Raw genomic sequence first — 1103115 nt, forward strand, 5'->3', positions numbered from 1 at the left:
CTTTAAAACTCAAATGTTTTATTTGGACACTTACATATCCCTGGGTCAGAAGTATGTTTTCATTGGAGATTATTTACGCAGTTATATATGGTTCCAGATCAGCTTTGTCTTGAGTGTTCTGTACTGGAGTTCCCTCATCTTGGTTTCCTATCTTTGAAGGTCAGACTCCTGGAGACGAGTTGACCCAGGGAAGCAGCAAAATGCGCACTGGCTATTTCTGGGCAGAGTGTCTGCTCCGAGCTGGTCTGCTGTCCAAGATGAGCAGGAGTGTGAACAGTGCTTCGCATCCTAGCGGGTAAGCATTGAGTTTCTCATGGCAGTGTCTGTATTAGGAGACACCTCTGTCCGCTCAGGTGTTTTTGAGAGGACGTGTGTTCTCAGCCTCTCATCAGAGTAGGAGCCCTGGTGGGCCTGGCCCCACTTAGACCGTGGCTCTTGGAGGGGAACACGGTACTCCCAAGTCTAATTGGATAAGCACGGAATGGAGGACTGTCGTCACCTCCTTTGTTCTAGTCACTGTATGTTTCTTCATATAACTTTCAGCTTTTATGAAAGCCACTAGTAATTCTGCTTATTTCTCATTTAAAACTTAAACTTAATCTTCTCATTTCCCTGTTGAAACTCCTGTGTCAGTCCACTGTTCTTAGGAATAAAATAAAAAATTCTTCATGTAGTCTTCAGGGAAAGAGTTTGGGGTAACAGAAAAGACCGTCCATGCATTTATTTTTAACCATCCTCTTTACTCTTCCTACACAATTTTATGTGCTTGGCTCCTTCGGCCTTCATGACTCTTCCTGAAACCACTAACACATTAAAATGGGCACTTTGAATCATAATAAAAATACCCCTAATAAAGCACTTTGAGAGTCTCAATTTTCCCTTTGGGGGGCATTCCACTTCTGTAACTGAATTCTCTGTCTCCAGATTGTGACACCTGGGAGAAAATAGAGTGTTTTAAGCAAGTGCATTACGTCCTTTCCCTCCTCCCCTCCTTCCCTTAATAATGCTTAAACCCATTACTGTCTCTGGGGAAACCATCTGGTAATAAGCATCTCTGGCAATGAAAAGACTGTGTAACCTCCCGGTGGAAACTGTATCATTTAAAAGTTTTGAATTCAAGTACTCATTTGTTTTTAGGAAGCCTCTTGCTCAGCCCTCTGCTAGATTCAGCTGTGAGGTGGGGCTTCCAAAGCTATGCTTGCTCCCAAGTAATAGCCTTCAGTGTTACGTAACAACAGTGATGTCACAGGTTTGTGTACAGTTTAAGAAGGACTTTGATGTATATTATCCCTCTAATCCTTTGAACAGTTCTTTCAAGACTGTTCAGGAATCAACACGCCTATTTTACAGTAACTTGAGTCTTAAGTAAGTGGTTTGCTCCAGAATTCACTACTGGTAGAAATAAGGGTGATCATAGATGGAGTCCTTCTGACTCCTAGGCTTTTGTGACTTTTGGATGTAGTATTTAATGCTTTGTTTTGACTGATTATAAAAGTAATATATTCATTGCAGAAAATAAAGAGAAAATAGGAAAGGATCGAGGTGAAAATTAGAAATGCTTTCATTCCCACCATCTAGTGAGCTGCTCTGAACCTTTTAGTGTAATTCCTTCCAAGTTGTCCTGTATGGGGGTGTGTGTGTGTGTGTGTAGTTCTGTGTATGTGAATGCTCACAAAATTGGGATCCTGTTTCATTGCAACTGAATGAGAGCAGGTGTGCGCCCATGGTAATGGAGCTCTCTCAGTGTGTGATGTAAATTGCGTCTCGTTTTCGCGTCTGTGAAGAAGGAAGGAACTGATTAGGGCTGGCGAAATTCAACCTGTTTTTATTATCTTGCAATTTCAGAGAAAATCTACCTGGGAACCTGAAACCAGAGGGAGAGAAATACCTGATCTATCAGGGCCAAGGAGAGAGAACAAAAATCAGCCAAGTAGACTTGATTGAGGACGATGAAATGTCACGGCAGGTGGTTTCACTAGCGTTCCAGACACGGAGGGGTCTCCTGGCGGGCTGCAGAGTAGACCGTGCAGTTTGGCATTGAGCATTGGCGGGGAGAGGCAAGGAAGGGGTGTTATGTAGATTGACGCCTCAGGCTTTGAAGCTCAACACACTAGGGTCTGCAGTTCTCTCCACCCTAATAACAGTACAGGAGTCTCTGAGCCCTCGTTGTCTCCTCTGTCAAATGGGGATCAGTATGCCACTGATGTAAACCCGCTGATGGTGCATGACGTATAGACTGCAATTAGAACATGGAAACGTTAAACACGTCAGGTCATCACACCCTTGGTAGGGTGACATGTCTGGCTGCTTTTGTTGGACTTTGAGGAAGACCTCCTGCTGCCTTGGTTTGTTGAAGTTCCTGGATTCTCCGGTACCTGTTTGTCCTTACTGTGCAGATGCTGCCTTGGAGGCAGTCTCTGCCCGCACGCCTCCCACATCTACCCAGCCAGGTCTGCTGAGTCAACCCAGAGCGCCTTTATGAAGGACCTGCAGTGTGGTGTCTGCTGGGGCAGGCCCTCTGGGTTTAAAAGGAGAAATAAGACTATGTCTCTTCTCCCCAGGAGTGCAGGCACAAATAAACAAAACCCACGTGGAAGATGGAAAGCGTTGTGCACGTGTCTGTTGTAGGCTCACCAGGTCCTATGGGACTCACACCTTGCTTTGGAAGGTGGGGGAGGGGGCAAGAGCATCTCTTCTGGCACGCAGTACACCAGAAGCTGATTTAAAAGCCTAAGCACATCATTTTTCTCTATACACGTACACACACACACACACACACACACACACACACACACACACACACACACACACACACTTCCCTGCAGGTTCAGACGATTGTTGCTTGCTGCCCCTGTGGGGAGGTGAGGGTAGAGGGTCTTTGGGGAACTGGAGCATGTATGGTTCTGATGCAGGAAAAATGGTTGTGGGGTGTGAGGAAGGCCATGTCCCAGGTCTCGGCTGAGCCCCTGGGACCTGCCCCGCCAAGTGTGGGTCCTTGGCTTCACGCAGGAAAGAATCCAAGAGTGAGCCACAGTTGAGTAAAGGTAGATTTATTTAGAGAGATACATACTACATAGAGTGCAGGCTGTTTCAGAAGGTGAGAGAAAGGCCACAAGGTGTGAGAGTTGGGTGATCAGGTTAAATTAAAAGTAGGTACACACTCCACAGACAGACTACGGGCCATCTCCAGAAAGGAGGAGAGGCGACAGTAGAGGGCAGTGTTGCCAATTTTTATGGGCTTCGTAGTTTCATATGCTAATAAGTGGAAGGACCAGTCTAACTACTCCGGGGTAGGGGGCGGGATTCCCGGAAGTTGGCCATTTCCCACTCTTTGACCTTTTGTGGCTAGGCTTAGGACTGTCACGGCGCCTGTGGGCATGTTATTCACCATGCTAATATGTTACAGTAAGCATATAATGAAGCTCAAGGTCTACTAGAAGTCAAGTCTCCTATCTTGAGCCTCAGGGCCTACTGGGGGTTGAATCTTTCGCCATCCTGGTGTTAATTGCTGTGTTGTTCCTTGAATGGCTGTGCCCTGCCCCCTTCCTGTCTCAGTTGGGCCACTCAGGGTGGCTGTTCTCTTGCTCTGCTCCCCCAGTGCCTGCTTCACCCACATCTACTGGCATGACTGACCTTCCTAACCATAGGCCCCAGGCCCCAGCTAGTGATTGTTCTTACCAAAGAGACGGTGAGGGGCGTGCGTCTCTGCCAGTTTACCCGGTAAACGATGAGCCGGCCTGACCTCAATTCCTCCTATAACTGCTAACCTTCCCTGCCCCGGGAGCAAAGATTGCCACCAAGTCCTGCCTGCCATTTGCTACACATGGTCGAGAGTCACGCCAGGACCTTGCTTCAGACATGTAAGCTCCATTGATGTCTCTGTTGCTGACTCTGGGCTCTTTCCTCTGTCTTGAAGCTGGGTGAGGACAGGTCATACAGGGTTGCAGGGTACCGCCCAACAGGCACGTTCTGCAGAGCAGCAGAACAGGACCACCAACCCTCTCCCACCCTGCCCGCTGGTCTGCCCACCTTGCTTTGTTCTTTCCTTCCTCTTCCCACTGAAGAACAGATCTTGGTGCTGCGCAATGAGCTTAGGACAGATTTTGTCCTCGAGGAGCTTCCAGTCTATGATTAGATATAAAGAAAGTACAACCTTGCCTTGATGGCAGTAGGTACGTAGTCTCATACAGAATGCAGAAGGGTCACCTCACTGCAACCTGGTGAGAGAGTGAAGGTTTCCCAGAGGACTGAACGTCTGAGCTGAGGGCTAAGCAGTGGGTAGGGCTCAACCAGTGAGCGCACTGGAAGGACACTTCTCCAGCCTACAGGTCCACAGGGCTGGAACAGAGGGAGAATGACAAGCCATCAGTATGGTTAGACAGTGAGCTGCTTTCCAGATGGTGGGCTTTGAGTGCACACTGTAGACAGAGTGCGCTGTGTTGTTAAGATGCTATGATTTGGGTGAGATGTACATCTGCTCTGGCTATACCTTGCATCAGGAGAATGCCTGAGTCCTCTGGTCGCCTTCCTTTTCTAATAGAAAATGAGCAACCTCAATAACAGAATGAGAAGGAACCCATAGGAAGGCTTGGGCATAAAATCATTCCGTATGTAATTACCAAGGATTTCATTCTTAGGCTAACACAGGCACTTCCCTTTCTCCAAAGCTATTAAAAACAAACATGTAAATCAACTATACCATAATAAATTGAAAAAAATAAATCATAGAGTATATTCTACCCCCCAAATAAACAGACAAAAACCAGGTCATATCATTGTTTCTCTGTGATGGTCCAGAGGAGGTTGATTTCTCCCATTGGGTAGGGTTAACTGCAGATTCCAGTGGCAAACTAGCCAGAGAATTATGTCTGGAAGGATGGCTCCAACTTTGGGTAAAGTAGACCGTGGAGTCAGAGTGCCTGGGAAGGGAGCCGGTTCTGTAGTCCATGAGCGTGGCTTTAGGTAAGTTACTGAACCTTTCTTGGCCGTCTTATAAATCATGGATAAGTTACTCCATACAGTGTAGGTTTATTGTGAGCTTGAAGGAAGGTGATGTGCCTGGGTGCCTAGAACTGTGCCTGATGTATACGGAGCCCCACGGAAAAGGTGGTTTTAGTGCAGGTGATTATTCAGCTCCACTGGCCGAGAAACTGTCTCTTGAGGGAGAAGCAGCTGGCACTAGCTTGTAGGCCCTTGAGCAGTGGGGTATGGAAGTGTCCCAGCTCCACAAGTAGGAGAGCTGAAGGAGGGTGTCTCCTTTTGTGTCTGTTTGTCCTTCATGACGCCAGAATGAAAAGTGCCTCTCTGAATGGTCACACTGAAGAGTGTGCGTCTCGGTCCTTGAAAAGCTCTGTCCAAATCCCCTCCTCCGTAATTCTTACGGGGAGCATTTTTGCATCTGCACTGCTAGTTAACCCAGCACTTCTGCTGGAAGAGTCATTCGCAGTAACGCCAGGACACGGTTTACCTTTTCAACTGTGTTGATGTTTGATAGCTGGTGCAAAAGCAATGGCAGAAACATCACAAAGGGGCCTCAGTGCTCTAGTCAAGGCACTGATGTCACACCACACAAGAAGCCATGGTCTTCCTCACCAGTGCACGTCTGCAGTGTGTTTCCTTTCAAACACCAGTTTCACCTTCGTAGAGCAGTAAAAATTGTTAACATTATTAAATCTAGACCTTTTTAATATTTTATATGATGGAATGGCAAGTATATGTTAAGCACTGTAATGGCTGATGAGGGGAAAATTACTCAGACTGTTGTTTGAACTATAAGCCAGACCAGTAGCTTTCTCATGGAACTCCAGTTAAGCTAAAAAAAAAACCTGACAAACTATGGTCAGGCAAACTTGGGTATTTGGTGGACATTTTCCCCAAAATGATCAAAGTGAGCTTGTCACTTCAAGGAAAACAACTCGATAGTGTTTGTCGCTAGTGAGAAAATTTTGATCTTGAAGCAACATTTAGAATTTTAGGAAACTCGTGTCTAATTCTGCAGTGAGCCTTTTTTCTGTAATTAGATTGTTCTGATGAGATTAGAGGTGATATCAACAAAGGTGGATTTTTGATATTTTATAGTAAAATATGTCAACATTCAGAAGATTTGTATTAGTCAGATAAACAATATTTTCCAAAAACATGTTACAGAATCATGAGTGGGTAAAAAAAAATCCATTCATAGTACAAGATGGCCAATGGATTTGAAGGAAATAAAGTATCAAATTTCATTAATGGGATTTAGTATTTCATCTTGAAATAAGCCTTAAGAATATACCACTTGTTAAGTCTTAGTATAGTACCAAAGAATAGCCATAATTACTTTGAAAAGGCTACCAAAGTACCTCCTCCCTTTTACAACTGCACACTATTTGTGAGACGAGATTTTATCCATGTATTTCAATCAAAAGAGCATATCAAAAGAAATATAAGAATACAGCTGTTTTTATTACACCAAACATTAAAGAGATTTGCAAAAATGTAAAATAGCACAATTACAGTAATGTTTTATTTTGGAAATTATGTTTTTTTAAAAAATTATATTAACATATAATAGATTGAGTATAATTTTAAATATATTAATGTATAACTATGTATCTGTTTCAATTCCTAATAAGGATATATTGGTAGATAACACCCCACATAAACAAAAGCTAGTTGGAGCCCCCAATAATTTTTTTAAGAGTATAAAGTGGTTCTGAATCTAAACATTAAAGAAAACAAATTTTTAACTGTTGAATATTCTTCCAAATACATCATCATAGAATTCTCAGGAATGTCATTTTTATGCATGGTTCTATGGGAAAAACCAAGAGACTGACAAACTGCAGAGTAAGAAAGAGAATGAGAGAGAGAGAGAGAGAGAGAGTGTGTGTGTGTGTGTGTGTGTGTGTGTGTTTTGGGGTGTGTGTAGGTTGGAGGGTTATGGGGGAAATCACATCACTTCTCTGCAAAAATTTTCATTTTTTAGAGAGATTTAGTGTGAATGGCTTAAAATTGTCTTCCCCAGCTTCAGAATATTCCTTAGATCAATAAGACTATTAGTGTAAAAAGGAACCCCCAAGCAGGATGGTCCTCTAAATACCTTTGTGCAGATTGGAAAAGAAGAATTTAACATCTGGACTAGAGCGTTAGACAATCTGGTAAATGTTCATGAGCTTGGACTTAATGAAGCTGTTAGTTCACCAAATAATTTAACAACTTGCTGAGTTTTCCCCTGGAAAAAAAGATGCTTCTGAATATAATCCTTTCTGGTTGAACTGATTGCTACTCTAGATCCTGTAAGGACCCTAAACTTGAATGATGACTTTCTGTGCACCCATTCTTATACACGTCTTGTGTTCTGAACACTTTTTCACACTCAACGTCGATTCTTAAGTCCTTACAATCCTGGGCCAGGGCTAGAAAGAGCGTTACGCTTCTCAGATTACTCTTGAGAAGACTGAGGTGTAGACAGGTTAATGACTTGCTCAGGGTCTCAATATGGCCTAACGGCCTGCTGGTTTCTTTGGTCCTTGACTTTGCAGAGCCCATGTTTTCACAGTGGAACTAAACATTGCACACGTGGGCCCACTTGACAGTATGGTGGGGAAAATGGAACATAGAGGACAAATTGCTCTCTATTTTCAAAGCTGTCGCTCAGCTGGTCTACGTCACTGAACTTCATTGGAAGTATGTTTGTTTTTTCCTTCATCATATGATGATAATACCTCTCAGATTGAAATGTGAAAATTAAAGGAAAGATAGAAGAGGTGAGCACAGTGCTTGCACGGCACCTAAATAGCTGGTCAGTCAGTGTGCCCTTCTGTCATCATTGGTAAGGGGATCAGAGGTGGGAAAGGGCATCGTGTATTGGGGTCTTCCAGTTCCGTGCCTGTCCCTAAAGTGTGCGTGAATCTTTAGTCTGTAAAGGCCAGAAGCAACGTTCTGGGGGAGGGAGTTGTTTTAGAAAGCAGATCTAGGATGAGCAAAGACAAAGTAAGAAGTGTGCCTGGCACGTGGGGGAAGGGCAGCGAAGGCTCTTGCTCCAGGCTCTAGCAGTTGCACTGGTGTTTGACAGGTGACCTTCCGCACCTTCTAGGCTCGCTCCACTTTCGTCCACACTGTTTACATCACCTCACGTCAACTCATGGCTTGAACCACCTGTGTACTGGCTCCCAACTTTGTATCCCTAAGCATACCCTCTTCCTGGACCTCAACACCGGATTTTTTTCAATTGCCTTTTGTTGTTGAAGTGTATTTGATTTACAATGTTGTAATAGTTTCTGGGGTTCAGCATAGTGATTCAGTTATACATGTATGTATATTCTTCATGTTCTTTCTTCAATAGAAGTCATTACAAGATGTTGACTACAGTCCCCTGTGACCTTGCTGTTTATCTGTTTTATATACAGCCGTTTGTATCTGCTGGTCCCAAATTCCTAATCTGTCCCTCACCTCCCTTTCCCCTTTGGTAATCACATGTTTGTTTTCTATATCTGTAGGTTTATTTCTGTTTTGTAAATAAGTTCACTTATATCATTTTTGAGATTCCACATATAAATGCTACCATACGATATGTGTGTTGGTCTGACTTCACTTAGTATGGTAATCTCTAGGTCCATCCATGTTGCTGCAAATGGCATTATTTCATTCTTTTTTGTAGCTAAATAATATTGTGTTATGTGTGTATATGTGTATATATAAACCACATTGTCTTTATCCAGTCACCTGTCGATGGATATTTAGGTTGCTTGCAAGTCTTGGCTGTTGTGAACTGTGGGTTTGACCTCTATTGCCACTTGGAATCCTGGTGGCAATCTTGAAATCAACATATGAGAAGGAGGACTTTGGATTTCCTGTTGCAAGTGTGCTTCTCTCTATTTCAGTAAAGGGCACCATACTCACCCAATGGCTTAATTCAAATGCCATCTTGACTCTTCTTCTTCCATCTTGCATACAGTCAGTCATCAGATGCTTTCAGTGTAAAGTGCAAAGTATACCTAGGATCTGTTCACATCTCTTCTTCCCGGTGGCTGTTACCTGACTCAGGCTTCTGTGACCTTTCACAGGAGTATGGTGATAGTCCTCTAAACCACCCTCTCTCATTGCGCTCTTGCAACACCCCCCATGCCCCAGGCTACTCTCTGCTATGCAGTCAGAGCAGGCATTTGAAACAGATTCATTTCATTCCCATACTTAAAATTCCAATGGATTTCCAATGAATTTGTATTTTAAACTCAAGTTATGTGTTGTTTCCTTCCCTGCCTCTCCCTTAGACCTCATTTAATTAAGGAACACCAGCACCCACCCTTATTGTCATCTTTTGGTTCTTGGAAAATGACCACATTTAATCCTGTCTCAGGACCTTTGCACTTGCTGTCCCTTTTGTCTCAAATGCTGTTCTCACCAACCTTTCCATAGATGGCTTCTAATCAGTGAAGTCACACCTTAACTGTCATTCTTCAGAGAGGGCTTTCCTTATCTCACATTCTAAAGTACCCCATTCCTTCTTCTGATCATTTTCTAGGCTCTTAGTCTACTGTGTTTTTCTTCTGGTACAGTAGATATTCACTTCTTTCACTGGGTGTCACAGTGTAAAATGTTTGGGAAGCTCTGTTTGACTTGCCCTGGTGGCCCCCCTCTTTCTTTCTTACCTGTGTTGCCCTCATTGTTGGCCCTCCTCCACGTCCATCATTTTGTTCACAGAATATCCTAGTCCTGGATCAGTGCTTCTGTCTACGTCCCTTTGTGCATTTCCAGGAGGACAGGATTTGCAGTGTATGGATCGCACAGTTGCGGGTATGAGCACTCTAGATGGTAGGACTCCTGCGGTACTTTGCCTCTTTATTCTGAACCTGTATTTTTTTTTTTTTAAGGAACTTTGATCCACTCATCTGCCCTTTCTAACAGGTAATACTTACTAAATCCTTACTATCTAGCTGACACGACCTGTGTTACCGCATTTAATCCCCACACCCACCCTGAGACCTGGGGACGGGGACTCCCCTCGTTTTACAGTTGTGTGCAAAGGCATGCTTTGAGTTGAGTAGCAGAGTTAGGATTCAAACCTACATCTGTCTTATTTGTAAGCCTATTTTATTATCAGACTTAATATACTTATGGAGCAAAAGAATTCTCCAGTAAGCCCCCAAATCCATTACTTCTGTTAATGAACGTCTCTATCTGTACTACTAAATAAATAATCATTTAGTAGGTGCAGCACAAAGGATTGTTTTCATAGGGAGGGGAAGAGGACCTGCCTATTCTATATCCTCCTATTTCTTTTCCCTTGGGCTGCCTGGTGCTAAATGGTTTTTAAATAGCAATCTAACCACCCACAGAGAGACCTCAATTTACAAATTTTCTTCCTGTACATCAGTGCTGTTACTCGTCCCCTGGTTTTGGAGGTCTGCTTGAGTTTGTGCTTAAAATAATGGATGGCTACAGTTTGTGAGCACAACGCAAGTGACTATATTTGGGAAGGAAAATGTGTTTATATACATACTTTCCTTTCAGTCTGTTTCTTTGGAGATTAAAAAATATCTGGCACCTGAAGCTGCAGTTGGAGCAGAGAGAATCAGAACGCACAGAGCCACAGAATGCCATCGCTGGAAGGGACCGTGTCTGGGGGTTGGTGACACAGAACACAGGTCCCTTTCTGTGTGGGATCACGTAGCAGGGGAGCGGCTGTGCGGTGGGTTGTCAGTCAGAGTTTATTCAGCACAGGGGGAGGGCTTACTTTCTCAGCCTGATTTTTCTTCGTTTGTAAAATGTGGTCAGTAAGAGCTCTTCCCCCAGAGGGCAGCTGTTACACGTGTTACCCACGTACTGTACATCCTCGTGGCCAACCCACGTGTGCTCAAGGAATGCCGGCTGCCCCCTCCTCTTTTTCTCCTTCCCTTCTTTCTTCTGCATTATCGTTAAATCTTCAAAGACAGTGTTTTTTAAGCCTTCTTCAAGGGCTTAAATGCGAACGGCTTTGACATACTCCTTCCTTTGATGCTAGAGATGTGTAATTTGTATTGGGGAGATAAATGATAATTTTTTTGTGTTCTAGTTTTCAATAGATACCATTTCCCCCCTTCATTTTCAAACAAAACCTAGTCTTGGTGTCTTCACGATCTAGACCATTCTTTGCTCCCATCGTTCCCACAGAATCTCTGGAGTATTCATGAATGGTCAGTCACTGGACTGGTTGTTCATGTGCACATAATGACTGACTTCATGCAGAACAGCTAAGGTTAGCATTACCTCCACTCTTGAGTAAGTTAACAGAATTGGTTAAGAAGCTTATCCCAAGGTACATGGCTTGTAAGAGGCACAGAACTGAGCGGACTTGCAGTCTGGGCTATTCTATCTCTAAGCACAATGTCTTACCCACTGTACCATGATATCAGTAGGGACGAGTAATACTTAACCTTCTGTCATATAAAACTGTCATGGAATTAGTTACTTTTTTATGACGTAGATTCTAACCCTTCCACGATTAAGGGATAAGCACCAGAGTCAGTGGAGAAGTGGATAAGTGAATAAGAAGTGGAGAAGCCAAACCCACCATGGCTACTGTGCCAGCACTTTGACCTGAAGTCGTCCATTGGAGCTCTAGAAAAGCCTATGATCACCTGTGTTTTAATTCTTAATTGGATTTGTAGACCATTTGTCCTTATGTTCTGCCTCTTCTGTGTAGATACTGTTGGCCTGCAGCTGCCCCCTTGATGGCAACCTCACATGTGAGGTACCCCTTCTGAGTTGTGCAAGTGTCACATTCCTAATTAATTCCAATGAACAGGACTTCTCTTATCTATGAAGGAGGGTTGTGCTTTTTCAGTGTAAATATCTCTTGTGCCCCCTATTCCATGAGGTGGGTCATACCTTTGAGAAGCTCTTGTTACTGCTCACTTTTTAAACAAGTATTATTGTATTCCTGAGTAATCCATCACATCTGTAACACCCATGAATTTATGTTCCAAAACTAATATTTTATTATCTTTGCTTCTTGCTCTGTGTTACTTAACCTACAACAGGGGCATCAGCTTTGCTTGATGAAATTTCACCCATCATTCAGGCTTCACTTCATAATCCCTCTCAGGCACAAAGTCTTTCCTAATCCCTTCATCTGACCCTGTCCTTCCAACACTTCTCTGCCAAAGACACGCAGAATTACTGGAAAAGACTGCACCTGCCTCTGAACTTCATATCCTGTTGGCTTTCCCCCTCCTGTGACAATTAACACTCTATTCCTTGTACAGTTACTTCCTCTTGTCCGGTCCTTCCCTTTCATCTGTGCTTTAGCAGTGAAGAGATGATTGTATAATTAGGATGCTTTGAGTTTATAAGAAATAGAATATCCAACTAAAATTGAATTACCCAGTGAAATATTCGCTATCTCATTTAACAGAAGTTCTGAGTTAACACAGATTTCCAAAATTGCTTAATTCAACTGCTCAGCAATTCTGGGCCTGGCGGTTTTGTCCTGTGAGTCTCTTGATTTTCCCTCTTAGACTCAAGATGGCTTGCACAGCTGTGAACAACACCTCCCCAGAGGTCAGCATTTAAGGAGGGAAGGAAGGAAGTTCCGTCTGTTGCCTCTGTAAACCTGTTATTCATCTGGAAGGAAACTGTTTCCCAAAAGTTCTCCATTAGAATTTCTCTGTCTCATTAGTCAGGACTGATTGACAAGCCTGCCCCCAAACCACTGACTGGCAAAGGGAAATGAATGGATTATCACCATTGGTTAAGCTCAATCCAAGTTTAGATCAGTCAAAATGTGTCCTCTGGGGCTGAGGGAGGGGCCCATCTTCGCTGAGCACATTGCCATCTGTCTGACTGCTGAATAAAATTGGAGTTCTATTAGCAATCAAGGAGGAAATGGCTCTATTAAATTGCATCAAGAGTATTTGACTGTATTGAATCTGAGTTCTCTGGATGAAATAGCATTTGCCACAGGTCTGACTTAGTGCTCTCTGCGTTTCTCTCAGTGACTGGTAAGACCTCAGTGAACGCTACTGGACATAGTCCATTCATTTTCTTCAACAAATACTTATTTATAAATCTATATGATACGACTGTTCTAGCAGTTAGATATACAATGGTGTGTGAAATCTGTTGGGATCACTGCCATTAATATAAAAGTAATAGTTAAGCTTACTATGTAGTAGGTACAATGCTAAACACTCGGCATTCATTTTAAAAAATTAATCCTCAAACAACCTATAGGATAAGTTCTATTAAAATCATTTTTCTGATTAGAAAATTGACTTCACATAGTTAAGAGTCTTGGCAAAGGTGACAAAGGTAAGCTTTAAGCCAAGTCTTGCATGAATCCTTTTTAATTGTGTGTGTGTGTGTGTGTGTGTGTGTGTGTGTTTGTACGTACATGTGTTCATGTGTGTGATAGGTAGACCTGGTTGGAGTAGTGAGGTCTTTGATTTTATTTTGATTTAAAGGATATTTTTATTATGTTCTCTTGGCCATTCTTAAACTCTATAAAAGTCTCTTTTATGTTCAGGATTTGGAGGGTAAGTCAGTGTACTTACATGGTGTTTTAGAAGATCCTCTCCTGATTTTGTGGCGTGACTATCTGAGGAGTAAGCTCCTGCTTTTGGGGATTCCGCTTGGAGACTGGGAAAGCAGATTGAGTCACCATTTTATCTCCTCTTAGTTTGAACCACCTTATGTTGCCATCAGTAACAGGAAAGAAACCTCATGGTTCAGGGATAAAAGCAAGGTCTAGACAACCGACATCCTTTGTTTTCCCCGTACAGCATCTTTAGAAATTGAGCTCTCCATGCCAAAAAGGGGAGCGATAGCTCCTGCAGTGTGGATTTCCACCCAGTGCTGGAAAACAGGTTGACGAGCCAGCACCGGGTGTGCGAGCCAGCAAGGGCTGACTGCTCACAGGGCAGCAGTCGGCAGGAAGCGAAGAGCTGCTGCCTGTCTCGGATGCGGCCAGGATACTCAGTTGGCCTCGATGACACACGCTTTTTACAGCTGATCGCTTTACTTACTTGAGGCGTCTGCTATATTAGTCAGCATCTGCCCCAGCCAGCGACTCCAGAATTTTAGTGGCAACATCAAAAATTTAGTTCAACAACAAACATTTCTTGTTCACGTCGTATGAGACCTGGGGTTCAGCCAGAGCTCTGCGAAGCAGGGCTGGCTTCACAGATGTGCATCCTGTATGATCACAAAGGGTCTCGTGCTCTGAGGGGTCCTGCACTCGACTTAGTGTTCTGTTGCCGTAGTCTTGAAATTCTTAATTTTGGAACAAGGGGCTGTAAATGGTCAGATCTCACCAGGTCTATAAACTGTAGTCAGTTCTGCTGTCAGGTCGGCTGTGCCTTCTCTTTTAGGGCTCAGGCTGAAGAAGCAGCCACTTGCAGGGCGTGCTGTCTTCATGGCAGGGGGCTGAGGTCATGGGGGCTGGGCTCACACCACAGGAGGCCTCTCAAAGTCTCCACCAGGAACTAGTATGTGGCCACTTCCCATGAGTCAGGCAAATGACGTGGCCAGGCCCAAAGTCCCAGTTGTGGCGAAGGGTGCCTTACCCTGACCAGAGCGTCCACCATGCCAGTCTGATCTTGCGCTGGAGTTTGTCACTGGAGGCAGTGGCAGATTCCATTCCCGCGTTCCTGATATCCTGTCTAGAGCCAGTGATCCAGGCTTAGTTGGACAGACTGGCTAGTTGGTGATGTCATGGGATCTGTGAGGTCATATCAAATGGCAGGTCATCAGTTTACATAAAATTAATAGTTGAATCTTTAAAAAGTATAAAAACCAAACATGCTGGCTATAGTTTTTCTCACAAAATATCCCTTGTTCCAGTTAAAGACCAATTTGAGTCTTACTCAAAATGTGCCGTGAGTCATTTTACTGTGTTTAAGTACTAATTTGTCTTCATCATGGGTGTAGTTTTGTTCCACTTGGTTTTTCAAGCAAAGATGATAAAATTAAATAAATCAATAGCGTAGTTAGCTTTAATAATATCAAAAAATTCTGGTGGGATGTTATTACTCCCTAATTAATGGAGTATTCAGTTCTCCGGGGACCTAGTGAAGCTGTGGTCGTAACACATAACCCGTCTGCGGTGTCAGAACCTAATTTCAGGCTTCATTATTATGATTGAGATGAGGATTGTAGCTCTATGAATCTTTGTAAAAAGAATGGAGAGCGACTTGTAAAACTCTGTGCCTGTGACATAGAAATTCTTTCTGAAAACCCAGAAGCTCCTTTGTTACGGAGGAGCCTGTGGTTCACACATGAGACACGTTTCTGCGTCTGAACTCAGGTTGCCGCATTGTCCGTCACTAAGCTCCTGCTTGGGGACTGTGGCCCGGGCCCTGCACCTGCAGAGTGACTCCTGATCACAGGAAGAAGAGGCGCCGACCGAGCCGGGGCCTGTGAGGAAGACAGGACAACAGTGGTAGGACTGTTGGGGCAAAAGGCCAGTCAGGAATCTGTATTGAACCATAAGGACAATTTCAATAATCAGTGCCTGAAACCTGGCCAGCAGTCAGTCTTCATCACAAAATCTTAGGGAAGTAATTAGGAAAACCCTGACCACCTTTGTCGGTATAACCATAGAGTTTTCAGAGGATCCAGGCATTCATCCTCTTACGTGCTCATTACAACAGCTAGATGCCTGAGGCTGTTCCAGTGTTACTAGTATTTATATGTTATATCCAAGGAAATGGTAATCCGGAGTCAGCCAGCCAGCCCATCAGGGGAAAAAAAGGAGAGATTTCCTGAGTTCTGGCCATTGTTGTGGCTCTATGGGGATCTAAGTTATCTCTGGTGGAAACAAGTGAATTTCCTCTGTGGCTGATCTGTGCACCGCCAGCTCAGCTAGAGTGGTCAGGTTTCACATTTGGAGAGAACTGAATTTGGCTCTTAACCACTTATTAGCTGGGAGATCTTGGGTAAGTCACACAAACTACTTCAATTTCCTCAATAACAAGAGATAATAATATATACTTTGGGGTGTTATTACCAGGATTACATGAAGTGCAGCATGAAATGTATTTAGCATGGCCCCTAGGACGTACCGCTCATAGAGATCCTGGAATAACTTTCCTATGTAATTTGGAACATAGTATGAAGTAAAAGAAAAACTAGAGACCAAAATGCCACCTTGCTCACTGATAGAGGGCAGGTTGGAGAGCATGGCTGTAATTCTGATCACCCACTGGATTTGCTGATAAGCAAGTTCAGAATTGGTCTGCAGTCATGGCAGCGTGTATCCAAGGCAGGCCCCCTTCTCAGGAGAGCCTCCGGTACCACGGACGGCCCAAGAAGGGAAGGAAGAGTTGGGTGGAATGCTTAGTTACCCTAGCCAAATTTGTCAGTCAGAAAAATCTCCCCGCCACCCCAGGGACAAGGTGAATAGAAGAGTAGAGACAAACCAATTAAGCTCCCATCATAAGAAATAAATATTAGAAGTGGAGAAATATTCCCACTAACATAATTTCTCAGTGAATCTTAGCTATTATTGTTATTGGAGTTCAAGTGGGAGCTTTAAAAATATACTGAAATGTCCATGACTGAAATGTCTCCAACATTACACACAGCCTCCAGTTCTCCCTTGGGTTAGCAGTATTCCATAAGGCTGTGGTTAAAAATAACCAGGAAGGGGTTACGTGATCAAGCTAATCTGTGCCCATGACTTACCTATCAAATTGTAGATTCCTTGAGAAGCAAAAGCTATGCTCATGTATCTTTCTACTTCCCACAGTACCTGTAGAGTCTGCACTGGTAATAATTACACTGATTGCTCATCTAGCTATGAATTTTACAGCTTACTAAGCACTTTGGGGTTGATCATCTCATTTGGTCTCTTCACCAATCCTGAGAGGGAGGGAGGGAGGAAAGGAAGAGGTTACTCATCTCATTTCACATCTGAGGATGTCGAGGCCCAGAGCAGCTGTGTGACTTGTCCAGCAAATGAAGCAGCGTGCCAACACTTGATTCTGGAACTGGAATGTAGGTCATTGACTCTTAATGCAGTGTGCCTTCCCTTAATGCTTACTTTGTTTTATCTGAATGGAACTGATTTCCCTGAAACTAGCTGATCTCTCATGTACCATCCTAGGAGTTTCAGCAGTGTTCATAAGACAAGGTAAACTTCTCAGACCTGGAGGGTTGGAGCCTTGGTGTTCTTGGGGTTTCTGCTGATGGCTGTGCCATTCATCATGAAGCATGGGTTGTCACGGTGATGGGAGGAAGGGGGCTGAGCTGGAAGAGAATTACCAAAATGTCTGATGAGATAGTACCAAATGGGGAGGTGAATATGATGGTCAGAAAGGGAGAACGCATTATAGAGTCAGAAACATCTCTTATGGGTCTGCATACCTGAGTTACTATCTGCCAGAGATCCAGAAGCCATTGAGAGTAGTGACTTTAGCAGTAAGAATAAATTACGTTTTGTCATGGGCATCATTAATCATTATTCTATTATTGTGTCACTAACCCCAACCATACCCCATAGTGCAATGGAAATAGACAACATGGTAGACAGAGTAATGTCCCCCCATTATGTTCCCATTCCAGTCCTTGGAGCTTATGACTATATTAGCTCCATGGCAAAAGGGACTTTGAAAATGTGATTAAGTTAAGACTCTTGAAACAGGGAGATTATCTGAAGTTACCTACGTGAGCCCAGTGTAATAACAATTGTGTAAGTGAAAGAAGGCAGGAGAGTCAGAGAAGACTATGTTACAATAAACATAGAGGTTGGAGAGATACAGTTGCTGGCTTGGGGGCTATGAGCCAAGGAACGTAGGCTACCTCTAGAAGGTGGAAAAAGCAAGAAACAGTTGCTTCCCTAAAGTCAACAGAAGGAAACAGAATAAATACAGCACTGCCATCACCTTGATTTTGGCCACATTTTGAACTTCTGCCCTCCAGAAATGTAAGATAATGAGTTTGTTTTATGCCACTAAATATTGAGTGATGCTTTTGACAGCAGCACGCGGAAACGGTAACGGCTGAGTGAGGCTTACATTTCGGTTCCTACATTTAGTTGCCGCGTACTCAAGTCAAGTAGTATCTAAGTAGCAATTAACTAATGTTTATAACGAGGTGAAAATACTACTTTCTTCACTGGATTGTCGTGAGGATTAGATGGGCTGATACATGGAAGAAGCACCCTGTGGATCCCATACTAGGAGCCAGATTAATGATTACTTAATGCCAGTAAATACTGTCTTTTGTATTTTGTTAGAATATTTCATCACCTTCAAAATTAAAGAAATTGCCTTCTAAATCTAAGAACTGCAGCAGATCTATGTGCACCACAGTCCGCCTCAGGAACAAAACAGTTGTTCAAGAAACAGTTGTTTTTTGTTCAAACTGCACAATAAGACATGCAGATGGGTCTGATTTTCCTTGGGAATGGGAGGTGCGTTTTGGATAACATTACAGCTTCCTTAAGAGAGTGCAGAGAGAGGCTTGGTCAGAACCAACCATAGGCTTTTGTAGCAAGATGGTTACATTTTTCCAACAGAGACTACATTTTGAGGAAACCTCCAAACTAATTTATATGAAGAGGGTATTTAAAAAATGTCAGAAGACCTCTGCTTCACCCTTTCAATTCCCACCCATCCATCAGGTCAGGTCTTGGCTTATTACCTTCCTTTCTGGGCAGTGTTACCTTTCCCCTACCCTCCTGCCCCTATCTGGGCTATAGGACCTGCACGCCTTTTCTCAAGACACCCTGGACGGTGACACAATACTGCTTTGTGACCGCCCATTCTGCTTTTCTGTCCTTCTCTGTCTTTTTTTTTTTTTTAAGATTTGTATATATATATTTTATTGAAATCTAAGTTGATTTACAGTGTATCAATTTCTGGTGCACAGCACAATGCTTCAGTCATACATGAACATACATATATTCGTTTTCATATTCCTTTTCACCATAAGTTACTACAAGATATTGAATGTAGTTCCCTGCACTATACAGTATGAACTTGTTGTGTATCTATTTTATATATAGTAGTTGGTATCTGCTTTGTCTTTAAATTCCATAGCAGAAGGGACATGCCCTTACTGCTCACTGTTGTCCCCACCTGATGGCAGAGGCCTCACTGAAGACATCTTTGAGGAAAGGAAGGGTGGTGGACCCCGGTTTGAGTCCTATCCTGGATATTATGAGCCTCATGAAGTTGTCAATCTTCTAAGCCTCTGTTTCCTAATCCGTAAACTATAATACTTTTTCTACCCATCTCCCAAGAGTGTTGTGGGGTTCAGGGAAGGTAACGCGGATCCAAGCCTGCATAGTGGGATGTGGAAGCAACACACCTTTGCTTCAGATCCACACAACGTCCACGTTCCGTCCCGTGGACACTGATGGGCGCCTCCCACCTGGAGCACCGCGTTAGGCCCCGAGTGTAGTGTGAACAGGACAGACAGTCTTTGTTCTCATGAAGTGTCAAGGTCTGGTGGCAAGTTCAACAATAGCACAGCAAAAATTGTTTCCTTTATCTGGGTGAAAGGATCTTCTTTTCACTTTCCAAGAAGAAAACATCTCCAGAGAACACGTGCTCGCCTGGGTGAGGGGTAAGGAAGTGAAAGAACCTTTTTACCCCACAGAAGTCCACATCTAACAGGGAGTACATACGTATGCAGGTAGCTCAGAGCTAAGGCAGCCTGTAACCCCAGGTCTAACTCAATCCCCACGAGGGGTGCGCGGGGATGGGAAGACGGTGATACATCACTTTCTGGAAGGAGGTGGAACCTGAGTTGAGTGGCCTAAGTCATGTAATTATCTCTCTAAATAGGGTGTATCAGTTTATGCAAAGTGGATAATAATCCATATAGCTGTTTGTATGGAAGCTGAAAAGGAGGGATTCATTGCTAAGAAAACAGAAAGCCAGTTGTAACATGATGTCAAAGTGTTTCAGTTAGACTGGAGGGGAAGGACACTGGGAAATACAACTGTACAGTATGTTGGGCCCATGTTTTAGAGCTTCTCCAAAAACCTGCTGAGATACGGCTTGATTCAGATGACAGAGAATTATCACAAGTTTGTAAATGGGTATTACCAGGGCGCGCGTGTGTGCACGTGCGCACACGCGCGCACACACACACACACACAGGGGAGTAGAGAGAAGGATTTGTTTTTTGCTGTTAGTACCTTAAATTACGGTCCTATCAGCATCTTCCTATGTGATTAGAGTGTGGAAAAATCTTACTGGACTCCCATTTTTATCCCCACATTGACATTTATATCCCTGGGTGAGCCTTTTTATTTCCCCCTAGTGGAATGTTATTTTTACTGTAGATAATACCATAGTTGAAATATTTCAACTAATTTCCTTCTCCTTCCCTCCCTTCTTTCTCTCTTTATTTCCTTCCTTCCTTCCTTTAGGTAAGACTGACATACAGCAAACACATTTAAAGTGTACAGTTGAGCTGTGATATGTGTATATACCTGCAAACACTTCATCACATTGAGCTCGTTAGCACATCCGTCATCTCAGCGTTTCCTCCTGGCCCTTTATAATCTCTCCCTCCCTTCCCCCCTCATTCCCTGACACCAGACAGCTGCCTTCTGTCACTGTCGATGCATTGGCTTCTCCTGGACTCTTATGTGAATGGAATAATGCAACGTGTATGTCTCTCGCCTGGTTTCTTTCACTCAACGTTATCTTGAGGACACTCATTTTGTTGCATGTGTCAGTCTCCCTTCTTACTGCTCAGTGGTATTCTGTGGTGCAAACAGACTACAGTTGGTTTATGCATTCAGCTTTTGATATGGGTAACTGGGCTGCTTCCAGGTTTTGACTGTTACAAGATGAGCTGCTGTGAACATGTGTGTATAAGTCCTTGTGGGGTCATAGGCTTTATTTTCTCTTGATCTCTTCATTTCTCTGCCTTCCCTCATTTTCCGTGTAGATTTAGAGTACTCTAAGGAGTGGCCCCGGGTGGTGGATAAATTCCAAAAGGACTCACGGAGTATTGGATTCTATGTTTCTATGCATTTTCTTTCATGAGCTATTGAGTAGTAGGAAGAGGCCATCAGGAGCTTGCTTGGAGGTGGTGGAAATACTAAACAATGAAACAGAATGCAAGGATTCCTCCGGGTTGAAGTACACGAATCTGAGAAATGAAAATGAGGAAGAACGTCCTATGTATCTGAACAATTTAAGAGTGGACTGGGATTATATTAGAGCAAATGAGCTTCAAGGTGGGAATGGCATGTAGCAGGAACCGGGGCCAACACTCAGTGTGGGGGGATATTTGTCTTCAGTTCATTTCAGTCCATAAGTATGTATCCAGTGTGCACTCTGTGCCAGACACCAGGGCTACAGTGACAGGTTCATCAGAACAAGCGTACAGCCTAGCGGGGAGACGGGCAAGAGAGCCGGCGGCTGCCATGGAGTGGAATTTAAGCATTTGTCATCAGTGCCAGGGGAGCACATAATCAGAAACATCTGGGCCATTGAGGGGCAGAGAGCAGTCAGTGGAGGATTCCAGGAAGAGGCACTGCCACTCTGCATTAGGGGAAGCGAGGCCAGAGAGGGGTGGAGGACCACAGAGAGAAGGATGGCGCTGACAATGGGGGCAGCAGGTGCAAAGCTCTGAGTCCCAAGAAGAATGACATGGTGGGGAAAAGCAGGTTCTGAGTGCTGGGAACATGATGGGAGGTGGGGAGTGTGCCTGGGGTTAAAATACGAAGAGCCGGTGTGTCATGCTGTGGAGTTTGGCAGCCGGGATCCATAGAGAGGGCTTTAGATGGATCCAGACTCAGGTTGGTTTTAGAAAAGTAAAGCTAGCAGAACGGCGAACATAGGAGAGTCGGGAAAGACCCTGCCCAGGAAGACAATGTGGGAGACTGAGCTAGAGCAAGGCTGGTAGGATAGAGAAAAGTGATGGTTTTGAGATGGTTTCTAACATTATTAAGGTGTCCCATAACCTCGTCCCAAATCGTTCACCTAACAAGTGAATAAAAATTTGCCGCAGAAAGTGCCCAGATGACAAACGAGTCCACCCCACACTGGTCTAGAGGGCACGTGACCACCCAGACGCTCGTGGATTGCCGTGGCCAGACTTGGGATTCCCGGTTGACAGTGCTTCCCCCCCGACTCCTGGAGCCAGGGGCTGTTGGTGGTAGTCTCCTCTCACAGGGAATTTTTCATGAATGCCAATCCCCTGTTGTTTACTTTCCATTTTTCTCCCTTTAATGTATCATACATAGATTTTTATGTGCCCCTATTTCATCTGCGTAACTCTTTTGTTGCCATGGCAATCAGCTTCAATTTTCTACCATTCTGGCAATTGGGTTTTTATAGTCTCCTGCTTTCAAAAAGATAAGCTGCCTTATATTTATTTCTTGTGGATGCCAAACGTTGACCTCGTTTGAGACACAGCCAACCTCTACTTCAAGACTACACTGCGATTATTTATTGTCGCTGATGTCATTTTGATTTCTGCCTGTGAGACTGGTTTCCAATAAAATTTCTTTTGGCTTTTACATACCTCTGCTATCCGGGGACTAGAGCTCAGCAAGCCTGCAAGACTGAATTCTAGGTGGGCTCCAGGGCAGAGGGCACTGAGGTAGAGCTGCAAACTCTCTCTTAAAGATGACGGAAACCAGTTTGGATCAAAGGTGGAGGCTGCAAGCAGTGAGTTCCAGTCCCTGCTCAGCAACTAACTGGTTTTCTCACCTTGCTCATAAAACTGCTCTCTTTATCTGCACATCCTCATCTCTAAAGCCAAAAAGATGGGAGTAGATTAGAAATTATCCTTAAGTGAGACAATATAGGAAAAAGATAAAAGTACAGCAACTTACTTAAAGGTGAGAGGAAATCATTATCTTGACTTGAGAAATTTCTTATCTTTTTTTTGTTCTCTTACATGCTTCATTTGCCTTTTTTTGTGTATACGTATTTTTATTGAGGTATAGTCAGTTTATTGTGTTGCATCAATTTCTGGTGGACAGCATGATTCTTCAGTCATACATGAACACACATATATTCGTTTTCATATTCTTCACTGTAAGTTACTACAAGATATGGAACAACTCCCTGTGCTATACAGTATAAACTTGTTGTGTATTTTATATATATTATTATCTGCAAATCTCGAACTCTCAATTTATCCCTTCCCTCCCTGGTTACTGTAAGTTTGTTTTCTATGTCTGTGAGTCTTTTTCTGTTTTGTAAATAAGTTCATTCATCTTTTTTTTTATGATTCCACATATAAGTGATATCATACAGTATATTTCTTTTTCTTTCTGGCTTACTTCACTTAGAATGACAATCTCCAGGTCCATCCATGTAGTAGCAAATGGCATTATTATTTTTATGGCTGAGTAGTATTCCAGTGTATACATAGACCACAACTACTTTATCCAGTCATCTGTCGATGATCATTTGGGCTGTTTCCATGTCTTGGCTATTGTAAATAGTGCTGCTGTGAACATTGGGGTGCAGATGTCTTTTTGAATTATGGTTTCCTCTATATATGCCCAGGAGTGGGATTGCTGGATCATATGGTGAATCTATTTTTATTCTTTTGAGAAATCTCCACACTGTTATCCATAATGGCTGCACCAAACTACCTTCCCACCAACAGTGTAGGAGGGTTCCCTTTTCTCCTCTTATCATTTTATCTTTTATGTTACAGAGGGTTTCCTCTATGACAAGCCTTCAATTATGAGAGGTTTTTTTTCTGATGTGTAGTTGTCATACTTAGAGTTTCAAGTTAATTGCAATTAGCTCACTTCTGCCGATGTTCCCCAGTGTGGTGTATCTTGAGTTGTCGAAGTCTGTGTGTGGTCACAGCTTCCACGAACTCTACCTTCAGTTTGAACTATAGTGCCCATAAAAGTATTAGGTTGGCCAATCATTCATTGTTCAGGCATTTCTTTAGGTTTTTTAATCAATAAAATATGGGGCTTTAAGAATATGGAAATCTGTAGGGCCTGGGTACAAAAAGAGTAATTCATTCAGTAAATAAGGAATGAATGTGTACAGGCACTAACCATGTTAAACCCTGATGATAAAGCTGCCAATGGGAACGGACTCCAGAGGAAGCTGCAGGTTAGTAGGGATGTCATGCAGTGGAAGACGGATGGGTCACAGTGTGATTGGTGCCCCTCTTGTAGAGGGAAGCACACCAGGGTCGTGACCCAGACATGGTGCTGGTGGTGGTAATGGGGGCTGCAGTGGCCGCACAAAGCTTCTCCATCGCAATGAATACTGAGCTGAGTCAGTGTGAGCCCGGGGAAAAGGGTGGGGTGGTATCCCAGGGCAGTGGAGGAAGGGAGTCTGTAAGGGAATAGGGGGAGAAGAGGATGCAGAAGTAGGTGGGGGCCAAATATTGAAAGGTCTCCTGCATGGCTTTGTATATGGGCTGTGATGTGGGTCCTTACTGTCGAGGGAGATGCATTGGTCAGAATTCTGAAGTGGCTAACAGAAACCAGCTTGAGGTGTGTATGCTAAATAATTGATAATTTTGTTGTAAATATAAAAGAGTATCTCACAGGAGATCAGAGGGGAGACAACTGGCCATTGAAAAGAGAATGGAAATATGAAGCTGTCAGGAGCCTTAATACCCCCTCTCTTTGCCTCTCGTTGCTTTTAGGCTTCTCTCTGCCTGTCTTCCTCAACCTTCTTTCCCAAATGATTGGCTCGCTTTGCTATTCAAGGCCAGCGTGGATATCCACAACCCCCACATACACCATTTATGATTCCAGCCATGCCGAGACGCTAATGTGTAATGACTCAGGCGCATACAGGCTCACATTTACAAGGGAGAGATCAGATAAGCTTAGATGGTGTCAAATATCTACCTCTGGTCAGATAAGCTAATCTCAACATAGAAGCATGATTGTTAGAGAAATCACTCTGTGCCTCTTTAGGGATTAGAGACAGGGGTGTGAGGAAACAGAATAGTTACCAAAGAATGCAAAGTACCGTGGTGATGTTGAAAGGGGCAGAGCATCCTTTGAAGGATAAACAAGGGTGCAATCATTTCCAATTGTTTTTTATTCTGAATGTAGTCTGTGCTCATGTTAACAAGGCAAACAATAGAGAATGTAAAAATAGGAAGAAGAGCCTTCTGGCAGCCCCCACTTCTCATTTTCATTCAGCGACCCATTCATTCAACAAATATGTAAATAATATATGATGCGAGCAAGGCAGTGGTCTGGGCACAGAACACAACTGGGATAAGACGGATGCAGGCCCTGCTTTGACAAAGCTTATGGTCTAAAGGATCTTTTCAAATAGTTTTCCATGCATCCTTTCAGAGATACTGTATGGATTTATAGGAAATGTGTATAGGTAGACTTTTTAATCTACAGATCATTTCATGTGCATTACATGCAATATATATCGTATATTTATTCTATATAAAATTGCTGGCTTATTTAAATTTAAAGTATATACATTTGGGGCATATTTTCATGTTAGCATGTGCAGAGTTTCTTCCCCTCTCTCAGTACAGGACCCAGACACTCTTGCTGCTTGGACCATCTCCCCTCTAGGGCGTGCCATAGATCTGAAATGTGGCCGTGTTCCCCATGGAGCCCCTGAACTGGGTTGCCTGTTCACCCCTCATCTACCAAGCATCTGTGATGGGGTTTGTTCAGCTCTTCACAGACTCCACAGAAAGGACAGACTGGTCTCAGCTCAGTGATGCTCTGTATTCCCACGGGTTCCGTGGGGACTCGCTGCTCTTTTCTGTGCTGCAGTAGGAACGTTCTGCAAAGCTGTCCTCAGCACTGGCTTAATGACGGAACCATTACTCCTAAGGGAAATACAGACTTAAGTTCCTAGGGGCCTCCAGTCACAACATTTTCATCAAGTGATCGATACGTAACCTTGTCTGATGTGTGTTTCTGTTCAAAGACATTGTGTTTAATATATGTTGTTAATTGATTAAGACTGAAATTCACGGCCGACAGCACTGTAACTCATACCTGAACAAAGCGCATCTCCTGCGCTGCTTTCTTTCATAAGGCACATCACAGTCCTCTTGTGCTTGGGAGCCCTCGACAGCACTCCAGCCCTGTGCTTCGGGGGCCCTCTTAAACAGTGATGTCGGCACCCAAAAGCACAAAAACGTGGAAAACACAGTGCTCAACAGTCTGCGAAAGGGATGCTTGTTCACAGCATAAGAACTGACACAAGCAGGCAGAGTGTCCTTTTGCTTGACTGTAGTTGGGAACATGCACGTTGTATGGTTCAGATTTTCACTGCTCTGTGCGGATCTGCAAATGCCTGCAAAAGCACCGTGAGTGTTGAGGGGAGCGCTTGGGAGCTGAGGTGGTCACGGAGGGAGACCCTCTGTCCTACACCTTCAGAATCAGTCTTTCCATTTTCACTCTCTCAGGTTCCACCCAACTTGGAAGTCTCCTGGAATTCCAGCTAGAAAGCTGATCGCAAGCCATCTGTGCTTTCAAGTTTTCCCACAACTTTCCTAACACCATTTTCTTTGAAATTTCTGCCCAAACAAGGGATTTAGTTAGGTGTTTAGTATTTAATAGTTAGTTATATATGAATGAAGTTATAGACTATGTTCAGATTTAATCTGTTGAAAGCAATTTTTCATTAGATTTTCCTTTTTATATTTAACATCTTTGTGAGCTTTGGAAAATCACCAGCACTGTAGCCACTGGACAGAAGAATATGCGCCTTTAAATTTTTGATAAATACTGCATAATTGTCCTCTGAAGTGTTGTGCCAATTTATTTTATATTGAGATAAAAATACAAGTGGTAAAATGCAAAAGATGTACTAATATTACCTATGGGTAGTGTGTGTACGCACACACACACACACACGCACACACTCAGCAGTGGAGTATACCGGGTATCTCATCATTTTGCCAGTAGTGAGTCTTACAAAATTTTAAGTCGTTTTATCAATTAGAGAGATGGAAAATGATAAACCGTCTTTCAAATTTGCTTTTCTTTAGCTACATCCGAAGCTGAGCATCTTTTCATGTTATCTGACATTCTTTGAATTGCCTTGGCCCGTTTTCCGATTTGCCCAGTTTTTCCACTGATTTTTAAGACCCCTTTTTCTTAATATTTTAGATTAAACAGATTATTCCTTGGTGTCCTCAGGTTTAATTTAAAAAATGAGGTATGATATGAATACATGCGGAAAATCCCAACAGCACAAGACAATGAATATAGGTATCAATTGAGCGGTAGGGGCAAGAGGAGCCATGGCATCCCAGAGACGTCACAGCACAGGGCTGATCTGAACATATCATCAGTGCCGTTCTCTGTGGCCTGAATTTGCATAGCCTTCCCCCTCCCTGGGTTGGCAGCCTTATTGTCACGCTGTTCCAACACTGTTTCACCGTCTCAGTCCTGTGCACCCCGAGAAGGGCCTGCCACCTGGTGCACGTGGGAGCAGTACAGAGGTCAGGAGCCAGAGCACCGCCAGTCAGGTGCCGCACCACCACCGCTGGCTGCCACGGAGATGGTTCAGACCATCTGGAGTGTGTGGACATCCTCACCACAGTTTCACAGATCAGGGTGATTGTTTTTATTGTTGCTGCAGTTTAAAACTCTCAGTGAACTGAGGAGAACTGGTTTGTGTTGGGTCAGGCTGAGGTGGGAGAGGAGAGGCTATGCCAGAGGCGGACGAGGGGCAGGGTCGCCTAGGCTCGGGAAATGGCTACGATACACAAGAACGGAAGTCGAATTGAACAACAGCAGTGTGAAAGGGACAAGCGTGAGATAAATCTGGAAGGTGGTAGGCTGGCGTCAGATTGTGGGGCCTTTAATTTTCAGCCTATATATTTGGGATTCCAAAGAGGAGCTGTCAAGGCTTGGGCAGGGCTGTTGAAATCACTGCTTTGGGGAAGCAGCCTAACATGGTGGTTTAGGTCTAGCCACTGGAGCACGGGTCCTGGAGATGCCTTTTATAGACTCTGTCACTTTGGCAATTTATTTAATCCCTGAAAGTTAATTTCCTCATCTTGAAAATGGGGACAGTAACAATACAAACATCGTAAGATTATTGTCAAATTACAGGAGCTACTACATAAAAAGTACCTGGTCTAGTTCTTAGAAAATGGTAAGCCCTCTGTAAGTATCAGTGGTTATTGATGGCTACTGAAAAGGATTATCACTGTTTTTAGAAGGAAAACAGTACTTCTGTATTGAGAATCTGTATTTTAACATATTATTCTTTTACCACATGGCATTTAATTTTTTTCAGATTTCTAAAATTGTACCACTTGCTAACATAGCCTGAAGCCTCAAATATAATAAACAAACAGCACTTAAAATATTTAAAAATCCAAACAACAGCCCCCACATGTACAACAACAAGAAGCATCTTATACCTAACAACGAAGAATAAAAATAGTCTTTCTGGCCAATCTAATGTAGGTAGGTTGATTTTTGCATTTGTTGCTGAAGTTTAGAAAAGTAGCGGATATGATCAACTGTGGTCACAGGACACAGAGACAGAAATAGCCTTTCTCTGAAATACTGTGCTGCTTCCTCCACCAAGGGGTGATGCAAGTGTTGTGACAATAAAAAATATATATAAGTAAGGTTAGCTCTGCTTTTATGAATTTATAGGGTGGTTAGGTATATCAGGTGCTGTCGTTTGGTTAAAAGAACACAGAATTTGAAGTTTGAAGAAAAATTAAGTTGAATCCAGAGTCAACCTGTTATTAAATGAGACCTTGTACACCCTGCCTGCTCGGAGCGTTTTCTCACTTATCAAATGGAGATAAAGAACTATTCATAGAATAGTGGTGATAATTAAATAAGTACACAGCATACTTTATGTGCCCCATATAACTGTAACATTGTAGAGTGTTGTATAAAGGGCAGAGGAAATGCTGCGTGAAGTGAGAACTTGATTTTTGCCTGTTCTTGCAACTTCATAGTAGCATCACGTTTTCTCTCCTGGTCTTAGTTTCTTCAGTAAGACAAGGCTGGATGGAATCACTGGTTATTACACTTTAGCAGGCATCAGAATCGCTTGGCCAGTTAGTTAAAACACAGATTTCTGGGCTCTACCCAAAGAGTTTCTGACTCAGTAACCCAAGAATTGCCGTTTCTAACAAGTTTGCAGGGGATGCTAATGCTGTTGGTCTAGGGACCTCTCTGAAAACCACTGGACTCCATTTTTCACTCCCAATTTTTTTCCAGTAATAAGATACGCTTTTTTTTTATATTGAGACATTCAAGGCTCTAATCTTGTCTTTATTGTCACAATTATTGTACTTTTAGTATCCTTTAGCTGAATAGCCCGATAATGGGTTTTAAAAGTCATTATGAATTTAGTAAATTTTTATTGATTTTAATGCAGTCCACATGCTTGTTGAAAGTTGCCAGGTCTCTGCATTGGTACTGCTCAGCCTCTTGTTGCTTGTTGCATGTTCTAAATGTCAGACAGTACGTGGAAATGCACTAACAGTGACGCAAAGTAAATTTTCAAATCTTGCAAGAGACGCAGGATTTTGGAAAGCTGATGAAGGTGGCTCTGGGTCACCTTGCAAATTCACTGACGTACAAGGTTCTGAAAGAGTGAGATCAGTCAACTGAGGAAGGGCAAATCACCAAGGATGTGAGGACTAGAAAAAGGATGATTTGAGTATTGAAGGTTAAGACAGAGGCCCTGGGATAAATTGATCAGGCTCACAGATATAATTGCAAAAAAAACCCCTGCTTAACTATAACATTGCAAGCGTAAAATAAAAGATGTTGTTTTCATGCTATCATATGCTTTTTCCAGAAAAAACACAGCATTCTCATCCCCCAACTTGTGGTTCATGACTTTGTCATTCTAAACATTAGTGCATAGCTATAAAAATCTAAGCCTTATTAATTACGTACGCTGGTAATTTTCAAGAGAACAGTCCCAACTAAATGTCTTTTTGTTTGTAGTTTACTGTGAAACTTTAGTCTTCTTTTTAAATGAAGCCATTTTAAGTGTCTTTTACTCTGATAGTAATTTTTTATAGATTGAAAAAGTTACTCAAAGCATGAATGATTGATAAGCCCTAAAACAATTCAGAAGGGTGAGGAGAGAATTCACCAGCAAGTTAGGTAGTCAGGGAGAAATGCCCGTGAGTAGAGTGTTAACTAGGCCGTAAAGAATTAAGTTTCAGGGGAAGATAAGGCGTGTTATGGGTGCTTCATAAAGAATGTTGACCTTGGGCAGTGTCCTGCTACAAAATTTGCATGCAGTGGCCACCTCGCTGGCTCTAGTGTGAATGCAGTTCACACAACTGAAAAAGTTCTCAGCAGACTGAATTATAAGTTTAAGTGACTGTGTCCCCCCAAATGATGGACCTCTGGAGAATAATCCAACTGACTGAATTGTCCAGTCCACTTAGACAAGCAGGTGACTCAGTCGAAACTCATTTGTTCTTAGCAGTGCGAGTCTCCATGACTTAGAATCCAATGCCTCAGTCAGTGGCTTTATTATTTGATTGTTGGTATCGCGATATCACGTACACGTACACACCGTATGCGGAGAGAGCTGATGGCTACTCTAAAGCTTTATTAAGTTACATAGTCTTATATAGCAAAGAAGAATGATAAGGGAGATGGTTAACAGGCAGTGTCTGGCTCAAGGTCAGAAGACTTTTTATGTTTTGGTAAATCATGTTCATGTTGGCACCAGCGAGCCTTACAGCTTATCAAGGCAGAATGTATGAGAAACGGCTGCTTCACAACATTCTTCTTGGACTCAGGCGGCTGTGCCTGCCTCAGGTTGCCCCCCTCTGGGGATCTTACCCGTCCTTGGCTAACCAGCCTTCTCACCGCTGAGTCTGTAGCTTTTTATAACTTGTTTACCCTTCCGGCCCAAGGCTCGTTCCTTTGTTCCCACAGTCGGAGGGCTACATTTGATGAGAAAATCGAGAGAACAGACCCCTGGGAACTTCCTTGGAAACACCCTCGGTACCCTTTCCTATAACCTTGCTCACAACAAATCTGGCGCTGACTGACTTGATGGTGAAGTGACTCTTCAGCAGGGCATCTCTTAGAGAGCGTGAGCCTACAATGGAAGCAGGATGAGTACCATCTGCCCAGATCCTCGTAACGCTTCTGTAGGTATCCCCAAAGTCTGGTTGGGGCGGTTTTCATAGTGGTGCTGATAGGCAGGCTTTCAGTGACTAGACAAAATGATATCTCCTGTTTTATCCCTTAGCATGACAGGTATCATGAAGAAAATGACTGCTCATAAGACTCAAATGCATTTCTACACATCTAATCAAACAATTCTATGCATTTTGAGTACTGATTTCTATAAGAGCTGGAAGTTTCAAAGGATGCAGATTTAACTTAATGCACGTTAAATCTGCTAGGAAAAATACTAAAGGAATGTTAGATAAGGATCACATAGACTGAGATCAGAATGATGATTATGAACAGAAGGCTTTGAGTGGTCAGAGGCAAATAAAACATCCTACGACTAACAGAACAAAAACTAGGTGCAAATAGTCCAGCAGCCGTAGTCAAAATGTAAAAGCATGGTATAGAAAGTTGTGAGTTACCATGAGAGTGCTGTAATCCAAGATGCTAGGGAAAGAGCCACACATCTGATACGTTCCATAATATTTTATGAATACACGCACTCTACCAGTTTAGGGGATGTGTGTGTGGTGCAGCTACTTACTCCTCAGTCCAGGGTCATGCCCCCCAAAGACTTCCTGGGACCAGACAGTTAGCTGAGGCATATAGACCTGGGGGAGACTGGAATGAACTGGAGTACACACAACCCTTTTTACAATCAGCAGCTACTGTAGAGCTCCACAGAGTATTATTAAATCCACTTAGTGAGGTCTTCCAGTTTTTAGGGGGAGGTCAGGATGGTTATGCGAAAATTATTTTAAAATTTTGATACTTCTTTAAAAAAAAAAGCAAAAAATCAACCCTGTGTAAGTCAAACAAAGTATTTTTGTGAACAGTACTACTGAGGGCCAGAGAGGAGAAGGGGCTTGCCCAAGATGATCAGGTCCGCCAGGGTTGGCAGAGTGAGGATTAGAACGTGGTGACATAAAGCTCACTGTTGCTTCTCATGAAATAGACAGTCTGTATTTGGTTCTCTTCCCTGTGGAAAAGGTGGAGAGAAGTTTAGGAACCAGATGGGGCCATTTAAAAAGTCGACAGGTTCAAGAGTAGTTGGTAGCAAGCTGGTAGCTACCATTATATACACACAACTTTAAGCCCAAGAAAAAGTTGACTCGGTCTCTTTGTATAAACGTCTTTAAAGAACGGGTGCTACTATTATTGCATGAACTTTTAAGAAGCAGAATGTCCTAGAGGTTGCTTGTCAAAGCACAGAGCCTCATTTTCTAGACTGTTAAGGGCACAGAAAGGTTCAGGGGAAAATGCTTGATAACTCACATAAAAGGGAGAAAGCAGAACTGTCTTCTGAGGCACTGGCTGAGTTCTGAAGGGCATTTCAGTGGAAGAAACCGGCAGCCAGCAAGACAGACTTAAAGCCTTGATTATCCTGAGCCCCAGGCTCTGTCCTGGAGGTGAAACTGCTCTCACTACTTTTTATCAGCAGGGTTATTTTTTTTTTTTCAAATTGAAGTGTAGTCAGTTACAATGTGTCAATTTCTGGTGTACAGCACAATGTCCCAGTCATGCATATATATACATATATTTGTTTTCATATTCTTTTTCATTAAAGGTTATTATAAGATATTGAATATAGTTCCCTGTGCTATACAGAAGAAATTTATTTTTTAATCTATTTTTATACATAGGGGCTAACATTTGCAAATCTCAAACTCCCAGATTTATCCCTTCCTACCCCCTTTCCCCTGGTAACCATAAGATTGTTTACTATGTCTGCGAGTCTGTTTCTGTTTTGTAGATGAGTTCGTTAGTGTCCCCTTCTCCATTTTTTTTAGATTCCACATATGAGTGATATCATATGGTATTTTTCTTTCTCTTTCTGGCTTACTTTACTTAGAATGATGATCAGTGGGTTCTTGATGTCAGAGAAGAGATTTCCGGAGGCTTGGTAGAACCTGTTGGGAAGGGGCCAACTCCAGGGAGAGTGGCTTGTAATTTGAGGGCTTTATCCCTTCTTACTCCTTAATTCTATTTCAACTACAGCTCCTGAACTAACACTGTTGATGTTCCCTATTGTCCAATGGTGGAGAAATAACTTGGGGAAATAAAATAATTGGCAGAAAGTGAATTCAGAGATAGAAAGTCCAGGAGAAGGAAATCATAGAAAATCTGAGTTCTGGTTTTGGATCTGTCACTGCTGTGATGTGTGACCTTGGACACGTCACTTCATCTGTGAGTCTGACTGGCTTCATAGAGAATGGGGAGGTTGAAATGGGTTGTTCAAATTTATGTCTGGTTTTAATAAATAAATTAAAACAATGGAATGGTTCTTTGCCTGTATGATCATAGAGGGCTTACTGTCAGTTGCCAGATGTTTACAAGACAGCTCTCCTTGAACCAAAGAACAAGTCATCTGTGGTGGCATTGTGAGCATCAGTAGGGAAGGTGGACTTGGCCGGAGAAGACTTTTCCACTTGTCACCCACATCTCTGGGAAAGGGCAGCTCTTTGCTTATTTCTGGGTTTTATCTGTCTTCTCCCTACCACCGGCCCCAACACTCAAAATCACTGATATTCTGGGACTCTCAGAGACCATGTTAGCTGTTGTCAAATGGAAGACTGAACAAATTTTCAGTTGTAACCGTGCCAAGTGGTTGTTGTACCTACCTTCCTGTAAATGGGATGCTCAGGACCTTTTGGAGGTTGGCCCCTCTGCCACTGTTCCACTTGGGGAGGGGAAGAGAGACCATGATTGCCGCTTCACAGACCTGATGCCAAATCCCTCCTGTGCTAGGTGGGCACGCCTAAGGGAAGACTGAATGGCAGCCAGGTTCTTCAAATGCCAATATGAATCCCAAACATGTTCTTTTTCTAAATCAGAAAGTCATGGGATTTTTTTTTCTTCTTCTTCGAAGTAAGCTTCCAAAATGGTTCTGATGCTTTGCCTTGAATGGGCAGAGCTGACTTTTCCCTGAGGACATATATTGCTACTTCTGTAACTGTTGTCACTGCTGCAGTGATCTTAATCACCATTTTCAACATACAGAACGTTGCCTTGGTGCCATGCCCTGTGCTCAGGGATTTAAATGCATTTTCTTCCTCTCTCTCTCCCTGATAAAAGCGACACCCCATCCGAGATGATCTCTCTTGTCGCTATATCCTCAGGGCCTAGAGGATGGGGTGTCCTCACTGACAATTCAGCAAGGCCCTTGTACGTGTTGTTTTCTCTTTCTGACAGTCTTCATGCTGTTCCTTGTTTTGTTATTCCTGTTCATCATTAATATCTAAACTTAAATGTCACTCCTCTGGAAAGTCATTCCCTGACTTTCCAATCCAGAGTAGGCTCTCTCTTTATAGTCTCTAGACCATCTTTTATTGCTTCCACTCTTGAGTAGTTGCCCTATATTGACACATTAAATGCTTGTGATTCCTTGGACTTCAGCTCCATTAGGCAAGGGGCAAGGCTTTTATTTGTCATTGTGTTCCCTGTAGTTACCACTGTACCTCCTACAGAGAAGGGGTTCCATAAATATTGGTTAAAATTGGTTGGAAAAAATCCACGGGGCAGGTCATATTAGCCCCATTTTCTTAATGATGAATTTGGGACTCAACTAAATGACTTAGGGTTACATAAAAAATTACAGGGCTCATGTAAAAACTCACAGTATTGACCTAGCTCTAACGGTGTATTGACCGTCAGTTACGGCTACCTACGTAAACATTTCATCTGTTAGCCTTGGCACAGCCCTACCAGAAAGGTAGATTTTATTATTCCTCCTTAAGTGAAAAATTTGAGGCACATGAGGGTCCAGTGACTTACCTGAATTCATGAAGCTACTGAATGGTGGAATCTGGAGTGATGTTTGACCTCAGAACCCACATTCTCTCTGGCATTCGTGCCACCTAGCACGTTGCCCTGGTGGGGGCTTGGGCACACGTAGGTATCGTATACACACGTGTGCTGTATTTAAACTCAAGAATTTAAATTTCCAGTCTGTAAGCTTGCCATCAGATGAGCAGCAAGTGTCTCCTCTCTCATCAGCCTAATCTGGGGAGTGGAGTAACGCAGGAGAGTCTGCTGATATGTTTTGGTCCCAAATGCTTTTGCTCAGCCATATGGCTTCTTAAGAGTCACTTGCAAATAGAAGGTGAGACTTGAGAACAATAATGAAAAGTCATAGATCATAGGTTAATTAATCCCTCGCTTCGCATAGCACCTGGCCACCGACGCCTTCAGCTCCCATGAATGACCTGCAAATCACAGGCCAAGTAAACAGGAGTTAGACTGGCTTCCTAGGCCAGGTAGCACTCCTGACAACCTGCAATATATGCGGAGCAGCTGAGTGCATCAAAGTCACTTTAATAGTCATAATCTCTTTTTTTTTTAAATTCAGAAAGATGTGTGAGCTTGGCCAGACATTAACATCTTTTGTTTGATTTGTTTTCATCTGGTGACATTTAATAACCCATGAATGGATGCCAGGGTCTTGGCTAAGTACTTTGTCTTTTCTTAGGTGATTTAGTCCTCATAGAAGTTCTGTAAGCCAGGGAATGGTGTTGTTCTCATTTTATGGATGAGTGAGCTGACATTTGGAGAGTGTCAGTGCCTTCTGCAGAGTCATCTGGTTGACAGTGGTCTGAGCCAGAACCACGGCCACTACACTTGCATCAGCAGCATCATTTTCTTCTTTTATCAGCAAGTCCTCTCTGTTAACTAGGACTCTTATGAATGCTTCGTACAAGTTGCTTAGTTCCCTATGAACCACATGATTTTGATGAAATGTGTAATAGCATTGTTCCAATGTCGCCCAGTTAACAGTGCTGTAGCTCAGAAAGATCTAGTGAGTTGTTCAAGGCCATAAGGCTGGTGACCCGCAGAGGCAGGACTTGAACTCAGAAAGTGTTGTCCTCAGAGTCCAAACTCTGAACTTGTTATTCCACGGCATCCCTGGGCTGTCTCAGACTTCTGCCCCATAGTCTGCTGTCTCTGGTGATAGTTCATCATTTTGTCTTCAATATGTGCAATATGTGAGAATACTTTCTCCTTGCTAAAGTTTCCTAGTATGTACAAAGGAGCAATTGACCCCTGGATGGTAGGGCTTTTCCCTTCCTCCTGTGATAGAGTAAGTGGAAGAGAGATACACGAAGGAAGTTTCCAGAGGTTGTAGCGTTGTGTCTGACCATGGCGCTTCCACTGGGTGCTGGCCAGGAATGATCATTAACAAATACCCTTCCCCTGTATCCTCCCAGGATGGAACTGAATTGTGGATGAACAAGAGCAGGTGGTCCAGCAGAAGCAGTACCATATGGTAATTAATTAGGCCCACGTGTCAGAATGGCTAGAGACCTGAGGTTTGGCTGACACTTTGATAATGGCAAGGAAAGAAGTCACCCTTCATACTTAGGTTTGCTAGGGGTGGCAGGTGGGGACTTCAGATACCAGTATGCCTGTGGCATCTTGGTAAGAAAGAGCATTGAACTGGGAGTAAGGAGACACCTCATGTTAGCTTTTACTTTACCTAGTTTAGGCCTTGAATTTTCTTTTTGTAAAGTGAGAAAGGAAGACTTCTTAACTATCTTATGAGAAAACCCTTCTGTGATATCAGATTCATTCATCCATTTTGAGCGAAGGCCAACCAGGTGCCTTCAACTACACTCTAAGTTTTGGAGAAAGACCAAGGTGGATGTCACTGGACTTCTGTGCCATTGGTAGACTTAACAGTAGAGCCCTCCTCCCCAAATCTGCTGAGTGCCCCAACAGTATTACTTATTTGAATGAGCTTTGTAACCTCTCACTCAGTGTTTGGGAAGCTTTTTCTGCAAAGGGCCACATGGTTCGTATTTGACATGTCATGGACTAGATCTTGGATCTCTGTCTCCATCGTTCAGCTCTGCCACGGTAAGTCAAAAGCAATCATAGACTCATGTAAAGGAATGTGAGTTTAAATTCCCTCCTTTAAAGAGCCGTATAAAGGTGCCAGTGTTTCTCTTTGGTCTTTGCTTAATACCACCTACTCTCAACATCCAGCTGCAACCCTCCTCTCCCCGGAACTTCCTGTTAATCTCCATCCTACTCTGGCCTCTCATTTTGCTGAACTCTTCCTAGTCAAATAGCCTGGACCATCAAACTGGGGACCGGGTTCTGATATTAATAGTGATGTCAGCATGGATGGACTTCACTCTATTTGGAATGTTCTTCTTCAGATCTTTGCATGGAGGTCTTCTGCAGGCTATTCAGGCCTCAGCGTGAAAACTACCTTCCCCCAAATATCAAGTCCTTAACAGGGCAGCTCTTTGAATTTTCTTCATAAATCTTATTGATGGGAAAAGACTAAGCTTGCCTGCTTACATGCTTTATTGCTGTACCTGGCACCTGGGGAGACCTCACGTGATGTTAGCTGTTATCATCTTCCTCCAAGTCATTTGCTCCTTGTAGAATGTAAATGGCTTGGAAGCTGGAACTGTGTCTTGTCGCCAGCACCTAATAGTTCCTTGGGCCACATGCACACTAAATATTGGCTGAGAGAAGGGACACACTGAGTGCCTTCTCTGTGCCAGCCATTACCCTAGAGGATTTTACGTGGATTTTCTTACAGAGCCCTCCTAGCACCTCTCTGGGGTAAGTCCTGCCATTAGCAGCTGGGGAAGCTGAAGATTATTTAGGGGAGGGACTGCCCGCAGTCACACTGGTGAGCCAGTCAAATCCTGTCCTAGCTGGACCCCAAGCCTAGACTCTTCTCTCTTTTATTATCTTGGCGGACGTTTGTATGATCGCTTCTTGGTCAAAAACACCTGCTTTCTCATTGGCTTCTGGATGTTTTGTTTACCCCAATGGTAGAGAAGATTCCTGAAGAGGGGGGCGGGGAGGCTATGTTTCATTTCTTTTTATTGCTCACATGTTGTCTAGCGTTATGCTTGGCCCAGAGTGGAAGATTACGAGCATTATTTTGCACATGACTTGACTGGCATCGAAGGAAATCTTTCCTGTGTGTTTTAGTGCCACGAGGGATTCCTGTCTTTCTCCAGATGGAGTTGCTTCTAGTTCTCTCGTAACACCATTTTCCCCATCCTCGGGGACTGAATGCACTTTGTGCAGCCTAAGTACAAAGACTTGGCATCTCTAAATAGCAGGGCAATTACGGGTGGTGCTTCGAGGGCTTAAAGGGAGAGAGGCCTCCCATTTAATTAACCTGGAGTTATAACCACCTGGGGACAGGCTGGTAGGAGAGGTGAAATGGATGTTACCCTGCATTACTGGGGTGAAGACAGGTGCATTTTTCTGCCTACTGTGCTCCTGACAGAGGAAATGGACATTTTGGTGCTTCTCCGTGAAGGTCACTGGATCTGCTCCCGCAGTCCAAGGACCTCCCAGCATGAAGGCTCTCAGGCAGCAGGGGCCCCTTGGCACAGTGCTCTGTTGAATTCACGGTGAGGATGAGGACAGTGCTAACCGAGGTGCCAGGTGCTGAAGGTTTTCCCAGCATCTGTCGTCCAGCATCCAGCCCAGACTTCTGAGGCGATAAGGCACCCTTTTGTTACACACTTTCTTGGCCTGGGATAAGGCTAGGTTCCTTCCACAGACCTCTCACAGTGCTGCTCCAGCTTTTGCTAAGACCCCATTCAACTGGGAGGAAGTTGGCTTATGTTTTCTAAGTGTGTCATTACAAACAACACATGGTTATATATCATAGTAACTCTCTCACAGCCTTATCCTCAGGAACAACTTTTAGCTGCTTTTTTTTTGGAGTAGCTGATTTTGTCACCTGCTGTGGGTAAGCCTTAGTATTTAGTAGTCCTAGACATTTAAAAAATTTTCCTCTTCCTCTTATCATCATCATTACTGCTATTACTGTAACAAAAGCAACTAACATGTTTTAAACCAGGTGCTGTGGACCAGGTCCTATTCTGAGTGAAGAGAATGTATCATTTCTTATAATTCTCACATAACAATGCACAGATTCCATCATTAATCCTATTTTGCAGATTGGGAAGCCAAAGCACGACAGTATAATTCCTGACCTTAAATAGCTGCCGGTCAAATAGGGCAGAGAAGGCCTGAGCGCACGTGATCAAGAGCAGAGCAGAGGGCGATGAGTCACGTTCAAGGTGAAACTAAATACCTGTGTGTGGATGGGAGGTTCACAGCAGGTAGTTCACCTGCTCTCCTCCCACACACGCGATAGACACTGCTAATTAATCATGGCGCTCTTTCCTACTGGTCCCAAATATGCGCAAGAATTCCTCTCAACAGTGGTTTTCGGATAGCCATGCCAATGGTTCAGTTTTCATCCAGTGTGACTGCTTGTCCTCTGTGACCAATGAACTTAAGGAGTCAGGGAGCCTTTAATGGGGGGCATGAAAAACAATCGCAGTGGTCATTTGAAACTCATTCATTCATTCAGCAGATTGCTAACAGAGAAACTATTCCAGGCTGCATTAGGGTTGTGGCAAGGCCTAAAACAAGAGCCTGCTCATGAGAAGGCGGGGTGAGTAGGTAATACTGTTAAAACACAGATGAATATATTGTTACATCTGATAGTATGTCCCACTAAGAAAGACAGTGCAGCGTCAGGAAGCTGAGAGTGAGAAGGTGTTGAAACCACTATTTTAGATTGGGTGGCTGGAGAGTCCTATTTGATGAGGTGACATTGGAGACCCAGTTGAAGTGGCAAGGGGAATGTGAACACCTAAGATGGTGTTTCAGACAGGGAACCCTGAATGATGATAGAGGAGCAAGAGCAGACAGAGTGATGCTTTTAGAAGAAGTTGTATTGTGTTTCTCCCATGCTTGAACTCTCCAGCATCTTCTGTTAAACCAGAAAACATCAGCGTCCTAACCTCTGCTACAGGCCAGGCAGTTCTGGCCCCTGGCTACCTCTTTGAACTCCTCCACCACCCTCCCCCCTTCACTCCACCGCAGCTATCCTGCCCTCCTGCTTTTTCAACCACTCATGGGCTTTCTACTTTTTGGATGCTGTTAGGTGTCTCTTATGTTTGAGTTATGTCAGGGAGAGGCAGCACTGTAACTCATCTTCTGACCCCACACCTTCCATGAGCCTTTTGTAAAGAGATACACATTCAGAGTTCTCTACCGGGTGTTCTGAGCTAGGAAACATCCAAGTCTTGGTAAGTGTGACTCTTTCTTCTTGGCTCTGTGTGCCGTAGAGATAGTGGCCAGTTAGAATCAGTAGAATGAGTGAGTGGGTTAGCATCATACAGTAGGCTAATGCCATGCATGGAGGTCTGGGGACTCTTAAAGGCAATAATAGTTGAGGAGCATAACTTGAACATCATGACAACCTTAAGTACCTGTGAAAAGATAGACTCATTAGCTCACAATTGACAGATGTCATCTAAAGTTGTAGGTCCATCTGTAGAAGTTGACTTGTACAAAAATATGATATTGACTATTTAGCTCTATGACCAAGAGCATTCTTCAGTGAAGTAGTAAACCAGGATCTGGAGGGACATCTGTGGTAGCCACTTTCCAAGATGGTCCCCAGTGATTATCACTTCCTGGGATTTGTGCCCTAGCAAAGTCTTACCACACACTGAATCAAAACTGTGATCCAAAGAATACCATGGACAGTGTGGGACAGTGTGTGAGATCTGAGTCCTTTGACAAAGAGGCATGGGAACTTCTACTTTGACCTCTTGGAGCACTCAGTGTGCAGGAACCTGGCTGCCATGGTGTGAAGACATTCAGGTAGTCCTGTGGAGAGGTCCACATGAGAAGAACTGAGGTTTTCCAAACAGCCAGCACTAGCCGGTTAGCCAGATGAGTGAGCCACTTTGGAAGCAGATCCTCCAGCCCAGTGACTCCTTCAGATGATTGCAGTCTTGGCTGACACCTGACTGTGGCCCATGAGACACCAAAGCCAGAATTGTCCAACCAAATCACTCCTGAATTCTTAACTCAAACACTGGAAGTGCAATGAGAGACTCTTATTTTATAAGGACTACATTTTGGGGGGATTTGTCACCTATAGCAGCATGTAACTAATAATCCATTGCTGATGCTTTAGGACTAAACTCCTCTAGGACTCCATGAATTCCTCATTAGTAGATCCCTTTATCTGTAATCCTCCTTGCAGAAATTCACCAGCACAGCGTGTTTTGATCAGAAGGAAGCTATGGTACAGAGCTAGAGTTTAGCAGGAAGTCCTTGATGATTTAAATTGTCGATCCTGTGATAACACACTTGTGACCCTGCGTGATTCTGAGTGGTTCTACTTTCCTAAGTTCTAAAGTCCAAACTCTTGGCCATGATTCACAAGGCCCTGGTGGTCTGGTTCCTGTCTGTCATTGCAAATCCACCTCCTGAAAAACATTGGTAAGAGAAGTAGATACTGAGTGTCTGTGATAGCCTAGACTTCAGAGTGATCCCAATAGGTTTCCTCAACAGGCTGACTAACTGTCCTTGATTATCTGGGTCTGAGAGGCTGCCTACAGTGTAAGACTGTATGTTAAAAGTGAGCAATTCCTAGAAAATCCAGAATAAGTTGGACATGCTGATCCTGGAGGATATCTGAAAGGGTCAGGATCCTAAAGGATGGACAAGGAAATAAAGCAAGATCTCGTATGTTAGGAAAAGTCTAGCATCTGTATAAAAGGGAGAGTAGGACGGAATTTGTGAGGGGAGAAGATTCTCGTACATTCAGTACTGAATTTTTAGCAGTTACAAGGAGTAAGAGCTCACTGCTCCTTCTCCAGCCCAACCCCGTGTTCTTATCCTCAGTCCATTACATTGACTCTGCTCCAGTGTTCTTCCTTCCTCCCTTTAATATCTCAGGTTCCTTTTAAATTCATGGCTTTTGCCCTTGCCGTTCCATTTGCCTGGAACATTCTTTACCCAGATTTTCATGTGGCTGCCTTATCTCACCTATCCCTTCCTCAGAGAGTTTTCCTGACTCTGTTGTCAAAAACAGCCCTGCGTGCTCTGCCTCAGTCAGTCTCCATTGGTTGTTCTATTTTATCCTCACAGTGCTTGTTACCGTCAGAAACCATGTAAGTGGTGTGTTTGTGCGTGTTGTTTTTCCTGCTTTGTGAGAACATAGGCCTTTTCTCCACTCTATCTCTTGGCTAATAGCAGTGCTATCAAATAAAATCAACTATACTTAAATTTAAAAATGCACTATTAATCTTTGCTGAATGAATGATAATAATGAATGGATACGTTTAGGTGGCAAACTATGGCCAAATAATGAGGATCGTCTTATAATTTACAGTTAAGATCCTTCCAGGTCTTTCTGTTGCCATAAGGAGGAAAGGGCAGCTCCCTAGCCTAGTCTGAGACATGCATTAGCCAGATTCTGAGTTCCTTTTTTTATCTTCAACTCCTGCCACTGTCCACCTTTGCATCTATGCTTCAGGCATATTGACACTGTTGAGTGTATTTGAACTTTCTTAGACAACGTTTCTACTTTGTACCAGCTAACTCACACTCATCCTTTGGGTCTTTAAAAAAAAAAAAAAAAACTTCCTAGGGAGATTTTTACGGACATCACCCATCCCAGGCCCAATAAGTTGTACTTCCTAGGTGCCTACAGAGCACCTGTTAGCTCCGGTGTAATACTTAGAACACTGTCAGTTAACCTGTTGTATTGTTTTCCATGCTAGGCTAGACTTCATTAGGTCTTAGTCACCACTATAGAAAGCTTGACAAAATGTGAACTCTCAGTAAACCTTAGGCTTAAAGTGCAAAAGATTAAAGGAAATGGGAAGGATGAGAAATTATGTAAGAAATATTTCTGAATTTCCACCATCTCAAGAGTTCTCCAATTGCATGGGTATAGCACCTAGGACTCAGGCCCTTGTCCCCAGCCAGCTAAGTAAGCCCTCTCTAGCCTCAGAAATCCTTTCCAGTGGAATCACATAGCCAGAACTTGGGAGCCCCACCCGCATCTCTTCTGTGATTTGTTACCTCTTTCTGCTCATTGCCTTGGGGAAATAGACAGTGTTTACCTATTGCCAATGCAAAGCTCAGCAGATGGTAAATGTCCTGTGCTCTGCCAACAGGAGTTAGGAGAAATAACTAGAATTCATTTACTTGAGACAAACTCTAGCCAGGGATTTCACTGAGAGTTGGCAAAGAAAAGCTGTTAGCTTATGATTGATTTCTCAGTTCCAAGGAAAGAATGGTGTCTGTTTAGTGGCTCTGGCAATTATCACGGATAATAAGGTGATCCTTAATTAGAATTCTTGCAGCATTTCTCCATCCCCTAGTACCAACTATCTGTCTCCCTGATCCATCATTTGATTCTCTTCCCTGTCTCTTTACCTTGCCTCCTCTACTATGGTTATTTCAAATGATCTTGCAAAGCCTTCTTTAACCAGGAATCATAGATGTAGAATCACAGAATAAACTGTAAGAGTCATTTCACTCTGTGCTTTCCCAAGGCTAGCTGATTCATGACTTAGTGTCAGGCTGGCTTTTTGAGAACCACCCAGGGAACTATGAAAAATCTAGATACCCAGGGCTCATCCTTGGAAATTCTTTTTCAGTTGTTCTGGAGCTGGACTGTCATCTGTGTTCTTAAAAATTCTTCAGGTGACTCCAGCCCATCTGGACTCAGATACCATTGGATTAGAGTCTATTCTGTAATTTGATTTTATATCTAGCTCCAGACTTTCCTGGCAGTGCTCAGATGGCCCCTGTTCAAAATCCAAAATATTTCAGAGAACGCTTTTGCAAGCTGAAGAGAGCTAATTGGTCATTTATGATTATCAGGTGCTTTTAATATCCATGGCCCCCATGACTTAGAAGTAGGTATGTGCTTATAAGGGTATTCCTTCATGACATTGCAACTAAATTTTATGCTAGAAAACTGTAATTCACAGACTGATACCTGCCACAGAGACAAACAAGTTGTCAGACAAGGCCTGACCATATGAGAAGTTCATTAAGGGCAGACAAGGGTACTTGAGTTGTGGAAACTTCTGATTGGAGTTCAGTGACACAAATCTTCCACATTAATAACTCAGCTAACACAATTGTGAATCTTAATCTTAGGCACCAATTCTGAAGGGTGTCTCTATGCTTGCTGGATTCTTATATTTTACCATACAGGGGTGTTGCTAATATGTCTTATGCTAATTAACCAAAGCTTTTATTTTGATTAAAGGTAGCTAAGTGCTGTGTGAGCCTCTGTCCCTACAGCGAGCGTTTTCTAGTGAGATAAGGGAAGTATTAACTAGCTATTCTCAGGTAATGTTCTAAAATTAATTCACCCATGCATATATAAATCTGTGGTCTATACCAAAATATTATAAAGTAAATTATGGACGCAGTATGGAATGGAGACTATGGGGAGATAATATTTTAAGTCTTTCGTGATGAAAATGTTGGAGAACATAGTAATAAGAACATGCCAAACATTTATACTTAAAACACCAAAAGTGAGAAAAATCAGAGCAATTGCTTCTACATAACATTGCCAAAATTTGCTATTCTCCTACAGTTAGATGAATCTCTCCATTTAGTACATTCTTTTTAAGTAGTAGGTTCAAGAATATCTTTGCCTTTTTTGCCCTAACTTTTCTCACCTGGAAATTAAAGAGAGCGGACATTTAAAGTTGTTCATTTAGGTTTAATATTTTATAAATCATGGGTATTTCCTGATCCTTTTTTTGTTTGTTTTTCATTTTCTCATTCTTTATAAGCAATGTGCATACACACATACGAATCAGTTCATTAGCATAATGGATGAATTTCCAAGTCAGTTGCTAGAATTTGCCTCTAGTGACAGAGCAGCTAAATTGGATATATGAAATACAATCCATCGAATAAGATGAGGTTGATTAAATTTAGAATAATTGTGGTACTTTTAAGTTATCTTCATTTAGTTAAGATAATCAAAACCCAGTAAGTTAAATAAAACATTATTTTTGTTATTTGTAAGTATTAAAAACTGTTTCCTAAGTCAAAAGATTAGCTATATGTATGTATTTGTGTTTGTTGTACTTTCACTAGTGGAACCCAGTGGTTTCTAGTCTCAATTAAGTTGTTGCCCATCCGGGGATTCTGGCCGACACTAACTGTAAATGGCTTAGTTACACATGTAAGCTGACAGGAGGGTGGGTCCCACATGGGGATCGTCATTTTGGTGGTAGAGAATATGGGTTTGAGGTTGTGTCAAAGCCTTACTCTCCTTTGCTCTCACTACCAGATTCAAATTTCTGACACCAGATGAATGGGTTTTTTCTCTCACAAGGTGTTCTGTGTGACACCAGCTGTGTGACCTCCAGTTCAATTCAGTTCTGCCGCTAACTGAAGTCAGCACACACAGACCGCACAGGTTAAGGGCTCAGTCGCCTGAGACCGCCTCTGCTCCTCACTTCAAATGCCGGTCGCAAGCAGTAGGTCCCGGGTTACTTACAGTTTCTGTCCAACTTGGCAACACATTGGACGTTCTCATGACCCCCCCTCCCACTACAGTTGTCTTTCCTCTGTGACCTCACATGTCAGAAGGACAAGGCAGCTCTCTGGGGGCACTTCTCCCATCTGCTGGGCACTAATCTCATTCGTGAGAGCTCTAGTCCTAGGATGTAATCACCTCCCAAAGGGTCCCACCTCAGATACCATCATATTTGGGAAGAGGTTACAACGTATGTATTGGGAAACACAAACATTCAGTATATAGCATTTTGCCTCTAGCCCTCCGCCCCCCAATTCATGTCCTTGTCTTATGAGAAATACATTTGTTTCATCCCAGCAGTTCCAAAAGTCTTGACTCCTTCCAGTATCAGCTTCAAAGTGCAAGTCCAAAGTCTTATGGAAATGTCATCTAAATCAGAGAGGAGTGAGACTCCGAGGTATGATTCATTGAGGCAAATTTCTTCTCCACCCGTGAACTTGTGAAACCAAACAAGTTACATGCTTCCAAAATAAAATGACGGGGCTAGCATAGGATAGACATTGCCTTTCCCGAAGGGAAATAGAGCAAAGATGAAAGGAGTTACAGGTCCCAAGTAAGTTGAAAACCTAGTAGTGCAAATTCCATGAGACCTTAAGGCTCAAGAATAATCTTTGGCTTGATGGTCTGGGTGGAAACACTACCCCTTTCATTTGGTGGGACTGCCCCGCAGCTGTGACTCTCTTCCTAGGCCCTGTCTCCATCATGGTTCTTTGCTAGGGGCCTGCACCTGCAGCTCTTCTAGGCTGGGATCCCTGGCCCATGGCTCTTTTGAGTGGCCTCACCCCCATGGCTCCAGTCAGGGCCCCACCCCTGAGACACTGGGTAGGTACATCCTGAAACCTCTCTGTTCCTAGTCCTTGCACTCTGGTCCTGTGGTGAGCATGTGGGGTTCTCTGAATCACCTTCAACGTCTTTCTTCCATTGTCTTGAAGAACAGTATCTGAATTCTGTTGAGATGACTGATACACATCAAACTTGCCAAATGATTTTCTCGGCCACACCATTAATGTTCTTATTTTTTGCAGTATGGATAGGCTGAGAACTTGCCAAATCTCCAAATACTGCTTCCTCTTTGAATAGCGAGTCCATCTTTAAGTTATTTCTCTTTTTTCATTTTGCTATAAATAGTCAGTAGGAATTAAGCCATACCTTCAACACATTGCTTAGAAATTCCCTCAGCTAAATACCCAGCTTCATCACTTGGAAGTTCCTCCTTCCACAAAGCTCTGGAACACAAACACAATGTAATCAATTTATTTGCCACTTTCTAACAAGGATTGCCTGTCTTTCAGTTTCCAGTAACATGTTCATTATTTCCTCATTTCATTCTGAGATCTGGCTGGAATGGCCTTTACTGTCCAAATTTCTGCAAATATTCTGTCCAGGGTTACTTAGGTGTTCTCTCAGAAGGCTGGGGCTTTCTCTGCAGCTCTTCTCTTTTCCTTCTGAGCTCTTCCCAGAATCACCTTTAAGGCTTCATCCAAGGGGGAAAGTGTAGCTCAAGTGGTAGACCACATGCTTAGCATGCTTGAGGTCCTGGGTTCAATCCCCGGTACCTCCTCTAAAAAAAAATAAATAAATAAACCTAATTACCTACATCCCTCCTCCCTCCACAAAAAAACCCCTAAAGCTTCATTCGTAGCAGTGTAGGCTTTTTGTAGCACGCACCCCAAAACTTCTCCAGCCTCTGTTTCCTACCCAGTCCCAGAGCCCCTTCCCCTTTTCCAGTATTTGTTGCAGCGTCACCCAGCTCTTGGTATCAGTTTATGTCTCAGGGTTCTCTGGAGACAGAACCACTAGGATATAGAGAGAAAGAGATTTATTGTACGAAGTTGACGCACACAATTATGGAAGCTGAAAAGTCCCGTGAACTGTCATCTGTGAGCTAGAGACCCAGGGAGGCTGGTGCTATAATTCAGTCCAAGACGTAAGGCCTGAGAACCAGGGGTGCTGATGGTGAGACTCCAGTCTAGACTTGAAGGTCTGCAGCCCAGGACTGTGCTGGGTGAAAGAAGATACAGCAGACACCTAGATCAAGCATGCAGGCAGGAGCGGCAGAATCCTTCCTTCCTCTTTATGCCTTTGTGCTCTGTCCTGGGTTGGATGATGACCACCGCTTTGGGGAGGCAAACCACTTTACAGGAGTCCCCTGATTCAAATGCTCAGGTCCAGAGACACTCTCAGACACAGAAGTAATGTGTAACCAGATATCTGAGCACCTGTAAACCAGCCAAAGTGATACATAAAATTAACCATCACATGGACCAGTTTCTCTCCTATCAAGGCATTGACATTCATTGATATTTTGACATGAAGTCCTCCAGATTACAAAGGTTGTTGGCTAAAGCTAAATCACATATGAGAGTAGGCAGATCTTTGTTAAGGACTTCAGAGAAAAGAAACAAAATTTAAGGTAGAACATGATAGATAAAGCAATCGTATCAAGCATAGCATTTTGTTGGAATGGGCAGACATACTTAGATTTAAACCCAGTTTATTGGTGATGATATGAGCAATGTCTATGCCAGCAAACAGGGGAGGTTTTGTATATATGGAATCTCATTTAAACCTCACAAGGATCTGCGAGATGTGACGACTGTTGGTAATTTACCACTGAGAAAACTGAAACATAAAATAATTATTTAAAAGTGTACAGCTAATCAGTGGCAGAACCAGGATTTAAAAGCTTATCAGCCTGAATTCAGGAATTCTGTCCTTACAATATCTTGTCTCTTTTCCCATTTCCTGTACTCTGGAGTCTTTTGGGCAAGTCCTGTTTCCTTTTCTAAACCACTTTTACTTAATCTAGCATGAGGATATAGACTTTTTACAGCATTTAAGCATTTACCTCACCAGGAAAATAAAAAATGGTTGACTGTAAATATTTATATGAGTAGAAGAGATTATCCTTGCCTTAATCCTATCCCCTTAAAGGACATCCTTTCAAGTATTGGTCTTAATAAAATGTTACTTTATTATGTAGGCCGAGGTCAATTTTTGAATTAGTTGTCATAACCAGAAGTTTTTCGGAAATCCTTAAGACTGCAGCTCAGCATGAGTATGAGATAAATATTTTCCCAGTGAATGAACTCAGCTTGGTCATGCTATTGTTTCATGTCCATAAAGGTAGCTTTCATGTCCACTGAGGTAGTCAGGACTCTCTTGCCTAAAACTGTCAGACTCCCAACTTAAACTGGCTTACACAAAAAGTAGAACTTTATGGGCTCATATCATTGAAAATCCCCTCGTGAATTACAGGTGGATTTAGGGTGGCTGTTGCTGGTGATCAGTTTCTGTCCTTCTCTCTGCTTGTCTTTCCTCTGCCTTAGCTTCATAGTTACACAAGGTCTCTCAGCATGACTTTCTCGATCAATCCAGAAGACTCCCCAAATTAATTTTAGTTTTGCTGAGTGTTGGTCCACTCCTGAGCCAGTCAATGAGGCCAGGGAATTCAATGCCCTATTTGGACAGGATGTAAGACCCTCCACTCCTGGAGCTAAAGGGTGGGGTCAGTCCTGCTTAAAAGCTTAGACTGACAGTGAGGGAAGAATGGTTTCCCCAAAGAGAATTAGAAAGTTATTGCCAACTCAAGGGAATGGGATTCTGCACAGGCAAGGGAAAAACATTTACTTGCTTGACTTTGAGTCACCTTTGGGATAAAGAGCTCTGGTTTTTCAAGTGTTCTTCAAATGGCAAGATTCAGGGTCCTCCATTAACAGGGTTGTTCTCCTCTAAGTAACTTCTAAATGATTGGTGTTTCCTCTAGAAGGTCGTAGCCAAGAAACTGAGTGATGTGTAGACCAAGTAAGAAATGGCTAAAGGGAATTCTCTCAGGGTGTGTATATGTGTATCGGGGTGATGGGGTTAATTGTTCTGGAGACAAATTGGAGAGGCGATTGTTCCTTTCTGACTTTAAAAGGAATGATTGGGTATGAGAAGGTAGGGAGACAAAGCTAGGGTTAATATAAGGTACAGATTGTTGTTAATTCATGTTGCTCACCAGTGCTTTAGACAGCTGGGATTAGAGACGCCCATAATTACTTAAATTAGCTATATATCATTTACCATGTGTCCAGCAGTGTTTTCAAATTTATATCTTAACTCATTTAATCTTGAGAGTCGTATAGTATTATTACCCCTACTTTCCTTGAGAGGAAACTGAGGCTAGACAAGGTAAATAACTTGTTGAAAGTCACTCAAGTACTAAATGGTAGAATTGGAAATAGAACCCAAGCAGTCTGTGTTTTTAATCATTACAGTATGTTTTGGGGGAAAATGAGTCAGTAGACAATTGGAAGATAAAGTCAAGGAAAACTATCAAGTAGAAAAAAAAAAGACAGAGTTGGAAAATTAAAGAACAGATAAAAGAATCACTCCCAGATGGCCACCGTCCCACAAATGAACGGGGAGAAATGTCAGAGTTAATACTGAACAAAAGTCGCCTACACCTGAAGATGTTTCTAGATTGAATGGTCTGACCAAACTGTCACATGGTTTTAGGGAGTTTGAAAACACTGAGGTAAAAAGCAGTGAAAGGAATAAGGAAATCGGGAACACAAATCAGACTAACACTGGACATTAGATAAAATTAGAACAGAATTTAAACATATTTTAGGACAGATTAATTTCAAACTAGATTTCTGTACCAAGCTAAATTACCAATCAAATGTGAAGGTACATATGCAAAACTTCACCAAGAGTTTGCCTATAAGATCCTTTCTCAGGACCTATGGAGGGTGTAATCTACAAAATGTGGGAGCAATCCCACAGGAAGACATGGGATCCAGGGAATAGCACAACCAACACAGAATAGAGATGCAGAATCTCCCTGAAAAACAGCAAAGGAAATGCCCTAGAAAAAAACTGTTCAGAATTCCTAAAATGCACCAGTTTATATAGAAACAGAGACAAGGTTTGCTCCAGATGGCAGGTCTTCCAGAAAATAATGAAATGGCTAATTACCCAATGCAGTCAACTACACTGAAAATGTACTATACAAAGTCAGAGGATTTGAAAGAGTTAATAAGGAAAGGTACACAAAGAGTTTGCAAAAGGAAAAAGGGCATTTTTAACTGTACAAGATACACACAAGCAAATAAAAGAAAATGTAATCATAGTTCATAATTTCTCAGGAAGAAACAATATACTGTTGACCCTAGAACGATGCAGGAGTTAGGAGTGCTGAACCTCCAAGCCGTGAAAAATCCCCATGTAACTTCACAGTGGGCCCTCTGTGTCCGTGGTTCTGCATCCATGCATCGGCTGGTACTGTAGCATGTATGCAGTGAAAACGTTCCTCCTGTGACTGGACCTGTGCAGTTCAAGCCCATGCTGCTTAAGGGTCAACTGCACACTTACTCACATCAGTCCCTGTGGAGGTCTCTTGTAGGTGTGGTTAGCATTATCCTCAGGAAGATGATCCTTGATAACCTAGTGAGCCTCATCCTATCAGCTGAAAGGTTTTAAGGGCAAAACTGAGGTTTATCTGAGGAAGGAAAAATCCTGATGATGGACTGCAGATTCCACTCCTGCCCTGGGGTTTACAGGCAGCTAGCCTGTCCTACAGATGGTGGACTTGCCAGGTCCCACAATTGTGTAAACCAGTTTCTTGCAATAAATCTCCAAATAAAGAAGTGTGGGTGTGGGTGTGTGTGTGTGGGTGTGTACACCCACACGCTATGTGTATTGAAGATGCTGTGCTACTGGCTTGGAAGTTGGAGGAGGGGGCCAGGAGCCAAGGAATGCATACAGCCTCTTAAAGCTAGAAAACTCCAGGAAATGGTTCTCCTCTTAAGCCTCCAGAAGAAGTGCATCTCTTGATTTGGGCTCAGGGAGACTCATTTGGGACTTCTGACTTACAGATCTGTAAGATAATAAATGTGTGTTGTAAGACACTAAGTTTGTGGCAGTCCATTACAGCTGCAACATATATCTAATCCACTGTGCATAATATCCTGTGAGTCTTACCATCCAAGCGATTATCTGTGCTTTGTGGGAGAGACATGAAACTTGGGGGCATGATGCAATGGCACAGACCAGAGTAACTGTCCTAGTCAGGACTCGGACTTAGTTCTCAAAACTTACGAGTTCAGGGTTCACTTTTTCTCTAGCATACATCCTCTAGTTGAAAGCTTGACTCTGTATCTCCTCAGGGACTTTTCTGTTTTTATAAGTTAAAAACAAAAACAAAAGAGAGAGAGAGAGAGAAGGAATTAAGGAAGACAGAACTCCTTGTTTTCTAGTTGACGTTTGCTTTGTCGGTGCATAAACAGCCTGTCTGAATGCCCCGTTAGGTGGCGCGGAGCGATTAATTGTATCGCTCATCACAGAGAAGCAGCATGGAGGTCCCTCCAAGATGCGCCAGCTGTAAACTCCAGCAACTGATCAATGCTGCTTTGATGAAGTACCGAGACCCGTTTTTATACAAAGGCTTTTTATGGTCCTTTCTAACACTTAATAGACCGCTGATGATGGAAAAGCCGTTTCAATTTCCTAAGCCAGGGAGGATTCTCTTTGCCCTTCTCCTGTTCTACCCCCTGCAGAGTTTCTTGTAAAGGCTGTAGTTGTTTTTATTTTTGAAAGAGCAATGTGTTTCACATTTTTCCATGAAAATTACCAAAATTATAATATATTCTTTTTACAGTTTGTATAATTATGATTAACAATGAATATCGCAATTTCAGGAATTATAATTAGTGAGGCAAAGCATGACATGTAATTTTAAATTGTTGTTTTGAGTTGTAAGCCTTTAGTTGATCCTACGTTTGAATTGCTATGGGCTTGAAGTCCAGAGTAATTCTTGTTAATAAAACACTGTTTTAAATGGGCTGTATACAAATATGGCAGGAGGGATAAAACTGTTACAGGTCTTCACTTCGATTTTCCTGTTACAAATTCTTGCTTTTTGCCAAACTTATTTCGGAAAAATTCAAATATACAGAGAAGTATCCTACATAATATTAAACTAAATGCCCATGTACCCATCCACCCAGCTTCGTCAGTTATTAACTTAGAACCAGTCTTGTTTCATTTATTTCCGTTCATTCATGCACCCCGCTGCTTTGTGAGTGAGGGATAAAAATATCTTCTATTCATCAAAGGGGAACCATTTATATCATAGCAACATTTTGATGAATTTTTTTCACAGTTGGATTTCTGAGAATTAAATGCTTCTATAGTTCTTCAAAACATCTGAAAATCTACTATCATATTAGTTTAGCAGTTTGAGTTCTTGCTGTATGTCAGAAAGAGTACTAGACTTTGGTGATACAACAGTGACAAAGAAAAAAAATTGGTGCTCAAATAAGTAGCTAGTAGAATCAATAAGTAAGTATAGTAATGTGTGATGAAAATAATAATGAAGTTACATGGGATTATAAAATAGGAACATCTAAGTGTGTTTTAGAGGATCCAGAAAGGTGTTAGGACAGATGTCTGAACAGGGACGAGAAGGAAACAAGACTGACAGGCGCGGAGGTAGGGGTGGAGCAGAGTTAATGAGCCCCTGGGAGGGAGAAGCTATGTGGGCATCTGTGGGTAGGGAGATGTGTCTTGCTCCCAGGAGTGCAGGGTTGAATATTAGAGGGAAAGTTACAAGAGCTAAGACCAGAAAAGTGAGCAGGGACTTTGGATTGTATCTGAAGCTTACGGGGGAGTCTTTAGAGAGTTTTATTCAGGGAGCTGACAATATGCATCAGAAAATGTGTGATTCTAGCCTAATAGTGAGGGAGGCTGCTATGAGAGATTAATCACTAAAGACATCAGACAATTAGTCATACCCATGCCTGGGCCTCTAGCCTTCTGACTTGTGATCCAAGGCATTGTGTATTCGTCTGTTTTTATTGTTTTATTTTTTTCATTTAAATTTTTAATCAGAGAAAGCTACCCGCAATTCCCTCAGTTGCAATCATCTTGCCTGGGTTATTAACCTCTGGTTTAATAGGACAGAAAGCTGAGGAGTAAGACTCCTGAGTCTCGTTTCCTCAGCAGTGATCACTGGAGAACTGTTCAAACCATGGATAATCTCCTGGTTGGTCTGCACTGCTCTTTTCCACGTGCCTTTATGCCTACTGTCTACACCCTGAAATTAAAACGCTATAGGACTACACTCACAGATTGGGGTCCAGTGAAGTTGTACTGGGTGGAGAAGGTTGGATGTGACCTGGGGGAACGAAGAGGACTTACAGGCGTAGGATAGGCAATCGGACTCCATGGGTTTGGGGAATTCAGAGATCTTTCCTGCTAGAGTTCTAGGTTGGAGCAAATGAGAAGGGGGGGTATGGGCTGTTTTTCTTGGTGCTGCTGTAGAGCAGGGGTTAGGAAACTGCAGTCCATGGATCCAGTTTAGCTTGCTGCCTGCCTTTGTAAATAAAGTTTTATTGAAACACAGCCCTTCTCATTTATTTACACATTGCCTGTGGCGGCTTTTATACCACAGAAGCAGAGTTGAGTAGGTGCAGCAGAGAGAATATGGCCTGCAAAGCTTTAATTACTTACTCTCCGGTCTTTTACAGGAAGAGTTGGCCATCCTGTGCTCCGGAGGGGAGAGCAGGGAAGGCGGGTCTTGGACTCGATTGTGCTCTGAAATCTGTGGAAAGGCTTCATATAGTTAGATCGGGAACTTTCCTTTCTGTGGGGCTGAGAGGTCCCTGGGGTCCAAGAAAGCTTTGCTTCACATGAGATGCTGCCCTTCAATTCACTGAACCCCAGAGGGGCTTTGACTTGAAACTTCCTAATATAAGCTCCTTGGTGGTGGAAGGGCACTTCTTACCATCTGGGGACTGGTGAATTTCCACTCCTTTGTGGCCTTTGCTTTATGGCATTAGAGCGTTGAACAGAGCGTTCACTTCCAGCTGCGAGGCATCTGGCTCGGATCCCTCCTCTCCTCTTAGCTACAGTGTTCTTGATGTTCCTGCTGTGTGTTCTGAACCGAACTGGCATCTGTCTCCCCTCTGCAGTGCCCTTGCAGGCTTTGCCAGACCCGCCCTGGCCCACTCTGTCTTCCTGCTGACTCAGCAGGGTGGCCCGCTGGGTGCCTTCCTACCCCTGGGGAAGCAGCAGAGCTTGAGGTTCGACTACAAAGACTGAGAGCTGTACACTGACTGGGTTTTGTGGATTCCCTTTTTGTAGTACCTCTTTTCAGCATCAATGTTACGCGTAGATGGAGGCCTGCCTGAAATGCTGCTTGAATCACTGAAAGATCTTCCCTGATCCAAAATATTTTATCTACTGGCCCTGCAGTGGTGCTTGAACTATTCCAATTTGGATATAGAAACCTGAGCCCTTATGAAAATGGTAATGTTTCCCTCTGCAGGGTAACTCACCAGCCACTAGCTAAACAGGAATGCAGTGAATAGAGTAACTAAAGGAGAAATCTGTGTCTCCAGGTGAATAGGATTTGAAAGTCTGATTTGAGAAGGAGAGGGTAGAGGTGATGCTGTGGGCAGACAGGCCTAACTGGCACATTCAGGAGGAACTGTACAGATACTGGATACCAGGGAAGGAAGTGATGGAGGAAAGGGTGTGAAGGGTATTACAACATAGTGGTGATGGAATAGAGTCGGAAGAGGCCAACTTGTTGACCCAGTGAGATCTCTGAGGGACAGAGAGGGCCTGAGACTTCCCTGAGCTCCTGCAGGAAGTAATTAACAGGGTCTGTACCAGAATCTATGTCTGCTGATGCCTAGATCTGTCCTCTTTCCCAAAGTGTGCTCTGGGAAGTACTGCATCTACAAATATTAATAGAATTTTACATAGAGAAAAAGGCATAGTGGTTAAATAAATTCAACAAACATGGTTGGGAAAGGCCTGTCAGGGCAAAGTACTTCTCTAAAGTCTTGGGACGTGGGTTCCAGCCATTCAGTCAATAGATAATTTTTGAGAACCTGTCTTGAAAGGATGTACCTATGGTAAATATTGTGCTAATGGCTGGTGGTGCAATCTTAACAAGAGAGAGATGGTCCTTATTCTCCTGATTTGCCATCCTGCTCCCCCACTAGAAGGTAGATACTGATCAAATAATCATACTGGTGCATGGTGCTGTACTTACAAGCTGAGTGCTTGATGGGGAGGCTCTTCAGTTCTCTGGGAGCGTACGTCAGAGGGTCCTGTTGGGGCAGTGGTTCAGAGATGACGTCTGGGTTGAAAGATGTCTCCAGCTGGTGAATGAAGGGTAAGTGTAAGCTAACCAGGCAAAGTGCAGGACACACACACGGGCGGCATATGCATGTAGCAGAGAAAGCATAGTGCATTAGAGGGAAATGTTCTGGTTAGATGTTCTGGTTTGGTCTGTCAGCAGGCAGAGGCCGGGGCAGAGGGACTCATCCTCTACACACAGGAGGTGCTGTGTATTTCTCCCACTGCGTCTTAAAACTATTATCCTCTAATAAAAATCGGGAAGTGCACATCAGGGGAACTAAAGGTGGAATTTAGTGAGTTAGCGCAGTTGTGAAAGATGAGCCTGAAAGATCGTGGGGGAGCCTTAAATGTGAATCTTAATCCTTAAAGCAGTTGTTCTGCCCCTAACTCTCTGTGTGGCCTTGCCTGAGTCCCGTGTATCTTTTGGACCTCAGAATATTCTACCAAACTTGGACCAGATAATCTTGTTTGCTTTTTGTAATTTTTTAAAACTCAAACAAGGGTGTTTGGCTGTGAAGAAGGCTATACCAGGCTGGTCCTGAAGGGCCGCTGAGTTACTTACTGTGTTAACCCGAGATGATGAGTGTGTCAACATGGGGGCTGAGCGGTCCTGCCGGCCGGTAATGAGTTGTGACTTCACATAACGTGTTATTGCTGGTCCCCCCGCCCCCTGCCATGGACTCAAGAGCCTGAGGTCCTGGTGCTTCTCCATTCTAAATACAGCAACGCCCCTCCTGGCAGAGTTCCTTTTGCTGTGGGAGGAGGGGAAGTGGCAAACCCAGGCCCGTCTGGTGTGTGGGGAGCCGGAGCTCTGTTTCCCACCACTGCTTACCTCCCTTTGTTTTAAACCACCATTGACAAACACACACTCTCACAAGGGGTGGGGGGGCAACTTCCTGGGGCTGGCATTTTGCCTCAGACTTCCAGGAACGTGTGATGGCTATTTGACTACCTCCCGCCAGCTATCTCTGACTGTGTGGTGAGCGTATTTCACACATCAGACACAGGTAACTGAGGTGGTGGTACTTAGAGATGTGATGCTGGAGTTCTTAGCACAACGTGTGGCATAACCAGGGAATTTCTGGGCAGCAGAATTGAATGTAAATGGACTGAAATAATCTACCTGCGAGGAACTCCTTGAGAACTGAGAGATACCTGCTTAATGAACAAAGAGAGAGTTTACGCCTGGACTGCCCTGGACAAAGACCCCAAATGAAGACAGAGTGGGACCCAGGAGAGGGAAGAGGGCATTAGCGCCATGGTAGAGAGAAGGCTTCAAGCCCCAACTTGTGATTTACAGGTTTTGCCTGGAGTGAGTTACTTAAATTCTCTGGGTCTTGATTTTCTCATTCTTTAAATGCAGGTTTTAAGAAAGTTGTAATATGAATTAAATGGGGAGATACATGTATGTACTTAGCGTAGTGTCAGGCATATAGTAAACATTTTAGTAATACTGATAATAAAAGTAAACAGTGACTGTCCTGTGGTCTTGAGTGCCTATTTCTGTTACTTTTTAAAAATATTTTGCATTTTTATACAACTTTCAAAAGTTACGCTCCATTTACAATTACTGCAAAATATTTGCTGTATCCCCCTGCTGTACAGTGCATCCTTGTAGTCTGTCTTACACCCAGCAGGTTGAGCCTCTGACTCCCCCACCCCTAAATTGTCCCTCACCCCTCCCCAGTTGGAATGACTAGTTTGTCCTTGGTATCTGAGCCTGCTTCTTTTTTGTTATATTCACTAGTTTGTTACATGTTTTAGATTCCACATATAAGTGGTAACATAGAGTATTTGTCTTTATCTGGCTCATTTTACTAAGCATAATGCTGTCTTAAGTCCATCCATGTTGGGCATATGGCAAAATTTCATTCTATTTTATGGCTGAGTAGTAGTCTGTTGTATATAATAAATATACCACATCTTCTCTATCCATTCATCTATTTATGGACAGTTAGGTTGTTTCCATGTCTTGGCAATTGTAAATAATGCTGCTGTGAACATTGGGGTGCATGTATCTTTCCAAATTAGTGTTTTATTTTTTAAATGAATACTTGAGTGGAATTGCTGGGTCCTGTGGTAGTTCTGCTTTTATTTTTTTTGAGAAACCTTTGTACTGTTTTCCACAGCGGCTGCTATTTATTCCTTTTTTTTTTTTAACAGTTATTTTTGGAGAAATAGATTGTTTTTCCAGAAAGTTCTTCTGTACAAGTTCCAACTGTGTCTCCTTTTTAAGCATGACTGACATCAGGGTCTCTCTTGCCAAGATACCGGTTCACTTTCAGAGGAAACCATTAACATTAAGACGCCGTCCAGGGCCGAGGCAGCCCACATGTTTATTATGAATTTCCTCATCTGTGCGGAACATGAACTTACATCAGATGCCAGTGGTTCGTGAAACGATCTTTACAGAGAGCAGAAAAAGTGGATGAGCAGCAGTTGGAACCAGGTGGAGAGGCCTGAGCCGATCTCTCTTAAAGGGCATTGGAAGCCCTCTGGCAGCAGCTGCTTTCACAGACTTCCTGGGGCCGTTCTGGCAACAGTTTCAGTGGGTTTTGAACTAATTACTCTTTAGCTCCAGAGGCCCATCATTCCTGCCCCTGGGTTGTGTGACCATTGGCCCAGCCAGACTGCGGGTCTGTGTGCCTGTCTTGTCATCACTGCTTTAAACCCTGGGACCCCATAGGCAGCCTTGACCCTGAATCCTTCTCAGGGACAGTACTCCTGGTTGCTGTGGGTCCAGAGGCACCCAGTGTTCCCTGATGGGCACATGTTACATATGCTGATTCCCCAGCGTTGATTCTTGATTCTGTCTCTTCAGGTTGTCTTCATGACCCAGCAGTAGAGAGAGGACCTGCTGAAGGGGATCAGTGTCTCCTCTGGTGTTTGTATAAAATGCAAAGCAGAGAAGTTATTCCAACTCAGTTAAGGTGGCCTCTGAGAGAAGGTGCTACTTGTTACTAAAGGGGCTTTAGAAAGAACTTTTCATGGCAGGCTCTTCCCCGTTATTTAATCTTCCTGCATGATTTTCATTAATTCCCCTCGCCACCCCACCCTCTCGTTCATCCCACGATCCTTTGATGTTTACTTACCCTCGAGGCACCCTGTCTCTGTGCTGGGAATACAGTGACGCAGGTGGCGCTGCCTTGATGGCATTTACTACCTAGGAAGGGGGCCAAACCAAATCATAAGAGTTTATAAAACTACATGTCCGATGGAGGAAACTGAAGGTGTTAGGAGAGTACCCAATACAGCGGAGGGTGATAGCTGCCCCGAGGAATGAAAGATGAGTAAACGTTACCTAGACGAGGAGGCGTTAGTGGGGTTTTTTTTGTTTTTTTTTGTTTTTTTTTGGTGAGAAAAGATGCAAGTGGATACTGAATCATGTTTGCAAGTTTGGTCTTTATTGTGAGAGCAACAGGGATCCATTGAAGGTTATTAAGCAGGAGGATGATATGATCAGAGACATTTTAGGATTATCAGTCTGGGTACAGTGAATAAGAGGGCACAAACCTGGAGAAAGGAATGCCGTTGTGGAAGCTCCTGCCGTAAACTAGAGAGCTGGGAGGATCTGAAGTGGAAGCCACGGGGAGTAGTGGTCGCTTGGGTGTAGGGGCCGGCCGGGTCGCACAGGGGAGGGCGGAGCATCACAGTTGACAGCCATGATTCTGGGCTGATCACCTGGGTGAGTGAGAGTGCTTTTTGAATAAAACGGGATCCTGGAGAAGAAGCAAGGTTTGAGAGGGAAAAGAAAGACTGAAGCCTTAGATGTGTTGAACTTGAAGTGCCTGCAAGACTTCCTGGTGCAGAGTCATCTTAGGCTACAAAAAAAGAGGGTATTTCCTAAGTAAAAGGAAGTGATGAATCCCTGTCACTTTATGCTGACCCGGACATACACTAAACATGTCTCCCCCACTTTGTTTTCTTCAGGAAAACAAACATAGTATCTAATACTCGCCAAGTACTTTTTTAGGCATAAGGACATTATTATGATTAAGACATGGCTCTTCCCTTGAGAAGAATGCAGTTTGGTGATGGGAAAAAGAGGCCAGTATTTATAATACATCGTAAGTATTCTGGCAGATGTATAAATTACAGTGTTAGAGAAAACACGGGCTATTCATCCATCCATCCATCCATCCATCCAACAGATATTTGAGTGCCTACTAGACCTTGCTCTAGGATACAGTAGCTATCAAAGAAGATAGGATTTCTACATTAAGGGAACCTAAAGTCTAGTAGAAGAAGAGAAAAAAAGAATCAGTAACAAATATTAAGACTTTCAGGCAGTTGTATGTTCCGGATGGAGAAATAACCAAAGAAGGAATAGTGAAGTGTCCTAAGGATTGTTTTCTGTAGGGTGATCAGAAAAGGTTTTATTGATAAGAGAACGTTTGAGCGGTGAGCTAAGGTAAGTGAGGAAAGGATGCAAGGTCTAGGGGAACAGTTGTGCAGGTAGAAGGAAGGGCAAGCACACAGGCCCTGTGGCAGGAGTATGCTTGAGGAATAGGAGGGAGGCCTCTCTGGGTAGATCAGTGAGTGTGAACAAGAGTGACTTGTCCATGCTCTGAGCAGGGGTGGGGGGCAGCGGGAAGAGCAGCAGTGTCCAGGAGGGGAAGTCCGGAGTTTGAGTTTGGACATGTGAAATTGGAGCTCTCTCTTAAACATCTAAGAAAAATGAAATGGGGGCAGACAGATATGACTCTGGAGTTCATGTGATAGGTCCAGGCTGGAGATATACATGTGGGTGTTTGCAGCATATAAATGCACGTAACATTTAAATGTTTAATATGACTGGAAGAGATCTCCCCCAGGCAGTGACCGTCAGTAGACGTCGAGGAGATGCAAAGTAACCAGCAAAGGAAAACTGAGACAGTTTGGTCAGAAATACCAGAGGAAAATCAAGAATGGTGACCTAAAAGTCCAGTGAAGGAAGAGAAAGGGCTTCAATGAGGCAGAAATAATCAGCAGAGCCAGTGCTTCTGCTACTTCAAAAACTGACACACAGAGAAGGGAATTGCTAAAGAGTAGTGGAGGGTGGACTGGGTTGGTTCAAGGCTAAAGACTGGAAGAGGGAGAGAAAGGGCGTGTGATGGAGCGAAGGGGTTGAACAGGCAGCCGTTGAGACAGGGTCGGCGGGACTGCACATGGCAGGAGTGGTTAAGGCATGCGGAGGAAGTGTGGAATGATGTCACAGATTCAGATCTGAATCACTCAAAGAATCAAATTGTGAGGCTGCTCACTAACACGAGGAACCCTGGAGGAGGAGCAGGTTTAGGGAGAGGAAGAAGGCACGTTTTTAGGACAAACTGACCTTGAAATTCATGGGATGCCCAAGTGGATGTGGGGAAGTGGCTTATGAAGTTGAAGCACAGGAAACAGCCATAAGGTGTTTCACCTGCAGCTTGTGTTTTCACGTTTGTCCTGGTGTGCAGGCAAATGAGCACATGTTTAGAGGAAGGTGGCAGAAGAAGGCAGGATCTGGAAACCTTGTTATAAAAGGAAAATGTGGAGAACCTGGGTGTGAGCCACCTTGGGGTCGAAATGGGGTACATTAAAGGCCATTTGTGTGAGTTTGGGCGACAGTCTGGTCGGTGAGCTCTCTCTTGTGTAAAATATGTAGAGCAGCAGCTACGAGGTCACGTGACAACCCAGGCGACTAGTAGATGGAGAAGGCATTCAAATGTATTTTACATGTTATATCGTCTCAGCAGCTTCTGCCATTACTGGTGCCACCACCACTACTACCATTACTGCACCTACAAGGATGAAGTTTATTACCAATGAAAGCTCCTAGCCTGTGCCATAAATGAGGGAAAAATCAGCTTTTTAAGATTAGGTTTCTGAAAGGAACCCCTTCCTCTTCCTGCCATTAGAATCTATCCCTTCCTTCCCTGTCACTCTTACTAGTCTCTCATTTAAGCTCGAGGGAGACCGTTAATTCAGTGTATCCAACAAACTGTGTGCCTGTTTATTTAACTCAATCATTTGGGGAGGAAACAAGGCACTTTATAAGATTGCTTTAATAAGAACCCAGGGCTGAACTTCCAATTGCTTGTATCATTCCTTGTCATAGATGGCACCTTTTAAGCCTCTGCTTTTGACAGACACCTGATTTTAGTTTGCTTAACTTTGCTAACAACTTTGCCTCCCTGATGGGTGCTGTCCTGCTGTGGCTGGAGGAGAAGACGCAGGTGATTTTTCAGCACTTAGTGGCCTGGCCTCCATCAGTGTCACTTGTCACCTGACCATAACCAGCCGGACCTGAACACCCTTAGCAGCTGCTCCGAGGACTGAGCATGAATGTCCTGCAGGGGAAAGCTGGAGGCTGGGCCAGTTCCTGTAGTAGTGATGGTGTGGCTCTCTTGCTCCTGTTCGTTAATTGATTCATTCGTTTGTTCAATGAACAAAGGTAACCAGCTAGCAACAGTGGGGATGAAACTGATGATCGCTAGCATTTAGCACCCATGCCAGGCACTGTGCTAGAAGGTTTAAATATATCTTGTCACCTAAACTTCATAAGAATAATAGGGGTTGGAGTCATGCCTATTTTTGTCAGCTGAGAAAAATAAGGAGAAAATCAAGCCGTTTTCTCAGGTTACCCTAAAGGCTGGTGGATGTGAATTATAAACTAAGGTCTTTAAATATTTTTCTTCTTTTAAAATTTTTGTTTTTACAAAAACAGTAAAAGTGAACAATAGAGAATACAGAACTAAAATACGAGAATAAAATACCATAACCCTACCGTGCAGAGATCATCATTTTCTTAGGCGCTGTATCCTTCTGCATCACTCCATCTTAGACAAGCACATAAGGAGATTTCCAACTGCTTCTAAATAACTGACCTCCGTGCTTTGACACCTCAATGTAAAAACCTTCAGCTTAGTCATTGAATTCTATCCACTTACTACTTTACAGACAAGAGAGTGCTCGTGGGGGCAAAATCCTATAAATGTAGATCTTACCAAGGGAACTTGCCTTCCTTCAGAGTTGAATCCCCTTCTGCTCTGCCTCCTCGTGTGTGTGCTCTGGTGCTTTTAGTCACTCTCCGTGTGTTGTCCGGTGTTGGAAAATTGTTTGTAGATGTGCTAACACAGCACACCCTGCTCTGCCCTTCCTGGCGCCCCAACTACCTCATATTGTTTTAATTTGTGTTTCTCGTAGGACTGAGTTTGAATATCTATTTCACGTAAAGTCATTGTCTTTATTTTATGTGGACTCTTTGTTCATGTGATTTGTCTTTTTTTTTCTTATGTGTTCTTTGTCTTTTTCTCTTGTTTTCTGATTTTTCTTTGTATTTTACAGAGATTAACTTCGTGTCTGTGACATGAGTTAGAAGTATTTTCTCTCTTACTTTTTAATTTTTATTTTATATCTTGGAAAAGCTTTGTTGTGATAGTTATTTGTAGTTATTTAATACCTTACAAGACCTATAATGAAAAATAATATAAAAAGGAATATATATATATGTATATATAAATGAATCACTATTGCTGTGTACCAGAAATTAACACAACACTATACATTGGCTATCCTTCAATAAAATATGAGATAAAATAAATTATAAAAAATCTAACATAAAAAAAGAAATTATACGTTTTTTATACATGGATTCTATACTTTGCATCTCTGTTACAAAGGCTTTATCCACTCTGATCTTAAAGAAGTTTGCTCCATGTTTTCTTCACACAGATTCCTTTAGTCCCTTTACATTGTTGTCTTTAATCCACTGAAGATGTCCTTGGTGTGTTATGTGAAGTAAGGATCCAACTTTGTCTTTCCTTCTAGAAGGCAGCCGTCTTTCTTAGCCTCATTTAAGTGTACATCTTGAGCCCACTCATTAAAAATGCCTCCTTTAGCATGTACTAAACTTCCATATGTTTGAGGGATATTTCTGGGTTTTTACACTCCATTCTATGGATAGTTCCATCTATTGATGTGTTAATATAGTTGGAACTAAAGAGTGTTTACCGTGGGTTTTAATATCTTGTCAGACTCTTCCCCCTTATGGCTCTTCTTTCCCAGAGCTTTTCCCGACAATTCTTGATGGTCAGACTGCCTTTCTGCCACCAAATTCCACCCTCTCATCTACGGTTTTTTAATGGCAGGTACTCTGTCCATTCACGTGTTACCTTATTACAGAAGATCGTAGGCTTCTCTATGCTGGTCCCTGTGTTAAGTACAAGAAAAGAAGGCAAAGAGTCCTCACTTGACTGAGCTTAGAGTAGAGCCTGGCAGCTTTAAAACTGTGGCGTATACATGGAAGGCAGTACTGTGAGTGCTGACCTGTCTGTTTTTGGAAGAGCCATCAGATTTGAGAACCAGTGGGCTCTGAGGAAGACCGATAAACTGGAGCTTCCTGTCTGGTCATTCCCTTACTTCCTCTCAAATAGTGTCAAACTGGGAGGGGGCCTCAGAGATACCAACTCAATCTGCTTATTTAACTTATGGGGAAACAGACCACAATATGATGTAATCTACTTAAAATTGAGTCACTGTTTTGTTGGGTCAGGATCTAAACATTTATTTTCAGTATTTTTTCTTCTCCATTAGACCAGGCTGAGACCTCATTGAAGACACCAGTATCTCATGACTGGAAGGCGTGAAATTAATTTAATTCATATGTAAACTTTGTTAAAGCATTCATTAGGCCAGGGTTGCTTTCACTCAATATTTTGAACGCTGCTCCTGAGTTTATTCATGAGCTCTTTGTTCATACATTTATTCATTTATTGATCAAACACATTTACTGAGCATTACACACTCTGGTTGACATAGTGAAATAACAAATATCGAGTATGTATTCAAATGTTTTTTAATTAACTGTATGTGGAAGATCCATGCACATGAGATACTAATAAATAATCTGTAATTTGGATAGAGGACAAGAGAAGTAATTCAAGGAAGGTTACAAGGCACTTAGATGCCACTTGAGTAGAAAAGGTTAGCTATCTTGATTGTGGTGGTGGTTTCATGGGTGTACAAACATCTATCGAAATTCATCAAATTGTACATTTGAAATATGTGTACTTTACTGTACTGGAAGCATACCACAATAAAGGTGTTAAAACAAGGATAAACAGAGGTCCGTGTGGGCAGGGAGTAGTTAGAGAATGTGCTGTAGAGGAGGTGATTGATTTGTTTGGCTGCATAGGGAGGGGGAAGGGCATTTGATAGCAGCAAATATTACACGTACATATGAACCTCGCAATTATGAGAAGGAGTGAGAAACTTTCTCGCTTCATCTGCCCTTTAGCAGGCCTTTCCTTTCTCCTGTGTTCGTCCGCTTTACAACAACAGTTGTCTTTTCACACAGTGGGAATTCCTGGGTGGACAGCAGTCAGTGCGTACGCACTGCACAAACAGAAGAACCTCCCTAGAGAACGAGCATCGTTGAGGCATGTAGTGTTTGATGAAAAGTGAATTTTCCAGGTTACTGAAGCTTACTCTCTAACAGTCAAAACTGCCTTTTTAATTTTTTTTACCCATTTAGTATATAAACTGTACAATAAATTTGGGATTCATCTAAATTTTTATAAAATCTTTCTCACACAACTTTTCTGCTCCTCAAGACGAGAGTTAGGAGAAATGCATGTTATACTCTGTACAACAGACCAGCTCTGTTGGTACTTAAACTGAATTCTCAGTGGCAATCCAGATAAAGTTCTTTGGTCTTTTTAGTTTCCCTGCCTCCTCTCTCACTGTGTCTGGTTACATGTTCCAATGTTTCGGATATCTCTTTCCAACACTCTGCTTTCTCTTATAAATGTAACTGCCATGACCATTGCCTAGAGAAATGGGAAGTGGATTGGGGAAGGTTTGCAGTGCAGGGGAAAGGAGCTGGACTGGGAGTCATGAGACCTGGGTTTCATGAACAGCGTGGCCAGCATATAGACTACAGAAACTTGGGAAACTTGCTTTCTTTCTCTCATTCCTGGGTTTGTCAGTTGAAAAAGGAGCCTGAAAGTGACAATGCATGGTTTTCAAACTCCTCAGGGGCCACGCGGAATAGGAACCTGCGGGCTCAATGAAGGCTCTTGGCCTTTCTGTTCTCCCCCACCTTATGTTAACCAGCCCATCTTAGGTTATCTTTCGTTTCTTAGATACTTTCATGCAAAGTGTTCCATAATGTTTTTTAGGATGAATGTCACTGCGTTGCAGTGGTAATGGCTGTGGGTCATTCATGGGTTGAGAACCTCTGTGTTCCCTAGCCTGTCCCAGGCTTTTGTATGTGTCACCTCTAATTTTTACAAATTCTTAAAAGATGGTAAAGTACTTCCATCCTCACTTTACATTTGAGAAAACTGAGCCTCAGGGTATTTAAGAAACTTTTCTAATACCAGACAGCCAATAAATGATAGGAATATAATTTTAGCTCCATCCTACAAGACTCAAGAGCCAGAGAAAGTTCCACTTTGCCTCCAAATATGACCCTTTTCATTTCCACGTGACTACTATAGCCAAACATGGTATAATTGTAACTAAACTCAATATAAGGAAAACCTCTGGTGAAGTGTTTTTCTAGAAGGAAGTTGCATTAACATTAGTGACATTTCTCCATGCTTGTCTGACCTTTTCTCTTTTCCTCTGGCTCATGACCATGCTCAGAATATAGCTTCAGCCATATAACATTTAAAATGGCATTGCATTTACCGTGTGAAACATCTATAGATGCATCAGTTGACTTTGGAGAAATGTGGACAAAAGAATACAGGTTTATAAAAGGAAAAATCCAAATTATTTACCCAAAACAGCATGAATATTACATTTGGAGAAAAGAAGACATGTTTTACTTTGGGAAATAGGTCCTCTATGCATTTGGTATATTTCCACCCCACAGTGAACTTTGATGTCTTTTGTGTTTTGTAACTTCCCTCTTCCAGCGTCACAGGAGAAAGCTGTCTCTGTTGGCAGGAAGAAAGAAATTTAGTAATGAGCTGGAACCAGAGAATGGCGAACACACAAATGCATGTGCGCGCGCACCCCCCCCCCCCCCGCCATGCATGCTTTTGTCTCCGAATAGCAGTAATTACTAGTTCTCGGCACCTCTTATTCTTTCTACCCTGGGCTGTCAAACTTCTCACCTACCTTTAAAAAAAAATCAACAAAGCCTAATGTTCTTGCTTTTTCAATAAAAAGGCTCCAATTTAAAAGAGCAACCAAGGAACGTCCAAATACTTTGTCCCGAGTCACCTGGCTTTCAGCCTAAAGCTACATTTTTTTCCTCCTTGTCAGGAGAAAGTGTGAGGGCATGGCTTGACTTTCACTACTTTATTAAAACTACTTACTGCTCTTTCCTGATTTTCTGAAGTCTGATTTCCACAGCCAAGCCCTGGCTGTGGTCTCCTTTCCGTGGTTTCTTGACTCCTCAGAGGGGAAAGTATACCCTGAGGTGAGCCGTGTCTTCTCTCTTCTGCTTCCTGTCTCAGGGAGGCACGACCTGGGATTTCTGAGCATCTTTTACAATTCTCTGAGCCTCCCCTTCTCTATAAAGCACTGTTTTCTTTAGAAGTGCATGAAGGCAGAAAGCAGACTAGAGTATGACCAAACACTGAACATTTCATCCCACTCAAGCAGGCAGAGTTAACCCTAGGCAGTGTAGTGATTACCCTGTTACTGCAGTGTAATCATCAAAGGCTTTAGAGGCATATAAGCTGATTTCAAATCCAGGGTTAATTTTACTACTAGTTGCGTGTTCTTAAGAAAGTCTTCTTATTTTTTCTTACATAACATCTTAATTTAAATACAATTCATATGCCATAAATTTACCTTTTAGAAGGGTAGTATGTGTTGGTCTGTAAAACACTGAGAGTTGTGTACCCATCACCACCACCCATTTCAAGACTATCTTCATCACCTTCAGAAAGCAAGCCCTGCTCATCAGTGGCCACATCTCATTCTGTCTCTTTTATCCCCACCCCTGATAACCACTAATCTATGATTTGTCTGTTCTGGACTTTTCATATAAATGGAATCATGAAATATATGGCCTTTTGTGTCTATGTTCTTTCACTTGGCGTAATATTTGCAAGGTTCCTGTCTCTGGGAGACTATATTAGTGCTTCACTTCTTCATACCACAGAACAATATTTGATTGTCTGAACACCGTATTTTATCTGTTTATCAGCTGATGGACATTTGGGTTGTTTACGTATATAGCATTATGTATAATACTAGTGTGAATGTACATGTACAAGTTTCTGTGGATATATTTTTAGTCCTTTATGTACCTAGAAATGGAATTGCTGGATCATATGATAACTCTCCGTTTAATGTTTTGAGGCCTGCAAAACTGTTTTACAAAGTGGCTGCATTCCAGTTTCCCCAAGTTCTCACTGATACTTCTTAATTTCCAGTTGTCTTATTATTACAGTCTTCCTAGTGGGTATGAATTGGTATTTCATTTTGATTTTGATTTGTGTTTCTCTACTGACTATAGCATTGAGCATCTTTTGTGTGCTTTCTGGACGTGGCATATCTTCCTTGGAGAAAAGTCAGTTGAAATCCTTTGTCCATTTTTAAATTGGGTTGTTTGTCTTGTTATTAAGTTGCAAGAGCTCTTTATATATTCTAGATAAAAGTACCTCATCAGATAAATGATTTGCATATATATTTTCTCTGATTCTGTGTGCTTATTCTATTGATATCCTTTCAAGCAAAATTTTTAAAATTTTGGCAAAGCTCAATTGAATTTGTTTTTGTTACTTGTGTTGCCAGTGTTGAATCTAAGAACCTGTTGCCTAATCCAGTGCCATGAATATTTACCCTGTATTTTTTTCTAATACTTTTTGTAGTTTCAGCACTTATGCCTAGATCTATGGTGTATTTTAATTTTTGTGTATGGAATGAAAAAGGAGACTAACTTCATTTTTTTTATGCATGTGGCTATCCAGTTCTGCTGACACTGTTGGCTGAAAAGATTATTCTGTCATTGAATTGTCTTGTCAAAAATTAGTTGACCATCATGTAATGTTTTATTTCTGAACCCTCAATTCTGTTCACTGATCTCTATGTCAATTCTATGCCAGTACCACACTGTCTTGATTACTGGTTTTTTTTGTAGTAAATTTGGACAGATGGTTTTGACTATTCAGGGTCCCTTGCGTTTTCACACGCATTTTAGAATCAGCTTGTCAGTCCCCCCCCCCCCCAGAGTCTTCAGATCCATGAACATGAGATGTCTTTCCATTTATTAAGGTCTTCTGAAATTTTATTTAATGGCGTTTCATAGTTTTGGTATAAAAGTCTTATACTTTGTCAAGTTTATTGTTGTATAGTGTATTTTTTGGACGCCTTTGTAAACTGATTTCTCAGTTTCATTTTGAGATTATTCATTGTTATTTTATAAAGAGATCATTGACTTTTGTGTAGCCCTGTTGTATCCTGAAGCCTTCCTAAAACATGTATATTAACATTAATACTTTTTTCTTGTTTCCTTAGAATTTTCTTTATATAAAATAATGTCAACTTCAAATAGAGATACATTTTTACTTCTTTTTTCTAATCTAGATGCTATTTTTCCTTTTTCTTGCCCAAATTCCTCATCTGAAACCTCCACTACAACGTGAATAGAAGTGGCAAGAGCAGGCACTCTTGTCTTGTTCCTGATCTTAGAGGCAGAGTTTTTAATCTCTCACCACTAAATATGATTTCAGTCCTGGGACCTTTGTAGATGCCTGTGTTTCTTGAAGCTACTATTACCACAAACCTGGTGACTTAAGACAACACAAATACATTCTCTCACAGACTTAAAGCTCAAAATCTGGTAGGGATGCACTCCTTCAGGGGGCGCTAATGGAAAAATCTATTCCTTTTTCAGCTTCTGGTGATTTCCTGTGTACCTAGGCTCGTGGCTACGTTGCTCTCATCTCTGCCTCCATCTTCATGTCCTCTTCTCTGCTGTGTGTGTATCTTACAGGAATACGTGTGACTGCATTAGGACCTACCTGAATAATCCACAAGATCCTCCTCCCAAGATCCTTAACTCAGTTACACATATTGCCATATACGATAATACTCTTTTCCATATAAGGTACAATGTACAGGTTCAAGTGATTAGGGTGCAGACATGTCTCTCTGGGTGTCACCATTCAGCCTATTACATTGCCCTGTATCAGGCTGGGGAAGTTCCCTTCTGTTCTTGGGTTGTTGAGATTTATGTTGTATTTTCTTATGGAAGGAAGTTGAATTTTGCAACACTATGTCTCGACATCAATTGAAATGAGCATGTGATTTTATTGGCTCTTTCCAGTTTAATGTGTTGTATTACATCCATTATCTTTGGTATGTTAAAACAACCTTGCGTTCCTAAGACAAATCCCTTTTGGTTGTACTATATCATCTTTTCTGTGTCACTGGATTCATTTTGATGATACTATGTTGAGGATTTGTGTATCTATATTCATGAAGGATAAGGCCTCTGGTTCTTTTTTGTTGTGTCTTTTCCTGGTTTTTGTATTGGAGAGATACTGTCTCAAGATGTGAATTGGAGAGTGTTCAGCTCTCTCCTAAGTTTTGGAAGAGTTCGTTTGAGATTTATATTAATTCTTCTTTAAACACTTGGTAGAATTCAGCCATGAAACCATCTGTCCCTGGACTTTTCCTCGTGGACAGGTGTTTGTTTACTAATTGAATGTCTTGTTACTGATCTAGTCATACTTATTTCTTGATTAAGTTTCATTTGTTTGTATCTCTCTAGGAAATTGTCCTTTTCATTTAAGTGAGTTAATTTGCTGGCTTATAATACTATAGTATTCCATTATAATCTTTTAAAAAAATTCTGATAAGGTGGTAATGATATCTCCTATTTAATTCCTGATTTTAGTAAATAGATTCTTCTTTCCCTCTCCTTCCCCCACCCCACTTTAGTCATTCTAGCTAAAGGTTAGTCAGTGTTGTTGATATTTTCAAAGAAACAACTTCTAGTTTTATTATGTTCTTATTTTCTGTATTTCATTTCTACTTAAAAATTTTTTTTATTCCTCAGTTTTTTATTATTTTCCTTTATTTCACTCGCTTTGAGTTTAGTTTCCTTTTTTTTTAACTTAAAGTCATCTTAAGGTGAAGGGTTAGGTTATTAATTTGAGATCTTTTATCTTTTTAATATAAATATGGACAGCTGTAAATTTCCCTCTAACTACTGCTTTAGCTAAATTGTGTAAGCCTTGGTTATGTTTTCATCTTCAAAGTGTTTTCTAATTTCCTTTGTGATTTTGTCTTGGACACATTGTTTATTTAGAAGTTTGTTGTTTTAATTCTCATGAGTTTTTGAAGTTAACAGATATTCTTCTGTTATTTGTAATTTCAATTCATTGCAATTAAAGAACAAATGTATACTTTTATTATTTTGATATTTACTGAGATTTGCTTAATGGCCTCACACATGCTTAGCCTGGAGACTATTCTGTGTGTTCCTGAGAAGAATATATATTTTGCTATTGTTACATGGCCTGTTGTATAGATGGCTGTCAGATACAGCTGGCTTATGGGGTTATTTATAATTGTTATGAATTCTACTAGGTTGACATTTTATTACTGTATAATGTCTTTTGACTCTAAAAACAATTTTTGTTTTAAAGTCTGTCTGACATCAGTGTAGCCACTCCAGCTCTTTTTTCTTTGCCTTTTTTAATTTTTACAACTTGTTTTATGCCTGCTTTTTGAATTTCTACTTGCATGTTATATTTTTTCAAATCTTCTTGCTTTCAGTATATTTGTGTTTTTGAATTTAAGGTGTCTCTTGGAGACAGCATAGAGTTGGATACTGTTTTATAATCTGCTTTGCTAATCTCTGTATTTTAATTGGAGTGTTCAGCCCATTTAACTTTAATGTTATTGCAATTATGTCTGCCATTTTATTGTTTTCTATATGTCTTATGTCTTGTCCCTCCACTGTTCCTCTGTTGCTGCTTTCTATTGTAGTACACAGGTATTTTATAGTATACTATTTTAATTTCCTTATTGTTTGTTTTACTCTATATATTTTGGTTATTTTCTGAGTGGCTTCTCTGGAGCAGTTAACATCTTAACTTCAACCTAATTTAAATTAATAGCAAATTAATTTCAGTTTGTACTCAAAACCTTTGCTCCATTTCCTATTCCATCTTTTGTACTCTTATCATACAAATAACTTACTTATATATTATAAATCCCAAAACACAGTTTTATAATTATTGCTTTGTACAGTGATCTTATAAATCAAATAGAGAAAGAAAAGAGTTAAAAACAAAAAATATATTTGTACTGTCTTTTATATTTTTATATGCATTTACCTTTACCAGTGCTTGCTACTTTATCATGGGGATTCAAGTTACTGTCTAGTGTCTTTAAACTTCAGCCTAAAGGACTTTTTTTAGTGTGTGTTGTAGAGCAAGCAGGTCTACTAGTAATAAATTACCTCAGATTTTGTCTTTCTTGGCAATGTCACAATTTTTCCTTAATCTTAAAAGGATAGTTTGGCATATATAGAATTCTTGGTTGGTGGTATTTTAATTTAAGCACTTGGGAAATGTCGTCTTACTGTCTTCTGGTTTTGATGAGCAGTCAGCTGTTAATCTTACTGATGATCCTGTGAAGGTGGTGAATCCTGTTTCCCTTGCTGATGTCAATATTCTCTGTTTTGTACTTTGAAAAGTTTGACTATAATGTCTCTAGATGTGAATCTCTTTGAATTTATCCTTCTTGGACTTCATTAAGCTTCTTAAACATGCACTTGAATATTTTAAAATAAATTTTGGGAAATAATTGAAATAATCTTCAATTATTCTTTCTGTCTCTTTCTCTTCTCTCTCCTTCCCTTCTAGTTCTCCCATTTTGCCAGGTTTTGTTTGTTTCTCTTCATTCTTTTTTCTTTCTTTTCCTCAGACTGGATAATCTCAGGTAACCTGTCTTCTAGTTCGTCTGCCTTCTCTCACTTTCAGATAGGCTGTTGGGCACTTTCACTAAATTTTTTCAGTTATTTTTTTCTATTTAGCTCCAGAATGTTTTTGTGCCCACTTATCTCTTTATTGATATGGTCACTTGGTGAGACATTAATTGATTTTAATTATTTTTCTTTAGCTCTTTGAGCACATCTGAAATAAGTGATTTAAAGTCTTTGTCTAGTAAGGCCAACATCTGGGCTCCCTTAGGAACTACTGACTGCTTTTTACATTCTCTGTGTATGAGTTATACTTTCCTGTTTTTTTGTTTGTCTCTTAATTTTGTGCTGGAAACTAGACATTTTAAATAATATGATGTAGTAACTCTAGAAATTAAATTCTCTCCCTTCCCAGGATTTATTACCATTGCTGCTTGTTTGTTTAGTGACTCCTAGACTAACTTAATGTCTGCTCTCTTTGTCATGTGTGGTCACTGAAGTGTCTCTGCTCAGCTTAGTAGACAGATACTTCCTTCAGTGCCTCAAACCAATGAATTAATTAATCCGTCTTTGCCGAGGGGGGTCTGTCTGTTGGTTAGAGGCTACGTTCAGCACTGCAGCAGCAGTTGGCAACTCTGCCTTAACGTTTACATTCTGCTGGTGAAGTGCCTCCAAGTCAGCCAGATACCTTCAGTCTTTCCTTGGCTTGCCCACAGCCCTGTGCTTGCAGTGGTATTGTAGGTTCCCAGGAGTATGTGAGGGCTTTACCACGTCTCCTGTGAACATTTATTTTTGCTCCAGTTCCCTCTTAGGCTTTTTAGGTACTCTTATTACTCACACTGGTAAGGCCACCCCAGGCAGTAGCAATATCAGACCATTGCAGCTGACTGTTTTTTCACAAATGCCCTGTGGGCAGGGCTCTTAACACCAAGTGAGCCCTGAGTGAGGTCAAATAAAGATAAGCCTTGAGAATAGGACTTTTCATTATAGTAGCTACCAGACAGGTCAAATAAAGTGACAGTTGTTTGGAGATGAGCTTTTTAGGGCTCTCCAAGTCCATTCTGGCCCCTTCAGTGGCTTCTATGCTGCTGGTGTTCATAACTACTATACTTGTAAGTTGGTTTTCCAGGCTGCCATGTTTCTGGGAAGATGGGGATAGGAAGAGGGCAAGTTAAAATGCCACAAGCTTGTTATTGTTACAAAGATTCTTAAATAAACCCTCCTCAGATTGTTGCAAGTCTTTAGTTAATTTCCAGAGTTCTGAGAATGCTGATTTGTGGTAGTGTTTGCCAGATCCTCCCTCCTTTTATTGGGGAGCTGATTTTTCAGAGGTCCTTTTCCTGCCATTCTAGAAGTAATTTCTGAATTTACTGAGTATTAGTTTGTTCTTCTGTAAAATGGAAATAGTAACAAGTATGTCATAAAAATCATTGAAGTATTTAATGAGGTAATGTGGGTAAGGGACTCACATAAACCCTGAGACATCATAGGCGTGTTACCAAAGTTGTTGCTTTTCTTCTTTCCTCAGCTGAAAGATTGATGTGGTGATGACACAGTTGGATTTTGATGACCTAACATTGTACTTTTTTTCTAGAAACTTGTCTCCACTTATATTAGTCAGAAACTTGTCCACTAGTGGCAAATGATAGAAACTTGATTTAATTGGTTAAAATCAAAGCAAAGGATTTATTACCTCACATATCTGAAAAATTCATTTGTCTAGTGACCTCAGGTACTGTTGGATCCAGGTGTTCCATGTTGTCAGACATTAACTCTAAGCAACTTCACTTCATTTTTGACTTTATTGTTAGGTAGACGCTTGTCTTATGATAACAATACGTTAACCGGCAACAACAGTCCAACATTCCAGCTGATCTGGATCTCCAGTGGAAAGGAATCACCTCTTTCTCATTATTTATAGCATAAGTTTTGAGATTAATCTGTTTGGGTCTATTTAGTGCATATGTTTATTCCTACACACATCACTGTTTCAGGGAAATTACATGTGCCAGTTGGGCCAGTAGAGGTTGTATCTCATCAGAGCTAGGAATGAAGTCGGTCAAACTCATCTGTGTGGTCTGAGGGAGGAGGAGGAGTACTTTTTCAAAGGGTAATTTGATGCTGGGAAGGAAGATACAATAGCTCCTCCTAAGCAAAACAGTTCATCTTGTCCATTTCCATTTCCTCCTCTCCAGTTTAAGGAGTTGTTAGAAGTATGTATTTCCACTGGAGAGAGAGGTGCACTGTGTATCCATGGAACAGGGATCATGCATGACGCAGGACATAAAGGAAGCCAAGAGCACAGTACTGCTGTTGAGTCTGTTGTAGGTAGAGAGGAAAAGAGATGAATGAATACTGGAGCCATCATGAATGTTTGTTCATGAAGGAAGTGAGACTTGACCCAGTCTCTGAAGGATCGCCATTTATAAGTGCGCAGAGGAAGAGAAAACCTGGCCTCTGTAGGGCTGTGAGTGATAATGGTAATGATGAGATTCATTTACTGTGTGTTCTGAGCCAGGCCCTGCCAATGTGTTAAATGGTTTACCTGCTTTCTCTCATATTTTGACAGTGTGTCCACTATTATTATCCCTGCTTAATAGATAACAAAAATAAGGCTTGGATACTTTTTTTTTTGTTTTTTAATTATGCGAGTTTGCTGAGCTACTAAATGGGAAGCCCATTTTAAACCATGCACTGTGAATCCAGCCTTTCCACCCTCTACTCTGGCCCTCAGAACACACATTTACGCATTCACTTGAATACATACCTCACATTGGTCCTCAAGCCCACCTTGGTCCAAATACTGCTGCTTTGAAATTGAATGGAATCTTATCCCCTAACATTTCAGTTTCTCAGCCTTCACTGAGCTCTTGCCCCACACTTAAGGGGCCCACAAAATGATACCTTGTAAAAGCTGAAAGCATCTTCAAAGATCATCTAGCCCAGATATTTTCCAATGTTATTGTCCATAAAAATCCTGCAGATAGTATATAAAAATGTAAATTGTTCATTCTAGTTAGAATTCTTGAGTTGGTGTGGCATCCTGGAACATTCAGCTTTTGTCAAGCTCAGCAGTTAACTCTGGTACATTATAGCATTTGAGGATTTATGACCTACTCCACCTGGTTCTCAAGCCTGCTTGCACCTGGGAAGAATTTTTTAAATTATGACACTTCAGTCGTATTTCTAGAATTGAAATTTAATTTATCTGGTGTAGGGCTGATCAGCCTTTTCTTTTTAAGCTACCTTGGTTGTTTTAATGTACATCTAGGATTGAGAAAATTAATCCATTCCTTTTACAGATATAAAAACTGAGAAGAAGCAAGAGGAAGAAAAGTGCCCTAAGTCATATGGCCCATTGGTGGCAGAGCCAGAACACGAACCTTAGTTTGCCTGTCTCCTTGCTGAGGATTCTTCCTTAAAACTGTCTCAGATCATGTCATTTCCCTGAAATGACCTTTCTCTCTGCCTTGACCACACATTCATGCAGACATGTGTCACATGATTGGTGCCCTCAGGCCTCAGGGGAGCTCAGTTCTAGAAGAGGGACAAGAAAGGGGAGTGAGAAGCCCCTTAAAACTATTCCAGGTCAGCTGAGGCTGTCAAGGTAGAGACTTCTCATGACTGGATGTCAACACTCAGCTTTAACCTCATCCACTGAAGTCTTTGACAAGTTCTTCTATCCTCCCTAGGAAGTAGTTTGAAATATACAGTCCCTTTAGATCATTCTTTGTCCTAGCCACTGTGCTAACTTAGCAGATTATCTCTGGGTATCTAAGAAATGGATAGTTAAAATCTTCGTGCGATTTCATTGTGTTTTCTATATGTATTTTACTTTCATGGATCTAGGCTCTGCTGACCCATTCTGTGGCTCTGTCCAACTGCTGAAGGCGGCTTGCATTCTGAACCCTAGTGTAGCACATGCTGCGTGCTTCTGAGTTACGGAAGGAAGGAAGGGAGCTTCCTTTACTGGCATTTAAAGTACTTCTTTCTCCTAAGGGAAAAACTAATGGAGGTCTTAGATAAGAGGAGAGCCCTATGCTGTTTATTGGGTAGTCAATAGATTTATTTTTGCTTGCTTGAGGAGTGGGAAAGGGAGCAGACTCAAGAAAGACCTTATTATCTCCTTTCAGCTCCTAGACTTGGTATGAATATTTCCTTCTAAAACAACTTGTCTCTGCCTTGAGAAGTGAGTTGCCATGAAGCAACATGGGAATGGCAAGTTGGCAGTGAATGACACAGGAAGAAATTCATAGTGTCATAGTCATGTCAAACATTTAATTATTCATTTTTTCAAGCAAAATAATTCCAAAGGACTGTCATGGTTATGGATCACAGAGACACACAAATTAAGAGGCAGTGTGACATGAAAAGAAGAGTATAAAGCTAACCCAGTGGGGTAAAATTACAGCAGACAACTCTTAGTTGGGAGATAGAAATCTGTTGACTATGTCAACTTTCAGGCCCGCTCCACCTTTTATATAGTGCAGTGGCAAAGTATACCGGAGAGGTCAATGAATTCACCAGTTTTTCGGTCTTTAAAGTGAGGAACGACTTTAGACTAACTCTAAAGTTCCTCCTAGCTTTGGTAACCAGTGATTTGTGGCATGATGCAAACTCTCAAAACTGCTTCTCAGGGATCTCATGTCCTCAGTGACATCCAGTGAGTGACTGAGGACCACGTTGGGTGGGTTATGCTGGGACGGTGACTGAACTTTGACACTCTGTATACATTTTCTCATGAAGTACTCAGATCCTTCGAACATAGTGGTATCATCTCATTTCCTAGGTGAAAAATAAACAAAGGCTCAGAAGGATTTACCCAGCTGCCAATAACCCTGAGCATACCAAAAGTGAGTCTAGTCCAATGGAACAGAATTAAGTAGTGAAAGTTTCTTACAGAAGGTATCACAATGAAACACAATGAACTGAAAAATCATTCTGGACATATCAGCAATACTTAATGATGTTTTCAGCGAAAATGGTGTATAGACTCCAAGCACATGTTGACAAGAAATAGTGGAACACAATAATGGGGAGAAGAAGGAAGAAATGGAACGGCCAAGTTCCTGAATATCTCCTTCTCACCAGACACTGTATATAATTCCTCCAATGGACCAACTTTTTTACTCTCTACATTAACATAAATCATATGAGGTTGGTTCTATGGACCACATTTTCAGGTGGGAAAGAAAAATAGGTTTAAAGTGGCAGGAAGCCAGTTGTCCAGCTTACACAACAGACTGATGGCGAAGCTGAGTCAGCCCCAAGGAGTCTAGCACTGACATGTGTATACTTTGCCACTGCACTGTATAAAAGAAAGAATGCTTATATTAACAGGAAGAAGGCTTCATGAAGAAGGTGGCATTTGAGATGTTGCTGAAGATGAATAGGCTTTTATTGGGAGACAATGGCCAGGACTGTCCACCCAAGGAGAGGCATGAGCTAAAATACAGGAAGGCAGTAGTTCCAGGAGAAGATGCAGTGGTGTTCGTAGGAGGAACAGGTGTGTGAGGAAAGACTAGGGATCAAAGGCTAAAAGCTAGTTTGGACCTTGATACTAAGCGGTCTTGAATCACAGGTTAAAGCATTTGAACATTTTCCTATAGGCATTGGGAAATGATGGAAAGTCTATGATAAAAGCCATGGTGTGTTCATATCTCTGTTTCGAGAAGAGTGAGACTGCAAGATAATACATTCTGACCATCCTCGAGCTGTGTTCGCAGCCCCAGTGGAGCTTCGGGATAGTGTCAGTGACCTGTCTGTGAGAAACCCCAACACTGGCCATGCTCTCCAGTTTGACTGTGGTTTTGTCCTCCAAGGGCTGTCAGGAGAGTTTCCATAAAAGTCTGCTGCTCCAGCCTATGATCACTAATTCATTCGTAGGTTCGTTCATGTACTAATTCCCTAGCTTGTTCATTGCTGTGATTATTCATTCACTGACATTTATCAGGCAACGATTCGACGTCAGATGCTGTGCTATGTATTATAATTCAAAATTGAACGACATACAGCCCCTGCTCTCTGATGTCTCACTGTGCCATAGCAGAGCTAGACAGACGTTCCAGCTGATAGTGGCAATAAAATGTGGTAAGTGTAATTAGAGAAGTGTGCCAAGAGCATGGGACCAGTCAACTTTGAGGAGTATCAGAGGGTATGTCATGACTGAGAAGTTTCTTTGAAAGTGGAAAGTAAACATATCAGTTAGATGTGGCTCTACCCTCATGAGGCTTAAAGTGTAGTGTGGAGACTGGCCTTCATTAAGTCATCACCTGCAGGGTAGTTGCACATTGTATGTAATGAGAGGACAGGACCACAGAGCTATGAGTGAGATTCCCCGAGACTGTAGTTGTGTGGGGAGCAGAGAAGGGAAGGAGGGAGGGCAATTACTGAATAGGGTAGAATGAGAAGGGAAAGCAGTGGCCAGAGTGGAGGGTAGTTTCCCCCCAGGAATAGAAAAATGGACTTTATCCTAAAGGCATGGGAAATCACAGATGAAATTTAAGCAGGGAAGAGGCATGCTTAGTTGTGAATATTTGAGATACTTCATTTGCATGACAATTTATAGAACTGGTTTGAGGCAGGTGAGACTGGAGACAGACTAACTAGCAGGCTCTTCCCAGATCCCTCGTGAGAGATAAGAGTAGCCTAACACCAGGACCGTGGGAAGGGAGAGAAGGTTAAAGGAGAATTCGATGTCAAAGGAGGAGAAACAGCAGGACTTGTTGGCCAGCTGGCTTTACCGCAGAATTCCTCGAGGCGTGACTGAGAATCCAATTGCATTAGAAGCCCCACCCTAGAGAGACAGAATCAGATTCCCAGTGCATTTTAGCCACTTCCTCCCGCCTCCAACCAGCTGACTGGGAAATAGAAAACATTTGACATCCACTGCTGTCAGGGACATGGAGCTTCCCTGGAGGATGATCCGGACTTAGGATCTGGAAGATGGGAGTGTGATTGGTTTCCAAACTTGAACGTGCTCACGGATCCCCTGGGGCATTTGTTATAATGCAGACACCCACGCTGTGCTCCCAGAGATTGTGTTTTCCTCTGGGCTGGATGTGGGTCTGGGAAATCCCATTCACAAGTGGTTACCACAGGTAATTCCAAGCAAGAAGTGTCATTTGAAGAGAATTCAGGGCTAGACCACTGACCTAGCTCAGCTCACCATTTTGCCCCTTCTCCCTGCTTCCAGCCATTTCACACTCTTTGCTGATGCAAATACTAAGAAAGGAAACCACAGTGGAAGCGTTTTCCCTCTGAGTTCTTTTTTGTTGTTGTTTTCATCTCTCTCACACACTGTACTCTGAGCCCTTTGAGTGCAGGGACTAGGTCTTTCTCACTCCCAGCTTAAATACCACACAGTGATGTGCACATAATGGGCAAATTTGTTATACAAAATTCCCACATGGAAAAATTCCACCAGGGAAAGCAAAGTGCCATAAGAGAGAAATTATTTAAACAGTCCACACTGATGAGCAGCATTAGAGTTTTAGAGAAGGTCACTAATGAATGTAATATTTGCTCTGTAAACAGCTGTGTTCAGATTCATCGCTACCCCATGTGACATTTAATGAATGCTGGCTAAAACCGACATCAAGTAGTACTGTGGTAGGAACTTAGACTGAAGGTATCTTTCTAGACTCTGCAAAATTTTCATTGTAATCGTTCATATAACATACTGCTTGGCATGAGGCACTACACTAATTTAAATTTACGCAACAGTATGGCCAGAATTCCAAAGTCAATGTCATGGCTGCCTGTCAGTTATAAAAGCCCTGACTTAGTGTTGTACCTCACTGGGATAAATGGATTTTTTTTTTCAAACAGCTTGCATTGGAGGTCACATCTACCTTTCCGTTTTATCTCCCTTCCCCTCGAGAAAATATGACATAATCACACACAAAACCTACTTGATGGTTAGATCAGAAAATACTTACTAGTGTGATCCGTAGCTTCCATTTCCTTTTTGTGATGCTTCTGGAAGCTGCAGAATCTGTTGTTCAATTAACTAAAGGTCAGACAGCTGTCAGCCCTTTCTCACTGTTCCCTCACTGTCAGTTCAGTGAGAGTGAGAAGAGCAGAAGCCCCCGGGAGGGGTGAGGACCACTGGAAATAGTCTCGAACGGGCAATGCGTGGCCACGTATCTGCACCGGCACAGAATCCCTGTGACTCACCACGCCCCGCCGGGCATGTAGGAATTGCACTTCCCATTAAGGTTTGGAGAGAACCAAAGATGAGTAGATAAAATAGTCAGGATGTCAGAGCCTTCACATTTAATCACAAAAGCAGCAACGAAGATTAGCCTGGAGACTAGGAACACCCACCAAGAAAATCCAAGTTTCTGGGTTCAGTTTCCATCTCTGTGACCTTGGTGAGACCAGTCTCAGCTGCTCCAGATCTGAGTATTGCAGGTTAATTTAGTCATTCAAAAAAAGTTCATTTATTCACTCATTCACTTATTCATTCATTCATCTCTTTGTTTATCTATCAATCGGGGGGGCTTAATATTCTGTAAGGGGAGGCTATCTGCCTTTGGTAATATTTGCAATCCACTCAGTTAACCCAGAAGGCAGGCACCTACACATTTGTTTTGTAAAGAGTGCTATAGTAAATATTTTAGGCTAGCAGTCGTATGCTCTCTGCTGCAGCTGTTTAAATACTTTACTATGTAAAGCAGCTATAGACAATGTGTCAACAAATGGATGTGGATTTTGCTTGTGAAACTTTAGTTACACAAGCAGGTGGCAGGCCATACTTGACCTTGGTGCGGTAGCTGGCTGATTCCTGAACTACAGCTATCCTGGACTTGATGCAAATATTCAGTATTTCAGAAAATTCCTGATTAAAGCTGCTATGAGTGGCTTCATAACCTGCAGTAGAAACACTACTACATCAGGGTAGCCCCAGAGGGGCCTTTTGCTAACTGTGTCTGAGGATAGTCACTCAACCTCTCAGTGCTCTTGAATCTCAACCTAGATTTCTTTTCTTGGAGTCAGAGGCCAAGGAGGACCTCGGCAGTGAATGGCCAAGAGGAGAGAGACTTAAACGCTCGTTACGGGGTGAGCAAGCACAGTCACAGTTGAGTGAAAGCCAAGGAATAATGTGTGATCACTAAGATACGGATCAGTGCTACTCAAGACTTTACTCACAGCCAGGGTGCACAGGATGAACCTGATGTGCCTGCTCCTCAGCAAAAGAGCCAGTTTCTGTTGAAAGCACAAATCATGAGCAGTGCTCTTCAGCAAGCAAGGGAGCTGGAGAAGATGTAAGGTTACAGACTGGCTCTGGAACTTAGCTCTGTTTTGTAGGTTCAGTGGAAGAGTGTAATAAGCAAAAGCTCTTTCATAATCATAGCACTCATTCACTTGAACAGGGCCCTGGCAATTATCAAAGCAACCCTTCCTGCGTTACCAAGAAGCTGTTCCCTGCGTGTCACTTGAGTGACTTCCTGGTGACTGTCCAATTAATCTATCTGTCACCACGATCCTGCTTTTGAGATCTGACCACTCTCTGCTTCCTAGATGACAAGTGGCTGAACCTAGTCCAGATGTCAGAAGCAGACATAGATTGCCCAATTTGTGTATGGATCAGTCAACACAGATTCGTCGTGCATTATACTCTGTTCTCTGGGGAACGCAGCATTACCGCATGTCAGAACTCACTCAGTACTTTTCATCGTTTTGTATCTTAGGGAACAAAGCACTCACTGAGTGTCGGAATGCACGCAGAAGGAGATCTCCGGTTGTCCAAGGAGAGATCTGCATGCTAATTTCTGACCCAATCTAGAGGAGGAAAAGAGTTGACTTTTGCAGGTGGTTGGGAAAACTCAGAGGACAAAGTGAAAACTTTATACATAAAACTGAAGGGTTCCTCATCAAGTTATGAGGGCAGAATACAGGGGCATGGAAAAGAGAAAAGCGTATTAAGGGGGCATGGAGCATAGACCATAAATGAAGGAGTCGAATGGGAAATGATTCTGGGAAAGTAGGTTAGGTTACATTGGGAGGGGCCCCAGTTTATACCATGAAAGGCTTGTAGATTCTGTCCCTGCAGTGACAAAATTAGGTGATACAGAGAAGTGAAGCAAACTGAGGACGGGAGAGCCAGGGGAAGCAGGCAAGAAAGAAAGCGAGTGGCCGAGGATACTGCTGCTGCTGCTGGTAAGCATCATCTGGCTTCGGTTCAGGGACATGTTGTGCCCCGTAGATGTGCGCTCAGTGTTGCTCATCATTTAGGTTTTCAGGATGAGCAGAAGATCTGAGATTTCATGTGAAATAAGCTACATGTTAAGGCTGGCCCAACTAAACATTTTTTAACCACTGTGTGAAGAAAATAACAGTAATGACAAAACCCCAAGGGTGTAAGTGCGTCATCAACTGAGGGCATGCTTGTAGCCAGGTTCCCAGGGAGCGCTGGGGAGCCCTTGACTGTTAGGAGTCTGGAAGGGACAGCACTTGGTGGGGACTGGGAGGGAGAGGCTTGAGAGCTGGTGTGAGGCTCTCAGGACAGTTCAGGTGGGGACAGAAGGAACTTGACCGTGGCTCCTGGAGGTGACAGGGGAAGGAGCGGGTAGAGGCAGTGCCATGCACGCTGCAGAGGAAGGTGCAGTAGGATGCTATCCCTCTCAGGGAGCCGAGAGATACCCTGTGTTCTGTTTTTCCCCATCGAACAGCCCTGCCTGTGTTTTGCCCTGTGTATGGCACATCCTCAGTTGACCTTTCTCTGGGCTGCTAGTGTATTTTGATTGCTTTGCTATTATTTCTTTCCCAGTTTAACACTTCCTTTCTCCCTCCAGGTATACTTGAATGCATGTCCAAGTAAAGGTTGTTAATCTTTAAATTTGCCAAATAGGAACTCATCTCGAGTCCTATTTTGGCATGTTTTTTTTTTTCTCCTACATTTTTAATTAAGATCAAGGGCTTGCGACTAAATTAATTGGGAGATAAGTTAATCACAGGAAAATGCAATACTTTGGAAGAAGAATCGTCTCCTTACTTCCTCTCCATGTGCTGGCGCTCTTCTCTTGGAAGAAAACTTTCCAAACCACTACAGCACATAATAATCCTTTATTCATTCATTCTCATTATTCTGAAAGTTTCCATGGTATAGTTCATTGTCAGAATGTAGAGATGCACTGTGTGTTCTGATTAAGATTCTGTGCTGATTAAAATAATGTTATTTCCGAAAAAATACAAAACAAATTTAATATCCCGACTGCTCTGGATGTGTTTTAAGTGGCGTCTTCTATATATTGTTCCAAAATCTGAATTTTCTCATTTAATAATTAATATGTGTGTGTGTGTGTACACACACCTGTATATATAGATGCATATAAAATTGCACTGGCACTTTTATTGGCTGCATAATATTCTACTGGACGAATCTATGTGTTTATATCTACATAAATATAACTACAGTACCTTACTGCCTTCTTAGTGGCCATTTAGGTTGTTTCCAAATTTTCAAAAGTCTCATGTCAGTGAAGCAGACATCGTTTATCCTCATTTGTATGTCCTTATCCAGTAGTTTCCTCAAGATACAGAATTAAAATGGTTGTCTCAAAAGATTCTGTTTTTAAAGATAACTGATAGACTTTCCATATCCATGTTGTCACATTTATGTCCGGCAGCAAATGGAAGGAAGTGTGGCTCCTTTCCTCTTCCCTCTAACCTTGGACGTTAGCAAACTTTGCAAGATTTAACTATCTGAGAGGTAGAATTTTGTCCCTTCAGTGTCTATAAAACTTACTAGTCATTTCTCTTATTTTGGGATTTAGATATTGACTGATTTGTACTGACATTTAGAGATCTTGAAATCATTTGTCTTCTCTGCCCTGTTAGAATGTGAAGGCTTAGGTTGTCATTTCCACTGATAATAGTCATCTCTGTTGTGGACACTCCTCTTTGTTTCTTTGTAGGACAATGCCCTTCCAGTCTTATTTCACCTGTCACCACCCTCCGCCCCCCAAACATTTAAGGAATTATGATATCTTTTTAGAATAGGTTATTAACATTTTTTTAAATCTCCAGAGCAGCAAACATTTATTAATAGCCTACTCTTAATTTTACATTCCTGCTGGAAAAAGCCTCTGTCAGCCCTACTAATGAAATACATGATAAACACGCAAAGGTAGCCAAGGTCTCGGGTACACTGACCAGCATGGCAGCCAGCAGTCACATGCATCTGCTGAGCGTTTCAGTGATGGCTAAGTCTGCATGGAAATACACTGTAAATGTGAAATGCACATTGACTTTGTAGACTCAGAAATAAATAGCCCACATGTACTTTTATATTGATTGCATTTTGAAGTGATAATATTGTAGATATACTGGATTAAGTATAATATGCTAATTCATTCCTCCAGCCTCTAACCTTTTTAATGTGGCTACTAGAAAATTGTAAATAACATGGGGGCTCGCACGTGTTGATTCCCATTCTATTTCTGTTGAATGGTGCTGCTCTAGAGATTTTTACAATATAAATATTAGGACCATAAGAGGCCAGCCCAGAGTGTCCTATCAGATGGCCTTCCGGTCAGAATTTTTTTATTCTTTTTCAACAAGAAAGAGCAAAGCCTCCAGATACCGTTGTCATAGTGGCTGGTGTCTGTCTTGTCTTTCATCCAGGGGAGCCTTGATGAAGGGAAACCGCTTCAACCAGAATAGCCGATAGTCCCTTTGGAATGAAGCTTCTATCGAAAGGGAAAGATAAATTGAGATAGTTTTGACTTTGAACAACTGCTCATGTCACCAGAAAGCCACAGTCACTGTGAAAGCTGTCAGCTGGCTACAGAAAGACGGTGAATCACTTGTCTCCTCAAAACTTTGGGTCTTGCAGCATCCTAAATGCAACAGAGAACTGATGGAAGAAAACCTGGGCTGAGCTATGAGGAGGGAGCTTCATCTGGCCCCCTGGTTCTTCACTCTGTGGGAGCAAAGGAAAGAGAATGCCTGTTCACATGGGGTTCTGATGATCTTCTCTGGTAATGACATTTCTACAGTGGAAAGTGGCCCCTCTCCCATTAAAATGTACAATGCCAGCACTCTGCAGTTGGCTTTGTCATTTTGCACATGAGATAAATGGTTTAGAGTAACGAAATAAGTGGCCCCGGGCCTTAGAATGAAAGTATGTGTTAAACCAAATTCGGGTCTTCACATTTACGGTGCAAAGCTCCTTTATATCAATTTCAGCCGCCCATCACCGTCCTTTTAAGACTTGTATGTCTTAGCTTTCCCCCCAACAGAGTTAATTCTAATTTCTCCTAGAATGAGCTTAATCAGTTGGCTCTAGCCAAAGCCTGTTCTGTACTAAATATTTTAAACTCAGTTCTCTTTCCTGTCTAACTAAGCTGCTTTCCTCTCTCCCTAATAATTTGAATTTATATTCTTATTTTTATTGTTTTCGTTTTTCTGTTGTTGTGTATCCATTGGGAGTGGCAAGGATATAGCTGGAGCTCATCAAAATCAGAGTGGGTCTGAAACCCACCCCCCCCTTTACATACTGGAAGGTGACAGGTACTTATGTACCACACATCCAGATCTCCCTGAATGTATGGAGTATGTGGCTGTCTACAAGTATCATTGGAGGATATGGAGAAGGTCATTTGTCGCATGGATCTTCTATAGAAATGCTGCATTTGGGGAAAAAAAATCCCACTAAAACAGAAGTGCCAATGAAATTACTGTATTGGCCATAAGTTATTTTATGTAGTCTTCCTTTGTCACAGTCAGTGAATTTTTTCTTTTTTTTCTACCATCTCCACACCTACCAAGTATGGATTGACTTTGTACCATGCGTATTATTTTGCTGTTCTAAGAGAGGTATATATACATGACAAGCCCCTCCAGTCCAGGGTCTTAGAGTAGAGTTCCGATTCTCATGTGAAGAGAGTCAGAATTTTGAGAGAAGGTAGTGGATTTCGGGCTCTGGGAAACTGAGCTGGGTGGGATACCGCCATCAACGAAAACCTTGGCCATCCGTGGGGTGGCATGTGGCCTGAGAGCCCTGGTCGAAATGATGAGTAAGTGCTGGAGACGGGGGAAGGCAGAAAGGATGCAGGATGATCAGCATCCCTTCCTTCCTGCCCTGGGAAACAGTAGTCCGTAAAAGAAGAGACAGGTGTCCAAGCTGCACAATCTGAGGGATCCGCCAGACCCTGTGTCTTTGGATTTTGCAGAGGAAACTGTTCACCATGTTCTAGTAATCTGGGAGAAGTTTGTCTCGGTTAGATAAGAGAAACTTTGACGCAGAGAAATGATTTTGTCCTCTCCTCAATTTGCATATTCTTTGAAACGTAGAAACATAAGGCTTAGCAAGCCCTGGATTAGGAAAACAAAGTCCCTTCATCTCTCAGTAAACAGCCATTTCCTGTAACCAGTCTGATTCCTTCCCCAGATGCTTGGAATTTGCAAGCCTGGTGAGTCTATTTCTAGAATTGTTCATAATAGGCCTCTCTTTCCTCATTTCCTCCTCCTTTCTTTCTTCTCCCTTTTGAGTATACAGTTGCTACTTTCTAGCTCGATTCTCCATCTCAGAGGAAGCCAATGCCATGACAGAAAAATACTAAAATACTGCTGAATGTTAAGACTCAGCTAAATAGTGCTCTTTGGAAAGTCTGCGATCCATTATTTGGAAAACAGTGTGTAACGTGCACTTGTTTACGAGTCATGGAAGCTGTGAAAGAAGATTGAGTGTTCATACCTTGCAGTTTTGCCTACTTGTCAGATAGAAGCAGCCACTTAAACAATTGCTTGAGGTCAGAAGTCATAGAAAGATGTGGTTCTTAGCTGAGTGGTGTGGTCTGAACCGGCAGCTTTCCGTTCCTTAGCCTGTTTCTCCATTTGTGGCCTCAAAGACTTATTCTGCTTTAGTATTGATGATCTCTTATCTATTGAGATAATAAAATGATGTAATATACATATTGAGCCCTTAGGCTCAATTTATTTTATTTTTTTATTGAAATATGGTCAGTTTACGGTGTGTCAATTTCTGGTGTACAGCATAGTGAGTCATTTGTACATAAATACTCGTTTTCATATTCTTTTCCATTATAAGCTGTTACAAGGTGGTGAATATCGTTCCCTGTGCTGTACTGTTTATCTGCTTTTTATATATAGCTGTTAGTACCTGCAAATCCCGAACTCCCAATTTATCCCTCCACCTCCTCCCCGCCCGGTAACCACAAGTTTGTTTTCTATGTCTGTGAGTCTGTTTCTGTTTTGTAAATAAGCTCATTTGTCTCAGTTCTTAGATTCCACATGTAAGTGAGATCATACGGTATTTTTCTTTCTCTTTCTGGCTCACTTCACTCTGGTTTAATTCTTACAAGCTCCTCTACGAAGTTAGGTGATACTTCTCTCCTCAGAAATACTGCTGTCCTTTTACAGAAAAGGAAACTGTGGCCCAAAGACATGGGGGCTGGTACTTGAACTCAGGCAGTTGGACTCTGGAGCTGAATTCTAGGCAACCATTTTTTTCCCTGTACAATCTGTTGCTTGATTGTATGCTAAAGATGTAACAACATTCACCATGCAGAAAGTGAGAATGAAGGTAGAAAAAGTTTGCTGTAGTTTTCCAACTTGAGGTTCTAAAATACAGACTTGAGACTGTGGGGGCTGTTTGTGCAGACAAAGAGGAAGAGCGCCAGGCTTTCAGGGCAGGCGAGCCAAGGGAGGTGTGTGTCAGGAGTGAGCGGAATGAGGCCGGGCGGTGTACAGTGGCTAGTTTGGCCTGCTTAGGGAGTCTGTGGATAGATGGGATTGAAAGGTGATCTCACTGGCTCACGGATGGCATCCAGTATTGTGCTCAGTGAACAGAAAGAAATGTACTTGTTCAACAGACATTCATAGAATGAAACACACGTATTTCCACAAGTACATAACCTAATGCAGAATGAGTGTTCCCTTTGGGTTTGAATTGTGGCTCTCCTAATTGCCAGTTCTTTGCCTTGAGTGGATGATTTAACATCTCTGGACTTTAGTTTTTCACCTATGAAATGGGAATAATGATACATACTATATATGTATCATCATTATCTTGTGAGAATTCAAAGTCGTGTCTCAGTGGTACTTCCAAATGGAGCAGATGATACTCTCCAGCTGCACCAATGATATTATTGCTTGAATTTAAAGACGATACGTATAAAACCTCTGGTACAAGGCGTAGCGCTTTGTTAACATTGCATAAATGTCAACGCTTTTTGCTACTACTTCTTTCATAAGACAGCCACTGGGCCTCCAAGTGCTGGTAATCTAGTACAAAGAAAAACCAGACACAGTTCACGAAAAGGCAGTGTAATTATCATAGAGATAGGATCCAGTACACTGTCATCATCAATAAAAAAGATACCGTAGTTGGCCAAGAGAATGTGGATGATCAGGGAAAGCTTTATAGAGACAGCCACATTTAGGAAAAACGTCTTAAAAATACAGAAGAATTAGACCAGATGATGGGTTTTGACAGTCGGGGAGCCCGAGCAGGAAGATCCTGGAGATCGTGGAGCAGTACCTGGAGACAAACTAGAAGTGATTGTCTGAGATGGGACATGAGAAGGGGGAGTGGCCAGAGACGAGGATGGGGAAGCAGGCAGCCACCGGGTCAGGCTGGGCCTTGTAGGTCATGTGAAGCCATTTAAAGTTCCATCCAGAACATAACAGGGCAACAGCATCTGACTGACAGGATCATGAAAAGAAGACTTTGGAAATGTCAGGTAGTCGTAAGGGAGGGAGCTGCTTTGGGCCTTTTTGAAAATGCTAACTGAAGGCATAAGTCCTCTCCAAAGGTAGGTGGTGGGCTCCCACCCGCAGCAGGGCATTAACGGTAACAGTCTTCACTCGGAATTCTGTTCTCTCCCAGATGAGAGACGACAGGCTCGGGCTCGGATCAGAGGAGGCAGAGAGGTACATGGTGGTAGTGTGTCAGGGCAGTGGTGAAGATTACAGCTTGACACAAAAGGTATTGAATCCAGCTGTCAGCAGGATACTTCCAAAAGGTCAGCCTTGGGAGTCACAGCATACACTGCTCACCTTGTCAAAAAAGAAGCTGATGTACGTGAAGACCCTATGATGAAATGAAACAAACGTGGACTTCGGAGCTATACCCACTGGGGGGATCTGCCACTCTCTCGCTGCCTGCCTGCCCGCCCGCCCGCCCGCCCTCCTTCCCTCCTTCCCTCCATACATATTTACTGAGCCCTTGCTGTGTAACCTTAGGTAGGTTACTCTGAGGCTTTTTCCTCACTTGCAAGTTGAGGATTCCGAATGCCTCCTTCAAAACGGAGAGTCAGATGACAGTATATTTGAAAGCACTCAGTATGGTGCTAGTCACATGGTAGTTGCCGCATAAACATCTTTCCCCTTTGGGCTCATTGTTACATAGACATGCACTGAGTACCTCATGTGTTGCTGGCACTGGTGTGCACACTGGCCAGTAACAGAACAGGCAGGCTCCCCTGAAACTTTCAGTGAGGAAACAGAAAATAAATGAGTGAAAAACCGAAGTAATTCCTGGCAGTGACAAATGCAATAAAGATAAAAACAGTGATGCAAAGAGCAGGGTACTTTGCAGGGAGTGCTCATTTTGTGGGAAGGTAAGATGTATCCTCTTGGAGAAAGTAACATTTTGAAGCTGAGACATGAGTAACAATTGGAGCCGGATGTGCCAAGATCTGGTAACGTGCTTTCCAGGCAAAGGGAACTCCAACTTGAGATGTGCTGAGGGAGAAACAGCCTCGTAGTATTAGCAAAACGAAGCTCAGGTTCTTGGAGTCTGATACAGGAGAGCAGAAGTAACATGTGCAGGGTTGGGAAGGTAGTCAGCAGCCCACAGCAAGCAAGCATCCTGCTAGCAGAGCAAGATGCCGCTGGCAGAGAGACGGGTGCAGTTAGACCAGCATCCTCCAAAGCAGCCCTCTTTCTGCACGTGGCTCCCCTCCTCCGTGACTGCCAAGTGAACACTTTAGAGCGGCTTGGACATCTGGACTAGACAGATAATTTTGCTGTTTCTTTCAACCCAGCAGTTGTCAAAAGCACAAGCTGCAATCCTCACTCTTTAATCTCTGTTTGTAGCATGTGTCAGGTTTGAAGATAGACAATTGTGCAATAGAATCAGAGCTTACAAGCTTATGGTAGAGATAGATAAGGACACATAGTAGAGGTATTACAGCGGAGCTGCAGAAGCTGTGTGAGCCTGAGGGCAGCAGACAGAATTCTACATGTGTGGTCTGGGAAGGCTTCTGGGAACAAGTTTGAAGTCAAACGTTGCTGGTCTCCAAAGGTGGGAGGTGAGGTCTTCTTCCCACTGTTTTGTTGGGTTTTTTCTTTCCTATACACTTGTTTCTTTTGCTTTACTTATTTTTTCATTGAAGTACAGTTGTTTTACAATATTACATTCGTTTCAGGTTTATAGCAAAGTCATTCTGTTATATGTATAGATTTTTTTCAGAATATTTTCCTATACTGTTTTTTAACCAGTCCAAATATATCCAGGTTTCTCCTAACTCACTTCTTTCTCTTTTTCTTTAGAATTGTCTTTAGCATTAAAGAGATGATATTTTTTAATTTGCCCCAATTCTGGGTCAGGGATGCCCATGTCTTACATATGACCTTTTGGTTTAATTTTGTTTCATAAACTCCCATCAGGTGACATGATTTCATTGGGAGTAGAAAATGTCAATTCCAATGCATTTTATTTTGAGTTATAGTCAGTTTACAATGCTGTGTCAGTTTCTGGCTTACAGCACAATTTTTCAGACATGAATATACATATATTCATTTTCATATTCTTATTCACCATTAGCTACCACAAGATCTTGTATATATTTCCCTGTGCTATGCAGTATGAACTTGTTTATGTATTCTATATATACCTGTCAGTATCTACCTATCTCGAACTCCCAGTCTGTCCCTTCCCACCCACCTCCCCTCTGGCAACCACAAGTTTGTATTCTGTGTCTGTGAGTCTATTTTTGTTTTATATTTAAGTTCATTTTCTTCTTCTTCTTCTCCTTCTCCTTCTCCTTCTCCTTCTCCTTCTTCTTCTTCTCCTTCTTCTCCTTCTTCTCCTTCTTCTCCTTCTTCTCCTTCTTCCTTCTTTCTTCTCCTCCTCCTCCCCCCTCCCCCTCCCCCTCCTCCCTCTTCCTCCTCCTCCTCCCTCCTCCTTCCTCCTCCTCTCTTCTTCTTTCCACATATGAGCGATCTCATATGGTATTTTTCCTTCTCTTTCTGGCTCACTTCACTTAGAATGACATTCTCCAGGGACATCCATGTTGCTGCAAATGGCATTATGTTGTCATTTTTATGGCTGATTAGTATTCCATTGTATAAATATCTAACAGCACTTTCATTAATTAAACATTGTCTAAGATTTGCAGGTTTATTAGAACCCAGGAACTTCTAGCCTCTTTTCTAGTTGCCGCCCCCCAAATTACATGTTCTCCATCATTAAAGGCAAAGATATGTAGGGAAGATGTTTTCTCACCTTGCAAAACACGAACAACATTTTCCTCTTTTTGTCCTTCACATGTGCATATTTATTATATACTAAACAGGTGTCAGGCTTGGCACTGAGGGATCAGGCTTGGTATGTATAGTATATTATCAGGGGGCCAAGTTGGGTGTAGAAGGAATGGAGCAAAGGCTACAGGATTGGGAAGAATAGCATTGCCAACTCTAGGTTGCTTGAGAAACTTCTGAGAGTGGGACATAGCAGGCTGTTTTCCAGTCTGAGAGGCCATTTCTCAGGAAGGAGATCTGGAAATAGGTCCTCGGCCCCAAATACCCAAAGAAAGGTCTTTTCTTTCTTTAGTTGTAGGCTGAGTGGTCACAATTATTTGTGCTGGAGAAAAAGGTAGTTCCACATCCAGAGGAAGATGGACTTTTTCAGACAGTCATTACCGTAATTCCAGGTCTTAGCCCTCTACATTACCGATACAGGTCCCACCTAAAATGTGTGCTCCTCCAAACCATTTGCTACTAAAAGGGAAAAAAAACAGAATCCTGGAATCTGACCAACCTTTGCAGAGGTCTCTGGGTAGGTACTTTCATCCCATTTGCTACTCAGTGTCCAGCACACTTAGGATGGAGAGGCATGGAGGAATTAATCTTCCAAGCTACAGCAGCAACAGTGTTTTGTTGAATGTAGCTTCTTATTTTGTCTGATGATAACAATAAAAGTTCATTAGACAAAATTTGGGAAATTGAGCATAAATAATGGATACAAATGAGCTGTAAATTTAGAACTGAAGAAAAATGTGCTTTATGATTTGTACCCTTCGGATGCATGCCTGTGCTAAAGACACCTTGCTTCCCATTTACTTTTTAATGTGACATCACTAAATGTCCTCCTAGGAGAATGTATCGTACTTCTTTTTTTTAAGGTGCTCTTAACTTTTTAAAAAAAAATATTTATTTATTTATTTATTTATTTATTTATTTATTTATTTATTTTTTAGACTACAGTCAGTTACATTGTGTCAGTTTTTGGTGTATAGCATAATGTTTCAGTCATACATACATATACTCATTTTCATATTCTTTTTCATTATAGGTTGCTACAAGGTATTGAATATAGTTCCCTGTGCCATACAGAAGAAATTTGTTTTTTTAAAATCTGTTTTATATATAGTAGTTAGTATCTGCAATTCTGAAACTCCCATTTATCCCTTCCCACCTCCTTTACCCCCAGTAACCGTAAGATTGTTTACTATGTCTGTGAGTCTGTTTCTGTTTTGTAGATGAGTTCATTAGTGTCTTTTTTTTTTTTTTTAAGATTCCACATATGAGTAATACGATCTGGTATTTTTCTTTCTCTTTCTGGCTTACTTCACTTAGAATGATGATCTTCAGGTGCAGCCATGTTGCTGCAAATGGCATTATTTTATTCATTTTTATGACTGAGTAGTGTTTCATTGTATAATTATACCATAACTTCTTTTTTTAAACATTTTTACTGAGTTATAGTCATTTTACAATGTTGTGTCAAATTCCAGTGTAGAGCAAGATTTTTCAGTTGTACATGAACATACATATTATATTCATATATTCATTGTCACATTTTTTTTCACTGTGAGCCACATGATCTTGTGTATATTTCCCTGTGCTACACAGTATAATCTTGTTTATCTATTCTACATATGCCTGTCAGTATCTACAAATTTTGAACTCCCAGTCTATCCCTTCCCACCCTCCTCTCCCTTGGCAACCACAAGTCTGTATTCTATGTCTATGAGTCTTGTTTCTGTTTTGTATTTATGTTTTTTTTTCTTTTTAGATTCCACATATGAGCGATCTCATATGGTAATTATACCATAACTTCTTTATCCACTCTTCTGTCAGTGGACATTTAGGCCGTTTCCATGTCTTGGATATTGTAAATAGTGCTGCTGTGAACATTGGGGTGCGTGTAACTTTTTGAATTTGAGTTCCATCCAAATATATGCTTAGAAGTGGGATAGCTGGATCATATAGTAAATCTGTTTTTGGTTTTTTGGGGAATCTCCATACTGTTTTCCATAATGCCTGCACCAGACTGCATTCCCACCAGCAGTGTAGAAGGGTGCCCTATACTGATTTTTTTGTAATTGAAGTATAGTTGATTTACAATGTTGTGTTAATGTCTGGTGTACAGAATAGTTACTCAGTTACTCAGGTGTACAATGTATCTATACACACAGTCTTTTTCATATTCTTTTTTCATTATAGGTTATTACAAGCTATTGAATATAGTTCTCTGTGCTATACAGTAGGACCTTGTTGTTAATCTGTTTTGTATATAGTGGTTCATATCCTATGCTGCTTTTTAATGTCGTGGATGCATGCAGTGGTCATTGTAGTTGCTACCCTTTCTGTTCCCACTGGGTTGCTATGATAGAAGCAGTATATCGGAGAGGCTCTAACTAGATTCTAGAGCTAGGATATCTTGGTTTGAGCCCAGTCTCACAATAGCTGTGTGACCTTTGTCAAGTGACCTAATGTCTTAGTACCTTGGTTTCTTCATTGATCTAGTGGAGATTATCGTAGCACTGTATAGTAGCTAGGTACTTTGTTGAGTGAGTTAATATTCAGAGACTAGAAGAACCCCTGGAACATACAGAGTGTTCAGTAATGTGTGCTATTCCCATAGAGGGACAAGCTCTCAAGCCTGTAGGGGTAGATCCTGTAAATGAGTCAGTTATTTAAAAATGCAGCTCTTTTGGTCTTTCAGTTTCCTACATGGTATTAAAAATAAGAGAATAGAGAACATTTCTCAACTATGAAGGGGAAAAAAGGCCCCTTACAAGTATGATAAATGCAGATAACCTTGACTTAATGTTGGAAAACAGTAGGGAGTGATCAGGGCCATGGAAAGAGGACTTGGAAGACTGTAGTAAGATCCAGGCAGCTGCTGCCAAGAGAGCCTGGAAAACTAGGTTAGTACATGCAGTTTCCCAGCACCTAACGCAAACTGTTTAAAAATTCGGTGTGATTTAGACAACATATGCCTTCAGCTTGCAGTTGGCCCAAAAGTTGCCAGTTTGAGAACCTGAACTTCCGCTAAATAGTGTGTTCTGAATTCTAGCTCAAGACACCTGCCTCTAGTTTCCGGGTTCCTTCTGTGACACCTGGTTGTAACGTCATACATTTGTTTTATTTTATTGCCTGTTCTTTTTATTAAATTGATGTGTAGTTGATTTACACTGTTGTGTTAGTTTCTGGTGTCCAGCAAAGTGATTCAGTTTTTATATTCTTTTGCAGATTCTTTACCTTTATAGTTTATTACAAGATATTGAGTGTGGTTCTTTGTGCTATACCATAGTACCTTGTTGTTTATCTGTTTTGTATATTGTAATTTATATCTGCTAATCCCAAACTCCCCATTTATCCCTCCCCCGCCCTTTCCTCTCTGGTAACCATAAGCTTGTTTTCTGTGTCTGTGAGTCTGTTTGTTTTGTAAGTTCATTCGTGTCTTTTTTTTTTTTTTTTTTTTTTTTTAGATTTCACATTTATCAACCACTTTAACTCTCAGGCTGAAAGGACCAAAAGCTGTAACTCTCCCTGGTCCTCTGCCCATTGCAAAGACTGATATGTATATAGATTTTCTGGGGCTGCAGTAAAGAATGATCAGTCAGAGAAGTAGCGCCACCCGTGGTTCCAGTCCCTGCCCTTCGCCCCCACACTAATTGTTTTGTCTCCCTAAATCGCTGCCTGCTCACTGATTGATAATGGAGGCTCTCCAAGTCTTCCGTCTGACTTTCGAAATGTCATCTTGCCACTCATTCTGTTTAATTGCTCCCTCCTGTGGAAACACTGGGCTGTCCCTGCTGCTTGCTAGAGAATAGCAAGTCTTTGGGGTTTTCCTGGCTCTTATTTACTGAGAAAGGTGTTGATAAATGCTTGGTGCTTTGGGGGCTGCTTTCTGAACCACCCTGAGGCAACCACTGCTTATTCAGGCCTGAGGAGAGGAGGCAAGCACTCAGGGAATAGCTTTTTAATAAAGTAGTTTGTGATCAGGGAAGGCAAAGGAGGAAGGCAGATCCGACTTGACCTCTTGGGGATGTCCTCTCACCATGACAGAGAGCAGAGTGGAAGGGGGGGTACCTCAAGGGACCAGAGCGCAGCGCTGCCTGGCAGCAGTCGGGCTGATTCTGTGATAGCTGTCTTCAATAGCTAGTCAGAGAGAATGAAATAGGGAAATTTTGACAACGCTCTTTCTCTCCACGTCTCTCCTTTTTTCCCACAAGCTTCCAATTGGATTCGTAGACAGAAATCTTAGGTAGTCATTTCTTTATCCAGTCTTCTGTAAGGAGCCTCCATGCTTTTTTTCTTCCTGTCTTACCTTGTTCTGCCACCCTGTAAGGACTCTGTTCTTCTCGCTTGCCACACAGTTTGTCTTTGCACATTGCCTTTTCTGTCTGGAATACCCATCACCTACACAGATCCTGGGCTCACTTCAGATTTTGTCTCTACCAGTATGTCTTTCTGGATTTTCCCACTGCACTGGGATTTGCAAGCCTCTGGGAAGAAAAGGAAATTCTTTGCTTCTCTGCCCACCCATTCTTCCATCCTGCGCCCCTGCCCCCAGGGAAACAAATCTGATTGGCCAAATTCTAGGATATTTATTGGGATAATTTTGCTGAGAGTGGAATCATTTTACTTCCAAAAGGATGTGTCGAGATGTGGCTCTCTCTTTATACTGTGATGTATTCTTCCCAGAAGAGGAGTGACTGGGATTGGGGTCTGCCTTCCTGGGAGTGACCTGACCAGCTTTCTAGGATACCCTTCTTTTTCATGCTTTGAGACTGTGGATCTGAGGTCTTAAGGAACGCAGGGTACAGTTTGGCAGTTGTCGGGGGTCCTTAAACCTTTTTCTCAGTGCGTATGTGCCAGCTCCATTCATCAGAGCTTCCTTGCCTTGTGGTTGTGTTTTCAAGTTCACTAAACAGAAGAGGAGTATTTGCTTTATGTTTACTGATGTCCCTGTGTGTCTCTCTGTCTCCGGGACTCTGTCAGGGTGATAGGTGGGTGCTATAATATCCTCACAGCACCATCACAATTCTCACATTGTTTCAAACACCACTCACCTTTGAAGAGGCAAAAATTTGGCCTGGTGAAGAGAGCAGTGTTTGCAGCTAGACTCCCTGGATTCAAATCCAGGCTCTGCCACTGTACAGTTTTGTGGTTTTTAAGACAATTATCTGATTTCTCTGTGCTTCGGGTCCCTCATCCGTTTTATGAGGGTGGTTATAGTGCTAGCCTTGTAGGATTGTCTGGAGAATCAATTAAAATACTATCTCCAGACTGCTAAGAGCAGTGCCCAAAACACAGTAAACCTTCAGCAAATGTTAGTCATCTCCATCCTCATCATCATTGGTACCCCTGAGTGTACTCTCAGTTCCATCACAGCCCTCAGCAGTTTGCCTGGTTGTATTACAATCTGCACACATACATTATTCTCCCCACGCTTTTGACTCTGCCTGAAGCCCGTTTACTTAGTCACAAAAGGGTCTGAAGTTTATTACGACAAGAGTTTATTATAAGAAGAGCAACAAAAGAACCACCTGTTGATGAAAATATGCCACGTGCAACGTTGCCAAAAATTTTAGAGCTGGAATAAACCTTAGAGATTACTGGGTCCAAATTCTTTCTTAAAGATGAGGAACCCAAGGCCCAGAATGGAGAAGCAGCCCACAAGCCTCGCAATATGCAGAAGGATTGGCAGTCCCTCCTCGTTGTTGGGGGCACGTCGCTGGGGACCTTTTTTCACTCTGTAGTGTGACCTTGGGGAGCTTACACACCCTTTAATCCTCCAGAGCCTCACTAGAGGCTGGAAAAAATTAAAGGTGGTGTTATCTTTGCATCCAACATGAGAAGTAGTGTGTTAAACTAAATGTCTCTCCAAATGGCTGTATTTCCAATTTAATAGGCACATTGTTCTCATGTGTTAATTAGAGACCAAGTTCCTGTTTCAGAGGATACCTCATAAGGTTTTATAAATAAGTTTAGAGTCCAGTGCTCTGTGGCTCCCTGCTGAGTAATTAGTTTCACGTGTTTATGGTGAGCCCTACCGGCAGGATTAACATAATGATGTACACAATATAACCAGAGTAGCAACAGATCATCAAGATTTTCTTTGTAGTGGTTCTGCCGGTCTGTGATCCCCTTGCCTGCCTTCTTTTCCAGTTTGATTGTTAGGTATGTGACTTCTTGCAGTGTTTGGCCAGTTACCGAACATACTTTAAAGACTTTAAATTTATAACTGATTAATATCAGAAAGGATGACCGAAAATTATTCTTCCATTATTCATTAAACACCAGCAGTTCTCTTTGAAGTTCCATGGGCTCTTTCCGAGTGCCCAGTAACCAACGACAGTGTCTCTGTAATTTTCAGATCATTATTTGCTAATCAGGGCTTATCTCACAATCAGTAATTACAATACCGCAGAAGGTCCTTTCATAAATCCATTGACATCAAGCTAATATGGAGCATCTCACCAAGAGTGATAAAGTAATAGGTAGTTAAACACAGGAGATATTAAACATTGATAAAAACTCTTTAAAAAAAAAAGCCAAATGTAAGTCATCGGGGGAAATAATCCTCCTTGTATTCGACAGTCTGTCCAGCCATCAAGAGGCAGATTGTGCACTTACCATCCATGAACATCCTGCCAGTCTGTTGTAGGAGACATAATGCTGTGTCCCAGGGTGTTTATTGTACAGTGGGAGAGGTCAGACATGTCCTAAAAGAATGCTTCTCCAAGGTGTAAAGTGGAAAGAGCTGCAGGAAGTTCATAAAAGTGCATTTATATTCAAAGACAGGAGATGAATGTAAGACAGTGGTTAGGAACACAGGCTTTGGAGGCAAAGAGATGAGGAACCACATCCTGCCTGACTCTGTACCAGTTTGGGGTAACCACGTCAGAGCCTCACTCTCTTCACTGTAACACTGATGTGATGGATAGCATTAGCCAAGTGCCTCGTGCTTTACACCCTGGGAGGCTTAGGGAGGTGGTATTCACACTGGTACTAGAGGAATGAGAAAATTTGGGTAGGTAGAAGGAACTAAAGCAGACACCAGTTCAGGCAACCATGGCATTGAAAGGAGAAGAATGTAAAAGTACAAAGTTGTCAAGGGAACATTTCAAGATAAGACTGAAAAATAATGTAGGGCCAGATAATGGGGTGAGATATCAAGACATTCTGAGGAATAAAGCAATTCCCATATCTGTGCCTGGACAGAGCTGGAAGATAACATGGCTTTGTCATGGTTAAGAATGTGGGCGCAGTAGATAGTCTGCCTGGGTTTTTATCCTGGCTCTGCTGTTCACCAGCTGAGTAATCCTGGGAAGTTAGCTTAACTTCTGTGCCTGAAGGGGCCTCATTCATAAAATAGAGCTAAAACTAGTCCACACGCTTCCTGTGGTCACTCTTCTTACTGCCTTTATGTCAAATAATGAAGTCTTCTGAGTAGGATGAAAAAAATCTTCTCTGAACCATCACTGAATTATTTGTAGCTCCACTGTCCTTCCATCATCTGCTTCTAGGAATAATGGGCTAGATTTTCCAGACCACGTCTCCCACTGAGGACAACTAAAAAGACACAATATGTTTTAAAATTTTTCTTAAAACACCTGTGAAATTGAAAGATGGTGAGGAAATTACCAGACCAAGATCCAGGAAATGACGGGGTCTCAGAGTAGTAAGAAAAGCGTGTAAGTTCATTTTACACCAATGGCACTTGCCCATCCAGAAGAAATAACGCAGCTGAAGAAAAAGAGCTTGTGTTTGATAACTTTGGGAGCAAGAAAATGAAAAGTCAAGACCATCCTTAGATGTACAATCTAATAAACACTATTTGTACGTGAGTCTAGCTGAGGCAACCAGAGTAAACCATTGTCTTCCACCTACCCTCATGGGGCTGGGTGATCACTGCCTTAGGTGAGTGATTCAGGATGGATGTGAGCAGGAACGCAGCCCATCCCTGACAGGTAGGACATTCTATTCTGGTCCTTCAGTGAAATTCCAGTCCAACCTTATACTGTAAACAGGGCTCCCAAACTCTTCAAACCATGTATTTAGTTTAAAATACTTTCATGTTATCCGTCTCTGGGTTCCAGACTAAAGGAAGTGAAAATTCTCTTCGAAGGAATGTTTATTCATTCTGGGTCCTAAGAAATCCCTGAAAATAACTTTTCAAAGCCAGTAACCAAGCCTCAGTCCCAGATAAGCAACCACCCCGATCAGTAACCCCCCGGAGAGTAGAAATCAGCAGAAACAATTGCTGTAGAGACCGAGTGCCCACGACTTCAAGTAGTAAAATCATCATGCAGATTCTAAAACAACTAGGCTGTATGTTTATTTTTAAAAAGATAAGCTTGAAAGTATCTGAAAAGAAGAAGAATCTGTAATCATACTGTGCTGATTTTATTTAAATAAATAAAAGCTAAAAATAGAACCTACGCTTGAAATTTAAAATCCAGTGGATAAGATTAACAAAAGATTAGATGTAGCTGAAGAGAGAATCAGTAGATGAGTTCATATTCCTGATCTGCCACCCGCTAGTTGGGCAAATGTGAGCCAGATCTATAACTTCTCCACATCCTAGTTTCTGCATCTATGAAGTAGAGATGACAGTAGTACCTACAAAATCGAGTGCTTAAGGAATATTAAACAAGTGAATGGCTGTAAAAGTGTTGGGCTCCGTCAGCATTCATTATGTGTTTTTTGAGTAAGCGAAACAGATTCTGGCTGTAACCATTAATTCTAAGGCTGTTTAGGAAGTGTGCAGGGTTAGTAAACAAACAAAAAGCGATTCAGATAATCAAATGCTTTGAAAAGTGTAGCACTTCTCACTTATTTTAGATACTTTTAATATTTAAGAACAGTTCCCAAGTAATATGATTGGTCAGGACTTACACGCACTGCGGAGAGTCAGGTCGGCCATCTAAGGAGAGTCACCCGCACCTGTGTTTCTAATACTCTTTGACAGGTCTTGGCATATCATGTGCAGGTTATTACAGCCCATATACAGGAGGTGGTGGGGTTGGGGCTCAGCTTCAACCACATGCTCCAGGAAGGGGCATGTTTCCCTATCATGTGCCCACAGACATCTTAATCTGCAGCCCTGTCCTTGAATTCACTTACCTGGAAGTGCTCAAGCCAATTTGGAATTGAAGAAAAAAATAAGAGACGAATTTAGAGACTTACTGATTTATAAGGCTTAATTAAGTGGGAGAAAGGGTGATGAGATGGTAACAAATAGGATGATAGTCCAAGTTCTTCAAAAACATTAAAAAATAGAAAACTGAAGCAAATGGAATCATTGGCCCATGCAAGTCAGGTCTGAAAGGGCCCCAAGAAACATGGGATTCAGCCCCCTTGATGTAAAATCCTGGGGAGACAAAGTGCCATTTTCTGAGCTGATGGAGCAAACCAGGCTAGCTGAAGGCTGAATTCTCCCCCGGTGTGCAGGGCTGGGCGCGCACTGGGGAGTGTGGGCCAAAGGCTGCTAGGGGGCAGACACTGTTTGATACTTAGGCTTTTGTTCACAGAGTCACCTAGATTTGCTTTGGTGATATTTCAGGTGGGTCAGAGACATATTTTGTAGTTCCAAATTTGAAACTAAAAATAACTTTCTTCTTATAAATGAATGGGCCCTTCACATTGGAATACAAGACCCTCTAGATTAAAGAATTAAAAAACAGTAAATCTTAATGATACTTCCCACCAATTCCAGACTCAGTGGAAAGGAAAGGAGGGCCTTGAGCTCAGGGAAGAATAAGGGTTTTGTTCTTACCCCTCCGGGCAGAGTGGTGTGTACAGTGAGCACGTGATGGGGAGAAGTAGGCATCATTCCACAAAACCTGGGTGCCCTAGGATGCTGGGCTACTCCGTCCACTCGTGGCAAAGATGCCAGTTCTGTCCACAATTCTATGTGGCACTCTAGTCCAGACTAAAGTATGTATCTTCCTCTGCTGGTATGTTGGAGGGCTAAAAAGCTTGCCTTTTTGAGGCTGAAGGGTATATCCATGACTGTTTGTCAAGGAAAGCCAGGTACAGTAGACCTCACATGTGCAGTTCTCAAGCCCACCCTTTTATCCCGACGACATTTGTACCTAAATTTGAACTGTCCTTTGTCACATCTTGCCTGTAATTCAAGGACTAGAGGACTATTCTGCTAGCCCAAGACAGGAAGCTTCTTTACAAAGCAGCATTTATTTGAAGGGTCTGGATCCCATACGTGACAGACAGCCTCCCATTTTCCCACCAGTGTAGCCAGAAGGGGGAATTTGAAAAACGACACTTGCTGAATGGTCACAGTATGCCAAGTGATAACGCCAAATATTTTACATAAATTGCCTGTGAAGCTCAAAATATTTATCTGAGGAAAATTATCCTAACCTTCCAAGGAAGTTAAGGGGTTTTTCCAAGTTTACATAGTTAACAGGTGATGGAAATGAGATTTGATAGAGATCTGTCTTGTTCAGATGTTCCTATTTTTCCCTACTGTACCTATTTTCAATAAGAAGTTATTCAGGGTAGTGATGCTGATCCTGAACCATTAAGACAAGAAAAGATAACATTTATCTAGAGAGATACAATATTGCTTGGAGAAGGAAATGAAACTAGCTGTAGGTGATGATTATTTAGAATGGTAAATCATTGCTCCTTTCTCAAATGTATCAGGTGCTAACATGTTCTTCCTCCATTCTGGAAGTATTTCATCACAGTACACTGAACTGGTTTGTGCACTTATGGCTTCAAACTGACTATATGGTTTTTCATATGAGTTTTCATTTTTTTCTTCATTTGTGTATTGAGACACCGCAGCAGCCAGGCAGAACTCAAGGGCTGTAGCTACGTTCTCATGTATATTTGTTGCATAATTGCTGGCTAATGAGCTTTATGAGAGTAAAGAAAACTAGAAAAATGAAAGCAATTCTATTTTTTTTTTGGACAGTTAATGCAGTTAAGAATGTGTTTTTTTTTTTTTTTGGAGAAAATGTTTAGCTCTGTGCATTTATTTTTATTTTTATTTTTCTTGCCATTATTGTTTAAAGCACCTTCTGCTTCTCTGCAAGAAGATAGAAGTATTTCATGTTCTTAAAGTGCCTCATGATACCCTCAGGGAATAGCAAGGTATAATGACTCCCATTTTTCAGATAAAAAGGCATAGAGCGATTGACTGGGGTTTTCCCAGGTCAAATGGTCAATTTCACAGACAATCTTGAATCTGGGGGCCCTTCTCTATTCCACTTCTGGTTTGGGATTGAGGGAAGTCCACAGCTCATCATTCTTGGACCTGCCTTGCTCCCCTTAGTGACTTACAGACTATCGCAGATATCAGGGAACTTTTCAGAGTGTGCAGGTTTTCAAATCTCCTCCCACCCCACAACCCAATTGTTACAGACTCTTGAGGGTTGAGGCTCTGAAATCTACCTGTTTATAGATCACTTAGCATGGCTCTGATGCTCAGCCAGAAAGGTCTGGGAATTAGTTGTCCCTGGTTTATCTGATGCATGAAGACTCTGTTCAGTATCTCTGGTTTCAGCGATCACTGTGGGAGTAAATAGGGCCTGGATTTGAATGCTCATTCTGCCACTCGACAGCTGGGTGGCCTTAGATAAATTTCCTGACGTCTCTGAATTTCGTACGAGTTGCCAGTAAGTTAAAAAGATTAGTTATATAAAGGTAGAATACCTAAGGGAAAAAAATGAACAGAATAAGGATGCACTTAATAGTTTCTGCTGGTAGAGATACTGGTGGTAGTGGCAGCAGTAATATTAGCCCTCTGACAGCCTGTTCCACTTGTACCTGTTTGTTAGAAAATGTTGCCTTATGTTCAGGAAACATTTTATCTTACTTTGGTTTCCAAGGATCAGAGTGCTAGGTGTGTCCTTTTAAATAACAAACGACTTGTATTATTCCACGGGAGAGACTTGTTCATGTATTTGCTGAAGTCTCTTCTGCCCCCACCCAGTTCTTCTTTCCTCTAGATCTGTTCCTTCAACAGCTGCCCATAAGACATGACCCTGGGCCTGGGTAGGTGGCATCAGAACCATAGGCCATCCCTTACTGACATTCTTCTTCATTAAGGAATCCTCCTGACTCCTAGCTAACCAGTGTTTCCATCCCTACTGTTGTAAAGCCGGAGCTGAAGACATTACGTCCAGGGCATCAGCGCTTCCCGTATTTCAGTATGTGTGTGAGTCATCTGAGGATCTGCTCAGAATGCAGATTCTGATCCAGGAGGTCTGGGACGAGGCCCTGTAGTCTGCATTTCTAACCACTTCGCAGGCAGTGCCGACGCTGCTGGTCCCCGGGCTACTCTTCGAGGAGCGAGGCACTGGATGTCCTTTATACCTAGATTTATGTGGTCACATCTTGCTTTAGTTCAGTCATACAAAAAATAAAATGGTCCCTGCACGTGGATTTATATAATTTCTTTACAGTCAGGAAATGGCAGTTCTGCAACTCTGCTTTCTTTTTGGCCTTAGCTAACCAAAAATTACTGCCCAAGTGTTAGGTCCTCAGTGCTTGTTCCTGTGAACGGATGTCTATCTTGCCAGACTCTCTTAAATAGACATTCTCTCTGTTAATGTCCTCTCCTGAAAGTTTTTGTATTAGGCCTTATTTAAATCTCTTTAGCAATAAGAATTCAAGTCATTCAGGATTCCCAGTGGCAACCTCTGTGCGTGTGCGTGTGCGTGTGTGTGTGTGTGTGATGAGGGACGTGGGTGGGAACTAATTTTGGCACCCACGATTTGCTGCTCCCCTGGCCCTTTGTGTTCTATTACTGAGCAAAGATGAGCTAGACAGATTGGAGCCAGTGTCTCAGTTGGAAAAACAAAAACAAAACAGAACAGAAAACAATCCTCTGACTTCTTGTGACATTTGTTGGAGGTGGAATCACTCTAAGAAAAGGACAGCGTGGAGGAGTTTCATTTCCGTCTGGTTTGGGTAGGGAAGGTAGTTGGAGCTATTTTTATATTACCTGTCTTTCCTTGTTTATTTAAAAATAGTTTAAGATGAGATTAAAACTTATAGAAAATTTTAAGCTACAAGGGAAAAAACCTTAAAGGGGGAAACGTTCCAAATGTCAACCAGTCAGCCATATACTGTTGATTTTTTTTCTTCTAGAACTTTATTTTCAGTGTATGTATATGTAGTTTACAAAAAACAAGCAGAAAACAAAAGAATTTATTATTAGGCTAAAGCTTATAAAATTGACATTGACATTTTTGTGCAGACAGTTGAATGTTACCAGTGCCAGATGATTCAAACTGGATATATTTTGACTTGTGACATGGTTTTAAAGCTTAAAAGTCAACAGTAAACATTACCCTGTTCTACTCAACAGCATCGTTAAAAAATGGTAATATTAATGCATCAGTGCATACTTCACCAATCCTCTGTTGTTTGGCACTTTGTTTCCAATTTTTTTCATTATTCTAAGCATTACTGGGTAAATGCCCTTAAGAAAAACTCCGTGTGTATACCCACATAATTTCCTTAGGAGAGTTCCCCACAGTTGGATTACTGGGTTAAAGATTTATGCCTATTTTATATGCTTTTGATGCAATTTAAAATGCCAGCATCTGTATACAAGCCTGTATCTTTCACTGTGTCTCTGCCAGCTCCGAGTTGATGTGTTTTTAATTGCTTCTAGTTTGATAGATGAAAATGGTATTTCATTATTTGCTTTACATTATTAAGGTGAATGATTTTTGTACTGCAACCATTTTTATTTTATCTTCTGCAAATTGCCTACAATGTAATTTTCTTTTGTGTATTTTACTGGTTTGGCTATCTTTTATTTCCAAGTTAAAAGAGTTCTTAATTTATGATGTTGGCATTTTCCTGTCACTGATTCTGCAAACATCCCAGAAGGTAATTTTCAGTTACCTTTTAGCATTTTTCAAGATACGTTTCTTTTAATTATTCTGTGATTTCAAATTCCTTTGTAGCCTATTTTTTTGTTCTTTTTACTTATTGTTTCTGCTTTTGGTGTTTAGAAATGTCTCATATTCTCAAATTATTAGAAAAAAATTTCCTAGTGTCTTTTCTAGTTCCTGTCAGCAATTAGCTACTCAATTAGTCCAAGATTATTTATCCTATAGGGTATTACTTGAGACAAAGGGCTAGCTTCCCTTTCCTCTGAGCATAGTTTATCAAAGAGTCGATAAATGTTGATTTTAAAATGTCACATTTATCTTAAACTAAGTTCTGTTACACATGTTTCTGTTTCTGGGTTTTGAGTTCTGTTTTATTCATCTGTCTGTCTATTCTGTAGCCATTACCAGAGCTCTAATAACTAAGTTGTTACAGAAATTTTGAATGGAAATGTAGGCCACTCACTATCATTTGTCTTTGAAGGTTTTCTTTGCTCCTTTTTTCTCATTTATTCCTTTTATAACCATTTTGTTCAGTTATGAATAAAAATAATTTTCATCAAGATTCAATGTACATAGTACATAATTTTAAAGTAAACTTGGGGTAAATTAAAATATTGGAAATTTTGAACTTTTCTACTCAAAAACAGATGGTCATTATGTTCACTTCTGCAAATCATTTATGTCTCTAATTAAAGGTTTATTTCAAATGAATCCTACATATTTTTAGTTAAATTTAGTGCAGTGAATATTCTATTTTTGATTGCTATATGAATAATTTTTAAAAATCACATTTCTGAGTGGTTTTTGCCAGATTCCAGGCAGTTTTGGTTTTTTTTTTTTTTTTTTTTTTTTTGGTAACAAGTCATCTTACCAAACAATAGTCAGGTTTAATAAGGGTTCCATTTTCCCTTAGGCTCATTATACAAATCATCTTATTCCTAGTACTTCAGTAGTTGCTGAAATTTTGATCTTGACTTTTCTGATCATTTTCTTATTTTTATTCCATTTATCTTACACGACTTTACCCTGTCTTAATGTCTAGAACTTCCAGAGCGTTGTGGTGATGGCATTATTTTCTTTCTTCAGATTTGATTTGGAAAGCCATCATGGTTTTCCCCTTGGGTACAGTGTTGGCAGTTGATCTGAGATACATTTTTTTCTGTGTTAAGATAGGGGCATTCTTTTTATAAATTACAAGAATTTTTAGTTATATGATGTCTGTTGAATTTGGCCTCATCTGAGATAACGCTATTTCTCCTTTGCTCTGTTTGACCAATTACACTAATAGATTTCCTAATGCTGTATCATTACTGCGTGCCTGAATAGTCCCTGTTTGCTCATGCTATGTTATTACTTTTAAAAGGCTTTAAATTAGATTTGTTTTCAATGAGTATTTCTACACTTTATTGACAGGTGGGATTGATACTTAGAATTTTTAACATATATATCTCTTTATTAGGTTTTATTATCAGTTATGTTAGCTTGGTGAGAATAACTGGGAAGGTGTCTCAGTTGTCATAGACTTTGAGCAGGTGTGGGAGATGACACAGCTTGTGTCCACAGTTCCATCCCCTCCCCGCTTACCGTGTGTTATTAACTGTCTGTCTGCCTTCCTTTTAGAGGCATTCCTTTTGAGGCTGTACCTCTGAAACAACACTTAGGGGACAGTCCTAGAGGTTCTTCACATGAACCATGGTGCGCTCCTGTTGTCAAGACATTGTTCTCTCTTCTCTCATCTTTCCCAAGTGAGCCTTAGGCTTAGCTGCTTGATATTAGCTCCCTTAGACTCTGTATGGTTCTGCACTTGAATCTTCTAAATTCAGATTTAAAAAATTAAACACATCAGCAGACACTAAATTATAGTTTTACTTGACAGTTGGGAGGTCCACGTACCTGCGCAGAAGAGGCTGGTGTGTGGTGGCTGAACCAGAGAGCTTCAGCATGGTCAGGAATTTCCTGCTGGGTGTTTGCTGCAGGAGCCGCGGATTACCTGGGCAGCATGTCTCTAACCGAGCAGTGGTCTTTTGGTGGGAGATTGTATTACTGGGCCCTGCTCTTTGGGTAGAACGTGGAATGAGCACCAGTATGCTGTGGGTGCTTCTCACATACATTCCTAGAATGAGAGTGTGTCATTTGTTAATCATTCTTTTCCTTTAGTCCCTTTATAAATTAGAGCACACAGATAGATGGGTGTCCATGGAGATTCACTTATTTATTTCCTCAGCCAACACATCCTTTCCACGTGATAAATAATGGGCCGTTTGCCCATGACTCACTTTGGTGTTCTCTTTCAAGATACTTCACATCTTTTGTAGCGTGTGCAAGCCTTTCCTCATTCCCATTACTAGTATGGGTTTCTCCTGTTGTGTGTTCTTTTGATGGTGTGAGTGGGAAGGAAGTGTGTGAAGTGGAAAGCATGTCCCTACTTCCTGACCTGTACTCACAGGTACCCCTTGTCCTTTGACCTCAACCTGAGGAAACTTGTCCGAGGGAATTGAAAGGGAAAGTTTTCCCACATAGATTTCATGTGAGTCTAAAGGCAGGCATTTCATGTTGTAGAGACTTGAGGCTAGGTTGGTCGCAGGAGTGTAGAGGAACAAAGAGCAAAGAAAGACCTTTGTGGGAGGGACGTGTAAGCATTACTGTCCCCCTAGCATGTGAAGATGAGGGGGTGACTGTCAACGAGGTCACGTGGGCCCCAAACTTAAGTATGTGAGAGTCAGACTTTCTTCTCAGGGGCAGCCGGAGCAAAAAGTATTTTACTGCTTCTGTGTACTTCATACACACACCCCTTGATTCTACATGAATTTTAAAATAAATGTGTTCTCGATGCTGCCCACCCAGACTGTGAGGCCCGAGAAACTAGGGTTATATTTTACCTCGATGGGTCTAGGATAATGCCCGTCATTTTATGGAAGAGGAAAGAAGTTCACAAAGGTAGGGGATCGTGCCAAGCCAGGCAGCTGATGTGAAACAGGACCACAAACCCAGGTCCTTAGATTGCTAGTGTGCTGGCCTTCCCAATCTGCCATTTTGAAAACGTTAATTCAGGATTTTGGTGTCACATCTTTATAGGGGGTTTGTCCAAGGCCATTTCTACGTCTGACCCGGATGCAAAAGCCAAACCTGAAGCAATTCACACTTCACCAACTGAAGTGTTTTCCCGTGGATTCTTCGGAGGAATTAGTCAAACGAAAACCCAGTAATGCACCTAGAAAACTGGATACTGTTGTGCTGTTCTGTAGGCAGCCCATCCTCTGACCCCAGCCTGGGCTCCCTGCACAGCCTGGCACCGGGGGGCTACCTGGCCGCGTAATTGTTATTCCCGCAGTAACTGCACAGGCTGTTCTTATTCATATAAGCACCTAATCCTTTTCCAAATTCTTCTTGCTTCGGTTTGCCTCAGTAATACCCTGCAGTAGTGGCTAATTGCACATTGTGGAGAGAAGGATTTCCTGTGATCTTCTCTAAATTTAGGCCATGCTAATTTCATTGACTGTCCCCTTCCGGGCAGGCAGTGGGACCAGGTAGCAGGGAACACCCAGTTGGATGTCCTGTGGCATTTCATGTAGATGCCTCAGTCATATCCAGTAACACTTGGCTCCCTCCATTTCCCCTGCTGAAGAGACTGGCTTTTTGTCCTTGCCTGGAGTATTTCGCTGTTACACTTCCCCAGCCACTCTAATTATTTCTGCTGCAATCTGATAGACCTGGCGGCACTGCTCAGGTTCAAAGGAAGAATAAACGGGGATAAGATCATTGACTTCAAGTGCCTGGAGGAGTATCAGAAGGTTAGAGAATGTGACCTACCCTGAATGGTTTAAGAATTTGAACCAGCAATTATATAAGTTGTGAAAAGTTGCACTTTAACTCGATAAAAACAATAAGGGTGATATATTAAATAGAGTTAGCCGTCTAGGAAATGGTTATCTCAGAACAGAACAAGCTTTCCTTTGGGAGGCTGTGAAGCTGGTAAACCACTCGCTAAGGGTCCCTTAATTCTGGGCCACTGTACTTCTTTTAATCCTCCTGACTTCTTTAGTATAAATGGATGTGATCACCTTTTTGGGAGACCTTGTATAACATTAATTAATGTCATAATTATTCATCTCAGTGGCAGTCAAGAGCTAAGAGAGCAGGGTTTGAGATACAGTTAGGTGCTAAAATCAAGAGTACTTTGATGACTTGTTTTGGCGACAAGAAAGAGGTGCTGACAGGCACAGCAACTTTCTTGCTCTTAAAGATCTCACGTTGGTAGGAAAAAATATTTTATATGTATGTTTTCTTCCTCACAAATATTTTTGTGGGAAGAAAAATATGGAAGAAGCATGCATAGAAAGTATCACGTTGCAGTGTGCTAAATGTCAGGACCACTTTAATAAATGAGGAACCAAGAAAGGTCAAGGGCGGCTCCCTAGAGGAAGCGTTGTAACCTGTGAGGAGGCATTAGAAGCAGGGCAAGGGTCCTCTGAGCTAAGGATGATGATGGTACTGATGACAGCATTTTCTGAGTGGCTGCTATATCCAAGGAACTGTGTTAAGTGAGTTTATGCATGATCTGATAGAGCTTTATTTTAATATGAAGGAACTAATGTCCAGAAAGATCAAGTGATTTTTCCATTGCTGCTTATCCAGTAATTGATGAAGGTGGGGTTCCAACCCAGAGCCAGTGTCCTTAATCATTTTGGAAAACTAGGTGAGTTAGATACATTTGAAGGGATTCTTACAAATGTGTCCGTCTTCAGGGGTTGTCTTGAGTACATGGAGGGCTAAGTTTGCACTGATAAATTTGCCGGGGAAAGGATTCTAGGATAGGGTAATGGAGATAGAAAAGAGGAAGGCACAGAGGAAGTTGATGATGCTGGGAGAACTGGGACCAAAGGGAACCTCAAAGTGGACAGTGAGGTGAGGGTTCATACAGCACTCAATTATATGCTCTCAGAAATGGAATGGCCAAGAAGGGTGAGGCTGTGAGCAGAGACAGTTCCCACAGGAAACTTGTTGGTTGACATTAAGTTAGCCTCGGGGCGGGTGGTAAGGTGTCTCATCGTGGAAACAAACTTAAGTATAGATTTATGAACATGAATTCACAGATCTGGTGGTCCAAGCCATGCCATTGTTCTTGCCTCAGGAAACAGAACATGCTTCTGCTTCAAGGAGCAGGCTAAAACAAAGAATCATGTGTCCTAAAGTCACTGGAGGACTCAGCAAAGCCAGTGACAGGTGATGACGCACCACCCCCTACCCCCCGAGCTTCAGTTGAACTAGAAATAAAAATTATACATTTAGAACTTGGGAAAATAGCTGAGCCTCTTACGTGGTCTCTGCTTTGTACTCTCTTGAACGTTGATCTCTGCCCGCTCACCTGAAACATGCAGCAGCCTTGCTTCCCAAATCCTGTCTCTAAGTAACCTAACCTTCCACCCAAAAGCCCTCCATGAATTGGCTTCCAGTATCCATGAATTGGCCTTTCATTTCACAAGAGAGAAACAATCTGGTTGCTCATTGGCTCTATTGTACACTTGAATCTCCCTTTTAGGAGCAGGGAGTAGATATGTTCAGAACAGGTAACATCCTAGAGGAGAAATTATTTTAACAAAGTTCCACAGCTAATGAGGAGCAATGCCCAGGCTTCCAGGTTTTCTCAGAATCCGCTGCAACCTTCTGAGATGCCCCCAGGGAATTCTCTCTAATGATGCTGGGATAGCTGGAGTTAAAGGAGCTACCGTAGGAAAAAAAAAAATAGGAAAAAAAAAAAAAGCAAGTGGTAATAAGCTGAAATGACACTAGTCCACTTTTATTTGACTATGTGAATTTAAAATAACTTTACAAAAGTAGCAGAGAAACACTCCTTGCTGCCCACACCCTTTTTTCTTGGGTGGCTTGGCGAGAGTAGCTAATCTGTAAAATCCGTCCCAGTAAAAAAAAGTCCGTGATTCTAACACAGGCAATGTTAAAAGTTGCTTCCTCAATTTATTAATGGGGAAGCTGGTACCTAGAGAGGGGAAGACATTTGTTCACAGTACAGAGTAGGTCCCTGGCAGGCTAGGGCTAGGGCACAGATTTCTTAATCGCCTGTCCCAGCACCCAGCTTTCTGCAAATAGGTCTCATCTCGTATGTCAAGTCCAGTTGGCCGTTGTAGCAGTCTGGATTATACTTGAAGAAGGATTCTGATCTCATCATTTTGTAACAGAAGAGAGCCCTGTGATTAAGTTGTGAAGTCTATGTTGTGTATGGGAGATGGGGAAGCTGGGCTGTGCGCTTGCCATCATAGGTTTGCCTCCTCCTCTGGTCCTCCCGGCCTCATTATGGCTGGGGCACTCCTCACATAAACATTTCACATACAGAAGAAGACTGATTAGAGTTAAGTTTATTTTAGCTCAATTGATAATGTGGAGTACTTTACTCAATTGGCCAGTAAACATCCATCTTCTCCTAGTTTACTTCCCTTGAAAGTGAATCAGAATTTTAAAGGCACCCTGAGACTACTAATGGTAATAATCACTTATGTTTATAGCACTTTAATGTATAAATCACTGTCTTTCTTTCATTTTTATGCTTAAAGGAATGATCTAGATCAGCTAGCCAATGAGAAAAAATATTTTTGTGTGTTCTTCACTAAGTCCCTCTATAAAGTTCAATTAAATTCAAACAGAAATGAAATAGAATCATATTATAAAAAATTATTACCATTTGCTTCTTACAGCCCTTCTGCTAACTATACGCTGTTGGCTCTTTTTCCGATAGACTCTTAAGGGCACTGTGCTGTGGTGCAAGGGCATCACACCGCAGATCTTGTAGCCTGGGTTTTGTGTCTCACTGTGTGACTTTGTTCAGACATCCCCACCGTGGACACCTCTTGTGCTGACACATCTGTCCTCGTGTCCTTTACAGGGGACTGCACTTGGAAAATACTTGATTCCTGAATACCAGGCCATATTCAAAATCACTTCTTCCCTTTGATGCGGAAGTCTGAGTGCACAGAGAGAAAATATTTTTGGTGTCATGAAATAGCTCTAGTCTTTTGACTGTGATTAGTCTCTGGCTCTGATTATCATACTGCTGTGATTAGAAAGATTCTGAGGCTGTGTGTGAACTCAGCAGAAAGAAGGTCAGGGAGCTCTGCAGCAAAACCCGACATGGATGTAAGCTGAGCTGTTTTCTTAAATTTTTTTTAAATGATATCCAACCCCTTCCCCAAATATTTTTCACTCTTCTTCCCAGAATGTGCATCTGCCGCGTTCAGGTGGGTCTGGACCACAGCCACTAACGAGCCTGTGAGCTAAGACCACCGCCCTGCCCACTCCTGCCCACTGCGGGCAGGACCTTTCCCAGGAAGTCCTTTTGGCATTCTGTGCGTCCTCAGCCAGTCACACTCCAAGATCTGTCCTCAGTGAGTAATCTCACAGAAATTCTAAAAGTGACAAAATGTGTGCTCACATCACTCATACCTGGCTGCCTGTGCTTCCCCTGATTTAGGACCCGATACCTGTGCTGAGTGATATATGGGGGGTGGGGTTGGGGGCCTGGTGCAATGAAATGGCACAGGATTATGAATCATGAGACCCATGTTCTTGTCTTACTTCCGCTTGATACTCTGTGTGCCCTGGGGAGAGGCATCTCCATTTACTAATGAAGAAGAGCAGAGAAGGGGTCATCATCTCCATCTTACAGCAGAGGGTCAGAGTGGTGACTGGCACAAGGCTTCCAGCTTTCAAGGGTAGCCCACAGACCCAACAGTTTTTCTGCTGTGTTTTTGCTACAGTCATACTTCCATTCTCTAAGTTCTGGAGTCAATACTGTAGAGAGAGACATTGCAGGATCTTGGAAATAAACAAGGAAAATGGTTTAGTTAGCAAATGGAAGCCTTTAGAAGCCATTTATCTGCAGCTTCTCCCGCCCTCTCCCCTAGTTAACCCATCTGTCTGCTGAGTTCTTCCGCCCTATGTGATCTGGCTTTAAGGACAAGGCAAATTGTTTCCTTAGGAATACTGAGATTTAGGAAAATGTGTGCCTTGTCAAATCCCTTCCTCTTCCCGAGCCTGCTGAGAACTCTAAGGATCACATTCTTTAAGCTCATTTTAATGCTCAGGGGAGAGGGAGCCTCTATTCCTGGCTATTCACCTTTCTCATTATTGCTGGAACCCTTCATTCTCATGTATAGGCTAAGAATTAGGTGGAAAGGGCCTAAGAGTTTAGCTAGTCATATCACCTCAGTGTACAAGGGGGGAACTTGAGACCTGTAGATGGGAAGGACTGTTCTAAGGTCAGATCATATATTAGTGACGCAGCTTGGGGTAGACCCTATGTCTCTGGATGTGTGTGCCTACAAGGTGGGTCGTCAGTCTCATTCAACAAGTATTTTTCAACATTTGGTAGATCTTTGTTCCAGATACTTCTTGTTATGTTAGAATGCTTTCTTACATTAGAAGACATCCTAAAATATTAGGGGCATAAAACAATCACTTCATTATGCTTGTTGATTGCCCACATCAGGAATCAGAACAGGCACCACCAGGACTACTCTGCTCTGGGCCACCGTTTTGTAATTTCCAGGGCTTCACCTGGGATCGCTTGACTGAGGACTGGATCACTTGAGGCTGGAGTGTCTACCTGCAAGGACTCACATATGTGGATCCACATATCCACTCACATATGTGGATCCCGGATTGAGATGGCTAAAGAAGGGTATCAGCTTGGAAGATTTATCCCAGTATCTATGTGTGGCCAGTCCAGGAGTAATGGGCTTCTTCCATAGTAGCTGAGGGCTCCACGTGTGGGCATTCCCAGCGAACAAGGCAGAAGCTGCAAGGGCTTTCAGGACCTACTCGCAAAAGTCACAAAGCATCCTTTCTACCATATGATGTTCATTAAGGCTTTGGCAGATTTAAGAGCAGGGAACACAGTTTCCACCTCTCAGTGGAATTGACAGCCAGGTTCTAAACCTGCAACAGTCAGTTACTTTCTAAGTCAGTGTCTTAAGTAAGCATAACCACTACGATTCCTCTCTTAATGGAGCTGATCTTCTTGAGAAACAGACAGACCTACACAAGCAAACAAAAGCACATAAAGAAAAAACAATATAATTGGATTTTGACAAGCGTAATAAAGGAAATACATGGGTTGATGTGAACAGTGTTTCATAGGGCAGGGTAGACTCATGGGATGAAACATGAAGGGGTCAAGAAATACTTCTTGAAGGAGGTAATATTTAAGCTGAAACTTGAAGGTTGAGAAGGAGTTAGCCATGCAAAGTCATGGAAAAAGCGTTCTAGGTAGAGAAGAAAGGGTAAAGATCCTAGGGCTGGAAAAAACTTAAGCAAACCAGTGAAAAGAGACAGATGCCTGAGATTGGAACTTGTGCTGGGCAAAGAGAGGAGGTTGCAGAGGTGGGTGGCAGGTCATGCAGGAATCTGTGTGTCTTGGGTAGAGGAAGTACAGCCTTTATCCCAAGTGTTACGGGAAGCTGTGGAACTATCTCAGTGCCATGGGTGAGAGCAGTTGGAATGGGTTAGTAGTGGTAATGGGAGACCATTTCCATGCAGGTGGTAATGTCCCAGGAACAAAATACGGGATGCTTGTGTTGGGTTGGAGTTCAAGGAAAGTAGATAGAATGCCGAATATGTTGAAGACAAATTTCTAACAAATTTGAAGTGAGAAATAATTTTTAAAAAGTCAAAGATAACTTCTAGATTTTTGGCTTGACCAGTTGGGTCGATATTGTTGCCATTTACTAAGACAGCTTCATTTTCCATGTTAGCTCTGATCAGTCATCTGTGCCTCCCAGGCACTGGATTCGTGTGCATGCTTTTGGATGCAGGTAACAAAATCTTTGATTCAAACCTGCTTAAATAACATTATGTTTATTATGTCTATAACCGAAAGTTCAGAGATGGGTAAAAACCCACTTTTTTTCCGTGTCTCCATCCTGCCATCCTCAGTATTCATTTTATTGTACTGCTGATGACCTTGTGGTGACAATGTGGCTTCTACTGATACTTGTGACTATGTAGTTTGTTGATTATTTCCTGTAGAAAACGGACAGACACACACATGCATGCACACAGACTGAGAGTGAAGCCAGTCAACCAAGCACAGACCCAGACCTTCCACAATAGACTAAGTGAAGTCACCTCTGAACCCTGTTAGTCCCCCAGAAAAGACCATGGACGGCTCGCTTGGACCAGTCAAAATCTGTACCTGGATTAGATGATAGTCATCTTTCCTTGAATCATATTTGAAAAAAGTATAGCAACCTGAACAAATGCATAGTTCTATAAAGAACAAATAAAGGAGAAAGGGATGTTGAGTGCCTAATAAAAACTGTTGAGAACTCTGACCATGCCACACCTGGACCTAGAGGGAAAAAATTGTCTTTGTCCAAAAAACCTTTGCCCAAGGGAATTAGTTATAGAAATTTCAGATACGTGGCTGGCCAGGCATGCTTCTGCTGAGAGACATTTTGCAGACAGCTCAACAATCTATAGGCGTGATCTCTCCTTAGCAGTGATAGCCCCCCTCATTCTCCTGTGCAGAAGCCTGGTGCAGTGGAAAGTGCTGTACCAACACTGTATGTAATGTATTTGTGTGAGTCAAACAAGCAAGTGCTCTCAGGAAGAGAAAGTCTGGTGGAAGGAGGTAGCCATCAAATTACACTTGCTTTCCAAACTCCTTCAACTCTGTGGTGCTTCTTGGTACTTTTTTTTTCTTTTGAGTGAACTATAATATTTCTACTATTACACATGAGGAAATTGCCTTATAGAAGAATCTGATGAATAAATGAAATTATAGTTTGTAATTGACAGGGCTAAAATAAAAAGTCAAGACTCACGAGTATTATTAGGGTGACCATGTAACTTGTCCAAATTGGGGCAATTTTGAGAATGTTGACCATTTTGGGGGGACATCGGCACAAGCCAGGGGCTGACTGGGGCAGATGGAGACTCAGGCTTGCTCTGGGCAGTATCAGAATAAAGTATGTGTTCTTGAGGATATTTTATGGCTACAACAAGTAAGTGACAAACTTAGTCAATATAACATAGGACCACTAGTCAATTATTGCTTCTTTAGTCCACATTTGTAGGTTTTTTTTTGTTTTTTGTTTTGCTGGATCCTAAACCTTTATCATTTACTATTTTTATCCCAGCACTTTTTCACATCCAAATTATTTAAAAGATGACACTATCACATTTTGAATTGTGGTCCCACTAAAATATTTTCCATTAGGGATTTTATTGAATCATTGGTTTTTAAAATGCAAAATATAGGGAATAAACATATAAGTTTTTTTTTACAATATCAGTCTTGTTTTCCATTGCATATTACTTTGCATAGTGCTTAAAGTATATCTTCAAACTATATCTTGTGAGCTGATGTGAAAATACATGTTAAGGCATGCGGTGTGTAGTTTGATTTTGACAATTTTATCTCCTTAGTGCTACTTTGATAGCCCCCGCCTCTGCTTTCCCCTAAGCCCTAACTCTGAGGTTATCCCAGTGGGAAATTGATTGTTGCACTGCATGGTGAAGTCATCTGCTTAGAATCAAGGAACTCTGACTATGGTTAAGAATCACTGTATTGGAGTCATACGTGAACTGGACCTGTATCTCAGCCACTGTGAATTAGCACAATGTTACGTTACTTGTCTGCACCTCATCAGAGCCTCAGTGTCATCATCTTCAACTTCATCCACCATAGGGCCGTACGCAGTAAAATAAAATATTTATAAGGCATTTTGCAGTGTGCTGGGAGCACAGCAAGTAATTAGAAAATAATAGTTGGAAGATACGGGTGGCAGTAAAGACAGAGACTCAAGGATACTGTAAAAATTCAAAGGGAACCTTTGGTGGCACTTTGGACAGTCATCTAGGTCTTTCAGAGTCCTGAGAAATTAGCTCTGCTCATTTCTTAAAGGAGATGACGCATTTTTAATAATGTTATTTTACTTAATTATGTAATTAAAATGCTGCTGATGATAAGACACCCTATGGATTTCAGTACAAATTTCAAGAGAAAATCATTGCAACAACATGCTGAATGCATGCTTCAGTTTTAAGACTCATCCTAATTTCAGAAGTAGTAAAATTTTACTAAAACTCTTAGAATTGGGAAAATAGGTGATTCATTGAGAATGAGGTATGTGTGAAGCATTTACCTTTATTCTGTCTCGTGAGAATATTTGAGAACCACTATGATTCTGCTAGTGTGTCTAGGTAGTACTTTCCTTTTGACACTCTTGGTTCCCAAGAGAAACTTGTCCTCTTTTTATTTGGAGTTGCATGTTGATAGAATTTGATTTGAATGATTATATTATTGTTTTGTGCCAACCAGTGTTCTGATAACCTACATTCATGATCTCATTTGATTTGGTACCAGCACTGTGAAAAATAATTACTAATTCCATTATGTAGAAGAAGAACCAGAATTGGCCAGTGTCCTTGGACTAGTGCGGGACAGAGGTCGGATTAGAACCCAGGTTTATATGACTGAGCAGACTCTTCCCCTGACAGTTGTGCTAAATCACCTCCCTGTATGGTGTGCCTTGCCTTAGAATCAGTCAGATTCATCACCTCTTTCAGCACAGGTGCTAGGAGGCACTGGCAGAGCTCAAATAAGCCAGTCACCCAGTCCCAGGGCCCCCACCCCAATTCTTTCACTAGTTGCCATCAGCTATAATTGACATCCACCCTGAGGAGAGGGGGGAAATAGCAGAGGTGATCTCTGCACTATTGGATTGCTCTGGTTAAAATAATTGCCCGCGTCTAAGCTTTCAGAAGAGCGTCCCTAGAGAAAGAGTTAGAGGGAAGGACAGCAAGGGACTGTGGTAGGAGGGGGTGTGGTAGGGAAACGGAAAGAGTTTGATTATAGGGCCTACTGCTAATGTGGAGCTCTGACGATATGCTGATTTTATTTATTCTTCTAACTAGGTTTGCGAAGGTTGTGTTAAGCATCAACAAAAAGTTCATGATTTCTAGGTTTAGTTGAGAGTGAAAAAGAGGAGTAGGAGAGTCCAGACATGGTATCCACAGAGGGATTTGATATTATTTGTTAAAAGTGGTCAGTCCTGGGATTTCAGTGAGACTAGAAAAGAAAGAGAAGAATGAACTCATGTGCTAAATGTATTGTGGAGCTACGCTGGGGGAAGGTGCAGTAATTGACTAGTCATGTCTGCTGTTGGCAAGAGTGGACCTGTTTTCTTTCTTTCTTTCTTTCTTTCTTTCTTTCTTTCTTTCTTTCTTTCTTTCTTTCTTTCTTTTCTTTCTTTCTTTTCTTTCTTCCTTCCTTCCTTCCTTCCTTCCTTTCTTCCTTCCTTCCTTCCTTCCTTCCTTCCTTCCTTCCTTCCTTCCTTCCTTTCTTCCTTCCTTCCTTCCTTCCTTTCTTTCTTTCTTTCTTTCTTTCTTTCTTTCTTTCTTTCTTTCTTTCTTTCTTTCTTTCTTTCTTTCTTTCTTTCCTTCCTTCCTTCCTTCCTTCCTTCCTTCCTTCCTTCCTTCCTTCCTTCCTTCTTTCCTTTCATCAGTTATTTGCCAAATTGAACCTTTAAATAACTAATGTTGTTTCCTTACCTAATCTGGTCTAACAAAGCATAACATAACCAAGACTTGTTTATTAAGACAAGAGCTCATGATTAGTGGATCCTCCACTGAACTAAGGGTATAGTGGTCTCTAGAGAAATAGGAAATATATGTATGAAAATGGAAAGGGTTGTTGTGGCCACTGGAAAAGTCAGTTAGTGGTCCAGATTTCTTAGGAGGGGGTCAACTTTTCCAAATTGCTTGCGGGTGAAAAGGATGAAAGAAACTGTTTTAATTTTAGATCCCTAAAGATACAAAACATGTGTATGTTGCAATTATGACTTCCCCAAAGTAGCCAAGGCACTCAGCCAGTTTGGGGTACATTGATAGCAATTCGCTGAATGTTCTAATAAAATTAGTAGTTGATAAATGCATTAAGTATGTTAATTGGATTCTGCCTGCATAAAATCCTGACTGTTAATTGGTTAGAACTTTGGAAAAGAGCAGTAGAGATTTTTTCATCCTAACAGAGAAGAAAAGTAATTTTGACCAATCAGGGAAAGAAACACATATTATACATAGCACAGCACATACGTCAACCTAAAAGGATTTCCTTGAAAGTTTATACAATTATTATCTTAAAGATGAAGTGGATCTTCCATGGACACATTCACTGGGTTCCACCTCTGACTCCTTTCCCCTCAGAAATGGCTGGGTCTGTTCTGTGCTAGAACACGGTTACAGGAAATCTAGTTCTATTCTGAGTGGTGGAACCTTTCAAACAAAACAGAAACAAAATTCACATATATACAGTATAGAAAAGTGGGGTTGCTTTGGTTGGCAGGGTGAGTGGAGGACACAGCATCCAGCCCACCAGGCACTCTTCGCCCCATGGGCCCTTTTTGCAGAGTATCTGAACACCTGATCTTATCCAGTCCTGCCTTATGTGAGAGGAACTGGTTTCCAGGTGGGCTTAGTGGCTTACTCGTTAGCTAAATGTGTGGTCTTGAGAAGTCAAAGCTTCTGCCTGGGCTTCTGACCCCCCAAATCAGTGCTCTCAGGTAGAACTCTTGGCCAGGTAGCTGTATTTTAGTGCTGTTGTAATAGATCAACAATAGTAGATCAACAAGGTTTCTCTTGTCTCTTTATATTTTCTTCTGTGACGTTGTTTATGTAATGTAATGTTTCAATAATGTAAGGCTCAAAAGCATTTGCACTTGTAAATTCTAACACTATTTTTTTTAAATTACTTGTTTATATATTTGTTTTTCTGGATTAGAGGTTCCTTGAGGGTAAAGCCTCAGGGTCCAGCATATCTTTTTAATGAGCACGTATAAACATAACTCGGTTTGTGATAATGACATAAAATGTACATTTATAGAAACTTTTTGTAAAACAAACAAGCCAACAAACAAAACAACAGACTTATACAGTGGTTCCACGTCAGCATCTCAACATCATTGGTCCCAACAGTTCATGGCATTTGAACACCAGTAGCACTTACCGGCTGAAGCCCTAGTTTGAATCATCTTATATGAGTGTTCTTCCCAGGTCCCTTTTTCTATTAATACATCTTGTATTCCAAATTAGCTTGTACACATTTTTTCCTGTATTACCATATTGTGCTGGCATATATATTCTATCATATTATGATCAGAGACACTAAAAATACTTCACAACTGGTATACAACACAAGCCCTGACCAGTCACAAGGGACACTAGCTGTTAACAGAAGAATCACCACAGCGCTCTTTGTGCTGTTGGCTAAGTGTCCGTGTCATGCACCCCAAATGGAGCCGGGAGCAGGCTCCCTCATGAAGCCTCCTTTCTCCCCTGCCAGCCTCCCCCTTGCTCAACAAGTCTGTCCATCTTCCTACCCTCAATCTGCTCTGCTAGACAGTAATGAAACTAGTTATCTTACTGAAGGTTTTGTGCAAAATTGGAAGGATTTTATAGTACACGGAAGTTCACTTTCCAAATACACATCACACTTTCATGAATTTATTCAGCAAATGTTTAGTAAACGCCTACCACATACCAGAATGTCTCTTCCCCATTTTTCTCTTTTCAGCTTCTCTGTCCCTGGGCTCTCAGTTTCCCTCCCCTACCTCCCCGTGGGCAGCCATCAGCCCTGAACTCCTCCCAGATCCTCCTCCCAAGCTCTGCGTATCCCTCTTTTCTTACACAGAGTAATTCAAGTCTGCCACAGCCCAGCCACACCCATCATTAATACATGCTTCAGTATAGGATGTTTGCAGAAAGATGGTGTGTGCTCCCTGACCAAATGCTGCTCAGTTCTTAGTCCTTAATCTCCTTAGAAATGGGATGAGGGAAAATCACTAGTTTTGTCAGAAGATGACAATTTTTACGGGTTCTATTTTCATCTTTTTCATCTATACAGTGAAGTGCATATAATATATCCTCTGACAATATATACTGAAAGAAAAAGCAGGAAAATAAGTTAATTGAGCAATCCTCTTTTCCTATTCTTTTAAGATCTACTAAAAATTATAGTGTTTGACGCTGAGACTTTGCTTAATAGAAGGCATTTATTCAGCCATCAGTTCATCAATTTTGGACAGCATGCCTTTTTTGTGTGTAATCGGGGATCTGAAGGACAATAATGTGGAGCCCTCGCTGTCCAGTGGAGGAGACGGACAGTGGAATAGTGTCGCCAGAGCTGTGACAGAGGAATGCACAGTGTGTGCTGTGGGAGGGGCACTCAAGGCAAGGGAGGTGGGCCGGGGACCGCCAGAGAAAGTTCCACTGAGGACAGAATGCCTGCGGTGAGTTTGAAAGGAGTAGGAATTACCCGAGTGAAATGGGGGGGGGGTGTCACGTGTTCCAGGTAGTTGAAGCAGGTTGTGTATACACAACAAAGAGTGTGGTGACCCCAGGGCACAGCAGGGCCCCATTGGGCCCTGAATGGAGGTGTGAATCAGCGAAGGCAGAGGGTGCAGACGTGCCCCCCGACCCTGTTCTCCTTTGTTTGATTGTTGTCACTTTCATTTTGATAAAATTTCAGATGTACAGATGGGTTGTCGGAATTGCACAAAGTAGTAGTATGACCATTTTGCCTTGTTATCCTTCCACCTCTGCCCCCTCTCCCTCGCCCCTCCCTCTCTCCCTGTGATTTTGTTTTTGGACCATTTGAAACGATGTCAGTGATACGTTGCCCTTTTAACCCTTCACACACTTCAGTGTGTGTTCCTAAGAACAAGAATATTCTCTTACATATAGCCACAGTAGCATTCTTAAAATTAGGAAAGTTAACATAGATGTAATGCTTATATTTAATCCACACTTAATACTCATATTTTACCATTGACTCAGTCATGTTCTTCATAGGTGTTGAGTTCCCACCCTACCCTCAATGCAGTATCCAAGCCAGGAACACCCACTGCATCTGTTGTCAGGTACCTTTAGTCTCTTTTAATTTGGAACAGCTCCTCTGCTTTCCTTGGCATTTTTGGAGAGCACATACTAGTTATTTTGTAGATCGTCTCGCACTTTGGGTTCGTCTGACATTTTCTTAGGTTTAGATTAAAGTTTTGCACTTTTGTCGCAGGAACACCACATAAGGGATACTGTATCCTTCTCAGAAGGCACAAGATGTCCTTTTATTGGTGACCTTAACTGCGATCACTTTGTCGAGGTGGTGTCGGCTGGGTCTGTCCATTGTCAAGTTACTGTTTTTACCTATTGTAAAAAATACAATTAGGTAAAAATTGCAGTAAGTACTTGGTGAGGAGATACTTTGAGACTGTCAAAATCCAGTTCTCATAAAAATTTCACCCACTGATTTTAGCATCTCTTGATGATTTTGTGTGTGTGTGTGAATCAGTTATTAGTGTGTTGGCTGAAAATGCTGATCTGTCCTAACTTCATCTTCTACACTTACTCATTGGCACTCTGTCACTGAGAGCTTTCCCTCCTCTACCTTTATTTGTTTGTTTATTATCAGTGTGTAATCCTGAATTCTTTTTACTCAGTGGGTTATGATCTAGTACTCTTATTTATTTTGAGGTTCACATTAGCCAGTGGAGGTACTTCGAGTTGTCTCCTGTGATTTTTCTGCCTGGCTTCATCACTTTCTTTTAGTACTTTCTTACTTTTTGGCACTAGATCTTCTGGGCTCAGCTTATCTTTTCGCTGCCTCATTCATTGAATCAGTTACTTGTGAGTTATTTTGATTCTTCTAGTTGGGCAGGTCTTTTTTCAGATCTGAAATTTGGACAGTGGGACTTCCTGTAGGTTGTTTGGCAACAGAGAAGGCTTTCAGGTAAGCAAGTGACATTTTCATGTTTGTTTTTGACATCAGTGATGTTAGCTCCGGAGTGAGAATGAATTAGAGACAGTGCATCTCTCCAGACTAAGACCGGATAAACCAGTGGCTCTTAACTTTGCTCCCAGTTAGGATCACCTGGCGAGCCTTGACACCTCCTCATGATCAGCAGGAATCTGAATCTCAGAATCTCTGAGAATGGGAAAGAGGTATAGGTGTTTAAAAAAACCTTTTTTTGGATAATTCTAGTATGCATTCAAGGTTGGGTGGTTGTTCTGTGACCTCTTTGAGTTCCAGGTTCTTTCCCAAAAGGAGATACTTTTATTTGTTTTGCATTTTTTTACAGACTTCTTACAGAGATGAAATAAATTAGTATATAGGGCGAGTGTTTTTTCACATGCAATTGCTTTAACTGTAAAGTAGTGGTATTATAATTATTACACTGATTGCACAAGTTAATTAGAGGAGTAGAATGCCTTTCTCTTTTCCAGATTTTTCATTTTGCTGCCAGATTCACTTATTCTTTCAACCAGTGATAATAAGGCATAGATACCAGACACTGAGGATACAATAATGAAGGGAGAAAAAAAGATTCCAAGACTCATGTTTCTTGCAGTCTGATGGAGTGAGACACACATTAATTCAGTGGAAATAAATGCAAATGTACAACGTGCTAAGTCTTAAAAAAAAAAAAGAGGTATATGGTGCTAAAAGCAAATGTAGATAAAAGAAATTTAATTGGGAATGATTAAGAATGGATCGTTTGAAGGAATAAGAGGAGCAGATGAACCTAAATGCTAAAAGAATATTAAAAATGAACAATGTAGGCAGGTGTGTATGTCCGTAAAGTAGGGCTAGCCATAGTTGTTGGTGTGCTTGGGGTGGTCCTGGTTTATACAATCTAGTATAGCATTTAACTGGATTTTTCTCTTTTTTCCCCTACCTTTAGAAGGATACAATCAAAGTGCAATAAACTGTACATATTTAAAGTGTTTATTAGGATGAGTTTTGATACATGTGCACACATGTGAAGCTATCACCACAAGCAAGATAATGAAAATATTCATTTTCCCAGAAGTTTTCTCCGGCACTTGTGCACCGAGGCCCTTCCTCACCCACCAAGTCCTACCTTGTCCCAGGGGAACCATTGTACTTTGTGTCGCTATAGGTCTGTTTTCATTTTCAAGAAACGTTATGTAGTAGAATCATCAAGTATATACTCACGTTGGCATGTAGAGGGAGCTGGCTTCTTTCACTAAGTGTAATTATCTGAGATTCATTACGTTGTTGTGTGTATCAGTCTGTGTTCCTTTTTATTGCCAGGTAGAATTTTATTGAATGGATACACTACAGTGTTTTTATCCATTCTTTAAAAATGAATATGTGACTTGTTTTCAGCTTTTGGCTATAACAACACACAAAAAAAAGCTGTTATGAACCTTTGTGTACAAGTCTTTGCGTAAATACATGTTTTTGTTTCTCTTGGGTGAATACTTAGGAGTGAAGTGATTGTGTTGCATGGTAGTGTATGTTTAAGGAAATGCCAAAGTTTTCCAAAGTGATTGTACCATTTTACAATCTAATCTGTAGTGTATGAGACTTCCCGTTCTTCCTTATCTTTGCCAACACTTGACACGATCAGTTTTTAAATTGTAGCCATTTTCATGGGTAGTGGGTGTGTAGTGCTGTCTGGCATTTTTAATTTGCATTTCCCTAATGACAAATGAGAGCAAGTATCTCTTCATACGGTTATTTGCCATCTCTGTGTCATCTTTGGCGAAGGTTGTGTTTAAATTTTGACCAGTATTTTTATTTCTGAGTGGAGATGTTTATATATCTCCCAGATACAAGGTTTTGTTGTTTGTTGTTGTTGTTTAGAGATCTGTCTTGCAAAATATTTTCTCCCAGGCTTTGGATTGCCTTTTCTGTTCTTTAACAGTATTATGAAGAGCAAAGGTTTAAATTTTGATGAAATTTACTTTGTGTTATAGTTTGTTCTATTTTTGTCTGGTTTAAGTCTTTTCTACACCCTGTGTCACAAAGATTTTCTCTCTTTTCTTTTTTTCTAGAAGGTTTGTGGTATTAGAATATACTTTCAGGTCTGTGGTCAATTTTGAGTTAGTTTTTGTATGTGGTATGAGATATGGATTGAGGTTTCTTGGTTTTGGATCCGTTTTGTATGTGGCCATCCAGATGTTCTGACACCATTTATTGACAGTGTTATCCTCTCTCTGTTTAGTTGCTTTAGCACTTTTGTTGAAAAATCAATTAAAAGTCTATATCTGTATCTATTTTTGGACTTAACAGTCAGTAGTAGTTTTATTAAGACTTTCTCCAAGAAAAGGACTTAACACTTCTAACGGCCGAAGGTACATTTGACTTCTCAGAAATCAAGATGACGTTCTTAAGCTTGCATGTGCATCTGAATATCCTGGAGGGCTTGTTAAAACCTGCACAGCTGAGGTCCAATTCCAAAGTGTATGCTTCAAGTAGGTCTGGGTTGGGGTCAAAGAATTTGCTTTTATAACAAATGACTAATCAAAAATAATTAATTTTTTTCTACATTTAATTTTTTTCATTCTTATTTCTAAGTTTTCTGTGAATACACAGCGAATGAAACAATTACTGGTAATATATGGCCACCGTTTAGCAGAAAAGGAACTTTGCAAGTTGCTGATGATGCTTTTTTAACATTGTTATCAAATGCTGCTGATGTAAAATCAATTCATTCTGACTATTATTCAATGTTAACCAATCCAGGGAAAAAACATAAAGCTTTTTAAACTTGTCAGTGGTGAAATACGACTTTATTTTGATTATTAATATAAATTCAGTTTAAAAATTCATCATTGAAAGTAATTTTTGTGGTGGTAAAAAGAGGTGTACATTTTACTGGGATATAATATTATATTCTTGCTAAATTAAGTGTTCTAACTAGATTATATCTGTGGAGCTGAAATGTACTTGGCACTTTTGTGAGACATCCACATTTATAATTGCCTGTAAGCAACATACATTTTTTTTACCAATCGAAATAGACACATCAGTTGTCAAAATTTACAAGCATCTTTATGCAGAGTTAGAGTAATTAAACCAGAACATTTGTTTAACAAAGGTGATGTTGAATATATTTTTTTAAAAAATCTTCAGTGTGACAATACTTACATTTTGTCTTTGCTGCCCAAGTTTATGTGGGTTTCAGAAATACCTGAGTTTTCATTAAAGTCAGTTTACAGGTCTTAAAGTATCTTTCTTTGTAAATGAATTCTCTACATGTTCATTGTTTTCTTCAAAATCTGTAGAAAATCTTTATTCAGATGTTCCTATAGTGGAGCATGGTGGACATCAGCATTTTTTTTCCAACCCCATAGGTTGATTTGTTTGTTTTCCAGTCATACTTTATATTAATGAGTTTTATATTAATTTTATATTAATTACCTGAGTTTTCTATTAATTACCTGAGTATTATATTAATTACTTTGAGGAAATATTACTAATTTTGGCAGGATTATCCAACACTAATATTAACTCCTACGACTAAAAATTTTTTTTGTTTTTTGTTTTTAAGAGCTTCTTTGGAAGTAATTTTATTGTGATATGATTTACTTGTGTTAAGATTCATTCTTGTTGGTGTTCATTTCTATTTATTTTGATAACTTCATATAATCATGTAACTACCACCACAGTCAAGGTATGTAATGGTTTTATCACAATGCCCTTACGCCCTTCAGAGTCAATCGCTGTCTTTCTCCCACTCCCTGTCCCTGTATTTTTGGTTTTTCCAGAATAGAATGTCAGTTGGATCATACAGTAGTAATCTTATGAGTTGGAATTCTTTCACTTAGGTAATGCATTTGCGATGCATCCATGTTACTGCAGGTATCCATGGTTCACTTATCCCTCTGTGTTGTGGTACTTCATGGCATGGATGTATCACAGGTGTATTATCCATCATCAGTTTGGAGGATGCGTGGGTTGTGTTAAGCTTTTGGCAGTTATGAATAGAGTTGCTATAAACATTCATGTACAGGTTTTTTTTTGTAAACATAATTGTTTATTTCTCTTGGGGTAGATACCTAGGAGTGGAAATACTGGGTTATTGATGAAGCATTTATTTGTTTAACCATATAAGAAACTACCATACAGTTTTGTGAAATGGCTTCATGAACACATCAGCTTTTATAAAGTTCTTGGTGAATTGCAATTACTGTAACAAAGCTTGCAAATTGAATGATTGTAAAAACTTTCCCTGTGGAACAAAAAGTATCCAGACAAATTAAATCATGAGAGCTCAAATGTTACGGCAAATTTAAACTTGAAATTCTACAATCATGATTTGTAATGAAAATCTATTGTTGGAGTGCCTATTCTGAATTCAGTGGACTTCTAGTCTCTACTGAAATGAAATTGACATGATAGATCATTCTGCTTTATCACCTTAACAGAGTATCAATTCAGTCATAGAAATAAGTTGCTTGAAAGATTTTTTCCCCATAAAAACAACTGAGGAAGAAATAAACTCTAAATTGAAGCTTAAAAAATATACAAAAATATTTGGGCACAAAAGATCATTTACCACTTGCAGACTGGACCACTAACAAGCTCATGCCACATCTAGAAAGAGAGTTTCCGTAATTAAAAAAAAATAATTTACAGAGAAGAGTTACTGGAAGTTATCACATTTTTCAAATTTATTAAACACAAAATGCTTTTTGAAGCATTGAAAATAGAAGATGCTTACAGGTAGCTTTATGAAAAAAAATAACAAAGCCATAATATTGGGGAAAAATACATTCCTCAGAAAAAAAAAATACCAGTGACACATTTTTAAAGACAGATATGGCCAGGAAACTGACTGAAGTACCTTATTAAAGCTTATTCTGGTCATTTTAATTTTAATATTTAAGTAATCAATATAAAGTTTTAAAATTATCTATTTGTGTACAAAGATATATTGCTTTTATATTTTAAGAAAAACTTTTATTTTTTAAAATAAGTCAGGAATAGGACCATAAATATTATAAGACCAATTTAAGGGTCAATAATCATTTCAATATTATATGAATTATCATCTTTAGCATCACCTTTCACTATCAAAATGTTCTGGTTTGACTCATAATCTCTAGTCATCCAACTTGAAGGGAAGATAGTTTTGACTTTGATGATCGGTATGTACCAAGGCTAAGAGGCTGAAAGGAACATGGAACATATGTGAACTGAAAAGCATCTGGTGAGAGTTTTGCTTGCTACAGGGTTTCAGAAAAACCACATTGTCTTGGCTCTTTTTTTCCTGATAGATTGAAATGTGCACTGCTTTGTAGGCCAAGGATGTTCTTTCTAGCAGGTGAAAGTCTGTGAAGATTTGCCACTTATGTATAAGATCCAGCCACTCATTTAGAACAAATAGATGTTGCCATTTGATAGTTGGATTTGGATTCCTCTGGACATGCTTCAGCGCTGAGCTGGGTTTAAGTGGACCTTGTTGTACTGTTCTCTCTCCTACTCTATTTCAGTTAACATATGTTAATTCTGTCAGAGACTAAGGAGAACAAAAACAAGATAAAAATTCTACCTTAAGGTGGTTCCCCTGAGGGCAGTTCATGAGCATTGATCTTGGCCCTTGTCTTCCTTAAAAATTGCCTCTGCCTAAGGGGAGATTCTCAAGGTCATTCCTCACCTGCTAAGAGGGTATTCTAAGGGACCTAAGTGATCAAACATGTAAGCTCTTTCTTTTATTTTTATGATTGAAAGTCATGCAGTATCATGAAAAAAATTATATATATAGACACACAAATCAATCTGACATATCTATATGTCTAAATCATACTAGTAGCCTACCAGTGTTCTGTTAAGGGGCATTAAAGTTGAGTCCCCTTCTTCCTTCTCAGCTACTTAGACGATGACCCTCATAGTTGACGGTGCTCTCTACATTTGTATTCAAGGCATGGACTCCACACATTCACTGACAACACTGAAGATCTCTCACCTTCCCTCCACACACCAGATTTTTGCAGTTTCTTGCATTTTCAAGGTCGATAATTGATGAGCTGGCTGTGGTTTTCAATGGCTGCACTTGTATTAGTTAAGACTTCTCTGGATTATTTTGTGCTTCAGTGAAAAGTAATCTCATGCCATTCTGGCTAATTTGATTCTCTTGAATTATTTCTGGTCACCAAATTCCATCCCTCGACACACATCCTACAAGCTAGTAGTGGACGAATAGGTGGGATTGTCCTCATTTTGGGGAAAGTGTGTTACAATTAAAATAAAAATCAGTGCTGGCCCTGAAGATACATTTTCTAGTACCTCTGTTAAGACTGGGCTTAGATGGCTAGCTGGAAAAGGTTTCTGGAATAGTCTTGGTTGGCTGTGGAGAAGCAGAAGGAGGTGGCATTAGCTAATTCATGCCTTTGAAATACACGGAACACTTTATTGTACTGTTCTGGGAACTCAGGAAAACATAAAGCATTTATTGCCCAGGTGCTCACCCCAGCTGGGGAAATAAGCGCTAACATGGAAGGCGGCTAAGTAGCTATGTTAGGCAGCCTGTGCTTAAGCATTCAAAAAATATGACAGCAGTGTATGTTACAAGGGCTCACAGGAAGAACATTAGTGCAGGAGACTTCAAAGAAAGCTTTGTAGATGAGCACAGACTCAGGATAGATTTTGAAGATGGGTAGTCTTTGAAAAAAATAAAGGGAGAAAGAGACATGGCATTTAAGGTCATTAACTTAAGATTGTCAACTTTTCATCCAAACATACATTTACCACTTGGGCCAGCATGGTCCACTTTGTTCTAGGGACAAAGAGTTCCCCATGACTGTAGTAGAGAGGATGAGGTAAACATAACACCACATTTATTGTTAGTTAGCACAGAAAAATGCATATTGTGGGAACTTGCTCAGAGTTTGTAAACATCTTGAGAGCAGGCACCATGTCTTTCCCATCCACCTCCACACCTTCTGTCTTCACAGCGTATATTCAACATTCAACACAGTGCCTTGTCTATGGTACCGAAAATGTTTGGTAAATATATATCTGCATGAATAGTGGAGCAACTTGACTCTGATAGAATTTTCCTTGGTTCATAGAATTTCATCTTAATTAGGTTACTGTGTAGATTAGGAATTTAGACAGAATGGAGATGAAATTCCTGCCTGATTCTCAACCATTGGCCAAACCCATAAGTTGCCTATCAAGTCCCCCTCTTACTTTTTTTGGAACACATGGTTATGGTTATCTCTTTCTTCCAAATCTGATACACCTGCTATCTGACCAATTTATTTGATAACTGATCATGTACTTTTGTATGGAATTGGCATGAAAACAAAGAATGCAAAGATCTGAAGACCTGAGGTCTATTGCCATCTCTTTGCGACTTTGGCAAAGCCTCTTGTCTTCCCTGGAACCCATATGTAAATTTTAACGTCTTGCCAGCTTTACCACTCTTAAGATTGTTTTTCAAGGATTTGGGAACACATACTTCCTGCTTTGAAAGGGTTTCCCTTGCAGTTTCTTTATGTCTTGCCCTAGATGTTTATGAGACACACAGCAGCTGCTCCCATTCCATGAAAAACGAAGTGAGTGGGCTTGGCAGCTGTTGCCGTGTTGCTTTGGGATATGTAGGCTTGCGCTGTTCTGTGTCAGCGGGCTGTATTCATCATTCCCCATTCAAGTGTTTACATTTTATAAGCAGCTTCGGAAGCTTAAGGAAAAAAGAAGAAAAAAATTCAACTTGTGCTCAGACACCTAAAGATAACTGAATCTTAATTCCAACAGTGATTGGAGGAACAAATACAGTGATTTGGAGATACCCTTATTAAAATGCTTTATGGATAAGGCAAGTTTAAAGTTTAGATATGAAGTCTCATTGTGTCAGAAACTCTGGGCAGGGCGTGGGCAGAGAATGGGTAAAGAAGTGTGGGTGGGCGAGGAAGAAGGAATGTATTGTCTCTAAATATCCACATACCTATATGAAGAACTGGACATATTTCTTCTGACTCCAAATGAAAGAAGAGAAGAAATGGGTGTAAAGTGGGAGACACATTTTAGCTAGGCGTAAGAACGTTTTAAAATCAACCAAGGATGGAACTCACATATCAGAAGTAAGTTCCCCATCACTTGGGGTAACTGGGGGTATGGCAGCATTGAGAGCCACTTGATATGGACATCTTTACGTTTCAAGGGAAAAAACAACAAGATCAAATTAAAACTCTTCAGTCTGTTTAAAGGAAAGAGAGAACTCACCGTTTCAGGTGGCTGGACAGTCCAATCCACTGAGTCCAGGGGCTTGAGCAGTAGCAGCAGGACCCAGCGTCTGTCCATGTCTTGACTCTGCTGTCTTCTGTGATAGACCCACTTGTCTTCATTTGTCAACTCAGTTGTCCCAGGTGAGTCCTGGCCCTTCTCAGTGGCAAGGTGGCTTCTGGAAGAGTCAGATACGTGCACTATGTGATGAGTTCTGAGTTTAATGTAAAGAACCCATCTCTGTTACGTGCACATGTTGACGTCCCAGCACTGGCTCAGAGCTGAAGAAGTTTGCATCCCGTGACCTTTTACCTGGCTTGATTCCCAGGGCTGGGTGAGATTTCCTCCCCTTGACCAGAAGTGTCTTGACTGTTGTGTCAGCAGACAGTATTCAGTACTTGAAGGGTATTACACAAAACCTCTATGAAAGGTTGGCAGCAAAAGCAGCAAGTTTCCATTTGTAATACTTGAGTCCTCGAGAAGTGATAAGATCAGATAGATCAACTGTTTTCAGCAGATTTTTAGCAGTGGGTCAATATTGCCAATGAGTTGTTTCACAAACTATATATAAAGGATGCTCTTCTCATTGAAGCATGGTGAATGCCACAGTAAACATTGCCTTCACCTTTCCTTGCACCCTTCTTTGAAATCTAGTGAGCAAGATCAACAGTAAGACCCCACAGAATCTCTGGTGTCTGTGACTATTATATTAATTTGGTCCTTGAGTCCAGTGGAATCTTAGGCCTGTTTAATCAGTATTTGTCAGGGTGAATTTAAATGAGATGAATTAAATTCGGGTGGGGGACATACCTGTGTGACCTTTGCATGGTATTTGCATTTTCCAAAGCACTTGACTTACGTGTCCATTTCTATTTAATGGCATCCCTGTGGGCTAGGCAGTGCGTTATTTTTCAGTTTTATTTTGATCTGCTTATGTGGACAATGAGGAAGAATAACATAACTTTGTACTCATCAGCTCATAGTTTTCAAGTTTTAATATTGTATCTGCTTCAGTTCTTTCCTTTTCTATGAAGAAAACATTACAGTTAAAATCCCCTCTATTCTACCGTATTCATTTCCCTCCCTTTCTGCCCGGAAATGGACATTATTATGAATTTGAGTGTTTACAGTTTCTGTGAATGTTTTATTTTCTGCTACCTGTTTATATATCCACAAAATGCATAATTTTTATTTAGTATTTAAAATAGATAACATTAAACCATATGTATGAATAAATCATACCCTTTTTTTTGTCTGAACCATTTTGAAAAATCTGTTGACACATATAGATAGCGTCTTTTTGTTTTGTTTCTTTCCACTCTTGTAAGAAATTGAAATGATTAGTTTAATCCAAATGGCATAGTCATTAACTCAGCAGTGTGTTTCAGTGCTTTTTTTTTTCTGTGTTGTTTTGTTTTCAATGAACATTGAGCATTAATCAGTAGATTTAACAAATATAAAAAGCCATCACATTGTGAAAAGCTAGATTTAACCTCCAGAACACACACACACACACACAGACGCAGGGCTACCACGCTTATCCCTGCCCTAAGATCTCTGTTTAAGCTCCAAGAACTCCATGAACATCCTGGAGCAGATTGTAGAAGCTTGGTGTTTCTATTAGAATTTTTCTGAGAAGGATCTGCATTTATCTTTGGAATCTCAGAGAGAACTGTAACCTGCAAAATTTAAGAACACTGCCTTCCGTGTTTTAGAAAACATGTACAAATGCCTTCCAACTTGCAGAATTAAAGCAAACTTTCAGCAGATGGGATATAGATACTTTTTTGTCCCTTTCTCAGCAGCCTGTAAAATGCCATCCTTTATTTTTTGTTCCCTCTGTGTCTCAAAAGCAAGGGTGAAGTTTAGCAAACTAATAATCATGACAAAACTGGATCAGTGTATTTATTTCACATGCTTTCATATCACAAGACTTTTGAAAACAAAAGCCTAAACTTTTGTTCTTTTGTGAGCTGCATTTTCTGGTGAAATCTCATTGCTTCTGTATCAGCTGAGCTCAGCACATTTAGAATCAGCTCAACTCGCTCGTTGAGAACTTAGAGGAGACCTTGTTTCCCAGTACAGGGAGTCTGAGGTGAAGAATAAACCCGCTACCCTTTCCAACCCCGTCTGCCTAAACTGGCTGACCAGGGAAGGCTGGATTTTGTGGAAGTCATAGACCAGAGGCCCGGTATCCGTGCCTCAAGCTAGAGATGCTTGGAGCCACAGCTCCGTGATGAACAGGCTGAAAGGAAGGGTTTCTTTTCAGCCACCGTATAAACCTAGTTTTCTCTTCTAAGCTTGGAGAACCACTCTGAGTCTTTTCACCCTGTATTTGACACCCTGTATTTTTCTTAACAGCCCTATCCCTTTCTTCTCAGCTACCGCAGGAGTCTGACACCAGAAAAACAATAGCAGTGGAGATAACAGTAACAACCAGTATTTACTGAGTGCTGGCTCTGAGTCAGGTGCTGTGCTAAGGGCTTGATTCATCTGCCCATTCATTCATTCACTGACAGAGTCAGGTAATACTTGCTGTACATACCATGTTAGCTGGCAGGGAGAATCAATGCTGAACACACGGACTTTTCCTTGATGTCATGGAACTTAGAGTTTTAAAAGGGAGATAGCTATGAATCAACTATCAATTAATGAATGTGAACTTGCAGTTGTGATCAGAGCTACAAAGGAGAGGGCTATAATGCTGCAAGAACATGTAATAAAGGAATTTGACCCAGCTAGGAAGGAAAGGGTGGATTTCCTCAAGAAATGAGAATGGCACTGACATAAGAGGGATCCGTAGGAGTTAACTGGGCACCGGGGACATGAAACAGAAACCTAGACAGAAGAAACGTGAGGATGTCCTAGGTGATGGGAAGGAACATCCTGGGTTCTTGGCCTTGTGATCTTCATGTTACTGTTGAACTGAGACTTGGTGAGTTTCAGTTGGAAAGTAGCAGGACTAAATCAGATTCACGTCTAGCCTTAAAATGTGTACGCTTACAACCACGTGACTACTTGTCCTCACAAAGAAAACGTCAGACCTGGAAGATTCACAGGGAAATTCTACCACAGATATAAAGATCTTTGTGTTTATTTTAGATAATGAAAAAAAGAACAATTCTCAAACTGTTTCTTATAAGACATCTCATAGCCAGTCTTCCTTCATATGTATACCCCATATTGAGTGATTTTTAATCAAACCCCATCTTGCCATTTCATTCATAAATAAACCAGCATGTACTTCTAAAAAACTCTTTAAAAATACGTAACTATCACAATATTATCACATCTAAATAGATACGAACAATAATTATTAAAGTTGTTCTACTTTTCTTGGTTGTCTCAGATTATCTGTCCCTGTCTCTCTCTTCTCTGTTTTCCACAAATGGTTCCAAAAATAAAACTAAAGTCCATACGTTTTAATTGCTTTGTCTCCTTAGATTCTTAATCTCTAGGTTCTTCTTCCATCTCTCACTTTTTTCCTTCTAACTTATTTGTTGAGGAAGCATTTTTTTGTTGTTTTTTTTATAGGGTCACCTATTCTGCTGATTGCGTATTTTTCTCTCACCAACTTTTCTATAATTCGGGAATTTTATCAGTGTTTTTTTGGCGAGAATCTTCAGAGGTGGAATGTATAGATCCATCAGACGGTACATAATGGCTATTTTATTTGTTTGTTGATTGTCTCCATCGACGGTTGAACTGAAAATGGTTGGTTGGAGACTTGCACTCGTGGACTATCTCAGGTGGGACTGTTACTGTCACTGTGCATGTCAGGAAGGCAGGATCGTACTTGATTGATTTCCTTTATTTGCCAGGTTTTAAACTCTGTTCTCTATCATATGCTGAAGCTGAGCAGTACATTTTTCTCACATGCAGTTGTTCGGTTTTGTTTGGAGTGTATACATTTATTGGATACGTTTATAAATTGATTATAATGTTTTAAGCTATTGCAGTTATTATTCCTGCTGAATGAAGCCCCATAATACTCCTTGTTGAGCCTATTCAGACTGGCTCCTGTGTCTTTTTGACATGACACTAGTAGTAATTGGTAACTTCTTTGATGCCTGATGTGACAAGAAATTCTAGGGTCTTGCACATTTTTAAAATGTCAAACCTAAGATCAACCATTCTCAGTAATCCCTGGTTCCTTCAAATGAAGCAATTGTATTTGGAGCCGAAATGTGGACACTCAGAGCTCTGAGTGCTACGAGGTTAATGTATCATTTATAGTCCTTTTCAATGGACAGAGCTAGGAAATAAGCAGTGGGGGAAAAAAGTAAAGAAGAAAGAAAACATTTTTCTTGAATATAAATGATTATTTCCAACTGAAATTTATGATTCTTTGATTTTACATTTATATCTCATTTCTCTTATGTTGAAATTCTTTTCTAATGACGATTCTAGAGCCCTTGCTTCATCCTGTGACTTATTTATAATTATATCCAAACTACATTGTGAGTAGTACTTTCACTAATAATACGATAACTGAAAGGAAGTTTTAGCCGCTTTCAGTTATCTCTGTCTTTAGGATATATTGCAGAAAAGGATGTACTTGTAAATTACTGTGCTGTAAAACCACTTGAAACAATTCTCTGTGTGGCTACACACCTTTGATGTGTGCTTGAATTCATCTCCTTTTTGCCCTTCAGTTTGGAAATTAAAAAAAAATCTTGTTTTCTAATTATGTAAAATACGCACTTGGCACATAAATAAGTGGGACACAAATAAGGAAGAAACAGCGTTCTTTCTTGTGATTAAAGTGTGACCAAGAGGAATGAATGCAGGGGGGCAGTGGATATGTAGGGTGGGAGTTATCTGGATCCAGAGCAACCTTTGTGCTCCCAGAGCAGCAGTCTTGCTGATCTGGATTTATGACTTGGGGTTTCTGACCAAAGGACAAGGTGCTCCTTGTGTTGGTCAGGATTCTTTTGATTACTGGAAGCAGAAACTTAAGTTTCCACGTTACGAAAAAACAAGCATCCTTTTATGGTTTCTTAGGAATTATCTTCCTTTTACTCTCTTCCTGCCAGTCTCCACCGCACCCAGGCTCATCCCCACACACATATCACTCCGTCTTTCCCTTTAGTTCACTTCTCAGGCCATAGCAAAGTGAGAAAGGTGCAAATTCTGACTCTCACAGACCTTTGTTCAAATTCTGGCTTTATCCCTTAAGAGTTGTTTATCTCTAGAAAATGTAGATAATGTATTAGCCTCAGTTTTCTTATCCAAAAAATGGATTGCTACTTTACAGGAATTTCGTGAAGATTAAATGAGAGAATGCAAGTGAAGGAGCTGGTGCCGGGTTTGGCGCACCCCCAGCTTCCAGTTGCCGTTGGGGTTTGCTGTGGATACTGTTGTTTCTAGTTCTGTGATGAAAATTGGTGCAAACCATTTTTTTGTTGTTGTTCTGATGCCTTTGTCATATTCTTCCTTGAGAACTGCAGACACTTTGTGCCCTGTAATTTTTCGTTCAGTTCTTCTCGTCAACCAAGACTTAGCTAAAGATAGCTCTCTAAACTTAGACTTCTTAAAAAAGGGGGAAAGATGTTTGAGCCTTTCTTTAATCTGAGCTAGCTTGGTTCTGTATTTTAAGTTCTCAGCACAGGCCCGGGGATCAGGACCCATGTGGTTCCTTTTTCCTCCCCCAGGAAGAAGTTAATGTGAATTTCAAGGTAGGCAACCTGAGAGTATGTGACACAGGGTGGACTCTGAGCGCCTGATCCCAGCACTATGCACTTCATGACCTGGGTGATCTTAGGAAATGTACTTCCCTTCTCTGTGCCCAAGTCTATCTGTAAAATTAGGTCACTCAGAGAGATCTGCATTTGCTTGCAGTTTTTGAAATGTATGGTTTTACATTTATTTAAACTGTCTCCTTGATACATTTCATGTGAGCAAGTTCTGTGACTTCTGCGATGCACGTTTCTCCTGTCCAGTGTACTGGTATCCCTCCTTTTCTAAATGACGTGCTCTACGGAATCTGTAGGGTTTCCCTTATTATTCTTGGCTGCCAAGAAGCCTGCAGTTAATTTTCATAGAAAACAGTAGTCGCTCTTGTTAATCTGAGTTTCCTCATACAATAATACCCTTCTCTATATCCTAATTATATAGATTTTATTATTTTGACATTGCTTCCACTTCAAGTAATATCTGTCTTTAAGCCACCCTGATCTTCTTGCTACTATAAGGAGACTCTTTGTAAGTGTTATTTCTGTGTGTCAGTTGCTTCACAGCCATTTGAGGGGAAATGATCCCTCTCCTACCTATTATGAGAAAAAAACAAGGGAGTGATAGATGCAGAAACTAAGAGGGTAATGCAGTTTTTAGATACAGCTTCCAGTTTTAGTATTAAAGGAGTTAAACATAACTTCAAGGGGATAATAATTAATTGCTAAATAAGTATCTGGCTCCGAGATAAAAGCATCATCTGAAGTCCAGTGTTTCAGTCCTGTGTGAAGTCTGTGGTCTCAGTGCTGCCGTCACCTGATCGGGGATCCCCGTGCTCTGCTCCTCAGAGTAGTAAGTTGTTTCACTGCATCAAACAGATTACAGGACCCTGTTTTTATAGCTTTCCTGGCAACAGGGATAAGTAATTGGCCATGTGGTATGGCGAGGTTCTAACTGACTTTTCAGATGTCCTCATGAGTTCTGGGATGGAGAAAAATCTTGTCCCTTGGTAAAAGAAAAAAGTACGTGAAGATTATCTAGTAGTGTTATTTGCTCGGCCTAAATCTATTGATCAGTTTCTGTTAAGTAATTTGGAGGAATGAATAGATGGAGCACAAGGGATTTTAGGGCAATGAAATTACTCTGTGTGGAACTATAGTGGTGGCTACATGTCATTATATTTTTGTCAAAACTCACAGAATGTACAACATCAAGACTGAACCCTAATGTAAACTATGGACTTTGGTTGATAATAATGTGTCCATGTTGGTTCATCAGTTGTACCAAATATGCCCCACTGATGAGGGATGTTGAGGGTAGAGGCGTATATATGTGTGGGTGGGGAGGGCTATGTGCCAACTCTGTGTTTTCTGCTCAGTTCTGCTGTGAACCTGAAACTGCTCTAAGAAATAAAGTATTGATTTTTAAAAAAGTAATTTGGGCAGCACATGCTGCCTACATTTGCACATGGCACTAAACAAGTTGATGAGAAGTGGCTAAGAGTATGGGCTTGGAGTACTAGAAACCTGGGTTGGAACCCCAGGCCCTCCGCTCACTGCTGATGTCACCTTCTACTGGCAGCACTGAGAACGAAGCCTAAAAGCTACAGAAAGACAGGCTGAGTTGAACATGACATGGAGGAATTTTCTAGAAAACAAGCTTAAATGTTCTTTAGCTGTATTAATGGTGTCTGGAACCAAGTAGGAAATTGTACAGACCAAGAGCTCCTGTGTATTTGAATCCTGAACTTGTAGACTCTGAATTTGGATTGGAATATTAATTGCTATGGTGGTAATGGCAGTAGATGACGATTGATGCGTGGTCCTGATGACATTGTTGGCCCTGCCCCACTCAGTGCTCGTTAGAACACCTCTGTGTCCCACTTCCAGAAAGTTTGAGAAGAATGTTGCTGAACACTATGCATAGGGAGATGTGAGACCAAACAGAGGAGGATTGTGGAAGCCATGTCCTGTGAAGCCAGAATGAGAGAAACAGGGATATTTAATCAGATACTTAGCTTGAGAACCATCTTCAGTGTCATGAGCAGCGTACCTTTTATGAAGGGCTAGACAGAATCAAAACAACGGTTTGAAGCTCCAGAGAAACTGACTCCAGCGCAGTACAGAGTATCACAGAGAAGGAATTTTGATGTTAGACTAGCCTGGGTTTGCGTTCCAGCTCAGCTCCTCACTGTGTTACCGTGTTCATGTTACTTCCCGGCCCTGGGCCGCAAGCGTCTTGTCTGTGAAGGGGGGATGATACTAGACTTTACCTTACAGGACATCTGCACAGGTTAAAATGAGATGACCCATGGAGATAAGTCCCACAACGTCTGACAGAGTACGTGCTCAGTAACTGCTTGCTGTGGTTGTTCTTGCTAATATTATGAGTAGGTAGATCTGGAATATAATGAAGGTTTGCCTGCTTCAAGGGGAGATAACAAGGTAGTTGTCACTGGGTATTGTTTAAAAAGGGGGGCAGGGAAGCAAAGTGTTTGGAGGGGATTTGCGATGGGATCGGGGTGTTCATGACCCTTTGATCCTAGAAGTGCCTTTCTGGCGCCATCTCTAGGTGTCCTCGGAATATCACTTCTGATGCCCAGTTCTTCCCTGGCCTCTTCTGTCCTGGGCCTCATATCCCTGTGATCCACTCAGGCACCTGCTGGACTAGATTTAGCAGTCTCCCCACCATGTAATTATCTGCAACCTGCTTGAGCAGTTGCATGACTAAATTTTTCATAAGCCGCTTCGTGCTGTAATACCAATGGCTAATCATAGAGCCTTTGATTATAATCTCTTCAGCACCATGTCTCTGTTTCTTGTTTACAACTGATTGGCCAGAGCTTATAATAGCAGCAGACATTGATGAATGGATGAATGGACAGATGCATGAATAAACGGAGAAGGATGCAAACAAAAGGATAGCATTTCATATGTGGAATATATGTGTATATGAGCAATCATTATATTTAATATTCCATTCAGTGCCTAAATAATTATATTTAATGCTTCTTCCAGGTGGCTGTTTAGCATCTGCTTGAGAACCTTGTATAATAGGGAATTCATCACCTCTTCAGGCATCCCATTTTTCTTTGGACAAGTCTGTTAGCATCGACTTGCAAAGTTTCACCATATGTTGAACTAAACTGCATCACTCAGATAATAAATGAATGTACTGCCCCTTCTAGTAGTATTTGAGCTTTAATGGGAGACTCCTGGAAGCACATTCTTTAAATAAAATAATTTATATTTGGAGGGCAGAATTTCAAGCACGAGGGCTGGCAGAAAGGAAACAGGCCAGTCTCCTTCACAAATACAAGATCGTATTGTTCTATAGTTGTGGGGGATACAGGATGACAGATACTTGCAGGATTTTTATGTTACAGTAAGAAATAGATTTTGCACATCAGTAAGTATGTGGGAGATGAGATATAAACTATGATAGAACTAAATGCATAGTAGTCATGCTTCATGAATATAAAAATGGTTATACAGAATTACATTTATTTTAGTTTTAAGAAATGATACAGAAGTGAATTGTATTTTTTTTTAACTCAGCAGCTCTTTTAAGTTAAACTTAAGAACCATGAGTCAGTTTATTTGAATCAAACATTAAAAAGAATTTTATTCTAAGTAGCAATTAAGACTTAAATGTCATTATTGGATTTCTCCTTAGAAAGCATTTGTTTTCCATCTTACAACTGAGCCGTTAAATTGGCCACATCTGGAGACAAACCAAAGACAATGCTATATGAAATCTAATTTTCAGAGGACACATCTGCTTCTTGAGGGAAAAAAATAAGACAACCGAAGAGAAACCAAAGAATCATAATAAATACGTGGGGCCGGGTGATAAACAGGTTACCATGGAGAGCTGTTGGATTAATTTACATCCCACGTACCAGTGTGACTCTGTAGTAATATGATGCCTCTTGACAGACGTAGAAACTTCTAGAAAGAGAACTGCCATCTCAGAGCAAAGCTGTAGGGAGGCTCGTGGACACGCGGTCAGACTGTCGCGGCCGTGTGCCTCTGACGGCCGCCACTGCCACGCGGAGGGGTGAGCGCTAGGAGCCGTGCTGAGGGGATGCGATCCTGCCCCCCGCTCGTGGCCGTAACGGAGGGGCCGGGGTAGACACCGGACTTGCAGTGGATCAGTTGGATTCTCCTTCTCAGGGCTTTCATATTTGGATTGAGCTGTATCTCAGTCTGGCCTGTCTGCTTGAATAGAGGAAATGTGAACCTTGGAGCTTCAGGGAAGCTATGTTTGTGCACGTGCAGGGGAGAGGACAGGTGAAAGGCGGAAGTGAATTCCTGCCAGAGTCCTGGAGGAACTTCCAGTCTCTGGTTCTAGACCTTTGGCTATCCCTGGCTTCTCAGAAATCAGCCAGTATCTCTTCGGTAGATTTCCCTTAATTGTTTGAAATGTTTGAAGTCAGGTTTTACAAATTGCAAGCGCAAGAATACCAACCGGAAAGGTGTAAACCTGAGGCCATTATCTCGGTTTCCCAGTTGTCGGTGTTAAAGTTTTTCAAAAAATCCGTATCAGGGAGCCCTTCTTCAGTGTTTCCTCTGTCCTAGATGATGATAACATAGAGAAAATGTTATGACATTATTCTCTCCTTGGTGTCTTACCGCTGTTCGCTACCTCAGCATCACATCCGCAGTCGCCTTTCTACGGAAAGTGAAACCAGTGGAAGCAGGTGTTTGTGTCCCTTTAAGATAAGACAATTCTGAAGGGGCGCTGTGCTTCCACTGAGCTCATTTCCCCCTTGACTAAAACGCTGATGTTCCTCTTAATAAATGACCACCTCCGTCTCTTAAGATGGAGCAGCAATTCCTCTTTTAATTAGACAGCGGCTTCTCCTTAGCCTAGGAAAGGTGAGTTGTATTAATTTATGTTATTAGTAAAATTAATAATTCATTGATTAATTTTCCATTTCTCGCTGGAATGAGAGGAAGCAAGTATGAGCGTGAGATTGCCTGAGTTGGGAAAACCTGAGAGGGTTGAATTTTTCATTAAGTTTCCTGGCAGGGCCAGAAGGTTACAGAAACAAATGAATCAGTGGGTTAGGCTGAAAGTGAATATTTCATGGAGGCTACTCACCATTACTTCACATAGTGGGCTGTTCTTTTATTTGCCACATCCTCCACTTTGCTGGCTTTCCATGAGCTAAGGTCATATTCCTGTTACTGCAGTTTTGTGTAGATGGTACTCATGGAAATGTCCCTGCACTCTTTCTCTCCCCCACCCCACCACACACACTCTTGCACACATGTGTGTGGTTATTCATCTCCATTACTTTCAGATTAAAATTCTATACATTATTTAAATATTAAATGAATGAATAAGAACTTTGAAGTGTCTCTTAGTTTTGGAAATTAAGATCCAGGCCATGATGTTTAATTTTCACTGCAGTTACAGAGTTAGTATCTGAAGATGCCTTGAAATTAGAAAATGTCCTTATCTTTCAGCAGGCAGTAGAGGACAGTGTCATTAAGCTGGAACTCAGAATTTTAGTTTCCAGTCTGACATATAAGGAATTTAGAAGTTTCCACTACTTTTTTTTTAAATGAAATATAGTCAGTTTACAATGTTATGTCAATTTCTAGTGTACAGCATAATAGTTCAGTCATATATATGCATAAATATATTTGTTTTCATATTCTTTTTCACCATAAGTTGCTACAAGATATTGAATAGAGTTCCCTGTGCTATATACAGTATAAACTTATTGTTTGTCTATTTTATATACAGTAGTTAGTATCTGCAAATTTCCACTCCCAGTTTATTCCTTCCCACTCCCTTGCCCCCTGGTAACCATAAGTTTATTTTCTGTGTCTGTGAGTCTTTTTCTGTTTTGTAGATAAGTTTGTATGTCTTTGTTTTAGATTTCACATATAAGTGATATCATATGGTGTTTTTCTTTCTCTTTCTGGATTATTTCACTTAGAATGATAATCTCCAGGTCCATCCATGTTGCTGCCAATGGCATTATTTTATTCTTTTTTATGGCTGATTAGCATTCCATTGTGTGTGTGTGTGTGTACGTGTACGTGTGTACCACAAATTCTTTATCCAGTCATCTGTCAGTGGACATTTAGATTGCTTTCATGTCTTGGCTATTGTAAATAGTGCTGTGAACATTGGGGTGCTTGTGTCTTTTTGCATTAGAGTTTCCTCTGCATATTACACTCGTTAACATATATGCACCCAATATCAAGCACCTAAATATGTAAAACAAATACTAACAGACATAAAAGGAGAAATTGATGGGAATACAATAACAGTAGGAGACTTTAAAATCCCATTAACATCATTGGACAACTGTTCCAGACAGAAAATCAGTAAGACAATGAAGATACTAAATGACACAATAGAACAGTTGGACTTGATTGATATTTTTAGGACATTACATCCCTCAAAAACAGAATGTGCATTCTTTTCAAGTGCTCATGGAACATTCTCTAGGATAGACCACATACTCAAGCGCAAAAGAAGCCTCAACAAATTTAAGAGGATAGAAATGACTTCAAGCATCTTTTCTGACATCAATGGCAGGAAACTAGAAATCAACCATAGAAAAACCAATGAGAAAAAAAATGACTACATGGAGACGAAAGAACATGCTACTAAAAAACCAATGGGTGAATGATGAAATCAAAGAAGAAATTAAAAAAGACTTTGAGACAAATGACAATGAAAACAACCACACAAAATCTGTGGGATGCAGCAAAACTAGTCCTAAGAGGGAAGTTCATTTTGATGCAGGCCCTCTTCAAAAAATAAGAACAATCTCAAGTAAACAACCTAACCTACCACCTAAAAGGAGTAGAAAAAGAAGAATTAAACCATATGATTTAATAACACATACATGAAAGGAGAAATCTCAAGAGAAATTACATAGTACCTTGAATTGAATGGAAATGAAAATACAAATTACAAATTTATGGGTAACTGTGAAAGTAGTGTTGAGAAGGAAATTTATAGCATTGAATACATATATTTAAAAAGGTTAAAGATCTAAAAATAAATCATTAGGTTTTCACCTTCGGAAAATAGAAAAAGAAAAAAAGAAATCCAAAATAATCAGGGGAAAAGAAATAATAAAAAAAAAGCAAAAACTAATGCAATTTAAATCAATAGAGAAAAATCAACAAAACCAAAAGCTGTTTCTGAAAAGATAAATAAAATGCATTGATCATTAGGCAGGCAAATTAGGAAAAAAAGACATAATTACTAATATCAGAAATGAAAGAGTAGACACTATTACAGATCGCACAGGTAGTAAAAGGATATAAAAGGAGTATTATTAACAACTTTGTACTCACACATGTGATAACCTAGACTGAATGGACCAATTCCTTGAAAGACAATCTGCCAAAACTCACAGAAGAATAAATATACAACCTGAATAGCTCTGTATCTGTTAAAGAGATTGAGTCAATAAATGATAATCACCTTTCCAAACAGAAGGCATCAGGCCCAGGTGGATACACTGATGAATTCTACCAAGCATTTAAGGGAGAAATTATACCAGTTCTGTACAGTCTTTTCCAAAAGATAGAAGCAGAGGGAGTATTTCCTAATTCATCTTATAAAGCTAGAATTACTCTAATAACAGACTAGGCAAAGATATTTCCAAGAAAACTATAGATTAATATCTCTCATAAACATAGATGCAAAAATCCTCAGCAAAATATTACCAAATTAAATCCAACAATGTATAAAAGTAATTATGTACCATGACCAAGTCGGAGCTATCCCAGGTATATAAGGCTGGTTTTATGTTTGAAAATCAATTAATCCAGTTTATGTTAATATTAATAGGTTAAAGAAGAAAAATCACATGATCATATCAATAGATGTGTAAAACTCATTTGATAAAATCTAACAGCCATTTATGATTAAAAAAAAATCTTGATGAACTAGAACTTACCTCAGATTTCCCTCAACTTGATTAAAAAAAAAATCTACCAAAATGTACAGCTAACATCATACTTTATGGTGAGAGACTTAATGATGAGAAACCTCTCTGCATTTCCCAAACCCTGCTGTGCTTCCACAGCTTTCTGAATTTTGGAATGTAAAGACCAAGTCTCCAGGCAGTTGGTACACTCCTGACATCGTGGCTTTCTTTTTTGGATTTTCACAGGCGTTGTCAGAGAAAATGTAGGCTTCCCTGGTTACTTCAAGGCTAGGGATCTTTGTTTCTTCTGCACTTTCCTGACTACGTATCATTATTTCTTCTCACTTGACTCTGGTGGCTCACTGCTTTGAATTCGCCTGACTGTCCCCCACCCCCACCAGTTTTGTTGAGCTATAACTAATGTACAGCACTGTTTAAGTCTAAAGTATATGGAGTAATGATTTGCCTTACATGTATTGTGAAATGATGGCTACAGTAAATTTAGTTAACATTGATCATCTCACGTGGATCCAAAAATAAAAGTTTTTTTTCCTTGTGATGAGAACTCTTAGAATTTATTCTAACAACTTTTAAATATACCATATAGCAGTGTTAACTATAGTCATCATCTTGTATATTGTATCCCCAGTACTTATGCATCTTACAGCTGGAAGTTTGTATCTTCCTCTAATTTCCCCTACTCCCACCCTCCACCTCTGGTAACAGGAGATATGATCTTTTTCTTTGGGGTTTTGAATTTTAAAATTTTTATTTATTTTTGAAGATTCCACACATAAGTGATACCACATAGTATTTGTCTTTCTCTAATTTGTTTCTCTTAGCATCATACCCTCAAGATCCATCCATGTTGTCACAAATAGTCCTCTGATGTTGACTTTGACAACCCTCCGAACGTGTTCACACCTTATAGACCAACACAGTAAAGTATAAAGAGCAGTGATCTAAGAATCAGAAGACCCAGGTTCCTGGCCCACGTGCCACTTGGTAGCTGTGTTCACCTTGAGCAAGTCATGTTACTTTTCTAAAACACAGTTTCTTCAGCTGTAGCGTCATGATGGTGATACCTGCCCAGTGTGTCTCATGGGGCAAATAAGAAATCTGGTGAACAAATATTCAGTTATTACCAAACGACTTCTTAGTCCCCTTCCTACTGTGAAGTACTTTGTTCCTATAGTTTTAGGAAAATTGCTGGTAATTACAACTTCATTTCCTAACAGAGCCATCAGCCCTGTAGCTATGAATCTAAGTGGATATGCTACACAGAGTAATGAGGATAAAAATGTTAGTAATCCTTGACTGGTTTTCTGATAGAATTATAATTACAGTACATAAAAGAAATGCATTGTGTGTTGTATGTTGGCATCTCAGGAAATTGTGTGATAGAGTTGGATGAGAATCTGCCTGTAAGATTAATTGTAAATTGTTTTGGATGTGAGCACTGTCATCAGGATTGAAAATTGCTAGAGAATGTAATGACAGACCTGACAAAGAGTGGCAAGGAGGGGCACCACAGGCTTCAAGGAGGCCACGGTGTCTACGTGGGGGTTTTCTAGGATCAGAGTTCAGCCAGATCTCATTGCTGTCTTCATTAACTACCCCAGAAAGGGGCTGCATGTCTGCGAAGAGTGCTTAGTTGGCAGGTGCTGAAACAGAGATGCAAAATCATACAGGAAGAAATCAGACATGTTACAATGGAATTTTAGGCAAACATCAAAATCAGATTCTTCTGGGGACATGGTGTTTGAGATCGTGACCGCTGGAAATGCTTTCCCCCACTTCTGTCTACTGAAATAAAACTGTATTCTGAAATCTTTCAGTCTCTCTCTCAGGTGTTCCTTCATCCCTTCAAAGAGAACTACCCCTCTTCTGAAATTCTTTTCCTATCTTTTGTTACTTATTTGGGGTTATAGACATGAAACCGAATCTTAATGCCACCTAAGTCTTAAACTCCCTGAGGCAGAGGATCACTGTTAACTCTTCGTGAACCTCATAGAATCCAGCACGATGGCATCACTTTTAGAATCTGAATCTGCTTTTCTGTCCTCTCTCTACTTCCTGTTTCCAACCCTTTCTGTCTTTCCCAGAATATATGGCATTGGCGTCCTTTGCTCCCCTTCCTTCAGTCTCCTCTGCTCCCCTCAGTGCACCCTTCCATTCTCCTTTTGTAAGTGGTCACAAGACTCTTCCTAACATGCTTGCCTGGTCATGCTGTTTCTCTGCTCTGACACTTGCTGTGCTGTGGTTCTCCCTTGCTACTGGATTATGTATAAACACCTTAGCCTGGTTCCTGAGACTCTCCTTGATCTGTTCCCACTCTGATTTCCTACTATTTATCCTTAACAAGTGGCTCCTGCAATTTCCTGCTCACCAAAACCACCACCCACTGGCTTACTTCTTTTCCTTTGATTACACACTTGCCTCTCCTCCAATCCTATTTGCATTCCCCAATTCTCCTATGACGTATTTACCCTAATTTCCTATTTTCCTATTACCTATGGTTTGTCTTGAGATAATGGCATAAACTTGGGCTGTATCCTAACGCTTCCCTCTCTCATCCCGCCCTCCCACAACACTCCAAAACCTAGTGTCATGACCAAGTACCTCTGATTTTCCCCCCTGATAATCACTTGAATCAGTATTTCTCTCCGTCTATTGCTGACACCACAGCAAACTGTCTCCTGGACTATATGGTATATTCCTAGTTGGTCCCACTCCTAGCTTCTTTCTTGCTTACAATACAGTCTAATCAGGTCACTTGTATGCTCAAAATCCTGCAGCTGTTTTGGTTACTCTAAAATCTAAATACATGCCATAGCCTACCAAAGTCCCATAAGGGGGGACACCATCTCCCCAAGTCTGATTTCACACTGGCCTGTCCACAGTCCAGGCTGTGTCTCAGTAGCCCAGCAGCTCTGGCCTTCTTTCAGATCCTCAAACATACCATATTCCCTTGCACCTCGGAACATCTGACCACACTGTGTCCTCTATATGGAATATTTCTCCTTTCTCCTTCTTCTTAACCTGAGATCCATCCCCAGAGTCTTTATTCAAACATAACTCCCCTAGAAGAACCTTTCCTGATGGCCCAGATACGCCCTACTATATATTCTCATAACATCCTGTGCTGCTCCACTGTGAACCCTTCACTATGTAATGTGATGTTTATATGCGTGATTATTTAAATAAGGTCTTTCTCTTTCCGAGGCTGTATTACTCCGTAAGGGCAGCACCTTTCTGGATTTTGTACATAGTTGTAGTCTTATCTCTTGGCACAGTGGATTCATATTTTAACATAGTCATATACTTACTGAAAGACTGAGAAATCTATTTGCTTCAGATTTCTCTGTTCCCATCTATACATTACTGTATTGTGTGGTTTAAATACAAAATGTTAGTCAAGTCCCCAGCAAAATATCTGCTACATTATAAATGTGCTTTAATTGCAGTCACGTTTGACAACACGACTCTTGGGAGTTGGCCATATCTCCTCTTTTAGACTACAGTTCTGTGTTGCTTGTGATACTTTGGGCAGAGAAACTCAGCGACAAAAAATATTTATTAATATCTTTACAAGTAAGTCTCGTACAGATAGTCTTTCGTATCACCATGCCTCGTTGCTTTTCTACATCTCTCCTGCCACAGTACATTTCCAAGCATATACAGTTTTCTAAGTACAAATGGAGCAAAAAAAAAGCAGTACCAGAGGGTAGGAATGAAGAGATGCTCAAATACCCACAGGTCAACAGGACTGTCATGTGATTAGGCATGACCCATCAGAGTCCTGCATTCTCCTGAAAACAGTCACGGGTTCAAGGATGGTCATGAGACGCAATCCAGGCCAATGAGAAACAATAAAACCTTTCCCTGAGATTTATGGAAAGGCACTCTTGTCTTCTCCTAAGTTGTGAAACCAACAGTTTATGGAGTCTGTTTGTAAGTGTCTGGAGTCTGTGTAGAAGGACAAAAATACAAGAAATAAAAACCTGTTTCTTGGTGATACTGTCTAGAAACAAGCCATTCTTGAACCCAGATTTCCCTCAGGACTGTTCACCTACACAAGACAATAAATGCCCTTTTAAAATATAAGCCAGTTTGAATTGGGTTTTCTGTCAGTTGCAATCAAAATAATCTTGAGAGATTCATGGCTTCAAATAAGAGATGAAATTTAAGCCAAATCTTAAAGATTGTCAGGTCTATTAAAAAAAAAGAAAGAGAGAGAGAGAAAATCCAGGCAAAAGGAGCACCACGTCCAGCACATGAAGATCTAGAATGACATCGTGCTTGGACAGCTGCAGACAGAGGTTGATTCTCGTCTTCAGTGTGAAAGAAAAGGGAGTGTTCAGTTTAGTCTGTGGGCACGCCTGATTCCTGAGGGCTAGTTCCCCCAGAGTTTCTGCCATGGACTTTGCCCAGAGTCAGCTAAACAAATGTTAAATTAATAAGCAAGTGGATTATAGAAATGTGAAAAAATATATAACAATCCCCAGAGGGAAAAGAAATTTTAGGGGGAAGGAGAGGAATAAAAACCTAATTTATTCTCATACTGCATTGAAAGATTGGAGAGAAAGACTGACTTTAAAAGCTATCTACTGGGTACTCTACAAATATTAGTGTCATAAAGTATGCAAATTAAAATTCTGCTGAAGACAGATAAAACTGAATTAGCCATTCAGTGTTTATTCTCAGACTAATAATCATTCTAGCTCAAAGAATGGTAATTAACTGGTACCACCTATGCTGTCAGACCACCTTTTCCTCGTATGTCCAGGAGCTCTGCTTGAATGACAGCGTCCCTGAAAGGCAGGGGCACTTAGGCTGCCTGGAGACCACCATCACAACTTCCATTATTTCATTTATTCTTAGAACCATGCTTAAAAGGTAGAAAAGAGAGGAAGTCTAATCATGTCACAGCAACTGAGACGTACTGCTATCAAATTATTCACCCTGGATCACTCCCCAGGGAAACAGCAAACTGAAGTAAGACCCCAGATCTTCTCTTTCTTGGTGACTTTTCCTTCTACATAAAATCATGTAAACATTTACTTTTTATGTTCTCTTTCTGGAGTTAATAAATTTGATCAAAGCTTTGAAGTATCTTTTGATAAATGAGGAAAGGAATAATAGGGTCTAGGAGATAAAGGGAAAATAGGTGATGATAAAGAGAGAGGAGCAACAAAGAGGATCAGAGGGATACAGAAAAACAGTCAAACGGTATGACATGATGCTAGTCTGAGGTGCCAGGTAACATGCTAGCGTCTGGTAACTCGTAGGGCAGGAGCTGTTTTGTACATCCCTTCAAATATACCAACAGTCTAGTGTTGTAGAAGTCATTTACTTCTCTAGAAACATATGCCTCTATCTCCTACACTAAGTTTTTAGTTAAACTTTTTATTTTGAGATAATCATAGATTCATAAGCAGTTGAATCCTTTGAATTATCTAATAGTTCTATTCTTAATTTTCTGAGGAATTTCCATACTGTTTTCCATTGTGGCTGCAACAGTTTGCAGCCTTATCAAGAGTGTACGGAAGTTCCCTTTTCTCCACATCCCCTCCAACACTGGTTATTCATGATCTTTTGGATAAAAGCCATTCTAACAGGTATGAGGTGATAACTCATTGTAATTTTGGTTTTCTTTTCCCTAAAACTTAGTGATGTTGGATATTCACATGTCTGTTGACCGTCTGTTTATCTTCTTTGGAAAAATAAATATTCAGCTCATCTGCCCATTCTTTAATTGTTGTTGTTCTCCAGATTTTTTTTAACATGTCTAGGATATTAACTCCTTTTTGGATATATGATTTGAAAATATCTTCTGCCATTCAGCAGGTTATCTTTCATTTTGGTGATGGTTCCTTTACTGTGCTGAAGCTTTTTAGTGACATAGTTCCATTTGTTCATTTTTGCTTTTGCTTTTTCTTCCCTTAACTTTCGAGTCAGATCCACAAAAAACTCCTTGTTTCCCTGGAATATATCCTGCTTGATCAAGGTGTATAATCATTGTGGGATTCAATTTGCTAATATGATGTTGAAGATTTTTGCATCTATGTTCATGAAAGAGACTTGCCTGTAATTGTGTGTGTGTGTGTGGTGTCCTTGTCTCGTTTTTGTGATCAGGGATGTTGGTTTTGTAAAATGTGTTTGGAAGTTTTCTCTCTTCTGTTTTTTGGAAGAGTTTGAGAAGGATGGGTATTAAGTCTTCCTTGAATGTTCTGTCAAAATCGCCAGTGAAGCCATCTGGTGCTGAGCTTTTGTTTGTTGGGAGATTTTTGTTAACATCTCTGTGTCCTTAATAGTAATCAGTCTATTCAGATTTTCATTTGTTCATGATTTAGTCTTTGAATATTTCGTGTTTCTAGGAACATACTCATCTCTCCTGGGTAGCCCACGTGCGCTGGTGTACAGTTGCTCATGGTAGTCTCGTATGCTCTGTTGTGTTTCTGTGGTGTCCATCATGGCTGCTCCTCTTTTATTTCTGATATTATTTATTTGGATCCTCTCTCTTTTATTCTTGCTTAGTCTATCTAAAATTTTGTTTATCTTTTCAAAAAACCGGCTGTTTGTTTCACTGATTCTTTCTATTGTCTTTTTAGCCTGTGTTGTCCTGAACTTCTTTCTTGAAATACATGGGATACAGCAAAACGGGTTTTGGTGTGTTATGTTTCTGTTTTCATTTGTTTCTAGATATTTTTTAATTTCTACTTTGATTTCCTCAGTGAACTGTTGGTTGTTCTGAAATATGTTGTTTAATCTCTAAGTTTTTGTGGGTTTTTTTCTTTTCTTTTTTTTTTTTCTTGTGATTGATTTCTAGTTTTATACCATTGTGGTTAGAAAAGATGCCTGATGTGATTTCATTCTTCTTGAATTTATTGAGAATTGTTTTGTGGCCTAACATGTGATCTCTCCTGCAGAATGTCCCACATCACTTCAGAAGATTGTGTGTTTTGCTTCTTTAGAATGGAATGTTTTTATATATCTTTTAATTTCATCTGATATAATATATCATTTAAATCCAGTGTTTCCTAATTGTCCACCTGGATGAGCTATCTATTAACATAAGTAAGATGTTAAAGTCCTCTGCTATTACTTTTCACTGTCAGTATCTTCCTTTGAGTCTGTTAGTATTTGCTTTATATATTTTGGCAATCCTCTGGGTGCATATGCATTTATAAATGTAACTTTTGCAGGATTACCCCCTGTATCATCATGTAATTCCATACTTTGTCTTTTAGTAGAGTCTTTGTTTTAAAGTCTTTTTTGTCTAATCTGAGCACAGTTACTCCACTTTTCTCTTCATTGCCATTTGCATGGAATATCTTTTTGTATCTTTTCACTTTCAATCTATGTGTTCTTGAAGTTTCTTCTGAAGTGGGTCTCTTACAGGCAAAGCCTGTTTTCAGTTGGTAGCAACTTAAATGTAAAGCTTTGGAATGTGATGAAATTTTACTCCCCCCACCCCGCAACATTTTATACTTTTCATGACACATTTTACATCTTTTTTTATGCATCCCTTGACTATTTAATGTTAGTTATTTTTACTACTTTTGTCTTTTAGTCTTCATGCTTGTTGTATAAGTGATTGATTCACTACCTTTATTATATATTTACCTTTTACGTGCCGTTTTTACTTTTGTATATTCTCTTGTTGTTAGTTAGTGCCATTTTTTTTTTCAGCTTAAAGAAGTCTCTGTAACATATCTCATAGGGCCAGCTGAGTGGTGATGAATTCCTTTCTTTAGCTTTTGCTTATCTAAGAAACTCTTGAATTCTGAATGATAACCTTGCTGGGTAGACAATTATTTTTTAGAATTTTTTTTTCCCTTTCAGCACTTTGAATGTGTCATGCCAGTATGCCACTCACTTCCTTCTGGCCTGTAAAGTTTCTGGGGGAAGTCTGCTCATTGGCTTATAAGGTTTCCCTTGTATGTAAACAATTATTTTTCTCTGTCAGTTTTTAGGATTCTTTCTTTATCCTTAAATTTAATCATTTTACTTATAATGTGTCTTATTGTGTATCTCTTTGAATTCATCTTATTTGGAATTCTCTGGACTTCTTAGACCTCAATTTCTAGTTCCTTCCCCATATTAGGGACTTCTCATATTAGGCACTGTTTTTTCGAAGAACTTTTGTAGCCCTTTCACTGTCACGTCTCCTTTTGGGATTGCTATAATGTGAATGTTAGTATGTTCAGTGTTTCCCCAGTGGTCCTTTAAGGTATCTTCCCATTCGATTTTATTTCTCATTGTGCTGTTCTGTTTGGATGAGTTCCATTGTTTGGTCTTCCAGCTCATTGTTTCATTATTCTATCTCATTTAGTGTTCTGTTGAACCCATCTTACATTTTTCCAAGTTCTTATAACGTCTCCTTGGTACTTTCTAATATTTTCCATTTCTTTGTTCAAGTTCTCACTGTGTTCACCCATTCTTTTTCCAATTTTAGTGAGCATTATTATAATCATTATTTTTAGCTGTTTATCAGGTGGAGTGCTTATTTCCATTTTGTTTAGTTATTTTTCTGAGGTTTTTTCTTGTCCTTTCAGTTGGAACATATTCCCCTATCTCCTCATTTTGTCTCATTTTATGTGTTTATTTCTATGTGTTAGATATATAAGATATCTATATTATAAGATACCTCTCCTAGTCTTGAAGGAGTGACCTTATGTACGAGGTGTCCTTTGGGGCTCAGAAGTGCACTCCCACCTGGCCACCAGACTTCGGCCCTCAGTAATTGTTCCCTGCATGGACTGAGTCTGGCCTCCTGTTTTGGCGGGGCCGCAGCTGTCACAGCGTGCTGGTGGGTGGTGGCAATGCTCAGCCAGCTGTAAGGCTGGGCAGAGGTGCAGCAGTAAGTAGGGCTTTCAGTGGCTGTGCCGATTGGCACTAACAGGTAGATGGGGAATTCTTAAATGGCACCCCCAGCGTTGGTATTAACAAGGTAAACTGAGATCACATAAATGGCTGTTTCAAGTAACTCCATCCCCAGGGAGTGTCCCAACTGATTCCTGCCTATTGAATCGATGCTTCAAGATTAGTAAGTGAATTCTCTTCATCTCTGGTCTATGCACTTTTTAGTTTTTGCACTGTTTTACAGGTCAAGTGACTCTGCACACAAGCCTATCAGTGTGAATTTTCCATTCACTGCAGCTTTATAGCTTCTGGGCAGCACATTCCCCACTGATACTCAGGACTGAGTGCTTTTGGCAGTGGTTGGGGGAACTTGTCTCTCCTGTGCAGGATCTAGGGGTTGGGGTGCTTGATGTGGAACTTGAATCACTCATTTCTCAGAGAAAATACTTGTGCCTTTGTGATCTCTGTCACTTGTGAATTGCCGCAGTTACGGTGTGGGTTTTCCTTGGCGAGGTCGTGTCTCTGCCTCTCCTACCTGTTTGATGCTGACCTTTTACCCTTTGTTGTGGAGGCTCTGTTCATCCAGGTTTCAGGTCCTGTTCCAAGGAAGTTGTTCCATGTTTAGATTTGTTATGTTTATGGGGGGAAGTGAGTTCAGGATTTCCTACACTGTCATCAAGAGATTTTTGAACATTGAACCAGCCTTTCATCTCTGGAATAAATGGTGCTTGATCATGGTGTATAACTATTTTTATATATTGTTGAATTATTTTGCTAATATTTTGTTAAGGATTTTTTTGACAATATTCATAGAAGACAGTGGTCTGTAGTTTTCTTTGTACTGACTTTGGTTTGGCATCAGGGTGATACCAGCCTCATAAAGAGTTTAGAAAGTGTTTGCTCCTCCTCTGTCTTCTAGAAGAGGTGGTGTAGAATTGGTGTTACTTCTTTTTAATAATTTGGTAAAATTTTTCAGGGAAAAATATTCTGGGCATGGAGGTTACTTCATTGGGAGTTCTCAAATTATGAATTTCATTTTCTTAACAGTTGTTAGGCTGTTCATACTGTTTCATACTGAGTTTATTATGGTAGCTTCCGGGAATTGGTCCATTTCATTTGTCTTCAAATTTGTGTGTGTAGGGTTGTTCATAATATTCCTTTATTATTTTATGTGTGCAGGGTCTACAATAATAGCCCATGTCGTTACTGATAATAATAATTTATATCTTCTGCTTTTTTGTGCTTGTCAGTCTTGCTAAAGGCTTGTCAATTTTGACCTTTTCAAAGAACCAGCTGTTTATTTCACTAATTTTTCTCCATTTTTCTGTTTCCGTTTTCATTCTTCTGCTTGATTTCACCTGATTTTGCTCTACACTTTCTAGGTTCTTGAGTTTCAACTATTGATGTGAGAGGTTTTTTTTTTTCTCTTTTCTAGTGTATGCGTTTAGTGATATGAGTTTTCCTCACAGCAGTGTTTTTAGCTGTGCCACACAAATTTTGATAAGTTGTGTTCATTTGTTTATGGCTTTTATGAGTAGTTTCCAGTTCACAGCATAGTTAAAAAGAAGGTAGAGATTTCCCTCATGTCCCCTGCCCCCATACCTGCACAGTGTCCATAATTAACAACATGCCCACCAGAGTGGCACATTTATTAAAACTGATGCCCCTCCATTGACACATCGGGATCACCCAAAGCCCATGGTTTGCATTACAGTTCACTCTAGGTATTGTACATTCGATAGATTTTGACAAACATATAATAACAGGTAAACACCATTGCTGTATCATATGTAATAGTTTAGCTGCCCTAAAAACCCTCTGTGCTCTGCCTCTGCCTGTCTCCCTCTCCTTAACCCCTGGCAACTGCTTATCTTTTTGCTATCTCCATGGTTTACCCTTTCCAGTATGTTATATAGTTGAAATTATTATATAGTATGTAGCCTTTTCACATTGGTTTCCTTTATTTATTAATATGCACTTCGAGATTCCTCCATGTCTTTTCAGGTCTAAATAGTTCATTTCTTTTCGGTGCTGAATAATATTTCAATGTTTGCATGTACCACAGTTTATTTATTCATTCACCTACTGAAGGATATCTTGTTTGCTTTCAGGTTCTGGCAGTTATGAATAGAAAGCTATTATAAACATCTGTGTACAGATTTTTGTGTGGACAGAAACTTTCAACACCTTTGAGTAAAGACCAAGGAATGTGATTACTGGATCATAAGGTAAGACTATGCTTAGTTGTTTAAGAAACCACAAAACTGTCTTCCAGAGTGGCTGTACCGTTTTGCATCCTCACAAGCAGTGAATGAGGGTACCTGTGTTCTATATTCTCACCAGCACTGGGTGTATTCAGTGTTTTGGACGTTAACCATTCTGATAGTTGTTGCTTTAATTTGCATCTTCTTGATGATGTATGGTATGGCGCGTCTCCTCATATGCTTACTTGTCATGTGCGTGTCTCCTTTCATGAGTTATGTCATATTTTTATTTTCACTCAGTTCAGTTCATTTTTTTTAAATTTCTCTTGTGACTCCCTCTTTGACCCTGGATTATTTGGAGGTATGCTGTTCAGTTTTCACATGTTTGGACATGTCTGTTATCTTTTTGTTACTGATTTATAGTTTGATTCCATTGTAGTCAGAAAAAATCCTGTAATTTGAGTTACTCCTGAGACTCTGATGACATAAATGTTAAATCTTTTTTTTTTACAGGCGTGTAAGTCCCTGAGCCTCTTTTTATTTTTTGTCTATTTTCTCTGTTCATATTGGGTAATTTGTATTCTTTGTTCCGACTCACTGTTTCTTCCTTCTTTCTCCCACATTTTTTTCAAGTCCACTCATTGACTTTTCTTTCAGTTACTATAGTTGATGTTATATAGCTTGCATTTGGTTCTTTCTATCTGTTTCTTTGTTGAGACTTTATTTTTTTTCATTCGTTTCAAATATGCCCAATTACTTGATGCCTTTTTATGATGGTTGCTGTGAAACCTTTGCCAGGTAAGCTTAGCCTCTCGTTCATCTCAGTGTTGCGATCTGTTCATTGTTTTTTCATTTAGTTTGAGGGCTTCCTGTTTCTTGGTATGTTGAGTGGTGTTTAATTGAAAACTGAATATTTGGGATATAATGTTTCTTTCTAGATCTTGTTTATACCTAGTGTTTTAAGCGGCATTTCTGACATTAGTCGGGCAGTAGATGAGTGAGAGGGTTTTGCCTCGTTGCTGCCAGTTCAGAGTAGAAGCCCAGGTTTCTCACTTGGCCTCCGTTTGCACCTGAGGGTGAGGGGGTCCTCATTACCGGGCCTTGCTGGGACTTGTCCTGCGCCACTAGGCTTCCACTAAGACCTCCCTGGCTGGAAGAGGTAAGAACCTTCCTTACTTCTCCTCTGTGCGCCCACTGACACTAGGGCAGAGGAGTGGCCTTGTCACCGCTGGTGAGCCTGCTGGGCCTCCTGTTGTACCGCACAGAGGGGAAGGGAAGTGGGCCCCTTTCCTTTTCCTTTGGCAGGCTTCTGTTGTGTCTTTTGTTTTTGTTGTTGTGCCCTTTGGCACTTCCCAGTTACTGGCTTCTCCAGCACCCAGCCTGGGATGTATGAGGCAAAAATGATAAAAAAAAAAAAAAAAAGGGAACTCATCGTTCAGGGCACAGTACCATATCTAGTCTCCCACGTCCCCCTCACGCTTCAGAGTCTTCTTATGTTTGCTTTATAAACAATATCCAGGGTTTTCATTCGAAGTTAGCAGGAGAAATAGGGAAAAGTTTATCTATTTTGTTCTACTAGAAGGAGAAGTGAGCTACCCTTCTAATGACAGGTGTGTTTAGGAGGATCGCCTGAAGTGAAAATGGTTTACATATATAGACATTTAAATGTGCATGTAAAAACCGAGGACTCAGAAAAATAAAGGATCAGAAAAGAAAAGGGTGATCAAGTTTTCAGCAACTGGCAAGTAATCAAATGTAGCTGTGATGTAATGGGTGCACGGTAAGGCCAAAGGAGATGGATGTAGTTAAGGACCTCAAAGAATTTGGGTTTCTTCTGTGCTCCTGGGAAGCCATGGAGGCCTATTTCTCAGACCAGAGCATGGCTCAGGGGCACCCTGACAGTACCCTCACCCCCCCAGTAACATCGTCATCTGCGCTGATGAGCTAGAGACAGGTAGAGATCTCCTGGCAGTCTAGGTGGGGACAGAAATACCACGCTTAATGGATTACATAGGTCACTGAAACACTTAGCATCGTAATTGGAATACAGTTGTACATGGTCAGAATGGAGATTTCCCCAGCCTGGCTTGTGTATTGAATAAAAAAATGCCAAATGTGACTTACACAGAAGCTAGTAACACTGCCATGCTGATTACCATGTATATTTGTAATCGCTACACTTCACCTCGTAATGATAAATAACACAATTAGACCTAAGTCAGTATAGATATAAACAGCACAGAAAAACTGATTACGGTTTTGTATTCCCTGGGTGCATTTGCCGAATCAATTATGCCGTATTTTCAGTATGACAAACTGCTGGAGAGACTGCACATGATTTTTTTTCTTCCTCATTTCTGTATTGTAATTCAACAATAATTATCACTCCAGGCAAGACTTACTGTTACTGAGAGTAAGTAACTTGTTTTGTTTTTTTTCCCCCCACATTTACTTTTATTCTCCTGTCCTTTAGACTGTGAGTGCTCAGTCACCTCTTGCTGGTTTGGGGCAGATGTGTGGCTCGTTTTTGTTCTGGAGACTAGGCTGTGGGTGGAGTCAAAGACCTTAGAACCGAGCTATTTCTTCTAAGTGTTAAATGTATCTTTATAGCTATTTAATTTTTCCAGCGAACCATTTTTAAATGAAATCCCATTTGAACTTCAGTGCAGAAGAGAAGCGGGCAAGGAAGTGCTCTGGCTGAAGGAGAGGGGGTGCCTGGATCTCTCTATTTCTGCCACCTTCTCCATCTATTAAGCCCAGAGATACGTCTTCCGAAATTTAGACATGGTTGGATGCATTAGAATTCTACATGACTTGTCTTCATTCTTTGATTTTACCCATGGGAAAGTTCATGCATTTATTTATTCTAGAAATATTGAGTACCCAGTGTCGGGCACAGTGCTAAGAACTGCGAATGTAACAGCACACAGGACGGAGGAGAAGGGCCTCACGGAGACCGCTGCCGCCCCGCTCCGTCTGCAGCCCTCTCTCCAGGACCCCGCGCTCCCGTTAGTGCCACACGTCGTGAGCTGCCGTTGCTCCTTACGGCGGGCCCTCTTCTTCTGCCATTCAGATGGGCAGGGACCTCGTGTTCTACCTTCTTATTAAGTCGCCCAAATAAAATACATGCACCATTTTCCCTCTAGGCATACTTAATTGTCCCATAATAGTTTTTAAGAGCAGGAAGGGGCTTTCAGGAGAGCGCAGGTAGGGTCATGTCTGTAGAAGACACGGTCGTGCTCCTTACACAGCTGCAGTGGTGCGGGAGGAGTTTCTGCTCTCTCTAGCCTGGTTTTCCTCCTTTGAAGAAAGGCCAACTTTTCTAACCTACAAACTCTATTTTTTGTCTTATTTATCTAGTTTGGGGAAGCAGTAGAACTGGGGTTGCCCGATTTAGCAAAAAATACAGACTATCCAATTACACTTTTTTTAATTGATGTAAAATTGACATATATCATCCTATTAAAGTCTACAAAATAATAATTCAATGTTTGTATACATTGCAAAATGACCACAATAAGTCTAGTTAATATTTGTCACCATACATGGTTATACATTTTTTTTCTTGTGTGTGACAAGAAATTTTAAGATCTCTGCTAGCAGCTTTCAAATATGCAATACAGTGTTATGATAGTCACCATGCTGTACATGACATCCCATGACACTTTTTTTATGACTGGTTAAAATTTGATTTCATTACAGATAAACAACACTTCTTTTAACATAAGTATATCCCAAATATTGCATGGCACTAACTTATACTAAAAAAAATTTTAAATACTATTTTTAGTATAAATGTGACTCCAGATGTTGGCTGGGTTATACTTACGCTAAAATGTTATTTGTTGTTAATCTGAAATTTAAACCTCAATGAATGTCATATATGTGTTCTCTGTCTTTCTCTCTCTCCATGTATATATATGGAGAAGCATCCTGCTGTAAGCATAGAGGGGAGAAATGGATGCACAGCTCACAGCATTTCAGGATTGTTGAGGGGGGAAAACTGTGGAAATGCAAGTTGTTATGCAGTTAGGTTTCCTGTCCCATTGGGGAAAAATTGTGCTTCAGAGTTATTTGCATTGCTTATAGGACAGCACAGATAGATTTTCAGTCTGTCAAACTCCTTTTCAAGTGCTATGGGTTCTGAACAGCTTAAATGCACTTTGCCAGCCATGTTCCCATGTTGAGAAAGGCAAGACACATGTTTCTGATTCATTTCCACTGAACCAATCAGATTAACCCTTTCTATTTTTCTTCCTCAACTCATAGATGCTTGCAGGGTTTTCAGTAAATACTTTAGAGTTAGCTGTCAATAACTAAGATACTGGTGATAATTCCTCTTATAGTTTAATTATTGATCAAGCAGGAGGTAGAAATACAAAGCAGCAGTCTTCTGTGCTGGATTGTTTCCATCTAGAAAATTGAGTGGACGTGAACAGCATCCGTCTTTTAGAAAATCAAGATTTCAAAGAATGGTAGTAATCAAGTTCATATCTGAAATTGCTAGGAGTAAGATATCCAACAAGTTCAGCCCCTTAATAACTACCCTGATTTATAGCAAAGGTAGCTGAAGCATTTACTAGTTGGTTTTGTCCCCACAGAAAGAACCTTCTGTTCATTCTAGGTAGAAGTGTGCCAAGGACAACTCCATCCGTCCATTTCCCTGATTATCAATTTTAAATAATCACAAACACCAGGAGGAAATAAAATTTCATCTGTACTACTGTGGTAGATTCAAACCATGGTGTAAAAGTCCCAGAAAAATAACTAGTAAATGCTGTGAAAAGATTTTGTTACAGCTTGACAATGACCTGCAAGACAGGCATCAGAATTACTTTTCTTTTTTTGAAAATACGTAACAGCAACAATGACTACACAGAAAATGTTCATGCAATTCACATGGATGAATATTCCCAGAATATGATACAAAGTTGACAAAACAATTTCCAGCCTTAGAGAGAGACCATCTCATTTACCCACTTAATCTCAACATTTTAAAAATCTTATAACCTGTATTCACAAATGGCTGACAGAGGCTAAGAATCTGTGGCTGAGTTTAAGATTGCTGTCCATTCATGAGTAAATGATAATTCTCTGGTTGGATTTAGGGTCTCAAAGGATACCTGTGGCTATCGGATTAGCATCATACCTAATTACTTTAGTGACTTGGTATTGGGAGTCTTAAGGAGGTGGAGGCAAAAGTGGGTACACTGTGCTTTTTAATAGCAAATCTTTCCTTCACTCAGCCCTCAAAGGCTGTTACTTGTCAACTTCCCTGAATAATTAGTCTGTCTTGTATTTTAACTACTTATGCACATTGCTTTTACCTGCTAGACCGTGAGAAGAATCAGGGCAAGATTCACAGTGTCTGATTCAACTTTGTTTCCTTTTAATCCTCTGTGCAGTGCCTTTATTAAGTGCTCATAACATCCTTAATCCTTGTTTAAGGATTGGGGATCTTTCCATGGCCGTGGATAAAAAGCAGGGTTGACTGGCTTCGTGTGGTCAGTTGATAGTCAGGCCCACTTGCAACTGGAGTTAGTAAATCCAAGAGTCTTAATATGAAAGACTCTGCAAGGTACAGAGACTATCAGACACACTTCACCAGGCTCTACCCAACTGTATGTCATCCAGTGGACAAAGCACTGGGTTTGCAGTTAGAAGACCTGAGTACGTGTCGCATTTCCACTGTGTGCTACAGGTACTGTCTGTGAGGAGTGAGGGCAGTTCCTCAACTTGTGCAGTTTACCTCCTTTGTGGACAATAGCTCTCAGCCTGTTACCCCTTAGAGCTTTTGCAAAGATACAACTGAGAGAATCTCAGAGTTCTCAGAATCTGTCTGTAGAGAAACTCTTAGGAACGTGCAAAGATAAGTTGACTGCAACACCGTTTGTAACAGCAAAGAGGCAACCCAGATAGCCATTGACGGAAGAATGGCTAAATAAGTGCGAGCCCATTCATGGTAATACTGTGCAGTTATTAATGATGGAGATCTGTAGGGTGATGAGAAGAATCTCCATGATGCATTTTTTTCCATGGTGCATTTTTAATTAACCAGAGAAATTTTAAAAACTGGTTCAGCTTATGGTCTTATTTTTAATAAAAGAAAACAGAGATAAAAATGTTCATGAGTAGATGAACATTTAGCTGGAGCGCTGTAGGACACCCCTGTGGTGTGGGTGGCTTTGGAGAGGAGGAGGAATGAAATAAATAAGAAGAATAGCTAACACTAATGGAGCTGTTGATACGTGCCAGGCACTATTCTAAATTGTACCTTCATAATGTAGCCTCTATCACAACTCTTTCACAAAGGTACTACTATTATTTCCATTTTACAGATGAGAAAACCGAGGTACAGAGAATTGAAGTAACATGTCTGAAGTTACAACAGAAAATTATCTAAGAGATAGACAGAGGATCTGAATTCAAGCAGTCGGGCTATACAGAGTCTGACCTCAGGCACTGCAGCCTAAGGGGTGAGCTGGGCATGTTCTTCAGAAATATTTTCTTTCAATTTGACATGCTTCAGAATGATTTGAATATCTTTATCAAACACGTATTACATTATAACTAATACAATGCATTTGCAGAATGAGATCATATACCTGAAAGCATTTTGCTTTATAGCCTGTCACTTGCTGTACTTATATAAGCTTCAAGCACCAAGAGATGCTCATTATATTAAAAAAAAATACAAAGTTGGTTCACACATCAGTATCTCTTTACAGAGTCTTTGCTAGGGTAAGGGAAGTAGAAAATAAGACAGTTACATCTCTTACTTGCATCTTCTTCACAATGTGACTCGTGATTGCGTTGCAGATGAAGTCTGATTATCAGATTGTGCCTCCTTCTAAACCCACTTGTGTCAATTGCACATCAGACAATAACTAGCAAGTGGTGTCAGCGCCCCATCGTCAGAGCTGCTGTCGGCACAAAGCATCTGGGCCAAGAATAAGAATGACAAGTGTATACATTTCCAGCTTTGCAATCAACATGGAAATTAGTCAGCTCATAGATGCTGAGTGGTCTTATAGAGAGGGCCCCAGCTGCAGACAAAATGCCAAACTGAAGCTGATAAACAGAGCAGAGGCATTCAGCAGCTTTTCTTTCCAGCTGCGTGAAGCCTGAAAGCCTCGGCAGAAGGGCAGGGCTGGCAGGAGTTACTGAATTATTTCAGAACTGGAGGGGATCTTCGAGGTGTACTGTTCTCCTGTGAGGAACCTGAGGCTCAGGAAGGGACTAATGGGAGGTCACAGAAAAACAGAAGAGGGAGGGGGTGAAGTGTGAGCCCTTGGCTTTTTTTTTTTTTGCATCATTGAATTCATAGATTTATTCATTCATGCATGTATTAGGGCACTTATTTATTAAACAAATATCTACTGAATGCAAGTGGCCCATTCTCACTGCGGGTAGAGTCGTCCTTTAAAATCTTATTTCTTCTTCTCCCTGAAACACTCTGGTAGCCTCACATTGCTCTTGAAATAAAACCCCAATGCTTTACCAAGACCTATGAGGCCAAAGAGAACTTGGCCCTTGCCTGCCTCTGTCAACTCATCGTGGACCACTCTCACCCCACATCATCTCCATCACCCCCATGGGGGAGGAAAAATAATTTCCCCTCTCCCCTTCTCGGCTGAGATCCCACCTGTAATAAGAGCCATTAACAAGAGAAAGGTAAACAACTTTTATAACCTGTATACCTCTTGTGTACATGGGAGATGCCTGGAAAAACACAGTAACTCCTCGAAATGCCCCAAGCCTTATTTCAACCTTAATAGACCCAAAGCCCCATTTTTTATAACAAGTATCTGTAATGTTCTCCTTGCATATCCTCATATGAAGTTTACAGATAATTTAACCAACTAGGATGCACACTTCTTTAAAATCAAAATGATGCTCTAAATAAAATATAAAAGGAAAATAAGAGAAAACCAATTTATATAACAAACTGCTATTACTCAGTGCCTGGATACAGCTATGCTAGAACACACATCTACATGTGAATATTTTTGGATTGGAGTGAAGCAAGACAATGTCTAACTGAAGATAATCAACGCTTTTCTTACAGCTGCTGGTTTGAAATTGGGGCTTCCACACACACACACACATACACACATCTAGAATCACAATGACCACCACAGCTACAAATGCAAACTGCTACAATTGTGTCCTAGTGACAAGCCAAACACTCAGGACAGCAGTGTTGTTGATCACATGGTTTACCAAGGTGGTGAGTAAATTTTGGTAAAGTTCCAATAAAATAAAATCTCCCCTTGGCTTACCTTGCAGTTACATTCCTAGGAAGTTCATGGATATATATAAAACCATGCAAAAACACAATTTTTTCATATGTAGAATGGAGCTGAATTCTAGGCTCAAGTGAATTATAAACCAGTTTCTCACTTCCTAAGAATCTGTCAGGAAATCCAAGAGTTTTGGGGGGGAAAGGACAATTACTCTTAGTGTGGATCTGATGCGTTACAGGATTTCTAATATTTCTGATGTAGGAGTGGAAAATTTTTTTCCTGTACCCTTTGAGGTTCCTTTGGTTGGTCTGTTAATTACGGTGATGTAAGACATTAACAGGAGAAGAACCAGTTTAATTATGCGTGTACGGAATCCCCGGAGAATATGAGACCCAAGCTGGGCAGCTGAGGCTCATACGCCATCCTGAGCTAAGAAATGGGGTAAGAACCCGGGGCTTCAAAGGGTAGGAGTGTAATTTAGAGGGCAGTAAGTGGGGGAGATGTTTGATAATTAGGCATTCGCCCTGCCATACAGATAGGCCGCTCAGATAGAAGTGATCTCGGGGAACAGCTTTCCCTCTGAGCCAGCACGCCGACCCCGCCCCGTCTGAACTCATTCAGGTAGTTAAAGGAGAGGGAGAGGTTTTCCTTGCGATAGCTGTGTTTTGATTGCCTTCAGCTCAAAATAAACTGCGTGCCGAAGTGGCGTATTTTGGGGGCACGTATTCTGCTCCCTTTCAGTGACCTCACCAGTCAGCTGACGTGACAACAAAAAGTGCTACCATGAAGGGTAGTGTTGCCCTTGTTGAGAACTGATGATTAAATTGAGCAGATTTATGTATCACTGGTAGTCTGCAAGGTGTGAACCATGTTTTTTAAAAAGATGGTATTTCTAAGAGGATGAGCTAACAATGTTGATAATGATGCCAGGGCATGTGGGGAATACGGCCAAAATCACACTCCAGCCTTGAGATGGGTCACAGGATGTGACCTGTGGACTCTCTCTTTGCCATCTTGGCCTCCACTGCCGTGCACCATTGGGAAACAGAGCTTGGCTTCTTGAGATCAGCAGATTTGAGGAGGTGTCCTCCTCTACTGGAAAATCTGCTGAAAATCAAAATAAAGGGCAAGGAACTTAAAACATGCTTATGCCACCCAAACATTAGAAATACACAGGAGACTAGAAATACAGATGTAAGGTTGCCTGAAGGTGATACTTTTGTCAAACGTAAAATATTACCCAAAATTGAAAAAAAAAAAACTAAGAGAGAACAAAAAACTGGAAAATCCAAACCCACACCATCAGCCTATAATTTGAGTCTATTTGAATTAATGAACAAATATCTAGTAAATACTTAGTAGGTACATTTCTGCATATTACTCATTCTTACAGTTTTAATCTTTTTTTTTCTTTTTATATCAAACTCTTCCAGGCAGAAACCAAGCTTTCCCGCTCTTTTGGATTCATACTGTGCTCAGCACATACTTGGTGCAGAGTAAATATTTATTATTTCCTTAGTAGAGGGGTTTTCAAAGTGCAGCAGGGTCACAGGGAAGGCGGAGCTTCGGAATCAGCCTGTCTGGTGTCGGGGCTGAGAGTCGGTGTTGCTAACAGGTCCCCAGGTGATGCTGGTGAGGATGATTTGGGAAACACATTTTGAGGATCTTTGGCTTAAAGCATCATTGTTTTGAAGAGTTCAGGCTCTAGAATCAGGTGGCCATAGGTTTGACTCCCAGCTACGCTACCTATACGCTACATCGTCTTGGGCCGTCACTTGACATTTCAGAGCCTCCGTCTCTTCTCATTTAATTAATGAAGATAGTAATGCCTTTTCATCAGTTGCAAGGATAACATTAAATAATTCATAGAAAGTGTTCTGTCATTAGCACCTAGCAGGTATTACTTACTTTTTATGAAACTTTCTCCACTGAGAAAAGGCACGAGGCTACTTGCAGAAGATGTTCATGTGAAACGTATATGATCGTAAGTATTGTAATAGAGGGATTTGGGGAAATACTTCACTTGGGTTCAGTGATCTTCCTCTGGGTCCATCTGAAGTAGGGAGGTCATTCAGAGGATTTTGATGTGGGGGGAAAAAGAACAGTCAAGTACCCGTTAGAGTTAGTAATTAAAACATTGCCGAAGCAACGGCTGTATTTATATGAAAACAGCTCAATTTGCCTACAGCAGAAAGTAGCTGTCTGGGAGGAAATGTAATATTCAAACAGCTTGTAATCAAAACAGCTACCCCACACCTGGGAAAAACATCTTAGTAATGTTTTTGAGCAGGACAGGGGTGGAAATGAACAATCGCTTTTCTTTGCAGCGGCAATAATAGCAGTAATTTCAAAAGGCTGTCTTTTTCTATTTTTCTCCAGTGTAACGATCGCTTTCTTTGATTGTCACTGAGCACAGGAAGTGGCAAGGTTTGAGGGTACAGCTTGTGTCCTCATGAAGGGAAAGGAACCGGACACTTCAGAGAATAGCCTGGACTGGTTGCACATCACACTCTCAGTGCATCCTCCAGGCGGCCCCGGAATGAACCGTCTGAATTGCAGTCTCATGGGGCTGGAGGAGAACTTAGTGGTGACTCAGTCTCCCCCTGCCTTCTTTTGAAGTTTGAATGCCTTCTAATGATTCCTTTCTGTGCTGTCAAGTATATTCTTCAACACCTCTAGTGACAGAGGAAGCGTCTCCAAAGGAAGTGTGCTCTGACCTTGATCAGCATTTACTGTAGGAAATGTCTTCTTTACCCTGAGCTGAAAACTCAGCATTTTTCACACACATCAAAGCAGCTACTGGGGTCCACATGAGTCTTCTTTTCTCTTGGCAAATATTTCCATGCCCAAGGGACCTATAAGAAATAATTATTCCAAGATTTCAAATGTAGGAAAACTTAAGGCTTTAGTCCTAGAATAAATTATTCACCACTTTAAAAAAAAATTGAAATCCACAGATGTTCAGAGCTCAAATGTGAGCCAGACGTGACAGATTTATCTCCCACCTCTGTCTTGATTTTTCTCTGGCCTTTCCTATTTAGGCTTCCTCTGGGCTCCAAGATGTGGGCTGCAGTGTTCATGGAACCATCCATATTAGGCAGATGCATTCATCTATTCGTTTACCAAAGAAACAGTCACTCCAGAGTGCAGTCTGTCTCTTGAGCTTGTTTATTGTTCAGTAGGATTGGATGACTGACTACTGATGTCTCTCATAGGTACCTGAGTGGAAGGGATCTCCAGCCTCACTTATGTGCAGTGTGTTTGTGGGTCCTATTCTAGGCTGATCAGGAATGCATGAATACTTAGCAAATGAGTACCAGAGACAGGACATGCTGCTGGAGGAGGGAAGGTTACTGTGGGCTGGAAACACTTTATGAAAGAAATGTGTCTTGTATTTGGATGGATAGAAAGGGGGATAACATCCCAGGCAAGAAGAGGAACAGATACAAAAATGCAGAGAAAGGAGCCAGCCATATTGCATTTGGTGACAAAGATGAAGTCAGTAGACCCTTGTCCCAGGGGGAAAAAAAATGGATACGGAGAGTTTTAATAAATATGAGTGATGTCAAAGTGAAGTCAGGAAATCCAGGAAGACTTCCGTGCAGTTCTCAGTAAGCGAGAGCACCAGCGACAGGACATAACTGGTGCTTCTCGTTTTGTCAGTGACTTTCAGCAGGAGACTGCAGCCAAGCTTAGATCAGATCAGTTGATTAGGCTCAAAAGCAAGTCAGTATGTTCAAGTTCACATTTGTAAGTATAGGAAACAGTTTATTCTGAGCAAAGAAAATGAATATCATTTCCTAATTGTTTTTACAGCATCATTCTAAAAATACCCCTTAAAATAATTGTGCATATAAATGAAAACATGCTGGAAAGTTTGAAAAATCTGTTGGATAACACTGAAGTTTAACTGCAAGCTAGAGAGCAGGTTTGGAATATCTCAACTGAGGCAACATTGACATCTTGGACGGAGGAGCAAAGTATTTTACTCTGTATGGTTAACACGCAGAGATATATAGTATATAAATAGATGCACAATATTTCTGTGATATTAAAATTTCACTGGGCAGCAATTTGGTTAAAAAAAAGAAAAAAATTCCCAAATTAGTGTAAAAGACTCCTTAAAGGAGTGATACTGAAGAAAATGTTGACAAATAGTGCTTTAAAGGAAGGCCAGTCCATCAGTCCAAAGAAGATGCAGGTCTGCAAGTTTAGAAACCTTATTTTTGTTGTTAAACAAAGTGTAGACCCAGCTTGCAGGAGTATCATCATTAATCAAGATCATAGAAACAGATAAAGACTCCAGAATGCCTCATCGTAAATGGATAAAATGACGCATGATCTAGAAAATCTATACAGCTTTTCTAGCATCACCTTCTTTCTATATCGAAAGCTACATAAGAAACCAAAAAAGCCAAAATTTCTCTTGGATAGCGCATCCCAGAGAAAGGCATCCGCTTACTTGGTTTCATCTGCGTGATGGCCTAGTTTGGCAGAGCCCTTCACAGCCGGCTTCCTCATTACGAACAAGCCTGCCGTGGGAACTGGCAGCTCCCATCCTTTCCCGGGCGGGTGCTGCTTACTCTTGGCTGCTGGGGCACCATCTTCCTTCGCTTTTGTAGCTGACTTCTTCCGGGTAACGCGTCCCTTCTTTAAATTGATTAATGATGGTATTACATCCGGTTGTCAGTAAAGGCTCCTGAGAGCGATGGTACACACCTCTAACCTAATCAGTTTCTCACTGCTGACTTATATTTGGGTCGAAACAGCTCTTCCTAGACAATCCTCACTACAGTGACCTAACTTCAGAACCGGCCTGAAGAATGTGGTCAGGGGGCCTTCGTGTCCTCAAGGTGTGCTTTACTCACCACGTACAGATTATAGGGCTCCACCCACACCCACTGAGTCAGAATTTCTAAAGGTGGACTTGAGGGACCTGCATTTTCAGCAAGCGCCCTGTGGAATTCCGATGTCGGTTGAAGTTTGAGCAACACAGCTGTAGATTCTCTGAGGCAAGATTTTCCTGCTGCAGGAGGGGTGATCTGACCTTTCCTAGGTCATTGTCAAACTAGTGACCCAGCACAAGATGACTTTCTATATTTCATATAAACACTGATTACGTCAATCTTAACCCACAAGAATCACTGGTGAAGCTGTAGCACAAAAGATTTGCTGTCACAAAATTCATCTCCACATTTTATCCCAAAGCGTATGTGTCCCTAAGTGAATTTATTCTTTAGCTAGATGAAGCAATCCTTTTTTAACTCCAGAGTTTCTTAGGAAAATTATGTTGGAATCATGGAAAGAATTTTGGGGTTAGGTCTGAAATTTGGAGTTAAAAGCCTGGACCTGTAATTAGCCTGTCTTCTTTTTGTAAGCAACCAGCTTAGTATCTTTAGGCTGTAGTTACCTAATTGGTTAAATCAGGATGAAAGATGTTCTAGTTATTTGACAGGATATTTGGATGATCAAAGGAGGGAATGGTTGTTCAGTCACCAAGAAAAATTAAAAAGAATTCATAAGAATGTAAGGTATTATTATTAAACACTTATTCCCAAATGTAGCCATGCTTGTGATGGGTAAAATGATTTTTACTCATGTTATGCTAAACTAATGATGATGAGCTTGAGGAAGTTTGAGTTGAAGACAGTTTCAAGGAAGAGAGATTAGATGTTATAAATAATCACTGGAAGTGAATGTATGTGCCTGAATGTGAAATGACACCCCCAGAATTTCCCAGGAATCAAGAGTGACATTTAAGAAATTGAAAACATCAGCGGAACAAATCGACTCACAGAACACAAATTTATGTCAAGAAGGAAATAGAAGTATGTTGCTGCTTCTGAAAAAGGAGAGAGACTGTACAAGAATGTTAATAACATGTCTGTCGTGTAGCCTTCTCTATTAATCCACCCTGGATACAGCGTCCTGCTTACTCTTTCTAAAGTGGGGCTCTGCTTGTGCCAGACACTTCTTTAACGTCTTTGGTGTCTCCTATTTCCTCTCCAAGCTCAGACCCTTCAGTGTAGGATTGAAGACTTTATAGAATCTAATTCTATCCCACATCTCCAAACTCGTTCTCTCACCGAGTCGCTCCACGCATTCTAATTGTAACCAGTAACATGCACTGCGTTTTCACATTAATCTGGCTTTTGCTTAGCTCTGTGCTCTATCTATAGCTCCATCTTCTAACTCTTTCTCATGCACACACATCTAATATTTGCCAACCCATCAAGGCTGAGTTTAAAATATCACTGCTCTCAGTTGCAAATTAAAATCTCACCTTAAACTGAGTTAAGGGGATTGTTGGCCCAGAGAGAACAGGGTGTATTACTGTTGGCTCTCGGTGCTGCAGAGAGAGGAGGACCCGGTTCGTTACAGAACTGAAAAGACTAGATACTGCATTCACTTAAGATGTACATGGACCTAGCTGCTAAAACAACGTCATCAGGAAACCTGTATGTTTCTGTCTCTTGGCTCTGATTTCTTTTGTGCTGAATAGGTTTTTAATCAGTATCTCTTTTTGAGGTGGAAAAAATGGCTTCAAACAGCTCCAAGAATATGTTGTACGACCTTACCAACTCTACTAAAGTGAGAAAATCTGTTACTATGTCCAACAAAAGCTCGAGGGAGGGCTCTCATGGCTGCCACTGGCTCACGTGCTCATCTCTGAGGTGACCGCCGTGGCTGGGGACTGTGGTCCTCGCACTGGACAGGGTCATGTGCTGACCACGGCCTTGGGGGTGGGGTTAGTTCCACCTGTACTGTAAGGACTGAGAGTAATGGAAGATGACTTCTGAAAGGAGAATAAGAATTCTAACAGAAGAAAGGGAAGTGGATGCTGGGATGGCACAGACATGAGGTTCTACTTCAACCATTTCTTCTAGCTGGAAGTAACATCTTACCCTATTAAAATTTCTATAGCACTTGGTAACTTTCCATCTTGCATTACAGTTGTCTGTGCACATTTCCCCACTAACCTTTAAGATCCTGGAGACTAAGTGGAAGCTTTCCGGCACTGCCTTGCAGGGCGCTTTGTTCTGCCTTGTTTACTTTCTACTCACTGTGGAATTACAAACAGGGCACTTAACCTCCTTGGGCGTGTTTCTTGAAGAAGAGGCATTGTAATAGAACATTTCTAAGCTCCTTCCTAGTGTCAAAATTCCTTCATTCTACTATATAATCAAATTGTTGAGTGAATGACTGAATGTCACAGAGGAAATGCAAAAAGGGTTATACCTTGGATTTGCTTGAATGTACTTTAGGGATGCCAGTGACCGACGGAATTTAACACTCAAATCCAGGAACCCAGAATGTTCAACATAAAGATGATCTGAGAGAATGTGTTTTCCTCTCTCTGGTTTTCTACACATGTGATGCATAGAATTAGGGGTTGTACTAGTTTGCTGTGTTCCGTAGGAGGAGGTGAAGGCACGGCGTTCCATGGAAGGGAAGGGAGTCAGAGCTTCTTTGGTTAGTGCACGTGAGATGAGGAGCCTCAACAAAATCGGGTTACTACAGCCAGAGAATCCAAATAAAAATAAAGACAAGGGAGGTGAGTAATTGGAAATGTATAGATTATATAATAATAAATGCTAATCTTAAGTGAGAACTTACTAAGTGTGAGGCACTATACTAAGTGATTATATGTTTTATCTGTGTTTACAGTGATCCTATGAACTAGGTCTGTTCTCATTTTACAAAAGAGAAAACAAGAGTTATAACTCAGATGAAATGACCTGCAGGAGCTGATTCAGCAGCAAAGATCTTAATCCCAAGTGGTTCTGTTCTGAATCCAGAACTCAAATGCGCAAATCACCATATTCTGTTGTGTTCAGGGTCATCGTGCATCAGTGTGTCTTATGTCTTCCAACAGGTTCTCAAACTTAATGCCCCTTTTTTTTGCCCCTTTTTGCTCAGTTCCGAAAAAGATCACCTTTTCTCACTTAAGGGATTTATGAAGATGAAGGCACAGATGGATCCTGATCATTCACCTGATTTGTTGGGGGATACTCAGTAACCAGACTGGCCAGGGAGCTTGTCTCCACATGACACCAGGGGATTTTACAAAATCCTAGAGTCTCATGGTTGTGAGAAATTCTATCACCCATGTAGTACTAACCCCCACCCCTTTGCAACGTGATACTTTGTCTGCTCTGATTGTGAACACCAAGTTACGGAAGTTAAAAGCAGTATAAGGCACAACCTGACGCAGACATCCCAAAGGTAAGGGGGTCGTCGGCCCAGAGAGAACAGGACATGTTACTCTTGGATCTCCGCGCTGCAGAGAGAATAGGATTCAGTTTGGAAGGCAGGCGTGTGTGGATTTATGATGGCGTTTCTCGGAGTAGAGGGCTGGGGCATGGCCCTATCCTAGTACCTGCTAACACCCATCTGTGTGCTCAGGTCACTCCACCGAGGGGGGCTGGGTACGTGTGCGACATGCACGTTGAAATAAGATTATCAGTCAGGCCACAGTAGCCAAAACACGGGGGAAACTCAAATTGCACGTAGGAATGAAGCAACATGCAAGACCAGATATTCAGTGTAACTTTGCTGAACAATGAACTAACTACAGCAGGTAATTTTAAATGGTTTTTCCATCAATCTTGCTATGATTTTCTTAAAGCAAATCTGTAGGTTTCTCTGTGATAACAGCAAAATGTATGGGACGTGACATGAATAATTAGGGTCTGGCTTGAAACCAGAGCTCACCTCTGTTCCCTGTTCTTATCTTTGTCTCTCTGTCAAGATTTCTTAAACCGATAGTAATCTCCGAACATTTCCCACGTCGGCTAAGTGTGTGTGAGATGGAGAGAAATGTCACTGATAACCACCTTTTCTTACGGCCCTGGGAGCCACACGTGCAGCCAAGTTGCCTCTGCACGTCTGGACACATCACACGCTGTATCTGACCTCCTGGCTTCCCGATGGGCGAACCCCTGTGGCCCTGAGAGCTGTGTTTCTTCTAACCAGAGAACACAGCAGGAAGCCCTTGACCTTTTTCTGATTATAATTCCAGAGTGTTAGAAAAAATAAACATAGTGGAACAAAGCATGGCATCCTATAGATTCCCCTGTTTTGCCCCAAATTCATGGCTGCTGGGTCTCATTAAAGATGACAGGAGAAAAATCTGCAGAGTCAGTTGCTGTTTGGAGATGCCATCCCCCTCAGCAGGCCCGGTCGAGTCAGCTGTCATTTCATCAGCCAGGAACTGGACAGTCTTTTTGAAGTGGTTCTTAACTCATTAGTGCTAAGTGGCATGCTTGATTTACAAGTAGGAGTGATTTGACACTTTTATCACAGGGTCGCTGGAGAGGGGCGTCGTACTGAGGCTGTCTAAGATCTGCAGCTCCTAGTGGCCCATTTATTTAATGAGCATCCAACTCTAGCTTGGTTACCTCATTTTCTTGATTCTAGGGCACCATTGTATTACTAATAGTTCAAGGAGAACTAATTTCTTGAAAAGGGGTTGATATATTCAATATATACATAATGTAGGTAATACACATATTAATTACTTATTTTACGTATTTTGTGTTATCACATTATTTTTCTAGGTACTGTACTGTATTATCTAGAGATACACAGATTAGTGGAAAGACATGTATATCCTAGTTTAATAAAACGATATAGTATTCAGGCAGTAGGTTTAGGTTATTTTGTGTGTGTGTGTGCGTGTACATACATATCCATGTATCGGGTACTTATGTTAGTGGATAGAGAGACCCTTAAATTAGGAGGCCCACCAAAGTGTGGGTCCTTGTCACTGGCTGTGAAAGAGTTTGCAGCAGAGGCAGAGGGACAGAGTGCAAAAGCTGCTTTATTTCTCAAAAGAGGAACAGGAAGAAAAGCATTCAAGCAGTGAACCGAAATGCTTGAGCAGGAAGCTATCAGCCCAGATGGCCAGTAGAGACAGATCCAGCTGTGACTCGGGCCGCGTCGAATTTTATGGGAGGCTTCTGCCATCAGGTCCTCATTCCCAGTGTGCTGGAGCTAATGGCTTTTCTTTTTGGTCCCTGTATGGGCTTTTCCAGCTGTTGTCATGGCAACTGTCAACAGTCGTAGTGCTGGTGGGTGTGTCACTTAGCAGCTGATACATCATGGTGAGTGTATAAGGAGACTCAAGGTCCACTGCAAGGCAAATTCTCTCCCACCTTGGGCTCAGCTGGTTCTAACCAGTTCCTGTTTATTCTCTGCAGCTGAGTCCTGAGACTTAGATAAGGTAATTGTTTTCTCTTGGAGGGGCAGGGATATGGTCCTGGGGGCAACTGGCTTAGTCACAAAAAGAAAAATTGCTTTTAATCAGTGTGCCCATAACCCAGTGAACCCAGTGTCCTCCAGGAAAAAACACCCAAGGCCTAGGGGACTTCAGCTTTCCTATAAACAAGAGGCAGGGACTGGGGGGATCCTTAGTTCCCGGAGAAGAACTTGAAGGAATTGTTAGGTATATACCTCAAGGAGGAACCAGGACCCTGCCCCAAGGCTGGACTATTGGTTCTTAACTATTTCTCCCTTGTCTCTGCATTCCCTCCCTTCCCTGATTAGCTCCGGCTTGAGTCTGCACTGTGGAACTCAGGGAAGGTCAAGGGGGCGGAATGAAGCCTATTTCCTTCAAATAAGATACAGGGAGAGGAAAAGGATTCGTACCAGGGAGGACCCCACTGGGTCCTACTTGGCGTCACTTATGTTTCCTTTGTCTTCTCACTAGGATGTTGTCAGTAGATGGAGCTAACAGAAAGCCATCCACTAAAGATACTTCTGAGCTGACAGGAAATTTTCTCTTGAGTACCCCAGATCCAGCCCAGGTGACCTAGGTTTAACTTCAGCCTTTCCATGAGATGTAATAGTATTTATGATTGTAATAAAGAGAAATTATACCAAACTCAGTCTGAAAAACACACGAGCTATCCCAAGCAAGGTTAAATCTGCATTTCTATGGAAGTGGGGAGCAGAGAAGTAAAGTTTGATAATATCTCTCAAAAACATCCACAAGGGAAGATGCTGTACCCCATGAGGAATTTCTGGTATGTTCATCAAGATGTTTGTAGCTTTGCTCATCATTTCTTTGGCAGATGCAGACAGAGCAGTACATGTGTGCCATGTACTGTGCTGAGCTCTCAAGAAGTAACAGTCACACAGCGGGGCTTTTATACCTTTACCAAGTAATAGCGTCGCGGGGAGGCAATCAGTCATGAACGTACAGCGAAGTCATGGATTGTAAACGGTGACAAGTGCAAAGAAAGACATAAGCAGGAATGTAGGAGGAACATAAACACTGGGACTGAATCCTAGGGGGCCAGTCATGAATAGAGCTTGGGGGAAAGCTGAAAGATTCTAAATAAAAATTTAATAATATGCAGATGGAGCCAGAGGTCCGAGCAGTAGGCAGAGTGTAATGAAAGGGAGCTGAAGAGGTGGGTAGGTAGGTCAGGATACACAGCGCCTTGCAGACTGCTGCTGGAAGTGTGTTTATTAATCTAACGCAGAGATCTCTTCCTGTGCGACGCCTGCACCACTTCTATTTGTCTTGTTCCGTTTGGCTGGATCCTCTGGTACCTGTTAAGAAGTAGGGATAGAAACTACCCTCTATTTTTTATTCAGGAATTGCTTCTAAAATGTAGTCACTAAATACCTTTGCTGTAGTTTTCTGATGGATATCCCTTGTCAGGTTAAGAGCATTACCTTCTATTTTAAAATAATTTTCTTCATAAAAAATTGTTGGACTCCGTTGAATGCTTATTCTGCCTCTTTTGAAATGGTCACAATTTGCTCTCTTTATCTGTTCAAGTGGTGTATTTTGTAGACTTTCTGATTTTAAACAATCTTACAGTCTTGATAGATCCTTTTCATTCTGTATAACTATATGTATATATTTATACATGTATTTAGTTTAATATGCTGCTAAATTCAATCTGATTTTATTTTCCTTAGTTTTTTTTTTTTTTCGACCTGTGTCCTTAAGAGATATTGGTCTGATTTTTTTCCACACTGTCCTTTTTTTAGTTTGGAATTAAGATTGTGTGAGCCTCATATAATGAGTTGGGTAGCTCACTTACTTTTTCTGTTTTCTGAAATGTTTTTAAAATTTGACAGAATAACTATGAACTATGGATCTGCAATGAAGGACAACTTTTATGTGTATTCATTTTTTTAATGCATGTCTGTTCAATATAGGTTTTGTTTATTCATAGTTTTCTAGACAATAATCCAATTTTTCTCAAAATTGTTGACAAAGTTATTCATTAATAATATTTAAAGATTCTACTCTACTCTAGCTAGTGGTATGCTGGTAAATCTCTAAACATAATACTGCTTTGTAGTATTGGTCAATTTCCATGGTGTAAATACTCTTCCATGGTGGATTTCAAGCTATCAACATGGCGTCAGTGAATATGGAATTGGCCCATGATCAGCTCTCTAGTATCTGCTAGCTCCAGCTTGCCAGTTGAGTTATACTTTTTCTTTTTTCCTTTCTGATTTTATTCATTTGTGCCTTTTCTACCTCTTCCTCCCCCATCCAGTTTGTAAATCAGTCTTGTTAGAGGTTTTTATACTTTCTTAGACTATTTTAAAAGAATCAATTTATGGTTTCATTGATTCCCTTTTATTGTTTTCTTTCATGTAAATTTCAGCTATCTTTAATATAACTTTTATTCTGTGTTCTTCAGTTTGTTGTTAATTTTTTTAAAGCTTCTAGAGACTTAAAAGCATTTATTTTCCATTTGTTTAGTAATGAATTTAAAGGTATACATTTTAAAGTACTTTTTAGCTGCATGACACATATTTTCAGTATTATTTCTCATTATTTCAATCCTACAAACTTGTGGTTTATGTTTCACTTCAGTTGTCTAAAAAGCGTTCACTTGCTTTTTGAGAGGAAGGACTTCCTATTCATGAATGATTATTAACTAGTACATGTAGATCTAAGATTACACGTCACTTCTTAGAAATCTGAAACTAACTTTGTCTCTTCGTTCAACACTTTATGCATGCCTAAATGAATATATCGTCTTTAAAATAATTTCTGCCTTGTTAAATATTTAATTCCAGTCTTTGCAATACAGATATATAATTTCTATTTACTTGGATGGAAAGCATTTTAAAACATCTCTGAGGTACTCCTCCCCAAAACAACCACCACCACCATTGACACATATCTCAACAAACACAACTCCTAGGAGAGTTAAATGTAATTATCAAAAGGCAAAGAATACTGTCTTCAGATAGATTACTCCATATTGTTTGTCTTCCGTAGTACTCCATTTAGCATCCTTTTAACTTTTAAACACTGTTCACTTAGAACCCTGCTAGCAAAGCATATATATGCTACTCATTGTTTATATAATTGAATTTTAATTTAAAAAAAAATCTAAGGACAATGAAAGCAATGCAAATGATACATTACATTAGCACTGCCACCAACTTAAAAAACAGGAATGCCAATGCCATTTGGATTGGTAGCTCCTGTTTCTTGCTGCTCAAAGGAAACTCAAATTTGAAATTCATCTCAGTAAAAAGAAATACGGCTTTAATGGAATTTCTTTTAAAAGCGGAATTCCTGTAACCTTAAGAGAATATCTTAGAGTATTACTTCATCAGATGTAGAGATAAATTCGTAGATTCACGTATATATGCCTAATTCTTGTTGGTCTGTTTAAGAGTCTTATAGTCTTGCTAAATTTTTCTTGTCTGCTTCATCTGTCTCTCATAGCAGTGTTTTAAAATATCCCAATGTGATTGTGGGTTTGTCGATTTCTTCTTATGCTTGTCGTTTTTATTTCACATGCTTTTATGCCAGGATGATGTGAAAATACAAAGTTCATGGGTTTTATGTCTTGTCGGTAAAGTATATTTTTTATTACCACATAATGTTGTTCCTCTTTAGTCCTGTTAATGAGATTTTCCTTGTAATATAAGTTATTTCCATTTTTAATATTGTTATGCTATCTGGCTCATTTTTGTTTCAAATTCATTTCAGGAGTGTTTTAACAGTTTCTTACATATAGATTATCATTATTTATTGCTGTTTTTAATGTAACCTAATAATATTTGTCTTCTAATCAGTGAGTTCAATTTCAGTATATTCATTACAGTTATTGATACATTTGGACTTATTTCTTTACCATCTTTTTTCTGTGTATCTTTTCCTCTCCTATAACTTGTGTTGCATCAGTAGAAAATGTAATGGTTAATTGTATAAAAATTCTATAATGATTCAGGATTTCTGTGCTTTTCCAGACCCCCCCTCAAAAAAAACACCTTTAGTGTATTTTAACTGTTTCACCTTGTTATTTTTATCTTGCTAAACAAATCTAAAAATAGTTAAATTAATTAGATTATTAACACAACCTGACAAAAAATAAATAAATCCTAAAATCTCAGTGGCATAACAAAACAAACATGTTTAAAAAATTTCTTCCCATGCAAACTCCACGTCTGGCAGCTCCCTTCCTAGCAGCGACTTGGAGACCCTCTTAGGTTCCATCCTGCAGGAGGTCCCCAGTGACCTAGTAGGCTTACAGTTGTAGTTTAGAATTAGTGCCTCTTCCATGATGCCAGGGCCATGTCAGAGCCAAGCAAGGCTAGTGCACAGCTTGGCCCAGCTCCTGGGAGTGACCCTACATCTTTATTCCTTGACTCCCTGGTCTTATAGCTCTGACAGAGCATTCCCACTTAAAGAGCCAACGACCTTTATTGGGATAGGGAGGGACTCTTCCTTCTCGGATTAGAGGTGACTTATTCCAGGCTCTGGCTAGAAGCTGTGAACCATCCTCTAGGCCACTAACACCAAGGACTTAAGCATCCAGTTCCCCCTGCCTGCTTTACTCCCCGACCCGGAGAACTTTTGCCATCAGCCTTGGTCACATGTATTCTGAATCTGGTCCACAGAGTAAAAAAAAGTATTGTAACCATAAACCCACCATTGCATGGATTTCTAATTGCTTCTCTTTTATACATACCTCTTCTTGTTTAATTTCTTCCATTTTAAGGTTTGTGATTCCTTTTAATATATTAATAAAAGTGACTTATTTACATACATTTTAAGCATCATAAATATGCAGCAATATACTTTAAAGTCTACTGAAGATCATTCCATAAGATTAAATTTCATGTGGTCCTTGTTGCATGGATACATTTTGGCCCCTGTTACTTTGACTCAGGAGTTGAACTCCAGCCCCCGCTGTCTGGTGGGCCCAGAGCAGCCTATGCTTTGATTCTATTCTTGCTTTGTTTCTAACACAGATTTCTCTATCTTATTTTGAAACCCTGCTATACATTTGCTCATTTATATTTCACGTATCATTGCCACATATTTGGAGTGGAGTGAGCAAATCAAACCATGAAATCATTGCATTACCTAGACCAGAAATGTCAGTCCAATATATTTCTATTATTCTAAGCAAATGGGAGATTTAGTTAAAGTTTTTCCCAATCTGCTTGATTTACTTTTAATCATAATATTTTTCAAATAGCATTAGATTTTTTTAAAATGTTCAACATATGGCCACATGGATTAAAATAAATTGTTGTGATGTATTTCTCTCAACCTTGTTACTCTTTTGTGCTCTGTCATAGATCCACAAATGCACACTACAGTGTGTGCTACAAAATGGTCTTAAACCCTCTTAATCCCTCTGGACAACACATACTAAAGTAGTCAGCTCCGGCTCAGGTGGGAGGACTGTTAGGAAAGCCTTTGGCTTCAGCAGAGAATAGAGAGCGCTCTTACAGACCATGCCCATGACTTGAAGAGCTTTTCCTGGATGGTAGCTGTGTGCCCCGCTCTCAGATATATTTGCTTCCTCCTCACTCAGTGCAGAGGAGTTAAAAACCGTCTACACTTTGCTCACCAGGGGACTAAGCAATCAAGAAGCGTTACTAGAAACGACAGAGGCTTAAGTTGTCTGTCAATCATTTGTCACCAAACCTCTGTTGAATCACCATTATGTCCCAAGTGTTGTTCTAGGAACTGGCAATATGGAAGTAAGCAACACACACACACACACACACACACACACACACACACACAATCACTGTCTATATAGAGATAGAAACAAATAAATAATATATGTAATGTGTTGGACAAATCATAAACACTGTATTATCAGACAAAGCAGAGAAGAAATGTGTAAACCAGCCGTCTTAAACGGAGTGGTATCTGAGAAGATGACACCTCTACCCAACATGAAGAGGTGTGTGAACAAGTCACATGGACAACGTGGGGACAGCACTGGGGCAGGGGTGAGAGTCCTCAGCGAAGGGATCAGTCACCACTTAGAAGTAGGATTCCTGGATCCTAGGGGAGTTCTGTTTTAAGTTTTTTGAGGAACTTCTGTACTGTTTTTGGGAGTGGCTATACCCATTGACAGTCTTACCAACAGTGCACCAGAGCTCCCTTTTTTCCACATCCTCACCAACACTTGTTACCTCTTGTTTTTTTTGATAATAGCCATAGTCTAGCAGGTACATGGTGGTATCTCATTGTGGTTTTGATTTGCATTTCCCTGATGATTAGTGATGTTGAGCATCTTTTCAGGTACCTATTGGCCATTGTATGTTTTCTTTGGAAAAATGTCTGTTCAGATCCTCTGCTCATGTTTTAATCACATTGTTTGGATTTTTAAAATCCTTTAGAGTTTTATGAGTTCCTTATCTATTTTGGATATGGATCCCTTATCAGTATATGACTTGCAAATATTTTCTCCTATTCTGTAGGTTGCCTTTTCATACTATTGATGGTTTCTTTTGCTGTGCAGGAAGAAGCTTTTTAGTTTGATGTAAGTCCACGTGTTTATTTTTAATGCTTTTGGTGTCATATTCAAAAAAATTGTTGCCAACACTCATGTCAGGAAGATTTAAGTTAATTTTTGTGACTGTGTAAGAGAGGGATCCAATTTCATTTTTCTGCATGTGGTTATCCGGTTTTCCCAGCACCATTTATTAAAGAGACTGTGCTTTCCTCATTGAGTATTCTTTGCTCCATTGTCAGATGTTAGTCAGTTGTATATGTGGGAGTTTATTTCTGGGCTCTTGATTCCATTCTGTTGGTATATATGTCTGTTTTTATGCTAGGACCACACTGTTTTGATTACTGTAGCTTCGTGGTATAGTTTGAAATCCAGAAGTGTGATGCCTCCAGCATTATTGTGCCTCCTCAGAACTTCTTTGGCTATTTAGGGTCTTTTGTGGTTCCATATCCAGTTGGTATTTCTTTTTTCTGTTTCTGTGAAAAATACCATTGGAATTATGATACAGATTGTATTAAATCTTTAAGTGGCTTTGGGTAATATGGACACTTAAACAATGCTGACTCTGATCCCTGAACATGGGATAGCTTTCCATTTATTTGTGTGTTCTTCAGTTTCATTCATCAGTGTATACATCTTTCACTTCCTTGGCTAAATTTATTCTTGTGCATTTTATTCTTTTTTATGCTATTATAAATAAGATTGCTTTCTTTATTTTTTTAGATATTGTATTGTTAGTATATACAAATACAACTGACTTTTGTATGTTGATTTCATATCCTGCAACTTTAGTGAGTTTATTAGTTCATATATATATGTGTGTGTGTGTGTGTGTGTGTGTGTGTGTGTATATTTACTTTTTTTGTGAGAGTCTTTAGGATTTTCTGTATAAAAGATCATATTATCAGCATTCAGAGACAATTTTACTTTTGCCTTTCCAATTTGGATACCTTTTATTTCTTTTTCTTCCCTATTTACTCTGGTTATGGCTTCCAGAACTAAGCCGAACAGAAGTGGTGAGAGTTGGCACCCTTGTTTTGTCCCTGATCTTAAAGGAAAAGCTTTTAAACTTTCATTCTTGAGTATATTCACTGTAGGTTTGCCATATGTGACCTTGATTATATTGAGGTATGTTACTTCTATATCCAGTTTGTGCCATTTTAATCATGAAAGGTTCTTGAATTTTGCCAGATGCTTTTCCTTCAACTATTGAGATAATGATAAGGTTTTTGTTTTTAATTTTGTTATTGTCCTGTATCACACTGATTGACTTGCATACATTGAACCATCTTTGTATCCTAAGGGATAAATCCCTCTTGATCTTGGTGTTGTATGGTCCTTTAATGTGCTATTGATTTCAGTTTGTTAGTATTTCCTTAAGAATTTTTGTGTCTTGTGAATTTGTTATATTTTCTTACAGTATTGTAATACTGGCATCAAAAAATGAGTTTAAGTGCATTACTTCCTCTTCAGTTTTTAGAGCTGTTCCGAAGAATTGGCATTAAATGTTTGGTAGAATCCACCTGTGAAATCACCTGGTCCTGGGCTTTTCTTTGTTGGGAAGTTTTTGATTATGATTTTAATCTATTTACTAGGTATTGGTCTGTTCAGATTATCTATTTTTTATGATTCAAACATCTTAGATTATATAGTTCTAGGAACTTACCCATCTCTTTTAGGTTGTCTGATATGTTGGTGTATAATTGTTCATAGGACAGTCCTTTGCATTTGTATATTGTCAAGTGTAATGTCTTTTTTTTTTCATTGACACTTGTATGTATTTAAGTTTTCTCTGACATGTCAAAGTTCCATTGATCTGTTCTATTGTTTTCCTACTCTGTCATGTATTTCTGCTCTGCTTTTTATTATCTCCTTTCTTCTGCTAATGTTGGACTCAGTTTGTTCTTAGAGTTTTTACAGGTGTAAAGTTAGGTTGTTTGACATTTTGTTTTTTTAACATATGCATTTATTAGTAGAAATTTCCTTCTTAGCACTAATTTTGCTATATTCCATATGTTTAGGTATGGTGTATTTCCATTTTTGTTTGTTTCAGAATATTTTTATTTCCCTTTTGGTCTTATCATTGACCCATAGGATGTTTAGAAGTGTATAGTTCAATTTCTACATATTTGTTAATTTTCCATTTTTCCTCCTGTTACTGATTTCTACTTTCATACTGTTGTGGTCAAAAAAATATTTGGTATGATTTCAGTGTTTTAAAATTAGTTTAGAATGTTTTATGACCTAATATATGATCCATCCTGAAGAATATTTCATGTGTGCTTGAGAAGAGTGCATAACACTGCTGTTGGATGGAAATTTCTGTATATTCTGTTAGGCCCATTGAATCTAAAGTGTAATTCAAGACCAGTGTTTTCTTCTTCATTTTCTTTCTGGATGATCTTTCCATTGTTGAAAATGAGATACTGAAGTCTTCTCTTACTGTTGTCTTACCACTCCCTTCAGATCTTTTAGTATTTGCTTAATATATTTAGATGCTCCAATGTTGGGAATATATATATTTAAAATTGTTATATCCCCATGATGAGTTTTCTCTTATACTGTTTTTTGAGTTAAAATTTATTTTGTCTAACTATAGCTCCTTGCTTTCTTTCAGTCTCCATTTGTGTGGAGTATCTTTTTCTCTCCTTTCATTTTGAGCCTATGTGTGTTCTTGAATCTGAAGTGAGTTTCTTACAGGCAGCATATAATTGGGTCTTGTCTCTCTTTTTAAAATTCAGTCATCCACGCTGTGCCTTTCAACTAGAGAATTTGATTAATTTATATTTAAAGTAATTATTGATTGATAAGGACTTACTGTTGACATCATGGTTATCGTTTTTTGGCTGTTGTGTAGTTCCTTTTCTGCTTTCATCCTCTCCTCATGCCTGCCTTTGTGAATAGATGATTTTCTTTAATCGTATATTTTCTGTTCTCTTTATTTTGCATATATCAACTATTGGTTTTTGTTTTGTGGTTACTTTGAGGCTTACCTGAAACATCAGTATAATAGTCTAATTTATGCTCATAACAACTTTAATTGCATACAAAAACTGTTGCCTTTTATTACCACCCACCCATTTTGTTGTTTTTATTTTCAGTTTACATCTTTGTGTGTGTGTGTGTGTGTGTGTGTATTTGGTAACAGGTTATCATAGCTATTTTGAATACTTTTGTCCTTTAACTTCCGTACCAGAGTTAAGTTGTAGAAACACCACCATATCACAGTTATTAGGGTATTCTGAATCTGACTGTTTATATTTACCAGTATGTTGTATTTTTCATGTTTTCATGTCACTAATCTGTATCTTTTGTTTCAACTTGAAGAACTCCTTTCAGCATTTCTTGTAAAACAGGTCTAGTGGTGATAAATTTCCTCAGCTTTTTTTGTTTGTTTCTTTGGGAAAGTCTTTATCTCACCTCCGTTTCTGAAATTCAGCTTTGCTGGATAAAATATTCTTGGTTGGCAGGGTTTTTTTTTTTTCTTGAATGCTTTGAATATATCACCCGACTCTTCCCTGACCTATAAAGTTTCTGCTGGAAAATCCACTTACAACAATGGACATTTATTTGTATGAGATTTTTTTTTTCCTCTTGCTGCTTTTAAAATGATCTTTGTCTTTGGTTTTAGACAGTTTTATTATAATAAATCTTAGGGAAGGTAACTTTACATTGAAATTATGGGGTGACATATTAGCTTCATGACTTTGAGTATCCAAATCTCTTCTGAGGTTTAGGAAGTTCTCAGCCATTATTTCTTTAAATAAGCTTTTCCCCTCTTTTCTCCTTCTGGCACTTCAGTGACACATGTTATTTTTATTAAAATAGTAATGCCTTTTTATATTCCCACTATCAAGGTATGGCTGTATATATGTTTTCCCAGAATCTTGCCAGGACATATGTTCAAACTGTTGGAATTTTACTAATCAAGTAATGGTTGGAACTGGTAACTTGGTATAATTTTCATTTGGATTGTTCTCATTGTTATTAAAGTTGAGAATTTTTCCATATGCTTAGGGGCCATTTGTATTTCTTAACCTGTGACTAGGCTGATCATGTGCATTTTCCCACTGGATTGTTGCTCTTTTAATTCTCAACATATAAGAGCTCTTTATACAGTACGCAGATGAGAAGCCCCTTGTCTAATTGAGAATTTGTGAATATTGCTTCCTTGACTGTGCTTTGTCTTTTCTATTTATAGACCTTTCATTGTAAAGTGAGACCATCAAAACCACCAAAAACAAATATACAGCTTAGCAAACTTCAGCTACCCTCTAGGTCATGAAATAGACATTTCTAGGCATCTCAGAAGGCTTATCCATGTGCTTTGTCCTAAATACTCCTCCTTTCTTCTCCCCAAAATACCCAGTATCCTGCATTTTATAGTAATCACTCTCTTGTATGTCTTCATAATGGCATCACCTAATTGTACATCTCTGGACACTCTCACTTAGTCTGGCCTATTTTTTAAAATCCAATATATATGTTAAGATTCTTCAGATCTACGGGTTTCCTAGCTTTTTTTTTTTTTCCTGTCTTTTTTCTTCTCTTTTCCATACAATTTATCTCCCAAAGAGCTTAGAGCATTTGATCTGTAGGGCTTCCTATCGTCTCATTGTTAATGACTGTACACTCTTAGTGAAGCCGACACTCTGCATTGTCCTTTGTGTATGCTGGAAACTGAGAGGTAGATCTAGAGACTTGATGAGATGCAGGTTTGACCCCTTGTGAATGACTGTGTGTGATGTTAAGTCCTCAGGAGATAAATAATATCTAGTTTTTGTTCTTTTTGATGTTAGCATCTACTGCTGCTTAAAATCAGCATACATTAATTCACTGGAGATTTTAAAATATAATACCTTAATTATATTATGTTTGTGATCTACTTGCAGAATAATTTTATAACAAGATGTTTCATTCACTGTTAGATTACTAATAACAGAATTCATATAACAAAATAAATACCTGTGTCTTTTCTATTACATATCTAGTTTTTAAAATAAAAATTTACCTGTCACTCTTACAGAGTGAACGCTACCATTAAAGACAGTTTCTGACTTTGGATGGTTTGACTTAGGATTTTTCAAATTTATGATGCTGTGAAAGTGATAGACTTTCATAAGAAACTGTATTTTGAATTTTGAATTTTGATTTCTTCCTGGGCTAGCAGTATGAGGTACTGTCCTCTCTCGTGGTGCTGGGCGGTGGCAGTAAGCCCCAGCTCCTAGCCAACCATGCGGTCACAACTGAGCCACTTACAACTGACCTGTGCTCCGATGACCATTCTGGTTTTCACTTCCAGTACAGTATTCAAAACTTACATGAGCTATTCAATACTTTATTATAAAATAGGCTTCTTGCCAGATGTTTTTACCCAACGGGAGGCTAATGAAAGTGTTCTGAGTATGTTTAAGGTAGGCAAGGCTAAGCTATGGTATTTCATGGTGTATTAAGTGCACTTTCAATATTTTCAACTTGTGATAGGTTTATGGGAAAGTAACCCCATCATAAGTTAAGGAAGATCTATATAAAATTGTGAATGCAGCATATTTTAAAGCCTACAAAAAATGTCTAATTTCCTAGGAAGCATAATTTTCCCAAACCATTCCTTGTGAAGGTAGAAGGATTAAGCAGATATATTTCCATAGGAGAAAAAAAAAATACGAGGGAGGTCCTTATGGGAAACAAAGCAAAACAAATCATTGCGCACAAATTATTTCATAGAATTTAAATAACCATTTATTTTTTAATTTTATTTTTAACATTTTTTAGTGAGTTATAGTCATTTTACAATATTGTGTCAAATTCCAGTGTAGAGCACAATTTTTCAGTTATACAGGAACATACATATATTCATTGTCACATTTTTTTCTCTCTGTGAGCCACCACAAGATCTTGTATATATTGCCTTGTGCTGTACAGTATAATCTTGTTTATCTGTTCTACATCTACATTGCTGAGATTTATGTAAGATAGTGTTTTGCCTATGTTTTCTTCTATGAGGTTTATAGTGTCTTGTCTTATGTTTAAGTCTTTAAGCCATTTTGAGTTTATTTTTGTGTATGGTGTGAGGGAGTGTTCTAACTTCATTAATTTACATGCAGCTGTCCAGTTCCCAACACCATTTGCTGAAGAGACTGTCTTTACTCCATTGTATGTTCTTGCCTCCTTTGTCAAAGATGAATTGACCAAATGTTTATGTATTTATTTCTGGCCTCTCTATTCTGCTCCATTGATCCATAAATCTGTTTTTTATCAATACCATGCTGTTTTGATTACTGTGGTATTGTCTGAAGTCTGGGAGGGTTATTCCTCCAGCTTTGTTCTTTTTCTTCCGTATTGTTTGGCAATTCTGGGTCTTTTGTGTTTTCATATAAATTTTAAGATATTTATTCTACTTCTGTGAAAAATGTCTCAGGTAATTTGATAGGGATGGCATTAAATCTGTAGATTGCTTTGGATAATATGGCCATTTTATCAATATTAATTCTTCCAATCCAAGAATATGAGATATCTTTCCATTTCTTTAAGGCATGTTTAATTTCCTTAGTCAGTGTTTTGTAGTTCTCTACGTACAAGTCTTTCACTTCCTTGGTCAGATTTATTCCTAAGTATTCAATTTTTTTTGGATGCAATCTATCTCTAAGAATCTGTCCTCAAGTTATTCAAGCCAAAAATATGAAAAGACATATGCATCAGGATATGAATTGTAGTGCTCTGCAACTGGAAGACTGGAAATTGGACCTATATGTCCATCACTAGGGGACTGGTTGAATAAACTGTGATGCGTTTACCCTTTGGAAAACTGAGAAGGATGAGACATATCTCTTGATACTGTCATAGCATGATCTTTACCACTTATCTAAGGGAAGAGGGAGATACAAATATAAATGTGTATTTGCTGGTAACTTTTCCAGTTTTAAAAATATCAAATAAATAGAAATCATTAACTATAGGGAAAGTAAGGGAATACAGTGGAGGAAGTTGTTTGTAGATTTGACTTAGAATACACAATTACATAATAAGTAAGTAAAAAGCAATGTGGAAAATCTAAAGCAAGACGAAACAAGTGAACCTGTGTATCACAGTGGAGGCATAAGTAGTGGAGAGGAACTATTCCAAGTGGCATAAAAAACAAAGTGACTTGACTTATTTCACTTAGTATGATAATCTCCAGGTCCATCCATGTTGCTATAAATGGTATTATTTCATTTTTATGGCTGAGTAGTACTCCACTATGTATGTATGTATGTATGTGTATATATATATATATATATATATATATATATATATATATATATATATGCAGTGGAATGTATGTGTGTGTACACACACACATACACACAACCTGGAATACTACTCAGCCATAATATACATATACATACATATATATACATATATATATGAAAATATCTATATAGCCATTATATATATACACATTACACACACACACACACATCTTCTGTATCCAGTCATCTGTCAATTGACATTTAGGCTGCTTCAGTGTCTTGGCTATTATAAATAGTACTGCTGTGAACATTGGGGTGCATGTGTCTATTCAAATTAGAGTTTGTTTTCTGCAGATATATACTTTAATAAGAAAAACAATAAAAGTGATTTGACCACATATTCCTAGTGGGATATACCCTATGGACAGGATGAGTTGCAGAAAGACTTAAATAGTTCTAAAGCAATTATCTTTTTGGTGATCAGGATGGTATTTTTATTTGGAGACTTAGTGTGTTTTGTCTAATAAAACAAAGAGTAAGTATGTTAGTGCCTTGAAAATCAGGATTGTCATTGCTTAAGTAAAAATCCTGTGATCTTAATTTTTGATTTAAAGTATGAGCTCAAGATATATTACATCTTTAAAGCAAAGCTCTGTCTATGAGAAGTTCTAAAAACTGTGACAAACCCTGGGGCATTGAGTACCATTATTAACTATACTTTGGTCTCTAAATATTACTTCCTATAAAGGAGCTGGGATATCTTGGAGCAAAGGTCAACTCCAGGTCTAGTACAGTAAACTGAACCTGGACTGTCTTCTCATACCTGAAAGCAAGAAAATTATCGCAGACTATTACTTGGGAGTAATACCCTCCCACTGGTCAAAAAAATGAAAAATTTTGAGTATTAATCAGTTGATAATGTCTATAGGTTGAAATACAAATATATTTGTGAGTTTTCAGTTATACTCTAAAAGCACTCATTTATCATTATTTTCACAAATTATAAATCAAAGGGAAATATCAGTCATGTGTCCTCTCTCCTTTCACAAGCTGTACCCCAGGGACCAAATGCTTAATGGAGGAACGTTTTTATTCATAGAAGTATGTTAGCTAATAAGAGAAGATAGAATGATTGGATTTGGCCATTATTTTGTAACTCCTGGTGAATTCTTGGAAAGATATCTCATATTCTTGGATTGGAAGAATTAATTCACCTGAATGTAGGCCATGATCATCAATGGCTCCTAACGCATAAACATAGAGACAGTCTCCCAAAGTACATGATGCCACCCATGAGGAATTCTTCAGTCAGTCCACCAGCAAACCTATAATCTGTCTACTAATTTGTAGGAAATACAGGAGACAAGGGAACATAGTAAACAATGCCATGGGTATTCAGTCAGCAAAGTTCAGGTCATAAGAAACTCTACAGGACAACATACCTAGTTTCCCCAACAAATCAACTTAAGGAATATAAAGAGAGCTGGCAACCATAGAGATTAAACAGATTTAAGATACCTGTTAGCCAATTATAATGCATGGGCCTTATTTAGTTTCTAATACAAATTTTATCCACACACTGGCATATGCATATATACACATAGTACATATTTAATATATATATACTTGGAGAGCGATATATATATATATTTGACATATATATATATTTTGGAGGAATTTAAAAACTGACTAGATTTGATGATATTAAGATACTGTTTATGTTTAAAGTGTGAAAACTGTTTTGTGGTTAAGTATGTTAAAGGAGTCTTTATATTTGAGAAATAAAAACTGAAATATTTTGAAGAAAGAGTATGATATCTTAGATGTGTTTAAAAATTAGATGGATGGGAAGCAGGTGTAGGTGAGGACTAGATAAAACAAGAAAGATTGGGTTTAAGTTGATCATTGTTGAAGCTAGGTGATAGACACATCAAAGTTCACTGTAAAAGGAAGACGTGAGTAGACTGGCTTTACCATCTTCCACCCCACCTCTCACTGGGTCCTTGTACTCATGCTTGAGCCACCCTATCCATGTTTATCTTCTGCATCCTTTTTAAGTACCTCACCTACCCAAGATTCCTGTGCACGGAGCATTCTTCTTTACTTGTAGGCCCTTATCCCTTCCAAACTCCTACTCCATCCTTCAGACTTCAGCAGTTTTTCACTTCCTCAGGAATACCTCTGACTTCTCTGATTTGGTCAGATCTCCCTCCTGTAGGCTGTTGTGGTGCCAGCTACTTCTCCTTTCTAGCAATCATCACATTTGGAATTTTATGCTCATTTACATGACAGTTTGTGTGTGTGTGTGTGCGTGTGCGTGCTCCAAAAGAGTCTCAGGCCCCTAAGTACAGAAGCCACATAGATTTTAGTTAACGTAGTGCCCCAGTACTCGTCTCAGTATCCTTGTTGAAGAAAAAATTTGCATCTGACACTTTTTAAAAATGTCACGACAGATTTTATCAGTACTACTGCAGTAGAAGAGAGAGCCCTCAGGTAAACTGAGCTCAACTCCAATCTTTGCAGAGGTGATTGGGCATTTTAAAAGGAAAAAGTGAAGTCATATGGAGGGGGAATGACCAAGGCTGAAGCAGAGAAAGGAACTTAGAAAAGTGCAGAAAAGCAGATGTGAGGCTGTTTAATTTGATATGGGCCTCTTTGTCTGCTAACCAGTGTGATCGAAGTCGGGCTCCTACCCTCCTACAGAGGCTGGGAGACAGGAGTCCTCCATGTACTGATGATTACATTTCAAGGGGATGGCTCTCAGATTCTCGAGAAAGGCAATCCTGGGTTAAAGAGCATCCCACACATCTCAAATAGAGAAAGGATTTACAATGGTTAGTTTTCTGAAGTAGATGCTCCAAAGAAAGGAGTCTATAGTCAGGGTTTGCCTGGAACAAACAGTAAATTCTTTTAGAACTTTGTCAGGCAGGCATTGAAAGAGGCTGCGCCAGTCATCTTAGGAACGTAGCCTTGAGCTGCAAGGAAGTTACTGTGATGTTGGTTGACTCTCAGGGGGGAGGGTGGGCGAGATCTTTTGTGCTGAGAGCTGTACTGTTGTAGACATGGGCTGGAGCCTCGTTGGGAAGGGGGCTCAGAGGAGCCCGTCGAGACTGTGGTCAGAGAGAGCGCGTCTGCCACTCTGTAAATACTGGCTGAATGTTTTACCATATCCATGAGAAAAAATGTCCAGGAAATAAGAATCAGAAGTTGTTCACATTGGGGATAAAAGGAGCTCAAGTTTCAATAAGTGTAGAAGAGAAAAAGTGCTTGTTCCAGGTGGAAAAAGCTGGAGGAAGGTTTTCTGATTTTACCCATTGATATAAAAAGAAAAAATAATTGATAAAAAGCTTCCTAATGTTATGACATATGTCTATTTCCAGCCCCAAGGACAGACATGATTCTAAGTAGAGAAGATAAAGTGAGACATTGTTATCTATGTCAGTCTTGCTTTAGGCTTTAAAACAGAGAACATTTTTATTGTAACATGACTAGATTTCTACAGAGTTACCAATAACTGAATCCACAACAGATGGCTATAATTTGCTGTAGGGTGAAGTGACCTCTAAACATAAAGTGCTGGGTGGATTCTGAGGTGCTTTATGATTCTGACAGGTAAAAGAAACTGATAGGTCAGCAAGTTCTGAATCATCTACCTCAGTGGTTATTTGTCTCTCTTTTCTGGAAGGCTCTGCAATGTGCCTTCATTAACGGGAGCAGATCAAAAATTTAAAATTCAGAGCACGGGACGTTGCTAATTAGAGAAATAATGAACACATAGAGCTTCGCATCCCCTTAATGATTTCATGTTTTCTTCTTTTGCAAAATACAAGCCGGTTGCCTGCTGAGATGCAATTCTTCATTCACAGAGGAAACCAAATTGTCAGCTATAGCGAGTTGAATTGAGTAAATTTTTCTAGGTTAACACTTGGAAAGGGAAACATGCCACAAAAACTAGGGGAGATGTGTTTGATTTGGAGGAGGGGCACATTGTTATTCTTTTGCTTTAAGTGGAACCATGTAGACCTGAAAGATCAACTTCACTGTGAGATGGTCCTGTGGAGCAAGCTGTGGAAAATTGGGAATTCTTAAAGAAATCTATTTACAAAAAAAAAAAGACTTCTCTAATTTCTTTCTAGAATATGTCACAAGTCTACCAGAGACAAGAGGTGGAATTGATAGTATTCAATAGGGAAAAAAAAGTTACCTAATAATATTAAGTGGAAGAAAACCTTAATAGTTTAGAAGAAAGATATCCTGAGAAGCTTTTGATGGGTGATGAAACTAAGATTTTATGCATGACTTCCAGATCACTTCTCCGCCCATGCTTTCTTTTTAAATAGCTCAAAAGTTTTCGCCAAATGGCTTATCATCTTATGATTATAGTTTATTAAAGTGGTTCTCAAGCTTTAGTGCAAGCAAAGTTTACTCCCAAGGAATTTCTTTAAAGTACAGATTGCTGGGCCTCTTTGCTAATGAATTTGTCTGATTCAGGAGGTCTGAATTAGGTTGCAGAGTCCATAATTTTAACTGAGCACGCGAGTAGTTATGACATGCATGTTCCATGGGCCACAATGTGGAAAACACTGAGGAAATAAAACCTGCCAGGGTATGTGGCTAGAAACTCTTGAGCTGTGTTTATAAGTATTATGACAATAAAACTAAGTAATATGAAGCACAAAGTTGATAACATATACTTTTGAACGATTAATGGCCTCAATGTGAGTTTTAATGCAAGTATAAAGTGTTGTTTTAATTGGATTACAGTCCTGTGAGCACATTGTGCTCCTGGCCTTCTAGTTCAAGAAAACAGGATTGGTACTGCTGTCCCACACACTGCTGTAGGGTTCAGCACTGGGCGGCTCGGTGTGGGATAGGACCATAAAATGTTGCACGTGAGAGCACAGCCTTCAGCCTTCACAGTCTCCATCCTAGGGACTGTCTGTGTACCTTTGAGAAGTCCATTTAACTTACTAGGCTCAATTTACTAGTCCTTGAAATAAGAATGATGTCAGTACCTACTTCTAGGATTATGTGATGGTTAGACGAGAAAATATTTATAAGGAGGTTAGTGCAGTTCCTAGAATATTGTAATCATCTGAATGAAGGATGAAAAAAATAATTTTTGGTCCATGTAATAGTTTGATTTTATTGTCAAGGAGAAGGTAAGGACACCCTTAGGAATAAGATATTTCTAGAAGCCTAGACGCTGGAACTTGAAGGTCTCAAGCACATTAAGGCATATTGCCTTGAATTTTGTGGGACTATAGTGATTGTCTCACCATATGGCTTTGGCTAAAAATCCGTATGTAAAGAGATCTGAAGCATAATCATTTTTAAAATTTTTATTTTTATTGCAATACAGTTGAGTTACAATGTTGTGTTAGTTTCAGGTATACAGCAAGATGATTTAGTTATATGTATACACATATTCTTTTTCACATTACTTTCCATTATAGATTATTACAAGATATTGAATATAGTTCCCTGTGCTATACAGTAGGTCCTTGTTATTTGCCTATCTTATGTATATTAGGGTGTATATGTTAATATCAAACTCCTAATTTATCACCCCCTTTCCCCTTTGGTAACTGTAGTTTATTTTCTATGTCTGTGAATCTATTTCTGGTTGGTAAATAAGTTCATTTATGTAACTTTTTTTTAATTTCACATGTAAGTAATATACGATATTTCTTTTTGTCTGGCTTACTTCACGTAATACAATAATCTCTAGGTCCATCCGTGTTGCTGCAAATGACATTATTTCATTCTTTTTATGGCTGAGTAATATTCCATCACCCCCCACACACACACACATCTTCCTTATCCATTCATCTATTGAGGGACATTTAGGTTGCTTCCATGTTTCTGTGTCTTGGCTATTGTAAATAGTGCTACCGTTAACATTGGGGTGCATTTATCTTCTCGAGTTAGAGTTCTGTACAGGAGTGGGATTGCTGGATCATATGGTAGCTCTGTGTTTAGTTTTTTAAGGTACTTTCATATTGTTCTCCATAGTGGCTGCACCAATTTACATTCCCAGCAACAGTGTCGGAGAGTTCCTGAAGCATTATTTTTAACAGTTTGGACAGGGCTAGGAAATAGCAAAGGCTAGTACAAATTGCTGGGCCTAGATACGGCACATTTCAGTAAAATTTACCACTGCAGGGGTGAGGCGGGTTATTTTTTCCCTGGCTGTTTATCTGCTCTCTACTTTCTTGTGAAGAGCCCCAACCAAAAGCCAGATTCGGTACTCATAATCTCCAGGGAACTTTATTAAATTCTTTCTTCACCAGTGAAAAACTACTCTTCTAAGTTACGACAGCCATATTGCCATTAGCATTTAATTATATAAGATAATCCATGTATAAACATTATCCCAGTGCCTAGTACATAAGTGCTTAGAAAAAGTTGGGCAATATCACTACTTTGTAGTTGCACTTTCTAGATATCTCCCTAAAAACACTGAAAACTAGAGAATAACACTAGAACTAACAAGGATCAGTCTCCCACTCATTGGTGAGTGAATACTGCTTATCTAAATGGTGCTCCATTCCACTCTACCTTAAGGCAGCACTCCCTTGTCCGAGCGTACATGGTTTCTCATGAGGAGTTCTAATTTCAAGTTTCATTTTATAGAGTGTCTTTTTTTTTCCTGTCTGCCTTTAAGATTTTCTCCTTATATTTGATTATAGCAGCTTGAATATGGTATGTCCAGGTTGATGTGTCTGCTTTTGTTGCTTTTTATTCTGTTTAGGATTCTCTGAAATCTTCAGTCTGTGGTTTGATGTCTTATCGTTGCTTCTGAAAATTCTTGGCCATTAAATTTATACGTATTTGTTCTATCCCATTCTCACTCTCTTCTTCTAGAATTTCAGTTACTTGTATGTTAGACAGTTTCCTACTGTTCTACTGCTATTGAATGCTCTATACTACTCCCCCCACCATACACACACTTACTTATTTTTGTGTTTTAGTTCAATTGATTTATCTTCAAGGGCACTGATTCTTTTCTTAACCAAGTTAATTGATGAGCATGGAGGCATTATTTGTCTTTGCTACCATGTTGATCATTCCTGGCATTTCCATTTATTATCTTTTTTTTTAACTGAGATAATTGACATATAATGCTATATTAAGGTCATATGTACAACATGATGCTGTATTTGTATATATTCTCTAATTATCACCAAAATATGTGTAATTATCAATCATCATTACAAATCCATCACAGCTAATTTTTTGTGTGTGTGCCTGTGATGACAACTTTTAAGATCTACTCTCTTAGGAACTTTCTGTAATACTGTATGCAGTAGTATAGTATTAACTATAGTCACCATGCTGTACATTATATTCCTATGTCTTAGTTATTTTATATCTGGAGGTTTGTAATATTTGACCACCTTCACCCATTTTACATATCCCCTGTGGCAGCCACCAGTCTGTTCTCTGTATCTATGAGCTTTTTCTCTTTGTTTTTTGCATATAAGATCATGTAGGATTTGTCTTTATCTGCCTTACTCAGAATAATGCCCTCAAGATCCATCCATATTGCAAATGACAAGATTTCCTTCATTTTTATGGCTGAATAATATTGCATTGTATAGAGAGAGCACATTTTATTAATCCTTTTATCCATCAGTGGACACCTAGATTGTTTCCGTATCATATCTATTGTAATTAATGCTGCCAGGGACATAGGTGTGCATACATAATTTTGAGGTAGTGTTTTTGTTTTCTTCAGATAAATACCTAGAAGTGAAATTGCTGGATCATATGGTAGTTCTTACTTAATTTACTGTAAACCTTCATATCTGTTTTCCATGGTGCTGAAACAATTTATATTCCTACCAACCATGCACAAGGGCTTTTTATCTACATCCTCACCAATACTTGTTATCACTTGTCTTTTTCATAATAGCCGTTCTAACAGGTGTGAGGTGATATCTCATTGTGTTTTGATTTACATTTACCTGTTTATTAGTGATGTTGAGCATCTATCCAGATGTCTGTGTGCCATCTCTGTACCTTCCTTGGAAAAAATGTTCAGATCTTCCCATTGTTCTGTTTCATAAACCTGTGTGTCTGGCTTATGACAATACCATACTGTTTTCATGACTGTAGCTGTGTAGTATAGTTAGAAGTCAGGGTGCATGATGCCTTCAGCTTTGTTTTTCTTTTACAAGATTGCTTCAACTATTCAGGATCTTTTGTTGTTCTACACAAATTTTAGGATTGTCTTGCTCTTTAAAAAAAAAAGCCATTGGAATTTTGATAGGGATTGCACTGACTCTGTAGATTGCTGTTTGTATAATGGATATTTTAACAATATTAACTTTTCTAATCCACGTTCAGTATCTTAGAGTTTCTAGTGTACAGTTCTTTCACCTCCTTGGTTAAATTTATTTCCAGGTATTTTATTCTTTTGGATGCAGCTGTGAATGAAACTATTCTCTTAATTTCTCTTTCTGATATTTTGTTGTCAGTGCACAAAAATGCAACAGATTTTAGTTTATTGATTTTGTAGCCTGCAACTTTACTGAATTCATTTATTAGTTCTAACAGTTTTTTGGTGTAGTCATTAAGGTTTTCTATATATAAAATTATGTCATCCACAGATACTGATAGTTTAACTACTTATTTTCCAACTTGGATGCTTTTTATTTTTATTTTTTTCTTGCCTAATTGTTGTGGCTAGGACCTTCAATACTATGTTGTATAAAGGTGACAAGAATGGGCATCCTTGTCTTCTTCCCAATTTTAAAAGAAAAGCTTTCAGATTTTCATCATTGAGATTGATGTTACCTCTGGGTTTGTCATATATGACCTTTATTATGTTGAGGTGCTTTCCCTCTATATCCACTTTATTGACAATTTTTGTCATAGATAAATGTTGAATTTGGTTAAATGCCTTTTCTGTATTTATTGAGATGATAATATTTTTATCAAGATTAATTATCACACTGACTTGCAAATGTTGACCCACCTTTCATCCTGGAATGATCCCACTTGGTCATGGTATATGCTCCTTTTCATGTACTGTTTAACTCAGTTTGCTGATGTTTGCTGATGTTTGTGTCTATGTTCATCAGGAATATTTTCCTGTAATTTTAATTTCTTGTGGCATCTTTGTCCGGTTTTGTGATCAGGGTAATTCTGGCCTCATGAAATGAATTGGAAAATGTATTTTTTTGAAGATTTTGAAAATGATTGATAGTAATTAGTTTTTAATATTGGTTGTAATTGAGCAGTGAAGTTGTTTGGTCCTGGATTTTTTTCTTCTGGGAGGGTGGTGATTGCTGATTCACTGTCCTTATTAGTAATCAGTCTTCACAGATTTTCTGTTTCTTCATGATGCAGTCTTGCTAGGTTGTATGTTTCTAGAAATTGATCCATTTCTGCTAGATTGTCCAGTTTGTTGGTGTTTACTTGTTCATGGTGGTCTCTTATCCTTTGTTTTTCTGTGGTACTAGTTGTGGTGTGTCATCTTTCATTTCTGATTTTATTTGAGTTCTCTTTTTTTCTTGGTGAAACTAGCTAAAGATTTGTCAATTTTGTTCATCTCTTTAAAGATCCAGCTCTTAGTTTCATCGATCTTTTCAATTGTCTTTTTATTCTCTATTTCATTTATTTCTACTTGGATTTGTGTAGTCTCCTTTCTTTTACTAACTTTGGGCTTCATTTATTCTTATTTTTCTAGTCATTGAGGTATAAAGTTAGATAGTTTAACTAAGATTTTTCTTCTTTAGGAAGTTACACCCTTAGATATGGTGGCCTTTAAATATAGAAATATAAGTAGTCCTGTGTGACCATAAACATGAACCCTGCAGGCCATCAGAGCCCGACAGTCTAGAAGTGCCCTGTGGGCATCAGTTGCAAAAATCAGGGTGCCAGATGAGTCTACAAGCTTCTTCCCAGGAATACTGGTGACCTGGAGTGAGGTAGTGAGGGTGACCCCAGGGAAAGTGAAAATACGGAAACCACCATTCTCCAACCCTGGGGTGTATTTCAGTAGCCCCCAAATGTGTGCCAGACCAGAGGCCTGCCCCTCAGGCTAAAGCTCCTGCACAGTCAAACAGGCCTGTTCCACACAATGGAGGTGTGCTTGAGTCTGCTCTCTGTGCAGGGCCCTGGGGATGGTAACTGCTGAAGAACTGTCTTTCCAATTGTTACAGTCCCCTGAGACCCAGGAATGTAAGCCCTCTGGCCACCAGAACCAGCCAACTGTGGGGTGCAACCACAAAAACTGGAACTCCACAGGTGTAAAAGCTCCCCTCTGGGAGATACTGGCTCTTGGGAACACAGCAGAGGGAAAGTGCAAAGAGCATCCATCCACACTTGAGTTTTCTGGAATGGATTATAGTGGGCCCTCAGATGTGCGTTTAATAGTCTGCCCCTCAGTGCTCAGCTATGAAGGTTAAGTTAATAGGTCTCTTTTGCAGAAAGACTGTACTGGAACTGTTGCCTCTTGCTTTGTGCTGGGGTTGGTAGCTGTTTAAGAACTCTTTCTCCATCAGTTATAGTCTTGTGGGACTGGCAAACTTAAACCCCGCTGGCCACTGGAGCATAGCAATGTAGAGGTGTCCTCTGGGTGGCAGGCAGTTACAAAAATCAGGGTGATAGAGGAGGGTGTAAGCTGCTTTCTAGGAGACACTGGCGAGCTGGAGTGAAGTAGAGAGACAGCAGAAAGATGGCACCCACTGGCCTTCATCCCCAGAGGAACCCAGCCAGTCCCCAGATGTGTGTTAAATTAGATGCCTGCCTCTTAGGCCAACACTTGAACATAAGCAAATAAGCCTCTTTCACGTGAAGTCTGGACACATCTTAATTGGCTGCCTCTGCTCTGGTCCTTGATGCAACTGAGTCGGCATACGGTCCCATTGAGAGCCATTTTGCAGTTTGCTATAGCCCTTTAGGTCTTATAGACACAAGCCCCATTAGCTTTCAAAACTAGGTGTTTGGGGGGGGGGGCGGGGCTCGGCTCTTAAGTAAAAAGGTGCTAAAAGTTAGGGAGCCCAACGTGTGGTTCAAACTCTTCGTTCCTCAGGGAGAAGCTCCAGGTTTTGAGTTCCTTCCCATTTATGGTTTATGCTACTGGGGGCAGTTTTTATGTCAAGAAAAAACTCTCACTGAAGTAGGGTGGGAGAGGCTGAGATACAATCTTATTTATCCAACATGTCGGAATCCCCAGCTAGTTTTCGGGGGTTTTTCTCAAAGGAAATTTTTTCCACACGTAGCTCTGCTGTGTCTGTAGGAAGAGGGGAGTTCAGGGTCTTCCTGCATTGTCATCTTGAACCAGAACCCCCGACGTTTTCTTTCTCATGGTTTTCATCTGTGCTGAAGTTCTTAATGTGTTCATATTTGTTGTCCAGCTTTTCCACTAGAGCCTTTAACCTATTAATCATAGTGATATTTCCTGATAGTTCAAATATTTGGTTCTTATTTCAACCTGGTTTTATTGTGTATTTTGTCTCTTGATGGGGGACTCTTTCTTCCTCCTTTTTCCCATGTCTTAGAAATGACTTGCAGACCCACATAAACAGAAGCAATAGTGTTTATGCTGCCCTCAAATATGTGTCTTTTTTTGGCTAGACTTTTCATGTTCAGTCACTCTTGTTAGGAGCTGAACGGGGTTTGGGTTTTGTTGTTCTGTGGTTACTCTCAATACATCTACTTCATATTCTTCTAGCTGTGTCCTTTAGCTTTGTCCCATATTTCAGGTGGGGTTGGGCTGTCATAATTTTTGGTTCTCCCTGTGAATTTACACCTCAAAGATGAAAAAGCTCTCGAGGTTCTTTTCCCTCTTCCCAAACTACACTGGCCATGACTTGTTGGTTGGCTATTTTGTGGCCTGGTGGCAGGATCAGAGGTAGGACTCTGTTCTCAGCCATGAACTCAGCCCCTGGCTGTTGAGGGTGTGATTTCTCATTGAACTTGCCCCTAAACCTGCAGGAGCCTGGACTATGGTTAATACTTCTGCCCTGGCTTATGCAGAAAATTTTTATTCTCTTCCTTCAGTCACAATGGGTCTTTGGGTATTTTGCCATCATTCTCCCAGTGGTGTGAGGCTTTTTTTCCCCCAGGGATGAGAGAGTCCAGTCAGGGTTTTCTCGGAGAAGAGATGGCCTTGCCCTCCTTGAGGTCTGCAGCCCACGGGAGGCTTTCCTCATCCCCATCCCCACTCCCAGCCTCCGATCTTTCTCTGAGCAGCCTGTGGAAAGCCATGAAGAGCACCATGTGAGTGTCTGCATGCTAGGGACTTCTGAATTCTAGTGACAGTCCCCTTAGCCTTAGCAATTAGCTAGAACTGTTGGCCAGAATATTCTCACCCAGTTGTCTGGCGGCTCAGACTTCTTCCCGTGCTCTGCCCTGGAAAGCGGGTGCCGACATTTCAAGCAGGTGCCTGTCTTTCCTTATATTTCAGATTAGCTGGTTGCCCTGCGACCTCAGTTCTCTGATGGGTTCATGAAAATGTATGCTTTCAGAAATGATGTCACTTTTTCTTAGTGTTCAGATGAAAACAACACTTTCTAGCTTTTGACATCTTGAGTGGAAGCCAGAAATCCACTTCACCTTCTCCAGCATCATCAGTTCAGCGGTTTTCTTCAGTAACATGATCTGAAACATTATCAACCCATTAATTACAATTAATCATATCTGATTAAATTTCTCTGTAGCAACTGGATTCTGTTTTCACAGATAAAACTACTAGAAGCATTATTTATTTTGCGTGTGTCTGATTTTGAGGCCTCTAAAAACAGTTGATCTCATTTTCATCTTCACTGAATGCTGGATTTTAAAAAAACTCACTAAAATGATGTGTGTTGCATAGTGTCCAGGATTGTGACAAATAACAGAGTTCTACATCTCCTCCAGATCTCCTTTCCTCTGGTCATAATGTCCCGCCAACATTTTAAGACATTCTAGCTTAACTCTCATTTCAAAAATTCTCACTGATCTCTACTTTCTTCAAGACCTTAAAAACCTGAGGACTCTGAGATTTAATTAGTGGGACCAAAGCTGCTTCATGTGAACTAGACAGTCATAGGGAGCAGTTAAATCAGTCGGCCCTTCCGTGATAAACAGCTATCTCAAGAAATACCAATTGTACAAGATATTTTCTGCCTGGCACACTTGGGAAGATACTGGGAAGGGAAACTTCTAAAGGTGTGTATTGCTCACTGTATATACATCCTTGGCATTCTATAGTAGTAACTGCCAACTACCCCAAACATAAAATTTATTTAGACCCAGGGGAAAAACATTTTGACCAAAGTCCTTAAGCTCTTAATCCACCTGTGTTGTAAGAAACCATTTCCAAGTTTTCAACAATTGTAAAGTAGTAATTTTTTAAGAATTAGTATGTATTGATTAGTTATTGGGCACCAGGCATTCTGCTAAGAACATTGATTCTGTTTAAAATTTCATATCATCACATTAAGACAGATAATGTTTTGTTATAGTCATGTAATATTACATGTAATATGTAATGTAACATTCCATTTTACAGATGAACAAATTAACTGAGGCTCAGAGAAGATAAAAAACATCCCTAGCTTCCCAAGCCAAGTCTATCCATTTCCACTTGCCGCTCTTACTATACATCATGCTGTGCCTAGAGCAGCAGTTCTGTATGTTAATGCCTGGAACAGCATGGTATTAAAAGGAAAAGCACTGTACTAAGAGTCCTCCTACTTGAGCTCCGAAGATGATTATGAAACTAGACCTGGATTCCTGATCAAACCTCTCTTAGCCTCAGTGACTTAGTTCTGTTGTGGGAGTTTGGATTAGGTGATCTTTTAGACTCCTCTAATTCAGGAACTGGCCTAGAATTCAGGGAGCAAACTGCATAAACTAATTCATACTAAGCTATGAGTGACTATTTCTTGATCCTTCAGGGGCATCTGCATTTTCAAAAAGGAAATGGGGCAACCAGAATTTTTGCCATCACTCATTTACTAGTGCCTGCCCTGTGTCACTTAATCTTTACCAGCCTTTTCTTTGCATTTGTTCATTTCTGTTTAACTGCTACCATTCTCAGGTTCAGGTGCTCATCGCTCAGAAATCAACACTCGAGAGAGGCAATGTTGCTAGAAAGGAAAGTTGCTTTTAACCAGAATGCCAGCACTCTGGGGAGATGGTGGACGCAGTGTCCCCAAAACACCATCTCTGAGGATTCTGCTCAGCTATGAAAGTTTTAAGGGGGAAAGGGGAAGTAATCTCAGCTAATCATTGAGACGGGGGGTCAGAGTCATCGCCACCCCCACCGCGTGCAGGCTTGTCAGCGTCTCATGACCTTTCCTTCAGATGCTGTCCTGCTCAGTTTGTTCATGAGATGACTGAAGGGGAAGCTAGGGGGAAGGAGCTGGTCGTCTGTTACTCACTTAGTCTGCATTTCTACTTCTTTGATCTATGGAAAAGAAACAGGGTAGGCAAGGTACTGTGCGATCAAAAGATGTGAAAGGTGTGCTAGGATCAGAGGTGAGTAGAGCACAGGGGTAGCTGGTTTAGGTTTAGTGACAAGACAAAAGGGGTTTCCTGCACAGAGCTGCTTCCATAGTGTTTAACTTAATATTCTTCCAGGAATAGGCTAAAATCCAGGAGAGACGTAACATCATTTCACCAAAGTTAAAAACAAACCTAGTTGAAGGAGTAGGGAAGAAGATCTTACTCTGAATCCATAGTAAGAGGTAAATTTGAGTAAACTTATTTATCACCACCACTCAGGGTTACCCATTTCCTAGTACCCGTTTTCGTCCCAATGTCAAGATGACACTAAAAATGGTCCATTTTGTTCTTCCCCCCAGTATACCATCAGTATAATAGAACTTACTGCAGTGTTTTCAGCATCACCATGAGCGGATTGGAAACCTTTGATGGGGCGGTTGATGGGTCGTGAATACCTCTGTTCTAAGACGAAACGGTGCTTTCATGCTGGTGCGTGCCTAATTCACTGAACTTCCACAAACAGTTTTCTAGGATAAATTACCCACTCCAATTGCCTGTGGACCAAGTCTCAGTTTTAGCAGAATCATGTCAAAAATAAGTCAACGAGAAATAACATAGAATGTTTACACTCGCAAGCTTGAGCGTGCGACATCCCTGGATTTGAAACTGCACTGTCCTTTACTAGTTGTGCGTCCTTTAGATGTTTGTTTAATGCACTTAAGGTTCATTTCCCTCTTTTGTGTTTAAAAAACCCCAAAACTCAATAAATTTAAAAGGTCACATTGGCTTTATTCAACAATTCATGAATTGGGCAGCCCTAAGCTAGCAGATAATAGAGAGGAGCTGCACAAAATGGAAGACTTTTATAGGCAGAAGGGAGCAGGAGCAAGCTACTACTCCAGTTCTACTAAGCAAGAAAGCAGACTGGATGTCCTGAGGCCACTTCCCCTTAGGTGTTGGCAGGGGTCTGTCGGGCAGATTCTCACTAATGCTGATCAGATGATTCCTCACCGACTGGTTTAAGAGTCTGTTATTTCTGAAGGAATCAAAACTGTAATTAAGTCCCAGTTTGGTGATGTGGGGCTTGGCAGAAATGACTCCATTTTGGGTTTGGGGCCTGTTGTCTTGCTCTTACCAACAGATAATAAATGACAATGCCATCTCATAGACTGAGTGTGAGGGTCAAGTGCGATGCTGCATTTAAGGCAGTCTCTGTTGAACGACAATCATTATTGGGTATTCTAAAGTTGCTTTTGATGCCTTCAAGAGATGTTCAAACTTTTATCCTCCCTCTACAATAATGTAAAACTTATGTCTCAGAGCTTGCTGGGCCAACTCATATATGTGCTTCCACTTAAGGAACAAGTGATGTTTCTTTGATGTCACAAATTTCATGGTGATTCCTAGACTAGATTTTACTTCATCTCTTCCCAGATCATTGCTCACCCATTCTTTGTCTCCCTCTAGTTATGGAAAAGTTTGTCTCCAAAAATACGATTTTTTATGGTCATGTAGCAGTTAAAATTTATGGGTCCCAGAAACAGAGTGAGGTTCAAACACCCCACCCACTCTCCTGACCATATGACCACCTGGAAGTTAGTTACTGTACCTTTCCCTGCCTCAATGTCCTCATCTTTGCTAGGCAAGACCTCTAGCCAAGATACTCACAATATCTGAAGCGAGACGGACAGTGAACTTATTTTAATATAAGATCTGATGGAGGGTGGCCTGGCTGCTTTGAGAGCTAGGGTGTGGCAAGTGGAAGAACGTCCATCATTCTGAGAGCAAAGGCGGTAGGTCCCGGCTGTGGAGGGTGTTAGAAGGCTGTCTCCACCACTCAGTGCCTGTGTAACTTTGGACAGGTGCTCAAACTTTGTTCAGTCTCATATGGGACTCGTAAGACTAAGTCAAAGCAAATATAGCAGAGCCTGCCACTTAGCTGTAAACAACAGCTGCTTATTAATTCCACTATATTAAATCCTAAGACATTTTATTTAAAAAGTTAACATTATTTTTCCAAAGTACATGCAAAACCTCTGCTGTAGACCTCTTATCAAAGCCTAAACATTCTATAGCCTGCTGCCTGCCAGACACTGCCATTTGTACGTCCTGCATTATATAGTTTAGGTACTCCCGGTTAACCTCATCTTACATTTAGGACCTGTGTTCCTCAGTCACTGGTCACTCCATCCCTCCAGCTACCCAAGCCAGAAACATGGGAACCTTCCTCATTCTCCACATCTAAACAGTCACTGGCTCGGCCACTTTTTACCTTCTGATTATCGCACTCACCTTTCTGCATCTGAAAGAGGGAGTCCTGTGGGCACAGGAGTCACAGCTGTTTTTTGGATACGCAGCAGCTGTTCCCCTTGGAGCTGGAGGTAACACTGGACCAGCCATTAGAACTTGCAGTGTAATGGATGAGACAGATACTCCACAAACGGTCGGAGGCATTTCTCATCTGTAAGTGTTACGGAGCAAATGTACCGACTGCAGTGAGAGAATGTAGAAGGGGCATGACTTAAACGCGGGCCACCTGAGGCCCCGACAGGGCCCACGGGATTTAGTGGCAGAGTCTGAAACAAGCTGAGTGTCTTCTGAGCTCTCGTGTTGGAGACCTTTACCTCAGACAACTTTGTCTTCTCCAAAACAGAGCACACTCTTGGCCACAGAGGAGCCTGGGGGCAGGGGGTCTTCTGAAAGCCCGCACTCCCACCGTCACAGCACCACCTCTACCCAGTTGCTACCCTCACTTGGAGAAGGACTTAATAGATGTCACGGCAGCATTTTAGTGTCTGTGGGATCATTAAACCCTTGCTTTGACCTCTTAAATACCTCCGGGATCCATCTGTCTCTCTCTATTCTCTTTACCACTGATCTAATCCTGGGTAGCATCGTTTCTCACCTAATCATTGCCATGGTTGCCTCCTCATCGCCCATCATCTTCTCTACAGACCCCAATCCCTTCATGCTGTGTTTTTAATCTTTAGATAAATATTTGACTATGCTCCAAAAGTCTAAAATCCTTAACAACACTGACATGCCTCTGCATCTGAAGTCCTGACTTTATATTTCTTTCTCTCCCCTTATTCTCCAGCCATAGAGGATCATTTGTCCTCTTCCAGGTACTTCAGTCCTTTACATGTGCTCTTACTTCTACCTGGGAAGCAACCTCCTCAGCCCCCTATGTTAAGCCTCGTCTTGCACATGCAGCATTTCTTCACCGACTTTCTTTGACATCCTCCCACCATCACCACACACACCCCTGTGATTCTCCAGTTCGATGTGCAAAAGAATTACCGAAGGAGTTTGTTATTAAAAATGCAAAATACTGAGATCAGCCCCCAGATACTCTGGACATGGGCCCTGGGAAGCTACATTTTCTAACAAATATCTCCAGAGGGGTTTCTGACCACGTGGCCCCCAGTGGTGTTAGTTTCTCTTCCTAAATGATGCTCTCGTATCTCTGTTACCTTCTCCATAAAATCCCTGCACTGCTTGCTTGAAGGCTGTCGTCCCTGCTAATATGTGTGCTGTGTTGCTAGGGCAGGGACCTCGTCTGTGCTGTTCAGCCAATAACCCATAGGAGAGTGGATGCTTAGTAACTGTTTGTTAAACTGACAATTCATTACTTTTGTAGAGTACAGTCATTTATGAAAAACATCACATGGGAGAGTAGACAGCGTATCCCACTGCATAAGGCACCAAGCTTGAAATCCCCCCAAATTACATTTGCAACATACAGTTCTCCTTACAGTTCTAATGCAGGTGGTCCCCAGACCACCTCTTGAAAACGTATTTTGACTTGGATGAGTTAGGTATCCTTTCAGAGCCTCAGATTTCTCAACTGCAAAATGGAGCTGAAAACCCCAGCCTGACCTATTCATAGGGTTGTTTTAGGGGATTGTGAATTTTGTGAAAGCTATAAAGTGCTGTAAACATACTAAGATTTTGTTGATAATTATTTCTAGGAAATAGATGAAATGTAATAGTGCTTTCTAAATATAATCACGTAACCCAAAAGAAAAACTAGCAAGTGGAATTTAAAGATTTACTGAATTAATGAAGGACTGGACATATCTGTCTTGATTTATGTTCTGTCCCCAGGGCCTGACATGGAATAATAAATACTCAAAAGAGCACTGGCTTTTTGATCGCTAGGCGATGACTTACTAAACCCCCAGCTCCTCCTGAAGCTTGCTCACTTTGACTCCCTTCGCCGGCTCTGGGTGTGCAAAGCGTCAGGGCCCTCCGTCCTGAGCACCAGCCTTCTGCTTAGCGCTGTCCCAGGCCTGTGGGTCCCTTGTGTTCTGGATTTGTCTTCTGGGTAGGTATCAGAGGTAGGACCCCATTTTGGGGACAGAAAGGAATTTTTGTTGAAAAGTGTCACCTTGCAAGTGCTTTGCCCCTTCAAAGAAAGGGGCAGTGGGACCCCTAGCCGTGTGGCAGAGGGGAGCTCCTGGAGCCTCTGAGTTCATCAGTCTCCCTCCCCCGACGCCATCCTTTTACGAGTACCTGTTTTCTGGCAAGCACTTAGTCCACAGCATAGACAGAATTTCCCAGCCCTCACTTGTGTTCAGTAAAAGGCAGCACGCCAGGTAGAAAACACAGAGAAAGGGCAGGTGGGCGGCTCCAGGCTGCCAGGGCAGTGCTGGGGGACCTGCGGACTGCAGCAAGGGCGGCTGAATCGCCATGGCAACAGGCAAGCTGGTCACTTAGGCAGCATCGCCCACTCCACAGCCACAGCCCTTCGGGGACAAAGGGAAACACATGTCCCTCCTATGTGAGGGCTGCCTTCTCTACAACGTGTCTAAATTTCTGGTCTGTTTTAGACTTTTGTTACTCTCTTTCAAGTTTCCTTGAAACCTCAAGGAATCAATTAAGCTATGCATTAAGCTCCTCCTTTTAAAATGCTATAGAAATTGTATATTCAGTACATAGTTGTCAAGTAAATAAATAGAGAGATACATTCTGTCCTCAAGTCCTTGCTCTGTAGAAGGAAAACCAAGACATGAGCAGAAATTACTCTTGAGTCAAAAAGAGAGTATGCCCTGGAAAATGTTCTGTGGCTGCTTTGCATTCACAGATTTAATATTCATGATTTTGACTATTCAAAAGTTATTGCTAAAGGAATATATACATATATAAATATATATATACACACATATATATATGAATCACTATGCTGTACACCAGAAATGAACCCAACAGTGTAAACTGACTAAAGTTACCAGAAAAAAGAAGTACGGGAGAAAATGTACATCGTCTGCATTACTAACAAACAGTGTGTTGTAGCTAGTACTGAAGACAAAAGAGGTTTCAATTTAATGACTATAACTTTTGTACATGGGTTACAACTAGTTCAGCAACAAATCATGTATCAGATTTAATAAAAAAAAAAAAAAAGTTACTGCAGTGGCCCATGCATGACAGAACTTGAAATGACCGAGTTCCCTGTGGGGTGGGGTGTGTGGGAATACATCACGTCAGTGATAAGTGAAGCGAGCTCCGCGGCCAACGGCTCCACCTCAGCGTGGCTTTGGTGCTTTTTCTTCACTCGCATCTACATAGCACCCGTTAGAAAGCATCTGAAGTGCTGAAGAAACATTTCTCTCCTAGATTTCTGACTTTCATGTGGGAAGTGAAATGGTGGCTTTCTTGGAGGTTTTATGGTCTCTGTCAAATTGCAAGGATTTAATGATAAATGATGCTAGAGATTTAATTAAGGGAGAAGTGCATCCGGTAGAGAAGATGGCTGTTTTAAGGAATAAGTGGCACTGAAAAGGGCTTTGAATGGGAAGAGTTTTCCTATTGTGAGGAAGGTTACAAAAGTGGGCGTAGATTAAATCAGCAATGAAATACCACTAATATATCTATCAGAATGGCTTTAAAAAATGGCAGTACCTAAATGCTGTCCAAAATATGGAACCATAGTTTGTCAGTGTCTTCCAAAGCTAACTGTAGTCAAAATCCTAAGTATTAGATGTTTAAAGCAGCTTTATTAATAATCAGCAATAAATGGAAATAACCAAGATGGTGTTCAATAGGTGAATGGATAAGAAAAACTATGGTGCATTCTTATTTAGCGATAAAAAGAGATGAGCTATTAAGCCACAAAAAGATAAGAACAAACTTTAAATGCATATGGCTGAGTACAGAAACCATATGAAAAGGCTACATACTATATGATTCAAATTATGACTTTCTGGAAAAGGCAAAACTATAAAGATAGTGAAAGATCAGTGGTGGCCAGGATTTCAGAGAGGAACAGAGCTGAATAGATGAAATACAGGGTTTGTTTTTTTTTTTTAGCATTGTGGAAATACTCCGCATGATACTATAATTGGAGACACATGACATTATGCATTTGTCAGAAGGCATAGAGCTTTACAGCATAAAAGATAGTGCATTGTAACGTATATAAATTTTAAAAAAATCATTTCAGAGAAGGCGAGATCCCAGGAAGGTGTAGATCTTAACAAGAGACTCTGACTGTATTGCAGATACATGGAACAACCTTACTGAAAAGTGTGGTGCAAAAAGACAGACAAGTAACTTAAGGAAATGAATAGAGGTGGTAAGCCTAAAGACAAAAGGGACCACACATAATGACTGTACTCTAGTTGATAAAGTTGTATCTCATGGGGATAGAGGTTAACAATTCTGATACTGTCATACATGTAATCTGAAAACAAATGATTAAGTAAATGGATGGCAGATGGTGGGAACCAGGTGTTTCCTGTAGGCATGGGAGTTTATAGACAAGAAGAGAAGAAAGCTAGAATGATCCATCTGGTGATGGATTAGAGTTGGAGACATCAGTTTGAACTAATATTAAACTTCATAAAAATACACACGGTTACATATAGAAATAGTATAGATGTGTATTCACAGATTAATGTACACACATATATTTCCTTGCTCTGTCACCTGAGAAGATCTAGCAGCAATGACAACCCAGTGATAGCACATCTAGCACCCAGATCTCAGTTTCAAATAGTGCATTCCAATGAAATGAACCAGGATTCACTGGAGAAATCTTTGATTCTAGAACCAGGGCAGAAAACACACAAGATGATTTGGGAGCACTCTGCAGTGCCAAAAAGTAAAGTTCTCAAAGACCGAAAGATGACATCGATGGGGATGGGTGGGATGGATATGTCAAAGGGACACACAAGCCAACTGAAAGAGTTTCCAATGGATAAGGCAGAATTAATTTGCCCAAAAACAAAGTATTACATTCTAACCCAAAGTATAAAGTAAATATCAATGTACATATACTGATATACATAAATAAAGGAATAAGCTGGGGAGAAGGGACAGATGCCCTGTGCAGAAGAATTCCAAATAATTGATGCAGATACTCATCTTTAAGGAGGGGAAGCACAACTCCTCACTTCTCAAGTGTAGGCTGTGCTTAGTAACTTCCTTCTAAAGACCACTATGTAAAGAGTGAAAGGTAGAACTTTACAAGAGGGAAACAAGACAAACACCTCATGTTGATAGGATGTCTCTGATATTATGTGATGCAAGTGACACTTTATCCCTGGTCATCCTAACACGCACAGAAAATCTTAACTCCAGTCTAACTAAGAGAAAAATACAAGATGAATTACATTAGACGGACATTCTGTAAAACCTGACCAATACTTCTCAGAATGGTCAAGGACATCACAAGTAAGAAACGTATGAGAAACTGTCACAGCCAAGAGGAGTCTAAGGAAATATGATGCCTAAATGTATATCCTGGATGAGTTCCTCAAAAGGAAACGGACATTATTCAGATTTCTGTAGTTTTTACCTAAAGTATGGACTTAAATAATGTGTCGATATTGGTTTATTAGTTGAAACAAATGTACCAACTAATGTAAAATGTTAATGATAGGGAAATTGTGAGTGCTAAGTTTTATGGATTTACTACGGAACTAAGCAAATTGCCTATTCTCATCAAGCTTGCATAGTTTGGGGAGACAGACAAATCAACCAGTTGAGTGGTTTTAAATACTAAGAAGGGAAATAAAGCAGGGGGAGAAGACACAGAAGAGCATGTTTTACACAGGTCAGTCAGGGATGTCCTCACCGGTAAGTTCGCATTTAACGAGAAACCTAAATAAAATGAAGATCACCTTGTGCATGTGTAGGGAAAAAATATTCCACACAAAGGGAAGGCAGGGGCAAACGTCTTAAAGGGATGGAATCATTACTGTGTTTGAGGAGCAGCGACGGGGCAGGGGAGTCAGATCAGAGTGAAGTGAGAAGACCAGAGGCAGGATATGATGTCAGACGAAAAATGGGGCCAAGTGGTAGAGGACTTACAGGCCACGGTGGACTCTGGCTTACCGTGAGGTAAGGATGAAGCCATCGGGGAATTCTGAGGAAAGAACTGATAGGATGTAAATGATGTTTTAACAAAAAGAGACAAAGTGATGTCAGCTAGGACTAATGACATTGCAATAACCCAGGCAAAAGGTAATGGTAATTTCAGCAAGAGTGCTAAGGCGGAGGTAATAAAACAGATTCTAGAAAAATGGCTTCTGTGTCTATTTCATCTTGCAAACCAAATTGCAAGATGAGAGTGAACAGGGAACATATTTTAAACTTCTTTCCTATCTTCCCTAGTCCTGCCAGAATACATATGGTCATTAAATATAGGTTGAATAAAGGAATAAAGTCTTGGCAAGAACACAGTCTCTTGAGGGGTGAAAATAGGGGGGGAGGAGGAGGTGGAGGCTGGCTTGAAGACCGGGCAGGATACCAGGTGCAGGGATTTCTTTCTTGGAGCCCATCTGGTCAACCACTGAGAAGCAGCCCTTGCACTCTGAGCCCAGCTCAGCCACAACAGACTCTGCAGTTCCTACAAGAGCTGGATGCCGTCTCTAAGGCTGCATGGAAGCAGCTTGGAAAAGTTTTGTTTGAGAAGTGTCAGCCGATATAATCCCCCAGCACTTAGTGACACACAATTGCTTGAAAATGCAGCCCAGAAAAGCTATGATCAATTTCCTGTAAGTGTGATTTGTGAGGGTTATTTGGGGCAATCAACCTGTTATTTCTGCAAGGCTATCTTCACAGGCACAACTCCAATTTTGTTAGATGAGTTTTTCTGAAGGCCCTTGGACCGTGATCTCTTATTATGTAGATAATCAGCAGAACCTGCTCCTCCCTTAATGCAAGTGACTGAGACCAAGAGCCAGCCCGACGGAGATAAAATCATAGCTTTACTACGTAGCCCATTAACTGGGTAGAAACTGCATCCTGAGGCCATAAACAGTTATTAGCCAGTTAATGATAACTATAGTCAAATCATGATATTTACATCTGTTGAATAGGGATGAAGCCTCTCTTGGCCTTTCAGCACTCAAATGATTTGCTGTCAACTGAAAAAGAAAATGCACAACCTAAAAGCTGAAAATTATGGTTTTTTTGGCCAACTTCCTGAGGACATCCAGCCCGGGTGACAGCCTCTCAGCTTGCTCTAAGGGGCTGCTCCAAAGAGGTAAGGCAGGAGCCAGGATACACAGGAGTTTTTGCAGTAAGGACCAGGTACTCTCAACATCAAAAGACTGTTAAATGAAGAAAACCAGGTATCTCAAGGTAAAGAACTTAGTGCTTTTCTACAGATGGGAAGAGGCAAACGTATGGGCTCACTGAAACTGTTCCTTTGATACGTACCTCAGCTAACCAGGGCCAGTGTCCTGGGCTTTCCCATCCTGAGTCTCCTCAGGGGGCACCACTGGGGCTGGCTGAGACGGTTATCCTGTTTCCATCCTGAGTTCCCTAAGGGCTTAGCATCCATCGGTCGTGACGTGATGGCTAGATGACTGCAACATCCTTTGTTTACTGATAAAGCAGGCACTATTTTTCATTCACAGTGTTTTAATATTCTGGGCAGTAGAATTTCAAAACTTAAAAAGACAAGTCCTTCTGTTTATCTTGAAGACACACACAGTCAGTGACTGTAACTAAAGAATGAGGTGAGTTTTCCTAGGCTGTTCCTCAATATTATTATCTGTCTATCACCTTTATCTTCATAAAGTGCTTATGTCTCATTGAAGGTGGAACTGAGTTTCATTTTAAGTAGACTTGAGACTAGAACCAAGTCTCCTGATCATGCAGCTGTGCGATTCTGAGTGGGTCGGTTTTCCCACCTGCTGCATGAGGAGACTGGACTAGCTCACCTCCAAGCCCTTTCTTACACAGAATCCACACTGTGGTACCAAGAATTTATTCAGAATGACAGTAACAAAATAAGATTTAGTCTTTGTATATCCCCTCTTTTGCTATTTTTTTAAACAACAGTATTTTATGCATTGTCCTATTTCCCTACGTAGTCCCTGAAATTGAGAAATCGGTTAAATCTAGCAATAACCCTTCTCCAGCTGTAGATGCAAATTAATGCAAAACATATTGTTTGGGGTTGACTTAACACCCAGGGATGTGTACTTTGAGCTTGTTTTCCAGTTTGTTGCACTAAGGGCGTCTGCCTTAATTGGAGCTATTTGGACCAGGACACAGTATTTGCTCAGGCAGGCTCCCTGATAAGTACAGAAAACAAAATGTGATCCACAAATAGCACTGAAAGTTACGTGGATTCAGAGGTCTTCAGTTTAGAAAGAAATTATTTCTGAAAACATGAGCTTTAGAAATTGCAGGTTAACCATTAATTTTCTTTCCTCATTGATAGTTACTAGTCCCAACTTGAACGTACGTGCATAGGCTGAGTGTCTGGGGATATAGGACCTGTGTGCTTGTGGGGGGAAGTCTTACGCGTACATTACAGCTAAGGGGCACTTACTAAGGTTCATGTATCACTTGCTGTGTGTCCAGGCCCTGGTAAGTTACAGATGGCATAAGACACAATGGGACGAGGATGGCAATGTGACCACCACCCGCAAGGAGGCTCAGGTTGAGCTGAGACTACAAGTTTGAATAGAGAAGAACGGAGGTGCGTATAATCAATGCGTGTTTGTTGAGTTCTGACACTAAATGCTAGTGGTGTTTTCTGAACAGGTAGAAGAATCAGGGCAGGCTTCCTGGGCAGTAGGGGACCTTGGAGGAGGCATGAGACTTGGAATGGTGATGAGGAAGGGAAAGGAAGGATGTCCGAATGCAGGGAAGCCTCATCTTCAAATGTATATTTGAACCTCTTTAAAGAAACGTCCCATTAAAAAAGTTATAAATAATGACAAGCCTTTCCCCAGTTTACTTCCTGCACTACTTTCCAGAGTGGGAAGAAACAGAATTAGACTGATGGGGTCAGTTCATATGGTAATTGTAAGGTGTTGCACCTTCCAGCATCCCACCCGCCCCACTAGAAATGCCAACAGAGACAACTCCGGGAGCCCTGGATCTTTGCCTCTGCCTTTATCTTCCCAAATTGCTTCTCATTCTCTTCCTACTTAGCCTTCTCCCACTTCCCACTCCAGCATGCTAGAACAAAAGGACTTCTCAAGCAGTACACACGATAGGATTCAATCGTGCATCACCTGAGTCAAAGAGACACACAAACACAATAAACCTTGTGCTCTTTCTTCCTAAGATTATAAGTGCCCTTCAAAGTTGGTGACGTTACCACCTAGGTGACCTGTGGGGCCAGGTGGGGAGAAAAGGATAAGTTGATAAGAACAGTATTCTTCTTTAATATACAAAGGTTCCTGATTCTTACTCACACGTGTTGACTGGCTAACAGAAGTGGAAGTAGAAGCACAGTTCCACGGTCCCCCCCGACCATCTCTCCAGCCTTCGAAGGAGCTACCCCTTCAGGTTCACACAGGTATGTAATATTTAGGGGTAGAAACAAAAAGCCACATGTGTGAATCAACCTAATTTTCCTGAGAGAAAGGTATTTTTAGCTGCATAGGTAGGGATAGGTTGGCTTCACAGTTTAGAATGACAATAACCTGAAGACAGGGAAACAGACAAGTTACAATCTCGAAGCCTCACTGTGCTAAACAGGGACAGGTCAGGACTGACCTCACAGGGTGTCTGTCAGGATAAGGTAGCAAAAGCTTTTTGCAGAGCCACTGACACACAGGATTCAGGAGGGAGGGTACAGCTCAGTGGTAGAGCGCATGCTTAGCACGTGCAGGGTCCTGGGTTCAATCCCCAGTGCCTCCACTGAAAAACAAACACAGGGTTCAGAGTCCCTACTCAAAAGTCCCAGCCTTGTCAATTACTGCCTAGAGCTGGCTTAGTGACTATCTATGTGGACGATCTGCAAAACTAGAAAATGAGTATTAGATGAATATCTCCTTTTAGTCTCCCCTCATAGATTTGTTTGGAACCTCAAATGAAATAATGAGCATGAACGTGCTTTGTAAACTGTGAAGTACTTTAAAATTGGACTTTGTTCCCAGCCACACATCCGACTAAGCTGGGGCCCACACAGCCTTGGCTGCTTCTCTGTGAACATTTCCTGTGCCTCCTTCCTGGAAGGCTGCCACCGCCCAGGGCACCAGGAACTTCTCCGTGAAATGACTGATTAAAAGTGCGCAGTGATTTGCTTGGCAGAGTGCATGCAGGATTGTATTTGGAAGGCATGGAAATCAAATCAGATTTTTGGACTCGCGAGACTGAGCAGCTCCAAATACAATTTTTTAGAGCATCTCTCTGGAGCAGCTGATGGGTCAGTGGTCAGATGGTATCAGCCTGGTGTCAGGAGCAGGAAGAGGAGAGAGAATCAATGTAAAACTCAGGGAGCGAAGACCTCCTTGTGACCTGCTGACTGCGTTTATGATTTCTTGGACTCTGGAGCTCAAATGACTCATTTTGGAGGAATGGCCAGCAGCCCACCCTATTTATTAGTAAGATACAGAGAATGGAAGTTAAATCCCTTCTACACAGTAAGGGTGAGGGTTCAAGATGTAACATACATGCCAGCAGGTGACCTAGTTCACTCTAAAACCTGGCGCGTCTTGTCACCCGAGTGAGTGGCAAGCCCATTATCTGCTCCAAGAAGGAAGGGGGTCAACAGACAACTGCTTTGGCAGTTGACTGATTTGCGGCATCAACTGCTCCAGAGTGATAGTTTCCCTCCCATGTTAGTTTATGTGTAGAAACAAATTTCCTAAGCTTCCTGAGCCCCTTGAATATTTTCAAGTCAGTGGCTGCTGTCAGATTTATAGCACGAGAGAGACTACCTTCTAAGTCTAAGTCTAAAGTTTGTGGTTTCTAAACTTTCTGGTTTTTAAGAATAAAAATCCCCTGAAAGGCAGGGTTGTACTGTGGGCTGGGAAGATGAGACCACTCATCTTACAACTAACGCGTTTACAACACTGAAAGTGGCCGTATCACTCTGAGTTTTGGTACGTTCCTCTCTATCCTGTCTTGTCACTTAGACGGTGAGAGTTCTGAGGTATTGAGGCCCACTGCAGACTGGTCAGAGAAGAAAGAGAAGGGGCAGTGTGGAGGAGCAGGTGTAGGCAATGGCATAGAAACATTCCTAGCACCTTCTGTACAATTACTCATCTCTGAAAAGTTGTAAATCCCTAGTGTTCTTTCACATCGCTAAGATGTGAGCTGCTGGACAGTATCAATTTTTTAACGGAACAGCACATGAAAGCCTTTATCTCTTGCACAAGCATGCAAAGCCACCGTGTTTGGCAGCAGGGCTGGAAGGCCCGGAGCTGCTGCCCCTTCCTTTCTGACTCCCACAGTGATCACAAGACACCCTCATGAAGGACCCAGGGTAACCAGGGACGTATCTTGGAAACGGCTGGCAGGTGGTGCCAGGGTCACTTCCGGTTATGACACTCTCTACATCTATGAGGCAGGACACTGACATCAGCCAAGCACAATGCCATGAGGATGTGTAGATGAATTAAGGTCTGTGGAAGGTATGACAGCCATGGAGGTATGTCACTTGGATCAGTCTGAAAGAAAGAACTTGCTGTTCAGCTACAAACGTGCAGAGAGCTGCTAATGTCCAGTCATTAGTTCCACGTAGGACCTGCTTCATTTTTTCAGCTAAGGGCACATTCCTCCCAGGCAACGCCAGCCAGTTACTGAAAGCTCCATCAAACATAAGGAGTATATTGTGTATGCATGTTTATATGCAGTAAATAGTAAGAATCATACATGGAACTAGGGCTGGGGTGGGTGCAGGCTTCTCAGTACAAAATCATGCCATGTCCCAGATGTGGAAAACAGAGTATCTCTGTTCTGGGCGTAAGCAAGCATCCTCCTCCCACCCCCACCAAAATGAAATAAGAGCCACCTCAGGTCAATAGAAAGGGTGAGGAAAATCATACAGATGTGCAATCTTGAGGACTCTCCTTCAGGTATTCCTCCTGTTACTAGACTGGGGTTCAGTCATGGGCTTCATTGAGGGGAAATAATACAACTGTCTAAAGTTTAGAATATGGAGTCCTAGGACTGAAATGAACTTTTTGTCAGGTCTGCTGTCTATCCCCAGCAGTCAGGAAAGTGAACATCTGCTCATTCTGGAAATGAGGAATGCATAGTGTCTTAACAGAAATCTCGGGGACAGACTTTAGACCTTTTGTGACTGACTTAATTACATCCATTTTTTTTTCTCCTTTCTAACTGCAGTATCTCTTTTCACTTAAGTCAGTTTTCTCCTGTTTTCTCTGACAGTCAGGCAATCTGATCCGTATGCTGCTCCCAAGATGATCTTTCCCATTTCTATCACAGAACCTGCCTGGACTAGTGTAGAGGCAGCAACATTACCTGCGTGCAGCCGGGCTAGAGAGGGCATCTCAGTGGGAAACGGGTCTACCTAGCTCACTAAGCTACTTGGCTCTCTTAGTAACAAGGGTCCAAAAAGATTCCCTGAAACAGATTGAGATTCCCTCTTTACCCACAATAAAGAGACAGATTCTACCACCAGAGAAAAGATGATGATGGAAAAGCTCAAAGCAGTTGACGTCCCAGAGAGATTTATGAAATAGGCAACAAGCAGAACGAGAATGTTTGTGCCATCGGGTTATATAAAATATGCAAGTCTAATCCACTAAGCAGTTTATCTTTTCACACAGCTTACTCTGCTGGGATAATTACCTTCCTGAGCAGTCCATGTCATGTACGAGGCAAAGTGTGTGCAAAATACAGAAATCTGCGTGTGCCACTGGAAAATATGGAGAGGGAGGAGTATCAACACCAGTGTTAGAAAAACATCCTGTAGTCCATTAATCCAGGAAATGTGCTCAAAGTCTTGCTTTTGTTGTTAGCAAATTTGTGAAGCTTGAATTTGTCTTATAACAGCAGCAGCTAATTGACTCCTGTGCTGAATATTTTCCAAGCCCCTGGAAGTTCAGAGATGTTAGGTACCTTACTCAAAGGTATTCAGTGAGGGCAGGTAGAGGCTGACTTTTGACCCAGGGCCTGGATCTCCTTCCCTGAAATAAGACCTCTGGACTTCCATCAAAGACCAGCACCTTCACCAGTGCACTAGACCCCATCCTCCTGGCCTCACATGAACACAGCTCCAACAGTTCTCCCCTACTCCCTCTTGTGACAGTGCTTACCCTCTCTGTTGGATCTCTCCATCAGCATAGACGACCGTTGCAGTTTCTTTCATCTTAAGGAACCTCTGTTAACCTCATTTTTCCTTTCAGATATCACCCCATACCTCTGCTTTCCTTTATAATGCAAATACTTACAAGAATTATTGATACTTGATGTTGTCTCCAATTCTTCTAATTTTCTCCTGAATCCATTCGTGCTAGTCTTTTCTCCTACTACTATGGACACTGTTGCTCTAATGGTCACCTGTCCACTATGGCATGTGAAATTCACTTCTCCCTCTTTCATGAAACATTTTAGCAAATGTTTGACTTCCAAACGTACACTCTCCTAGCTTCCTTCCAACTGTGCTATCCATTCCAGCATGAATCCCTTGCTGGTCTTATTCCTAACACTTCTCTTTTCTGTCTACACTCACTCCCTTATCCCGATGACTACAGAATTTTATCTCTGTCATAAAACCCTCCCAGTACCCATCTTCTTATTCAACATCTTCACTTGATTACCTGATAGCCATCTGAAACTCAGCATATCTTAAACTTGCCTCATGCATTCCCCACCACACACGGTTCCTGGCTAAATCCGATCCATCTGCAATCATCCACATCTCAGTCGATGGAAACTCCATCCTCCCACTTGCTCAAGTCAGAACCATGTAGTCGTCTTTGACCCCTCTACTTCTCTCCCACTCTACATCTAATCTTTTAAGAAATCCCATTGACTCCATCTTCACTATATATCCACATTCATTATTACTCACCACTTCCACTGATACTACCCTAACCCATGTCAACTTCACATTTTCCTTGAAATAGCACAGGTACCTCCCAGCTTCCACCCTTTGCCCCCTGCATCCTAGTCTCAGTATATCACCCATGTGATAATTTAAATGTGCCAGTCACATCTTGTCACTTCTCTGCTTAAAACACCTCGATGGATCCACATCTAACTCAGAAAACACAAAAAGTCCTTACAAAGGTCTGTAAGGCCCTACATGACATACCCTATCCCCCTTCAAAGTTCTGGTATTAGCTCTGAATTACTCTGACTTAGACAGAATGCTGTCTTTGCTGGGCCTCCAGGCTGTTCTCTCTGTTTGGAGCACTCTCTCCTGATACCCATACCGCTTCTCCTATTCTTTCCTTTAGCTCAAATGGCTCCTTCTCAGTAACACCCTCTCCAATGACTCTAAGTTTCTCTAGCTCTTACCCCCTACCCTCAGCCACATACACAGTTGGTTCCTCTTCCCTGCATTATTTCCTACAAACTGTTTATTGTCCTTTAACACACTGCATACTTTACTGTCTGCTCCCCTCAACTTGATACAGGTTCCTTCCTTGAAAGCTGTGGTTCTGGGTGTTTTCTTCACTGCTACATCCAAGATCGTAGAGTAATGCTGGAAACATTGTTAAGTGGCTGTTGAATGAATGAGTCCTAGTACTCCTTACCCAGAGAGTGGTGGAAATGACATCCCAGCCACAGCTCCGTCTTCCAAGTGGGTTGCTGTGTGCACTGGATCAGCATTAGGAACTACAGTTGTAACTGCATCACTTACGTGTGAGAGGCAGTGGACTGTAGGCCTGAAGCCAGAAGACTTGGGTATAGATTCTACCTGTGGAATTTACTAGAATTTTGATTAACTTCCTAAAATTTCTTGTGCCTCTTTTTTTTTTCTTCTGCAAAATGAAGGTAATAATCACTTAACCGAGAGGGTCATTGTAAGGATTCAGTAAGTTACTATGCACAACGTGCTTAGACCAGCACCATGTAAGTGATATTAATGATGATGATAATCAGGATGAAGACAACAGTCACATTTCTGTTTCTCAAGAGAGCTCAAGGATGTTGATCATGTTGATCAGAGGGTACCAACTTCCAGTTATAAGGTGAATAGGTTCTGGGATCCAGTGTACAGCATGGTGCCTACAGTCAACAATACTGTATTGTACACTCAACAGTTGCTGTGAAGAGTAGAGCTTTAATATTCTCACTACAACAACAACAAAAAGGTAATTATTTGAGGTAAAGGGTTAGTTAACCTTTTTCAATATGTATGTGTATCAAATCATTGCATTATAAACCTTAAACTTACATGATGTGTGTCAATTATAGCTCAACACAGCTGACGGGGAGAGGTCAAAGACACACTACGGAAGACTGAAAACCCTTCCAAGTAAGTAACTTACAGTGTACACTGCAGCCCGTGAAATGTGTCTTACCAGCTAACATTTAGCAAGCACTTACCCAGTATTACGTGCTGTTCTGAGCACTTTACATATTTTAACTCACTTAATCCTCACAATAAACATACAGTGTAGGTACTCACTTCAATTATTTTGCTCATTTTAAAGATGTGGAAACTGAGGGAAAGAAATTAATTAACCTGCTGTTGTATCATAAAGCCCAAGGGGTGAAGCAGAGTACAGAGCCGCTGCACGTGCACAGCAGCTGCGATGGGAGGAGAACTTTCCACTGAGCGCTCCTGAGGTAGGGGGCACGGCATTCACATCACCGGCTGCAGCCAGAGGCAGACCTACCTCCCAGACTTTCCCAGGACGCTAGTTCTTATCGCATGGTCCTAACAGCGATGGTCTCAAGTAACTATGCGGTGTAATCTTCCCTCATGGCAAAGTACTGAAATTGGAAAATGAGTTCAACATTAGAGTGGACATAACATTATCACTGCAATCACGCCACTCTTAGCATGATGTGCTTTCTAAACAGGAAGGGGCAGGGATGGAGTTACAGCTAGGGGCAGAGTCACTCTCACTGGACGGAATGTGCGCCACAGCAGCCTGTAGTGGGGGTGAAACTAACAGTTGTGCCGACCGACCCCACAGTCACATGGAGGCCTTCGCAGGAGCTGAGTGTGCCCACGGGAATCCGGCACTCAGTGGAACAGCGTGTGTTCTGTGTGTTACAGCTAAAGATGGGGTCCAGACCTACAGGCCAGGGGGTGAGGCATAAAGATAAGTGTAAGAAGTTGCTTAGTGATGGCTGCCCTCTGCACTTCAGAAGCTTGATAATCAGTTAAAGAGATAGGGTCTTACATGCACAGAATACACAGAAAGGAGTACTGACTATAAGGCCAGTTCAGAGAAAGGACGAGTCATAAATGGGGGGTGGTCAGTAAAGATTTTCTCCTCAGGCCTTATGATGAATCCACACATAAGAATGGGAATTTATGGCCAAAGGGAGGCTATGCCTCCATCAGCACAGGGCAAACGAGTTATTTGCTCCTTAAAAGGTACTTCAGCTAGCCCCCGCCTTCAGCACGAGTAAAATGTGAACCTTAGATTTCTTTATGTTCCTAGAAAATCCCATCACCCAGAAGTCCTTGGGAACCCAGTTTCCCCCAGACCCTAAAACCTGTTTATCACTGTTGCCGACCCCCGTTCTAGCCTCCCCTGTGTCCTGCGGGCTCCTCTCACAAACTCCCCTTACCTTCGATGTCTTCAGGAAATGTGCGTCCCCCTTCTTACTCTCACAGAAACCTGGACCTCCTGCGAGCACACTGCTGCCTTCTCACGGCAGGTCTCCCCTCCCTGCGTCTGGCCTATGAGAGGCCGGAGGTGCATCCTCCTTGCTTTGCTTTGCTACCTACAGACTCTTCTTCAGTTTTTCCCCTGAAACTCCCACTTGAATCTCATATTATTGGGCTCAAATACACATTGCCTCTTCCTTAATGCAGCTGTCAAATGAATCTGTGTCCCTAATCCTTATTGCTCACAAGTTTTCATTCAGTGTGTTTCCCTAGTTGATCTTCTCCTTAGTGAATTAAAAAAGTCACCATGGGGGTTTTTTAAACTCCCTGAACTTTTAATTCCCAAACTTCTCTTTTTTCTATCCTGCCCATTCTCCAGACCTTTTGAGTATTAGTAACCGCAACCCCTCTGTAGTCTCCTTTTCAGTTAATTTGAAAACTACCGTCTCCAGTCTCTGGTTTATTCTGTTTTGTAACCTGACTTCATCATCCTATTGAGCATACAGTGATCTAAAGTCTCTGCTCTTAGAAAAAGAGATGCTATTCTTTAATTGTCATCATGTGCACACCCAGCTTCACTGGTGCCATCGAAGAGGCACATTAAAAGTGAAAGGCCAAAGGCATCAGCAAAAATGGCCGAGTAAGGCGTTTGAAAACCTTCTCTTCTATAAAAGCAGTAAGAACAACTGTATAAACTGTCAGAATCAACGTTCTCAGAATTTGGCAAATTAACTAAAAGCTTACAGAAACCTTAAATAAAACATTCCTAAGACCAACAGCTGAATCTCGGTAATTGACCATCGTGGCATTTTAACTCGCTCCATCTCCATGACCTCCACAGCGCGACAGCAGCCTTGAAACCAGTAGCCTGGCAACTGCCAGAGGGAGCAGCCTGGGACCGGAGCACTTTAAAACCCCAGTACCAGAGAATCTGTCATGATTTAATCTGTTTGGTGATCTTCTGGAACACCCTGCTAACAAGGCCATCTTTATTTCACCTACGTCTGAGGCAGTAGATAGGAGATGGGCTAAAAAACAGACTAACCAGGGAGCTTCAAAGAAAATCTGAGGAAAGAGATGTCCAAAAGGGGCTTTGAAAAATGCTGATGTCTCCCACAGAATCTAGAAGGCCATGCACGTGCTCATAGGGCTGTCCTCATGCTCAGGATACACTTGAGAAGACCCTAAAATCTTACTGCTGTCTCACTTGGAGTCTTCGCAGAAGCAGGAGAAGCAGCAGGCTACGTAGGGATTGGTAACTGCCTGGCAGACTGTTAAAGGTACGTCCCAAAGTGAACACACGGCTCCTCAGTCACAACTGGGAGTATCTAAGAATTTAAGGAAATCTCTACTGGGTGACAACTAATGTAACTGAGCAGAGACTTCACTGAACTCAAAAAATTAAACAAATAGCAACAAACCCTGAGTGGGAGGGAAAATCTGATTTCCAGAATTGCCACGTTCTTTAAATAAAACAACAAAAAAAGTATGACATATAGAGATGCAAGAAACTATGGCCCACATGCAGAACACAGAGTATGCAACAAAGACTGCCCTTCAAAAGCACAGACACTGGAGTTATTTAAAGATATAATAGCTAAAATATGTATCTAAGAAGTTTAATGAACTCTAAGAAGGATAAATTCAAAGACATACAAAGTCAGACACATAATAATTGAAGTGTAAAAAGTCAAAGAATCTTAAAATCAGAAAAAGAGAACAAACTGATGATGTACAAAGGATCTTTAACAAGAATTACAGCCAATTTATCATTAGAAACCATGGAGACTAGAAAGCAGTATGTTGATACAATCAGAGTAGTAAAAGAAAAAAAAAACCTGTCAACCAAGAGTTCTATATCCAACCAAACCATTCTTCAAAAATAAGGAGAAATTTAGATATTCCCAGATGAACCAAAACTGAGAGAATTTATCACCAACTTTCTCTGTCCTATGAGAAACACTACCGAGGGCCTTCAGGATGAAGTGAAGGTATCCTAGAAAATAACTCTAATTCACATAAAGAAAGAAAGAACACTGGTAAAGGCACCTGCACAAAGAAAGAAATATACAGGAGAGTATACAGCTGACCCTTGAGCAACACAGCTTTGAACTGCATGGGTCCACTTATGTGTGGATTTTTTCCCAAAAAGTACAGACTACAGTATTACCCAAACTCAGTTGGCTGAATGTGTGCGTGCCGGACCACAGTCTGTAAAGTTATTTATATGATTTTCAACTGCACAGGAGTCAGCACCCCTAATCCCCGCATTTCTCAAGGTTCAACTGTACATACATTTCTGTTCACAACTCTTTTTTCTCCTATCTGGCTTAAAAGAAAACTGGATATAGCAATGATTATTAATCCACATTGATGTTCCTACAATGTATAAAGAAGTAATTATATGAAAACAGAAGCACAAAGGAGGGAGGTGAAGCTATACAGGAGAAAATTTTTGTGTACTATTCAAGTATGATAATGGTATTTCACCAGGACAACACTAAGAAAATAACTTGGTAAGACAGTAAATGAAACTCTAAGGGGATGAAAGTGGGATACTAGACATACCTATTTAACCCTAATGGAGCATTAAAGACACAATAGGAAAATGGCAGATATAAATCCTTCCTTATCTGTAATCCTGTTAAATTTAAATTTATTAAATTCTCAAGATGGCCAAGTTTAGCAAAATGATTTAAAGGAACTATGATCCAATGAAATGCTGTCTAACCAAATATTTTAAATTCAAACACATAAATAGGTTAAAAGTAAAAGGATGTAAAAAACACCACACAAATAGTTACTAAAGAGAGCTGGAAGGGCCATATTAATCTCAGGTAAAATCAACTTTAAGACAAAATAGTGCTACTGGAGATAAAGAATCTTTATAGTGGTAAGAGTCAATTTATCAAGAATATACAACAACTATAAATATAAAAAAGTACCTAATAACAAGGCCCCAAAATATAAGAAGTAAAATATATGGAACTGAAGAGAGTAATAGAAACTTCAACAATAATAGTTGGTAACTTAAATATCCCAATGCAAGTAATGGATCAAACTATACAGAATATCAACAAGGAAACAGGAATTTTGAAAACAATATAAACCAACTAACCATGAACCCAGCAACAGTTAAGAGTGTATTCTTCTCAGGTGTTCACCTGCCACAGTCTAAGGAACAGATCCTACGTTAGACCACCAAACAACTTCCAGTAACTTTGAGATGACTGAAATCAAAGACTGTTTTCCAAGCACAGTGGAATTAAATTCGGAGTCAATAATAAAGAAATTTGGTACATTTATAAATATGTATAAAATAACATACTCCTAAATAACCAATGCACCAAGGAAGAAATCACAAGGGAAAGTAAAAATACTTCAAGATGAAAGTAAACTAATAACCAAGACAATTTACAGATGCAACTAAAGCAATACTCACAGGGAAATGTATAGCTGTAAATGACTTGATTAAAAAAAACATTTCTCTAAATAAGATATACAAATGGCCAATAAGCCATGAAAAAATGCTGATAAGCATCAGTTATTAGGGAAACACAAATCAAAATCACAATGGGATGAAAGTACACAACCACTAGGATGGATAAAATCTTTGAAAAAAGACAGTAACAAGTATGGGAAGAATACGAATGAACTGAAATATTCATACATTGTTGGTGAGAATGTAAAATGGTACAGCCACTTTGTAGAACATTTTGAAGGTTCCTCAGTAACAAATGAAAACAAATGCCCACACAGAATCTAGTACCGGTATGCTCATAGCAACATTATTCCTAATGGTCAAAAAGTGGAACCAACGCAAATGCCCACCTCTGATTTATTATCAACTAATCTAATAAATGGTAAACAGAATACGGTATGGTGACACAATGGAATATTATTCCACTATATAAAACAATGAAGTATTAATTCATACCACAATGCAGATAAAGCATGACAACATTGTGCTAAATAAATGAAGCCAGATACAAAAGGCCATTCATTTTATGATTTAATTTTTGTCAAATCTGTCAAATAAGCAAATTCATAGGGACAGAAAGTAGATTTCGTGGCTTCCAGGGGCTGGGAATTAGATGGAATGGGGACTCACTGCTAATGAATATGAAGTTTCTTTTGGGGTGATGAAAACATTCTGGAATTTGATAATGGTGTCAGATACACAACTTTGTGAGTATTATAAAAGCCACTCAGTTGTGTATTTAAAGGGGTAAATTTTATCTCAACAGAGTAAAAGATTAGGTCAGAAATATAACTATTAATCCTGACTGGGAAAATGATAAAAGACTTCAGGACTAGAGTGCAGCACTCACACTGGAGCTAGATCATGAGTGCTCTGCAAATATGGAAACACTGCTATGAGAACAGAGGCAGGAAAGCATGAATGAGAAATGAATGCTCTTAGACTGCAAGATAATGTGAAATGAGATTAGAGTATTTATATGTGGCAAGGTTGGAGAGAAGCAACACTGGACATCCATGTATATGGCAAGTCAACCGTCTATGATCCTGGCTAAAATCAAATTATGGAGTACATAAAGTGTACTCCTTAACGACCTCTAATTCTGCTTTCATTACCCTTGACTCTGTATATCTAAGACTGTCCCATTGTGAGTTTTCCAGGCTAGAGAGTAAAGGAATAAAAATCCAGATTTATCTCAAAACCATAGAATGTAAGCAGTCTCCTGTTCTACGTATTTATGAGGGTAAGTCTGTACTTCACATTTCAAAATATCTTTCCAGGGCTAAATGGAGGCAGCGCTAATGATAAGTCCCAACCACATTCCCCAGCACTAGGGGGAAAAAGAAAGAGTTGACAGAAGAGCACATGTCCCCAGCAGACTCAAGTTAAGGACGATGCTTGGTTTATAGTTCAGAGAACCAAAATATTTTCCCACTTGTAAACAGTTTGTAGCTCCATTGGCTGCCTAGAAGCATAGGGTTTGTCTATTCCCATGGAAGGAGAGAGATTAGGCTGTCTTTACTCCATTGTATGTTCTTGCCTCCTTTGAAAAAGATTAACTGACCAAAAGTTTATGGGTTTATTTCTGGGCTCTCTATTCTGTTCAATTGATCCATGTGTCTGTTTTGGTACCAATACCATGCTGTTTTGATTACTGTAGCTCTGTAGTATTGTCTGAAGTCTGGGAGGGTTATTCCTCCAGCTTCATTCTTTTCCCTCAGCATTGCTTTGGCAATTCTGGGTCTTTTGTGATTCCATATAAATTTTAGGATTATTTGTACTAGTTCTGTGAAAAATGTCCTGGGTAATTTGATAGGAATCACATTAAATCTGTAGGTTGTTTTGGGGGTAGTGTGGCCATTTTAAGAACATGAACCACACAGTGGAGTAAAGACAGTCTCTTCAGCAAATGGTGTTGGGATAACTGGACAGGTGCGTGTAAATCAATGAAGTTACAGTACTCCCTCAAACCATCCACAAAAATAAACTCAAAACAGCTTACAGACTTAAGACACTGTAGCCCCTTAGAAGAAAACATAATGTTTTGCCTATCTGACATAAATCTCTGCAATTTTCTCCTAGGGCAGTCTACCCAGGCAATAGAAATAAAAGCAAAAACAAACAAATGGGACCTAATTAGACTTACAAGTTTTTGCACAGCAAAGGAAACCACAAGCAAAACAAAACAACAACCTATGGAATGGGAGAAAATATTTGCAAAGCATGAGAATGACAAGGGCTTAATCTCCAGAATATATAAATGGCTCATACAACTTACAAAAAAAAAAAAAAAAACAAGCAACCCAATCCAAAAATGGACAGAAGACCTAAACAAGCAATTCTCCAATGAACACATACAAATAGGCACATGAAAAATGCTCAATATCACTAATTATCAAAGAAATGCAAATCAAAACTACAATGAGGTATCACCTCACACCATTCAGAATGGCCATCATTCAAAAGTCTACAAACAATAAATGCTGGAGAAGGTGTGGAGTAAAGGGAGCCCTCCTACGCTGTTGGTGGGAATGCAATTTGGTGCAGCCATTATGGAAAACAGTATCGAGATTCCTCAAAAGACTAAATAATAGACTTACCATATGATCCAGCAATCCCACTCCTGGGCATATATCCAGAGGGAACCTTACTTCAAGAAGATACTAACATACACATATATATATAAAGTTACATATATATAAGTGTTATATATATAAAAGATAACAAGTTCATACTGTATATAGCACAGGGGAATTATTTTCAATATGTTGTAGTAACCTATGGTGAAAAAGAAAATGAAACTGTAACAGAAAAGAACAAATCTGACTCCATATTAGATCTGTTCCTTTCCTGTGCCCTGTTCTCTAGGCTTAGTCTTGCCAGCTCTGCACCTTTTGTAAAAGAATGTTGCCTTTAGCCTGATATACAGAAGGCCTATTCTCAAGGCTCTGACCTTAAAGGATATTAACACTTTTGTACTTATATAAAGATAACAAGTTGCAAAATAGAAAATAACATTTGTTTTGTTAGAGGTGTTAGAGGTTTTACATGACCTGACCCACATGGACAGATGCCAGAACAAAGAATTCCTACACCAAGAAGTTTGCCACCACCAACCACATTCCCTCCCCTTTTAGTATAAAAGGAGCCTGAATTCTGACTTGAGTAAGATGGTTCTCCAAGACATTAGTCTGCCATTGTCTCGCTCTGCCGGCTTCCCAAATAAAGTTGCTATTCCTTGCCCCAACACCTCGTCTCCCGATTTATTGGCCTGTCGTGCGACAAGCAGAACAAGTTTGGAGTAGGTAAGAAAAACAAATATATGTATGTTAATATATTGACTGAAGCATTCTGCTGCACACCAGAAATTGATACAATTTTGTAAACTGACTACACATCAATCAATACACACACACATACACACATACATGTAAACACACGCACAGAGATGAGGGTACCTGGGAAATGAGAAACCCAGGGTACATTGGGGCTTTGTTTTTATCTTTTACATATAAAGTTACAGTCATCAAGACAGCATAGTATCAACATAAGGATGAACATACAAATCAAAGGAACAGAAACAAGTCAAGAAATAAGGTCACGCCAAAGCAACTTGAAGTGGAAAGGACAGTCTCTTCAACAAGTAGTGCTGGGAAACCGGACGTCCATGCACAGGTAACTTACATTATGCATGAAACTTAAGATGTATCGTATGTCTGAATATGAGAGCTATAGATACAAAACTTCTAAAATAAAGCACAGGAGACATCCTTTGCTAGTTTGGATGAGGCAAAGATTTCTTAGATTTGACACCAAAAGCATAGCCATAAAGGAAAATAAAAAGATGAACTTTATCAAAATTAAAATCTTTGGCACTTTAAAATAGACTATTAAGTAAATAAAAATAGAAACCACAGAGTAGGCAAATAACCAGAGACTATCTGCCAATTACACATATAATAAATGACTACTATCCAGAATATATAAAGAGTTCCTACAACTGAATAAGGAGATACGCATTTTAAATTGAGAAATATTTAGAGGAGAAATTATATTTAAAAAGTATACAAATAGCTAATAAGCACAAAAATATGTTCATTACTGTCGATCTTGGTGGATGGGTATACTCACTTGGTAAAAAAAAATTCAGATGGTTGACTTAAAATGTGTGAGCTGCCCTCTATGTATAATTTAATAAATACTTAACAAAAAAAAAAAAGTAAACAACAAGGAAATTGTGACCCACTTTAGAAATGGGAATCCTCTTGCGGTCTATTCCAGAATTTCCTCAAACATTTGGGAATGTTTCTTAAAAAGATTGATGACAATCATAGGAAACAAACAAGGCAAAACAAATCTGGCCAGCTCATTCTCCAATCCATAGTGGACTTTTTCATGTGCCAGAGAGATACAATCAATTTCAAACAGATTTGGTTTCTAAATAAAACGTAGGCTTTTCCTACATTACTAAGACATATATTTTGTGCTTATCAAGGGTACCCATTCAGAATTTTCCCCCTCTTGGAATACTACTAAATTAATACTGGTATGTTTTTCCACCATAACACTTTAGAAATCCCAGTTCTGTACAGCACTTTAAAATGCTCTCATCCTCCCAGCCACGTATAAATCAACGAAATTAGAACACTCCCTCACATCATACACAAATATAACCTCAAAGTGGCTTAAAGATTTCAACCTACGACAAGACACCATAAACCTAAAAGAGAAGAGAAGCAAATCAGTCTCTAATATAAATCACAGGAATGCTCTCCGAGGGCAGTCGACTCAGGCAACAGAAACAAAAGCAAAGAGAAACAAATGGGACCTAATTGCTTTTATACAAAGGAAACCATAAATAAAACAAAAAGACAATCTACAGAATGAGAGACAATATTTGCAAATGATACACCTGACAAGCACCTAATTTCCAGAATATATAAACAGCTCATATAACTCAGTAACAGAAAAAGCAAACCACCAGATCAAAAAAGTGGACCGAAGACCTAACATTTCTCCAAAGACGACATACAAATGGCCAAGAGGCACATGAACAAATGCTCATATATATAGTAGAATACTACTCGGCTATGAAAAGAACAAAATAATGCCATTTGCAGCAACATGGATGAACCTGGAGATTGTCTTCCAAGTGAGGTATGCCAGAAAGAGAATGAAAAATACCATATGATATCACTTACATGTAGAATCTTAACAAAGGACACAAATGAACTTATTACAAAACAGAGATAGAGAGTCAAAGACATAGAAAACAAACTTATGGTTACTGAGGGGTAGAGGGAAGAGTGGAGGGATAAGTTGGGAATTCAGGGTTTGCAGATAATACTATATATAAAATAGATAAACAGCAAGGTCCTACTGTATAGCACAGGGAACTATATTCAATACCTTGTCATAGCCTATAATGAAAAAGAATATGAAAAGAATATATATATTATTAAATATATATGTATGTTTGTTTGTTTATTTATTTAAATAAAAATGCTCTTGTCCTCCATAACAAGAAGCAGTGAACACAGGACCAGTGGTAGCAGCAGCCACTGGGGATCATAAAGAGAACTCCAGACTATGATTTGCAATGATGAGTCCCAGTTAGGAGCTGTCTGTGGGCCTGGACATGTCACACGATCCGCATGCTGCTACATTTTCCCCTGAACTGGAAATCGTCCGTCTGACTTTCCCTAAGTCATCAGAGTATTGTGAAGGTCAAATGAGATAAAAGTTTTTCAAGGTGCTTCCCCATGCACTCAGTGTCATCCGAGGCTATGTCTTGGTATTATTAACAGCAGCAAGTATACAAGTTAGAAAATTTAATTTGCTTTCTGTTGTGCAGCATTTAAAATTGAGGTTACAATGAGTTCCTTGAAAAGTGCCTTATCTGCAAATATTATGTTTCTCCATTTGGTCTAGAAATGGGTTCGCTAATGATCTGCATAACAAGCTTGAATTCGACATGATCCCTGTGGCAGTATAATTCTGCAGAAGGAGATGAGATATAAACGTGGAAGGTCTCAACACCATTTCCACCCCCACCACACCTAAGATGGACAGCACACATCATGGCCACTGATGATACTCCTCCAGCTAAGAGAGCAGGGGATGGTAAAAGCACATCTTCCTACAGCAGGTGACTAGATGGGGGTGGAGGAGTTAGTGGTTCGAGGGCCAGGCCCCTCCCATGGAAGACTCCAACGTGCCCTCCTGGGGAGGATAAGGACAGTAAGGACCATGATGATAGGAGCTAACATTTCTCACCTACTACAAGCCAGACCTGGTGCTAAGCACTCGACTTGCATTTACTCCTAACTAGTCTTCTGCGTGGCAACTAAAGGGATTTTTTTTTTGTAACGTAGATTCTATTATGTCACTTTGGTGCTTAAAACCTTCTTGGGGATTGCCCTTCCTTATAAAGCAAAATCTTCCTGTACCCTGTTCTACCTTTAAGACCCTTGTGTGGCCGGTCCCTGCCTGTCTCTCTGACCTAGCAGGTGCCACTCTTCCTGGGGCTCATTCACTCCAGCCACACTGGCTCACGGCTTTGGCCTTTGTTGTTTCTTTTCCCAGGAACATCCTCACTCTTAATGATCATGGAATAGGTTCCTTTTGCTCGGCGCTCAATGGCATCTCTACCAAAAGGCCTTTCCTGACCATGCCCCCTGAAATAGACTCAGAAGGATTAATTCACTTGCCCTGGACACACAGGGGCAAGGCAACAATTTGAATCTAAGACCTTCAAAAGCTGGGGTCAAAAGAAGTTATCATGGAAATTATCAGAGTGTAGGGGTTTATCTTAATCCTAAGAAAACAACTGAGGTTGAAAACTCAGATTCCAGTTGAAACAAAAATTCTTCCTGACTCTCAGTTGGGCTCCTTTTTCTATTTAGTCCAGAAAGAACTAAAATTAACATAATAAGGCCACATTTCAGAGTGACAGAAAGGGAGAATGTTATTAAGGAGATGAAAATGAAGGAAATTTCAGACCTCCTATCTCCCTTTAGGAAAGCTCCATTATTTCTCCTCATTAAAGTAACTGTTGGTCTAATGCCAGGTATTCCCATCAAATGGACCTAATAAGACACTGGAAACTGAATAAACACTTTGCGTGGTAATAACAAGTGATGGAGGCAAAAGGTGAAATCTCCACGTAAAAATAACCTATTCCTCATTGAAATTTCCAAGAGGCCAAGGGTCACCCAGCTGAGATAATTGCTAAGTAAGACTGGACAGTCTAGGCGAGAAGCCAGACCAGTACTGCAGTGTTACAATGGGTCAGCCATCAATTAGATTTCTGGCTTTTGATTAAATGTCACTGAATGATTAACTGATTAATCCTCAGGTCTTTCTAGAAGAAACCCTAGTGCAGCATACTAAGCTATAGCCCAGTAGTTTTTAGACAAATTCTTCTCTTTGGCACAGAAGTCTTTTGAAAAATTTCATGACACACAGTATTTTACTTTCTTCCTAGCAGCCGTGTTCAGCTTCTGTTTCACTTGGTAATTACTAAGAAGTGCACTCCCTTCACTGAAGGCATGGCTTGGTGAATTTAACATTTCCCTCTATGCTTATCTATAGGAACATTCAGGTAAGAATGCCTTGGACCAAGAAAGCTTAATGCAAATTCAAAGTAGTTTTCTATAGACTGATTTGGGAGGCAGTAAAGTCGAACCGCCTGGGTTCACACCCAGCTCCTATGTCACCTTGAGAGCGTGTTTGGAGGTTCTGGCAGGGGAGCGCAGCTACTCATAAACCCTTGACCAAGAAGAACGGTCCTCCTCTATCAGGGATGGTTGTCCTCTTCGACAGAGCGCGCAGCCTCAGGAGGGACACATACGGAGCAGTGAAGGAGGAAGGGGACACCCACATAGCCAGCCAATCAGCCGAATCAACCCTGGCGATCAGTGCAGTGACATATGTCGCAGCCAGATCGCCCTCACACCCAGCTCCTATGTCATCCTTGGTTCTCTTTTCTTCTCCATTTGTGCTCATTCTCCTGCTGATCTCATTTCTTATTAGTATGTAAATACTACCTATATGCTATGACTACCAAATGTGTCTCCCTGGTCCAGAACCCTCTCTGAAATGTAGCCTTGTTTAAATTATTGTAGATCTTAAAAGGCTGGCACATCACCTGATATTCTTTCTTTCTGCTCTTTCAGAATGCTTGCAATCTTCTCTTGTGCACCGCACATCGATGGCATCTAGCACAAGACAGGTGTCTGATGCAATCATCATGGTATGCTATGAATATATATATATGGTAGTTCTCTAGAGTTTTCAAGCTTGTGTAAAGATCCATCAGGAAGCAAGAGGTTAAAGAAATCCCACTTTAGTGACACAGAGGACAGTGTCTTTGATTTCATCTAGGACAAAGGGGTTTGATCACAGTACTATACAAATTCAAATATCTGTTATAAATGACTTTTTAACCCCTTTTTTATTAATAGATCCTTTTCATCTATTGTGGATGTTGGAAGATTAAAAGAGTCACAGACACCAATCCTTACTATCCACAGGAAATGTCCTATTACCACTAGAACATTTCTGTCATCCTTGCATTACAATTATGTCATACTGTTTTAATGATTTTTCATGCATTTAATAGTCATTACTGCTTCTCTGCTTTAGAAGAGTGTGATAACCTCCATCTAAAAACTCCGGTTTATGAAATTAGCCTCAGTTTACTCAGATGTAAAATGGGAAAATAAATCCCCACTTTCAAAGGACAAGGCATTATTAAACACTGTATTAAAAATATGGTATTTGTTACTAAAGTGTTGCAAACACATAAAACATAATTTGTATTATTATATACATAAAATCCCACTTATCACAGGGAAGCAAATCCAGCATGTAGTCTACAGCAGAGCAGTATTTGTAGCATTCTGACTGCAAGTAGACAACTGGGCTGCCTAATTTCATAGCACAGCTAAAACGCAGCCTCTTAAATCTCAATTTACATCAAGAGTTTTTTACTGTCAGAAGGGAATCTCTTTCCTCAACACAGTGTAAATGTAGACGAACAAGAGTCTTCCACAATTAGAGATGCTTCCGTTTCCTTCCGACAGCTTCTTTAAATCTCCCCCTAAAGTTTTAAGAAACAAAGTGGGAAGAATTATGTTGCCTAAAAGCCTTCAATAAATTTCTCATGGTTCCTATAATATATTCCCTCTATCTTTCTCCTGGAGTTTCCTGTGCCTTGAAAACTGAGGCTGAAGAATGAACATCAAGACAACTGCTATAGTTATTTTAACCTCAAGATGGTGAAGGCCTGACGTATTAGACGACAGGTATTTTGCAGAGGTTGCTAACCAATTTCCTGTCAGGCATGAAAGCAGAGGAAATAAAGACAAATGTCCAGACAAAGCACTTCTGGGGTGTGCAGATGATGAGAAAATACAAATGACTTACTTGAGGAGTTACGGATTTGGCCTCCCTGAGAATTATCACCTACCCGTATTAGTGTCTAATTTAAACAGTTTCTTCAGTACTTGCCATTGGCCTGACATTTTACTAGGAACTTACATAACACTTACAATCTTCTCAGCAGTCATTTTTCGTAGTGTGGTATGTCTCAGCTTTATGCCTTTTTTATATAATGGCCAAGGGAGTTTCAAAGTCCCTTGCCCAAAATTTTAAAAATGCAACCTCTTTTCACAGTGCAAAAATATTCTCCATTGAGATGAGCAAGTATTTTCCTGGCTGAGGAGAACAAACAATAGATGAAAATTATCTCCAGACAAGCTAACAAAAAGAAACTGTAATCTTAAATATGTAAGATTTCAACAAGTGTACACCTAGAAAACGGGACGATGTGACCCGGCAGGAGCTATGTTCAATGAAGTCTGAGATAATCTGACATACGGTTGAGACTGTGAGAGCTATGAGATGTAGAATTCAGGTTGGAAAAGTGCGCAATTTTTCTGCGTGTGGTCCTTTAAGGAGTATACTACTGCCAGGTCTAGGTTTTCAGAGGAAACTTGCCAAGAGGAAAAAAGATCTTAAAACTAGGTCCCGTGGAGAAGAGTTCAACAACCTCAGGTTACTTAATTGGGATGTAAAGATTCTAAGGTTTACGATGCCTTCTTTGAATCAAATGAGCGACCACTTCACTTGTTAAGGAAAGATGCCTCACGGACCTTGTGACAGGGAGAACTGAATTTCTGGAAGTTGCAAGCAGTCAGAAATGCCCTTCTTATGTTGAATTTAAGTACACGAGTTCAAGCTGTCCACGTCCAGATGAGAATGAACAGCCTTGGGGGGTCACACGTCTCCTTTTGTCTGAGGTAAGGCAGCAGAACCAGGAGGGTTACTATATGGAAAATTCTAGCACTGGGTTTAGACTCGACTTGACAGACAACTCTTAAAGCTCTCCTAACAGAGTCTTCAAAATTTTTGATCTAGTTTCTTCTGATTCTGGGATTGTGAGGAAAATCTGTGATGACAGAGCCTTTAAGAATTGTCTAGCCTTCCAGTATTCTAATTGCAAAAGTAGAAAATTAGTCATTAGTTAAATAGCTCCTGGTGTATCTATGAGGCTCTCATTTTAACGTTAACAACTTCGTTGTTTTTCTTGTTCACTGTTTCTCTCAGAATACCAAGGACACTGCATCAGGGTCAAGGTCATTTCTTAAAATAAGTTTAATAAACTTCTTCTCAAATAAAATTCTATTTTATTAGCTATAGACAGACATTATAAGAAGGGTAATAACCAACTTCGACAAGACTTTTCATGGCTAGGTTTGAAGTATGGCGACCACACTTTCAGCACTCAGGGTGAGCTAACCAATGAAACCATTTCTTTCACAAACGAAAACTCTTGCAGCTTGTGAGACTTAAAACTGTTGTGTTTCTCACTATATAGGTCATGAAACTGAGGCTTAGAGAAGTTAAGCATCTTGTCAAATGTTCCACAGCCAGTCAAGTGATACAGTTGTGTCCTCATCTCAGAGGTGAGTAACTCGGACTTTCCACTTAGAGGTAGGAGTAACGGGTCAACCAAATGGGGAACGCACCTGCCTGCCGGGTGCCAAGCACCCCACCACAGCAGGAGGCATGTAACTCCATCTGAGTTAACTGGGCAAAAACTCAGGACCCAGAAACATTATACTGCTTGATATCTTGAAGAATAACTGTCTCAAAAGGAATGTCCAAACGGTCTCACTGCCTTAGCGTTTAGCTTGAAGGAAAGCGGTGATGTGACGGCAGTTCCCTTTGGGAAGCATTTTGAAGCACACGTCTCCCCATACATGTAATCTCAGAGGGGTTTTCAGGATGGAGGCTGCGGGTTAGGAGGCGGCACTGTGAAACATAACCATCCTCTGCCAGCTCTTCCCTGACTGGGTCAGCCTCCTCCGTTTCAGCAATGATGACACTGACCTCATTCACAGTGGGAACGACCACCTTGTCCACAGCAGTCCAGGAAAGCTTCATCTACTCTTGGGTCACAGCCTTGTACTTATTCATGTGTTAACTTGCTGATTTAATATATTCCTTTACTACCAGAGTAGGTCACATACCAACAAACCATCATCGGGGTGACTTCTTACTCTCACTACACTATTCTTTCCTTATTATTACTCTGTTGAAAAATTACCTCTGCTTTGATCAGTACTCCTCCCACACCTTCCCTTCTTAGCAGTTCCCCTCATAACACTGGATTCCATTCTCTTTAACTTTCCTTACAACTTCACAGTTTAGTCACACTCATTCTTTCCTTTGGAATTTTGGAAGATCTGTATTTACAGAGTGCTTCCTCACCCAAACCAGTGGAAACATTTTGCTTTACAGAACAAGTCTGAACAAGCTAAAGAGTTAAAAAAGAAACTATGATTTAAGTTAAAAAAAAAAAAAAGAATACACCAGTGAGAAAATTAAGCGTATATTTTTTGTGATGTAGGCTTTGGAATCCCAGGGTTCAACTGGAAGTATCACACCACTGTAACCTGTCTCTCTTGTATAAACAGTATATTCTTACCACCTGAGGCCATGTTCATATTACGGGGTCAAAGAGCAAACATTGAGTCATGAGCAGTAGGTGTGAACTGTAGTGGACAGGCAAGTGTTTCTGTCCCTAAGTGCCTCAGAGCTTGGCTTGAGAGAAAGCAACAGAAGGAAAGAAAGATGGCAGCTTCTGCAGTCTGATGGACCTGGGTTTATATTATTAATAACCACTCAAGCAATATGGATGGACCTGGAGATCATCATTCTAAGTGAAGTAAACAAGAAAGAGAAAGAAAGATACCATATGATGTCACTTATATTTGGAATCTAAAAAAAAAAGACAAACGAACTTATAAAACAGACACAGACTCATAGACATAGAAAACAAACTTATGGTTACCAGGGGGGAAAGGGAGGGGAAAGGGATAAATTGGGAGTTTGATATTTGCAAATATTAAATAATATATATAAAATAGGTAAGCAGCAAGTTCATACTGTATGATATAGCACAGGGAATCATATTCACCATCTTGTAGTAACTTATAATGAAAAAGAGTATGAAAAGGAATATATGTATGTTCATGTATGCCTGAAGCATTGTGCTGTACACCAGAAATTGATACAGCATTGTAAACTGACTATACTTCAATAAAATTTTTTTAAAAGAATGAGAATAATCTTAGGCAGGGAATACACTCCTCTGCTTACCACTGATGGCACCAGTGCTGGACTCTGTTTTTGCTACCTGTCTCTCCTTTGCTCTCTACTAATCTTCCTTTAGAATCAAGATGGTATGCAGTGAACTTTACTTGTACCACTAGTCAACTCAATCTTCTGTAAGATGTTATGGAACAGAAGGCCTGCACCATGGGGTGGGGAGGTGGAGACTGGGTAGGAGCATCTCCCAGCCGCACGTTCATCCCAGAGGACAAAGAGCAGCCGGGCAAAGAGCGTGACTTTATGGGACCTTGCCTGGTATTCCAGAGCACCTGCCACTGTCCTAGCTCTTCAATGGGTGCTACTGAGGTTAGGAAGGAAAGTGAGGACAGGATCATACTACTGACAAATCCTTTCTTTTTTTCCTTTAAACAGGGAGTCTCAGCACCTAGGAATTTATCAAGTAAGTTAGGCTATAGAGGAAAACCAAATGTACAGTGGACAAAACCAATGAGAGGAAAATGCATTTCAGCATCCAAAAGGACTGATCGTCAAGAAGCAGTAAGAATTTAAAAGCCAATCTCTGAAAGACCTCAAACAAGTGCCTCTGGAGAGTTATGGCAGGCTGGTGAAGAGGACAAATTCAGGAACTGCAACTCACATAGCAACTGGCCACTCATCCTGAAAATAAATCCACTCTGGTCCGTATTTATCCAGCAGTTACCTTTGATTGCTAAATGATTCTATTCTGCAGCACCTAATGTTTGTTCTCCAATTCTTTGATGTCTAGTGTCAACCAGGCATTTAATAACTGTCAACCAAGATACTATATTTGAGAGAATATAGTCAGTGAAAGATTAAATAAGGCACCGCAGCCAGACCACCTACTGTGCAGGAACGTATTCTGCGCTAGAAAATAACATTACCAGCCTAAGGATAAAAAGAATTTCAAATGAGAGACTTCGGATTTCCCACCCCGCAATGCAAGGTGTGAGTTTTTACCCTCAGTTAGGATGTGTGTGGCTTGGCCTAGTTTAAAACGCCCTCCCGGCCCATCCCCTGTCTATCATGGCCTTTGAGACTCACTTCTGCCCAGAAGGTCCCCCGATCAGCCCTGTCACACTCAGCATTCTTTGTATCCCAGCTCCTCAAGTCAAAACATTCCAGCCAACAGGAACAGAAGTTAACACTGAACTTCCAATCAGAACACTGCAGCGTGAATAATAATTTCCTTCCTCTCTGCCATGTGGCCAGGTGCTTACTGGACCTCAGACCTCGCCATCAGTAAAATGGGGTGTTATGTCAGCGTCTGTGCTCTTACAGCTGTAACATGTTCAACATGGCCTCTTAACAGCTGTCACATTGGTTTCAATATTTGTGGTTTGTTAAAATGTGACCGGCCCATTAGAGGACTATTACAAGTAGACTTATGATAAAGAAATACTATAGCAAAAAAGGTTGTATGTGTTCAAGTCCATGCAAGAAGACACATGCCAGTCATGCAGAGAAAAACTGCAAACTGGAGCATGGTGGCAGTTATGGATAAATAAGAGCAGCTCCAGTGGACAGGTCTGAGCTCTGCCCCATGCACATGCTGTTTACAGTTGTGCCCTCTTGGCACTCCTGGCCTGAGGTCAGTGGTCATCAACCACAAAGTCGGTACAGGAAGTCAGGGAGCGAAGGGGAATCCACGGTGGGATAATCTCTGTAGGTCCCATGACACTTTTAAGACAACTGCCTGTCGTCACATTTGGCCTAGTGAAACCCTGAATATCAAGAGCTACTCAAAAAAACCTGCAGGCTACACACACGCAGAGAGCCACACCTCTGCTAGCAGGAAGTGGCTTTCATTGCTGATGGATTCTCTACTTCATGTGAAGGAAACAGCATTCTCAGAAACACTGCTGTTACACAGTTGACAAAGCAGTAATATTTGTTTTCTTTGATTTTTTCCCCCTTTATTTCTGGTTCACTCTTTTTGTTGATTATATTAAAATAGCAATTGCGATTTCTTAGCTATCAATGCCATGTAAGTATTTTGTATAGCAGTATCTTATTTAATCCTCCCAACCAACCCTTTTCCAGACGAGAAAATGGAAACTTAAGAGAATGAAGTACCAGGTTCTTTCAAGTATTAATGATTGATAAAGTCAGAATGTGAACCCAGTTTTGTGTGATTCCATCAGGAGAGTTTCTGTGCTGCCCTGCGTTATTCTGTCTCTGACATTGCCCTTCCCTCTTAGGAACAGATCTACCAACACGGAGAGATCAAGCTGAGTGTCTGCGGCCTCTATCTGGGCTTTTTCACTCGGCATCTGAAGGCACCTCTGGATTATTTACAATCTCTAATTCATTCTGTTGTATTTCCTGGTCCTCCTCTCACCATAGAAACCAGATAGAAACATACTGAGCCCCAGTGATTAATCTGATTTGTGCTCACTTTCTCAGCCTGAGGTCCATCTATTTTCTTTGGCCTATTTCTTAGTGAGTTTAAACTCACTTACTGGGAAATTTCTCAAAGCCGCTAAGATCTTATTATCAATAGGCCCCATGAGCTGATCTGAAAGACAAAGAGGACATGCAGTGTCATGAATACAGAGCTGTCTCCATGGCCGCGTCTCATAACTATGGAGAGAGATGTGGTCTGTCTGACTGGGTAGGGTATTTTCTAAGTGAGATACTCAGGAAAATTATTTTTTATGTGGGTACTTTTTTGAAAGGTAATGTTTAGAACATTATAATTTAGTTTTAATAGTCTAGTTCTGCTAAAGAAAGCAAATCTTTTGATTATACACCCAACTGTTTTTTTTTTCACAGACTATTAAGAAAACCCAAGCACTTTATACATTCCCTTCTTTCCATTGGAAAAAATTACTTCTTAAATAAGAACACTGAAAGCATGTATTCTGCCAGATTTTTTTCTTCAGGCAGTATAAAATTGAAAACATAGTTTTAATAAAAATTGAATAAACATTAATGAAGGACCTATGTTAAATACCTGAACTCAACTGAAGGCTGGGGAATTTTTCCCCAATAAAATCCACACCTGCTCACTGCTTGATATTTCACCTGTCCCCTTTTAGTTCTTGTGGTCTCTAAGCCTCTGTAATTGGCGTCTTGGATTTACTATTTAGTGAAAGGTCTGAGATCTCCAGTATCCAAATCTGTGGCATATCTGAAATGCTCGCTTTGGCTGCTTCAGAGAACCACCTGGACTGACTCAGCTGTGACGCATCTGGATGCACTGGGTATGGGCCAAGTTAAAAAAAAAAAACACACTGGATGGAGTTGCATTTCCAGACTCTGGTTATTTTTGCTTTTTAAATAGTTGGCCATAAAATCATGCATTAGGAAATAGGTTCGATGAGTGGAAACCCTTTCAAAGAATCACCTGTTCTAGTCTTGATTTCCTGTTTTGGAAACTCTTCCTCACATCTAGACAAATTTTTTCTTGCTACAATTAGCCAAGAGGCCCCACTGCTTTGTTTAACTTCAGCCTTGACAGGGAAGTCTTCTAGGCAATCCTACAAAGTTATAAAACTATTACAATAAAACCATGATCACACAGATAAGATGAGTTTGGGCTAACTGGAGATTTCCAGTAACTGACTGCTGGCTCAAAAAACATTCTGATCACTGATTATTTACACTGATAATCTGTCTCCAGTATGTCTGATTTCACTATCTAGACACAGCAACTTTTACTCCTGTTTCTGTTCTTTATTAGTCTCATTTTTATCTGTGGTAAGTGGTTGGGGTTCATTTCTCTGGACCACCTCCAGTGTTGGCATTGACCTTCTAAAATGGAGAGGCTTAAGAAGGCAACCATTATTTCACACATCATCCCGTGCTGTATTACTTATATTCCAACTAACATCCCAGGTGACTTTTTAAGCCATGTCCTCATTCATTCATTCTCTGCTTAACAAGGTTTGCTCTAAACAGAACACTGGGGAATGAAGGTAACTCATCCAAGAAGATTAGGAACTTACAATGGCACATCTCTTAATTGATGACCCATCACAAGATATCTAGTTACCTCCTAACCCCCTTCTGAGAAAGGTACCCAAACTGAACTTGCTTGGCTCTTCCTCATCTCAGAAAATGTCACCACTTCCATCCATTTTTCAAGCCAAAAACCTAGGAGTCATTCTTGATTACCCTTTTACTCTGCTACAACTGCCAACTCATCAGTAACTCCTAACCTCTCCACCCCCAAATTATCTCTCTGACATATCAACTTCTCACAACTCCACTGTGATCAGCCTTTAAAAGTGGATGATTTCTCTCCTGGGTAACAGCTTTCTATCTGCACTCCTGATTTTCACTCTTGTCTCATTGCCATCTCTTATTTTTATGCAAATGAAAACACCATAATCTTACACTCAGGGATCACCACCAAGGTTAACACCTTAGTAGGTGTCTTTGTAGATCTTTTTCTACACATATGTGTATACCTGTCTGTGTTGTTTTTTAACCAAAGTGAGAACATAGTATCTCTACTGCTTTGTAACTTGTATCCTGGTTGATAATATTGCCTCTGCATTTCAGTAATTTTTAAAATTTCTCCAGTGATCTTGAAACGTCGTTACTCCTATTTCCCCCCTATTCCAGGATCATTCTTTAATCATACTCTTAATCCAGCACCATCCCTTTCTTTTGACTGTGACTTGTTGAAATGATAGGGATAATATTCTTATAATTTCCTCACAAAGAAGTCTGACTTTTACTTCTACAAATGTAAATCAGATCAGTTGACTCTCTTTCTTAAACATATTAATGGCTTCTCACTGCATGTGGTCTAAAATCCAAACCCCTACTATGGTCCTTGAGGCCTGATTGTCTGCCTTCTGCCCAGCCTCACTGACGTGGTCTTCTAACCACTACTTCCTCCTGCTCACAAAGTACAGATTATAGAGGCCTCATCTCAGAGCCTCAAGGACCCGAAGCCTGTCTTACCTCAACACCTTTGTACTTATCCTCTTCTCGCTGATCTTTTTATAGCCCTCTGGTCTCAGTTCAAATAGCGCTACTGCTCAGAGTTGTCACTCGTTTTCCAATGTAAAGTCATCATCTTCCTTCATCTCAGTGACCCCTAATGAACCAGGCCCTGTTTTCATGCACTTGGGTGGCCCCCGGCACCCTGAGTCTGGGCTTGCACATGTGACTTGATATGGCCAGTGGGACATCAAAAAGTATGACAGCCACATATGCTTAAGAAACACCTGCACCGAGGGTCTTGTGTGTTTAACATCCTGCTGCCTCTCTATAGAGAAGCTTGTGAAGGCATACAGAACGATGACAAGGTAAAGACCTTCTGGAGGATGACAGTGACCTTGGATGAATGCAGTTGCGTAAGTAACTTTGGGATTTCACCTAGAGGAGGAGAACCACTCAGGTGAGTCCAGTCAACTCACAGATTCATGGGAATTGATAAATTATTGTTTTTAGGCAGCACATGTTGGGTGGTTTTCCCACAACAACTGGTAACTGAAACAGTTCCTCTTCCTTTTAATGCACCTCACAGCATTTACTGCCATCTGAAATAATCAGACATTTTGTCCACCTGATATAGTCCCTCTCCGGCCACTGTAAATGCCATGAGGACAGAAATTTTGCGAGACTGTTACCATTGTATGTTATCTTGAGTGCCTGTGACAGTGCTTGGCACCTAGTAGACACACTCAATAAAATTTTTTTGCTGGATGGATAAAAAGCTCCAAGACTCTTAAGAAAAATAATTAGGAAAAATGTGTAAAAGATGAAGTGGAGACGAGTCAAAGATCACTTATGGCGACCTTGTTGTTGTCAACAAAGTGGTAGCCCAGGGAGGAAAAGACACATGCTGTTTAAAGTCGGCCGGTACAGTAGGAAAGAGTTTGCGAAGTACACCGTTCACAGAGTAAAAGCCCCAAATCCAAAAACGCCAAAGTCCCAGAAAGGACTCAAAGCCCAGTGTTCCCTGCAAATAAAAGACGCCGGACCGTAAGCATCTGGGTTTGGAGGCGCTCTCCGGAACCCTGCTGGGGCACTGCTCTCCGTGGTGTTTGGGAAGGCGGCCTGGGGGACAGGTCTGCTCGTCCTGTATAAGCTCTGAGTCGTCACCTGTGCATCTGGACTCCAGTCGCCTGGTGGTGACCTAGGCCCCCAGACGCCTGGTCTTCACCTTCTATTTTCACTTTTCCATGGCAACATCCTGCCCCTGAGCTGTGAGGTTTTTGTTTTTTGTTTGTTTGTTTGTTTCCAAACAATACCACCACCCCGTTTTACTCTGTGACACTGACCCATGTACCTACATGGACAAGCTTACCAGCCTGTATTCGTTGTTGACAACATGTCAGGCCCTCTGTTAAGTGATTTCCATGCATTATTTCATTTTAAGCTCATAGCATCACTTAGAGGTAAATACTCTTCTTGTTTCCATTGTACTGGTGAAGAAACTGTGCATCAAATAATTTAGGTAACATGTCTAAGGTTAACAGCTGAAATAAGTGCAGAAGTCCTGCTTCAAATCTCTATCTGCGTATCTGCAAATCTTAGGATCTAATGCCTTCTCTGTATACTCACTCAACCGCCGTGGGCCTGCACGTGCCAACCTCAGCCTAGTTCTCAACCTGGATACCTCTCCTAGCAAATCTCACCGGGAGGCGCCCCATGCCTTTGCAGTCAAATAAACTGTCAGGCTTAAGCTGAGAACTAGTGAATGTTTACCTGGTTATGTTAGACTTCCCAAGTGGCTCAGTACTTTACGCCTTGACTCCCCGAAGAGTACCTACTTTTGCATCTTTCAAATCTGCTGGCAGCTTAGCAGGAATATTATTCGGGACAGAGGAACTGTAAGAGCTTGGCTATATGAAAAATAATTTCCCCCGTATATGCATTTTGGCATGTTCTGCCCTATGTAAATATTTAGTTATGTTTAGGAGTGGACAGAGTTGTTTGATTTAGAACCTTAAGCTTAACAAACTCCAAAGAGCATCTACTCCAGGGTTTTTAGTAATATAGCCTTTTCTTTCCATCCTTTCGTGCAAATAAAAGGTCAGTATCACATTTCTGTGATTTAAGAAGATTTACGTACATGTGGTGGTTGCAGGGGTAGGAATGAGGAGGAGTTAGTGTTACGCGGTTCCTTGGCTTTCTCCTTTGGCCAGACCATTGAAAGCCACCTGCTCAGAGTCACAGTTTTCCAGATAATGGTATAGTTACCTGTGAGTTTTGGCACCTAGCACTGTGACACCAAAATGCACAACTTAATTTGATGTGTGCACCTCCTCTTCACCTGGGCAGTAGGCAGTGCTTTTTCTTTTCCTGCCTCGGCTGACTCTGAGAAAAGAATTGCTTCTCCCTGTTTTCCAGGCCCACCTCCCTGGATTCCCTCGTGGTGCACACTGTTTGCTGCCTCCAGACTGGGTTGCCTAGCAACCAAGCTCTGCAGGCTTCGTAATAGACAAAGCCTTTCCCTTCCAGTCCAACTGCTGCACTAATGCTCACTGTTGACAAGGGAACAACTCCCTGCTGAGCATACTCTGTAATCTGGAGGCAGACTTGGGGACTTGGTGCCAGGAGATATGAACATCTCTCCTAAATAGGGAGGAGAAATAGAAGTTGGGGAACCAACTCATTTTTGAGCATGGACTATTTCCTGCACTGCGAGATGACGATGCATGCATTTCCACTTGGTCACGCACCAGAAATTATATTACAGAAGGCATTTTGTTAACAGTGGAACCTGAATTCAGAGAATAATTCACATCATCATCTTCTTGCCCTGTATGACCCACAAAGAAACCATCTAATATTTCAAGGTATACAGTGACACCATCTGAAATTATTTCATGCCTGTCAGCCGAGTGGCTCAGACTGAAGCTCCACTGAACTAGAAAGCCTTGAATCCATACAGCATTTTCAAATCCATCTTACTGGAACTGAATATTGGGCCATCATCAAGGTAGGCAGAACACGGAATGGCATTCCCACTTAATAGAAGATGAGGTGACTCACCCAGAAGTAGACAGGGAAAAGTAGACAAATCATCTTCAAAGCTGACAAATCAGAGTCCTCTGGCTCCAGGTGCTTGTTCAACTCTGGGACAGATGCATCTTCATGTGGAGAATGAACTGATATTTATGGCTTGCCTGCAGAGAAAGGAGAGCAGAGGGTCATTTTATAAATTAGTAAATAAGCTAGGAGAAGTGTAACAACTTATTCTGGGTTACTCAGCAAAGTGATGACCCTCTTACCTTTCTGAATCAAGGCTATCAGCCATTAAACACTACATTACTGAGGTCTCTGTGGCTTTATTATGAGACAGCTTGTGGATGCATTCAGAAACTTATGCAAGCAATTAAAATTTTAAATACAGAGGAATGATAAAATGCAATTAATACACTCTACTACTGAACATGGCAGGATTTCATAATCTGTTTTGTTTTCCCAGGACAAAGCAAGATAATAAACTTAATGACGATAGACGTGGCCATTTTCCTCCTTTTTGTGTCTCGTATATATCTGCACAGAGCCTGGCATAGAGAATTCCTACCATAAATATTTCTACAAATAAACAATAAAAAAATTTTTAAATGAGAAATCACTGTGTTACTCAATATAGCAAAAAGAGCTTATATTCCAATACCCAGCTCATATCATCCCATGAGATTAAATAACACCATCTTAAATTCAAAATCAGGAGGAACTTTCTGGCATTTTAGTATTGCTAAACTCTTGGAATGTTTTCCAGAAAAAAAATAAAAGATCTTCCCTATAAAACAAGACTAGCCAAACAACTGTAAGCCCAGAACCCATGTAATTTAGTTATAGAACTGGAGGAAAATCCAGTTAAACCAGAAATGCTCTTCTAGCCTTCCGTATTTATTTTGTGTGTGTGTGTGTGTGTGTGTATTTTTTTTTATTGAAGTATAGTGAGTTTACAATGTTGTGTCAATTTCTGGTGTACAGCACAATGCTTCAGTCATACCTGAACATAACATATATTTATTTTCACCATAACTTACTATAAGATATTGAATATAGTTCCCTGTGCTATATATACAGTATTAACTTGTTGTTTATCTATTTTACATATATTAGTTAGTATCTGCAAATCTCGAACTCCCAATTTATCCCTTCCCTCCCTGGTAACCATAAATTTGTTTTCTATGTCTGTGAATCTCTTTCTGTTTTGTAAATAAGTTTGTCTTTTTTTTTCTTTAGATTCCACATGTAAGTGATATATGGTATTTTTCTTTCTCTTTCTGGTTTACTTCACTTAGAATGACAATCTCCAGGTCCATCCATGTTGCTGCAAATTAAACCTCAGTATTTCATTCTTCTTCCATTCATTATTATTTCATCCTTGAACATAATGATCATCTATGATCTTTGGCGTACCTAGTTCTATAATCTATTATATTTAGGGCAAGTTTATCATAGCATATAGCATAGTAATCAGGAGTAGAACATTTGGATTCAGACTGGCCTAGGTAAAAGGCCTCTCCCCCTAGTGGCTGTTTGACCCTTAGGCCTCTTTGAACCAGTTTTCTTATAAGCATAATGGGAATTAGCAAAGCACCTACGTCAATGTGGTCAGAGACATTTAATGAGACAATGCTTAGTAAAACTTTGAGCTCAGATCTAACGTACAGAGCTAAGTTAGCCATTAATTTAAATGACCATAGTAAATAATAATAGTTCCAGTAGCTTTAGCTTTATAACTAGTTATTTTTGGGGGGGAGGACCATATTCTTTGGACAAGATGTCAAGATATCCCAAACTTTTCAGTCAACTCATGGAAATAATTCCTACTGCATTTCCAAGAAACAAGTATTCAAACAGCATTTTAAAAACTTTAATACCTTCTAGGCCCAGGGAGGAAATTCTAGAGAAGCATCATTCTAGACTTTTTCAATGAAGGGCTGTGCTGTTGGTATCCCACTGTCTCCTTTTACCTCCCACCTTCACCACCTGGAAGGAGGAATTACTCAGTACACACTGTTCCTGCCCCTCCCTGTGCTGGACGGGAATGTACCATGTGTTTCCATCACATACTAGATTCTTCTGACACCATCTGTTCTAAGCCCACAGCACACAGTTTGCCTTGCTGTCACAACTCTATTTGAAAATGTCGAGAAGAAATGTGATGAATGATTCTGAGGAATGTTGTTTACCTACCAACCATCCACCGCTGAGTGACAGAGACGCGGCTGGCTAACAGTACAGGGCCTCACCGTCCTGGGATTCTGCGATTAGCCCTGCCTAACATAGCACAAAGTTTGAATGACAGAGGCAAGGGCTGATTCTAAAGATTTTTAACTCAGCAAGGACATGCTGGTACAGATCCTGTCTCACCTCTCTTTACTGAGTTCTTAGTTTCCACTAGGCACTGTTTTAATCACCTTCCACACGTAACACAATCCTCACAACACCCCAACAAGAAGGAAGACACTGTTATCACCTACATGTGTCACTGAGAAACTAGAGGCTTGGGTAGATAAGTTGCTCTTCTCATAGTCACACAGCTAGCAAATGGTGGAGTTGGGATGTCAACCCAAGCTGTCTGTCTCCAGACTCTCTGTGTCCATGCCTCCAACAGGAACAGTAAACCAAGAATCAACTGGCTTGTACTACGCAGTCCCACTTTTTTGCTCCCTAGAGTTACCATTCTATTTTGCTGTATTACTTCCTTCCAGTTTAGGGAAGGAAGATTATGGGCAGAGACCGTGAACTACTTCCATTTACACTTACAAACCCACCCGCCTCATACCACCTTTGATCATGCATAGTGGGTGCTTCGTAAATATCACTGATGGACGGTTCTCCAAATGTGGACCATTACTAGGGTGGCCACATAATTTATCATTCAAATCAGAGCATGTTTGAAAGGGAAGGGGGTCCTACTGAAAATTATGCTAGGATAATAACTCTAAACTGAGGCCATCTTGGACAAACTGGACCACATGGTTATCCTTGTTAAAACCTTTGTTCTTACTATGTCTATTCTATGTTATGAGTTTCCTCTGAGAAAAAAAGAGTTTCCTCTGAGGGACAGACTTTGAAACAGTTAAACTGGAACACCAAAAAATGGAGCCATCTATCCTAAACGCAAACCCAGAAACAGAGACTATCAAAAAGACAACCTGGATGTCACCCTGATTTTGTTTTCCCTTTTATAAATGTGTTTGTGATTTTTTTTTCCCACTCCTCAGCAGATGCTACCTGACTTGTGCTCTGGCTAATGTCACTCACGTCAGGAGCATTGCCAAATGCAATGAGGTGCGACTGACACCAAGAAAGATGATGAGCAAGGAGAATGGCAGCTGGCTGCATTTCCTTCCTGTAGAATTTTAATGAATCAAGGAGCATCCTGATAGAGTGGATTTGTACATGCTAGAAGCAAAGCCGAAAGCCCTCATTCTAAACTCTGAGATCTGAGAACCCCAAAGTGGGCTCCACACTCATGACAGGGCTGGATGGGTCCTGAATAGAGGCTGAGGACTGGGGAATACCAGAAGTAGCTACAGAGCTATGGGGAAGACTGCAGAGAAGGGGTAAAGAAACCTGAGCTCTCCCTCACTCTGCAATACTCACTAGCTCTGTGACTTAGACAAAGTATTTGTCATAATCGAGACTCTATTAGTAACAAACAAACGCTAATGCCACCTTAAGCAAAAACAATAAAACAAGTAGTTTATTTCAAGGATCCACAGGCATTTCATGGCAGCCAAGGGTAGGAACGTAGCACAGGGCCTCAGAAGTACTGGATAAGGAAGCTACAAAGGCACTACATGCCTACCAAAGGAGCTTATTTCTTCTTTCATTATTGCTTCATTCTGTGAATCTGCTTCTTTCTCACCTTTGTCATTTTTTTGCCACCCATTCTGCCCAGTAGAAGACAAGATAACCCAAGTTTTTATGGTGTTGGTCCAACTACAAGGAAAGACTGATTCTCAATTCTTGTTTCTATGTTTAATTCCCAGCCAAAGACCTGATAGGCCTAGCTAGTGTGAGGTGTCCTCCCCAGGCCCAAAAAGTGTGAACAGAGTGTACGTCAATCTTGGACATCATGCCTGAGGCCCGCTTCTATAACCCAGCAGAAGGTGCAGTCATTCCTGTTGCAGGGGGCGCTGTGTGTGAGCCGAGACATTTTCAGAGGTATCCCATTAGCTTGTATAATGTTATTCTCTTAACAGCAAAATCTGACTTTTCTTTCTTCATGTGGTTATAAGCCCTAAATGATACCACTGATAGGAGGGGAAATGTGGAATGCAAATAGCTTTACATCTGTTAGGTACTCGCTTTATCCTTAAGTCACCCCGTGAGTCAGATGTAAAGCAGTCATATTTAAGCCTATATCCTCTAGATTCCCAAGCTGTAGTCCCCCGTCCATGGATAGCTGGTAGGTTAATGTCACTGCCAGAAAAAAAGAAAAAAATTCTCCTAATGAGAACGTTGTGGGCTTCGAGTTCACTGACAAGTCAGAACCCTCTACCTTCTCTAGATTTGTAATTGATTCCTTTATTTGCATTATGTAAATGGAACCTTGTGTAATTTCATATCCATAATTGTTATCATTAATAAACTCAGTTGTTATTTCTCTGAGCTCTGAGATGCTCAATTATTAGAACTGTAAACAGAATATAAGGGGTGCAGAAAGCATGAATATCTAGTGATACTGACAGATTTTATTCATAACCTGCCACGATTATTAATATTACTATTAATTTTGGCACGGCAGGTTGTCAACATGAGTACTAAGTATGAAGCAAGGAAAATTCCTTTACCAGAACTTAATTCTTCAAGGAATGCCACTGAAAAATTAAAAGATACACATCTCACTCAAGCCCTGAGAAAATAACTCATCAATCAATAGGTCTCTACTAAGGCCTGTGATGGGTAAAGACTCAAGAACACTAGAGATTAGGAAAGGGCCAGAATGTAAACTACTACTCTGCAAGTATTCTACTGATAGACCCCTCTGGATGTTGGATCCGAATGCTCCCTCCTTCTCAACCCTCCGTGGAAATCACTTTTTGAAAAGAGCACAAGGTTCTAATTTTGACTATTATTTACATGCCTCAAATTCCTCACCATTTTCAAATAACTGATCTGCCTAGCTGGAACTGACAGAAGAAATACTTCGGTAAGGAGCAACAGAGAGGAACTAAAATCCAAGGGTCTGGTCACGTTTTACCCAGGAAAGCCTGACATGATAGATGCCCTGGGAAAACAGGAGCTGTCTTGCATAGAAACCATTGAGAAACTAGGTAGACTCATCATGTGAAGCCCACCCTGGGTAAACACGAGGAGGCTCTCAGCTCTGAGAGAACAGGGCATGGGGCAGACTGCTGAGCGGTGGTACTCTCCGAGAGGGTAAGATGTGTGGAGATGAGGGAGAGTGAGAGAGAGGGGCTAGAAAAAGGGCAGGACAAATGGAAAAAACATGGGCCAACACTGAATAGGCTGATTACAGACAACACCAACTTGAGGGATGGCTGTGCTTTATATTCTCAGGGTGCGCACACAGCGACACGGAAACACACAGTTATGTATGTCCTCCACCCACACACACCACCTATGTACACAGCCTCCTCTTATTCTTCGATACGTACGACTCAAATGTCCCTGCACACACACAGACGCACTCCCACAAATCACGCGTGCGCACACACACACGCACTGCCCACCTTGCATGTATGCACAAGAGCAGCAGCAGCACCTCAGCAAAGCTACCGGAAACAAGTGCAAACAGGGAACACACAGGTACTTTAGAGACAGCCATCGGGACAGAGGCTGCCTGACCAAGAGTCTGTCGGAGTAACAGACCTAGAGAGGTCAGCAAGACTGACTCCTGCTTCCGCCAGCAACTAGTACATTTTTCTGTACTTCTGTAAATAGAATTGAAGATGGAAGAAATTCAGGTTAATGGCTGAGTACGGTCATTAGCCAGGTCAGCACCCATTTTGGAAAGGATATTTCAGTGACATGTTTACCAAATGGTCTACTTCAAATGCTAACCAAAATAGAAAATTAGAAAAATGTAAATCACTATCCTTCTTGATCCACCTCCACAAATGCACAGAGGAATCAACCATAACACATACAAACACACACTTGAACATCCGTAATTATCGAATATATCACTCCTAATGCCCAGATCGAGGTTTGAGCTATTCAATAAATTTCAATTGTACATCTGTGATACTGCACAAAAGAAAAGGCAGTTGAGTTCACTTGAGGGCTACCATTTATTAAGAGCTAACTATGTGTGGACACTGTTCCAACATCTTCACATTGCTTCATTTCATACTGACAACAACTATATGGAGTAGAAACTATTACTATTTTCATGTTGTGGATGAGGAAATTGAGACGCAGAGAAATTATGCTGAGCAAATATACATAAGACATAAATACTATGCCAAGGAAGAGACAGAGTTTGAACTTGAACTCAGGTTGTCTAACTCTACATGATCATGCTAACATGAAGGTATTTCATTCCCATGCCAACTACCAGCTAGCAGTAATGGTAATGCTACATGGAGAAGCGCTTTTGGCTGTGTCTGGGCTGGCCAAAAAGGAGTGCTACAGTCAACGCATGAAGTGTGCCACTGGTAGGAAGGTAGGTGGAGACACGTAAGTGAATATTTGTGACACTGACCTGGGGTCCAGAGGCTGAGCAACCACCAACCACACGTCCAACCTTACCCAAACATGACAGGTGAAAAGGGAAAGAATCAAAGGCAAGGGCACAGATTTAACAGCACTGTTATGGGTTCCAACCCACGTGAAGACCTCTTAGCACAATGCTGGACAGCAGGCGCAGCTTAAGAGCCTGTGATCTTAGATCATTATTCTATAGTTTAGAACACGATTTCACAACTGCAATCTTTGGTTTTTAAACTCCACCCATCCTCGTGTCGATTACTAAAAATAACAGAATTCAATCAGTAATAAAACTTCTATATATACTTATAATACAATGTGGATCGAAATGCATGTCTAAAAGTCTTAGGACAATTAAAGAAAGACTAAGCGGAAAGAGGTGGGAAAGGATAAATTTGGGAGTTTCAAATTTGCAAACGTTAGCCACTAAATATAAAAATAGATTTGAAAAAACAAATTTCTTCTGTATAGCACAGAGAACTATATCCAATATCTTCTAATAACCTTTAATAAAAAAGAATACAAAAATGAAAAAAGAAGGGTTCTGGCAGTTCTACCAATCCCAAAATGTAACAATGTGCTCACCTTCCTAAAAGCATGTGATGCTCACTACTGAACATCCATATGGGTAAGGACTGTACTCTATGTCAATGTAATCTTTAGAAGAACCTCCCAAAAGCTCCATTAGAACACTTATCCAAGGTGATTGAGCCATTCTGAGCAGATCCAGAACTATTACTCCAAAAACTAAAACCAGCTTGTTTTTTCTGTGGCCTCAAGATTGTCATTTGAAAGATAGGATGAACAAAGCACACCTCAATTTCTCTTACAACCAAGGGTCTACAGGCTGGTGATTGGCAGGGAAGAGGGCTGTGGACTGTGACCATGGGATGGCTTGGCACTCAGCCTGGCTTCATCTGAATCACACTCTCAAGTGACAGAATTAACCAGCCATGGAGATTGAGTTCACTGAACAGGAAAAATGAGGCTGCCAGGAAAAAAAGTTAATGCAACGTAAGGCAGTGTTAAATGGAACAACAGCCATTTATTCATTGCCTGCCCTTCTTCAAGAAAGATTTATGGGGACAATAAATAGTAGTGTCCAAAAACAAGTAGATGAAAATCTCATTCCACTTTTGGTTTTCAGGCAACATATTGAATAGAGTTCTAAATTCCACAAAAACATTTTCAGGGATCTTTGGAGAAACTAGAGCTCTTCTATTTAGAGTGACCAGGATTGGTGATGAGCACAGAATCATGGCGTGTGGTCAATGGCTGAACGTTGAAGAACATGAGGGTATTTATTCTAACAAAAAAAAAAAAAACTCAAAAAAGTTATCTTTTACCTGACACTTAAAAAGTCTGTCATACTGAAGAGTGCTTAGGCATTTTTATATGGTTTTAGAGAACAGAATACAACTGAGAAGGGGAAATTCCAATACTTGTCCAAAAATGAAAAATGATGCCTATGAAGTAGTGAGGGTTACTGTTATTCAAGGTATTAAAGAAGATGCATGTATATAAATCTCTTGACAAATACTCATGTCAGGTGGCAAGAAGGGACTTTTTTAAAGTCATGCATTTAACCAATTCAGAATCAAATACATGCTAAGATATCTTTTCATCTTTTCACTAGGCACTGTTGTGAAAGATTTGGTTATGATGTATTTGCCAGGCACAAGAAATAACTTTGGCTAGGAAGAAGAATGAGGGGTTTTCTATAATGAGCTACAGATTTTTTAAAAATCAACATTAAGTAGAAAGGAAGCATGTGACGTTACTGCATGGACCAAGACGGCTGAGGTGACATATCACACTTCAATCACCACAGGATTTTACTCTTTTATTTTTCCCCATATAAGAGCAAAAAAATGTCCCATCCAAGACATCTGAGCTTCTGAGCTATAGATTATACTGTCAGCTATTCAGGATGGTTGGACAACAGCAAATCCTTTATCATTGGTGGGGAGCGTTAGCCCAGGGTCTCTGAACTCAAAGGAGATTCAGGAGCAATCCCAGGATCCCATTCTTTTCTCCCTTTATGAATTCTACTAAGTCATTATCCTTCCATCAATCAGCCCACCTGATCAAGCTATTTGTAATGCAGTTAGTGACCGCATCACCTCCAACCCAGCTGAATAGCTTATTACACATGCAAAGGAAAGAATGAAGCTATTTTTTGATCTGTCTGCAATTTCCAGATTAAAAAAATAATAAATCTCTCTGCATTTTCAGAAGGTTTTATATCAGATTTCCTTTTCTACTTTGCTGATACAGCAGTAGACACAATAGCTGTGTGGGGGAATTTTCTAGCCAAAGTACTACAACTGAGCAAAGCAGGATGAGACTATTCAAAATTCAGTATTGCAATTCTGTCTTTCCAAGTGAGGAAGATTATGGCTTCCATTCATAGAAGAGGACAATAAAAATAACAGTAACTAAAAAAATTTTTAAACTTCCCTTATGGTAAGTGAATATATTTAGAACCTAAGACCATAAATTAAGAAGTCTAGTATTATAAAGGCCCAGGAAGATAAGGCAAATAAGGGAAAAAGATGAACATGAGGAAACAGAAAGCATAGTGTTGGTATCCAGCTGGAAATTCTGTGCCCTGTCTAAGCATATGGTAATTCAGTAACACCACCACCAATAGCAACATTTAAAAATGTAGCTTAACCAAGTAATTGAATGTTTACAACTGATAGATTCCCATTTTAACTGCAAAGGTCTTTAACGATCACCAGGTCCAAGGGTTTTCAACTCTGACACCATACTCAAAAAGCCCTGGACAGCATCTAAAAATTACTAATGCCGGGACCCCATACCAGACCATTGGATGACAAGCATTATTGTGATTTAAAAATTTCACCAGGTGTGATTCTAATGGACAGCAAGGCATAAGAAACAAGATGAGAAAACTAAAGCTGAAAGAAACAGATTTGTTCAAGATGACGTTAGCACTTGGTAGGCAGCAAGTGCTGCCTTAATTATCAATGAGTATGTTTCAATCTAGAAGATACACAGAAGCAAATGCATAGACAAAAGAATAAAAGGGTAATGTACAAAAGTAATCAAGACTCTTACTTGACTATAGCACATATTTGGCTAGTTAGCAATGTAGTTGCACTAATGATACAATATACTTTCATAGTGCCTACAATGTGTCAAAAAAAATCACTAAACATTTAACATGCATTTCTCTACCTTTGTAAAAATTAAAGAGATAAAGACACTGATGCACTGTGAGATAAATTATATTGCCAAGTACACAGAGCTAATACATTTCCAAGGATGCATTTAAATCTGTCTCTTTGAGAGAACATTTACATGAAACAAAATGTACAGATTTCAGTATACCATTAGATGAGTCTGGCAAATGTACACATACATCCACGTAACCAACTCTACAATCAAGCTATTAAGCACTCCCATTACCCCCAAAACTCCCCCATGTCCTCTTCCAGTCATTCCACCCCCGACAGGAAACTGTGATTCTGGTTTCTACCACTGTGGACTGGAACTTTCATAAATGAAATTATATAGTGTGTTCTCATTTGTTTCTTACTGGTTTGTTCAACATTCTTTTTCTTGAGATTCATCCACATTGTTCCATGTATCAGTAGCTTGTTGCCTTTATGTTGCTGAGCAGGTATTCTATTACATGAATATACCACAACTTGTTCACCAACTGCCCTCTTGATGGTCGTTTGGCTATTATTAAGCACAGCTTTTGCTTTTTATTAGTAAAGCTGCTATTAAACTTTATTTAACTTTAGGAGAAACTACCAAACTGTTTTCTAAAGCAGATGTTTCATAAATTCCCTGAGCAATATACAAGTTCTAGTTACTTCACATCCTCACTAGCGTTTGTTGTTGCCACAAGGAAATGGCATCACATTGTGCTTTTAATTTGTGTGTCTCTGGTAACTAACAACGTCAAGTACTTTTTCATGTTCATATTCATCACTCATACATCCTTTCTTGTGTAGTGTCCAAATCTTTGGCCTCATTGTAAAAAAAATTGCTTTTTTTTTATTATTGGCTTGTTCTTTATTTATTCTGGATCAAGTTTATTGTCAAACATATACTGCAAATATTTTCTCCCAGACTGTAGCTAAACTTTTAATTTTCTTTTGATGTGCAGAGGTTTGGTGGTGGTGTTATTTTGGGTGAAATTCAATTTATCCTCTTTTGTGATTTTTTAATTTCACCTCTAGGAAATCTTTGTCAACCCCAAGATCATAAATATATTTTTCCATGTTTACTTCAAAAAGCTTTAATGTTTTAGTTTTTACAATCAAGTCTATAATTTATCTAAATAAATTAATCCTGTGCATGATGTGAAGTTGAGATTTCCTGTTTTCCTTACGTATATCCAGTTATTCCAGCACCATCTGTTAAAAAGATTTTTATTTTCTCATTGAATTGCTTTTGAGCTTTTATTGACATTTACTAGATATGTATTGATCTATTTCTCAACTAATTTGTCCCACTGATCAGCTTGCATATCCTCATGTTAAATACAATTCTGTCTTGATTTTGGTGGCTTATGTCAAGTCATAAAATTCATCTGATTTGGTTATTGTTCAAGATGGCTTTCAATGTTGTATTTTCTTCACATTTTCATACAAATTTCAGAGTAAGATTTTCTGTGTCCACAAAAAAAAGGTGAAATTTTGCTTGAGATTATATTTAATCAAAAGAATATTGAATCTTCCAGTTCATTAACATGTTACCTCCACTGAAATCTTATAGGAACATTTTAGAGTTTTTAGTGGAGAAATCTCATATATCATTTTGTTAAATTTACCGCCTTGCTTTTATGGATATCTTCATGCTATCGTACATGGTTTAAAGTTCATTTTCCAGATGTTTGCAGCTAGTACATAGATACACAAACTGATTTTATCTTCATATTGTATCAGTCACTACACACTGAGTACCTCCAATGTGCCAAAAACTATACTAAACATTCTCTACTAAAAATTTTTACAGAAATCTATTTAAATGACAAGGAAACTGAGGCAGAGATAAATTAGTTTTATAGCCAAGGACTTAAGGCTAATTTTACAACCAAGAACTTAAGGCTAACAAACTTTCAAAGTTGAATTAAAACTTAATTCTCTTTAATGTTAAATTGTATTCTAACCACTGTGCTTTGCTTACGTCATAATATGGGAGGCCCTGAGTACCAGATCCATGAGGTTTAATCCTACCAGTCAGTGGGTTCCCCTGCCTGGTAGATTCTTGAGCAGGGAAATAACATTTTGAAAGAGCAGTTCTTGAGAGCCTTATACAGATGGAAGTGGGAAGAATAAAATAGATGGGGTGATAAGAGACAGACTACATATTGTCAAACATCCCACACTCTGCCACCTCCAATTTGACTCCATTTCTTTCAGCTCACAAAGAGTAACGTTTCATGCTGCCACTTTGGAAAAGTCTGATAGTTCTTCAAATGATTAAATGTAGAGTTACCATATGACCTAGCAATTCTACTAGTATTTATATCCCCAAGAGAAATGAAAACATGCCCACACAAAAACATGTATGCGACTGTTTACCACAGTATTATTCACAGGAGCCAAAAAGGCAGAAAGAACACAAACATCCATTACCTGATGAATAGATAAGCAAAATGTGATACATCCAAAATATGGAGTATTTTTGACCATAAAAAGGAATGAAGTACTGATACATGCTATATAACATGGGTGGACACTGAAAACACTATAAGTAAAAGTGGTCATTCACAAAAGGCCATATATTTAATGACTCCATTTTATATGAAATGTCCAGAATAGATAAATCTATGTAGATAGACAGTTGATTAGTGATTGCTTAGGGCCAGGAAGTGACGAATACTGAGAAGGGAGGACATCTAAATGGTAGTGGAATTTCATCTTGAGGTGCTAACAGTGTTTCAAAGTTGAACATCTAAAATATATTGCATATCTTGTGGTATATTTATACAATGGAATACTATTCTGCCATAAAAACCAACAACATAACACCATTTGCAGCAACATGGATAGTACTGGAGAATGTCATTCTAAATGAAGTAAGCCAGAAAGAGGAAGAAAAATACCATATGAGAGCGCTCATATGCGGAATCTAAAAACAAAAAACATAAATACAAAAAACAGAAACAGACTCATAGACATGGAATACAAACTTGTGGTTGCCAGGGGGATGGGGGGTGGGAAGGGACAGACTGGGACTTCAAAATATAGAACAGATAAACAAGATTGTATTGTGTAGCACAGGGCAATATATACAGGATCTTGTGGTGGCTCACAGCAAAAGGGAATGTGACAGTGAATGTATGTATGTTCATGCATAACTGAAAAACTGTGCTCTACACTGGAATTTGACACAACATTGTAAAATGACTATAACTCAATAAAAAAATGTTAAAAAAATATATTGCATATCTTTGTAAATACAATAAAACCCAATGAACTGTATACTTTAAATGTGTGAACTGTACAGTATGTGAATTATATATCAATAAAGCTATTAAAAATAAAAGAACAAAGTTCCTATTCTTTTTTACAGCTCAATGACTGACAATAAGTACCTAATAAATATTTGTTGGACAGATCAAAGAAAAAACAAGTTCACTAGTTACAGGCTCCTATTGTGTTCAGGTACTGGGCTACCTTGAAGGATGTTTTAAAAATATGAATAAAGTAACTTCCTTTTCCCTTATTTACCTGATCACGTAATAAATCACCTGCAACACCACTTACTATTCTAGGTTTTAGTTAACTAACTCCTTTACATATGTAGGGGACCTTGCTGGCATACTGCCGTCACCCACTATCACTGGCATTTTCAGCACTGCCTTGCAATGTGACCTTTGGTGGGTCACTTTACTCTTCCCAGCTTGCTTCTAATAGAACTCTTGAAAGCAACCTTGAGGAGCTGACCGAACACAAGAGTCAGGGAGAAAACAACAGAGCTGTAAGATCTCTAAACACAGTAAGAGCTCCTGTATCCCCTGGCACTTCTGTCTGCACAATTTTCAACTAACAACAACAACAACAAAAGTCTTTTGACTCTATCAGTAGGGAGTGTTGCAATCTATGTCACAAATACAGGTCATACTTTTTTCTTCTCAGAAAGAATAAAATAGCATTATCACTGCAGCTGCTTTGTTTGTTTCTTACTTTTTTAAGTCTCGTTGACCCTTAAAAGTCTGAATAGAAAGGAACCTTAGAGAGTCTTCAGTCCAATGCTCTCCTAACTTTAATGTGAGCCACCAGGGGATTTTGTTAAAATGCAGAATCGGATGCAGTAGGTCTGGAGAGCCATCCCAGGAAATGTGAGTGCTGCTGTTTCATGGCCACACTTTGAGCAGCAAAGTTCAATTTCAACCAATTCATGTTCAAAAAAATTTTTTTTCTTACATCAAGAGGTAGAGAAAAAAAGGAGTCTTACTCAAGGGCACAAAGTTTAGCAGTAGGAATATCAAGACCAGACACCAAGCCTCTATAACAAACAAACCTGTCCACTAAGTTTGTTCTATGTCCTACCAAACGCTCAAGAACATGAAACATGAACGAACACAACCAAACCCATTTTTGGCCATCGAGGACCGCTGGCTTCGCCCCTGAACAGCCACTCTACTATCCTAGCATGTGGCGAGCCCCTCACACCCTCCTGTCATCGTCAATGGGGTGGGAAACACAGGCACCGTTCAGCAAACTGCAACTGGAGCAGATGCTTTGAGAAAAGAGATTCATGAAATCTTTTGAGAGAAGCTCCCTGAAGTCTGACTATCCTGTGACCGCTAAGCCTACTAGTATAGACTGATGGCAAAAGATTTTGTGACTTAAATATAAACAGACTCAACAGAATGGTATTGATGTGCCTATGTTGGTATACGTACCGAGTACTCCTTAACGATGACAAAGCTAGTAAGATTAAGTTTAGTCACTACTTAATATTTAAACAGGAGTGCAGACATAGAAAAAAAGCAGAGGGGCCTTTTAATTTTCTCACTACCTTTTTGTCTTACTTCTATCTTTGCCATATGTATGTGTTAGTTTAATTTTTTTTAAACCAGGAATGTTTAAATAATGTAAATAAAAGATAGCATGGAAGATTGTAGTCTCTAAAAATGGCCACAATAATATTTTTAGTGCCACATGTCCCTCCAGAACCTTGCAACTCCCCATCAAAAGCTGTAGTCTCTTTTCATTCCCCTCAAAACTGAGAAAGCTTGACTTTTCCAACCCAGACGGTGAAGTGATACTTCATGTTTCTGGGGCTGTATTTGTATTTTCTCAAAAAAAAAAAAAAAAACAGCTCCCACTTGAACCCCTCTCTTTTGGGGATGTTTTCTCTGGGAAACCAACCACCATGCTGTGAAGAGGACCACACTCACCCACACAAAGAGACCACGTAGAAAGAAGCTGAGACCCCAGCCAAGAGCCTGGATGAACCACCGTATCTGTGAGTCAACAAGGCTTCAGAAGATTCCATTCCTCAGAATGAACCTTCTGGGTGAGACTCAGATATCATGGAGGGGAGACAAGGCATCCTCTTTACACCCTGTCCGAAGTTCTAACTCAGAGAATCCACAAACATAATAAGGGGTTATTTTATATGCTAGATTTCACAGTAATTTGTTACACAGCACACAGTAACTAAAACAGATTTTCATACCTGGAAGTAGGACATTGCGATCACAAAAATACCTAAAACCAGGGGGGTGACTTTGAGACTTGTAGGTGGACAGAGACTGCAAAACATGGAGAAGAGTATTTATGAAAACTTAAAAGAGCCTTAAAAAGTTAATCAGTGACTCCTGATGGCCCTCCAGGAGACTGAAAGTGAGGGACTCACGGAGCAGGAGGAAAGCATTACTGGAAGCTGAAAGAAAGAAGGCACTTTTTATGTAGTGGTGCAAAGCTCAGGAGCATGGTGCCCTGTGATAACATGGAAACCAGAAAAATGTACTGAGTGAACTTGATGACTGAGCCACGGGGATTTCCAGGCAGACTGCTGAAGGTGCAGCCTGGCACTGCAGACTGCCACAGCAACCTACAGCAAATGTAAGAAGACAGAGGAATGCGAAGCACAGGACTTGAGAATACCAAGGAGCCAGGACTTCCTGGATTTGGAAATAATGGAACTTCTCATTTCCACCCTCTCCAGATGGTCAGGGACGTTCAATTAATAAATGGCTTTGGTGTAGAGATCATATCCAGGACACAGGAAAACAGGATCTGAAGATAAATCCAAAAGTGTGACTTTGGAACCCTTTGCTAAGATCTCAAAAAAAAAAAAAAAAAGTAGTATCTCCAAGAGATAAAAGTCTATTTGAGGATCTTAAGGGTATACCTTACAGATTCTCTCTGTTTAAGTGCAGGATTTCTACAAATCTTAAGGGCATTTTCCTTTTGCAACTTAACAAGAAGTCTAAGATAGATAAGGGCTTATCTCAATGATATTTATGGTTGTGACTTTGGTCAGATGGAGTTAATCCCCATAAGATAGATAGGAAATTTCTAACATTTATGAGGTAACTGTTTTGAAGGAAACATTCAGGAAAGGATGACACAGAGGTCAGATCCAAGAGTCACAGAGAATCATTCTCAGAAAGTAACCCTGAGGCCCAAAGGACTGGCGACACACACCTGACTGATTCTCAGAATCCCTGTGAACAGTAAGTGACGTGCGCCCCCGTCCTCGCACTGTTAAATGAGAGGATCCTTAGTACTTATCCTCCGCCAGTTCTCCCATGCTGTGTTGGGTGTATGATGGGAAAGACAACCGTCTGTACAGATCACAGCTACTTGTATCAAGAGAAACTGTACCTAAGAAACTGTACTGAGAGGCTGCACTCAAAGAACCTCATTCTCTCCTACAGTTGTTTCAGAGGATGAGATCCTCGACCTCCAACCTGAACCTGATAATGGTAACAGAAGAGAACCAACGTACTCCACCTTGGACCTTTTCCTTTAGCTCTAACCTTAGTGACCTGTTGCCTGTGCTTTGTCGTGTTGGCTCTGCACCTTTGTGTAAGAATGCTGCCTATAACCTGGAACATCTCAAGGTTCTGTCTCCCTTTAAAGAAAGGTGTAACACTTTCCCATAGAGACAAAATTGCAAAACAACTGTCTTGGAGATTTACAGAAACATTATGACCAGCCTACATGGACAGTTTCAAGAACAAAGGATTCTGGAACCAAGAAGTTTGCAAAAACCAGCCACACTTCTTGCTCTTTTGGTATAAAAGCCTGAATTGTAACTCAGATAAAATAGTTCTTTGGGGCACCAATTCACCATGTTCTCGGTCTGCTGGCTTTCTGAATAAAGTTGCTACTCCTTACCCCACTCTGTCTCTCAATTTATTGGCCTGTCGTGCGGCAAACAGTATGAGCCTGGACTACATAGCAATCCTACAATGGGATGAGGCTTTGGTGGGAGGGTGAGGATGGAAAGGTTAGTGTATTTTGCAAATATATGGGAAGGATGTGAATCACTGTAGCCAGAGGGTTGACTGTGGCAGAATATATTTTTCAAAAATACTCACAGTATTTCAGACCCCATATGCTCTTCAAACTTGCTTATCTCTATCAAAATATAGATGGAATTTTTCTCCTTGGACCTTGACTCTCTTGTGACTGCTACAACCAGGAAAGTATGCTGACAACAATGCCATGTGACTTCTGAAAAGGATTGGTTTCCACACGGTCTCTTTACTTGGAATGTTTGTTCTGGAGGAGCCAGCCAGCATCCCACGAAGAAGCCAAACCAGTCCATGCAAAGAAGCCTACATGGAGAGTAACTGCGACCCCCAGCCAACAGCTAGCATCAACCACCAGGACATATGAGCAAACACATCTACAAATGATTCTAGCTCCTAACTTTTAAGTCTTCCATCCAAGGCCTCAGACATCAAGAAAGCAGAGACAAGCCATCTCTGATGTACCATGTCTGAATTTCTGACCCACAGAATTTATGAGTGCAACATGATTGTTTTACATCATGAATTTTGAGGGTAATTTTTTTATGTAGCATTAGATAACCAGAACAGGAAAGGGAATGGTCATATGTAAAAGTTTCACTTTGCTTAGTAATCAGACAAAATTATTTTACAAATGTTTTCCACTAATGTATTTCATCTTTACAAAAAGTCATGGCTAACATTTTCATTTCTCAATTTACTGTAGCACAATCTTATGGTAAATTTTAGTGATCTAAACCCATAGCTTTTAAATTTAAATTGAACCATGGAAAATGCAAATCACAGAAATTAAAGTGACTTGACTAAGATCATACACAAATAAACAAGAAAGCCAAGTTTTTGGACTAAAAATGTTTTCAGACTCAAATTTTCTGACTACAAATCTAATGCTTACATTAACTATTAATATCATCTTCATGAATGTCCATGAAACTCAGGTGTAAATTAGGGAGATTGGCCACTTCAAAAGAAGAATCATCAAGCATAACTACGAATTAAGATTCTCTAAGTTAATAAAATAGAAAGAAATGCTTGGTTTACTACCATGCCTCCTGGGAAATCAACATTTAACTCCCTATGAATGATACCAGAAGTATTATATGAAAGATGAACATATAGCTTATATGTCACACAAACTAGAATGTCAGCTCCACAAGGGTTTGAAGTTTTGCTTGTCTTACTTTCATTTTTTAAGTGCTCGGTAGCTTTGGGTTACATGAATAAACCCAAGAATACTTCAAAGATATTCTTTCCCACATTCACCGTAGTATGGACTGAATTAAGTCACTCCCCACCACTAATTCCCAGTGTGATGTCATTTGGAGATGGGGTCGTTGGGCAGGTGGTTGGGTGAAATCACGAAGGTGGGGCTTCATGGTGGAATTGGTGGCTTTTATAAGAAGAGACACCAGAGAGCTTACTCTTCACCACATGAAGACACAGCAAGAAGGCAGCCACCTGCAAGCCAGGAAGAAGGTTCTCACCAGAAACTGAATCAGTGAGCACCTTGACCTCAAGAACAGCAAGACATAAATGTGTACTGTGTAAGCCGCACTGTATACTTTATTATGGCACTCCTGAACTGACTAATGCAACTCAAAGGCTGCGGTCAGGAAAATTCAGAATAAATTGCAGGGAATAGTTTAGAATCATACACACAAAGCTTCAAACCTCACAGGGACCTTACCATTCATCTAGTCAAGGTCCCCTGCTTGACCAGTGTGGAAAATGAACCTCTGCCTCAGGTCACATAGCTGTCTGGTATCGCAGGACCACAGAGGCATCTCCTATTTCAGTGTTCTTTTTCTAAGTCTGGTAAACTCACTACTCCCAAGGAGATAAACAGAACTAAAAGACAGACTTAGAAAAATAAATCATCAAAGGAAAACAGGATGTTTTCATAGTCTCCCAAACTTTTGAAACTATGAGCTCTGAGAACAGTCAGGTTCCATCATCTCTGTCTCCTGGGTTATTGCTTGAAACAGACTCCTTATGTGGGGTCTTTGGGGGATACTGCTGATTGGTGTCTGGTTTCTTGTTGTACAGAAGTGGAAACAGATTCAGAAAAGATAAAGGGACTTTCTTAGTTTGCAGTTACACAGACAGGATTATCTGATAATTTTATCTTCACTTAGTTAAAATTTATTGAGCTATTACCAAATGCCATACACTGGGCTAAGTGTTTGATTATCATCTTTTTTTACATCACTCACCAAGGATAAGGCAGAAACTATCAAAAACATCAAAAATCATCTACAGGTGAGAAAAACAGAGAGTGTGAATCATTTGCCCCAAATCAGACAGCTCATTAGTTGGAGGGCTGGGATTTGAACCCTGGTACACCTGACTCTAACAACCACAACATAGCTTATTAAAAGAGTGGCTTCTGGTTCAGCACTACAGTATAAGTCCTTTAACAAAATGGGGTTGCTCTAATCAGAGGCCCCTTTTAATGACAAGGAAGTACTTTTACAAAGAACACTCATTCCTACAGGTCGTTACTTTCCTGCATCCCTTACTTCCTCCAGGACATCTTCATTTCATTACTGCATTTCTTTATTGTCTACAGGGTCTCAGGTTTCATCACACCTCGTCCAGAACACCCTCCTGAGTGTTCTCCTCCATTCGCAATGTGAGGAGTGGGATGAGAGAAAGTCAGCTGGTCTCCACTTGACCAGCCGGTCTGCGGAAGTGGCACATCAGTGCCAAGATGCAGGTCCTAGGGAAGGAGGCCAAAAGCCTGCCACAGCCCATTTGTTTTCTTTCAAAGGCCACTGCACTGGCTGTAGACACATGTCTGGCAGCCTGCATCTGAAGACATTAATTCCACACCTACTCACAGATGGCTTTACCACGTTCCACAGCATAAGTTCGATTTCTTTCCAAAGCCTCAACTTGTAACTAGGGGCTCACAGAAGTGATAGATGAGTAGATATTATCATGACTTATATCAGCTGATATTTGAATACTTACATGCTTGGCAATTTACAAAACACTTAATACCTCATCTAATCCTCCTATCAACGCTGTAAAGTAGCCGTTATCACTACCCCCAGTCTACCAATGAGTAAGCGAAGGATAAGAGGTCACTTGCCCAAGATCATACAGCTATTAAGAAATGGGATTTTTAAAACCGAGTCTGACTTCATAGTCTATGTTCTCTCCTGCTGTGCTAGAAAAGCTAATAGAGACGACGACGATGATGACGATGACGATGACGATGCTGCTAAGGATGACAACGTCAGCAACAACAAAGCACAGCCAGGGGCCCCGCATTGTGCCAAGTGCTTTACACTCACTGTTTCACTCAATGGCCACAATTCTTCCTGGAACGTGGTACCAATGCCTTCACCTTCCCTGGAGAAACCGAGCTAATTTAGAGGGGGTCAGGGCTACACGACCGGTGGCAGCACCAGGATGAAGCCCCTTTGGTCTAGCCCCAGCGCCCACGCTCCAGGCAGTTCTGACCACGGCCGGCTTACTTTGAAGTTGGGGAAGCTGAGGCTCAGACACGGCAAGCTCCAGGCCCTGTGCCCAGGTCAGGCGAGTCCAGCAGTCCCGCTGCGACACTCCTCGAGCCTGGATTTCCTTCTCCCGGGAAAGCACTCTCAGCACCGCCTATGAGAGGACTCAGCCAGTCTTCATTTCAGGGAGTAAGGAGCACTGTGAGAAACAGTGAGCGACGGAGTGGTCTTGGAGCCAGGACATAAGAACTGAGCCAAGTACTAGCTACTTCACTCTGACCAAGACACTCAACTTGCCTCTGGCTCCTCCTCTTTCACTGGGGAGCTTACTATGTGATTGGGAAGCTTTGCCGTTGGGGACTATTTCAAGACAGCGTGTAGGCAAGAGCTAAATGAGGCTATAAAAATATGAAGTGCTATCACTTGAGACCGAATAGATCTCTGTGGGTCAAAGTAATAAAAAGTGAATAATTAAGAAGGTGGCACCTAAGGCTGGCTCTGAAACATCTGAGAATAACGACTGTGGTTTTTACTATGATCTTACTACACATCAGATACCGAGACAGGTAATTTAGATGTATGATTTCAGTCTACCTTTCTGAAACTCTATCATTTACTTTTATTGTGGCTCCTGTTCTAGAAGGGTGGAAACTGAGGCCCAGAGAGGTGCAAGATTAAAGAGCTGACTGGTGACATAGTTGGGATTTGAACTAGGGACTCAGCCTCAATCACTACATCATGCTGCCTCTCTGGGTAGGCTGAAGAGACAATTGTGGGGCTGGCCTCAGTGAAAGCTAGAGGCATCCAGGGAGTTAGATTCTATCCAGCGACTAGCAATCCATGAATTCCTCAATATGGAATTTGGTATTTCAGACCCTAAAATGATTAACCTGGTTATGCCCTGTGCTTTCAGGCAAGGCAGCCGTCACCACCACTGTGCCTTTCAGAAGTCGAAGGATACTCCCAAGGTCAGACATGCAGGTAATCACCTCCTCCCACAGCACTGCCTCTTCCTTAACTCCCTGCCTTGAAGCACTGTTTAAATTCATGGACATCAGTTTTCAGGTAGTAACTGCTCTGTCTATCTTATATAGATATTGCTTTTATAGAGACCACAGATTACAAATAAGGGTGCTGAGATGTATTAAAGTTCTTCCACAGACAGAAACCTTTATGTAAACACAAGAGACGTGGAAACCTAGAATAAGAGGCCTTGGACAGTATCACAGACATATAAAAGGGACACTGAAAGGCAAAGGCTTTCCTGCTGTTGACTAAAAAATACATAACCGAGGAGTTGAAAGTTATGTTTTATTCAGCAGACATTTCTGAGGAATTGAGCCCAGGAGGCAGCCTGTAAGACTGCTCTAAGAGATCGCTCCAAAGAGGCAGGGGAGGAGCCAGGATATATAGGAGTTTTGCCACAAAGACCAGGTGGTCAGAGCATCGAAAGGTTGCTGTTAATTAAAGAAAACCAGATATCTCAAGCTAAGGAATTGAGCACTTTTCTACGTATGAGAAGCTGCAAACGCCTGGGCTCACTGAAATCATTCCTTCGATATGCACCTGGCTATCTAGGGCCAGCATCCTGCTCTTTCACACCCTGAGTTTCCTCTGCTCACTGTCAGGGGCAGCGGGAGTGACTGATGACTTGATGGCTGCAGCATCCTTTGTTTACTGATAAGGCAGGTAGTATTTTTCATTCACACTGCTCAGCAAACTATTAAAGCTGGAAGAAACCTTGGAAGGTAGCTCATCCAAAACCCCCATGTCACAGACAGGGAACCTGAAGGGCGAAGTGTAAAATGATGCGCACAAGGTTCCACAGATGGCTCATGCTCAGCCTAGGCCAGCACTCAGTTTCCAGACTTGCACTTTGCTGCTCTTTCTCCTCTGCTCTGCTGTCCTCTCCTTCCTATGTCCATCACTGCTAGGTCTAACCCATGGCTGCTCATTTCAATCACTTGCCAGTTTCTCTGAAGACGACCCAGAATCCATCGCTTTTTAACCACCTGTTCCTTACTGAAGCACTCTCTTTGCTGACCTCTCCACCCTCTGCATGCTTGGTTCCCTCAGAGGAAGGCCCTGGAAGGTCTTCATTAACTGACAGGAGGCTGATCTGACCCCTTTGCAGGTACAAGCGTGCCCATCCCACTGAGCTGGTTACACCACGCAGATTGGGCCGCCTCCAACGGGGAGCCCAGGACACTTCTCAAGCAGGACAACTCTGTGTGGAGAGGGACTAGCTCACTGCGAGCAGAACAGCTCCTCAGTACAAAGCCCATTTGATTTCACATAATGGAGGCTGAGAGGGCTCAGAGTGAAGGATGGTGGAGATTCATTTACATTTTAAATGAGCACAACGTTTGCCTGGGGGCAACACATCCTCCTAATAATCTAATCTGTACAACACACCATTCTTTTTTCTCTTAAAAAAATCATTTTCCTTACAGTCAATAAACAAGTGTTTCTCTGCTGCCCAAAGCTGTTACTATCTGCGTATCTTTTAAGCATAAGATCAAGACTGTGCCTTCAATGTACGGCTAGTCGAATGCACAGAAGCATTTTCACAGGAGTTCATAGACTGAGTGACTCCTGAGATTCTCTTTAGTTAAAATGCAAAGAATTCTCAATGGGGACAGATTCCCCAGCCAGACATCCAGCCTCCCCTTCCCTTGCAGGGGAAGAAAAAGAAAGAAACACTGCTTGGCAAGAACGGCTTCACAGATGCTTCAGTGATTCCCAAGCTAATTCCACAGAGAAAAATCCCTTCCCCTCAGGCATCCAGGGTCACAGGAACTGAGTGTGCTCCACCACAAAGAGTGTTTGTCATTCAGTGAAATTACAGTTTTGAAACAAAATCAACTGAGGACACCAAGAGTCATGGGACAGAACTCTGGAAGGCGCAGAGGTGATGCCTTTTCTCAGCTCTAGCTTCTCTAATAGGTGTGTAGAGGGCCTTGGTGTAACTAAGGTTTGCCAGGGCTATTTAGTAGAAAAAGACAAAAACAAAAACTGATTACGACCCCTCCAACTCCCGTAACCACACCAAGGCACACACATTTACCCCCATCACCCCAAGATAAACAGTTCTTCCACGGGAGGCTCTGGCTCCTAGCTACACTCCTGTCTTTACTTGAGCAGGTGACTCTGCTTTTCAGAATCTTGGTTTTGTTGGCTGCCCTCAAAACATATGCCTAAATGGCACATTGATTATTTTGAATTAAACTTACTCAAGAAATGGCTGATGCAAGAGGGACACTCTGACCCTCCTCTCTGCCTCCCTGAAAGCAGGAAATAACCCTCCCATGTGAACGGTGCCCTGCCTGCATCTGGAGGTGGAAGGACACTCATTTCCAGAGACAGGGACTTCAGGCCAAGAAGCCTGAATCAACCAACCCTGTTACTTCTCTAATGTACTACCCCCAAGCCCCAAATCTGTTTAGATTCTTCATTTTCGAGCTCCCAAAACCTAAATAACTTTCTCCTGTCAATTAAGGAATTGACCAATTTATTGTTTCTTTGTCTAGTAAGTATAAAAGCTGCCTGCTTTAGCTACTTCTTAGGCCCTATTTCTATGAGATCTCTACGCACATGAATTTGAATGTTTTATTTTCTCCTGTTAATCTGTCTTGTGTCAATTTTATTATGAGTCCAGTCTCAAGAACACAAGCCCATCACTGGGCTGGGAGCAGAAATATAAATTACCAGGAGAGTTTCTAGGCTAGACTACTGGTCCCAAGCTTTGATTGTGCACACTCTTTAATAAGATACTTTTGACTGTGCACCATAAAGTATATTTATGAATTCACACAGACATTTTGTGAATACTTTAAATATACACAAAATGTTTTAAAAATTCAAATTGATTTATTAAAGTACATATAAATTTAAATTCTATTTCCCCCACATACCACTCTGTTGCCTCTTGGCATGCAGGCATTCCACTTTGAAAAATTCTGACCTAAAGCATCAGAGTGATCCCTGCCTGCACACTTCGTCTCACTCTTTCTCCACCTGCAATCAACCTGGAACCAGACAATGACCACAGATAGAGCAAGTGTCGTGCTCAGGTGGGGAGCAGCCAACATCAGAGCTAGAACAAGCCGTCAGACCTTGAGTGCCCTGAGCTTACGAAAACCCAACTGCTCGGCTGCTGTGAGAGGGTAACACAGGTTCTACCACCTCTGTAACCCTTTTCTGGTGATTTGGAACTGAAATATCCCTTCCCTTCAACAAATCTCTACGATGCATTTGTGAGGGACCAGGCATTTTGCTAGATGCTTTTCATCTATTTACATGAAGTCCAACAACTCAGAGAGAAGACGCTTAATTCTCTTTTACCCAGACTAGGAAAAAAAAAAAGACAAATTAGTTGAAATCTAATCTAGTTATCTGGCGGTAGACCTGAAGCATTGACACACTGGTCTCATACTAAACTATGTTCACTACACTGCATTTACAGTAATACGCTATCACCTGTGCCATTCATTTGACATTTACTATGCACTGCCTTTTACAGCAATAATAATTAGCTGGACTTTGGGCTCCTTCAGTAAGCCGCTTGTGAGAGTACCTACTCTGAAGGTGTCTCCCCCAGACTGACATTCCTCCATGAACTTGCAATGAGAACGTGCTAGGTGTTAGGAGCAGTACATGACTTATCTCGCTCAACTGTCCTTGTCATTTTTCAGCACTGTGTAATTAGACCCATCTTAAAAATGAAAAAAAAAAAAGGTCAGATTGGTTTAAAATCTCCTAAAATTGGTTAAAAATCAGTAATTTTATAAGGGAAGGAGTCAGGATTTGAACTGTACCCACTTCCCAAGGCCTGACACCACTGGATCTTTTCATATGCCACTTACTATGGGTAGGTCCCTCACTGTACGCTTCACTGATGGGCTGGCTGGCAGTTCATTTCTCATGTTCCCAACACATGTGACTGACACCTCAGCACATGAGAGGTTCTTTTTTTTTTTTAATTCTTCCGTGATGAACTACTTTAGAACAGGAATACTTGCTATTGGATGCTAAACGATATTCTGGAATTCATTTCATATGAAAGGAATCTGATAACACATGGGCCATTGTGTGTGGCCTATTTCACTTAGAATGTTTTCAAGGTTCATCTGTTATAGCATATACCAATATTTCATTTCTTATTAAAGCAGAGTAATATCTGACACTGCACTTCATGGATATACCACATTCTATTTATCCATTCATTAGTTGACAGACACTTGCGTTGCTTCACTTTTTGCCTATTATGAATAATACTGCTGTGAACATTTTTGTAAAACGTTTTTGTGTAGACAAATATTTTCATTTCCCTTTGGTATACACCTAGGAAGAAAGGGAAAGAAACAATATTTTATGAAATTATCGCCAAAAGCCCCGCAGCTTTGAGGATGCAAACAAAAAAAGTGCAAAGAGCATTTCACTCACCATCCAAGTCTACAAAGTTTAAGCCACAGCTACAAAGTTTAAGCCCCTGCAGTCAGGGAGCAATAGTGCACTCTGCTTCAGACACAGGAAATTGAAGCCAATAGAATGCTCTGTCCTCTGAACAAACAGGCCCCTTAGATAGTCAGGCATATCTCACAAAGAATTTTAACGAACCCAGCATCTTGCATCTTCCCATACATAGAAAAGCACTGTAATCATTAACTTGTGATATCTGTTTTTTTGTGACTAGCAGTAATTTTTTTCCCAAGATGGATGCTTGACTTCATGTATTCCCTGGACAAAAAAAAAATAATAATAATGTATAAACTAGCCTCTCCCTCTACCTCTTTGGAGGAGAGCTATCTGAGAGGCTTTCGGGCTACAGTTTCCAGTAAGACCCTGAATGAAACTTAACTCACAAATCTCACATTGTACATTTTCTTTCACTTGATAATGAAAAGTAGTAATTTACACATCCAAGAATATGAATGAACCCAAGTAAGGCACCTCAGAGTTCTACATCTAGACACATCATATACATCCTATTGAAAGCCAAAGACAAGGAGAAAACCTTGAAAGTGTCAAGAGAAAATGTATTCTTCACATACAAATGGTCCTCAAATAAATTAAGAGCATACTTCATATCAGAAAAGATGAAGGCCAGAATGTAGCAGAATGCAGTACATATTCAAAACGCTGAAACAAAAAACATACCAATCAAGAATTCTATATCCTGCAAAATTTAGGCAAATTTGCAAAGACAAAAAGAAGATTAGTGATTTCCAGGGACTGAGGGGTGAGGAGGGAACTGCTAATGAGTATAAGGTTTTCTTTATGGGGTGATGAACACATTCTAAAGTTAGATAATGGTAATGGCTGTACAATTCTGTGGATATACTAAAATCCAATCACTTGTGCACTTTAAAAGAGTGACTACTATGATATATGAATTATGTATCGCTAAAGTTGTTTAAAAACAAAAACAGGATCCAGTGCATGACAAATGCACTGGATCAGGGATAGCCATCACTATCACTATTTTTAATTATTTTCATTATTTCTGTTTTTAATCATTCTGGCTACTTTGTGAAGAATGGGTTGTTTGGGGGCAACTGGGTAAAAGACAGCTGTGGTATATTTGTACAAGAGAAAACGGTTGCCTGGATGAGGTGCCTATGATGATGGAGGGAAGCAGCAGGAGTCGGTATATTTTGAGCTGGAGCACAAATGGAGTGAAGGAAAGCATTAGTCTTGGGTAGGATGTCTGAGTGACTGGATGCCTGTGATACTCCTTGCTGAACAAATAACCATCAACTCCCCTGCTAAATAGAGCTGCTACCAAAGTGACCTCTGGAGTACAGAAGCTGTTTTCTTTTCCAGTCCAGGTGCTGACCCTAAAGCTAATCCAGTCAGATATCTCTGGTTCCTGAGATAAAAATTTTAAAAAACATTTCTTCAAGCAGATAGGCCTGAGGATTTTCATGTGGCAAGTCTTGAGGACGTCCACAGTGATGAAACACAACCTGAAAGAGAGGACCCCATTCAGGTTCATGATCCCAAGAATGGGTAGTTGGCTTCCTGGATCAACAAATATTGACTGACTATTCCTTGGAATTCAGATGAAGGATCAAACTGAGTCAGCTTGTGATTCACTGTGCAATAAGCAAGGAAACATTAAGCACTCAATTGGTAAGGAGGAGACAGATGCCCAAAGGCATGAAATTCCAGTTCATTTCCCATCAGCTCTTAATGTCAGGCATGGTATTGAGAGCCTTCAGTGATTTCCACACAACACTCTAATTTAGCTGAAGTGGGCTGGTTAGGTACCAATTAAGACTACAGAGGTCTTGTCCTCTGCTGTAATAATCCTCAGAAGAAAATGCCTGAATTGAACCATTAAGGATTGATGCTTACTTCTGAAAGTAATGGATTGAAAAAGCTCCCCACCAAATTAGGCATTAAAAATAAAGTCATTCCATATATGAAAATCTTGAAGACAAAGTGAATTAACAATTAATGAGTGCTAATAATATTCTAAAGCTGTGCAAATTACTTTATATGCATTATTTCATTTAATCTTTACAACTCCATGAGGTAGGTACAATTACTGCCCATATTTTGAGAGACCCAACATCATAGCTATTAAGTGCTGCTGGAGCTGGGATTCAAATCCAGACTGCTGCATACCAGACTAGGCAGAAGGTTCACTGTCAAAGACTATCACTGCTTTCCTTTAACCTAATGTAAAGATATAAAAGATCACGACATGCTGAGCATTGAGCCTTTCTATAGTTTTTGACCAACCTCAGTCATTCCTTTAGCTTCAATTAACTTATAGCTTAATATGTATCAGGTATCTTATTAAGAAACATGGACACAGTGTCCATCAAAATGTTAAACAATGAAAAAATTTTAAAAATATATGCCTAGCCCTGTCTTAGCCATTTTATGCAGGAAATGCAAAGGTCATAAAGGATTTAGCACTTAAATATTTTTTGAGCCTAGAGAAATAACCAACCACTCTTACAGAATACAATCCATATAGCATATAATTATACACTCTACTGTGTGGTCTAGAAAATGTATACTGTGAGCATTAAGAAAATAAAAATAGTTATGAATTAATTTCACATACCTTAAAGATGGGTATGATTATAAATATCTCCATGTTAGTAACCTCCAAAAGTTAGGAGTCCTTCACTGACTGGCAGTGAAGAAATTTGGTGGTCAAAAAGGAGGACTCTTTCTACATTAAGAACAATTATATGGTCTATAGAACTCACAAAAGAATCTCAAAAAATTGTCTGCTTTTGGGTTGTAGAATTGGTGAATTGTAAGGTAATTCATAAGAGAGCAAACAACCTTGAGATATGAGAAAAGAAGGATATATAAACCTATCTTCAAAGGCGTGCATGGCTATTCCAAAAAGTAGCAGCAGTAGAGAAAACATTTTCATATACATTTACTAATAGGGATATTACAGTAATGCAGCATTTTTTAATGCTCTGTAATTGGAAGAAGCTAGACGTTTTGTTGTTTTAAAGTTGTGGAAAGAAGTATCAGTGAAGTACAAACCTAGCCACTCTGGACCCCCAGTGGCTTGCCCAGCTAACTTTGAGATCATCCCTGCCATACCTATGTCAGCCCAATGTGATAGCATTCTTATACCTGCATCCATTACATTCTATGTCCCCTCCCATAATACCCCAAATTGCTCACTGTCCCCCTAGGTGAACTCACAAAACCCAGTCAACTATTTGAAGACTGCTCTGCATTCCCACCCACTTGGATGGATTCTTCCCTTCTTTGAACTCATGTAACATATTTTGCTTGAGTTTCACAATATAATCTATTTATTGTTCTCCTGAACTAGTCTGATTTTCCAAGCAGAGGAAGGCACATCTCTAACTTCAGCCCCTCAGGTACTTTCTGATACAACACAGTACAAATGTGGATATGAGACAGATGGTCAACAACAGGAGGAATAATTAATGTTCCACTTAATAGGTTATCCTATTCAGTTGAATTCTGGCAACCACTAATGCAATTTCTGAGAAAATTAAAATTGAGACATTTAAGTGATGTGCTTAAGGTCTCACAGGTATCAAGTAGCATGAGTTCCTCTCCCCAAAACCCAACATGATGTGATCACGTTGTCCAGTTATACGATCCCCTAGCACACTGAACTTCTATGTCCCTCAATGGAATAAATCTACCAGCAATTATTTTTAATTTCTTTCTTCCCAAGTCTATAGACTCTATTAGGGTAGAATTTTGATTCACATGTGTGCTTTCTATAGTCCTTGGTACATACAGGCACAAACTAAGTATGTGTGGAAGAGAGGGAAGAGGGAAGAGGGAAGAGGAGGAGTGGGGTTGTTGAGAAATGTCAGACTAGAACCAGAGTCAAAAATCTGGGTTTTAAGTTCTGCCATATCTTACATGCAGTTAGTCTTATTCAGTTAGATTCATTCCAGAGGGTGGGGAAGAGCATCAAGTGAGAAGGTGAGAGAAAGTGAGAGAGAGGAGAGTGAGGTTCCATACACAACTCCTCTCAAGGGGGACTTACAGGGACTTGTTCCCTCAGCAGGTCTCCTCACGTGCGCTCCACCTTCACCAAGTAAGCATCTTACAAGGCTGTATGTGACTGGTGTTTAAAGACACACGGTACTTTTTTGTCTGTAACAATCCTGAGAATAATTTGTACTCATGCAAAAAAAGAGGTGTCTGTTCTGTCACTGGAGGTGAAACTGGCAAATATCTGATCTGTCTGGAGGAAAAACTGGCAGAAGTCCTGGTTGGACTTCTCAGGTATTAAGCCACCTGCACAGGTATTTTCAAGGGTAGTTTTAATTAAACTCTGTTTTTGCCTCACATGCTGACTGGAGAGCCTAACTCTTCTCTGAGATAAGGCTTGACTGCCTTGTTAGTCTTCACTGATCCACTAATTCTACTAAACTTTTCTTTTACATAACACCTTGAAATTACATAATTTTAGAATAAAGTTTCTTCTACTGCCTTTTCTTCTCTCTGACTCAGAAAATATTTATGAGTCCAAATAGAATCATTCTTTCCTTTAGAATACCTGTAAAATACTGTTGGCTAAAAACTTCAAAACAAATCAATCAACAAACAAAAACCTTTCATACACCTTGGAGAATTGCATAAGGTGCTCTGTAAAATCAATACAACTGCAGTGCACTCAGTATTTAGCTGGCCTTGGGAAAAGAAAAGAAAGCAGAGATTCTCTCCTATTGAAGCTATAAAGTTAATTAATTGCTTCTAGGAAAGGATTTGCTTTCCTCAGAAATGGTCACTTAGTTTTCAAGCCCAACCCTTCTACTGACGTCTGTTGCAACCTTGGGCAATTTATCCAATCCTCATCCTTGAACTTGATGACCTTAACAAATTAGAGAAAGGTCTAAACAAGTATATATATATATATAGTTGTCTCCATCCTTGGCAAGGTGACTCTCTACTGTAGTTACCCTAAATAAGTATGTAAGTCAAGCAATGTGTCAATAGCAAGACAAGCTTCACAGGCCATCTAAAACTCTCCAACAGAGAAATTCTGGTGCTACCACTCTCTGTAACTATGGTCCTGGTTTGAAAAGATAGAAGGTAATACAGGAGAGCAATGGCCAATATTCTGTTTGTCATGTATTTCAAATGTAAGTAAAATTACCAAGATAACTCCTGGGGCTACCTTAACTAGAGAGTGAAAAACAAATCCTCATATTATTAGATGTGGGGTATGTCCAAGTCAACTAACAATGTCTTTCACAACCCAGATACCCAAGTTTCCCTTCAAAGACGCATTCTTCTGAGCTTACGGGTCTGCTAAATTCCCCTGGTAGAAGGCAGATCCTACTGGCAGGCAACCCCTTAAGCCTATGATTCTTATTTAGAGGCTGGACGTGAAAGCCACACTTCACTTACATCACGAAGACCAAGGCTGCCTCCCACACTGAGGCCTCTAGTTCTGACAGATGGATATTTTATGTGACTCCGCCAAAAAGACTACGCACTCTGCCAAATTTTTGTCACCTAAAGCCTCACAAAAGACAAAGCCTCTTCATTCTACTTACTAAGCGACACTTCAGCCCTGGAAGCAAGAGGCATAAGATTTCAGGACAGGGCCCTAGAGCAGAGGCACAACTGGATGGGGAGCAGGGGAGATGTTCTACCCAGTTATACCTTTAAAGGAATAAATAAAAATAAAGACATGCATGGGAACGGCTTTTGTTAGGGAAAAAAGTCACAGGAAACAGAGTTACAGCAAGATTTTGAGAATCACAGACAATACATAGAAAAGGGGGTATCATTTCATGTGAACACATCTCCGTCAACCCACACAAGTGGCACTTAACCTACCAGTGCCTTCCCAAAGCCATCCCACATGAACAATCCTAGTCATGGCTTTGCCCAAGAAACCACCAGTTCTCACTCTCTGATTTACATCTGGGGTGACTGTGGCACAGCATCAAGGAAAACTATTGTCTAAGGGCACAAAACTAGTTTCAGTGGTTAAAAAAAAAGGAATAGAACACTGTCTTTCCTGCATACAATTTCTGCTGGTAGCTATGTGTGTGACAGGGCCTTAAATTGTATTTATTCTCCTATGAACAATTTTTTTTTTGAAACGTATCAAACTGTGAGCAGTGACAAAACCCACAGGAGTCACTCATTTCATTCTCAGGACAGGTAAGAAATGAGGTGCATAAATTAAAAAACACAAAACTTAGAATTATCTAGTCTTCCCCACCAAGAGCAGATATTCACACTAATTTATGTCAGTTGCCTTCCCACAGTCGCATCTCCCATTTATAATTGCTAAATATGCCAGGTTCACAATGTTTCCCCATTTGGGTGCTCTATTTGAATTTGTGTATAAATACTCATTCCTCCAAATGTTCTATCTGAATACACAGAATATCCATTTCAGCGCAGAGTGCATAAATTCGGGGCCAGAGGCATGTGGTGCACTGCAGAACAGCACTAACTCAGGAGTCAGCTTGAAAAGGCGTGAATATGGCTCAGGCGTATATTTGCCATGAAATCTTGGGGACCTGTTTTTCCTCTCTGGTGTTTCCTCACTACCAAACTGGGGAAAATGAGACTTTTCACATTGTTCTCATGGATAACTGGGAGAACCATATGCAATTATGGAGAAATGTTTTAAAGAACTGTTCATGATCCTCACTTTAAGAATAAAGGAAAGAAATATAATCAAAGGCAGATGCTTTAAGAAATTACAAGGAAACTTGAAGCCAAGTGTCATGGACTCCAGTTCCAATACTACCATCAACGTGCTCACACTTCTTCTCTGGGATGGTAAGAACTCTATCAGTAATGTGAGAGACCACGTGGTCTTTTATGTCTCCTCTAATTCTGTTTCTGGGTGATTGAATCTTTTCAGCATGATCAAGCAGTACTGTCACTGTGGCTTGAATTTAAGTATGGTCCCACCAGTACTTGAATTAAGCCTTCAGAGCCAGGATTCAGCCACCACAGTGCAGAACATGGGATTATTGTCTACAGCAGTAAAACCTGGTATTCATAACTAAAAGCAACGTGAGATCCTAAACTGGGTTCCAGAACAACAAAGAGATAATTAGTGGGCAAAAAAAGGTAAAAATCTGAATAAAACCCACAGCTGGTCATTGGTATGGTTCCAATAGTAATTGATAGGTGTACTGTATTATTGGGTAAAATATTAACACTGTAAAAAGCTGGATGAAGTGATCATCAGAACTTTCTGTACTATCTTTGCAACTTTTCTATAAGCCTAAAATTACTTTAAAAGAAGAAAAAACCCACTGTAGGAATCACCTCAAGCCCATGTGGAAAATGCAAATTTCTCCAACTCCAGAGACATGGAAATAATAATCCTGGAGCAGAGCCCAGTAATCTGCATCCCAACAGACATACAAGGAGATTCAGATGTGGATTTCTCAGGGATCATAGTCGGAGAAACTGATCTGAAAGGAACACTGATTCTTGGTAAAATAAGTGATAATGAGAGATGAGTAAATGGAAAATAAAACCCGTAGCTGTAAAAAGGCTATTGGGTAAGATTTAGATTTTTTCCCCCTTTTGAAAGATTTTGCTAAAGGACTTCATACGGCAACATGGAGACTCCAGATCCAACCGCCAAGGAGCCCCTGTTACTGTGCGTACTATTTGGGGCATGGCACGTGGGCCTGGCTTCGTACCCTTCCGTTCTGAGACAGAGGCAGTGGGCAGTATCTAATTCTGGGTTCCTCAATGGTCACATGGTCAGGCAGGGGCTCCTTAAGGCCAGTCGTACAACTTGGATCCCAAGACAGCATGACCTTCACCTTGATGCCCAGTATAACCTGTCTGAACATCATATGGTACACGGCAGTATCAACATCATAGTTAAAAGGGCCCCCACTGTGGATCCTCAGGCCATCCACAACCTTCACAGATTTAGTCCTCTGTCTGCAGAATTGCCCAGACACCATGACCTCACAGGCTTTGGCCCCACTCTCCACGATGACCTGAGCACACCATAGCAGGTCTTCCATATGGCAAATTGTCCTAGGAGTTCGTAACACAGAGAATTTTCCTGGGCAATGGGACACAGACTTCCTGTGCCCACCTTTTTAGGATACCTCCACCAGCTGATGCATAAATGCAGGCAAGGTATTAATCTGCTGGGCCTCAGATTCCTCACTGATAAAGGAAGAAGTTCTATCTATGGAATTCTGATGGCCATTCCTGTATAGTACATTAAGGAATGTCCACAGTGGTAAATAGGTGTTTCTAAAACCTTAGATTGGCAGCCACAGGTCTCTCCTGGCACCTCTGAAGAATCCTCCTTCCTCTCTTACAGCCTTGAACAGGACAAGGCTCTGTACAGCACTGTTCCCATGCATGCAAGTATCTGGCACTGCAGTGACTTAAACGCAGTCACAAAGGAGACACAACCATGCTGAAAGAACACAGTCACTGTGCCAAGGTCAGCAGTCGGGGACGTTAGATTTTGATTGTTTCCTTGAGTGGAGAAGCAGACACTGTAGTTCCGATAGTATGTCCTTTTACTTTGTGAAACAGGAATCCTAACTTCCATCTGTGAAGACTCTGGGGAAAGGAAATGAGGTCTCTGGTTCCAGGCGTTTCATTAGAGAGCAGTTTTGTACCAGATGAGGCCACAGACTCCGAGCTACCATGTCTCTACAGAGACCCTGCCCAGAGGAAGAGAGAGATTTAAGTCAGCTCAGAGCAACTGAATTTAAAAGGGGCACTGACTAGAGTTGCCCTAGCTTCTTGCTGGACTGGCCACCTCTGCTGAGTATGTGTACCCAAGCACACTAGCATGAGTGTAAACTTCCCAATTCACAGGATAATAAGGGATATATCCAAATAAAAATTCCTCTAGGGCAGGTAAGATGCCAACCTCACCTCTTCCAAATATGTTGACCTGATTCAAGAGTTTAGGTAGATGAAATGTTTCTAATGGTATCTATGAATCAACTCTTAAGTTTTGTTTTCCCATACGTACAGAAAGGACATCAGAAGAAAATATGACACCAACATTTTCTGAGTGCAAAAATGTTGTTATTATAAAACATAAAATAGCATATTTAACTTCATTAAACCTTGGTTTTCTCATTTCTGAAAAGGGCTAATAAAACCTACGAAATTTAATTTGAACCTTGACAATAATTACATGAGTTTTAATTTATGTTAAATTATTCACATATATATGAAAAAGGAAAGTGAGCTTAAACGTCTAGATTTCCTAGTTAGTTGTTAAGTGCAGTTAAATACAAGAGCTGAGGAGGGTGTAGCTCAGTGGTAGAGCACAAGCTTAGCATGCATGAGGTCCTGGGTTCAATCCCCAGTACCTCCTCTAAAAAATAAATAAATAAATTACCTCTCCCTCAAAGAGCACGTGTGTGCACATGCACGCACACACACAAAATAAATGTAGGAAGCGCTGGCGCTTGAACCCAGATCCAACAATTCAAAAACCCACACATCTATTAGGATGACTCCAGGCAAACAACCGTTAACTCTGGTCTTTTCACGAAAGCCACAATGAACTTCTCACTCTAAAGCATAAAAAGAAGACAAATTGGGTGGGGTCGGGTGGGATCTCTTTCAAATCTGGTTTGTCAGTGTGATAGTTTGTGATTAAGTATAGTTTCCTAAGAATAAAATGTATTTGCTAAGTAGAAACAGTTTCCATGACATCTGGAAACCAAGATGCTACCTCAGTATAATGAACAGAAAGGATTTCTATTTATTCCAGATAGGCTGGTCTTCTGGATTTAAAATGAGAGATGATGGGAAGAATTAACCAGAGTGGGTAAACTACAAGACGGCAGTTTAACTGAATTAGGAGTTTGGTTTTCCTGTAGGTTTGTTCTGTTTTATGTCAGGGAAAGAGCCTGTTATGTTTTGCCAGGACACTGCTTATCGCAGTGCAGCTTTTCTGCCTCCTGACTCTAGAGGGCACATTCCTGATCATTACATATTTGTTGAAGTATTACAGTCATTTTCAGGCAGATAACAAACAATAAAGGGATTTGAGGAAGTCTACATTGAAAGTACCTCCTCAAGTTACTTTATTGTCATCTGCCTTCAAATTAGTACATTATCATACTGTCATTCATGATGATGCATTTTTTTAACGTAGACACTTCCTGATTTCAAGCTGTATTAGAAAGACAATCAAAACAGTATGGTGCAAGAAAACAGACACACAGACCAGTGGATCAGAACAGAGATCAGACATAAAGCCAGGCATATTCGGTCAACTACTTTTTGACAATGGAGCGAAGAATACATATGGCTAAAGGATAGTTCCTTTAATTAATGCTATTGAGAAAACTGGATAGTGGCATGCAAAAGAATGAAGATGGAAACTTCACACCGCTCACAAACCATAACTCAAAACGGATCAAAGACTTAAATGTAAGACCTGAAACCACAAAATTTCTAGACGAAAACAGCAAACAAGTTTCTCTGGCAATGATTGTTTGGATAAGACACCAAAAGCAGAGGCAATAAAAGTTAAAATAAACAAATGAGTCTATATCAAACTAAAAAGCTTCTGTACAGCGAAGTAAAAAATAATTCAGAAAGGCAATCTACAGAATGGGAGAAGAAACTTAAAAACCATATATCTAATAAGCACTTAATATCCATACAACTCAGTGGCAAAAATAAACAACTAAAAATGGGCAAAGGACTTCAAGAGACATTTTTCCAAAGACATGCAAATGGCTGACAGGTATATGAAAAGGTGCTCTACATCGCTAATCATCGGGGAAATGCAACTCAGAAGCATAGTAAGATATCACTTCACACCTGTCAAGATGGCTATTTATAAAGTAGAAAAGAGACAACAAATATTGGTGAGGATGTGGAGAAAAGGGGACCCTTCTGCACTGTTGGTGAGAATATAAATTGGTACAGCCATATGGAAAACAGTACGGCTGTTCCCCCCCAAATTAAACATACAACAATCATATGAGCCATCAATCTTGCTCCTGGGTATATATCTAAAGGAAGTGAATTCAGTATCTTGAAGCACACTCACATTCAATGCAGCATTATTCACAATAGCTAAGATATGAAAACAACCCAAATATCCTCCAAAAGATGAACAAATAAAGATGCGAGATGTATATATACAGACAGTCCCAGCTTATGATGATTCAATGTAATGATTTTCCAACTTTACAATGATGTGAAGGTGACATGAATTCAGTGGAAACAGTCCTTCAAACCTTGGATTTTGACCTTTTCCTGAGCTAACAATGTGCTGTTAGATACCCTCTTGCGATGCTGGGCAGTGGCACCCACTGCAGCCCCCAGGCAGTCACACGATCACCATCACAAGGGTAAACAACCAACACCTACCACCATTCTGTTAATCACTTTCAGTACAGTATCCAATAAACTATATGAGATATTCAACATTGTATTATAGAACAGGCTTTGTATTAGGTGATTTTTGCCCAACTATGGGCAAATGTAAGTCTGCTGAGAATGTTTAAGGTAGGCGAGGCTAACCTGTGAGGTTTGGTAGGTTAGTTGTATCAAACACATTTCAACTTACGATATTTTCAACTGATGATGGGCTTATTGGAATGTAAATCCGTCATACGTGAAGGAAGAGCTGTATACACGCATTTAAAATATATAATATTTTATGTATGTGTATATATATCTTATATTTTATCATATATTTTATATATAATGGGATATTATTCAGCTACAAAAAAGGAAATTCAGTCATTTCCAACAACATAGATAGAATTGGCAGACAATATGTTAAGTGAAATAACCCAAAAAGAGAAAGACAAATATTTTATGATATTATTTACATGTGGAATCAAAAAGGTATCACTTACAGGTGGCCTCTTAAAAAAAGAAGAAAAAGCCTGTTTCATAGAAACAGAACAGAATGGTGGTTGCCAGGGACTGTGGGAGAAGAACTATGGTGATCTAGGTCAAAGGATACAAACTTTCAGATGTAATAGTAAGTTCTGAGGATCTAATGTACAGGATAGTGAGTATAGTTAATACTGCAGTATTTTATGGTTGAAAGTTGCTGAGAGCAAGTTTTATGCTTTCTTAACACACACACAAACACACAAACAAAGAGGTAACTACATGAGGTGATAGATGTATTAATTATTTAGATCTTGGTAAGCATTCTACAAAGTATATGTATATCAAATTATCACATTGTATACTCTAAATACATACAATTATATTTGTCAATTATTCCTCACTAAAGCTGGAAAAAAATATTTACCATTAGATGATACTGATGTTGTGCTTTGCCTTAGAATCACAAAGGAAGGAAAAGGAAAGAATCATCTGAAGCTTGTCTTAAGTCACAGTATAAAACCCAGCGCCTTTGTAGGCAAGATACTAAACCAAGAAAAAACGCAGTAATCAACAGGAAATGGTAACAGGCTCAGCAACGGTGGCCGCTCCTTTGTTGCTGGGTCCTCTCGTCCATCTCACTGGAGTTCCACACGTGCTTAGGTAGCCCATGATCGTGGATCAATGCTACAATCTTCTCTCTCTCTGTTTCTGATCAAATGCCCCAGTATCACTGGAGAAATTCATTTCACTGTGTAAACTGGTGTATCTACAATTTCATGAGCTGGAGCTACTCACCAGTTTTATGCTTTTCTTGGTCAGTTCACTTTCCCATCCTTCCTGGGAATTTTGTAAGCTTTTACCACTCTTTTTAACCCCGTACTCACTGTGTCTCTCTCTCTTAGCAGATGGCTTTGTCTCTCTTTCAGAAAGCAACTGACACCATCAAGTGTTATTTGTATCAACTTCCTACTAAGCTCCCAACCATCAACTTATCTGCATTTATACCAATCATCACCTTTACTCCCCCAGTCTTTGAAAATAATGTACTATGGTATTCCCTCCGGAAGCCGTTCTCTTTGTATATGCTTGCTTCTTTTTTAACCCTTTGTTTATATATATATATTCAACTGTAGCCTGAACAACTTCACCTGGATCTTCCATAGCTTCCTGAAATACAGCTTGTCTAAACTCACATTCCCCCCTGTAAACTGTTTTTCCCTACCAGTATTCTAGATGTCACATAGTACCATGAACTTGTAAATCCAAGGTTTATCCCTGACTTTAGTTTTTCTTTTAATCTACACATAAAATATGATTATCCTTCTAATCAATCATTAGAAATCTCACTGATTTTGTCTTTTAAATGCTTCTTGAATCTGATCTCTGTACCCTTAACGTCTTCCACACTTCCCCTGTTTCTGGATATTACTCCTCTTGTGGACAACATCCTAAGGATGTCATTTCCTCGTGTGTGTGTTTCTTTTCTAATCCTTCTTCTACATGGTCCCAGGGGTATTTATATAAAATGAAAACCTGAACACATTATGCTTTGCCTAAGACCCTTCACTGGATACCTACTGACCAACATTTCCAACCTCATCTCACACTTGACCACCACGCCTGCTTAGAAAGTCACTGCTGGCCTTTTAAGCTTCAGAAAATCCAAATCTATGGGTAATTCTTTACACATATCTCCGTATCGCTGCTTGTGTTATCTCCTCTTAAGGAAATGTCCTTCAACTCTGCCCTTTTCTCTCTGATAATTCTTTACCCACCTCTAATTTTACTTCACAAATTCTCTCAGACATCACCTTTTCCAGGAAGGCTTCTGTAAACACCATGTTGCCTCACTAGGTTAGACGACTCATATTCCATGCTCGCATAATACCTACGATATGATTTCATCACTGTTCTGAAACATTGTATTATGATTTGTCATTCTGTGTCTTTTCTCCTCCACTACAATTCAATTTTTAGAGAAAGAATAGGCAAAAGGGGAAGTCTACAGCAATACAGGCTTTCCTCAAAAAACAAGAAAGATGTTAAACAACTAACCTAACCTACCACCTGAAAGAATTAGAAAAAGAACAAACAAAACATAAGTCAGCAGAAGGAAAGAATGGAGAGGAGGGAAGAAATACATAAAATAGAGATTTAAAAACAATAGAAAAATCATTCAAACCAAGAGCTGGTTTTTTTTGAAAGAGTAAAGAAAATTGACAAACCTCTGGCCAGGATCACCAAGAAGAAAAGAGAGAGAACACAAATAAATAAGAAAGCAAAATGGAGAAATTACAACACCACAGAAATACAAAAACCCATAAGCGAATACTCTGAACTATATGGCAACAAACTGGACAATCTAAAAGAAATGGACAAGTTTCTAGAAACATACAGTCCACCAAAACTGAATCAAGAAGAAATAGATCGTTTGAACAGACCAATCACTAGAAGTGAAATAGTCAGCAATAAAAAACAAACAAACAAACACCTCCCTGCAAACAAGTCAAGGACCAGATGGCTGGGGAACTCTACCAAACATACAAAGAAGAACTCATACCAGTCCTTCTCAAGCTCTTCCAAAAGACTGAAGAGGAGGGAATACTTCCAAACACATTCTATTAAGCCACCAACACCCTCATATCAAAACGAAAGACACTACCCAAAAAGAAAATTACAGGCTGATATCACTAATGAACATAGATGCAAAAATCATCAACAAAATATTAGCAAACAGACTCCAACAGCACATAAAAAAGATCATATACCATGATCAAGTTGGATTCATCCCAGGGACACAAGAATGGTTCAACATATGCAAATCAATGTGATATATCACATCACTAAAAAAAAGGACAGAAGATGGCGGAGTGGTAGGATCACAAGCTCACCTCTCCTTGCAACTACAATGAAACCACAACTGAATGCTAAACAACTATCAAAAAAAAATGAATAAAAAGACCAGAACCTAGCAAAAAACATCTTCTGCAACTGGAAATATAAAGAGGGAACCACAGCAGGACGGTAGGAGGGACACGCTTGCTATATAATTGGGCCCTATACCCCCCGGGGTGGGTGACCCACAAGCTGCAGAATAACTAAGTCGCAGAGGCCCTCCCACAGGCGTGGGAGTTCTGGGCCCCATGTCAGGCTCCCCAGCGGGGGTTTCCAGCATTGGGAGGAAGAAGAGACCCCAGGGTATCTGGTTTTGAAGGCCAGCAGGGCTTGGCTCCAGGAGACCCATGGAACTGGTGGAAGCAGAGACTTCATTCTCTTGGGAAGCATGCACAGAATCTCACATGCACTAGGTCCAAGGGCAGAGGCAATAATTTCATAAGAATCTGGCCAGACATGCCTGCTTGTTTTGGAAGGTCTTGTGGGGACCTAGGTGATGGCTGCAGCTCACCCAGGGGACATGAAAACTGGTGGCAGCCATTCTGGGAGTGTTCATCTACATGAGCTTTCCTGAAGGCTGACATGCTGATTGGATCATTAGCACCAAGACCAAGCCCAAGCCCAACCCAACAACCTATAGGGAAGCCTCAGGCCAAACAACATACTGGGTGGGACACAGTCCCACCCACCAGCAGATTTCCTAAGCCACAAAGCCTCTAGACACAGCCTTACCCACCAGAGGTCCAGGACCAAACTTCACCCAGCAATGGGTAGGGCCCGGCTCCTCCTGCCAGGAACTCTGCATAAGCCTCTAGTTCAGCCTTATCCATCAGGGGCAGATACCAGAAATAAGCAAACAACAATCCCAAAGCCTGTGGAAGGAATCCACAAACACAGGCCAGATTTTACACTGGGACTGGCTGGACCCCGGCCCTTGGGTGACAAATGAGGAGTGTACTACTAGGACGCATAGAATGTCTCCCACAGAGGGTCACCTCTCTAAGGTTGAGAAACGTAACTAACCTACCTAAAAATACAAATAGGAAGATAAACAATATGAGGTGGCAGAGGAGTATCTCCCAGGCCAAGGCACAAGACAGAATTCCATAAGAAATCAGTGATAAGGAGATGGGCAATTTATCTGAAAGTTTAAAGTAATGATGGCAAAGATGTTCAGAGAACTCAAGAGGAGTATAGATGCACAGAGTGAAGTTTTTAGCGAAGAGTTGGAAAATATAAAGAATACACAAACAAGAGATGAAGAACAGAATCAATGAAATGAGTAACACACTAGAAGGAAACAAGAATAGACTACATGTGGCAGAAGAACAGATCAGTGAGCTAGAAGACAGATTAGTGGAAATTTCTACTCCAGGACAGAAAAAAGAAAAAAGAATAAAAAGAAACGAGGATAGTTTAAGAGAACTCTGGGATAACATGAAGTGTACTAACATTTGCACCATAGAGGTCGCAGAAAGAGAAGAGAGAGAGGAAGGACCTGGAACATTTTTGGAGAGATAATAACCAAAAACTTCCCCAACCTGGGGAAAGGAAACAGTCACCCAAGTCCAGAAATAGACTTATCTTATGATCCAGCAATCCCATTCCTGGGCATATATCTAGAGGGAACTCTAGTTCGAAAAGATATATGCACTCCAATATTCAGAGCAACACTATTTACAACAACCAACACAGGAAAACACCCTAAATGTCCATTGACAGATGACTGGACAAAGTAGTGGTATATTTATACAATGGAATAGTATTCAGCCATAAAAAAGAATAAAATACTGCCATTTGCAGCAATATGGATGGACTTGGAGATGGTCATTCTAAGTGAATGAAGTAAGCCAAAAAAAGAAAAAAAAAGAAAAATACCTTATGATATTACCTATGTGAGAAATCCAGAAAAAAAGTGACACAAATGAACTGATTTACAAAATAGACTCATAGAAATAGAAAACAAACTTATGGTTACCAGGGGGGAATGTGGGTGGGAAGGGATAAACTGCAAGTTCAAGATTTGCAGATACAAGCTACTAATGTAAAATAAACAAATTTCTTCTGTATAGCACAGGGAACTATATTCAATATCTTGTAGCAACCTATAATGAAAGAGTATGAAAACGAATATATGTATGTATATATATGCCTGAAACATTATGCTGTACACCAGAAATGGACATGCCATTGTAAACTGACTATACTTCAACTATATATATATATATATATATATATATATATATATATATATATATGTATACACACACACACACACACACACATATATAATTAAAATAAACAATAGGACAAATTAAAGAAAAGAAAAGAAAAATACTGACACCACCAAGTACTGGTAGGGATACATAACAGCTAGAATCCTCAGATATGACTAGTGGCATGCAAAATGATATACCTACTCTGGAAATCCATTTTGCAGTTCCTGATTAAGGTAAGCACACACTTACCATATGCCTCAGAAACCCCAGTTCTGAGCATTTACCTGTGACATATGAAAACTGACATTCACACAAAAACCTGTGCACAAATGTTTACAGCCGTTCTGTTTATAATCACGTAAGAATAGAAACAACCTCAGTGTCTTTCAATAACTGGATAAATTGTAGTTTATCCATACAAAGGACAACTAACTCAACTAAACCCAAGACAAAACACCAGTGTAACACAAATAACAAAACTCTTGATATACTTAACAAATTGGATAAATCTCCAAAGGCTTTATGCTGAGTAAAAGAGGCCGGTCTCGAAAATGTACACTGTGTATCCTTCCGTTTGTACTACAGCAGTCCCCTAAAGACAAACTGTAGCGACACAGAACAGATCAATGGTTGCCAGGGGTTAGGGGTGAGGAAGGGAATGAATACAAAAGGATACTATGTCGGAGTTTCATGGGGTAATAGAACTGCTCTATATCCTGACTCTGTCAGTAATTACATGAATATATATATATATATACACACACATATATATACATATATATATAGATTCACAGAACTATACACATATAAAAAGTCATTTTTAAGGTAAGTAAAAAATTAAACTAAAACATAAAAAATAGAACATACTGATAAGCTAAGAAATATCAAATATAGAAACCTAACACTAGCTTCTCCCACTTACCTGTGTACCTCTCTCCCTCGCAAAAAACAAAAACTTTAACGTATTATTCCCGCTGCAACGCTAGACTTTTATTTGCTTATTTAATGAATCCCTAAGTAGCACTGAGTACGTGAAGAGGAAGGAGCTGGAGGAACGTTTAGAAAGAAAAAGTTCTATGGAAAAAGTGAATATTAACTGAATACTGAGAAACATAATTTTAGTGAGAAGAGATGGAGGGAAAAACTTAGATATCTCACCGTTTGAAGATAGAAAATAACCTGCCTCATTTGAGGAAGGTCCAGTTTGTTTCGAACCTGGAATAGAGATGATTTGGAGAAATGAGCAAAATCTTAGACTGGGGACTGGTCATGCAAAACTTGAGTGCCAGGTAAAGGAGTTTGTGCTTTATTTATATCCTACCTACCTGTCAATGAAGATGCTCTCATTTCCAATCCCTTGCCTTTACAATGTGGATCTTATTTAAAGGAGATTTTGTATCATTAAAGCCATTACAAGATGGATTATCACTGATTTACCATAAGAACTTTGGCAAATTAACTTTAGCATCTGCTTTTTCCATGTACAACATACAAGAAATTATGCCAGCCTTTCCTATTTTGTGAAGCTTAATGAACCTGAATAATGTGAAAGGAATTTTTAAAGAGTAATGTATGTAAAGCATTTTATATAATTGTGTCCTTAGGGTTAGCAACATTAGGGCAACCAGAAAAATTTATTTAAAATGCCAATTCTTACATCCCACCCTAGACTTACTGAAACAGAAACACTGTGGATGACAGGCAGCATTATGCATTTAACAAGCCCTCTTGGTTATTCTGAGGCATGCTAAAGCTTGAGAACAACTGACATGAAACTTTATACAGTGTAGGAGGGTTCCCTTTACTCCACACCCTCTCCAGCATTTATCATTTGTGGACTTTTTAATGATGGCCATTCTGACTGGTGTAAGGTAATACTTCATTATAGTTTTGATTTACATTTCTCTAAAAATAAATGATGTTGAGCATCTTTTCATGTGCATGTTGGCCATCTGTTTGTATTATTTGGAGAAATATCTATTTAGATAGTCTCCTCATTTTTTGATTGGGCTTTTTTTATATTGATCTGTATAAGCTGTTTGTATATTTTGGAAATTAAGCCCTTGATCGCATTGTTTGTAAATGGTTTCTCCCAGCTCATAGGTTGTCTTTTCATTTTGTTTATGGTTTCCTTTGCTGTGTAAAAACTTTAACGTTTAGTTAGGTCCAATTTGTTTAATTTTGCTTTTGTTTCCATTACTCTAGGAGACATATACAAAAAAAATACTGTTGCAATTTCTGTCACAGAGTGTCTGTCTACATTTTCCTCTAGGAGTTGTAAAATCTGATCTTACATTTATACATTGGTGCAGCCACTATGGAAAAGAGTATGGAGGTTCCTTAAAAAACTAAAAATAGAGTTATCAGCAATCCCTCTTCTGAGCATGTTATCTGGAAAAGATGAAAACTAGTTTGAAAAGATACATGCACCTCAATGTTCATAGCAGCACTATTTAAACTAGCTGAGATATGGAAGCAACCTAAATGTCTATCAACAGATGAACAGATAAAGAAGATGTGGTGTTTATATACAATGGAGTATCACTCAGCCAAGAAAAAACGAAATAATGTCATTTGCAGCAACACAGTATGATAATCTCTAGGTCCATCTAAGTGAAGTAAATCAGACAGAGAAAGAGAAATATCATATGACACACTTATACACATAATCTAAAAAATGACACAAATGAACTTATTTACGAAACAGAAATAGACCCATAAACATAGAAAATAAATCTATGGTCAATAAAGGGGAAGAGGGGGAAGGATAAATTGGGAATTTGGGATGAACAGATATACACTATTACATATAAAATAAACAAAGACCTACTGTAGAGCACAGAAAACTATATTCAACATCTTGTAATAACTTATAATAAAAAAGAATCTGAAAAAGAAACTATGTGTGTGTATATATATATATAAGCATAACTGAATCACTTTGTTCTACACCTGAAACACTGTAAATCAACTATACATCAATAAAAAAAGTTTTTAATAAAAAATAAAAGGCAAAATTCACCATCTTTAAATTTTCAAAAAATATACATACTCAAGTGCTATGAAACTCAAAATATGCATGCCTCAATCCACTCTGAACATAACAATTTGATGAAGGGACAATATCTTATATGAAGTCAGAAAATGAGGTATGTTTCATTGGCATTTTGCTTTTCACAACTTAAGAAGCTATCAACGGCTGACTTTCCTAGAGGAATAATTACTTTCAGAAATATTCATCACTCTATATCAGAAAGTCCAGGAAAGATTTCTTCGAGGGAAAGCAAATAGGTAGGAATTTTTCTTCACTGATTTGTATTTTGATAAAGCAATTTTGCTTGAGAGAATTGATGTCAGCACACTGACCTGCAGTCACAATAAATTTGTGTCAATTTACTCAATGAATCATCTCTCTAATGTCAACAGTTTCCCCTATATCCAAGTGCTCTTATGCATTATAAATCCCTGCTGTAAAAAAGATAAACAATAAAGACATTACAGTAGGAGGACAGAGCATAAATGACAAGAAGATAGTGAGGATGCTCTTCTGTCAGTACAAAAAAAAACAAACCCAAAATACATTTCTGTGTAACATATTTCACCATGAGATATCATCAGAATAAATAATTGAAATAAATTGTATAGCGCTTCACTCAACAATTAGAAAACAGTGAATTATTAATGTCTTTTAATCTGTATCATCTTTCACTGACTCAGATCTTATTTTTCTATGGTTTGCTTGGTTCACATTATCACCATTATCATCACCATGAGTATCAGTTCTGTCCCTGAATCTGAGATGTCCCTGTAGGCCAATCCTATCAGGATCAGCTCTGGGAAACATTTAAAATTAGAAAGCACTGGTCTTTGAACTCAGCTTCCATCGGGTATAAGAAAAACAACAGGTGGAGTGTCTACTGACCAAGATCCAAGTTTATCCATGGGCTGGCTATGTGCCTTTAACTACATCCCTGAGCTTCAGTTTTCTATCTATGTAATAGTAGAGCAGCTAATAACTTCTGTAGAAAGAGATCTCATGATATCCTTTCTATAACCCTTTGTTTCCCTTTAATGCTCCCCTCACTGTTTTCCACAAAGCATTCAATTCCCCATTCTGCCCACATTAATCCTGTTTCCAGAAGAAATAAACCTGATAAACTCTTACTGTTTAATCCAAGGGTCACAAATTCAAATGCATGCAGGTTAATATACCTATCATAATTCTTGCTAGTTATGCAAAAATGTCTGCTAAGCAGCTTGTCCTGCAACCAAAGCAAAACACTATCTAGGTATGTTGCCTATGAAAACCTATAAAAGAATATATGTAACAAAATGCTCAGACAAAACACCTGTACTTGTTGTGAAACTCTGAAGACACCAGTTTTCATTCTTTGGTTTAATCCTTGAGTACTTCATACCCTAGCGCCTGACAAACTAAGCCCCTTTCTTCTCTTTTACAATCGAAATATAAGATTACCAGACAGGTAAAGTGATGTTTGGCCATGACTGATTACTAATTATTTAAACATGATCTACTTATCAAAGACCTTCTCAAATTCCATCTTCTGTATCTAAAAACGTTTTCCTACCATAATATATGACCTATTTCTTTGGTTTACATTACTATAATACTTTCTGTACCTCTGGGTAAAGGGATCAGCTTAGTCCACCTTGTAGCGCAAGTGTAATAGGTAATAACGCATTTGTTACACCTTACGTCATTTTATATTTTGATGCCAGAGAGCGTATTTTTTGTTCCTTAGCTCCAACATAATTCAGAATTGCCTGGGATATTTCTAAATCGGCCCCAAAAAAGAGAGGTCTAAAGTTGGACTTTTATCCACTGAATTAAAATACCCATACATACGTGACTATTTTTGCCAAACATAAGCACTGACCACAGTCACCCCCACTGTAACAGACTCCCACTCACACATATCCATGAAGTAAACATCCTTGTGCCCTACAGATTTAGTATTCTTTACCATTTAGATTTTACTATAAAAAAAAAAGGCAGACATGAGATAGAAAAAAGGCTGCCTGGGTGGAGAGACTAAGGAGAAAGCAAAACAGAAAACTTTTCAAACACTCTAGAACACTGAGTCAATTCTAAAATGTTTTTCCTTTCTTAAAACCTTATTTACTACAAGTTGTTGTCAGGCTGTGATTCAACACATTGATCGCTAACTCCTCCCTGGTAACAAGACTAGCAATCAGTCCTCTTAGAGGAAGTCTGATTGCCCCCATTGTGAAGGCCTAAACATTCCAGATGGCTTTGCACAAATCCTTGGTACTTGTCCAGTTCCCTGGACAGCTCCACTTATTCATCCATAATAGCCTGTGTACAAGTCCTCCCCAGAAGTATTATTATGCATTCTTTGTCTAGCAGTTGTCACAATCCTAAGTATATATTTTTCTCTTCCACTGAGAGATACAGTGGAATTTTCAGACGCAGCATCCAACAATTCATGTGCATTAGACTTCTCTCTGAGCCGTCACAAAGCTTTACAGCAAGTTGTTTGATGGAGCACATAAGTCAACGACAAAAAAAAAAAATTTCATCCAAATCTCAAGAAAACCTTAAACCTGGCATCTTTTCTGCCTAGTGACTGAGAATTTTTATGAGTCATTATTACTGGGTTTTTTTCTTTAAGTATCATCACCATTATAAGGTGTCATCACAGAAGAGAAAAAACAGAAAGAAAAACATCTCAAAACTATCATTGGCAAGGCTTAAGATTTTAGATTAGGAAAGAACTGTTAGAGTTTTAATGAAAATAAGTGTTCTGCTGATGACTGATTTGTTTTAATAGGGGAAAAATAGTTCCAGAAACCATAGTTACAGATAGAATGTCAGCATCTCATTGTCAGATCACAAAGGCTTAGCCCTCCAGTCACTCCCAAGAAAGTCAGGCCCAGTAAGGTCAATGAGACTCTATCCCCCTCTAGTGTCTCTAGTATTAGAAGGGAATCTGTTTCCCTGCTGGCCTCTACAAATCAATTTTTTCAAGGATCCTTAGAAAAGAATCCATTTGCATTGTACTTCACATTCAAAGTGTTAATAAAGAATCTTGATAAGTCCTCAAATATTTTCCTAAATCCAATCTAAAGTTGCTCACAGCAAAAATAATAGCAAGGATTTCCTCCCATAACCAACCATCATATTTGCATATAGTCAAGGAGTTCAGATGGAACAGAAGATCTGTTAGTCATTCTAAAATTGTGTCCATCGGTTAATAACACATGATGTGTAATTATAAATAATGCCTCTCACCTAGTCACTTTGTTCATAAATGTGATTAAAAGATAGTATGTTTTAGCCCTGATGCTATTACTAGTATGATATATAACACTAAATAAATGATGCCTTCTCCCTGCAAAAATCTACTCTTTACAGTGACAGGTCTAAACAAGTCGATCCCAAGAATTCTAGAATTCTGTGAAATAGCACAGTTCCTCGTCAATTCATTTTAGGACTCTAATCCTCAGTTTCTTCACTTAGGCAGATAACAAAATTTATCTTCTCTATCGCACAGATCAAAGGCAGATTATCAACATAAAATTCTGAATTATTTCATCTAGACAACTCCATCATATTTTCCTTTGGCAAAGGTACGTGTCATCAAGAGCCAAGAAGTGCAGGTACTCTGGAATTAGACTGGATTCAAAACTCACCATCATTACTTATAAGCTATGCTAGTTCAAGGAAGTTACTTACAATCTCTTGTATTATAAATTTCCTCAGTTGCAAAATAAAAAGGAAAAGAAAAAGAGGAGGAGGAGGAGGAAAAAAGTGGTGTTCAAAGCATTAAATGAGAAATCTCTCCAAAGCACTCAAACATGATAATAATTATTAACTCTATAAATGATATCATCGCACGGTAGAAGTCAAGTCAAGAAACTAGGCTACAACAATCAAAACTGTAACAGCAGCAACTACTTCTGCTGCACTGAGCTTCTGCCACGAACTGTGCTAAGTGCTTTACACACGTTGCGTCCTCCGTGTCCCACTTCACTTTATGATTAGAGAATACTCTCACATGCCTTCTCTCATTTGATTCTAGAAACAACCCAGCAATTATTTACTGAAGTTATTGTCATTCCTACTTTGCAGAGGCAGAAATATTCAGGCAGACTGCAGAGTAAGTTAGTAAAGATTAGACACAACCCCCGATTTTAAGTCTGGTATTCCCACCATCCGACCTCACTGCCTCCCGCTGCGAAGACTCGCCAGGGGAGCCAGTGGCACAGACCTAATTACTGATGGGCACTGAAATGGAATGGTGCCCCATGGAGGAGGAAATCAGACAGCTGAATGTCTTCTGAGTTCTCCTCCTGCCAAAAGTATATTCTGGCCAAGTAGTTATTTTATTCATCAAATGCCAGAGGGTTGAATTTTTATGTAATCTCAGGACTGGGATAGCTGGCCAGAAGAAGGCAAATAAAAATTGCATGAAGTTTGGAGTCAGCTGGGGGTGGGTGGCAGGAGAGTCCCTGCTGACTTGGCCTTTGCTGCATGAAAGAGAAAGCTGAACCTCAGCAAGCCTTATGTGCATCCTAGAGAAATTCATTTGACAAAAATGTAAACTTTCCATATGAAGGGAAATCCATGAGGCTGCAAAGGCCAGGGAAATTGACCACCCTTTTTTTTTTTTAAAAGAAAGAAATAGTAACCCTCTTTTTCCCTTTGTTCATTTAAGATATATTTAATGCCCACTTCATATCCAGACTTATGCCAGGCACTGGAAAGCTCATATAAAACACATCGTATCAAAGAATTCAATACATTAAGAACAAATACTGGGCTATGAAGAACAGAAGGAGATGGATCCACCTTCAAGGCACTCACACCTAAAAAGAAAGCAGACACGAATAACAAACTACAATACTACCAACACTGTAGTGCTAGGACTGTCAAAGGCAGACTCTGATTAGTACTATCACAGAACTTGTTACATATCATGAGAGGAAAAGGGTAGGAGAGAGAAATTCTGATGGGATAATCATGGAAGGCTTTACAAAGGAGATGATATTTTAGGTAGATCAGTGTTAACATTTGAATATCAGCATTTCAGGGATAAAAATAAGACTCAGAAATGTGGAGGCATTCAAGGAAGGCTCAATAGTGGAGGCACTACTTCCACTCTAGAAATGGCACTTTTTCTTTAAGATAACATTTTATTGGAAGCTGGTGGAAGCAGTAGAGTGGGAAGAAAGTGATTACTGCTAATGTGATTCAGCTAAAGTGGAACAGCAAAGCATTTAAGAGCTGGCACTGGCAGTCAAGCACTCCCAACTTCAAATATCAGCATCACCATTTTTGAGATTTGGGACCCTGATTAATTCAGTTAAAGTCTCTGAACCTCCATTCCCTTGACTGTAAGAGGGGATAATTCAACTAACTTAGGGTTGATGAGAACATATTAGTAAGCTTGTTAATAGCATGTAAAGTATGAAAGCACATAGTGTTTAGAGGAAGAGAAAGAAGATAGAGTCCTGAGTGATGTCCAGGAATTGTGCCCGGAAATAGTGGATGATTAGGTTTATGGGAATTAAAAAATGGATAAGAAAAAGAGAAATAACTCAATTGGAGTTGTTATTATTTTACTTGATATTCAACCTTTTTGGGGAATGTTCCTTCCTTGCAGGCATAGGTTGTACATCATTACAGCTTTTAAAGACCAGGTGGAGAAGAACAATGGTTAAAAGCAAGCATTATCCCCTGCTTATTTTGAGCTCTTTGACTGATAAGTTTGCCATTAGAACAAAAGCATACGGTCACTGTCCAAAAGCATGTGCATTTTCCTAAGGAGGCATGAATTTTAACTGGCCTTTGCCATCTGGAGAAGTAAGTTCTATCAGGGTGCCCTACAGAAGAAGCTCTGCATATAAAAAAAGTATGAAAGACTTAAAGGTGAAAATTTCAGTAAAGTGAAACTTTATTGTTTCTCATGCTCTTCCCATTCCTGAAAAGCTTGGAATTATCCCTGACCCTTTACTTTCTCTCTTACCCATTTTACCAGAAAATGCCATCTGCTGTACTTATAAAATGTGTCCAAAATCTGACCCCTAATGCTATCACTTTAGGCCAAGCCACCATCCATCTCTCACTGGACCCATGGCAGTGGTCTCTGAACTGGTCTCTCTTTTCCACTCTCATCTCCCTGGCAGTCTCTTTCCCATATAATAGCTAGACGGGTGTTTCAAAATCATATCAGATCGTGTCACTCCTTTGCTCAAATTCCCCCAAAGTCTTCTCACTCACTCAGTTAAAAGAAAAAAAGAAAAAGAAAAAAAGCCTGTATGATCTAACCTCATTACCTCGTAAGTTCTCTCCTTCTTGCTTAGCCTTCTTTAGTTAATCTGGCTTCCTTGCTCTTACACAAACACACCAAGCACCCACCTCAAGACTTTTATACCTCTCTCCTTTGCTGGACCACCCTTCTCTTAAGTCACATCATGGCTTACTAGCGCACCTTATTCAGGTTCCAATAAAATAGCCATGTACTAAGATTCACTCTGAAAGAATAGCCAATTCCAACTATCACCCTCCTCCCATCTTGCTTTTTATTTCATAGCATTTATCACCATTTGATAAAGTAGATAAATTCTTCTCCATTACCTGTTGCCCCCTTCTCCCTTTCATAAGGACTAACACTGTGCTTTGTTCTCTGCCATATCTTCAATGCCCATTGTTACACTCAGTACACAGTTTGGTTGAATAAATACCACCAGAGTCAGCTTTAGGAAATGAGATGTAGTAGACCCATCAATCATGTAATACAAAAATCCATTTTAAGACGTTGGTGTTCATTGACAACACTAAAATGAGATGCTAAAACACTGAAATGTTTATTAATGCACAAACATCAATACTGAATGAAAGCCACAATATTAAATATATCCTAAGTTACTAGATTGTACAGACTCTTGCTGCTTTTTATTAAATGTAGAAGAGGAATTCAAACCCCAAGCTGAAATCAAAAAAGTGAAACCAAGAGCTCCTAGTTTAAATAGCTATTTCATAAAAGATTTATTTTTCCTCATTAAAAGTAATGGTCAAAATTTACTGTCGAGTCATGTTGGAGCTATTATACCCACTCATCTATTTTATTTTGTTGAACAAATATATTAATCTTATGAGAGTCCTGCAAAGTGTGGACATGTAAAGCGGCAGACAGCCATACTCCTTTAAAATAGTTTCATATTTATCAAATGATTAGAAGGGAAAATGTGCAACTTGAACTCATGTTTCTACAGATAATATTGCTTTGACTAAAAGCAATGTAGATATTTGAGATTTTTAAAAGTGAGCCAAAAGAAAAATTATGAAGTAAATAATAGTAGAGGTGTTCCTTGAATGTGGCAAAAATGGTGAAAGTTGTTTATGAATTACTCAAGTTTGGAAAATGCTGACACACTGTATCTGACTTTAGCCTTGCAGAAACGCTTTGAAGAAGCTACCATTAATCCCATCTCTCCTTTCAGATAAAATACTGATACTCAGAGAGATGAGGCAAACGACTCAAGGTCTCATAGCTAATGAATTACAGAACTGAGACTAAAATCGTGTTTCCCTGACCACGTGGTTGGTATCCTTTCCACTCACCTAGCAGAATCCAAGGCCCCTTCCTTCTCAAAACCAACAAGGTATTACACCAGGATTGCAGACTGGCAACCCATGACCTGGATCTGGCCCATGGAGGAGTTCTGTCTATCCCACATTCTATTTTTCATAAATTTGAACTTAAGAGCAACATTTTTTTTTTTACAAACCAAGAAATTCCACATTTAGAAATGTATCTTTCTGAAAGATATATTTTTCAACTGAAAACTCCAGACAGTCAGACAACAAATGGTTGCACAAGCCATAGGTCAGCTGGATTTGAGTCCCATGGATGTGTACGTATTCTCTAGAGAGAGGTAGCGCCCCCAGATGGCCGGCTACAGTTTTAGTAACAGAATGGCTGTGAATACAGGCATTTTGAGCTTTGATACCATTGGATTACAGAAGAGCTACTCTGTAATTAATGGGGTTCTGGTTCTTCTCCTCAAAGTTGAACAGAGGAACACTAGATACAATTCAATCAACTTAAATAACAGGACCACATGCCTAGCTCAGTACCTGAGGCAGAATCGGAACTAAATAATTACTGGTATACTTATCTCCAGTCTACTATGTTAGTCCCCTGCCTTATTGAAAGGGATGCTCTAGGAAAGACAGTATTTCCCAAACAGTGGTCCATTGATCACTTACTTCAAAATGACCTGGAAAGCTTACTAAAATAAGCATTTTCTTGGCCTCAGTTTGAGATGCATTTGGCTAAACCTTGCAAGATAGCTGGGCTTCATCCTTGGACCATCACTGGAGTCTGATTACTTCCAGCTGGAGCTGCACTTCAAGGGATGATATTTACATAGGAGGCAATACGAATGGTGCCCCTGGAATTGCACAACATGGCAGCCCTAATTCCTGAATGACTGAGTTTCCGGGATGCCAGAGAAAGACTGGAACAAAAATAAAAATATCTTCAGGAAAATAAGAAAAACTCAGAAATAGAGATTTCTATGGAGATAGGGCAGACAAGTCAAACCAGGCTCCAGCAGGCACAGAGAGCAATGTATCATTTACACTAGCAACTGTAAGCAAAGTCTTGGGCCATCAGGTCTAATGATCTCATCCCAAGATTAATACTTAGCATCACTTCAAAATCCTATCTATGGAAATAAATTCCCCAAACCTCTTGGCCACCTAAGTGAAAGTATGCTCTTTTTGGAAAGAATAGAAATAATTCCAAAGTGACTAAATGCAAATTCCAAAATGAACAGCCAACCCTTCCTCAGCAAGAGAGGAGGCTGTTCTGTCACCATACCTGAAAAGCCCACGAAATGGGAACATGGCAGAGCCCAGGAGCCACAGCTGTGCATTTTGAGATCTGTTGCTAGAAGAGTGGCCCCAGGACTGCAAAGTTACAGATACACTAAGATTCCTTCACATCCCCGACATTTTTGGTTTCCTAGAAAAACAGAAATACTAACTCCTAGAACTGGGTGCTGCTTTACGTGCTAGCCATGGAATAAAGTCTGAGCCAGCCTTTCACATGCAGATGGAATTAATCCCAGCAAGATTAAAGTTGTAAAAGGGGGGAAGTCAGTCACTTACTGCCTTTCTACCACATGGTGTCATGTCAGCCCAACAAAGGCACTGAACCTACTTTTTACCCCCACTATTTAAATATTAAACAATTACAACCACACAACTTGTTTGCATTGCAGGGAGTCAGAACGCAATCTTGTTCCACACCTGTAAGCACCATGCAGACATCTCCCAGGAATAAGACCACACAAAGACTGTCAGCTGGCATTATTCAGAACAATTTCAGCTCCTGGCTTGAGTGAACATGCACTGCCCCCTCGCGGGTACAGGAGGCCACAAGAGAGTGTCCAGAACAGAAGCAACACCCAGGGAGCCTTGGAAATAGGATCCAATACAGCACATTTGGCATGATTGATGGTGCTGACTCATGAAGCTGTGTTTTCCCTGCTCACATGGCAACTGCAGGAACTTGCAGTAGTAAGTTTGATCAAGTAAAATTCTCAAGAACATACACTGCTCCATTTAGACAGGCATAATCCTTCACATTATTAAATCTTTCATTGGTTCATCACAGATGCATACATGTGTTCAACTAATATTTATTGTCAACTAAGAATAAAGATTTTTTGGGATATTGGGTTTATCTATGGGGGAAAATAGTCGCTGCTATCCCTGTGCACTGTTTTATGAGTTCTGTGAATATGTACATTAATAATAATCATGACCTGGGTTTACTGACTACAAAGAAGAGTGTCGGGTTCATACTGAATCTGCCTCCCCAACATATGGAAAAGAAGGCAAGACATGGTCTTGCTCGTATGCCATTCTGCTCTTGTAAATCACAGACCATCTATGTTAGAGGGCTCCCAAAGACCATTCAGTAAAACCTTTTATTTGCAGTGGCAGCAAAACAGGGTTGTGATCGAGAGTTTGGACTTTCAGTTTCAATGTCAAGGATCCACATTCTGGATCTACAGCCTGTGCAAGTCACAGGAAACCTTTGTGAATCTCCATACCTTCCTCTGCTAATGGAGATTATACAATTAATTGGTAGGTTTGCAGTGAAATTAAAAGGATCAAGAAGTAAAACGCCCAGCCACATCACTGGCCTGGGTAGCTCAGGGAGGCAGAGGGGATAACAATTCAGAGGTGGTGGCAAAGAGTTGTTTCATAAACTACTGCTCCTTGTTCCTCTGCTTTTCGTTTTTATCTAGAGAAAAACTGTGATTTTCACACGTGGCAGAACAAATAGAACTGGGACTTTTGTTTCATATTGTGCATTTGTGTTCTTTTGAAAGGTTCGGCACATTCCAAATGATCACATTTTCCCCTCCTTTCACACATCATGAGAGTATGTGCACATGTCATGCCAGGTCATTAGGGGAGAGAACATGAGGATGGCAGCCAGGCTGATATTGATGTAGTACTCAGGGTGACTGGCTCACAGCTGGGTTCAGTAAGTAGTAAAAAAAAAAAAAAAAAAAAAAAAAAAAAAAATTCATGCTTCAATAATATCGTAGACAATAATTACTGTAATAATTATAGTTTCAATGATTTAATAATTTTTAATAATGATTATTACTACTACTATGACAATAATTTAATAATTATTTTTACTACTACTATGACTACTAATACTTTGAGTAGATCTGCCTAAAAAGGCCCTCAGGCAACCAATGGCAGCCCAAGGCCTACGAGCTTACTTCAAAGCACGTTATGCTCATATCATTTTGGACACTGTCCCTGAGAAATGGATGGCCAATGGAGTCAGGACACAAAAGAGAAGCAAAACTCCCAGGTCACTGGAATACCAGAATGAGGGCCACTACGGATGTGCAGCATGTCTCATATTCTTTCTTGGCCTTTAGGGTGGTCGCTTTCATGGTGATGGAGAGATGAGCCACTAAAACATGAAATTAGAACTGAAAGGACCCTGAGGACCACCTGTCCCAGGGGTCCCTCAGTCACAGGCCAGGCAGACAGCACACAAGAGCGAACTGGCAAGGGGAAGCAGGGAACTTGATCAACCAGGGAGCAATGAATGGCCTGTCTTGAGGTAACAGCCACAGCTGAGAACTAGCTAACTTTTTTTTATGCAAGAATGTGGATCCATTTTTGCCAGATCTGCAGATATTCCAAGAGAAGTCAGGACTCTACATTTTATGTAATATGTCCCATTTTTTTTCAAAGCACTGTGCAGGCCAAACAAAGCAGTTTAAAAGCCGGATTCAGCCTGAAGACTTCCCATCTGCCACTCTGACACAGTTGGGTCCCTGTATTTTAAACAGAGTGGCCTGAAGACCAGAATGGAGAAGAGACTCTTCAAAGGCCACATGGTTAGTCAACAGTGAAGACAGGAGCAGTGAACAGTGTAATCTGTACCTCAAACTACAAGGGTACTGGTGAGGTATTCCTCATGTGCTATCTTTTCTCTCTCACACATCTTGCTACATCTGGCATTTGGGAAAAGTCTCAACTACAATGACACAAACATAGAACTTCGCATATATGGTTGGCTCCTACGGTTTTCTGGAAATCAAGTGGTAAGTTCAAGGGGAAAAAGAAACTAATAAAAAAAAAAACCCAGCATGATGGTTTGGGTAAGAAATGCAGCCCAGATGGACAGAAAGCACTTGGAGGAAAGAAGGATGTATTTAAGCTGAAGTATTCTTATTTTTTGTGTTTCTACAAGTAGTTTACATCTGGAAAGAGTTATCCAGTTAATGTAATGAGATTTGGGGCCATAATCATCTTTAACTAGGAGAAAGGAATTATGGAGGAGCTTAATTACAAACCTAAAATTCCTACTGGGATTCAGTTAAGTTTTTGCTATAGCCCCATTTTGAGATCTAACTAGCCAGTGACCTGGAAAAGTCACTTTACCTCTACAGCTCCCCTGGGGTAATTAATCTTCCTCACCCTCAATCCTAAAGTTGATTTATTTTCCTTCTTTTTTTTTTTAATGATTAAAACAAATAGGTAGCAGTCTGGCACCTACGACAGACCAGAAAAGCTCAATTCCACATTGGAGGGGTCTATGAAGGAGGTTACATTGGGTCTCTGGCCTTGATCTCGGGTACTGGAATCTCTCCTCACTGGCTCCAGGGCTGAAGTGGAGCCTGCAGTTACCGCTAGAGGGATGTTGTGAAGTGAAGGGGACAGGGTGACAAGGGAGGACAATGTCTAAAAACTTACCCCAAATTTAAATACATTACTTAAAAAGTGGGCATCCTCTACATTTCCGGGTCCTAGGTCTCTGAATCTAGTTGATGGCTTCATTTACAAAAAGCCATTTCTCAGGAGCTACAAAGTGAAGTATGTTCCTCCAAAATTCATATACTGAAGCCCCAATGTGACTGTACTTGGAGACAGGGCTTCTAGAAGGTAAAGAAAGTTAAATTAGGTCCGGAGGATGGGGCTCTAATCCAATTAAAAAATGTGTAGCTTTCCAAGAAGAGAAAGAAAGAAATCTCTCTATATATCAACATGCATCCAAAGAAAAAAGGCCAAGTAAGGACATAGGGAGACAGCAGCCAGCTCCTTGATCTTGGACTTACTGACCTTCCAGAGGTGTGAAAAATAAATGTCTATTGCTTAAGCCATCCAGCCAGTGCTATTTTGTTATGGCAGCTGAGCTGACAAAGACATCAGGTCTCCATCTCATACACTGGGATGGTCCTTTTACTATTCTAAACCTGTTCACGTTTATTTTATGCTCTGATACAGAGTGAGTGGGCAATAGAAAAGCTGAGAGTCCTTGACTCCCAGCTATGGAGACATACACAGAGATACCAAGAGACTTGCTCAAGCTGTTGGAGCTGGCAGGCAGCAGAGACAGTGTAGGACCTTGGGGCCAGATCCACACCCAGCTCTTCTTCCCAGAAGCAGATGCTCCTGTGCTAGGGATCAGTCTCCTTTACTTGAGAGCATTCCCTCCTAACAAAGGGGCTTTGGTCACACTGTGCTAGCTTCACACTGGTCACCTTTCACCCTACAGCATGTTTCTAATTAGTACAAGGGGGAGGCGGGAGAAATGACACTTGGAAGCTGGGCAGAGGAAGGAGGAGTAAGAGGAGGATTAATCGCCTCCCAGCTGTCAAGACGGTAATTAAATTCAGGTTGTTGACTCCAGCCTTACTTTGATTATGTGAAATGAATCTCCAAATGCATTCATGTTTCCATTGCGTTTTGCTTCTGTGCAGAAGGCAGGGTGGCTAAACAACGTGCAAACAGAGAGAGCGGCTCATCCTCAGCCTACATCCAGCCAAAGCAACTTCCTGGCGCTGAGCAAGGTTATGGATCTCTCACTTTCAGGGCTGTTTATGAAACAAAACCACTCAACCTGGGTGTGCACACAGCCATCTTTGGAGGGAATGGCACTGAAGCATTAGGAAGTAGTTTTAGGAAAAGAGACCAGCATGCTATTCACAGGTTCAAGGAGTTTAAACCATTCCAAAGAGAAGCTAGAGTGTTTGATTACTGGTGTGGAACTGCAGGTCTGGAACCTCAGGTTCCTGGATCCTAGCTGAGGTTCTGACATTCAGTCTCTCTGACTTTGAGCACACTGTAGTTTACCTCTGGACCTCAGGTTAAATCCCTACCCTACCCTATTTCTTTCTGGAAGGATGAGAAGATTAGAAGAGAATGATTACCTGCCAGTGTTAACAGTCCTTGACTCTTGACTGTCCCACATTCCATGAAAACCTGTTCATGTCTAAATAGTCTAGGCTCTTTCTCTAATAAGGTGGTAGCAACTGAGGAGCCAGAATTCCCCCTTGACCTCCAGGCACTTAAGAAAAAATGATACCAGTCAATGTAGGTAGAACATATTAGCTGCCCACATATTGCGAACTTTAACAATCTTAGACTCTACCTGTACCTGCTGCCTGATGCCTGGAATTCATTTTTGTGAGAAAAGTCCCAATGTCCTCAGAGTCAAACTAACTATTCAAACTCCCAGGAGAGGAGACTCAAAGCCCACCTTCCCAAGATGCAGACAACTGACGGCAGAGTCCTCAGAACTACCTCGTTAATTATCTGACATCTAGGGATGAAGGGGCCATAAACAGGAGCAAGGGGACAAGAAATGGGTGAAGGATACACTATTTTGCCCAAGACCAGCTTTGTCTAACAAACCTTGATACCAAGATAAAATTTCATTTCTTATCTGCAAGAGAAAGAGAACTAGCTTCTCTTTGGAAGACTCACAACAGTGATGATTCCTACGCAGAATTACAAAAACATCTAAGGAGATAAGGATGCAAAATACTTTCAACTGTGTTGTTTCAATGGAAAGATAACGGTGGGCATTTGTGGACTGAATTGAAAAATGAATAACAACCTTTATAGAGAACTGAATATGGGCCAAGGACTCTGGTAAGTGCTTTCGGTCCATCAGCTCACTTAGCCCCTCATCAGCACTGTGATGTAAATACCACCCCTCCTCCCCGCCCTCAGCATTTTTCAGACTGAGGTTTAGACACATTAAGCCACTTTGTCAGGCAAAGCACTACTGATAAGCTATGAATCCAGAATTCAAGTAAGCTTTTCTGATTTCAGAAACGTCATTCTTAATTAACTGAACCCTGTAATGTGAGAGTGTTCTCTGTCACTGGACAAGTCCAAGAGGCTGGAGAATCAGGCACCATGAACACTGAGTATGACTGAGTATGTTTCTTTAATTGGAGCCAACCTATGTAGACTTCTCAGATCATTCTTAGAAAAGGCAGATTCTACAGACATAGCCATGCTGAACTTTACTTCCAGGGCATTTGTTAATACCTGAGGAGAAGAGCAATCAAAGGCGAGCTGAATTCAACAAGAAGACTGTCTTTCTCTTTATTATTATTATTATTTACTGTTTTTAACTGAAGTATAATTGGTTTACAATGTTGTGTTAATTCCTGGTATATAGCATGGTGATTCAATTATACACACACACACATATAATTCCTATAACAAAAAGGAATATATATGTTATGTATATATGTGTGTGTATGTGTGTGTGTGTGTATAGGCTATTACAAGGTACTGAATAGAATTCCCTGTGCTGTATTATATACAGTAGGACTTTGTTGTTTACTGATTTTGTATATAGTAGTTAATATCTGCAAATCCCCAACTCCTAATTTATCTCTCTGCTTCCCCACCTCCCCTTACCCTCCCTGGTAGCCATAATGTTGCTTTCTATGCCTGTGAGTCTGTTTTGTAAAGAGGTTCATTGGTCTCATTTTTTTAAGATTCCCCAGATAAGTGATATAGGGTATTTTTCCTTCTCTTTCTGGCTTACTTCACTTGGTATGACAATCTCCAGGTCCATCTATGTTGCTGCAAATGGCATTATTTTATTCTTTTTTATGTCTAAATACTGCCTTTCTTCCGGCAAGAACTTATCTTCTATCTCCTTTGTTGGAATTGCTTACACCCCTTGGGTTTTCAGAATAGGCGTTTGCTCGTCCTCATCCTATTGCTCATTGTCTAATCCTCTTTATTTGCCGTGCTTCACCAGGGCCTATGGAGCTCAATCCCCATGCCCTCTCATTAACCCAATTTTCTCTCTCAAGATCTGCAACTAAACCATGACTAATATCACTTCCTTGGCTCTGTGTTATGGGCCCTGCATCCCTGCCACTGGTTAATGGGAACAAAAAGGTAATTAATCCACCCAGGTACCATTAGTTCTGTGAAAAAGGCTTTTGTTCATATTTTTAGAAGCTGTAAGATTAACCTGCATGGAATAGGAAACTTGTCTTTGAATAGAATGGTAACAGCCCCATCCCTCAGCTTCTGCTCATGGCCTGATTTTAATAAGTAGTCATTTACCCAATACCTACTACATGTGCAGGCCTGTGCTTAAAACAATAAACTTTAAAAATTACACAGAAGACTCATTTTTTCCTGATGTAGATGGGACATAAACTATTATTCATAAGCAAATTTCACATAATTAAAATTTATCCCTTTGAGTCCCAAAATTAAAAAAAAAATACACCTTTCTTGCCTATAAAATTTCTATGATGAACTAAACATTTATTTATCTACTGGAACAGAGTATACATGTAATTAAATAACCCCGCCCTCTTGATAACTTAGCATCAGGCACATCAATTACTATGCAATCCCATGACACATGAATGTTCTGGGGGATCCAACAGACTTTTTGCCTTCATATTAAATGTCTCACAAAGTGCTGTGCTTTTAGAAATCTTAAGTCTTGTTTCTGTTTACATGTCCTCTCCACTATCACCACCTACTTACTCATACACACTCACACCAACACACATTAATTGGCCAAAATTTCTGCAACTGTTTGAGTCTCTACCTCTAGCCACACATTCTCAATTGCACTCCTTATCTTTTAAGTTCTGAGAAAAAAGTATGGATGTTGATCTGCAACTGTGGTTGCCTACAATTCCTCCCATCAATAGGCAGATCTATCTGAATCTGGGTCAGCCCTATGACTTGCTTTGATGAACAGAATTCTCCCATGATTTACCAGTTTGGACCCCAGGCTTGACAGTGTTACTTTCACTCTCAGAAGCCAGCCTCCAGGCTGTAAAAAGACTCAGAAGGAATGAGAGGCCAAGAGGAGAGAGAGACCCTGGAAGATGGGAGGTCCTCCTGGGCACAGCCACATTCTAGATCCCAGTTGAATGTGCCCACTTATGTGACCTCTGTGGATAAGAAGCTGAGCCCAGTAAATCTGATTCATGAAAAATAATTATTGTTGAGTTAAGCTAAGTTTCGGGCAATAAAAAAATATTTTGAAATCATATATGAGAATGAAAAAGCTTTGAGTACATATTTGGGTCTCCTATAAATGTATCGTGTTTAGTAATAGACTCAGATATCCATTTAGAATGGTAGAAAACTAATTTCTCATCTTTCTAGTTATGACTATACTCTATCAAGGTGATGTGAGATGAATGAGAAGCTATCAAGACGTAAAAGCAAGTATTTTCTTAAAAGGTGTCTAAGGAAAAGATGCAAAAGTGTGGCCAAACATGGTATGAGGCAAGATGGGAAGATAAGAATGGTTAATGAAATGCTAAAGTTCATGTTACAAACCAATAAAAAGGGTTAGAAGGGATGGGTAGGAAGATGGTGAGTAACAAAGGAGCTGAGGAGGATTTACACAGTAGCTGAAAATGTTCTCTGTGACATGAATTTTTGAAACAATAGAATGTCAATTCTAACCATGAAGTAAATAACACAAGAATAGCCATTACACCCTCAGCTGGGACTAACTGGAAGTTTACAATTTGACCTAAAGTGTTTTATAAACTCTCAAAAAGCTGCTAAGTAAGTTGGTGAAACTATGAAGTAGGCAATTTTCCATTAACATATTCAACCAACATTTATTGAGCACCTGTTCTAGATGACAGAGATATATCAGTGAAAGACACAACCACATCACCTCGTGTTCTTGAAAAGTGCATTCCATCTGGGGAAGAGAGATAATAAGCCTAGTAAGTAGGTGAATTATAGATAAGAGCTATGGAATAAAACAAACAGAACAGTGATAGATCAGAAGAGCTGTGGGGAGGTGCTCATTTTTAATAGGGTGATCAAGGCAGGCCTCCTTGAGAAAGGGGCATGTGAGCACAGACTTGAAGGAGAGGAAGGGGTGAACCATGTGGAAACTGGGCAGGAGAGTGCAGTGTGTCTAGCCAAGAAAACAGCCCTTGGAAAAAATCATGAAGTGGAAGCAGGTATGGCATGTGTGAGGAACAGAAGAGGACAGTGTGGCCTGAGTGAGATGGAGAGGAGGGCAACAGCAGGAAAAGAAAACCAGCACGGGAACAGAGGATAGATCCTGGAGGCCTCGAGACCATGTTAAGCACTTTGGTTTTTACTCAGTGAGGCAAGCAGCCTTTGGAGGCTTAAACAGAGGAGTGATATGACTACCTTTTTAAAACATCATTTCAGCTACTATTGTGAGAAACAACCATAGGAGGACAAGGATTAAAGTAGTGCACTTGTTTAAGAGGTTATTTATTTGATCTAGTAGAGAATTAGTAGTGACTTTGGTTAGGGTGTGTATACACACACACATGACTGGAGTTTAAAAAGACTTTGGGGGAAGAACTGGTCATGGGATCATAAACATGAAGTTTCTAACCCTGAGGCTCCAGAACCTTGGACAGATACCTGCAAGGTAAGATTCAAGGGGACTTAATAATCACGTTCACCCAACAGCCTAGTCGTTCTTAGGATGCTTCCTAAAACTTTACCACCAGACATAATTTTTTTAAGAATTCCAACTTAGATGTGAATTATCCCAAGAACCTGAACTCTACAAATGATTGTCACTTACTTATATCTTGAATGAAGAAGCTGAGAAAACAAAGGGTTGTGGATAAAGGAAACTGGACTTGTGCTCTACAATGTCCTAAGAGAAACACTTCCTTTTATGTGGAAATTAAAGAAAAATGGGTTACAAGAAAAAAATGTGACTGATAGTTACAACTGCCTTTGGTAGATGTTGGGTTTGTTATGGAGACGACTCTCCATTTTGGTCAACAATGATGCAAACGGGAGATGAAAGGCAGGACCTGTGAGAGGCAGCACACCCCGTTCTGCAGTGTGTTCCTTCCCCGTGGCTTCCCAGCCATCAGTAAAGGCACTAACATCACAAAACTCTTACAGGGAAGGATGAGTGTTTGTGTGGTATGTGCCTGTGTGTACATAAAGGGACTGAGGTCTGTGTGCCGAGTCTGATGTGACCGAAAGCAGATGAGTAGGAATTAAATAGTGTAGGGTGCTATGGAGGCAAACAGCAGAGGCAGCTCAGCCAGACAGAGATGAGGAAGAGACTGCTAGAATGAGAGGCCTCTCACCTGAGGCCCAAGAACGCGCAGACGTCTAACAGGAGGGAGTGGTGGTGGGAAGGAGGGGAACACTCCAAGTGCGGGGGATGCCATATGCTGAGGCCTTGAGGTGAGAAAGTGGAAAGCTGGCTATTTCAAAGAAATAAAAAAGATCACTATATCATGATAGGAAATGGGTCTCAGGATTGAGCAAGAAGAGTTGTGGAGGGAACCTTGCCCAAGAGTTAAAACTGAGGCAGAGGCAACAGGAGCCACTGAAAAGTGTTCTGTAGGGGACTGCCAAAACTAGACTTATATTTGACATGACTTTCTCTGTTGCTGTGAGCAGAGAACCCACTTTACACAGTGGCCATTGGCACAAGAGAGAGATGACGGTGGCCTAGAAAGTGAAGATCCAAAAAAGTAAAGATATTTAGAAGTACTTAAGAAATGTAGTAAGTAGAAAGCATTCACTGACTACATATGGCAGAGAAGTGGGAGAGGGAAGTAGAGATGATGGCCAAGTTTTTCTGTAATACATGCACACCCTTTATCAAATTCTACTCGATTCATATTTTAAAAATGACATTTCAGATTTTAAACATTAAGAAGTATCCAGTGCGAAGAGCACAACACAGTCCGTCAGGACACCTGGATTCTACTCTAATTTCTGCCTTGGCCATGTAACCTTTTCCTGCTAAAGCAGTCAAGAGACCTTGTTCCCCATGAGGTAGGAAATACACTGGTCTCTGAAAAAAGGAGGCTTCCACTTGGTGATGGGAGCCAGGCTGGTGCTGCAGACAGAGGAGCTATCTCTCCCCCTGACGTTCTGGCAGGAGGCCACGTAATACACTGATTCCATTTGGCAGCAGCAAAGTAGTTAATGAAAACTCCTCTTTCAAGATGTGACATGTTCCGCGTGAGCTGTCAGAGGGAAAGTTTACATAATGAAGAGTACTGGCATGGATCAAAGCCATCTGGACTAGCCCAGTACCCCTTGGGGCATCTTGTGACTGGGGAGTCCTTCTGAGAGGGAAGCAGACATGAATTCTGGTTCTGTTAACAGCTAGCCAAGGGGATGAGCTCATGGTACTAAAAAGCTTGAGATCAGGGGTTTGATTTTCAGGGGATCAGGAAATGTAATGTTGCATACTGTGTGTATTTTCTGGGTACAGGACCACCCAGAATGCATTATTTCAATGAACAGTCCCTTATTTCAAGTTGTCCTCTCCTCCCCTCATTCCACAGTTCAGGTGACACAGGCACATGGGTGGTACTCTGTTGCTCAAGCCCCCATAAGCGGGGTGGGGGGAGGCATGTGAAACGCGTAAGTCCAAACAGAGAAAATCTCTTTTCTGGAAATTCTGTGGCCAAGGTACTCTCCCCGCCAAGCACCTTCCCTACCTACCCCCCCACACACTTCACTCCAGATTTCCATCTGGAAAGATGTAATTTTAGGAGCCTACTTGCACTCCTTTGACTATTCCGACAGGCAACCTTAATGTAGCCAGTGGCAGGATTGAGACTAGAATCCAGATTACCTGACTGCCGCTCTTGTGCCCTTTCCACTGCATGCCACCTGATCTTTAAAATCCAAAATGCTCTTTTTAAATTATGAATTGAGTAAGTGAGGAGAGGGCTTATCCAACGGTGGAACCAATCCAGAGGACAAGGAGAGGAGTGACAGATCACCACTTCATTATCTGAGCCCTGAAGCCACCCTTGTCTCTGAACTTCTTGGATATAGAAGCCAGTAAACTCCACTGATATTCAGACCATGATGAGGTAGTTTGCTTGCTCATAATACAGAGTCCTAACTGATACACAGACTCTTCTTTCTCTAAATCCAAAGGCTTTTCTCAAATCTAGGGCATGATTTTACTAGCACAGGACACTGAGTGTTAAAGCAGAAGTAGAGAAGAATCTGTACTCTTCCTCTCCATCAACAAGAGGGACCGATGGAACAACGCACTGGATCCTGACTTAAGTACCACCCGCCTTCGTTCAAGCTCCCAGGGCACAACAGCAGGGACCTCAGGGTTCCTGTAAGTAAGGGACAGATAATGTCCCATGTCATACCTTCTCATGAGGCTACTGAGAGTATGAAATGACACCATGCTTGTGAAAGAATTCTGGCAAGCCTAAAGCCTGAGAGAACTATCTGGTATGATGATTAGCTCAAAAGATGTGCTCTTACTTATATGTTTTATTTAGTATCACAGTAAGTTATGAAAGACAACTTGCCCATATACAGTACCTATATATGTTCGGTTCTGGACTACGCAAGTTGAAAAGGTTACATGGTCATTCAAGTCAGTGTTGGGCATGACATTAATAATTAGCACATCTGTAAGGCATATTGCTATTCTAATAGTTCTATTTTTATGAAATAAAAAGTATAATGACATTTTACATTTTTTATTTATCAGTGAAAGGTGATTTCCTGTGCTCTAGAAACTGAACTAATGTACCATGATTCTACAGAGAAAAAATATGTATATAAACATTGTCCCCAGAGGAATTTCCATTCTAAAATGCAAATTCTTGACAATTTTTAAAATTAATGAAGCTGACAAAAGTGACAGCTGAAAAACACAGCTATTTTCCAGCACCTCCTACCGTGGGCACTTCATCTGCATAATGACTGCATCTTCCTGCATAAACCACTGATCTCTACAGTCTATCTATACATTCAGAGAAGAAAATCCAAGCCAAAGACTGACAGCTTTGAAAATACTCAAGTTATTTTAAGTCGGTTTCCTATGCTCTTTCTTTACCTCCTGTATGCCTCCTCTCAAAACTTTTCAGGAAGTAAGTGTCCCCAGACTTCATAAGGTGAGCTTCCTTCTAGCAATATTTGGGGGAAAAAAAGGAACAGTTTTCATCCTATTACTCATTCAGACTGATTACTTTTATTAAGCATTTCTTAACTAGTATGTAGTTTATTAAATGTCTTCCAAGTATGAGCCTTGTCTAACTTAATTTTTTATTTCATGGGAGGCAATGGTATTTTCCTAGTCAGTCACACGTTAGAGTAGACAGATGCTCAAATGTGATGAGCGGATACTGTGAGGTGCTCCAGCAATTTGGTTCTATCAAAAACAATTCATTAGAAAGTGACCATTGGGCTGGAAAATAAGGACGCAGACAAACCTCAGGAGAGAGTATGGTCCTCTTTATGGAAGAGACATACACACTGCCTGACTTCTACATGACATGGCTCTGGCCTCCCCTCCGGCTTCTCCTGAGCACACTACTTCTCACTCAGCAAGCTCCAGCCACTCTTCTTCAGTCCTTCCAACGTGCCAAACAACTCCTCTCTCTGTGGACTTTTTCTCCCCTCCGTTCCCCAAGAATCTTTCTATAACTGGCTCTTTCCCATCTTTCAGGTCACAACTCAATAGGTGGTGACAAGATTTACGAGACCCCCTTTTAAACACATCCTCTCCCATGTTTTTCTTTAACCTCCGATCTCATGTATTTCTTTCAGAACACCTAAAATACTACGTAACTATTGATTTAAAATTTTCAGTGGTTTATTGTTTATCACTCCTCCTAGAATGATGCTGTGCAATTCAGTAGCCACATTTGTTCAAATGAATGAAAACCACCTAAAATTAAAAAGTCAGTTTCTTGGTCATGTTAGTCATGCTCCAATGCTCAGCAGCCAGAAGTAGCTGGTGGGTACCATGCTGAGCAGCAGATATAGGACAATGAAAAATCCTATTACATGACACTGTTCCAGAATATAAGCTCTTTCAGGGCAGGTTCACCACCTGTGTTGTTTGCTGTTGTAGTCTTGTGTCTACTGCAATGCCTGGAACATAGTAGGCGCTCAAATATGCGTTGAATCAATGTATAAATGAGTGAATTAAAAAATAAAAGGATCACTCACTGACTACTAGTAAGGGAAATCTTTAAAACTAAGAACTAGAAGAGAGAGTTGGGTAGATTATTTGGAAAGAATTAAAGCCCAGCCTGAGACAGAGGTTGCCACGAAACACGTGTCGTATGTAACCGCTGGTTGCCGGCTCACCCCCTCCCCTTGCTAGAATACAAGCTCCCTCAGGGCTGGGGCTAGCTCCTGATCACTGCTGTATTCTCAGCACCCAGAGCAGAGCCCATCTACAGTGAGAAAATCCAGACCAGCTTGTCCTTTTCCATGTACTCTTTTTCACCTAGGGAAATGAAACGACGAGTTTTTAGAGAAGATTACATCTATTCATGAACTACCCCACTGTTCCTCACAGTGCTTGCCCGATTTTGTCATTTCTCTTTTTTTTAATCCATAGGTCTCTCCATGCTCTGGGTAGCTATCTGACACCTCCCTGGAAGCAGGTGCAGGATTCCCTTCCCACCCCCCGCTGTCTTCCTCCACTCCTCAGTGTGACCTGCGTCTTCAGGCAGTGACTTGGGCTCAGCATCTCGTTTTTCCATCTGCATCCCTATTGAAGTGTCTACTTTTAATTCTGAAAAACAGCTGTCACCCTCCAGCTAAGTATCTAATGGCTGCAAAGAGGTCCAAGGGTTCCTTCTCCAAGGTGATGAGTCCTGAGAGGGATTTCCTGGAGCTGAATTAATTCTGAATCTTATCTCTCAAGGACTCAGCTTAAAATTCTTCTCCTTCATGAAAATTAAATGTGAACATGCTTTTGACTTTAGCCTAAGCACATCTGAAGTAAGTCATTTACTTGTAGCCAAAAACTGCCCAAGCACAGCACTCCTCAGCCGCTCTACAACAAAGTCGTTTCTTAATCTTCTCACCTCTTGTAGCAATTTATCCATTCCTCACCAATGACACATGTTACTATCTATCCTGTATTGTAATGATTTATGTCCAGGTCTTATCGCTGTGAGACAGAAATTCATCTCTATCAATCATCCCGTCTTACACACAATAGGTATTCAGTAAGTGGTTTTCACATGAATGAGATGGAGTGTTGTGCTGGGCCCATGGTTTGGATTTCAAATTCTTACCTAATAATTTTTGTATGAAACTTTTGCAAGATACAGAGAAGAGAAAAACTCTTTCAGCCCTATGAATAGATAATAACAAGAAATGAACTTTATATGGAATACACAAGTCTTAATATAGGATGATATCAAAATGATCAAAAACTGCACTCTAGTCTAACTTTTCACTCATACTGACTCATTTCATTCATTGTAAAGACCATAGCGAGGTAGGTAAGAGAGGCCATGTTCTAGAAAGTAGCACATTTTTTATGTTTTGATTAGATAATAGGTTAGAACGAAGATATTGTTAAGAATGTGACGAAGAGGCCATTCACAAAAACAAGCATGATACTCAAGAAAACAAGAGCACGGCGAGGCAGTCAGAAAAGCCAAAGGCAGACAGATGTTTTTAAACTAATGACTCCCTCCCCAAATGATGGCACAGACTTCGTCCTTGTCCCAGTGTTCCTTCTCCTCAGCGTTACGACCCACCTGTCTAACTCTGGTAACAGTACCTAAAATTCCAGCATGTGAGACACATACCTTTGAGTTAGAATTTATTTCTAAGAGACTCTCATAAGCTGTAAAAAGGGTTTACACAGCAAGGTTAGGACATGAACATAATCTCGTTTAAAAAAAGAAGCTGCTCACTAAGAAGCATCGTTACAGACCTAGCTCTGTCACATTTGTTAGGGCTAGGTCCTCAGTTGCCTTGTATGCAAACTGACCAATACATGCACACACAGGCACAAAGACGTGTGGACAGGCACACACATATTTTGTACAGAAGCATTTAATATAAAATGTGTGACAGGTACTGGAAAAGGCTCCAAAAGACTGTCCTTCTCATAGAAAATTAAAATGATCAGGCAAAACATAAGACCAACTGATTTATATTTTCTATTTTACATATGGGGAAATTATGACCCAAAATACTGATGTCATTTCCTAGAAAATGGTCGTTCTTTCCCTTTTTTTACGTAATTTTCTTAGGAGGAACACATCACTTTCACAATTCTAGATTTCGAGGTTTAAGAGAAATCACACCTGTCACAACTCTAAGAATGAGCCTGTAATTCAAGAACAAGGGGAATATGCACAGTATTTAACACCCGGAACAGCACAGAATAGCTGTCAGCCACAGACAACGGGAACAACTACCCAGGCAAGTCCTGGTCGGTATCTTCACTGCCCAGAAGTAAGCAAATGAGCCTGTTCCAGTCCCACTGGCTATAGTGACTGGTGCCTGGTTCAGGATCGATCACAAGAGACAAGTCAAGCCAAAGACTGGAGCTAAGGCCTTGCGTGACTTACTGTGGAATGAAATTTTCTCCATCTTTGGAGGTTTGTTGAATGATCAGAGTGAACTAATTACAAAGTGACTGAGGGTCACCACACAGACTGAGAAGAGCACCAATACAGGGGAAGGAAGAGCTAAAGAGATGGAGAAATACAGGTGCTTATGATATTGAATCCCTGATCGAGTCATACTTGAAGCCAGTAAGAATCATCCTTGCACATTTTAAGCATGTAAGCCACAAACTACGCCACGCTTCCTCCCCCCCCCCTTTTTTTTTTTTTTGCTAAGACCAGTTTCACTTGGCCTTTTACCACTTGCAACCAAGACCTGAGTAATAACCAAGATTACCTAGGAAAAGCAGCAGGACCAAGATTCAAACCTAACACTGTCCTTTAACTTAAAATTTAATTTGTCTTTCCATTACATCAAAGGTTCCCATTTTGGGGGGGAAAGAATTTTAGGTATCACTTGGAGGAACTTTTCAAAAATATACATTTGCCCTCAACACTTCCCTGTCCCCAAGGAAACCAGAAGAAAGACAGACTGGGGGTGGGAGGTACGAAGGGAAATGGAGGTGAAAATAAAAGCAAATATATTTTGAGAAAGGTCCTCCAGTGACTGACACATGCTTAGTTCTAAAACAACTCAGCAGTCTTACGTTGCTTTGTTACACCGAGTGCCAAGGGCTCAATTATGGTGCAGAAGTGAAACTCTGATTTAAAGCATTGCCTTAAGCCTTGTGCATCAAATAAGTGGTTTCTGAGCTAGAAACAATGAAAAACGTACTGGAAAACTTTCTTTCCTAAAGAAAATGATTGACTTCTCTGGGTCCCTGAAATAAAATGAGTTTTCAGAATTGCAGGAAAAAAAGTGCATAACAATCATGCTTTGGAAGAGGGAAATTCACCAATGACTACTGGAGGCCACTGTGTCTTCTCACAAGCAGAAATGACAATATCCTCAAAGATGCAGAACCAAGTACCAGGTCTGTCAGCTCCTGTACAAATGTCACGTTGTTTGGAATATTTACATAAGTTTGCATGAATTGTAATAATGCAGACTATCTTTTTAATAGCTTTCAGGCATAATAGAGGAAATGATGAATCTTTCTGCTTATTACCTAGAAAATAAAATGGGGTTTCAAATAAGTCCTTGGACTGAAAGGCTACAGAAGACCGTTAGGCACCCTTATGCCTAAAGCAGGAATAACAAATAAGCCAATTCTGAATAATTAGCAGTGCCCACTGGGGACCCCAAATTGAGAAGAACTGTGAAGCCCCATCTGGATCCACTGGGAAAGGATGTCATGATTGATGACTGATGTCCACCATGGTCATAGAAAGGAAAAATGGTAGCTTGAGTACAATTTACTGATCTTCTCTGACTTAAACCATCCACATTTTTCAACTTGTACCTCCTCTCTTAAGTACCCTCTAATCAATAATCATACTGGCACTTGGCCATTATTTTTGAGCTAAATAACAACTAATTGGCTTATTTTGAGAAATAACCCTTAAGCTGAGTTGGCTGTGTCTGTCAGCTACACCTCTACTGTCCTTTCCAGGCAAACTTCTTTGACTATTTCCTTCCATTTAGTACAAGTGACCAGGATGGATGTTAAGTGGTACCTTTCACTCTTAGGGAGAGACACTTTCATGCTGGGACAAGCTAAGTTACATCAGTTAAAAGTTTTGGTACCCATTCTGCTTCTTCCAAGTATCAGTTGTGCAGTCCTGTGTCGATCAGTTGACCTTTCTGAGCTTCAGGTTCTTTATCTACACCATGGAGGGACCTGTTAGCGGTGCAGAAGCCCCCCTGGAGTAATGTATGTGGAAGTGTCAAGAAATTGAAAAAGGGTATATAATGTATATATGAGGGCTATGAATAGGAGCTATTACTAAGTGAAAAAGTTCTGCAGAGTTCACTATGTAACATCGAGAGATCACTTGCAATTACAGGTCTCTAACATCAACTTCAGTTATGGTTAAATGAACTCAATGCTACCACACAGGGTGGTAACTCCAGTGAGTAATGTTATACTGACTCTCCTGATGCCTTCAGCCTTGTCACTTATTGAACATTATTCCAACCTCCCTCCAGGCCAGTTGGAGATCTCTTTGTGAACTCCCGTTCAGTTTGTCTTGATTCTCTGCTAGGTTAGAACCTATTCATGCGATCACTTCCAATCCCAATAGGCTGTATTCTCCTCACTCCTGTCTAGGTTTCCACTGTTGCCTCTATCCTTGGCATATAAACAGCACAGGCTTCAAACTTCTCAAACTCTAGCTATTCCCGTCCTCCACTGAACCATCTGAGCAATTTCAGTGGGCTCTATCTTTGCATTTAAACAAATATTTTTATGGCCCTTATTTTATGATGTTCACATTGCTATTCCTGAACATTCACTCTCTAACTTTGTATTCTGCTTTTTTCTCACTCATATCTTTTTCTCAGTTCTCAAAAACTACAATCACAATAGGTACTTCAGAAGCATTATCTCATTTAATCCTCTTAACAAATCTATGAGGTACAGGTACTCATTTTCTCATTGTAGATGCTACTAAAATGGTCCAAGATCAAAGAGCTAGTATGCATAATGGAGACAGAATTTAAATCCAGGCCTACCTGACTCAAAAGCCCATACTACTTTCAGAGTGCCATGTGGCTTTTCAAATCCTCATCCATCTTGCAATTATCTTCATTCTGTACTTTAAAAGATGACTGTGCCAGAAAGGGCTATCTGTTCCTCATCCGAGAAAGACACCACCGTTGCAAGCACAGCTCAATACTAGTCAACGCTGTTCAAGTTGACGATCAGCCTCTATATCTATCCATAGTATCTATAGACTTTGAACAATAAGGAAGAAACTATGGGGTCAGTAACACTGGTCATAAAATTAGGACAGAGTAAGAGAATATATTAAATGTCTCTGCTTTAGAAGCTGGACCTGAAGATGCAGGGCAAATCCTTACGTTTCTCTTGAGTTATGTCTGGGGTTTAGAACAGACACTCAATTTTGTTCCAAAAGCCTGTGCTCCTGGAAGGCTACCAGGTTTTAAATGATAGAACTCAGTGTATTTTCCAACCCCATCATTGGAGAGAAAGTGAAATTGAGATGATGAAGGTCAAGTGGTTTACTTATAATTCCTGCAGCTAATGCTACTCAAAGTGTCAGGCTTGTAATAGGATATAAATTAGCATACATGGCTTCCTTCATTAAGAAAGTTTTGCTACCAAAAAAACCCAAAATCAGCTGAATCCAACAGTGATGTAACTGACTGTCATTCTCCGTGTGCTCCTTACGTGGGGCAGTCTAGCCGCGAGGAGTCTGTGAACTCGCCATCCCCGGCTCGTATTCTGAGTAGCACTGACTGCCGCTGAGTGGTTTACAAAGTCAGGACTGGCAGTTCGTTTCCAGAGACCAATCCTGTGGTCTTTCAGTTCACTAGCATTTCTTCCGCAGCACTCCACGAAGCAGTATTCCTATAAGATGTTATCTAACAAGTGTCCCACACTTTAAGTTTGGAAAACATCCTCTAAACATTTTTTTTCATAGTACTGAATCTGGGTGGTTTTACTATCTTCAATGTGTTTCATGACACCACGAATGGAAGAGACTATATATTACTCCCCCCATTTCATTGCCCAAACACTCATTAGAATAACTGATACAAGTGACCCAAGGCGTAGAGTTTGGGAGAACCGTATCCACTACCTAACTCACATTTTAGATTAAATGCTACCCTCCCCAGGCAGGTTTCCACTCTACCTTTGCTCCTGTTTGTGAATAAATGCCTGGACAGCAAACACTTCTCTAACACAACCAGAATTCACACAGTCCCAGGGTCAAGATAAAATCGCCAGCAATAAACAAAACAAGCACCGGCAGCCCTAGGGAGCTCTTCTCTCCTTCGTGTAGGCAAGGAGTGCTTCTTGTTGAGTGAATTCACCATCTACTCTAAGACAAGTACTTTGGCAGAGGACAAAAAACCAAAACACCTTGTCACACGCCTTGAAAGGTTGTCAATGGCGGCTACAGAATTTCTATACCCAGGGCAACAAGAGTGACAGTGGGGATGAATGTGGACTTGGGGGAAGTTAAGTGACTTACCCTGAATTTGAGTTTGCATAGCAAAATCACTGTTAGATTGTTTAATCTGTTGAAGGATAAATTTGGTGGGGTTGAGATAAACTGTGGGAAGATGATGTCTGAGCATGCCCTCAGTTCTGCCATTAGAAATAGGCTTTCCGACTGGGCAGACAGATGGCAAAACAACTTATAATACAAAGAGGAGCTCTCTACACAGGGTACAGCATGTGGTGCTCAGGGAGACCTGAAAAGGGGGTAAATCTAGGGACATTTTTATCTACATCCGTAATAGAAAAAATACTTTAAGTTGCTGTTAGACTGCCATATTGAAAAAAAGCAAAGATGGAATTCTCATGTGTTGCCCAAGTGAAGGAGACACTGTATAACAGTCTTTTTAAATAATAATAAAAATAATAATGTTCTAGATTGATGCTTCCTCTGCTTACTTTTAAAGCCTCTTATTATCAATACTGTCCTGGGAAAATTAAACCTAGGGTCTTATACTGTCACCCCTGAACCCAATGACCTTGGCCAAATCCCTTAATACCCATGTGACTCAGCTGATTCACCCATAAATAGAGTTAAACTGAAGTATTGCTGAAGTCCCACTAGGCTCAAAAATGAGATGATTTCATAACATTCCTCAGTGCCTCTTAGGTATTCAGAGCAGTGATTAGATGATCAGACTCTGGGTTTAGATCCCAGCTTTGCCATTTAGTGTTTGGTGACTTTGAACAAATTAATGACTCTCTCTAGGTCTCATTTCCCTAAATTATAAAATAGAGATAATAATATCCACTCCGTATGTTTTGGAGAAGAGTAATTGAAGTAATGCATTTAAACTACTTAGCTTATTTGCTAGAACCTAGTTATAGCTCAATACATAGTAGACATTATTAGCGACACCTTTATAGTTATACGTTTTTTCAGAGCACATCATAATGTCTGGCATATACTGCCCAGTGAATAGCTGCTGAGTAGGGCACATCCCAGGCTTTTGTTCAATCATTAACGTTACTGTGACTTCTTAAGCCTAACACAGAAACTTTTTTTCAAGAAATATTTAACATAGTACTTACTACGTGTTGGATACTCTTATAAGCACTTGAAAAATATTAACTAATTTAATCTTTCCACAATCCTATGAATTAGGTATGGTGTCATCTACCCACTTTACAGCTGAGGAAACTGAGGGGCAGCAAGGGTAAGCAGCATGCCCTAAAGCTCGTGCCAACAGCCAGCACGCAGCAGAGCCAGGCTTTGGACCCAGGCAGCCTGGCTCTAGAATCCATGCTACACTGTGAGTTTTGTATCTTACCTTCTTCTGACTTATCCCTTCTAGGTGGTTCCTTGCTCTTCTCACAGTTCCCCAAGAGCCCAAGCTGATTCGCTCACTCACACTATGATGATTTCAACCCCACCCCTCTTCCCATCTCTTCCTACCCCATCAAGTGGCATCTCCCAGGTTCTACACTCTATTTACCTGAATCTAGGATGCCCTTCAACACTTGTAATTTTCCCTCCTAAAGTTGTCAGTTTTCTTTCCGCTCACTGATTTTTCCTGTCTCAGTCTATTTTATTTGCAAGCCAAGGGGACGGGGTAACATGTCCTAATTTCTTGCAGGTCTGACTCCTTTTACCCCACTAAACTGTAGTTGTCAGGAGAGCAGGACCCACAAGCACTCCTTTGCATCTGTTTCTCAAGCATGGCTGTCTTACAACAGCCACAGAAGATGCCTTATGACATGAAACATTAGGATGCTCGCTCAATCTCATTTTCCCCCTAGGCACATTTGGGAACAACGGATACAGTAGTCTCATTTGACAATAGCTAGTCTAGAGTGACATCTGGTGGTTATTTCTCCAAAGGTTACAAATATTCACCGCTCCTTATAGGAAAGGGTTGCTCCTTTAAGGGAAAAGTGCAGTATCTAACATAGTCTATGTCACAGCTGGGCTACCCGCCCAGAGAGCAGGAAGACTCAAGTGAGACGAGGTGAACAGAAGTCAGTACGGGGCACCTCCCCTCAAGAGGAGAGAGCTTGGGTCCTGAGGCCCAAGTATAGAGACAGAACTTCAAGCCCCATATTGCAGTCCTAGCTGTTCACCCTAGAGAACAGGCAAGACTCTGTCCACTTCTGGGCCTCAGCTGTCTACAACACTGGAATTAAATTCTAAGTACGTTTCTCTTTACAAAATAGAATATCATCTGCAAATAAATACACAAAAGACTCCTAAGTTCCCAAGACCAAGTAAAGTTCATAGTTATGATCTCCCATTTAAACACCATTTCTCTTAACACTAGGTCTTAAAATGAACCCAAATGAAGGAGCTAAAAGTACTCTCATAAAGGCAGTAAGAACAGCACCACTCCCACTCAGATGAGCAGTGAGGGCTACCACACGCCGTGCTAAGCCTTTTCTCTGTGTTACCTCACACTGTTGGATGCCAAAGCTCAGAAGGCACCACCCACACACAGACACAAACTGCCTATCCTGGCACAGGAGCCACTGGAAAAGAGTAGGAGACCAGCCAGCAGCTCCCCCTTAGGACACACCCCACAGCCCAGGGCAGCACCACTGGGCTACACACCGCGCCTGCCCTCACGTGACTGTGCGTCCCCTTCTCCACAGCCCTTCTGTGGTTGTATAGGAGCCAGAAGCAAGCTTGTAGGTGGAAGATCAGGAGAAGGACAGATAAGTAGGTGGCAAAGCTGGCCCACCGCTTCCCAACTTGTCCACTGGAGGCATCCAACACCCACTCAGGCTCAACCTGGAGGAGGGGCAAAGCCTAAAACCAGAAGAAATATTGATGCTCCGATATTAGATTGAATGGCTTGGCGGGGGCAGGGGAGGGGCTGGAGAATGAGACTATTTATTATTACCGAAAGTGACAGCAAAACCTATAAAACACGCGCAAGGTACTGTCAGGGGCATCGAACAGGTGTGACATGATACTGAGGGAGGGATGGTGACGGTGCAAAGTAAAGCTGTTTTCTGTTTGAGGCTTACCTAATCCAGTCCATTCAATAAACCATACTTACTCTTTTGGACTCAAGAGAACTGTGCATTTTGAAAGACAGCTAGGCAAAAGAAATGACCCGGCACACAACCTCTGAAAGAAAGGAAGAGACATGAAATACAAGAGACAGAGACGAAACAGTACACTCCAACTGCTGGTCTCTGTCAAGGAAACTAAACAAAACACACATGCTCTGAAACAGGAAATAAATCTCTTAAGGCACAGTGAAAACTAGCAGAGCAAAGGAATACGGGCATTACACGAACTCCGAAAAAGGACGAGGAGTTACCCAATGCAGAATTGGGCATTCACGGAAACCCAGTCTTTGCTCAAATGTCACCATCTCAGCAGAACTTCCCTGACAATCATATTTAAAATTGCCACCTCTTATTCCAGCTCTCTCGTGTCCGTTCCCTTGCTCGTTTTTATAGCACTTGTAACTTTCACATATTCCACATACTTTATTTCCCGTGCTTTTCTCTCTGCCTCCTCCCATCACTGCCCCATTAGAACGTAAGTTCCATGAGGGCAGCATTTTCGTTTGCTCCCTCTCTGATCCAGCACTCATAATACAGTAGCAGATGGAAATGAAGACCAACCAAAGGAGAAGATGCAAAAGGTATTTATTCAGAGCTTCCTGGAACAAGTGTCTTAGCCACCATCACCGCATATTCATGGAGACTTACAAGCAGGCAGAGCAGTGGGAAAGCTCTATAGTGGAAAAGAGAGAAGACATCCTGAGTGCCCTGACTGAGGGCTGTCTGGTGTGGGAAACTGCTTATGTCATAAAACTGACATTTTGATTGAGTAAAATAAATTATTATTAAGCAGACTTTAATACAGTAAATAAGACGGAATGTACTCTTTGAAGCACCAATACGGCACAAAGAAAAACTTAAAAAATAAGCCGTAAAGCAAGACAAGTACTAACTTTATTTTCTCATCTCTGCAATAAACCAGAAGTAAATAATCAAAAGCAAAAGCCAAAGAGGAAAACCGGCGGCAGCAGTAGCAGTGGCAGCTGACAAAATGTTAAGTGAGCAACACAGAGATGCACATCTCTCTCGTAGCAGCTCTTCTATCACAAAGGAAATAAAACTTCAAGTACAGACTTTGCATCTAGCAATATGCTGCACTGGATTCTTTACAAGACTTGTATAAATTACCAACATATTTTCTTGAATGCTTGTCAACAAACTAAAAAATAAGGGCACGTAAACAGCAACAGTGAGCGGAAATCAGGGCTCTGAGAAAACGTTTAAGATCCAGGGCTGCGCTCCAGGCAAGGCTGACCAAGGGCACTGGGAAACTCTAGACCCTCGTGAAGTTCTGGAGCTGAACTTGGCCTCCCACATGAAGCCAGGAGCCTCAGAGCTAGACTACACACTGCAAGTGTCTGTCTCGGAAAGGGAACTTTCTAGGAATCCTGGATGCAAGTATCTCCACACCCAGCATCCTTCGAGAACTGTCACTCTTAGCCTGCTCTCACCTGGCTCTAGAGTCAAAATGGTTAACATCTGTCTGGTCAGTGAAAGCTCAACACGAGAAAATAAAGGAATCCCTGCTTGTCAGCACATCCTGGGGTCCAGCAAAAGCAAACACCCATAGAGCACGAAGCAAAACCTCCTGAGCTTGGTCCTGTGGTGTTCCATGATCAAGTTCAACCCTACATGTGCTCATTGAAAAGCAAAATGAAACAACAGAAAAATAAAGAAACTACGGATGAGAATCAGCATATTTGGATCCAGAGTACTTCAAATACTGGAATCACCGACAGAGAGAAAAGATAAATCTTAATATATGATTTTTTTCAAAGTTAGGAGATGAAATAAAATGAACAGGAAAATGCAAATTTAAGAGACAGTTTCTCCGAATAGAGCGAGAAGGAGATGCCATGGGAGCCCACACGGGCATCACGACACGGTGGATTTCGTTCCCTTTCATAGGCTGTGAGGTATGGTCACAGGTGTTTGGTTGTTACTAGGATTAAGTAACCTTTGTTTCAAATATTGCATGAAATACAACTTCAGTACTTTAAACAACATGTAAGTCCCTTTGTGCACACAGATATTTCATTCTATTTCCTCCTAAAGCCTCACTAAAATACTTGAAATATTTCTCGAGGTGTGAATCAAGCCACAAGAACAAAGCGGACAGGAGGAGAGATAATGAATACACAACGGAGGGCTCGGGAGGGTGCTTCCTGGAGTCCTCCGGGCTCCCCCGCGGGCCCCTCCATCACAGCTCCTCTTCTGTCACAGCAATGCTTCTCCACCTGGCTGCTCCCAGCCCTACTTTCATCCTCTACTTCCAGAAATACACCCCACAGCCTCTCAATGCTGGGCTTCCTTGTCCTGCCAGGCTATCTTCTTGTCAGCATCTTAAAAAAAAATCACTCTGTGCCTCCACATGTATTTAGACCCAAGGATTTGTGCCTCTGTGACCTTCCTCAGAGGGGACTTCAATTGGACCTAGACCACCTTCTCTTTCTCAGGCACCACTCAAGCCCCAGTGTCTGTTTCCTATAGCAATTAACCAATCTCCTGTCTTATTCCACAAATTCTGGCGAGGGCTTGTTCCCTTCTCCCATGTTGGCAGAGCATTAGAGGTTTATCCTCTGGAAGGGTTAACAGAAGTTTCCTAAATGCGAAGCACAGTTAAAAGCCGTGCTACCACAATGCCAACAGGAGGATTAAGTATCACACACATCAAAGTAGGAAACACCACAAGAAATGGCACACCTAGACACACTGTAGAGTACCTGCAAAATATTTAAGCAAAGAGAGGATTTAAAATCGCTCAGAGAGAAAATGCCGATTTCCTGCAAAGAACAATTTGACCGACGGTAGGCTTCTTAACAGCAAAAAATGGAAACTGAAGAGTAAATATCTAGAAACACGCACCCAATAAACGTAAGAGTAACGTTTTCAGCAAGTAATTCTGAGAGCTTGCCACCCACAGAACCTTAAGAAATTTCCAAAGAATGAATCTCACGATTGTGAAAAACTGAAAGATGACCTAAATGGAAGCTCTAAAATTTCTGAAAAGAGAGCAAAGTTGATAAGTGTGAAAAGATAAATAAATGTATGAAAGTAATACCAAGTATGGGCTTTAAAAAGTGATAATCACTATAGAAAAATTACATGTCAGTAGGGAGTGGTCAGAGATGAAACAGTCTAATAAGTTCCTTGTAACTTTAGTACAGAAGGTTAATATGCTGGTTAACCTTAGGTTTTTAATTATGTATTACTGATACATAATTATAAGTAGAAACCACAAGGACTTATCATAAAATTTGTAATTTCCTCTTTTACCCAGCTTCATGGGTGACCTTTGTGGACCCCTGAATGAATATTCTTGTAGTTGCCACGACTTTTCTTGTCAATTTTAGGTAACAAAAAGTAAGGCAATCTTTAAGATATAAAAGTTAGTCTCAATTCTCTAACAAGCAGTTTCCAGTCAAACGTGTTGTTTACTACTTTAGTCTTTATTTACTAAAAGGGAGCTTTTTTTCCCCTTCCTCAAGCTCGATGTAAATGTAGGCAGACTCCTTCTGGATGTGAATAAGAAGGTACTAAATTCTTTTCTGTTTCTTTTTGGATGTTGTTTCTTTTCCAGATGACCAATATTACTACTGGAAGTTAAGTTCTGGTGTCTTCTGACACTTCTTGGCTCTTAGAAGACTAGCAGTCTGGCCTGTCCCTTCAGGTAGGGCATGAGGACAATCTTTCCTAAGAATCTGGAGGGGGTAGAAGATATTCACATCTGGGGGACACACCCCTAAGAAAATGGTCCCTCCAGATTACCCTCAGTACAACCTGCTGGTGACAAGCACCAATCTCACACCCAACACTATGGCTAGATTTTGAGTGCCTGCTCTTAAATAAGGAAAAACACCAAGGATCACAAACATCTTAGAAAATCCTATTTAGGAAAGATCAAGCCCCAAATATAACACGCAATTGACAGAAAGTCAAGAAGCAAGGAGAAGCTTAAATAAAATCAAAATGATATCCCCAAAAACTTACAGAGCAATAACATATTTTTCATCAACAAACCATGTGTAGGATGCAAAAAGAGGCATGTTTCTGAAAGCCAAGAGAGTTCTTGCACACTAGAAAGATTATCAAAAATTTCAGTCTCACATGAGGATTGGAAAATAAAGTTTAGGGAAACTAGAAAGTAGAGCAAAGAGACAGGGAGAGAATATGAAAGAGGTATTTTAAAGAATAAAGAACCAGTCCAGGCACTCCAACATTCAAATATTAGGAAATCTAGGAAGAAAAAACAAATTGAATTTAGAGAAGTACACCAATAAAATTATTCAGAAAAGTGTTAGACTTAAAGGGCATGTAGTGACAAGTCAAAACTACCCACCAAATTCCCAGAACAACAGATGAAACGGACTGATGCTAAGGCACCCTCACACAGTGACACTGTAGGACCACTGCTGACACAGAGTAGATCCTATAGGCTTCCACAGATGGACAGGGTGGGTGACAGTAGTTCAATATTATGTTTTTAACCTTAGTACATCAAAGAGTGACTTTTTAATTCATTCCCTCTTTGATCCACAGTTCTGTTCCTCCCCATCTAGTGCACCTTTTCAATAGCCATGACATCCATCTAGTTGCTCAGATATTTATGATTCTCTATTTTCCCACTTCTAATCCATCAGGAAGTCTTACTGACTCCATCTCCGAAATTTATCTTGCCTTCATCCCCTTCTCTCCATCTCCATGACTGCTGTCCTCATCCTAGCCCTATCTGCCTTCACCCTGATTACAAGTCTTGTTCCCTTCTTGGTCCTCTCCAACTGAGAGATCTTGTAGAATGTAAGATCATGTCACTCCTCTGAATACAACCGTTCAATTACTTTCTGATACTCTTAAGATAAAACTCAACCTCATTGTAATGACTGTAACGAGTTCAAGGGATTTTGCTGCTGATGAAGTGGTGACCACAAGGTGACAGCAGCACAACAGACAGGGAGTGGTATAGTTTGGGCTGGAAGGCAAACAATGGTCCAAACAGGAAATGCCTCTTAAAGCACATGAAAGAAATGAGAATTCTAGGCGCCCTCCCCAAGCACACTGAGAAGCCAGTGGAGGGGTGTCAGCAGGAGAATTATATGGGATGGATTACTCCTCCCACAGTGTGAAAAACAGCCTGAGAGGAGGCCATACTGGAGGCTGGAAGAACTGTTAGGAAGCTACCGTAGTCATTCTCAAGAGCAAGAATGAGGTCCCAAGTGAGGATGAAGATGGTGAGAAGGAGCGATCTGAACAGACTCAAGAGAAGCTTGTACAGATTCAGCAGAGCTTCAGATGGATTCAGAGAGCTTTGTGAGTTGTCGGTAGGACTCCACAGATTCCAGGGGTGAAGGAGAAATGGGTGAAGGACTGGTGACCTTTTCACTGAGCTGACTCTCCAATCCACAGCAGGTTTTCACCATCCTCACGCCAACAAAGCAACAGTCCTCCAGAGGGCAGTCCTAATACCTACCTCATGTGTCAATCAGCAGAGAGCTGGGATCGGGCAGGAGTAAAATACATTTTCCTTAAACTTCACCATAAATTCTAAAGTATCGGGATTCTGTAACTTAGATGCTTTGGAATTATTCAATCATCAGAACGAAACACCGAACATCCTGGTTTAATATAATCAGCACATTGTAGAACTCAGCCATACCTCAGAGGCAACAAGGTTTGATATTCTCACTAAGTAGATGAGGAAACTGATGCCCAGGAAGAGGATGATATTTTCCCAAGGGATGTGAAAGACAGAACAAGGTCCACAATTCAGGTTCCTCAATCTGTTCATCCCCATGGTTTCATGGTTTCACTCTATCTAGCAGAAGTCAGCTCATCATCAGACTCTGAAGGCCGACTTTTGGGTTTGAATACAGGCCCCCATACTCACTAGCTTTGTGATCTGCTGAAAGTTGTTTAAAAAAAAAAAAAACAACCCAGATGTCTCAGTTTCCTTAAATTGAGAAATATATACTTCATAGGATTGTTATGAAGTTTAAATGAGACAATACATATAAAAGTAACCAGAACAGTGACTACATATATGTGTAACTACATCAGCGTTAGCTCTTATCACCACTGTTGTAAGTTAATACCTGCATTATCTTTAATTACTATTTCCACTGCTCTTCTTTACAGTCTCCTACAGAGATAGTTCAATTAATTCACATAACACTTTCCACCTCCTCTTTAAGTCCAAATGAGTTTTTAAAAAATAGATTTTTGTATTCCAGATGGAGCTCTATAACTTGAGATTTTCTTTCTATGGCTCTGAATTTATTCTCATCATGCCTTTTCCATTACCTATTCATATCTTCACATTTCAAGATTCATGTCAGTTCCTGGTGTTTAAGTGATACCTTCCCTGAGCTCTCTGCCCTCTTGGTTTCCCTTTCCTTCCATCTATAATTTAAAATTAAAATTAAATCATTGTATCATGTATTTTTTTTTTCATGGAGACGATGGCCATGTTTAAATCTCTCATTCACATTCTCTCCTTCCCTCCTTCTCTCTCTCTCTGCCCCCCTCCTCACACACACACACACACACACACACACACATTAGAAAAATTCTGTATATGTGTGAAGGTCCCAAATCATTTGGTGAATAAATTCAGATATTCAGGATATTAACTTGCTGGCTCATCTTTGCTAATTTCTTTTCTCTACCATGCCTCTCCTAGTTTTGGACCACACTGTAGTCCAAACATGAGCTCAATGTCCAAAACACTGAAATATTTTTCTTATTTAGCACAACTGAATAATTTTTCTTTATTTTTAACCAATCTTTTTATGGCGGTTGTTGTTCAATCCAAGCACATTTTCTTTTTGTCCACTAGATGGCACCCAGATCACTACACTGATCTTGGGAGAACCAAAAACATGTGTAAGGCAATGAAAAGATGGATTAATATAGAAGTGGTAGCAGCTCTCAGCCAATGAACTGTGGTGGTATGTATATGCCACAGACGAGGTAATCACAAGGACATGTGTATGGAACTGAATACAATAAAAAATGCTCCAAGTTTTACACTTTTAGCATACGATCCAGCAACCACACTCCTTGGTTTTTATCCAAATGAGCTGGAAATTTTTGTCTACACAAAAACCAGCACATGGATGTTTATAGCAGCCTTATTCACAATTGCCAAAATTGGAAGTCACCAAGATGTCTTTCAGTAGGTGATGGATACACAAACTATGGAACATTTTGACAACGGCATACAATTCAGCATTAAAAAGAAATAAGCTATCAGCCCATGAAAAGATATGGAGGAAACTTAAACACACAATAACAGAAAAAAAAAGTCTTAAGGAGCTACACATTGTATATTCCAAATTTATGATGTTCTGGAAAAGACAAAACTATGGAGACAGTAAAAAAGATCAGTGGTTGCCAAGGGTTAGGGGAGAGGGAAGGGAGGGCAGAACACAGAGGATTTCAGGGCATTTTAGTGAGGCTATTTTGTATGAAACTGTAATGCATGTCATTTCTGTTTGTCAAAACTCTCAGAAAATATAACACTATGAGTGAACTTTAATGTAATCTATGGACTCTAGGTGACAGTACTGTGTCACAGATTGTAACCAACTTACCACCACAGTGAGATGTTGGTAGTAAGGGAGGCTGTGCACATGTGTTTAGAGAGGTATATATAGGCATTCTCTGTACTTTCTGCTCAATTTTGCTCTGAACATAAAATTTCCTCTAAAAAAAATTAAGTCCCTTAGAAAGAAAATGCTCCAGTGCATTGAGTGTTTGCATCCAACCTCCCTCCAGGACTGTCCACCCAAATGCTCAGGCCCAATAGATGGATCACATCGTGACTTCTCTCAGTCACTTATTTATCCATTGGGAAATCCCAGAGCGCCTGCCTTCAACATATACTCTGAATCTGATCACTTAAGATTAAATCCACTGCCCTCATCCTAGTTTAAATCATCATCATCGCTCAACTGGACTGTTTCAACAGCCTCCAGACTGGTCCCTTGCTTCCACTCTCCCCCTTTAGATCATTCACAAAACAGGAGTCAGGATGAATCCTATACAAGCAGAAAATAGATCGTATCACTCTCCATGTGAACCCTGCTCCACTGGCTTCAAATTGTAATTAAGTAAAACCCGAACTCTTTACTGTGTGCCTACAAGTCCCAAATGGTCTGGTAACTGCCCACCTCTTTAAACCCTCTCTTGTGGTTCCTCTAGGCTTACTGGCCTCCTTCCAGGACCAATTTATTTCTACTACAGGGTCTTTGCACTTACTCACTCTTCTTCCCGTTGCACATGCTCACACGACTAATCCTTTCTCATGATTTGGGTCTCAGTCAGTCTCACCTCCTCAGAGAGGTCTCATCTTTACACTCTAGGTAAGGCACCCCATCCAACAATTCTCCATCGTGTCTCTCTGCTCACTTTCTTTATAGATGTATAGCCATCTGATTCTGTACTTCCTATGTGTATCATCTGATTCCCCTCAGTAAAAGGTCAAGTCCATCAGTGTGGTGGACAGACCCTAAGGGGGCTGCCATAATCCCTACTTTCAGGTACTCATACCCTTGTGTAATGCCCTCCCCCCAAATGTGAGTTGCACCTATCCCTATTAGAATACAACGAAGATGGTAAGATGTCAATTTCTTGATAACATAACACTATAATGCATCGCTTGCTAGAACTCTCTCTTTCCAGCAGGTTTTAAAGAAACAAGTTGACATGTTTTAAGATGCCCTTTGGAGAGTGCCACATGGCAAGGAACTGAGGGTGGACTCTGGCCAACAGCCAGCAAGAAACTGAGGCCCTCAGTTCGGCAGCCTGTGAGGAGCTGAATGTAGCCAACAACCACGGAAGCTTAGAAGTGGATTCTTCCCTAGCTGACTTTTCAGACGAGACAGACCTTGAATATTTAGAGGTGTGATGACTATTGAGAAGTTTAGGGCTTGTACGTCACAGAGGAATGGTCCTAATCCTGAAGGACTTCAGACTTTTCCGGTATAGTCTGAGGAAACAATAATTAAGGCAAGTTGAGAGCGAGTAGGGTGTAGCTCAGAGGTAGAGTGCATGTCTAGCATGCATGAGGTCCTGAGTTCAATCCCCAGTACCTCCATTTAAGTAAGCAAACAAACAAACAAACCTGATTACCTCCAAAAAATAATTAGTTGAGGGGTGATTTAACCAAGCAGAGGAGTCATTTGACAAAGTACACAAAGTTGGCTACATTTTCCTCCACATCTTAATACCACAGTTTTAAAAATAATTGCATAGTGTTTCATCTGGCATTCAGATCTCATTTTCTAAATATCATTCTCAGTTCTTTGTAGTGCTACAACCAGGTTGGGGTAGGGAAAGTACAAGGTGAGCCTGGAACAGTCTGTGCCAGGAAGTAAGGAGGTGACCAAGTACATGAGAGAACAGAGGAGCCAGCTTCAAGGAGCGCTCATTGGCCACATTTGCAACATCCTGAGTTTTAATACAAAGGAAGTGGTGGCAATGGATTAAAACACTTCACAGTTAAAAAAAAACAAAAACAACAACAACAAAAACCACTCAAGTCCACAGTACTACCTGAGAGAGAGAAGAGGGAGGGAAAAAAAGACAAATTCTTCTTTTTAAAGGACTGCCAGATAATCCATGTAGAAAAAGAAGAAGAAAACTGCCATTATGCAACCTTCATTGTAATAATGACTCAGCTACAGTTCATCAACAGGTGCACAAAACTTTGATGTCAGAATATATATGAAAGCAGAATGTTCACACAGGCTCAAAGTATCACGCCAGAAATACTTAATATAACCAGAAAAACCTACCAGTTACCAACTTGATCAAGTGATCAAACTTAGTATCACTGACAGTTATAACCTACCTCTTGAAATCTTCAAAAATTCAACATAAAAAAACAAAACACTTAATTTTAGGGGTACCACACTAGATTCTAAGAAATCAAAGAGACATAACAATGAAATGTAATACACTAACCTTGGATGGATCCTGGATTAAAAAATGATGATGTAAAAATACTCATGGAACAATTAAAGGCATTTGAATCTAAATAATATTAGTATTACAGAATCATTAGCAACTTTCTTATGTTAATGGTATTATGGTTATATTGGAAAATGTCTTCATTTTTAGGTGATGCACACAGAAGAACTTCTGAGTAGAGGTATAATGCATACAACTTTCAAATATTAACAACTGGTAGACCTAGGAGAAGGGTATTTGGGAATAAACTATTCTTTCAACTGCTCTACAAGCTTGGAATTTCAGAAAACACCAGGAAAATAATTTAAAAAATGAAAACCTTCCTTCTACAGGGATGGGAGAAGGGGGACAGAGAGACAAAGAGAAAGACAGACAGGAACAGAGAGAAATAAACTGATTGGGAATTACCACAGAGTACTGTATTATGTTTCATCTCTTAAAACTCAAAGAGCACCCTGAGCTGAAGTAAACATTATCACCATATCTATTCTAGAGATGGAGAAACAAAGAAACCAATTCCATACAGTACAGCTTGGAAGGAACACAGCCATGATTCAAAATCGGGGTTACACTACTCCTCTGTATCTTAAATATCCAAACTGACATTTATATGTGGTAAAACTGTTTGGGTTATTCCTCTCCCCTCCAGCTTTTCTATATTAAAAACATAGGTACAAGAGTCAAAAGTTAATAGCTGAATGGAAATGGAATGAAAGTCAATGATATGAGAACACAGTTCCATCATACACTCTTTAGAGGTGTGTACTTAGCAAATCCCTAAGTGGCAGATGCAGAGAGATACTTCTGACCCCTCAGTGAAATACTGGTATGTTTCAATACCATGGTGGGTTGCACAGAGATGTTTCTCAAACAGTTGGGAAAGTTTATCACTTCCCACATCTGTCTCCTTTTGTGACTATGAGTCTAAGGTGGCTAACTGGGAGAACTTGCACAATTCTGGATGAATATGAAATGAGCGCTGAATGTGCAATGAGGAAGCCTGGTGACAAGTCATTGCATCCACATGACCCTAAACGAGTTGCTGTCCTTCCCTGGGCTGCGAAGGAGGAGGCTGAAGATGTTAATCTCAGATTCTCTTTTGTGCTAACGTCCTACACACCTGAACCGCTAAAATGCCCCTAAGTCTTCTGATTTTGCCAACTCAGAATTCAGCCTGAGTACCGGTCTGACCCAGCTGACAGTTCTCCGATGTACATCTACATAAATTACCCATTAGTATTACTTATCACTTTAGATAGGTTTCACTAAAACACTGTATTTTTTTTTTAGCTGTAACTGACTCCGAGTCCACTAGATGGCAGTCTTGCCCATTTCTCTTCTAAGCTCTATAACGCTTCAAACTGTCTTTCCAGTATTTCCAGAACAGTTACCATTTGTCAAAACACAGGGGGTTCAGCTCCAGCCCTCATGGACTTCACGAAACAGTAACCTCTATGAGAATTCTGAGCCTTCCACTTTATTCTTCAAAAAATCAATAATCAGTAGTTACACAAATTCTGTCTTTATATTCAAGATGCAGTACTACCCTTTCAATTACAATTAAACATTTAAATAAAAGATTACCATTGAGAAAGAAAAAAAAATCAGTAGGGCAATCTAAGTACTTTAGTGCTTCTTATCCTGTCCACACTTCTTTAATTTCCATGTGTAATGATTTGCTGGTGAACTCTGAAGAGAACTCCAAGTCTGCTCTCTTCAGAGTCCTTATCCAGCTGGAGGGCACAGAGGCTAACAGCACTAAGGGCAGGTTAAAAAGACATTTAACATGGGGATAGGTTAGGTCAAAAGCCTCTGGCACTGGACAAAGCACATCTCAGTCCACCACTTACTGACTGTGAGACCTTGAGCATCTTTAACCTGTATCTATGACAGCATCCTTCTCTGTAAAATGGGGATAATTAGATACCTAACTTACAGGGTTTTTATGAGAAATAAGATAATGAAAGCATAGCTTTTAGAATACAGTCTGGAAAAAAAGTGTTCAATAACTATAGCCTGTTGCTACTGCTACTAGTACCAGTGGTTTTTTAAATTAATGTTTAATAACTAAAATCATTTTTGCTGCTAATTATAATATTGCTATTAATTATGATTGACCTAATAACTATTTAAGTAGTACTATGGTGATAATTACTTCTTTTACATCAGCGATCACCTAGAAGCCCAACAACTCTATGAGAAATTTATTATTCACACCTAAGGATACATTAAAGCTCAGGTAAGTTTAATAACTTAGTGATACAGCTTTAGAAGGTAGAGCTGGAATTCCAATAAAGGCTCTCTGACAATATAGCCACAACTTTAACCTACAGACTGTAACCAAATGAGAGGCTACAACCCTCTCATGCAGGGAGATGAACAGCGCAACCACCACTTTACAGTCCTTCAGGGTATCAGTGGCTTGCCAAGGACACACAGAGGGTCAAGTGCATGCTTAGGACTGGAAATCAAGTCCTTCATGCTTAACCCAATGTCTTTTATCTTAAACTAGCATCACTTCAAGTATGCATCCAACACATTTGACTATGGGAATGTTTTGCCAAACAGTATCATGCATGCTCAGTGTCCTATGGAACACATGGGCCCTGTGAAAGAAGAAACAATTGCCTACGCTGATACTTTTCTTCAAACAATACTGAACTTTCACCAGTGTAACTAGTACATTGGCCACCAGAGTTTTGTTGTTGTTTTTAATTGAAGTATAGTCAATTTACAATGTTGTGTCAATTTCTGGTGTACAGCATGCTTCAGTCATACATACACACACATAGATTCCTTTTCACTTTAGGTTACTACAAGATATTGAATGCAGTTCCCTGTGCTATACAGTATAAACTTGTTTATCCATTCTATATATAGTAGTTAGTATCTGCAAATCTCGAACTCCCAATTCATCCCTTCCCACTCCCCTTTACCTACCAGTAACTGTAGGTTTGTTTTCTACATCTGTAAGTCTGTTTCTGTTTTGTAAATAAGTTCACTTGTGTCAGGGTTTTTTTTGTTTTTTTTTTTTTAGATTCCACATAAAAGTGATACCATATGGTATTTTTCTTTCTCTTTCTGGCTTCACTTAGAATGACAATCTCCAGGTCCATGTTGCTGCAAATGCTGTTATGGTTGAGTAGTATCCCATTGTATAAATGTACCACAACTTCTTTATCCAGTCATCTGTCAATGCATTTAGGTTGTTTCCATGTCTTGGCTATTGTATATAGTGCTGCTATGAACATTGGGGTGCATGTATCTTTTTGAATTAGAATCCCTTCTGGATATATGACCAGGAGTGGGATTGCTGGATTATAGGGTAAATCTATTTTTAGTTTTTTAAGGAATCTCTATACTGTTTTCCATAATGGCTGCACCAAACTACCTTCCCACCAACAGTGTAGGAGGGTTCCCTTTTCTCCACACCCTCTCCAGCATTCATCATTTGTGGACTTTTTAATGATACCACCAGAGTTCTGGGGTGATTATTGCTGGCACCGCAAAGCCCTGGTGGACACTGACATAAACAGAAATAGGAAAATGATTTCATTATGTCCAGCCTCTTTGAATGCAACCCAGCAAGCAATGTGAAGAACACTGATGGAAAGTAAACCTCAAGAAGGTAAAGCTAGTGACAAAAGTTGTGTCAGGATAAGGATGGAGAATTGGTATTGACTATTTTCACATTTGTTTCAAAGGTACTGAATTATTACATCACAAATGCTAAGACCAGGAAATCTGCTCAATTTATTCTTCTCCCTCAGAATAGGTATTCTCATGGTAAGCCAGAAAGGTGCCACAGTCAACATTTTCTTAAAAATGCCAGGAACCGGAATTGTCAAGTTGTGTGAATATCAAAAGAATTTCATAGTACACTTCTACAACCAAGAAGTACATATAGATCTAAATTTTCTTGCTTAGAATTCTCAGTCTTTGGTGGTGAAAACAGTCAACATTCCATAGCTCGTTTACTGTGCACTTACTTCTGTCTATGTACTCTTCCCCATTTTCCCATTTCAAACTTTCCAGTCCTTTCCTTCCTTTGTGTAATCTTCGTCTGAACTGTGACTTTGCTCTATCCAGTAGACAGTGATCAGAAGCTATCACAAGTGATCACAGTCTTTACTGATGGTCCTCAATGACATACAAGGAGCTCCATTCACAGTCCACAGAACTAGTCTTTAAAATCATCTTTTCCCTGTTGTCACCCCACACCTGCTCCAAAGCCTCCTTTCTGCCCCAAATCACTCTCAATCTCATTCAAATTATTGCCATCATTAAGCCCCCTCCCTCATAACTATTATTTTGCGCCCTCATCCTTGCATCCGGCAACCTATTAGTATCTATCCCTGAGAGGTTCTCCCTCTCCTATTCACTCCTTTTCTTTTTTTAATTGAAGGATAGTCAGTTCACAATGTTGCATCTATTTCCAGTGTATAGCATAATGTTTCAGACATGCATACACACACAAATATTCTTTTCCATATTCTTTTTCATTATAGTTTGCTACAAGATACTGAATATAGGTCCGTGTGCTATGCAGTATAAAGTTATTTATGTTATATATAGGAGTTAGTCCAATTCACTCTTCATTCTCTCCTGCTTCTTTTGCCTCATCCACCTCCCTTCCCAAAACGGATTACTGGGATCTGAGGAAAAGCTCACACACTGAGCTTCTAAAGACAAAATTCTCTCATAGGGTGATAGATTTTTTTTTTAATATTTTCTTCTAATACTACCTTATGGGTGACAAGGAAAGGAATAGAGACCCTAATGGACTTGGCTTAGCAACTCTTACATCTCTTCAAACCAAAAGAGTTAACATCAGTTTGAAAATGCTTCTTCTTTCCAACCTTCCTTCTCCAAGTTGAGGACTTCCCCATCAACCTTTCTCTTAACTTTCTCGCTCATATCCGTGTTTTCATGGCTTTTTAACCCCATTCCCTCTAGCAGCCTCCTGATAGTCTTCTTTGTTCTGCCTATTTCTCAAGCTTCCTGGTAGTCCCCAAAAGACACTGCTAAAAAATGTTCAAGGCCCTGAAAAACCGAGACTGATGACCCATTTCTCAAAATGAGAAAGGAAAAAGGAAAGGAAGGAACAAATAAGTCAGGGAAGGATGGGAGGGAGGAAGGAAGGGAGGAAGGAAGTATGGATATTTTGGTAGAAATAAAATGGCTTGCATTTTCACTGTTTCCAGAAAATTTACTGAACAACAAGAAAATGTTTTCTAGACACTCAACGGTTTTTTGTAAGAAATGTATTTCATGGCACAGCCTGGTCCATCCCACCCTGTGCGGTTGCCTAGGAACCGCTAATGAGCGTATCAGCTGTTCTGTAAGACCAATTGGTCTCTGACCCACCTTCTCAGTATTATAACTCTTCTAAGAGATTCAGATCTTGGCACAGCAGCAATTCTGATTCAGCTACTAACTGCCTTCTTTCCAAGTGAAGATGGCAGAAATTCTCAGACAGTATAAAGATGGCAAGTCATGGTCAGCTGAGGGTGGGCTGAAGCAGTACAACCAAACTATCATTTAAACTGAGTTGGCAGCTTCACCTAAAGCAGCTGCTCCTTTAGTATTTATGCAAAAACAGCTTTACACAAATTAACCTGATAAAGAGGAGTTAGTGACCCGCCATTCTGACCTTTTATTTTCCTGATGAGGAAACTGAGGTTCCAACAGGAAAGCTGATGTGTTCAACAGCACACAAAACAAAGGCAGTGATGGCAGTAGGGCTTAATGGTCTCTCATTCTGGTTCTCTTTCCACTGCATCAGTTTGCTCAAAAATCATGTCCCTCAGCTTACAAGTGTTCTTTGAAGAACAAGGGAAACAGAGTTTCTTAGTCAAAGGATCTTAGGAAGTGTGGGAAGGACAAAGTTAAATGTTTTTCTTAACTGCTAGACTTCTCTGAATTTTCCACATGCTACTGTGCATTGTGAATCTCTAAAGGGAAATATATTGGGGCTGTTCCCTATACTTCTTTGGCCACAGGACAATCCCCCCCGCATCTTTTATTTTAAGTAACATCTTCTTAAACCAGTAATCCATAAAGTGAACTAGATATGCAACACATGAACACTCTTTTGATGGACTCGACACTATCTACCAGCCATTCTGACCACATCATACCAGGAAGAGTCCGCATGTATCCAAACAGATGTATGACCTGGTCTCTCCATCTCCACTGCAACCTCCTTTCTCTAAGCTATCATCTTCTCTTGGCTGATTTTTTTCCCCTATACTCTTACTGGTTTCCCTGCTTCTACTTTGTTTCTGAGACATGTTCCCTACTCATCAACCATCATGGGATATAAAAAATCTAAACCTGAGAATGTTACTCCCCTATAAAACCACTTCCCACTACGGCTTCCCAAGATCTTCCCTGGGACTATGAGGTTCGACGATCAGACACCTTCTTCTTTTCTGACCTCATCTTCTACCACGCTTCCTTTTGACTCCAATGCTATAATCACCTCGTCCTTTCCTCTCTTCCCTGAACATGAGAAGCCTATTCTAGCATAAGGATCTCCGCCCTTGCTGGTGTCTGCCTACCTCCCTGTGATCCTACATCATCAAGTGGCTGATTAGTCCTCAGCTTCTTAGAAAATTTTTCCAATCCAATCTCTACCGCATGCCCCTGGTTTTATTTTCTTCAAAGTGTGGGATATTATCTGAAATTATTTGTTAGTTGTTTCTCATCTGCCTCCTCTACAAGGGCCTCAATTCTGTTATTTATCACTGAAACCTCAAACTAGGATAATTCCTGGCACACGGTATGTATTCAAAAAATACTTGTTAAATAAATGAGTGAATACAGTAACAACTCTTTGCCTTTCAGGGTTCTCGGAACATTGGCACCCTGCCAAAACTGAACCTAGCTTATTATGTTTATGTGTAGTAAAAATGCGTATATTAACATATATGAATATTTTAATAATCATTTGTTAGGTGTGAAACTATGTATGAAAAGCTAAGCAAGGTTTTGCTAAGATCCAAAAGATTTTTCTTCAAGAATAACAGTTGTTATTTTAAGAATTTAAAAGTTATCAGAATACAGTAATTTGTAAACAAAAGACCAAGAAAGGCATAACTGACAGGCAGTGCACTACAGCTGAGGAGACAGAATTCTACATCAACATACGCTGCTCGCTTTGCCTGATCCGAGGCAAGTCACTCCTTTGCTCTGAGGCTCAGTTTCCTCATATGTAAAATACAAGAGTGGACTAAATGATATTCAAGACCCTTTGCAGCCTTTGCATCCTGATTGCTGAAGTCATAGTTTTGATTATGATATTCAATCTTCTTTAAGTCTCAGTGATCCACCCTATTTTTCTGTGCTTTTAGGAAGTAAATTCCAATTTCATTACATCCACAAGAGAAACTAAGACATGCCTAGGTAAAAATGAAGGAACCAACAATGATACAATTAATCTTTTGCATTAATTCTCATCATTACTGAGCACCTACAACCAGGCACTGTTCTGTCCTAATAGTTTTCATTAATCTAGTTGATGAGACATGCACTAAAAAGACACCGAAGTAAAATACGTAGTAAATAGATGATGCTAGGACCTAAAGATATAAAATACAACATGCAGAGCAAATTAGAAGTGTTCTGAATGGGGTTAAAATTTTAAATAGAGTGGCCAAGGAAGACTTCATTGAGATGGCAATGGCAGAGGAAAGATCTCCAAGTACAGAGAGTGAGCCATGCAGATGTCTGGGGGATGAACATTCTAGACACAAGGAGACAAGGATCAATGCATCAGGACAGGAACTTGCCTGGTACGTTCAGTGAACAGAGAGCTCACCACTGTGGCTAAAGCAGAATGAACAAAGGAGAGAGGAGATGAGCTAAGTGAGGCAATGGGGGGCCTGTTCACTATGTTAAGGAAAGAGCCCCACATTTTATGGCTGGAGAGCAGACAGAGTTCAAGATCAGGCTCAGGGATTAACTGTGAGAGTGGTGGACCATCAGAGAAGACTGTTCTTATCTTAGGTCACTTACGCCGAAGTTAGGTTCCTAATAAGGAAGGATACTCCCATTGAGATGGGGATATCTGCATAGATTTTCTTGACTACCATGAACCCCTACATAACCCTGAACTCTCTGGGCTTGCAGAAGTGGTCAGTGTCCCCTTGCTGGATGATTCTAAAGGAAACCTAAAGGAGGAAGGTAACTTGTAAGATGATGCTGGCCTTTCTTAGAATCTATTCTCACCCTCTTTCTGGGCACCACACCAGTAACTAATGTCACATCTTATTGTGACCCACCTGGTAAAGTTACACATCTACTAAAAGAGAAGGGGAACTCCAAGCCAGTGGAGCTGCAAGCCTGGCCCACATACCCCGCAGGCATCTGGAGACTATGCTCGGGAGTGAGCCTAGTGCTGAAGCAAGGTAGGAAGGGGTAGAACGTACAGTCAGGTCAGCAGGGATTGTTGGTATGGAACAGTGTTCTCTAACAAGATTTAACACCTGGAGCAGTACCCTGGGAGAAGGTTCCAATATTTGCTAAGGTGACCTATAGAAGATTACAAAAAGAAATGGCCAGCATTAAATGAAACAGATACCAGAATTGTCTTGGAAAACTGTGGAGAATGGAATTAAAAAGCTAGGGGAAGCAGGGAAGCTAGAATGTTTCTGCTGTGTATCAGAGAACCTACTAGCTGATTATGTCCCACGGAAGGACTCAGAGGACTTTCTGTTCACGAAGGAAGTAAGAAATGCATTGGTGAGGCAGGAATCAGCATTGCTCATTGTTCATCAGTGACTGGCTTCTGCAAGCTGACAGTGACAGAAGGAAACACTGTTGCAGAAATGGGTTTTCTAGCAGTAATGGGAGATGACAGAGTAGGAGGGTGTCAAGGCCAGGTGGCAGCACTTCACACATCAAAAGCAGCATGGACGTCATTATAGGAATCAGCAGCAAGGACAGATTAGCAGTCACAGGGTGGGGCATAGTGTGACCTGCAGGGTTCTACATCTGAAAAGTGTGTAGTTTACTATACAGGAACCATACCACAATAAAGGTGTTTTAAAAAAATTTAAAAGATACAGTTAATGTGCCACATAGGAATGTCACCCTGCAGGGATGGGGTGCCTTCCTTCAGGAAGCCCTCTGCTCTTAAACCAACAGGCATTTAATGTAGGCTCATTCTAAACAGATCACTTGACTACATTAACATTAAAACACCATTCTGTTCAACAGGTGAAAAAGCACCTTTATGGCTATATCTAAATCATAGTCTTTCTGTAAAATAGAAAAAAAAAATACAGTAAATATTCCAGTAACCAAGGAATGAAATTAGGAGTGAGCTTTCTCACCATCATTCTCAGGGACCAGCAGAAGAATATGTGCTTCTTCTATATCCACAACTTTAGACTCTGTGGTTCGAGAGGTGCTGACTCCCAGAGGGAGACACTTCCAGCAGTAGACACAGTAAGCGAGCCACTATATTTATAGCTAAGGCGCTATGTGGTTACTTCAGGATTCTGTGTCAATTGACCAACAGTAACAGAAACAAAGTTTTCATATTGTCAGGAAGGATTAATCCTGATGGTCGTGAGGGGATAGGATCACTGTTACTTAAGGGAGGCAAGAAGGAATGTATCTGACATCTCTTGGCTGTCTCATGTTCCATTCTAACTTTAAATGGGAAAGGAGAGCAATCACAGCTGGATAAGGGCCTAATAACCACGGGGCACACACCTTTTAGGGATGAGGTTCTGAACGTCCTCTACCTGAGAAGTACTGGCTGAGAGAGAATTGTCTAGAATGGGTGGTAGAAAATGGAGATAATGAGTATCAGTCACAACCTCAGGACCAAATGCAGCATCTCTTGAAATAACCCTCGTCTTGAAAATTTTCTCAGGAAACTTGAACTTGAGGAAACTGTTTCCTGGGAAACAGAATCCTGGAGAAGATGTGGCTGCATGGAATGAACATGTGAGAAGCAGAATGCAAGAAGTGGACTGGAAAAGACACTGCAATGCCCGACCTGGACCACTTTCATGGCCGGGCACACCCAGACCAGAGACTCTCCGAGGCACTGGCTGATGGTTCACTCTGTCCCTCTTCCTTGGAGAACTACCCTCAGCTGATAAGAGTGACCTTATCCAGGAAATTATACACACCCTTTTCTAGGGGTGGCCCACAGCCACTGGCTGGCTCACATGTGGCACAGAAGTCTGTCCTCTTTGCCCCCAAAGGGGACAACTCTACAGGGCAGTATATGTTCCAGAGATTCCCTGCATCTCCATAGAGCAGATTAAGATGACTCCGACTATCCAATGACTTTTGTTCACAGCTAGTAGCCCCACCCTGTCTGCACGGCACACTGGGAAATGCAGACTTTTGGCTGGGGACGTTGGCACTCCTAGTAACTAACTGTCTGTTAGAAAGGAAGAAGTGCAGAGATTCTAGCAGTCTCTGCAATAGGCCCTCACCGTGACCATGGGGCTTGAAACGGGGACCCAAACCTTCTAAAATAGGAATCTCTTACAGATCACCTCTTAGAGGCCACCAGTCAAATCTGACCAAGAAGTTTGTGAAGAAGAGTAGAACTCCCCGGGAGAAGTAAAGGAGTAGCAGCACAAGTATTATTCAGGGGCAGGCAGGGGCCTATTCACGTGCTCACAGATCTAAATCTCTACAGAACGCTGGGGGATGGAGAGTCAGCGGACATTTTTCGATCCTGAGTCCTTCCTTTAGAAGACACAATTTCTACCTCTCTAGTCACAATCTGTGAATAGAAGTTGCAATATGAAGGCTTAATAAAATTTCCCGGGGCTCCACCAAGCTTATACCTCATTTATTGTGCAACTTCTAAATGCTCAGAACCATCCACGGTACAACCAATTATCTTATCAGTGAAATCTCTATGGACGAATTCACAAAACCAGTTTGCATCTCCCAAAAATCCTCAATGAGGGGAATAATCACATCAAATTCCTGCTGAACAACACAAAACGAGAATGTAAACTCTAAACTGTTTTTGCCCCAAAGGTACATTAAGCCTTGAGGAAAATAATTGCTGAAGAGCCTTAAAATTTAAAAGCATTTTTCTAAGTAACTTCGTCGCCAATTCTGGAATTTGAGAATATTCTGTCTCCTATAATTCCACCTTGCTGGGGTCTAATAATGTGTTCATTCCAAAGAGATCACTTAAAGAGTAATCACATTGGCTATAATTCCATTATAAAGTCATTTAATTTAACAAGTAAAATCGCTTTTGTAACTAAATCACGGTATATTTGTGAGATACAAAAAAATTGGAATGCGATTAGTATTCTTTTTAGAACTAAAGGCAAAATTCACAATTGAGTGATTTGGTAGGGATCAGATAATCAAAGAACTCAAATTTCCTGGTTCCTTCTTTCATGCTCTGGTCAAAAAGAGACATTTTCTTTTCCTCTCCTTTTTTGTCTTTACCTTACTCTAGGTGGTAGAATCTGCAAACTGTCCTCCAGTGTTCATTTTTACCTTCTTCCTTTCAGTAACAGAACCTCCCGAATTTTCACTGGCAATATGTCTGTCCAGATTGAGGTGGTATTTCCTGTCTCCCTTACAGCTAGGTGTAGCCACCTAAATGATTTTGGAAGTGGTATGCAAAACCTGCAATCATGTTTTTAAAGACGGAGCTGCTTTCCCTGCATACTCCTCATCCCCCAGACTGCTGGCTGGGAATTGAGGATTCTGGAAGCCTGTGTGAAGGATCACAAAGCAGTGCTACTAGGCTCAGACCACTCACCTCTGAACTGTGATGTGCAACAGAAGAAAACTTCAATATTATCTAAGCCACTATATTGGGCCTAATCAGGAGCCTCGATTTAAGGAAATGAAATGAGTTCAGAGGAGAGGAACGAATGGGACAGCAAGTTAACTAGCAATCATGTCCCAGGAGGGACCATTTGAAAGACATGGGACTACACAACTTGAAGAAGAAAAAAAGTACCAGAGGGATTTCTTTTTATATCCTTTAAGGATCATCATGTGAAAAATCATCACATTTGTACCAACATCTATCAAGGACATAAAATAAGGCTGATTTTCAGAAGCCCAATACAAATACATTTCAGCCTCATGAAAGGATGAGCTTTCTCATAACCGCAACAACCCAAAGACAGGCAGAAATACCCTGGATACTAATTAGTCCCCCGTCCCCGGAAGAACGCAAACAAAATTTGGTGGGAGAATACAGAATACAAGTCCAGGATTCTGACTGAACTAAGTCCTATTTCTTGCTCAGAGAATTACCAATTGTTGATGCTTAATATTTCGGAGCCAAGTCTTCATTTGTAAAATGGGGCTAATATTGATATTTACCTAATAGAGGTAGAGATAACAAAAGAGAAAAATGCATGTGACTGTCCAGTGGAGCTGCCAGATGACCGTGTTCAGTGGGTCAATTAAAGTTTGGTTTAATCATTGGAGAGTGACAAACAATCATGATAAACATTCCTGCAATTCTGTGACTCTGAAATATTTATTTCCCTTTCAGCAATGGACAAGCATGTTGCTTAATGAAAAAGCTTGGCTAACAAAGTAAGCAAATCATTTCTCCCTCTGTGAGCACCAGATGTTTCATGGATAATTAAATTGACTGGCCCTCATTCACTGTTCCACACACATAGAAAACCTTAGAACACTGCATGCAGCATCTTAGTTGGACGGGAGCATTAAAACTCCTGCACAACCATGAAGTTGTGCCAGCAAAGTTTTCCTGTTTAGATTCCTATTTGGTCCAAAACTTCAGAAGAGTAAGGGGTATCTGTGAGGCAAGAGGTATTTGTGACACAGAGGAAGTAACTAATACTTGGGAGTCAAGATAAGTGAGTTCTGGTCAAATGACTGACACTTACTGACTTCCAGGTCTTGAACACATTTTCACTTCTTTAGAATTGGTACCCACGTCCAAAAGACAAGGGGGTTAGACAAGATAATCTAAGGGTCATCCGGGTTCAGAATTCTATTATTTCAATTCAGAGAAGTAAAACAATCCCCTTTTTAGAAGCCTGGATCACTCCTACAAGTTCAAAAACTACTGAAGCCCAGGGTATAGGATCTAGAACAACATCCTGAGGAACCCCGAATAGATAACACTGTCATTTGACATATGTAACGATGTTTTGTGAGCCGATAGAAATAACCCCTTTACACCAGAGTGATACAACTATGTGTAAAGGTATTAGGGCTTTCTAATTTCAGAAGACTTAGACACTAGGGTGAAGACAAGGCTGTGTTTACAGAGCATCAAGATGCCAGTGCAGAGATGACCTCTGCTGGGCACTGTGGATAGCGGGTAAGGCTACGGCATCTAGATGAACTCAAACCTGACTTTAAATCCAAGCCACGCTGCACACATTTTTGGTAACCTTGAAGAAGTTACTTTCCAGGCTTCATTTTCTTTCCCTAAAAAAAGCCACCCCACTGTTTCCATTTTTCTTTCAGTTTTTTTCAAGTGACAATTAAATGAGTAATAATCAGAAAATTCTTAGCACGTGGCCTGGTAACTTTCCCACTGGATTCATATCTATTTGAGAGCAGGGACTGTGGTTACCTTATGCAACAGTATACCCAGAAGACAGTTCTGGTACGGCACGTAGTAAGTGCTCAAGAAACTCTCCAGTAAATGACGGCACATGCTCGAAGTTCTGCTGAGCTGTACACCACGACGAAAACCTCCCGACCCTCTTCTCTAATTACCAATCCCTCCTTTGACCAGTCGAGCAAGAAGAGAGACAGTAGCACCATTCTTACCGTGCGTCTTTTCTTCTACATCCACTTTTATGTAGTTTAACCATATTTACTGCACGTACGTGGCCACTGGGCCCCAATCTAGAACGCTGCACACTGACATCACTGTTCTTAGCTATAGTCAAAATTTCCTGTCTTATGATTCTGAAAGTTTAGGATTTTGACTTTTTAGCAGGGAGGGGATTAAGTATTTTTTTTATTTTACTTGGATACTATGGAATCCAGCACAGGTCATATCAACCAGATATGCTATAAAAACCTATAAGCAAGGTGACAAATCATTGGAACATAGGCTCTCAAGACACTGCCACCCCCAAATAGGGTACTAAGAACACATATTTACATATTTTCTACCAAGTGAAACACCATTTATGAGATTTCTGCTAGTTTACAGAGCTGGAGTTTTATAGAGGCCAATTTAGATACACTTCTGCCTTGGGAATCAAGTCAATTATAACCATAATACCAAAAGACTTCTTTTTAAATAATCAGTATCATCATTATAATTATTTAGCCAACAAAATGGGACACTTTTCAAAGTAGCAGATTTTTATAGCCAGGGTATTATTAAATATGAATCCCAAAAGGATAAATTCTTAGAAGAACGAACAATGTGTTTCATTAAAAGTAATTTGTTGACAAATTCTGCACTAATTTGGCTTTGCTGTTACCAAAATCAAACTTTAGAATTTTTTTATATCACTGTAAATTTTGAAAGACAAAGTTTATTTTATTTTTCCAAAATAGAGGTAATTTTATGTAAGTTACCTTCAGTTTCTATAAAATTGCACTTGTACTGATAGCTTACATTAAGGCCAAATCCTGTAGTGAAAATAAGGAAATAGTTTCTTACTATCTAGCTCGATACATGCTGCTCAGCGTAACAGTCATTAGCCACTTGTAACCACCGGGCACTTGACATGTGACTAGTAAAACCAAGGAACTGAATTTTTAGTTTTATTTCATTTTATTGATTTAAACTTATAAACTAAAGCACTGTAAAATACTTTTCCACTCAACATAATTTTATGGTTTCGGTAATGCTATTTTCCTCTTTAATGTTTACAAATTTAGCATCATATGGAGTTGTACTGAAAATACAATACGCACATTAGATCGCAAAGACTGAGTCAGCAAAAATAGAAGTGTCTTATTAATTTTATGTCGATTACTTGTTGCAACAGTCATGTTTGGATATGCTGAAATTATAATGTTTTAATAAGAAAATATATTTAAATTGTTTTTCCTTATTTCCTTTTGCATGTGGGTACTGAAAATTTTTTATAATTATGTATGTGGTTCATATTACATATCTGTTGAACAGTACTGATCTTACAAGCTTAGAAATATCTATTTTCTCAAGCACTGCTTCCTGTAATAGCAGTGAAGCTTAGATTTTACTCAGCCTGCCACAGATAACATTTTCAACACTAGACAAAACATTGCTTTGTTTTGTTTTGCTTTGTTTTTTGAAAACCTGGTGAACAACGAAAAGCAAAAAAAAAAAGGAAGCTAGCCCTTGAAAGAAGGGAACTGCACCCCTGGATAAGATACACATTAAGCATTTTCTCATCTACAGGGAATTATGTGGGGAAAACAGAAGCAGAAATATTACAGTCACAATGAACTAAGAAGTCAGAGGATGCAGTTGAGGGCTGCCAGAGCAGCTAGAAAGTGGGGGGGGGGCCTAGGAAAGAAGGAAATCCCTAAAACTACCTGTGAATACCATCCAAATCCTTGCTTACCTGGGAGCAGGTACCTAGAAAGTACCAAATTCACAGTGTACAATAGCTGTAAGATGGAACAGAGCAGAGATCTCCACCGCGAGGAAAACAGTGTGTGTGGCGCTTAAGTGGACTGCGTACTAGAACAAAAACACTCTAAAAGAAAACAAAATCAGAGTCTTTACAATGTTTCACTCAGAATATCCAGTATAAAATAGTAAATTAGTAGACTCACAAAGAAGCAGGAAAATGTGATCCACAGTCAGGAGAGAAAGCAGTCAGTAGTTACTGAGCCCAGAATGCTCAAGGTGTTGAAATTAGCCAACCAGGACTTGAGAGGACCTGTTAAATCTATGTCTCAAACAGTAAAGGATAATATATCATAATGAATCGAGAGACCAGAAAACTAGGCAGAAAATGTAAATTAATTGAAAGGATAAAATAAAAACTTTACAACTGAAAAGTAAAATATGTAAAATGAAAATTTCCTTTAGAAGTCTTTAAAACCAGATTGGAGAAAGGATGGAGCCATGAAAGTGAACATAGATTATCTTTTACACATTATTTTCTAAAGACAGAGTGTCAATATTAAGTTATTCAATGTGAAAAAATGGAGTAAGTAAAGACTGAAAATAAATGACTAGAATTATGTTGACAGTATCAGTGATATAAAATATATGTAATGGCATCCCACACTGATAATACACCTACTAACATTTGTGAACATTCCTAAAACTCATAAAGCAAACACCAGTCCTACAAAATGACACAGTACAGGAAGGGCAAGGAATCTCCACAAGTCCAGGGAAAGTGACATTTTGACAAGAGGAGAGTGGCTATGGTGGGCTGACTAAAGAGATTTTCTGAAGTCCACAAATGACAAATGCTGGAGAGGCTGTGGAGAAAAGGGGACCCTCCTACACTACTAGTGGGAATGCAGTTTGGTGCAGCCACGATGGAAAACAGTATGGAGATTCCTCAAAAGACTAAGAATAGACTTACCATAGGACCCAGGAATCCCACTCCTGGTCATATATTCAGAAGGAACCCTACTTCAAAAAGACACCTGCACTCCAATGTACATAGCAGCAGTATTTACAATAGCCAAGACATGGAAACAGCCTAAATGTCCATCATAAGATGACTGGATAAAGAAGAGGTGGTATATTTATACAATGGAATACCATTCAGCCATAAAAAATGACAACATAACACCATTTGTAGCAACATGGATGTTCCTGGAGAATGTCATTCTAAGTGAAGTAAGCCAGAAAGAAAAATACCATATGAGATCGCTCATATGTGGAATCTAAGAAAAAAAAAGAACAGAAATACAAAACAGAAACAGATTCATAGACATAGAATACAAACTTGTGGTTGCCAAGGGGGAGGGGAGGTGGGAAGGGACAGACTGGGAGTTCGAAATTTGTAGATACTGACAGGCATATGTAGAATAGATAAACAAGATTACACTGTATATAGCACAGGGAAATATATACAAGATTTTGTGGTAGCTCACAGTGAAAAAGAACGTGACAAGGAATATATGTATGTTCATGTATAACTGAAAAATTGTGCTCCATACTGGAAATTGACACATTTTAAGCTGACTAAAAACGCAATAAGAAATGTTAAAAAAAAAAAAAGATTTTCTGGAAAAACTTGAGAACTCCAAAGAAGATGGTGCTGAGGCCTGAATGTATTGAGACCGCAGACTCCAGATAATGCTTGCTAGTAAGAGGAGCAAGTACTCTGATCTGGGAGAAGATAAGAGAAAGAACAAAGTGATCCACTTCTAGTTTCATCTTTTGTCTTATTATGAAGATAATATATATATATATATATGAGAGAGAATCCCAGAGTAGAGAAGAGATAAGATGGAAAAATAAAGAAAAAGAAAGAAGGGAAGAGGAAGTAGTAAAATAGTCCTCAAACTTGGAGGGAAAAAACAAACTGGCAGATCCAAGAAGCTCATCAAATACCAATTATGATAATTATAAAGAAAAACACACCTAGGCATATTGGAGTCCAACTTCTGAAAATCAGAGATAAGCAGAACATCCTGAAAGGAGCCAGAGAAAAAATAAAACAAAGTATAAAAAGCTAAAAAGCCTATAAAATGGACTATTAAAACTATTAGATTAACCTAAAATATAACAGGAAAGAAGATACAGGGAAATCATAAATAAATAAACAAGCCAGCCAGTTGAATGAAAACAAACAAAAAAATAATAAGCTTAAACTCTACCTTATCAATAACTACATTAAACAAAAATGGATTGAATACGCCAAATAAAGCTGAAAGATGATTGGACTGGATATATAAAGCAAGAACTATATGCTGGCTATAAGTGATGCCATTTAAATTAAACATAATCTAAAAGGGTGAAAGATGATTTACCATGCATACAATAAACAAAAACTGGAGTGACATAGCAAATAGTTAATAGCAAAGTAGAATTTAAGACAAAGAGTGCTGTAAGAAATAATGAAGACTATTTTATAATGATAAAACCGTTAGTTTTTCAGGAAGACAACAATTTTAAATTTATGTGCCTATTAAGAGATCTCTGACAAATACAAAGCAAAACTGAAAGACCTAAAGGGAGAAACAGACAAATCCACAATGCTCATTAGTATCTTTAACATTCCTCTCTGAGTAACTTACACAGCAACCAGAAAAAAAAAAAAAAGAGTGAATCAGTAACAGCAGAGAAAATCAGAGAATTATTAATCACCTTGACCTGAAAACATTTACAGAACACCAAAATCAGCAATTACAAGAATATACCTTCTTTTCAAGTGTACAGAGAATGTTCAAAAACGACAGACTATATGCTGAGCTATTAAAAAAATTCTCTAAAAGTTTGCTACATTGGAGTCTGTATTCTTTTACCACAATGGAATTATATCAGAAATCAACAAAAAGATTATATTCACACACACACACATATATATATATATCCTAAATACCTGGAAAGTAAATAGTATACATAGAAATATCTGAAATGTTAAGAAGTATTTCAAACTGAGTGATAGTGCAAACACAACACATAGAAATGTGTTGAATGTAGCTGAAACAGTTAGTGAGAAATGTATAGCCTTAAGTACTTATTTTAGAAAGGGAGATATATTTTTTTTAATTGAAGTATAGTCAGTTTCTAATGTTGTATTAAGTTCTGGCATACAGCACAGTAATTCAGTTATATGTATGTGTGTACATATATATTCCTTTTCATATTCTTTTTCATTGGACTATTACAAGGTATTAAATATAGTTCCCTGTGCTATACAGCAGTACCTTGCTGTTTATCTGTTTCATATATATAGTAATATTTTGTACCTGCAAATCCCAAACTCCTAATTTGTCCCCCCACTCTTCCCTTTTCCCTCGGTGACCATGAGTTTGTATTCTGTGTCTATGAGTCTGTTTCCGTTTTGTAAACAAGTTCATTTGTCCTTTTTTTTAAGACTCCACATAAGTGTTATCATATGGTATTCTGTCTCTTTCTGGCTTACTTCCCTTAGTATGATAATCTCTAGGTCCATCCATGTTGTTGCAAATGGCTTTATTTTATTCTTTTTTATGGCTGAGTAGTCTTCCATTGTATAAATATACCACAACTTCTTTATCCAGTCATCTGTTAATGGACATTTAGGTTGCTTCTCTGTTTTGGCTGTTGTAAATAGTGCTACTATGAACACTGGGGTGCGTGCATCTTTTTGAATTAGAGTTCCTTCCAGATATATGGCCAGGAGTGGGACTGATGCATCATAGGGTAAGTCTATTTTCATTTTTTTTAAGGAACCTCCATACTGTTTTCCATGATGACTGCACCAAAATACATTCCCATCAACTATGGAGGAGCATTCCCTTTTTTCCACACCCTCTCCAGCATTTATTGTTGGCGGACTTTTTAATGATGACCATTCTGACCTGTGTGAGGTGATTTGCATTTCTCTAACAGTTAGAGATACTGAGCTTGTTTTTCAAATGCCGATTGGCTATTTGTATGTCTTCACTGGAGAGACGTTTGTTTAGGTCTTTTGCCCATTTTTGGATTGGGTTGTTTGTCTTGTTTTGTTGTTGTTGTTACTGAGTTGTATCAGCTGTTTGTATATTCTGGAAATCAAATCCTTGTCAGTAACGTAGTTTACAAATGTTTTCTCCCATTCCATAGGTTGTCTTTTCATTTTGTTTACAGTCTCCTTTGCTGTGCAACTTTAAGTTTAATTAGGTCCTATTCGTTTATTTTTGCTTTTATTTATTTTGCCTTGGTACATTGACCTAGGAGAATATTTCTAACATTTATGTCAGATAATGTTTTTCCTATGTTCTCTTCTAGGAGGTTTATGGTGTCTTGTCTAATGTTTAAGTCTTTAAGCCACTCTGAGTTTATTTTTGTGTATGGTACGAGAGAGTGTTCTAACTTCACTGATTCACACGCGGCTGTCCAACTTTCCCAACACCACCTGCTGAAGAGGATGTCTTTTCTCAATTGTATCTGTTTGCCGCCTTTGTTGTTGAAGATTAATGAACTGTAGGTATGTGAGTGTTTTATTGGGCTCTCTATTCTGTTCCTCCCAGACTTCAGACAATACATCAGAGCTACTGTAATCAAAACAGTATGGTACTGGCATTTTAAAAAGATACACAGATCAATGGGAGATTAATTTTTCACCAATCTGTTTCCATCCTAAGAAGATAAACAAATTAAGTCCACTGTAAGTAGAAAGGAAATTCAACAGGTAAGAGCTGAAATAAGAAATAAGTAATAGATAAAATTAAAGTGCAAAACAGTTTCTTTGAAAAGACTAATAAAAATGATTAACCCCTTACAAGAATGATATGGGGGAAAAAGAGAGAGAGAAAGCACAACTACCAACACCAGGAATGAAGGAGGCAACAAAACTACAAACCCTATAGCTATCAGAAAGGATGATAAGAATACAGTGCTACATGGGGGAAAAATCAAAGTTACCTTTGCATAAGAAAGAAAGGAAAAGGAAACTTGTAGAAATCTCCTCATTTGCACAAGAAGCAGCACAGAAAGGATAACTAGAAATGCAAGAGAGCAGTTACCTGTGGTCTAAGCATAGGGTGAAAGGGATACAGGCATGGGAACCGAATAGGAGGAATGGCAGTTGCTGGAGGAGTGATACTTCTCAGTGTAATTTTTGTATAGTCCTGACTTCTAAAATAGAATTCTAATGTACTTCAAAATATAAATAAAAATCATCACAGATGGGAGGAGAATAAAATAAAACAGAAACAAAAATAAAAGAACATAATTAATTCAGGTGAATAACATAATCACATTGGAGAAGAAAAGTGAACTCTTGAACATCTGTTTGCTCTACACCCTCAAGCTAAAAAAAAAAAAAACAGTAAACAAAGTTTCATCTAGGTGATAGATGTGTTTTTCAGTTTAGTTAATACTAAATTTACCAAATTTACTATTATAAAATACTAACACTAATTAGCAATACTCAAATTACTTCATATATATTCTAGGATTGAGGAAATGAGTAAACATATTTTTGTTAGTAAGAGTCATGTTTCTCAAATGTCAGAGAAGAGAATTACAGACGTGGAAACGGGGAAGGCTAGAGTGAATCCTATGGTATTGGAAGTATCAGTGTGAACCATGGTTCTAGGTATAGATGTGTATCTGTTTATGTACGTACATACATATATATATATATGTGTATATATATATATATATATATATCTCCTTATAGTTCTTATCTCAGTCTACTTAGGGGGTTTACAAGCAATGACACCCAGTAACATGTCATGCCCAGATCATGTTTTCTAAATACGATTCTCATCTAAAGGATCCAGAGTTCCTTGGAGAAAGGCTGATTCCAGGGCTGGGGCAGGGCAAGTAAAATATGGACCTAGAACCTACCAGAAGTACGCAAGTGCTTCAAGAATAGTTAGTATATTATACTGTATAGCACAGGGAAATATACACAAGATCTTATGGTAGTTCACTGAGAAAAAAATGTGACAATGAATATATATATGTTCACATATAACTGAAAAATTGTGCTCTACACTGGAATTTGACACAACATTGTAAAATGATTATAAATCAATAAAAATGTTTAAAAAATTTTTAGAAAAAGAATGGTAGTATACATCAAAAGGATATAAAAATTCATTAAAAGGGAGTCCCCCTGGCCAACTCTAAGAAAATCTGAGCAAAAATATTAATTATATTAATAGATTTCATTCAATAAACAACCCAAGAGACCATTACATAAGTAAGAAAATTAAGTGAGAGGATGAGAGACATGTAAAAATCCTTCCTGCAGTACCATGCCAACTGAAACACAGAAGGGAATAATGAGATTTAAAAGTCACCATTTGTTAATCACCAAAGTAATAATTATTTCAGGCTAAAATCAATGATGCTAAAACTAAAAGGTGAATGTTTAATGCGAAATAGGTTATTTTCCTACACTCAAAGTATTAGCATTTTTTAATTACAAATGGAAAAGTAGTAACTTAATGGCGGAGAAAACCTGTAGACACCAACAAACCCTAGCGATCACAGTTGACAGCATCATGAATGATTCCAGTAGATATCATGAGCCTACTGGCCTGATTTACTGAAAAGGACAGGATATCATTTCTGAGATATTCTTGGCAAAAACTTGTAACTCAAATCTAGTAACTAGAAAATTATTTTTTTTAAAACACAGACATTGAAGGACACTGCAAAAACATCAAGGTTATGAAAGATAAAGCCTAAGCAACTATTCCAGATTAAAGACTAAAAAGACTTGACAATTAAATAAAATGTGTGGATTGTAACTTGGAACAGAGAGCCCTTTTTTTGTCGATGTTTTCCTTTTGTTATAAATAATATTTAGTGAAACAATTGGTAAAATTTGAATAAGGTCTGTATATTGGCTAATGCTATTGTACCAATGTTAATTTCCCGATTTTGAAAATCATATTGTAGTTATGAAAGAGAATATCCTTGTTTTTAGGAAATATACACTGATGTGTTTAGGGATAAAGGGTGATTATATCTGTAATTAAATCAGTACTAAATTCAGAAATTTTATTATATAGTATTTAGATTTATCTTATAAATAGGTTATATTTATAAATATACATGAGTAAAAGGGGACAAAATAGTATTAAAATGCTAACATTTGGGGAGTATGATTATAGGGTATGCAGATATTATTTGTATCATTTTGTGACTGTCACTTAAGTCTGAAATACCTCTTATAAGAAAACATAGGCAAAACATCCTCGGACATAAATCTTAGCAATTTTCTCCTAGGGCAGTCTACCAGGCAATAGAAGTAAGAGCAAAAATAAACAAATGGAACCTAATTAAATTTATAAGCTTTTGCACAGCAAAGGAAACCACAAGTAAAACAAAACAACAACCTATGGAATGGGAGAAACTATCTGTAAATGATGTTACTGACAAAGGTTTAATTTCCAGAATATATAAACAGCTTATACAACTTACTAACAATAACAACAAAAAAACCCAATCGAAAAATTGGCAGAAGACCTAAAGAAGCAATTCTCCAATGAAGGCATACAAATGGCCAATAGGCACATGAAAAATACTCAGTATCACTAATTATCAGAGAAATGCAAATCAAAACTACAAAGAGGTATCATCTCAAACCAGTCAGAATGGCCATCACTCAAAGTCCATGAATAATAAATGCTGGAGAGGGTGTGGAGAAAAGGGAACCCTCCTACACAACTGGTGGGAATGTAGTTTGGTGCAGCCATTATGTAAAACAGTATGGAGGATTCCTCAAAAAACTAAACACAGACTTACCCTATGATCCAGCAATCCCATTCCTGGGCATGTATCTGGAGGGAACTCTAATTTGAAAAGATTCATGCACCCCAATGTTCACAGCAGCACTATATACAATAGCCAAGACATGGAAGCAACCTAAATGTCCACTGACTGATGACAAGATAAAGAAGTTGTGGTATATTTATACAATGGAATAGTACTCAGCCATAAAAAAGGATAAAATAATGCCATTTGCAGCAACGTGGATGGACCTAGAGATCGTCATTCTAAGTGAAGTAAGCCAGAAAGAGAAAGAAAAATACCATATGATATCACTCATATGTGGAATATCAAAAAAAAAAAAGAAAGGAAAAGAAACAAAGAGGACACTAATGAACTCATGGACAAAACAGAAACAGACTTGTAGACATAGTAAACTTATGTTTTCTAGGGAACGGGGATGGGAAGGGATAAATTTGGGAGTTTGAGATTTGGAAATGTTGGCCACTATACATAAAAATAGATTAAAAAACAAGTTTCTTCTGTATAGCACAGGGAACTATTCAGTATCTTATAATAACCTTTAATAAAAAAGAATATGAAAATGAGTAAATGTATGTATATGCATACTGGGACATTGTGCTGTATGCCAGAAATTGACCCACTGTAAATGACTAACTTCAATAAGGAAAAAAAAAAGAACTCTTGTATGCTTTGAGCACTAACATTAAAAAAAAGAAAGAAAGAAAAGAGAAGAAAAAGAAAAATCTTCTAGAACAGGGTGGGAAACTTTCACCTCCCAGTCTCAGGCCAAAACCATCTTCCACTAAGGTAAGACCAGGAAACTCAACTCTAAAATCTTAAACCATCACCATTTAAGGAGTGGCAGGAAACTTACTCTCAAGCAAGACTCTGTGATACCAGGCAGAATTTGGCAGCCCAGGGGGAGGAACAGGAACACTGAAAAAGCCCCACACCTGAGATTCAAGTACACAGGACAGAAGACAGAGGCTTGGGGAGAATAAGAACACCTCTTGCCCATCATAAGGCTCTCATCAAGTAACAAGCAACATCAGTCCACCCTAGTCAGTAGGTGAGGCTTTCCTGAGATTGGGTCAGCTTTCCTGGAATCTCAAAGTAAGAATCAGCTTATGGCAATGGTTTACATAGTTATTAGGGAGAAAACCACACATGTCCGATGTAGGCTGAATTCTTAAGTGAGCTTCTTCCAATGGAAGAAGAAAATGGGTTTGGCATATCCCTTTGAGGGGTGGAATTCTCTAAGAGTTCTCTACCTACACAGTAACCTGTATTCTCTGAGATGATAGGGCATCTTTCACTAGATGCCCAGGGAAGGGTAATGATGGAGAGGATACGTGAAGGTAGCTAGATTCTAACTTGGCAGGTGAAACCTAACCTGTTGAATCAGTGGAAGAGCAAAGACTTAAGAAGTGGCAATCTTTGACTACTTTCTCACTATCTTGCTCTTCTAGTGATTTAACTGTGTTCTAACATCTGGTTATCACTGCATACCCAAGTTATGTGAGAACAATTACGTGTCTTAAAAGTTGAGAAGCAACAACATCAGATGTATTTGAGGGAAGAATCTATTCTTTTGTTACCGTTTTAGTGACTCTTTCATCATTACCTAGGAGCTGTCATCAGTGGTCAGCAGGTCCACAGTCAGTACACAGTAAGAGTCACCCTTCTCCAATGGGTCAAGTTTGACAGTGAGCTCCCTATATGACCATAGTGAGCTGAACTTGATGGATGCTCTTTGGTCATGTCCCATAGACCCACAGGATACACTGATGCTTGAGTAAAATTAGGGAGAGGGAAGGTGCTCCAAAACTTAGTTAGAAAGTTGGGTCTCAGAGTTAAATTCAACTGGAGACAAAAATGAACTGATGTAGTATTTCTTACACTTAGATACATGGATCAAAATTCATACTCATCACATATAAATGAGTTTTAACTATACATTATGGAATAATTCATCTAATAACAAAACTGTAAGTTCCCCATTTTCTCCAAACTTCATTTTTAAAAGAATTTTATTTGACCGATTAAACATGTTTGATTTTAGCAGAAAGGTTTTAAGCAGAAATGAGGACAATGTGTCTTATACATGGCATGACAATTATATTTCTGACCTGGCCAAGCAATTGTTCTACAGAAAGATGTGGAAAGACTAAAGGATCTTTCAGAGGACCCTAGAATCCAAATACTGACACCTTTGCAAATACGTTTCAGTGCAAGGCTTTGTAAGGAATGCTGCGGGTAGACTGAATTGATAAAATCCTTTTCAGCAGGCATTACTCCACCAATGCTATCTACTTAAGAGGTCCAGTGGAGACCATGACAGTTACACCAGTTTAAAGTGGGTTGGTGAGAAAGAGAAATCCAATAACCCAACTGCCATGAGAAATTAATCTAAATGTTAATGCTTCCACATCCCAGACTCCTCTGGGCCTGGGTTTGAAAGACTCGTAGCGAGGCAGAATGTTACCGGGGGAATTGCTAGACCAACAGCAACTGAAGAAACACCGTACAGTCTCTTTCATGACAGGATGGAATTCAATTAGAACCTGGCCACACAGGTAATGCCTTCAAAGTAAACCAACACATGGCCGCTCCTGAAGTCTATACCCAGACGGTACAGACGGGAAGGAGGGTTTGAGCATACTTGCTGCTAGAAATGGAGCATTCCTCAGTTGTGTGTCTCTTATGAGTCTGTCCATCCAGGGGCACTGATTAGGAACCAATGAGTACTTAACCCTGTAACAGTCACTAGGTTATAACTAACCACACATGGAATTTTTTAGGACACTTTACAAGCCAGTTTCTCTCTCTCCTTCTCTCTTTCTCTCCCCGCTTCCCCTCCCTTTCTCTCTCTCTCTGTCTTCAACACAATGCAAAGCCTCTTTTCTCATCTACTGACTTTCTTCCCATCTTTTCACCGTTGTGGGCAGCATCCTGTTCTGATTCTCTTTGCAGTTTTGTTTACCTTGGGCATTGTGGTTATCTTCTCAAGGTGCACTCTCCCTTCTCCTGCTCACCCTGTCTTTGAGATATCCAAACCTCAGTCCCACAACCCAGGAGCTCTGGAAGAAACCTACCCCACCCCTTCTTTATGCCTGAGCCCCGTGCCCTACCCATAAACTTTTCAGGATAGTCTCATCTCTGAATAGCCAAAATGAGACCAGTAAGAGGTGAGGCATGGTTTGCTGGAATTTTAAGAAAGGCAGCTTCTTTTTCGAGATCAAGTGTCTTTAAGAGACCCTTTCTCACACTGTATCTGGATGATGAAGCTTGCTGCCCCAAGAACTGGTGGCAGCCTTATTTTGACCACAGAAAAAGCTGGTATGGAATCGAGCTAAGGGGAGAGATGAAGTGATGTAGACAGATCCCTGATAGTATCATTGAAATTCTGAATCCAACTAGCCCTGAAATTCACTTAATCTCTAGATTTGCCAGTTATTTGAGCCAATAAATCTCCTTTATTGTTTAAGTCAATTGGAACTGAGTTTTTTCTTATTTGTAGCCCTAATGCATCCTAAATGATATTGATCATTCCATTAAGTAGGGCAATTTGGCAGTGTTCAAACGCCTTAAAAATGGATGCACCCTCTGAGCCAGCAGTTCCTCGTCTAGGAATTTATCCTAAGGAAATAGTTGAACAGCTACAGATTTTTAAGCATCAGCCTTTTGCAATATTCTCTAGAATAGTCAAATACTTAAAATGACTTAAATGTCTAAGGCACAGCTCATCAAGTAGATGGACTGTAATGGTACTACTGAATACCACACAACCATGGAAAGTGATAAATCTGGCAGCTACACGTACTTGGCAATGAAAGCTGTACCTCATATAGAAAGAAAAAAAGGTGAGAGCGTGTTTTATTAATCCGTCTTTTTAAAAAACGCAGTATAATAATGATGCTAATGCCTTTTTGAGTTCAAAGTATCCAGAGCTTTGCACACATTACTGCAGAGCTTTTCAGTCCTGACTGCAACACAATCGCCTAGAGAACACCTTAGAAAAAACAAGACTAGCCAGGGCAGCACAATCAAGCCCACTTCTCTGGGGAAGCAGGGCGCATGCATCAGAACTCTTCCAAGATCTTGGGTGACTGTAATGTGCGACAAAGACTGAAGATCACAGTATTATCTCTTATCTTTGGGCCAACACTGTCAGTATTATTCGTATAGTGTTTGTATTCCTTGTATAGTTGAGGATATCTCAGAAAGGTTTAGCAACTTGGCTCCTGTAACACAGAAGAACCCAGACTCTACCCAGGGCTGTCTAACTTGGAAAACCATGATCTTGACGATGATATCAAAATGTTTTTTAGTGAATGAGGAAGATTATGTGAAGAATTTGTGCTCAAAGAAAAAAGACCAGAAGACACACAGAAGTATTGTTATCTCTGGGTAGTGAGATCACAAATAATTTAGCTTTTCTTTCCTGCAGATTTAAATATATTATTTCGATACTCAGTATGCCTTTGTATTATAAATATAGGTACAGGTATATGTGTGTACACATGTTTACACATACAGTACATCTGTGTATATAGACACATACATGATTATTGCTCTGTCATCATTTCACACCTCTGCCAATCGGTTACTAGCACATCTTTTGTACTGCTGTCTATAATATCACCTCACCTTCTCCTGAGAGAATCACGTTGCTTCTCAATACCAAATTGCCCCCTGTCCCCAGTTTCTCAAAACTCTAGCTTTGAGCTCTAAGGTAACATTTCCATTGGTACTGAAAATAACCCTCAAAAAACAAGCAGCACATGAATCAGGCTTATCAAAGAACTGAGGTTGCTCACAACAACAACAAAATCCTATACATCAGAGGCTAGCCCTTAAATCCAAAACGCACCCATTTGAAAGTCAACAATATAGTCAAATTATTTTTGCATCATTTAAAACTGAACTTTAACAAACTTGATTCAGCAAAATTATGTTCTATATTAATATAGCTTCAAATAAGTTTTCACATTTGATTTCATCCTAGTTTGCTAAGGAAACACAGAATGCACTTTCTCAAGAAGATGAGAACCTGATCAGAAACAGGGATGCACTATTTTCATTTTTCTGACAATAGTTTTCAGAAGGCTTGCTCTGATCATCAATATCAGACATATTTTCCCTAAAAATTCTCCCGTGGGGGATTAAGAAGGACAAACTAATGTATAAAATAAGTTACAAGGATGTATTGTACAACACCACAGGGAATGGAGCCAGTATTTTTTAATAACTATAAATGGAGTATAACCTTTAAAATTTGTGAATCACTATATTGTACACCTGTAACTTGTATGTTATTACACATCAACTGTACTTCAATAAAATTTTTTCCCATGTATGTTATTCAAGAAGTCCATTGCTTGTAAATACAGACGCGTGGATCTTTAATGGCCAGTGCCTTCCCTCTACAGGAGCTGCTGCCCAGAATGAACCTCCTAAAGCCTACCCTGCTCCCTCCCCCCAGGCTCCAGACCTCCTCCTCCCTGCCTCAACAGAGCAGCTCCACCAGCTGTGTAACATTTCTTTTGAAGAAAAGTTCTGTGGGTACAAATACTTGAAAACCACTCATCTGAACCAACCCTTTTATTTATCACATGAGGAAACAGTAGCTCACAGAGTGCTAAAGCTCATGGAGCACAGCTTCCTGTCTGATGCAGAACACCAGGGCCCAGGCCCCCTGACCCACAGTCCAGGACAGTGAGGGTGTTCATTTGCAATGCTGCTATTACAAATCACCACAAACTTAGTGGCTTAAAAACAACACAAGTGTTACCTCACAGTTCTGGAAATCGGAAGTTTGGCATGGGTTTCACAAAGCTGTGGACCTTCCTGAAGGCTTTAGGGGAGAATGTCTTCTTGCTTTTATAGTTTCTAGAGGCTGCCTGCATTCTTTGGCTTGTGGCCCCTTCCTCCATCTTCATTCAAATCCAGTGATATTGGGTTGAATCCTTTCCATGCTGCTGTCTCTCTGGTTCTCTCTTCAATAGTCTTACCTTCTTCTGACCACAGCAGGAAAGGTTTTCCACCTTTAAAGACTCATGTGATTAGATTCGGCTCACCTAGATAATCCAGAATAATCTTCCCATCTCAAGGTCCTTAATTTAATCCCAGCTGCACAATCCTTTCTTCCATTTAACATTCACAGGTTCTAGGAATTAAGATGCTGACATCTTTGGGGAGCCATTATTTTGCCTACAACAGTGAGTCTCAATCCTTTTTTCTGTCTGAGCAGGACTGACAGGCACAGCATTCTCATTAATGCCAACTTCCTAAGGCAGTGATTCCCAAACACAGAAATGCACACCCCTAAAGAAGTCCCTAAGGATGGTGGTAGACATGAGAGAGGGAAACCATTTTTCAAAGGTTTTTTGGTTTTTATTTTGTTTTGTTTTTCCAATAGGCATGGTATAAACTCTTACCGCAGTGATTATACCAACATTATTTTTTGCATATTCTCATAGAGCTTAAATCACTTGCAATGAATGGACACACTGTACTGGTATGAGGTATGTAACTAAAGCAAGAAAGAGAGGTTAGGAGTATTTCTCTAGGAAAAAAATACCGTGTAAATTTTGATTTAAGAGCTAAGATAGAATTTTCGATTGCATGCTATCACATATAATTTATTTCAGATCAATCTCGTGCAAAATGTGAATGCTATTGCCAAGAAAACACATTGCCCTTAAATGGCTGAGTAACATAACTTTTTTGAAAACAAACTGGCAACTCAAGTTCCTGAGGGCAAAAATGTCAAGCCTCTGAGTCAGATAGTCCTTTTGCATTAGCAAGTTGCCCCAGGCAATGTCAGAGCCCTGAATCAAGGGATCTGGTAACCCCTAACAGGAGGTGGAAATCCTCCAGGAGCTCTGATAATCTTTGCTCTCCACATGCCCGCCACACAGAACCTGGCTGTGCTGATCACACTGACAGAGATGTGATTTTTCCCCTTAAAACTACTCTTCTTTTTCCTTCCTTCAAATTCCTAGTTATTTTGCTTTCTCTCCATTCACCGTTCAGAGTTTATACAATATCCCTCAATCACAGAAAATGATGTCCTGTCATCCCCACTCTTAAGTTAAACACAAGGAGGTTTAGAGAATGTGAGATTGTGCTTCGAATTGTACCATCCTACATTCATGATATTTTTGGAGAACATTCATTTAACACACATACATTGAGAACCTACTATTTATCTAACTTCTAAGGGCAACAGGTCTTAATCTGGGTTATGTCTTGGAATCAGTAGGGACTTTTTTTTTTTTAATATATTGATGCTTGTGGTACTACCTCTAAGATTCTGATCTAATTATCTAGGACAGGGCCTGGGTGGCTCATTAAGAATGCAAATCTGATAGCTCCTACACCCACCCTTTCCATGCTCATGAAATTGTTTTCTTCAGGAGGGAGGTGGGCCCCAGAAATAAGAACGTTAACAGACACTTTAGGTCAGTGGTAGTGGTTCTCAGAACACACTTTGAGTATCAAAGTGATGAGTGACAAAGAATTCCAGGGCAGCAGAGATGGGACGCATAAAAGGCTATGGGGATTTGAGACATGGACTATTTGAGTGACTGTTACAGGGTGAAAACAAAGGCAGAAGCATGAAGTCTAGACTCTATAGAATCAACTAAAACTGAACTGTTTTCCCATGGACAGAAGTAAGAGACCCAGAGAGTCTAACTTCTATGCTATTTCTCTCCATTCTGTCTTCAGCACTTATTTATAAATGTCATGAAATCTTCAGAATGGAGTTTCACCCAACTGAAAGACTTAAATGTTGATGGTAAGCCCTGCACCCTGCTTAGTAGACTCTAATTTCAAACTGAGATCAGTAACTTCTCGTTTGCCGACAATAAAGATTGTCTCATGAGCTATGCCCTTTCTGGGCTGGTCTGTTCCTTACAGACCCTGTAGATGAAATTCGGACCTGCTCTCATTAGAAGTCCCTGATGCACACAGCCTCCGCATGCGGCACTTCTTCATGCACACATACAGGAAAAACAGCTAACAAGTTACCTAGTTGGGGCTTTCTGTAAGAGTTTTGCTTAAAGACTGTTATTTTAAGGCATTTTAACCAATTTCCCATGTGGGTATTTTAAGCCTGACAGAAATTGCTATCTGAAGCCAACTTTAAAGAACAAAGACATCAAAGAGGAGTTGACACCAGCCTTTCAACTCCATTCAGTCTCTGCTTAACCCTTAAAATGTATTCCCAAAGCTAAACAGACCCATGCTAATTTTAACTTCAGAGTCTGAAGGCTTTCATACAGTGTAGTATCTCTAGCTTTCATTTTATTCCTGGGCACAATTTCTGAGAGGCAGACTGCTTGTTCCTGGCACATCGTAAGGATAGAAAAGATCATGACCTTTGCTGTCATCTTTATTTGTGCAGCACTAAACTAAACTATTCATTTGTTCTATCCAGCACACTTGTAAAAGGAGTTTAATTGCAAAGAAAGCTTCTCTTATTTTGCACCTGATCTTTGTAAATGACCTTTCAGTCTTATTATGTTATTTCCTCTTTTCCTGAAGAAAAGAAAAAAAAAAAAAAAGGAACCCACTTGACTAAGGGGTGACCTATCAGTTCTATGTTCCCTGGCTTAACTGAGTAGTTATTAATGAAATAGCTCTTCACATGTCTTTGACTTTGTCACTTAAGGAGAGTTCAGTTCAATAAATCTTCCCAGGAGTCAGGGACCATTCCATCGTTATCTTCCTCAAACCTGCATTTGGATTCTTAAGGGGCTTTTAGCTTTTTGCTCTCATTAGCACAGCGCACACACACAAGAGCACTTTTATCTAAAGACACAGGTACATAGCCTAAATGTCAAACAGCACTGTAAACAGGAGTAAGCCGCTCACTGCTAGACTCCGCCACATTACAGATCCCCACTCCCCAGAGGCAGTGACTGCTTCAGTGACTTAATTCCTAAGAGAAACAGCTGTTGACCACTCATCACAAGCTAGAGAGAAAAGGTATTTTAAACCGCTTTATCAAGCCAGGGTGAAAGGACTCTGGGAAAGTTTTCTCAGAGGCCTATTTGCTAATAAAGATGTAATTCCCAAGGGGGAAAAAAACCTGTTTGGAAACAGTCTGGACAATATCTGGTAACCCTGCTTCTAAAACTCCCCCCACAGCGTTGCCACCGCAGGCCTCTCCTCTTAAGTCCATTTCTGCAAACAGCTTCTGCTGAACAAACCCCCCTCCCAGCACACACCTCTGGCGGGGGGGGGGGGTTGACTGAAGATAGTATAGTTTACAGCAGCAAATTCACCTTTTTATTTATTCGCTAACTTCACTCTCTCTCCAAAACAGATGCAAAAGACCTAGACCCCTGCTCCTCTCTCCTATAACCAGAGAGTAAGGAAAAGTACCTTCTTTTTTCCCTTTCCCTCCCAACAATGCAGACAGGAGCGTGAACACAAATAACTGATTTCCATCAGTCACTTGCGCCCATTTGCTGGCCATAGCATGGTCCTTCTCAGAATACAGACAGAATGGTATTGTCTCTCCAACTTTCATATATTCATAGGACCATACCGATTAGTGAGAATATTTTTAATTCATTTCATCATGCATTCAGGTCAGTCTCTCCACCTTTACCAGCTCACTAGAGTTTTCTGAATCATCTTCCCTGTGAGTGTACAAATTATATTCCCAGCTCCTCTGTCCTTCCATCTCAGACACTGTTTAACTCTTCCTTGCCTATTTCATTTTCCGCCACTTTAGCCTCTGTCCTTTGGAAACTGCTGGCTCCGGTGCTAGGTCCCTCTCTCTGTTCCTCTCACCCCAGGTCTCCCTTAAACATTCGCTGAAGCTTTGGTCCCCAACCCCCTCAGGCTATGCCACACAGATGTCCGAGCCTCTGCCAACGTGAAAGAGAAGGCCATTGGCTTCAACTATTTATTGGTTCAAAAATGGAAATAATTTCCCATGGAGACTGTGAGAACCTGATTTCCTTCACATCATTAATTTGGAGGAGTCCCTCTCCTCTGAACCCCAACAGAAGGTACCCTTTGACTCAGAAATCCCAGACCAAGCTCCTTGCCAATTCTTTCCCTTTATCACAGTCAAAATAAAAGGGCGTCTTATAAATTCAAGTGTTCGCAATATATAAGCAAATTAAGTAAGAATCAGCTCCATTAGGGAGAAATGAGAACAGTCAGAGTTGGATACCACTGAAGTTGTGTTTTTTCATCAGTTTCTACTCATTGAAAGGCAGCCATCTGAACTTACTGCATCTGTGAGGCCCCCAGTTAATCCCTCCCTCCCCTGCAGTTCTCTGGGGACTAAAAGCCTTCACCTGAGTCCAAGCTTCAGTGCAATGCAAAATCCTCTTGCCAGTGGGACCTGGGGGCTATGTACCAGGTTCTGCCTGAATGGCCCAGAAATACAGCTGGTTTTCATTACTCACCTAACAAGCTTTCAGGCATCCACCTCAAGGGAAGGAGGGCACCACCAAACACACAAAATAAAGCCCCTGGATCATCCACACTTGTCTCTGTCTTCCCAATCTCCTCAAACTCACACCAGAGGCCCCTAATCAAAACTCCATCAAGTGCCAGCACAAGGCAAGACCATTCCAACTCCCCTAACACTCCTGACTATGCAAACAGGAATGAAAGACTCAAACAGCCCAGGTAAAAACCCTCCAGTGCCAGAAACCAATAGAAATAGGCCCAAGCAAATGAATGCTAGTCTCTAGATACCTGCTTCCTTGGGTTCAAGTTCACCTAGGCTGCCTGGGACCCTGGAGCAAAGTGACATGAGTCCAGGGAAGTCAGACTTAGACACACCCCGAGGACCTCACTCTCTCAGTGAAGTCCAAGGCCAGGAATGGCTGCTGTTAACTTTGTCCTCATTGGTAGCACAAGGCCTTCTACTCTAGACCTGACTAGGCCTCCAAGTCTGAAGGACACAGAGATATAAGCATTTCTGAAATTCCGTTCAGCAACCAAGACTTCTCATTAAAGATTCATTCTGCTCCCGGAGACCTTCAGTCTTTCCTTCACCTGCCTGCCCAAAAGTGGGTGGGCTGTCATTGCAAGGCCACTGTGTCAGCAAGCTCAGAACAGGATGAACCAGCACTTACCCACAAAGCGAGAGAGGAGACGCCAATCCCTACGTCAGAAGTTCTTGGTTGGGATCCTCCAGCCACCTCAGCCTGACTGTAAGAGGAGGAAGGGCGCTGTGAGTTTCCTGGCAACTTATAGCAGGTGTGAGGAGGCGGAGACTAGAGTCAGAAAAACAACGTGCGCACAGCTGGGAGCAACAGAAGACCCTAGGGATGGTTTCAGAATCCTAGGACATAAGAATGACCTGGAGGCAGTTAAAATGCATGTTTCGAGGTTTCTGTTACAAAGACTCTGTTTAATGATCAACACCCTGGGTATGCCTAGTGCATGTAAATTGCCAACACCAAAGAGGCAGGTCTAGAATGACAATTAACCCAAGAGAACAGACCTTTCTACTTCACAGGAGGTTTCTGCTCCCAGGGAAAGAGCGGCTTTGGCTCCTGGCAAGTCAATGATCATAACAATAATAAAGTTCCCCTTTACAACATGCTTGTTCTCTGCCAGGTACTGTGTGGGGTGTTGGATGTGCATTATTTAGTTAATCTTCACCAAAAGTTGCTAATGTCATGCCCATTTTATAAAAGAGGCCTACATTGGCTGTTACGTGCCTGAGGTTACACAGCTGTAAGTAATTAAAACTAAGAGGGACCCTTACTGGCCTGACTCAAGTCCTGATCTCTGTTGACAGTAACTATCAAATTCTGGTAATGTCCTGCCTTGTCACTGAAAATACCGAGACATGTCATGACCAGCCCCCTGCTGGCAGCCACGTCCCATAAACTATGTGCTCATCTGTGCCTTTGGCAATGTCCTGATCCTTCAGTGTGGCCCCTGGAGACAGCCATGGAGGGTGATGGTAGGAAATTCTTACTCAGCTCTCCTCTTGAGCTTCTAAGAGCCCTACCTGAGTAACTCATTATATCTTGACTACAACCCTAGTATTATCATTATGTAGATTAGGAAACAGGTCCAAAGAAATTCAAAAGTTCTGAGAGACTGATTACACAGCTGGACAAGGCAGGACCCTATAAAAACAAGTCTGACCCACAACCTGGAGCAACGCACTCAGGAAACGAAGCCCCTGATCTAGAACGAACAGCCCAGGAAGCCAGCCTGCGATGGGTCAGACTCGTCAGAAGTCTGATTGCTAGCTTTAGTAACAACCCAAGATGCTAAACAGAAACTTGTATAACAATCAGCCCCAAATGGCCAGGACTTGACTAATAACTGACAGCTTCCCTAAATTTTGTCCCTGCTTCCACCTTAGGACCGAACACAGAAAGCCAAATATTCCCCCCTAACTAATCACGCAGATGCCCCACTTCTCATTACCCACAGCCTCCAATCAAGGAACACCTGAAGCCTTCCTGTTTTTTCCCTACCCCGAAGTTCTCCCACTCCTCTGCCTGACTCTAGGTCTCTGTAAAAACACGAGTGACGGCTGACTCCCTTGCTATAGCGAGTTCAGAATAAATAGCCTTTGCTTGTTCTCATTGGGTTGATACGCGTTTATTTCCAGAGTTGCTTAAGATTACACAGCATCTGAGTAGCAGAGCTTGTACTCAAACCTAGGCACTTGGACACCAGACCTCACCCTCTTAACTAGTTTGAGAATGCAGAGCCTGCTCAGAGCTTCACATTCACTTCCATACCATAGCTGCTGCCTCTAAGCCTTTGAAGGTGGAGGCTCCTCAGACCAGCCTACCACCTTCATTTCTGTCATCTTGATGCAGGAAAACGGATGTGCGGCATGAGGGCCGAGTCCTAGGACTCGGTGGAGCCCCTGGGACATGCCCCGCCAAGTGTTGGTCCTTGGCTTCGCGCAGAAAAAAACTGAAGTGCGAGCCACCGCTGAGTTAAGGTAGATTTATTTAGAGAAATACGTACTGCAGTGTAAGGCAAGAGAAAGGCAAGGAAAGAGGTGTGGGAACTGGGTGTTCAAGTTAAAGTAAAAGTAGGTACACACTCCATAGACAGACTGCGGGCCATCTCCAAAGGAGAGAGAGCGCAAAGGGCCACTAGGCGCGGTGTTGTCACTTTTTATGGTCTCAGTAGCTTCACATGCCTACAGGTGGGATCAATCCAACTGCCCCGGGGAAGGGGCTGGGATTCCCAGGAATTGGGCCACCGCCCATTCTTTGGCCTTTTGTGGTTAGCCTTGGGGCTGTCATAGCGCCTGCGGACATGTTATTCGATCACACTGTTACAATGCTCATATAATGAAGCTCAAGGTCTGCTAGAAGTCAAACCTCTTAATCCTCAAGGCCAACTAGGAGGTGCATCTTCCACCATTTTGGTTGCTGTCATTCCCTGAGTGGCTGTGGCCTGCCCCCTTCCCTCCTGTCTCATTCTGACTCAAAGTTCCTCAATATGGGTACTACTAACATTTTGGATCTGATAGTCCTTGGTTGTTAAGGTCTGTCCTATGCATAGTAGGATGTTTGGCAGCATCACTGACCTCTACCTATGAGGTGCCAATAGTACCTTCTCAGTTATGACAGCCAAAAATATCTCTAGATATTGCCCTGGGTATGTGGGCAAGGGCGTGGGGAGGAAAATCTCCCCAAAATGGGAATCACTGATCTAGAATAGTGCTTCTAAAACCTTTAATGTGTTACAAGTTACTTGGGGATATTGTTAAAATTAAGATTGATTCAGGAAGTCCAGGGTGGTGCCTGAAATTCTGCATTTTTAACAGTTTCTTGGTGACGCCAGTGTTGCAGGTCTGAGATCTACACTTTAGAAACAAAAATCTTGACTGGAGTGTTTTCTTTAAAATGTAGATTGTGTAGACCCAACCCAACCCAGGAGGCGCTGATTCAGAATACCTGGGTTGGGGCTCAGGCATGTCTCTTCTAACAAGCTTCTAAGGTGTTTCTTATGCACAATAAAATGTGACATAATCTTGGTTTTATTTTAGTAATCTCAGCTCCGGGACTCAGGGTTTCAGACATTTTGAGACCAGCTTGGAATTCTCTGGAAATATCATCTTAAACAGGGTGTTGAAAGACACTGTAATACAAGACAGCTGTGATAAAAGACAGAGGACTAGCAGTAATGTGTCCTGCCCCAGGGAAAGGCTCCTTATCTTGCGATAACTAGAGAGAAAGCCCAAGGGGGCGGGCACCTCGGAGTTCTCTGGGTGCAGACAAGAGAGACTGCCCTGGCTACCTGAAGCGGATATGGGATATCCTCAGGGGAACAGGGGCTTCACAGAGGCTGCCGAACCAGGCTCAAGAAAGGGATGGCAAGGAGATCCACGTAGCAAGGGCCAGTAAGGGTCTCCTAGAATGAATAAACTCCCAGCCTTTCTCCTCTCCTTAAATCACTTAGCTTAAGACTCGAGAGAGGGACACACACACACACACACACATACACTCACACCAGAGAAAACAATTTGCCTAGCGTGGCAATATCGATAACGCATCTACAACGTATTGGTTATAGATTGGTCATAACTAATTTGGAATCCCTCTTTCTATGGGCCTGGAGATTCCCTATCAGAAGGACTACTGCAATGATTCACTGCATTAACATCCTTGAGTTGAGGATGTGTTTCTTCACGTGCAATGCAATAATCTAAGAGAGAGAAGTGTGGACAAAAGGAAAAGATGAGTCATGGAAAGACAGAGAAAACCTAACTTTTTCTACAGTTAACTTGATTCTCCAATAGGAATGCACTTTAAATCCTGTTGCACACAGGGGAAGTCAGGAGGGAATTACCATTTATAAACTGACCCCTGTGTTAGAACTTCATTTAACTTATCTAATTTAACCTCAAAACACCCTAGGAAGTAGTTGTTACTGCCTTCATTTTTCAGACCAGGAAACCAAAGTCCAAAGAGTGAAAGTCCTCCTCGTTTTTCTCTCCTTCCTCTACCACATGCATTAAATTAGTCATCTGCCATATATCCCTAATTATGACTCAAATGATCATAAATTATTATATTCTTCCTTCATCAAGATAATTTTAGATATGGCTTAAAACCCTCACTTGCCAGGGTGGTTGAACCTAATCAGTCACATTTTGGAGTCCTTCCCTAGAGTCATATATTTGTTGAAGTGTTGGGCAGGGATAAGGGTAGACATACACGGTAGCAGAAAAAGAGAGAAAAGATCTCAAGTGTTCCATTCATTATAGCTTCCGTTAAATTGTTCACTGATCTATTCAACAGCACAGATAAATATTAAAGGCATTTTGTTAAGCGAAAAAAAAAACCAGATCCCAAAAGCTACATATTGCATAATTCCAATTCATATGACATTTTAGAAAAGGCAGGACTATAGGAATGGAAAATACATCCGTGGCTGTCAGGGAGTGGTGGGGTACAGAGGGGAATTGGGATAGCGAGAGACTGGACAGGAATAGAGTGAGACAACATAGCGTATCTGTCTCAGGAAGACCTGATAAATTCTTTTTACATTGATTTACATAAGATATTAAATTACTGTATTCTTCAGAGGAAATTTTAGGGAATCGTTCTATGTTACTGCAGTGGTAGACATGTGATTCCATGCACTTGTCAAAATTCATAGAAATTTGCATCACAAAGAGTAAACACTGATGTAGTAGGCAAGCTATAAAATAAAAAAATAATCAACTAGAATGTCAGAGGAATCCCAAGATAAAATGTGAGCTGTGAAAATATTAAGCTAACTAAATTACAAATAAACGACATAACTGTACTCTAGGGGGTAGGGAGAAATAGAGATGACCTAAATAACCTTGGAAAATTGTGCTTAGACTGGAAAATGTAAGGGCAAAGAAAAAAGGAATTGTACATAACCAGTATATTCTAAGTTGTTAAAGCTGTTTATCATGGAGATACATGAAACTGCTTTATATGTTTACTGAGGTTGAATACATAAGTAAATGGATGATGGATGGCAGGTACCAGAACTCTCATTGCGGGAGAGAAAAGTTAATGATGGACAAGAACTGAAGACTAGAATGACTTGTGATACATCAGTATGGATTTGTGTTTAGTGTAATGTACATATACGGGTAGACAGACACAGAAACAACTGTAGATCAGTGTGAATGGTGGGTTAGTATATGTGCATATTCTACCAAGCTACCAAGCAACGTCACCCCAGCAGCAACCATCATTGGTTTCTACTAGGGCCCAGACCTTGGTTCCAAATACCATCCTCCAATAAAATAAACCATGCCTACTTGGAGAAATGGCTGATTCCATGGCCGTGGTAGGGAAATTCAAAGTTAAACCTGGCACATTCGGTAGTATCAGGAAGTTATGAAGTGCTCAAAAGATAAAACAACGGTAATATCTCAAAGGGACACAAGAACTAAACTAATAGAACATTCAGTGACCAAAGCTGGAACAACTTATGCAACTAAATCAATAACAGTATTAGATCATAATATAAAATATAAATTAAACATACATGATGTCTTAGCCATTAGGGCTGCTACAACAAAAGACCACAGACTGGGTCTCTTATAAACAACAGTAACTTATTTCTCACATTCATGGAGGCTGGAGGTCTAAGATCAAGTTGCCAGCATGGTCACATTCTTATGAGGGCCCTCTTTCTGATTCATAGCTAGCAGCTTCTTAATGTGTCCTCACATGATCAAAGGGGCTAAGAATCTCTCTAAGTCTTCTTTATAAGGCACTAATCTCATTCATGAGGGCTCTGCCCTCACGACCTAAGTACCTCATAAATACCCCACTTCCTAATACCATCATCTTTGGGTGTTAGGATTCCAACATACAGATCTGGGGGGACATAAACATTTAGACCATAGCACATGAATTCATACTGATACAATTAATAAATGACCAATTAAATAAATGCATGGGAGAGAAGATGCAAATCTTTACAGAAGAATCCCCAAAACATGTAGAAACACTTCCTCCAGAAGGAAAAGCTCCAACTATACCACCTTTTGAGTATGGGCTGAACTTAATGAATACAGGTGAAAAGGGAAAAATAGTCACTTTACAGTGGAGAAACCTGCCAGACACTTCTCAACCAAGTGGTCAAGGTGAGTGTCACTGATATCATGAACATCTGATATGATGTAGTAAGAAGTGAACTTCACCCCTGTGGTGTTCTTTCCAAAAACCTGGAACTCCAGTCTAATCATGAGAGAGAGAGCATATCAACCCAATTTGAGGAATATTCTACTAAATACTTGACCAGTACTCCTCAAAACTGTCAAGGTCATGAAAAATGAAGATCTAGAGACTATCCAGACCAGAGAAAACAAAGGACAACTAAATGCAGTATCCTGGACTGGTTCCTGGAACAGGAAAAGGATATTAACAGAAAAACTGGTGAAATCTAAATACATTTTAGAGTTGAGTTAATAGTAATATGCCACGGTTTGTTTCTTACGTTGGATAAGTACACCAAGATAATATAAAGTGATAACATTAGGGGAAATTTACTGGGTCATACAAACTCAAGTGAGGGATTATGGGAACTCTCTGTACCATCTTTGCAACTTTTCAGTGAATCTAAAATCATTCCCAAATGAAGAGTTCATTTTTTTAATGTTATAATCTTACTTTCTCAACTTAATATTTACATTTACATTAAATTAGATTTAACTTGAATCTTTTTTAAATTTTTTTATTGAGTTGTAGTCATTTTACAGAGTTGTGTCAAATTCCAGTGTAGAGCACAATTTTTCAGTTATACATGAACATACATATATTCATTGTCACCTTTTTTTTTTGCTGTGAGCTACCACAAGATCTTGTATATATTTCCCTGAGCTATACAGTACAATCTTGTTTATCTATTCTGCATATGCCTGTCAGTATCTACAGATTTTGAAATCCCAGTCTGCCCCTTCCCACCCCCTGCCTCCTTGGCAACAATCTTTAAAATAAATAATTTAACTTCAAACCCTCAAATGCCAGGGTGGAAACAAAGAAAAAACGGTCAGATCTGGAGTACCTCCTTGGCATCATGTATTTATTGAGGTGATGGGAGGGGACACACAAGTTGTCAGTAAAACACAGAAGAGAGATCTCACATCTTCAGTCCATTAGTCCATTTTTTTTTTAAAAAATTGTGATACTGGCTTTATTGCAATGTCTGAACCCCAACTCACCATATCTCTGAGGTGTGCCTATAAACAAGTGAAAAAATGCTCAAAATCATGAAACATTAGGGAAAGGCAACTAAAACCATAGTATGGCAGTTACACATTTATTGCAAGGGTCAAAATTTTAAAAGACTAACCATACCCACTATAGGCAAGAACAGACCATTAGTCTTCAGTCCATTGCCCACTGTCTCTGACCATCTGACCTATTTGAACATGATTCAGTGCTCAATGGAGGTGCATCTGGTAATGTTCATGAGACACCTCCCATCTCCACTCACTTTACACCCTCAACTGAGATCTCATCACCTCTCTAGGTGCTATGAGGAAAGAAACAGGGGGACAGTTTAGACACACACAGTTTCATAGCTCTATTGATTCATTCTAGGAAAAGCTAAACCTCTTTTCTTTGGGACAGGCCAGTTCCACTCTGTGTCTGGCAACGTTCATTTGTAGTTCTGAAATAAAAAAGTTTTTTATCAAATCCTTGACAAGAAGGCAGGCTCAAAGTCTTCTGTGCATGCGGGAAGAGGATGCCGCCACCCCGTCTTTCTCTCATATGCACACCCACATACACACACCTCTCATTTTTAGTCTCCTGTAGCTGGAAGACCATAATAAAATGAGGTTTCAATAACATTGAGTTGGCCCTCCTTTTTTCAACTCAATATACTGCTTCACATCATTTTATCTGTCTCAATCCCATACTGTGATTTCCTTGAGATTGAGAATTATTTGTTATTTTTCCTCATGAATTCAGAACCTAGTACCTGACACATAATATAAGTCATTACTTTAAAAACAACAACAACAACAACAAACCGTCAAATGTATAAATGTAACCGTAAGAGGCCCAAGACTTCTGTCTCTCCAATTTGGCTTTATCAACAAATGTGCATGTTAGAAATACTTGGCAAATTCTGGGCTCACTGATCATCACTCAACTGAAAGCCAGCTGAATTTCTGCAGGTAGTAAGGTACCAAAGTGCTGGGGACCCACTTCTGACTTCCTGACCAGAAATACTTTTAGAATGCCAGGGATGCTGACTAGATCAGGATCCCAGGGGCATTTTGTGGGTTTTTTTTTTTTTTTGTATAAATGGCCATCATCCTCATGCCCAGCACCATGCCCAGCACTGTGAAAATATTCTTCCCAAGAAATATGGTTATTGCATAAGATTGACTCTGCTAACTCATGCCAAGAGTTCTCTCTGGAAACCTCACGGAGCCAACTTAGAGTTGCCTGCAGGAAGTTATGCAGTTATGTTGCATCTGATAGAAACAATCAGTGCTGTGGCTGAGGTTTTCATCATGGTGGCGGAATACAAGCAAAAAGAAAAAAAAAATCTCTCTGCAGCCAGCAGCTAAGATTTTCAAATTGAACGCGAAGTTTAATATAATTTAGTATATTTGCTCAGTGTGCCATTTTACCCCTGGGTTAACATGGGAAAATGAAGAAAGAGCTAATTGCACTATTATCACTTTAACATAATGTGCCCGTGCCCCAGAGCAGCTGCTGTTCTTATTAGATGGTGTCACCAGGGGGCAATACTATTTCCTCTTTCCTTAGGTTCAACTTCTTTTGTTCAGTAACTGTGTTTACAGGACACCCTTGTCTGGTTTGCCACACTGTCTGATGGCATTGCCGTACCCTCCCTATACCTTTCCTTCTCCCACACCCTCAATATTCAGTTTGTATCTCATATGACTACTGCGCTTTTGAAGGTGATATATCTCTGGAAATCATTAATGAGATGGGGAAAACAAAATACTTCAACAGATCCTGCGCCTCCTCCCCATCTCTTACTAATTGCAGGTCCCTGGGCAAGTTATATCATTTCCCTGAACCTCAGTTTCCTCATCTGTAAAATGGGGATAAGAACAGAAGCTACTTCTGACGGTGTGAGGAACAAATGAAATAAGTGAATAACTTAGTGACTAGAGTCTAGTATATGGTGAATGCACAACTGCTATGTTTATGATTATTAAAAGCTATGATTATTAATTTAAATTATTCATTGAAAATACATTTTATACATCACCCAAATATGATCACAAGCAATGGCAAAGGATAATAAAGGGTAATGACAAAATATACAAAAGAGATGTCTTAGCAGCATTCTCTAAGTAAAGCAATAAAATGAAAAATAGCAAAGAATAGCAGGGACCTTTGCATTTCTCCTCTGGCTTCCTGAAATTCTCTTCTTCCAGATCTCAGCTCATCTTCTCCTCCAAAACGCGTTGCCTAACACACACTGAAATTACCAGTTCCTTCCCTGAGTTAGGTGGCATCCTCCAAGAAGCAGGCATCAAGAAATATTAGATATGGGGATGTTCTGGGAGACATGCCTGTGAGGGAGCTGGGGAGCCATCACACTGATTTAAGTCTGACCCCTCCAAAGAGAGAGGAAAGGAAGGAGGGTTAGGTAGGAAGCATCTTAGACTACACTACAGCTCTAAGAGAGTTTTGGCAAGTCTGGTGTTAAGTCCTTAAGCCACAGTCACCATTGGAAGAGTCCTTCATCCCATAGCAATGGGCCAGTATTAGTAATCCTACCATGCTGAGCCACTGGTGGGGAACAGCCCCTGGGAAGTGCAACCCCAGTATGAACATGACAGTGGATTCTCTACTCAGCAGATGAGGCCATCAGCCAATGATGTTCCTCATGGTAGGAGATTTTCATGGCCCCCACAGCCCCCTCACTGGAGCCATGCTCCATCACATCCATTTGTTTGTTTCTTCATATAGCACTTATCAATATTTGATAGCATCCTATTACTTAATTTATGTATTACACCTCCTCTTTCTCATCACCACTGAAATATAGAAGTTTTAGCTGTCTTGTTCATCACTGCATCCAAGTACCCAGAACAATTTCTGGCATATAGTAGGTGCTCCAAAAAATGTTAAATGAATCTCTAGGTCTTTGGCAAGGAGAAAAGCAGAGAAAGGCTATTCTGTTTTTTTTTTTTCTCTCTTTACAGGAACATTCTAACAGATGGGACTCTGATGTAAAAACCAGTCAACTTCACATAGATTAAAAAAAGAAACCTGCTAAACAGTTTTTATCTTCCCTTGATTCATACTTAACTAGATTATCCATTCAAAAGTTATAATAATATAGTTACACAGTATTTTAAATTCTTAGTTTACAAAGCACATCCACATGCATTATCTTGCTGAATTATCTCAACAATCTGACATGGTACGTATTATTATCTTCATATTCTAAAGGAGGAAAGTGTACATAAAGACAGCAAAAAGAAAAACAAAAAAGGAAGCAAGTGGACAGATTAGGATGCCTACGCTAACTTGCTCAATAGAAGGGAAGACATAGAACATTTAGTCCATGTGGAATTGTTTGATTATTCCACCAGAGGTCCAGCCTGAGTCAATGCAGCAAGTCTTTGTAAGATCAGAAGATGAATTGTAAAACAAAATGCATTATCTTACCCATTTCTACTTGAAGTATTTTGCTTTCCTGGCTCCAGTTTTTTAACATGAAAACTGATTATACAATTGTACTTCTCTGATTTTCCACATTTCAGTGCTAAGAGATTCCTGTCCTGATCTCTAAGGGGTAATGTTGGCTAACTTGTGAACTCTAGACATCAGCATCTCCTGATGAGGCTCAGGAAAGCCTCATTCGTCTCTCTTTGTGAAGTGATTTCTCTCTTTTGCAGATTATGGACTTCTTTTTAGGATTCAGGGAAAATAAAGCCATCTGGACAGCAATGTGATCTTTCTGCTTGTTCACTTTTCTCTATATATAAAAAAAAACTCAGAAATAAAATCAATAGTAAACTTCCATATAAGATTGCCTATAATGTTAACATATATTTACATGATACATATAGTATTTATTCCTTATAGCATAGCTAGCGGTTTATCTATTGGTTGATCCAATTATTGTCTATTGATGACTCACTATGTGAATATTCCTGTGTAAGATGCCATGGGACATCTTACCTGTGTGGGAAAGGTGAGCTGTGATCTCCTCTAAGAGCTTCACAGAAAGGCCGGGACATGAACTGGCCCATGAAAGAGAAATCAGGAAACAAGTTCCCAACATAAGAAAGAGGGGTCAAGAAATTCTAGGATAAGAAAAGAAACAGATCCAAAGCACATGTAATGCTATCATAGTATACATGTTTGTCACGGATGCCAATTTTAATTGGGTTCATCTTTTCCACTGGTTTTGCCTGAGGACTTTCCAAATGCTCCAAAGACACAGATGACAGACAGAATAGTACAACCTCTGGATCCAATTGTATGTGTGTGTGTATCCTCTCAAAAGGGTGGACCTGTCAGGTGGAGGTCAGCCTGCCTGCGGAGCACATGTTGCTGTGCCCCACCCCCAGCTGCATGCAGGCATGGCTAACAGATCTCAGCCCTTACAATTAGCCCCTGTAGATTTCCTCACATTCAACAGCCACTGCAGTCTACTGGAATCAGCTCTATAGATGCAACCAATCTGCCACTCTAGACCTTACTCTGCTTAGGATGAGAAGGCAGTTAAGTGAATCTTTTTACACTGATTCAGTCTCAGCTTACCATCCCAATAACATTTCACAATAAAAGTAAAAGTTCCTTAGAAGTTCCATGTATTTGTGATCTGCTTGTGCACAGTCATCAAAATAATGTGATGAAGACAGCTTAGATGTGATCAACTTCATTTGACTTTCAGGAGAGCCACAAGATGTTGATGGCGTAAATGACACATGAGAATACAGAGACAGGAAATTAATGAGTGAAAATCATGTATCTGAGGTTACACAGTAATTTTCTGCAAACCTAGGCCTCCTCACTCCTACTCAGTCCCTTCATTAGAAATCAAACAGCAAGCTTCTGAATACATGAGCTCCACGATTTGGGATACTACAGACTTCCTAAATATTTAATCCTGAAATCAAGTTAGGAGATACATAACACATTAAAAACATCCAACTTGCTGATTCCTGCGTGCAATTAGTTTTAGTTGTGTTCTAGGAAATACCAGTTCAGAATCAACTGATCTAGTTCAACATCCTCTCATTTCATTGAGAAAGTCAAAGTCCAAGAGGCTATGATTTCATTAGGAAGAAACATACAGAAAAGCAGAATCAGATCTAAAAACCAAGCCCCTCATAACTACTCTTCTTTTTCACTCCACCTGAAAGGAAGTGTCTTTAAAAGCAGCATGAGGGAGGTCTATTAAGACACATTGAACAAAGAGTTAATAAAAGAGCCCTTGGATAAAGCAACCGGAAAATCGAAGTCGCCATCCAACTAAGGCTTTATAACAAATACATTTGAATTTGTTTATAAGCATGGCACAGTGTGAGTTTCCAGACTCTTCTTCAGAAACTGCAGTATCATTCTGCATCCTGTTTTCACAGGTACGCAGTCTAAATTGAAAATAAATTCCAAAGAAGCTCTAAGGGGAAGACTGCCAGTAATTTCAGTCTAGATGAGCTGAAAAAAATCACCTCTGAGCTAGACCATAAATCCCAGCTATTTTATAGCTTTCCCTGTTCTACTCTTGTGCTTGCTCAAAAAAAAAAATCTCATTTCTTTAGTGAAAATACATTTTTTTCAAAGTTCAGAATGCAAAAGTAGATCTTAGAGCGAGAGGTACGCTCAGGACAACACTGTCCAAGGGCCGTGAAAGCCCGTATGGCTATCTCTTGAGCTTTTAGACAGCCTGCCTGGGAGTGCCTTGGGTTTTCATGCAGCACAGAACTCGGGCAAATCTCAAGGTCACTACTTCCCCAAAGAAAAAGGCAGTGCTGGACCAGGAGACGGTGGCCTCCACTCAGCTACTCTGCTCACCGCCATCACATGAGGCATAGCCCACCTCAGCCCAGCCAACAGCCTCTTGCTGGGGGCAAGGAAATGATTTAGCCTGGGTTCTCCTCCCGGACAATGAGATACAAAGAGATACAAGAAAGGCCACCCAACTAGACAATAATTGACAGATTAATAGAAACCTAATCAAAACATGATAAAGGTATAGATTTCATCTTTACTTTCTGTGTGTGAGCACATAATATGTTTTAAACAACGTATAACAGGTCTTGCATTTATATGAAACACTGGGCTCAACTTCATTTTCCTTTTTCCAGCTGCAGAGAATATCCTTTGTTCAGCAAGGTGTCTCAGTCTTCCTGCCTGAATCCCCATCCGGTTATTACACACACTCAACAACAGGACAGAATTTTCTTAAAAGGCTGGTGAGTCAAGCCTTAAGCAGACCACAGAATTTCCGGTCACACTGCTATTCGCCTTCATCCATGTGTCCTTAGACTGTTTAGATGCTGCCAAGGACCCCCTGTAGAGGTAGTTTTCTAGAGAGATTTTCGAGCAAAGAGAGGTAAAGACCAGGACCATTTGGGTGAAAAATAAGTGTTCTTAAAATTGCATTTATACAATGCCTTGCAATGTACAAAGCACTCTCCCAAATCATTCAGTGGTTCTTAAACCTAAAAGCACATAAGAATCACTTGGATAAAATGCCAACTCTGAGAGATTCTGAATCAATAGGTCTGGAGCGGGGACCAGGAATTTGCATTTCTAGCAAACACCTGCAGGAGAAGCTGATGCAAGTGGTCCACAGACCAAGATTAGACCAACTCTAACTTGTTATATATAAGTCTGACAAAGGCTATGTCAGCTAATCATCACTTTTTAGATAACCTTAGAGATGTTGGAGATAAAGAAACCAATTCTCAAGGAGACTTAGATATATGCTCAAGATCTTACATGTAATGGGACAACCAGAACACAAATCCAAATGTCTGATCCCAAATCTAAAGACATTTATATTAAAAGGGCTGAGTTTATTTTATACAAATCAAAACGTAAGCATGAAAGAAACACTGCTATACTAAAGAAAGGAACTGTGTGTGTGTGTGAATGAGCCAGAAAGGAGAAAGAGGGAAAATATTTGTGACAAAGAAGGACAAAAAGGAAGCTTTTCCTTATCACCAACATGTTCAATGGTCCCTCCCCAGACTTTGCCCAAGGGGTCAGGCAGTCTCTGTCCCTGGTCCCTGACTGAGACCTTGTCAGTCTAGAAATACTAGACCTGCTCACTACTCTTAGAATATAAACCGATCCTATATGATGAGCAAGTGAGAATACTTATTTTATTTTTAACTCTATACCTTCCCTTTCAATTGTTTTCCTCTCAAATCCCTGACTTCTTTCCTGTTTCATACATGATTCCAACCATAAACAAGAGGGGAAAGTATTTATTAAATAATTCCTTGCTATATTCATAGACTGCCATTGGACTCAGAAAGCTGATACTAAATCTAATCTCTATCATTAATTTGAATGTGTGACCTTGGCCAACTTGCTTACCCTGCTTTAGGCCTTGCAAAATAAAGTGTTCAGACTAGATACCCTCTAAGAGCCCTTTCAACTCTGAAATTCTGAGCTTAAGACTCTTTATAGTGAGCACTGAATATAAATAAGACTTTAGTCTGGGCACAGACAATAATAATCAGACATGGACCCTCAGCTGGAGAGCACCAGTTAGCCAGGCAGGATGCGATTGGTATGGGACTCAGTGGATTACAGGGAGAAATTTTAAGAAGACAGAGGATTCATGGAAGAAAGAAAAGGTGAAGCTAGGAGACAGGGTATTTCTGTTGTCTCCTGCCTACTACAATAATAGCATTTAGTCTTTTTTTTTCCTTTTTTAATTGAAGTGTAGTCAGTTACAATGTATCAATTTCTGGTGTGCAGCACAATGTCCCAGTCACATAATAGGATCTACTCTTGACCCTTCCAATCCATCTGCCACACTGCAGCCTGAGTGATCTTCTCAAAATGCAAATCTAACCACAATCCCCATGTATAAAACCTTTAAAGTGCCCCCTTGAACCGACAATCTAAATTCTTTAATGTGACCTGAAAGACAGGGTCCATGCTTGCTTTGTTCTCTTTTGTATCTACCCTCAGTGCCTAACACAGGACAGATAAATATTTGTTGAATAAATAAATGACTGAGTGAATGAATGAGGGAAAATCTGACTCGGCACCTGGGCTAGTCCTTAAAAGAAAGGAAAAGAGGCTGGAACAGAGTCTGGGAAGGGAGAGAGGCACAGTTACATGGATGACACAGAGAATCAAGAAAGGGATTCATCCCCTGAACAAGACAGAGAACCAGCAGACCAGTCTGAATGCACAGAAAATCCTCCTTACTTCACTCTGGAGAAACAACTGAGATGCAGAGTGGGAGCGTGTAAACATAGGGTAGGTTTTCTCTCCTTTAAAGAGAATTAAAATTCTCAGAGCTCTTTGTATGATTGGCACCAAGAGGGCACTGACAAGTTACAGTCATGGACTCTGACGGACACTTCTGCTGCTTTCAGAGCCAAGGGACTTGTGTGGAAGACCCAGGAACCAACTCTATTATCTTGCAGACAGTTTTTTACATCAGAAGCTCACTTCCTCTCATTAGACTCCATGCCTTACTCCTTTCTTTACCTATTTACTCCTTTTATTTTGTCAATCTGACCATGTAGAGCTGGTACAAGCCTGGACTTGGGGCTCATCTGAGCCAGTGAATGGATAATCAGTGCTTCATGTTCACAGTGCTTCTCTTACCTGATGAGATCTCCTCGGAAAAGTGGGGCAAACCAATTCAGAGTCATCAAAAACTTCTATTAGCTAGATGGAAACCCCTTGTATTGAACACAGTGCTCAGCCTTATCCAAAGTGCATGCATTATCCAAAGGCAGCTATAGCCACCTTGCTGAGAGCACGAGCTGCAGATCCAGGCACTGAGGCTTCTCTCCTGATTCTGTGCTCACCAGTGAGGTGACATCAGGCATGTTGATTAACCTCTACGTATCTCCTTTACTCTTTTTAAAATAGGGATAGTACTAGCATCTACCTCATAGGTGGGATGAAGTGAGTTAGTAGACACAAAGTCCTTCAACAGTTCTTGGCTCATAAAAAGCATCACATAACTGTCAGATGGTGCTGGTGGGAGTGACAGGGGTGATGTCGCTGCTGCTACTATGACTGCTTCTGCTACTTCCCAGTTACTCCTCTTTTAAAAAATGGGAAATGAGCTGATACTCCTCAGGAAACTGAGAATTGGAGAGTTTAACTGACTAGTCCAAGATCACACAACTAGGAAGGGGTAGGGTGTTGTAGAACTGAAATCAACTCTGACCCCGAAGTGCACACTTATACCACGACCAAAGTTTTCATTATCCCAATTGCTGAGGCAAGTGGAAACAGAACTGCAAAAGGAGACAGGGGCTGAAAAAAGTGAATGAAGGAACAAATGAACCAACTACTGTGCAAGTGTCAGCTGAACTGCCTAACCTCAGTTTCTGTGATCTGCAAAATGAGGACAAGTGTGGTTCACAAAGCAAAGCAAGGCAGTGAGCACACATCTGAACCAGCACTCCGAACCAAGTCACACTTAGAAAAATGTATCACACAGCAAACTTCTTTTATTATCAATTGCTGTAAGTGATAAAAGTTGAGGGGAAAAGGATGAAAAGCTCCACTAGACTCTAAATTCCATCAGGTGAAAGAACGAATCTCTCCTGCTCTAAAGAAGAGTAGTCGGTACCCGGGAGGTTATCCGTACACGCTTTGAACAGAATGAATAAGCACAGTGCCTAGGATATGCATGTGAACAAGACCGACAAATTCGTGCCCTCAACAGAGCTTTTATTTCATGAGAAACGTGAACATTCAGCATATCGTTATGCAATTGCTGGCATGGGTATTGTGGATGCATAACACAAGGGGAACTGACCTTGTCTAAGGTGTGAGGCAAAGTCTTTCAGGAAAGTCATGTGTGATGTAAAACCTGAAGAATGAGTGGGAGGAAACAGGTTAATGGATGGCAGCAAGTCTGGGAAGCTGAGTATGTTCGCTGTGATGGTTGCTTCCTAAAAGATATGCAACCATCGTTTATGATTATACAAGAAAAACTTGCACATTGGTTCTTTGTGGATCAACAGAAAAGAATAGAACAAAGGAAAGTCAAACTTGAGATAAGGAAGGAGCTTTGAAACACAGAGCCAAGCTGAGGGATGTAGTGATTTCACGCTCAAGGAGGCAGTGCAGCAGAGACCCGGGAAAGAAAATGAACAGCTCGAGGTGTTACGGAGTGGCTGCCTTCCAAAGAGGAGGGTTGAAGGCTGTACTCTTCGAATTCTTTACCAGCCTTGAGCCTCTGTAATTCTAACTGGAATCAGAGTAGCTTTGTCTCCCAGCAGCAATCCCAGCATGAGTGCAAAATCAAACAAGGAAAGGCAAATTAATTTCCATAACCAGCCCTCCTTGGTCCAGCAAAGTTGGTTTTTAAGGCTTCCCTCCCTCCCTCCGTCCTTCCCTCTCTCTCTCTGTCTCATTAGCCACTCCTCTCCCCCAACACAACTGTGCTCTTCATGCTGTTTTGGTCTCTTCTCTCGTGGAGGAAATGACAGGAGAAACAAATGAATCCATGCTTATGTAATAGTGACTCTATTCTAATTCTTCCAGGCACATCTATTGGTGACAGAATGGCAAAATGGTTAAGAGTATAATTCTAGAATCAGAGAGATGTGAATCGAAACACAGCCCCCACCAGTTGTATGTTGTGTGATCTTGGTCATCTCTCTCTGAACCTCATGTTCCTAGATGTTATGTGGGAATAATTATTGTACATATTGTGTGTCTGCGTGGCTTACATGGCTGTTATGAAGAATAAGTGAGACAACGGACACACAGTGTTTTTATCTTACCTGGCAGAGAATAATCCTTCAACCCATCTATATTTTTATCATTAATAAGAGGACCTTACTAGAAAAAAGATAATGCTTTACTTCAAGGAACCCACATTGGAATGGTGTCAGTTCAGGCACTGCAGTAAGGAGAACAATATTCTGAGAGTCAGGGTCTCAGCGGCTATTGATTTGTAAAGCAAAGCTAACTACTGCAATAATTTTTAGTACAATACTTGTTATTAATGCATTGAGAGTCTGAGAAGGGTCAAGTACTTTGCCCAAAGACACTCATGCTATAATGGAGCTATACAATTGGCACATAGGCAGTTCTGACACCAGAGCCCAGGCGCCTAGGCAACTTCAGTTAGTTCTAGCTAAGCCAGCTGTAAAACAAACCCACTGGCTTCAAAACAATGGTAATGTAGCATAGTGGTTACGTATGGAGCCAGATCTCCAGGGTTTCGTTCTAAGTTTTCTACCTACTAGCTTTCTGAGCTATCTTCAATTATTTAACCTTGTTCAGCCTTGGATTCCTCACCCGTAAAATGGGAGACATAATAATAGGACGTGCCTGTTTCATTTTCATGAGAATCAAATAACATTCTTAGCTGAATGCCTAGCCCATAGTTATATCTAAAAGCTAGTAAACTCACAGAGCTAGAAAAACCTTAAGAAACATCTCTAGTTCTTGGATTCCTAATTAGATAAAGCTAGATGACCAAGAAGGAAAAAGACTTGCTGAAAGTCACCTAGATTGTTAGAAGTTGTTCTAACTCCCAGTCCAGTGCTCCTTAGCGGCACAAATTGAGTCTCACTCATCTTGCAACCTCTCAAGCACCTAGTGCTCCAGCAGGTGCAGAAGAGGAAGTGAAGGAAAGGATGAATCCAAGGAGGGAGAAACAAAGGCAGGAAGAAAGGCTATCTCCAGAGGAGTCCACGGTCTACTGTGAGCAACTCCGATCATACTGAACTTCGAGATGTCATTCCAAACTCAGAATCAATGATTTTCACTAAGAGCACTCTCCTCCAGGCTGCAGCCAGTTCCTTTCCTACTCTTGCTGCTGGCAGTTGCTATCCAACTTCTCACCAGAAGCTTGGAGGCAGGGAGATTCGGATGCTGGAGTCACTAGCTGGGATCTGGCAAACAGTGAAGTCTGTCCTTGCAGTTAAAACCTGCTGCATAAAAGACTCCATTTCCTTCACTTCACTGCCCCTGTTCACCCTCTGGACACTGAATGGGCTCTGCACACAGATGCCCGCTGTGCCATTAGGCATGCAGGTATAACGCTGCCCATCGGTCCACGTCCCAAGAAGATAATCTGCATGATGGTCTTTTCTGGCTCATTAAGAGAAACAGAGATTTTCCATTATTCTTAAATTTCTTAAGTGTTGAATGTTTTATGTGATAGTTTTAAAAGCATCACCAAAGCACTATGGGTAAGGTCTCTGAGTCTAAACCCTTTCCATTTTCTGTTTTCTTTAAATGACTGACCAAGTTGGTATGTTTTCAGAGAATGAATAATACTGTTTCAAGTCATTTTTTTCTCTCTCCAAATTTCCAACAGATCCTAAGTTTTAAGAATGAGTTACCAAAGAAAGTAAAAAAGATGAATACGCAAAATTGTACTTTCTATGAACCTCAGTCTATCAATTTCCACAACTCTCATGCCCTTCTCAGCCGTGAGAGTCATTTTCTCACTACCTGCTTGCATCTCACAATACTCACTTCTACCCAGTTGAGAGCAATATGGGGTGGGGGCCAACACAGATCTCAGAATTAAATGCATTCTGTACTGATGTTGCTTTTGGTCCAGTTTTCCTATCAGCAAAATTATGACCCACTAAGCATGGTTAGTTGTCCTGAAAAAGAATCTCTTTCTAAGCTTGCTTTACTTACCTGTGCTTTGGTTGAATTCTGACTATCTAAATTCCTAATCTGCCTCTTGTTCTAGGCTGCAAACTATATTTTTGTCTCACCTGCCTGATCCTCTGAACTTTTGTCTCTTTTGGTGTGTGATAATGTAATCTGCACAACATTCTCCTTGGCAATCCAGTCACCCTCCAAGGCTCTAGATCAGCATTGCTTTCCAGTAAAGCATTAGTTGACTACATTTGACTGGAGTGGTCTTGTATATGTATCAAGCCACCTTAGTAAAGCTTAGTAAAGAAGAATGGTAAGAGCTAACATTCGGTGAGCATCTCTGTATGCTAAGCACCGTGCAAAGCATTTTACTTGGATTATCCCATGAAACCTTATAACCACCACATGGGGTAGGAGCTATCATTCTACCCTGGAAGCTAAAACTAAGAGAGGCTGAGTAGACAGCAAGTGATGGAGGTGGATGCCGTGGAGCCCTCACAAATGGAGTAAGTGCTCTTATACATGTTCCCCACCCCTTTCTACCACACGAAGACATAGTGAGAAGCCAGCACTCTACAAATTGGAAGGCAGCCTTCCCCAGAACCAACCATGCTTGGCACCCTGATTTTGGACTTTCAGCCTCAAAAAGTATGAGGAATAAATTTCTATTCTTTATAAGCCACACAGTCTGTGGTATTTGTTATGGCAGCCCAAACAGATTAAGGCTTTCTAGAGAAAATCTGGAGAACCAGGATCTGAAGATGCGCAAGAACCAAACTGCTCCCCACAAGCATGGGATCTTTGAGACACTGACACTGGCAAATGAACCACTGGGTGCTTGCTTCTGATTCTGCCAGCACCCAAACTGTACTTGTGTCTCTGCTCCACCCTCTCAAAATTTCCACACAGGCAGGAGCACTTAGTTGCCAATCTTAAATCCTATGCCTATCCCCAGGGTGCAGGGAGCAGTCCTAGAATCGTTAGGAAGAAATGGGTCCTATATCCTACCAACAACCCCCACAGGAGAATTCTCCCATAAGCTGAAGGGTGTTCAAATGCTGAGTAACCAAAAATAATAAATGTATGCATTACTATATAGCAATTGACTTGACTCTGTCTCTGAGCAGATTGTGAGCCTCATGAGAGCAGAAAATGGGCTGTCTTGGCCACTGAAGGGTGTCTAATTCCTAATGTAAAGTCTGCGTCATAACAGCAACCCAATAAGCATATATTTAAAGAAGAAAAGAAATAAATATTTTGGGAGTGGTCTCTAGAAAGGAGTATATTTATCAGGATTAACAAAATCAGCCTTCTGCACAGGGGAAATACGAACAGAGAGACAGTAAAGCAGGAACCCAGGAACCATCTGACCTGATGGGGAGGGGATGAAGGAAATCGTCCCAGTGAGCAGAAGGTTCAGCAATAGATGATGCTAGTTCGTAAGACGGAGTCGAGTTAAGGAGAGCTTTCCAAGCTCAGAAGCATAGAGAAGTCAATGGAGGTAGGGGCTACCACATGTACTCTTTTGTTAACCGCTTTTTTATGGTATAATTGCCCACTATGTTTAATGTATAAAATTTGGAAAGTTTGACAAATATATACACTTGTGAAACCATCACCATGATAAACAGAATCAAGATAATGAACATATTCATTCCCCTGAAAATTTCCCCATGTCCCTCTGCAATTCCTCTTTCCTGCCTTTCTTCATTCCCTTCCTACCCCATCCCCAGGCAACCACTGATCTGCTTTCAGTCACTGCAATTTGCATTTTCGAGAATTAAAATTCCATTATGTAAATGGAATACACAGTAAGTGCTCTTTTTTTTTTCTGGCTTCTTTTACTCAGTGCAATTATGTTGAGATGCTTTCATACTGGTGTGTGTATCAGTAATTAATTATTTTTATTGCTGAGTAGTATTGCCTTGTATGGATATACCACAATTTGTTTATCCATTCAACTATTGATGGAAATTGGGATTGTTTCCAGTGTTTGGCTGTTTTAAATGAACATATGTCTGCTTGTATATGAAGCACTATATGGACATACATTTAATTTCTCTAGAGTAAATACCTGGGAGAAGCAAAGGTCATGTGGTAGTGGTATGCTTAACTTTTAAGAGAAACTACTCGAACTCTTTTTTCAAGTGGTGTTACAATTTTGCATTCTCACCAGCAGTGGATGGGAACTCCAGTTACTCCACATCTTTGCCAACATTTACGACAGTTATTAGTAGTGTTAACTGATATTACAGTTTTAGCCATTCTGATACGTATAAAGTGGTATCTCATTGTGATTTCGATTGGACATCTTTTCATATGCTTGTTTTCCAACTATACACCTTCCTTTATTAAATGTCTGTTTTAATCTTTTTTTCATTTTAATTGGGTTGTTTGTTTTTTTACTATTGAATTTAGACAGTCTTTTTTTAAAATAAATTCTCAATTCAAGCCCTTAACCCAGATTTTTTTTACAGCAGTCATAGTAGTAATAATAATAATAACAACTAGCACTTATTTGGGGCTAATACTGTGCTACTTCATTCAGGCACATTGTCTCAACACTGCCAACAATCCTGTGAAACAGATACCATAATCATCCCAGTCCTACAGGTGAGAAACCCAAGGCTTACAGAGATTAGGTAACTTGGTCAAGATCTCACTGCTAATAAGAGGTGGCGCCAGAACCTGAACTCCAAAATCCTTGTTTTTTATCTCATCTCCAGAGATTTAGGAAAATCATTCCTCACTAAAGCAAGCTTTCCAAGAAAAAAAATCAAACAGAAATATTTTTACTGTCAGAGAACAAACTGTGTTGATAAAATACTTTCCCATATACCCAGGAAATATTTTTCTAACATACCTATTAAGTCTTTGAGGAAGTTTTGACCTGAGTACCCACAACCCATTTTGGAACAGAGAGTTCTGTTCCAGAACAAAACAGATAAGGTTAATCACAGCTTGGCTGGGGTTAGTATTCTTCCCTTGGCTGAGTACACCTGCATGAACCAACTATCAATCAACAGCAACGTGAAAGGTATAATCTCAAGAGGAACACGGCTTAAGAAATTGTGGGGAGGGCACTTTAAAATTTGTTAAGGGAACAAAAACTGTCATCCTGTCATCTTAATGCTTCCTAGTAAAAGTGATATAATTGTCCTTAGAAACAACTCATTCCACAGACTTTTTTTTTAATTGAAGTATAGTCAGTTACAATGTGTCAATTTCTCATGTACAGCATAATGTCCCAGTCATACATATATATATATACACATATATTCATTTTCATATTCTTATTCCACAGACTTTTGAAATTACTTTTATTTTCACTCAGTGTGCCCTGGGGTAGATGTTTATATACTCTACCCATGTTTATATACTCTAGTTATATCAACTCTTAAATCAACAACTATTTCATGCCCATTTTTTAACTAGCACTGTAAAAAGATACAGAATATATAATAACAATTATGGAATATAATATTCAAGGGTTATATTAAAAATATTTAAACACTGCTATTGCAATGGGCACTGATCAATCAGGCCAGGTGCCTGCCTGAATGTCATGGTGACATGTGCTAGAGAGATACTAGTCCTGCAATAAGTACTATCCTATTATTACATTGTTTTGCAGGTTACAAGACATTTTTCTATCAAGTATCTCATTTGAATTTCATAAAAGGCAGCTAAGCATTATTATCCCCACTTCACATATAAAAATGATCAGAAAGGTAAATGATTTTCTCCAGTATTCTTCATAGCTAGTTAATGGTAGAAATGGAAATTAAAATTAGGGGTTAGGACTGGTGACCCAAAAATGTTCCACTCTTCCCCACAGTCTCTGGCTCTAATGATCTATTGGAATCTCTAATGATCCTGTTGGAATAATGGGCACACACTCACCTATGAAACCAAGATAATACACTTAGCAGAACAAATATATATTAAGCACTGGTACTTCAGAATCACAGAATGGAAGAGGAGTATCGAAGGTATAAAAAACAATCTTCCAAACATGGTGGCAACTATTACATATTTCTGCAATGAAGGAGGCTCCAGAGCTCCAAACATCCTTGATCAAATGCATCTTTGACATCCCCTCCCAACTTTGACCGTCTCACACTAGTCCAAGCCCACAGAGCCTTGCTCCTTAAAGTGGGATCCTCAACTCAGCAGTATCAGCATTACCTGGGTGCACGCTGAAAATGCAGAATCTCAGCCCCTTGCCACCTCCTCCTCACAAGACCTATTGAACCTGAATTTTCATAAGATCCCAAGGAGATGTGTTTGTATCTTAGCTTTGAGAAGTACCACTCTAGATAACCTACCATTACTCAGATAAGCTATGTGCATCCTCTAATATGGTTTCATAGCCACTATTCACCACCACCACCCAGCCCAGCTTTTCTGCTGTTTACTCTAGAACTTATGCCCTATGCCAGAAAAATCCCTTGTATCTTAAAACTTTTTTGCTTCTGTATCACATAACAAGTTGTGTGCTCATTAGGAAACTAGGCTTCTCCCTGTGGCAACTGCTTCCCTAGCAGGCCTCTCAAGTGAAGGTTGTTTTTCCTGCCACAGCCCACACTGCCTGCACCTAGAGCCTGGAGGTGAGGCTGGGTGTGCTCCATCTTCCTCACGATCATTTATAGTCAACTGTTTCCTCCTTCTTCCTTCAAAAATCCTGCCATTTTTGAAGCATCCCACCAAACTCTAGCATCCCTCATCCTGCCTTGTTACAGTCACATGCCACTGTCATTAGCTTCCTTGGTCACTGAGGACCTAAACGCAAACTCACTGTCTTACTCTGCACCCCTTCTACACCACCCTCTCACCACCCTATCACCACTCTTCACTTCCTCCACCCTACTACTCCGTCAGCGTTCTGGATCACTTCCACACCAATGTCACGGGCACCATCCAACCCCTCTGATTCTCCACCCTTCACTACCTGGCTGAGCAGTATCCTGCTCCATCCCCTGAGCCACCCAATACCATGGCCTTACACTAGACCCAGCTACTAATACCTGCATCGCCTGTAAAGTATTTTTTTCCCCCAAATATCTGCTCTTATTTTTGCAACTAAGTTAGTTTTATACTCTCCCTTATTTTCCTTTACAAATTATTGATCCCCATCAGGACCTCCTGCCCACCACTTTTCATTGTCCATTATCAGTCTCGAGTCCTCAGTTCCTTATTTTCCTTAGATTCAATGGTCAATTTCTACAACCCCTCCTTTTCTATCACCTTCAAATCCCTCGTTCCTCCCTCCTCCTTCACTCTCATTTAGCAAAACCCTAACTTTATTTAACTCAGCCCTCCAGTATTTTGCAACAACATTCAAGCAGCTAAAGGGGGGTGGTGGGGAAAAACTCACTAAAGGTCTAAGTTGTCTCTCTTTAAATTTATGACCGAAACGCTCAAGCAGGCCTTTAGTACTACCCAGCAATTTCACTATATCCCCCTAACGAATCTACTCTCTGTTCTCTGAGATGGATATTCACATGTTCTCATCGCTTCTGAATTCAACACTCTTTCCCTCTCCTCAAGCTCAGATCTTGACTTACTTTTAGTTTCACTGAGAAGATCAAAGCAACTGAAAGGGAACTATTCCATCTTTCCACCACCAAATCTCTCAAGCTATCTCTTCTCCACCCATATATGATATATATCATACATACAGATACACAAATTCCATTTTATGGCGTGAGCCCATATGAAACAACACCCCCGATCTGTGCACTAGATCGCAACCCCTCTCATCAACCCAAGGCTTTGCCTGTGACCTTGTGACCAACATTTCCTTCTCATCATTATAAATTTCCACCTAAATATTGGATCATTCCCAACAGCATACAAATATGCTGCGATTTCATCTATATTTTGAAAGATCCCTCCATTGGCTTGATGTCTCTCTCCAGCTATTTTATTTATCGGCTCATTGTAGGGAAAATTCAGTGAAATATTAGTATCCTTTCACTCCCTCACGTCCTATTCTCTCTTTAATCCCCTTTGGGCAGGTTTTCCTTCCGCCATCACACAGAAGCCACTATAGTCAGAATCACCAACTAACCCTATCTTACAAAGTCCAGGGCTAGTTCTCTACTCCATTCTGTACTCCTTCCCTCCATTTCTGGTCCCTCTTGTACCTTAGGCATTTTCTGTGGGTCCTCGTCTGACCTTATTAACAATTAATTCTCAACTAACCTAAATGAAATACTAATATTTCCAATTTAGCATGTTCCTTATCCTAGAGAAAAGCGAATTTAATAACAGGCTCTTATTAAAAACAAAAACAAATCATCAAAAAGCAGCAATACTCCAAGGAATGTATCATGTAATGATATTTCAGGTATTATTACAGAAAGTTTTGTCATTTATTTGCCAGGGAGACATAAAGCTAATTGTGCCATCTCTCTGGGCTTCCAACTATCCGTGAGAAAACTGAGAGTGTGGGCATTACAAAAATCTGAAGATAGTTTTAGTTTCAGAAAGAAATTCTAAGCACCCCTCTGAATGAGAAGTATTACTGGTCAGTGAGTGAAGCCAGGACAAGTTATGTGTGAGGATTTAAAGGGCTGGTCATATCACTGCTATGAGAGAGCCTGCCTTAAGTCTCTGATATGTCAAATATGAAAATGCAGTAGCCACCAATCTGCCATTATATCGGGGCCCTGGAAAGCCTGGTCTAATCACAGAACATCGATGAAATATGCCCCCTTCTCACTTCTTACAGCATGAAATTTATTTAATAAGAAACAAGAGCTGTCATTTTACAGGTGGAGCTAAGGCATATAATTCTGAGATCCAGGTGAGTAGGAGGAGGGAAAGAAGAGCACAAGGCTGGGATGTGCAGGACACACGTCTCAGGAAGTATGAAGACTGAGAGGGTCAGGATTTTCCAAATGTCACCTACTTTGTAGTTTTACTGCACACTCACTTTCTGGTTTCTACATCACAACTGAGAAAGTCATAGCTACTTTTGTATAGTATGTGGTGATTAGTGCTCAAGAGTTCTTAGACAATTTAGAAAAAATAAAATGTCTATTGTTTATCTTCTTATAATGCCAAATATGCCTTATTCTATTCACTTTAGCATTTCAGAACAGGGGGGGATCTTAAAGGTCACAGTCCAAACAACAGCTTTACAGATGACGACACAGAAGGTCAATACAGGGGAAATAGGGTTAAATAATAATCCTCCTCCTCCTCCTCTAGATCTAGATTAGAATTCTCCAGTTTTTACTCAAGCAATAAAATAAAAACTGCAAGTAACGACTATTTTTTTTGGATGCATAGCCAAAATAGCAGTAGCAGTTATCTCTGGGTAGACGAAAAAATGGATATTTATTTTCTTCTTCATAATTTTCTGAAAAGTCTGCAGTGAGTATGAATTGCTCTTATAATGAGAAAAGATAACATGGCTATTTTCATTAAAATGCTTTAACTAAATAAATAATAGGTGAACTGATCCTTTTATGTAGTGACTTACATACACTATTTATTTTGCTAGTATCCATGGAATTTTTCCAATTTCCAGTGACTTTACCATTTTTTGCACTTATAACTCCAAGAAAATGACTTTACTCATTTTGGTTAATTTTATTTCAAATCATATTTCAATCTGACTTGGGAGTCATTAAAATACTTAAACAAATGATTGAAATTTGAAAACAGAACAAAAAACTGTGAATAATGCATACTGGTGGCCTACATCGGCCAGAGATATGCTAGGTATTTTACATGATTATTTCATTTAACCTTATCAACAGCTTATGACTTCGTTTCCATCATTATGCTTCTCTCACAGACCAGGTAACTCCTCTTAGAATGGTTAAGTCAATATCACGAGTCTTACCAGATTCAAATCCAGGCTTCTGGTTCCATAGCCTAATCTCATAATCACAAGACTATATATACCCTCTCTGTTTTGCTATTGGATGCAGGGTAATGGAGAGTAAAAACTGAATATATGTCAAACATTTCCAGTATTGCCAAAACTGGCTCTAACCTAAACAAAGATCTTCCTGCCAGGGCTGAGATGTGTGTAATCTGGGATGAAATGGGAAATCTGGAGGAGTCATGCTGGGAAAAATTCTGGCAGACCAACAAAATTTAGCAGATGGAGAACAACATGAGGACATAATACTGTTCCCTTCTGTTTTGCCAGTGCTCTTGGCTCCCAGTTTACTCCTGAAAGTACCCAGCAAGCATCAAGGGCATAGAATATTATGTTCATTGGCGAGACAATTTAAAGCTTGGTTTCTCCTCAGGGATTGTAAATTTTATAGCATAAATATAAATTGATTAATGAGAATTATATTTTTAGCCAATATACCCAAGCACGATGATTTTAAAAGCAATTGCCTTGCTGTAAAGCTGTCCAGATTAATTGATGGAAGGGAAACCAATACTCTAGGTTAGACAATGCTCCAGGTGGGAAAGCTGTCTCTGGCTCCTGTGGTCCAATCTCCTACTTCCAGACATAGGGGAAACTGAAATGCAAAAGTAAGCATCTAACTTATCCAAGATCATACTGTGAGCAGAAGCCTACCTAAGTCTAGACCTCAGATTTCCTGACTTCCAGTCTTGTGTTCTCATCAGTAGAACTTTTGGTTTAGTAAATTCTACATACCAAACCGAACATATGACTTAAGCAAATGGAGGAAAAATGTAAAAGAAAAAACAAAGGAGAAGAAGCCTGTCTGAGAGAGGCCATGGAATGATAACAGAAGGGATAAGTCACATATCTGGTTATATTTGTACTTAAGAGAATAGCCAGGAGAGGTGCTGTTAGAGCATATTTTTATCTATAATGAACCTAAGACTCAGAGACTGACATATCGATTCATTCATTTGTTCATGTAGCAAATTTTGAGTGTTTGCCAGGTGCCAGTCATTGTGCTAGATGCTGGAAACATAGCCATAAACTAAATATGATTCCTACTTTCATGAAGTTTACATCCCAAAAGAGCAGACAGACAAAACAAGGTAAATCAAGTAAATACAATAGAAGAAAGTGCTTGTTACCAAAAAAATTGCCAGTTGAGATTGCTGTGAAGGGAACAACCCAAAGACTTTAGCAGAAAATATAGTATACTTGCTTTTACGTAGGGTGTTCAGGGAAAATCTCCGAGCAAGTGACATTTAAACTGAGAACTGAAATATGAGAAAGAGGCAGTTTTGCAAGTCCCTCAGGGGAAAGAACAGTAGAGCCTGAAGTAGCTGCTTATGCAAAGACCCTGAGGCAGGAAAGAAAGGCAAGTTGGAGGAAAGAAAAGAAGTCTTCTGTTGTTGAAATGCACTGGCTAAGAGTGAGACAGGAGAAAGGTAAGGTAGAAGGGGGGGGGGCTCAAATGGTGAGCGGCCTTGTGAACAAGTAGAAAATGCTGGGATTTATTCTAACAGCAAAGGGAAGCTAAAGGAGGATCTTAAGCTGGGAAAGAACATGATTCTTTTTCCATTTTATGACGATCACTTCTTCAAGATCAGATGGACTATATTAAAATCCAGCAAGGACTAAATCTTGGGAACCCCAACTCTTTGCATGGTGATCAACAAGTCAGTTTTCTTTCCTATGTTCACTTCACATCATTAGTAGGAACATTAAGATGGATACAAAATCCTTTAGAAGACACAATCTGAGCCAAATGGACCTCAAGAGTAAAGAGGCACCATATATCCTTCTCCAGATTGTCCCAACACACACAGGGTGCTGAGTGAATGTCGGAGGAGGTGACAGCCTCTTACTGGTTCTCTTGCATTTTCTCATCTCTTCCTCACAACAATCCTGACAGCATATGTAGGAAACAGAGGCTGAGAGAGGTTAGAAGTACTTCTCCATCAATAAAGATTCAGCATTTGTTTCTAAGACTCTTGAGGTCTATCCCAAATCTCAATTAATTATAGTCCTTATTATATCTCTTCTCAAGCAGAAAGCTCTTAAGAGCCTCAGCCTTTGACACTGGGTAAAAAGGCAATATAAAATTCCAAACCACCTTTAATACTAAGAAAACAGACATACATTTCTGCCAAGATTCACCAATGTCTCCAGGGGACCCAAATGGCTTACTTTAAATTATAACTAATTGTCACAGTCATACTCTGATATCATCCTATGATATGATGTCACTTCGGACTTACTACAAATAGCAACTTAGCTCTAGAAGGGACAGACAGAAATATATCAAAGGATGCCTATGCTAATGGATTTGGAGACTAAGAAGCCAGAGATAAAAGGTAAGAGGTCTTGCTGTCAGCCTGACTGGGATATGTGCTAAGAAGCCAGCTCTGAGCACTGATACTGCTCATCTCAAGACTTCAGGTCCATTAATAACAATTTCAGTCAGCCAGGCTTTATCAGGAGGCTCAGGTCAGTGGCCTTAAATGACTAAATCAAGTTTAATATTGGGGAAGATCTCTGGATTTATTCTCATCTCCATTAGTTTCCTTCCCACCAAGAAAGAAAAGTTTTGTTCTCTGAAAGCCTTTGTTTAAAGAAATAGAATTTAGTGGAAGAGCATATCTGACAAAGAGAGGTGGAAAAAAAATGCTTCTCATTCTAGCTTAATCAACCTGCCTCTTGATTACTGGGTGCCTTAAAAGGGCTCGTCCCATCTCTAGACCTTGTTTACTCACCTACAAGTGAAAAAAGTCAGCTTAGATTATATCTAAGGGGACTTTAATAGTCTTTAATCTTGTATATAAACACCCAAATTAACTATTTTTAATAGGTCACTATTGAGAATCTGAGATTCTTAGAGTCAGTAAAGTGTTTATAGGAAGCCATCCATGTATATTCCTGGTTCCAGTTGTTACCAGTGGTACACATCTGTGACACCTGGAGTATAGCCTATGCCCATGCAACAGAGAAAAGCAAAAGATTGCCAGTTCTTCAAGGAACTGGATGACTTTTCTAAACTGGGAATCTTCATGAAATAGTATGTGAGGACCTGCAGGGCTAGCGGCTCACTTCCAGCAACTCTAAAACCCCTTCACTGAAGAAGCTCATACAGGAGGAAGCGAGGAGAAGGATGTATGACTCCTTAATGATCCACTGCCTCTACCTTGGGATAAGTTCATGACAGTCTGTATTCAGGCCTAAGTTCCAGCATCACCATGGCAACATTTCCCATCAGTAAAAAAATGAGATGGTAATGAAGACAGTTGCTGTATAATGAGCTGGGCATAAGGAAGGGCAGAGCTTCGAAAGGGGAAAGAACACATGTTTGTATGCTGGGCTTTATAGGAAGAGTTTTGTTGGGAGAGGTAAATGGATTACATGCAGTTCTTATAGCAAGGCATGGAGTAGAATATTTCATTTCTGTTGCTGATTTGTGGCATTTTCATCAGGCCTGGCCCCTGCAGTCCACTATCAATTGCATGCTGATTATCCAGATATGTGTTTCCCACTTCTATTTTAAATGTGCCAGTGTGTGGTAACTCATTTGGTGATATACAGAGCTTTATTTTTCTGCAAGGTCCAAGTCTATCTTTTCTTCACTTACAGTAAATAAGAAGAAATCAAATTGCTGAAAATCTTCTGGGGACGGTGGGAGGGAGTATCAGCTAGGGAAAACCAATGGTCTTACTTCATCTTTTTATCCCCTCCATGTAGCACAGACTTTGCATTTGACAGTGTTTATCAGATGCATAGATGGATGGAAAGACAGACAGATACGGATATGGGCAGATGATGGAAATGATGGAGCAGCGATTCTTGCAGTTCAGGGAGAAAGGCAGCAATAGGGAAACTTATCACCACAGAGCTGTCATTCAGAGGCAAGATCCTGGTTAGATTAATCTAATGGCTCAGTTACATCCCCTTATGTATAACTAACTACGTATATGTCCATTTGTCTGTCAATCCATCCCCTTGCTGCCATTCCTACCATGCCCTTTGATGCCAGCCCCAACAAGTAACTATTGTCCTTTCACTGGGTCATTTGCCTGGTGCTGCAGCACCTCTAGGACAAGTATGTACAGCTAGTAGGAAAATTCAAAACTACTACTTCCTACATTGAAAAACTAAAAACTAAATTTTCAAAAATTCCTACTAGACAGACCTGTGTTCTCATCTCAGTTTGCCAATTATTAGTTATGTAGCCTAAGTAACAAAATCTCTGACTGTCACCTTCCCTATTTGCAAAATTGGATGGCACTAATGGGGATATTTTGAAGAATGAATAACATTAACATGCTTAGGAATGAACAACATTCTTAGAAGGAAAAAGGCTCAGCTGAGAACCAAGCAATCACATACACCATACTTTCCCCCTACTCACTGCTGTTATAACTGATACCCCAGGTACATCCTTCCTTCATCAACGAATTTGGTACCTGGTTTAGAGCATCCCTCTCTACCACATCTATTAACATGCTGGGTGCTTTACCTCCACACATATAAGCCATTCAGCACCCTGACTATTCTATTTCATGACCATCTCACCTCTAGTGAACATCTCTACTCCATCTGAGCCAATTTGTCCTGCACCATACTCTAGATTTTTCCTTAATAATAACTATTCTGTTTCCCAAATCACATATTTATGAATTTAATTCAGACCATAATCTCCTAGTCTTCCAGTTTGCCTCTTCAGCTATTCCCAATGCAACTACCAGTTCATTAATCCTTCGTTACTCCCCTCTTTTCTATTTATTTCTCTTATTATCTTAGTCTCCATGATCAATTATTTAAACTGTTCTCAATGAAACTCAAACTCCATTATTTCTCTGCTTTTTAAAAATTATACTTATCAGGCAAATCTCTATCCTCATTTGTTAAACTTTATCTGTTGTCTCTATGACTATAATCAAACAGCCAAGTGTGATTGTTTAAAATTACAGTATAAGGAAGAGCAGCTTAATATTACATTCATGCTTTAAAGAAAAACGAGTTCTCTTGTGGAGCCAAGAAGCCTACATCACTCACCATCCTGTCACTAATAAGTGGGTGCCTCGACAGGAGTCTCCACTCTCACTCACTACCATCCTGAGAGCCAGACCAATGTCTGTCCCAACAAATATGTATTAATTGACTGACTGACCAAACTAAAGTGGGCCTTCATTAACCTAGTGACCTTACAATGTTTACTTATTAATTCACTTTCTTGCTGATAAGCATAGCTGAGTCATTCTCCACACCCCCTCAAACTTCCACCTGACGTCTAACCTTTCCTCCAGCCCAACTCCCTCTCCATCATTTCTTTGATGACTCTTATCAGAAACCATTTCTTAGTACTTCACAAAGAAACTAGAAGCCACTAGACACAGACCAGAGTCCCTCAACTTTCTGCTACACAGTCTAGAAATCATCTTCCCTTCTCTCACTGCAGAGGAGCTGTCTTTTCCTCTTAGTCAAGCTCAATTCCCCGACCTATAATTTGTTAGCCCCCTTCTCCACCTTCTCAGGAATCTCACACACACATAGTGTTCCTTTGCTCTTTTTATGATCCACTGCTCATATTTCTTCCACTTTGCTTTCAAAGGGATCCTTTCTGCTCTTAAAGAAGTCTCTTCCATTAAAAAATAGTAATAATTCTTTTAACTCAAAATTACCCTCTACTCTCAATCTCATCTCTCTTCTTCCCTTTTACCATCAAATTCTCAAAATAATTTCTACAACTGCTGCCTATTAATAAGTCCCCCATTTCCTCACTTCCCTCTTGACTCCTCACATCAGTGCAATTCGCACCAACCCCCATCACTGTGATTATACACTTTCATAAATTCACAAATGATTTTGACTTGACTTCTTAAAGGATTTCTCAGGCTCCTAGGCGAGGATCATCTTCTATCTTGCTATTAAGTGTTGGAATTTCTCAAGGCTCCAATCAATCTAGACCCCTTTCTCATATGTACTCTTTCCCTAGGCAAACTCACCCACACCATGAGTTTTAACTATCCTCTACAACAAAGTCTCACACATTTTTATCTGCAGTCAAGATCTTGCTTATAAGGTTGTGATACCTATATCCAACTGCCCCTGGGTTTTTACACACAACTGTCTTCAAGGTTTATCAAAGACATCAGGTCTAAAATTAAACATAATTCCCCCCGTCTAAGTTCAGACCTATTCTCATGTTCTTTCTTAATGTAAACGGACCTATATTTTGGCTGGCGTAATTGAATAGATCACCATCTATTCAATTATACCAGCCCAAACCTAGGAATCATAGTGGTCACTCTCCTCTCCTGTTCCCTCTATATCCAAACCTCAAGTTTGTCTGTTTTACTCCTTAAGTATCTCCCAAATCTGTACAATTCTCTTTATCTCTACTCCACAGATCTAGTGTAAGCCTATTTCATTTGTCTACTACAATTGCTTCCTGACATACCCATCATCCATTCCTAACCCCTCAAACCATTCATACAGCATTTGGAGGTACTGTCTCAAAATGTAAACCTGGTCATATCATTGCCATGCTTGTGATCCAATAGCTTCTTATTGCTCTTCGACTAAACACCAGAATACTTAAAATGACCCATTAAGTCCTGCATGGCTGCAATGCCCTCCCCAGGCTCTTTTCATACCCAATTCTCATTTGCTCTCTGCATTCCAGGCACATGACCTTTAATTTGGTTTCACAAATAAATCATACTTCTGCTAGGCATGGACTCTTCTCATACTCATCTCTGCCCCAAGTTTTATTGCTGTGCTCCCTTTACCTGGTTAATTCCTGCACATCCTCCAATATCCCTACCCTCTCAGAGACTCCTTCACCCTGCCAGATAAGACTAAGTCTCCACATGACATGCCCTCTAGGCCCAATGTATTTCTCTTTCATCACAGTTACTCCAGCTGTGATCCTACAAGAATGTAAGTTTTTATTTCACTGAATCACAGTCCTGCCACCAGATTCTAAGCTCCATGGAGGCAGAATTATACTAGAATAGTGTTTGATAAATAGTTTAAATATTCATAAATGAATAAAATACTCAATAAATACTGGTGGTGGCCATGGTGGTGGCAGTAGTAATAGTAACTATTAGAGTGGAACCATAACACTTTTTTCTATGTAGATAAGCAATTCTAGAGAACGAGTACCCTGAACCTAAGCCCAGCCATGTTCTCTTATGTTCTCCTTTTTCTCAGTCCTAAATACATCCATGGCTTAGTCTGAAAGCTCAAAGAGAAGCAGTACGATGAAGATATAAAGATGTGACCTTCACAGGTCAGGTAGTAGATCTGTCATTATTGCCTGTCTGGTTTCCTCCTCCTACTTTCAACTAGGGAACTGGACTTCCTCTATAATTCACAGAATTGAGCAAGAAATCTAAGCTAAGCCAATCTCATTCTTTCTTTGGGGAATGTGATTCTTAAGCAGAGATGAAAGGGAGAGAATATAGTTGTAATTAGGCATCAGATGACAGTGTCCCAAAGGTGCTACTCATGAGCACCTACTGCCTGGCTCTCCAGTACTAACCTGGTTCCTTTTCTGCTTAAGGCTAGTCTGTTGAGTTCTGTGAATTACCTTTAACTCTGTGAACCACCCAGTAGCCTACAACTAAACAAGTTGTGCTTATTTGTTTGCTTCTACAGCATTATTACTTCTCTCCATCAAAGAAAATTACCTGATGTAGTTCAAATGACAAAATTCAGATATATAAATCAGGTTTCCTTACATCAAAAATATTCTTCCTTTCTAGTTTTCATACATTTATAAAAATCAATCATAGATCAGAACAAAGAAAAAAAAACTCAGTAATTTCAAAAGGCAGAAGTCAAATTGACACTTTAACATAAAAGATAAAAAACAAATTCAATTATGTAAAAATCACACTTATAAAGTGTCTTCAACTGAAATGTGATTGAAGACAAAAATCAATATTATATTCATGCATTCTACCTCAAACCATTTATTGAATGCCTATCATGTACCAGTATAATAGCCACTGATCAAATCTTTTTATTAGCAGATCAACCTCCTTGAACTATTACTGCAGTAAATACCATTTATTGAATGCTTACTATATTCTGAACACTAAATGCTTAACTATTTATACCCATTTTGCCATTTAATCCTCACAACAATCCTAACAAGTTAGGAATAGTTAATCCCATTTTACTGATAAGAAAAATGATGTGTAGACAGGTGTATGTAACTTGCCCAAGGAAACATAATTTCAAGCAGCAAAATTAAGCCTAGGTCTGCCTGACCACAGAGCCCTAGATCTTCTCACTACACCACTGACCAGTTTAATATCACCAACTAAAAGGCAAAATCTGTGAAAGAAACATCGGACCAGAAGACCAGAATGAAACTTTGCAGGAACTTGATCATCACAAGACTCTACCGTCACACAAACTGCCAGCCTGCTGTCTTTTCATCTTCCTTCCCTCTCCTTTTTTCCTTCATGTATATATCAGCCCATTTAACCAAACTTGACTGAGTGTTCTTTTTGCTTTTCATGTGACCACACTGGGCTAGGCATGGACACAGAATAGTAAATAAGACAGTGCCCAGTCATTATTAATGTCTTTTTTGGGAAGACTGGCAGTTCGAACAAGAAACTGCAAAAGATCTCTTGGAATTGACAAAGTATTTCCCCAAAGTATTGTTGGAACTCAAACAACTCTGTAAATAGGTGATGTAAGAATAACCCACATTTTTATGCATAAGGACACTGAAATACATTCATATCAAATAACTTGCTCAAGGATCCTTAGGCCAAGTATCCCTGAGACAGTGGAGCTAGGATTTACATACAGGTCCACTGAGTGCTGCGATTAGGACTACCATCCAGCTCTTCCCCATTTTCTCTTTTGGTCTAAATCATGATGCTAGACTCTTTGCTAAAACCAATGACAAACCTCAGCTGGAAAGTCAGAGGGCAAACTAATGAAGAGTGTGTATTATTCTGAAAAGTGCTGGCTTTCTTAGTTTATATTCAACTTTCTTTGCTGTTCATGTTTCTCTTCAGAGCCTGCTTTGCTAAACCTGAGAAAGACTCCAGAGGTATCACAGTCCTCCCTCTCCTTGCTTCTGGTGTTTGGTCATCAGATTCATTTAAAAAGTAGGTTGTTTGACTTAAGAATTGTGCATGTGTCTCTGTTAGAGGTGGGGAGGAGGAGAAAGAGACAGAGAGGCAGAGAGATAGCAAGCTGGGGAGGGAAAAAACTTGATTAGAAATTAAAGTACAAAGAAACTATCAATTTTTATTTTAACCTGGGACATTTCTGGCCTTCAGTTCCTTTTGTATAAAATAAAGCTGGAAACCAGATAATCACTGGCTTTCATCCATTCTGAAAGTCAACAGTTCAAAATTCACTCTGTAAGAAACAACACCCACTCCTTCCTGTATCACCCCAAGTACCGATGAGAACTTGGTGCAGAAAGGAGTGCAGAAGTTTGAAAACCCCTGCAAGCCTGACCAGGTCAACAGGACCTCTCCACTGTCTCCACGCCATGCTCAAGTTTCCTCCGTTAGAGATAAAGACTAAGCTCACAGGATCATTTCAATTAAGAATGAACTTTAGAGGCTATTTAGCTCTGTTGTTCCCACTTCAATGCACCAACAAATCTCTTGGAGTCCTGTTGAAATGCACACTCTGATTCACATAGTCTGAGCTGGACCCCAAATTCTACATTTCTAATAAGTTCCCATGTGACACTCATGCTGCTGCACTGTGGGGGACACTTAAGAAGTAAGAAGCTCATTCATTCATCCTTGTCTGATTTATATCCTTTCCAGCAGCTCTGAGCAGTCTCCAGTCTCCCTTAAATATCGTCCTTGCCTTGCACAGAGCTTTCTTTATTTGTGTTTAGGGAATTCAGAGAACCATTAGAAATCTCTTCCTTATTTTAACTTAATATGTACCTGTTTGTGCAGTGTTATTTGGATCAAAGCAGCAGCATGGAAAATGCTTAATTCATCTACCACAGGACAATCTTTTAGAAGTGGGCAAACCCTTCTCACCATCGCACCCTTTCAAAGAGCTCTTTCCTCCAGACCACATCCTCCCTGGTACTTTACACTATCACTTTTCTGATTTCTGATCTCCTTACTGTCGTGGATGCCCTCATCTGACTGTTCCTCAAATTTCTAACTCTTTCCTGAAATGTTGCCTCTTAGTCTCTGTTTCCATGGTGTTTTCAAAAGTCTTGTTTGCTACTTATTACCTATGTTGGGCAAATAGTGTGAAAAGGCATTTTTAAGAAAAAAAAAGTGGAGACTGATCCTTAAAGATTAAAAGAGAGCCCACTTTAAACATAAGACAACATTGTACCCCAAAAAGGAAAAAGGTGGTATCTAGTGCTGGCAATTTTGAAGGACATATGGACTTTCAGTTACCTTGATGGAACTACAAATTTAAACAGCCTTTTGGGAGGACTAGGATGTGGAAGATAATTTTTTTTCTTTTAAGTCTGTAACACAGGCTTTACAAAGAAGTTACAAAGGGAAGTTACAAAGAAGTATATTTAGGGCTAATTATTTTTAATCCTATCTTTTTGACCCAAGAATTCCACTTATACAAATCTAGTTATTGGAAATGTTTTCATGTCAGTAACTCTCTTTCCTCCTAAATTTGGTAATATGACTATTACCATTATAATGACTTCTTCTACAACTGATACTAACAATAGCTAACACTTGCTTAGCACTTACTATGTGCCACGTACAAATATAAATCCACAATGGACTTGAAGTAGATACTATTATGGCTCCAATTTCTACAGAAGTGGAAACAGCGACTCAGAGAGGTTAAGCATTTTCTCAAGGTCACACAGTCAGGAAGTAGTGGGCTTGGACATAGCAGTCCTGTTGACATTATTTTCTATTTCTGTCTCCTCCCATCATCTCCACTGCTACCATCCAAGTCCAAGAGACCTTCACCTCTCACTTGGACTACCAGAATAGCCTGTATCCCCACATCTTCCCCATCTCCATCCTTTTCCTTAAATCTCCATGTCAGCGATGGACTGATCTTTCGGTATGTTTTGTCCATAGGAAGAGAAAAGAGAGCTTTCTGAAGATCATGTCATTCTCCTGCTTAAAATGTGTCACTGGCCTCTTTAATAGCAGACTTAATGAAAACAAAAGAAAGCCCTTGGAATGGCCTGTAAGTCCCTACATGGTCCCTATCTCACAGCATCTGCCCTGATTCAGTGGCCCCTACGACTCCTCCTCATGTGCTAGACTATCCCCCTCCCACCACAGGGCACTTGTACATACTCTTTGCTTTACTTGGAATAATCTTCTCCCAACCCCCACCCCCAATACTTCATTTTAGTTGTTTCTCATCTTTTAGATCTCAGATCTAGAATACGTTTGTACTTCTGTCAATAAAGTATCTCTCTTGTGTAACCCTGCCATAATGTTACATTATTTATGAGATTAGTTGATTACTCTGTCTCTTCCATTGGACCAAAAAAAACAAAAGACAAAAATAAAACAAAAAAACACTCTGCCTACTTTTATTCAAAATAACTTCCATAGTGGCTGGCATACTGAATGGTGCTATCTACAAGTAACCCTGTTTTATGAACAGCACTAATATTTAAAACTGCCATTTACTTTATTCTGTGGGCCAATTTATACGAGAACAATCTGGATATGCTTCTGTGCGAAAGCAGTTTGACAGGTTCTATTACCTTGGGTGCACACAATTTTATTTTTTAACTTAAGTCAAGAGGTCCTTTAAAATGTGAATCCCAGAATTGAGTGCATGTCAGCTGTGGATTGATCTTTCGGTGAGTATGTTTTGTCTGTAGGAATACTCTGTTTAGAGGTAGATATCCCTGAAATGCATGGCTCAGTAGTTCATATGAGAATAAAATATCATTTGTTACATGGTAATTCTGACTCATGAATCAGGGCAAGGGCAATGGTTAGGTCCTGTTCAGGTCCTGGCACTGATGATAATTAACTAAGTGAGGTGACAAGGCATTTAATCTCTCTAAATCCTAGATTTTCTCATCTGTAAAATGGGAGTAATAAAAATACCTCCTCACTAGGTTGTCTCAAGGATTATATTAGAGAATTCAAGTAAAACTCTTAGCTCAGTTCTTGGCACATAGTTAACACTCTCTTATGGAACCTGGCACTGCTGCTGTTGCTACTGATGGTAAGGATGAGGAGGGCAGGGATAAGGATGATGAGGATGATGATGCTTTCCCTCAAAGAGATGAGAAGCTTAAAGAAATGATAAGATTTTAAGCATTATCAGGGCAGGACATCTAACCAGTGGGGGCTTTTCTCTACTTGTAAATCATATCACATGGCCACATGCTGACTCTCCAAGCCCCATTCTGTTCTACAGAGAAAACTGTCCTGGATGCTGCTCAGGTAACCACCTCCATAAGGATGTAATTACTAAAGCCTCCATTTGTTAGTGGATTAAGCATCCTTAGTCATGTCTGTATCCGATCAATAAACGTCATTGAGACTGGAGCTGAAACTAACTTTATTTCTATCACAAAGTTTAGAAAGAAATCAACATCCACCATGATTCTCTTCCTGGATACATGACATCTCCTGCCACAGGCGCCCCCCATTGACTTTCTGGGAAATTTTGACTCTGTGAAAATTAGTGTGAATCAAGGTCTTTATTCTCTCCTATAAACCTGCCAGAGTGCACGCCCATTGGACTTAGTAAACAAAGGAAAAGACTGATCATCAAAAGTGGAAGGATTATGATATTAGCTAAATGCCATCAATATTATGGAATACTAGTATTTTAGGGACCTTGGCCACCATATGCAATCCTCTCATGTTAGTGAGGAGGAAACTCACACCTTGAGAGATTTCATAACTTATTTAGAGTTTACAGATAACCTAAGACAGAGTCAAGACCACAATGAAAACATTCAGACATTGACAAGTAATCATGAAATGGATTACAATAATTATATAAAGCAAAATAGACATGGCAAAAAAAATGATGACAAGGCATCAGGTGGTACGTTAACATCATTTATAAACAAAGCAAGTATTTACTGAGTGACTAGTCTGTCCAAAGTGTCACGCTAAATACTGGCAATACTACCATGAGCAGGACCAGGGTCTTGCTCTCTGGGATACATGGGTGAGTACAATATTGTAAACCAGGGATTTTCTGTTAAGAGCCTATTATGGGCTGAATTTTGTCCCCTCTAAAATTCCTGTGTTGAATTCCTAACCCTCAGAAACTAAATGTTATCTTATTTAGAGAAAAGGTTCTTATAGAAGTAATCATTCTAAAATGAGGTCAACAGCATGGGCCCTAATCCAAAATGACTGCTGTCCTTACCAAGGGGACATCTGGAGACACATGCACACAGGGAGAATACCACGTGACCATCAAGGCCGAGACCAGGACTGGGTGATGCATCCACAAGCCAACGAATGCTGAAGATCTCTGGCAGACCATGAGAAGGGGACAAAGGCATGGGGCAGATTCATTGTCACAGCTGTCAGAAGGAACAAAGCCTGCCAATATCCTGACCTTGGACTTCTAACCTCCAGAACTGGGAGGAAATTAATTTCTGCTGCTTAAGCAACAGTCTGTGGTACTTCGACATGACATCCCTAGCAAACGAATACAGAGCCCCATCATAAATAGGCTCGGTTTGGTGGGCCACTTGGTCTCTGCCATAGCTACTCAGCTCTGCCACTGCAGTACTACTGCAGCCATGGACCAAACGAACAAGTAAATGTGGTGTTCTAGTGATACTTCACTGATAAAAACACACAGCACAATGTATTTGGCCTATGGACTATGTTTTGCTGACCCCTGCTCTAAAGTGTTAGGATGAGGGCAAGTAAAAAGTAAGCGAGTAGCACACAGGAGGGACATCTGAGCCAGTCTGGAAATACAGGAGGTGTTCTCTCATAGAATGTGCTGAATAGACTGAATCGTGAATGACTAACACACACTAACAGAGTGAGGGGAGGGGCAGGGGGAGGGAAGACTACCCCAAGCAGAGGGAATAACCTTCACAGAGGCCTGATGATCTTTGTGGGGGAACCGCCAGCAACACAGTCCAACAAGAGCATGACACAGGCAGGAGACCTGAGGAGTGCAGTTACAGAAGAGGAGACAGGAGTCTAGGAGACTAGATCATGAGTGATCTAGTAAGTCATATTAAGGCAACTGACATCCTTGAAGGATCTGAAGTAGAAGAGACATAAGATCATATTCTCATTTTAGACACATTATTCTAGGTACAACATAACATAGGATTGGAGGGGGAGAAAAAGCAGAAATCAGGGACCAGCTAGAAGTCCAGTGGAGAGAGAATGGTGCCCTGGATGAAAAAAAAAAAAAAAATATATATATATATTAGAGTAAGTATATATATGTATATGTGTGTGTATATATATATTTGAGTATTTGAATAAGTATATATATGTGTGTGTGTGTATATATATATTATATATTTGAGATATATAATGGACAGGATTTGGGTATGATCAGCTGACAATGGGCAAATGAGAGGGTGGAGTCACTAGGATATACAGCTCTCTATCTTGGACAACTAAATAAGCACATGGCAATACACTCACTGACCAGAGAACATAAGAGAAGTGCAGCTTTAGGAGGAAGATGATGCATGAACTTGGTTTTATTTATTTTATTTTTATATATGTATTTTAATTGAAGTATAGTTACTATTTATAATAGCCAAGACACGGAAACAACCTAAATGTCCATCAATAGATAACTGGATAAAGAAGTTGTGGAACAGGAAGAACCCAAATAGACCCACACCAAGACATATCATAATCAAGATGGCCAGAGTCAAGGATAAAGAAATGATCCTAAAGACAGCAAGTAAAAAGCGAAGAGTGAGTTACAAGGGAACCCCAATAAAGCTCTCAGCTGATTTCTCTACACAAACACTACAGGCCAGAAGGGACTGGCAAGACACATTCAAAGTCCTGAATGAAAAAAAGATGCAGCCTAGGACACTTTATCCAGCAAGGCTATCCTTTAGGATAGAAGGAGACATAAAGAATTTCACAGACAAGAAAAAGCTACAAGACTTTAGCAACACTAAACCCATGCTAAAAGAAATACTGAAAGGTTTACTCTAAATAGAAAAGCAGCAGGACGCTACAGAAATGAGAAACTCACAACTGGAAAGGTGATAACTCATGAATTACAAATACAATAAACACGAAATTATAAAAGAAGACATACAAATCACTGAGAGTGGGAGAGGGAAGCAGGAAAATATAGAATTTTTTTCTTTCTTTTTTAAATTTTTTGTTCTCGGTAGGATGGGTTTGAGGTCATGTTATTATCAGTTTAATAAAAACAGTTATAGTAATGGGCTAACAGACTTACAAGAAAGGGTAACCACAAGCCAAAAACTTACAAGGGAGTCACAAAAAATAATTAAAATCCATGATAACACAAAGGAAAATTACCAAACCATAAAAGGAAGAAGAAAGGAACAAAGAGGAAATACCAATTCAACTGCAAAGATAAGTTCAAAATGGCAATAAACACAAATCTATCATTAATTACTGTAAATGTTAATGGACTAAATGCTCCAGTCAAAAGACAGAGTGGCAGTCTAGGTAATAAAGCAAGAACTTTCAATATGCTACATACAAGAGACCTACTTTAGGGAGATGGACACATATAGATTGAGAGTGAAAGGATGGAAAAGGATATTCCATGCAAATGGAAAAGCCAAAAAAGCAAGTGTTGCAGTACTGACTTCAGACAAAACAGACTTTAAAACAAAGGCCATAAAGAAAGATAAAGAAGGGCATTTTATAATGGTTAAAGGAGTGACACAAGATGAGGATATTATACTCGTTAATATATATGCACCCAATATAGGAGCACCTAAGTACATAAAACAATTACTAACAGAGATAAAGGGGGATATTGATAGGAATACAATCATATTTGGAGATTTTAACACCACATTAACATCACTAGACAGATCTTCCAGACAGAAAATAAATAAGGCAAGAGAGAAATTAAATAATACAACAGAAAAATTAAATTTGGTGGATATTTTCAGAGCATTACACCCCCCAAAATAGGATATACATTCTTTTCAAGTGCACATGGAACATTTTCCAGAATTGATCATGTACTTGGGCACAAAAGAAACCGCAGCAATTTTAAGAAGATAGAAATTCTCTCAAGCATCTTTACTGACCACAATGCCATGAAACTAGAAATCAACAACAGAGAAACAAAGGAGAACAAAAGGAAAGCATGGAGATTAAACAATATGTTATTAAAAAACCAATGGGTCAATGAGGAAATCAAAGCTGAAATTAAAAAATACCTTGAGACAAATGAAACTGAAAGCACAACCACACAAAATTTATGGGACACAGCAAAGGCACTGCTAAGAGGGAAGTTTATAGTGATACAGGCCTTCCTCAAAAAAGAACAATCTCAAATAAACAATTTAACCCACCAGCTGAATGAACTAGAAAAAGAAGAACAAAGATCCCCAAAAGGCACCAGAAGGAAGGAGATTATAAAGATTATGGAGGAAATAAATAAAATACAGGTTAAAAAGACCATAGGAAAAAATCAACCAAACCAAAAGCTGGTTTTTTGAAAAAGTAAATCGACAAACCTTTGGCCAAACTCACATAGAAAAAAGAGAGAGCACAAATTAGCAAAATAAGAAAGGAGAATGGAGAAATTACAACAAACAAAATAGAAATACAGAATATCATACAAGAATATTATGAAAAACTATATGGAACCAAACTGGATAACCTAGAGGAGACGGACAAGTTTCTGGAAACATACTGTCCACTAAGACTGAATCAAGAAGAAACTGACCACTTGAACAAACTGATCACTAGAAATGAAATCGAATTAGCAATAAAAAAACTCTCTACAAATAAAAGTCCAGGACCAGATGGCTTCACTGGGGAATTCTACCAAACATACAAAGAAGAACTCATACCAGTCCTTCTGTAACTCTTCCAGATGATTGAAAAGGAGGGAATACTCCCAAACTCATTCTATGAAGCCACCATCACCCTGATACCAAAACCAGGCAAAGGCACTACCTAAAAAGAGAATTATAGGCCAATATCACTGATGAAAATAGATGCCAAAATCCTCACCAAAATATTAGCAAATAGAATCCAACAACACATAAAAAAGATTATACATCATGACCAAGTGGGGTTCATCCCAGGGACACAAGGGTGATTCAACATATGCAAATCAATCAATGTAATACATCACATCAACAAGAGAAAGGACAAAAACCACATGATCATCTCAATCGATGCAGAAAAAGCATTTGATAAAATTCAACACCCATTTATGATAAAAACTCTCACCAAAGTGGGTACAGAGGGAACATATCTCAACATAATAAAAGCTATATATGACAAACCTACAGCCAGCATAGTACTCAACGGTGAACAACTCAAAAGCTTCCCACTAAAATCTGGGACAAGACAAGGATGCCCACTATCACCACTCCTATTCAACATAGACTTGGAAGTCCTAGCCACAGCAATCAGGCAAGAGAGAGAAATAAAAGGGATCCAAATTGGAAAAGAAGAGGTAGAAGTGTCACTATACACCGATGACATGTTACTATATATAGAAGACCCTAAAAGGTCCACACAAAAACTACTAGAGCTGATCGAAGAATTCAGCAAGGTAGCAGGTTACAAGATTAACGTTCAAAAATCAGTGGCATTTCTTTACACTAACGATGAATCAACAGAAAAAGAAAGTAAAGAAACAATCCCCTTTAAAGCAACACCCAAAGTAATAAAATACCTAGGAATAAATCTAACCAAGGAGATGAGAGAATTATACACAGAAAACTATAAACCATTGATGAAGGAAATTAAAGAAGACTTTAAAAAATGGAAAGATACCCCATGCTCTTGGATTAGAAGAATCAATATTGTTAAAATGGTCACACTGCCCAAGGTAATCTACAGATTTAATGCGATTCCTATCAAATTACCCAGGACATATTTCACAGAACTAGAACAAATCATAATAAAATTTGTATGGAATCATCAAAGACCTAGAATTGCCAAAGCATTACTGAAGAGAAAGAAAGAGGCTGGAGGAATAACTCTCCCAGACTTCAGACAATACTACAGAGCTATAGTCAACAAGACAGCATGGTATTGGTACAAAAACAGACATATAGACCAATGGAACAGAACAGAGAGCCCAGAAACGAACCCACAAACTTTTGGTCAACTCATCTTCAACAAAGAAAGCAAGAATATGCAATGGAATAAAGACAGTCTCTTCAGCAAATGGTGCTGGGAAAACTGGACAGCAGCATGTAAAGCAATGAAGCTAGAACACTCCCTTACACCATACACAAAAATCAACTCAAAATGGATCAAAGACTTAAACATAAGACAAGATACAATAAACCTCCTAGAAGAAAATATAGGCAAAACATTATCTGACATACATCTCAAAAATTTTCTCCTAGAAGAAATAAAAGCAAGAATAAACAAATGGGACCTAGTGAAACTTACAAGCTTCTGCATAGCAAAGGAAACCATAAGTAAAACAAAAAGACAACCTATGGAATGGGAAAAAATTTTTGCAAATGAAACTGACAAAGGCTTGATCTCCAGAATATATAAGCAGCTCATATGACTTAATAAGAAAAAAATAAACAACCCAATCCAAAAATGGGCAAAAGACCTAAACAAGCAATTCTCCAAGGATGAAATACAAATGATCAATAGGCACATGAAAAAATGCTCAATATCACTAATTATCAGAGAAATGCAAATCAAAACTACAATGAGGTATCACCTCACACCAGTCAGAATGGCCGTCATTCAAAAATCCACAAATGACAAATGCTGGAGAAGCTGTGGAGAAAAGGAAACCCTCCTTCACTGCTGGTGGGAATGCAGTTTGGTGCAGCCACTCTGGAAAACAGTATGGAGATTCCTCAAAAGACTAGGAATAGACTTACCATATGACCCAGGAATCCCACTCCTGGGCATACATCCAGAAGGAACCCTACTTCAGGATGACACCTGCACCCCAGTGTCCATAGCAGCATTATTTACAATAGGCAAGACATGGAAACAGCTTAAATGTCCATCAACAGATGACTGGATAAAGAAGAAGTGGCATATTTATACAATGGAGTACTACTCAGCCATAAAAACCAACAACATAACGCCATTTGCAGCAACATGGATGCTCCTGGAGAATGTCATTCTAAGTGAAGTAAGCCAGAAAGAGAAAGAAAAATACCATATATTGCTCATATGTGAAATCTTAAAAAAAAAAGCGTAAATGCAAAATAGAAATAGACTCACTGACAGAATATAAACTTGTGGTTGCCAAGTTTCCATAACCTGATAAAGTATTAACAGACCACCACTCAGCCTCAGTTGAGTGCCTCTAGTGACATGGTGACCCATTTCTATTTTAGTCTCCTTCAAATCTTAAAATCTTTCTCTTTATATTGACAACCCATTGGTCTCAGTTTTGCCCTAGGAAGTGAATTAGAATAAACTAAATTCTTCTTCCGTTAAAAATGTATGCTTTTAATTAGAAGGCAGTGATCATGTCTAAGCCAAGTTTTCTCTTTACTGGGACAATGACTCCAATTCCTCCCACCATCACAGCGGTCCTTGGTAAACTATGTCAACTTACAAATTCCTCTTTAAGTGCAAGACTGAAAACTGGAGCCAATACTCCTGGTCTGGCCAAACCAGCATATAATAGGGCCGACAGTAATCTTTTCTCAGAAACTATATTTTGGTTGACGTTATCCAAGGTAACAGGAGCATTTCCTGACTTGCTAGGATGCCAAAGTTGAAAATTGGGAATGCTATGCCTCTAAATCAAGCTTCTGTTCTTATTCCAGTGTTTCTGGGAAATCGTGTTCACATTGTTCACATCTATAAAACAAACACCTTCTTGTAAGATGGTAACAATTTTCCTAATTACCTCTTCTACAAATATGATTGTTTCATAGCCAATCTAGTTTCTACAACACATCTTTATGATCCATTTATTGAGTACATTCTCAATATCTAGAACAATACTAGATGTTAAAGGATGGAAGAAAGGCCCCCAGAAGGATGGGACTGAGAAGCCACACTCCCACAGTCATGTCTTCGCAGCAGTTTTATCACTGTGTTTTGAATGGTTGAATTTTCTGTATTATCCTGGATAAAGACAGTGATGTACAAAGCTTTCTCTCCCCAGCCACAATCAATACATAGAACAAAAAAAAAGAAGTAAGTTTTGCTGTTTAAAGTCACTGAGAGTTTGGCATTGTTTGTTACTTCAGCAATAATGTAGTTCAATTTACTGACTCCACACTAGATACCGAAGTACAGTACTGCTGTAACAAAAACTCTAAGATCCATGGCATGAGTCTAGGGGTGAGATGAGCAATAAGAAAACTGTTCTTAGAGGCTGGGAGGATCCGTATGGGAAGCTGATAACTTGTCCTTCAGTTCATAAGTCTCTGGAACAAGAGGAGCCCCATGTAGATCCAATGGAGAGAGCACCATGTGCCATCCAGAGTTCCTGGACTTTTACTTAAAGCTATAGGAGTGCTGCGGCATCCCTAACAGGGCAGGGCAAAGTGCATTTTTCCTGCAAGAAAGAACGTAAGCTAAATACTTGGGATCCAGATGGGCAGAATGTACAGTCACTAACTCTGTTTACCAAATATTTTTGGTTTTCTCCTTCTAAGCACATGATAAAATAATTCTTCTTATCCTCTTTGGGGTTAGGAGTGGCCATGTAATTTGATCTGGCCCATGAAATGCAAATGAAAGTGATGCTTGTCATTTCTAGGCAGAAAATTCAAGAACCATGGTCCTCTTCAGGAATCTTCCTTAGGGGACTGTGGAGGCATAGGTTGAAGCCCATGTTCCAGCGTAAGAACAAAGGATAACAGCGGCTACCATGCAACCCTCAGCAGAGAGGTAGAATGAGCAAGAAATAAATCTTTGTTTATTTTAATCCACTAAAATCTGGGAATTTTTATCTCTGAAACATAACTTAACCCAAATGACTGATACACTATGTGAGCTTCAAAAAGGCTCTTAAGTGTATGCCTCTGTTTCCTAACCTGTGATGCAGAGATTAAAAAAAAAAAAAAAGAACTTTATCTCATAGGATTACTGTAAAGAATGCATGTGCTAACATATGTAAAATATTTACAAAAGTGCCTAGGAAGAATAAGTGCTCAGTAAATATGAGCTACTGGTTCTTTAAAAGATTTTCATCACATCACATCCCCTGGGCCCACCTGATTTCAGCCACAGCTACAAATATTAGCCCTGTGCATGCTCAGACTAACTCTGCTGATAGACGTGCACCATAAATTTAGGCTACATTTCTATTTTCTACCCCATAATATGGAAGCCTGTTCAAACCACAGACAAGATTAGTCCAGAGACAAAGGGAAGTTATCACCCCCAGGAGCAACCTTCAAACAATGGGAGGCAAGACTTGCTAGATTAAAAAAAAAGAAGATGCTCAAGTATTCAAGGGAACAATTCCAAGAGGTTTTCTGTTTGATTATTAGGAAATCCTAGTGGAATTGACTCCCTATTGCAGCTCTCTGAGGTTTTCTACACCTTTGTTTCCCCTCTGTCCTTGGGTGTCATCCAAAGATACTGTCAAATATTTGAGAAGGTGCCCTTCACACCCACTTCGCTCTTCTGAGTCTTCCTCAGGCAAAACATCCCCAACATGCAACAATCAAACATCCCTTAAGGATACTGAGCCCCTCAACATTCTCACCATTTTAACTTAACTAGAAAGTATAAGACCCAGGCAATCTGGGTAATAGATATGTATACAGTTTCTAGGAAGCTACTCTGACTTGCTGTCCTGAACTGACAGCTCAGTAAAACTGAGTTCTTTTCACATTAATACTTTCAAGCACATCTCCCAGTTTCATATCTTGCAATAGCCTTTTGACCACAACAAAAACAGACATCTTCATTACTAAATTACCTTGTTACATATCTATTTAAAATGCTGTATCACTTAAAATAATATATGTGTGTCTGTGTGTGTGTATGTATGTATGTGTGTATATACATATATATATATACACATACACACCATTTCATCAGGAACTATTTCACTCTACTACCAATCTTATAAGGCAGCACTGCTATTTTATTCATTTTGCTGATGGGGGAACTGACAGTCATGGATGTTAAATAAGTTCCCTATGGTCATACAGCAGGTAGGAGGCATAACAAGGATTTGAACCCCTGGCCTACACTAGAGCCTGCACTCTAGTTCCCTAGAGTTCTTTGTCACTCCTACACAACCTCCTTGCATTGAACCTGTTATGGCATCCTTTTTAGACATCATTCTATTTGATAAGACCATGTCACAGTGTGGAGACGACTCTGAATCTTTAATATGCTGGCATATGTATTGTGTATCTTCCCCAGCCTCTGATTTGCAACCTGTTATAATTTTAACAACCATGACATCTCAAGGAGATATTGCATTCCTATATTTAAATGTTTTTCCTACTTCATTAGAAATATATATTAAAGTCTGTTAATGGTGAGTTCACCATCAAAGCTTATCATTAATTAGAAGGCTCCAATTCTAACTCTGCCATGACTTTCTGTTTGTGTCATTAAGGCTGTACAATAAATTTTCTAGGTTCTCCATCTTCTGTGCACATGGTAGGACAGCACTTCCTGCCCTTGTCGTGTTTAAGTATATACACAAGATTACCCTGGTCAACAAGCTGTGAGCTATGAACAGAGGTGGCATATATTACTTACTTCAGGCTAGGGCTTATAATTATCTACTTGAGACCTTCTACAGCTTCCTTTCTGTCTACCACAATAATAAGCAAGTTCCCAAACAGGGACCACTCCACTAGCCTGGATCCCAGAGCGAGCAAAGCATGGGACAGATCCTCCAGCTGACCAATGATAAATTTGTAGTGTGAGTGAGAAACAAATCTTTACTTTTTTAAACCACTGAGATATGGGGGTTATTTGTTACAGCAGCATAAACTGCCCCATCTTAACCAACAGATTATTATTGGACAAATCACTTTACCTCTTTAGTCTTAATTTCATCATTCAATTTAATAAATAAAAGGAAAAGAATAATTAACATTTAGTGAGCATCTCAAGTATAAGGTGCTTTAACATATGTAATTTCATTTAATCTTCTCAACGACTATGTACGGTATCATCCCTCACTAAAATATTCCCAAATCCAAAGGTATCTCTCAGGTCTACTGCTATCATAGTAATCTAAGCCACTACTATTTCTTTCTTGGAGTATTGTGTTGGCCTCCTACCTACAATTTTGTTAAAACTTCGTCCTTCCTAATTCTCTGGCTCAAAACCCTACAAAAATTTCTCTGCAGCTTGAATCAGATCCAAAGTCCCTGTAGTTTGAAAAAGAGACAAACTTTTTTACCAAATCCTAGAAAATTTATATAATCTGGTCCTTTCCAGTCATTTCAATCTTCACTCATACTCTCCTGTCCACTCATGAAGTTCCAGCTATACTAGCTTTTTTGATGTTTCTGAAATGCATCAGGCTTGTCACTGCCTCAGGATCTTTGCATTTGATGTTACTCTTGCTGGGAATACACTTCCCTTAGCTCTTTTATGATTGACTTTTCTTCAGTCAAAACTCAGCCCAAATAACATCCCTGAGATGTCTTCTTTGATCATTCTTGATAAAAGAGTACCTCCAGCCTTAAGTTTGTATGGCCCCATCCTTCTTTACAGCACAAATTATTATCCAAAATTGTATTAGTTTATTAGTTTGCTTGTAGGTTTTCAGAATTTCCTACTATAAAAAAAAGTTCCACGAAGGCAGAGACTTTGTCTTGCTTGTTCATTGATGTTTCTACAAAGCCTAGCGTATTACCTGGTACACAGAAAATTCTCAAGAAGTATCTGTTGAATAAAATAGAGTGAGTGAATCTCCAATTTACAGATAAGGAAATGAGGGCCCAAGAGTTTGAGTAAACTTACGAAAGACTTACAGGATTTCTACGGGTGTGCATGATTCTAAATCCTACTGCTTTTTGCTACAATAAGGCACTGTCACAAGAGACTGAAGTATCAGCAGGCAGGGCTAGATGATGTGCGAGCGCCCTTCTAGGTTTAGGGTAATACCACGGATGCAATCAAATCCAAAAAGGCATATTGTCACGCTTTCCCCAGGGAGCCCTAAATTGCCAATGGAATAAGACAACTAGAGAAATTTATTGATCTCTTATTTTTGTCAAGCTGCAAAGGTGACAAGGATCAATGGAGATTTGTACTCTTCTACCCAGGACCCTGCAACCTAAATTTGTATTTCCAGATTCCCACAGCTTTGCAAAACGCACTGCTCTGAGTGCCCACACCTTATTTAAGTTAGTATCACCGTCTGTATGAGCTCTTTTTCCCAGCTGCTTCCAATTCAGAGAACCGTCTCCCCCTCCTCTCCTGCTCCCTGCACTGAAGCCAGCTCGCCCCACCCAGCTGTCCTTTCGCTGAGCGTCTGACACACACATTGGCCCACAGCGCGCGGAGGGGCGGGGCTTCCGTCTCGGGGGCTCTTCAAAAGGGCTCCGAGGTCCGCGCAGCCCAACCTTGCTGAAGCACTAGCCTTCCCCAGCCTCCTTCAGCGAGTCTGTGCTTTCCTGCCTGCTTGCTCTTTCCTTTCTGGCTCAGCTTGGGACAGAGGCTCCTATCAGAGCAGGCTCTGGTCTTGGATTTTAATGGCAGTGATGGAAAAACATGAGAATATTTCCTGGATCTCCCAACAGGAACTGGAAGATCCATTTAAGAAATTCCCGAACAACACCGAGGACTACCTAACCTTGCTCTGCGGGCCTCAGCGCAGCCACCTCTTCCTTCCGGTGACTGTGGTATACGCAGTGATTTTTGTGGTGGGGGTTGTTGGCAATCTCCTGGTGTGCCTGGTGATTCTTCGGCACCAGACTATGAAGACACCCACCAATTATTACCTCTTCAGCTTGGCTGTTTCCGACCTCCTGGTCCTGCTTCTTGGGATGCCCCTGGAAGTCTATGAGATGTGGCGCAACTACCCCTTCCTGTTTGGGCCGGTGGGCTGCTACTTCAAGACGGCCCTCTTCGAGACCGTGTGCTTCGCCTCCATCCTCAGCGTCACCACAGTCAGCGTGGAGCGCTACGTGGCCATCCTCCATCCGTTCCGCGCCAAGCTGGAAAGCACCCGGCGGCGGGCCCTCAGGATCCTCGGCGTCGTCTGGGGCTTCTCTGTTCTGTTCTCTCTGCCCAACACCAGCATCCATGGCATCAAGCTCCACTACTTCCCCAATGGGACCTTCGTCCCGGGCTCTGCCACCTGTACAGTTATCAAGCCCATGTGGATCTACAATTTCATCATCCAGGTCACCTCCTTCCTCTTCTACATCCTCCCCATGACTGTCATCAGTGTCCTCTACTACCTCATGGGGCTCAAAGTGAGTATCCAAGCTGGCTGCAACCCTTAGGGTGGCACCCCTTCCTTTTTCTCTTCTCAAAGTTCAGAGGAAAACTTAGAACTGGAGAAATTCAGAATTGGAAGGGAGCATAGAGGAAAAAATAGGATGGACTCACAGGGGAAACCGTGAAGTTAAAGGACTGGCTTCAAATTAGACAAACAGTAACCACAGCTATAAATAATTTCCTTTAACTCACCTTCCATTATTCTTCCCTGTATACCTATGGTTCTTAAACCTAGGTGTTACTACGAATCACCTGGAAACCTGACTATGGGTACTGATGTGCAGGTCCCACTCTCCAGGAAAATGATTCAGTAGGTCTCAGGTGGAGCCACGTTTCAAACAGTACAAGGTAGCCACCCCTGGAGAGAGAGACTGTTGTTCCACATCCTGCTGTCTCTCTCCTGTCCCCACCTATTGCCATTGCCTGCATTAAATTTTCCTCTGCACCAGCTTGGTCTGAGTATAAAATAAACTATCCTTACTTATTTTATACTCTAGGACAGACATAGTATTAAATCAGACCGTTCCTTGTGGTTGCTTTGATCCTTTGGTTGAAATAACCAGGTTAAAATGCAAAAACATGGCCTGAGTGAGATAACTTTAACTTGTCTTGAGCAGGTGGAGATTGAGGGAGGGCAAAGTGAACAGAGCACACAAGCTAGAATAGAGGACAGTGTGAATAAGACATAGCTAGAATTAACAGAAAATTATCACTTCGTTTGCAATATCTTACTTACGATTAGAGATTCCTTTCCTGTATTCATAGTGGTAAACTGATTTCTTTTCCTTTTTCCTTTCTATCCTCTGGATCTAAATAGTCTGAAAGAATTTTCTTTTTGGATGAAGGTAAAAGTGAGTCTACGTAATTCCTCCCTTGGTATATACTCTGCATCCAAATTCAAAGAGATGAAATCCAACTGTGACAGTTTTATCCCCATTTAAGGAGGTAACATGTGTAGGAAATAGTCATGAAACCATTTAGACTCCCAGATCTAAAGCTGACATATAAAACACCTTTAGACAAGCCACACAATTCCCCCCAGACTTAATTTTTATACTTATAAAATGAGAAGTTTACATCAGATCATATCTAAACCTCCTGGTACTCTAAAAGTCTGTGACTCCTTTAAAAAGGGGTAGGAGGAAACTGTGAATGGGAGCTATAAGTGGAATGAAAATAAAGCAGATTATCACATTTACACCATATGCACCAAGACAGCTCTGACATCGTGTGTTATGTGATACTTAATATACTCCCATCTCAGGGCATCTCTGAGAAAAGTGAGTGTCAGAAATGAGTGCCCTACAGGTGGTCCTTTTGAATAAATACTGTGCCTAAGGTGAGTAGCAAAGTCTAAGGAGGAAGAGCAGATTCTAAGTATCACAGATGTCTGGACACAGGAGTAAATCTAATCAGGCGAGAGTTGTGTCAGTCTCCTCCTGGAGGGCTAGCCCCTGTAATTCCAAGAGACATGTGTCACCCCAGACTAGCTCACAGTCATGTCTTTAGAAGGTCCTGTGCATCCCATTGGGGGGGGGGGGACAGGGGAGGAGGAGGACTCCTGCATGATTGCAAATATTATGAGTCCTATAAGAAATAGCCACCCTGAATTTATCAATACCATCTCTACCAACACCAAACTATCACATGTCTTGGGTCATTTTGGAAGAAGTATTTAAATTTGAATAGGAAACATGGATTCCCCCTCTGAGGAATTACTCTGAGTGTCACTTTGCTTTGCTGTCATGAATCGACAGCTACCTTGTATCAGGAGCTAAGTGACGGCTTGGACAACAGTTTAAAAAACACCCTAGTCTGCTCTGTGTGTGTTGTGCAGCTTACAGCATCTTATTCTCAGGAAGGATGAGGTGTTACCCACCCACCTGGTGAGGTGACACCAGGAAAGAAACTATCTGCTTAGAATGTCAGTCCTGTAGGAACTGGAAGATGCCTCAACTGAGAGTCAGAAGTAGGCCCTAGTATATGACATTGGTCTCAAGGCCTTTGCAGCTTTTGTTGTATCTTTGCCTGAAATGTTCCTACTGTCCGCCTTTCTAACTCTCACTTTTCCTTTAAATCTTCCTCCAGGAAGCTCTTCCTGATTCCCTGTCTATGTGGTCCCTATGTAGGTGCTCATGATTGCTGGTGACTTCTCTTCACCACATTTATCACAATGTATAATTCTATATTTGTGGGTTCCTTAATTTCTTCCTCTCCAGCTAGATTGTAAACTCGGTGACTGAATGAATGAAGCTAAATTATTTCCTTTGTTGCCAGACTTCAGCTTCTCTACCACCAAAAGAAGAGACTTGGAAACACTGTCTCAAAGGGCCTTTTTGATCTAAAAGATTTTAAGAGATTCAAGCAACTGTGATGAGTATTTAGGTATTGACTCTCTTGCCAAGTCTAAAGTTATGATTAAGTCTGGGACCCACAGCCTTCAGAAGGCAGAGAACCAAGACTAATGAGGTCCCAGGACCAGGGAAGAAGGAGAACCACACATTTGCTCAAACTGAGCTCTCAGAGCCGCTCCATCATTTCAGGACACAAGTCTCCAGCGAGCTACTCCTTAGGGTTCAAACATGGTGGAGGTGGGAAATTGGCAATCCCAGGGCAAGTTTCTTCCCATCTGGGGAGCTCTCACCTGGTCCTTCTTTCTCCTGCATGCAGCAGTAATGCTTGAGCTGAAGAGGATGGATTATGAATTGTAGCAGAATTCAGCAAAGACAAACAGGACTAGACCGTTTCTTGTTAATAAACAGATTTTGTTTAGATTCTAGAGATATTTTAAGGCTCTGAGAAGACCTACAACAAACACTAAACTTCATGAAGCAGAATATCTAACCTACCTACCACATAGCAGAGGGAGCCATGCTAATAGATGTCTAACAATTATTAAATAAATGAATGAGTGAATGGAAAGGGTATCTAACTTTTTTTTTACTTATTAATTTCTTATTTTTCACGGAATATCTATTAATATACTACAAAACTAGGGATCTACAGAATAGCATACAATAAATGGTTGCCTGTGTCTTGGCCATACCATATATTCAGTTGAGTTAGGTGACTTGAATTCAATTCTACCGCCAACTTACTGGTAAAAGTTTAACAAATTCCTGTATTTTTTTAAGTCCAGCTTTTTCGTCTGCAAACTGAGTGGTATAGTCACACTTCTCAGATCTTAACAGGAGAAGAACATGTTTCCTTTTCTTAACATCTCTTTCCACTTCCCTTGCAGCTGAAGAAAGACCAACCCCTTGAGGCAGATGAAGTGACTGCAAATATTCAAAGACCATCCAGAAAATCAGTCACTAAAATGCTATGTGAGTCCTCCGTTTTGTGCTCGTTTCTTGTTTTTTAAAGCAGAGGAGTGGCATTTGTTACTGACAAAGTGCTGCTTGCATTAGGATCAAAATTCTCCTGAAACATAACATCCTGCTCTGGTCTTCCTTGCCTTACTTACTCAAGCATCTAGGACTTGTCTCTTTTGTTCTATTTCAGTTTTTAAACCTCAGAACAACACACTAAATTGCATGTATTGTAACACACTCTGTGTGGTGTGTGGTCAATCACATCCACACTCTGAGCCTTTAAGCATTTTTTCCCCTCTAAAATGAGCAGGTGGTTTGTAACCCATTTTATGTTATAAATTTCCTTTAAAATATTACAAAAACCATGAATTCTCTACTCAGAAAAGGTACAAATGAACATACATCAAATGTTTTACAATCCATTTCATGGGATCATGAACCCCCTGATAGCCATGCTTAGACCCCATGGGATCTTTTACATCCAGATTAAGAACTCTGGCTAAGAAACATTCTAAGTAGTCATTCCCATTCTATTTTAAGAAAAGATGTCTAAAAAAATATCCAGCCACTGATCCACACTCTTCCAAAAGAATGTTATAAAAATATATGATCCTGCATCAGTCTAATGAGACACCGAACAATGAGAGAAAGTAGATTTATAACAATCCTTCCGAGCCAAACCTGAGGTTTGCAAGAAGCAAATCCTCCAGGCTAATATGCATATGACACACTGGCTATAACTATGTGATTTCTGTGAACAACAGCAGAAAAGGCTGTAAAGTCACTAAAGTTTATTTTTTTGACTCTACTAGTCATCTTCTAGGAAATTTCTTAGCCCCTGTTAGCACCTGACTTTCCCTAAGAAATCCAGCATCTTCACTATTTCTCCCCCTCTCTCCTTGATCATAGTCTCTCACAAGAAGACGTGAAGTGCACCCACATTAAAGTCACAATGATAAAATGCATTGTAAGGTATTTGCCTTTGGATGCAGAGGCTTTAATTTTAATAGGAATAAAATTTTTAATTTGGGAATTACAGGCAGTAGGCAAGCAGACCAGGGACTTTTTTCTTGAGGGGAAGGGATCAATTCAGAAGAATCTTCCAGATACTCCTGAAACCACATCGCAGGCAGGCAGCTTACTCTATTTAATGCCAACAGGAAACATATGTACCGGTTACTACCTAAAACGTCAAATGTGCTCCCGAGTACAGAGAAATGTAAAATGAACAGCAAAGTACCCATTACCCAGATTTAAAAGTTGTCAGCTCAGAGCTAATGTTATCTTATAAATCCCTCTCTCTCCCTTAGCATCTATAAGGTTTTTCTGAGGCAAATTTCAAGTCCAACTTTAAAGAACACCAAATTGCTTGAACCGACTCGTTTTACTTATATAGTCAGTTTATGTGGTTCCAGTAGTCCACTTGCAACATAGCTTACCTTTCCCCAATTGACTGTTTTCAGAATTTTGAATGCATTCAATACTACTTTAAATATTCTAAAGGAAACTTACATTATACAAGAAATCTTGTACAATCACATGGAAAAATGATTCTAAATCCTATAAAATTCATTCTTACGTTTGACTATTCTTTGTAGAGGCTCTTGAGGATCTAGCTGGCCTTTAACAACTGAAACTTAACAAAGATGGAGGGGAAAATGCTAGAAGGAATGGATGAACTCCCTGTGGGCACTGTATACCTACTCTTGCTTTGATTGCCTTTTGTCTCCCATTCATCATTCTTTTCCAGTTGTCTTGGTCTTAGTGTTTGCTGTTTGTTGGGCCCCATTCCATGTTGATCGGCTCTTCTTCAGCTTTGTGGAGAAGTGGACTGAATCCCTGGCTGCTGTGTTCAATCTCATCCATGTGGTATCAGGTAAAAGTTTTGCTTCTTCAGTTGCATCACCAGTGTCCAGGTAAGCTCAGCTTTTTCACCTGGCTTAGAGTGGTAGGTTCTATCTGCATATACCGATTTATCCTGGGGATCTGCCATGCTATTATGAAGACACTTGATTTTTATTTTATTTAAATACTGATTAGGTATGTCACTGGTCCAAAAGAAATACAAGACAGTACTATCTTAGACACTACTTTGTGAAAGACCTCAACTCTAAGCATGATGATTACAGCAGGAAAATGGTCTAAGGAACGATTCCTTTGGTTTGCCTTCCAACGGCCACATGATTGAATGATTAGCTCAAGGACATCCATGTCCTTGAAATCTCATATTGTCTTTAGCAAGTGTTAGATCCTCATGAAAACCAACCAAAGGGTCTTTATGTAACATCAAGGTCTGCTTTTAGGCTTCTTTAATGCAGCTCACTAAGGACACTAGAGTATGGTGGATAGTGGTGCAAAGGTTGCTAAGTCAGAGGCCCTGGATTTGCATCTCAATCGCATCATTAATATTCTGAGTGATACACAGAATGGGGCTTCCTTCCTGCCAAAGTTCCCTCAACTTTAAAAAGGCAATAATGCCTGCTCTATACACACCATGGGCTGATGGTATGAAGCAAATAAAATAATAGCTATTAAAGAGCTTTTTAAGCTGTAGCATGCTATAGTATATCCTTCTATAACCATCACAAATTTGTAAAGTAGATATTATCAGATTTTATGGTTAAAAAACAGTTCCACAAAGAAGAAATGATTTGTCCTACTCAGTTAGCAAATAGTAAAAACTAGGTTCAAGCCTGAGTCATCTCAAATGTAGGTTTCTTTCCCCTAATTTAGGAGCAAAGGATGGCCATCCAAGTCCCCCTTTCTCAGTCAGTTTAACTATCAGCCTTAGGTTCAGACCCCTACTATCCCTCTATCTCTGCTAGTCATTGGCTGGTTCTATGGACTCTTTAGATTATTAAGGACACAATTAGAGAGGAAAGGTAAGATCAATGTGTACAAGTTAATCTCCAGATATGCACAGAGCAAAACCAAGAGCATTTATGTATACATTTATGGGTATCACATATATTATCTATTTTCTATCACTTTCTATCACCTTCTTATTGTACTCAGCAGTAGTATACAGTTTATACCCAAACATTAAGACTTTGCTCCATGTTAAACTATTTATTATTCTGGACAAAAACTCAAAAATATTTACAGCTCTTATCTTTGTGGTTAGTCTGAGAAAAACTGGAGTGTTAAATAAGCAAAAACACAAGATCACATGAGACGTGACTAGCTGACTATACCCCTCCAGATGCATCACGACAACCATGTTAGGATTCTCCATTTGTGGCATTTAATATAACATTTTCTTGTTAAGGTATAACTTCTCCCTCCCCAATCTGGCCAATCAGATGATGTCTAAATCTCTTAGGTGCTACCAAAACAATGCCCCCAACTTGCCGTTTGATCCTCAAGTAACAGTATTTTCACTCATAAACCATACGTTTGTCAAACTGTGAATTAGGGGTTTCTGAACATTCTGTCTTACTCCTATTCCTGCCTCTGCACATCTGTATATGCTACGCCTTCTACCTGAAGCACTCTCTCCTCTCTTCCCCAGTATCTTCAACCCATTTCAGCATCTGGCTAGAATCAAATCAACCCCATTAAATTTTTCATAACCATCACAGTTTTTGTGTTTATGCCATTATGTGTATTTCCATAACATGACTGTTGGTATCACATACTCTGCTCTCTTCTTAAGAGGTATCGTCTGGTATCATCCTTTCGCTAATTACTGAAGTGAGGCACAAATCTTGTTTCTGTAATACTATCTCAAGTCCTTGGAGAACAAAGTCTAAATTCACTGTCTTCCAATGTGCCTCAAAGTTTCTGGCACACAATAAGAGTTTGATCAGTATTTATGAATTGAATGAATTAACAGTCTATAGCAATATCCCCCTCCTCTATTCCTCCCTGCCCAAGTCTGTTCACAGGGCACATGGCACCCTGAATGTCCTGAACTATACAAATGAGGACAATAATGAATATGCTAAGGACACTACCTATCACTTCTTTTATATTCCTAGTTATTCTCAGCCCCTCTGTGGATAGTATTTCAATTTTATCCTCACAATAAACAGGGAGGTGGGTTAGAATGGTATTATCATTCGCACTGCACAGAGAAAAAATTAAAACTGAAGTACCAGTTCTGTCTAGGGTCATAGAATAAGCAAGGGCCAAGATCAGAAACTAAGTCCTCTGATTCTCAACCTTAGGCTCACCTTGGGTCTTAAGGAAGTAAAATAGGATATGGAAATAAAGAAAGAGTATATACCAACCAAGAAAACGGCAGTGTGCAAGTCATTTGGTGGAGAAAACAATGGCAAAATACAATTATTCAATAAGGTTGGGAATAAGGTGGGGAGAGCCAATGAGGGGAAAGGCTAGGGAAAATTTTTTGAAGAGATATTTAGCATTATAAGGAATCTCAGCAGGGACTATGCCTTGACTGATCTACAATTCCTCCATTACTTGCAGTTTCAAATTAGAGAGTTAAGCAAAATTCCAGTGAGATAAAAAAAAAAAAAACTCTTTCCTCTGATACTTAAGCATCTCTCATTAATGCTATGGGAACATGTTCTTTAATTAAACAAGCAGGGATCAAAGGAAGTTGCCGAACATCTCAGAGACATCCCAGGCCAGCCAAAATTTTTCCAAGACTCTTTAATCTTTCTGGGTTTGATTCCTCAGTACACAGTTGGTAGATTTGTTCAGAGCATTTTGTATTCTCAATTAGAGTCTTGTATATATTACCATTTCCAAAAGAGGCAATCAAAGGAATTCAAGGCCTTTGTTAAATATTTATGCTTCTCCATTTCATGCTTCTCACTCACTTTCTTCTCGGCATGCCTCTTAATCCCCTGTGTTCCAGGTGTCTTCTTCTACCTGAGCTCAGCTGTCAATCCCATTATCTACAACCTACTCTCCCACCGCTTCCGAGCTGCGTTCCGGAATGTGATCTCTCCTTCCTGCAAACAGCGGCACTCCCAGAACCAGACACAGGGGCCACCTGTGCAGCGGAACATCTTCCTGACAGAATGTCACCTTGTGGAGCTGACTGAAGATGTAGGTCCCCAGTTCCCTTGTCACTTGTCCATTTGTAATTCTCGCCTCTCCACAGCTCTCTGCACTGGACAGGCGCTGAGAAAGGAACTCTCAAAGAGCTGACATTCCTCTTGCCTCCACACTGCAGGAAGGAACAACCCATAATTTATGCCTTCTTACATGATACTAAAGAAGTAAAATGACTCTCAGAATTTACATACCCACTTATTATTTTTTTAACAAGTGCGAACATTGCTACTTAAATTTGGATCTAAAACACAGAACCTCCTGATTTTTAGTTACCTTTCCATGATTTTAACTGCTTCATGCCACTTCACCAGTTCATGAAAAGAACATGACTAGCAAAGCACGGCACCTATATTTCGAGTCATTTCCACTATTGGAAATGGTTTGTCCTGTTATCCATGCTCTGAGTCCAGCTGTCATTCTTACAACCAACGGTTCCTGTGAGACACCAAAGGGAGACAAGTAGATGCTGTTCTACTCTGTATGATTTGAGGGGTCCGTGCCAATGTTCTTCCACAGTACACTATTTACCCGACTTCCTCCTACTGTGCCATTATAATGTGATACCTTGGAGTTGTGAAGCCTTTTATTTTGAGTCTCCCTGATAACACAGGAGCGCTCCTCAGAACTCAGAATTATTGCCATTGTTCCAATCCCCAAGTCGTTATCAGTCACCAGGAATGGAATCAGAAGTTCCACTTAGAGAAGAATGGGAGGAGGGAGAAGGCTATGGTGGAAGGTCCCAAGAGTCAAACCATACCCCACACAAACGTAGTTATTTTCATAATTTGCTCTAGATTTAGCTTTCTAACAGCTTATGTCATAAATAGACAGAGGAATAGTCTACAGTCTCAGAGCAAAGACAAGTCAAATGGTAGCTACTGGTCTCAAACCCATGACTTCCACCTATTCAATCCTTCATTACCTTTGTAACACTCATATAATATGGGTGAAATCTACTTTCCAGACTCCTCTTCCATTATATCATCACAAATAATATATATTCTAATCAACAGAATTACTCGCTCTTAAGAAAACACATCCCAGTTTCCCCAGCTGCATATCTTTGCTTACAACATGCCCTCTGTATCTCAGTCTCTATCCTTTGCTATCCTACCCATTCTTCAATGTCCAGTTCAGTGTGGTACCTCCTCCATGAAACCTTGCTTGATTTACTCCAATAGAAGTGGTATTTGACTTTCTTATCAGTTTAAATCTCTTAAGATTTTTCTCCATTCTGCTTTGTATTTCAGTGATTTATATTCTTGCTTTGCCAGAATGTAAATCTGTCAAAGGCATGAAGTATCCTGTGTTCATTTTTACTGTTACTGGAATCCTGACAATTTATTGATCACAATGTTAGATGTTCAATAAATGTGTAGTAGGTGAGCTGACTTCACATTCCAGTGTACTGAGCTGAACAACAGCTCCAAATGAAACCATGTTCAAGAGCCGTAAGACTAAGATGCTGTTTCTGACGTGGTGTCTGACCATCAGTTGGCCATTTAATTAGCCATGATTGTAATGGCATGCCTGCTGTGCCTGGGATGTGAGAAGGCTCTACTCAGTTCCAGGCTTTACTGATGCTGAAATACGCAAGTTCTAGCTGTTAGTCTCTCAATTTCTCCCAAGTTGAATGAACCATTCTACTAATAAACAGAGAATTGGTCTCTGACATCATCATTTCCTGACTGAACAGTCACCTTCAAAGTGACTCAATGTATTTTTCTCTTAGCTAATTATAAACCAAATTTAATGAATCCAGATTCTTAGTGATGGCTTATGTTGGTAAGCAGAATTCTCTAGTCATTTGCCAATTTAGCTGAAAAAACCCAGCAAAACAAAATCGCAGAATGAATGAAGATCTAAGAGAATAATTTTTAACATCAACCCCCAATGACCACGGCTAAAAAAGTTGCTGGTGGAGGCAGATGGATAGAGAATGAAACAACACTAAAACTGAAGGTAGTAATTTGGTTGCTTGATTAAAACTTTGGTCTCTTTTTTTATTTTATCCTCATTTTGCCTTTTTTCTATTAAAATTTACATTCAGAAATTATCATTCATTCCTTCATTTAACAAATCTTCATTACCCATTAGATCATGCACATTGTGGTATCACCTGGCCTTTAAAGTATACATCTAATAGAAGAAATGATCATTTTTGAAAATCATTACAAAATGGATTGCTTAAATCTAACTGTGAAGCACGCTACAAAATCCAAATACAAGTACTATGGGACTATACAAAAAAGATGTTTGACCAAATCAAGGGGCAGTAGTTTTAATTAAGCCTAGCACTAAAAAACAGAAAAAAAGTGTTAATTGAGGTTTTGTCTATACACATACATCCACATGCATATATATACATATAGGAAACTTATGAAATGAAAATTCAAATGTCACAAGTCCTAGAGTTAGCTTATATAATAGTTCACACAAAATTAGTAGAATTAAAGGAGAAACTAAAACTAAATTGTTCAGTGTTACTCAGTAGTGGACCTCATCATCTCCTCATGAATTCCTTTTGATCCCTGAATTTTAGAATAATGCTAGATGAGGCCAGAGAGCGAACATGATTAATAAAATATTGGTAATGTAACCCTTCTGCAATGAAATGGTGACTTTTAAGCTCTCTAGTAATTCACAAATTTAGTGAAGTGAAGCAATGACATTCAGGCTGTGGTTTGCCAAATTAGTTTATCTGGCCCAAAGAGATTGCAGAGATTATTAATCTAAGACCCACGGACAAATTTCAAGAGGTACAAGAATCCCTTGAAATTGTATTGGTAATTCTTAGTGTGTATTTTTTTTTCTTGTAGAGAAAACTTACAGCTTTGATTAGCTCCTTAATGTAGTCTATGACTTAAATTTTTATAATCACTACAGTGCCCTTAACAATCTTACATTAAAACACTTTCTTAATGGATGAGTTATAGTTGAATGAAGGCACTGCAGGATAATTAAAAAGCATCATTATTCAAACATAATAGTCTAGTATCTTTAACAATTAACTGTTTAGAGGTGTACTGGTGATGGCTTCAACTGGCATGCAAAAAGTTCATTGTTACATATTTAGGAAGTCTGAGAGGTTGCTGTCAAATAATTGGTAGCTTGAAATCAGCCACAGTGGGAATATTTACACCATAGGAATTGGCAAACATTGCACATCAGGGCATTTTTTCTCCCCTAGAGAGTGGCTTATCAGCACACCGCTAACTATCCATATGCTGGTAATCTTCCATCTTGCTGGAATATATGTGATTTGTTTGCAGAATAGATCCCCAATAGCACCGTTATAATTACAGACCACTTAATGCTGTGGTTAACTTACTGAAAAAATTAGTCAATGGATCAGATTTTGACCCAGAGGTACAAGATAAAATAAGCTAAAGCATGCTAATTATGACATGAAAGCCTCATCAGCATCTTAAAATTAATGTAGAGTGGAAGAATTACCCTTGGATGCTGTCCATTAATATTAGGGCAGAAAATAGCAACAGATCTACTTATCTGCCCTATACATCTGTTTTTAAATATCCCACAGGATTCACTGTAAAAAGATTCAAATTTTCCACATTCTATTTGGCTGGAGACCTCATTTTTTTAAACACATGAAAATGTACTATATAAACACTGTAAGGAAGCTTGAGATTGTACAGGCTTACGCAAGCGAAGGTTCAGTGTTCATCTAAACAATCTACTCCCTCCCTTTTTTTTATCCCTTTACATCATTAAATCACACGTGAATTCTACATTAGATATACATTTATGTTAGACTTCGGAAATATTTTCTACATAATGTCAATGCTTGAAAGTTGTAACTAATCTAAACATGGCCTAGAAATTGTTGAATATACCCAAATTATACTATTGCCAGTGAAATATACACATTGTGAAAAATACATACCATGAATTTACTAGGCTAGAATAATTAGACTGAGCTGGTTAATAAATGAATGAATGAATGAATGAATGAATGAATAAGACCATTCAAAAAGAAAAGCATTTCATTCCTTTCAAAAACATAAAATTACTTGTATGTTAAGAAGCCTACATTAATGCATTGAGAAGAACATTATGTTATAAACAGATATTTTGACAATGGGTCTTAATCAGGTTTGGGTAAAAGCTTGCTTATTTGAATATTGTATCAATGGAAGGAATATCATAATCTCATGCTTCCCTTAATAAACATGGAAACTTTTAATATTGATCCTAACTTTATCACCAATTCTTTAACCATAGAAACTGAATGAGTTTTAATTCCTAACACTCATTTGTAATCTTAGCTGAGTAAGTTCTCACAGCCTCACTAAGAGGGATTATTGCTATCACTTCCCCTTTCCGGTTGACAAGATAAGACTTAACCTCACTTTACAGTTGGAAAAACAGACAAGCACAAACCCTGGGACACACAAGAACAAGTGTTTACGTCTCACTCGTACATCCCCAGGTTGCTAGGCTGGCTCTACTCCAACCCAGACTTGGGTACAGACAAAGACACAGTGGCTCCCCGGAGTATGTGCTTCTCATGGCAACCAAGTCACACAGCCAATCCCAAAATTAGGGGGCCCAGAGATAAGCTCAAATCATCCTGAGGCCACGGCCCCACCAAGGGCGGGGCGTATAACACTGCCAGAGGGAATGAAATGCTGGGACTAAAGACACACATCTAGTAAGTAGCAGAGAGAGTTTAACCCAGAACCAGCTGACTCCAGTGCCTGAGTCCCCCCGATAAACTACACTGATTCCTCATGGGACTTTATTTTATTGAGGTCACTGAAGAAGCCTCTCAGTTTAACGTCATCCTTGAATATTACCTCTTCATTTACTTCCCGTTAAATCACTGATCCAGATGGGAGAGCAAGCATGGAAGTCAAGAGCATGAACACTACAGCCAGATGCCTGGGTTCAAATCCCAGCTGTAACATGATTAGCTGTATGACTTTGGGCAGCTTACCTAATCTCTCTCTGTGGCTCAGTTTCCCTGTCTATAAAATGGACATATATCAGGGCAATGGACATGAGGATTAAATAGGCTAATATACAATTTTTAACACTCCTAGGACACTGTTTGACCCCTAGGAAATGCTATAATAAGTGTGAGAAAATGATACATAGGGATGGGAGTATTTGTTCAAGAAGATATATTTTTAATATCATTTCATTTTGTTTACACTTTTTAGAGACTGCTAGTCTGTTTGACAGCAACCAAAGGTAAGATGATTTAAATGAACTCCACAACAAGAAATGTGTCAGGCGTTTATTTTTTTGTAGTCATTCCCATCAGATAAACAAGCTGCCCAAGATTTCATCACCAATTGCTAAGATTTCATCAATAATGAAGGCACAAATATGTAGTAAAGATTGTTTCTCTGTTCCTTGAAAGATTAATCAATATTATGATAGGACAGTCAGCAAAGGCACAAAGCACCCAGGATGCTAAGGACCGCCATGCATATTAATGGTTTCTGAAGGCCTTTGGCCTGTCTTCATCTGGGGAGTTAAACGTCTGATTTTTGGCTATCGGAATTAGAAGACAGGGTTAAGGATCTAACTACTGTGATCATTCTAGCATAAACACCAAGCTCAGAGATGACTAACAAGGAGACAAGCATCTGTCATGTTATTTCCAGTATATGTAGAAATAGAGGTTTAACAGCATCCTTGAACCTCAGTGTTAAATTCACATCATATACGGCTGTTTTATTGAGCACTTACTAGGAGGTAAATACTGGGCCATGTGCTTGATATCTTCATCAAGTAAACCTTATAACAATCCCCATTTGACAGATGAGATAACTAAGGCTTGAAGGAGATAACAGAGCTGCCATTCAGACAAACAAATAAGTGAAAGGGTCTGGATTCAAAGGCAGGAAGTCTGATCTGGAAACTGGTATTAACAGCTATACACCTATACTCTGTTCAGTCCCCCTTCCCAGTAAACACTAAATACATACCAAGTGGCAGACACTGAGCTAGATCTAAAAACACAGAGAACAAATAACAAGTAAGTTCTTATCCTCAAACTACTGGATGTGTGATTATTCTAATTTACTGACTGAAAGGAATTTTTTAAATTTTATTCAAGTGTAGTTGATTTCAAATGTTATTTTAGGTGTACAGTAAAGTCATTCAGTTATACATATACATACATACATATATATATTTTTTTCTTTCAGATACTTTTCCATCATGTTATTACAAGAAATTGAATACAGTTATCTGTGCTATACAGTGGGCCTTGTTGTTTATCCATTTCATATACAGTAATGTGTTTCTACTTTTTTTTTCTATATGCATTCTTAACTCTGACCCTGACTGAATGGAGACATGTAGCCTCTTTTAAACTCCTATATAACTTACAAAATTTATAGAAATTTAGAAAATGGAACATTCAAGATCATCTGGCCCAATATTTTTCTCATATATCAATAATATTTATTGAGACTTTTCCAGCTACTATACTAAGAACTTTTTATTTATCATCTGATTTAATCTTCTCAAGAATCCTAACAGATGAATGTAATTACAATCCTCATTCCATAGAAGAAAAACACATTTAACAGAGAAGTAACTTACCCCTAGTTAAACAGCTAATAACTGTTGAAGATGAGGTTTAACTCAGTTCCAAGTTGAGACGTTCAGCTCTGAGCTACAAATCTATGCCACTTGTCCAAAGCACAAAAAAGAAAAGTGGCTTGTCTACAATGAAACAGTGAGTGATACTGGTTGTTATCAAGGCGGATTTCCCCTCACTCCAGCCCATGGCTCCTCCCATATTTCACTATATTTGAATAAATGGGGAGAACCTACAGCCTGGATAATCTAGAAAACAAAGCATACTTAAAAAGCCTAACTCTTAAACCCATAGTCTTAGTCTTTGCACCCCATTAAAGAAGATTTCATCAACAGATGTATGTCTATTTGATTAGCTATAAAATTAGTTTGTATGCCCTATATACAGATCAATTCTTGACAGAAGGCTATAGCTTTAAAACATGCCTAGGTAAGTGTTACATGACTCACATTAAGAGTTAAAAAAAAAAAAAGAAGATCCCAAATCACACTTTGACTCAAACTGAAGAAATGTCTAAGAATCTAGATTTTTAATCTGTCCCCTTTAATTTTTACTTACTGGATCTGTCATTGCATTGCAGTGTAAAATGAAACAAAAATTGCACCAGACACTTGTTAAAAATGGCAAGGAAGACTTTATTCAAGACTGCTGTAATAAGTGAGAAAGGCTATTGCAACAGAGAGGAGAGACTAAAATCAACTCAAATACAAGAGGATCATGTGGAGATTTATGGACAATGGTCAGTGTGAAGAAGTGGACGTTAACTTACTGATAGGAACATGGTTAGATATCAAGAGTGAGGAAGAGGAGGAGGAACTTGATTAGATAAAGAAGACAGAGAAAAAGCTGGATTGGGTATCAATGGTAAGAAGGATGATCTATAAACTGCATTAGCAGGATTCTTTGCTACAACCAGACTCAGACAAAGATGGGGGCCAAGGAGATGCATCATCAAAAAGAGGGCTCAGAGGAGCCTGACAAAAGTTTGGCCAAGGAGAAACTCCTTGTCGATGGTTTGGGGAGTTGAGAATAGCAATAGGAGGACCCTGTGGCAGACAGAGAAACTTAACTTCCCAAGTATTACATAGCTCTGAGCCCTGGAATATGATGCTTAGAAAAGTTGTGACTTGCCTAAAATTTTCCCATCCATCTACTTGAAAGAGAAAGACAGTGAGTGAGTGATTTATGATAAGAAATTGGTTCATATGATTATGAAAGCGGAGAAGACCTACGATCTGTAGTAAACAAGGTGGAGGCCCAGGAGAGCTGGAAGTGTAATCATAGAGTCTGCGTCTCAAAATCTGACAACCAGGAGAGCCAGGCCCATGGTATCACTTCCAGTCCAAGAGCAGAAGACCAAGTGGTCCAGCTCAATAAGTCAAGCAGGCAAAATTCCCTCTTACTTAGCCTTTCTGTTCTATTCTGGTCTTCAGAAGATTGGGTAAGACCCACTCGCATTAGAGAGGGTGATTTGCTTTACTCAGTCTACTAATTCAAATGCGTTTAAATTTTAATTTCATCCTCAAACACCCTCACTGACACACCAAGAATAATGTCTGATCAGATGTTTGGGCCCCCTATGACCCAAACAAACTGACATAACATTAAACCATCGTAAGACTCATGCATACTTTCACACAATCACTTCTGTAGAGCCTGGAAATTATTCTCTAGTAGTTTCATTTTTTCTTATGGATTAAGTATTTTTCATGTTTACAATGACTAGTGTCCCACCTCTACCTCACCCCCTGACACAGTCATAGAAACACCTTCCCATGTCTAGGCCTTGAATTTCTACCTCAAAAGATTATTTCTTTTTTAAATTACAAAAACTTGTACATTAATAACACTTGTGAATTAGTTTTTTCCTAATGGAAAAAATAAAATTATTACAAAAAAGGAAATCATTTCTGTATGTTAGATTAAGCTCTGCCTAGGTCTGTGGTCCTCTGTGTCTGGAGACATTTTTATTTTCCACAAATAGGGGGCTGCTTCTGACACCTGGTGAGTTGAGGTTAGGGATGCTGTTCACCATCCCACAATGCCCGAGCCTCCCCCTCCAACAACAACAAAACATTACTGGACCCAAATGTCAACAGTGCTGAGGTTGAGAAACTCTTGCCTAAAGGAAACAGAACTGGACCCTTTAGAATAGAACTTTGTTTGTTGGAAAAGAATATCCAAACTAGAAGGGAACTTAAAGGGTATAATCCAACTGCCTCTCTTTGTTGACAAGAAAACCAAGATTTAAGACTTAAGCAAAGTGCCTGAGGTGCTACAGCTGGTCATCATAGAGGAAGGACCAGAACCCTATCTCTAACGACACCAGTGGAAGACAGGTTCTGGTAACTCTACCCATAAAATAGAAATCTGGTTAAAGTCCTGAATTCTGCTTTAGTAATTTCAAGAGACAAATAATTTACAATCATACAGTTGTAAAATCTGTATAGTGCTGGGCAGCCTGCAGTCTTCTCCATCTCTTGGTACTCATGTCCCATGGAATCCCTTCCCCTTGAGTGTGGGCGGGACTTCACTGACTTGCTTCTGACAAATAGAATATGGCAGAAATGGCAGGATGTCACTTCTGAGATCAGGTTACAAAAAGACTCTGGCCTCTTTCCTGGCATGTCCTCCCTCTCTCCCAGCTAGCTTTCTCTGGAGAAGCCAGCTGCCAGCAAGTTTGCAAGCAGATCCTCTCCTAGTCAAGCCCAGAAGGGACAGCAGGTCTGTGGACACTGTTGCCTCGTGAGGAATCCTCAGCCAGGGGTACTCAGCTAAGCTGCACCCAGATTCCTGACCCACAGAAACTGTAGATAATAGAGATGCATTTTTTAAGCCACCAGGTCTTGTAGCCATTTGTTATATTATTACAGTAAAAAAAAAAAAAGTTAAAAAAAGTAAAAATCTTGAAATAGTTTAAGAGGAGAATAATTCAAGTGTTAGCAGAGATTTACAACCCAGGAATTTTCAGATCATCTTGGGACTATCTTACTGAACTGAATTTAATTGAATATAATGAGACTACCATTATAGAATTAACTCAAATATCATTCTCCTTCTGGGCATATTTGTTGCCAATGAAACAATTTTAATGTGTATGTTTTTAAATCTCTGGGCATAACAGGAAAAAAAAGGAAATAAAATCTGTGTTTGCCTGTAATTCCCATTGTGTTTATTTCTGCACTAGAAGAAGCTGTCACTTACAAAATGAAATAAGTCAATAGCTAGGTAGTTCTATTTTCACTCATAGTTAATGGAGTCACAGAGGAAATACTGAAAACTCCCTGGAGATACTAAAAAAATACTTTACTACCCCCAAGTGGACAAATAAGTTATTTTTACAGGAATAAAATGTAAAATTGGCACTGTCTTCCAAAAACAACAACAGAAAAGTGACATGCAATGATTATACATCAGAATCAGAATCTCAGAGCTGGTTAGGACTTTAAAATTCAGAACTTTAAAATTCAGAACCAAGAATTAGTGAGATATTTGAATTCCTTCTACAATTTATCTTATGTTTGTACATTTTTTGTTACAGAAGTTTGCCGCCTACCAAGGAAGCTCATTCTCTTTGCAGACAGCTCCATTTAATTATTCTAGTAAGTCTTCATTTCCCTTGAGAACTGTCTGCAAACCATGCAAGATCTCTCTTGTCGCCTACACTATTCTTAATGGTCTTAGTAATTTCTGGAAAAAGATGCTAGAACTCCCCAGAAAGCATATTCAAATATTGCAGAGAATTGGATAGACCCCTTCTGGGGTCTTACCCTAAAAACCCTTCCAAATATTGTTTTCTTTCTGAAAATGACTCAACCATTCCTAACAAACAAAGAGCCCCTGTTAAAAAAAAAAAGTTAATAAACAGAAATCTTAATTAAATGAGTTGGGATACCAGAAGGGGGAGCTCTCATGCCCTGCAACGGTAGAAGAGCCCTACAGGAAGAAGAAAGACTCCTTTCCTGGCAAGGACTCAGCGAATGAAAAGCCATGGATTCTTTGTTAACTATAGCCTTCCCAAATTCCTTTTCCCCTCTATAAAAGCATCCTCCTTTCTTTGCTGTGTGGGGACTTGCATGTGTCTTGCCATGGTGGCTGAACATTTAGGAACTGCAATTCTCTGCTGATCCTGGATAAATCCATCTTGACTACAGAAATATCCAGCAGTCTATTTGTTTTAGGTCATCATTTTGATGGCCCATACATGGACCAGAAAAGATCCCCAAAGGCTCTGTTGCTGGTGAGCAAACAGGTGCAGTGCCCAAAACTGAACCCACTGAGCTCATTGCTTTCTTGCAGATCCCTGGCATTTAAAGGTACATCTTTCTCCTGGATCCAAGTTCACACCCTCTTGCATTTGAGGCTTCCCAGGCTTTATCAGGAGTCTATTTTAAGGTTTCACTTTTCTAGTTAAGGCCTTCTTCTGTATGCAAGTATTCATCTAATACTTCAGTTTGATTTTCAGATCAGACTGTTTCAATAGAAGCTGGCTAAGATGCTATTGGCCCATTCCTTCAGGAACAAGGGCTGCTTCACTGAAATGGTGCCAGTTCAGCCACTGGCCCATTCCTTTAGAGTAGAGGCCGTCTGGGACTAAGCTGTCTTCTTAGACCTAGCCAGTGTTAGGCGTGCAGGCGGTCTGGGTGGCAAGCTGTTTGAATTGAGCTGTTTGAAGAGTAAGCTATTTAAACTATTTGAAAATTGTACTTTTACTCTAGAGAAAAACCTCTAATAAATGTGATCCCAGTTATCTAAATATTTTGAGGGTGTCCCCTGCGAGGACTCCAGTAGATTTTATGTTGAAAAACCACATTCCTTCCTCTTGTGCATTTCTAACTAAATGGACCAACCTGACCAAAGGTAACTCAGAATACCAAAGGCCATTAGGGGGAATTTTGAAATCCCCAAACCTAATTTTCTTCAAACTGAATTGAATTACAACAGCTTAAAAATTTCCAGAACTGAATGGAATGCCTATTTCAATTGGCATTTTGAGGCTTTCCAACCTTATCAGGAGTCTAACATTGTCTATAAAATAAGGTTTTAGATTAACTGAGGCAAACAAATGATTAAAGATAGATCCAATGGCTTCTAAGCCTCAGTCTCGTCTTCTTTGACCTCTTTGTCTCTCACTTGCCCCAGGTGCCATCTTGTCTCTCTCCCTCAGCTCAGCATGATCAGACTCCACCTCTGGTTCTATCTTTCCCTTTCCCTTCTATACCACCTACGCCTCCTCTGTGACCTCAGTTCCCCCATACTAGTTTTCTTGCTGAACTTCCCCTTTCCACTGAAACTCTCTCTACTCCCTTTTCCTCTGACCACATCAAAACCTCTCCCTTTAAAAGTAAGCTTTCTAAGGATCCACAGGCTAAACCCTTAATTTCTTACATTACCTACACTAAAGCTGAGTTGCAAGTCATAGTCAAAGGTTTCCTGAAGGCAAAAAAAAAAAAAAAAAAAAAAAAGACCCTCAGAGGTTGGCTGAGGGATTTAATACAGTGATTTAAACTTATCAACATGGCTTCTCTGGCTTATATCTGTCAGCTCATATGCTTGTGGGTAAAATCCAGGCCCAGCACTGGACAAAAACTGCTTATTGTGAAAATCCTAAAAGGTCTCTAGAATTACAGCAGGGAAAGCAGCCTGCTAACGTACTATATGATCAGGTTTAGGCAATCACTAGGCAACTTCATTGAGCAATTCCTAGGGCTTTTCCAAAGCCTGTGCATCAGAACAAAACCAGGTTTGCACATAAAAATCTAATAAACCAGTTCATGATTACTGCAATTGAGTTTAGATTATTTTTAAAGAAAATTCTAGTCCTCCTTCAGATGCTGACTTCATATTCTGGTAGCTTTTGACTCTTTATTAATCAACTGAACTGGAACCTTTCCCTTCTAGTGAAACAGACCAGGATGAAATGACAAAGTATGTCCATCCCAGACTCAGTGAATCTCGCAAACCAGCTCTCTCACACTGTTGATGAGTCACCTCAAAGGAAGACCACCAAAATACTTAATCTTCAGCTCCAGTAAATAAAGCTTCTAAACAAAAAAAAAACCATCCAATTTCTGGTATTATTGCAAAGATCCAAGACACTGGAAATGAGATTGTTACAAATTTAAGCACTTCAGTTGTGTTTAGCCCTCTAACCAGCCTCTCCAATGTCCTCCCAATTCTCAGTGATGGGGCCCCAAGGAACTACAGGGGCTGTTTCCACTCCTCCCTCTTAATCAGCTTGAGAAACGTTTTTTCAGTTTGAGGAGGAATATCTTCCCATCCTAATTGGCACCAGAGCCGCACTCTTGGTGCTCTACCCAACTGCTATACATCCTCTGCTTGGAGCACTCAAACAGGTAAAATAATGGGGATCTCTAATGAACCTCGAGAAGCTTCTGTCTCTGAACCTATTCCTCTTTGTTTAGGCCCTCTGAGAGAGACACATGCTTTTCTCCTTAGTTCCTCCACCCCTATCCATTTATTCATCCAAGACTTCTTAGAGACATACCATGCCCAAATTCTTACTCACAAAAGGGGGAAATAATTCTAGAAATTGACAGTAGTCACCAAAGTAACAAACCAGGTGAGTTAAATGACCCTTTGGCATCTTTTATGTGTTCTGCCTCTGATGGCCCTAGAGCTGATTATAGAAACACTGTTCGTCCCTACTGAGTCAGCTAATACCTTCATCACAGGCAAAAGCTCCAACTGATGTGCTAAATTCACCATGCGCCCCCCATCAAGATTCAAGCAGATCTCTCAAATCCTCTCCCCATAATTAATCAATATCCTATAAGAGGCCCTTGAAGGCATAAAGCCCATAACAGAATGTTACCAAGCACAAGGCCTCAATATTCCTGTGCAAGTCCCTGTACCACTCCCATTTTACTGGTGAGAAAACCTAAGGGCAGAGGGTGGAGATTTGCTCAGGACCGCCACACTATAAACAACATGGTTAGTCCTCAACACCTGGCTGTTCCTAGCCCTCATACATTACTGACATGCATTCCCACTGAAAGTAAATCCTTTACCATAACTGACTTCGGTTGTTCATTCTTTAGTACTCCAGTTGTTGAAGCTAGCAAATACCTTTTCGCCTTAACTTGGGAAGAAAAACTACTCACTTGAACAGTAATGCACTGGGGTTTTACTGAGAGCCCTTCTTATTTCTCACAAATCCTGAAGGCTGATCTAGATGATATGAAGCTCCCTCGAGGTCCTACAGTGCTGCAACATGTGGATGATTTGCTTTGCTCTCCTCCTCAAGCCTTCTCACAGGAAGACAGCACCCACTTCCTAGAGCTTTTCACCCTAAAGAAACATCAAGTTATCACAGAAAAACTGGAGTTTGCCCAGATCCAGCACTGACCCCTCTCCAGTACTGCTAACCAATCCTTGCGTAGCCAAACTCTAGGGAACAGACTCTCGGATTCACACCTAAAGAAAGCACTGAACCCTGACTGGACCTCCATGTTAACCTGGTGACCTGAAAGTAAACATTTCCAGAATTGAAGTAGACATCTGATGAGACAATTTTCCCAAGACACCCAGCCTGCTAGAAGTCTGTTGCCAAACCTTTGATGATGACTTAATGCTTCAGGTGATCTCTAATGTCTATGATCTTAATATGGACTTAAAAAAAGGTGACTTAGAGCTCTCCCTCCCACCCTGACTTGCTACTCACATATGACCTCAGTAGCTTTCTGATCAGTGCACTTTCCCTCCAACACAAGACACTACACCAAGGAAGGTTTCTTCCTAGCACTGAGGGACAAAAAGCCACTGAAACTGAAAACCTGACTCTTGATCAGACAAAGACCTTAATCAAAAGAGGGGGGATGTAAAACATTAGTAAACAGAAACCTAATTAAATAGAGTTGGGAGACCAGAAGGGGGAGTTCTCATGTCCTGTGATGACAGCAGAAACCAACAGGAAGCAGACAGACCCCTTTTCTTTCCAGGCAACAACTCAGCCAGTGAAAAGCCATGGACTCCTTGTTTAGTATATAGCCCTGCCAGCCTCCTTCTCTCCTTCCTTCCCTTGCTGTGTGGAGGCTTGTATGTGGCTCACCATGGTTACAGACCTCAAATTTTGATTCTCTGCTGATCTCAAATAAACCTATCTTGGCTGCAGAAAAAAATCTAGCATGTTGTTTCCCATTCATTCCCTTCAACTTTCTTTAGCCACAAGCCTGGCATGAGATAGTAATATTCCAAGATTTAAATCAGGGGGAGGATAGGAAGCCCTCTGTGTGCCTTATATGACAAACTGTCTGTTTTACTATGGCCATTTACAGGAGAGCCCTGCATTGGCGTTTTGGTCACTGAAGCAGCTATTAATACAATGGCATTTTGTTCTCAGTCCTTTTTTCCTTATGGATATTACTTGTCAAGGTGTCTTTCAGGCCAAAAACTGGGCATTTTTAGGAATCAGAAGCAAAATACCATCCTAATTCCCCTAAGATTTCATCCTTTTATATGCGAAGCACATTTTGTCCTCCTTTTAGAGACCCACACTCATTGTGGCATATTAAAGGCGCTGTAAAGTCCTGCAGTGAAGAGATTTGCTCAGCCTTGTTTAACTCAGAGTTTTCATGCCTGTGTGTTCATTGCATCCCACTGTGGTAATGCACTGAGGGCACATTTTGGGAAATACTAGTATAGTATAAAAAGCGAACTTTTTCCGTAAAGGGTGATGTAGTAAATATTTTAAGATTTTTATAGTCATACACTCTTTCACAACTACTCAATACTGTCATTATAGCAAAAAAGCAGCCACTGACAATATGTAAATAAATTAGCATGGCTGTGGCCCAGTATTATCTTGTTTACAAAAAACAGGTAGCAAGCTAGATTTGGTCCATGGGTTATGGTTTGCTGACCCTTGGTATACATTAAAAGTTGTCAACTGATTTTTTTTTTTGGCATTTTTCTCCTAAGTACAACCTCATCCTGTTTTTAAGGTCTGACTTCTTTGATGAGAAAAAATACTGGAAGGAAAAGAAAAACCTGATTCATCATTTTGACTTAAACCAATTAGAGTTAGTTTTTGCTTTGAATTTTATTGTTTTGATTTTTCTGTCTCTCTCTCTCTCTTTTTTAATCTGCAATTAAGAGTTCTGGCCAGGACAACTGGCTTTCTGGAAAGTGAAATTCAAAAGCATTTGGCAGAAACCCAAAATGGGAGAAAAGAGTATCATGGCCAAGAAAGAATGAGAACAAGAAGAGAGACCCTGAAAGGGGCAAGAGAGCCTTTGCCAGGACACAGCTACAGTGTTCCCTTTATGCTTCTCTCCAGCACCTTTCCTGCCAGCAAGGCGGCCTGGCTGCTCCCTGGAGTGAATTTCATCTGTGACCCACACGAGAGGTCTTTCTCCTCCACGAGGATGGAGAGAAGGTAAAGGAGTAGAGAGAAGACAGTCTCAAGGGTCCATTTAAAGTTAGAGTTAGTGACCAATAATTGTAAATAAATTCATTTCCTTCCTTGAGTGTTGTTTTTGAAATTTTGATCCATTAAATGATCATTTTTAGACAAACTGCACACTTGCCTGCCATTTATCTGCTTCTCTTTTACAGCAAAATTCCATCAGTCTACAGTCTCCACTTGCACTTCCTTGTCCTCCACCTCTTCTTGCAACCACTCCAGTCAAGCTTTTCCCTCCACTACTCCCAAGAAACCACACTTACTAAGCTCACCAGTGACTCCAGGTGTCCATTCTCAAGCCTCCTTTTGCTCGTCCTCTCACGGCACTGATTTACTCGGCCCCCTTTGTTACTGAAACACTTTCTTCACTGGGCTCCCTGGACACTACACTCCCCTTCCAGCCACTTTTCAAACACATCTTCACCACCGCTCCTCCCTTACCTCATCTATTACGTCCCTTCTTAGCTAGTTCTCTTGGTTCCACTTTTGTCCCCCACCCTCAGACAGTTCTCCACACAGAAGATGGAGTGATTGTTGACGCGATGCTTTAAAAAGTCTCGACCTGTTCAAAATCTACTAAGGGCCTGCCAACACACTTAGAACAAAACTCAAAACTGTTACACGGCTGACAGAGGCCCTACAGAGACTGTGATGCCAACAGCTCTCCGAGTTGCTCCCAATCCCACTCCACCCACATTACAAGAGCCTTCTTCCGGCTCGTTCCCATCTCATGGCCTATGAGCTTGCTGTCCTATCTCCCTGTGACCCTCTTCCCTCAGACATTTTGCTGGCTTGAATCTTTACTTCATGCAGATCTCTATTCAAACATCACATCTCAGAAAAGCTTTCCCTGAGCAGTACTCCCTCTTCACTGTCTATCCTCCTTATCTTACTTTAATTTTATTTGAAACACTTCTCAAATCTTAACTATGTCATGTATTTATTGGTTGGTCTGTCTGCCCCAATAGAAAGTAAGCCCCATAAAGGCAGAGACTGTGTGTGCTGCTCACTACTCTATTTGCAGCACCTAGAATATTGCCTGGAATATAGACATTCAGTATATACTGCTGAATGGGCTGGGCACTGGGATATAAAATACTTACAATACTTGGCCTTAAAATGGCTGTGTAAATCTAATTCAAAGTATGGGAAAGGGAACAATGAAGAATCGCGTACACAACTGTAACGACACAAGGCAGAGCATCTGCTGCAAATAAAAGAATAAAATTTTACAAAAGCATAGTTGAGTTAGACATTACCTCTGACTAGGGGAAGACTTCACAGAGCAGATGACATTAAGCTGAACGTTAGAGAATGTGTAGTGTCTTGAAGACTTCACAGAGCAGATGACATTAAGCTGAACGTTAGAGAATGTGTAGTGTCTTGCTTGAAAGAAGAGGAAGAAGGAATAGCATGAAAAATGCTAGGGAAGCTAAGGAAAGATGTTCGTTCATTCATTCGTTTAATGAATATTTATTGATTTTCTATTATGGGTTTGTGAAGCATTGTTCTAAGTGCTGGGGATTTGGGAATGAATAAAACAGAGAGGAATACAAATTACAGCTTTTATGTTCAAGTAGGAAGCATTAGTCAATAGGAAAATTAGCAAAGAAATATACCCAACAATTTCAGATCATGAAATATGCAGGGTCATAATACAACAGAGGATAAGATAAAGAGTTCAAAAGGACTGCACAAGAGATAAGATGCACTGCTTGGGACAGACTTGTCACAAAAGTTCTCTCAGGAAAGTCCTGGAAACTAAAGGGTGAGAAGGAGCCAGCTCAGCACACAGATAAAGGAAACTCATACCCAGTCAAGGAAACAGCAAGGGCCCAGGTTAATGAGTCATTAATCTGCTTGCTGACCATTTCTGGTTCTCCACCTTCCTGGCACAGGTAGAATTGTATTTCCTGGTTCTTGTAGTAGATGGGGTCTTGTGATTAATTCCAGCCCCTAAACTGGGAGCAGAAGTAATGCGTATCACTTAATCGCTAATGTAAGAGCTGCCCAAGTTATGTTTTCTGTCTGGAATAGCAACTAACAATCGCTGGTGGGAATGGTGGCCACTTCATCATCCTTGGTCCCGGAGTAACTGCAGTAAGCAAAGCCCCTCTGCTGATCTATAATGAACAGATAATAGCATTTAGGTTCATTCTGTGTGTGGACATATATTTTTGTTTCTCTTGAGTAGATATCCAGGAATGGAATTGCATGGTCATATGGTAAGTCAATGTTTAACATTTTAAGAAACTCCCAAACTGTTTTCCAAAGCGGCTGTACCATTTTGCATCTCTGACATCAGTGTATGAGGGTTCCAATTGCTCTGCATCCTGACACTTGTTACTGTCTTTCTAATTATAGCCATTCCAATGGGTATGAAGTGGTCAGACTTGCCTTTCTCTAATGACTAATGAACCAATGATCTAATCGACACTAGGCAAGAAAGTATGCAAAACCCTGAAAAGGCCCTTTCACAGGTCCAGTGATAAATGACAGACAAGGTGGTAACAGTGAGGAGGATGTGGACTATGAACTCTCATAGCGCAAACCCTGTGCTGAGGGACTTGATTAAACTTCAGACTGCTTGCTACCTGCACTAAACCATGTCCCTAAAGGTGACCCCAGCACTGTTCTGAGTCTCTGCTCAAGAAAATACAATGCTGCCAAACCACAAAATGTGCATTCTTCCAACTCACAGTGCCAAACCATTTTCGGTAATTCTCCACTTATCCCTTTCTGTAATTTTCCATTTCCCTACAGCCCCCAATTCCTTTCTGTTCCCCCTTTTCACTAACCCCTTTTTGATCTCTGTTTTTCCCTTTAAAAACTTCAGTTACCTTTGTCTTAGAGTTGAGCTCAGTTTAGAGTGTCTCTCTCTTACTGCATCAGTCTGAATAAAATCTATCTTGACACTTTTACGTTTTCAGTATTGTTGCCCTTTGAGCAGGTAAAGAAAATATATTTCCTTCAGAAACATATTTATTCAGAAACAGAATGAAACAACATGATGAAGGATTTTAAGTAGGGAATGAAAGTAAGGAATAAATCAAGGTTGACTCGTGGGATTTTGGCCTGAATAGACTCTGAGTGGGTTCTTCGGGAGGTGAGGTGCCATTTGATGATATGAAATTGTCTGGGGTGGAGGGCACGTGGAGAAAGAGGAAGGAAAAACTTCAAACTCTATTTTGAAAATACTAACTTGACATGCCTATCATATATCCAATTACAAACAACAAAGAGTCAGATGGATATATAAATCTGGAACATAAGAAAGAATACAGATATAGATATATATTTGGGAGCCATTTTCATCTATTTGGTATTTAAAGCCATGAAGTAGATGAGGTCACTGTAGGACAATGTGCAGAGAATTGGCTGGTACCAATTAGTGGAGACCTCAAACAAAGGTAGGATTGAGAAGGAAAATTAAGAAAAGAAGAGGAATATAAAGAGGCAAGAAAAATATTGAGAGGGTGGCACCCCAGATACCAAGATAAGAATTTTCACAAGGAAAGTGTGGTCAACAGTAAATTGTAAGTAAAAAGTTCAAAAACATGTCCCCTACTTTTGGCAACATGATGATCACGGACAGGAAAGGTTTTTGAGAAGTAATCATGGTGATAGTGAGACTGACATAGATTAAAGACATAGTGGAAGATAAGGACCCAGATCCAGTGAATGTAGACCAATTCTTAAAAGATTTACTGTGAAGGAGAATAGAGGAATATGATGTTAGAATAAGTAGAATGCAGACCATAAAAGGGTAAATTGTGAGAAACTGGAGTATATTTATATGCAATAGGATGGATGTGGATTAAAAAAAAAGGTGCAAGGTAGGAAATGGAGAACTATAGAAACAAATGCATGAGGAAATTACTGGGAAAGAGAGCACAGGAGACTTGCCCTTGATAGAAGCAGCGAAAGGATAGAAAATAGAGAATATGACTCTAAATAAAGATATGTTCTGGATTTGATAATGTGCATATGAGAGGTCCCTTTGGTTCTATTTTTCATGCAAAGTTATCAGATAAGCCTTAGGGCATGGGCGTGGTAGGACAACTGAGGGAGCGAAGGCTTGTCCCAGACAGGAGGAAACAAACTTAACAGGATGGTAATTTTAGGCAGTATGAGTGCCCATTTGAGATTTGTGGTCTTGAATTTAAACTGCAAAGGATTTGTCACCATACTGTATGTGTCTTTTCCATTTAGGTGCAGATGTTTATCTGTTTTGTTACAGATACTGACAAGGTAAACAATTAGATTCAACCTGCTGCCTAGGGTTTAGCTAGGCAAACACATAATAGGGTTAGTTAAACAAGGTTATTGAAGGTTTTTATAAGGGCATGATTTCCATGCTGGACAAGAGCATCTGCGCTGGGTAAAGACACAAATGTAGGTAAGAGGGGAACAGTCAATGGTGAAAAATGGTGATGCCAGTGCACTGGAGACCCAGTTGGGGGTCAAAATATTGTTGAGAGGACTAAATGATTAATCAAGTCAGAAACACAGAGGTTGGTGATGAGAGAGAAAGATAGCTGAAACAAAGATTTCAGAGGCAATACAGTTACTGATGATTGCAAGGTCTAGGATGAGGTAGGGTGGAAGACAAGAACATGAGTTGAGATGAAGGCAATCAATGGATCATCTTTTTGGACATTAAAGTCACCAGATATTCTGATAAGTATATGGCTTTTTGCAAGTCTTCACATTATATTTACTTGGGACAGGTTTCAGCCTACAAAGGTTCATTATTAAAGGCCAATGTCTTCGATTGCAGGTATTATCAGAATCTGAAATTAGTTGCCCTAAGCATTATGGGAGTCTATGAGAATGGTGCTCCATAGAATTGTTACTGCACAACTTGTGTAGCTGTACACTGCATTCTTGTACCCATACTGAGCTGGACTAATGGTCTAGACTAGTTGTTCCTAAATGGGTAATCATCTGGTGATGATTTTCTCCCTTTGTCCCCAAGGGAAAATTGGCAAGAGATACTTTGGGTGGTCGTAACTTCAAGGGTATGGGTACTACTGTTTGGTACATACCAAGGATGCTGCTAGACATCCTGTAATGGACAGGATTACTCTCTACAATAAAGAATTATCTGGCTCAAAATGTCAATAGAGCCAAAGTTGAGAATCCCTGGTCTAGTCCTAGAAGCTATTTGCGGGCATTCACGTATTTTCCTTCTACGACAGACAAATCCATTGCTCAGATGTAAAAGACCATGGTGAGTTTTGTCTCACAGTATGGGGGTTCATGCAGACTCCTATCAAGTGGTCCTTGCCCTAATCTCTCCTCCCTTTCCCACTAAAGTTTCTTATGCAACTTGTTCCCATTCCTGGCAGGAGATAGAGAAAGCATCTGTAATCACTAAGCCATTCAATTAATTACCTGATGCATAAAATTAAGGTAATTAAAAAGGAAGAATTAGGTCAATCCTTCTCAATTGGCCACACTCTAGTTATCCTATAAGCTGTTAGTCTAACTGTGGAGCCTCCCTGGACTCTGAGAAATGCCCCACAGGTATTTCTTGTCTTCTCTCAGACATCTGCAATTTGCCAAAGGGCTTGCAAAGGGAGTTCTATGTTAAGTATCAAGTACCTGGGGGGCAAGTTCTGAATAACGTGCTACCTGTCCTAAGAACTTTACTTGATGTTTTGTGTCACAGGAGGTACTTCTTTTAGAGACCAATTCCTAGTCCAAGCTCTGCCACTAACTTGCCATGTCACCCTGGAGAGGTCACTTTCCCTCTCTGGATTCAATTCTCTGCCTGGAGCTTGAGGGGGAAGGATAAACTAGGTTCTACCCAAAGACACAGTAGTAAGAATCAGCTTCATTTTGATGGGTGCCCAAAGTTTTAACAATGAAACTGACACATCTGAAAAGGTTCTCTGAGACATACTCTCCAGTGAGGGGAAGAGAGTTACTAAACATATAACAATGAAAGGTGATGAGTGTATAGAGGAAAGGGCCATAATATTGTCAGAGTCTTGCCATTCAAAGTGCAGTTCTTGGACCAGCTTTATCAGCATTACTTGTGAGAAAGGCAAGAACCTCAGTTCCCATCCCAGACCTATTGAATCAGAATCTGCATCGTAGCAAGATTTTCCCAGGTGACTCATGTGCATGAATGTTTGAGAAGCACTGCTCTAGGGGTCAGGAGGATCTTTTTGCACTTTCAATAAGCAAGAGTTGGGAATAAAGCTGGAAAGATTGGTTAGGACCAGGGTAAACAGTCTGGACTTGCCTCTGCAGACATCTGAAGATGAGATAAAGCATTTAAGTGGGGGAAACACATAATCAAAGCTGAGATTTAGGAAGATTCAATTGTCCAAATGTAGAACAGATTGTAGAAAGTAACGAGAAAAAGGGAGACAGTCACTAGGCTATTACAACAATGCAGGTAATAGTATCACAAAAATAAAATAAATGGAAAGGAATGACTAAAACCTAATGCTATTTTGTATTTCAATGCCATGCTCACAAAAACCTCGTTTGTCCTATGATGTTATTAGAGCTTGTTTTCAGCCTCTGAGACACTCAAAATCAGCAAAGGGACTTTAAGTTTCTTCTCAAACTGCTAGGGGTAAAAATTTTAAACAGCAATACATAAAATAATATACACATTTCACATATACAAGTAAAACCTATCATCAGCCCCTTATAGACATGGGTATTTTTTCATCCATGGGTTGCTCTCCATTTCCAAAATGAGCAAGTATGAAACATAAACAAATAAACCCATGTGTTGGGCAACATGAATATATAAATTAAAGACATATAGGTAAATCACTTCCCTTTTCTGGAACTCTATTTTCCCATCAGCCAATTGTGATGTTAAATTAGTCTCCTAAGGGCTGTTAAACTCTGACCTCTTAGTTTTCAACCATTCAGTGGTATCCATTCAGTACGTACGTGTGTGTGTGTGTGTGTGTGTGTGTGTGTGTGTGTGTGTGTGTGTGTGTGTGTGTGTGTGTGTGTGTGTGTGTGTTTTGGAGGGAGAGGTGTTCCCATATCAAGGAGCAATTCTCAGGACACCAGCTGGGTGGACACTCTCTGCCCAGAGACAGTATCAAGGTTTAGTCCTAAAAGACTGTCCTCACCACCACCACACCTAAGACGCTAGTTACAAGTCCAGATTGTCACCTGTACACTTCTGTACAACTGGCTATAAATCAGAGGTTCCCAAGACCCCCTCCTTGGGTTTGATTGCTTTGCTAGAGCAGCTCACAGAACTCAGAGAAACATTTTACTTGCTAGATCACCAAAGGATATGTAACTCAGGAACAACCAGACAGAAATGATACAAAGAACAAGGCATGGAGAAAAGGGAGAGGACCGTCCATGCCTTCTCCAGGCTTGTCTTCAGCCATTCTCCCAGCACCTTTACATGTTCACCAACCCAAAAGCTCTCCAAGCCCTGTCCTTTGGGGTTTTATGGCGGCTTCATTAGAGATACATGAATTACTAAATCCTGAGCCATTAAAATCTCCAGCTCCACCTCCCAACTCCCTCCCCAGAGGTGGGGCAGGGGTTCTAAAAATTCCAACCCTGTAACCACATGGTTGGCTCTCCTGACAATCAGCCTCCCATCCTTAGGGTTACCTAAGGGCTTACCAAAAGTCACCTCATAACATAACAAAAGACAACTTTATTTTTCTTTCACAGTAAATTCCAAGAGTTTCAGGAGCTGTGAGCCAGAAATGTTGGACAAAGACCAAATGCATATGAGAAAAAAATTTTGGTCATCTGAATGACCAAGTACACATTTCTTACAAATCACAGTATCACATCTATGATTACCCCAGGTAGGTATCAAGGCAAGTGGACATGATGGTGAGTTAAAGCAGATGTAGTGTCACTCTCACAGAGCTCTGAGCCTAACCTTATGATCCTTCTGAGTAGACAAACCTGAAATTGCCATAAAGATGCCCCAGATATTTCAAAGCTTAAGTTGGAACACTTGGAAGAGATGGCATATTAGTTAACTGTGATGGCTGTAACAGATTGCTACAAATTTTAGTGGTTTAAAAAAAATCCAGAAATTTTATTTTCTCACAGTTCTAGAAGCTAGAGCCCAAATCAATGCATAAGCAAGCCATGGTCTGTCTGAAGCCTCTAGAGGAGAATCCTTCCTTGTCTCTTCCAGCTTCTGTTGGCTCCAGACATTCCTTGGTTTATGGTGATGCAGCTCCAAACCCTGCCTTCATTTTTGCATGGCTATTTCCTCTTCTCCCTGTGCCTTCTCTTCTGTTTCTTCTGTCATTGGACTCAGGGTCCAACTGGATAACCCAGGAAGATCTCATCTTGAGATGCTGCACTTAATTACATCTGCAAAGACTCTTTTTCCAAATAAGGTCACATTCACAGGTACCAAGTGTTTGAACTTGGACATATCTTTTTGGGGGAGCCACCATTCAACCCATTACAGAAGGTGTGCTCATAAAAAGATTAGATACTGTTAATCTTGTTATATAAATAAAGCTTCAAGTCTACCAAGAGAACCAACCACTGGTACTGTCCCTCAGGTTGTCCCAACTTGAGTAAAAAGAAAAAATCCTAAACCAAGCAGAGAACTAAGGTATTAGAGGCACACACCTTGTCATTCCTGTGAAAAGCACTTATCTCGGGGCCCTTGGGGATGACTTCAGTGACCCTTCACAAGTGCTCAAATAAGCTGATGGAGCTTCAGAAAAGCAGCCAAGGGACCAATAACGTTAACCCTCTTAGGGAAAGCCTCTCACAGTCACTCATTAGTAGAGCTGTACTTAAGTGAACAGGAGAATAAAACAGCCCCGTTACGCTTAGGAGACTGAAAAGAGTCAAGGGAATGAATTTTAAATCCAACAAAGGCTCAGTATGGTTGATAAGCTTCAGACCCACTTTTAGTATTTTCAATCCACTGCCATTTTAGCTTTCAGCGAGTGCACCCCCAGTCACATTATGTTCATTGGATGGGTATCAATGGACATTGGAAATACATAATAATATAGAACCAGTTATGCTATTTAACAATTATGTTATTACTATCCCTATATAGTTTTACATAAGAATATGAATAAAACTATATGAAACACACTATCACATTTAATGACTCATTATTACTTGAGATAAGTTGGATAATAAGCCATTCACCTACCATCTATCACTGAAATGTTTCATGCCAGGGAATATCTACATTATGTTTCTCTGAGCTTTTACAGTAACTATAAAATCACCTGAAAGTGGAGATACATGTCATGTACAAACGAGACCAAAATATATTTATAGCCACAAAATAAATTGGTTTCTACCCCAAGCCTTGACCCTAATAAAATTATTAACCCAACCTAGAACAAGACATAACTGATTAGAATATGCATGTCTGTACAAAAACCCGCTCCCAAAGGTTTAAAGAATCTTTGTTAACAACCTCCAAAAACTGTAAGCAACCAAGATATCCTTCACCAGGTGAATGGATAGTATGTTCAAACAACAGAACACTAGTCAGTGATTAAAAAGGAATAAACTATCAAATCATGTAAGGACATGGATGAATCTTAAATTCATACTGCTAAGTGAAAGAAGCCAATGTGAAAAAACTACATACTGTATGATTTCATTTACACCACGTGCATAGAAGAATCTACATAGCAGGCCTGAGACTGCTATCCTTAGAAAGACCTGCTTGCAAGTTGCTCCTTGTCTCAAGGTATCTCAAGAAGTGCTTTTCAGGAGGATCCCCACCAGTCCAAGCATGCTTCAGTGTGGATCACTGTGCCTACGTTGCTTGTGCAAACAACGTGGTGTGTGCTGAACACCTTCTTTTCTTCTAGGAGTCTGGCATTTCGGCACATGCTAGACAGAGCATGCCTGTGTGACCAGCCTCTGATGAAAACCCTGGACACTGAATCTCTAATGCGTTTCCCTGGTAGACAACATTTCACACATGTCGTAACTCACTGCTGCGGAAACTGAGCACATTCTGTGTGATTCCACTGGGAGAGAACCCTCAGAAGCTTGTGCCTGGTTTCATCTTGACTTTGTCCCATGAATGAAGTCTATACTTCAAATCCAGGAAGTTATATCACCAGGATGGTTTTTGCTAGGAAAGACTGCCCTGAAGCTAATATTTCCTTGTGAAGTACTTGGGCCCATGGCCTAGTTTCTGGGAAATTAGCCTAGTTTATTACAGGCTATAAGCTTCTCTTCCCCTTATTGTTGGTGACCTGTAATGGATTAATTTCAGATACTAACATGTTACTCAAAGACTTTATGCTCTAAATCCACTTGGAGGGATGATAAAATAATTTAATTCAGTGAAACAATGTATAAGTTACAGTCACTAATTAGGTGTTTTCAAATCAAACTGTTGTTTCTGCCAAATAGAAAACCATCCAATTTCAGAGAATCAAATTTTTGGCCACTTGGCCCAGTGCCTCCACATTCTTCTCAGGAAGCCAAGTGACATCCTCTCAAGCATGGGCTGAGCAGATGGAAAACTACCCAGTATGAGATGTGAGGTAAGGAGGAGACCTACAAGGAAAGTCGCTCAAGTACCCCAGCCAGGAAAATATTTTAGAGAATTTGTTACTCCAAATTTGCTAACTCATTTAATTTGTTACAGCAAATCAAATTGCTGCAACTGATCTAGGACAAGGGTGTTGGGTAGTGGTTTGGTATGATGTCAAATCTACTTCTATATGACAAAAATGAGTGAGTGAAATTATGAGTGAAACTGTTTTCAAGAGTGAAATTACTGATCTGATGTAAAAGTGAAATCGTGTGTCAGGCTGTCGTCATCCACATCTGTGGTAAGATAAGCTCTCAGCTCATCAGGGGGCTTATCAACAAGAACATATGAAGAAGCAACTCTGGTGGGGACATTTAGACTGAAATGCTCAGAGTTTGTAAGGACTATAGGAGAGTGTTCAGTCTGGGCAAGGTTATCCTGTGCTAATCTAATTAGCTCTCTGAAGGCTGTGGGCACTAGTTCCTGCCATGGCAAAGGTGATTTACTGACAGTCGTGAATTTGGGCAGCGACCCCCCTCAAAAGGAGGTCATGTTGCCTGTTAACAATGGTGCTATTGTTCCCTAGTCCTGTGCAGTAGCAACAGGTGACTCAGGTGACTTATGCTTTGTGTGTGCATGTGTGTGTGTGCTGACAGCTGGATGTCAGCTCTCGGTTGGCTAAACCACCTCCCCGAGAACCAATTAGTACAAAGGCACATCTCAACTAAATGCATTCCTTTCATCTCTCCTTGCCTGGAATAGTAGCATAATTAATCTATCATTGGATTGGAGTACGTTATTTCTTTATTGGCTTAAGAGACATTATCTTGCATGCTATTGGCTGAAGAAATTATTATAATTCCCACAATAAACCTGTATTAGATAAAATACTGGCAAAGACAATCTCAGTCTCTGAACATCATTTGCCCAAAACAAAGGGTCAGCAAACCTTTTCTTAAAGAGCCTGATAATAGTTTGTTTTCTGGGCCAAGAAACAGAATTGACACTATTAATACATTCACAAATATAACCATTTAAGATGTGATCAATTAAAATGGATAAAATCCATTCACAGCTTGCCGGGTGTGTCACTGGACTCGGCCTTTGGGCAGTAGTTTGCCGACCCATATGCTAGAGTGTTGCCTGTCCTCCCCAGGACAGCTCCTCAGATATCTGATGGTAGCACTCTTGCTAGCACACACCTGAACACTGCCCCACGCTCAATGCCCAGCCATGGCACTGGCTTCTTAATGCCTCCCCTTTCAAGGTCTCCAGACCTCTTTCTCTTAGTATGAGTTATAATGAGTTATCTATTTAAAGACATGGCACTCAGATTCAATTTAATACTCTAGCTCTTGTTTGTGCAGCTTAAATTTTGGCCAGCATCACTTATTCAGAATCCATACTTTTATTTAGAATGTTTTTGGTTCTCCCCTCCTACCTCTGCTTCACGTAAGGTCTGACTCATCATTTAAATCTCAACTTAAAAAACTCCTCAAAGCCGGCTGCTCCAATCACCATATCCTCAAATCCTGTCCTCCCTCCCCACCATTCATCTCTGTATCATTGCATTTGCTTGTTTGCTTTTCTTCACAGAATGTATCCCAATATATAATTAATTTCTTAATATGTCTGTTTCCTTGGAGGATTTTTGTTTGTTTGTTTCCTCACCCACCAGAATAAAATAAAAGCTTCAAGAAAGCTAGGATAAATTCTAGTTCTATCCTTGATGGAGTAGACGATATCTGATTTAATCTTTCCTATAAAAGCTGAAAAACAGATATACAGATATAGATACAGATATAATTATTTTCAGAGATGGGCAATAACTAGTACAAGGCTATGAACCTCAAGTGGAGGGAAGCACATAAGGTAAAACAGTCCTGTTCATGCCAGCTTTCTTCTTGAGGGCATTTTTCAAATCATGATGCAGAGAAAGAGGATTAAGCAGACAGTGGCAGTTTTGCTGAGTTGAGGGAAAAGATCACCGTTCATGGCTGGTAGGACGACTGGGATTTGAGATGCTGAGAAAGGAGAGAACAGCAGAGAAGAAGCCCAAAGATCCTTATAAAAATCCTTCTTGGGTCCTGGGAGTGGCTGTCAGCAATTATGATGAGGACAAACTGTAACTTTTGTAGAGATAAAATTCACTGACATTTATCTACTTCTGGGTATTTATCTGAAAGAATGGGAAGCAGAATCTGAAAGAGGTATGTGCACACCCATGTTCACTGCAGCATGATGCACAACAGCCAAGAAGTGGAAGCAATGCAGATGTCCATCAATGGATGAAAGGATAAAGAAAATGTGATCTATACACACAATGAAACATTATTCAGTCTTAAAAAAGACGGAAGTTCCAACATATGCTGCTACATGGATGAATCTTGAGCATGTTAGGGGAAGTGAAGTAAGCTAGTACAAAAAGATAAACATTGTATGACTCCACTCTTATCTAATGTAGTCAAACTCATAGAGACCCAAAATAGGATTGCGGTGGCCAAGGGCTGGGGAAGGGAGAGGAAGAGTTGTCCTTTTATAGGGGTAGGTTTAGATTTTGCAAGATGGGAACATCCTTAGAGATCTAGTCAATATATTGAACACTACTGAACTACACACTTAAAAAACAGTTTAAATAGTAACTGTTATATTCTGGGGCATTTTATAAACAAGTAGGTAAAAAAAATCCATTGAGGTTTATAAATTGCCTCCACACACCTCACCTCACTAACTCTTATAACAATCAATGTAAAGGAGGTGAAATAAGGAGAAGACTCAAAAATGGGTTAACTAGCCCTGGAAGTTAGTTGCAGTTAGTGGAAGAGCTAGAACTAGAACCTAGAAGATGATGATGAGACTAATAGTAACTTATTTATAAACATGTCGTATATATTTATAACACTAATAATTATTCTGACTCCCATTGCTTGACCACCTCCTCTAGGCAGATACTATACTAAGCTCTTTCCACTGAGTACTTCATTTAATCAGCAGATCTACTCTGACAAGTACTTTTACATGCTGATCCACCACGCTCCAGTCTCTTCCCCAGAGCCTCTGCCTCTGGTACTTTTTCATGATGACTTAACTTCTGTACTTGTGCTTCGCTGGAACTGAGATTGCCAGTAACAGGGCTCATGAATACCATTTCTTTCATTCGTTTGTCTGGATGTGAGAAGTAAATCTGTTTCCTAGCAACTCTGTTCCCTGCATCCTCAATTTTCCCTACACATTACCTTCCCCATGATCAACTACAAATTAGCCAAATTATGGGTAGATTTTAGTTTTCCCAGAAATGAAGGAGGCACTTGCAAATATTTGTTCTCTTGGCATAAAGTGGCTCTGAGGACCCATGCTCACCGAGGACAAAGCAGGGAAATGGAAGTGGCCATTAATCTCGATGTGCCTGCATATTTTGGGGTCAGGTCTCCCAAGATAGTCACTTAAAGAGCCATTTCATGTAAGAACTAATGTTAACCCCAAGAGGAGTCATCGTTTTGGTTAAAAGGGAATCCCCGTGACAATAATTGCCGATGTGGTGGTTTTACTCTCAGCTCTATTGTGAAATCCCTAAATGATCCCCCCACTCCAACCCCCCACACTTTACTATACTGAGACTCAGACAACTATTCAAACTGATCTGCCAAATACCCTTGTAAAAACATGAAAAAATGATATATACCAATATAAAATGCAACTAGGGACTCAATATCCAGTCCCTCTCCCATTCCTGGAAGATGGGAGTGGGGATCAAAGTTTCAAGCTTCTAACTATGGTTTGATCTTTCTGGTGGCCAGCCCTCATCCTAAAGCTATTCAGGAGCCCACCAAGAACCACCACATTAAAGCAAAAGAAACCCTATCAAACAGGAAATTTCAAGGGCTTTAGGAGCTCCGTGTTAGGACCCAGGGTCAAAGACCAAATATTAGACCAAATGATGCTCCAAGTGATATTATCACTTAGGACAAATGCCAGGACAAGGGTTTTAGGATCTCTGTGGCAGGAACAAGGGGCAGGGGTCAATATATTTACATATATTTTCCTATTATTTCAGTTTGATATCAGGAAGTATGATGCCTCCAGCTTTGTTGTTCTTTCTCAAGATTGTTTTGGCTATTCAGGATCTTTTGTGGTTCCATGTAAATTTTAGGAATGTTTATCCTATTTCTATGGAAAATGCCATCAGACTTTTGATAGGGATTGCGATTAATCCGCATTTTTGGCTGCTCCTTCTGCACTGAGCCCAGGGAGAGGAGCTGTGTGGAGTGCTTGTGTACCCATTTAACAACTGTTTCTCTGTCTTCTACAGTCCTGTGGGACTCATGAACACAAGCCCCACTGACTCTCGGAGCTGGGTGATGCAGGGGATTGTTCCTCCCCCTTAAAAGCTGAGGTGCCAGATGTGGAGTCCAAATCCTTTGCTCCTCAGAGAGAAGCTGGGAATTGGGTGTCTCCTCCCAAATGTAAGGTGCTGTGCAAGGGATGGGGTTTACAGTAAGAAAGGGTGTGTCTCAACCTTTCCTACTCGTTTTGATGTGGGTATTTTCTTAGGTGCCCGACATGTAGGATTCATTCACCTAGTTTCTGGATTTGGAACCGACTCGTGTTTAGTTATATATTTAGTGCATCTATGCAGGGAGGGAAGTTCAGGAACCTCCTAGGTCACCATGTTGCTGAAGCCCTCCCAAGTACTAATTATGTCAATATTTCAACAAGAGGTTTACTTTTACTTTCACCTACCCCTAAATTGAAATAGTTCTATTATTCTCTTTGGATGCTTTCAAAAAATTATTAAAGCAATCAACTGATATCTATTTAGCAAAGTATTAAACACTTGAGTAAAAGGCTACTAAAATGCCCCCAGCATCTTGAGACGTTCCCCCTCATGCTTCCTCACAAATCCATATGTGCCCTGATTTAACAGAATTTATAATGATAAACATTGCGATTTGTAATAAATGATGAAGGTAAATTTGCTTTTCCAAAGTCAACTCTTTAAATTCAGAGCACCCTCCTTCTGCACAAAGCTATCTATTTCAAATATTAAAACTACCAGAAAAACTGAGTGGGAGAGAGAGAAAAAACTGTAACTCCCCCTGAAGACTAGCTTAGTGATCCATGACAACAAGAGGAAAGCAGGATTTGATTTGCACAGATTTCCAGGACATGCTGCTTATTAGTAACAAACAACCCACAGAGTCTATGACTCCTGAGACTCTGGATCGAGTTTAGCTGTCTCTAACCTCATTCAGACACACTCAAGACAATCCACAGAAAATGATTTCACAGTCTTACCGTGAGCTGTTACATGTATATCCTCTTTGCATGACACAGGTATCCTAATGCCAAGAGCTCTGGCCACCTCCATGTCTTTTTTTTTTCCTTCCAGTTTTGTTGACATATAATTGACACACAGCACTGAGTTTCAGTTGTACAGCATAGCGATTTGACTTAATACATCACAAAATGATCACCACAATTTAGTGGACACCCTCATCTCTGATAAATACAAAATTAAACAAATAGAAAATGTATTTTTCCTTAGGATGAGAACTCTCAGGATTGACTCCCTTGACAACTTTCATATGTAATGTACAGTGTTAATTACATTTTCATGTTGTATATTATATCCCTAGTACTTACTTACCTTGTAACTGTAAGTTTGTACCTTTTGACTGCCTTCAATAAATTCCCCCTCCCACTACTCCACTCTCACCTCTGGTGACCACAAATCTCATCTCTTTTTCTATGAGTCTGGTTTTTTTTTTGAGTATAATTGATCTATAACACTATCAGCTCCTGTTACACAACATAGTGATTCATACCTCTATACATTTCGAAATGATCACCATGATCACCATCTCTCACCACACAAAGATATTACTTAGTTATTGATTATATTTCTCACAGCGTACATTTCATACCCATGACTCATTAATTTTGTAACTGAAGTTTGTACCTCTTAACCTCCCTCACCTCTTTCTCTTCCCAACCCCCTCCCCTCTGACAACCACCTGTTGTTCTTTGTATTAATGACTGTTTCTGTTTAGTTATGTCTGCTTATTTGTTTTATTTTTTTTAGATTCCACATATAAGTAAAATCATCTTAATGTACCAATTTCTTCTTTTTACTAAAATGCAACTGGTAGGACCCAGGACACTCATTGTGAAAGGAAAACTGAATTCTCTACCAGATTCACCAGTGTTTGCTGAGTAAAACTCTCTTCACTATATTCTGTCTTTCTTCTCCAGAACCAGAAAAAAAAAATTTTAACATGGATTTATTGGAAGTCTGATGTTAACAGTATATTTATTTACTCATCTGTAGGAATTAATGGATGTCTAATATAATTAATCTATTGTTAGTGATTAAAGTTTTATTAAATGTTTATATGAAAATTCTAGAAATAACCAATTTAAAAACATTTATTACATCACGGTGGTTAAGGATGCGGCCCCATGAGTCAGCTGTCTGGGTTTGAACCTGGGCTTGATGACTTACCAGCTGTTGTTATTCAGGGATATGACACACATCTTCCAGGGACATGACATAAATCTTCCAAGGTTTATTTTCCTCATCTTTAAATAGGAATGAAGATAGAAATAATCTTGCAAGATCACTGTGCAAGTTAAAGATATAACTTAGGTTTGATGATTAATTTTACATGTCAATTTGACTGGGCCATGGTAAGTTGGGGTTGAGGGTGTCCAGACAGTTTGTGAAATATTATTCAAGGTATGTCTGTGACAATGTTCTGGGATGAGATTAACAACTGAATCAGTGGGCTGAGTAAAGCAGACTGTTCTCCCTAATGTGGGTGGGCCTCATCTAATCAGATGAAAGGCCTGACTAGCACAAAGCTGGAACATTGGCCTTTTGTGGCATTTAGATGTGAACTTAAACACTGGCTTTCCTGGGTCTCTAGCTTGCTAACTGCATATCTTGGGACTTCTCAACCTCCATAATTGCATGATCCAATTCCTTATAATAAATAAGCATATATATTTTTTCTGTTTCTGTGGTGACTCCTAAGTAATACACTATGTAAAACATATAGTACAATGTCAAACTCATCATAAACACATGACAGAAGTTTAACTGTTATTATAAATAACAAACTATACTAGGTAATGGAGGAGGCAACCATTGAAATGACTTAAAATCAAACATTTGTCTTAAGGGAACTCACAGATTAACAGGAAAGATCGAGAAGGGTATTTACTAAATGTTATTCCGTTGCTTAAAATCCTTCAATGCCAACTTATGAGCTACAGAAGAAAATGCCTGACTCCCGAGCAGGGCTTACAATCCCCTTCATTATGTAGTCCACGCAACACCTATGCTCACTATGCTGATATGGTCTTTTCCCACCACACAGCAAACTCCCTCTTGCTCCCCCTGCCTCTACGACATGTTCTTTTCATACTCATAAAGAGCTCCCAATCATCCATCAAACTGCATCTCATATCACTTTAGGTGTTTCTCCCTGTATGTTCCCTTTAGCACCTTTCCTTCTGCTTTAAAGCACACTTCACAATATATCACCACTGAGGGGTTGCAAATTCTGTAGAGGTCCCAGGATGAACCCAAATCTTATCCCCATTTAGGATGCTGACATGTTGAAGAATTCCAGGAAGAGCAACTAGAGGGCAAATGTTAGAGTAAAGGGCTCAGGACTCTCTGGGGAGAGCCCACCCTCAAAGAAGATGAAGTCTGATACACCTGCTTGGCCCAGGAACAAAGCCTCAGGCATAGACAGGAGGGTACTCGTTATCAGGTAACTGAAAATCTAAGAAGCCAGTACTCAAGGGCTGTCATCTTGTTTTATTGTTTCTCTTTCAGGAGAAGTACTAACTCCATTTATGCTTTCACCCCCGCCCCACCGCCATTTATGCTCTCTCTGCCCAGACTTTCTTTTTTTCTTTTTAATTGAAGTGTAGTCAGTTTACAATGTTGTATCAATTTCTTGTGTATAGCAAAATAGTTTGGTCATACATATACATACATTCCTTTCCATATGGAAAATAATATTTTCATTATAGGTTACCACAAGAGATTGAATATAGTTCCCTGTGCCATATAGAAGAAACCTGCTATTTTTCTATTTTATATATAGTACTTAATATCTGCAAACCTTGAATTTGCAAATCCCAATTTATCCTTTCCCACTCCCTTTCCTCCCTGGTCAACATAAGTTTGTTTTCTATGTCTGTGAGTGTGTTTCTGTTTTCTAAATAAGTTCATTTGCCTTTTTTTTTTTTGATTCTACATGAGTGATATCATATGGTATTTTTCTTTCTCTTTCCAGCTTACTTCACTTAGAATGACATTTTCCAGGGCCATCCATGTTGTTGCAAATGGCATTATTTTTTATGGCTGAGCAGTAATCCATTGCATAAACATACCACAACTTCTTTATTCTAAATGTTGATGGACAGGGGGAAGGTACAGCTCGTGGTAGAGTGAGTGCTTATTATGCACAAGGTCCTGGGTTCAATCCCCAGTGCCTCCTTTAAAACTAGTAAAGGAATAAACCTAATTACCTCCCTCCAAAAGACAAAAAAAAAAAACAAAATAAAAATACATAAACTAAATGCTGATGGACATTTAGATTGTTTTCATGTCTTGGCTACTGTAAATAGTGCTGATATGAACACTGGGGTGCACGTATCTTTTCAAATTAAAGTTCCCTCTGGAGATATGCCCAGGAGTGGGATTGCTGAATCATAAGATAAGTCTATTCCTAGTCTTTTGAGGAATCTCCATACTTTTTTCCATAATAGTTGCACCAAACTGCATTCTCACCAACAGTGTAGGAGGGCTCCCTTTTCTCCACACCCTGTCCAGCAGTTGTCACTTGTGTGGACTTTTGAATGATGGCCACTCTGACTGGTGTGAGGTTGATACCTCATTGTAGTTTTGATTTGCATTTCTCTGATAATTAGCTATATTGAGCATTTTTTCATGTGCTTATTAGCCATTTCTATGTCTTCATTGCAGAATTGCTTGCTTAGGTCTTCTGCCCATTTTTGGACTGGGTTGTTCTTTTTTTTGTTATTAAGTTGTATGAGCTGTTTATATATTCTGAAAATTAAGTCCTTGTCTGTCTCACCTTTTGCAAGTATTTTCTCCCATTCCATAGGTTGTCTTTTTGTTTTGCTTATGGTGTCCTTTGCTGTGCAAAAGCTTCTAAGTTTAATTAGGTCTCATTTGTTTATGTTGCTTTTATTTCTATTGCCTGGGTAGACTGCCCTAGGAGAACATTGCTGAGATTTATGTCAGTTAATGGTTTGCCTATATTTTCTTCTAAGAGGTTTATAGTGTCTTTTCATATGTTTAAGTCTTTAAACCATTTTAAGTTTATTTTTGTGTATGGTGTGAGGGAGTGAGTGTTCTAACTTCAATGATTTTCATTCATTTGTCCAGTTTTCCCAACACCACTTACTGAAGAGACTGTCTTTTCTCCATTGTATATTCCTGCCTCCCTTGTCAAAGATTCATTGACCAAAAGTCTATGGGTTTATTTCTGGGCTCTCTATTCTGTTCCATTGATCCATATGTCTGTTTTTGTAGCAATACCACACTTTTTTGATTACTATAGCTCTGCAGTATTATCTGAAGCCTGGGAGGGTTATTCCTCCAGCTTCATTCATTCTCTTCAGTATTGCTTTGTCAGCCCAGAATCCCTTCTTTTAATTTCCAGAACACAGGACAGAATAAACTTGCATGGCCAATTAAGCTCATGCAAAGTTTAAATTTATCTTCTTGAAACCAGTGTGTGGGTGGTTATCTCAGCAGTGAGGAACCTACAATAAGGATTCATTCCCCATGTAGGTCAAAAAGCCCTTACAAAAAAAAAAAAACAAAAACAAAAAAACAACTCTTACAGCCTGGGTGTATTTAATGCTAAAATGAAAGGTTTCAATCTAAAATGGAACTGAAGGATGTGAAATGGAATTTCTTACTCATGCACCTTCAGCAGAATGTAATTTAACAGAGACTGCTTTCTCATAAATGCCTGATTTACAGAAGATCAAGACTTACCTCCTGACCAATAAACATCTACCTAGAGTCTCTTCCCATCACCAGGCCCTTACTGCCCGGACTCTGGCCAGACTTCCTCATCTTTGCCCTTCAACACAGCTAACCCCAAACCTTCAAAAGACTCGCCTGTAGCTTTCTACAGCATGCATTTCCTGGATGGCAGTTCCTCTATTATTCCTAAATAAGCTCAATTTCTGGTAACTTGAGCTTGGCTCAGTTTACTTCTTTATTAAAGCTGACTCTGACAAGTGGGAGAAGATGGAGTACATGACACGAGGCACAGAGCATCCCCTCTTTCAGAGAAACGGGTACAACCTGCCCTGCTCTTGGGATATTGCAGAAGCCTTGCCTGATGCTTTGCTACCCCAGCCCCTTCCCACAGCTTCCACTGAAGCCGTTCAGGGCCCTGTGCAGGTTCAGACACACTTCAGAGATCAAGGACCCAAATTCTTATCAGAAGTAATCCTTAACAAAATTCATTCTTATTCTGACATGTTCAACTTAAACACATTGGAAATTACAGAAAAACTCAGAAAGCTCCCAAATTCTCTCTAATTTAATCATTCAGAGTGACATATTATTTTAGTACATATACTTTCAGGGTTACACTCACACATACAGACACATGTACAGACACACAGAGCAGTATGATACTGAAATACTGTTGTGTGACTTGCTTTTTTCACTAACCACATCATGTGGACATTCACTGAAACAATCTTCTTCATGATTCTTATGGCTTTCAAATAGCTGAACGGAAGTATCATAATACAGTTAACCAATCTCCCTTTTGTTGATTAGCAAGTTCTTTCCACTGTTTTTGCTATTCCACTTCATCTCACAATTAATGTTCTTGAGCTATAATCCTTCTGAGCACTAGGGATTTCCTTAGGTTAAATACTCAGAAGTAGTATTTTGATCCAGAAGTAGAATGGCAGGATCAAAAATTGTGCACATCTTTCAGAATTGTGGAGCAGATTTCCAAATCTCATTGAAGGATACCTGGAGCAGAGTCTATGCCCCAACCGTACATGGGACTGATACAGGAGAATTTAGGGAGTCTTAAGCTAATAGAGAGGTAACACAACATCCAGCCAGCCAGCCAACCAGGCATGCAACAAATATTTACTGACTGCATATGCTACCCATGTATGAAGAACAGAGTAGTAAAAAAGACAGACAACACCTGCCCTCCATGTACCCACAGTCTAGTAGGGAAATCAGCCCAGCGGTGATAATACTGATCGGTTTTGCTCTGAAACTGCTTTTACTCCAACAGTATTAATATCCTGCCTTATTGCTGGTACTAAGCATCCTGTGCTAGAAACTGGGTTTCCTTATTTTCCCACATTAGGAGCCATGTCCTACTCTCATGAGTTCTCTTGGAGATGCTACAGGACCCTGCAACAGCAGCCAATCCTGCTGAGAGCATTTCCCTCTGTCTATGCAAGTTACTGTTGCCAGACTCCAACTGCACACTACTTCTTTTCTGGAAAAGTAATAAAAATCATGGTCACTTTGCGCTTGACTTTATTCATGCTGTGCGGGCCCTATACGAGGTACTTAATTATTTCATTTCATCTAAACAACAATGCTATGAGAGTGATACTGTTATTTCATTTAATGAATCAGGAACGGGAAGTTGAGTTTTTAACATGCCCATTGCCACATAGCAGAGCTGGGATGCAAATACAAGTCTCTCTTACCTGAGTTTCTCTGCACTGTACACCTGAGTCTTTGTCTAGACCCTGAGACCATGCCCTGTCCTGCCAGGCTAGACATTCCCCGGTCATCTATTGCTGGGTCCGCCTCCAAAGGCCTATCACACCCAGTGGGCAGCTGGGGCCTGGCACTCTCCAAACTCTACTCCTGAAAGTTCTCAGGCTGCCATGGGCAAACCCAATGACCTCCACTGCCAATAATTCCCAAAGTATGGACCAAAGATGACCAGTTTTGCAAAACAAAGGGAGGTCCTTTTTGAAATGAATAAGCAAAATGTGACGTGTGCCTACAATGAAAGATCACTCAGCCATGAGAAAGAATGCAGTACTGAGACATGCTACATCATGGATGAAACTCAAAGCACTGTGCAAAGTGAAATATGACAGCTGCCAAAGGGCAAATACTGGGTGGTTCTATCTATCTGAGATACTTCGAGCAGACAGATCCTCAGAGACAGAAAGCAGATGAGTGATTGCCAAGGGCTTGGGAAGAGTGGGAAATGGGAGTGATTGCTTCATGGATACAGGGTCTCCCTGGAGGTGATAAAAATGTTTTGGAACTGTGCAGAGGTGAGAGTTGCAAGACACCGTGAATGTCCTGAATGCCACTGGATTGTTTACTTTAGGACAGTTAAATTTATGCCAGCTGAAGTTTTCCTTAATTTGAAAAGAAGGGGGGTGGGACAACAATCTACTAAGTCTAAATATTTGGGCCCCCAAATGTCCCTGTATACAAAATCCCATGTGATACTGGTGCACACTAATGTTGGGAAAACATTCCTAAAAATCTCCCAGGGTGGCTAAATAAGACAATCATCTAAAAGAAGCCAAATATTAATTTTTTTTCAAAGCTTGATTGTAAGAAAACAAATCCTAAAGCAAAAGTGTGGTTATGACCAGAACACGGAACTCTAAAGTGAGGGGAAATCACTGATCTGCCTAATGCCATTATTTCCAATTAGCAAAGAACTCAGTAGGTTTGCCTGGTCCCTGCGTGTTGGTCCAGCCCAGTCACTGGGATGGGGGAAGTGAGGAAACAAAGCAAAAGCAGGGGGCAAGAAAGGAATGGTGACATATACGAAGGAAGACAAACACAAGGCCAAAGCAGGAGGGACCCTGGCTAACCGATAAGATCAGATAAAGTAATGGCATAGCTCATGTATAGCCCTGAATGAAAACAATTGGAAATCAATGGGCTAAAAATGATAGATTCAATAAAGCCATTAAGTCAAGATGATTCCTTTTGAGGCAAATTAATTCCTCTGTGGTTACGTCCCGAGTTGCTTCCAAGACCCAATACTCTCCTGGCAAGGGGTTTGGGTGTCACAGCTCCCAATAAAGTCTTTGTCACCATCTGTCTCCTGCTACCCATTTTATCCCCGTGGGAGGGGGACTTCTCTGCTTTGGCTGTCTTCCATCAACACATTGTTCTTGCTTCAACCCCTAAGTCAAGGGTTTTCTGTTGCAAGAGAAACCACTTAATCTCACCTGCTAACAGCTAGCAAGGGGCCAGGTCTCTTGTTAGTGCTGCTGCTGGGACCCTTCCCAAGGAACCGTACGTATCAAGTCACCGTGTGTTCCCCTGCTTATGAACACAGCAGGAAAACTGACCCTGTGACAGGTGCCGTATTAAGAATATCACATGTACTTGTCTTATTTAATTCCTGCAACAGCCCTACTATGTCTGTTTAGTGGATAAGGAAACTGAGTCTTGGATGGCTTAGCAGTTGCTGGAATGTCTCAGAATCCAAAGCCTATCTTATGACCCTGTTAGACTGTCCCATGGGCCACCCCAATGGAAATCCTCCAAGACTCCAAGAAATGACTGAGTCCTATCCTGCCCACCACCCACTAGACTCAGAGAGGATATCTGAGAGCATCAGACACTCAAAGAGGAGTGAGGTTTCTCCCAGCTACAAAGTTTATGATCTGAGACACACTGACCAATAGACTTCCGCAGTACCCCGCTTTCTCACTAGCCAAAACTCTCATTAGAGCCTAGCAGGGCAGGAGGGAAGAGGGGAATGTCTCAGAGGAGCAAGTGCTAAGGACCAAGAACCTAGACTGGCTGCAAGAACTCTCGTGCAGTACATGAAGGTAAATTAAAGCCACTGCTTTGGGTTTGAACAACCTAGGTCCTAATTCCCAGCTCATTTTTTAATTGGTATAACCTCTGGCAGTTGTGGCCTTGCCAAGACTCCATATTCTTATTTGTAAATTGGAGATACGTATCTCACATGGCAGTTAGGAAGAGTGAAGGGGGTAACCCACATAGGAGCATTTAGCACTTGCCTGCGTCAGAATGAATTCTTAAATGCTAGCTGCTGGTATTATTCCCAAGCCCAGACCACTGCCAGGCCAATCAACACACACCCGCTGCCTTAGGCCTGCCTGGCAAACCTCAGGGTCTGTACTCACAGAGACCTGACTATTCTTTCCAATTAACCAGTGTGCCCGCTCCCTGCCCCTCACCCCCATTACTTACACTCTCTGATCTGAGTTTACCCAGCAGCTAAACAGCGGTAACAGTATTGTCTACCTCCTAGCTTTGTGGTCTGGAATATTAAAAAGAGAGAAGGTTTTTAGAGATTATCATACCAAGTAAAGTAAGTCATTAAGAGAAAGATAAATACCATATGATATCACTTATATGTGGAATCTAAAAAAAAATGACACAAATCAACTTATTTATAAAATGGGAACAGACTCACAGATGTAAAAACCAAACTTATGGTTACCAGTGGGGAAAGCGCGGGTGGGGGTGGTGGTGGAAGAAATTGGGAGCTCAAGATTTGCAGATACTAAGTATTATATACAAAAGAGACAAACAACAAGGTCCCACAGGGAACTATTTTCAATATCTTGTAATAACCAATAATGAAAAAGAATATGAAAGGGAATATATATATATATAACCAAATCACTATACTGAACACTAGAAACTAACACAACATTGTAGATTAACTATACTTCAATTTAAAAAAAAGAGGTTTTAGTGACACCCTGGTTCCTGATTTTATAGATTAGATCATCCATTGTAGTATCTTTTTGCCCAGTTTTAGACTCCACCATTTCTCTCTGTCCCAATATTGCAAAACATGTTGATTGGGAAATAATGCAGTGTTTCAAAACTGCGCAGGGCACACAGCCAGAGGAGAGCGCGGAAGAAGCCAAGGCTCACAGATCACGGCACTTGGAGCCCCTGACCACTAGGGGCCGCTGGTAAGCCACAGAAAGCCAGAAGGATGCCTACCTAGCAGTTTTCAACACTGCCTTTCTTATTTAAAGGGCTTTCTGGACCATCAGAAATCCAGCTCAGGGACCCTTGCAAGGAAGGCTGGCTTTAGTTTCTATAAGGGAGTTAGCCTCAGGTTGCCCCCTGAGGTTGGACGTAAGGGAAGATGGGCCGTAATAGTCTGCTCCCACCTAGTCTGTAAGCTACAAGACTGATCAGGGAAGAAACGGCTGTGCGGCAGCATTTGTGGAATCCAGGAAGATCCTCCACCTGCAAGAATTTCCCCAAAGCCCAGGGACTGAAATCCCTTTTAGTCTTGTAAACACTGTAAACTTCCAAAGCCCACTGATAAGTGTAGGTTTCCAGGGAAGTGGCCATGTGTCAAGTCACTAGTAAATGCTGTTAGGCAGGAAAAAGCATCCGTGAACAAAGAAAAGCATGCAAACGTGGAGTTCCCAGCAGTGGGCTTAATTCTAGCTTAGCCAGTTATTAGCTGTGAAGCCTTGAACAAGTTACTTAACCTCTCTGAGCTTCAGTTTCTTTGGAAACCCCTACTTCATGGACTTTTTGTGGGAGTTTAGTTAAATGAGGTAACGTATACAAAGTTTCACGCATGTAGAAAGACTAATTTTTTTTTATGGAAGTATAGTTGACTCACGATGTGTTAGTTTCAGGTGTAGAAAGACTAAGTACTTTTTATTAGTTGTTATTCTCCTTTCATCAGGTCGAAGTAAGGTCAAGATTTGGAGAACAGACATACTGGCAGCGGGTAGGAACGTAGGAAGAAGAAAAGGGATGACACGGAAGGTTTAAAAGGCAGGAGGAAGCCAAAGTAGATGTCTCCGGTTCACCGAAGTCTGGATGAAACAAGTCAAGAAAATCTGAGGTGTGTGGTCACGTATTCAGAATTCTTTTCCTGTTATATGTTTGCAGGGTGTGTAATGGAGTGTGTGTGTGAATTTGGCAGTGTTATAGCTACAGCTCAAATTTATAGCTCAGACGCCAGAAAACTTGTAAAGTTCCCTAGAGGCAGGACACCTGAGGCAAAATGAGATTGAAAAAAATATCAATTGTCAGAGAGATCAGGAAAAATGAGGGAGACTATGAGACTATCCAGTGCTGGATCCAACACTGTGAGAAACACACAGCAAATCAGAGCACATCCACAGGGCAGTGAGTGGCTTGGGTGGGGTAGACAAACAGTCCCCAAAGACCAGTTGAAGAAATGCGGGATGATTGTGTAGAAAAACAGAGACAAAAAGGGAATTTGATCCCCATATTTGGAGCAAAGACTGTGGGGAATTAGGGGCAGCTGGCTGATTTATGTTATGCAGCCCAAGAAAGTAAACTTATGATCAGTGGCTGTTGGATGGTCCATGAATCCCCTCATAAACTCAGTGTGTGTGTGTGTGTGTGTGTCTGTGTGTACCATATATATTGTGCATCCTTTGCGGGAAAAAGGATCTATAGCTTTCATCAGATTCTCATGATCTCAGATAAGTTAAGAATCCTCAATATAAATAACAGCTAATATTTATCAAGCAATTACTAAGTACCAAGTCCTTTATGTAAGTAATTGAATCTGTACCAAGAACCCTCAAGAGGCAGGATGGCCAACTATGGATGTAGGCTTCAGAGCTAGCCTGCCTTAGTTTATATCCAATTCTGTCACAAGCTAGCTATGCCACTTTGACAACTCACTTTCTCAGTTCTCTAGTCTGTAAAATGGGGATAGTAATAATAACTTCAGAAGGTGTTTAGGAGGATTAAGTAAGGACATGTTAAGCTCTTAGAAAAGCATGTGACAAATAATATACTTAACAACTATTAACTATTCTGTGGTACGCTAGTGAATGTTTTAAAACCAGCTCTTGAAGAAAACAGAGCTAATTATAGTAGTATTTGACAATTTCTGTCATGTAAATACTCCCACCATGGCCAATTTCAAGCTACCAAAGTCAAATCAATCAGCTCACAAAAATTCTAAAAATTTAACTTTTTCAGCTTTCATGAGATTATACAAGCCAGCTCTCTCTCTCTCTCGTTTACGTAGGAGTGGGAGAAGCAAAGTTCATGTTCTGTTGGAGGGGACAGGTTAGACAAAGGGAGTTTAAGAGAAGCTGACAAGAGAATGGAAACTATTTAGGGTGAATAATGTTTCTGCAAATGGTGGACATGGATTTCCTTGGGGTCAGAGGGAAATCAACAGCTATCATGTATCAAGTGCTCATTACATTCAAAGGTACTTAACCTTTGTTCTTTCATTTAATCCTCACAACAGCCCCTGAGGCAGGTGGTGCTAGGTGGTCCTTGCCCCAAGTTCACAGAGGAGGGAAAGGGGGCTCTAAGACATTAAGAAATCTGCCCAAGGATGTGAGGGGCATGAGCTGACAGAGGAGCCCAGGTCTCTGTGACTCTCAAGTCCTCACTTTCCCACTTTCCGGTACTGCTACCCAAGTAACAGAGAAACATGGAGAGAAGGACACTTGACAAGGGTGGAAAGGGGCATCCTTGAAACTCCCTGGATAAATTCTAAAAATGGAGCAACAACCTTCACCGTCTTTCCCACAGCCTGCTCTGGGAAGCCCTTTCTCAGATGAGTTTTTCAAGGTGCTCCATGAACAGAAGGGTCCCCCAGTCACCCAGGTCTCCAGCACCTTTCTGCCGCTGCCACCATAAGGCTCTTCTCCCATGGGGCTTCTCTAGGACTACCGAGAGCCCCTGCCGTTATCCACAAGGTCTCTCCCCACAGAGCAGGTTCAAGTACTCAACTTGAGGCCATTTAGGGAAATTTATAAATGATGTGATTTCGGATGGTTTACATCATCTCTTTGTGTCTCAGTTTCCTCATTTGTAAAACAGAGATGAGCACTTCAAAGCACTGTTGTGAGGATTCAATAAAATAATACTGAAGAGTCTTAAAGGGGGCTTAAAGGAATATTGTAAACATATCATAACACTCAATAAATGTTAACTATTATAGACTGCCCAGAGATCTATGTTCCAAATGCATTTTGGGGGGACTTATGGGGTCCTCTCCTCCCATTCTGGAACTCTGGTCCTAGGACTCCTTGACTCGCTTTTATTTAGCCCCAACTAGTGGTTCACAATCCTTTGAAAAGTTGCTGATCCCTTTGGAAAGTGGAAGCTATGTATCCTCTCTCCAGTGAAACTTATGTATGCAAATTTTACATATATTTTCTGGAGAATACCCTGACCCCTTGAAGCCCATCCTCAGCCATGCCCACCAGACTAAAATTCTCTCCCTTCCATTTAAATTTGTCCATCCTTGATTTGGCTCCCAGATTCCAGCCCCTTCCTGCTCCTTTTCTATTTCCCTCCAATTTTCCCTGAATCTTCCTATATCCAAGGGTTTTTCATCCTCCCCTTCTTGCCTGCATCCAATCTCTAAGCAACTAACATAGCTCTGTCATCCATTGGCAACCCCCATAACCACAAAGAATCAAAATAATTTGGTCCATATTTTCAATTATACACTGACAGGGCTAGAGGGAATTATAATACTGGGCAGAAAAGATCCTGAATTATCTTCCCTTCTAAGAACCACAATTCCTTAGACTCCGGTTTACATGCCTTCACATCCACTTTTGCCATTTCTGAAGCCACCTCTCAGTCCATAATAATACTATTCAGTGTTATTGTATACGTTGAAAAAGGCTGAAACTGTAGCAACCTGTCCACCAGGGAGGGTAAGTCCAAAATCTCTAGCTTTCAAAGGCAACACTTCATTAGGATCTAGGCTGAAATTCAGCAGGACCCCAGAGATAGTATACTGTCCCTAGAAGTAAACACCATGTCCCATCAGCAGAAAGAACATAGCCTTTTTCATGTCACACACATCTATATAGATTATGCATGTAACCCTAGACAAGCCCCTCTGAGTCTCGCCTTAGTCATCTGGAAAATGGAAGTAACAATGGGAGGAAGGGTGGAGGTGAACACTGAACAAGAAAGACTATGCTGATCGCTCAGCAGTCGTTCATCAATTTAACACCTATTTACTGAGAACTTGCTATGAGTGGACCAACATGGTGAAATGGAGAATCCAACTTTGAGAAAGATATAATGCCTCTGTCAAGCTGCTCACAGTGCTTTTGGGAAAACAGAACACAGTGCTTCTGTGTTAGAAGAAGGCACAGGATGCTCTAGGAACCGAGAAAAGGGGCACAGAAGAATGCTTAGTATACAGCATGCACTAAGCAAATGCGCCTTCTTTTCCTCAGTTGACAGATAGAGCCTCCAGCAACGAAATCGATAATCTACTCACAGATGATGCCCTAGAAGGTAAGTTCTTGGTAATGCTCATCTTCTCATACACAAACAGATGACATCCCCCATCATCTACCCGAAATGCAGGGGGAGAAATCCCCAAAGCTTCATTAGGCAAAAGACAGCCATTTAGACCAAATGAGTTGAGGCCAACTGCTCACTCCATTCTTTAGAGCACTCACTGTTCTCATCTTGTGGCCAGGAGAGCAGTAAGAAAGAAAGCAGCCAGGAAAATTAATCAGGATCCAGAGAATTTTAATAAAATGTTATTAGAAGTCAGCGCAAACTATAGGGAGGAGAGGAGGTGCAGCCACCAGGGCACTGGTTTCTGTTTTAATTGGATGACTCAGGTCTAGCCGGTCTAAAAAACTGCCCCACTGATTCCTAAAGCTTGGCTTGCGGGGCTCATTTTGCCTACAACAGAATTACGTTTCTTAGCTCTTCTCCATCAGCCCCGACCCTGTCCAACACCTGCCCTCATCCCACTTTTATTAGTTAACCCCTTTTCTTCCATTCCAAAGACCCCAATGCACAGCACATTAGAGGCACCTTCTGTGGCAGACAAGTACTCACTATTTGAAACCAAAGAATCAGGCCTTTGGTCCCAGCGTCTACTGGTAACCAACCATGGAACCAAGATCAAACGCTATCTCCTCACCAGGTCTGTTTTATCATCTGTAAAAGCAGGACATCAGAATAGATCTTTCACTATCTCTATAGTCTTTCCACTCTTCTTTGGTTCTAAGAAGTGCACACATACCACAGGATTTCCAATAAAAGGATTTTAGTGACAGCTGCACCCATCTTTGACATTAAAAGACAGGGTGATCATGCTTTACTCTTTTCTGCTCCCAGTGAAAACTCAAACCTGAATCAAGAAGTTGGCTTCTTCACCAGCGTGGTATCTACTAGCTTTCTCTTTGGATCTTCCTACTCATCCTTCCATGGAGCTCAGTGATTTCAACACCCTGGCCTGTCCTCACCTGCATGGCTGGGCCAGTTTCTTGCATGTATGTAATGTTTCTGTTCCCTTAAAGACTGCCCCATCTATTACCTTAATTGACCATCTCAAGAGAGGAGAGAGGAGAATTTCCCATTTTATTGATCAGGAAATTGAGGCTGAGAAAATGCCGTTGAATTGCTAACATCACGCATCAATTCAGTGACAGTATAGACTCAATCTTCCAATAATCCTTTTACAGATGATGCCCCAAAAGGTAAGTTCTTGGTAATGCGTGTCTTCTCAGACAAAAGCCAGTGACATCTCCCATCATCCATCTAAAATGCAAGGGGAGAAATCTCCAAAACTAACATTCTAAAAATGTAGGATAGTGAGAAGGTGGCACTAGTGTAAAAATTACTAACGAATAGAGACTGAAAAAACAATTGAGAAATGGATAAAAGTATAGGAAGGCCAAAGGCCAGATAAGTAAGGAAAGAAAACGACGACCAACTTTCCTTTGAAATCACCGCAGAAAATGCCACCACCTATAATGGAGGTGGATCAGTTTCTTGGCAATAGGAAAAAATACTGCAAACATAGCTTTGAGATTACATTTTTTAGAAAGAGCAAGGTAAGGATTTTTTTCACCTTCTTTTAGTTTTTTTATTTGCTCTTTTATTAATATTCCGTATTTCATAGTTACAAAAAAACCTTCTACAGCACAGTGAAAATAAATTGGTAACGTCAGCACTTTCTCTTCACAGCTGGGTCCCAGGCTGGTAATGTTTTCTCCCATAAAACCATAATCCCATAAAATTTAAGGTTATTAAGTTGCAGGTGAATAATTCATGAGGCAATTATAAAACATTTATGACAGAATATTATGAGCTTCCAAATAAAAGGAGACATTTGGGGTCGCCGAATTGACAAACTTTGGTAGCTCTGCTTAGATCTCCCTTGAGGGATCTACACAGGTATTCCCCGTTGCCTTGGACATCTAGAGATGGGCGAAAGTCCCTCCAAGAGGTGTCTGGAATATAGCCCAACAACTCATCTGACTGGTGTCACAACCCACTGCAAGAGACATAAGCACTAGCCGAGGCCAGCAGTAATGGCGAAAGGAACAAAACCCAGTGGAGGACACACCCTGTGCCAGAGAAAATCACTTCACATGTATTGTGTCTCTAGTTCTCACAACTGAGACCCAACAAGTTTTATAACTTACCAAAAATTATATATCCAGCAAGAGGCAGAGCCAGGATTTCTAACCCGGTTGGTCTAGCCCTTGAGCCTCCACTCTTAACATCCATCATGCTGTCAATACTGCCAGATCTGGAGAATGATGAACTGGGGCATCATTAATGTATCATTTACACACAGTGTACCCTGTTCTTCAAAGCACTTTCATGTGCATTATTCCATCCCCACAAGGCTTCTGTAACATTACTGTTGCATGTTGAACAGAAGTTATTGTCTCCATTTTTCAGATGAGTAAACTGAGGTCCAGAAAGGTTAAATAACCTGCTCAAGGTCATATAGCAAGTTAAAAGAGATACCACAAATAGAGCTTCAAGGTTTAATCATAACGATGCATCCACCATAAAATAACAGAATTGGAAAAGAATTTCCCTGCTAAATCTCCCAGCACGCATCTCTGAAAATTAGACCACTCAGCCTCTACCTGAGTACCCTCCCTCTGAGCAAAAAGGAGCTCTCTGCTTAATGCAAAAACCTCTTTCACTATTGCGAAATTATGAACGTTTTTCTACTCCTGAGCCAGTATTTGTGTCCTCACAACTGACTACTGTTTTATCCGAAAGGACATAAATCTTCCCTCTTCTCCTCTTAGCAGTCACTCAGCACCTCCCCATCATGGGTTCTTTCCCCATCACTTTTAGCTTATCATCTCCACCCCAGGATCTTCCACTTTTCTTCACAGAACATGTGTTTTTAATCTATCTCCTTTCTTAGATCTCTTCCTAGATGTACCCTACTATGTTAATACTCTCCTTCCAAACAAAACTGAATCCCATCTCCAGAAACAACTGCTTAGGGTTAAGGTACCCCGACTCCTTCAAGGAGTTATAACCATCACTTCCCCTATGGATATAGGCAAATCTAGCTAAAACCCCATAAGTTACTGTTATAATGCATTTATATGAACTTGCTACCCCACTCTAAAACTCTTTCATTTGAACTGCTATTGAACTAAGTTGCCCTGTCTCCCCTCTGCACACATTCCTTTTATCTTCTGCAGCATATGGTAACTTCAAAACATCCTCCAGTGCAGGCAGAAATAGCATTCCCAAAGCCATCCCATCTGTCTGCATTTGCTCTGCCACGCTGAGCAGTGAGCATGACCTGAGCCTCCAAGGATGCCCAAAGCAATCTAAGGAAATGGAGGGAAAAGTGCCTACTGGGGAACAGGATGAACCATCCTGTCCATTAAAAGTTGACTCTGTTCTATTAGATTCTCAACATAATGCAGCTATGTTTTAGGGGTCAGGGTCTAATCACTGACTTCCTGCTAGAGTGATGGGCCATCTACTCTTCAGAATTGAGAGGGATCTTAAAGACATCTTGTCCAAACTTCCTGTCCTATAGGATATGGAGGCCTAGAGAAGAGAAAGGACCTGCCCAGTCATTGTTAACTGTGGGACTGAAGCCCAGGCCTCGGTACTCCAAGCCACTCTCTGCTTCATTTGAATCTTAGGGAGCAACTGATCTAACACCTCATTTATACTTGAGTAAACTAAGAACAAAGAGAGAATGTCACCCAGCTCAGGGGCTCTCAGAACAAAGACCAAAACCCAGGTTTAATTACAAATGCTTTTCAATGGAAAAAAAGAAGAAGGCTGGAGGAATAACCCTCCCAGATTTCAGACTATATTATAGAGCTACAGTAATCAAAACAGTACGGTATCGGCATAAAAACAAACATATAGATCAATGGAACAGAATAGAGAGCCCAGAAATAAATCCACAGACCTATAGTCAATTAATCTTCAACAAAGGAGGCAAGAATATACAATGGAGAAAAGACAGTCTCTTCAGCAGGTAGCACTGGGAAAACTGGACAGCTGCATGTAAATCAATGAAGTTAGAACACTCCCTCACTCCATACACAAAAATAAACTCAAAATGGCTTAAAGACAAATATAAGACAAGACACAATAAATATCCTAGAAGAAAACATAGGCAAAACATTAACTGACATAAATCTTAGCAACGTTCTCCTAGAGCAGGCTACCCAGGCAATGGAAATAGCAAAATAAACAAATGGGATATAATTAAACTCATAAGCTTCTGCAAACAAAGGAAACCATAAGCAAAACAAAATGACAACCTACGGAATGGGAAAAAATATCTGCAAATGATGCGACTGACAAAGGCTTAATTTCCAGAATATATGAACAGTTCATACAACTTAAAAAGAGAAAAACAAACAACCCAATCCAAAAATGGGCAGAAGATCTAAACAAGCATCTCTCCAATGAAGACATATGAATGGCCAATAGACATATGAGAAAATGCTCAATATCACTAATTATCAGAGAAATACAAATCAAAACTACAGTGAGGTATCACCTCACACCAGTCACTATGGCCATCATTCAAAACTTGTAACTCAAATCAAGTAACAAGAAAATTATTTTTTAAAAGACAGACATAGAAGGACACTGCAAAAACATCAAGGTTATGAAAGATAAAGCCTAAGGAACTATTCCAGATTAAAGGAGACTAAAAAGACTTGACAATTAAATAAAATGTGTGGATTGTAACTTGGAACAGAGGGCTTTTGTTTTTTTGTTGGTTTTTTTCCTTTTGTGATGAAGAATATTTAGTGAAACAACTGGTAAAATTTGAATAAGGTCTGTATGTTGGGTAATACTACTGTACCAATGTTAATTTTCCAATTTTGAAAATCACATCATGGTTATGAAAGAGTATCCTTGTTTTTAGGAAATATATACTGATCTGTTTATGGATAAAGGGTGATTATATCTGTAATTTACTCAGTACACAGTACTAAATTCAGAAATTTTATTTGTTATATAATATTTAGATTATATTTTATAAATATACTTGAGTAAAAGGGAACAAAATAGTATTAAAATGCTAACATTTGGGGAGTATGATTATAGGGTATGCAGATATTATTTGTATCATTTTGTGACTGTCACTTAAGTCTGAAATACCTCCTATAAGAAAACATAGGCAAAACATCCTCGGACATAAATCTTAGCAATTTTCTCCTAGGGCAGTCTACCAGGCAATAGAAGTAAGAGCAAAAATAAACAAATGGAACCTAATTAAATTTATACGCTTTTGCACAGCAAAGGAAACCACAAGCAAAACAAAACTACAACCTATAGAATGGGAGAAAATATTTGTAAATGATGTGACTGACAAAGGCTTAATTTCCAGAATATATAAACAGCTTATACAACTTAATAACAACAACAACAAAAAACCCAATCCAAAAATTGGCAGAAGACCTAAACAAGCAATTTTCCAATGAAGACATACAAATGGCCAATAGGCACATGAAAAATACTCAATATCACTAATTATCAGAGAAATGCAAATCAAAACCACAGTGAGGTATCATCTCAAACCAGTTAGAATGGCCATCACTCAAAAGTCCATGAATAATAAATTCTGGAGAGGGTGTGGAGAAAAGGGAACCCTCCTACACAACTGGTGGGAATGAAGTTTGGTGCAGCCATTATGTAAAGCAGTATGGAGATTCCTCAAAAAACTAAAAATAGACTTACCTTATGATCCAGCAATCCCACTCCTGGGCATATATCCAGAGGGAATTCTAATTCGAAAAGATTCATGCACCCCAATGTTCCTAGCAGCACAATATACAATAGCCAAGACATGTAAGTAACCTAATGTCCATTGACAGATGACAAGATAAAGAAGTTCTGGTATATTTATACAATGGAATACTACTCAGCCATTAAAAAGATTAAAATAATGCCATGTGCAGCAACATGGATGGACCTGGAGATCATCATTCTAAGTAAAGCCAGAAAGAGAAAGAAAAATATCATATGATACCACTTATATGTGGAATCTAAAAGAATAAAAAAGGAATCTGTGAACTCATCTACAAAACAGAAACAGACTTGCTGACTTAGTAAACAATCTTATGGTTACCAGGGAAAGGCAGGGGTGTGAGGGGACAAATTAGAGAGTTTGACATTTACAAATGTTAGCCACTATATATAAAAATAGATTTTTAAAAAAAGTTTCTTTTGTATAACACAAGGAACTAGGCTCAATATCTTGTAATAACCTTTAATGGAAAAAAAGATGAAAATGAATATATGCATCTATATGCAAGACTGGGACATTGTACTGTACACCAGAGATTGACACATTGTAATTGACTGTACCTCATTAAAAATAAGAAGTAAATGTTATCTTCTGCATTTCAGCACTGAGGGCATCCAACCCATATCATGGATGATAGCACTCACATTATTTGACTTCTTCTTTCAGTACCATGGACATTTGCATGAGAGCCAGCTCTCATCTTAACTATTACCCCACTGTTGCATGTACTCCAATAAAAACAGACATTCTTGATTCTCTAGGTCACTCCAAGGGCTTCGTGAAACGAGGACATCTGGGAGGAGAATTTTAACTCAAGATGGAAATGACAGAGAACTGTACCCAACTATACCCTAAGTCAGAGACTTCTGCCTGCCCATCAATGATAGTAGTCTAAGACTTCACTCGAGTGAAAGTTCCACACTGGAAGTCCAAAGATGAGAACTCCCTAAACAACTCTATCACAAAAGCTACTGCAACGTCACTTGATTGTCAATATTCTGCAAATAATGCTCAGTTGCCAATATTCTTCAAGCAAAATTCTATTACTCATTCTCTTTATGTAACACACCGTTACCAAACTTCTGCCACAGATACTTGTTTTTCTACTTGTGTTCTGCCTGGATGTAAGGACAATCAGTATCTCCAGGCAGAACAACATCTGTATGCTTAGGAGTGAAGCCACAAGATGCTGCTGAACGAGAAAAGAATGATGAACAGGGGACTGGACACAAGAGAGGCTTAGGAGGGTAATCTGCCCAGCACTTATCTTAAACTCCATTCATCTCACCTAGATGGTGCATGACTTAATTTAAGTTAAAAAAAAAAAAGGTTAAGGAAATATCTGAAATTGATCACATCAGAAATATTCTTTTGATGTAACATGTTTTGAGTGGGGGCTGATGGGAAGCCCACCTCCACCTCCCTTGTGGCCACTGTCAGGTACTAACCACTAGGACAAGGAAGGGACCAAAAATATGAAGCCAGATGGCCAGCCAGTTCTGGGATTTTCTGTGAAGGTTCCCAGCTCTGTACTTCCCGGCCAGCGCTGCCCCATATGGAGGCACTGCAATTCCCCACACGCAGCGAGCAGGAGGTAACACAGGGGTTCCCAGCAGGCGGGCTTGCATCAGAGAGCTTTGGCAGGAAAGCCACAAAGGTGTGATTACCCAGCCAGCACCTCGGAAGAAGGATTAAGAGGATTCTATCACGGGGATAGCAGAATCTTAATTGGAATCCAAGTTGCTATATTTGCATCTCTAGAATCTGAGCCTTCAGGTTTCCCAAATGATGAGCTGCTATCACTCTAAGAATCCAGCTCATCTTAACAGTTCTGAGCAAAGGGGTATCTCAAGCATACTTTCTTCCTTAATGCCCCCCCAATACCTAACTGGGGGTCCAGAGAGTGGAATCTCACATTTGCTTAGAAATTTCAGCACAACCCCCTCATCTGCTTCTGATTTTCAATTACAATAGTGTAATGTTCTTAAAATCTGTCTTTTATTTGGAAAGATAAACACAGCAGTTTAGTCATTTCATTGCTATGTCAATTTGCAAAGAAAATTCTATTTAAACTCAGTGACTGGCCCACTGCCACCATCCCAGCCAGAGGCAAGCTGTCTAAAGGGACAAGAGAGGTGCCAGCAGAGTCTCCTCGGGGGGATGATGCAGCCGGCAGGAAACCTCCCCTCCTCCCCTCAGATGTCCCCTGAGATGCTCCAGGGGTTTTCTCAGTTTCTAAAGCCCATACTTTGTAACAAAGATTGATTTTTAAAAATTTCTTTCAGCTGATTTGCATATGCCTAGCATTACTTAGATATCTATGATGTGTCCAGCACTAAGCTAAGCATTCACATACAAACTCATTTGATCCATCCTTTGAAAAAGTTCTCATTATCTTCTGTCTAGTGGGTGAGAAAACAGAAAGCAGACAATTAAATGACATAAATAAATTGTCACATTCTGTAGTCCCAGTGTAATCCCAGGGTTCTCTGCCCACAGCTGACATGTTTAACCACAACTGCACGCTAACTTGTACACCATTCACCTGGCCCACCTCTAACTATGCGGGACCAAGTAGACAATAAAAGCTTGTTAAAGAAATGAATGACTGAATGTCCCTGAAGTGACTCCTAATATTGGCCATATGTTACGGACTGGTTAAGCCCTAATCCAGATCACACCCTAACTCAAATCTCACTTTGAGATTGACCCTCCAAGTCAGGTTATGGTACATGACCATCTGACTCCAGTCAGAGGCTGACTCTTCACCATCTTGTGTGCATCTAATTCTGTAACCCTGCCCAGCTGAAAAGCAGTCTTTCACCCAAAGTCATGCTTGTTCCAACCACAGGGACTTTGTAAATGCTGCGCCTTCTGCCTGAACCATGCTCCTGCTCCTTTTCACCTAAGCATCAGTTCAGTCATCATTTTGTCAGGGATGCCTTCATGACCCCCTGGTCTTGGTCAGGTCTCTTTACTAAACACTCCTGCAGAGCTGCATCTCTTATCTTTCATAACCTTATCTCTATCTATGATCATTCAGACACTGATGCCTGTCTCCCCTGCCAGACGGTATGTTCTAGGACAGCAGGGAGTGTGTCTCTTTCAGGACAACAGTGAATCCCCAGTGTCCACAATAGCATCTGACTTATGTCAATAAACACTTGTCAGTTACTGTCTAGACCATGTCCTCATCAAAGCCACGAACTGGAAACTCACATGGTTCAAAGCTACCAAATAAGCACGCTGGTACAACTGAGTGAAAGGTAAGAAATTAGGGAAGACTAACTCAAGGGATAGGTCCTACTGATACTGAATGTTCTTTCAAAATGAAAGACAACACATTAAACTGAAAAATTTAGAACTTTAACTAATGTATCAGTGAAACACAAGATGTTTTCCTTGGTTTGGCATATTTCTCATCCTTTAAATTTCTTTCCCACTCTTCTTACACAATGTCAACAGGACTTACAGTAACAAAAGATATGATTACTTTACTACCTGTCTAAAGGAAATTCTATTATATCCGATTCTAAGGGAAAGTTCAAATTATTTTGTTCAACAAAGTTTTGTTGTGGAAGATATAGATTAGGTATCATTAAGCCATTCTTTAAGGCTGGAAGTAGATGCAAATACAGAAACTTCCATTGCAAGGTTGAAAATCTTTTGAAATAAGATTTAATATGTAAATTATTTTCAGAGAAGATAACCTAAAGGAAGTGATGGTGTGATGTGTATACTTGCACAGCTGACTTAATTTCTTAATTCATCAAATATTTACTGGATGTCTGCTCTGTGCCTAGCACTAGGCGATGTTATTGAAAAACAATCCCTTTCTCAGCAAAGCACTATGGTTTGTTTATGTGTACTCTGTATACAGCAAGGAAACGAGCACCCAAAGATGGCTGCTCAGAAGTCCCTGGTGCATGGCTAGTGCTAGAGCTGGAAGCCTGTTTTTCCAGAAAGCCCCCTCCAGTTGATGGAGGGGGCCCCAGGGCACCTGGGGTGGAGGGGAGGGGAGTCTGCTGCTGGGGCTGAGCTTTAGGCCATAGTTCGAATCAGGGATCACTCTGGCTGGAGTCAGAGGTTCACCCTGTGAGAACAGAAACTCTCTCTGGCTTACAAGGATATCAAACCATTATGAGTTATTTTACTTTTTATAGGATAAAATAGAACCCAGGGGATCAGGATTGTCATTGATTCAACAAAGAGAAACCACCTCTTCTAATGGTAGAAGCAGCACCCATTAGGAGAAAGGAAATCTGGGTTCCCATCCTGTCTGGGCCACTGACTCTCTTGGGTCCCTACTACCTCTCTGCAATAGTACCTCTGGGAGCAGTCATGGTGTCCCCAACTGCAAAATCAATGGGTTGGACTGCAGCAGTGATTCTTAACCTCGGTTGTATGCTGGAATCACCTGGGGAGCTTTAAAAACCACACTGATAGCCTGGCTCCAACCCCAGAGACTCCAGTTTTAAAATCTCACCAAATAATTCTAACGTGCAGCAGCCAAGTTTGAAAAACACTGGGCTAGGCAGTCTGGGGGCCTCGTTCAGCCCCAATATGCCACAGTTTTGCAGTGTAAGACAGTAGTTCTCAAACTTTAATGTGCCTAAGAATCACCTGGGAAGCCTATTTTAAAAATACATTTCTGGGGTCCATCTGCAGATTCCAGTTCTGTAGATTTGAGCTGGGCCCCAGGAATCTGCATTTTAAAGTACCCCAAGCCCTAGGAATACACTGTGAGACACACTAATCTAAACATTAGCTCACAGGCAGGACTCCATTTCTCATTATCATCATAATTATCACACAGGCTTTCAGACCCAAAGCTCACAGCTAGGAGGGATAACGGTTAACGCAGAGCTGCCCAACCACCAGAATCAGTCTCATCACTTGGCCTATGGCAGGGCTGACAGATGGCAGGAGGAGGGCCCCTTGGTTTTTGGGGAAAATAACATCATGCTGCAGTATGCCACTGCAGAGGCAGAGACAGCCTAAGATTGATAGTCTATAATGCTGCTGAAATCTACCATCACCTGAGCATCTTGTGACATCAACAGTGATGCCACTGGCCATTATCAAATCACCCAGGGTGCCCAAGACTGATTTACAGCTGTAGAAATGATGCCTACCATGTCTAGGTACATACGCAAAAAAAAAAGTGACAAAACCTGACTGTAATTTAGCATTCATTTGCATTTTTAAATTAGTTAGGCTGTGGACCGTTGCAAAGCAATGACAGAGAATTTTTATAATAATTAGCCTTGTGGGATGGGGGAAAGGGAGGCAGGGAATGGCTCTGCCTCATGATTTCACTAGAAGGAAAAACACCATTCAGCATCTCAGGTCACCAGATCTGATTATGATTTCCTGGTCCCCACTGACCTTGTGGACCATGTAAGCTTCTCCAAAATCTCAGCTGAACATTCAGGTCTGTATCTGTCCTCCTTTTCTGAGGCTAACTCCGCCTCCTCTTCTCTCCCTATGTAGCCCAAATCGCATTTCCTTATGTTGGCTGAATGCCACTATGTTCCCTTTTGTTCTCTTTCTTTATGGCTGAATTCAGCTCCATTCTGTACAAATACTCGCTCAGTACATGTCAACAGCATGATGCACCTGCTAAAAAATAACTGACATTGATAGAGCGCTTCACAGTTTGCAAACAACATTCTCATCTATTATCTCAAATGAATCTCCCAATATTCTCTGGGGGGGTAACCAGCGTAGCAGTTATGGTCCCATAGTTTATCGATCAGAAAACTGAGGCTTGGGGAGATCTAGTGACTTGCCCAAAGTCACACAGCTAGTAAATGGCTTTGCCAAGACTGGAATGGGATCACTCAACTCCAAAATCTATATACCAAGTTGTTTCAACATCAAGGTGCATTAAAAAGGGTAGAGGGCTCACAATAAAGAAGAGTAAACTTCTGTTCTCTGTACAGTTCAAACCATTCAAACACAGCAAGGTACTCCCCCTCAGAGCACCATGCTCAGAGTTTTGAGAAGGAAATTGCTAACTGGAAAAGCAAAGGAGATTTTTAAACCCTGTCATGCAAAGAATGACAGAAACTAGGAACAGTGAATCTAGAGAACACTCAGAAGGCTGATAAAAGCAACTGAAAGGGATTCTTAGGAAAGGGAAGGCACTTGTTCTGTATGGCTACAAAGGAATTGTACAGAGGCAAATTTCAACCTGCTATGAGCATATCAGAACTGCACAATGGTTAACGTCTCTGAAATCTAACTGGCTAGGTTCAAAACCCACTTCTACTACTTCCACCTAGGTGACTGGGTCAAATCTGTCATTTCTAATCCTCAGGCTACTTGTATGTACAAAAGAAATACTAATGATGTCTACTTTACAGGATTGTCGGTACCACCCAATAATTTAATGCACAAAACCCCATCACGACTTAATATTCAATAGGTAATAGTTACGATTACATCTTTGTTTTGTACACCAACGAAAGACCTTTACATTCACTTAAACCAGAAAATCTAATAAGTAGACTTTGGTCAGCCATACATAGTTGAAGAATAGTACCAAATAGAGTAAGGGAAGAGGAATCAACAAATCATTTTGCTTAGCCATAAGGGATCCTTGCAAACAGTTACCAGCCCATTAGTTCCTTTCACTAAGGTGGTTTCTGGAGACCAGATCAGTGAGGTAAGTGATGATGATTTAAGTGACACATGCCCCCAGCTGGGGAGAAACTGGCTGCACATTGTGACCACTTTCATACAACACTGTTTCGGTCTTACCTACTATAATAAAACAAGGAAAGAAAAGGCAGAGGAAGAGGGGAAAATGCATGTATAAAATCTTTTTAAAAAACCCCAAAACTATAGATAAACTATTTCAATTAATGAGCAAATCAAGCAAGGTCACTAGATACAAGATCCATCTGCAAAATGAGTTAAATTTCCATTTATTTGTTACATCAGAACTTACAAAAATAAAATTTTAATGAGCTTATCATTTACAATATTATCCAAAAATCCCCCACCAAATTCCTAGGAATAACTGTTGTGAAAGATATATAAACCTCTATACTAAAAACTACAAAACATTATTAAGAAAAACTAAAGAAGACCTTAGTAAAAGGAGGAATATGTTCATGGATTAAACATATTGGCATATTGTAACTATATCAGTTCTCCCCAATTTGACCTACAAATTCAAAATCTCATCAGATTTTATAATGCCAATTGGCTGCCTAATCCTATAATTTATACAGATATTTAAAATGCCAAGAACAGCCAAAGAAATCTTGAAGAAGGAAAACAAAGCTTCAGATACACGGTACCCTATTATAAAGCTGTGGAATACACACACACTCACACAGAATCATTACCAGGTAGATTAAAGATCTAAAGGTAGAAAAAAAAATTAAGCTTATAGAATAAAATTTATAAGAACATAGCAATAATTTTGAAAATGGCAAAAAAATTTAACAGGATTCATAAAAGGCTATCCATGAAGGAAAAATAATGAATTGGAATTAAGTTTAGAAATCTCTGTTCATCAAAAAAAAAAAAAAAACAAACCCTTTAAGTAAAAAGGCAATCCACAGAGTCAGAGATGATAGTCACAGGACACATATCTGATAAAAGATGCACACACAGAACATACACAGAACTTATATAAATAAATAAAAAGATAGATAATCCAACAGGAAATAAAGACTTAAATGAGCACATCTCAAAAGAGGTTATCTAAACAGCCAGTAAATTTATGAAATGGTGCCCTACCTCTTAGTCATTAAGGCAATACTGATTTAAACCACAATGAGATCTCACCATACACCCACCAGAATTTCTAAAAAGGAAAAAAAAATCCATAAAAATTCAAATGCTGATAAGGATATTTAGCAGCAACTGGAATTCTCAAACACTTCTGACAGGACTATGCATTAATACAAACACACTGGGAAATGATTAGGTAGCATGTAACCTATGACACAACAATGACATACTTAGGTACTCACTCAACAGAAATGCATCCATGTGTTAACCAAAAAAACATGTGAAAGGATGCTCATAGCAGCACTATTCATAAGAGCTCCAAAGTGGAAACTCTAAATGCCTATCCACAGTAGAATTATCACATCATGGTGTAATACACAAAATGGAGTTCAGCAATGAGAAAAAACAAACCACAGCTACATGCAATGACATGGTCGAATTTCACAAATGCAATTTGAGCCAAAGTAGCCAGACAAAAGGAATACCTATTTTGTACTTATGTATTAAACTCAAAAGAGTTATAACTGATCCATAACATTAGAAATCAGGATAGAACAGAGTGTGAGGAGGGCTTCTGGGGCACTGGTAATTCAGCTGTTGAAACTGTTGTTTCGTGATGTGGTGTCAGTTATAAGGATGTTAAAATTGTAAAAATTCATCAAGCTGTATGCATAGAATATTGGTACTTTCCCATATGCATGTAATAATTCAGTAACAAGGTCAAAAAGAACTGAAAAAGCATCAAGAAAGAGATGCCTTTTTGGCTGGGACACGAGGTACTTGAAGGGGAGTAGAGATAAATAAAACAACAAGAATTGGGTCCATGTTGACAAAGATCTCAAATGCCAGGAACAGATGTCGGCACCTTTCTCTAGACCAGGATGTGAGGAGCTCCTTTAGTAAAGGGCTAGATGGTAAAGATTCTAGGTTTTGTAGGCCATGAGCTCTCTGTCCCAACCACCCAACTCTGACATTGTAGCATGAAAGCAGTGATAGATAATATGTAAATAGATGCGTGTAAAAATTCCAATAAAACTTTGTTTATAGAAGGAGGGCAGGATTGCCCAGTGCGGCTGTAGAGAGTGAGAGCCATGGAATGTTTCTGAGCGTAAGTCAGGGGATGAAAGCTGTGCTCCAGGAAAAACATTCTGACAGCACATAAAGAGTTATAAGGGAGACCCCTGCATTCATCCAGAAAGACATAAGTGGGACAGAAGATTACAAACACAGGGAGTATCAATAACTTATTTCTGTTTGGTCTGTCAGGTGCCTCCACAGCTGCTGCCTCACTCCTATAGGTGAACTGGGATGGAAGGCATGAACCCCACCCCCACCTCCATCCCTGCCACCCAACCCCCACACATACACAAACAAGAGTCCTGATTAACTGGCCGGTCAGTGTCCAGAAGACTGAATGCGCTGCTTTTTCCGGGGGTGGTGCTCTCAGAGACACACAGGCTTGATATCGCTTCCTGGGGTTTCTCGGTCCAACCATCCCCACATCTCAGGATGTTTTCTCTTCCTCTGGCTTAGCAGCCAGGCCTTAGCTTTGTCTAGCCTTAAAGAGCTTAAGGAGACAATGGAAGAGGAGGGCACCTTTCCATCTCTGTGCTCCATTCTCTTTACTATCCACAGATGTGCATTTCACAGGGCCACCGTGGCAGGTGTCTAAATTTGGGAGAAAAGTAGGCTATTTGGACTTTACTTGCCTCAACAAGAGGAAGCTAACGGCTGGTGCAGGCCATCCTTACTTTGGAGTTTAAAACTAAAGCCCAGCTAATAATAGTTACTTTGCATTTATCTCTTTCAGGAACTTCATAAGAGGAATAGCTGGACCAAAGAAGGACCTGTGTACTCCTGGGTCCTCTGGCTGTAAATAATCATAGTAACCCCCTCCATGGCACCGCAGTATCCCCTAACAGTTACCACTCCACTTGCCAGGCAAGTCAGCTCTCTAGGTAAACAGAGGAAGAACTGCCTGACCTAATTCCAGACAATGGAGAAAACGATTAAGGAAATGCATCCCTCTGTTTCCTCTTGCTTCTCTTCTTGTGTTCTTCTGGTTGCCCTTCCTCTCTCCCTCCTCCCTGACCCAATACACCACTGAATGAATCAGATGGAGAGCAAAGAGCAGAGAAAACCAGTCTCTTCTGGCGTCTGAGCTTACTTAAAATTCTCATAGCTCCTGAAAATGAAGGAGGAAAGGCCTGTGGCCTCCTGTCCTGAGCCTTTTTCCCGCAGGCACTTCCTCTCCACCCCTCCTTCCTCCAAGCAGATATATTCACCTTGTTAATCATTCTACCTGCATCAGAAAACATTACCTCCATGACCACAAAATAGCAGCCTCATTACTGGAACCACAGCCCGCAGTCAGATGGATTTCCCCAAAGGCCCCCAAACCTTTCCCATTTTATTACCGTGTCACTCCTCATTTTAACACATATTAATCACAAAGATACATTTTTCCTGGGCTATGGATTTAAGCAGCCCTTTCTAAGCTCTTGGTAAAGGTTGGTGCAGGGGAGGAAGAAAAAAGGAACGATTACATTGGCAAACTCGAGTTTTTATCCCAGTCTGTATATGCACAAAGCAGGATGTCTGACTTGTTGCAGACTTCAAAAACGTGTTAGGGACTCGTTCCTTTTGTGGGCAGGAGGCTGCAAAGCATACTGAACGAGGATCTGGGGTTTAAATCATCCTGGTTTAAACCATGGCTCCACTACTTACTAGCTGTGTGACCTTGGACAAATAGTCTCCCTCTTCTACCCTCAGTTTCCTCATCTATATAAATGGGAATACTTCCTTCCAAAGTGAACGTGGGGCTTACATAACACAGACTCACAGCCTGGCCCACTGGAAGTGCTCAGTATACATGAGCCAATGTGTTTCTTCTTTTCTCATGCTTAAAGGACCCACATTAAGAACCTCATCTCACTTCATAAGAACAAGGACCACCCTGGCTGCTACATTCTTTCCTCTCTCCTGCTTCTCACAAAGAGTGATTACTGTTTGTTCTTTTACTTTTATTTAGTTTCAGGACTCTCTGAAATCTTTAAAGGGAAAAGCAAACTGTTTCCTCTCTTTTAGTGTTTAATGAACTTCTCTCCCGGCGTTTGCTATTTCAAAAATGGAACCCTTCCACCTTTCTAGGGTAGAGAAGATAAATTACTGATTAGGGTCAGACTATCCATGGCAAAGAAGAAAATCAAGGTGTGTACCTCTCTCGTGCCAAGACGATGCTTTGATGGGGCTTTGGTTCTATTTCCTGTGTAGTGGATTCAGGCTGCCTGGATCTAACCTCACTCTCATGCCATCCCCTCTTCTGAACCAACAGCCTGCAATGCCAGAGACCTGGTCAGGGCTACAGGTGTAGCTGATGACACAAGGGAAAGTTCATTAACTTTTATGAGGATGAAAACTATCATTGTGCCCTTGCGGTGGCTGAGCTCAAACCATTACATCCACAAGCGTAAGTCCAAGATGGCAAAAGGCAGAGTAACACTAGGCTCAATGTTAGGGGCTTTGAATTCTACACTGAAGTCTGCCACCAAATGACTACGGGTGGATGACCAAGTCACACTCCGCTTCCTGGCCTTAAGTTTCCTGGGTATTAAATGAGGACATTAAATCGGATGCCCTCTGAAGCCCCCTTTGGTTCCAAGACTGTCTACATTAGCAGATCCAATACTTGCCTGAAAGTTGTTATCCTTTGTTCTTCAAGGTAAGTTAATTAGTAAGTGGATTCACATATTAAAAGGGGAGACCTCAATCCACATATATTAAAAGGGGAGACCCCAATCCACCCCAATTCATACATTAAAAGGGGACATTTCTCTCATACATTGTATTCTTGGCCAGTGACAGACACTGCTCTAACTCTTGTGTGGAAAAGAGAAGTTAAGTAGATGAGCACTACGTAGGGCTCAGAATTAAAGAAGGCAAGTAAATATAAATGGCACGTCTTTGCCAAGCCAGAAAAGGAGAGTCCAGAATTTTCCAGGGAAGGAATGTATGGTCTTTTTTTTCCCCCATGCAGCCTTAGGATGACTCGGCCTCAGGTTCCTGTCTTCTTCCAGGTTTCCATCAAGATTCAAGCTCTAAGGAAGGAGAATCGGATTGGTCTGTCTTGGGTCACCTGTCCTCTCTGTGGTAGGGAAGCGGAGGGTCCTGTGATTGGCAATCCTACCAAAGCTACATGATGGGAGAGGAAGACATTCTCCTGAGGTGGAAAAAAGGGAGTTCCTATGTATCAGGCTGGAGAAATTCACCTCCCACAAAGAACGCATGGCCACCTTGGGGTTCTGTCCACCAGTTATTGGAAAAGGAAAAGTACTAGGGTTTGTCTGTCCTCTCAAGCCTGAAACAGCTAGGTCATCACTGTCGTGGCATGAGCAGATGTGCCTGGTGGGTTCTCCAAGGAGGGCATCTGCCCTGAGCCAGGCCCTCTGGCCCTTGGCTTCTGAACTTCTGAGAGATAGGCATTATCAACCCCTCCTGTACTGGTGGAAATCAAGGCTCAAAGAAGCTACGTGAGCTGTCCAAGACCACAGAGAAAGTAAGAAGCAAAGCTGGATGTGAACCCACATTTGTATGGCTCCCAGGGCTGATCCTATTCACTACAGTCTGTACTAACAGATTAAAGGGGCAGGGATGCTTTCCAAGCTCCCACGTGGCAAGACCCAGAATCCTTAGGGCTTAGATGAGAAATTTTGCCTTGGTCTTTCCCAGGTAGCAGCATCCCCACCAAAGAGGAGATGCTGGAGATTGAGAAGGAACCTCAAGGAAGCGTGGGGGTGTTGACACCTCACCCTTTACTAAACACAGTTCATATTTCTGGTTACTTTTACTAAGCTTTGAAAGTTCAAAGCTCTTGAGAAATAAAAGAAAGCAAATATGATTCTTAAACTTCAATGCTGGGGAAGGAGAGAAAATGCAATCAAATCTCAATCTTCTCCAATGTTCCTACTCCTTAAAATTTACTTATGTTCCATAAAAGAAATGGGTTAAATAAGAAGAAAAAAAATCTAAAACCCATCTCAAAAAGCCAGAAATTATATCTCTTCTTTTGAAACATGGCTTCTATTTCTGCTTCATTCCTATGAGGTGAGGATGAACGACCTCAAGTCTCCCTTTTCTTAAATATTGCATCTTCCGTACATGGCTTTCAGCTGACCCTGTGATTGATCTGAGCTCCAGAAAACACCACTGCAGTGACAAGCCTCTTGTGCTTTCACAACTAGTAGCCTAAAGGAGCCAACGTCCTGTCTCAGATAAGAAGACTTAAGACCAGAGTGTGAAGGTGATTTCTCAAAGTTATCATCAGGAGGACAGGGCCATATAATATGAAAACACATCCCTTCCCCCCTCCAAACAATGTGTGCCTGTGTGTGCATGCATATGCCTTAGAGTCAGAATGATAAATAGGTATCTGCCTGCCCAGCTCTGATCCACTGCTGCAGTGACTACCAGAATCACTGAGTAGGAAGAGCCTGGGAAGACACATTTAGGAATTCCTCCTGCAGGAATAACTCTGGTGACTGATTACCAGTGTCTCCTTTGGTCACAGGAATGGCAACATATGTTTTGAGTATGTGTTGAGGAATATAGCAAGATTCTGATTCAAAATAGCTAAGATCAGAGTTCCAAATATGTTAAGGGCAACCGGAAAGAAAATGGTAGAAAAACAGACATACTGTATAGCTGACTATCACCAGACAAGGCACAAGGCTGGTCCCCTTTCCTATACAGTAACTTATCCTACCACTCTGCCGTTCCTGTCCTCATCCTTTGAACCATCAAGGCTTTGGGGAACTTCTAAAGTCCTGACAGAGAAGTTCCACTTCTTTCCCGTTAGCTTGCCATTTATGTACTCACATGTTAATTATCAAGTAGCATCTTAAGGATCAGGAACACAGTGGTTCTCAAACTTTGTTACATGCTGCAATTACCTGGGGAGCTTTCAGAACCTCAAATGCCAAAGCCACATCCCAATTAAATTAGAATAGCTGTGAGAAGGGGCATCAGTAGCTTTAAAATGTCCTCAGCATCAAAGTTTGGGAACCACTGAGCTAAGAGCTAAGCAATGAAGAGTAGAGATGGTAACAGAAACACAAAAGTAACAGGTGGAGGTACCAGAACCAAAGTTCTGGCTGTTTACTCTATGCGGGGGGGGGGGGGGGGGGCTCACTCAATTCTGCCAAAGTCAGATGAAGGGCCCCCATGTGAAGATGACAAAAAATCTCTTAGGACCATGTAATACTTCTCAGCCATAAAAAAGAATAAAATAACATCATTTGCAGCAACATGGATGGAACTATAGACCGTCATTCTAAGTGAAGTAAGCCAGAAGGAGAAAGAAAGATACCATATGATATCACTCATATGTGGAATCTAAAAAAAAAGAAGAGAAGAAAGGACACTATGAACTCATCTACAAAATAGAAACAGACTTGCAGATATAATAAACAATCATATGGTTACTTGGGAAAGGGAGTGGGAAGGGATAAATTTGGGAGTTTGAGATTTGTAAATGTTAGCCACTATATATAAAAATAGATCTTTTAAAAGTTGTATAGCACAGAGAATTATGTTCAATATCTTATAATAACCTTTAACGAAAAAGAATATGAAAATGAATATATGTATGTATATGCATGACTGGGACAGTGTGCTGTATGCCAGAAATCGACACAACATTGTAACTGACTGTACTTCAATTAAAAAAAAAAAGATTTCTAGGAGAAAATTTTTGCAAACGAGAAAATAACAAAGGCTTGATCTCCAGCATATATAAGCAGCTCATACAACATAATAAAAAAACAACCCAATCCAAAAATGGGTAGAAGACTAAACAAGCAATTCTCCAAGGAAGAAATACAAATGATCAATAGGCACATGAAAAAATGCTCAATATCACTAATTATCAGAGAAATGCAAATCAAAACTACAATGAAGTATCACCTCACACCAGTCAGAATGGCAATTATTCAAAAGTCCACTAATGATAAATGTTGGAGAGGGTGTGGAGAAAGGGGAACCCTCCTTCACTGCTGGTGGGAATGCAGTTTGGTGCAGCCACTGTGGAAAACGGTATGGAGATTCCTCAAAAGACTAGGAATAGACTTACCATATGACCCAGGAATCCCACTCCTGGGCCTGTATACAGAAGGAACTCTACTTCAAAAAGACACCTGAACCCCAATGTTCATAGCAGCACTATTTACAATAGCCAGACATGGAAACAGCCTAAATGCCCATCAACAGATGACTGGATAAAGAAGAAGTGGCATATTTATACAACGGAATACTATTCAGCCATCAAAACCGACAACATAACCCCATTTGCAGCAACATGGATGTTCCTGGAGAATGTCATTCTAAGTGAAGTAAGCCAGAAAGAAAAAAAAAATAACTTATGAGATCACTCATATGTGGAATCTAAGAAAAAAAAAAAAGAACATAAATACAAAACAGAAACAGACTCACAGACATAGAATACAAACTTGTGGTTGCCAAGGGAGGTGGGAAGGGAGACTGGGAGTTCAAAATTTGTAGATACTGACAGGCATATGCAGAACAGATAAACAAGATTATACTGTATAGCACAGGGAAATATATACAAGATCTTGTGGTAGCTCACAGTGAAAAAGAATGTGACAATGAATATACATATGTTCATGTATAACTGAAAAATTGTGGAATTTGACACAACATTGTAAAATGACTGTAACTCAATAAAAAATGTTAAAAATAAACACATAAATATGAGGACAAAAAAATAGATTCCTATGAAAAGGGGTAAAGTATATGAAGTGCTAGTATATAGAAGCAGTCATATAAAGTCAAATAAAATACAGATACAAAGGCTCAGAAAAAAATCTCTTAGGACAAATTAAAGGAAGTGGTATTTACAGCAGGAATTCGCTGACTTATAAGAGGTACAAGGGACTTCAAATGGAAACAGATTTATCCAACTTCAGACAGACCCACTTAACAAGTAAACGTGTTATTAGAATTACAGAATGTTAAACCTAAGACAAGCACAAGTTATCATCTAATCCAGCTCAAACACATCACGGATGGAGAAACTGAGACCCAGAGAGAAAAACAACTTACTTACAGCCACTCAGTAAACTAATGGTTTCACATCTTACATAAAGTCCTCAAACTTATGGCCCTCTACTGGTTTCACTGTTCCTCATCACCTCTCTGCCCCTTTCTTTGGGGCCCAACATGTCCAAAATGGAATTAGTTATTCCTCTACTCCCATCCCAGTCTTCCCCAGCTCCCAGTGGCCTTACACAAAATTATAGTGTCCAGTCCTCTCTATAGCCAACCTATCATCAAGTCCTTTAGATTCTAGCCCCAAGATACATCATCAGTCTCTCCACATCCTGCAATCTTCAACGTCATCACTCCTATTCACTCAACTCTTCCTTGAATTACTGTCAGTGTCTTAATTGAGTTCCTGGCTTTCCTCTCTGGTCCAGTCTCCACACAGCAGCTTGATTTACATTCTTAAAATGCAAATCAGATCATATAGCTTCCTTGCTTAGAAAAAATTTCAAAGGATGCCTATTACACTTAAAATAAAATTCAAAGTTCTCACTGTAGCCTATAGGCTCTGAACAGCCTGAGCTCTGTCTCCCCAACCTCAGCTCAGGCCACTCACCAATTCCTCACTAAGCTCCAGACACCCTGTTTTCTTTAGGTTCCTAGAACCCCCTGAATCCTCTCCAGCCTCAGCACTCTGCCCATGACATCTCCTGCGGGAAATGCGGCCCCTTCCCCATCCCAGCTTCCCCACTGGGCTGGCCCCTCAGGTCTTCAGTTCTCGGCTCCAGGTCTATTCTCGCTCTTGCCTCTGATCACCCTAAGTTAGGGCCATCCCTGTTACGTCCAATCTTGGCCCTTTTTGATTTCCTATCTAACATTTGATAACAAACTGTAATCATTTCACTTATGTATTTTTAAAATTATTTTTCTCCTCCACTAGAATATGAGTACAAGGGGAAGAAAAAAAAAAAGCATGTGGCTTATTCATTGTTCTATTTACTCCTGGCACCTAGCACAATACTTGTTCATTAAAGAACTGTTGAATGAATGAATGAATGAGAATGACATTACCAGGACTTAAGCTGTCCTGTTGGAGGCTTTAATGGCCAAGTCAGGACTAGAACTCAGGGCTCCTAACGACAGCACTAATGATCTTTACCCAGATTATGCCACCGTGTGAAGGGAATCAGGACAGTGTTTGATAGTCAGACAGAACCTCTTGGTGCCCCATGAAGACAGTCCTTGCATGACAAAACTCTATAACTATTTTTTATAAAAGATTTTAGGAACACATTCGGCGGCTCTGACTACAGGTTTGGCTACAGAAAGCAGCAGGTTAGAAGTGGGCAGGTACTTACTCTTGTTTCGATTCTGGCCCTGCCATTTCCAGTGTGATCTGGAGCCAGTGATTTGACCTGCCCGAGACTCAGTGTCCCAGTCTATCAAAGGGGGTAACAAGTCTGTTCTGAATGTTACCAGAATAACAGTGAGGAAGAAAGGAGATGGAGAGAGGGAAGATTTGAAGACGTCACAGTCCTGGCAAGAGACATCAGAACAATTAATACTGCCGCTGTCACTGTCAGCTTTATCATTTACAGAATCTTCTGCTTTTCTAAGCTTTTTCCTGTAAACTCTCTCTTCTCCTAGCCCTAGCATTTCTTTCTTCTTTAATAATAGTAATGAGGAGGAAGAGAGGAATTAGGAGGGGAAAAGGGAGGAGGGGGTGAAGGAGGAGGAGGAGAACAAGAAGGGGAGAAGCAGCAGCTACCATTACTGATCACCAAATAGAGACACATGCCAGACTCGACGGCTCATAATTCTCATCTTTACCAACTTCTATGAGCAAAGTGCTATTACCACTCCCGTTTTATAGATCCCCAAGGCTCAGAGGTAAGTCAAATACAGTAAATAAGTACAGTAAGTAAGTAGCAAGCTGGGATTCAGAGGCAGGTCTGCCTGACTCCAAAGCCTAGGCGTTTTTCTACAGAGCCAGGCTGCCTTCCCAGATTAACAGAAGAAGTCTCCAGGCAAGAGTGACAAGTAAAAGCAAACCACACCAACACCCAAGCTGCTGGCGGGTCATTGCTGTATTTTACTACCAAAGTGGCTGTAAGAGATCATCTTAGACACAGAGATGGATGAGAGAACAGTACCTATTTGCAAGTGGTCCACAAATCTCACCCAAATGTTTATGGAAACTTTTTTTTTATTGTGGCAAAGTACACGCAACACAAAATTTACCATTTTAACCATTTTAAAAGGCACAATCTTCGTGCATTTCATATACTCACAAAGTTGCACAACCATCATTATCACCTAGTTCTAGAACATTTTCATCTTGCCCAAAGGAGAACCCATAGTTCCCATTAAGCAGTTACTCCCCAGAACCTCCCCTCCCCTCAGCCCCTGGTAACCACTCATCTACTTTCATTTCTATGGATTTAAGCAAATTCTTCTGGTTTCTTCTTGAATAATGCACTTGGAGAAGATCCTTGAAAGATCGCTGTTTCAGAAAACAGCAGCTCCCTTTCTGCTAAAACTTCTGCCACAGCACGTTCACCTGGCTCCCAGGGAGTAACCTGCTAATTACCTAATTGAAGGGCACAGGACTTGGTGCACAGGCAGCTCCTTCCCCCCGGGGAAGCAACTGCACCAGCAACAGAAGATGCCTAAGAACATTAATGATCATTAGAAGCCTTTCAGATCTCTGAGGACAGCCAGGCTTTCCAGGAACAGAGGTGGGCAGGACTATAGGGGGATTCAGGAACAAGCAGAATCTGGAATTGGACACACCTGAATTTGAACCCTGGCTCCTCCACACATTAGCTATGCGCCCTTGATCAAGTCATTCTACCTTCCTGAGCCCCTCTTTCCAAAAATGTAAAAGTGAGATGGTAAAACCTACCTTGTTCAAGCACTGGGAAGGTTAAAGGGGGACTGAATGAGACATAACACACGTTTGCTAGTTCTTTAATTCTGACTACTCAGGAAGACATTCTATCTACTGTACATGATCTTAAAATTAAGCAAAATGGTAAGTCCTATCTTTTCCAGACAGAAAAATAAACAGGCATTATGTTACCTTTACTGAGATGAAAAACACATTTAGTAAATTTCAGGTGATGCCCTGGTATCATTCCTCTCTGTGATCACTGGTCCAGGATCAGAAGCCAGGGGCCTCTGGGCCAGGGCATTTTATTTTTTTCAACAAAGTTCTCCATTTGCTTTCCTATATAATGGTGAAAAGTACATCAAACACTAGTAGTGCTATTCAATAACTTTTGGCCTATCTCAACATATTTTATACAGTGGAGGAAATTAATCATTGAAAATAAACTATGATCTAGTCACTGTCCCAGGTTTAGTTCAAAAGGTGACATCCTAGCCACCATTCTGGGTTCTGAGGTTAAAAGATTAATACAACAAAAATAATGAAATCAGACAGCCATGATTTCAAATCCCGACTGCACTAGCTACACGACTTTGAACAAATTACTTCAAGGTTCAACTTGCTGATCTATACAGTAGAGATGTTAACAGTACTAACTTCATAAAGTTGTTTTTGCATTAAATGAGATAAGCTATATGAAGCATTTTGCACAGTGTACCAAGTTAGCAGTCAATAAATGTTAGATATGAGACTTGTAATTTTTAATAATAAGAAGCAAACACAACAGCATACAAAGACGAGTTCTGGTGGACAAAATCTCTGGGAGCCCAAGAGTCCAGAACTGTTTCTGCAGGAAGTGATATCTCAAAGGATGAAGGTGAGTTAGCCAGATGGAGAGGGAAAGGTCATTCCCAGAGGAGTGAACAACATGAGCAAAAGCAAGAAAGTACAGAGTGGTACACTGAATGGTAGAAGCTGCAAGCAGCTTGTTGGGAGGGAGGGAGAGGTAAGAGCAGAGCCAGATAAAGATGGATTCCATGGGCCCCACTACATTTTGGTCGGGAAACAAGGTTCTAAGCAGGGGAGTCACAAGCTCTGCTCTGCATTTTAGAAAGATCCCTCTGCAGTCTACCTGCAGGATGAATTTCAGAAACAGAATTCAAGAAGCAGGGAGAGTAATCAGGAAGCTGTTGAAATAATTCAAACTAATTGAACTGAACTAAGACAACAGTAGCACAAAGAGCAAGAAAGTATAATAAAAATATTTAAAGGTAAAGGATGTGGTGATTGATTGGATTGAGGCTGACGGAGCAGGTGACTGAGGTTCCTGGTTGGGTGTTTACGTTTACAGTGGGTCCCTTCATTCTAACAGGATACAGTAGAAGTGGACAAGGTCTCAGCTGGGGGATGAAGAGTTCCTTTTATGTAGCAAATAAAAGAGTACTGCATGAAGGAATTGACTAACCTGAGATGTGCCACTCAGATCTCCTTCCAGGAACGAAGGTCTGGGTGATCAGTCCTCTAGAGGACTGTCTCGGCTGAAGAAATATGCCTTGTCTACATGCAGTGACAGATGGGAAGAAAGACTGTCCCACGTCAACTCAGCAGCTCTGAAGGGTCTTCTCCCTGCAACTCAGAGCAGCTCTGAAGGGTTTTCTCCCTGCAGAGCTCCCCAGGAGCCTCTGTCCTCCCACACAACTGGCTGCTCTGCCTTTCCTCTCACAGGTGTGGCTCTTGAGAACTAACGAACTTCCTGCGTGCCCATCTCCGCCTCAGAGGCCCCTTCCTGAGGAACTCAACCGGCCACACCTGTGTTTCTTTTACTCAGCACAGCAGCTCTGGGTAGAGTGTCAGAGAAGGGTAACTAGCTCCATTTTACAGGTGAGGAAAATGAGGACCAGATACAAAATTGCACTTGAGAGCACGTGGGTAGCTCAAGATGAATCAGAATGGCATGCCTTGTATGCTCTACTCAGCTATCTGCTTTCTCTTCATGGTACCTCTCAGCAGGTTCTCCAGCCTGACTGCACATGAACATCATCTAAGGAGTTTCATTTTAAATACCAGTGTCTGGAACCCAGCACCAGAGACTCTGATTCTGTGGGTCTGGGATAGGGCCCTGTAATTTATCAGAATCCCCTTAGAGGCAAGTGACAGAACTCAACTCAAATCAGCCTGAGTAACAAAAAAAGTGCGTCACAGAATAATTTATAAGGATATTGTGGTATTTCATTATGGGTAGGATGAAATGCAGTTGAGCCTCAGAAATAAAGAAACTGAAGTCCCATGTACCATCGGAAGTCATATTCTTTTCCTTTGCTTTTTTTCCTGGTGTGCCTGTTTTTGTTCTGTTCTGCTCCTTCCTTGAGATATCACTGCATTCATGGCTAAAGACAAAGCTGACCACTAGCAGTGTTTAGGCTTTAAGTCTTATCAGTATATACACTCAAAGAGAGTCTAGAGTCTCTTTCTCAAGACTGGGACAAACGTACTAGGAGACACTGTGATTAGCCCAACCTGGGCAAGTACCTACCTACCCCTTAATCAATCATGTCTTAAAGGTGAGATCATAGCAGAATATAATCTTTCTGCAGTGATTTTGACCAGGGCAAGAGGTAACTCCTTGCAAAGGGATGCTAGGCTGGCAATTCCAAGGGAGTCTACTGCATCACCTCATGCCATCCCTTGGCCTCCCCAGTGTCTCCTTACTGCTGTATTTCGAATCCTGACATGGAGTCGATTTGAAACTGTTCTTATTGCTAGTTTAACTTTTATGTGTTCTCGACCCTGAAGAGGCTAAAGAGGAGAGGAAGCCAACTAAGATCAAGAACATAAAATCAGAGAAGCCTGTGATATTATAGATAGAGGAAAAGGCTCATAGAGGTTCTTTCTCTCAAACTCCCCATTTTTAATTTCATTTGGGGAAGCTGAGGGGGGCAAGGAGGTTCAAGATTTCTCAAGATCCCATTGTGAGTTTGTGGCAGAGTTGGACCTGATACCCATTTTTCCAGGCTTCAGTCTAGTATTCTTTTCTTTACAACCAACCAACCAACCAACCAGTGTCTTGAAGCAATTACCAACTGAAAAGAATTCAAAAATTAAAATCAAACACCTCTGAGGAAAAGTAAATCATGTAAAAATGGAATTTGATCTGTACAAATTTGATTTGTATGCCGTTTTTCTCAACACTTAACTTATTCTGTAAATCAAGGACAACCCACAACAATCCCACCATGTCGAATGCTCATATAATTCCAAAGTAGCTACCATGACAAGCAATCATGAGGCAAATATGTTATTTTCATCCTTGAATGGAAGCAATAGGAGGTTTAGAATTTGTCAAGCAGACCCCTAATTAACAGATCCATTGCTTGGGGCTTTAAGAAGGATTATGGGAGGAGGATTACGGGGCAGCACAGGCAGGTAGAAAGCTCACTGACGAGGAGATGGGAGACCTGGATTCTAGTCCAGTGATACCCCTGGTTCTGAGACAGACATTTACCTTCTCTGAGACCTCGTGGTCCTATCTGTAAAAGGAGGAGTTTGAAATAGAGTGCATTTCCCCAAATTTGGCTATGCCATCTTGTCGCTTCTTCAATAAACTGCACTCCAGCCTTGTCATCCCTTCCTTAATAGTCTTTCTTTACATCACCTGCCTTTACTGAAATTGTAACAAGAAAACCTTATCACTGTTATAAATGGAAAACCAGTTACACCAATTGAGGACAATGTCAGCACATATGTAATTATTCAAGTTTAAAAAAGGTTCATCTGGGTTCCATAAAAAGCCCTCCTGCTACCATCAGTGGTGCGTGTACCCCATGATGGAGACTCCTGGGCTAAATGATATCTAGAGACTTCCAGCTCTAACTCTTAGGAATGGTCCAGGTCAAATGATGTAGAAGTCAGGGGGCCTCACACATAAGAGAATCTTCTGAGGCCCCCATTCCCCTGTTGCAGGGTCTAGTCCTTGCTGTGTTCGCCTTTCCCACCACTGCCCTTAAAATGCAGCCTGGAGGCCAGGCCTAGGCTAGCTTGCTTACCTTTTCACCGGCACTTCAATCCAAACTCTGCCGTCAGGTGGGCTCTGAGAAGGACTGACCCGATAGCAGCTTCCTGTTCTGTCCCAACTCAGGAAGTTCTGGATTTTAATAGAAGGCAGTGCCTTACCACACCACACACCACACACCACCACACACACACACAAACACACATGCACGCACAGTTTCTAATTCCAGTGTTGGAATTTCAGGCAGCTCTAGCAAAGGGGATGGAAGAAACCATAGGCAGGACACTTCCCTAATTTCATCGGTGTCTCTCAATCTGTTGTCTGCCACATTCACCTTTTACTGTTCCCTCCCTCCCTCCCTCCCTCCTTCCTATCCTTCCTTCCCATTAGCTTTGTCTTTCCCTATCAACTCTTTTCTTTCTTTGTGTTTCCTTCTCTCTGTCTTTTTCTCTCTGCTCCAATTCTATTTTCTCTTTATGTTCTTCCATCTCATTTTTTGTCTTTCAATTTTCTTCAACATCGACTTGACAAACATTTATTCAGCGCCCTCTCACTGCCAGGCATGGGTGCCAGTCTTGCCTCTCGCCTCTCCCTCACCTTTCTTCACCACCAATTCACCCATCTGCACAGTTACACCCCACCCATCCCACCATCCATCCATCCAGTATTTATTCAGAACACACCTCCTCAGCCTCTGCTTCCTTCTTTCCCATGCCCTCTTATGGCCCTTTCCCTGGCCTGTCTTCTGACCCTGCCAGTGGCTGGCTGATGAGGCCGAAAATCCTTCTGAGGAGCTAAAACAAAGAGTAAGACTGTTGACTCCAGCTAAACTTATGGCAAAGGTCCCAGATTGATCTGGAACTCAAAAAAGTATCTGAGACTGCAAAAAAGGACCACAGGGCAAGACTCCTCAGTTGCAGCCTGGGGATATGAGGGCTGGCGTCTGTCTGATGGGCAATAGAGATATCAACTCTTCCCCTGGGTAGTGGCAAGTGGACTCGGCAGATCTCCACCCAGTCTCTGGTGCAGACCACAGACCTGGTCAGATATCTCAGCCCTGAATGTCTCCAGACTTCGCAGAGGCTGAAAATGAACTTAATGTGGACACCAGTCGTGGAATTATAGATTAGGAGAGGTGACATTACTCAGCCAGTGGCTTCTCTGTTAATAGGTGAAAGAAGCGAAAGCAGGACAAAAAGTAGGCTTTTTGCACCCCAAGTCACAGAGGGGTTAGTGGCCGAGGTGGCCCAGAACCTACGTCACCTAACAACTAACCTCTATGCCCCTGTCACTGAAGCTTTCTCACCTTCCCGTCTATCTCCCTAAAATCCACTTTAGATGAATTAGTGAGTGAGTGCATTTTCTGCAAAGAGAGAGTCTAATTATGCTGCTCCATAATTCCTCAAAAGACTAGGAACAGACTACCATATGAGTCAGGAATCCCGCTCCTGGGCATATATCCAGAAGAAACCTTACTTCAGGATGACACCTGCACCCCAATGTTCATAGCAGCATTATTTACAATAGCCAGGACATGGAAACAGCCTAAATGTCCATCAACAGATGAGTGGATAAAGACGACGTGGTATATTTATACAATGGAATACTATTCAGCCATAAAAACCGACAACATAACACCATTTGCAGCAACATGGATGCTCCTGCAGAATGTCATTCTAAGTGAAGTAAGTCAGAAAGAGAAAGAAAAATACCATATGAGATCACTCATATGTGGAATCTTAAAAAAAAAAAAAGCATAAATACAAAACAGAAATAGACTCACAGACATAGAATACAAACTTGTGATTGCCAAAGGGGCGGGGGGTGGGAAGAGATAGACTGGGAGTTCAAAACTGTAGAATAGATAAACAAGATTATACTGTATAGCACAGGGAAATATATACAAGATCTTATGGTAGCTCACAGAGAAAAAAATGTGACAATAAATATATATATGTTCATGTATAACTGAAAAATTGTGCTCTACACTGGAATTTGACACAACATTGTAAAATGATTATAAATTAAAAAAATGTTTAAAAAATTATGCTGCTCCATTTTCTCCACGGTCTGAGCCAGATGCCCTATAAAGTCAGTACAATAATAATGGGAGGAAAAAAAGATTTATTAAGTGTTTACCATGTTAAGTACTTTGCATGCATTATCTCATTTAAATCTCACAGCAACCCTCTGATGTAGGTATTAATATTATCTCTAATTTACAGATAAGGGAAGAGGCTGGGTGAGAATTCATAAGGCCATATGGTTAGCAGTCATTAATATGCAGGTGGATTCTGCTAAGGGCTGAGAGCAGGGAGAGGTTTGGTCCTGAAAAGGCTACAGCCCCAAAAAAGCAGAACCAGGGCACAAGACCAGAGGAAGGATACATAGCCTGAGACTTTGTCACCTGCATTGGCCAACCGTGGGTTCTCTGATGAGGGGCAGGTGGGTTCCAGGCGGCTGAGGAAGGCTTAGCCTAGTGATGGGGACTGAAGAAGTAGCCCTAGCTGTGAAAAGATGAAGCTGAGGTACCAGGGTGTTGTACCAGAAAATCAAAGATCTGAATAAAACTAAGCATGTATCCCCTTAACCTAAAAACCCTTCAATGCCCCTGCCACCACCCACTGCCCCACCCCCAGTGACCATAGTATAAAACTGAGGTCCTTACCAAGGCATTCAGGGCACTTCAAGATCCAAATTATATCATTTCTTTGATTTCCCATTCCTGTTTGTTCCAGTTCATTTTGTTTTTTTCCCTTAAGCCATTTCTCCAGGTCATGTCTTTGTGCTATCTCCTTAACCCCTCAACCTGGATTATACCTCTTCAGCCTTCAAATCGCAGGTATCACCTCCTCCAGGGAGACTTCCCTGATTACCACCCCTCCTTAGACTAAACTGGGTATTCCTCTTCCTTTTCAATTTCCTGGCATCTGCATATCACTGTACTAACCATACCATATTATAATTTCTTATTTATGTGCCTGTGCTGATCTTCCCCTCTAATGGGTGCTCCTTGAGGCCAGGTCAATGTCTGGTATATTTCTCCATGCCTAAGGTAGGCGCAGCAGATAGTAGCTTCTCAATAAACATTTGCCCAGTGAATAAATGCATAAATAGCTTTGTCCTCATATGATCTACCTAATTCCCCCATGACTCAGTTTACCTAGCTAACAACAAGACTCCCTGCCCTGCCTGTCTCACAGGACCGCTGAGAGGATCAAATTAGGTGATATAAGTGAGACATTTGCTTCAAGAGCTTTAAAGTCAGCAGGAGTGTAAGGGATTCTTATTATCTCACACCTCCCTTAGGCTGCCTGAGTGGCTATCCTATCTTCCGTTTCCTCGTCAGTCTTCAGAGGAAGTTTTCCTCCCAAAGAAACCAATTCAAGTTTGCTCCAGATAAACGATGATAAAGATCATGCTGATCCTCCTCCTCCTCCCCATCCTATTTTCATGAAAACGGGCTGCCCCAGAGGAGAGGAGAAAGTGGAAACGTGTCCAACATGTTCTCATGGGTAATAGCTCTGCTCGCTGCGGCAGGCCAGACTCCTGGTGCGAAACAGAGGGGCCAGGGAGGTAGGACTGCTGATTTGAGGTCCAAGGAATTCAGGTCACAAGTAGGCAATGGGATGAATGCTGTTTTACCACTGACATTTCAGACATTTTGTTTTTTTGACACTGATACTTTAGTTTTTGCCTAAAGAAAAACTGTAAGTGGACATACAGGGTGCAGGGCACCTGGTGGGTAGGAGTGTGGGTTTTGGCCCAGACTCAGGATCTAACTAGCTGTGTGGTTCCAGGCAAGTCCCCTTTGCTCTCTGGGCTCCACACTTCTTCATCTGTGAGAGGGGACAACTGCCATATGCTAAGCCAAGTTTAGTGAGAACCATGTGTGTTCCAGGCTGGCCTCAGCTCTGTGCTTCACACAGGTTTCTTCCATAGATCCTGTCCCATTCCCCCCATCCTTCATTTCAGCTTCACAGAGGAGAGGAACGAAACTCCGAATGACCAAGGGACCGGCCTGCAGTCACGGAGCTGGTGAGCTGCAAGCAAGGGACTTGACTTCAAAGCTCATTCCAACTGCATTTCCCCGCCTGAACGTGCATCCTCATGGAAACACACATCACGGATGTTTGGGGGGAAAACTACCATTCTGCATGATCAGGAGGTGTTACTATGATAATGCATTTTATCCCCAGTGATGTATTAGCCTTTAGGAGACAATGATGCTTTTTACAAAGCTGAAAGGGAGAGCAAGAGCAGGGAAGAGAAGGAACTAGATAAGGTACTTGTGTTTAGTCTGGGCTTTTCCTTACACAACAGAGTTATTTTAAGTTTATGGAAATGAAGTCAGGGACACTAAGCAGGCCTCCTTTTATTTTCTTTTCCCCCAACTATTTTAGGCCCAAGAAGAGGTAAAAGAAGTGTTTTTTTAAGGAGCCCAGCATCTCAAATGTGCCACTACCAGTCTGACCTTGGACATGACACAGTATAGTAGTGATTTGATGCAGAGACTTGAAAAACGAACAGGCAAGGGCTAGATCCCGAACTCTGGGACTTACAGGACTACTACTACTCATTTTTCTCCACCTGGAGAAAAAGTAATGGAGGCTGGAGGCGACATTTCCAACCATGATTTAGTGTGGGTTCCTCGTGCCTGAAGCTGACCTGGCAAAAATTAATCAATGGGGTGGGCATCAGATGCCTTATCTATAGTCGGATGACTAGCACAGGAGGGTGTGGAAAGTGTTAGAGAGACTTCCAAGCTGTCTGAGGGGGCTCAAGTGCCAATTCTGTCCTACCTCAATGGGACTGAGCAACCCCACTAACCTTCCTTGAGACATAGCTCTTTCTCACCTATAAAATAAGTATCACTGTAACGGAGTCAGCCCTGCCACTCCATGGTTGACATGAAGGCCACTGATTCACCAGCCATGATGTCAGGGCCTACCTATATGTGACTGCAGTGCTCTCCCTCCCCTCCCCTCCCCTGCTGGTGCCGAGGGTACGTCCAATCCCCCTTCAGATCTCCGTCTACGTCACCTCCGTGGGGAGGCCCTCCCGGAGCCCCTACACCAGGATAAAGCCTGCATGTTAAACACATTCACTGGAGCACGCTATCTACCTTATTAGCACTTCCCACTGTCCACAATAAGACATTCTGGGATCATGTGATTACTGAGTCTCTAACTAGGAGACCGTACGCTTCTCAAAGGCAGAGGCAATGCCAGTTTTGCTCATTGGTATACTCCCAGCAATGGAAAGTTGTAGGTGTCAAATAGATGTTAGTTGACTGAATGAATAAATGAATGACTAGAAGGAATGAAAGAAGGGACGGAGAACAGGCGTAAGTCGATTAGCCAGGTAGCCAAGCAGGGAGGTTTGTTCAGTCTCGCAGCAACTCTCAGGCGTACATTCTCAGTTCCCAGTGCTGGGGGTGATTCCAGAGTGAGACGATGATAAATTTCAGATAAGTGGGACTTCAGTGACCCCAGACACTGTCTCTGACCCCACTGCAATCAAAGTTAGAGCCACAGTTATTCTCACTCTCAGAACTGCTCTTTTCATTCCCAGAACTGGTCACACTTTACTTGGTAGGTTTTCCATGTGTATCCACTGTCCACATGGCCCACCCCCATCCCCCCAGTGCCTGGCAGAATACCAGTCAATCACCAGTCTAGTGCCATCAGGGATCAGGGCTACAGAGAGGAGATGGACAAGACTCCAGATCTTAAGAAGCCATCAATCCAGTGAGGAACATGAGAAGGATAATGAATGTGAAATACCTTGTTAAATGCTGTGTGAATATAAACGATTACTGAGTTCCTTCTGGCGAACATAAAAATATGCTGAAGCTTCTGATGCTAGAAACTTCTGGGGTGAAAAGCCTGAGAGTGGGGGGCTTTCAGAGACTAATTCTCTTCCAATTAATCATTTGTTCATTCAACAAATTCTTACTGAGCACCTACTATGTGGCAAGTAATGTGTTAGGGAGAAGAGGTCAATAAGCAGAATTGGTTGGATCCCGGCTCCCATGGAACTGGAATTTCCCAGAAACAGCGACTCTCTGCTCCTTTTTCCTCCTCTTCAGTACCTTACTTGCCTGCAAACAAATGGCCTGCTGTCATGTACTGCAGGATTGCTACTCCAGGCTCATAAAACCGAAGCATTTACACTGAAGAAACTAGCCTACCAGGCATCTAGAAGCTGCTTATGGGTTTGCAAGAGTCATATATCAGCCTAACTATGTCGACTTGAACTACCCAGCTTCCCACCACCACTCTCCCTGCAGTCCTATCCACATGCCCTCACCCCACGCCCCTTTCATTTCTCCTACACAGGCCCTCTCTCCCAGCTTCCTTGTGCTCAAATGGCATCTTCCTTTTCCATTTCCAAGAGAAATAACCACCCCAGCCACAAGATAAGAAGGTTCCAGGGAGAGAACAGGAGCATAAGCCAACTGTCTGTCCCTGAGGCATTTGGGGAGCAATTCAGGCAGCAGCTTGGAGGGAGGAAAAGGATACTTAGGCCTCTGGTGAAGCATAAAATAGTCATTCAACTTTCAAGGACAGTGACAGCCCCTTTCAGTCAAACTTGGTTGAGGAAGACGGGCCCAGTGATGGGGACCTCAAAGATAGCTCACCAACAACCACACTCAAAGGGCCATCATTCTCTGTACTGATGATCTTTGTTGTGAAGATGTCACGATTCCGCAGGGAGTGGAACATATTAAGCTTCTACCCCGAATTTAACCTGGCCTTCTCTGAGAGCAAGGCAAGAGGGACGTGCTGGGGAAGTTGGCTTGACGATGGAAGATGACAGCAACTCCCCTGGAGCCAGACATAAGCATAAGTGGAGGCAGCAAAACACTTCCAACCTCAAAGGAAGGGAGCGAGGGGACAGAGCAGAAAATTCATTCAAGGAAATGAGTCAGAGGAGTCATGTTCCAGTGCCTACACTGCTGGGTAAGAGATGACCCTCTCAGAGCCTCAGTTTCTCCATCTCCTAAGGGGCACAGGTGCCTGTCCGGCTCCAGCGTTCTCTTCAGACCTGCATTTCACTTCCTGGATCTGCTGTCCTTGCCTCCCCCAGGGAGAATGTGCCAAGCCAGCCCGTGATGTGCTGTGAGGCTTGGTGCAGTGTGATTTACTGCGAGGCAGCCTGGATACTCAATGGTACCTTTGGAACAAGCTCACCATCTACAATCTTGCTAATTATTGCCCTCATGGGAGAAGTTTGTTTCTTCCCTGCTCTTTGGGTCTTAGCACAAGGTGAAAGGCTCTTGCTGCTTTCCCTGGGCTATGCAAGATCTCCATCTCAGAGCACAGGGGCAAATTTATTTCAAGGGCTGGCTTTGGGCAGAGGAGAAATGGCCAACCCAGATACAGTACCAGGAGGATACTGTTCATTCATTCTGCAAACCTGTTTTGAGTTTCCATTATGTGAATGCTACCATGTGCTTCTTTTTGCCACCTTCCCCTAATCCATTCTCTACTTGGTCTCCCCCTGCCTGGAATACCTTCTATGCCTCCTTTTTTTTTTTAAACCTCTAAAATGTCTTTTATCATTCAGGCTTCCCCACAGATAGCATATTCCCTGTAAAGTCCTCCCAGATATGCCCTCCAAACTAACTGCTCCTCCCTGTGCTTTGGCCTAGGATTTGCTGAGACCTGCACTTCATACCCATTTCAACCTTCTCTGTTTTGTAATTAGTGACTTGTGCATCTCTCCTTCATCTGATGGTTGCAATCCAAGTTCACAGAGCGGAAGGAAGACATCATCTCTGTAACTGATCCCAACCAGTATCTTATACCCTCATGACCTTCCAGGTATGTTTTCTCAGTTAGAGGAAGACAAAGTAAGGAAATTTGAATGACACACACTTGCTAATCCAATGGCTGCTGTCAGCTAACATTTTTGAGTGGATTTTTGCTACAAAACAATGACAACACTCTCTCCAGCCCTACATCTTTAAGTACCATCCTAGGCTGATAACTCTGAGTTTGCACTTTTACCTCTGATTTATATGCTGAGCTATAGCATCCTCTCTCCTCTCAGATGCCCAACATCCATCTCAAATGCAAGTCACATGTCCATAACAGAACTCTTGATTGTCACCTCCAAAGTGTTAATCCCCAGCCTTCTTCAGCTTAGTAAACTGTACCACCAGGCATCCAGCTGCTAAAGCTCAACACCTAGAGGCCCCCTTGACTTCTTACTTTGCCTCAGCCCCTGCAACTCCTCTCACCTCTGCCTCCAAAGTATTCCCTGGGTCTGTCCTTTTCGCTCCATCTCCATTGCTAAGAACCGAGTCCAAGCCACCACTGTCTCTAACTTAGACAACTGCAACAGTAGCATTGACCCCTGCTTTCACTCTGGCCCCATTAAAATCCATCTACCAGCCAGGGGCCTTTGAAACATGTGAACTGTATAGTATCACGTGACTTCTTAAAGCCTATGAATTCCCAGTGCAGGTAGAAAAGAACTGCCTTCAGGCCTGATTGCCTGTTCAACCTCATGCCCTGAAAGCTCGCTCTAATCAAGCCACTCTGTTTATCATGCTCACCAAGCTCAATCCTGCACGATGCTCCCTCTACGTGGAACAATGTGCTCCAAGATCTGCACATGGCTGTCTCCTCTTTCACTGAACTGTCACCTCCTTCCCTGTCTTCCTAATCTAAAAGTTCTCCCCGACCTCCACACAACACTCTGTCGTAGTGCCCGGTTTTCATTTTGTATAGTACTTACCACTCACCAAAATGATCATCATTATGTACTTGTTTGCTGTGGTTCCCCTGTAAGACTGTAAATTTTATGAGACCATATAACTTGTCTATCTGTTCATCTTTATTTCCTTAGGATCAAAAACAGTATCCAGCACATATTAGGTATCACGAATACCCACAGACAAGCAGTCAGACAGATGAAGTAAGAAGTAAGAAGTAAGAAGGGTGACAAGCTGAGAGGAGGAATAGCCTGGCAGAACAGTGGGGGCTCCTCAGCCCAGAGTGACAACAGGTGACAAAGCACAGGTTAGAAAGGAAGACGGATGGGGCATCCTGCCGCCTTCTCTGGTCAGCCAGTGTTCAAGTCTTGTTCTGGAATCTTCATGCTGAGACAAGGAGAACAACGAAGACCTAACTGATCTGTAACATTTATGAGAAACAGTAAATACAAATCCCTTACGTAACTGGTATATAAAATCATTTCATGTGAGTAATAATGTCAGGACTGGTGATTTATTTTAAATATTACAGACTGTTAAAGCCTAGTTTAGTTGTATTTAAAATTCTTTCTAGAGCTAGAATGGGCGACCCTGGAAAGAAATGAGTTCCCTGCCACTGGAGGTATTCAAGCCAAGACTAGCTGGTCACATGGCATGGATGTGAGAGAATATGAAGTCATCAAACCAGAGTTGGACTGGATATGCTGGAAGGGCAATTCAGGGGTTTGATTTTGACCTGCCAGTAACAATAACAAAAATGCGGATGAAGATGCTAATCATGCAGATGATAGAGTTCTGAGGTCACCGTAGCTCACGGTGATGATGACCACATGACGGCTAACATCACTGAGCTCTGACTACACTGGATTATAAGTGTTTTCAGGTCTTAACTGTTTTATATCAATTATCTCAGTTAAGCCTGAACATATGCCTGAGAAGAAAATATTATTACCTTTATTTAGCAAATGAGGGAACTGAGGCTGAGAGAACTTACCCTCCCTAAAAATGTACTCAAAGCCACACAGCTAGTTAGGAAGTAGCAGGGTAGGTATTTCAGTACAGCTTTTTTTTTTTTTTTCTTGGTGGGTGGAGGTAACTAGGTTTATTTATCTATTTATTCTCAGAGGAGGTACTGGGGATTGAACCCAGAACCTCATGTATGCTAAGCATGTGCTCTACCACTTGACCTATACCCCGCTCCCCTTGGTTTTTTAAAGTTTTTGTGGAGTTATTTTTATTTGTTTTTTTGTTTTCAGGGGGTAATTACGTTTATGTATTTATTTATTTTAATGGAGGTACTGGGGATCAAACCTGGGACCTCATGCATGCTAAGCATGTACTCTACCGCTGAGCTATACCTTCCCGCTCAGTACAGCTCTTAATGACATCCTCATAACCATAACCCCTCTGGCCAATTATATGGATGCAACTGCAGAATGTGGTATGCTCTTCTTTTGAGTCCTGGGACATAGTAAAGAAAAAGAGAGTTCTAGTAGATATCTTAAATATAGGATATGCTGATGACTCATGCATAAATGCATGTAGGGGTGACATTCATACTGAGACAAACTGGAACACCCAAACACAATTCAGGAAATAACTGATTTTGGTGTAAGATCTGTCATTGCCTTGCTGTGTGACCCAGGTACATTGCTTTCCCGTTCTGTGCAACCTCAGTGTAAAATGAAGAAGGGAAAAGAGATGATCCCTAAAGTCAATTTCAGAAGTGTTTAGGTATTCACGGAAACTCACTCCTATCTATTCATCTATCAAGCCATATTTAGAAGTGAATAGGAAATAAATTATCTCCTTATGTGGATTTAAGGAAAATGCAAAGTCAAAAATCCCCAAGTACTCCTCAAGACTCAAGCTGTGGGTCAAATGAGGAAATGCAAGTTATTTCTAAAGTAAACAGTCTAGAAACTCCAGAAAGCATCTATTTCTTCTCTAAGAGCCTCAGAAGTAAAAGGAAAAAGATGACTTCCAAAACTGCTTGTCCATTATTTAATGTATATACTCTGTTTCCTAACCAAAATTAGAGTTCTTATACAAATATACTAAGGACAGAAGGCATTCAGAGCATTACTATAATATTCAGCAGATAAATAGCACATTTTATCCTTCTACAGGCCTCATAAGAGAACATTGCTTCCTTGCAGACTACCATCAGCTATGGGGAATTTCTCCTAAATCAGAATCACATCCACTTATTAAAAGAGAAAAAAATACTATCTTTCAAAAAAGAAGTCACTATGCTGGTTTTCTGATTAACTGTCTGCAAGCCCTGATTTCCCACGTGGGTTCAAACCATGCATCTGCTAGAGTTTTGTTTCAGTCTGACTCTGATCTCCTTTGGGAAGCACAGAAAAAGCATTTCCAAGTCTCTGCCACCTTCTAGCCACGTGACCTTGAGTGAGACCCTTCATCCCTCCAAACTTAAATTGCCTTTTCAGGGGAATTTACTGGTAATGGAAATCAGCCAGTTTAAAGTGAATCCACTTAAAACAAGTTCTAAAACATTATACTAAATAGCAGAAGAGATACCATTGGGACTTCAGTTTAAAAATAAGACAAAAATCTTTTTTAAAAAGTTATTCCTAGCTTATATTCAGGGAACTGTGTGACTCCATGCTAATTCTCAGAAGCAACAAAGAATGAATCAAGTATGGGTTTGGGCACACATTTTTTTTTTTCAAAGTACAAAGCAAGTTACATCCTTCTTTTCTTTATGTTTGATGTTCACAGATGATCATTAACAGGTTCATGTTTTCGGAATGTTTAAGAGTAAAAACATTTTCCCAAAGGTTTCTCATAGTCCTTCTATTAAACATTGTCATTGAAAAAGTCTGTCGTGTTTAATCCTCAGGGATCCTCTCTTCTTCAGTTGTTAATTTTAAAAACTCAGACTCTCATTTGCTTATAACTCAAGCACTTTTCCAAAGTAACTTTCAAAAGTTTGATGAAATGATTATTTCTACTATAATTGGTCATTTTACTTTACAACTACACTGCATTACTCTTTTGTATTATTTGATGTTTGTATCTATGAACTGTGAGCAGACTTGCCAACAAAAATATTGATATGATGGTTGGGGAAACAATGGTTAAGCAGAGAAGAATGTTTCAGTGGGGCTACTTTTATAAGTGGCTGATTCATCAGTGAATATGTTCATGTTAAGATGATTTTTGCTTCCCTGTGCAACATTACATGGCCTTGGATAACCCCCGCATCCGCACCTGACCTCTCTCACCTCCATTAGTTCTTTCTTCAAATGTCACCTCAGTTAAGACCTTTCATGAAAATGTTATTTTAAATGGCAGTCCAGTTCCAAGCTCATACACATCCACTCCACTTATCCTTTTTCTGCTTTGGTTTCTTTATGTTTTAATTATTTTTAATTTTGTTTTTTATTGATGTATAATTGATTTATGATGTTAGTTTCAGGTATACAGCAAAGAGATTCAGTTATACATATACATACATATATTTTTCTTCAGATTCTTTTACATAATAGGTTATTACAAGAAATTGAGTATAGTTCCCTGTGGTGTACAGAAGGTCCTTGTTGTTTATCTATTTTATGTATAATAGTGTGTATCTGTTAATCCCAAACTCCTAATTTACCCGTCCCCGCCCTTTCCCCTTTGGTTTGTTTTGGTTTCTTTATAGCACTTACCAATGCCAAACACAATGTATATTTACTTCTTTCTTTGTTTATTATCTATTCTTTCCCTGTTTCCACTAGATTGAAGGCTCCCTGAGAGTAGCGAATTTTGTCTGCCTTATTTATTCATTGCTGATTATCATTACTGAGAACCATGCTAGGCATGTAATAGGAGCTTAAAAAATATGTGGTGAATGAATGAATATTCAAATGAGAAGAATCTCCAGGATCTCAAATGTTGAAGAATATTACTGATAGTACCAGTGTTGTGGGTTTTATGCCTAATGCAAAGGCAGACAAGGAGGTTCCTTCACAGCTTTGCCAGTGGCTCCCTGGAGCCCTGTGTGGAACGGTATGATAAGATTGATTAGCAATGTCTGCCCCTGGGCATCAGGAGTGTCCAGAGGAATAATAACATCATGCCAGGTACTCTTCCCTCCTGCCCTGTATCACTGCATGATCAACCCCCAACTCCATGTAGACTTTTCACTAATGTCTACCATTAGTGTCTACCATTATGTACACATATTCACACCCAAGACAAAAGTGCAGCTTGGCTCACATTGTTTTAAAAGGTAACAGTCATTTTTAAGATCTCAGCTAAGATACTTTCTACTTTACACTCTGTTTTAGCTGCCAGCTCATTGTTAATTGCCAACCTGTTGCAAGTAGTATTCAAATAATACAGCATCCCTGGGAAACAGATTTTTAAGTTGCAAGAAGCTTTAGAAATAATCTGATTCAAACTAATCACCTTACAGATGGAGAAACCAAGGCTTAAAAGATTAAGATTTGTTCTCAAATCTCTCAGCTAAAATAATACAAATATGAACGTCACACCTTTAGCAGGTATAAACAAAAGACAAACCAGAGATCTAAGGAAATTAAGGACAAAATGAAAAGGGAAGAAGAAAAGAAACACATTTGGGCAGATGCTGGGCAGGGTATTCACATACTTTGTGTTTCCTGCCTCAATAAAGTGGACAATCACTGCCCTACTCCCATTTCTGAGAGGCCACCATGTCTCATGTCTCATGTCTCATGTCTCAGGTCAGCCTCTGAGTCCAATCCTCACTGCTCTTTGTTTGTGTTTTGTCAGAATTAGAACATGTTGCTCCTGTTAATCAATCATAAGTCCTCCACATGATTTCCTCAGATCATTTAAGAGATGACTTCATTTGCTGGTTTTATATATATATATATATATATATATATATATATATATATACACACACACACACACAACAGAATATTACAGCCATAAAAGAGAATAAAATGACGCTGTTTGCAGCAACATGTATGGACCTAGAGATGATCATACTAAGTGAAGTAAGTCAGACAGAGAAAGACAATTATAATATGACAGCACTTATATGTGGAATCTAAAAAACAATACAAATGAATCTATATACAAAATAGAAACTGACACACTCACAGACAGAAAATAAATTCATGATTAGCAAAGGGGAAGCGGGAGGAGGGATAAATCAGGAGTATGGGATTAACAGATACACGCTACTATGCATTAAAGAGACAAGCAACAACGTCCTACTATACAGCACAGTACAGCACAGGGAACTATATTCAACAGCTTGCAATAACCTATTAAGGAAGATAATCTGAAAAAAATCATATATATATGATTTTATATGTAAAAGTTATATATATATATATAAAACTGAATCACTTTGCTGCATGTGTGAAACCAACACAATATTGTAAAGCAAATATACTTCAGTTTGGGGGGAAAAAAAAGAGAGATGGCTCCATTTAAAACGGAATTCCATTCTCTAGCCTTGGGTAGCCCTTCGCTAATCAAATGGTTGTATTCCTCCTGACTCTCTCACAAAGCTGTTTCTTGCCACCATCAGAGTCACATAGCACACCAGCATTTTCAAGTAAGTCCCTATTCTACTGAAACTATTTGCTGGAAAATTCCAATAAACCTCTCCTATATGAATACTACTGCTTAAAGTTCATCAAAATTAGAGAAATCAGCCAGCAGTCCCTTCTTCTCTTCCTCACCCTGGTATTACGTTTTATCATATCAAAACTGCCTTCTGAGCACTCAGCGAACTTTCACCAGTACATGGATGATGTGGAGGGCAGCTGGGGTTTGGGGAGATTCAACAACCAGATCATTTCCACATTTGCTTTGCTCCCCCTTTGTCTTCAAGCCTTACCCACGGAGGGCTTCCCACTCTGCCAAGCTCGGAGAGAGAGAGACGTCTTTATTAGGCAAAGCACCCTGGAGGCTGCCAAGCCCTGGGTACACAGGAAAGCTTGCTCGGCAAACAAAGCAGTCACCCCAGAGTCTAAGATAAATAGACACACACTGAGGTTTCAGTGACCCAGAAAGCCCTAAAAAGAAATATGATTTACCACAGGATAGAAAAAAGCTATTTTCCACCTAACACAGCTGATGGGTGTTTTTCCCCTTCCAAATGGACAAAAATAATACCTTGAGGAAGAGGGGGAAATGACACTCTTTTTCAACTCCCCAAGGAGAAGTTCTTGGGAGAATTAGGAGCCAGTGAGAAGGCTCAGCTGGAGTCGGAGCTGTGCTGCAGCGAGATCTGTGCCAAACAAGGACAGAGAGTGGCCAAGTCTATTTTCAGTGGCACTGACGCTCCCTGCTGATGATGCCTCTCACATAACAGGCTGTGTGCTTCACGAGGCCAAGGACAGTGTCCTGCTCGCCACGGTAGCCCCGCTCCTTCCAGAGGCCTGGCCCATGGTAGGTGCTCAGTAAGTCCTCAGGTAATAAGTTCATAAATCTTACCCTTATTTCCTATTCTTGTGTCACCCCTGCCGTGTTCTTATTTTTAGACCGTGATGCTACGAGCTGGAGACCCTCCGTGAGTTTATTAGTTTCCCATATACAAATCTAACTCTGATTAAGGTTTCTATGCTAACTCAGTGACAAAAGCTGTCTCTAATATTATGTCATTTAATCCTCACCATGTATTTGTGAGTTAGGAACTGCTATTTTTATCTCCCATTCTACAGACGGGGAAACTGAAGCTCAGAGATGCTACAGAAATTGCCCAAGTTTAAACTCAAAACCAGGTCTCATTCTAAAGACTGTGTGCCTTTATTCCTACCCTTAAGGACTTGCTAGTGATGTGAACAACGACTTGGATCATCTCTAAGACAGAACCTCTCAAGCTGTCCTGTTCACACAAATCATCTTGCTAAAATGCAAATTCTGATTTAGAAGGTCTGGACAGGCCTGAGTCCCCACAATACAACGAAACTCCCACATGGCCTGCAGATTGCACTTTGGATGTCCAGCCTGTCTAAGAGATCTTTTCTTTCTGATGTCCTCCATTTCTATTAAACAGGAAGTATTCTTGACCAAAATAATGTTTGATTTCACTGTGTTATTGGTGGCTAGTGAGATATTTAGCAAAAGGCTTTCTGGTATAATGCAAAGTCTCAGAGACTCTGCTCGGAGCTTGGAAAAAATATTGAAGTTTTGTGGGCAGAGATGTGATATGATCTTATTTGCATTTTAGAAGGTGTCTCTAGCTGCAGTGCACCGAACAGTTTGGGGAGAAACAAGATTGCAAGTGGCAGAGCAGGGAAAAATCTCCAGCAGTGGTCCAGACAAGAGATGATGTAGCTTGGAGAAGCTACCTGCCTCCTTGCTTCTAGTTTAAATACTATCACTCACATGAAATTATTAGTATCAAAGTTGCTCAGAGGGAACTAGAGAAAGTATTAACTCAATTATGTAATTTTACAGAGAAAGACTCAGGTTAAGAGAGAAATTCCCAAAGTCATACAATTTATCTGCCATAGCATTTTTCACTACACTTTCTATAGTATGTTAACAGGTGTTATGAACAAGAAATAAAAAGTGCAAAGGGATTCAAATGTGTTTAAGAAACACTTGATTAAATAGTTAAGCAGTTTTGTTTCCTGCAGGACTTCTCAGAGCCTTTAATAAGCTAATGTTCCCTGAGAATCTTCTAGAGTGAGATAATCGTATTTTCCAAATGACTAGGGAACTTTTTTAGAACTTGTGTTTCATAAAAATACTTTGGGAAACTGGTGTCTGGTGTTCTTTCCCGGGATCACACCATACTGCTTCTCATTACTTGGGTGAATTAGCTGCATCTTCCTGGTATAGACAGGCCCCACCTTCATCTCTCTCAGGAAAACTCTTTATAGCCCATATATTTGCCCAGTTAATTCTTTTCCCTCTAATTTCTCTTCTATCACCTTCTGTTGTTGGTGAAGCATGCTTGTTTGTTCACGAAGTATGAATTAACTTGGTGGGTCTGTACTGTCTGATCCTCTAAGGGGGAAAGTTACTTTAAAAGCAAAGAAGGCAGAATCATAAGACTGAGTACAAACCCTACTTTGTTAATATTTTTATATAATTACAAAAAATATAACCCATTGAGGCTTTTTTCTCATTTTTCAGATGATATGGCATAACTAGATTATCTGTCCTTCCAGCTCTAGTCTGTAAAGTCAATGTCATGATTAAAGTCTCTTTGATCTCTCTTAGCAAGGTCAGAAACTATCTGACAGGCCAGGGACTTGACTGAACTCAAACTTCCCTGTTATATGTCCATGCCCTCTCTTTGGAGCCTCCGTTCACTGTCCCCAAGAGGTATGTCACCTGCACACTTGTCAAAACCTTCTATGTGTCCTTAGATTCAGACACAGAGTTAGGAGTGGACCTTCTGAGACTGTATCCCTGTTTCTTCATGGGTACCTGGCCCACATCGCTACATTGCAAGGGGCAAGAAGCCTCGCAAGGCGTCCCAATTCTTCATCCAGCTCTCTCCCAGGCACCGCAACCTTTGGATGATGCCAAACAACTCACTCCCAGCTACCTTGGTAATCACCAAAGCTGCCACCTTTCAGAGAGCAACACAAATTCCTATCAGGTCCACATTCTGTCATCACACACCTCAGAGCTGATGGCCCAGGCTGCCGCAGCCAATCCAGGCCACTTTGGTCACGACAGAACAGCCTCAGGAAAAATCAGCGGCTCATTCAGCCTTGCTTCAGCTGCAAGCAAAACCTGCCAGACCTCATTCTCCTCTTCTCTCCCTGCCTACTTCCTTCTCCCAGCCCCTCCTCCTCCAGACCGGCTTCCCAGGGGAGCACAGTGTCTCTTGTGGTTGGACTCTGTGTGCATATGGAAATATCACCTGAATAATTTACCACTCCCAATGTATTCTTCTTTCCTTAACTAAAGGGGTATGGGTCTATAACCGTACGGGGCAGAGAGGTTTTTATATACTGAATATGTTAATGCATAAACATATGCAATTTGCCAGTCACTGAACAAAGCCATAGGCTTTAACACTTCCTTGTCATTGTCTTTGGCTAAGTTAGAACTTTTCTCCCTTTACTTCTTATTGACATCCAAATGACCTGTGGAAGACTCCTATTTGTCAGTCTTTGGTAACAAAAGTCCAATTTTCCTTTTGCGAATGCACTCTTTCATGAGATTAAGTTTATGTGGCTTGTGTGGGAACGACCCCACTATGGCTCTGGGATGGACACATGATCCAGCCTTGGCAGTCAAAGTCAGCTGGCCACCAGGATTGTTTTCAGGGATATGCTGGTGACTCAAGGGGGCCAATGACAGTCAGCCCAGAGCTTTTGCTAGAAATGATGAGAAAGATAGCATTTTCCAATGAGATGCTAGGAGAGCAGAATGTAAGCCTAGACCTGCACCAGCTTTCTCTGCCACAACTTGGAAGCATGAATGAAACCAAAAGAGAGGAAACCAGAGACCAGAGAAGAAGACATATTATGCAAAATACTGTTTGAGATTCTAAACCCAGCCATGCTTGTAACTAGCCTTATCTGCTGATCTTTCAGATCTGGGAGCCAATAAACAATGATAATGATGATGGTAATGATGATGCTGATGACTGCCTAAGTCAGCAATAAGATGGAAGAATGGATGCTGTGGGTACCACTGTTATCTGCCTTTAGGCTAAAGACATTTATCCATCAGTGGCCATGAGCGCTGCCTGCTCACAGACCAGCAACTGTCCTCAGCTGAATGAAACTGTCTCATCTAGTGGTATGTCTCACCCCTAGAAACAGCTCACATCTGATGACTTACCACTTGAAGGAGTACATAGGCCCAGACCCCTTGTCTCCATTCCACACAATTCTGTGAAGCTATCCCAGATCCAAGCTCCCCATGGAATTGACTGAGGCCTCTGCTGCAACTCCACTGCAGTTTAACACCTCCTTCTGCCTAATCCTGCTTCCCCCACTGCCTATCCTCAAGAAGAACAGGGGCTATCCTCAAGAAGAAACTCCAGGAAACTCACTGAATTTGAATCATCACCTCAGTCTGTTTCCTAGGTAACTTTATCTAACACAGCGGGGGTTGTGCATTCATAACCAAAGGAAACCCAACTAACATACAGTCTTGCAAGACCCAACCCAAATGTCACCTCTTCCATAAATCTTCAACATTAAGTGCTTCTTCCTAAGCTTCCAGAGCTTGTTACTTGTACACTTTCATTTAGACGTATCCATTCCTCCTCACATCACATACTTGATGGTTTGTGCGTCTGTCTCCTCCTGGAAAATTGTAAGCTCCCCAAGTCTTTTTTATGTCTGCTAGAGCCCTGACCACTATGCACACAACCTGCACTCATCATAAACCGAGGGTCACCCTGAGCGGCATCCACATAAATTTCCTCCCTGTGATCACTGCCAGGAGGTATTCAAGACTATTAGTTATCTACTGCTATGAACAAAATAGCCCCAAATACAGCTGCATAAAGCAACAGACACGTATTTACTCACCATTTTCTGTGGTTAGGGAAACTGGAATCAGCTTAGCTGGGCTCTGGCTCAGGGTGTCTCATGGTATTGCAGCCATCAGGCAGAGCTGTAGACACATGACGGCCTAACTAAAGGCTTCCAAGATGGCTCACTCACACAGCTGTTGGCGGGAGGTCCCAATCCCTTACCACAAGGACCCCTCCACTGGGCTGCCTGGGTATCCTCACAACAGGGCAGCTGGCTTCCCCTACAATGAGGGATCCTAGAGAAGGAGAAAGAGAGAAAGCAAAGAGAAAGTTACAGTGCATTTTATGTCCTACCATCAGAAGTCTCACAGTTAAGAAGGGGAGAACTAGAAACTCCCTTTGGAAGAGAGGAGTCTCAAAAGATGTGTGCACAGATTTTAAAATCACCACCAGGATGTTGCACATTACACTGCCCAGCTTCTTCTCTGAGCCATGAGAGAACCTTCTCCACTCCCACTAGGAAAGACCATAGCACTTTTCCTAAGCAGCCTGACTGTTTTGAACTTCGGGGCACTGTAAACTGGGTAACATCTTGTTTTACTCTTTGCTCCTCAGAAAATTAAAATCAGATTTATAGCCTACCTCCATCACGGGTAAAATATTTCCTGGCATATATTTTATATGCTATCCTCATTTCTAAGTTTTGCTTTTCTCTTCCCCAGTTTTCCCTTTGCATCGTTTTTCCGACTTTAAATTTTACTTTACTTTGCTATATTCTATGCATGTTAATAAGCTGCCTTATATCCTTTTTGAAGACAAGGCAAGGTATAAATAAATAAGTACAAGCATACAAATGTATACATACATACCTAAAATAGGGCTCTTGATTTACTAGTATAAATCCCTAGAGTCAGAACACCACATCATTTAAACAAATCCAGGTCATTTTATCTGACAAATACTGTGGTAAGAATAACAGCACTTAAATAACTGCTAACATTCACTGTGCATTAACGATGTGCAAAAATTTCACTTATTCCTTGATTTAACCTTCATATGTCCCTGGAAGGTAGGGATTATCATGATTCTCACTTTACAGATAAGGCTTGGAGGGGTGAAGAAACTTTCCCAAGGTCACATTTCTAGCAAGTGGCAAAGCGTAAGTTCTAATTCAAGATCATTGGGTCCCAGAGCCAAAGCTCTATGCAGCTTCACTTCTTTAGGGCAAATGGAAAGTATATTTTAACATGTCATCAATGAGAAGACAGAAGCCCACAGAGGTGAATTCGAAGTCATCAGGTGCCCCAGTGCCCAATGTTGTGGTGTACAAAGGAAGGGGAAAGCGTACACCTGAGGATTTCATAGTCCAAGCAGGAACAGATAACTTTAAAATGTTAAGCAATTTCAAGATAATTACATGAAATTACATGAGACAAAATGAAGAGAATACACATTAAATGCTACTAGTGGTCAAATAAGGCAGAAAACTCCATGATCTGAGGTTACAGAAGGCTTCTAAGAAAAGGTGAGATTTAGGCTGGACCTTCAAAGATGGACTGAAATTGGAGAGATAAAGATAAAGAAATTGCAGAGATAAAGCATGGAAAGAAACACAAAGATGAAATTCTCCAGGCATCACGTGAATAATTCCATCACCCTTAGCCTCTTAGGAACTGCTACTTAGATCAACCACTTCATGTGCCCAGTAACTTGTAGAGAGCAGACATGCATATATATACACATGTACATTTCAAATGTGGAAAAGAAAAGTCAAAGGCAGCAAGAAACATACAGGCATTAAAATAGAAATTTAGAGATGGTACAACAGTGGTTCTCTCAAAAAAAAGAGAATCAGGGCAGAAAGAAGCTGTAAACCACTACCCTGTCATTTCTGACTTACAGGATGAATCAACAAGCATGTTTAAACTCGATAGGGAGAGAACTGTCTGTGGGGTCAGAAACCATCTATCTTAGTTTCAGCTTGGCCAGGCATGATGGGACCCCTGAGGTCCATTTGCTCATCTGTAGAATGGGGATAGCAAAAATCTTTTCTTTGTGAAGATCAAATCAGATAATTTACATGAAAATGCTCTCTAGTCCATTATACAGAATAGGGATCCCTATAACAAACCACTGTAAGGCATAAAGTTAACACAGCTATTAGAGATAGCCTGATACAAACATTTTAATGTCACAATGCCCACCATAAAGTCTGTGGCTTCTGCTTGAACTTCTCCAGCATCAGGGAGCTTCCTTCCACACAAGACTGGAGTTGACTGTGTAACTCGTTTAGGGACAACTTAAATTGAACCAAGAGCTGCCTTCTGGCATTTTCACTGGTGTTGGCTGTATCCTCTGGGATGCACATCAAAAGAATGTTTTCATTTTGACATATATTAGCTTTTCAAATGTTTACTGCAAATAACTGATCACCACTGCCCATCTTAGAATAGTCTCCAAAACAGGTCTACTTCCTTCAAAGGTTTACAAGGTAACATGACACCAAGACTTCATACCAACCTAGCTACCCTCTGTCAGACACTCTCTAGATTGCCAGTGTGGTGTCCAGCACAGGGAATGGTACTCTAAATGTAGCTGCACTTAGGAGTACAGCACTGAGTCTAGGCCACATGGTTCTATATTCCATGCTTCTGAACCATCTTGGCTGACTGCATACATGGATCTAATTAAAGAGGTACTTGAATATTTCAACATTAGACAAATGTACTTGAATAAATGAGCACACGCTTCCACCAAGTGTACACCAATCTAAATACATATCAAATAAGCCAAAGTGTGTGTCATGTTTATTGTGTACCTTTTGTGTCCCCTAGAAGGTGCCAGACAAGAAAGCCGTTATTTATTTGTTACTTGTGTCTTGTCTCCCTCCCCTGTCTGAATACAAGGTCCACAAGAGGAGGGAGTTTGTCTTATCTTTGTATTCCCAACTCCAAAACAAAACAAAACAAACAAAAACAAAACAAAACAAAACAGTGCCTGAGAAACAGAAGGTGCTTGATAAATATTTAATTAATTAATTAATTAATTAATTAATGAGATACTGCCCTACAGATAAACTGAAAAAAAGATCATAGGAGGGGAAAAGGGACAATGTGTACTAAACGAAGGCCTAGTCTAGGGACAGGGGACCTCTTCCTTACTGACTGCCCCCCTCTCATTCCACCTCAAGCCAATGGGACTTTAATCAGATTGGGCCAATCCTGGGACTCAAGCTGGGCTGTGTTTGCCTGTGGAAAGGGTCACCGTATGTTAAAAGGTCAGTAGACAGGGATAGCTTGCTCTTTCCTAGCAATCCAGGGCAGCTGGGATCTAAAGTAATATTGTCCAGATACCATTTTTCCACCATTAAAATCTCTAGAACCCTAATAAGTGATGTATCTTGAATCATACATGTTAGAGTTGTTCAGGGAAAGATGATGGATAGGATTGAAACAGACTTCAGAGAGGTTGAAGGGTCTGACCCAAGCTTTAGGGGATAAATGTAGATAAAGTGAATGGAAAAGTATGAACGGTGGGGCATGAATCCATTTTGACTGAAGGCAGTCTCAGAAGATGGAAAACTTAGAATGTTTTGCTAAGTTGTTCATACCTTATTCTACAAGGAAGAGTGACCTATTGAAGATGCTGAGCAGGGGAGTGGTATGGTAATAGTATCTTTTTGGAAAGAATTGTTAACTGACCTTTGTAATGCCTTTAAAGAGAGCAAATCCTTTCAGGGGTTTGGATTAGGAGCACAAGACTATAACCTAAGCTGTGCCATTAACGTACAGATTTATCTTGGATAAAATGCTTTATTTGATGGGTTTGACTTGCCCTGCACATCAAAACAGAAGTAATGACATTCTTTCATTCTTTTTTATGCTGAGCAGTGTTCCACTGTGCATGTGTGTGTATCATATCTTCTTTATCCAGTCATCTGTCTATAGACATTTAGGTTGCTTCCACCTCTTGGCTATTGTATGTATATGTGCTGCTATAGGAACTAATGCCACTTGCAGTAACATCGATGGACCTAGAGATTATCATACTAAGTGAAGTAAGCCAGAAAGAGAAAGACAAATACCATATGATACCACTTACATGTAGAATCTAAAAAAATGATGTAAATGAACTTATTTACAAAACAGAAACAGACTCACAGACATAGAAACCAAACTTATGGTTAGCAGGGGAGAAAGTAGGGGGAGGGATAAATTGGGAGTTCAGGATAAATGGGGAGATACACACTACTACATATAAAATAGATAAACAACAAAGTCCTCCTGTTTAGTACAGGGAATTATATTCAGTATCTTGTAATAACCTATAATGAAAAGGAATATATATATATGTATATGTATTATATATATAATTGAATCACTATACATCAGAAACGAACACATTGTAAATCTACTATACTTTCATAAAAAATTTTTTTAATTGAAGCAATGAGTGTGGTTAGTGTGCTTCATTGCAAGTGCCAACTCCACAGACTCAGCAGTGGGTCTCTAAAGCACTACATTCAGAATGATTCTGAGGCCCTATCTGGGCTCAAAAGAAAAGTGCTGCTTCAGCTAGTAATGTCTGCCATGGGTACACAAAGGAGGAGTACAGGGAGATATGTCATACATTCAGCATTTATTGTAGGTTAGAAGCAATTTTTAATGGTTTTGCCAACACTCTCCCACTGTCAACATCACTTATCATTTTCTTACCAGTCTCACCCATTCCCTAAATCCTCTCATTCCTGGAATCTAGGATTGGGATTTTCACAGTTTTCTGTGTCACAGTAAAGCAGAAATGAGCCACAAAGCATCTCCCAGCCTCAGATTCCATGTTCCTATCTGGGGATCCTTGGAAGCACCTCTCGAAAGTGACCTCTTGCTCACACTCCCAACCCGCCCTCTGCAGGACGAAACTGCCTGGAGAACAAGGTGAAGAACATTGTTTATTTCCATGCAAATATCCCCTTAATGGGTAATGAGGCAAACAGCAGCAGCTGGATCTGCTGTGTAGGCTGAATGTCTCTAAATAGAATGTGGCTCCAAGTTTTCCATGGGGTACCTGCATCAGCGATTCTGTAACAAAGTCACCAAGGGGAAGCAACTTTCTCCCGGGCATCTTTTGCCACTAGCAAATCAGAGCTGTGACAAGAGGAAAAGTAGGGTAGAGATGAGGCCACTGCCTGGGCAGGGGCAGGAGCAGGAGGAAGAGGAGAGTCAAGAAAAAGGAAGTAAGCTGGACACCACCCTCAGCTCTCCCCACTCATTCTCAGACTTCTCTCTCACTGTACTAAACTACGTGCAGAGTGTGTGCCGCTTCTCTCCCCCAGGACTCGGCACGTGCTGTTTCTTTCCCCTGGAATGCTCTGTATTTGTTTAATATGACTACTCATGCTGTCTCTTAAAGTACTGACTGGGTGTCACCACCTCCTGAAAGCCCTCTGAAACCTGGATAAGGGTTTCCTACACTTTCCCTATCAAAGCACTGATCACATCATATTCTAATTACCTTTGACTTACGTGTCCCTCACTAATAAAAACAATAGCCCATGTCAATTCAGTGCTTCATATGTGTTAAATACTGCACAAAGCATAAGACACAGATTATCTCACTCAATAGCACAACTCTACAAGGTGATGGAAATCACCATTTTACAAATGGAGAAACGGACTCAAAGAGGTTAAGTACCTTGACAGGATAATAAAGGTTATACATCTAGCAAGTGGCAGAGTTGCGTTTAGAACCCACATCTCTCCACGTGCTCTTAACCACCAGGCTCTGTACCACATCCTCTTCTATGTGCTGAGCTCCACGGAACAAGGACTATGTCACATGGTATTCCAGTGCTGGTGTGCCTTGGCAAGTAGGTGATAATACATATTGGTTGATTAAATGAAGGTGTTTTTGGAGGGGGCACCCAAATGTCCTCCCAAAATTTGTATGTTGAAATCCTAACCCCCAAATTGATAGTATCAGGTGGGTGGGGCCTTTGAGATGGGATAACTGGCCTTATAAGAGAAGCACAAGACAGCTCCCTTGCCCACTCCCATGATGTGAGGTTACAGGGAGAAGACAGCAGGCCACCACCCAGAAGAGGTCCTCATGAGAATGTGACCATGCCCTCTGGTCACAGACTTCCAGCCTCCAGAGCTGCGAGAAATACATTTCTGCTGTTTACTGGCCACCCAGTCTGTGGTACTTTGTTACAGCAGCACAACCAAACTAAGACAGAATGAACAAATACAGAGATGAATGAATGGAATCATTACACATTAGAAATAAGAGATTCCATAGGGTCAATTCCAATTTGAAGAAATGAGGCTAATTGAAGGGAATTACTCTCAGGAGATTGTGTGTTTCTCAGGGAAGCTGGGGGAAAAAAACAAAACAAAACAAAATCCAGAATTCACGGTAATCAACAAGGGAAGCCAGAAGTCAGAACCAGAGAAGTAGTGCCAAGGGTCAGGCCCAAGGGGAGGGCCATCAGCGGGAGATGAGACAACGGGTCTGGCGTGGTGGAGGCTAGTAATATGGGAGGATGGAAAGTGCTAGAGATAACAAACTAATGGCGTGATGGGAAGTCTGTTGTCACTAGTGCTAGTCATGCAGGGTAGGGAGTAGGCTGGTTGCCGTAGAGTCATGGGTATAGCATAAAGGTACGTAACCCAGAAAAGGCCATACGGCTTGAATCAGAAATTGACATGCACACCACCTACTACATGCTGCTCCCCTAAGCAATGTCTGGCCCTTACAGCATTTCTCTTTTTTATTTATAAAAACACAGATTCTTTGGACTAGCCACTTTTCCCCTGCCAATCATTCTCATAGTAGAAGTCTCACATGTCCCAGTTTAAGACACAAATAAGCTCAGCAATGGGGTTGTGAATAACCTCTGCAAGTCCTGGGGTGGGCAGGTAGGGGTTCACTTATAAGTTGTCTTGTTCATTACACTGGGCTCATTAGACTCCATTCCTGCAAAATCCATTTATCATCCATAGTTGCTGAAAACTAAAAATTCTCTAACTGCCTATTTGGTGCCTTCTTTTATGCCAGGCACTACTCTGGATACAGAGATGAGTAATACAAGGTCAATTTCTACAAGCCCAACAAAGGACTCGATGTTCAACAAAGGAAAGCCAGAACAGAGTTTACAGTCAGACGACCTGAGTTTAAGGCACGGTGCTGGCCCAGGTCTTCTGAGCTAAAATAGTGACCACTCACTCACTCACTATGATTTGGGGCAAGTTAAATAGTCAGTGTCCTAGTTTCCTTCTGTGTAAAATGTAAAATCAGTATCCTTACCTCATAGGGTTGTCAAGGGAATTAAATGAATTAGCATACTGGGAAGCATTTTGCAAAACTGTAAAGCACGAGGCATATTAAATTGTCATTACTAAACATTTTTCTAGCTCTCTATAGTACTACCCTACTTAACAAGTAGATGAAGCCAGACATCTGGGATAGAGATTTTTAATTTTTAAAATTTTTTATTAAAGTGTAGTTGATTTATAATATTGGTTTCAGGTTGTATAGCAAAGTGATTTAGTTATACACATATACACATATTTTCTTTTCAGATTCTTTTCCATTATATGTTATTATGAGAAACTGAATACAGTTCCCCGTGCTATACAGTAGGTCCTGGTTGTTTATCTGTTTTATATATAGTAGTGTGTATCTGTTAATCCCAAACTCCTAATTTATCCCTCCCCTGCCCTTTCCCCTTTGGTAACCATAATTTGTTTTCTATGTCTGTGAGTCTGGAATAGAAATTTAAATCTCACGACTTCTGATAAATAAAATAAATGTCAGCTGAGTCCAACTGATCTGAATTAATGTGTATTGAGGACTTGTGGCACCCAAAACAGAAAAGTATAAGTAAGCCTCATACCAGCTGTGTCAGCGAGGTTTTGTTTCCCTATTTTAAAGAAACTCAGAGAGGTAAAGTAACTTGCCTGGGTCACACAACAAATAAATAAAACTGGTATTGGTCCACAGGTCAGCTAGTGCTCCCTATACCATGCGGCCTTTTGGGGGCAAATGTTCTGCCTGCAAACACTGCCCATCTCCAGCCCGTGAATCAGTAACCCCCAGCCAGCCCATCACAATGGATCTCCATACTCCCTAACCCAATGATAACTTTCCTCCTCACTTCACAGTTTCATTATTCTGCAAGAAACCCACAAGGGACAAGCCTATCAGCAATGAAAGGAGAGGCATATATAAGCCAGTTTCTTTATCAGCCTCTCCCATGCTTGTGATCTCAGGCTGTGAAGGAGGAACCGGAGCTGTAAGTAATGCTAATAGCATCATCCAAGGAGCAGCCGATAACAGCTCCCAAAGTCCCAGGGAGGAACTGCCTTTTTGCCATATGGGTTTTTTTTTGTTACCATTCTGGCTGTGAGATGAGATTCAGAGAAATCAAATGTGATAGGTTTAGAAACCCTACTAACTCATGGCTGGCTCCCAGCTTCCCCAAAGAGTTATAGGAGAAAAGAAAGGGTTCACCTGTACCTAGCCTGGGCAGATACGTGTACTTCCTTGCAAGGTAAGGAAGATAAACCACGCCCAGGGAGACCCTGGCACTACTCACCTGTGAGGAGAGAAGTGTCAGGAGGAAGATCTTGGCACTGCTGATGGGCTTCCCTAGGGCACGGAGTAGCTAAGCAGGTGGAAAGTGAACTTTGGGGGAGAAGTGATAGGGAGGGAGACTTATCTCACTATGTGGGAGAAATTAACATCTCATAATGAAGTGGGTTCACTCAAAAGGAAGTGAGTTCTCTGTCCCCACAATGCTCAAGAAAAGTTAGGAAGCCTCAGAAAGAATGTCACAGAGCGTATCAATGCATTTCATGGTGGAGAGGTGGTCAGGTGACACCAAATTCTATTCCAAAACTAGGATTTTGAGTGGGGGTGATACAATACCATGGTCAAGGCCATAAAATCAGAATTCCAGCTTTTCAACTTTTTACCTATGTACCCTAAACAAGTTACTTAACTTCTTTGGGCTTCAGTTTCTTCTGTGAAATAGGGGTTATGATAGTAGTGACCTACTGGAGTCATTGTGAGAATGAATGAGCTAATGCAGAGTTCAAGGAGGGTTTGCCACCTGGTAAGTACTCAGCAGATGTGTCCTAAGCACTTAATAGGTGCCAGACTCTCTTCCGAGCTACAGGAATGGACAATCATATACAACAGAGACAGATTCTTACTCTCATGAAAAAAGATACATATCATTTCAGATGCTCATAAGAGTGATGAAGAGAATAACACAATGTAATAAAATAGAGTATCTCTGAGGAAGGAATAATGGGGAATTAACTAGGGCAGGCAGAGTGGGCTGGTCTGGGCTGAGTTCTACAGAGTTAAGGGAGAAGCCAGCCATGCTGAGTTCGGACATCCAGGCAGAGAGGATAATAAACTCAGAGACCTTAAGACAGATCAAAAGTTGATATGTTAAGAAACCACAACAAAGTCCATGTGTCTCAGAGCAGAATGAGTGAGTGGGGAAAAGCAACAGAAGATGAGATCAAAGATGGAAGGCCTTGTGGGCCATGGTGAGGAGTTTGGAATTTATTCTATGACAAGTGGGAACTCACCAAAGTTGGAGGGAGGTTAGGACTCCAGATAACTTACATTTTAAAGAGATCATGCACTTGACTCATAAAAACCTCCCATATACGATACTTCCTCTTCTTTCCCTGTTTACAGAAGTCCCCAAGGCTTTAAAAAATGTCAGAGTTACAGGACATAAGGTGTCCGGGTCTCTAGATAATCTCACAGGTGTCTTAGTGCTGGCCAGGAATACTAGTGTTGGGTTGTTAAGGAGTAAAAATTAACTTTACATATTGAGCCAATGAGGGATAGAGGGAGGAAGAGAGGGAGAGAAAAGCATTCTGACTGCTACATGAAGAAAGCAAATGGGGGGTCAGGAAATGAACTACAGCAGAATTAGGAGACTTTCCATCTACCTCCCTCACAGCACCTTGAATAGAGCAGGTAATTTTTTAAGTAAGTAAGTGGACCCAGTCAAGGACCAGCTAAGCTGTGGCATGAACTGGTAGCCAATCATCTTTCTCATAGGTGTTGGCTATAATGAAAGGCAGCAGAACACAAAAGCAGCAGACCCGGAGAGCCTGAGACTGTGTCTTTCAGGTGTCCTACCTCCCCTTTCAGAAGCCAGGTTTAAAACAATTTTTTTTCCTCCATTAGGAAGGAAATTCTTTTTCCTCCATTAAGAAGGAAATTTCCAACCTGTCTTTCTGAGTCCTTGTCAAATCAGTAACACTTGCTTCCACAGTTATAAACCACAAAAATAACAAGGCACAGATAGTTGAGTTTTAGGCAATAACCAGGCAGTTGCTAACCCTATGCATTCTCTGCTAGAAATTGCCACTCCCCAAAACTATACGTCCATCAGATGTATACATATGTGCATGTTTACTCATTCAACAAGCACGCACCAAGTACTCGCTCTGTACTGGGCACTGGTCTCAGACTGGAGATCCAGTAGTGAACCAAACAGATAAAGGTCTTTTCTTGCTAAAATAGTCAACAACCGTGTACAAGATAGATGAGGTTCCTATTCTCATAAATATGCAAATAACTATAATTTCAGATGCTGATAAGAGCTATGAAAAAAATAATAGGGTATAATAGAATATAGTATGATTGAGTATATTTGAGGAAGAGGCAAGGGATATAAACTAGGGCAGACATGGAAGCTGACATTCTGATAGGGAGGAAAGAGACAATCAGCCAACAAGTAAATGTGTCAGATGGTGGTAAGTGCTCCAGTGAAAAATAGCGCAGGAAGCAGGCAGAGCAATGGTGGGGAGACGTTAGGAAGTGGATTAAAACACGGGGTATCGGGAAAATAATATATTCAAGCCTTGTGATGCTTTAATTATAGGGACAAGGGAAAAGGGGTCAAGGACGCCTCCTCTGTTTCCAGTTTGCATGGTAGACGGTGGTATCACTTACTAAGATAGCAGATACTGTAGGAAAACCAAATTTGTGGGAAGAAGATTCTGAGTTTAATCTCTGAACATTCCTCTGTGATGTTCAAATAGTGCTATCAACTAGATGATGGGCACTGACAACAAACAGATGGTAACTGAAGTTGTGGCCATTGTTATGGACTGAATGATTGTCCCTCTCTCCCAACAAAAATTTTGTTTGTTGAAATCCTAACCCCCAATGTGATGATCTTAGGATGTGAATGAAGCCTCTGGAAGGAGGTAAGGGCGTGAGGGTGGAGCCCTTATGAATGGGATTAGTGCCCTTGTAAAGAAACCCCAAAGAACTCCCTTACGCCTTTCCACAGTGGAAGGACACAATAAGAAGAGCCATCTATGGACCAGGAAGTAGGCCTTCACCAGACACTGACTCTGCCAGCACCATGATGTTGGACTTCTCAGCCACCGGAACTACAATAAATGTTTGTTGTTTAATCCACCCAGGGTGCTATTAGTTTGCTCTGAGACCTTGGGAAATTCGTCTCTCCTCCCTGGACCTGTTTTCCCATCTGACCTGTTAAGTTTCTTGTTGTTCTAACACATCCTGACTCTGTCAGAATAGGGGCTGAGGGGTTTCCATCCAAAGCAGGGCATCTAGAATACAACCATACAAGCAGACTATTGATTTGACTGAGAAATTGACCATTAAATATTCCATTTTCCTACTGGTGCTTTGGATAGGAGCTCTCCAGGGAACTCTGTGGGTAATTGCTTTTGCCTCTGCTTTAGAAGGGGCTGACTTTGATGCAATGCTTTCTCATCTGCAGGTTTAATTTAGCTCTTTTGTCTGCATTAAACTTACAAGGAACTATCCTTTGTGTGGTGCCAGCCACATCACAAGGCCAGCCGTTTCTAGCTGAATTTAGACTTGCCCTTTCTGCGAAGGAGGCTGGGATGCTCTGACGGCCAGGTCGGGCAAGCTGACTTCCATCCCCCTCCTTCGTGATCCTCTCTGGGAGCTGCGGGCAATCGGAATCAGCCACTGGGTGTCAGCATTGCTTTGTCCAATTATAAGAAAAAAAAATAGCTATCTGCATGGTTTTGGAGTGGTGTATGCAGTAAGTTTGGGCTGTAAAGTGAGCACAAGTACGATTCCCATTTTCACAGCACTTAACATTCACCCAAGCAGTTCTCCTCTGTCTTTACATCTGAACGCTCCCTACCCATTTCAGTCCCTTTGTGTCCCTCGGCTGGATTACTGCACAATCTCCATTTCCAGTTTCGTGTCCCTCAAGTCTATCTTCTTTATCTGGTTACTATCAGGACTCCAGCAAGCTCAACTGTAGGATTATGAGCCCCCTGTTACTGGGGGTTGGTAAAACAAAAGCAGTAAAACCACTTGGCAGGAATTTTTGAAGAAAAGAGGAAAATGTGTTTTCATGTATATTATAAATCTGTATTATATGTAAATACATAAGGTGTTTTAATAAATGTATATATAAAATTTTATAATATTATATTACATCTATTATAAATAAATGAATAGATATAGACATAGACATAGATAGATAGATATCTTTTCCCTGCTTGACAACCGTCACGGACTCCCTATTGTCCATAACAGGGAAAATTCTAAGCTGCCTAGTGTTGCAAACAGAGCTGTCTACATTCTGGCTACCCAACAACTCTTCAGTCTCCTTTCCTGTCTTAAATATCAGTCTTCAATAAGAATGAACTTTTCCCAAAGAGAATTTCATACTCTCCATGCCTCTGCTCATTCTTCTTGCCAAGAAACTTCTATTCATTCTTCCAGAGCCTCCTCCAAGGAACTTGCTGGTCGCCCTTCCCCAATGCACACTCACCAGCCTAAGCTTAGTGCCCTCTCTGCAGGCACCCAGGGGACATCCACTCAATATGTGATTTACCCCAGTGGGTCGAAGTTATCTGCTATGTGCCTCTCACCTCCTAGGTTATGAACTGCTTTAGGACAAGGACTTCAAGTTTTCATTTTTGTATCTCTGGCTCCTGCCACTGCATCAGGCAGGCTGTTGACACTTAATACATGTTCATTGAACTGAACTCAACTGAACCTGTGGTTATTTAGCTTATTTTTCTGAGTCTGCAACACCTCTTTCATCCATTCCCTGTTCAGAGTCCCAGTTACAATCATCTTGGTTCAGAGTTTTCCAAACTTGTCACTTCCTTTGTCTGACAATTTTTGCCATGTGGATGTATCCCATGGGCTATTTTTTTAAAAAAAGACTTTTTCTTTATATCCACTTATCTCTTTTTTGTCTCAAATAAATTTAATGTAAAAGAAACCTTTTTATTACTACCATAAGTGAAAACTTGTAACACTTAGCACAAAAAGATAGTTTAAAAAATTAACAGTTGTATCTTTCCATTTCTTTGTATTATTTTCAAATTCCTTCATCAGTGTTGCATAGTTTTCAGAGTACAGGTCTTTCATCTCCTTGGTTAAGTTTATTCCTAGGTATTTTATTCTTTTTGATGCAATTTTAAACAGGATTGCTTTCGTGCTTTCTCTTTCTGATAGTTCATTATCAGTGCATAGAAAAGCAACAGATTTCTGTGTATTAACATTGTATCCTGCAAACTTTCTGAATTAATTTGTTAGTTCCAATATTTTTCCAGTAGACTTTATAGTTTATATATATATATACATGACTACCATTATGTAGAACTATGTCATTTTCAAATAGTGACAATTTTACTTCCTCCCTTCTAATGTGGATACCTTTTATGTGTTTCTCTTGTCTGACTGCTGTGGCTAGGACCTCCAGTACTATGTTAAATAGAGTGGTAAGAGGGAGTATCCTTATTTTGTTTCTGATTTTAGAGGAAAGGCTTTCAGCTTTTCACCACTGAGTATGATGTTAGCTGTGGGTTTGGAATGGAAGAATTAATATTGTTAAAATGTCCATACTACCGAAAGTAATCAACAGATTTAATGCACTCCCTAAAAAATACCCATGACTTTTTTCACAGAACTAAAACAAATAATCCTCAAATTTATATGAAACCACAAAAGCCCCAAATGGCCCAAGCTATCTTGAGAAAAGAGAACAAAGCTGGAGATATCATGCTCCCTGACTTCACACTATATTCCAAAGCTATCATAACTGAAACAGCATGGTACTGGCATAAAGACAGACACATAGATCAACGGAACAGAATATAGAGACTAGAAATAAACCCAAACACTTATGATCAATTAATCTTTGACAAAGTAGGCAAGAATATACAGTGGAGAAAAGACAGTCTCATCAAAAAGTCATACGGGGTAAACTGGACAGCTATATGTAGAAGAATGAGATTTGAACACTTCCTCATACCATACACAAAAATAAATTCAAAATGGATTAAAGACTTAAATGTAAGACCTGAAACCATAAAGCCCCAGAAAAGAATATGGGCAGAACGCTTTTTGATGTAAATTGTAACTATTTTTTTGGATCTGTCTCCTAAAGCAAAATAAATAAAAGCAAAAACAAATGAATGGGACCTAATTAAACTTGAAAGCTTTTACACAGCAAGTGAAACCATCAGCAAAATGAACAGACAACCTACTGAATGGGAGAAAACATTTACACATAATATGATAGACAGGGGTTAATATCTAAAATATATAAACAGCTTGTACAACTCAATATCAGAAAAAAACCAAACAACTCAATTAAAATATGAGCAGAAGAATTGAATAGACATTTTTCCAAAGAAGACATACAGATGGCCAGTAGGCACATGAAAATATGCTCATCATGTCTACTCAACAGAGAAATGCAAACCAAAATCACAATGCGATATCACCTCACATCTATAAGAATGATTATCATCCAGGAGACCACAAATAACAACTGTTGGGGAAGATGTGGAAAAAAGTGAACCCTGGTACACCATTAGTGGAAACGTAGATTGGAGTAGTCACAGTAGGAAACAGAATGGATGGTCCCCAAAAAATGAAAAATAGAACTACCTTATGATCCAGCAATTCCACATCATTTTGTTGTACATCTGAAACTAATAGAATATTATAAATCAGCTATACTTCAACTTTTTAAAAAGATGACCAAATTCTGAGGATCTACTTATACCATGGTGAATATGGTTGATAATGCTGCATTGTATAATTAAAAATCACTAACAGAACAGAACTTAAAGTTCTCACCAGAAAAAGAAAAAAAAAACACAAATATATGAAGTGATGGATGTGATCATTAACTAGATAGAGAATTTTTCATAATGTATACATATATCAAGTCACCATGATGCATCCTTTAAATATTTTAGATTTTTATCAATTATACCTCAATAAAGCGAAAAAAGAAAAAAAAAACAATGAAAAACATGCTACAAAATTCTAGCTAGACAATCTTGGCTGCTATGGTAGATACACTGATACCATTAATGATTCTTTCACCCCTTGGCCACATAACTTTAAGTTCTACTAAGTAGGCAGAGTTCATTTCTTCATTCTTTGATTCTATATTCAGCCATAGAACTTTCTCTGTCTGGCTGAGGTGTGTTAGCAAATTCGACACATACAGAGGCATGAAAAGCTCTTGTATGACTGAGATTACTTTTCTGCAGTGAGAAGGACATGAGAGATGCATGAAATACAGTGCAGTTACCCCAACAAAGAGTCAGCTGAGACTCTAACTGCAAAACTTGAGAGCAAATCCAGAGAAGTACCGAAGGAACCACTGGCCTTAAGCTAAATAAAGGTTTACTGTTGAAAGACACAGAAGTTTAATGCTTGCTGAATACATTATTATGGCAATAGATAACTAATACACCTGACAACGCTCTGAGCCTGAAGTATATTTTCTCTTTGTTAAATAGTAGATTAGAAACTGTTAGGTGATAAAATACTAGTACCCAATAGAGAATGCCTCCTTGATGTAATTAGGTGATCTGAAATGGAGCTGAAAAGGGAATAGTCTCACATCATAATTCAACATAATTCATCACAGTTTATACCTATAATTATCTCTGTACTTTGCCATACTTTGAGATACACTGTCTTAGTTCTTGCCCTGCCTTTTCTGTAGACAATGGATACAGCTTCCAAAATAGTCTTGGGTTCTCTGGCTAAAAACTAAAGCCCAAACTTGATCCAAATTTCAGGTGCTCCATGGTCTGGTCCCAGGTCTGCTCCTCAAGGCTTGCTCCCACGGCTTCCCCTCCTTACATAACCACAACAACCCAACTTTTTCAATGTTTACTCAGCGCTTACTGCAGGTACTCAGCCAGAGCCAGGCACCCAGCCAGAGCCAGGCACCTAGCTAGGAGGTTGGGGGAAAAGGTGGTGATGAAGATGCAGCCCTCACTTTTGAGCTCTCAGCTCATGAGCATATCATGTAAGCAATCACATAACTCTAAGCTAATATGTGAAGAGTGGGTTAGAAAGCTATGGAGACCATAAGATTGCAAATAGTCAGGAGGAGGAGAAGCTTGAAGCCAGGAATGATCCCAAGGGGAGATGAGTCCCTTGGATACAATGAAAGCTCTTCTGATTCTTCTGCCACAACCTGGAATGTGTTCATTTTTATGAACCCCCATAGCATTTTATAGCTCATCATATATTATTTATCGTTAATTTATCTAATCCCTCAGACTGTTGACTCCTTAAGAGCACTGATCATTCATCTTTGCATCAACCACAGTGACAGCGGGTCATAAGGCAAACCCTGGGCACTAACACATGTTTGGCTGATGAAGGGGTGAACAGATGGACAAATGGAAGTACAAATGGAAGGTCATGAGAGACATAAATCATACTATAAGACAATCTTTTGGCTCTCTTTAAGTCCCTCCATGCAGGTAGCTGCCTAATCATGTGGTTCCCAAACCTGGCAATCCATAAAGTATACCTAGGAAGCTTAAAACATACAAATTCCTGGGACCTGCTTCCTTAGGATATTCTGATTCAACAGATATGGGATGGGCCCCAGCAATGCATATTTTAATGAGCTCCCCCCAAAATTCCAAATCATCTGGTCCAAGAACTGATGCTTAGGGATTATAGGTCTAACTCACCTGAGTATCATATTGGCTCTGTACTCTTAGGAGTTCTATTTGTGAGATGACCATTCTCTCTTTTCACTGATGATTAAGCCTATTTAGATAATTTGCTTGAGGAAAATACTCTTATGTCTTGGAAGTTTCCACAAGAAGCTGCAACAACAGTAATAATAATGTACTGGCACATATCAAGTACTTAACAAGTGTTAGGCATTCTGCTAAGTGCTCTTATGCACAGAAGTTCATTTAATTCTGTCAGCAACCCTAATAAGAGTTTTCTTTTAGCCACTTTATTGAGATATGATTGACATAAAAAAGCTGTACATATTTAATAAGTACAACTTGATGTATTTGGAGATAAGTATACACCATGTGAAACCATTACCACAATCTGCCATAAACATATTCATTGTCTCTAAAAGCTTCCTTCTGCCCTCTTAATCATGAATTATTATTTTTTGTGATAAAACACTTAACATAAGAGCTACCCTCTTAGCAAAATTTCAAGTACAATACAGTATTGTTTACTATAGAAACAGCTATAGCTTGAATGTTTATATTCCCCTCAATTCATATGTTGACATCCTAACCCCAAAAAGTGATGTTTTTAGTAGGTGGGAACTTTGGGAGGTAATTAGGTCATAAAAGTAAAGCCCTCATGAACGGGATTACTGATCTTATAAAATAGATACCGCAGAGATCTCTAGTCCATTCCACAATGTGAGGACACAAGTCTGCCACCTGGGAAAAGGCCCTCACTTGACCGGCTGGCACCCTGGTCTCAGACCTTTAGCTCCCAGAACTGTGAGCACTAAATTTCTGTTGCTTATAAGCTACCTAGTCTGTGGCATTGTGTTACAGCAGCCTGAATAGACTAAAGCAGGCACTAGGCTGAACAGTAGAAACCTAGAACTTACTCATCTAACTGAAACTTTGTGCCCTGTGACTAATACCCCTCCATTTCCAGCCCTGGCAACCACCATTCCACTTCCAGCTTCTATGAGTTTGACTATTTCAGATGCATCATGTAAGTGGTATGTAGTATTTGTCCTCTGTGACTGGCTTATGAGACGTAGCATGACGTCCTCAAGGCTCATCCATATTGTCGCAAGTGGCAAGATTTCCATTTTTCAAGGCTAAAAAAAGAATCCCATTGTATGTATATACCAAATTTTTAAAAATCTATTCATCTGTGGATGAATATTGAGGTTGCTTCCACATCTTGACTATCGTGAACAATGCTGTGACTAACATGGGAGCACAGGTATCTCTTTGACATGATCTTATTTCCTTTGGGGATACACCCAGAAGAGGAATGGATAGATCATACAGTACTTCTATTTTTAATTGTTTCAGGAACCTCCATACTTTTTCCCAAATTTGTTATAAATTATGTCTGCACCAATTTACATTCCCACCAACAGTGCACGAGGGTTCCCTTTTCTCCACACCTTCCTACATAACACAGGTGCTTTGGTAGGTATCCTTCTTTAACTCCAGTCTACAAAGGAAAAATGAGAGGCACAAGGAGGCTAACTAATGCGGTTATGGGGTAAAGATGGAATTCAATCCCAGGTCTATATGACCCCAGAGTCCCATGATCCTAATATGTGAAGGTTTTATCCATAAGGACTACACATACATGCAGACTGAGAATAGAACAGTGGGTCAAACTAAAGCAAGGTGAACCTCAGCTAGATACAAAGAAGATCATGATGGAAGAGAAGTCAAGAAAATGAAAAATGCACTAGGCAGGGAGTTAAGCCATCTGGACTCAAATTCTAGTGCTGCCAATAACAACAAAAATAGTAAACACTTATATATAGTCTCCTATGAGCCAGCCTCTGTTCCAAGTGTTTTGCGTATAGTAACTCAATTATTTCTCACAACAACCTTATGAAGTATTACCACCATTTTACAAAGAGGTTTACACAGCGAGGAGGTAGCAGAATTGGAGCTCAAACCCAGGCCACCTGGCTCCAGAGCCCACACTCTGAGCTACCATGCTGTACAGTAGTTAATCAAGTAAACTTTGGCAGTTCCCATCCCTTCCCTGGGTCTCTACTGCAAATAAAAACTGGAGAAATTGGTTTAAAAGACCTTAACAGTTTCTTTCAACTCTGATTTTTTTCATCTAACTTTATTTAAAGGTCATAAAGGGAGAGTACAGATTCTCTTTATCTGCAAGAATATCTTTAAATTAATTACTTTCTTGAGAAAGGATGAGATACAGTCTTGCCTAAAATGTGGTAGTGAGGTAGATACACTTTCAAGGTCATGAACTAATGAGTGAGAGCTCAAACCATAGGGAATTCCTAGGAACCAAATGTTGTGGCCTCCTTCCCTACAAAGATATGTGTCTGTCTGTTCAAGCTGCTATAACAAAAATCCATAGACTGGGTTGCTTAAGCAACAAACGTTTAATTCCCACAGGCCAAGATCAAGGCACCAGTAACTTCAATGTGTGATGAGAGTCCACATCCTGGTTCCTAGATGGCTGTCTTCTTGCTGTAACCTCACATAGCAGAAAGGGCAAGGGAGTGTTCTGGGTTTTTTTTTCCTGTAAGGACACGAATCCCATTCAATAGGGCTTCACCCTCATAACCTAATCACTTCCCAACAGCCCTACACATTCAAACACCATCACATTGAAGGTTAGGAGTGCAATGTATGAACTTGAGGAGGACACAAACATTCAGTCCATTGCAACATGTTATAACCGAGGAACTTCAAAAGCACACTACCCATCACTAAACATTTGACAGGTCCAGTGCTCCCCTAAAAGAAGAGAATGATTTGGAATATACAAGTCAAACAATGAAAAAATAGACTTTTTATAGCTCTGCAATTGCTTTGAGAGACACAGGCTATGACATGTCAAATCAAGCAAACAAGAATTCCCAAAGAGCCAATGAAGTTGGTTTAAATTGTGGTTCTATCACATAAAAGTTATGTGACAGTGGGGAGGTTACTTAATCCTTTCTAAGCTTTGATTTCCTCATCAGTAACTTGTCATAAAGTTTGAAGATAATACAAGCATAGTTCTCACTTCAGCAGCATATGTACTAAAATCGGAACAATACAGAGAAGGTGAACATGGCCTCTGTGCAAGGATGACACGCAAATTCGTGAAGCATTCCACATTTTTTTCTAGAGATCATTGATCTAAGCGAAGTAAGCCAGAAAGAGAAAGAAAAATACCATATGATATTGCCTATATGTGGAATCTTTAAAAAAAAAAAAGACAAACTTATTTACAAAACAGAAACAGACATAGAAAACAAACTTATGGTTACCAGGGGTGGGAAGGGATAAACTGGGAGTTCGAGATTTGTGGATACTAATATATACAAAATAGATAAACAACAAGTTCACACTGTACAGCACAGGGAACTATATTCAATATCTTGTAGTAACTTGTGAAAAAGAATATGGAAACAAACATATGTATGTGGATGTATGACTGAAACATTATACTGTACACCAGAAATTGACACAACATTGTAAACTGATCATACTTCAATAAATATATATACACAAAATTTAAAAAATAGATCTAAAACATTAAAAAAATAATTAAAGTACAGGTGGAAATTATATTAATACAACAGTAATATAAATAAAACTATTACAGGCTTATTACATGGCATCAGGTATTATTCTAAGCAATTTACAACCTCCCAACCAATAAAAACAAATTTATACCATCCTTGAAAAGTGATCTCCTACCCTCTTCTTGAACCTGCAGTGATTCATAACTTATTAACTTCCAGACTGTCTCTCCTGAATGTAATCTTTGCAGAGGTAGAAATCATCCCTTCTCATTTATTGTTGTAGTCTCAGCACCTAGACATCTTTTCTCAAATAGTTGTTTAAGAATCATATCAATGAGACACATGAAGGATTAATTTTTCTGTAGTTGTGTTACTGTTATTAATAAAAATAGCTAATATCCATTGAGCATACATAATAGCTAAATAACAATAATAGCTAACATTGATTGAGCATATGTCATATATTATTCTGTAGCAATGATCTCATTTAAGCCTCATGGTAACCCAGTGAGATGTGCACTATTTTATTATCACTCCTGTTTTATAGAAATATACCCTGTGACACACAAAAAAGCTAAGTGACCTGCCCAGATCCCCAGACTTTGTTCATAGTAGAACAAGAATTTCAACTAGGAAGTCTGACTATGACATTCATGCTCTCACAATACAATACTGTCTCCATGGGAAGCAGCACTGGAGGGACTTCAGCAGTTAGCATCCTTCACGTTCCATCAAAATCCTTCCACTTTATCCAGAGTGAAGAGTGCACTGCTAGAACTTTAAGGACCTTAATGTCTTGGTGCTTATCATATATTTTCACCAAGCTTCCCAGATTCCAGCTTAAATTACGGATGATGCCCTGCAGTTCAGGTTTTGCACAAAGTTGCAGATGATAAGTTGCTGGTTAGCAAGTCAGCTGAAGGACAATATATTTTAAAGCAAATGCAATGAGCTGGAATGACAGTATTTTCTCCAAGAGCCTTAAGTAGGTTAGCATGACCTCTGAGAGGGGCCAGAATCCTAACAGCAAAATTAGAATAGAAAGGCTTATGGAGATTTCTATGCTAATCAGCCATGTTTTTTTCCTGGAACGATTATGTTCAGCACAGTGGCCTCATGCCAGCTTCAGCCAGGGCATTAGTTTTGGTCAGGTGACCAACAGAAAATAATGACTCAGAAAGTGCTGGGGAGGCCACAGTAAGGCAACAGCACCCTAAGAGTGGAGGCAGAGGTGGGAGAAAGTGCTCAGACCCCAAAGAGAGAAGATTTTCTGATAAGAATTCTAGCACATACCTTGTCTGCTATGCAGTTTATACTGCAGTGAAAGTCCTATTTGAGAGTTGATAGGAACAATGTATTTCTGGGACATCAAAACAAGGATAAAAGGAGAAGAAACAAGGAAATGGTTCTGTCCAGAGTGAAGATTTCCCTTCACTCTTAATCTCTGCTCTTAGCATGGAGACTCTGAGTTCTGCTGAAGCAGAGAAGAGAAGGCATTTTCTCTGATCAGGCCCAGCAAAAACCTCATCATCCCTTACGTTTGTTTTGTTTTGGAATTTAGGGAATTGACAGAGGCTGAGCTGGTTAGACAAAGACAGAACTGTAAAACGATCAAATAAGACTTTCTCTACCCATACGTGAGTGTGTGAGAGTCAACAACAATCAAAGAGGTAAAGAAATAACTGAGGAGGTACCCAGTGCCCCCTGGTATTCACAATGCTGTCTGAACAGACTTCTAGTGGTGTTCAAAGGATGCCTTGGTACCTCTCCAGAAATACTGAATCATAAGCACAAGGGGAAACAGAGGAGAAATAATCTATGTTTTTAAATAAGCTGCCTAGATGATTCTCATGCAGGACTGGGTTTGGGAATCTCTGCTCTGGAACACAGTTCCTCCTATCATCACTCAAAGGAAAAGCAGTGATGCATTTCTGGGTCCATCTTGCCCCACATTCAGTCTCTAAATGCAGAAGCAAGAGATGTGATACAAAGAACATCGTTGTTATGTTTCCTTACCTTGTCCCCAAAGAACATTAAAGCAATTAATATTCACCTAACACTTAATATGTGCCAGAAACTTTTACACATATTATCTTGTTTCAGCTAAAGGTTAATGTTGCTTAAATATTTAAAAATTCAATATTTAGATGTGTTACTTTCAGTCAGAATTGTTTAACAACACCATTATATGTAATAGGATCACACATTTTTGTTCACTCTTCAATTTGGATGAAGACAGAAAATGAATTTATTTTGTTCATAACTGAACTTTTGTCTAGAACAAATGAAATCTGACAGCAGAAAAATAAACAAAACGATCAATCTAGTTTAAATTCTGTCTGCTTTTATTCTCTAAATAGTCACTTTAGGTAGTATGAGTCTCCCCAGGATAAAAAACTGCTTTAATTTTTCAAAGAAGCTCTCCCTGCTTCTCCAGCAAGAGGAATTCTGGGTATGAGGAAAACGAGGAGAGAGAAGGATATGTGGTTTACCATAGTTTGCAGTGAGATGTAGGGAGAAAGATGCTCTCCTGCCCGCTGTGGTCCAGAGCTCACACCCCTTGCCCACCTGGTGTCTGCCTGCCCCTCTGGTCACGTGACAGAAGGAGACGCCAGCAGGACACTGCTTCTAGTTTGCTCTTTTTCCTCAACCAGAAACAGACTGGGGGCCCCTGGCTACCTGGGCTTCGCCTGCCCTACTGCTAGCACCTTCTCTAAGGTTTGGACGGATCCCCACTCTCCCCACCCTGCGAGTCTACCTGCAGTCTTCACTGCAGGGCCAGCTTGTCCCAACCACCGTAGCCCACACTGGCAAGATCCCCAAACACACTCTCAGGCATTCTTGGGACCATCCTACACCATGCAGGTCTGGCAGGTCTGTCTTGTGCCCTGGCTGGTGAAGAAGCAAATCTACAGTCAGTGTCACCACGGTTTCCCTGAGAGCCTCCTGCTTCCCAGGCCAAAGCCAGCCAGGAGTGAGAAACTTAAGAGCCCTGTCTCTGTGCTCGGCTCTCTCACTCCCTGCTCTCTTTCTTCTGTTTCCCACTAAATGTGAAGCCAGAAAAGGGAAAGCTCTTCCACCCGGCTTCAGGGGCAGACATCCCTTAAAGTCTGCTCTTGATATATGCCAAACAGGCAGCTAAAGGGCTTCAGGCGGGCCCCCTCTCAAGACCACGGCCTGCTTTGATGGATGTTCCTTTTGGTCTGTGTCCCTCCTCTTGTGCTCCTAATCTCGTCCTCCTTTTCTCTAGACAACAGACTGCTCCAGCCAACTAGGGCAAAGCCCCTGTAGTCAGGAAGACAAAAAACATAAACTATTTTAAAAATATTATCCCATTGTACATGTATATGGTACCTTTTGATTTTCAAAATGAGTTTTACTTTGTAAGAAAGGAAACACTGGAATTACTATCTGCATCTTACAGAGGAAGCACACTGAAGCCCATAGATTAGCAAGTGGTCTAGGATATAGTGATCTGTTTATTCCTAGAATCATTCTCTTTGTATGATACATTTCTTTGTTTAGTAATTATTTTTAGCCAATGCTTTCTCAAGTAATGACCCATTAGGCTGAGATGGTCCTATCATTTCACCTACCTATTCAAATCCTACTGCCCAAAGGCACGGGGCAGGTACCACCTCTCCCATATCACATCTATAACCTTGTTCTACTCTGAACTTGTAGTTCAGACAGCATCATCTGACATATAGTTCAATACAACAGTGCTTGGTATCACTTTCTAATTTATTTATTACCTGTGCAACTCTTGCCTCTCAACTGGTTTGTAAAGTGTTCGGCAAGCTATTTGAAGGCAGGGACTAAGCTTTCTAAGTCCTGTTCTAATTGTGAAGACATTAGATTCTGAAGCTGCACTGCTTAGGTTCAAACCCTGGTTCTGCTGCTTACGATCTGTGAGATCCTGGGCACGAGACTTCACCTCTCTGAGGCTCTGTTTCCCCCACTCCCTACCTATAAAACAGAAATAATAATATGCCTTCAACAGGGTTATTGTGAACATTAAATAAATGAATATATTTGAAGTATTTAGAACAGTAATAAACAGGTAAGTGCCATATGTATGTTTATATTTTCATTTTATTCCTCTTATCAAATAAGGCTGAGTACAAAACTGATACTTTGTTTATGCTTCTGAGTTGAATTATCTGAATAAGCTAAAGATTTTTTAGGATTTTACTTTCAATAATAAAACTGCTGAGATGCAAAGCCAAATTTACCAACATTTAAATTTTTTAGATAAATGAGTCAATGGGAGTCTAAAAAGTCATTTTATCACAAAAAATAAACTGTCCTCAACACCACATCTCAAGAAAATCACAGTCCTCATCCTTTTCCTGCATATCTACAGTACACAAAGAAAGCACCGTCTTAACCTTATCCCCTTAAGGATCACGACACCTTGGAGTGGTTGGTTAAGTCAAGGACTAGTGCTCTCATTTTACCAGGGCAAAGTCTAGAAGCTGGACCACATCACTGAGGAAGTTATTAGGGGAGATAGAAACGGAACTCAGAGCTCTCCTACTCCCAAATGCACATCTGTGCCCTGGACCTGCCAGTTACAGAACACTTTAATGCCCATGAGCTGACTTGACCCTCACTGGGACTTCCTGAGCTTCTCAGAAAAGGCATCATCACAAGCCCTATTTTGCAGATGAAGGCACCGTAGCTGTGGAGGCTAAGTGGCAGAGCCTGGACCAGAGCCCAAGAACCCTATCAAGGACCCTATGTTCTTCCATCTCTTCATGGCACCCCAGCTACAGTGCACAGTCCTGACAAGGATGTTCTACAGCATGGTGTGTACAAGACTGGTTCTGGCCTCATATACACCTCCATCTGGGTTCCATCTCACCACATACTGGGTGTATCACCTCAGCCAAGTTCCGTCTTTCTGGGCCTCAGTTTCTTCATTTATAAGATGAAGATAATACTAGTACTTGACTCATAAGGTTGGAAAGGGAATGAAACTGTACAGTCAATACAGGTACTTGGTACGGGACCTAGAAAATATTAAAGACTCGGCCAGTATGGTTGGGAGAAACACTTATTTTCTCACTCAGCTTGTTTCCATGTGCAGGGACTTCAGCTAGACTAACACGCCTGGCCTTTTTTCCCACTTTTACTCATACTTCTCAAGGGAGAGGAGACTTATGAGAATGTGCATTTGGAAACGTACTTTGGAGTCTGCTCTTAGTCATGCATTAGGCTCTACAAAGGAGATTCCCACCCTGTAAGGGGAGTTCTGTGATTGCACGTCTTGTCCTGGTCTGAGAATGTTCTTTTCTGAGACGCAGTATTAGGACATTCACTGTTCCCTCATCCCTACGCCAAATCCTCCAGCCTAACTTTCATCAATAACAAAGCTGACATCTGACATCCATTTTCCTGATTCTCACATCCATCTCTGAATTGGCTTAGACTTAGGGAAGAAGGTAGATACACTATTTACTGATCCCCTAAAATCCCAGCAAGTATCTGCTGCCATGATAATTGATACTATGTGTGCAGCTGGCTGGTACTCTCTGGAGTCATGAAACCCCTACCCCTGGGCTCTTTGTGTGCCTGGAGCCAGTGACACCTTAACCTCCACTCCCCACCACAGGGCCCTCCGCATACCTGCATTTCTGCAAGATAAAAACATCTCTTGATGTGTGTTTACCCTGACAAAACTCATCACCCCAGGAGATAGTTAGGCTCACAATACCCTAGGGGACAGGTCTCATATCCTGCCCTTATCAAAGTGGTAAAACCTATTGTTCAGAGAAGTCCCTGACAGATCTGACAACCTATCAGGTATCTGCATGAACTGATCAGGAAGCCCCTACTCCTTGTGTGCACAGCCCCTCCCCCCAGTAAAAGACCCTGCAGGTCCACCCTTGGTGCTCAAGCAGGCACCTCTCACCTGTGTGGCCTGCTGCTGCCTCTAGCAGCATCCCTATTAAACTTCCCTAAACTTTTTTCAGTCTCTGATAATTCTTTACCAACCCGTGTGTCACCGTCACCAGCCTGTCGTTGTGTCCACAACATTATGTAAAAGCTGTTTCCAAGCAGAAGTGCCAGGAATCTCCGGCTTCGTTGCATTCCATCAGGCTGGCATGGAAAGGGTCTGGCTGCTACATTCAGCAGCCACCAACCGTCTGCAGCACCAAGATGCTAGAGAGGAAATAGACCGTAGTATCCAACACGTCCCAACCTCAGCTCTCAGGAAGGCACTGAGGACAAAGCTGACTCATGACATTTTCTCAGTGCCTTCCTCTGTGAGTGGCCCACTGTGATTAGGAACAGAAGCCCAGCTAAATCTCTATCACTTTCTTAATGTTCTGCTAGGCGAGTTTCACCTTGGGTGTCCCCAGAACTTCGTCAGAGCAGATGGGGAATTCTAGGAGGGTGACTAGACGTCCGGTCTATTTTGGTTCTCCAATTCTCCAGCAGTCTGGCGCCTGAGCTAAGAGAAATGTGACTTGTGTCAGAGTACAAGAGAGCGCCAGTGGCAAGGGCTTCCACATGTCTATTTCTGGCTGTCCCCTGATGCTGTGTCATTGGAGGAACTGTGACATCACAGCCTCTGCCTTTTGACAAGGGCCTGACACTACAGATGACTCAGAGAATGTCAACTGCGGCTGCCAGCCTGGCTCAATACAGACTTAGGGGGTCACACAGACTGACTTGTGCCGAGGTTGGAGAGGGGCATGAAGACAATCATAGACAGTTAGGGCTAGAAGTGACCTTAACTGTCCTCTAGTAAAGCCCCTTCTAAAGCCTGGGCCTATGCTACTATATTCCTGATAAGTAGGCCTCCAAGTTCTGCTTGCATTTCTTCAAGGCCATTAAACCCATTATCTTCCAATGGGTATGAGGATGACTCAAGTCACAAGGAACAGCATATTTAAGCAATACAAACTTTAAATATCTCACTTAACAAAAAGTCTGAAGGGATGAACATAGACGCCAAAATCCTCACCAAAATTTTAGCAAATAGAATCCAACAACACATAAAAAAGATTATACATCATGACCAGGTGGGGTTCATCCCAGGGACACAAGGCTGGTTCAACATATGCAAATCAATCAATGTAATACATCACATCAACAAGAGAAAGGACAAAAACCACATGATCATCTCAATCGATGCAGAAAAAGCATTTGATAAAATTCAACACCCATTTATGATAAAAACTCTCGCCAAAGTGGGTATAGAGGGAACATATCTCAACATAATAAAAGCTCTATATGACAAACCTACAGCCAGCATAGTTCTCAACGGTGAAAAACTCAAAAGCATCCCACTAAAATCTGGGACAAGACAAGGATGCCCACTATCACCACTCCTATTCAACATAGTCCTGGAAGTCCTAGCCACAGCAATCAGGCAAGAGAAAGAAATAAAAGGGATCCAAATTGGAAAAGAAGAGGTAAAAGTGTCATTATATGCTGATGACATGTTACTATATATAGAAAACCCAAAAAGGTCCACACAAAAGCTACTAGAGCTGATTGAAGAATTCAGCAAGGTAGCAGGTTACAAAATTAATGTTCAAAAATCAGTTGCATTTCTTTACACTAACGATAAATCAACAGAAAAAGAAAGTAAAGAAACAATCCCCTTTAAAATAGCACCCAAAGTAATAAAATATCTGGGAATAAATCTAACCAAGGAGGCGAAAGAATTATACACAGAAAACTATAAACCATTGATGAAGGAAATTAAAGAACACTTTAAAAAATGGAAAGATATTCCATGCTCTTGGATTGGAAGAATCAATATTGTTAAAATGGTCACACTGCCCAAGGCAATCTACAGATTTAATGCAATCCCTATCCAATTACCCAGGACATATTTCACAGAACTAAAACAAATCATAATAAAATTTATATGGAACCATCAAAGACCTAGAATTGCTAAAGCATTACTGACGAGAAAGAAAGAGGCTGGAGGAATAACTCTCCCAGACTTCAGACAATACTATAGAGCTACAGTCATCAAGACAGCATGGTATTGGTACCAAAACAGACATATGGACCAATGGAACAGAATAGAGAACCCAGAAATGAACCCACAAACCTTTGGTCAACTAATCTTCGACAAAGGAGGCAAGAATATACAATGGAATAAAGACAGTCTCTTCAGCAAATCGTGTTGGGAAAACTGGACAGCAGCATGTAAAACAATGAAGCTAGAACACACCCTTACACCATATACAAAAATCAACTCAAAATGGATTAAAGACTTAAACATAAGACAAGATACAATAAACCTCCTAGAGGAAAACATAGGCAAAACATTATCTGACATACATTTCAAAAATTTTCTCCTAGAAGAAATAAAAGCAAGAATAAACAAATGGGACCTAATGAAACTTACAAGCTTCTGCAGAGCAAAGGAAACCAGAAATAAAACAAGAAGAAAACCTACGGAATGGGAGAAAATTTTTGCAAGTGAAACCGACAAAGGCTTGATCTCCAAAATATATAAGCAGCCCATACAACTCAATAAGAAAAAAATAAACAACCCAATCCAAAAATGGGCAGAAGACCTAAACAAGCAATTCTCCAAGGAAGACATACAAATGATCAAAAAGCACGTGAAAAAATGCTCAATATCACTAATTATCAGAGAAATGCAAATCAAAACTACAATGAGGTATCACCTCACACCAGTCAGAATGGCCGTCATTCAAAAATCCAAAAATGACAAATGCTGGAGAGGCTGTGGAGAAAGGGGAACCCTCCTACACTGCTGGTGGGAATGCAGTTTGGTACAGCCACTATGGAAAACAGTGTGGAGATTCCTCAAAAGACTAGGAATAGACTTACCATATGACCCAGGAATCCCACTCCTGGGCTTGTATCCAGAAGGAAATCTACTTCAGGATGACACCTGCACTCCAATGTTCATAGCAGCACTATTTACAATAGCCAAAACATGGAAACAGCCTAAATGTCCATCAACAGGTGACTGGATAAAGAAGATGTGGTATATTTATACAATGGAATACTACTCAGCCATAAAAACTGACAACATAACGCCATTTGCAGCAACATGGATGCTCCTAGAGAATGTCATTCTAAGTGAAGTAAGCCAGAAAGAGAAAGAAAAATACCATATGAGATCGCTCATATGTGGAATCTAAAGACTCATGGACAGAGAATACAGACTTGTGGTTACCAGGGGGGTAGAGGTTGGGAAGGGATAGACTGGGATTTCAAAATTGTAGAATAGATAAACAAGATTACACTGTATAGCACAGGGAAATGTACACAAAATGTTATGATAAATCACAGGGAAAAAAATGTGACAATGAGTGTGTATATGTCCATGAATGACTGAAAAATTGTGCTGAACACTGGAATTTGACACAACATTGTAAAATGATTATAAATCAATAAAAAATGTTAAAAAAAAAAAGTCTGAAGGGAAGTGGCACCAGGGTTGGTTAGTTACTCAAGAGAGTCACCAAGCTTCAAGGCTCTTTCCCTCTTGGAGGAAATCAGTGCCTCTTTTCCCCATTGGCTCAATTATGTTTCTCTCATCTGATAATATTAAAACAAGAAGAAAAGTGGTGCACACCAGAGGCTTTCCACTCATGTATCTCTCCCTTTTCATAAATGGAAAACTTTCCCAAGGCCCCAGAAGACTTCTCTAGTATTTCATTGGTCAGAACAGGATCACATGCCCATCCCTTAACCAATCATTGGCAGAGGGGTATAGGACTGCCACAGCTGGCCTTATCCAAGTGTGAATCATGCCTTGGAAATGGACCCACTGCCTTCTGAACAAAAAATAGGTTTATAAGCAAAGAAAAAGGGAAGATGGCTATGGGTATAGGCGATCAACTCTATCTTCTACAGCATCCCAACCCCTTGTTGAACTATTCCCAAGTTCTTTATATGAGATGGAAACTGCTTAACAATGTAAGTCCCCAGCCATAGATTCTTGATCTACTCTGATGCCACATACAGAATAAACACAACATGTTTCCACGTGGTAACTTAAAGGACATCTGGAAACTGGTTGTTCTAAAAGAATCTCCAATTTTAACTCTTCGTCGCCAGACAGCATAGTACCAAACTCTAGAGTCAAACTGCCTCGGTTCAACTCCCAACTCTGCTAGCCATCAGGTGGGTGATCCTGGGAAAGTTATTTTATCCTCTTTGTACCAAGTTCCTCATCTGGACAATGACTGTAATAACAGTGTTTACCTCACAGAGCTGCTGTAAAGATTGAATAGTTAATACATGTAAAGCCCTCAAAATAGTGCCTGGAGTAAAGTTGGTGCATTTAAGTGTCTATTATTATCTTATCAGTTTTAAATTTTTGGTTGCCTTCTTCTGTCAGCATTTTGTTTATCTGCATTTTTGTCAAAAAGTAGAAGCAGGGACTTAAATCTAGATTTCTCAGTATTTACCCCTATATTTCATTCATGGCTGCCTCGGAGAAAGTTAAGTAACAATAGCAATCATTGATTCATATTGCTAAATCATGTCTCCATCAAGTATCTGCGCAGTTGATTTTTTTTAAACATTTTTTATTGATTTATAATCATTTTACAATGTTGTGTCAAATTCCAGTGTTCAGCACAATTTTTCAGTCATTCATGGACATATACACACTCATTGTCACATTTTTTTCCCTGTGATTTATCATAACATTTTGTGTACATTTCCCTGTGCTATACAGTGTAATCTTGTTTATCTATTCTACAATTTTGAAATCCCAGTCTATCCCTTCCCAACCTCTACCCCCCTGGTAACCACAAGTCTGTATTCTCTGTCCATGAGTCTTTAGATTCCACATATGAGCGATCTCATATGGTATTTTTCTTTCTCTTTCTGGCTTACTTCACTTAGAATGACATTCTCTAGGAGCATCCATGTTGCTGCAAATGGCGTTATGTTGTCAGTTTTTATGGCTGAGTAGTATTCCATTGTATAAATATACCACATCTTCTTTATCCAGTCACCTGTTGATGGACATTTAGGCTGTTTCCATGTTTTGGCTATTGTAAATAGTGCTGCTATGAACATTGGAGTGCAGGTGTCATCCTGAAGTAGATTTCCTTCTGGATACAAGCCCAGGAGTGGGATTCCTGGGTCATATGGTAAGTCTATTCCTAGTCTTTTGAGGAATCTCCACACTGTTTTCCATAGTGGCTGTACCAAACTGCATTCCCACCAGCAGTGTAGGAGGGTTCCCCTTTCTCCACAGCCTCTCCAGCATTTGTCATTTTTGGATTTTTGAATGACGGCCATTCTGACTGGTGTGAGGTGATACCTCATTGTAGTTTTGATTTGCATTTCTCTGATAATTAGTGATATTGAGCATTTTTTCACGTGCTTTTTGATCATTTGTATGTCTTCCTTGGAGAATTGCTTGTTTAGGTCTTCTGCCCATTTTTGGATTGGGTTGTTTATTTTTTTCTTATTGAGTTGTATGGGCTGCTTATATATTTTGGAGATCAAGCCTTTGTCGGTTTCACTTGCAAAAATTTTCTCCCATTCCGTTGATTTTTTTGAATTCAGATGAAAACTTTACAGTTTAATTCTATCTCATGTCGTGGAAACACAGCAGGACTGAAAGTGTGCCTATAAGCCCAGGAAGGGGAAATGAAGAGCAGAAACCTTAAGTTCACCAGGCTAGATTCACCATCCCTAGAATAGCCTACCTCACCCGCTCCACTTAGACCACTTGGGTTTTACCCATTACTGAACATGATCTCTCAGTGCGCTACTACCTCTGTGAACCTAGGACAGTGTTAGGGGCTGAATTATGTCCCCTGAAATTTCATGCACTGAAGTTCTAACCCCCAGTACCCAGAATGTAACTGTATTTGGAGATAGGGTCTTCAAAGAGACAGTTAAGGTAAAGGAGGTTATTAAGGGGTGGGGGGGCCCTAATCCATTCTGATGGTGTCCTCTTTTTTTCTTTAGCAAACTTTTTTACTGAAGTGTAGTTGGTTTATAATGTTGTGTTACTTTCAGGTGTATAGCAAAGTGATTCAGTTATATACATAACATATATATAATACATATATATTCTTTTTCAGAATTTTTTCCATGATAGGTTATTAAAAGATACTGAATATAGTTCCCTGTGCTATATAGTAGGTCCCTGTTGTTTATCTATTTTATATATGCTAGTGTGTATCTGTTCATCCCAAATGCCTAATTTATCCCCATGTTTAAGCAGTCTGTGGTATTCTACTATGGCATCTCTAGCAAACTAGAACAGGCTACTTGAGCTAGTTTCTGTTGCTTGCTATCAAGAGCCCTGTTTAAGATGTACCACTGATGCATCCTCCTCCACCTCCACCACCAGCACTCCTTCACCATCGCCTTCTCCATCCTCTTTTTGTCTATCTCTTTTTAAGCATCTAGGGCCATCTCAATAGTCATTTTCCTGCCTGGCTGTACCTACTTTACCAATTAGGCTGCCCAGTGCAAGTATGGTCCTCAGACAACAGAATCCAGGGAGGAGTTTTAAAGTGTATATTCCTGGGCCCTACTACAGACTAAGTGAAAGAGAATACATTTAACAAGCTTCTTTGGTGATTATTATCCACCTTCTCAAATGCTTACTTGTCCTGACAATATGATATTTTCATGGGTGGCTTTCAAAACCACAAATTGGACTAACAAGAGAGGAACTTGCTGTAGGGATTTGGAAAAGTCGTTTCTTCTCTTTTGGACCTCAGTTTGCCCTTCAGCATAGCAAGGAAGGTGAAGCCTAAGTGCACCTCTTGGTCTGTTCCTTCTTCAAGTGGAAGTAGATTTAGGTCAGAAATAGGACATCATGTCAGACTACTAAGTAATTTTCGTATCTCAGTGTTTAAATTAAGACAGTACCCTCTGAGGTAAGGGCTAGTGCTGCCACAAAGTTCAGAGGAGCAAGAGTCAAAACCAGACACAGGAATTTATTGGCCCACAGTCCAGGCAAGAAGATGATAAGACAAAATTTGGACTGTGGTCAGACAATCTCTCACAAGCTAACTAAATACCCCTAAGGCCTTCTACTTCAGGAAGCCCATCTAGACTAAATAATACAGCAGGGTGACCCTCCGGTTCTCATTCTGGTGACCCAGGACTGATCAAAACAGGGTAATAGTGTCACCAGGCCATGTGGCTGCCTTTGATGACAAACATCTGGAGATGAGGCAGAAGGAAGAGGAGACACTTGATTATAAATCCTAAAAAGGATTCAGCCGACTCAAGTTGCTGGGCAAACATTAGCTCTAACACTCAGGCAACCCCCAGTGGTAAAGTACAGCCAAGCTCTAGGAATCCGTCCTTCCTGCCATTTACGTGGAAGATTGGCCAAGGGTCTGTCTAATTGGGTGGGGGAGGAGTGTGATGAAGAGGGCAGTAAGGGGTGGAAGAGAGAAGACAGGATGGGGTAGGGATGGAGAATTTTAAAAATCCCTGGGAACAACCAGCCTCCCTGGGTCAGTCAGTTGTGCTATCAGATCCTGTCACCAGCTTTGAGCCAATCCTTGGTTTTGTTCCAGTTCCAAATACACTATGTAATTTTAAATCACTTTGTATTTGTCATCCAAAAAGCAAGGGGACCTTTTGCCTTTGCACACAAAATGAATGAAAAATACATTCATGCCATCATTAAATATAAAATATGTTACAATATATAAAATATGGTGGGACAGCTTGCTCCAAGTGAGGAGTAATATTCTCGAATCTTAAAACTCACCTCTATTCTTAGCTTGTTTATTAATTTATCACTAATATATTCATCTATTTGCTCATTCAGTCAACTCATATTTATTAAGAACTCTCTGTGTGCTAGGCATCATGTGAAACTCTGAGGATAGTATAACCACCAAGACAAACCTAGTTCCTCCCCCAGGGAGCTCCCAGTCTAGTGGAACAGAAAGACAGTAAACAAAATGTAAATAAATAATTATGCAGTTTCCCTTTTTGTAAGTGCTATGAAAGAGACATAAGAGTTGCTTAGAAAATGTTCGGTGGTTGTGTGCAGAGTCAGACAAGGCTTCCCTGAGTCCTGAGCTGGCTCTGCCACTGCATCCTGTGTATGATGATTCTACTGGGCAAGTTCCTTCAGACTTACTAGCCTCAGTTTGCTTTTCTGTAAAATGATCAGGCTATACTCATGGACTCCAATGTCTCTTCGTTACACTATAATTCTTGTGTATTTACGACTCCACGCTTCTTGCATCTGTGAGTATATACAAATAATGTGTGTTTATATATTATATACACACACACACGCACACACATATATATATATATATATTATAAAATGAATTTAGGAAAACTGTCAAAGAAAACAGGGTGACCTTTCTCAGTACAGAGACCATCAAGGAGACAGTCCTTCCCAGAGAATAGTTTCTTCTCCTGGAACCCGGTCAGTGCATCACTCCAATCCCCATCAGGACCATCTCTGGGTTGACGGCTTACAAATTTTCCTCCCCTAGCTAAAAGTATATTTCACCAGCATGCATGCAGAAGTGACAGAATCAGGTTAGGATGTGGAGAAGACTGACACGGTTTTTTTTTAGTATGAGGCACTGCAGAGAAGGAGGTGGCGAGGAGCCAATGATGGTGGCTCTCTGGGATGAGGCAAACAGGGATGCCTTTGTGAATGAGGATACTGGAATTGATCAGGGATACAGGTGTTCAGAGTCCGGAGAGAGGGACCAAATTAGGAAACTCAGGCTCGAGATTGTCCTTTGCAGTTAAATTTCTATTTAACTTTAGTCAAGTCATGGACTTTCTCTGGGTCTCAGGTACCCCCTAAGTAATGAACCACTTCCTCTAACTAGCTTGATGATATTAACATTAGGACAAGTTATGTGATCAACATGTTAAAGAGATAAACAATTATTTAAGACTGCCATCCCTGTCTCTCATTAGCAAGAATATGGCTAGAATTTTGGCTAAGTGGGCCACCTTCAGAAAAGAGCCATGTAAGAGGGAAAAACACTTGTCTCTCAGGACTGCTATGATATACATATCAAAGTACTTTGTAAACAGCAAAGCATTGTGCACATATAAGGTATTATTATAATATAATAATTATTTTAAATTTCATTACGATTATTATGAATATAGTATTATGAGAAATTAAATAGCTTTAATTGGGTGGTGGGATACATAGATGAATAGTTGGGGAGATGGATGATCACACATTTCAAAAGTCACATACAAGCATGTTCCCTATTACCTAATAGAGATCGCAAAAAAATGTCTATGACCCTTGTTATAAAGAAATCTAAGAGAAATTAGCTCTTCATAAATGCATACTACATGAGAGTTGGATTTTGATAACAGTATGTAAAAATGCCAATAGTTTGAGTGAATGATACAGAGCATCTTAATAAATATTAAGTCATCTGATGCTCACAAGATGGCAGATATGGAAACTGAGCCAACAAAAGTTAAGAGCATGATTATTATCCATAAGATTTTAAAGAAAGAATGAAGAAGCAAAGTCCAAGTTTTCTTGCACTGAAATCATGCATCCCTCAAAGGCAACCTATGGGATGGGAGAAAATGTTTGCAAATCATATACCCAAGAGGGATTAATATCCAAATTATATGAAGAACTCATACAACTCAAAAGTGAAAAAACAAATAACCCAACCCAATTAAAAAATGAGCTAAGGAAATTCATAGGCATTTTTCCCAGGAAAACATACAAATGGCCAATAGGCACATGAAAAAATGTTCAACATCACCAGTCACCAGTCATGAGGGCAAATCAAAACCACTATACCCTATCACCTCAAACCTGTTAGAATGATTACTATCAAAAAAGAAAGAAAGAAAGAAAGAAAGAAAGAAAGAAAGAAAGAAAGAAAGAAAGAAAGAAAGAAAGAAAGAGAGAGAAAGAAAGAAAAAGAAAGAAAGAAAGAAAGAGAGAGAGAGAGAGAAAGAAAGAAAGAAAGAAAGAAAGAAAGAAAGAAAGAAAGAAAGAAAGAAAGAAAGAAAGAAAGAAAGAAAGAAAGAAAGAAAGAAAGAAAAACAGAAAATAAGCAGTGATGGTGAGGATACAAAGAAACTATAACCCTGGTACACTACTGGTAGGAAAGTAAAATGGTGCAGCCACTATGGAAAACAGTGTGGATGCTTCTCAGAAACTTAAAACTAGAACTACTGTATGACCCAGCAATCCCACTTCTATCCAAAAGAACCAAAGTCAAGATCTTTGATTGGTCTCCCGTGTTATTACAGCATTATTCACAACAGCCAAGAGGTGGAAACAAACCCAATATCCATCAATAAATGAATGGATAGAGAAAATGTGGCACATACACACAATGGAATATTCTTCAGCCATAAAAAGGAAGGAAATCCTACCACATGCTACAACATGGGTGCACCTTGAGGACATCAGGCTAAGTGAAATCATCTGGTCAGAAGAACATATATTACATGATTTCATTTATATGAGGTATGTAAAGCAGTCAAACTCATTGGAGCAGAAAGTAGAATGGTGATTCCCAGGGGCTGGGAGGAGGGAGAAATGGGGAGCTGCTAATCAATGGGTAGAAAGTTCCGGTTACGCAACTGGAAAAGTTCTGGAGATCTGCTGTATAGCATTGTGACTGTAGTTAACAATTCTGTACCATTCACTTGAAAATTTGTTAGGAAGGTAGATCTCATGTTACGTGTTTTTTACCACAATATTTTTTTAACGGGCTCTCTGGACTGTTGTGTTATGTCTTATGTTCCAACACAATGCCTATCTTGGCAAACAACAACGACAACAAGCTATCCTTCTAATCAGTCTAGAGCCATATATTGCAATTGCTGTGCTCTCAGAAACAAATATAAAACAGCACCAGGAAAAAAAAACTTAAGAGATAAGCTAAGTAACCTCCCATTTCACAAATGAGAAACCTGGGAACTAGAGCTGGCCAAAGACTTGAATGAGGCCCTGTAACAAATCAATAAGTTAAGTAATAACCGAGCTTCCATTCCTAGACCAACATTTTACTTAGAGAAGACATTCAGGAACCTGATTACTTATCAAAAACCACTTGGAAACATAAAATATAAATGCCTAGGCCCTTGCAGAATTACAGAACACAGGGTCTCTGGGGTTGGGGCCAAGAATCTAAACTTTAAAAAGCTTTCATGGTGATTCTAACACAGGCAGTCTTTCAGTTGTTGCTGACCATTTCGGTCAAGCCAAACCCTTGGTTTATATCTAATGTATTCTGCCTAATGGAAAACAAAAGTCCAGCTGATGTTCAGTGTACATCAATCTTGATCTGGTCTACTTAAAAGGTTAGGGAAGGATTATCTCATAGGAATATCATTCCTTTTTGGAAAATAACTGGATAGTAACAGAGTTCATCAATGCTTGAATATGCATTCTCTATTAAATAACTACGAACACTTTTTCTGTGAAGATTTTTCGGTATCTCTACAGCCCGAAAATGATGTTTCTCAAGTCAAGTTCCAAACTTCATGCTTTTTGGAATGGAAGATTAATCATTTTCATGTCCATGTCTGCCTCACTGAATCAGGGTCATAAGCGGCTGGCTGGCAATCAAACAAGGAGCTCTCAGAATGGCTTGTCCTTTGCACGGTAGAGAGAAGGTAAGACCCAGAGGTTGTCGCACAAAGACTGTCTTTAACATTGACAGTACAAAGAAAGGGAATACCAAAGCCTGTTAGGTTAAACTCAATCAGCACAAATTCATTAAGAAGAAAAATTTCCATTCATTTCATCTTGGTTCTGTACCACATTCTACATTCATCATTTCCTTCGGCCCCCTTAGTGTGGTCTTGTGTTTTGTGCTTAGGTAGATGACCTATAGCCAATGACTAGCCATTAGGTGATGAAGATGAGATTCAAACACAGGTCCCTGTGACCACAAAACCTGGTTTCTCTTAAGCATTGTGTCATGGTGGGCCCAGGAGGGAAATGCTTGCATCTTGCATATTGTCTCTGTCCCCAGGGAACTAAGAGTTTAGCTGAGGGAAAACATGAATACAGAAAAGTGTCCTGTCTGAAAGGTTGCTAATATATGAAAAATATGTAATTTACCACTTGTATAATATGGGTCAAGTCACTGTATCCTGACTTGGTTTTCTTACATTTTGCATGGAAGTATTAGAAAAGCATTATTATTATGAATCCAGGCTCTGACACCTAATAGCTTGGTTTTAAATATGATTCTTTTACCACTAAGTACACATCTAAATCTGTTCTGCAAAAACTTTTAGGGCCAGATGTGTTTCCAAATATAAGGGGTGGGGAGACAGGAAAGTCACATACAAACTTTATACAACATACCAACATACCCCTATCCCGAAAAAGGTTTGGAGGAATACTCAATAATTAAAGACATATTTCTGCAGCAAAACATATGAATATTAACATTAAGTGAGATAAACAATAATAAATAGTCTGATGTCAGATCAGGTCATGCTTTACCACAAAATCAGTTCAAGTCACATAAGGTTTTGCTGATAAATACATTTTAAAAAAGTAACTTTCTACTTCAAAACTTTTTGTATTTAACTGACTGAACTTACAGCTGTTAACCGTGGAGAAATTAACTAATTTCTTCTTACTTCCACTTCCTCATTTGTAAAATGGAAATAATATGTATACATACTTCACAAGGCTTAAATGAATTAATGCAAATAAATCAGAGTGACACATGGTTCATAATAAATACTCATATAACTACCAACTTTGTATTTTTATTACCCTGTATGCACTTTTCACTTCTGGTATTCCATGATTCTAAATAACTAAACAATATTTAAATAAGTTTAAGTTCACAGTGGAAGAGATTTCACGGCGCATGCTCATATGGAGTAATTGCTGGAAGGACTGTATAGGAATAAATTGCTAAAATGGCTCATAATAGAAAGTTGAACACAACAGGAGGGGGTAGTCAAAAAAAGATTTCGTAGAAGAATTGATAATTCTTCTGTTGAGAATTCCCTTCAAGGGGCATTTTGATGGCTGAAAGGGAAGGGAATGCCATCAGTTAAGAAGTGAAAAGAGAAAAGGTTACAGAATCAAACACACTTGGCTTTGAATATGGCTCCAGCACTTATAAGCTATGCAAGCTTAGACAAACCATTTAACCCCGCTGTGTTTTATTTTCCCCTGCGTAAATAAGTGAGGATAATATGTATCTTTCAAAATTATAGGGAGGCTTGGAAATTATGTATGTAAAGCACACAGAACAATGGCTAGCAAGTCCTGAATATTACTAGCCATTAGAGGAGAACAAACTAAATTCAAGTCAATATAAGAAAATTTTTCTTATGGTCAGAGCTTCTCCACACTGGGATGGCTTATCTTGTGAGGTACAGAGCTTTCCATAACCAACGCTTTTTGAGAACCAACTATCTCACCTATTTGAGAAGGGATTACTGTTTGGGAAGGTCATAAGACTGGCACCACCCACTGTCATCCCTTCCACTGCTGAGACTTTATCAACAGAGATTACGATGAGTTCTTTTGGAATTCATTTTAATTCATGTTTTTCTTATAAGATGAGGAATTTTGAGCCCTGAGAGCTGGTGGTCTGATTCAGGCAAGACTGAGGACAAAATAAAGTTTCACAGGTTGGGAGAACTCAGCTATGGCTACTTTTGAATGCCAGGATGAGAATTTGACTCCCAAAGTAAGTAAGAGTGACATATTTTTCCATTTGCAGCAACATGGATGGAACCAGAGATCATCATTCTAAGTGAAGCCAGGAAAATAAAATACCATATGTTACCACTCATATGTGGAATCTAAGGGTGAAAAAAAGACACTATGAACTCATCTACAAAACAGAAACTAACTTGCAGACATAGTAAACAGTCTTATGGTTACTGGGGAAAGGGGGTGGGAAGGGATAAATCTGGGAGTTTGAGATTTACAAAGTTAGTCACTATAGATAAAAATGGATTAAAAAGAAAAGTTTCTTCTGTTTAGCACAGGGAACTATGTTCAGTATCTTATAATAAATTTTAATAAAAAATATGAAAACAAAATACAGGTATGTATATGCATGACTCGGATATTGTGCTATACACCAGAAATTGACACATTGTAACTGACTATACTTCAATAAAAAAAATACATACATTTTTAAAAAACAGAAGTAATAAACTAAAAATATTCCTGGGGAAGAACAAACAGGAAAAAAAAAAAAAGAGCCACATATTTTTGAGGCATCTTTTCCTCTGCAGGTTCCTTGGAACATGACTCCAAGATGCTTCTTGCCTCCCTACAGCAATGAAATTAGAACACTTTCACTTTGTCTTCTCCCTGCTCCTCTTAGCTTTCTCCTTCCTTCCTCCTCCTCTATTCTTTTTTATCTCCATCTCCACTGTCATTTTCTCCAACATATAATCTCAACATTATCATTATCCCAAAGTGGTTGGTAAGAGGCCCAGTGCTATAAGTTAGGAGGAGTAATATGACAACTTATCTTTCCCTATGTCTGCATGTCCTCTCAACTCCTTGGAGGAAAGGTACCAAATAAACCCAAGCTATTATTATCACCAAGTGCCATACAGTATAGAGCATATTATTGGTGCCAAATAAATAATTCCCCTTGGCAAGTCAATAGAGCGAGAGTGTGACAAGCCTGCAGCCTGGCTGGGACACAGGTTACACTGAGACAGAGCTTTGGAAGAAACCATATATCAAAATAATGGCCTAAGATGTCAGTGCAGGACTCATGTCCTTTCAAGTGCATAGTTTTAAATAATTCAAAGTTCACAGAGGCTTTGCTGGGAATGAGTATCCAGTCTCTCCCTTAAAGAGTCGGATTTGGGTCTGCTAAGGTCAACAAGCTTACCAATAACAATGTTTACACTCATGGTATTCTTTGCTTACTTAGCTTTTGTCATCTTCTGCTAATATAAAATTTGTGATAGTTTAAAACTGGGAAGCCAACATTTGAAATGTCTAAGATCTGTGTTAGTAAACACAATAGTAATACTAGTATTCACTGAGCCGTTATTTCACCCCTATGTGAGAGGCATTGCACTAAACACTGGATATGTATTGCTAGATTAAAACCTTACAACAATTCTACAAAATCGATATTACTGTGCCCACTTTACTACTGAGAAACCCAAGGCTCTACAATATTAATAAAATTTCCTAGGGCTGTATAGCTGATAACTGTTGGAAAAGAATCATTGTGCCTCCAATTTAACTTAAGCTAAAATGCCTCTTTTATTAAATAAATTAATATTTTAACATATTCAGAGGAAATGTTTAAGAAGTCTTAGAGAAAATTGTTTTTCAAACATTCTCACTCTAATTAGAAACATGCACTTTTTTTATTATTTGTTAATTTCATCTCATTATCATCTGTTTCTTCAATGAAATTAACTAAGAATATGCACCAAGCAACACTTACTTAGACTTGTTTTAGTAGGTAATAGAAAACTGCAAATTTCTGTGTTTCTTAATTTGGGTTAGTCTTCTCATTTAGTTTGAAATTGCTCTAAAAAGCTTTAGAGAAGGAACAGTCCTGAAATTAGGTATATGATGGTGACTGCCTTAGCAAACTCTTTCTTCACAATTCCATGGTATGCATCTCAATTTGAATTAGCCAACTCCAGATTCATGAGTCTCAACTGCTTCTTACTCTGATGTTCCTGAACCCACCAGATGTAAATAAAGGTGATTTATTTCCAGTTCTTCAAGCTCCATGCAGCCAATGATCGGGGACTAGAAAATGGCTTCTTTTCCATTAATGTAGTGCTGACACCTCCTTGTTCTGTAATTAGGGAGATGCCTATATCATGATGAAATTGTGAATTAAAAAAGGGGAATTTTTTTTTCCCCTTAGTATCAGTGTTGGGAAAGGGAGACAGAATTAGGATATCTAGTTTCTATCTCATCTCAGATCTGACACCAAACAGTTAACTTCAGGCAAGTCTTGTTTTTTCTCTAGGCCTAAATTTTCCCATACAAACAACTGGGATGTTTGGTAGGTGCCTGGATAGAAAGAATGCTGGAATGAATGGACACATAAAGAATAAACTTAGCTGATCTCCAATGTGCTATCAGCTCCACCATCTCAGGAAGGCCAGGTTTCTTCCTCCGGCTGGAGCCACTGTTTCAGGACCATGAAAGCAGAAGAACCATGGCTGGCAATGAAAGAACTTGGAATGGGTTTATTAGCCTGTGCCTGGATTTAATTTGGAGAAAGGGTTACAATTCCATGAACCCCTATAACTGAACCTACATTCAGAGATCAAGAATTATACTATCCTAAATATCACCACTGGCATGGACAATAGATGATCTAGTCCAACTTCATTATAATATTAACATTATCTGCAAAGGAATCTTTGATGCTTTAAATCAAGGAAGAAATAGGCATTTCAAGCTTCCTGGCAGGAATGCAGCAGTAAGTAGGGTCTTTGTACTTCCAATGAGATGATACAACCTATAACCCACGTTATTTCTACGTGAAAGGTCATACTCACTCCTCTCCTAGAGCAAATGCCTGAGAAAATTTCTTCAGCTTTGCCTTTGATCTGGCCCAGTTTAGAAGATGAATCAGCAGGTTTTCCAAGGCCATGGAAAAGGAGCTCTGATTTAAATCTTCCTCCATCCATCCCAGTCCCTGTTCAATAAGCCTAGCTCCCTAGGCTGAGTCCTTGCAGAAGGCCTGACTTGATAGAACTTGCAACTTGAATTTCTAGTCTTGATTACCTAGCCCTCATTTCTCAGTGAGTAATCAATTTTATTTACAATTACAATTACAATTATAACTAGCCTGTGCCCAGAAGCAAAGCTACTGTGAGAAACAGGCTTTAACAAGGTAAAAGGCAGATGGAAGATGAAGTCCAAAGAATCTTTACCTTGGTGAAGTAAAAGTACCACTGTTTGAGGCTTTTAAATCACTACTGGATTCTCATGGATAATTTGCTTTAATTAAGTATCATCTTGCTGCGCTGATGTTATTAAAAACTTAGATGTGAGGAGGAAAATTAAGCAAAAAATAAATATCAAATGCAAATACAGGACTTTCTACATTTAGGTAGCCAAAGGGTAACTTTAAGGTAATTTGTTCCTACTTGTATTCTTGTATACATGCATACCTGCATTTAGTCATCCATTCAGCATGCACCCATTACACCAAACACTATGCTAAGTGCAAGGGATGTTTAAAAATACAAGTTCTGACCTCAAGAAGCTTACAGACTATAAAGAGATAGACAAGTAAACATCTAAAAATACAATGACAGCAATTTCTTTTTTTTCTTACTCCCAACATCCGATTTTCCACTAAATCTGACATAGATCTTGAATTATTCCTCTTTTCTTCATCTCCGTTAATACTCCAGTCCAAACCTCTATCAGCTCTTGTCTAGATCACAGAAATACGTGTGTCTCTGTTTGCTATCATTTCAGTCCTATGATCCACTGTCCACAAAAAATAAGTTACTGATCTTTTCAAAACTTATATTAAACGTATCACTTTACTGCTTAAAGTGAGTGGATTTTTGACTCACTTAGAATCAACAACCTACAATGCCCTAGACAACTGTAACCATCAATCTCATCTTCTCCTATCCTACAATTTCCCCACAAGGAATCAGATATACTGATCTTCTTTTGCTTTTTCACTGTCCTAAATCTATGCTTGGCTTACTCCTGCTTGTCATTCAAGCTTCAGTTTAATGCCATACCCTCAGAGGTGACCTTTCTTGACCATACCATCTATAGTCATCCACTAGGCAGTCTCTACTTCATACCCTGTTTCATTCTCTTTATGGAACTTACCTAATATATTTTTATTTGTGTATTGTCAGTCTCCATGAGAAGAGGGGCCCTGTCTCTCTTGTTTACCATTCCATTCATAGTGCTTAGAACAGCACCTAGCAAACAGAATGGCAAGCCTAAGCTTCATGAGGACAGTGTGTGTCTGTCTTATTCTTGCTGATCCCCAATAGCAATATTGCAGGTGCTCCAAAATGACAGCTGAATGGGGTTTCTAAGAAAGATTCCCTTATCCAAGATGATGAGTGACAAACATCAAAGACTTCCTAATGGCATGGGCCCCTCATCCAAGCTGGTGAAACCATAAACACGAACAAAACATCTTGCTTATATTAGGTCCAAAGAGAATAATGGAAGAGAAGTATCAAATGTGTCTGTATTTTCTTGTGTTAATTAATAATAATATATATTACTAATGATAACAACATATAATTTCTAGCAAAAAAAGTGACATTAAGAATCATAATAATTTGCAAAGAAAGAACAAAGATTCTATCCTCAAATTACTTTGTCATGTATATATTTGCATTGTGTTTGCATTGACTGTGTGTCTGTGTTTAACCAAAAGAGGGAATATCTATCCATGCAGGCAAAAATCAGTTTCTTAAAAAAAATCCCTGAAAAGTGCCCATCATTCCAGCCAAATCAGTATCTCCTGACCTGTCCTGACACCTGCAATGTCCATATTATTTATGACTCCAAGTTATCATGTTGAAATCCCTCTTTTAAGGCAAAAAAATTATATAGGAGGACCCATAAAACTGGTTCTTACCTTTGCATGAAACTTGCCAATTTACAAGCACTGGCAAATTTATTACCTCCTTTTATCCCCACAGACACTGTTGTTTCAATTTTACAGATGAGGAAACTGAGGTTTAAAGATTAAATGGCTTGTGCAAAGCATAACAGCCGATTTATGACAAATCCAACATTAAAACCTGGTCTTTTAGCTCAAGGAAGAAATCAGAGTATAAGACTCTAAAATGGTTAAGTTTTGATAATGAAATAGTAACAGGACCTTGGACACTAAGGTGCTATAAGAAAGTACGGCAGTGAGACAGGAGGTTCTGTATATCCAAGCAGTGGCCTAATTGGGGAGAAAATTTGCCCAGATCTGGATAAAGAGCTTCCAGTGGTCATTTCCTTTCCATGGCATCTGGCCTCCAAGTTATTCCTTTCCACTGGGATTAATCCATCACCATATTCAGAGCCATTTTCTAAGTTATTAATCATTTGGGAGCAGTGCTGCTTCAGCAAGAATCCAGCAAGGTGACTGCTAAAAGCCAGGAGAGGACAAAAGAAAACCAGAGATAGGTAGTGAGACAGCCAGCCAGGCGAACTCAAGACAGACACAGCAGCACAGCCAGAGGGACACCCTAATAGAAGTGCCAGGGACTGACATTTAACTAGGACAGAGAGCAAGTAAGCATGTGAGACCAGTGAACAATTTAAAATCATAATTAATCAATTCCTTCACTGCCCAAACATCACTGCAGGACAATCCTTAGTCTAGACCTCGAAACTAAGCCATTAATTTCAAACTGTGAAGTGAAGCCTTCAAGAGATGAAGTCAGAAGATCCCCTTACTTAAAATTCAGTCAAAAACTATCTTTAAAATCCATCCAGTAGCGGGTATAAAAGTCACAGAGTCCACCTGCTGCTCTAGATTGAAATCAGGTAGTCTGTTCTGGGAGATTTGCTCTGCACTGAATTTACCATTCTCAGAGGATAGCTAGTGCCGGGGTTTAGCCCTCAATGACAGTGAACCTTAGATCAAGAATTTCATCCCATTTGGATCAGTATACCTACTGCCTCCCTTGATCGGACACTGACTCCCAACTCTAGCCTCCCTCTCAACCCTGAGCATGACCACAAACTGTGCCCTGCTCCCAAAGAGTAAAGTCTGACCTCAGCTACAAACAAGCAGACTTACTCCCGAAACTAACCGCAGATTGCCATCTAACCCTGGGCACAGAATTAGCCTTAACCCCAACAATACTGGGCTCTGATCCTGACCCCAGAATGAGGCCATTCATTAATTCTTTATTCAACAACTATTAAAGTGCCTAATATATGCCAGACTCTCTGCAAGGCAACAGGGATATGGTAATTAACAAAACATTCATGTTGTACAGACAAAAAGTCAATTAATTACCATTTTCATATATATTTACTGATGATACAACACCAAACATTAACTGACTCTAGACCTTAGTCACAGATTGAGTCATAACACCCAGACACAGACTGACCCAGAGCGGAGACTGAGTATCTATGCCAACTAAAAATTTGGAGGAATCACAGGAAGAGCTTCTTAAAACCACTGTAGGCAATACTGGGATTAGGTGCCCATTAAAGACCTGACAAGCTGCAAAAGCAATCATTCAGTGTGTGGTGATGTGGAGAAAAGCCAATACAGTTTCCCAGTGACATCAAAACAGAGACAAACACACATGGGAACTCTCTGGTTTAGTAGCATCAGCCAGGAGTAGAGGTGATAAAGTTGGCTGTGTGCACATTAATCATTAATGGAGCACAGAGAACAAGATGGAGGCAGAGGATGGAGAGAACTATAGGATCCAGAGTAATGTTTGAAAATCTGTCTAGGAAGGCAATGGGATTTGAAGGGTCAAGACCTAAGGATGGAGAAAAGGGATTCCTTATAGAGAAATCAGAACATCAAGCTTGGAGTGTGGAATGGTCACACTGTGTTTAAAGGATAAAATGGTCATCTTTGGATTGCAGGATACTCTGGAGGCATTAAAGAGTGAGTGGGGCCATTTTGTGGTCAGACTAGAATGCCCAGCAAAGGCTCTCAGCAGCAACAGAATGTGATTTTACATTCAGTTCAGTTTGGAAAACACTTATTAAGGATCAATTATAAGCTTTTTCTTCATTTTTGTGCACCCAGAACTTAGTTTTAATCTTTTAGCAACACTCCATTAACATGGAAGGAACAAGAATAAGAGGGGATAAAAGAGAAAAAAGGCAAGTGAAGTCGAAGTTTTGCTGACAATTCTTCATCAATGAAGCCATGAGAGCACCAGCAAGAACTTGGAAACCTCCAGAAATGTATCTCATTGATAAAACTACCTAGAACTAGTCTTACAAACACAAATTCTATAGCTTCTACATGGGGACTATCTGGAGTTGCCGTTTTGGCCTCCGTCCTCCTCACATTTTCAGGAATATTAAAAGAGTAATTGACCCTACAAGGTTGGGGAATAGAGAAACTCGTGATGAAAGGCTGAGAGGTGGGACTTTCTCACCGCTGAATTGAATCCCCCAGGGTATTAAAAACCAGGGAAAGTTCACTTTAAAAACTCTTTCATCAGATTTCTTTAATGCCAAGCAACTAAACCCTGGTATTGTACCCACTGTCCTACCTGGTTCTGTCTGCCTTGCACCCAGTGAAGTTGCAGAGAAAGGAAAGAAAAGGATAAAAAAAAAAGAAACTAATTCACTGCAATTGAGGTTAATCCCACTGAAAGCCTCAATCCATGTTAGCAGCTAATCCAGTTAGCGCAGCTTTCATGGGGAGCTTTGATAAATCCTTTAGCCTCTTGCTGGAACCACAGGTCCCTGACCTGCTCAGCATTCATGAGGAGAACCATCAATAATGCAACAGATCTGGCACTTGTCTGGCTTAGTGACACGTTAGTGACACCAAGACCCCACTCAAGGTCAGAGCCTTCCCAGACATTACTCCTTTGGCTTTATCTCCCCTACTACAGTACATCACAGTTTTAAATCACCCAACCAAGCTCTTACATTTTCAATTTTGCATTCCTCGTCAGTTGTTTTCTGTGTGATTAAGTGTTGTTCCCAATCAAATTATAAAATCCTTGAGATTAGGAATTGCACTGTAGATTTCTACAGACAACCTCCAGAAGTGCCCAGAACAAAGTTTAGCACAGAGTAGGAGCTCAAAAAATATCTGCTTTATTGGTTTATGGATAACACCAATCTCTGAGATACCAAGACTCTACTGCACACACCAGTGACACGGAGTTTGAGTACTGGTCTCCCCCATCTCTGCTAGGTTACCCTGATATGCCGTGTTGCTGTCTTGGCCCTCTTATAATTTCATTTTGTAAATGGGAATCCAAATTTTTGACTGTTTATATACAACTCCCAGGCCAAGCTTTGCTGATCAAATTTCAATTCTAGTATTTTCCATGTGTTTTAAAGTATTTTTATTGTGGTAAAATGTATGACATAAAATTTACCATTTTTACCATCTTTAATTGCACAATTCAATGGCATTAAATGCATTCACAATGTTGTACTACCATCACCGCTATCTACTTCCAGAACTTTTTAATCATCCAGAAACTCTGTACCCGTTAAACAAAAACTCATCCTTCTTCTCTCCCCTGAATCCCTGGGAACTTCCGATCTGTTTTCTTTCTCTATCAATTTGCCTATTCTAGGTATCTCATATAAGTAGAATCTTACAGTATCTGTCCTATTTCACTTGAGATAATATTTTCACGGTTCATGAGGTTAGGAGACAGAAACCTCATGTTGTAGCATGTATCAGAATTTCATTCCTTTTGCGGTTTAATAATATTCCATTGCATACATGTTTTGTTTATTCTGTTGATGGAGACTTGGGTTGTTTCTACCTTTGGGCTATTGTGAATCATGCTGCTATGAACACTGGTGTACAAGTATCTGTTCAAGTCCTTGTTTTTAATTCTTTTGAGTATTTACCTAGAAGTGAAATTACTAGATCATATGATAATTCTATGTAATTTTTTGAGGAACCACTGAACTTCTTTTCTCAGCAGCTGAACACTTTACATACTCACCAGCAATGCATGAGGGTTCCAGTTTCTCCACACCCTCACCACACTTGAGTTTCTAGTTTTTTGTTTTGTTTCTTTCTGTTTTATAATAGACATCCTAATGGTTATGATGTGCTGTTTCACTGTGGTTTTGATTTTCTTCCCTAATGATGTTGAGCATCTTTTCCTATGTTTATAGACCATTTGTATAGCCTCTTAGAGAAATACCTATTCAAATCCTTTGCCTATTTTTAATTGGGTTATTTTTGTTGTTGTTGAGCTGTAGGAGTTCTTTATATAGTCTAGATATTAACCCTTTATCAGATATATGATTTGCAAATATTTCCCCCATTCTGTAGGTCTGTACAACCTATTTTGTAATGCCCCTATCTTCTTTTATTTTTAATGTAGCCTCTTTCCCCTCAACAGATCCCATGTTCTCAATGTATTCACCCTAGTCCCTGAATACCCAAGAGGCCTCAGTCTCCCTAATAGCACTGGCGTGCCATTGTTCAGATATTATTCTCTTTTATCATAATTATTAACCATCAGCTGCTATCTCTTATTGTAAGTTTACAGTGTGTCTGAAACTCCAGTATGAACTTTAGATACATCCTCTCAATTTCTCTGATATCCATGCTATCATTATCCCATTTGACAGATGAGGAAACTGAGATTCAAACTGACAACTTGATAAAAAGAATACATACAGTGAAAAGATTTCCTATTAGCATTTATTCATAGACGCTCTCATATCAGAAAGGACTGCATCAACTAATTCACACTAAAATTTTAAATGATTTCTGTAACCAAGGCTATTCATTTATCCAGTGGAATTTCTTTCACTGGAGAAGTTTCAGGCAAATTGTTAAGGATGTTTCAGGGTTAGTTGGGACAAGTCAAATTATTTGGGGTAGATAATTGTTCTTCTTCTGCTCAAAAGTAAAGACAATTCTTATACAAGTCTTCTGACTACCTAATAGGCAAAGAAAACAAGAGCCCTTTCTTGACAAACTCAACCAAAGAATTAACTGTCATCAGGAAAGCACTGAACAAGGTAAGATGCCTCAGAAGCTCTCTCTGTTTCGACTCTAAATGTGTGACCCCGGTCATTTCAGATATTATATGGAGACTAGTGCTTAGCTGTTTGGACTGAATCATGTCTTCCTCAAAATTCATGTATTGAAGCCCTAATGTGATGGTATTTGGAGATGGAGGATTTGGCAGTAAATTAGGGTTAGATGGGGTCATGAGGATGGACTGCCCTGGTCCAGTGGGACTGCTGTACTTATAAAGGAGGGACACCAGAGCTCTCCCTCCACATGTCTACATCAGGGAAAGGCCATATGAGAACATAGTAAGAAGGCAATCATCTGCAAGCTAGGAAGAGAGACCTCATCAGAAATCAACTTGGCCAGAATGTAGATCTTAAACTTCTAGCCTCCAGAAATGAGAGAGAAAATAAATTTCTGTTCGAAAAGCCAACTATTCCATGGTATTTTGTTATGGCAGCCCACATTGACTAATATGTTAGCTATGCAATCTTCAGGCCTTTTCCTTTCTTCCAGGACTTACTTTTCTGTTAGATGACTATAGAATGCCATTGTACCTATCAGTCGCCTAATGCTACCTCATCCACCTAGTAAGCAGTCCTACCTCTTATAGAAGGATCAGTGACTTAACCAAGTAAGTAAAGCAGGAAGACCCCAGGTCTGCAAGCTGTGCACATGTTTTAGCAACACTGACAAAGTAAAATAACCGAGTCACTGCAATGACTTCCCTCTTTACTTACTGTACAGATCAAACAAACACAGGAAGTGCCTACCACCAACATGCTGAGTTTTCCAATGAGGTCACATGATCTTTTTATTCTCTACCTTGAATTGCTATAAGGCCCAACACTATAGTTTTATAGCTAAAATTACAGAGTTTAAAGCCATACCTTGTACCACTTGCAAGCTAGATAACTCTGAGAAACTAAATTAATCTCTCTTAGCCTTATTTGTTCATCAGGAAAACAGTGGTAACAATAATTAGACTATATTAATATAACATAATATATAGCATAATAACAGAATTGTTATTACAAGGAAAAATATAATAATTCATAGAGTAGAGAGAAGTTCTAATTTCAGTAATAACAGAGTAACATGTATCGGACTAACAAAATCATAGACGATAATAATAAACTGAATGAAATGTTCTTTAAAAACATTAACTATTTTAAGGCACTGAGACTGATCAAAAGCAGATGGAAATTGGAGTGTATTCTATCCATGAAAGAAGGAAATGACATGGGGGTAAGATCTATTTTTATTTAGCTTTGTTCCTGAGGGCATTCTCTGGTCCACATTGTACAGACTGGATAATAGTCAAGCAGAATGTTGCAGTCTTATTGGCCACAGGTGTCAAGATTTCGATGCTTCCAGAATGGCTAGAAATTAATGGATAAAAATCCAAGAAAGAGGGAACATATGGAGGGGGAAGTACCAATATAAACACCTCCCACATCTTTGGTCAAGGTGAGAACAGGACTTATGAGCAACTCAAGGAATGAAGCAGAAATCAACAGTGGAAGTGATATTTCAGCTTCTATCCACTTCAGAGGAGACAGCACTTGGTGGTTTAACCATGTCATGTTAGAAATGCTTGATAAATGACTTCAGCTTTCCATTAATGCTCCAAAATAACTACAACACAGGGTAAAGATAATATCTCAGGATTAAAGGATTCTCCCTAGGATTAAGAGCAAACCAGAAACATACATACCCTAAAAATGTATGAAACCAATCCCTCACAAGTTCAGCATGATCATTCAGTAATTTAGCTGCCTGGTAGAACAAATCCTGATAAAAGAAAAAATTTTAAATACAGAATATCTACAATGTATCATGCAGAATATCCAATTTTATTATATGTGAGAAGAGAGAAAAATGTGACCCACAGTCAAGGGAAAAGGCAAATAATTGAAACAGACCCTCAGCACTTCCCAGATGTAATTATCAGAGCATGGCTTTAATGTGACTATTTGAAATATCTTAAAAAAAAAAAACTTAAGGGAAACATTGGTCTCAATTAACAATGAGATGGGATATCAAAAGAAAAATTTAAATTACAGAACAGAACCAACTGATAATTCTAGTACTGACACACGCACTATTAGATATAAAATATTAATTTAATGGAAATAACAGCAGAATGGAAACCAAAGGCAAAGGGGTTAGTGAACTTGAAAGGAGATCAAAAGAAATGGTCTAATTTTATGAATAGAGAAAAAACGCCTGGGAAAAATAATAACAGTCTCAGTGACCTGTGGGAAAACATCTACCCGTCTAGCACGTATAGAGACTCATAAGGGGATAAAAGAAAAATGAAGAAAACATATTTGAAGAAATATTGGCTGAAAATTTCCCAACTACTATGAAAAAAAGGTCAAATCAAAGATTAAAACATCACTGCAAGCCCCAACAGGATCAATATAAAGAAAATCACACGTCAGAGTCAAACTGATAAAAGTGAAACATAAAGAGAAAAATCTTAAAAGTAACCAGAGACAAGAGGCACATTATATACAGGGGATAAAAATATTACAATGGCTGATCTTTCATCACAGGAATAGAAGCGCCAGAAGCCAATGGGATGACATCTTTAAAATTCTGAGAAAATAAAATTATCAATCTATAAATCCATATCCAGTGAAAATATCCTTTAAACCTACTGGTAATTTTTAATTTTTTTTTCAGATAAAGAAATGTTGGGAGAATTAATTGCTAGTACATCTGTGCATAGAAGTGGCAAAGGAAGTTTTTCAGGCTGAAGATAGATGACACTGAAAGAAACCTTAGATTTCTGAAAATACAGAACACCAGAGATGATAAATACGTGGATACAAATGAAAGCCAGATATTTATCTTCTTTTAATTTCTTTAAAGTATAATTAATGTATCACAGATTTAAATTTTGAACTGTAATATAGGAAAAGAACCTTTGCACCTTGAACTAAAATAAAATTTCTTAGATAAAACATGAAAAGCATTATTTATAAAGGAAAAAATGATAAACTAGACTTCATCAAAATTCAAAAACTCTGCTCTGCAAAAGCCACTGTTAAGAGAATTGAAAAGACAAGCCACAGACCAGGGGAAATATTTACAAAACACATATCTGACAGAGGACTGGTATCCAGAATAAAAGGAAACTTCAAACCTCAATAAAGGTAAAAATGTCAATTTTCTTAAATTGGGCAAAAGATTTGAATAGACACTTCGACAAGGAATACATATGGATACCAACTAAATAAGCACATGAAAAGAGACTCATTATCATCCATTAGGAAAATGCAAATTAGAACTGCAATAAGATTCTACTACACACCTTTTAGCATGACATCCCTGCTCCCATAAAAAGGAAAAAAGAAAGAATATCCACAACACAGAACTGCAATTCTTACAGAGTAGTGGTAGGAGTGAAATATGGTACTATCATTTTGCAGCAGAATTTAACAGTTCTTATAAAGCTAAGCATACACTGACCACACACACAGACTCACAATATAACTCCAGCAATCCCACTCTTAGATATTTACCCAAGAGAAATGAAAATCTGTGTCAATACAAAACCTCTACAAAAAATTCATTCATAATAAGAAAAACTCTGGATATATACAACAGGGATGAATCTCAAAGGCATTTTGCTAAGTGAGAGAAACTAGTCTCAAAAATTAAATCTATTAACCCATTTATATGATGTTCTGGAAAGGTAAGCCTCCAAGGAGAGAAAAACACATCAGTGGTTCCTAGGGTTGGAGTGAGAGGAGGGTTTTGCCACAGCATCTGGCCTCTGAGTTATTCTTTCTCCACTGGGATTAATCCATCACCATACTGGAAGGAAGATTTTTTTTTTCAGGTGATGGAACTGTCCTATATCCTCATTATGCGGGTAGTGTAGTTACAATAATCTGTACATAGTTAAAACTCACAGATGTATATACCAGTAAAAAGTCAATTTCACTACGTGTAAATTTAAAACATAGTTTTCAAAAAAGGAAAAATACATTTATTCCCCACTACACACCTACCAGAATGGCTAAAATGAAAAATATCAACAAAACCAAATTTGGGAAGTATATGGACCAACTGCAACTCTCATGTATTGTCAGTGGGAATATAAAATGGCCCAACCACTTTGGAAAATTTTTTGACAGTTTCTTAAAGAGTTAAATGTAGCCCTACCTCATGACCCAGTAGAAAAGAAAGCCCCTATCAACCAAAAGACTTACACTTAAACACACACACACACACAGACACACACACACAGACACACACACACACACACACACACACACACACACACACACACACACACACAGTCTAAGTAACTTTATTTGTAACACTTCAGAACTGGAAATAACTATTCTTTAATGGGTGAATATAGGTGAATAAAATATATCGTTATATCCATACAATGGAATACTATGGAAATTAGAAACTAGCTAATAAAACCCGCAGTAATATGAATGAATTTCAAAAACATACTGATTTAAGGAAAGCAGACTCAAATTCTCACACACTGCATGATTTCACATATATTTAGTCTTTGAACAGACAAAACTAATATATGATACTAGAGAACAAAGGAGAGGTTGCCTCTGAGGGAATGGAGAGTGACTGGCACGGGGCCCACAGGAATTTACTAGGAAATGGAAATGTTCTCTGTCTTTATGTTGACTGAGATCATGGTTATATGAATACATGTATAATGAGATATATACTTATCAAACTGTACACATAAGATTTGAGGATTTCACTATATGTACCTTTCATTTACACAACAAATATAAAACAATGACTATAGAGCACCCAGCCACAGTGCCTTGGACATGGTTAGCATTACATTTATGCAAGCTATTTTACTGAAATTCTTTGTCCACCCCTGCCACATTCACAGCTGAGAAATGGGAACTCCTGAGGATGGCCATGCAGTCTCTTTACATTTGTATTCACAGTCACTGTCCAGCATAGTGCTGGCACTCAGAATGATATTTGCTGAATGAAACAATGAATAGATTAAATTCATGCACTGACAGAATTACAAGTAAAGGTCTTCTATCCGAACTTCCCACCCAGTGTATAAATACCCACCCCTCTTAGCCTTCCTAATTTGGGTTGTACTTTGGCCACGGCCGGGCAAGCATCATTTCATAAGGCACTGTTGTCCAGCTTATGCTGAGCAAAAAATCCCTTTCTCTAATATTTACCTTTAGGTCTGCTGAGGACCTCACAGTGCAATTACAGTCCCTATTCCTCATGGCAGGGGTGCCACTGATGACTGTGGACCAGGAAGCAGCTGGGTCTAGGGTAAGGCAGGTAAGGTATATGCTTCAGGTGCAACATTTAAGGAAGAACCAAAAACTCAGTAATCAAGAGAAATATTTCAATGCAGTATTTTAAGGAATCAAATGAGCAAACTACAGCCCACAGAACAAACGACAGCCTACCAGGGCAAACCTCAGAAAGCTTAATGAAGATTTTCTCTTAGGACTGAAGCACAGGATTACATTTCAAGCTTCACCAAACCGTAGCCTATTTTTTAAGGGATATTTTTGTTTGTTCTTTAACAACCCAGAAGCTAAGGCCTCCTACGCAGGAACAACAAGTGAATCCACCTCCCAGCATGCCCTGAAGGCTGCTTTTCCATCAAGCAAACTTACGAGCAATAAAGTAGCCTCAAGGATTACAGTTTGCCTTTTCAGAAAGTGAGAAACCTCCTGGAGCAAAGCTGTGCTTAAGCAGCTGTCATCTTACCTGGTCATTTCAGGAGGAGGAAAGGAGAAGAAGCAAGGTTCAAATCAAGTCTGCATTGCTCTCTCTGCCATTTTATTTCTCTTCTTTCATTCATAACTACCAAAAGCCCAGCTCTCCTCAGAGCTATCATTTCTTCAGCACCTGTTAAGTGCTGAGCACTGTTCTTGGTCCTTGTTTTATATATATATATATATATATATATATATATATATATATTATATATATATATATCTATATCTTAATATATATAATATATATAATATATATATATATATATATATATATATCTTAATCATCGCAACAGTCTTGCAAAGGAAGTATTATTAGTTACTCCTAACTCTCTGAGACTTAGAGATATGAAGTATCTAGCCCAAGATCACACAGTTAACTTTGGTAGGAGGACTAGGAGTCAAATCTGCATTTCTCTGAGGTCTCTTCAACACGCCCCAGACAACAGCCTTGGATCTAGCTCCTGTGACAGTAATTCTCCATCTTCATCTACTCATCGTCACCATGGTATCCGTCATATCTGTGTGCTAGTACCACCATCTGCACTATGATGAGTATAAGAGTCTTTTAATGAATCAACTGGTTTTTATTTAAATAAATTTTGAAAATAACTTTAAAAGAAACTTTAGATCATTCCACGAATTGAATTAATCATTTATTGTATGTGCAAAATACATAGAGTGAAGACAAAACAATGTCCAGATTCAGGCCAAGCACTCTTGCCTACCACATGCTGTGAGCCTGAGACCTGTACCCTCTGCTAAAAAAAAGGAAAATTAGCAAGATTAGAATCCAACAGAGACTTTCTCTTTAATGAACTCAGAAGAGTTTAAAGAGAATTATCCCTAATGTTGCTTAATTCCGTTATCTGGAAGACACCGCAGTTCACTTTGAATACCACCAATATCTGGGTGCCTCACACTCTCAGAAGAACTGCAGAACTATTTAGAAGGTCATCTCGTGTCTTACCTCACAGAACACTGCCTCTCAGTCACCACAATAAAAGGAGCCAGGGCAACAGGAAGTTGGGAGGCCTATATTCTTGCCTGGTCTCTACCATAGGCCAGAAATAGGATTTGAGGCAAATTATATCAACTTTGAACCTCAGTTTCTTTACCCAAAAGAGGAAAGTTATTTGTTCTTTTATTTTCTAATCCCTTCCAGATCTAAAATTCTCTAAATTTCATCTTGCCTGTTTATATTATTTTCCCAAAATTCTGTTACTTAAATTTCATTTCTGTGAAATGAAGCTCTATTGTCCCTGTGTTTGTCTTTGGTATAAGACAAATATAAAATGTAACTTACAATGTAAGACTCTAAAACTTTACTGGTAATCAGCATATCAAACTGTTTTAGATTATTACTTAAGTAGAAGGTCTTTCAGCATAAACTTACTATTCATTTAAGTGTGACACCAAAAAAGTACCAAAGCCAGACAGATGAATTCTAGAACGGTCTCAATTCCTTATACGCTGTGGGTCCTTGAGCAAGTGTCTTACCCTCTCTGATCCTGTACCCATATTCATGAACCTGGTTGAATAATTCTTATCCTCTCCCATTTTATAGAGAAGTTGTAGGGATAAAATAATCTCACTGATGAGAAAACACTTGGAAAAAACTATCCAAGCTCCGTGTGTCATAGAATTATTCTCACTGTCAAATGAGACAAAAGATATGAGGGCACTTTGACAGTCTTATATAAACTGTCAGTTGACCTTGTACAAGTCGGTTAGTCTCTCCTGGTCTCTTTTCTCATTTAAATGATAAGCCCACTTAGGCCCCTTTTATCACTAAAGTGTGATGGTTCAGGGATTGATTTATTGTCATATATGATTACTGTTTTCCCACAACCTATCAGTCAGGATCAAAGAAAAATAGATGATAAAGCAGGATCAGGGCCTCAAATAAAAGGAACAGAGGATTAGAGGCAGAGGTTCTGGGTTTATGCCTCAGCTTTGCCACGCCTCGGGTTTGCAGCCTTAGGCAAGTTTCTTCTCCTTTTAGAGTCTCCACATCCTCATGAGTACTAAGAAAGTTGGGTTAAATTAATGTAGAGTAGACCATTGCTATTTATGCCTCTCTAGTGTCTCTGCTTCCTTTTTCTGCAGTGACTCCCCAGGATTCCTCTGGGGAACCAGCCCTACCTAGTCCTCATCCAGGAAGTTCACATGGCACTGACCTCATTCCCTGGAGCTCCATGATCCCAAGGAATCGAGGTTTTATGTGCTGGGCTGCAGGTGGGATCTGCCTTGAGACCAGGCTCCAAAGATACTTGACCTCATAGTTCCCTTGAGAGCTCTCTTTCTGGAACTAAGATCAAGGGCTGGTCAATGCTTGCTCCATTTTTATCCAGACTGATTGACTCAGGGATGGGCACTCAACCAAAATGATCCAAGGAAACCCTATCCCAGGTTCTGCTGGAGCTATATAGAAGGAGAAGCTTTTTTCCTAATGAGATTACTAGCTATAGAGATGATACAGACCTAGAGTCTTGCTGGTGGCCATCTGTCTCCCACACATGGGAAGAGCCTTCCTGAGACTAAAACCAACTCAGAGAAAAACAAAGAGCAAAGGAGATCCCTGATAACATTATCTGGACTCCTGGATCCAGTCTTGTCTGAGGACATATACTCAGAGTTCAGTAAACCCATCAACTCTCTTTTCAGCTCACACTAGCTCAAGCTGGGTTTCTGACACATACCACTGAGGGGTTCTGATGGATACAAAGAAGTTTTCAAACTTGCCGTGTAGAGGGCCACTGAAGAAAGGCTAGGGCAGGCCAAACTAACTGACGGTGATATTGGGCCCACGTGTCCCCATTTAAGCAGGGCATCTTCTCCATTATTGGTTTTGTATACTGGCCTGCATATAGCATTTGCTTTGAGAGCAGACTCCAAGGATACTTGACCTCATGGTTTCCTTCAGATCTTTCTGGAACCCAAACTAAGAATCTTTAAGGAGCAAGGGTTTTTGGTCCTAACCTCATCTAGGGTAAGAGACAAAACCTAATCTAGGGTAGGAGAAAAAAAGGCCTAAAAGTAGTGGGTGGGGGGAGGAAAGGCTGTTGACAACTGGGGAGACATTTTCATGTTTTTTAAAAAAGCACAGCTCAACAGAGCTGATGACCACCAGGTGAGCACAAGGGTGCCAGACATTTTAATTTTTTAAAAGAAGCCAGATTCCCTGATTTTTATATGGAGTCATCTGATTTTGGTTTTGAGGAACTAATTTAGTAAAATTTTAAATTGCCTTTAAGCCAAGCAACATACATCTACAAATTAAATTCAAAGTGTGAATTACTCTTCTTTACTGAGTCCAAAGACATTTTGCAGTGGGTCTCTGAGTTCCACGACATATGACAAACTTAATGTGCCTGTACACATATGTATTTTCCCAGGAAAAGGTCCAGAGTTTTCAATTAGATTCTTCAAAGGATTTCCATAATCCAGAAAAGGTAAAAACTATCTGGTCACGGGAAGATTATACCAGAAATGTTACCAACTGCATGTACATGTGCGTGCATGTGTATGTAAGTATATGTGAGTGTGTATTTTGATGGGACATTATTTACCCAATATTTTTTCTTTCAAAGTTAAAAGGTTAATTCCTCTTCTCTTATGTCCCTCACTCTCCCCTCGCTGAAAAGAACACTATATTACCACCAATATTTACTGTGCTCAGCCAGGAGAGAAAGAAATCGGGCATGGGCGATTAATTAAGCTTTAACCCTTGGCAGAATTTACTTCTGTCCACCCTGGGACAAGGCAGCACACTTGTTCTTGGCTCAGGGGTGGGGGGGTGCTGTTACAGCTGGCTTGAGGGAGTTGGTCCTATCTGCTCCTTTTCACCATAAGCAACTAACACCAGAGGAGACTTATTTGTTGGCTCACTCCTTCGCTCACTGATTCACTCATTCATTTACCAAATGAACACACTGAGGACCTCCTACAGGCAGGACTGTGTAGGGACCCAGGAATATAGAGATTCCATTCCTATGCTTGAATTCACAGGTAAGTTTAGGTAGGTAGGTAGGTAGGAAGGAAGGAAGGGAGGGAGGGGAAGGAAGGAGGGAGGAAGAAGAGAGTGAGAAAGGGAGAGGAGGAGAGGGAAGGGAGGGAGGAGGAGAGAAAGAAAAAGAAAGAAGACAGACCTATAGATATATAATTTTTTTTTACTTTTTTGCCTTACCATTTCACAGGGAGAACTGTCAGATTCAAATGAAATCATGGCTGAGATGTTTTCCATGAAACAGTAATAAGCTTCATACATGTGAGGGAACCGCATCCTGCAGTTCACAAAGCAATTCCTCCTCCATTAGCACAGGTAAGCCAGTGGCAAAGAAAAGACCTATACTTTACAGATGAATAAACCCAAACTCCAGTTCAAGCCCTTCTTTTGCTAAAGGACTGAGGCTGAAGCAGGGCCCTTGTCTAGTCTCCTGGAGGCCATTTTCATTAAATACTCATTGTGTTTCTTAAGGGGGTTTTGAGGTGCTATTATTTTGGGGTGGGACCTTTTGTTAGAAAAATGGCATCACTGACTTCCTATCAACTAAATGTCAATAGTGTCCCACCTTCATTGGGACCAACCAAATGATGGTACCAATTCCAAATGCCCCTAGTGGGGAGGGACAATCCTGCCTTACTGAAGAACCTTGTTAAAAAAAGGGTTGTAAGAATGGCCAATGGCGGGGGGGGGGGGTTGTTGAGCCAAGACGGCGGAGCAGAGAGACTCAAAGCTCGCCCTCTCCCACAAATACACCATGAGTTACATCTACAAGCCCACTGAATCACACACAACACCTATCAAAGTCTGGTCGAGGGTCTCTTGCTTTGAAATATAGGAGGAGTCTCACAAAATCCGATAACCAACAAGTTTCTACTGTATAGCACAGAAAACTATATTCAATATCTTGTAGTAACTTATGGTGAAAAATATGAAAATGAATATATGTATGTTCATGTATGACTGAAGCATTATGCTGTACACCAAAAACTGACACATTGTAAACTGACTATACTTTTATATATATATATTTATATATATATATATACACACACACACATACATACACACATATATATACACATACATACATACATACATATATATATACACACACAAAAAAAGAATGGCTTATGGACCTTTCAGGATTTTCATTACAGGGCCCATGCCCACTGAAACAATGCTGTCTCTCATACCGCACCTCCCACCCTACCCTCATTCATTCTACAAATACTCCCTGATGAGCCACATGAGCCAGACCCTACTCTCAGGGCTGAAGACAGTGCAGTGAACAAGACAGACAAGATCCCTTCCCTGTAGACATTATAATCAAGTCAGGAAAGGCAGGCAAAAATAAAGTGAACTCATAAATATGTTCTTTCAGGTAGTGCTATGCATAAGGAGAAAAAATAAGGGGAGCTGAGGGAGGGAGGCAATTATAACTGACATGGGCGTCAGAGGAGGCCTCTCTGAGGAGGTGACAACTGAGTCAGGGAACCAGCCATGCAAAGAAGTGGGGAAGAGAATCCTAGGAAAGAGAAGAGCTAGCACAAAAGACCTGATGAAAGAACAGCCTGGTACGTCTAGGACCAGCAAGAAGGACAGCGTGACTAGGACAAAGTAAACAAGGCAGAAGTGAAGGAGAGGAGGTCAGAGTGTTGGCAGGGGCCATCCTGGAGGGCCTCACAGTTTCTCAGGCACTAGCTGCTCCATCTGCCTGGAATGCCCTTCCCAGGATTTGTAGTTTCTTCAGTAAAGTTTCCCGTGACCTCCCTAGGTTACAACTAACTATCCCCTTCTTTCTTGTTTCTACTATACTTAACATATATTATACTTGATGGCCAAGGGAATTGGCTCTGGAGCCAAACCACCCAGAGTCACTAGCTCTGTACCCTAGGCCCAATCACCTAACTTCTTTGGGCTTTGGTTTCCTCCCCTTCAAAACTGGGGAAAACACCAGTACCCTTGGGTACAACTGGGTTAGTATAAGGATTAAATGAGTTAATGTAAGTTCTTAGAACAGTGCCTTGCACGTAGTAAGTGTTCAATGCTGTTATAAAACACTGTATCACATTCATGTATTTTTGCATCTATCCTCAAATAAATTCTAATATCCCCTGAAGGCATGACATGGGTCAAACACCTTACACATGTGTCCACCGTAACTAATACTGTACCTGGCATATAGCAGATGCCCAGAAAGATTACCATCTTCTAAGGGAGGGAGAGGAAAAATGAGGAAGGCAGGCAAATGATTAGAAAGCAAGAGGAGAAAAGTTTTACACTTTTCCAAGTGTTCTGATGTCAAGTTTCTTATTTCATCTTCATAGCAACTCAGTGACCCTACAGAGAAAGAGTTGTCTGTCCAATTTCACAGATAGGAAAGTTGAGCTCCAGAGAGGTCAATGACACTGCTCTTCACAATGAATGACCGAGCTCAGAAGGTTTATAATACACAATGACTACATCTAAACATACGTTATCCTCATTGGCAATAAAAGTAATTGTTAGAGTTCTGTTTGTAAAGGGCTTTGTGTTTATGAACTACTTTAAAAATCAGTATTTATTGGAGCTTTACAACATTCCATTGAGGTAGTCAAAGTTGACTCTTTCCCTTTTCCAGAAAAGAAGACTGGGGTCCAAAGAGCTCACACCTTCCATGAAGTTGGCATCAGTGCTGGAACTAAAGCCCAGGCTTTCTGGCTCCCACTCTGAGGCTCTCTCCATACCAGTCTGTTTCTCTGAGGCTGAGGGACCAGAGACCCAAACATATGTTCCTGGGGCAGGGCCTCAATTTGTTTGGACTCCTCTTCCCTAACTGTTTGGATCTGTTTCCTCAGTACTCATAGTCCATATATATTAAAACAGGGAAAAAATATTCGTCTAACAAATAACAAGAACTGTGTTCCTGTGCCAATTTCTATTCTAGGCACAGTCAGTGATTCACTGGCGACCTTGGACCAGATAGTGGTAACCTTTATTCCTCTGACAAGCTTCTATTTCTCAGAACCCAGTCACAAGCAACACAGTTTCTGACACGATTTCCCCATTGCCCAAAGCCTGAGCAAGACCTCCAGAGATCATGGGGCCAGCCCCTCCAGTTGACAGATTCTGATAAACCTATTTCAGTCTCCAGCCACCAGCTAGGAATATAACTTGGGACTGATAAGTCTAATGAGTTAAAATTTAAGTGGCTTTTCTGAGATCTCTTAGCTAATGAAGAGTTGGTGTGTGACCAGTACACACCTTATGATTCCCAATGCAATGCTCATAACAAACTCACCTGAGAGCTTCTCTGCTAGGTATTCCCAGAAGAAAGCACACAGAATCTTCTAGAGCAAACACCAAGGGATCACATGCCACAGAGCGGGGTACTGGCTCAGTAGGAGCCAATGTCCAGGTGAAAAAGGATCAAATGCTCTTGTCTCTTTCTCAGTACATGAAAAAACTACCCCAAAATGAAATAATCTGTGCACACAGAGCATTCAACCAGCATTTATTGAGTGTCTATTGACCAACTATGGTGTTAGGTGCCAGGAAAATAGCTTTGAACAACTAAGTGCCCTCTTGGAGTTTATAGTCTAGAAGAGGCAGACATCAAACAGACAATCACCAAATAAATACTGAAATACAACTGGGCTGGACACCGTGAAGTGCAGAAGTTAAGAGAGTTTATAACAGAAGATCTGACAAGTCTGGAGAATCAAGGAAGGCTTCCTTGAGGAACTAACATTGAATCTGAGCCCATAAAGGTAAGATGGAAGGAAGAAAGAACTTTCCAGGTAGAAGGAACAACATGGACAAGGACCCTGGAGCAAGAAGGAGCATGGAACACTTAAGAAATTGAGGCAGACTTTTATGGATAGAGAGTGGAGATCTGCAGAGGGGTGAGTGACAGGCAGAGCAAAGACTTTGCAAGACTCAGTAGGTAACAGAATGGAATTCGGGCTCTAGCCTTGACTCTGTGTTCCCAAGGAACATTACGTTGCCTACCCCACATGGAAATACCTGGAGGAGCCAGGGCCTGAGCCCACCTTAAATGCACTCCCTGGAGAGTGAACAGAAGGCACTGGAGCCCAAGACAGAATACAGAAAAAGAGAAGGAAACAAGACGGCGGAGTAGAAGGATGCTTGTAGCCCACCCTCTCCTACAAATACACCAAAACTCACATCTACGGACCCACTCAGCCAACCAGAACACCTGCCGAACTCTGACAGAACATCACCCTCTTCGAAAGACAAAGACGCCAAAAATCTGGTAGGAAAAAAGGAAAAAAGAAAGAATAAAAAGCAAAACAGTGCGGGACTGATCCTGTGGGGAGGGAGCGGCAGAGGAGGACTGGCACTCGTTCGCTGGGTCTCCCCTCTCCAACAGAGAGGCCACTGGGACGGAGGGGGAATCTCCAAGGCTCAGATCTGCCCCGGGCACCCCTTGACCAACAGAACTGAGTTAAACGGGCACAAAGGGTCCCCGTGACACCCAGCCCCAGACGTGAGCCGGAAGCTGCAGCCAGGGCAGGCGGCCCGAGCTGGGCGAAGGATGGGGGTGGCTGCACTGAGGCAGCCCCGGGGGACTGTAGGGTGCTGCGTGCTGTGCTGGGAGGGGATATGGAGCAGAACAACCTCGGTCCCCCATAAATTGCGAAAAAAGCAAAGTAACATGGCTGGTGTGCCCGGGGGGAGGGGCGCCATAGCCTTTGTCTCCTCAGACCTGCACCACCATTCCTGGCACTTCTCGAGAGAAGAGAGGTGGGGCTCAGCCACAGCCACCATATTCTCCAGTGCGCAGCACCCGGGCGGGGGTGGGGCTGAGACCTGAACATGCACCCGGGGGCTCCACAACCTCCCACGCAGGACTGAGACTTGTTTACAGCTGGAGGCAGATAGGATCTTTCTGCTCTGGCACTTCAGAGAACTCGCGCCACCAAGATAAGCAAGGAGCTGAGACTTGGCACAGAGCAGAGGTGGGGCCGTTCCGCGGTCTTCCCCAAGCCCACCTTTGGAACACCGACCTGAGGCGGAGCGGGCAGCTGCACAGAGCAGCCGAGCAACCGGCAACGGGAAAGGGCGGGTGGCAACCCACTTTCCTGGCAGGAACACAGCACCTGACCATGGTGCTGGGAGGGGGTGTGATCCACCCACCTACCTCCCCTGAGTGCAGCATGTGACTGCAGCATCAGGAGGGGGAGTGACCTGCCTGCTCACCAGATAAGAGCTCAGCACCTGACCCAGTGTCGGGAGGGGGTGCAATCTGCTAGCCAACAGCCACTGGGAGCAGCACAGAAGAGGGCGCCAACAGAGGGCTGCTGGAAACAGCAAGCTGAGTTCGTGAAACAGGGCGAAGACACAAAGACCTCTCAATAAAATCATTAAGAGCACAGAGTCTTCAGGAGAAGTAGGTAACTGATACTCCTTAAGCCACAGTGCCAGAGAGATATGAGCAATATGAAGAAGCAGAGGAACCACTCCCAACTAAAAGATCAAGAGAAATCCCCTGAAAGCACGATCAAGGAAATAGACATTGATAGATCAAGATTTCAAAAAAGGAATGATCAAAGTACTGAAGGAACTAAAAGAAATAGTGTTTAGAGATATAAACAATGTCAAAAATGAAATAGAAGCTATAAAGAAGAACCAAGTAGAATTAGTAAACTCATTTGCTGAGATGAGATGTGACCTAAAGGCTGTATAAAGCAGGCTAGATAATGCAGAGGAACGAATAAGTGACCTAGAAGACAGGACAACAGAAAGCACCCAATCAGAACAGCTGAAAGAAAAACAAATAAACAACAATGAAAACAATGTAAGGGACCTATGGGATAATATGAAGCATGCCAATCTATGCATAATAGGGGTTCCAGAAGGGGAAGAAAGAACAAAGGGGGTTGAAAAGGTATTTGAAGAAATCATGACCAAAAACTTCCCAAACCTAAAGGAATCAGATATCCAAGTACAGGAGGCTCAGAGGGTCCCAAACAGGAAGAACCCAAACAGACCCACACCAAGACATATAATCAAGATGGCCAGAGTCAAGGATAAAGAAATGACCCTAAAAGCAGTAAGAGAAAAACAAAGAGTGAGTTACAAGGGAACCCCCATAAGGCTTTCAGCTGATTTCTCTACACAAACACTACAGGCCAGAAGGGAGTGGCAAGATATATTCAAAGTCCTGAATGAAAAAAGATGCAGCCTAGGATACTCTATCCAGCAAGGCTATCCTTTAGAATAGAAGGAGAGATAAAGAACTTCACAGACAAGCAAAAACTAAGAGTTTAGCAACACTAAACCCATGCTAAAAGAAATATTGACAGGTCTACTGTAAATAGAAAAGAAGCAGGATGCTACAAAAATGAGAAACTCATAACTGGAAAGGAGATAACTGCCATGAATTACAAAAAGAATAAACACAAAATTGTAAAAGAAGACATCTGAATCATTAAGAGTGGGAGAGGGAAGCAAGGAAAGCCATTGTGGAAAACAGTATGGAGATTCCTCAAAAGACTAGGAATAGACTTACCATATGATCCAGGAATCCCCCTCCTGGGCATAAATCCAGAAGGAACCCTACACCAAAATGACACCTGCACCCCAAAGTTCATAGCAGCACTATTTACAATAGCCAAGACATGGAAACAGCTTAAATGTCCATCAACAGATGACTGAGTAAAGAAGATGTGGTATATTTATACAGTGGAAACTATTCAGCCATCAAAACCGACAACATAACGCCATTAGCAGCAACATGAATGTTCCTGGAGAATGTCATTCTAAGTGAAGTAAGCCAGAAAGAGAAAGAAAAATACCGTATGAGATAGCTCATATGAGGAATCTAAAAACAAAACAAAACAAAACAAAACATAAATACAAAACAGAAACAGACTCAAAGACATAGAATACAAACTTGCGGTTGCCAAGGGGGCGGGGGGTGGGAAGGGACAGACTGGGATTTTAAAATGCAGAATAGATAAACAAGATTATACTGTATAGCACAGGGAACTATAAACAAGATCCTGTGGTAGCTCATAGCGAAAAAAATGTGACAATGAATATATATATGTTCACATATAACTGAAAAATTGTGCTCTACACTAGAATTTGACACATTGTAAAATGACTATTACTCAATTAAAAAAATGTTTAAAAAAAGGTAGAAAACTAAAAACAAAAGGAATACAGAAAAAGAAATTTCTAAGTACCTCTTCATTATCCTTCCTAAATCCAGGGAAAACAAAGTGTTTGATGCAATGGTTTGACCCAGTAAGAGCCTTTACTCACATCTACCTCAATGATGCAAAGTCCAAATGCTCCACAATCCACAGAACCAAAGATCTAGGTGGGTCTTTCTTGAGACTTTTGCTTTCATTTCCCAATCCCCAAAGACACAGAGACATTTTACCTCTGCTTGACTTTTAATGACAATTATGGAAGATCACAGTAGGAAAGAGTCTTAGATGATTAATGATGATAATTTCATAGACCAGCATTTTCTGTGTATGTGTATACATGCACACATGTGATATATGCACATACATATATATGTATACTTTTTCTTAATGAGGAGCTGGTCTAGTGTTCTCAGCTATTTTGTTAAATAACATTTTAAAAACAAAGATTTCCATCTTTGTGTCACCTCACTTAAATTAAAGGGGGGCACATTTTGATCAAAAATTTCAGGAGTGATAGAAGATAAACTTGACTTAAGGGCAGTCTTTTCTCAGAAAGAAGAAATGATAGAGGTATACCAACACTCTCATCCTACGCAGGCAGCCCAGCACTAGGAACCACTGCCCTAGGGCTCTACTGTCCTGTCGTGTAGCCACTGACCACGTGTGGCTATTGAGCACTTGAAATGTGATGGGCTGAAATGAAGATCTTCTGTAAAACACACGAGATCTCAACGATTTCAGTAAGAAAAAAATGTAAACCATCTCATTAACAGTCCTACCATGATTGCATGCTGAAGTATTATTCTGGAAACACTGGGTTACACAAATTACTAAGAATTATTTTCACCTGTTTATTTTTACTTTTTTAATACAGCCATCAGAAAACTTACAATTACCTGAGGCACATGTTGTATTTCTGTTAGATAGTGCTGGCCTAGAGTAACTCTCCCATTATACAGGTGGAGAAATTCAAAGAGAGAATCTCTGTACAAAGTAAACAAAACAACAACCACAACGACAGTGAGATATGGATAACGTTGAAAGAGCACTGAGTGGAAATTACGACACATGGGCTCCGGTTGTGGGCCCACCTCCCACCTACTGGGTGAGCTAAGTCAAGTGGTTCTTCTTCACTGGGCTTCAGATTCTTCACTGCTCAGATGAGGGAATTGGGTGGGGTGGCATCTGAGGTTTCTGCCACTCTGACCCTCTCAGCCTCCCGCCTCTGGGCAGGCCATCGCTCAGACTGCCCAGGATTGGAGGCTAATTTTCTAGCTTCACAAGAATCTCCAGGGAAGGAGCCCTGGAGAACCCCATGGCTGACACACATCAGGGTGTCACAATATTGATGATGTTCCCTGAGAACACAGAGGCCGCCTGCCTCCAGAGCTGAATGTGTAACTGTGTAATACGAGCAACTGCCAAGGCTAAGCCGTCAGTCTTCTTCCTCAGCACCAAGCCCTCTTTGACAGCAGAGGCTCCTTGGTAAGAAGGAAAATATTTAGTGAGCATTGACTCTGTCCCCAAGACTGAGCAAAGTTCTTTGTTATCAGCTGAATTACGTCTCTCTCAAAAAAGACATGTTGAAGTCCTAAGCCTCAGTATGTCAGAATATGGTCTTGGTCAGAAATAAGATCTTTACATAGGTAATCCAGTTAAAACGATGTAATTGGAGTGATCTACAATCCAGTATCCTTATAAAGGAGGGAATTCAGACACAGAGGCAGACACACAGAGGGAAGATGATATAAAGACATGACACAGGGAGAAGACAGCTTTGTGACTAGAGTGATGTATCGACAAGCCAAGGAACACCCAAAATTGCTGACAACACCAGGAGTTAGAAGAGGCAAGAAACGATTCTCCCCTCAAGCTCGCAGAAAGAGCATGGCTCTGCTGATACTTTGCTTTTAAACTTCCAGCCTCCAGGATTGTGAGACAATAAATTTCTCTTGTTTCAAACTACCCAGTATGTAGTACTTTGTTACATCAGCCCCAGGAAACTAATACATACTTTAAGTCTATTACCATATTTAATCTCCCCAATAACCCTATGTGATAGGTACTACTTGCATTGTCCAATTTGCCAGTGGGTAAAGGAGGGGAAGGAACTTGCCCAGATAATAGTGTGGCAGGGTAGGGTGGGGTGGGGGACCACAGGTGAACTCAGTCATCCCAGCTCTTAGCTATTTTGCTCTAATGTCCCCAGTAGAGAGGAAAGAACATGAAATAAGAGGCCCTAGATCAGCACTGGATCTTTGTTACATGGTCCTGAGAAAGTCATTTCACCTCTTGAGACAAAAGAAATGACGACATGGGTTCTAACTAGGAAGATGACTTTAAGACCTGACACAGATTAATAAAATAAAATCTATATATGTTGATAGATGAAATGTGTTGAGCAAGGATTAACAATCAGACAGCTCTCTCCTCTGACCAACCAGTAGATGATTATTACCCACCATGGAAACCACCGTCACCACTATGACCACTTCAGCCTCCTCTACTAACACTGTGACCACAACTGCAGCTGCCACTCCTACCACCAGTGCCTCAATCTTCTCATACCCACTCCTCCCCCCACCACCATACATCACATTTATTGATGACTTATTATGTGCCAGGTAGAGTTGCTGTCCCCATTCTATAGACAAAGAAACTGAGGATTGGAGAGGTTAAAAAAATAGATCACACAACAAACAAAAGGAGGACTTCTAAAAGAAAGAATTTTAAGCTGCTCGCTATTCCTCACGTAAGGCCCCTCATTACTCCTCCCTCCCTGGGGCTGAGATCAAGGACAGGATATTTCACTCATGAAGAGGAGAAATGCTGATCTTCTCCATTCCAGGACACAGTATGGTGCTCTAGTCTCAGTGAGCAGAACTTTCAAAAGGATATGATGTGGCAATTTAAACAAATAGACTCTTTCCCCTGCTATCTCATTCCGCACAGCCAGAGTCTGGCTAATGCTCTTCTTCCCAAGAGCCTGGAGAAGGGAATTTCTCTACTGGAGACTGTTCTTCCAAGAGAAAGTCCAGCCATGTTTTTTCCTCTGCTCTGTCTCTAGAGCACCTAGGACCTAGTCTATAAAAGTCCAGGGCAAATGACCACAAATTCCTACACACCATCTCTCCATGCTACCCTGTATATAACTTGTCATATGAGAGGACAGATTCTGCTTGGGCATTGGGTTAGAAAGAGAACACATCTTTCATCTTGTTTTGAGGTTCCTCAAATGGAGAAATGAATCCTCCCTAAGCCTAGCATGATTCACTTTCAGTTCTGTACCAGGTGTGGGGTCCAAAACCATGGCTAATAACGAGATTACTCCCATTGCTTTGCATGAGTCTCCTCTGAGGATCTTGTAGGGCCTAGTGGCCAACTGAGGACAGGACTCTCTTTTCCCACATGGCCAAGCACCATCATATTATCTTAATTGCACCATGACCTCTAATAGTGTTACAATCCATGGAGACAGGGAATGTAGTAAAATGAGCAATTTTGGTGATGGGTAATGATGGGAGCAAAGGCTAGGTTTAATTCTGAGATACCAGTAGACATCTATTGGGTAGCTGAATAAACAGAAGCTCAAAGAGAATTCTAGGCAAATAGAGATTTGGTATGAGTATATACATGGTGATTGGTGTCATGTAAGAAGATGTACTTATTTTTAAACGTTTTTATTGAGTTATAGTCATTTTACAATGTTGTGTCAAATTCCAGTGTAGAAGATGTAGTTTCATACAACAAATACATGTGAGGAGAAGGCAAAATCTGTAAGAACATAATCCTGAGAAACAGCTACCTAACCTTTCTGAGACTCATTTTTTCTTGTCTATAAAATTGAGGATTAAAAATAGCTCCCCTGTCATAAGGTGGTTGTGAGACTGAATGAGCTAATACATGTAGACATTTAGTAGTGTCTGGTTTAAAAAATGTGCTAAATAAACAACAATAGTTAATTGTGTTACTATTCTACTGAGATGGCAGGGAATGAGCTAGGGGTATAAGGTCATGAGAAAAGCAGGTAGCTAGAGGAGTCACCGTATGCTGACCTCTATTTTCCCTGTGCAGTAGACAGCAACTCTACATGTCAACAGTGAAGTCAAGGTAGTGAGATTGGAGGCTGGGAGATAAGTAATGTGGACTGGTAAAAAACTTTTCTGAGCAATGAGGCACTAAAGACAGGTAGAAGGAACACTGGGCAGTGTAAAATAGGCATCTGAGATGGGTATCTATAAATCTGTAGAACTAGAAAAGCTTAATGCTATATAATTTTACTCCTACATCATCAGCAATCCTAGTGGGATGAGCCAGGTCTATAAATTAGCACCACTGACTCGTTAAATAACAAAGAGGTTTGAGAGTTGAGGGCACAGGTGGGTACAGATGTGATAGGGTGCTCTTCAGTCCACATTTCTGGGACAGACTATAAATACCTGAGTACACTATATCAATGTTTTGACTTGGAACCCTGGGGGTAACTTCTTCCATCCCCAGTCTATACTTCCCACTTTCTTCATCTTCACACATCCTGATTAATTTCTTTGTATCTTCCATACCAGACTGTGAAGGCCCTGAAGGTGAGACAGCATCCATATCACACCCTGCACATGGTCAGCGTGAGGTACTTCTAGTAATGCACATTGGGAAGAAACAGGAGCTCTGGTTCCAGACAGCCTATGTTCAAATCCCAGCTCTATCATTCACAATCTGTGGGACCTTGGCTGAATGATTTAGGATTGCTAAGTCTCAATTTCCTTATCTATAGAATGGAAATCCTACTTACTTAACAGAGAAGTTTTAAGGTTTAGATAAAACACCACACAAAATGCCTAGCCCACCACCTGGCCATAACAAAGATTTCTAAAATGTTAGTAGTTGCAATAAATAAAATGACTTTAAACCAGATTGTAGCATGTTTGTTAGGGGTGTTGGATCAGATTCATTCTAATCCAAAAGGGGATGCAGTAATGCAAAGTGAATGGTGGAGTCAAGAGAAGACATGAAAAAACATGAGGGCCACTCCAAGCTGGAGGCAGGTCTCCCCACTGAGCACCGCCTGAGGAAAGGCTGTTTGCCAGGACCTCTGAGTCCAGACAACTTCTCCAACATAATTGAGAAATATGTTCTCATGCATTCCTAATTGGAGAATAGCAGATGGCAGAGGTGTTTGTTTAATGAAATATGTCCATTCGATTAAGCTGGGTCATTGGGGATTTAGGACTTCAATACGATCTCACTGCTGTTCTTCCTCTGGGGAGACCAGGAAAGTTTCAGGGATTTTAACAAACTTGGATTAAAGGTTGAAGAGGGAACAATGCCAGTGGAGGAGACGAGAAACTCAGAGCTAATCTTTTGAATGTCAAGCTGTATCTGTATTTTCATATGTGGCAAAGAACCACTGCATTGAATGTCTTTTGTGTGAGCTTTGGGCATGGGGGGAGCACATAATCAATCAACCAACCTACTCGTAAGCCAAACAAAATTAACTGATTGGGGTCTTCCACACACAGGCTGTAAGTTTCCTCCTCTGTGTCCTGCCTATGCTAATCTCTCTGGTTAAGATAACTTTCCTGCCTATTTCTGTCTGTTCAAGACTCTGCTTGTGTGTGAGTGTGTGTGTGTACGTGCACAGGAGCATAACCTCCACCATGAAAACATCCCAAATTTCCTATCGGAAAGACAATACAAAAACCCTCAAGACACTTGATCTGAATCTCTATAACATTAGTTTCTAATTTGAATTATTTCTGTTCACATCTATACAAAGCTTTTGAGATAGTTGTTCTCCTTCCTGAAAAGCTTACTCTTTACAGCCTTGGCTTTTAAGCTCAGTGGGTTCACAGAGTAGGAAAAGACAAAGGATATAAGGGGAGAAAGTCCCAAATCCCCTCCCGGACTTTCTGCTCAACCTGTACCTCTTCTCCCAACCAGAGAGAAGCAACAGTTAATCTGATCTGAAACTGTCTTTCCTGGGCTTCTGGGAAACCACATGCTCCTCGTTTTCTTCCAGACTCACTTGCTGAAATTTCTGAGTCTCCTGTGATCAATCTTCCTTCTCTTCCATGTTTCTAAATATTGCAATACTCCAAGATTCAGTCATCACACCTCTTTTTATTTCTCCCCATTCTCAGTCCATATGTGATCTCATCCAGTACCATGACTTTAAATACTATCTGATGTTCTGAGACACTCAAATCTATCCATTTCAGTTCTGACTATTCCCTAGTAACCCAGACTTAAATATGTAACAACCTACTCTACATCCACATGAAGCTTGAGATACCTTAAATTTGATAGGGCTAAAACAGAACTATGAATTTCGCTCCTTACCCTGTATTACTAGCCATCCATTTCTCAGATCAATAATCTAGAAGTCATCCTTTATTCTTCTCTTCATTCCTCTGATCCTATCCATTAACAACTTTCATCAATTATACCTCTAAAATAAATCCTGAATCTCACCATTTCCCTGCTAACAGCATGGCCCAAGTCACCATCATCTCTTGCCTTGGAAATCGCAGCCTCTCCATTCTCGGCTCCCCTATACTTTATCCTTCGCTTAGCAGCATAAATTAGTTCACATATTCACCATTAGAATCTCTTTGTGGTTTCCTATCACACTTATAACAAAATTTAAAACCTCTTGAATGATTATTTTTAGAGCCCTAAATGATCCAACGTACCTATCTCTGACATGAAGTCCCAACACTCCCAGCCACTTGCTGCAGTTCAACCACACTGGTCTTCTTTTTGTCACTTACACATACTGCGATCACCCCTAGAGTTAAATTTCTGCACTTGCTGCTCTTCTGCTTGACACACTCTTCCCCCAGTTCTTGGCATGACTGCCACCTTCTCAGCATTCAGGCTCTACATTCTCTCTCCTTAGGAGAGGTCTTTCCTGACCACCAGAGCTAAAGTAGCCTCTCTCCATATTACTTACTGATCTTATTTTCTTTGAAGTACATAACAGTGCCTGAAGTTTCTGCCTTATTTATTTGTTCATATTTTAAAATTCTGACTCACTGGAATGTAAACTGTTGAGGACAGGGCTTCTGATTATCTTGTTTACTTCTGTGTCCACAGTGCTGTCACAGAACAGACAAACGACATATTTGTTAATCGACTGCCTTGGTTTAGATACTATGGCTAGAAAGAGGAAGAGCTTGGACTGTAATTCAATTATTGGCTTCTTAACATGTTTACCTCTTTAACTTCAATGACTTTCATCTTCTTCAGCCACATACTCCTGGCCATGCTAACCACTGTCCCCAGTGCTGTTTCACTCAAGACATTTGATTCAAACATCCTTCATTATGTTTAGATACAGCCAGCCTTTCAGTTCCCTAGGATTCCCCCATACTTGTTGTTCCTCCTTTTGAAATGTCTAGCCCCTGGAATCCCGTCTATCAGTCTCTTCCTATATTCTATTTCACAGGTATTCAACTAAGGCTCTATGATAATGAATCACATAAACCTTGATTGAAAATTGTCTTTGCTCATCCAAAACCTCAACTCTGAGTTAATCCAATGACTGGCCTTTCTTTCTCCTACATCAGGGCTACTCTGTCTATTGGAAAAAATTCCAGTTTGACATCAATACAAATCCACTGTCTCCAATGCCACCTGGCAATTCTCCTATGTTTCCTTGTTCAGTGCTCTTTCCCATGTAACACAGGGGATGTCCCAAAATGTGTTTAGCTTCTGTACCACTTATTCCATCACTCTTCCTCACTCTCAAAGTGGACAACTGTATCACCTATGACAGACAATGGGAGCCTTTGCATTTCATACTCTCCTGCACTCCTATTGATTAATCCAGCTCCCTTCTATGTTATCAAATCCTGCTTATCTCCTAAATCTATTCCAGCAGCATTTAGACATGTAAAATTCTCTCCAATCTTATTTTAAAAACAAAAATTCTATCTTCACATACCAGTCTACATCCCATTTCTCCCTTCTCCTTCAAACAAGTTTCCTGAAGGAACTGTCTACACTAGCTAACTCCACTCTTTCACATTCTATTCTCATGTCCACTGTTCATCATCTTGTAATATAGTTTTCTCCCCTATTACTTCATTAAAATTACTCTTGTTAAGGGCACCAATGACCTTTGTCACTAAATCCAAGGAACAAGTTTCAGTCCACTTCTAAGATCAGTCATTAATATCTGTGCAACAATGAACACTTTAAATGGCTTCTGTTTTTAGATCTTCAACATTATAATCCCCTATTTTAGTCACACTTACCCATCCAGCTATTTCTTCTAAATCTCCCTTCAAGTCTCCCCTTCTTCTGCCCACATAGTGATTTTTTATGCCCATTATGAGTTTTTTCTTTTGTCTCTTCTCTTCTTGCTATGTATTACCTTTTCTTTTGAAGAAATCTCATTAATCACTTGGCCTAAATTATCATGTATGAGCTGGTGACCACCAAAATCTATACCCCAGCCTAGATATCTCTCTCTCTCCCTCTCTCTTTCCCTCCCCCCCGCCCTTTCTTCTTTCTTTCTCTTTCTCTCTACCTATTTAACTTTTAAATATCCTACAAACACCTCAATTTTAAAATGTCCAAAACTGAATTTACTGTCTTTTCCTTTTTCCAAGACTCATCTACACCCAGCAGCCATTCTCTTGGTGAACAGCACTTTCAGGTATGTAGTCACCCAAACACAAACAAAAATCTTCCTCAACATCTTTAACTTCCTCATCTCCTACACTTAATTTGTCATAAAGTCCTTCTGATTCTACCTCATAAATGCATTTACTTAGTTCAAATCCACTCACTGACTTTACAGAATCAGCTGTGTTTCTGGTCTCCTTACCTGTAGACTTCCTCCTCTTAAACAAGCTTCCTCAGTACAGCAAGACTGACCGTCCAAAGCACAAACTTATTCACGACATTCTTATGCCTTGAAACTTTTAATGGCTCTATATTGCCTTTACAATAAATTCCAAATTCCTCTTCATGATATAGAAGGTCATAATGCTTAATTCCTGCTTACCCCACCAGCTTCAGGTCTTGTCACTCCCCCTTATAAGCTGAGCTCTAGCAAAGCTAAACCACTCTACCTCTTACAGTCTGTAGACCATGCATCTTGTCCATTACTTTCAGGTGTTGACTCATGTTATTTCTGTCACTCTGTCCAATCTTCCTCCACTCCTTTCCCAGGAATTCTTTATTTATTCTTTAAGTCTCTGCTTAAATACCACTTCTGCAAGAGGTCCTTCCTGTCTCTTTGAATTTGGGTGTCTCTTAAGAGCTCCCATAGTACCTTAAATTTATCCCTATTATGGCACTCATCATGCTTACTTTAATTTGCCTCTTTTCAAACAGCTTAACTGAGGCTATAATTACATACCATAAAATTCACCCACTGAAAGTGTATAATCTAATTAATTTTAGTATATTTACAGAGTTGTAGAACAATCTCCACAATCTAATCATAGAATGTTTCCGTCACACTTCTTCCTAGTGTGTAAGCAATGTTTTGCTGATCTTTACACGCTCAGGGCATAGCGTAGTACCTGTCACCAAATAAGTATTTGTTGAACAAACAAAGAATGAATGACAGGAAAATTTAATGCCAAAGCCATGACATATTGCATTTCTCTTTATGAGATATGGCAACCTAATTTTGAAGCTCACTTTCATACACACTCTCCATCCTCTCTGTGACATTTCACCAACTTCCCCACATGGCAGTCAATGATAAATTTACTCTGACAGAGAAAATGGGACTTTAAAATATCCAAGGGGCAAGAAATCCAACATTTATCGGTGATTCAAGCATGTCTAGAAACTCATATTTGCCCAAAATGAAGTTAGGTTTCTTCCCCAAACACCCGAGATTTCCTCCAGTAATATTCACCAGAATGGGTTAAAGTAAAATGTCTACTTCTTGAGTTCTATTCTCTTTATTTTTTCTGCCCTTCTAAAATCTTCAGGCTGAGAGTCCAGAGACCTATGTTCTGGCCATAATTATGTCAACAACTGGTCAAGTGACTCGAGATAAATCACTTCACATCCCTGTGCATGAGTTTCCTTATAATATCCATCTTATCTCTCTCTACTTCAATTTAGAGAAGATAAAGTAAGCTAGAGGGTAAAACAGCACTTTAAAAAATGAAAAGCACCATGCCAGTATGATATATTTGAATTGGTTACCACTCTCATTGGTATATATTAATCACCTTATTTATTTAAAGACGTTTGTGATGAGAACTATTACTACTCCCCAAAACTGACCTTCAAACATACAAAATCTTTCATGCATGAAGTTGATGCACTCTGCTAAAGGAAGAGGGTTTCTGATCTTCTTCAGAGACTGTTCTCACTTCACAAATAATACTCATCAACATGGTTATACTGTTTCCCAAACCACAGCAGATTAGAAATAGAAATGAAAAGGGCTAGAGGAGCAAACATGTCGAGAACAGGAAGGGTGACAGCTGACAATAGAAAAAACAGCAACATTATAGAAGCAGATATAAGAACTCAAAAAGTATACCCAGGGGCCATTCAGAATAGACGTGTGTGGTCCCTCCACCAAGTGAGTCCTACAGAGCAAAAGATCACTGTTCATGATGATGATTCTGAGTCACTGGAAGACTCCACTGTTTGAGAAAGAGAGAAAGTGTAATTTTTAAATACAAGTTAACTCCTGCTCTTTAATTCTTAATACAGAAATGAAAACAGATACTATGACCTCTAAAATACTAAATTAATGCTTTTGGTAATAAAATGACATTGACTTCATGTTATACCCAAGACCATTTACTGAGGCTACTTTTCTATATTTTCTGACTTTTTTGAGAACACTCTTTATTCCTAGTTGAGAAATAACTCTTTCCTAGGGAACACAGAATTATTTAGAGAAAGGACAACCCATAAATTTTACTGGGGTTATGTCAAACGATCCGGGGACTCATTTCAGCAAAGACAATTTATTATACAACTTCCTAGGATGTAATACAATTTGTAATTGTACATTTCTGTTTGTGATTATCTGCTTTCGTCTCATTCTCCCCACTAAACCACAAGCTCCCTATAGGCAAGGATTATATTTATTTTGAACTCACCACTGTATCTCAAAAGCCTAGTAGAGTGCCTGGAATATAGGAATTACTCACATGTGTGGTGTTATTACATGAATTAATGCCATGGAAAGTATCCCACTCACCCTATTTGTACATTATACTCTAGAGTCATCATCTTAATTTCTTCACTGCCCAGTGAAGATAACCCTGCGAGGTAATAAACCCTAAAATGTTAGTACAATATTTTACTTTTGCAGCTAAAAGAATTGTGGTTAAAAAGAAATAAAATCATGCACCATACATTTGGCTATAGAGATGGACCATGGATTCATTCCCATGTGCTTCCTACTATTCCATACATGGAAAGAAATTGATGTCAAGATTTCAGGTAGATTTTCTAAATTGTTTGTGGGAAAGTTGTATTGATAGATGTTCACACAGAGAGATAAGATAATATATTAGTAATAAGGGAAAAAAAGTGAGATAAACAAATAATTTCTTCCTAGAACTCTGTCTCTGGACACTTGGTCCACTGGCAAAATTGTTCACAAGATATTCTCAAAGTCCCTGGATATGGTTTTGCTCAATTAAAACCTGATTATTTCTGTCCCTAGGATCTGAAGTGAGCTATGAAATTAAGAAAATTGACTTCGTCAGGTTTCAAGTTTCCTCCCTTCTTAGACCCAAGAAATTAATTCCTCATCAGGCTGACAAACAGACATGGCATCTGGCATCATCATTACAAATTTGTGCACCCCCATAATTGCCCTACTTAAGGAGCCTGGGTTGTTTGACATCATAGTCAATACTGTTGGCAACTTTTTACCTATGATAGTGACTGTCAGTAGATACTCATTTATTGAAGAAAGAACTACGGATGGACAGATGGATGATGATAATTATAATGATAATCCTGGTAATAGAAGTTATCCATATTCTTAAGATACTGACATGTGATACGCCAGCCACAGCAGCAGCATCCACTGTTTACATGTAACTAGCATTACAAAATTAGTAGATATCCATACATCCAAAAAAACCCCTCAATGTATACATCACATTTGATATAAAAATTTACTCAGCATGGATTATAGACCTAAATCTTAAACTTAACACTATAAAACTTCTTGAAGAAAACATTGGGGAAAAAAAATCTCTGTGATTTTAGAGGAAGTGAAGATTTCTTACACACAACACGTAAAGCATGATCTATAAAAGAAAAACTGATGAATTGGATGTCATCAAAATCCAAAACTTCTCCTCTACAAAAGACACAGTTCAAAGAATGAAAAGATAAAAAAAAAAAAAGAATGAAAAGATAAACCATGACTAGGAGAAAATATTAATATAACACCTATCTGACAAAATACTTGTAACCAAAATGGATAAATAATTTTCAAGATTGATACTAAGTAAACAAATTACCCAATTTTTAAAAAATGAGCAAAAGACTGGAAAAGACATTCCACCAAAGATAAAGTGGTGGCAAATATGCACATGAAAAGATGCTCAACAACATCTGTCATTAGGGAAATTCAAATTACAACTACAATGAGATATCATGACACATCTACTTAAACACCTAACAGTTAAAAGACTGGCCATACCAAGTATTGGGGAAGAAGTGGAGAAACTGCAATTCTCATATATTACAGATGGGAATGTAAAAGATCACAGTCACTTCGGGAAACAGTCTGTCAGTCTCCCATAAACGTGTATTTATCCTATGACCCAGCAATCACACTCCTAGTTATTTGCCCAAAAGAAATGACAGTTTATATTTACCTAAAACCCTATGTTTATAGCATCTCTATCATCATTGCTCCATATATTGCAAATAACAAAATGTCCTTCAGCTGGTGGTGAATGGATAAACAAACTGTGCTATATCTGCACAACAGAATACTATTCAGCAATGAGCAGAAATGAAACAATGATATAGATATAGATACAGATAGAGATATAAAACAACATGGATAAATCTCATGAATTATGCTAAGAGAAAGGAGGCAGTCTCAGAGACTACAAAATGTATGGTTCCAGTTAAATGACATTCTGAAGAAGACACATTTACAGGAACAGAAATAGATCATTTTTTACCATATCTAGGAGTAGACACAGGGGTTAACTAGAAAGGGAAAAAGTTGGGAATTTCTTGGAGTGATGAAACTATTTTGTATCTTGTTTGCAGCGATGGTTACATGACTGTGTGAATTTGCCAAAACTCAAATAAGTCTATGTAAAAAAAAAAGGAAAAATTTTATTATATGTAGTTTAAAAATAAATGTTGCATTCTAAGAAAAATCATCAAAACATAAAGCTAGAAATCTCTTAAAAGTCTTTAAAAATACTAATAATTGCTAGCATTTGTTGAGTCCTTTACTATGTGACAGGCACTGTGCTACGCGTTTTTTGCACTTGATCTCATTTACTCCTCACAGCTAGCCTTAGAGGTAGGAACTCCTGTGATTCCCATTGCAGATAAGGAAAAGGAGGGTCATGGAGGTTAAGTATCTCTCCTCTGATCTCAGTTCACAGCTCAAGTAACATGTTTCCAGAGGCTACATCCTGATCCTTCAACCTACATAGCATCCCACTGATAATGGCAGGAAACAGGACTGGGACCCAGAGCCCAGTCTCAACACTGTTTTGCTACCAACACAGTGGGTGAGCATAAACAAGTACTTAACCCTCCTGTGCTTTCTTACTTCAAAATCCAAGGCACTGGAAAATTTATTTCTCCATTTCTACTTAATCCTAGTTTATACATCTATCAAAACCTTTTAGTCACTTGCTGTCTGGAATGAGCACCATTTCTGATTCATTCAGGCTCTTTATACACACTCCTGCTGCCCTATTGGGTCCTGGTGTCTCAAATTCCACCGTGAGCTCTTTATTCCTTAAGATTAAGGCATAGCAGTTCCAGAATAGTACAGTGCATGTGTTGTAGCCCTTGGAGCCTGGGAGCAGGTGTAGAGATCACTCAAATTCCTCACAGTCTAGCAGACGGGATGAACAACCAACCAGGGTACTATGTTGTGTGTTAAGTCCTTTACTGTAAAGCAGTGATACTTGGAGTGGTGGGCAAGAGTGTGGGCTCTGGAGACAGGGAGAGCTGGGTAAAGCTTCTCTTTAGCCCCAATTTCGTCATCTATAAAATGAGACAATAACAAGATATACTGCTACATAGGGCGCTATATGCCTGAGGCACTGCATACAAAGCGCAGGGGAACAATGATTAATCTTACTCACAACTGTTACTATATTATTAAGGAATTGGACAAATTGAAGATTCTTTTGGAATCAAAGAGGAAAGGGGGAAACAAATGCTCAGAGAGGATGAGTTGCTCAAGGTCAAATAGCTAGTAAAATTGAGAATACTACACAGAGCAGTGTAGCACTTGAATGGGAGATTTGACTAAATGCCTTCTATTATCCATGAAATTCTGTATGTCTTTGACCTTGTAGAATAAGCTGTGTCCTTCCTGTTTCTTTGACATTTCCCTCCAATCACCATATATAACCAGAAGTTGGCAAGAACTATAGCCCCGAATCTCCTGTGCTGTGGTGGGAGGGTTCCTCAACAAGATTGATGTCCCCATCTTTCTTGAGGGTACAGATTGTTCCCACAGGAAATATGACTGCTCAGAAATGATGCTGTATTTGGCACTATCTTCACTCATGTATTATCCTCTATTCCTCACTGGAGTCATCACTGGCACTCTCTGGAATTCTACTTACGTGATTTTTTTCTTCTTTTCATTTGCTTCCTCTCAGAGTAGTTATATAATCACAACGCTGGAAGTCAAAATATGACTCTATATCAGTAATTCTCAAATCAGGGTCAATCTGCACCCCCAGGGGACATTTGGCAACATTGGGAAACATTTTTAGCTGTCACAACTGGGGAGAGGAGGTTGCTAGCATCTAGTAAGTAGAGGCTAAGGATGCTGATGAATGGCCTCCAATACGCAGGACAGTCTCCAACAAAGAATTATCTGGCCCCAAATGGCAATGGTGCCAAGGTTGAGACACTGCTCTACAGGGATAAAAGCACTTATATATTCCTTTGCCCATTTGATTCTTAGCACATCTGTGTGATGAAAGCGAGGTCAGTATCCACATTCATCCTGAAATATCTCCTTATAGAGATGAGGATAGAGACAGACAGGAGCTCCCACTATTGGGCTGAGAAAACTGAGACCCAAGGAAGTAAAGTGAACAGCACAAGGCCACCAAATGAGGTAGGTCACAGCTAAAACTTGGAATCTTCTGACTTCCAGCTGCCTCACTGTCAGCACGTTTTTTAAGAAATACAATAAAAAGTTTCTCCCACTCTAGCAGTGAAGAGTAGCACAAAGCCAGACAACCTTAAAGTAGTAAATGATCATATTTTCTTAAGCAATCATAGAATATTAGCTTGGGAAAGATCCTGAGAGGTTATTTAATACTATTCTATCATTTTACAAATGGGAAAAAACAGAGGCCCATGCCACAAAGTAGATGCATTCGTAGAGCAGAATATGCCAGAAATGATGTCCCTTCTGTTCACTCATAAAATGGTCTATTGGTCACAGTGCTAGAGAAAATATTTGAAACCTCAGTAGTCTGTGTACACTTACATGGGAAAGATACAGAGAAACAAAGCCAGCATAAAATGGGGACAGATGGGCTATATAATGGGGACTTGAGAGGGTTGGAAGGGACAGAGAAGGTCCGTGACAGAGAGTAGGTGAGGCCAAAGTAAGGCTCTAGACAGTGAGGTGAGGACCGGAAAAAGTAGGAATAGAGAAGGAGAAAAAAGGATGGGACAGTGTGTTTTGGAATTCCCATGCTCCTTAAGTCTCTTGAGAAATGAGAAGAGAGAATATGCCACACAAACTAATCAGAAACTGTACTTTAAAAAAACCTGTATCATTATTTTCTAACTACAAAGACAATATGTGCTTATTACAAAAATAAGTATTACGGAAAAATATAAAGTAGAGCATGACATTTTCCTAGTTTCTCACTCCCCTCAAATACTGTTAGCAGCTTCATTTACATTCTATGTCTCTATTCTAGTCTCTATTCTATATGATAAGCTATTAACTTTTTTTTGGCATCTACACAAAATGTACGATGTCTTGAATTTTCATATGGAATGTATAATGGACATATTTTCACAGCAGTATGCATAGAGGCAGTGTATTCTTCTTCCTGACTATAAGTAACTTATTATTTGGATATCTCATAATTCATTATCCGTAAATACCCATTTCCCTTCTTGTGTGAGGACTTCCATATGGTAATTCCTATGTGGGAAGTTGCTATGGAACTCTATGGAATCCTTCAGTAGGATCTGTACATTTAAAATTTGATAGTCAGGTTGCCCCCAATAATTTCAATCAATATTAACTCCTCCCAAATGGACATTTTAAATTAGTGGCCACCTTCTGCTTGAAGCAGTCCCTGATTTCTCCAGCTGGAAATAAGCCCATGCCTTCCGAACATTGCTACCTTTTGTCGGGACAGTTCTCCTGGTCTTTTTCACCTTGGTGGCAGCTCCACATTTGAATCAACTTCTATTATCCTTCGGGTGTCAGTACCTGGAACACAAAAGAGGAAAGGAAAATGAGTATAAAGTGAAGATTCCAGGGTTTCATTAGCTGCTTCTAGCTCCTTCCTTTTTTCTGCTGATCTCACCTGGACAGTTTCTGCCCAACATGTATCTTGTCTGGCTGCGCCAACCAGGGAGAAATGAATTAAGAAGGACAGCTAATTAGAAGATCACATAACCCACAGAACTGAGTAACTCAGACCTTCTGAAGATGTTTCACTACTCCAAACGTTCTAAATAAATCATGGGCCTTCTAGGGATGGTCCTTTGCATTTTGTCCTGAAAATCAAAGCAAAATGTCAATATTCTCTCTGAAGATGAAAGCTCTGAACTGAAACTCTGGTAAAGAATCAGGTCCAGAATAAGAGATTATCTGTCTTCAAGTGCTTACACAAGATAAAGGGCCTTCGGCCAGTCTTCCTGAAGCCCTGTTCCCTGGAACCCCAAGCCCATGATGGACTTTTGGGAATAAAAGACTGGTTTCAATAAATTGGCAAATATCATGCAGTATGTTCCCCTCTTAGGTATTCACAAGGCATATTCACAACCAAGAGTCTCTGAAGAGGCTTTTCAAAACCCCCTGCTGCTAAGAAACCTGTGCAACATATGAATACTGAAGTTACACACTACAGGAAACATGTCCATGGACAAGTTTTGCTTTCCTCTTTCCTGAGGCACCCTCTCGAGACTCTGTTCAAAAAAGGGGTGATGTTTGGGAATCACATAAAGCGACTTCATAATCCAGCACTGTTACAGCAGTCACACCAATGGCTTAGCACCTACTAAGGGTCCAGCAGTGGGAATATAACAGCAAGCCATGAGGGTCCTACTCTCTAGTCTAACTCTTGGGATGATGTCATCTTCCCTGTTATCCCCACTCCCACCCCCAGCAAAACATCCTCAGTGATTCAGGGAGCCTAGAAGATGCTCTTTGCTGGGGAAAGAACACAACATTAGTATCCTTCCTGAAGAACAAAAAAAGTCATCAGAAAGCGGGTTCTCCTGTGCTTTCTGAGTTAGGATTGGAGAAAGTCTAATGGAAGGATAAAATTAGCTCTACTGGTATTTCAACGTAAACAATACAGAAGCTATAAGCACTCTGACAGACTCTTTATAATCTGTGAAATATGAACACACAAACCTTGAAAGCCCAGTTACTGAAGTCTTTTTATTGTTAAAACAACTAGAACTATATGGAATGTTTCTGAAACTCATCCTAGAGTCCTGATAAATGTATGGAGGTAGAATTCTTGTCTCTGCCTCTGTTGAAGTACAAAACTGAGTCAAGAGAAACTCTTAATGGCTTATGTACTAAAAGGAACAGGGTCATTTATTATCGGGGGAGTATAACTCTCTCACATATTATTAATACTAGCTCTTTACAGAGCAATTTGACAATATCTATCAAATTTTAAACATACATACCATTTGACCCAGCAGTTAATTCATTAACTCATTCAACACATATTTACTGTGTATCACTGAAGATGCTGGAGATACGGCAGAGAAAACAAGGTTTTCTCCCTCAGGGTGCTCCCTCATGAGAGAAGCACATCAAACAAACAAACAATGAACATACAATATTTTAGGTGATGATAAAGGGTAAGGAGAAAAATTAAAAAATAAGTCAGGCTAAAGGGAAGGGAGAGTGTCAAGTTGGGATGAAGGTATTCAGGGAAGGTCTCTCCAATCAGGTGAAAAGTGAGATGCCTGAAGGGAATGAGGGATGAGCTATGTGGATACCTTGTGAAAAAGTGTTCCAGGCATGGTGACACTGTATGCTCCAAGGTCAGAGCGCAGCTGGCATTTTAAGAAACAGAAATGAAGCCAGCGTGGCCAGAGCAAAGTGAGATAACTCAGAGAGGCTGCAGGACCCAAAGGATGCAGGAGTCACAAATCAGATGATATAGGGCCTCCAGGCCAGAGTGAGGATCTTGCTTTTACTCTAAGAGAGATGGGAAGCCACTGGGACATGCTGAGCAGAGCTGTGCATAACATAATGTTTTTAGAGAATTACCGTGTCCTCTTGTATGGAGAAGTGATCGTAGGGGAGCAATGCAGAAAGAGAGACAAGATAGGAGGTCATGGCAAGAATCTAGGGAAGAGAGGATGGTGGTCTGGACCAGAGTGGCAGCCATGGAGTAGGATGAACTGATCACAGCTAGGACAGGATGTGCTGATCAGATCTGCTGATAGTTTGGACATGAGTAAAACAGAGGCAACAAGGATGAGTATGAGATTTTTGGCCTGAGCCACCGGAAGGCTGGAATGTCATTTACTAAAATGGAGAAAACTTGAAAAATAAAAAAATAGGCTTTGAGGGATGGATTCAGCAAATGAGGAGTTGAGACTCCTAGACTTGTTGATTTTGAGAAGCAATTTAGGCATCCAAATGGAGATATTAAGTAGGCAAATAAATACAAAGATCTGAATTCAGAGCATGGGTCAGACTGGGAATATATATTTGGAGGTGTCATTGTATGATATTTAAGGTCACATAATCAAGCAAGATATTCTAGGGTGTGGGTCTAAATAGGACAGAAGAGAGGGTCATATTCTATTTTATTCCACCCAAACACTTACGGATATGTGAAAAGTAACATATGTACAAGAACATTCACAGGAGCATCATAATGCCAAAGGTTGAAAGCAATAGAAATCCATTGATAAAGAAGGGGAGAAGTAATTATAGTACAACCTTACAATAAATTCTTCAGTAGTCTTTTAAAAAATGAAGTCACCTTCTGCTAACATCATACTTAAGGCTGAAAAACTGAATGTTTTCCTCCTAAGATCAGAAACAACATATGGAGGTCTACTCTTACTACTCTTACTCAATAAAGTGTTGGAAGTTCCAACCACTGAAGTAAGTCAAGAAAAAGAAATAAAAGGCACACAGACTGAAATGAAGAAATAAAATTAGCCCTATTTACAGGTAACTTGATTGTCTAATGTATAAAATGCCTCAGAATCTACATACCATAAGTTCTAGAATTTTTCAGCAGTAAGTTCATCAGACTTACAGGATATAAGATCAGAGCTCAAAAAATAAATGCATTTTATACTAACAAGAATCTGTGGAAATTGAAATTAAAACACAGAACCACTGTATTAATCTTTTCACAATGTATACATATATTAAATCAGTACATTGAGCAAAGTTTTAAAAATCATGTTGTACAATCTAAATATATACAATTTTTATTTCCCAACCATACATCAATAAAGCTAGGGAAAATACACGGTACCATTTACAAACACTCCAGAAAAATGAAAGGTTTAAATTTAAACATGCACAGAGTATCCGTCTGCTGAAAATTACACAATGCTGATGAAATATACCAAAGAAGACCTAAGTGAATGGAGAGCATAGTAAATATTCAAGGTAGTAAAGATATCACTTCCCCCTAAACTGATCTACAGGTGCAATGCAGTTACTAACAAAAGCCCAGCAAACGTTTTATATGCATAGCCAAGCTTATTCTGAAATTCATGTGGAAAGCCACAGTCCCCAGGATAGCTAAAACTATCTTTCTTAAAAGAATAAAGTGGAAGAAATCAGTCTACTTGATTTCATGACTTACTATATGTTATGATAATCAAGACATGGAGATACTGGTGGATGGACAGACACACAGATCAATGCAACAGAACAGAAAACACATAAATAGGCTCATGCCAGTATGTGCGACTGATTTTTGATAAAGGTGCAAAAGCAAATCACTGGAAGAAGACAGTATCTTCAACAATTGGTGGTGGAATAATTGGACCCCAATGAGCAAAAAAACAAAACAAAACAAACTCAACTTAAATGTCACATCTTACACAAAAATTAACTTAAAACGGGTTATGGACTTCAATGTAAAATGTAAAACTATAAAACTTTAAAAGAAAACATAGCAGAAAATCTTCAGGATCTAGTGCTAGACAAAGAGTTCTTAGACTTGACTCCAAAAGCATCATCTAGAAAAGAAAATACTGATAAACTGGATCTCATCAAAATTAAAAACTCTTGCTCTGTAAAAATCCACGGAAAGACAATGGAAAGACAAGTTACAGACTAGAAGAAAATATTTGCAAGCCATATATCCAACAAAGGACTGGCATCTAAAATATATTTTAAAACTCTCAAAACTTAACAGTAGAAAATAAAACAATCCAATTAGAAAATAAGCAAAAGACATAAACAGACATTTCAACAAAGAGGATATACAAAAGAAAAGGCACAAGAAAAGATGTTCAATATCATTAGCCATCAGGGGAAAGCAAATTAAAATCATAATGAGATATCATTACACATCAAATAGAATGGCTAAAATTAAAACATAGTGACAACCCCAAATACTGGTATGGATACAGAGAAAGTGAAAAACTTGCACATTGCTGGGAGGAAGTGGAATTGTAAAATGGTACAGGCACTGTGGAAAAATCTGGCACTTTCTTATAAAACTAAACATGCAATTACCACACAAATCAGCAATCATACACTTGGGCATTTATCACAGAAAATTGAAAACTCATGTTTACACAAAAATCTGTATATAAATACTCATAACAGCTTATGCATAATAATAAAAATTTGAAAACAGCCCAGATGTCCAGCAGATGAATGGTGAAACAAACTAAGATACATAAATACATTGTGAGTCTTTTGAGGAATCTCCATACTGTTTTCCACAGTGGCTGCACCAAACTGCATTTCCACCAGCAGGGAAGGAGGGTTCCCTTTTCTCCACAGCCTCTCCAGCATTTGTCATTTGTGGATTTTTAAATGATGGCCATTCTGACTGGTGTGTGGTCATATCTCATTGTAGCTTTGATTTTCATTTCTCTGATAATTAGTAATATTGAGCATTTTTTCATGTACCTATTGATCATTTGTATGTCTTCCTTGGAGAATTGCTTGTTTAGGTCTTCTGCCCATTTTTGGATTGGGTTGTTTGTTTTTTTCTTATTAAGTCATATGAGCTGCTTATATATTCTGGAGATCAAGCCTTTGTCAGTTTCATTTGCAAAAATGTTCTCCCATTCTGTAGGTTGTCTTTTTGTTTTACTTATGGTTTCCTTTGCTGTGCAGAAGCTTGTAAGTTTCACTATAAATAGACTTACCATGTGACCAAGGAATCCCGCTCCTGGGCATATATCCAGAAGGAACCCTACTTCAAAATGACACCTGCACCCCAATGTTCACAGCAGCACTATTTACAATAGCCAAGACATGGAAACAGCCTAAATGTCCATTAACAGATGATTGGATAAAGAAGATGTGGTATATTTATACAATGGGATACTATTCAGCCATAAAAACCAACAACATAACATTTGCAGCAACATGGATGCTCCTGGAGAATGTCATTCTAAGAGAAGTAAGCCAGAAAGAGAAAGAAAAATACCGCATGAGATCGCTCATATGTGGAATCGAAAAAAAACAAAAACAAACAAACGAAACCAAAACAAACAAAACAGAAATACAAAACAGAAACAGATTCATAGACAGAATACAAACTTGTGGTTGCCAAGGGGGATGGGAGTAGGAAGGGATAGATTGGGAGTTCAAAATTTGCAGATACTGACAGGCATATGTAGAATAGATAAGCAAGATCATACTGTATAGCACAGGGAAATATATACAAGATCTTATGGTAGCTCACAAAGAAAAATATGTGACAATGAATATATATGTTCATGTATATGTTCATATACATGAACATATGTTCATGTATAACTGAAAAATTGTATTCTACACTGGTATTTGACACAATATTATAAAATTATTATAAATCAAAAAATGTTAAAATAAAATAAAATAAAGGTAACATAAATAAATACATACATACATACTGAGTAATAAAAAGGAACAAAGCACGGATACAAAGAACTTAGATGAATCTCCAGGGAGTTGTTGAATAAGAAAAGGCCAATCTCAAAAGGTAACGTAGTGTATGATTCCATTTACATAACATTTTTTGAATAACAAAAATTTAGAAATGAACAGATTAGTGAATGACAGGAATTAGGGACCAGGAAGAAGTGGGAGAGAGGTGGGCATGATTATCAGGGATCCTTGTGGTGATAGAAATGTTCAATGTCTTGACTGGCAGTAGACACACAAAACTACACACATAATAAAATTGCATAGAACTAAATGCCCACACACTTTCTCTCACACATAAACGAACACAGGTAAAATTGGGGGAATCTGAATGAGATCAGTAAATTGTATCAATGTCAACATCTGAGGTGTGATATTGTACTAATAGTTTTACAAAATGCTAATATTAAGGGAAATTATATAAATAGTGCACAAGAACTATGTTATTTCTAACAACTGCATGAGAATCTAAAATATTAATATTTTCAATAAAAAAGTGATTGCTGAAACAAGTCACAAAATACAAAAAAATAAGAGACTACTCTTTTTATATTGATAAGGAAGATACTAGATATTTATCTGATTTAATTTATCCCTGATATAGCAGGTGAAAACACAAGACACATAAGGAAGACCTACCATTGTAAGGGAAAGGGGTAGAGCAGCCATGGATAGGACAATGGAGAAACTGATAACAGTGGTTACCTCTGGGGAGAGAAATGAAACCAGAGGGAAGGAATCCAGGGAGCAAGGAAGGGAGGGGAGACACATTTTTGCATTTGACCTTTCAAATTTTGAGCCATGGAACCCTCCTACACTGCTGGTGGGAATGCAGTTTGGTGCAGCCATTGTGGAAAACAGTATGGAGATTCCTCAAAAGGCTAGGAATAGATTTACCATATGACCCAGGAATCCTACTCCTGGGCATATATCCAGAAGGAACCCTACTTCAAAAAGATACCTGCACCCCAATGTTCATAGCAGCACTATTTACAATGGCCAAGACATGGAAATAGACTAAATGTCCATCAACAGATGACTGGATAAAGAAGAAGTAGTATACTTATACAATGGAATACTATTCAGCCATAAAAAATGACAGCATAACACTATTTGCAGCAACATGGATGCTCCTGGAGAATGTCATTCTAAGTGAAGTAAGCCAGAAACAGAAAGAAAAATACCATATGAGATTGCTCATATGTGGAATCTAAAAAAAAAAAAAACAAAACAGAAACAGACTCATAGACATAGAATACAAACTTGTGGTTGCCAAGGGGGAGGGGAGTAGGAAGGGATAGATTGGGAGTTCAAAATTTGTAGATACTGACAAGGCATATGTAGAATAGATAAACAAGATTATACTGTATAGGACAGGAAAATATATACAAGATCTTGTGGTAGCTCACAGCAAAAAAAAAAAAATGTGACAATGAATATACATATGTTCATGTATAACTGAAAAATTGTGCTCTACACTGGAATTTGACACAACATTGTAAAATGACTATAACTCAATAAAAAAAAGATTAAAAATTTTTTTGAGCCATGGGAATACATAACCTATGATCCTGAAGAAATAATAAATTAATCTTAAATAAAAATAAGTTGTCCCTGAATGAAAATTGGTAAGCATAAACAATGAAACAATAACAGAGAGCCAATCAATCAACACACGTTTTTAATTGTTCCCTGAGATAGATGCACAGATAAAGGCTTTGAAAGATTCAGAATAATGTATAGAAATCATTACCAATATCAAGCTAGAGAGAAATGTTTACAAACAGGAAGAAATAACTAACATTATACAGTGGCTGTGCTAAGTACCAAATGAGTAGTCTAAGCAGTGAAGATGAAGAAAAAAATGGTGATCAGGGAATTTTGCAGAGTTGGGGGCAGAAGAAAGTTTTCCTACAATAGGTGGGATGATTTTGACCTTGAAGTTCAGAAAGAATCTGAACAGATAAAGAGGGGACCACTTTGAAGAAAACAGAAGTGATATTCTGTATCTTCAGAATGCTCTAGAGATTACTGAGTATGTTCAAATTACTAGGGCGTTAATAAAAGTCCTCTGAAATGGGTGTTAACATTTTGCACATGCACAAACTGAAGACTTGAAAAATTAAATGAAGTTCCCAGTGTCGCATATCTTGCAAGCTAAAGAGAATAGAACTAGGGATCCTGGCTGCTAAAGAGTCACTCATTCCACTCCACAAGAAATAACAAAGCTTCAGATGGCAAATACAGTAAGGATATACAAAGCTTCAGATGGCAAGTACAGTAAGGATACATGGGGCTTCATGTCTACCACCAGAGATGAAAATTTACAACCAGAAAATAGACAACTGACAAATCCTTTGTTTGGTTCTAGATGTACCAAGATGAGTACTTTTCATAAATTTGCTCATTTTATCCTCACCATTGCCTTGGGATTAGAATATATTTAATCCTAATTTTGTGGAAAAGGAACTCTGGGACTTGGAGATAAATAAAATGACCCAAAGCACAAAACTGTTACATGACAGGGTTAGGCTGTAAGCCCAGACTGGTGTGCTTCTATATCCAATGTTCTTTCCATATCACTGGGTATCAGGTTTTGCTAAGGTTACCAATACATTGCCTTGTATTTCCTAAATCCACCCTAATAAACTATTTTCAAAAAAATAATGACTGGTCTGGCATTTTAAGAATGATTGTAAAAATAGTAATTATTCTAATTTTACACATTTATTTAATATTTTCTATTTCTTCTTTTGATCTTTATAACTACTTTAAAGATGAAAGAAATAAGGCTAATATGTTCTGCTTATTAATCAGAATCTGCCTTGTCCTCACAAACTTGCAGATACAAAAATATCTGAGCTGGGAATTTCTAAGATATCAACCATTATGCTCTTTATAAATGAGTAAACACAGACATAGAGAAGTAGAGGGGCTTCCTCAGCTTCCCACAGCTGATTAGTTAAAGATTTGGGACCAGCACTCATGTCCCCTGGTTCTCAGCTCTGTGAGGGAATTACTGACAACAAGATGCAATAGGAAGTCAACTCAAACCCTGAAACGTACAAAGTCCATAGACCAGGCTGTTAAGGAAGCTAAAAAAGGGAAAGATGGAGGAAGAAATATTTAAACAGTAACCCAGTAACAATTGGGCTTTACAGATCACAACAGACAAAAATCAATCTTCATCCACCGTCTAAAACTGAATCAGATATCTCAAAGGGACACACATAAACACACCCCCACCATCTATGAAAACAAAGTCCAAAAAAAAATCAATTCCACTTTATGCATTTAGCTCCTGGGAAATATATTACGCCACTGAGATGAGTACTTTGATTCTGATTTGGTTTTTAATAAGACTTTTTAAAGTGGCCATCAGCCAGAATGAGATGTTTAAAAAAAAAAAAAATCCTACAACCCTATAGCCAGCAGGAAATGCAGACGTCTCTTAACCCATTCTGTCATTCTGCAGATAAAGAAACTAGGACACAGAACAGAACAAGGACTCAAAACAGAACAAGACATTCCCAAGTTGATCATTGAGATCACAAGTAAGAGTCAGATTAGCTAATGCTTGATCAATAAAAGCATGGACTTTGGAGGCAAAGAAACCTATATTCCAGTCCTGGAACTGGAGAAAACTCCACCACTACTATCTGCCTGACTGTAGCAGATGCATTTGTTGACCGGCATTTATCTATTGCTAATGCCATCTCCTTGGCCTGCCTCCTCTATAAAGCCAGAAAAAGGCAATACTCAGTTTCCCAGCATCCCTTGCATCTAGGGATAGTCATAACTCAAGCCAATGAGATGTAAGAAGAATTCAGCCAGGGGCCTCTGGGAAGACTTTTACTTTTTATCATTAAAGAAATACACATGGCTACCCACATCCTCTTGCTGCTTCCTTGGACAAAGATTTGCTGCCTGAAGCAAGCATTCAGGTCATAACCATCTGTGACCAGGAGTATTCAAGCATAAAGAAGAAAAGCACACATACTGAAGGTATCAGAGGCAGAACAGAATGTTAGAAAGACCCTGAGTCCTTAATGGCATCATTGAAGTGGAATCACTATTAACAGTATCAACAGTAGCACCAAAATTGTTACTAGAGGGGAAAAAAAATCCATTTGCTTAAACCAATATTAGTTGCAGCCAAAGAAAAATGATATACTTATCTTAGACAAATTAATCTCTCTAAGCCTCAGGTGTCATATCTATAAAATGAAGAACAAACATACCTATCTCATCAGTCTACTGTCACATCATTAATTCAGTATATATTAACTGAGCACCTACTATGTAATAGACACTGATCCAGGAGCCAAGGACATAGCAGAAATAAAAGGTTCCTTTGACTATGGAACAGACTTTCTAATCTTGAGAGGCAGGCAATAAACAAATAAATATAAGCGTGTCATGTACTTTGAAGTCTAAAGTTAAAAACACACATGAAGGACCTGGCATGGTGTTCAGCACAGAGCAGTGCTCAATAAACAGCATCTGCTATTACTACGGCTCTTATTGGTATTCAATTAATACTGCTTACACTCTTTAAGACTCCCTCAAATCCTCATATATATGAGTTATTAGAAATATGGGGCTCTCAAGCCATCCCATATTGTCACAAGGAATCCTTGCACTCTGATCTGCTGATTAACTTTTTTCTTCTCGAGCTGGGAACTTTCTCTTTTAGATCTTGAGGCTCCAAGATTCACATGCCTTTAGAACTTTTCAATACCAGGACTTGTCCTGAATGATCAAACCAGAAAGGCTAAAATAGCTAGAAAGGATGAAGGAAGTTGGAGAGGAGTGGGATTTTGCTCCAGGTGGCTGCTCTGTCTTTAACTAGAAACCTGGCAGGGCTTTGCCTGGAACAATTAACCCATGCAAATACATGTTAATGACTATTTCTCTCAAGATACGGCCAGGAGACACCTAACTGGGACTGAACAATATAATCCAAAATGCCTTTGTTTTTCAGAAGTCATTTCAATAAAAAACTGATTTCATGAGTGGGAATTACAAACCAAAGGTACAGAGTTAGGCTTTGAAATACCGTGGGATAAATCCAGGCTCTACTCCTGGATCCAACAGTGATTTTCTGTGTGATCCTGAGCAATCCTACCCTTCTCTGGTCCCCAGTTTTCCCATCAGTACAGTGATAGAGCTGGACTAGACCACGTCTAAGGGACCTTTCAGCACTGACACCCTGTCTTTCTACTTTTCTCAAATCATCTACGCTTGGTGAGACTCCCTACCCTCCGCAGCAGTGGAACAGGGGTGCCTCTCTCAGCATATTTGCTAATGCCCAGCCACCAGGGGAAAAAAATTGCTGACTGATGCTCTGGCTGCCTGTGTGTTGTTCAACACCTACTTACAGCTCTAATCGGCTGGTTTTCACACCCAGGAGATGGAGATTGATTGCTGACACTGACCTGGCAAGGAGACCATCCTGCAGTCACCAGCCAAAGCAGCATAGCCACGCAGGCTGGGAATCTGGCAAGTAGTACTTGCCAAATGGGAAAAAGAGCATAGAACAAAAGAATGGCAGGTGGTTTTGCACAGTGGTTAAGGACATTGGTTGTAGAGTCAGGTAGACCTGAACTTCATCCCTTTCTCTATCACTTTCTACCTGTGTGAACTTGGACATGTTACTTCACATGTTTCTCAACAGCAGCGGACCTTGACGCATAGTCCCAGGGAGCGAATCTTGATGGGTCTATAGGGCACAGAAGTCTCTTCTGCTTGCCAGTGACTGCATAAACCAGCATGACATCCAGTCTTGGTAACTGAGACCTGAGAAAGTTTTTTCTGGGTAACTTCTTGGAAATTTTCTTTGCTAAAAAAAAATAAGTAAGTAAGTAAACGAAAGAGACACCTGCAAGCCTCTTGGTCATTAAGGTTATGATGCTAATTTAAGCCACTCTGTGACTGAAGAAAGACCCTGCTGATAGAATGAGTGCAGCAGAGCAAAAAATGGAAGGAACCTGGGTCTGTGATGATGTCACTGAGCCACTAAATCCTTCACAACCCTGGAGCTGCCTTTTTCCCAGGCTGCTTGCTTCTGCTAGATGAGAAAAGAAATCTCTACTGTATGTACTACTTTTAGTAATTTTCTGTTCAATGTATCCAAAGCTTCCAGAGAGCAGCAGTCACAATAATTGTTATCAATGCTAAAATTCTAGAGCCCAGAGTAGCATATAAAAGCAAAAACTCAAGAGTTAGAAGAATTAGGCTCAAATCCTAGTAACTCTCTTTAGCACCCTATATCTTCATTTCCTCACTATTTAAATACAGATATATTTCTGAAGATTACAAGGATTTGAAAAGTCATAAGGATTTATATAAACTTGGCAGATTATTATTACTACCCACTCTGCCATTGGTAGTCTCTGACATGTAAGGAAAACACAGTAGCTGAGAGTCAGAAGAAATAGTTCTTCATGGTGGCTCTGACTTTAATTTCCATGGTGACATTGGACAACTCCTTTCCCCACTCTGGACCTTTAAAATTAGAGTCTTGGACTGGTTTAAATCTAAGGTCATTCTTGGAATTGATATTCTATGAATTGAAATAATATATTCTTTTTCTTTCATATACAGCAAAAAAAAAATGTTGACAAAGGTGACAATAAAGTTGGTGGGAGAGCCAAGCAAACCTCCAATGAGCACAGTATGCTGCGCTTAGTGCTCTGCGTTGCAGGTACCTACCGCCCACAGTCCCTACCTGCGCAGTCCCACTTCACTCTCCTCTCTGCATTAGGTTGCCTGCTGCACTCGACCTTCACCTCTAGCTATTCTGCTGGATAACTTCTCTGGCATCTCAATGCACGAAGAAAATACTGCCTGAAAGTTCCTTGTTTTTCCTCATGAAGAACAAGTTATTGAAAAAACAAGGACACTAAAAGCAAGGATTCTCAAAATGAAATTATTTTGGTCTCATGCAGGAATTGTTTAAGAAAATAGACTAAAACTCCCATCCAAATCAACTAAATAGCACTTCTAAATTATCCGATCCAGACACAACACCATATGGGACAGAAGTAGATGCTATTTTACCCATTTTCCTAGCGGATAAAAGCAAGTTTGCCTTGTGCCACTGCATGTAGACTGACAAAGAACCTTCCCATCTGTGGAGCATGTGGTCCTGCAGAAAGTGTACTACACACCTTCTATGTGCCAGGAACTGTTCTAGGCTTTAACATCATTCTCCAACATGCATACATATCGTCCCTTTCCTCAATTGTCTGTCCGGTCGGTAGGGTAGGTTCCTCCCCAGGCCAAAATGATGAATTGTGTTCTTTGTCAACACTAGTCATTAGCAGTCTTCCCACTCCTCTTTGATTGTTATAATTCTTGAAGTGAGCATGTGATCCAGGGGTCACAAAGACCATGCAAACATTTGATGTTTTGCTTTAAAAGTAACCATGGCTAAAGCTTATTACAGCAAAGGATACACAAGAGGATTAGCAAGGGGAAAAGACACAAGGTAGAATCTGGAGAAGTCCATGTCCAGGCTTTCTTAGACTATCTCCATCTGGTAAGGAAATCTGTGAGTGTGACATTTTTACAAGCACTTAAAGAAATGCAGTGCAAGGATGCTCAGTCTCATCACTTTCATTCAACAGAGTACTGGAAGTCCTAGCCAGAGCAATTAGGCAAGAAAAAATAAATGAAAGACGTCCAAATTGGAAAGGAAGAAATAAAACTGTCACTATTTGCAAATAACATGGTATTATATAGAGAAAACTCTAAAAATTCTATCAAAATAACTGTTAGACCTAACAAATAAATTCAACAAAGTTGTGGAATACAAAATCAATATATAGGAATCTGTTGCATTTCTATGCACTAATAATAAACTATTAGAGAAATTAAGAAAACAAACCCATCAAAAAGAATAATATACATAGGAATAATTTAACCGAGGAAGTGAAAGACTTGTATGCTGAGAACTATTAAACAATGATGAAAGAAATGGAAGAAAAAACACAAAAAAATTGAAAGGATATTTGGTGCTCATGGCTTGAAAGAATTGATATTGTTCAAATATTCATACTACCGAAAGCAACCTAGAATTTAATGCAATTCCTACCAAAATTCCAGCGGCATTTTTCATAGAAAGAGAAAAAATTCTAAAATTTGTATGGAATCACAAAACATCCCAAATAGCCAGAGTAATCTTGAGAAAGAAGAGCAAAGCTGGAGGCATCAGGTTCCCTGATTTCAAACTACATTACAAGACTTCAGTCATCAAAAATGTATGATAGTAGTGTAAAAACAGACACATAGATCAATGGAACAGAACAGACAACTCAGAAAAATATATAAATTTATGACAAAGGAACCAAGAATATACAATAAGGAAAGAACAGTCTCTTTAATAAATGGTGTTGGGAAAACATGACAGCCACATGCAAAAAAAGAAACTGGACTACTCTCCTACAGTACATGCAAAATACACAAACATAAACTGAAAATGGATTAAAGACTTGAATGCAAACCCTGAAACCTAAAACTCCAAGAAGAGAACATAGATGGCAGTCTTCTTGACATCAGTCTTAGTGATGATATCTTTGGATTTGACACCAAAAGCAAAGACAACAAAAGCAAAAATAAACAAATGGGACGATATCAAACTACAAAGCTTCTGCACAGAAAAGGAAAACATCAACAGAATGAAAAGGCCACCCATTGAACAGAATGAAAAGGCCACCCACTGAACGGGGTGAAATATTTGCACATCATATACAGTGTACTTCAGATATGGTGTGTTCGGTCCCAAACTATGACAATAAGACAAATATTGAAATAAAGCAAGTCACATGAATTTTTTGGTTTCCCAGTGCAAATAAAAGTTATGTTTACACTATACAGTAATCTATTAAGTATGCAATAGTATAATACCATTTGAAATAGTATATAAATACTGTTTGAAAGTCTTTTTAAAGAAATTTTGTGCCACTCCCAGGTGTGGTGCATCCTGGGTGCACCCCCACCCCACCCTGCCCCCATGCAGCAGCAGACAGTGGTCCAGGTGCAAGTTGCTGTGGGTGGCAGGCATGATCTGCTAGCACAGGGGCACTGTACCCAGTGATGCTGTGCCAGGAACCAGCCATTCTCAGCCCGCTCACCACCATGGCAGCTGCAGGTTCCCAGGGCTCACAAGGCCCCTGCCAGGCCCAATGCCATGGGACCTTAACTCAGGGCTAGCAGCAGGATGTTTGGGAGAGGGAGGGCACACTCAGGCCTCACATCTGGAGCTGCCTACCTTGGCCCTTGCTTGGCCAGTGGCCACTGTACATACCTTAATTTTAAAATACTTCATTGCTAAAAAAATTCTACCCATCATCTGAGCCTTCAGCAAGTCATAGCAGTAACATCAAAGATCACTGATAACAGATCATTATAACAAATATAATCATAATGGAAAGTTTAAAATATTGGGAAAATTACCAAAATATGACACAGACACACATAGTGAATAAATGCCACTGGAAAAATGGCACCAACAGACTTGCTCGACACAGGGTTGCCAACAACCTTCAATTTGTAAGAAAAAAAAAAACAATGCTGTATCTGACAGAGTGATAAAGCGAAACACAATAAAATGAGTTAGGCCAGTAACCAATAACAGGTTACTAACAAAAATATATAAAGAACTCATACAGCCCAAGAGCAAAAAAAAAAATCCAATTTAAAAATGGGCAGAGGATATGAATACACATTTTTCCAAAGAAGACATACAGATGGCCTACAAGTACTGAAAAGATGCTCTACATCACTAACGATCAGGGCAATTCAAATCAAAACCACAATGAGATACCACCTTATACCTGTCAGAATGACTATTTTCAAAGAGTCAAGAAATAAGTATTGGCAAGGATGTGCAGAAAAGGGAGCCCTTGTACACTGCTGGTGAGAATGTAAACTGATGCAGCCACTATGGGAAACAGTGGAGGAAACTCAAAAAATTAAAAATAGAACTATTATATGACACAACAATCCCACTGCTGGGAATTTATTCAAAGAAAAGGAAGACATTAATTCAAAAACATATCTGCACCCCCGTGTTCATTGTAGGATTATTTGAAATAGCCAAGATATGGAAACAACCCAAACAACACACCCATGAATGGATGAACTGCTGAAGAAAACATGGCGTATTCATACAATAGAATATCATTCAGCCATAAAAAAAAAAGAAATTTTAACATTTGTGACAACTTGGATGGACCTTGAGGTCATCATGCTAAGTGAACTAAATTAGACAGAGGAAGACAAATACTGTATGACCTCACTTATATGTGGAATTAAAAAAAAAACCAATCGCTTAGATACAGAGAACAGATAGGTGGTTGCCAGAGGTGGGGGGGGTAGGAGTGGGTAAAATGGGTGAAGGGGGTCAAATAAAATAAGTAAGCCATGGGGATGTGATGTGTAACATGACGCCTATTCTTAATTATACTGTGTTGTATATTTGAAAGTTGCTAAGAGACTAGATCTTACTGGACCAGACTTACTGTATTGATCATTTTGCAATATATACAAACGTCAAATTATTATGTTGTATATCTGAAACTAATATAATATTGTATGTCAATTACACTTCAATTTTAAAAAGAAAAAAAAAGACAGTAACATGTACAATGTTTTTGCCTAGGGAAGTCCATTTGAACTTGACACTGTAAGTTTTTACTGGGGGCTGATCATATCAGCACATACTGCTCAGCACATACCAAGACTCCAAAGTGTCAGAAGAAAAGCAGGTGTTCAGCATAAATTATATTGTTTGTATAAACATTTGAAGAGCCATAAACCACACTTATCTGTTAGTGAATGGGTCAAATATCAAATCCCCAGATGCTAGCCAAGGGCCAACCTTGCAAGCAGGCACTTCTAAAAGTAGCAGCCTCTGTCTTGCTATGTTGACTCTTTTCTGTGTAACATGTGACTCAGTTCTGATCAATGGGACATAAAAAGAATTCTGCTGGATACTTCCTGAGAGATTTTAGTGAGAAGAAAATCTCCCCTTTTCTATCATTTTATCTCCTGCTTATAGGGATGTTGAATAAAGATAAAATACCTGGAGATGAGGCATCCATGTTGCAACAGCAAGGAAACAAACACGAAGATGAAAATATAACATGCTGAGTGCAGCCAAAAAGAGGTGGAAAAAGTGCCTGAGTCCTTGAAAGTATCACTGAGCAACTGAACTAATACCAACAGCCACCTACCACCACACTTTATGTTTTGTGAGGAAAACAAGCCCCCACAGGCTTAAGCCATTGGTAGTAAAACCTTGTTACCTGCAGCCAAATTCACTTCTAACTGTACAACAACCAAGCAAAAACATCCACAGCTTTTTTTTTTAATGAAGCTTCCAGTCTAGTGGGGGAGGCAAAATAATTACACTAATGGATGTGTATTTGCAAACTGAGACAGGTACTTGGAAGAGAAATTGAGTTACATTAGAATACAAAAAAAAAGGAAACTGACCTAGGTTGGTTACAAAGAGGGAAGGAAATACTCACAGAAAATTTTGAAGTTACTTATTTCCATAGCATAAACTGCTCCCAAATTTAAAAGCTTAAAACAGTTATTTTATTTTGATCATGATTTTGTGAGTTACGTATTCTGGAAAAACTTAGCTAGGAATTCTCTCTTGGGGTCTCTAATGAAGTTTCAGTCAGATATCAACTGAGGCTGCAGTCACATGACAATCTGGCTGAGCTAGGTATTTAAGATGGGTTCATCACAAGGCTAGCAGGTGATGCTGGCTGTCAGTTGGGAGCTCAGCTGGCTGCTGACCAAAGCACTCCAGCACAGAGTCCAAGGAAAGCGGGAGTTCTTGCAAAGCGGCTCAGGGATCCAAGTGTAACTGTTCCCAGAAACAAAGTGGAAATTGTATGGTACATTATGACCTAGCCTCTGAAATTACAGAGCATCAGTTTCACCATACTCTTGGTCAAAGCAGTTATAAAACTGCTCAGATCCAAAAGTATGGATATAGAACCCCCTCTTCTCAATGGCTAGGATGTCAAAGAAGGTACGGGCCTATTCTAAAACCTCCACAGGCTTACTTAGGAGATGAGATTGAATTAGTATCTGAAGAATGAATAGGAAATATTAGCCAAATAGAAGAGGAAAAGAAATATTACATTATTCAGAGAATAGCTTGTTCCAAGAAAGGCCCAGTGGTGGAAGAAAGCACAGCATACTGGAGAATAGAGACCACACCACAGAAAGTGAGGTGTAGGGGAAACGATAAGGGGACTAGTGGTTTGAAGGGAATTCATGCTGGACTTTGCAGGCTGGCGTAAGAATCTGAATCTTCATCCTCCAGTCACTACCTGTGTGACCTTGAATTAAGTTAGTAAAAACAGGTGTCACTCTCTGTTAAATGGGGGTGGACATTGATCATACGTACTTTATACAACTATCATAAGGTTTAAGGAGATAATCTCTATACAGTAAGTGAACTGCTCAGTAAATGGTAGTTGGGACTAGTATTGTGGTTATTTTTATCATACTTTTATATATTACTAGATAGAGCATTCATCTGCAGAAATTCCATTAAACTGAAGCCCAGCTCTGCTGCTGAAGAAAGGGGAAGTCTCTTCTCCACGTAACTGATGAAGGAAATGATGTAACAAAGGGCAAGTGTGTTGATTTTACCACCAGAGAGAATCCCAGATCAGTGATTACTGGCTCTGTAACCTCAAGCATGTCACTAAACTCCACGGAGCTTCTACTACCTCATCTCTAAAGTGGGAATAACACCCACCAGACTGGGTTATTTTGAGAATAAAAGAGAAAACGTGTGTAAAACATTTAGAGCCTCAACAGGATCCAATAAACTTCTCTCTTCCCACTCAGAGGTCTAACCTTCAAAACACTGAAATAACACAGTGTTGCAACCAGATCTTACCATTGTTGACAATAATACAGAGGTGAATCAGACACTGACTGCTCTCTGTGCTGGTCTATAAATCTACTTAGTAGGTTCCAGACTCAGAATCTCTCCTTCTGCCCAGCATCTCTCCCTTCAGATTCTTGTATAGATTGCTCTTCAGTTCATTCAGGTTTCTACTCAAGTAAGGAAGGGGTGAGGAAAGGCTTCATGAGCTAGAATCTCAAAGTAGGTATGATTTGGTAACATAGAGAATAGGGCATAGGGTACCTCAAGTCAAAAGAACAGCATAGGAGAAGGGCCAAGATGGCAGAGTAGAGGGACACTTTTAGCTCACCCTATCCTACAAATACACCAAGAGTGAAATCCACGGACCCACCCATCCACTCAGAACACCTGCTGAACTTTGACAGAACATCGCCTTCTCAAAAAGACAAAATATGCCACAAATCTGGTAGAAGAAAAGGGAAAAAGAAGGAAGAAAAGGAAAATAGTGTGGACTGGTCACGTGGGGAGGGAGCCCCGAAAAAGGAATAGCGCTTGTTCGCTGGGTCTTCCCTCTCCAGCGGAGGGGTCAGCAAGATGGAGGGGAAGCCTCCGAGGCTCAGATCTGTATGGAAAAGCCCTTGACCAACGGAACTAAGTTAAATGGACACAAAGGGTCCGTGCAACCCCCAGCCCTAGTCACTAAAGCAAAGCAACACTGCTGGTGTGCCCTGGGGGGAGGGGCACCGTAGTCTTTGTCTCCTCAGACTGGAGGCACCATTACTGACGCTTTCTTGGGAGAAGAGAGGCGAGGCTCAGCCACAGCCACCATATTCTGCCAGGCAGAGGCGGGTTCAACACCTGAATACGTACCTAGGGACTCTGCAACCTCATAGGCAGGACTGAGATTTCTTTACAGCCCCAGGCAGAGGGGACTCTTCTGCTCCGCTGTCTCGTGAACTTACGCCTCAAAGACAAAGGAGCAAGGAGTGGAGTTCTAGCACAGAGTAGGGGCGAGGGCTGGTGCAGCCTCGGAGTGACCGCCCATGTACCGAGCTCGAGCACAGGGACGCAGCGTAGGGAGGGGCCGCGACCCGCCCACCGGCACTGGGAGCAGCACAGACCAAGGGCACTACCGCAGGGCCTCTGGAACCAGCGAGCCAAGCTTGTGCAGCAGGGAGAGGGCAGGAGTGGCGACAACCAAAGAACAAAAAGGAGGCCCCGCTCAATAGCCAAGGCAGGCTCTGGCCACCAGAACAGCAGTCACACCCCCAACCAAAGGGATAAGAGCCAAAAGGCACGGAAGAAAGACTTGGCAACCATCCATACTTAAGAAGGACCTCTCAACAAAATTAAGAGCACACAGTCTCCACAGGAATACATCCTCCTTTTTTTTTTTTCTAATTTTTAATTTTTTAAATCCCTTTTAAAATTTTCATTTAACATTTTTTATCAATTTTTAAAATTTGTCTCAATTTGATTTTTACTTCTCTTTATATTGTTCTTCTGTTATTGATTATACTGTTTTCAAATCTTTTTTCTTTTAAATTTTTAAAAATTTGTCTCAATTTTATTTTTATTTCTCTGTTTTGTTCTTCTGTTATTGATTATACTGTTTTCAATCTTTTTTCTTTTAAATTTTTTAAAATTTGTCTCAATTTTATTTTTATTTCTGTTTTGTTCTTATGTTATTGATTATACTGTTTTCAATCTTTTTTCTTTTAAATTTTTAAAAATTTGTCTCAATTTTATTTTTATTTCTCTGTTATGTTCTTCTGTTATTGATTATACTGTTTTCAAATCTTTTTTTCTTTTAAATTTTAAACAAATGGGACCTAATTAAACTCATAAGCTTTTGCACAGCAAAGGAAACCATAAGCAAAACAAAACAACAATCTACGGAATGGGAGAAAATATTTGCAAAAATGAGACTGACAAGGGCTTGATTTCCAGAATATATAAACAGCTCATATGACTTATAAAGAAAAAAACAACCCAATCCAAAAATGGGCAGAAAACCTAAACAAGCAGTTCTCTGATGAAGAGATATAAATGGCCAATAGGCACATGAAAAAATGTTCAATATCACTAATTCTCAGAGAAACGTAAATTAAAACTACAATGAGGTATCACCTCACACCAGTCAGAATGGCCATCATTCAAAAATCCACAAATAATAAATGCTGGAGATGGTGTGGAGAAAAGGGAACCCTCCTACACTGTTGGTAGGAATGCAGTTTGGTGCAGCCACTGTGGAAAACAGTATGGAGATTCCTCAAAAGACTAAAAATAGACTTACCATATGACTCAGCACTCCACTCCTGGGCATATATCCAGAGGGAAACTTAATTCAATAAGCCACCTGCACCCCAATGTTCATAGCAGCACTATTTACAATAGCCAAGACATGGAAACAACCTAAATGTCCATCGACAGATGACTGCATAAAGAAGTTGTAGTATATTTATACAATGAAATACTACTCAGCCATTAAAAATGATAAAATAATGTCATTTACAGCAACATGGATGGCCCTGGAGACTGTCATTCTAAGTGAAATAAGCCAGAAAGAGAAAGAAAAATGCCATATGATATCACTCATATGTGGAATCTGAAAAAAAAAAGACACATGAACATATATGAAACAGATACAGACTCACAGACATAGAATACAGACTTGTGGTTGTCAAGGGTGAGAAGAGTGGGAAGGGATAAACTGGGAGTTCAAGATTGGCAGATACTGACTGGTATATATAAAACAGTAAAACAAGTTTCTACTGTATAGCACAGGGAAATGTATTCAATATCTTATAGTAGCTTATGGTGAAAAAGAATATGAAAATGAATATATTTATATTCATGTATGACTAAAACATTATGTACACCAGAATCTGATACAACATTGTAAACTGACTATACCTCAATTAAAAGGAGGGGGGCACAAAAAAAAAAAGAACAGAGTGAATTAAAGCATGAATGCAGGAAAAGAGGGGATCCTATTCAGGACCACAGAAGACAGTTCACAGACTATGGTAAAAGGAAATATGGGAAGGTACAATGAGTGTGGGACACTAGCACCAGTGATCCCAGGCACGTCATTCTAAACATTAAGAAGTAGCAATGTAATAGGGCGCAAGGCTCTGACCTACTAATCCAACAATCCATCAACTGACTGGTTTATCTATTTATCCATTTATCTCCTGTACCTCCTTCCTTTTCTCTCTTCATTCCAGAACACCAATGTCCCTGAACCCTTTCACACACACACACTCACAAAGGCCCACCTGTCCAACTGTTCTCTAAAAAGCCTGGGGGCTCACTGGCTAGGCAGGAGCTAAGGTTTACAAGCCCCTCACTGATGGAAATCAGAGCTGGGGGACAAGTTATTAGAACACAATTTAGGGTAGCACAGGGTTGAGTGGATGAGATGCCCATTGGCTGACTCAGAGACAAAGGAATAAAAAGAGAGGGAGGAAGGGAGGAAGGAATAGAGGGAGGGAGGAAACGTGGAGAAGGGGGAGGGAAAAGAGGAGGGAGGAGGAGACTGGAAGAAACTCTAAAACTCCCACTTTCTCCATAATGAGAAGAATGACTGCCAAAACCATTCTTCCTTAGTCACCCTTGTGGGTAGTTAGGGCAGAGAAAGCCTTGTGAGCTGATACTCAGGGACCTATCCCTTGCAATCTACAAATATCTCCCTACCAGGTTCCATCTCAGTGCCTAAAATTCCTCCAGTTAGGGATGCAGGCATCTTTAGGAGTACAATGTTAAATGCAAGTAGCTCTAGGAGGAATCCAACATTAAGCTATTAGCAACTATTAGCATTTCTACAGGGATTAGACTCCCAGATTCAGGGGTTCTTAGGGCAGGAAGGGATTTTCAGAAATTAATTTATGAGATAATTTACTAACACCTGGAACATTAGAACCATATCCTCAGGGGAGAAAAATACAGACCAGGCTCTGGATTTGTCTCATCCACCTACCTTCATCTCCTCTTCCTCCCTAAGGCATACTCAATTCATTCACTCATTCATTCATTCATTCATTCAACTACTTATTAAATACTGTTTTAGACACTGGTGATATAAGGTAACCAAAATAGGCAAGGTCTTGACATTCTAGATGGTTTTAAAGAAACTCTAATCTTTGACTTCTTGTCCTTAGTCTTTGTGTTCACATTCCTGTGGTACGTGATAAACCCTAACCCACCCTGCTATTTCCTTTCCTGGAGAGCCTACTTCGTTATGCAAAGTCTTCTACAGTTTAGCTCCTAACAGTACTCTAATTTTTTGTTCTGCTTCCTCACACAGACTGTAAGTTGCTGGACACCAGAGATATCTTCATGCCTATTTATATCCCTTACCAAGCCAAATCCAGAACAAAGCAAGCAATAGGAATGCAAGGACTTGACAATCCTTATGGGTCACAGCTATTTTTTCTCACCATTAAACTCCTGGAATTTAGTAGGTACTATATAGACCTTTTTCAATAAATAAACACTAGTTGAACATATGCAGAGAAGACACTCTAGGTGGGGTATCTTGGGTAAATGGGCAGAGCACACGGATGAACAGCATTTGCGTGGTAGATATTTGAGGCTGGTACCAGGATAAGGAAGAGTATATACTAAAAGGGAACAGGAGAGTGAGAAACTCTGACCTTATAATTTTTTAATACTTATTTCCCAAGTACAAGGGGGGCTAAAATACCTTCCAACTTGGTACTCAGTGATTGAGGACTGATTTTTCAACTGAACTGACTTATTGACTGATTTATTGCAACTCTCAACATGTACTGCAAGTCTACTGAATGCCAAGCACTCTTGCTAGACTCTTGAGAGGACAGAATCTTGGTAAGAACTAAACTCAGATTCTGCATTTGAGTGGATTCTGTGAGACCACTGTGTTGTTATTCCAAAAGTCTCTTTTCTGGGTGTCCAGAGAGAAGGCAGCAGATGAACATCTGCAGTTATGAATCACAATGACCTTCAGTCCTTTTGTCACAGACTGGAAATACCCAGTGCCACGGGGTGAGACTGAAGCACTCTTCGTGAAATGGTCATGTGGGGCTTCCAAACCTCCTTAGTGCACTGGCCCTACTTTTCAGTTCAATCACACCTTCGTGAGTGAGCTCATTTATTCTACAAATGAATCTGAAATCCTGTCTATCTGGCAGACTCTGGAATTAGATAGCCTGGATTCCATTCCAGGCTCCTCTTCTACTTATTGGTGATGTGAACTCGGGCAACTTATTAAATATCAGTGCCTCAATGTTCTCATATATAAATTGGGGATGATAATAGTGCTGACATCTGAGGATTAGTATATGAAAAACACTTTAGTATTTTGTACATAGTACACATGTAGTAACTCTCTGCTGTAGATGTAATATATGCTGGAATAGAGACCTATCTTCCCAGAATTCACTGTTTAGTGACGGAGAAAAGCAATCACAATACAGCAAGAGAAGTGCTGGGTGGGATCAAGCAGAGGTCGAAATGAGAGCGCAGAGGAGGGGCCCTGAACAAGGAGGTCAGGGGGAGCTTCTAGGAGAATGTGAAGACTAAAATGACACATAAAGAAAGGATCAACCCACCAAAGAGCTAGGGAAATAAAGTTCTAGGTGGAGTTTATTTAAATTCTCAGATGTGAGAGTGTGTTACCTATGTAACTGAATCTGCAGTATCGCAAAGACACCAAAAGAGGAGACAATAACAATAAAAGCCAAGTAAAGCAGAAAGGAAAGTGGTAACTGCAGTAGTAAAACCAAGAAAGCAGAACTCTAAGGTGGTTGTGCAGGGGGAAAAAATAAAATCAACCCAGTTTACACTAAAGGAACTCCAAAAAGTTCCAGGATTGGTGATACTAGCACCTCTGGAAGCAGGAAAAGGCAGGGGTAAATAGAGAAGAATGGGTTATAAGTACATTTAAAGTAGTTAAAATTGAAAAAATATTTTAAGTACTGAAGCTGGGGGTTAGGGAGTTCATTATACTCTTTACTTTGGTTTATGTTTGAACCTTTCCATTATAAAAAGTTAATAATACTTAGTTCCAGATGTTTTTCCTCCAATCTCCATAGCTGGGAAACTGCCCCTACTTCACCTTGATAGAAAATTGGACATTTATTCTGAAGAATGAACAAAACCAGGATCTCTGAATATGCTGACAGACATCAGGAAGAATTGAGGACAAGGGTATTATATTCAAGACAAAAATACTAAGTGAATAGTTACTACCTGGATGCTGAGACTTCCAGCTTTTGTCTCCAACTGAACTGTCAAAACCATGGAAGCCACATTCTCCGGGCAAGACACTGGAAAATCTTATGAGAGGAATCTAACCAGCTCAAGAATGAAAGACTTGAAGAAGTCATCACCAGAACTTCTCCCATAAAGGAGCCAAAACACATAACTTTAAGTTCCAAGTGTGCACACAAAGATTTCAATTAGCTTTTTTGGTTCCTATTTCTAAATATGAATAGATAGTCAAAGATGACTAGACATCTGAAGGAAGCCTTTAAAATGAATGACAGACAAGAAGACAGAAAACAAATAATAAGGGAAAAAGCAACTTGGTAAAAAAAAAAGAGAGAGAGACCATTCAGGAAGATGAAAACCTCAAAAACTAAGCAACAACAATAACAAAAAGCTGCCATTAATATCCTCAGAGAGAAAAGGGGAGATATTGCATTTATAAAGTAAAAACACAATGCTATTTAAAAAGTAATTAGAAAACAAGAAATAACTCTTAGAAATTAAAAATGTGCTAAGGAGAAATGAAAAGCTAAACAAAGGACTGAACGATGAAGCCAAACACATCTCCCAAACAGAAGAGCAAAAAAAACGGGGGGAGAGGGGAATAAAAAATATATATATAATAAAAATAGGGAATCCCTCTAGAAGATACAACATCTGTATGAGAGAGGTTCTGAGAAAAGAGGAAATAGTGGAGAGAAAATAATCAAAGAAATAAATTCAAATGAATTTCCCATAACCAAAAAACTTGGATTTCCAGATTGAAAGACTCACAATTTGGAAAAGAATAGATTTATAGATATATGTATAACTGAACCATTTTGCTGTACACCTGAAATTAACACAACACTGTAAATCAACTATACTTCAATTAAAAAAATACAATTTAAAAAATATGTCTAAACTGAAAAAATAAAAATCATAAAGAGGCCCTATCTGCATGTTAATTAGAGATAAATTTTTAAAGCTAAAAGTATTTAAAACTATTGGGTATGGTGATGTGTTTTGCATAATAACCTTGACAGAATTATCTGACTAAACTTTGATTTAAAAAGAAAAACTATATTAAAATTAAAAATAAAAATAAACAGAAAAATCATGTTCTGGTCCATTAGCAGGTCAAGAACTGCTAAGAACTGATCTAGTCTGATCCCCAACTATGTTTTATATATCATCTATCAGAGACCCAGAGGAGTGAAGAAAGTTGCCCAGGATCACCCAGGGGTTACTGGCAGAGACAGAAGGAAGTATCAGATCTCTGAACAGTTTGCAAACTTATGGAGGTTTTGTTTATAGCACCCCACCAAGATGTCATATCTGTCCAAGCAATCCCTGCGGCATCTGGGCCTCAGGCCTCTCTGACTGAGTGCTGCAGGGACAAGCACGACAGAAGAAGGCTTGAACGTTGCTTCTAGGAGCTTACAATCAGATGATGAGGACCCTTACGTGCCAAACCCTTGTAGAATAATTAAGTGCCCCAGGAACTGACTCAACAATTTCCCCAGTCACTCTGGCTCTGCTTTCTCCCTTCTGTCCTCACATTTTGGCTATTGCAGCTTCAGCTCATTGAGTTTACACAGGTGGACTTCCCTTTTTTTCTTATAGTCAGATAAATTTTAAAAATAAAGAAATCTTTGTTATTGTACATATGAACAATTATATGTTCTCTAATCTCATATATAGCAAACAAACCAAACATAAATATCTATATAACAAATACAATAGCTCAAAAGGTAACAACAACAAAATTCAAGCTGAAGGGAGAATTTAGAGGCAATAGGATTCGCCCTACCTATTTTAAAATAGGTTTTAAAGGGTTGGCCCAAAAAATGACCAGAAAGGGGAAAGTTATAAGGAAATAGGCACTCACATACCCTGTTGGTTGAACCACTGATCAAGGCAAACTCTGGAATGCAATACAGCCATCGCTTTCAATAATTAAAATTCACTTACCCTTTGACTCAGCAGTTTCTTTACTAGGAATTTACCCAAAGGTATGCCAAGATATATGGCACAATGAAATTCACTGCAGCATTGTTTATACAGCAACCATAAAAGAACAAATAAATAAATAGCTTAAGTATCTTTCAATAGCACAGAGGTCAAATCATTAATTATTGTATATCCGTACAACATAATAATGCATCCTTTAAAAAGAATGCATTAGATCTATCTTGTTGACATAGAAAGATTTCCAAGATACACTGTTTAGTTAAAAAGGCAAGGTTCAGCAGAGTATATTCCCATTTGTTTCACACAAACACACACACATTGTTTTCCAGAAAAAGAGTTGTCATCTTTGAAGAGAGGAATTAGAGCCTAAGAGGAGAGATAAGGAAGAGTGTTGCTTGGTTTTATATCTTTTAGAAAGTTTAAATTCCAATCATACGCAAATATGCCTTTTTTAATAATGAAGTTTAAAGATAGATAATTTATGAAAAGCAGTAAATAACTCTCATTCAGAGAGGAGAAATTACTTTCCTAACTTCACTCAAATGATAACAGGGCTAGGGCTAAAATTTAAGGCTCTTTCCTGATGTAATTCTTTCCAAAGCTTCCCCGCTTCCAAGTCCCCTGATCTGTAAAATGGGAACATTTCTTCCCTGTCTTCTTCAGAAGATCTCAGAAAAAAGATGACTGAATCCTAAATTTGTTTCATACCTACTTGTTCAATAAATGACTGAATGAATGAATGGGATTTAAGTGAGACAATGAATGTGAGAAATGAAAGATTACTGCTTTGAAAGGGTTAATACATTCTCCCCACCTGAGACTTGACTGTCTGACCCTTAAGTCCCCTTTTGGAAAGAAGGTGAGTATCCCAGTGACTACTATGCCCCACATGATGGATGAGAGGAACATGAAGGAAGCAGCCACCAAAGGTTTGGCACTGGCTCCTGTTGGCTTTCTGATCACATCGCGGCTGGCTGTCAAGTCCATGGCCCAGCGATTTATGGTGTCCCTGGGCAGGAGCAGCCTGTGCAAGGCTGCTGCTGCGGCAGTCCAGGGACAGGAGCCAAGCTCTCATTCTCCTTGAAGCTGGAACCATTCCTCCTGAGGGCCAGGAGCTCTTCCTACATCAGAACAGAAAGAATGCACCCTGGTACCTCCCCCAACATCCCCAGCCATGGGTTTCTTACCAGGATTCTTCAGCTGCCAGTACAGTGACTCCGTAGACAACCCAGGCTGGTGCAAGGCAGACATCTTTGCCAAGTCCAGCTTCCCAAATCACTGACAGCAATACAAAGGCATTAACTATCTCTATCTTCACCTCGGACATAGGCCTGACTACTGCAGCATCTCAGAAAGATGAGCAGAGAGCTTCTTATAATTCATTTAACCAACTCTAAGTAGAATGCTACAGAACAACAAGGGGGGTTAGGACAGAATACTGGTTAAGAGTGTGAGCTCTGGACTCCAAAAGACTGTCTCTAAACTCTGGCTCTGCTATTGTCAGCAGTGTGACCTTGGGCAAGTTACTCAACCTCCTGTGCTTCAGTAGCCTTAGCTATAAAACGTCAATCCTATTAATAATACCCAGCTCATAGGTTTGCTGTGACAATAAAAATGAGATAATCCATTTGAACAGGACTTTGTCAATTATACTCAGGTAGGCTGTTTCATAAAGAATGGATCCTGCTTATAATAAAGGGAGGAGAAATCACATCCAGTTGGAGGAATCATGAAAGGCTTATTGAAAGAGTGAGTCTGTAGGATGCGGATGGTCAGAGATAAAGCAAGGGCAATTCAGATATGAGAAACACTAAAGAAGAATGCATGGGAAGGAAAAGAGGGAACACCCTTAAGGAAAATGTGCAGTTCAGCAAGGCTGGAATGTAGGACAGTATAGGGAAGATGAAACTGATGGCAGATGAAACTGAAAAGGGAAGTTGGCTGTGAGGGCTCTGAATGCCAAGCTAAGGTGGCTGGTTGGGAGCCATTGAAGCTGTGTGAGCTGGCACGAGGCAGGAGCAGAGCTGCACCTTAAAGGAGTCATTTGGCAATGTCTGTCTTGACATGGCTGAGAGGAGGTGCTGCCAGAGCTAAACAACAAAGGTGAGAATGTGATTGGGACATAGCCCTCCCAAACCCTGACTCTTCTGGAGACAACAGACTGCCTACACAGGCTTCTATGAAAGACGAGTTTATTCTGTGGAAGCACTTTTAAAATGCCCCTAGATAATCCCTCAAGTCTCCTTAATTGTAAATGGGGCATCTCAGACTACAGCTCTGTCTCTCTCCTCCCCAAAGCAACATGCACCACAACCAGATTTGAGAGAAGGAGCACTGTACTGAGAACCCTTACCACCAATTCTAAGGTCCATTCAAGTCTCTTCTCCCAAGCTCTATTCCCCCATCTTGTCAATAGTGAGTCTGAATTAGACAAATGTCCATCAGTCTCTGACCACTTACAAGATTTTTTTGTTACATCCATATACCCCATTTACTATTATTTACTTAAACTTTTCTTCAGTGAAACCACTTGTTTTTTCTTTATGCTTAAACAAACTTTTTTGAAAAGAAGGAAACTTCTACCACAGCCATGAAAAGAAAACATCTATTTCCTCCTCCAGATAAAAGGTAACCACCATAAAAGGTAAAGAAAAAATGCAAGGAAAACAAAGCATCCTGAAAATCTAGCTAAAGCCTCTTGCTCTCTCCTTTTTTGGAAGAAAGATTGGCAGTTGGTAATGAGCAGGAGATTAAGACATTCTCCCCCTGAGGTAACAGCAATGATTAATAGAGGATTAAAGAGCAAATATCTTCCCCCAATGGATTCACTGTTATTTAACAGGGTCACACCTACAATCTTTTTTATAAACCAGACTTACACATTCTCAAAATGTGACAGAACTGAACTCAATGATCTCCAAGAATCCTTCCATTTCATTTTTCTTTTTTGACAAATATTCTTTGAGTACTGTCCTATATCGGGTACTATACTAAACTTGGGAGATCAATAAAATGAGTAACTGTCCCCTGCTTCTATCAAAGAATTTATAACTGTGCCTTCTCATCCCAAGTCAGCTGGGAACTTGTTTGGTGCCGCTGGACAGCTCCTCACCTCATTCAGACCTCACTTTCTCTACCTCTGAAGCCTTGAGGTTGAACCGCATGATTATTGCGGGCTCTTCTAGTTCTAGCTTTTTGTAAGTCAATAAAGCCAGGGTGGGAGAATTGGGTATTAAGACAGGGGTTAATGCAGAAACTAGGGCAGAAATGAATTCAGATAGCAACACAGGCAGGTTGATCTGGGAAAGGCTGGAGTAGGTGCTAAGATTGGCTGGCTCAAAATCAAGGGAGTTTGGTACAACCATTTTAGAAAACTGTCAGTACTTGCTAAATCCAAGCTCATGTATATACAATGATCCAACAATGCTATTCCTTAGGGAAAATGAGTGCTTATGTTCATCAAAAGACGTGTACAAGATATATAGATCTATGTCTAGAGAAACCCTAATTTAAAAAGACACACACCCAACGTTCATAGCAGCACTATTTACAATAGTCAAGACATGGAAGCAACTTAAATGTCCATTGTCAGATGACTGGATAAAAAAGATATGGTACATGTATAGAATGGAATACTACCCAGTCAGAAAAAAGAATAAAATAATGCCATTTGCAGCAACATAGATGGACCTGCAGATTGTCATACTAAGTGAAGTAAGCCAGAAAGAGACTCACTTATGGTATACATAAGGTATCACTTACATGTGGAATCTAAAAAAAAGACACAAACAAACTTAGTTACAAAACAGAAACACACTCACAGACATAGAAAACAAACTTGTGGTTACCATGGAAAAAAAGGCAGGTGTGGAGGGATAAATTGGGAGTTTGAATTTACAGATACTAACTACTACATATAAAGTAGATAAACAGCAAGGTCCTACTGTATAGCACAGGGAATTATATGCAATATCTTGTAATAGCCTTTAATAAAAAAGAATATGAAAAGGAATATATATAATATATATATACACACACACACACTCATATAACTGAAACACTATGCTGTACACCAGAAATTAACACACTGTAAACCAACTAACTTCAATAAAAAAAAGACATGTACAAGAATGTCCATAGCAACTTTTTTCAAAATTGCCAACAGCTGGAAACAATCCAAGCGATCTGCAGCAGGAAATGGATAAATAAAACATGGTAGAGCACCCAATGGACTACTACACAGCAATGAAAAAGAGTGGACTGCTGCCACACTTTATAACATAGAAAGTTCTCATAGACACTGTGTTGAGCATAAGAGGCTAGACATAAAAGAGTACATACTGTTTGATTCTATTTGTATGATGTTAAAGAACTGACAAAACAAATATATCATAATACAGGTCAGAATAATGGTTGCCTACAGGAGAGAGGTTTATATTAATTGGAAAAGAGCATGAGGGAAACTTCTGGGCTGCTATAAATGTGCTACACTCTGATCTGGATGGTGGTTACACAGATACGTATATATATATGTTAAAATCCATCAAGCTCTATACTTACAATTTATACATTTTAATATATGTAAGTTATATCTCAACAAGAAGTAAATAAAAAATAATCAAAGATACCAAAGGTTGATGAAAATATTAGGCTGCCGCAAAGACATAAGCAAGAGGAAAGAAAAGAAAGGAAAGGGAAAAAGCTCTGATTTACTCCACTATGGAAAGCCACCTCATCTGCTGCTGCAGACACTCACAATCTTAGAGAGATTATATCTTCAGGTAGATCATGATATGATTGGGGTCTTCATAGATAACAGGTGTTGGAAAGTGAAATAACAAAAATGAGTTCGAATGAAAGGGTAAGACCCTCGAAGGGGTGATTGGTAGAGAGGAGACATGGTAAGACATAACAGACCAATGATAACAAAGGGACTATATTTTTGGAGCTAGCTATGTCCTCAAACCTTCACCATACATGCCACTCAAGAAGTTCTAAACATAAACCCTGGACAAAGAGGATGTAGGGCAGAGTGAGAAATGTACAGGATCAAGTGTTTGGAGATATGAGTCCAAATTCTGATCTACCACCAATTTACAAAACTGAATCACTTCTCTGTACACCTGAAATTAATACAAAACTGTAAATCAACTATACTTCAATGAAAAAAACTGAAAGAAAAAAAAAAGAATGGTAAATAGATCAGACTGCTGGCCTTTAAGTTTGAGGGATCATGAAGTATTTTGAGACTCTAATGAAAACCATGAATCCCCTCCCCAGAAAAATGCCCATACACACTAAGTTTTGCATATGATTTCAAGAGGTTTGTAGAATCCTTAAAGCCCACCCATGGACTGCAAATTAAGACTCCATAGATTATGGGATTTTTTTAAAGTTTATTTTAGGGATGATTTTCCTACATTTTCTTTTTTTAGTGTTGCTGCTACTGAGTCTCTTCTTTCATTCTCTTCCCACTTCCAACGTCACCAACTGCCAAGACTACTAACTTTGACCTGCCACTTTCAGATTAGGCTGGGGACCAAAGGGGATTATGACGGACAAACACAGCTGGTCCCAGCCAAGCATTTCCTCCTGCCCATCAGACTCACCCAGGTCTTAGAGGATGTGTGCTTGCTGGAGAGGCAGGAAGTCAATTAATTGCTGGGTAGCTGGAAATCACTTCTTCCAACTGCAACTTTTCAGTAGTGATTAAAACAAGCAAAGGGAGGGGGAGAAACAGTCTTTTTCCCACCTCTTTCCACCTGCCTATCCCCTCCCTACGATGTGACTGGGACAGGGGCCCAGAAGCCTGGGAATCAGGACTTTTCTTGTTGAACCTAATTGCTTTAGGACTGCATTTTGTCAAAGAGCAGATCACAGGTCTGAACTCTAACCAATACTCAACTCTAAACCTAACAGTTAAGTTTTCCTTGTCCAATTCAGGCTGGTAGATATCCACAGAGGAAACGTTGGGGTCGGGTGGAGAAGGGGAGTTACAGAGAGGGGATGGAAGAAGGAAAAGGCTGGGTTAGTAGTGTGTATGATTTCTTGTCTCAGAGAATTAGCCAAACCAATGAAACAGGTGTGGAAGACGGTTGGACGAATGTCTGTCCTCATTTTTGCAGGGGTTTCCCTAAAGACCCAAACAGGTCTTTCTCACATCTACACATCTGTCCCAAGTCACTTCCCATTATAATCCAATTCTGCTGACAAATGGCTGGATTTTTGGTTTCAGACCCAAGGAACAGTAACTCTAAAACAACAACAACAACAACAACACAAAAAAAATCGCAAAATCCAAACCAGTAATTAATGGTGAGAGTTTCAGGTAGTGTGGATAGTTGAGAGTGGAGGTGGAAGGGAGAATTAGGTTGTAGCAGTCTTTTTTTTTTGCCATTACGTCTCTACGCACCCCCAACCCATAGAAATCTACTTTGCAATTAGAGGACCATAAATCTGAGATCAGATATTCCCTTTCACTAGCTGTGAGGTCTTAGACAAGTTAGCTTTCTCTTATAAGCTTCAAGTTTCTTGTCTCTAAAATCGACATAATACCAACTGCTTCTAAGGGCTGCTGGGAAGAGTAAAAGAGAGTACAGAGGAGGAGACTTGGCCAGCAGATGCTCAGTACAAGTTGAGTTCCTTTCCCACCATTGCCTGATTATCCCTGTTTCCTGATGGGCTGGGCTCAGACAGCCTGCTCTTCTGAGCACCCAGGGAAGAACAGAACACAGTCACGGAAAACATGGAAGGGACAGTAGTTGAGGGAGGGTATCACCACTGACAAGACACCCAGAACAGGAGATGCTAGGCTGGGCTGTGAGCTCTAAGGATAAACAAACACTTTCATGATACTGGGATTATGTGTTTCCCTGTCTCATATCCCAATTAAATCATACATTTTTTCTAAGCAAAGCATGCATTACAATTTCATCTCTGAGGCTGACTGAAACATTCATTCATTCAGCATCTAACAGTACTGCATCTAAGCTGTACTGCAGAGGCTCTGGCATGGGACAACTGGGTACAAATGCCCAGTCTACCTCTTTCTAGGAGTGACCCACAACCAGTATTATAACTTCATTGAGCCTCAATTTCTTGACCTGTAAAAACAGTTCCTACTTCAAAGGGTTGAGTTCTAGCTGAGGTCATTGATATGAAATACTAAAAAAAAAAGCAAAGAATAAGCAATTTGTAAATATTTATAGTTATTACTGTTGTTAGAGTTGGGAACATAAAAAGAATGAGACTTGATTTCCACCCCAAGAACCTTCAGTGCAATAAGGGAGACAGACAAGGAAAAAAAACTGATCACAAAAAGTATACGTGATGCAAAATAAATAACCAAATATAGGGTATGATGGAGTACCCATAGTAGGGACCTTTAAACCAGACTTAGTTAGGAGTAAAGAAAGGCCTTCAGGGCCAAGAGAGAGCTAAGCTTAGAAAATGTTCAGGATTATTAAGAAACAGTACAAAGGCCTGGAGGCAGAAAGAAAGACACTGGCATCTTGGGGAACTGCCATTCTGAATGGAACAAGGGAGTGTGAGGAAAGAAGTCAAGGAGCCTGCGGTTGGAGAGGACAGCAGGCACCACATCGCAGTTCCTAATACCACGCCTTGAATTTGTTTGTGTTGAAAATGGACCTCCCATTTTATGAATGAGATGAAGGAGGCTAGAAAAGTCACTGCTTGCTGAACCACAAGAGAGCCCAGGACTCTAGATTCTCAATATAGTTTCCATCCTGTCACACCACCAGCTTCATGAAAGGCAGCACCGTGGAAAGGAAAGGCCCAGGCGCCTTCAGCTGTGCCAATACTCCCGCCTCAGCAGGCCAAGCAGCAGAGAGCTCTGGGACACAGTCACCTCCTTCCCAGCAGGTGTGACGTTCTCAGGATGCAGACAGCGGGACTGAAAGACTCAAGGAAATCATTCTTCCACTTGAAAATGCCAGTACCAGAAATTAAGATTTGGCAGATGAGGGAAAAGAGAAGTCATACCAAGGAACTATCACTGGAGTCCTTGATCGTTCTGCAGGAAGCAGGAGTCTGCTTCCTGAGCGAAGACAACAGGGGAGTGATTTGATAGCAAATGGTGACCCTCTGGAAACATTACAGGGGCAAAAACATGAAAGTGGCCTTTGAAATAGTGCAATTTTGCTGAGCTAAAAGAAAAGAAAAATATGGAAAGAAAAATGAGAGTTGCATTGGTTTCCAAGACTTTGCAAGCAATGGCCAGAATTTGGAACATTATGTGAAGGCAAACCAGAGAAGAAAGACACCCAAGATGATCTGACTGTGAAATGAGGGAGAAAGAGAAATTACTGTCTTTAAATCTGCAGTGAAATATACAAATAGAATCAACACCCTTTGTTCCTTGATATGGATGCCCAAGTACTTCAAGGGAAGGCAGCGGATAAAGGATTTTCAGTGACATTTCAGATATCAAAACTTGAAGGTTCTTCTGTGGAACATGTGGAGAGGCCCCTTCCAAAGACCCTTATGTGGATGGAACAGACACTCAAGAATACCCAGGCTACTGTGGGAATGAGAGGTATGGGATGGGGATGTTTTTCAGAGAAGAGTGTGTTATGTTGTAGATAAAAGAAGGGCACACTTCAGAGACGGGACAACAAAAAAGGGATATATTTCAAGAAGAGAATCCAAACTCTCCCTTTTTTTTGACATGAAAGGGCAAGCATTGTCTCTGTTATGTGCTTTGCCATTCCATCACACACAGCCTTGGGGTCTCCAAAAATACATCATCTTCACTAGTCAAATTGGATGAAGATTTCCATCATGTGCAAAGTAACTCTGCTTGACACTAGGAGGGAGTCAATGAAGTATAGGGCAGGGATAAACCCAAGAGGAGTTTACAATCTAGTTTGGAAGTGAAAACACATGTGGGAAAAGTAAATGACAGGAGTATATAAGTGTTAATAATAATTGTAGAGGCAACAAGTGCTACTGAAATTCAGAGGGCAAACATTTCTACTGATCTTATCACCCTAGCAAGGCTGAATGCTTCACATAGGGAAGAGTCCTGTTTTCTGCTCCCCTAAGCAGTGTATATATGCAGACCACCAGGCTGAGGGAAGAAGTGTGTATTGGGGGTGCTTCTCCTACCCTCAGCAGGATGTCTGTGAACGCAATCCAATTCTGACACTATCTATCCAGGGTAGCATGATTCTGCAGGTTAAGAGTTCAGTCCTACAAGACTGTCCACCCCTTCAGACTCCAGTTGCAAGCCCAAGCTGTTACCTGTGCTTCTGACCTACTGGCTGCAAACTGGAGGTTCCAACAGCTCCCTCCAACTCGGGATGTCAGTTCCAAGCCCAGGTTGTTACTTGTACTTCCGAATGACCGGCTATATACCAGAGGCTCCCAAGACCCCTTCTCAGAATTGATTAATTTGCTAAAGTGGGTCACAGAACTCAGAGAAACACTCTGTTCACCAGATTACCAGTTTATTATAAAAGGATATAACTCAGGAACAGTCAGATGGAAGAGACGCATGGGCAAGCTATGGGGAAGGGTGCAGAGCTTCCATGTCTTCTCCAACACAATACCCTGAATGAAGCTCTCTGAATCCTGACCTTTTGGGGTATGATGGAGGCTTCATTATATAGATAGGCTTGATTAACTCATTCACCACTGGTGATTGATTCAACCTCGAGACCCTCTTCCCTCCATGGAGGTGGGGGACTGGAACTGAAAGTTCCAACCCTCCAATCGCATGGTTGGCTCCACTGGCAACCAGCCTCCCACCTTGGGTGATATCCAAAAGTCACACCGTTAACTTAACAAAAGACATTTATATCTGCCCTCTTCTGGAAATTTCAACGGTTTTAGCCCTGTGCCCTGTGAAATGGGGATAAAGATCAAATGTGTACTTCTTATCATAAATCACAGTGTCACAGACAAAAATACTGTTCCCTTCCTTTGTCGGTCCTATGAGAAAACTGATTTTAAAATATGTGAGTTTTGAAGCGTATACATGGTTTTCAGGAATACATTCCTTAGGCAAAATTATTATCTTCCATATTGTGCAGTTAAGGAAACTAAGGCCTATAAGGAATGTGGGTAACCTGTCCAGAGCCACAGTACTAAGTGGCAGGAGGTGGCATCTGATGCCCAACAGCTGGCCTTCGGAGCCATGCTCAGAACCACTACTTTGCGTTAGAGAGAAGAAAGGCCAGCTGAGCTGCCTCTGAGATGCCTTGGGGTGAGCCCCAAATAAGATTTTTCAGCTATTGATCACAAAAAGCAATCTCACTTCCTCCATTATTGGTGCATTTTAATTAGTGTCAACATTAATCAACAACCTCAACATTAACCTCTTTTGGACTTCAGCCACAACACAAATACTTATATGTATGCAATGTATGCCGATGGTGTTTAATTTAAATTTATACATCAGAAATCTTTTCTTTACTTTTTAATTACACTATGCTTCCAATTATAGTTATCTAGTCAAACACAATTTATACTCACAAACACATGGGCAGGGAAATGAGCAGTGGCGCTGATGTCACTGCGAGGCACTGGCTGCAGCTTTCAAAGGGACCCAAACTTCCCAATCTGTCTGAAGCACATTTTCCTGTTAGGTCAGAGATTCTCCTTCAAGGAATGGGCCACCTTAGGGATGTGAATCAATGGGGTCGTGGAAAGGAGAAAGGAAGACAGCATCTGTGTGCCAGACTGTGCAGTAAATGCTTCCCAGGCTTACCTCACTTAACCTTCACCACCAGTCTTTGAGGTAAGTAATTTGTCATGTATACATTTATGTGTGTGCACATACATACACACACAAACACACATATGTGTATAGAGACAGTGGTAGAGTAAAATTCAAAATCTGCTCAATCTGACTCCAAATCCCAGCAGTGAGAACACAACTGCAAATTTCCTACCAGTACATTTGACTCCTGGAAGCGCTGCCTGGCTTGGCTGACCTACAGCACCAGGGTATATGGGGATCTTAAAAGTGGAGAAGAGAGGATCTCCCCTGTCAGAGGTGGGAGACAGTCTTCACCCCAGCTGAGAGGCAACAGATGGGACTGAAAAGAGCTTTTCAAATTTAATGTACGCAAAAATCACAAGTCAGCAAAGGAGCCCTGGTGAAGTAGCCCAGGGGAGTCAGTCTCCTGAGGCAGCGAGCAGGACAGAAAATAGTAGAAATGGACACCGAGAGGAGGGACAAACGGAATAACCAGCAAAGGTGGTAAGGAATCTGAGAATTCTTCACATAGGGTAGTTTAGGCAAATGTGGATATTTCTAAACAAGGAGTAACTACCCGGTGGGAACATACTTACGATAATACAACTTGAAGGGCTGATGTGTACAGCAGAGAACAGACAGTGATCCAGTGGACAAAACAATAAAGAGTGGGTCAAACACGTACGTAGGCTTGCATCTGATTAAAAGAAACATTTAACCAACATAAGGAAGGACAGCTTTACAGAGCTCTGAGTTTGCCATCACCAGAAATCTTTCATCATAGCGTACATGCTACCTGTTGGGGGGTCTATAGAGAAGGTCTCACCCTAAAAATGGGTCTGAGTGACCTCTATAGTGTCTTCCAACCTGAGATCCTATAAACGTGTGATTTTATGACAAGCCAGGCCAGCAGATCTCACGGGAGATTGCTGAGTCAAACTGTGCCAGGAGCACAGCCTCAGGACTCTGGAGCTGAAGCTCAGCCAGTCTATGCCTTCCCCGCTCCTTGATATCTAGAGTAATGTTACTATGTTGCCTTATCTGTCCTGACAGCTGGAGCCTCCTTCCTCATAACACTGATACCTCCTGACCTCTCTGGAGGATTCTCGCTCTTTGGTGAATGCATTGCCAAGAGCATCTCATTTGATGATTTGTGCATTCAGAGGGTCTCACACTAAAAGCATGGGAAATAAGCAGCCATTTGGGGTGAAAATGAATCCCTCTAAAATTCACGTATCATTGTTACCTAATAGAACAAGTGGTTGGCCCTGTCTTTGCAACTGTGTGACTCCTGAGGTTAACTAAGAACAGGCGATTTAGTGTCAGATAGACCTGAGTTCAAACATTGGCTTCACTACTTAGTAGATGTATGGCCCCAAATTACTGGCTTCTTGAACTTCTATCCCCTCTTCAACAAAACTGGGATATTGATACCAAGAGCTCAAGACAATTAAGTGATGGAAGGCAGCGAAGACACAGGAAATACTCACTGAACAGTAGCTATTATTACCATTGTCACCATTATCAGAAGAGTGGATAGAATGCCCTGGGTCCAGGAGAAAGGGTCAAAGACCAGAGAGGAAAGTTGTAAATGAGAAGTTGAGGAGCATTTTCAAGTCCGACCAATGTTCTCTGTCTCTTTGTGTGTTTAAGTAGCAATCTTTCTGATGCTCACTATTTGCCCTTCGGTGATAAGGATACAGTAACCTTTGCCCTACTTAGTAATCTCATGAGAGAACAAAAAAGATGTTAAGGAGATCACCTCTTCTACTTGTCACAAATTCCAGTGCTGACCACATCCAGGAAGCAAACCTTAATGAGACAACTGGGGTGGGTGGAAATATCGTCTATTGGGAGTGGAGGGCTCTGGAAAACAGTCATCACCTAAAGGTGGGAAGTTGCTATTCAACTCTGTCTACACATCGCCAGCTGCTCTTATATCTAGTTTTCTATGAAATCTCTGAAGTTTTAAGTGGAGAACTAATTCAAAATTCTAAAACCTCTATGGGTCAAACAATAGCCATCTCTGGGCACCAATTTTCTCTCTCTAATAAAATATCCCCCCCCAAATATCAGGAGGTAGGGGCACATAACGATCTAGCAATTTGCCCAAAGTCACTCAACCAGTTAATATTGCTAAGGATGACATGGTATCACGGATTTCTTTCCCTGCGCAGAAGCCGTTTGTTACCTTCCACTGGGCAACTCCAAGGTAGCTATTATTGTTGTTTATAGTCTCATGGGCATGTATTTTCTCTCCAAGCGAGCTCTCTGAGGGCCATTTCCCACGTCTTGTTCTGCCTAGCACTGATCGTGTGTCTCTGCCTGCCCTGATCACACTCCACATGAGAACTGCAGGCTCGATTAGAACATGCCCAGTGACTGATGAGCACAGAGTGACAGCACATCTGTGTCCTGAAGGCAGGGCTTAAAAAGGCCCAGCTCTGCATCATAACCTTCTACCGATGCTCCTTTTCTAAAAAAGCAAAATAAATAGATGCTATTATAATGCCTTACAAGTTATAAAGTAGTCTTATTTGGGGGAAAAACACTTTTAGGTAGCTATAATAAATTTTGTTGGGCATTGCTAGGTGCCAGGTATGGAGCAAAGAATTTACATGATTTATTTAATCATTACAACAATCATGTGAGGTGGAAGTGATCACTATTTCCATTTTGCAGATCAGGAAACTGAGGCACAGGGAGGTAAACTAAATTTCTCAGGCTCACATAGCTAGAGAGAGACAGCCAGGCTGACCCCAGAGCCTGTACCTTTACCTGCACAATGCATGGCCTCCCTCAGGTGATTGAATTTAATCTTTACAGTGACCTTATGAGAAAGTCCTGTTGTCTCCATTTTGCAGATAGGTAAACTGAGACTAAGGGAGGGTATCTTCCCTTGGGGTAACACAGCTAGCAAGTGTTAGAGTTAGGCTTGCTGCCATTTTCCATGAACTTTTATGGGAAAGGAACTTTGGGACCACATTTCTCTAAGCTGTTTTCTTAGTCCTTAATATTTTCTCACCTGCCCTTTCTTGGAAACTGGCTCCAAAAGGCATGCCCATGTTCCAAGTAATGCAATGAATGCTTTGTCAGGAAGCAGAGGAATAGCAGTGGCCTTCTGCTCACTGGTATCACTAAAACATAAGCTCTACAGGATAGGAACCATGTCTGTTTTCTCCCACTTAATATGCCTAAAACCTGGCACAGACCATCATAAATATTTGCTGAATGATGAAGGGGATGAATGAATGAAAGAGATGAATGTGCAGTAGAACTGCTGGAATTCTGCGGTTCTGTTCTAAATATATTCCAAAGATTCAAAAGAGAAGAAACTTTTAAGCTTAAAACAAAAATTATTAGCAGAAAGCCAGGTCAAAGGCAGAGTTTGGTTGAATAAATCTTCAATTCTAACACAGCAATCATTAAAAAGGGAGGACAAAAGAGCAATCTGTTGGGAACTGGCAGTCTAGTCACTCAGGTACCCAAATAAAGAGATGTCAGAAGGAGGAAAAACAAAGAAATAAGGCAGGAGCAGCTCTGCAGGACCCCTGGAGAGGGGAGTGCGGCGGGGGGTGGGGAGGAGGGGACAACAGAGACCAAGGAAAGACTCACTTTGAAGCTCCATCTCTGCATCAGTGCCTCTGCCACCCCTCGTCCCCTCCAGCCCCGTCCTCCGAGTCTACCCCCGTCCCACAACATTGGATTATAAGTGCACAGAGCCAAGAGAGACAGCAAGCCCTTCCTCCTGCTACCCAGACATCAGGGGACCTGCCAGGATCCCTCCCTTACGTTATTTCTTTCCCCCTGTTCCACAGTCTTTATGTTTTTTAATTGACGTATGGTCAGTTTACAATGTTGGGTCAATTTCTGGTGTACAGGATGTTTCAGTCATACATGAACATACATATATTCCTTTTCATATTCTTTTTCATTGAAGGTTACTATAAGATATTGAATATACTTCCCTGTGCTATATGGAAGAAACTTGTTACTTACCTATTTTATATATAGTAGTGCATATCTGCAAATCTCGAACTCCTGATTTGTTTACCCCTTCCCAACCCCTTTCCCCCTGGTAACCATAAGTTTGTTTTCTATGTCTGTGAGTCTTTTTCTGTTTTGTAAATAAGTTCATTTGTGTCATTTTTTAGATCCCACATATGAGTGATATCATATGGTATTTTTCTTTCTCTTTCTGGCTTACTTCATGTAGTTGACTATCTTCAGGATCATCCATGTTGCTGCAAATGGCATTACTTTACTCTTTTTATGGCTGAGTAGTATTCCATTGTATAAACATACCACAACTTCTTTATCCAGTCATCTGTTGATGGATAGTTAGGTTGTTTCCATGTCTTGGCTGTTGTAAATAGTGCTGCTATGAACACTAGGGTGCATGTATCTTTTCAGATTAGAGTTCCCACCAGATATATGCCCAGGAGTGGGACTTCTGGATCATATGGTAAGTCTATTTTTAGTTTTTTGAGAGATTGCCATACTGTTTTCCACAATGGTTGCACCAAACTACATTCCCACCACAGAGTAGGAGAGTTCCCTTCTCTCCACACCTTCCCTTAAGTTGTAATGTCTGAAGGCTCCTTTGCTTTGGTTTCACCATGTTCTTATTGATCCTCACAAGGCACCTGTGAATAGGCTGCCAAGGCATGACAATCCCCCAGTGGACAGACTGAAGCACACAAACAGTAAAAATGAAGCCCAGTGGCCACAGAGCCCCACTGTTCATCCAAGAAGTCTGACTCAAGCTCTAGTGCTCCTCCTCTTCTGAGGCTGCCTCCTAAGACCCAGGACCTCCTGAAGGGTGTGGTGGACACAAGGGGGCACTTTCTTTTAAGGAAGCAGATTCTCCTTATCCTCTGTCCATTCTCAAAACATATACCTTTCTTATACCTTAGCAACTATTCAAGGAGTAGCTACCTCATCCAAGCTTGGCAACCCAAATGCCCCATCTTATTGATCCCAGGGACTGGTTTGAGAGGTGGATTTATGATCCAAGACAAGCCAACCCAAAACCTTCTCTGCAGTTTTCTAGACTTGATTTGAGAGATAAGTCCTCTATAATAGACAGAGTATTAGGTATCCTAACATCCATTCAACCTCAGATAATTTTTCTAAGCCAATGATGGTAATCTCATCCCTCTTATAAGTAATTGAGTCAATATCTGCCACGAGACCCAAGTCTGGCCAATGAAAGGAAGTGCATTAAGTATATATCTAGGAAGTAACAGATGGCTATTAGGCTTGCATGTGACACTGCAACTCATCCAACCACCACAGTGGTTTAAAGATGAAGCCAACACTGAACACTGTTGATGGGAATGTAGTTTGAGGCAGCCACTATGGAAAACAGAGCTTTTGTGACCTAGCAATTATACCCCTCAGTGTATATCTGAAAATTACAGAAACACTAATTTGAAAAGATACATGAACCCCAATGTTCATAGCAGCATTATTTACAATTGCCAAGATATGAAAGCAACCTAAGTGTCTATAAACAGATGAATAGATAAAGAAGATGTGGTATACACAGTGGAATACTACTCAGCCATTAAAAAGAATGAAATTTTGCCATTTGCAGTAACATGGATGGAGCTGAGGACAGTATGCTAAGTGAAGTAAGTCAGAGAAAGACAAATACTGTATGATATTACTTACATGTGGAATCTAAAAAAAATACAACAAACGAGCAAATATACAAAAAAAAGGAGACTCCCAGATACAAAGAATAAACTAGTAGTTACCAGTGGAGAGAGAGAAGTAGGGAGGGTCAAAATAGGGGTAAGGGAGTAAGAAGTACAAACTATTAGGAATAAAATAAGCTACAAGGATATTTTGTACAACACGGGGAATATAGCCAATATTTTAAAAATAATTATAAACAGAGTATAATATTTAAAAACTGTACACCTTACATAATATACAGCAACTATACTTCAATACAAAAAAAAAGATAAAGTCAACAATGAAAATAAAAACAGGAACTGGAAAGACCCAAGGTCCATGAGGAATCACCACATCACTGACTGTATGTTGACTAGACTCCTGGTTATGTGACACAATAAATTCTCTTTTTATTTAAAGTATTTTGTGCTTGGGTTTTCTGTCAGTTGCAGCCCAAAGCCTTCTTTGTGATACACGTTTCCTTCCTTTTGGCCACAGGGATGCTACAAACCGACATTGGAGCTGCTGGCAGTCGCCATGGCGTGGCAGTGATCGCGCACCCGTATCACGGAAAACACTGGGTCTAAAGCATCAACAAGAATGCCTCTAAGAAGCAGAAATAAGAGGCAGAAAGGAGAAGACATCTGAGAGCATTCAGGTTCCTAGTTGCTGTGACCCTGCTCTGTGGTTTGAGGGAACTTGTGTCTTTCCAACTCCATGTCATAAAACAAGTTCCACACCAGGCCCCAGCCTGGTGAAAAGTGAAAAGTACTCTGGTTAAGTGCTAGGAAATAATTTCCAATCCATCTTCTGCCATTGACCTGCTGGGGGACTCTGGACTCTTCATTGGATCTCTTGAAACTACCTTTAAAATGAGGAGGCTGGGATAGCATCTGTCATCCCAGCAATTACACTCTTCTGAATTAATCCTTCAAATAAACTCAACAAACACTGAAAGATGCAGCACAAAGACGTCTATTGCAGCCTTAGTTATAGTAGCAACTTAACTGTCCACCCAAGGGACTTTAAAGCACCATTAAAAGAATGAAGAGGAGGAGGAGGAGATGATACAGAGACCCAATGACCCACAAAGCCTAAGATATTGGCTCTTTACAGAATTTTCTTGATCCATGAGCTATCACACAATTTTCCTGTGAAAAAGCAGCCACTGAAAAATGGAAAAAAGAAAAAAAAGGAGATTCCTGTGCACTGACATGAAAAGAGATCTACTACATATTGTTAAATAAAAATGCGGGTATCAGAACAGCATGAGTAGTCTGATTACATTTGTGTCAAAATATAGAATGCAAGTTATTTATGATGTATACGCAAATAAAATTTCTGGAAGGATACACAAGAAACTTCACAGTGTGGCCTCTGGGAAAATGAAACTGAGATGGAGGTGGTGATGGAGAGAAAGTCTTTTACATTTTACTTTATATTCTTCAAGACTTTGATTTTTACCATGAGCACATGTTACAGCTTTAACAATAAAAATGAGCCAGTTGGACAATCCAATTTCTTGGGGCACCTTCGGCTCTGAGTTTGTCTTGAATAATAACAGCTAAAGTTGAGCTTCTGGGTTTTGCCAGTGTGATTACTACTACGCTAAGCACATCCTACATTTTATTTGTTTTAATTTTCACTAAAACTTCCTGATGTTATGATCTCCCTCTGCCAGACGAGGAAACTCAGGCTCAGACCTTGTGAGCTTGGGCTACTGCTGAGGATTCCAGACTTCTGGCTCCCCTACTCAGTTCCCAAAGGTGATACCATATGGCCCACCTGAGCCTAAGAAGCAGAGGGAGGTTGAGCGAGAAGCAGCAGCAAAGATATGAGATACGATTTAAAGGAAGCCAGAAATTTAATATGGTCAAATTATTTCCTTCCTGGACCCAAAGCAGACTTTTATGGAGCAGATGACAGAGCTGGGAGGTCAATTTTTCACTGGGAGGTGGGAAAAAAAAAGTAAATCTTTTTCACTCCTTCTCCTCCAAATCATATCATGCGAATGGTATACTCTGCCCATGGGTGAGGCTGTGTGACCTTGGGTAAATCACAGTTCCTCTCTGAACCTCAGTGCTTTATTTTTAAGATGAAGAGGTTGGCTCAAATTGGGGCTCACAAACTCATGTTGACAGGGCCAGGCTGGTCAAGTTAATGAATCAAAGGACCAGCTAGGTACAGTAGGGAACCTGAGAATTCTTGCCCTACTTAAAGAAGGGCAGAATCTACCTAATACTTACAGATTGCTGCCAAGGATAAATACAGACCAGTGTCACCAAATGGCCTCATTTTCAAGAGAAGCCAGTATTCACATTTTTATATGAAAGCATTCAATTTAAAAATCTTGCCATCTCATTCTAATTTTGAAAACATCCACTCCAGTGCCAAAATGAAACAACCCCCCAGTAGCCTGCAGGCCTGTCAGTTCACCACCTCTAACCAATAGGGGCACCAGGGACATATACCATTGAGTCCCTGGTGGGGGTCAAGGTGACTGCATCACCAAAAGTTCAAATTCCACTGAGCTTTCATTTGCAACATTCATCAGAATTCTGCCTGTTTCCTTTCTCTCAACCCAGTCTCTGCTCAAATAAGAATTAGCAAAATCCAGAAATAAAGCACCAAGCAAGAGAAGGAAGGAGGCATGGACATCAGTCATCTGAGCCAGAAACAGGAGAACTGAGAAGGTAGAGGCAGTCTTTGCCAAAATGCCCAACTGCCCCTTTCCTGGGGACCAGCCCTAAGCCAGTTGCAGGAAAGGGTCTTTCTCCTCTCTCTCTCTGTAAGCAGCCTCTTGCCCCCTTTCCTTCCCCTCCACCAGCACCGTCAACGTCTTTGTACCCACATCAGAGATTTCCATACAAGGGAACAGTCACTCCATCTAGAAGTGACAAGCCCACGCCGCCATCCACAAACCGTGACGGCCCAGCTCGTTCTTCATTCTGACGTGGCTGCGAGCGACACCAGGTTCCTTGGCGACAACCTCAAGGTGACTGGAATACTGAATACCCCACGGCGGGGGTGTCCACATGCGTGTGTGGACGTGCACACGCGATGGGGTTAGCCATCACTCAAGCTCGTGACAGCCCTCACACCAGAGGAGCAGGAAACACACGCCATTCAGGAGAAAGGGAGAACTGCCCCATTCCAGAATCACCCATGTCTCCCCGCCACTGCAGAATGAAGTCAAGCTCCCAGCACTGAAGGCCACTACCTTTGAAGACCAAGCTGCCTTTTCAGTCTCATCCTCAACCACATCATTCCATCAAGGAACCTCAGTCACACAAATATTCTCCCCAAACTCTGCCTAAAATGTCCCTTCATTTGGAGGATGTCAGGTTCTTATGGTTCTTGTAAAAAAAAAATTAGATTATTCCTTGGTACCTGTTCTAGTAGTTTCATTATAAAACCACTGCTAATCTCTTCCAACTAATACTACCATGCAATCATAGCAAAAGTATGATAAACATAATTCATTGAGTACCTGCTATATGCCAAGCACTATACTGAGTGCTTCACCTGCTTTAAATTATTCAGGCCTCAGAAACACCCAGTTAGATGAAATCACTGAGGCACAAAGAGGTCAAGTACGCTGCACAATGTCACACAGCGAACACAAGGTAAAGCAAGGATTCAAACCCAGGACTTCTTCTCCAGAGCCTGCACCTCATCTCTAGGATACACTGTCTTCCTCTGAGGTTCTGTGCAAGAGGAAATCTCCATCATCACTCCAACACCTTGGAGTCCAGAGCATATCAAGGAAAAGAGGATGAGATGGACAGTCTTGTCACTGATGTGTGGGTCACTCTGGACAGATCACTCACTTCACCTCTGCAAGCCTCTCTTTGCCTCATCTCTAAAATGAGTGTTTAAATTAGATGACCTAGCTTGATGCAGTTTGTGATGCCATATACAAATCATTTCATCCAAACGCATTACAAAAGAGCCAAAAGAAGAAAGAACTGCATGGTGGAGTTTAAAGCGATATGAATGTCTCAGTGAACATAATAGAAATATGGTAGCAAAGGAGAGACGTGCATAAAGCAAAAGCATAGAATGATCTAAAAATAATTTCTTTGGGACAACTTGGTGGGCTCTACTATGACTGATGAGACCCTGGAAATTCTACTCCAAAGGTTCAACTCCAGGCAGAAAGGCTCCTGCCTCCTGGGTGGGTGCCCAGATAAGTATCGCTGTAGCTTCTCCAGTGCCCAGCAGAGGGCGCCTATGTCCACATGCTTAGCTGCTTTGAGGGACTGTGAACTTGGCAACTGCTTCAGACAGCCCCCTGCAAGGTTCTTATCTGTCTTGCTTTGTTTTCCCTGCTCTATTTTCTAGTGGGAACTGGAATGATCCAAGGCACAGGATAGGCAATTTAGAAACTTACGTTTGTCCCTATATGCCTCTGGATTTCCAACAAATCCGTTTAAAAGATGAAGAGGCCGTTCAGCGGCCCCATCCCTCTCTGCCATGTGTCCTCTTTGTTCCTGGGTCTCTCCAAGCCGGGTCCGGGAGATAAGAGAATATACCCAGCCTACACTCTGGCTGCACCCTCTCCAGCTACTCTCAGGGGATCTCTGATTTAGCTGAGAAGGGATTCTCTTTATCAAATCACAGGCCTCCTTAGAAACGGCCCCAGAGACCATCACCACCCCCGGGTGCTGAAATATGTTATCATTAGGCTCAACATGTGATTTAGTTAATTAAATGTCATGCTTTTGATGGCATTAATTAGACCTGCTGCCGACTCCTCAGAAAACAAAACCAAACAAAAATGAAAACATCACTCCTAACCCAGAGAGACTCAATGGAGCCAAAGAGAGATCTTTCTAAATCTCTCCCTCCTCTTAGGACAAAATTAGTCCAAATGGATCTTTGAACAGCTCAGTGAGCTTCATGAGGTCATTTTTCCTTTGAGGAGATGTTGCTCATGTCCCTGATATTTTAGAGCATTTAATGTTTTTGTTAATAATGACATAATTGCTCCTTACATGAATATAGTATTTGAGAGGTTATAATCTTTCACATTCATCATCTCTTTTGTGTTTCAAAATAACCTGCAGGGGTTGGTGGGGGTGAGGTAAAAGGTTCACTTGCTGGAGGTCTGTCAGCGTGCTGGTCAGGGTGCTAGACCCCAAACCCAGATCTTTCCAGGGACCCACACCCGCATATTCGTAATACAGTTTCGTGTATGTTTCCTCCCGTGTGAAACCTTCCACCAAAAATCTTGGCAGGGAGAAAGAGGAAGAATTATCAGTACTTCTCGGCAAATGATGAAACAGAGGCCCCAAGAAGTCAAATGAATTTGCTGAAGGGCCTAAGTCGTTTAGTGAGACTTTAGTAATAGTAATAAGTGACAAAGATGAGAACCAGCATCCCAGAGTCTCAGGGTTCTAGTCCAGAAGCTTAAGAAATTGTCTAAGGGAGAACCAGGAGAGACCATGTCCTTTCAACACAATTAGCAATAATAATCTGAGTGTCTACCAATTGTTTAAAACCACCACATGCCAAGCATCCTGGTACACCATATCCAAGTGCTCATAAACTTTAAAACTAGGGGTTGTTATCTAATCTATTCAACTGGGGAAAGAAAACTTTAGAGAGTTGATCATACAGCTAGAAGAGTGGAGAGGCTGCGAACTGGAACCAGGGCTGCCTGAATTCAGAGCCCATAGTCCATCTACTTTACCACAAAGCCTTCAACAAGGCTATCACAGTATAAGGATGGACTGGATGTGCACTGTGGGCTCAGCCTCACGACACATTTGCAGAGAGAAGAGAGCTACTTTGCACAGGATTCCAGGCACAAAGGGCTTGCAGTCCACTGAGAAAGATAAGCTAAACAGAAGGGAAGGAAAGAGTGTAGAGAGCGGTACGGTACACACAGAGCTAAGGAAGAATCCTTGAGGGTGGTGGGTATCTTCTCCAGCTTCTACCTCAAACATCAAACGTGCTATGGGCTCCCGGATGGCTTTGCTTTTTCATACTACCTATCTTGTAGAGTAGATTTATACAGTATGCATAAATAAATAAATATTAATTCACTGGCATGTACCCGGCAGAGAGAGACAGAATTTAAATAGCTGAGAGATGTCCCTGCCATTCCCCCCAACAAGAGCGTGCCCCTGTATGAGCACAGATCAAGAGACATTAACCTGCTGGTCCCCGAGGCCGCGTTTGTCCCTGCATCCCTCTCTGAGCATCAGCATCTTAGGAAGATGACTGTGGTTGTTTTCCTTAAAGACACAGTGTTATTTTGGTATTAATTGGTTGCTAAACACAAGGAAACCATTTCACTTGAGGCTCAACCAAAGAAACAGACATCTGTTCCGATGCTCAAGGACAAACTGGCTGTCTCAGACAAAGGAAGAGATGGAATTATTTTGAACTTTATAGACAACTTAGACATTTTCTAGGGTAATTTTTATTATGTGGAATTTTATACTTACATGTTGGCTTTAAAATTTAGCCACACATAGGATGTGACCCCACTGTAAATTGCACACATGTACTTGCCACTACATTGCCCACTTGAGCATCTGAGTCTACTGACAATACCTCCAAAATAGCAGCCATGTGTGCACAGGTAGCCAGAGAGTCAGAGATCTAGGAATTACAACGCTGACCAACGGTCACAGTGAATGCGTGGTCAGATAGTCCTTCCCAGGCACTATCAAGAAAACAGCAAAATGTGAGACAGAAGTCATCAGGGTCTAAGACACAAACACAGGCAGCAACATCTAGTGGGAAGATTACTGAACGAGTGATTGAAGGCCTATCCAGTATCACCTGTGATCTTGAAGAAGTTACTCAGTGCCTCTGAAACTTGGTTTCCTCAGTTATAATTGAAAAGAATAGACAAGTTCTCCCTAAATGATCAACCTCCAAATCCTGATGCCAGGAGTCAAGAATACAGAGGCAAACCTCTGGCAACCTGGGCTATTAAGAGTTTTGCAAAGCAGAACCGTGGGCCAGATGTGCAAAGTCCCAGTAAATGGGCTGGTAACAGGGTTACCATTTAATGGGGGGACACTCTTGAGAGTGCAAGCAGAAAGAGTAATACTTAAGCAAGCACAGTATGTGTAAGGCAGAACCATCTCAGCAAATCAGTTCACTTGCCTCTAGCTTGGAGAAGACAGAAGTCTCAGAACCTTGGAGAGTGCTTTATGCCCTACAGCTCTCCCTCCACCTGGGTCTCTCCTGTCAGCACTGCCCCACTTAAATGACTCTTCACATCTTGCCTTGGCTTGCATCCCAGGGTAGAGGTCCACCTGGGGCCAGGCTAGGAGTATTCAGACGAGCCTAAGTCCTCAGCAGATGCATTTAGGTTAAATGAGAGGGACAGCCGGATTCAGCAGCTAGAGGCTAAGCCACCCAGAAGTGTAGCAAAATGTCGAAGAAAAAGTATACTTAATTGGGACCCAGGAAATCTAATCTGTATAATATCACCTATATCTCTGAATTTCTGTATAATTTTGGTAAAGTTACTTAGCTTCTCTGAGCCTCAATTTTATCTCCTACAAAACTAAGGAGAACTGTAACTCAATAAAAAAAAAGTTTAAAAAAAACTAAGGAGAAAGTTTGGTTCTCTTTGGCATTTTGAGCCCTAATATCATAGCATTTTATAGTTCTTATTAACATGGGAATATACCTTGGCTTTTTGAAGTTTCTGTGAGGTTTTAGATTTTCAGCTTTTCCTTCACAGTATAAACCATCCAACGTCTCCAATCATGTCCATTTCACTAGCTCTCAACATGGTGAGTGTCCTGTCAATGCCATCCACTAGGAATGATGATGGCCACTCAGTGAGTGATCACAGAAGAGCTGCTAACACTCTAATATCTCGTATGTCTACTGCAACATTTTTCACTCTGCTTAGATGATTAAGAGTAAGATCACATTTGCAAAACTCACCAGTCCTGATAATATCCTTGAGAACCTGGATGTAGCCATGCCTGAAGCCAACAATCCCCAGATTTTCCAATAACATGAATCAGTTACCTCCTCTTTTTAATTTACATGGGTTGAAAAGCTCCCTGTCTCAATTAACGCTACTGAATTCCATGAAAGAGACCTGAGAATATGCAACCTATCTGGAAAGTGCGATTGCTACATATAGTACATAACAAGCTTTAGATTTAGATGTCTCTATGGGTTTTCCTTTCTATAGGTCAAGAGTCAGAAGGGGAAAATTGTAGAGTCAAGACCACGCCAATGTCAAAAATCTGCCAGACTAGGGTGCACAACTATTTTTTGAAATGCCCTTTTGCCCAGTCGTGCTGAGCATTTTTAACAGTCTGCAGTTTGCTCCTGAGAAATTTAGCTGCCTAAAGAGAAATCTGTGCTTCTTGTGGTATCATAGCATTAATGAAATTGAAAAATACTCCAAAGAGATATACTGATAGGTTCTACATGATATATGCCCAAGAAGTGACAGCCATTTACTGAAGACCTACTGTGTGCCAGGAATGTCCTGTGCACAGATCTGTTCTCACAATAATTCTGGAGAGTTGATATAATCACCTCCATTTTATTAATATTGATGTCAAAGGTGAGTGAGGTTAAATAACTTTTTCCCAAATATCAATGATCCTGTCTTCAAAGTTTGGTCTCTCAGGTTCAGGTCCAGTGTTCCTCCCAGCAGGCTAGGGCAGCTTTTCTGCCATAGAATGGAGGGGGCTCACTGAAGCACTAATCAGATGAGAATAACAACATCCTAGACCTGAAGGTGGGCGGGCCGGTGGCTATGGAAAAGCACCTGTTTCCAAAGGGGCAGAGCTTACTTATGGTGACGACAGGCATGAGGAAGGCTGTGCTCACGTCATGACAGTATTGCAGCTGCTTTCCTGAAACCATCACTGTCCTTTTCCATTCTTCTTCCTCCTTGTAACCCTCAAGATCAGGCTCAAGGTCACAAAGCTAGTAAACAGTAGAGGCAGGGTTGGAATCCAGACCTGACTTACTCCAGAAGCATCAGGCTCTTTAGAAGCACCTTGGCGTTTTCCAAATAACATCACTCCCACATCACATTCTGGATTTTTCCAGACCTTTATACCATCTGCATTGTCACTTACTAGTATTTTAATTTAAAACAATAATATTTCCATTTAAAATTATTTTAAAAGAAAGCTTAACATCACTACAGAAATGGAAAAACTATCACTTGCCATAAATAGAAATTTCAAAATACATACAAGAACAAGTCAGAGTTATTAAATTTAAGAGGTACTGTTCCTTGATGATGCTTCTGAGCTTAAGACTTGCTTTTCCTCTAGTTAAAAAACAAGGTAGGACAGAACTATTGAGGGCCTTAAAAATACACTAGCATACACGAGGCTTTCTCCCTCGCATGATCAGATGGACTAAAAGAGAACTGAAAAGAAAAGAACTCTCACAATCCATTTCTACATTACTGAATACCCATCTGATGTGCCACCTAAAGTGACGATGGAAGTACCAGCAGGGGCACACAGCCTGCACTTTGGGACACACTGCCTTGATACCCATCTGGCTCCAACAAGCCTGCCACATCCCAATCTCTGTGCCTTTGCTGATGCTGTCCAGAAAATCTTCCAGTTTTGCTTCTGGATCACACATTTATAAACTGCACTATTTACTGCCCTGAGTGGTAGTGTAACCATCTCCTGTGTAGATTTCTTCTCACTTTGATAAGCTTGATACCCAAATAGGCAGGGTGACTGTCCCAATCAATCCACTGCTATATCTGCAAAGTAAACTGCAAAACATCTTAACAACCATTTCGGCTCTGGCAATGGCTTCATATATTTCAGCACTGGAAAATATCTTAATGATCATCTGATCTGTCCTCTTAGTCAGTAGATGACAAAGCTCAGACTCAGGTTTGAAAATGACTGGTTCAAGGTTAAAGCCCTAGATGACGATGGCAGAGGTGGAGTCTGAACTCAGAATCTCTTGATGGGTAGAAACCTTTCCTTTTGCTGTATTTTTCTCTATGGTAAGCATACAAGAGCACTTAAATACAACTCAAATTTGAAATACTCAAGAACAAACAGCCATGCCCCTGGTTCAGGGGTTGAACAATTCCAGAATACAGAATTGGATACAGAATCTTTCAGAGAACAATTTCCAGGGAAGATCTTTATCTTATAAACAAGGCTTTGCTGATTCGGTCATAATTTGTAAGTAAGGACTGATGGGGTGGACAGGGCAGGCCAAAGGGAGGAGGGAAGAGTGATTCTGCCAGTGGTGACACTGTAGGAATGATAAATTGTCTCCTTAGGAAAGATTTTTAAAAACTGTTATTATTAAACTTCTCAAACATAACTGTGTGAAGAGTGCCTGCCAAACTGCACCTACCTCTGCTGCTCAGACGATTTGGATAAGCTTTAGATAAATACCCCCGGGTCTATGGCACTGATCCAACAGGAGCTGGAACTTCCAACACTTTGAGGTTTGCCCAGCACTAAGTAATTATCCCTGGAAATATTTACTGTTTATCTACCTTCAAATTTTAATGACACAGTTTCCACTGTGCCCATTGTGATTCAGGGCACAGACGAAAGCTCCCCCAGACTCTCCCTAATAACCTTAATACAGGACAGAGTAGTGCTGAAATTTTTATAAGTCTGCCAAGTCAGTTCCTCATGTTCACCCTGCCATCGCTTTCCAGCTTTTCGTGCAGAGAACAAGAAATGCTTCTAAAATTGTTCTTCAAAAAAAAATTTTTTTTAAAACTCTCCTATCTAGGTTATGGGTTCTACGAATTACCTTCATTTTAATATCCATGCCTTTGTTTTTGTTCTTCTGGGAATGCAGTTCATTTCTCTTTGCAAGAGGCATGTCCACCTGTAGCACACACAGCCTGGGTTCCTAGAGTACTTCTGTAGTGTTTCCCTACCCACGATTGCCCTCAATCAATGTTGCCTTCTCTTTTCAAGGTCACCCTAAAGACTATGGCCTTGGGGTGGGAGAGGAGAAGATATGAGAATCAAGAGACCTCTCTAGGCCTCAGTTTCCCTATGAGTAAAAGATGGGGGGGGTTGGACTGGAGAAGTCCAAAGGTTTCTTGCCACTCTGTCTGTGGATGCACTCATGGCGACTATCTGGTGACTGCTACCGTCAGAGAACCAGCTCACTGTTCAGTCAACTGCAAAAGATGCTGATGGTCAGGAACAGTACACTTCAGGAGAATTCTCTGCTCACTTCTCCACTGGGGATACCCAGTAGTGAAGGACTGATCACAAGTCAGGCAGCGTTCAACTCACAGGGAAGACAACGCCCCAGGAAAGGCCGTACTTCTCTCTTCCTGCAGAACAACATCATGAAACCAGCCTCCTTCCCCTGCTCCTCAACAGCTTGGGATGTCAGCACATTTGCCCCGGGGCAGTTTTTTCAGCTGCGTCATCCTGATCCCCAGTTGGCAAGTAGGGTAGAGCACAGACTTGACTTATCCAGGAGTCTGTCACCAGTTGGGTTTTGGGGTATCTTCCAAAAGCCACTCCTCTCACAACACTTGTCCCTACTCAATGTCACACTATTGGTTTTCATTTGATAATTTATAGATAGAATAAAATTTAATAATTTTGATAATTTTGCTATGCAGCAAAATTCTTGATTAGATTTTAGTGTAACATCATCTTCCCCTCTAGTATATACTTGTCAACTCCTTAAGGCATATAATGCCAAAATCAGGCTTCCTGTGAAGTCAAACATTCCTAGCATAACACCCTTAGCTTAAAATCAGAAGACAGAGATTCTGGTCCAAGTATATTCTAACTTGCTATGTGGCCCTGAACAAATCTCTTCACCTCTCTGTGCTCCAGTAGAGTCATCTATGAAATTGATATAACTCAACTAACATTTTTAAGTGTCTATTTAAAAGACACTAATAAGCAAGATAAAGTGATGCTAAGGAGAGGACATTGTGATCTTGCCCTCAACTGAAGGTAAGACAAACACTGGTGACTGTAATGAGAAAAGTGTCATGAGAAAATTATAGTTTTGGTCAGGATGGGAAATGAGAGGGCATCTGGTGGAAGTTAGCATTTAAGCAGGAATGAAAGAGATAGAATTTTGAGGGCAGACATGAAGAGTAAAGTGAGTATTTCAGGCAAAAGAAATATGAACATAGATATGAGGCAGGAAGTGGCAGCCTCCGACCGCCCGGGGCGGTGGGCTTGGTTAGAGGACAGATGCTAAAAGAGGGAGAGTGGAAGTTGAGGACTGGAGACAGACATTGAAGCCTGACTCCAGAAAGCATTTATTTTGTCTAAGGAGTTTATAATTCATTCTGGCAATGGGGATCCATTAGATACTTTGGAGTGAGAGGGTGGCACAATCAAAGCTGGGCTGTAGGGACTTAGGTCTGGCAACTGTGTGGAATATGAACGGAGGGTAGAGAGAGACCGGAGGCAAGAAAGCAGTCAGAGGGCTACTGCATTACATCTCCCAGGGTGCTGTAACACGGCACTGATTTAAGGCAGCACATGGCTCCCATGGTTGTGAGGGAAAAAAAGGAAAGAAAGAAAATAGATGTGAGAGCATTTTAAATTCTTTATTTGGATAAGAAATAGGTCATCAAGAACCAGGAAGGGTGTGAGATATTGTAAAATAATAATTTAGCCTGCCACAATTTCAGAGATGCTGACAGAAGACAGGAGATTCCTGGGTCAGAGACAAAGGCCTCTGTTATTCAAGGCACAGCAGACAGCATGAACTTCGTTTGCCCCAGGTTTCCTTTGCCCCTTGAGTCTTACAGGGCAATACAGAGATGGACCCATGCGAATGCAGCTAACACATAGTGTGTGTGATACAGCTAAGGAACACAAAACTTAGAAAACCTCCAATTTCATAAGGGAAGTGTTAGCAAACCTGCCCAATCTTTGCTCCAGAGATGCTATCTTCATTTTCCCGGTCAGGAAGATCTTTTCTCTACCCTAGAGGGAGATGCTATCTCTATTTTTCAAGGTTGTTTACTATTTAAACATCCTTGAAAAGACAGTCCTGAACAAAGTTGTGGATGTCTCTCACCCAAGAGACAGACAGAAATGCAAGAAACACAGGGAGAATTGTATCCTAACAGTCTTCACTGATGAAAATGAATGTTTCAAATCTCTGCATTTCTCTGGAGAGCTTCCATATGAAAATCACCAGGTAGGCAAACTTTAGCAGGGTCTCATAAGTACCAAATCAAAAGATGCTATGTCTCCTATGGTTTACTATGAACCACCAAGAAACAAACAAAATTAGCGCTACAGGCTAATCTATGATGTTGTCAATCTGCAAGAAGAGACACTTTACTACCTTTTAATACTGATCTTGTAAAGAATCATTTCATCTGTTGATGAAGATTAAAACAGGGTTTTACAAGTTAGCTGCCCTAGGGAACTATCCGATGGGCAGGCCCCCTGTCTCCATGCTTCAAACTCAGCTTGATTATTATTATGGTGCATATTTTTATCCTCCCATAAGGTTAGAGTGCTGAAGAAGATGGTTTTGCATGGCTATGTAAACACCATTTTTGCTTCCCAGGATGACAGCGAAGGGGGGAATCTCATAACAGCATTAGCATTTTCACTTACTGAGCACCTTTTACTGAAATACCCAATTAATGCTTTGCCTAGGATATATTCATTTCTACTCCATGACACCCTGGAGAGGTAAGGTATTATTAAATTCATCCAGCAGCTCCACAATGGGGATTATGAAACTGAATGTCAGGTCAACCAAGAAGGGTTTAGAATGACACTAGCAAAAGTTGGAGCACAAACAATTGGTTCCCCTCTCAGGTGTGAACCACTCTCTCATTCCTAAGGAGGAAAATTCCAACAACTAAGAAGCACAAGACCATACCCTCTACTGCATCTATTTTATCCATGTCTAAGCCTTAAAGATCCAATTTACCATTATTTGTTTTTCCATGCCTCTCTGACTACCTTCATTTAAGTCAACCTGAGGTACCCTTGAAACTCCACAAGCAGAGTTGATACAATTTGTCAGGGTTCATTCCCATTGAACACCCAGTATTTCCACATTATCTCTATCTCTTAAGGCCAGTGTCATCTCTCCCCTGGAGTCTTCTCGTATCCCTCCTCTAGCCTTTGATTTACACCTTTTTTTATGATTTAGACAGAAATCTACAATGAAAAGTAGAAAGTCACATGCATCAGATCCTTCCAAGATTGAAACTTTCTTGAAGGCACAGTTCATGTCCATTTATTCTGCATATCCCTCACAGCACCCAGATCAATGTTTGATTCTATATAGCTTCTCATTAAAGATGGAATGAGTGAACTAATTTACACTATAGGAATGGACGTCACCTTTTCCTCCACTGTGGTTTCTGGAGAATAACAGCACAATATCACATGCTATTTTCTGCCAAGACGCTTAGCCTGACTATTCTTTAATTCTACAACACAAAAGCCATAAATGTGGCTTTGAACAGTATCAATGTGTAGAAAATTTGAACAGAGAGTGTGAACGGTGTTCACAACTCATTTACCCTATACAGAATACTTAGCCTCTAACCTTCAGAAGATGGAAAAATAATAATTCCGTAAATTTCTATAGCTCTTTTCATAGTTTTTATTTTATGCGATCTTTCTCAGAAGGTATTCTGTATTATTCCCAACTTTAGAGATGAGGCAGGTGAGATTACATGAAGTTAAATGAGTTGCACAAGTATAAATCACTGGTTGGTGGTAAGCTGGGGTGGGATCCCAGGTATCTGATTCTAAATCTAACACTTCCCCCTTCACCATTAGTTAAAAAGAAGTAATCCACCATTCTGCTATTGAAAATTATATTTAAGACTTACTGCTCGTTAAATAAGTATTTATTCCATGGCTTCTTTGTAGCCTAACACCAGGCATGGAAGAAGAAACTGAGTGAGCATCATCTCCATTCCTAATGAGTTCACAGTCTGATCAGGGAAACCAGTAAGTCAGTCAGAAACTACAGGGTGTTATGTGCTGTGATCACAGTGTGTATGTGGGTGGGGTATAAACTTAGAGAAGAAGGATCTCAACTAGTTATGGGGAGCCGGAGCTTGAGGGAGCAAGAAGAATGGGCAGGAGGAGAGTGACACCATTAAAATGGTGGAGTCGGAAGCCGTCCTCCTCCTACCACCGCAATTCATGGACAAATCCCTTTGTGAAAAATCAGAAACTAACTAAAAGGTTCCTGCACCCGGGGAGAATGTGAAGCCAGACTCATCGAGGCCAGTAGAGAGATTCAGAACGTCCTCCTGCTGGAGACCCTGCCCCCGGCACAGTACCATACAATCAGGAAGAGACCCCCAAGCTCCCAGCTTTACCCAGGAGAGGGAGATGGTTGGTTTATATGTCTAGTATCCCAAACTCTTCCAACCAAGCTCCCAGAGGACTGGCTTGTGGCTTGCCAGTTTTAGAGCTCTGACAGGTCTAGTGTAGGTTAGCTGCCTCAGGGAGAACACAGGCTGCAGCTTAGGCTAGCAGATGCCATTGATTCCCTTCTCCCAACCCACCCCCGCTCAGCACAAGGTGAGTGGATGAAAAGACCCAGCTCTCATCTTCCCCCTGGTGGAAAGAACTGATCTATGCATCAGCATGCCAACTCCTTCAAGACTGCCCAAAGAACTAGTACATGCCTCACCAGTCCTATCACTCTAATGGGTCCAACACAGTTTAGCTTCCTAAGAACAGAGGCAGAGGCTTGGGCTTATAGATGCCATAATTGCCCCCACCCCCTGCTGAGCACATAAAAATTATAGCTATCTGCTTCTTCCTGGGAAAGGAAAGAGTTTCTAGAGGTTCCTAGAATCTCTAGCTGGGCTGACTGGAGGAGGTTTTCTCCTGTACAAGACTAATCCATAAAGACTGGGAGAGGTGACCACTTGATCTGATCCACACACTAACAGAGTCAAAGAAAATGATGAATCAAGCAAAGATGTGTCAAACAAAGGAACAAGCTAAATCTTCAGAAACTGATCCTAATAAAACAAAGCTATATGATTTACCTGACACAGAACTAAAAATAACACTCATAAAGGTGCTCATCGAGGTCAAGAGAACAATGCATAAACAAAGGAAGAAGAATATCAACAAGGAGATAGAAAATCGCAAAAAGTAGCAATCAAAAACCAAAGAGAGAGAACACAAAACTGAACTGAAAAATTCACTACAGGGGTCAACAACAGTCCAGATAAGCAGAATAAAGTATCAATTAACTCAAAGACAAGCCCTGGAAATAATTTAATCAGAGAAACAGTTAGGAAATAAAAAAAATAATGAATAAAGCTTAAAGGACTTGTGAGAACCATCAAATCAACCAATACACTCTTTTTTCCCGAAGGAGACAAGGAGAAAGGACCAGAAAGCTTATTCAAAGAAATAATGGCTGAAAACTTCCCAAATCTACAGAAGGAAATGGGCATCCTGATCCAAGAAGCCCAAAGGAAACCAAATAAAATGAAAAGAAATTCATACCCAGACACATTATAATCAAACTGTCAAAAGACAAAGAGAGTTTTGAAAGCATCAAGAGAAAAGCCACTTGTCACATACAAGGGAATCACCATAAGACTATGAGCAGATTCTTCAGCATAGATCTTGAAGGCCAGAAAGGAGTGGGATGATATTTTCAAAGTGCTGAAAGAAAAACTGCCAATCAAGAATTCTATATGCAGAGAAACTGCCTTCAAGAATGAAGGAGAGATAAAGATTTTCCCAGGCAAACAAAAGTTCTTCAAGCTGAAATGAAAAGATATTAAACAGGAATACAAAAGCATAAGAAAGTTTGAAACTCATTGGTAAAGGTAAACATGTAGAAAAACAAGCTATATTACTGAAATAGTAGTGTGTAAATCACTTTTAAATTCAGTACAAAGATTAAAAGATAGAAGTATTTAAAGTAACTATCACTTTAAAATGTTAAAAGGTAGACAGTGTGAATAGTTGTAAACTGCGGCAACAAAAACATAAAGTGTTAGGGATTAAAATGTAGAGTTTTGTATGCAGTGGAACTTAAATTGTTATCACTTTAAAATGGACTGTTAAGATATTTTATGTAAGTCCCAAGGTAATCATACGCAAAAAAATAACTGTATAAGCTATGCAAAAGAAAAATAGAAACAAAGCATGTCAATATAAAAACCCACGAACACAAAGAAAATCAGTAAGAAAGGAAAAGACAGACAAAAGAGTTACAAAACTAACAAAAACTAACAAAATGGCAGTAATAAATCCTTCCCTTTTAATAATTACTTTAAATGTAAATAGATTAAGTTCTCAATCAAAAGACACATAGGTAGGCTAAATAGATAAAAAGTAAGACCCAACTATGTGCTGTCTACAAGAAATTCACTTTAGACTTAAAGAAATGTATAGACAGAAAGAGAAACGTTGGGAAAAGAATCCATGGCAATGGTAACCAAAAGAGAGTAGGGCTGGCTATACTTATATCAGACAACGTAGGAAATAAGTCAAAAACTCACAAGAGACAAAGAAGGACACTGTGTAAAAATTCAATCCACCAGGAAGATATAACAATTAAATATACATTTGCACCCACCATTTGAGTACCTAAATATGTAAAGCAAACATTGACAGAACTAAAGGGAGAAACAGAAACAATACAATAATAGATTTCAGTACCCCATTTTCAATAATTGATAGAAAGTCCAAAGAGGAGATCAATAAGGAAACAGAGGACTTGGAAAAATTAGAGAACAAAAGAAACTTTCAGACATAAAGAGAACATTCTACCCACCAACAGCAGAATCCACATTATTCTCAAGCACATATGGATTTTTCTCCAGAAGAGATCACATTTGAGGTCACAAAACAAGCCTTAACAAATTTAAGAAGACTGAAATCATACCAAATATCCATCCTGAACACAATGAAATGAAACTAGAAATCAACAGTTGAAGGAAAACTAAAAAATTCAAAAATACATGAAAATTAACTCACTTTCTTTGTATAACCATTGGGTCAAAGAAGAAATAAACAAGGAAATTAGAATAGACCTCAAGACAAATGAAAACAAAAACATAACATACCAAAACATATGAGATGCAACAAAAGTAGTATTACAGGGAATTCATAACAATAAATTACTAAATTAAAAAATAAGAAAGAAAAATCAAATAAACAATCTACCTCAAGTAATTAGGAAAAGAACAAACTAACTTCATGTCAGCAGGAAAAAAGGAAATAAAGACTAGAGCAGAAATTAATGAAACAAAGTAAAAAAGAGCAGAAAAAGTCAGTAAAACTGAGTTGTTTTTTTTTAAAGATAAATAAAATGAACAAATTCTTAGCTAGACTAACCAAAAAAAGAGAGAGAAAACTCAAATAAATAAAATCAGAAATGAAAGAAGAGGCACTAAAACTGATGCCACAGAAATAAAAAGGATCATAAGAGACTTCTACAAACAATTATGCATCAACAAATGGATAACCTAGAAGAAATGCATCAATTCTGAGAAACATACAATATACCAACACTGAACAGTAGTGCTACAGAAACCAAGAGAGATGGTCAATGGCAAATGCCACAGAGGCTAGGAAGGAAAAGGGCTGAAGATATCCACAGGACTTGGAAACAAAGATGTTATTACCAGTTAGCAGGAACATTTTCAAGATGTGTGGGAGGAGTAATTGGGTTCTGATGAACTGGCTATAATAAAAATGCTGAAAACCAGGGTCAACTTTTGAAGAAAACTAACCATTAAGGGGAGGAAATAAATTAGGCTGCAATTCGTGGGGAATGTGGGATTGATGATATTTATTTACAAAAGAAAAAGACAAGTATTATGGACGTGGCAACTGAGGGCAAGACCACAAAGTGGATGACTGGCAGAACAAGGTTCACAAGGGAGTGATGGAGGATGGTACTGAAAGACAGGCAAAGGTATTACCCTTGACCAGGAGAAAGAATTTCTCTTTACCTGAGATAAGGAGGAAGGAGGAAAGTTATATGGAAGGAGATAAGCTTGTAGATATCAAGAAAGGCAATTGATGAAGCTAAATGATGGAGTACATCTTCTCAGTGAAATATTTAGGGTTATCCACTGAGTATAAAAAGAAACATAACAGAAACAGGCATTTTCAGGAAGAGGTAAAATTGTGTAAAAGCATGGAAGAAAACCAGAGGAGCGATATGATTTGGTACTTGTGGAAGGATTGCCAAGCTGCATGGAGGATCCAGCTGAGATTGAAAACCCCTAGAAACAATTACTATATTATACTCCAGATTGTCACTGTCTGCATGGATGGAGTACATGCTATCATTAATACTCTCTCAGTCCATCCTTTTGGAATCAAAGACATGAATTTGCAGAAGAGCTGACCAGGTTTAAGGCAACTATGCTTGGCTACAAATGATGTTGTTCCTAAAATATTTTTAATGAAGTCTAAATCTTCTAACTTACCCTCATCAGCACAGTCCTCTATCTTCCTTAGCTAAGAAGCCCAGGATAACTGGTTCCTTTCCAGTTATTATTCTCAAATGCACATTATTTGGGAATGGTAGCCTTCACCAGCCAGGCACACAAACCCAAAGACACTAATGTGTTATTTACATTGCTGTTAAATTCGACAGGACCCTTGGGTTCAGAAGATTCAGCAGCTATTCAAGCACATGTCTACATCTCTCTTTAACTTGGCCCTCAGTCGGTCTTAAGATGAAGCTGATGCTCGAGGACTAAAATGGACTGGGAAGTATTTCTCCTGTCTTTGGTATTGGTATGTGGACTTTTGTCCTTGAATTCATAGTAGTCAGTCTACTGTGACTTAACTGGAGAAATTTGGTATTCAATCATCCAATGTGTTGATGCAGTCAACTGTTATCTATCTACTACATGCCAAGTGCCCTGCTAGGAGCTCAGGATGCACCTGTATATCAAACAGACATGACCCCTGCTTCTGTGAACCTTTCAGTCTAATGTAAGGAAAGTCCGTCTTACTGATAAGTTCACCAATAAAAGGGTCATTGAGAGAAAGAGAGGATATCCATTGAAAAGTTGACATGAATAAGAAAAAGGACACTTGAACTGGGACTGTGAGCTGAAATTGATGGTCTAAAATTCTACTTTTTGACAGTATAAGTCATGATATTAGATGGTTTGCTGGCCTTGAAGAGTTTCTTCATCTTTCCCATCCTCATACCAAGCTTAAGGAGGAAGTCTAAGTGGTGGGTCTGAATGATAGCTCCTTATATACTTAGAATACTATGTAAGAACTAAGAAACATAGACTCCTATATTTAGAAAGAAATTCATAAATCAGTTTAATTCCCTTTTGGTGCTTGAATCTCCCATATAACATTCCCACCAAGTAGCCATCCAATCTCTGAATACTTCCTGTAATAAGGAACTTACTACCCCAAGGACAACCTATCTAATCCTAAAAAATCACTTCTTAATGTATGAACAGAATTCTTTCTGTGGCTTCTGCCCACTTAATCCCTAATCTTACAGACATAGAGGTTTTAGCTATACATGATAAGCCAACAGGATTTGCGAGTAGGTGACGTCACTTACTAAAATCATCAGTACAGTTCTCAATCTTGGGCTTACTTATACACATTTCTGGGAGAAGCCAAGAGTGTGAAATCCTACTGCAACCCCTAGGGGAGGAAGGAACACACCACAAGTGTATATGCTGAAAATCAGTCACTCACAAAAGAAAGTCTAGCATTAGAGATAGTCCAAGAGAAAAGAACGAGTGGTTCTCACCCGTCTGACAAGACGACAGACTTGATCTGTCTTGAGCCCAGCCCTCTCCATCTCTGACTCTCTCCTTTCCTATATTTAGTTCCTCTCTCAATCAACCATTATGTACTGCCTCCTGCATGCCAAGTACTACGGCAGGTGCTCAGGACAAGGTCCATCACCTCACTCTCTTGACCCGTGCAAGTAGACAGATCTCAAGATTCAGGTTTAGAACAGAAGGAAGTAAAAGTTCCCTTTAGATCTTGGGCTCCTGCTGTGCACCTAGCTCAGTCTGCTAGTGTTTTGCACTGGGGTAAAATGATGCCCCATTTACCAGTCCCTGTAACTATAACTCCTTTGGGAGCCATTAGGAGTGAAGGATATTCAGAAAACAATGTAGACGTTCCTGTGTCCCCTAAGCAAATTCCACGTGAGACTATCGCAAATCTATGTTTTCTTAAGCATATCCTTTATTACTGGAAGGTAGAGTAATTCTGACTCCAGTGGAATATCTCACAGTCCAATTTTTCCTAAGCTCAGTTTCTCACAGGTTTCTAGCTAGAGGGCAAACAAACACAGAAAGAATTCTCACTAAGAGCTCCATAAGCCATTGGGAAGCAAAGCTACACACATTCCAAGAGAAAGCTAAAGAAAAGGAGGGAGCATCTTTTCCCACTTTGCCCTGGAGTCCTATACAGGGGAGGTCCTTGGGACCCTAGTGCATTCACTTCATTGGCAGAAAATCTACTAAAAAACAATCTACTAACAGAAGTGAGAACTGATTCCTACACTGGTCCTGGGGTCTGCTGGGGCGTGCTGGGAGCAGTGACACCACAAAGCTCTCTTGGAGGCCATGGCGATCTGAGGAAATATCAGGGCTTGACAGGAGGTGGCCTGCCTCTGGTCATTCGGGGAACTGGTGAAGCAACTACTCCTGACCAATGAATACAGCAGAGCGTCAGCTATGAGCATCACAGAGGGTGTCCAGAAGGGAGAAATGGCAGATGCCAGGTAATAGCTGACCAGATTTATTTGTTAGCACATACGGGTCTCTCCCTGGGGACCCTCTGAAATAGCCTGAAGGGCCTTGCTGGGAGCTGGAGACACTGCATTAGCAGGTGTGGATGAAAGGGATTGCAATATGGGCTGTTACCAATAACACTTCAGTCTAAAGAGAGAGTGAAGGGGCTTGGGGAAATCAAGATGATAAATTCAACAGAATCACAGACTAAGATGGGGGGATGGGAATACAGAGATCCTGGAGTATGAAATCTTTATTGTTTAGGTGGACAAACTAAAACCCAGAAACAGACATGGGCAGAATCAAGGTCATAGCATCTGAGGACGTAGCACAACAAGGACCAGGTTCCCATCTAGCATGTGGCCCTCCCCTGTCCCTGTGTGGGTCCCACATCTCTGATCAGACTAACCTGCATGGCTCTTGGTGATAAAAAATGCAGGACCTGGTATTTGTAGATGCAGAGTATATATGTGTAGATTGATGACTTAGACAGCAAAGCTGACTATTCATTTCTGTTTCTGCATTTTTAGCAGATCTTTGAAGGAAAGGGAGAAGGGGGAGACCAAAGGTCAAGGAGAGGCTGAGTTGCGCAAGCATGCTGAAGCCGAGCCTTCGTGATCCATAAGGGCCTGCTCCCCTGTCCTCTGTGCATGGGGGTCTTAGAAGTACAGGAGAAGGTAGATCACAGGGTTACACGTGTGCATGCGTGTGTAATGTGACATATTGGTTTCTACACCGCAACTGATTTCTCTGTGTTTCTGATAGACGAGGGAAGAAAGGAGGGAGAATTTGGGCAAAGAAAAAATTTGTAGAGAGAATGTCTGGGATGCTGGTAATAAACAGGCAAGCGATAATGCCTTCCACAAATGGAGCCACTACAACCATAAAACACCAGCACCTGCCACACCAGCTTGACACAAGTCACCTGCCCAGCCTGCCTTCTGCGTGGCTCTATACCAGGCTGCTGCAGAGGCATCATGGGCTCCCGGGAAACTGCTGCCTGTCTGGTCCCCACCCAGAACCTGACTGCCTTCCTCCTCCTCACCACCAAGGGGACAGAGCACTTGCTGAGACAGGAGAAAAAGAGTTAAACTGCAATGGCCTGTCACTTCTACAAGGTTTCCAGGACAACACTATGGAGACAGTGACACGTGAATTCTCTACCATGTATCTTTTGAGGCTGTGTCCTTTCTCCCACTCCCAGGATCTTCTCCATTATATGCCCTTGTCCAGGCCAGGACCTCCGCTTCTCCAGGTCTGCTCCCCAGCAGGCCTGAACTCCTTCATTTTCCTCCAAAGGAAGCCACGGCAGCTGAGAACTCACAACATCAGGTTTTATTTAACCCCTACAAGAGGCCAGGCACAACTCGCTAAGAGCTTGAACTGCACTGCCTTTTTTAACTCTCACAACAAATTAATGACGTAGATACTGCTGTTAAGATGCTTGCTTTGCAAATCAGAAAAACAAGGCTTATTGTCACATAGAAAGAGTACACTCCAAAAGTAAAGCCATTGGCCAGAGCCCATGCATTTAAGCACCTTGTTATAGGTCTGCATTTTAACCAGGACCACTGACTTTGAGTCAGCAGGGATATATGCCCAAAAGGGCTTTTCTAGCCCCTTGAAATCACCTGCTTGAAATACCTCAGCCCCTTGAAATAATTAAGGTGCTCAGCCAGGACCCAGGTCCTTCCACAAAAACAATTCTCCCACTTTCATGGTATCCATACTAGTCTTTGTGCAACACTTGGTACTTTTCCTGTGTATTCTCCCACTCAATCCTCAAATTGGTCCTGTGATGTAGTTAAGGTAGTGATTAGTCTAATCTTACAGATGAGGAAAGGAGGGCTCACCAGGGTGAGGGTGAGCAGGGTCACAGAGCTCATAAGCAACACAGCCTGGGCCAGAAGTCAGGTTTTGAGATTCTTTATCAGCCCTCTTCTCCATCACACCCAGGTTTTGTTCAAGGATCTCACCTAGGAACAAGCAAAGATTTCCCACAAGCTAATCACCACACAAAAGGATTTCAATCAGGTACTGCTTGGCAACAGCTAACAAAGCCCTTCCTTCTTTTCTTCTTTTTAACCAAGTCCTGGAGAATCAATCAGGACACTAGTGCAGCAAAGGCTTTCTATTCTCTCTGCCCCAGCCTCCACCCAGGGAGGAGGAGCAAGCAGAGGAGCAAGGGCTGAGCTTCTCACAAAGAGAGAGCAATTGACAAGATGTCCTTAAAGGGAGGGAAGAACCACAATGCCTTCATTAAAAAGGAGATGTAAACAGCTGTCTAGCCTTTTGAAAACACTCCCTGTTGGGAACAGGGATGACAAAGAGAAAAATGCAGCAAAAGGAAAGAACATCTAAATGAACAGGAGGCAGCTGTTCCAGGACAGGACTCTAGGATGTCAGTTAAGAGTTTCAGATCCCTTGGTGGCTTCCTTATGTCAAAAAATGAAGTTCACATATATAGGTTTTTAATATTATTATTATAACCTAAAATAAATGAAGAGGTGGGGTGAGGTAGAGGGAGAAATTAGACAACAAAGTTTCAAAAAAAGGCAAAATCTTAAAAGTAGGCATTATAAAAAAGTTAAGAATTATTAGATATTACAAATGAAGGTCTTTACTTCTTTGTTTACTGTTCCCCTAAGTATGTTCAGTGAGAGCAGTTACACTGGAATTTACATTTTCAAAAGAAACAGTTCATAAAATATGAAAAGTATCCTTAAATTTATGAATATTGATGAATTTAAAAATCATCATTCTTTTTTAATTTTGCATTTAGGAATTTCTTCTTTGGACTCAGTCTTGAAAAATATTATCTCCAAGCAAAGTTATAAAATATAGCATAACGTAGAGAAAAAAAATCTTCCCAGTAGGATGTACATAAGATACTAATATGCATATGGTATCTATAAATATTTTAATCATTTCATTTAATACTGAGTTGAAACATGAATGCATGAATATGTGAGACCTAAGCTGTAATAGCTGATCCCAAAAATGTTCACTTTATTTTTAAAATAAACAATATGTACAATAAAAATAAAATAAAGTCCAGGTGTTATCGCTGGTTTTACGACTCCCTTTCTCGATCATAAGCTCCCTTCCAGTTTTCTTTCCCACCACTCTCCTGCACGTTCTCCAGACTCCAACCAAAATGAACAACTATTCCCCATATGTACTTTAAGCCAAGGGGTTCATAATCAGATGCCTAAAAGGTCCAGCCAGAAAAGTGATGGAGTAAAGCCAGCTGGGAGTAAGTAAAACAATATGCCAGGCATATTTTTAATGACTACATTTGACTCCCAGAAAACCAATAGAGTGATGAGGCCTGAGGTAAACTGGAACATTACTGCCCTATCTAATGAGGGTAGAAATTTCCCAGCTCCAGCCAATCATGGCTCAGCTTATACCTAACTTTACACCTCAAAGAATAAAAAACAAATAACAAACTAAGCCAAAAGGTAACAGAAGGAAGGAAATCACAAAGCTCAAGAGCAGAAATAAATGAAAGACAGACTAAGAAAGACAAAAGAAAGGATCAATGAAACTAAGAGCTGATTTTATTTTTGAAAAATAAACAAAACAGACAAACCTTTATACCTACCCAGAAAGATGACCCAAATAAATAAGATTAGAAGTGAAAGAGGTGATATTATAACTGATATAATACAGATACAAAGAATCATAAGAGATTACTATGAATAATTATATGCCAAAAAATTGGACAACCAAGAAAAAAACTGACAAATTCTTATAAACATACAACCCACCAAGACTGAATCATGAAGAAATACAAAACCAAAATAGACTAATTGTCAGAAAGGAGACTGAATCAGTAATCAAAGACCTCCCAACAAAACAGAACCCACAACCAGATGGTTTCACTGGTAAATTCTATCAAATTTAAAATTTCATTATTAAATTTCATCATTAACTTTATTATAAAATTCTATCAAATTTAATAATAAAAAATTACCAATCCTTCTCAAACTCTTACAAAAAATAGAAGAGGAGGGAACACTTCCAAACACATATTTCAAGGCCAGTATTATCACGATACCAAAGCTAAGCAAGGACACTATTAAGAAAAAGAAATTACAGGCCTGTATCCCTGATGAACATATATACAAAAATCCTCAACAAAATTTTAGCAAATTGAATTCAATAGTACATTAAAAGGATCATACACCATGATCAAGTGGGATTTACTCCAGGGATTCAAGGATGGTTCAACATTCATAAATCAATAAATGTGATAAACTATCTCAACAAATTAAGATAAAAATTATATGATGATCTTAATAGATGCAGAAAAAGCATTTGAAAAAACTCAACATCCTTTCATAGTAAAAATTCTGAACAACTTGAGTATAGAGGAAAGGTATTTCAACATAATAAAGACCATCTATGACAAATATACAGCTAATATCACAATCACAGTGAAAGGCTAAAAGCTTTTCTCCTAAGATCAGGAACCAGGATGCCAACTCTCAAGACTTTTATTCAACAGACTACTGGAAGTTGTAGCCTGGGCAACTAGGCAAGAAAAAGAAATAAAAAGCATCCAAATTGGAAATGAAGAAGTTAAGCTATCTCTATTTATAGATAACATGGTATTATATATAGAAAACCCTAAAGTTTCCCCTCAAAAACTGAAAAAACTAAACTAGTAAAACTAATACACAAAAAACTAATAAATGGTGTCAGTAAAGTTGCAGGATAGAAAATCAATATATAAAAATCAATTGCATTTCTATATACTAACAACAAACCATCAAAAAGAGAAAATTAGAAAATAACCCCATTCACAGTAGCATCAAACAGAACTCACGCAAGTCAATAGCAAAAATATAAACAATCTGATTTTAAAATGGGCAGAGGAACTGAATAGACATTTTTATAAAGACATACAAATGGCCAACAAGCACATAGAAAGGTGCTCAGTATCACTATTAGGAAAATGTAAATCAAAACCATAATGAGGTATCACCTCACATCTGTTAGAATGGCCATTATAAAAAGACAAAAGATAATAAGTGTTGAGGAGGAAGTAAAGAAAAGGAAACCCTTGTGCACTGTTGGTGGGAATGTAAATTGGTACAGTCACTATGTAAAACAGTATGGAAGTTCCTCAAAAAAATTAAAAATAGAACTATCATATATGGTTCATTGCAGCATTACTTGTAAAAGCCAAGATACGGAAACAAGCTTAGTATCCATCAACAGATGAATAAAGATACAATGTGTATGTGTGTGTATATATATATGTAGATATCTATTATTCAGCCTTAAGAAAAGAAGATATCCTGCCATTTTTGACAACATGGATAGACCCTGAGGGCATTATACTAAATGAAATAAGTCAGAGAAAAACAAATATTGTATGATTTCACTTATATGTGGAATCTAAAAAAAGCCAAACTTACAGAAACAGAGACTAGAATGGTGGTTACCATGGCTGCGAGTGGATGTAAAGAGGAGATACTGGTCAGAGTACAAACTTTCAGTTGTAACATAAATAAGTTCCAGGAATCAAATATACTATATAGTGATTATAGTTAATAATACTCTATTACATACTTTAAAGTTACTGAGAGAGTCAACCTTAAGTATTCTCGGCACAAAAAACAAACGGCAATCATATGATGTAATACAGGTGCTAACTAATGCTATGGTGGTAATCATTTTGCAATATATAAATATATCAAATCAACACATTGTACATTTTAAACTTACACCGTATTATATGTCAATGATAGCTCAATAAATCTGGAAAAAACAATCATGGCCCAGCTTGAAGGCAGGTTCAGGATTGCCAGAGCTTCTGAATGAAGTGAACCCAGCAATGAACATATCTATATGAAAATTTATATGAAATATTCTGATAATCAAATCTAATAACTTTTTCAACATGCTACAGACTAAACAATATGTTTCTGTGTGCCAAAGCTAGCATGATAGTGGCTAGTTTTAAGCCTTTATTTTAATTTCTTTACTCCTTATACATAAGAGTCTCCCCTTCTCCACTGCTGATTACAAGCCTACCCCTTCATAACCTGAAAATGTAGTACAATGCTAAGAAAAATGTCTCCTGGTTGCATTTTTAAAAAATAATATATTAGGGGAAAATGCTATAAAATTTGGGACAAAAACAAGTCTACTAAATACAATAGGTCTAGTAATCTCTATCAGGCTAGTATCATGAGAGATAAATGGTCTATGAGGAACAGCCTAGTACAATGCCAAAGGGCAGCAGGGCCCCGGGTCAGATGGCTCTGTCATTTATTAGCTGTGTTACCCCAAGTGGGTTACTTCATCCTCTGAGACCCATTTTCCTCATCTGAAAAATGAGGACTAATGGTGTCTACCTGCCTTCCTTCAAAGTGGTTGTGGAAATGAAATCAAATTGAAAATACATTAACCCACTTTCAAAATTGTAAAATGATGTAAAAATGTAAGGAATTATTACTAATGTCAAGTTTCTGGGTTAATAAAAATTTAAATTAAAAAATTACAAATTAAGTGCCTTTTTAAAGTGCATGCCTACTATCCATTGCCAGAACTTAGAAAATAATTCTTTTAAAAAATGTGCATCCCTCTTGGGTCCAGAAATTCTATTACTAAAAAATTAGCCTGAGGAAGTAAATTTCCTTTAGCTACCTCCATGAAATACTTGTAATAAGACCACAAAATTCTTAAGTTCCCATGAAGGACAGGTATCAATTACTACTATACAATGAAAAGGAAATCACTTACTAAAATGCAGTGTGGTGCAGTGGCAAGTATACTGGCCTAGAAATCACTAAACCAGGGTTCCAGTCCTGGGTCATCAGCCAACTCACTGAGGAAGTTTGGCCACCAGTTAAACTCCATCCGTACAGGAAAAGGTTGATCTCAGTGGTTCCTAGGTTCTCTCTCACGATAGCCTCCTAATTCCCTGCCCTCTTTACCTATTCTCTATCCAGTAGCCAAACCAGATCAGGTCACTTTCCTGCTTCAAATCTCTCTGCAGATGTCTTCATGGTTTGCATACAGACAATAGTGCTTAAAATGGCCTCTGCCCTCATTTCCAACCTCCTGTCCCCTTACTCACTCCATAGAAGCCCCATCACCTCCTTCCAGTCTGTCAGGTGCAGGTCAGCTTTTGCACCAGTTGTTTATTCTTCCCAGAAGCACCTCCTCCCTCGACCATTAAACTGATATTGTATACCAAGTAAACTCCTACTCATCTGTGAAACCTCCAAATAAAAATCCCTTCATCAGAGAGGCTTTCCCAGTTATTCCGATCTAAAAAATTCTCTTTTAGGACCCTATAGTTCTCTCCATAGTACACCATAGCTTATAATTAGAGTTCCTTGGGTGGTTGTTTGCTTAAAGACTGTCCCCTGCTCACACGGTCCCCAGAGGTTGGTGTCTTGTCTGCTTTGTGTACCACATACAACCAGCGTGTCCCTGCCTGACTTATAGTAGGTGCTCAGTGCTCAGGAAGCAGTTAATTAACTAACTCACAGCTAAATAATGATGCGACCATCGTGAGTTTCCAGAGCATAGAGGTAGGAACATAGCAGACAGGGCAAATGGATTATAATACAGGACAGGTCTAGGGGACAAAGAAGAGGCGCTGGCAAGAAAAGGGTCTTGGCTTAAGGACAGAGAATATCAAGAGCAAGACATGAATGCAGAAAGGTCCATGAAGTGCATTTGCAAAGCTGGGCAGTGTCCCTTTACACAGTATCTTGGGTGGACACTGTGCATGTGTAGTTGTGTGTGTGTGTGTGTGTGTGTGTGTGTTGGGAGTGGAGGACAGACTTGCTCTGTTCTGGCAAAGCTGAGTCGTCCCACCGGCTTCTGGCACTGCCACCACCTCTGATTGGCACCTGCACCTCTGGAATGCAGTGGGTGTTGGCAGGCAGGGCCTCACTATTGCATGTCCGCCCCGCTGTGCTGCACTGCAGCCGCTGCGGTCTGATGTGCTGAGTCCTGGCAGGGCAAAGGCATCCTAATCCAACTGTCTCTCTGATGTGCCAGTTTTCACCCTGAGATGGGACCCACCAAACAAAAGCCACCTGTTCGCACTGTCACTCACGGCCTCCTGGTGGTAACAACACTATTTCAGTGTAGCCAATGGTGTCTGGGAGGCCACGAACCAGCCTCTGACAACCTGTCCCAGGGCAGTGCAGCAGCAAGGGAGAAACCATGACCTCGATCCTCTACACTGACAATAGGAAGCCAATACCTAGAATGAGGTCAACAGGGAATATTTGCTCAAAGTATTATTTTTACTTGAGAAATTTTTTCCTTTATTTTTCACGTAATTTTTATTATCACTGATCAAGGTCCTGTATGAATATGCAAACTGTGAATGGATATAAACATGTTACTTATCAATGATGTGTCTGTACTGAACCCCATTTTGCATTTGACCATTTCTAAAGCTCCATTGCATGCTTTCTCCTTTGAGTGTCACAGCAATCCTGTGAGGCCAATGGACATCATATTAATTTCCTGGGGCTGCTGTAACAAATTATTACTCACTTGGTGCCTTCAAAACAAAATAAATGTATTTTCTCACAGTTCTGGAAACCAGCAGTCTGAAACCTAACAGGGTGATACTCCCTTTGGAGGCCTCTAGCAAAGGGTCTGGTCCTTGCCTCTTCCAGCTTCTGGTGGCTGCGGGCATTCCTGAGCTGCTAGCTGCATGCAGCATTCCAATCTCTGCCTCCATCTGCAGATGGCCACCTTCCCTGTGTGTTGAATCTCCCCCTGCTTCTCTCTTCTAAGGACATTTGTGATTGCATTTACAGTCCCTTGGATAATCCAGCATAATCTCCTCTTCTGAAGATCCTTAACTTAATTACATCAGCAAAAATCCCTTTTCCAAAGAAGGCAACATTCCCAGGTTCCAAGGATTTGATGAGAATGTCTTCTAGGGGTGCTATTTTTCAGCCAACGATAGACATGTCTGACTGTTGCCATTTCACAGATAAGCAAACTAAGGTGAAAGACGTACCCATGGTCACACAGCTAGTAACAGAGACAACGTGAAAACCAATTCTTAACACTAAACTCAGGACACTTCAGCTCTATCAGGTGGCCTCCCAAATGTCCCTCTGAAAGAGAGGGAAAAAAAAAAATTCTCTAGGTCTCAAAGACAGCTCAGTCTATGTGGGGAGTTCTGGGATCTCCCAGATACACCCAAAGTCAAGTGACTTGCCCAAGGACCAGTTGGTGACTGAGCTACCAAGGGAGCCAAGCCCTGGAGGCCAACTGGATGGAGAAGCTTCCTGATGTGAGGCCTCCTTGGTCGGTCACTCCACAAGGGCCATCCCTGCCACAGCCCTCCAACTGGGGTTCTTGCACCCAAAGACAGTAGGATCCATCAATGAAGACTTTCTGGAAGCAACAAAACTGCAAGCCAAACCCACAAGGGACAGAAATCTATGAAGTAGCAGGGCTATTCATGTTTATGAAGAGTCTATGAAGACTTCATAGTCGATGTCTATGATGAGGAGGGCACACGTTTGAGGGAGGCAGAAGCTTAAGGCCTGGACAGGAAACAGGACCAGACTGACTGGACTAGAAGACTTCAACTGAAGGTTCTGTAGGGAAAATGTGTGCTTCAGCACAAAACTCTGCATTGTTCACAGCACACCCTTCCACCTTATCTGATCTGACTGTGGGAATTATTTTTACTCTGCAAATTGTAGATAACTGAAAACAGTGCAAGATAATTCTTGCCTATAGATGTGCAAATGAATTGTGGGGAACAACCCTCCCCACCCTGAGGGAAAAAACTCATTTTGTCTCTATTTGCAAATTCATTTCAATATTCCTGATTTCTAAATGCTTCTGTTCTTTGAATTCTCCTTTGAACTGGCTGTAATATCACAGCTGTTTCCTCATTAAATAAGTTAAGTAAGATCTTTAACACGAGCTAATTTTTAATCTATATGAGAGTCATGATTTTATCTTTTAATTTTCTTTTAACAGTTCGTAGGAGAGCGTTCTGAATGGCCAGAGCCAGAAACTACCTTCAAGCTCATCTACTTCAATACGTTTTATTGATGAGGAGACTGAGGCTCAGAGAGGGGAAAGGACTTGTCTGAGGATCCAGGGATGGGGGCAGCAGAACCTGAGCCAGTGCATGGCCCTGGGTAAACAGTCCCACAGACCAGGATTCCTATCCAAACTAGCCCCTAAAAAGTGTGTGACTCAGGCAAGTCACTTACCTAAAAGAGCTCCAGTTTCCCCATCAATTATCTACTTCATATCATCCACTCACACTAGGATGCCTTGAGGGTCAAATGAGATTATGCACGTAAAGCAGTAAGAAAGGATCTCCAGAAGTGCTCAACAAAGGTCAGATAACAAGAGTTTTGCTACCCAGTCCTGAGGTGGTAGCAGGGAAGAAGGGTTGTGCTCAAGGTGATCCTGAGAAGTAACTGAATTTTACATCTGTCTTATAGTAGATTATCATGTCAGTATTTCATCATAACTCACTCTCTACCCAACAGAAGGACAGATATACTGAGGACAGGGATTATCATCTTCTCTTGGATAAATACTCTCTATACGCTTGGGTACTGAGCTAAATGCTTTACATACATCATCTCATTTAATCCTCACTAAACCTAAGGGGATAGGTAATATTATTTGGTTCCTATAGCAAAGACTGGTGGCTACCTATTCAATATCCAATATCCTTTTCTTCTTTACTAAGTAAACTCCAGTTTTACTGGGAGCTGCAAAGGACTCAGACAAAATATTCTATCTCTCAACATCTCCTGCAGGTAGGAGTGGTCATATAGCCAAGTTCTGGTCTTGAGATGTAAGAAGTTTGTGAGCAAGGTTTCTGAGAAACATTCTTTTAAAAGGACTAACTTAGTTAACAGGTATTTTCCTCTCCATGTTTCCTGTATATTCCCCTGCAAAAAAAAAAAAAAACTTGCATGTGATAGCTGGAGATGAAGCAGCCATATTGTGACCATGCATCAAGAATGAAGAAAGTAGGGGGACAGGGTATAGCTCAAATGGTAGAGTGCATGCTTAGCATACACAAGGTCCTGGGTTCAATCCCCAGTACCTCCTCTAAAAATAAATACATAAGTAAACCTAATTACCTCCCCACCTCCAGAAAGAAGAAGAAAGAAGACGGAAGAGAGGGAAGAGGAAGGAGGAGAAGAAGGAGAAGCAGAAGTAGAAGAAATAAAGAAGAAGAAGAAGAAATAAAGTAGCCATGCACTAAGGATGGCAAATAACAAAGGTAGAAGGATCCTGAGTCACTGTGAGACTGTGTAACTGCCATACAAGTCTTGGTCTGCCTATTCATGGACCTCTATAAGTGATGGAAAAATAAAACCCTAATTTGTTCAAGTCACTCTTTGGGGGATTTTTTTCCTCTTCCTACAAGCTGGGTGTAATTTCTAACTACACCCCTATTTTCCAGTTGTGAAAGTTTCACCTCTGAGAACTAAAAAGACTGCCCAAGGTCACATATGTAGTAAAACTAAGACCTGACAGTGTTACCAGGTGGTCTAAATCATTCAGCTACACTGCCTTCCTGGAGGCATGCAGGACTATGTTGGATACTTTGTGCCCAACACACTTCTACTCATTGGGTAGTTGATTTGTTGTTGTAAAGCTGGCCAAAGTTCATCTTTCCCTTTCCTTGCATCTAAACTAGAATTCTTTGGGGATTGTAGATATTAAAGAGTCCATTATCAGAATCTGGACTGGGAGACAGGATCTCAATTTCTCCACATGTGCAAGAAAAAGCTCAAACTAAGTGATCTGTAGAGCCTGAATGTCATTGTAGAATATCAGCTCTGACATTCTGCAAGCTAATGTCAGATCGGAATACAGTTTTGTAAGTCACCAGCCAGGAGGGTTGCTCTGACATCTCCGAGTCCTACCCTGACTTAGTCAATGCATGAATCTCCTGTACAGCATCCTATGACTGACTGCCCCTTTTTCACTTACATTCTTCCAATTCTTTTAATCAGTTCCAAATTCTCCATTTAGAGTTGTACCAGTTGAGTCATTCAATATGTTTACTGAATGAATGAATGAATTACAGTCATTACAACATTTGAATTACATTCAAATATAACCAAATTTATACAGGGACAGCTCTAAGTAAAAGGAAGCTCTATATCATAAAACTTTCAAATTCACATTTAAAATAATTACATCAGTAACAGAAATTACCACTCATCAAGTGATTATTAGACACCAAGCACTATACTAATCCCTTAACATGCATCCTCTCATGGAGCTGAAATTTGCCTGCCTATGGTTTTAACCCACTGGTCATAATTCTACCCTAAAAGCTACCATTTGAGGCCTTGCTATATTCCTGGCACCTTGCTACATCCTTTACATAACTTCTCTCATTTAATACCTTCAACAGATCTATGAGGTAGATATCATCATCTCCACTTACTAATAAAGAGAGATCAGGGAAGCTAAATAACTAGCACAAGAAGACAGTAAATTGGAGTGTCTGGATTAAAAACCAGGATTGTTAATACAAAAGCTCATATACTTAATCACAGTGCAGTGCCTCATCCCAGTGACTAAGAGGCATCAGTGCTCTGCTCTAGTGGAATAATTCAACTAAGGATGTCAACTAAGGCCTACAAGAAGTCTGTGCTTTCAGACACCCCCGGTAGCAAAGTGAGAACAGGAAGGGCAGTGAGAGCTGTTCACTTTACCACCTTCCCCTCGGGCCTGGAGGTGCTGTCTGAAGGCTCCAGTGGGCTCCTCTCCAGAGCAGCCCCACCCTCCAGGATTCTCCATCCTGTAGGTGGCAGAGCCAGAGAAGCCTGCCTGGACTTGAACAAGAGAATCCCGACCCATGTAATCCTATCAAGTCTGACAGCCTCACTAAGGGCCAGAGACAGGAGTCTGGCCCTCCTTCCACCTGGAAGCACTGAAGCCAACACACACTCGCACCTGAAAGGTCCTTTCACTTCTCCCTGACTCTGGTTCCACTTTACTGTTACATCAAACCAGCAGACTGCAAACATTTTTGGTCCGAGGACTGCTTGACATTCTTTGAAATCAATGAAGATCCCAAAGGGTTTTGGTTTGCATAGGTTATACCTATCAATATTGACTAAATTAGAAATTCAAACAGAACTAAAAAAAATTATTTATGATAAGACAACCCAACAATAAACCCATTAACAGAAATAACATATTTTCATGGAAAGTAACTATGTTTTCCAAAGCAGACACACAAAAATACTGGAAGCACAGTATTGTTTTACTTTTTAACAAATCTTTTTAATGTTTGGCTTAATAGAAGACAGCTGGATTCTTGTATCTGCTTCTACATTCAGTCTGTTGCAATATCCTAAGTCATATTACCTCTGGAAAATTCATCTGTTCACCCATGAGGGACTGAGAGTCAGAAAGGCAAATAATGAAAACAGTTTTGTCCCCAGACCATAACTTGAGAATTTCTGCCCTGAGCCAATCACTAACACGTACGCTACATGCTTTCCTGCTGCTCCTGGGCTACTCTGAGCATTCTAGCCAGACCCACCTTAACTGTGACCTCATGATGTAGTCTCTGATTTGGCATCCCTGTACCCACAGGCTGAGAAAATTCTCCAGCTTTTTTGAATCCTAAAAGTTCTTTGTGGTTTTTTGTATTTTTTTCAGTTAAAATATAGTTGATTTACAATGCTGTGTTAGTTTCAGATGTACAGCAAAGTAATTCAGAGATAGACAGATACAGATATAGATATATAGATATAGATATACACTATTCTTTTTCAGATTCTTTTCCATTATAGGTTACTACAAGATATTGAATACAGTTCCCTCCTGTGATATACAGTAAGTTCTTGTTGTTTATCTATTTTATATATAGCAGTTTGTATCTGCTAATCCCAGACTCCTAATTTATTCCCCTCCAACCCCTTTCCCCTTTGGTAACCATAAATTTATTTTCTATGTCTATGAGTCTGTTTCTGTTTTGTAAATAAGTTAATTTGTATCATTTTTTTTAGATTCCACCTATAAGTGATATTGTGTAATATTTGTCTTTCTCTGTCTGATTCGTTAAAATCCTTTGTTTTTACTTCTTGTGTTTTACACATCACTTTCTAGTTTTCAGGGGAGTCATTTGTGGCCACTTTTTATGCCTCTACTCTGGTGTCAAAACAGAAACTGAATCTCACTCAAAGTCACCTCTCTCTTAAATACAGCAAATAGTACAGTATCCACGGGAAACATTTACTCAATTTTATGCCAAGAACACCCTGTAAAACTGAGACTAGAATAATAAAAGCATGGACATGTAGTCAGATACACCTGAATTCAGTTCTTTACTCTGCTACATCCTACTTGTGTGATTTAGAACAACTTTCTTAACCTTTGAGCTTGTTTCGACTACTGAAAAACAGGGCTGAATAATAGACTTATTCCATAGTTTTAATGTGAGAATGTAGCAATTTAACACAATGCTGGGCACAGTAAATGCTCAATAACTGCTATTATTTCTGTATAGCCAATCCATCAATGACTCCAGAGTGACACAAGACACAGGTGAAACCTGAGGGTGAGAGGTGGTATAAAACTCACTGCCAGGGGATTCTACTCTGCACCCTTTATGGCTCAGACTCAAGGATTCTTCTCAAGCACAGACACTTCCTTGTATCTCCTTTCAGGTCTTCCCTGACGGGCTCCTCCCCAAGATTCTCTGTCAGCAGCTATCACCACCTGCTTAGTCCCTTAGGGTACACCTGTCATTCTACTTGCAGGGCCTCTCATATCCATGATGCTACTCCACCTTCACTGCCCTACCCATTCCAAACCACCACACTTTCTCACCACACTACTACAACAGCTTTTGATTTCTATCTCCTTCCTCTAGACCCTTTCAATTCATTCTTCTCTTGGTAGCCAGAATGAGCCTTATCAATGGTCTTTTTGAATCCACTGCTCAGAACTTTTTAATAACTTCCCATTGCTCATAGAATAAACTTCCAAATCCTTACCATAGCCCACAAAGTCCTTTGTGATCTGGGCCCTCCTCAGCTCCCCACCCCATTTCACAACATTCTACCCACCCTGCCTCTGCTCACCATGCTTCAGACATACTGTTTTCTTTCTACTCCAAGAACCTGCCAAGCTCTCTTACACCTCCAAACCTTTGTGTTGGTTGCCCTCCTGTCACAAGTGCTCTTCAGATAATGCCTTATATGGTTGGCTCATTATCAGCCTTCACCTCTCAGTTCAAATGTACATCTTCACAAAGGACCTCAATAACCACCCTGTTCAACACAGCCTCACTGGTGACCCTCTCACTCATCACACTACTTCTCTCACGTGACTTCGGATAAGATATAATTATTTACTTGTTGAGTTATTGTGTGTCTTCCTTATTAGAACATAATCTCCACAAGGCAGAAAGTCTAGGTTTTTTCATCACTGTGTAACAACACTAAAGATGGCACTCCGCACATGTAGGTACCCAATAAATATGAAATACATACTGAGTAAATGAATTACTTTGTCTAAGATGTGGTAAATGGTAGAGGACAAGTTTCCAAACCTTGCCTGCCATAGGATCAGAAAAGGAAAAGGACACTGACCTCACAGTGACACCTGATCAGTTGAAACCTGAGAGTAAAATGTGTAATCTCATTGTCAGGGGATTCCACCTTGGAATTCTACAGTTCAAGCTCTGGGATCTTTCTCAAGTGCAAACCAGTTCCTGACACCGGAACTCCAGTCTTTCCCAAATCATTCTCTATGAATAGCTATCATTATCTCATCAGTCTGCCTTCTTCTTAATTCCTTGCTGCTTCTCCAGCTTTTCCTATCAAAAAAAAAAAAAGAGGCAAAAACAAAAAACCCAAAGCTTCTCCCCACAAGGATGACTGCTATGTGGACACATTCAGGAATTAACAAAATTTCTAAGAATTCCAGAATCACACAAAGATTCATATTCATGGTCCTTGGTCCATAACTTCTGACTCCCTCTTGAGAGAGAGTTTCATGGGGCTTCTGTCTGCTATGAGATTTAGATTCACCAAATTTCTTTCCTAAAACAACTTCACATCTCAGACTAACAAGATCATCCTTGTCTTAAACTGGCACCTTGTGTTTCAAAGGCTTTTTGTACAGTGGAGTCCCCAGTTCTCCAGGCTCTGTCATTCTCTCTTCCACTGCCTGCCACTCGTGGCTGGTAGGCAAGGATGGCTCTTAAAACTAGTGAGAAGGCGAGCATTGACATTATCAGTGACCAGTGAATAATCATTCTCTGTGCCCTTCTTGGCCTGGATGCCAGTGTGTGCCCTCTCCCAGGTACTACACAAATCCGGTAGTGAACTGACTGAATTGTGGAGAGCTATGCTCAGTTGGTCTTTATACCTATAATGCATTCAAAGCTTTGTAAACAGGGTTGAGATTACAGTACAGTGGATGATGGTATATGCTTGCAGACTGGGAGAAACAGCTTCTAGACATTCACATGTTTAGCATCCTAAAGAAATCCCATTCTGCCTCCTCTTACCATGCAAGTGCCAGAGCATTGGAAGGTAGGAGAGAATTATCTGCCCACGTCCACTGTCAGTGTCCCATCTTGAATTTCCTGATTGTCATTGTTTGGCTGTGAGCTATTTGGCAAGCTGTTTTGAAAGGCCCCAGGTTGTTAAATTCAAGAAACTCATGTAAGAAGACAAGAGAAAAACAATCACAGCAACAATAAAACACAGGCTTATCCTGGCAGATTACAGAGATGTTCCCTCTCTTTCTCCATCCTCCTCCCTAAGACATTATCCCCTGCCTTGAGCAAGTAGGAGACCTGGACTTTGTTGGAGCCTGGTGTGTTGTGCCTGCAGGACCCCTATTAGTATTGCTCAGAGGCTGTCAAGTCAAAAGAGCCAACAAGATGCTTAAGGAGCAGAAGGAAACTGATCTGCCCACACACGGGAACAGGCACCACAAGAAGCCTCAGAGTTGTCAGGGTCCTTCTATAGTCATTGTAGTGACTCTTACAGGAGCCCTGCAAGGATGTCTCTCCTTTAGAGAGCAGGAAGTTGACTCAGAATGGTTCAGTGATCTGCCCCAGATCACACAGCAAACAGATGCAAACCACCAGTCCTCAAACCTAAGGATGCTGACTTCTGATACAAGCCTCTCACATTAATAATAATAATCCCTATTTGCAACATATATGACAGCCAAAGGTCAATATCCCTTGTTAGACACTTAGACACCTACCCAATATCCATCCCTAACGTCCGTGTTACAAATGGAAGCTCAGTTCTGTTCAGGGCAACAAGTCCAGTCACAGACAACAAATAATTGATCTGACCCAGTGGTTCTCAAAACTCAGAGCAGCAGAATTTGTTAAAACCAGAGACTTCGTTAAAACACAAATTACTCATTGGACACATCGTGCAAATATTTTCTTTCATTCAGTGGGTTGTCTTTTCATTTTATTAATGGTTTCCTTTGCTGTGCAAAAGCTTTTTAAGTTTAATTAGGTCCCAATTTGTTTATTTTTTTTTTGTTTCCTTAATCTGAGGAGAAAAGTCAAAACAAAATATTGCTATGATTTAAGTCAAAAAATGTTATGCCTATGTTCTCTTCAAGGAGTTTTATGGTTTCTGGTTTCACATTAGGTCTTTAATCCATTTTGAGTTTATTTTTATATACGGTGTGAGAAAGTGTTCTAATAAGTGGTTAATATCCAAAATACATAATCAGCTCATATGACTCAGTATCAAAGAAACAAACAACCCAATTTAAAAATGGGCAGAAGACCTAACAGACATTTTGCCAAAGAAGACATACAGATGGCTAGCAGGCAGATGAAAAACATGTTCAACATCGCTAAAGATCAGGGAAATGCAAACCAAAACCACAGTGAGGCACCACCTCACACTTGTCGGAATGGCTTTCATCAAAAACAACACAAATAACAAACACTGGCGAGGATGTGGAGAAAAGGGAACCCTGCAATGTAAATGTACACTGTAATGTAAACTGGTAAAGTCACTATAGAAAATAATAAGGAAGTTCCTCAAAAAACTAAAAGTAGGACTACCATAGGACCCAGCAATTTCACTCCTGGGTAAATATTTGAAGAAAATAAAAACACTAATTAGAAAATATACCTGCACCCTAATGTTCATTGCAGCACTATTTCCAATAGTCAAGATACGGAAACAACCTAAGTGTCCACCAACAAACGAATGGATAAAGATGAGGCATATAAACAAACAATGGAATATTACTCAATTGCAAAAAGAATGAAGTATTGCCATTTGCAACAACATAAGTAGACCTAGGAGGTATTATGCTTAGTGAAATTATTCAGACACAGAAGAACAAGCACTCTATGTTATCACTTATATGTGGAATCTAAAATATAAAACACAACTGAACATAACAAAACAGCCTCACAGATATAGAGAACAACCTAGTGGTTACCAGAGGGGAAAGGGATGGGGGAAAGGGGCAGGATAGGGGTATGGGACTGAGAGATACAAACTACTCTACCAAATAAATAAGCAACAAGGATATATGTATAGCACAGGGAAATATAGCCAATATTTTATAAGAACTTTAAATGGAGTATAATCTATAAAAATACTGAATTTTTTGTACATCTGAAATTAATATAATATTGTAAATCAACTATACTTCAGTAACACACACACACATATCACTGTCCCACTGTCCCTACTTCAGGGATTCTGATTCGGCAGGTCTAGGGTAGAGCCCAGCAATTTGGACATCTAGCAAGTTTCCAGGTCGTGGTGATGCTGTGGCCTAAAGACCTCCCTTGGAGAATCACTTGGCCAAAACTAATCATGACATTTCTGGTCTCCAGTTCCCTTGAAGTCAGGTGTGGCCATGGATATTAGCACTTTTGCCAGTAAGATATTAGGAGAAGGCTGCTGGAAACTTCCAGAAAGATTTTGCTTTCTTAATAAAAAGGACAAGCATGGTAAGTGCCATCCCTCCCTTTTTCTGCTTTAGACAGAGAGGTGATGGCTGGGACTGCAGCACACAATCTTATGTCCACGAGGCATCAAGACAGCAATGTGGGACGGGGTAGAGGAGCTCAAAAAAGAAAAGCCTAGGTCACTCATGACATATTTGAACCCTAGACCAACTACCTCTGAATTTCTGCCTATTTCAGGAAGTTAGACAATCAAATATCCTTAATGCTTAAACATGATTAAACAGCAGGTAGATTGTTATTAGTAACTAAAAGCAATTGTGACCTGTACAAAAAGTCTCTGCAAAATAATTGTTTTCAGTCAAACAAAGGAAACTGGTGACTGCCAGTCTGCAAAGGAGACTTCCCATGCATCAGTACATTCAGTCAGTCCTAGGGGAACCATGATACTGGCTTAAAATAATTTTCTTTTTTCTAGTAGGGATGCCTTATATAAAAAGTTTGGAGTCTACTGCCATAAATAAACAATGTTTTGAAAAACACTATACTAAGTATTAAAAACATGTTTTTTGAATTAATACTGAATAAAAAAAATGTGGACCCGATGTGAAGCCTAAAGATGTAGGCTTAATTTCAAATTTGTCATTACAGACCTATCAAGCCTGATATACCACAACTGCCCCGAAAGACTGGCCTCACCAAGCACAATGAAACTTGATCTTCTGTATACATCTGTTGCCAGATTAGAGAAATGACCTACCACTGAGTATCCCAAAATGTGTCCCAAAGGATGAAGTTCCATAAAATGTTCCACCACAAAAAAAGTTTGACAAATGATGTATATTCTATCTCCCTCCCTTAGAAGCACCAAACACATGTGGATATTAAAGCCTTAAAGAAGTCCTACAGTAGAAAATTGATTATATTCTGTTTAAGTCAGCCTTTCCCAAACTTGGTCCACATTCTCCACCATGATACTCATTATGCTTTCAAAACATTTTGAGGAATGCTGGCTTCATAAAACAGTAGTCAAAAATGACTCTACATGTGGCATGAGTACCATGGTGGAAAAGCTATTAATTAAGCTATTAAATTAATCTGCTTGGCTTCAAATCCTAGTTCTATCAGATACAGCCATTGATTCTAAGATGTATTTTTTTTGACATTTGTCATTTTTTAAAGTCAGTTACATGTCTTAGTTTAATTAGTATTTTCTCTTAGTGTAATAAAATAATGGTGCATCTTACACTCAATGCACCATTAATTAATTACCAAGATTGGTAAAGCATTCTATATGAGCTTGAGCTCAACCAAGCCATGCCTCAGTTTCCTCAGTGGTAAAACTGGGATATTAAATGCCTCATAGAGTAGATGTGAAGATGAAATAGTGCCTGACACATAGCAAGTGCTCAGTGAATGCTAGCTATCCTGACAATTATTTCAGGGACACTGAAAAGGCTCCCTGTTCTGCAAATCCCTTCCTCACCTATTTATGAATTCTTTCCTTAACAGTGAATATTTTCCCCAAGAGATGTAAGTCTTAAAATGCAAATCCTTAAGGAAGAGAGAACTACAGGCTGGTAGTCATGCTCAAGAATAAAAACTAAAAACAGCCTCTTTTTGCAGGCAGATTTTGACAGAGAGAGGGGAGGAGTCCTAAGGCACAGCGGTGTATGAAGGCAGTGAAGAAACTGGGCCACATCTAGTGGGGAAAGTGTAATAGTGAGGATGGAGCAAGGTTCATATGGTTTTTCTGTTTTGAAATCACGCTTGTTTCCCCTGAGAGCCTCATATTACTCTTTGCTTAGAAACTGAGCATCCCTAGGAGGCTTCAGCCCTTCAGAGGGGATCACGCGTTCATCAACAGCCTCCTGAATGTGAAAAACTAGACACTGGGGAGGCCCCAAGAGGGAGATGCACCGAGAGGGAGAAGATGGAGAAGATCAGCTTTTGTCTCTTCGTTCTGCTGAGTATCCAGACTAAGAAGACCAGAGGCAGGGAACCACCTGAACAGTGACAGGTCCACTAAAAATTCTTAAACCTTAAATGCTATTCTTGATAATCCAACACCAAACTTTGAGGAATTCTCTTTTCTCTTTCCTTTGACAAATGTTTAATTATACAGCAGTATTCCTTTCATTATCAGCATCCTCTTCTTTAAATAAATGGGGCCATCTTTCTGATCTTCAAAAAACATAGCCAGAGAGACCAGAGAAGAAATATTTAATGGCTCAAGCACAAGTCTCAGAGGCACAAGAGCTCTCAGACAGTCTCGGCCATTTGCTGGCTATGTGACCTTGGAAAAGTCAATCTCGCTGAGCCTCACCTGTAAGGTAAAAGCAATACCCTCATCTTGCCTACTGCATGAGGGTGCTACAAACATCAAGTTAAATACTATACTTGAAAGTACTCAACAAAAAATAAGTAACTAAAAGAAGCAAGACAAGCTATTGATTAAAATTTACATTTTCTTTGCCCTAATAATCCCATAATTTGGGACTCATCCTATAAAAATATAAGCATCTGTCTGAAAGGAATTACGTGTGAGGACATTTGTTAACACTTGAGTTGGTACAGAAAGGGAGGGAGAAAAGGAAAAGGAGAACAAACCTGAAAACTATTTGAATAGGGGACTGATTAACCAAATTAATTTATGGTATATCCATATGGTGAAATATTACGAAGCTATTAGTATTTGAGGGAGATTTATATATCCTGACCTAGAGCATCTTCTCTGATATGTCTTGAAGTCATAAAGGCAAATTATATTTAGAGTTTGGGCTCTATGATCTTACATTTTTAAAATTTTTTTATTTTTATTTTTTAACATTTTTTATTGAGTTACAGTCATTTTACAATGTTGTGTCAAATTCCAGCATAGAGCACAGTTTTTCAGTTATACATGAATATATACATATTCATTGTCACATTTTTTTTCCACTGTGAGCTACCATAAGATATTTTGGCAGAATAGTATTCCATTGTATAAATATACCACATCTTCTTTATCCAGTCACCTGTTGATGGACATTTAGGCTGTTTCCATGTCTTGGCTATTGTAAATAATGCTGCTATGAACATTGGGGTGCAGGTGTCATCCTGAAGTAGGGTTCCTTCTGGGTATATGCCCAGGAGCGGGATTCCTGGGTCATATGGTAAGTTTGTTCCTAGTCTTTTGAGCAATCTCCATACTGTTTTCCACAGTGGCTGCACCAAACTGCATTTCCACCAGCAGTATAGGAGGGTTCCCTTTTCTCCACAGCCTCTCCAGCATTTGTCATTTGTGGAGTTTTGAATGATGGCCATTCTGACTGGTGTGAGGTGATACCTCATTGTAATTTTGATTTTAATTTCTCTGATAATTAGTGATATTGAGATTTTTCATGTGCCTATTGATCATTTGCATTTATTCCTTGGAGAATTGCTTGTTTAGGTCTTCTGCCCATTTTTGGATGGGGTTCTTATTAAGTCGTATGAGCTGCTTATATATTCTGGAGATCAAGCCTTTGTTGGTTGCATTCACAAAAATGTTCTCCCATTCCGTAGGTTGTTGTTTTGTTTTACTTATGGTTTTCTTTGCTGTGCAGAAGCTTGCAAGTTTAACTAGGTCCCATTTGTTCATTCTTGCTTTTATTTCTATTGCTTGGGTAGACTGCCCTAGGAGAACATTTTTGAGATTTATGTCAGATAATGTTTTGCCTATATTTCCTTCTAGGAGGTTTATTGTATCTTGTCTTATGTTTAAGTCTTTGATCCATTTTGAGTTCATTTTTGTGTATGGTGTAAGGGAGTGTTCTAGCTTCATTGCTTTACATGCTGCTGTCCAGTTTTCCCAACACCATTTGCTGAAGAGACTGTCTTTATTCCATTGTATATTCTTGCCTCCTTTGTCGAAGACAAGTTGACCAAAAGTTTGTGGGTTCATTTCTGGGCTCTCTATTCTGTTCCATTGGTCTATATGTCTGTTTTTGTACCAATACCATACTGTCTTGATGACTGTAGCTCTATAGTATTATCTGAAGTCTGGGAGAGTTATTCCTCCAGCCTCTTTCTTTCTCTTCAGTAATGTTTTGGCAATTCTAGGTCTTTTGTGGTTCCATATAAATTTTATTATGATTTGTTCTAGTTCTGTGAAATATGTCCTGGGTAATTTGATAGGAATCACATTAAATCTGTAGATTGCCTTGGGCAGTGTGACCATTTTAACAAAATTGATTCTTCCAATCCAGGAGCATGGGATATCTTTCCATTTTTAAAAGTCTTATTTAATTTCCTTCATCAATGGTTTATAGTTTTTTGTGTATAATTCTTTCATCTCCTTGGTTAGATTTATTCCTAGGTTATTTTATTACTTTGGGTGTTGCTTTAAAGGGGATTGTTTCTTTACTTTCTTTTTCTGTTGATTCATCGTTAGTGTAAAGAAATGCAATTGATTTTTGAACATTAATCTTGTATCCTACTACCTTGCAGAATTCTTTTATCAACTCTAGTAGTTTTTGTGTGGACCTTTCAGGGCTTTCTATATATAGTAGCATGTCATCAGCATATAGTGACACTTTTACCTCTTCTTTTCCAATTTGGATCCCTTTTATTTCTCTCTCTTGCCTGACTGCTGTGGCTAGGACTTCCAAGACTATGTTGTATAGGAGTGGTGATAATGGGCATCCTTGTCTTGTCCCAGATTTTAGTAGGAAGCTTTTGAGTTTTTCACCGTTGAGTACTATGCTGGCTTTAGGTTTGTCATATATAGCTTTTATGATGTTGAGATATGTTCCCTCTATATCCACTTTGGTGAGAGTTTTTCATCATAAATGAGTGTTGAATTTTTTTTATCAAATACTTTTTCTGCACCTATTGAGATGATCATGTGGTTTCTGTCCTTTCTCTTGTTGATGTGATGTATTACATTGATTGATTTGTGTATGTTGAACCACTCTTGTGTCCCTGGGATGAACCCCACTTGGTCATGATGTATAATCTTTTTATGTGCTGTTGGATTCTATTTGCTAATATTTTGGTGAGGATTTTTGCATCTATGTTCATCAGTGATATTGGCCTATAATTCTCTTTTTTGGTAGTGTCTTTGCCTGGTTTTGGTATCAGGGTGATGGTGGCTTCATAGAATGAGTTTGGGAGTATTCTCTCTTTTTCAATTTTCTGGAAGAGTTTGAGAAGGACTGGTATGAGTTCTTCTTTGTATGTTTGGTAGAATCCCCAGGCGAAGCCATCCAGTCCTGGACTTTTATTTGTAGGGAGGTTTTTTATTGCTAATTCAATTTCATTTCTAGTGATCAGTTTGTTCAAGTGGTCAGTTTCTTCTTGGTCCAGTCTTGGTGGACTGTATGTTTCCAGAAACTTGTCCATCTCCTCTAGGTTATCTATTTTGGTTCTATATAGTTTCTCGTAATATTCCTGTATGATATTCTGTATGTCTATGTTATTTGTTGTAATTTCTCCATTTTCCTTTCTTATTTTGCTTATTTGTGCTCTTTTTTCTTTTTGTGAGTTTGGCCAGAGGTTTGTTGATTTTATTTACTTTTTCAAAAAACCAGCTTTTGGTTTGATTGATTTTTTCTGTTGTTTTTTTTAATCTCTATTTTATTTATTTCCTCCCTGATCTTTATTATTTCCTTCCTTCTGCTGCCTTTTGGGGCTTTTTTCTATGATCTTATTTTCAAAAAAGAAAAAGGGGAAGAAATTTTTATAGTTGCAGGAATCCTTAAAAAAAACAAGTGTGCGGGAAAATACAGACCAAATTATTAGCATTGGTTTTCTGGGGAGGGAGAGATTAAAGAAGGATAGAAGAAGACTATTAATGTCCCCTTCATGCACCTCTGAATTGTTTGACATGATAAAATAAATATGCATTACTTTTATAACCTGGAAAATCCAAAAAAGCTGAAGGAAGGGAGGGAGGGAGCAGACAGAAAGAGGGAGAAAAGGGGAGAAGAGAGAGGAAAAAAAATTAAGAGAGATCTGTGATCTTTGGTCAAAGTGGACGGAAGTGTCTTATATGTCTACAGGGTTTTGGGGATCATGCCTGGTTCTTCATGGATATTAGGACTTAAAGGCAAAGCATTGGCCTAACAGATCCTGACTCTGAATCACCTATTCCCTGCTCCTTCAGAGTCTGCCAGGTTCCAGGGGGTCCAGAGAGAAGACTTTCTTTGTTGTTACCATTCAGTATGAGTTTTTATTTTTGGAATTGTATGCCTACGGTGTCTCCCCTGAATTACAAATGTGAAATTCCTTTATCGTCTTTACTTTTCTCAACCTAAAACGTGAGTTTCCCATCCCCTAGAGTTTTTCTGGAGTTCTCCCTTAGAAGAGCAGACACAGGGAGGATTCTGGGCTTCTGAGTCCTTGGGCAGCATGACACCAGAAATGTGTGCACCCACAGTGCTTCCTGGAACCCACCCTTTCCTCACCTCAGCTCCCATATTCCACAGCAGCAAAGTACAAACCTTTTAGTAGTTACCACAAGTAGCTGTGCAACTTTTACCAGCTGGAAATTTATGACAGATCAGCATGAAGCTTCAAAGGTCCTTGGAGGTAGAATGAGGCAGCAGAAAACACTCAGGACTCAAACACATTTCAAAGTGATAAAAACAGTGTGCTGTTGGAAGTGCAGAGAGACGGGCACACTCACATCCTGTTGGTTTGAAGATAAACAGGTACCGCATCTCTGAAAAGCAGCTTGGTAACACACCTGAAAGGTCTTAAAATGTTCTTTTCTAAGGAAATAATCAAGAAATAGCAAATGTATATATATATATATACACACACACACACATATATACATATATATATGTATATATCTTATATGGTTGTTGTGGGAATTAAGTTAATTCATCTAAAGTGCTGAGAACAGTTCCAGGAGAAAAGCCCTGTAGAAAAGCTCTGTATAAGTTATTAGCTCATTATAATAACAGTTCTTCCTTCCCTCTTTAAATCTCCCTTGCTTTTTAAACCTTCTAAAACATCCTTATATTATATTTATAAACAGGAAAGAATATTTTAAAATATAGATGTCAATCCTAAAGAAATCACCTAAAATTTTTACATGCTTGATTTCCAAGGATGTTCATATGGTAATTTATAATCATGACAAATTGGAAATAATTTCAATGTACAAAAATAAAGGAAAGATCAAGTAAATAATGATGCCTCCATATGATTGAGCACTTTGCAGAAATTAAAAATGATGATCCTGAGGAATTTTATTAATGTCTGGGAATGCTAATGTTCTAAGTTAGGAGGGGTGCGAAAGGATACAAGATCATTTACATATACTTTCAACTGTGGTCCAAAAAATGCAAACGAGGAGCCTGGAAGACATTGTAACAAAATGTTAGGTAATACCTTCTTCCTACACCTAAATCTCGCCTCCTCAAAGGGGTGCAATAAATTCTAAGGTCTAGAAACTTTCAGGGAATAGGTAGATGACAGTTTCTTAAAACAGGGGACCCAGAATAGCCCTCTGTCCACAGAACTCATGGAACATTAAAGCAGGATGAGGCCTTGGAGGAGATGGTGGTGCATGAGGTAGGGGAAGACGCAAGAGTTCAGGACTAGGACCATCCTGCCTTCAAATCACAATTCTAGCTGCACTCTTTAACCCCTGGTGGCCTCAGGCAGGTGCTTTAACCTCTCTAAGTCTCTATTTCTTCCTCTGTAAAGTGGAAGTCCCTACACCATACATAAATGAAGCCATGGGCTAGTTACACCTAAGTTCTCAGGAACTGTGAATGGTGGAGGCAATGGCAATGATAGTGGCCTTCCCAACAGCCTCCATCTCACCAGGAATAAACCGTGGCCTTAAGAGGTAAAGAGACTTGTCCAAGTCACTCACCAAAAATCAACCAAAATTCCCTTTCTCTGGGCCAGAACTGCCTCCCCAGAGTCTTTTTCCTTTGCTTTGCCCCCTCTAACTCCATTTTCCCTTTTGAAAATAGCTGAAATGATCACTTGGGTATTTAAAAATGCAAGTTACTGTCATGCGCCCAAAGTAATAAATGTTTTAGAGTTTCAATTAAATTAAATGTAGGAAAGCTGGATCTCTTTTCTATATCTAATGAGTCATGCAGACCCATTACCCCACTCCCCATTAATTCTAATAAGGTCAGCTCATTACCGGAGTCTCCTCATGACTGCATAATGAACCGGGGTGGGGTGAGCAGTTCCCACAGAGACACCTGAAGCCAGGGCCTCTGGAGCTTCTATGCCATTTCTCCCACCTACCGAAACTCAGGCCTCGGAGCTGAGGGCAGTTCATACACATCAAGGCCAGAGGAGCCAGAGGAAACGTGTCTGAGATGTATACAACTAGCTTAGAAGTCAGGAAGCCCCACCCCTCATTTCTCCTGAGGCTTGAAAACAACATTCTTCTACAGTTTGTTTCCTGTCTGTTATTTCTTTCTTCCAAGCTAGAGTCTCTACTTCTGAAGGGAAGACACCTCACTATTTATGGACCATGTACTCTGTGTCAGGCACAGTGCTAGACACCATTATTATCACCACCTTGCAGATGAGGAAAATAAGTCTCAATCTCAGAGTGGTTAAGTGGCTTTCCCAAGGACACACAGGTAATATGTAGCAGGGATGGAATTTGAGCCCTGACTCCAAACCCCATAGACTTAACTGTCAAGTTTTGCTCTCTCTCTTCTGATAAGCATCCCAGATGGATTGGACAGAGAGATCTCTGGACAGGGACCACACATCTTATTCCCTGCTGCATCTCCAGTGTATCATATATGGTCGATGAGAGGATTATGAGATGATGAAGAAAAGCCCTTGACAGAGTGTAGAAATTATTGGTGCTAAAACATAAGCCAATATGACTTTAGTGCTAGTAGATGACCAATAACTATTTAGAATGATAGAACAGAACTTACTATCTTGATTTCAGAAAACATCTGCTTCAATCCTCTCATTGTATGGAGAGGAAAAATAATTTGGTTAAGAGGACAAAACTAACTAAAAACAGAAGAGGGGGTAACTTCATGTCTGTCCTCCCTTCTCTTCCCCAGGGGCTTTAAAACCCAGCTCCCTGTAGTGCTGGAGTTTTGCAGAGTCTGGGGGAGTCCCTACAGAACGAAAAAGAGGATAAGGAGGGATTGTAGTCCCCCACAATTTCACCCTTCCACCTGAGGTGGCTGTGCTTTAACCATTTTTAAACTGGGCTTCTCTACAGGAGTTCATATGATGAAAGGGCTCTGCTGGTTAAAAAAAAAAAAGTAGAAAAAGTGGACCTTATATTTCATGCAGAATTATGGAGAAATATTAGAGATTTTATATACTCTTCTCAAAACTGATAGATCAAGTAAATAAAAAATAAAAAGATATAGACGATCTCCATGATGCAATTAATAAACTAGACCTAGTAAAATATATGAAACTTTGCACCCATCAAATGAGGATCATCGATGCTTTCAAACACTCGTGTAACTTTTACGAAAATAAAGAACACAAAGGAAGGTTCTAAATATCCCAAAGAATCAATATCGTGTAGATTGTTCTTTGATCACATCTGCATAAAGTTAACAATTCTTAATTACAGCTCAAAATACTATATATGTGCAAACTAAAACAAATTACTACTTCACAATCCTTGGGTTAAAGAGAAATCCATGAAAGAAATTATAAAACACTAATAATCAAAAAAACAATGAAATCAATGCAAGCTGAAATTTGTAGAAAATGGCAAAACAGCACTAAAAGAAAATTTCTATCTTTAAATACAATTAACAGAAACAATAAAAAATTGAAGTAGCAAGCTACCTGTTCAACTCAAGAAAATAAAAAAGTGTAAGATGTACCAAAAGATAAGATGAATTAAAGAAAAATATAGAAACCAATAAATAAAAAAATAAAAAATAGTTACAAAAATGAAAAAATCCAAAATATGGGGCTTGAAAAAGTAATGTGGGCAAACTCTGGAAGGACTGATTTAAGATTTAAAAGGTACCGATCAAATTTTTAAAACCACAAAATGATTACAAAAATAAAATATGTAATTTTTAAATTATAAACTATACATGAAAAAGTGAGAAAATATAAATGAAATGTGCAAGTTTCTTAAAATATATATAATTATCAAAATTGGTATAAAAAAGAAATATAAAACTTATGCAATCTAATTAGCCATCAAAGAAATTAAGATGATAATAAAAGTCCTTCCTTCTCTCCAAAAAAAGTCCTGAGGGTTAGATGATTCAATAGAAGAGTTCTAACAGAATTTCAAGGAAGAGATCATAATCCCTCTCATACACAAATTGTTAAAAAAGAAAGAGAGAGAAAATATATGAGAGATTTTTAACCAATTTTTATGAGGCTTATAAAAACTTTACCAAAACCTAGGCAAGAAAATTACAAGTAAAGGAAAGTTATATGTTTATTTATTCAATCACATATATGAAAAATTTGAGTAAAATGTTAGCTTTTAATTTTTTTCAAACAATTTATCAAGACCAAGTAGGATTTATTCAAGAAAAGCAAGTGTGGTTTAACATCAGGGAAAAAAATCATCAATATCATTATGTATAATTACAAACAAAAGGAGAAAAACCACATTATCTCAATAGTTACAAAAGGCACTTTACAAAATTTAATACCTATTTAATTATGAAAAACTCTTAGAACACTGGGAGCTGAAAGAACTTTCCTTAACTTGATATAAACTATATTCCAAAGACCCACATCCAACATTCAATTTAATGAAAATCCTTTAGATATATTCCCCTGAAATCTTCAAATCTTCTTTCAGTCAAGAATAAGCTAAGCTAAGGTTTCAATTATCACCAGTACCATTCAAAATAATACTGGAAACCTTGCCCAATTCAGTAAGACTATAAAAATAAAAGCATAGTATTAGAAGAAAAAAGACAAAACTGTCCTTACTAGCAGATGATATAACCATCTGGCTTTTAAAACCTAACAGAATCAAGAAATAAACTACAAGAACTAAAAATAGAATTCAGTAAGGTTGTCAGATTTAAGATAAATTTATACATGCAATAGCATGTATCTACACCAGCAATAACCAACAGAAAACAGAAATTCATTCCTAACAGCAACAAAAATGATAAACTGGCTAAGAACGATAAAGGAAGACGGTACATCATCATTATTTTAAAATACATTTAATGGCATAAAAGAAGTCTTGAAAAAACAGAGTTATGTTTATAGATGCGATTACTTCACATTTGTAATGATGTTGATTTCCCCCTTATTTATCTACTAATTCTGTGTAATCCTAATTAAACTTACAGGAGAATCTCCTAAGAAATTTGACAAACCATATCCTTCAAGTGAGTCCTTCTACAACTAAGGGGGAAAAGTCTAACATGAATTACATTACTAGAATTTAAGAAAGGAGACCTAGAGACCAGGACAACAACTTTAATACTCTTGTAAGACTTGGCAATTTTCATAGCATCCATATTTGTCATTGTTGTGACCCCCTCCACCCACCCCAATTCTCTATGGCCTCAGTTTCTCAATCTGCAAAGATATCTCTCACAATGTTTTACAAAGAACTGTCTGTTTCAAAATACCAACTGGGGTTAGTGTTAAGTCAGAATCCTGTCCTGCCCAGGCCTTCTGTGGTGAATACCCACCACATTCAGTCTTTCCAACTTCTGCATTTCTTCTTTATGGAAACTGTTCCTTCCCCACCCCAAGTGATTCTGGTGATGCTGTCACTCAAGTGACCCTTCTTTCTCTGCCACTCAGATGGCCAACTTCTGTAATCCCCTCTTTGGACACCTCTTGTCGGCATATGACCCAAGCAAAACTAACCAGAGTCTGTTTTAGGAGCTGACATGAAACTGAAAGAGAGGTTATGCTCTCTCCTCTGAAATCAATGCTTGTGATTAATCTCTTGTATCAATGATAAAAGCCTAGAGTTCCTGAACCTATTTTTACCATCATGTGGAGAAAGCAGAAGTCAATATATACATAAAAGGTTTAAAAAAGAGAAAGAGGGAGCTTTAATGACATAATTTAACTGCTAGATCCAGCCATGCCTGAAGACAATCCATTCTTTTGATTTTTCAAGTAGGAAAGCCATTAACAGTTTTGTATCTAATTAAGTTGATTTGAGTTGGCTTCCTATTACTCGTAACAGAAAGAGTTCTAATTACTCTGCATACTGTATCAAAAGCTGTAAGCAAGTGTTTCACTTTTATTAGCTCCCTGGAAGAGTATGATACACACTAAAGTTTGAGAATTAATCTATGGCTTTTTCAGGATCTAAGTAACAGGAAGAAGAATAGAGCAGGACACTGGGTTTAAGTAAATGAACATACAACCCATGATCTAGCTCCTGCCTGTCCCTCTAGCTTGGATTCATGCCATTTGCTACCTCTTCCACAGAGGACTTCTCTTAGTTCCTCCAACAAGACACTGCTTACCTCAGGACATTTGCATGTGCTTATACCCTTCTCCTTCATCAATACTGCTGGCTGATTCTCAGGTTTTGGCTCACAGATCAACTCTCAGAGAGTCCTTTTCTAACAACCTCATGGAAAGGAGGTCACCTCTCTCATTATCCACTATCTTATTCATCTTGATTTTAATTTATAGCTTTTACCAACTTTATAACTACCTATTTGTCAACTTGTTTTTGTCTCCTTCCCCTACTAGAATATAAGCTCCAAGAGAGTAAGGACTAACGCTGTCTCGATCACCATTATCTTCCCCATGCCTGGCACAGAGCCTGACTGACACTTAGCAGCATTTCCAATAAATATGTTTGAATATATGAGTGAATCACCACCTACCCAATAACCCTCCTTGGGAAAAGTAAGGATGGAAATTCTGCATTCACTCCATCACCTCCCTCAGCTGAGTCAACCAACAAAAACAGAGAAGAGGGGGCTAGAAGAAGAAATGGGAAACATGCTTCCATGGGAATTTTCAGATGTGTATCCTGTGCCAACCTTGAATGTGCTTCTGAGAGGAACACAGAATCATCAGGTAACGCACAGGACAATGTGGTCCCTGTCTGCAAAGAGCTTCTCATCTGGCTACAGAAACAGTTCAAATAAGGAGAAGTGACTCAGAGGGAGAAACATACAAGAACAGCAACTCCAAAATTATGCTTCATCTTTGCAGACACTACTAGCATTTTATGGCAAAATAATTTGTGAACCTAATAGAGAACACAGAGAGGAAGAGAACAGACACATCTCTACCATACCAAGGGGGAAAGCTGCAATTAAACTGACATCTCTCATTCAGCAGCCTGCAGGCTCCACAGATATAGCTCTGCGTTGGTGCTGCGTCTCTTTCTTCCTCAGTAACTTGGTCTCGTTTTCCCCTTCTGGCGTCTTATTGCAATAATAGGTTTGTTATTACAGCTCTGAAGTCAGAGCAACACGCGAGAGTGGGGAAAATGAGAGGAAGAAAAAAGATGAACATGAATAAACGGCTTTTGCCTGAGAGCTCTTGCCACATTAGGATACAGAGGGAGGACCGTTTCCTCTAGCTCATGTTTGTCTTTCTCCTTTTGTGGCGCTCTCTAAAATGAGCTGCAGGGTAACAGAAGAGGCTGTCTTTGGGAGTGTGTCTGTTCGGGTCCCTGAAAGAATTAAATTACATTCAAGGGGCACATACTTAGTTCCCTATTAGGTGAAGGAATAAATAGGGATCTTATAGGTAATAAGTGCCCCTACTCTGCCAAGCTCTGCTCTGGGTGCTGAGAAAACGCCAGTAAAGAAGAAAGCCAATGTCCCCACTCTCATGGTGCTTATATTCTTGTGGAAAGAGAGAAAAACAAATAAATAGATAGGTAAGACAGGAAAAAAACTAATAAAAACATAAGACCACAGGAATAAATGCAGATAAGTCTGAAATGCCATCCTGACTAGAAGATGCTTCAGCTGAGAAAGTAACCATGCAAAAAACACTCTGAGTCTGCAGATCAGTAGACAGGAGCCTGGAAAGTGGCAAGACCCTAAGAACAGATGAGTCAGAGCTCCCCCGGACAGAGGGAGGGACCCTCACCTCAGTCAGTTGACCCAACAGCCACAGGGACTTGAAGGGCTGTGACTTACAATGAAGAAAAATGCTGCTCCATCCCCTGCTTTGTGTGGCTATCTTCACGCACTGAAACTCTTACTTATTTTAATTACATTAAAGAAACTTGCGTCCTTTGCCTGGATATGTTAGTATCTCTTCATCAATCACAGTCACTCTTGAGACAACCATACAAAGGCAGTTTCAAAGAATGACAGAAGTCTAAGGGGGAAACAAAACCAAGGACGGTGACATTGAGGGCCTGGGAAGGAGAAAACAACATTCGCTTGGATGTTTGGGCAAGGCCTCTCTGAGGAGAGGATGAAAGGAGGCCCCCAAGGCCAAGAGATGGAACAGAGGGCACAGCCAAGGTGAGCAAATGGAGGCGGAGGCAAGACTGAGCATCTGAGGGGCAGGGTGAAGGTCACCGGGTTAAAGTGGTGCTTGAGTGTGGTCCCCAAGCATCCGCAAGAACTTGTGAGAGGAAAAATCACGCAAGAGTCAGAAACTCTAGGAGTGTAGCCCAGCCACATATGTTTATCAAGCCCTCCAGGTGATGCCAAGGCTGCCAGTGTGAGAGCCACCAGGCTGGAGTACAGTGAGGGAAGAGCAGACGTGCAGGAGGGGCTGAACCAGGTCCTCCTTTAGAAGTGAATTCCCAAATCATGACAATAAGGCAGCCAGTTCATCTGAGATTTTCATCGAATTCTCAGCACTTATCATATTGCCTAACACAGTCAATGCTCAATACTTGTTTACTGAACAAATAAATAAAAATATTAATAGTGACCCCCTACTTTGGACAAATGTCAGTTACTAGACAAAGAAGTGTCAGAGCAATAGTAGCTTACAATCTACCAATGGAGAGAAAAGAGAAATGCAAAGAAAAAAAGGAGACCCACTGCAGTCAGATACGCTGATATCGACAAGAACTGAGAGGGAAAGAGGGTCAGAAAAACTAAAAAGCAGACAGAGAGCTCAATAAACACAAAAGTTTCAGCATTTAGTTTTGGGGCAAACAGTGTAGTTCATTAACCCCCTAGGGAATCACTATATCAATGGAATGGAGTAACTATCATTCAACTTGTCTCCAAGAAAACCAGAAATGTTATATTGATTCAATCCATCTATAAAAAAAAACACACACAAAAATATGAGTCTCTACTTAAATGGAAAAATCCCCAGCTTTATGGAAAATTCCACTATCCAAAATGCTTCATTTCCCGAGGCATTTTAGGTAGCCAACATTTTTACTGTACTGCTATTATTTTTATTACCAAAGCATTCTCATGACCCATAGTAGGGGATATTGGTGCTAACCAGGTCTACCTAGAAGCCAGCTTCTGAGAGCCTTCTCAGCAAATGTGAGTAGGGAAACCCAAGCCAGCCAAGCCCCTCTAGTTGTTAAGACATCAGGTAGGGCATGAGTCATTCTAAGATGAGACACCAGCCTCTCTATCGAACCTCTCCGTAACAGGGTGGATTTTAATAGACTCTTCCTCTCCTCCTTCCTTCCTCCCCTCCTGGCAGTTAGCAAATTCATGGGATGAAATCACCTCCCAGATTTCTTGAATTCTGCACTGTCTCCAGATCAGAGAGAGCCCTCAACAGAAGCCTCCCCTTCCTCTGATTGACTCCCCAGGTAGGCAGTTCTTGACTGTCTAATCCAAATCCTTCCCACTGCATGAAGCCCATTTCCTCTCACTGAATTTGGAAGTTCCTTCAGCTAAGTAGGAAAAAGAAAGAAAGGAAAGAAAGAGAGAGAGAAAGAAAGAAAGAAAGAAAGAGAAAGAGAAACAGAAAGAGAAACAGAAAGAGAGGAAGGAAGGAAGGAAGGAAGGAAGGAAGGAAGGAAGGAAGGAAGGAAGGAAGGAAGAAAGAAAGAAAGAAAGAAAGAAAGAAAGAAAGAAAGAAAGAAAGAAAGAAAGAAAGAAAGAAAGAAAGAAAGAAAGAAAGAAAAATTATGGATGCAGCTGTTCTCAATTGATTTTCTTCATCTACATTTCCAAATCTTGAATATTTCTTACTATTTTTTCCCATCGCTATTCTCCCATTAACAGTCCATGTTTCATTCAGGACTCACTTCCTGTATTTATGAAAATACCAATGAAATAACCCTGGAAGTTATTCTTTGGGGTGTGTTTAGTAAACACACACAAACATGCACACACATATGAAAAAAAAGACATTCATAAATAGTAAACTCCAACTATCAAAGGTATCTACACGTGGACCAGAATGCCTAGAGAGTACAGTATGCCCTATAATCAGGGGGTAAGGTTACTTTTGGTCAGTAGTTCAAGCAACAGACGAAGCATTGGACTAGATGTCCCCAGAGGTCCGTCCTTGCTGAGTTGCTGTGACATTCTGTGATGCAGTGAGACTCCAAGCTTGAAGGTGAATTTGCGCAGGAGCTAAAAGGGGAATAAGGAGTAGCACAGTTTTGCTGGGCTCATCTGGTGCCAAAGTTATGCTGGAAGCAGTCAGAGCCCAGCATCGGCAGTGCAGTGGCATCTGGATTGGCATCACCATCACCACTGTAAATATTCCTCCAGCACCTACAGTGTGCCAGGCATCGTGTGCACTACTTCAGTCCATTGTACAACACACCTATCAGATAACGACTATTGTTATGCCCATGTTACTAAGGAAAAGAATGAAGAATGAGAGGTTAGATTATCCATCATCACAAAGTTGGTAAGAGATCCAACACTCAAATCCAGGCTGTCTGGCTCCATTACCTGGCTCCCAAAAGGGCTGTAAGAACCCCTTGCATTTTAAGTATTTTTAGCATTTTCTGTGCTAAAAAAGGAACATGATCTCTTTTCGTCCTTATAGAAGTCTCCTGAGGCCAGGAAGTTAACCCTAAGTGACAAAGTGGAGACAGAAAGTCACGGAGGAGGGTAACTTGTCCCTGGTCACCCAGCAGGCAGAGTCTCTTGGTACTCTGCCCACATGTCCTTTTCCTGGTCACACACTGCCAGGCTCTCCTGAAGCTCCTAGCCCAGTTACCTTGGCAGAAAAGTAGCATCTTGTTAATCACTTGCCTGCAAACTGGCCATTTAGCCATGTACACTCTACTCACAGCCACCAACTCCCTAGGAAAAGAAAGGTCAGAAAGAGAAGCAAATTAGGAAAGAAAGATAATGCTCAGGAGGCAAAACTAACAGATACCTCTGATGCATCCTTTCCTTCAATTTCTGAAGCCTACCAGTCCTCAAATCCTAGAGACAATAAGAATAGATGTCCATTTTGCTGATGAGAAAATTGAGGTTTGAGTGGTCTCCTCCTTGTCCTGCCTCACCTATCAAACCTCTTTTTCTCCTTGACTATTATGATAACCTTGTCACTGGCATCTTTTTTTCTCCTCTTGTTGCTCCAAGTCTGTCTTCACAGGATACAGGGCTATGCTTCCTAGATCACTTCTGATCATGCCTCTCTCCTCTTCAAAGACTTTCAGTAGCTCCCCACTACTTACAAAGACAAATTCCAACTCCATAACCTGCTCTTCAGTCCCTCCATGGTTTGGCCACAAACCACACGTTCAGCGTTATCTTGACTACTTATATCTAAGCTCCAGTCACAGTAGTACTCCAGAAAAGAACCCAAGAAAGTCCTAGGTACACACTCCTCTTGATGATTTTTCTGCTGGAACCCTGTGCCTATCTAAGGCTATACTCAAATGCCACCCATCATAAAAACTGCTCTCCCTCACCTCTCTGTCTAAATCTCTTGGTGCTATACCCCCATCACCCTTGAGTACTCCATACTCTAACTACGTTTGACAATATCTGTCCCATGGTCTCTGGCAAAAGTAAACATACTCTCTCCACAGGATCAAGCAGTCATACTCCTTGGTATTTACCCAAAGGAGATGAAAAGTTCTGTCCACACAAAAATCTGCACACTCAAGTTTATAGCAGCTTTATCTATAATAGCCAAAACTTGGAAGAAACCCAAGATATCCCTAAGTAGATGATGGATAAACCGTGCTACAGTCAGATAATGGAATATTATTCAGTGCTAAAAAGATATGAGCTATCAAGCCATGAAAATACATGGAGGAACCTTAAATGTATATGGCTAAGTGAAAGAAGCCAATATTAAAAGGCTACATACTGTATGAGTCCAACTACATTAGACTCTGGAAAAAGCAAAACCATGCAGACAGTAAAAAGATCAGTGGTTGGCAAGGCTTAGTGGGGAAGAGATAAGAGGCAGAGCACAGAAGACTTTTAGGGCCATAAAACTACTCTGTATGATATTTATAGTGATGGATACATGTCATCGATGATACATTTGTCCAAACACACAGAATGTACACCAAGCGTGAGCCTTAATACAAACCACCACCTTTGGGTGATGATGATGTGTCAATGTACGCTCATCAGTTATAACAAAGGTACACCTCTGGTGGAGGGTGTTGATAGTGGGGAAGACTGTGCACATGTTGGGGGGCATTTGGGTGAAATCTCAGTACTTCTCAATTTTTGAACCTAACATTTCTGTAAAAAATTGAAGCCTATTATTTTTTTTAAAATGTCTGCCCGTGCATGATAAATTCCTTAAGAGAACAAGGCACGCCTTCTGCTCCTGTACCCTCCATACCTGCCCCTCCCACTACCACAGCAGGTGCTAATAAATGTTTGTTGAATTGAATTAAATTGAGAGGTCATCTAGGGGATAAGAGCTAGAACTTTATCATAATTTAGACTCTGAGGCGATGGGGAAGTTGAAGGAACAGTGACCTCTCTCTTCAGAACTCAATTATCTGCCTAAGAACAAACATCTCCGGTAACTAGCTATTAATTTGTTCACAATCATTTTGGCCTTCAAAGTTCACAAATGTCCCTTTCAATTTCTCAGTCACATCGTTCATAGGAAATGAGATGTTCTTCACATTCACTGAATCACAGGAGCCCTTGTACCATCTCCCTTCCTCAACCTAGCCCCCCATTTCCTGCAATAAACCCCCTGAGCCATCAAAACGCCTGTCACCACAGCTTTCTTGGGTCCTGTTATGGGACCCATCGTTTCCCGCTCAGCATCATAAATCGATAGCCAAGGACCGCAGGTTTTACTGGCAACCTGAATCAAAGGAATCTATTCTAATTAATCCTCCACACAAAGATGATGGCCTTCAGCCATCTCACTAGCAGAAGCCAGAAAACCCAGAGTGAAAGAATAATATAATGCAGGTCTGGTTTCCTATGAAATCAGTACAGCCTCATTCTGAGCTCTGTTCTGGGTCAGACAGAAGGAGCAGCAATTGTGGCCGAGAGCACTGGAGAGGTCCCTGACCATGACTGACAGCTGGGGTGGCAGGAGCTAAGGAACCCCCTTGTACCACAGACCCTAGAGGACCAAGGCCCAGTGCCTTTAGAGACCTTTAATCCCTTGATACACATTCATTCATTATTAAGAGTGATTTATAAAATTTGAATGTTTCCATATGCTTGACATGCCAGGACCTCATTAACTGGAAAAGGCAAGGAAACGGGGAAATCTGGGGCTAACACCAGAAGAGATAACAGAATAGAAAATTCACATCATTGCTGATGCAATCTGCAAGAGGGCAGTTAGACAATCATGTTCAGTGACCAAGCACATCATGCAATTTCAGGGATGGCTCAGCCAATCTCTGATGGGGAGTGATGTGGGCCACCTAGCAGGTATGACTGAGGAAGGCAAAGGAGAGTGGCAATGCCCACAGTCAGGGGGATGGGATGCTCTTCTTCCGGACAACTCACTACACAGTAGAGGACTGTGAAGTCAAGGTTGGAACCAGACATGCCTGGCTTTTCTTTCTACTTCAATGACCTTAAGCAAGTTACTTAGCTTCTCTGAGTTTCTTTCCTCATCTGGAAAATGGGATAGACAGTAACAGTACTTTATCCCGCTTGTTGTGAAACTGTCTTCACGGTGGGAGGGTGTATGAAATACTGAGTGATGTGCTTTTCCCCCTTCATTCTCCTAAGTCCAAGATCCTCATCCACTGAGTGGGTCAGAACGTTTGAGGTCCAGACTACCCTGAGAATGAGAAGTTTCACAAAAGAACTCAAGGAAAAAAAACAGGAATACTTTTCACTTTTAGCTTTGTTTCATGTATAATTCAGGACAGACTGGGAAGAAAGTTAATACACACGCATGCCTCTTCACTCTACCACCATGTTACAGAATTCTCCAAGCTTAGGGGGAAGAAAAAAGTTGAAGGAAAAAACAGAAATCTCAGACAGTGATAACAAGCTTTGTGCCCTAGCCTGATCATCCTCCTCTCATTTCCCAATTTCTCTCTGGGGTTCTGGGAGGATGGAAAACCCCTCCTATCAAACCCTATTCCATTCTGAGAGGAGTAGAAACGAGAGAGCCCCATGGCATAGGGGACAGAGAGGACCAAGTGATGACCCAACACAGTGCCACCAGCCAAGCAGCAAGGGTGGGCTGGTGACCAAAGCCCGGGTCAGGGCAAGCATGCCTCTCTGAGCCACCCTGTGACCTCAACTCCAAGGGAAAGGAAGGAGAGGGGGAATCCTGAAGTTTCCTGAGTTTGCACCCTTAAGAGCCAAATAATCGAACTGACTGAGATCTGCTGGAAGTGATGAAAATATATGTTCTGCCTTCTGGTGGAATGGAGTTCAAGAAGGAAGGTAGATTCAATTTTAGGAAAAGAAAGCTATGTTTTGATAACCTGAGTCCACGGCATATACAGAGGCATATACATTGAAAGCAAAAACAATCATCACAAGAATTGATATAACGTAGCAACTACATTTATTGAGTGCTTCCATGTGCTAGGACTGTTCTCACAGCTTTATATAGATGATATCATTTATTTCTCACAATAACAGCATGCGGGTTCAGTATTATTGTCCTTTCTGGGGGGCAGTGGAGGGTCCAGAACTTAAACTCAGTGCATCTGATTGTAGGGCCTGTGCTCTCAATATCTTTTGCTCTCTTGCTTCTACACTGAGCATTCAATATACTACAGAATGTTTACTTCTATTTTATCGAGTGCTGCTATGACTTGGGCCCTATGCTAAAAGCTACACACTTATAATTATACTCTTTCTAGTAATCCCAGGAGAAACCTTTTATTATTATCACCTTTCTAAAGTTGAGGAAAGTGGGACTCTGAATCTGACTCTATCTGACTCCAAAATGTATGTTCTCCTAGGAATAGGCTTACCATATGACCCAGTAATCCCACTCCTGGGCATATATCCAGAAGGAACCCTACTTCAAAAAGACACCTGCACCCCCAATGTTCATACTAGCACAATTTACAATAGCCAAGACATGGAAACAGACTAAATTTCCATCAACAGGTGACTGGCTAAAGAAGATGTGGTATATTTATACAATGGAATACTATTCAGCCATAAAAATGACAACATAACGCCATTTGCAGCAACATGGATGTTCCTGGAGAATGTCATTCTAAGTGAAGCAAGCCAGAAAGAGAAAGAAAAATACCATATGAGATCACTCATATGTGCAATGTAAAAAAAAAAAAAAAGAGGACGTAAATACAGAACAGAAACAGACTCATAGACATAGAATATAAACTTGTGGTTGCCAAGGGGGAAGAGGGTGGGAAGGGATAGACTGGGAGTTCAAAATTTGTAGATACTGACTGGCATATGTAGAATAGATAAACAAGATTATACTGTATAGGACAGGAAAATATACACAAGATCTTGTGGTAGCTCACAGCGAAAAAAAATGTAACAATGAATATATGTATGTTCAAGCATAACTGAAAAATTGTGCTCTACACTGGAATTTGACACAACATTGTAAAATGACTATAATTCAATCAAAAAAGTTTTTAAAAAAGTATGTTTTCAAAGCCTTCCTGTACAACCTCCATAGAAATACAAATAGAGGACTTGAAGCTTTAGAGCAAGGGCATCACTTGTATAGTTGCCAATATTTGGGTCATGACAGTATGGATGGGATACAGGTTCTTGGTACCCCCAAATCCAAAGGCAGGGTTCTGATGGAAGGGCTCTTTAAGAATTGGGGTCCACTCTCACCAGCGAGAGGCCTGGTAAATACTAGATGGGTATCCAGTCATGCCTAGAGTCCCAAGGAAAGACTCAGGTCCTGGCAGACAGCTGGAGTGCCTGGCAGATGGGGTGAGCCCTGGGTGAAGAGGGAATATTGGATTTAGAGTCCACCTAAGGGTTTGCAGCCCAAGATCTGACTCAAGGAACCATGGCATCGCGGGCCTGAGGTTTCTGGCTACAGCATAACCCAGACAATTCAGGATGATAGTTACACTGAGTCTGAAAGGAGAGAACATCACTGAGCTTAATTCTACAAATAAGGGAATTGAGACTCAGAGAATATAAGTAACGAACATGGTTACACAGCTGGTAAGTGGCAGAACCAGGGGATGTAAACTTGGTGCTTTCTGACTCCAAATTCTAGGCTTTTCCTCACTACTGCCTTTATCCCAAGCAGAGTACACACTATTTGTGGCTTGACTCATAAGAAAGAAAGGAGAGCAAAGATGCACTTTGCCAATCTCCTCTTGTTCAAAAGTCGCAGTCCTACAATCAGCAAATATCTGAATTGTCTGGGCTTGTCTGCCCCTCCCAGTCCAGAGAAAGCTGACGTCAGACCCCAGACCTCTTCCCAGCAAGGGATTAGTTAAAGAAATAAAGCCCCATTTCACAAGCTGCTAAATCCTATTTGAACAGCCTTGCCAGGGATTTCCTGGGCTTAATCACCTGCTAGCTCTGGACAGTGGGGAAGTTGTTGGGCTATGAATTTGGTTTTTGCCTGTCCTTCTCCCCTGCTGTGATTCCACTCCTAGGTACACCCCTCAGGGTTTACACAAGAACGCTCACTGCAGCAGAGATCACAGTGGCAAAAAAAAGAAAAAAGAAAAAAGAAAAATCTGTCAATAGGAGATAGATAAATAAAGCACTATACAATGGTTAAAATTAATGTACTAGAGCTACATGTACTAATGCAAGTAAATCTCAAAAACACATTCAGTAAAAAAAGCCAACTGCATAGTATGAACACTTTCATAAAGTTCTAAAACATGCAAAGCAATATTAGACATTGTATAGGGACTAAATATGTAAAAAATTCATAAGATCACACTTGAAAATGATAACCACTGTATTTAAGATGGTGGTAAACTTCAGAGAAGAAAAAGGGGAAATGAGGTGAAGAAGAGGTTCCTGGAGTAATTCAAATCTGTATTTTTTTTTCACTTCTTTTAAAAAAAAATCTAAAGAAGGCAAAATGTTAAGATCTATGAAAGCTGGATTTTGAGTACACATATGGTCACAATACATTATCACCTGTACATCTGAAATCTATCTTTACAAAAAGGTTTTTAAAAGAATAATTGAACCTTAAGTATTATAGTATAAATTTGGACTCTAGTTTGAAAGCAATGAAAGTTTCTACACAGGGAGAGATGTGATCAGACAGCCTGGTGGAGGCAGGGAGATAATCCCAACATGGAGTTATGAAGGCCTGGTCTAGTGCAATAGCACAGTGAGAACAGAAAGAAGCAGAGGCCAGAACCTAAATCTCCCAGTTGTGCTGGATGGTGAAAGTATTACCTAGACTAAGCCTTCCCATCCCTATCCCTGCCTCTGAGAAATCCACCCTCCTCCTTGCACTGAGGGCTGTCAATCATAGTTTCCTTCCCAAAGCTGGACATAGGAGTCAAGCTACGCCAATAATGGTACCTAACCACCAAGGCCTATCCTGAGTGGTTCAAGAATGGACAATGACCCAAAGCTCAGCCAATCAGAGCCAATCCTTTTTCCTGGATACCTTCTTCATTGGGAACCAAAAGAAAGTGGTTGAGCTTGGAAGAGATGGGTGCAGAGCTTTCAGGGGCCACCATCCCTGACCAAGAGAAAAGCCAGTCAGGGGTTGGAAAGAATGAAGCCACTCTTCAGAGAACGGCAGTGAGAAGAGATTTCTAGGCCATGAGTCCCCAGTCCCTGCCCTGTGTGAGTGTGAGTGTCAGGGGCCGCCACAGCACCCCTTCTGAATTGCTTCTGCTGTGTGTCTTTGGACATAGATCTTGGCTGCACAGTTCCCTGGTTCTCTGGTGCTTCAGAACACTCTGTGAGTTGCACAATGCTGTTTAATAAATCACTTTACTGTCTAAATAAGCAAATGTTGGTTTCTGCTGTTTGCAACTAAGAACCCTGATGCTGACATGTAGTATAACCACTGTTCTCCCACGAGACACCAGGAAGAGAACATCTCAGGATGGTGCTACCAATGAGGACTAAGCCAACTGGGGCTCCGAGTCATCAGGATCTCACTGTTTTCACGCTGGACTCTTATTCCCTGAGAGCCAGCTGTTCCTTCTAAGAAATGATCTGAACAAAGTCAACCCTTCACAGAACTTCACAGGCAGCATCCTGTCACCATTCCTGCAGGTAAAACATCAACATATTCATGCCCCTTAAGTCACTTCATCTTCACAGCAATCCCAGGCAGTGAAAAGTGCAGGACTGAGACTATTAGTCTCAACTAACTGAGGAGGAAGATGATTTGGGGAAAATGACATACCCAAGTCACACCACAACTGTACCTGGAACAGAGTTTAGGTCCCCTGATGTCAGCCTTACACACCAAAATGGAAATAAAGCTAAATAGCTAAGAAACAGCATTAACTAACATTTCCAGGGTGTTAACTACATGACAGACACTGTTCTAAGTGCTTTTCCTACATTAACTCATTTAATCTTTCTTACAACTCTGTGACGTTGGTACTAGTGTGGATGTCATTTTACAGATGAGAGGATAGAGGCTCAGAGAGGTTAAGGTTCTTGTCTTGGGTCACACAGCAGGTGAGTAGCAGAGCTAAGATTCAAACCAGGAGTCTGGTTTCAGAGTCCATGACCTTAATTACTACATTAAGTAGCATGAGGAGCAGTCTTTCTGGGGTCCAGGTACCTTGGACCCCACCCTCCTAAGAATGAGGGGAAGTTCTCAAAGTCCTGGCTGTAAAGGCACCCTGAGCCCCCCACAGGTTAGACTGATCTAAATGCAGGTACCTCACACTAAAAGCCTGAAAGGGAAGTGTGCTACCAGAGCAGGTGCTGAATTGCAGAAAAGTTAAATATGGAACGGGAGCATCGGAGGCTGCAATAAGAGCGAGAAGGGTAAAAACCAATTTCAAAACAGAGCCCCAGGCAATAATTTGGAGAAAAACCAATATATTTGGTATCACATAATAACTATAGCAACATCTTCTGTTTACCTCACTCTTTCCTTTTGAGGAGGCCAAAGAAGTTCACAATTGTTATTACAATTCTTCTTTCTCAAGGCCTGGGACCAGCTGAGGGTGGCTGAGGGCTTTCTTCTTATATGCAGGGGAAAGGGAAGCACCAAGAGATCAATGCAGAAATCACAGAGCAGCCAAGGATCTATCAAAGGCAACCGCCTGGCTTTGACAGCCGATAGGCAATAGCCAATGCATTGAAAATCAATTCAGCAAAGGACTGATTCACACAAAGCCCTGAGACCAACAGCAAAGCTCACTCTAAGAGAACTGGCCACTGCTATTCTACCTCCAGGGTGCAGGCAGAAGGAGCAGAGATAGGGGACAAGGAGAGGCAAAGACATGGGGCAGAGGATAGGGAGCAGGGATGAGGAATACATGACAATTGAAAGAGACAGTGAAATTCACATCAGAGAAAGCCTACCCATTCACAGATAAAGCCCCGATCAAGCCAAGATAAAATACTCAGCATATCAATGAATTCTTCATCTGGCAAATCCATCATGCAGCACATTAGCTCTCATCCAGCTGGTATGCAGGTCCTGTGGGGGTCCCTTCAGCAGTACAGGAAGCAGCGAAGAACTCTGTCTCTAACCATCCCTCCTCTATCCCCACCAGCTTCACCTTAGACAGTAGGTACCCAGTCCCCTTCTCCCCACCAAGCTAGCTCTCTGGAAATTATTTCATCCTTGTCATCACCTCTTTCTAGTATTATTTCTTTACCCTTTTTATTCATTTTATACCCAGCCAGATGGGGCTACCCATTCCTCCCCATACAATCTCTACACCCTGCCCTCACATCTTTGCTTAAGTTGCTCCTTGGACTGGAATGATCTCTCCTAGCCACTTGGATGACTGATTCATTTCAGAGTGCAAACTGAAGGTCACTAGGGAAATAGACTGTGGTGATGGCCGTACAATTTTGTAAATATTCTAACAATTGTTGAATTGCACACCAAAATTGGATGAATTTTACAATAAGGAAATTATACCTCAATAAAGCTTTTTTAAGCCACCCAAGGGACATGTATTAGAAATGACTTTTCCATTCCCTTTGCCTAGAAATTCTGATTCAGTTAAAGTGGAAGAAGAAATCCATGTTTTAAATAATCAGCCCATGTGATTCCAATGCCTGTGGAACTCAGTCTAGGTAACAGTGATCTACATAGAGATTCAGATCAAACAGCCCCTCCTCTCTGAAGCCGTGCCAGCCCAGCCAGAAGCAAGCACTCCCTTCTCTAAACCTTGCGGTATTCCTCTAAACGAACTTAACTCAGTCTGCTGTGTAGTGCAGCTTTCTGTAGACCGATCTCTCTTGTCTACTAACATCTTGAAAGTCAGGAACATGTCTTCCCTGACATTCTTTGTTTATATATTCCTTTGTTCATTCCACAGATTATAGATCAGAAGGTACATGTTGTTATAAATCATGAGAAGACAGTGGATAAGGATGCTTAGAGGGATAAACAGTTGGTTCGATGACAGATGAGTGAAAGGGTGGTAGATAGATGGACAGATGAATTGGATGGATGATTGGGTAATGATGAATAGATGAATGAATGGGTGACTGGACAAATGTATAAAAGGAAAAAAGAACAAAGGAATAAAGGAGGGAATCATTCACTTCAAAATGTGAATGGGAGTCCCACTGTTCCCTTTGCAAAACTGATGCGGTCAGAGGGATATAATTCCATTGCACAGACTTAAGTATAAGAGGCATCACTAATTACACGACAGAGCACTGGACTAGGGATCGGATGACCCGATCAAGTGCCCACTTTGCCAGTATCTCCAAGTGTGTCCTCGTCCAAGTCATTTTCATCCTCTAAGTTTCAACTGTCTCACCTATACACGGGCACTATCACCCCTGTTCTGCTGCCGTATCATGTAATTTTGAAGATCACAGTATCTAATGAAGTTAAAAACTGTATGATAGCACTGTCTTATGACAGTGAGAAGGGATACACAGAACTACACATTTTAAAAAATATATTCAGACAATACTAGATATCTCTACAGGTAGCTAAAAGAAACAGCTTCATACAAACCAGATTTTTTGAGGGGGCAAAGTTAGAACTCCTCATGCCTTGATTCTGAAATGGAAGTAATATCCACTTGGGTGTTAAGTTTTAAAATAAAACAGATTTGATACCACTCCTGGGCATATATCCAGAGGTAACCTTAATCCAAAAAGATACATGCACCCCAATGTTCATAGCAGTGCTATACACAACAGCCAAGACATGGAAGCAACCTAAATGTCCATCAACAGATGACTAGATAAAGAAGTTGTGGTATATTTATACAATGGGCTATTACTCAGCCATAAAAAAGAATAAAATAATGCCATTTGCAGCAACGTGGATGGACCTGCAGATTGTCATTCTAAGTGAAATAAGCCAGAAAAAGAAAAAAAAATACCATATGATATCACTTACATGTGGAATCTGAAGAAAAAAAAAAGATAAACAAACTTATTTGAAAAACAGAAACAGACTCTCAAACGTAGAGAACAAACTTGTGGTTATAGGGGAAAAAGGGGGGTGTGGAGGGGATATATTGGGAGTTTGAGATTTGCAGATACTAACTGATATATATATATAAAAAAGATAAACAACAAGTTCATGCTGTATAGCGCAGGGAACTGTATTCAGTATCTTGTAGTAACTTATGGTGAAAAAGAATAGGGAAACGAATATATGTATGTTCATGTGTGACTGAAGCATTGTGCTGTACACCAGAAACTGATACAACACTGTAAACTGACTATACTTCAAAAATATATATATATATAAAACAAAATAAAACAAAACAGATTTGAGTCAAAAAAGAATTGCTTTCAATCCAGTCCCCAACATTCATTAGCTGTGTGACTTTGAACAAATTAATTATTTTTTCCTAACTTACTAAGCAGGCATAATAACATCTACCTCACTGGGTTGAGAAAATTAATAAATGATGTTTACAAAGCACTATGCCTTACACAAAGCCCCAGAGCACCAAAGAAAGTGTCCTGTGTTTGCTTTTTGCTTTTGTCTCCTTCAATGGAAGCTGGAGTCCTAATGAGCATGAAGTGAATGATCGGTAGAGGCAGCCCCCAGTTTTGCCACTTCACGTTTCTCCCTGATCGGTACCTTCGACATTATTTAGAGAGACTTTCACTTCTCTTCACCTTTCCTGAACCAGCTTTCCTATCCCAAGGTTCTATTTGCCCAAACAAAAGCAACAGGTGCACAGATGCTATACTTATCGAACACCTGTTACACATCAAATTCACCAGATACCTGTTGAGCATCTATTCCACTATGCACACACAGAGTGGCACTGGGATCCAGGCTAGAGTCATTTAGCACGTGGGACTTCACCACACAGCAATTCCTTTAAGACTCAAGCTCATAGAATGCATCTTGAAAAGCAAGAATCATGATTTCTACATGCTCAGCTGGGTTACCCTGAGAATACAGATTCACAAAACCAAGTCATGAAACTACATTATGTAAGTATCTCCCAGAGAAGAGGAGAAACACTGATTTTAATGCTTCATTCAAACAGACAACAGAAAGCACTGGACTGGTAGTCTAGAATTCTGCGTTCTCATCTTGGATCAGTTTTTATAGCCAACTGATTTTTAGCAAGTCTCTTCTCTTCTCTGGGCGTCAGGCTTCTCATAAAAGATGCAAAATAGGAAGCTGGACCAAGATTGGGATAGTATCATGTACTGAGATGAATAGTGCCGCTACAAATTCATGTTCACTTAGCATCTGTGAATGTGACCTTATTTGGAAATGGTGGTCTTTGCAGATGTAATTGAATTAAGATGAGGTCAAGATGGGGGTGGGCCGTAACCCCTAACCCAGTGACTGGTATACTTATGAAAAGAGGCAGGCACACAGGGAAGAAGTCCATGTAGAGAAAGAGACGTCTTCTGGTCCACAGTTTTTTTTTAATTTTTATTTTTTGTTGGGGGAGGTAGTTAGGTTTACCTATTTATTTTTAGAGGAGGTATTGGGGATTAAACCCAGGACCTTGTCTATGCTAAGCATGCACTCTACCACTTGAGCTATACCCTCCCCGCTGAGAGAGGCTTCTTCTGGATTGGAAGATTCATCTGCAAACCAAGGAACACCAAGGAAGGCCATAAACCCACAGAGGCTAAAAGAGGCAAGGAAGGATTCTCCCCTAGAGCCAACAGTGAAAACATGGCCCTGCTGATTGATTTTGAACTTCAGTCTCCAGAACTGTGAAAAGGAAAATCCTGTTGTACCACCTGGTTTGTGGTACTCTGATACAGCGGCCTTATGAAATCTCCTCAAATTGCACGCTAATTCCAATTTATTGGCATTATCCACTGGGAGGGTATAGAGGAGGATTCTGAGGCTGCGTAGGATACAGGGATTAAGTCATGACATCCTTCCTACAGAGAGAAGGGAGTAGTGGCCTTGGTTATGCCATCCCTTAGCTAATCATTATGATACCTTTCTGCTCAGATAATGTATGATTCTGTAATTCTAAATCCATATTCCCATGCGGCAGTAGAAGCATTATGAATGGCAGGAATGTGGGGAAAGAACCGTGTCTTCCCCCAAACCACTGCCTCTGAATCCTTCCAGAGAGCACCACCACCCCCCAGCTCTGGAGACAGCCTGTGAGTCCATCAACCTCTTAGCTTTGCCTTCACTGGATCTGATCTGAGATCAAATTGTCAAAGACCTGAACTGGTTTCCCAGATTGTAACCAGAAGTGAACTTGATTTATAGAAGTTTCAGCGTCATGGTTGTAAAAAAAAAAAACAAAAAAACCCTGAGTAGAGCGGAAGCCATAGAAGGGCTGATGGTTCCCTGAGAAGGGTTCAGAGAAGCCAGTCTCCTGGAGCCTTTAAGGGGCCCAGATCAAACCCATGATGCTGTCTCAGGTATACACACCTTTTCTGTCTCTACTCTGCCCAATTGTTCCTGACATCCTGGTTAGAACATGGCTAGACCAGCACCTGGGATCCAGAAAGAAGGGTCTCAGTGATGGTGCTTTGCAGGCAAGGCTGGAGTCAAGCGCCTCCTTCAACCAGAACAACCCAATCTTTGGAACACAGTCTTCCTCAACATTGGCAGCCCAGTCTGCTGAGTGCTCCATTAACCACACACCCAAGAAACCTCTAAACTCCTTAGGAAATGAAGCTGCTGGGGCGTGAGGAGCTCGGGAGCACTGTCACGGGTCTTCCTGATACCCAGCTCTGGCCCAGTACACAGCACTTATGAGTGGGATCGAGGGGACAGCACACATACACCCACCCCCGCCCAGGTAAGCTCTCTCAGCTCCCAGGTCAGAACGGGGACTTTCTGGGGAACTTAGGTCCCTCTGTACTCCCAGCAATGACACTTCCTGACCAACCTACCAGACTCTCTCCAGACAAAGCCCTCCTTCCTGTTCCCCTTTGTCTGCCTTGACAAAAACCGCTGCCAACAAATCTGCCTTGGCTTTAAGTCCTTCCCAATCTCAAATCCATCCTTGTGGCCACCTCCCTGGCCTGAGCAACAACCTCCTGAGCCCCAGGGTCAGTGTCCTCACTGCCTCCCAGCCTCCTCCTCTGTACCCACTCCACTCTGAGCTTCCGCAGCAGCCAGAGGGGTCTCAGCAAAACTTAATTCTGATTTGGTCACACTCCTAGTCAAAATCATTCAGTGCCTTTTGGATAAAGATCAAAATCCTGCTGTGAATGATGAGGATTCCTCCACTACACCATTCCATTGAAAAAACTTGAATAGTATAAAAATGAATGTCTTGAGAAATGAATAAAAAGCATATTAAAAATATAAGATTCTATGTCTGTGGGTCTGTTTCTGTTTTGGGGTAGGGGTGGGAAGGAATAAGTTGGGAGTTTGACATTTGCAGATATTAACTAATATATATAAAATAGATAAACAACAAATTCATACAATATAGCATGGGGAACTACATTCACTATCTTGTAGTAACCTATGGTGAAAAAGAATATGAAAACAAATATATGTATGTTCATGTATGATTGAAGTATTGTGCTGTACACCAGAAATTGACACAACATTGTAAACTGACTATACTTAAGTAAAATATATATATACACACACACATATATATACACACACAAAAAAAACAAGAGTCAACAGACATAAAATCAGGTTGCAATGAAAGCTCACTCCCCATTCTGTTCATGTCTTATCGTAGATGTGTAATGAACAGTGTGGGTAGAGTCCTGAGGAGGAGACCACTCTGTGAGTAGCTCTGTGCATCTAGGCACAGCCAGATCCTCTCTCCTGCCTCTTCCCTTGCTCCTGACACCTCCAGCCTCCTTCCACAGGAATCGCCCCCTCACTCCCTCTCCAGCCATCATACTTACCTTCCTCTGGTGCCTGCTATCTGCTCTCTGATGCCTCGTGGCTTTTTAACATGTTATTCCCTCAGTCTGAAACTCTCTCCCTTTTCCTTATGCCTCATCCATTTAGTTAGCTTCAACTCCTCTTTCAGGTTTTAGCTCATATTAATTTCTTCAGGCAAGCTTGCTCTGACCACCACCCCCCTAAACACACACACACACACACACTCCTACTCCTACCCCAGTCTGGGTACGTTTCCCCTATTACTTGCTCTCACAGATTCCATTCCTTCACATAATTAGCTCAGTCTCTATTCATTCATTAGAACAAGCATTTGCTTACCTTCTGTCTCTCCCTCTACTCCACAAGCACCAAGAGGAGGGACCACCTCCCTTGGATCCCCCATACTCCCAGCAGTTAGCACAGGGCCTGGGCTCCAGGGAACAGTCAATAACAGCTTGGAGAATGTAAATGTGAAATGACTAAGTGGCCTCTGATCCATCAGGATCCTCCTTTCCCTCCACACAGCACAGTTCCTTCAACTTGAAGCCAGCCATGTTCAGGCCAAGGCCACATTTCTACGAACACGTCCCTTTGGTTCTACGTGTTGTTGGGCGCCCACTCTGTGTCCCACTGGGTTCACGCTTTCAGGGCCTCCTCCCTGCCCATCAGTTATCGCTTCTGTCTGCTGCTCTCTCCACACAGTTTGCATCCTCAAAACATTCACATGAATATTAATTCTGCATTCCCAGTAGCAAATCACTTAGATACATGTTTTGCCAAATGAGGTTTTGGCCACATCTCACAATCACACATGACTTCTCAAACAGGCACTTGTAGAGGGCAAAACTGAACAAAGCGGGATGAATCCCTAATGGCTGCACTCCAGGCATTAAGAGCAGGCCAGTGGAGAGAGCTATTCAAGGTAGCTCCTTGGTTTGCCCTGAGTCCTAATACAGAGGCAAAAACCTGTACCTTAAGAGACACTGCTTCTGAGAGCTCATCTTGCTTCAGCTAAAACAGCCATCACTGTGGGGGGAAAAAAAAAACCAAACCAAGAGAACCATCCCCTGGACACAACTAGTAACTCAATGTGTGTCTTGGCTAAGTCACCTTCCCTTTTGGGCCTTGTTTTCCCATCCATAAGATGAGATTGATCCAACGGGTTCCAAACCTCCAACTGAGACGTTTCACAAATCTGCAGAATACTATGATTTTCACATACTAGATCTCAGCAGCAGCTCTAATCATTTTATTGATTTATTCAACAGATATTTATCTACTCAGATATTTAGGGCTGGGGTTAGACAGATGAAGACAGACATGATGCCAGTCCTTCTGGCCTACGAGAGGAAGCAGATGCTTAGTAAATAATTAATTAATGATTGCAATTAAGGCTATAAAGGAAGAGTGAGGGACTTCATGAGAGCCAAGAGCATGAGATTCCATTAGACACTGTAGGATATGGAACAGCTATCAGAGGAGGTGACATTTGAGCTGAGAAACAGTTTCTACATGGATGTGAAGCCAAACAGTTACCAAATCATCTCATTTAGCTACATAATACCTGTAAGGTGAGAAGGGTAAGTATCCACAGACTCTATTTCTTGGCCTACAGGCCAACGTTGCCTCACACCCCAGACCTATCCCCTGCCACCCCACACCTCTCCTCGGTAGCAAAAGTCCCTTTCACTGCCTTTGTCACAGGTTCCATTTTAATGTTTGTGACTATGTCTCTCTGTCCTTCCAACAACTAAGCCCTGTGAGGGGAGGGACCAAGTCTGTTTTGCACATCAAAAGCACAGTGCCGGTATTAAGAGATTGGCTGAATGAGCAAATGAATCCCCATGTCACAGAGGAGGAATCTGAAGTCAAGAGATCAGGGAGTGTTTTTCCCAGTTCTTAAATTAGCATATATCAAAGATGGACCTCAAATCCAGGCCTAAGTTTGGGAAGGGAGGTGTATTCCAGGCATCTCAGTCTGCCCTCCCTCACTCAGAATAGAGTCCTTTTATTTCTTGTATATTTTGAGACTCCAATGAAGAGTTCATTAAAAAGAAAGAGCTCTGCTCATCATTAAAAAGTCCACAAATGATAACTGCTGGAGAGGGTGTGGAGAAAAGGGAACACTTTTACACTGTCTGTGGGAATGTAGTTTGGTGCAGCCATTATGGAAAAGAGTATGGAGATTCCTCAAAAAACTAAAAATAGTCTTAAGACTATTTTATGATCCAGTAATCCCACTCCTGGGCATATATCTGGAGGGGACTCTAATTCGAAAAGATTCATATACCCTAATGTTCATAGCAGCACTATATACAACAGCCAAGACATGGGCACAACCTAAATGTCCATCAACAGATGACTGGATAAAGAAGCTATGGTACATTTATACAATGGAATACTACTCAGCCATAAAAAGAATAAAATAATGCCATTTGCAGCAACACAGATGAAGCTGGAGGATCATCATACTAAGTGAAGTAAGCCAGAAAGAGAAAGAAAAATACCATATGATATCACTTGTATGTGGAATTTTTTTTAAAAAGGACACAAATGAACTTATTTACAAACAAGAGACACAGTCACAGACATAGAAAACAAACTTAATGGTTACCAGGAGGAAAGGGGGATGTGGAGGGATAAATTGGGAGTTTGGGATTTGCAGATACTAACTACTATACATAAAATAGATAAACAAGCTCCTACTGTATAGCATGGGGAACTATATTCAATACCTTGTAATAACCTATAATGAAAAGAGTATGAAAAGGAACATACATATATATATAACTGAATCACTATGCTATACACCAGAAACTAAAACACTGTAAATCACCTGTACTTTAATAATAATAATAATAATAATAATAATAATAATAATAATAATAATAATAAAAAGCTAGGGCTCTGCTGTTCACTAAGAGCTGCCCTACCCCAAGTTGGTTCTCATGCAGAATCCATCACTCCCTATCCTGTGAATATCCAAGTCAAGCTATCCGGGAGCTGTCCCCACAATGGAAGACTCAGGCCCATCTGCTCTGCTTGGAGTTAGCTCTCATCAGTGAACGATCAGGAGGTCCCAGGACACGAGAGGTGGGCCTGAGCTGGACACGAGAGGTGGGCCTGAGCTGGGCACAGCAGAATAGTTTGCATGTTTTGCAAAATCAAGAAGCCAGTACTCCTGGCATCCCCATGGTGCTTCCAGGCCTGGGGAATGAGAACTATGAGGTCAACATGAGTTGCCTGGCAAAAACTCCATGCATCAGAGGAATCCTTTGAGTGGGGAATGGTGGCTGAGAACCTGTCAGTCTTGGTGCTCAGCACAAGCAGAGAACCAGCCTTTCCTCAGCACCTTCTATGATCCCAGCCATGTGTCGGGAATGGGGGAAGTGGGGAGGTGCCAGGAAGCAAAAGGCTGCTGTCAGGCCTTGGAGAAACCCAGGCAGAGGCAGGTAACCCTGGAGGGGACTGAGACACAGGCAGTATCAGTTTCCAGAACCAAGTCTCTAGAGCAGGTGGGGGAATGGGTGCTGAGTCACAGCACTTTGGGGGCCGGGCTGCTCTCACACCCAAACCTGAGAGTGGGCTTAGTCCTGAGGACAGGTGTAGAGCAAGATCAAAGGGGATCTTTCAGGGTTGAGGGCAAGGCTGTCTTAATTACTGACATGGTACTAATATCTGGCATAACACCTGGCTTATGTGTGTGGAACGACTGAAAGAAAAAAGAGGAGGAAGCAGGTACTGGCAACCAACCCAGGAGTTAACCATAATAATAACCTTGGCCATTATTAACTGAAAATTTAATAATTGCCAGCATTGTGCTAAGTACTTCACACCCAGAATAATCTTGAGAGGAATGTGTTGCAATCCTTATCTGTCAGTTGAACAAATACTACACAGAGCAAAGTAAATAATCTGTATAAAGATCAGGGTTCTGGGATTTGACTCCAGCTCTGTATGCCTGGAGTATCTGAGCTCTTAACTACCACAGTTTTCAGCCAATTCACCTAAAAGTTGCTCTAAAGGAATGGAGAAGTTCTGGTAGAAAGAGGGGGAAAAGGATATTTTTCCTAGGGGGAAGAAAAACAGAACCAGGTATAAAATGGAAATGAATATAGGGAATGATCTCAGATTAAACGCACCATTTCCCCTCGAAGAAGCCTTCCCTGATTCTCCTCACTAAGTGAGGGTCCCTTCTGACATCTCTAGCACAACTCCCTTCTTGGTAGCACTTGTTATCATTTTGATTAGACAAGGGATGGTGAATGGAGTTATTTAAACATCTGTCTTTTCTTATGGAGCATAGGTCTGTGAAGGAAGGTGCGATGACAACCTTACTACTGCTTCAGCCCACTGTGCGATACAGTGCCTAGCAGGTAGTAGAGACTAAGTGAGTATTTTTTTTAATATATGAATTAGGGAATTGATAGGCAATGGGGAAGAAACATTCTAATGGTACATGATAGAAGGAATCGGAGCAAAGACAGAAGAACAATAGTAAGAAGTCCCTTAAGGAACAAGAAGAGCTTTATGTGGGTGTCACAGGTCACAGGCATCCACTGTAGGCTTCTACATACATAAGGCTTCTACATCTGCATAAGGAGGACTAATCAGATTAAAGTAAGAAATAGATCAGCTAAGGGAGAACCTGATGCTCAAACCCAAATACTATCAACATTCAAATCAGGTCGGTGCTAAAGGTGACAAGGATCTTGTGAGCGTGGCAGTAAGAATGCAGTAGGAGGAGGAGAAAGAGAAGAATGCAGCAGAAGAGATAAAAATCAAAGAAACATATGGACGTAGGTTCTACCTAGAACAGTGCTCATCAAAAGTTAGTAAGCAATTAGACAAGTAAATCTGGGTCAGCAGAAAGAACAGGAGATCTGACTTTCCCCTGGCTCTATAACTCTACTTCCTCCCTTTACAGAACAGTAATTCACTGAAACTTGGTTGACATCAAATAAGGGTAGAAAATAAATTCTGTTATCATTCTATTTGTTTCTAAGTTCTATACATGACCAGCCAGGAGTAAAAAGAATATGTTTCCTAAGGTTTTCAGAAGGCTCTGAGTCATTTCCCAATCAATCATCCACATCTCTAAACCTACAGTTCTAGATCAATGACTTTGCAGCCTAACTGCTCGCAGGGCAAGACCTCTGCCCACCCTATGCCTTCTTCTCATGAACAGAATTCAAGAGGGAGCAGGAAGACCTCATGTCAGACTCTTAAGATGCTTGCTTTTTATACAGAAGACCTGGTTTCAAATACCAACTTTCACACTTAGCAGCAGTGAAGCACTGGGCATATTAGCTGATGATATATAAACTGCGGCTTAGAAGTCCAAGAACCAGAACAATAGTTTTGAACTCATGGTTCAGAAACACATAACCTCCTTGAAGATTCTCACTCACAGGACAAATAGTCGTTGACTACCAGTGCCAGGCACCACCCTGGGGGCTGGAAAATGGTGATGAGCCAAACAGACGAAGACTCTAGTCTAGTCTGGGCAGACAAAGATGAAACAAAAGTCACGCAGTCAAATGTAAAACTTCAACTCTGCTAAAGGCTATGAAAGAGAGATTAAGGATAACAGGGAAGCCTGTAAAAGGGGATGTGAACTAGTTATAGGGGTTAGAAAAGTTCTCAACCTGAGAACCAAATTAGGAATAGCTATAGTACAGGTGAAAATAGGATAGAAAAATACTCCAGGAATACAACCATGAGCAAAGCATCCGTACTAGAAACAAAGTGGGAAGCATGACCAGGCCATCAATAAATGTGAGCAGAGAAAACACAAGGGATAATGTGATGGAAATGAACCCAAGAGACAGCTGGAGGCAGATCATGACAGACCTCAGAAGCCATGTCTTTGAAAATGTTTTACTCTAAAATCAACAGGAAACCAAAAAAAAAGTGTCCAGGGTGGGAAGGGATGGGGGAGGACACAGGATCACTGCAGCCCAGAAAAATCACTCTGGTTGGCCTGAAAGAGTTTAATGCAGATGCAGGGCAACCAACGAGAGGTTTTGTAGCAGTTCAGGCAAGAGATGATGGTGTATTTGACCAGAATGGTGCTGGGAATGGCAAGAAATAAACAGACTCAATGTTTACGCACAAAGCAGAATAGCCAGGACTTTCTGATGCATGGATTGGGGAGGGTGTTTCAAGGACAGCCTCAGGCTTCTGGCTTGCAAAACCTGCCAGAGGGGTCACTCACTAGGGAAGGAAAACCTAAAGATCAGAGTTGGGAGTAGATTATGAGTTCTGTTTTAGACATACTGAATTTGCAGTGCATTTGAAGCAACTAGGAAGAAATATTAATTAGGTAGTTGTATCTGGGCTCACAATATACATTTAGACCTTATTAGTATAAAATGAGTAATTGAATCTGAGATCGACAACAAGATCACACAAGAAGTGAGAAGTAAGGGCTTAGGATTGGGCTCAGACAGCTCAGCATTCCCTGTTCAGTTCTTCTGCTTCAAGGGCTCTCCTTTCCAAAATACTAAAGGCAGTGACGATGGTCAGCTGCACTCATTCAGACTTACTACTGCCTTTACACTTCACATAAATCAAACAATTTAACATACTCTTCCCTATAACATAGGAGATACGCCCAAGCATCCTTGTTTCCACTTTGCAGATGCAGAAATTGAGGCTTAGAAAATATTTCCTTTGCCCAAGGCCACGTAGCTGGTACACGGCTGGTTTCAAGCCTAGATATATTTGATTTCAAAAATACTCCTTATGATTTGTTCTCACTTTATCCATCACAGTTGTGACACAGAGGTACAACTAGCGCTAAACTCAATGAATACAAGGCAGTGAGTTTAGTCAGTGGAAAGACTCCTGAGGGTAATGGTAAAAGATACCAATTAAACTCCTAGAGCTAATGGTCCAGCCCACATGCTCAGCCTCTGGTGAATGTCAGTGTCTCTGCGATGCTCTGTTTCTTTCCCACATTAGTCCCCAGGCCAATATGAAAAATGGAAGTTGCCCCATGCTGACCCATTGTAAGTGACAACATACACCAAACCCAATGAGGGCCCCTATGATTCAGCAGAACAAATTTTGACCCAAGAAGATTAAACACTTACTTCTCTTTGGCACTGGCCAAGTTACTTAACTCTTCCTTGAAACCATCCTTATAAAACAGGGACAGCAGTATGCTTACACCCTGGGTTATTCTGAAGATTAAATGCTAAGATGTTTGAGAAAGTAAACCTGAAAATTGACAATGATGATGAAATCAAACATATGTGGGAAATCTTCCCTCTCTAATGGATGACTTTTGGCCTCTAAGATCTATTTTAAGCACCAAACCAGATTAGTGAAGAGGAAATGACTGGGAAAAGTAAGTAATTAATGGGATCTATGAGAAAAAAAATTTAATTGACATAAATTGACCTTAAAATGAGGGATGAGAAGAAGTTGATCTAATAAATTACTTCTCCTGCCAGGAAAAAAAAAAAGGATGATGAATGTGAATGAGGCATAGCCTTTTCAAAAAGACAAGAAGTGTGTCTTGGTGGCCCCCGATATCCCCTAACATCATTCTCACTCTCATTGCTATCCCTGTGCCAGGTGCTTGACAGTTAACTCCAGAAGTGGTCAGAATAATAATACTGGTAGCTAACATTTAGCGATTAGTTACCACGTGCCAACCAGTGTGGGCTGTTTACCAGCATTACTTCACTGAGCCTTTGTTGAGAGAGAGGTACTGATCAAAGGAGGAATCTATTCAATTGAAACCTGATTTAATTCTCTCCTTCCAATCTGATGGAATCTAGAAATAGAGAAACGAGAAACACTGTAGCACAGGTTTGGTACACTTCCGCCTTCTGTCTTTTAGGAGATAGCTATCGTGTGTTAATGAATATCATGAAAAAAGGTAACAGTTGCTTAATCTCCATAGAACTGTTGTGCTCCTAAATCTTATCACCTTCTTTACACTATTAGGAGAGGGGAGAATAAATATGGATCCTAGGAAGTTTGAGAGTGCTTATATTGAAACTTTCAAACAAGTCCTTAATCTTTGCGCGTGTTTGTGTGTGAGAGTGACTCCAGTTAAAACTTAAAAGATAAACTGTAATTTAATCCCAAGAAAGTATACTAGCAAGTCATAATCTACTAGAGATAAAGTACATAGAATAAACAGGGTGCACTGCACGAACTTGGTCAGTCTGCAGACTCTTTGAGGGCAGGGATCCCATTTCCCTTACTGATGGGTCCCTGGCCCTCATGTAGTACCTGGCACATAGCAATGCTCAGTAACTGTTTGATGGGTGAGTGAATGATCTGCCCTTTTCTGGCACTAAGTTCACTGTACACATCTACTGATGGTGCATCAATGATTTAAAACTTGATTAATAAAAACGACAAAGTTAGACAAGGAGTAATATGATTTATATTCTTGTCCTGGCTTGATTGCATTTTACTGCCCCATGACCTCTCATTCTCAGTTTCCTCTTCTTAAAAACAAGTGTAATTGGAAGATTAGGACCATTCCAACTCCAAATGTCAATCATTCTACACCCCCGTGAGACAGCTAAAAAGAGGCACAAGCTCTGCCAATGGACAGGCAGAAAAGATAAATCAACCCAATCTCGTAACTTTCCAAAGGCCAGCTTCCCTTCTTCAACTGAGGGGAAGATTATCTAGGCTGAACAATACTTAGCAAGGTTGGGTTGGTTGATTGGTTTTTGGACTGTAAGTGCAGAGAATGAGATGAATTATAATTCCTGGTATTCATTAAAGGAGCAATCTATTAAATGGAAGTAGAGGAGGGTATCAGAATCAATTATTAAATCCAGATCATGTACAAGTCACCAAGACTATATGAGAAGAAAAAGAGGTGTTCTGGCAGAAACCACAGAATGTCTACATTTGGGGGATTCCAAAGAGAGGATAGAGTGGGAGTTGGACCAAGTGGAGTTAATCTGCCAACAAACGCACACTACCTATACTTGACTCTGAATTGCCACTTATCTTGAGTTACTCAGTATTCAAGCTCTCATCGAATGTTACCTGGAATAATAATAATGGCAATAGCCACAACAACCACCCCAGCTCACATACATAGTGAGTGCTTAGAATCTCCCCGGCAGTGTGCTGAGTGCTTTTATGTGTTAGTTTCATTTCATCCTCTCAACAACTTAATGAGGTAGGCTTGAATGAATGTACTCACTTCAAATATAAAGAAACTGAGGCTCTGCAAAGTTTTGGAATTTGATCAAGCTCACACAATGCATAAATGTTAGAGCCTGGATTTGCATGCAAGGCTATCTGAGTCTAGCATTCAATATTTTAATCAGGACACTTATTCAGGCTCCTCATCCAGCCCAGCAAGTTCTCATCCAGAAGCAGATGCTCCATCCTTAGCCCCATGTGCAGGATGCTCTCTAAGAAGACACTTTCACAGGTTCAGATGCAAATGAGCTCTGGGGACCCATGGAGTAAAGCATGGATGGAATTTGTCACTGAACTAAGAGGACTGTCCATGATCTTATGTTCTTGGGTTCAAAGTGACTCACAGGTGACTTATGTCATCCACCCATCATCTTCCAAAGAACCCTCAGTTCTCAAAGGGACTTTTAAACTCAAAGATTAGAAAACCCAGTGAAATCTGGGCCAAAATTATTTCCTGTGGGAAACTACTAAGTAGCCTCTCTTTATAGGAAAAAAGAGAAAAGGCAGCTCGTGTGTGAAGCCAATTCACCAAGGGAAGCAGTAAGAAACCCAACATACTATTCCCAAGAATAAAACCACAAGGTCTAAATTTACAGTATTTCTCTGGATGCAGTGCTCCCAGCCTCAGTTTTATTATCTGAATAAAGACCAGTTTTGACTGAAAGATTTTTTAGTTGCCTTCCAGCTCTGACAGTCTATGATACTGTGGTAAAATGCTGTCTAAAGGAATCTGACGAGTATTTGGAAGATTTAAGAAATGCTGGCTTTGGAGAAGAGCTGAGAAAAATTCCCTCAGTGCCACTCACCAAGACCTTCTCCCACACTCCAAAAACCGCTCAGCTGCCCAGCTCTTGATTCCAAAGGTTCCTGTACTTGGCTTGATCACCACAGGCTCCCCCTATCTCTCCTGCAAGTCTGAAACCACAAGTAACAAGAAGAGCACTACTTCTGTCTTCTGAGGGTTGTAAGTCTTCCCAGTTCTGGCCATGTCCAGGGAAACCAAGGGGCCAGAGGTCTGGCTTGTGGGTGGATGGAGATATGAGGGTTTGGCAGGTGAGATGCTTACATGTATTTCTTGGGGGCTCTTACTGGTCTGTTGTTTTTGCCTCCCCAGTATACATGACATCTTCCAGCATTAGCAGTGCAGTTTTCCTTTGGGAATCATCCACTTTCTGTCTATAGAGTTCATATCAGGGTGATCCCACCCACAAGCCAGACCTTGGCCCATCCACATACTCCACCCTCTGGCCACTGTGACTCTTTCAGGGATGAACACGTAATCCAAGCCAGGTCAAAAAGAACACACGCCCAGACTGTGTTACAACTATTGGGAAACAGATGTGTCCTTCCCACTGGAGCTGCTAAGATATAAGCCTGGAGGTAGGGGCTGACATCTTTTCTACTCCTTCAGGAAAATTTGCCTGAGAAAAACACCAACACAAAAGAAGGCAGATTCTATACTCAGAGAAAATCAGATGACTGATAACACTATGCAAATACCTAGATCTCACCAGCCCTAAAGTTCTGCTCTACCCCCTTGTCTTTTCATTATGTTGCCCAATAATTTTCCTTTTAGTTTTGATGAGTTTCAACTCTATGTCTTTCATATGTAACCCCCAAAAGCTGAGTAATACATATTTTAATCCAAAACCAAGTCTTTATGAATTTCTATTAGCTAGGTATTGCAGGTATAAGCAGAAGCAATATATGTCTGTCATTTTCCTTGAGTAACTCATGCTATTGGCATTTTGAGGTTTCTTCAGGTAGTGACATTTTATGATGATTGGTGAAGGGAGAGACTCAATCCACTCCACAGATAAACCATGCTCAGTCTCTACTTCACTGCCCCCAGGGCTTATCTCACCTAGCCCTTCAGTCTCTGCCTAGGGTCTCACACCATGCCCCAGCCAATCCTCAGGCCCAGAGAAGATGAGAATCTTTCCTCAAACCATATAACTATAAATTGCCCATACCAGGTATCAGGGAGACAGCCTTAATTCCTTTCCCTTGTCCCTACCCCTTAATTTATCTTGAAACATTCCATCTCTCCACTTTCATTGGACCATTTTAGGCCAGACCACTGTCAATTCTCACCTAGACCACTGTGACAGCCTCACTTCTTTCAATTCTGCTTCCCCTTAGGAAGTTCAAAAAGTGAACTTCCTAAAATGCGATAATCACTCCCTTAAACCTTCCTTGGTTTCCCAACTCTACCTAGAATAAAATCCAAATTCCCTTGTTTGCCCTAAAGACCCCAGATGATCTGACTTGCTTCCTCTCCACTCCCACAACCCACCACTCTCCCCACCACCACCTCTGTTCTTTAGACTCCATGTACCTTGATTTTCCTCCAGTTTTTCAAACATACCAAGCCATTTCCAACCTCAGAGCCTTTGAATGTGCTCTAACGCTCTTACTCCAGCCTTTACCTGGCTGGTTTCTTCTTTTTCTTTGAGACTCAAATATCATTTCCTCAAAAAAGCTGTGACCTTTACCACTGCCACCACAATGTTAGTCTTATTCCCACAACTCTGGCATTTTATTTCACTGTCCCTGTCACAGTTTCAAGTTACCTTGTTTATTTACTGACTTGTTTATAGCAGTCAACCCAACTGAAATATGCGCTCCATGAAAGCTAAGCTCTGATCTGTTTTACACATTCTCAGCATCTAGTAGGATGCCAGGCTTACAGAAGATGTTCAGTAAGTATTTGTTGGATGAATGGATGGATAGAAGTGGAGCTGCTGGAATTCTAACTCAGGTCTGTCCAGGTTTCAGAAGAATAAAGAGCACTTATGAGAAGATTCCCAAGCTTACAGTCAGCAATTCTTTTCTAGTTGTGCTGCATGAGAAATATTACCTCATCTGTTCTACTCTGTGAAGTGGGAAGACCCTGGTGTACTGTGAAGCTGAATTAGGAGGTTTCTGTGCCACAAGTGAAACAGCCAAGGAGAAAATTAAAAGCTCCATGACATATCCAGGCATTATAACTGATCACAGGTAGATGCAGGGAACCCCTGCCAGTTGCAATCTTCAACAAACTCTGACTGAAATACAAACAAAGTGGATTTTCTCACCTTTAGTTTTTAATAAAAAAAAAACTGAGGAAAGATGATGAATGTTAAGGCAATCACAGTAGAAGATGTATTATCTTCTATTGTTCTCTGCTCAGATATATAGCTATTTCAGAAAAAGAGACCTGGTTACAAGGTAGATTTCATTTGTTTCGGATAAAGAACAATGTGACATTTTTGACGATGTACTGTAAAATATGGCACATTTTTTAAACAAAGTGAGATATAATAAAAATGAAATATAAGATTTTAGGGAAAAGTTATGATTAGAAACGAGCTCATAGTTCTTTTTGGAGCACCCATAATATTTAGGAAAACCATCTCCATACCCTGGCATCAAATATAAGTAAGATAATGACAAATATAATTAAATAACTATTTGGGGGTTTATTTAACATTTGGAGTCTGTGACTCCAGTACCTGGAAGAGACATGGCCAGCCCCAAGCAGAGACACAAAGCCTAAGAGGGACAGCAATTCACACACTTAACCTCCCCTCTGGTGGTTAAAAGATGGAGTCTGGAGCCAGACAACCTGGGTGCTAATCCCATGACTGCTGTTTACCAACTCTATGACCTTGAGCATAATTTTAATTTCTCCATCTGTAAAGCAGGGATAAATAGTGGTGGCTTCATCATAATTGTGTTATGACAATCCTATGCCTGGCATATAATAAATCCTGAATAAATATTTGCAGACACCCACCAGGTCATAGCTTCCTCCTCTTCCTCCTTCTCATAGCCAACCCTGAAACTCCCTCTGCTTCATCCTCAGCTCCATGAGAACTGTGGAAGCCAGAGCAACCATGCCTGTGACATAAATTAAAGGCAGATGATCTCCCTTCACTGACTCGTCCTCATGAATCAGCACAGCTCCCTGCACAGAAACAAATTCAGATTCCATATGTGTTCTCCCGTCTCCCTCTACCCAGTGAAAGATGACTTCTCAAGTCAAAGTTCGGAGCAGAAAAGAACTTTGAGAGATGACCTAGTTCAGCCCCCTTTATCAGTTAGGAAAGCTGAGGCCCAAAGAGGAAGTGAGAATTTCCCAGTTAGGAACTGAGGATTGCCAGGTGCAGGCAGAGACAAAAGCACACCCAGAAACTCTAACTCCCAATCCCAATCCAGAGTCGTTTTTACTCAGTGGTGTAACAAAGGACAGACAGCGGGAGAAACTGGTCCCAGGTATGGACAGTAAGGATGTGCACTGTCTGTAGAGAATGTAAAACAGTATTTTTTATTGATGTATACTTGATTTACAATACTGTGTTAGTTTCAGGTGCATAGCACAGTGATTCAGCATTTTTGCAGATTATATTCCATTAGAGTTTATCACAAGATAATGAGTATAATTCCCTGTGGTATACAGACTATCCTTGTTGCTTATATATTTTATATACCATAGGATGTACCTGTTAATCCCACACCCCTAATCTGTCCCTTCCCCATTCCCCTCCCCTTTGGTAACCACAAGCTTGTTTTCTCTATCTGTGAGTCTGAAAAATAATAATTTTTAAAGTGACCAGAACTCAATCTATTTTTGTCATTGCCATGTGTTTCTAATTCTAAACAATGCCAGTGATAAAATACACATCCCTCTCCCCTGCAAAAAAAAAAATTTTTGCTCTAAGTTCTAAACAATTGCTGGGGTTATTGTTGATTTCTGGTAGCATGTAAGTTTGAAATATGTGGGCTCAGCTTCACCCCCTAATTTTAAGAGTAAGTGTCCGACAGTTTGAAATCATTTGAGCCCCCTTCAGTCAGAGTTGCTGTCTCCACCCTCCCTGTTGTACTACATATTCCTGTGTTTAAGAAAGAGATATGGAATAAATAAGAGGTTGACACACTGTAACTGACTGTACCTCAAGTTAAATAAATGAATGAATGAATGAATGAATGAATAAATAAATAAATAAATAAATAAATAAATAAATAAATAAATAATTTTTTTTAAAAGAAGGAAAAAAAAACTTGAGATAATTCTGTTTTGTCATTCTATGTGACCACCTGAAGTTTCTATCTGGATTTAAAATTCAAAACAGTGAAACACTGAAAAGAACAAAATGTAATTTTTGTCTGGTAAATGAAAAGTTTAAGTTTAGATGTGAAATACTCTATCGAGTTTGAGTAATACCATTAAAAATAAGATTCTTCTCTTTTGTGTGTCAGTTGTCTTAAAACCAAAGATTGAATCAAGAAAACAATCATTATTTCTGATCATTACATAGTTACTACTAAAAATAACTGTTATCTAATGGCAGGGGCGGTGTTCAGCGATCTTCCCCAAGGGTCAAACATACTCAGGGCACCACAGTTTTTGTTCCATGACGAAGACTAGGGACATCCTTCTTACCCACTCCTGACATTCCTTCCCTTTGGAGCAGCCTTCATTATTGAAAAATTCCTTTCCTCACACTTCTTTTTCCTCATCCCAGTCCCCACCCCCAGCAGGAGGGGTGGTTTATCTGAAAAAGAATTTGAGGAGAAGGTATAGGAAGCTCTAACTTTTCTCTCTTCCTTATTGGGAGCCAGGCAACCTGCAGGGAGCTCATCTGCACCCTCTTGGCAGTGGTGCATACAGGGGTAGGTTCCCTAGATGTGGGCGAGCGCTGGCCAGCATGTGTTAGTCAGGCTCTGTAAGTCTGTCTGCAAGACGATATCCTCCAGTGTCAGCTTTCCAACGATAAAGGTGATGTTTTGGCTTCCCATTTGATTTACTCCTGTATCTTATTTCGTAACTGATGCAGAACAAGCAGGGAAAAGGACTGCTACTTATTGGACCCCCTGCGATACTCCACCAATCACAGCGACGATAATGATACTAACAAGAGCATTATTTTTAAGCTATACTGTTCTGAACATTCGCTGTGTCAGGCGCCACGATGAATTTAAATGCATTATCTTACTGAATCTTCCTGACACATTTATGAGGCAGGTTCTATTGTTATCTCTATATTAGAGATGAGAAAATGAAGATATAGCGAGTAATAAACATGCCCATCATCATACAAGTAGCAAAGGATGGCAGAGGACTTGAACTTGGGTCAACGATTCAGGACCCAAACACTTAACCGCTGTGCTACTTTGCTTAATGCTGGGAGAAATCCATTTATGGGCCCTACTTATTAGATTTAAACTCAGAACTGATGCACTCTTTCCAGGATTACTTGGGCCTCCAACTACCAAGGATGGAAAAAAGGTATGTGTTCTCTCACCTCTGTTCTATTGATTTGCTCTCCCTCACCTCGCCCCAAGTGAGAAGTCAGGGAGATTTAATTTGGAGATGTGCTTTACACTGTGAACACAGAGCAGAGCAGCCTGGTCCTGCCCAGCTCCGTGGCCCTACCTTTGCCAGTCATCTCATCTTGAAGTCTTGCTTTCCAACTTGGCTGGGCAAGCCCCTGCCCCAAGATTGCCAGCTACAGCGGCTTCAGGCTGATGGGCCAGGAAAGCAAGCATTGCTATAAGCTAACAAGCTTAGTTCTTGCCAAGACATCTTGGCAGGGCCAGTTACCATGTCTGTGGTGCAATTTCAGGAGCACTGGAATATCCCAATCTCTACCCAAAACATACCTCTCTTCCCATCCCCAACTGGTCTGTCATTGGGCCTGAACTTCCACCATTATATAAATGTATCCCTTTGACTTAAAGCATCACCCCCCATGACAAGCTAAACACTCATGAAAAGAAAAGTAACACACTCAGCCTTCAGTTCTTCAGGTAGAGCTGGGGTATGCAAACACCCACTTCAAAGAGTTGATATATGAACTAAAAGAGACAATCCGTGTAGTAGACTTATCAGAGTGCCCGGTATAAAACATATACCCAAAAAATATTAGCAGTTACATCACCATCACCATCACAAAATCTGAATATGTTCATTGTATGATTTCTTTGTTCAAAGGTTTAGAAATGGAACCTAGGATTGATTCCAAGAGACAGTCGGTACACTTGGGAATCAGAAACTTCAATTCTGACTGACCTGGCCATTAACCCTGTGTCTGGAAATGTCCTTGATATTCTCTGAGCCTTCTAAATTATCTTCATTATTCTCATTATCAACCTAAAAATACCTTTATTTCTATGGCATATTTCGATTCACAAGCCCATTCGTACTCTCTGTCTCATTTGAGCTTCCCAATGAATCTAGAGTTAGGCAAGGGCAAATGTGGAATTTGAGAATCCAGGTGTGTGAGTAAACTCCCCAAGGTCAAGGAGCTAGTAGCTAGCAGAACCAGTGTGACTTCCATGCCTCCAGGAGACGTCGCCCAGCCTCTGGTCCGAGAGTGGTTTGCCAACATCAAAGCTAGAGATCAGAGATGAAGGAGCCTTCTGAAGTCACTGGTTCAGTGACAGCTAGTACCTAGCTCACAGGACCCAATTCCCCACCCCACACCTATGGCAATATCACTAATGATTACAAGTCCATAAAGACTTCTCAACACTGTGCTCTAAGAAGTTCAATCAAAGCTGCACATGGAACAAATTCATTGTTTTCTCCCATCTAGAGCAGAAGTGGGCAAACAACAGCCCATATATGTGGCCAGCTTGTGAGTTCCTACCATCTCCTAGTCTGTGCTTCTCAGACTTTAATACACTGACGAATCACCTTGGCATCTTGTTAAAATGCAGATTCTCGGTCAGTAGGTCCAGGTTAGGGCCCAAGATGCCACATTTCTACTAAGCTCCAGGGTGTTGCCACTGCTATCAGTCCAGGGACCACACTCTTGGGGACACATTCCTAGGTGATGTGACGGAGATGCCCCACCTCTCTGTCTGTGTGAGCCTCAGACAGCAACTCACCTCTCAGGAACATCGATCCTATCCCAGGGCTGCCGTCAACGTCTACCAAATACCGCGTTCCCTGGAGCACACGTGTGCCAGAGAGAAGAGCAGGACAGAGTACACAATGTGACATTCTCCTCCTGGTCCTAGAGCTGTACCCCTTACACACACACACACACACACACACGCACAAACTCAGCATTTCTGGGGGCTCTTGGGGCAGTGCTGCAGTGGATAGCACGCACCCTGAGAATCCAGACTCCTGAGTTCTAGCCTTACCTCAACAACTTTCATTCTGTAATCTTGGTCAAACCACGCCAGGTTGTTTCCATCCTCTTAAAGGACCCTACTGAGAAGAGAGCACTGTGCAAATGCCAACTCACTACCTGGCCCCAAGATCTGCTTTCTTTCTTGGGCAGTTTGGGGACACAAAGTTAAAAGGTGTGGCTGTGGGCACTTATGGGTTCCCCACCAGGTTTGCGGTGAGAAGTGACAGAAATGCAGTAAGACGCATAGACTGTCACTGCTTGAAGGACCTCAGCACCAAGCCAACCCAACCTCTTCATCAAACCTCATGTTCCACCTTATTTGTCTGTTGATCTTGTTTAAAACAAAGAAATTCAAACACCTTTGCCCTGGAACCTCAAGCAATGCTTAGCAATTAAATGATACTTAGAGACTGCAAACAATCCTACAAACTATAGCTGTATTTTAATGACTCTGAAGTAAAACAGTTTAGGGAAAAAAACAGAAAGGCTTTCCCCTTCTAACCTGACAGCATCCTCTCCTGGACGGTACTGTCCTTGCTGTGAAGGGAGAAGAATTAAGGCTGGAGCAGGCAGAACTGGCCGAAAGTCAGGAGACATGGGCTCCTGTCCAGCTCTGGCAGCCCCAGGCAAGTGGCTTTCTGAAGTAAATTGTCAGTTTTCTCATCTGTCAAATGGGGATAATAATAACAGCAAACACGAACTGCATACTTAACATATGCCAGGCACCACTACTTGTATTATTAAATCCTCACCAAATCCCCAAGCTATATGTACTATTATATCTGACATACATGAGAAAAGCAAAACTCGGAGAGATTTAATACCATAGCACGTTCCCCATAACTAGTTGGTCCTCTTGACTTCAAACTTTTGCTCTTATCTTCTACACTAGATCATCTCTCATTGTCCTGCACCTCTCAGATTTCTATGAGATTCAAATAAGATAGGAATATGAAATGACTTTTCACCTCTAAGTGTTGCATCTATATTGTTGTCATTGTTAAGCCACAGTTATGAATGCCAAGTGGATAAATTTCAGGCACCAGAGTAGGTGGGAATACGCAGAGAGGAACTGGGGTTCTTCTTAGAGTCTTGAACATAACCCACCCTTGATTCCACTTTTCTGTAATCTGCCTGTGATACCCATCTCTTTTCTTTCAGAGACTCTACCGCTCAAGACATATTCCACGTGTCTAATTAACCCCCTCACTTTAGAAATTCCCTGGGGTCACTCAGGGCTAATCTCCCCCCACATTTTCACCTCTGGTTTTGGGTCTTCTTCTCATAGATGCATAATGAGAACTAGAAGGGAGGGGGAGTTGAAGTTTCCCTCTTTGCCAAGTGAGCTGCTTTTAACTCAATTCTCCTGTCACCCAGTCTCTCATTATAGTTTTGGATTTGGGCAGCCATGGTTACACAATCTTCTGATTAAATTCTGCCAGCCAGCTCCAGTTTCAGAAAGTGAATGAATAAATAAACTGCTGCACTAAACCAAATGAGGAGACATAAGCCTTGGGTACAGAGAGAATGCTCTGAATGCTAAGACAATCAGGACCATATTAAAAGAAGCATAGAAGTCTGAATAAGGGAGGAGAGATGAATGGCTTTATTCTAGTTGGACTGCATTTAAGAAATAAATACTGATAAAAACAAAATGTGCCTAGAACTTGGAAGTAGAGCAGATGACTAAGTAGGGGGTACTGGGCGAGTCCCTTTCCTTTTCTGAGACTCTGTTTCCTTAGTTGCCAAATGGCCTAATCTTATTAACTAGTCATTGTTAAGTACTTACTAAGTGTCAGGCAGTGTGTCAAGTACTTTAAAAGTTAACATGTCATATACAGATTGGTTGAAAGAACAGAAGATTTTAGCCCAAGGAACAGCAGTTTGTGAAGGAAAAGTAAACTGACTTTAAACATTTGCTATAATATGAAACAAATACAAAGTTAATTTTGTGTCCCATTGGGCTTTTGAGTTGAAAGAACACAATGTTTCCTGTTAGACTTACAGGGTGGGTACTGGATGTCTTTGATATTGGAAGATTTACTAAGCCTTTTTGCCTCAGTTTTCTGGGTTGCAGAATGGGGATAATACCACCTACTTCATAATTACAGAGAGCATAAATAATGTAGGCAAATGATATTAAGTACATAACACACACAAGGGTCCAAAAAAATGTTTGTTCCTTCTTTATCCACAGAGAATGAGAAATAAAGGACAATTACTCTGTACCATGGCCTTGACCAAAGAAAGACCCAGATAGCCCAGGGATCTCTTCCCATTACTTAAGTGCAACCTTCACCCTGGCTACAAGCATTGCATATCCACATGCATTTATGCTGTGGACATGCTCCAAATTTAATTATCAGGATTCTCTAACTGAGGAGGGTGTAAAGAAAATCCATTCATTCCATCAAAATAAATGATAGAGTCTTCTTGTCCCTTACATCTATATCTGATAGCTCTTAAACTCCAAGTAAGCAGGCGAATTTACAGCCCATAAGCTCCCTGAAGGCAGGGATCATACTCATCTCATTTACCCCAGGAATACCGGGAAGAGCACATGGCACATTGCAGATGCTCCATAGGTAAGTCCCTGGTAGACTGACTGACAGTTCCATTTCTCTGTCACTTTATTTTTCACTTGGGTGTACTTCCTCCCCACCCCTCCACTGCCCCCTCTCCAAGAACACAAACTCTTCCAGAGTAGCGGATGACATTTATCCAATTTCCTTCATTTTAAACATGCTAATGCTCCCAAATCTGTACCTCCAGCCTGGATCTCACCCATGAGCTCTAGACTCATATAGGGGTTTAATCCAAATAAACAAATAAACAAACAAACATACAAACCTTGAAGATGCCTCCAAAAGAACTCTTCATCCACCCTCAAATAAATAAATAATGAATAAAAGCCTGCCCTCCCTTCAATCTTCCCTCATCTCTCCAATTATTTAGGTTAAAAAAATCTAAGACTCACACTTGGTTCCTCATCATCAATCTGCATTCAATTTTTCAGCAAGTCTTATCAGCTCTTCCGAAATATATCCCAAGTCTGTCTATCTCTTAGCAGTTCGCCTTGAAGCATCTTAGAATAATCTACCGTCATCTTGCTCCTTCACTACCACAATAGCCACTAAGGGATGTTACTTCCTTCCACTCTTCCCCACAGTCCACTTGTCTTGCAACAGCTAGTCTTTGTAAAAAACATCACATCACTCCCCTCTCATTCATCTCACAGTCAGCACTTAATGGTGTCCTATTTGAGTTGTTAGGAATATAGTAATAGGGAACAAACTGAACAAACATGCCGGCTCTTGGGAGCTTACATCCTACTTAGGGAGGCAGACAATAAACAAATAATGGCAAGTGTTAGGGGTGCAGTTTTCATACGGGGAGCCTCACGGAGAAGGTAGCATCTGAGCAAAGAACTGGGCAAGTGAGAGAATAAGCCATGTGGACATCTGGAGAAAGCACTCCAGACTGAGGGAACAGCTAGGGCAAAGGTCCAGAAGCAGGAGCAGGCCTGGTATGTTCCAGAAACAAGTGAGAGAAGCCAGTGGGGCTGAAGCAGAGTAAGCAGGAATGGGAGCAATGGGAAGTGAGTTCAGGAAGGGAGTAGGAGACCAGGTAATGCAGGACCATGTGGCCATCATGAGGACTTTGGCCTTTCCCCAAGGTGAGATGGGGAGAACTTAGAGAGTACTGACCTAATTTACATGACCTAATTTACATTTTTAAAGGTACACTCTGGTTGCTATGATGAGAATACAGTAAAGAAAGTTAAAGCAGGAAGATCAGGTAAAAAAGTTAGTTCAAGAGATGAACTAACGGGTTTGAACTAAGGGGTAGCAATGTATATAATGATGAGCAATCAGATCCTAGACAGAATTTGAAGGCAGAACCACCAGAGTTTGCTAACAGAGTGGATATCTGGGGGCTGGGGCATCAAAGATGACCCCAGCTATTTGACCCAAGAAACTGGACAGGTGAATTCATTTTTCCCAGAGTCAGAGGAAACTATGAGTGAAGCACACTTGTGGGACAGAAGATCAGGAATTCGGATTTGCATGTTTTTTAGTCTGAGTTCACTTTAAGACATGGAAGTGGAGGCAGTGAGTAGGCAATTGCATATACAAGTCTGTAGTGCAGAGGAGAGGTCTGCTCCACAGGTATAAAACCAGGGGTAGAAAGATAACATGGATGGTTCTTAAAGTCAAGGAGCTAGATGAGATCTCCTAGAGAGCAAGCCTGTATAGAAAGAGGAGAGAAGGGTTCACAGACTGGACCCTAGGATACTCCAAAGTTAAGAGATGTAAAAGAAAAGGAAGAATCAGTCAGATAAAAGATGGATGACTTTCCACGGCATAAAAAAACAACGGAAACTCCTTGTCTACAGCCTTAGGTGATCCAACCCAGTCTCTCTCCTCTACTCACTACACACCAGCCACACTGGACTTCATTTTGTTCCTAAAATAAGTGGAACTCGTTCTTCCTTCAAAGGTTTGGACTTGTCTGGGAAGATCTTCTAGATTTTCCAGCTGACTTCCACTTGTTACTCAATTTCTGGAGCTTTTATATTGCTCCCATGAAAAGGCATTCCCTCACCGACTCCCTACTCAGTCCACACTGTCCTTTATCTTGGTTTACTTTCCTTCCTTTTCTTCCCTACTTCCCTTCTCTCCTTTCCTTCCTTCCATTTATCTATCATATATCTATAATTTTATTCGTGGCACTTATCACTATCTTAAATGTTCTTATTTCCTTACATTTCTATTGTCTATACCACCCCCCACAACTCAATGAGGGTAAAGATTGGGTTTCTCCTCATAGATGTATCCCCATCATCTAGATTGAAACACATCATCTAGCAAGTGCTCAACACAAACTTATAGGATGACAGAGAGGTGTAGTAAGCTCCCCAAGCTCACCCAGAGAGCTAGTGACAGAAACAAGGCTAGAGCCCAGATTTTGTAACCCTAAACTCAAGATTGGTTATTATGTGTCCCAGTTATTACAGGTGGATGAAAGGGTAGGCTGAATAAAACCATCCATGCTCATTTTAAAATTATTGATTAACCAAATGTAACCCTCTTTCTCCTGGCTACTCTCTACAAACTCCATAAATTCATAACTTTAAGCATATGAAATCATTGACTATCACTAGAAGGGAGCTTTTAGAAGACAAATCATAGCGTATTGAAGCTTAGATCAGAGAGGGACCATAATCATTTTTAATCCAACTTTCCCTTTCCACTATCATCTCATGATATTGAAAGGTGTTTGGTCAATGGCCAAGAGAAAGAATAAAACTAATCTACGTATCTACCAGTTGCCTGGTGCCCTTCTGATGTCCCCTAGAGAAAGGATTTTTTTCATTTGTTCATTCATTTGACAAATATATATTGAACCAACCATTCTAGAAGCTGATGATCCAACAGTGAACAAAAAAGATAAGATTCTGATCTCAAATGTTTACATTCTGGGCAGAGAAACAAGACAATAAATAAGTAAATGGACAAAATAATGTCAGATGATGTTAGGTGGTGTGAAGAAAATAAAATAGCACAATGTGATACAAAGTATGCAGCTGGCCAAGACAGCAGCGGACTTTGGGGGAAATTTAGATGACTGTTTCCTACTTTGGTTTCTGGCTTAGCATCAAATCTAGACAGATATTTATGGTTCTCTCCTTGGAATCATGCTCCATGTCTCCTCATGGGAAATCCTGGGACCCTTTTGCCCAACCTGACTCACTTCACCAATAAGAAACTAAGCCTGAGTTCCAGCTCCCATCTGTGACCCAGTATGTCCCTAACTCCATTTAATGCCAAACCCCATTGCTCAGGGTACAATACATATGAGGGCTAAGTCCATATGTTTGACTTTGTTATGTTGTCCATTGAGCTATTTACTTACTCTTTACACACCTAACTGAACCTGAGGTTAGTTTGCCAAACGTCCTGGGCAGCACATTTGGCTGAGACCCAGACCAGCCAGGAAAACAGAAGGAGGCATTGACATCTCTGCTGTGTTGAAAGGCTTGTACATGCCCTGAGCAACTACCTGCCTTGCCCAGAAAAGAAGGGTTGAGTATACTGGGACAGAGCAGGATGGGTTCCAGGGAGAATAAACTCAATTAATAGTGCTTCACCCCTTAATAGCTCAGGCAACCCAGATCCAGAGTTCTTTACACATTTGTTAGACAAATTTTTAGGGAAGACTGTATCTATAAACATGGATTTGGACATTATATAATTCTGGGTTTGAAACCCAGCCCTGACAGTAATCAGCCAAGTGACCTTAGGCAATTCATTTAACTTTTTTAACGTCCGTTTTTCACCTGTGCAATGGGAATAAAATATATACCTGTAAAATCTGTTGTGGGAGTAGAGTAAAACAACATATCAAAAGCACTTAAGAGTGTTAGGACACATGTGTCACCCAAGAGCTTAGACTTTTGGAGCTAAGAAGAAATTTACAGACTGTTTACTCCCACATCCTCACTAAACAGGTAGGAAACATGAGGCCCAGAGATGGGAAGGGATGAGTCACTGGGAGAGGCAGAGAACCTCCAGCTCCTGGATCCTACATGTCACAATGCCTATCTAGGGCTTATCCAAAAAGACAGAGAAGACCCAGCCTTGCATCTCCTGGCTCCAGCAGCACTACTATACAAGCAATCAGACTCTGCAAAGTCAGGTTGTGACTGTTTCATCAAACTTGTTATGTAATTTGAGGCAGGAAATGGTGCTGCCCTACACCCAGATTCTCTACCTCCTGCAGAAATAGCAAGAGAGTATGGTGAGACTTGCCCCAAGATGGTGAGGTCTACTTGTGTGTGCTCTGTAAATTCGATTCAACCACATGATCTCTGCTACAAACCACCAAGATGACTCTGACTCCTATTCATCCAAGCATTCATGTACCGGCAGGCTCAGGGCCAACCACACAGTGAGCTGAATTCCCTCTACAGGAGAAGGTTTACAAAAAACCCAACACTACCAGAATTTATCTCTGAATTTCTGAGATACTAAGTAGCAACTTCTTTGGGCTACTGTGTGCATCTCTGCCTTCATATTGGCCCTCTGATTCAATTTCTAACTTTTGGTAGTTGTATATATACCTCTTCTATCCCTGTTTCCAAGTCAGAACATTCTCCAGAGACTCCCAGACCTAGAGAAAGATGTTTAAAAGATAGTGAATCACAGAGATGATGATGATGACAATGACGATGATGGTGGTGGTGGTGGTGTTGATAGTAGCTGATACCTAGTGATATGTTTTCTGAGCCAGGTACAGCACTCAGTACTAAGCATTACCTCATTTAATCCTCACTACAAGTCTAATGAAAAGGCATTGTTACTAAATAAAATAGTTAAAACATGGAAACAATCTAAATGTCCAACACCAGATGACTGGATAAAGAAGTTGTGGTATATTCATATAATGGAATACTACTCAGCTATGAAAAAGAATAAAATAATGTTATTTGCAGCAACATGGATGGATCTGGAGATCATCATTCTAAGTGAAATAAGCTAAAAAGAGAAGGAAAAATACCATCTATCACTCCTGTGGAATCTTAAAAAAAAAGACACTAATGAACTTATCTATAAAACAGAAACAAACTCACAGACGTAATAAACAGACTTTTGGTTACCAGGGGGGAAAGGGTGGGAAAGGATACACTGGGAGTTTGAGATTTGCAAATAATAACTACTATATATAAAATAGATTTTAAAAATTGGTAAAAAAAAATTGTTCAGTATAGCACAGGAAACTATATTCAATTATCTTTTGGTAACCTATAATGAAAAAGAATACAGAAAAGAATATATGAAACATTATTCTGTACACCAGAAATTGACACACTGTAACAGACTATACGTCAAGTGAAAAATAAAAACAAACAAAAAACCCCTCTCATTTTGCAGATGAGGAACTTGAGACCCAGATTAGTTAAAGTAACTTACCCATGGTCATTAAGTGGTAAGACTAAGATCCCAACCCATTACACCTAAATCCAGACCCAGTCTTCTAATTGCCACTCTATGTTTTGGGAAGAGCCTCAGAGAATTTAGTTAGACCAACCTTCTCATTTTATAGAAATAAAAACTGAGCCTCAGAAAAAAAGCAGATGATTCATTCACCCACGGAATACTTACAGAGCCTCGCTGTGTGCCAGACACTACGTAAATGCCAGGGAACTATCAGTAAGGGAAATGCAGTCCCTGCCCTCAAGGAGTCTATAGAGTGACCGAGTTCATCTAACTGGTTAATGGCAAAGCCAAGACAACAACTCCAGTTTCCCAGTACTCCTCTTTCATTTTGCTAGGCAAGAGTCTCAGACAGGCTTCTCTACAGAAACAGAATCAAGAGTGTGTGTGTGTGTTTGTGTATAAAAAGATTTATTTTAAGGAATCAGCTCATAAAATTGTTGAGACTGGCAAGTCCTCCATCTGTAGGGCAGGACAGCAGGCTGGAAACTCAGGCAGGAGTTGAGCTGCAGTCTTGAGACAGTTTCTTCCTCTCCCAGAAATGTCTTTGCTCTGAAGGCCTTCAATTAATTGGATGAAGCCCACTCACATTGCCAAAGGTAATCTCCTTTCCTTAAAGTCAACTGGTCATAGATGTTAACCACATATATAAAATGCCCTCAGAGCAACACCTAGATCAGTAGTTCACTAAATAGCTGAGTACTTAGCCTAGCCGAGCTGATACATAAAACTCTCAAAGCAGGTCAGTACATCATCCTCCTCATAATTAATGAGAGCTCTACCCAGACTACCCCCCGAGATATTTCCTCCCTCTGCAGCCTTCCTCAGTTACAAAATGAGAAAATTATTTCTCAGGTTCCTTCTAGCCACTGTAAACCTGACTTACTTCTCTCCTTCCAATCTGATGGAACCTAGAAATAGAGAAACTAGAAACACTGTAGTGCAGGTTCAGTATAATTCTGCCTTCTGTCTTTTAGGAGATAGCTATCACATGTTAATGAGTATCATGAAGAAAGTTAACAGTTGCTCAATCTCCATAGAACTATTGTTCTCCTAAATCTTATCACCTTCTTTACACTGTTAGGAGAGGGGAGAATAAATATGGATCCTAGGAAGTTTGAGAGTGCTTATATTGAAACTTTCAAACAAGTGCTTAATCAGTCTTTGTGTGTGTGTGTGTGTGTGTGTGAGAGAGAGAGAGAGAGAGAGAGAGAGAGAGAGAGAGAGAGAGAGAGTGTGACTCCAGTTGAAACTTAAAAGATAAACTGTAATTTAATCCCAAGAAAGTATACTAGCAATTAAAGTCATAATCTACTAGAGGTTAAGTACATAGAATAAACTGCATGAACTTGGTCAGTCTGCAGACTCTTTGAGGGCAGGGATCCCATTTCCCTTACTGATGGGTCCCTGGCCCTCATGTAGTACCTGGCACATAGCAATGCTCAGTAACTATTTGATGGGTGAGTGAATGATCTGCCATTTTCTGGCACTCAGTTCACTGTACACACCTATTGATAGTGCATCAATGATTTAAAACTTGATTAATAAAAACGACAAAGTTAGCAAGGAGTAATATGATTTATATTCTTGTCCTGGCTTGATTGCATTTTACTGCCCCATGACCTCTCATTCTCGGTTTCCTCCTGTTAAGAATGAGGAGTGTAACTGGAAGATTAGGACCATTCCAACTCCAAATGTCAATCATTCTACACCCCGTGAGACAGCTAAAAAGAGGCACAAGCTCTGCCAATGGACAGGCAGCAAAGACAAACTGACCCAACCTCATAACTTTCCAAAGGCCAGCTTACCTTCTTCAACTGAGGGGAAGATTATCTATACTTAGCAATATTTAGCAAGGCTGGGTAGGTGGGTTGGTTGGTTGATTGGTTTGTTGGACATAGAATAGTGCATAGAATGAGATTAATCATAATTCTTGGTCTCATCACTGGCCCCAGCATGGCCTGCTTTTGTGTATTTGGTAATATTTTTCAAGCTTTACTAAAGAATAATTGATAAATGTAACTGTATATATAGTTTAAATAAAAACAAGTTGATTTTATATATTCACTGTATTATTAAATGATTACCTCAATCAAGATCATTAACACACCTATCACCTTGTATATAGTTAACTCTGTGTGTGTGATTCAGTAAATTTCAAGTGTAGAATACTGCATTATCAACTATAGTCACCATGCTATACATTAGATTTTCAAAATTTATTCTGCTATAACTGAAAATTCGTACCCTTTGATCAATATCTTTCCTTTTCCCTCCTCCCCCCAGGCCCTGGCAACCAGCATCCTACTCTCTATTTTTATGAAATTGGCTTTTTTTCTCCCAGATTCCACATATAACTGATACCATGCAGTATTTATCTTTCTCTGTCTGGCTTACTTCATTTTAGCATAATGTCTTCCAGTTTCATCCACATTATTGCAAATGGCAGGATTTCCTTCCTTTTTATAGGCAGGTAATATTCCATTCAGATATATATACCATGTTTTTTTTATCCATTTATCTATCTACAGACACTTAGGTTATTTCCATATCTTGGCTATTATGAACAATGCTGCAGTGAACACGGGAGTGCAGGTATCGCTTTGATATACTGATTCTGTCTCCTTTGGACATATACTCAGAAATGGAATTGCTGAATCATATGGTAGTTGTATTTTTAATTTTTTGAAGAAGTTCCATACTGTTTCTCATAATAGCTGCACCAATTTATATTCCCACCAACAGTGTACAAGGGTCCCTTTTTCTCACAACCTCACCAATATCTATTGTCACTCATCTTTTATATAATAGCCATTCCAGTAGGTGTGAGGTGATAGCTTACTGTGGTTTTGATTTTGCATTTTCCTAATGGTTAGTGATTTGAGTACCTTCTCATATACCTATTGGTCACTTGTATGTCTTCTTTGGAAAAGTGTTTATCCAGGAATAGTTGAAAATATTTGCAAACCACATATCCAATAAGGGGCTAATAAATAAAACATACAAGGAACTCACATGACTCAATAGCAAAAAACCCAAATAATTCAATTAAAAATTACCAAAGGACCTATATTATGTTATTTCAATATATTTTAATTTATTTAGCATCTTTAACCCACCACTCAAAGCAAAAGATACACCTTTAATAACTTACATCTAACCACATGAGCCTCGTCTCATCCTGTTCTCTTCCCTTACCCGAGATAATCATCCTAAATCTTGTATTCATAAGTAGCTTGCTTTTCTTCTTACAGTTTCTTATATCCATCTGAATTCTTTCAAGTATTTTATCACAGTTAATTTTATAAAATAATTATCAAGTTGTATGAACATGTGAGTACATGCTTTTCAAATCCTTTATATTAAGTTGCTAAGATTCAGCCATACTCTTACATGTCCCTGTAATTCATTGCTTTGATGACTGTATAAGATTCAGCTCTGTGAATATAACACCATTTGTTCATACACCGGCACTTGGACCATTTCCAGGTTTTTGCAATTATGAACACTGCCGCTGTGAACATAATTTTACATATCTTTCTGCTCCTCTTCTACACAAGTGTCCTGGCTATTGTCAGCCTTTACTATTTCATGTAAATTTTAGAATTATCTTATCAACTTCTGTGAGGGAAAAAAACTATTGTAATTTTCACTGGAAATCCATTGAATCTATAGAACAAGTTTAGGAGAACTGGCTCTATAATATTAAGAATTTCTATCCATGAATGTGGTATATCTTCTCCTAAATAAATGTCTCATTACTCTAGGTATTCTTTAATATGTCTTTAGTAAGCTTCACATTTTCTCTTTATAAGCCTTTCACATATTTTGCTAAATTTGTTTCTAAGCCCTCAATGTTCTCTAATGCAATTATAAATGGTTTCTTTTCTTTACTTGTTTTTGTAACTTGTAACTTTTTAAATCAAATCCATGCCAATTACAGTGGCATCTTTTAATATAAAGCTTCCCAAGTCTACAATGAACAGGAAAAGATTTTTGATTTTCAGTATTGGATAAGAGGACCTGGAACTAAGACTGTCTCAGAAAATGGATTTCATCTTCTATGATTTTGGCTCTAATTTTGGCTTTGCCATTATTGGCTCTGTGGTCTTAGGTTAAGTCTTTGCCTTCTCTGGGCTTAACATTACCTGTGGTAGCAAGTCTCAAAGTGGCTACCATTAATATCTTGCCTCCCTATACACAAGTTATTTCCCCTTCGAGAGGTGGAACTTTCACCCCCTTGTATTTGGACTTGTCCCTTATTTCTTTGACAAATAAAATGGTGAAACTGATACTGTGTAATTTCCAAAGGCAGGTCATTAGAAGCCTTGAGGCTTCTGTCTGGTGCTCTTAGAATGCTCCCTCTGGAGGGATCCAGCCACCCTGTGAGACCACCATACTGTGAGGAAGAACAACCTAGTCAAATGGAGAGGCTAGAGTAAAAGAGAGATACCCAACCAACCCTTAGCTCCTCCAACCATCCCAGCTCAAGCCAGAGATATTAAACTGAAGAACTCTCCCAATGACTCTATATGCCATCTGAAAGCAACCATGAGAGACCTCAAAAAAGAAACAAGCAGCTAAGCCTAGTTAACATACAAAAACATGATAGATAATAATAAATCATTGTTTGAAGCCACTAGAAATTGGGTAGCTTATGTACCAATCAGAAACAACCAGCAATGTATAATGGAAACGAATGTTTTTCAGACTGTGTTTGGAAGAACAGCAGAATTGGGGGAGGGGGGGAAGAAGGAGGAGGAGGAGAAGGAGGAGGAGAAGGAGGAGAGGGGGAAAGGGAGGGGGAGAAGAAAAAAAGGAAAAAAAAACTGCTATAGAATAGATTGACCTATAAGGCTCTGTGCTTTCCTCATTATGCTCTTCAGCCAGGAAAGCTTCTTTCTTATCTCTTATGACTGCAGTCCTACAAAGAATTTCTTTAAAAAAAAGAAGAAGAAGAAGAAGAAAACAGAGAAGGAAGATAAGAAAAGGAGTTCTAGCACTATTAGTCTGATAAACCTCAAATCAGATGATGTCTGTTTTCTTCTGTCATTATCTTTCTGTATCACTAGATATCATCCAAAGAAAAAGCAACTAAGACAGTGTCAAGTCAGAAATAATTATGAGAATTAGGATTGCTTAACCTAAAGAGAAAAAAAAACACAACTCAGAGTTAACAAGGACGGGAGTTGTCTAATACTGAAGTGATCTATGTTGTGAGGAGGTAGCCCCATCCATCCACTCCACCTTATTCCCTGCTTACTATCCTCCTATGGTGAACATGATTTTGGTCTAGGTTACTCTTATTACACTTCATCTAAGACCCGCTTTGTGTGCGTGTGTGTGATCTTTGTCATCCAATATGAACTTTAATTTGGGAGGAATCCCTCACTTTCTTGGTAACTCTGTATGATGGCCATATATTTTTGGTCTGCTCCTCTCCTGTTCAATTATCCTGCTAAAGAGAGGTTTCACTTTCTCTTCTGGGATTTTTTGGCTGAGATTTGATTCTGAAAGATCACTACAGGAAAAACAATCTTTCGTTCCTCCCAACTTAAGCCTTCTCTAAACAGAGTATATGTACAGCACAGCCCTCCTTCCTCATGTCAGCATGTATTTATAATCCCAGAGAATCCACTGGACTCCTGAATGCTGAGTCCTTGTTGTCAATCTGGAGTCTCTCACCATTTGTCATCTCTATGACAATAACAGTGCTTTTCCTGCTACAATTTCATCATAGAAGCTCCATCCAAACACCCTAAAGAAAGCACCCACAGATGTTCAGGAATATACACAATAGTCTTTGGCTAATTAATTTAATATCCTTTGGAGACATTCTATAGATCATTAGGCTGATGGAAGCCATAACCTCCACTTTTATTCTGAAAGCCATAACCTCCACTTTTAAATTTTTCCAGTATTATTATTTACTTAGTATTTCTTTGTGATTAGGCTACTTTTTCATATAAATGAATGTGGAGTTGATTTTCCCCCCAATACACTCCAAAGTATATACACAATCATTAAAATGATATTTGACCTCAGACCAACTAAAATCATCACATTTGTCAAAACACTGGACTAGATGACCCTTTCAACTCTATGTCAAATAGTCTTGAAAATACATTAGCTTATTCAAAACTGCATTCATTCCAGAGGACTGAGTCAGTTTTCCCCATTTATTTCAAGGTCTTGCTCAAGTCTTTTTCTTCCTCCCTAAGACTTTCTCTTGTTTTCTACATTGTCAAGTCCCCAAGGATAATATACTCTGCTTCTTTTACAATAAAAAATAATAGCATTTACTGAACACTAACTGTATAAAAGGACCTCATAGACAGTCCTTTACATGAGCCTAGATTCTAGATATCTAAAAAGCAAAATATAAGGAAACAGTTTTATTATGCTAGCTTCCTAGTTTCTTTAGTTCTCATGTCTGGTTCCTTTTTGCTCTTGGTCGCATAATTACAAAGAATGATATTTCATTACTTAATGCTTTAAGTGATATGCCTGTGAAGATCCTATTTTGAAAAAATGTCAGCCCTATTTTGCCAAAAGCTAGCCACATGGCAGTCTTATAATAAAACAGGAAAATGTCCCAGCTCAGCCTTTCCAGAATGAAATTAATTTTAAGAATTCAGCTCTTTCTAAGTCTCTGCGTGCTCCTGCCTTTCCCCCTGAGAGTTAGTTACAAATGATTTTGCACATTCTGTGCTGGGTAATGTGTACAGAAGTTTACAGCTTGGAGAGAGGGCAGAACACTGAAACTTGGCTTAAACTTCCTACTCTAGGGACCCTTTCAGGCTCCTTCTGCTCCAATAATGACTGACAGTCTCTGTGCCCATCATTTCTTAGCCTTGACCACCCACCTGAGCTTCATGTTGTTATTTTTACATGCCTGTACCACTGAGAGTCTATTAAAACTGCCTATGTAAGCATCTTCTCAGCCAAATAGGCCTGAAATCTTACCTGCGTCTTTCTCTGAAGCATTGTCTTTCCACATACCAGCTAGTAAGACATTCGTTTTGAATTCGTTAATTCAACAGATATTTACCAGCTCCCACTGTGTGCTCTACATTGTACGAGATTGTGTGGGGGATAATATATCAGCAAATAAAATACTCTCACCTCAATAAGCTAAAATGTTTAGAACCAAATAGTTAAAATAGGTGATGGGTCAAGTTTCCTCCCTAACACAAGTCACTGAAATGTTAGTATCATGAGAAGAAAATTGTGTTTTATATATTATATTTCCAGCACCTAAAGATGTGTTCAGGCCGTGATAGCAGTTAATAAAATATATTGTAAATGAATAGAAAGATGCCATGAAAATTCAGTGAAAAGAGAAGTTATTTGGACTAGGGATACCAGAGAAATTTTCTTGAAAGAAGTAATTAAAGTAGTCCTTGAATAAGAGATAAAATATGAAATTTGTGAGATGACTTTTTATTTATAAAAGTAATGTAACAGCGAAGGAAATCATCAACAAAAATGAAAAGGCAAGCTATTGAATGGAAAAATAGTATTCGTAAATGACATATCTGTTAAGGGGTTACTATCCAAAACAGATAAAGAACTCATACAATTCAATAGCAAAAAATAAATAAATAATCCAATCTTAAAATGGGCAGAGGATCAGAAAAACTTTTCCGAAGAAGATACACAGATGGCCAACAAATACATAAAAAGATGTCCAACACCACTAATCATTAAGGAAATGCAAATCAAAACCACAATGAGATGTCACCTCACACCTGTTACAATGGTGATTATCAAAAAGACAAGAAATAACAAGTATTGGTGAGGATGTGGAGAAAACGGAACTCTCATGTACTGTTGGTGGGAATACAAATTAGTGCAGCTACTAATTAGAAAACAGTATAGAGTTGCCACCAAAAAAAAAAAAAGAAAAAAAGAAAAAGAAAAATCAATTTATCCAAAGAAAACAAAAACACTAGCTGAAAAAGTTATCTGCAGCCCCATGTTCATTGCAGCTTTATCTACAATAGTCAAGATATGGAAACAATCTAAGTGTTCATCGATGGATGAATGGATAAAGAAAATGGGGGAGGGATGTGTGTAATGGATATAAATAATGGAATATTATTCAGCCACAAAAAAGAAGCAAGTCTTGTATTTGCAATAACATGGATGGAGCTTCAAGGCACTATGTTAAGTGAATTAAGTCAGACAGAAAAACACAAATACTATATGATCTTACTTATTTGTGGTATATAAAAAAGAAAAATAAACCAAGATCATAGATACAGAGAATAGTCTGGTGGCTGCCAGAGACGAGGGGTTGGGGGGTGGGTAAAATGGGTAAATAAGGTCAAAATGTACAAACTTTCAGTTATAAAATAAATAAATCAGAGGTGTGTAATGTACAACACGATGATTATAGTTAATAATACTGTGTTGTATTCTGAAAGTTGTTAAGAGAGTGGATCTTAAAAGTCCTCATCAAAAAAACAACTGTAACTATGTTTGGTGACAGATGTTCACTATAATTGTGATAATTTCACAATACACGCAAATATTGAATTATGATATTATACACCTGAAACTAATACAATGTTATACGTGAATTATATACTTTAATTTAAAAATCAATTTGTTTAAAGTAATATAAGCTTATCCGAAACAACTGCACACATACAAGTGCTTTTTAATATTTAAATTACTTACAAACATAACAGCCAAGGAGTCTAGGTGGATATGGCAGAATAATTATTCATAGACACTATCTCCCCTAATACTTAATAGTGCTCCCAAATAGTAAAAATTAATAAAAATGCAAAAGCGTAAGTAGCATCTAGGCTTTTGAGATGGTAGAAACAGAAAAAAGGTACTATACTCCCATCTCCCTGTCATCCTATGAAAGACTATCCCTCTTCCTGATTTAAAGAATGTTGAGGAAACTGATGTAAATGATTGACAGAAAGTAGGGGTGAAAACTGAGTTAACTTCTTTTCTCAGAAGAAAAGATTCAAGTCTCCATGAGGAAACTGGGGAACAATTTCAGTTTCAGGAGAATAGTGTGCCATTCCCACCCCATCATGAAATTAAGAAACATTACCACAAATGAGACTAACAAAATCTCAGAAAAGAGATCAGGGTCCAATTTCAATTTTGCTGATCAATAGCAGTCATATGATCACATTATACATATCAGGCAAATATCTCCATTGTCCTGTGTTATGGAAATTATTTTGTACCCCCATCTTTACATATGCTGTTTTTATTGATTTTTAACATAAAATCTAAGCATGAATAACTCCCTTAGCACCAGCTTCCAATCTTCTGTCACACCTAAGCCAATTCGATTTAAAAATACTGGGCTCACCACTACTCAAAAAAGACAAATAGATTATAAAGAGTCAGAAAATTCATTCATGTTATATAAAGCAACCAGAAGACTAACTAGAACTTCTCACACTAACTGTAGGCAAAATTTTAAAAATAAAGAAGTATGGCAAGTATACAAACATACTATAGTAAAATATTAAAAGAATGGAAAGTTGTATACAAAAGACAGTTGAAGAATCGTATGTGGAAGAAAACATGCTCCATGAAACAGGAATGTCTCCATAAGTGCTTCATACTACTTAAATTTTAGTAAGACTTAATAAAAAAAGAACTCAGATGCCAAATGATAAAAGAACAGAAAGAGATTAAATGGCTGATTATATGGCTTTGGAAACAAATTAAGAGCCAAGGTACCATTATCATAAAACTGGTAAGTAAATTAGAAACAAAAGAAACCAGAAAGACATAGTTGTAACATAAATTATTGACAAGGAACAAAGGTTTAATACAATTACAATGAAAGAAATAAAGAACAAAATCAAAACAATTACAAGACAATCAATATGGAGAACAAAGGTGATCTAACTTAAAAAGATAACTGGTATCCCTGAAAAGATAGTCAACCATTAAAAGACAACATGGAGACAACCTAAATATCCATCAACAGATGACTGGATACAGAAGCTGTGGTATATTTATACAGCTGAATACTACTCAGCCATAAGAAAGAACAAAATAATACTATTTTGCAGCAACATGGGTAAACCTGGAGATCATCATTCTAAGTGAAGTAAGCCAGAAAGAGAAAGAAAAATACCATGATATCACTTACATGTGGAATCTAAAAACAAAAGACAAATGAACTTATTCACAAAACAGAAACAGACTCACAGACACAGAGAACAAACTTATGGTTACCAGCGGGGAAAGGGGGTGGGAAGTGATAAACTGGGAGTTCAAGATTTGCAGATACTAACTACTACATATGAAATAGACAAATAATAAGTTTATACTGTATAGCATAGAGAACTATATTCAGTATCTTGTAGTAACCTATAATGAAAAAGAATGTGAAAACAAATATAGGTATTTATATGTATGACTGAACACCAGTCTGCTATACACCAGAAATTGACACATTGTAAACTGACTATACTTCAATAAAAATAAAATAAACAATAAAATAGAAATTATTACTGAAATGAAGAACTAAACCAGTATACTGAAAAAGCACACTATAGTAAAACAAAAATTGATACCAAAGTATCAAAACCCAGATGCTATGCATATGTATATATGCATACAGGCAAAATATTATATAAAATATGTATTTTATAACAGATAATATTATATAATATATATAATATACTTTATACATTTTTCTTCTATAAGGAAAAATAATCAAGCTCATCTAACAGTTCTTCCCAGCAACATCCACAACCAGAATTTAACACAAGGAATATGTACATAGTTCTAAGAGAAAGAAAATATGACCAAAGAATAATATATCCTACCTACTCATCTCTCAAGTATAAAGGCAATTTTTTTTAACATAGAAGAACTCAGGGAGTACAAAACCCCCATGTTCTCCTTGAGAAAAAATTAATGTAAAGTTAAATTCAGTCAATAAAGACATGAATGGAGAATCCAGGCCCAATAATGGATCATTCCACGTCAGAAGATACTTCAGCAAGGTCTACAAAGTTCTGAGGGAACTGAAATGAATACACATTTGTTGATTGACTGACTGAATGACTGATGGACTTCACTCAGGTTAAGAACAAATAAGCAACCTTAGAAGTTATCATTTGACTTGCCTTTGTAACTGGCAAAATATTTGGCGTGTCCTTCATGAATACATGACTCCATTCTGCTAAAAAAATTTTATTTCCCCCAAAACACAATTAGTCATACAGAACTGATTCCCCTGTAAGTCCTATTCTTTTCCATTCCCATGGTATTATTCATCTAATTCATCTCTCCCCAAAAGGTTCTAATCTGTATTTCTAAACCTTTCCTATATATAGCCATTATAAACAATTCAGCACTATATTTCCAGAGCTTTAAATATCTTCACATATTTTGACCTAATAAATTCTCTTCTAGAAATTTGTGGTAAAAAATAATTCAACCATCTCCCTGAGGCCCACAACCAGGAACTCCTACCTCCCCCAACTCTGAGAGGGGACAGTTTTCCAGACCATCAATTCATAATGCCCATCTAGGTAGCTATGGGACCCAAAACCCCCATGAATCAGCTCATGAATCTGGCATTTGTAGTATTTAACAGAGATAAGGTTAAAGAGACAAGAAGGATTCAGGGACAACAGGGAAATGCATAATTCTTAGAAGCAGCCCTAACCCCTGCACCACCTCAGGGTTACCCACCCTTTTGAAGACCCATGGTGAGGACAAGATTCAGGATGCCTGGATCAGAGACACTATCTTGCTGAGAAGGGACCTGCTTTAAGTGCGGCCAGGAGGGCCACTGGAAGGACAAATGCCTCCTATATGGGAAAAGCTCAGCAGGATCCTACCCAATATGCAAACGAGAAGGCCACTGGAAGCGGGACTGCCTCCAGTCCTGAAGGGGGCTTGGGGCTCCCAGTTGAGAGGACTGAAGACTGACAGGGCACTGGCTGACTGACACTCCCTGACTCCCAAAGGACACCTGGTCATCTCTTTGGAGGAGCCTTGGGTAACCCCTGACATGGCAGGTAGGAAAGTTATTTTCCTATTAGAATACGGGAGCTGCGTACTCTGCTAACTGATTTCCCTGGATCCTTATCCTCCCAATCCTGTGTAATAATGGGGATCAATGGAAAGCCCTAAAACCAAGTGATTTATACCCCGCTTAGCTGCCTGCTAGAAAATTTTTCCTTTACCGATCAGTTTTGGCTCATGCCTGGGTGTTCCATCCCCTTGCTGGGAAGGGACTTTCTCACTAAATTCCAAACAATAGTCCAATTTGGGGACCCTCACAAAAAGGACACCTGCCCAGGTAAAAATCACTGCTCTTGGCCGTGGAAGCCTGCCTCAGGACCAAGTCAGAGGAGGTCTCCATTCCACCTCATGTTGTTTCTCAAGGGAACCCTGCTGTCTCGAACAGTGAGGTACCTGGCAGAGCTACTACTGTCAGGCTACCATTAGAAATGAGACCACCTAGGGCTCTAGGCAAGCCTTTTGACATCAAAGGCTGAACTGAAGGCCATAATTAGAGAACTTCTCAAACCCAGAAAGGATCCTCAAAAGTGTTTGTAAATACATTTCCAAAATAGGAGGCCACCAGTCTGACTAAATGGAACATAGCTGATATTCGGAGCCTGATAGGAATTTTGGGGGTAAAACTTCTCCCCTAAGCTGAATGAGGGAAAAACAAAATTGTCCTTATTTTACAAATCTAGTCTTTACAAGACCAGAGGTGTGGCTCCAGAAATAATGCAAAGCCCACCAATCCTTTTACCACTCCAAAACCCCCCTTACTTATCTTAAGAGACTTATAAGTATCTAGGAAAAAATTTTTTTCTGGCCTTAAGGAAACAAAGTCTTTCTGGGAGGAACTTGCCTTTTCTATGCCTTTGAGATGTAAATTTCAAGAAAGGGGGTAAGTAATTTGGAACTTGACTTGTTAAGGACAACAGAAATCTTGTCTCTTTTCCATAAATATTAGTAAAAAGGTTTAGCCATCTAGACAAGTGACCTTGATTTGTTCCATCTGCCAGAAACCCAATTTGAATACATCCTCTTGTAACTGGTGGGTTTTTACATTATTATATTCGATTCATGGCTAAAATTTTGGAATGGAAGCTATGCAGTCTCTGTATTTTGTATTTTTGTGTGTCGAAGATGAATAGTACTGCCAAAATTAATTTGTAAAATAGCTCTATTTAACTGGCTTAAAGGAATTTAAGCGCTTATATGAATACTCAGAAATATAAAAAAACTTGCCAGAGTGAATTTCAGAGTGATCTGGAAAATACTCAGTATTAAATCCAAATGTGGTGTTGAAGTTCGTTGGCTTAATTAATATAGACATGTCTTCAGAGTCATCAATGTGAAGCATAACACTTCTGTTGTACCTAGGCTTATTAGAGATCAAATAAGATCTGCTGCAAATTTGTCAGCAAGGAAAGTAACTCAATGTGAAAAAAAACTTTCAAGGAAAGTAAATGTAAATGAGATAAGAGCTTTTAGGTAAACTCTTTGGGAATAGTCATGTTTTGGAAGTGTCTAAAATAGTCTCTCCAAATTTTGATACTTAAAACTAAGTTAAAGAAAACTAACTATCTGTGTCATCTATAAAATACTGAAACATTAATTGCTAGGCAAGTATAAGTTTACCTATCTTTGCCTGCTTAGGAGAGGAAGACTAAAACTTAAGTTTCCAAACAGAATTTGGTATGTTAGGTTAAATATAATCAGTCATAATCCTAGTTACTGTAAACAAGTCTTTTTATCGATTACATTCAAATCAGGTGTTTAACCACGGCTTTTAAGTCTTTTGTTGTTCATAGACAGTTATCTGTCTTTTGCACTCTAATGCTGTTGCAAAGGTAACTTCATCTTTAAGAAGATTCATAGAAAAGTCACAGAAGTTACAACAGTTGAATATCAAGATGATGGATGTGCGAGGATTCCAGCCCATACTGTCCTCGGACCTAGGAAACAAAAAGCTGTCCTGCCCCTGGGGCCCCTAGATTAGGCATTCAGAGATTTTTACTCCCTGGTAGGCAGTGCCAACACCCCTATTCAGCCCTGAAGTAGCTATAGAAGATGGATTACCACCCCTCTGCACCCCCATAAGACTGTGGGAGTAAAACCTCTGAGGGGGAATGAGACAGGAGGGAAGCAGGCAGGACACAGTCATTAAAAGAATGACACAACAATCAGCACCAAGGGGGCAGAAAAGTCAACTCCCAATAGACCCTGAGGCCCAAGATGGCAGGAGATTCCACCTATGGTGGACCTTTAGTTACATAATATACGCTGTAATGTACTAGCATGGTGAATGACACACCCACAAGAGCCTTGACAGTTCTGAAGCTAAGCATGAAAGGTCAAAGAGAGGGTGATAGCCCAATCCCTGGGAATCCCCACCCCTTCCCCAAAGTGTTGGAATAATCCTCTCACTTGTTAGCATAGAAAAACTAGTAACACCACACCTCATGGTCACTTTCTCTTTCTTGCCTTCTGCAATAGCCTGCACTCTGTCTGTGGAGTGTGTATCTACCTTTACTTTAACCTTTACTGTAAATACGCCACCCCACCAAGTACATCTCTCTAAATACTCAAAAAATAACAATAATTCAAGATACCGGCAAATATGTATGCTTATTATAGTATTTATAACAGCAAAATTTTATAAGCAATATAAATATCCCCAATGAAATGATTAAATTATGGCATATAAAAAGATTATTAGAATTTTGAAAATAGTTCTGACATCAGAACATGAATACAATAGAATAATACCTCGAAAAATAAGGGCACAACAAATGAAGGTAAACATAAATGTGATAAGGTTCAAAATGTGTAAAAATATGAATATGAATATAAAAGGGAATGGAAAGAAATACTGATTTTCTCTGGGTTGTGGCTTTAAAAAATAATTTTATTGTTACTTTTACCAAAAAATAATTATTATGACAAAAAACTCATGGTATATAGTAAATACAAATTAGAGAAAAAATAGCCAGCTAAACTCCACTATTTCAATAAATTATCAGTAACATTAGGTGACCATAATTCTAGATATTTTGATACGTATATGACTGTGTATGTGTATGTATATAATATGCACATAACTTAATAAAAATTATTGTAATACAGGGCTACCTTTAAAATGAAGTATAATAATTATGATTATACTCAAATTAAACAGAAATAAATTAAGTAATTAGGAGGAATTATTAAACTATAGAAAACAGGGTTTTTTTTAACTCCAAAAAATAGATCTCTTAAAATATCTCTCTTAATTAGGAAAAGTCTGAAAGATCATTTTCAAGCTACGACCCTTTTTTTTTTTAACAATCATGTTTTAATTTTGGATAGTGTCATCTGAGTCTCTATAATAAAAATTCACATTCTTACACTTTATTTTCCCCTTCCACATTCAAGTTTTTGTAGTTTCCTTATTTCACATTGTCAAGGTGTGTAATATTTCTATTATAATTTGTAATCATAATTTCCAGTTACTTAGTCTTCATCCTCTATTTATGTTCACCACCTGTCCTTAACTGGACCTTCTTTATAGCCAACTACCTTCTTTTGATTCATGACTTCAGGCACTAGATTTTTTTTTTCCCAACAAGTACTCACAAATCTTCACTCCTTTCATTCAAACATACTTGAGATAATGAGACTGTTTGCATGTATACTCACAAGACAACCTGATTGAGTATTAGTTTGCTTCAATTGAGTTGTATTACTATGACCTAAAGTCTAAGTCTTATTATCCTCTCCCTAAAATTTTTGTCCACATCTAAGCCTTTTCACATATGAATTTCATAATTTATCAAGTGAGAACTTAATTCTCTGGATTTTACCTTTAAGGCTTGAGACGTGTCATTGCGTTGGGTCAGAGGAGGGTGTTATATTTTAGGTTCTGGGAATATAGTAATAACCAAGACAGACTAGGTTCCTTTTCTCAGCAAGCATGCATGATGAATGATAAAACGAAAAAGACAAAAATAAAAAGCAAAACAGACTGGCAAAGGCTATGATGGGCATGATAACTGGCTATGCCATGAAACAGGAATTAGGAGACCAGGCTACTGGCATAAACTTACTGTTTGTCCATGAGAAACACTTAACTTTCTCTGGGCCCTGGTTGATTCTCTAAAATAACAATATTAAACCAGGTTATATCTGAGATGATTTCACTATTCACCAAAGTTCCTTCCACAATTTATTCAGGTGACTATCTTTCGCACTGAGTAGATAATTTAAAAGAGTCTTGCCTCAGTAGCGGGAATAAAAAGCCCTAGAATAAAAGTCACTCTGGTCTCATTAAACAAATCTTAAAAGTAAGACCTGAAAGAATCCAACTGTTTCTAAGTTACTTAACTATGTATCTTCCAAAACAAAGCTCAAGAATATTTATGGGACTACAAAAAGTATTCAGCACCTAACAAAGTAAAATTCACAGCACCTGTCAGGCAATCAAAAACTACCAGGCATGCAAATGAGCAGGAAAACATGAGCCATAATAAGCAGAAAAATTAACTAATCAAAAGCAACCCAATACTGACATAGCTGTTAGAATTAACAGACTAGCATACTGAAACATTGTAACTATATTCCATATGTGACAAGGCTAGAGGAAAAACTAAAAATGTTAGTAATATGAAAGAAAAATTTTAAAGACTAAAATGAAAAAGAATATGAAAACAAATATCTGTATGTATATGTCTGACTGAAACACTATGCTGTACCCCAGAAATTGACACAACATTGTAAACTGGCTGTAAGTCATTAAAATAAAATAAAGACTAAAATCAAACTTCTAGAAATGAAAACTATAATTATAGTCTGAGATGAAAAATACACTGAATACAATAAAGGCAGATTAGGCATTGTAGAAGAAAATATTAGTAATTTTGTACGTCAGTAGCAACTACCCAGAATGAAACAGAGAAAAAAGATTCAAAAACAAAACCAAACCTGAGGTGGCCTAACCTCCACGTATTGCAGGTTCTTGAAGGGGGGGGGGGGCGCAGGTAGAGTAGACAAAATAATTTTGAAAAAATGGGCAAAATTTATCTGTATTTTATGAAAACTATAAACCCACCATATTAATTTACAAAGGCTGCCAAAACAAAGTACCATAAACTGGGTGGCTTAGACAATAGAAATGTATTACCTTACAGTTCTGAAGGCCAGCATCTGAAATCAAGGTGTTAGCAGAGTGAATTCCTTCAGAGGACTCTGGGAAATAATCTGTTCCATACCTCTCCCCTGGTGTTTACTTACAATATTTGGTATTTGACTCAAATAAGCATTACCCCAATCACTGCCTTCATCTTCATATGTCATTTCCCCTATGTCTGTGTCCGTGTCCAAATTTCCCGTTTATAAGGACACTAGTCATATTATATTAGGGTCCACCCTAATAACATCATCTTAGCTAATTACATCTTCAACAACCTTACTCCCAAAAAAGGTCAAATTCTGAGGTACTGGAGGTTAGAACTTCAACATATGAACTTTAGAGGTACACAATTTAACTCATAATACCCACAGATCTAAGCTAAACAAACCCCAAGTATTAAAAGAACAATTAAGAAAACTACATATAGGCAGATCAGAATCAAACTGCTCAAAACAATGATAAAAAGAAAAATCTTAAAAGCAGCCGAAGGAAAAAAAGAAACATTACATACACAGACTCAGAAATAGGGATAACAGCAGATTTCTCCTCAGAAGCAATGCAACCAAGGCCACAGTGGATCAACAAGTTTAAAATAATGGGAAAACTATCAATCTAGAATTTTACACCCAGCAAAAATATCTTCTAAAAATGAAGATGAAATAAAGACTTCCAGACATACAAAACCTGAAAAAATTTACCACAAGTAGGCTTGTCTTACAAGATATGTTAAAGGAAGTCCTTCGGAGAGAAGGAAAGTAACAGTAAATAGCAGTATGGAGCTACATAAAAGAATAAAAGCACTGGAAATGGTGATAATGTGGATAAGCATAGGAGATTTTTTTTTGTATTATTTAAATCTCTTTAAACGACAACTGACTTTCCAAACAAAAATAATCATGGAGCTTAAAACAAGAGAAAATAAAATATGTGACAATATTAGCACAAATTCTGGAAGGAGAGAAATGGAAGTATACTATTGTAAGGTTTGTATACCATATGGGAAGTAACATTGCCTCACTTAAAGGTAGACTGTGATAAACTAAAAATGTATACTATTATCCCCAAAGAAACCTCAAAATAATAAAACAAAGAGTTATGCCTTACAAACCAATAAAGATGTCATAAAACATAATTAATCCAAAAGAAGAAAAAAGAGAGAAGGGAGAATAACAAAGGGACAAACAAAAACACAAATAATAAGAAAGCATATTTAAACTTGACCATAACAATAATCATATCAAATGTAAACAGTCTAATAACTCCCCAATTAAACAGCAGCAATTGTCAGATTGGATAAAAAAGCAAGACCTGACTATACACTGCCTATAAGAAACATCGTTAAATATAAAGATGCAAATGAATTAAAAGTATGGATAAAGATATATCATGCTAATATTAATCAAAAAAAACTTGGAGAAACCATTAAAATCAGATCAAATATATCCTAGAGCAAAGAACATTACCGGGGATAAAGAAAATCACTTTAAAATGATAAAGGTATAGAGTCATTAAGAAAACACAACAGTTCTAAATGTTTATGCACTTAATAACAGAGCTTCAAAACGCATGAAGCAAAAACTGCTAGAACAGCAAGGAGAAATAGATAAACACACAACTATAGTCAGAGATTTCAAAATTCTTATTAAAATTACCCAATAACTGAAAGAACAAGTAGGCTGAAAACCAGTAAGGATATAGAAGAAGACTTAAACAAAACTATCAGACAAGTCAACCTAATTGACATTTACAGAACGTTCTACCCCAAAACAGCAAAACTGTGTTCTATTCAAGTGCACACAGAATATTTTTCAACATACAGCATGCTGGGCCATTAAAAAAAAAGTCACAATAAATTTTAAAGAATTTAAGTCATATAAGGAGTATTCTCTAATTAGAAATCAGTAACAGAAATATATCTGAAAAATACCAAAATATCTAGAAACTAATCAAAATGCTTCTAAACAATCCATGTCAAATATGAAATCAAAATGGAAATTAGCTATTACATATAAAGATGCCATGACGTATTTGAACTGAATGTGGTTGAAAACACAACAAATCCAAATTTATACAACGCCACTAAAGTAACACTGAGAGGGAAATGTATAGCATTAAATCTCTATACTAGTAAAGGAGAAACTTAATTATCTCAATTTCCAACAGAAAAGAGATAATAAAGACCACAGCAGAAATCAATGAAATAGAAGACAGAAAAACAATAGAGAAAAATCAATAAAATCACAAACTGGTTCTTTACAAAGATTAATAAAACTGATAAACTCCTAGCATGACTGATCAACAAGAAAGAACTCACAAATTACCAAAATCGGAAATGAGAACAGTGATACCATCATAGATTCATTCTACAGATATTAAAAAGAAAATAGGGAATGTTATAACAGCTTTATGCCAATATATTTGATCATTTGGATGAAATAAGCAAATTCCTTGAAAGATACAAACTACCAATGCTTATTCAAAAAGAAATTAAAAAGCTAAATTACCATGTATCTCTTAAATATAGTAAATTTATAGTTAAAATATTCCCACAAAGAAACTTCCAGGCTCAGATGGCATCAATGGTAAATTCTACCAAACATTTTAAAAAAAAAACAATACCAGTTCTACACACTTTCAGAAAACTAAAGAAGGGGGAATACTTTCATTTTATCTTACAAGGCCAGCATTACTCTAATACCAAAACCAGAGACATACCAGGAAGGGAAACTACCAATCTCTCTCATGAACATAGGTGCAAAAATTCTAAACAAAATGTTAGCAAATCTAATCCAGTAACATATAAAAAGGATAATACATCATGACCAAGAGAGACATGTCCTGGAAATACAAACATATGTCCATACAAAGACTTGTGCACAAATATTCATGGCAGTTTAATATGAGACAGCTAATAACTAGAAACAATACAAATGTCCAACAAAAGGTGAACTGACAAATTCCACGCAATGGATTACTACTACTCAGCATAAGAATGAATTATTGATGCACACACCAACATGGATGAATCTCAAAATAATTATACTGAAAGAAGCCAGGGCAAAAAAAAAAAAGTACATTACTTCATAATTCTATTTGTATAAAACTCTAGAAAATGCAAAGTAATCCACAGTGACAGAAAGCAAACTGCAGGTGCTTGGGGGTGAAGGAAGAGCGAGGCAGCACAAGAATAGGCAGAACAGAAGGACAAGATTAAAGGGGGCATAAGGAAACTTTCTGGGTGATACATATGTTCGTTATTTTAAATAAGGTGATGGTTTTATAGATGTGTACATACAGCAAAATACATCAGATTATACACTTTAAATATGTGGAGCTGATTAAACTTCATTATACCTCAGGTTTTAAACAAAGGTTTTACTACAACACATCCACTTATAGCCACAGTCCAATAAGGGCCCATACTAAACAGGATAAATTTCACTTATTGGGATTATTTTAAAAATAAGATATGGCAAGTCTGCAAAAGTACATCAAGTCGACAGCAATGCCAGCTTGGAAATCATTTAATCCACACTTCACTTGGAGGACTTGGTTGGTTTGGACATTAGTTATTGCCAATTCTGCTTAACAATGTCAAGGCTTCCTAAAGTAAGTTTTGAGTAACACTAAATCTGCAGGGGGTTAGTAAGCATTATGCAAAAAAAAAAAAAAAAACAACAGGAATCTGTAATCAAACGGATGGGAAACTTTAAAACTGTATTCTCTACTACAGGACTTTCCCAAACTTTCCTCATGCCAGTGTGTGTTTTAACTGTAAAGGCCATGATGTGCCTGCAGTGCCTCCCAAGAGTATTTGATCTTGGGGTTCCTGTTTCCATAAACCTCTTCCCAGGGATAACATCCCATCTAATATGCTAGAGGCATTCTTTAAAGGAGAGCATTTCCAGCTCCTCCTTATCCTCCAGCTCCTGGCTGGGTAGTACTAAAGAGTGGAGATCAAAGGTCATAAAACAAGGGGCAATTGTATGCACATGTTCCCAATAGTTCAAACAAAGCATGAGGATTCTGAACCCAAAAATAAACTGCTTTTGCATTTTCCATTGTTCCATTTTTCCAGAACAGTAGCAAGAAAGATTTCTTCTCAGCACGATGGCACTCCCCTTATGAACACAGATAATCAATCAGTAATTGGCTGTATTCAAAACAGAGTGACAGATTCAGCAGAGGAATAAAGAATGCCCATTAGAGGAGAGAAAGGAGGGGGCTTGGGAATCATCTCCATTAAGAGAGATGATCCCTACCACCAACAGCTACATCTCCAGGGGCCCCATTTATTACCATAACCTCCTACTTCAAACACGGAGTTCACGGAGTCTGGGTACCTCCATCCATCTTTCAGTTGACAAATGGCATCATAAATCTTCCTTTCACCTCTCAAAAGGGCCACAGCTGAGCCAGAGCATCCATCCCCCAGTCTCTCCCCGCCTCCTGCCTCTTCAACTGGAGCACCATTCTTCTAGAGCAATTAAACAAAACCAAGCTGTTCCACCCAGCAGAAATAGAGCTTGACCTTCTCCTAAAGGAGCCGAGGGCTCAGCCCCAGGAGACAAGCCAGCTGGGACGACTGAACAATGCAATGGGCAGAAGAAAGCACATGAATATTCAAGCATGTCCAGGGGCGGTGAGAGTCATTTACCCTAAAAGGAAGCCTGACTCCTCTCTCCCACTCTATAAAGGACTAAGAGAACCAGCCAGGTAACACTGAGCCCTTCCGATTTCCAGCGTTAACCAGACAGCATTCCAATGGCCAGAAATTGCTCAGATTCAAGGTGGAGAGCAAAGAGCCCTACCCGTAGCCCAACCCCTTATCCCCATTCTTTTTCACGGGGCTTCTCTGAGGATTAGGGTTTGAACAGCACTGTCCACAGCATCTTGCATCAGCCCCTGATTCTAAAAATAGAAAAATTCATGTTCAAAGAGACTTTCCCCAAATACACATAGTGGGTGATTAGTAAAAACCAGGGCAAGGACCCAACCCCCTAACCCTACATTTATTACACATACTGTGAGATGAACTAGAGACTTCTAACCTTAAGGCCCTTGGATTTCTAGGTAAACTTCAGAAACATGCATGTATGTCCCAGAAGAGATTCCAGTTTTCATTACATACCCAAGGGAGTAGATAAAGTTAAGAATCATTGCCTACAACAAGGAATAATTCAGTTCCCAAAGCAGAAGGAATGGCAGAAAGAAGTTGGACTCAAATATCAGGTGCTAACTTCTGGGACAGAAGGAAAAACAAATATTTTGGGGAGGGGACATTGGTAGGTCTGCCCTATAGTAAAATATAAGATGGGCGTATGGGTTTTCCATCCTCCCATCTTGTCTTTTAGTTTGATATCCCTAATCTAGTCTTCCATATTTTTCATTCTTTCTTCACTTATCCTCCATAGTCAAAAATGTATCTGTACGATATCTCATGCCCTCAGGCTTTGAATGCTTTTGAAAATCAATCCATGCTAAAGTATAAATTGTGTATTGAGGTTTTTCTTCATATGTGTTTTTGTTGCCTTTAAACAAAGGAGTAACAACGGACTATCAGCCACCAGGGTAGTCTGGCTTAGAAGGCATTTGAGCATCCTCTCCAGGATATTCACAGATGGAGTTAATTTTTAAAGTCTAGTACCAGAGAAAAGAATAAAAATAATGCTTAATCAAAATTATCTTTGAAAACCCCATAAATCTCTCTTTAAGTATAATATAGTCAATGTAATCTTTTATATCAACACTGGATGGCAATACGCAGAAACAGCAACCACACTGTGCACAAAAATTCAAATCTTTAATCACTGACATAACACTTAGTGTGGCAAAATGTTTACACTAAGAGAAACCATGGAAATCAAGGCCAGCTGAACTCGTGTCTCTCACATCTCCCTTTTCGTGTTTACTCTGGAGTATTCCATTATAGGAGGGAATGGTAGGCAGGACTGCCTTGACTAACTTATTGTTTTCTCATGTATGTATTGTTATTTTGGCTGTTTTGTTTTGGCTTACCATGATTCTGGGTTTGCAAGATGTATCTCTGACACAATTCCACACTGAGAGAGTGGGCTATAGGTTTCTGCTCACATAATTATTGGCTTAAAGACTCACCTGTTTTTGAAAGTCACCCTCATATTTACAAATGTTAGCCAATATATATAACAATAAATTTTTAGAAGTTTCTGCTGTACAGCACAGGAAACTACATTCAATATCTTGTAATAACCTTCAATGAAAACAAATGTATGTATGTATATGTACGACTGGGACATTGTGCTGTATACCAGAAACTGACACATTGTAACTGATACTTCAATAATTAATTAATTAATTAATTAATTAATAAAAATAAAAGTCACTCTCATAAGCTATCTCATATATGACCTTAGAGGAGAGAATTTGTCAGTTCTCTTTTGCTCTCTAGTTTCATAGAAAGATGAATGAATAAGGAAGTCACTAAGTCTGGACTTACCTAGACTTGAGGAGCCTAAGTAAAAGGGCATTGATGGATAGTTAAGAGACATGAGTTCATATCCTTGTATTGCCAGTGACTCACTGGGGAACCTCAGGATAGCCTTATCCTCTCCACATCCCAGTATCTCCACCTATACAAGGAGGAGATTAACACTGAAAAACCCTACATTTCTTGCTAGCTCTGAAATACTGTGCTACTGGCCAAACTCTGCCCCTAGTTGGATACCGTCAGCCATTAGCTTCCCCGACCTGGGCTCAAATCCTGCCTCTTCTACTTGGAGCTGTGTGACCTCTGACCTTACTTAACTTCTTTATGACTCAAGCCCCTCCCCTGGAGGACAGAATAAAGGTCCGGACTTCACAGAATCACATGAGATAATGCGTAGAAAGAACGTAAGCAGCATGGGCACGTGGTTAAGTGATGAACACACAGAAGCCATTGTGACCATGAAATGGGAGAGCTGGGCTAGCTGACCTTCAAATCCACTCTTCCCTGGATCTAACACCCATTTTCTGGGCAGTCACGTTTGTCTGCTGCAGGTCAGCCTCACATCACTGAGACTTAATCAAGTGCTCAGACTGCTGTCCAGGAGTAAGAACTGACTGCACCAGGGGCAGCAAGGAAATGTTGGCCCTCGTGGAGAAAACCTCACCATTATTCAAGAGCTTAGGATGGCAGTGCTACGTAGTCAGATAAGTGGGGGCACCAGGCAGATGGGGGAGAGGGAGGATGATCCCGAGGATGGCGCTGTACCTGCCTCCAGCATAAAAGGACTTTACTTCTAAATGAGCGCCAGCAAAAAACTGGTTAAAACCCGACAGCCACCTTTCTCAGCAGCAGCAGAAAGGACTTAACTGGATACAACCCAATGTTCATTGTATTATAATTAACATTATATTTAGCCCGCCCCTCACCATGCATTTTCCTGTGTACACCATGGGTAAGGACATGTGCAAAGGGGCCAAGCATGACTAAGCATTCCAGGGACAAGAGCCGTCAATCAACCAAGAAACCACCTCTAAGTGAGGGTATAAGAGAAAGGGGAGACAAAAACCGCCACCCTTCCTCCCGTGAATCAGCCAGTCTCCCATTCTTAGAGGTGTACTTGTCCTTTTTTTAAAATAAATCTTTTAAAATCTTTCACTGCACAATGCACCATGTCCTGATTATAAACTTGTCTTTCGGGTAGACAAGAACCTAAGTCTTCACCTGTTGGGGTAATCACCGTATTATCTAGCAGGTACAGCCCCATTCCCCAAGAACTGGAGGCTAGGATTCTGCTCATTGCCCACCACAAATTGTGATCCAACCAATCCATTCTGTCTCTGTCATTACCTGTATAAAAGCCATCCCCCAGCCCCGGCCATGCAGTGCCTTACGAAGGGCACAGATGAATTCCAAGATGGGGCGGCATGATCTTTCTCTGATCCCAGCCCTCTCGAGGAGTCACAGTACAGGTCTTCACAGAGAATGAGGTGTGGGATTTGCCATGTTCACAATGTTATGTCAAATCTGTTTGTGGTGCACTTTGCTTGATCCTTGAGTCAATTCCACAAGGGAAGCAGAGTAGCTAATATGGCCCTGGGATGTGACATGATTCACACAGGTCACAGAGCAAACGAGTGCAGCAGCAAGGCGGCAGACTTCATTATCTTAACCCCAAATTTAGTTCTTAGACACTTATTTTCCCAGCCACCAAACAAAAAGAATCTTGCCCCCTCCCCACCCCTACTCTTCAGTCCAAAATACCTCATGGTCTCTATGGTGACCAGAAAATGCCCTAATAGCCCAAGTCATGGAGGTCTCCCAAAGCTGACATCCTCAGCTCTTGCCTGATTCCTGACCTCTGCCTCATTCTGAATCTTCCCAGACCTATGGGAATAATGCTCTGTCCACCCCACCTGCCCCCTACCCCATAAAAGAAAATGGGTTGAAAGAGCACACTTGCTGACCAGTTGGCCAGCTCCTAAAAGGTCACCCATCTTCTCTGTTCTGCCTTGCTCCACCCCGGCATGAGAGCCCAGAGGCTGCCTTAGCTGCCTCTGCAATGCGACGGTTCTCTCTCGCCTTCTCCCAGACCGCTCATTGCTAGGAGCAGAAGTGCCGAGCACTCTCTTCTGTCTGAACTAAGGGCTACTGGGCTGCCAGACAAGGCTGGGGGAAGCAGATGGGGACGAGGGGATTCAGCTCTCCGCTCGACCCCAAATGCAGCCCAGCAACCTCCATCTGCAGCATCCCCCCCAGCCACTCAATCCAACCCACGCATCCTCTCCAGTACGCATGTGCGCTCTGACTCGGCTTGGAGACAGGGCTGCTCAATAGCTCCTGGTGAGATGGATGGAGGGAGATCCAACCCCTCCCCCTGAATGGAAACTGGATTCTTGGCAATGAGGCTGGGTTGGAAATGTATCTGTGCTGCATGAAACCCAAATTTACAGAGAGACGATTGATTCAATGCAGAAAAGGTGTGCATTAAATGGAACCAGTTCCCAGTTAAAATTGTGCAGCTGCAGGTTTGACGTCAGTGGCCTCAGCCTCCGCCTTCTGTGCAGATTCTCAGCAATCCATCACTTCTTCTCCTCCCACTCAGGGACTTGATGTCTCCATGTGGTCTTCCTCTCCCTTTGTCAAAGACTGCTTTCAGAAAAGCCATCTCCTATCCGTCCTTTACAGTAAAGCAAGAATGTCAGTCACTGTATTTTCTCTGCTATAAATATTTCCATGATCAGCTTCATCTCTCAGTGTGGAATGGAAGGAAGGTGGTCATTCTTTGGGGCCAGAGGATAAGGTATGGATGAATGAGCAGGGAGCTAGAGACTGAAGTATGGAGTCCTGTGTGAGTTCAAGTGAGACATTTCACTTCTCTGAGCCTTCACTCTCTTCACTCTCTGACGGATGGGCAGGATAAGATCAGAGAGAGCTATCTCATGGGGCTGCTTCATCAGAGAATTTGTCGACAAGATTCAGTGATTAGAAACATGGGCTTAAAGTCAGTCATACCTGAATTTAAACCCTAGCTCCAGCTGTGTGACCTAAAGCAAGTTACATACTCTAAGGTTCAGCTTGTCTGTCTGTAACACCAGGGTAGTTAAATTGTAAATATTTCACAAAGTTGAAAGAACTTTTATAAAATGGAATCTATATAATGTAGTGGTTAAAATCATGGACTCTGTCATCAGATTATGTAGGTTCAAGTCCAGCTCTACTCTTTACTACCTGTGTGACATTGGAAAAGTCACTTAACCTCTCTGTGCTTCAGTTTTATCATCTGTAAAATGCTATTATCTACTGCAATTGATAGTTACAAGGATTCGGTGATTAAATGTACATGTAAAGTATCTACAAGAGTATCTGGCACTAACACATAATAAGCCTTAGTAAGTATGAGCTATAATTAGTGTGGTTATTTAAGTAAAGCCCTTAGTACCAATCCTGACACATGTAAGTACTCAGTAAATGATGGTCATGACTATAATGTCCAAATATGTAACAGTGTCATCCATATAGTATTATCTCTATAATGGTGACTACCCCTGAAACCCCATCATGTGAGGATGACTTTGGTCCTTAAAAATCAAGTGACAGGGTTGGGACTGAGGCAGGCTTAGGATTTTCAGGGACTTGCAGGGCAGTGGGTGGAAGCAGTAACATGCCCAATGTGGTGGACATAGAAGGAAAGAAGGAGGTTGAAAAGAGAGAGAAGGAAAATAAGAATAGCTTTGCTGTAGTACATGGATTCTGCAGCTGGTGTGACCCTCTGCTTGCATCGACTTACAAGTGTGACTAAGCTCTCAACAGCCCTGCCAAAGCTGCTGGCCAAGAATTCATTCCTATGCAATGTTGGCAAATGCCTCTCCATGTCACAGAAGCAGCATTTTGTGGGTTCTATATCCAATCTTCTTACTTACACACGAAGCAGTTGAGGCCCAGAGAGGGAAAGGAGTTAACCTAAGTCACCCAGCTGACGAGTGGCAGTCAGAACTAGAACCAGGATTTCTAAATCCAAGTCCAAGGTCCTATCTACTAGATCAGGTACTTATAAATGGAAACTATGGCACAGGGAAGTGACCCTACACCTTAAAACAGGTCCTCTTACTGGGAAATGCCCAGGAAAATGGTGTTTGGAATACCCAGATGTGCACTCTTGTCTTCCCCTTGGTGAGAGATGTTTATCTGCCCTTTCCCCTCTCTACTGTCTCTCCTCAGCTTCTGTGCCCAAGTGCTTTGCAGACATGCCCTGAAGATCATCTAGCCCATGGAATTATATAATGTCTCCGTGCCGTCCTTCCCTGAGGGGCTCCAGATGTTCATGCCACTGATACCACTGCTGCAAGGCTCACTTGGAAAGGGAGGAAGTTTCAGACACAGCTAAGAGCAAAAGAAAAAGGTTACTCTGTGGTTATCATAGATAATCTATCCCCATATTTATGATGCCTGCCTTTCCTTCTTCTTATTGGACAGATGGTCCTGGAGTTAAAATATTTCTATCCAATAAAACGCAAAAAGGAAGTAGCTATAACTGCTGCTGCTGCTGGGCCTCATTCAGGCTTTTCTGCAGATGATGCTGGGGAAAGCAGCTTAAAATGTTCTGCAGAGACGACTGTCAAAACGTCCACATTCGATCTACAGGAGACACTACTCAGACTCTCTACAACCCCATCTCTAGAACCCAATCACTAACCCATCCTTCAGCCACACTAAATTCCAAAGAGGTATGCAGTAAATTCTCTCTTGTCCCTGTGTTATGAATGCAGATAAAACCTGATCTTTGAACTAGTCATTGCCAAACATCATTACACAGGATTCCATGAAGTTGACAAAGACAAAATATTTTTTTTACATTTTTATTGATTCATAATCATTTTACAGTGTTGTGTCAAATTCCAGTGTTCAGCACAATTTTTCAATCATTCATGGACATATACACACTCATTGTCACATTTTTTTCTCTGTGATTTATCATAACATTTTGTGTATATTTCCCTGTGCTATACAGTGTAATCTTGTTTATCTGTTCTACAATTTTGAAATCCCAGTCTATCCCTTCCCACCCTCTACCCTGCCCTCCCCCCGGTAACCACAAGTCTGTATTCTCTGACAAAGACAAAATATAATGTAGTCATTCTTTCAAGGAGCCAAGAGTTTGGTAGGGGAGATACAGTATGTACTTATTAAAAATCAAACAGAACTCTAAAATGCATCGCTTATTAACCCCTGACACAGTCTTTGTCGACTTCCTACTAAAGTATCCAGAAGACAGAGGGAAAAAACACATAAAAATTCATAATAATAAAAATGGAATCTGGCAAGAATGTTTACTAATTTTGAGACAGCTGATGTTGTTAGAGAAACACTGGGCAAAGCCTTGCCAGGTTTTAACCTCTTGAAACCCTAAAAAGTATTTCCCCACTGTTCGCCCTACTCAGAGACTCAAGCAAATCACCAAACAGCCATCTCCCTATTACATGGATGCTTCCTTCGGAGAAGGCTGTAGCAGTGCTTGGTACATGGTGCATGCTCATTAAATATGTGCTGAATATTTAAATAAATGAACAACCCATTATCACACTGATCCACCCATTGTCACACTGCTACTCATAACACCCTAATTCTACATTGTTTGAGAGACAGCAACTCTGTGGGCATGAAGCAGGGAAAGCGGGGAATGGCAAACTGCATCCTAGAAGATGTCATTAAAATTCAGCCCAGAAGAGAAAAAAAGGATCTCTGGAAGCAAAACATGCTGAAAATTGGATTTTACATGTGTTCCATTGATTCAGAGTATCAGCAAGAAAGGTAGAAGGACCAGGATGAAATGCCACCTTAGCAGAATAGAGTGTCACAGATCAGAGTTTCTCAGTTTTGGCACTATGAACACTAGGCCACATAACTGTTTCTGTTGGGAGTATCTTGTACATTGTAGGGTGTTCAGCAGCATCCCTGACCCCTGTTCACTAGATATGAGTAGTACACTCACTCCTCCCCAATTTGTAACCAAAAATGTCTCCAGACATTATCAAATGTCCCTTGAAGGACACAATTAAGCTCAGTTGAGAACCACTGTCACAGATGAATGTTTAAACAGCTAGAAATCATATGGTAAGCTATTCACATCACACTGCCCTCTGGTTGTAAAGCTGACCCATCACCACACAAATACACTTGGATGAGAGTCAGGGGAAGGCTATATCCTTCAACAATGACCAACTGAAGGTTCTGAGATACTTAGAAGGATAACTACTGTGAAAAAAGTTACAGACTTTCCGGGGGGGTGGGGGGGAAACAAAGGAAAAGGAAGGTTATCAAAAAGACCCCAGAAATAATCTGCTGCAAGATGCAGAAGAAAATTTCAGGAAACTGTTTTGTGTTCTCAACAAAAAGCACAAAGATCTAGCATCTGTGAAATAAGCAGAAAGCCATGGGGACAGATAGCCAATATGAAAAGGTAACAAATATGATATGACTCAATGAGATAAAAGGATAGAATGAAATAAAAGTCGATGAGATTTTTGGAAAATTTTAACAAAAACTAAAAATATAACCACAGAATCAAACTACACAAGGGAGGCAGTAAATAAGGAGAACTGATAAAGCAGAAAAATCACAACAGTAACATGAGGTGCTTTCCCAGGCTGCAAAGAGAAAGGGAAAAGATAAAAATCATGAGAAAATTGGAAGAAAGAAAATAAAAAGCTAATATATAGACAGAATTTCTCAAAACGGCATTAAGAAAAAAAAAAGAAAGGCAATAACCAAACATAACATAAAAATTAAATGTGTTCAGATGGAAAAAATTCATATATTCACAAAATGAAAAGGTCCACTGGTTTCCTGAAAATTCAATTAAAAGCCACCCTCACATAAAAAAATAGCATGATCTTTTTAGAAATTATATGAATAAAGGGAATAATGCTTCATGTATGCAGATAATTTTCTTTCTTTGAAAGAAAAATGGGATTTCTATGAAGAAACCAAAATGAGGCAGTTCTCGTATTTCTGCTCTGAAATGAGTTATAACCCAAGAATCATCTTCAGCTACCTTGTCCTAGGTAGGCAAGGGCTCAGGAAAACATGCTGTCCATGTTCACATTTTTTGAAAAACTATTTAAAGGTATAGCCCAAAGAGCAAAGAAATGAGAAAAAAAAAGAAGACTTCAAAAATAGAGAATTGATGATATAAAAAGATTGGCATTGAACACTGAAATCAGGTAACAAGAGATGAATATCAGTAATCACAACTCTAGATAAAATAATGTGAAAATTATTGAAATAGAACATAAAAATCACTAATTTAGCATGAATAATCTAAATCCCAAGATTACATTAATAAAGAGTGAGATGTGCATGTGGGAGATCAGAAGTTTTACTGAATGTGTCCTCAGTGTTTTAAAGTAAATGCAGTTTTGCTCTTGACAAAATTAGATACATATAGATTAAATGTTGCTCTCAAAAACATTTAATCACAAAAAATATTTAACTATTCAAAAACACCAGGAAAAAAAATGAGCATATACTCTATAAAACAGAGGATAAAACAAGGAAATACAACATAAAATAAGACATTATAATAGACATTAAAATAAATACAAATGAGTTTAACAACTCTTTTAAATGACAAAAACTCTCAAAATGAGTAAACCCTTCTCCCATACACATAGCTAAATTCCATTCTACTGAAAAACATCTCTAAAACCTAATAGCATACCCACCAAAAAAGTTTTAAAACTTAAATGGAGAAAAGACATGAGAGGCAACTTAAAAAAACGGGGATCACAATATTGTTACTGGAAAAGTTGAGCTCAAAGTTCAAAAAAGAAGCCTTAAAGAAAGTAAAACAAATATAAAGAATAGAATGCATAATAAAAAATATTATATTTTTATGCACCAAGAAAATTTTTGGAAATACATTACATAGATTATTAAGGAGAAAAATTAGTACTAATATAATTAAATACACCTAAATCTTTGACTGGAAAAGTGAACAAAAATTAAGATAAGGACATGAATATGAATTAATTATGTTGATTTAACAAACTGGGAATCCCTACAATAAGGAAACGCAGCTTTCTTCTAGCACTTAGAGTAATAATAATCAATCATTTATTAAGCCACAATGAATACTCAGTAAGTGGCAAAAATCAACGTATAGATCACATTTTAGATTACAATGCAAATAAAATTAGAAATTAGTTTCAAGTTTTTAAAATACCAACTTCTTTGAAATTATTAACACTTTGCTAAATACTAAATGAGTATTCTCACATACTCTCTCCAAATACTGTTGAGTGAAAGTAAAAATGAAAATCATTATTACAAATTACTTCAAAAATAAAATTTGAGACTTCTACATATTGAAATATATGAGACGTAGTCAAAGCTGTACATGTATTAAAATTTATAACTTCACATGCATCAGTATTCAATAAGAAAAATGGAAATAAATGGATTAAGCATTGAAGACAAGATATTAGAAAAATAATAAACTAAGGTAAGCAAATATAATTAACTCAACATTAAAATTTAATTGATTGACTTGAATAAATTATCCAAGGGACCATTCAATTTTAATAAATACTTCTAGAAAAATCTGAGAAAAAAGCTAAAGCTAATGCAAAATATTAATGAGATTTTCTTTTTCACTATAAAGAACACCAAGTTTCTGAAATCTCATTGAAATAGATTATTTTCTAGGAAGAGATAAGTCAACAAAATTCACTCAAGACAAAAAAAAACTTTACTATTTTAATTGTAAAGGAAGAAACTGAAATAAAAATTTGAACTATATCTTGCATTTTGCCAAAAATAATTTGCAGTGTTATTAAGAATAAAATTTAAAGTGTAGATCTTAAGTAGAAGAAAAAGTATGTGAGGTTTTTATAAATCCTCATGCATATAAAGAAAAATATCTACATAGAGGAAAAACATCTACATAAAGAAAAAACATACAGATTTGACTATACTGAATCAGAATTTCAGAATGAAAAACATTTTTAAATACTAAAAATAAAATGCAGAAATTGGAAAAGATGGTTTCACATACATGACAGAAAAAAAATGCCCTTAATATAAATAGGAAATAGACAATAATTAAAGAGATATAAATGACAAGAAAATGAAAAAAAAATAGTTCAGCTTCTCTAGCATGCAACAAGCAAATTCAAATAAAAATAAGGTACATTTGCTTCTACTGAATTGATCTTTTAAATGATAATTCCCAGTTTTAACAGGTGGAGAGAATATAACATTCTGCCCTCTACAGAAGACAAACACATAAATTAATTTTTTTCAAGTCTTTGTAGAAGACAATTTGGCCATTTGTATCAAAAGCCTAAATACACACATATTTCTTGACCCAATGATTCTACTTGTAGGAATTTATCCTAATGAAATGGGTGTACCAGACAATTTAGAGAGATGTTCATTTTACTATTATTCACTATATAAAACATTGTTTGCAGTGTAAATATCCAATATAAAGAATAACTTGTGAAATATTCAAATTATAAAATATTACACAAGCATTAATTACACAAAATACTAAATGTCATATGAAAAGCTTTTTTTAAAGCCTATTTTTTCAAGAAAAGAGTATCACAATTCCAGCCATACATCGTAACCATCTCCAAACATGTTATACATTCGGATTCCAGTCTTTATCCAGGCTGCTGAATCAGCCTAAGGTCACAACCCAGGAATCTCTAATTTTACCACACTCCATATATAAAGATCTGTATGTGATAGAGAAATAAAGACTAAACATATACACAACCTGGGTATGTACTTCTGGGTAAAAAGAATACAGGTAATTTTTATTTGTCCTTTATGTGCACTTTCTACTTTTTGTATAATGAATACATTTATCAATTTAAAAATCATAAGGTATTTAATGTAAATGAACAACACAAGGCCATTTGTGGTCAGATAAATAGACCCTAAGGGCTAGGATTCTGAGTAATTTGTAAGCGTAAAAAAATTAAGACAGAGAACACGAACTAGTGACCCACAAGGTACATCTGAATCCTAAACATCTTTAATCCAATGGTGTCATAATATTTTAAAGGGAACTGTCAACATTTAAAAACCAGGAGATTTTTCAGAATAAATATTGACTTTCATATTCTTTTGAGAATAAGAAGATTTGATCATTCTGGGCCCAGATGGCTATAACTAAGTGGAGTAGAATGGTTCCTCCTTGGGTGGGCAAGGGCTTTCAGTTTACCACTGTCCCCACCACTTCCTAACATCCTGCAAAGTGCCTTTATTATCACACCTTCACTGTGTTGTTTAAAAAAAAAACCTACCAACTCAACTGTTTTCTCTTACCTGATTCCTGTAGGTAGCTGAGTCTACGATCCATGAGTCAGCAAAAACGTAGTCAAACAGTGAAAAGTCGGGGAGGCAAATGCCGTTACCAACACTTAACAGCTGGGCTCAATCCTGGCTGTACAACAGACGCAGCAGGAAGGTTTAAAAATCCCAAGGCCCAGACTACACCCTGTAGACCAATTACAACAGGGTGTCTGGGTGGGACCTGGGCATCAGTGTTTTTAAAGCCCTCCTGGAGATTCCAATGTGTAGCCAAGGTTGAGAGCCACTGTTTTAGGGGAAAAGGTGCTGGTAGGGGGAGTTCAGACTGATGTGAGGATGAGAAAGGAGAGAATACTTAGGGAAGGCAGCAAGGAGTTGGGAGACAGTCTGGATGTAAAATCTAGCTCTTCCATAGCACAGCTGTGCTTACTTAACTAGCAGTTTACTTCTCGGGCCTCTGTGCTCTCATCCTAAAAGGAGAGTCATTTATACTCATATTCTTTGAATAAGCTACCTACATCATTCATTCTTTTTTTCTTACAAAATAATGGCTATATTCCCTGGGTTGTACTACATATTCTCATGGCCTATCTTACACCAGTAGTTTAAACCTCCCACTTCCCAACCCGTATATTGCCCCACCCCCTCCCTCCCCCCACTGGTAATCACTATTTTGTTTTCTCTGTGAGTCTGATTCCTTTTTGTAATATTCACTAGTGTAGTATTTTTTAGATTCCACATTTAAGTGAAATCATACAATATCTATCTTTCTCTGACTTACTTCACTTAGCATAATGCCTTCCAAATCCACCCATGTTATTGCAAATGGCAAAATTTCATTTTTTTATGACTGAGTACAATTCCATTTTGTGTGTGTGTGTGTGTGTGTGTGTGTGTGTGTGTGTATGTACCACATCTTCTGTATCCATTTATCTGTTGACAGACACTTAGGCTGCTTCCATATCTCAGCAACTGTAAATAACGCTGCTGTGAACACTGGGGTACACATCATTCATTCTTCCAGTGCCTATTTACTACGTGCCTACACAGGTAACAAGACAGACTTGATGGAGTTTGCCATCTCCTGGAGAAGGTAGATATGGAGCACATAATTCCAAATGTGCTCAGCGTTAGGAAAGAGACATTCACTGTGAACAGGGAGCCTGTGAGAGGGCTAAGTTAAAGCTGAGAGATCTGCTCTTGTATTGGATTCAGCCACGAAAAGTGAGGGGAGGTGGGAGAGAAAGTTCCAAGAAATAGGAAAAGTGTATGAGAAGGTCCCAGATGGGAAAATGGAGCCACAGGGGTGGCTCTGAGAGGAGACAGATCCTCCAAGTCTGAGAGCCCGCACGGTGTGGTGCAGCCGTTTCACACTCACCCAGGCACGGGAGCCCTTTCCTCCAGCAAAAGCCTCTGTGGAAGCCATTCCCGTAAAGCATAAAAGGAGAGCTCCTCCGGTTGCAGCCGCTGCTGTGTTTGCTGAAGAAGGCAAATATTTCAGCCCAGGCCTTCACCAACTCCAACATATACAAAGATCACCTGGGGATCTTGTTAAAGACAGATTCTGACTGAGGAGGCCTGGGGTGGGGCTTGAGATTCTGCATTTCTAATAGCCCCCAGGTGACGGCAGCCAACGCTGCTAATCTACCAACATCACTTGGAGCAAGAAGATCCTAACCACCTATCAGGCAGTTAACCAGGACCCAAGAAGAAGCAGGAGATGGCCAGATGACCTCTCCAGATCTAAAGGCAGCCCCTTGTGGGATGAGTTTTCAGCAATGTGTGAGTCCATAGGTAAAGCTGAGACATCACTGTGAGTTGGGAACCTGGATGTGCTACTCTTATCAAGGTTGTTCTTACACATGCGCATACCTGCTTCCATATGAGTATGTGTGTGTTTCTTTAAGCAGTGGGTATGCGTATGTGTGTGCACACCTCCACAAATGCTCACAAGTAGAACAAGACTGATGGGCGCTAAAAATAGTTTCTGGGAGTTATAGCAGCATAATCCGGATTTAGAAGAAAATAAATTATTTGATCTGTCATTCTGATGTCAACGGGTCACTTACAATCCACCCAACTCTTGCGCTGTTATTTGAGTTCCACTGACAGGAAAGGAGTGAGGACATGGTGCCTCATAAAAGAATTCTCTCTCCTCCCAAGGCTTGGTTTGAAGGGCTCCCTCTGCTCCATGGGCATCCCCAAATGGCGCACAGTCCAATGTTTCCATGCCTGGAGAGCAAAGGGCTCAGACTGCCTTGGGATTGCAGGAAGATTTTAAGATCTCCTGCCCAAAGCTATGCCCCCACCACAGGCTACAATTACAATGCCTGAACCCACACTATTGGAGTTTGTGCTCCCATAATCTAAAGATTTCCAACCTAAAGGATTTGCAGTCTTCTATACAGGATAATACTTTAAGCTGTTATCCTGTAACTCTTCAGGGAATTTGAAGACCAGTAATTGAAGGCAAGGCATTCTGGAATGAGACCTTGGATATGAGCCACTGGTTTTGTAAAATCACCATAAGAGTAATTATGATCCTTAGTTGTGCTAATAAGGAGGTACAAATTAAAAGAGATGATGATTCCAAAGAATTCCATGTATTCTGATCCCATCCAGCATCCAGAGTGATCTTAAAAAGACCAATCTTTGTGAAGCTTCTTCACCACTTAAAGCCCTTTAGTGGCTGGCCACTGCTCTTAAAAGAAAGACCTAAGTCCTTAAATGACCTACGAAGTCCTGCACCACACAGCCCCAGTCATCACTCTAGCCCCATACCTCCCACTGCCCTCTCTCTCTCTCTCTTTCTCTCTCTCTCTCACTAAGCACCATCCATGCTGGCTTGCTTTCAGCTCCTGCCATATGCCAAGATCTTCTCCTCAGGACCTCTGCACCCGCTGTTTACTCTGTTTGGATTGCTCTCCTCTCCCTCTTCACCTGTCCGGCTCTTGCTCATCCTGGAAGCCTCAGCTTAAAAGCTACTTCCTTGGTTAAGCTTTCCATGACTCCACAGTCTATGCATCCTGGTGTCTTCTGCCCCATCATAGTAGTAGTAACAATAGCTAATACCTTCTCAGAGTTTACAATTTGCCAAGCTTGACTCTAAGCACTTTTCTTTTTTTTTTCAAACTGAAAGAACTGTTTATTTCCTTCAATACTAAAAAAGAAACAGGGAAAACCAAAATAGATGATAAGCACTTTTTATATATTAACTATTAATAACTATTAACTACTAACAAAGTAGTTATTATTATTTCCCCCTCATTCAACAAACAGGAAAACTGTGGGCCAGAAACACTGAACAATTTGACCAATGGCACGAGATGGTAAGTGGTGTAGCCGGAGTTCAGACCCACCCACTCTAACTTCAGAATTCCTCATTCATTGTGTTGTTCCCATCAGACCTCAAAAGCCAGGAAGCAGGTTCCAATCATCACTCCATCACCAGCACCCAGCACAACACCTGGCACACAGCAGGCATCTAGTAAACATTATTCATTTGTTGTATAATAAAGATTACTCACTTGTTGAAACTAATTGAACAAGTAAATTAGGGTGAGGCCCAAGGAGTGATGAGAAATTAAATCATAAGAGAAATGGCTAAGGGTAAAGGGAAAGAAAGCTCAGCTAAGAGAAAAGCTACCAGGCCAACCTGAAAATTAGGAAAGAAACAGGTTTCTTCTGACTGGCTACAGAGGACAGAGCCAGAAACAATTGATTAAAAAAAAAAATCACAGAAAGGAGATTTCAGCTTAGTCAAACGGGCATCATTCAGTGTTACAGCAAAATACAGAGTGCTTCCCGTAGGTAGTCAAGCAAGGGCTGGATAAGTATTTGATAGGAAGGTACCTGGAGCAACTCACACTTCAGACAAGGATCCAAACTGGATCCTCTCTGTGTGTCCCTCCAACCCTTACAGTCTAAGGACCTGAGAGTCCCATCCACCCACCCCATCTACCCTTCAACCCCTAGATTCCAAAGAAAAACTTTCAGCAGGGAAGTAAACCCATAGAGGCTGTCGTAATTTGTTCCTAGCTGAGAATAAAAAGATTAATTAGAGTCTTAACAAATAGCAGAAAAGGATGACTCCTCCCTGTAAGAGCCTTGTAGCCCAGGGACAGGAAAGTTGGGCTCTTCACGAAACAATGAAGCCCTTTCTTAACCCACGAAAGGCGCCCTAGGTAATTCCACCACTCCGCTGCCCTGCCTCTCACAGAACAAAGCACCGCTCTGAGGGACGGAAGGGACATCTGGAGCTTCCTTGAAGCTGTGGCTGAGAGGTTTTATTTGCATTTAGTTGGAGACAGAAGGGTACTTCTACTAGATAACCACTGAATGTCTTCCCCATTTATATTTTGATTTGATGAATTAAATGAGATTGAATCGTGGCATGTCCTAACTACAAGAAAACTTAAATCATCCAATCTCATCCAACTCTGCCTTCTGGAGAAGGAAACTCAGGCACAGACTGGGGAGGTGGATTATCCAAGGCTGCATAGTAAATTGGTAGCAAAATTGGAACTCAGCCACTCATCTCCCAACCTCTCCTGTACAGCTTATTTTTTCCCAATTTTCCAAAACTATTTTCTCACAATCGGTGCTTTCTGAGATCAGGCAGTCCCCGTGTGCCCAACTTCTGTGTCACCCACAGGGAGAACATTTCAAGGTTTTACTTGATGGATGAGCCATTCGTGACCAGAAATTAACTTCCAATTCTTGAATAACCTTTTCATAGGGACCAGGTGATTTCTCTGTGCTCATGAAGGCTAGATATGCTCTGGAAACAGAAGCAGAACAGAAACCAGAAGGGCATGTGCCCAGATGACTACCCAAGACACCATCAGGCAGTCTGATGTATATCTGGGGCCTGGACTGGCGAACCAGCTCTCACTAAAGCATTAGAAAAAAGAAGATCTAGAATGAGTAAGCTAGCAATAACCTTAAAAATTTCCCAATCCATTGATTCCCCCAAACTAGTTCCTGCATCTACGATGGTGAAATGAAAAACTAAGGAAAAGTTTAGTAACGCTTGTGTGTATGCATAGACACCTTTCCTGAAAGAGGCTCCCTTTATTCTGAGGTGATATTCTTCCTTCTTGTATAGTTATTACCTATCCCTCTCTTTATAAAATAGTGAAGGTCATAAGTGGTAACTGGTTTGGGGTTTTGTTTTTAATATTTTTACCAGCAAAATCAAAGTTTACATCAAAGTTGACAACCCTGTGTTTGGGTACCTCAATTTTTTGGAAATGTTAGAAATCCATGAGGTTTGGAAACTACTGATCTAAAAGTAGCCTTCTCTTTTTACGGCTGTGGAGGGCAGAGGACCCTGAGAAAAAATTGAACGTCTCTATATTCTCATAGTTGATTGGGCAAGGAATAAAGTAAACTGAATGCAAAGCTTGAGCAGCCATAAAAGTACTCCCACCTCAGCCTTCAAGTTGCTATGTGATCCCGGGCAGGTTGCTTAACGTTGGGCCTCTACTTCCTCATCTGGAAAACGGGCACAGTGATCCCTTCTCCAACCTCCCCATAGGTAGCCTAGGTCAACGTATCTGACGGTACTGTGCACGTAAGTATAACCATAACCAGCTCTGTGCAAACGGCTGCAAACTCCAGTGCCTGTAGGCTCGGCAGGCAATGGAAATAAGTGAAGCAGGCAAGTATGCATGAGCAGGCGGCAGCCGCCATCAGTCTCAGCGTGGATGCCACCCTGAGGCACAGTGCAGAGTGGGGAGAACTATCAAGTCTGGCACATGAAGAGAGGAGAGTGGCCACCCCAGCCAATTTTTGCCATATAGTAGGGTGGGCCAAGTATAACCAGATATTCTCATTGTCTAAGACACTGGAACTGTACATTTTCATTAGCTATCTTTGATTTTTAAATGTTGACCACAAGTACAAATTAGAAAAATTGGAAAAGATGAACAAAATAATGCTATATCTGGGCTGACCACATGCAAACCTCTGGTCTCCGTGATGCCACTTCACTCTTATTCTTGAAGCCCCATGGGCAGCTCAGATCAGTAAGCACCAAAGTGCCCTTTATTGTCTAATGACAAGAACATGGCTCAGACCAACCTGAACAATACAAACGTGCAGTGAGGATCAGCCCCTGAGGACGTGTAGAGACATTTCTGCGCTGGGCAAGGGATAAAGCTAGTTGCAAAACACTTCATGAATTAGGATGACAGTCTCTGTAAAGGCTGTCCTCTACACTTTAATGCTCAGGATTTCTCTGGACCCTCTAGCCAGCTTAAAACACAATTTCCTCATCCTGAAAATGGGACCAATTATACATGTCTTGCCTACTTAGATAAGCCATTGTATCTAATTTGAACAGAGCAAAAATGGTAAATACATGGCAAGACCATTATGTCCCTGACAGTGAAGGTGATGAGGATGATAAGTAGCAGTGTGCCAGGCACCACTGTATATTAGGAATAGTAATTAATTTAATCCTCTGGCAACCCCATGAGGTAGCCACTATTATCACTAGCATTTCATAAATACGAAAACTAAAGCACAGAAAGGTGAAGTCATTGTCCAATGCTGCACAGCTGAGAAGTGGCAGACCTGGGAGCCAACTGATTGCAAGCTTCCTTCCTGAGCCTCAGAATCCTCGTCCCTAAACTGATCCAAGTAGCCCCTACAAACTGATCAAGGTGGCACACAGATTAACATCTATTTTCCCAACTCAGGCCTAATTCAATGCCTGGCACAAAAGAGGTGCCATTACCCTCACTAAATATTAGCTCCCTCCCTCCAGCTTCCCTGCTTGTTGTGAAGATCAAATCACAGGATGAGTAGAAGGCAGAGCATCTCAGCCTCAGCACTCCTGGCATTTTGGGTCGGATGATTTTTGGTTGCGGGGTGGGGCAGGGGGTGGCTATCCTGCACACTTTACGATACTTAGCAGCGGCCCTCGTCTCGCCCTACTAGATGCCAGGAGCCCACTCATACCACCCCCTTTTTCCGACTGTGACAACCAAAACTGTCTTGGATCGTTGCCAAATGTCACTAGAGGGGCAAAACTGTTCCCCAGTTGAGACCCACTGGGGTGAGGTCTGATGAGTCAAATTCCTCCTCCTGGACCTGCAGTGAGTCACCCTGACTCCCTGTGCTTCTCACAGCTGCCAAGCCCCACCCAGTACTGTGAGGTGTCTCCACCCCCGATCGTGGAGTAAGAGGCATCTCCCCAGGAACTGTCTCTGCTGCTCTGAAACAGATCCCCAAGAACCTTCCATTTTAAGGATTTCACTGTTAATTCCCGCAGGAAATAGATGAGGTTGGAGAACCTCATCTGTACACTCTACAGCATTCTGTATCACTTTGGCTGGTCTTTGTTGGAATATTGGTTGCCAGAGTACCCGCTACCTCAGAAGGTGGTCCAATTCCATGGAACATGTCTCTTTGCTACAGGCATCTTTTTAAATTGAACTGAATATGCCTTCTTGAAACTCTATGCAAAAAGAACTGAAATTGTTGCAGAGTTTTCCTAACAGAAGAGTCATAATACCTCCCTCCCAGTGCTGGTCAAGGATTCAGTAAAGCCCTGGCATATGGGAAGCACTCAGGTAAATAATAACTACCAACAGCAACAGCCTGAACGTACTTTCCCTTCATTCAACAGATACTCTTTCCATACCTTCTAGTTAGCACCAATTGAGTAATGGCTTTACTTAGATTATCCTACCCCTAATATTTACAAGGAAGGAACTGACCACATGGGCAGTTTACAGATCGAAAAACAGAGCTTCAGTGAAGCTACAACACTTTTCATAAAAAGGAACCTTCCTACACTGTTGGTGGGAATGTAAACTGATGCAGCCACTACTGGAGGACAGTATGGAGGTTCCTAAAAAAACTGAAAATAGAGTTACCATGTAATCCAGCAATCCCATTCCTGGGCATATATCCGGAGAAAACTCTAATTCGAAAAGATACATGCACTCCAATGTTCACAGCAACACTATTTACAATAACCAAGACATGGAAACAACCCAAATGTCCATCAACATATGACTGGATAGAGAAGATGTGGTATATGTAAACAACGAAATACTACTCAGTCATAAAAAATGAAATAATGCCATTTGCAGCACATGGATGGAAATAGAGATTATCATATTGAGTGAAGTCAGATAGAGAAATACAAGTATCATATGATACCACTTATATGTGAATCTAAAAAAAAATGATACAAATTCTATTTACAGACCAAAAACAAACTCAACAGACACAGAAAACAAACTATGGTTACCAAAGGAGAAAGGGTAGGAAAGGATAAGTTAGTGGCTGGGGATTAACAGACACACATTACTATATATAAAATAGACAAAAAACAAGGACCTACTTTATAGTACAGGAAACTATATTCAATTTCTTACAATAGCATATAATGGAAAAGAATCTGAAAATAAAATACATATATATGTATATGTATAACTGAATCACTTTGCTGTACAACTGAAACTAACATTGTAAATCAACCACACTTCAATAAAAAAAATTTTTTTTAATTAAAAAAAAAGGCACTTGCCAAGTGCAGGCTATACAACAGAGGAACAGGATTCCAGCCAACAGCCACTGCTATAGATGAAATGCAGCTTGGTACCATGGGAAGAGATTCACACCACAGCAGTTCAGCCATTTAGTCTTTGGTGGCCTGGAGCCCATAACTCAACCTCCCTGAGGTCCAAGTCCCTCATTTACAAGACGAGGGGCCTGGAGGAGGGTGCCTCTGGCTCTAAAATTCCCTAACCCTCATCTGTCATCCCTTCGCAAACCTTCCTCCAAGACCAGTGGTGGTGATTCGTCATTTAACTAGCATCTTTTAAAAATGTTGAAGAAGAAAAAAAGAAGATTAACTCTCAAACTGAGTGTTTCCCATTATAAAACCTCATTTTCTCACTAAATACCGGATTAATGTTGTTTAAATTGTGTTGCCGGAATGAGTGGGGAAGGGGAGAAGTAATGAACTTCTGCTAAGCAAAAATGCTCATCAGCTGGGGAAGAAAAGCTAAATTAATGAGGAAGAAGCACTAAAAAACAATCACGTCAGGCCAGCTCTCTCTAGAATTATGTTATTAACAAAATGCAGCAAAACAGCAATTGGTTCAAAGCGGAGAACAATGAAAGAGAAAAAGCAGTGGCTTGTTTACTCCCAGAACCCAGGAATGAGGAATGGGAAGGAAACTGTCAGCACAACATCCACCATAAGTAACCAAAATAACAGGAACCACAACTGGTAAGGGCTTTCCATATATTATCTCATTTAACCCTCACAATCCAGGAAAATAAGCACCATCTCCATTTTACTGCTAAGGACACTACATCTGGAGAGGTTTGCTTCCTTGCCCACACAGCTAGCAAATGACAGGCAGGATTTGAACCCAGATCTGAAATCAAATCTTGTTCTCACAACCTCCACAGCATCCTGCATCACTTTGGCTGGTCTCTGTTGGAGTATCAGTTGCCAGGGTACCCACTACCTAAGAAGGTGGTCCAATTCCATGGAATGTATCTCTTTGCTATAGGCATCTTTTTAAATTGAACTGAATGTGCCTTCTTGAAATTCTATGCAAAAAGCACTGATGCTACCCCCACCAACTCCCAACCCCGCAACCCTGGTATTCCGCAGAACCAACCATCTCACTCTTCCCCACAGCAGCCCTTCAGTATTTTAAATTGATCACACTGACACTTGTCTTCTCCAGGATAAAAATACCCCATCCTTTTCCTTATTCCCAATTTGGCAAGGTCTCCAGACCCTTCCTGTCTCAATCACCTTCTTCTTCAGGACGTGCTCAAGTTTGACAATGAGATTCTCAGAGAACCGAATCCAAATTTTTAAGTGTTTCCCAGCCATCTCCTTCTTCAGTGTAGGCTGCGGAAGCTTTTCCTTTCAGTGTAGGCTTGCTACTTCTGTCAGTGTACTCCAAGAGCCCATTATCTGTATTAGCAGCCAGGTCACATATTGACTCCTAAGGGGCTTGCTCCCCCAAAGCTAAGACCTCTCTAAGTCTTTTTTCAAAGTGGCCTTCTTTAGCCAGTGAGTGACTCAGCTCCACTGTTCAACAATTAGCTGGCTCCCAGCAAAACGCAACCAAACAGAACTCACCAGACAAAATGGCCAAAGAAACTCATGTGTCCTGTCCCACTCAAAATTCATTTTTCTTTGTGAGCGGGCTAATTGTGATCAGTTGGTCCAATACGAATAGACATCTTGTTAACAATAAAATAATCATCAGCCCCTCATAATCCCTTAGGTGTGTATTTCATAAAACATTTTCCTATCAATAGCAAAAACTATTATTTTGAGCACCTATTATAAGATCGGCACCAGGCAGCCTGATCATTCCTTATGATAATCCTGCCATCTGGCATTATTACTTCCTTTTTCCAGATGAAAAAACTGAGGCACAGAGGAATTTAGTGATGCACCCAAGGTTTCACAACTACCTCAACACTTTCTCTCCTACAAGCACCAGGTCTGAGATTCAAGCCTAGGTCTACCAGATTCAAAGCTCACACCTTTTCCACCACAGCAAAATGGCTCCTGAGTCAAAACTTTCTGCATTGGTGCATCCTGGGCAGCTAAGTTTCTATCTAGTCATCTAACTTCTGCTGACTGATATAAAAATGCACAACATGAGAGCCATTTCAGTTTTATTTGGGGACTTACTGAGGACTATAGCCCTGGAGTCAGCCTCTCAAACAGCTCCGAGGAACTGCTCCAAGGAGGTAAGGGGGGAGGTCAGCACATATGTGATTTTTGGAGAAGGGGTACATGCAATCGAGCACACATTTGGTAGAAGGTTATTTGCTAGCATGAGGAACAGTTATCTTAGTTAATGATTTTAGTGCTTTTCTAAGTATGGGAAGATGCAAGAAACTGGGTTCATAAAACTTTCTCTTGAATATAGCTAACTATCTGAAGGGCTGTTCTGCCAGTTTTTTCCTAGAGCACAGAGTGCATCATTACTAATCTCCGCCCTGAACTCTTTTCAGGATATATATTGAAGGTCAGCGACTGCACTGGCTAATGCCTCAATCCTTGTAGAGCCGGATGGTGAGTGATATTCTTTAGTTGGCACTTCTTATTTGATTATCAAAAACATCCTAAGATCCTGGGGAGGGAGAGACCAAGGGATTTGTCCAAGGTCCCAAAGGCTGGTCTTCTTTCTGTGTCCTCAGCAGCTAATCTCTTCTTGTCCTGGATCCAGGCACAGAGGACCCCTCATCCTGCCTTATTAATCCATGCCCTGGTTTCTGGCTGAGGCTCCCAGAGCTCACAGGACCTATGCAGGGCCAACTCACATTCCCCACAGAGAAAACTAATCAATCTCATGTCCACCCACCTGTTCTCCAAAAGAGCAGCTGACCAGCCACAGCTGATAAGAGGGAGATAATTTAAAGGTCAAATGAAGACTGGATGTCTATCTGCCCTTCTTTCATGACAAATGTGTCTGAGACGTGAGCACAGCAACATGGTGATATTTTAAGATGAGTGGCTTATCGGAAACACTGAACTCACCCATCCTGTGGCAGCCCCATTCTGGAGTTCCGAAAGGCAGAGCAATGGAGTGAAAACAGTGGAGGACTGGAAGGCAGGGAACCCAGGATACATACTGAGTCTTAGCATCAGCTGCTGATCTTTGGCTCATGTTGCTTGAGCCCTTTGAGTCTCACTTTGCTCATCTTTAAAATGAAGACATCCTGTGAGCTTCCATCAGAACAATGCTGTTAAGAACACAGAATTGTCCCCTGGATTTCTAATTTCATGCCATAAAGTCCTAGAATTTCAAGAATCCTTAGAAAGCAGCTAGCAGATCAAGTTATAAGCAGCAAAGGAATCTCATACAGAACCCCAACATAACAAACTGATAAAATCCAAACCACTGCTCTGGTTGTCATAGAGTCGGGGACAAAGAGTCACCCCCCAACCCCAGCAGTCGCCAGCACTTCTCTGGGACCTGAGTGCCCCAGGGAACAGTCTAAAGACCAGCCATCTAAAAGCCCATTTTACAAATAAGAAGACTGAGGCTCAGAGAAGCAAAGGAACTCAAAGTCTCAAAGTGAATTTCAGGCAGGATCCAGACTAGAGTTCAGGGCTCAGACGTTCCAGCACAGCAGTTTCTACTACAACACACCACAAAGCTCATTCTCTGCCTCTGAATAACTATACGCACATGACATAAAATACTGTGTTCTAGATGGTGACATCTCTTTGCTTCAGTAAAACTCAGTCCTGGTTGTCTCTAATACCTATTAAGAGCATCAGCTAATGTTTACTGAGCACTTACTACCCATCAGGCACAATGCTAAGCATTTTCATGTGCATTGCCTCGTTTAACAGTCTCAGTGAGCCTGTAAGGTAGCTGTTATTTTTACTCCCATTTTAGACACGAGGAAACTGGGGATTAATTAACTACTTGCTCAAAGCCACACAGCCAGCGAAGAAGTAGAGCCAGCATCAAAGCCACAAGGCCTGTACTGACAACCCCCATGTTCTCCCACCCAAGTGCAATTTTTCTGAAGAGAAGGACCCTCAGCTCACCTGCCATTTTTTATTTTTATTTTTATTTTTCAGTTCAAAATGCCCCACTCTGAGAAGGAGAAGCAACACCTCGGCTTATTTTCTCCCCAAGTTCCTCACCTTGTGCTTAGATGTCAGTCAGCTAACAGGTCAATCTTCTCCTGGAAGAAAAGGGGGTAGCCTTTTGAATGGCCACCATGTGAAGGTCTCACCAAAACTGTGTCCTCCACCAGCCTGACACAGGCTAGTGACCTGACAGGTCTCCCAAGGTCACCAAGGCCACCACCAAGTCCAAGCAGGGCTCCTCAGACCCCAAAGCACAGAATAGTTACTGCAGCCAATTCCATGTTTCCCTCCCCTCCCCCATCTCACTTGCAGCTCATTCATCTGCAGCAGTTTTACAAGGTGGATAAGACAACGAACTCTAATGTGCACACAGCTTCTCTGGAGTCACGTAAGTTATTGTCAAGCCCAAATGCCAACCTTGGCTTTGGAAGGAACTACTTTCCACCAACAAATTCCTATAGCTTTTATTTGTCCCTGATCTTTTCTGCCTTGACCCCAAAAATGCCAGCTCTGCATAAGGCTGCTGAGACAAAGGCTATATATAAATGCCAGGGCACTGGCATTCCTATTTCAGAAGTAGTCGATACACTCCTACTTAAAGGTCTCACTCAACTCCCCAAGCTTGCTTCGGACCTGAGTGGCTGAGTCCTATTGGAAGGGACCCAAAAGGGAGATGCCAGGCAGACATCCTCTAACCTTAAACACAAGCTAGCAGGGACAGCTGGGAGAGCAGAACCAAATGCCAACTCAAACAGTGCTGTCCAGTTCTCCTAAAGGAACTCAGGTATCAGCTGGATCATTCTGTAACCAAGCGAGACCCTACTGTCATCACTGGTGATCATCTGATCTATAACTGCTTAATAGTATAACGGTTTAAAGGTTTTTCTCATGCTCTTGCTAACCAGGGTTGGGCTGGAAAGGAGGAAGGCTTGGGTGGTCCACCCAACCCTCTCATGGTGCTGTGTGCAGGGATCATGCTCAGTACCCTGCTCTTGACCCCAGTGCGCTCCTCTTGATCCCAACACCTCAGAAATGGCAGTTGGGTGTTTTGTGCACCTTGTTGTTTATAACATGCCCCAACTGTGCATGTCTGCAGTTGGTTTTTTACCCCTGTGGTTTCCTTGTATCCTGTTGTTTGAGCTGCAGGCCTCAGCCTGAAACAGGAGGTCCCAAGCCTCAGCCTGCTTAAAAGGCTAAAAGCATTTATAAACTTGACTTTAAACTGTGCAAGTTTTTCTCTAGAGCTCTTTTCCATGGAGCCCTTTCCTAAGCATCCTTTGTTCTAGGTACAGGAGTATTAAGAGAGTCCCAAAGCCAGAGGTGAATATCATACCCAGCAGAGGGAAGGGGACCTGCTGCATTTGCAAAAACAAGAACAACTTTGCAAAAATTTGTTACCCTATATGTGATCTCTATGGAAACTAGCTCTGCCCCTTAAACTCTTGAATTTTTACTATAAAACTCCCTGCCTGCTCTCCCCAGAAGGCTCACAGTCTTAGAGGCATTAGCCCACTGTCACCTTCTTTGCCTGGCAAAGAAATAAAGCTGCCTTTCTACTTCCTCCAAAACTCTGTCCTCAAGTCTCAATTCAGTAAGCGGGATACAGAGGCAGTGTTTCGGCAACAATTCTACAACCATGTAACAAATTACAGTCCCGGTAAGGATAGTGGAGGGTGATACTTAATGGCAAGGAAGAATATTCATGGTTGTCAAGTGGAAAAACTCTGTACAAAAAAAAAATAGGACATTTCAGTTTTATGCTTTCAAAGCATATATACTTGTGCATATGCCAATAAAATAAACATTTAAAGATTTTTAATATGTTATTGTATGACCTATTTTTTATCATTTTTTAACTTAAAGTAGCATAAATATGTGTGTATGCACAAACTTCTGTGCTAGATTACTAGTGATTTTCCTCTTTCTTAATTCCCTATTTTTGGTGGACAGCTATTGATTTTGCACACTCACATTCTACCTCTCCTTTGGGGAGCACTCATCCTGCCCAAACTGTCCTGGTAGGACAGTCATAGTGCTCCTGTCCCTACATCCATCACCATCACTCACCCCAGAGACTGGCACATGACTCAGGCTAGCAAAGCCAAGTTCTCTGAGCCTCTGCACACAGTGGATGGTCTGAGCCTCTAAGTCTCTGAGACTTAATATCTGAACATTGTCAGAGAGAGGGCCTTGCTCTTCCTCAGCAATTTCAAACTGAAAAGACCATAATCAGCCAAGAATTGTTGGGAGATTTATTATACTGCCTCCACTATATAGAGAAATTTTGCCTTAGAATGAAGGCAAGACAGTGCAGAAAACTGAGCCCCCTCCCCCCAAAAAATGGAGAAAGAGCCCTAATGATTGAGCTTCTGGATCTAGTCATGCCTGAAGCTGGAGTGATCCTGAAATTTCTAATCATGCAATCCAACAGATTCCCTTCTTAAACTAATGTGAATTGGATTTCTATAATAGACTTAATGTGTATGTTTTCTAATAAACAACTATATGTATATGTATATTACTTTTTGTGAATAATGGTAAATAAACCCAATCATTCTCAAAGCTATCAGTGTATTCCTCAAAGCTCTTTTCTCTCACTTTATAGCATCAGTTTTGCACTCCATACTCCTACATATTGTCAACTCATTCATTTTTCATATGTCAGTCCAATTTAAAAATGGACAAAGGAAATATACATTTCTCCAAAGAAAGCATCCAAATAGCCAACAAGTACATGAAAAGATATTCAACATTGCTAATCATCAGAGAAATGCAAATGAAAACCACAATGAGGTATCACTTCGTACCTGTTCCAATGCTATCATCAAGAAGACAAAAGATAAGTTTGGGTAAGAATGTGGAGAAAAGGGAATTCTTGTGCACTGTTGGTGGGAATGTAAATTGGTGCAGCCACTAAGGAAAACAATACAGAGTTTCCTCAAAAAATTAAAAATAAATCTACTGTATGATCCAGCAATTTCACTTCTGGATATATACCCAAAGGAAATGAAAACAGTATAAAGAAGAGATCTTGTGCTCTCCCATGTCTACTGCAGCATTATTACAATAACCAAGATATGGAAACAAGCTAAGTGTTTGTCAATGGATGAGTGGATAAAAAAGATGCAGTGTGTGAATATATATATACAATGCAATATTATTCAGCCATGTGATAAAAAGACACCTGCCATTTGTGACAACATGGATGGACCTTGCAGACATAATGCTAAGTGAGACAAGTCAGACAGAGAAAGACAAATACTGTATGATATCATCTGTATGTGGAATTTTAAAAAGCCAAACTCATAAAAACAGAGAGTAAAATGGTGATTATCAGGGGCTAGAGGGCCAGGGAACTGGGGAGATGCTTAAGGTAGAAACTTGCAACACGTAGTAAAAATATCCAAGAGATCTAATGCACAGTATAGTGAATAAAGACAATATTGTATTATAATCATCAAACTTACTAGAAGACTAGATCCTAATTATTCCAACCACTAAAAACAAATGGTAATTATGTGATGTGATAAAGGTGTTAATTATCACTATAATGACAATCATATTACATTATATAAATGTATCAAAGTGTTGTACATCTTAAATTTTCAGTTTTACATATTTAATACACTTCAATTTAAAAAAAACCTCCCCAAATAAAAGGTAGATTTCTTGAAAAAAGGAGCTATGTCTATGTCTGCCTGAGTCCAAGATGCCTAGTACCACACACATTGTTCAAAGTAGGAACTCAGAAAGCTCCGTCCATCAGCAGGTGACATGTGTTTAGTTTAGATTTCTACCCAGGGGTTAAGTTGCTTTACAGCATTCTCACTCTCTCATCAAGTTCATAAAAAGAGTGCTGCCTGGGATTTGGGTCTATGTTCAGGCACAGAAGGATCAAACACAGAGTCACTGAATGTTAGAGTGGGAAGACCCCTCAGCCATCACCAGTCCAGTGGTTTTCACACCAGTTCTACAAAGCCCTAGGGCTGTATGTGGATGTCAGGAGGCAGTGTCCCAAAATCTGATGACAGAAGCAAGTGATTATGGTGAATGAGCTAATTCCATATCCCTGTTTCTACCAGAACAGCCTCACTTAATCCACTGAAATACTGAGAGTGTAAAAAACAGTCCAGTACTTTCTATTTACAGTAGCCAACACATGGAAGCAATGTAAATGTGCCATCAATAGATGGCTGGATAAAGAAATTATGGTATATATATGCAATGGAATACTACTCAGTCATAAAAAAGAATAAAATAATGCTATTTACAACAACATGGATGGACCTAGAGATCATCATACTCAGTGAAGTAAGCCAGAAGGAGAAAGATAAATACCATATGATATCAATTAATGTGGAATATTAAAAAATGATACAAATGAACTTATTTACAAAACAGAAACAGACTCACTAACATAGAAAACAAACTTATGGTTACCAGGGGGGCAGGGGGTGTGGAGGGATAAATTAGGGGTTCAGGACTTGTAGATACTAATCACTATGTATAAAATAGATAAACAACAAGGTCCTACTGTATAGCACAGGGAACTATATTCAATACCTTGTAATAGCCTATAATGGAAAAATATAAAAAGGAATATATATATACATATATATATATATGTATAAAACTGACTCAACATGCTGTATACCAGAAATTGACACAACATTGTAAACTGACTATCCATCAATAAAAAATAATAATAATTTTAAAAATCAGTCTAGTGCCCTAAAAATTAGATCACAGATCCAACCAATGCTCTTATTTTATACAAGGGTGAGTAAGGGATGGGGAGGAGAAGGGCTTGATCAGGATCCCTCAGGGGTCACTGACAGAGCTAGGTTAGAAATTGGTCTTCTAGTCTCTAGGTCAGTGCAAGTGCCACACCACTCTCTGCTTTCCAGATGCCTCTGAGCCTCCCATCTCCAAAGGTTTTTGAGGGCCCATTACAGTGAGTCTCCAAGGTCCATGAGACTCACACCAAAATCATCTGGGAGCTTATTAAAAATGCTAACTGCTGGGTTCTACTCCAGATCTACTAAAACCTCTTGTCAGGTATGGGATCCCAGGATTGGCTTTTCAACAAGCTTGCACTAAAGTTTAGGCAGCACAACTCTAGAATCCATCCAGAAACTGAGCCTCTTGTCATTCTTATCTGGAAATCCTATTCCTTCCTACCAGCTCCCTGCCTGTCTAACACCTACCCTCCTGGGGAGTGGTAATTGAATGTCACATGTTAAGCATAATCCTAGAAAATCCTTTGTCATCATGCTCAAGTCCCAACAGCACAGAGTAATTAGATCTCGACTGGGGAGAGGCACAAAGGAATCATACATTAATGCAATTTGAAGTTTCCAAGGTTCATGCAATAAGGAAGACCAGGATCAGCAACGGAAAGCACAGCCACAAATTCCAAGTGAAGAGCAGCATGGGGGAGTCAAATAACCTTGGAACATACCAAATTTATTTCAGCTTCTATAAATTTGGTCCCCCATGTGGTGTTCCATCAAACAAGGACATATCTACGTGGTGGCAAACTTCATCCTTCACAATGTGAAGTGGTGATGGATTTAAAAGCTCCCCTTCCCTGGACTGGCTGCATTTTAACAACCTGATTAAAAACTAAGAACACTTCCTGATCCTTCTCCAGACCTCTTAAGTAAGAAACCACAAGAGTGGAACCCTGGGATCTGTATTTTCATAAAGACTCCCATTGATTTTTATGTAGCCAGCCCAACTTCAAACAGTTGGGAACCCCCATACATGTCCACATTTGAAGGTTGCTGCATGCTATTTAAGAAAAAAAAGAAAGATTAGGGTAGGAAAGGCATACAAAAGAGGGCCTGGAAGGAATGAAAGAATTAGAAAGTCTCTATTTTGCAACCGCTAAAGAGAAGATGGTCTAGACAAGGTGATCAGTGGACGTTAAACCCATCAGGTGAGAAGTTGATGGAGAACTTTGTCATGGTGGGACCAGGCTGACATCATAGGAATTAGGAAAGCCTGACATTACATGCCGAGGATGTGGTAGAAAAGGAAGAACACACCCATCATGCCCACCTACAAGGTCATCTAGCCTAAAATACTGAGCCTGAATGTAGTAACATGCTAGACTTAATCCCACTTTACAGGAAATATTGGGAATAAAAGAACAACTTAAACAACACCAGGAAGAAGTAATCAACCAAATCTGTAATGTGTGATCATCCACAAAAGAACCCAAATTCTCAAACTTGTCCATGGTATTGAGATGGGGAAAATGAAGCATACTAGAAAACAGAGACGTAAGAGATTAATTACCAAACATTGCGTGAGAATCTTCTTTAAATTCTGATTTTAACAAACCAACAATTAAAGGGCAATTTTTGAAACAATCTGGGAAATTTAAATATGACTGGTTATAGATGAGATTAAAGGGTTATTATAAATGTTGACAGACACAATAATTTTTAAGTTTCTTTTCAGTTAAGCGAGATACGAAGTATTTACATCTAAAACGACATGATTCTGGCATTTACTTTAAAATGCTCCAGTTAAAAAAAAAAAAGCAGAGATAGTTAAAACAAGATTAGCAAAATGTCTAAAACTGTTAAAAGTGGGTAATAAGTTTATCTCATTCTCTACTCTTGGGTAGTTCTAAACATCTCTTTAAATATATATATATATACATATATATATATATATATATTTTAATTCCTGGCACTATTACTTGTCCCGAGTAGGAAATGAGTTCTAGTAAGAAATAGTGAGTGAGTAGGTAAGAGCGAAAAAAATGAACAAATAAATAAAAATATAATTGATTAAAGCATGAGAGGTGAACTGAGCTCCTTCTCGGGGAATGCCCAATATAAATATGAAAATATCTCTTTAGCCATTCATTCATTTTTGGTTCGTTTGTATATCAGGCCTGATGTTTAGGTTCTGTGAAGTGAGAAGTGCCTTGGGGGAGGTCAGCGTCTAGCAAGGCAATCAAAATTAAAGCAAAATGTAACATACAAAATAATAATTAAGAAAAGCTAATTTCATTGAGCCCTTACTCTAGGAACTGTACAATATCTAATTTAATCCTCACAACACCTTCAAAGGTAGCTACTATTATCCCCATTTATAAAGAAACTGAGTCTCAATAAAGTCAAGTAACTCACCCGAAGTCTCACAGGTAGTGATGGGGCAGTGGGGTCATCAGGGCAGAGGGAGAAAATGGGCTTGAGAAAATGGAACCATTTCTTTCTTGTTTCTCAAAGAAATGAGTTCAGTGATGTAGAAGTTCACGTCCTTGCTTTGTACACCTGGGCAGCCTGGAAGGCCCAGGGGGGATGGAGGTGGTTATGTTGGTACCAGTTTTCTTTTGTCTCTGGAACAGGAAGGAAGCTTGACATATTTAGGAAAGTGCAAACCACCAAAGAGGCTCAACGCATAAGACTATTTCCTCCTTGACTGTGTCTAATCTTCAAATTCAGTTCTGACCAGAAGAATCAAGTCTTTGAGGACTGAGGTATTGGAGTCAAACACACGTGGGGCTTGATCTTAGCCCAGCCATGGACCAGCCAGTGACCTGGGAGGCTCTCAGACTCTCTGTGTCTCTCTGTCCATGTATGAAGTGGGATGATGGTCACCCTCCTTCACAGGGTGATAATGAAATTTCCACATCATGTGTTTAACACCACGCAGGTGATAAATAAGTATTAGTTGCTACCAGTATGATGAAACTTGGCACCTTGCTGAGATTTTGCCTTCTTCCAGCCCCCTTGAGTTCACTGACCAGTGAACTTCAACTGGAAAGAACCAATGCCTGGCATACAGTAGGCAGTCAATAAACATTTACCCTGTGAATTAATATGCTACACGGTGATGTCTCTCCCACAGGCTTATAACATTACTGACTTTGAACATGCTCCTCAACCAGAATGCAAGTACAGAAGGTTGGAATTTGTCTTTCAATCTTGTATCCCCCATTCCATGGAGCAGGACATGAGAGACTCAACAAATGAAAAGACCTAAGTGAATAGCAATTAGCTGTGTCTATGGGACAGAGTGACCAGGGCCCCAGGCGCGTCCACAGCACAGCCTCAAGTTGAGTCCATTCCTACAAGAAACACTGCAAAATCTAACAAGTCCAGCAGAGATGATTCAAGCCTCAGGTGACCCGAAGCAATTTCTCCCGACATTGCAACACCCACCTCTTCTCTCCGCTCTGCCAGCCCAGGGAGGGGACATGTCCCTTCGGGTGATTTGCGATGCCTCCACTGGGACGGAGGGAATGCAGCAGCGGTGACAGTGCCTACGCAGGGATGCATGCAGCAGGCTGTCCTGCTGGAGAGATGCAGGCTGGCCACGGAGCCAAGCACTGGCTCCCCCAGGCACGGAGTGCTGCCGCGCTGACCACAGCAATTCATCATGTTTAAAAACCTGCCCACAGGAGGGGCCCTGAAAGGAGGCAGGGGAGCTGAAGCTGCAGGTTCTCAGGGAAATGGCCATTCTTTCTCAGGGCTGCGGTCTTTTTTTTTTTTTTTTTTTTTTTTTTTTTTTTGCCTTTTTCACCAACCCTAAAAGGATGGTGAGAAACATCCAATCTGCAGGATGCTGGAAGCATGATCCAAGAAGGAACCCTCACTCTGGACTGAATAATGAAAACAACTGAAGAAAACTCAATCTCTCGTAGGAGACAAATTCCCCTTTTCCTGCCAAATATCTCCTCCCATCCCAATCCTACCCTTCTGATTTAGATACTATTCTCTGTGCCAAAAAAATTTAAAAAAGCTCAGTTTTGAGACCCAGGTGGTCTAAGCCCAGCCACTGTGTGACCGTGGACAAGTCACTTCTGCTCTCTTGACCTTAGCTTCCTTATCTCTAAGAATAAAAGGGCGAGGGAGATCAGGGTGCACGAATTTAAATGATCGGGAGGAGGCAGTTTCCATATTTATGTGGATATAAAATGACTGGGCAGATGGCAATGGTGCTAAGCCGCTTATACTGTCCACCTGACTAAAACCCTGGAAGGGTACAACAAAAAACACTGCAGAACGAAACTCTCATAAGTCTACCTGTTTGTAACCCACACTTAGGACCTTTCCAATCCTATGAAATTCTTCACTTTCTTTCAATGGTATCTACAATTTTCTCCTATGGCACCGCCTCCTTGGCGCCTTGCCAGAGTTGGTAACCAGGTGTGCTCATGGGAGGCAGCAGCGGAGCAGGGCAAGAGATTCCCTCTCCCAAAGAGTGAATGCACAGAGGTGAGAATGAGGAAGGAGACAGAGACAGACAGGGGAGGGAGGGAGAGAGGCAAAGAAATCACTTCCTTTTTTTTTTACATTTTCCCACCTTAGCAGAGACACTGGGATTGAACCCAGGACCTCGTGCACACCAAACACACTTTCTACTACTGTGCTATACACCCCCATCCTCATGATCTCGTCCTTTAAATCATTTCTCAATTTTCCCACAAGTGAGAAAACTGAGATTCAAGGGGATTGAATAATTGAGCCCTAAGTCCCTCTGTGTGGAGCAGAGCCCGGATTCAAACCCAACCTTGTCCTAATGAGAAGCCCTTGCTCTCTTCCTTCTCCTTGTTTCCTCTCAAATGGGACCAGGGAGAGCCTGGACCTGACTGAGCAAAAGAAAAAAGCACCTCCCCCAACACTCCAGAAAAAAAGATACCTTCAACAAGTTAGCATTTCAGAGCTAGATTTCCCTCGAAAATATCTTACTCTCTCCATCATTTTTATTTTTGAGCATTTGCCTTCATTCCTCCCTTTGCCTAGAACTTCCCCACCCCTAGCCAGGCTCTAAGGACCAGTTAAAGCCTTCCTCCTCCAGGCAGTCTTTCTGATTCATCTCCCTCTCCCAGCCCTTAAGTTCCCTCTCTACACAGTTTGCAGCCCACATTATCAGTAATGAAAATATGAATACAAGTCACAGCAAGAATCATTTTTATCGAATTGTAACACTGTCAAGCTCCGTCCTCAATGCTTAATAGATATAAAGTTTAATCCTTACAACAACGCTGTAAGGTGTGTGAACTTATGAGAGGGCAACGAATCGGTTCAGTTAGGACACTTGCTGGAGGAACACACTCGGTGCGTGGTCATTCTGGGACTCCAGGTCTCAGAGGCCCCTGGCCAGGCTTTTAAGAGTCTTACCACTAACACTGGAATGTCTCCCAGAGGCAGCATGTTTGGTCCCAAAGATCTACAGTTACGAGCCATCACCAGGGACCAGGGAGGAGACCAAGGTGTGGCCATGAAATTAAAGCCAATATTCAGAATCCAGGGAAGAGAAGGGGCCAGGTCTTGAAGATCAAATGCTGATGATTCTGTTCCCTCCAGTGGAAGGTGTGAGGCTGCTGTGCTTAGCCCAGGGCTGCACATTCTACATATCCAATGAAGGATGGAATCTCAGTGTGTGTGTGTTTCTTTTTTTCAGGGCCTGTATGATCTGCAAGAACCAGCAGTGTCACCCTCTTCTTAGAGGAAACGAAACTAAGGCCCAGAGATAGTAAGGTCTGGACCAAGACAACAGGGTAAATTAGCATAGAGAATCAAACCCAGGGCTTCTCCCTTTATTTTCTCTTTACCAGACACATCCCTGCAGCACCCAGCAGGCCCAGACAGGGGACTATCACTCACTGGACCAGGCGGCTGGGAAATCCCAGCCATCTGGCTTCTGTCCCAGCACATCCCCAGCCTCTGCAGACAAACACATGCCACGTGCAAGAAAGCTGGGTTCCACCATCTGCACAGAGCTTTAATGAGAGGCCTGTGGCTTCTTGGTATCTCGGTCAAGCTGTGTGCTGGTCCCAGCAAGTGAGCACCTTTGGCCTAACCTAACACAGGCCTTTAGCCCCTGCACAGTTTAAATAAATCACCTAGGATTCTCCCCACCTGCTCCATAATGATAGCTTCTTTGGTCAAGGAAATACTTTTTTAAACTCCTGGCAGCAAGAAAAGAATGGAATAAATTCTGTAGGGTTTATGGGTTTGAGAGGCAAACAATCATATCTTGGTCTGTCTCTATATTAAACGCTCAGTCTCCTGGAGTCCCTTTGCTGTGGAAGCTCGGGATGGTAACCCTATTCCAAGGCTCTTTGTTGAGATTTCAATGGGAATAAGGAAGGCTTTGCAAAAAGCAGAGAAGGAAGGCGATTCTTATATCCAGGAAAGCCCGCTAGCAATTAATGTATGTTGTCAATGGAAATGGGTTGTCTCCAAGGGACAAGGAGTCAACTGGAGGCCGAATCTGTTGGGGATCCTGCAGCAGATCTTTTGTGGGTAGAATTAAGTAGAAGCCTGGAAGGTGCATCCAAATCTTGGGTTCTATCCCCATGATTCTTAGAAGGCATCAGCTCAAACAGTATAGATGTTAGAATCAGGACAATGCAGATCTGTCCTGGCTCTGCCATTTAAAGGCTGTATAAACTTGAGGGGAGTGTTCCTGATCTGTAAATCGAGGCTTGACCCTTCCTCTTCCTCTATGGGTTATCACTGGGGTTGACAATGGTTGGTAGGGGGTGCCCCGTACCCTGCGGGCACACAGTGCTCAGCAAATATTAGTCTCCTCCCTCCTTCTAAGGAAGCATGCAGAATTCCAAGATCCCTGATACTAAGATTCACAATATTTTTAAAAGTCTGATTCCAACAAAAATAGGACAAACAAAACACTGATATGGACGCCTCCTTTCCTGTCTCTCAAGAGCACTAAAGCAATCTTCTTCCCAGCCTTTGAGATAATGCCCAAGTTGATTTTTATTTCCAAACTTGCAATTTGGCAACCTGCTCTAAGCTTTTATCCCCCTTTTTCTTCAAGTGATTTAGGCTGAGCTGTTACTTGAGCCAAAAAGGAAAAAAAACCAAAAAACAAAAAAACAGGCTAAAGTCTGCACCCTTCCCTCCAGAAGATAAATTATGTTGGTTTCTTCAGTGAGTGAATTAGGGCAGGAGCGAGATTTCACTAGAATAAAATGTTCTGGCTGAAGAGGTGACTTAAAGTAGACTTGCTTTGTTTGCAAAGGTTCCCAGGCCCTCTTGATTTCCTGGGATTGCTGCTCACCTCCAGGCTGTCCAGTGTGGCCTGGGTGAGCCCTGAAGACTTGGAACATAGGTGGCCCTGGATGGAAGGGTCCTGATCACTGGCACTTGCCCTCGGTCCTCTTCCTTCTCTTGGAAACAGAGCTGTAAGTGGGGACAGGAAGAAATAAACCAACCTGTTTCCTTTCAGAAGGAAGACAGCTTTTAGCAGGACTGTATAAGATATCACCCCTGAGTGGAGAGAGGGCCTGCTTCCACTGATTCAGCATTTTCTAATCTGTGGAACACTCACATCATGGTACAGGAGAGGATTTTAGGTAAGACGTGGTTGCGATGTTCAATCACATTGAGCCACTTCGTGAGGAAGTTATTTCCTCTCCCAAGTCTTCTTAAAACCTTCTCATTATGAAAAAGGAAGCCTCAGTTTGGGACTAGTGTACCTTGAACACTATTCTATCACTTCTTAATCATCTTTTTCAACAAAAAAGCAGACCCTGGCCCAGGTCCCTTAGGCAACAGTATCTGCACGAATGTAATTACTTTTTCTATTTTTGTTATATTTATTTTCACATTTCCTACTTTTTCAAGCAAGTGGTAATGGCTTCCCATTTACTGTAGAGTTATAAAGATTCTTTTAAAATAAATATATATATTTTGAAAAGGGACTAATTTTTTTAATATTAAGGAAATAATATAGCTGGTTCTCAGATATGGCAACAATCATAAAGCTAGAAAACAAAAGGCTAAAATTGAAGAAATACTGGATTCATGGGAAAGAAACAAATGGTGTGCAACTTTTTTCCCCCTTCCTCAAATTCAATAATGTATCTCATGGCTTTGTGTTTTCAGTTGAAATAAAAACTAGGGTTCCTCCACTTCCTCTTTCCTTTGTTTTCCCAAAGCCTCCTTAGCAACAGAGGAATTTGCAGCTGGAAAGAAGCTGACTATCATTCTCCTTTCCCTTAGATTCTAGGTGAACACTGTGAGCTGTATACATTCTCATTATACTCATGTATTTGTTCATCTGTTTGATAAACATTTGCAGATGCCCACTCCATATCAGGCCTGCATCGGATACAGCAATGTACAGGAAAGACCAGGTCCCTGTCTTGCTCAGGCCCACAGGCTAGTTGGGAAGACTGACTCTAACTACACAGGCAACGGCAATGCACTGTCACAAGGACTGGGATGGGAGAACTGCATGACACTGGGAGCACCAATGGGGGTCAAGAAAAGCTTGCTGGGCAAAGGCAGCTATACAGCTGACCCTTGAACAACACGGGTTTGTACTGTGTGGGTCTACATATATGCAGAATTTTTTCAAAAGTAAATACTATAGTAATACACAATTCAAGGTTGGTTGAATCCACCAATACGAAACTGTGGATACGGAGGAAGCTGGTATTTATACACAGATTTTCAACTGCGCAGAGGGTCAGCTCTCCTAACTCCCATGTTCTTCTAGAGTCAACTGTATATTGTGACTGGTAAGCCTGGCAGCTCTAGTGTAATCAGACACAGACACAAGTCCCAGTACCACCCCTTTCCTGCTAGGAGATCTTGGGCAAGTGACTTCAACCTCAGTCCTAGTCTCCCAGTCTATTATTACAATAACATTATCTTCCTCTTAATACTACTGAGAGGATTAAATGAAACAATGAGTGTAAAATCCTTTAGCACAGTGCCCAGCACATAGTAAATGCTCAATAAATGCCAATTAAATGCTCAGCATCTTTTTTCCAAGTACTATCTCTTACACACACACCCACACAATTTCATGCAAATATCCCAGCCTGAGCAAATTCTATTTGAAAATGCGAAAAGAAGTTAAGTACGTTCTTACAGCACACAGTAGATCTAGGACAATACCAAGGAGAAATACTTTCTTGCTTCTGTTCTGATAGTATTTCCTTAAGTACAATTTGGTCTGGAGTCAAAAATCCTGGGTTGGGGTAGAGTTGACTACAGTGGTCACGATGAGGAAGTTCAAAAGAAAAGGAGGAAGAGGGTGCTTTTTAATTACCAGTGAGAGGAGAAAAAAAAACCTGAAATAGTGGAAAATAGCAAGATAATAGCTGTTAGAAGTAGGGGAGAAAAAGAGAGCATGATCTCTCCTTAGCTTTAAAGTAGAAGACCTCCGGTTCCATTAGAAAACAGGAGGATCTGGAGCCAGTACTTATGAGTGCACACTGCCTTTCACAAAACATAAGTTAGAACCATTGAGAGAATTTTAAAAATCTCATTTTAATAATGCTTTCACATTAATGAAGTGGTTTCACATGCATCCCATCTCACAATGGCCCTATGAGGTACATACTATTATTAGCTCCATTTTATAAATGTAAAACTAAGCTGGGAGAAAGGACTTGATTTGCCCAAGGTCACCCAGCGACTAAGTGGGAGTACCAGGGGTCCACCCCAAGCCTCCTGACTCCAAGCCCAGTGATCCTCTAGAACAGGGGTCTGCAAACTTTTTCTGCAAAGGACCAGATAGTAAGACACTTCAAGCACGTGGGCTGTGCTGTTTTTGTCACAACTGCTCAGCTCTGCCCTTAGGGTGTGAAAGCAGCCCTAGACCTACATAGACAAATGGGTGTGGCTGTGTTTACAACAGAACTGAAATTTGAATTTCACATAAATTTCATGTGTTTTGAAATATTATTCTTTCGATTTTTTTTTCAACCTTTTTAAAAATGTAAGACCCAGTCCTAGTTGGTGGGCCATACAAAAGCAGGCAGTGGACCAGATCTGGCCGATGGATGCTAGCTTGCCAACACCTGTCCTAGAATATCTCAGAGATGAATGAGGCATAAGCGCTGCCCTCCTAGGATTGAGAGAAAAGGAGGCATACCAATTCTCCTCCTACAGAATTAGTTTCAGTGAAATTCCAATCACTGTGACATAACTTTCACAATACTTGCCTCATCTGCAGGAAATTTCTTATAATTTATTCCTTTTTCCCCCACCAGCTCATTTTTCTGACTTCAGTAAGTTTCTTTTTTAATGTTATAACACTTTTATAAATGGAAACCCCGTATTAGTCACCAACATTAGAAGATGAACAAAAATAAAAAATATTAAATTAAATGAGTGCTATTAAATTCTAGTGATTACTTTCCTGTGTTATACAGTATGAACTTGCTGTTAACCTATTTTATTCAATATATTGTAGTAACCTATGATGATAGAAGTTCCTTTGATAGCTCAGTGGTAGAGCGGAGGACTGTATAATGATAGAGAATATGAAAAGGAATATATGCATGTATATGTATGACTGAAGTATTATGCTGTACACCAGAAATTGACACAACATTGTAAACTGACTATACTTCAATTAAAATATATATATAAAAAAAATTCTAGTGATCTACAACCACTCTGGGCCTGAGGCCTGCTTTTATTTGAAGAAAAAGAAAGCAGCAAGTGGCAAAAAGATGTGAAAGTCATAGCAGCACCAACAAGAGATCTTCTTGGTAGAGACAGAAATACTGAAGAGGAAACAACTTCCTCACCATGTACTTCACTTCCAAGTCTTTCTTTGTGTAAAACCATCTTCCCAGCCACCAGGCCCAGGAAGACTGCATCCTGGAAACTGCTGTAATACAAGCGAAGTGCCCTAGGTTTGTACAAGCTAGAGAGAAACACTCAGAAGAGTGCAGGAGAAACTATAGGGAGGATGTGGCTTGTTTAACAGGACTTTGAATATTGTCTAGCATTTCATTAGACATAAAATTCAGGAAGAGTATTCCAGACTGACTAAGGAAAAGGAGTGAATGGAGATGGGATTAAAAAAAAAAGAGAGAGAGAGAGAGAGATGCAGTTTCTAAGCTGTGTGGAAGAGCACGCCATGGGGCTGTGTGTACAAGCCTTCTTGTTTTCTCACAGTTCCCCAAGTCAGTGGATGCTCAAGGTTGTATTTTTAGGTTCTTCTCTGTGAGGCAGGGAAGGAGATGGGGACCAGGGTCTCTAGAGAAGGCCCCATGGGCATAGAGAGAATAATTAGAACTGGTGGCTCTTGACTTTGGGACCACTGGAGACCCACTTTTCATTTATCCTCGTGCCTACCTGGCTTCAAATACTTCAATGATTTAAGTCTTGCATGTTTTAAGTCTTTAAGGCTGCATGATCTAAGCTTTGAGGACTGTCCTTCCGTTTGCTTAACCCATGACATACATTCTTCCCAGTCACCATGACAGACTGATGTTGACCCTACTGCATTGCTCTAATTCCAGCCAAACTGAAGGAGGAGCTCTGGCTGGAGAAGGAACTGGGGTGGCCTTATGTGGGTGACTGTAGTGAGAAACTCTGTCTGGCTCCAAATTAACTGCTCTCAAAGCTGGACCCCACTGCCCTGCTCTGAGCCCACATGCAGAATATGGATTCAAGGCTGGCTCTCCAGGGCCACCAAATATATCACACCACACAGAACTGGCAGGGGAATGGAACAGCACTGATGGTCATTTTTAAAAAGAAAAACTAAAGCATCACATGCTCAATTGCTTGCTCTCACTTTCATTTGGAAACCTGTACCTCAACATGGGAAACGTTCTTCATAGACTGCGATGTAATCACAGAGAAGCAAACGCAGTTTGCGGGAGCTGCCTCCCACCTGCTGTGCTCCCAGAGTGTTCGATAACTCAATAACCTCACGATTGGTCAGTAGAAAAAAGTGTAAGGCCATGTGGCTGCAATGCAGCTGCAGAAAATGCCCAGTAGGGCCTCTCCCAGAAGCTCCCACAGAAGCAGCAGGACTGGCCCTGGGCAGAATCGTCAGAGACGCCAGCCCCATCCTTGCACCCTGCAGTGCACGCAGGGTTCTGAGGCTTGTGTGGGGGTGGTGGGGTGTGGCCACCTGATCTCATTCCGTGCTCATATTCCCCTGGGAGAGAAGTGGGAGAAAACAGTTGAGCTCTGGTGTCTTATATGAGACGACCCAAAAGTCCCACTCCCTCAAATGACCTCCTGGCCCTACCCACCGACCTGACATTCACAGCTTCCTATCTGGCATGGAAGACTGTCCCAGAAAAATCAAAACTGGTTCAAATTCATTGTGGCTTTCTCACACTCTAGCAAACACTTTCTGTGCATGCGAGCGCCCACAGCCCCAAGTCTGCATTAACTTCTAACTCAACTTTGCCTAGCTCACCTTCACCCTCCTTAAGCTGCTCTTCAGTATTTTTGCAGTTTGGTCTTCACGTTTCTCTCCACTTTGATTCCTCGTTGCTCTCCTCCAGACCTTCTGCTGAGACCCACAGACCGTCTTCCAAGGGAGTCCTGCCCCAACCCCTGGCCCAGCTAGACTTATTCTCTAGCATGCCCTTCTCTCACTCATCTACCATTTATCCATCTTCCAAGTCTGAATTCCACCTCCTCCAGGAGGCAACAAGTCTCCCTGGAATGTGCCTATGGCCCCCACATGGCCCCAGGCCCCCACTCATCCTCCCTCCCCATGTTACGGGGTCTATCTCCCAGACGATGAATTCCGTATCAGTAGGGACTGTGCCATCCTCCTCACTGCATCCCAGGCACTAGATCCACTACCTCTCCCAGTGAAAACAATCAAAGAATGTTAATTAACAGAATAGATCACTCATCAAATTGGGGAGTGAATGCAGGCTTGGGAGACAGATATAACTGGCTCCAAACCTTGACTCTACTAGTCCGTAATCTCTAGAGTAGCCCATGTGACTATGAAAGAATCAGACCCTCCAAGCCTCAGCTGCATTATCACCTGTATCTGTAGTATCTGTAAGAGAACCAGAATACCCTCCCCAGGGGTTGCTGGAGTATTACGTGACATAATGCACACTCAACTCAGCACATGCCTCCAGCAAGAAAAGTATTTAATAGATGATACCCATAGCTATAGACCTAGAACCTCAACTTTATGCCAGGCCCTGAAATAGACACTGGAGATTGTACAGTTGTTGAACCACAGTCCCTGCTTTGAATTACTTTAAGTAAATCTCACCTACCCAATTAACAGTGCTACCATTTATTCAGCACTTACTATAGTAATAAAAGAGCACATGCCTTGTGCTAAACAGTTCATATGAATTGCCTCCTGTGATCTTCATCATAACCTTATAAATTAGACACATTTACTAGGTTAGAAAAAGAGGCTAAAGAGTTAATTGACTTGCCTAAGTTCACACAGCCAATGAGGGGGCCACACAGACAGACACCTGAACACACATTATCCGACTCCAAAGACTGATCTCTTAGCCTCAATATCAAGCATCTTCTTGCCTCTAAGAACTTGTTGACCTTTTCCCATCTTTACACTGACCTCTGTGAAGGAGGGTAACACTTTAGGTTACCATAAACTTAAACATGTATCTATGAAACATAATTTGCTTATGAGCTCTGAGGTCTCTGAGGGGTACGATAGGTACCAGTAAACAGGTTTGGGGAGAGAGATAAGGAGTGAGGAAGTGAGAGATAGAGCAGCATCACTGGTTTTCAGGTAAACTCTTCTCTCAACAGCTACCTGGCATTGAACGTGTGGCGTGAATGAAGCCTGGGAAGGGGAGGCCCAAAGAAGCACCAGAGTGGAGACCCTGAGTGGTCAAAAGAAATGACTCAAGGAATCGGGAAGGTGGGCAGGACAAAGAAACGAAGCAGAGGAGAACCAAAGTGAAGCTTCATGTGAGAAGAGCTAGTTCTAACCTGTCTTGCCCATCAGTCTCCTTATCTGACATAAGGCAAAACTCCTGGCCTCAGACCTGTCGTTACTAAAACAAAGCAGTGAAAGCCTGCCCTGCCAAGCTTGTTGGATCACTGACAGATCCCATGAAGATTCCTTAAAGTGGGAATTCCTTAAGGTGCTTTGAAAAAAAGTTTAAAAAGGTATACTTTGAGGATGATTTTTAAAAATTCACTTCTTGGAGGGCTACAACTGTGATGTGGTGGAAAGTGTACCTCCCAGTTGTTCAGGAAGCAGGGTTAGCATCCTAGCTTTGCTCCCTTGGGCTAGTTTGCAACCTTGAGCAAACTCCTTAACTTCCTGGAGTCTGTTTTTTCCTACCTATAAATCACGGATATGAACATCAACCTCTCCAGGTTGGCCTAAGCGATCAACATAAAGATGTATACATTAGTCCACTGTATGTATTTGTTACCGTGTCTGAGATTTCTACAATTGAGTTTTGTTAATTTGTTAAATTTATTATATAAATAATAAATCCTCTATTATAGCCCTCCTAACAGAAGACAGCATGATTCACCACAAATGGTCCGAGCTTTGGGGATCAGCCTTACAGTCTCAACTCTATCTCTTATTTGCTGGGCGGGGTGAGTTACTGTGTCTCTGTGTTTCTCTATGTTTAAAGCAGAAGCGAAAACACTACTTCACTCTTCTTTAAAATGGAGATGATATTATATAGATAAAACATTTATTAAATACCTACTGCATGTAAAAATTTCTTATTAAGGCACTTATATAAAAAAATTAGTAAGAGAGCTTTTGAATCAATTTTGTTCCACCATTATTGACTCTCAAAACTCTCAGGACAGAGAATTACTCTGGGATCAACTCTGCTTTCAACCAAGGAGTGGGCTGCGGACTTGAGATCTCCTCTTGCCATTTTCCAAATGACCAAAGGACAAGAATGGATTTTCTAATCCCAGAGTATACATTTTGTTGATGCACCTATAACCCAGGCACTGGAAATTCAGGTCAGGGACTTGGGGGGAAACTGAAGAAACTGCCACCAGCCTTTTGGGAATCCAATGTTAAATGTGAAGCTTTTAAAACAAAAAAGGACCCTTTGCTTCTGAAAGTCAGGAGAAAACTGCCTTTAATGAGACCGGCAGCCAGAATCCCAGAAGAGAGTGGAGAAATGATATTGTGTTTTTATCTTGCATTGTTGGCTTTGGAAAGTGGCTGGAGGCCTCAAAGGCTCAGATCTCCAGTCTCACATTCAGCTGTCAACTGACTGCTCAGAGGCATAAGCTCTGGGGTCTCTGTGGGACCTGCATGGACCTCTTCTGCCCAAAGCCTGAGATGCTACAACGAGGAAGGACAGACACAGCCCCCAAAGTGCAGGTCACAGTCACAGGCTAGGGATCATAGTGGGCAAGGAAGAGTGGTGGTAATAATAATTGGGCACTTTATCTATGCCAGGCTAAGTTCTACATGCATGACTACATAACATCCTGGTGAGGCAGGTATTGTTATCATCACCATTTTACAGATCAGGAAACTGAGGTTCAGAGCTGTTAAGTAGCTTTGTGAAGGGCACACATTAGCAAGCAGCAGAGCCAGAATCTGAATCCTGAAGCCCACATTCTTAGTCATTGTGACTACTACCTATATGTACATAAAATGAGTGAGGATTTACATCTTAAGTTTTGCTCCCGAGAGCATTCCATAGTCACCTATACTGAAGATGTCTTGGATAGTAGTGTGTGAGCAGAAAGGAGCCCAGTCCCTTGTAAGACCCTTGAATCTGCTCTGCACTGTCCTTGTGATCACCCAGTACTTGCTTTCATGACTCCAATGATATACACATTAACAACTTTATAAGACAAACCAATCACCTTTCAAGAGCTTTGGCCATAGGAAAGTCTATATTGAGCTGAAATATGTTCCCCTAAAATATCTACCCACTAGTTTTGTTTCTGGCCCTTTGGTATGGCATGGACAAAATCAACCTTTCTTCTACCTAATAGTCCTCCAGGTACTTTGGAAACAATTCTGGTCTCTTCAGATATACCACCCCCAATTCCTGCCACTCCTGCAAAAAAAAAAAAGAAAAAAATAACTAAGGCATTTCTTTACTTGTCTACAGTCTCAATAAACACTGCCTGAATACCCACTACAGATCAAACACTCTGCTATCTATGTGCTGAGGGGCAATGGAGCTTCAATTCTCAGAAAGAAGATAAAAATATACACAAATGATTATATTACAAGGTAGAAAATTATGAAGCCATAAGAATATCTGAAGGAATGCTACACAAGTTCCAACAGGAGATCTTTTCCAGTCAGGTCACATGTAAAGATGACACAGAAGAGATGCTGTTGGAGCCTGGTCTGGAAGAATAAGAGTATTACTGATATGCCAGAGTGAAGCAGCATGGCCTCGGTGTGAGTAAGACAACCAAATAACAGCCTCAGTTCCTCTGCACCATCTCATTACGGAATAATCCTATAAGGCATGATCAAAGAAAGGATCAACGGCTCAAACATATTATCAGCCTAAACCTTTAGAGGAGAAGGCCTACTGAGAGATTAAGACACTTAGGACATGTCTGAGAGATTTTCTTGTAGTTAGAGCTTCACTAATTGATATCCAAGCATCAGCGACCACTCTGTCTGGCTCACTGTTACCACCACCTGAGAAAGGAGAGCCCACCCTTACGCAGAGTCGAGGGCCCAAAGAAGAGAGCAGAGGGACATGCGTGGTGAGATTTTCTGCAAGGTCACACAGGACACCTTCCTGCCTCTAATAGGCTACTGATGCACTCTTGGTTTAGGTACAAGTGGCACATCCACATAGCCAATCAACCATCCAGAGACATTTATGGAGAATTATAAAAATCAGGGCTCTTTCGGGTGTAAAGAGAAGAGAAATCCAACTAAAATTGGCTTAAGTGCAAAATAAATGAGTTGGTCTATTTAAAAAGGCTAGAGGAGATCATGGTTTGAGTCTAACTGCATAAAGTGTTCAGACAATATTGTTGAGAATCTAGCTTCTCTCCAGTTCTTGACTCCAATTCCCTCAGTATTGGCTTCATCCTCCATTTCCTTTTAATGTGGCGGTGGGGAAGATAGTTTACATCCTCAAAGTATTGTCTCATTCACTGTGACCAAATAGATTTGGGTCATACATTTATTCTTGAGCAACTCCCTGTTCAGGGTCTAGAATATATTGATTAAGCAGTCCTGTGTCAGGTCCTCCCATGCCCCCATCTTGGGCTAACCCTACCCAAACCACCTGGAGTGACAGTGGGTAAGGTGAAGGATGTTCCCCAAGGAAAACTGAGGGTTACCACAGAATGACGAATGGATGCTGGTTGGGCAAAAACAACAGATACCTATTCTCAAATCTCTTCTGGTGTAAATTGGCAAGGCCATATTTTTGTCACCAAGAAAACTATTACTTTGTAGAAAGAAGGTTGCCACATGTAAAATTAATAGAAAGCCTAACTGATTGTAACAAATAACCTGAAGTATACACTACAGATTATAAGCCTAAAAAATGATGTTGGGGTAAAAAGTGCAAACTTGGGATCAAATTCCAGTACCACCAACTACTTGCTATAACTGAACAAGACACTTGATCTCTCTATGCCTTAAACATTATTCTTCTATAAAATGGGGGCAATATTAGACTACTCTGTAAGGTTATTGTGATAATTTAATGAGAGTTTATCAGGAGAATGAGCACAGAGCAAGCCATAGAGTAAACAAATCTTGCAGGATTACATTCATTCATTTCATGCTTACTATGTGCCAAGAGTTACTACAGGGACCAGCAACACAGTGGAGAGGAAGAAAGTTCCTATTACTGTGCTGCTTATCTCCCAAAATGAAAAAGTAAATAAGTTAATGAGCAAAAAAAATTTAGAGGAAGATAATTATTATCAAGGAAAAAACAAACGTTAATGACTGGGAGAAGTACTTCAGATAGGATGGTCAGGCAAGGCTTTATTGAGAAGGTTAACACTTAAACTGAGATATGAATGATGAAAAAATTAACTGTGTGAAGATTTGAGCTCAAAAACAAGTGGAAAAAAATCTGTAGCTTGGTAAAGTAAGGTAAAGTAAGGGGAGAGTGGCATGAGATGTGGTCTGAGAGGGAGGTTAGGACTGATCATTTAAGTTCACAGTGAGGAACTGCATTTCATTCTAAGAACAAATGGAATTCAATGCAAAGATTTAATATTTTAAAGATTACCCCAGCTATTGTGTAAACTATTAACTACGAGTTTAGTGTAAAAGTAGAAGTGAGCAGTGAGGATATAGCTCAGTGGTAGAGCGCATGCTTAGCATGCACAAGGTCCTGAATTCAATCTCCAGTACCGCCATTAAAAACAAATAAATAAACCCAATTACCTTCCCCCAACCAAAAAAAATAGAACAGCTAGAAAAGAAAAACTGCTGGAGGGAAGAAAAGAACTAGAAAAGCAACAGCTAATCCCTGAGGAAAGCATCAGGTGAGATAGACAGAAAGATGGGCCAAAAGCAAGCCAGTCGAGGGAGGCCAGGCACATAATGCAGAGTAGCTGTGGGAACCTTCAGTGGCTCCCTATTGACTCCTTGCTATGAAGAAGTAATCTGTATCTGACAAACCTTCCTACTGAGAACAACTATAAAAACTGGATCAGAAACAAAATCAGGAATTTGAAGGCAATGGGGAACAACAAGGCAGCCATGACTTAGAGGGCCAGAAGAAAAGAAAACATATTGAAGTTGGTCTTAAATTGGTGCTTTCTCCACTCAGGGCATTTTCTGATTCTCACTGCAGAACAAAAAGGTAAAAACAGAAAGTAGTCACCAAGCAGTTCTACTGGGCTAGAAGGACAAAAAATGAGTTGGAGGCAGCCAGAAATTAAAGAGCCAATATCCTAGAGATAAAGGAACCACAGGAAAGTGAGCCCAACATTTTGCATGGAGTTCTTCAGTGTGTTAGCAAAATTCTCAGATGCACATGTATGTGGTAAGAGTCTGAGAAGACCAAGCAAACCTAGCTGATACCCTCCTCTAGGAGGTGGACTCATTTTCCTCTCCTTGAGTAAGAGCTGACTTCCTTCCGAACAACAGAGAATGAGAATGGAAAAAATGGTAACTTTGCAGTCAAGGAACCTGTCAAACACTACCCTACTCAAATCCACAGCAATAAGTCATGGGAATATCATGTGACAGTAAAAGCACTTCACCATTGTGATATCCTTGCAAAAACTCACAACCTCAGTCTAATCACGAGAGAAAAAAAATCAGTTAAATTCAACCAAATGACATTCTACAAAATACCTGACCAGGACTCTTCAAAACTGTTAAGGTCATGAAAAACAAGGGAAGCTAAGAATCTGTCACAGTTGAGAGGAGACTAAAGAGACGTGATGACTAAATGTGATGTGCTGGCCTAGATTGGATCCTGGGACAGTAAAAGGACAATCAAGAAAAAACTAGAGAAATCCAAACAAAGCCTATAGTTTAGATGATAGTAAGGTACCAATATTTCTTCCTTAGTTCTGACAAATGTACCATGGTATGTAAGAAGTTAACACTGGGAAAACTGGGTGAAGGGTATATGGGAATCTTCTGTAAATCTAAAAATAAAACAAAATGAATGATAGTGATCAGGGAGGATGGTCAGGGAAGGCTTCATTACAAAATAAAATTAAAAGGTTGTTTTTGATAAAGCAGTTGCTAAGAGGTAAAAAAAAAAAAAAGCTGAGCAATGATTTTTCACAGTCCCATAGTATTGGGGAAACAAAAGTTGGAGTTCAGGGCCCGCCACAGAGGAGGTACTGCTTTTCAATTGAGACCCCAGTGGACTGTGTCCAAGGATTAAAGAGAATGAGAAATAGACACTCCTCACAAAGCCTGAAACACAGCTTCAAATCATCTCAATCCATGGTTGGATCAAGGTGATCCATCCATACTCCGCCAGCCATGAGGAAATTCAATCCTTCCTAAAAGATAACATGATTCAGAGCCACCATAATTTTTCATAGACAATTTAAGGTATTCACTGAAAAAATAACAGCATGATAGTACACAGACACAATTGACCTAAATCCAATTTTTAAAACACCAGGCAATAGAAACATAATAATAGATAACCCAGACTCTAGAATTATCAAACAGGAACTGTAAAATAATTATAAATAATATGCTCCAGAAAACAGATGAAAAGATGGAGAATATCTTCAGAGAACAAGAATCTATAAAAAAAAAAGCAAGTGGAAATGCCAACCTGAAAATTAAGACAGTTGAAATTAATTCAATAGTAAGTGTAAAACCAGACTAAACACATCAAAGAGAAGATAAGTCAAAAGAGTGGGAAAGATCCAGAATGATGCAGAGTGGGGTGGGGGGAAGAACAGAAAATGCAGAAATATGCATAAGCAAGATAAGGAACATGTTGAAAAGGCCTTAAGCATGAAATTAGGATTCTAGATAGACAGGAAACAGTGAAGAAGCAATAATTAAAGAAAGACTGACCATTGATGAAATACATCAAGACACAAATTCAAAAGGCTCTATAATTCCCAAGCAGGATATTCTTAAAGAAAACCAAACCTAGGAAGCCACTGTGGATGGAAGCAGATCGAAGCTGCAGTGGAGGGAACGCAGTCCCAGCATTATGAGGACAACCCAGAGGGCAGCAGGTGCAGGTGTGAAAAAGGATATGGGCACTTGTCTGCTTCAGTATGACTGTGTGCTCCAGGAAAGGAAGTACCCTGGGCAGTGTCCAAAGGGAGGAGACCGCAGAGCTTTGAAATACCAATTTCTCCAATGTAAAAGAACAATGTCCTTTTATAAGATTCAAAATCAAGATTCAAAGAAAAGGATATTGATACCATTGTGTTGAAACCAAGATGAAAACAGCAAAGGATTTTCTCTGGTAATTAAAACAGAAGACAAAATAGGAAACTTACTTATTGCTACATCTGTTTGGCTGGACCACTTTTTCCCTTCATGAAACACCAGAGAAAATGGATGAGTTCTGTTGTTTAATATGTATAAAGTAAATGATTCTCTTGCTTTAAGTTATTTTTAGAAGAAAAATTTAATTGAACAGTTATGGACTGGGAGCATAATAAATGTGTTTTGAAAATTGTTCTGAAGCACAAAGAATGGAAAGATTGTCATTTTCAAACTTGACTCTTCCACCAAATGACATAATTTGTACATCCTTTGTGAATATTATGAGGGCCACTGGTGGGACTGATATAATCAATAATTTGCAACCTGGTAAGAAAATGTATATTGGGAAAGTTTAGGATAAAATTTTCTTTTATTCAATCTGTCCTATTTAGTTCTAAAATAAATGGTGTTTGATTCCTTAGGAAGAAAATAAAGAAAACCAAAACTAGGCACGTCATATAAAACAGATAAAAACCTAAAGGAGTCACACTCCCTGACTTCAGAGTACACTACAAACCTACAGTAATCAATACAGTATAGTACTGGCACAAAAGCAGACACATAGATCAATGGAACAGAATAGAGAGCCCAGACATAAACCCATGCACTTACGGTCAATTAATCTACAACAAAGGAGGCAAGAATATACAATGGAGAAAGACAGTTTCTTCAATAAGTTGATATATACAAGATCTTGTGGTAGCTCACAGGGAAAAAAAATGTGACAATGAATATATGTATGTTCATGCATAACTGAAAAATTGTGCTCTGCACTGGAATTTGATGCAACATTGTAAAATGACTGTAACTCAATAAAAAAAGTTAAAGAAAAATAAGTTGTGCTGGAAAAACTGGAAAGCTACATGTAAAACAATTGGAACATTCTCTAACACCATACACAAAAATAAACTCAAAATGGATTAAAGACCTAAGTCTAAGACCAGAAACCATAAAACTCGTGAAAGAACACCTAGGTAAAACACTCTTTGACATAAATTGTGGCAATATTTTTTTAGATCTGTTTCCTAAAGCAAAGGAAATAAAAACAATAATAAACAAATGGGACCTAATTAAACTTAAAAGCTTTTGCACAGCAAAGGAAACCATCAACAAAATGAGAAGGCAGCCTACTGATGGGAAAAAATATTTGCAAATGATATATCCAATAAGGGGGTAATATCCAAAATATATAAACAGCTCATACACCTAAACATCAAAAAAAAACCCAATTAAAAATGAGCAGAAGACCTGAATAGACATTCTTCCAAAGACACACACATGGCCAACAGACACATAAAAAGATGTTCAACACTGCTAATCATCAGAGGAAAGCAAATCAAAACCATAATAAGGTATCACCTCACACCTATCAGAATGGCTATCATCAAAAAGCCCACAAATAACAAACATTGGTGAGGATATGGAGAAAAGGGAACACTTGTACACTGTTGGTTGAAATATAAATTGGTGCAGCCACTGTGGAAAACAATGTGGAGGTTCCTCAAAAAAACTAAAAATAGAATTACTGTAGGACCCAGCAATTCCACTCCTCAGTACATATCTGAAAAAAAAAACCCCACTAATTTGAAAAGATACTTGCACCCCAATGTTCATAGCAGCATTATTTACAATTGCCAATGCATGGAGGCAACCTAAGTGTCCATCAACAGATAAATGGATAAAGAAGATGTGGTGTATACATACAGTGGAATACTACTCAGCCATAAAAAGACTGAGTATCTATAATATATAGTATAATATATATATTAGAAAAAAAAAGAAAAATTAAAAATCAATTATCTAAGTATCCATTTCAAGAAGCTGGAAAAACAAGCAAATTATCACCCTTCCTCAAAAAAATGTTTGAGAGTGGAAAAAAAGGAATAGAAAATAAATTTATAATATAGGAAAAAAGCTGGTTACTTGAAGAGACAAAAAAAAAAAAGGCTAACCCCCAGAAGAATAATCAAGAAAAAAGAGAAAGCACAAATTACCAATATGACAAATTAAAAACAAATTCTGTATACTGACAAGATAAGAGAGTGATAGCAATTCAATGTGAAAATGTATCTAAAATAGACAGATTTTAGGAAAAATACAACTTATTAAAGGTGGCACAATAAGAAATACATATACAATCTTAACAGTCCTACATATATTAAATAAATTAAATCTGTAAATTGAAAACTTCTACTAAGAAACCACTGGGCCCAGATGGCTTCATCAATGAACACTTGCAATCATTTAAAAAAGAAATAACACTAATCTCATAGAGACAGTTCTAAAGAAAAGAGAAAACAATCACCACTTGTTGATGAAGCCACCACAATCTTTATACCAAAACCCTAAAAAGACATTTTTTTTAAAAGGAATGATACTGGTTAATTCCTCTCATGAATAAAGATGATTTTAGACAGAAACAAGCAAATTAGAAGTAACAGAAATTAGAATAGTAGGTCCCTTAGGCAGATAATGACTGGGAGGTGATATGAGGTAGGCTTCTCAAGTGCTGGTAATGTTATGATATGGATAGCTTCCCTTTTGTAAATAATTGATCAAAACTTATGCACTTTATATATGTGTATTTCCATTTTAAATGGCTTTTAAACATGCAGTACAAGAATCTCTTTTCATCACCTCCTCCCTCCAAGCAACACTGTTTACATGCTCTTTCTATTTTATCAACTGCCTTAGTTTCTGGCATGGAGAAAGAATCTAAATATTTGTTACAAACTGAATGAACAAATCTTTAGTTACACATGTAAAACCTCAGCACCATGTCAGACATACAGCCAGTGCTCAAAACATGCGTCCTTTTAAAACTAATGAATGAACCACTGAGCGAAAACTCAGGGAAAAAAAGGCCATATCCTCTGCCAAGCCTTGATGCCAAAAATCCTTGCTGGAGACAGTGGAAGATGAAAGACCCAGTAAGAGGAATGGACTGAATGAGCATGAAGTAAGAGTTAAGGGCAGACTGAGAAGAAAGTAGGCGGGGGAAAGGCAGAGGTGGTTTGAGGGGAAAATGGAAATAAAGTACAAGGAGGTAATGAAAAGTCCTGAAAAGTCTAATGTGGATGTCAAGAGGTTAGAGCACGGTACAAGTACAGACTTGGCTGCAAAAGAAAATTCAGGAGTCTTCAAGCAGAAAGCCAAGGTCTGATTAGCCTTGATATGAAACTTTTTTTTCTCTCTGATCCTACCTTCTCTTCTTTTAGTTTAGGTCCTGGAGTGAAGGGGTTGGGAGCCATGACTTGAGAGGCAGGAGTTCTGAGTTCTAGATTCAACTTTGTGGTGATACCTTAAACCAGCTGCAACACTTTCCTGGTCCCTGGGTGACCTGTCAGTAAAACGGGAGGAAAGGTCTCTCAGTATTTTATGCATGTACTCCTTATGACTAAAAATTTTCTGGTGCCACTGAGATTTCCTAAGTAGTTCTGAGTTCCCTTCTTTAAAGCACAAAGAATAGACTATTGCTTTGTAATTAAAAAAAAAAGGGAGCAAGTGTATTCTCTAAGTTGAGTTAGGAAAGGCTGGCAGTAAGCCTCAGCTCCTTGGAGGAAAGGCTCTTCCATAGTCCATTTTCAGACCTGTATTCATCATAATACTTCAGCACAATTAGGCAAGCTGCTCAGTTGCTCCAAATATCCATCTCTCTTTACAAAGTATCACTAGAGCCTGTCAAAGCAGTGTTGAAGCCTCCAGCACTCTCCTCTGTGAATGTCATTCTGGACAGTGGCTTGTCATGGTGTTAATTACATTAGCTGGCTCAGGACAACATAATATCACCTGATTAACACTATTTCTTCCCCTGCTTTTCTTCTCTTTAGGCCCTCTACCTAAATTGTTTTGTTCTTCTTTCATTTATTCACTCATTCATCCTTGCAAGAAATATTTACAGAGCACTTCCTAAGTGCCAGGCACCATGCCAGGCACGGTATAAGTCAGATAAAGCCCTTCCTTCGTAAATTTCCTTAACCTTCATCTTAGTTGGAGGAAAAAAAAAAAGTGGTAAGATCCTTTAGCCATATTTAGGGTACCTATGTTCTTATCTCAATTCTGTTACTAGTCTAAGGAGTAAAGTTGCTTAACCTCTCTGGATATAATTTTCCTCTTCTGTAAATAAAAGAATGGAATGAGAGGATTCTCTAAGAATCTCTCACGCGGATTTTTTTTTCTATAGCTTCTAACTAGTCTCTAGCTTTCATTTTTGCCTCTCCTTCCCACACATCTTACTCTAAAGACAGCAGCCAGGTTAATCTTACTAAAATGTTGTCAGGTCTTGTTACTGCTCTGCTTAAAACCTGCCAATGGGTCTCACTCAAAATACAACCCAAAATCCTTACTATGCTTTGCAGGTAGTCCATGATCTGGCCCCTAGCTACTTCCTAACCTCTCTCCTGGCACTCTTTCCTTCACTCACTCCATCCAGGCACACTGTCCTCCTTGCTGTTTCTTGCACACCCTAAGCATACTCCCCTCTCAGGGCCTTTGCATTAGCTGCCTGGAAAGCTCTTCTTCCCCTCCCCGGGGTTCACAAGGTTTGTTCCCTCACTTCCTACAGTCATTTGTTCAAATGTCTCCTTTTCAGAAGGCATTCCCTCATATGACCACCCTGTATAAAACAGCATCTCTGTATTACTCTCCACCCTTTACCCTACTTTTTTCTTTTTAATCCTTATGATTGCATAATACATCATAATTTACTTGTTTATCTTCTGTCTCTCTCTACTAGAAGATACACTCCACTAAAATTGGGATCTCAACCTGTTTTGTTCTCTGCTGTAGCCCCAGTGCCTAGAGTAGTGCCTGACATACAGTAAATGCTCAATAAATGTTTGTAGAATAAGTGAAAAAATGAATCTCCTCTAGTAATAAAATAAGTCTCAGTGTATATCAAAATTTATTTATACTTAGAAGGATTCAAATCTGGTTACTGGGACCTATAAGAGAGCAATCAATTACTGGAATTAGGCTACAGAGAATACGTACCAATAAAAATGGACCATCAGCTGAAGCCAATCTATTTCATTCCACTCAGAGTTCTTTTTCATAGCCTTGTAATCCTAGTAAGATCAGACCTGGATGCCATTGCTTCTATGCAGCTTTTTGTGGTAAGAAGAGTGGGCATGCCTGTCGTCATTTGGCTTAGGCCAGAGAAGTTTGGTCATTTATCCCATGTCAGCCAGGCTTTTTGAGGCAGAGATAAAATAAGAGCATAAATTCCAGACCCCCAAGACTTGGTTGTTTATTTTCAAAAGTGACCTACACAAGACAGGAAGATGTGGGTATACTGCATGTAGACATAAGAAATATGAGGTATTAGGTAAAAAGTGAAGATTCACAACCATGAGGAATTTTTCCCACTGAACCTCTGAAGTGACTGCATGTTTCAGAGATTCGGAGTATTGTTTATCTTACACATTGTCATATCTCCAATGCTTGGCACGAGCTCAGTTCACGTGTGCTGATTAAATAAAAGTAGCAGCCTCGTATTAAACAAAAGCCTACCAGAAAACAAGTAACAATCACTCTCGTTTCCTGCACAGGCCACAACTTTAAAGCCATTCACACCCCAAAACAGCAACACCCTCACACACATGCACACACAACATCCCTTGAAGGAGAAGAAAAAGGAATTCTACACACTTCATCTACACCTACCTACACAGGTGCTTCCTAGCCAGGTGAGAAGCAAGAACGAAGTTTCCAGCTCACATTTTGTTTCAGTACCTCCAGGGACAAGTGTGACACACACAGATGCAGACATATACGCCTATGTGGACAGAGACCCATTTACAAACACAAATGTACAAATACATATATGCACCTCACACTCACTTCAGAATTAGGCCAGATATAAATCACAAATCAATGTATATACACAGAAATATGCATGCTTGTCTTTTCCAAGCAAATCACATATATGTACATACACAAGTACAAAAACACAGTCACAAAGATAATATTTACCTCAAAGTTTGACTATGAGAAGTAAATTAGATTCTGTTAACTGCACAGTAGTGCCTGGTCCATAGAAAGCATGCTAATAAAAATTAATGATACATCAGACAGATAGAGAGATATAGATTGATCACATAAATTTGTATCAGACTCATGTATATATCTACCTTTAAAACAAAAGTTCCTTCTCAGTCACTACTCAGAATCTCATGGAAAGTCTAAGCAACCGATCACTGTTCTGGTGTGTGGGAGCCAATAAAAGAGGAAGTAATGTAGGGTGTGCTGTAACAGTGAAGGGGAGGGTGGTTAGGGCAGATAATCACTGTGATAGGAGGTTAGTGAACAAAGCTTTCCAGACTTCTTTGCTAGGGAGAAGGCCCAGGCTTCGAGGGAACTGAGCTGTTAAGAACAATTCTACGGAAAACCAGCCTCCAAAAACTCAAAAGAAGGAGTTCCGAAAGCTACTAAGTGAGAGGGAGGGGTTATCTCCTTTCAGTGGGCTGGGAGAGAGAGAGACCCCAGAGTTCCAGCCAGTTCAAATCAGCCAGAAAATCCTGCAGAGGCTATTAATCTACTAAAGTCCAGTAGCTTGGAGAAAATCTGATTAACTCCACCTTCCCAGCTGGGCTTTAGAGTGAAATGTATAGCTGGTTTTTGAGATTCAAATAACCTGGGAAAACTGAAGCAGAAGGAAGAAAAAACAGAGAGTGGGAGTTATAAGTATGAGATACCTGCATGTACCACTTGGCACTATCATTATTTTGTAGCAAGCCACAGCTCTCTGAGGATCTGTTTCCTCAGCATGTGAATGTAAATAAAACTGTCTCCTGTCCAGCTGAAAGAAGGCATATATTCCTTATCTTCCCAAAAGGTACCAGCAGTGAGGCCAGTACTGCTCCCTCTGAACACTGGAAACTGTTCAAGGAATTTCTTCTGTATTTTCCTGCTGCAGTGCCCCTGGAGAGGGAGAGGAGGGATCTGCTTTTATTGACCAGACTTCTTACTGAAACCCCCCTTTTTCTTTTCTGGAACCAAATATTACAACTTCAGAGCTCTAAAGAAACTCAAGAGATCTGGTTCAATTCTTTGCTTTTAAGATATGAACCGAGCCCAGAAGCACGTCTGAACTGGAACCTGTGGTGTTTGTTTGTTTTACTCACATACAACTACATTCTTTAAAAATCAATGCAATATTTTGAGAGATCTAGAGAGATTAACTCCATAACCTCCCCTACTCCACCGCCCGCCTGCGATGGAGAGGGGAGTCACGGATCTCGACCAGCACTCTAAGCGTTAAACTCAACCCAGAATCTAACACGCGATTGGCCAAACACCAGGAAAAGATCTGGTTTTCGCAGCCGCGGGCCAATGAGCACCTCGAGTGGGAGGGTTTGAAGATACTAAGGAGTTTTCCCCCCTTTTTTTCTCTCCACCGCCCCCCTCAACCATCAGCCATCGCCTGCCCGCCCCCTCCTTCCCAATTCCCTACGCCGCCAGTTTGTTAAATTAATGCAGTAAGAAAGTCTGGAGATCTAAAGGAGTCCTGGCCAAAGGAAGATGGGCGAGCTCAGAAAACAGAGATGCATCTGAAGCCTTGGGCTCCTGAGCCCTGCGGGGTCGCCATGGACCCCGGCAGCCTCTGAAACTTGCCCTGAGCTCTCTCATGCCTGCAGCCCCGAGCAATGGGACACCTTTTCTGCAGTGATCATAACTTATTCGGCGGGGACAGGAGAACAGGGATCGCAAGGCGACAGCAGACGGGTACGCAGGCAGGGGAACGAGATTCCGGGACTCCGTCACGATGCGCCAACCTGGCACATTCTCCGGGATTTAACTGAAGGCAGCACCGTCAATCGCTTCCCCTCGCCCCTAACCCCTCAAGCCAGCCCAGGGGCATAAAGCCCTGTTCTCTCTACCCAGGATGCTCGCCCAATCTAACGGTCCGAGGCCAGCGCTCTGATCTCCAAAGAAGATTTTTTTTTCTTTCACGGAGCTGGCCGTTTAAACAAAAAAAACAGGGGTAAAAAAGAAAATATACCCACCCCAAACGTGCCTCCCCAGCGCCGCAGGGAGCCAACAGACACGCTGGAGTTTAACAAACAGCAATACTCTTCGCGCTCCTGAAAAGCAGGGCTGGACGCTCTCCGTGGTGCTGAAACGCCTCGAGGCTGCCTCTGTCCGTGGTACCTACAGCCCACTACATCCAATATCCCCTGGGGCTCTCCTTACGAGCCCCTGTTCCCCACCTCCCCATAGCATCTGGATTATTTTTTTCAACAGCGCTCGCTGGTTTTGTAAGTGCCAATTCGAAACATTTTGCCCTTATAACTCGTGGACTACAAAGCACAAGGACCTGAAAAATGTACAGCTTCAATACTCTTCGACTCTACCTTTGGGAGACCATTGTATTCTTCAGGTATGCAATTTTCACATCGCTCTGATGGAAATGGGGAAAGGAGCATGGACGCTGACTCTGTCCGTGATCCCCCCATTTGGGGGGAGGAGGGTGCTGTATACCGCTGCAATCGGGTCTTTCCATCCCCCGCTCCCTCATCCCCCCCTACCCCGCCCGCAGGGTGTCTGGCTTGTGCGTGGAGGTCTGAGACAGTCGATGCCCTGGCAGCTGTTTGCCTGTTTTTTGTGATTTGTTTTGTCCTTCTGCCTGCTACACCCCCGCCCCATCACTGGCCCTCAACCTCCCTGCATATTGGCTCCACTAGGCTGAGGACTTTAAGGGGAAGCTTTAGGAGTTACTCAGTTTAATTAGGACTGCATTCTCTCTAACCGCAGTGCCGAAAACCTCAGCTCTCCCGTCTGGGAGCCAAGTGACAACTAGCGGTGACGGGGAAGGTTGCACTCGAACGCGCTGGACACAGAACATTTCATTTTCTCTCCTTTTCTGTTGTTGTTTTCTTTTTCTGAGGGGTGGGGGTGGGGTGTTACAGAGGCTTAGTGCTTGGAAATGACAGTGTTAAAGACTTCAGGTTGTAAAGCCCTGAACCTGGTGTGCAGAGTGCATCTATGCAGGTACAGATTCCAGGAAACATTTCTCTTTTGAAACTTTGACTCCCTCCTCGCCCCCATTCACCTTTCCAAACTCTACTTGTTAGCTGCAGATCCTGAACTGATGGGCAAGTCTTGTTTGTTTTGCTTCTTAATTTATGTCTGTCCCCAGTTCAGTAACTGAGTTCTCTCACTCATGGTCTCCTAAGTTAAAATTTTCTCCCTACAGGCTTAGCATTCTTTTGTTAACACAGGTGAAAAGTGAAAAATCACCTCTTCAGGAAGTCTTGAAATATACAATCCTTTTATAAGTGAGTAAATCATGCCATCTTCAGAGATGGTTATGATAAATTCCATTTATATGAATTTAAAAAAATTAGTCTTCTTTCATGACCTGCAGGGATCATTAATCTTCTTCGTTTTAGATGCCTGACTCTCATGTTTTACCATGACATTAGATTAACAGTTATTTGAAAAACCCACTCTAGGTTGTTTTTTAAAATAAGTAACCACCAAATATTAGTCTCTCCCATCATAAACCAGCAAATAATTCTTGCTTTTTTTTCACATTGTAGATAACTCTGTATATGAATTGGTTTGACTAATCCAGTGGTTTGTTTATTAAATGAATGACACCTCCCCCTAGATTTTAAGAGTCTATATGTGAGACTCTCTTCATGTTTTTCTCTAGATATGAAGAAAAGACCTCTATCCTTCTCTGAGATACCCAATGCTGAAGCTTCTAATTTCCAGTTCAAATAATTCTTTGATAGGCCACAGTCCTGCCCACATCTCAGAATACAAATAGTCAGGGAGTCAGAATGAAAAAAAGTGCAACAATCCAAGGCCTTGTGAAATGTAGCTACTTTATGGGTGAAAGGGCAGGAAGTATCTTCTTAACAATATCAAATTCTCATATACTAGAACTATAAAATGCTGTGGAGGTGGGGTACTTGGTAACATTGGTATGCAAATTGATTCTCTGTTTGGCTTTCTGAGACAGAACTGAACCAGTGAGATTAAAGAGCAAATTAATAGGACCAAGCACATCCTCCCCCACCAACTCCTTTTTTCTTGATGAACAGTTTGGCTTGATTTTCTTCTCCCAGACACTGTCTTTCGCAAAAGGGAGACAGTCTAAAAGGTTTGCATTGTAATCATTTTGATAAGGTTAGGAATCCACCGTGTTAATTCTTTAAGTTACTGGTGGTGGCGTATCAGGAAGCATCACTCTATATTTCCTTCCCCTACATGTGTCAAGGCAGACATGAGCCACAATGGATATGGGATATAATGCTATGTGTATATAAGGAAAGAAGAGTCACGACTATGGAGAACTGGAAAGGGATTACTGCCATTGTACTTCCAAAATATAGAAATGGCTACATCATATGGGGAATAAGTGTTTCAGAATGTGAAACATAAAATTATAAAAATAAGAATTGAACCAAGGAGATATCCTCAGCAATTTTTCAGAGATAAGAGAAAAAAAAGTAACAAGGAAGGAAAGTATTGTCTTTGTCTAATTGGCATTTTCTTTTCTAACTCTCTCATTTTTTAAAGTTTAGGTGAAAATACAGAAGTATTAAAATCTAGTGGCTCAAAAGAATGTACGTGGGGGTGAGTGGAGACTGGCTCCCCAGCAGGTTCCATGTGAATAACCCCTTCTCCCCCAAGGGACAGGGGCCGTGTTAGAATGAACCAATCCAATCACCTCAGGCACCCAGATACTCCTTAGATTAAATGATGCCAGCTGCTCACCTTGTTGGGGAAATATGGAGGCTAGAAAAAGAAAGGCTCTCAATAACAGAAGTGCTGCTGCATCAGCACGTAACGAGCAAAATGGCAATAATGACATCAAAACAAACAACAATCGAAGTGAGTGGGAAGAAATGTTATACGGTGCCCACACTGTGAACAAATCGAGACCTTAGAGGGAGCTGATAGGGAGAGAGATATAGGGTACTGGGGGACAAACAGCATTGCAGTGCTCATCAACTGTGTCCCCATAAGTAAAATAAGATGATTTGGCTGAAGTTCTTGTTCTGATATTTTAAAAGCCTGTCATTCTAAAATTCCATGAGAGGTAAACTCTAGTATTCTAGTATTCAACAACCTAAATTTTGTCTCTCTGTTTCTAGTTGGGGATGGGGCTTTATATCCAGGCTGATCAAAAATAATAAGCAAAGATGTGTTTTGTTTTTTCTTTTTCGGTACACATTCCTTTCAAACCTCCTTTCAAGCCAAGGGGAACTTATTTTGATCCCCAGAGCCCTTACAGTGGCTTATGGCTGGGAAGGGCCCAGGGTGAGTCAAATGTTCTCACCTTCTGAGTAACCCAAACAGACCCAGGGTATATAACCATGTTTCCCAATTTTGGCACTACTGGCATTTTGAACATTTTGGGTAATTTTCTGTTATGAGGGCTGAGCCACACATTGTAAGATGTTTATCAGCATCCTTGGCGCCAATAACACCACCTCCCCAAGTCATGACAATCAAAAATGTCTCCAGACACTGCCAGATATCCAGGAGGGAGAGGGGAGCAGGGGTGTGCAAAACTGCCTGCAGTTGAGAACCACTGGTGTATGAATGACAAAATATTTAACCTAGGGCTCTCATGAACCAATTGTAATGGGGAGGAAAGTCTAGTTTCCTTGAGAAAACACCCCTTATGGAAGACACACAGCAACCCAATGAAACAAAAAGGGACTTCGCTTGTGCTTGAGAAGAGAATTAAGGCAGAGGAGATAAACTGGGTCTAACCCACGGGTGGTTTTCCCAAAAGATGATTCGCTTTTCTTTATGTGCCGTTTCCATCCACCACCCCAATAAATATTACCTTGCACAAGGTTTTGTACTGAATATGGCACTCACTTGCTAAGAAAGGTCACCCAAACCAGTAAAGATGTCTCTATACAAACTAGGGTCAAAAGGAACATGGCAAATAGATTGCTTCATCTCTTAGTCCTGAAAAACCACCCAGTTGAAAGGTAAATGAGCTTTCATCGGAGGTGGCCCTTCTGGCTTCCTTCCCATTCTCCAAGCTTGCCAAGAGGGGCAGGTGACCACTCGAATCTTTTCCTCCTTGGTAGCATAGTTGTATTCTTCCTCAAATCTTACCCGTTGCATTTTGGGCACTGCGGAAAGTGTCTAGGAGCTTCTGAAGTGGGCCAAGGACTTTTTCCTAAGGAAAGACACTCCTTAGGCAAGTATGCATTAGGGCCAGTTAAAATGCCAATCTACCCTCTTGTGGGGGCTTAGGAAGCTTGAAAAAGAGAAAAGAAAATGTCATGTTTTTTGCTCCCGAAGTACATTTTGGACAAGGACCCTAGGCTAGTAAATGGAGTTATGAATCGGCACATAACTTCTGCATATTTGCAAAACTGGTAACGACCTATCAGGGGAAGTGTAGGGGCTTTATTTTTGAGGCCATCTCATGAAAGTGGTTGCGACCTTGCAGCGCCGTGGAAAGAACAGTTAGGCTACGATTTGAGAAACTTCCTTATAGACTCAGCTCTGCTCTCATCCTGCAACATCGCTTTGACAATTGTCCTTCCTTCATGGGGACTCAATTTTCTTACTAGTCAATTCAAATGACCAATTCCAACACCTCTAAGTTCCCTCCAGCCTCAGATAAGGTCTTCATGAAAGACAGAGGTCTATACCACAAAGGCTCAGACTAAACTGACTTCAGTGCTGAACTGCCTTCATTTCTTCACTAGGCATTTATTTATCAGGTGTTTATGCACCCAGTCCAAGACTAGGCACTCTGCATGGGAGACAGAGGTAACAGATGCCACAGTCCCTGTCCTTGCAGAAAGGGGAGACGCTGCTCCTTTGAAAGCTACATTAAAAACCTTTTTCCTCCTTCAGAAGGCCCGCAGAGCTCCCCTCCAGACAGTCTGTGTGTGCACGGCCTGCGACAGCATCACATTTATGTGGGCGTCATTAACTTTATTTCCTTCATCAGCTGGCAGAAGCCAGAATGATTTTTAAGATGGATGGCACCACCTCCTGCCTGGCCATCTTGACGCTATTCTGCAGGTTTTCTGCTGCTTTGGGCAAAGTAGCCTTGGCCCAAAGGGCAGAAGACCTGGGATCCAGAATTTAGTTAGTGGCATGCCCTTGAGAAGGTTTCATGACACTTGTGGCCTCAGTTTCCCTGGCTATAAAATGAAGGAAATTGATGAATCACTGTCTCTAAAATTATTTTTAGCTACGCTAGTCCAGGATTATCGCCTTCCTATCTCCTCCATGATAGAACAGTTTTGGTTATAGCTATTTCAGTTATTACAAAAAATGGCAACCTTGAATTATATTCAGGCTCCAAGGTCTGAAAGAATTGAGGACCTCAGTAAACAAGTGAGGCCCCTCTCACTCTCTGGAGAGTTATCCCAACCCAGATACAATTACTGACAGATCCCATAAATGTGTCAGTTTCCCAGGAAATGCTTAGTGTGCTGAGAAAACATGATGCCTGATCATTATCCTCAGAGATAGAAGAGGGGCCTGGGAAAGAGACCAAAGATTTCTATACTTTTTCAGTGATTCTGTTTGGTATTTTTCCTCCCCAGAAAGGCTATGTTTTTCAAAATTTGTTTAGCAAACCCCATTCTTCATTAACTTATTTTCCCCATCTTTATTAACCAAAGGCATTACAGAACTGCCAGAAAGACTAATAAAATTGAGAGATAAGCAATATCGCCACACTGAGATGACCTAAGAGAAAGCAAAAGTAAAGATGTGACACTTTTTAGTTAGTCCACAGAGCCTTGTCTGAAGTAAATATGCAACGTGTTAGTCTTTGAAATGTTTAAAATGGGTTTTGAATTCTTATGACTATGTCATGAACCCCCTAGGTATCCAGGGACCCCATTTGGGAAACATTAGATTTGATTTATCCTATATGGCTCCACGAGAAGAACTGGAGTAAACTGATGAACATATTTTTAAAATACACACACAAATTCAGGTTCAATGTAACTGAGAACCTTCTGGTAGATCCATCAAATGGTGCAGCAGCTGCCTCAGTGGTAGTGAGCATCCCTGTCAGTGGAGGTGTGCAAGCAGAGATGGAAAATCCACCTCCTGGGAGGGATGTAGAAGAAATTCAAGCTGCTATTGTGGACTGAGATTTGTAATGTGCTGCAGAAAAGTAAATGAAATGCAGGTCAGAGATACATCTTCACGATACTTATGTTGCCTCCTTTCCTGATTCCCAAATTACCATCTGATCTTCATTAGCTCTCTGAGTCATGCCATAAACACACACTCACTTGTACCTTTTCCTTCTTTAAAATGGATTGGATAATAAATAAATTGGGCAACAAACATGCACGCACCCAAACTCAAGATGCGACAAAGGATTATTAAAGGAAATCACCTCGGTTATGTAAGAGCCTGGTTTTGAGAAATGAGAAGATATTGCAGAAGAAGAGAACATCAGGGCCAGAAAGACCAGCCAGAAAATGCCCTGGTCCACAGACAAGCCTCAGGCACAGGTGGTGTTCACAGGACTGACGGCCTGTGTGGCTGAAGGCTTCTCAGCCCTGAACTCAAGCTGTCTCTCCTGAACCAGCTCCCTGTTAAGCCTAACACACAACTGAAAACACCATCAGGCTAGCCAGGAAATTTGTTCAGAAAGCACATTAGAAGAGAACAATGCCCTCTGAAGCTGGGGAGAGGGGCTTATATGCACAGGCCTGCGCTTTGCAGCGCAAGCCCTTGGGAGGGGTACTGAGGCCCCAAAGCTTTTGAAACTTCTTATAAAGGATCCCTTTGTGGTTTTCTGAAGTTGATATTGTCCGAGTCTCCCGAGGCTAATTCAGTGCAATTAGATTACCATTCTCTGCCTTTGAATTCGGCTGTTTTTCAGTGTTCGTTGCTAAATGAGTTTACCATCTTAAACAGAACTGTTGATAGTCGTTAATCCCAGCCATGAAATGGGCAGCGTTCTGTCTTGCCTCATATACTGGGCAACCTCAGGCACCCAGAGAACAAGCCTCCGCTCTCTTGCTCGCAAGGTCCATCCTCCATCTCCCACTCATTCACCCACAGGGAATCGCACTTTCCTTCAGGGTGTCTTAAGTACCAACCAAAAGAATCATGGAGACTCAGGGCAGTTCTATAATTTTAACAGCTCTCAAATCTAGCTGTGAGGGGCTTGTCAAATGCATGGCTTCCCACCATCATACCAGACTCTGAAACAGAATCTCTTAGGATGGAGACCCAGACACCAGTAATAGTAACAAGAGTCTCTAGGTCAGTGTGTTTCAGAGTGTGTATAATCCCCTGAGGATCTCACTGAGATGCTGATTCAGACTCGGGAGGTCTTGGGGCGGGGGAGGGGTGCCTGAGAAACTGCATTTCTAACTGCCCCCAGGTGATGCTGATGCGTCCATGGACCAAAGGTTTGAGTAGCAAGGCTCTAAATCATTCTGACTGGGGTCCCCAGACATAGATCAACCCTTTTATTTTGCCGATCAAGAGAGAATCAATGACTTCCTTGAGGTTATAGAGTGAATGCTAGAGCTCCCAAAGCCCTCCACAGCTGTGCTCTTCCCCCAGACTTATTCCCCTGCACGCCATCTCTGCAGCCCACATGCCCTAGACTCTGCCACTGTCCTTTTCTTCCTTCAGCCCTTTCACATACTGTCCTCCCTCATAAACATAAAAATGCACCTCAAAAAGGGTTCCTCAGGGAGCTATCCCCATTCCCAAACTGGTGGTCTGGTCCTGAAGTCCTAGTGCACCAAAAGTTCTCATTCACACAGCTGGGAACTCTGACTGTATGACACTGGATAAAAAGAAGGGGCACCTCAGGAACTGGCTTTGAAACCTGGCACCAAGAGGCCCTGGGACACAGCAATGAGAGTCTGTGGGGACTGAAGGAAGAGTAGATCAAAGCTGATTAGAAGGAAGGAATCTGTGGGTTCTTCTCCAAAGATGATCTCACTGACCAGTCTTCCTGTGTACACTGTACCATCAACACTGCATAACTTACGATTCCCAGATGTTCAGATACTGCCACCGCAATCTGCCATCTGTCTGACCTCAGGACCATGTCCTTCCTTCCTCTCTACCCCTTTGGCCTGTCATACTTTCTGAAAACCACATTAGTATCTTATACATCAAGTGACTGTCATGATCTGCTGTGTGTTTACTGCTGTGCATTCAGTTTTGCAACACTCCCCAGCTCCAGAGGAATGCAGCAAGGCTGCTGCAACTTTGGCTGCCAGGCATACTTGCAGGATTCTCTTGCAAGAGCACTTTACAGTTTACAGAGTGTTTCACATCTGCAATCCCATATGAGCTTCCCAATATCCTTAAAAAATAGATACAAGGCACTGGTTACTAGCCCCATTTTAGAGCTGAGAAAACCTGAGGCTTGGAAAAGAACAGTGACTTGCCTAAGACCATGCTGTTAATCCCAGGGTAAAGTCAGGATTCAAATACAAATCTTCTCCCTCTTAACTCACCACACTACCTTTTTGCTCTGTGCTGGAATATATATATATCTCTAACACCTGGAATACATATATAAATACATATACACACACATATACATGCTACCCTTCATAGATATAGGTAGGGATATTCTGATATAGATATTCCTCTTTATATATTCCTCTCAAAGCTGCAGCCCCTGTGAACTGAGGCAAATATCAGGATAATAGCCTTCACCCTCTATTGATGGGCTGCAGGGGTAGAAAGAAGCCTATAAGCTGGGAATTTCCCATGAGGCCTTTGGTTTGACAAAGTCACAGTCTTCCAATTCATGGCCAGAAAGGCATTTCTTTCTCTGTTTTTGATCATTTTTAATTGTGCAATCTATGCATACATTCTCTTTTTAAAAAACTCTAATCCTAGACGTAGTAACCTAAAATTCCCTTTGATAATGATCTCCAGGTCCCTCCCAGCTTTTATTTCTTTAAGGGGTATCCTAGTTGATCATTTTTATTTATATATATATTATATTTATATATACACACACACAAAATGATATATATTTTAATAGTTATACACATGTTGAAATATATACCGAAATATGTTGAACTATATATACTAGCTATTGAAATATATACACTATCATTTCGTGCAATCAAATTGCCCATATGATTCTGCAATTTGTTTTGTTCACATATTAACGTGTCTTGGAAAGCATTACCTGTTAAGGCATACAGCTCCACTTCATTCTTTTAACTACTGCAGAATATTTTATGTTTTGGATATCCCACTGTTTTCCAGCCATGCCCCTACTGGTGGGCATTTCTACTTTTTTCTAGTTTTTCTACTGAAATCAGTGTAGCAATAATCAGTGTACCTACATCTTCGTGAACACATGACTTTTTCCAGGCAGAAAACAAGAACAGGAAAGGAACGGCTAGGGTATAAAGCATGTGCATCTTTTACATTAACAGATGCTACAGGCAGACATCACTTTCTTCCTTCCCTCCTGATGCTCCATCTCAGCCTTGACTGCAACAACTCAATAATTATAATAATCATTACTATTTATTGAGTGTTTATTGAATGCTAGGTACTGGGCTAACAACTTCATATGCCTCATCTCATCCACCTTTAGACCTAAGTGCTATTATATTCCCATTTTACAGGTGACAAAACTGAGGCATAAATAGGTGATGTAGTTTGCCCAAGGTAAGACAACTCTTAAGAGGCAGAGAAGATTTCAAAAGTAAGTCTGACTGCAGAAAACATTCTTTTAATCCTTGAACTGCCATTGTGATTCCAAGAATGAACTAGGGAGGAGGAAGGAGGCTGAATGTGATAAAGAAGATGGAAATAAAAAGATGAGTTTGTTTTTTCCAATAATCAAGGGCTAATCTCCTGCAGGTTGTTCTACCTAACAGTAAAGTTAACTTAAATCTATAAATATATGTGATTTTTTCCATCACTATCCTTCATATAGGAGGGAAATTGCACTAATTTCCGCCCCCAGCATAGAATATGTGGTGAGGGCTCTGTCTAGGGGTAGAGATGGGTTACTGCATCACATCTGGTCGTCTTCATTCCAAAATCACTCAACTGAAAGAGCTAGCAAGGATTATGGGAGAGAATGTCTGACTGAGTCAAGAGGTCAGGAAGAAGGGCAGTATAATATCTGGCCCATTTTAAAATTTTATTTTTAAATTGCCAGTCCCTAGTACTCAGACCAAAGATCTTTTCAAGCCTTACGCTCTAACCCCCAAACACACAGGACTGAGTATACCTGGCTTCCCTTCAGTTTCTGTACGGAGGCTAGAGGCGTAGCCCAGTCTCCAGCACCAGAGGTCTCACCACAAGCTCCAATTTGCCACTTGCAAAGCAGATCCAAAGGGCTTCTCAAAACAGCTCTACGCCAAGAAAAGACACAGTCTAAATGAGGGCGTGGGAGCAGAATAGGGAGAGGTAGCGAGGTCTAGACTAGCTCTTCTTTCTAAACATCAGCATCACTCCAGACAAGGCCTGTGGGACACCCAAACAATGCTGTCTCAGGTACCTGTTTCCAAGAGCCATCTGAGTGACATCAGAGATATGTCTAGATGTGTCACTAGCAGGCCTATTGTTAGTAGAAGGAAAAATGCAATGAAAGTAAAGTCTCCTAATACGAACTTTTGAAATAAACTTGCTGGTTTGTTTGTTTACAGTATAAACATTATACGTGTTTGCCATAAAATATTTAAACCACATAGGGAGATAGTTTAAAACTAAAATGCACAGAAATCCTACTCCCTAGGGTAAATCACTTAACAATTCAATATTCATCTTTCCAAATAATTTTAATAACATAATAATGGCAAAAACACCAATGCTTACTATGTGCCTGATACCTTTCTAAATGTTGAGTATGTATTAACCCATACAATCCTCAGAACAATCTTATAAAGGATATACTATTAGTCATCCCATTGTATAGCTGAGGTTACAGATAAGGAAACAGAGAAGTCAAATAATTTTCCTAGGGTTGCCCAGCTTGGAAATGGCAGTGCTAGGTCGAAATTCAAGCAGCCTGGCTTCAGAGAGCCTTTAACTGCTGTACTACAATAGTAAACTATCTCTGTTTTACAAAAATGGGATTATACTAAACACCATATTCTGCAACTTCTCCTTTTTCCACTTTTTTCACTCAGCAATACTTTGTCAGTACACACACAGATCGATCTCATTCATGTGTGTATTTATGCTGTCCTTCAGGGAGAACACCAGGGTTCAGTATGACACGACTCCCATCTTGCCACAAGACAGCCCTTGCCTCCATTTCCAGCTCCTTTACTTCACACAAATCAAACTCCAGCACAAACTGAATTTCCCATTGGTCTGTTACATGCCCATTATTCTCATCTCTGTCCTTTTCTCCTACTGTTCTCTATCCCTCTACAAATATGGAAAAACCCCTCCCCTCATTTCTGCACTGAAAGGCACACCCACCAGCTCTAGTCAAGCTAACTTGATTTTTGAATTCTGCCTCCATCATCTCCTTGCGATATTATCTTGGCAGTTTGCTCAACATTTCTGAGCCCCAAGTTCCTCATCTTAAAAAACAGAGATAATGATTTTACTGGTAAACACAGTCACCTTTCAAGCACTTTTTCTGAGAAAGCACAAGCCCTTAATGAATGGTAATTCCCTCTCCATTTCTCCGGCATCCTCCCCATTTCTCAAGATTCACCTCTCACAATACGTCCTCCATGAAGCAATCCCCGGGCTGCCACCATCCTTACCTCCAATTGGGCATGGACTCTCCCTCCTAAATCTCCTTGGAAATATAGGCACTACTCTTGGCACTGTTTTTTTGCTTAATGTGGCCTTACATACATTTGGGTGCCCTTCTAACTTTCCTGCTGCTTTTTAAGCCCTTCAAAGGCAAGGAACTTAATGGATTTTTTGGCACATGTCAAAGGCCAACAAGAAGACATGGACACATCCCATGGTGATTCCCAGAGTCTTCAACTTTCTCTACTTCCCTCTCATGATAGGATCATCCCAGTGGTTCATGTATATTAGATATTCAGTGCTTGTTGAATTGTTTTGTCCCCATATGCCAGCTCTCATCCTTCTCTTACGGCTCTGCAGAAGCCCAGGACCAGTAGGCTTCCAACCAGCCAACCCAAAGCACTGCTTTGTCTCACTGTGACCCTTTATTGCTCCAAGAAATGAGTCACAGCGAGAGTGAGGTAGACATGCAGCTCAGCCCTGGCTCAGGAGCTGCTGCACGAAGTTGTTCAGCCTTATCCTTGCTGTCTGGTTGGGTATGTCCAAACTCTGGGCCTCTCAAAACATCTAAGCCCTTCCCACCATCACCTGGGTCTGCAGAAAGTCCTTTTCCATGGGACAAGGCAAACTTTTTGAAATTTTTTTTTGGTTTGGTTTGGTTTGGTTTTTTGTTGTTGTTGTTGCTTTTATTTTGAGGGGGAGGCAATTAGGTTTATTTATTTATTTTAATGGAGGTACTGGGGATTGAACCCAGGACCTCATGCATGCTAAGCATGTGCTCTACCCCTGAGCTATACCCTGCCCTCTAAAATGGTTTTTAATTGTGCAGAAAGCATAGACCTCATTGGAGATCATTTTCTTGATGTGGCCTAAAACAACTAGTAGAAAAGACAAACTCTTCACAGGAGCCAAGAAAAGACTGCATCATGTCCAGAGAAAAGGGGCTTGGAGAACTTCACTGAACATGCCTTGGAATATGAAAAGCTACACTTCCTGACAAAGAGGATAAAAAGGTTCAGTAAAGGATTCAATCCCCATGCTACCTCAAAATTGGACAGCCTAGAGATTAGAGCAAGATTTTCCTCCCCTCAAAAGCCCTGCTCTAACTGTGTAACTGAGTCTCAGTATTTTCATCCCTAGAATAAGATTCAACTATGTAAAGACTGTTAAGTCTTTCCAGCTGTCACTGTACAATTCTTTTTTTCTTTAGTAGAGGTACTGGGGATTGAACCCAGGACTTTGTGCATGCTAAGCATGAGCTATACCCACCCCTCTGTAATTCTTAATTTAAGTTGGCTCACAGAAGACCCAGCAGTTAAAAGCTCGAGCTTGGGAATTAGTCAAATGTGTTCTGGAATCCTGGTTATACCAGTTGCTATGGTATACCACTCTATGCCTTGGAGCAAGATTGTTTTTAAGACTCCTAAGCCTCAATTTTCCTCATCTGTAAAATGGCAATAATAATTATTCCTCCCTGACAAATCACCCTAAGGATTCAGTGGGAGAAGGCGTGTAGTGTGTCAGCACTGCACATGGTACAAAGCAACTGTGCAAAGCAGGAAAACCAAGATTACTATCATTTAAAAGGGATAGGTGCAAAGCATTGTGGGAGCATAAAGAAGGCTCTGCCTAACTCTACCTGGAGGTGAGGAGACAGTACAATGTTGAAGACAATTTTAATAGGAGTCAGAACACTTAAACTGGGTCATAAAGAATGACTAATTCACTAGGTGGCAAAGAGTGCCAAGAGAGAATGATGCAGACAGAGGGAAAGGGCTTACAGAATAGGCGAGCTGGATGAGGTGCAGCTCAAGGGCACTGGATGGGCCACCTGTCCACCATTACCCAGGCTCAGCCCCGTCCTGCTCTGCCCTGTTCTCTCCCAATGGGCCTTTTATCAATTGGAAGCCTGGCTAAGAGTGCATTAGCTACTAGCCATTTGGCACTAAACAAAAAATATTTATTGAATTCCCACTGCAAGCCATCAATGGTTCTACGTTCTGGGGACAGATACAGTGATGAGCAGAACAGACTTGGTCCTTTCTCTGACACAGCTCACCTTCTGGGGTGGGTACAAACAAGGAAACAACTTGGGAAACTAGAGAATTTCAGGCCATGGTCAGTGCTGTAAGTCCAATCGAACAGGAGGACAGGACAGAAAATAGTCCACTGGAATCCATCACATGGTATCTACACTTTCACACACATCTATTATCTCCCTTAAGGGCTATAGCGTAGGGAGGTGGGCGGGTGGGAAAAAACTGTTTTTCTTTTACCGATGAGGAAACTGAAACCCTGACAGAAGAAGTGAATCATCCAAAGCCTAACAGCCAGTAAGTGCCAAAGGCAGTTTGTGTTTCTCATTCTGTGCAGAGAAGCCCAAAACATCTAGGACGAAAGATTAAACGGGGGAAAACAAGCAAGAAGCAAAACAGTATATATATAGTAGGATCCTGTGTTTTTTTTTTTAATGTTTTATTGTTCTCTTATGGGAAAAGAAAAGTCTCGAGAAATGGATCCAAAACTGTTTGTAGTTGTTATTATCTCTTGAGAATGAGACTATGGGGGACTTTCACTTCCTACATTAAATATTTTGGTAATGCTTGGATGTTTTACAACAACATGTATTACTTTTGAAAGCTGGAAAGTCGTCTTTTAAAAAAAAACGTGGGGCGGGGATATCAGAAAGAATAAGCACAAAATCAAAGTCGGAGCTTACCTTAATCAAAGACACCCCGGGCGGGTTGGCGCCCCGGCGGGGAGCGGACGTGTGCAAAGGGCGCCGGGCTTCGCGCCGCGCTTCCCGCGGTCCGGGCCCGCCGAGCCGGCCCCTGAGGGCGAGGGGGCTGTGACGAGCCTCGCCTCCGAGGTGGCGGGTGGTCCCCGGTGGTCGCTGAGGGCCCTCGCTAGCTGTGACGGGCCTGGGGCCCCAGCCTGGGTCCGCCTGTTTGAAACGCCGGGGAAGTCAAGCGGACCCGCCTCACGGAGCTGCGAGGACGCCACTAATGGCGCCAGAGCGCGGTCTGCGCGTCCTGGAAGTGAATTCACTTCTAGAACATTCGCTGCCGACCTCGGCAAGTTCGAGCCGCCTGGTGCTGGGGGCTCTGACAACGGGAGGGTAGGATCCACCGGGGGCGTCACCAAGGGCTCACTGAACGAGGAGACGAGACCGTCACCCGCACACCTGGGCCTCCCGGCGCCGCCGACCCGGGAGGAAGAGGGACCATTTCCGGCCGCGATGAGCGGGAGGTGGGGCAGGGGTCGTGCAGCGAGAGGAGGAGCGACTCCGTGAGGAAAACCCCAGAAACACGGAAACGAGAGAAGACAGAACCGTGGAAGAGTTAGGTCCTGAGCGTTTCTTCGGGAACTCAGGAAGGAAGAGTTTCCTCCTTGCGTGAGATAAAGAACCCCGAGCAGCTGGTGGTTAGGCCGAGGGCAAGTGAAGGAAGAAACTGGTAGTAAAATAAATACATGGGTAATTAAATAAAAAATAAGAATTCAAAGAAAAAGAATTAAAAATATATAAATAAAAGACAACCTGTACCAGGTAGGGAAAAAAAGACATTGGGAGAGATCTGAACCAGTGCCTAGGTGATGAGTATCCTCCAGGTAAAAATGAGCTTGGAAGTTGAGACTGCTGGGTGTTTTTGGAGGAACTTTGTTAGCAAATGGAAGATGCTTTTCCAGCTGAAGTCACTGTGCTGAAAGCAAAATGTCATTGGAAAATGGGAGGCCAGAGTCATATTGTAGACTTAGGTCTTGAGAACAAAGTGGTGTATAGAATATATTTTCATCGGGGTAACTGGAGCCCTACCCAATTCTATACGTAATTTTATAAAAATCCTCCTGGTCATTAAAAAAAAAGAGAGAGAGAGGGAAGAATTATCTGATCCAATCCTTTCAATGCCCAGGGAGGAACAGAGGCCAGAGGGGGAAATCAACAATGAATTTATGCCCAACAATGAGTTAATGCCCAGCCCAGACAAGGACTGAGGCCTCTAAGTCTCTTATCACCATGACAATTTTCCCTAAAATTTAGTTATTTTTTTCACTGATAGTAAGCAACATAAATTTCAATGGTACAGGATAATTTTATTTTACTTACCATAAATTTTATTTTACTAAGTAGTAGAATTTACCTATTTCATTATAATACTGAGAGTTTATTTTAAGCTAAAAAAGTCAAATTAAAAGTAAATTAATTAACAGTATATGAATTGGGCAAAACTCATCATATGATATGCAAGTGATTTGGGTTTGGAGAATACTGTACTCTACTATTCCATCTTGGACATTGCCAGTGTATTCAGTGGGAAAATACTAGAAGGACTTGTGAAGTTGGGTCAGTTCTAAGCAAGGCCTAACTTTACCTTTAAGTCCCAAAACCTCCTCAGGTGAATCACAGACATGGTCTGCTATTTGAATTGAAATAGTTGTTTAAAAGATTTGGGGGGAAAGTAGGCACATTCTGCAGGCAGAGCACAGTGGGGATGAGGTCACCAAAAAGTGTCTAAGCTACATTCATAGTTTTCCATTCCCTTATGTTAGAATGACATCTGTGACTCCCAACCCTTTGCCTTACAGATACGAATTCCTCTAAATAATATTTATAATTAATAATATTATAGATAACATGTATTTAGGACCTACTGTACTCCAGGAACTTCTCTAAAAGTTTGATAGGCATTATCTATTTAATCTGGGGGAAGGGTATAGCTCACACGGTAGAGCACATGCTTAGCAAGCTCCAAAGTCCTGGGTTCAGTCTCCAGTACTCCCTCTAATAATAAATAAACCTAATTACCTTCCCCACCAAAATAAAATAATTAAATAATACAATAATAAATTTTAAAAAACTATTTAATCTTTATGGCAATCCTTTGAAGTGGGTACTATTATCATCCCCATTCCGTGGATGAGGAGGCTAAGGCAAGGGATCTCCCAAACCTGGATGCCTGTGGGCCACCTTGCTAATCCAGCTCAAAGTCTTCATATGCAGAAAGACATTGTACATACCTCCCCAAAGATGTGGTGGGGCAGGATGGATGGAGTAGAGTCTCTGACAAAGAAAATTGAGAGGTTTCACTCCAAATCACAGCCTTTCCCTGTGAGGAAGGGAGGTGAAGGAGAACTTGACAAAACACTTCCCCTCAGTTCTGCTACCCAAGGTCCTGATTTTCTTTCCATCTATCACCATGGAATTTATGAAGAAATGAAAGAAAATAAATGACACTGGGCAAGAAATAGAAAGGGGGAAAAATAAGAAGTGGGAGGAAAAGTGGGAGGCAAGCAGAATAATAAAGAAGAAAGAGCACTCAGCTCAAATCTGCTCTGGGTTTGGACAAGGACCCACTGTGGTGTTCTCTTTCCCTCTCTGGGCCACAGTATTCTCATCTGTAAAATGGATGAGTGGACTGTATGTACTAAAGGACTTTGAAAATGTCTCTCAGCTCCATCATTCTAGGATTCATAAACAAATGAAGGGATAGGAAGAAGGTAGAGGACCAGAAGGGGAGAGAAATGTTGGTAGGAAGATGCAAATGCTAAAGAAGAATAATGAAAGGAGGAGGAAACAAGAGAAGAAAGGAAGGCATTTCTGAAAGTAGGTGGAATCTGTTAATTTTGTTGAAAGTGGAGAAGGAAGGACTTTCACATCAAGAATTAACAACAATAAAAGCTTTATTCTCAGGCAGCCAACTCTATATCTCCCACCCATGAGAATCATTCCTAATGCTGGTGATGGCCATGGCTGCTGTTGGTGGGAGCCAAGGCAGATGCTGGTAAGTGTCACGGCAGATGTTGGTGAGAGTCATGGCGAATGTTGATGAGAACTATGGCTGATGTTGGTAATAGTCATGGCTGATGTTGGTGGGGACCATGGCTGATGTCTGAAGAACAGGAGCCTGAAGAGAGCCCTAAAGCGAGGGAAGATGTTGCCTTGTTTTCTGTGTCTAGAAAGGAGGGGCAGCCTCTTCTCTGGGTCTGACAACAAGCAACAATGATCAACATATTCCTAGGTTTTGAGAGATGTCCTGGGGAAATGACTAGAGAATATACCCAAAGGAGCTACAACTGCAACATTACTACCTTGTGCCCTTGAGGATGCAATCCTGAGAACCATTAAACAGAGAAAATCCCAGGCCAGAAAGAGATCTTCCAAGGTCATCTTTTCCATGCCACTAAGCATCCCTTCCCTAACTGCCCTGTGCCAAAGGACTTAGCACAGAATGGCACTCAGCCATATTCTCTAATCTTTTCATAGTCATTTGAGCCATCCTAGGCATTGGGGCTCCTGAAGACAAAAAGAGTGCCTCCAATTGATTGACTATACTTTAATCCATATGGCACAGTGCTAGGCATACGATGGGCTCTCCAAACCCATCTGATAATGGATCAGTAGGCAAAGTGATTCTAATCTCTCTCTCTCTCAATAGTATCTGTTCTGTTGCTTAACATTTCAGTCTAAGCATTCTTCCTTTGGTTTACTCCACTGCCCCTGTTCCAAAGTCCAAACTGTCATTTGCCTAAGGGGACAGAACCTGGCAGATACCTGCCTCTGCAGAAGTGAGGTAGATTACCCACTCTCCAGGTGGCATCTCCAAATCTGCAATTGACCTCAAGGAAGAAATGAATAGATAGGGTCACTATATAAAAGCACAGGTGCAAGTAAATTTTTAAAAAGACCATAGATAATTGTTCACATATAATGAGCCACTTCTGTATACTAGGTTCTTGGCTAAACAATTTATCTGAATTTTTTACTCTTCCAACAAATCTAAATTTAGAATTAAGAGTTCCCTGTTTACAGATAAAGAAACTGAGGCTCAGAGAGGTTAAGGAACTTTCAAGGTCATACAAGTAAGTAGTAAATTTATAATTCTAGCCCACTCCTTAGCTGGCTCATCCTTACAATATGCTACTAAGAGTTCAGCCTATAAGTGAACACTTCTAGAGACAAGAAACTCACCATCTCCTTAGGCAGCCTCTTCCATTATTGGGTAACTCTAATGGTCGAAGTATTCTTTCCTCACATTATCAGACAGCCGCCTCCTTCTCTGAAAGTCCTACCTGCTTCCTTGGTTACGTGGAACAAGTCAGTGGGCTACTGAAGGTACCTAAACTATAGAATCAGAAAGATCTGATTCTATTCCTACCCTACCACCTACTAGCCATGTAACTTTCAACCAGGTCACTTCTGCCATCTGTGTCTTGGTTGCTTTGTCTGAAAAACAGGAACACAAATATGTACCTCATACAGTGTTTTGGAGAAGAAATAAGTAATATTTGCAAAGGGCTTAATTCAGTGCCTGGCAAATAGTAAACATCCAAGAATATTATTTTACTAAGTTGAGTTCCTCTTCCCCATGACAGCCCTACAGAGATTTGTAAAAAATGATCTGTCTATGTTTTCTCTGAGCCAAACACCCACAGAGTCTTTAATTATTCCTTACAGGTCAACTTCAAGTTTGTTTACCAGCCCAGTTCTTTTCTGGACCAGCTCCAACCTGTTAATGTCCCTCTTAAGATGCAGGACCTATGATGGAATACAATACATTAACCAAGATTTGAAGTACAGCCCACATCCAGTATTTCCTGCCATATCTGCCTCTTTTAGTCTTTAGGCTTTTCTGAAGTTTTTCAGAATTATTAGGTGTAACCTAGACTGACATAAAATCTTAGTGAAGAATATTTGAATCTTACAAGCAGAAATTTTTATTTTTATCTGTAATAATGGCTGACATACTAAGTGGTTTCTATCCAGCATGCATTAACCCTTGACATGTATTTTTTCAGCTCCAGCAATCCTAGGAGTACTATTATTACCATTATTTTACTGAAAAAGAAAATCACCGCAGATTTGAAGGGGTTAAGTGACTTGCCCAAGATCACACAGCCATGTGGCAGAATCAGATTTTAGTTGACCACGCTATCCCACCTCTCATTTCAAGCATTTATGGGGTGTTTATTATCTATAAGTACTTTCAGAGATAAAAATGGAATATAACACAGACAGAAGACATAGGCAGGGCAATTTAATAGAAAAGGAAGTGTATCGCACCCAGCTACATAGGACTTCTGAACTACGCTGTCACAAAGATCTCTCCTTCTCCCCTCCAGCACAGTCAAACATCTATGGCTTTTTGGGCCATCTGAGTTACTGGGGAAAAAGAGAAAAGCAGTCATTTCTCTTCTTCAACTTTCACTGCTCACCACTGCCTTCAGCCCTTGCTCCTAGCAGATGCCGCCTTATGAAGAATTCATTTTCACTGAGGAGCTGAGCTGCTGGTACTAGGGTGGGGAAAGGCCCCCTTACCCCGGTAAAGCCTTTCTGCCTTAGAAATAGCGTACCCTTTGACTCAGCAATTTTGCTTCTAGGATATGAACAGACGTTTGTGATCAAGGGGGTTTTTTGCAGTATAAATTATAATAGCTAAATATTGGAAATAATGTAAATGCCTATGAATAGAGGGGTGGTTAAATGAATACTAACACAGCCACACACTGGCCTATGCAGTCATTTAAAACTGTATTTCTAAAGTAGCAGGAGAAAATGTTCATTTAGAATCTTCAGTAAAAAAAAAGGAAACAAAACTGACTGTAATCTATAGAAGCAAAAAAAAAAAACTAGAAAAAATTTACTAATATGTTAACAGTAGATAATGGAATTTCCAGGTAGGTTTTATTTTATTCTTTGAACCTCATTGTATTTTTCCAATGTGCATTTATTGCTTTAAGATCAGAGGGAAACATTCTTTTTTTAAAGGGTGAAAGAATCTGGTCTGAGGGCTGCCAGCCAGCTTGTGAAGAACAGTTTTTGCCAATGGACAGTTTCCACCTGTGTAGCAGCAATTACTACCCCGTTACCATCAGATCATCTTAATCCTATTGATTGAAATGCCAAAGTAATTCTATTAATTTACTGCTTAAGCAATAAATTACTGAGAACACAGCGGAAGAATTCCCAGAGAGTACTGTGGCCCACTTCTAGGTGTGAGAGTGGGTGGTCCTTGTAGATTCAATCGTAAAACACAAAGAAGCCTCTCGAAGTTTCTATATTCACCTCCCATCATAGAGCCTAGATCAAACAATGAAAATCTGGACCAGTAACAATTGTATTGAACATTTACAATGTGCCAGGCCCCAAGGTAAGCACTACAGAAGAGTTATTTACTCTTTACCACAACCCTGTGAGTAACAAAAACTCTTATCCATTTTACACATGCAGAAACACGGACAGACAGGATAAGCAATTTGTCCCAAGGCCACACAGCTAGTAAACAGTAGAGCCTGGATTTGATGGCAGAATTCACATGCTTAACCCTGGACCATGCTCCTGTTTCAGTCTAGAAATGTAGTATCTTACGCTTTCTTCAACATGACTTTAAACAGTGATTTATAAGTTAGGACAGGAGGGATCTGCACTCCAAGGATGAAGAAACTATGCTTCCATATAGTAAAGGACTTGCTCACCACCCGCAGGAGCATCGAAACAGTCAAACTCATGATTTTTTTTTTCAATTGACATGTAGTCGATTCACAATGTTAATTTCAGATGTACCGCAAAGCAATTTAGTCATACATACACATACATTTTTTTTGCAGATTCTTTTCCATTACAGCTCATTACAAGCAATTGAATATAGTTCCCTATGGTATACAGTAGGTCTTTGTTGTTACTCTACACCCTCGGCATGGCTCATTTGCCTCTGAGACATGCAACAAGAAGCAGAAGGCAGTGGAATTTGGGCCTTCCGCTTGGGCCGCCTGTGAGCTACAGAAAGGTGACCCTGCTTGAGGATCCTGAAGGTACAGGATAGAAAATAAAGAAACCCCAGAAGCGATGACCCTTGCCATCCTTTCGCCATTAGCCCTCCTTCATCCTAAAACCAGGAAGAGGCACTAGCCACAGCACCTTATCCTTCTCTCATCGTCCATCTACTTTGCTTTCAGCTCATTAAGTCCCACAGGCTTCACTGACACGACTTCTCCTAAACTCTCCTCAGTAAATTGTCCTTATAGAAGCATAGAATAAACCGCAGAGGAACAGGAACTTAATGCACAAGATCTTACTGTATAGCAAAGGGAACTATATTCAGTATCTTGTAGTAAGCTATAATGAACAAGAATATGAAAAGAAATATATAATGTGTATAACTGAATCACCATGCTGTACACCAGAAATTAACACATTGTAACTCACTATACTTCAATTTTTAAAAATATGGAAAGGAATATATATACATGTATAACTGAATCACTATGCTGTACATCAGAAATTAACACATTGTAAACAAACTATACTTTTTTTTAAATATTGTGTATTCAAGTTGAGTGAGCTGTTTAACACATTTGAACAGCTTATCCAAAACATACGGCAAAATTCTACCTCAATTAATTTATCAACTCAGCTACCAAATTGCCTTGATTAAGTCATTTCCCTTTCTGAGCATCAGTTTCCTCACCTGAAAACTAGAGAAGGGTTGGATGAATTAGACAGGGAAAGTTCTTGGCTCTGCACATTGTGCCTAGAAAGTGATCATTGGGAGCCATCACCATTACTGTTACTTAATCCTCAGCCAATTTCCTCAGCTATAAAATGGAAATGATCATCCCTATTGACATTACAAAGTCCTAATAGTCATTAATTTATAGCAGGTGCTCAATAAATGTCTTTTTTTAATGCACAAGATGTCTCGGTCCCATAATTCTGTGACTCTTCTACCCACTTCTTCCGTAAGAGGTTAGAACCTGCTGAGTGAGACAAGGAAGTTTCACCCCACTGAGCATAGCTGCAGCTCTGTCTTAGAGGATTCAGGGGAATCAAAAAAGGCTATTTAGAGCGTCATTAGAGCCCTGGAGCCTCCGTAAAACTCTGTATTTACATGCAGATATCCACTTCAACTAAACCGTCTTAGATCACAGTTAAGTGTTCTCTTTCTGAAGACTAGCCACTCAGTTTATTAAAGGCAGATGCAGATTTTAATACAAGTCACTTTTTCTATAAAGGTCATTTCTTCCTCAGTACCCTGTGATTGTTTTATTTTCTCAATATTCTCCTTTGAATCACAGTCTCTTGGATGCTTGAAGACCACACATATCCAAGTTTCACTCCTATGAAAATCTCTGTTTTCTCTGGGATAAACAGCCCCATTTTGCTGATGCATTTCCTGTGGGTTAATTGCAACTTGGCTTATATTTCTGCTATAGGTTTGAACTAGTGTAGATCTGGGAGGGAAAAATGATATGTTTTTCTAATATCCCAGATATTCAAACACTTTATTGTCTTCACATAGATTTTCCTCTATTAATTTGGGAGTTGTTAGAAAACAAGGGTTGTGGCATATCCAGTACTGATATCCTTAAGAGAAAAAACTGTGGGGTTAGGTGTATCTGGATAAGTTATTTAACCTCAATGAACCTCAATTTCCTCATGAGTAAAATGGGAGTAATGATATCCAACCCATAGGACTACATTCAGGATTAAATATAGCTCTTAGTGTAACATCTGATACTTTATATCCACTCAATAAGGACTAACTGTTATTATTTTATTATTTATATCCTGCTCAATCACCTAGTACAATCTCTGACATATAGTAGGCACTTCATAATTATTTTAGATAATAAATAAGTAAACAAATGAATAAATCAGTGCTATCTCAAATGAGATGATGATTATCTAAAAATGCCTAGTGGATGAAAAAAAGCTACCTGACTTAAGAAGGGAAAGAGTTTATTCCCACAGCATCTTTAAGCGTCATGACCTGTTGTCATTCAAATGACACCTTGCAGTTGGTAAAGGCAGGTGGTATTTTAAAGATGGGTGAAACTGAGACAGAGAAACATGAAATGAAAGACAAGAAGATGCCCCAACCCCTAGTCATGTTAGAACACTGCCATCTGAGACCCTGAGATGGTCTCTTCACCCTTCAGTTGATCCTCAGTGTCGTCACTTGTATGTGGAGATGCTGCCATGGGGGTGGCATGAGGATCAAATGAACTGTATCATATAAACCCAAAGTATTATTTGTGGAATGATCATCATCCTGTTCTCAACCCATAATTTCCAATTCCCAGAGCCCCGTGAATTCTCATTTATAGTTCCAAAGAGCCATAAAAACATTTCTATCATAAACCAGAGCAGCTCCTCAGAAGGACTTTGCAAATCAGTATCACTTGGGAGAGTCAACACAATGTAGTGGTTAATAGTGTGGGCTTTAGAGACCAGCTGACTACTGGGCTCCGCCACTTATCAGCTACACGACCTCTGCTAAATTTCTGAAAATGCAAGCATCAGTTTCCTCATCTGTAAAATGGAGGTAGTGATGTCATCTTCATAGGATTGTTAAGATTAAATACAGTAACGTATGTAAAGTACCCAGCACACAGTAAGTACTTAGTGAATGGTAGCTATTACTACCATTAGCTATTATCATATCTTTATCTGTTTTTATCATATTACTATTTCTCCTCAATATTTATACTCCCAGGTCTTTGCAACATCAAATGACCATTCTCTGCTGACCAATAAAATCTTTTTTCCCAAAACTTTTTGTCCAGAATCCCTGAGCTCCATTCTCCACAAAGACATACATTTCCAGTGAGATTTATCTGATTTAAAATTAAGCTTCAATGAAGGTAATAAGAGCGATCTGCTCTCCTGTCCAACTTGTGGGACACAAGCTGAAACCACAAGGCCTGCTAAGAGCTTTGAGCCGGGCAGAATGACCCCACTGTCCTGTTCTTCAGCACTCAAGCCGCTCAAGGATCCCCCCAAGTTCCTCACTGGGAATTCTCATCTGGGGGCTTCTTGATGCCCACGGGCTTAAGCCAAGAAATCTTTAACCAGGGAACCAGACTGCAGAAGGGCACTGAAGATCAGAAGCACAGGAAAACAACCCTAAGTGAGACATGTAGAGATAGTCAGTGCAAAGTGAGACAGCTGTAGAATTATAACTAGTGACCTAAGTGGTGAGAGATGTGAGTTTACGCACAGACACAGGTTTGACCTAGGACTCTGATCCGAGTCATTCTGGAGGGTGGGGGGTGTTGTAGATGCTCCTAAAATCAAAAAGGGATGGCTTCTTCTCCTATTCTCCCGCCTTGGATTTTCCCAGAGGACATCAGGTATTTTCCTCCAGGGAATGATTAAAAATATCAGGGTCAGAGTTTGGGCTTTTGTGACTCCAGTCAAATCATATCGCTGATACCAGGTACCTGCACAGCTAAGTTCAGCTTCCTCTGAGAGCCAGGAAAGAAGCTGGCCAAAGTCATGCTTTCAGGGTCTTGTCTACATAACACCTGATCGCCCCAATTCCGAGGGAAAGGCAAGTTAGAGAGCTGTAGGTTGAGCTTTAACCAGAAAACGCCAAGGGCTCCCGTGATTCCAGCCTTGAAAGATGCACATAGGGTAAGAAGAAGGGAGGTGAGGAAAAAGAAAACATCGACACAATTTAAGCAAATGAAGTGTGATATGCCACAGTTAGACAGTCAAGTCTCATGCTCCTTAAGCCTTGACTATTTTATTCATAAAATGGGGACAGACATCCCTACCTCTCAGGTTTTTGAAAGGATAAAATGAGCTAAAATATGTAATGTTGTTTCTTGCCACTAAACAATAAAATAAAAATGAAGCTTTTTGGAAACAAAATGAGATTCTGTGAGAGGTAGACACTCCCTCTCCAGGTGAATGCTTTTGATTATCTACAGGTAATTCAACCCTAGACAGACTGGGTTTGAGGATCTATGATGCTCTAAGAGGGCAAGGACGAGGGTGAAGCATGTGAGACAATTTAAGGAGCACACAATTTAAGGAGGTGCTCACTCTCAGGGCTCTGCAAGTGCACTTCCACAACCTGGAGAGTAAGCACCTCCTTAAATTTTGCCAGGTGCCGCATTCATCTCACCCTGCTTTGTGGGGATGCCTAAAGCAGAAGAGTTAGTGGAGGGAGGCCATCCAGAGGGACAGACTGGAAGCAGTACTCAGGAGTATGAGACACCCCAAGAGAAGCAGACTTCCCTAGGGGCAGGGGAAGAACCAGATGGAATCTCAAAGTTCCTTCCAGCTCTAAGGATCCAAGATTTTATCTTACTGCCAAAGAAAATCATGTTCAAATTCTTGTCCTTCTTACCTAGACAATGGCTCCTTATAAGAGGCAGATACAGCTGTAGGAAGTGGAATAGGAAGGGGGAAGGGGGCCTTGTTCCCTAAGATCCTAGGGAGAATTGGGCTCAGGGCGTGCCAACTGTGACATTCAGCTCCCAGGGGTGCTTAGCAGATCATGAAGTGAGACTAATAAAATGTCAGGCACTCCTGAGCCAGCCTAAGCCCCTTACTGCAATCAAATAAAATCGGAATTGCACAGCTGGCCGGGGGAAGCCAGCTGTTGACCTGAGGATGCAACCCAGGCAAAGCTGATAGTGACCCTTGCTGCACAACAAGCCCCAAGTCCCCGGGTGTCAGAGCCATGGACAGGAAACTGCATCGGACTCTGAGGCCACCGGAGAGCTCCATTCGCACTCAGCCCCACCTCTTCCCAGGAGTCTCTCCATTCCTCTCCCAAGGACAGCCCACAGGTAGAAGAAAGCTTTCTCCCCCCTAATATACGATGTGGACACGGACAAATGTCAAGTCTTTCCAAAAGTGCACAGAGGCAAAAATTTATAAAACTCACAAGAATTCTCTGATTCATGTCCTCACATCTGCCAAATACTGCCTTCCTCCCCAGAACCACCATCACAGTCCAATTATGCCACCTAAGCTGGGTGGCCACCTCTTATAATTGATTACACGGATGGAGTCCAGTCCATCTGCTGAACTATGAACAACTAGAGGGCAGAGGCCATTCATCAACAAATGATTACTGACGGCTACTACCTGCCAGGCATGGAACGAGACAGACACAAACTCAGTCTATGTGAAGGGCTTTGTCTGTAGGCAGCGACTTATTTATCTGCCTTTCCCCCATAGTCCCTTATTCATAACGCTTAATAATCAGAATCAGAGGATTGTGGCGCTAGAGGACCTGTAGAAATCAGACGAATCCTCACTCCACAATCTGGTCCCTTGACAGAGACTGATCATCTCTCCTGCTACATTTCTCTGCTGGGTCAAGCCCCAGAACCCTCCTCTGAGCAACCACTTAAAACTGTTCACCACGCCTGATCTAATCCAAAACTTCCATTTCAGATGAGGAAACTGGGGACCATCTAGGAAAAAGAATTAGCCCAAGACCAGAGAGGACATTAGATACAGATCCAAGACTATTTAGCCAAGACCCAGATTTCCCAGTCCCACCATCATGTTTTTCCCTCTATTCCACAGTGACCTTTATAATTGTGTATTAAATAAATACCCATGGAAACAGAGACAGACCTTCTTCAAACAACATCTGACTAGTGGACTTGGTATTTTCTGCATGGAATAAATACCAGCTTGTTAGATTACCTCCCTGCCAAGGCAAAGGGGATGATCTGACCCAAGTCAGAGGACGCACTGCCTGGAAACCAAATGGACACCCACCATTTGGAGGCATCTTTGAAGAGCGCATTTCCCAACCTTGGCCAGGCCGCAAGTCAATTTAAACAGAGGTCAGCTAAGAAATCAGGATGTAAAGGCATTGGGAAGGGACAATCTTCCTTAACTTTCAGACCCACCATAAGGACAAGGAACGGGGGCACCAATCCTTGCTGTTTCCAGCCTTGCAGATTCAGTGCTCCATCCTCAACTGTTATCACTGTCCCTTCTCTCTCTCTCTCTCTCTCTCCCTCTCTCTCTTTCACTCCCCCTTCACTCCCTCACCCACACACTAAACTTCTTTCAATTCTCCAAGTCCTCTCTCACCTCTACACTTTACACATGCTGTCCCTTCTACTCAAAACACTCTTCCTTCCCTACCCAACCTTCAAGGTTTGCTGTAAAAACCACTTTCTCCACAAAGCCCCTTGGAAACCCCCCACACCCCCACCAAATGTCGTTGAGCACCCGTCCTCTGTGTTCACTGACTTCCTCGATTATAGCACTGGCCATACCTCAAACACCTTCACTTTTCCCTTCCTCTCTCCTACCGCCTCCCTTTCTGTCTCAGTCTGTGCCTCCAGCTTCCTCCTCCAGCCCTATGCATCCCTCCCTCAGCTATCCCCAGCCTCTGAGGCCCTACTCTGCCCCTCCCTCTGTCCTTCCTCCCCTTTTCCCACCCCTGACCTTCTGACTTCTCTGCCCACTGTGAACTCAGGAGATGGGATCTGCAGGGCAGACCCTCTCCGCTAAATCGGAGTGGCCCATGGGGGTGTGGTGCCTCGAAGGGTGGGACTGAAGCTGTTTCTCCCTGGTCTCATGGCCAACCCCAGCTCACTGGAAATTCAGATTGACAGCTTCATATTGATTTCCTATTTCCAATTGATGCTGCAACTGGAGAATGAGAATCTGAGCATTGATCTGGCCTGTCTTCCAGCAAGTCCCTGAGAAATGAGTTGTGCCACTGAAGAGAAATGTTGAGATGAGAAGGGGAAGAAGCCAGACACAAACACACTCACATCCCCTGCCCCGAGACAAATTCAGATCCCAAGACCAGATGTGCAAAGAAGAAAAAAAGAGAGATGGAATATTATAAACTAATAAAATGATGCTTAGGGCCAGAAGGACTCAGAGATTATTCTAATCCCCTCATTTCATAGCATGGGAAACTGAAAGCTGAAAAGGAAAGCGATTCCCCAAAGGTCACATAGCACCCCCTTCACTATGTCACCCTGTGGAACCCCACTCCTGGACCTCTCCATGGTCTCTGTCATTAGGAGTCAAAACTGAGGTCCTTTAAATACCAATCTCCTAGTGTGACAAATGCCCCAACTAAAAGGCGAGAGCAAGTTCAAGGCTTTGCCCAGTCTGCGCAGCCATCGCCGTAAGCCTTCTCAGCGAGGGACAGAAGAACACTTGGTCCCAGGAGACCTCCAGATCTTTCTGAAAATTACTATTAATCAAATCTGTCTAAACCAAGTCTGATTCACCACATTACATTGCAGTAATCCCTGAAACAATTTGCATCATTTCCATGTACTTTCATAGGGTCAGCAAATCCTAACAATCCTGTGTTTCATTTCCCAGACTCATTCCCAGTTTCTCTGTGCTCACCGTCTACAAGCAAAGACTTAAGCTCACCAGAAGCCATGGCTCCCATGGGCGTGGAGGGCCCCTTGCTGCATATTTTCTCTGCACAGAAGGACAAAGCACAGATTTACTAGAGGGGGCCCTGGAAATAATTTCATGCAAAATATGCTGTCTAAACATAGAAATGTACAATGATTATCAAGTGGACGGGCATAGCTATTTTGACATTAAAGTGGAGGATTTATTTGAAAAAGAATTAGAGAAATTTTAGAATTAGAGTAAGGGATGGGGGATGATTTTAGGTGGTTCAACACACAATAATGTAGAATTCTTATTTCAGTCCTCGTCATCGCAAGAGGAAAGTCTCAGTTCAGTGTTACTATGTCTCTAAGACCTTTCCAACACTTGTGATCTTCCTTGGGAACTTAGGGCAGTTCTCAGACTCAGAACGTCGGCCAGCAGTAGTATATAACTAGGATTTTAAACTCTTCTCTCTCTCTTTCATTGTATTCACTGTTATCCTCTATTATGGCAAGTAATTCTGATTTTTCATTTGTCAAGAGTGAAACACAAGGTTTCCTTTCTTAAAAAAGAAGTGAGACAATTCAATGAAAACTTTTCAGTGATTATCAGTAGAGGTGGGACGGGAACAGGGCAAAAATTGTGAACGTGATATCCAGGAAACCACTGGTACATGATACACAGCAGAGATTTGACCGGAGAATTTCAAAATTTCCAAGAATTTTGCTATGAATCACCTGACAAAACAGAGGATCATTTAATAAGTCACAACTATTTCTTCCCCATTTTTAAGCATGGTCAATTCAGAGTTGTGTATACGGAGATGGTTGGAAGTTGGACACATGTCTTTTTTCCCCCAACCCCTAATTATCCCTTCCTGCCCTTTCCCCTTTGATAACCATACTTGGTTTTCTATGGGAAGTTAGACACATGTTTTGATTTTCTTGGACCTAACAATATAACAAGCTTCAAAAACAATAGTAATATTAGCTACAATCATGGTTTATACTCTTCACAGTTTACAAAAGGTTTTCTTACACATTTGTAGCATTTGGATGAGGAAAGACTTGCAAATTGGAGTTCTAATCCTTTCTCTCGCTCAAGTGCTGTGTGACCTGAGGCCAGTTACTTAACCTCTCAGCATCTCCATTTCCTCCAGTTCAGCTCACCATGCAAGGGTTGTTAGTGAGTCAGTGGCCAGGTGATCAGACTGTAAATGCCTTGCTGCAGACGTGCTAGGATAACTGGAAGATGCTTCAGCTTTGGGGAGGATTCAGGTATTAAATGGCACATTTTGCAAATAGCAAATGGTAGGGGGATAATTTGGGGGTGAATTCATTCTCTCCCTGTATCACCTAATAGGATTCACGTTTATGAAAGGGACCTAAGGGCCAGAGATGGCTTATGCTATAGTAACCACTGGGAGGGAATACTACGTTCCCAAATCTTATTATCTGAGAGGAGGAGCTGCAGAGAGAACAGGAGCTTATGAGAGCTTCATAACTGCCACTCCTAGAGTGGTTCGAGAAGTGAATTATAGCAGCAGAAAAGTTATAAATCACCAGCTGCGATCTGTGGTTCCGTTTGTCACACTAGAGCTGCACACCAGCTGTGAGTCTGGTGCTGAATGGAGAAAAGGCTGGGACAGTGGTACCAGCTGTGGGTCATGGAAGGCATCTGGCAGGACTTCCCAGTCACGTGGGGACTATGGGGCAGCTGAAAGCAGCAGAGAGCCCAAAAGAAGCCTCCAGAGTGGCTCTCAACTACTTCAAAGACACACACATGCACACGCACACAGCAAGACAAGAGCAAGACAATACATTGAGTACCTGCTATGTATCAAGAACCATCCTTGGCATTTTTTAAACATGTGCTAGCTCAGTTACTCCTTGTGCAAAACTTATTTGATATAGCAGGCAACCAAAGTTCAGAGAGGTTAGGTAACTTCACCATGGTCACACAGCTAGTAAATGGAGAAAAGTCTGATACGAAATCATCTGTTCTTTTCACTCTTTTCAAACTATTCTATATCACATCTCACAGGACATTTCAATAACACACACATGCAACAGACACACCATATACATGCCTTGTGAAAGACATTTCAGGCTTTCACACCCTATACCCTGTGTATACATACATGCTGCATGTACACACAAAAATGCCCAAGCTAAATCCCATGCTTAACAAACACTTAGACATGAATATGGTCTTCACATTTTTGTATATCCAAATCTAGGCACCACAATACACTATATATCCACAAACATTCCTGTGCACACCCTAGTCCTCATACACATCCATCTCTTTGCACATGTAACACGCATATACTTCACACAGAGAAATCTACCCACATCACACAAACTCACAAACATCCATAGTCACACAGGTAGAAACAGTATAATTCATTTATCCCTCATATCGTCCATCAAAACGAGCTCTTCAGGATACGAACAAGGAATCTTCAAATTACTAAGCATGAGTGTCTAAAAAATCCTGGAATACCTTCTGAATCTTCAAAGGAATAACAGATGACTTTCACTCTTTTTCATTAGTGAGTATAATAGTCAAATAATTTTTAAATTGTTAATCCAAACATGAATATTTATGAATACTTCCTACAAATCAGGACATTTGATTAATTAAAGTAGCACGTTATTCATTCATTCGTTCACTGTACAGTTACTGAGCACCAGTTATGTGTGAGACCCACCATGATAGACAACAGTAGGAGATTAAATAGACAAGCAATCAAGAAATATAACCACCATGATTCATGGTCTCGGAACTCAAACGCAAGTAGCGACAGGACAAAGTAGCGTGGCCGTGACACGTACATGACTTGAAAGGACCGGGTGAGTGAGGGGATGTGGGAGGAGAGGGGGCACAGAGATGAGGTGGCTCTCAAGCTTCTACTCCTAGAGCATGAGAAAACATAAGTACCACCTGGGAAATTGCGGTCTGGAGGAGCAAACTTGGGAAGGAGGCTGTGGTCTTCAGTTTGGAATGAACTTGAGGCAAGGCAGGACATCGAGGTGGACGTGCCCTCCAGGTTTGCAAATGAAGAAAGGGGAAAGCCAGGGTGGAGGCAGGAACTTGACAGCCAACCGCTAGAGAGGCTCCCTTAAACAGTCACAATTCCGAGATCAGAAAAGGAGCCAAGGCAAAGAACAGGGAGGTCTTCCAAGTCCTTGGGGAGCATGGCATCCTACCTGGCTGGATGACAGCAACTCTCCTTTTATGCGACACATGCGCATCTCTCTGCATGCACACTTCCTCCAACTTCCCAGCCCCGCAGCACACAGCAGGGCTGCAGTCACTTCCAGCCTTCTCCTGGGTAATTTCAGGACCAGGGAAGCTCAGTTGCCCAAGGCAACACAAATGATTGCTCTTTTACCCTTAAGCTTCCAATCTTGACTCTTCTAGAAATCTGCATGCCTTTGAGAGTGTGGCAGGGGAAGGGCCACATCAGTAATCCATACTACGGTATGAAAGAAGACCTGGAACTACTTCGTTGTGGAAGAGGGGTGGCAGAAACAATGTGAAGCATCCCCAGCGGTTTGATGCCAAATCCCCCAACTCTTGATACACTGAGGGAAGCTACCACTGATTTACTCTGGGACCTACGTCAGATTCTTCATGTGCTGTGCCTCAATTCTCCTAACCGAGCATTTTTGAAAGTGCATGAGATAGTCCCATTAGAAAAGGCACCTAAGCTTGTAGAAGGTTCTGAGAAGACCTGAGGTAAAGACGCCTGATTAAATTTGTGAGCCCAAATGCATTTGACTTTGGCGTCTTAAAAAAAAAAATTAGTAACTGATTCTAAAGAGAAACTTTGCAGAAAGGCTGGACTATTTGATCTCTAAGATTCTTCTGGGCTGCACTGTTCTATGGACCTGTTAAATTGCTGGCACCCAAAACTCAGGGCTGGGCCAAGTGGGAGGTTAACCCTTCAATCTCCTCCCCCGAGGAAACCAGCAGCTAAGTGTGACCGCCCAAAACCTTAGAGATGCAGCTTTAAAAGAGTCCTCAGCTTCTCAGCATCAATCAGACACCCAGCTACCCACCAGGACCCCCGTCTGGCTGATACTCAGGCTGAGTAAACCTCATGAAGGACCTATATCACCCATTTCTCAGGCCAAGAACACTCTATGGTTCTGAGGGCTGGGCAGTCAACAGGGGCTGAGTGAGGCTGGGGCCTGACCACCGTGTGAGAAAAGGCCGTCACTAACCCTCTGCTTTCTCTCTCCTTTCTTAGCCTTGCTGCTTCTAAGGAGGCTGAAGCCGCCCGCTCCGCATCCAAGCCCATGTCACCCTCAGATTTCCTGGATAAGCTCATGGGGAGAACCTCTGGATACGATGCCAGGATCAGACCCAATTTTAAAGGTAGATAAACATGCATCCCAGGGCCCCAGAGATCTGTTTTCCTAGACTATGGAAGCAAGCAGCATGAAATTATATACAGACGGTAAATACAGAGTATAAATTCCATGACTCTTCCCTCTACCTGAAGCAAATATTGTGAGTCAGTTGGCCAAGAACAAACAAATCCTCAGAGTCCAACTCACAGTATCTCTAGTTGCCAGAGTCAGTATATGAATTACAGCTATTTGCAAGCTCTGGTTTAATGGACAAGACATTACCATGGAAAGTGGAGAAATGGGTTCAAGTTTTGCTTTGGGCACAAACTTACTTTCTGAGCTTGGAGAAGCCTCCTCCTTCCTCTGGGCCTCAGTCTCCTCATCTCTGCATGGATAGAGCTGGACATCTCTGCAGTTTTTTAACTATGCTTCATGGAGTTCTAGGACTCCACCCTGGGTCCCAAAAGGGAGAAACAGAGGCTAAGATGAGCAAGTCCACCTTTGCTTCTCTCCTAATCAGCTCCACTTTTATTTGTCTTAGATGAGATGTTTCCAACTAAAATTCATCCACTGAAAGCACCTCCTAGGTTAACAAATAATTTTGAAACGGTCTAGCCTCATCAGAGTCACAATTTCAAATGCCTGGTAAGGCAACAGGGAGTGGGTGGAGACTATGGAGAAATAGAAATGAAGGCCCCTTGAAAGCAGGTGCCTTTCCTTAGCTCCAGCCCGTAGTTACTCTAGAGGAATGTGGGCCTTGTGTTGCCAGATCATCCAGAATTCCCAGGGGAGCCAGAAATCACTATTTATGCAAAACTGCTTGATTCCTAAAACCTGTAAATTCCAGGGTGGGGTAATAGCTCAGTGGTGGAGCACATGCTTAGCATGCACAAAGTCCTGGGTTCTATTCCCAGGACTTCCATTTTAAAAATGTAAATTCAAGTAAAACATGTTTGTGAACCAGCCTTTTGTGTAGCCAGTTTACAAACCATACCTGAAGGGATCTGAGAAGTTTCTTTCAGCTCGCAGTCCTATGAGATCTTAATGTCTCATAACAAGAGGGGGCCAGTTCCCTTTGTCTACCGATGCTTTAGGAGGTGGTAACCATCTCTAACTGCCGAGCAGGTTTCTGCAGGCCCAGTGTTAAGGACTTCCTTGGGAGCCTGAGCACCCCAACCTTCCTCCCAGCACCCCTGCAAAAATCTTATCTCAAAGACGCACAGCCAACCTCCTAATCAATTCTTGATTGCAGATGCCCTTCCTCACTGCTCCTTTTGGCTCAAGTCCAAGACCAAACAAGGGATGTGACAGCTGGTTACAGCTTCCTAACATCAGCTCAGTCAGCCCTCCTCCCCACTTTGTTCTCCAAGTCCCCTTTTCAGAGTGCTCTGCAACTAGAAAATAGTCTGGGAGATGCACTGAGCTTTGCTTGGGGGCCCGCCTCCCACCTCAAGGTGCTTCTGCTCCCCCACCACCTTGCTTCGGAGACCACTAACTTCCAAGATTATTAGCATAAACTTTCTTCCCTCAAGGACAGGTAACTCAGTACCCAAGCTCTTCACCAGGGTCACAGTCTCAAACACCCAGAAGGCCAGGCAGGATGGTACATGACTGAAACAGGATGGGGATAAGCAAAGAAGACCAGAAACCACACTCCTGTAGGGGCTGCCACTTCCCAAGCCCTGCCCAGAGCTGCCAGGTAGGAATGCAGGCCTTCCAAGATAAGGCTTAAGTTTGCGATTTTGTGTGAAATCTCCCTACTTGGCAGCTAAATCACATCTTGTAGAAACACCACTGGCCAAGTCAAACACATCAGAGAACTGACCACCTGCTTGCATCCACTGCCCCTCTCAGTTTCAGGAATTTCGGCCCGCTGCGCCCCCTGGTGGGACTTCTTGGAACTCCCGCCTGAGTAGACGTATCTCGGTCTTGCTCTCCTGAGAAAGGAGACTCCCTTACTGAACGTGGGTGCGTCCTGGGTTCATGTGTTAGCTATCTTTTGTGCATACTACTGGACTTGGCACAAAGAAGGGCCTCAATAAGCCTGTCATAGGTGAATAAATGAACAAATGACCCCAAAGATGTGCTAAGTAGAGCAGTTAAGTGACTTTCCCAGGTCCCACTGCCAACCAAGACCGGGGACTTTAACCCCGCTAGCTACTCTGACTCAGTTCTCTGTCTAAGGCTAGTGACTTATTTATTTGCTTACTTCCTGATTCATTCATTTATTTACTTACTCACTTAGCAGTGGACATCTTTAAGAGGGAAAATTTCACGCAGACTATAAAACCATTGATTATGGGTCCTTCCCCCCTCCTCGACAAACCTCACTCAAAACACTTGAGCCCCAAATCTACAGGACTAGATAACCTCTTAGGCCTCTCACAACCTGTGCTAGCTCTAACCCCTTCCGCCCCTAGGACTTGGGCTCTGAGCATAGTGCAGCTTTTGGGGGGGGGGGCGGGGAGGTAATTATTATTATTTTTTTTTTCTGGTGGAGGTGCTGGGGATTGAATCCAGGACCTCATGCATGCTAAGCATGTGCTCTACCACTGAGCTGTACCTTCTCCTTGAGGTGCAGCTTCTTGGAACCCCACCCCAGGGCTGGGAAGCAAGATTGCTCTACTCTCCTGCTGTAAGGCCTGAAACATTGGCAACAGGGCATCCCCTGGCCCTGAGCCCCAGGGCCCCTTTCACGCTTCCATGTAGGCACACTTAAGATTCCCAGAAGCCCCCCTACAAACCACAGAGCTCCTGAAAAGCCCAGGCAGAGGAGGCCCCTGTGGCCCCCAACACAATAGGAAGAGGTCGTCATTATTTGCAAACTCCACAGCATGGGTAATCACTCAGCAGGTTCCTTCAAGCACCAGAAATTTTGCCTGCTCCTGACTCTTGAAGATAGGGGTGCAGGGAAGAGCAGGCTGAGTCTACACAACACAGTGGCAGTGCAAATCACAATATTGAAGTTCAAAAGCAGTAAAACTGGGTTCTAGACCCTCCACTGACTGCTTACCTGATATGAGTGACCCAGAGGAAATCACCTGACGGCTCTGGGCCTCTGTTTCTACATCTGTAAAATGACCCGATAGAACTAGGCCCTACCAGCTTTCAGATTCCGTATCTTCTGTGAGACTTTGTATATTATAATGGCTCCCAGCATCAGGGGCACAGCCCAAGGCAAACATGGACACAAAAGCAAAATTAATATTTAATGAAATATATACATTATCCTGCTGCCAAAGGCAGCCAGATTGTAATTTTCTCGAGGATAGTTTAATTTCAGATTTATTTCAATGAACCACACCTCCCCATGGGGTCCTTTTGGCTGGCACCCTCTCACACACATAAATCAGGATCTAATTTATATGGGAGTCACAGCACCAGACACTTGCAGGGCCTGAGTAGGAACGCTGTGCATGTCATTTCAAGGCACAGGCAGTAACTCTTTGGGGCATCTTAATGGTATGAGGCTACATGAGAAGAAAAACCTGGATCTGAGTCTAAATGAGGGGAGAAATAAAACCTTAAGAGGCCTTAGTTTAGGTAAAAGTGACCAAGGAAGCAGACTTCCACTCAGCATAAGGAAAACACTTTTTAGCAGGCAGAGCTACCCAACCATGGAAAGGGCTGCTCAAGCTGAAATGAGCTCCCCACTGCTGGGGGGGATCAAGCACTCAGCCTTCAATGGTAGCAGTGGTCCCTAAGGCTGGCTATGCATAACCATCACCCGGTTGCTCATTCAACAAGAGACTCTAGGCTAATTCCCACAGATGTGGGTTCACTGGGTCTGAGGTTGGGCTGAGGAATCTGTAATGTAACAAGTTCCACAGATGATTCTACTGCAGACCGTCCAGTCTGCACATCAGCTTGGGAAGCAATTGATTAGGTGGACTTTAAGAAAGCTTCCAGCCCTGAGATCTTATAACCTCATAATTCAAATGGATAGCTTCCATAAGGGAATTCCAAACCCACGGAGTTGAGAGTGACTGCCCAGATCAGGAGGTACTCTTCCAGACTGATGGGGAAATTGTGACCCAGAAAAGGGAAGGTGTGAGCCTGAGGAAAAACAGCCAGGGAGTACCGAGGGCTGTGTCTAAAACCCAGGGATCCTGGCAAAGCCCTTGCAAGGAGAGACTAGATTCTCATGACAGGATTGAGTCCCTTTCCACACACCAAGATTTTTGAAAAGAAGGAAATCTCAGCAGAGTTTGGGTGAAATGCTTGGGCTCCTTTTTCAAGAAGGGCAGAGGGGTGGGTATCAGAAAACCTGAGTTCGAGTCCTGGCTCCAGCACTTGCTGGATAAATAAGCCCAGGTGAATTAGTAAAAATTCTGTGCTCTCTGTGCTCCACTTATGAAGCTAAGATAGGAACTTGGCCCTGCCTACCTCAGGATCTCATGGGGATCAATAAGAAAGTGGACATGAAAAAATTCACAAATTGCATGCGCAATCTTATGAGAAGGATTATGACCTATTATCCAAGTCTTACACACCTTCAAGTTCAGCTCAAGTTCATCGCCTTCATGAGATCTTCCCTGATGCCTTGCCCTTTAGAACCTCTCTCACACCCAGACTCCTACTGCGTCTATCTCCCTTAATCATGGTCTCACAGTCCTCCCTGGTTATTTTATCCTGGCCCTCTTGTCACCTCCTGTGGAAGCCCAGTGCTTAAAATTCTGGATTTTGCCACTGTGTGACCTTAAGCATGCCCTTTCCTTTCTCTGAACCTCTTTCCTACAAGTAGGGCTGTTAAGACCACTCGCTTTGTCATGAGATCAATCTAAGCTCAAGCTTGACCACTGACCAGCTGTGTGGCCATGGACAAATAACCTCTCTGAGCCTCTGTTTCCTCATCTGTAACATGGAGGTAATAACTCTGTCTTCTCATGGAGTTGTTGAGAGGATAGAATGAGATAATGTTAGTAACACTCTCAGCACAGCAGCAAACCTTGCTCAGTAAATGGTAACTGCTATAATTAACAGGATAAAATGAAGAGACTGGACTTCAGCTAGACAGAGGTCCCTCTAGCAAAGAGATTCCAAAGAGCAAATATTTCTCCAGTTCTTCCCCATCCCTTGCAGTAGAATTTAAAAAGCTTGCTTATGGGCTTCCCTTGAGGTTCCGTCCAGATTCCTCGGCTGGGCATTCCCATCAACGCCCTTTCAGACAACCATCCTTGGTTCATAAGTTCAAGGCAAGGAACTTGCTGTTCCTTGTGATTCCCAAGGTGGCCTCCAAATGTTGTAGCCGTAAATACATTTCAGCCACAAATTAGAAGGCAGCCAATGGGGTTTGCGAAAGGGATTTCAACCATATGGCAGGATGATGAATCATCCTATGTTAATGAAAGTATATCTCGGCTCAGCCTCTGGTGTTCCGTACCTGGTGCTCACTTGGGGACCAGGGAATCTGGCATAGCAATGTGGCTGGAAGTCCCAGCTGCTAGAGGGTGGGGTGGAGGGCAAGCAAGGATCTCCCCCACCAAGGGGGATCCATCCCTAAAGTCAGTGTCTCACGTAAGGGTCCTTGCCTGTGGGTTTCCTCATGGCCTTGGAGCTAAGCAAGAATCTCTTTTGATTGGCAGGTCCCCCGGTGAATGTGAGTTGCAACATTTTCATCAACAGCTTCGGTTCCATCGCCGAGACAACTATGGTGAGTGAATCAAAACACAAGCTGCTGTTTCCTGCTGGGGATGTTCCTCCTGCTGAAATAGTTACCCTCTGTATTGCTCTTCCCCAAGGAGGTAGAAAATCTCATATTTTTTCAGGTCTCTGGGGGTAAACCATGGGATATGGACATTTTTAGTGCCCTACTCAATGTTCTGGGTGAAGATATATCTGAAAATGGCGAAAGAGCTAGGAGCACACGCTCCACACTCAGGATTATAAAAACAAAATTCTATCAACAGACTAAAGTTTTAGATTAAAGCAAAATGTAAAAACCTGCTTTTAAATTTGAAATTCAACTGCAGAATAACAGAGGACTGTTTTAGAAGCTGAAATGGGTATGTTGGGTTGATTCTTCTCTCTACTTTTGTATGTATTTGAAAATTCCCATAGTAAAAAGTTTAAAATAAATCAATTACATTAGGAAAAAAGACTAGATGGAAAAATACCAAAATGTTATAGCAATTATCCTTGGATGGCAGGCTGATGGATGATTTCATATTCTTCAGTATTTTTATATTTTTCAAATTTCTACAAGGAGTAAATATTACATTTGCAATTATAAATAAAAGTCATGCTATTTTAATTTTTTTCCTCAATCCTTGAAAAAAAATCAATTGTCTGAGTTTTGAAAGGAGTGATCTAGCGTTTGAGAAAATAATTAAGGCAGCATAAAATGATCTCTGTATGAGCAGAGTGAGAACCAGCCCGTCAATCACCAAATCCTGTAGATGTAACTGCCTTGGAATCCTCTAAACCATTTATTTCCAGACGTCCGCCTGCTCCTAGTCTAGTTCAGCCTTCCACTGTGGCTGGCTCACATTACTGCAAAGTGGCCTCGATTTTCATCTTGACCCCCTCCAATCCATTCTCTCTCACTCACTGGTCTTTCTAAGATGCAAACCTAACCCCACCAGTCCTCTGCTTTAACGCCTCCCTCGTGGCTCCCCCGTCCCTTTGCCTTTCTGGTTCTGCCTGCCCGTGTCTCTTCCTCTGGCTTACTACTCTGAGTACAGGGAACTGTTCAGCGTTTACACAGGCAGTGCTCTCTCTCTGACTTACAACCTTCTACTGATGCTGTTGGGGGCCTCGGCCCAGAGCATCCATTCCAGCCTCCTTTCTCTTATCAACCCCGATGCTCCTTTAACATCAGAATTACCTCCATAGGAAGCCTTCACACTCTAACACGTGTGTACACGTGTGTGAGTTCATGTGTGTGCTCGACCTAAGGCTAGGGTGGGTCCTTTGTACACATTCTCTTGACCCATGTCACAGTTCCCAGAACACCACTTACCACCGACACTTACACTGTAACAGTCTGCTCATCTGGCCCTCATCTCACTGTAGTGTAAGTGCTTTGGGGGCCAGGATCTTGTCTCATTCCCTGTGGTGACCTCAGCCGCTAACACAGTGATGTAATAACAGGTGCTCGGTAATTTTGGAAAATAAATAAGCCAAATCAGATATATTCTCTGTTGATTCAAACCTTATTTGGTCCTAAACATTTATGGAGGTAAGATCTAACCTTTTAGTCCCAGGCTGGCAAAAATTACTGAGCTCTGTATGTCATTGGGACGAATGGTCAAAACTCTATTCTGTTGCAAAGAGGCCAGGATATGGTCAGGTGGAGCCTGCCCGCATCCAGAGGACAACTGACCCAATTCCCTACAACTAGCAGGGAATTACGGAGATGGCCCTGCCCATTGACTAAGAACAAGCATGGCTGCCTTTCCCTGGGAATCCAGGTCCAAAAACCAAGTCTTTCCACCCTGTGCTTGGATGTCTTGTTAGAGACCCTAATGAGCTCCTCTGCTTTTTTTCTCCTCCCTCCCAAATCAGAAGCCTGTTGGCATTCACATTATGTATAAACTTTGTGTGGTGAGTGCTGACGCTTCCACCCTTCTCCCCGAAATGGTAAAGAGTTATCAAGCCAAGTCAGGGACCACCCCGTCATGTAAAGGACTTGGTTACGTGAGGACAGGTGTACGCATCTGCACTCCAGCAGCACCCCACCCGTTTCCCTGTAATGGTCACACAGAGATCGATTTCCTTGATACAGATTACTAACTACAGACTCCTGAAGCAGCTTGCCCTTATTTTGTGTGGCGGTTAGAAGCCCAGGCTCTGAAGTCACAGAGACCTGGGATCACTCCCTACACATACAATCTCTCTACACCCATAATCTCCCTACACCCCATTTGTAAAATCCCAGGGGTGATTAACATATGACTTTACCAAGTTATTTTCAAGTTATTATGGATGGAAATTATGTACAGGGAAGTGTTTATCACAGTAAAACCTTTGTAAGTGCTCTTACTGTGTTCAGTGATGATGGTGATGATACGGGCTCTGGGTGCTATCACTGACAGCCGTGTGATCTTAAGTCATCCCTAGACTTCTCTGAGCCTTAGTTTCCCCTTCCCCAGTGCCTGCTTGCTCCCTTTTCAGACTTCACTCCGGCCGCATTTTGCTTTCTACAGAGACAGTGTAGCAGATAGAACAGAGTCTTCCACGCCCAGACAAAATCTGAGGCTCAGCTATGTGACCTTGAACAAGGCAGCCTGTCTAAGTCAGCCTCCTCATTTGTAGAACGGGGGACAGATAGCATCCACCTCGCCACCTGTTGTGAGGATTAGGAGGTAAGGCACAAAAGTGCTAAGCTCAGCGTCTGACACAAAGTACACACACGATGAAGGTCAGCTGTTATTATTAATTGCCAGTCATAATTTTCAACACATTTTCACATTCACTTTCTCACTGGACGCCTTCACCAAACACTTGCTCTAACAATCACTCTATAAAGTAGACGTGGCAGACACAGTGTTCCCCAATTTACAGCTAAGGAATCTGAGATTTGGTGACAATGCATCCCAGAAGGAGCTAGTGACTGAGCAGTGACTGGGCAGGGATTAAGATCCAATTCTCATAACTGTCAGAACATCAAAGAGCAAAGACTTGGAACATTGAGGGGCCCCAGACCCACAAAACACACTTAAACAATGACCTAAGTGTTATCAAACCTCAAATTGTGCCAGGCTCAGCATGCCTCAGGAGAAAACAGTAAATGAAAAATGAAGATAACCGACTAGGAGAGCCCAGAGGAGTGGCCCCCTGGGGTGGAGACAAATAATGTTTAGACGGAAAGTGAAGGATAAGCAACAGTGTGCTTCTTTGGGAGTGGAACACAGATGACAGTTTTCTCCTTGTTAACTGAAGTTAATCCAAACTAGGAGTTGTCATTTTCCAGCTTCCACGTTGCATAATGATGTGATTTCCCTGCCCCCTCACTGGGTTCTTAATTAGCTACAGGTGTTTAATTTACATTGTGGATGATTTGGGGGGAAAAGAACCTAAAACCTCAGAGCTACGAAAAAACCTTAAGAAATTGTCTAAGTCAGCCTTTATTTCACAGAGAGAGAGAATCTGATGGCTGGAGTGGGGACATCACTTGAGGAAGGTCACACAGCATGGAACAGGTGTGGCAGAAACCCAGGTCCAATGTTCTCCATGGTGGCCAAGGGGTTCCCTCCCCCTCAGCTTCTTTCTCCCCTGGATCCCACCAACCAAACTCTGTGGACCACTTTCCCATTCAAGCCTCTTTCCTTGTCACTCAGAGTATGCTTAGAGACCAAGATTGGACTCATATTAATATGATAACAAGAGCAACAACCACACATTTAATGCTACGGTGTGCCAGGCAGTGTGCAGAGCACTTCTACATATCTCATCTCATTTAGACCTCACAGCAACCCCCACGAGGCAGGACATGTCATCCCCATTTTACAGATAAGTAAGCTGAGGCTCAGGAAGGTTGAGTCACTTCCATAAGGACATACGACTAATTGGTGGCAGAAGTGGGATTTGAACTCAGATCTATGTCACCCCAAAACCCATGTTCTCCTGAGCCAAATGTAAATATTTAATTCCTGGATGTTTTGGATTACCTAGACCTCACTTGTTTTTTCTCATCATAAGAAAGTTACAGCTGAAAGGGAACTTCATTGAACAGACACGCCCAGGGCTCTGCCTCACCAACCATGCAAAGAACTGGTTGTGCATCCTGGCTCGTGGCAACATGGACATAGTCCCAGCGTCAGAAGCCTTCCAGGCTGTGTTTATTCTCTAAGAGCAGCAGGAGTGCAGAGTAGCTCTATAAACAGCTGGAGCCCCCAGGCCTGACAGTCTGCCTCCCAGGGCCTGGCTTTGTTCACCAGAGCTGACAGACCTGAGAGCAGAGAAGGCAGCCAGCTAAGCAACAGGGGTCTCCAGCCATTCTCGGCTGAGGTTGGCTGGCCTTCATCTGACCTTTCCAGCCACTCTCTTTGAGTCTATGCAGCAAGACGAAGACAGAGGTTGGAACAGGAATGGACAAGGGAGAAGAGGGAAGAGAGTCCTGGTCTAGAGTGGTACCTTTGGCAGTCGATAAAAGATCTAGAACTCAAACCTAGAGGGAACCATCCAGCTTGTCTGGACACATGTTTATCAGTACAAATAAGTGTGTGCACTGCAGCATCTATATGTCTTTTTTTTTTTTAAGGAAAAACTGGCTTTATCAGTGTGTATGATATGTCTGTTGTCTGTCTATCTTAATATAAGGGGTTTTTATATATACTAGTTTATCTATTCTGTACTTAGTGGTTTGTATCAGCCAATCCCAGACTCCCAGTTTATCCCACCATCCTCCCTTTCTCCTTTGGTAACCGTAAGTTTTTTTCTTTTTTTTTTCCCCAGTAAGTTAATTTGGAGGGGGGCATTTCATTATGCATTTATTTCAATAATTTACTGAGGTGAAATTCACAACCTGGAAATTTACTATTTTAAAATGAACAACTCAGTGGCACTCAGTATGTTCACAGTGTTGTGCAAACACCACTTCTATCTAGTTCCAAAACATTTCCATCACCCAAAATGAAACCTCTTACACATTAAGCACCTTCCCTCCATTGGCTCCTTCCTCCCAGCCCCTGGTAACCACCAATATGCATTTTCTCTCCCCTAAGTTTGTTTTTTATGCCCATGAGTCTCCTTCTGTTTTGTAAATAAGTTCATTTGTGTCATTTTGTTAGATTTCACAGATAAGTGATATCATACGATGTTTGTCTTTCTCTAACTGACTTACTTCAAACAGTATGTTCATCTCTAGGTCCATCCGTGTTGCTGCAAATGTGCATGTTTGTGGTATGTGTGTGCACGAGTCAGCACATTTACCTGAGCCTATATGCATGTCCGTGTGAATGTGTGTACATACAAAAGCATGTGAATAAGTGAAAGAATCTTTAAACGTGTATCAGTTCTTGGCTGTAAAAAAAAAATGTGTATCCATGTGTGGGTATATTTATACATGTGCACAGGTGTACATATGAGTGTGTACATGTGGGGACACGTAGAAGGCTGGAATTGTGGAAGTAAATGTGAACAGACGTGAGAGACAGTGTGTGTGTGTGTGTGTGCAGACAGAGCGTCTGTGTATGTGTGCTGACGTCCTCTGGGCATGAATCCTAGCATCTTCATTATCAGGACATGTGCTGCAGACTCTCTTGCCAAGGGCCAGGCTACCCTGGCACAGAGACAGGCACACCGTGGCCAGGACCCCTGGCGATTGGCAATGGCCTGTCCACCTACAGTTCACAAGTCTGGCCTTATTTGTAGATATTAGCAGGCAATGGACAGAGCCCTGAACCAGGAATCAAGAGACCAGAGTTTGAGTTCTCGCACTGCCACAATTTAATACCACTGAGACTCAGTTCCCCCTTGGCACCTGGCTCTAGGAATGATGTGCAGAATACATGAGAAACAGGTATGAGAGCACTTCATGAACATGACAAAAATGTAAAGGATTATTAACTAAGTAATAAGCCAAGGACTCTCACATATAAGCATAAGGAAACACCTTTCTGGGTTGTTTGTTTGTTTGTTTGTTTGTTTTTTAATTTAATGGAAGTACTGGGGACTGAACCCAGGACCTCATGCATGCTAAGCACACACTCTACCACTGAGCTATACCCTCCCCACTAACCCTTCTGGTTTTTTCCTTGTGTTCCCTATTTACTCATTTTTTGTTCCCACCCCAATTTTCAGGGTTCCATACTGTCTGTGCTGAATATGGCATTAGGCTCTAGGGACATAGATCTGTTTTGCTTATATTAGGCTAGGCTCTCCTGTAGCAACAAACAACCCTGAAATCTCGATGTCTTAACACAGCAACGACTGACGTACTCCTCTAAAGTCTGCTATAGATTGGAGGGTTGGGGGGCTCTCTAGGACTGCTGTCCCCCACGTCATGGCTGAGCCTTGCATTTCCATGTCAACACGTGACTTCACATTTGCTGTGCAAGGGAAGAAGGCAGAGAAGGGCTGAACACTGGCAAGTAAATGCTTTCTACCCAGAAGTGACATGTACCACTTTTGCTCTCATTTCACCATCCGAAGGAAGTCACACTGCCCTGCCTGAAGAAAAGTATCCTCCCTTATGTCCCTCAGAGTAAGCAGGAACCAGACACCAGTGAACAGTAGGTCTCTGCTTTCAAGGAGGCTATTGGAGACGGTGGACAAGAAAACCAAAGCTGATACCGCAGTGCGGTGAGCGGGATTACAGACGTGTGCACAGGACGCCAGGGAACACAGAGAATAATAGCAACCTATAGCAACATCAGGCAACACTTTGGGAGTGTGAGTAGAGCTCGGTGGTATAGCGCATGCTTAGCATGCACGAGGTCCTGAGTTCAATCTCAAGTACTTCCGTTTAAACTTTTTCTAATATTACACAACATTTTATAAATATGTATTATGTGCCAGATGCTGGGAAAATGCCATTGTGTGATTTTGAGCTATTTCTCTAGAGTAGAAATCTGATCGTGGTACGCTCCATGTTAAAACCTTCCAGGAGAGAATGGCCTTGTGGAATGACGCAAAGGTGAGGGGGCTTTTAAAAGCTGGTGTGTGTTCAGCAGTGCTCAAAGAGGAGACAAGTCAAGCAGGAAAAGAGAATGGTGTCCAGTGGGGTTTGGTGGTGGGGGAGGGGAGGAGAGGATCTGGTATGAAATTAGGGAATGTAATTTAGGAGCAGGAAGAAAGCAAGAGACAAAAGGAAGCAAAGACAGGGGGAAGATAATTCTTTGAGATAATTCTACTGTAAAGGGAAGGAGAGGTGCTGGCAGCAGTGTTTGTCATTTATTGAGCACTTTTCTAAGCACCAGGCATCTGTGGCTGGCAAATTATGGGGATTATTTCATAACAATCCTTTATTATAGATGAGGAACCTGAAACGCAGAGAGGCTTAATTCACCCAAGCTTTTCCAGCCAATAAATGTCATCAGCAGTTGTTACCCCAGGCTGCCTGAATCCTGGAACCCTGCTCTTGGCCTTGGCCTAGTCCATCTCCTGAGCTGGGGGCAAGAGGAGAGGCTGCAGAGCCAAGCAGATAACAGGGTCATGGGAGGTCATGGCCTCGTCCTGGGCTTCTGACTCTGGCCTGGCTAACAGATCTGATCTGTGCAGTTCTATCAGAACTGGTATCATGGGAAGACCTTGACTATCCATCCCTGTGGGTACTTGCAAATGAGACCTCAAGATACATGAAAACAGCTACCATGGAAGGAGATGACATGCCCCTCATGTCCGACCATAAAAGTTAACACATTGTTTAGGGAGCAGCCACTTCACAATGCCTGCCTACTGCTGGGATTGACTGAAATGAATCAATTGATGAATGAACTGGGATCAGTTGAATGAATGAACTGATTGTGAATCATAGAAGATAAAACTTAAATCCATCTACTTCTTTCCAAGTCTGCTGCTGTCAACTCTAGGTAAACTTGGCACCATCTCTCCCCTGCTTGACTGAAACAGCCTCTCCTCCCTGTGTCCCCTCCCACTTCCCACGGTGGCTAGTAGGATAATTTTAAACCGTCAATCAGATCACCACATTCTTCTGCTTCAAATCCTGCAACAGCTTCTCAATGCTCTTACTACATTCAGTTCCCTCTGCCCAGAAAGATCTTCACACGATCAGCTCCTTCTCATCCTTCAGGCCAGCTCAGATACCGCTGCAGAGGTCCCTTCCCTGATTCCCTATCAAAAATGTTCCCCCTTCCAGTCACTGTCACATCACGTTCTGTTGTCTTCAGAGTAATATCTAAAAAGTAAGTTTATTTGTTAGTTTGCTGTTTTGACTGCTTTTGTATTGAGTGCAGGGACCTTGTCTCAATCATTCCCTACACTTCCAGTGCCCAATGCACTGCCTGAACCATACAAGCTCAATCAATATTTGTGGAGAGAATTAACTTGGAAGTTCTCTAGTTCAACACCCACCTGTGGTCAGAACCTCTGCCACAAACATTGTGGCCAAGTAGTCTCTCCCTGCTCACCTCCAGGGATGGGGAACCCTGCACCTCTCAAGGCAGCCCATTTCACATTTCATCTTGGGATACCTCCAACATCTCCATTTTCCCGTGGCTTTCATTCTGATCCTGGGGCCACAGAGAGCCAATTTCTGCACCTGACAGCCCTTCCAGGAACTAAGGTCAGTCCTCTTGCTCCCCCCGCCCCTACATCTGGCTCCTTAGACCATTCCCAGTTCTCAGTCCCCTTACCACCCAAGGTGCTCGCAGAGTACATCCAGCGCATCCATTCCCATCTCAAGATGAAAGGCCAAGAAATGAACCCAAGCCCTCAGGGGTGCTCAGGTTCAAAGCATTGTTTTTGACAACAGCTCCCTCCCACAGTTCATTTTTAAGCTGAATCTTTTTGTTTGTTTGTTTGTTTGTTTTTATTGAAGAGTGGTCAGTTTACAATTTTGTGTCAATTTCTGCTGTAAAACATTGTGATTCATTTATCTGTATATTTTTTTGTATTTTGTTATTATAGGCCATTACAAGGTATTGAATATAGTTCCCTGTGCTATACAGTGTTGTTTACCTATTTTATCTATAGTAGCTAGTATCTGCAAATCCCAAACTCCCAGTTTATCCCTCACTATCTCCTTCTCTCCCTGGTTACTGTAAGTTTGTTTTCTACATCTGCGAGTTTGTCTCTGTTTTGTAAATAAGTTCATTTGAGTCCTTTTTTTTTTAAGATTCCACATATAAGTAATATCAAGTGGTATTTTTCTTTTTCTTTCTGGCTTACTTTACTTAGTATGATGATCTCAGGTTCATCCCTGTTGCTGCAAATGGCATTGTTTTATTATTTTTTATGGTTGAGTAGTATTCCATTCTATAAATATACCACAAATTCTTTATCCAATCATCTTTCGGTGGACATTTAAGTCACTTCCATGTTTTGGCTACTATAAATAGTGATGCTATGAACTTTGGGATGTGTGTATCTTTTTGAATTAGAGTTCCCTCCAGGAGTGGGGTTGCTCGATCATAGAATAAATCTACTTTTAGTTTTTTGAGGAATCTTCATACTGTTTTCCATAACGGCTGCACCAAACCACATTCCCACCAACAGTGTAGAGGGTTCCCTTTTCTCCACACCCTCTCCAGCATTTATTGTTTGTAGATTTTTTTAATGATGGCCATTCTGACCGGTGTGAGGTGATACCTCAGTGTAAGCTGAATCTTACATAGCACTTTAACGAACTGATTTTTGAGAATGGGCTGTTGTGGATGAAGTGGAGCCAAGACCAGGAATCTCAATTCCCATGGTCTTTTCCTCAGTCTGCCTTTCCAAGGCAGCTCTGGGACCCTCCTCAGAACCCTAAAACCATTTCTACACACACCATCACCAAGACATTTCGGTTTAGGTAACAAGTCACAATGTTGATTGACACTAAGCTTATGGACAGCAAAACTCTGGAACTTGTTTTAAAGCATATGAGTAACAGATGAAAACAAGGTTTTGTAGTAAGTCCAATAAAAAAAAGAGAGGGAACAGGAATGCCCCTGCTTCACCCTCTCCCCTTGTCCCATCCGAGATAACTGCTGTAGGCAAACATTTTCTTGTACATCCTACTGGTCTCCTTTCCTTGATTACACATCCATTTATGCGCATTACCCATCTTTGTGTAAATAGGATTGCACAATACAATTTGCTTTTTCCGCCTCACCATGTCTTAGAATCTCTCCACACCACAAACATAGATCTGTCTCATTCTTAATCCAAATTTGGAAATATAATAAGTGGTTTATTATTATTATTAAACATTTATTATTGTTTATTATAAACATAATAAGTGGTTTATTACATATTATTGATATATGACCAAATGATTTAATCAACGCTTCCAGACTTTATGGCTTGCCTGTAAAATTCCAAATACCATCGTTTTATGGTATTTATTTGACCAGACTTCTCCTCATGGACCTGTAGATTGGTGGAGCTTTTCACTAATACAAACAGTGCAGCAGTGCACCTTTCCCTGGGATAGATCACAGGAGTGGAGTCATTTTATCAAAGGACATGCACTTTTTAAAATTATTTTGACAAATATTATCGCCCAGCTCACTTCCAAAGAAGTGTCAGTAACTTACTGTTCCCCAACAGTCCTCATTTCTCTTTCTCCTTTCTGACCCAAGATACTAACCAAGTTTTTAAATTTACCAAATGGGATTTTTTTAAGTGGTACTTCACTGCCGTTTTAAATTTTCACTCCAGATTCCTCGTGAATTTGAGTGTCTCTGCATATTTTTTTGGCATAGTGAGCTTTTTTCATAATATCATAGGCTTCTTTTTCACAGGTACCTGCTTAATCCATGAGGAGTTTGGTTTTCTGTAAAGTATGTGGTGATAGTTTACCTCTGTTTTTCTCTGGTTAGATAGTAATTGTCCCAGCATTATTCTTAAGCAGGGACTGTTTCTCCATTGATTAGAAATGCTGTCTTTCTCATACACGCAGTGCCCCTATGTACCTCAGTCTCTTTCCAGTCTCAGTTTGTTGTCTCATTGCTGTTTGTCTGCTTCTGCGCCAACACCACACTCCTTTCACTATTATGGCTTAGCACTGGATTTCTGTGTCTTGTAGAGAAAGTCCTCTTTGTTCTTTTATAAGGTTTTCTTAACATTTGCAGCCCATTTCTTTTTCCACATGAACTGCAGAATCAGCTCGCCTATGGAAATCACCTCAGATTTTGATTGGGACTGCACTGAGTTTATAGATTAATTTGCAGAAAATTGACATCGTAACAATAATATATAAACGTGGTATGTCTCTCCATTTATATAGGTATTCATTTGTGCCTTTCAGTAAAGTTTTAGAGTCATATGTGTGTGTGTGTGTGTCTGACACACACATTTCTTGTTAGGTTTATCCCTAGATATTGTGTGGGGTTGGTTGCTGTTGAGGATGAGACCCTTACTGGTTGTTGCTTTTCCCATTACACTTTCATTACACTACACAGCTAATGCCAAGTGACTTCTTACACTCTGGGGTTTGGGAGATCCGAGAGAAAGTCTATTAAATGTCATCCAGTTAGACGTGGCTTAACACTCCGCAAAGCCTTGGTAAACTGAAGACCGCGAGAAAGCCAAGGAGGGAGCCCTCAGAAACGCCGTTACAGTGGGTTACAGGCAGAAAAACAGGGTTAGAGGCAGCCTTAGCATCACCTGCTGGGTGACTCTCTCCAATACGCCACCAAGAGAGGCGTCACACTTGTGAATTTACGGCAGCCCAGGGTTGGCTCTCCATCAGATCAGATTCTCCAAGACTGACTAACGAAAATCAAACCCACAGGAGACTGAAGTGGGTAATAGGACTGCCGAGTTATTTACTGACAGGGCTTCCCATTCCAACAATAGCAATCCTTGTGTCCTCTGTGAAAGCACCCCCTTGCCACTCTCTGAATACCAGGAAAGCAAATCAGAAGTTGCCTTTGACATACTGAATTGGAGGAAAGGAAGGTAGACAGCCTTGATGACAGTTTCTCCCAGACCAGAGAGAGGGCTAAGACACCGTCCTTCCCTCATGATACGCAAACTCTCTTTCCAGAGACAAAAAGGTGGTGTTACCCCAAGTCATGTGACCCCATCCTTCAGATGATGCTGGCTTATCACCTGCCAAATTCCTGCTCCTCAAACTGGCCTTTCTTATACTACAATGAACGTCTCTGATATGTTTATAAAATAGCTCTTTAAACAAGACAGGATACAACAAATTAGGGTTCCTCTTACTACATTACCAGCGCACACCTGTTCACTGCAAGTACACAGGGGTCACTGCATTGACGCTGGGGCTCGCCGAATTTCTCTGCTGCGCGTTCATCTCTGCTGGTAGCTTAACTCTCAGAGACCAACCTTACCCTCCGTATTGCCGAGATTGCTAGTGTCGTGTCCCAGTTTTATGCCCTGTATGCAAATACTGTCCTCTTTCCTCTTTCCGGGTTAACGTCCGCCCTTCAGTTGGCACCCTTTGGCAGTCAGTGACAAATCCACCTCACTTTAATATCACAATCCAAAGTTCTCCACCTGATACTGACTATAAGGATATGTATGAGCCAACCTGCCACATGGGCTCAGTGAGGTCCCAATATACTGGGTCTACCATAGTTCTTTCCCTACTCATCTAGGAACTTGGTTTTTAAAAGAGGAAATAGAGAAGCAGCATGCAATTGTCAAAATAATGTGAAGTTGGGAGCCAGACAGTCTTGGATTCATGTTCCTGCTCTGGCACCTACCAGCTGTGAGACTTCGGGCAAGACACTTCACCTCTGTTAAATCTCTCTGAATTTCAGTTTCCTCCTCTGTAAAATGAGTATGATAATATCCAGCGTGCTAGGTTGAAGAAAAGTTTAGAGAGACAATGCATTTAAAGCTCTAAGAAATGTTAGACACCCAATAAAAGTAGCTGCTATTAGCATTTTTATGTAATTATTAAACTCACGCTGAGCTTTAGTGATCCCCTAAAGACAAACAAGGATGCTCAGCTCCACTGGCCCAAACCATCTACAGTTCTCTACAACAAATGTAGCCCTGATTGTGTGAGACCCCAGTGAGAATGCGCCACGCAGGATGGTGACTTAGGAGAGGCTGAAGGCACGGAGCAGGCTTCTGGAGCTAAGGAGGCAGGCAACGGTCGGGATGTGAGCAGACTGCCAGCCAGCACTGGGCTTGAGCATAGGGCAAACAGTGGGTCAGCTCCAAGGGGCAAGTCAGGAAGGAGGCAGGAGCTCTAGTGGGCTGCTGGACCCGGGGCAGAAGCTTTTTGTCCTTTGCCCTTTCCATACTTCCTGCTCACTGTGGGTGTCTACAAACCCACAGGTTCGTAAGAGCAGCCAGGGGCAGTATCCAAGGGCACTGAGGTGTCATGAAATTGTCGCTCAGTATAATTCTGGGAGATTCTGGGTAGTGTTGCCTAGTGGTTAAATGCTTGGGCTCTGGCATTGACATCATGAGTTCAAATCCTGGCTTTGCCACTTACTAGCTGTGTGATGTCAGGAAGAGGACTTTAACCTCTGTGTGCCTTGATTTACCCAACTGTCCTAGATGATACTAGAACCTACTTCACCAGATTATCGTGAGTATAAGGTGACACACACAATGCACTTGGCATCATTCCTTGCACTTGGTAACGTCTCAGTCTACCAGCATCATTCGCACTGTGATTATCAGTTCCACGCCTGCCGATGACTAGTGGTGGGAGTGTGACCTTGTAGGGCTGTGGTTTCGGCATCTATCCCACGGGGATAGGAATCCTCCCTTTCATGCCAGACTTCATAGAACAAAACTGATGCGAGGGTGCTTTGAAAAGTAAAAAGCATCTAATAAGTATGAGACATTATTAATAGAAGAACAAATACAGTGTACTACTTAGAAGCGTAAGACTTTGGAGTCAGCCAGTCATGGATTCAAGCCTCACTCTGTCACTAACTTTAGACAAAGAATTAAGTATCCCCAGGCTTGCTTTATCCATACAATGGTGTCCCTGTGAGAATTTGGAGAGGGCGTTCATTAAAGCACTTAACACTGCACCTGGCACTCAGTCAGGATTTAGGAAACTCTACATGTGTCAGTGAGCCGGGTCCACACTCTCGCAGGACTGCCAGGAGACCGGGGCTGACTCTTCCCACATATGGAGGTGGCATCTGTGACTTGGGTTCCACAGTGCTTCTCAGAGGTCTGGGAAAGTGCCTGAAAGGAAGCAGCAGCTCGTAAACCAAGCCTGGGCATCCTCCACTCTGAACGCCCCCTGGTCCCTGGCTCTCAGCAGACCAGTCTAGCTCTCAAGCATCTCAATCCCAAACCCTGTCAGAGCTGGGTCTACGTTAGAGTTTCCCCAAGGAGAGCAGAGCCTGCCTGCTGGCAGATTCACCTTGCTTCCCCTCCTCCTGCCTGCAAAGGTGTACATGTGGTTGGGAAAAGTAGTGCAATAGGGATCAGAATTTCTGTCTGCAAGTCCCACCACAGTCGATGAATTGCTGTGTGCCCCAGGAAGGGTCTCTTTCCCCCTCTGGGCCATGTGTAAAATGAAAGCATTGAGACAGACATCTACCTGTAATATTTGATGATGAAAATGATGAAAAGGAAGACGATGATGACAAAGAACAGATTCTCTTCTCTACCCCACTCTCCACTCCTACTGTCTTAGTTTAGCTCCTCCTTGTCTTTTACTGAACTGTCACAACAGCCTAGAACAGGTCTCCCTGGTCTGTTTTCTCTCACTCCCAAAACTTCATGGTCATTCCTGCCAAACTGACCTTCCTTAAGTCAAACCGTGATATAGCTCCACTGCATGAGACCTCAGTGACGCCCAACTGGCTGCAGAGTAAGATCCAAACACTTTGGTTTGGCAGTTAAGGATACCCACAGCCTCAATTCAATCCATCTACAGCCTTACCACAGTAGAGTGGTTGAGAGCATGTGCTTTAAATAATCAGCCAAATCAGATTCGAATTCCAACTCCCTTATTTACTGTGTGAATTTGGATTAATTACTTAACTTCCCTGAGCCTTTTTCATCTATAAAATTAGGGTGAAAATACCTATATCATAGGGTTGTTTTAAAAATAAAATGAGTAGAAGTGTGTGGCATGCTTAGCACAATACGTGGTACACAGTAGGTCCTCAATAAGGGGAACTATTACTACATACGCAGCTTATGGTTGAGCTAAACTGAACTGTTGGAATGCTCTGCCTACACACTTTGCTTGTGTCATTCCTTCCACATTACACTCCTTTGACCCCCCAGCTCCAAACATCCTAATCCTAAATACACAAAGCCTGCAGCCCTGGTCCTCATGTCCTGTCCTGCTCTGCACCGTTGCTCCTCACCTGTGTCCTTCCTCCTCACACCTCACTGGCCTCCTTTCCAGCTGAAAACAGATACTATTCATATCTCGGAAGTATACCGGATCCAGAGATGCTAACTTCAGGAGGATAGAACAAACTGATGCGGCCATTTCAAATGCCAGTCTCTCTCCAAAAGCATTTCCAAATTCACCCAACCTGTCCAGAAGTGGTCTTGATGACTTGACAGCAGTGTCTAAGAGCAACTGGTTAGAACCTCTTACGACTCTTATCACTTTCAGTTTTGTGTGTTAGATTTGAGTCCATAGCTTGCCTTGCTTGCTTGATACTTAGAGCTCTCCTCTCACTGCTCTCCTCTTGAGAGCAGAGTTGTTTGCAGAGTTGAATCAGGCTTCCCCTTTGAGAGCTGGAAGGCTGAGACTTAAGAAGGTACAAGAACCTGGCTCCCTGTCCTCCTCTTGGTGATGTCTCTTGGTTCTGGAGACAGTGGTCACACATCTTGCCCTCCACACCCCCTTCCCACCAACACACACTGCAGGCTCTTAGCTCTTTCCTGTCTCACCACAATCCTGACTTGGGAGGAGTTTGCTGGGAGAGGTTAGAGTCTGAAATTAAACATAACGGAGGTGGGGTGTGGGGGTGGCACACAGGAAGCCTTCAATAAACATTGAACGACAGAATGAACGAGTTAATGCTCTACCTTGGTCTTACAAGCATGGAAGCTGCCCAGTTTCCAGAAATCAGACCATCAGGGAATCTCAGAGGCAAGCCAGGAGAGTTGAGGCTAAAGTCTGTAGAGCCAGAGCTCTGGCAATCCCTCCCGCCTGGGACTTAGACGGGCCACCCTGGGGAGTCTGAGACCCGGAAATCAACTACCAGAAGTGGGACCTGAGGTTCTCAGGTGGAGAACTCAAATATTGCTCTTCTAGCCCCTGGACCTGAACACGGACCCCTAGCATGTTGAACACTGGCCAACGTGAGTGTAGGACTAAGCAATAAGGAAAACAGCATTTAGCTTTCAGCCTGTTACACCAGTTGCATTGACCCCTTCCGAAGGCACTTCCCACTGCTGTTCACCAGCGAGGGTGGAGCAGATCAGCGGATCAATGCAGCAGCTTGTTTGGGTAGCGGCTGCTGCGGGGAGGAGCGGGGTCACTGGGAGAAGGAGTCTGGCTGCCTGCGGACACCAGATACAGTCTCCACATCTCTTACCCTCACTTCTCATAAGTCATTTCATAATGAGACCCTACAGTTTTTAATTTGTTTTTCTTCTTTTGGGTGATGTATATTTCTTTTCCTTTTTTTTTTTTTCTTTTTTAACAATCAAAATGCATCACTTATTTTTTTTTAAGAGGTACTGGGGATTGAACCCAGAACCTCAGACATGCTAAGCACGCACTCCGCCACTGAGCTATACTCTCCCCCTGCATTACTTCTGTAGTAAGAAAAATAAAATATTTTTAAAATATCACTAATAAAATGCAAACATCGTAATGTCCTCCCCTACTTAAAATTCTTTGAAGACTCCACGTTACTGTCAGGATAAAGTCCACACTCCTCCGGACAGCTTGCACGGTCCTGTGTGCTCCCTCCACCTGCTCCCGTTACTCATTTACTTGCTACTCTTTCCAAAGTGCCATGCTCTTGCTTCCTCTCTAGGCCCTCACAGATGCAGTTCCAACTGCTCCAAATGCTTTTTCCTCTTTGGCTCAGCCATATTTGGTCTCACCTTAAATAGCGTATCTTCCTGGAGCCTTCCCGGACCCCCACACCCAAGTCTAGACGGGAGACCCGACTTCTGTATCTCCCTAGCACTCTGTACTTAACCCCATCACAGCTCTTATCTCAGTGTGGTGCACTGTCAGTGCTGTGACAGCTTAAATGTGTCTTTCTTGTCCTCAGCAGATGCTGCAGTGCCTAGAACAGTGCCTGGCACTTAGATGCTCCATTAAATGTTGCCAGAAAAAAATAAAAGCTAAGAACCACTAGCTATTAGATTTGGAAGGGTTCTTAGAGACCATCTAGCCTAACTTCTTTTACCAGTGGGACCTAGAGAAGCAAATCCAGGTTCTAATCCTAGGTCTTTTCTGAATTGCTATGTGACCTTAGAAAATGCCTTTCCTCTCTGAGTCTCAGTCTTTCCAGCTATCAAATGAGGAAAGCCTTCCCAACTCCAACTTTTTCTGGCTTCCTCCTCCTTCTCCCCCTGGATAGCGGGTAGCTCATGGGTGCACAGACTGGGTGGGCAGGTGGGATGCTGCAGGAGAAGTACAAGGTCAGTTTCATCCTCTCAAATGGTTGCCCATCAAGTGGAGGAGATAAGACACACACGGTGAGCAAGTGCTCAATTAGATGTTTCTAGTGATGCCGTTCTGCTAGGAAATCCGAAGAGGAAGAGATCAGGAAAGCTGGGGGGCTATGAGGCTCCTGCAGGAGATAAGGCTTAGGCTGAGCGGGCAGTGAGGACGAGAGAAGCATCAGCAGCACAGAAGCGGCTGAACTTAGCCGCGGGACGTCATGAACGCGTTCTCACACCACAAGGCTGGGCTGATGTGGATTCAGATTCCAGCTCTGCCACTTCCTGGCTCTGGGCCTTGGATCAGTGTCTCAACCTTTCCAAACCTCAGTTTCCTTAATCTCACTGTGAGAATCTGAACATCTAGCTTGCAGGGGGTTTGTGACAATTAAATGCATGTGACAGTATCTAGAACAGTGCTGGGTGCCTAACAGGCCATTTGAAGAAATGCCACTTTCTTTTCTTCCTTCCAGCCACATAAACAGGCTTGACATGTCACTGGCAAGAACATCAAAAGTGCAGCTGAGGACTGGGGACTGAAGGCTTTTTCTGCCCAACTGTTCATAGTCTGTTTACTCTGACATGACTTGCCAGTGCTTCATCTGTCTGTCTGTCTGTCTGTCTCTGTCTCTCTGCCTCTCTCTCTCTCTCTCTCTCTCTCTCACACACACACACACACACACACATTTCACATAAAATCCAACGGCGAAAGAGAGGCTATTTCTGATCAGATGGGGCCAGACTGGGAGCTGTTCTTTACCATCAGCAGGAAAAACAAAGAATCAATACCCGGTCTGGTCTGAAGTTCTCCCTCCACCCAAGGACTTACAAGACATGAAATTATGAGACCAAATGTCATTTTCTATGGGGCTGGAGGGAGAAGCTTCAATTAAATTACGGAACAATCCTATAAAATACCTTGGAAAATTTTATGAAGCTATTGATATTTCTGCAGGCGAACAGCATGAGGCATGTGCCGTGGGAGAAACGGGCAGGGTGAGGGTGAAAGGGTGGGGAAGGGCTGTTTGTTTTAGCTCATTCCTGCTGATGACAGATCCAGGGCGATTAGGATTTAGAAGTAGTACCCTGAAAGAAAATGTAGCATAATCTCATTTATCTTGCACCTTCAGAGAAAAAGCAGTAGCAGGTGCTTAGGAGTGGAGATCGTTCCCTGAAAGAGAACATTTAAAGTTGGACTTGAATTGACGTTATTAATCTTTCAGGGAACTAGAAACCCTTTTGGAAGCCAACAGAGAGAGCTATGTCCTTCTTCCTGGGAAAACACAGACAGACCTCAAATTCTACTTGCAGTAGAATATTCATGAGGCTCAAGTTTACAATGCCTTTCTAACAGAATTAAAAACTTTTCTTAATGGAAAAATTTATTAACTTCATTACCCAGTTTCCTGCCATGGAGACCTACCCCTAGCACGGATTGCATCTCAGGTGTGAGTGGAAACTAAGTGGGCTCTTTAAGTTCCTCTAAGACCAGATGAACAGATCCTCAACTAGGAGGCAAGACGTCTGGGTTCCAAAATCAGCTCTGCTCTGCCTTTTCAGAGACACTGGGCCAGTCTCAGTTCTCTCTGGATTTCTGTTTCCCCATCTGGGAAAATAAAAAGGTGATTGGGGGGCGGGGGGTAGTGTTGACCAGGACAGCAATTCCTAACCTATATTCTTTAAAAGAGGAGCACCAGGCACAAAACAAGAGTTCTATGGCCAAACTAAATCAAGGAAACGTTGCATATTCTATTTGCCTCTTGGCGGTACACACAACTTCTTAGAACATTAAAGGCTCTGAGAAGTCCTGCAACAAAGAAATCTGTTACAGTTGGCTGAACTGAACACTTCCCTGCTTTGGTTTGATCGTGGCTTGGTTTTCTGTGGAGTAACTACTCCGCAGCTCCGCAGGAGAGCATTCAACTTAGCGCTAGGGTTAGACCCCAGCAGACGTGACTCCACGGCATCTATTAATCGTCCCCAAACAAACAAATTGACACAAGTTACAGAAGATTAAAGAAGGCTGGGGTTAAAACATACTGGTGTGAACCCTGGGGCCAGCAGAACACCATAAAGCCCTTCCACCCAACCTTCCTTTGCTGCCTGAGAATTAGGCAGAAGAGTCTGAATCCTCAGGTATCAAATTTTAGACTTTCCTTTTGTTCCTCCAATCTGTCTAGAACAGCGACTCAATCCTTATGGGCGTGAGAATTACTGCACTAATGAGGTCGACAATAAAAGGGGAATTTCAGCTTTATCTGTAACGTATTATTTCTCTTACGTAATAAAAAGTGAAGCAAATGTGATAAAATGTGAAAGGGATGAAAACAGGTGTTTATTACATCAGTCTAAACTTCATTTTTCAAAAATTTCCCCCAAAAGAATAGCAGTTAAATAATCTTGGTTCAAGGTTGAATACACTTACTAGGGCATTTTGAGGATTTTCAGGGATAACTCTAACTCCCTTGATTTTTGCTTGATGCACAGACTTTACGTCCCCCCCAACCCCGACATAAGATGCAATCACACTCTGATGCCTTCTTCCAGAAGGGGCTTTGCGGGGCACTAACAGAAAGCACCTGGCCCCTCCAGGATGTGACATCCCAGGGCCTGCCTCTGAGTCCACCTCCTTGTCTCCTGGCTGTAGGACTATAGGGTCAACATCTTCCTGCGACAGCAGTGGAACGACCCCCGGCTAGCCTACAACGAATACCCGGATGACTCTCTGGACCTGGACCCATCCATGCTGGATTCCATCTGGAAACCCGACCTGTTCTTTGCCAATGAGAAGGGGGCCCACTTCCACGAGATCACCACGGACAACAAACTGCTGCGGATCTCCCGGAACGGGAATGTCCTCTACAGCATCAGGTGGGTTCCGTACAGGTTCACCCCTTCCATCCTCAGAATGTACCTGGCCCTACTTCCTTCTGGGAGCGGATGCTAGCGGAGGGCCGACGAGAGGTAAACGGCCCTGGCAACCCAACACCTTGCAGAACAGGCAGAGCCAGCTCTGCTGCTTACACGACCAGGGGAACTCCTAGAAGCCAGTGGTTCATTTTAACCAGAGGGACAAGGAAGCACCATTTGTGGGGATGGGGTGAAAGTTAGGCCCCTCAAGCTTACCCAGCACTTCAATAAAACAAGATGGGGAAAGGAGTATTCAAAGACAATGCTCACCCCAGGAGAGTTCGATTACTTAAGGTGAATTTCAAGTTCAACAGAGCTGCTGTACTGCTGTGTGGCTGGAGTTTACAAGACTGTATACACTTAAACATTTATTAAGACTTAAACCTTTTTTAAGAGGGTGGATCTCATGTCAAATGTTTTACCATCATATTAAAAAAAAAAAGTAGCAGGAACAAAGGCACAAAGTCTGAAAAATCTCAGCAACTTCAACACAAATGGCGTAGTTTTGCCGGGTAGTCCGTTTGGCTCACAGGTATAAGCCAGGGCTGCTCCAAACCTTCTATGAGCCTCTTCTATCCTCTACACCTCGCGTTGAGTCTAGGAAGCTGGGACCCCCTTCCCCAGTTGGGGAGGGTATCCTGCAGATATTGGTTAGGGGCAATTTTCAGAGTTTCCTGCCACACTCTCCTGCCCCTCCTTCTCCCAACCCCCACTTAATTCCCAATCTCCTCTCCCAAGACATGGAGGGAAGGACCAATGTCTGTGTTATATTCTTACTATGCACCATTCACTGAGAATTTACCTACCAGGCTTGGGACTTTACATGTGTTATTTCTAGTCCTCTTAACAACCTTATGAAGCAGGCTTTATTGTGCCCATTTTGCAGATTAGACAAGTGAGGATCTGAAAGTTTAAGTAATTTGCCGAAGTTCGCATGGCTACTTAGCAGCAGAGCCTAGATTCTAATCAGTTAGTGTGGATCTAATGCCTGCTCAGAGCCTAGAAGAACAGTGCAGAGCACTCAACAGGCATTCAAATGTTTGATAAATGAATGAGTATGTTTTCATTTCAAAGAGCTTAAAAGGGGGACTGGTCCTAAATGACTCCCTCTCCCCTTCTGGGTCCTCAGGGGAATAAATGTTTTTATTTCCTTTAAGAGGTGAGCTTTAAGTCTCCAGCCCCATAGGAGAGGATGCACAGATCCTAAACCCGAAAGTGACTGGACTCAGAGTCTCTCCTAAGAGCAGGCTGGGTGGGAAAAGGGCCTTGGGGACCTCAGCAGGGGAAGGAGGGGCAGACTAGTTGGAATCAGAGGCCAACAGGGCCCTGCTCACCCATTGCCCACCCCACCCAGTGCACATCCAGACTGGAAGGGGGACAGGCTCAGAATGGCCACCAAGGCCCTGGCTGGCTTGATTTTGCTGCAGCCAGGCTAGTTTCATATCCCCGGGAAGCTAAACCCCAGTGCAGCATGACAGAAGGACAAATCAGCAGAAAGTGATGTTCCAAGGTCATTCAACTTCAGGAAATTAACCCAGTGTGACAGCTGCCCCACTTTGGAGCTTTTATCTTCAGAAATTCAACTGCATTCACTTTCCCTTCACTTCCCCCTCCTCCTCCCACTCCCTCTTTTCCCTCCTCTTCCCCTCCCACTCCCGTCCCTTTTCCTCCCTTGCTCCTATCTTGTGCTTAAAGGGCCCACATCCAGAGCTGTGGGTGAGACCTAGAGGGGGAGGTCTGCACAGGGCTGTGTGTCTCACCATGTGCAGCCCAGATGCCAGCAGCTAAGAGTCACAAGACCACCAAATTAGGTGTCTTCAAGTGTTAGGGTTGGCTTTTCAGGACAGCAGTGCTAGAAAACCTGCCTGCAAACCCATGAGCTAAAATCCAGAGGCCAGGAGACGTGGTCTGGGACACTGGCTGAGCCATCGGCTGGCCGTGTGACCTACCATGTGTCCCTGCCTAGCCTTCTCTGCACCCCAGTTTCCTCACCTGTTAAATAAGGGAGTTGATGACCTAAGTCTCTCTGGGCTCTGAGAGCCTTTCTTCTCCGTTCCCTGCAGCAGGTGCTCAGGTGTCAGCAAAGCCGCTCGAGCTGAAGCCTTGTCTCCCAGCCAAGCTGAAGACCTCACACTCTGTTAAGGGGACTGATTTCCTCTGGTTCTGAGGCTACAGCCTCTGCAGGGGTTGAACAAGCCAAAATAAACAGCTAGCCCAGAAGCCTGGGGCACCCAGCACTTCCCAAGTGACCCCAACAGGAGCCCACAGATGTGAGTCAGCTGTGTTTGGACACCCTGAAGGCTCGATATAGGAAGGGAGACAGCCAAGAACCACTTATAGCACCTGCGGCAGGTGTACCTGGAGATGCCTGCAGTCTGACAAGTTTGGAGATATAGGCTTTGCCCATACAAGAGTAGGGACAGGGGCAGCCCTTGGCCTCCAGGCCTTCAGGCAACTTGCTAAAGGCTAGAAGCCAGAGAGACACCAAGGAAACCCAGAAGTTCCACTGACTCTTTGTAACATTAGGCAACCTGCTTTCCCTCTCTCAGCCTTCATTTCCATATCTGGAATGTGGAAATATACATCTGTGATTTCCATAACACTAGTTCCCTGATCTCTTCGGCCTCTCCTACATAACTAATTTCCAGTAATAACTAGACTGGAGGCACAGCTCCCCTGGTCTGTGGATGCAGCATCACCGAACTCCTTTCTCTCCTCAGAATCACCCTGACACTGGCCTGCCCCATGGACTTGAAGAATTTCCCCATGGACGTCCAGACATGCATCATGCAACTGGAAAGCTGTGAGTGCCTTGCATGAGGCCTCTGAAAGAACTAGATTCCCCTTTACCCGTGGGACCAGCAGAAATTCCTGCCCAGCTGCTCCTAACTGCTGGATCCCAGGAGATTACTGAAATAGCCCAAAATACCAGATGAGGGGCTTTGCTCTTAGACAATGCGTTAGAAATCTAACTTTCTTTATGTTGTTTGACTGAGGTCCAGCTTTGGAGCCAGCAGCACGCTCCAAAGAGGCACAGGTCCATGTCTCTTGTGAGCATGTGCTCCAGGAATGGAGGAGAAATAGCTTGAGTAAGTCAGGGGGACGCTCACTCCAGCAGGGGAGAGAGGCGACTGGCTACACAAATGACTCTAACAGGGCAGCAAGAGGAAAGTACAGAATGCTGTGGCCTCAAGGCAGAAAGAGCACTTCCTTCTGACTGGGAAGGAGAGAGAGTCTGGAGAAGGCTTTATGGACAAGATCACAGATGAACCAAGATTTTAACAAACGGGCTGGCTCAATTCTTTGATTGCAAACACAGAAACCAGTCTGACCAATTTAAACACTGGATTAAGGTGAATGGCGTAGGGCTTCCTCATGGACTTGAAGGAGAAACTAAAGTGCAAGAACTAGGGCAGAGCATTTGGGCAGCAGGAACTAACAGACCATCCCTTTAGACAACCACCCCTGTGGGATCAGTACCAGCCAGCTTGGAACACTTGGTCATTTTACTCAAGAGTCAAACTCCCGGGCCAGAGGATCTGACTGGTGTGGCTGAGTCACCACGTCACAACTTAGCCCCCAACTAATAGCAACCCCCATGACAGAACACCACAGGAGTCATTCCCCAGAGGAAAATCTGCTGTGAGCACAGGAGGAGGCTTGCAAAGATGGTGTGCAGGCAAAAATAGCAGAGGTCAGGGTATATACAGGGAATGGAATATTACTCAGCCATAAAAAAGAATGAAATCATGCCATTTGCAACAACATAGATGGACCTAGAGATTATCATACTAAATGAATTAAGTCAGACAGAAAAAGACAAATATCATATATCACTTATATGTGGAATCTAAAAAATGATACAAGTGAACTTATTTATAAAACAGAAATAGACTCATAGACACAGAAAACAAACTTACGGTTACCGAAGGGGAAAGCGGGGAGGGATAAATTAGAGGTTTGGGATTAGCAAATACACACTACTATATATAAAATAGATAAACGAGAACCTGCTGTACAGCACAGGGAACTATATTCAATATCTTGCCTATCTACCTATAATGGAAAGAATCTGAAAAAGAATATATATATATATATATACATATATACACACACACATAACTGAGTCACTTGGCTGTACACCTGAAACTAACACAACATCATACATCAACTATACTTCAATTAAAAGAAAAAAATAGCAGAGGTCAGCTGAATTTGACCATGGGGTCAGGGATAGCATCAAAAGGACAAGCTAAGGTAGGACGCTGGGAGGGCTGAGAGAGGTAGAAAGGCTGAGGGGTAGATGTAAACAATTCACCAGCTTTAACCTCCTTTGTGGGGGGGAAAAAAAAGCAAGAGTTTCATGTGTCCCATCAAGTGCCTGATGCCTCTGTCTCTAACCCTAACACCCTGACATGCTTCAAATAAGTGCTTCCAACGTGATGGCTGCTCCTTCTGATCCCATTCCAGTTGGATACACCATGAACGACCTCATCTTTGAGTGGCAGGAGCAGGGTGCTGTGCAGGTGGCAGATGGACTAACTCTGCCCCAGTTTATCTTGAAGGAGGAGAAGGACTTGAGGTACTGCACCAAGCATTACAACACAGGTGGGTGCAAGGGGCCGCCCCCCTCAGATCCGACCCCCCAACCGGGGCCAGAGGTCGTGGCAAACATTTATTCAATCCTTGATTCAGTGGATCTTATGAGGTAGCCATGGTAGACAGAGCTTGGTATTTATTATCCAGTGGTTAAGAGAATGTCCCCTGAAACCAAAAAGTGGCGTCCACGCTTTCCTCCCGTGAGTCCTGGGGCAAGTAACTTAAGCTTGGGCCACACCTCATTACAAGGGAGTCCTCGTTCCAGGTAGCAGTGTGCGTGACTCAGAATGGACCCCATTCCTAAGGCAGAGGACGAGCTGACCGTGGGGGGACCTCTAGCTGTCTCCGTCAGAGAGGGGCTGGGATTTGGCATTTCTGATAGGGAAAGAGCACAGAGAATGCTCACACCAGACCTCAGCACAGGCTGAGAGGTGGCATGAGGATTAGTAAACAGCGAAGCTGGAAAGGGTCTCTTAGACTGAGAGCTACAAGGTGGGCAGGGAGGACCCCACTATTTAGCTCAGCTCCTCATCTCTCACTCCCAGCCCAGCCTTCGTTGGAAGATTAAACACAGGAATGAATCAGGGCCGGATCAAGACTGGCTTTGCCTTCCCTGACTCAGGCTGGGCGGGAGCTTGTGGAACACTGTGACGAAAGGCAGCCACTCAGTACGCCGGCTGGAGGGCTGGGCAGCGGATTGCTGTCTGAACACAGCTGAGTGCACAGGAGGCGTACAGAGGGCTAGTGACAGGGCCGAGGAGAGGAGCAGGTGCAGGAGAGGGGCTGAGAAACCACTGTGGGTCCTGATGCTAGTAGATGGCCCAGAAAAAGGGAAGGCAGCCTGGAAACCAGTCTGTTTAGGACACCTGTTCCTTTCTGGTGACCTCAGAGACACCTCAGAACCTCTAAAAGTACTCTCTTCATCCCTGGACAAGCTGAGACTCAGAACAGTCCAGTCATCTCTCAGTATCTGAGGGGAACTGGTTCCAAAACCCACCGCGGATACCAAAACCCGCGAATGCTCAAGACCAGAGTGGGCTCTCCTCATCGGGGGATGCTGGGCCCACGGGAGTGGACGGCCAACTGTACTCTCACTAACAGTGAGTCCCCTTGGCCCAAACAGTCACACCTGACTGACTCTCACACACCCCAGCCCTGTCCTGTTTACACAGCGCTTTCTCGGCTCATTTGCTCCTCACTAGTCACATTTAAGTGGGAGCTGAGTTCTGTGCTGCCCCGTGGATACAAGGAGAAAAGGCCCACGTGGAAGGTGCCGTTCAGGGGGCTGTAGGAAACCCCGTGGTAACTGTGCGTCAGGGGACTGGCCCTGAGACCCCATCGTGGGATGGCCGGCTCAGTTCCAGGAATACACGGATGGGAGGAGACCAGCTGCTGGGAGTCTGGTGCAGAGGATGGAGAGAAAGAGAGAGAGCGACTTGCCTACTCAGCGTGCTGTGCCTTAAAGGGACAGAGCTGGAGGGAAACAAGAGAAAAAGAGGCATTCTGCCCGGGGGAGACTTCACATTTCAACTGCCCTGGAGGACAGGGAGGATTTCTGGGGCTGGTTTTGGGGAGGAAGAAGGGCATTCCAGGCAGAGGCACTGGCAGGTTCAAAAGCTCAGAAGTGTGAAAGTGCAGAGAATGCTCCAGACAAGGAAGGGAGTGTAGGGGGTTCTGAGTCGGGTGAAGAAAGAAGGGAAATGGGATGGAAAAAGGTGAGAGTTCAAGTGTGAAGGGCAGACCAAAGACTTGGAACTTTTCCCTGTAGGAAATGGGGACCTTCTTGAGTGGGGAGAGATGGAAGGAAAGAAAGGTTTTACAAGAGGAAGGAACAGGAACAAGTTACATTTTGGGAAGATAACTGGCAGGATAGGGAATGATTCACTCATCCCCACTCTAAGCGAGAAAACAGTGATGATGAGGATGATGGCAAGGGACATTCTGAGGACTGGTGATCTGTGAGGATGTGCCAAGTCCTTTACAGGCATCATCTTTTACCGTCGCGGTGACCATGAGTAACCAAATGAGGCTGGTGGTATTATTATTTTATCGCTATCATCATCACTATTCCCAATTACCATAGATGAGGAAACCGAGGCACAGGGAGACTCAAGGACACTTGCCTAAGGACACAGCTAGTGTGAGGCTGAACCAGGACTCCAGCCGAGGTTGTTCTGACCCCAAAGCCTTGTTCCTATCCATTAGGCTACTCGCCGTTGCATTGTACTTTCTTGCAGGTAAATTCACCTGCATCGAGGCCCGGTTCCACCTGGAGCGACAGATGGGCTACTACCTGATCCAGATGTACATTCCCAGCCTGCTCATCGTCATCCTCTCGTGGATTTCCTTCTGGATCAACATGGATGCAGCCCCAGCCCGTGTAGGCCTGGGCATCACCACCGTGCTCACCATGACCACCCAGAGCTCAGGCTCCCGAGCATCCCTGCCCAAGGTAAGTCCTACTGCCCAAGAGCACAGAGCACCTGGACGGATAAGGAGACACTCATCTCCCTTCCCTGCCTGGGATCAGGGGAGCACAGGGAGTGAGTAACTATTCCTAGATCTACTACACTTTGCAGGATCCAGCACTCTGATCCATCAAAACTCTCCTCCAGGCTTAAAATTATGCTCCATACAGTTGCTAGGCACTACATTTCGCTCCATTCTCTCTCAATATCAGACACACATTCTGTTTCATCTACTATTTTTTAATTGAAAAATAGCTGATGTGTAATGTATTAGTTTCTTGTGTACAGTAAAGCAATTCAGTTATACATATATATATATTCTTTTTCAGATTCTTTTCCATTATAGGTTATTAAAAGATACTGAATACAGTTCCCTATGCTATACAGGAGGTCCCTGCTGTCCATCCATTCCACATAAAGCATCATGTATATGTTAATCCCAAACTCCCAGTTTATCCCACCTTCTCCCCACTCTGGTAACCATAAGTTTTTCTCATGAGTCTATTTCTGGTTTGTAAATAAGTTCATTTGTATCATTTTTTTTATTCCACATGTAAGTGATATTATACAATGTTTGTCTGACTTACTTCACTTAGTATGATAATCTCTAGGTCCACCCATGTTGTTGCAAATGGCATAATTTCATTCTTTTTCATGACAGAGTAGTTTTCATTGTATAAATATACCACAACTTCTTTATCCAGTCATCTATTAATGGACATTTAGGTTGCTTCCACGTCTTGGCTATTGTAAATAGTTCTGCTGTAAATATTGGAGTGCATGTATCTTTTCTAATTAGAGTTTTCTGCAGATATATGCCCAGCTGGATCATACAGTAACTCTATTTTTAGTTTTTCAAGGAACTTCCATACTGTTCTTCATAGTGGCTACACCAACTTACATTTCCACCAACAGTGTTGGAGGGTTCATTTTTCTCCACACCCTCTCCAGCATTTATTTGTAGACTTTTAATGATGGCCATTCTAACTGGTGTGAGGTGATACCTCATTATAGTTTTGATTTGCATTTCTCTAATAATTAGCGATATTGAGCATCTTTTCATGTGCCTGTCAGCCATCAGTATGTCTTCTTTGGAGAAATATCTATTTAGGTCTTCTGCCCATTTTTTGATTGGGTTTTTTGATATTAAGCTGTAGGAGCTGTTTGTATATTTTGGAAATTAATCCCTTGTTGGTCGCATGGTTTGCAAATATTTTTGCCCATTCTGTAGGTTGTCTTTTCGTTTTGTTTATGGTTTCCTTTGCTGTGCAAAAGCTTTTAAGTTTAATTAGGTCCCATTTGTTTAGTTTTGCTTTTATTTATGTTACTCTAGGAGATGGGTCCAAAAAAATATTGCTGTGATTTATGTGAAAGAGTGTTCTGCCTGTGTTTTCCTCTAGGAGTTTTAGAGTTCATCTGCTATTAAGACTCCACCCCATCTCCTTGTCCATTCACTTCACGTTAGTGCTGAGTACAGCATTCCACGTTCAACATTAATGGCAGATACTTTGTATTTGGGGTCTCCAAGACCACTCCATGTTCGAAGATTTGATAGGACTCACAGACTCAGTGTATAGTTGTACTGACAGCTAAGATTTCTTACCATGATATATTAAGGATACACAGCTAGATGGTTCAGGGAGAAGGCACAGGCAGAGTCTAAAGGGATCCACGTGCAAACTTCCTTACTCTTTCCATCCCATGAGTACAGAGTTCACTCTTACCCCAAAAAGACAGCCATATGTATGAAATGTTTCTGCCCAGAGAGACTGAGAGAAATTGTTTAGAGATTCATTTAGGGTTTTTATTGGGTGCTGGTCACATAAGTACCCTCTGCCTAGCACATCCCCAAATTCCAGACTCCAAGGAGGAAAGCAGATGTTCAGCACAAACCACATTGTTTATACAAGCAGTCAAGGCACAGTGAGGCACTCTTGTCAGTTAGGGCAAGTGGGAACACTCCCCAAATCCAAACTCCATGTGTCAACCAAGGGCCAACATTGTAAGCGGGTCCATCATAAGACAGCAGCCTCATGCCTGCTATGTTGACCCTTTTCTGCACATACCTTGATCTGATTTCTTACATTTCTAATGTTAAACACCACATTCTGTTACATTCACTATTAGCTGCTGAACCATCTTCTGCTCCATTCATTAACCCTAGATACAACATTTTACTCCATGCACTATTAATGCCAGATACACATTCTGCCCCATTCCCTCCATGCTAGGCCCAACATTCTATTCCATTCTTCTAACACGACGTAGCTTCCACCACATCCACATCAGACACTAATTCTCCTCCAGTCACCCTGATGATAAATGCAACATTCTGTTCCTTTCATTGTTAACTTTCGATCTCACATTCTGCTTCATTCACTTTTAACACTTGACAGAATGCTCTGCTTCATTTTCTATTAATGCCAGACACCACATACTCCTCCATTCACCCATACTTGAGCTACAACATTCTGCTTCGTTGTACTATGAATGCTCGATGCCTTGTTCCGCTTTGCTCTCTTTGGATGCTAGGCACTGCGCTCCGCTACATTCACTACTGTCGTTGGAGCCACATTCTGCGTGACTCACTCAACACCAGACACGACATTCTGCTCTACTGTTAATGCCAGACGCCACACTTGGCTCCCTTCAGCCTGACGTGAAATGCAATATTCTGCACCATTTCCAGTGAATGCCACACTTAACATTCTGTTTTGATACAGAAAAGTTGAAAGAATATACAGTGAACACCCTAAGAGCCTTCACTTGGATTCCAGTAGTTATCATTTTGTCACATTTACTGTCTCTCTCTAGTCATAGGTAGGTAGGTAGATAAGTAGGTAGATAGATGCAGTTTCTGCTGAATCATGTGAAGGTTGCAGACATCATGAAAAGTCACCCCTAAATAAGGAATAAGGATCACAATGATATCATCACATCTAAAAATTAACATTAATTGAATAATAATTACTATTGAATTAGAAAAAGTCCATAATTTCGTCTAATACAGAACCTGTACATTTTCCCAATTGTCAAAAAAAATGTCATCAATGGACATGGTGAGGGATCCAATCAAAGATTCTATAAAGATTCATATTGCATACAGTTGTTCTTTTAATCTAGAACAGTCTCCCCACTGTTTTTTGTTTTTCATGATACTGAATATTCCATTAACCTTCAATGCAAGACATGACACTTCACTTCATTTGCCATCTATATCTATACCAGACACCACTCTCTTCTCTATTCACCCTCCCAAGAAAACTCAACAATCTGCCCTTTGTGCTATGAATGCTAGACTTTGCATTCTGCTACATTTACTATAAATGCTCAAAACCAAATTCTCTGTTTACTGTTGCCAAGTGACAACACATTCTGCTCTGTTCATTCATAACAGCAGGCATAATGCTCTGCTTCCTTTTCCTTGTGTTAGGCTCAATATGCCGCCCCACTCTCTATTAATAGTAGATGCCACATGCTCCTTCACTTATAATCTACACTAGACTCAACATTCTGCTCCACTCACTGTTAACCCTGGACTTGATGTTGGGCTCTGTTTGCTATAAACATTCAACCTGATATTCTTCCCCCTTCACTTTATTTTTTTGCATAAATTCAGGGACATTTAATCTATTCACAAAGTTGTATACCTTCACCACTATCTAATTCCAGATCATTTTCATCACCCCAAAAAGAAACCCCCATATTCATTAATAGTCACCCCTTGCTCCCCCCTCCACCAGCCTTCAGCGACCAGTAACCTACTTTCTATCTCTTTGGATTTGCCTATTCTAGATATTTCACATAAGTGGAATCATGTAACATGTGCACTTTTATAACTGGCTTCTTTCATTTAGGATCATGTTTTCAAAGTACATCCATGCTGTAGAAGGTATCAGTTCTTCCTTTCTTTTTGTGGCTGAAAAATATTCCATTGTGTAGATACATCACGTTTTGTTTAGCTCTTCATCAGTTGATGGACATTTAGGTTATTTTCACTTTTTGGCTATTTTAATAATGCTGCTATGAACATCTGTACAAGTTTTGTGTGGACATATGTTTCCAGCTCTCACAACTATATGCGTTAGAGTGGAATTGTTGGGTCATGTGTAATTATATGCTTAACTTTTTGAGGAACTGCCAAACGATTTTCCTAAGTGGCTACACCATTTTATAATCCTGCCAGGGTTCCAGTTTCTCCACATCCCCATTAATGCTTGTCATTCTCTGTCTTTTTTATTATAGACATCTTAATATCTGTGAAGTGGTATCTCACTATAGTTTTGATTTGCATTTTCCCAATGACTGATAATGTTGAGCACTTTTTCATGTGCTTATTGGCCGTTCCTATATCTTCTTTGGAGAAACTATTCAAAAATTCTGCCCACTTTTTATTTGGAGTATTTCTCTTTTTATTGTTGCATAATAGTTCTTTGTGCATTGTACATTTTAAAGCCTTATCAGACATACAGTCAGCAAATGTTTTCTCTCCTATGGGTTGTCTTTTCACTTGACTGATAATGCCCTTTATACCAAAACGTTTATGATTTTGATGAAATCTAATTTATATTTTCTGTTGTTGCTTGTGCTTTTGGTATCATATTTAAGAAATTAATGCCTAATCAAAACCATGAAGATTTACATGTATATTTTTTGTAAGGGTTTTATAGTTTAGCTCTAAATTTAGGGTTTCATTTCATTTTATTTTCATATATGGTATGAGGGAGGGATGTCATTCTTCTGCATGTGGATATCCAGTTATCCCTCCGTTGAAGTTACAACCTTCTCAAAAATCAATTGACTATAGATGTATGGGTTTATTTTTGGATTCTCAATTCTGTTCCATTTATCCATATATTGGTCTTTATGCCAGTGTCACACTTTTGATTACCATAGCTTTGTAGTAAGTTTTGAAATTGGGAAGTATGAGTCTTCCAATTTTGTTCCTTTTAAAGATGGTTTTGGCTATTCTGGGTCTCTTGTATTTCGATATGAATATAAATTTTAAGATCAGCTTGTAAAATTCTGCAATAACAACCCAAAAAAGGGATTTTGGTTAAAAATGCATTGAGTCTACGTAAGAATTTGGAGTATTGCCATCGTAATATTATTAAGTCTTCTAACCCATAGACACAGGATGTATTCCTATTTATTTAGGTCATACTTAATTTCATCCCACTGCTTTCTAGACCCCATAGTTCTAACAAGAAATCAGCAGTTAATCTTACTGAGGATACCTTGTACACGATGAGTTGCTTTTCTGTTGCTGCTTTCACAATTCTTTTTCTTTGACTTCTGACAGTTTGCCTATGGTGTGTCCAGGTGTGGATCCCTTAGAGTTTATCTTGCTTGGGGTACACTGCCCTTCTACATATGTACATTAGTGGTTTCATCAACTTTGAGAAAATTTTGGCCATTATTTCTTCAAATATTCTTTCTGCCTTTCTCTGTCTCTCCTTGTCTTCAGAGACATCCATTAAACATGTTAATGCATTTGATGGTTCCCCCACACAGCTGTGAGGCTCTGTTTATTTCCCTTCATTCTGTTCCTCAGGCAGGATAACCTCAAGTTCACTGATTCTTTCTTCTGTCTACTCAAATCGATGTTAATCCTCTCTAGTAAAATTTTCAGTTCAGTTATTTTACCTTTTAACTCCAGAATTTCTACTTGATTCTTTTTTTAAAATTTCTATCTCATGCTCTTTTGGGTGGGACTTTGTTGTCATACTTTTAGTTAGTTCTTTAGACAAGGTTTCTTTTTCTTCTTTGAACATATTAAAAATATAACTGATTTAAAGCATTTGTTTATTAAGTCCAACATCTGAGCTTCCTCAGGCACAACTCTTTTTAACTGCCTTTTTTCTTACGTATGGGCATGACTTAGTCAATCCAGGCTTCTCTAACAAAGCACCATAGTCTAAATGGCTTAAAAACAGCAAAAATTTATTTCTCACACTTCTAGGGGCTGGAAGTCCGAGGTCAGGGTGCCAGCATAGCTGGCTTGGTGAAGATCCTCTTCCAGTTGTGAACTGCTGACTTATTTTTGTACCCTCACGTGGTAACAAGAGAGCAAGCTAGCTCTCTGGACTCTCCTTAGAAAGGCAGAATCCCATTCATGAGGGCCCCACTCTCATGATCTCATTACTTCCATGGCCCCGTCTCCAGATACTATCACATTGTGATTAGGGTTTCAACATATGAATTTGGTGAGGACAAATATTCAGTCCATGGCATTGACCATACTTTCTTGTTTCTCTGCATAGTCTACATTTTTTTGTTGAAAAATTCACATTTTACATAATATAATGTGAAAATCTCTGAAAACTGGATTCTCCTCCCTCCTCAGGATTTATTGTTGTTGTTTGTTAGTTAAAGTAACTTTTGGAACTAATTCTGTAATATCTATATTCTTTATTTTGTGGGGCCACTGAAGTTTATACTCAGTTAGCTAAGTGGTTAGAAAAATTGGACAGAGATTTCCTTAAACGCCTGGACCCTAAAAATCTCCTAGCCTTTGCCTAGGGGCTTTGTGTGGGCATTAGGTTATCCTTTCAACAATCAGCTAAGCAATTTACAACTTTGCCTTAGCCTTTATTTCCAGTTTCCTCAGTGCATCAAGGTTAGCCAGAGTTGAGGGCTAAGAGCCTTCTCAGGTCTTCCCTGGGCACACACATCTGAGAATGCACATAGATTTCCAGGAATATATCTAGTTTCCTAAAGCTCCCTATGGACATCTCAATCCCCAGATTTTCCTTTTAAGCTTTTTGATCAACGTATTGTTTGTCTGAACTGTTACCAACTGCCTAATGCTGATGTAATGTTCAACAATTGCCAATGGTTGTTTTCAACAAATGCCTATAAGAAAAAGCCTGTTCACACTAGGCTAGCTCCAAATCAGGTCAAATAAACACAGCCTTGTGAGTGGGGTCTTTCAGTGAAACCACAAGACAGGTCAAAAACCAATTCTCTGAGAATGCAGCTTAAAAGATCCTACTTTGTCCTGCCCCATCAATAGCTATCAGGATACTGGTGTTCACTGTGCTTGCTGTTGGTTTTCAAGGCTAGCATGCAGCTGAGGATGAGAGGATGGGAATAGGGCAACTTAAAACACTGCAAAGCACCAGGGGAAATAAAAACATGTCCACACAATAACTTATACACTGATGTTCATTGCAGAATTATTCATAATAGCCAAAAGGTAGAAACAACCCAAATGCCCATCAACTGATGAATGGACCAACAATATGTGTTACATCCATACCATGGAATATTATTTGGCCATAAAAAGAATAAAATACTGGCACATGCTACAGTATGGATGAAATCTTGAAAACCTTAGGCTAAGTGAAAGAAACTAGTGTCATAAAAGGCCACAGATGGTATGATTCCATTCATATGAAATGTCTAGAACAGGGAAATCTATAGAGACAGAAAGTAGATTCATGGTTGCCTAGGACTGGAGGAAGAGAATGGGGGGAACAGGGGAATGACAGTTAAAAAGGTAGTAGGTTGATTTTTGAGGTGATGAAAACCTAAAATTGACTGTGATGATAGTTGCACATATTTACGAATGTATAAAGCCATTGAGCTGTACATGTTAAATGCGTATGGTGTGTGAATTATATCTCAATAAAGACAGGGGGATTAATGCCACTAAGCTTGCTGTTTGTACTGAGATTCAGTTGATTTTCTTAAATAAATGCTCACAGGATTGCTGTTAGCCTTTGATTAATTAACAGAGTTCTGAAAAAAGCTGGTTCTGACCATTTTTGATAGTGTCCTTGTTGCTTTTATGGGGGGAGAGTTTTCGTAGATCTCACACTGCCATTCTCACCGACATCCTCCATTTACTTTTAACACTGGCTACAACCTTCTGTTCGTATCACCCCTAGACTGAACACAACATTCTGTTCCACCAAATAATGATGCCACAAACACCCTCCTCCTCTCTTTGATGCTCTTCTAGGCACTGTATTCTTTTTTCACCAATATTCTGTCCAGTCTTCTTGAGGCATTTCTCTCTGCTCCCCTCCACACCCTCCAGCCTAGTATCCCAGCTGACAGGGGGCAGCAGTGGGTGATGGGGGCAGTTCCTGAGGAGCAGAAAACATCCCGCTGTACTCAGTATTTCACTCTCCTCGCCCCTTACTCCCCTGTGCCCCCCACCCCCGCTCCAGGTGTCCTACGTGAAAGCCATCGACATTTGGATGGCTGTGTGCCTGCTCTTCGTGTTCTCAGCCCTGCTCGAGTATGCCGCCGTCAACTTTGTGTCTCGGCAGCACAAAGAGCTGCTCCGATTCAGGAGGAAGCGAAGACATCACAAGGTAGGCCTTTGGGTCACTGCCCAAGGAGGGACAGCTGGTGGTGAACAGCAGCGTTCCAGGAAGCCTTATCTTGTGATACTTGTCTCCCTGGACCATCCTTCTCAGGGGGTAAAGCGGGCACAAAATAGGGGTTAAAGTCCTGGAAGTCCGAGCTTCCCCTCCCATAGATAATGCCCCGACCGAGTCTAGAGGCGGTCACTCTTCCAACCACAGTAACACTGAAGAAACGATCGGGTTCCAGCTGAGGACAGAACTGACAGAGCCGACACTGACGTAGCCAGAATAATAACTAGCTACAAGCACAAAGCATGGCAGGCCGAGGGATCTTTATGGGCGTTTCCCGCAAGAGAAGGCTGCATTAGTTCAATGGGCTTGGTTCCAAAGGGAACCGCACCACAAGAGATGAGATCTCACAGTACAATGTCCAATTTCCAGGCCTTTGTTTCTTTCTTTCAAGAAAAGGGCAGCCAGCAAGAGCCTCCCCCGGAGTGGGTTCTCTCACCTTATGGGCAACTGAAGGGAGAAATACTTTGGCAGGCCACCTCTGGAAAGTCACCCACCTTTGTTAACTCAGTGGTTGTGTGTCAACCAGCAAATGGCACTGGGGAGCATGTGGCCTGTGGGAGCAAACCGGCTCCACACCCTAGTCCGCGAGCACTTCCCCAGGAGAATTTCCTCCTCAGGGTCCGAGAACCCGCTTGTCTCTCCAGCCTCATCTTCATATCACTTTCTCCTTTCCTCCCTGAGCACCATCTACACTGGCTTTTCTCATAGTTCCTCAACATACACACAGGACTTCAGGTATCCTGTTCTCAACTCCTGAATTGCTCTTCCTGCGCACTCTGCTTGGTGTGAACCCACACATTTTCCAGTTCTCAGCTGAGGCATCTTCCCCTGACACCCTGGTCCAGGTGTAGGTTCTGTACTGAAGTGCTTAGGCAAGGCTGTTAAGTACGGTCGAGCAGGGTGTATCCTACCAGGGCCCCCAGCCAAGGAGGACTTGTCTAAGTCCTGCCCTGGCATGGACTGTATCAGCCAGAGGAAGGGATCCCAATTCATGCCCCCAGAGAGGGCGATGCCTTTCTTCTGATTTGCACAAAGACACTGTTTATGCTGGCAAAGACCATATTCTAATTGAACTCAATTTCTTTCCTTCCAAATGTGTATCTTGATTTATAATTATACATATAATTATGTGATTGTTTAATGTTCATCTTTCACTGAGTCATAAGCTCCGTAAGGGCAGGACCATGTCTACTCTTGCTCAGTGCTGTATCGCTGGTGCTTAACACAAGGCTTGATACATAGTGAACGTGCAATAAGTATTTGTTGAGCAAGTGGACAAAGGGATTAAAAAAAACACTAATGAAGAAAGTTAGGAGACCTTCCAATCAAAGAGGCTGCTTGGAAGTTTTTTCGGCAATGGATTAGGGCAACCAAGAACTCACACCCTGTGATCTGTCAGGCCATACCACATACCTGCCATACACCAAGGCTCTACCTGCTTTAGACTGACTGAAAACAGCTGTCTCCCCAGCTAGACGGGGCCCTGCACAACTCCAGGGGGTGCTATTTGCATAGCCTAAAATGTGAACGCAGCTCCCTGCAGATGTGTGATGTGGTGGGCCTACAGTTCCTCCAAAGGCTGCCTTTGCCAAATGCCTACCATGTTTCCACTCTAGGGGAAAACAAAAGCTTTCTCCCTGGCCAGGTCAAGTGTGAACAGGGCCACTGTGCAGGTGTAATCAGATTCTTCCGCGCAGTTCCCTCCTTGCTCTCTGACAGCATGTTAGTGCTGGAAGAGCTCTCAGAGAGCATCCCATCCACTCCTCCTGCGCAGACGAGGACAGTGGGGAGGAGCAAGTCACCAGGATTGTGGAGGCACTGATGGCAAAGGCAGGGAGGTGCTCCAAGACCCATGGTGGTTCTCAAAACACTGACCATACATCATCAGTTGCTTATCTGTTCATCAGCGTTTCCATCCGAAGCAGATAAAAATATTCCTGCATTTATTAGATCTTAAATAGGAGCTAAGATTTATCCTAAGGTGGAGACCAGAAACCAGTAGCTAGAAGGTCAAACTTACGACACAAATATCTTTAATTTCACTAGCAGCATTTTAAAAACCTAGAATCAACTGCCAGCGTTTAAAAGTCACACTTCAAGCTTCACTCAAAACACAGTCTCTGGTCCCGCTGGATTCACATCCCACAGGGTACAGGAGCGCTGCAAATGTCTTTGGGTAGGGAATGCATTCCACAGTCCCTTCTGAGTGGAGATTTTTTCACTTTATCACTCACATTTTCCCTGCCTGGCCCCTTGTGTGCATCCAAATTAATGTGACCTTGCACCCAAGGACTCTGAACTTGACCCAAATGTCAGAAACTGCAAGGACACAGAATTGGACTCACCCCAAAGAAGAGCTTCCTTGGAGTAAGGCCCTCCTCATGCGGCTTGCACGCTGGCAGTGCACAGGCTTGGGCTGTAGAAACCTCCTTTGAGCAGGAAGTTTGCAGAGGGGGTTTTAAGCCCCAGATGGTGAGTGAAGAGGAACTAGCTATGTGCCTGAGTTTCTCAGAGCCCGTGATCTTGGCCAGGCTCCTCAACTCCCACTATCCTCCCATGTTACCTCATTTGCTGGGCAGAAAGCATCTGGTCCTCAAATTCCCCAGCCAGCCTCATTAGTCAGATTATTAGGAGACCTCTGTGAGCCCGACTGGGCAGGCACACTACCAACCCCCCTGGGTTCTAGATTAGCTCTCAGGTTTCCCCTTCTCCATACCTGCGCAGCTCCAGAGACAGTTGGGCATTCGTCTCCTGCCATCTGCTGGCTGGAATAGGAATAGCAAGCTTTTGTCCAGTCATTTCTAGGAAAACTTCTCTCCTAGCAGGTCATTGCTAGCCATCTAACTGGATGGGGCCTCCATCCCGTCCCCTCTTATGTTTAACAGATCAGGAAAGCAGAGAATAATTCTCCCAAAGCTACATAGAAAGTTATAAAGTTTGGTGTCTCTTGCTGCATAACTAGAGGCCAGTGAAAAAAACGTTTTCAAGCACTCCACCCTGCAAGCAAGTGCAGATAAGCTGATGAGCAAGAGTCGGACCCAGCCTCCTGGGCTCAGGGTCCAGGACTTCGGCCAGCTTCCCCCAGCTCCTCTCCTTGGCCCTGGCACAAACCCTCTACTTCTGCCCTCTTCGTAGGCAAATGTTTATCAAGCCCCGATCTGCCAGGCACAGGATCCTGCAGATCAACATTTGCCAAAGATTTCTTAAGCATTCATCGTATGTCTCAAATCCTCCTGGTGCTGGGAATGCAACCCCATTAAAAAAAGGGGGATGTGGAGCAAGCTGGGACTGGGGAGTATATACAAGGAAACATTTAGTCAACAAATGTTTGCCAACTTTTGAGCTTCTCTCCAGGAAATACATTCATGTGTCCAGCGTTGAGGGTGCCACGAACATGACAGAATTTGCCTCCGCCTGCATGGATCTTACAGTCAAATGGGAGAGACAGACAATAATCAAGGAATACAATGTGATAACAGCTTTAAAATAAAAAAAATTAAAAAAAAGGGAGCGATGTAGAGGGAGCACACAGCAGAGCTACCTAGCCCATGCTTGGGCTCAGGGGAGCCTCTGAGCAGGAATTAGTTCAGTGAAAAGGAAGGCGGTAGAAGCAGGGGTGGGGCTAGGAGGGTGCCCTGGGCAGAGAGAAAGGCCTGAGTAGGGGCCCAGGGGGAAAGAGGAGTGTGGCGCTTTCCAACAGGTGGAGATACTACAGGGCGGCTGGAGCACAGAATGCCAGACAGAGGATGCACAGGTGGGAATGTTCAGGCCATCGAAGGATTTCCATTATCCTCAAGTCCATGGCAGCATATTTAAACAGTTCTCAGCCAAAGATGACCAATAAGATGTGTGTCACAACAACCCAGATGGGTTGGGGGTTGGGGAGCAGGCAGGAGGCAAGAGGAAAACGAGGCCGGAAGTTGTTACAACGAGCCCAGATGGCGGGCCGAGCTGGGGTGGCAGGACTAGAGCTGAGAGGCACTGGGGCTCCAAGGCTGTTTGCTGCCCCACCCAGGAATGAGCAAAAGACTGGGGGGCGACCCTAAAAGCCCTCACTATCTGGGAGGGCAGCACGAGCTGCTGAAGTCTCCCCCAGAGCCATGCGCTGACTCTCCAGCTCAGCTGAGACTGAGCACCACTCAGAGCTCACAAGGAAGACAACAAAGCTGGATGTGATGAGAGCAGACGAGAGTGTCTCTCTGCTCCAGACCAGGGCGAGGTCAGCCTGAGCAGGAAAGGGCCGCAGGCACTGGGGTAGCGAGCGCAAGGCAGGGAGGTGGGAATGCACACGGGAGGCCTGAGAACGTGCAGCAAAACGGGCAGGTGTGCCAAGCACAAGGTGGGGTGGGGGGAGTCTGTAAAGGTAAGCTGGGGCCAAATGGTGTAGGGCTTGAGTGATAACCTGATAAAAATCTAGAGGTGTGTCTAAGGTCACAACCGCCAGGGAAATGGGAACACGGAGGCAGGAAGCAGCTGTGGCTTTCCTGGCTTGTGAACGGAGGTGAGGGCCACAGCCGTGCTTCCTCCTGGACCGTGCGCCCCCTCCCCGCAGCCCGTGCGCAGAAGACATTAACTGGGGGGCAGGGTGGGGGAAGAGGACAAGGCGGCAACAGAGGCAAAGCAGGGGATCTTTCCAAATTGTCCCCTGGATGTCTAACGAAACAACATTCGGAGTGTCTGCTCGTCTATAACCTCTGATGGCCAGGAAATATTTTAAAGAGGTGGAGTGGGTCTTTTTCCCACGTAAAGGAGAAAATGAAATTAAGTCCTGAGACTCACAGAAGGAAGTCTTCTGAGGAAGTGACTTGTGTAGTGTCATACAGCCAGCAAGTGACGGAGGGGAGACCTGAACACAGGGCTCCAGACTCCACGCCCTGCTCCCATCCCCTGGTTTGCATCTGTTTCAGCATGCAAGCGGCGCCCCTCTATAAGGCGTAACTCCTCCGCCAGCCAAAAAGCCTTGGGGAACCTGGAGAGGTGCCGTCTGGGAGGCTGCGAGAGCCAGACGGGCACGGCCTGGCCCCCAGGGGAGTGCCTTGCAGGGAGGGTGCCCAGCCCCTGTCTTATTTTAAGTAGAGCCCCATGTTGAATCTATTCCAGGACGATGAGGCCGGGGAGGGCCGCTTCAACTTCTCTGCCTACGGGATGGGCCCAGCCTGCCTTCAGGCCAAGGATGGCATCTCAGTCAAGGGCGCCAACAACAACAACACCACCAACCCGCCTCCAGCACCGTCCAAGTCCCCAGAGGAGATGCGAAAACTCTTCATCCAGAGGGCCAAGAAGATCGACAAAATCTCCCGCATCGGCTTCCCCATGGCCTTCCTCATCTTCAACATGTTCTACTGGATCATCTACAAGATCGTCCGCAGGGAGGACGTCCACAACCAGTGACGGTCCGGGACGGAGGGAGGCTGGGAGAGGGTGGAGCGGGAATAGCACAGGAACCTGAGGGCCCAAGGGAGAGGATGGGACACGAGGGAGGGGCGCGCACAACTCTCTCCCTCTCTGCAGCCTGTGCAATCCCAAATGCAGTGATGCATGACTCAGAACGTGGCACTATCTATTTAACCTCGGGTGGCTGGGGGTGGGGGGGAGGGCAGGGCTTTTCTAATATAAGAACCGAGGGGCCGGGAGGAAGGGGAGGGTTTGGGGTGGGGGTGGTGGGGTGGGAGAAAACCGCTTTCAAAAATTCAAGTCCGCGGGCTGTGCAGTTTTCCTGTTGGGAAGGAGAGTGCAGTCTGCCCCAGAGCAGAGGGAAAGCAGTGTAATATATGATATATATTCATGCTTAATATTAATGCAAAACCACAAGAACAACAGATTTGTTTCTTAACCTATCAGCCTAGTAACTGCTTAAATTTTTAAAGTCAACGAGGTGATGGACAATTTCTCCCAGAGTGGAAAGTCACAAATCAGCTTGCTCTGGTGTGTGTCCCACATCACCCACCTCCAAAGGCCATGCGTCTCTCGGAACCGGCCCAGGTGGACACATGCCAAAAAGCCATTTTGCCTCTGCTTCAAGAGGGTTGTGCGGCCTGGGCAGCTGTAGTGGAAATAGGGGAAGGTGGAGAGAAGAGAAGGGAGTGACTGAAGAGATGGGGCATTTCAGAGGCCCAAGGATTGAGAATCAAGAGAACCCCACCTCAATCCTCATGTCTCCAGGCTAAGGACCTCTCTGGGCCCTCACGCTTCTGTGCTCCACCACCACCCGGAAATGGCCACTGCGGCTGTCCCATTATATTGCCAATATGCAATCTTTTTTATGGTTAAAAAAAACTAATAATCTTAAGAAATAATATGCAGATAGACTGAGTATATAAATGGATGCACTTTTTTCAGATGTCTATTTTTTTGGAGAGTCTCTCTGGAATCGTAAGCAGGTGTGTGTTGGAAGGAGGGGTCAGCAGGACGAAACAGATGTATGATGCTGCGGTTCCCCGAGCGCAGCTGCACGAGGGGAAAGGGTAGTACTGGGGCTGCGGCCGCTTAGGTACGCGCATACGGGTGGAAAGAGACGGTAACGTTTATAAAGTTGTTCGCTGAATTCCGACATTTCATACGCCACAAGTAAGGGGGGGAGCTGGGGGAGATGACCCGATTATATTTTTATAAGTCTGTTTTTTTGTTTGTTTTCCTTTTTGGTGCTTTGTTTGGCTTTAACATTTAGAAAAGTTAAGACAAATATTTCTCTTTCCCTCTCACTCTGAAGTGCCAGAAGCATCCCAGGATAGCTAGGGGACTGCGGGGGGGGGGGTACTAAGACATGGGCTGTGAGGGGCGGGGGAGCCAGCTCACGGCACAGGTGCTCACAGGTGGCAGGTCTGCAAGGCGGGCCGTGGAGTGGGGGGCGCTGTGTCCAGTCGCCCCGCCCGCTCTGTCAGCACCGCCGCACCTGATGGCACTGCTGTTTGTGGCGTCCTGCCCACTGTGCCCCTGGCTGGAATGCGGGGGCTACACTTCTTTCTTTGCACTTGAGCACCTTGGCTTTGGATCAGAGTGGCAGGGAGATGATGAGACACAGCTGACAGCCAGTTTGCACAGAGGCTGGGGTTTCACTTGTGTCTTTAGTGTATCCTCAACTTAGGGGAGGACAGAGATGAGACACTGGGAACCTAACTCCTCCCTAAAGCACCTTCCCCGGGGGAAACCCTCCCACCCCCAACAGCACAACCCTAGGAGCAGGCCAAGGCAAGGATCTAGCGACTTAGGTACAGGAAGTGCGCTGTGCAGCCAACACGCTGTTTGGCTTTGCTGCTTCGATGATAAAGCTGTTTATATCCAAATTCCAAGGTCAATGAATCATTGCCTTCCCTTCTCTTGGCCTGCGTAGACCAGAAAGCTGAACCGCATTCCAGCCTTGGAGGATGGGGGAATGGAACCTGGAATCCTTTTTCCTAAGAGGCATTGAGGGATGGGGAGCCAAGTGAGTGGGAGTCTCTGATTGAGGACCATCTTTTTCCCCATGACTAAGTGTCCACAGGAGGAAAACTTAAACAGAGGGACTTGAACAAACATGACCCGTTTAAGACTAGGACATCAGTGTTTGAACTGCTGTTAGCACCTTTCATGAGCACTGCATTCACTTTGTTTAAGGGGTGGGGGGACCCTCAATTCTCACGTGATGTGTGAGTCTTTGAAGAGGCTATCGGCCCCTTTCACTTGCACTTTATTCACTTCATTTAAGGAGAAAGTCATTTTTTAATAAAAAATAGAGAAGCCCTTCTCTCTACATGACTCATTACTAGACTAAATTGAGAATGTCTGAAGTCTAGGGGAATCAGGCAGCGAAGATGATAGGCCTCTCTCAGGGACTGAAGATGTTCCGCCCCTACTCAGACAGCAAAACCACACTGGCTCCTCATATGAGGTGTCTGGAATCTCCCCGAGACAGAGAAGTCACTGGGCCATTTGCCCAGCCTCTGCTGGGTCCTTGAACTTCTGCCACAATACCCAATGTGAGAGCCCCCCAGGGAGTGGTGGGTCTGGTTGATCGCATCCAGTAGACAATAGAAACACGTCTTTGAGACACAGAGCAGGGATGTCACTGAAAACGTCCCTCAGACTACTGTGAACCTGGTATCCCCCATAGGAAATACATACAAGTGGAGGCACAATCGCAGTGAAAAGAATGTGGATTTCAGCACTGGCACAGATATGCTGGGTGACCCTGGGCAAATTGCTAAGCTTTAGTTTGTCTAAGCACACAACAGGGAGAGCAGTGCAGGCGACTTCTAACTCTGTCCTAGCTCTGACTGTGCTGTGTGCTCTCCAGGAGGTTCACACAACAGGAAGGTCAATGTCACCGTGATTTCTGAACCCTCCAGGTGGCCAGGCACATACACGTGCACACATATATGGACACACAAAATTCTTGTTCCCTTTCTTCTTTGGAAAATTTGCAGACTTGTTTTTCCTTTTGCTCCACTTTATCAAAGGTGAACAGTGGTGGGGAAAGGACATCAATCACTACAAAGTCAAAAAAAATCCCATCATGAATTAGGAACGGTGCATGTTTAAGGAGAAGGCAGTACCCCTAGTATAATATAGTTAGGGTTTAGCAGTTAGTTACATAGATATCATCTTTAGAGAAAATCAAACGAGGTAATTTAGGCCAAATATTTTTTTTAGGTGGCTCTAACAAACAGGACAATACTTCCTGAGTTTCCTCTGCAGCTTTTGCACAGAGGATAAGCATGCCTTCGGGCTATACGTGCCAAGTGCTACAGTAGAGGGGAAAACTGATTTAGGAGTAATGGGTGGTTTACTGGTTTTCAAACCCTTTACATGTAGAGACCAGTATTTATGCATGGAAGGAGAACTGGGTACTGGCATAGAGGCATGGGTGATTTCACGCACCTCCAAAACTGCAGCTCTTCCCAGGAGCCAAATTTAGGAGATATCAATAAAGCAGATAATAATATCGATTCCTACCTATGAGTTTACAACTCATTTGTTTCAAGGGCAGCCAATAAATGGCTTAGCTCTGCATCCTCTGGTCCTTTCAAATATTCAAGAGTCCATTCTTGACTAAGGCTATAGGGAGTGACAAATGGCCAGGTACAAATAGAAAGAAAAATGGTGTGGGGTGAGGGGCGGCAGAGTCGGGAGAAAGACGGGGAAAGGGGGGAGAGAGATACCTTGAACTTCTCTATTTTTAGTTCAAGTCTAGAAAGACAAAAGGTCATTTGATCCAAATTATTTCTTCTTCTAAGCTGTCAATAAATAAGAAATATATCTCTCTGAGAAGTTCACTAGTAGTTTTCATAGGCTATTTTTCTCATACTGGGGAGAAAATGAGTATGATGGGAGATGGTCCCTTTCTTTGAAAATACGCATTTTTATGAGCATCATTAAAAAGAGATGAGATGGTGTTTTTGTGAGACTCCATGATATTAGATTGCAGAGTAGATTGGTACCCCAGCTAAGCTGGTACCATCACTGATAAGCCTTGTGAAAATTAGATGCCTTAGTTAATTGCAGCACACAGAAACTGAAGGGAGTTGAGTTATCATCCTGTCTGCAGTAACTGCCTCCTTAGGAGAAGCTGGCAAGCAGCAGGTACAATCTCTATCAGCTTCAGGATGGGGTCAAGATCTGAGATTTGCAGCTATTCCCCAGTCTGGCTGGAAGCCCAGCCTAGGGACGATGACTATCACTCTGGAAGCTATCAGATTTATTCAGTAAGCACCCTCTGCACATTCAGAAGGCTGCCCTCTACCCCAACTCTACAGAGGCAGGCAAGATCAGGTTTTCTCTGTGAGCTATGGTTTTCAGGTTGACTGGAAAGCTTGCATTCTGAGGGGCTGGTCAGGTCTGTTGAGAAACTGGTGAGTGGATCTCTACCCCTTGACAGAAAGCATCTTTAATGAACCAACCAGATCAACAACTCTCTAAGCAGGAAACATGTTCTTAAAGTATAATTTAGCTTTTTGTCCATCCACTAAGTCCCTTCTCTCAGAAACCAACTCCACTAATTTGAATGAAGAACCCTCCTCGTTTCCTGCAGCTCTAGGAAGCCAGGAACGGGAGCTCATCTGGACCAAAGAAAGGAGTGACAGACACAGGCTTTGTTCTGACTGAGCTGGGTTGTTGTTCTCCAACTACTTGTGGCAATTTAAGGAAAAGCACATGCTGGAAAGGCTTTGCTCTCAGTATATCCTGAAATCCAATGGACAGGGAGAACCTCCTTGGGTAGGCTGAAGTCCCTGTAGTAGTAAAGAACTTTTAAAAATCCTAAAATGCTGCCCTCCCCATCCCAGCCCAATGTTAAGAGAATGAAAGGGACTTCTTTCTGGCTGCCCAGTTGAAGACCCCAGGATATAAAGGAGGACAAGGGCCCCTTGCCAGCGCCTCTCCCAGGCCTGAGTCGTCTAGAATCTTGAGGGCTCAGACTGGAAGATGCCTCTACCGCGTTATTGTCCTGTTGCCTCCTTAAGGATTTCTCATAAACACAACGGCAGGCAATAGGTTTGCTCATACGCGGGTGCTATTTCATGCTGTTTTGATGGAGCTGTGTGGTGACTTAAAGCAATAATTAAGGTGCTTTACCATTCTTTGGAACAGCGAAATGAGTTCCAAAGTAGAAATTGTTGCCCAATCATTTTTAGGATCATTAAGGCTTCTCGAGCCAGCATCCAGGCCACTGCTTCTCCGTCTTTTGGTCCCACCCCACCTCCACTTTCTTCTGGCAGCGTGTTCTGTTTCATCAGTTTGTGCATCTCGACTCTGCCAGGAGATGCTGATGTCTTTCTGAGGGAGTGGGGAGTGGGGTGTTGGGGTGGGGACTAGAATGGACGTAGTGGCTCCCACCTCATTTGTTTTAACGCCGTGATTTCTATTCTTTCCTTTCGCTCTTGCATTTTGAAATTTCACTGCTCTGGAAAATTTCCATTGAAACAGGGGGTCAAGAAATCAGACTATAGAGAACGGCAAACCCAAAATATACCCCCCAGGGAGCTCAGTGACAAAAATTATATTCTACATAAGGCCATTAACCAGCTACAGAGCAGTACCAGCCAGCCAACGTGGGGATGAAAGACATGTGCTGGTTACATGCAGGCTGCAAGCACGACGGCTCTCCCATTCCCACGCTTGCCCTGCTCCCCAGCTCCCCACATTGCCTTGTTTTTGGCCTGCCTTCTTTCAGATTCAACTGCTTTCTTACACAACTGCAGAAACCCAGTATTCTGTTTAAGCACACCTGCCCTGTGAGGTGGACAGAGGTCAACGGGAAGTGGGTCCCCGTTACGACGCGACCTCAGGCTCACCATGGACACATAGGTAAGCTCCTTCACCTTTGTCGGCCTGCTCACCCCCCAGAAAGAGGAGCTGAGGGAGACTTTTCAAAGCCAAACTCTCGATACTTTGATGGGTTGTAGAAAAAAAAAAAAAAAAGAGTATACTGTGTATTGTAAAAGGTTTCACTGTTTCCCCATTTCAGTGTCAGGCTTGGAACGCCATCACAGGCCTTCAGTGGGGAGACAGGGAGACGTTAAAAAGAACAGCTTTGGTCCTCGAGGAGATTAGAGTCTTAATATTTTTGTTTTGCCGTGACAGCCTAGGTATTTCACGGTACTGACAGACTAGCTTCTCACCTGAGAATCCCATCAAACATCGGAACTACGTTCCATGCTGGTACATTAGCATGCATGTCCTGTGAAGGCTGTAACCCATTTCCCGTGACACTTGTTTGAATTCTGTCTGCCAGAGATTCTGGAAGAATCAAAGAGAAACGCATCAGAGCAGAACTTGTGAAATATCCCTAGGGAAGTAACTGCTGTGACTTCAAGTCCCCTCCCAGCCTGTCCCCTACACACCATTTAATCATAAGAAACTTCCACCAAGACTTAAGAATATTTTCCTCTGTCCCTGCTACTCCTGCAGATAAAGGCAAAAAAAAAAAAAAAAAAAAGGAAATGTTCCAGACCATTTGGAAGGTTCATCTGAATTCATACCATTAGCGCTAGGGTATACTAATAAGAAACATCATGGCAGGTAAGGCTGGACTTGAGCCAGCTCTCTCCACCTCCCCGACTCCCAAACAAAACCTCACCCTCACAACGATGTTTCTGAAACTGCTTCCACACTCTGTAGCTCCAGCAAACTCTCCTTCTAATCAGAAAACACTGCTTCTGTCTTTCTCAACAGAGAAGATTTATGCTTTATAGAAACAGAAGCTCTTCAAAATGTTTATAGGGTGACATTCTGACAAATGATCTTCACTCTCCCTTCATCTGGCCCTGAAATTAATAAGAATATTACAGATTGAAAATTCTTTTCTTGTTCCCAAAGTTAAAAATATTAATAATTTTTTTAATTTAGATTTCCCATAAGATAATAAAATGGAAGCAATGCTTCTGTTAGGAAACCAACCATTTCCTCCCCCTGCTCCTCATCACCATACAGCCACTTCCTTGCTCCTGAAAGATTCAAATCAGGGTTATTTTAAAAGACCCCTAGAATGGATAGATGTGTGATAAAACAAATACAGTGACACTATAACTGTATGGTCTAGGGGGTTAACAGAGAGAGGCACTGTAAAATTCTTTCCCATTTCCCCCTCCGTTTCCTCAGAGCCTCAGTCTTCCTGTCTGTACAACAGGAGCACTGAATGGTTGAGCTTGAAGAGTTTTCCCAGCTGTGAAGTTTTGGGGTTTTTTCTTTTTTTTTTAAGTCCACTTTTCTAGTTGTCTTTTAGTTGCAGAAGAAAACAGAAGGACTTCCCCAGGTTCTAAGGCGGTCTCAGGCTGCTTCTCCTCTCTGAACCCATCTGTGGTTTTCCTGGTGCTGGGCAGGGCACGAGCTTCCAATAAGGCTGAGACGCAAGTAGGCAAGTGGCCTTGAGTGAGGCCGTTCCCTCTTTGACCCTCAGGTTCTCTATGTCTCTGAGGATAATACCCACAGCACAGACCAGATAGAACGAAGGAATGATTGTTAACTCCACCTCCTCGTCGTAAACTGTAGAGCATTTTCATTGTCTCGACCTCTGAAATTCCTTATCACTTCTTCCTGTTTGCCAGAAGAGGTCATCAAAAAGCTTTCTTTCAGAATTGAGGTCGGCTCCTCAAGGGCCAAATCCACCGGCCCGAATGAGTAGCTGATTCAGCGACATTTCACGCCTGACCCCAGGGGTTCTCTCACTGGTGAGGGACCCCATGCTTGCCTCAAGAGCTTGTACACACATGGAGACCGAAATTCTAGGAGTGATTCCATTTACCAAGCATCTATGTCTTTTTCCCACCAAGACCATTTAAGTACCAACTAAATAGAAGGCATCACATGGAGCTCTGCGCATAGTGGTCGCTCACACGTAGACTGTTAACAGTTTGTGAATAAACCTTGACTATCACGACACTGTTGAACACCTACTGTATGTCAGACTCTTTATGTAATTTAATTCCCACAGTGGCCCTGATCTTATTTCCCCTTTTATAAACGAGGAAACTTAGGCTCAGAAAGGTTATTTTACTAGCCCACGTCAAAGCCTTGCTGAAGTTTGACATTATATAGGCAATGGGAAGCTAAGTTTTGGAATAGGCATGGCATCTTGTCTTTATCTCTTCCATTCGTGTTTGACTTCACTATTTCACTGTAGCCTTAGTCACCCGCCTGTAAAAAGCTCTTATTTTCCTAGATTGTTGAGCCTAACAGCAAGTAATTGATGTGGTAGTTTACTTTGTCATTAGAACCAGTATAGAGACGTTTGTTAGTTTTAACTTAAATGAATCTTACAACTGATAAAACACATGGTTCCTACTGCCTACGTACACTCCCACATACATAAATATAACCACCTGTATTTATGCTAAACGCCGAGGCATGCTGTCTTCTGCTAGCCTGGAAATCACATCTTGCTCAAGAACCAAACAAGACAATCCTTGGCCTTCCTCTCCTCAGAACTTGGTCCTGAACAATGTTAATGAGCCCACTTTAAAGGGCTGAGAGCCTAACAGTCCAGTTTTCGGTGCATGAAGGATCTGGAGTTGACATGGGGCCATGTTCTGGCTACAGAACTGGGGAAGAGAACAATTCACTGTGTACCTGGAATGGCTTGGCTTTGGCTGGAATCATGAGTAAGGACTAGACCTTTTCTGGAAGGCGTTCCTAAGTCTAGAACCCCTTCGAAACATTTACTCAACTAGGAACCTGCTACAAACAATACGAGGCCTAGGAATCAAAGATAAGCATCATCCCTAACGCCAGAACTCAACGATTTAGTGACGTCAGATGTGATACGAACAACTAATTAAAAGGAAGATGTGGTCACGCATGAGGCCAGGAGAGAAACTGTCTCGCAGGGACAATCCAAGGTCTCCTGGGGACGGGTCATTTGAACTCAGACTCCAAACGATAAGCTGTTTTCCACAGCAGTTCACTTTCTGGGTTTATGTAGCTGTGGACTCACCCACCTTTCAGAGGGCTAAACACAGGCAACCACTCCCCCCGAGCAGCTGCTGAGGTAGGAGCACCCGCTGTGAGGCGCCGTGGAACCGCCTGACCCCTGTCCCAGCACAGGAGGGCCTCCTGACGGTTCCTTACCTTCTCCAGGCCTCGGAAATCAAGTGGGAAAATGGAACTATAGGGAAATACATGGACGTAACCCTCCCCCACATACTCAAAAATATTTTAAGAAGCTACTACTTGTCTCCAAGTCCTTCTGTTCCTGACATGACAGCCCCTTAGGTAACTTGATGTGTACAAATGAGCCAGACTGGTCCATGCAATAGGCCTCTTCTTACTGCATTTCCTAGGACCCCCTTGGCCTCACCCATGACTCTTCTTCAACTGCAACCCCAAGTTTGGCCTGTGGCCTAACAGGACCATAAGCTACTAGCAGTGAGGCTAGCAATGTCTTGGCTACTGCTCTGAGCATCAGGGCAGCGACTTCTGTGTAGCTTGGGATGCTGGTGAGCAAACTGACACTGAACGGACCCTATCTAGTGACCACAAGTCAGTTTCAGTGAGTCTCCAGGCAACTGTTATGTCCTTGCTTTTGGATTTTTGCAGAATGCCTCGGCCTAGAGAAAGCAGCTCAAGGTTTGAGCTGGCAGCTGAAGAGATTTCAAAAGAAAGCGTTATAGCCAGAACTAGAATATACATATTCTTCCCAGTTTTTCTATCAGCTTTGTTTTTAACCTGCCTGTCTCCGCCTACCTATTTATTAAATCTATTATGGCAAGGCAGTGGACCATGAAAGCAGTGCATCAGCATAAAACACAGCTTCTTTTCTCACAATATAGGAAGGGATGATGGAAGTACCAAGATTATTATTCATGTGGAATGCAGGAAACGTGAGAGAGAAAGGAGGCCGCTATGGACCGGGCAGAAGATAAAGCATGAGGCGATTCATGGCTCAAGGGCCATTTGAGCAGTAGTACCTTAAAAACCATGAGAATTTGACGGATGCAAGGAGTATTCTGGCAGAAGGAACACGAGTCAAAATATGGAGGTAAATAATAAGGGGCACAACGTAGGCACAGTGACTACCAATTTGGCTAAAGCACAACGCACGGCAGGCACATCAGCAAAGAGACTTGGAATAATCAGAACAAGCTGACATATAGCACAAGGGTCAGGACTTTACTGAGTATGGCAGTCCTCAAGGACAGACCAGCAGGCTTTCCTGCAGGGGCAGAGCAGTTCATCCTATCCCTTCTCGGTAAGCTGATACTTCCAGCCTAACTCACATGTCCTTGTACTTTCTTGTGGGGAACTTACCTTTCCTTCATCTCAGCAGCAGATATACTTAGTACCCACTAGCATCTCACATCTTCAACGACATCAATCCAAGCCAGCAAGCACTGGGGGTCGGGGATATAGCTCAGTGGTAGAGCGTGTGCTTGGCATGCATGAGGTTCTGGGTTCAATCCCCAGTGCCTCCATTAAGGGGGAAAAATTGCATTAAGCGTTTAGTTTGTGCTACATAGGCAATAAAGGTATGGTAAAGTCATGGTTCTACACTAAGCTCACTGTTCTACAGTGATTCTGGAAAAGTTACTTCTAGAGTTCTATTTTAAGTCAAATAGCAGGCCAATACTTAGAACAATGCAGGTATTTCTAAAGGAGGGCTTGTGGTCCTGATCTATTTTTGTTGATCTGAAATATTAAACAAGCCAACCTAGAAGAACAGTGTAATCTAGCGTGTCTTTTTATTCTCAACTGTAACTGAAATTATCTTTTCCCAACCTAGAGAGAATCTCTCTATTCAAAGCAGGAAATCATGTCCATAAAGAAAAAAAGGCTCGGAGGGTGAAAAAGTCAAATATGAATAGAAAAAAAAGGATAAAATGTAACTGGTTTTTAGTAAGTCATTGCTTGTGGAAGTATTTAAAAAGAACAGTTTCTTTCAAAATGCTTTACCTTTCTCTAGGAAGAATATTTTGGGGAAAGAGGTTAGTATTACCTAGCCTAGTAAATGAAAGATTGCGCCAAATCTTTTTTAGAAGTGGTGCTCACGTTATCAATTAAGCAGTTTGCTAAACTCGATCTATTCCACATGAGATCTATCTCTACCTCATTTAAAGGTGTACCATGTTCAACAAGTCATTCAGCCTGAGTAGTAGGTAAGAGGCTAAAAAACCTGGCCACTCCCACAGTGCATTTCCGAGCGCTAAAAATTCATACTATTTCGTATCTTAATGGTTTAATCTTCCAATACTTAATCCATTATATTTTCAGCAGTAACAAAATTAGTGTATTAAATCCCAAAGGCGTGCATCTTGCTACTTAGCGTATTGAATATAGATAAAATTCCTACCCAGTGTGATTCCTGTGCATATCAAAAAAAGTGCAAAAAAATGTTCTCAAACAAAACAAAAGAAAAAAAGCAAGCTAAATAGCCAAGTTCTACTTTCAAGACAAACATACTAGGGACCTCAGCAGCCTCCATAAGTTTGAAATAGGACACAATGCACATCTTCACCTGCTATAATTAGACTTGAAATGTAAAATGTGAAACACAAAGTGACCAACACCAAAATCTCTTTTAAGCCTCTACATAAGGTTGCCAAAGGGTATCCATATGTCTGTCTGGATCAGTTCAAAATTGCTTTATCTAGAGTTGATGCAAACCACTGAAATGCAAATAACTAGTGTCATTTTGGGTAAAGAACAGTTGGAAAGGACAGTGACTGCTCACTTTCTAAGTGTTTAAACATACTAAAGTGCTTCAAAGTCACACACTATTTGATCCTCTCCCAGGATAGGCCATTTCCAGAGACATCATTCTCAGACTCGCCTAGCCCAGGGAACGCACGCGAGGAGACCCAATTACCTTGCAGCCATAGTTGTTGTCAACATCCCAGGGTCCTAGTTGGAAACTGGCCCATTAAAGAACTGGGGATGAACAGGACTACTTGATATCCAATTCACAGCTAAGACAACATTAATGAAAAAGCAGTGTTAGACTGATCTAAAACATTCCAACATGAGTTATAACATCACAATAAAGGCTCAGTCAGTCACTAATTTCTTTACATAATTTATCTGAGATTTAGTTAGCATCATTTCTAATTTTGACAAGATCCATCCACTAAGATCGGCCAGTTTCTGCCAAAAGAATCAGAGGGTGCCATCTCGAGTTGCCCCCCAAACTTGCCAAAGCAAATGACTTCTGTGTAACTGGAAGTCATCTCCAAAGGACGTGCCCTTCATGCCTCCCTCATTGCAATCATCTAGATATTTGCACAACAGACCTGCCCTTTGTCTTAAAAGTTGCCTGAAGTGATGCTTAAGCAGAAGAGCAAATCCCATGGTTCTTCTGCAAGTTATTTTACGTTTCCTTCTTTCCAGAAAGGTAGCTGGCAACTTAAATGTGACACAGTGGGGGTAAAAGTGAAATACTAACTTTCAACAGCTCCAGGGGATGTTACCTGAAACCTCACACTTTGATCATTACACTGTAACTATTCAAAGTTATTTTAAACCCAAAGAACAGAAAGGCACTGTTTAGTTCTTCAGGTCACAATGCCATCACTGGTTGGAGGTAAGAGAAACACAAATTACAATTCTGACTGTAATTCTGATCCTTTGAGATGTGAAAATCATGCTGGGCTGGGCACTGTTAGTTAAGCTACAAAGTGCTTCATCACCCAGGATGGAAGAGGTTCAAAGTGACTCATACTTCCATGTAAGACACTACAAAAATCACAAGCCCGTGAAGCAGTAAACTGACAGCTAGCCAAAGTAGAAGACATTTCTAAGCAGCAGCCTGGGGACAACTTACACAATTAACTGGCCTGGAAAATTGGGTCAGAATTACTCACAAAGCTCCTCATCCTTTCCCATAAGAAAATGTGATAGTATGTCTTTTATATGGAAATGTCTTTGAATATATGTGTACATTTGGTATGGCCTTAATGCTGCGGGTAAGGATTTGTTCGGCTACCACCTTAAGCAGCGTGTTAAGCAATTGCTTCCTTATTGTAGCATTTTTACTTCTCGCTGGACTCTTAACCCTGAGCAATCAATTCCCTTTAGTCCCTAATTCTTCCCTGTTTTTTGCATGAAATCATAAACGTTATGGCAGTTACTTTTTGGCTTGTAAAAAAAAAACCTATTTCTGCAGTTTGAAGATGGAATGTAAAATTTCTGTGATACATGTATATAAAAATATATTTATTGAACCATCCATATACACATATCCATGCTGATTCCAATGGAAAAAAATTAAAGTTTTCTGCAATTTTCTCTGTGGTTAACTTATAGTTGTTACCGTTTAACCAACTTTACATATGGGAGAACTTTTGAAGTCGGAGAACTTCTGACGTCTTGCAATTACCTAAGAGAAACCTACATATCACCTGGAAAACATCATTTCACTTGACAAGGCTTTATGCTGTTCATTCAAGACATATTTATTGATAGGTGCTATGGGAGATACAAAGATGACTCAGACACAGACCCTGCCCGTAAGGAGCTTACAGTCTAGTAGGGGAGATAGAACACAAACATGGGATACACGATCAGAGCTAGGTTTCAGTAAGATGAGTCTAATACTGTGTAGAAAGTAGGCTGGGGAGAGGTAAAGGCAGGAGAGGCCACTACATTATGTAGGTGAGGGGGAAAGAGATGCCGAAGACCTGAGGTAGAACTGACAGGACTTAGCTAGAGACTGGATGTGGGAGGAAGCAAACGGAAGCAGGTGATGTAGACTCACAGCATGGGTGGTGACAAACTGAGGACAAAGGACGAGGTCTGTGAAACGAAATGAAACTTGGCACATATAGGTCTTGTGCACAGAAACGAAGTACCCCGGATACACTGGGCACAATCAGAAAGAAGAGCTAACTACCCAGACCAGGGATGGAAGTACCTCACGATGACCAATGACTTCCTCCCTTCTTTGCCCACCCTTCAAAATTTCCCAACAATCCCCTCCACTCCAAAATGCCATAGTGACTAAAAGCTATTGCAGTAAGTCTGATCTCTAAGCATGCCATCTGTGAGAATATAAACCAAAATACACTAATTTATTCAACTCAATGAGTCACCACTTAAGCACGCCTCTGTGCAAGTCACTGTGCCTCCTGGAGGAACAGAGGTGAATTCTCCAGTCCTTGTCCTCTAGGAGCTTATGGTCTAGTAAGGTAGTAAAACAGACATGCGTCTGTTCTAATTCTAGGTTGAAAGGGTAAGTTATAAGCTATGAGAAAGGTATGAAGTATTCTAGGAACACGTATTTTTAAATGAAGGTTGGGACATCTCACAGGAGGGACGATGTGGAAGGAAAGCAGATGAGAGTAAGTTTGTTCCTCGCTTCAAATTCTGGCCAAATCAACCCCTAAAAACGGGCTAGCCACTCCTATAAAAAATCTTTTCTCTCTTAAGGGAGGAAAAAACAAGCTCTGGAACTAGGTCTTGAAAAAAACGTGGCTTTGACTGCAAGAGATGGGGGGGTGAGGGGCAATGCAAATGCAAGTCTACCTTCAGGGAAGACAAGGCACTTTAAGCCACAGAATCAGCAATGCCTGGCTTATTAGAGGATCTGTTAAGTAGCTCAGCATGGCTGGAGCATCCTTCCGTGAAGAACAGCAAAATCACTGGAAAGGAAGATTAGAGCCTGATTCATATATGGTGCTGCAGGCACTGATCAGGGTACATGCCTAAGACCAAACTGCTGCCCCTTAGGAGCTTACAGATACAATACAAGGTGGAAAAAGCACCACAATGTACAGAATGCAAAATGCTGAAGGATTCAGGAGAAAATTACAGCTGAGTTTCAGCTATTAACACATTAGGATACCCAATAGCTTTCTGACAGCTAGTAGTAAACCCATCCCTGAGGGGAGCACAAGTTAATGTCCTTATTGACAACAGGCCCTGGTAGAACTGGGCATTAAGACAGTTCTAAGAAAAGAGAGAAAACCTGGGTATGGAAAACAAGCAAGACAAGCAACTGGGTGAGCATATAAAATTTTTGACTCCTTCCCTTTTCTCCCCACATCCTAACCTGTAACAGTTCTGGCTTCCAAGAGCAAACCTAGGGCAGACTGGCAATTCCTGAAGGTGCTCCACGTTACTTCTATAAGCTTATTTGAAACTCTGCACTAATCAATAATTCTACAGGCAGTCTATCTTTTGAAAAATGAAGGCGTACAAATCACCTTAGTCCTTTCCAGCACTAACACTCTACGATTCAAAGAATTCTGAGTCTCTCCTGTTTCTTCTGTTAATAATCAGAATGGGAAAAGAAAAACTTAAAGGCCTTATTCTGACATGTCTCACTGAAAATTATGATTTTTTTTCTATATAAACGGATGATTCCTATTCCATCAGGTAAATTCCACCTCCACCCCTACTCCTCTTCAAAATCCACGATCTACCCATATGATTTTTTAACATTATGTGTTATGTAGAACACATAAAGTATGCATTGAATCTTTAAAGAAAGGAAGTCCTTTTTTTCTTCACTACTTCCTTGTGTCTTCATTTAAAAGCATCATTCTTTATAAAAACATTTCAGAATTTAAACCAAATCTAAAGTCAAACTGGTCATTTCAAAGCTTAGGTGGAGTATCAGTAACCAAAGTGGTTAATTACAGCAATAGTCAAAACTTATATCCAGATTAATTTAATAATTACTACCAAAAATAGAGGCAAACTTCCTGTAAGTGGGTTTCTGAGAAATAAATACTTCTTTAAGTAATTCAATAGTGAATTTTTGGTAAGCATCCCTTAATCCTTAATTTACTTTTTTCAAAACGGGATGCAATCCCTTAGGAATCTGCAACAGTGGACATATTGCAAAGTTCTAAACATGTACAGATTTCTGTAACTGGCCACGTCACATGGTTTATGGGGTAACAGTGGAACTGATTTCCAATACTATTTTCCTCTCACAGGGAACTGAAAAAACCACCAGGTTCAAGTGGAAACTGGAGGAAGGTAGACTGTCCAAGGTTTTAAAAACAAGTCATGCAATCAAAAAGGCGAACAATCTTGATTCTAAGCCAATACAGAAACATAATCAAAACCGAAACCAGCTTAGCCCACCTCTTAATCAGCCTGCTACTCACTTAGGCCATTATGAAAGACCGTTTTATGAAAGCATAAGCAAAGCAGTCTAATTTGAGCATTATCCTGAGCTAGATACACATACACTAAAAAGACTGTAAATAAAAGTTTACATCTTACATGTGCCACCATTTCTCCTTTAATGTAGTCTACGAAGAGTTCACAATTCTACGCTTGGTCCCCAGAACCTCAATACCACAGCAAACAAATACAAATTCCAAAAGGTACTACCTACCTTAAAACCAGAAATCCTCATTTATCTAGTACAACATGGCCATTACTTTCTCAGCAACCTTATCCCACATAAGACATTAAGTTTCTAATACTTTCATTCCTTAAGGTTTCTAAAACATTTCAAGACTAACTCTAATGGTCCACTGCCAATTAATGGTATATTAGGCAGTAACCTAGAAACCCCTATTCAAATAAATGTTGAAGTTGCTTCATTCACAAGGTTCAAAACTGTTATACTAAAAAATTCAACAATTATCTCATTTGTGTGCCGTTCCTGTAGAGATTAAGTAGCATACAAATAAACTTTAATATAAATATTTTTTAGATCAGTAGATTCGACAAACCCAACCATTTTCTTAAAAGAAATAAGCCACTCAGCAAAAATGGCCTACAAATTTAAAACTTTGATATAGATTCTAACAAACTTTTCTATAAAGTGCCATGTTTTCCACTAATCATTAAACTCTACAAGGGTTTTCAAAGGGATGAAGAAAAGTATCAGAAGATGGCAGGTGTAAGCACAAAACACAACTGTTAAAAACTCACCTGGGATGATGCTATAATACAAGTTTGTTCATCTTCCACATCTAGATTAAGTGGAACTAAATGTGTTATCAAACAGATGAGAAAATCTAGTAAGTCACTATTACTGTTACCATAGAATCTGCAGATCAAAACAAGCCCTACAAAATCAATGTTTACTTATCCTGCTTATCCTAAAGGAACAGAGAACAGTAAGTAACCTTGCTTTGAATGTTTTACACCAGTCTAGTCTCTATAGGGCAGTTATTTACCATGGTCATGTCCTGTTCCCTTACTGTGATTTAAATGTAAATACGCAGGCACTATGGTTCTAGAGGAAAAGCATTCAGTTATGGAGGCCAGTCTGCTCCTTGCTACTAGGATGACTTTGAGGCCCAAGTCCTTTAACTGCTCTGATGTCACTTCATCTATTGGGGGGGGGGGGGAGCGGGGGAATGGTACCTAATCCACAGGGTAGTTGTGAAAATTAGTTTTCTAACCTAAAACTAAAGTGCAATTCAACTAACACTGTGGTAGTAACCTACTCACCCAAAAAGCCATATAATTATTTTTGTAGTATCCAATTCACCACTCCCCAGCAACAGCTCAAAAAGCTGAGAATGCAGGAAACACAAGTTAAGCCAAACCTCACCGTGAAAGCAAACAAAAGTATTTTCATATGGCCCAAGACTGATTTATTTTCAACACGTCTTAAAAGACTGAGACCCACTGAACCAAACTAGTCTTACCCAGTTTAAATATTCATGGGTAAAGGGCCTTAAGCTCAGCAGAACAGTATACTGGGTCATTCCTACTGACAACAAATTGTGTTGAATGTGATAAGCTGATGCTGCCTACACAAGACCTGCCCTAACCTACTTTACTTTCACTTTCAATGTGTGAATGTATGTGTATTCTAGGGCGTCACGTTTATTCCATCAGCAACAATGTGAACAATGGCATCGGGATTCCTAATAGTGTTAACCATGATTCCTATTTATAAAGTCCAATGCTATTCAAAACTCCACAATATTCCAATTCTGGTAACTTGAAATTACTGAAGCAAACTCTTCTTTTCTGTGATTATGCAAAAGTTCCCTGCAGTAAGTTACAAGCGTCTAGTATACTGCTACTAACCTGTCCAAATTTAAAACAGACACATTGGTACAAATAAAGTGAGACTATTAATTCCTCACAGCAGATGTCACTGTAATTCCTGAGAGATTTCTACTTGCTAATTTACTTTTCTGAGACACTATCTCAGAGGAGTGAGTCTTCACCCGAGTTGTCCTACTCCGCCACCCTGCCCACCATGAATTACAGGAGTAGGGATATCTAAGCTCTCAATGGGATTGCTTCATTTCACAGAACATTTGGCATCGCTGGCCCCCACCCACTAAATGCCAGAAGCAGTGTGTGCATCTCCCTCCAACACAGCCCCTAATCTCACACATACCTAACTGTCCTCCAGGATATAGCACAACAGCCCCAAGTTGAGAAACACTGCATCTTGTTAGTACCCTTAATGCTCTGAGAAGGAAGAACTTCTATTTTAAATAGCATGGTTAGTGTTCACTTACAAAAAACGATTTCAGGGTATCCATAATTTAACACCTAACAGTTACCACAAGTTAAAGTTTTTTTCTTTCAAAAACAACTCAGGCTAAGTTTTCTTCTTTCCACCACAAGCTTAATATAAGCTACAAAAGTGCAAGCTGAATTTCTTCCAATTATCCCTGGCCTGGGTCAAATGAAGTGGTTACCAGTTAGTAATTTAAACTGATCCAAAAAACAGCTATATGATTCAGTTATGTAAATTTCTTTATGTAAAGGGGATGTTGCCAATTTTCAAATATTTGAGGTACTGAGGACCAACTGATAACATCAAACTTCACTTTAGTTTAAGACTACACTTTTCAGCAAACCCAGTTTCCCAGTAACAGCAAAACAAACAAAACATTCCCTATTCCTACTCATATACTATCCTCAAACAGTCCTAAAGGTGAATACTGTTAAGAAGAAAAGAAATAAGTTAAATTTGACAACTTCATTGCCCTTCAATTAGTAATGACAAGTCATCACAAAGGCTTGCTTCACAAATGTATAAACAAAACCTTCACCCACAGCACTCAACAGTAACATGCTATATGCAAAACGAGTATTAGTCTATGTTGCCAGATTAAATTTTCTTCCAGAAACATTTTAATAAAAATTGGCCATTTCCAAGTAACACCCACTGCATCCCATCAATAAAAGGGAACCATAACAAAATAGAAAATTTACCAAACTGCCATGATTTAAAAAAAAAACTTGAGCACATCTGTGAAGTCCAGTATTAAAGTCACACTCTTTCTAATGGGCTACGATTAGGACTTTGAATAGACACTGAAATAAAACTCAATACAAATGCTGAACTATTCAGGACAAAGGACCTCTACAGAAGCATCTGTTCTGAAAGGCATTCCAGTTTGAGACTTAATTTCAGAATAAGGCATAATAAATGAACAGAAGACATACAGGGTAAAAGAGGGATTCTGCAATTCCCAACATACTCTGAACCTGACAGAACAAATCTAGGGTTTTTTTTTTTATTATCTTTCTTTAAACAATTGCCAAGACTGGAATCAAAGATAAATAGAAGGCACAACAGTTTTGCTCCGGTTTTGGGTTATTCAGACTTCAAAAAAAATTTTTTTGTGTGTTTTTCCTTTTTTTACAAACAAATTAAACAAAAAACTCTACTTCAAAAAAAAAAAAACCTAACAGTTCAAGAAAAGCCTATCAGTTGCATTCTAGACATTTAAAACCTATCTCACAATTTAAATTTCAATGGTAAAAACAGTAGGTTTTAGAATTGTTTTGTGACCACATAGAAGAAAAAAAAAACTCCACTAATACCTTTTATTCAGTTTTTAACCATACCAAGTGAGAATCAACAAAATTGTCAATTTTTCCAATGGCAATTGCTCCACACCAGAAGGTAGTCATGACTCTCAAAGAAGAAATAATTTGGGTTTTTTCTGCCTTCAAAATGTTTATCAAATCCTGTTATTCTCACAGGCTTTTGAAACACGTAGAAAATAAGTAAGAAATATTCCAATGAATGAAACATACCAAATGTCAGTAATAAGCAAGACACATTCCTTTGGGGAAATGGCTGTTAAAAAAAAAATTCAGTCTGTATGCGCAAATAAAGCAAGGAAATTCAGTCTTTTTTTTCTTCTTTAAAAATCCGTTTTTCCTAAAATATCATTCCACAAAATTGGAAGTGAAGGATTTAAAGGTGAGGAGGGAAGGGAGGGCGGGAAGGAGCACACACCATTTTAACACAAAAAGTAAAATTGTACAAACTTAAGCAGTTTATAATAGACCAGGATCATATTCCAAGATACCAAAGGTTGGCTGAAGAAATTCACCATTTGGAAGGAGCTAGGATTTGTACTGCTGTGTGAAAATCAGTGATGAGGAATTCACTGCCTTGGAGCCAGGCCCCGTCCCACTCCAAATCCTGGTTTCTGCACCATGCCTCCACGGGGCGGGCCTCTCATTCCACCACCCAGCCCACCTCGAGGGCCTCCAGGTCCCCGCAGGCGATTATCTCGACGGTCCCCTTCCCGGGCGGCTCTAGTCTTCTTTTCTTCCACATTCAGGCGGACTTCACCTCTGAACATGATGGGCTGTAAGAATCAAGGTGAGCAGATTTACACAGAGGGCTTATGGACTACTGACTATCAAAGAGGAAACAAAGCTATTTTAAAGAACCAGCAACGTACAAATCAGCTACATCTTCACAGTTCCATCTCTGTCTCAAACGCAGAACACATAACTTTCCCATTAACAGATACACAGAAATGCAGTTAGGTATGCAACCTATTTAAAAAAAACTCAAATTAAACAACACAGCAGCATAAGTTATTCTCACTGTATTTATTAAAGCAAATCTTATATTCCTATAGAATTATATAAATAGAATAATATAAATAAAAATTGCCAACTTTTCCATGGATTTGGAGGCTTAGAATGAAATCCCATCATCACCAAATGTGGAATGATGGTGCTGCGCATATTTATGCAAAGTACATACATGTTTCAAAAACATCACAAATTTCATCTAAATATAACTTTAACAAAATGCTATCTAACTTAATAGAATCTTGAAAAATACTTAAGATAATAAACATATCAGATCTTAGCAAAGAAAAAGAAGATACACCCACACTAAGTCTTAGGCCTTCTTTTTCACCAACAGAGCTAAAGTAGACAACAAAGGGGGTTCTCAAGGTTCCAATGAACTTGATTTATGCTCCATGCTGGCATTCACTGCTTTTCTAACTGAAGTATTTTTTTAAATAAAGATTCAACAGTTCTTACTATGCACAAATGTTCTAGATGCTTGACATTTGTTATCTCATTTAATCTTCATTAACAACCCCTTGAGAGCTATCATTACACCTATTTTATAGAGACCAGCAAACTATGGGCCAGGGAGGTTAAGTAACTTAGACCACATGGGTCACAATGCTAGGGACTGATTTAAGAGCAATGTAAACCAAGGTGTCCTGACAGGGAAGTGTAAGCTCTGACCACTATGCCACACACACAGCATGTCAAACACCACACAGCACGTCAAACACGACTGCTCATATGTGGGCTATTTCTGGGCTCATAAAAAATTACTGAAGGGAGTACGGTAGATTTCTACCAATACCGTGGGATGAGGGAAAGGCAAGCTACATTTGAGGTTTCCAAAGTCCACATCAGTAATCTGAAAGCATACATGAGGAAAAGCTTACGTGGTGGGGGTGGAGCCAGGGAGCCTCTTTTGAGCTCCAAGTCTAAATTACATTTTTAATTCTAATTACTTAAATGTATACATTTATAAATACGTATTTTAACAAATATTCACATGTATTTTATATACACATTATATAAATCACACAACACTAATGTGAAGCACTGTTCTAGATAAAATGGGAAAAATAAAATCATTTCAAGTCTGAAAAATAAGAGGTTAGGAATGGAAGTATTTAAAAGGCAGTTATTGAAGACATCTCTGAGGAGGTATCACAAAGACAGAAGCAATCTAAATGAAAAAAAGTGCCAGGCATACTTACAACAGTCCCTCTCTGAGGAACCTGACCTCAACAATTCTTACGCATAAAGATGCCATGACTTACCCACATGCATTAAATGAAACAAACCCCTATCCTGGATAATTAACTAGGAAGCCAATTATCAGGTCTGACCTCGTCTGGCCAATTGGGAATATCATCCCATCTAAGACTATAAAATCCAAGGATGCACCAAAAAGTGGTCTCTGGATCTACTGCAAGCTCAATGGTAGATTTATCCACAAAGCCTACTGAACTTTTCTAGGTTCAGTACTCTGTCCTGGGTGAGATAACCCACTATTATCTCCTCATTCCTGTTTTGCAGGAGATGCTTCACAAAGATAATGGTCAAACAGTTTGATACATAATGCACATCTGTAGATTAAGGCTCACTCAAATGTTATGACAACATTAAATATTGTGGCATATCTATTAACACTCTGAGGAACATTGGAGGTTTTGGAGAGTCTCCGGGAAATAAAGATCTACACCATTTCTATAACATGGTTAATAACATCTGTAGTTTTAATTTGCAGACACTGAAAGCAGATTAGTGGTTGCCAAGGGCTGGGGAGAGGATATGGGAAGGGACCGCTTTAAGGATAAGGGGCTTACTATGGATGAAAATGTTTTGCAACTAGATACGTGATAGTTGCACAACAATCTGTATTAAACGCCACTGAACTGTACATTTTAAAAAGTTAATTTTGCTATGTGAATTTCACCTCAATTGAAAAAAGTGAGGTCTTAAAAATCCCACATCCATCTCACTAAATTAACAGTACTTACACTTTTGTTCTTCCCTTCTACTACTATTGCTACAAAGTGTTTTTCAACTAACGAAAGATGTGGGGGAAGGGAAAGGCCCTTTTAAGTACACAGTAATTGTGTTAGTACAAAAAAAAACTGTCATTGTACAAATCCCTCTATTATTAGAGAAAGTACTCTTAACATCAAAAACTCGGTTACTTAAGACAGCAGTTTTGTTTTTTTAAACTCCCAGGCAGTGATGGGAAATATTACCCCAACATGCTGGAATAAATTGCACTTTATATATATAAAACATAATTTTAATTTTTAAGAATGAATACATTAAAAGAGCAAAGATACATTCTTATTCTTAACAAAATCAAGATGAAAAGCCGCTTACCCTGTTGCTAAGGACCTTCTGAACAGGCTCCGAGTCATCAAACACAACAAATCCAAAATTGGGCAACTTCCCGCCGCTGTTAATGCGCAGCTCCACCACATTCCCATAATCTGCAAGTGAAACACAATTCTCAAATAACTCAGAACATTCCATCTAAACGTTACATGCACACTGTCCAATATGACAGCCACCAGTCAGTCCCATGCGGCTACAGACAACCTGAATGCGGCTAATCCAAAGTAAGATGCGCCCCAGGTACAAAATTCACCCCGGACTTCAGACTCAGCACAGCCACAGGCAACAAAGCTCATGCTTCCAGAAGTTGAGATGTTTCAGATACACAAGATTAAATAAAATATTAAATTATTCAGTTTCTTTTTACCTTTTAAAAATGTCACTAGAAAACTTAAAATTACCTATGTGGCTCATTTTCTACTTCTACTGGACAGCTCTGTATTAGATGAATTTGGCATTTAAAACTCAATAACCTACTTTGAAAAAAATCTTTAAGCTCTGATTTGTCCACCTCATGAGGCAGGTTGCCAATGAAAAGCTGGTGACTGTCAGGGTGTCTCACGATTCTTCGCGGTTCAACATCACCTTGCTCACCAGCCTCACGGACTGAAGAGGAAACAAAAACAGCAATGAATTGGAAGAGAAACAAGACACCTCTCAGTAACTGCTCCATTCAATACTTTTTTCTCTAATGCTCAATACAGATAATTACATCAGTTCCACTATATAGACACATATATACATTTTTTAATCTAAGTACACAAATATCAACTGCCCTCCAACAAGCTCTCACCCTCAACATCCCCAAACTAGAGAAGCCATCCTTCTGAGCTCTCACCTGGTCTAGGTCCCCTCTGGGGAGGAACATTTATTCTCTGTTCCCGAACTCGTTGATCCCTCTGAGGCCTCTGCGGTGGAATCTGAGACTCAGGCTTAGACTCCGGACGAGGCTAAAAAATTTACACATTAACTTTTGTGTAAAAGCAAAGCAAGTTTAGTTTTTTTCTTGTGAAGTTTCCTAGCTAACAGTAATGCTTACACTAGAAAATGACAATTCTGTCACAAAAAAAAATAAAATAAAATAAAAGCCACCTTGTACCCTTCACTAAGTAACTGTGAAACCACGTTACACGAAAATACAAGTAAATTTGCCTAATATGAACTTCATCAGAAACTCACCTGTGAAGCCGGGACTTTAACAACATGAGGTGGTATCCCAGTAACTGGGACAGCTCCACTGGGTGGAAGGTTCTTACTGGTCACAGATGCCCAAGAAAAGGTCTAAGGGAACCACAACAACATTAGCTGATTATATCATTATCAAAACAACATGAAAGCTATTAGCTTTTGATTTCTTGTACATAATATACACATATTTTCATAGGCCGATGGAATTTTTAAGTAACTTGACATTCCTTCCTCCCCACTTTCAAATTTAGTACAAATACCCCTGAAGACTAGTTATCAAGTATCAGCAAAGAAAATTTCTCTTTCCAAAACCTCTGATTCTCTTGAACTCTATAGCATAAACACTGACCCAATTACACCAACTTTAGAATTATCTAGAATATGTTTTCAAGCCATATCAAAACCACCAAATTCTGTTATTTACTTCTTAATGATCTTATCTCCATCTCCAATGCTAGGACCCTAATCCAAGATATCATTACCTCTCTCCAGGAATACTATAATTAAGCCACCTAACCTGTCATAGAATCTCAATCCAGACAATTTACCTTTCTACCTGCTAGCTGAGGTCAATTCACTATTTCTCTTTCCTGCTCACCTATGAAAGCTTCCAGAGACCAAGAACCCTATTTACTTTACCAACAGTTCCTCTACTTAGAACGATGGCAAGTGAATTAACCATCAGGAATAAAAGGCATTAAAAGAACCCTGGTCCCATAAATATGGCACTAAAACATTCCTTCACGGAGTATCAAATGTAAAAGGTTCTGAGAGTACCGCTGACATCATCCTGACGTGATTCAGGGAGAGTCACTGAAAAGCTTCAAACTTTTGAAATCACAGATTCTAACTAGAAAAGTAGTTATATTTCAACAATGTTTCCACTTCCACTATTAAGTTATCCTCAAATGGATTTTACAGAAAAGGGCATGAAAAAAATCTGTTGTATCATGTTAGTTTTTAAAAACACAATCACTTGTTTCTTATAACAAGCACATAATAATTTGCAACTTCTAAGAGGAAATATTAAAAAGATGAGGGGTTTGTTGATATGGTGATAAAACAGCACCTGAAATTACTGGTCTAAAAAGTATTCAAAGTTTCCTTACAAGAGGGAAAAAAATTACTTTTGATTTGATAAAGCAATATGTATCTTACTTCTTTCTGAGGCATGGTCAGTATGTAAGAAATTTCCCTCAACAACCAACATGAAAATGCACCTACAAAAGTCAACTAACAACAAAAGAGATTTTTAAAAATAGACTGGAAATAGAGTAAGAATGAAGACACACTGCATACTCTCAAGTCCTCCTGCACGCTCTGGGCTGCGTCTGCAGGTGCTGGAGAAGAGCTCTTCTGAGCCTCCTCAGGAGGGCTTTCTTCCAACACTGGCTCAGACTTTTCCTCTTGGACTTCAGAAACAGGTTCCTGTTCTGGTTCTGGTTCAGGATCAGGCTCTGGTTCAGCAACAGGTTCTTCTAAATGTTCTTCTAAGTCATTGCTGCCACAGTAAAATTTGAGAAATATCATTCTGCCTCCACTGATTAAGCAAGAAATTCCTAAGTATTTAACTATAGAGACCTGAACCTAAAATTAGCCCCTCTCCCACCAAAAAAGATCTAAGAATCCCGTATCTGAGTATTAAAACAAGATAACTTGTTAAAAAAGCCCTCAATGAGCAATCTTACCTGCAGTCAGACTTGCTAAATTCTGATTAAGCAAATGCATCAAACAGATCAAAATGAACCAAACCAGTGTTTCTCCGTTAGAATCCCCAAACTATTACAATTTACCTACGACATATAACAAAATTCTAATAGGCTGTGGGGAGGCGGGAAAAGGGGAGTTGTTTAATAGGTACAGTTTCAGTTTTGCAAGATGATAAGTTCTAGTGATCTGTTGCACAATCGTGTGCAAATACTTAACACTACTATAAAGCACACTTAAAAATGGTTAAGGTAAATTTTATGTTACGGGGTTTTCACTACCAAAACAATCTCTTATAATAAACATACACAGAATTTTGGAGAAAAAAAGACATCAGTGATGACTCAGAATAGTTCTTAAACTTCCACATAAGTCACAGGAAATGTCTGTTAAAGCTTTAAGTGTATTCCCCTCTGAAATTCTAATGTGGTAGGTTTGTAGTAGGACAACAAATCTTCATTTTCAAGGAGCAACCCACGTGAGTAATGTATTCAGTCCATCACTAAAGGATACATCTGAACGTATCCTTTAAGCACTGAATGCTAATACTCACCCTGGGCATCAAGTAAATAATTCATTTCATTACTACCAAACATTTCTGTTCTGGTTACAGATTTAAAAAAAAAAAGGAAAAAAACACCTTAACATACAGTCACACATTTGTTTTCTGGGCTAATAAATAAAATTCTTTATTGCTACTTAACTCATGTCTGAATTTCTGCCCGTTTCTGCCTAAATCCTTGTGCATGTTATAGTCCTCCCAAAGCACTTAATGCAATGCCTTGGTATGTTAAAAACTTGATAAATCCTAAATCTATTTTTCCACTTATGGCCAAGAAAAAACTAAACCACAAAGTGACTGCTGGACACTATTTAAGTAGTCCTCAGAGTACAATCTACATTAAACAAGTTATATATTTATGTTAGCTCAGAGACCAAAAGCAAAATCTTTCTTCTGGGAAATTATCATTATTTTCTGAGACTTCTGAGCATTATGGCTGCCCTGCAACAAAGACAAAGACTAAACAACCTGAATGCTCAGGCAGCTCTGGACAAAGGAACAAAGTTTTCCTCACCTGACAGTTTGATCATAGAAAGTTCCAGAATCATCAGGTACCACCTCAGGTGTCTGCTGTCTTTCTTCAGGTTCTTCCACTTCTTCTTCAGATTCTAAATGAGAAAAGAAATTTAAAGTAATGTGTACTTACTTATTCACAAACATACTTTCACAATGCTCATCACTATCAAAAAGGCAATGAAATAGGAAAAGTACACATACATAAAAAAGTAAAGAGAACAGGTCAATTGGGTAAAATTGTGACATGGGTTTTAAGGACAGAAATAAAGCTACTGTAGTGTTTGGGTTAAAAACATAGTCTGAGGTCACATTGCCAGCAACCCAGCTCTACCACCTAACTAGCTATGTTACATTAGCAAATTCCGTGCATCTCAATGCCTTAATTTATTAAATGGGAACAACAGTACCTAAAGTACTTATCCGTAAAGCTGCTGTATTAACACAATAAACAGGAAGCACTCAGTCTTGTCCCAGCCATACAGAAAACACTAAAACGTTAATTACTCTTACATGTTTAGAGACATCTCTCCATGGGTCTCTTGTGTTTCTGCACAGCTTACAGTTGAGGCAATGGCTACCCTTTGTTCTAGACTATCTTTTAAGAACATTTACACAGCAAACAGCCTCGAGAAGTGTCTCTCTCCAGAACAAAAGGCAGGCATGGCTGCTGCCCATCACAATATTTCCATTTCTTTAACCTACAGTTCTATCCTTGTAATATAATACACCCCACATTGCAACGCAGGTATCAGGTAACTTCTTCAGTGTCCCAAGGAAACTGGCAAAAAAAATGTTACTATTGTTGCTGTGAGTACAACCTGTCTACTTCTGACTTAGGAGTTTTATGTCTTCTACCAGTATCAGTGAACCAGGCTAACCTGTTAGCTTCAGGTAGGTTAAAAATCTCAAAGCCTTCCTATGTCTTGACAATCAGAAGTTACTAATGAAAAACAGAGAGAATTATGAAAATCAAGAAACCTATACTCTTCAGGTCAACCTGAGGCCATCAAAAAAAAAAATTTAGACAAGTTACTTACCCTCCTGAGGCTCAGTGACAAAGCCACCAAAGACCTCATCTTGGTATCTGAAGATATCATTGTGAACATAGAACTTATTTGCAACAGAGCCCTGTAATGCCAACAAAACGGTTTCATTTATTCGGCAGACTTTTAAAAAGCCAAATCACCCTACACCATGATTCCCAAGTGAAGGCAGTATTGCCCAGTCCAGGAGACATGTGGCAATATCTGAAGACATTTTAATTTTAGGTTTCCCATCAGAAGTACAACTGACAACTACTGAGTAGAGGGCAGGGATGCTGCTATAAACATCCTACATTACACAGGACAACCTCCACCACAAAAAATTATCCAGCCCAAAACGTTAACAGGACCAATGCTGAAAAAACTCGGCTCTACTAAGGCTGTTAAAACTACATTCAAGTAGACTGCTTGAAATACCACCGGATGAATATCTAAAAGTTGATAAAGCTCTAAATATTTAAGATGCCATAGCCCACACTTCGAATAATTTCTTCAACAATAAATACGTATTACCAACTGCAGCAGAAATTCAAAAATTCCCTAAATCTGTGGGAGGTGCAAGACACAGCTAAGTCTAAATCCAACTATGTCATTTACCAGATATTCAATTTCTAAGGCACTTTCTTCATCTATAGAATGAGACACCAACTTATACCTTAGAGTTTTGAGAACTGAGACAGTTTATGTGACAATGTATTATACTAAGGTAATGTTAGAATCTTCCTCTTTAAAGGAAAAAGAACTACAAGTAAACTTAGAATTAGCAATTATCCCATGATTACTTGAATATTTAGAAGTTCATCAACAATTTTAACACTACAGATAATCTAAGTCTTCCTCTAAAAATCTTGACTAAAATGACTCCGTGTAATTTTTCACACTGACAGTTGAGTTATTTTATATTCAAACAGAAAGTGATAGAGGTTTTAGACTTACTATCCTTCAATAGAAAATTATCTTAAGGGTAATGCTGGAGAAAACACTGAATCAGTAAGTCCTCATGGAGCCCCTTCCTCGTCCTCATGCAGATAGGCTTCCTGACTGTGTTCAGTCTAGACAAGCCAGGAAGACACTACAAATGCAACTGAGCAACATAAACCTTCTGCCCTTTCATGGTAAACATAATAACTAAAAAAACAGGGCTCCGTGAAGAAACAGCTAATCCCAGACCTTGGGTTGGGGCAGGAGCAGAGAGTGCAAGATGAGCCTGACGCATTTTGTGCCACCAAGTGCTCCCCACCTCTCACCCTCTCCATGCAAAAAAAAACAAACAAAAAACCAAAACCAAAAAAACCAGAAACCAGCTCAAAGGAGCTCACACTTAGCAGATCTGGGACATGTGAGACATCTATATAAAGTTAGTAATTCATTAAATCCATTAAATAAACAAAGACCCCATGACAGATAGAAGAAAAGGCAAAGTTCTTTACAAAGAATGCCAACTAATAAATATAGAATGAAAGAACCATCAAAGTAGCAGCTGATTCTGGCAAGTATCAGTGAATGCTGAAGAGTGCCTACAAGTGTGATGAAGAACAGAGTACGTGCACAGTCTCAAAGACTGACCCACAATTTACTTATTAATGAGGAAAGTAAAAATACTAGTAATAGACTAAATGACATCAAGAGCCTAATATGAGGTACAAAAGACATAACCTAAACCTAACCACAAGGAAGTATCAGATAATTCAAACTGAGCCATTCTACACAGAAACTTGTGTCCTCTTTAAACATGTGAACACCTTGAAAACCAAGATTAATGAATTAAAGCAGATTAAAGGAGCTTCAATAGAAAACACAGCTATGAACAACATGTAAGCCTAGACTGAATCTCGGACAAGAGGAAAAAAATTACTATAAAGATTATTATTGGGACAACTACCAAAATTTAAATATGGACTGCAGATGGATAATGGTATTGTATCAATACTTCCTGAACCTGGTAACTATACTATGGTATGGAAGGCAGTTCCTTACTCTTAGGAAATGCTCACTTAAGTATCTGAGGATAACTAGGTATCGTATCTCCAACTTCTCAAAAGGTTTAGAATTAAAAATGACAGGTAAGTAGAAAAAGAATTATAAACGAGTGGGCAAATGTTGACAGTGGCTCTAGGTCAGATATATGTAGGAATTACTACAGTACTATTATTCAACTTATCTGTAAATTTACAATTTCAAACCGTTCATTGTTTCTTTGTTCATACCTCAGGAGCAAGGACAAAAGTCTGCATGAATCTCCTCAAAGCCTGGTTGTTATTAGAGAGCAAGCCCATCACCTGGACCACCACGCCGTCATTCAGAGTGGCATGAGCATCAACGTGGCGGATCTTAGTGTGGCAATTGGTGAAGTTTTGTGACATAACTTTCCTATGGATTTCCTAAGGAATTAAGACAAGAGGTAAGGACTCAAAATTTACACAGCCCTCAAGAACAACTAACTTTCTAAGACAACAAGCATAGAGAATTTACCTACGCATATTCAAATTACAAACTACATGGACCCCACTGTAATTTGTACACTACATTCCCAGTGGCCACCTTGAGACTTTTAAAATTACTGTCCTGAATTAATATACCTAAAAATGTTTACAACAGGTGATCCCCATACTAAAACCAATTATTTCCTAACAAAAAAACTTCAAAATATATCATACAAAACGAACAAAAATGACAATCTAAGCTCTTCAATGACTATCACATAAATCAAATAGTTACTGAATACCTAAATCTCCAAACAGAAGTTGATCTTCTTCAAATAGATTTGATCTTCAAATATCAATAACTCTATTAAGCATGTATCCACTTCAGTTTTATGGGTTATGTTCTAGTTACTTAACAGCTTACGTAAAGCTTGTTATGCTTACTTTCTGTCCATAGACCGCATCTGCTGGCTTTCCATTTGAATCCAATCCCCCATGAACATAAGAAGAGTTCTTTCCATAAAATCTGTAAAACAAGAAGATACTTGACATCTTTAAGTATCCTAAGACCAAGTATTTACTGTTCATGTTTGGTACCCATCTGCCTCACTGGTACGTTCTTGGAGGCTGGAATGTGTTTCTCTTTTCATCTTTGTATACAAATCATACATCCATCCCCTACATGTCACAGAATTTGCACAATGGGAATGAATTTGGTCAAGGAAGCAGAACATTTATCCCCTCCCCCCACAAGTCACAAGTTCCAGGTCTCAGGACAATTGTGTTGGGAAGGATTTGGTAGTTCATGTCAGAAAGATCACTTAAAATACAAGCCCTTGCTTTCACTCAAGGTGAAAACAGACAGTTTTGATACAGACGAGGACACCTATATTCTCCACAGATTTGAGAGTCCTTTTATATCTGAGAATACATATGTTGAATTCCCATTAAAAACCCAGTAACTCAGGCAGACAGATGGGTCTGAGGAGTTTTCCAACAATTTCTGCTGATGCATCAACATGTTCAGACTTAATTCTTCATAGCTTTAATTCATCTATATCCTCATCTACTTCATCTTCATTACAATACTCAATTAGGAAAGTGCCAACCCTATCCTAATCACACACACAGGGAAAATGCCCTAACTCAGGGGATAACCACTATTAGGATTTCTTGATCAGATGAAAAAGTTTTCACATACAAGCTTATTCATGTCATTCTGCATCCTGATTGTACTTTCCTCTGCCCCTCAAAAAGGGACAGATCTGGGCCCATGTAGGTCTCAAATCTACCTTACAACTTTTAAAGTCACTGAGAGGCTGCATGTTAGCCAATCAGTTCATTGCTGGCTAAGCCACCTTTCATCGTACCTTAGAAATTAAATGTGAAAAAAGGATTGTTTGAATCAAAAAATAACAATATTGACCAAGAAATACATTAATGTATATGGTTAGTTTCTTTCATCTCCTGCTCCATTTTAAATTCCAAATTTGTCTAACTGCAAAGGGCACAGAATACAATTTTAAGAAAAAATACAACGAAAAGGGAAAAAGAAAAAAAGCTGAGACTTATTCTATCACTTTACTAAGTGTGAATACCAAATTTTGAACCTCTTAATATCTTTACCTGTAAAATGAAGTTAGCGCTCCTACAATGCCTTACTAAAAGGTTTTTATAAAGATCAAGAGTAAAAAGGTTAAGTGTTTCAGAAATTGTGAAGCCTTAAAAAAAAATACAAGAGATATTTTACATTTTCAGAGTCAGGACTCAACACAATTTATAAATATTCTTTTACACCTAATAGTCACGTGGTATACAATATGCAATCAGCAGAGTACAGAGGAAAAATAGTTCTGGTCTGACAAATACACATTTTGAAATTTCTAAGAAATATTTTAAGTTCACATAAATAGACAAGAGTTTTGTATAATGCAGCATTGTTTGTAGGAGGAATTAATGGAAGCAACTTACATATTCATCATTAGGAGATTAAGTATAAGCTACACCTCTGGAAAATAAAAACCCTGAATACTAAAATTATACTATAATTAATGTGGTATGTGTACTACCTTTGTAAGATGATTAGATTTTCAACTAAAAAAGCTAAAACATAGTATATTAAAAACATTGGCATATACACAGAAAAACTGTTAGCACTGTTTTACTAAAGACTTTCATGTTTATTTCATACATCTGTTTTAATTTACAAGCATAAATCATTTCCACTAAAAAGATACCCAATATTTTAAAGCATACCAACACAAAAGTAAGTCACTACAAGAACAGTCTTATATCTTCAATGCATTCTTACTAAATTTATGATTCACCAGAACAGCAAAACAAAAAACGGCAAAAACAAACAAAAGCATAAACATGTTACATTTCCAGGCATTATTTTTCTGGTAATTTATAGGTAACAGTCCAGTTTTTAAACATCAGTACATTCTATTTAATATTATTACATAATTTTAACAGTCATCACTTTTTGGTACTTATGTACAAAACACTATAATGCAACAATCCTACAAGGTGCATGATGAATAAGAATCTCAAGTGTAAGCACCTACATAATAAAACACAGAATTAGATGATGCCCAGGAAACAAAAAGTTTTACCTGTGTAGCATGTCTGGGGCCTGGTTCAGCAGTGTGTAATACTGTCTCACAAATTCCCGCCCGACCAGCAGGGGACTAGGCTTCTCCATAACCATTGCTTTGGTCGATTCAACCTGGGGGAAAATAGTCAAATATGTTCAATCTGAAAGATCCAGTACAAGGGGGAAAAGTGGCAGGGCAGAAGACTGAATCATTTAGCTAAAATCACCTCATGAACTAAAAAGATCATGCCAGCAATTCTTGGTTTTTAAAAGGAATAAACAGTTATTAGAACAAACAAAACCCACATACATCAGTGAGATTTTAGACATTCAAATTTACTGCAATCAGATGAAAGCTAGAGGAAAAAGTCACTACAAAGAATTAGTCCATCATTATTACCAATATTCAATTTTCTTAAGCTGAATATAAGAACCTCAAAAGTACACAATTCCAATATGCATCCTATCATAATTTTTCTAAGCTATTAAACTCAATTAAGATCATTTCAATTGTTAGTGGGGTGGGATGGTATAGCTCACTGGTATAGTGCTAGGTTCAACCCCCAGTACCACCATTAAAAAACTAATTAAATAAACCCAATTAACAGTCCCCCCCAAAAAGATTGCTCCAGTTGTAACATTACAACATATTTTTATTTATGACAATATTAGATTCAAGGGTGTTAAGTCAATATGTATGCCTTTGACATAAAGGAACATGTTATCATATTTTTGGCCAAACTATAGAAATTTTTAGTATCTTTGAAAAAGAAAACACAAAAAATTCTAAATATGCTGAGTTTATAACAGGACCAAAAATAAGAAAATAGAACAGGCAAAAGGTAACAAACAAGATGTTTTAATGCAATCAAAAAATCCCTATGACCTTGAAATTATGACTTTAAAGTTAGTATTGCTGAGTGTTAAGAAAGGCATCTGGAAAAAAAAGGAACCCTCCTACTTTTGGTGGGAATGTAAATTGGTGCGGCCACTATGGAACACAGTATTGAGGTTCCTTAAAAAGCTAAAAACAGAGTTATCACATGATCCAGCAATCCCACTCCTGGGCATATATCCAGAGGAAACTCTTAATTCAAAAAGATACATGCACCCCACTGTTCACAGCAGCACTATTTACAATAGCCAAGACAGGGAAGCAACCTTAATGCCCGTCGACAGATGAATGGATAGAGAAGATGTTTTGTGTGCGTGTCCGTGTGCGTGTGCGTGGTGGACTCAGCCATTAAAAACATGAAATAATGCCATTTGCAGCAACATGGATGGAACTAGATATTATTTATATTAAGGGAAGTAAGTCAGAGAAAGACAAATATATATCGCTTATATGTGGTCTAAAAAAAAAAAGATACAAGTGAACTTACTAACAAACTGGAAATAGACTCACATAGAAAACAAACTATAGTTACCAAGGGGAAAGGGGTGAGGGGGACGGATAAATCAGGAGTTTGAGATCAACATATACACACTACTATATATAAAATAAACAAGGACCTACTATATAGCACAGGGAACTGTATTCAGTATCTTGTAATAATCTATAATGGAAAAGAATCTGAAAAAGAATATATATGCATAACTGAATCACTTTGCTGTACATATGAAACTAATACAGCATTTAAATCAACTATACTTCAATAAAAATAAATAAACTTTAAAAATGAAAGGCACCTAGCACACAGTAAGTTCTCAATTACTGTCAGTTACTGTCGAAAAAAAAAAAAAAATTTATGGTTACCAGTGGGGAAAAAGTGGGGGGAGGGATAAACTGGGAGTCTGGGACTTGCAGATACTGACTACTATACATAAAATAAACAACAAGGTCCTGCTGTATAACATAGGGAACTATATTCAATCTCTTGTAATAGTCTATAATAAAAAGGAATATATATATAACTGAATCACTATGCTGTACTTCAGAAATTAACACACTGTAAACCGACTATACTTCAATTAAACAAAACAAAACAAAACCTTTCAAAAAAATATTTGGCAAGGGATAATCCAACTTTTCATTTGAGAAGATAAAATCATTCTGAACTTAAACATAAAAGCAAATGGAGGCATGTGTAATTAGCTACAGCATAAAGGGAAATGGAGAGAAATTTTATTTCAGTCTCCTTAAAGGATGGGCAAAACAGATTGAGTTTGGTTGGTCAACTCCTGCACATACAATGTGTGGAGATGTTTATCTTCACTTACTGCATTTCTGCATTATTCTTAAATAACTGTCCCATTTACTACCCGTTTCACCAAAATCTAAGAAATTAGACTAAGAACAGCAATCTAACTGCATCATTGATACTGCCATGGAGTCTCATTATAATAATAATTTCAAAGTAATATTTTGTCAAATATTACTTCTCACATCCAATCTTCCCAAGGAGAATGATGAAAATCCTCTAGGTTATGTATCAAAGGTAAGAAAAATAAGAATTTATTCATCAGTCCTAGAACTTCTCCTTTCCCTTTCTTTGAGCTTATCTAGATAATTCATACGAGTTAATGTCAGTCATCTGGGTTTCCTCCCACTAGCTTTGCATCCTCCAAAGGCTGACATTCACACTGCCAATACTACATGGTTCACTGAAGTGGAAGCTCCAGCTCCTCAAATCTCTCCTTTAAGCTCTTCTATAATAAATACCAACCAATCAGCACAAGGGAAACGGTAGCACTGTTTAAAAATATTCCCATCAATTATAATTTAAAAAAAAAGAAAAAGTAATATTCTGTGTGTGTAAATACACATAGCACATTAGTGAAAAGGAACAATATTGCTTCAATGTAAAAAAAAAAAAAGACTGATTTCCTAACTTAAAATAGCCAAAGGCTTCTAGAATTTTACATAAGTCACGGTTGGATAAAAATAACATTTTGAAAGAAGGAGGCAAGCTTCTTCCTAAGAGTTAAGTTTTTTAAAGACCACTCCTTATGTAACTTTTCTTAGGCAAGCCCCCAAACTTGAGTGTCTGACACATAACAGGAATAAAAACTTCCTTTCATTCAACATTCTCAACACACATGGAGGTTAGAACTTTATGAGCTAAACAGATTTCTGATCATCTATTTGCCAGGTGGAACTGTCCAGTTTTCCAGAATTCAGACTGACAGCAGATACAACATTTTTTTTTCAATTACTATGAAAACTAAACTAAGGTGCTAGAAATCATAAAGTAGTTGCCTAAGAGGGAACAGACTGGAAACGACCTGAGAGGAACTAGCTGGAGGGAGAAATGTTCATATCTGAGTGATGGTTACCTGCATAAAACCAACTTTTCAAACAGGACCCTTAAATTCTGTAATTTTATTGTTTGTAAAGTATGTCTCACAAAATCAAAATAAAAATGCCTCCACATGAAAAAAAATAATCCTTAAGACACCATAAAATATATTAGAATTATTAATACTGAACCATCCAACAGCACCAGTGACTATAAAATGTTAAGTGAAGATCTTCAGTAATCTAAAATCACACACTGAAAGTTCTGTGAATAACCTTATCTATCTGATGACCATTCTCAGTAACAAAGAAAATGCAGAAAATTTTGGTGATTTGAGCCCAAAATATTTTGAGTCTATAAAAAGAGACTCAATCCTCATTAGAAAAAATTTATTTGCTAAATCACTTCCCTGAAATTTCCATCTTTATTTTTGCCCGAAACATAAAACAGAAGCAATGACAAACGTGTAAACTAACATCACATCTTCTGAGAATACACTAATCCCACCCTGGTTCATTAGAACCCTAAATTCTATCAAATCTAAAATAATGAAAGTAAACAAAATCAAATGATGAGGTTCTACCAGTTACTGACCCACTATGACAATTATCAACTATGTATATCAATGAAAAGACATGCTAAAAAGTTCCCAAGATTCTCCCTCATTTATTAAATACTGAAACACTGTCCTTTTAGGAAAGGTTTTACAATTTTGTACATCTATGGGGACTCTTGCTGTTCCTTATATAACAGCATATGCCAATGGATGCATTATTGGTTGGACTATGAAGCATGTACCAAAATCAGAAATAGGAGACTAATTACATAGTCTTATTACTTTAATTATCAACAGCAATTCCCCCTTCCCCATGCCCTTGTGAAGACTCGAAGACTTTCTAAAAGATATTTGCCACTCTCCCAAAACGAAGTAAGTTCCTTGAACATTCCAAGTCATTCCAATTTGGACATCACTCTCTTGGAACACAGCTTTCAGACTGCCAGGATAAACTTTTTGCAGTATGTATCACAAATCACTCAAAAACAGTATTCCTAAGAATGATATAAACTGAAATCACTGTAGTCTAGAAAGATGAGTGATGAAACAAACAGGACCTGGGAGGGAGGAAGGTAAATCACTCACTTTCACCAAAGGAAATTTATTTTCCACTAATTTTATATCCAAGTTTGTAATACTGTGAATGTCGTAATATGCCAAAACTGTACTGTATGATAGGGACAGGAAAATATGTTTTCAAATTTCCCTTAAAATTCTTTTCAAGAAATACTGAAAAGGTCCCAGATTAGGGGAAGGGGAAAGAAAGAACAGTTCTTGGCCTCAAGAAGTAAACAAGGCCACTTAGAAATACTTAAGGAATTAAAAGAAAAAAATACTTAAGGAAGCCCCTTAATGCTTAATGGAGAGGATCAAATCTGTATACAAGACACTTTTGATTAAAAGCAAGTGTGCTGAAATTTTTTAAAAAGGGGAGGAGAGGATAGAGCTCAGTGGTAGAACACATGTGTAGCAAAGAATTAAAATGTTTAAAAATTTTTAAATAAATAAATCAATCTAATTACTTCCCCCCAAAAAGCTTACACAAAAAAGCATTAAAAAAAAAGATGGGTGGACATAGCTAGCTCAGTGGTAAATCATGTGGTCAGCATGCACAAGGTACTAGGTTCAATCCCCATTACTGCTCTTTTTAAATAAATAAAATTAAGAAAAAAGCACTTAAAAAAAAATACTTGAAGCAAAGATAGTAAACATGACCTTCAGTTTACCAGTTCTAACCGAACTGATAAATCCAAGACTAGTAAAGTATGGCAAATGAACTTTGAAACCAAGTATTCTATTTTAAAGCAGTAAATGAGTACTTGACATGCAACAAAGGGAAACCCCCAAATTTCTTTGATCAGTTCTCACTGGGGAAAATTCTAATACCATTCACTGCTTGTGCTCCTGAGCTAGTAATAATCTGGTGCAACGTAAAAACTGAGAACACTGACCATTCCTGGTTGGTTGTTGGTTTTTGGTTTCTTGGGGGAGGGGGTGAAAGAGGAATTCTGTATGAAACAGTCCATACAAAAATTACTACATAAAAACCACAAGGTGTAAACACATACAACATAAGGTATAAGAACATATATAAACATAAGGTATAAAAAGTATTCATTGTTGCACTATAGCTGTGTTATAGGAAATTATATTGTTTCACATAATAGATAAAGAATATTTTTAATGGGATACTATGTAGCTATTAAAGAGAAAAAATGTATAGACCTCTGCATTGCTGGAATGTCCTGTGATGAACATGCATTACTTTCAGAATAAAATAAAAACACAGCAAAGGGTAGCAGGTCCAATAATTAATGGTATGTTAAATCCTACATATTTTACCTCTTAAAATGAAATGATCGTCAAAAATTCTTTTAGTTTGTAATTCCATAAATTTACTCCACTCTGACTTTAATTAGTACAAACTGGGTACTTCAAAAGATCTGAGGACCACAGAACATCTCTGTGTTTACTAGCAGCAGATATAGATGGTCCAATTTCAACTTCTTCATGGTGCAGGAAGTTTCCATCTGGTTACTTTCTCCCAACTTCCAGGGCTAAGGTCTAAGAGCTAAGCCAGCTCCTAAAAAGCTCTGGTTTCATCTTTAAATTTGTCTTACAATATCTATTTACTTTGTTTTTTAAAAGGATTATATCAGAATATTTTCTGAAGTTTTCCAATTTTAGGAAAGATTTGCTTTTGGCCTTAATACTGTAAGCTTTCCAACAGCATCATTTTGTGATGATCTTAGGGTCCATCAAAGCAAACAAAAGCATGATAACATACTTTACAGAACACGAAAGCAAAGTTTGAGGCAACAGAATTGGTATTAGCTACCTACAAGAAGAATTTAATGTTTATACTTTTCTTACTATATTTGTAAACCACACATCAGTGAGTGCTATCCTAAAAAAAATATACACAGAAATGTCAACATCACAGATTAACATAATCACGGATTTACTTTTTCACTAGTTGACCCTGATTTGTGAAATACTCCATTAACTTTCAAAATATCCACTACATCTCAATTACTAGACTGCATGGCAATTTAAAAAAAAAATTCCACATCAATAATTTCGCTGGAACGCAGAGAAATGTTAAAGGTGCTTCTTTTAACTGAGCCTAAAAGAGCCTTGAGCATTTATGTTCCAAGAGCAGGGACATATGAACACCAACTATAATCCACCTGAATTTTTAACTAGTAGAGCCTACTCTTTCTAATGAAATCAAAATAGCAAAATGTCTTAACTCAAGATCTCGAAGTACCCATTGTAAATTAAAAACCACAGCATCATGCTATAAGAGATTAGTATCCAGAATGGATACAGAATGCCCAAACAGATCACTAAAATAATAATCTAAGAGAAAAACAAAGGAAATGGAATAGGCAATTCTCAGGAAAGTAGACAGGCAATAAAACTAAGTAACTAACAAAATGTATATTAAAACTTAGCAGTTCTCACAGGAGAGCGTCCAAAATATTAAAATGTCAAAAGACAAGATACATACACAAGAGAAACTCACTCATTTGCACAAGACGTAAACAGAGAAATTAAGTGCTACTCTATTTGTAAAACATAAAACAGGTAACAACCCACATGTCCATCAGATGAGAAATGGATTAAGCTGCGGTTTATTCTCGTCATGGAAACTTCTGTAATCATATAGGCATTTAAAAGACTGAAAAGTGGTACAATAATTACGCCAGGTTAACTGGACTGAATTAGGACTGTTCCTGGGAAACAAGACATAAGTCACCCTATTTATAGCAGTCATAAAGTCGGCATGAACTAGATCTCAAAAACAAAAAGTCAGTTGCCAAACATGTACTGTATGATAGCTTTTAAATGTTTTAAGTTTTTAGTATATACAAAATAATACCAGCTATTGTTCATAGATGCATATATTATTTTAAAAATAGTCTGGATGTAAAAATATACAAATAGAGCCATGCAACAGAATACAGAAATATACTGACATAAATGGACAACTGATTTCCAACAAAAATGCATACAATTCAGTAGAAAAAGGGTAGTCTTTTTAACAAATGGTGCTGGAACAACTGCATATCCATATACAGAAATAAACAGAACTTCAATTCAGGCCTCATGGTATATTAAAATTTAACTCAATGCTTTTAGGTAAAACTAAAACCATGAAACTAGTAAAGAATATCTGCATGACCTTGAGTCATTTTTAGACTCAACACCAAAAACATGATCTGTAAGAGAACAGACTGATAATGTGAATGTCATCAAAATTAAAACGTTTTGCTCTGCAAAAGATACTAAGAGAAATGAAAAGGCAAAGCACATTTGGAATAAATATTTGCAAAGCAATGAGCAAAAGAGACACTTCATCTAAGAAATTACTCGAATACCAAATAAGCAAATGAAAAAGGATGAACTTCAACATCATTAGTAATCATAGAAATGCAAATTAAAACCACTATAAGGTACCACTACACACCTGTCAGCATGACTAAAACTAAAAAAGGCTGACCATACAGTGCTGGCCAGGATCTTGAGGAAATGGAACCCTAAAACACTGCTGGTAGGAAATGTAAAATGGTACAACCACTTTTTCAGGCAGTTAAGCTTCTTAAGCTTTATTTGTAATAGCGAAAAGCTGAAAAAAACCAATATCCATCAACTGGTGAATGGATAAACAAATTGTGGTATATTTACAGAACAGCACTATTCAGCAATTTTTTTTAAAAGTACATGTTGTATGATCCATTTACATTAACAATTATAGAAAATGTAAACTGATTTTCAGTGACAGAAAGCAGATAAGGGATTCTAGGGGGCAGAAGAGGAGGGTGAGTGGATAGTAGAGGGGATTTCGCAAAGGGGTGTGAGAAAACTTCTGGGGTGATAGGCCTTTTCACTGTCTTGATTGTGACAGTTTCATAGGTATCAACAATGCCAAAAGCTATCAGACTGTACACTTAAAATACGTGCAGTTTATTGTATGTCAGCTATATCTCAATGAAGCCATTTAAAAAAATTTTTAACCCACATGTGAAACAGCTTGGAAAGACAGAAGATTGTCTCAGTGGAAGAGAAAGGAATGGAAACCTGCACAGAAAAAAAATTCAAACTTAAGAGTGATGCAAAATGTTAACAGTCAATTCTGAGTACAATGGTATTTAAAGGGTCTTTTTACTCTACTTTAATAATTTATCAGAAACACTAAGGAAAAATAAACAGCGAGGGTTTTTGTGTACTAATCTAAGTACATAGTAAAATGTTGTAAATTTTGTAGAAAGGTTATGCTATGTAGTATTCAAACATTTGAAATTTGGTTTAATTATCAGAGAAATAAATGTTTTCCCAGAACCAGAAAAACTGATACTGAAACCAATGTCTGTGCTCAGAGCAAGAGCAGTATAACCATCACTGGATCTAGTACTGTTCAATCTGTTCTCCAGACTCCTCACATTTACCACCTGTCACCTCCCTTCAAAACCCTTCCTGACAACTCCTTGGAGAAATGGTTCATTCTAGGGCTTGGACAGGCAAAATACAAGATGAGTCTAAACTATCTGATAAAGAAGGATAATGCTTAATTAAAAAAAACCAACAACAAAAAACCTTGGGGAACATCAAAAGGACACAAGAGCCAAAACTGGAACATTTCAAGCAATAAAACAGTAAGTAAAAAAGCAAAAATAAGTTAGGAAAACACTGGATTACAACCCCAAAGAATATCCATGAGCCCATGCTGATATAAATAACTAAAAAAAAAAACAAACAAATAAATAATTGGTAGATAGTCCTAATAATATGGGAAAATAAAGTCTTAATAAGACTAATAAAATAATAAAATATAATGGGAAGAGACAAATCTTTCTTACGGAAGAATTCCAAATGATGTAGAAGGAAGAAGGGAAATAAAGGATCATCATGAGAACACAACAATCACAGTGGCAAGCAAGACCCATCAATAAACGCTCAATAAGGGGGGAAACTTGAGAGAAACACAGTATTTGCGTAAGTTCAAAGTGTTCCCACCAAATGCTTAATAACAATAGTGGGAGCTTTAATACAGGTCCACAAATTCAAATATTCTCCTCCCTTGGTAACTAGCTTCTAATAAAAAGAATATGCAAAAGAAAAACATACTAACCTGGTAGATAACACTTTAATCAAGTGGTCAAGGTTAAATTCAACCAGAAACATTATGTGTCCCATGTGTAGTAAGAAGGTTAAGTCACCTCTGTGGTATTCTTCCCGATAATCCATAACCTCAGTTTACTCAACACCAAGTATACCCAAATTGAGATCAAGGGTCAAGGTCATTAAAGACGAAGAAGTACAAGAAACTGTCACAGATCAGAGAGAAACTAGAGACATGAGGACTAACTGTAATGTGGTATCTTGGATTGGATCCCGGAATAGAAAAACGACATCAGTGGAAAAACTAAGGAAATCCAAGTAAGGTCAATGCTTTAGTTAACAGTATTTTATCAATGTTAATTTATTTTTGATAAATGTACCATGATTTTGTAAGATGTTAACATTAGGGAAGTTGTGTGAAGGATATACAAGATATGTATTACAACTCCTCTGTAAATTGAAAATTACCTCAAAAACAAGTTTCTTCGAAAGAAAAAAATTCAAGACAAGAATTGGGAAACTTAACAATTCACTAACTTTTTTGGTTTCTAGCATCCCTTCCAAAGTTAAAAGCTAGTCAGGTTAATAAGCAACAATCAGTCTTTTCTCACCAAGATAAATACTTTATAGTCAATACTAATTCCTCAACTATGAAATTCCTTAAAAACATGAATTTTCCACCCTTTAGATCCCATAAAGCATAGGTGGACACATGTCAGGAATCCTTAAGAGCAAGCTCAAGAGTCCACAAACATTGGGTATGAGTGAGGCACAGTGTACAAAACCTGGAAGGGCAGGTAGGTGTCACTCATGGCTTCGAAGATTCTGGAACCCTCAAAGTTTTTTGAATAAGGAAATCTCTACCACATAGCTGTCTATGTTCCTAACTTGGTATATACCACATGCTTTACAAAGCAGGTTAGACAATTATTTGGGTTTCAGGGCAACAGTTCTTATAAATAAAGATGTGTGAAAGCACCTTAAAAATACATAAAAGGCCAGGCAAAGACACGACGACACTGCTACACAGCCACTTAAGTTAGTAGCCACCGGGAAGACATCCCTACTAAGTGGAAGTGTGTCCCATCCAAGATGTCAGCTTTCTTCTCTGAACCCTCTCTAATAATTTATTTTTTATCAAATACCTGCAATACAGCATACAGGCTAAATAGCTAAGCAACACGACATGACAAATAGGCCAGATGGCAGAACTGGAAATCTATCACTTAAAGTCATCTGAAAATCTGATTTTATTTACAAAGGCCACACCCTAGAAGAAAACTTTTAAACTACACTCTGCTTTTATAACGCTCCTCCTTCCCATTCTTCATATGCAGATTATTCCTAACTCTTCACTTATCATCTGGCTTGCAGTTCATCTCTCCAACCAAGGCCAGGGTGTCCAGTATTAAAAAAAAAAAAAACAGAAAGCTGATTTCTGAGATTTAAAAACATAACCTAGTTAACCACCACAGTGTCATCACCTACTATAAGTGAGATTACAGTTGCCGAATCTAAATTTGACTCCATGGCTGGAAAGATAGTATTGTACTAAAGGTTTTTCCCACTAGCTGTTAAAACCGACTAGCCAGGAGAGGAAAAAAAACGCTTTTTTTCCCCTCACTTATCTATTTTAACTATTATCTCCCTTTGTAAAGTCAGTAAGTTTTGTCCAGGGCAGTCTTCCTCCAGCCTCTTTCTTCCTCTTCAGTAATGCTTTGGCAATTCTAGGTCTTTGATGGTTTCATATAAATTTTATTATGATTTGTTCTAGTTCTGTGAAATATGTCCTGGGTAATTTGATAGGGATTGTATTAAATCTGTAGATTGCCTTGGGCAGAGTGACCATTTTAACAATATTGATTCCAGGGCAGTCTTAAAGCACAATTAAATGAATATGCAATGCACATTTGAATTCTAAAATATTAAAAAAAAAATCTAATGACAAAATGTTTAAAGATCAAGAAGGTAATTTTATTAAACTGGCAAAAAGAAAAAGAAACATTGGTTTAGGACACACATTCAGGCTTCATACTAAATCTTTTAAAATTGTCTCATCCATCCTAAGAACCACACACAATTCACAAACCTATAAAAATTTGAAACTAATCTCTGCTCTCTACTTTCCAGGTGAAATACTAAAACAAGTTAAAGTAAAAATGAAAAATAATGTAAATTACAAAAAACTGCTGCAAAGTAGGTCACCAACAAACATTACCAAATCTCCTGATGTTCCTTTAACAGACTGTCAGCTGAGAACAGCCAACCAAAGTGAGTTAAATAAAGAACAAAGAACTGCATACTTTTCTACCAGTTAGAAGATACAAAAGCTGAGACTGAAAGGACTTAACAACAAAAGTAATTCCTAGCTTGGGTGGGTGGTAGACAAACCTTATATTATCACTATTTGCTTCATTTCATTTGTTCTTGATAAATGAATGCATAAGAGATCAATTGGGCTAACAATCTGTGAAAAACCAGTTTTCACATTCCTATCCAACTGATAATCACTAGCTTGAAGCCAAGAACAGTAGTTTTTAAAATATCTTAAGGGAAAACTAAACTTCCCTCAATGCATAAGGAACTTTCATTCTGATATATTTTACCTCAAGGAATAATTAGTTGGACTCAAACTTAACAGTTTAAATGTAGGTCATAAAATTAGCATTTTAACATTTAACTTAAAATGCTAATTCAATACTTAACTGGTATCTAAACACAGGTAACTGGAATTGCCACAGGAAGGCAAGTTCCAAAGAAAACAATGTTATATTCTAAAGTAATTTGTTATTCATGGTAACACCAACAAAGAATTTTTCCATAAAATATTTTTATCTTTTATCTGCAGCTACTTTCTGTTAAGAAATATGGAAATCACTGGGTAAATGGAAACGCAAGTATTAAGCTTCCTCATACCTTTTTAATTTACTTACAAGGATGTAAATTATGTGTTCCCTCTGGCTGCAAAAAAATTCTTAAAGACCAAACCTAAAAAGTATCTGCATACATAAAATAAATTTCTTTAAAAAAAAGAAAGAAAAAAGGCTGAAAGCCATTCCAATCAAAGTTAATTCAGAGAGCTAGCCCCAAAACTTTCACTGCCGTCTGAGCTCAAGTAGAGACACTTGTGATGCAAAGTAATGATTCAGCTCTGCAACACAGGAACATTTATTATTTCATTAAACCTTTAAAAATCTCAAGTATAACTAACTAGAAATACTTAAAACTCAAGTCTTGGAAGGTGTATTCCACGTTTGCATGTAACAAGAGCATATACAAATGCTAAATGTATCTATGTAGACAGGCTCTCATCCAGAGAAGATCCCATCTCTACAAGGGTTAAGACTTCCCAGCCCATCTCAAGCACCCGTAATTCACCTAGCTTAGGCTCCAGGGAGGTCAAATTTATACTATAACTGGGCACCATGCTTTCTACTCCAATTTCAAATTTTAACTTATACATGTTGCCAGATACGAAACCATCGCTATGCAACCTCATTTTCTTCAACTGTAAAACGAGGAAGTTGAACTATTTTCTTGAAGGTCTTTCTCAAAAGTCTACTCTAATCAAAAAGAAAAAAAAGATTCAAGATCCAGTATCAGAGCCTGACTTCCTGCTGGCGGGAATTTCCCATCATCAGGCTCTAAGTTTCCAATTTGACGAGGAACACTGTGCAGGTTCACTTACGCTTACTCATTTTACTCTATACTTTTCCCAGAAGGTTTCAGGAGAGCCCATCCATCAGCTCTCTGTAGGAATATCTGTAGAAAGGAAGCCCTAACGCTTTCTTTGCCTTTGTTATAATCCCACGACCAGCTCTCGTCTCCCTGGAAGCCCACAACTAGTCCAAGTACGAAGGCCGCGCAGTCAGTCTTCCAAGGTTAATACTGTCCCCGAGACTAGTGCTCTTGGGGGGCGAAGGTGCCCTAGAGCCGCACAGGGCGCTGGAACAAAAAATAAAACAGGCTCAGGGACTAGGAGTCAAGTGACCTGGGTTCAAACAAATACCTGCCCTTAAGATGTGTGTGCCTTTGACCATGTCACTCCACCTCTGGGCCTTCGAGTCCGCTGTAAGCAGAGGGAATAACCGTACCTACCTTACCGGGGCGTTGGAGGAGGCAAGGAGAGGCACTCAAGTCGCTCAGCACAGTGCCTGGCACACAGCGAGGGCTTAGAAAAATGTTAATTATTACCATCACTCCAAACTCAGGACCTCGCTGCTCCCCCTTTACTCCCTGTGAAACCTAGGAGCAGCACTTCTTCCCGAGTGGAGAAATTCTGAGTCCACTTTCACGTCCTCTCCAACCCTCACCCCAATAAAAGCCTCCTCTGGTTTGGGCTAACCTGGAGCACCCGACAGGGGAGGAAGGTCTTGTCTGGCCCGTGGCGGGGGGAGGGGGGCCGGAAAAGCTGGCGAGCCGCCGCGCGGGGCCCCAAGCCCCCGAGATCACCCTGGGCCCGGGCGGCGGCCGCGGCTCGCTCTCGCCCCGCGTGGCCGTTGGGCGCGGCACGCGCACGCGGCGGACCTGGCCCCGCGCGCAGGGCGGGATGGGGGGCGGGGGGCGGAGAGCCTCCGCGCGCCCGTGCGCCCGCCGCGCGCGCCTGCGGCCGTTGGGGGGGGGCGCGCCTCGTACGGTCACCGCTCGGACTTCTCCCTCACTACCGCCCCAGCTCGTCCTCGTCCCGGGGCCGCCCAACCTCGCCCACACCCCGGCGTACCTGCACGGCTGAGCGGGAGAGGAACAAGCGCTGCTCCACGGCACGGGAGAAGGTAGAAACCCCTCACGCAAACGCGTCCGCACACACGCGTGCTCCGTCGCCGGGCTATATAACGACGATTCAGCCTAACTTGTTGCGGCCAGGTCGAGCATACTGGTGGCCAATCCCGACTGCGTCCTCTGGGCTCTTCGAGCAGCAATTGGGTACTGACTCAGGATGAAGGCGTGGCTCTTGATTGGCTTTGACTCATGCCTATGAGACTGTGAGGAGCTCGTTTCCCTAGTAACGGATTGGCAGTTAGGGAGACCAATAACAGAAGGTACGGTAGGAAGGGAGGTGGGAAGTTCTTTGACCGATATCCACAGTAGCCAATAAGTGCATGGAACCGCTCCCATTCGTTAAAACGTCTTCCTCTGGGCGGAGATCCGTTTTCCAGGCAGGAGCGGTTGCTCCACAAGGTGGGGCCCGTGTACTTTGGGGAAGTAAACCCCAAGCAGCTAGGAGGTGGGCGCCAGGGTGGCCAAGGGAGCCCCCGGCCAATCGCAACGCGGGAAGAGCTGATTGACGCTGGGGTTGGACCGTACCGAGGAGACCAAGCGCCCCGGCCGCCGTGCCCTCTGGGGCGATTCTGAGGCACTCCTGGCCCGGGTTTCTGTCCATTTTCCTTTCTTTTCTTCCCTTGTTGGGTGCGGCCCCTGAGGCCCCCTCTCCCGCCTTTTCCCGCACAGTTTGGTACCAGGAGAACCAGTTGGCAGTTTCCCGTTCTTCGGGTTTTTTTTTTCCTTCTTATTCCAACTTTTTTAAATTAGCGTGCGGCCGCCTAAGGGCACTTGCTGGCTCTCACGATTAGTCAGCACTATTGTTGGACAACTGTTCGAGGAAAGCCACAGGAGAAAGTGACTCCCGCTGTGTACCTGAGATCTTGTAAAAAGGTCCCACGTGAAGTGTCGAGTTTGAGAATACCAATTTGTAGCCTGCTCTTCTCGGCAAGTGCTCTGCAGGTCGGCTCGTGGGTGTTCACCTAGGAACCGTAGTTTGTAAATTCTCCCATAGGCTTGGGCCTTCTTGCAGCAGCCTGTGCGTCACCACCATTGTCATGCAGATTTCTGAGTGCTGTGGGTGCGGGGGCTTATTTCTTCAAGTCATCCCACCTTAAAAATGGAGCTTGTCAAACTCCTATATGGACACCCCAAAGCTTTCCCGAAACAGTTCAAGGGCTAAGTGGCGCTCCAGCCTGGTCCGGTTCACGTCTCTTAGGGTTTCCTTGGGCCCTCTGTTGGTCACCACGAGCATTTGATATGGAAATACAGGGACAAGCCTTGATTCCTTCTCTTTCCAGGCATGTGACCCTGCAGGAGGGGCTCTGGTTAAATTTTACAGGTTTGGGGATGAAGCACGTGGAGCCCCTCTGTTGGGGGCGAAGGGGCGCAGGCAACATCCTGGTGGGACCTCGGTGAGTCCCCAGGAGCGAAGTGGGAGCGTCCCTCTCCGCTATCCCCCACCCCTCACCCCAGCCTCACTCCCGTATGGCACTCGCTTTTTCAGCATTTATTGAGCTCCAGGGGCTGGGGTCATGATCAAGACGCTGTCCCTGCCCGCTGTCACTCATGCAACAAACCTGGGCGCTGTGCTGAGACCTCGCAAAACTGCTGAACGAGGGTTTGGGGCTATGAGGGCACCAATTGAACCCGGCTCAGAGGAGAGAAGCGGCTAAAGGTTTTCCGGAGTAAAGAACCTGTACGATCCTGTTAGCCACGCTAAGCAATTTGGACTTTATTCTGAGGGCGGTGGAGAGCTCCTGAAAGGTTTCTTAAAGAGTCAACTAAAAAAATTGCATTTTACAAGATGACTTTCCAAATTGAAAGGCTAATAAGAACAGATTGGCAAACCTTCAAATGCACAGCTTGGTAGTCTTAATCACATTTGGAGGGAATTTTAAGTGATGCAGCTCTTTTTTTGTAAAGTTGTTTGGCAATTTCTGTTAAAATTGTGTATAGCCCCCTGCTTCCTTGATAGCTACATTTCTTTACCAAGAGGCACGTACTGTGTGTATTACAGCATTGTTAGCTTTGTTAGAAATTTTTTTAAAACTGAAAACATAATTGCTTATCAATTTGCAAACTGATTTAACTGGTGATATGCACATAGTATAGAATACTATGCAGCAGTTTAAAAAGAATGAGGTGGAACTATATAGGTAATGAGCCAGTTTCCAGTTGTTAATTGAGTTGTTAACTTAAAAAAATCAAGTTCAAAAAAAACATATAGTGAATTCCTATTTGTGTTAAAAACAAAAAACAAAAATCCTGATTTCTATGTGTTTAAATGGGTATGTGAGTGCATAGGAAAAGTTCTAAATTTAAAACACAGTCATTCCCCCCTAGGGATTCCCCTCGGTTGGGAGTGATAAAATTAATGCATTATCTGAAAGTGTTACAATGAGACTGTGTTCATGTACTGTGTTGTGTAATGAGAGGTAGGAAGAAAGGAAGGAAGAGGAAATAGATGATCAGAGGGCGAATGGGGACAGGATCCCTCAGGTGGCTGTTGACTGTCTTCCACAGGAGAGAGCAAGTTGGCATCCTCCTGTGGTCATGTTACATGAAAACAGTTCACCTCTTGGTGGGTATCTAGCCAAAAGACACAACCAAGCCAACGCGGGAGAAGGAAAGATTACTTGCAGCATGTAAAGAGAACACCAGAGATCTTTTCCCAAAGCATTGTCTCCCCGAACAGCAAAACGGGAAGTTTTAGGCTAAGGGTACTTGCACGTTCATGAAAGGGCTTGAGCAGAGGAGAATTCACCATAGAATCGGGGCAAAGGTTGATAGAGCCCCAGTCTTAGTTGACTGTAGTCAGTCAGGAAGGTCAACATCATCATTCATCCTCCACCTGGGTGGGGGCCTTAGTTCCTGCAGAATTCAAAAATATAGTATTATGTATATCCTTTGACGAGGAACTAGGACTCTACTCTGTCACAGTACTACTTTTTGACTGCCTTCTTTGTGTTCCTGCATTCCTTTGTTCCCTTAAGATCATTGACCTGTTCAAGGGCAAGCATCGTAGCCAGGCTTAGATCACAAAATGGCTTAGGTCAAAAATGGGTTCTCTCGTGTGAAAAAAGCCATTCCTGGTTCTCTTTCTCCAGAAACTCCCTAACCTATCTGCTTGCAGTCGTTTCCCCACTCAGATCAACAATCCTGGGGACCAAGATGCTAGATATTTAGACAACGTTCAGTGAGTAATTTACCACCACGGAATAGTCTGAAACATCGGCTCTCAAGGTTGGGGAGGTGGAGATTTTGCCCCTAGGAGACACATGATCTTTTCACAACCAGGTAGAGGGGCTACAGGCATGTGGATGGAGGCCGGGGACTCACAGGAGAGCCCCCATGACCAGGCAGGCCAAAAAATCAATAGTACCAGCGGTGAGAAACCCTGGTCGAGTTATCTAAGGCAGAGTCCCTGACCTTCTATGGGTCTTTCTACTGCCAACCAAAATCTGCAAACTCCTCCAGTATACTACTTTACCCTTCTCTTTCTGCCAGTTCTCCCCAAAACTCTGAAAATCAGGGTGGAAAGAAGTATGGGCAAGACCCCAGGAAATACAGTTTTGTGGGGAGAGTGCAAAGATGGTGTGACACATAAGGAATGATCCTAAAAATGTCATCAGAATGAGTGTTTCCCAAACACAGCTAATCATTCAGAAATGGTGATTACAAATATATGCTTATATGTATCTTTAACTGTTAAACTCCTACCTATGAACAAAAACCCAGTGTAATAATATTCATTGTAGCACTACCTGTAGTAGAGACAGGAAGTAACCCAAATGTCCAGCTATAGGACTGGGTGATTACAATGCTACCATACAGGACACTCTTACAATGGACTGTCATGCAACCGTAGAGAAAATGAGGTGGATCTATGTGTATGGTTATAAAGATCTCCAAGGGATATCAATAAATGAAGATGGGAAAAATGAAAAAGGAGGGACATCATAGGGAGATTATTTCTATTAAGATATATGTATTGTTATAGTTATGTATGCACATTCCTGTATGGTTCTGCTGTATAAGCACAGGTTATATTTGGAAGGAGAAACTATTAATGATTGCTGTTAATGACTGCTAACAGGGACGTGAAATTGGGCCAGGGTAGGAGAAAGGCTTAGTTTTCATTCATTCACATTACCCTTTAGTAGTGTATAATTTCTTTAAATATGTGCATGTATTTTTCAAAAATTTAATGTCAAGTATAGCTTTTAATAGTGATATGAGGAACCATGCACATGGAAACTTTGATCTGAAAACAAACAGGATGGAATACACATTACTCCTTTACGAGGGGTTTTAAAAATGAGGCATCAGAGTTTTAATCTGCCTCCCTCCAAGACTGCTAACCTCTTTTCTTTAGCTCTTTACCTTACAAAAATCATACAAAGATCCAAAGAGACCTTTTTCTGGCTTAGAAATGCATGCCTAATTGGATCCCTCCCTCCTGCGGCATTGACTGTCTGCAAACACATCACCTCTTCATACTCTGATCATAAGGCAGGAACCTTGCTAACGTTCTCTACAAAGATCATCTCATTTAACATTCACAACAACACTATTCCCCATGTCTCAGAAACAGGCTCAGAGATGTTAAGCAACTTGTCCAAGGTCACACAGTGAGGGCTAGAAACTAGGACTCTCTCACTTCCAGTCTATGTTCTTTTACCCACTCATCAGTACTGCCCAGGGAAAGACAGTACAGCCCAAGCAGAGAAAAGGGCACGGACGCCCTCCTCAGAAAACCTGAAAGGCTGGGATTTTCTTTCCTTTTCTCAGGCATGGCACTAGGTATTGCTGCATAGACAGCTTTCCAGGCGGTTCCAGAGTTCTGGAATCCATAGCAAGTCCTGGTAATCTGCAGCCAAAGCTCTTTGCGAAAAGAGCACACTCTGGTACTACCTACAGACCTCGGCGTCCTCCCTTCCTGTGGCTTAGAAGAGGGACAGAAACTTGAAGTTCAAATCACATTGCAAGTACCAAGCACCTACTACGTGATAGGCATGGTGCTCTATGCAAAGTGTGTGAGTCCCTCTTCACACAAACTCTGCAAAGTATTAACTCAGTTTTACAGCAGTAGAAACCATGGCTCAGAAAGGTTAAATGACTGGCCCAAGGTCATGAAGCTTAAAAGTGGCATAGCTGGTATTCAAATTCAGATTAATACCATTCTAAACCCAAAGCAAATAAGGAAGAAAGGAACAGTAATAAAATATGTATGATAGGGCATCTAATCCTCAAACTGCTCATTTCAACACAGGGAGACCAAGGCAAAAAGAAGTTAAATAACTGTTCATTCATCAAATTGTGAAAATGATAATTTGCTAAAATCAAATGTTGGTGCACGGGTGGTTCAATGGTAGAATCTCATCTGCCACCTGGGAGGCCTCAGGTTCGATTCCTGGCCTATGCAGCAACCACCGTACCCTTCTGTAAAAAAAAAAAAAATATATATATATATATATATATATATATATAGAGAGAGAGAGAGAGAGAGAGAGAGAGAGAGAGAGAGACAGTGGTGTGGAAAAATAGTTATTCTCATATACTACTAGTAGAGAATATAAGATGGCATAGCCATTCTGAGGGCTATTTGAAAGCATCTGTTAAAATTAAAATCCATACACCCTATGACCCAGAAATTCTACTTTTTTATATCCACTCTGAAGAAACACTCCCACATGCATACAGTGAGCAAAGAGGTTCTTTATAGCATTGTTTGTAATACTGAAGAGTAATCTAAGCATTAATAAAAGAATATCTAAATTTACAATAGTATATCCATACTAGAGCATTTTATGTAGTAATTTTAAAGCTTAAGCTAGTTTATATGTGTATATATGTGTGTATTTATATACACATATGTTCACATTTTTAAAGTATACATTATAATATTATATAGTATAAATACCCAAAGCATATTAATTTTAAAAAACGTGTTGCAAATTATCTACAGTATGTCATATATGCTTAAAAAATACCAACACCTATTATTTGCATGTGTTTATCAGTGTTTGTAAATGCATAGGAAAGCATCTGGAAAGATGGACAGCAATCTGACAGTAATTACTACCTCCGTGGAAGACAGTGACATAAGGGTTTGAAGGAGACTTTTACTTTGTATTATTTTAAAGTTCTTGTTACATTAAGAAACTTTTCATTTATTACATGATTTAAAAAATAACTTGTCGGAACCCTCAGAGTAGCTTCTGAGTGCTTTTAAGTACCAGACACTGACCTGAGTATTTTGTGAGCCTTGTCTTATTTCTCACAACAGCACTATGAAGGTAGGTCTAATTATTATCTTTATTTTACAGGGAAAGAAACTGAGGTTTGGAGAGGTTAACTGTCCAGAACAGTCAAGAATTGAACACAGGTTTGTCTGGACTGTCTCACTGAACACAGCTTTAAATCTCGGAAGCCTACAGTTGTCTGGTAGAGAATAAAGGAGCAAGAGGATGGACAGACATCCTCTGACTTTTTGATGCAGTGCTGGGAGTCCGCTAAGGTGGGCTGGGACTGTGGTGGCCCAAAGAGCTCACGCCTTGTCTAAAGAGTCCCAGGCAGTCACTAGTGTTGTTTTCTGACATTGCTGTTTGTCCTCCTCCAGGTGCCTGGCAGGGTTATATCTTTCTACCTCCTTTAAAGATACACATGACCATGTGCTCTGCTTTGACCAAAACGACATGAGCAGAAGTGACACAGATCTCCAGGCAGTCTTTGGAGCTGGTGATTATTTGCTGAGGTCTTCCCTCCCCACCCCACCCCCAAAATTCACTGTTGCCCCCTATGGATAATCTCCCTTGACCTGGATCCCTGGACAAAAACAGTTTGCACAGAGCCATTCCTCCAAGATGGCCAACCTGGGCATATGGCATGAGGGAGGCAGAAACCTGTTGTTTGAAGCCATTTAGGCCTGGGGACTATTTGTTACCACAGCATTACCTGGCCTATCCTGCCAATTACAGATGGGTTTCCAGATCTTCCAGTTTTTCAGGAGATAATCAAAACCAGGGTCATCATATGACATCACTCAGTGTTTTTTTTTAAACATTTTATTAACGATATAAAAATGTTTTGCTCCCACTTAAAAAAATGCAATGAAGTATTCTTTCTAAGTGGACTATAACTGAGTTCATTCCTTTTGTCAACTTTATTTGGAATTTTAATTTTTTTAAATGCTTTTCTTAGTTCTTGTAAAAAAAGAAGCAACAAATTTTACATGCCATTCTACAAAGAGATTTTTTTTTAATTGTGGTAAAATATACAGAGCATAAAATTTACCACTCTAACCATTGTGAAGTACACAATTCAGTGGCACAAAGTACATTCACAGTGTTGCACAACCACACTCAGCACTCTTACATGTGGTTACCTACTCCAAAAATATTTTGAACCCTTTAGGTCCTGAATAAGGTATGTCTATAGGCCAGATTCACCAATTTGCAACTCTGCTGGATGCTCTGCTTCCTCTCCCAAGCCTGCAGCCCAAGCTCCCTTGGCTTTGCAGCCCTCTCTTCTCATGCCTGGGTTTCTCTGAAGGTCCTTTAAGCTCAGAACCTTTGATCCTAGGCTAAGTGTTCCTCAGTGGATAAAGCAGTGAATCAGCTACTGCATACCTGGATTATAACACAGAAAATAGACACTTGGTCTCCCGGCGGGAGTAGGCAGCAGCTATAAAGGACTTTCTTTGCAAAGCTTAACCCCAGCATCCACCAGAGGTATGGTATCCCTGGAGGAAGGCACCAGGCACTGTCTGAGAACCCTCCACTACACATGACCATAGTCTTTACAATCCTATCCTCGTAACAACAGCCAGAAAGGGCCCATTTCCCAGGCCCACTAGTTTAGTGATGAAATCACTTACCCAGGCTGTCAAGGCTGGTAATGAGACTGCTGGACAGTCTGGAACTTGGAATTCCTGCACTCTGCTTTTTAAAAATGTTTCCCCATGATTCTTTTCATACATATTCTTTATAGAAGGCATGACAAAGAAAAGGTTTAAAAAGAAAACAAAACTCACCTAAATATTGGAGCAAGTAAGAATAATACACAGAGGCCTGGAGAGAGGAAAGTGTAGCTGATAAAACTTCTCTGAGAGGCAATCTGGCTATATCAAAATTTAAAATGAACACCCATCCCACATGTAGGAATTTATTCTACACAAAATGTTAAGCAAAGATGTGTGTGTATGGATTGGCTGTACATCATCGTTTTCAGCATTAACAGATTGGAAGCAACCTATAAGTCCATTGGTGGGAAACTGTATCAGGAATGTGTCAGCGGCAAGTAACAAACAGGAAGTCTGAGTAGCAGTAGCTGAAATAAAAGGTGGGCTTACATTTCTGACCTGACAAGTCTGGAGGCAAGCTGAGGGTGGCACCGGTTCAGCAAGCACACAATCAGAACCAGCATCTCTGTGATGCTCTTGGCATTTCCCTCCTGGTTCCTCTAGACATCATACCAGCATTCTAGGCGGGGAGGGGAAAGGAGTAATATCTGTTCCCTTTATAAGGAAAGCGAGAGCCTTTCGAGAAGCCTCCCAGCGGACTCCTGCTTTTGATTTATTGGCCTAAGTCATATCGTATGGGCGTATTTGGCTGCAAGAGAAGATGGGAAAGCAAGTATTCAGGGATTCCAGCCTCTACAGTAACTAGAGTAAAAAGACTGGAAATGAGTCCTGGATCAACCAACCAAAGGTTTCTGCCATAGGGACTGGTTAAATAAGTTATAAATAAGTACAACTGAATAATAGAACACAACGTAGTGCTAAAAAGAATGAAGGTGGGGGAGGGATAAACCGGGAGTATGGGATTAATGGATGCCCACTACCACATATAAAATAGATAAACAATGAGGATTTACTGTATAGCACAGGGAACTGTAGTCAGTATCTTATAATAAACTAGAATGGAAAAGACTAAAACAAGGAACATATGTATTAGGATATATACATACCTGAATCACTTTGCTGTATACCTGAAACTAACAATATTGTAAATCAACTCTACTTCAATTAAAAAATAGATTAAAAAACAAAAAGAATGAAGGTGATTGATCTGTACTACTAAAGAATAATCTCTAAGATATTTTGTAAAGTGAGAAAAGCAGGGTGCAAAACTGTGTATAGTATGTCTTTTGTTTAAAAAAGGGGATTAGGGTAGGATGGAGACTGACTTTTTCCCTGTGTATCCTTCTGTGCTATTTGAAATTTTAAAAACAATATGTTGGGATTTTGCCTGTAATCCTGCAACCCACCAAGATAACTTCTAGTAACATTTGCTGTAGTTCATTTCAGGCTTATTTTTATGTCAATAAATGGAATCGATGTATACATTCATATATAGGAACTATAATCCTGTACATTTCCCTCTCTTCTTTGATAGGTACTCATTTGTTATCTCTAATGAGTTTTCATAATGCTACTTCTCGTTAAAAGTGCACTCTATCTGCTTAATCCACTCCTCCTCAATTCTCTGAGCTAGTCTCTCTTCCTCTGCCTTTCCTTTACTCCTCCTCTGCCCCCCGCAGTGATCTTGCTTTCCCCAGCTCCAGTGTACAGATGTTTCCAGTGCTACCTTCACTGGTCTCTCTCTCTCCCTCTGTGCCTCCCTAATTTAGAAAGTGCCTGGCAGGTAGGGATGGGGTGGAGGGTTAACGTGTGCATTTTGCCAGTAGGGGAAGACCCAGTGCCAGGGGGCCAGCAGAGATCCTAGCAAATTAGAAGACTTCTAATATTTTTTGATGCCTACCTTGTGCCAAGCAATATGCTAGGGAGTTTGCATATGTTACCTTATTTATTCCTCCAAACAATACTTCAAAGTGGGTTTCTTTGAGGGAACTCTAAGCCCTGGAACAGTCATGGTATATGCCCATTGTCTTGGCATCATTATTAATGGCATCCCCTTTCACCCTCTAAAGGTTCAGATAAAAAACTGTACAGTTATCTTATCTATCCCCTTTTATAAGTGAGGCTGTAGAGGCTTAGAGAGGTAAAGTAATTTGTCCAAGGTTATACAGCTGGCAAATGATAGGGCTAAGATTCAAACTCGGTCTACACGGCTCTGCTGTGGACTGAAATGTGTTTCCCCCAAAATTCATGGTTGACACCCTAAACCCCCAATGTGACTGCATTTGGAGACAGGGCCTATGAAGAAGTGATAATGGTTAAATGAGGTCTTAAGAATGGGGCTCTAATTCGATAGAGCTGGTGCCCTTTATAAGAGGAGAAGGAGATACCAGAGCTAGCTGGCTCTACCCTGGGAGAACACAGCAAGAAGGCAGCTATCTGCCAGCCAGGAAGAGAACTCTCACCAGAAACCAAATCAGCTGGCACCGTGATCTTTGACTCTCTAGTCTCTAGAACCATGAGAAATGTGAGAAATAACTTTCTGTTGCTTAAGTCACCCAGTCAATGATACTTTCTCATGGCAGCCTGTGCAGATAGAGATGGGCTGTAATATCCATGCCCCTTCCACTCACCATGCTGGTGGGCCTAGTCATCCAGGGCCAGTGTGAGTCCGCGACTGGTCCACACCTAGACTTAACCCTTCTATTTTGTTTTCCTTGAACTTGAGCCAACAGTGGAGTCACGATCCTCTTCTCTAAACTGAAGTAGGCAACTCGTCACTTCCTGAATCAGTCTGGGTCCAAACAGGAGAGAGAAACCACACCATAATTTGAATAAGGAGAATTTAAAGGCTGTAATGGGGTTATACTAATGAGGGATTAGTATGAAGTAAAGAGAACTCAAGAATATAGGAGCAGCAGATACGGGGAGCAACCACTGCTGACAGCGTTAAATAGTAAAATGGAGTGCCCAAAGAAGAATCCTGCACCTCATACACCCAGGCCAAGATCCAAGCCTTGTGGCTTACTGAATGGCAGGGGAGTGGCTATGGTGCCATGCAGGTGGAACTTGCTAGAAAGTCATCCTCTAGGCTGGAAAACTGCCCTCTAGGATGCTGGAGAAAGCTGCTCACAGAGAATCATCTCACTGGAGTTACTGTGCTATGAAAGCACGTAAGCTGGGCAGGTATTGGGGGACGGTGCTGGGTGCTGCTCCCTGTATACCTGGCCTCGTGTCAGGGAAGCTGTCCTCAGAAGGGCGCAGAGGCCAATCACAGGTACTGCAAGAGCCGGGAGGGTGAGCATGCTGGAATCCTAAAGGAAAACCTTTCCTCTTCCAGTGTCTCTCCAGAGCCTTTACTGGCAAAGTTTACCATCCTGCCATCAGGCAAAGGTAAAACATTGTTTCAAAGGTCAAGATTTTCACAAACAGGCACAAAGGATGAATTGGAGCTAAGAGACAGTATATCAACAACCAGCACACTTCCTCAAAAGGATTCCATGTATTAAGACTATAGCTTTCTTCAATGAGTGGTTCTCCAAACTAGGAGGAGGAGGGGGACTAAAAGTATACCTGGATATTAGGGGACAGCGCATCTAGGGAGAAGCTAGAAATCTGAGTTTTTAGTACGCTTCCCAAGTAGTTCTATTAATGAGAGATTTTTTTTCTTTTCTTTGACGAAAGACTTTTCAAACTACTAAGACGGACCCTCCCACCCCCCCATAAAAAGAGTCCTTGGATATTCCAAGGACAGAACCATCCTGGTACTGTGTGTGTGTGTGTGTATGTGTGTGTATGTGTGTGTGTGTGTGTGTCTGAAGTTCTGCATCTTGGTATGCCTGTTTCTCTAAGTGTCCTAGAGCATCTCGGCCTCCTTTTGCCTTCACTCATGGCCGTGGGTCTCAAGTGTAGCTTCATCTCTGCATCTCTCTCTGTGCCTGCCTCTCAGTCTTAATATCTCTGCCTCCCCAGCAATACCCTCTCGTGTCTTTCAACTCTTGCATGCTATTCCTTCTGCCTCCCTCCTTCCCAAATAGCCCCTATTCCGTCTTCAGATGAATGAGTACTTTCCCCCTTTAATTTCCTCCTCTCTTCATGAACGGCCCCACTCCCTCCGTTCTGAGTTAGAGATCCTTTCTATGTTCTCATGACACAGCTCTTTTAACACTGCATTATCATTGCCTGCGTCCCTGGCTCCCTACTAGTCTGTATCTTTCCACTACTGCACCCTGGATCCCTAGTACAGTGCCGGCCCATGGCTGGTAATCAATAAATATTGACTGAGTGAATAAATGAGATTGTCCCTTTAGGGAGGGACGGGGTCTGTCCAGTTCACCACAGGTTCCCGTATTCCCAGCGCCTTGTCTAAGCCTGGCATGGAGCAGCCGTCCTAAACGCGGCCAACAGGCAAGGCAGGCCAGCCCAGCGTCCCTCCCACCGCCTCCCTCCGACGTGGCTGGTGTCCAGAGGCCCCGCCCCGGCCGGAAGGAGGCAGACACGCCAATCGCCTTCAGGCAGCTGCCCGCCCGAGAGGCCGGAGGGGCGGGGCCGGGAGCGGAGGGCCGCTCCTGCAGGCGCGCACACCCGGAAGCACAGTCGCGCCAGCGCTCACAGCGGGGGAAGGCGTCGCCGCCGCCACCGCCGCCACCACCTCAGTCATGCCGGTAAGTGGTCGCGCCGCCCCCGCCCCCGCCCCGCGCGGACCCGGGGCCTCCGGCTGGCGCCTCGCCTGCACCGCCGCTTGGCCAGAGGTCGCTCTTCAAGCGCTCAGGACGCGGCCGGAGCTGTTGTCCCTCTTCTCACCCTTCTCCACTCAGCCTCCAGCTTCTTCTACCCCTTGCAGAATCGGGTCCAAAGGGCGTTTTATCTCAGAGTCAGGCTTCAGAACATCGAAGGTGCAAGGCCTCCAAGCGAGTACAAGGCCAAACCTTCCATGCATAGACGGGGTAACTGAGACCTAGAGAGGGGCAGAGAGTCACCCGAGATCACACAGGGAGTTGGTGGCGAGTCAGAACTGGGATGCCTGGTCCCTGCGCCTTTCACCTGAAGATCCCTTCCCGGGGAGCTGGCCTGAAAGAGGGGGATGGGGTGGCCATTGTCTCTCGGACAGGGCAAGTGCTAAGAAATCCGCGTTTTTCTTCCGTTCCCCTGCCCACTCTTTCAGGTCAGCATTGGGCGACACTGAGTGGAGACAGTGCTTTTAACCTTTCCTATGTCACATTATGAACCTGAACCCATGAGCTCCAGAGAGGTTCAGGGACCTGCCCAAAGTCACCAGTTGCTCAGTGGCAGAGTTTGGGGAAGGAATGAGCAGGTCTTAGCCCACCTTAGCAGCTCACTCAGTCTTATGGTCAATTATGCACGGTTGCTCATGGCCTCATTTTGTAGGTAAAAAAAACTAAGGCCTTTTGCAGATTAAAAAAATTAAAAGCCCAGTCTTTTATTCAGGTAGCTTGGGAGTTGGGTGTGGCCAGGATTAAGCCCCTTATCTTCAGGCTCCTGTCTCTCCTGGCCTGAGCACAAGCCAGATGCCCAACAAACTAGTCATACCGGTTTAGGAGGAAGCTCTGGTCTCAGGTGCATCTTGGAGATCCTGAATGGACTCATGTGTTTAGCACATGACATCCCCCCGGGGTGCCTAGTTTTATGGCTTTGCTCCAACTAGGTACCCAGAGGTGTCCTGCAGGTGCCCTGTGTCTTAGCAGCCTAGCTTGGGGAAGCAGACAGGTGAGCCAGAGGCCCCCTGGGTCAGGCCACAAACATCTCAGGTGTCACTTCCCTTGGGTCTTGCCAGGTGCCTTGAGACAAATCCTCAGACAACACAAAGTTTGGACAAAGAACCTGACATCAGCCCTCCCAGTTGAACAAATCTGCCTGTGGCAATGTTAGAGGACAGCATTTATCACCCTGGGACCAGGATGGTGGAGGCTACTGGGTTTTTGCGGGAGATGGCAGTGAGGGGAAGGCCAGCTTGAGGGTCGCTCAAGTCTGCATTCACTTCTGGAGATTCTGACAAGTAAAAGACCCACCAGATTGGATGATCAGAATGAAGAGGGCACTCGGCACCATATCACGAGATGAACAGCTGAAGGTGAAAGGGTATTAGTCAAGTGACTGTCACCGAAACTGGAAGAGGAAGAGTGTGTCTCTGGAGAGGTTTCTCAGACAAACACTAGGAATCTCAGAAACCTCTTTGAAAAATCTGTGCCCCAGCTTGCCAACTGGGTGCTCAGGCAAGCTGCTATACCTGTGGTGCCTTGATTTCCTCACCTGTAAAATGGGGATAAAAACTGACCTCACAGGACTGTCGTTAATATTAACTGGAAAAATGCCAGTAAAATACATAGCACCAGCCACTGACGTAGCTAGTCCCCAAGAAATGGTAGCTCTGTGTATACCTAGGACAAGTAGGGTAGAACTGTAGGCAGGCAGGTTTCAACCCAATTTTAACAAGGACCACAGTGGGTGAGATTTTAGGCTTCGGGCACTATATCCAGTGTAGGCCCTGCTACTCACTAACCAGCTGTGTCACCCTGAGCGAGCGACCTAACCTCATCTGTAAAGGAGCTCAGTAGTAGAGCATGTGCTTAGCACGCACAAGGTCCTGGGTTCAATCCCCAGTACCTCCATTAAAAAAAAAAATTAAATAAATAAATAAACCTAATCCCCCCCCCCACAAAATTTGGGGAAAATAGAGGATAATAATAATGCCTACCTCATGAAGTTGTTGTGATGATTAAACAAGATAATTCATGGATAATGCCTGGTACATAGTAGGTACTCTCACATTACTATGTTCCCATATTCCCAACCATCAGGGTGTTCAAAGACTGAATGTCCTGGTTATTGGAGAAAGAATTTCGTAAAGAGGGGAGGGAGGCTGGGCAATGTGACCCATTCTATTTCTGCCCTTCCAGTTCTGAGATTCTTTTAAAGAACTGTGCAGACAACTGGGCCCTTTCATCTACTTTATGGGACCTGTTTTATAAGCGACAGAGCAGAGGCTCTGAGTGGCTGGGTTTGTGCAGAGTAAAAAGTGGGGCTGGTTTGGGGATTCTCTGTAAAGGATTACTCTGTCCATTTACTTTTTGCAACCCAGCAGTGGAGAAAGCACTGAATTGTAACAGCTGCCACCCTGGAAGCCTCTGACCTCTGTACCCTGAAGGATGAAAGGAGACCTGCTCTCTGTAGCCTACAACAGAGAGCTCTAGAGCTCTGTTGACGTTAGGTCCTTGGGAAGCAAAAACTTCACAAGCCGTTCCCATCTCAGGACTCTGCTAAGAGTCATAGTTATGGTGTGTGGCAGCCCTATCTGCTGGTCCAAAACCAGCAGGGGGTCCTTGGACCCAGGAAAGCCTGGGTTCACACGGTAGCCTCAGCACATGACTGGGCAGCTGCATTAACCCTTGAAACCTCAGTTTTCTCCTGAATATATTAGGGTGATTAGCTCCCTTTCTAGGCTGGGTGAGGGCTGACTTAGATACTATATAAAGAGCATTGCACATAGTGAGCATTCAGTAGATTTGGGTTTTACATTGGCCTTGCAAACCGTTAAAGCTTTGGATGCGTGTACAGGTGCAACACACTGAAGATAAGGTTATTCTTTTTGTTTGTTTTTTAATTTTTAAATTTTTATCATGGGGAGGTAATCAGGTTTATTTTCTTATTTATTTTTCAATGGAGGTACTCGGAATTGAACCTAGGACTTTGTACATGCTAGGCGTGCAATCTACCACTGAGCTATACCCTCCCCACCAGACAGATGATAAGGTTATTCTAGAGCAGGAGTCAGCAAACTTTTTCTTTAAAGGCCAGATAGTAAATACCTAAGGTTGAAACCATATGGTCTGTTCCAACCACTCAACTCTGCCATTGTGGTGTGAAAGTAAACGAATAACTCAGTTATGTTCCAGTAAAACTATATAAAATCAGGTCACAGGCAAGCTGGAATCTGCCAATTTGTGTTCTAGAATAGAATGTCAAAGTATAACGTGGGCAGGAATAAACTGGGTGTCTTGTTAAAAATGAGGATTTTGCTTCAGGAGACCTGGGGTGGGATCTGAGATTCTGCATTTCTGCAAGCTCCCAGGTGATGCTGATACCGTTCATCTGAGATACCACACGTTAAGGACAAGACTTTGGAATCCTCGCTAGAAACCATTTTCTTAAAGCAGATTTTGCAGATTTGGCCTGAATAAAGTAATGGTCTACTGATCTTTTGGGGGGGGGGTTATTAGGTTTATTTATTTATAGTGTGTGTGTGTGTGTGTGTGTGTGTGTGTGTGTGTGTGTGTGTGTGTGTGTGTGTGTGTGTGTGTGTGTGTGTGTGTGTGTGTGTGTGTGTGTGTGTGTGTGTGTGTGTGTGTGTGTGTGTGTGTGTGTGTGTGTGTGTAGAGGGGGGTGGGGAAAGAACTGGAGATTAAACCCAGGATCTCACGCATGCTAAGCATGCGCTCTATCACTGAGCTATACCCCGCCCCCGGGGTTCCTGGTCTTGATGGTTAGGTAATTCAGCACTAGAAAACCAAGCTGCTTAACTCTTGGCCTCAGTTTCTCCTGTACAGCATGATAATAATCCAGACCCAAAGATGTTTCGAGACTTGGAAAGAGCGCCACTTAGACCAGTTTTTCTCAGGTGTGTGGTTTTGCCTCCCTGTCTCACCTCAGGGGGTTAAAAATGGAGAGTCCTGGGCCCACCCAGAGCCACAGAGCCGACTGAGGCAGCTGCCTGCAGGGCTGCACGGTCCCCAAGTCTCCCCATGATTCTTATGTGCACCGGGGCTGAGAAAACTGAATTGGCTAATGGCTTTTTTGTATGGAAAAGGGGACTGGGGCCCTTAAGGGCAGGGATTTTGCCTGAGGTCTTCCAATCAGATACAGTGCTGTGCCCCGAATTCCAGTTGAAGTAATAGATTTGAAATGCTCCATGAAAAATGTAGCCAAGCTTTTTTAAAGGGACAGAAAAGCAGGAAGTAGAACAAACTAATAATGATAATCCAACAGCTAACTTTTTACCCCAGAACCTACTACTAGGCTCCAGTCTCTTTTCCTAACATTAATTATCTATTGTTTCTGAGTAATTACCCCGAAACTTAGTGGTTTAAAACAACAAATTTAACTCACAGTTTCTGAGAGTCAGCAGTCTGGAAGCTGCTTAGCTGGTGTTCTGGCTCAGGGTCTCTCATGAAGCTGCAGTGAAGATGTGTCCAGGGCTGTGGTCATTTGAAGGAGGCTCTGCTTCCAAGGTGGTGCTGTCACACGGCTGTTGGCTGGAGGACTCATTCCTCACCACGTGCACCTCTCCGTAGGGTTGCGTGAGGGAAGTCAGCTTCCTCCAGAGTGAATGACCCCAGAGAGAGAGTAAGGCAGAAGCCACAGTGTTTTTTCTGACTTACCCTCAGAGGGCATTTAACGTCACTTCAGCCATATTCTACTGGACACACAGGCCAACCATGAGACATTGTAGAATGGGACTGTTCAAGGGCATAAATAACCAGGAGTCTGAGATCGCTGGGCCATCTTACATGCTGCTTACCATGCTTAAAATCCTATGTTCACCCCATTCACCAACCTGGGGAGGGACTCTAATCCCATTTTTGCAGCTACAGAAACCAAGGCACAGAGGAGTTAAGTAACTTACTCATGGTCACACAGCCACTAAGTGCCACCAGAGCTGGGATCTGAAGCCGGGTCTTGTTCCAGAGATTTAACATAAAGGAAGTATTAGTATAAGTCATCTTTGAAAGCAAAGGAAGGACCCAGAAGTCTTCCACCAGCTGTATTAATCATCTATTCACTCAACAAAATGTGTTAAGCACCTACTCTGTGCCAGGCAGTATTCCCAGTATTGAGGGTGCAGCAGTGAACTGAACAAAGCCTCATCATCTGGGAGCTTGCCGTCAGGTTGGTTGGCTATCCTGGAGACTGTAGGATGTTGGGCCACATGGAGAGTCCGGGAGCCTGGGTTCCCTGACCGGCCCAGCTGCAGCTCGCTGGGCGTGCAGGCAAATCCTTTCCCTTCCCAGGACTCAGGTGCTGCCTCTGAGCTGCTCGGGCAGTGGTCTCAGTATTTCAGACTCACCAGGGCAGCTTACTGGCCATTAAAAGGCCCCCGCGCAGGCTTGCTGATCAGAACCTATCATTGTTGCAAACTCCCAGGTGATTCTAATGCAGAAAATGATCTTCTGATGCATAAATAAGACGGCAGATCAGCATTGCTCAGAGTATGGGGCCCACCCACATCAGTTATTAGTGATCCTGAGACAACCCCCTAGCTGGAGAATCAGGATTTTGAAGGTGAGACTAGAAACCAACATCTTAAGTTAACTCCCCAGGTGATTCTCCTCGCTGTGCGCTAGACACCACTGGAAGATTTGTAGGGATTCTCTCCTTTAACACACAGCCTGCGAGATACAGAAGCTCTCAGTTACTCCACTGTGCAGCTGAAGAGAGTGGGGCTCAGAAACAGCCTACGGGAGAGGCTGCCCACAGCCGATCCTGCTGACTCTCTGCCCTCTGTCTTTGCCTGTGAGTGGGGTGTGGGGGCTCCTCTGCAGGACTTGGCTCATGGTCCCTTTTGTTTCAGAAGCACGAGTTCTCTGTGGACATGACCTGCGAAGGCTGCTCTAATGCAGTCACTCGGGTCCTCAACAAGCTGGGAGGTGAGTGAGTGGCCCGTGGTGAGGGGCGGGGCAGGGACACCCATACACTTATATCTTGTTCAAATGCATGCAGACAGGGCTGATAATAATAAAACCAAAATATATTGAATATTGAGCATGTGCCAAGTACTCTGCTCAGTGGCTTCTGTGGAGCACGTCATTTAATCCTCACCACAAACATTTCAGGGAGCTTCTTTGAGTGCCTTCATTTCAAGCAGGAGGGAACTGAAGTTCAGAGAGGTTAACTAACTTAACGCGATCACACAGCCAACAAGTGGCAGAGCTAGAATTTGGCCACAGCAGAACCCCGGCAGTACTAGTTAATATGTTGGCAGTCCCGCTCATCTGCAGTGTGGTAACTTTTGTTATGGAAATGTTTGTCTGTCATTTTCAATTAAGATTTTCAAAGCTTTAACACTGTAAGAAATATTGGATCAGTCATGTGCAGAACTCCTGAAGTCCCTCTTTTGGACACAGAAAACCATTATTGTCCTCCAGCCCCCTCAGTTCTCAGGCTGGGGTCTGGTCCTGGGGTTCCATGACAGACCTGTGATCAGATTCTGGTGGTGCTAGAGCAGTCAGTCTTTTAAGATGTTCATTTTTAAAACCCTAGATAATAATAACACCCAATTTGCCACGGGCTGTCACGTGATGTCATCTCATTAGCACTCACTGCAGTCCTATGAGCCGTACTTGCTGCCTGAGGAATGGAGGATGTTGACTCCAGGGCCTGGGAGGGGAAGTAACTTGCTCACAGTCCCACAGGGAGTGAGTCCATGGCTGGTTTTAGACCGTAACTGAGATCTGAACTTGAAAGAATCTGAAACAGTGGGAAGTACCTGGCTGCCCACCCGCCGTGTGACCGTGGCCTCCTCTCCCCGGGGCCGGCCTTCCCCAGCTGCGCTCTGGGAACGTCCGTCTCTCAGCTTTGCTGTGGATGCTTTCAGCATGGAACTCTGCTATGCAAGTGGCTGCTCTGGGTGAAGGGAGGGCAGGCCTGCTTTCGCTCTTGCCGGCTCCAGGACACTTGCGGGCTTCAGGGCACACAGCTTGAAATCCACTGGGTCGTATGATCCCAGAGGGTCTTGCGGCTCTCTGATGCCACTCAAATATTTATTCCAAAGAGGAGGGAGACACATGTAAACCAAAAGACAGAGCCCAGAGTACAGCCAGGATCCACTGTACTCCCCCATCCCCAGTATCCGTTTGGTACAGAGTCCGAGGGCAGGACTAAGTCCTGTGCCCTGTGCTTCTTGAGGCCCCTTTGCTAGTGCTGGAGGATTTGCCTTTGAGCTCGGGTGAGTTTCTACCCATCTTCCACTCTTCTCTCCACTTGGATGGCATCCTGAGAAAGTTCAGAAGGGTTGTCTGAGCTGATTGGGGGCCACAGATAGGCAGCGCCGGGCATACTTGAACTGGAAAGCCCATGAGGGCTGGCCGACCCCAACTCCTTCATGTAACCGATGGGGAAACCGAGGCCTGTGATGGGCAGGACCCAGCCAGTCCGTGGTGAAGCCAGGCCTGAGACCTGTCAGGGGCCTCCTGTCTGTATTCTGTTGTCTCAGCGAGACCCATTCCACATATTCCTGTGTGCCACTAGGGGGCTTTAAAAGGGCACGGCCCTTTAGGGGTGCAGTTTTGCAAAATCTATGCTACATTTGAAACATGCCAATCTGTTGCCCCACAGTTTTCATCCTATGAATTCATGGTATAGGCATATTTTCACAAGTTTCCTAAGATGCGTTCAAATATGTTTACTATAGCGCTGTTGTGATAATAGTGAGAAATCGGAAGCAATCTCAGTACCCTTCAGTGGGAGATTGAGATGTGTGGGTCATCCACAGTGGGGAATATGGGGTAGCTGTTAAAAAAAAGAATGAAGTAAGTCTATATGTACTGAGATGGCAGGACATCCTGGACATTGGAAAGTGAAGTACAGTAAGACCCGTCTACACAGTATGATGCCACTCGGGAAATTACTTCCCATTTGTCCATCAGAGAAAGACTGGGCAGGGGCCCTGCTGTTCACAGTGATCCTGAGAGGTAGGAAATAGTAGGGGGCCCCTTACAGTTTTAAATTTTATTCAGAAATGTTTGCTCCCCCCCTTTTTTAAATGGTATGTCTGTATTACTTCTGCAACTAAGAAAGAAACTTAACAGAAGCCCTGGTCTAGAGCAGGGATGGGCAAACTACAGCTCCTGGGCCCAGTCTAGCCCACAGCCTGTTTTTGGGCAGCGGAGAGTGGTCTCTTACATTTTTATACGGTTGTAAAGACAACACACAGAAGACTATGCAGCAGAGTTCGTGCAGCCCACCGTGCCTAGAACATACGCTCTCTGGTCCTTTTCAGGAGAAGTTTGCTGATCCCTGGTCTAGAGGGAAGAGGAGGGTGGTTGTGAATAATTCAGGAGCCTGACTGGGAGCATCTCCCCCCTCCCCACCCCCACGTGCTCTTCCCGCAGGAGTTCAGTTTGACATTGACCTGCCCAACAAGAAGGTCTGCGTCGACTCCGAGCACAGCGTGGACACTCTGCTGGAGACCCTAGGGAAAACAGGAAAGGCTGTTTCCTACCTCGGCCCCAAGTAGTGAAGGCCCAGGCCCCTGGCTTGCAGGATGGACCAAAGCGGCAGGTGGGTGAGGCCCCGGCACCTCAACGAGGTATGTCATTACCAAACGCAAATGACAAGCTCAGGGGCTCCTTCCAGCCCCGCTCTGAGTAGACGGAGCACTGCATGATGTCTCCCAGGGACCCCTCTATGACTTGGGGGTACATTTCATCAGCAGCAGGGTTTAAGTTTAGAGCATATGGCCTTGAGCAGTGTGGCTTTTGCTGTGCCAAGTTAACTGTCCCATCAGAGGTGACACGCCCTGGGTCTTGTGGTCCTGTGCAGTGACCAGGTAGGTTATTTCTCCTTGGCCTCTGTCCCCACCTGGAACCATTATCCACTTCTTGAGCATGCCCTCTGCCCAGACTGGTGCAAAAGCAACAGTGTGCTCAATTTGGTAGTTTCTCAAAAGCCAGCCATTCCTCTGCGAGGTATTTACCCAAGAGAAATGGAAAGCACGTGTCCATGTGAAGACCTGTACGTAAATACTGATAGCAGCTTTGCTTGTAATAGCCAAAAACTGAAAACAACCCAGTGTCCATCACCAGGTGAATAAACAAATTGTGGTACAGCCATACAGCTGAACACCATCATCCATGCATCTCACTTCTAGTGAGTGAAAGAAGCCAGGAAAAAAAGAGACTATACTGTATGAATAAAATTCTAAAAAGATGCAAAGTTATCTATTGCAACCAAAGCAGATCCGTGACTGCCTGATGATGTGGGGTGGCAAGGAGAGGCTGGAGAGAAGGATTACGAAGGGGCAGGAGGAAACTTTTGGGTTGGATATGTTCATTATCTCGAGTGGGGTGATGGTATGTGGATATATTCATTTCATAAGTTGCAAATTATCACACTTAAAATGTATCTGTGTATAGCATGTCAGTTACACCTCCAATAAAGCTGTTAAAAGTGAAAAACAACAAAAACAAAGAGGAAAAAACAGCAGCGGGTTTAGCTGGATGTTCCCTTGGATTTTACACAATCCGGAAAGGCAAGTCAGTGGCACTGTGCCAGCACCCTTCACTGTGGAAGCAGGGCAGACTTGACTCACCCATCCAGTATTCCTTCCCTCTGTGCCCAGCCACAGCCTCAGGATCCTCCACAGCACAGCCCTCCTACCCCATATAGTGCGTTTCATGCATGAATTACAATCGCCACATCTCTGATGCTATTCAGTACTCTCACCGTAATTGAGAGAAAGGAGGCCCGGAGAGAGACAGTGTCTGGACCAAAGCCCCACACAGATGAATAGCAGGGGCAGGGTGAGAGTCCGGCCTCTTGAATTGGAGCTCTATAGTGGCTGGTAGCATTGTCCCTGTGCATGGTCCTCAGCTCCCCAGGCAGAGGCCTGCTACAACTGACAATGACCTGCAGGTACAGCCTCTTTCCTAAAGATGTGCATTCGAATCTGAGCTGTGGGAGTGTCCTATGTATCTGGTGACATCATGTGCAAATCATGAGATGTCAGGTATGTCTGGCTCCCTGGTCCCCTTTCTGCCCATGGATACAACCATGTTTGGGAATGATCCTGGGATGAATAAGCAGTATGCTAGGATTCTAATTTTAGCTCTGCCCTCATTTCAGACTGTGACTTTGGACACTTTTATTCCTGAGACTCAGTCCTCCCATCTGTAAAATGGAGCTACAGCCTCTACCCTGCTTTCCTGCCTTGTGGGGGTGACTGTGAAATCCCTCTGAAGATGAAGGATTACCCTTAAAGGGAGAATAATGTTTCCACCATACCGGTGTTCATCACATGGTTCCTGCATCCCTAGGTTTTTGGGGGGGGGGGGTGGGTGGGAGGGACTCTGGGCCCTTCCATCTGTCCCAAGTAGCTCTGTTTTATATTGGGCCTCCATGCAATAATATTATGTTTATAAAGGTCTCTGTGACAAGGAGGGTGGAGGGAGGGAAGAGGAAAAACTTCCTCAGCTGGCTCCACACATAGGGGACCCCCAGTGTGGACACCCTGAATTGGAAACTCCTGGCCTTAGCATGTGAATTTTGTTGAACTGAAACAGTAATAACCTGCCAGTTGCAAACCATGCATAGCTTAATGTGTGTTTTGCTCATAGTGTGTTTTTTTAATTGAGATGAAATTCACATAACATGCAGTTAACCATTTTAAAGTGTACCATTCATTGGCACTTCGTGTATTCAGTGTTGTACAATTACTACTTCTCTCTAGTTGCAAAACTTCTCATCACCCTAGAAAAACTTTCTGTATACATTTAAGCAGTCACTCCCACTGCCCCCTCTCTCCATCCCCTGGCCATCACTAATCTGCTTTCTGCCCCCTCTGGACTCACCTATTCCGGATGTCTCACATAAAAGGAATCATTGTGTGACCTTTGGTGCCTGGCTTCTTTCACTCAGCATAATGTTTTCAAGATTCACCCAAACTTAACATGTATCAGCACTTCATTCCTTTCTATAGCTGGGTAGTTCTCATAGAACCGACATATTTTAGCTTTTTTTGTTATAGGCAGTTTCAAACCTATGCAAGTAGGGTAGTAAAATGAATCTCCATGTACCCACCACCCACATCCAACTGTCATCAAGTCACTGCCATCATTTCCTCTATGGCCTGCTGTCCCCACCCCCTGTAACTTCACAGCAGATTGCAGCGTCACAGAATTTCATGTGTGCATCTGTCAGTAACCGTGCGTAGTACGGAAAGGCTCCCAGAGATGCAGATACTCTGCACTGGGTGAGACTCACTCGCTGATCAAACAAGCTTTACCCTGCACACCAGGCAGCCTGTCTCTGAGTCTGTTTTATGAGGCTTCCCTGATTTTGATGACTGATTTGAAGCCAGGTTTGGGCACCAAAGATAGAACGTTTACTGGTTATGAACTCTTGATCATCTGGCTCTGGGCAGAGATGTTTACTCGTGATTTTGTTCGCTCCCTTCCCAGTATAAATTGAAACAGACCAGGGCAGCTGTCCCAGCAGCCCTGGGAGTTTCCCAGAAGAGGGCCTCGGCGGTCATCGGCTTAGCAAGGCCAAGGGGACCCGGGCAAACTGATATAATAGTCTTGGCTGGAGCAGCGTGCTGGGCTGGACGTGGGGTTCTCATCCTGCTCCAGCACCGAGCTTTCCCACCTCACCCCTACTAGTGAACCTTTACTGCTCTTGTAATGTCTCCATGTGCACAGCAGATGGCGCCTATGTTCCACCTCTTTCAGGACGCTGACCCTCTCCTGCCTTCCAGACAGATCCAGGATCTGGCAGTCCTGCTCAGCGATGGGAGTTCCTGCAGAGACCCTCCCTCACCCTGCTGCTCTGTAGTTCCCCTGCAATAAAGTCAAGCTGCTTTCACTGGAGATGTCCCTTGCGTGTTCTTATTGTCACTGGTTTATTTGCTGTGCTCACATGTTGCTGTGAGGGAGATAATTTCAATGCTTTTTTAGGTTGGAGTTCTAAGAGCTCCGAATTGGGCGTTAGAGGCCCGGTGGATTCTGACTCTTTGCTGTCTGATCTTTTGCAAGTCACTTCCCCTCTCTGGGCCTCACTTTTCCTCATCTATAAAGTAAAGGTGTTGGGTCAGATTGGTGATCCTTTTTCTTTTCACTATTTTCTTGGACTCTACATTTTGGAAAACTTTCTTCTGTCAAGTGAATTGCATTTAAGGGATGTAAAATCTTAAGGCAGTTAGAACACAAGGAAGAGGCAGTGAAGGCAGACTGCCTGGGATAGAGTCCAAGCTCCATACTGCAAAGCTGTCCACTTGACTGCTCCGTGTCCACGGGCATAGAAGTTGTACCAGCAAATGGTGGGGACTGCATGAGGCGGCACAGGTAAATCACTCAGAGCAGTGCCGGCCAGTTAGACACCACCCAGTGGACATTCGCTATTCACGTATATTTTGTGTGTGTATTTAATTAATCAAAGATCTGTAGAAATGGCAGAGTTCCACTCAGCCTAAAAGTCAGTGTCTCACAGAGTTGATTCAGTTATATCAGAACAGCAGGAATGTTTTAGTTTGTGTAGCTTTTTGTTTAAAAAATACTCCTTTAAACCAGTGGCTCTCAAACTTTTTCACTTTAGGATCCTTTTCTACTCTTAAAGAATTACTGAGTATCTCCAAGAGCTTATGGTTATGTGGGTTATGCCATATTAGAAATTAAAACAGGAATTTTTGAAACACAAGAATACACAAGCACATATCCCAGTAGCCATCAGGACGAGATGAGGTCATTGTGCAGCATTTAGATTCTGGAAACTTCACTGCATGATTGTAAGGGAAAGAAAAAGGCATCTTACAGGAAAAGTTTTGACGTCGTGTACCTTCTGAAAGGTCTCAGGGACCACACGTTGAGAATTGCTGCTCTGACCATCTGCTGGGCAGTGACTGGGGACAAGCCCTGCTGGAGCTGGGATGAGACCTGACCCTGGCCTTGGCCACCTGTGACCTCAGGGACCAGTCACCTCATCTTTTCCAGAGGTGGTTTCCTCATACGTACAATGCACAACGCTTGCACCTCAGGGGCCTTAAGGAAGATTTTGTTTCCACTCTAAGCTGTGTGCTGGCAAAATTTGGGTCCCGATATGAGAGTGTTAAAACAAGTCTCAGCCATTTCTACCTCTGTGGTCCCTTCGGGGCACAGGGACTCTCCCAACCCTCCTGGTATCTGGGCTTCTTGGCCACAAGATGGCAGTGTCCTTTGGATCTGACCGTCCGCGTAGCCGGTGAAGACCGTTTCTGTGGGCTCTGGGAGTCTGAACTTGAGTTTTTCCATTTTCAAGCTTCCCAAGAGACCTGGTTCAGGCTGGCTGGCCCACTGGGAATGCCCCAGGGTGGAGATGCTGGTTCCTCTTAGGGCGAGTGGTCCTTGAAGGAGTTCCTTTCCTTTGGCTCTTCTCCGTACCCCTACTCCCCCAGCCCTGCTGGAATCCAGGTTTCCAGGCGAGGTCCTGGGTTCTGTCCTTTGAGACCCCCAAGGAGCTGAGGAAGCTCCCGCACCCACCAGCAGCCCAGCTGATGGAGCGAATGAGATCACACAGCACGGTGTGGGAGTGGGGAGCAGTTGTGTCCACAAGGTACCATGGTGCTTTCCCCAGTACCTGACCCAGCCCACCTTCCCAGCCTCTCCCGCCCTCCCCTCAGCCAGCCGCGCCTCCTGGGTCTCCCAGGTGCCATGCTTTTGTTCCTGCTGCCCCCATAAGTGGAATGATCTCTGCCTGCCTCCCCACCACCTCGTCTCCCTGTACAAATTCCTTTCCCTCCCTTGCATACCACAGCCTCCATGGAACCTCTCCACAACTGGAAGTAATTTATTTCTCTTGGCTTCACAGCATTTATCCCACTAGCTTCAGTCTTGAGGCAGAGCTTCCTGTCCACGTGTCTGTCCTGTCCTCAAGAATCAGGCCACACAGAACGGGCACTGAGGGGCTATCTGATGGCTGTGTAATGGCAGCCACTTGGGGGTTGTTCATTGTGCATCCTGCCCTTGCACTAATGTCATTCACCTTCATCCGGTCCCTGTAGACCAGGACAGACCCAGATACCTGGCAGGTGTGCAGGTGTTTATTGAGTTAATCATACAGAGGAGATCACCTTGTCTGATCCTTTTAGCAGGTTTACGTTTTTTCAAAGGTCCCTGGTGTGAGCAGCCTGGAGCCAACCCTGGGTCTCATTGTTCTTGGGACTGCTGGGGTGAACCTCCCACCACCTTTGCCTCTGTTGACCGCCCCACCCCATGGCCAAAGCCTTACCTTGTCTGGTGCTGACATCCCCACAGCTGGAGAGAAGCCACACTGGTCCCCAGGGAGCTGGAGGCAGAGCCTGGCGACTGGACTTGGGAGAGGGTCCATCACTGTGACTGTGTGGACCGTGAAGGGAGCCTCTCCACTCTGCGTGAGCTTGAGCAAGTCACCTCCTGTCTCTGCCTCCTGTTAAATACAAGTTTTTGATTTTTGAGTGTTTTTTTAAACAGCTTTATTGAGGTATAATTTCATTCAATAAATGGCACACAATGTAAGCATATATGTAGTTTTAAAACATGCACATACACACTCATGAAACCATCACCACAATCAAGAGAGTGGTGACATTTATCACCTCGAAAACTTTCTTTGGGACCCTTGATAATCCTTCCCACCCCTCCCTCCACCCCCAAGCAACCATGGATCTGCTTTCTGTCAGTATCAATTAGTTTGCAGTTCCTAGACTTTTACATAAGTACAGTCATACAGAAAGTACTCACTTTTGTCGTTTTTTTCCACTCAGCACAATTACCTTGAAATTCACCCATGTTATAAAGGAATCAGTAGTTTGTTTCTTCCTCTCACTGAGTAGTATCCCATTGTACGGTTGTACCACAAGTGTCATTCATTTGACTGTTGGTGGACACTGGACTTGCTTGCCAATTTTTTAAACTGCTCTCTGGTGCTGGCCAAGTTCCCCGAGGGCTCCAGACGGCACAGGCTCACGTGCCAAACCAAGGCAGCTCAACGTATAGTTTTACCTACCAGGCTTCTTCCTACAGCCCAGAGGTATTAAGCCACGCTCTGGACTTCAGCAGATCTGGATTCAAAGTCCACCTCCACCACTTAATAACCACATGGCCTGAGGAAAGTAACTGATTCTTCTGTGCAACTCAGTTTCCTCATCTGTACCATGGGGATTGTAACATACCTACTGGTTACTGTGGTAACATACCTACTGGTTACTGTGAGACTTAAGATCATCACACGCCTAATGCTGGATGGAGAAGAACAAATCTGACTCCATATTAGATCAGTTCCTTTAGCTCTAAACCGGTGCTGTTTCCTGTGCTTAGTCATGCTGGTTCTGCACCTTCTGTAAAAGAATGTTCCTATAGCCTGAAATAGACAGGATAGCTCATTTTCAAGCTTTGACCTTTAAGGGTATAACACTTTCCCATTCATAAAGAGACAAAATGTTGCAGAACAGAGAATAACATTTGTCTTTTTGGAGGTTAACAGGAACATCATGACCTGACCTACATGGACAGCTGCAAGAACGAAGGATTTTGACACTAAGAAGTTTGCAACAACAAATCACTTTTTCGTATAAAAGGAGCCTGAATTCTGACTTGGGGATGATAATTCTCCAGGACATCAGTCTGCCATCTTCTTGGTCTGCTGGCTTTCTGAATAAAGTCGCTATTCCTTGCCCCAATACCTCATCTCCTGATTTATTGTCATGTCGTGCAGTGAGCAGAACGAGTTTGGACTGGATAACAATTCCATACATAAGGCTCTTTCGGGGGGTGTAGTAGGGGGAGGTAATTAGATTTTTATTTACTTTTCATGGAGGTACTGGGGATTGAACCCAGGACCTTGTGCATGTTAGGCATGCACTCTACCACAGAGCTATACCCTCCCCCCACCCCCAACACATAAAGCTTTTTGAACAAATTTTCACAGTGATACAATTTGAAGTTTGACAGCTGGAATCTGAAAATCTGCAGCTGTAGGGCCTTTCAACCCTGTAGACAAGAAGTAAAAATGGACCTTCAAGCACTGCACTGTGTGGGAGGCGAGCGGGTGTTTGCTCCGGTCACGGCCCTCTCTGTGGCATTCTCCTTTAATTAGTACCAGTCTCTGAAAAAACCCGAGTCTGTAATTTCTGGGGAGTGTCCTGCAGGGCTGCTTTTAGATTTCTATGTCTTTAGGGACTGTGGCCACTTAGTTTAAGTGGACAAGCTTCCTAATCTGCTTCCTAAGAAGGAAAAGGTCTGCAAATCTCATGATTACCAGCTGGAGCCTTGAAAGAAAATACTGAAGCCTCTGGAAATAAGGATGCTCTCTCTCTCTCTCTCTCTCTCTCGCTCTCTCGCTCTCTCGCTCTCTCTCTCTCTCTCTCTCTCTCGCTCTCTCTCTCTCTCTCTCTCTCTGTCTCTCTCTCTCTCTCTGGTCTGCTTTTTCATGGGCTCCTAGCTTCCTAATCCTTCTGGAATCATAAATCCCCAGATAGCTAGAAGCAGGCTGGATCTTAGAGAAGAATGCAGGCTCTGCAGACAAACAGATAGATGGGTTCAGTGCCAGCCTGAACCAGGCTGTTTCCCAGCTGCGGGAATTTGGGCAGGTTGCTTCACTGTCCAGGATCTCAGTTTTCTCATCTGTAAAACAGGAATAATAACCACACCTTCTTCTCGGAGTGAAATTAGATGTTGCATACACACAGAGGGGGCTCACTGTGGTTACTGTTATCATCACTGCAGAATCTTGGGGAAGAAGACCTGGCTGGTCATCTTGCCCCGTGTCCACATCCCCTTCCTCTGATGGTGGCCCCCAGCCTTGGCCTGCACACCACCCCTAAGAGGGAGCACCCCGGGCAGCTGGCTCCACTCTGGAAAGCTCAGTGAGGGCGAGTTGTGGTGTCGAGCCCACCCTGACCTCCCTTGCTACTTCTCACGACCCAGGGCTGGGTTTGTCCTGACACACAGGGCATCGGTCTAGCCCTTCTGCTTGGCGGCCCCTCAGAGGCAGAACGCGCTCTCCCTCTCCCATCCCTACCAGCCTCCCTGGTCCAACCCTCAAGGAAGATCCCAAAGCACCCAACCCACCCCTCAGGGACAGAGCTGGAGCTCTCAGACCACTTGGTCACTAGCCTCTTCGTTGATGCCCTTTTGATAGTGGAAGCCAAGAGAACAGGAAAAGGCCAAGCAGTCCTGGCCCCCACTGCTCCTGTGCCCACTGCCTGGGTTCCTGGCTCCATGTGGAGGGAGCTGGACTGCGGCCAGAGAGCAGGTGGTCATCACACAGGGGAACCTGGGCAGGTTAGCAATCTCTGCTCATCTGGGAACAGTGGCTCCACCCCAGGTGGCACCTACCGCACAGGTGATGCTCAGAAAGCACCCAGCATGTGGCAGGTGCTCAGTCAATGCTGGTACTCCATTCTACACTTTGGGGACCACGTCCCTGAATCCTACAGCTCCGTAAAAAGACTGAGCCTGGCCGCTCAGGCCACATCCCACATCAGATCTGGCCCCTACCCTGCTCAGTCACTGCCCCTCCCAGGGTCCAATTTGGAAATCACCCTCCCTGAGGCAGCCGTTTGTGGGTATCTGACTCCTTTTTTTGGTCTAAACAGGAGCCGTGGTTCCCTCTATGTTCCTGGTAATTAGAGATGCCAGAAAAGCCATTAAGATGGTAGGGAGGGATGGACAGAGAGGTCAAAGACTAAGGTTGGGGGAGCAGCCTGGAGTCCCTAAGAGCTTCAAGTGCCCCTCCAGGGCAAAGAGACCAGCGCCTCAGACCCTCCCACCATCACCTCAGGCCTCCGCCTCTTCCTCAGACCAAATGCCTCCAGAAATGGCAGGGGCCGGGAGGGATTCTCGAAGATTAGAATTGGACAGATCTTTGGAAATAAAAAGTCCTACTGCCTCATTTGTTGGTGTTATTATATTACTAATGGAAGTCTCTAACTTATGATGATGATACAGAATAATTACAAACAATTAAAATAATCTTATTTCTATCCGCTCCCCCGCCATCATAATCTCCACCTGACAAAGAAAGTCCTCTTCACTTTTTGGTGTCTGTCCTTCCAGATCCTTTTTAGGCTTATGTAAACATACGTAAGTAAACATAACCGGCAATACACCGTGGTGCCTCAAAAGCTCAAGCTCTGGAGTTCGGCGGTGTGGGTTTAAATCCCAGCTCCACGTCTGACTGGCAAGTTATTTAATCCACTTGGGTCACTGTTTCCCCATCAGTCAATTGGAGGCCATTGCCTTTACAACGTAGGGTGGTTCTGAGTATTAAACAAGATAATCCATATACATCATTCAGCACAGTGACTGGTGTGGAGTAGACACTCAGTGAGCGCTTAAGCAAAGCTCTGATGCTCTGTAAGCTGCCTCTTTCACTAAATAGTTCATGGACACATTTTCATCTCAAATGTATGTATTATCTGTGGCTGCTTCTGCCCTGCATTGGCTGAGCTGAATAGCTGTAACAGGGGCCCTATGACCCACAAAGCCTAAACTATTTACCACCTTGCCCTTTACAGAGAATTTTATCAATCCATGGTCTAGATCAGTAATTTCAAACCGTATTCTATGGAAACCTAAGGGTCCACACAGGTACCTCAGGGGAAAGAGGAGTAGGTGGTGGGGCTCTGGATCCCCAGTACTTGTCTATCAAGACTGATCCTCCTATTTGCTAAGATTAACTATTTGTTCTACTAAGTATAAGGGAGAAACTATACCAATTCTCTACAATCTCTCTCAGGGATAGACGCAGGGGGAATACTTCCTAATTCATACTATGAGGCCAGCTTTACCCTAATACCTAAACCAGACAAAGACATTACCAGAAAACAAAACTAGAGGCCAGTATCTCTTATGAACATAGACACAAAACTCCTCAACAAAATATTAGCACGTCAAATCCAACAATGTATGAAAAGAATTATACACCACTGTAGGTATGCAACGCTAGTTCAACATTCGAGAATCAATTCATGTAATCTATCACATCAATAGGCTAAAAAGAAAAATCACACGATCATATTGATAGGTACAGAAAACACATTTGACAAAATCCAACACCCATTCATGACAAAAACTCTCAGTAGCCTCACTTGATAAAGAATATCTACAAAAAACCTACAGCAAACATCATACTCAGTGGTGAGAAACCTGAAGCTTCCCCACTGAGACCACGGGAACACAATGTGAACACAATGCAGATACGTCCCCCCTCACCACTGTTGTCAACATTGTACTGGAAGTCCTTGTCATGCAATAAGGCGAGAAAAGAAAATGAAAGGTATACAGCTTGTGAAGGAAGAAATAAAACTGTCTTTGTTTGCAGATGACATGTTCGTCTGTGTAGAAGACCTAAAAGAACTGGGGTTCAGAGAGTTTCCAGGTTGGTGGTGCACCTCAATTCCATGGGGACAGAAACTCTTGAACCTGGAACCCTTCTGGAACTCTCCAGACATCACCCTATGGATCTCTTCGTCTGGCTGTTCCAGGGTATCTTTTATCATTTCCTTTAATAACCTAGTAAACATAAGTAAGTGTTTCTCTGAGTTCTGTGAGCTGTTCTGGCAAATAATCAAATCCAAAGAGGAGGAGGTCATGGGACTCTCCAATTTATAGCCGAGAGAGACAGAATTTGTAGGTGACCTGGGGACCTACTACTTGCAACTGGCATCTGAGTAGGGGGTCTCGTGGGATTGAGCCCTTGACCTGTGGGATCTGACGCTATTGCCACGTAGGTAATGTCAGAACTGAGTTAAATTGTAGGACATGCAGTTGGTGTCACAGAATTGCTTGGTGTGGGAAAAATACACACACACACACATTTGGTGACCAGAAATGTCCAAAGTGTTTTGTATGAAAGCAGAGGAGAAAGACACAGGAAGAGAACTGTAGATTTCTCAATACAACCATATACAGTAAAACATTAAGATTTGTCAAAGCTAGCAGGTAGATGCAAGGATATTAACTTTCTTATCCTCTGTCCTTTATTTGTAGGCTTAAATAGTTCATAAATTGAAAGAAAAAAGAGTGGATATATAAACATGGAAAATACTGCCAACAGTTCAAAAGGACATATAATGAAAAATAAACATCCTGTTCCTTTCAGATCCATGGTCCTCCTCCTCAGAGATCCTGCTTATTAATAATTTCACATGCATCATTCAGGAACAGCCTGCAAATGCAAGCTGTAAGATCCAAAAGAGCAGCGCCATTCAGAAGAAACTTTAAGCATCCTTACCACGTGGATGTCTGATCCCACTCACCCATGTGGGAGGCAGGCCTGCAGGTTGGGGCCTTCCATTTGGACAGTCTACCTTGTGATTCCTTATTTTGGATGTTCACTAGAAACCACTCTTGGTTTTCTCTGTCAGTTGACCTGGATCCATCTGATGTGTCCTTTCCAATTGGTAACCATGTGGGCCTCTCTTGTTAAATTAAAGTCAGCTTCTCTGGAGAATGACTGCTTATCTCTATGAAGTGTCCTCTCTAGGAAACCTAGAATGAAATTTTCGTATGCCAAACAACCTATATGTTAAGCTTAAATATATTTGCAAAATTTGGTGAGAATCAGTCCAGCCATTTTCTTATGCTGGAACGCACAAACAGATAAGAAATCACAAACTTTGTTTTATTATATGGATAAATCCCTGACTGCCCACCTGCCCTCACCTTCAGGGAAAACAAAAGAAAGAAAACTTCAAAATGGGAGCGTACTTAGCACAATGTTCTGTCCTTTACCTTTTTTTCCATGTTTACCACCGTATCTTGAGATGGGTCCATGGTTCATAGCAGTTCACACAGTTTGGCCCTTTTGTTTTTAGTATAAATACTGGTTCAGTTTCCGTTGTGAATATACTGGGGGCTAAAATTAGTAATAATCTTATTCTTTCTAAAATGAAGTCTTAATTTGTGCTAAGTAAAGTCCTGTGTCCCAGGAAACCCTCAGTTCTAGGTGAACTGGGATGTTTGCTCACCATATTTAAGTACCATAAAAATAGCAGACACATTTGAGTAGGTACATGACAACACCGGGAGTAATAATCTTCATTTTCACCTAAAATTATATTAAGCAAATATTTTCCATATAAAAGAAGGATTTTCCCTCAGGCTTTTGTTATTATTGTTGGGAATTGCCTCATGCTTTTAGGTGGCTGCATAATATTCCATTGTATGACTTCACCATATTTATTAAACCCATTCCCTACCAATGGTCATTTCATTTCTTTCCAAATGAATATTTTGGTGTTTTGGTGGAATAAACAAGTCTGCCATAAATGTCCTTATTTATCTGTTCTATCAACTGGTAAATTCTTCACAATAATTTGTTTTGAAAATAAGGTTTTCCTGCTAAAAGCAAAACTCGAAAAGCCAGAGGATTAAAGACTCTTTCAACTTGTGCTTGCTTTCTGTGGGTCTCTTTTTCTTCAGGTGACTGGGCTGAGGATGAGTTTAAAATGGGTTGGCAGCCAAGGCCCTGGGAAGGAAGCCCAGGCAAAGGGGAGGCTTCCTGGGGCGCAAGAGAGAGAAAAACAGCTCAGGGCTGCGGTTCCCAGCTTGGAGGGGGTGTTAATCAAGGCGGGTGGGAGAGGAGTTGGCCAGACTTTGAGGGGTCCAGTGTTGGCTGGGAGCAGGGCTGAGAGACTGGAGCCATTCAGCTGTGTTCTAAAAAGAGCAGGGAGAGGAAGGAAAAACAAGCCCAGACACACACTGGGTGGCTGCCGGCTGGCCAGGGCTCTTGGTACAACAAGCCCAGGGCCAGGCTCTGGGGCCCAGCCAGCTCTTCCCCGGGAACCCACCCCAGACTGGGCAGCTTTAGGTCAGTTCTGCAGTTGCTTCTTGGGGATCTTAGGAATGGATTTTTACAGAGTATGGGGTAAGTCAGTACTTTTCCAGAAAGATGGGTGCCCTGGGCCAGAAAGGTGGTTTTCTAGTCACGTTGCATATGTGATACACGTTATTAATGCATCCTTTATCCGTCAAAGGGCTGCAGCATCACTCACCAAGCTGCTCTAGGCAGAATGGTGTTAGTGAAACACAAGACCCAAAAGTCAAGAAAGTTTGGGAAATGCCAGGTCAGTCAAAATCAAGCAGAATTCTCTAGTGTGGGAATTCTCAGAGCCCTCAATATGCTAAAACTGTACTTCATGAATCTTCAAAAAGGAGATAAAGTGCGCATTGTTTCCCAAACTTTGAGTCCTCAGAATACAACCCTACCCCCAACCACGGAATACATAATAACATCTTTGCTAAGTGTTGATTACTAATTTTAATCCATAGGATAAGGCAGAAGCCAACAGGTTTACCCTTAAACGTCCAAGAATCAAGGAGAGAGAGCTATGGAGGCTGCCAGTGTGAGACCTTGGACGCTGCTATGTCTGACACAAAAGCACAGTGGGCAGCTCTCACAATATAATATAAGTGACTTTCATGAGTATGAGGGACTCTCCTGGAACTCCGAGTTGGGAGGAGCCCCATGCCGGTCACAACAGTTGAGTGAATATGGCAAAAGAGCTTGGGCCTGCATCTCTGCACCTCACTTCCCTTGGTCCCAAAGAGTCAGCATCATACTTAACCACAGTGCTTTCTGAGGGCCTCTGGGTGTCAGGCTTGGTGAACATGGTACCATGGGAGAGATGTCCCCTGGCTGGCTTCCAAGGAACTCTGAAAAGATCCCTTCATCCAATTAGTATCCTCATGTTGTGGCTCTGTGTCTATGACTCCATCTTTGCTGCTGACGCATCCTTTTAGGTTAAAACGCAAAGCCATCTTTGCATGGGGAGAACTGTTGGCAGCCTCTCTGTCTTGGGATCTATGTAGAAAGAGCCAGGCTTGGTGCTGGTGGAGGATGGAATGTCCGGTACTAGACAGAGGCTGTATTTGCAAATCTTTTCCATCCTTGAGTCATTGGGTAAGGATGGTACCTTGTACTGAGGGTCCCTACCCATAGAAAGAACTGGAAAATGAAATGCTAAGGCATCAGAGAAGCTTGAGTCTTGGTTTACCCTGCTGCTAATTTGCCGATTGATATAAGAAAGTCCCTTCCCTTCTCTGAGCCTCACATTCTCCCTCTGTAAAATGAGGTGGTCAAACTATTTCAGTTATTTTCTAACTTTTGACCAGAGGAAGGCTTTGGTCAAAGTCTTAAACTTTATCCCACAGACAACAGATAAAAGTATTTTGTTTGGTTTGGTTTTTTTAAAGGAGGTACTAGGGATTGAACCCAGGACCTTGTGCATGCTAAGCACATATTCTACCACTGAGCTATAACCTCCCCTGCCCAAAGTGGTTTTTAACTCAAAACGTTTTTAAGGTAATATTACATCATTACAACATTGGAAGTTTTTATTATAAAAGTCAGGAGAGAGGTGCTTTTAGAAGGGAAGAGTTGTGACTGAATTAAGGCACATCGAGGACTTCAGTGTGGCTGCAAAATTCTGGTTCTTGACCTCAGTAATAGTTAAAACTGGTGTTTTCCTTAGAATCATTTAAACTATATGAATATTACATTACTAATGCATTATAAAGTCAATCAATGAGAACACAAATGTGTCAGGCTTAGCTGCAAAAGTCAGAAACTCTAAAATAAAAGCGACAAATAAGATAGAGGTTTATGTCGCTTTCATGTAAATGAAGTCTGGAGGTAAACAGTCCAGTCACTCAATGCAAGTAAGAACTCAGTGATAATCAGAGACCCAAGGTTCCATCTCTCTTTTTGTCCACCATCTTTGACATGAGACCTCCATTCCAAAGGCCAAGGTGGCCTCCATCATGTCCACATGAGAGCCAGCAAGAGGAGGGATGAGAAGAACATACCCCCACATTTTAAGGAAACCTCCAGAAGAAGCACTCACAACATTTTCTCACATCCTACTGACCAAAACTTCCTTACATGTCCCTACCTAGCTGCAAGGGAGGCTGGGAAATGTAGTCTTTAATCTGGGTGGCCACGGACCCACCCCAACTGTTGTTTCCACAACAAAAGGAAGAGGGAAGGGTACATTTAGGGGACAACCAGCACAATCTACCACAACATACTAATGGATTTTCGTTTTGAATGTGTTGAAATTTAATGGGTGGCCGATGTTGGTGTCTTTGCTGTTTTTCACAGTTTTAAATATAGCTTGAGGTATACAAAAAGATGAATATTAATAGTATGAACTTATTTATAAAACAGAAACAGACTCATAGACATAGAAAACAAACTTATGGTTACCAGAGGGGAAGGGGATGGGAAGGGATAAATTGGGAGTTTGAGATTTGCAGATACTGACTAATGCATATAAAATAGATAAACAAGCTTATACTGTATAGCACAAGGAACTATATTCGATGTCTTGTAGTAGCTCACAGTGAAAAAGAATATGAAAATGAATATATGCATATTCATGTATGACTGAAGCACTGTGCTGCACACCAGAAATTGACACAACATTGGAAACTGACTACACTTCAACTGAAAAAAAAAGTAAAGAAAGAAAAGTTTGTAGAACTGCAGAAGCATTCACAGAATGTGGCTTAAAAACCCCTGGATCAGAAACTCCCTAAGAGGTTTTCCAGCGCTGGCATTCTAGAATTCTATGAAAGCCCCGCCCCATTCCATGACCTTGCAGGGCTTTCTCTCAATCCCTTGCAGGGATTGGCAGGGGACTTCTTGTCACCTTCAGGACTGAGAACTGTACTCATTGTTTCTTCTAAGTCGACACAGCCTCGGCCAAATATCTTGAAAAGCTCTCTGTCATTTAGCAGCCTTCCCCCTGGGACTGGGAGCTCCCCAGAGGAGGGGTAGTTTAGTGAGGAACTGAAAACTCAGTGTTTCAACGTCAGGGCAGCTTCTTAGCAGGGAGTGGCTCAGACTATCCCTATAGAGTTTCAGAGATCGTTAGACTAGAGGGGCCTATCTTTGGTTCAACTCTTTCAGTTTTTCAGAGGTGAAAGAACTGATCCAGAGAGGCTGAGAGATTTATTGGAAGTCACCAGCAACTCACAGCAGGGCTGGGCCACGTACTGACCTGTCCTGTTGCTCTACACCCCCATGAACTCTAACAGCTTGAACTGAACGTACACTTTCTATGTGCCAGGCTCTGAGCTTAGCCCGTCACATGCGTGAATGATCTCATTTAATCCTCACAACGACTCTAAGAGGTAGGTAAACTAAAAATTTTTTTTCTTGTCATTTTACAGATGAGGATACAGCAACCTAGATTTGCCCAAAGCTGCATCGTTGCTTGGTGTGGATCAGAATTTGAGCCCAGGCAGTGCAACTGCAGAGCCTGCATTTCAACCTCTATGCTCAGGGCTGCTGCCTCCTGCTGCTGCTCTTTGTGTGAGGAGGACAGAGTTAAGTAGGAACCAGGACCACTTGGATGTCACATCCCTTCAGATCACCCTCTGCCCCAATTTTATGCTCCTTCGTCAACATCCTGATGTCTAATTCAGCAGCTTGCCACAGGGAATTATATGCCCCAAGGTGAGGATTCAAAACTTTCCACCAGTGCAGAAGCCCATCCCCGGAGGCAGTGGATGTGCTGGTATTTACCACGAGCATCTGTCTCACTGTGTCTCTGAGGCGGTCCTCTGATACCACAAAATGATCCAACGGGGCTTCAAAACCCGCAAAGGTTCTGACCCGAGATGCAGGGACCATGATCTCCCCAAAGGTGGTGCCATCTGTGGGCCTTGCCCCAGCAGCCCGCAGCAGGCCTCCTGCTCAGGCCACTGTCTGTGCTGTACACACGGTGGCATCATTGGAGTGGCAGGGGTTTCCCTCCTGCTGTCACTCACTTTTCCCCCCGGGGAAAGGAGCTGAGGAAACGCCCAGCCTAACGGACATCGGGATGAGCAGCCCTGTGGTCACCGGAGCTGTGCTTGGTTGAGCTCACCCCCCGCTCTTGAGGTTCCTCCTTGTCCTCTAGCACCAGAGGCTTTTAATCCACTCCAGAGGCGGAGGAGGGATGGGATGAGGTCAATGGGCCTGTGAGACTTGGTATCTTAGAGAAGATTCTAGAAAGACCCAGGGGCTGAGCTATTGTTTTTGTCTTGATTCTGACCACATTTCTGGGAGCAATGATGGTGGGGGCTGGGCCTGCGGGGCAGCCTGCTGGGAGAGTAGCAGGGTAGCAGCAGTGAAAGGGGATCAGCATAGCTGACCTGCCTCTGTGAGAGCGTAACCCCGGAAAATCCCACAGCTTCGTGCAGCTGGTCTGGGCAGAGCCACAGTCGAAGGAAAAAAGTCCCCACCATCACCAGTCATTTAAAAGCTCTATCATCTTTACTTTTATAGACCTAAGAGCATTAAAAGGGACCTAATTAATGAATCTAAGTAATTAATCCATTCCTGTCCCCATCAAATTCATCTCTTGACTCCTACTGCCCAACTGCTCAGAAACTCTATAAAACCTACATTCAGGACCTGTGGATTTTTGTGTTTTCCTTCCTTCCTATTAATTAAAAAAAAACTTTTAAAATAACTTTTTATTTTGAAATAATTAAAGTTTCACAAGAAGCTGAAAAGGTAGCAGCATTACTCAGAGATCCCAAGTACCCTCTACCAGGTTCCCCCAAGGGTTACCTCTTATATAATTCTTTTCTATTACTTTTGTGTGTGGGGCGGTGGGGCGGCGGTGGGGGAGATAGGGAAATTTTTTTTTTAATTTCTTAAAATCTTTTATTGAAGTAGTAAGTTTACAGTGGTGTCAATTTCTGGTGCACAGCATGTTTCAGTCATACTTGTACATACATATATTTGCTTTCATATTCTTTTTCATTATAGGTTGCTACAAGATACTGAATATAGTTCTGTGTGCTATACAGAAGAAATTTGCTGTTCATCTACTTTTTAAAAAAGCTTTTGGGGGAGAGGTAATTAGGTGTATTTATTATTATTATTATTTTAAATGGAGTTACCGGGAATTGAACTCAGGGCCTCATGCATGCTAAGCACTGCACTCTACCATAGAGCTATACCCTTCCCTCTTTCCTATTATACTTTAATAGCTCATCTAATCCTTGCAACAACTCTTTGAGATGACTATTCCTATCACCATTTTACAGAGGAAAAAACTGAGTCCCAGAGAAATGAAATGCTTTGCTCAAGATCCCCAGCAGTGGGGTGCAGAATCAGGACTTCGACTCAGATTTTCTGACTCCATATGTGTGTGCGCTCACATGAATTCTTATTCTCCATCTTCTCCCTGACCCTCTCCTCCAGGAAAGAGGAAAAGTCCAGAAGAGAGAGGCCCAGCCCCCAAAAGAATGCAGTTCTTCACACGCCTCAGAAACGCAAGGGCCAACTGCTGTCTGCTGAAATCTGGAGGAGCCTCCCCTACATAGCTTGGCTGTAGAGTCATCACTTGCGCCTGTGACCCAGACAGCAGCCCCAGACACCGTTTCGGCTCCTTGCCAAAGCTAGAACACATTTTCTGCTCACCCTAAGGCTGCTCTTTGCCCCCTTCTGTGACTTTCTTCCTCTTTCCTCGCTCCTGCTTTGCTGTTTCTCTGAAGTCATAGGGCGACTCTCCTCTGCTATGTAATGAATGTCATCTTTCCCTTAAAGCTATGCCTGGGGCTAACCTTGTCTCAGAGACAGGAGAAAGGGCTAAACACCTTCTGAGCGAACACAGAATCTCCTCAGCCAGAAATCTGATTTCTTCTCCTGAAACTGACAGAACACCCAAACCAAGCCAGCATATGCCCCAAAGGCACTCAATTGGCTCCTGTAAACAAAAAGGCCAGGAGTAGGGCTGTATATCACACAGAGATTGCATGCTGCTGACTGTCATAGAAGCTTGATTCCAAAAATGTTTACCTCACTCTGCAAAGCCACCCAGTTCCTCTGTCAGTCTTCCCTGGTGCCCACCCTGCCCCTCTCCCCCGTGCTGCCTCACACCTGGTTTTGTGCCTGCAATCGGAGAAAGGAACAAACAGCAAAGGCTGCCTCCTTTCACAAGCATCCCCAGAATCTTCCAGGCACCGACTTCTGCCTACAAGTCATCAACCAGCGCCATGTCACATGGCCTCCCTGCGCTGCATGGAAGTCTAGGAAGCTCGGTATGTTGGGGCTGGATGTGGACAGAGAGCTCTCTGAGCAGAACTGAGGGTCTGTGGATTAAGCAGAAGAGCAGACAAATAGCAGGTCTGCTCCAGGCTTGTGGAGGGGCTCTGACCAATGTCCCAGGACTGAGCTCTGTCTCTGTCTCTTTGTCTCTCATGTTGGCTTCATGCTCTCGCAGGCCTCCTCATGTGATCTCAGGAAGGCTGCTGCTGCTCCAGGTCTCACATCCACTCCTGGTCCAGCCCAGGAGGAAAAGGCCAGAGCCTTTGCTGCAGGCCTGCATTCCACCTCATGCTCTCCCTGGAGGGTCACTGTGGCCATGGAGCATGGGGTGGCTCGTCTAGTCAGAGCTTCTTTCTCTAAGCTGGGCTGGGAGTATCTTCTAAGCAGGAGAGGGTATTGCCTAAGAGGGAAATCAAGGCATGGTTCCTGAAGAAGGGGAATGTGTGCTGGTGGCCCCAAACAAACCCAACAAATCATAAACAAGTATCTACTGCTGAATCTTAGGCATCATCATGTTCAGAGAGTCTTAAATCACTGAAAGTGTGTCAGAGATTCCCCAAATATTTGATTAAAATTACATGTGTTACTGAAAATAGATTTGTCCTATGATCCAGCAAGCCCATTCCTGGGGATATATCTGGAAGAAACTCTAATTTGGAAAGATACATGCACCCCAATGTTCACAGCAGCACTATTACAATAGCCTACAATAGCCAGACATGGAAGCAACTGTAATGTCCATCAGCAGATGGCTGGATAAAGAAGTCGTGGTATATTTATACAATGGAATACTACTCAGGCATAAAAATAATAAAATAATGCTATTTGCAGCAACATGGATGGACCTGGAGCTCATCATTCTAAGTGAAGTTAGCCAGAAAGAGAAAGAATACCATATGATATCATTTATATGTGGAATCTAAAAAAAAAAATCACACAAATGAACTTATTTACAAAACAGAGACAAACTCACAGACATAGAAAACAAACATGGTTACTGGGGGAAAAGGGGGTAGGAAGGGATAAAATGGGAGTTTGAGACTTGTAGATACTAGCTGCTATATGTGAAATAGATAAATAACAGATCCTACTGTATAACACAGGGAACTATATTCAATACCTTGTAATGGCCTATAATGAAAAAGAATATGAAAAGGAATATATATATGTATAAATGAATCACTGTGCTGTATACCAGAAATTAACACAACATTGTAAACTGACTATATTTCAATTTTAAAAAATAAATTTTAAAATAATAAAGTTAATAAAACTTTAAAAATTACACGTTTTAGATCAGTGGTTCTCAAAATGTGGTCTGGGATCCCCAGGGATCCTTTTAAGGGTTCACAAGGTCCAAAATATATTCATTAAATACACTAAGATGTTATTTGCCTTTTTGACTCTCTTTCTCTCCCAAGTGTCCAGTGAACTTTTCCAGAAGTTACATGACATATAATATATAACATTGTCATTGCTCTGATAACTAATGGGATTTTTGCTTGTATGTTCCTGTGTTTTGAAAGATCTTAGTGTTAATTTCTAACACAGAGAATATTAATAGATATTATTAACTAAATAAAAGGTCTTTGAAGTCACAGTAATTTTTAAGACAATAAAGGGGTCCTGAGACCAAAAGTTTGAGAACCATCATGAAGGGTGGCAGAATATTCCACTCAGGCCATGTTGGCATATTTTGGAATGGCATATTCTGATACCTTCCAGCTGTGTTAGATTTTAGGTTCACTTGAAAATCTTACATGAGGAATAATAGGCACACTCATAAGTGTTACATAACAAAATTTTAACCCTTTCAAGGCCATCATCAGTGTAGTTTTTTATATTAGTCAGATTCTATTGTAAGTATCAGAAAGCCAAAAGTAGCAATGTCTTAAACACCACAGAAATTTGTTTTGGTCTCATATCAACAAAATTTGGAGACAAGTTATCAAGGGCTGGGATTGTGGCTTCATTATCCTCAGAGACCTGGATTCACTCTATTTTGCTGCTCTGCCACAGTCAACATGGGGTTTAAACTTCGTGTTCTAAAATGGCTGCTTGAGCTCGACCCCTCCGAACTGCATTCTGTCATATGGCACCACAATGTATATTCTTTTGGCCAGAACGTAGTTATGTGGCCATACTTATGTGCCAAGGAATATGGGAAATTCAGTCTTAAAAATTTTCTTTGTCACACACCTGGTTAAAAATCAGTTTCTATTTCTGAGAAAGAAAAGTATATAAGATGTCAGCGGTTAACTATCAGGCTTAAGTTTTTTGTACAGATCTTAGAATAAATCTCCTTCATTCTTTGTTTAATTGCAAAATAACTGTTTCAAAGTCAGCGGTTTAAAAACTGTGCCCATTTTCAACTACATATCTGTAAGTTGGTATTCTCTCAATATTGTGGCATAAAAATACTGTTCAATGAATTGGCTGCTCAGGTTGATTCAAGACTATAATCGTCATCCAAACCTGTCTCAGATTCAAGTTTTTGTGATATTAAGTGCCTATTCTCTGACTTGTTTTAACATATACATAAAACAATGTTTAAAATCAGAAAATAAATTTGTGTTGATAAAACACTACTTTTATTTATTAATAGAATGAGAGTCAGTATACAGTTTCATTTGGAATTGGAGTTGTATTATTAGAGTCGATAGCAATGGCTTTCTGAAGGTCCCAGGCCAGGTGTGTTTCATCTGGCTATCACTTGGTTCATAAGCATTTTAAATTTGAATGTCTTTATACAGGCCAGGTACTCTCAAGTTCACTACAGACTCCCTTCCACTCTCTTGTGTTAAACTGGGCTATTTCACCAAATCTTAACATTTGCCTGACTCCTGGAGGCACCCACAATTTCTGCCAGATTATAGAGAGGGAAAGGACTTTTTTAAAGTCCAACAATTATTTGCTGAACTTGGGAAAAACCAAGAAGGTGGGTGAACACTCTTATAGAGAATAATCACTAAACTATGAATTAAACACAAGTTGCATAAAAGACCATGGTGTTCGTTGAGGTTAGATGCTGGAGAGCCTTGAAGGTGAGCTGAGATTTCTGGCCTTGACCATGTGGGAGACGGGAAAACTACTGGATGTTAAATTTTAAAGAGTTTAGAATTGTTAGGGAGGTCCTAGGAAGTGCCTCTTTAAAACCAAAGGTAAAATAATCTGTTTCGGAGATGAGATTAGGTCAGGTTAAAACAAGACAAATACAATGGCCTGGGGTTAGTAATAATGGAGAGACTGGTGTGTCTGCCAAGGGAATTTGGGAAAGTCTTCAAGAAAAACAATGGGTCAGAGCCATCCATCCTAGCATCCCAGCTGTTTTTTACGGTCATTAGTATTCCAAAGAACACTCAATAAACAAGAATTTGATTGGTTCCTTGAGAGTTCCAAGCAAATCTGCTTGGGCCATTCATCCTAGAGAATGACTCAGAGGCCATAAATTGAATGCCCAGGGCCAAGGCTGAGTCTGCTGGGTCCTATGGTGGGAGGGGCAGGTGGTAGCCAAGAGAGCAGGGATCACAGATAATCAGCAAGAAGGTGACAGCCTGGGCAAGCCAGGGAGTTTCGTTCTGGGTCTGGTGAATGGATTGAGCAGACAAGAGGCAATAAAAGAACTGCCATTTTCTGAGCCTTTTTTATGGTCCAGACATTGTGTAAATAAGCCCTTTACATGCAGGATCTCCCTGGAGCTTCTCAACTGCTATATGCCGATAGGCACCATTATCCCTTTCCTACAGAGGACAAAACTGAGAGAGGTTACAATTCTCTGGACAGATTCCTATTGATGGGGTTAGTTAAAAAGCAGTAAAGTCAAATTTCCTTATGTTGTCTCTCCACAAGGAATGGGAGGGTTTGGTATGTGTATTCTAGCACTCAGGGTGAGATAAGAAAGGCAGTGGGCTGGTACCTTTTGTCGCTCAGCATCCATTGACCTTTTCTTCAGTTACAGCACCTGAGTTTTCCCCTGTACCAACCCATTCCTCCTCCCACTCTTAGCATCTGTGTGGGGTGGGAAGCCTCTACACCCTGCTTTAAGATAAGAATGCCGCCCAGTCTAGCCATTCAGAGAATTGCATCCTCTGGTCTCAGAGAGGCAACAACTGTTCTGAAGTGCAGGCGGTCTGGGGAGGAAGAGTCAGGATTTGAGAAGGCAGGAGGCCTGGGAGAAAACTGCTTCCTACTCCTTCCAAAATATTCCACTATGCTAGTGTCTTTTTCAGAAAGGCTGACATTCTCTTGGAAACAATATATTACAGCTAGACCCTAAAGTCTATGAAAGCAAGGACTACGTCCAGGTGCATCCCAGCACCAAGCACGGTCAGTAGTAGGTGTTGAATAAATGATCGTTGATTGATTGAATAAGTTGTTAGACACATCAATCATTTACTGAATCACAACTTGACATAATTAGAGGGATCCTGGAGATCTTTTAGCCTGACTTCTTGTATTTTACAGAGGAGGCAACCAAGGCAAGGGGACTTCCAAAGAGTAGAATTAGATTCCAGGCCTCCTGCCCCCAGTCCTGGGTTCACCTTCTAATACCAGAGTTCCCCATGGTGGGATACTGACCACTTTTTGTTCTGAAGATTATTTCTCACATGAAGTTACATTGAATCCACAGAATAAGTAAATTATTTCCTTGTAGATATCATTCCAAGCCTTCTCATCACATGGAGGAGAAAGTCTTGATTTGGAGCTATTAAATTGCTAACACCTCTTACTTGCTAATTTTCCTTTTTTTTAACAAGAAGGGTACCCATGTTAGGCTCAGAGCCTTCACACGAAACAAAAATAATTTAATTTAATATTGTTATCTTGATGTTTCGTGGAAATTTTCAAGCATAATTCAAAGCAAAGAGGATACTATTAACCTCCCATGTACTCATCACCCAGCTCCAATGACTATCACAGTTTTACCAAGCTTATCTTCATACCCAGCCCCATCTCACTTTTTTTTTTTTCAGGAGTATTTCAAAACAAATCTTTTACATTATATCCTCATTCCCATAAATATCTCAGTGTGTACAGCTAACAGATAAGAGCTTTCTTTTCATTGAAGCCACAATTCTACCATCTCACCTAACACAATTAAAAGTTATTTCTTTATATCATTCAATACAGAGTCTGTGTTCAAATTTTCCAGATTATCTTAGAAATCTTTACTTCTGTTTGGCTGATTTGAATCAAGAAACCCATACCCTACACTATTCTTAAGTCCCATTTAATCTTGGCGTTCCTCCCCCTCCCCACCTTTTTTCAAACCACTTACTGAAGAAACAATCTTATCTGTCCTGCAGAATTTCTCACATTCTATATTTGGCTGGTTGGATTCATGTGGTATTTTTAAGTATGTTCCTCCATCCCTTTCTTTTCTGCTCACTGGTAATTAGATTCAGATTCAGATTGGTTCTGAAAGTGGTCCCTGAGGAGCAGAATCTTAAAGATGAGTTTTCTGGATTGGTTCTCTGACTATTCATGACCTTATTTTCAGTGCTAAGGGGACACTTGCAGTCCATGGCAGGTTGTGGTAAAACAATAATTCAAATCATTATCCATAGATTCCTGTAATCAAGTACCTGGAGAAGCCAAGACTCTGAGTGACCAAGTATTTGCAGTCACAGAACATCTATCTTAGTGAAATTAAGGAGTATGATGCAGCTGGTTGGTTGCTTCTAAGACTGCAGCGCAGGCAAGGGAAAAAAATGACAAGCTCAGGGCTTTAAATTCCCAGATTCAATGATTATAGGCTTTTTATGTAATCTTTTTAATTTAAAAATTTATCCCTTAGACTGTAAATGTTGGCTGCTAATGATATCAGTATAATTCATTGCCTTTACCATATATCTCATTTATTTCCTAATCTTATTGTTTCCAGATGCTAATGTTAATACTAAAAATAAGACTATGAAATGTTCTTTTTCCCCCTAGGTATACATCTCATTAAGGATGAATGCCTAAAATACTATTAAATTTATTTGAAATAATGAGTCTCAGGATGGTTACCGCACCAACTTGTTACACAACTAGGCTCATTTGCTCTTGTATTTTTTATTTTTAGAATTTACTTTATGTCTTTGATATAATTTAGTATTTTTAATTTTATAAAACATTTAAGAGTTCCAAAGTTAGAATTATATATAACACGATATGTTCAGAAAGCTTCTTTTTCTGCAACCATTCCTTTGCTGCTGTTGGGTACAACACATCCATATTACACCCTCAAAGAGAGGCCATCTGAGCACCCACCAACCTGGCCCACCCACGAGCTTTGCTTAGAAGCCGTGTCTCATAGAATTTAGCTCAGGCTGTGGTATCAGAAAGCTATCTTTTATCAACCATCTTCTTCTCTGTCCCTAAGGTAAACATTTCTATTAATTTTTGGCTTATCTTTCAATTGTTTCTGTCTGAAAACATAAGCAAATACATACACATATTATTTATTTGTTGAAGTATAGTCAGTTTACAATGTTGTGTTAATTTCTGTTGTACAGCATAGTGATTCATTTATACATATTTATTCCTTTTCATATTTTTCTATTATTTCTTTATCAGCACAAGATATTGAATATAGTTCCCTATATTCTATAGTGCTATAGAGAGAACCTTGTTGTTTATCTATTTTATATATAGTAGTTAGTATCTGCAAATCCCAAACTCCTAATTTATCCCTCTATCCTCTTCTTCCCAACCCCCAATAACAACAAGTTTGTTTCCTATGTCTGTGAGTCTGTTTCTGTTTTGTAAATAAATTCATTTATCTCATTTTTTTAGATTCCACATATAAATGATATCATATGGTATTTTTCTTTCTCTTTCTGGCTTACTTCAATTAGTATGACAATCTCCAGGTCCATCCACGTTGCTGCAAATGGCATTATTTTATTATTTTTTATGGCTGAGTAGTATTCCATTGCATATACACATTTTTATTTCTCCCTCCCTTGCACTTTAAACATTGTTCGGCACCTTGCTTTTTTGATGTTGTTGCTTGTTTGTTTTTCATCTAATATGTCCTAGAGATCATCTTATAGCATTAGATAGAAATTCTTCCTCATGCCTTTTTACACTGAATTAGAATTTAATACCATCATTTTATTAGCACTGCGTCAATTACTTTCTATTTTGACAAGTTTATCAGTCAGGTTCCTGGCAGGAAACTTTGAAAATGGGTAACCTGAGAATTTAATCATGGGACCATTTATAGAGATGTGGCCCCAGGTAGGTAAACCACAGGGATGGCCCAGTTCCCCAGAGCCAGCAACGGCAGGGGCCTGAGGGGCAAGGGGAGAGGCGGTTACTGGGACCAGAGAGGGGCGGGAGCAGGAGCTGGGCTCCTGGGCTGAGGGACGCAGCCAGTCCGCTGTCATCCCCCAGGGAAGGAGCCGGGGGAATCCGGACTCCCTCTTCTCTCTCCTCTTCCCAGTCTCCTGTTGATGTTCCCCACCGGCCAATCCCAAGTGGGTAGGGCGGGGAGTGGAGCCAGGGGCAAGCAGGACGCATGCAGCAAGGACGGGGATACTCTTTCTCTCATATTAATGATACGAGCTCTCCTTGAAATGAAACATACTTAGGTTTTAAAAAATAAGCTGAAATAAAGCAAATATGATGACAGGTGATGTGAGGATAAAGCAAGAACGGTGCAAGCGCTGCCCAGTGACGGCATCTAGGAAGCCCCGCCCAGGACCACACGCAGCCCCTTGTACTTTAGGTGACGGCCTCCTCTCCCTCCTGGCCCCTCCCTGGCTGCCTTTCCTCGGGACCTCCAAGAGTTGCTCAGAAACAGGAGGGAAATTATATTTTTAATTGGAGAGAGAAGAGAGGCCCTAGAAGGTCGCTGGGTGAAGGGGCTTGAGAGGCTCTGAAATGGACCCCTGCTGTCTGGGGCCGTCCGGGGCCTTCCGTTGCCCTGCTCCCCCCACCCCCTTGGCCGCTCTCCCAGGGAGCACAGGGCCCTCTTTCTTACTCCGTCACCAGATGAGCGGCTGAGGGAAGGCAGACACTGCCTGTCCTTGGGGCTGGAACTCAGGGCTGGAAACCAGAGATGGGCCTTAAGGGGTGGAAGGGTCCCCGGCCTGTATTCAGTCCAAGCCCATGGCTGGCTGGGAGTGAGGACCTAAGAGAAGTTCTCTCCAAGGACTGAGGGAGCCAGAAAGTGTGCAATTCGGGGGTAGGAGGGATAAAAGAGATTGTTCTGAACGGAGGCATCCCTCCTGCCTTTTCTTTGCATCTCACCTCTAGGTATACTCTCATCGACTCAACTGAGTGATTGAGCCCCTCCTCTGGGCTGGCACTGTGCAGATGCTAGGGACATGATGGAGCACTCACAAAACTACTCCTCAGTCCAGTGGGGAAAACAGATGAGTAACTAGATCTGCAGGTACCTCCAGAGGAGGTACCTAACCCAGCCCTTGGGAATCACAGAGGCTTTTTAAAGGAAGTGTTGTCTAGGCTGAGCACTGAAGGAGGGTAGGAATAAGCAGTTTAAGTCCATAGGGAAATTCTCCTAGGCAGGGGGAACAGGATATACAAAAGCAGCTACACGTTCAAGGGATTCTGTTGTGACAAGTAGGTCAGTTTACAAAGGAGGCAGGAATATACAATGGAGAAAAAACAGTCTCTTCAGCAAATGGTTGACAGTCGCATGTAAATCAATGAAGTTAGAACACTCCCTCACACCATACACAAAAATAAACTCAAAATGGCTTAAAGACTTAAATGTAAGACAAGACACTATAAACCTCCTAGAAGAAAACGTAGGCAAAACACTCTGACATAAATCTTAGGAACGTTCTCCTAGAGCAGGCAATGGAAATAAAAGCAAAAATAAACAAATGGGACCTAATTAAACTTATAACCTTTTGTACAGCAAAGGAAACCATAAGCAAAACAAAACAACAACCTATGGAATGGGAGAAAATATTTGCAAATGATTTGACTGACAAAGGCTTAATTTCCAGAATATATAAACAGCTCATACAACCTAATAACAAAAACAAACAACCCAATCCAAAAATGGGCAGAAGACCTAAACAAACAATTCTCCAGTAAAGACATACAAATGGCCAATAGGCACATGAAAAAATGCTCAATATCATGAATTATCAGAGAAATGCAAATCAAAACTGCAATGAGGTATCACCTCACACTGGTCTGAATGGCCATCATTCAAAAGTCCACAAATGATAAATGTTGGAGAGGGTGTGGAGAAAAGGGAACCCTTCCACACTGCTGGTGGGAATGTAGTTTGGTGCAGCCATTATGGAAAACAGTATGAAGATCCTTCAAAAGACTGAAAATAGACTAGCCATATGATCCAGCACTCCTGGGTATATATTCGGAGGGAGCTCTAATTTGAAAAGATACATACATGTCCATGCTCATAGCAGCACGATATACAATAGGCAAGACATGGAAGAAATCTAAATGTCCATCGACAGATGACTGGACAAAGAAATTGTGGTATAATGCCATTTGTAGCAACATGGGTGGACCTGGAGATTATCATTCTTAGTGAAATAAGCCAGAAAGAGAAAGAAGAATATCATATATCACTTATATACAGAATTAAAAAAGAAAAGAAAAAAGGACCCTAATGAACTCATCTACAAAAGAGAAACAGACTCATAGACATAGTAAACAATCTTACGGTTACAGGGGAAAGGGGGTGGGAAGGGATAAATTTGGGAGTTCAAGATTTGCAAATATTAACCACTATATCTAAAAATAGATTAAAAATACATTTCTACTGTATAGCACAGGAAACTATATTCAATATCTTGTAATAACCTTTAATGAAAAAGAATATGAAAATGAATATGTGTGTGTGTATGTGTGTGTGTGTGTGTGTGTGTGTGTGTATATATATAACTGGAACATTATGCTGTACACCAGAATTTGATACATTGTAACTGAAGGTTCTTCGAATAAACAAACAAACAAACAAAAAACAAGTCAGTCAGTTTATTAGAATGTTTGTGTTTGGGTGGTAGAGGGGAGTAAGGGGCAACCGATGGGAGGTGTTGGGAGATGAGGCTGAAGGGGTAGGAAGGGGCCTGGCTATGAAGGGACTGAAGCTGCCTTAAGGAGCTTGAAGGATGTTCTGTGGGGAGTGAAGTGTTTAGGCAGGGAAGTGACATTGTCAGATTTGTGTTCAAGAGACTCTTCATGCTGCCTTAGAGGTAGCTCTCAAATGTACCTCCACATTTTCCTCCTTATTCTGATTCCCTAGCAGGTTGTCCTTCTTGAATCCCTCAGCATGTGGTGCCTCTGCTCTAGATGAATTCCTCCCTCTATCCCTTCTTTCCTTCCTTCCTTCCCTCCCCTTTCCTTCCTTCTCTCCTTCCTTCCTTCCTTCCTTCCTTCCTTCCTTCCTTCCTTCCTTCCTTCCTTTCTCTCTCTTTCTCTTTAATAGCTGTATTGAGAGATAATTCATATACCGTATGTAACAGGCTGAATTGTGTCCCCTAAAATTCATATGGTGAAGTCCTAGCCCCCAGGACCTCAGAATGTGATGGAGATAGGATCTTTAAAGATGTGCTTAAGTTAAAATGAGGTCATTAGGGTGGGCCCTAGTGCCATATGACTGGTGTCCTTAGAAAAAGATGGAATCTGGACACAGACACACACTGAGGGATGATCATGTGAAGACAGGGAGAAGACGGCTATTTACAACTGAAGAAGAGAGGCCTCAGAAAAAGCCTTGATCTCTCTCCATGTCTCTCTTTCCCTTTCTGTCTCTGCTTCTCACTCTTTCTTCATCTGTCTCATTCTACTTTTGTCTCTCTTATCAACATAAATGTATTTAAAAGTTAAAAACATGACAGTCCTACAAATGAAAAATGGACATGTGTCAATGATTCATTTAACCTGTTAATGAGGGAATTTGCAGGATGGTAAAGCTGATTTCCGGAAAATTCAAGGAGAGATCACGTCTACACAGGCACTGAAGGGAGGCTGGAAAAAGTCTGCTAGGTCATATACAAGACTGGTTAATGTCCTACAAGGCGTTAAAACTGTAACCCCGGGGGTTCCTTCTAGCAAGTCAAACAACAATAGATCTCCTAGAGAAGATCCTTGATGGGCTTGTTGGCACCGCTTCAGTGGAACATCAGAGGATATGCTAAGTTTGGGGCAAGTTTCTTCCACGTCCGTTTCTCTGCATCGGTCTCTTCCTCTCTCTCCTCACCTCTGTCCCTCTCTGGATCATGACAGACTCTGTCAGTGTCTCTCTCTCTCTTCCTCTGTCTGAACCTGTCTCTCTTCTTCCGACTTAATCTCTCTATCTTGGGTTCACAAGCTCATTTTAGTCACCTTCACCTGGGAGTCCCCATGTGCCAGGACCTGCACAGGAGCCACAGGGAAAGGACAGAGCTGAATCTGACATGCCCCGGCCATCCTGTCTGAATTTCTTCTCAGCATTGGAAGGAAATCAAATGGAAATTCTGAGCACTTGGAGGAGAGGCGCTGAGGGTGTGGGACGTGGCAGGGGAAGGGAGGGCGGGCCAGCTGCTGGGGCTGTAGCGAGCTCCGCTCCGGGCTTCAGCTGGCTGGGCGGAGATGATTTCACACCACAAAAATGTCTGAATCAGGAGAATAATCCAACTTGGGATAAGGCTGGGAAGCGGGCCGTTTAGTGGGGGAGGGCAGGAGTGGAGTCCGCAGGGTTGGGACCAAAGGCCAAGATGGGTGGCTGGCCACGGTTCATCATGGCCCCGGGGGGTCCATCACTGTTCTGGGATTTCAGGAAAGACACGATTTCTTCTTGCATCTTGCAAATGAGTGCGCAGAGCCTGGGCTCTCAAAGGAAGAGGTTGCAACCCTGCAGAATCACAAAAGCTCTGCCAGCAAACCCACGGATCTGAGGGAGGATGGGAGGGGGAGAGAGAAGCAGGAGACAGAGTAGGAGAAGAGGAAGCATTGATCTGAAAGGCTGGAAGGCTTTGAGTTAAATGACTTAGTGACCTTTAAGAGTTCTTAAGCTACAGAACCCTATTAAAACAGCCAAACAGGTGCCTCTGGGGGTTTCCAAGGAGGGAAACTGAACCCCCTCACCTTGGTCCTCATCACCCCCAATTTGGAAATTATGACCTAACCTGACAGCTTCATTTTACAAATGAACTAACAGCTCAGAGAGGGGAGACAACTTGCCCAAGACACCAATGGAGGGGGTGAGGAACCCAGATCCCTTGACTCTTTGTCCAGTGCTCTTTTCAAAAGGATGAGAATGACAGAAAGAGGAAGGGCCCAGGCAAAAAGGGAGGAGAGAAGATAAATGAGAAGATGGAGGGGGAAGAGGAACAGATTAGGAGAGAGAAGGAGGCAAGAAGCTGGGCCTCTTTAAAGTTTTCAAAATCAGAAAGTAAGATCTTTGCCTTTCTCACAGAAGAATGGTTCTTTAAGTGTCATGAACCAGCCCCTATCAGTGAAGGTGCCAAACTGGTGGCCAACGAAGAGATTTCTCCAGCAGACAGAAACTGTTTGGGGAAGAAAACATTTTAAAAGTGGGGAAGGGATGTGGGGCATGTTCTCTCCAGGCTGACAAAGGCCCTGCCAGTCCTGGTGCATTGCTCAGAGGGGCTGCCCACAATTCTCACCTCTCTGCCCCTGAAGATGCAGAGTTTGCCACCCTGGTAACCTGGTAACCCTGGTTCTCCTCCAGGGATGCACCAGGCTGATGGATGGAGCCTCTCCCTCCAGCTTCTAGGAGGAAGTAGGGGCTCGTGGCTGCCTGCCCCGGGTGAGCAGACTGCAAGCTCCCAGGGAGTGGGTCTGACATCCTCTGGGGCTCACATTTGGCTCCTGGAACCCTCCCCTTTCCCATGGGGCCTGGGACAGTTTGTGAGTTTGTAATACAGTGTGTCCTGGGACAGTGTACCCTCTTCCTCCAAGCTCATTTTTTCTTGCATTATAAAACCAGGGGGCTGAAAAGAAATTCGTGCGTTTCAATTTTTTTTTAAGTAGTAAAACCATTTTAAGAAATAAAATCTTAGGTAGAAGCCCGATAAGTCAGACAGTTAAAAGCAGTTCTACTCTGGTTGAACCAGGAATGGGCTAGGGGCCTGGAGACCTGTTCCTTTGGCCTTCTTTCTGCCCCCTTAAGGCTCCTGCATGGAGCTCCTACAGAAGGAGGTTTGAATACCACTGGCATGGAAAGTTTCGAAGATTTGTTACAAGACACTCCCGTCTGAGAACAGAAGCCAGGACTCTGAGGAGATGACATACTGGGGCAGTGTTGGATCAGCCTCAGAAGAGGGTGATGTGGCCTGCCTTACCCAGGCAACGGTGGAGGAAAAAAAGACTTGTGTTGGAGAAGGGGTTAGGGGCTCAAATGCCTAATCCAGATCTCCCTTCTGTGTCCCCGGTCTCCCCAGCCCTGGGACCTGGAGAAGACCCTGGAGGCTCCGGGCTGCCCCCCAGGTCAGCTGAGTCACAGCACTGGCCGCCACGTCGCTAGGCTGGTGGGCTGTCATTACTCCTGGGTCCACAGCTGCTAACACTGAAGAGAGGCTTGGTTTGTGGGCCACGTCAGGGAACACGTAAGAGCTGCCACGTTGTCGGGTTAGGTTATTGGGCTTTCTCCCTCCTTTAGAAAAGATTTCCAGGCATGTGAGGGTTCAGGAGAAAATTGGTGCCTGCGTGTTAGTGTTCCCTGGAGCTGGACCAGCAGCTGCAATATTACAGAGCCAGGGAAGGAAGGAGGCAGAACCAATCCATCCCCGAGCTTCTCCAACCCAGCCCAGGCCAGAGGGAATCCAGCATCCTCAGTTATGGATACAGAAAGAAAAAAGGGCTATGAAAGCAGTATAAGAATCTTTGACATTTAGAGAGTGTTTGTCAAACAGCAGCAGAAGGCGTTTCCTCAGCATGCTTTAATAGAGCAATAGGCCAGAGAATTCGTTAGCTTGGGTTAAGTCCTAGCTTTGCCATTTACTGGCCACATGACCCACGAAAAGCCACTTCACCTTCTTGGACTTCAGTTTCTTCTTTGGACAAGGGCATTAGATCAAATAGACATTCCCCAAAGACTCTTTCAGGGAACACGAGTTGTGTGGGATGCATTCAGAAGTTCATGGAAAAGAGGAACCTGTAACAGTTAAATGGAGTTAAACAGATTTCTTTTTCTGCAGACCTTATCAGAGGCTTTAATGTTCTAATGTGCCTCGGGAATAACCATGAGGAAGGTGGCAGATGCCACATTTCCTGAGTTCACTTGAGCCCAGGGTCCTCCTTTTTTGCTGCAGACTAATATTTTGTGGACACACTTTGAGAAATGTTTAATGATCTAATGATAAGATAGCTAACATTTGATAGCATAGGCTATGAAACAGTGAGCCAAATGCATTACATAGATGGTCTATGTAACTGCATCCTCACAAGATCCTGACAAAAGAGTGGTTACACGTTACACTGGAGAAAAATAAGGGTGGAGGTGAAATAACAATGCCCCTAGTGTTAGAATTAAGTCACTTGCCACAGGATCCAAGCCCAGAGATCCAAAGCTGGGCCTTTTAACTTCGCTTTCATTTACTGGCTCTCTTAAGACTCACGCTCTCTTGAATCTTACACTGACTTTGCTCCCAGGAGGGTTAGATATAATAATCATGCCCATTTTACAGACAAAAAAACCAAGGTAGAGAGGAAGGGTGGGCCACTTAAGGACAGATGAGAGGCAGGGCCAGAGGGCACACGTCCTGCTAAGGGCTGAACTTAACCGGAACGCAAACGAATCCATCTCCTTGGGTGGGTTTTTGTCGATGTGAGGAAGCGCAGCCAACACACTGTGAACCATCAGTGGAGGAGGCGGCTGTGAGGAGATGCCTGTGCAGGCTCTCTCTGGACCCCAGGTAGAAGCGGCTGCCTAGTGGAAAGAGCCTCGGACCAAGTGTCATTTCAGCTCCACACAGGCCACCCAGGTGACCATGAGCAAGACCCCGAGGGCCATTCTGTCTGCTCAGCCCCAAATATGCTTGGAGAATCCTGGCTTTTCTACCTGAGAGACTGTGCCGCTCCACATGGTTATGGGTACAAAAGTCCTTTGTGAACTGTAAAGGGCTGAGGGAAAATCTGAGTTTGCCCAGTGGGAGTGCTGTGCGTGGGGAGGGGTGCTGACGTGAAATTTCATCCTCCTCTCCCTTTGGCCTTGCCCTGGTCGGAGGCCACTCTGCCCGGGGACCAAGGGCCAAATGACAATGGAGTCTTTGTGCCCTTCAGCCAATGGGAGGGCTGGCCTGGGGAAAGATACAGTAACAGGACGACAGGCTGAGTCAGGCTCTATGCGCCCAGCCCGTCTTAGCTTGGCAGACTTATCCTTGAGCCAGACACACAAAGGGTACATCGCAGAGTTTTGATACATAATCTTCAGCCCAAAGGAATCAGCCAGTCGAGTCCCAGCCTCCAGAGACGTGGAGCAGCCAGAGCTGGCCCCTGCCTGGGTCTGGAGTTGGGAGACCAAGGCTCCAAGCCTCCCTGTCTGCACTGTGAATTTGGGCTCTACGATTCTCACTTTCCTCAGCCATACAAGGAGGTGGAGGGTTGGATGGGGCCAAAGGGCCCTGTCAACTCTAAGCTTTGAAAGACTAGGGGAAATACAGCCTGAGCTTGAAGGATGGGTGGGTTTGGGGCAGATCAGGGAAGAGAGGCAGCCTCACCAAGAGAATGGCCTACGTGGAGCGGTGATTAGGGGAGTGATAGAGAGCTGGGGTATGGAATTAAGCTACTCGTGTGGATTCCTGGCTTCACCACTGTGGGACTTTGAGCAAGTTATTTAGTTTTCTGAACCTTTGTTTCCTCATCTTTGGAATGGGAATGGTAATGGGACCCACTTACGGTAGACAAAATAGTAGCCCCCTGCCAAGATGTCCATGTCCTAATCCCTGAAACTGTAAATATGCTACTTCACATAGCAACGGGGACTGACTTTGCAGATGAAGTTAAGGCTTTTGAGGTGGGAAGATTACCCTAGGTTATCCAGGAGGGCCCAGTATAATCATAAGAGTCTCTATAAGAGGGAGGCAAGAGGGTCAAAGTCAGAAGAAGGAGCTGTAATAATGGGAGCAGAGGCTGGAGTGATGTGCTTGGTCGGGAGGAGGATGGGCCACAAGCCAAGGAATGCAGTGGCCTCTAGAAGCTGAAAAAGGCAAGGACACAGATTCTTCCCTCAAGCCTCCAGAAGGAACACAGCCCTGCTGTCTCTTTAAATTTAGGACTTCTGACCTCCAGAAATGTAAAGTAATAAATGTGTGTTTTAAGTCACCAAGTTCGTGGTAATTTATTATAGCAATAATGAGGAATTAATATCCTACCTAAGTGTGTACCTTAAGTGAAGATTAAATGAGATAATGGACATAGTGTTTTGTCCAGTGTCTGCTCAGAAATATTGGATATTATTATCTCTCTTCCCAGTTTACTCATAATCGTTCCAGCAGGACCTGGTCCCCACAGGCCCTCAAGTTCCTACATGCAAAATTCATCAAGTGTTTTACCTGCAAGGCCTACTCATGATTTATAGCCTGAAGATTTGAACCACTGAGATGCTGACACTGTTTCCAATGTGAGGCCTTAGGGGATACATCTTGGCACTGCTTTTATTTATTTAACTTTCTGCTTGGTTACTTTCCTTCTTGCTAGAAGCCAAATCAACAGACTCTCCTCAATCTATTTCCAGAGTTCAGACCTCTTGCTTCCTGTCCAGGTATTTCTGCCCACCTGGCCCCAGTCCAGCTCCCAGAGATGGTCCATCGGGTGGTTCAGGTGACAGGGACTCTGAACTTATGAGCAGAAAGACAAGCAGGTTCTTGGTGGGGCTGAGACCCTGCCTTTGAGCCAGAGCTCAGGAGACCTGGTTTTGAGTCCCAGCTCCATGGGGTGATAAGGGCCTCAGTTTTCCCATGTCTGCAATATCGGTGCTAAGCTCTACTCAGACTCCCTCACAGGACGGCTCTGTCATTCGCTGAGAAAGCAGACAACGAAGTACTTTGGAATGGCCAAAAGAGTGTAAAAATAATAGGAATGAAGCAGGGAAAGAGGAAGGAGAAAAGGAAGAGGAAGGCCAGGAGGAGTAGGGAAATCTCTGATCAGTGATTCTAGCCACACTTCCATTCACTTGAAGAATCCAAGCTCTCCCCACTCAGGGTCTTGGCACTTATTCTCTCCTTGCCTGGAATACTCCTCCCCCAGCCCTTCTCACTGACTCATCATTCAATTTTTTTTCCCCTCAAAATCGATCTCCTCCAAAAGGACCACCCTGACTACCCTACCTAAATAGTCCCCCTATTACTTTCTCATGTCATTCTGTTTAGTTCATTCATTGCATTGATCATGACCAGAAACTCGTTTATCACCTGCATCCAGCTATTAGAATGTAAAGGGCAGGAAGACTGTCTTGGTTCTGTTGATTGCTGTAGCCTCAGTGCAATGGAGTCAACCAATGAATGACGGAGGCAGCTGATGTTCCAGGAGGTGTGGGGAGCATGGATGCCGTGCACCTGTGGGCACTGCCCTGGAGTTCTCAGGCTGTGCTGGGTGCTAGGTCAGGAAGGACAGGATCAAGGTAGTGTGGGCAGTGCCTAGAGAAGCACAGCTGGTGAGTGGCTGGTGGGGTTCCGGGCAGGTGGCTGGGACCCCAAGGTACTGACTTCTCATTCTGGAGGTGGAAAAGCTGACCCAATCTGATGTTGGGTCTGCAACACACTGAACTAGGGAGACAGGCACCCAGTGGCTGTGTAGTCTAGAGTCCATAGATGCCAGAGCTGCAGGGGAACTTAGGAGGGGGTAGGGCATAGTGGTTAAGCACTTGGGCTCTGAAGTCCCTTAAACATGGATTTGAACCTCTGCCACATACTTGGTGCATGAGCCTGGGAAAATTATTGAGCTGAAATTCACTTTCCACATCTCTAAAATGGGGATAATAATAGTTCCCATGTTATAAAGATTAGGTCAGAAAATATGTGCCAAGCACTTAGTTCAGTGCTCGGCATATAATGGGTGTTTAATACACACTGGCTCTTATTACTATTATGCTGTCCAATCTACTTGTTGACAGAAAATGTGTAGCTCAGACTGGAACAGGGATGAGCCCTGTGTCCCTCAGCAACTCAGTGGCAGAGCGGGGACGGGCACCCAGGTCTAGCACACCTGGCTCAGTTGCACGTCTCTCCCTTTCTGTAATGCCCTTGGTGGTGGTGGCAGGAGGACCAGCTTTGGTCCTAGCGGTCTCCCTCCCTAGCTCAAAGGCATCTTGCTTCAGGGGCCCCTGTTTCCCCCAGGGTGCTCTTACCCCTAGATATGAAACCTACCAAGCTTTCCTCTGAGGGTGTTCTGGCTCAGGGTGCACCCACAGGGGCTTGGGGGTGGCCCTCAGATGGGAGTCTCTGTCCCAGAACCTTAGCCTAGCCCCAAACAGCTTTCCAGTTCCCGAACCAAAGGCCACGTGGCAACTCCAGCCAAATGCTGGGGATAGTTCCCTTGGCTCATTCTCATCAGAGTCATTATCTTAGTTTATGAAGGAAAACACAAAGTTTAAGTTAATTTTAGTCCCATGATCCCTGGGAGCTATAGCAACCAGTCCTATAAAAACAACCATCTGTCCAGATTGCAGATATCGGAGGAGTCTGCCAGCACCCTGTATCGAACAGCTGAGGCAGAACATCCACTCTTGGCTTCTGGACCAAGGAGAGGCCTTGGGGGTCAACTGGAGCAGAGATCGTTTCTTGGATTCCTGACTAGTCCCTTTGAAACCCTGAAGGAAGCCACGGAAGAAATATGCACAGATGCTCAGACTTTGGCAGGTTTGAGGATCTCCTGATGACCAGTGTTGGGCACTATTCCTATTAAAAGGAATAGGAACTCCTGCATTGACTGAGAGCGAGCTTTGTGTTGGCCACTGTTGTAGACACTTGGAGCACTGCAGTGAACAAGTGTCTGCAGTGTCTGTCTAGTATGGGTGACAAGGAGCTTCTGATCATCACAAGTGCCAGGAAGGAAATAAGAGAGTGGGAGGTGTTGAACTATTCCTGTGAGAGAGGGGGTCAGGGAGGGCTTCTCTTAGGAGACGACGTTAGAGAGCAGGAACCTGAAGGACGAAGAATCTACAGGCACAGGAAAATCAAACGGCAGAATGTAGCTGGCAGAGGTAAGAGCCAGTGCAAGGATCCTGGGGGTGTTGAGGAAGTGAGAGGAAGCCAGTGTGGCTGAAGCAGAGTGAAAAGAGAGGAGAGTGGTAGGAGGAAAGGATGCCAAAGGAGGCAGAGGTCACACCGTGTGGAAATTTATGAGAATGTTCTCTGCCTTCTCCCTTTCCGTGTTATTCAAACCCAATCCATGTTGCAGGAGCCACCTATTCCAGGAAGCCTTCTCCACCTGCTCCAACTCAGAGATCCGAGATCCCGCCACTCTGAACCCCTGGGATAAACCTCAGAGTCTGTCCCACTCATGTGAGTGGGTGTATGCATAGGAAATGCACTCTTAGCAAGATCCAAAGCTCCTCGAGGACAAGGACCAGATATTAATTCTTGTGCGAGGCGTGCACTCATAAATACTCATACACCCATCAATATGCTCATAAATATTCAACCAAGACCTGTTGCACCGAGACGTTCACACTGCGTAAGAGCGAATCAAGTTGAATGTAGAATCAGCCTGCCTATCCACTTCTAGCCAGGTGGTCTTGGGCAGGTGATGTAGTCTCTATGAGCCTCTATTTCTTTGTTAGTAAAATGGGCATGATAACAATACCTAAGTCAAAGGTTTGCTGTGAAAATTCTAAGTCCTCAGTAAACCTTAACCTTTGTTACCTCTGGGAATGTAATCAATATCATCAATCACTTTATCTGTCCTATACTGATGACACAGATCCCCCAGCTAGAAAGCTAATCCCTAATGTGTCTATTGGTGGCACGACTAGAGTCTGAGCGGTTATTTTTAGACCATGTCCTGAATCGTCAGCGATGATGCCATCAGTGGCGGCTTCCCCAGCCTGTGCAGAGGCGAGTCCTGGCCTTGCCTTTGTCACAGATACAACCCCCTTGAATTGCTTTGCCCTCCTCAGCATTGCCTAATGTTAGGGAGGCTCTTGTAAAGATCACTGGTCATAAAAATCAAGACACATGGGCCTGGCTCTGCCCCTGGGAGCCCTTGGGTAATCCCTTGCTCGCTCCAGGCCTCAGTTTGCCTCTGAACAAGGAGGAGGTTGTTCTAGGTGATTCCTGCCGGCCCTTCCAGCCCTTGGGTGCTCTGCTCCGTCAGGCTGTTTAGGCAACAGCCCCAGAACCCATGTGGCAGGCGGGGTTGGAAAGGCTGGTCAAGACAGCCCACCGCAAGGAGAGGGAGAAAAAATGGAAGAGAGAGACAGCTTTGGCTGCGGGGAGAAGGGGGAGGGGGAGGGGAGGGAAGGAGGAGACAGAGGAGGAGGAGGGACCGCGCGGTGGAGGGGGAGACAGACCCAGCCCAGAGCTCTGAGTGGTTTCCTGTTGCCAGGCTCTAAACCCCTCCACATTCCTGCAGACCTTCAGACTGTCCGGAGTGCACCGCCTGCCTGCTGCCTGCCTGCCACTGAGGTACGCACGACCCCTGCCCTGCCTGTCCCTTCTCCAGTCCCATAACCCCGACACTCCGGTTCACTCCTCCAGTCTGTGTATGAGGGAGGGGAAGCTGCGCTGGGAGGTCTCCGGGATCAGGGACGGGGATGTGCATCTTCTCTGGGCTCCACCTCTGCTCCCTTTACGGGCAGGGGCCACAGACTTGCTGCCTGTTGCTTTTCGGGTGAAATCAGGATCACCTGGTCTCCCCTTTAGGTTTGCAGAAAATAATCTGACTGTCTTTGAGGGAGTATTTTCTCTCTGTCTCTCTTTGTCTCTCTGGTTTCAGAGGCTGCCTGCCTGGCCCCTTTGCTCCCTTTACAAATGTAGCAGCCTCCTCCTTTCCGGGGAATCCGATCTGGTCACAGCTGCAACGGGGGACCGGCCAGCAGCCAGAGCCTGCTCTGCTCCCCATTCCAGGAGAAGCAACTTCCTAGACTTGGTTCTTGATCGGGACTCTGTTTTCTAAAAGGGATTTTGCAAGAATGATAAATTGAACCCTGGAAGGCTAAGGGGAAGTCTTCAACTTTAATCAGCACCTCTTGGAAGGCTCCTAGAATTCTGTCCTCTCAAATCCCCTCCGCCAACACACCCACACACACATGCGCACACACGCACACAAACACACAGTGATTCCGGTGCCATTCTGCCTGAAATAGCCCTATCAGATAGTCAGTCTTGGGTTAGGCATTGTTCCCACCCCTGGCTCCCCGGGGTGTAAACAGGAACTTGCCAGCAGTAGCCCTCCGTGTCTAGATCTGAAGACCCCAGACATCTGATATGGTCCAGCCGAGGCACTGGGTCCGATGGGAGGCTGGGTGTGCGGGGGACATGCTGTAAAAAGTGGAAGGGGGAAGGCAAGACAGAGGGGGCTCCACGGCAACCTTCTCATGACTTGTTTTGAGCAGCTCAAACCCTACACAAGGCTGCTGTGTAGCCTTTTAGGGTATTAGGGCTTCTTCAGGGAAACTCCTTCCTGTCTTTGGTTCCTTGGCTGGTTGATGAGGGAACGTCCAGAGCCCTAAAGGGCAGCAAAGGAAAAGAGGGCACTGGGATGAGGCATGTCTTCCAGGAAGCCCGTCTGCCCAAAAGGGAACAGACAGACACACGTTTTCCCCCAGAAAATTCTATCCTATGTAGAACACATAGAGAAAGTATTTTCACCAGCGATTCTCTGGGGTTAAATTTCTACACACCCCAAGCATTGATGGCAGGGTGAGAAGAACATCAGAGGCAGGGTGACAGACTTAAGGCACCCCAAGATCACACACTTTCATGGGTGACCTTGGGTACGTGTCTCCTCTGGACTTAGTTTCCTTGTGTGTAAAGTTAAGAGGGGTGGACTTGATGGCCTTTGGGGTGCCTGACGTCCCCTGAAACTTTCAAAGGAAGGTCTCGTAAAGCAGAATCCACAGACTAGCCTTTGAATAGGCTCCAAAGTGCCTGCAAGCCCCTTAAAACTGTGTATACCGCAGTGTGTGTGTGTGTGTGTGGGAACAGAGACAGCGGTGCACAAGAGGGTGTTCACAGCCTTCAGTCTTAAGATAGTCTCCAACAGATGCCTGACCCTCCAGATAGCCAGAGGGCATGACGTGGGAGATGGAGTGGGTGGGGATTGGAAGCAAAGGTATATTTTCAAGAGGATGAAAAGCTTTGACATGGGAGTGGCTGGGGAAAGAGAGAGTTAACTTGCAGCCATCAGCTGCCACATCGACAAAGCCTGGAGCAGAGGGAGGGAGGGGTAGGAGGGGGGTGCCTGGAGAAGGAATCAACTTTTGAAACTTTCTCCAAGTCCCACCCACCCCAAGGCTCTTCTCTGCCGTGACTCACTCTAGGAGGAATGCGAGTTGCCACGGTAACCTTTTTTTCAGGGTCTCTGCCTGCTGGCTGGGAGGGGACACTAGAAACAGTCAGAACATCAGGCACAGTCTGAAGGTCCCCTACTCTACTCTGTCCCCAAACACCAGGACTTACTGTAGGCTCTGCCCCTCTGATCTCCTGGAACCTGGGGCAACTGTGGGGCTGTGACCTGCTTCCTGGACAGGTTACTTGAAGACCTGAGTTTTCATTCCACATCTGCCTCAAAGGTGCCAGTTGACCTTGAACTATTGGCTTCTCCGTTCCGAGCCCCAGCTTCTTCCTTGGTTAAAAGGTTAAAAAGCAGTCACCTCAAAGGGATATGGTGTGTCCAAAATGGGATGAGGCACAGTGAAGCACTTTAGAAAGTGAAGCACTTTATAAAGTTTAGAAACTGTGGCCCCCTACCTATTAGAACTGACGGCATCCAAAGAGTTGGTGAGATCATTTCCAACCTTTTTGTCTGGCACTTTCATCATCTTGGGGTTTGGATATAACTTCCCTTTCCTAAAAAGTGCTAAACAAAATAAACACTGTTCAAATTCTCCTGATTTGGGCATTTTCTTAAGCACTTCCCAAGAATGTTGGACCCTCCCATGTGGAAAGAGTGTTGGCCAAGGCAATGGCAGAGGAGGGTCCTAATTCACAGTGAGTGACATTGGAAAGGGCTCTTCCCCTCTCTGGGCCTCAGTTTCCCAATCTGTTAAATGGGTAATCTACCCTAGATGGTCTCCAGATGCCCTTCCAGCTCTGAAGTCCTGTGAACCTAAATGCCAGGGGTGGCTTTCATTAGAGAAAGAGCCAGTCTATATTTTAAACACCCACTGGCCCCCTAGTTGAAAAGGAAACAAGAGAGAAGGGACTGGGGGACCTTGGGTTGCATAGCAGTCTGTTAAAATCTTTATCCATCAGTAGAGACTTGTCAACCAACAGCATGGCTGGGGTTTGCTATTCACAAGAGTAGTTTTCCTTGCTGAGAATGAGCTATAAATAGAAAAGGATGGTGGAGGAAAGGAAAGGGCTGAGGATGTGAGGTAAACAGGAGAGTGTTTGGTTTTGGACGATATTTAGATAGGTAGCTATGTGTGCAGAGATAGACAAGGACAGACACAAACCCACGAGGATGCCGAGTATATAAACACTGATTTCACCAACAGGTACCCACTGGCAACAGCTAAGAATAAATGTCTCAATACATGAGCAGACATAGAAGGTCATGCACTCACAGAGCTCTCCCCGAACAATACCCTGACTCTCAGACAAGGTCCAGGTGTGCATCTTGATGCACAGGCAGACTCTGACCCTCATCTGTACAGGCTGACACTGACGGATGCCGAGTCAGGTAGACATACTCAGACTCACAGACACAGCTTCATGCAGGTCCTCAAGGCCATAAGTCACGTATACAGACACACAAGTGCCATTTGTAGCCACGCAGAGATGTGCACAGCCAGGCCTAACTACAGGTCATGGCAGGGAGACAGACCCGTGGCCACCTGTTACACATGACAGACAGAAATCAAGACTCAGAAAGGGAAAATAACTCACTTAATGTCTGAGCCACATTGTCAGACGTTCGGAAACATCCACGTGTTCATCTTGCTTTTTTGGTCTGTTTCATCTGATCGGTTTGGCATCCTGCCTACACTTCCCTCTATAGGAAACAAGCCCTGTGTACAATAAGTGATGAGCAGTACTCCTCTCTCCTTTGCTGGCCTGCCATGGCCTAACCCCGCCCACGTGGCTTTGTCTGCAGGGCGGCAGGACATGGTTAAGAGGCGGTTACTCACTTGCTTCCTGCTGGCTCCCTCTCTAATCTCCTTTAAAGGACAGAAGGGCAGCCTGGAGCTGAGTTTTCAGCCAGCCCCGGAGATTAATGAAGTTACCTTTTCCCTACAGCACAGAGCCTGGGTCCTGACCCCAATCCTGAACTCAGGGACAGCTGGGCTGTATAGGGCCGGGGCCAGTGACCAGTGACTTGACAGCACTATTAGAAAACCAGCCTCCTTCTCAACCAGGAGATGTATTAGAATTAACTCTGCCCTCACTCGTCAAGCCATAGAGCTTGATGAAGATAGGAATGATGATACCAACTCTCTCCAGAGTGGGTTCTTTCAGAAACTTGGTAGTAACACATCTCATCTGGGGATCCTTCTGGGCCACCTTGTGTTAGTCATGGCCTTAGATGAAAACAAACTGATCAATAAAAACAAACAAACAAAAAACCCCCCAAAACCAAGGTAAGCATCTGGATGTTCCTGAACATCTGGAAGTTTGGCTCAGGTACCAGCTTGCCATATGACTTCAAGTGAAGTATCTTGCATCTCTGATTCTCAATTTTCCTAGCTCTAAAATCAGAAGTACGGCAGAGAGGTTTCCTATGACTTGACAACACCAGTCCATTGGTAGCAGCTGCCAGAACTGTGCTCAGGAATTGAATGCCACTACGGACTTCAGAGGCCAAAGGTCATATGACTGATCAGTAATGTCTGCCACAGGCACAGGATGGGTAGGTGGAGGCATATATGCCATGGATTTGCTATCTTTGGGATGTGACAGCCTGGACACTTTGATGTTATTTCTCAGCCACTCCATTTGTGGTCACCGGATGCAGCACTGGCCTCTAGGGGGAGCCAAGGAGGAGAGTCCGAAGCCCCGCCCTGGAGCCTCTCCTGACCACCGAGAAACGTGGCATCTTAGATGTGTGTATGGAATCTCAGTCAGGCTGATTCTAGTCTCAAACTCTGGGGCTATTTCTGAGTTGCCCCTGAACCTCTTCAAACCTCAGCTTAAGCATCCATAGTACCTTAAAAATTTCCCTTAATTTCTTCCCTTCCAGCAAGAAATGTTAGAAGTGGAAGCAGAGAATTCAGGGGCAAGTTGGGAGAGGTGTTATTCTGGAAGGCTTCTGCTGGAGTTGACTCAGAACATAAAGGCTGAAAGGAACCTTAGCGACCACCTTGCTTCAGGGTTTTCAACTCTATTCATAGGAAAACCGAGAGACATTCCAAGGTGTCCCAGGGGTGTCCCAGCCTCCATCTCAACACCACTTTCACCTGGCTTTCTTTTTTTTCAATTTCAAGCTGATTTAGTAAATAGATAATAATATAGTCACATGCTTCAACAAATGCAAAAGGCTTTTAGCTGTTTTCAACTCGGACTTCTGCAGAAGACTTCATTGAGAGAAAGGGCTCCCTGGCCTGTAGACTTTTGAACACCACTGATCTAAAACAACCTCCTAATTGTGCAGACCAGGGGCACTAGGTAGGGTGCTGGGAGTAGAGAAGTCTGCTTTAATTAGCACGGTGAGCTGGGAGCCACATCGCCAAGGCTCAATCCCTGGACTCCTGACTTCCACGTCACCTCAGAGTGGCTGTGTCTGCTCCCGGGGATGTGAGAGCCAGAGTGGCCACACGGGCCAAGATGGCGCCTCTCTGGCCTGGCTCGGCCCTCCTTCCGAGTCCTGGCTCCCTGGGGGGCCTGGCACATGAGCTCCTTTATTAGCCTCTAGGCTTGTTTTCCTCTCTTTGGGCTTGTTTACCAGCAATGTGTGTTTTTGGAACCCTTGTTTCCAAGCCAAACAGTGGAAGCAAGATGCCTGGTTTGCGTCAGCAGCCCAAGTGAGAGGGCAGCCTAGGGCCCAGCCTTTGTCACTGTGTCCTCTGGGAGCCAGGCTGGTGTGCCCGAGACCAAGAGCAGCAATGTCTCCTTTGTTCCACCCCAACACCTTTTCTCCCTGGGCCACAGGCAAAGAGCTGGAGTTCTTGCTTTGGATTTTTGAGGGGGACGGAGATTCTGGGATCCTTGGATTTTAAGATACTCTTCCAATGCTTACCTCTTGTATTCTCTCATGTAAATCACCCTGAGCCTTTCAAGGTAGATGTCTTATTTCCATTTTACAGATGGAGAGATGAATTGAAGCCCAGAGAAGGAGAGTCACTTTCTGAAAAGTCACACAACTGCTAAGTGGCAGAGCCAGGACTTAAACCTGCATATTCTGTGTCCAGAGCCTGTGGGCTTACATTTCTGCCATACTGCCTCTATAAGAGTTGATAAACACTCTAATATGGTAGCCACTAGCTACCATATGACTAACGTACGGCTATGCAAATTCAAATTAATTGAAATGAAATACAATGAAACACTCAGTCCTTCATTTGCACGTGTGCATAGGAACATTCAAGTATTCAATAACCCCATGTGGCCAGGAGCTACCATATTGAAACAATGCAGATGTAGAGTATTTTTGTCATCTCAGAAAGTTCTATTATCCAACATTACTCTACAAACTCTTTGACTCAAATCAGATCTGATGATTGCATCTCAGATTCTGTGTTTCATGTTCTCCAGAGTCTATGATTCCAAGACCCACATTCTAAAATTGTATGATTCTGAGATTTCTCCCAGTTCTGATATTCAGCAAATTTTCAATATCCAGTGAGAGCCCAAAGGAGGCCCTTTATGTTCTGAAGGAGATAAACTGGGAGGGGGCTGGCTGTACTTTTCCATCCCTAGGAGTCTTTCTAAAGAGGGAGAAGTGACCTCAGCTTCGGGTCCTGCTGGCAGCCAAGGACGGGTTTTCAGACATCTCCAGAGCAAATAAGGGCGAAAGGAAGGGACTTGATGTACGGAACAGGAGGCGGTGGGGTGGGAGTGAGTGGTGTCTGCATCTGATGACCACTGAGCCAAGGGAAATACACCTCCTGTCCCCCCCTCCCCCGGCCCAGGCTAATTTCCTTCCCTGAACCTCAGGCCAGTTCACAGCCCAACTGAGCCCCCTTCAGGTGAGCAGCTGAGAGAGAACGGCCGCCAAGGGAAATAGCCTGCGAGCTGGAGGGCTTGCCAGGGCTCGGGTTGGGGGTGGGGCAGCCTGGGTCCTCATTCAGCCCTGACACTTGCTCCCTGGGGCTCTGGGCAGGTTTTTTTCCCTTCACTGGGCCTCAGCCTTCTCTCCTGTACCGAAGGGCAGAAAGACATACCTTGAACTCTCAGTGGGATGCTAGCTTATGGAAACATGTCCTTTGAAAAGGATAAACACAGGCCACAACACAAACTAAAGAGATGCAAAGGAGGGAGTTTTCATTTAATACTGGTCCTTTATACAATGGTGTTTCTCTTTTCACTGGGCATACCAGGCCTAGGATTGACTGGCAAAGGATATGTGCACAGCGGATAGTTTCCGGAAGCTGGGGTTTGAGCCTGTGCTCTGACCTTACTGGGCTTAACGATGCACCCCCTTGGCCTTGCAGGATGCGCACTTGATCTCTTCGGCCAGTGGTGGTTTAGAGAACCTCAGAGAGGGAGCTCATGGGTACGGGGAGTCCGGCCAAGCACCCAAGAGCCATCCAGCCGCCCCCTTCCCCCCATCCATCATCTGGAGGGAAAGGGTGCTGGGACTGGTGACGGAGCACTGGGCAAAACCCAAAACTTGGAAAATAACTCCTCCTCCAAGATTTTCTGTCCTTAATACTCTCCTTTTCTGCGTTTCTCCCCCTGCCCCAACCCCAGTCTCTGAGCACAATCCCTATGAGGCCCAGCCCAACTCCACAAGGAGGGAGTTTGTCAACTTGGCAGGGTCTGAATGTTGCGTGACTTCCTCCGTCTCAACCTCAGACTCCGCATAGGGACAGTGGGACTCAGAGCTCCCCCGTGCCTGCCCGCCTGCCTGCCAGGGGGTCAGGGGCTCCAAGGAGACAGAGCTGTATGTGAGGCCTTCAGAAACCATAAAGTACTGTAAGATCTAGAATTATTTTTCTCTTCCTGCTGCAGCACCAGGTATGGGGGTGGCAGAAGGGGTCAGTGCACTGCTGAGAAAGTGCAGGTGGTGCGCAGGACAGACGGAAGAGCCGACCAACAAACCCTTCCCTGGTCAAGGAGTGGGGGGCAGTTCCTCTGCTCAGATGCAGGACACTGGTTCTGGAGACGTCAGTCTTCCTGGCTCTCCAACCTGAAGCTTATTGCATTTCCAGTCCTAACCGGGCTGTTTCTCCAACGACATGGGCTCTCTGTCATTGGAGCCCAGAGAAGGTAACTTTTTTTGTTCCAGCTACCAGTCTTCATTTTGACTCTTCACCTTCAAATCATCTCAGATATGTCCTTCACTGATGCTTTCTCTCCTGTCTCGTCCAAAGCCACAAACAGGGGTTTTGCTTGGGTCTCCCAAATGTGGAAGTAAGAAGGGAGATTTTTCCATCTCTAGGCTGGGGGCTGGGGGTGCAGGGAGGGGGACAAGCATACAACTGTGTGATGGGAGGGACATTCCCAAAACTGCCTGGAAAGGGAAGCCTGGACTCCTCTGGGAGTTAGGGACATGGTGAAGCAAAGCCAAGCTCCCAGGCTGATTTCTTTAAACTTCTGTTAGTTTTACTTCTTGTACATTCCGTGACATAGTGAGGTTTGGTGGCTATTTTAATCCAACAAAGGACCTCTTTGAAATCTGCTCTTCCTCTGCCTGTTTCTGCTATCTAAATACTATAACCCAAGTGAGGATGGGGGCAGTGGGACATGATGATGTGTGCCAAGACCAGCATGTGCTGGGACATTTTTAGGGCCCAGCCTACCACCTCAAAGGTCACCTTGTCTAATCCTCTCAGTTAATGGAAGGGGGAACCAGGTCCAGAGAGGATGAAGGGTTTAACCAATACACCAAGTTAGTATCGAGATAGAACCAGTATGCTGGGCATTTAGTTTCAAGTCAAGTGTTTCTTCCATGATGCTAGGGTACCTCCCACCAAGGTGCCTGGTCCGTTGAGGAGTCTTGGAAGGAACTAGGGATGATAAGCCTGACATGGAAGTTTGGGGGACAAACGAGGGAAGACATGGCCACTGCTCCCCTTGACTAAAAGCTGCCTGGGGGTTAGAGCGAGCATGCCTGCTGTGTGTGACCACAGAAGGACAATCAGAATAGACCAGGAGAAGCTTGAGGGAGGCAAATTTAACAGTATAAGAACTTTCTAAAGCCATTTGGAAATGGAAGTTCCTTGAGTTAGAACTAGAAACAGAATGTCCCCATCACAGTTCCTCGGTCAGGGATGATACTTTGGCAGGGAGTTATCAGAGGAGATGCTGGTCCAAGATGCCTTCCAGTCACCAGACTGTTAGAATCGAGAGCTCAGCCTCTAGGGGAAGGTCTAAGCAGTGACCAGGACAGGAGAAATCTCTAGAACTCAGCTGACATCCTTGAGCTGTGAAGGGAGAGGGCACGTAACATGCAGCACATGTCTAAGCGTTTGGATAGTTTCCACACAGGGTCCAGAGAAGTGCCGTCTATCCTGGTACAATGGAGGAAAATGTGGCCACCGACAAGTTTCCATGGCCACCCTCCAGGACTATTTTTCTTTAAGAATGTAGAGCGCATTGACTCAGATTAGCAAGGGGATGCTGCCTACTAACTTCTTCTGTCAGAAAGGGGTAGGAAGGAGGAGGAGGAGGGACGGAAAAGAACCCTAGGACATCCGGGCTGGAAGGGCCCTTGCACATGATCTGGTTCAGCATCGCCCAAACTTGACTGATTAGCCAATCACCTTTGGCGACTCAGCTTTTAAAAAATTAACTAGATGTGCTGAGAAAGGATATTTAATAGCATCACCATAAATGGAAAAACCCATGCACCTCTGTCACAAATAGAAGGAAACTGTAAAACCGAACACAAAGGAGACAAAACAACTTTACTGAATTCCAGCTGGATGTAGTTTCCTGTGGAGGCTCTGAGCCAGAGACCTGCTCTCTGTTCAAAAGGGAGGTGGAGGAGGGTTAGAGAGGGGTTAAAGACAGGTTAGCACCAAACTGAGACTTTCTTTTATAATCAGGACTGAAAGACAACCAAGAAGAAGCAACTTTCTCCCTTGTCTTTCACAACCATTCAACATGTACCAGCTGAAATGTTCTTGCATAGCACAGGAATTCAGCATCAGAAGGACCTCTCCATCACTGAGCGCTCAACCTCTCTCCCCCTACAGGGTTCCCAGCACCATGAGGGCCTGGATTTTCTTCCTCCTTTGCCTGGCCGGGAGGGCCTTGGCAGCCCCTGTAAGTACCTAAAGATCCTATCAGCCTGTCTTACCTCCTACCACCAGCTCAAGGGCATCCAATCTGCCAGCCCTGGATACTTGGAGGGGATGAGGACTTCCCCATCCTGAGTTGATTGTCTTATTTTTTAAAAAGATTTTTTTTCTTAAACTAACAAGCTCAGAAGAAAAATTAAATGACCATTGGGTGGAGAGTCCAGAGATGAGAGATTTCTAAGTAATGTGAAGATGAACTTCTTAGCAATCAGAGCTTCCCAGAGATGGACTAGAATTGCTTTAGAGGTGACCTTATTGTCCCATGAGGAATTCTAGCAGAGGGGGAAGTACTGTTGGGGATGATGTTAGAAGAAGGTCAAGCCACAGAGAGAGGGCTGGGTGAGTTTCTGCATCAGTGGGGGCTGTTGGGTTGCAAGCCACAGACTCCAATCTGACTAAATTAGTGGGGCAAAGGATATAGGGGTAGATTATAGTCAAAGGCCTGGGGGAGGCCTGGGAAAGGGCAGCTCTGGGATCTGGGAGGTGAAGTCTAATGGACAGTCACAGAGACGGTGCCATCTGAATGTATCTACGCTAATAGTTCTCTCATCTCGAGAGAATGTGCCAAGAAGATTGAAAAAATTCAAGGAGAGTAGATCTAGTTGAGCTTGGGTCCTGGGCCTGCTTCTTGGCCAGGGGAGTGGGAGGCACCTTGACAGATAGACAGGCCCTCCAAGGATCGCAGGCAGAGGGCCAGTTGTGGTCATACAGCGCTACCCTGGAAGCCAATGACCAGAAAAGGGAGGAAGAAAAGTGAAGGGGGCAAAAAGGTCAGTTTCTTTCAAACTGTGATTCCCCTCACTCTCTCTTCACTAGGAGGGGTGAGGATGGTAGACTCTGGCAATCTTGAGCAGGCAGGGAGATTTAGGCAAAAGATTTGGCAAGGTTAGCATTACTTTTAGAAGTAGCCGCAAGGGGAAGGGCAGAGCTCAGTGGTAGAGGGCGTGCTTAGCACCTACAAGGTCCTGAGTCCAACCACTAATGCCTCCATTAAAAAAGAAAAAGAAGAAGCAGCTCCAGGCAACCAGGCACCTCGAAGTCATATGTTATCTTGCTTCTTCCTACCCCAAGTTGATAACAAGAAAGAACTGCCAAATAATAGTAGTAATAGTAACATCACACTTGTGGGAAAGGTAATGACATCTTTTGAAATTCAGTGTGCATGCCCTCAGGGTCTCAGTTTCCCGTCTGTAAGATGGAGGGGAGTGGTCTGTATCAGTGGTTTTCACACTTTATGGGAGTCTCAGCAACAGAAATGCCTTTCTAAGCCAAATCCTGCTAGACACCCCAGACGTGAATATATTAAGTGAGGTGCTCTGGAGCTCCACCGGGCCCCCACGTTTGGCCCCTCTTGTGCCCTCATCGCCCACCCATTGTGGTCCCCAAGGCACAGCTCCCAGTTCTAGTGATCCAGGCCAGGACACTTCAGCGGTGAAGCTGGCCTTGGCCCTGGCCTCTCCAACTCCATTTTCACTTCCTAACAGCAACAGGAAGCCCTGCCCGATGAGACGGAGGTGGTGGAGGAAACCGTGGCTGAGGTGGCCGAGGTAAGTGGGTGGTGACCCGGGACCCCCGGCCCCTCTCTGCCTGTATCTGCTCCTTGGGGAGACCAGACAGGTGCTAGCGGGCCGTTCGTCCCTTCCCGTGTGCACGCGCAGCACGGGTGTAATCCTGTGTACCCCCGATCCAGACACACTCCTGAATGCTCCCCAAACCTTCCATGGAAACTTACAGTTGGGAGCTCTGATTTTTAATTTTTTCAATTTTTTAAGCCATAGGACATTTTTTTCTCAGATGATCACCCATTGTCTTCCTGTATGTCAACCAGATGAAGGGGGGCTCTGGTGTTGCTGGCAGGGCTACAGGGCTTGGCACCCCTTCTGGCCCTGACACCCCTGGTGGCCTCTGAGGCATTCCCATAGCACTCTGGGGCACTCCAAGCACAGTGGGTCCATCATATTAAATCTCCATTCTGGACCTGGCATTTGTGCTTTTAGTGGCTTGGGCCCAGCGCAGCTTTCCAGTCTCATCTCTCACCATCCCCTTGTGGGTCCCTGAGGCTCTAGGCAAGTCCTCTCCAGCCCTGACCTCTCTCTTTCAAGTGTGGACTAGGGGACCTTTGACTCATTCTTCTCCCTCCACCCCAGGCACCTGTGGGAGCCAACCCCGTCCAGGTAGAAGTAGGAGAATTTGATGACGGCACCGAGGAAGCCGAGGAGGAGGTGGCGGCTGAAAGTAGGTCTCTTGCCCGAGTGCTGTCACATCCAGCCTTTGCCCTCTGCCACCTGGGCCTGGGGCATGGGCCCATCCTATGTGCGGTTCCTCCCCAAGGAAACGCAGGGCGGGGTCCTCCCTACAGGCTGGGCTGTGGAGGAGAAACTGCCTGGACTTCAAGGTTGGGAATATTTTCAGGAATCTGGAAAGATCTATTTATAGCCAGGCCGCTGTGAGTGTCAGGAAGGGAAGTTCACAAGTTGGAAATGGCCCTCTCCCCTCACAGCTCTTCACTCTGAATCCAAGTGGGGTCTCCTATTCCGGATGAAGTCCCCAGTCACACCTGGTCCCTGAGCTCCTCGAGGGCTCTGCCTGGAAGCTTTCACACTCAGGAGCTTCCTTGATTTCCGCAAAGCCATGAGGAAATAAGGCCTGGAAACCTGACACAACTCATATAAGGCTACCCATGGGGTCAGATCCAGAGCGAGAGAGATGACCTTGGGCCCCTGGCTCCACCCACCATGAGGGCATCTCCATCCCATGGGGGCATTGTACTAGGGGTTAACAGGATGGACTCCGGAGGCAAACCAGCTAAGGCTGCCGACTCCCTCTGTGACGCCCTCTGGCAACCTGCTAAGCTTTTCTCAGCCTCAGTGTCCTCCTGCCTGACATGGGGAATGAATGGTGAAGACGCTAGACCTTCACTCCAGGAAGGTCGGAGGATTAGGAAATAAAGCATAAGTGCCGTTGGCCCAGTGCCTGGCGGAGCAGGCATCCGACAAAGGATGTCGACAACACCCCCGATCGAGCATCAGGAGGAAAAGGCTGGATGAGCTGTCATCCTGAAGCACAGAGTTTTCGGTGGAGCAGGGGGCTGTCTACTGAGTCGTGTTCCTTCCCCCGGCACACCCCCTATCCGGTGTTTACCGGACAGAGCCAGGCTCTATTGTTCAGCGTGGGCCTTGGGGCCCTTTTCCGCCACAGCCACTTGAGTCCGTTTTGTTGGGCCTCACGGCTCCCCAGTCAACAGCTGACTTTCCACGTCATTCCAGAAAGTCTATCCTAGAATCCAGAAATGTCTCACTATGATTGATTGACTGGATAGCTTAGAATCTCACAATGCTTCAATCCTGGGGGGAGCTACCTGGCATCCAGTGCTCCTAGGTCCCAAACTGAGCCTCCAGCCCCCCAAGCGTGCCTTGCCCTGACCTCAGACTGAATCTCTGATCCCCAGACCAAGGCACCTGCTCCCCTAAGTGCCGACTGCTGGGTTCAGCAGAGGGAAGGGAGGACGCAGGGTTGGCCAAAGCCTGAGTTAGGGCCGCAGCCGAGGATCTCCGTCCAAATCCATCTGGACTGGGATAGGGTGGACGGGCCAGTCTTGGGGGTGCTCACTGCATGCCCTTGTGCTCTACCAGACCCCTGCCAGAACCACCACTGCAAACACGGCAAGGTGTGCGAGCTGGACGAGAACAACGCCCCCATGTGTGTGTGCCAGGACCCCACCAGCTGCCCTGCCCCCATCGGCGAGTTTGAGAAGGTGAGGACTGATGGACGAGGGGCAGGGGGCTGGGGCTCTCCAAACACAGAGTGTCTGCCCAGAAAACTGGTGGCTTGGTGGTCCCAAGCGGCAGCCCCTGTCTCAGAAGTCCCCTCACTAGATCTAGTCACGGCAAGAGAGTGGAGGTGAGTTACGGGGAGGCTCCTCCTGTCACTGAATCTCTCCAGGAACCAGGAGGAGTGTATTCAGCACCAGGAGGTTCCACCTCTATGCCGGACCCAGGAGAGAACACATCAACACCGGCCACTGAGAGAGGGGCTTGCTCCATGTGGAAGTGGCTTAGCAGAGTATCAGGTCCAACAATGTGGGTTCTAGGTCAGACTGAAGGTTGACATCAAACCCAATCTCCATCACTTGTTAGAGTGAGATCTTAGCTATGGGAACTTCTCAAGTTTTCTCACCTCTAAAAGTGGGACAGAAATAGACTTTATCTCATAGAGCTATTGGGGGGATTTGTCAGATACTGCCTGGTACTTAGTAAGTATTCGCTATGTGCTATTTTAAAAAATCTTTCAAACTTGTCCATTCTACCTCCAATAGGACTCATCCATCCATCCATCCATCCAAGTAAATATTTATTGAGCACACATGCACGTCAACCATTGTGCTAGTGGTAATTCAGCTCAGGGCAGCGAATCTGGTACCAGCATCATTCCCACGGCCTCCCACCTGTCTCCTCCATCTTCAGTCTCTCCCCAGTACAACTTATCCTCTGGGCTCCAAATTTTAGCATCCTTGTCAACTCTTCCCTCCTCCTCACTCCTTCACCCCCTAATCCCACGGTTACCCATGCCCATCAAGTCTCCCTCTGCAGCGATATATAAGCAATAAGTATTTACAGGATATTCCCCGCAAAGCTCCCCTCCTCCTGACACAGCAATTTACTGCCACTGCCCTTGTTCAACCCACAGCATCTCTGCTCAGCCACCCCCATGTACAGAGACTTGCTAGGACGACCAACGTAACTCAGCATACAGTTGTACTCACAGCTGAGACTTAAGGATACGTAGCTGGATGATGAGGGAACAAGACACAGGCGGAGTCTGGACGAATCCACGCACAGACATTGTGCTAACTCTCTCCCCGCTGCGAGGGGTCTCAGAGAATGCACTCTTTCCCCAGCTACCAAGATGAGATGTAGCCACAGATGAGCAATGTTTCTGCCTGGGAAAGCCCATTACAGACTCAGCACTCAGCATTTAGTTGAGGGTCACGTGGGCACCTTCTGCCTAGCATGTACCCAAACTCCAGACTCCGAGCAGGAAAACAGAGGTTCAGCATAAACTACATTGTTTGTACAAGCCGACTAGGCATAGTGAGCCACCTGCATGGCTTGTGGGAAGTTTTCTAACAGTAAAGTCTTCTAACTGATGACTAGCCAACTTCCCAGATGCCAGTCAAGGGCCAACCTTTTAAGCAGGTCTTTCTAAGGTAACAATCCCAGGCCTACTGTATTAACTCTTTTCTGTACACCTTGCCCTTGCCCCATCCCACCTTTAATTCATCCTCTTCATACCTTCCAGGTTTGTTTGCCCATATATCAGCCCTGACTCTGCTCAGAGAGCAGGAGTGGCTCTCAGCATGGGCTGAACTCAGCTCGGGAGTCCAAAGAGCGGGTTCTTGCTGTGGCCCCACCACTACCTCACTGTGTGACCCCAATCACGCTCCTTGCCTGACCCTCAGTGTCCCCATCTCTGAAATGGGCAAGGATGTCAGTACCAGTGAAGGGCCTTGGGAATGAGGGTGAGGAACTCTGTGCTTTGCCAACAGGTGTGCAGCAATGATAACAAGACCTTCGACTCTTCCTGCCACTTCTTCGCCACCAAGTGCACACTGGAGGGCACCAAGAAGGGCCACAAACTTCACCTGGACTACATCGGGCCTTGCAAGTGTGAGTCTCCCCTTGGGCCCTGCCAAGCCTCCCATCTCAGGGAGAAGGCAGTGAACTGTCAGTGATGCTGGCGCTGCCACCCCTGTGCTGTGTGATCTTGGGCAAGTCTCTTCCCCTCTCTGAGCCTCAAAGTTCCTGTCTACAAGTAGGTTCCTCTCAGCTCTGCATTCAGGACGCCTTGGGGGAAGGACTGAGCAGGTGTGGGAGCACACGATCAGGGAGGATTTCTGGAGCCTCTCACTAGCATCCAAGACAGCTCATTTCTTTTCTGTAATGATGAGGAAGTCCTTCTTTAGGGCTAACCACAATCTTTCCTGCTTCAACACTGTAAAACAAAAATGATGTTCTATCTGGGCCGAAAAAGTGTTTTAAAAATATGTGAATTTGAATGCCTTAAAATTGGGGCAAGCCTGTCAGTTCCCCTCAGGCCCTGTTACTCTATACTGTCATATCCTTGGCCCTTTTGCTCCATTACATTCCTATCTGCCTGCATAAGACATATGATTAACCACCCTCTTCTATAAACTTGGGAGCCAGGTGTTTGGGAGAAGGGACACCAGGGTGTTGTCTGGCCTTTTGTTAGTGATGCCAGGTGCAGATTCAGCTGGCCCAGGTGCCTGCTTCAGTGTTGGCTGCCTCTCTGTCATGTGAAATAGCCAAGGCTACCTCTGCTCCCTCTCCAAGCCAACATCCACATGGTGCATTTGGTACATTCTGGCACCAGATGACATGGGAGAGCCACTCACCTGCCTCAGGTGTGCAGAGTGCAGAAAGGTACAGGAGGGGAGAATCAGGTTCTCCTGGGACCAGCCCTGCGCTGATGGTGTGAAATGAAAAGGCACAGGCCTGGAGAGGGAGGCGGGGGAGGAACGTTGGTAGGAATTCTTGGGCAGTGAGACTGACATGTGTGCCAAGCAGCTCTTCCGTCCTCTAGGGCGCATCCCTTACTCCAGCTCCTGCTCCTCCATCCCAGACGTCCTCTCCCACCCCCCAGCTGCTGGCGAAGAACTTAGTGGTCCTAACCCCAGACGGGGCTTTCCACAGGCCAAGGATAGGGGAAGGACAGACCCCTAGGCCCCCAGGCACCCACATGCCCTGGTCCTGAATGAGGCTCTGACAATGTGGCCTTAAGCAAACCCCTTCTCTCCAGACCTCTAATAAATCTAATAAGAGGGTGGACCTGGATGTCATCTCCAGGTCCAACATTTTGGAATTCTAAGTTCCAAAGACCAGGATGGAATCGTATTGCTAAGGATGTTCTGGTGATTAAGCATTCCTGACCCTCCCACCCTCGCTCAGCAGGGCCTGTGGATGGATACTACTCCTCAGCCTCCCAGCTTCAAATACCTCCCAATGGCTGATACCCACGTCATGGGTCCTGGCCTCTGTTTTCAGGGCCCAACACCCAGAAAAGTGCAGCAGCCATTGGAGCGAACCATTTCCCTCAGCAGATCAGATCAAGGCCGAGGGAATAGCAGACGTGCCTTTGCACGTTTCCATTTGCAGAGCATTCTTCCCCACACACAATCTCCTTTGTTCAAAAGGTGGGAAGAAATTGTGGCCCAGAGAGGCTGAGCTACGGTGCCAAGATGGCTGATTGAAGTGGCTGCAGGAGGAGGGCACAGGGTGGGGAGAGAGGCCCGGCCAGCATGATGGCCATCAGGCAGGGAGAGTGGGGTCTGTGCTGACCACCCCTGTGTTTTGGGCCCTAGACATTCCCCCCTGCCTGGACTCCGAGCTGACGGAATTCCCCCTGCGCATGCGGGACTGGCTCAAGAACGTCCTGGTCACACTGTACGAGAGGGACGAGGACAACAACCTGCTGACCGAGAAGCAGAAGCTGCGAGTAAGTGGTCTCTTTCCAGCCTGTGCCAGGGCGCCTGCCTGGCCCTGCAGTGGACCCACCTTGGCCCCGGGCTGGCTCAGACCCACAGTCCCATTCCCAGATCTAAGTCCACATCCCTGCTCTGACAAATGCTTTCATCCTGGGCACCAGGGCACAGCATCCTCCTCGCTGCCTTGGGAGGCTCACAGGGCACATTCACATCTTAAAGGCTCTGAGAAGTCCTGTACTGAAAAGACCTGCTCACTTTGTTTGGCTCGGTGTTAAACAAGAGACATAAACAACTCTATTCCTTTTTCCTTCTGAGTCTGTGGATCTTAAACTCTAATGGACATCTCAAGTGCTTGGAGTACTGTTAAAATGCAGCTCCCTGGGCCCCACCTCAGGCCTGCTGAATTAGCCTCTCTGTGAAGCAAGGCCGTGAAGCTGCATTTTAACATATGCCCCAGTCATCTCGACAGAGAGCCCTCTGAGATCACCCCGGGGCTCCACTCTTGTGGATGAGATGCTGGTTCCCATCTGCGCCACTTCCTTCCCTCATTTTGAACCTTGGCCTTGGCTGGTCTTAGCCTGCTCTGGTCTCCCGTCAGAGGTGGGAGGGGCCTTCACTGGCCTGGACAGTCTCCCTGGACCCTTGTCACATGGTGTCCCTGCTCCCCCAGGTGAAGAAAATCCACGAGAATGAGAAGCGCCTGGAGGCCGGAGACCACCCCGTGGAGCTGCTGGCGCGGGACTTCGAGAAGAACTACAACATGTACATCTTCCCTGTGCACTGGCAGTTCGGCCAGCTGGACCAGCACCCCATTGATGGGTAAGACCCAGGCCCTCAGGAGCACGGGGGCTGCTCTGGCCTGGCCCAGGGGAGGACAGTCGTGGGTCAGGGCTGCCAGGCGCACTAGACATGGCTGGAAGACCTCCCAGCGGACTCAGCTGCTCCCAGCCCTGGAGCCTAAGGGCTGGGGTAGGCAGGGACAGGTGTAGGAGAAGGGATGCAGAGCCAGGAGGAAGAAAGCCATGAGACACTACCCCCCTGCCAGAAGAGGCAGACTGCATCAGAACTGAAAACCCCTCCTTAACCCTGCGAGTGCCAGCCTTGGGTATCCATTAACGCTTAGGAAAGAGAACCTGACTTTGCAGGGTAGCTGGGCTGAGGTGGGGCAGCCTGCACGCTCACAGTCCTTCAGCAAGACCCTGAGACTCAGCCCCAACAGGGCAACCTGGCCCCAGAAGTTCTTAAGAAGTTCACAGAGCCAGTCCTGCCCCCATGGCAAGCCCTTGGCTTGATGGCTCTCACGGCTCTTGTCAAAATGAGTTAGGAAGTGCTGTGTGACTGCCCTGCAGGACAGGCAGGGAGCTGTCAGTGAACACTTACTGAGTGTCTATGATGTGCCCAGCATGATTCTAGGCAGGGGATTTAACAGCAGTCAGAACTGACACGGCCCTTGCGCCCATGGAGCTCACACTCTGGGTGATGATCTGCTTCTCACAATTGAAGGAAACAGTAAAGAAGATTCCCACAAATTGCAGATGGTGGCTGGCGTATCTGCAGGCGAGCAGGGGTTGTTACCCTCACCTTCTGGCCTTTTTCTGCCGTGTGTTCTAAGAGGAGCACAGAAAGGAGGGCCCCCTGCTCTCACACTGTGCCCGAGGGCGCCCCTCTCCAGGAGGCTTACTGCGCCCTCCTGGTCCAGCCATTGTCTGGAGCCTGACCACCCAGTCTGCAATCCTGGGGAGCTGGGAAAATCCCTGCTGCTCCTCTCCCAGGCTCTTTCTGTGGCTGGAGCCAACTGAGTCACCCTGTGGAGGGAACATCTGGTGCTCAGGCTGAGCAAGGAAGGGCCAGGAGGGAGGCTTCCAGATGGGACTGCAAGGACTGTGTGTCTGGGAAAGCGCTCCAGCTGGGTCAGGAGATCCATCCTCCCCCTGTTGTCCCAGAGCTGCACGGTGACCTTGACTGAGACCCTGCCCCTCTCTGGGACTCCGTTTCTCACAATGAAAGGGGATGGGGGCTTCCTTCAAGTTCAACCATTGTGAGATTCCTTCCACGAGTTGGGAGGAGCAGGAAGGCCTGGGGATTGGAGAGAAAATTGGAGTCACATTGCGGCCCCCAGGGGAAGAGGGTTTTGAGGACAATGAATTGAAGGCTCTGGGGAACAAGGGAAAAAAATCAGACAGTGCTCTGGAGTCCAGACCAGCTGGGAGAATAGGAATGGAGGACAGTGGGAGAGAAATCAGAAGGCTCCCTCTGACACATTACACGGTGTACAAAAGATTAAAGTTCCATGAAGCTATGAGCTCCCTTTGACCCTCCCACTAATCCCAGTCCCTTCCCACGCTCCTCCCCAAAAGTCAGCACCATCATCATTTTGATCCTTCTCTTTTAGCCTTTTTGCTGTGCATTTGTATAAGTATGTGTCTGCAGAAAACATGCCTTACTGTTTCATACCAGATTTTGACCTTCCACTCACAGAAGTGCTGAATATTTTCATTTTAAATGTCTGTGCCCCCAACTCATAGCCAATCAGGAAACAATGAAATGCACCCAGAGACCTGTGTTATGAACCCATGGACCTCAGAACTGGAAGAGCCCTCAGACTTTATGGTCTACTCCAGCCCCTTTGATGGAGGGGGAAACTGAGGCTCAGGGTGGGGCAGTGCTGTGCCCTAAGTCTCACAGCAGATCAGCGGCGGAGCTGGGGGTAGACCAGGACCCTGGCTTCCTGTTCTGCACTGAGCATCCTTTCCTTCCACCCTGGGAGAGGGGGGCAGGCTCGCTTCCCCTGTCTCCCCACTCGGGGGTGTGGGGCTTTCTCATGCCTCAGGCTCTCCCCACCTCATCCCCCGCAGGTACCTGTCCCACACCGAACTGGCCCCACTGCGTGCACCCCTCATCCCCATGGAGCACTGCACCACCCGCTTTTTTGAGACCTGTGACCTGGACAATGACAAGTACATCGCCCTGGATGAGTGGGCCGGCTGCTTCGGCATCAAGGAGAGTGAGTGTCTGAGCAGAGGGTCTGCCGTCCTCTCCCTCCCTCCTCTCTGCCCATCTCTGCTCTCTGTGCCTGGTTAACTCTGGGCCTCGCTTGCTCACTCAGAGATGGTGTCTTTCTCTTTCCCTTCCTCCGCTTGCTCTGTGCCTAGCACTGCTTTGGGAACTCTCAGGCACCCAGGGAGGCAACAGGAAGTGTAACTTGGCAGCATGTGTAAGTGACAAGGACAGGCCAGGGACCGGGAGACCAAAGCTCTCAGGCATTGACTTCCTGGGTGACCTTGGACGGGTCACCCGGCCCCTGGTCCTGGGGATGGGTGGGATCCTCTGACCCCCTGGGAAGCACGTCTTCACCAACACTGGCCTTCGAGTCTAACTGCTCCTTCTTGCTTTGCAGAGGACATCGACAAGGACCTCGTGATTTAAACCCACGCCTCCTCCTGCAGAACCAGATTCTCTCTCTTTAACCTTCCCCCTCCTGTTTTCCCCAATGTTTAAAATGTTTGGATGGTTTGTTGTTCTGCCTGGGGACAAGGTGCTAATATAGATTTCAATGAACACATTAACGGTGCTAAACATGGAAATTTTAACCCAAGTCATGACATCCTTGTTACTCCTCAGCTATCACGGCCTCTTGCTCACCCACTAACAGTCCCATTTTTCTCTTGCCATTTGCAGCTCTGCCCATTGTCTTAGGGGCACATGGGTGGATGCTTCCATCTGCTCAAGTCTGCCTTCAACACATGTTGCATCTTCAGATTTTCTACTTTTCTCTTTGAAACTAATACTCGCAGAGTCAGGCTTTGTGTTAATTTTATTTTAGGGTATTGGCTGCCAGGGGGGTCACCCCTACGTGGCCAGAAGGTGGGCAAAGGGAAGTAACAGACACGTGACGTTGGCAAGGATGTTTCCAGGGCTAGAGGATCAGTGGTGGGGGAGCCCTGCACAACCCACCAGCCAGAACTGCAGATATCTAATCTCATTTGCCTGGGGCTGTGTTATGGAAACATATAAGCTCTCACAAAAACCCGCCTCCTCGCCGTTTCCCCCTCCCCTTTCAGTGGCATTTCTTTTCACAGTAGGCTGTTTGTTCAAACTTTGGGGAGCCTCTGGAATCCACCTCACCTCTGGGGGGTGGACCCCCACATCCTACAGGGCTACTCCCCCACAGATGTCTCTCGGAGTTGCAGGACTGGGAGGCTGCTTCAGCCAGGAAAGCCAAAATCAAGAGTGAGGCGCAGAAAGTGGCACAATAGAAAAAGTGCAGTTGGTGAATTGGTTTTGTTTTTTCGTTTGTTTGTTTTTTTCTCTTTTTTTCACATTTGGATGGCTGTCATGAGGGAGCTTTCCTTTGGTTTCTAGCATGTTCCTCCCCCCCCCTTTTCCTTCTGTTAATCAAGAGAAACTTCAAAGTCATTGGGATGGTCGGATCTCACAGGCTGAGAACTCGTTCACCTCCAAGCATTTCATGAAAAAGCTGCTTCTTATTAATCATGCAAACTCTCGCCATGACGCGAGGAGTTTGACAAATCTTTCAAAATAAAAAGTACTTACTGACTTAGAAATGGCCTTCCCGAGTGATTCTGCACGTGTCTCAGCGACCTCATTTCCCTGACCCGTGGACCCGCGGACAGACATGTCCGCACATGACCGCACAAGTGAGCAGCTTTGCACACTCCTGCTTCTGTACACACACGTGCACACTCACACAGGTTGATTTATACACAGGGATGGTTCCCATAAGCACGGAGTTAACTTGCTTTTAATTTTATGACCTGTGGGCTGCATTTCATGATCAGCGCACCAGGCTAAGCAACGCTCTCCTTTCAGTAACCATTCACTCACTCACTCACTCACTCACTCACTCATTCATTCCATAAATGTTTCTGATGTACCTACTATGGACACGTCCCACTCCAGGTGATGGAGACACAACTGTGGCAAAGCAGGCAAAATGTGTGTTCTTCCGGAACTTAGAGTCTAGCAAGGAATCGATTCAACAAGTGCACAACTAAATACAAATTACAAGATGTAACAGGAGCACTGAAGGAAGAGTGTAAGAAGCCAGGAGTGTGTGTCACAGGAGGACTAGAGTCACACTGTCCCATATGGTAGCCACTACTCACACGTGGCTATTTAGATTTCAACTTAAATTAATTAAAATGAAATATTTAGTCTCTCAGTCACTCTAGAAACTTTTCAAGTGCTAAGAGCAAAACGTGGCTACTGCTGACCGTATTGGACAGGGCAGGTCCAGAACATTCTCATCATCACAGAACGTTCTATTGGACAGGGCTATTCTAGGGCTTCCTTGGGAAAATGAGCTGAGTCACAAAGGGAAAGAAGGAATTGTTTGGAGGGGCAGAGGTGAGACAGGGGGAAGGAGAGAGGGTCAGGGGAAGAGCATTCCAGGGGGAACAGCACCCGCAAAGGTAGCATGATGTGTTTCAGGCCAGCGTGGCTGGTTCACCAAAGAAGGGTGGGTCACACTGGAGGAGGCAGAAGAGGTGGGCCATGGCAAGGAGTTTGGATTTTAGATTTTTGTGCAGTGGGAAGTTGTTGGAGGGTTTTAAACCAGAGAAAGAGAAAGAGACAAGATTGGATTTGGTTTAAAAAGAACACTCTGGTTCTGGAAAGACAACAGCATTCTAAGTTCAGAGAGCACTTTTTGAAGCTCAGGCATGCCTATGATGCTGGTGTGATATTTCAGGCTGGGCTTCTGAGACTCCCCTTCAAGACAGAGAAACAGATCCTAGAAGTGGGTGCCGCTGCCCTGGCCACAGAGGTGGGTCATCAGGTGCTGAGCCCAGAGTTGGCTTTTTTCCCCTTCTATTTTAGATTCTTTTCAAATGACTAAAATAATACAAACTCAGAAAAAAATTAAACTGTGTTGGGGTGCTCTGTTTTTACACAATGGGAGGGAGAGACTGGCCAGTTTGGTCTCTGCCATCTGAGGAATGCAAGACTAGCACTAGTCTCACAATCGCTAAGGATCACGGCAGAAACTGATGGGGTGAATTTCAGTACTGGCTCATTCATTCACTCGATGACGTTTACCAGATGGCCTCAGCGTGCTCGGCTTGTTCTACGTTCTCATGAGTGAAGCGGGCACGGTCCCTGTGTCCTGGAGCTTTCGTGCTGGCTAGGCAGGCAATGCACAAGTAAGACCGTCTGAGGCAGAAACGTGTGCTGTAAAGGAAACAAAGCACAGAGCTCTGATGGAACAAGGCTTGGATGGGTTGTTCCTCCAGGTAGGGAGGGAGATGTGACATTCTGCCTGAGACTGCAGGATGCAGTCTCTGTGCCTTGGCCAGTCTGGGGCAGATCACCCGTGTAACGCACAGCACCTACTATTACAACAGCTCTGCCGTCAGCTTATTCACAGATGGCGTTCAGGTTCAGGGAGGCTGAGTGATAAGGTGGTGAATCATGGGAGAACTGGCACCCAGAGCTTTCTCCTCCATAACTAGATGCCTTGCCATAGGGAGCACCTCAGAGTTTTCAAGGGAAAGGTAGCATGAAAGAGCGGCAAGGAATGTGCATCAGCCCAGAGCCCTGGGAGGATGGGTGGGGCTGCAGGGCCTGCCGGCTGCCCTGACACTGATCAGCTGAGTGGACAGCGGTCCTCAGAATCCAGAATCCTTAAAGGCAGTGTTTTCATACTTTCCTTCTATTTGTGCTTTCCCCTCCCTTTAAGTCAAAACTCTTAAAAAAAAAAACAAAAAACTTAACATTTCAAAGAAATGATCTCATTACCGTGGGTGGAAAACCACTATCATTTACCATAAATAGAGATAAACCTTAAAGAGAAATACAGTAAGAAAATAAATACAGTGGGGAAAAATGTTATGTAATTATGAATGTTCTTTGTGCTTGAAAAGTGCTCTGCTTTTTGTTAAAAGAAGGCATCTAAGAGACTTTCTCTTTGATAATCAAATGGTCTAAAAGAGAACTGAATTATACCTAATTCAATGTCACTTCATGCCAAATCTGATACTCTCCTAAAATCATCTCTTGCTCCAAAGTGGTGGGTATCTCTCCTCTTTTCCTTGAAGGGGGCGTGGGTCCTCTAGGGATCACCGAGGTCCCGGAAACACAAGCCTCCCTCTTTTCCTCCCTCCCACCCTCCAACATCTGCTGCAGAATGAAACTAAGCCTCACTTAGTCCAACGACCAAACACTGAGCTTGTCTCCTCATCTGCAAAATCCTGACAACGGTGGTCCCTGCCGCACAGGTCACTGTACTGGGCATGAGGAAGCCGACGATGACAATGATGCTAACGACTCCCCACGTAACTGGGAGAGGCCTGCTGTCTCCCCACTGCCTAGCCTGGCCCTTTATGCCTGGCCCTCTCTCAGTAGTAAGGTTTCAAGGCCACATCCCCTTCGTGAAGGGGCTCAGACACATCACACTTGTTAGGCTCTGCTGGGCAGCCTGGTGTCTGCACTGGTTTTGGCTTTAGGACTGCAAAGGGTTAAAATACGTTCAGCAGGAAGCAGAAATAAGGGCACCCTAAGGACGTAAAGGGGCCACGGACAGGGAGTCAGAAGTCTTGTTTCCAGGACAGTGGTGTGAGCCTGGACAAGTGCCTTCCCCTCTGGAGTCCCGTCTCCCCTTCTAAATAATGGTGGAGGGGGAGCTGGATGAGATGGTCCCATCTTCAGAGACTCTATGACATCTCCTCTTCTTTCCATCTGAATAAGCTGTCCTAGGGAGGAGTAAGGACCTGGGGCCATCGAGGCCTCCTAACCTGGTTTCCACATGGCCCCCCAGAGCCAGAAGGACCAAGCTGACTGCTCCCTGAGCCACAGGCCTGCACAACGCTGCGGAGAGCCAGGGCACCCTCTGGTGGAGCAGGGGAGAAGGGCTCCCAGGCCGTGGGATGTGTCTGAATCGCATCCAAGCCGTAAGAACCCACAGAAGTTCCCACAAAATAGGGAAACTGAGGTTTGCAGGAGCAGAAGATACTCCCTCAGGTAGGACTGCCAAAACAGAGGGCTTCCAGCTAAATTTGAATTTCAGATATATATAAATGTTGTTTATATATAATGTATATATATGTATGTATGTACGTAGGTATGTATATGTGTGTGTGTATAAATAGATATATGTAAGTATGTCCCATGCAATGTTTAGAACATACTTCTCTTAGAAAATTATTCGGTAGGTATCTGAAATTCAAGATTACCCAGATATACTATCTTTTTGCTAAATCTGGCAACTCTATCTCCAGATCACCCACTGAGTTCAGGGTTGAGATTTGACAGGGGCCCAGACATGAGTCACGGTTTCTTTCCCATCACACTGGACCTATGTCTTTTGCTAGCAGCTCTGCCGAGCACTCAGGGATGTGGGAAATGCTTGTTGACATTATTCTGGGAGACAGTAAGTGGAAGGATATCTGAATCCTGACTCTGATGATCCCAGGAGTGTTTCAAATAGAGCAAGGGAGATGGGTCCACCCCATTCCTCACACCACCTTCCCCCCAAATCCCCACACCAGCAACCATCAAAAACCCATCTTGAGGTTTTGGTCATAGAGTGCCTAACATCCCTGCCCCAATCTGACTTACAAATTTAGGGAGGAGTCCAGATATCTGCATATCTGAAAGTTCCCCAGGTGACTTGGATGAGGAGCAAAGATGGAGACCCCCCTGGGTTAGCTATAAGGACAGGAAACTGCTTGGATGGGGCAGATTTTAATTGGTGTATATGAGTAATTGTCAAACTATGCATAGGAATTGCAGTGCGTGAAGGAGTATGGCTTGTTAAAAATGCACATTCTCAGAACCCGATTGAGTAGATCCAGGCTAGGGTCTTGGATATTTGTATCTGTTTTAATCCTTAAAAACAAAAACAAAACTGAAGCTAATACAGATGAATGGTAAAGTTCTTAAAAGCAGATAGTGATTATATAAATATATTATTCTATTTGCTATAACTTAAACATTTCACTAAAAACACTTTTAAAACTTAGGAACATTTTAGGGGACTGTGGTGCAAGTGGTTTGAAGACCATATCTTGAGGACAGGTCTTGAAAGGTGGAGAAGAGTCAGAGAAGTAGAGAGAAGTATCATGGTCAGGGAGCAAGCAGTCTGAGCAGAGGGGAAAATAAGTCGAGGAGACAAGGTTATGTCTTATTCATGGCTGTTGTCTAGTAAATGACCTCTCCAGCCTTGTCTCCTAGCACACTCCTCTCAGTCACTACACTCAGCTAAAGTGGCTTTCTTTGTGTTCCTGAAACATGCCAAGGTCTGCCCTGCCTCAGGGCCTTTGCACTTGCTGTCCCTCTGTTGGAACTACACTCTTTCCTCAGCTTTTCTTTAGTAGGCATACTAAAACACTTTCATTAGTAATGAAAATATTGTCTCTTCACCACTATCAGGACTCAGTTCAAATGTCACCTCCTCAGGGTGGTCTTTGGGGTCTTACTCTTATTCCCCTTTCTCTCTTTCATATCAATGATCACAATCTGTAACTATGATCTTGTTTATTCTCTTTTGCTTACTGCTGTGCCAAGAACCCCAAGCACATTTCTTGGAACATGTTCAGTACTTAGTCAATATTTGTTAAGATAATTAAATAATTAGGTCAATGAGAGGTAGGGCAGGCGGATATTGGGATCTGAGAAAATAGGGAAAAATTCTTTGACATTGCTCTTGGCTAAAATGTTTTAGATATGACACTAAAAGTGCAAACAACAAAAGCGAAAATAAACATGTGGGACTACATCTAACTAAAAGGCTTCTGCATAGCAAAAGAAACAATCAGCAAAATGAAAAGGTAATCTGCAGAGTGGGAGAAAATATTTGCAAACCATCTATCTGATAAAAGGTTAACATCTAAAGTATGTCATGAACTCATACAACTCAACAGCAAAAACAAACAAACAAACAAACAAATAATCTGATTAAAATATGGGCAGAGAACTTGAATAGATATTTTCTTTTTTTTAAGTTTTAAAATTTAATTAAAAAAATTTTTTTTCCTTTAACAGAAGCAGTGGGGATTGAACCCAGGACCTCATGCATGCCAAGCACACATTCTACCATTGAGCTATACTGCCCATCCCCTTGAATAGATATTTTCCCCTCAAAAGATATTCAAATAGCCTACAGATACATGAAAAGGTGCTCAGCGTCACTAACCATCAGGAAAATGCAAATCAAAACCACAATGGGATCTTACCTCACGTTAGAATGGTTGTCAGCAAAAAGACTAGGATAATGAGTGTTGGTGAGGGTGTGGATAAAAGGGAACACTTGTGCACTAGCGGTGGGAATGTAAATTGGTGCAGCCACTGTGGAAAACAGTATGAGGGGTTCCTCAAAAACACTAAACATAGAATACTGTATGACCCAGCAATCTCACTTCAGGGTATATATCCAAAGAAATGAAAACATTATCTTGAAGAGATATCTGTACTCCCATGTTCACTGCAGCATGATTAACAAGACATGGAAACAACCTAAAGGTTCATGAACAGATGGATGAATAAAGAAAATGTAGACAAAAATGATTATATGGAGACTAAACAACATGCTACTAAATAACCAATAAGTCAACGATGAAATCAAAGAGGAAATTAGAAAATATCTCAAGACAAACGACATTGAGAACACAACCTTACAAAATCTACGGGATGCAACAAAAGCAATTCTAAGAGGGAAGTTCATAGTGATACAGGCTTTCCTCAAGAAACAAGAAAACTCTCAAATAAATAACCTAACTAATCACCTAAAAGAATTAGAAAAAGAATAACAAACAAAACCTAAAGTTAGCATAAAGAAAGAAGTAATAAAGATCAGAGAAAGAAAGGAAGCCATCAACAAAATAAAAAGACAACCTACTGATGGGAGAATATGTTTGCAAACAATGTGACCAACAGGGGGTTAATATCCAAAATATACAAACAGCTCATACAACTCAATATAGAAAAAACAAACAACCCAATCAAAAAAGTGAGCAGAAGACCTCAACAGATATTTATCCAAAGAGGACATACAGATGGCCAATAATGACATGAACAGATGCTCAACATCGCTAATTATCAGAGAAATGCAAACCAAAACCACAATGAAGAATCACCTCACACTGGTCAGAATGCTAACATCAAAAAAAATCTACAAATAATAAACGCTGGAGAGGGTGTGGAGAAAAGGGAACCCTCCTACACTGTTGGTGGGAATGTAAATTGGAGCAGCCACTATGGAAAGCGGTATGGAGATTCCTTAAAACAAAGTAAAAATAGAAATACCATATGATCCAGCAATCCCACTCTTGGGCATATATCCAGAAAAGATGAAAACCCTAGTTTAAAAAGTTAAATGAACCACAATGTTCACAGAAGCACTATTTACAATAGCCAAGACACAGAAACAACCCAAGCGCCCATCAACAGATTGTTGATTTAAGAAGTTGTAGTACACACACACACACACACACACACACACACACAACTGAATACTACTCAGCCATAAAAAAGAATGAAATAATGCCATTTGCAGCAACATGGATGGACCTAGACATTATCATACTAAATGAAGTAAATCAGACAGAGAAAGACAAATATTACATTATATCACTTATATGTGCAATCTAAAAAATGATACAAATGAACTTCTTTACAAAACAGAAACAGATTCACAAACATAGAAAACAAATTTATGGTTACTAAAGGGGAAAGGAGCTGGGAGGGATAAATTAGGAGTATGGGGTTAACAGATACAACTATATACAAAATAGAGAAGCAACAAAGATTTAGTGTATAGCATAGGAACTCTATCCAACAGCTTGTAATCACCTATAATGAAAAATAATCTGAAAAAACATATATATACTGAATTACTTTGCTGAACACCTGAAATCAACACAACATTGTAAATCAGCTAGACTTCAATAAAAGGAAAAAAAAAAAAGAAAACACACACATACAAATGGAAAGAAATAAAAGGAGGAAATCTTGCATTTTGTGATATCATGAAAGGACCCTGAGGGCATTACGCTAAGTGAAATAAATCCGACAGAGAAAGACAAACTCTGTACGTTCTCATGTCTATCTGGAATGTAAAAAAGCTGAACTTATAGACAGTATAATAGTGGTTGCCAAGGACTGGAGGGTGAAGCAAATGGGAAGATGTTGGTCAAATAGTACACACTTCCAGCTGTCAGATGAATAAATTCTGGGAATCTAATCCACAACATGGTGACTATAATCAACAATACCGTGTTATATACTTCAAAGTTGTTAAGAGAGATCTTAAATGTTATCACCACACACACACAAAAGGTAATTTTATGAGAGGGTGGAGGTGTTAACTAACCTCTCTGTGGTAAGCACTTTGTAATACACATGTGTACCAAATGACATTTACACCTTAAACTTACACGTTATATATCTATAATATCTCAATAAAGCTGGAAAAAATTAAAGACTAAAAAAACCCCCCAAATTCCTGCATTTCATACATGTGTGATAATTTAGTAGTATTTAGCTCTCCATCTGTTAAAAGAAGTCTCAGATCTCTTTGGTTACATATTTGCCAAGGGATATGGCTACAAATGCAGGCGGATAAGAGTGGGTGGAAATGACGACCACACAAGTGCTACTGGTGATGTGATTTTATGAGATGGTGAATGACTCTTGGTAAAGTTCTAGACAAAGCAAAGCACAAGCACCCATCGATCTGCAGGGTCACTGCAATTCAGTAGATCTTAAAACAGTGCAAAACCAAATCAACAAACAAAAACCCAAACGACTTTGTTAATGTTTGTAAAGGAGAGTTAGATTCCAGGCTCAGATAATTATGAACAGCATTTTCTCATTGGCTCATTCAAAAGCCATTCAGGATATGAGACAATTCTTTACCATGCAGGACTGTCTCATGCTTTGGACGAAGTCTAGGGTCTCTCAGCCCTGGCCTGTTAAATGCCAGCTGGGCCCACACAGCTCCAAACAACTCCACACATCTCCAAAGGACGCCCAAAGGGAGGTACAGCCATCCTTGAGAATCTCTTTCTTGTAAGCTTCCTGAAAGACCAGCAGGGGGAGCCCTAATGCAAGAAATGGAAACTCTCGGTCCTTGCCGGCCCCAACTCCAGACCTCAGCTGACTGGCTCCTTCTGCCCCAAGACGCTGAGGGATCACCTTCTCCACCGCACTTCCTGCCACTTGCACACACCAGGTTACAGATGGGGAAACAGCCTCAGAGAGGAGAAAGGACTTGCGATTTGCTCCATATCTACTCTTAGCTGTGCAGTCCGAACGGGAATTCAAGAAGCAGAATCCCAAAGCCCTGCCATGTCATCATTGCTGCGCCCTGTAATGAATGAAGTGTTACGCGCATGGTCAACACCTACCCAACATCAAACTCCAAAGTGCACAGAAGAGCATAAAATGAAGTTAAAAGCTCTCCTCCTTGACTCCCATTTCTTTTAACTGTTAATATTCTTCACATATCTTTCTGGAAATATGTTAATAGTATATAAGAAAACTTGTGTGTATATATTTATGTATACATGCTTTCTGTTACACAAATTGGGTCACACCATACGTTTTATCATGTGCTTTATTTTTCATTTAAAATATCACCAGTAATCTTTCCATAGCGAGGATGTGTATTTGCCTGCTTCCTCCTCCCAGGGCCTGCACGGTATTCCATAATATGAATCTGCCACAGTTTTGTGCTGCACCTACCAGTACCCATGCCCTGTGCAGTCTCTTGAGGTTCCTGCACTGACAAAGCTGCTACAGCGAACCTGGTGCATACAGCTCTGTGCACGTGTGCAAGGATTTCTGTCAGGTGAACTTGTAGACATGGAATTGCTGGGTCCAAGAATATATGTGTGTTTAAAACACTGACAGGTGTTGCCAAAGTGTCCTCTTCTGGCCTAGGAAAAGGTCACCTCCCCAGCTGAACAACCAGGGGAAGTTCTCACCTTTGGGGTCTCCATCTTTTCATCCACGGAATAAAAGTTTGGACTGCATGATACTCAGGGTCCGTTGCAGCCCTAACTTTCTAAATCTGCCTTTTTTTTTTTTCCTCCAAGATGTCCAGCTTGGGGAGTGGGACTGAGCCTCCAACTTTAGCAGATCTCTGCTCCTCTCCTCTCCCTGTCTTTCCCACTTCCCTTCCAGTCCCAGGAGAGTGGAAAATGCAGGTGGCCGCCAGTTAGCAGACCCAGTTCCTGAATTGCTGTGGGAACCCTGTAAATCTCTCCCCTCTGTCTGTCCATTTCCCCACCTGGTTTTGTAACTTCTGCCTTCCCTCCCAGGGCTCCCATGCGGGTCTCTTGAGATAACATCTTATGAAGTCCTTTGCCAAAAGCATGCCTTTTTCTGCCCCTGGAAGGAATTATTTTCACTTGTTCTGAAGAAGAGTCTCTGCATGTACTAGGAGCTCCTGCCAAGAAACCTGAGAGGCCCCAAATTCCTCAGGGCCTGGATCCCAGAATAGCTTAATCTGCTGGCTGCTCCCTTCCAAGGGGCGCTGAGATGATGGAGTTACAAGCTGCTTAAAGGCTTAGAGAGTGTCAGCTTGAAAGGAGGAGAGAGTGAGGGAGCGTCTGCTGCCACTTGGCTCGACCTCTCAGATGAAAGAGTTTGGGAGAAAGGAGTGTTTACAGGGATCAGTGTAGGCACCCTAGAGGGGCCAGAGTTTCCCTCAGGTTTCTCAAAGATGACAGAGGATCGACATCATCAAAGCCCCTGAGGAAGACTCTGACTCCTTCCACTCCAAAGTCACTTAGCATCAGGATCCTCAGAGCCTGAAGTCTCATGGGGACTGGGGTTAGAGGGGACGATCAGGGCTGCTTCACCTTGCACAACTCCAGGGGGCTCTGTACACAGACTCTACAGTGAATGGTGCCCAGGAGAGGTAAAAGTGGTGATGACAATAATACAGCAGCCAGCAAGACTTTTCTTTTTAAAGTTAAAAAACCCTAACAATTTCTTGCTATACTCGAAATAAAATCCACAAACCTCTCTGCACAATCCAGCCCCATTTTCCTCTCCAACCACATGTCCTACCATCACCCTGGCTCCCTAAGTTCCGATCACATTGGCCTTCTTTCTGACCCCAAACAGGTTCAGTGGCTTACTCAGTTCCTGACTCAGGGCCTTTGCGTAAGCTGCCTCTGGACCTCCCCAAGGTTGGCTGCTGCTTGTTACCGAACGCTCATTTTGCTTTCTGACATGGGCTGTTACTATTCACTCCCATCTTACAAAGTTCTACCCACAAGGAGCCATGCTCCTTCTCAGTGTGCTCTTCCTTTTCCCTACCACATTATTTCCAAGCCACTCATCTCATTTATGCATATATCCACAGAGCCAGGACAATGCCTGACACCTTATAGATGCTCAAAATTATTTATTGAGCTGTTGACCTAAAATAAAAAGACTGCCGGATATTTCCCCAGCAAAAATGATTTTATTTGTGATGAACAAAGCATTGCAGTTTGGGACCTGCAACCATGGCAAGCCAACATGAAAGTCCCCACAACAACAAGAGCAGGAGACTTCTTTTTTAAAAATTATTTATTTATTTATTTTTAAATGGAGGTACGGGGGATTGAACCCAGGACCCTATGCATGCTAAACACACTCTACCACTGAGCTATGCCCACCCCTAGGGGATCTCTTTTATAGAGGGGAAAAGGATGTTGGAAGGGCTAAAGAGAGTCCATGGCTTTTCATTGGCTGAGCTGTTGCCAGGAAAGAAAAAGGGCCTTCCTTCTTCCTGGGCTCTGCTATCATCGTAGGGTGTGAAAGCTCCCCTTTCTGGTCTCCCAAGTCTATTTAATTGAGGTTTCTGTTTATTAATTTTTTACAGAACAAGCAGTGAATTGAGTCAGGGCAGTGACAGCACCTTGAAAACTGTAAAGTGCTATACCTCAGTGAAAAAACATCCCAAGTAGTAGAAGAGCAATGAGTGTTAGAGTCAGAGGAAACTTGGTGTCCCTGAGTTTCAGGAACAGCTCCTAAAAAGCTGAGAACTTTTTTTCTAGGGGGGAGGGGGCGAGGTCAGCACATCATTTTCTCCCCTACCTTCACTTGCACAGGCTTATAAATGGTGGGGTAATTCTGTCCAACCCCTTTACAGTAATAATGTGGAAAGTGAGGCTCTCCCAGAGGGCCTGAAAACACAGATATTAACAGCTGAGCTGAACTGTTTACAATAGCCAAGACATGCAAGCAACCCAAATGTCCATCATCAGATGATTGGATAAAGACGTTGTGGTATATTTATACAATGGAATACTACTCAGCCATAAAAAGAATAAAATAATGCCATTTGCAGCAACATGGGTGGACCTGGAGATCATCATTCTAAGTGAAATAAGCCAGAAAGAGAAATAAAAATATCCTATGATATTACTTATATGTGGAATCAAAAAAAAAGTATACAAATGAACTTATTTACAAAACAGAGACAGAATCACAGACATAGAAAACAAACTTATGGTTACTAGGGAAGAAATGGAGGAGGGATAAACTGGGAGTTCAGGATTTGCAGATACTAACTACTACATGTAAAGTAGATAATCAATAAGGTCCTACTGTATAGCACAGGGAACTACATTCAATATCTTGTAACAGACTAGAATGAAAAAGAATATGAAAAGGAATATATATATGTATAACTGGATTGCTATGCTGTACATCAGAAATTAACACATTATAAACCGATACTTCAATTAAAAATAAAAACTTTTTAAAAATAGTTGAGCTGAGACGAAGAGCTCAGGTCCCCTTACTCCTGGGACAGCGCGCCCCAGTGTCCATTGTACAGACAAAAAACATAGAGGGAACCGTACTTGAGAGGCAGCTTGATCTGCCCGAGAAACCTGTCACAATGGCTGGGCATTTAGTCTCCAGAAGATTCCTATTAAAACAGAAATACTTTATCAAAATCTCAACCCTTCTAAGGGTTTGAGATTTGTTTCTTAGATAAGCAAATGTGAGAAAGCAAAGAATGAGAACCAGAGGGAGGAGGAAATTCCAAAGGTGGTGGTGGTGTCTGTTGTGAAGAAGAGTTTAGGGTCTGGACATGGGGGCAGGAGAATGGAAGAGAGGTGTGGCACCCACGCCAACCTCTGCCAATCTCCTTTTGCCTCAGGCTGGCCTCAGAGTGAACCACAGAGAACTGTTCAAAGGCCAACAAACAAACACAAGCAGCCAACAAAGAGCTATTTGTGCTGGGGAGAACCAGTCCCACAGGTGGTTTGGGTGTAGCGGAAAGCAAGGCTTGGGTTTTGGAGCAGATGGGGTTCAGAAAGCTGAGGCGAGAGAGGGCCATCCTCCGCCTCCCTGTGCCACCCTGCCCATCACTCCTGCGGCGCGGGAACAGTCTGCATCGGAGGTACCTCCTGGGGGCCTGGACCACACAATCTGAGTCCCTCTTCATTCATCCTCCCCAACTGGCAGGTGGGTGGGGAGGACCCAGGGGGCTGTCTATACTGCTTGGACAGCTGGATCGGGCAGAAAACCAGCAAGTTCAGCAAGACTTTGATATTCTAGCTAAAAGGCTCAGAACTGTCCACGCCCTGCTCCCCGCAGTCAACAACTAGAAACACAAGAAACTCAATGGAACAAATGATGTCATCAGTAGAAGTGGACCTGAGTGTCCCCTGGTCCGTTCTATTCATCCTCTGTTGCTCCAGGAAGGGAAATGAAGCCAGAACCTGCCGCCTGAGTTTACTTTGAGGGCTGCTGAGTGGGCCTTCAAAGTGCATATAAATTTTCCTTCTCTCCCTATTCAAAACCTATCTGTTTGTAATGGCCCTGCTCAAGTCCTTTCCAGACCATAGCAGCTCTCTTCGCTCTGAGCTCTAATGGCTGTTTTCTTCACGTGGCACCTTGCACAGGCAGCTCCATGTCAGCACTGCTTATCAGTGCCTGACATCTCTCCCCAGTTCATCCTCACGCTCGTTGAAGGCACAGTGCTGGGCACACAGGAGGAGACCCTGATAAAAGCCTAGAGCTGGATGGAACCTGAGTCACCATGATTGTGCACCTCCTTCATGTTACAGATGGAGAAACTGAGGCCCAGTGAGGGCAAGGGGCTTGCACAATGGACAGCTGGTGAGGGCTGGGGTATTCGCTGAACTGAGAAACAAGGATAATGATGTTCCCTGTGGTGTGTCCGCATTGGCAGGCCTGGAAAGCTGAACTTCAACGGATGAATCTGAGATGTCCCTCAACTTCTGGATAAACTGCATTTTATGGAATCAAATCCTATTTTAGCTCTTTGGGGGCATTGTGGTTAAGGAAATTATATAGGATATTATTCCTTAAAAGTCAATGATCTAAAGAAAACAGAAGACACTAATGAATTCATCTACAAAACAGAAACAGACTAGCAGACGTAGTAAACAATGTTATGGTTACCGGGGCGGGGGAAAGGGGATAGGAAGGGATACATTTGGGAGTTCGAGATTTGCAAATATTAACTACTATATATAAAAACAGATGGGACATTGTGCTGTACACCAGAAATTGACACATTATAACTGACTGTATTTCAATTAAAAAAGTCAAAAAAAAATCAATGATCAGTACTAGTAATTGGTCTATTCATATCTTCTATTTCTTCTTGGTTCAGACTTGGCAAATTGTACCTTTCTAAGAAATTATCCATTTCTTCTAGGTTGTCCTTTTTGTTGGCTCATAGTAGCCTCTTATGATCCCTTGCATTTCTGTGATGTTGGTTGTAACTTCTCCTTTTTTATTTCTGATTTTATTAATTTGAGCCCTCTCCCTTTTATTCTTGATGAGTCTGGCTAAATTTTTATCAATTTTGTTTGTCTTTTCAAAGAACCAGCTTTTAGTTTCATTGATCTTTTCTTTTTTTTTTTTTTGGTCTCTATTTCATTTATTTCTACTCTAAGCTTTATGATTTCTTTTCTTCTAATGACTTTGGGTTTGTATGTTCTTCTTTCTCTGCCTTCGGTGTGAGTGTAGGTTGTTTATTTGAGACTGTTCTTGTTTCCCGAGGTAGGCTTGTATCGCTATTCAGTTTACTCATCTGTAAATGATAGTTTGAGCTGTGCTTCCTTCACATGTCTTTCCAGCTGACTTAACTTAGCCCATTTGTTCTATAATTAAGTCTTTCAAAAAATAGTCTTTATTTCATGCCCATTAGGATGGCCATCACTGAAACAAGACAAACCAAACCAAAACAAAACAGGAAAGAACAAGTGTTAGCGAGGATGTGGAGAAATTGGAACCCTTGTGCACTGTTGGTAGAAATGTAAAATAGTGCAGACAGTGTGGAAAACAGTATGACTGTTCCTCAAACACTTAAAACTGGAACTACCATACTCCAAAGAATTAAAAGCAAAGTCTCAAAGAGGTATCTCAAAAGAGAGATCTACACACCCATACGTGTAGTAGCACTATTTATGACAACCGAAAGGTGGAAGCAACCCAAATGTCCATCTGTGGGTGAATGAAGAAAATATGGTGTATACTACGATGGAATATTATTCAGCCATGAATAGGAAAGGAATTCTGAACCACACTACAACATGCATGAACCTTGAAGACATTATGCTAAGTAAAATAGGCCAGTCACAAAAAGACAAATGCTATATGATTCCATTTACATGAGGTACCTAGAGAAGTCAACTGATAAATAAAGTAGAGTGCTGGCTGCCATGGGGCTGGGGGCGAGGTAGACAAAGGAGAACTATTGTTTAATGGGTATAGAATGTCAGTTCTGCAAAATGAAAAAGTTCTAGAGACTGGCTGCACAACAACGTAAATTAGCACTGCTGAAATATACACTCAAAAAATGGTGAATTTTTTTTCAGTTTTTTTGTGGTGGGCGAAGGAAAGTAATTAGGTCTGTCTATCTATCTGTCTGTCTGTCTATCTATCTATCTATCTATCTATTTTATTTTATTATTTTTCTACTGGGGGTTGAACCCGGGACTTGTGCATGCTAGGCACACATTCTACCACTGAGCTATACCTTCCCCACCCCCAAATGGTAAATGTTATGTTATGTCTATTTTAACATAATTATAAAAATTTTTTTGAAGAAGTCTTTAAAGCTACTATGTGACTTAATGAATCATGAGAGTTCCGTGGGCAGCGATTTTTGTCTGTTTTGTGCTGTATCCCTCACTCCAGAATTGTGCCTGGCATGGAGCAGGGGGTGGGCACATGTGTAGGGAACAAGGGAACCCTGGCTACTTTGCTATGATATTTTATTCATGACCCTTTAAGTGTGATGATGATACTGCAATCACTGTTTGAAGGTCAAGCCAAACCGCTGAGGGTCCTCGTGGGACTTGCCTTTTCACCTGCTTCCTGCCACCAGCTGAACGGGCACAGCTTGTGCCAGGGCGAGGCAGCAACCGCGCGTGGGCTGTGACAGCCCAGAACCCAGCCTGCGCCAGGCCGCGCCAGCATTCGTACGGGGAATTTAATCAAACAGCCATGTCTCTGAGCACTCTCACTTAACCTGCTCTATCACATGTGAGTATACCAAACAGTATCTGAAACTAGGACCAAACAAAACAAATAACTCTGTCCTAGAGGCACAGTGTGCCTCCCTGCTGCCACAGTCGCCCTGTTTTGGCCATGTTGGGTAGGGGTCCTTCTCTTCTTTGACTCTGGAACTGGGGACCTGTGACTTGCCTTTATTCTTACACAATACTGGGAGCTCCTCAAAGAAGAGCATTTTAGAGAAAGAAGAGCTCTTCTCATAACTTTCCCTATGGGACATTTCAAACACATACAAAAGTACACAAGATGCCATAATGAACCCCCGAGACCTATACCCTCACTTCAGCAATGATCAATTCACATCCAATTCTGTCCTGTCTCTACTCACACCCACTCCCACATCTTGTTTATAGATTATGTAAACTTTTATTGAAGCAAAATACACACCCAGAAAAGTGCACACACTATAATTGTACAACTCAACAGATTTTCACAAATTGTATCCATCCGTGTAATCAGTGCCCAAGAAACAGGACATTGCCAGCTCTCCAGAAGTCCCCTTGTGTCTCCTGGAAGACACTAACTGAATTCTGGTCCAATGTTTTCAGTCTGCAGAGGAGAAAACTAAGACCCAACAAGGGGAATGGCTGCCCCAAGATGACAAATTTCAAAGCACTGCTATTACTTTATAGACTTAAGAGGTGCAATGAGTCCCACACAGAACACTTCCCTCTGGGGTGCAGCCACAAGCATTTATGGAGCAGAACATGCAAGGTACCTAATGCCCTATGCCTGAGGATGCTCAAGTCAGGGCATGGTCTGCACCTGCCCTTTCTGGGGAAGTTTCTACATCCTGGCTGTTCCCAGGGGTTTGTACGGACCTCTCTCCTGACCGCAGACTCCCAAGAAACTTAACAAGATTGTGCCAGGAAGATCCTAAGAGATCCAATCATCTTAGGGTTTGCTTAAAAAAAAAAAGAACATTAATACAAAACAGAAACAGATTCATAGACATAGAATACAAACTTGCGGCTGCCAAGGGGGCAGGGGGTGGGAAGGGACAGACTGGGATTTCAAAACTTGTAGACACTGACAGGCATATGTAGAATAGATAAACAAGACTATACTGTATAGCACAGGGAAATATATACAAGATCTTGTGGTAGCTCACAGCGAAAAAAAATGCAACAATGAACATATGTATGTTCATATATAACTGAAAAATTGTACTGTACACTGGAATTTGACACAACATGAGTTGGCTAGGGAAATTCTGGCTGGTAAGCATGTGCAGCCATCAGAAATAACTAGGTTGCAAGTGACAAAAACAGAGATCACATGACGTTAAGCAAAAAGAGAATTCATTGGTTCATGCAACGAGTAAGTGGAGACTTCAGGCATGGCTAGATCAAGGGCTCCCTTCCCTCCATCTCTCAGCTCTGCTCGCTCTGCCTGCTGGCTTCTCCTTTTTGCTACTGCTGAGCTTCCTCTACATGAATGGGTGTGGTGGGCTGAATAATGGCCCCAAAGATGTCTATGTCCTAATACCCGATTTGTGTAAAAAGTAATATGTGACCAAGGTAAGGATCTTGAGATGAGGAGATTATCATGGATTATCCAGATGAGCTCAATGAAACCACAAGAGTCCTTTATTATAAGAGGGGGCAGGAGGGTCAGAGTAGAAGGAGATGTGATGACAGATGAGGTCAGAAAGAGAAAGAAAGTTTTGAAGATGCTCCCTTGCTTGACTTGAAGACACAGGAAAGAGCCATGAACCAAGGAACAGAGATGGCATCCGGAAGCCACAAAGGTCAAGGAGATGGAGCCTTCCCCAGAGTGTCCAGAAGGAATGTGACCAGCTGACAGCTTAACTTCTGCACTTGTGATCTCCAGAATGATAAGATAGTAGATTTGTGTTCTTTTAAGCCACTAAGTTTGTGGTACTTTACTACCACAGTACTAGGAAACTGACACAATGGACTGACTTCTCCAGGTTTAAATCTTCTCATGCGATAACCCAGTAGTCCATAGGGGTGGGGAAGTTTCTTTCTCCCAAAGTCCCCGTGGGACTCCCAGAGGAAGATTCTCTTTGGCCACAATCAGGTCACAGGACTGTCTCTTGTGGCACCAATCACTGGTCCCTGAACAGGGAGTAAGAAAGCTGGCCCAGCCTGGCTTACCTGCCTGTGGTGGCAGTTTGGATGGGGACACAGTGAGCAATGGACCTTCAGAGTCACTTAAACGGAGAGAGGAAAGCCTGCTGGACAGATACATAACAACACACATGCCCTAGAGCTGGGATTATCTGGAGAGTGATGTGAGGAGCTGAAACCAAAGGCTGGATTAGGCGCTGCTGATGGTAGGGGAGGTGAGGGAACCAGAAGGGGGTGATAGAATTACCTGGAAGGTTCTGGGCCCTTTAGAGCCATGTGGAAAATTCTGTTGCTACATTGCAGAGTTGCCAGTGTGGATATTGCTGGAAGAGAAGTTTTAGGGTGCGTGTGTGTGTGTGTGTGTGTAGGGTGTGTATGTTTATGGGGGGGTGTCTGTATTGGGGGGTGTATGGGTGTGTGTGTATGTGTGTGGTTATGTGTATGTGGGGTATGTGTGTGTATGTGTATGTGTGTATGTGGCATGTGTGTGTATGTGGGGGGGTGTATGTTGGGGTGAGCATGTATGTGTGTATATGTGTGTGTATGGGTGTGTGTGTGTGTGTATGTATGTGCATAGAAGGTAGCAGAGTGCAGCAGTGAAGCTCTGAAGAGTCTGGGCTCCTTATCTCAGCTCTGCTACTTCCTCGCTGAGCAGCCTTATACAAAGTTCTCCATCTCTCCTAAGACTCAGACTCCTCATCTGTAAAATATGGACAAGAGTAATCCCTGCCTCGTGAGATCACCGTGAGGAGTGCAGGCCATCAGGCCTGTAATGTGCTCAGTAGAGTGTCCAGCACATAGTAAATACCATATAAATGGTAGCTACTATTATTATTTTAATTAAGGAGAAACACCTTCAAAGCATGAAAGATTTTCAAGGGACAACTTGCTTTGTGCGGTCCTGGAGGGCAGAACCAGGGCCAAAGGGTGGAAGCCACAGTAAAGCATAAGGAAGAACTTTCTCTGGAGTCTTGGAAGAAAGTCCAGGCCTCCTGGAGAGATGGTGAGCAACCATCGCGAAGGTACTCAGGCAGAGCAGAAGACCACTCAGAGGGGATGCCATGGAGGGACATGTATTCAGCAGGACGTAGCCTCTTAAGGGCTCTTCTTGCTTCAGGAGCCACTGGTTCTCACCCCTTACAGGGAGCCTTCCCCATGTGAGTTGGGCCGCCATGGTTTCAGAAACTCTCCAGGAGCCACCAAGTCCACACACATTTGGTTCTGACCTCCTCGGCCTGGGATTTCTTCCAGGCTGTGTGTTTGCTGCCCAAGAGCTTGACTCCATCTCCAACTTGTTCAGCTACAGATTAGAGAATGGAGGAACTGGTGTGTGTTCAGTAACCACCTCAGGAATCCTGCATGGAAGGCTTGGGAAAGTAGCTTCTGTCTTGGGGATAAGATCCCAGCACCCCCTGGAGAGCTGAAAATAATAACATTAACAGTTTTTGACCATTTCCTAAGTGAGTGGCACTGTGTGAATTCTGGTATCAACTAGAATCCAGCTCATCTGCACAGCAAAAAACCCCAAATAATCATAGTTTATAGATAAAAGTTTTGTTTTTCCTAGGTGTAAAAGAAGTTTGAAAACAACAGAAGATATCAATAAAATCAAGAGCTAGTTTTTTTGAAAGAGTAAACAAAATTGACAAACCTCTGGCTAGGCTCACCAAGAAGGAAAGAGAGAGGACTTAAAAAAAACAAAACAAGAAACCAAAGAGGAGAAAGTACAACCAATATCATAGAAATACACAAAACCATAAGAGAATACTATGAACAATTATATGCCGACAAATTGGACGATCTAGAAGAAATGTACAAGTTTCTAGAAACAAACAGTCCACCAAAACAGAATCAAGAAGAAACAGATAAACAGATTAATCACTGGAAGTGAAATAGAATAATAGAATCTGTAAAAATAAAAAAAATCCTCCCTGCAAACAAAAGTCCAGAGCCAGATGGCTTCACTTGGAAATTCTACCAAACATCCAAAGAAAAACTTTCACCAATTCTTTCTCAAATGCTTCCAGAAAGATTAAAGAGGAGAGAACACTTCCAAACTCATTCTATGAAGCCATCAGTACCCTGATACTAAACCAAACAAAAGCATTATCAAAAAAGAAAATTATAAGCCAACATCTTTGATGAATGTTGATGCATGTAGATGGGAAAATTCTCAACAAAATATTAGCAAACCGAATTCACATCACACAAAAAAAGATCATACACTATGATCAAGTGAGATTCATCCCAGGGTCACAAGGATGGTTTGATACATGCAGGTCAATCAATGTGTTATATACCACATCAGCAAAAGAAAGGACAAAAACCACATGATCATCTCAATAAATGCATAAAAAACATTTGATAAAATTCAACATCCATTCAGGATAAAAACTCACCGAAGTGGGAATAGAGGGAACATATCTCAACATAATAAAAGCTGTTTATGACAAACCCACAGCTAACATAATACTCAAGGGTGAAAAGTTGGAAGCCTTACTGCTAAAATCTGGACCAAGACAAGGATGCCCACTCTCAGTGCTTCTTTTCAACATAAGTATTGGAAGTCCTAGCACAGCAATCAGACAAGAAAAAGAAATAAAAGGGATCCACATTGGAAGGGAAGAGGCAGAACTGTGACTATATGCAGATGACATAATACTATATAGAGAAAACCCAAAAGACTCCACACAAAAACTGCTAGTGCTGATAAATGAATCCAGCAAGGTAGCAGGTTACAAGAATAACATACAGAAATCTATTGCATTTCTTTACACTAACAATGAAATATCAGAAAAGGAAAGTTAAAAAAAAACCTTTCAAAATCACATCAAAAAAAGATAAAATAAATCTGACCAAGGAGGTGAAAGACTTATATGTTGAGAACTATAAAACATTGATAAAGAAAATTAAAGATGATTTAAAGAAATGGAAAGATATCCCAAGCTCCTGGATTAAAAGAATTAATGTTGTTAAAATGACAGTACTACCCAAAGCAATCTACAGATTTAACATGATCTCTGTCAAGTTATCCAGGACATTTTTCACAGAACTAGAACAAATAATCCTAAAATTTATATGGAATCACAAAAGACCCAGAATCACCAAAGCAATACTGAAGAAAAAGAATGAAGCTAGAAGAACAAGCCTCCCAGACTTCAGGCAATACTACAGAGCTACAGTAATTAAAACAGTGTTGTATTGGCACAAAAACAGATATACTACCACTGGAACACAATAGAGAGCCCAGAGATAAACCCACAGATTTCTGGTCAATTAATCTTCGACAGAGGCAAGAACATACAACGGAGAAAAGACAGCCGCTTTAGCAAGTGGTATTAGGAAAGCTGCACACCTGCATGTAAATCAATGAAATTAGAACACTCCCTCACACCATACACAAATATAAACTCAATACGGCTTAAAGACTTAAACATTAAGACTCATTAACATTAAGACTCATTGTACATCTCCTAGAAGAGAACATAGGCAAAACATTCTCTGACATAAACCACAGCAATCTTTTGCTAGGGCAGTCTACCAAGTCAATGAAATAAGAGCAAAAACAAACAAATAGGGCCTAATTAAACTTACAAGTTTTTGCACAGCAAAAGAAACCATAATCAAAACGAAAAGACAACCTACGGAATGGAGAATATATTTGCAGATTATGCAATTTTACAAAGGCTTAATTTCCAAAATATACAAATAGCTCATATAACTTAATAACAAAAACCCACAAGCAATCCAGTCAAAAAATGGTCAGAAGACCTAAACAGACATTTATCCAGTGAAGACATACAGATAGCCAATAGGCACATGAAAAGATGTTCAATATTGCTAATTATCAGAGAAATGTAAATCAAAACTACAATGAGGTATTACCTCACACCAGTCTGAATGGCCATCATTAAAAAAATCCATAAACAATAAATGCTGGAGACAGTGTGGGAAAAAAAAGAACCCTTTTACACTGTTGGTGGGAATGTAATTTTGTGCAGCCACTATGGAAAACAGTATGGAGATTCCTTAAAAAAACTAAGAATAGAGTTACCATATGATCCAGTAATCCAACTCCTGGGCATATATCCAGAGAAAACTCTAATTTGAAAAGATACATGCACCCTAATGTTCACAGAAACACTATTTACAATAGCCAAGACATGGAATCGACCTAAATGTTCATTGATGACTGGATAAAGAAGTTGTGGTATATATGTGGTGTGTGTGTGTGTATGTGTGTGTGTATACATATATATATATATATATATATATATATATATATTTATCTCACATATACTATATATATCTCAAATACTACTCAGCCGTAAAAAACAATGAAATAATGCCATTTGCAGCAACATGGATGGACCTAGAGATTATTATATTAAGCGAGGTTAGTCAGGCAGAGAAAGACAAATATCATATGATACCACTTAAATGTAGAATCTAAAAAAATGATACAAATGAACTTATTCACAAAACAAAAAGATACCCACAGACATAGAAAACAAACTTATGGCTACCAAAGGGGAAAGAGGGGGAGGGTTAAATTAGAAGTTTGAGACTAGCAGATACAAACTACTATATACAAAATGGATAAACAAGGTTCTACTGTATAGCACAACGAACTATATTCTATAGTTTGTAATAACCTATAATGAAAAAGAATATATATATACACATATATAACTGAATCACTATGCTGTACACCAGAAACTAACACAACATTGTAAATCAACTATACTTCAATTTTAAAAAGAAAGAAGTTTGACGAGCAGTTCTGGTTGATTTGATGGCGTCATGAAATTACCAGGGACCCAGAATTATTCTTTTTCTACTTAGAGTAGCATTTGTCCAAAGGTTCTTTGGTCCGATAAATTTGGGACACACTGCAGCCTACAACCCTTCTTTAGAAATTCACAAATCAGCCCCATCAGGCTGAGGACTTGCCTTGCTTCCCTGATGCTTCTTATGAATAATTTTTTTAAAGTATTTGCTTTTTTACAAACAATTCATATTTGCTATGCAAAGAAAAACTTTAAGTATAAAGACAAAAAAAAAAGAATAAAAAAGAAATTGTCTTTACCTTTTCATTTAGAAAGAACCCTTAATAGGAAGTTGATATGTTACCTAGACTATACATAAAAATATACAAACATAAATATTTACAAAATGAGATCATTCTCACACAGTATTCTATAACCTGTTTATTGCATTTAGCAAGATATCCTGAACATCCTTCCACATTGGGAAATACGGTCACAGCCTCAAATTAATTGGTTTATTCAACAGTTTATTTGGTGTCTAGAAAGTGACAGGTGAGCTATCCCAGGTGGGTTGGACAAAACCAGGCTGTCTCTTCCTCTTGGAGCTCAGAGCAATTCTCCACTGCACTGTGTTTCAACTCGCAGATTCTTGACTCTGCGAACACACACGTTCATATAGATATGATTGTTTATTGACAAGTACATCAAGTGAGGGGCTGACACGTTACAAGCACAGCTCAACGAACTTTTCCACATGCACGCATCCTTGGAACCAGCACTTACATATAGAATGCGTCCAGAACCCCAGAAAGTTCCTTCCTGCCCTTTCCCGGTCACAGATCCCTCTTAACGGAAACACATTTTGGAGAATGTGGATTTTTCACTGGAGTGGGTTTTGTCTCTAGAACTAGGCAGAACTGGGGCTCCTCAGCACAGCCCCTCTTTGTGCTGTGCCCCTCTTGCCCTTGGGGACAGGGCAGGCCAGTGGGCACTGCTGAGGTCTGGGAGTGTGCCCGGTGGGACCTGCAGCCCCTGCCCTCCCTGGGCTTAGGTGTCCCACGCTCCCAGCTCAGAGGGGAGGAGAGCTTACGGGCTCCTCACAGCAGCGCCTCCTGTTCCATCTGGTCTGGGCATGTCTCAGCGGAGGGGGCAAGGGCAAGGGGCGCTAAGTGGGAGGTGGCGGGTGGAGAGAAAGGATTAAAGACCTTATTCCCATTGCCCAGGTGAAAAGGAGGGGCATCTGGCCACAGGGGTAATGAGTGAAAATAACTGGGTTGGGGTGGGGAGGAATGACTGAGGAAATTTGAATATGGACTGTATATTAAATAATGTTACTGTAGCAAAGTTAAAGTTTCTGATTTTGATCATTAAACTATGGTTATGAAAGGGAAATACTCACTAAAGCACTGAGGGATGCTATATTTGACTTAATCTCAAATGGTCCAGATAAAAATAGGGGTGGAGGTGTGTGTGTGTGTATTTGTGGAAAGAAGAGAGGGGTAAAGAAAATGGGGCAAGAGGTGAACAAATGGTGAATCTGGGTAAAGGGTTTCTGGGAGTTCCCTGTACTATTCTTTCAACTTTTGTCAAGTAAGTTAAAAATTATAACAAGGTACAAAGTCACAGAACATAACAGTGCCGGAGACCTGCCTGGGTTTCAGATGTTTCTACTCTGACGCTGGGGAACAAAGTGGTCTTGGGCACCTTCCCATCTCTCTTTGGTCCTAAGGTTCTACTTTGCAGGGGAGAAAACTGGACACCAGATGGTCTTTGTGAGACAGATTAGCTTTGGCTTTCTGTAAACTTAAGGCTCTGGGTTTGTGGAATCACAGGATTACTCAGGTGACCCACAGGGTCACTGACGGGTGTGGGGTCCCTCTATCTTAAACTTCTCATTTTGATCAAATCGCCTGGGGTGTGGGGTTTGCTTCCAGCTGGGAAGGAGGAGAGGAGAGGTGATGATTTTCCACTGGTTGCTTTTCTCTCAAAGTAGCAGAAAACTTATAAGTATGGAAAAAAGGGAAATGACAAGCAAACAGCCAGGGCCTCTCTAATCCCACTACCCTAATGTTGGCACCCATCTGACAGGTACAGGCTGTTAGAATTGGAGGGAATTCCCACTTGCTGTGCTGCTGGGGAAACTGAGGCTCTGAGGTGGGGAGTGACTTGCTCAATATCCCATAGATATCCCCTGGTGGCAGGGCTGGGATTAGAGACTATGTGCTGTGAATTTCAGACCAGTCCAAACCTGGTTTTTAATATGTAATGTTATTTTTTCTAATTATGTAGGAAATATAAAACATTTGAAAACATGGAAAAATCTGAGGAGCTATATCTGATAGATTTACTTAATAGCTTTCCTGCTCTAAGAATCTCTAGATTCCAGATGGTACATTCCCCTCTGACTTTGGGCCCCATACCTGGCCCTTCTTTCATCCAGTAGCCTGGACAGGGCAGGGTAGGGCAGGGTAGAGCAGGGCAGGGCTGGGCAGGGCTGGACTCCATTCCTCAGCAGGGTATTAATGGATTCCAGCTGACAGTCAGTAAAATACCCAGGCCATGAACTGTTCCTGATGATTCCTTTGCATTCCTCCTTGGTAAGTTGGGCTAGGGCTAGTCCTTGGACTAGGTGTTGTATATGCCACTCACAGAGCCTGGCTTTGGAGGGTCAGAAAGATAAATCAACTGTGCATTGTTTTACCTGAAATTTCACAGTTAGTGCTTCATTCCTTTACCTTAAGCGTTGGCCGAATTCCTTGGATAGCCATGCCCACCTCTAGAATTCATCAGAAATTTATTCTATTTGTGGGGAGATGAGGTATCCTGCTTTACTTTTTCTCACTTCCCAGAAACATTTTCATGCCTTTCTCAAGTGCACATCTGAGCTCTGCTCTGGGGCCATCCCTGGATGGGGTTTACTATGATCTTGAGGTAGGTCAAATTCAGAATGCCTGAGGGCAGATACATTTAAGTTGTTTTACAAAATAAAACAAAAATTATGATGAATCGAATGTTTATGGAGCTGTTATTTTGAGATAGGCACTCTGCTAAGTGCTTGACATGCATCACTTCTTTTAATGCTCACAACAGCCTTATGAGGTATACATTTTCTTCTCCCTGGTTTCGTGTTGTGGAAAACCTGGCTAGAAAGGTTAGATTACACACGGTTAGAAAGAGTAATGGGGATGGAGTAAGAGATGCAAATCCAGGTCAGGCTCTGGGAGGAGGAGTCACCATTACTTTTGGGGATTGGCTATCATTCAATTCGTACACCTTCTTTGTTGCCATCTCTGGCACTGGGCAAAGGGTCCACCCTCACCCTCCCCGAAGCCCCAACTCTACTCACACTGCTGCCAGATGAGACTTGGAATCACCCTCAGAGATGATCTACACCCACTCCGTCCTCACTTTTCGCACGGCTGAGAAGGCAGAGATGGGAGGCAGGGCCACTGGGTTGCACAACTCCAGGGGCCTCATTTCATTGTATTCCATGTGAATGTTATTTCCTGGAGTTGTGCAATGAGAGAGAGGCAGGGACTATCCCAAGGCACAAGGACTAGGAGGGCCAGCTCTTGAGCCTAGAGCCAAGGCCTTTCCTGACAGTCAGGGGGGCCCTGTGGGTGCATTTTGGAGAATGGGGAGACTTAAGTCTTGGATGGGCATCTGCCCCAGAGGCTTGGTGTCCATTCCAGCCATCCCTTAGGGGGAAAGCCTTTCCTGCAGGAAGACCCACAGCCTCCTACATCTCACCCAGAGCACAACCGGGAGGCAGAGGCGCCCGTGTGCAGCTGTGCAGCCTGGATGGGAACCCTTCTTCCTCCGTCCTGGGCAGCTCTTCCGGAAGGCCTGGCAGATGGCAGGAAATGGTCAGACCTCCTCCCAGAGCTGGCCCTGGCCTGGTTCCTGTTCTTTCATATGCCGCCAGCAAGCACAGGGCACAGCAGGTCTCTCCTTCCTTACAAAACCGTCCAGGGTGCCCCAGGGCCTGCAGGATGGAAGAGTCCAGACATTTCTGCCCAGCGTCCAAGGCCTGCCATACCTGGGTTCTACTTCTTTTTTTTTTTTTTTAAATTTTTTATTGATTTATAATCATTTTATAATGTTGTGTCAAATTCCAGTGTAGAGCACAATTTTTCAGTTATACATGAACATACATATATTCATTGTCACATTTTTTTCTCTGTGAGCTACCATAAGATCTTGTATATATTTCCCTGTGCTATACAGTATAATCTTGTTTACCTGGGTTCTACTTCTTCAGCTGCATCTTAGGTCATAGCTTTCTTTGCGCTCCATCAACCCCCAGACCACTTACAACTATCACCAAGCACCTTGAACTCTCCTGCCTCATGCCTTAGCTCAGTTTGTCCTCAGTTCCCCTAGACACCTTCCTCCCCTCTAACCTTTTGTTCTTACCCTGATGAAATTTTAACACTCAGGCCAAAGGTATCTTCTCTAAGAAGTGTTATCTTAGAATCAGAATTATCGTTCCTCTGGGTTCTGAAAATATTTAACTGTCCATCCATCCATTCATTCATCCATCCATCCACCCATCCATCTATTCATTACTACCACTATGTCTTATGTTTAAAGATTCAGTAAGAAATACTGCTTGGTCACCATCCTCAATTAGCTGTTAGTCAAGGAGGCAGATAACTAAGCAAGGAATGTGGTTAAGTGCTGCCCTGGGGGAAGACAGGTCCTCAGCAAAGTCCTCACAAGGAGATGGGAAAGTTAATTCTACTTTAATAAGTAAGGAGGATTCAACTTTACGCTATATTTGGAATTAAAGAATAGCTGTTGGTGACCAGCAAGTTATCCAGCATGTACTGTTTGTTACCAGCATGGTTGTGTGTTCTTAATAACTCCCCATAGTAACATTTGGCTTTATTTATTTATTTATTTTTTGCTGCAGGCTTTCTTATACATTCTCATTTGGGTCCTACAATAAGCCTGCTGTTTATAGATGAAAACACTGAGGGTCAGAGAGATGAAGTGAACTGCCCACAGTACACAGCCAGTAAGAGGCAGAGCTAAGACTAGAACCCAAGTCTCCTGATTTTTTTTAATATTAATGCCATTTTATTTTATTTATTTATTTATTTTAAATGGAGGTACTGGGAATTGGGCCCAGCACCTCTTGCATGCTAAGCATGCACTCTACCTCTGAGTTATCACCCTTCCCTCCAGATCTCCTGATTTTTAATCTCTGGCCTTTCATTTGTATTTCAGCTGCCTCCTTTTGAGCTTTTTGCTTTTATACCCACTGGCTCCCTTTACTTAACAGCCAGCATGATGGATATGGTCCCTGCCTTTATAAACGTGGAAATTATAGCCTTTCACCTCTAGCTTATTGAAGAGGAAGCTCTTCTACTGGGAACTTGGAGCCACAACATTCATTCATCCTTTCTAGGGATCCTCTTTCTGGTTGGCTGTACTTCGGCTATGTGACCTTAGGCAAATAACTTAACCTCTCTGGGCCTTGATTTCCTTATTTATAAAGGGGAAAATCATAACTTCCTCCATATACATGTTCCATATACTTGTTGTTAAATACTCAACTCCCTTTGGGGGAAGTTATGATTTATTATATATATAAATATATATAAAATAAATAAAAATATAAATAGTATATAAATATAAAATAATATGATGATTTAGAGCTTGGGCTGTGGAGTTTTTACACAGACGTAGTCACACAAATCCCAGCTCTGCCACTAGCCAGCTCTGTGACTTAGAGAGTCACTTATGTGACTCTGGTTTCAGGCTAACAAAATGGGGCTATAAACAAGATTATACTGGATAGCACAGGGACATATACACAAGATCTTATGGTAGCTCACGGAGAAAAAAATGTGACAATGAATATATATATGTTCACGTATAACTGAAAAGTTGTGCTTTACACTGGAATTTGACACAACATTTTAAAATGATTATAACTCAATAAAAAATGTTGAAAAAAATGGGGATAATAATTGGCAACTTCACAGGGTTTTTGAGGAGATTAAATGAGACATGGCATGAAAAGAATTCCTTTCAGGGCCTGGCATTTTGTAAGTCCCCACGCTTCCTGGTCTTTATCTCTTCTCCCTTCTCACAGTCCCCAACTCACCCTCTTTCTTCTTTTAAATTTTAATTGTATTCGATGTATCATATGAGTAGGTAATTCATACAAAAGCCTATGTGAAAAATCTCTTCCTATAGACCCTCTGTGTGTTTTGAATTTGTTTACATAGTCTCTCCTTTTTCACACAAACGGTAGCTTTATATATATATATATATATATATATTCATTCATTATTCTGCACTCTGCTTTTCACTACTTAATACTATAATAAAGAGGCCATTCCATAGTATATATAAAAAGCCATTCCACTCATCTTCTATAAAAAGCTGCACCACACTCCATTATGTGGATGTCCCACAGTTTATCTAACCGATGTGTGAGGGGGATGTTTAGGCTGTTTCCAATCTTCCCCAGTTAGAAAGGGTGATGCAGAGAATATGCTGTCCTTCTGAAATTCTGTTCAGCTTCCCTCAGCCACCATCACCCGGAGGGAAGAGACCACATGGGGACCACAGGACACAGGCAGCACAGGCCAGAGGTTCGACATGTGAGCCCCAGAGAGGTCAGGACAGCGTCTGAGTCCACTGCTCTGTGCCTTGCACCCGTGTCTTACTCCAAGGCAGTGGGGCCCAGAAATTCGCATTTCTAACAAATTTCCAGGTGATGCCAATGCTGCTGGTGCAGGGATCACACTTTGAGAACCACTGCTCTACACCTCTAAAGTGGGGAATCCGATCATTCCCATCTCATAGGTTTATTGTGGGGATGTAGCCCTTGAGCACTGCGCTAGCACCAGACGAAGAACTGAATACAATCTTAGCAATTATTACCATACCTGCCCCCTCACCACAGAGAGAAAAGGAAAGCCAGAGACAAGGAAGCTGCACAGCGATCCTCAGAGTCCTGATCTAGGCTGGAGGTTTGGGGTGTGCTGGAGTTTCTCCCCCAAATCTCCTTTAAGCCTCAGGTCTTTGAATGGCTAGGGAACTCTGCTGAGCTGCCTGGCCATCAGAAATCTTCACTTTTATGGCAGCTGGGGGTGGAGAACTAAGGGGGTAGGAGCCCAATCCAAAACCCCATTGTCCACCACAGTGATGGACGCTTCTCGGAGCACCATCCTGTGCCAGCTTGTTCCTTGGCAAAGGGGGTTACCCAAGAGGACAGAGAAGGGCCCTCCCTGTCCCATCCCAACCCTCACCCTGTGGCCATCAAAGGGCCCCTTCCAATCTTAGAGCCTTTGTAATTTGCTCTCATTAACCGAGCTTTGTTCTGGTTGGCGCGGGGGGTGGGGGTAGTGGAGAACCCCAGGCGTCCACTGCAGGCCTGGTCATGCCCCTACCGCCCTCTCCTTCCTGCCCTGGGAGGGGAAGCCCGGAGTGAAGGCCATGCTTGGTTCCTTCCCACGCCACCCTCTCTGCAGGGAGCCAGGGGACTCAGGAGAGCCAGACCGTGGCTGGCGGAAGTGTGTGAATCTGTTAGAAGAAGGGCACTTGGCAGAGTACCAAAATCACTGGGCTGGGGTCAGGGACTGGGCTGTGTGACTTTTGGAAAGGCCTTTGCCCTCTCTGAGCCTCACTGTTCCTTTTGGTAAAACAAGGCGTTCTCAGGCTCTGTACCTGATGCCCTGAGTCAGTGTCAGTTCCCAGAATTAAAAAGTCAGCAGCATTTTCCTTTGGCTCACCTGTGCCCAGATCCGGAGACCTTGAGCTCTAGCTCCTGCACCTCTGCTGCTTGGTGCCCCAACTTGCCACCGTCACTTCCCAGCCTCCTTCCACCATCTCCAGCTTGCATTCCATTCCCAGGTCTCACAAGACAATGACATACCACCACGACACTGCACTACTTGCTGGCTGTGGGTCTGCAGGGATTCAGAGTTCCCATGGGTAAATGGAAATAACATCATTATCCACTGCCTAGAGTTGTTGTGAGCGTTCAGTAAGATGATACACAAGCAGGGTCCTCAGCACGGTGTCAGGCACACGATAAACTCAACAACTGTGAGCCCCTCTTGTGATTATCATTGCTAGCAGAACCAGGGATCTGGGTAGACAGTCTCCTAACTCTTTTTTTAAAAACACCTTTATTGTGGTATGGTTCCTGTACAGTAAACTACACATATGTCAGATGTACAATTTGATGAGTTTTGAGAGATGTAGACACCCATGAAACCACCACCACAATCAAGACAGCTAACATTTTCATCACTCCCCAAGAGGTGCAATTTTTGAATTCCCAATTTATCGCTTCCCACCCCCTTTACCCCCTGGTAACCGTAAGTTTGTTCTCTATATCTATGAGTCTGTTTCTGTTTTATAGATAATTTCCTTTGTGTCCTTTCTTTTTTACTTAGATTCCACATATGAGTGATATCATATGGCATTTTTCTTTCTCTTTCTGGCTTACTTCACTCAGAATGACAATCTCCAGGTCCATCCATGTTGCTGCAAATGGCATTATTTTATTCTTTTTTATGGCTGAGTAGTATTCCATTGTATAAATATACCACAGCCTCTTTATCCAGTCATCTGTCAACAGACATGTGGACAATCCCCTAACTCTTGAGACCCAATGTCTTTGCTTGACTCTTTGTTTTAACATTTTACCACTCTTTCCTCTATCCCTAACACCTGATTATCTAGAAACTGTCCAACTTGTCTTTTTTTGTCAATGAAAAGACATAATTTTATTTCTTCTTTCCTTCAATAAACATTCAAATATTTATAAAGCCCCTACCACATCCCAGGCCCAGCAGCCATCAAAGCAAAAAAAGATCAGGAGGGTCCCTGACCTAGGTGGGGAGGCAGGGAATAATTGAGTAAGTTAATATGTGATTATAACTTGGAACTACCCTCTGGATGGTACGGTAGAGGCAAGAGAGGGCTCAGATATTGTAGGCTGAGGTCCTTCACAGATGGGGTGCATCTCACACTGGGCAAAATCAGATATCACAGGATCTCCATTCCCAGGGTGCTTAGGGGCCTGTAGGTGAAGGGAGTGTCAGGGTGGAGGAGGGCTGCTCGGTAGACAGTGGCTGCAAGCGGGATATGGTAAGTGACTCTGATGAGTCACCAGGCCTCCCTGATCTGCTTAGCTTATTTAATAGGAGCAAGAAAACTGACTTCCCTTGGTCCCAGGAAGGGCTGCAGAGACTTCTGACATGAGAGAATTGTTCATGTGTGCCTTCATTTATTCTCAAAAGATCCCTTGAGCGCCTACTCTGTGCTCTGTACTGGAGGGATGGCGAACCCATGGGCTGGGCTCTTGAGAGGCTGATAATAACAGCCAGGAGTTATTGCGTGTTACTATGTTTCAGGTACTTTATCCATATTAAGTCATTTTATCGTTGAAAGAGTCTTATGGTGACAGTTCTTATTCTTCCACATTTTATAGGCGAGGAAGCTGATGCACAGACAGGCTGAATGACTTGCCCAATGTTCCCAGTAGTTTACCTGCAATCACTACACCAGTGGTTCTCAGGAGTGGCCCGGGGAACCGTGAGGGTCCCAGAGACCTTTGCATGTGGTCCAAAAGGTCAAAGTAATTTTCCTCGTGACTAAGAACTTGCTTGCCTTTTTCACTCTCATCTTCTCATGAATGCACAGTGGAGTTTTTCAGAAGCTTCATGGTTTATGATATCACAACAAGCAGTGAGGAGAACCCCAATGTCTTATGCAGAGATGTGCAAAAATGTAAAATAATGCCACTCTCCTCACTGTTTTTTTTTTATTTTGAAAATCTTTTTCATAAGGATACTTTATGACTATGTGATGGGTTTATTGTTACTTTTATAATAAATTGCCCCATCAGGATTGAGAATGTTTTTCTCAGTGTTAATTTCTAAAAAGGTAAGAATGTAAAGGGGTTTGGAGACCAAAAAGCCCCCGTCATCGTAACGCGGGCATAATGCTCCAGGAGAGGACTGGTGGAGGTGTGGTCCGTGTGTTGCTTGCTGGTATCATTAGCACGATGAAGAGACAGATCCCTGGACCATGCTACATGGAGAACCAGCCCCATCACAAATCAGTGTCTGTGATTCAGAGCATCCGCCCTTGTGTCTTGCAATATGGGAGTTAAATTTTAAACTCCTAATTGTGTTTCTCTTTCTATAGCTTCCTGAGGACTATGCCTTCTGTATGTTGATCAGCCACCCCTCCAGTGTCTAAGGTGACTTCCCCACTCTTTAAGATGCCCTCCCCCTGACTTGAGTTCTGCAAAATAAATCTTGTTTCCTACACAGCCTGCATGTCACATAAAATGTTCACAAACATTCCTGCCAAATTTGGTGACAATCCATCCAGCTGCTTTCATTTGATACAGTGACAAATCAAAACTGAATAATTTAAAAGGAGGGTAACAGTGATAGCAGGAATTCGGTCAATGTTAATGGCCTGGAGACAAATGCCAAACCATGGCAGACCTGAGGAAAATTCTGTGAAAACTTTCACAAAATCTGTATGTGCTCCTTGAGGGGGGATCTCGTCTTCTGGATGGCAATCTTGATACTGTCTTTTAGAATATTCTCTTGATCTGGAACTCTACAGGAGCTTCTTGGAGGAATTCCAAAGGACATCTATTGGAGAGGAATTTCATTCCAGAAATATTAAGTTATAATCTGACAAGAACAGGATTCTAACTTAGTGTTTCTCCAAAAGACGAGAGCTAAGTTTTTAGCCATCTTGGTTTGAAATTCTACAGTTGCGCGCAGTGTGTTTGTTCTCTGTACAGACACACCCCAGAGCATTCTCTACCATGTCTGGCAAATTGGCTTCACCTGGCTCTGCTTTGAACTTTGTAACCCATGCAGAGGCTTTCCCAGGAGCTGATCTGGTTTTGGAAACTCACGATGGATGGCACGGTGCCAAAAGGAATGAGCTTCCCATCTGACCTGAAAAAATAGTGCCGACCACAGATTTCTGTTCCTGAATCAGGATATTCCTGTGTGATTCTGGCTAAATTGTTAGACATTCTAGAGCTTCAGCAACTAAGCTGTCAAATGGAAAAAGAAATCTACCCTTCCAGCTTTGTTCTGAGGATCAAATGAGGTAAAAGACTTTAAAAAACAGAAAGCCCTTGTCTCTCTTCTGAGGCCTTCACACATGCTTTGCTCCCTATCTGGAAGCAGCTCCGACCCTGCCCTGCAGTCCTAACCTATGGCTTGCTCTGCTCCAGCCATGCTGGCCTGCCCTGCAAGCCTGTCTCAGGACCTTTGCAGCTGCCATGCCCTATGCATGAAATGCTCTTCCCTCAGGGACTGCACAGCCAACTCCTTGATTTCCTTCAGGTCTCGGTTCAAATGTCACTTTGTCAGAAAGGCCTTCTCCTGATGCACTATGTGAACTAACATCCAACCCCCAGGAGCTCTCAATTCCCCTTACACCACATCCACGTTCTTCAGAGCACGTACGCATTTTATAGCTATTTATCTGTTGATTATCTGACTAAAATGTCAGTTTCAAGAGAGCAGGGGTTTTGCTTTATTCTGCTATAATCCTAAAGCATAGAACCTAGCATGCATGCTCTCCTCCACCAAAATAATAATAATAAGAAAATCAGCAGACAGGCATATCAGAGTACAAAACAGGGTGGGTGGAGTGGAAAAGACTTCGGCAGGGCAGACCATACAGAACAAAGAGGAGGCCCCATGTTCCTTCCTGCCCCAACTCCCACCTCTTGGCTTAGATGTATTAGAGCAAATCCTCAGTATAATTATGAGCATTTGGATTGTTTACTCCTTATTAACCACTCTCTTTGCTCACTTAATTGGTCCAAAGCCCGCAGTATGAGTAACTAACTGTGCAGCAACAACATGGCATGTGGCGAGCCAGTAGCGGCAGGGTGATTACACAGCGAGGGCTGCGCTTGCACTAACAGGGCTCTGGGTGCAATTCTCATGCAGTAATGGGGCTCAGACGGGTGGCTACTGCTGCCCACGGCACCTTTGATATCTTGGCAAACACACCCAGTGGGACTTGCCGAGCCCCGGCATCTCACTCTGGGCTTCCTTCAGGTGCCTGATTGTCTCCAGGGTTCCATGCTCTCTGAGTATCCTACTCAGACAGGCAGAGTAATTCACATCCCTGCTTCAGTAAGAGTAAAATCCAAGCCCCATATCCATGGCCTGCCTTCTACTTGCCTGACCACCTCACCTCGTAATGTTTCTCCTCACTCAACTCCTGCTTGCTTTTCTCTACAGATCCTGCCTCAAGCCCTTTACACTAGCTGTTCCCTTATATCCTCATGTGGCTACCTCTTCTTATCCATCTATCAGCTTATATGAATGACTGGACGGATTGCATGACTTTGGGCAAATCCTGGTCTCCCTCTGAATCTCCATTTCTCCAGCTGAGAAATGGGTAGATGGATTCAGGGTCTACTTTCCTCTCCAAAACGTATGTCTGAGCACTGTGCTCATCATTGAATGAGGCCACAAAATTTTTTTGAGACCTTACTGGGCACTGGGTCCAAGTGGGCAAGGTAAATAGTGGTGATAAAAGAAGGAAGAAATACTGCTCTCCAGGGGAGTACATTCTAGTGGGAAGACATCGACAGACAATAAACATAGAAACAAATAAATAATTTCAGTTACTGTAAGTGCTGTAGGATGATAAAAATAAAAGAATGTGATGGAGAGTGAGCGATGGTGGAGGGGCTGTGGTTAGAGCAGTCAAGGAGGGCCTCTCTGAGGAGGTGATTTTTGAATTGAGACCTGGACAATAGCAAGCTGGATGAACACTCCAAGAAGCAGCAATTGCAGGGGTCCAGAAAAAGGAACGAGGGTGCCATCTTCTAAGAGAAGGAAGAAGGGGAAAGATGAGCAGCAGGCAGGAGGCAGAGTATGAAGGTCTTGTCCAGGGGTCATGGTACATTGTGTGGGTTTCACACTAAGGGCCATGGAATGTCCATGGAGGGTTTTAGGAGAAGAGTGATTTATATATCACAGCAAATAATTTAGCTGCTTTGAGAACAGATTACAGGGAGTCAAGAGAGGAGGTAGGGGAGGAAACATCCAGGGGATAACAGGCAGCATCTGGGTCAAGAGCAGTTTTGGGGCTGATGGATTGGATGTGCTCATGAGAGAGGGAGAGGCATGTGGGATATCGTTAACACATGTTTGATGAGTAAAAACAAGGCTCCGTGATCCCTGCAGGGTGCTAGTTTGCCAAAGGGCTCAGCATTGGGATTTAGGCACATCTGAAATGATAACAGGATGATCTTTGTATTTCCCACTTGTCCTTGTCCTCAGGAGCAGGAACCAGGTGGGTTTTGTCCCTTTACCCCTGGTGCTTTGCACAATGCCAGGCACAGAATGACACTTACAACAGTTACAAATGCTTTCTGGAGATTGTATGTCCCCAGGCACCTTACGGGGAGGCTGGGAGGCTGGGCCAAGGCTCTCAATACACATGCTACCTCATAGTCCTATTGGTCCCTTCATTAACCAATCAACTCTGCTGCATCCCCACTACCAAATGCAGATCACCCAGAGTCCTCCTCCTGTCGCAGGCTCTCAATTTTGACGTAGTCTGGCTGTTTTTCCAGCCCAAAAATATGCCCACTGCTTAAAATTTACCAAAAGTCTGGATCTCCAACCCCTTCTTCCTCTGAGGGTCACGTGCACATTCACAGAGGCTGTTGGGAGACCCAGGAATGTGTTTCATACTAAGGGTGGAATTTCCACTGTACGGGGGAAATGTTAGAGGTACGGGTACTTTGGGGAGGGGATAATCTCTATTAGTCCAGGCTTCTTTTGGCTAAAGGGATCCCCACTCTGTCTATGACTGGTTGGTACAGGAAAAACAACTTCCTTTTTCAGAAGGCGCCCCCCAGGATGCCTCTAGCGGGACGAGGGCTGCCCCAGAGAGCTTCTCGGGGAAGGGACTCCAACCCTTGCATTCTTGGCTCAATCTGACTCTGCAGGCTTCGCCCTGTTCCAGAGCTAATAAGAAAGCACAGCCCCAAGGCACTGGGCTTTATAGTAAAATTTTAATAGCCACAGTGGGTTTGATCCCACACTCCTGGGAGAATTAGTCACTCCAGGTTCAAGTGAGGAATTTATGGGCAGGCCTCAACAATCTGCTTCTAATTTGGGGATAGAAACTTTGGTTCAAGAATCCCAAGAGAAAATACGGTGTAGACAAGGAGGTCGAGGTTCCTACTGTTCAAAAAATTCTATTAGTCTATGTGTCTGGCACTGTGCTAGTCCAGGCTCTTTCCTGCGAGTCTAAAGCTGTGTGATTCGGGGCAAGTTCCTCCCCATCTCTGGGCCTCAGCCTCCTGACTTGCAAATGATACAGTGAGACTCTTCCCAGCTCTGAGGTCTCATGTCTGGGTCTATGAATGACAAATGGCATCTCCAGCTGCAGCTGCTCCATGGGAGGCCTTACGGAAAGTTGGCTTTGGAGGCAGAGCAATTCCTAGATGCACAGGCATGCCCTGCCCTGAAACCCTGCTGGCCCTTCTGCTTCTGAGGGAGGCATGGAAGGAGTTAAAGTTGGCTCAGCCAGGCAGGGAGAGACTCACTCAATCTCCTCCCTCTTCAGGTCCTCTCCTCTTTTTGTTCTCAGGGATTTTCTCAGCTTGCTGAGGTTAGGTAAGCTCCCTTGCTGGGCTGGGAGACATGCCCCTCTGCCTCTCTGCTGTGTGAGAGAGCAGAGCTGTAGTGACTTGCCTTAGCTCTTCCCCTAGGCAAGAAATCTGAAGCTAAGGTAAGGGGTGGAGAAATCTTGGAACCTGACACAGTGATTCTAGCTGGAGCCAGAAGAGGCTTTAGAGTTTATGAGTCCAACTAACTCCTTTTGCAGATGGGGAAACTGAGGCCCAGAAAGGGGGCTTTTCTTAGGTTCACCCATAGAATTAGAGATAGAGACTAAATGTAGGTTCCCAGAATCCCAGGCCAAATCTTTTCTCCTGGGCTGATTTCTGGAGTTTGGGGACAGTCCTCTGGGCTGAAGCTCTCAGGAAGAGATAACGTTGAGGTTGGGGGAAGGCAGGAAATAAGCAGAGGGGGCATGATTCCAGGTGTCATGAAAGCAGGAAAAAGGGCCTGACTCTTTGGTGATGCTTCTTGGAGCTGCCTTCCTGACATTCATCCCTGCCTCTACCAGCTTGCTCCAGGCACCAGAAATGTCTACCCCTCTGATCCTCTGATCCTCCAATTGCAGTGGGCAGGTCTGTTTTTACTAAGAACCCAGTTTAGATGCAGGTTCCTTTGTGTAGGGCCCAGTTTTGTCAAGAGACCCTGCCACAAGCCCCAGCTTCTTTTCTTATTAGCTGTGTGACCTTGGGCAAGTTGTTTAACTCTTCTGATTCTGAGCTACCTGTCTGAAGAATGGTAGTGCTAATAGTTCTCTCTTCACAGCGTTGTTGAGAGATGAGTGAGACAATGCAGGGCTGGGCATAAAGTAAGCACTGGAGAGATGACAGCAGCTATTATCACTCCTTAGCTTCCTCCTCGTCTCTTCCAGTAAAATGAACGTATTTCTAGGCCTGCCCTCCTCACAGGGCAGTGTAAAGCTCTAACAAGACAATGGAAATAAAGGAGCTTTATAAGTATGATGTGGAACCAGTGGTTTCTCTTGGCGGTCCCTCTAGCTAGTTTGTCCCATGGCTCCGTGGCTCTGGACAATTCCTCGATGGACCAGTTGTTGGTCAGCTGAGGATGTGGTGTAGGGGAAACACCAGAAAGCCAGAATCCCTGCTTTCCCTAATTCATAGGTCTATGGTGAAACTGCAAAGCTCTATGCCTGCTCTGCATCCATTCCCCCTTCCTCTGGTTCCACATCTGATTTTCATGAGGGGTCCAGTCCACTCTAACCTTCAATTTTAACCAGTGGTTTGGGGACAGCTGACCCAACCTAGGCTCCAGGGTTGGGGCTGAGACCTGGCCTTGCCAATTAGAGCCTTGAATTCCCTATGGTCACCATGATTGGTTAGGCGATGGGCCTGGGAGACAATCACAGCCAACCAGCTTTCATCCTGGAACTTCTACCTGTAGTGATAGGGAGAAATGACTCATTCTCTTTCCTGCCTGACAAGAGCTGGGGTGAATGAGAGCTTGGAGCTTCTAGGCACCATCGGGTGAGGAGAATCTACCTGATAATTAAGCAAGTGCAAAGGAAAACAGACAAAAGGTGGAGAAGGGCACTCTTCTGTCAATGTTGTTTGCACACCTGGCCCCAGATTTACCTAAAGCCAAACTATTCCTGAACTTATCAGGAATCAATTATTTTTATTATTTCCCTTCCTTCTTTCTTTCTATTAATTTCTCTGTCTATCCATTTATTTATTTTTGCTTAAGCCAATCTAATTTGGGTTTCTGTTACTTTCCATCAAAATTTCCTAATTGAGACCAAAAAAAAAAAAATGATAATAGTTACTGGGATAAACAATGTTAGCTGCTGACTCAATATCCTTTTTTCCTCCTCTTCACTAATAGAATCGTGGTTGGAGGATGATGGCAGGAAGTAGTGTGGGAAGTCTCAAGAGAGATGTGATGTTTGGTTTAAGCTAATCATGACGCCTCTGTTTCATGTTCTTCAGAATTCCTTACATTGACAGTGGTCATGTGACCTAGTTCTAAACCATGAAACAAGGAGAAATCTGCTGGAAAAGGAAACATAAGAGACATCTTCGAAAACAGACATAGCCAGGACACCCTATCTCCCTTTTCCTGCATTGAAAGAGGATGTGATGACTGGGATTACAGCAGCCACATTGTGACCATGAAGCAGGGGCCAAAAGAATTGCAGTGACACCAATTTTGACATCATTGAGCACTGAACTAATGTCATCAGTTGTCTGCCTGTGTGTTTCTTATAATATTATAAAAACAAATACTTATTTGTTTAGGATACTGTTAGCTGGATTTTCTGTTATTTGCAACTCAAAGCATTCTTTAGGAATGAGTCATCTTAGTCATGCAGAATTCAAGTAGCTATCCAGCAATATCATTGACCCAAAACTCAGACAAGAATACTAAGAATAAAACAAATAACATGTATTGGTTAGCTACTATTGCCAGGCAACACATTAAGTGCTTAAGTCGCATATAACCTCATGTTTAGTTGCAATAGTCTAACGAGGCAGATACTATTATTTGTTCCATTTTATAGATCAGAGCCACAGAAAGATATTTTTTAGGGTCACAGGGCTAAAAAATGCTGGAGAAAAAAAGGCTTCAGAGTAGCCAAAATGAATTCTACCACGTATTTCACTCAGAGGAAAGCTCCTTGCTGAGATGGTATATGTACACATTTTCTACACAGTGTAGACATGGATTTATCTCACAGAATCACTGCTGTACAGAAGAGAGAGAGAAGGGTCTCTGAAGCAAGTGACAGCTGACACTCTGCCAATGAGCAAAGAAAAAATATGAAAAAGAAAAGCCTGGCTCTTTCGGAGCAGGAGCAAACAGTCTAACATACTTTCACGGCCCTTGAGGACCCCCTCAGCATTAAGACTCAACTCAATCATTAATGTTTTATAATGGCCCTGAGTCATCAAGTAGAGATGAAGTCATGCTTAGCCTCTTGTTTGGGAAGGCAGGGAAGCAGTAATACATCTAGGGAAGTTTCCCACCTGAAATACTTAAAATTTTAGCATGTTCATCAGCAATACCTTTCTGCCCCACCCCTCCCCTCAGCCCAGTTCTCTCTGGAAAAATCAGCTGGTAGAATGCTCCCACTCCCAGAGGCCCAGAGGCCAAGGTGGTAGAGGACTGCATTTTTCATCACCATTTCCCCAAGATGTTTCCTTCCCAAGCCTATAAATGTCAACCAAAGGGTTTCTAGCAAAGGGGATCTTAATTATAATGCCTGGGGGTTACCAATGGGCACTCACAGCAACAGCGAGATGACTTGAAGAGCAGGACTCGGTTGGGACCTCTGCTCACAGCCTGAGCTGGGATCAGGGAACACTGTACAAGGAGTGGGAGAAGAATCCGACAGAGGCAATTAAATCAATCCAATGTCTGGATGGGTAGGGCTCACTGAGCAAAGGGCTTGAAAGCAAAACCACACCAGGCTGAGATTGGATGTGGCCCTTGCTGTCCGTAAACTCAACTTGCTCTTTTAACAGATCGGAAAACTGAGGTCCAGAGAGGGAAAGGGACCTACTCAAGGTCACACAGCAAGGGTACAGCAGAGCTCAGAGCTTTCTTTCTGACTTTTGACCAAGGCAGAGGGGCACACTGAACAAAAGTCTGAGGGTTAGAGAGGTCGCTGAGACTTGTGTCCTGAGCTAGGAATGGGATCAACCTGGTTGAATTTCCTCTCCTACCTTGGGCCTCCTCTTTGGGACATCTGGGCCAGGTGGGGGGCCTCTCTGAGATACTGATTCAACAGGTATGTACTGAGTATCTACTATGTTCTCACAACAGTGAGAAAAATGGGAAGTGGTGCCTGTCCTCATGGGACTAACAGTCACATGTAGTGGTTGAGATGACATATTCTGGAATCATATGGCAAGGCCAAGCTTGGGGCCTCTTGTTTGCTGTGCTTAGACAAGTTACAGAGGGAAAGACAGACATACAGACCACACAAGAGCCACAGAGACACAGGCAGAGTGACCTACACATTCACACACAGATGTAGACATTGCATACTCAGAGACACAAACACAGATGTATGTATAGACAGGTGTGCCCATCAGAGACACACATACCTATCACACACAACACATGAATGCGCACACATATGAACACATACGTAAACACACACACATAGCCTTCTTACATGCCTCCCCATAAGCAAACTGCAGAACCAGCCACTCTGGAGATGATATCTACATATTTTCCTGGAAAAATGGACTTCAATGCTGCCTGATCCAAGACCAGGGGTGCCAGGTCCCAGCCTCCTCACCTCCTGTCCTGCTACAGGTATTTGCCAGGTAGAGGCCAGAAACCAGGATCCAAGCCACTCCTGCCTGATTCACTCCTCTTGGGCCGAGGAGCTTCCTCTTCCCTGATCAGAGCAGCTTCCCAGGGCTCAGCACTTTGAGTTCTGCCCCTGACTCATCCTGCCTCAGCACAGTACACAGGCCTGTGGTTTGCACAAGTTGGGGCACGACCCAAGGTGGGGATGGTGTGATTTTGGTGGGGGCTGGGGGTCATCAGTAGGTAAGGGCTCAGGAGGAGGTAGAGGTGCAGGCTGTGTGTATTGCAAGGGTACTAGGAATATACTACTAGGCAGTCCTGCTCGAAAGCCGGCTCATGGGGACAGAGAGGGGGACTTAGCAGTAACTCCAGGATTGCCTGCAGTTAGGATACACCTCAGGCTGGAGCTATGAGGCCCCACCCTGCCCCTCCTCCAGCTGCATTCTCCCCACAGGGCCAAGAGTCTGTGGAGCCAAAGGGACAGCTCACCCTAAGCCTGTAACCCCTACTTCCCCATCACACTCTGGGGATCTTGTTTTTCATTGCTCAAAAGCCCCACATAGCTTCCTAGGCCTGTGCAGCAGGTCTCTGCCAGCTGTCTTCCTCCAAAGGCTGGCAGTGCATCCCTAGGTGTGTCTAAGGGAGGCCAAGTTGGTGCTGTTTGCTGGGCAGGAGTTAGGGTGCTGTGGATGGAGCTTGGGCTGGGAAGTGGAAACACTTTCCTTGTGGGAAGGGAAGGGATGGGAAGGGAAGGCAGGTGGCCAGAGCCATGGGCCCCTGCACCTGTACCTGGCTTGGTAACTTGCAAGTTAGTGGTGGACCCACCTGCAGTTGGTCAGTTCTGGCTCAGAGGTGGAGAGACCTCCTGAGAGGCCAGGCTGAATTTCTATTCTAAAGACAGAAGTATGAGGCTGAATGTCAGAGAACCTGGGTTCTGGCCAAGTTCTGCCAGATTGAGGCCAAGAGTACCGCTGGATAGGAGTGTAGGCTCTGGGGTCAGTTACCTCAGTTTCAAATCTCTGGAAATTTGTAGCTATGTGACCCTAGTCAAGATCCCCTCCAGGAGCCTCAGCTTCCTCCTTTGTCACAGGAGACCAATAATTGTCTCTGCCTCGTGGTGATTAGCCAAGTGCTTAGCACGGTGGTCCTATTAAGTGATTAATTAGCATGATTATCTGTGACCTTGATAAAGTCCCTTGCTTTCTTTGAGTCTCAATTCTTTCAGGAAAGGGTGGGGTGGGGGTGGGGGGTGAATGATGCTAAATTCAATGATCTCTAAAGTTCCTTCAGAAGCTCTTGGTCCACGATTAGGTCCCAGGGAGCATAGCAGCACGCTGGATGGTCTCCAGCACCAGCTCTCTGCTCTCATTGATGGTTTGAACCTATGAATCCTCATCGAAGGGCTTGGAGAGGAATGTGGTTCTCAGAGAACCATACTCCCCACCCCAGGGCCTTTGCACATGCTCGTCCATTTGCTGGGAACACATCTTTCACTTCTCACCAGTTAACTTCCACTTAGGTTTCAGACCTCAGATCAAATATCACTTCCTCAAGAATGTTCAGACCCTCTGTTACAGGTTCTCATTGTTTCTCGTCTCTATTTCCATGTTTAACTATACACCTATGTAGGTGATATTGGATGCTACTTCCTCCAAGAGGCCTTCCTTAAAACCCCGTAGACATTTTGTGCCCTGCTGCTATGCTCCCAGCGCTTTCTACTTCACCTTTCATCTTTGAAATCTTTGCATTTCATCTTTAAGGAGTGGATGAAATGTCACCTCATCACGGAGGCCCCAGATCAAGGTGGGCTTTCCTGCTGCATGTTCCCGTAGTGCTTCTTACTCTCCTTTCATAAAATGCCCTGCACTTGTCAAACTTGTCATGACTTATTCAATGTCTGTCTTCTCTCACCAGAACAGGGACTTCCTGAGGCAGGAACATACTTGCCTCCTGCACAGTTGTATGCCTAGCATACGGGACAGTGCTTAGCACATTGAAAGAATTAATAGCTACATGCTTACCCTCTCCCCTCTCCAAACACACACTCACTTTCACACTCACAAACCGGCTTTTATCTTTCGTGCCTATGACAGTGCCTGGCACAAGGTAAAATTCTCAGTGAGCACTGGTTGGGTGAATGAATGAATAAAAGATTCTCCTCTGTTGGAGCTGAAGTTCTGGGAGGCCAGGGATCATGTCTTCAGCAATGTTTTCCATCTCTTTGTGAACATGGGATCAAGTGGGAGCCCCAAAGAAATGTCCTTGTTACAGGACCAGGTTTCCCAGCTTCCACTCCAGGCAGAGCCAGCAGGTCCTCCATGTCCTCACTTCTCAACTGTTTACAGCCTTCCCTCTTCTCCCATCCAGCCCCGAGCTTTCTTTCCACAACCTCCCCTCTACCTTGGGGATCAGCCACAGTGGCCTTCCTATGGTCCCCTGAGACCACTTGGGTTTCTCCATCACCCAGTGGCTCCCCTGGAAAGCCAGGAAGAAGGGCAGGAAGAGATACACAAGTTCAGGGGAATAGGGGAAACTTCACTGAAAGAGTGACATTTGACCTTGGCCTTGAAGGGTGGGTGTTTCTAGCAAGGCTGAGACTGTGAGAGGTGGAGTAGAAAAGAGCACGAGCGGAAAGGCCTTTCTGGCAGAGAGAACAGCCAGTCAAAGCTCAAGGCAGGACCAGCTGAAATTCCCGGCAATGTGGCTACTCCCCTAAGAACACTGGGGTCCAGCATTGAGGGGGTAACAGAAGCATTAGCAGGGGCTGGAAGAGAACCTGGACCTGGTACTGTTTTAGAGAGAAGAAGTAGTATTATCATCAGTAATAGGAAAACTAAGATGTGACCTTCCCTTTTAAAGAGACCATTGTGTCACGATGCGTGGGCCCTTGCCTTTGCCTTTTCTGGGCCTCAGTTTCCTGATCTACAAAATGAATATTTTGGATAAGCTGATCCCTCCAACTCTTTCCAGTTCTGAAGTCCTGTGACTGAAACTGAAGTCTTCCCTTGGCTTCTCGTTCCTGTTTGGGCCAGCTCCAGGACTTGTGACCAGATATGAGGTCAGTTTTACAGATTTCAAGACAAACGAGGGCTCTGTCTGCACAGCTGGTGCCCATTTCCTGTGCCCAGGGTTTCACTCTTGTGCTTCGCGTGGCCGGCTGTCACCACGTCCACAGTGTCACCTGCTCCTACCAGCCTTTAGGCCTCTGGGCTCCTGGAGCACTCCCGGAGCTTGGCCAAGGGAAGGTGGTACAGCAGGTCAGGGAGGGTAGGTGGGCGAGAGGGGCCTACGGAGGGCTGGCAGGGCATTGCAGACACCCTGAAGGTCCTTGGCTTGATGGTCAGTTTTCTGTCTTTTTTCCCCCTATACTCACATATGTTCTTTGCAGCCAGTAGATTTTGGAATGAGTCAGACCTGGCTTTGAATTCCCTCCTTGTCATTTACAAGCTGTAGGCATTTGGCCTAGTTTAGTTTAGTTGTTGGTTTACTAGTTATTTCATATGTCCATTAGCTCAATTTGCTTGTCAGTGCATCCACTAATGCACGATTCAAGAAATGTCTATGAAATACCTACTAAGTGCCCACACAATGCAGGGGATACAGGGTCAACAGGCTGACCCCTCCCTGCCCTCCTGACACAGTGTGACAGGAGTGTTGGGCTGTGTGTCCAAAGCAATAGCCACTAACCATTCATGGCTACAGAGCACTTGAAATCCGAGTACTGTGATGGAGGGACTGAATTTTAAATTTTATATCATTTTTATTATTTGAAATTTAACAGCACATCCTTGGTTCACCTTTAAGTATGCTGGAAATAACTCAGGAATGTGAAGCTACTTTTTCAACTGTCAATTTTGTGAGCTCTAAACACAGATCAGATATCGCTGATGAAAATTCTAGCATTTGAGTCAAGACGTGCTGGACACGTACAAAAACACGTTGGCTTTTAAAGTGTTAGTGAGAAGAAAAGAATGGAAAATATCCTAATAAATATCTAAATATTGATTACATGTTGGAGAGGGTAACATTTTGGATATATTGAATTAAATAAAAATACACTACCAAAATGAATTTCTTTTTCTGTTTCTTTGTACTGTTTCTTTCTTTTTCTGTTTCTTTTTACTTTCTAAATGTGGCTTCTGGAAATTTAACTTCACATTGTGGCTTACATGGCATTTCTATTGGACAGTGCTGTATTAGTCAATTAAATAATATGATGTGAATTTACAAGATTGTGGTAAGCATCAAATGAGGTGCATCTAAAGTGCTTAGTTCAGGGTAAGCACTCAGTCAGTATTATCTGTATCTGAGTATCAGACATTCAGCTGTACCCCAAGTCACTCCTTTCCCTCATCTTGACAAGGGGTGGCTTCCTGGTGCCAAGATCTAGGTCCCTTGGCAGAGGGTAACTATTTTCCCAGGAGTCTCTTGGGACTTTCATGCAAATAGAGGCTTCCACGTCCCACCTCTCAGTGCTTCAGACACTCCAAGATGTACCCGTTACAACAGCGTCCTGCTTGATGCCATCTCTGTTCCTCATCTTCCTCCTCCGCACCAGAAGTTCACTCTCTCCAACTTACCCCCAAATCTGACTCCTCCAGAACTTTCTAAGTCACTTCTGGATTTCACATATTGTTAAAATGCCTCAATTTTAGGGGCCCAAAACAAGATGGCTTTACTTTCTTTCTTTCTTTCTTTTTTTTTTTTGGTTAAGTAAAATCATTTAAAAATTCAATCACTGTCTTCTACCACCTTATTTCATGAGAGAAAGAACACTTCTAAAAACGGGACCTTTTTTTTTCTTCAGAATTTGACAAGCTAGTTCTAGAATTCATATGGAAATGGAAATGCCAGGGACCCAGATAAGCCAAAATCACCTTGAAAAAGAAGAGCACAGTTGAAGGACTCATATTTCTCCATTTCAAAACTTACTACAAAGCTACAGTAATCAAGACCATGTGGTACTGGCCTAAGGCTAGACACGCGGGTCAGTGGAAGAAAATTGAGAGTCCAGAGATAAACTCTTACACTTATGGTCAATTGATTTTGATAAGGGCGCTAAGATAATTCATTGTGGAAATAATAATCTTTTCAACAAATTGTGCTGGGACAATTGGATACACAAATACAAAAGAACAAATTCGGACCCTCATCGTATACAAAACAGTTCAATATGGAATATAGACCTAAATTAAGGGGCTATAAACTCTTAGAAAATATAGGGGTGAATCTTTGTGACTGTGGATTATGTAAATGATTTCCTAGATATAACACTGAAAGCAAAAGCAATAAAAGAAAAAAATTGATAAACAAGACATCAAAATTAAAAACTTCTGTGTTTTAAATGATACTATCAAACAAGTGAAAAGACAATGCACAGAATGGGCAAAATATTTGTAAACTGTATATCTAGTAAGGGACTTGGATCCAGAATATATAAAGAACTCTTACAACTCAACAATATAAAGACATACAATCTAATTTAAAAACAGGCACCATTTCCAGCAACATGGCTGGACCTAGAGATTATTATACCAAGTGAAGTACATTAGACAGAGACAGACAAATATCATATGATGTCACGTATATGTGGAATCTAAAAAAATGATACAAATGAAAACAGAATTAGATGCACAAGCATAGAAAATAAACTTACGGTTACCAAAGGGGAAGGGGTGGGGTAGGGATAAATTCAGAGTTTGGAATTAACATATACACACTACTATATACAAAATAGATAACCAATCAGGACCTACTGTATAGCACAGGGAACAATATTTAATATCTTGTTATAACCTGTAATGGAAAAGAATCTGAAGAAGAATACATATATATCTGTATAACTGAATCACTTTGCTGTGCACCTGAAACTAATACAACATTGCAAATCAATTACACTTCAATTTAAAAAAATGAGCAAAGGATTTGCATAGACAGTTCTTCAAAAAAAGTGGTCAATAAGCACATGAAAAGCTGCTCACGCTCAAAATCTTTAGTCATTAGGGAAATGCAAATCAAAACCCCAGGGCCGGATCCTTTCACACCTGCTAGATGGCTATAATCAAGAAGGCGAATAATAACAAGTGTTGGCAAGGATGTAAAGAAACTGGAAACCTCATACGCTGCTGGTGGGAATGCAAAAAGGCCGCTTTGGGAAACATTTTGACAGTTCTTCAAAACGCTAAGGCTAGAGTTACCATATGACCCAGCTGTTCTACCCAAGAGAAATGAAAACATGTCAAAAAAAAAAAACCCCTCATACACAAATGTTCATAGCAGCATTATTCCTAATAGCTATAAATGTAGAAAAAGCTCTAAAGTCCATCAACTGATGAAGGGATAACAAAGTGGGGTACACCCATTCAATGGAATTATCAGTAAGCCACAGAAAGGAATGAAGCACTAATATAATACATGCAACCACATGAATGAACCTCAGAAACATTATGCTCAGTGAAATAAGCCAGGAACAAAAGAACTCATAGTGTATGATTCCATTTATTTGAAATGTCCCGTAGAGGCAAGTCTATAGAACCAGAGAGCAGATTAGAGGTTGGCAAGGGCTGGTGGTGAAGGATGGGGACTGGGGAGAGACTGCTGGTGGGTATGAAATTGGCAGGTGGGGCAGGGTGCTAAAAATGTTCTAAAACTATATGAGGGCAATCATTGCATAACTCTGTAAATAAACTGAAAGCCATTGACTTGTACACTTAATTTTTTAATATTTAATTTATTTATTATTGTATTATTCAATTATTTTATTTTGGCAGGGGTGGGGAGGTAATTAGGTTTATTTATTTTTGGAGGAAGTACTAGGTAGGGATTGAACCCAGGAGCTTGTGCATGATAGGCATGCACTCAACCACTTGAGCTATACCCTCCCCCATTGACTTCTACACTTTAAATGGGTGAATCTTGTCGCATGCAAACTAAAGCCATTAAACATAAAAGTGGGCAGACAGTATATTGGTTGAGAGGGCAAAGCTCTGTGTTCTGAGGCCTCTGTGTATCTTAGCTCTGCCACTTTTCAGCAGTGAGACCTCAGACAAATGAGTTGACTGTGCTAAGCCTCAATTTTCTCAACTATTGGGGGGTGTTGTGAGGATTAAACAGGAACATCTTTGTCAGTCGTCCAGGACACAGCCAGGGTTCAATAATTGCCAGGCATTTTTGTTTTTAGATAAGTTTTCATTTCTGAGTCAAGTACAGTCCTTTAAATGAAATAAAGTGAATTTTTTTTTTAAAATCTCACTGGCTTGTCCTTCTTTTTCTCATTTTGTAAAAACTGATGGAAGCTTCTATACCAGCCAGCATCTCCCTCAACCCCCCGAGCAGCCAGGTGCCACATCCCTCCCTTTGAGAGGGAGACTGCCAGGGCTGCAAGATCTTTAGGGATCATTTACTCCAGTCCTTTTCAAACACATTTTAGGAGTGGAATCAGTTTCACATGAAATTAAAATACTAGTAACCATGATCATAGACAACGACTATTGAGCCTTTATCATAAGCCAAGTACCAGGTTCAGCATCTCACGTGCACTATCTCCTTCAATAACCCTCCAGGTACCCAAGGCCACAGTGTTAGAAAGTAGCAGAACCCTCAAATCAAGAGTTTGTTAGTTTAATGCAAAACATCTGTCCTCTGAATCAAGGGACAGTTAAAAGGGACCTGACCACAAGCGTTTGCATCCTAGTTCAGATCCTAGACAGGTTACTTAACAGCTCAGTGCTTTATTCTCCTCATCTATAAAATGTACATCCTCATGATACAAATACCATGCAGGGTTACTGCACTAAGAGCTTTGCACACACAAGCGCATGTAATCCACCCAACGTTGTGTGAGGGCTCAGTGTTTATTTTCATTATTACTACACAGCACCTCCTCATGAAGAAACTCAGTGTGAAACAAATTAAAGAAGGGCTGTTCTGGTTGAAAAGAGTGGAAGCTCCACTCTAACTGTCCTATCTTCTGCCCCTTCCCACAAGGCAGCCCTAAGAACCCATCTCTGGGACTCTAGGGCTCCCTGAAGAAGAGTTTGAAACCACTCTTCTTAGTCCATTCTCATTCACTGCACAGATGAGAGAACTGAGGCCCAGAGAGGGCAGGATACCCACCCAAGGTCACACAGTCACTCAAGGGCAGAGATAGGACTACAACACAGGCTTTCAGGCTCCCAACTCAGTTGTTGCTGAGGCACTTGGGGTCCTCAGGTCTTCCTTGCTGCCTCAGGGGAGGTTGTGTGGCTGCCAGAACTCCCAGGTTGGGCTCCCTCCCTTCCCCCGTCTCAGGGATAATCCTTTAAAGAATTAAGTGCAGCAATTATGGGGCTGAGAGGGAGGTTGTGTTACTTTTTGGTAACCAACTGGCATCTTACAGAGTCTCATTTACTGCCAGTTGAGTGCTTAGAAAGAAACTGTCTCACTTTCCACATCTTTGCGAGAAGTTCCTCCCCACCCTTTCCCCTTCAATTGATAGCAGCACCCGGCTGGGCAATGGGGACATGCGAACGAGACCCCCGACAGCACCTCCTTTCAGGACACTTCCATCTAGTGCAGCAGGCGGCACCAACCAAGCAAAACCCAGAACAAAACCACAAAACATAAATAGTCTCACGCTACCTTCCAGCGTGCAGTTCTCTGGTTCAGAGCGGAGGGAGGAGGTGGGTCTTGGAGGAAGCACAGAACATGGCCTGACTGTTGCTCTTCCTTCTGCCTGGAATCTTCCTCTCCAGTCTGTGAGGCTGGATCCTCACTCCGGGTCCCCTCATGGGTCATCTGCTCAGAGTGGTCTTCCCTGGACGCCCTACCTGAGCGCTGCCAAGCTACTCTGGCCCTTTCTCTGCTTTACTTCATTTGGGGCCCCACAGCTTGCTCCAATCATTCAACTGATTGATCTGCTGATGTGTGTATTCTGTCTCCTCCCCACAGTGGAATCTCTGGCGGGCAGGATGTGTGTCTGTCTCTCACTTGCTGTGTGCCTGGCACTTAGAGCAGAGATTGGCATCTGGTAGGGGCTCTGCAACATTTGTTAAATGAATGAGAAGGGGAGAAAATGGGAGAGCAAAGTGCAAAGAAGTGGGAGCTGGGAAAGGATTCTACTTCATGTCTGTCACTAACTTACAGAGGGACCTTGGGCAAGCTGCTTACTCTCTGTTTAACCTCATTTTCTTCAATTGCAAAATTAAAGAACCAGAATTAGCATCTCTTTCGGCTGTGTGCTCACATCTCCCTGTAAGGATTTTCACACTGAAATATAGTTTTGTCTCTAGACATCTGTTCCACCCACTAAGCTCTATGTTCCTTGGGAGCAGAGACCAAGTTTTACTCTCCAATCTAAGCTAGCACAGTGCTGAACGTATAGCAGTGCTAACAGTGAGTGACTGATGTGAATGAATGAATGAATGAATAGAAGGCTCTCAGAAGTTCAGGCCTAGTGACTTAGGGTTCTAGGGTTCCTGTAAGCAGGGGCAATTAAAAGAGGAAGTAGGTTTCCAAGTCTTTGCTTCCTTTGGTGGTTTAGCTTGGATGTCCCCCTCAGTCTTCCCAGAGCCACTTCCAGGAGTTCGGGCCATTCCTGCTCCCCCCACCCCTAAGGCAGAGAACTATCTGCCCCACTGGAGGTAAGACCATGGAGGGAGTGGTACAAAGGTGGCATATGTCACAACTGCCTTAAAGAGGGCAAATTATCACATTACCCAAACAGCACACTGTGTAAAGGTGATAGAGCAACAATCCTGTGGACTGGGGTGGTGGGGCTAGACAGAGGTTGCCACACTTTTTCTACAAAGAGCTGGACAGTGAATATTTTAGGCTTTGTGGGCCATACTGTCTCTGTTGCAACTACTCACCTCTGTCACTGTATCATGAGAGCAGCCACAGACATTACCTAAATGAGTGAGCAGGGCTGTGCTCCAATTAAACCACGTATGGAGATTTGAATTTCATTTAATTTTCATGTGTCACAAAATATTATGCTTGCTTTGATTTTTTTTTCAACTGTTTAAAAATCTAACACTCATTCTTAGCTTGCAGGCAGTACAAAAATAGGTGATGGGCTGGAATGACCCATGGGCCACAGTTTACTGGCCCCTGACCTAGAAGGGAGAGGATAGGTGTTAGGCAGCCTACCTGGGGGCTTTCTGGAGAAGGGACACAGAGGCACGGAAGGATGTGGACCAGGGAGCAGTGGAGATTTGAGTCCGAGGTGAGCTAGCAGGGGCACAAACTCAAAGGCTAGCAGAGGCCAGGGAGACCTAGGGAGTGAGAGAGGCCGGCCGGGAGGAGCTGAGGGAACTCGCACACTTGTGTCCCATTTAAACTCTGCAGCATCTAAGCTCCGGTGCTTTGCGGCCAACATGCCCATTTTTCAGACCATTGAAAATTTTAAGAGAAGCCTGAATTAAAAAAAAAAAGTATAGCAGTGCATTTGGCAGTCCCGCGGATCTGTTTCTTGCTTCAACAGTGTTTGGACGGAACAGACCCAGGGATGCCCCTTGTTCCAGCCTCAAACCACCCTTCAACCTTTTTTCCAGTTGCATCCTTCAGAACCAGCCACTGTGCTATCTTCAGCCTCTGGGACCAACCAACACTGTTTTGTGAGCTTAACTCCTTATTTCGGATCAACCATGAGCTCCCAGATTTGTCAGAATTATTCCAGCGAGGTTGAGGCCTCTGTCAACCACCTGGTCAACATGCATCTGCGGGCCTCCTATACCTACCTCTCTCTGGGCTTCTATTTTGACCGCGACGATGTGGCTCTGGAGGACGTTGGCTACTTTTTCCACGAATTGGCTGAGGAGAAGCGCGAGTGTGCGGAGCGTCTCTTGAAAACGCAAAACCAGCGCGGGGGCCGTGCCCTCTTCCAGGATGTGCAGAAGCCATCTCAAGATGAGTGGGGTAAAACCCAGGACACTATGGAAGCTGCTATTGTCCTGGAGAAGAACCTGAACCAGGCCCTTTTGGATCTGCATGCCCTGGGTTCTGCCCGCGCAGACCCACATCTCTGTGACTTCCTGGAGAACGACTTCCTGGATGAGGAGGTGAAACTCAACAAGAAGATGTGCGACCACCTGACTGACCTCCGCAGGCTGTCTGTTCCCCAGGCTGGGCTGGGTGAGTATCTCTTCGAATGGCTCACCCTCAAGCACGACTAGGAGCCTCTGCAACCCAGCAGCCTTTATGGAGCCCCTCTGGTGTCAGGGCTTCTGCCTGAAGCCTCTCTGCAGTCACCAATCAGCTTTTAACCATCCTGGAGCCCTCTCCCAAGCCTTGGACCAAATGGAAACAATAAAGCTTTTCGCAACAACAACAACAACAACAATAAAAAATAAAGTATAGTTGGTTTACAATATTGTGTTAATTTCTGGTGTACAGCATAGTGATTCAGTTTTATATATGTATTATATACATACAGTCCTTTTCAATTTTTTCATTATAGACTATTACAAAGTACTGAATATAGTTCCCTGTGCTAGACAAGCCTGGATGTTTTTTGAAATTAAAAACTTAAAAACATAGAGTGGGTCAAACAGAATGTGAAGAGGGATGACTGTCTCATGACTCTTGGCTTAGGATATGTCTGGAGATCATTCAAACCAGAGTGAGGAGGAAAGCTTCTAGACTGGGGGAGTGTGCCTCTCAGGACAGGTGGACATTGGGAGGAGGGGACTGAAGTCCACTGGATAAACAAGGCCTATATTCCCAAAGAGTCCATTTTCCTGAAATATTTTGGAGGAAATCATTGTTAAAGTGCAAACATATTTGGATAGATTACAAAACTTACATCTTTTTCCTTTTTTTTAATTAATGAAAAAAATTTTGATTGGCATTACATAACATAAAGTTCACTGATCTTAATAGTACAGCTCAATGAATTAGTTTTGCCTGTTCCTGAACTTGACGTACATGGTATTTGGGGCCTGGCTTGCTTCTCTTGACATGTTGTCTGAGATTCCTCCATGGCATTACATGTAGCAGTGGTCTGCTATGTTTTGTGGTCATGCATTATTGCTCAGTCCACTTATTTTACTGTTAATAGATATTTGGCTTATGTCCAATTTTTGGAGTCTATGAATGACAGGGCTATGACAATTTCTGCTGCGTGAGCCTTTTGTGGACATAAGCACTCGCTTCCCTGTGGTATGTGCCCAAAGTGGACTTGCTGGCGGTCTGGCTGATGTGTGTCTCAGAAGAAGGATGTGCTTGCTTTGAGTGGTTTTAGACTCTGCCCCCAGGCCCTCAGGGGCCCAAGCCCTCTATCCTTTGCAGTTAGGTGCCACCATTGGAAAACTTGAGAACATTGGTGTAGGAGCAAGAGCGTGGAATGAAGAACCAGAAGACGGAAGCCAATAGATGGTACATTATTAGCATCATTTTGCAGGTAAACACAGAGGCTCAGAGAAGCAAGCTGATTTGTTGGAGGTCAGGCAGATGTTAAGGGGAGACCTTGGGTTCAAATCCAGATTCATCCAACTCCAGACTCATGTTTTTAATTGCTCTGCTTTAAAGCCTGGAGGTAGGCAGCTGTATTTTCACCAGCCCAGTGTCCATTCCTCTCCTTTTGCTAACAGCATGCTAGCTGTCCGTGGCTATCTGATACAGTCTTAGTGGGCTGTCACTCCGGGTACCCTCCACCCTGGGCCAAGGTTCAGGCTCAGCACTAGGGTGAAGGGAGTCAGGTGTCTAAGGTACCTAGGGTGCAAAATTTCAGGAGGCACTCACTCTCAGGGTCAGACAAGTGTCAGGTCATCTTTGTCCTCAGCCCAGCCCTCCAGGGGGTCCAAATTCAGTCAGCACCCACCACCCCACTGACCCCTCAACCCCAGACAGCAGTCTAGATCTTGAGAGGGCCAACTCATGGAGAGGAGGGGCATCCTTCTGGTGATGAAGGCCTGAGTGAATTGCCCATCCACTCCTAATTCTTGCCTTTGGGGAGGTCTAACTGTGAACCCTACACTGTCATTCTCTGCGTCACTCATAACCGTGCACTAAACTCCCCTTCTGTATAAGTAAAGGGTTGGTTTCTGTGACTTGTAAGGAACACACTATATGCTCGAGAGCAAGTTGCCTGATGTTTCTAACCCTCCTTTTCTCCATCTGGAAAATGGGAACTCCATGCTTAGCACTCCAGCTGGAAAACACAGCAGGTCCCTGGGTGAGGGATACTTCTAAGCATTGCTTCTCAGCCTTGCTTCCACGCTGGCATTAACTATGGAGACTGAACAATCCGGCGCCCGGGCTCACAGACATTCAGAATCTCCGAGGGTGGGCTTCCATGGCAAGAGTTTGTAAAGCTCCACAGGTGATTTCAGTGAGAAGCAAGGGCCGAGAACAACTGTTCTAAACAACTCGGGATTTCTGTGGGTAATTAGTAGCTCCACTTCCCCTGCAATGCCCCGTGGCTCTACACTTGGGACTTCGAGTATCAGCACTGGAAAGGCCCCCATCTGGGCAGAAGGCAGATAGGAGGAGAAACAAGAACTTCTTGGGCCTCCCTTATCCCCGGGTTTTCAAGGATCCCAGCAGCAGCCTGGTGAAAGCCTGAGGGCTTAGTTCGAAATCCTCAGGCAACTGGAGAGGCTTGTGTCTGGGAGCTGCCGAGGAGTCTGCAATCCCAGAGCCAAGGGCCATGGGGAGTTCATTTGGGCCATTTCCTTGCCTCTGGGCAGGAGGCACTGATGGGGCCTGGAATAGGCAGCAGGAGAGCTGGGTCAAGTCTCAGTCCTGCCACTGGGACATCAACCAGTGAACCTAGGCAAACAGCACCAGTTGCAAAACGAACAGATCTTTATTGAAGAATCACTGTGTGCAAGACACCAAGTGGGTATCCTCAGTCTGGACACATCAAAGAACTCTGATGTACAGGAGAGAGGTGGGACCTGAGGGTCTGCATTTGTCCACGGGCATCCAAGCAATTCTGATATTGGTAGGCTCTGGATACTGAGTCTAAGGCTGAGTAATCAAGGTGATTCTCAAGAGGGAAGCAGACTTGAGCATCACAGCAGAAGGTGCTGTGTCGGGGAGGAGCGGTGTGTTTTGAATGGTGAGACAAAGTGAGTAAACCCAGACACAGACATCGAGCAGTCCCCAAACATCGGGACCTTACTTTGCTCAACGAGTACTTGATGGAGTAGGACCTACTGCTGTGTGATACAAATTCCAGCTCCACATCTATTCCTCTACTGGTCACTCATTATGTACCAGTTCTGAGTCTCTTGCATTGTCCTCAGTGTGTATCTAGGACCGAGAAGCCCTTTAGCTTTGCTCATGACCACTGGCCTCTGACACTTACATGCAGTTTATCCAGTGCTCCCTCTCATCTATTTTAGATAATTCTCATAATTTCCTGGGGGAGGTGGCAGGCTGGACTGACTTATCATCCCTCTTTTTCAGCACAAAACTCTCATGGTCATGTGGCCAGTAAGAGTCAGTAAGCAGAAGGGCCCAAATCCAAAGCTGGACATCAGACCCTATGTCATCCAATGATCCTAGACCAAGATTATCCTTCTGCCTCTCTGCTTGCTCATCCATTTCTCCATCATCCTTTATCATCCATCCACGTGTCCATCAATACACATGTCCATCCAACCATGCATTGCTAGCTTACTTTCATCTGCTTATTTCTGTCATCTATTTAAAATACTCATCTATGTCTATGTATCCATTTAACACGATTTGGTGTCTATGGCCATCTGTTTATTGCAAACATTTGCGGAGCCTGCCGTGTGTCACACTCTCCCTACTTTGTATTGCCTGTTTCTGCTCTCCAGATACCCATCTTCCCTCCAAATGCTTTCTCCTCTGATCTCTTTGCAAGACCCTCAGTCTGTGTGGCCACGATCTCCACTTGACTGTCTCCTAACCCACACTCTTCCCTGATCACTTGGGAGCAGACCTCTTGTCCTTCCATGACTGCCCCAACCTGGCCCCATTCCTCTCCATGATAGACTCCACAGAAATATTGATTCACTTGATGACTGGACTCCTAGCTGGGCTGTTTGCAGCTGGAGAGCAAAGATCATGTCTTTTCCAACGTTCCATCCCCCTCAGTACCCAGTCTAGGGCTGTGCACATGTTATGCAATTTGTTCACACTGGTTGCCTGGAATTCACAGTCCTTGGGAATTGGAAGGAATTTTTCAACTATTATTCATTCAACAAATCTTGCAGTTTTTCTTGCTAGATGCTCTTGCCAGGCATAGAGATGAATGAGTACAATTTTACTTACAGATCAGGGGAAGGAAGCCCTGTGAAGGACGGGGCCTTGCTCTAGATTCAAGGTCCCACGGCTATGGCAGAACCTTGAGGACAGTGAAGAGAACGTCACTACTCTGGACCGAGACAGCTCCCGAGTGTCCCACAGAGCTAGATGGTGTGCGCTTGAAGGTCCCCAGAGAGGAGGTGTGGGGAAACCCTGGGCTGCTTCACCAGGTCAGACCAGTCAGGCTCCATCAAGAGCCATGGGGAGCTACCTTCTGGTGGCAGGGAGAGCCTGAGTCAGCAGTGCCTATACAGATAACATCAGGGTGACCTGCTGGCCAGGGAGGGAGGAGGGAGCCCTGAGGCCAAGGGAAGGGAAGGGAAATAGGGGACCCTAGCTCCATCCCAGAGTACCACACCCTTGATACAGGATATCTGGGCAATGGATTCCAGCTCCAAGTGCCAAGGACACTCTCATTAGGCTGGACTTTCCTGGAATATCCTGTTCTCCCCGCGCCTACCTATGTTAAAATCACTCATAAGATGTGATGTCAGAGTTTATGTAAGAGTTCAGAGGTTCTCAAACTTGAGTGAGCCCCAGAATGAGCTCCGAGCATGGGATGGAGTGATGAGTATTGTACTCCATGAAAAGCCCCCAAGACATGTTGAGTGAAAAAGCTACAGAGTGACTCACAACTTATTGTTTTAAGCCCCATCCCCACCCTCTTGAAACAAACAAAAACCCCAAATGCTACATATTTCCTACTGGTACATTTATATGTGAATGTAAGTATCTAGAAAGAGTATACACTTGAATGGTTATATTGTTTGTTTCTGGAGAAGGTATTGGTGGTGCTGGAAAGAGGGTTTCAGCCTTTAATGTAATGTTTTATTATTTCAGAAGGAAAATATACCATGTATTATTTGTATACATGCTATACTTAAAGATTTCTCCAATTTTTTTTTCACCCATTTTCTCTGTTTCAAAGTCTGAGAATGCATTTTAGCAAAGTTTCAGTGCTTCTATGGAGCTGATCCATGAACTGCACTTTGAGAAAAGCTGACCCAGTCCCATCATTGTACAGATGAATAAGATGAGAGTCAGAGAGGGTCAGGAATTCGCCCAAGACCACACAGCATGGTAGTGACTAAGTTGGGCCTTGAACCCAGGATGATTAACTCCATCGTGCTCTCTCGTACATGGTGACGTGAGAAGGAAATCAACTAGGAGAGTGGAGGTGGAGGGGCCCATGGACGTCCAGAGGCTGAATGTGAGTGGTGGAGGCTCCGTGTACCACTGCGCTGGGCCAGTGAGCAGCCTTTTTAAGGGAGAGGGGTACCGGGATGGTGGTGGGGCGAGAGGAGGAAATATTGCCCATCTTTCTAACTTTTCTTTGAGCCACTGTGTTCTCAGCCCCTCTCCCTTTCTGGATTTCCCTGCCCTTGTGCAGCCTGCCGCTGACGCCCTCCTGTTTCCAGAAGGGGCAGTGGCCCCTGTTCGGACAGGGTAACCTTGGGCAATTCTCTTCCCTCTCTTGACTGCAGGTTCTTCATCTGTCACCTCCACAGTGGACTGAATCAGAGGCTCCCAAACCTAGCTTTGCACCCTCTTGGAGGCTCATTTAAAAATGCTGCCGAATGCTGGGCCCCTCTGTAAAGGCAGTGAGGGGGAAGGTGGGCTGGAACATGCATTTTTTCACAAACTCATTTGTCTTTCCCTCCATGATTCATAGAAAGTCTTACATTAGAAAACCACTGCACTACCATACCAGTCTTTTCCCCCTGAGCAACCCTCCCTGAGCCTTGGGCCTCGGGCAGCCTGAGGTCTGGCCTGTAGGGTCAGAGCACCCGGCAATCCTGCCCCCAGGAGACCTCTCTCCTTGCAGCCCCCTGGTTCCGGATTTCCTCCCTCAGGGCCGGCCTCTTCCTCGCCTGGGCAGAATGTCTGGAATGTGGCTGCTGAGAGAGAGACAGGGCTGGTCGGGCTGCCAGAGCTGCCTTTGGAATTCAGGCGGCAGGGAGCAGACTCCTGCCCCGGAGGGCCTCTGCCCTGCTGGCCTCGAGGTGACCGGGCAGGACCCAAGCACCCAAGCAAATGAAGAAGGGAGGGTGGTGGGGAATCTCTCTGGGCCTCAGTCTCTTCATCCAGAATCACGTCCTATTTTCCACACGTGTGGCCTTCTGGCACTCGCAAAGCCATTTCACATCTACCTGTCCTCTGTACCTATCACATCCCATGACCACTATCTGGAGAGCTACTGGAAATTCATAGATGAATTAGACACCAAACTGATCCAGAAAACCGCCATTTTTTGCCTCAGGCATACTGCTTAGAGTTTGACGGATTCATCACTTTAATCTTGACAAGCCCTGCCAAGGTAAGAACGCCACTTGGTCACCTCCACTGCCACTTCCATTTCAGATGAGGAAACTACTTCCCAAAGAGGTTAATAATTTGTCCAAGGCCACACAGTTGCAAGATAGCAGAGCTGGGTTTGAATCCAACTGTCTACCCTCAAGTCCAAGCCTCCCCCTACTCCCCTGACAAGTACAGCGAAGGGGAGAAGGACCACAGTGGTTTCCTGCTCTGATCTCACTGTGAGACCAGAGCCAAGCAGTCTGTGTCCGCAAGGGTGCGGAATCCCTAGTGGTTCATGAGGAGGCCAAGAGATGCTCCTGGCAACCTTCCGATGGGCCTGGTAGGTGCAGTTTGGATGGCAATCTGGGTACAGACCCAGCATGAACCAGTGGAGGGTGAGGGGCTGATCTGCAGACCTGCTACCTCACCTTCAAGGCCAAGTGCAAAATGATAACGGGGAAACCTTATTCAAAAGTTATTGAGACAGAGAATACAGACTTGTGGTTACCGGGGGGGGGGGAGGGGGAGTTATTGAGGTTTGCAACAGAGACAGCAGGGCATTGGAGCAAGAGCAGGGCCTTTCTGGATGCAGGTGGCACGCCCATGGATCCAAACCCTGTGATTGGATTGGAGCATAATGTAGGGTGGAGGTTAAGAGCACAGGTTTTAGATCTAGATAAACTTAGCTCAAATCCTGGCTCTGCCATTTACGGGCATGACGACCTTGGACAAGTCACTTTAAGTCTCAGTTTCTTCCTCTGTAAAGTGAGAACGGTAGTAGCAGTAACTTATTGGAAGGATCTATTTGAGGATCAAATGAGATGATGCTTAGGCTCGTACTTAATAAATGAGAACAAATATCAGCTATTGACACATTCACCGCAGTTGTTATTGTTGTTACTACTATACAACAGGGAGAAATGGGAGATGATGCCGGAAATGTGGTTTGTGGTGGTGGAGAAGGGGACGTGGTGGGGACACTGGTTCTCGGGGCCAGGGCCATGTCAGAGTCTAGGGGCACGCAAGGGTGATTACATCAGAGGTTCCACTTCCCAACCTCAGGGTGGCTCCCCATCTCCCAGGATTCCTGTTGGGGTGATCTAACAGAAGCCACTGACCCAGCCAGCCGGGCTGCAGGAGCTCTCAGCGCCAGCCCCATCCCCCAGCGCCAGCCTGGGCCGGGCCGACTGCAGGTTGGATTGGGCAGGTGAGCTCATTCTCACCAGCCTGACCAACAAGGCCGGACACTTCTCCTGGCAGGAGCCCGTCAGAACTGCCAGCTGGCGGTCAGGATGAGCTGGAGGGCCTGGTGGTGCCCAGATGCCCATGGCCAGCAGGTCTGCTGAGTGTTTGATTACATTCCCAGGCACCCCAGGCAACGCCAGGGCTGGCGGTTCCCACTCCCGCTGGGTCCCGTCTGTCAGTCACAGAGCTGACACCCCAGACTCGGCCCCCATGGCCCACCTGCCTTCCACCTTCTGCTTCTTCCTCTTGGCTGCAGGCTGCAGCCCTCATGGAGCCAGGTGGCCTCATCTCCCAATGACTTCATCCCCCTTAAAGGCATCATGTCCCTTTGACAGCCAGGCCTCTGGAGGCCTTTCCTGTCCACAGTCCTGCAGACCAGCCTCCAGGGTCTCTGTCCCCACTCCCATCTTGCTCTAAGTGACCCTCCCCAGGGAGAACGCAGTACAACAGAAGGGATGAAGCCTTGGAAATGACAGTTTGCGTTTCACGTTCATTGAACACGTTGTCTCAATGTAACCAGTCCATCAGCCAACTGTCCCCATGAGCTGAATCTCCTCTTCAGACTTCCCAGGTGAGCCGCCCTTACTCGGCACCTACTCTGGGTGGGCAACTCCTGTGGGGCAGTAATGCAGCTGTTCCCTCCATTAGGGTGATGCACTGTCCCCATTGCCCCGAAACTGTCCTGGTTACAGCACTGAAAGTCCCACATCCCCAGAAGCCCCCGAGTCCCGCCCCAACCAGGATGTTTGTCAGAGAACCCCACACACGCATCTGTGATGCACTGCCTCTCCTGATTGGTGCCTATGATTTTCACAGAATTAACCTGAGCCTTTAGCTGGCCCCAGAAGGAACAGAGGGCTTCAGTCTGTTAAAAATGCAAATAATGCTATCTGTGTTTACAGACTCCATGGACACCCTGAAATTTACCATCTGGTTAGAATTTTCACCACTGCTCAAGCCCCTCATTTATAGTCTCCACCCCATGGTGAATGTGGCCAGATTGCCCTAGAAAGGAAAACCTAGGAGGGAGGGAGGAAGCGCTCACCCGGTTCACAGGGGAGAGGACAGCTTTCCTCAGGCAAGTAGGAGGGTGGACAGTGACAATTTGCTAGGTCTTTCTTTAGAAGCCTACAACATCCTATGTCAAGAATATTAGAGCTTTAGAATAATAGGCTAGATGTTAAAGATCAGAGTTCAGCACCTGCTTCAATGAGATAGGGAAACTGAGGTCCACGCAGGGGATTCAGAATCAGATGTCATTCTTTTTAATGCCTGTGATGTGGCTAACACTGCTCAGAAACACTGATGCCCAGGGCCCACCTCCAGGGAGTTGGATGTAATTGGTCTGGGTTGGGGTCCAGGCATCAGAGTTCATGAAAATTCCCCAGGGGATGCCAATGTGCAGCCTCAGTTGAGAACCACTAGTTTAGACAGAGATCCAGACATCAGAGTGGGGCAGGAGGTGACGTTAAGAGAGGCACACATAGAAGTAGAACAAAGCAGAGGATCACACGGGAGGTCCAGCGAGAGGGCTGTGGGGAGGAAGGGGAGTGCAGTCCAGTGGTGAAGGGGTCCAGACAGAGTGGGGCTTGCGACTTTGCTTAGTCTAGACCAGTGACCCTGGGCAAGTAATTAAAGCTTTTCTGAGCTTCAGTTTCTTCATCTGAAAAATAGAGAATGATAACAGCACTTAATCCATTGTGGTAGTGTTCAGAGAAACGAGATAATCCCCGCAGAGTGCTGAGTTGAGTGCCTGACATAAAGATTAGCTATTATTATTACTATCATTACTTCTGACTCAGGTCAGAGCCATGGTCTGGGGGAGCTCAAAGAGGGGAGCTGGCATGTGGGCAAGATGGATAGGTACAATTTTAGATGTCCAGGATGCTGTGAACAGGAGGGACACTGAGGAGTGTAATTTCCCTGGAGCCCAGAAGATTCCCCAGTTAGGTCCTGGGGCCAGTAGGGAGGAGGATCAGGGCCTGGGTCACGAGTGGCAGGGGAACTGGAGAGTGGAAGGCGAATGCTGGTAGCATTCTGGGGTTCTGCATCCATCCCAATCCTCATCCCCTCCTTAGCCCCAGGCTGCAGACAGTCCCTGTGCTAGACCGGCTGGAGGCCAGCCTTGGCCAGGATGGGGAACCCAAAGGCAGGCAGTCACACATGACTAGCCAAAGGGCTCGTGGGGCCGCCTCGCCACCCTCCTCAGGTTAATGCCTAATCAGCCGGGTCTCGGAGACCTGGGAGGCAATCAGCCAAGTGGATAATTGCCCAGGTTAGCCTTCTCACTGGAGTTGATCACAGGAGTCCCCTCATGCTGTAAACCCTGAGACCTCCGTGCAGTTTATAGGAAGGATGCCTGAGAGACTCTTCCTGGTATGGGGCCCCTCTGGACATCTTAGGCAACATGTGGCAGCAGCTTGCTTGACACCTGTGGTCATCCCCAGTGCGATGACAGATAACTGAAGGCACGGCCCACAGTGACTGCAAACACTCCATGAATAGGTATCGCCTGAAAACTAGGAAATAGCCAAGAGCCTCATTATTCCTTCATAAGCAACAAGACCAGAACCTTAATGGTTCCATTTATCCAAAGGGTCCAGCCTGAACTTCCAAAACCAAGTCCTAGCCATGGAACCAGGCTTTAGCTTTCATCACATGGCAGAGGAAGGAGATGAGTGGCCTCAGCAGGTTGAGCCCATTTAACAAATGAGGAAACAGAGACTTAGCAAAATGACATCATTTGCCTTGGGTCGCATAATTATAATAATAGCAATAATAAAGATATGCAGAATTCTTGTTTCTTAACCAGGTTCAAGGGCTTCTGCTCAGCTGAACATCAGATAGAATTGCTTAGAGTCAGAACTGACTGCTAGGAGAGGTAATGAGATCCCTGTAATGAGAGGTATGCAAGCAAAGATTGACTTATTTGCCAGGGACACTGCAGAGGGGCAGTGAGTCCTGGGAGGAATGGTGGGGGTTGAATAGGATGGTCGTGAACCATTATCAGCTCTGTGGGGCAGGAACAATTTCATTTACCTCTATGTCCCCAGGACCAGGTATAGTGCCCGGAAAAGCGATGCTTTGCATTTTACACACATTATCTGTCTCATGATGCTGCATAACCTTATGAAGCAGGAATTCCTGCTACCCCCATTTCACAACTGGGGAAACCAGAGCTCAGAGAGGTTAAGTCACTAATGGAGGAAGTCACAGCTCATAA

General features: G+C 41.3%; 4 protein-coding genes, 4 long non-coding RNA genes, 2 other non-coding genes and 2 pseudogenes across 18 annotated transcripts; 8 read left to right on the plus strand and 4 right to left on the minus strand.

The window, feature by feature from the left end:
- Positions 1-176093: 176093 nt before the first annotated feature.
- LOC140691221 (uncharacterized) lies at positions 176094-824011 on the minus strand. Of its 8 annotated transcripts, none has more exons than XR_012066785.1 (7): positions 823879-824011; positions 607399-607487; positions 523816-524056; positions 246207-246340; positions 205435-205603; positions 203528-203696; positions 200681-201312 (listed from the first exon to the last, which is right to left on the minus strand). It is a non-coding gene; the product is annotated as an uncharacterized lncRNA (long non-coding RNA). The 8 variants fall into 8 exon arrangements; XR_012066787.1 differs by having other exon boundaries at positions 205435-205632; XR_012066789.1 differs by lacking the exons at positions 203528-203696; positions 205435-205603 and adding an exon at positions 176094-176276 and having other exon boundaries at positions 201024-201312.
- Positions 213812-240128, plus strand: LOC140691227 (uncharacterized). Its single transcript, XR_012066794.1, has 8 exons — positions 213812-214084; positions 214790-214912; positions 220735-220795; positions 231519-231735; positions 233074-233190; positions 233765-233841; positions 236470-236557; positions 238641-240128. It is a non-coding gene; the product is annotated as an uncharacterized lncRNA (long non-coding RNA).
- Positions 279831-287851, minus strand: LOC102532889 (small ribosomal subunit protein uS3-like; annotated as a pseudogene).
- On the plus strand, positions 421248-430433 carry NMUR2 (neuromedin U receptor 2). Its single transcript, XM_006214974.3, has 4 exons — positions 421248-421973; positions 425240-425324; positions 427063-427188; positions 430138-430433. Exons 1-4 carry the CDS (start codon positions 421248-421250, stop codon positions 430431-430433), a joined length of 1233 nt encoding a protein of 410 aa, XP_006215036.1.
- On the plus strand, positions 543808-543914 carry LOC116278275 (U6 spliceosomal RNA). Its single transcript, XR_004187661.1, has one exon. It is a non-coding gene; the product is annotated as a U6 spliceosomal RNA (small nuclear RNA).
- Positions 824012-828999: 4988 nt separating the features above from the next.
- Positions 829000-908901, plus strand: GLRA1 (glycine receptor alpha 1). Its single transcript, XM_006214956.3, has 9 exons — positions 829000-829055; positions 861745-861872; positions 867433-867500; positions 887640-887863; positions 890623-890705; positions 892373-892510; positions 894739-894953; positions 903147-903293; positions 908436-908901. The coding sequence occupies exons 1-9, from the start codon at positions 829000-829002 to the stop codon at positions 908748-908750; spliced, it is 1374 nt and encodes a 457-aa protein (XP_006215018.2). The 3' UTR covers positions 908751-908901.
- A 2613-nt stretch (positions 908902-911514) lies between these two features.
- LOC140691228 (uncharacterized) lies at positions 911515-920733 on the minus strand. The gene is made up of 4 exons (XR_012066798.1): positions 920632-920733; positions 915412-915598; positions 914954-915071; positions 911515-911825 (listed from the first exon to the last, which is right to left on the minus strand). It is a non-coding gene; the product is annotated as an uncharacterized lncRNA (long non-coding RNA).
- On the plus strand, positions 919169-919240 carry TRNAA-GGC (transfer RNA alanine (anticodon GGC)). The gene has a single exon. It is a non-coding gene; the product is annotated as a tRNA-Ala (tRNA).
- A 7782-nt stretch (positions 920734-928515) lies between the features above and the next one.
- Positions 928516-956391, minus strand: G3BP1 (G3BP stress granule assembly factor 1). Of its 2 annotated transcripts, none has more exons than XM_031672782.2 (12): positions 956080-956391; positions 941959-942071; positions 939788-939869; positions 939128-939301; positions 936915-937005; positions 935876-935969; positions 934392-934593; positions 933084-933185; positions 932743-932854; positions 932382-932510; positions 931890-931999; positions 928516-929305 (listed from the first exon to the last, which is right to left on the minus strand). In XM_031672782.2, the coding sequence occupies exons 2-12, from the start codon at positions 942051-942053 to the stop codon at positions 929099-929101; spliced, it is 1398 nt and encodes a 465-aa protein (XP_031528642.1). In that variant the 5' UTR covers positions 942054-942071; positions 956080-956391; the 3' UTR covers positions 928516-929098. The 2 variants fall into 2 exon arrangements, with proteins under 2 accessions (XP_031528642.1, XP_072810344.1); XM_072954243.1 differs by lacking the exon at positions 956080-956391 and adding an exon at positions 955458-955478.
- LOC116278004 (uncharacterized) lies at positions 955962-965472 on the plus strand. Its single transcript, XR_012066808.1, has 3 exons — positions 955962-956131; positions 962450-962640; positions 962743-965472. It is a non-coding gene; the product is annotated as an uncharacterized lncRNA (long non-coding RNA).
- A 51721-nt stretch (positions 965473-1017193) lies between these two features.
- On the plus strand, positions 1017194-1039339 carry SPARC (secreted protein acidic and cysteine rich). The gene is made up of 10 exons (XM_006214954.4): positions 1017194-1017332; positions 1027169-1027238; positions 1028758-1028820; positions 1029421-1029508; positions 1030906-1031027; positions 1032819-1032939; positions 1034652-1034785; positions 1035445-1035593; positions 1037630-1037778; positions 1038172-1039339. Exons 2-10 carry the CDS (start codon positions 1027182-1027184, stop codon positions 1038198-1038200), a joined length of 912 nt encoding a protein of 303 aa, XP_006215016.1. The 5' UTR covers positions 1017194-1017332; positions 1027169-1027181; the 3' UTR covers positions 1038201-1039339.
- Positions 1039340-1091618: 52279 nt separating this feature from the next.
- Positions 1091619-1092315, plus strand: LOC102528212 (ferritin light chain pseudogene; annotated as a pseudogene).
- Positions 1092316-1103115: the final 10800 nt, after the last annotated feature.

The sequence above is a fragment of the Vicugna pacos genome, chromosome 3, assembly GCF_048564905.1.
Source record: "Vicugna pacos chromosome 3, VicPac4, whole genome shotgun sequence".
In the NCBI taxonomy this organism is placed as follows: Eukaryota; Metazoa; Chordata; class Mammalia; order Artiodactyla; family Camelidae; genus Vicugna; species Vicugna pacos.

What these genes read in the sequence shown, in the direction of transcription:
- NMUR2 (XM_006214974.3), top strand. Translation starts at nt 421,248, where the DNA reads ATGGCAGTGATGGAAAAACATGAGAATATTTCCTGGATCTCCCAACAG. An exon ending in ACTACCTCATGGGGCTCAAA is followed by an intron (nt 421,974 to 425,239) that starts GTGAGTATCCAA and finishes CTTCCCTTGCAG; the next exon opens with CTGAAGAAAGACCAACCCCT. An exon ending in TCTCATCCATGTGGTATCAG is followed by an intron (nt 427,189 to 430,137) that starts GTAAAAGTTTTG and finishes CCTGTGTTCCAG; the next exon opens with GTGTCTTCTTCTACCTGAGC.
- GLRA1 (XM_006214956.3), top strand. Translation starts at nt 829,000, where the DNA reads ATGTACAGCTTCAATACTCTTCGACTCTACCTTTGGGAGACCATTGTA. An exon ending in GATCAGACCCAATTTTAAAG is followed by an intron (nt 861,873 to 867,432) that starts GTAGATAAACAT and finishes TTTGATTGGCAG; the next exon opens with GTCCCCCGGTGAATGTGAGT. An exon ending in CACCAAGCATTACAACACAG is followed by an intron (nt 892,511 to 894,738) that starts GTGGGTGCAAGG and finishes ACTTTCTTGCAG; the next exon opens with GTAAATTCACCTGCATCGAG.
- G3BP1 (XM_031672782.2), bottom strand. Translation starts at nt 942,053, where the DNA reads ATGGTTATGGAGAAGCCTAGTCCCCTGCTGGTCGGGCGGGAATTTGTG. An exon ending in ATGCGGTCTATGGACAGAAA is followed by an intron (nt 939,302 to 939,787) that starts GTAAGCATAACA and finishes TTAATTCCTTAG; the next exon opens with GAAATCCATAGGAAAGTTAT. An exon ending in TTAAAGTCCCGGCTTCACAG is followed by an intron (nt 932,855 to 933,083) that starts GTGAGTTTCTGA and finishes TAAATTTTTTAG; the next exon opens with CCTCGTCCGGAGTCTAAGCC.
- SPARC (XM_006214954.4), top strand. Translation starts at nt 1,027,182, where the DNA reads ATGAGGGCCTGGATTTTCTTCCTCCTTTGCCTGGCCGGGAGGGCCTTG. An exon ending in CCATCGGCGAGTTTGAGAAG is followed by an intron (nt 1,031,028 to 1,032,818) that starts GTGAGGACTGAT and finishes CTTTGCCAACAG; the next exon opens with GTGTGCAGCAATGATAACAA. An exon ending in CTGCTTCGGCATCAAGGAGA is followed by an intron (nt 1,037,779 to 1,038,171) that starts GTGAGTGTCTGA and finishes CTTGCTTTGCAG; the next exon opens with AGGACATCGACAAGGACCTC.